The sequence below is a fragment of the Moschus berezovskii genome, chromosome 28 (assembly GCF_049115385.1).
Source record: "Moschus berezovskii isolate FMDL1 chromosome 28, NW_MosBer_1.0, whole genome shotgun sequence".
Taxonomy (NCBI): Eukaryota; Metazoa; Chordata; class Mammalia; order Artiodactyla; family Moschidae; genus Moschus; species Moschus berezovskii.
Genome location: NC_142487.1, coordinates 6,010,022 through 7,163,454, shown reverse-complemented (window position 1 = coordinate 7,163,454; position 1,153,433 = coordinate 6,010,022). Strand labels below are relative to the sequence as shown.

The window sequence follows — 1,153,433 nt, the reverse complement described above, 5'->3', positions numbered from 1 at the left end:
TTGACATGAATCTGCCCCGGGTATACATGTGTTCCCCATCTTGAACCCCCCTCCCACCTCCCTCCCCATCCCATCCCTCTGGTTCATCCCAGTATACCAGCCCCGAGTATCCTGTATCATGCATTGAACCTGGACTGACTTTTGCTAGTTTTGAAGTTGTTTTGAGCTCAAAAAAACAGCAGCAACAAAGAAAATTCACATCAGATTTTAGCCCACTGAAGAATATGTAGCTCTGTTTGATTTCCATGGATGCTTGCAAAGAGTTTGGTGTTTACTAAGCATTACATGCATTGGAGAAGGAAATGGAAACCCACTTCAGTGTTCTTGCCTGGAGAATCCCAGGGATGGGGGAGCCTGGTGGGCTGCTGTCTATGGGATCGCACAGAGTTGGACACGACTGAAGTGACTTAGCAGCAGCAGCAGCAGGCATTACATACATGTTGGGATGAATGAGTAGATGGACCTAACTGTATTTTAGGTTTAACAGAAGTTTCTTCCAGTAGAATAACAATGGCAGTAAATGTCAGATTCATGCTGCTAATGAAGGCTTTCCTGATGGTAAAGAATCCGCCTGCAATGAGCGAGACCTGGGTTCAATGCGTAGCCTGGGAAGATGCCCTGGAGGAGGGATGACAATCCACTCCAGTGTTCTTGCCTGGAAAATCTCTATGGACAGAGAAGCCTGGCAGGCTTCAGTCCGTAGGGTCACAAAGAGTAGGACACGGCTGAGCGACTAAGCACAGCAAGAAAATCTACCAGTGCATTGATTTTGGAAAAGTAAATGAAGAATGAGGTGCAGATTTATTTATTTATTTATTTTTTTGAGGTGCAGATTTAGTCATTAACTTCACCATCTCTTGTATTCACACTTTCCTTCCAAAAAGAGGAGAAAAAGATAAAAGCTATCTAAGAAAAAAATACTTAAGCTGAACTACTGCTTCTTTTTCTTTTTTCCAATTTGTGATGAATAACTCTGCACTTTCAGATACGCCATGAATTAAATCAGATTCCCACAGAGAACAGTATGCTCAATATTTGGTCACAGTTTGAAGGCATTCCCAGATGGTTTTAAAGAAAAACTAATTTTACAGGGATGCAGGATAAATGACTAATTTTATCCTTGAAATTACAAAGGTCCCTCTATCTTAATGACTGTGATCACTTTGTATTATCCTAATATCTAGTGTGCGTGAATTTATGTTTTAAAAATTGATAATGCTGAAGCTGGGAAGATGGTGTAACCACCAGAAACAGAAGAGCTGAATTCTAGCAAGTGTGTGTTAATTGTTTAAGCTTTCTCTCAATTGGAGAGAGGAGCCTGGGGCCTTGAGATACAGAATGCAGCGTGTTTTCAGCTCAGTTTTATTTATCTGGAGTCATGGAAAACCATGGATCGGCTAACCTGATGGAAAGGAGGACAGGTTTGCCTAGGTTCACTCCCCATCTGTAAGGATCCTACTGTGCTTTTTTAGGACTCCTTCAGTCTTCATGGAGAGCCTAGTAAATTCAAGTGGCTTCAAATTCTCTGCCCTCTGCTCCCCCAGGCCGTAATAAGATCTTTTCTGACCACCTCCCAGTGACCTGTTGTCTCTTGCAGTCTGTCACCTTCCCAGGATGTCTGTAAATGTTGCTCTGGAATTTGACTTTCTGCGACCCCAAGGATTGCAGCATGCCAGGTTCCTCTGTCCTCCACTTTCTCCTGGAGTTTGCTCCAATTCATGTCCATTGAGTTGGTGATGCCATCTAATCATCTCATCCTCTGTTGCCCGCTTCTCCTTTTGCCTTCAGCCTTCCCCATCATTAGGGTCTTTTCTAATGAGTCAGCTCTTTGCATCAAGTGGCCAAAGTATTGGAGCTTAGCTTTAGTCCTTCCAGTGAATATTCAGGATTGATTTCCTTTAGGAATGATTGGTTTGATCTTGCAGTCCAAGGGACTCTCAGTTGTCTTCTTCACCACCACCTTTTAAGCATCTTCTGAATCAACAGAATTGAGGCAGCTTTTCCATGATGAGTTTCTGCATTAGAGGTTCATATAGAAAGTGCTGAGTTCTTGCCCAGAAAGACAGAGGTGGTGAGCACATCTGCCCTGTTTTCTAGCAAATTCTGTTGATAAAATATGAATTTGGAAGATTTTCTCGTAGATTATTTGTGATGTGAGCAAAGTTGAGTCATTTTACTACACTTTGTTGTCCAAGACTTAATGTTCCAACCTACAGTAACAATCTAGGAAAACCATTTCCATAGCTTGATGTTCAAGGCCTTGCACTTAGTAGGCAAATAGATAGTCACAGAGAGTTTAGAAAAGAAAAATTAGCTGCCTAATCACTGTCATAGTTAAATGAATTGTGAATTACTTCTCACCTTAATATTAATGCAGATGTTCTGCCAGTGAACAGGGCATAATTTTCATTATTCATTTTATGAAGAGCTACAGAAAGTTCTCCATAAAAGCTCTAAGACATTTTTTGATGAATCCTTCTTCCAGATGAGGAAGCAAATACCCATAGAAGTGAATATTTATTGGTTTTAGAAGAATTGATGGGTCACATTTAATGATATCATAGGAGCAATTTCGTGATTTTTTTTTAGGTTTGTGTTATATATTCTGTCCTAGTAATAAGAGATCATTCTTTTATGAGTTAGAGATCAATCAAAATGAATCTCAAAAGATATATTTTTGTAGGCAGTGGCATCACTAATCATGCTTAATAAGATTAGAACCTCTTCCAGAAATAATTAAATTTTATAATTTATGTGTATAAGTTTATAGATAAAATTCATTCACAGTCTCATTTACCAAGCGTGCATACACATTACTGGCTTTTAAAAATGGCTTGTAGAGTATATTTACAGCTATAGGCTATTTTTTAAAATAGTGAATGTTTATTACACTTATGAGTAAACATTTTACTTTCATTTATCATATAAGTAGGTAATGCTACTATTATTTTTACTTATGTGCTCAAATATCTTTCATATTTGGACTTCTTATATTCAGAAAATAGATATTTGTCTTTCTCCCCCAAATTCATTTATATATATTTCTTTATTCTACCAAAAGATGGCAAAGGATAATTTATGGCTAAATTACAGTGAAGTACCTGAAAATTTACAGAAGGTTATAAATATATTTTGAAGAAAAGTTAATATGTGTCTGATACATTAATTCACTTTTCAGTTATTTAACAATACTCTAAGTAAACTCACTGAAGAAAATTTCAAAATTATAAGTAAAATGAATCAAAATCCTAGTGGTTCAGTTAATATTTGTATGATCAACTCATGGAGATTATTTTGGGTGTACCTTTTTATTTACTAAAATATTATTATACATGTCATCTTATAAACTTTTTGAGGATATTGTGAATCCTTTTACATGTTATAAATGTGAAATTATGTTACCAATTTTGATGGTTTTTTACATGTCATTGAATTCAATATATATATACATATACACACAGATAAGTTAAATCCTATTTAAGCCCCTATTATTGAGCATTTTAGGCTATATCCAGGTTTTTTTTCAAATATTAAAAAGACTGTGGTGGGACATCCCTGGCAATCCAGTGGTTAGTATTTCACACTTCCAATGCAAGGGGTGCAGGTTCAATCCCTAGTCAAGGAGCAAAGATCCCACATGCCTTTTCATCTGCCCTGTGATTTTTTTGTTGTTGAAAACTGGATACCTTGCACAGTTCAACAGAGACTGAAGTAAACAGTTTTTATGCTTAGAAATGGACATGACTTTCCTTTTTTCTAGTCCCTTAGTGCAGGAGTTTGAATAAATGTAGTGAGGACATGGATTAGGCTTCAAGTCTGTTGTTCGTATCATGAACTTCAGTGAGCCATCGACTTCAGATTCCTCTAGTGGTCTCTTGTGTTTGGGATCGGGCTGGGTTGTCAGGAGTGTTTTGTTTTCCCTCATTGTCTTCTGCGTGTGTTCTCAGTGAGAGGTTTCCTCTTTGCTGCACCTCAGATCAGGTCTCCTTCCATATTTCTATTCCTCACTGAGCAGTGTTTTCTATCATGTGTTATTTGAGCTCTGGCTTCTCAGATGAAAAGAACCTGCCTGCCAATGTCCAAGACATAAGAGATGCAGGTTCAACCCCTGGGTTGGCAAGATCCCCTGGAGGAGGGCATGACAACCCACTCCAGTATTCTTGCCTGGGAAATCCCATGGACAGAAGATCCTGGCGGGCTACAGTCCATAGGGTCGCAATGAGTCAGACACGACTGCAGAGACTCAGCGCGCACAGAGGGAGTTTGGCGTCACTATGAGCAGAGACGGTAACCCTGGGTGCTCAGGGTGTGGTCTCCTGAGATCTCTTGCCCCTTCCCTGTCTGTGATTCTGAGCTCCTCCCTCAGGAGTAGGTCACTGGTCGTTCTGTTTTCATCTGCTTTCTTCCCGTGGTGGCAGTGGGTTTTCTCTAACACTCAAAGCTGCTGGGGTTAGTTTCTCTTCCTCCGGAAGATGAGTGCTTTCGTTCTGCAGGAGAGAGAGAGGGAAACCTTCCAGGTAGAGTTCTGTGCTCCTGCCCGTGGAACTGGCTCTTCCCTTTCCCCAGGTATGCATTACAAGGCATGCTCTGCTAAGACATTTTCTAAGTTTTCTGTGAGCATTTGGTAGGGATTTGTGGAGAAATCAACCTGAAGATGGTTGGACTCCTTTAATTTCTGTGACTGCCACAGGCTTCTCAGTCTCTTGCCACTTCACCGTTAGCCTCCAACCCGACTGAAGTCTGCTTCCTGGCGTCCAGGTGTATCTCTCATAAATAAAAACATTATTTATGTGTTTACATTTTCTGTTCACATTATCTCTCCAGGGACCTCCCTTCCAGAGCGCAGGGAGCATGAGTTTGATTCCTGGTCGGGGAGCCAAGATCCCACATGCCATGTGGAACAGCCAAGAAAATAATAAGTATGGGAGCAATCTTTTTCTTCCTTTCCATATCCCCGAGAGGCAATTGAAAGTCCCCAGAGCTCTTGTTTTCTTAATAAATCATTACATTAAGGCATCATTTACCAAATCTTTTGGTCTTAGGACCCCGTTACATAAAATTTATTGAAAATCCCAAAGATCTTTTGTTTCTGTAGGTTATATATGTAGCTATTTCCTGTATTAGAATTTAAAGCTGATATTGTTGTTGTTATTCAGTTGCTAGACCATGTCTGATGCTTTGCTACCCCAGGGACTGTAGCCTCTGTCCTCCTTTATCTCCCGGAGTTTGCCCCACTTCATGTCCATTGAGTTGGTGATGCTATCTGATCATCTCACCCTCTGCCACCCCTCCTCCTTTGGCCCCCAATCTTTCTCAACTGATATATGTTTAAATAATTTATTAATTAGTTTAAAAATAAGAATAATAAGCCCATAATATATTAACATAATTCTTGGGGAAATTAAACACATTTGTAGAACAAAATATATTTAGTGATAAATATTTTACTGATTGTTTTTATAATGTTCCACATCTCTTTGTTGTTTGGTTTAAGAGACAGTGCAGTTGGAGTCTCCTCTCTCTTTTCTGCGCTCAGTGGGTTACTGCGTGGCATCATATAACCTCTGGATAATTCCACTGTAAACTCATGAAGAAATGAGAGTGAAAAATAGGAATGGTGTTTTAGTATTATTATGAAAATAGGTTTGACTTTGCAGACCCTCCAAACAAAATGGGATTGACCTCCTCCAATGGAAGGAAATGAAACTATATCCCTATCTTCTAACCCTCACTCTAATGAATATTTATCAAGTCCCGGTGTATTAGAAAGTTCATTTTTCTTGTAATATGCTACACTTTTGAGATCTTAGGAAAGAGAAAAATATAAAGGCAGACATGGATCTAGTAAGGGACCAAAGTCATGTTTGAACCTAGGTTGACCCATCTCTAAGCCTGGGCTCTTTCTGCGGTGCCCTTCTGTCTTGGGTGGATTGGAAAACAGACATACCTAAGTGCACCCCACAGTTGGCGCCGCTTTCCTATGGCATTTCTCACCTTGTGTAGCTATCAATAGTGTGTGAAGATTGTTGAATCTTGTATAAAGCTAAGTCATGAGCATTCAGTTCAGTTCAGTCGCTCAGTCATGTCCGACTCTTTGCGACCCCATGAACCACAGCACACCAGGCCTCCCTGTCCATCACCAACTCCCAGAGTTCACCAGACTCATGTCCATAGGTCGGTGATGCCATCCAGCCATCTCATTCTCTGTTGTCCCCTTCTCCTCCTGCCCCCAATCCCTCCCAGCATCAGCGTCTTTTCCAGTGAGTCAACTCTTCACGTGAGGTGGCCAAAGTATTTAGAATTATATAGGACTGTATGTGTACAGGGGCTTCCCCGGTGGCTCAGACGGTAAAGAATCTGCCTGTAGTGCAGGAGACCCAGGTTCGATCCCTGGATCGGAAAGATCTCCTGGAGAAGGAAATGGCTACCCACTCCAGTATTGTTGCCTGGAGAATTCCATGGACAGGGGAGCCTGTTGGGGCTACAGTCTATGGTGTTGCAAACAGTGGACATGACTTAGCAGCTGAACAATAACAACATGTGTATACAGGCAATTTGTAGATTTCTTACTGTTTCAGATATTAACCAAGCATGTTTAACACTTTCCAAAGTTAACATTGTATGTTGTTCTACAAATAGGCTATGGTAAGGTTTGTACTTGAACTAGAAAATGATTGTTTTCAACGTATGACTCATTTTTTATGAGTGAAAGGATGTTGAAGTATAGAATTTGTTATTAATCAAATACACCTATTCTGATATTCTCTTCTAATGTAGCGTAACTCAGATTAGTAGCTGGTTAGCAGTCTAACCTCGGAACAGCTCATGTTGGAATTCAGAGTTATTGTAAATTATCCGTGAAACTTGCAGGTGTCAGGACCCCTGATGATAAATAGTGAGAGGACAGACATGATGGAGTCTGTGTATATGATGGAGTGTGTATAAACATATGCTTTGTTCTTTCTTCAAGTCCACTGTATCTTTGTTGAATTTCATGATGTATTAATATGTCACTACACATTTAGGTCCTGAAGCATAAAATATATTCTAGCCCGAATGCTTGCCAAGATACTAGTGCCAGAATTGGAATGCTGGAATGTGTTTATTGAACAGCGTAAACATAATGAATAGGGTTGCAGGTTTGCATTTTACTGTAAAACCTCAAAGTGATGAAAAGAGAAGGAAAGAGGGAAAGAGAACTGACAAGTTCTGTAAAAACTAAATCAGTTCTCAGGCACACACCAATATCATTCATAATGCAAATGCCCATGATATGGATAGCCTGCTTTATTGAACTCATTGTGTTAGAGTCTTTCCTGAGATTGTCTCTGTGTTTCACAATTACCCTTGAGAGGGGGTTAATACTCCCATTTTACAGATGGAAAAACTGAGGTTCAGAAATGTAAGGGACTTAGCCCCAAGCCCAAAGCTTATATTTGAGCCTGTGTCAACGAAAATACAAAATCTGTACCTGTCACTCACATTCCACCAAGCTCACTTTTGCAACAGTTGAGATGAGGTAAGCCAAATTTATATTTGAAATATTAATTCTTGTGTTTAGAAATTTGAGTTGTCAATTCTTTGTTAAAAGGCAATTCAGTATGCGGAATTATTCCTAAGATTTGACAAATCAGTAACTTGGCTTATTGCATACAAGTCAGATTAAAAAAAAATTAATTTACTAAGGTTTTTCAGGGAGTATCAGGGCATTTGATTTAGGAGCTCTTTGAAAATTATTCATTGACTAAGTATTGTTCCTGTAATATTAACAGCCGTTATGTCAACACCGTGTCCTTGGCCATCAGGAGGAGGAGGGGTAGGAAATTGTGTTTCAGTGGACCTAGTGTTCAATGTTGATTTATATAATATCACAAAATCCTGTAGAATGAGCACCATCTTTCCTTTAGAGATGAAGAACTATAGATTCAGAAGAGAACCAACTTGTACAAATTGTGCAGCTTGTAATTGGCAAAGTCAATATTTATATGAAAACATGAGTTGGCAAAATCTTATTCATATGAAAATATCACACATTCGTTTGACAATATGAAGATGCTAACGACCCTCACTGTGCTGAGAGACCATAGTCTCTGTGTTACTTGTTAACAGTTTTCGTAACAGAGTAAGCATTTCTTGTAATAACATTGATTACATATTTAACATCATGTAAACATAACTCTTCCATGGACTTCAAATCAAAATAATTAGATAACGTTGTGTACTTTTTGGGCTTCCCAGGTGGCATCAGTGGTAAAGAATTCACCTGAGAATGTGGGAGACTTAAGAGATCCTGGTTTGATCCCTGGGTCGGTAAGATCCCCTGGAGTAGGAAATGGCGACCCACTCCAATATTCTTGCCTGGAGAATCCCATGGACAGAGGAGTCTGGCAGGCTACAATCCCTGGGGTCCAAAAGAGTTGGACATGACTGAAGCGACTTAGCATGTACTTTTTATGAGTCACACAAAATAAAAAGTTCAAAAGGCCATTCCATCCTCTCTTGGGCTAGTAGCTTTTTGGAGGTGTGATTTGTGATGGGACTAGTGGATCCTTATGATTATGTGTCTACTTCCATCCATTCTTTGGTGTAGGTGAACCTCTGGTCCAGTGTGATGCTACCCAGAATTCTTTGCCTGCAGACTGAATACTCTGCAAACCTGTGGACTGTGGTGCTGGCTGAGAGCCTTTGGAATTAAAGCACACTCATACTTGAAGTAGGTATCAGTTCAGATTAAGATGAATCACTGCCTTTTCCAGAGTGTCAGGTTTCCAGGGTATTTCAGCTGGCCAGGTGGTCCTCCTGGGAGGTTAGTGGCCTGTGAGGGTATCAATGTTAGTTTCTGCTGCTGGCAGATTTGACAAGTGGCTGGGGCAGTCAGTGGATCATGAGGATGCTGGCCCTGAGCTCAGCATCCGTGTCCACTACAGCAGCTTCTCCATTCATGCACCATCATGCTACCCCTTGGGTGGTCAAGGGGGTGCTTGCTGACATCAGTTGACCACATCATCTATCTGGCTGTTGTATCTGCCTCTTCTGTGATGGCTTCTCCCTGGAGGGCTCCAACATAGGTTAACAAGTCCTTTAAGCTCTTCATACTTTGTGCTCACTCTCATGGCCCTTTAAAGACCCTCTCCCCAGACCTTTTTCCTCCGAATTTTTTCTCTTTTTAATTAATTTTTTTATTGAAGGATAGTTGCTTTACAGAATTTTGTTGTTTTCTGTCAAACCTCAACACCTCCCAATCTTTTTAAAAATTTTTATTGATTTACAATGTTGTGTTAATTTCTGCTGTACAGCAAAGTGACTCAGTTATATATTTAATATATTATTATTCATATTCTTTTCCCTTATGGTTTATCATAGGAGGTTGAATATGGTTCCTGGTGCTATACCGTAGGACCTTGCTTCCTCCCAGTCTTCCGGTCATTCTCCTTCCAGACCTCTGACCAGCCACGCAAGTTGTACAGCACTGCCTGGAATCTTGCTTCCTGGGTCCAACAGTCCTTGGCACCTCTGAGTACTCCTCTTTCCCTAGTGTGTGAATACCTGAGCAAGTGACTGTAGACATCTTTGCAGAAGGAAGGACTGGATGAATCATTAATGTACATACTTGCCATGGTTTCTGAGTCCTTCTTAGGAACCCAGTTTTTCTTTTAGTTAATGGGCTTGGTGTCTAAAAACTGGCTCAGGTCCAGACATTAGGCAAAGGATCATGAATTTTGTTAAGGCAGCCCTCCTCAACTTCCTGCTTATCCACCTTTAATTTGTTTTGATTATATCATTGGAAACTATCCTTGCTGCTGTCTATCTTTCCACAAAAATTGCTGAGTTTTATTAACCATCCCTGTTACCCTGAGTAGGTCAGCAATTCCTGGCTGCTATTCCAGCTGCCATTCTTGATGATAATCGTGCTCAGCTTTGCTGTCAGGAACATTGCTCTGTAATAGCATCTCCTACGATCAGCCCTGGGCTTGGAGGACAGCACCACCAAACATGTCAGTGTGGTCTGTACCTATGTAACTGGTACATTTCTTATCACTTTGGTAAACTGTGTGTCCTCTGGGACCTCCAACAGAATGTGGTCACCTGGTAGGTTTCCTGGCCTTCGCATGTCCTGGAAAACATGCTGCCATGTGTCTGTATCTTTTCGTCCCTTCTTCTGTTGTCTGCCATAGTGTGGACTATTGCTTTCTCCAAATTTCAAGGAGTCACCTGAGCAGCATGTTCACACTGTCTTCTAGGTTTAGTTTTAGGGAGTTACATCTCATATGGTGGGTGACGATTATTTCTGTATCAGTGACCTGTCCTTTATTAAATTGTATGTTCTTCTCCACTAGGTCCGGGACTCTCAGCATCCCACCTGAGCCCATTCTCTGCTCTGACCATGTGTGTCGGTCTGGTCCCATAACTCCTTCAGTATCTAGACCTTCTCCTCCCCCAGCAGACCCAGCACGGGCACAGCCATGTTGTGACTTGACCTAGTAATTTTTCTGGAAGGTTACAGGGGAAGTGGACTATATTGTAATGGTAATACTTATTTTCTTGCCAGGCAGAGGCCTCAGCATCTTTGTACAGGGATTGGTGAAGCCGTAGAGAGGGGAGTAGGCCACTTGGTTAGGCCAACAAGGTTCATGGAAATTTTGGGAAGCAGTCTTTTCAAGTGTCTTGACTGAGATGCTCTTATCTGGAGTCTCAGGGTCCCTCTCCTTTGCAGAAAGGCCATGACCTTGGCACAGTAGACTTGCTCAGGCTGGCTGAAAATTCAGATTTTCTCTTATATTTGAGCCTGAGGCCTCCTCATCAGCCTTTTCTTCTCTCTGACTGCAGGAGCTGGGAGTCTCTGTATACGTTCCAAGGAGGCTGTGTGGTTAGTCTCATGAGTTGAGAATACCCCATCACCCATGCCGATTCTCCCCGCATGAGTGTGCATAAGTGTGTCCCATCAAGAAATGGTGCTTATTTCTGTTCTCCTTGAATCTGGGCTGAGGTTGTGACTCGCTGTGACCAAACAGAATGGGACTGAAGTGATGGTTGTGTTCCTGGACTTCTGAGCCCATAAGATGCCTGGCAGCTTTCTCGTTCTCTTGGAACCCAGCCACCATGCAATGAGGAGCCCAAGCTCCATGGAGAGGTCAACATGAAGGACAACTGAGGTGCTCCAGTTGAAATGCTAAGCTGACGTCTTGGAGTCAGAGTCTCGTGCCAGCCATAGGAGTGAGCCATATTTCATGAGCCCTCAGGTGACCCCAGGGAACACCACATGAAGGAGCAAAGCTGCACAGCTGAGTGCAGTCAACCCACAGATCCGGAGAAGGCGATGACCCCCAACTCCCTACTCTTGCCTAGAAAATCCCATGGACGGAGGAGCCTGGTGGGCTGCAGTCCATGGGGTCGCGAAGAGTCGGACACGACTGAGCGACTTCCCTTTCACTTTTCACTTACATGCATTGGAGAAGGAAATGGCAACCCACTCCGGTGTTCTTGCCTGGAGAATCCCAGGGATGGGGGAGCCTGGTGGGCTGCCGTCTGTGGGGTCGCACAGAGTCAGACACGGCTAAAGAGACTTATCAGCAGCAGCAGCAGCTCACAGATTACAAGAGAGAATAAAATGAGCATTATATGAAGCCACTAAGGTTGTCAGTGGAGATCGGAGAGAATCCCTTTAAACTTCACACTGCGCTGACCATTGGTGGCCTCTGTTTTGTTGTCTTTCTCTAGTGTATCCTCAGCAAGGAGCTGATCCTGATGCTGGGAAAGATTGAGGGTAGGAGGAAGGGGTGGCAGAAGATAAGATAGTTGGATGGCATCACCGACTCAATGGACATGAGTTTGAGCAAAATCTGGGAGATAGTGAAGGACAGGGAAGCCTGGTGTGTTGCAGTCCATGGGATTGCAAAGAGTTGGATGTGACTTAGCAACTGAACAACAGCAGCAAGAGCAAGCTGATCCCATTGTCCTTGTAACGACTGCTTCACCCAAACCTTTCAGAGAGCACAATATTGTATAGCATATTCCTATCCGCTGGTGAAAGTTTTCATCACTACACCCATATCATATCCCAGGGGCTATCAGTTCTCTGCTGGTGGTGGGTCCTCCTTGTTGTCTGATGGCTGTTGTTGCTGTATTTCTGGTACCAACTTTCTTGAGTCCACCAGAAAACACTTTGAAACTCAGAGGTTTGCATGAAGAAAGTTTACCTGGGAGCCCCTTTGGCAACAACATCTAGAAGGGAATGAGAGAAGCAGCTTAGTCAGGGGGAGAATTTGAACTAAGATGTGAAATATTGGAGTGGATAGCCATTCCCTTCTCCAGGGGATCATCCTGACTCAGGGATAGAACCTGGGTCTCCTGCACTACAGGCAGATTCTTTATGGTCTGAGCCACCAGGGAAGTCCATATGTATGTTTCTGTATTTGAGAGGATTATATACCTGAGAGCAAAATTGCTGGATCACAGTGTATATGTCATTCCAGCTTTAGCAAATACAGTTTTCTAAGATGTTTTAACCAACTCATACTTCCATCAGGAATGTATGAGGGTTTCATTATATATAGTTTCGTATTTCCTTTTAATTGTTGGAAATGTGATACTTTATATAAAATACATGTATGAGTATTTCTGATTATTCTCAATTAAATGATACATTATTTAGAAATCTTTGGAATTCACTAACATTTAAAAAGGTCAAAGTTAGCTTTATTTGGTTGTTTTAATATATGATAGTAAACATTTATTGAATTTTTCTACCAGTTTAATTTTTATGTGCTTAAAACTGTAGCATATGCAATTGAAGGATTGGTTTTCCTTTTAACAATGTTAATTTTATGTATCTGGATCCCTTTAAAAGGAGATAAATCTGTAGTTATTATGTTTTCTAGACTAGTGAATTGTTTGATAGAGGCTGAAGGACCAAAATGGTACTATTGGGTTGGCCAAAAGGATTGTTTGATTTTTCCTTAAGATATAATGTGAAGAAACAGAATGAAGCTTTTAGCCAAGCAATATTTCCCCACATGACGAGTATCTATGATGGGGTCCAAATTCATGGATACCGTATTCTGGTTGACTGCCTTCAACACTGGGCTTTCCTGAAAATTTTAACCACTTTAGGAAGAAACAAAAAATTTAATGTTAGTCTAAGGTGTCATCTTTTTTCAGCATCATTTCTTCCAATGAACATTGTCAATATGCCAAAATCAGGTGCTTTTCTCACCTAACATTTCATTATGGTTATCCTCCTTGTCAAAAATGAAAAAAAAAAAACCTGCATCATCATTTTATTTAATATATTCCATAGTTCAGATATACCAGAATTTATTTAAATAAATTACTGCCAAACATTTAGATTTATTTCTTGGGTCTTCTAAATAATGCTAATTTTATATATCTATAAAATATGACTTTTTGTGTTAGTTTGATTAATTAAGTTTAAATTCTGAAAGGGCCTATTATATTGGGTTGAAGAGTTTTTCTAGATATTGTCAAATCAGCTCCAGAATCTTATTTGGTAGTGTCTTACCTCTGCTGTTGGTTATACATTCCCCTGCACTTTTATTGACATTTTATTTGCAGTGTATCACTTTTGCCAGTCTGATGCTATAAATAATATATGTTATTGCTTTAAATTTTATTCCTTGTTTCATAGCAAGGCTGAATATATTAGCATATTTTCATTGGACATTTTATTATTTCTCTTGCAGATTGTCTTTCATCTGTTCTTAATTGGTTTGTGCATCTTTTATCAATTACTACCAGCTGTAAACCCTTTACTTTTCCATATGCCAATATGGCTCATGTCCCATATTCTATATGTCAATGTCAAGTTTGTATCTTTCCTTTGTTTTTCAATTCTTACTGTAATTTTAACAACTTCATTTTTGTGTATTGTTTATGAGTTATGAATAAGCCTTATGCTTTTAAGACCTTTCCAACCCCAGGGTTTTCCTTTAATTTCGATCTCAAATTAGCATGTCAGCCAGAGTGAACTGCTTACTGTTCTAGTTCTGTGCTTTTTCATGGTATTTTCTTTGGCAAAAGCGCTCCACCTCCACACATACAAATACATGTACATCACTATAACTGCTACCAGGAATAAGCACCTGGTAAATATCAACCCTTTTGTCAAGGCTTCAATCAAAGATGACCTTCTCTTTGAGCCTTTGCTACGTGTCTTTTCTTCCTTCTCTCAGTAAAGTTGACTGTTCTTTTCTGCTTGTTCCCTCTACCACCCCCAAAGAAGCTATTAGAACACCTCCAACACTTTAAGCCTGTAGATTGATTACAGGCTTGCATGCTCCTACTGAACTGTAAATTTTTTGGACAAAATTTGTATTATGTCCCTCTCCATACACCACCCCCCCAAATGTAGGATAGTTACACAGATGTCTGCTGAGTACTTGCAGATACACAACTGATGGAGATAATTTGCCCAGGCTTGGAGGGCTGCAGAGAAGCCTAGCCTATTTCCAAGACTCTGTTCTTAAAAAAAAATTATTTTATTGAAGTATATTATTGTGTAAATTTTAGGTATACAGCACAGTGATTAGTTTTATATATAAGTGTGTGTCGCTCAGTCATATATATACATTACGGAAAGAAACCAAACGAACCTTTTGGCCAACCAAGTGTTAGTTGATCAGTCACGTCTGGCTCTTTGCAACCCCATGGACTGTAGCCTGCCAGGTTCCTCTGTCCATGGAATTCTCCAGGCAGTCTTGCTGGACTGTTCTTACTGGAGTGAGTAGCCATTCCCTTCTTCAGAGGATCTTCTCAACCCAGGGATCAAACCCAGGTCTCCTACATTGCAGGCAGATTCTTTCGAGTCTGAGTCACCAGGGAAGCTACTCCCTGCCCACCCCCGCCACCCCTGCCCCAACACACACACATTTTTTTAGATTCTTTTCCTTTACAGGTTATTACATAATATTGAGTATAGTTCCTTGCTGTGTAGTAGGTCCTTGATTATTTTATACATAGCAGTGTGTGTATGTTAATATCAGACTCCTAAGTTATCCCATCCCCACCCCTTTCCCTTTTGGTAACCATAAGTTTGCTTTCCATGTCTGTGAGTCTCTTGTTTTGGAAATAAGATCATTTGTGTGTGTATTTTTTTTTTTTTTACTGTACCCCATTGCTGCTGTTCTGCTTGAGGTTGCAAGGACCAGAAATGGTTATCTTCTGCACAGATACTCAATTCAGAAAATTCACATCCAGATCCTCTCTTTTTCTTACCTAGCTTTCAGCCAGCTGGAACTTTAATGTACTTGTGTAAAGATGAGATCTCTTTCTCCTTAAAGGGAAAAACCGGAATAGCCAAATAATACTTTTAGGTGGTTTTATGGAAGACTTGTCTATTTTCTTTAGACCCCAAAGTCCTCCCACCCCCAGTTCTCTTGTTTCTTACTGAAAATGCTACTTTATTTCCCCTCTTAACTAAATTGTGTTTTGCCCATTATTTTTTCTGGTTGGTAAAATTTGTATTGCTAAAGTGGGATTAAGCTTAATGGTTATTGTTTTGTGGCTAGAATTGCGTGGAATAAACCACCTTCTTCCATAAAGTAAATGGATTGCATGGTTCAGCAACTAGCACAAAACTCATTGAATGTGACAGGAGAGCATGGTTTTAAAAGTTAAGATCCAGGTGATCATAAAGTCATTGACTTCTTTTGAGTTGGAAGTGACCACAGAAATTGCTGTCTCTTCATATCACCAAAGTCGACATTGTAGAAATGTATTTATATAGCTTTTGAACAACTTGCCTCCACTTGTATCTCATATCACCACTAATTTTATATAGTTCTAATTATTGTAAGGTTTCTTCCTATAACAGGTTCTATTGCTCCTTTATGTCTCCATTGAATGCCTGTTTGTTGGGAACCTAATAACCTTACATACTCAGTTATATACTTGGACCACTGCGGTATTCTTAACTGGCCTCTTTTTCTTATCCCGTTCACTCTGCCCCACACCTTTTCCCAGTCCGTATCCATGTAGTTCTAATGAGCTTGGGATTGCAGAACATCGGCTTACCACTGCCTCTCTTCCTACCTGGTAAAAGGATACCTGCCACCTCCTGGCACTGTGACCATGGACATTCATTGAACCTTGTTGTTAGTCACTCAGTCATGTCTGACTCTTTGTGACTCAATGGACAGTAGCCCACCAGGCTCCTCTGTCCATGGAATTCTCCAGGCAAGAATCCTGGAGTGGGTAGCCATTCCCTTCTCCAGGGGACCTTCCCAACCCAAGGATTGAACCCAGTTCTCCTGCACTGAAGGCAGATTCTTTACTACCTGAGCCACCAGGGAAGCCCTCTGTTACCCTTGATATTCTCAGCTATAAGGGATGATAGTATGTCTCCCACCTCACTAAGTGGTTTTACAGGTTAAATGGTGTGCACAGCAGCCCCTATAAGGACCTCACCAGAAAGACCTTGCGATCAGTGGTACAGTGTCCCAGAGCTCCCTGTCTGTCCCATGGACCATCCGGGGGAAGGTCTGATCCCATGTCAACAAGCCTCCTGGATGGCAAAGGCCCCACTGGAGTGTCTGAGTTCTCTCCCTCATCACTCTCTCTTGGAGCCTGTCCTTTGCTCCTATTGATGTGCTGGTTGTTGAAACTCTTATTTGTTCTTGTGTCCTGTTCTTGACAGTAGGTGCATTTTGTTCGAGTTTCTCTTCTGTCCAGTCCAGGAATGTGCCCTTCGTAGGGAAAACTCAGGATGTGGGTGTTGTCATTTACTCAACACTCTGGCGCCTTCCTTGGAGGCCAGTCTATTCTTTCAAGCTGGTTTTGGTTCCCTGGGAGGGACACCGTGGACCCTGGTGCTGTCAGGGAAGCCCCTGGACCCTATCTCTATCCTGAGGAAAAGTATTCTAAACATAAGCCAATTATATGAGACATGGTGAAAAAACCATTTTGCATTAGATGTGAGAATGGAAGAGGTCAAAGGAGAGACTAGGAAGCTGTTATAGCCCATCCCCACCATCTGTGCCTGTGGGTATAGCTTTTAAATTATTAGATAGCAACACATTTTGCTGAGACAGAAAGTTGGCACTTTGAAAAATATTTATTTTCTTGTTTTTTGAGTTGTGCCTGAGGCACTGCTGGCCTGAGGAAATATGGGGCTCTCTTCCTCCCTTCCCTTCTTAATTAACGGCAGGCCTTCTATGCTGTGTTCAGATTACAGGAAGGACCCAGAGGAAACGAGGTAAATCCATTGTTTGTGTTGACCACTTTGGGAGACAGGCCAGGTGCTGCCCTGTAACTGGGATCCCCTTAGGGAATATCTGTGGCGTTGGCACTCCTGCTTGACTGTGGGCTTCTGGGTAATGATGCAAATCCAGTTTCAAGTTGTATTATCATTAATAATTGTGTAGAAAAACTCCCTTTTCTTTTTCACCCACTAACTGCACCAAACGCTGAAATTCCACTTATGGACGTGAATGTTTTTCCAACTGTGTGGAACTGAGTATATTTCGTGTTAAGTTCAGTTCAGTTCATTTAAGTCGCTTAGTCGTGTCCGACTCTCTGCGACCCCATGAATCACAGCATGCCAGGTCTCCCTGTCCATCACCAACTCCCAGAGTTCACTCAAACTCATGTCCATAGAGACAGTGATGCCATCCAGCCGTCTCATTGTCTGTCGTCCCCGTCTCCTCCCGCCCCCAACCTTTCCCAGCATCAGAGTCTTTTCCAGTGAGTCAACTCGTCACATGAGGTGGCCAAAGTATTGCAGTTTCAGCTTTAGCATCAGATCTCTGTTATTCCTGTTTTGTTTCTGGAGAGTGAAGGTACCTTTCTCCATCAGGGTTATTCTCTATCTCAGCAATTTGCTCAAAGAACTGGTAGGATGTTTTTGTTCCTATTTTAAGCTTTTATTTCAAGACCATAGGTAGGCATGGGGAGAAGTTTTGTTTTTTTTTTAAAGTTGCTTATGGTACTTTCAAATTGTGGTCCTGGTGAAGACTCTTGAGGGTGCCTTGGATAGCAAGGAGATCAAGCCAGTCAATCCTAAAGGAAATCAACCCTGTATATTCATTGGAAGGACTGATGCTGAAGCTTCAATAACCTATTGCTTATGGTGTGTGTATATACACACACACACCCACACACACATATATTTATCTATTTTATAAGCTTTATTCTCACCTCTTCCTTCTACCTGCCACATTTTCTTACTGTCTCACAGAGCAGTTGGCATGGGCTCACTAAATGCAAACTCATTTACATAATTATTAGGAAGAAAAACTGTCTTCATAGGAAAAAAATCAAAATATATTTCAAACTAAGCAGGAACTGATTTCTATCTTATCTAATGCTATTACATGAGATTTGTTCACACTGATAGCTGCATATCACTAAACTTTGTCTGTTCTTTCCTAGTAGAATGTCCTGGAACACTGATAGGCTGGTAGAAATAAGAAACCATTGGTTGAAAGACATTTTCATCACCATCCCAGATCTCTGCCTCTTTCCTCCTCATAGAGTCCTATGACTTTGGTGTCTGTCAGGAAGCCTTCCTTATTCCACACTGGCCATCTCTGGTGTCTTTAGAGCCCCGAACCTGAGAGCCATTTAGCAGAGGAATTTTGCTCAGAGGTTAAAAGCGTCTGCCTGCAATGCAGGAGACCCGGATTTGATCCCTGGGTCAGGAAGATCCCCTGGAGAAGGAAATGGCAACCCACTCCAGTACTCTTGCCTGGAGAATCCCATGGAGGGAGGAGCCTGGTAGGCTACAGTCCATGGGGTCGTAAAGAGTCGGACACGACTGAGCTACTTCACTTATTTTTTGCTTTTTAATTTTATTTTTGGCTGTGCTGGGTCTTTGTTGCTGTGTGCGGGCTTTCTCTGGTTGCTCTGAGTGGGGGCTACTACCTAGTTGCAGTGAGCGGGTTTCTCCTTGTGGGGGCTTCTCTTGTCCTGAAACACAGGCTCGAGGGCGCTCAAGCTTCAGCAGTGGTTTCAGTAGTTGCAGCTCCCGGGGTCTAGAGCACAGGCTCAGTAGTTGTGGCGCACAGGCTAAGCTGCTTCTTGATATGTGGGATCTTCCCAGACCAGGGATCAAACCCGTGTGTCCTGCATTGGCAGACAGATTCTTTACCACGAGATCACCAGGGAAGCCCCCAGCAGAGGAGTTTTGACTGGAGCTGGGATGCTTAGAGGTTGATGACCACATAGGTTGGGAAGATGTAACCAGGACTGAGCAAGTGGAAGAAGGTGCTGCAGAAGAGAATTGAGAGAAGAAAGGAATGTGAGATTCAGTTCTCTGTAATATTGTTGCGTGGACATGAGTTTGAGTGTACTCCGGGAGTTGGTGATGGACAGGGAGGCCTGGCGTGCTGTGATTCATGGGGTCGCGGAGAGTCGGACACGACTGAGCGACTGAACTGAACTGAACTGACTGAATATTGTTGCATTTAATATAAATATATATAATACACATATAATATATATATGTGTGTATACACACACAAAATATAACATATACAGACACACAAAATTTTCTTTTTTTTAATTTAATTTTTTTAACACCAAAAACATTTTGTTTGGGGTATAGCTGTTTAACAATGTTGTGGTAGTTTCAGGTGAACGGTGAAGGGACTCAGCCACACACATACGTGTATCCGTTCTCCCCCAAAGCCCCCTCCTATCCAGGCTGCCACATAACATTGAGCAGGGTTCCCTGAGCTGTAGGTAGGTCTTGGTTGCAGCATGCAACAACATTACATGCAGCATTTTCTCTGAGAATATCAAACTGACCTACAAATCAGCCATGGACTCTCAACTAGAGTTTGGCCAAAAAGGAAGAACGAACGAACGGAGAGAGTGAGGGAAGGAAGGAAGGCAGGCTGGCTGTGTCCATTCCAAGAGATCACCTCAGCCTTTCTTCGGATTTTTTTCCTTTAATTTTCATGAACATGAGAACACGTTTCCTTACTTTAAAATGTAACAAAACATGAATTTGCATAATTGAAACATTTCTGAAAGTGTAATTTAGAATTTGGCAGGATGTAGACTTCACGGGGCGGGGTGGGGGGGGTGCGAAACTTTATCATTGGAATTTTTATATCTTAAAGACTGCATGGTGAAGTATTGCCTGTCATTTCAAAAACTGTTTTCTTAAGGAGAATTTTTAGCTAAAGACATTGCTTTCTTTTCTCTTTTTGTAAAGACATGGGTAGCATTAAACATCATTATTATATTACTGAGTTTGAAAGATAAAAGAATTAAATAATTAGAACTGCCATTATCATAGTCACATTATATTTTATGGCTTAAAAATTCAACCTGTATGTTCTCAGTATATTCTAGTTGATCATAAGTGGGTGGTTTTTTTGGCAGAACTTCAGTACTTCGTTTATAGAACTTCTGTGCTTCGTTTATAGGTAAACATCACATTCTGTCAATCCCCACCAGTGACTAAATCCTCACATATGACAATGGAGACTTCTAAACAGCCATAGGGCTTGTATTATAAATTATAAAGTAAATTATTTTGAAATTTGCTTTTGAAACGTTTCCAAAGCAGGACTACTAGTGCCTCATGTCAGTTTGTTTAGGAAATAAGCTTTCAGTTTGCAGTATTGTTCAGAAAAAAGAAAAATGGTAAGGATACTTTAAATCTGATATTAGCCAGGTCTAGAGTTCTACCCTAACTGATAGATTGATTCATTATCTTTTGTAGCATGATACTAACCAAGGATTCCAAAATATGCACCATTGTTGGAGATAAAATATCTGTAAATCTGTATGTACTCTGCATGTTTGGAGAAGGAAATGGCAACCCACTCCAATATTCTTGCCTGGAGAATCCCAGGGACAGGGGAGCCTGGTGGGCTGCCGTCTTTGGGGTTGCATAGAGTCAGACACGACTGAAGCGACTTAGCAGCAGCAGCAGCAGTCCAACTCTTTGCTACCTCATGGACTGTAGCCTGCCAGGTTCCTCTGTCCGTGGAATTTCCCTGGCAAGGATACTGGAGTGGGTTGCCATTCCCTTCTCCAAGGGAGCTTCCCGACTCTGGGATCGAACTCACGTCTCCTGCATCTCCTGCATTGGCAGGTGGATTTTTTACCTGGGAAGTATAAATCTGTTTAGTCTCTGTCAAAGCTGGCCTGTAAGCATTCTCACTGATTACTTTGGGAGAGAAACAGAAATTTTGGTGGGAGTTGTGGGGAGAATAGTGGGCCAGAGCCCATATTTGCTGGCTACAGGCTTCATTATGGCCACCTACAGGTCTTTTGACTTTCAAGCTTCAATACTTTGGCCACCTCATGCGACGAGTTGACTCACTGGAAAAGACTGATGCTGGGAAGGATTGGGGGCAGAAGGAGAAGGGGACGGCAGAGAATGAGATGGCTGGATGGCATCACCGACTCGATGGACGTGAGTTTGAGTGAACTCCGGGAGTTGGTGATGGACAGGGAGGCCTGGCGTGCTGTGATTCATGGGGTTGCAAAGAGTCGGACACGACTGAGCGACTGAACTGAACTGAACTGAACTGAATGTTGCCTGTGGAATTTTTCCCATGGTTTGCCAATGGAAAACCTCTTTGAAACTGAAATGTTGACTCGAAAATGTGAGCAGGAGTAAAGTGAAAACTGAGTATAATTTACAGCATCAAAAAGTCCCACCTAAAAGGTATGCAAAATGGCAACACTGAATAGGAACTTCAAGTAATTGGGCATAAATCTTCCCTGTGCTGTGTGCTAAGTTGCTTCAGTTGTGTCTGACTCTTTGTGATGCCATGGTCTATAGCCCTCCAGGCTCTTCTGTCTGTGGAATTCTCTAGGCAAGAATACTGGAGTGGGTTGCCATGTGCTCCTCCAGGGGATCTTCCTGACCCAAGGATACAACCCGAGTCTCTTATGTCTCCTGCATTGACAGGTTCTTTACCACTAGCATTACCTGGGAAGCTCAGATCTTCCCTAGGCAAGTAGATAACTGAAAAAAATTATACTTAATTTATTTGCTTTAGACAGATTTATCCTTTTACAAAGCAACTTAAAAAAAAACCCTATTTAGTGCTTTTTAGTAATAATAACAAAGCCATACTCTACAGTGGTAAAGTCTTAAAGTCAGAAATCATGGCTTTGCAATCTGATATTCATGGGCCAGGTGACTTTGGGAATGTAATTTTGATCCATCCACATCTTTCTTTCCTATAAAATAGAATTAACCATGCTTCCACTGCATGCCTCACCTCGTTTTCTTGAAAAGCAGATCAGGTAATAAATATCGTTATTTTGTTTTTGTTTTATATTGGTATAAATTTTATATAGTTGACATAGAACATTAAATTAACTTCTGGTGTATAGCATAATGATTCAATATTTGTCTTTACTGCAAAATGATTACAGCGATAAGCTTGGTTATCCATCATCACATTATTTGCTATTTTGAAGCAACGGCTTTAAATGAAAGTATGGGATTATTGTGGTTTTAGTTCCTAACATTCATAATATAAATGGAAGGGTCTGATTCTGATTAACCTACTTCATTCATCAATATAAAATTAATTTCCTCACATTTAGTGGATTTAATAAAACATTTTAATAATATAGTTATGAGTTCAGCTGTGACCCCTCATACATTTAATGTCCTGAAGGGATTATAAACTTAATATTTGTTTTCACAGTTGGGTAACACAAAGTTATTGATTACTGTTTAGGTACTTATTGGCCACTGAGTAGCTGATCTCAGCAATTGCTGAGTGTTAGTCACTCAGTTGAGTCCGACTCTTTGTGACCCCTTGGGCAGTAGCCCACCAGGCTCCTCTCTCCATGAGATTTCCCAGGCAAGAATACTGGAGTGAGTAACCATTCCCTTCTCCAGGGGATTTTCCTGACCCAGGGATTGAACCCGGGTCTCCTGCATTGCAGGCAGATTCTTTACCTTCTGAGCCACTAGTGGCTGCCTGGCATAATAAATCTTCCTGCTCTGGAAAACTACAATCAGTTGTCCCCTCTGTTGGGCTAAGTCCTGTCTTTTAGGGACCCTTGGACGCATTACTTTGTCTGTGCTCCTGTGATATTTAAGTCACACTTGTTAATATATAGATTCCTGGCCATTTTGCCTATGTGACCTTGGGATTGTACTTGTCTAATAAGATCTCCAGGTGCTACGATGCATACTGACGATGTATACTAATGATTCCACATTACTATTTCTTGGCTGCCAAATTCTCAGTGTCTGACAAATAAGTGAGGATAATGAATTCTTCTAAATTTTATATAAGGAAAACTCAAGGGAGTTAGACAGCAAGGAGATCAAGCCAGTCAATCCTAAAGGAAATCAATCCTGAATATTCACTGGAAGGACTGGTGATGAAGCTCCAATACTTTGGTCACCTGATGCCAACTCATTGGAAAAGACCTCGATGCTGGGAAAGATTGAGAGCAGGAAGAGAATGGGGCAACAGAGGATGAGACTGTTGGATGGCATAACTGACTCAATGGACATGGGTTTGAGCAAACTCTGGAGACAGTGAAGGGAAGGGAAGCCTGGTGTGCTGCAGTTCATGGGTTTGGAAAGAGTCAGACACAACTTCGGAGAAGGCAATGTCAAGCCACTCCAGTACTCTTGCCTAGAAAATCCCATGGATGGAGGAGCCTGGTAGGCTGCAGTCCATGGGGTCGCTAAGGGTCGGACACGACTGAGCGACTTCACTTTCACTTTTCACTTTCACACATTGGAGAAGGAAATGGCAACCCACTCCAGTGTTCTTGCCTGGAGAATCCCAGGGACAGGGCAGCCTGGTGGGCTTCCGTCTATGGGGTCACACAGAGTTGGACACGACTGAAGTGACTTAGCAGCAGCAGCAGCAGCAGACACAACTTAGTGACTGAACAGCAAGAGAGGGGAAAAACCTTTTTCATGCCTAAGATAATGATACACACTTTCATTTTAGATATTTTTTGCCAACAGCTGTGACTAGCTTTTTTTATTGTTATTGTTCTAGCTATGATAGGCAGCATTATTTTTGCGAAAAAAAGTTAATAAAACCTGGAGATGCAAAGATGAGTTTTAAAGATTTCAACTTCTTTCCCACCTTTCTTTCAACCAAGGCCTGTGAATGTCAGCTAAGAAATTTTAGTATCTGTGTGGCACAACAGTGTTGTGTGGCCAACCGTAATGGGCTCAACTCCAGCTGAAAGAAATGGTTGAAATTTTTCTTCTGACCATTGACCATTTGGGAGTGCTTTCACTGACATTAGTGACACTGTATAAGTTGGTTTCCTGCTTTTTACATGATTTATCCAACCTGTTAGTCTAGAGATCCTGATAATGTCTAGACTTCAGAGGAATTTGGAAGATTTGCCTTTTTTTTTTTAGCTATCCAAAAGAAGAGTTAATGTATGATAGAATATTGGGGGAAAAGGACATCTATTGTTCTCAGAAATAGCAAACTTTGATAGGTACATGAGATCAAGGAAAGAAAATCTTCAAACCTTTGAAGCCAGAGTAGATTGTTCTACAAGTGTATCCTGTTTTCCAGCAGGATCAGGATACAGGGAGCTTATCAAAAATGCAGATTTTCAGGCTTCACCCCAGATGGACTGAATCAGAAACCCAGACACACGTGGGTCCAGCAGTTTGTGCATTAATAGGCCCTCCAGATGGTTTGTATGGGTACTAGAGATTGAGAACCACTGCTCTGAAGCATTGTTTATGAGCCCCACCATGCAGACCAATGATGCATTCTTTCAACATTCCTAATGTAAAAGCTGATGGTTTATTTCCATGGATCTAGATCAGCGCTTCTGGCCCAGGCCTTCTCAGTAGCTGCCATTCGCCACCAGCAGATGCTGAAGCAGCAGGATAGACAAGTCTGCCTGTCCTTTCTCTATTCAGAACAGCAGTAGGAGAATTGTCCTTTATGATACACGGAGGGCAAGCTGGAATATTTTTACAGAATAATCCTGATCAGTTTGTCTCTAGCTAAAAATTCACCAGATCAACTACCTGTTAATATCTTGTTAGAATCTTTGATGGTTTCCTTAGGGCTAGGTGAGTGGTTCAGATGGTAAAGAATCTGCCTGCAATGCAGGAGACCTGGGTTCGATCCCTAGATTGGGAAGATCTCCTGGAAAAGGGAATGGCTTCTTGCCCTAGTATTCTTGCCTGGACAGATGAGCCTGGTGGGTTATAGTCCATGGGGTCGCAAAGAGTTGGACACCACCGAGCAATTAACTTTCTGCTTTCTGCTCCTAATTGCCATACCTGCATTGTTCATAGCTGCCTGTGTATATGGGGCAGATTCCAGGGCCTTCTGTAGACAGGGCTGGCTTTGACAGTGATGTTCTCAGAGCCATTCGGAGACTCGACTTAGAGCTTTTAGCTCACATCAAATTGCTACTTAGAATGGGTAATAACTAGGCTGTACTTACACACACAATTATGCACAGAAGGAGAATAGACAGGTTTTGGGAAATCCAGGATGCTTACAGAATAGGAACTGTGGCTCCACGCACCTTTAAGTTTTCTTTACTTTTTTAAAAATTAATTCCTCCAATAGCTGACTCTCTCTATGCTGACCTGCTTCTCCACCTATCTCTCTTAACAGAGCCCCTACACTTGGAATTTGAAAAAGTTAAGCATCTCGGATTTTGGAGCTAATTGTGCTGTCAGAGCATTGGCTTTACTTCCAACAGCCTCAACAAAGGATTTCTGAGAAAAGATGGGGAAAAAGCTTTCCTAAATATCCTAGCATTTAGGGGATTAAAAAAAACCCTCAAAACACTTAGCATCATTTCCTATGTTTACATTTTTGTTCCTCTGCTCCTTAGGTGTTTCAGTTTGGCTCAATAGCTTTTCTGACCCTTAGTTTCATCACCTTAAAGTGGGATCGTAATACCTATTTTATGGGGTTATTTTATGTGCTAGATGTAATTAAATAGGAGAATGTACATAAGTCGATGTTTAAAAGGTGGTAACTATCTTTTGTTATTCATTGTTATTTTTCAGACTTCACGTTGGGAGTAGAAGATTTAATTTATTTGCAATGTAGAAATGCTCAGAAAGTGGTTTTTAAAAATAGAAATATATCCTTTTTAACAGTTTGACATTGAAGTGAATTATCAAAAAGATGTTTTGAAATCATCTCCCCTAAAGGTCTTTAAAATAGGTCACATTGGAGGCAGAAGAGGCCAGCTTGTCTTAGATAACTCAACTCTAAGAATTCTTCCCCATTTTGAAATTTAGTGACTTTATTATCCCTGGTCTGATGGGCACATAGAAAATTGATTTAAGTGACACAGATGAAAGCAAAGAGATAACAGTTGTTCTCCATTGACTGATTTCTAAGTGTTTGTGAAGAGGTTTCTGTAGTTTTCTTTTAGGAGCAGCAGAAATGCTTTTAACTTCCACTCCCATCACCATCTTTCATCAGTTTCAAAACATTTTGTAGTAGTTATTAAGTTAATAAACATTGCAACCTGCTAGACTTTGAGTTGGTAAACAGTTTGTCCAGAAGAGAGGGGGCCAGGCCTGTGTAATTTCAAGTTAGTATATCCACTAAACACAGTTTCCACTTTCACTGTGTTTGACTTCAACTTGTAAGGTAATTGGGAAAATTGAAAAGTCATATTTCTAGTAATGAGAAAAATCGTTTTATTAAAATATTTTTCCCCCTTTATTCCTGCAGAAAAGCAGAGGGAACTGTGATATAATATATATTTGTAACTGAACTCCCCAAACCCTAAGAATTTCCTAAATGCGGAGAGCAACAAGGATGCCCTTTGTTAGCTTAATGAAGTGACTTTTGGAAAGCACCTGGGGATGGAGGCAGGTTGCCAAGGGGGCCAACCACGTGATTAGAGGGTGGGAACTTCTAGTCCTGTTTCTGAGTTATAGCCATTGTAAGAAACAGGCTAGCAGTTAAGTATTTATCTGAGTTCTGTGAGGTGCTCTAGCGAAATAATTGAACTCAAGGAAGGGGCCTGGGGAGCCTCTGTTTTAGAGCTCATTGCTGAGAAACACAGGTGTGCTCAGTCGCTCAGTCATGTCCCACTCTCTGCGACCCCATGGACTGCAGCCCACCAGGCTCCTCTGTCCACGCAATTTTCCCTGGCAAGAAAACTAGAGTGGGTAGCCATTTCCTACTCCAGGAGATCTTCCCGACCCAGGGATTGAACCCCTGTCTCCTGAGTGGGCAGATAGATTCTTTACCTACCTTCCCATATGTGGGAAACCCACGCATGGCATGGACCCCTCCCTATAATGCCACATTAGTGAGATGTCATTGTTTCCATGTATAATGATCATACAGAGGCCTTTTCAAATTTAAATCATGATGTAATTAAGGACATATACTAAACCAGAGTAATATTTTCAGCTAATAGTGTTTGTGTGGTAGTGAAAGGTTTATTGATTAAGGAAAGAGGCAATCCATTGAGCTAGGAAAACATTCTCCAAACCATTGGAGAATGACAAATCTAAGAATTACCATTTGAGGGTGTATACCGAAACTGTCTTCTGCACTAGGGATCTCAGAAGAGAGGAGGTGACATATTGCCTGAGAAGGGTCATGACTTAATTAGAAGCATGGGTGACAGCTTACAATTGTTTGGAGCAGGGCGGTGGTGGGGGTGGGGTGGGGGTCTTGTGAGTTTGAACCTCTAACCCATGGCACCTGACACTCCTTTCAGGTGGGGAGTTAGAATTGAGTTGATTGTAGGACAACCAGCTGGTGTTGGCCAATTGCCTGGTGTGGGGAAAATCCTACATACACGTTGGAATTAAGTGCAGAATCTTAGGGACAAAGCAAAATGTGCAGAAATTGACATTGGATGTCGCCTGTTGTTGAAAAACAACAACAAAATTCAACTGAATTTCAAAGATCTTGCAGACTTTATCCAACAATTTTTGAATGGAGAAGCATCCAACTTGGCAGATGAAGTGGAGCTCCAAGGAGCTGTTCAGCGTGGAAGACTCAATAGGCCAAAGGGAGCAGGACTGAGGAAGTTATCCTGGGCAGAACGTGGGTTAGTTATTGTATCTCTCCTTTAGAAGAAGGCAGGGTTCTATCAGGATGATTTCCTAACGAGTGCTTATCAGGCTGCTGTTGACGGACTGCTTAAAGATTCCATTTCTGGGAGAGCCAGGGACCATAATTAAGTCTCAGCTTGGTGACGTGGGACTTAGCATAAATGACTGCATTTTAGGCCTGAAAATTGGAAGTGTTAGTCGCTCAGTCGTGTCTGACTCTGTGACCCCATGGACTGTAGCCCGCCAGGCTCCTCTGTTCATGGGATTCTCCAGGCAAATATACTGGAGTGGGTTGCCATGCTCTCCTCCAGGGGATCTTCCTGACCCAGGGATTGAACTCAGGTCTCCTGCATTTCAGGCGGATTCTTTAACGATTGTCTTGCTTTTAATACAATTCCATGTGTTTAAGTTGCTTAAACATAGGCGGTTCTTTTTGTTAGTGTTTGTTTCACGTGAATGTGCCTTATCTCCCAGGATGATTTTATATGTCCTGTGATTCTGAACACATAGTAAAGAGCTTGGAAATATTCACTGAATTTAATACTAGGTATACACTGACATTTCTAAAAAATGTATGTGGCAGAAATCACATACACCTGAATACACATACCATTAACTAATATGGATCATGTGCCCCATTCTCTGTTTAGCATTAATGCTTTAGGAAGTCACTAAATCTTAAAAATAAAAGCGCACACTAAATTGGAGTAATGTATTGATGACTGATCTGTAAAACAGCTTTATTCACTCATAAACTCTGCTTAATAGCCAGATAAATAGTCCTGAGAAAAAGAGTAGGATTAAGAACTCTTTACTTAGAGCTGGTTAATTTAAATTTTAAATACCACCAGTTCCTAAGATGTGTTAAGATTGAGCTTCAAAATGTGTCTTAACATTTTATTAACTAGAAATGTAATGATGAAACGGACCGATTTTGGCACTAGTAATTCCAGATTTGTGATGGTTTTACCGCACTAAAAATTGTAGGACTTCTTTGCTATTTATGAAAAAAGGACTTATTATGCCTGTTAGTGTAATTAAGAACAATGAACATATTTGAGGAAAAAAATACTTGGACTTTAAAATATTTCCTTAAAATATACAAAAGGATACTTGGACTTTAAAATATTTCCTTAAAATATACAAAAGGACGCTGATAATGTCAACTGGATGTTATCTGTTCCAAGAAAATGAACATGTTTTCCAGGAAGTATTTTGATGTAAATAGAGGGTGGCTTCTAAGAACTTACTAAGTAATCAAATTTGAAATTGTTATATAACATCAAGTGGCCTTTCTTAAGACTACTGCTAGCTCTGACTTTGACATCAATCACAGTTCACCAGAATCGTCAGCCTCGTGGTGCCAAACTAAGGAAAGATGGCCTTTTAATGACTGAGTCATGGTTATTAAGAAAACTACTACTCGTAATAATGATTACAAGGACTTGTTATACGTGTTATCTACCAGGTATTGTTCTAAGCACATGAAGGGATTTATTGTCTTCTTGAAATTACCCTATGGCGAATGCTTTACCATACCCATTTTATAGGTAACAAGTGGCACAGAGGCTCAGAGAATTTGAGTGACCTGACTCGGTATGTGGCTCATTAGGAGCACTGGAATCAGCTCTCAGGTGTGTCTGGCTCCAGAACCCATGGTGGTCCTGTTTGGTCTAATATAACCCAGCACCTTTCCCTCTTGTTTTTAATTCTTCCCTTACTGTGAGGTGTCACAGCTGATACTCCAAATAGCTTTGAGAACAACCAGTACAAGTTATGCAGCACAGGTTTCAGAAATACTGTGCAAAACCCAGCGAGGACCCCTCAATTCAGTGAACCTCCAGACCTGCCCTCCAGGCCATGGGCCCCCTTCACCTATCTGGAAAGTACTCCTCCTCTTCCTGACTCATGTTGCAAGGAAGATGTCGGATTTTCTCTCTAGTTCTTGTTTTTTGACTACTCAGCTTTAGCGTGAGTTCCTCCATTCCCAAATGAACCAGCCAGGTTGGTCTTGAAAGGGAAGGGCATTGGGCTTTCTCTTGAGGACATCCAATACCAGTGCTCCTGTCCACAGGGTTTGCTGTACAGAAAACTCTCTTGCTCTTTTATCCCTGGTAAGGGCTCTTGCTGGGCTTCCTCGAAGGCTCAGCAGGTAAAGAATCCACCTGCAATGCAGGAGATCTGAATTCGATCCCTGGGTCAGGAAGATCCCCTGGAGGAAGAAATGGCAACCCACTCCAGTGTTCTTACCTGAAAAAAAAAAAAATCCCATGGTCAGAGGATCCTGGCGGGCTACAGTCCATGGGGTCACAAAGCGTCTAACATGACTGAGCATGCATGCACACAGGATCTTATTTACTCTCTCTGGGTCCTGAGAGTAATAGAACATCATTAACTGAGAAAAACACGGTCTGCTTATATGCCTTTGCTGCTTTGGAGAAATTCTTCGTCTTCACCATCATGAAGTTCACTTGCTCTACAGAGGGACTCTGATCCCTGCCCTTGGGGTGGTGATGGTATTCCCTGCTGGGTTTCCTGGTGGTCTTGGCTTTGAAGATGGACCATTCTTGGCATTTCTTTGTATGTTTGCAGAGCAGACTTTGGATGTAGAAGCTTCCTCAGTTTGCTCTCTTCCTTCCTTTACTCGGTTTTCTAGAACTTGGAATCAAGTGTTAAATTTTTATGTCTTCTTACTGAATAACAGAAGCAAAAATCTACCCCATGGACTATAGCCCACCAGGCTCCTCTGTCCATGGGATCTTTTAAGCAAGAATACTGGAGTGAATTGTCATTTCCTCTTTCAGGGGATCTTCCGGACCCTGGGATTGAACCTGGGTCTCCTGTGTCTCCTGCATTGCAGGCAGGTTCTTTATCTGCTAAGCCACTGGAGAAGCCCAAAAATCACCTAGAAGAGACTTAATTCAGCATCATTTGCATATTTATTTACAGGCAGTTCCTTGAGCTTGCTCCTTGCCTGAAACTGCTGGGGTGGAAACTTCCATTCGTGTATCTCAGTTAAGCTCAGGGTGGCTTCTCCATATGATAGTGTCACATGATGTATGTTTATTGGGTCAGAGAGATCCTGAATTGCCCTCAGTCAAAGTGTTGATCACTCAATCATGTCCGACTCTTTTGTGACCCCCAAGAACTTTAGCCTGCCAGGCTCCTCTGTCCATGGGATTCTCCAGGCAAAAATACTGGAGTGGATTGCCATTTCCTTCTCCAGGGGATCTTCCCAACCCAGGGGTCTAACCCAATTCTCCTGCCTTACAGGCAGATTCTTTACCATCTGAGTCATCAGGGAAGCCTGAATTGCCCTCAGAGCCTGTCACTTTTCCAGTGGTGTGGGGTCAGAAAGCATGCAATAGTGAATTTATCTTTACTCCGGAGTTTAGAAACATTTCGTAAATTGCAGCTCGCACATTTCAGTGTTAGCAGGGCAATTGACTCTCAAGTGGTTTTGTCTTCCTTTCTGGTGATAGGAAGACACTGTTCGTGGTGCTTTCTCGCCTGTAAATTAGGAGTTTTTAAATTCAGTGTCTATTGACTTCAGCAGTTTGTTATAAACTCTTCTAGTATTCACATCACTAGGTTGTAAAAAAATGCTATTTGGTCCTCAAAATACACACTGTATCTATCTACATTTACCACTGTGTCTATCTAATTTACCTTTTCATCTTTTCTGCATCTGTTTCCATCCCTACTCTTAATTAATGGCAGATATTTATAGAGACCCTGCTGTATGCCCAGTAGATTTACTAGGTTAAGAAATCGTCAGTATCTGGCTGGAAGTGATACACTGACTTCTCTCACTGAGATAGATATTGCTATTTAAAAATAATGATTTTTAAACGGAAACCAAAATATTTATTTTAAACTTGCTGCTTGATTGCGAATGAGTTTGTCTCAGTTTCTTTGAACCCAGGAGGCTGCAATACTTACTGCCCTAATTTTTTTTAGAGATACTAAGCAATGGTTTTTCCCGTGGTCATGTATGGATGTGAGAGTTGGACTGTGAAGAAAGCTGATCGCCGAAGAATTGATGCTTTTGAACTGTGGTGTTGGAGAAGACTCTTGAGAGTCCCTTATACTGCAAGGAGATCCAACCAGTCCATTCTAAAGGAGATCAATCCTGGATGTTCATTGGAGGGACTGATGCTGAGGCTGAAACTGCAATACTTTGGCCACCTCATGTGACGAGTTGACTCACTGGAAAAGACTCTGATGCTGTGAAAGGTTGGGGGCGGGAGGAGAAGGGGACAACAGAGAGTGAGATGGCTGGATGGCATCACCGACTCTGTGGACATGAGTTTGAGTGTACTCCGGGAGTTGGTGAGGGACAGGGAGGCCTGGCGTGCTGTGATTCATGGGGTCGCGGAGAGTCGGACACAACTGAGCGACAAAAAAAAAAAAAAAAACAGCAATATAAAAAAAAAAATTAAATAGAAGCAAGTACTCATTTGGAATTTTGTCTTTTTATTTTATATGCTGATAGGGAAAAATGTGAGTTCAGATAAGGAATGCCAAATGCAATATGCTGTCTCTTTTACAAGTATTTTGCATTGGAATGTTAAATTTTACATAATTCAAATGAAAGACTGAAAATCAGACTGGGAACTTAACATTGACACTTCTTGGTAAATAAATACAACTCTTCCTTCTTTCATTTGATGAGGTCGCAAAGAGTCGGACACGACTGAGTGACTGAACTGAACTGAACTGAAATAGTATTCCTTGAATATCTCGAGGAAGATTTAATTTCTAACTATATTTCAGCATGTGTGTGTAGATACTCATTTACTTCAGTCATGTCTGACTCTCTTCAACTATATAGCTTGTAGCCTGCCAGGCTCCTCTGTCCATGGGTTCTCCAGGCAAGAATACTGGAGTGGGTTGCCATGCCATCCTCCAGGGTTGTTTCAGCATCAGTTCAGTTCAGTTGCTCAGTCATGTCCGACTCTTTGCAACCCCATGAATTGCAGCACCCCAGGCCTCCCTGTCCATCATCAACTCTCGGAGTTTACCGAAACTCATGTGCATCGAGTCGGTGATGCCATCCAGCCATCTCACTCTCGGTCGTCCCCTTCTCCTCCCGCCCCCAACCTTTCCCAGCATCAGGGTCTTTTCCAGTGAGTCAACTCTTAGCATGAGGTGGCCAAAGTATTGGAGTTTCAGCCTCAGCATCAGTCCTTCCAACGAACACCCAGGACTGGTCTCCTTTAGGATGGACTGGTTGGATCTCCTTGTAGTCCAAGGGACTCTCAAGAGTCTTCTCCAAGACCACAGTTCCAAAGCTTCAATTCTTCAGCGCTCAGCTTTTTTCACAGTCCAACTCTCACATCCATACATGACCACGGGAAAAACCATAGCCTTGACTAGATGGACCTTTGTTGGCAAAGTAATGTCTCTGCTTTTTAATATGCTATCAGGTTGGTCATAACTTTCCTTCCAAGGAGTAAGCGTCTTTTAATTTCCTGGCTGCAATCAGCATCTGCAGTGACTTTGGAGCCCAAAAAATAAAGTCTGACACTGTTTCCACTGTTTCCCCATGTATTTGCCATGAAGTGATGGGACCAGATGCCATGATCTTAGTTTTCTGAATGTTGAGCTTTAAGCCAACTTTTTCACTCTCCTCTTTCATCAAGAGGCTTTTCAATTCCTCTTCACTTTCTGCCATAAGGGTGGTTTCATCTGCATATCTGAGGTTATTGATATTTTTCCCCACAATCTTGATTCCAGCTTGTGCTTCTTCCAGCCCAGCATTTCTCATGATGTACTCTGCGTATAAGTTAAATAAGCAGCGTGACAATAGACAGGGCCGAATGAAGATATTCCCTATGTGTGTCCCCATGTGTTCATTTCCTGGAACCAAACGCTCTTTATCCTCAGCACATGAAAACTAAAACCCACATAAAGCAATTTCTGAAATCCTTGAAGAGGAAAGACATCTTAAAATGTCACTATTGACATCAGAGAACCTTGCTAACTTCTAAGATCATCAAAATCTTGATTTCTAAAAATATATTTGTTCCCACCTACTTAAAATCATCAGTGAGAGGAATTTGTATTTCAAAGGAATATTTTAACAATACAGCTGAAAATTTTCATTTAAGAGCTGCATTTTTATGAATAATTAAGCTAATTCTTTCAAAAAGCAGTGCCCAGCCTGGTGCTCTGTAATGACCTAGAGGGGTAGGATTGGGGATGGGGGGGGGTGGGGCGGGGGAGGTCAGAGGGAGGCCAAAGGGGGACTGGATATATGTATACATATGACTGACTCACATTGTTGTACAACATAGTGAAGCAATTGTCCTTCAATTTAAAAATTAAAAAAGAAAAAAAGCATTTAAAGCCAGAGATGTGAGAGCTTTCCTTTGGGGGGAATTTTTCTCTTCAGTTCTTCTCCAAGAGAATCTTTTCATTTACACATGCATTTTTCTGTGCTGTTGCTTGATTGATTAGATGTTGTCTTATGTAGAAGGAAGTCTGCTGCTGCTAAGTTGCTTCAGTCATGTCCAGCTCTGTGCAACTCCGTAGACGGCAGCCCACCAGGCTCCCCTGTCCCTGGGATTCTCCAGGCAAGAACATTGGAGTGGGTTGCCATTGCCTTCTCCGAGATGGAAGTTAGTTTTTCCAAAATGCCAGTGAAATAATGAGTGAAGAAAAAGGAAATATTTACATTCTTATCTCACACCTTCAATAGCTCATTCTTTCCTCTTCATTAAGAACAGTAGACATCTGATGATCCTTACTAAAATTGCAATAGTTTATACCAACAGCAAAATCCATGACATCTAGTAAAGTGATACTTTTTGAGGTTCACAGGATCTCTCGTAGGCCTTATGGTGGCTTCTTTTTTCTGATTTTTTTTACATATGTAGAAACTTTCTTGTCTGATCCCGTATTCAGCCACATAGCTATTTTTATATTCATGCATTCAATAAATACTTATTGCGTGCCTTTGTATTGGTTTAGGGCTTGGAGATTTAAGAGTGAGTGAAACGTTGTGTTTACCCTTAGTTGATAAGTCAGCAAGAGAGACACACAGAAACAGACACATGCAGACAAATATGTAATTACAAATGGTGTCACCAAGTAAACAGACTATGAATTGAAATGAAGAATAACGGGGGGCAGAATTTAAATAGGTTAGCCAAGGAAGACCTTGAAGGAAATCCCATTCGAGATGGGAGTCTAGATGTTGAGAGTCAACCACATGTATAATTGGAGGCAGTGTGCAGTCCAGGTATGTGCAAATATGTGCAAAAGTCTTTGGGTGGAAAAGAAATCATCATATTCACGAAATGGGAGGGAAGACTGCTGTGGTTGAAGCAGAGAGAAGGATGTGGGATAAGATAGAAGTCTATAATTCTTCAAGAGAATCTTTCCATTTACAAAAGTGCATTTTCATGGGCTGATGCTTAATTGTTTCAGTTCAGTTTAGTTCAGTCGCTCAGTCGTGTCCGACTCTCTGCGACCCCATGAATCACAGCACGCCAGGCCTCCCTGTCCATCACCAAATCCCGGAGTTCACTCAAACTCATGTCCACAGAGTCGGTGATGCCATCCAGCCATCTCACTCTCGGTCGTCCCCTTCTCCTCCCGCCCCCAACCTTTCCCAGCATCAGAGTCTTTTCCAGTGAGTCAACTCGTCACATGAGGTGGCCAAAGTATTGCAGTTTCAGCTTTAGCATCAGTCCTTCCAATGAACACCCAGGATTGATCTCCCTTAGAATGGACTGGTTGGATCTCCTGGCGGTACAAGGGACTCTCAAGAGTCTTCTCCAGCACCACAGTTCAAAAGCATCAATTCTTCGGCGATCAGCTTTCTTCATGTTGTCTTATGTAGATTAAAGCAAGTTCTTGTTGAAATGCCAGTGAACTAGTGAATAAAGAAAAAGGAAATTTTTGAATTATCTCATACCTTCAGTAGTTCCTTGTTTCCTCCTGATTAACAGTAGACAGTGGTCTCTACATAGGCAAATAAATAGGAGTCTAGGCATATTTTCCAAGGTCACAGTAAGAAATTAGGATTTTAAATGCAAAGGGACATCACCAGAATTGGTCAAGCATGTGAATGACAAAACCTAATTGCTGCCTTAAGATTTTTTCTGCTAACTTTTAGAAACTCCACTGGTAGGAGTTTGATTTGGCAGTCATCTTGGGGTCTAAGTAGTAAGAGGTGATGAATATCTGGTTCAAGGTGGTAGCAGAGGACATGCAAAAATGTAAAACCATGCCTTCACGTTTAGAGCTTGAGGAGGCGTGACTTGCTGATGGATTAGGGAAGGGGCTGAGCGGGGAGGAGGAGGAAACAAGGGCAACTTCTATGTTTCTGGTCTCACAGTTCACCGCCAGTACTTCATCCTGAGAAGGAGAAATTTGGAGCTGGAAGCAGGGAAGTCAGGATTCCAGTGTTTTATCTGGGTCAGTCTAGGTTTGAAATGACCTTGAAATACCAATGTTAAGATGCCAGATAAGCAGCTTGAAATGTGAGACTTGACCTCAGCCCTGAGACCTCTTCTGGGGGGAATATAAATGTGGGAATCCTAAAACATAAAGATGATATTTATCCATGGGCCTGGGCCGGATCACCTTAAACTGTACGGTTATTGTAGAGAGATGGGTAGATAATAACATTTCCTATCTTTTTTTTTTTTTTTAACTTTTTTGGCTGTGCTGGATCTTTGTTTCTTTGTGTGGGCTTTTTCTAGTTACTGCGAGTGGTTACTAAGAGTGCAACTGTTAGTTGCAGTGTGTGGGCTTCTCATTGTGGTGGCTTCTCTTGTTTTGGAGCATGGGCTCTAGGATGCTGGGACTTCAGTAGTTGTGGCACACTGGCTTAGTTGTTCTGTGACCTGGGGGATTTTCCCAGACCAGGGATCAAACCCATCCCCCTTGCACTGCAAAGTGGATTCTTAATCACTGGACCACCAGGGAAGCCCTAAAATTTCCTGTCTTATATTAGCCTTTAAAATGTAAGCACAACAACAAAAACCAGTGACCTAACTCTTTCCATACAAAATGTTTAAAATTTATTTTTGGATCAGATAAAGTAGGTTTGGTATCAAAGCAACGCAGACATGTGGGATCACAGCCAGACTGCTTGTCCATTTTGGTGAACTGCTCTGGCAGTATTCAGGAATTCCTCTGGCACCAGGGAAATAATTGTACTGCCTGAGAACATCTGTTTGTGGGAGCATCTCCCTTAACAAAGGCTATAATCTGACCATCTGAGCCAATATTTCTACTCGAGCAGCTCTAAAGTTTGCTTCTGATGGGGAAGACCAGTTTCAGTTACAAGCCGTTATCCCAAGATGATGTTGTGGGCTCTGCCATGGTTTCTTCACTTGCCTTTAGGCTGAGGGGCTCTTCATCACTTAGTGCCATAGATGTCATTGGAAATAGGTGACAGCCCGCAATCGGTTGGGGCCAATGTTACTCAGCATTCCTAGTTGCAAAGAAATAACCAGTGGCTCCACTCAAGAGGTTGGTGTCATGGGAAAAGAAGGATCTTAACTAAGCCAGGAATTAATATACTGGAAATCAAGAAAGCCCACTGTGATTCAAGTTGGCCAAAAAGGCAAAAGTGGGATGAAGAAAGCACATTTCTGAAGTGCATCCTCAGCAATCGGACTCTGTCATTTTTCTTGTATGAAAGGAGGGTGGGGGGAGTACCTTAGATTTCCCCAATTACAGAAGTCTCCTACCCAGGACTATTGAGAAACAAGTGCCTGCATTTTAGAAAGAGATCACAGGAGAACTTGGCTTCCCTAAGAAGTACTTTGTTTTGTAGCCTCAATGGGTATGCTTTCCTTAAAGATGATGTATATCTAGTTTATTTTTTTTTAATTCTTTATTTGACTGGGCTGGGTCTTATAACATATTCATTGCATCGTGTGGGACCTTTTGTTGTGCATGGACTCTAGTTGTGGCATGCTGGCTCAGTAATTGTGGCATGTGGGATCTTAGTTCCCTAACCAGGAATTGAACCCGTGTCCCTGCATTGCACGGCGGATTCTTAACCACTGGACCACCAGGGAAATCCCATTGTATATCTAGTTTAAAGCAAACTGCTACACATATTTGACTTTTCTAACTCTATCAACAGGAGTAGGCTAAATTAAGTTGTTGTTGTTCAGTTGCTTAGTTGTGTCTGACTCTTGGCGACCCCATGTACTGCAGCACGCCAGGCTTCCCTGTCCTTCACAGTTGAGGCAATAAATAATGTTGTTTATGATTGTTGTGCTTGTCGGACAGCTTACAGTCCTGCACCAAGCTGCTTTCTCCCGGTATGTGTGTGGAATAATGGGGCTGGCCCAATGGTTAGCACTCCAGGTATAGGTCAGAGAAAAAAGAAAACATGGAGGAACCATAAAAGAGGTCTAAGAGAAGAAGGGCTCAGAGGGAACAAATGCAGCCACGCATGCATGTTTAGAGCAGTGTTAGTCATAATTGCCAAAACTTGGAAGTAACCAAGGTCATCTTTAGTAGGTGAATGGATAAACTTCGGTACATTCAGACTATGGAATATTATTCTTTGCTGAGAAAAAGCTATCAAACCATAAAAAGATATGGAAGAGACTTGAATGCATATTACTCTATAAAAGCTATTTTGAAAAGGAATCTACTGTATGATTCCAATTATACAACATGCTAGAAAAGGCATAACCATAGAGACAGAAGAAGAATGGTTACCAGGGATTTAGGAGGGTGGGAGAGATGAGATGAATAGGTGTAACAAAGGATTTTTAGGTCAATGAAGTATTATTAATAGATGTGATACAGTATGATATACAGTTCAGGAGTGTTCAGTGCTTTCAAATTTGTACACTCAATCCCCAAGAATTTTTCATCTTGCAAAACTGAAATTTGGTCCCTGTTGTTCAGTTGCTAAAATTGTGTCTGACTCTTTGCCACTCCATGGAGTGCAGCACAGGAGGCTTCCCTGTTCTTCACTATCTCCCGGAGTTTTCTCAAACGCATGTCCATTGAGTCAGTGATTCCATCCTGCCGTCCTCCTCTCCTCTTGGCCTCAATCCTTCCAAGCATCAGGGTCTTTTCCCGTAAGACAGTTCTTCACATTAGGTGGCCAAAGTATTGGAGCTTCAGTTTCAGCAGCAGTCCATCTGATGCATATTCAGGGTTGATTTCCTTGAGGATTGGTTTGATCTCTCCTTGTCCAAGGGACTCTCAAGAGTCTTCTCCAGCACCACAGTACAAAAACAGCAATTCTTTAGCACTCAGCCTTCTTTTTGGTCCAGTTCTCACATCATGCTACTGGAACAACAACAAATCTGCATTTCCATCTCATTAGCCCTTGGTAACCACCACTCTGTTCTGTTTCTGTGAATTCGGTTACGCCAGGCACCTGTATCAGTGGCATCAGACAATACTTGGCCTTCTGTGGCTGGCTTATCTCACTTAGCATGACGTTCTCTGGGTGCATCCATGGTGTAGCATGTATAGGAGTTTTTCAGGCTAAATCATATTCCATTGTGTGCTGTACTGTGTTTTGTTTATCCATTCATCTGTTGGTGGACACAGGTTTCTTCCACCCTTTGGCTAATGTGAATAATGCAGCTATGAATGTGGGTGTACAAATAATCTCTTCAAGATCCAGCTTTCAATTTTTCTGGGTATACACCCCAAAGTGGAATTACTGTATCTGGGCTTCCCAGGTGGCGCTAGTGGTAAGGAACCCACCTGCAATGCAGGAGACAAAAGAGATGTGAGTTTGATCCCTAGGTCAGGAAGATCCCCTGGAAGAGGAAATGGCAACCCACTCCAGTGTTCTTGCCTGGAGAATCCCATGGACAGAGGAGCCTCCTGGGCTACATTCCATGGGGTCACAAAGAGTCAGACACACTGAGGCAACTTAGCACATACACGTAGCACACAGGATAACTTTTAATTTTTTGAAGAGCTGCAATATGGTTTGTCATATTGACTGCACATTCCTACCAACAGTGCATAAGGGTGATAATTTCTCTACTTCCTTGCCAATGCTTATTTTTAATAAACATTTTAAATAGTAAATATCCTGATGGGGCGAGGTGACATCTCAGAGAGATACATTTTTGAGGTAGTTTTGATATATGAAGTAATTTTCATTTTTTTATTGAAATATAGTTGACTTACAATATTTCAGATGTATGGTGAAGTGACTCAACTATATATATATATATATAAGTATATACATATTTTTTTACGTTCTCTTCTGTTATAGGTCATCCCTGTGCTATACAGTAGGCCTGTGTAGGTTATCTATTTTATGTAGAATGTATACATTCTTTACTGGTTAAAAATGTCTTTGGCTGTGGGTGATTCATGGGGTCACAGAGAGTCGGACACGACTGAGCGACTGAACTGAACTGAACATGTAACTTCCTTTCAGATTCATTGAAACAGAAGTTTAAGTATTTTGAGGGAATCCCACATGACATTTTGGAGAATTTCTGCATTGAAAAATCCCTATGTTGATGTATTATGCAGAGAATGGTCTGTATTTCAGGGACTACACTTTAAGAGATGTTCCTGTTGAGGGAGCAGAATGGATTGCTGAGTTAGGAACATCAGAGTTCAAATCCCAGTTTTATCTATTATAAGCTGATTGACCCTCAAATAAATGCACCGGCTGCATCAGACCATGAAATATTACTCAGCAAGAGGTAATTTACAGTTATCCAACGTTTTATCCAAAGATTTTCACCACTGTTGGTTATTTCTGGGATTAATATTTGCATCTCTGGACTCTGATTCAGCCACCCTTCCTGTGATGCTTGTTAGCTGTCACTGGCAAGGAAGCAAGCATCCTCTCTGAAACATTCTGTCATCTTCCTGTGAGTTTTTGATATTGTAATCATCATTGGGTTGTCTACTGCTCATAGGAATGAGTAGTCTTGGCCCTGTGTCCACAGCTGTTGCCTTTTCTCATGAAAAATCATGATGTTTTGGGGGACCAAAACATTTGTAGAATGGTGTTATTCCAGAGCAAGATGAGAATGAGGAAGAGGTGAAAATGGGAAGGTTAATTAAGGAAACTCTAGATACTAAAGTGTGTCTTGTGCCAAGTTCAAGAGATTGGACTTTGTTCCATAGGGATTGAGTGACTTAGCGGTAAGTATTGGGGCAAATGGTATGGAGGATGGATTGGAAATTAGCTACAAACATTAAGGTGAGTTTGTAGATCTTTGCAGTGTTTCAAGAGAGAAATGAGACTGGTTAACAGAATAACAGTGCTGCCATTACAAAATGGGATAGACAGGGTGAGGTGAAGTAGGTTAGGGAGAAAGAGAGTTCTAGAACCAGTTCAGAGTTTCGGATCGGGGATAGTGAAGCTAATAACTGAGAAGATATTGAAGGAAAGAAAAATGACTTTCATTTTGGATGTGAATCCCTGGAACAACCCTTTGGAGAGGTATAGGAGACTGGAGGGAGTAGTTTTGGAACCTGGGAGTACTTTACCTGGAGATCGAGAGCTGGGAGCCTTCTGTGAAGAGACGTTGATAGGAGCCATGGGGCTGGATGAGCTCGCCTGGTGAAAGCTTGTAATTCAGAGACGGAGTCCTGTGGTCAGTAGCATCTCAGGGGTGGGCAAAGGCAGATGATGGAGAGAAATAAGAAGTGATGAAATACGGAAATGATGGCTGTCAAGATGGCCAGCATTTTCTTAAAGTCTGCATTTGCTTTATTAAAAAAATTAAGTTCTTTTGATGTGGACCATTTTTAAAGTCTTTATTGAATTCATTACAGTATTGCTTCTGCTGTATGTTTTGGTTTCTTATTTGGCTGTGAGGCATGTGGGATCTTAACTGCCTGACCAGGGACTGAACCTGCACCCTCTGCATTGGAAGGTGAAGTCTTAACCACTGGACCACCAGGGAAGTCCCTTCATTAACTTCAGATATCACGTTGGTAAAGAAAAAGCTACTTTCCCCAACATTTCTCAACTGATGACTCAAAACTTGTATGAATTTGGCTCTCCCTATCTGGTTGTAATGAGAAATATTTATGATCGAACTTAAATCAACCGTCTTAAGGTAAGAAATAGAACTCACAAAAATTGACCTGGAAGAGTAATATCGGCAGGTGGTGGAAATTGCTGGAGAGAGTTGGAGGTCTGAGTGTTAGTTCAGACTCTCTGTCATGGAATAGCCGTGTGATCTTGAACTTCCAATATAACTTCTCAGGACTCAGTGTTATCATCTGAAAATTAGATATTCTCTTCATTTCCTTCCTGCAGTAAAGTTTTATTACTTTTAAAGCAAAGTCGTACAGTTTGCTCATTCAAGGTCAGAGAAGTCTTCCCTAGAATAAATGGTATAAGGTTCATTAAATTAAAAGAAGGTACATTTATTTCATTTATGAAATCAATTTCCATCACAGTTACTTTCAATAACATTTTAAAATCATCATCCGGTCAGTGATACAGCCTTGCTTTAATCTTTAGCACAGAGATTTATAAAAATGACCTTGTGTTATTTATCATCCTTCTATCTCTTATTTCCCAGCTAGGCCATTAAATTCTGTTTCACACCTCAAATCTTAAGACAGAATGCCTTGTAGATGTGTTTGTAATCAAAGCTAGATAAATATCATTCCGTTGATTAATATCTACTTCTCCGCTCCACCTTGACGCATCATTTCTTCTTTCTTCCCTTTTCATCCATTCCCATGGTTTTTTACTACTGAGTGGTTAGAGGACTGTGGGTGTTTAACAAACAGTAAAACGGCTTACTTCCCATTTTAACTTAACTCTTGTTTCATTTACAAGACACATTAGAATAAGTCATTTGACTCTTAATGTGTGCCTGAGTATTACAGAGGCATCTCTTTTCTTTTACCCCAAACACTCTTGCTCCACAGACTTTATACCCTTGTTATTGTTTAGTCGCTAAGTTGTGTCTGACTCTTCTGAAACCCCATGGACTGTAGCCTGCCAAGTTCTTCTGTTCATGGGATTCTCTGGGCAATAATACTGGAGTGAGTTGCTGTTCCTTCTCCAGGGGATCTTCCCAGACCAGGAATCGAACCCATGTCTCCTGCATTGGTAGGCAGATTCTTTACTGCTGAGCCACCTGGAAAGCCCTTTTATACCCTAATCTTATCTATTATGCAATTGTGGTGCTTCACTGTTTTCTTTCTTTGCCTAATTTCCTTTGTTTTCTCTGCCATCTCCTCCATTCTGAATGTAGCCCTGCTTCTGCCTGCTTCTTTTCATTCTTATATTTCTCAGTCTTATGTTGAGATCCCAGCTAATGATCTTATAATTGTCTCTAAAATAGTTACTGCATGCTATGCTATTTCCTTCTAAACGCTGATCCTTCTCATTAATACAAGAATCTGAGAGGACTCTTGCCCATATGTTCTAATGACCACCTGTGTTCTTTTAAAGTTTTTTTTTTTTATTTAATTGAAGTACAGTTGGTGGAAAACATAAGTTACAGGTGCACATACCTGTGTGAACTCTTAACCAACTCCTTGACCTTAGACAGGTGTGTTGGCCTACCCAGGTGTGGCTGACTTAGACATGGGTGGTACCTGGAATGTTTGCCTGTACATGTTGCTAATGTAGCATTAATCATGATGAAATATAATTATATTCGGTGATTTGCTGTATCCAGTGAGCCATAAGCTCCTGAAGAGATGCTTAGCTGCCAAAGGAGGTCATAGCCATCATTGTAGTTACCCTACAGCCCACCCACGGGCACAAATGTGCTTAAATATTTTCTAGAGTAAATGACCCTTAGACACTGTATCAGCCCACATCAGTGCGTGTTTTAAATCTTCATGGCAGTTTTTTAAAGTCACGGTTTGTACTCTATACATTCTTTGTGCTTTTCTGTCCTTGTAAAGCTTTTGTATAATTTCCTCTAAAAAGCTACAAAAATTTCATATTCTCTATGAAAGTGATGTGAACAGTAGCACAACATTGTCAATTTAGGGGCATCTTTATCCTCTTTTCTAACATTAATGTGGGATTATTTATAACTGAAGTAATAAAAGGAAAATGTGAAAACTGTATTTTCCTTTATCATATGTATGTATAGTTGTGTTTTTTTTTTTTTATTGTGTATCTTGTTTTAGAAGTCTCAGCATGGCAAGAATCCTAAATATGTAAATTTCTTTGACTGGAATAGCCTGTCAATTGTATGATAGCCTGTGGTTTTTTGAGGTCCATATGCCAATTCCCATGGCTCTTCTTTGATTTATGTGATGTGGTAAATTATTCCCTGCAGCAAGAAGCAATCTGCATCTCTCAAATCAGATGTGATTAGCAGCAGAAGGGCTTTCTGCTAAGGTATGGACCAGTGACAACATGAATGTATGTCAGTATCTGACGGAGAAAAGATGAAAAGCCAATATCCAATCTACTTAACACCAGTTTGACCCAATTTCGGGGGCATCTGAGGAAGGCAGTTTAAGAGATAACTAGCATCCTGAATAAGGTGATTGTGGACCAGAGGACAATAATCTTAAGTAAGCAGAGAACAAGCTGCATTGTCTCACTGAGACTTTTTCATTCTCTTGATGCAAAATCTGCATGCTGCCTGACATTGTCTGGGAGTGCATAAATGACAGTGCAAAGAGGAGAGGGAAATCTAGTGGTCTGATGGCTCGATCAAGGGAGTCGTTGTTCCTGTAGAGAAGGCCGAGTTCTATTTCTGGCTCTCCCCTCCCCTTCCGGGCTTTGATACAGGCTGCTGAAGCGTTCATTATTACTTATTTTATTGTATTGTTTTTAAAAGTGATTATTTCCATGGCAACAAGGCACCGTTTTAGGCATCAGGGAGGTGTGACAGCCACAGTGGAGTTGAGAATCAGCAAAGATACAGGGAAAGGAGTGTGGGGGTATGTAGGACTGTGACAGCAAATATGGGGGATGGATGTGGCAAAGCCCCATAGGTAGTCTAATTTAAAATGTCCGATAATGGAAAATTTTGATTCATGTTGACTAAGGCAAGCCAATAAAGTAGCTCTATTTATTTTTCTAATAGTTTTTTTAAAAAAGAGAAAACAATAGAATATTCTTCTAAGAGGATACTGCTGATAAAATTTTACAGGATCTAACTGTGAGACAGCAGTATAGTCTTTCTTGATCTGGCCGTCAGTCTTACCTTTTTATGGGTGTCCAAATGATCGATGGTGTTGGGATAATTTTAGCCATGTCAGAATGAGGAAATATAGAGAAAGTACTTGGGCTGGAGGCAGTCCTGATATGAAAAAATGTTTTGCCACTACTGGTGTTAAGGTTCATCTTGTATTCCAGAGATGAATGAATAAAATTATTTTGAACAAGACATGGTATGTGAAAATAGATTAATTCTTCTGTTTTTGAAGTGAACTCCTATGGTTTTAGACAAAAACACAAATAGTAAACAGATCAGTAATAATAATCCTAAGTATCCCAACTTCATAAGTTCTTCATAAAATCCAGGCACTACTCTGATCAATTTCAGTATGCCACTCACTTGTCTGACAAGGGAGATCTTTTGAAATACTGCTTAGTGTGGGCAGTTACCTTCATAATGCAAATTTAGCCCTTAAAAATGTCCTCACTGGACCCCAGGGAACCTCAATTAAGCTGATAATAGGTAGGTTAGGTAGTTACTTCTCATTATTTGTCAGATACAATATTGAAGCACACATTTCATTCTCGTGTTAATACTCCACTTATGAGGAAACCCCTCAGTTCCTGTTGACCAAAGCTACCTCTGGGGTTGCAAATTGCTTGTTCCTTCAGGGAATAATTTACCATTTTATGGCTTTACCATAGTATTTGGAAGCTTTATTGACTTTTGCTCATTTTATTGCCAGAGTGAAGGACATTTTGCACCGATCTTTTCAGATTATCACTGAGTTTCTGAGAACTGATCTAATCTTTTGTTTCTTACTGAATAGGTAAGAGCCATTGAAATGATCTCAGTTAACTTTATTCTCAGTTGCAGGTTATGTACAGTACAGGTTGTATGCATGCATGTTCAGTAGCTTCAGTCGTGTCCAGCTCTCTGTGATCCTGTGGACTCTAGCTCTCTAGTCTCCTCTGTCCATGGGATTTTCCAGGCAAGAATACTGGAGTGGTTGCCATTTCCTCCTCCAGAGGATCTTCCCGACCCAGGAATGGAACCCTTGTCTCCTGTGGATTCTTTACCTACTAAGCCACGTGGGAAGTGCCACAGTACAGGTTATGTAGATTCCAATGGATATGGAAGAATGTAGCTTTTTTACTGTCATACATGTGTTTTCTCCATTTGGTTACTTAAGGCCACCTGATATAATAATTATTATATGGATAATATAATTATAATAATCCACATTATATGGATTAAAAAGAAGGAAGGATAAAATCCATTTTATTTGAGTAATTTGTACTCGACATAAGAGTCCCCAAACAATCCTGCTCGATCCTCATGAGTAAATATTCCTTTGAAGTATGTGTTTTCCTTACTTTATGTCTAGGAATGCTTAGTTTTGTACAAATCCTTACTAAGTTTAGAACCCAGGTCTCTACCCACCAAGTGTTATTGCTGGCACAGTCTCCTGTCATTAAACCAGAGAGAGATGTCTTACATTCTAATTTTATTAGATTATTTTTCAAACTTTAAGAAAAAATACTAATGGAAACATGAAAATCTCCTTAGTATACTGAATATTTGGAGTTTAAGTACAGAATATTTTATTCCATAATAAGTATGCCTAACTCATTAGAAAAGACCTTGGTGCTGGGAAAGATTGAAGGCAAAAGGAGAAGGGGGCAGCAGAAGATGAGATAGTTAGATAGCATTACTGACTCAGTGGACCTGAGTTTGAGCAAACTCCGGGAGATTGTGAAGAACAGAGAGCCTGACTGGCTGCAGTCCGTGGAGTCTCAGAGAGTTCAGACACAACTTGGTGACCAAATAACAAAAATACGCTTGAATTTTTCCAAGTTAAAATTCCAAAGATAATGACCTTTCAGTTGGATGAGTATTAGAACATTGTTCCCCAGGTGATGTTTAGTTTGTGCTTTTGTGCTGTCTGGAAGATGATACCTTAATTCCTAGGACATGGAGTCTTTGTAAGAAGAGGGAGTGAAGGTAATGAGCCTCTGATTTCTTTGCTAAACTCTGTTAGCTGGCAGGTGGATCCTGTGACCTCTACTGGGCAAAAGACATGGTCAGGAATCATCTGCTAATTCTAAATGCTGTTACTGAAGTACCCACTGGCCCCATCCATGCTTGGTTTCCAAGGTTTGTGGTTGCCCTGGCCTTAAAGTAATTCAGTGTGTTGCTGTTTAGCCCAGTAGTGCTAAAAATGTGTCAAATTCGTGTTTGATTTAAACAACTTCTTTGGGATTAACATATACACACAACTATATTTCAAATAGATAACCAACAGGACCTCTTCAGTATAAGTACAGGGATCTCTACTCAGTATTTTATAATAACCTAAATGGAAAAGAATTTGAAAAAAAAAGATACATCTGTTTATCTGAATCACTTTGATGTACAACTGAAATTGACACAACATTATAAATCACTTGCACCTCAATATAAAATAAAAATACAAAAAAAGAATTTCAGAATAGCCCTAAACAATCTTTATTAAATTCTTGCTGTCTTAATTACTGTGCTTGATGTGAGAACTGTATATATATGAAAGAACATAAAATATAAAACCAATGATACAGGAAAACTTTCACTTTTTATGTAGCCTTTTCCAAAAAATGGATTAGCATTCCAAATATTTTATTTAAAACCAAGAGATAAAGACCAGAAATCTACAAAAGAGAGAATTTATTTTAAATTGGAAAGTAATTGATTTTTCTCCGTAGAAGTGCTATACTTGCATTCATCATATAGAACGAAACTTTTCAAAATCAATTCCATATCAAGATATAATATTTCTGTTAAAAAGAAAACAATGCTTTGTTTTTATTATCCCCATAGTTGGTCAATCTTATTTCTATTTCTGAAATTTTGCCTACCGGGAAAATCTATTAATTCAGCTTGAGAAAAGTAATAATGAAAATCATTCCTGAAATGCAAAATACAAATGATTAATAATGGCTAAAACTTAATATTTCAAAAATGCCACGTCTAAGAGATGATTCCTACAACTATCCTTTTATATACATAAATAATTTTTAAACATTTTTATTTTGAAGTATAGTTACAATGTTGTGTTAGTTTCAAGTGTACATTATTTACACATATATCTGTTCTTTTTCAAGTGCAAAGAAACGACTCATTGGAAAAGACCATGATTCTGGGAAAGATTGAGGGCATGAGGAGAAGGGGGTGACAGAGGATGAGATGGTTGGATGGTATCACTGACTCAATGGACATGAGTTTGAGCAAGCTCGGGGAGATAGTGAAGAACAGGGAAACCTGGCGTGCTGCAGTCCATGGGGTTGCAAAAAGTCAGACATGACTGAGCAACTGAACAAGAACAATTTTTTTCAGACTCTTTTCTCATAGGTATGACAGAGTATTTAGTAGAGTTCCAAGTGCTATGCGGTAGGTCCTTATTGGTTATCTATAATATACATAAATGTATATGTAAATAAAATTTGTATAAAGTTTATTACATTTATAACATATGTAAGTCATATATATGAATTAAAGTTTAGTGAGGTGAGCTTAAAAGTGGAATTCAGGTGAATCAGTGCAGAGCTTGGACTGAGTCACTGTATCTGACTATGTGAGGTGAGAACAATTAGAAAGATAGAAACAAGTGCTTAGTAGCATAGAGTATAGGAAGAGATGCTCTCAGTATAAAGGAGTCGAGAAAAATGTCACAGAAACAGTGGTGCCTTAGTGTGACTTTGAATGATGAATTGGATTTGAACACATACATGCTAGGGTTAAAAATAACATCAGAACAGTTAAAATTTTAGTTAAGAGTTTATTGTGCATAAAAAAACAGTTCATGAACTGGGAGCCTGCAAACTGAAAGGAGAATGAAGCCCAAAAGTGCACTGTGATATGGGTCAGTTTGTAAAGTGAGAATGCAGAAGCTGTTTAACCTTTACAGTGGCTGGTTCTAACATTGGAGGTTCACAGATGCAGGGGGTTGGTGAAAAGTGATTGTCTAATACCATTTTAGGATAATGATTACAGTTTTGTTTATGATTACTGGAGACACAGAAGATAACCTGAATTTTGCTTGTGATGCAGAATAAGCTAGATTAAGGTTTTGCTTACAGGGTTTACTGGTTTTGTCAGTGTAGGAGATTCTCAGGCCAGGTCTCCATTTAGTTTTAACCCTAGTGAATGGAGAGGCTTCCCTCATGGCTCAGTGGTAAAGAACCGGCCTGCCGATGCAAGGGACGTGGGTTCGATCCCTGATTCAGGAAGATTCCCTGGAGTAGGAAATGGCCCCTAATCCAGTATTCTTGCCTGGAGAATTCCATGGACAGAGGAGCCTGACGGGCTATAGTTCACGGGGCTGCAAAGAGTCAGACACGACTGAGGGACTGAGCAGCAGAGCAGTGAGTGGAAAGGTGAAATGCTGAAGGAATAGGAAACTAGGGACTTCTGTCAAGCCCATTCCTATCTGTTGGAACCTGAAATGAAAATCGAGACAGATAGTTAGAAAATGATGTCAGTTCAGTCAGTCAGTTCAGTCGCTTAGTCGTGTCCAACTCTTTGCCACCCCATGCATCACAGCACGCCAGGCCTCCCTGTCCATCACCAACTCCCGGAGTTCACTCAAACTCATGTCCATCGAGTCGGTGATGCTATCCAGCCATCTCATTCTCTGCCGTCCCCGTCTCCTCCTACCCCCAATCCCTCCCAGCATAAGAGTCTTTTCCAGTGAGTCAACTCGTCGCATGAGGTGGCCAAAGTATTGGAGTTTCAGCTTTAGCATCAGTCCTTCCAATGAACACCCAGGATTGATCTCTTTTAGAATGGACTGGTTGGATTTCCTTGCAGTCCAAGGGAGTCTCAAGAGTCTTCTCCAGCATGTAGTGGACCTTAAATATTGGGTTGGCCATAAAAGTTCCTTTGGGTTTTTCCATAACATCCCAAAGGAACTTTTGTGGCCAGTTCAATATGAAGTAATAGGCACAATATGCTAACGAACCAGATTGTTTCAATTTGCTCCATGAAAGATGATAGTTGAAGATTTGAAGAGAAGAATCGGATTCATTGAGTATGACCAGTGGCCTGACTCTTGAAATATGTACTCCCAATGGTTTCTAGCAATTGGATAGCATTCTGATTGTGTTTTACAGAATAAATGTGATTCTGGATATCAGTTTAGTCTTTCATTTTTTTATCTGTCTACCTACCCGCCTCTGAAAATAATTGTCGATACATTTATTAACATTTATGGATACTAATATTTATAGAATTTATTAACATTAATAGATACAGTAATGACCATACATGGTCTCAAAATTCTAGGCCTTAAGAGAGTAGAAGAATGGTAATTTTAACATCAGAAACCTTTGCAGTAAGTCATATGTCAACCATTCAAAGTTTATATATGTATAATGTATTATATATATATATAAAGTACTCACATATACTACTCAAAGATATATATATATCTACATGCACTAGTATATATACAATATGTATATCTTTGGATAGTATATGGATTTGTATACTATGTGTATATATATATATGCATATATGTGTGTGTATATACTTATGTCTTTGAGCAGTATTAACCACTTAAAAATGCTGCATGATAGGCTGGCTGGAATAATGATTATAATATTTGTGGGAAAGTAATTGGTGGCTCAGACAGTAAAGAACCCACCTGCAATGCAGAAGACCTGGGTTCTTGCTTGGAGAATTCCATGGACAGAGGAGCCTGGTAAGCTACAGTCCATGGGGTCGCAAAGAGTTGGAGATGACTGAGCAACTAAACACAAACACAATTAAAGAGATAGTATCCTTGATAGTCTGCTGCTGCTGCTGCTAAGTCACTTCAGTCATGTCCGACTCTGTGTGACCCCATAGACGGAAGCCCACCAGGCTCCCCCATCCCTGGGATTCTCCAGGCAAGAACACTGGAGTGGGTTGCCATTTCCTTCTCCAATGTGTGAAAGTGAAAAGTGAAAGTGAAGTCGCTCAGTCGTGTCCGACCCTTAGCGACCCCACGGACTGCAGCCCACCAGGCTCCTCCGCCCATGGGATTTTCTAGGCCATAGTACTGGAGTGGCTTGCCATTGCCTTCTCCAGATGGTCTGCTAATGCTCCTTAAATGTCAAGTGTGCCTCACACTTGAACTGTCCACTTTGATCAGGTCAGCGGTGAAAGACATTGTATGAATGTAGCAGAGAAGGACTGAACTGGTACTTGCATTGTTAAGTTGCCTTCTGGAATATGTCTGCATAGAGGCTGAGTCCTGATGCTCTGACAGTGGATCTAAGACAGACAGATCTCATCAGTGCTGTGCCTGAGCAGAGGAGATGAGATTGGTAAACTCATGTAGTAAAGGGAGTTGAGATCATGGGAAACATTATTAATGATAAGACAAAGCTTGAATGGGCCAGACAAACAAAGTTAGAGGTTCATAAAGGTGAAGAGATAGTTGGTGCTGAGTATCTGTTAGGTTAGATTCTACTCTGAATCTGTCCTTTAATGCTCCCCTTATGTGCTTCTGCGAACAGGTCTCACCTTCACATAGATCACCTTTAGTCAATGGGAAGAGGCAGTGCCCTGGGAAAGAGAAAGATGAAGGTGTGTTAATGTATATCTTTTCTTTCTTCTATGACTCCTTACCTCCCATTTTTATTCTATCAGTACTTTTTTCCAGCCACAGACAATTGCTTATCCTCCTTTTCTGCTTGTTGAATTGGCAGATGTTTAAAGGTCATTGTAATTTCGAAGGGGTAGCTATTTTATTATGTTGTAGTGAGAATTAGAACAAGACTAATTTTCAAAATTGAAATATATTCCCTTCATTTTCTAGTGAATAACGTTTAGGACGTTATTAAGAATTGTATGTTATGCCTTGTATTACCCATTAGACTCAACTCCTTTTAACAGTTATGAGTGTAATTTTGCTTAAGATTTTCATTGATCTCATTTATTCTATTCCTAGGAGAATATGTGTGTATAAGGAATGCAGTACATCAACAATATTTTATTGGCCTTCTTTCTTTTTCCATGAGATTGCATGTGGGTTTTGAACATGAAATTGGTGCTTGTACGTGTACTTAAACTAACTCTAAATGTCTAAGCAGTGTATATTGCTTTATTCATTTTTTCGAAATTGACTCCCATTTTCTAGTAGATAGTATCTCTTTAGAGACCTCTTCTTTCACTTAGATATTTTTACTAGATCTCAGTTGTAGAATACATGCCTTAATCACTAAAGTTGAATGAATTTTTGGATTAAAGCATAGGTACTTTTAAATTTTCATACAGCCTAGATGCCTTCCAAGGAGAAGGCAATGGCAACCCACTCCAGCTTACTCCTGAATGGAAAATCGCATGGACAGAGGAGCCTGGTAGGCTGCAGTCCATGGGGTTGTGAAGAGTTGGAAACAACTGAGCGACTTCACTTTCACTTTTCACTTTCATGCATTGGAGAAGGAAATGGCAACCCACTCCAGTGTTCTTTTTTTTTTTTTTTTTGGTAATTAATTTATTTTTTATTGGAGGCAAATTATTTTACAATATTATATTGGTTGGTTTTGCCATACATTGATATGAATTCGCCCCGGGTTTACATAAGTTCCCCCTCCTGAACCCCCCTCCGACCTCCCTCCTCCCTTTATCCTCCCTCTGGGTCATCCCCGCATGTCAGCCCTGAGCATCCTATAACATGCATTGACCCTGAACTAGTGATTCGTTTCACATATGACAACATACGTGTTTCAATGCCATTCTCCCAAATCATCCCACCCTCACCCTCTCCCATAGAGTCCCAAAGACTGTTCTATACATCTGTGTCTCTTTTGCTGTCTCGTATACAGGGTTATCATTTGCATCTTTCTAAATTCCATATATATGTGTTAGTATACTGTATTGGTGTTTTTCTTTCTGGCTTACTTCACTCTGTATAATAGGCTCCAGTTTCATCCACCTCATTAGAACTGATTCAAATGTATTCTTTTTAATGGCTGAATAATACTCCATTGTGTATATGTACCAAAGCTTTCTTATCCATTCGTCTGCAGATGGACATCTAGGTTGCTTCCATGTCCTGGCTATTATAAACAGTGCTGCAATGAACACTGGAGTACACGTGTCTCTTTCAATTCTGGTTTCCTCGGTGTGTATGCCCAGGAGTGCGATTGCTGGATCATATGGCAGTTCTATTTCCAGTTTTTTGAGGAATCTCCACACTGTTCTCCATAGTGGCTGTACTAGTTTGCATTCCCACCAACAGTATAAGAGGGTTCCTTTCTCTCCACATCCTCTCCAGCATTTATTGCATGTAGACTTTTGGATAGCAGCCATTCTGACTGGTGTGAAATGGTATCTCATTGTGGTTTTGATTTGCATTTCTCTGATTATGAGGGATGTTGAGCATTTTTTCATGTGTTTGTTAGCCATCTTTATGTCTTCTTTGGAGAAATGTCTGTTTAGTTCTTTGGCCCATTTTTTGATTGGGTCATTTATTTTTCTGGAATTGAGCTGCAGGAGCTGCTTGTATATTTTGGAGATTAATCCTTTATCAGTTGCTTCATTTGCTATTATTTTCTCCCATTCTGAAGGCTGTCTTTTCACCTTACTTATAGTTTCCTTTGCTGTGCAGAAGCTTTTGATTTTCATTAGGTCCCATTTGTTTATTTTTGCTTTTATTTCCAATATTCTGGGAGGTGGGTCATGGAGGATCCTGCTGTGATTTATGTCGGAGAGTGTTTTGCCTACGTTCTCCTCTAGGAGTTTTATAGTTTCTGGTCTTACATTTAGCTCTCTAATCCATTTTGAGTTTATTTTGGTGTATGGTGTTAGGAAGTGTTCTAGTTTCATTCTTTTACAAGTGGCTGACCAGTTTTCCCAGCACCACTTGTTAAAGAGACTGTCTTTTCTCCATTTTATATTCTTGCCTCCTTTGTCAAAGATGAGGTATCCATAGGTGTGTGGATTTATCTCTGGGCTTTCTATTTTGTTCCATTGATCTACATTTCTGTCTTTATGCCAGTACCATACTGTCTTGATGACTGTGGCTTTGTAGTAGAGCCTGAAGTCCGGCAGGTTAATTCCCCCAGTTCCATTTTTCTTCCTCAAGATTGCTTTGGCTATTCGAGGTTTTTTGTATTTCCATACAAATTGTGAGATTATTTGTTCTAGTTCTGTGAAAAATATCGTTGGTAGCTTGATAGGGATTGCATTGAATGTATAAATTACTTTGGGTAGTATACTCATTTTTACAATATTTATTCTTCCAATCCATGAACATGGTATATTTCTCCATCTATTAGTGTCCTCTTTGATTGCTTTCAGTAGTGTTTTATAGTTTTCTATGTACAAGTCTTTTGTTTCCTTAGGTAGATATATTCCTAAGTATTTAATTCTTTTCGTTGCAACAGTGAATGGAATAGTTTCCTTAATTTCTCTTTCTATTTTCTCATTATTAGTGTATAGGAATGCAAGGGATTTCTGTGTGTTGATTTTATATCCTGCAACTTTACTGTAATCATTGATTAGCTCTAGCAGTTTTCTGGTGGAGTCTCTAGGGTTTTCTGTGTAGAGGATCATGTCATCAGCAAATAGTGAAAGTTTTACTTCTTCTTTTCCAATTTGGATTCCTTTTATGTCTTTTTCTGCTCTGATTGCTGTGGCCAAAACTTCCAGAACTATGTTGAATAGTAGTGGTGAGAGTGGGCACCCTTGTCTTGTTCCTGACTTTAGGGGAAATGCTTTCAGTTTTTCACCATTGAGGATAATGTTTGCTGTGGGTTTGTCATATATAGCTTTTATTATGTTGAGGTATGTCCCTTCTATTCCCAGTTTCTGGAGGTTTTATCATAAATGGATGTTGAATTTTGTCGAAGGCTTTCTCTGCATCTATTGAGATAATCATATGATTTTTATTTTTCAGTTTGTTAATGTGGTGTATTACGTTGATTGATTTGCGGATATTGAAGAATCCTTGCATTCCTGGGATAAAGCCCACTTGGTCATGATGTATGATCTTCTTAATATGTTGTTGGATTCTGATTGCTAGAATTTTGTTAAGGATTTTTGCATCTATGTTCATCAGTGATATTGGCCTGTAGTTTTCTTTTTTTGTGGGGTCTTTACCAGGTTTTGGGATTAGGGTGATGGTGGCCTCATAGAATGAGTTTGGAAGTTTCCCTTCCTCAGCAATTTTCTGGAAGAGTTTGAGTAGAATAGGTGTTAGCTCTCCTCTAAATTTTTGGTAGAATTCAGCTGTGAAGCCGTCTGGACCTGGGCTTTTGTTTGCTGGAAGATTCCTGATTACAGCCTCTAGTTCCGTGCTTGTGATGGGTCTATTCAGATTTTCTATTTCTTCCTGGTTCAGTTTTGGAAAGGTGTACTTTTCTAGGAATTTGTCCATTTCTTCCAAGTTATTCATTTTATTGCCATATAATTGCTGATAGTATTCTCTAATAATCCTTTGTATTTCTGTGTTGTCAATTGTGATCTCTCCTATTTCATTTCTAATTTTATTGATTTGGTTCTTCTCCCTTTGTTTCTTGATAAGTCTGGCTAGTGGTTTGTCAATTTTATTTACCTTCTCAAAGAACCAGCTTTTGGCTTTGTTGATTTTTGCTATGGTCTCTTTTGTTTCTTTTGCATTTATCTCTGCCCTAATTTTTATGATTTCTTTCCTTCTACTGACCCTGGGGTTCTTCATTTCTTCCTTTTCTAGTTGCTTTAGATGTAGAGTTAGGTTATTTAGTTGACTTTTTTCTTGTTTCTTGAGGTGTGCCTGTATTGCTATGAACTTCCCCCTTAGCACTGCTTTTACAGTGTCCCAGAGGTTTTGGGTTGTTGTGTTTTCATTTTCATTCATTTCTATGCATATTTTGATTTCTCTTTTGATTTCTTCTATGATTTGTTCATTATTCAGCAGCGTGTTGTTCGGCCTCCATATGTTGGCATGTGTAATAGTTTTTCTCCCATAATTGAGATCTAATCTTACTGCATTGTGATCAGAAAAGATGCATGGAATGATTTCAACTTTTTTGAGTTTACCAAGGCTAGATTTATGGCCCAGGATGTGATCTATCCTGGAAAAGGTTCCATGTGCACTTGAGAAAAAGGTGAAATTCATTGTTTTATGGTGAAATGTCCTATAGATATCTATTAGGTCTAACTGGTCTATTGTATCATTTAAAGATTGTGTTTCCTTGTTAATTTTCTGTTTAGTTGATCTATCCATAAATGTAAGTGGGGTATTAAAATCTCCCACTATTATTGCATTATTGTTAATTTCCCCTTTCATACTTGTTAGTAGTTGTCTTACATATTGCGGTGCTCCTATGTTCGGTGCATAAATATTTATAATTGTTCTATCTTCTTCTTGGATTGATCCTTTGATCATTATGTAGTTTCCTTCTTTGTCTCTTTTCACAGCCTTTGTTTTAAAGTCTATTTTATCTGATATGAGTATTGCTACTCCTGCTTTCTTTTGGTCTCTATTTGCATGGAATATCTTTTTCCAGCCCTTTACTTTCAGTCTGTATGTGTCCCTCGTTTTGAGGTGGGTCTCTTGCAGACGACATATACAGGGGTCTTGTTTTTGTATCCATTCAGCCAGCCTATGTCTTTTGGTTGGGGCATTCAACCCATTTACGTTTAAGGTAATTATTGATAAGTACGATCCCGTAGCCATTTTCTTTATTGCTTTGGGTTCGAGTTTATACACCCTTTCTGTGTTTCCTGTCTAGAAAAGATCCTTTAGCATTTGTTGGAGAGCTGGTTTGGTAATGCTGAATTCTCTCAGCTTTTGCTTGTCTGTAAAGCTTTTGATTTCTCCTTCATATTTGAATGAGATCCTTGCTGGGTACAGTAGTCTGGGCTGTAGATTATTTTCTTCATCACTTTAAGTATGTCTTGCCATTCCCTCCTGGCCTGAAGAGTTTCTGTTGAAAGATCGGCTGTTATCCTTATGGGAATCCCCTTGTGTGTTATTTGCTTTTTTCCCTTGCTGCTTTTAATATTTGTTCTTTGTGTTTGATCTTTGTTAATTTGATTAATATGTGTCTTGGAGTATTTCACCTTGGGTTTATCCTGTTGGGGACTCTCTGGGTTTCTTGGACTTGGGTGATTATTTCTTTCCCTATTTTAGGGAAGTTTTCAACTATTATCTCCTCAAGTATTCTCTCATGGTCTTTCTTTTTGTCTTCTTCTTCTGGGATTCCTATGATTCGAATGTTGGAGCGTTTAACATTGTCCCAGAGGTCTCTAATATTGTTCTCATTTCTTTTAATTTGTTTTTCTTTTTTCCTCTCTGTTTCATTTATTTCTACAATTCTATCTTCTAGCTCGCTTATCCTGTCTTCTGCCTCTGTTATTCTACTGTTTGTTCCCTCCAGAGTGTTTCTGATCTCATCTATTGTATTATTCATTGTATATTGACTCTTTTTTATTTCCTCTAAGTCCTTATTAAACCTTTCTTCCATCTTCTCAATCCTTTTCTCCAGGTTATTTATCTGTAACTCCATTTTGCTTTCAAGATTTTGAATCATTTTCACCACCAAAATTCGAAATTCTTTTTCATGTAGATTCCCTATATCTTCCTCTTTTGTTTGTGTTGGTGGGCATTTATCTTGTTCCTTTACTTGCTGGGTATTTCTCTGCTTCTTCATCTTGCTTATAATGCTTTGCTTGGGGTGGCCTTTCCCTCTTCTGGCCGTTTGTGGATGTCTCTTTATTATGTAGTTTCCTTGCTGTGTGTGGGGTTGGACAGGTGACTTGTTCCCTGGTTATGGAAGCTTGTGTCGGTGTTCTGGTGGGTGGAGCTGGATTTGTTCTCTCTGGAGTGCAATGAAGTGTCCAGTAATGAGTTATGAGATGTCAGTGGGTTTGGAGTGACTTTGGGCAGCCTGTATATTGAAGCTCAGGGCTAGTTTCCTGTGTTACTGGAGAATTTGCGTGGTATGTCTTGCTCTGGAACTTGTTGACCCTTGGGTTTAGTGTAGGTATGGAGACGTTTGATGAACTCCTATCGATTAATGTTCCCTGGAGTCAGGAGTTCTCTGGTGTTCTCAGGATTCGGGCTTAGGCCTCTTGCCTCTGGTTTTTGGTCTTATTCTTGGAGTAGTCTCTAGACATCTCTATCTGTCATTTCCAAGGTGGTTCCCTCTGTTTTAGCTTCTATTTGCTGGTCTCTTCAGTGTCTAATTTCCACCCTGATACTAGGGGGTGGGTGGACACTTTTTAAGGCTCAGTTGTTCAGTCCTGTTCTGGGAAGGGAGGAACGCTGCAGACGAATGTCTCTGGCGTCTGTGGGGAGTGCTCGCAGTGTCTCGGCCACACTGGGTTTGCCCCTGCTCACAGCACGTATGCTGTCCCAGTCTACACTGCGCAGGCTCTAGGTTGCTCTGCCGGGAACTGTCCGAGGCCGGCGCCGGGTTGTATGCACTTCCCAGGTCTGAGTGGCTCAAGTTCAGGTTCTCAGGTACTCCAGAAAGGCGCAGACTTGGTTGGGCCTGCGTTTTGTGCCTTCCCCGGTCCGAGCAGCTCAGGGGACCAGGTGTTTGGCGAGCATGGTCTCTGCGACTTATTGCCTCCCCATCCCTGCCACTCAGTTTTCTGGGTGTACAACCGGCGCACCTTCTCAGGGGGATATCGACCGGCCCAAGCCCAAGAAGTCCTGATTAGCAACAAGCCTGTGTGCAGTTTGTATCAGATGCCTTTCTGGGGCCGCGGTTGCCCACTCCAGCTCTGGCTGCGCTCCCTGCCTGTCTCGGCTGGGGATGGGGGATGGGCCAGCCACAGCCGGCTCACTCTGCTCAGTCCTTTATTCTGTGAGCGGGGCTGGCCGAGTCATAGGTTAGAGCTTTCCGCCTTTTCGTGGGGAAGCTATCCCACAGTCTGCTTTGCTCTCCCCAGTTCTCTCAAATTGTTCTTGCGGCATTCAAGCCCAGTCCTCTCTCTAAGCAGTTCAGCCGGCTCCTCCCTGCCCAGCCCCCGCTTGCTAATGGCGTCTGCAGGCGTCTGCGCTGCTTTTCCGCTGGGAGTTACCGTTTGGCGGGTAATCTGTGGGTTTTTAAAAAATCTTAAAAAAAAAAAGAGGGTTATGTGGCCCTCTGAGCTTCCAAGGCTCCGCACAGATTCGCCAGTGAGAGTGTTTCCTGGTGTTTGGAAACTTCTCTCTTTTTAAAGCCTCCCTTCCCGGGACGGAGCTCCGTCCTTACTTCTTTTGTCTCGCTTTTTATCTTTTATGTTTTTTCCTACCTCCTTTCGAAGACAGTGGGCTGCTTTTCTGGGTGCCTGACGTCCTCTGCCAGCATTCAGAAGTTGTTTTGTGGACTTTACTCGCGTTCAAATGTTCTTTTGATGAATTTGTGGGGGAGAGAGTGGTCTCGCCGTCCTATTCCTCCGCCATCTTGTTCCTTCTCCTCACTCACTCCAGTGTTCTTGCCTGGAGAATCCCAGTCACGGGAGAGCCTGGTTGGCTGCCATCTGTGGGGTCGCACAGAGTCGGACACGACTGAAGCGACTTAGCAGCAGCAGCAGATGCCTTCCAAAAAGGCTGTGCTAACTTACATTCAATATTTACGGTAATCCAGTATCCCGGTAATCCAAGTCTATGCCCCAACCAGTAATGCTGAAATAGCTGAAGTTGAACAGTTCTGTGAAGACCTACAAGACCTTCTAGAATTAACACCCCAAAAAGATGTCCTTTTCATTATAGGGTACTGGAATGCAAAGGTAGGAAGTCAAGAAACACCTGGAGTAACAACATCCGCTGGATCATGGAGAAAGCAAGAGAGTTCCAGAAAAACATCTATTTCTGCTTCATTGACTATGCCAAAGCCTTTGACTGTGTGGATCATAATAAACTGTGGAACATTCTGAAAGAGATGGGAATACCAGACCACCTGACCTGCCTCTTGAGAAACCTGTATGCAGGTCAGGAAGCAACAGTCAGAACTGTACATGGAACAACCGACTGGTTCCAAATAGGAAAAGATGTACGTCAAGGTTGTATATTGTCACCTTGCTTATTTAACTTATATGCAGAGTACATCATGAGGAATGCTGGGCTGGAAGAAGCACAGGCTGGAATCAAGATTGCCGGGAGAAATATCAATAACCTCAGATATGCAGATGACACTACCCTTATGGCAGAAAGTGAAGAGGAACTCAAAAGCCTCTTGATGAAAGTGAAAGAGGAGAGTGAAAAGGTTGGCTTGAAGCTCAACATTCAGAAAACAAAGATCATGGCATCTGGTCCCATCACTTCATGGGAAATAGATGGGAAAACAGTGGAAACAGTGTCAGACTTTATTTTTTTGGGCTCCAAGATTACTGCAGATGCTGATTGCAGCCATGAAATTAAAAGACGCTTACTCCTTAGAAGGAAAGTTATGACCAACCTTGATAGTATATTAAAAAGCAGAGACATTACTTTGCCAACCAAGGTCTGTCTTGTCAAGGCAATGGTTTTTCCCGTGGTCATGTATGGATGTGAGAGTTGGACTGTGAAGAAAGCTGATCGCCGAAGAATCAATGCTTTTGAACTGTGGTGCTGGAGAAGACTCTTGAGAGTCCCTTGGACTGCAAGGAGATCCAACCAGTCCATTCTAAAAGAGATCAATCCTGGGTGTTCATTGGAAGGACTGATGCTAAAGCTGAAACTGCAATACTTTGGCCACCTCATGCGACGAGTTGACTCACTGGAAAACACTCTGATGCTGGGAAAGGTTGGGGGCGGGAGGAGAAGGGGACGACCGAGAATGAGATGGCTGGATGGCATCACCGACTCTGTGGACATGAGTTTGAGTGTACTCCGGGAGTTGGTGATGGATAGGGAGGCCTGGCGTGCTGTGATTCATGGGGTCGCGGAGAGTCGGACACGACTGAGCGACTGAACTGAACTGAACTGAACTGAACAGGCAAATTTGGCCTTGGAGTATGGAATGAAGCAGGGCAAGGGCTAATAGAGTTCTGCCAAGAGAACGCACTGGTCACAGCAAACACCCTCTTCCAACAACACAAGAGAAGACTACACATGGACATCACCAGATGGTCAACACCGAAATCAGATTGATTATATTCTTTGCAGCCAAAGATGGAGAATCTCTATACAGTCAGCAAAAACAAGACTGGGAGCTGACTGTGGCTCAGATCATGAACTCCTTATTGTCAAATTCAGACTCAAATTGAAGAAAGTAGAGAAAACCACTAGACCATTCAGGTATGACCTAAATCAAATCCCTTATGACTGTACAGTGGAAGTGACAAATAGATTTAAGGGACTAGATCTGATAGACTATGATGAACTATGGATGGAGGTTCGTGACATTGTACAGGAGACAGGAATCAAGACCACCCCCAAGAAAAAGAAATGCAAAAAAGCAAAATGGCTGTTTGAGGAGGCCTTACAAATAGCTGTGAAAAGAAGGGAAGTGAAAAGCAAAGGAGAAAAGGAAAGATATACCCAATTGAATGCAGAGTTCCAAACAATAGCAAGGGGAGATAAGAAAGCTTTCCTCAGCAATCAATGCAAAGAAATAGAGGAAAACAATAGAATGGGAAAGACTAGAGATCACTTCAAGAAAATTAGAGCTACCAAGGGAACATTTCATGCAAAGATGGGCTCGATAAAGGACAGAAATGGTATGGACCTAACAGAAGCAGAAGATATTAAGAAGAGGTGGCAAGAAAACACAGAAGAACTGTACAAAAAGGGTCTTCACAACCAAGATAATCACGATAGCATGATCACTCACCTAGAGCCAGACATCCTAGAATCTGAAGTCAAGTGGGCCCTAGAAAGCATCACTACGAACAAAGCTAGTGGAGGTGATGGAATTCCAGTTGAGCTATTTCAAATCCTGAAAGATGATGCTGTGAAAGTGCTGCACTCAATATGTCAGCAAATTTGGAAAACTCAGCAGTGGCCACAGGACTGGAAAAGATCAGTTTTCATTCCAGTCCCAAAGAAAGGCAATGCCAAATGCTCAAACTATCACACAATAGCACTCATCTCACACGCTAGTAAAGTAATGTTTAAAATTCTCCAAGCCAGACTTCAGCAATACGTGAACAGTGAACTTCGAGATGTTCAAGCTGGATTTAGAAAAGGCAGAGGAACCAGAGATCAAATTGGCAACATCCGCTGGATCATGGAAAAAGCAGGAGAGTTCCAGAAAAACATCTATTTCTGCTTTATTGACTGTGCCAAAGCCTTTGACTATGTGGATCACAATAAACTGTGGAAAATTCTGAAAGAGATGGGAATCCCAGACCACCTGATCTGCCTCTTGAGAAACCTGTATGCAGGTCAGGAAGCTACAGTTTAGAACTGCACATGGAACAATGGACTGGTTCCAAATAGGAAAAGGAGTATGTCAAGGCTGTATATTGTCATCCTGCCTATTTAATTTATATGCAGAGTACATCATGAGAAATGCTGGGCTGGAGGAAGCACAAGCTGGAATCAAGATTGCCGGGAGACATATCAATAACCTCAGATATGCAGATGACACCACCCTTATGGCAGAAAGTGAAGAGGAATAAAAAGCCTCTTGATGAAAGTGAAAGAGGAGAGTGAAAAAATTGGCTTAAAGCTCAACTTTCAGAAAACTAAGATCATGGGATCCGGTCCCATCACTTCATGGGAAATAGATGGGGAAACAGTGTCAGACTTATTTTTCAGGGCTCCAAAATCACTGCAGATGGTGATTGCAGCCATGAAATTAAAAGACACTTACTCCTTGGAAGGAAAGTTATGACCAACTTAGACAGCATATTAAAAAGCAGAGACATTACTTTGTCAACAAAGGTCTGTCTAGTCAAGGCTATGGTTTTTCCGGTAGTCATGTATGGATATGAGAGTTGGACTGTGAAGAAAGCTGATCGCCGAAGAATTGATGCTTTTGAACTGTGGTGCTGGAGAAGACTCTTGAGAGTCCCTTGTACTGCAAGGAGATCCAACCAGTCCTTCCTAAAGGAGATCAGTCCTGGGTGTTCATTGGAAGGACTGATGTTGAAGCTGAAACTCCAATATTTTGGCCACCTGATGTGAAGAGCTGACTCATTTGAAAAGACCATGATGCTGGGAAAGATTGAGGGCAGGAGGAGAAGGGGACGACAGAGAGTGAGATGGTTGGATGGCATCACCAACTTGATGGGCATGGGTTTGGGTGGACTCTGGGAGTTGGTGATGGATAGGGAGGGAGTGCTGCAATTCATGGGGTCGCAAAGAGTCGGACATGACTGAGTGACTGAACTGAACTTACACTCACACCAACAGTGTGTGAGATTACTTGTTTTCTATTCTCTCAGCAGTTCTGTAAATAATGTTTTCTTGGTATCCTTTCAAAGTGAATCATGATTGTGTTTATATTATTTCATCTTATAATAAATTTGTTAGTGATTGAGTCTTGACTTAGATACTCCATAGAGATTGCCCCTTGTACTGTATATCACTATCAATTCTAAATGCACTCATCTTTCAAGGCCCAACCAGATTCTTTTTTCCTGAATCACATAAGAGGATAAAAGCAATTCCAGTTTACACCAATTATTCCTTCCCTGAAAACACCACATAGTATGTGCCTCCTAAGTTAAGCTTCGTTGGGGGTAATTTTCATCTATGACACCATGACTTTGATAGGATGAGTAACTCAGTGGTGCTTCCTTTAATGCAGACGTAATGTGCTTCGTTTCTTGTTCTCAGTGTTCATCCTTTGGTTCTCATTTCTCTTCTGATTGGCTGCAGTCTCTCTCTGTGTAGAAATTAGCACAAGTAGCCCCCGGAGCTTCCACGGCTTCTGATCATACATGATTTCTAATCCCAAGTACACATAGTAATTGATACAGTCCTGGAGCCTGTGACTAGCTTGGTGAAATTCCTAAGAAACTACTTGACCACCCAACTTGGACTAGGAATAGGCAGTGGAGACAGGAAATCACATGTTAGAAACAATGTAAGTGGGGACCCAACCTCTCAAGGGAAGTGATGGGTGTGCAGTTATCTGAAGACGCTCAGAAAAGGGAGTGTTTGCTGAGAAGGCACCCCAAGTGCATCAAATGCAGAGGTACATAGGAAGAATGGCATGGTGTTGATGGAACTGTGAGATAACCAAGGTACTAGAAGACAATATCTGTCTTTAGAAAAAGGAGGAAGTAAAAATGGATAAAATGGGTTCAGATTAAGCAGGAAGTGAAAGTGTGCAAGAGAACATTACACAATATGTACAAAATGCATGCTATGTACCAAGCATTGTGGGTACTTACGTACTGTGTTGGGCGCTTCCTCATCTTCTGTCTCTCCAGTCCACCAGCACGTGAGAAGCTGGTTTTGTCTTTTTATTTTTCTATTGTTTTTAATTATAATTCAGGCTGTAGATTCACAGAACGTAACTCTTGATTTTGTCTAGAGGTATCAGACTAACTTACCAGTACTATAGAACTACTGCTCACTTGAGTACTTCCATTTCATTAGCATGTAGTTTAGATGGTTAACTGTACTGCATGATTTTGTTACAGTATATTGCATTGCTCCTGTTAACTTGCTTTTAAATTTTGAATTGGAAAGTGATAAGTCTATGTTTATTGTAAAACATTCGAGTAGTACGGAGGTAAATGAGAAATGTAAGAAGTAAGATGTGCAAGTCCTTGTTCTCACCTGCTTCCTGGTTTCCCCGTTTCCTCTTTCCCAACCTACTGTATACACTGTTGATAACCGTAGCTTATAGTACTTTTGGACTTGGTGTGGATGACTGGATGTGCATATTAGAACAAACATATGGATGAATGGATGGATAAATAAATAGTCTTAATTATTACAAAAATGACATCATGCTGGTTACATTACTGTTAAACTCGGCCTTTTACTTTTCTTTCAACAGTGTGTCTTTCCGTGTTCAGTGCCTGTGTCTCTATGTCACTGTATTTAACTGCTGCATATTATTTCATAATATGGATTTAATTTAGGCATGCCCTAGGTTCATGCCCAATAAAAGTTAAGGAATTATACTCTCAGTATTCATTGTAATAAACTCTTATACATGTTTTTGTGCACATATAATTATACCTGATATGACAGATTATAAATCGTAGAAGTTTTGGATCAAAGCGTACTCTAAATTTTCATACAGCCAAGATGCCTTCCAAAACAGCTGTACTAACTTACACTCCCACCAACAGTGTGTGAGATTGCTTGTTTTCTATTCTCACGCTAGTTCTGCGAAGAATGTTTTCTTATCCTTTCAAAGTGGGTCATGATTGTGTTTATATTACCGTAGTGGTGTGGGTTATATATTTTATAAGAAAGTAAGGTCATGCACATGTCACAGTAGAAGGATGATGTACAAGAATTTTTAAGTGTGATTGAAGATTAAGCTAATTTTAAAACCCTAAGGACTATAATCTCTTCAGTCAAACTTGTTTATCCTTTAAAAGAAAATGTTTATGACACCCAACTCATTGAGATCAAAATATGCTCCGTATTTTCTTAAACAAGAAAAACATGGCCAATGACTAAAGGGTTTTAGAGCTTTTTATAAATACTTGACATTTTCAAGCAATGTCTTTGCTGGAAAAAATTAGCTCAGAGTCTGGGAATAATGAGGTTAGAGGAATATGCCAGTTCTTGTCTATTCTGAACTTGATTCTTCTTGAGATGATTAGAATGGTAGTAAATGATCTCTCCAAATTGCTAAAGACAGAACACATCATTCACTTTCCCTTTGCTTCTTCTATATTCATATCTGAACAGAGTAATAGTTACAAATGCAAGCATCATACCTGAACTCTGCACACACACACATGTGTGTGTGTGTATGGAGAAAGAATAACAAACATCCAGAATTGTGCTCCCAAATTCTTGAAATGTGTGGGTTCCATGGAAAACGTCCAGACCTTTGAAGGGTCCTTATGTTGCGGGCTCCCCAGATGGCACAGTGGTAAAGAATTGCCTGCTAATAAAAGAGACACACGAGACATGGGTTTGATCCCTGAGTCAGGAAGATCCACTGGAGTAGGAAATGGCAACCCATTCCAGTATTCTTGCCTGGAAAATCACATGGGCAGAGGAACCTGGAGGGCTACAGTCCATGGGGTTGCAAAGAATCAAACATGACTGAGCACATGTCCACACACACAACGTTAGGAAGGGAATGCTGCTGCTGCTGCTAAGTCACTTCAGTCGTGTCCGACTCTGTGTGACCCCATAGACGGAAGCCCACCAGGATCCCCCATCCCTGGGATTCTCCAGGCAAGAACACTGGAGTGGGTTGCCATTTCCTTCTCCAATGTGTGAAAGTGGAAAGTGAAAAGTGAAAGTGAAGTTGCTCAGTCGTGTCCGACCCCTAGCGACCCCATGGACTGCAGCCCACCAGGCTTCTCCATCCATGGGATTTTCTAGGCAAGAGTACTGGAGTGGTTTGCCATTGCCTTCTCCGCAATAACTCACTGGATGGAGTCAAAATTTATGGAATCAGAAAGCTCTATCAAACTTACACTCACTTTGGGAATTCCCTGGTGGTCCAGTGGTTAGGACTTGGTGATTTCACTGCCAAGGGCCTGGGTTCAATCCCTAGTTGGGTGACTAAGATCCGTTAAGCCAAGTGGCATAGCCAAAAAAAACCAAAAAAAGTTATGCTCACTTTAAATGACCTAAGCAGTAAGAAATCTAAGTTAACTGTTATTGAAGAAATAGTATTTTAAGCACTCTGGATGGTTGTGGGTTCATCTTGTCAGTGCCCGAACCACATGCCAGGTTCCAAACACACAAAACCCCAGGACAGTTCTTTGTGTCCGGTAAGCACTTGAGGAATCTGTTAAAATTTATTTCATGTCTGTCGAGGACTAAAGGAGAGAAATGTCGCTAACTCAGAATTACTGGCCAAGTGCTCCGAATCTTCTGTCAGATAAACCCTGACTGTGTTGTGAAACTCTCCCTTTGTTACCGAACCAAAACTTGGGTTGGCTCACCTGAAGTAAAGCCAATCCACTGACACCGAGTTGTGCTGAAGGAAAGCGCAGTGTTTATTGCAGGGTGCTATGCAAAGAGTTAGGGACAACTAGCGCTTACTCCTTGGAAGGAAAGTTATGACCAACCTAGATGACATATTAAAAAGCAGAGACATTACTTTGCCAACCAAGGTCCGTCTAGTCAAGGCTATGGTTTTTCCCGTGGTCATGTATGGATGTGAGAGTTGGACTGTGAAGAAGGCTGATCGCCGAAGAATCGGTGCTTTTGAACTGTGGTGTTGGAGAAGACTCTTGAGCGCCCCTTGGACTGCAAGGGAATCCAACCAGTCCATTCTAAAGGAGATCAATCCTGGGTGTTCATTGGAAAGACTGATGCTAAAGCTGAAACTCCAATACTTTGGCCACCTCATGCGACGAGTTGACTCACTGGAAAAGACTCTGATGCTGGGAGGGATTGGGGGTGGGAGGAGACGGGGACGAAAGAGAATGAGATGGCTGGATGGCATCACCGACTCGATGGACATGAGTTTGAGTGAACTCCGGGAGTTGGAGATGGACAGGGAGGCCTGGCATGCTGTGATTCATGGGGTCGCAAAGAGTCGGATACGACTGAGCGACTGAACTGAACTGAACTGAGCACTCAAAAAGCCTGAACTCCTCTGTGGGTTTCAGCAAAACTTTGTTAAAGGTGAGGCAAGAGAGGGGCACCCAGGATATGTGATCAGCTCATGCACAATTCTCCGATCGGTTCATCAACCGATGAAAAGACGATGAAAAGTGAAAAGACGATGAGCTATTGCAAGTATTTCCTGGTTTGGTCAGACTTCAGAGGGGATGTGTTAATTTCTTCCATTTGATGGGAGTTTTATTAGTAGCATCTGCAAAACAACTCAGGAAATATGCATCACATTTTGTTACCTGGGTACTTCAGAGAGGATGGGGAATAGGACCTTCCCTGGAGAGGACCTGGGGTCCGGCTTGGTTACACTTTGAAGACAAAAGACCGTTTACTTTTCTGACTTGGAAAGTTTCCTATTGATACTACCTTGGCTAATACTAAGACTTCCTAAGTTTGTGAATATTCCTTCATAAATGATGACGAAGATCACAGTCCTCAGATGGGGACTGTAGAGTTCCTATCAACTGAGATTGTGGTAAGGATACATCACTTCAGTGTCTACTGAAATTCAAGTAGCCGTTTCTAACAGCATAAGTCTGCATGAGGGAAAAGCAGAGGGAGAAAGACACAGAATTCAACTCTTGATACTTATTCCAATAAAGGAGTTATGGTTTTAAACCGTGAAAAATGTAATCAGGTTGAAAGCTCTTGAGATAGAAGACAACAAGATATGGAACCTGAATGCGTGCCAACAGTAATTACTAGATATACTGAAAAATAATGAAGTTGCATAGGCGAGCTCAGTGATATTAACAGCTGGTTATTGCCTTGGACCACATACTCTTATTGAAATAATGCCAAGTGTTCTTTAGGGATGGTTTTATGTAGCTATTTGATATTTTCTATGATCAGATATGATTCAGTGTTTTTCATTTGTTTTCATACTCTTCTAGAAGGTTTTTCTTGCTTTAGAATCTACCGATTTCTCTTTACATTGATATATTGTGTGTAAGTGTATTATAAATGAAAACTATCTATGTTTGCCAAGTGTCTCTATATCAACATTTATAAATTGAATTCAAACTGATGAAGAGAAAATGTTGGTTTCGTATACTTAGAATCAGTAGGACTCATATATACTCATAAATATTAAATGGAAATAAGGGTTTGCTCTGTTTGATAAAAGCCCTCATATGATAAATTCAACTTTCAAGTCATAATTTAATCTAAAGGATTTTATGCTGCTGCTTCTTCTTCAGCTTTGGACTTGGGACCAATACATTCTGAGATCATATTACATGCCAGGTGCTGTGCCTGGGGCAAGGCTGGGTGTGGAGAGTCAGAAGCCTTGTCCTCATGTCATTGAACACAGGTTTGGCTGCTCACCACTCACAAGCCAATAATTCAAGAGCAAATGTCAGTAGGAAAAAAGATGCTTTAATAAGAAAAGCTCGTAATCTGCAGAGAAGATGGACTCATGTCCACAGACCACCTCTGAAGCTGCTTAGCCATGGCCGTTTTTAAAGGGAGAAATGGGATTGGGGAGGGGAGAATCTCAATGACTCATCCAAGTAGGATTGGGTTCTGCATCCTTTTCCACTGGTTGACTCTCTGTTCAGACGTTTTCTCACCTGTGTGATCTATCTGCAGAATGACTTAGAGGGCTGTTGGAAATAGCCATTTTTAAACTGCTTAATCCTTTATTCTTACTAAATTTTATCTAGGAAAAGAACCAACAGGAAAAACAAGTCATGGTGTGCATTCAGGAAGGCATAACTCAGGAGTGTGTTTCAATTATTTCTATAATAACGTTCTTTTAAGTTTAGTATATATGCTCAGTCGCTCAGTAATGTCCAACTTTTTGCAACCCCATGGAGTGTAATCTACCAGACTCCTCTGTCCATGGGATTTTCCAGGAAAGGTTAAGATGGGGACAGAAATGGGCAAACAGGAAAGGGACAGAAGAATTGCTTTCACTCATGGCATCCATAATCTAGTATGACTCTTACAGTAAAGAGAGAATTACACTGCTCCATTGCTTTCTTTAAATGTAATATTGCATCAAATTGATCCCGGGGGGCTCTTATAAATAAAACAATGCCTAGAAAATAATTTGCTCTTAGAATGAAGAACTCAGCTTTTTGGTCTTGGGTTGTTTGATCTCAGTCTGAAATACCTATATGTATAGATCACAAAGGGGATGGCTGAATTCTGGAATTGTATATTGCTATGAAAGGGTACTGAGTAAATGAGTATTTTGATATGTTTGGTTAACAGCTGACAGAAGACTGGTAATAAAACTTTATTTTGAAACTCAAATTGGCTGAAAAGTATCAATAGGATTTAAATTTGGGCACTAATCCACTTACTCCAAATTCTGCTGTATGACCTTAGAATGTCATTCTGTAACTTCCTTTGGTTCCTTATTGGCATCCATTTATTAATATTTCTTTAAAGACATGTTTGAGATGCATGGATTGGTGGGCAATGTTATGGTAAACATTGGTATGTTATGATAAAATTATATCTGATAAAAAGAGCTCATAATTATGAAGCACTTAAGCACAATTTAATTTCTGAACTTTCTCCCAGAATAATGGATCAAATTTCTTCTCTGGAAATTGTGCAAAAGTTGTTGGTTTGAAAAATATTAAGCCCTCTACATTACTAGAAAAAAAGTGCTATTTTAATTTTTTCTGATCAATTTTTATTAGTAATCAAAAGTTATATATTTACTGTTCTTTATTTCAAATCAACTAGTCATATTGAAAGTACACATTTACATTCTACCCATATTATCTCAAATAGTATTCTTTATGCCATAATATGAATTGATATTAAAATCACTGTATTTTCTATTTCTTACATTTTTACTCTTTTTCTTGTTACTTATGTTTCCTGACATTTACCTCTTTACTGGTAAATAGACTTAAAGTCACCATGGTTTGATTTATCAGATTCAAATGACATATCCCTGAGCTCTAAAGAAAGGAAATGAGAATCTTTAGCCTGCATCCCATTTTTAAACTTTCTCTGAACTTTGGCAATAGTATTTTCAGTGTCTTCTATAAGCCTAACCCTGCATTTGTTTGTCTCAGTTCTTCTTTTGAGTAGCTTCAATGCTCACTGCCAGTCTGTTGCCACAGTTTTCCGTTCATCTCTTGGATGGCTGTAGTAGTTTTGATTATAAGTGATCATGGGAAAAGTACTACTAAATATTTTTGCATATTGAAACATATTTGTATGTTGCTTTTTTACTTACATGCCTTCTTGGCAGAGTATAAACACCAAATCGTATTTTCTTTCTCTTCGTGTGTGTGTATTGAATTTGTAAGCATCACTCTGTTGTCGTCTGGATAGTGGTTTGAAGTGGTCAGTGGGCAACCTCACCGTGTTTTCCTTTAGAAGTCTTTCTGCTTCCTAAATTCTCTTTTCCATATATTTATTTTTATAGTTTATATGTTTATTCTTATATTTTAGAGTTTCCCTATTTCAAAGTAGCTTCACTAGGTCATTTCTCAGGGTTGACCGTTTCACTTTTGTAAGAAAAGAGGGTGTCTTTGAACCTTTGGAGTCAAATATTATTTGAAATGTTTTCTTGAAATTTTCCTTGACTTACATGGTTAAATACTTTAAAAGTTTTTTTTCTTTTTTGAGATTCCATTGATTGCCTATCTGGAACAAAGTATGTCAAACAGAAATATTTACTTTTGCTTACAAATTTGTTCCTTTTTACCTCCACTGATTTGACAAGATAAATGTGTTAAGTCAGGTATTTACACTGACTTTTCTGCTCCCCAGATGTGCAAGAAATGCTGATCTAGAGAGGTTCTATCCATTCTTTGAATGGGCAGGGTGATGGGAAAGAAACTGAAGAAAAGAAAAAAAAGACTAATAAATCATGCTACATAGGAAAAGGATAAATAGAAAATTACAGAGTGTGTGTTAGAGAGACTTGTGAAAAGGAGTAGATACACAAAAGAGAAATGGAGAGAGAGCCTGACCAACTGTGTGTGTGTGTGTGTGTGTGTGTGTGTGTCTGTGAGACTGTTTCTGTTTCTTAAATAAGTTCATTTGTGTCATATTTTAAATTCCATGTGTAAGCCATATCATATGGTACCTTTCTGACTTACTTTGCACAGTGTGATAATCTCCAGGTCCATCCACATAGCTGCAAATGGGATTATTTCATTCTTTTTTACTGACTGAGTAATATTCCATTGTGTTTATGTACCACATCTTTATTCATCTTGTCAATGGACATTTAGGTTGCTTCCATGTCTTGGCTATTGTGAATAGTGCTGCTTTGGACATAGGGAATGCATGTATTTTTTTGAATTAGAAGTTTTGCCCAGATATATGACCAGGAGTGGGATGATTCGATCATATGGCAGTTGAGTACATTGTTGATGTCCAGCTGGTTAGAATTGTGTACTCTGGTGTGATTTAAAGGAAGAGATTATTTTCTGTATCTAAGAATAGCAACCTGGTCTTAAAAATCCCACCTTTAGAGAGAGACGTTATTTCAGGTTAAGAATTAACACCTGTTCATGTGTCTGTCTTCATGTAGGACGTTAAAACAGGGGCACTTTAATCCAAGTTGGATGGTCAAGATCTTGGGGCAGCCCAAGATCAAATACAGCCCCCTGTACTGAAGAGGGCTCTCTCAAAGGACTGAGGAGGAGGAGGATTCAGAAATAAATAGGATTTTACTGGCTTTGCCATTTTGCCTCAGTTTAATCGCAGATACCAAAATATTTGCTCTGTGTGAAAGCCTCATGCATTTGTAATCTTCCTGCATTTTTCTGTTCCTAGCTGAAATAGATGTACAAAGCCTAGTTTTAACAGACAGTGATTAAAGACTGAATAATTAAAACTAGAAGTTACAAGGGTGATTAAAAACCCTTACAGCAGTGGTGAAATTGAGCAGGAGATGATAATAACATTGGAAGTGAGATGTGGCTGAGTCATCGCAGTCTTTGTGGGTTGAGAGTTGTCTGTTTAAATCACAAATGCATGTGACGTGATTTGCCTTAGTAAATATTACATGGATAGGTGGGAAAATGCAGGTTCTTAAAGCCATGATGCTTAAATGCAAGCTTGTGCTGTGCAGTGCAGTGCTTCGTTGCTCAGTCGTGTCTGACTCTTTGCGACCCTATGGACTGTAACCTGCCAGGTTCCTCTGTCCATGGGGATTCTCCAGGCAAGAATACTGGAGTGGGTTGCCAGGGCCCTCCTCCAGGGGAATCTTCCTGACCCAGGGATCGAACCCAGGTCTCCTGCATTGCAGGCAGATTCTTTACTATCTGAGCCATCAGGGAAGCCCAAATGCAAGCTCAGTGCCATGCTTTTGTTCAGTAGAGGTCATGGAGTTTCCTTACACTTCTCTCTCTGCCTGCCTCCGTACTCCTGCCCTGCACTCAGCTGTATAGGCTGTACTTAACAGAGTCTATTTAAATTACTTTTTGTCTGTTTCCCTTGCTAGACTATAAACTCTTTAAGGACACTGACAGTCTTATCCATGCTTGTGTCTCTGTATCTAGCAGCGAATCTAATATAACAAATGTTCTTGAATGAATGAACTTGACAGTTGCTGATCCATCTTTGAAGGTAGGGTTCGTTTTATTTCTAGTGAGTTTGATTGGGTGTGTGTGCTGTGTTATGTTGTTATTTGTGGCTAAAAAGTACACTAGTTGACTATTGGGTAATGCATTATTAAATGGAATTAGTTGATTATCTCCTTCAGAAGATGGAAGGGGAGATACGTGTTTTCTTAATTTTTTGGGTATTTTTTCAGGTGGATATCACGAGCATGCTTAGATTTGAGAGAGAGAATTGGGGAATAGAGAAGCAGAGAATGGGGATAGGAAATAAAAAGCATATCCTTAGAGTTACATTTTTACCTTTCTTCATTAGGCCCCCTAGCAATTCTACCATCCACGTTTTTCTAGGAGAGATAACTCCAGGAGTGAAGGACAGGGAAGCCTGGCATGCTGCAGTCCATGGGATTGCAAAGAGTCAGACATGACTGAGCAGCTGAATAGCAAGAACCCAAGCTTTGCTTCATTTTCTTGTCCAGAAACACAAAACTGGAATTAGTTCTCGGTGTCACTAAATTCTAAAGCAAGATTAGGTAGATGATGCTGATTAAAAAAAAAAAAAAAGATGAGAAAAACTCAACAAACCATTCCACTTAAAATGGTGCTTTGCCTGAGCTGTTTTATGAATGACTATGGCTTTAACTACTTGCACAGCATTGATTCTCAAATTACTATCTCGACTTCTTTTGTGAGCTTCCATCTTCAGTAAATGAATGAACACTTCCTTGTGAATATCCCGTAAGAACTTTGTATTTATCATGTTACTATCTCCCTCCTCTATTCTCCTCTCTCTGAGATCTGTGTTTCATCTCCCTTTTCTAACTCAGCTCAAATCTTCAGATCATGCTTCATGCCAAAATCTTTCTTCTCCACATTCAAAATATTCAGTAGATCCTGCTGATTTTGCCTCCTGGATAGTTGATCAGATACACCCATTCCCTCTAGCCTTACTACCTTTTCCCTAAGACTTAAGTCTCTTGTCTTTTTCACCTAGACTATAGTGCTGTCCTCTTAATTACAATCTGCCCTTGGTGCCTATGGCTTCTGGGTTTTGGTACCCTTGGGGCATCCTGAAACCAATCAATGCCCCATGGATTCCAAAGGACAACTGTGGTTTCCAGCCTCTAGTTTCCAGCCAACAGTAGTGCTCCCTGATTCCACTCCTGTAACAGGAATAGGTACGACAGCGCATTCGTATCTGTATCACTCCCCTACTGAAGGAAGCTCCAGCTTGATCACCTGCCTAGTCATTTGTGTCTCTATCACTGAATTGTGTTAGTCCCATTTCTTTGAATACCATTCTCTCTGTCTCTCTCTTTTTTTTAATTACTGAGGCAAGAGTTATACCAGATTTTCTTCCCTAAATCTGCCTGCCTATCCCCCATCTCCATCCGCATACTTCTTTCTTTCTGTTCCCTTTTACTCTGGACAAAATTCCTGTCCTCTCCAGACTGGAAGAGCCTGGGCCTGACTCTCTGTCCAACACTCACTGTGGCATCAAAGTGAAGCCTGTGATTTTACTTCTTGACATTGTGCCTGGCTGTTCATTTTGACTGTGGAAAGACTCAGGCAGGGTCCTTAGACAGCTATCATAGTTCTAGGGGAAGCAGACAACATTAAGTTATTTGAAGTAAGGAAAAAGAAATAGAAGTTGTGGACAAGTAAGAAATTGCATAATGATTGTTGTTCTTGATGACAGTTTGCATTATAATGTAAGGCTGGGTAGGTTCTTCTCAGCTAGAAACAAAGTAGAACAAGTATTTGTTCTCAATGAAATACACACACACACAAATGTACCAAAAACTTGGAGAATGATTCCAGCTGATGAGTACATCTCAGACACAGGAGGGGCATTTCTATTTCTGGCTCTCCCATCAGATAATTTTGTGACCTTCCAGACTTGTCTTTGCTCATCTGAACCTGTTTCCTTCCACTGGAAAAATAGCTTGCTCTCTCTTACATAGGGCGGGGGTCAGCTGCGTTGCTTAAAATTTTGTAGTAGTCTTTTATTTGACTCCACAGTTACTGCTGCATCAGTGTTTGCAACAGAGAAATAGAGGAAATGGAAGAAAGACCGGTTTTCTGCCTTCAGTTTTCCCTGTCCTCTTATCAACCAAGAGAAGTATGAATTTTAATAACAGTTTTATTTCAAATGACATTCCATGGAGGAGTTAATCATTTCTCTATTAAAGACCTTTCAGTAATATTTTACCACCGTTAAAATTAAAAAAATATTATAAATCTGTAGTAGTCAGAATGCTCCAAAGAAATAGAACTTAAAGAATACTAAATGTATCTAGATATAATTGATGTATAGAGTTATTTATTTTAAGAACCTGGGGCTGGCAAGTCTGCAGGGCTGGCCAGAAGTCTGGAGACCCAGGAAAGAGTTAACATTGCAATTGAAGTTTCAAGGCAGTCACTTGGCAGAATTCCCTCTTCCTTGGGGCAAGTCTTTTTCTAAAGTCCCTCAACTGATGGGAAGAGGCCTGTACACTTTATGGAGGAAAATCTGTTTTCTATGTTAATCTCATCGAAAAGTATAGCAGCTTCCAAGAATACTGGAGTGGATAGCCTATCCCTTCTCCAGCAGATCTTCCTGACCCAGGAATTGAACCGGGGTCTCCTGCATTGCAGGTGGATTCTTTACCAACTGAGTTATCAGGGAGGCCCAATATCCAGACATGTTTGACCAAATAACTGGATACTGGTGCCTAGCCAAGGTGACGCAAAATTAAACCTCACAATATCTAAACCATAAAATTTAAGGATCATTGGCCCAATTGGGAGAGAATAGGAAGGAAAGATTGGTTAGAAAATGCTTCATACATCAGAACAAAACTGTAGCCATGGTGATGTGTCTGATTTTACCACCATTAGAGCTATGTCTTTGGTATTGTATTTAAATGGATTTTTTTTTCCCTGAGAATCATGAATTTATCCCAGTGTAGCGGGAGGAGAAGGGGACGACCGAGAATGAGATGGCTGGATGGCATCACCGACTCTGTGGACATGAGCTTGAGTGAACTCCGGGAGTTGGTGATGGACAGGGAGGCCTGGCGTGCTGTGATTCATGGGGTCGCGGAGAGTCGGACACGACTGAGCGACTGAACTGAACTGAACTGAGTCATACCATATATGTATTGATGTTTGTTTTAAAGTTTGCTAAAGATACATTGTATATTTGTTGTTGTTCAGTTGCTAAGTTGTGTCCAACTCTGCAACTCCATGGACTGCAGTATGCCAGGCTTCTCACTATCTCTTGGAGTTCCTCAAACTCATGTCCATTGAGTTGGTGATGTTATCCAACCATCTTATCCTCTGTCGTCCCCTTCTCCTTCTGCCCTCAGTCTTTCCCAGTATCAGGGTCTTTTTCAATGAGTTGGCTCTTCGGATCAGGTGACTGAAGTATTGGAGCTTTAGCATCAATTCCATTGATTATTCAGGGTTGATTTCCTTTAGGATTGACTGGTTTGATCTCCTTGCTGTCCAAGGGACTCTCAAGAGTCTTCTGTGGCACCACACCTCAGAAGCATCAATTCTTAGGTGCTCATTCTTTATGGTCCAACTCTCACATCTGTACATGACTACTGGAAAAACCATAGCTCTGACTATTTGGACCTTTGTCAACAAAATGATGTCTCTGCTTTTTAATATGCTATCTAGGTTTGTCGTAGCTTTTCTTCCAAGGTGCAAACATCTTTTAATTTTATGGCTGCAGTCACCATCCACAGTGATTTTGGAGCCCAAGAAAATTGTACGTTGCTTATGTCCTTAGTACAAATAAATGTTGATAAAAAAGATTGACCAATTCTTTTTAGCATTTTGAACGAAACAGGTAACCAGCTAAATGCTAAAGTAGTACCTTAAAAAAAAAACTTGAGTTTCCTTAAGAAGCTAATTTACTGAATGTTCCCTCTATCCCTGTAAATCATTTTAATTTTGTATAACATTTGGTTGAATTGCTAAATTTCTTAAATAACTTGATTTCTTAGTGCTTCTGAGAGAAGTAGATACTTTGAATTTAGTTAGAAAGTTTGCAGTTTTTGTTGTAAAGGAAAACTTATTTGGTAAGATGAACTGGAAGCAATTTAAAGAGGATAAAATTAGGAAAGTGATCATAAAGGACACATTTTTGAATCTAAAAATATTGACTCAAATCATTGACCAGGTGATTTTTCAAAGACTTCTGAAAGCCATGTGCCAGCTCATTTCTCTGAAATTAGACTATGCCAGTTTGTCTGATGTTTCTACACTGCTCTTTCTGAATAACTAACTATATTATGTGTTAGACGTAATTGGTGTTTAAAATTAGTCTGCTTGATCGTCTTGAAGCAAGTGCTTTGTAATTTAGGTCAGCAAAGAAAATGCCAGTGTACTAGCTTAGCACAGTTTTAGCTTTTTGTTCAGCAGCTGCAGAATGAGAAAACTTTGTCCCTCCCTCCTGAACTGACTGAGCAATATCCTAAATTATTGCATACCATTTACGTATTACAAAAGTGAAGAGCAAAACATCAGTTTTTCTACAAGATTACTTTGCTGCCTGTCTGTCTGTCTAGTTTGTGTTTGATTCATGGCATGAAAGATCAGAAACACTACTGACTTTGGATATTGCCTCTAGAAGTATGCATGGAAAGTGTTTGGATATTCTTAATTCATGTGCAAAGAGTTCACTTTTGAAAGGGTGACTGACAGGTTCTTACTATAGTGAGAATCTTTAAGAATTAGGAGTCAGGGAAGAACCAGATAAATTTTTTGAAATCACTTGTATAAGTTCATCTGCACTGTTACAACTTCTTTGCATCATTGTCCCATTCAGGACATTTACCCATATATGGACATTTTTTTTCTAATCACTCCTTCATGAAACTTTAATACATGATTTAGACTCTGTTCCATTCATATTCTCTGGTCCTTGGAATAAAGTATCTAAGATTTTTCACTTCCTGCAAGAAACAGTCCTTGTATTAATACATGACTATTTCATTAGATTTTTTTTCTATCAGACTTAGAAATGGATAGTTTTATATTAAAGGAAATCAGATTTTTTTCCTCAGAACTTTAATTTTCCAAGAAAAATTCACCTTCCCCAAATTGCATATTATGGTTCAGATTTTTCCATTTTTTGATAGCTTGATTTAACATAGATGCAAATCCTGAAAGAGATGGTAATACCAGACCACCTGACCTGCCTCTTGAGAAACCTGTATGCAGGTCAGGAAGCAACAGTCAGAACTGTACATGGAACAACCGACTGGTTCCAAATAGGAAAAGGAGTGCGTCAAGGCTGTATATTGTCACCTTGCTTATTTAACTTATATGCAGAGTACATCATGAGGAACGCTGGCTGGAAGAAGTACAAGCTGGAATCAAGATTGCCGGGAGAAATATCAATAATCTCAGATATGCAGATGACACTACCCTTATGGCAGAAAGTGAAGAGGAACTCAAAAGCCTCTTGATGAAAGTGAAAGAGGAGAGTGAAAAGGTTGGCTTGAAGCTCAACATTCAGAAAACAAAGATCATGGCATCTGGTCCCATCACTTCATGGGAAATAGATGGGAAAACAGTAGAAACAGTGTCAGACTTTATTTTTTTGGGCTCCAAAATCACTGCAGATGGTGATTGCAGCCATGAAATTAAAAGATGCTTACTCCTTGGAAGGAAAGTTATGACCAACCTTGATAGTATATTAAAAAGCAGAGACATTACTTTGCCAACAAAGGTCCGTCTAGTCAAGGCTATGGTTTTTCCCGTGGTCATGTATGGATGTGAGAGCTGGACTGTGAAGAAAGCTGATCGCCGAAGAATCGATGCTTTTGAACTGTGGTGTTGGATAAGACTCTTGAGAGTCCCTTGTACCGCTAGGAGATCCAGCTAGTCCATTCTAAGGGAGATCGATCCTGGGTGTCCATTGGAAGGACTGATGCTAAAGCTGAAACTGCAATACTTTGGCCACCTCATGAGACGAGTTGACTCACTGGAAAAGAGTCTGATGCTGGGAAAGGTTGGGGGTGGGAGGAGAAGGGGACGACCGAGAATGAGATGGCTGGATGGCATCACCGACTCTGTGGACATGAGTTTGAGTGAACTCTAGGAGTTGGTGATGGACAGGGAGGCCTGGCGTGCTGTGATTCATGGGGTCGTGGAGAGTCGGACACGACTGAGCGACTGAACTGAACTGAACTGAATTTACAACTAAAAATATCTCAAGAGATGATTATTTGGGATCTAGATAGTCTGTTTTCAGGCTTCAGGATGACTTAGGTTTATTTTATATTGGAAATTTGCTCAGTAGAATCCAGATCACAAGGCATTTTATTGCAAAATGTATATATTTGCATCACCTGACGATAGCTAGATGTTTATAGATTTTTGGCCAAGATTGTCATAATTTGTTGCAATCTTAATGAAAAAAACAAGAGTATCTTGCTTAAGAGGAAAGACAAGATGTATTTATACTGACATTAAAAAAAAAAATCTTTCAGTAGTTAAGACCAAAGACAACAGCCAAATAGTTTATTTAAGTATTTCATTTCTAATGGATAAACTGCTGCTGCTGAGTCACTTCAGTCGTGTCCGACTCTGTGTGACCCCTTAGACGGAAGCCCAACAGGCTCCCCCATCCCTGGGATTCTCCAGGCAAGAACACTGGAGTGGGTTGCCATTTCCTTCTCCAATGTGTGAAAGTGAAAAGTGAAAGTGAAGTCGCTCAGTCGTGTCCAACCCTTAGTGACCCCATGGACTGCAGCCTACCAGGCTCCTTCATCCATGGGATTTTCTAGGCAAGAGTACTGGAGTGGCTTGCCATTGCCTTCTCTGAATGGATAAAACTAGATGATATTTTATTGACTATAAAATTGTAAAGAAAGGATCAAGTGAATTTCTATATTTTTTAGTCTCTGCCTATGATAGTAACACAATAATAAGTAATTTAGTAACACAGATTTTCATTTATTTGTGCAATTCTCATGCATATTTTTCTACTACCAATCAAATAATTTATATTTTAATAGCTTTATTGAGGTATACATTGCATACAACTAAATTAATTAATTTTGGCTGTTTAATTCAGAGATTTTAAAGTGCACCTATAGAGTTACACAGTCGTCATTCGGATACAGTTTTAGGCTATTTTGTATCACATCAGAATGACCCTTCAGGCTGTTTGCAGTCTTGTTCTGCCTTTACACCCCAGGCAGCCACTAAGCTGCTTTCTGTCTCTGTAAATTCGCCTTTTCTAAACTTCTCCAAGTAATGAAATCTGCTTGCTTTGGGTTTAGATTGCCTTTCTATTTCTCGTTTTTTTAAGGGGAAGCTTTGGTGCAGTATGGCTACATTTCTTTCTACATCCTTGTGTTACTACTGTCGTATTTTTACATCTCTGTTATAAATCCAACAATAGAGATGAGCAGTACTTATTTTATACTGTTAGCTTTACTGTTAGTTGAAAAAAATATATTTACACAGTTTTTATATATTATCCTATATATTTATCTTTTCTGGCACTATATTTCTACTTGTGGATTTAAGTTACCATCTGGTGTAATTTTCTTTCAGCCAAAAGATTTTCTTTAGAATTTCTTCTAGGGCAGGTCTGCTAGCAGTGAATTATCTCAGCCCTTGCTTATCTGTGAATATCTTTTCTACATCTTCATGTCTGACGGGAAATCCTGCTGGATATAAGATTGTCAGTTGATTTTTTTATCCCCAACATTCTAAATACGTCATCCTTCTCCTGAGCTCTCTGTGATATGTCATTTCTTTTTTCTTGTGTCTTTCAAGATTTTATCTTTATGTTGGCATTTCAGCCATTTGTCCATGACGTTCCTAGATGTAGCTCTTTTTGTTTGTTGGAAACCTTTAGGCTTTTTGTGGATTAAGTTTGTCATCGTTTCGGAATTTTTTGTCCATTATTTCTTCAGTTCAGTTGCTCAGTCGTGTCCGACTCTTTGCGACCTCATAAATCACAGCACGCCAGGCCTCCCTGTCCATCACCAACTCCCGGAGTTCACCCAAACTCATGTCCAACAGTCTATTCCTTTTTCTCTCTCATCTCCTTCTGGGACACTGATTTGCACACTTGTTAGTGTTCTTGGTGGTAGGCTTTAGGTCTCTGTTCATTCCCAGTTCTTTTCTTTCTGCTTTTAATATTGTACCATGTCTATTGACCCTCTATTTAAGTTTTTTCTTTCTTATGCCACCTCAGACATGCTTTTGAGTCCTTTGTGACTTTTTGTCGCAGTTGCTGCATTTTTTAACTCTACAACTTTTCATTTTCTTTACAATTCCTCTTATATTCTCTAGTTAAAAATCTGATTGTCATCATACTTTAATTCTTTTATTTGGCTTCTTTAGTTCCTTGAATATATTTATAAGAGCTACTTTGCACTCTCTTTCTTCTAAATTCTACCTCTAGACTCACTAAAGTTGTTTTTTGCCCTTTTCCTGACTGTTGCTGCTGCTTAGTCACTCAGGCATGTCTAACTGCAAACCCAGGGATTGCAACCTGCCAGGCTTCTAGGTCCATGGGGATTCTCCAGGCAGGAATACTGCGGTGGGTTGCCATGCCCTCCTCAAGGGGATCCTCCCAACTCAGGGATCGAACCCAGGTCTTCCACATCACAGGCAGATTCTTCTTCATGTGAGAAACCAGGGAAGCCCAAGAATACTGGAGTGGGTAGCCTATCCCTTCTCCAGGGGAACTTCCCTACCCAGGAATTGAACCGGGGTCTCCTACATTGTAGGCAGATTCTTTACCATCTGAGCTACCAGGGAAGCCATTTTCCTGACTACAGATCGCAATTTCCTGTTCTCTGCATGTCTCAAGTCTCTTGCTGAAAACTGGACATTTTAGATAATATAGAGACCTCGGATTCCGCCCCCACATCCCGGTTTTATTGCTTTTCTCTTTGTTTTCTCATTTTGCCTCTCTGGGCCACATTTTGTCTCCCACAATTTCAGACCTTTTCATTGTTGTTATATTTGTTACGATGATCTGTGATCAGTGATCTCTGATGTTACTATTGCAAAAAAGATTTATAACTTGCTGAAGGTTCAGATGGTGATTAGCATTTTTTAGCAGTAAAGTATTTTTAATTGGACATGTACATTATTTTGCTAGGCACAGTGTTGTTGCATGCTTCATACTCTACAATGTAGTATAAATGTAACTTTCATACACACCAGGAAACCAAAAAATGTGTGTGACTTGCTCTGCTGGATTATTTGCCTTATTGCAGTGACCTAGAAGCAGACCTGTTGTATCTCTGCGATGTGTCTGTATAAATAAAGTATATTAAGTTATGACCAACCTAGATAGCATATTAAAAAGCAGAGACATTACTTTGCCGACAAAGGTCTGTCTAGTCAAGGCTATGGTTTTTCCCGTGGTCATGTATGGATGTGAGAGTTGGACTGTGAAGAAAGCTGATCGCCGAAGAATTGATGCTTTTGAACTGTGGTGCTGGAGAAGACTCTTGAAAGTCCCTTGGACTGCAAGGAGATCCAACCAGTCCATTCTAAAGGAGATCAATCCTGGGTGTTCATTGGAAGGACTGATGCTAAAGCTGAAACTCCAATACTTTGGCCACCTCATGCGACGAGTTGACTCACTGGAAAAGACTCTGATGCTGGGAGGGATTGCAGGCAGGAGGAGAAGGGGACGACAGAGAATGAGATGGCTGGATGGTGTCACCGACTCAATGGACATGAGTTTGAGTGAACTCCAGGAGTTGGTGATGGCCAGGGAGGCCTGGCGTGCTGTGATTCATGGGGTCGCAAAGAGTCGGACATGACTGAACTGATACATATACAGTTTCAAGATTTCTACATTTTTAAGACACAGAATACTTCTCAGTCTGAAACTAATGCTTTCTCTAAGCCATATTTGCTCATCATACAAAAAACAACTAAAAAGCCAAAGGCCACAGAAAGCCTTTTACAACGAGCAGGGATAGTCTTGTGATGGGAGACAAGGACCTTGCTAGTGCCTTGCTAGAACCTTGGTTGCTGCCTCCTGAGGACCTGGAGGAGCCTGGGCTGGGCTTGTCTGGCTTGTTGTGGGTCTCCCTTTTGGTGCTGCTTATAAACATAAGAGAACAGATGTGGACACTTCAGGTCACTTAAAACGTCAGCTAGAGAAAGGTGATGGACACAACCTTGTGACTTGCTGCCCTGTGTTCAGGGGAAGCTTTCATTGATCCAGAGCATACCTCAGGACCCAGAAAGAGAAAAAGAACAAGATAATTTAAAGCAAAACAAAACAGGAGATAAGCAGCCCAGAGTTCTGAAGGTAGTAAAAACCAGAGAGCTTCAGCGTGTGTCAGTTTGTATTTTAAATGCAGTAAATCTTTGACATCATTTAAAACAGGGGAGTTTTCTAAGAACCAGAATTGTTACCCGGTTGCTCGCTTTCTTGCCCTTGATCCCTGGACTTCATAGATAGCCTTTTGGCCTGTGTTTCTGCTTGGAAGGCTCTTTGGAGTGAGTAAAGGAGCATCTGTAATTCTGGGTTGATCGTCCTCATAATCACAGAGGACATTAGTGTTTAATTGTGCTGAGGGCTCAAAAAGTCAAAATCGATCTCTCTTCTCTGTGGATTTGCAATCACTCATGCAAAGGTAGCGGGGAGTCACACTCCGAGAATCATCGATGAAGAAGCATTAAATCAGATAAGAATTAAGGCTTAGACATTTCCTGCAAAATACTGTCATCAGTGTCTGTTTGAAGAGAAGAGCATGTACAGATTGAATGGTGGTGGTTGGTGGAGGGAATGCTGGCTTTTCTTCATTTGAATGGAAACACTTATTGGAAAGACAGGGCTGACCAGGTGGCTCAGCGGTAAAGAATCCACCTGCCTGTGCAGGAGATGGAGGAGATGTGGGTTTGATCTCCTGGATCCCCTGGAGATTCTCCACTTGGGAAGACTCCCTGGAGATGGCAACCCACTCCAACATTCTTCTCTGGAAAATTCCATGGACAGAAGAGCCTAGTGGGCTACAGTCCATGGGGTCACAAAGAGTCGAACACAATGGAGCAAACACGCAAGCAAGCAAGATAGGAAAGACAAGATGACAGGTGTGGGTAAGTGGATGACAGATTTTTTTGGCTGCTAGGACCAGAAGGACATGTCAGGCATCCAGGGCTGCTTTATAAAACAGCAATCAGAGGACATTCATCTTTGTTGACGGAAGGCCATGCCATGGCCTGTGTGTTTCAGTGTCCTTACAGCAGGTGGAACTGTGACTTTTGCTCAGCAGGTGCTGAGTAAATGTCATTAGCGTGATCAATAGAACTTTAAAAAGACAGAGGATGTCTTTCCAAGCCACGGTGAGAGAAAGCAGTGCTGTGAGACTGCTGGCTTTGCACAAACATGAGGAGCTGGGGAAAGACAGAGCTTTGGGAGCTTTTTCCTCCAAAGGCTGTAATTCTTGTCACGTATAATAAAATGGACCTGTCATGTGACGAATACGTTACCAAATGCATGTGTGTGCCCAGTACACAGTGAGGCCAAACACACTGAAACACCAAGGTTTGGGGCAGAGAAAGAATTGTTGCAAGGCCATACAAGGAGATGGGTGGCTCACATCCCAAACCCCAGAATCCTTGAAGGATTGCAGCAAAGCATTTTTAAAGACTAAGAGAGGGAGAAGGTGTGGTTGGTTGTTGCAAACTTCTTGGTGCTGGAATCCTTTGTTGTTGCTGCTGCCCTCCTAGGTTAGGTCATGGTGTGCCTGTAAACCTCCAGCCAGGCACATGTTATTCTCTATTCTACAACTTTTTGTCTCTTCAAGAATGGAAAAGTGTTATACCTTTAAAGGTGAGAGTCTTGAGAATGGACTATCTTGAATATTTCAAGCTATTAGACCACTTTTTTTTTTTTTTGATTGGAGGATAATTGCTTTACAATTTTGTGCCAATCTTTGCCAAATATCAATGTGAATCAACCATATGTGTGTGTGTGTGTGTATGTGTCCCTTTGCTCTTGTACATCCCTCCCACCCCATCCCACCCCTCTAGGTTGTCACAGAGCACTGGATTTGAGCTCCCTATTACTTAAAATGTAATAGAATACAAAGGTTAAAGTAAAAGAAACAGATCCAGTGTGGAGTCAGATTTTTCTGTCCCTATTATAGATAGAATCTAGATGCCTGATACAGTTCCTTTCTTTGAGATTGCTTGAAAGAACTTGGGGAAGAAAGAAATTTGGCAAGAGATAGGGAGGTGTGTCCTTGTTTTGATGAAGCTGACAGATGCCTCTGAATGATTAAGTCCGTGGTTTTCCAGAAACGTTTCCAGAAACACTACTGTATTTTTCTTCAATGAGGATCTTACTCTGTGACCCATTTCAGTAACTCAGTTTTATTCCACATTTGCAAATTAAGTTTGGTCAGGCAGCCTGTGTGATTCCTATGGTAGAACTACATGTCACCTATAACAGATGGAAAAAATGCATCTAAATGTTTCAAATATGCAAAAACAAATCTCCAACTAAAGAGGGATCATTAGTCTTACATTGTAGCATGATTCAAATAATGTGTGAAACAAAGTAAATTTAAGTATGACTCAAATTCATGATTCTGTCGTATTTGTGCATCAAATCTAAGTTATTCATCATGAAATGCTAATACTTTGATAAGTGACTAGTTATAATACTTAGACATTATTCAGAAGGAGTCAGAATAAACTGAAGCAGAAATGTATGGTTTTAGATATTGATTTTTTTTATTTTCATATGCTATAGATACAAAAGTATTTTCTTTACTGTGTGTTTCTATTAAAGTTAGAAATGAAAATCTGTTTGCCTTAGGGAAGGAACTAAGAACTTAGCACATATATTAAAATTGTTTATTTCAGCGCAACCAAGAACTTAAAAATATGACCCTGGAATAAATAAGTATGGCTATTTTTATAAGTTCTTACAAACCAGAAAACTCCTCCCCCAAATATGTCAGGCTTAATTTTCTGCTCTGTGGAGCACAGCTAGTAGAATAGCAAAAGCCAGTGACATTTTCCACAGTGTGAGTTGCCAACCACTAGAAGCCTGTGGCAGTGTTTAAATCTACAACAAACAAGCTAACAATTGGTGGAGAGAGGATTATGTAATTCTTCTTTAATATTCCTTTCTGTGGCGTTTGCATCACTATCAGAATCATGAAGGCCGAACTGTGGACTGTGTGCTAAGGTTTAGCCACAAGCCTGTATCATCTTTATGCTGTTCTGCAGGTTTCTGGGGTTAACCTCTTCATCTTTTACTAAAGTCCTAAGGAAATGGACTGTATTAGGGTGTGCAGCCTTACGGTGTGTTAAGGCTATGATTTCAGTGGTCCTTATTTTTGCAGAGTGGCCTATATTCATTCCAGAGTCTCCTGGGGAGCATTAATTAGTAAGATAATAAGACGTTGCTACCTGGGTTCTGATAAATGCTTCAGTAATTAGATCCAGGCTGCAAATTGAAACATGGGTAATGGCTTAGAAAGAACTGAATTCAGAGAAACTGAGAAACTCTATTGTGTGAAAAGAGTAGAAAAGCAAAAGTGTTAGTTGCTCACTTGTGTCTGACTCTTTGTGACCCCCCTGGATTGTAGCCCGCCAGGCTCCTCTGTCCATGGAATTTTCCAGGCAAAATACTGGAGTGGGTTGCCATTACCTTCTCCATGTGAAAAGAGTAGATCAAAAGTCAAAAGAGGACCATTGAGATATAATGGACCAAAATATTTATATATTGTGAAACTCTATCAAAGTTCTAGGGGAAATAAGATTTCCCAAGTGGTCCTATGTTTAAGCTGGATTTAGAAAAGGCAGAGGAACCAAAAAGAAAATCGCCAACATCCATCCGTTGGGTCATAGAAAAAGCAAGAGAATTCCAGAAAAACATCTACTTCTCCTTCATTGACTATGCTAAAGCCTTTGACTGTGTGGATCACAAGAAACTGTGGAAAATTCTTAAAGATATGGAAATACCAGACCACCTAACCTGCCTCCTGAGAAATCTGTATGCAAGACAAGAAACAACAGAACCAGAAATGGAACAATAGACTGTTTCCAAATTGGGAAAGGAGTACATCAAGGCTGTAGATTGACACCCTATTTATTTAACTTATATGCAGAGTACATCATGCAAGATCTGGGATCAAGATTGCCAGGAGAAATATCAATAACCTTAGATGCAGATGACACCATCCTTATGGCAGAAAACAAAGAGGAACTAAAGAGCCTCTTGATGAAAGTGAAAGAGGAGAGTGAAAAAGCTGGCTTAAAACTCAACATTCAAAGCACTAATAAGATCATGGCATTGGGTCCCATCACTTCATGGCAAATAAATGGGGAAACAATGGAAACAGCGAGAGACTTTATTTTCTTAGGCTCCAAAATCACTGAAGATGGTGACTGCAGCCATGAAATTAAAAGATGCTTGCTCCTTGGAGGAAAACCTATGACCAACCTGGACAGCATATTATAAAGCAGAGACATTACTTTGCCAACAAAGGTCCATCTAGTCAAAGCTATGGTTTTTCCAGTACTCATGTATGGATGTGAGAGTTGGACCATAAAGAAGTCTGAGCACCGAAGAGTTGACGCTTTTGAACTATGGTGCTAGAGAAGAATCTTAAGAGTCCCTTGGACTACAAAGAAATCAAACCAGTCAATCCTAAAGGAAATCAACTGAATATTCATTGGAAGGACTGAAGCTGAAGCTCCAATACTTTGGCCACCTGATGCGAAGAACTGACTCATTAGAAAAGACCCCGATGCTGGGAACGATTGGAGGCAGGAGGAGAAGGAGATGACAGAGGATGAAATGGTTGGATGGCATCACCAACTTGATTGAGCAAGCTCCAGGAGTTGGTGACGGACATGGAAGCCTGGCCTGCTGCAGTCCATGGGTTGCAAAGAGTTGGACATGACAGTGACTGAACTGAACTGAAATGATCCTATGACCGTTCCTTTCCTGGGTCTGGCAATGACATTTTAGAAATAGACAGTAATACCTCACTTACCTGGCAATGATGTTGAACAGAGGGGTGATAAATAAGTAAAATTTCTAGATTAAGGGAACATATCCCAGCTGCCAGATTGAATTTATTGTATTATTTTGCTTTTTATAGTTGACTGTGTATGTGTTTCCCAGTTTTTTCTCTTCACAATAGATATTGTAATTGAACTTTTTCTTTTTGTGTTTCCCTTATGGAATTTAGAAAAAAAAATATATTGGTACCCGGCCATGTTCAAGACACTGTATTATAGGACCTGTGAGTAGTACAGAGGCTAATGGAGACCTTGAGCATTTTATATGCTCTTGGTAGATGCCAGTACCTCTGTGACTAGTCCCTACCTTTCCTATGTCAAGTGTGGCTTTAGAAATATTGTAGTCTTTTGTCTTCTGGGACAGAATATGAAATCTGAAAGCAAAAGGACTGTTTATTATTCATGTTTAACTTTCAGAGATAAAAATCATGGAGGACTACAGTTTAAAAAGATTTCAAACAAATGTTAGTTGATTGAGTTGGTGGAAATGGAAAATTCTAGAAATTTCAATTATCGAGGGAAAATGTGATTCATTTTTTAATGTTAGGGAGAATTTAAATATGTTTTGCATTAGTAGCTTTATATAGCTGGAAGTATTTAGAAAAATGTAATACGTTATTTTATTATGCCTCATTTTAAGTTTGTTTTTTTCTTAAACAATCAGATTTGGTACACATAAAATATTTTTTCTAAGACATCCCAGAGTACTGAACTGTACAGTATCCAATAACATTTCCCTCAATTTTTTGGAAGAGAAATAAACACTTTGAACAGATGGAATAGTCAGCATTTACTGTAAGAGAAAGGATAATATCTTTTCTCACTCTTAAGAGTAATGACCAGAGAGCTAAGCATTCATTTTCAGTAAAGGAGCTGGACAATAAAAACCATTCTTTTCCTTTTTTCTGTTATGTGATGGAGAAGGATTCTCAGAAATTAATACCTGATTTTAATTGCATCCCTTGGAAAGCTCTGTCGGATAGGTAAAATATTTAAACTATGCAAATGAAGACAAGAGGATTCATTCAAGAAAAACTTTCAATTTTTACTGGTTTATTACTTACATACAATATGACACATGCGTGTACATAATTAAAATGTACAGCTTAATGAATACAAGGTGTTACTACACCTGTATAACCCCTACTGATAGGAAGACACAGAATATTATCACCAGCTCAAAGAACTCCCTAGTTGCATTTCTTAATATCTTCCAGAAGTAATCAGTATAATGCATTTTTTTTTACTATAAATTAGTGTCATCGTTTTCTTGAGTTTATATCATTGGAATGATAAACTATGTTCTTTTGAATTGTTTTCACTATTATGTCTGGTTGCTCTATGCAGTAGGCAACAGTTGTTTGTTCTTTATGGCTCTAGAGCAGTCAATTTTATACATGTGGTGTAATTTATTAACTGATTCTGTTATTGATAGACATTTGCTTTGATGCTAAGTTTTGGCTTTTATGAATAAAACAGCTATCATGATTCTTCTGTCCAGTTTACACGTGGACCAGTCTTATAAGAATTCCACTTCCTTTATATTATTTTCAATACTTGGTTTTTTTAATTTTAGCCATTTTTCTAGAAGCTGTCTTGTTTTACCTCTCATGTTAGTCTACAGTCTATTTGGAATTATTTTTTCCATTTTGGATATAGTGTGGGGGAAGTAGTCACTTTTTCATTTTCAATCAAGTGCTACTTGTTGGAAAACATGATTCATTGTTTTCCATACTTAATGGGATGGCATCTTTGTCATAAATGAAACAACCATATATGTGGTGAGTTCTTGACTTTGTTCTGTTTTTTATTTTTAAAATTTATTTTAATTGGAGGATAATTGCTTTACAGTGTTGCATTGGATTCTGCCAAATATCAGCATAAATCAGCCATAAGGATACATATATGTTCCCTCCCTCTTGAAACTCCCTCCCACCTTCCACCCCATTGCACTCCTCTAGGTTGTCACAGAGCCCAGATTGAGCTCCCTTGTTCTACAGCAACTTCCCATAACTATTATTCATACAGTAATGTATATAAGTTAAGTCACTCAGTCATGTCCGACTCTTTGGGACCCCGTGGACTGTAGCCCACCAGGCTCCTCCATCCATGGGATTCTGCAGGCAAGAACACTGGAGTGGGCTGCCGCTTCCTTCTGCAAGTGACGTATATATGTGAATGCTATCCTCTTAATTAGTTCCACACTGTGTGCCCCTGCTGTGTGTAAGCCCATTCTCGGAGTCTGAGTCTCTGCTGCTGCCCTTCAGATAGGTTCACCAGTACCACTTTTTTAGATTCTGTACATATGCATTAATATATGATATTTATTTTTCTCTATTTTCCTCTCTATAACAGGCTCTAGGTTCATCCACCTCGCTAGAACTGACTCAAGTTTGTTCCTTTTGCTAGCTGAGTAACATTCCATTGTATATGTGTACCACAACTTCTTTATCCATTCATCTGTCACTGGAATCTAGGTTGCTTCCATGTCCCAGCTGTTGTAAACAGCGCTTCAGTGAACATTGGGGTACATGTGTCTTTTTCAGTTGTCATTTTCTCAGGGTATATGTTCTGTAGTGAGATTGCTGGTTCATATGGTAGTTTTATTCCTAGGTTTTTTCTAAAGAAATATTCATACTGTTCTCCCATCAGTTCAGTCCAGTCACTCAGCCATGTCTGACTCTTTGCGACCCCATGGACTGCAGCACGCCAGGCTTCCCTGTCCTTCACCAACTCCCAAAGTTGTCCATTGAGTCAGTGATGATGTCCATCACTGGACTGACTCATGTCCATTGAGTCAGTGATGCCATTCAGCCATCTCATCCTCTGTGGTCCCCTTCTCCTCCTGCCTTCAGTCTTTCCGAGACTCAGGGTCTTTTCTAATGAGTAATTTCTTCACATCAGATGGCCAAAGTATTGGAGTTTCAGCTTCAGCATCAGTCCTTCCAATGAATATTCAGGACTGATTTCCTTTAGGATGGACTGGTTGGATCTCCTTGCTGTCCAAGGGACTCTCAAGAGTCTTCTTCAACACCACAGTTCAAAAGCGTCAATTCTTCGGCGATCAGCTTTCTTTATAGTCCAACTCTCACATCCATATGTGACCACTGGAAAAACCATAGTTTTGACTAAACGGACCTTCTCCATAGTGTCTATATCAGTTTACATCCCCACCAACAGTGCAAGAGGGTTCCCTTTTCTCCACATCCTTTCCAGCTGTTGTGTTTTATAAGTTACTAATGCAGAGCTATTTCTAACACCCTTTTATTTACTGTAGAGATGTGGTATTGCTCAATTTCATTTCCCTTCTTTGTCTTACGAAGAGTTAAAAAAACAACTTTTGGCATAGTTTGTTTTTTTCCATTATGTATCTTGCTTCTACTCAATTGTTTTCATATTCATTTTTATTCATTTCTTTCACCTATTATATTTGAATTTAGTTTGCTATTCACTTCCCAAGTACTTTTGAAATATTTTTAAACTTTCATTTTGAAGTAAGTTGAGTTACAAAACGTTTGCAAAAGTAGGACAAAGAGATCCTATAAACTTATTGCCCAGCTTCACTACATGTTGACATCTTACATAACCGTAGTACAATTAAAAAATCATGGAATTAATATTAGCTATGAAAATCGGTACCATTTATAAGCCTTCTTTAAATTTTTCCAGTTGTGCCACAAAAGTCTTTTTCCTATTTCAGAATCAAATCTAGGATGACATATTGTATTTAGCTGTCATGTCTCTTTATTCTCCTTTGACTTGAGAAACTTCTCTAGACTTTGTCTATCTTTATGACCTTGACATCTCTGAAGAGTGCTGGCCAGTTAATTTGAGGAATGTCGTTCAATTTGGATTTGTCTGATGTTTCTTCATGATGAAATTTAGATTACTCATTTTTGGCAAGAATACCCCAGAAGCGATGGTGTGACCTCAGTGAGTCATATAAGGAGGTAAACGATGTTGACATGCCTTATTCCTAGTGGTGATAAGTTTGATTACTTAATTGAGGTGGAGTTTATCAGTTTTCTGAACTATAAATTTACATTTTTTCCCCTTTGTTGTTCGTAAGTATCTTGTGGGGAGACAGTTGGAAATATACAGGTATCCTGTTTTCTCATATATCTTTGCCCACTAATTTTAGCCTCCATCGCTGACTCATGGCTCTGTAAGTTATTATGGTGGTGGTTGTGAGAAGTTGATTTTTCTATTTGCATCATTCCTTCTGTGTTTATTAATTTGAATTCTACTCTAAGAGTGAGCTATCTCATCCTTATTTATTTGTTCAATCATGTGGAGTATGAACTCAAGGATATTGGTTATTCCTTGAGATAAAGTTCATTATTATTATCTGGCCATCAGGAGCACCTTCTGGCTGGCTCCTGCTTCCTTTTGACCTGCCGTCACAATTTGAGCACCGTGCTGACTTTCTGGCCCCATAGGATCTTGAGGACTAATCTTGCCCCATTCCTTCGTCATGCTCATCTCTGCCATGTTCCTGAGATCCGCCTTCCTCCCAGGATTTTGGGTTCCTCTTATTGAAGAAGGATACTTGGAAACCAAGTTCTGGGTTCTTGGTGTGTTCAATGAATTTTCACAATTGCTTCTAGGATTTCTCTCCCCTGACAGAAATAGGAGATGGAAAAGACTCTGATGCTGGGAAGGGTTGGGGGCGGGAGGAGAAGGGGACGACCGAGGATGAGATGGCTGGATGGCATCACCGACCCTGTGGACTTGAGTCTGAGTGAACTCCGGGAGTTGGTGATGGACAGGGAGGCCTGGCGTGCTGTGATTCATGGGGTCGCGGAGAGTCGGACACAACTGAGCGACTGAACTGAACTGAACTGTGTACATACAAACACACACATGTGCACATACACACATGTCTATATCTATCTTACATCTATTTGTGTGTATACACACACACATAATCATGAATTCATATTGATACATCTGATTCTAGTACATCATCAGAGTTCATTCTAGCCAATTTCTGTTTCTAGTAACTCTTGTTTTTAACACCAAGAAACTTTGTTTATTATCATCAATGTATTTATTAACTCAGTCTGAAAATGAACATAAAGTAGTTTCACGATTACAATTTTATACCTCTGTGAAAAACCAAATCTTTAACTAGAGTACAGTATGTGTACAGTTCTTTTTGTCTTCAGCTTTAATGTATGCAATCAGAACACTGTTTCTGAAGTTTCCTTAGGTTAGTTTTGTTGTTTCCCATCTTTTTCATTATGGTTATGTTACTTATTTATAATGCAGTGTCTGTGGAAGATGTTAATTTATGAATATTGTCATCTTCTGTTGCCTTAGCAAATTCTTTTATTGTTTGAGGTACTGTTTATATTGATTCCTTAGCATTTTCCAGGTATCACATCAACTAGTAGAAATAGTTTTACCACTTATTATTCTTGATTTATTTCATCTGATTGCATTTGCTAATATTAATAATAAAATGAAAAATAATAGAGCTACTGGACCTCCTCCAGAAAATATAAAATGTAAATATACAACAGTTCAGTTCAGTTCAGTTCAGTTCAGTCACTCAGTTGTGTCTGACTTTCCGCGGCCCCGTGAATCACAGCACGCCAGGCCTCCCTGTCCATCACCAACTCCCGGAGTTCACTCGAACTCATGTAAACTATCAAAACTTTGGTTTATGTTCTATTAAGAAAATAAGATTTGGTATTGTTATATCTAGGAAAAAAGGAAACCATAGAAAAATAGTCTAGAAGAAAACACACCATATTATTAGCAATAACTATGATGATGTAAATATTTTTATAAATATTTGTATTAACTATATTTTATTCTCTGCAGATCTGTAATGAAGATACTAATTCTATAATGAAAATATAATTTTTATCAATTTGACTTTAGTACACAGTCACCTTTGTTCTGTAAATTTGACTGTAAGCAATTTGAAAAAGTTGCCTTTTATCTTTTCATGATGGTAAATTCCACCAAGAATCAGATCCTCCATGATAGAGAGGGAGAGAAATTTCTTTGAATGTTGTTTTAATGTGCTTGTTTCATGTGCTGAAACTTACTAATTTGTTTCTGAATCAGTCTATCTCCTAAAACTTAGTAAATTGGAGATGCATTTATAAAAATAGAATTTTATATTAAACAAGTAGTTAAATTTGCCATATTGCCTGCTTTTCTGTGGAGAGCATCAAACTATGACAGACAGCCCCTCCAATATGAAAGCGTCCAGATGCAACAAGAATGTTGAAGAGCGTCAGATCTGGTTTAAGTGCTACTACTTTGTTGTCTAACTTCAGCAAATTGCTAGTCCCCAAATCTCGGTCTCCTCCTTTACAAAATAAAAGGTGTGACATCTATTTTGAGGATGAAACGAGGTCATTTCTATAAAGCACGAACCCAGTGCTTTATATTATATGCTCAGTAAATGGACGATAATCTTCCTAACTTTTAACCAAAATCAGGAAAAAAATAAAGAAGGAATAAAATACCCACTCTTCATGGATCACTGTTAAAAGCATTTTATTTGTCTTAATTTCATGATTCTTTTCGTAGCCCTCTGTGGAGGGCACACATAGCTTCTCGAAAAGATAGCATGGGTGGCTGGGCTGTGACATGAAGTTTGTTCCTCTGACCCGGAGACCATGCTCTTGATGTGTAAATGAGCCGGCCTCTGAGCTGTGAGTGTAAAGAGGAGAGTAAGGCTGCTATTCGTGTGTGTAAATAATGTCGGAAACTCGGTTAACAGATTTGCATTTCTTGTGTTGCAGGTGAATGGTGCTCTTGAGCATCTTCTGTGAGAACCACTCACACCTGTTCCGGGGACACTTTCTCCAAAGGATCAGCAAGCATCCGGTTCAATTTCAGATTCATGGGGTTGCTGCAGACCAGATACTGCTTGTCTCACTAAGACAGGGTAAGAGTTTAAATATTCACTTACTCTTGAGGATGATTTTTGATGTCATGACCTCTTCTGAAATATTTCTGCCTTGATATCAGTCAGAAAGTTACAATAACTAAATAGACCCGTGGCAGAGAGAAAAAAATAGGCTACTGTGAAAAGACTTTGGTATATTGATTGTTATATTTATTAGATAAGCGTGTGCTGATATGTTTGAAGATATTTTTATTAGTTAATGTAAAGTATAATGTGTTAACATTATTGTAAGAGGAATTTCATGACAAGCATTCTTCTTTTAAAATATAACTGCAGTTTGATTTTATGAAACCTGTAATTGCTACAAACTGTGCTGTTTCTACTGCTATAAAATCAGTAACGAAATTGGAGAGGCTATCTCTTGGAAATTGGTTGTGATGAAATGTACCTGATATGATTATCTTTATGCAAATCCTGCCCTGACTGTGAGCTTCCCTTAACTGTACTTCTAGTGCATGGAACCTTACTTCTGCATACCTTTTTCTTAAAGGTTAAGACTTTGTGTTCCAGTGTACTAAATTGCCGGTCAGTTCATTTGGGGTTAATCATTGGGACAGAATTGAGGCTGGGAAAAGGTAGTAAAATTGAATTAAGTGGCAGTGTTGGGATAGTTCCTGCTTGGATTGTTTGGGGAGATGAAGAGAAGAGCAAGATGACTCTGTATCACTTAGAAAGATGGTCCAGTGGCCACTATATGGGCAGAAAAGAAGAGATGGAATAGGTGTTTTGGTCGTGACATGAAGTTATCTAGGGTGGGTGGATGTTGAGAAATAAAGGTTATTGAAGCGTTTTCCTTCTCAAGTATATGACTTATTCTGCGTCTCAGGTATCTGAGATTCAAGATGAGTCAGTACCTCTCAGAATGAAATAGACATTTTCATGGACTAGACCTCTTGGAATGCATATTCATGTACAATGTTTATCAAGTTTTTCAAGTATTTCATGTACGATGTAGGGGAAGGGATGTCATGAAGATTTCCTAGTGAGCACAGCCTGGGAGATGAAAATTAGGAGAAGACTTTTGAGAGTCCCTTATACTGCAAGGAGATCCAACCAGTCCATTCTAAAGGAGATCAATCCTGGATGTTCATTGGAGGGACTGATGCTAAAGCTGAAACTGCAATACTTTGGCCACCTCATGCGACGAGTTGACTCACTGGAAAAGACTCTGATGCTGGGAAAGGTTGGGGGCGGGAGGAGAAGGGGACGACGGAGAATGAGATGGCTGGATGGCATCACCGACCCTGTGGACATGAGTTTGAGTGAACTCCGGGAGTTGGTGATGGACAGGGAGACCTGGTGTGCTGTGATTCACGGGGTCACGGAGAGTCGGACACGACTGAGCAACTGAACTGAACTGAAAGTGTGAAAATTCCTCTGGTCATAGCATGGTGGCTGATTACATGGGCTATAGGGGAAGAGACCGATTTTTCTGGCTTGCGTCCTGGTACTGCCACCTTTGGGCAACAACTCCTGTAGTGGTGCTGCTACTGCTTTAGATCTTCCCTGTGGCTCAGATGATAAAGAATCTGCTTGCAATGCAGAAGACCTGGGTTCGATCCCTGGGTCAGGAAGATCCTCTGGAGAAGGGAATGGCAATCCACTCCAGTACTCTTGCTTGGAGAATCCCATGGATGGAGGAGCCTGGCAGGCTACAGTTCATGGGGTCGCAAAGAGTCGGACATGACTGACTGACTAACACTGCTGCTGCACTGCTGCCTGTGGTAGCTGTGAAAATTAATTGAACTAGTTTTCAAATTAGCACACAATAAGTGTTCAAAAATGGGTATGATTGTGCAAGTATTTATAAGGAATTTTTTTTTTTGTAAGGACTTTTGCAGTTTGACCAGTTCTTGATCTTATTATCATTTTCTCCGTGAGGACTTAAATTTCTTATCTGTAAACCTGCCTGCTATGTTGATTTTTCCTTAATCTCACTTGGCCAGCTCAGTTGGAAAGACATTACTGTATTTTTCAAGAGGAGATGGTTAGTTTTCAAATATGGCATGTATTATATTTCTCAAGATCATTGGTATTTTAAATTTTATGATATCAAATCTACTTTCTAGCATCTAGTATAGGGTAAATTGTCTAACTTTTCTAAATAGTCTCATCTTTGAAATGGAAACAGTAAAATATCTATGACAGTTTTTGCATGGAATAAATATGTAACTTACAGTGCATGACCGCCAAAATACTCAATACATGTGGTTACTATATTATACCCTTTTTGTACTTATTCTTCTTAATCACATACTTATTTACTTCTGATGTGATTATGATGTCAGTCTTTAATTTGTGGAACTTTAAGCAGAATATTCTGCAGTTGTTAATAAAATACTGATATGTGCAAAGTCTTATACCACTTTTTAACTTTTGAAAATATGGCTCACCATCATTTTGTTCCCTTGAAGTATAGTATATTTCATTTGAACACCAATATTATTTTCATGGTGCTGTTAAACCTCTAAGGACAACTGCTTTTAAAATTCCTGAGACTTGAGAAAAATTAAAACTTACATTTTAAATTGTTTCACCTGTTGGTGATACTTAATATCAGAGTCTGTCTCTTTTATCCATCCAATCTTTCTAACTTTGCACTCTGTCTTATCTCCATGGTTCTGAATGTTTAGAACTTGATTCCATAATCCAGCTTTATCTGACTCAGGTTATATTTGCCATAATGCAGTACTAGGTTTGAAATAACCAGTGAATTTTAGAAAAGTGAAAAAAGAGGCTTCTTTCATATTAAGATCTGATATTAACCATACAAAGCTATGTTCCAGGGTTCATGATAATGTTCACTATGAACTGTTGTAAACAGTAAAATCAATAAAAAAATTTTTTTTCCTCCATTTTATTTTCTTTTTCTGGTTTTGTTTCCAAAATATTTTTAAATAAGTTGTGTGAGCAAATAGGAATAAGACTGTATCAAATGTTTCAACAGCATGCATCTAAAGATTTATGGCATATGTAGGATTAACCAATAAAATAAATTTTCAGTAGGGCTAATTTACCTTTTTATGTAATCTGGGCCTAAACCAGATTTTTGACAAGAACAATGTAATTATTTCACTAAAGCTTTGACAAGTAAGTATATCGTAAAAGCTTTTAAAATTGGCAACAAGGTAACATTAGATCATTTGAATACCTTTTATAACTTTATTTGCCACTTGAAGTATCTGTATAGAAAAAAGGACTTAAATGTCATAAAAGTTAGAAACTTTTTACTGAAAAGACAGCAAAATTTTAAAACCACTTTCTCTTTAGTAGTATAAAATGTTTCCTTCTTAATGTTTAAAATTGAAGAACTTTAAGAGTGTTTATCCAAATATTTAGTGTATTTTCTACTCATATCTTTCAGTATAATTTTTATATTCAAAAATAAAAAATTTTAAAAAACTCATTGCCTACCATTAAATTCCAAACATTATCAAATGCAGGGTATTTGTTTCAGGTGATCTCATTGTTACTAAATAGAAACACTCAGTGTTTCTAGAAAGACTCCATTGCAAAATTAGGCGATCAGAAGAGATTGTCAGTTTTGGAGTGTGTTTCATCCCCAAGTGTTTAGTTTTGCCTTTCATTTTATCATGTTTTCTACTTCACTATTTTATCAGAGACTTTCTGAGGGTAAAACATCCTGTGAAGTAGGGTCGACAGTAATTTCTCTTAAGTTTCCTGTCTCACAGAAATAAGCAGTGTCAAGTTTGTCAGTGCCACTTTCTTAATGTTTCTGGACAATCCATCCTAATTTAGTTTCTGAGGACTCTCTTGATTGCTTTCTAGGAAAGGGAGGAATGGAAATTAGGCCTTTTTTTGTAGAATGGGAAAGGTGTAAGGAGAAACTTGAGGTGTCTGATTTCATGCTTGTAGTGTATCCCAGAACATCTCCTGAGAAGAAAAATCCTATTACTTCTCCAGTGTTCTAAAGGAAACGAAATATTTCACAATAATTGGTATTGTGTGTGTGTGCGTGCTCAGTCGCTTCAGTAGGGTCCAGCTCTTTGTGACCCTATGGGTTGTAACCGGCCAGGTTCTTCTGTCCATGAGATTCTCCAGGCAAGACTGGAGAGGGTTGCCATTTCCTTCTTCAGGGAACCTTCCTCATCCAGGGATCGATCCTGTGTCTCCTGCATTGCAGGCGGATTCTTTAGCCACTGAGCCACCTGGGGAGCCCGTTGATATTGGTGGTTAACAAAAATTTAAGGCCACCTTTATGTGCTGTGACCTCTCATTAAGTCATTACCTAATCACATTTATATTGTTTATTACAGTGTTTACTGATAACCTAGATGTTGTGTTTCATTAATTTGAATTGTGTTGGGAAGTGTGCAGAGACAGAAAGCAATTATATTTAAGATTTTTAAAAATTTTTCAAGGGTATGATGTATTATTCAACTTCGTCTAAGTTCTTATTTATTTTTATTTCTACTTTATAGTGAAAGTGAAAGTCGCTCAGTCGTGTCCAACTCCTTGTGATCCCATGGACTATACAGTTCATGGAATTCTCCAGGTCAGATAACTGAAGTGTGTAGCCTATCCCTTTCCCAACCCAAGAATCAAACTGGGGTCTTCTGCATTGCAGTCAGATTCTTTACTAGCTGAGCTACCAGGAAAGTCCTCGTAGCTCAGCTGGTAAAGAATTCACCAGCAATGCAGGAGACCCCAGGTTGATTCCTGGGTCAGGAAGATCCCCTGGAGAAAAGAGATAGGCTGCCCACTCCAATATTCTTGGGCTTCCCTGGTGGCTCAGCTGGTAAAGAATCCTCCTGCAATGTGGGAGACATGGGTTCGATCCCTGGGTTGGGAAGATCCCCTGGAGAAAGGAAAGGCTACCCAGTCCAGTATTCTGGCCTGGAGAATTTCATGGACTGAATAGTCTGTGGGGTCGCAAAGAGTTGGACACAACTGAGCGACTTTCACTGCTTTATAAGAAAGCTGATAGGTTTCCCCTTATCTACATTTTTCTTATTTTACTTTTATATTCGTATTCTGAAAGTATATAAATAATAGCAGTAACTCATAATTCTTGGTATGAATTGTCAGGAAAGAGCATAGAATTTCATACAGGCCTGGAATTAAATAAGTTATATTTGTGAAACATTTATTTTCACCTTAGTTCTTAAATAGTATCAAAACTCCAATTGTTTTAACAATACAGAAATTTTTCTAGCAGAGTCAATTCATCTGTAGTCTCTAATTCAGGTTCACTTTTATAATATAATTTTAAGAAGATTGTGATCTGGTGAATTTTGCTTTTATATTCTTTCTAAAAGTTGATTTTATCTAGGAACGGCAAATGTTTCTTGGCATATTTACTCAAAGATCTACTCAGGTGTATTGAAAATCTGACCATATAATTAAGAAGTCAGGGTGATTGTCAAGCAAAGAATAAAGTGGGTTCACAAATATCTTCCAGCTTTTATGTTTGCCCTGAAACTAAGTCTGTGTGAAGGAAGGACTGAACATGAGGTAGAAGACTAGATTGCTAACTGATTTTAGGCCACTCAGTTTCTTGGCCTCTTGAGACTTAGTTTATTTTTCCTTAACAAACACACTTCACTGGTTTATTGTCAGAATTAAATGAGTTAGTATTTGTGAAAGTGTGTTTAACTTTAAGGCTCTTTGAAAATGATGCATGTGGATATTGCAATTACCAGTGGTGTAACATGGGAGCTTTTATTAGAGGAGTCTAAAATTCTGTTAAATCTTTCAATTTAAAAAATTACACAGATAAGCATTTTCAGTGGGTTTAATATAACACTTCCTTTAATATGTCTCCTTTCATCTAGCATATGATGATTTCTGTTTTTTGAGGATAGGACATGTACGTTCAGAGTAAATGGTAAATACTGACATTTAATACTTTTTGTTAAATATTAAACCCTTGGTAGATTATTCAGAAGACTTGAGTTCCCTGTCACTGTGTCCAAGAAATTTTATGCAAGGAATAGTAAAGACTGTATAAATTTAGCAGTTCTGATGAAGTCAATTAAAATTACTTATGTTCCATAATATAAATTGGAAACTGGAGTGAAATGTAGGTCCTTTTACATCATATTGATATGTGATCATATTATATATGATCAGGAAAGACAGGTAATTTATAATAGGGATAAGTTTGCCTTTATGAACTATGTTTCTAGACACCAAGCAGATTGTTTTTCTGGTGTAGATAAAAACTTCGTCCTGACTTACTGAGTTAGATGACATGGCAATTCATGAGGTGGTATCGAAACCCAGTTTTGTCTGAGTCCATAGTCAAGGCTCTTTAGCACAGTGCATACCTTCTTTGTGTATATTATAAAGGAGATCATGATCTGCAGTGTATTAGAAGACTCTTCTGTCTCCATCAGTTGGACACACAGTCTCAGCATGATGTAAATTGTAAAGTGCTTATAGTAAGTTGTTTTGAAGGAAATTTTTAATGCATGAACAAGAAAGATATTTTTAAAGCTCTGCTACTAATTTTAGACCTTTTACATCTAATAAATGACCCATTTAATGTCTTGATTGGTACCTTGGTGACCTGTAGAATGATTCATATATGACATACATAGGAGAAATAGTTTATTTGCGTAATCTTATTTTAAAGAATAAGCAACTCCATGCTCTCAGTTCACTTAACATTTTATTTATTCAACGTGTGTCCTACTTATCATCTGGTCCTACACAGAATGCACACTTGACAGTGACTCTTTCATCGTGAGCTCCTAGAGGGAATGGTCTGTGATCTATTCATCTTGGTGTCCTTGCTCCCAGCTAGAGTTCCTGACAAATCGTAGGCACTCAATAAATATTTAGGAAATGAAAGCTGGATAAAAATAATCAAGTACACGCTCAGAGTCATATAACAGGTCAGTGTCATAACGGTTGTGAAAGTCTTATTTTTTATTTCTCATCTACTGAGACATTTTGTGACTCATTTATTCAAGAAGTATTTATTAGATGTGTACTGTGTACCCAGTGCTTCCCTTGATACCAAGGATACGTTAATAAGCAAAATTGATGAAAAGCCCAACCTTAATGGGCCTTGCATTCTAGCTAATAAAAGTACACCTGGTCAAACTTTTAAACCTTTTATGAAATTAAAACGTAATTTTTTAAGAAGTTACTTATGACTGTAGTTTCAAAAGCAATTGCCATAACAGTGGAAAATAAATGTAAAGTTTCAGAAAATCCTCAGCGGTCCATGAATTAAGACTGCTTGGGTTTTTGGTTTTTTTTTGAAATTTTATTTTTTTTTAATTTAATTTAATTTTTTTTTATGTAATTTATTTATTTTTTATTGGAGGCAAATTATTTTACAATATTATATTGGTTGGTTTTGCCATACATTGATATGAATTCGCCCCGGGTTTACATAAGTTCCCCCTCCTGAACCCCCCTCCCACCTCCCTCCTCCCTTTATCCTCCCTCTGGGTCATCCCCGCATGCCAGCCCCGAGCATCCTATAACATGCATTGACCCTGAACTAGTGATTCGTTTCACATATGACAACATACGTGTTTCAATGCCATTCTCCCAAATCATCCCACCCTCACCCTCTCCCATAGAGTCCCAAAGACTGTTCTATACATCTGTGTCTCTTTTGCTGTCTTGTATACAGGGTTATCATTTGCATCTTTCTAAATTCCATATATATGTGTTAGTATACTGTATTGGTGTTTTTCTTTCTGGCTTACTTCACTCTGTATAATAGGCTCCAGTTTCATCCACCTCATTAGAACTGATTCAAATGTATTCTTTTTAATGGCTGAATAATACTCCATTGTGTATATGTACCAAAGCTTTCTTATCCATTCGTCTGCAGATGGACATCTAGGTTGCTTCCATGTCCTGGCTATTATAAACAGTGCTGCAATGAACACTGGAGTACACGTGTCTCTTTCAATTCTGGTTTCCTCGGTGTGTATGCCCAGGAGTGCGATTGCTGGATCATATGGCAGTTCTATTTCCAGTTTTTTGAGGAATCTCCACACTGTTCTCCATAGTGGCTGTACTAGTTTGCATTCCCACCAACAGTATAAGAGGGTTCCTTTCTCTCCACATCCTCTCCAGCATTTATTGCATGTAGACTTTTGGATAGCAGCCATTCTGACTGGTGTGAAATGGTATCTCATTGTGGTTTTGATTTGCATTTCTCTGATTATGAGGGATGTTGAGCATTTTTTCATGTGTTTGTTAGCCATCTTTATGTCTTCTTTGGAGAAATGTCTGTTTAGTTCTTTGGCCCATTTTTTGATTGGGTCATTTATTTTTCTGGAATTGAGCTGCAGGAGCTGCTTGTATATTTTGGAGATTAATCCTTTATCAGTTGCTTCATTTGCTATTATTTTCTCCCATTCTGAAGGCTGTCTTTTCACCTTACTCATAGTTTCCTTTGCTGTGCAGAAGCTTTTGATTTTCATTAGGTCCCATTTGTTTATTTTTGCTTTTATTTCCAATATTCTGGGAGGTGGGTCATGGAGGATCCTGCTGTGATTTATGTCGGAGAGTGTTTTGCCTACGTTCTCCTCTAGGAGTTTTATAGTTTCTGGTCTTACATTTAGCTCTCTAATCCATTTTGAGTTTATTTTTGGTGCTTGGGTTTTAAGTGAAGTTAAACACAGTGATACGATTAGATCACTGCTCAACATTCATTACATTAAGAGGTTCAGCAGAGTGTATTTTATTCCATAGTTTTCAACTCTGTTTTTAAATATAGTGCTGTTTCAGATTCCACTAATAATTTTAAAAAATGCATACAAAAGGAAGGAAATACTGAGACGGTGGGTGGGGAGAAAGACTGGTGGCAAAGGATATAGAAAGGAACATTGTGAAACACAGCATCTAAATAGATGTTCATTTCCGCCATGAACGGGTATGTTTAAAAACTAAAATTGCTCACATACAAGAGTAGCAGATGGATGCAAGTATTCCATTACTATCAGTGATGTTAATGAGATTACCACTTAAGTATTGATTTAATTTTTGATTGGACTGGCTGATAACTCTCTTTATTTCTTTATTAATTGGCATTGGCAATAAGCTCCTAAAATAAAGCCCTCAAATGTTAATGTAAAATTCAATCTAAAATAGAGTGGATGATAGTCTTTGAATTAACCATTGAGCCAACGCCTTATATGAGCAAAGAGGAAATTAGATATCATAGGACCGTTTTGTTATAAGGAACAGAATTCCTTTCTAGCTAGCTTAGATAAGGGGGATTTACTGGGGTGACACATGAGGAGTGTTTACTGTAGGTTTGCTGTAGGAGTTCAGCCTGGCAGACAGGCAGCCCTGATTCTTGGGCTGATGGTCTTTGTGGGTTACATGGCCTCTCCTCTTTTGTACTTTGTTTAAATCTACTTCATTGTCATCTTTCTACCCTCAGAACTGCTGCTTCCATATTTACATGTGGCTAGTGCACTGGTCTCCAAAATGTATTTCAGACAGACTTTCCAGAATGGCTGTCCAGAACTGACTCCAACTCTGTGGACCCGATTGCACTTCTTGTATAAGTGTGATTGATCCACCTTGGTCATTATTCATTTAAACCCAGTAAGCAGTAGTTAGAAGAAAGGGGTTACATGGCACGTATATAAGCTCCCTCTATGCCAGTGGGCAACACAGAGAGCCAAGAATGGAATGTGGGGACAGGTTGGCTCCTGTATAGTAATAGATGAATCATGGTGTCTTAATATTTATAGGCAGATTAGCATTTATGCTTGATTTTTGTGCTTCTTAGATGATAAATAGAAAGCATATATTTTGATACATCAATTTGTTCCTTACATAGCAGCAGAAACCAACCGATAGTCTTATATTTCTACATTATAAAAATGTCACAAGTGATTCATGGCATATATTTAATATGCATACTTTAAATACTTGAATGTGATAAATTGCTGGTATAATTTTTAATTTAAGAGTTGAATGATGTTCATACTTCCTCTAACACTACAGCATTTCAATTCTGTGACATGGCTGATTGCCTTCTTTGGATACATCTTGCACCAAAAATCTGGAATATTTGATTCTTGATGACTTCAAACAGGATATGGGTCATTTTATGGGCTTCCCAGGTGGTGCTAGTGGAAAAGAACCCGCCTGCCAGTGTAGGAGACAGGAGTTTGATCCCTGGGACAGGAAGATCCCCTGGAGGAGGGTACAGCAACCCACTCCAGTATTCTTGCCTGGAGACTCCCTTGGACAGAGGAGCCCTGGTAGCAAAGAACCGGACTCAACTGAAGCAATTTAGCATGCATAATGCACACGCTCTTCTTACGTTCTCAGGTTTAGCTCGTACGCATTGATGTCCAGACTTGGACACATTACTTAGAAAATGGACCTTATTTCCTTCTGAGTGTCTCCTTACTTTTTTTTTAACCACAACTATGTCAAACTCCAGCATGTTTCATTTCAGTCCCGATCATCTGAATTTTCAACTACCTATATAAACCTAAGAATCCAATTGCAACTAAAACAAGTTTAAATTGCTGTTTAATGAGGTTTGATGAGGCTTCTTGGCGTTTTGAACTATTGAATTATGTATTCAGTTTTTATTACTTTTACTATGCAGAGCTCTGAGTTCATTGCTGAGGCCCTAGTAGTGATTCCTGCTCTTTTTCCCCTCTGTGGATAGTATTGTGGGAGGGAGTGAGGGAGGGATAAACAACAACTTTCCTATTTGCAACTTTTGCCATTTGATTTGATATTCTTGCTTATTCTTGGATATAACTTTAAAGCCATCCACATAAAGATGACTGCTTCAACTCTAGAAATTCACCCCTATTAGGATCATTGTTGATTGCGGAGCCAACTGTTTTTTGATATCGAGGTGTTAACTTTTATCTGCATTATCATATCTTTTTGTGGCTGTTTGATCTACATTTCATAAAGTCCTTCTTAAATTAGTTTACTTTTAATCGTATTAGAGTCTTGCTACATCTATTGCATTAAATGATATATAGATTTGCACACAATATTAATACTTGTTCAAAGTCAAATGTAGGCACTACCTAGCTTTAGAAATTCCTCATAGCGTTTTCATTGATTTTTTTTTTCCCCTGAAGATTTGGAGTACAACTAGGATGCATTGCTAATGTCATATTTTCTATAATTTAAAGTCAAAACTCAAAGGAATATATTGCTTTTATTTAAAAGCATTCTTAAGGTAAAATCCAGACTAAGACAGAAGTGGGTCTCAAAGTGAGATATAGTATTATTAATGGCTGAGGTTGTAATTTTCAAGCCTCTTCTCTGCCTCCCTTAAGGAGAATGGAAAATTCTATTCTCTTCTGCATGTACTATTCCACCAGAATTGAGCCCTCTGTTAAATGAGGTTTGAATTTCACCTGTTTGACTTGATGCTGTGAAGACACAGCTCTAAACTCAGGCTGGGACCTTTTTGTTTGTTCTCTCTTGTTCTACAAACTCTTTTGCAAACAGAAGTCAAGAAGCTTCCAGTCATCATTAGATCTGGAGAAATTAATTTGCTACATACAGTGATAGTGAGATGCTTCTGGACAATCAAATCAGGCCAGCAAATCATTGCTAGTTCTCAGGTTTCATGTTGGCCAATCAAGAAGTTGACTTACCTCATTTCTTTTGTCATCTTATATACAAATGGCATTAAACATAGAAAATGTCCATTGATACTGAAGTTGTCACAGACTGAGATGTGACATCCATCTATTCATTCATTTTAAGTATTCAGCTGGAAATACGTGTGGAGAGCCTTTCATACATGAGTGGCCCAGATGTGGGGATTCAAAGGAAGAGCTTGTTGTTGCTCTTGTTTTAATCTAAGGATGTGGTCAGTTACAAAATGACCATAATTTTTTCCCTCCTGGGGATTGAGGGTGAAGCTGTAAATGTTCCCATCCAAAAGTAGTTTGTTTTGGCCAATGGGACATAAGCAAAAATGATGCAAACAGAGGCTTGAAAGGTTCTTGCTTGGTGAAGCTGTCCATTTTGATGCTTCTGGTCCTGCTATCCAAGAGAAGCAGCACTGGGCAGCTTGTTAGATGATGAGAAGCACATGGCTCATCACTAGCCAATTGCCAAATCTGTGAGTGAGGACATGGTGACCCAGCAAACTCGGTTGACACTCCAGCTGATCTGACCCAGAACATTTATTTGAACTAAATAAATGGTGGGTGTATTGTATTCACCCATTGAATTTGGAGGTGGTTTATTAAACAGCAAGGGTTAACTGACATAGGATGTGAGAGCAATACTCTTTTAAAACAGTTCCATTGGAAGGCAGGTAACATACGCTATCATCAAACTTAGATTACCAGAGTTTGCAGACAGAGATTTTAGAAAGATGTTGGGGAAGAAGAGTTTAGTTTTAAGGTTAACTGTAAAATCTGAGCAGAATTTGGGTATATAAGAGAGCAGAAAGGACGTGATAGATGATAAGACATAACTGAGAGGTAAGAAGGAAACATGGGACTTAAATGTAAAATCTTAACTTTTTAGTTAACTTGGTGGAATATATCCAAATGATCTCACACCTCCGTGAAAGTTCTAGCTTACCTCCAGCCCAGGCCATTTTCGGTGATAGCCCCAGACATAAACCTGAAATATTCTAATGTTTCTGTCCCTTATATTCCTTCTGTTATGCTTCTGGTTTTAAGTTCAGATCAAAAAAAGAGTTTAACTGGGTTGTGAAATTTGGGTGAGGCCTAAAAAGTGTGTTTGGAAAAGCAAGTGCTTGTACTAATCTCTCCAGTCACGTAAAGAAGTTGTACTTTATTCAGTTTACAAGGTAGGAATGAGAAATTAGTTAAAAAGCATTCTGTTTACTCTTTTCTTAGCACTTCTATCTTACTGTGCACAAAATATCATTCTTTTGCATTTGAAATGATTAACCCATACTTTTGCTTTTCAGTATATGACAAGATTGTGCCAAATTGAGAGTTGTTGTAACTAATTGCTAATCAGGGTCTAATCAAAATTGTCATAATATATCTTGTTAACAGTACATGTATATGAGCTGAAATTCAATTAATACGCTTTTTATCTCTACTGAATTCACAATATGCTGTTTAACTCTACTTCTCCTTCAGATCATGGTCAAAGAACCTCCTCAAAGAGGCCTTATTTACCAAACTATTGCAGTTTTATTAGGGGTTTCATCGAGCTGTGCTCACTTTATGGGACTTCTTTCAGAGTTTGTTTGCGCTTTCACTGAATGAAGTCTGTTGTCTTCATTGAATTGTAAGCTTTTAAGAGCAATGACCAAATATCTTTGTATTTACTGTTTTGTTCTCGTTGTGGAGCTGTGTCTGGCATCTACTAGGAGCTGAACAAATATTTAGAGGAAAAAAAAGTGTTAATGAAGAGATAGCTCTTTTGCTTCCATGGGGCCCCATTTTAAATGCTAACAGTGGACAGGTGAGGTGAATTTATTCCGGTCAGAGGCAACAGCTGAGGTCCTAAGTGGAAAGAGTTTAATACGGTCAAGCAACAGCAAGTCCAGGCAAAACCAAAGTTAGGTGATCCACAGGGGAAGATGGGTTCAGGGAGGGAGTCACGACCACATTCATGTGGGGCTTTCTAGGTCATGGTGAGAGCTTGGAGTTTAAGTGCAGTCGGGGAGAGACTGCAGGATTTAAAACAGGGTGGTATGTCATGTGTCCTGTGGTCACTCTTGCTCCTGTGCAGAGTGGGAGGAGCTTAGGAGGTGGGTCAGAAGCTCTAATGTAGTGAGGGTTTTGGCCTCTTTTTGGTTCATGCTTAGAGTATGGAGAAAGGAAGATGAATTTGTGATGTTTTCTGAAGAATCATTGGGATGTGCTTGACAGCTAAAGAGGAATTGCGATATTTCCCATGTTTCTGTCCTTAGTGATTGAGTGTCTGGTGTTTCATTCACTGATGCTAGAAAACCCATGTGTGGGGTGCCAGTACATTGGAATAGGGGTGGAGAAGCCACAGTTCTGTGAGTGAAAACATGGAAATCAGTGTACCACACAGGCATTAATGGAAAGAAAGCTAAGATGGCTTTATTACTGTCAATAAGGAGATTTTAGAAGAAGAAATACTACCCAGAGAAAAACAGGACTATTTCACAGTGACAAAGAGGTCAATTCATCAATAGTCCTAAATGTGTCTGTATCTGAGAACAGAGCCTCCCATCACAAGAAGCTGAGTTTTTGGAAAGGAGAAATAGAAAAGTGTCCATAATCATAGTTGGACATTTCCATACTCTATTCCCTGTAACTGGTGAAATGGGTGGAGGGAGTAGGTAAGGTGTAGAAGACTTGATCAACATTGCTGTCATACATGATCTGCTTGAATATTTCACAAGCAGCAGGGAACATACACCCAGAACATTCACTGGGAGAGATCATATGCTGGTCTATAAGACAAATCTTAACAAACTAAAGAGAATGGAAGCCATATAATGGATGATCTCTGGATGGTCTCTGAGCACAAAAGAATTAAACTGGATCTTTGTAAGAGTATCTTAAAATTTGGTAAATGCTTGGAGATCAAACAACACATAAATAATCCATATTTCAAAGACAAAATCACAGGGGAAATGAGAAAATATTTTGAACTGACTGTGAATGAAGTAATTTCAGATCAAAATGGGTAAGATGCAGCTAAGTAATAATTAGAGGGAAATTTTTTGTATTAAATGCTTATGTTAGAGCAGAAGTATCAAATTAATGGGCTAAGCTACTGCTAATGAGACTATAGCAATATGAGAAAATTAAACCCAAAGCGAACAGAAGGAAGGAAGTAATAAGCATAAATCAATAACTCAGTGAAATAGAAACAGAAAAATAAAAAGGCAGGGTTTTAAAAAATACTAATGAAATTGGGAAATCTTTAGCTAGACTGATCAGAGAAGAAAGGATAAGCAAGTTACTGTTAGGAAAGACAGATAACATGAACAACTGGGTTACACTGCAAGGATGAGAGATTTGTTTAACACTCAGAAGTCATTGTAATTCATCATTAACAGTTTAAAAACTATAACTCAAACGGTTATCTCAGTAAATGCAAAAAAAAATTAACAAAATCCATAACAAGAACTTGCAGCAAATAGGTGGAATACTCTTCAGCTTTATAAAGGATGCCGTGTTTAACAGTTATTTTTCATTGTTAAATCAGAAACAAGGCACTTAATGCCTGGCTACCTCCTCATTTTCTTACATAATACCCAGAATCAAGAAATGTCATAAGTGGTAAAACAGCATGTTCTTGCAAAAGTTTCTACATTGCCATTATTATTTTCCTTTAAAAAAATGTATTTATTTTTAATTGGAGGATAATTGCTTTACAGTGTTGTGTTGATTTCTGCCATATATCAGCATGAATCAGCCATAGGTATACATGTCCCTTCCCTCTTGAACCTCCCTCCCACCTCCCACCCCATCCTACCCCTTTCATTTGTTACAGAGCACCAGGCTGAGCTCCCTGCACTAGACAGCAACTTCCCTTTAGCTATCTGTTTTACATATGGTAATATATATGTTTCAGTGCTATTCTCTTAATTTGTCCCATTCTCTCCTTCCCTTGCTATGTCCATAAGTCTGTTGTCTATGTCTGAGTCTATGCCTGCCCTGAAGATAGGTTCATCAGTACCATTTTTCTAGATTCCATATATATGTGTCAATATACGATATTTGTTTTTCTCTTTCTGACTTGCTTCACTCTCTATAGGTTCATCCACCTCCTTAGAACTGACTCACGTGTGTTCTTTTTTTTATGACTGAGTAACATTCCATTGTATATATATACCACAAGTTCTTTATCCATTCACCTGTTAACAGACATCTAGGTTACTTCCATGTCCTGGCTAATGTAAATAGTGCTGCAACGAACATTGGGGTACATGTGTTTTTTTCAATTATTGTTTCCTCAGGGTATAAGCGCAGTAGTGGGATTGCTGGGTCATATTGTAGTTTTATTCCTAGCTTTTTAAAGAAATCAATGTATTGTTCTCCACAGTGGCTATATCAACTTACATTCCCACCAGCAGTGCAAAAGGATTCCTTTTTCTCCATATCCTTTCCAGCACATTATTATTTTCAATCGTCAAACTGAACTGGTTTAGTGTTTTCCGCAAGTGATGTTCTGTTGATCTGCTCTGGTTTTTCTCTAGGTGTTCAAAAGCTGTCTTTAGTGTCTGTGTGGATACACACTGATGAAGAATCACAAGTGATCTTAGAGGCAGATTTTAAAGGCAGTGTGGTCTGTGGGGTGAAGTCTACTTGAATGTGGAAGTTGGGTAGAGATAGATAAACTCTCAAGTACCATGCACAGCAGCTTGGCTATTTTCCACCATAACTAAAGGGTCAGTGACAAATCGTCCCCACCCCCAGACTTGGAATTATTGAGTATTTTGCTATAGTGGCCCCTCCCTGTCAAGTGACTGAGTGCTTCCCATGACGATGAAGCCCAGTAACTGGTAAAATGTTTATGATTATTCATCATAATACTTATAATTACATTGTGTTTATATGGCCAACACAGATTGATCCTGTGTGCTGTATTTCTGGGCTTCCCTGGTAGCTCAGTGGTCAAGAATCCATCTGCCAGTGCGGAAGACGCAGGTTTGATCCCTGGGTCGGGAATATTCCCTGGAGAAGGAAATGGCAACCAACTCCAGCTCCATTATTCTTGCCTGGGAGATCCCATGGACCAAGGAGCCTGGCGGGCTATATTCCATGGGTTCGCAAAAGAGTTGGACACGACTTAGCAACTGAGCATGCTTATACTCTGTATTTCTACCAACTCATTTTATCTTAATATTGATCTCATGTGCTTATAAATTTAGAGTGAATATAACTACTGACAACACTGAAGTATCTAGGTTTTACATGTTGAAAATGATTTTCTGTATTTGACTGCAGAGTCCTTAAGATGAGAAAAAAGTAGTGATACTGCTTTGTAAACCTTTTTATTGTATGACCAATGACAAAATAACTGTTAATTCCAGTTGTCCGTAGGGCTATTTATTCAAAACTATCTAAATTTCCATCCTGAAACTCTGAGAGTGAAAATGTTGAAAGGTTATTTTAGTGTTAGCATCCAGAAAAGCTTCATTAAATTTCATAATGGATAACAGATGTGGGGATGGCAAGTTTGGTAATTTTTCACTTCTTTTAAACAACATTTAAGAATCATGAGTCAGTCCTTTTCAATACTATGGGTTTGTATGTTTGCTGTTTGTGTGTGTAAAATTGTAACTATGGTCTCCACCTCAAATTTATTTCAAACCTGAAAAGGGCAACTTTAATCCATTATAAATGAGAGCAAGAATGAATTAAAATCATAGTTTCTGATTTTGCTTCCAGAAGAGAGAGTAGGGGACTGCGGCCCATTGAGTGTGCAGTCCCTCGTTTGACAGCTTTCCTGTTGGTTTTGTATTTTTGCCTCCTACTCAAGTTTTGTTACTGCTTTGGCTAAGAAGAGAGTCAGAATGTACTGTGGGGGTGTGATCAAGAGACCAAGAGAATTACAACTCTTCAGACTGTGACAGAATATACCATTTCTTGAGCTAAAATTAAAAAATAAGCATATTTAATTCAAACAAACCTTTAACACGTACATTCAGTTTAGCTCTTAAGCTTGAATGCATCTAGAAAGAAAGAGTTCATCAATCAAGTATCTTCTTCTGTATTTGGTGTTGTTATGGAAGTGGTCACTTCCGCCAGCCCACCAGCTAAGATGACGCAGACAGCTGTACAATCGTGGGAGGAACAAACAGTAGAAATATGAGCAATTATGCAGTACTCACTCTGTCTTTCTTTGAAGTGCTGCCTTTCGATAGCATGCTGTGGTTAGCAGGGGAGAGTGACCCTAGGGATCTTCTACTTTGTTTCCAGAACATCTTTGAAAGTGATTCTTCTGGAATGTAATTAAAACTTGATAATGAAATTCTTACCAGGAAGTATTAATGGCAAAGACAAGGTTGAAGGTAGAGGAGAGAGGAGACCAGTGCTGGGTCAAGTTCCCTTGGAGGGCTGAGTCCTGAGAAGGGTGGATGGAGGTGGCCACAGAATTGAAGATGGCAAGGATGGAAGTCAGGGAGTGAGAGTTCCTCCAAGTGCTGTCAAGTTCTATGTCTGAAGTTCAGCTGTTACTTTCAACTCAAAAAATTTCAATGGCTACTCTCTGTAGTGACCACATGGAGGAGTGTAAGGACACAAATGACCAGTCAGACTTCTCTCATCCTCATTCTCACCGTTACCCTGTCCCTTGAGATGCTGCATCCTTCATGTAACCAAGAAGATTTGAACCTTTTCAAGAATATCTTTCCCTCCCTTGTGTTCCTATTGGACCCAGTTGAAATGTTTCTGCCTTTCATAATAGCTTATAACTCCCTGTAAGAGGTAAAGTTAATTTCTGTTCTGTAACCTTCCTTCTGGTTTGTTAATTCATGTATAATAGAGTTTGTCTCATTTACTAGGTTTATCCATTTTGGGCCCCACACTGGATTACGTGGGACTTCCCTGGTGGCTCAGATGGTAAAGCGTCTGCATACAATGCAGGAGACCCAGGTTCAATCCTTGGGTCGGGAAGGTCTCCTGGAGAAGGAAATGGCAACCCACTCCAGTACTCTTGCCTGAAAAATCCCATGGATAGAGGAGGATGTACTGCATTTTCTCTTTGTCTTGTCTTTATTCTTAACATTTATAGTACAGCATGATTAGATAACCACTAAATGTTTAAAATTGAATATATAGAAGAAAATCATTTAAGATATGGTTGTCATGATTAGAAAAATCTCAAAAAGGAATTAAGGCAATGAAAGATAGTCTTACTGTTCTTTGCTGTCCTTAAAATGGTGCATTTATATCTTTTAAATTTTATATGACAGAGGCAAGTATTGGTAAGACAAGCAGAGCTTGTTTTCTCGTGGAGAAAACAAGACTCAGATATGTCTTGATGAAAAATTTTATATTAATCAGAAGTCCAGTGAAATATTTTAAATATTAATAACAAACCTAAGACATGTCAGGACTTGAATATGAAAAATTATCTTCAGGATACTGTTCTTATTTAGGCAGGTAAATACAGTTTTTTAAAAACATTGAAGAATGGTGCCTTAAATCACCATATAAGTTCTTAATGAACTTGCAAATTGGAAATGACATTTTTGAAAAATAAAGAGAGGAGACCTTGCTTTTCCCAGTTTTTTTTTTTTTTTTTGCCTCAAGACGGAACTCTCCAGTATTTTCTCCAGAAAGGCCTTTCTGAGTTTAATCTCATAGTACTTTCCCCTGCCCTGTTCTCTACTTGGAAAGCAATTCCACATCGGGTTACTGAAAACTTTTACTGAGAATTGGCTTAGTGTATTGTTTTGTTAGAGTTTGCCTGCCCTTGAATTGGGCTTTGATTTTTAACATCATGTTAAAACGTTCAGATTTCCTACCATTTTTGAGGCCGTACAGTTTTATGGTCCAACATGTCACATCTTAAAATGATTCTTAGAGACAGAAATGGCAACCCACTCCAGTATTCTTGCCTGGAAAATCCCTTGGACAGAGGAGCCTGGTGGGCTGCAGTCCATGGTGTAAATGGAGTCAAATACCACTGAGCAAAGAGTCAGACACGACTGAGTGACTTCACTTCACTTCATTCTTTATATAGATTTATAAATTTTGTTGTGTCAAGCAGTTGTAATGCACTGCATTTTCCTTCTATATATGAAGGTTGAAACCATAGCTGAAATGTTCTTGTTTTAATGATGTCTGAAAAAGAAAGAATCCTGGGAAGTGTGTGAACCATTTGCTATATCTGGTTGCTATGCTGTGTTTCTTTATTTTTGGCTAGATCTCTCCTTTTTAATGTCTCTTCTTGTGAGTAGAATAATATCCCTATTAAAAAGAAAAGTTTTAAATTTTAATGTATTTTAGTCACTCTTTTGTACATTCCCAGTTGCAACAGCTGCTAAAGTTTGTTTTAAATCATTTGGGTGATCAAATTCTAATTATTCTTCAATTCTGACTTTCTCTTCCATCCCAATCTGTATTTGAGATTCTGGAGGGGTACAAAGATACTTAAATAGAATCAAAACCATGGTGAATAGCGAGTATGCAGCCCACTTTGGGAGGTTGTTAACTTTCAGACTTTTTAATATCTGTGAATTCAGTGAGAATTATTCACAAAATAGTGACTCCAGGGCTCCGGAAAACTTTTCTTTACAATCCTTTACTCTTAATTTCAGAAGCAGAATATATAAAAAGAATTACACTCCTTTATTGTTAGAATATATAGGAAACTACATTGAATAAATTTTCAAAGATAACTCCATTCCTTGATACCTGAAAAATTATACTAATTGAAAACAATTACTGTGTACCATGTTTATACATCATGTTGTGGTAGGTCATGGTCTGGCAAATGTTATTAGAGCAAATCAAGCGTATTAATAAATTGAGTCATGTGAGTGGACCATATAATTCAGAAAAGATAGTGACAGATTAGGAGTTGTGTGTTAACAGAAATCCAGTAGCCAATCATAAATAGGTGTCCCCACTGTGGGAGGGCAGAGTAGCAAGGAAACTGTGGTCTATAGTTCATCTGGCAATGCAGGAGAGGCATGAGACACAGGTTCAATCTCTGGATTGGGATGATCCCCTGGAGAAGGAAATGGCAACCCGCTTCAGTATTCTTGCCAGAAAAATTCTATGGTCAGAGAAGCCTGACTGGCTACAGTCCATGGGGTCCCAACAGTCAGACATGACTGAGCGACTAAACAACAACACATGTAAAACGGAATCACTTTTCTGTACAGTATAAATTAATACAACATTGTAAGTCAGCTATACTGTAATAAAATAACTTAAAAATAGTTTTCTTATATCAGTTCTTCCAAGCTTTCCCTTACATGTTTATACCAAGGAGCTCACAAAATGATTGGCATTTGTCACCTACTAAGCAGGGTGACAATATACAACCTTGATGTACTCCTTTTCCTATTTGGAACCAGTCTGTTGTTCCATGTCCAGTTCTAACTGTTGCTTCCTGACCTGCATACAGGTTTCTCAAGCGGCACAGATCACACAGTTTATTGTGATCCACACAGTCAAAGGCTTTGGCATAGTCAATAAAGCAGAAAGAGATGTTTTTCTGGAACTCTCTTGCTTTTTCCATGATCCAGCGGATGTTGGCAATTTGATCTCTGGTGCCTCTGCCTTTTCTAAAACCTGCTTGAACATCTGGAAGTTCACGGTTCCTGAAGCCTGGCTTGGAGAATTTTGAGCATGACTTTACTAGCGTGTGAGATGAGTGCAATTGTGCGGTAGTTTGAGCATTCTTTGGCATTGCCTTTCTTTGGGATTGGAATGAAGACTGACCTTTTCCAGTCCTGTGGCCACTGCTGTTTTCCAAATTTGCTGGCATATTGAGTGCAGCACTTTCACAGAATCATCTTTCAGGATTTAGAACTGGACGTGGAACAACAGACTGGTTCCAAATAAGAAAAGGAGTACGTCAAGGTTGTATATTGTCACCCTGCTTATTTAACTTCTATGCAGAGTACATCATGAAGAACACTGGGCTGGAAGAAGCACAAGCTGGAATCAAGATTGCCGGGAGAAATATCAATAACCTCAGATATGCAGATGGAGAAGGAAATGGCAACCCACTCCAGTGTTCTTGCCTGGAGAATCCCAGGGGCGGGGGAGCCTGGTGGGCTGACGTCTATGGGGTCGCACAGAGTCGGACACGACTGAAGTGACTTAGCAGCAGCAGCATGCAGATGACACCACCCTTATGGCAGAAAGTGAAGAGGAACTCAAAAGCCTCTTGAGCAAAGAGAAAGAGGAGAGTGAAAAGGTTGGCTTGAAGCTCAACATTCAGAAAACAAAGATCATGGCATCTGGTCCCATAACGTCATGGAAAATAGATGGGGAAACAGTGGAAACAGTGTCAGACTTTATTTGTTTGGGCTCCAAAATCACTGTGGATGGTGATTGCAGCCATGAAATTAAAAGATGCTTACTCCTTGGAAGGAAAGTTATGACCAACCTAGACAGCATATTAAAAAGCAGAGACATTACTTTGCCAACCAAGCTCCGTCTAGTCAAGGCTATGGTTTTTCCCGGGGTCATGTATGGATGTGAGAGTTGGACTGTGAAGAAAGCTGATTGCTGGAGAATTGATGCTTTTGAAGTGTGGTGCTGGAGATGACTCTTGAGAGTCTCTTGGACTGCAAGGAGATCCAACCAGTCCATTCTAAGAGAGATCAATCCTGGGTGTTCATTGGAAGGACTGATGCTAAAGCTGAAACTCCAATACTTTGGCCACCTCATGCGACGACTTGACTCACTGGAAAAGACTCTGATGCTGGGAGGGATTGGGGGCGGGAGGAGAAGGGGACGACAGAGAATGAGATGGCTGGATGGCATCACCGACTCTGTGGACATGAGTTTGAGTGAACTCCGGGAGTTGGTGATGGACAGGGAGGCCTGGCGTGCTGTGATTCATGGGGTCGCAAAGAGTCCGGACACGACTGAGCAACTGAACTGAACTGAACTCAACTGAAGCATGTTACCCATAACTGTGAGCTCCTTGTGATGCGTGTGTGAGATTATTATTGCCATGCTATGGGTTAATAATACACAGACAAACATTTGCCATCACATGTGAAATCTCTCAGGTCAAACCTTCATCCATTCAGTCAACTTTCATTGAGTGCTTTCTGTGTGCTAAATTTTGTGCTTCTCATTCTGCTTCAGAGTAAGACAATTAATATGATATATCATGCAGATATTAGAGATAATCTGAATAGTATGAAGTATATTTAAAAGATTCGTGAGCTTATTTTTTCTTTAATAACTGGTACCTGAGCTGAATTAACTTTTATTAATTTAACTTTGGAAATCACTTTCTTTTAAAATTAGTTGACCTCCAGTCTAATTTCAAAGATATAATTTCAGTGAACTTGGTGATTATAATAAATATCATTTTATCCATAATACCTAAAAGATTATAACTTTTCCATTGTCTAATTCTACAAAGAATTTGAGGTAATTTACTGTTTTAAAACTCCTGAAAATCAGTATAGTTAGAGACTGTTCAAAAGACTTGTGTGTGCTCAGTTGCTCAGTTGTGTCCAACTCTTTGTGACCCCATGGACTGTAGCCTGCCAGGTTCCTCTGTTATGGAATTTTCCAGGCAAGAATCCTGGAGTGGGTTGCCATTTCCTCCTCCAGGGACTCTTCCCAACCCAGGGATCGAACCTGCATCTCTTGCCTCTGTTGCATTGGCAGGCGTTTTCTTTACCAGTGCACCACCTTAGAAGCCCTGTCAAAAGCTAATTATTAATTAACAGGAGAAAGAATTTCCAGGGATATTTTTATAGCAAATACACACTTAATTCATTGCAAAATGTCTAAAAGGTAACATGGTAGCCTATGCAGTCCACATTATTATCAAAAGTATTTATTTAATAACAATAATATATACAGCACTTGCCATATGGCAGGTACTAATGTAATCATGTTACACATGTAATTATGTTCTTACAGTTCTAAGGTTCAGTTGATGGTTACTAATCCAATTTTGCAGATGAGGAACTTGAAATTAAGTTAGGAGAAGGCAATGGCAAGCCACTCCAATACTCTTGCCTAGAAAATCCCATGGATGGAGCAGCCTGGTGGGCTGCAGTCCGTGGGGTCGCTAAGGGTCGGACACGACTGAGCGACTTCACTTTCACTTTTCACTTTCACACATTGGAGAAGGAAATGACAACCCACTCCAGTGTTCTTGCCTGGAGAATCCCAGGGACGGGGGAGCCTGGTGGGCATCCATCTATGGGGTCACACAGAGTTGGACACGACTGAAGTGACTTAGCAGCAGCTCACCTACTAGGAGACATAGCTGAGCACAACACTCTAGCAGTTTGATCTTAGGGTCCCTGCTCATAAGCCCTCCTTCAAATTAAGTTAATGCCTATATTAAGTTTTAGATATTATAGATAATACATTTTAATTTAATTCTTAAGATTTAATTTTGAGGAAAAATTGATATTGTTCTTCAGATAAATGTTTATATTGTCCCTCTGTAAACCATGAAGATATAGCTGTTTTAGCTTGTTGAAATCACCACATTATTTTCATTTCTATAGACACTGGGTATCTCATTGTCTCCTCTTGTCAAATCTCTTTGATTTTTTTTTCTTTCTTTGTCATATCCCTGCACTTCATTCCACTGAAATAAGTGGCTGCAATTTATGCCGTAATCACTCCCAAGGTTCTGTTTTCTGGATGTCCTCGTTAATTTATTTGAACATGTGTGTTTCATTTATCCAGACACTGGGCTAGGTGCTGGGAAAGCAGTGGGATACAAGACCAGCAAACCTGATTCTTGCTGTTATGAAGTTTATATTTTAGAGGGAGAGTCATGCTATAAATCATTAGCGTATGATCAGTTATTTCATTACAATAACCTCAGATATGCAGATGACACCACCCTTATGGCAGAAAATGAAGAGGAACTCAAAGGCCTCTTGAAGAAAGTGAAAGAGGAGAGTGAAAAGGTTGGTTTGAAGCTCAACATTCAGAAAACAAAGATCATGGCATCTGGTCACATCACTTCATGGGAAATAGATGGGGAAACAGTGGAAACAATGTCAGACTTTATTTTTTGGGCTCCAAAATCACTGCGGCTGCTGATTGCAGCCATGAAATTAAAAGATGCTTACTCCTTGGAAAGAAAGTTATGATCAACCTAGATAGTATATTAAAAAGCAGAGACATTACTTTGCCAACAAAGGTCCGTCTAATCAAAGCTATGGTTTTTCCAGTGGTCATGTATGGATGTGAGAGTTGGACTGTGAAGAAAGCTGAGCACCGAAGAATTGATGCTTTTGAACTGTGGTGCTGGAGAAGACTCCTGAGAGTCCCTTGGACTGCAAGGATGCGACGAGTTGACTTGCTGGAAAAGACTCTGATGCTGGGAAAGGTTGGGGGCAGGAGGAGAAGGGGACGACAGGGAATGAGATGGCTGGATGGCATCACCGACTCGATGGACATGAGTTTGAGTGAACTCCGGGAGTTGGTGATGGACAGGGAGGCCTGGCGTGCTGAGATTCATGGGGTCGCAAAGAGTCAGACACGACTGAGCGACTGAACTGAACTGATAGAAGTCCTATCACTGGAGAAGGAAATGGCAACCCACTCCAGTATTCTTGCCTGGAGAACTCCATGGAGAGGAGCCTGGTGGACTGCCATCCGTGGGGTCACAGAGAGTCGGACACAACTGAGTGACTAACACAGCACACATAGATAAGTCCTATGAGATTCTGCAGCCAGGCAACTTGACATAGCAGGGGATTTGTGAAGCCTTCTTGAAGGAAGTAGTATTCGAAATGAGAAATAAATGAGAATAACAACAATTAGACATTTGCAGTTTGGGAAATCACAGAGGTTCATGAAATTGTGTTCAATGTCTCCTTCCAGATGTCCTTCCACGGATCCCATGCCTCGTTATGTAGTGGGTGGTTTCTTCTGGGCATAGTTTCTGGAATCAGAATCTGCTTACCCAGCTCTGAGTCAGTTTGATGTCAGCATTTGGCTATTGCTCGGGCATTTGAAAAACCAGCTTCCAGTGGTTGTCTGGACACAGATCTAGATTTGCTCCATTTCATCTGCAAGAGGAAGATAGCTCTCTGTCTTTCTTCCCCACAGAATCCTCATCTCTCTCTACTCTTGGGGTAACCGCAGGTTTTGAAGCTGGTCTTTGAAGCTCACTATCTTTATACTCGGCTCTAACCTTTAACTTCATCCACCTGGTGTGAAGAGCTGACTCATTGGAAAAGACCCTGATGCTGGGAAAGATTGAGGACAGGAGGAGAAGGGGACCGCAGAGAATGAGGTGGTTGGATGGCATCACTGACTCAGTGGACATGAGTTTGAGCAAACTCCAGGAGATAGTGGAGGACGGGGGAGCCTGGGTTGTTGCAGTCCATGGGGTTGCAAAGAGTTGGACATGACTTGGTAACCGAATAACAACCACCCCCACTTTAGTGAAGTTCAACTTCTTTGTTGTCTTCTTAAATTTATTCCAGTCAGAAATGCCATCATTTCAGAAGGCTGCTTACTGGCAGTCTTCTTGCTCTCCCAGTTCTCCAGGTTGGCGACCCCTCTTTTTGTTCGGATAAAAGCCTGTGAATTTTTCTTATCTCAGAAATGCTAGTAAGCCAGGACCCACTTGTAAGGGAGAGATAATATCTTAGGCTGTTAGATCTGTTTCTTTACAGCTCAAGTTTTCACTTTCAGTGAACTGGCAAAGTTTTCTCTTGTGCTCCTGCTCACATGAGTTAGTTTTTACACTCAGTTTTAAGTGAAAGAGAAATCCTCAACTCACCAGGACAAACTTCCCTTGTAGAGCTTCAGGGCTCAAACCTCTTAGTCAAGTCTTTTCCTCAGATGGTTTCCATGCCATTCAGACCACCCTTGCAAGGTCATGGCTACCTGCACTTCCATTCCCAGGCCCTTTCTATTAACTAGCCCAGAACTATTGTTTTTTTTTTTTTTTCCACAGCACATAGCACCTTCTAACACACCATAAAAGTCCCTTACTAGTCGCAGCAAATGTTTATTGTCTGTCCTTGGTGCTATGATGTAAGTGCCATGTGTGAGATATTTTCTCTCACAAAGAGTTAGACATGATTGAGCAATTAACATTTTATTATATTTTAATAAATGCTAGACTAATAAAAAAATTCTGTATGTTGGTGTAGATTTTAGTATATCATGAAATGCATTATGAGATTAGATTAGTAATTATGATGACCCATTATGTTCAACTCCTTTTTCTTCAAAATTGGAATTCTTCTTCACTCAGTGGAGTTGAAACTATGTGAAATGTGGTGGTAAAGACCACGGACTCTGGAGTCAATCTGTGTTCAAATCCAAGACTGCAGCATCTTAGTTGTAGGATATCGAACAGGTTTTTAAATATTTCTCAATTTTTTATATTTAAAGCACTTAAAAAGTGCCTGACAAAGTGTTGGTACTAAGAACACTCATTACTGAGCTATCCCTTAGAAAAAAATTTTAATGAAATTCTTGGCATTGGATCTAGAGGAAACCATATGTATGATACAAAAATAGAATTAAGTACCAGTAATGCACTGCTAAAAATGTTCAAGGATAAAAATTTCTGAATGATACACTAATGGCCTATAATTTCTGTGTTGGAATCTGTGTAGAAATCTCAAGAAGGAAGTAAACAGAACTTGACTTTAATATGGCCTGGATTGTTCAGAACTTGTTACCAAAAGCTATTAAAGCCTAGTATTATTATTTCACAAACATTGTTCTCATATATTGTACTTGGTGATATAGATAGAAACTGGAAAGGCATCCCTGGCCTTTGGGACTTATTATCTAAATAAAGCAGACAGAAGTGAAACAACCACTGTAATTATCCCAGTGGGCACTCTAAAAAAGTGAGGCTGAGGCATAAATTAGTAGCTTTCCTGATTTAGAGGGTAAAAAGATTTTGTCTATGTCAAAGTTTAGCTGATGCAATAAAATGCTGATTAGTTAGTGCCCAGGAGCCTAGATGCAGATGGATTTTGCCCAGAGGGAGAGCACTTCCTTAATCAAATAGGATGCTTGTGCCTAACGCACTGGAATTTTACTTTGACTGATGCCTAGGCTTCCTTTTGTTTATTGCTGCAGAGTTTTGGAGTTGTCTAGACTTTAAAGAAAGAAACAAGTCAGCATTGTTTGCATGCAAGCATAGGGTAAAGGTGCATTTAATGGCCTAAGTAAAGAAGAGCTTGAAAGAATTGAATCCAAGAGAGAATTGCTAAGATGGTGCATTAGGCATGGGATTGGAGAATTGCTGACATTTTTGAAGAGCCAGGATAGGGAATCTCTTTTTTTACATTTTTTTCCTTCTTGTAATAAGAACGTTTAATATCAACTCTTTTACCAGCTTTCAAATATACAGTACAGAATTAGTAACTACAGTTACCAGGCTGTATATCACACCCCCGGGACTTATTTCATAACTGAAGTTTGTACCTTTTGGTTTCTTTCACCCATTTTGCTCCCCTTCACCCCCACCTCTGGAAACCATCCCCATTTCCCCCTTTTCTGCAGAGCAAAAGGAAAACACCCAAGTGGGAACAACTAACTCTGAAGCTGATGCAGTCGGGCTACCATTCTGCATTCACTGTGCAGCTGTTCCCTATGGCTCCTCCCCTGCTGTATGGGGGCAATTAGCTGAGTCACTCTGGAATTCTAAAAGAATTCTATTCCTTTCCTCCCAACCCTTCTTTTTTTGCCTTTTAAAAAATTACTTTATTTTGATTGGTGGCTATTTGCTTTATGATATTGTAATGGTTTTTACCTTACATCCATATCAGTCAGCTACGAGTGCACATGTGTCTCCCCCGGCCTGCCCAGGATGGGGAATCTTATGTTTCAGAGTGACTCAGAAGCCTGGAAGCAAGAATGAATGAACCCTTTCCCTCTGTGTATATAGAATAATATTTACTATTTAAATAGTAAAAGTGAAGGTGACATTTTTGTTGCTTTAAGATGAGTGTCTTGTGGTCTTACCTAGTGAGTGCCTGTTTACGTGCCAGGGACCTTAACCCAGGATATAAAGAGGAATCAGATGGTTCCTGTCCTCAAAGAACTCATAGTCTGGTGTAGGGAAGACTATAAAAACAGATATGCTATGGGAAGCACAGTGCTAAAGATATATTCGTGGGATTATGAAATAAAAGAGACCTCTAATCAGATTGGGGGAGAGGAGTGGGTTCCGGGATCCTTCTTGAAGTAGTGACCGATGAGCTAATAAAGAATGAGATGGGAACCCAAGGGGAAAGGCAGGGGTTGTGGAGGGATAAATTAGGAGTTTGGAATTAATATATACACACACTGTTCTGTTCTGTTCTGTTCAGTCACTCAGTCGTGTCCGACTCTTTGCGACCCCGTGGACTGTAGCCTCCATCCATGGGATTCTCCAAGCAAGAATACTGGAGTGGGTTACCATTTCCTTCTCCAGGGGATCTTCCCCACCCAGGGATCGAACCTGGGTCTCCCGCTTTGGAGGCAGATGCGTTAACCTCTGAGCCACCAGGGAAGCCCCATATACACACACTGCTATGTATAAAATAGATAACCGACAGTGACCTACTGTATAGCACAGGGAGCTATACTCAGTATTTAGCAGCAACCTATAAGGGAAAAGAGTCTGCAAAAGCATAGATAGATCCACTATCCATGTTTCTGTCTGAGTATAACTGAATCATTGTGTTATATACCTGAACCTAACGTGACCTTGAAAATCAACTGTTCAGTTCAGTTCAGTTCAGTTCAGTCGCTCAGTCATGTCCGACTCTCCGCGACCCCATGAATTACAGCACGCCAGGCCTCCCTGTCCATCACCAACTCCCGGAGTACACTCAAACTCATGTGCACAGAGTCGGTGATGCCGTCCAGCCGTCTCATTCTCAGTCGTCCTCTTCTCCTCCCGCCCCCAACCTTTCCCAGCATCAGAGTCTTTTCCAGTGAGTCAAAACTCGTCGCATGAGGTGGCCAAAGTATTGCAGTTTCAGCTTTACTGCACTTTAAAAGAAAATGAAATGGAGGGTTTCCTGGGGAAGACAGCAAATGAAACTTCATCATACAGTTATAACTTGAAAAACACAAAATTAACTACAAGTACTTGTGTACACTCATTGTACACACACAAAAACACACAACAGTGCGCAAAAGAGGATGACAACCAAGTGTGTCATTGAGTGCGGTTAAAAGAAACCGGCGGCCCGGGAATTGAGACGTATCTTCTGAATGAGTACTAGCGTTTCCCACAGGAAGGATTCCAGGCAGACTAAACCCTGGTGTAGATTTTTATTGTCTCATAAACAAGGACAGAGTCCAGGGATTCTCATAAAGATGGCAAAATGCCTCATCTGAGGCTCTCCTTTTTCTCCTGTCATTTAGCTAGATGATAAAATATGGATAGATCACCACATTTTTAGCTTTCCAAGTGTAGCTTAGAAGAAAACAAAACTGATTTCATAGATCATTACAGAAATCCAAGAAACCACTCGTACTATCTCAGAGCAAGCACTCTGGTCTTCCTTCTCTAGATTTTGAGAAATGGTGTGAAGAGAAACGAGATAGACCTTATGTTAAGAATTTCATTTTTCAAAACCCTGCGAATGAAGTTGCATTGCCCCCATCTTACAGAATAAAACTGAGGTTTAGACATGCTAAATAACTCGCAGGTTGCAGAAGTAAAAGTTCTAGAGTGAAGATTTGCCTTCATTCCTAAGGAGTCAAAACTGTTGGTTTTTGTCACCTGCCATGTTGACTCCACCATCATACCTCCTTGACTTTCATAATTGTCTTCCCTTCTTGGTTTATCTTGAAGACTTTGGGCTAAGGAAGAAAACATGAGCTAAATGGAAGTTTCTTTATGTCTCTTTAGACTTCAGTTCTGATTAAAGTTTTGGAGAAGGCAGAGGCTACCGTTTAGAAGGAAGTGCTTAGTCCATGGTGACTGGCCTTTCAGAGCTGACCTCCTCATCCACGCCTGCTCTGGTATCTTCAAATTCCCAGCCAGACTGCAGAACTCAGTACAAATTCCCTTGTTCTCGCTTGCTTTTGACACCTAACTCAGCGTTTTAAAACTTGTCTTTTTCTGACCTACAGAATTCAGCACTGGCTTATATCTTCCCATGTATGTTGCGTTATTTTTCTGTGCACTATTTTTATTTCCCATATATTTCTGTGTGTGCATTATTTTTACTTCCCTTTGTGGTTAAAGGCCCAGTGTGCACAAATGGTGCTGTAACTTCTGACCCTGAAGCACAATGCTGATCACACATTTTCAATGAAAATTCTTGTCAGAGAGGATGCTGCTGCTGCTAAGTCACTTCAGTCGTGTCCGACTCTGTGTGACCCCATAGACGGAAGCCCACCAGGCTCCCCTGTCCCTGGGATTCTCCAGGCAAGAACACTGGAGTGGGTTGCCATTTCCTTCTCCAATGTGTGAAAGTGAAAAGTGAAAGTGAAGTCGCTCAGTCGTGTCCGACCCCTAGCGACCCCACGGACTGCAGCCCACCAGGCTCCTCCATCCATGGGATTTTCTAGGCAAGAGTACTGGAGTGGCTTGCCATTGCCTTCTCCGGTCAGAGAGGATACCAGTAACCAAGTCCCAAAGTGAAAATTGAAATTGTATGTATTGTCATACTTTGGCTACCAGCATCTCACCTGATTATGTTCAGGTCTATAGTTTGTGGAATATCCCCATATGCATTGTATCATTTGACACTGCATCAGATGTATGTACTTATATGACTTCATTGTGATAATGATCAGAAGGTGTTTACTTTTAAACTCACTTGCTAATGAATGAAACTATCACACTTGTTCTTCTGGCTTCTCCATCATAAAGAGGCTTGGATTTCGTGTGTCTTACTGTCTAGTAACTTATTTTAGCTTGGCTGGAGCGTTTAAAAGGTGAAGTTCATCTTACTTGGTAAAGCGTGTGATAGCACTTTCTTAGCTTGAGGCTCCCTGTTTTGTTAATTAGGTTTGCTGCCAGCTTTTCACATTGAAATTGAAGTTGTCCTTTAGCGTTTTCCTCCTTTTTTTCTTTCCTTAGAGAAGGTTCAATAATAGATCTGTTACATTTGTACGAATTTAAATCTTTAATTTGTGAACACAACCTGTTCTTTCTTTTGGAATTCTTTGTTGAGTAACCACAGGACAGAATCTGCATTTTTATTGTTAATGTGATGGAAAGATTTGATTTTCTTCTGGGAAAAAAAAAGATGTTTAAAGTTTTATATATATAGTCCCAAAGTAGTGAATTCTCTTCTTAGGGTTTTCTCATTCGCTTTATCTTCCATAAATTGGAAATACCGCGTGAGGTAGCTATGACAGCCTCCAAGCTGTTAGATATAGTAATTTTGACGCCTATTTCATGTTCCTGGTATATTAACAGCTGCTTTTTTATATGTCGTGTTGTGTGTTAGTCACTCAGTTGTGTCCGACTCTTTGTGACCCCATGGCCTGTTGCCCACCAGGCTCCTCTTTCTATGGAATTCTCCAGGCAAGAATTCCGAAGTGGGTTGCCATGCCCTTCTTTTTATGTGGCTCGAAATAAATCTGTATTTATTAAGTGTTTAGTGGAAGTCAGCTCATGGCTATAGGGTGCCTGTATTTGGCTATAGAGATTTAGGCGGCAAGCATTTTAAGCATAGGGTGAAGGCAACAACCCAGCAGGAAGAGGCTCAGACTCAGGACAGTCTGGGGGGGTCACATCTTGTGCCCAGTTGGCCACTGGTGAGGCGCACAGTCTTCCTCGAGTTATATAGTCTGAGTAACCCTTGTTTTCCTCATGTGCGTATGTGAGTAACGTGAATAGCAAATGTTGCTGCCATATCAGTAAACCGGGCGTGTTGCAACCATCAAGCCATCACATTATAGCTGCCTCACCCCATGGCGAGCCCTGAGGGAACTCAGGGAAAGAGGATGCTCGCCTTCAAGCCCTCAGCCACTGTGACCCACCACCCTACCCCACCCAAAGGTACACCCTGAGGAGACTCAAGATGGGAAAACATAAGTTACTTCCCACCCTCGACATTCTCCTTCTCTTTCTCTCCTTCTCTTTTTATCCTCATATCCTTCTAATATGCTTCAGTGTTAGTCTCTCAGTCATGTCCGACTCCGCGACCCCATGGATTGTAGCCCACCAGGTTCCTCTGTTGAAGGAATTCTCCAGACAAGAATACTGGAGTGGGTAGCCATTCCCTTCTCCAGGGGATCTTCCCAACCCAGTTATCAAACCCAGGTCTGCTGCATCGCAGGGAGATTCTTCACCTTTTAAGCCACTTACGATAAAATTTGTGGAGGTTCAGGAGTCTGATTGTTTGAAGAAGGAAAACCAGCTGTTGTCTCCCTGCTTGCAGTGCAGATTTTCCATCAGCCACTCCTCATGCTCCCTTGTGTTCACCTTCCTGAGAACCTGGGGGATCCACTTGCCAGTAAGCTTCCTTCTCTTAGAGCCTAGGCGATGGCTTCCTCTAATCTGATTATGCCTTTATCAGTGATCTGTCACTTTCCAGATTTAAAATTGCCTTGCTCTCACCCTGTCTTCAGTAATTCCCTCTATATGATATTTCAGAAGTGGCATCATTCATGAGACTGACATCACTGTACTCAGCAACTTCTCTAAAATCAAAACTAAAATTCCTCTGACAAGTAAACAGTTGTTATGCCAAGTTTCCCTGAACTCTCCTCCTAGTTTCCACACAGTCTTCTTTCCATTGTAGATTGTTTTAACATTGAACGTGATGGGTAATATTGTGAAGTGATTAAAACCATGGGCTTTGGACTCAGAAAGACAGAGATAGATACTTCAAATTACTGGCTTCAGATACTGAGAATGTTATCATCTCTTTCTGACCATGACTTTATTGTTCGTAAAGTTGCAATAACTATGGTACTTCACTTAGAAAATTGTGGAGTCTTATCTGGGACAGCATATGTATTAAACATGTGCCCTTATGGACGCCATGTGACTTAATTGTTACGATTGTTTCTTCTTGTTACTGTTATCGTAACTGTGCTCATTGTCTTTTCTTTTTCCTTTCCTCTTCCCCCTTGCTAAAGCCCTCATCTGGCCGTATATGGACACCCAGGCCAGGAGCTTCTTGACTTAAGTGTTGTTGTTTTTTTCTGTATTCCCACTCCAGGGCTTGGCATGTGATAGAAAAGAAATATTTATTGAATTAAAGAATACATTTATTTTATAGCGTTAAGACTGACTAGACTAAAACCTTTCTTTCTTCAGCTCAGAGAGAAAGAAATGAACTGAAGCCACTCAGCTAATCTACCAGTACTGGACTAACTGGACTCCACTCTTTCCTTCATTGATTTTTTTTTCCCCTTGCCTCCTAAGGACCAATCACTATTCTGGGAGATGGGAATCCAACACTCAACAGAAAAGATTCCAGCTCTTAAATTCTAGTGGGGAGAAATAAGTATAAACAAACACATAAATGAGATCATTTTTCTTAGTGGTAAGTGCCACCAAGAAAATTAAACACAACAAATGATCCAGTAAAGTGAGCATCTTTGGATTCGGTGGTCAGCAAAGAAAGTGACCTTTGATCTCACAATTGAGACCAAAAATTGCCTGACTGTGAAATTCACTCTGGAAATGAGTGAGCACTTTCCCAAAGGGAACAGCTACAAGACCCTAATGGGTTAGAATATATAAAGAATTCCTACAGATCAATAACCTATCATTCAAGGGGAAATGACAAAAACAAATATATTTCAATATGTTAGGAGTCAGAATGTATTTTTGTTCAGTCACTAAGTCATGTCTGACTGACTCTGCTACCCCCATGGACTGCAGTACACTAGGCTTCCCTGACCTTCACCATCTCCCAGAGTTTGTTCAAACTAATGTCCATTGAGTCGGTGATGCCATCCAACCATCTCATCCTCTGTCTTCCCCTTCAGCTCCTGCCCTCAATCTTCCCCAGCATCAGGGTCTTTTCCAGTGAGTCAGCTCTTTGCATCAGGTGGCCATAGTATTGGAGCTTCAGCTTTAACATCAGTCCTTCCAATGAGTATTCAGGGTTGATTTCCTTTAGGATTGTCTGGTTTGATCTCCTTGCAGTCCAAGGGACTCTCAAGAGTCTTCTCCAACACCACAGTTCAGAGTGTATAGCATCTCCATCTATATCATGATTAAGACACTTGAACTATTTTATCTGATATAAATACTCTGAGAGAGAAGTCATTTCAGAGCAAAAATAGTGGTGAACAGGAACAATATTAGTGCTCAGAGCCAGGTCTAGACTATTGTTTTTGTTAATACAGGTGTGAGGTTTAATGCAAATTTTAAAAAAAGGATTCCTGGAGGGAAAATATAATTTTTTTTAAAAACTGTGAAGTCTGGAAGAACATGACATACGTATTTGTTGAGTATGTTTTTATGCAGGGTGAGAATAGCTGTTGGGGAAAGCCTGAGGGAAACTGCTCAAAGTTTTGTTTTTTATTTGACTTTGATAGAGATCAAGGGTTTTAAAAATTTATTGACCAGTGGTGGTAACTCTGATTGTAAAGAATCTGCCTGAAATGCAGGAGACCAGGGTTCAGTCCCTGGGTTGAGAAGATCCCTTGGAGAAGGAAATGACAACCAACCCTCGTATTCTTGCCTGGAGAATCCCATGGACAGAGGAGCCTGGCGGGCTACAGTCCATGGCGTTGCAAAGAGTTGGACACAGCTGAGCGGCTAATGCTTTTGCTTTCATTTTTATGGTAGAATAGAGGTGGCATAATTTATAAGTGGTTAAGGATTTTTAAAAAACTAGTATCTTAGTGAAATAATGCCAAAAGTGATATTATAACAATAATATTAACAAAGTCATAAATAAGATGGAAGAGTAAGATCAGATATTATTGCTGTTGCAGGTTAAATCCTCTATTAAAAGACAAACTCTTAGAATGAATCAAAAAGCAATATCTTTCTATGCATTTTGTATAAACAGCTTATCCAAAATGAAAGGTCTCACTTTTTTTTCTAACAAATAAAGATGTAAGCGAAGTTTTATCACACAAATGAGAAAAAAATTTGCCATTTTGTTAGACTGTGTTTCTTCTGCATGTTCTGAGAGGATTTGTTGGTACATGCAAAAGCTATTGATTGCTTGTAATGAAACATTTGCATACAGTTTTAATAATTTTCTAATTGAACTTATCCTAAGGAATTACTTATACCCCTGGACAATATTTTTTACAATAGAAGTTTAAAAAATAGAAAAATTTCTGTGATACAATAGAGGATGGATTGGTTATAGACAAATTACAGTTTAGAAGAATACTATACAGCCATTAAAACCTGATATCTGATATTATCCTTAGGTAATTTTTTTTTTTTGACAAAAACGTTCTGGCAGAATGTAGAATGATATTAATAATGTTTAGTTTTTTTCCCCACTGGTTTTCATATACTCTTGAGTTTTTATGATGAGTCATCATAATTTTAAAAAATCAGTTATGTTTTAAAAAGCAAGACATTTTCCTTAGAGACAGTATAACAAAAGGAGCTTTTCATTTTCATAGATGCTCATTACAGGCTCTTTTTGTCTCAGCTAAGTAATATGTTTAGAATTGAGGCAACTCTTTGGTGCTAAATCATGGTCATGAAGTTAGCATTTGTACTACATTAGAGAGTTTTCAAGTAACTTGAAACACGTAGGAGTGATTTACACACAACAGTTATTTCTTCCAAGAAATCCAAAATGTTTTAGAGATAGACCTGTTGGATGTTCTTTCAAAATAAATTTATGTGAGCAGAGTGCTGTTAGATGGTGTTTTTATGACTAGAAATACATGAATACAGTATATTTCAGTGGTTCATAAATTATATTGTGTATCAGAATTACTCAGATGGCTTCTTGAAGAAGAAATTGCTAAGCTTCAATCCCAGAATCACTGATTCAGTAGGTCTGGGCTGAGGCCCAGTCATTTGCTAATGATTCCAACAAGTCATTCTCTAACAAGTTTCCAAGTGACGCTCACACAACTGGCCTAGGAACCCACTTTAAGAACCTCTGATGTTAATTCTGACACTGGGAAGGCTCTCAGAGTACCCTGCTTGTAAGCTGGCAACTGAGCCTGTCACAGTTTCATGCACAAATACGCATAGAAGACACCAGACCATGGAGACACAGATGATTTATTACAGCAAAAGTCACAGCCCGAGAACTGTCTTTCCTCTGGTTCCCACCCCCACTTTCCGCAGTCCACACTATGCTGTGTTTAGTTCACTCAGTCGTCATGTCTGACTCTTTGTCACTGCACGGACTGTACCCCGCCAGGCTCCTCAGTCCATGGGGATTCTCCAAACAAGAATACTGGAGTGGGTTGCCATACCCTTCTCCAGGGAATCTTCCCAACCCAGGGATCGAACCCAGGTCTCCCACATTACAGGAGGATTCTTTGCCATCTGAGCCCCCAAGGAAACCGAGGAATGCTGGAGTGGGTAGCCTGTCCTGTCTCCCGAGGCTCTTCCCGGCCTAGGAATCAACCCTGTGTCTCATGCATTGCAGAGTGGATTCTTTACCAGCTGAGCTACCAGGGAAGTCTGGCAATGCTCTAAGAATGGATGTTCACCTGTGCTTATAGTAGGTTTGTATCCCAGAAGAGGAAGACCACAGTTAAGAGACGCTGAGCTTTTGTTGGCTGCTGGCCCATCTGCCTGCCTGTATCGCAGGGAGAGAAAGATTGATTTTCCTTTATCCTGGAAGGTAAGCAAATCTCTCCCAGAGGCTCAGGAAGGAGAAGGTCTTGTCTCCAGTGTTCTCTGTCCTAATGGAGAGATCCTATCGCTAGCTTCTCAGGCTGTCTGAGATGCAGAGATTCCCACAGTACCCTTGGCTCAGAATCCCAGGATGCTATGAAACTGAAAATAGCCCAGGATAATAAAATAACCAGAGACCAGTGTTCCCACAATGGTTATAGTGGATAGGTGAGAGAGACAATCATTGACAATTTATAGTTAAATATATTTTTATTTCCCCTTCATTAATAAGTTTTAGTAAGGAGTTGCTAAACTCCTTACTTACACATTTTCTCATGTGTATATTATGAAACGTGAAAAATGAAAGTCACTCAGTGGTGTCTGATTCTTTGGGACCCCATGGACTGTAGCCTGCCAGGCCCCTCTGTCCATGGAATTCTCCAGCCCAGAATACTGAAGTGGGTAACCTTTCCCTTCTCCAGGGGATCTTCCCAACTCAGGGATTGAACCCAGGTCTCCTGTATTGCAAGCGATTCTTTACCATCTGAGCCATCAGGGAAGCCCGAGAATATTGGAGCGGGTAGCTATCCCTTTTCCAGGGGATCTTCCTGACCCAGGAATTGAGCTGGGGTCTCCTGCAGGTGGATTCTTTACCAGCTGAGCCACCAGGGAAGGCCTTTATGTGTTAGACTTCCATGTTATTTTGTCCACGATATAATTTCTTAGGTGCTATTCAGCAGAGGTGCATTTACTCCAGGTCATGAGGCTGCATGGTTGAAAGAGAGCATCTGCACAGTCAGATTCACTGGCTTGAGAACTCCTCCTTTGCCACTTGCTCGCCTCTTCTTTGGATTCTAAACCTTATGTAAGCTCTCTGAACCCCAGATTCATTCCTTGTAAAATCGGCATACCTTTCTTATTCTATTAGGAGATAAAAATAATATATACCTAGTGCTTCGTATGGGTTTCCCAGGTGGCGCTAGTGGTAAAGAATCTGCCTGCCAATGCAGGAGAACACAAGAGATGCAGTTTTGATCTCTAGTTTGGGAAGATAGATCCCCTGGAGAAGGAAATGACAACCTGCTCCAGTATTCTACCCTGGAAAATTCCGTGGATAAAGGAGCATGGCGGGCTACAGTCCATGGGGGTTGCAAAGAGTTAGACAGGACTGGGTGGCTGAACACACGCACACAACAGTGCTTTGTGTGACACCCTACTGCATAAAAGGTGTTGAATAATGATAATTGTGTGTGCCGTAGCCAGAGTCCCCAGCTATTTCAAACTAACACGCAGACCTATCCCACGTCCAACTGAGCGTCCTTACCTGGAATAACTCCAGATGACTCACCACTTATGGAAAAGTGCTCTTTGATTAAAGATGTTGCGAGTTTAAATCCATTCATTGTCTGAGCAGGAAACAGCTGCTTTACCCAGGAGATTTCCCAGGCAGATGCCACCTGTTCTACCCATTAGTCCACAGGTGATGGGAAGATGGGAAAATAAGGTTTCTGAGGACTATCGCCTGGCCTCACGAATGTGCTTCCAGGTAGTTATTTATTCCCCTGAAGCTGAGGTTGCCAACATCTAGCTGTAAAGAATTACCTTGGAACACAAAATGTTTTATCCAACAGAGAAAGTACGTATTACAGAGCTATTCATCAAGGCAACCAAGCTGAAAGTGGTATTAACTGCAGGATTTAGGAGAGAAACTGGACTTAAACTATAAAGTGACTGAAGATTGAAAATAGAAGGACTAACTGAATTCTAGATTGTAGAAATTCAAGTCATTATAGCAGAGAATGTGTAGCTCTGAGTGTGAGCATGTGTTCCATTTGGGTGGTCTAATTTATTTGCTCATGGCCAGTGTGGTTCTGAGACTGGCCTAGCCTTAAGCCTGCTTTGTTTTTTCCCACCAAAATAGAGCCAGTCTTTCACCTTCTTTTCTATTACACGTTTGTGTGTTGTGTGCACTTGTGTGCTTGCCTGTGTGTACTCTGGTTTTGGGAGAGCTGTAAAGGTGAGTGACACAATCTCTGTCTTGAATGAATTTACAGTTGATGAGAAATGGAAAGGAAGGGAATGCACAAAATGATAATAAGGCAAAGTCTTAGCGAAATCAAGACAAAGGGAGACTGGGCCATAGTGTATGTCTGTCTTCACCAAAGTTGGCTTGAGTGTTGAATATTTGCTAAGAGTTCAGATTATGAAATGAGAATCTCAGATTGTGCTCTTTCCTCTTGATTAACCTTGGGCCTGTTGTTATCCTTTTAGCCTGTTTCCCTATGACTAAAATTGTATAATACAGTAAAGATAAATGAAATGATGGATGACTAGGCCATAGTAAGCATTCAGTAAACACTGGCTCAGCTGACTCTCTTACTTTAATCATTAGCATCTTTAGACACATTTAATAAAAGCCTTTTCGGATTGCAGGAGAGGCCTGTCAAAAAACTATATGGTAACAGTTCAGTTGCTAGGTCATGTCTGACTCTTTGCAACCCTATGGAGTGCAGCATGCCAGGCTTCTCTGTCCTTTACTATGTCCCAGAGTTTGGTCAAATTCATGTCTGTTGAGTTGGTGAAGTCTAGAAGGATAAGTGGTAAATATCCGGGAAACACTTTAGCTGGAAATAGAACATAGCAAGTGTGGTCCATCTGGGGAGAATATATGGTTTGGCCTCATTAGAAAATAGAATATTTTCAGAAGGATGAGCAGGAAGTGAGGTAGGAGAGTTATTTATACCCAACTGATAAAAGGCTGAGAATGTCATGGCAAGGAGAGTACTTGATTCACAAGTGAAAATCAAAGGCATGTCTCAAAAGATAAAAAACTGTGAGTATGAGATACTCCAACATTTGGCTCAATTTAAACCCTTGGAATTTATGTTACTGATTTGTTTATAGTTTGGGATGGTAAAGAACTGGATGGAGACAAAGAAATGGAAAGTACAAAGTTTAAAAAGACATACATTTTTGGTGTACCCCCTGGTTAAATCATTCTATAACGTGAGAGAAGGCTTCATGTATCTGATTTGCTAACTTAGTTTGATAAAACAAGGAGAAGGGAGTGGCAGCCCACTGGGTATTCTTGCCTAGAAAATTCCATGAACAGAGGTACTTGGCAGTTGACAGCCCCGTGGGGTTGCGGAGTCAGACATGACAGTGCGACTAGCAATGTACTATATTATAACACTATATATGATTTGTCTAGCCAGTATTCCTAAAGTGGATTAGGCCCTTAGTAAGTTAATATATTTGATCTGTCCTTGTAGATATTAGTTTTACAGGTTCACCCACTGTAATGAAGTTATTACTTTTATGCACTAAATTTGAAGTCTGTTCTCCTCCTGAGTGAGAAGTTTCCTAAACGCGTATTAAATTCAGGAAGTGAAGTAGGCATGTAGTTTTTAATAGTGATCACCTTTTGCTTAAAACATTAAATCCTCCCTTTGGTACAGTCTAGGGTTACAGGTACGGTGGATAGAAAATGGGCCACAGAAAACCATTGAAATGCTGCATTCATGATTTTCAGTGCTATAAGGGTTTTTCTGAGCTGAACCTTTTGTCATAAAAATATTCTGTATTCAGGAAAAAAGAATGCAAACGTAACATCTTTAACAAATGCCAAATGGTCTTATTCATATGTGGATACAAATGAATCTTAATAATGACATATAGTCTGGAGAGGGGCTTCCCAGATGGCTCAATGGTAAAGAATCCACCTGCCAATGCAGAAGATGCAGGTTTGATCCTTGCGGTTGAGAAGATCCCTTGGAGGAGGAAATGACAACTCACTCCAGTGTTCTTGACTGGGAAACTCCGTGGACAGAGGAGCCTGGAGGTCTAGAGTCCACGTTGTCTCAAAGAGTCTGACACAGCTGAGCATGCACGCATGCAGTGTCTAGAGAATTTGGTGTTCTGTGGCCTAATGCTTTTGTCTTTGTGAATGGAAATCTCCAAGAGGGCACTCTGCTTTTAAATGAATCAGTATTGTTTGGGTCTGTTGTTTAATCTGTTTTTGCATGAAACAGAGTTCTTATTTTAATCATTGTAGCTATGATCACATAGATTAACACGTAGACTGGATCTTACCTATCCTTTTTCCGAGAAATTAGGAGACTTTTTTCTGAGCCATTGTTGACTGTCCACTCACCGACTCCATCACAGGCATTTTTAGAGGTATATTGGTAGGTAGTGTGTTCTCTGTTCCAAATGCATATGTGTGATACCCATGCTTCATTCTTGGAGTCAGTCCTTACTTTCCTGTTTTCTTCTATCATCTTGTTCAGATGAAGCAAGATGGAAACAGAGAAGGAACACAAGGCGGCAGCTTCCACACATAGAATCATAATTACCTTTGTTCTTAAATAGCTCCTTGACCCACCGTAGATTCTATCTCCTTTTTCCTATGTCCTTTGAAATACTATGTGTATTGCAAGTTTCCTGGTGGTTCAGATGGTTAAGAATCTGCCTGCAATGCGGGCGACCCAGGTCTGATCCCTGGGTTGGGAAGATTACCTGGAGAAGGGCATGGCAACCCACTCTAGCATTCTTGCCTGGAGAATTCCATGGACAGAGGAGCCTGGTGGACCACATACAGTCCATGGGGCCACAGAGTGTCAGACACAACTGGGTGACTATCACTATCGCTTGGAATACTGTGTGTATTGTAAGTACAGCTTTATCCAACTGGGTAAGTGATAATATTCATAATTCCAAAGCTGTCCCTTTGGTGGGAACCCATAAGTGGGCTACAGAATCTCCTCTGCTCACTCAGGTTCTTGTTAGTCCCCAGGAGGATTGGAACAGACCTCAGGCATTGAAAGCAGTGTTGGGCCTCTGCTGTGGGATGTTTGGTCCCATCTCACAGTATACCTCACCATCTTTTTAGCCTGTGTCTCTCTTTTTCCCTTTTGGGGAAAAACATCTTGAAATTTCTGTCGGGTCTAATTTTTGCTTATAAGAAAATGTGATACAGGGATGTGTGTGTGTGTGTGTGTGTGTGTGTGTGTATTTAACCCCCAAGCCCATTCCTGGAAAGATATTAATTTAAAAGATATAGGGAGATATTTGCTGTTCGGGGCATAATCAAAGAACACTGTAATAAATATTTTTCTTCTAATTTTATAAATAATGAGAAACTAGTGAACTGTTTTATTGTATGAACAAAGATAAATCATGAGACTATGAGACTGACAGCATACAAAATGTTCATTTGTTACTAAATAAGCATCTCACTAGAATAAGTCTACTGATCTAATTTAAAAACATATATTCAAGCAGCCAAAAATTAATATAAATCAACTATAATCCAATAAAATTCTGTTGTTGTTCAGTCGCTCAGTTGTGTCTGACTCTTTGTGATCGCGTGGACTGCAGCACGCCAGGCTTCCCTTTGCTTCACCATCTCCTGAAGCTTGCTCAAACTCCTGTCCATTGAGTTGGTGATGCCATCCAACCATCTCATCCTCTGTTGTCTCCTATTCCTCCTGCCTTCAATCTTTCCCAGCATCAAGGTCTTTTCTAATGAGTTGACTCTTTGCATCAAGTGGCCATCAAGTATTGGACCTTCAACTTCAGCATCAGTCCTTCTAATGAATATTCAGGACTGATTTCCTTTAGGATTGGCAGGTTTGATCTCCTTGCAGTCCAAGGGACTCTCAAGAGTCTTCTCCAACACCACAATTCAAAAGCATCAATTCTTGAGTGCTCAGCTTTCTTCACAGTCCAACTCTCACATCCATATGTGACTACTGGAAAAACCATAGCTTTGACTAGGCAGACCTTTGTTGGCAAAGTAATGTCTCTATTTTTTTAATATGCTGTCTAGGTTTGTCATAACTTTTCTTCCAAGGAGCACGAGTCTTTTAATTTCGTGGCTGCAGTCACCCATCTGCAGTGATTTTCAGTGTATTTTAAATAATTTTAAGAAGACACTAAAATATTTTCATAGCAGTGGCAGTTACTGAACATTTTGATAATGAGTGATTAGGCTTTTTGCTTTTATTTCTGCTTTCCAAGACCAGTCATTTATCGTGTATGTAATTAAAAATTTAAACAATGAGAAAAAATAATTTCCATAACAAGGATGTTTTTCATGGTTGGGCCCATTTTTATGGTTGCTATCTCTGCTTAATTAGGGCAATTTCATATTACTTATGCTATTCAACTTTGAACACTGAGTTCATTAATCGCAGAAAATGGATTGAAAACACCTATTTGTAATGTTTTAGATGAAAACCATTGAACAGTGATTTTAGTACATTGTGGGGATTTTGGCAGAAGTATTTGTCACCTACTGAATCAGAGTCTGTGTGTAGGACTCTGACAAATGTATCTTAAACAGTGCCCCCAGCAGTTCTGACATACAGCCTCAATTTGGGATCTGCTAGCCTAGAGGCAGCTTTGACAAAATACTTTTCCTCTCTTAATTTTATTTTTTTGAAGTTTGAACTTTTTCTTCCTTTAGGATCAGTGCTTCATAATTTTTTCTTATGATTATCAGTATTCATTATATTTCTAAGTGTGTACAGAGCTAGTACCTTCTTGGTCTTACTTTTGCCAGAAAAAAAATTCCAGCTATCGAAGATTCTCTGGTAGTCCAGTGGTTAAGACGCCATACATCCACTGCTGGGGGCCTGGGTCTGGTTGCTGATCAGGGAACTATGGGATTCCCTCATATGTCAATTGGTAAAGAATCAGCCCACAATGCAGGAGATCCTGGTTCGATTCTTGAATTGGGAAAATTCCCTGGATAAGGGATAGGCTACCCACTCTAGTATTCTTGGGCTTCCCTTGTGGCCCAGCTGGTCAAACATTCACCTGCAATGCGGGAGACCTGGGTTCAATCCCTGCATTGGAACGATCCCCTGGAGAAGGGAAAGACTACCCACTCCAGAATTCTGGCCTGGAGAATTCCATGGACTGTGTAGTCCATGGGGTTGCCAAGAGTCAGACATGACTGAGAAACTTTCATTCCACTTCATTTCAGGGAACTAAGATCTCACAAGCCTCATGGTGCAGCAATAAAGAAAAAAAAAAAAAAGATTTTAACTGTCAACTCAATGTGAGTTAATATAAGTGAGATATACAGTACTATGTAGCACCACAGTTGTTTCATACAGTAGCCACAACTGTACCTCCCTCATTGTAATTCTTGAGACCTGTTGTTGGCATTAAATTTGTGTATAGGTATATTTGAGAAATAATCTAAAATATATTCTTTAAGGAATACATACCTATCAAACCTGGTTAACAGCTAGAATATAGAAAGCTACTTTTTAGTAGGTCCTTGGGTCATCCTTTTTGCCCTGTTACTGCTCCTCACGAGGAGCCAGCCTCTGATGTTGTGAATGTTTGTGACCCCGTGGACTGCAGCACTCCAGGCTGCTCTGTCCTTCACTGTCTTCCATAGTTTGCTCAAATTCATGTCCACTGACTCAGTGGCGCTGTCTAGCTATCTCATCCTGTGCCTCTGTCTTCCTGTTTTGCCTTCAATCTTTCCCAGCATCAGGGTCTTTTCCAATGAGTGGACTCTTCACGTCAGGTGGCCAAAACATTGGAGCTTCAATGTCAGTCCTTCCAATGAATATTCAGAGTTGATTGCCTTTAGGATTGACTGGTGTGATTTCCTGGCTGTCCAAGAGACTCTCAGGAGTCTTCTCCAGCACCCCAATTCTAAAGCATCAATTCTTTGGTGCTCAGCTTTTTTTATGGTCCAGCTCTCACACTGATGTGTTAATCTCGTTGAATAAAATGTGTGCAGATATATGGCTAACTTCTTGGCAATGTCTACTTACTAATTATGTCTTCATTATCATATTTAGTATGTTTCAAAAGATTCTTACCCCAGACTGCTTTATCTTTTGAAAACTTACTTTACAAGCTCTAGTCATGATGAAGTCTTTCATATTCTATTTAAAGTTGCACACAAGGATTCTTGTGGAAAAGGTGTGTAGAGAGAAATATAATGAAATTATTATCATCAGAGTTGGCAGTCCATCTTGGTTTTTATTTTAATTTTAATATTGATTTTGTAGGAATCTTAACCCATACATAACAACTAATCTATTTAGGTGTTAACACTGGCTTAGTAAGCCTAAATCTTCTCCTTCTCATATCGTAGACAATAGCTCTTAAAATATTTAAAGACACAAATATTTTCTTAACTATCGCATTTTACAAAGTTTCAGGATCATTTATGTAATTTGGAAAGCCCTTGAAGTCGTCAATGTTCATGTTGAAAAATGACTCCCAGAAATTAGCATTATACACCAGATGGGGTCCAATTTGTGCAGTCCAATGAGATAATTGTGTTCTTATTGTGTTTATTACTTTGGTTCTGCAGCCAAACAGAACCTCATTAGCCTTTTTTGACAACCGTGTATACAGTAGACCAATATTGAGCCCTAAAACCATATCCTGTTGCTTATCTCACTCATTTTATTATTTTTCACTTGACCCACTGTCCAAACAAGTGTTCCCCATCCTATATGTAGCTAAGATTGACCTTGTAAACAAACTCATTACACTTTTTGACACTCAGTCAATTCCGACTCTTTGCGACCCCATAGGCTGTAGCCAGCCAGGCTCCTCTGTCCATGGAATTCTCCAGGCCAGAATACTGGAGTGGGTAGCCTTTCCCATCTCCAGGGGATCTTCTCAACCTAGGGATCAAAATTGCATCTCCCACATTGTGGGTGGATTCTTTACCATCTGAACTACCTAGGAAGCCCAAGAATACTGGAGATGGTAGCCTATCCCTTTTCCAGGGGGATCTTCCTGACCCAGGAATCAAACCAGGGTCTCCTGCATTGCAGGCGGATTCTTTTCTGTCTGAGCCACCCAGGAAACCTGAGAATCCTGGAGTGGGTAGCCTATCCCTTCTTCAGGGGATCTTCCCAACCCAGGAATTGTACTGGGGTCTCCTTCATTGCAGACACATTCTTCACCACATGAGCTACCAGAGAAGCCCTTATTTCTGAAAGTAAATATTATCAAAAGACATGACAGACAAAACAGTCAAGAGAGTTTATTATAGTGTGGACTGGCTTATGACATATTTCCTGTAATTATTTGCCGTGATCACATCCATCTTCTGTATAATTTAAATTAGAGGCAGCAGCCGTGGCAGAACTGGAGAGAATGCTCTTGTCTTTCAATGCTGGACCAGTGCCACAACCACAGATCATGTTGCTTCTACGTTATAAGTGCATAAATTTAGCAACCCTTTGGTTTTTCAACAAATACTAAAGATTCGTTAATGCTTTAACGATGGCATTAATGTCTTCCATGGCAAACCCCTTTTTTGAGGTCTGTAGCATTTTACTGTTTCTGAAATGCTAGCAGCGTTTAACATATATCAAATGTATTCCTTCAGTTAGATTGCAGTGAAGTTTGATGAGCTTAATTAAGGTTAATTTATGGCTGTGTACAACTATTTTCACTTCTACAAGGGACTGATTTATTGGAGTGAATGTTGTCCTTACTTTCCTGTACCAACTCTATTCACAAATCATTTTGTCTCATCATCAGAAAAATTTATCATGTTTGCTTTTGTAAAAACAAATATTTTTAGCAATTAGGAATACTGGTCAGGTAGATTATTAATGAAAAGTTTTAGACATTTCTTAGTGACATAAGTACTTGTGATAAAGTAGGATGATTTTTGAGTTCATTAAATTAGCCACCATTCTTATAGGACTTTCACTCAAAAAAATCTGTGATACAAGACAAAATCACAAATATAGGAAATATATATTTATATATATATCTGTGCATACATTTATCCATATTTTTATTTCTGTGTAGTGTGTGTATGTATTAACCCAGGGAATTTAAGAAATGAGCTCAACTTTGTGTTTTCCAGAGAAACCCTGAATACTTACTTTTCTACTTACTCTAGAAAAATAGCTGTGATGTGGGAAATAATATAAAACAGAAGCTGACACATAGTAGTGAGTGAAAGCAAATTATGGTAAATATAACTAGCATCCTTGCAAGCTTTGTAGATGTAATATATTTTCTAAAATTTGAAAGCAAGCAAACAAAATACTACAGTGTACTATAACATTTCTCCAGTTTCTTTGTATCTCAGAAGCAGCTGCCTTCAGGCTGTTGACATAGCATTGATATAAATTTTGATCACCTAACAGGTATTCCTTTTGGAGATTTCAAATCATGAAAGCCAAAACTAGGGTAAAGTTAGGTTGATAGTTTATTTCAAATTTAATGTATTACTAATATAATTATTAATATATTAACAGGCAGAATTAATATATTTCTTGTAGGCTGTGTCACTATTTAACCAAAGGCAATTTTAGGATTAGAGGGAAATGGATATTTCTACTGAAGCCATAAAAAAGGAAAATAGGCTTATTTTAGAAGAGCGCAGTGGTTGGTATTAGTAATGATAGCTTAACATTTTCCTAATAATTCTGTGTCAGAAGGAATCCATCACTGAGTATGTCCCATCAATTCTCTGTACCAAGTACTGTCAGATTCACCCAAGTATAAGATGGGGATTCTTACTTATTTTATAATTGGCAAGATAAGACACATGGAACCTTCTGTAGAAAGAAATCTAAAAAGAAATGTGTCATTGTATTGTTTTTATCAAACTGTAGAAGAGTGTACATCCACATTTGATGAATTAATATTTAAACTTAGTACAAGCTAGTGAGGAGTTGGTGAGGCGGGAAGAGAGAGGAGCAGTGTGGAATTGTGGGAGTATCCCTAGCTTGGGAAAACACTTAAAAATAGACTAATTACATGCTTTTGAACAAGTAATTTATTCATGCTGGGCCTCAGTTTTCTCATCTGTCTTAAGTGAAGCCATGAATGAGAGGTAAAATCTATTTTGTTCACTGATGCAGTACAAGAACTAAGATGAGTGCTTGGCAAGATTATTTTTCCATTAACATTTGTTGAATAGATGATTGATTGAACGAATGAATGATTGCCAGAGTAGATAGGTGGATTCACATTCAGTTTTATCTGACTCTCTGTGACCCCGTGGACTGTAGACCTCCAGGCTCCTCTGTCCATGGGACTTCCCAGGCAAGAATACTGGAGTGGGTTGCTGTGCCTTCCTCCAAGGGATCGTCCTGACCTAAGGATCGAACCTGTGTCTTTTATGTCTAACCCGCATTGGCAGGTGGGTTCTTCACCACTAGTACCACCTGGGAAGCCTAGATTCACATTATATACTTTTAAACAATTTTTGCCTTGAAGGGTTGCCAGGACTTACACATGCTTAAAAAATCTGAAAACAATCCTATACAGATATTAAGATTTCATTCACTATTAGGAATGTGAAGTTCCTGTTGAAGTTAAATAGCAACCAAAAGCCAGTGTTCCTTATTTGATAAAATCGACTGAGAAGAATGTAAATGTCAGAAAAAACTGTTAGCAATATTTCAAGAAAATAAGAACTAGGAACAGTGCCTGGCAATTATAAAATGTCAACTTATTTTTATTCATTGTAATGAAAAAGAAATTGGGCAAACTATTATATAATGACTTTTATGAATAAATCAGTTTTTTGGTTAAAAAGCAATCACAGGTATACCTTGATAATTTTCATTGTAGTAATATGAATTAGCATCAATAAAATTGATATGCTTTAGTTGAATATATAAAATATAAAATTAATGAGAATCACAATATTGGCATTATATACTTAAGTTTTATCCATATTTGAACAGTTGAAAGTCATTTTTTATTATTTATAAATTTGATATAATAGGATTTACCTGCTTTGCAAAAAATATTTAATTAAGAAAATAGCTAAATTATTTGTATTTTCTTAATGATACTTATAATGTTAAACACATATAAATCATTTTTAAAATGAAGATTAGGCATTCAAATATTTGGATTATGGGAAGACCAGATAATTTGTTTACCTACAATTATGTCTGAATTTTACTCATCATGCACTTCATCACTAGGACCAAGATTTAATCAACATTTTGTTTTTAAAGCCCATGAAACCTTTCCCACATGAAAAGGTCCTTTGGCTAGTGCCTTATGCTAATTTACAACCTCTTGTGATAACCAAAATTATGGTAGGCACTTCACAGCATCTACACATATCAGATTATCACCTTGTACACCTTAAACTTACACAGTGTTATATATCAATTGATCTCAAAGCTGGGTGAAAACAACCAAATATTCACAGCCTCTTGCAATCACTGTAAAAAGACGTGACTTGGTATATCTAAAATGCCCAAGATTGGGGATATTGGCCCAAAAAAATGTGTTAATACCAGTGCCACTTTTGGAGTTACCCTAATATTGTCGAAAGTCAAAACTTTAAGGATGTTTAAGGTTTTTCATTTCATAATCTGTTGCCACATGTGTTACTCAGAGGACTCTGTGAAAGTGTCATTACTTCTGTTTGATGAAAGAAGAGGCACAGAAAATTTAAGTGACCTAAATATAGTCACACAGCTACAAGGAACCATTAAGAACTGAAATCCAGGTCTGCTGCTGCTTGCTTCCTGCTTATTCCTTGTGTCACCATGGCCCTTACAAGCATTGGCTTCACATATGGCAGCTTCTGGTAGGATTCTAGCTTGCCTGAGCAGCGACTAGACAGACTGTACCAGTGTTTATACCTGTGTCCAAGGATAGGGAATACTTTTATGCTTGTTTTGGAGAGAAGAGGTAAAGATTTGTTGTTCACTTAAGAGAACCATAGCACTCTTTCAGATCATCATTCTGAGAGTGGAGGTGCTGTTATTACAGGCAAAATAACCCTCCCATGCATTTTTATTTTACACAATGTGCCATATTGTATAAACTATAGTTTGTAACGAGGACATCATTATCAATACAAACAACAGCTACAACAGACACAGATGTAAAGAATGGATCTGTAGATCTGGGGTGGGGGAGAGGGGAGGGTGGGATGAATTGTTAGAGTAGCACTGACATGTAAACACTGCTGCTGCTGCTGCTGCTGAGTCGCTTCAGTCGTGTCTGACTCTGTGCGACCCCACAGACAGCAGCCCACCAGGCTCCACCGTCCCTGGAATTCTCCAGGCAAGAACACTGGAGTGGGTTGCCATTTCCTTTTCCAGTGCATGAAAGTGAAAAGTGAAAGTGAAGTCGCTCAGTCATGTCCAACTCTTTGTGACCACATGGACTGCAGCCCACCAGGCTCCTCCATCCATGGGATTTTCCAGGCAAGAGTACTGGAGTGGGCTTCCATTGCCTCCTCTGCATGTATACACTATTGTGTGTAAAACAGATAACTAGTGGGAATCTGTTGTGTAGCACAGAGAGCTGGCTTGGTTCTCTGTGATGACCTGGAGGACTGGGATTGGAGGGGAGGTTCCAGAGGGAGGGGATACATGTGTATGTATGGCTGATTCACATTGCTGTACAGTAGAAATATCACACTATAAAGCAATTATACTCCAGTTTAAAAAAATAACAAAGAACCGAAGGTAAGGAAGACCTTTTATTATCATCTAAATCAATTTGCACATATCCAGAAATCAGAAAATCAAAAGCTGTCTTCAGTGTCAGGTCCCATAACTAAAGGGCTACTGGACAGTAGATTTGTAAGATAAAGAAGGTGAGCAAAGGGCTTTTAGAGGACTGGGCACAGAGTCAGGGCAGACACTGTATTTCTAATGACTGAAACTCCATAAATAGAATTTGAAGCCAGTGTTATTGCTCTTTGGGCGAATAAAAATTCAGGCAGCCCAACGACATAAAGGGAAAGTAGCAGATAGCTGTGTGCTATCCTGCCGAGTTCTGACACCACAGTATCTCTAGAAACTGTGTGGGTTACAATAAGATGTGGTAACAACCCACTACACATAATTAGCACTAAATAACCCCAGAAAAGATAGTTATAGCAGCCAGTGCAATTTTTTTTAAAAAATGGCTTTTTTAATACAAGCCATCTCTGAGCAGCTTTCTTTTAAGAAGCAGAAAATAGTCTGTGGTTCATGTACTAATCTACTAGACATCTATCCTTCATGGTGCAGATGACATATATCTTCCCCCCACATGAAACCCATACAAACTGTTATTACTTTCCGAATATGAACGTGCTTTGGGTTCAGAGTCAACATGACACATCCAAAAATTATCAGTTAAACAGTGCACACTGGTTTACACACATGCACACACACCCATGTGTGAAGTTGGATTGTAAATAAAAATTGAAGAATTTCATAGGCAAGTTTTGTGCAGTTCCCTGTGCTTATTGGAATTCTTTTTGGTGGAAGAAGCAGTGTTACTGGATAAGGAAAGCCTCCATTCTCCACGGTCCCAGATCAAAGTCTGTCTGTTTTTCACAATCCCCTATGTCACCTGCGTGCATAGTAAAATGATCAAAAACCCGCTACATCGAGAGGAAGAGAAACCTCCCACTGTTTTGGTGACAACATTTTATTTCAACTTTTTCTCCTTTTTAAAAACCAGCATGAGCTAACTTGTTAAGAAAGTTTCTTATGGTTATAAACTATTTTCCAAGTTTATCAAGCAGGAAAATATATAATGAACCCAAGATAATTATTTATGAATATTTAGTAAATAAAATATCCCTTTAAATATTACATACATATTTTATTTATATATGTATAAAGTGTTCAATATATATGCACGCCTGTGTAATGTATGGGCTTCCCAGGTGGCTCAGATGATAAAGAATCTGCCTGGAATGCAGGAGACCCTGGTTTGATCCCTGGGCCAGGAAGATCCCCTGGAGAAGGAAATGGCTACCCACTCCAGTATTCTTGCCTGGAGAATTCCACGGACAGAGGAGCCTGGCTAGCAGGCAACAGTTCATGAGATAGCAAAGAGTCAAACATGACTGAGTGACTAACATTATATGTAATGTATAGTTTATATTTATATTTGTGCACAAATAAAAATGTATTTCAGTTCAGTCGCTCAGTCATGTCCGACTCTTTGCGACCCCATGGACTACAGCACACCAGACTTCCCTGTTCATCACCAACTCCTGGAGCCTGTTCAAACTCATGACCGTCGAGTCAGTGATGGCATCCAACCATCTCATCCTCTGTTGCTCCCTTCTCCTCCCGCTTTCAGTCTTTCCCAGCATCAGGGTCTTTTCCAGTGAGTCAGTTCTTGACATCAGGTGGCCAAAATATTTGAGCTTCGGCTTTAGCATGGATCCTTCCAATGAATATTCAGGACTGATTTCCTTTAAAATGGACTGGTTGGATCTCCTTGCAGTCCAAGGGATCCTCAAGAGTCTTCTCCAACACCACAGTTCAAAAGCATCAATTCTTTGGCGCTCAGCTTTCTCAATAGTCCAACTCTCACATCCATACATGACTACTGGGCAAACCATAGCCTTGACTAGACAGGCCTTTGTTGACAAAGTAATGTCTCTGCTTTTTAGTGTGCTGTCTAGGTTGGTCATAGCTTCTCTTCCAAGGAGAAGCATCATTTAATTTCATGGCTGCAGTCACCATCTGCTGTGGTTTTGGAGCCCCCCCCCAGAATCAAGTCTGTCACTGTTTCCATTGTTTCTCCATCTATTTGCCATGAAGTGCTGGGGACTGGAAGCCATGATCTTAGTTTTCTGGATTTTGAGTTTTAAGCCAACTTTTTTACTCTCCTCTTTCACTTTCATCAAGAGGCTCTTTAGTTCTTCACTTTCTGCCATAAAGGTGTCATCTGCATATCTGAGGTTATTGATATTTCTCCTGGCAATAGATACATAGAAACTATATTACTTTTTAAAGCCTTACTTTTTAGTTTGAAGATGTCACATAGAATTTCGGTGGTATATAGTCATTACATGATGTATGTACTTTATGTTGTTTTTTCTTTTTTTTTTAAATGGAGGACAGTTGCTCTACAATATTGTGTTGACCTCTGCCACACATCAACATGAATCAGCCACAGGTATACATGTGTCCCAGGTATACCTTATGGGATAGGGTGGGAGATGGGAAGGGGGTTCAGGAGGAAGGAGAAATATGCTTAGTTTTTTAAGGAACCTCCATACTGTTCTCCGTAGTAACTGCACCAGTTTACATTCCTCCCAACAGCATAGGAGAGTTTCCTTTTCTCCATACGACTCTGATGCTGGGAAAGGTTGGGGGCGAGAGGAGAAGGGGACGACCAAGAATGAGGTGGCTGGATGGCATCACCGACTCTGTGGACATGAGTTTGAGTGAACTCCGGGAGTTGGTGATGGACAGGGAGGCCTGGCGTGCTGTGATTCATGGGGTCGCGGAGAGTCGGACACGACTGAACGACTGAACTGAACTGAACTGACTGATACCCTCCCCAGCATTTATTACTGTAGACTTTTTAATGATGGCCATCCTGACTGGTGTGAGGTGGTACTTCATTGTAAAGTACCACTCTTTAAGAATACTGCATAATGTTTTCCAGTCATCACAACAAAAGCAAGCGCAAAAGTTGTGGCAGCTGGGAAGATCTCAACAAGATGGGTTTTGAGTCAGTTGGCATTTGTACCTTCTAGAATGAGCCAGGAGGAGAGTCGCCCCTGAAATCCTGTATCAAGACTTTAAAAAGTAATCCCCGGGGAAAGAAACGTTCCCTTACGAAAACTGTCACTTCATAAACATTGGAATGACAGGATCAAACAATAAAAGGACGTGACAAATAAGGAATACTATTTATCACGAAAACTATTTAAGGTGTAAGTCAACTTCTTAGAACAGAGTCTGAGACATAGCCGCACAAAATGCATAACTGTGGTTTGCAGAAAATTGTTCTTGGAACTTTACTTTTGGAAAGTAAGCTTGCAAAAGAGCATCTGAATACTGAACAAAGAAAACTAAAACTATTAGTAAAAGCCACAGAATGTTGGTGTGGAGGAGTTAATTGGGGGAGAGGTGGGCAGGAAGAGTTGGGAGCTTCCATCCTCTACATTTAATATATAATCTAAAAGCTATTTTATTATTAAGGAAAAATAGTAATTCTGTTTCTGTGGTATGGGTTTTTTTAAAAACGCCCTTTGTTTTCAGTAAGAGCTCCTGTTAAGAAAATCATTATTCCAAACATTTAAAAATTACTACTTTTGTCTGATGAAACTAGTAAAAGAGTAGTCCATTAGGCGGAAAGTTAATTTATCACTAAATTATTATCATAAAAAACTCATTTCTGAGGTTTTGAATGAAAAAATCATCTGTCCTATACTGACCACTTTGTTCTCCTCCAAAAGGGTGCCATTTGAACCACTGGGATGCACTGATGCAAGAAGCCACAAGGCAGAAAGTTGTTCCTGAAAGCAGATGCCTCCAGGATCTAGCAGCATGGGGCGTGGCTTTGCATTGTAGTTTGCGTAGGCTGCAGCCTTGAAAAGGACAGAAAAATAGAATCATTGTAAAATGGTCTATATAAGAGGTGCCACATGTGAATAAATCTGCCAGGTCAGTCAGTCCCTAAAACTTTAAACAGTACAGCTATGTGTTCCATTCAGAAAACTGATGTTTTCAGAGCTTAAGATTTGGTGCCACTTCACTTTCACTTTTCACTTTCACACATTGGAGAAGGAAATGGCAACCCACTCCAGTGTTCTTGCCTGGAGAATCCCAGGGACGGGGGAGCCTGGTGGGCTTCCGTCTGTGGGGTCACACAGAGTCAGACACGACTGAAGTGACTTAGCAGCAGCAGCAGCAGCAGTGAGAGCAACTTTGAGCATTTTGCCTGCAACTCACTGTTAACACAGAGCTTCTGAACAATAATTGATAAAATTATATTACTATAAAATGTAGAGAATTCTGTCATGAATATTTTGAGTTTGCATTTTGATCATTAGTTTGAAACAAGGTGCAATAGAGAAGCAATTTCCAAAGAAGAGTTAGAGAGCATTAAAAACAATTTTAAATAGCAGCTCAGGATAAAATTATTTTGGAGGTTAAGTATCCAATGAGTTATCATGGTTCGAACTTTCTAGATAACTGTATACATTTGTAGCATGTCTATGTAGCATGTTTATGATACTTATTAAGTAGACATTGGCATTTTTCCTTCCTAGTTGTAGCAATAATTATAGATGCTTCCAATTGCTCCTTTCCCATGGGTTTTTATTTCTGAGTGAAAGTAAAATAATATTAGAAAATGAATGGCATTGTTATTTGTTTCCTAAGGGGAGTTATTTCTACCTACAAGAGAGTCAGAGTTATAGTTAATATCACGTGAAAATGAAATAAGCATATTCAAAGGTCAAACTGGTAATTCTTAGATTCACGTATGATGATATTTTGCAGTAATTTGGCAGAAATTCAATAAATAGAAATAGATTTATAAAAAGGACATCCTAATACTACAGCATAGTTAATATTCATTATGACTACTCTGATAAACCAATTTTTAATAATTCATCATTCTGATATGTATAATTTTTTGTTGCTTAGTCTCTAAGCCATGTCTGACTCTGAGCTGATGTCCGGCCATTGTGACCCCAGGGACAGTAGTCCACCAGCCTCCTCTGTCCATGGGATTTCCCAGGCATGAATACTGAATTGGGGTGCCATTTCCTTCTCCAGGGGATCTTCCCAACCCAGGGATCGAACCCACATCTCCTGCTTTGGCAGTCGGATTCTTTACCACTGAGCCACCAGGGAAGCCCCAGCCTAATACCGACTTTACCATCAAATAAGCCTTTACTCCTCTGTATACGTTTGTATCTCCCTTTCTCCTTCATCTGTGATTCTTTTCCTTCTCTGGTATATTTTTTATTTAGTCATACTTTAGAGTAAAATTATTTGAAAATGCTGTGCTTATTCCCTTTCAAGGGTTCCCAAAAGAACAATCAAATTGAAACTCTCGTTTTCCAATAACTTAAAAATCTATAATCTATCAAAATCTAGTGAATTATCTGTGTTCTATCTAACCAAGTCTTACAAAGATGAATTTGGGCCATCTCCGATAGCTCAGTTGGTAAAGAGTCTGCCTGCAATGCAAGAGACCCTGGTTCGATTGCTGGGTTGGGAAGATCTGCTGAAGAAGGGAAAGGCTACCCACTCCAGTTTTGTTGGGCTTCCCTGGTGGCTCAACTGGTAAAAATCCGCCTGCAGTGTGGGAGACCTGGGTTTGATCCCTGAGTTGGGAAGATTCCCCTGGAGAAGGGAAAGGCTACCCACCCCAGTATTCTGGCCTGGAGAATTCCGTGAACTGTATAGTCCATGGGGTCTCAAAGAGTCAGACACGACTGAGCGACTTTCACTTCACTGAAGAGTTTGCCTAAGAGCTTGTCTGATGATACAGAAGTGGAATGAATGCGCTGCCATCTGTAGTAGTAATCGTTCTTGTCAGAAACTGAACAAGCATCTGTGGTTGCCAGCAGCTTCCATTGACCTTTGGTAGTCATACCTTTGTGTAGTCCTGTTCCAAATTTTAGTCATTATTTGTGACAGATAGGACCCGACAGCAGTGATATTTTGTCACTTCCAAGATTAGGTTGTAAAAGCCACTGCATTATCTATTGTGGTCAGTCGTTCTTGCTTTCTTGGATCAGTGACTCTGAGGGAAGCTGGCTGCCATGTTGTCAGCAGCTCTGTGAACGGATGTGTGTGGTGAGGAACATTTGTAGTTGACAGACTGAAGCCTTTCACCAGCAGCCTCCTGAATGAGCTTAGAAGCAGATCTTCCTGCCCCAATCTAGCCTTCAGATGATGGCTTTGTGGTCTGATAGCTTAACCGGAACCCCGTGAGAGATCCTGAGCTAAGCCGCCACCACATTCTTGAATCTCAGAGACTGTACTGTAACAAACCTTGGCTGTTTTAGGCTGCTGAGTTTTGAACTTATTTGTTCTGTAGCTTTCAATAAATAACACACCATCTGACAGAAATATTTCCTTCAGGTGCAGAATTGGATTTTACGGTTGCCAATATATCGTTCTAGTAGTGTTTTTTTTTTTTAAATATAAGTGGGGAGAAGTTTCTCATTACACATGATAAGCAGACAATTGTAACGATAGGATTTAGCTGAAGTAATTATATGGGTAATAAAATGTTTCTGAAAGGGAAAGATAAATACCAAGAAATCTTTATGGTCTCCTACTGATAGCCTATTCATCTCTGCTACAAATTAGAAATTCCAAAGATTAGGAGAGCTAGTATGCAGACAGCCTCACATTAATCATAGTATTCAGACAGCTTTTGTCTGAAAAATTAGATATTTGTCTGAAATATATTTTGTCTGTTATATGTCTGTTAATAAATATGTATTTACCTTGCATTACAGTGATAAGAACAAATATTGATCTCCTAACTATCTTGCTAGGATCTTTGTATTTGTTTAAACCTGTTGTCATAAAAATACCCCGATCAATATATAAACATAAGAAAAATTCAAACAAAAGGGAAAAAATGGAGAATAGATACAATAGAGTAAGGTTTGTTCAGCTAATTTACATAGTGTGTGAGGGAGCACGTTAGCAAACCTTTGACTGAGGTAAGTCTCTGATATCAGACTTACCTAGGAAGTCAGATTTATATAAAGTTTACTCTCAGATTTTTTGTTTATATTACCTAATAAATGACTAAAGGTTGTACATATAGCCCACATGCTGATGTCAGAAGTCTTCAAGTAAGAATACCCCAGAGCCCTTTTTTTTGCATGGAAGGCAGTTGATCCTCGATGGCTGCTGTTGCAATACATAGATAAGTGTAATCTTCTGAAATTCCCTTACAAATGTTTAGCTTGGTTTTAACTTTCTCCATGCCTAGATCCCTGGAGGGATGAGAAAGCAATTGAAATAATTACTTTGACTCTCTTCTTCTTCTAGCCATTTTTTGAAAAAAGAAAAAACAAATTATTGGAGTATAGTTGCTTTACAATGCTGTGTTAGTTTCTATTGTAGAGCAAATTCAACCAGCTCTATGTGTCCTTCTCTTTTTTGAATTTTCTTCCCATTTAGGTCACCACAGAGCACTGAGTAGGTGTCATACAGTAGATTCTCATTAGTTATCTGTTTCATATATAGTAGTATATATATGTCAGTGCTAATCTCCCAATTTATCCCCCTGACTTGGGAGGGTAAATTTGGATATTGTCCATACGGTTGTTCTCTGTGTCTGTCTGTCTGCCTGCCCTGCAGGTAGGTTCATGTGTACCGTTTTTCTAGATTCCACATATGTGTTAATATACAGTATTATTTTTTTTCCTTTTTCTGATTTGTTTCATTCTGCATGACAGTTTCTAGGTCCTTTTCAATGGGCATGCCCATGATCGGTGAAATAGGGATACAGTGAGCAGACCAAAAGGAAGCCTGAACAGGTCTATGCTGATCATTTAACTAGTCAGACACACAGACACACACAGTCCCCTAGGAGTCCTCCAGTTCTTAAGGTGAGCATTTCTACCCTCATTGCCACTGTATGGATTTTCTCTGCTCCTGACACAGAAAATGGATGGATATCATGGTTTTCTCGACCATCCAAGCAAGCAGTTAATGAAGCCTCTGGATGCTTTATCTGTGGCAAACACAAATCCCCCTTCTTTCCTAAATCGAGGGCTGTTTGTTCGAACAGTTAGGTGGAATGAAGAGGTACTTACCGAGAGAAGTGCTGGGAGTTTGTGCTGTGTTAGAGTCAGTGTCATTTATTTTAGAAAATCAGCTAAAAAAAAAATTAGCTCTCTGGTCAAAATAGCTCTCATGTATTCTACAAATTTCACATTCCATTAAATCATTGAGATTAGTAATCACATTGTAGGAAGCAAAATATCATGAGAGAGTTCCTCATACAGAACAATTCAGTGTTAATTGCATTAATCTGCTTAAGACTTACCCGAAAATCTATCATTCTTTGATAGGGAGGGTTTTAACTGATGCCTAGGAGAGGGGAGGAGGAATCTTGAGTTCTAGGTAGGTGTTTATTGCACAGCCAGAGGAACATTAGGAACCAAGTGAAAAACACAAGGAAATTCACAGGTGAGAGTGGAAGTTTCCGTAGATAAACTCTGCCTTCTCCGTAGCTTTGCCTCAGGCCATGGTAGCAGTTGGTGTACCTGGAGAAATCCCCACCATCTGCTGTCATCCCGTCCCCTGCTTCCAGTTTGCCTCTACAGGAGGTAAGCTTCCAGAAGCAATTGGAAAGGCTCACCATCTTAGGTTCTATCCCTTCATCTCAGAGTCCCCAAGGACTAGCCTGGTCCATCTGAATGTACCAGAATCACTTGCATTTCCTTGTGTATTTTGATCCTTCCCTGTGAAAAGCTGAAGAAAAAAATTGAGTGAGATTAAGGAATAGTATCCGAATTTGGTCCAAGGCAGGGATGCTGAGAAGCTGGGTGGCAGGCAGCCTGGACAGAAGTCCAGACTGGGGAGAAGCAGGGGTGAGGTGGAGGGGAATGCAGAGTTGAAGAGTAGATGTAGGTGGAGAATGAATCTGATGAACCAGTTATGGATACAAGGGTATAATTTGTCCCTTTCCCCATCCCCTTGGAACCTTAAGTTTGTTTTCTATATCTCTGAGTCTCTTGCTGTTTTGTAAATAAGATCATTTGTATAATTTTTTGGATTCCACATGTAAGTGACACTGTATAAAATCTTTCTTTCTCTGTCTGACTTCATTTAGTATAATAATGTCTAGGTCCATCCATATTGCTACAAATGGTATTATCTCATTCTTTTATATGTCTGAGTAATATTCCATTGCCTATATATACCGCATCCTCTTTATCTTTTTATCTGTAGATGGACATTTAGATTGCTTCCACGTTTTGGCTGTTGTAAATAGTATTGCAGTGAATATAACATTTAACTTTGTATTGATAACTGTGGATCCACCTAGTATAAAAATAAGTCCTGGTACAATGGCAAGCCACTCCAGTACTCTTGCCTAGAAAATCCTATGGATGGAGGAGCCTGGTAGGCTGTAGTCCATGGGGTCGCTAAGGGTCGGACATGACTGAGCAACTTCACTTTCACTTTTCACTTTCACACATTGGAGAAGGAAATGGCAACCCACTCCAGTGTTCTTGCCTGGAGAATCCCAGGGATGGGGGAGCCTGGTGGGCTTCTGTCTGTGGGGTCACACAGAGTCGGACACGACTGAAGTGACTGAGCAGCAGCAGCAGCACAATCATGACAGCTCATATTTGTGAATCCTTATCGTGTGTCAACATTGTTCTTAGTGCTTTACAGGACTTGTCTCTTTCAGTGCTTATTAAACATCTATTAGGTCGGTGATATTATGCTCACTTTACAGACGTGAAAACTGAGGCACACTAGAGTTAAGTAAGTTGCCCAGAAACACACCGGTAGATCACTGGTCCCACCCTGGGAGGCTGAACACACATTGCTTGCTTATTACCGTTCTGCCCAGCTGCCCACAAATTTCCCACATTCTGCTGCATCCCTGACGGTTTTGAATCTATTTCCTTTCTTGTCAGGGCACTGAGTCAGTAGTTCATTTGAACAATAGCCAGTTTTATTCCTATTTCACAGCATGTCATTAAATGCTAACAGTTATTCAATTTAGTGTCACTTGGTATAAAATGCATTCACTCCTTTTCTTTGTTCTTAAATGTGACAACTGTTTGGTGATAATGCAGGAGTATATTGTAAATGCTCGGTATTTTCTGATGATAGAACTTAGACAAACATGCAACTACCTGTTTGCATGCATGCATGCACAGAAATTGCACCAGAAATGCTTTTACTTCATTAGTTAAGGAAATCAGAAGTGCCAAATACTAGCTCATTTATTTTAGCAGTTTGTTTTCTGACTGTATTCTGACACTCTGCAGCAAAATCTTTCTTTGAGATTTAGCTAAATGTAGAACTACATGGCTATTACTCTTATTGAAGGATCTAAATGGATATATTTCTTTAGCCTTTGACAAGAAGAGGAGGTATAGCAGAAGAGACTATAGAATCTTCCTGTTAGAAGGGACCTTAGAAGGTACGTAAAGTACTTAGAAAAGTACTTTCTAAAGTCCCACTTCAGTATTCTTGGGCTTCCCTGGTGGCCCTTGGTAAAGAATTTGCCTGCGATGTGGGAGACCTGGGTTCAATCCTTGGGTTGGGAAAATCCCCTGGAGAAGGGAACAGCTACCCACTCCAGTATTCTGGCCTGGAGAATTCCATGGACTGTGTAGTCCATGGGGTCACAAAGAGTCAGACACGACTGAGCGGCTTTGGTCTTCCCTGGTGGCTCTGACAGTAAAGAATCTGGCTCCAATGCAGGAGACCTGAGTTTGATCCCTGGGTCAGGAAGATGTCCTGGAGGAGGAGGAAATGACAACCCACTCCAGATTCTTGCCTGGAGAATCCTATGGACAGAGGGGCCTGGTGGGCTACAAACCATGGGGTGGCAAAGAGTCAGACACGACTGAGCAACTAACACACAATGCTCTTATACAGCCTTCCAATTAGGAAATAATTTTTATATAGTATTCCTGGCACTTTGAATGATGGTGGATAAACTTCTTCTTCACTAGGTGTTCTGTTCCATTTTCAAGCTGATCTAGTTATTTAAAAGTTATTCCATTATTGAGATGAGTTTCTACTCACCTTTTCTTTGTCTCTGGTATTAACCAACATAGCCACTGCCTCACTGCTTGGCCCTTAATAAGAGTGCAATATACTCTGATGGTTGATGAAAGCTCATTCACCTTTTAACACAGTGACTATTCAGCTCAATCCAGCTATTTTGCCCAGTATGCTACTGGAGATCAGTGGAGAAATAACTCTAGAAGGAATGCAGGGATGGAGCCAAAGCAAAACCAATACCCAGCTGTGGATGTGACTGGTGATAGAAGCAAGGTCTGATGCTGGGAAGGATTGGGGACGGGAGGAGAAGGGGATGACAGAGAATGAGATGGCTGGATGGCATCACTGACTCGATGGACATGAGTTTGAGTGAACTCCGGGAGTTGGTGATGGACAGGGAGGCCTGGCATGCTGTGATTCATGGAGTCGCAAAGAGTTGGACATGACTGAGCGACTGAACTGAACTGAGAAGTTAGATTGAGTCTCTGCTTTCCAGTTTTGGGGCTTAAGAGACAGAATTATACAGGGATCATTGTAATTAAAGTAAATCTCCTACATACGAACGAGTTTCATTCCAAGAGCATGTTTGTAAGTCCAGTTTGTTCATAATTCCAACAAAGTTAGCCTAGGTGCCCAATTAACACAATAAGCTATATAGTACTGTATTGTAATAGGTTTAAAATACTTTTCACATAAATAATCCTTAAAAAACTGCACCAGATTTTTTCTCCTGACAAAATCAGGGTACCAAGAGATTGTGTCTTTCCTTTCCACTCTCGTTCCATGAACAGCATCTGTCTATGCTACCTTTTTGATAAGTCATGTCATACTGTTAATGCATTTGAGTGGATAGTCAATTAAAATGTTCAGTCTTTCTCAGATGGCCTATTTTTAGCCAAGGCTTTCCAATCCTTTCTTAGTGTTGTTTTATTTTGATTAATCTCTGTGCATTTCTTGATGATACTCGGTTTCACCCAGTTCACCATGCCTCATCTTGACTTCTTGATGAGATCATCAGAATTCAGAGTTTGTCTCTGATGAAATCTCAGATTTAGCTTTTGCTATTTACCTATTTGATGATAGATATTGCATCTTGGGGCAAAGCAGTACAGATCTGTTTGCTTCTGACAATTTGATGCTTTGTAAAAAAAATGAGAATTCTCACTCCTCTCCCCCATATAAAATATATACCTAATATTTAAATATCAATAACCTCAGATATGCAGATGACACTACCCTTATGGCAGAAAGTGAAGAGGAACTCAAAAGCCTCTTGATGAAAGTGAAAGAGGAGAGTGAAAAGGTTGGCTTGAAGCTCAACATTCAGAAAACAAAGATCATGGCATCTGGCCCCATCACTTCATGGGAAATAGATGGAAAAACAGTGGAAACAGTGTCAGACTTTGTTTTTTTTGGGCTCCAAAATCACTGCAGATGCTGATTGCAGCCATGAAATTAAAAGACGCTTGCTCCTTGGAAGGAAAGTTATGACCAACCTAGATAGTATATTAAAAAGCAGAGACATTACTTTGCCAACCAAGGTCCGTCTAGTCAAGGCAATGGTTTTTCCCTTGGTCATGTATGGATGTGAGAGTTGGACTGTGAAGAAGGCTGATCGCCGAAGAATCGATGCTTTTGAACTGTGGTGTTGGAGAAGACTCTTGAGAGTCCCTTATACTGCAAGGAGATCCAACCAGTCCATTCTAAAGGAGATCAACCCTGGATGTTCATTGGAGGGACTGATGCTAAAGCTGAAACTGCAATACTTTGGCCACCTCATGCGACGAGTTGACTCACTGGAAAAGACTCTGATGCTGGGAAAGGTTGGGGGCGGGAGGAGAAGGGGATGACGGAGAATGAGATGGCTGGATGGCATCACCGACTCTGTGGACATGAGTTTGAGTGTACTCCGGGAGTTGGTGATGGACAGGGAGGCCTGGTGTGCTGTGATTCATGGGGTCGCGGAGAGTCGGACACGACTGAGCAACTGAACTGAACTGAATATTTATCTCAAAATATGACTATTATATAACAAAAGCAACTTAACATATCAAACATTCATTTTTATTTAATATGTCAGCACATAACAAAATGAACTGGAACATATGTCCCTAAAGAAAGTGATGTCAATTTGTTTTATTTTCAGTTCAGACAAAGATAAAAGCATTAAATATTTAATGACAAAATAAATACTCCTTTTTTCCCCAACTTATATGATCCTGAAATATACATTCTGTTTCCTTGGTTTAAGATCATGTCTTTGTTATTATGAGGACAAGAACTTCTTTGAAGATGAAAACAATTTTATATAATAACAAGGAAAGAAAGTAAAAGTTGCTCAGTCATGTCCGACTTTTTGCGACCAGGTGGACTATACAGTCCATGGAATTCTCCAGGCCAACTCTCACATCAGTACATGATTACTGCAAAAACCGTATCTTTGAGTATATCGACCTTTGTCAGAAAAGTGAGCAATTGCTTAATAAGGAAATAGAAAATGAAGTGGCCAATAAATACTTTTTTAAATAATTCCTTTCTTGTTGAGAATCACATTAATTCCTAAGGGTTTACTCTTGGCTTGGTTAGTTTATATTTTGGAAGATAGGAAGTCAGGGAGTAGCATAAAATCAGAAAATTCTGAAAGTAAAATTAATCAAGGAAGAGAAATAGAGCTTTGGGTCTTAAATCAGAGTTGGACCATAAAGAAGGCTAAGCACTGAAGAATTGATGCTTTCAAACTGTGGTTCTGGAGAAGACTCTTGAGAGTCCCTTGGACAGCAAGAGATCAAAACAGTCAATCCTAAAGGAACTCAACACTGAATATTCACTGAAAGGACTGATGCTGAAGCTCCAATACTTTGACCACCTGATGCAAAGAACTGACTCATCGGAAAAGACCCTGATGCTGGGAAAGATTGAAGGCAAAAGGAGAAGGCAGTGGCAGAGGATGAGATGGTTAGATAGCATCACCGATTCAATGGACATGAATCTGAGGAATCTGCGGGAGATAGTGAAGGACATGGGAGCCTGGTGTGCTGACGTTCTGGGGTCACAAAGAGTTGTACAAGGCTTAGTGACTGAACAACAATAACAATAAATATTCTGGGAGACAGTTTATTGAGAGAAGTAAGTTACTGCTACCTTTCTTTAATAATCATGGCTTTATTATTTTTAATTGCATTTTTTGTACCCTACAGCCTGCAGGATCTTAGTTCTCCAAACTAGAATAGAACCCATGCCTTCTGCAGTGGAAGCATGGAGTCCACTGGACTGTCAGAAAATTCCAATTATGCTTTTAAAACAAGGTTTTGTTCAGAATTCTAAAATAGCACAATTTCCATATTAAATCCTAGGTGTTTAGCCAGATGCTGCTAAGTCACATGGTATTTACATTAGTGTACATTATAAATGCTGAATTGTAGATGTAACAACCTGGCAAGTTGGCATTGGGCTGTCTTTTCCCTTTGGACCTATAGGACTTCAGCTGAGTGTCCTCCTCTTCCAGCCCCTAAATCAGATATGGTCCATCTGGCCGTGTTGATGCTTGAGGCATTGTTTATACCATGTGGACATTTTGTTCACTACTTCTCTCATCTCACTGTTATGGATCACCACACCTTTCTGCTTACCCTGACTGTTCAGTATCCTGTACTTCCAAGGTTCTCAAAGTGTAAACGTAAGTAATCTCTTTACTCTGCACAGTTCTCCTCCCCTTAAAGGAGAATAAACACATCACTGTTGTACAGTCCCTCGAAAGCATCAGTTCTTTGGCGCCCAGCCTCCTTTATGAGCCAGCTCTCACATCCTTACATGACTACTGGAGAAACCAGAGATTTGACTTAAACAGACCTTTGTCGGCAAAGTGATGTCTCTGTTTTTTTAGCACGCTGTCTAGTTTTGTCATAGCTTTTCTTCCAAGGAGCAAGTGTCTTTTAATTGATGCTTTCAAATTGTGGTGCTGGAGAAGACTGAGAGTCCGTTGGACAGCAAGGAGTTCAAAACAGTCAATCCTAAAGGAAATCAACACTGAATATTCATTGAAAGGACTGATGCTGAAGCTCCAATACTTTGACCACCTGATGCGAACTGACTCATTGGAAAAGACCCTACTGCTGGGAAAGATTGAAGGCAGGAGGAGAAGGGGGCGACAGAGGATGAGATGGTTGGAGGGCATCACCGACTCAATGGACATGAGTTTGAGCAAACTCTGGGAGACAGTGAAGGACAGGGAAACCTGATGTGCTGCAGTCCACGGGGTCATGAAGAGTCAGACACAACTTAGCGACTGGACAACCACAATACAGTCCCTAGCAGTGTCTTATTTTTGCTCCTTCTCTTGGTCAGAACCAATGCCACAGCCTCACTGTGGGAGCTCTGACATTTGTTCTGTGCTGGGGAAAGGACCCAGACACGGGCTCTTACTCTTTCTTCCAAGCCATCTTCATCCTTTCTGTTTGTCATGGCACTTTGCCCTTGTGTCCTTGCGCTGTCAAGAAGGCCTTGCATTTAAGACCAGAAATAGTCCAGTTGTATTCATAGCTCTTTCTGCTTTTCAAGGAGGATACATTTTCAGTGATTTATATAATTTCAGTACTTCAGGGTCTCTCAAGAGAGACTGTTAATACAATCCAACATGCTCTTTCAAAGCTTTAACATAAAAGACGTGTAATTGTCAAATGTAAACCTTGTCAGTCACGATGTGTATGCCTCACAGTCCCTCATTCACTTACACTCTTCCCCTCAGAATTACAAGCTGAACAAGTCAGAGGAGATTTAGCAAAACATACTGAAGTGAAATGAATTCTTTTGAAGTAGTAGAACTTGTGTACGAAAGTATGATTTTTATTTGCTAGGATTGAGTTTGAGGAGGTGTTGCCACAGGGCTGGCCAGAGGGCAGAGCATCTAATGCTTTGCTTGAGTAATGTGGAGAGTCAGGGGTTCAGCTTGCATTAGCGTCTGCACACTTGTGCATTGCCCTGAGTTGTCAGCGTTCTGTGCTTTCCTGCAGTCCGTGTTCCTGTGTGTGAACATAAGGTGGGTGGTTGGGTGGTGCAGTAGAATCTAATCTTTCATTCTTCTGCCAAAGAAACCAAATAAGAATGATTGATCTTGAGTTTCCTTAGGATTTGTTGAAATTTTCTAGATAAAAAGTTTGACCTTAAACGTCATGGTCTTTGTATTTTCTTTGGCAACAAAAAATGTTTATATTTAGTTTATTTGGGGAAAAGCTTAATTTATATCACCTCAACTGAGATTTAAGGAGTAACATCTCTCAGCCTTGGCTTTAAATCTGGGGCATATGGAAGTAATGTATATAAAATTGCCCAGACTTCAGGGCTGGTCTAACAGTGTTAGGAGGATGCTGAGTTTTGGTGGTGATGTTGTTCTTTTCATGCTCAAATCTGGCACTTTGCAGGATGGGGAGAACAATGGTCACTAATGAGTTTGCTTTGAAAAAGGAAAAAAATATATACTTAATATCTACATACTGTTAGACTCAATCATGACCCATCTAAGACACCACTCTTAACTCTAGTCAACTTTTCTGCGTAAGCACATCCAGGGTCTAAAATAAGGCTTATTGTCAATCTCATTGTTTATTTGGCAGAAGACTATGATACTACATTCTGAGGTCAGTAAGCAAGAAATCAATAAAATTTTAGCATACTTTTACATAAATGCGCACATCTTGGCCTGTTGCTATTTATGGAAATTGGAAACAGTTGAAGTTAAAAGTATTCGTATATAATATAAATAAGTAAAGTCAGTTTGAAAGAAAGTCAAAGCCAAGGGTGAGAAAAAATAATTTCTTTGGCGAGATGGTGGAGAAGAAAACTTTTCCTTTAATAAAGGCATGAGTTAAAAACTTCAGAAATCTGCATCTTAGATCTCAGTGAAAACAGGTCTTCATGTTCGTCAATTCCCTGGTTTCTACCTATGCCAAGTTCAGTAAACTGTGGCAGAGGTCAGTCCTAAGGGATAGATAAACCTGAATGTGTACCCTATTTCACAGCATATTCAGTCTCAGTCCCTGTGCTGGGCTTTGAGTCTGGCCTGCCTGGAACAAATTCCTACCTTTATTTCCCACTCTCCCAGCACCTCTTCTCTGCTTTGTCCAGCTTGGTTTGATTTCCTCACTGGTTGGTCCTGCTAATTTGGGGCCTTTATTTATTATGTTTTATTCCTTTCCACCTTTTTTAAAGGCTCTGCCTATCTCCCTAGAGTTTATTCTATTGAACTGCATTCTGTTCCTGAAAGTGTAGTCCCTGATGGCAGACTGTAATGTTTCATGGTTTTATATGTTAATATCTTCCTGTGAGAGAGCTACTTCAGGTCACTTCTTATTCATTTGTGTTTCTACAGCTGTCAATGAATCAACATTCCCTGATTGTAGGTGTTTCTGTGAGAATTAGGAAATAGATGGGAAAAAATGTTTCTAACTTCAACTGTTACTCAATTTCAGCAGGCCAAGATGTGCATGTTGATGTAAAAATGTGCTAAAATTTTAATGATTCCTTGCTTTTTGACCTCAGAATGTGATATCATTGGGTGTCTTCTTCAAAATATAAGCAATGAGATTGACAAGCATTATTTTAGATTCTGAATGTGCTCCCAAAACACAGGACAAGTTGACTAGAGGTAAGAGTAATGTCTTGCATGGGTCATGATTGAGTCTAGTAATACGTAGATATTAGATCTGATTCGATTACCAGCTGTTGAGTATCTCAGAATTAACATCTTGAGCTGTCAATTTTCTATTCATAAGCTTGGTGATCACAGGAGTGGTATTTACTGAGAAATGGAGTATTTCCTGCCATGTCAATAAGCAAGGATATCACAGTCATCAGAGATTCCAGCTCCGCTGGGCACTCAAAAAGGATAACAGTACCTATGATCAGGCTGCAGCCACTCCCTAAGGTGAGCACTGAGGGACTTAGGACTTGAAAAACTCAGGGTGCTGACCCTAGATAGCTGAGATGCATATGAAAGGAATGATTTCAGTGAGCCCAGACTACTTGCATCTTTCCATACATAGAGAAGCACTAAATTCCTTGAGATATCTGGTCTGCTTTAGTTCACAAAAGTACTTTTGATGTTCAGACTACCTGCCCTGGGTTGCAAACTTCTATATAACATGAGTCCTCCCTACTTCTCCTGGGAGCAGTTCTCTCTGGGTTACTTGAGATGTTATCTCCTGGGCTTGAAGTCCGAAAAACTTTTACTGAATAAAACAAACTCTCACCTTTAGGTTGTGACTATTTTTTAAGCCAACATTACCTTCTCTGGTTATGAATGTCTTCAACTCCAAGACAGTTTGTACCAGTTTATCCATCTCTGATCAACCTTGCAGCTCCAAAGTTTTGGTTTTTATTTAATTGTTGATAACTGCAATCATCAGTGGAAGTAACTTTTTGTGGAGAATAAGGTACCTGTGGATCATGACACTTAAAAGGATCATTTCTAGGAATTAGGATGCCAAATTTAGGTCTTGAGAAGAAGGAATCTCCTGGGTACCATTTGCCACAGATGAGTCTTTCCTCTCTCTGGTCAGCTGTCTCCTCCTTAACATAGCACAACATGGACACAGTATATTTGTGCTGATCTTCAAAGTTGTTGTGGATCAAAGGGGGAGAAAAAGGGGGAGGCAGGATGAAATGTGAGATGTCACCTGTGCTATGTCACTCAGCTGTGTCTGACTCTTTGTGACCCTATAGACTGTAGCCCTTCAGGCTCCTCTGTCCATGGAGTTCTCCAGGCAAGAATATTGGAGTGGGTTGCCATGCCCTCTTCCAAGGGATCTTCCTGACCCAGGGATCAAACCTGCATCTCTTATGTCTCTTGCATTGGCAGGTGAGTTCTTTACCACTAGTGCCACAGAGTCTTATTTTTGTATTCTCTGAAGCATGTAAATGTTAAAGAGGTGATGGAAACAGGTAGGGACTGACCCAAAGGTTGTAGATAGAGTGTCAAACCTGAGAACAAAAGAAGGTAGTTCAGTTCAGTTCAGTCGCTCAGTCGTGTTCGACTCTTTGCGACCCCATGAATCACAGCACACCAGGCCTCCCTGTCCATCACCAACTCCCGGAGTTCACTCAAACTCATGTCCATCGAGTCGGTGATGCCATCATGCCATCCAGCCATCTCATTCTGGGGTCGTCCCCGTCTCCTCACACCCCCAATCCTCCTAGCATCAGATTCTTTTCCAGTGAGTCAACTCGTCGCATGAGGTGGCCAAAGTATTGCAGTTTCAGCTTTAGCATCAGTCCTTCCAATGAATACCCAGGATTGATCTCCTTTAGAATGGACTGGTTGGATCTCCTTGCAGTCCAAGGGACTCTCAAGAGTCTTCTCCAACACCACAGTTCAAAAGCATCAATTCTTCAGCAATCAGCTTTCTTCACAGTCCAACTCTCCCATCCATACATGACCACGGGAAAAACCATAGCCTTGACTAGACGGACCTTAGTTGGCAAAGTAATGTCTCTGCTTTTTAATATACTATCTAGGTTGGTCATAACTTTCCTTCCAAGGAGTAAGTGTCTTTTAATTTCCTGGCTGCAGTCAGCATCTGCAGTGATTTTGGAGCCCAAAAAAATAAAGTCTGACACTGTTTCCACTGTTTCCCCATCTATTTCCCATTAAGTGATGGGACCAGACGCCATGGTCTTCGTTTTCTGAATGTTGAGCTTCAAGCCAAACTTTTCACTCTCCTGTTTCACTTTCATCAAGAGGCTTTTGAGTTCCTCTTCACTTTCTGCCATAAGGGTGGTGTCATCTGCATATCTGAGGTGATTGATATTTCTCCCGGCAATCTTGATTCCAGCTTGTGCTTCTTCCAACCCAGTGTTCCTCATGATGTACTCTGCATAGAAGTTAAATAAGCAGGGTGACAAGTAGAAACACACTTATATGTGAAATCCAGAAGACTTATACAAATGAAATTATTTATAAAACAGAAAAAGACCAACAGACATAGAAAACTAACTTGGGGTTACCAAAGAGGCATGAGGGGAGGAATAAATTAGGAGTTTGGGATTAATATATATACACTATTACATATGGATTTCCCAGGTGGTGCTAGTGGTAAAGAACCTGCTTGCTAGTGCAGGGGATGTGATGGTCCCCTGGAGGAGGGCATGGCAGCGCATTCTGGTATTCTTGCCGGGAGAATCCCATGGACAGAAGATCCTGGCTGGCTACAGTCCATAAGATTGCAAAGAGTCAGACACGACTGAAGCAACTTAGCCCCACACATGTTGCTGCTGCTGCTGCTGCTCCTAAGTCACTTCAGTCGTGTCCGACTCTGTGCGACCCCATAGATGGTAGCCCACCAGGCTCCGCTGTCTCTGGGATTCTCCAGGCAAGAACACTGGAGTGGGCTGCCATTTCCTTCTCCAATGCATGAAAGTGAAAAGTGAAAGTGAAGTCGCTCAGTCGTATCCGACTCTTCGCGACCCCATGGACTACAGCCTACCAGGCTCCTCCACCCATGGGATTTTCCAGGGAAGAGTACTGGAGTGGGTTGCCATTGCCTTCTCCCCACACATGTTACTATATATAAAATAGATAACCAACAAGGGCCCACTGTATAGCACAGGGAACAATATCAATATCTTGTAATAACTTAGAATGGAAAAGACTCTGAAAAAGAATACATTTATATATGTGTGTATATAACTGAATCACTTTCCTACATGCCGAAACTAACACAATATTGTAAATCAACTACGCTTCAATTGAAAAGTAAAGACCCCAAAATTACTTTAAAAAGGTAGAAATGGTGTACTAAGTGCAGACATAAAAGGAAGGAATTACTGACATTTGGTTGAATTCCAGAGGAATTTAGTCTTGTCTTACAGCAAAATCAACCAGGGATTGATTAAGTATTTGTGCTTATTCTGCTCCAAAGTTATTAATATCTAGAACCTAAATGGGGTTACCTTAGAAGCAGAGATAATATCCTCTGATAAGAAGAGTTCTAAGAATTCTCTCTTTTGTCTGCTGTGTTTGAATGTTTCATATTATTTTCCTTTTCTCACTGAAACTTTTCCTGTCTAACTCATTATAGCATCCTGGAAAAGGTTAGTTAGGATGGATGAATGGAGTTGAATGGCCATAAAATCTTACCACATGGATGACTGTATTTCCTAGGATTTTTCTTGATTTTACAAGTCAATGAACAGTTCTTTGAAGAGCAAGTGGTTGAGTCTTTGTTGATACATAACCATATAAGGTGCTTCCTGCATCAATTGTCTGCCTTTACCCTCTTCTAGGGATTTCAAATGCCAGCACCAGCACTGGGCTTGTTGATAAAATCTTTAACTGCTCTGGTGCTTTGAGTCTGAAGATCAATCTCCAAGTGTCTTGAAAGCACCCAGCTTCAGAAATTCTCAAAAGTAAGAAAAATGAGACTTTGTTTATGAAAGAAAAAGGTGGCTTATGATTAGAGGAGCAGCCATTGTGAGTTGTGAAATGGTTTCTGATATTCTCCAGCGATAAACATCTGGGACAGTGTTCTCTTGTCTCATCCACAGCAAATTTTTATCTTCAATGGCTGCACTTGAATTCTGCAAATACTATTTGAATCTGAAGGTAAATCTGACTGCTTGGTTTAGTGTGGAATATTCAGCATCTCCTTTCTGGGCTGCTGGTTTACAGGGAAAGCATAAGTGTTCTAAAAGCCCACTGCCTGTAAGAGTGAGGAGTGTTCTTTTGTGTTTAACAAAGGAGTCTAAAATACAATGCTTTATGAGAATATTGCTGATTTCTTTTCTTTTTTCTTTCTGACTCACTTCCATGTAAATTATTTTCAGTGGATTCAATGAAGCCGTGGCCAGCCCCAACTTCAGATCCTTTCCCAGATCCCCTTATCAGTACTAGAAAAAGGAGTTTTATTTATTTTCATAAGAATCTTACCCCCATCCCTAATTGCTCTTATATCAGGTTCCTATTTACAGTGGCCTAAAAGCATAGATATGATTTGCACATTCACAGTTTCAGAATGAGACCGTGAATTCTTAGTCTTTTTAAACACTAAGCAAATTCTGCAAAGAGAGTGTGATAAGGCAGGTTTTCTGCAACTTTGCTTACTGAGAAGAACACAGAGGGTGGAGCTGGGGGCCCTCTCTGATTCCATCTGCTTGACCGTGACTAATTCTTCTCCTCCAGAGCCCTATGCTCCCATCTGTAAGGTCAAGTTCTTAGACTAAATGAACTTGACAGACTTTCCAGCTCTAGAAGTTATATAATCCCTTGCCTGGAAAACTTTGCTAAAAAGATAAACAATTTGTAGGATTTATGTCTATGAAGATTTTAGAGAGAAAGATAAGCAGCCAACCCGTCTCTCTCTTTCTTTCTCTGTGAATGCATCTAAGTATGTTTTGCTGGAGGCTGGAGCCTCTTAGAATCCCCTTTACTTCTGTGTTTCTAGGAGTGTTTAGTGCTCTAACATTCCAGTTTGACTCGGTTTCCTGGGCCATGGTAGACTTTTTTGTTTTGGGGTATTGAATGAATCAGATGTGATACTTTAGTCAACTTATGTGGGTATATTCTTCCTAAATCCATACCTTAGGACTTTGTTTTCTCTTTTCAGTATTATTTGCTTTTAAATAAATGACTTAGGCAATTAGACATTTTTTAAAAAATTCTTGCTTTATAATCAACTCTACATGAGAGTGTAGGTGACATACTGTCATCACTCCTTTCGTAGTAGGAAGTCATGTGGAACAGGTCTGAAGAGTCAGCTTTTCTCCTTGGAGTGATATTTCCCAGTGAAAATCCTGCTTGAGAATGATGGTGACAGGCATGAGAAGAGGCAAGATCACTAATTCTAAACACAAAGTTATAAGAACGAATGTTCCTAAGCTGAAAAATTAGCCCCTCAGTATCTAATTGCCATGAAGAATCCACTTGCCAACGCAGGAAACATGAGACATGGGTTTTGATCCTTGAGTCAGGAAGATCCCCTGGAGGAGGAGGAAATGGCAACCCACTCCAGTATTCTTGCCTGGAGAATTGCACGGACAGAGGAGCCTGGTGCGCTACAGTCCATCAGGTTACAAAATAGTCAGACATGACTGAGCACACACACAATCTAATTAAACATCAACTATATAGCAGAAGCAAAATACATGTTCACGGTCATCTTCAAAACTGTTGGGATGAGGACTTTCTCAGGTACAGAAAATGTGACACCAGAGCTGCTGAGTTTATTTTTTTGTCCCTGTTAACTACTCAGGGAGGTGGCAAGTGTGAATGTTGGGCCTAATAGCAAACACAAAAGTGACAGTGTTAGTTGCTCAGTCGTGTCAGACTCTCTGCTATCCCATGGACTTCTCTGTCCACAGAATTCTCCAGATGAGATTACTGGAGTGGTGCTATTCCCTTCTCCAGGGGATCTTCTCAGCCCCAAGATCTAATCTGGGTCTGCCACATTGCAAGCCAATTCTTTACTGTCTGAGCCATCAGAGAAGCCCCAGTAGCAGACATGAGCTCACTACCAGTTATTATTGCCAAGGTGAATGGGATGATAACGTCTCCTACCTAAATAGTTCCCCTCTCAGATAACAGATAAGACCAGTGCAAACCAGTACACTAATGCAGCAGGCGTGGTGGAGGGGTCTGAGTCCAGTAGGGCCCAGACATCAGATAGGACCTCGCCCTGGATTGCACTGCGATGACCTTAGCTTTATGCTCAGAGAGAAAGGAAGCCACTTCCTAGGTTTTGAGAAATGTGATTTGACTTTTTTTTTTTTTTTGAGGTATAATTGACGTATAAGATATTCATTTTAGAAATGATTGACTTTTTAAGAGGCTCAGTCTGGCTACTGGGCTGAAAATAGATTGAAAGGGAGAAATGAGGTCTTTTGTAAGCTTGAGAAATACTGTTAGAACAGACATCTGGGTGAAGATGGCAAGGGGCAGCTTGATGGATGAGCCTGAGGTTCAGGGGAGCTTCCTCCTGATGTTCCCAGCTCTCTTTTTTTATATATATATAATCATGGTGGTGTGTCTAACACGTCTTCTCTCTGCCCCTTTGAATAATTAACCAGATTCAGCAGCTTCGGTAAGATAATGATATAAAAGGCAGTTAATTAAAGTAGAGAGCCATTTGTGAGGCTGATTTGCTGGGAAATAATGAGAAAGTTTGACTTCAGGAGAAAATAAATCCTTATGCAGTGAAATGTTCACAAGTGTTGTGGACTTGAAGGCATAAATAGCCTTAAGGAACTGAAGATATGGTTAGAGTTCCTGTCTTGTGTTCTTTATTTCACCGTGAAGGTCATTGTTAATTGTTTCCTTTGAGTTTTAAAGTCAACATCCATGCTTGCTTCTTAAAGTTTTTTTTTTTTTTTCTTACTAAGCTAATTAATGCCATAATATAGGAACCCCAGGACAGGCTTACGGAAGTCAGCACAGGGCCTGCAGCCAGAGCTCCTGCGGGAAGGGCCAGGGAGCCAGGCGGCCATGTCTTACTCTGCCATTTGAGGGTGACTGAGCAAAATCACCGAAGTTTTGTTCATCTCTGCATACCCCAGTGCCATGTCAATACCCGTGAGTGCATGTGTGCTAAGTCACTTCAGTGGTGTCCAACTCTTTGAGACCCCATGGACTGTAGCCCGCCACTCTCCTTGGTCCGTGGGATTCTGCTAGGCAAGAATACTGGAGTGGGTTGCCATGCCCTCCTCCAAGGGCTTTTCCCTACCCGAGGATCAAACCTGAGTCTCTCACATCTCCTGCATCGGCGGAATTAAAATAATCTTGTTATGTGTGCTACTGGCATATTGAACTTGAGACCTCAATATATATCAAGTTCTTAGAGGATAGGGATGTAATTATATAGCAGAAACAGAATGAAAACTTGGGTTCCATTCCCATCTCTCTCCTTTAGTGACTTTGGAAATGACATTCAGTTGTCTTGACCACAGTGTCTATCTGTCAAACCTTTGCTGTGAAACACAGGATAACATTTATTGCTTTAAAAAAATTTTTTTTTTAACTGGAGGATAATTGCTTTACAATGTTACGTTAGTTTCTGTGGTACAACAGCATGAATCAGCTCTATGTATACATACATCCCCTCCCTCTTAAACCTCTCTCGCACCCCCTCATCCCAGACCCTAGGTTGTCACCGAGCACCAAGCTGAGCTCCCTGTGCTATCCAGCAGCTTCCTGCTAGCGGTCTGTTTTACACAGGGTGGTGTATGAATAGATGTCAGTGCTACTTTCTCAGTTCATCCCACCTTCTCCTTCCCTCGCTGTGTCTATAGCTCTGTTCTCGCCGTCCGTGTCTCCATTCTTGCCCTGCAAATAGATTCATCAGTACCATTTGTCTAGATTCCATATATATGGGTTAGTATATGGTATTTTGTTTTTCTCTTTCTGACTGACATCACTCTGTATCATAGGTTCTAAGTTCATCTACTTCACTAGAACTGACTCAGCTTCATTCCTTTTTATGGCTGAGTGATATACCTTTGCAGAGAAGGCAACGGCAAGCCACTCTAGTACTCTTGCCTAGAAAATCGCATGGACGGAGGAGCCTGGTGGGCTGCAGTCCATGGGGTTGCTACTAGTCGGACACGACTGAGCAACTTCACTTTCACTTTTCACTTTCACACATTGGAGAAGGAAATGGCAACCCACTCCAGTGTTCTTGCCTGGAGAATCCCAGGGACGGGGGAGCCTGGTCGGCTGCCGTCTGTGGGGTCTGACAGAGTTGGACACGACTGAAGCGACTTAGCAGCAGCAGCAGATATACCTTTGTGTATATGTACCACTGTATATATTCCATTATATATATGTACCACAACTTCTTTATCCAGTCATCTGTCAATGGCCATCTAGGTTAACATTTCTAAGGATGTTTTGGAATTTTATTTTGTTTTTTGCAGTAATACGGTGTAGAAATGAAGCAGCACAATGTAGTTGTTGAAACCATGAAAGCTGAGGCTGAACCATGCGTGTTCAAATTTTGATTCTGTTCCTTACTAGCCAGGTAAACTCGGCCAAGTTTTTTAACCTCTGTTTTCAGTATCCTCATCTGAAAAATGAGGACTCAGAATATTCTGTCTACTATCCCAGGCAGTTCTGAAGATGATACGCCTTAATTCTAAAAAATAACACGCCAAATTCAAGAGTTCCTGCAGCTATGATTTACAAGAGGCATCTCTCCTGGGAGTGTGAGGATCACTCCCGGTGCTCCTGGTCCCTTCCCCTGCCTCCCCTGCCCCCACCCCAGCTGCTTCTGTCCATGAAATTCTAAACCTGTCAAAGCTGCTTCACTACCAACATCCTAAGACTTCAGTTTGAAATAAGAGACCTTACCTTGTGGGGCTTCATGGTTCTGAAATGAGATATTGTGATGCAAGAATTAGTATCTCTCTCCCTCTTTTTTTTTTTTCCTGAATGGAGAAATAAAGATAAAACAAGTGAACAAGTATCACAAAGAATTAGCAGTGGCTGCCTGCAATGTGAGGGACCCGGGTTCAATCCCTGGGTTGGGAAGATCCCCTGGGAAAGGAAATGGCAATACACTCTAGTACTCTTTCCTGGACAATTCTGTGGATGGAGGAGCCTGGTAGGCTGCAGTCCACAGGGTCGCAAAGAGTTAGACATGACTGAGAGACTTTACTTCACTTTCCTTAACTAAACTTGATGCCTTCTCACTCCATATCTGTGAAATCGTGTGCAGCGATGTTCGTCTGTGGTGTAGACCAGGATTCTTAGACAACCTCTCTCATCTTTGTTACTCTTTTCATCCTGTGATAAACTAGAAGAATCTGGTTTACTATTCTGAAGGATTACCCGCAAGACTGAAGTCTTGGTAACCAAGGAGGTATGGTGTAGGTAAATGGTGGTGGCGGTGGGGTGGGGCTGTGGGGATAGATACTGTAGGCCATTGAGGCACACCCTGGCCCTGGGAACAGGATGTTGTGGGATTGAACTTGTGTCTCCTGCATGGGCAGGCAGATTGTTTACGACTGAGCCACATGGGAAACTTCTTCTCATCAGCAAACTGAGCTAAAAATGACAGGTTTTCAGTGTTTATGTTTAAACATGCACTTAAGGCATTGGATTTTTATCAAAGGTTTCCCATTCCATAAAGATGACTTAAAGTGGAACCTTGGATACAGGAAAAAAAAAAAATGATGGCTCTGAACCCTGCCCCCAACCTCTTTGCTTTTTCTTCAGCACATAGGTGTGATCATGTTGGGTGGATAAAGAACATGTGTGCATTTCATTGATATAAATGCTCTCAAGCTCTCTAGAAATAGCAGCAAAATCGAATCTGACTTGAAAAGGAAGCCTAATGCTTCTTTGCAAAGTGATACTGCCCAAGTGGGTTCTGACGATACATCATTATTTCCTGCGGTAAGGGCAATGAATTGCTCTGGGAGTCTGTGTATTATCTCTGCGCCGCTGTTATCTGGAACTTACTGCTCCTTTTACATTGTGGGCCTATTGCTTATAAAGAAAAACAGCTTTGCTAGGATTAGAACTTTTAAGAGATTGAATGTTTGTTTTATTGCGTTTTTTTTTAAAGCAGAGTACTGCTAAAACAGCAAGCTTTGCTTTTTTCCCACTGAAATGGCTTACTTTATTAAAGAAATGTGCTGAAAAATCTCTTTGTAACATAAGCTTTCGAATGTGAGAATATGTCTTTTGTGGATGCCAGGCCACATTTGTAACGCGTCATTTCTGACTTCCTTGTGACCACGTGGACTATAGCCTGCCCGTCTCCTCTGTCCTTGAGATTTCAAAGGTGAGAATACGGGAGTGGGCTGCCACTTTTTTCTCCAGGGGATCTTCCTGCCCCAGGAATCAAACCTGCATCTCCTGCACTGGCAAGCAGGTTCTTTACCATGGACCCATCACAGTATATGTATTTGTAATACTGATGGAGGAAACCATGTGCATAAAATGTTAGAGCTTCAATGGCAGGTTAATATGGGGATATTTGGACTCTGCAGAATTACTAGACTGAGCCACAGTGCTCATGACTGGGCTTGGTGTTTTCCTAAGCACATACAGGATGTGTGTGCTGAGTCACTTCAGTCCTGTCCGACCCTCTGTGACCTCATGGACTGTAGCCCGCCAGGTTCCTCTGTCAGTAGGATTCTCCAGGCAAGAATACTGGAGTGGGTTGCCATTTCCTCCTCCAGGGGATCTTCCCGACCCAGGGCTTGAGCCCATATCTCTTACATTTCCTGCATTGGCAGATGGGTTCTTTACCACCGGCACCACCGTTTGAATATCAGAGTAATGTTCTGCGTAATAGCAGTAGTCATTAGAAGAGCAGTCACGATAACGTGATCACTGACCTAGAGCCAGACATCTTGGAATGTGAAGTCAAGTGGGCCTTAGAAAGCATCACTACGAACAAAGCTAGTGGAGGTGATGGAATTCCAGTTGAGCTGTTTCAAATCTTGAAATATGATGCTGTGAAAGTGCTGCACTCAATATGCCAGCAAATTTGGAAAACTCTGCAGTGGCCACAGGACTGGAAAAGGTCAGTCTTCATTCCAATCCCAAAGAAAGGCAATGCCAAAGAATGCTCAAACTACCGCACAATGCACTCATCTCACACGCTAGTAAAGTCATGCTCAAAATTCTCCAAGCCAGGCTTCAGCAATATGTGAACCGTGAACTCCCAGATGTTCAAGCAGGTTTTAGAAAAGGCAGAGGCACCAGAGATCAAATTGCCAACATCCGCTGGATCATGGAGAAAGCAAGAGAGTTCCAGAGAAACATCTATTTCTGCTACATTGACTATGCCAAAGCCTTTGACTGTGTGGATCACAATAAACTGTGGAAAATTCTGAAAGAGATGGGAATCCCAGACCACCTGACCTGCCTCTTGAGAAACCTGCATGCAGGTCAGGAAGCAACAGTCAGAGCTGTACATGGAACAACAGACTGGTTCCCAATAGGAAAAGGAGTACGTCAAGGCTGTATATTGTCACCTTTCTTATTTAACTTACATGCAGAGTACATCATGAGGAACGCTGGGCTGGAAGAAGCACAAGCTGGAATCAAGATTGCTGGGAGAAATATCAATAACCTCAGATATGCAGATGACACCACCCTTATGGCAGAAAGTGAAGAGGAACTCAAAAGCCTCTTGATGAAAGTGAAAGAGGAGAGTGAAAGGTTGGCTTGAAGCTCAACATTCAGAAAACAAAGATCATGGCATCTGGTCCCATCACTTCATGGGAAATAGATGGAAAAACAGTGGAAACAGTGTCAGACTTTATTTTTTTGGACTTCAGGATCACTGCAGATGCTGATTGCAGCCATAAAATTAAAAGACGCTTACTCCTTGGAAGGAAAGTTATGACCAACCATGATAGTATATTAAAAAACAGAGACATTACTTTGCCAACCAAGGTCCGTCTAGTCAAGGCTATGGTTTTTCCCGTGGTCATGTATGGATGTGAGAGTTGGACTGTGAAGAAAGCTGATCGCCGAAGAATTGATGCTTTTGAACTGTGGTGTTGGAGAAGACTTTTGAGAGTCCCTTGTACTGCAAGGAGATCCAACCAGTCCATTCTAAAGGAGATCAATCCTGGGTGTTCGTTGGAAGGACTGATGCTAAAGCTGAAACTGCAATACTTTGGCCACCTCATGTGACAGCTTGACTCACTGGAAAAGACTCTGATGCTGGGAAAGGTTGGGGGCGGGAGGAGAAGGGGACGACAGAGAATGAGATGGCTGGATGGCATCACCGACTCTGTGGACATGAGTTTGAGTGAACTCCGGGAGTTGGTGATGGACAGGGAGGCCTGGCGTGCTGTGATTCATGGGGTCGCGGAGAGTCGGACACGACTGAGCGACTGAACTGAACTGAGCAGAATGTAGCTATCACAACTGCCAGGTTGAACAATACAAAATTGCTAATGCTGGATCATTAATCTATAAAGCGGTAATTTCACAGGACTTAACATTACTACGGTTATAATAAGAATAAAGATGGGCTGAAGGTTTATGGAATTTTATGAACTGTTCAGAATATGTACTACCAGACACTTGCTGCATGTCTATAAGAAAAGTTCCATAAACATGGTATGCTGTCACAGTGTACTTGACTGAGACCCACACAGTGACACTGGACTACAGCAGACATCACTGAAACGCACATAGCCGGAATTTATTTTATGCCCAATCATGTATGAACTAAAAGCAGTTTCATCCTATAGTCTATAGCCTCTTAGTATCTTTGTGATGTAGCTAGTGATATAATCCTTCCTGTTTGTTAATTGTGGACAACAATGCACAAACCCAGGAACTTATCTGTAGTCACAAGATAAGGCTTGGGAGATGGACAGCCTTTGAAACAAAACCAGTGGAGAATGACCAATGATATTTATTTTCTTGTCATTGCCATTTCTCCTATCACTAACTTGGTAACCTATATAGATATGATTACTGTTGCATTTAAAGCGGTATTTACTGCAGAATAGGTACTACATGGTTGTGTGTAAATAAATCATCTGAATGAGATAATTTTTTCAAAAGATAAGTTTAATATGGAGATGTTGAAAATCTAAAATAATCTCAAAATAATCTCTCTAAAATAGACCCCCTACCCCGCCCTTCTGTGCGCAAGCCTCACAAAGTGTTGATCTTAAGGGCAGCTTCATCCACAAGGTCAGCCTAGGGTGTGGGGTGGGGGCGGAGAGGCTAACAGATGTGTGTGCACTCTCCCCGTCCGTGTGGTATGCTGTCATCACACTCGTGTGACCTGCAGCAACTGAGCAGCTCAGGGCACGTTTCCCAACCACATCTCCAGCCCCAGGCAGGCAGCCGAGACTGCCTAATTCCTAGTCCTGCCTACCCCCCTCTCCCCGGTCGTCACCCTGGTGTCCTGCATTTTTTATTTTTATTTTTTAATTCTCTTTGGATGTGGACCACTTTAAAAATCTTTATTGAATTTGTTACCAGTATTGCTTCTCTCTTATGTTTTGGTTTTTTGGCCATGAAGCATAAGGAATGCTAGCTCCCTGACCCGGGACTGAACCCATATCCCTGCATTGGAAGGCCAAGTCTTAACCACTGGACTGCTAGGGAAGTCCCCTCGTGTCCTATTTCTGAAAAGAACTTTTCAATGAGCAAAGTAGCAAAATCTCTTTGTTCCCTGCCACGTCTTAAATGAAATCGTGACTTTTTTCTAAGATAACAGATTTTTTTTTTATAAGCTTGTATTTACTTTCAAGGCCAGCTCTGTCCCCAGCTGTCCTTCACATCTGGCCACTCGTGTTCATCATTTCAGATTTGTCTCCTGGAATGCTGGGCGTAAATGCTCACATACACTGGAGCAGTCAGCTAAGTGAGCAGCTAGTGTCCTTGAAAAGGTGATCCATACAGACCAAGTTAATTCCCTGGATGTAAGTAGAATGCATAAAATAGTTCAAGATGAATCTTGGTAAAGTGATCATGTGACAGTATTCCTTTGGCCTCTAAAAAGACTGGGAAGGAAACTATAAAATAGAATGAATTTTGTTGTTATGGAAAGCCACAGTCTATAAAAAAAAATCAAAATTATGCAAGGATTGATCAAATGCTAGAAGGATAAAGGGGAACCATTTTTGAGTAGCAGATATATCACTCATGGTTTCTGTGAAGGAAGGCCTTTTTTCTACATAAGGGCAGGTGACCATCCCAGATGAATAAGGGACAAAATCCCCAGGTAACCTCTCTGGCCTCTCAGTATGCTTACAGAATCCAAACTATTCGGACACGTACTGCTGTGTAGCAGTATAATGGCTGTGCACAAAAGCCATGTTTTAAAAAGATTGAATAAAGGGAGGAATGAGGTGATAGCCTTTTTATTGCTGGTGTCACCCCCTCTCTTATAGCCGGGGCTTTGGGATTTTGCATTTCTGTTAGTTTCAGCTTGGCAGCAAATTATATCCTTTTCCTCATTCATCCATTCAATAAAAATTTACCTGTTTGTAGGTGCTTACATTTTATATGAAACCATTAATTTTTTTTATTAATGCAGAGTTGGTTTATATAGTTTGGGTAAACAACATAGTGATTCAATATTTTTTAAAATTATACTTCATTTTTTGCACTTATTTTTAGTAGTGTATAATTTCTTTACAGTGTTGTGTTTCTACTGTACAACAAAGTGAATCAGCTATATGTACACATATATCCTTTCCCTCTTTAAAGTTATAAAATATTTCCTGTGTTGTACAGTTTGTCCTATGTCTTATTTGTTTTATACGTAGTAGTTTATGAACTTCCCTGATTAGCTTAGCCAGAGGAAAGGTATATGCCTCAGGGTAAAGAATCCACCTGCATTGCAGGAGACATAGGGGATGTAGGTTCCATCCCTGAGTTGGGAAGATCCCCTGTGGGATGAAATGGCCACCCACCCCAGTGTTCTTGCCTGGAGAATCCTATGGACAGAGGAGCCTGGCGGGCTACAGTCCATGGGGTCACAAAGAATCGTGCAGGACTGAGCACACACACACTCGCGGCAGTTTATACTTCTTAATTCCCACCCCTGTCTTGCCCTCCCCCCACCCCCTCCCAACTGGTGAGCACTAGTTTGTTCTCTGTATCTGTGAATGTTTCTGTTTCGTTATATTCACTCGTTGGTTTTGTTTTTAAGATTCCACATATAAAGTGTTAGTCACTCAGTCGTGTCCGACTCTGCGACCCCATGGACTGTAGCATACCAGGCTCCTCTGTTCATGGGGTTTTCCAGGCAAGAATAATGGAGTGGGTTGCCATTTCTTTCTGCAGGGGATCTTCCTGACCCAGGGATCGAACCAAGGTCTTCTACCTTCCAGGCAGAATCTTTCCCGTCTGTCTGATCCACCAGGGAAGCATAAATGATAACAGTATATATATAAGTGATATATATCCACATATAACTGATAACAGTATTTGTCTTTCTCTGTCTGACTTATTTCACTAAGCATAATATCCTCCAGGTCAATGCATGTGGCAAAATTTCATTCTTCTACGGCTTAGTAATATCTGTGTGTGTGTGTGTGTGTGTGTGTGCATGCATGTATGTGTATGCCACATCTTCTTTATCCATTCATCTGACGATGGACACTTCAGTTGTTTCCAGATCTTGGCTATTGTAAATAGTGCTGTGATAAACACTGAGATGATGCATGTATCTTTTGGGATTGGTGTTTTTATTTTCTTCAGATAGATTCTACTCAAGAGTAGAATTGCTGGATCATATGGTAGTTTCAATTTTTTGAGGAACCTTCGTACTGTTTTCCTTAGTGGCTGCACCAATTCATATTTCCACCAACAGTGTAGTAGGGTTTAAATAAAACCATTTTTTTCTAAGAGTTGTATTTTAAGCTGATGTGGTGTATTCTGGTCTTGTTGTATCTACAGACTCATGGTGAGATTTCATCATAATAACTTAATGCAAATGCAAGGCACTCTAGGAAAATTCACAGATTGGTTTCACTCTCTGCTACAACCAGCATGTACTTCCCAGGCAGTAGCATCGGTGTCACCTGGAAATTTGTGGTTGTTCAGTAGCTCAATTGTGTCCAACTCTTTGAGACCCCATGGACTGTAGCCCTCCAGGGAAGTCTGTCCAAGGGGTTCTCCAGGCAAGAATACTGGAGTGGGTTGCCATTTCCTCCTCCTACATTGGCAAGCAGATCCTTTACACTGAGCCACCAGGGAGGTCTAGAAATGTGTTAGAAATGCAAATTTGGGGGCCTAACCTTAGACCTACTGATTAGGCATCAGAAATACAATATTTGAAGACCACCAAGTGCTAGAGTCACTTGGAGGTTTGCTCAGTCACACAGACTGAACCCCATCCCCAGAAAGTGTAGTAGAAGCGGCCAGCAACATGGGAGATTTTGAACAGTGGTGGGAGACATGACCCAGGGCCTGGTAATTTATTGCTTAGACTATGAGTAGAACAAAAGTGATTTTCTCAAGTTAACCAAGAAGAGGTGAAAAAAAGGCTGCTTTTTTCTGCACTAGTTGTCAGTATCTCCATAAAAATGGGGAGTAAGTGATGGTGATGACCCCATGAACAGTGAGATCAGAGGCCATGTGCATCTTGTAGAATATTTGCTCTCCATCATCATTGAGCCAAAATGGTGGCCTGGAAACCACATGGTTCATATAAGAATCCCATGAATTGTTAATCTTTCAGCATACCTTGAAATAGATTCCAAAATTTTGCCAATTTCCACTAAAATACTTTTTATATTTCAGTACTCTGAGCGACTCAATGTACATCATAAAAGGTAAAGTAATTTCTATGGATCATAGCTAGAATTATTCAGAAGGATCTGATTATGTGTGTCATGCTAGAACACTTATGATTTTACTGTAATTGTTTTATTTTCATATTTATCCATGTTTAGGAAGAGAAAATTATTGCATGGCTTAATCTTTTTTCTCTAGGTTTACTATTATTTTATGTAAATTTTACTTTTATAGAAAATCTGATTACAAGATTATTAGTCTGGTGTCTTTGCCAACAAAGGTCCTATAGTCAAAGCTATAGTTTTTCCAGTAGTCATGTATGGATGAGAAAGTTAGACCATAAAAAGGCAGAGTGCTGAAGAATTGGTGCTTTTGAAATGTGTTGGAGAAGACTCTTCAGAGTCCCTTGGACTGCAAGGAGATCCAACCAGTCAATCCTAAAGGAAATCAGTCCTGAATATCATTGGAAGGACTGATGCTGTAGCTCCAATACTTTGGCCACCTGGTGTGAAGAACTGACTCTTTGGAAAAGACCCTGATGCTGGGAAAGATTGAGGGCAAGAAGAGGAAGGGGTTGGCAGAGGATGAGATGGTTAGATAGCATCACCGAGTCAATGGACATGAGTTTGAGCAAACTCTGAAGATTGTGAAGGATAGGGAATCCTGGCATGCTGCAATTCATGGGGTCACAAAGAATTGGACATGACTGAATGACTGAACAACAATTATTTATTATTAGTATGATGTTATGATCTGATATTATTGTTATTAGTCTGATACTTATTTTCTAGAAACTTTTAAATTAATAGGTTGTTTTCTGAGGATCCTAAATCCTTTCCCTCTCAATTCTCAATTCTTTCCTAAGACATATTTTATGGTAGCTTTTGTTCTGTAATAGTATATTTAAATCTGATAATATTTAAGTTGGACTTCTCTGGTGTTTCAGTGGTGTAGAACTCACCTGCCAATATAGGAGACATGGGTTCAATCCCGGAGTTGGGAAGATCCCCTGGAGAAGGAAATGGCAACCCACTTCAGTATTCTTGCTTTTGGAATTCCACCAGAGGAGCCAGGCAGTCTACAGTCCATGGGGTCACAGAAGAGTCAGATATGACTCAGCGACTAAACAACAATATTTAAATCCAGTAATATTTAAATCCAGTAGCATATCTGCATTAATATATAATAAGGTCATGGCTAACTTTTATCAGTTAGCTTACTCTAACTGATAAAATAGACCAACTTCATTTTGATACATAAATACCTATGTGATAAAAGTACATTGCCAGGGGTATAAGAAAAAATAGGCACTGTAATATAAATATACCTATTCATCAGAGTACAGAGGAGCCTGGCAGACTGCAGTCCATGGGGTTGTAAAAAGTCAGCCATGACTAGCACACACACACACATGCATGTATATAAATATTGTGAAAACCAAAGAAACAGTCATTCATTGGGGTTTCTTTTGAATCTGATAACTAGTACTACTTTTTTTTGTCTACCTGAGAATTTCTCACAAATGTAAATGATATGACAAAGGAAGTATCGCTTTAGAGGGCAAACTTGACATGCTTGAAGAGCTAAGAAGATGAAAGAAGATATTTAGATAAACAGAGCATGGGAAAAGAGGATAAAAGATAAGGGTAAGGAAATGCTATGAAAGGTCCGGGTGGATTCAGTGTTGATTTGTTGAACTACATTCAGACTGAGCAACACATTTGAATCGAACCAGGTTGGATGACCTTCAAAGAGGAAGGATCTCACTTTTTCCTTTCTGAAGCAATATTATTTTAGACTCTGTTGTTGAAAATAACCGTGAATATGCAGATAACCAAGAAGGCTCGCGTAGTTTGATTTTAAATTGAAGATACTTTGCTTAGCATGCAATTTGAGAAAAACAGGTATTGAGATGCTGCAATTCTGATTGTATCTCTCAGAGCTGTTGACCCTGATTATCACTTCACCTCTGGCTCTTTTTTATAATGTGAGACTGTTGTTTAAAGAAGCACATCAAGTTTTGGTAGTATTTCCAAAAGAAGATACATATTTTTAAAATAGTTTTTTTTTTCTTTTAATCTTCGGAGATCTTCTAAGTGTATACTAAGTAACTATAGACTAAAAACCGACCATGCCCATTAGCTAAAACTGCTTAACCAATACTTTAATGGTCAAAACTTTCTAACAAAGTATTTTTATTTCTCTAGCTCCTTGTTTTAAAACCTAGGTTCCATCAAATGAATCTCCCAAACACTGTCAATATTTTAATTAACATATAGAGGGTAGATCACAGTGCAACCCTTCATACAGCCCAGGCTTAATGACATTCATCACTGAGGCTTTCTTCTTCTTGTTGTTTAGTCACTCTGTCATGGCTGACTCTTTGTGACCCCGTGGACTGTAGCCCACTAGTCTCCTCTGTCCATGGGATTTTCCAGGCAAGGTTACTGAAGTGGGTTGCCATTTCATTCTCCAGGTGATCTTCCCAACCCAGGGATCGAACTCGAGTCTCCTATGTTTCTTGCGTTGCAGGCAGATTCTTTACTCAGCAAGTCATCCAGGAAGATCAAATTTAGATGTTTGGGAAAATACATGGATCATTTGTTATCAGTGTTCATTCTTGTTTCTACTTCTCAAGAAATTGTAATTTCATTAGTCAGAGGCTTGGGGGACATTTCACACATCCAGTCTGCCAGAAAGTTACTCCAAGTAATTTAAACACAGGGGGGTCTGTGGATTATTCTCAGAGATCTTTACCTGAAGGTTATTCATTTCTGATCATTTGAAAAGAGCAGCTTCAGTTGCCAGTGCATTTGCTGTCAGTGGCCAGTAGGGGCAGCTACATATTTCAATTAGAATTAATATTCTCAGGTTCTTTTTTACTAAGTAAATCTTCTCAGCAGTTACTGGATCTAATTTTTGAAGGAAGCAGACCAAAAATGAAGAGTGAGATGAGATGATTTCTCAAACTTCCACTGTATATTTGAAAAGTTGAAAAAAAAATTTTTCAACACCAAAAAGATTTTGCTGCTTCTACTTAATTAAAAGAGAACACAATCCATCAAAATGTTTTCTGGAATTGTCAAATTGACTTAAAAAGCTAACTTTTTTCTCTTTTAGAATCTAACTTCAGATGTCAGCTTCTTTTTTTCCACTTGACAAAAGTATGCATGTTAGGTTATCAATAGAAAATAGTTTGGAATTGCTGTTTAGATTTGGGTCATAATTTATGGAGGGTCTGCTAAGAACTTATGTAGATATAAACTAACTTAACTCAAGGTACTCTGAGGAAGGTGGCATTCTCCTACAAATGATGAAACAGACTGAGAGGCGGTCTGCCTTCTGCAAATAGAAGGATGGTATACCTGAAATACTCTAAATGGTACATGTCATCTACAGATTGTTTTTGCAGGTAAGGAATCCTAACGCGTTTTTCATTTGGCATATATAATAATATTGCTCCATAATATTTTCATTATAGTTTTACAACTCGTAACTCATTTCACGCTAGTCATGATCAGCGATAGGAAGTAATTACAAAGTGATTCATGTTAACATAACTTAGTTTAAGTTTCATCATTTATGCTGTCAGTGGAGCCATTTGCACATATTGAATTTCTTCTACTCAAAACTCAGCAGCAATTGCTTTCCTTTTTTGGGTCCCCAAAGGGCATTGTTTAGGATTTCTTGCTACAAACAGAAACTGATTCGAATGTAAGCACATCAGGAATTCATTAGAAGGATCTTGGGGAAAGTAATACATTTGAAGGGAAGGCACAGAGTCAGTGTCAGACAGGCAGGACCTGGATGCTCCAGAGCTCTGGGTGGCAGGGCCGTTGTGACTGAAGCACCAAGTACCCGACTCTCCAGAGTCAAAGCGTTAATGCTCACCATGCCTTCTGTCTTAGGTTTCTCTGCTTCATTCTGATTCCTAACAGACTTCCAGGGGCCCTTCTAGCTTCCAGGACTTACCGTCTCCCTAGGACTAGACCCTTTGGAGGTGGGGAAATTCCCCAAAAGGAACTATACTGTTAAGAAGGGGAATGAATGTTAGCTGGTAAAGAGAGCAGATCTCTCCCTATTGAGGGAAAACAGTAATAAATAAACTCTTTGTTACTCTCCTGGGTTTCGTGAACACGTACATATATACATGCATGCATGCATGCATACACAGACACAGAAATGTATATATACACATGTGCACATGTGCACACTTATGTGTCACACAATATGCACATTTGCATATAAACGTGTATACATGCACACACTCACATATATACACATGCATACACACAGATGCACAGATCAGAAGCAACAGTGTCACCTCTTTAAATCTCAATAAAATGGACTGGAGAATGAGGTCCACTAGCCTCAGTGAGTGGAATCCACTCAGTGAGGATTACAGCCGGGAGGCCACACCAGACTCCCCTCTTAATCCGCATAAACACTCGTGAAACTGTGAGTTCCAGCGCCTCCAGCAGAGGCCCCGATTGCAAGGCAGCATGCAGACCAGCATGTGGCCTTCTCACTGGGAGATGAACCCAAAAGAAAGAAGGGGCAGAGGCTGTGTGAGCCTGCTGCCTTCTTATCCACTAAGATTCATCCCCTTTGCTGTGGGGAGGCGTGTGGGGAAAAAACCAGGTGCTGCTATTCTAGCAGGAATCTTTTCACCAAAACATGAGTCTAGGGAATTTAAGGCCACTCTCTAAACAATGCTCATTATAAGTTTAATTTTTTGTATCATAAAGATGATCCTTCACAGTGTAGACTGCAAGTCAATAAAGAAAGGTACAAATAACAAAATGAAACTTTCTTATAATACAACCACTCCCTAAAAGACACTTTTAACATTTTGATGGTCGTGCTCTTTTCATTTTAGACTTTTAGGTACATATACATGCCTATCTGTCTTAACTTTTAACACACATCATACACATGAGAATTAAGTCTTAACTATACTTTGCACGTGGATTTTTGGAACAACATTTAGTAACATTTTACCATTTGTTGAGGACTGTGGGGGGACCAGCTCTCTAAAAGGAGAAGCCGATAGGGTTTCGGTTTCTAAGGTTGGTTACGGAGATGCTCTGAGAGGTGATGCTTTCGTCTGTCGAATCCTGAGAGAGGGACTTTGCACATGGGCGTAGCTACCAGTGATAATGACTGTGCATCGTGTTGGTTTCACAGCGTCAGTGCAATGACAGTGTTACCTGTCTTCTTAGCTAGAGACCATCTTAGCCTGTTCTTCAACTCTACAGAGGAAGAAAGTAAGAATGAAAAAATGTTAGTGAGATGCATCTATGCCAGGTCCTATGCGTCCCACCCCACCATGACATATGACTTTACAAAGTCAAGGAAAAAAAAAAAACACAAACGTTATAGGAGAATGACGATTTAATAGTTTGTATGATATGCTAGATGGTCCACCTATGTTATATAACTGAATCCTGCAACAGTTCTTGCAACCATGATTACTATGTTCATTCCTTAGATGATGCTTGCGAGGGTCAGAGTTCCTCCAGTCTGGTTCCAAACTTTTTAAAAACATTACATTAAATTGGAACTCTGACCATAGTATGCATCTCTGAATACAAGAGAATAAAGAAGAACCCTAATTCTTCACTTGTATCAGGAAGGGTTTACCAAACTGCTGATGAGTCAAAAAAAAAATGGTGGCCATTACTATGTTTTAACTTTATGGTATTATTTCTCTCTATTACAAATTAACCAAGTAGAGGCTATAATCACTGGGAGCAAAGAGCTTAAGCAATTTCCTAGAGAGACACAGGAGAATGCAAGTATCATACTGGAGCCTGCCCACTTCACCACATGTCTACACCAGTGAAGCCATGATTCAAGGGAGCGGTGGGAGCAAATTGTTACAATATGAATTGAAAAAGTTTCCAGTGAAGGAACTACACTGGGTTACAAATGGGGAGGACCTTGGCTTCATTTGATAATTGGTGAGTTCGGGACTAATAACCAAGTCACCCTGAGCGTGCCCCTCCCGGGGGCTTCCTCCAGCCTAAGCCTGAGCCACTCAGTAGCCATTGACCACTTTCTTGTTGTTCAGTTGCTAAGTCATGTTCAAGTTTGCGACCCCACGTTCTGTAGCATGCCAGGCTCCTCTGTCCTCCACTATCTCCTGATGTTTGCTCACATTCATGTCCATTCAGCCGGTGATGCTACCTAGTCGTCTTGTGCTCTGTCGCCTCCTGCTCCTCCTGCCCTCAATCTTTCCCAGCATCAAGTTCTTTTCCAATGAGTTGGCTCTTCGCAGCAGGTGACCAAAGTATTAGATCTTCAGCTTCAGCATCAGTCCTTCCAATGTGTATTCAGAGTCGGTTTCCTTTAGGATTGACTGGTTTGATCTCCTTGCAGTCCAAGGGACTCTCAGGAGTCTTATCCAGACACAATTTGAAAGCATCAGCTCTATGGCATTCCCTCTTCTTTCATCCTCTGGGAAACAGTGGAGTTATCATAGTCTTCTTTCCCCAAAGATTTAAAATTGTATTTTATTTTTGAATTATAAATTCACATACTTCAAAAAGCAAAATGGATCAAAGGAATATCCATTGAGAATTTGTATTCCTCTCCATGTTAGATTACAGGCGTAATTCTAACATGGCACTAGTAATTCTTACTGCCCTAGTAGCCATACTTCTGTGTAATCCTCTATTGTTTGTGGGCAGACTTTGTGACTTACTTTTTAAACCATTTTCAAAAATTAAAGTATAGTTAATTTACAGTATTGTTTCAAGAGTGCAGCAAAATGTTTACATTTTTTATTTGATTATACATATATGTATATTCTTTTTAGATTCTTTTCCATTATAAGTTATTATAATATACTTCCCTGTGGTATACAGTAGGTCATCATTAGTTATCTATTTTGTACATAGTATCAATAGTGTGCACATGTCAATCCTTCAAACAATAACAGTTTTCATGTGGTTCATCTGCTTTTAATACTCTGTTCTGTCCTGAAATCACCCCTGGCCTTCAGGTCAATTCCTCACAAATGAGGGTGAAAGGAAAGGCACCAGGCTCATTTTCTCTGCAATAGGTGACGAGCAGAGGTGACCGGATCGCATTTCCTTTCCCTGATTCCATCCTTATTTCACCTGTCCATTATTTTACTAATTTTCCCATATTAGAGCACCTTGAACCTTGCCATTACTCAGCAACTCCATGTGTGAAATTTTTAATTGACAGCAAACTGTTCCAGTATTATTCCTGCCTTTTATTTTGATTATTCCTTTTCTTTTTAAAATTTAATTGACACTGCCGTGCCATCACTCCACTTCTTATTTTTCTGGACTCTTAGTCTCCCCTGCTGCTGCTGCTGCTGCTAAGTCACTTCAGTCGTGTCCGACTCTGTGTGACCCCATAGACGGAAGCCCACCAGGCTCCCCCGTCCCTGGGATTCTCCAGGCAAGAACACTGGAGTGGGTTGCCATTTCCTTCTCCAATGTGTGAAAGTGGAAAGTGAAAGTGAAGTCGCTCAGTCGTGTCTGACCCTTAGCGACCCCACCGACTACAGCCCACCAGGCTCCTCCATCCATGGGATTTTCTAGGCAATAGTACTGGAGTGGCTTGCCATTGCCTTCTCCGTTAGTCTCCCCTGGATAATTTTATTTCCCCCTGACTAGTTATTTCATTAGGATTTGCAAGAGCTCCCTCAACTCCTTTACCCCATAGGCCCTGGACTTGACACATCCTGATCCTAATCTTAAATCCAACAGCAATTTCCCTTCTACTTGTGTTTTAAATAGCTAGAGAGTATCTACTATACACAGATTCTAATATTTGGCAGGGACATATTAAATATATGATTTATGAGTCAATAAACGCATGAAAAAGATACAACATCTCTCCTAACCGGCTGTCACCCATTTATGATTTCCAGTGTCAGATGGTTTATTAATACCCATTGGCTAGCAACACTTATAACCCTTTTCAGTATCACACAGTGATTGAGAAACTGACACTGGAGGGGCTTCCTTGGGCCATGTAACATTTCTTAGCCTTAATTTCTACACCTGTGAAAGGGGATAATGATAGTACTCACTTTATGGGTCATTTTTTTTCTTCTTACAGCACTTATTTTTCTTCATTAAATATGTGTGATTTTGAGTTTTTTTTTAAAAACCATGCTTTTAGAGTTCCATTTAACACATATTTAATGGGTGTCCACTGTCTTTTGGACACTGTGAGGGTATAAGATGAATGCAGTGTGCCCTTTGGTTCCAAGAAACACTTCATCAAGTGGGAGAAGAGGATGTGCTTCCAGTGAGCTGGAAAATAGGCCTGAGGAGGACGTGTCTTAGAAGAGAAGAATGAAAATGTCCTGGATGAGCTCAGCAAAGGGAAACAGCACTGACCTGGGCAGAAGTCAGGATACCGTTGGCAGATGAGGTAAAACAGACTCTGAAATTTTCTTTTTCATCCTGTACCAAAAAAAGAGTTTAAACAATAAGTTCTAGAATCAGCAAGCTTTTCTGTTCCTTCTGCAGTAAACACCCTAACTCTTCTTTTTAGATTCATTTTTATGATTCAGTAAGAAAAGAGACAAAGAATGTCAGGATGTATTAGATCTCAGTGAGGAGAGAGGGGAGTCATTCCTTGAGGGTAAGGCTGAAACTCTTTCTCCCTCTTACATAATTGCTAGTTATCAGAGGAGCACTGCATTCATTTGCCCATCATAGTTTTTCTAAAGGACTGTATATTTGCTAAAATATAATTCAAAGAAGTGCGTATATTTTGATAACTTGTAAAACAGAAGGACTGGATGATCTAAAATGTTTTCCATTTGACATAGTCTTTGTAATCAAAGTTGAAAACTTATAGAAATGTTCCAAAGGAAATTCTTGTTCTCAGCAGGGAAAATGGAAGAATTTGTGGTTTGGAAATTAAATTGACTGGGTGAATACGTAAGAGCCGACTGAAGACTTAGCGCTCTTGAACTAGGTGGTATTGAGCATTGGGTAGAATCATGAGTTTTCCTTGGTTACTGTCGAATGGAAATAGAAATTAAATTTAAGCAGAGCTTATTAAGAATTGTTAGTCTGAAGAGTACTTCATCAGTTCTAAAGTATATATAAGTGTCATAGCTAATTAAAATTGAATTTTAATTAGATGCTAATATAATTTGCTGTCTTAAGAATCTGCTGTCTGGGAACCTCTCCAGTACATGGTTGAGATGTCCTGGGTACTGTTAATTGTATTCATTTGGGACCATTCTAGTTCTGTCTAGTTGACCTTCCATCCAAGAAACGAAAAACAAAGAAAAGAAGAAACTTTACGTATCTTGAGTTTGGAGAACAGTTTTGTTTTGGGGGGTTTTTTTGGTGTGATTGTTTATAAACATGTTAAATACTTCTCACATTCAATATGAGGTGAAAACTGAGATACGTAGGCTTCAAAACCATGCTCATCAAAACATTACAAATTTTTTTTTGTATAGTAGAGTCGTGACAGGAGGAAGATATAACTTACGTGTACTGTGTTTACTTATATTAAAATAAGAATAGGAATAAAGAAATGGTAACAGGCTATGAGTAACCATCAAGAAGTAGAAATATTTTTCCCAGATGTCCTATGGTGTTATCTATTTCCTATGCAATTCTCTATCTCCACCAAAAACTATATTCTCTTTCCAGTCAAAAACTAATTGACCACTATTGTAGGTCTAACGTATATGCACAAACTCCTTGGGACTACTCCCTCCAGGCAGGGATTCTTAACTTCTGCCTGCTTGAGTGTGGAGGGGCTTAATGACATAGAGTATGAGAAGGGAAGCACTGTCGTTAGAGTGCACGGAATCGGTATACATCATCTTAACCGAGTGTAGATCAATGACTTATTCCACCAGTGGTGTCCTGTTGTCATCAGGCACCCCAACACGATGTGCTGTTTCACCTTTCCCCAAACCCACATCTCCAGTCTATTTGTGCGAAGAATACCAGAAAATTCCAAATGAAGGGACGTTTCTGCAATATATTGGATCATTACTTTTCAAAATTTTCAAGGTTTAGAAGGAGAAGGAAAGACCAAGGAACTCACATGGAATATAGCAGACAAAGGCGATGAGACAACAAAATTCAAAGTGTTTTTTTTTCCTTTTCTGGCAGAGATCAAGACCAGAAATGAACAGTAGTGGGAAAACTGTGAAATTCAAGTAAAGTCCTTAGTTTAGGTTGTAGTATTGTACCAACGTTTCTTAGCTCTTGTTTGTTCTCTGGTTACGTGGGATAACTTCAGAGAAACTAGGTGAAGATTATTAGAAACTTTTTGTAATAAGTCTTATAAATCTAAAATTATTTCAGGATAAAAAAATTTTTTAAATATCTTTATTTTTAAAGATATTTGCAATTCATGAGACGTCATGGTTCTCATAATTAGTTACCCTCGACTCGATGGACATGAGTTTGAGTGAACTCCGGGAGTTGGTGATGGGCAGGGAGGCCTGGCGTGCTGTGATTCATGGGGCTGCAAAGAGTTGGACACGACTGAGCGACTGAACTGAACTGAACTGAAACAAGTTCCAAGATGGCTGTCTAAATAATCTTTGCCTTCTGTATTCCCACACTTGTGCACATTCCTTTCATGTTGAATCAGGACTGAGCTGTGTACCAGTATACTACAAAAAGGATGATTTGTGCTTTCCAAGGTTAGATCCTCAAAAGATGTTGTGGCTTTCATCTTGATCTCCTGGGTTACTTGCTCTAGGAGGGAGTTGACCTCCAGGTGTGTGAAGACTTTTTGCAAACCTGTGGGAAATCCTGTGTACAGAGGACTAAGATCTCTGCCTAATAGGCAGCACCAGCCTACTAGTTATTAAGCCTGTGTGTGAACCACCTAATAAATAATTTTCTAGCCTCAGTTAGGCTTTCATATGTCCAGAGCCCAGCCAACATCTGTCTTTAATCTCATGAGTGACTTTGCATCAAAAATACCAAATTGATAATGACCACTGTTTTAAGCAGGGCTTCACTGATAGCTCAGTTGGTAAAGAATCCACCTGCAACGCAGGAGACCCCGGTTTGATTCCTGGGTCAAGAACATCCCCTGGAGAAGGGATAGGCTACCCACTCCAGTATTTTGGGGGCTTCCCTTGTGGCTCAGCTGGTAAAGAATCTGCCTTCAATGAGGGAGACCTGGGTTGGGAAGATCCCCTGGAGAAGGGAAAGGCTACCCACTCCAGTATTCTGGCCTGGAGAATTCCACGGATAGTACATGGGGTCGCAAAGAGTCGGACATGACTGAGCGACTTTCACTTTATTGTTTTAAGCTATTAATATTTGGACTATTTGGTTATGCATTAATTGATGATGAATACAATTACTTTAGGCTTCCTGGGTGGCTCAGATGGTAAAAAATATGCCTTCAATTCAGGCAGTGCAGGAAATGCATGTTCGATCCCTGGGTTCGATCCCTGGGCATGGGAAGATGCCCTGGAGGAGGAAATAGCAGACCTATCAGTATTCTTACCTGGAAAATTCTATGGACAGAGGAGCCTGGAAGACTACAGTCCATGGTGTCATAAAGAGTCGGACATGACTTAGAAACTGAGCACTAACTGATGATAAATATAGTTACTTAAGGGCTTCCCTGGTGGCTCAGACAGTAAAAACAATCTGCCTGCAATACTGGAGAGCCAGGTTAGATCACTGGGTTGGGAAGATCCCCTGGAGAAGGAAATTATTACCAACTCCAGTATTCTTGCCTGGAGAATTCCATAGACCACCAGAGGAGCCTGGTGGGTTATAGTCCACAGGGTTGTACCTTAAGCCACATGAATCTTCAGTTGAACTTTTTTCAAGTATGAAGGATGTTTTTAAATGTGAGCAATCTATCAATAGAGTAAGACATCAGATAAAATTTTCCTGTAACTAATATTGCATTCTTTACCAATGGCATCTGTTTATGTGTTCAGTTCAGTTCAGTCGCTCAGTCGTGTCTGACTCTCCGCGACCCCATGAATCACAGCACGCCAGGCCTCCCTGTCCATCACCAACTCCCAGAGTTCACTCAAACTCATGTCCACAGAGTCGGTGATGCCATCCAGCCATCTCATTCTCCGTCGTCCCCTTCTCCTCCCTCCCCCAACCTTTCCCAGCTTCAGAGTCTTTTCCAGTGAGTCAACTCGTCGCATGAGGTGGCCAAAGTATTGCAGTTTCAGCTTTACAATCAGTCCTTCATCAAGTTAGGTGGCAGGAATTCTGGGGGTAGGTCTATGCCTAATTGTTTTCTCTTTGTGAAACTAATACGTAAAATTAAGTAAATTAATGAGTAAATTTAGCCTAAGTATAACTAAACAAAGCATTGATTTTAGTAACACCTTATGCTAAAATTTTGAGCTATTTTGGTACACTTCAAATATTTTTTAAAATATTTACTGATATCTACTATTTATAATGGACACATGAGTCAACCTTGACTTACATGGAAAAGTAGACATATGTTCGCATTCACTGTGCTTACAGCCTGTTCCCTACTAACTGGTGTATTTTATGGACATTTAATGTTCACTTCTTGCCTACTGATATTCTGCCTTCTTAATTGGGTATATTGATATTAGTTATGATTTAAACACTTTCTGAATTACTCATGGTCCTGGCAGGAAGTAATTGCACTCAGGTGGTTTAAATGAAGAAACTTTTCAAAGTAAAAGTCTGCTTGCGGAGTGGTTGGCAGGACTAAGGAAACAAAAGATGTTGCAGCACCCAGAGAATAGCAATGGTAGAAAGAAGTTGCGTCTGTTAAAAACTGAGAAACAGGGGGATGAGCCCAGAGAGGGCTAGAGCCTTAGAAGAGATCATTCAACTGAAGCGATAGTCTTCAGAAGTTATCATTGTTTCTAAAAATTTTGCCTGAGCAGTGAATATGCAAGGAAGGAAAACCTCAGTCTCTCTCACCCTACTTGCTGATCTGCTGTCCTGCAGATGCTTCTTACGTACAGTATCCAATCAGATGCTAATGTAACAATATGTCCTAGATATCAGCCACCCAGGTCTTCAAAGCAGAGCAGAGAAGTATGAAGAAGGGATCTTGGAAAGGGAACAGTGGAGGACAACCAGCATACCTTCATATGAAATTGCTTTGTTGGTAGCAGACATTCTGATCTTCTTAGGTCATACTGAAAATGTACGTAAGTAGAAGAAAAAATTATAGTTGTTTGAGATTTTTTTCAAATATTAATATAAATTGAAATAATTACAGTATTCCTGGACATGGCATATATATTTCAGAAAATAAATAAGTAATATAAGGTTAGTGATAAGTAATCTTGATGTAAGTGTTGACCATATAAAAAACAAACCCCAGTGGGTGGCCTCTTCAGGACTGTGGACAGAGCTCACACAGTTGCTCTGTGGTTTTCAACAGCATATTGTGCATTTCCTATTTCTCTAACTTGATTTCTCAAGTTATATTGAAATGATTGAAGCTATTATCTGACTGGTTTTATAAACATGTTATAAGATTACAGCTAAAAACTAAGTTAAAATGATCAGGCTCTTTGTTCTATGTTTTTCTCTTATGGCAGGACCTGTGAGCATCTGCCATGATGATCCTCTTAAGACTAAATCTCTTCTGTATATAAATTGTGAAAGATGATGTTTTGTGTTGCAGAACAGGGTGCTGGAAAAGTTTTTCACCACTACAGCTTCAAGAAAATTTGCATTTCTGGCACAATATTGTAATAATTTGGAGTAGCTTTTAGAACTATGGTAATAGCTTTAAATAGCAAGTGACCTTCAACTGTTGTTACATAATCTTGAGATTTATTAGGATCATTATAGATAATGCAATTCCAGATGACCTCACTAAGCACATTTTCCCAACTATATTGACTAGATCATTTCCTTTAAAACAAAAAAATATGATACTGGGGTGTTTTGCATTTAGCCCATCTTGTCCACATATCAGCAAGATGGTAGGATGGGCAAAATCACGTTTAGAGTCAAAGCCCGTACCCGCCAGAGACTCCCAGAGGCTCAAACATACCTTGTGTGGACCAGGACCCAGAGACCCACAGAGCCTGAGCCTGAGCTGCGTTTGAGCATCTCCTGCAGACGTACGGGTCAGCTGTGGGCTGCTGCGGGGGCAGGGGCTCTGGGTGCAGCAGACCTGGGTATGGCACAAGCCCTCTTGGAGGAGGTCGCCATTAATACCACCATAGAGCTGCCAGAACTTACACAGGACTCAGGAAACAGACTCTTGGAGGGCACAAACAGAGCCTTGTGCACTAGGACCCAGGAGCAAGGAGCAGTGACCCCCACCAAGAGACCGACCCAGACTTGCCTGTGAGTGTCCAGGAGTCTCTGGCAGAGGCATGGGTCAGCAGTGGCCTACTGTAGGGTCGGGGGCTCTGCGTGCAGCAGTGCGTGCATGGGACCTTTTGAAGGAGGTCAGCATTATCTTCATTACCTCCACCATAGTTTGGCCTCAGGTCAAATAATAGGGAGGGAACACAGTCCTGCCTATCAAAAGAAAATTGGCTTAAAGATTTACTGAGCGTGGCCCTGCCCATCAGAACAAGACCCAATTTCCCCCTCAGTCAGTGTCTCCCATCAGGAAGCTTCCTTAAGCCTCTTACCCTTCTCCATCAGAGGGCAGACAGAGTGGAAATGACAATCACAGAAAACTAACCAATCTGATCACATGGACCACAGCCTTGTCTAACTCAATGAAACTATGAGCCATGCCGTGTAGGGCCACCCAAGATGGACAGGTCATGGTGGAGAGTTCTGATGAAACGTGGTCCACTGGAGAAGGGAATGGCAAACCACCTCAGTATTCTTGCCTTGGGAACCCCATGAACAGTATCAAAAGGCAAAAAGATAGGACACGGAAAGATGAACTCTCCAGGTTGGTAGGTGCCCAATATGCTACTGGAGATCAGTGGAAAAATAATTCCAGAAAGAATGAAGAGATGGAGCCAAAGCAAAAACAATGCCCAGTTCTGGATGTGACTGGTGATAGAAGTAAAGTTCATTGCTGTGAAGAGCACTATTGTATAGGAACCTGGAATGTTAGGACCATGAATCAAGGTAAATTGGAAGTGTTCAAACAGGAGATGGCAAGAGTGAACATCGATATTTTAGAAATCAGCAAACTAAAATGGACTGGAATGGGTGAATTTAACTCAGATGACCATTTTATCTACTACTGTGGGCAAGAATCCCTTAGAAGAAATGGAGTACCCATCATAATAAACAAGAGTCTGAAATGCAGTACTTGGATGCAACCTCAAAAGCGACAGAATGATCTCTGTTTGTTTCCAAGGCAAACAATTCAGTATCACAGTAGTCGAAGTCTATGCCCTGACCAGTAACGCTGAAGAAGTTGAAGTTGAACGGTTCTTTGAAGACCTACCTGGAAGTCAAGACATACCTGGAGTAACAGGCAAATTTGGCCTTGGAGTACCGAATGAAGCAGGGCAAATGATAGCAGGATTTTGCCAAGAGAACACACTGGTCATAGCAAACACCCTCCTCCAACAACACAAAAGAAGACTCTACACATAGACATCACCAGATAATAATACCGAAATCAGATTCATTATATTCTTTGCAGCCAAAGGTGGAGAAACCCTATACAGTCAGCAAAAACAAGACCAGGAGCTGACTGGCTCAGATCATGAACTTCTTACTGCAAAATTCAGTCTTCAGTTGAAGAAAGTAGGGAAAACCACTAGATCATTCAGGTATGATCTAAGTCAAATCCCTTATGATTATACAGTGGAAATGACAAGTAGATTCAAGAGATTAGATCTGATAGATTGCCTGAAGAACTATGGATGGAGGTTCATGACATTGTACAGGTGGCAGGGATCAAGACCATTCCCAAGAAAAAGAAATGCAAAAAGGAAAATGGTTGTCCGAGGAGGCTTTACAAATAGCTGTGAAAAGAAGAGAAGTGAAAGACAAAGGAGAAAATGAAAGATATACTCATTTGAATGCAGAGTTCCAAAGAATAGCAAGGAGAGATAAGAAAGCCTTCCTCAGTGATCAATGCAAAGAAATAGAGGAAAACAATAGAATGGGAAAGACTAGAGATCTCTTCAAGAAAATTAGAGATACCAAGGGAACATTTCATGCAAGGATGGGCAAAATAAAGGACAGAAATTGTACGGACCTAACAGAAGCAGAAGATATTAAGAAGAGGTGGCAAGAAAACACAGAAGAAATATATAAAAAAGATCTTCACAACCCAAATGATCACAATGGTGTGATCACTCACCTAGAACCAGACATCCTAGAATGCAAAGTCAAGTGGGCCTTAGGAAGCATCACTACGAACAAAGCTAATGGAGGTGATGGATTGCCAGTTGAACTATTTCAGATCCTTAAAGATGATGCTGTGAAAGTGCTGCACACAATATGCCAGCAAATATGGACAACTCAGCAGTGGCCACAGGACTGGAAAAGGTCAGTTTTCATTCCAATCCCAAAGAAAGGCAATGCCAAAGAATGCTCAAACTAACGCACAATTGTACTCATCTCACACACTAGCAAAATAATGCTCAAAATTCTCCATGCCAGGTTTCAACAGTACGTGAACTGTGAACTTTCAGATGTTCAAACTGGATTTAGAAAAGACAGAGGAACCAGAGATCAAATTGCCAACATCCTTTGGATCATCAAAAAAGCCAGAGTTCCAGAAAGACATCTACTTCTGCTTTATTGACTACACCAAAGCCTTTGACTGTGTGGATCACAATAAACTGTGGAAAATTTTGAAAGAGATGGGAATACCAGACTACCTTACATGCCTCCTGAGACATCTGTATGCAGGTCAAGAAGCACCAGTTAGAGCTGGACATGGAACAACAGACTGGTTCCAAATCGGGAAAGGAATACGTCAAGGCTATATATTGTCACCCTGATTATTTAATTTATAAGAAGAGTACATCATGAGAAATGCTGGACTGGATGAAGCACAATGTGGAATCAAGATTGTTGGGAGAGAGATCAATAACCTCAGATATGCAGAGGTTATGACACCACCTTACAGCAGAAAGGAAAAAAGAACCAAAGAGCCTCTTGATGAAAGTGAAACAGGAGAGTGAAAAAGTTGGCTTAAAGCTCAACATTCAGAAAACTAAGATCTATGACATCTGGTACCATCACTTCAGGCAAATAGTTTGAGAAACAATGGAAACAGTGACAGATTTTATTTTGGGGGGCTCCAAAATCAACTGCAGATGGTGACTGCAGCCATGAAATTAAAAAATGCTTGCTCCTTGGAAGAAAAGTTATGACCAACCTAGACAAGCAGAGACATTATTTTGACAACAAGGGTCGATCTAGTCAAAACTGTGGTTTTTCCAGTAGTCATGTGTGGATGTGAGAGTTGGACTATTAAGAAAGCTAAGCGCGGAAGAATTGATGCTTTTGAACTGTGGTGTCAGAGAAGACACTTGAGAGTCCCGTGTACAGCAGGGAGATCCAACTAGTCCATCCTAATGAAATCAGTCCTGAATGTTCATTGGAAGGACTGATGCTGAAGCTGAAACACCAATACTTTGGCCACCTGATGGGAAGAGCTGACTCATTTGAAAAGACCCTGATGCTGGGATAGATTGAATGTGGGCAGAGAAGGGGATGACAGAGGATGAGATGGTTGGATGGGACATGAGTTTGAGTAAACTCCAGGAGTTGGTGATGGACAGGGAGGACTGGCGTGCTGCAGTCCATGGGATCACAAAGAGTCTAACATGACTAAGCAACTGAGCTGAACTGTCCACATATCCCCTGGAGAAAGGAATGGCAACCCACTCCCGTATTCTTGCCTGGATAATCCCATGGACAGAGGAGCCTGGTGGGCTACAGTCTATAGGGTCGCAAAGAGATGGACATGATTGAATGACTGAGACATACACACACACATGTCCAGTTGTCAGAAACACCCAATAATGCTATACTTCAGATCACTGCATTGAAGGCTGCAACTATTTTAGTGCAGAATTATAGACTAAGCCCCTAAACTAAAAGGTTTCAAAACATGGATCAGTTCTTAGAATGCTTTTATAATTTAGGAAATATGAGGAAGACTAAATTAGGTCAGTTTTCCTTCCTAAAGAATTCTAGATTTTAGTTCTCTGTAGACATGTATCACACTCAGTTGGAGAGAAGAAAGTTAATTTTTATATTTTTATTGAGTGTTAGTCAAAAGAAAGCAATGTTTATAAAACAGCTGTTAAAGAATACACTGATTATCTATGTAACCTATACAGTTGTAAAAGAAAATAGTAACATTCTAAATGTATACTATTCCCTTGATATTCTTTGTCACTCTGATCTTGAATTATGTCCTATTATTTTGCCTCCTATATTTTAACTTCTCCATAGTAGACATTATGGTTTTTCTCAGTAAATGTTTGTGTAGATTTACCCACATATTTGCCACTTTCTTATCCCACATTATTCTTACATCTCAGATTCCATCTGGCCTTATTTTTCTTCTGCCTAAAATGTATCTTTTTAAATTATCTTTAGAGTAGCCACTGGCACTACATCCTCTTTAATTTTTATTTCATATGAATAAGTACCTAATTCTGTTTTGTTCTTCAAAGATATTTTCACTGATTATACAATTCTAGGTTGAGAGTGTGTTCTTATAGCCCCTTAAATATACAATTCAACTAACTTTTGGCTGTTACTATCATTTCTGAGAAATCAGCTATTTATAGTCAATTGTCTAATGACAGACACCTTCTCTTTTCACTTTTCAAATTGTATCTTACTCTGTAGTTTCACCCTGTGTGTAATTGTTATTTTTTTGATCATGCTAGGAATTTTTGTACCTTCTCAAAGGTACTCACTGTAAGAGTCAAAAACAGACATGGGCTCTGTGTCATGACGCTTTTGAAGAAATGATAAAAAATGAAATAAATACTAGGAACAAACCTGGTTTTGGGTATATTGAATATGATGCATCTTGAAAGTTTTTAAGTGGAGGTACAAAGTGGATAATATATATTATATATGTGTGTGTGTGTGTGTATAAATTCAGAGAAATTTGGATTGAACATGTTAAGTTTGGACATCATATAGATAAAGGAAGAAAATAATATCACAGATGATTGAGAGCTTAAAATCATTATGTAGAGTGAGAAGAGATGAAGTCTTAGGATAGATCTTGAGACTTTCCACTATTCACTGGCCAAGGAAATGGGAATGAAGACTGAGAGGAAGTAACAAGAAATTAGGGAGAAAACAGGAATAGTCTGTGTTTGCAGATTATAGTACACTGTTTAAATAAGACGGCCCTGAAATCAGACTACAGTGGGTTGAGGAGTAAGGGAGAGCAAGAAAGTGGAGGCATGATGTCTTATGCAAGGCAGTGTAGGCTAAAGTGTGAGGCAATGGAAAGCAACCTTGAAATTTCGATGAGCACAAGATGGCAAAGGATGATTTGGTGCTCAACTGTTAATCCACTATGGGTTAACGTCAACTCTGCTGATGTCTTGAATCATTTAGAACTAGTAGAAAGTGGCAGCTATTATCAGGGACATTGTTGGTCTCATAGTGGGGAAAATAAGGAAAGGGACAGGACTATGCAGTTGTTGTAGAAGCTTCTTCTTCAAAGTGTCGCCTATCACACTCACATAAAAGTGAAAGAAAAAGTAAAAGTGTTAGTTGCTCAGTTGCGTCCAACTCTTTGCGACCCCATGAACTATTGCCTGCCAGATTCTTCCATCCGTAGGATTTTCCAGGCAAGAATACTGGAGTGCATTGCCATTTCCTTCTCCAGGGGATCTTTCCAATCCAGGGATGGAATCCAGGTCTCTGGCATTGCAGGCAGACTCTTTACCATGTGAGCCACCAAGGAAGCCCCATGTTCACATATAATTTCATTAACTAAAGAAAGTCACATGGTCAGACTTAAATGTGAATGGGGAGGGAATATTTTAAGTAAATATGTAATCTAATATGGTTAAGATCTCATGTGTATAGAAATTTTTTTCACTATTTTTATTGTAAGTGAGGAAAATGGGAAGTGAGAGACCATATGATTGAGAGTTTTTTAAGAGAGATAATTAATAGTGTTTAATTGCCATAAGAATGAATCTAGCTGTAAGAGAATTATTGACTATTGGGAAAACAGGGTCTGGTTGGTATTTTGAGGTTTCTAGGAAATAGGATCCAATTTATGAAGGGTGGCTCTGGCCCTAGATAGGAAAAGTTTCTCCCTCATTAATGAAATAAAATTTTAAAAAGGGATAAAAACTCCTCTAAATAGATTTGTAGGTTTTTTAGAGGGTTGTAGATAGAATTCCAATTTATATGAGATTTTTCTCTTTGCTTTGTGAAGTAGAATACAAGAAATATACAGAGACAGTGGGTGAAATTAAGGAAGGTGTCCTACATCGAGGAAAGTGGAGAAGTTTTGAAATACTCGATGGAGAAGAGTAGAGAGAATGGAACAAAAGATACACTCAAACTGCTAAACAGTCCTGAGAATAAATTCGATTTTTCTGATTATAAATTTACAGTGTCATCATCTACCCTCTTGTTTTTTTCTCCTGCTGTATTTGCTCAGGTGCCGGCAGAATAAAGCAGTTGAATTGTATTCATCCAGTTGGGGTCTTGCCAGATGGAAGGGAAGAAATAAGAAGGGCAAAGGATATTAAGTTCTTGGCAAGAGTGTAATTGAAATTATGACCCATGAAATCTATGCTGAAAAGAGTGCAGCCAAGATATGAAAGATATGATGCACTGAGATGAAGGCAGATCAAACTGGAGATTGATGATGCGGGAGCAGTAGATGTTATCCAACATATAAACTCAGACAGTATGTGTAGGAAGTGAGTGGCTTACAGTCAGTCATTTGGGATTTGAGGAGTTTAGGGTGGTAACAAGTTTTGGAATGTGAAGAAGTGGGTGGGTTAGGAGACTATGAAGTTTACCCACTGTGTTCTGAAGACATCCATTGTCATAGGAGAAAGCCTGTGTGCTGGTGACTACAGCTTTGATGAATAAAGAGTGATTTGGTTATCTTTAGCTTCTGATGACAAGAAGAGAGACATACTGGCCTTCCAAAATATCATACTTTTCAATGAATAGTTTCTTTTTTCCCAAAGTTTTCCCAAACTTTCTTTTTCTCCCAGAAACTAGGAGGAGTAATTATAGATAGAAACAGAGAACAAAAAAATCTGATCTTCAGAAAAAGCACTTGACAAAATCCAATACCCATTCATGATAAAGAAAGCTATCAGCAAGCTAGGAATATAGAGAAATTCTTCAACTTGATAAAGAAACTCTACAAACTTCCCATAGCTAACGTTATACTTAATGGTGAGAAACTAGAAGCTTTTATCCTTAAGACTGAGACCAAACCAGTAATCTCCACCACTCCTATTCAACACTGTACTGAAAGTCCCTGTTAATGAAATAAGACTATAAAGGAAATAAAATTCATACAAATTGAGGAAGATGAAATAAAATTCATACAAATTGAGAAAGATTAAATAAAGCTGTCTCTTCACAGATGACATGATTGTCTATGTAGAAAATCACAAAAAGAATTGACAAAAGCACTAGTGGAACTAATAAGCAATTATATCAGCTTACAAGATGTAATATTCATATACAAAAGTCATCTTTTTAACATAACGGCAATGAACAGTTGGAATTTGAAAATTAAAATACAGTAGCATTTAAATTAGCACCAGAAAACTTAAAATATATACATCTTAAAAACATATTCAGAATTTGTATGAGGAAAACTATAAACCCTGATGAAAGAAATCGAACATCTAAATAGATGGGTATCCCATGTTCATGGATAGGAAGAGTCTCTGTGGTTAAGACTCCTTTCCTTTCTAATTTGGTCAGGCGATTTAACAGAAGCCGAATAAATTCCTGGCAAGTTTTTTGGGGGCTATCTACCAACTGATTCTAAAGTATGCATGGAAAGGCAAAAGGTCAAGAATAGCCAATATGATACTAAAGAAAAAGAACAAAGCCAGAGAACTGACAAATTAATACTTCTTGACTTCAAAACTTAATATAAAGCTATGGTAAGTGAGATGGCATAGTGGTGGTAAAAGAATAGAAATAATACATCAATGGAATAAAATAGAGAGTCCAGAAATAGATTTATCCATTTATAATCAACTGACATTTTACAAGACAGAAAAGGCAATTCAATGGAGGCAGAATTGACTTTTCAACAAATGGTATCTTAACAATTGGACATGCATATACAAAAACAATAATCTATACAGACCTTACACTTTTCACAAAAATTAAGTAAAAATGGATCATAGACAAAAATGTGAATCACAAAACTATAACACTTCTAGAAATTAACAAGAGAGTAAGCTAGGTGACCTTGGGTTTGATGATGATTTTTTAGATGTAGTACCAAAAGCACCATCTATGAAAGAAAATATTAAGCTGGGATTTACTAAAATGAAAAACATCTGCTCTGTTGAAGACACTGTCAAGAGAAGAAAAGCCACAGACTGAGGGAAAATATTCGCAAAAGACGTATCTAATAAAGGACTATTATACGAAATATATAAAGAACTCTTAAAACCCAATCTGAATTAAAAAATGAGCAAAGGACTAGAACAGATACTGCAGGAAAGAAGATATACAGATGGCAAATAATCACATAAAAAGATGCTCCATGTCTTGTATCATGCTTTGTTGTTATTTAGTCACTAAGTTGTGTCCGACTCTGCGACCCATAGACTGTAGTCTGCCAGGCTCCTCTGTCCATGGAATTCTCCAGGCAGGAATACTGGAGTGAGTTGCCATTTCCTTCTCCAGGGGATCTTCCCAGACCCAGGTATTGAACCCATGTCTCCTGCATTTACAGGTGGGTTCTTCCACTGAGCCACCAGGGAAACCCATCATCATCCCTTCAGTTCAGTTCAGTCGCTCAGTCATGTCCAGCTCTTTGCGACCCCATGAATCACAGCACGCCAGGCCCCCCTGTCCATCACCAACTCCCGGAGTTCACTTAATCTCATGTCCATCGAGTCGGTGATGCCATCCAGCCATCTCATTCTCTGTCGTCCCCGTCTCCTCTCACCCCCAATCCCTCCTAGCATCAGACTCTTCCAGTGAGTCAACTTGTCGCATGAGGTGGCCAAAGTATTGGAGTTTCAGCTTGAGCATCAGTCCTTCCAATGAACACCCAGGAAATGCAAATTAAAACAGCAGTTATCACCACATCTTAGAATGGCCAAAATTCAGAACACAGGCAACACCAACTGCTGGTGAGGATATGGATTAATATAAACAACATTCATTGCTAGTAGGAATGCAAAACAGTATAGCTACCTTGAAAGGTGATTGGGAAGTTTTTGAATAAAAAATATATTTTTAGCATATGATCCAGTAATTGTACTCCTTAGTATATACCCAAATGAGTAGAAAACCAGCATCCCACAAAAGTGTGCCCACAGATGTTTATAGCAGCTTTGTTCACAATTGCCAAAACTTGGAAGCAACCAAGATATCCTTGAGTAGTGAATGCATAAATCAATGATAGAATACCCAGGCAGTAAAATAATATTCACTACTGAAAATATGAACTATTAAGCCATGACAAGACATAGAGTAACATTAATTGCATATTATTAAGTAAAAGAAGCCAGTCTGAAAAGATTGCATACTATATAATTTCAATTATAGTTGGCCCTTGAACAAAGCAGGGGTTAGAGTTGCTGACCTTCTTTGCAATGAAAAATTTGAGTATATCTTACAGTTAGTCCTTCATATATATGATTCTTCCCCCTGAATCTGCAGTTCCATATCCATGGATCCACCCAATAGCAGATTGTGTAGTGGTGTAGTATTTACTATAGAAAAAAACATGGTTATAAGACAGCCTATGAAGTTCAAGATCTGCTGTTGAAAAAAGCCATAGAGTTCTAGAAAAATATCTGCTTCATTGACTACGCTAAAGCCTTTGACTGTGGATCACAACAAACGTGGAATATTCTTAAAGAGATGGGAATACCAGGCCACCTTACCTGCCTCCTGAGAAATCCGTATGCAGGTCAAGAAACAGCAATTAGAACTGGAATGGAACAATGGCTTGGTTCCAAATTGGTAAAGGAGTACATCAAGGCTCTATGTTGTCACCCTGCTTATTTAAGTTATATGCAGAATACATCATGCGAAATGCCGGGCTGGATGAAACACAAGCTAGAATCAAGATTGCTGGGAGAAATATCAATAACTTCAGATATACAAATGACACCACCCTTGTGGCAGAAAGCGAAGAGGAACTAGAGAGCCTCTTGATGAAAGTGAAAGAGGAGAGAAAAAGCTGGCTTAAAATTCAACATTCAGAAAACAAAGATCATGGCATCCGGTCCCTCACTTCATGGCAAATAGGTGGGGAAACAATGGAAACAGTGACAGACTTTGTTTTCTTGGGCTCCAAAATCACAGCAGATGGTGACTGCAGTCATGAAATTAAAAGACGCTTGCTCCTTGGAAGAAAAGCTATGACCAACCTAGACAGCATATTAAAAAGCAGAGACATTACTTTGCCAACAAAGGTCCATCTAGTCAAGGCTATGTTTTCCAGTGGTCATGTATGGATGTGAGATCTGGACTATAAAGAAAGCTGGGCACTGAAGAATCGATGCTTTTGAACTGTGGTGTTGGAGAAGACTCTTCAGAGTCCCTTGAACTGCCAGGAGATCCAACCAATCAATCCTAAAGGAAATCAACCCTGAATATTCATTGGAAGGAGTGATGCTGAAGATCCAATACTTTGGCCGCCTGATGCGAAGAACTGACTCATTGGAAAAGACCCTCATGCTAGGAAGGATTGAGGGCAGGAAGAGAAGGGGACGACAGAGGTGAGATGGTTGGGTGGCGTCACCGACTCAGATGGACATGAGTTTGAGCAAGCTCCGGGAGTTAGTGATGGACAGGGAAGCCTGGTGTGTGCTGCAGTCCGTGGGGTCACAAAGAGTCAGACGTGACTGAGCAACTGAACTAATACAGTTCAAACCCATGTGGTACAAAGGCCAACTGTAAATGAAGCTCTGAAGAAGGTAAAACTGTGGAGACAGTAGAAAGATCATTGGTTGCCAGGAATTCTTGGAGAGTGAAGGAGGAATGAGTAAGGCAGGGTACAGACAGTATTTGGGGCACTGAAACTACTTTGAGTGATACTGTGATGGTGGATGCATGTCATTCAACATTTGTGTAAACCCATAGACTGTACACCATAAAGAATGAACCTTAATGCAAGCTATAGACGTTGGTGATTAATAACATGTCAGTGTTGGTTCATCATTTGTAACAAATGGACCATACTAATGGGAGATGTTATAGGGGAAACCGTGGAGGATGAGAAGGGGACTTTCTATACTTTCTTTTGAATTTTTCTATAAACCTTGAACTGCTCCAACAATAGTCTTATCAGTATGAAAAATCAATACTAATCCAATTCCTTAACCCACCGTTTGGAAGAATCAGATAGCGATAACCTCCTCTTAAGTGTTTTGTACTTATCTCAAAAACCAAATCTTCCAATGATAGAGGCAAGGTACACCAGCACTCATTCATTTTATTCAGTGTATATTAAGCTATGCTATATTTCTTAATGCTTAGCAAAATAAACGTGAATGTGTCTAGAGATGTTTGTGTATGACATGCACGTGTCTCTCCTAAGTATTTGAAATACTCTTTAAACCGTTCGTGAATATAGATAAAAGATAATAAGGAAGAAAAGTAAAGAGAAAGAACAGCTAACTTCCCATCAGTTGGTAAGAGGCAGTGGATTTGCAGGAAGCAGCATGTTCTAAAGTTGCTCCAGGCATATTCCTTTTTGTTTCTCCTTCTTTGGTATAAACCCTGACTCAGTCCAGTGAATTCCCAATGTCCTTCCTCCTTCCAAAACCAATTCCTACTCACACGCTTGGCAAAGAAAAGCTACACTGACCTGCAGAGAGGCTGCCCTGCCAGCAACGTGATGTTTTACCTTTGCTGTGGAAACTGCATTAGAGCTTGTTTTAAAAACATATCAAGCCATTATTTGTGTGTTTAATACCTGCCAACATCCTTGGCAGAGAAAGGATGCTCTAGTTTAGAGCCGAGCCTCATCACTTTTGGCCAGTAAGTGAGCCAATCTGTTTAAATGATGGGGCGGGGCAGGAAAATGTGCCTTTTACTTGCCACGTAGAACCAGAAATACTGACTGAAGTAGCAGAATGGTGGCTTTACTTCCAAGAGTATTTACTTTGCAGGCTTATTTGGTCAGTCAGTTTAATAAAAGCACGCAGTGTAGCTGGCAGAAGCCTGGAGCTTATGAATGTACAAAGAATGAGACTGTGTATCCCTTTCAGTATCTGTTCATATGTTCACTCTTTCAACAGTCCTAGAAGTTGTGTGAATTTTTCTTTCGGTATTGACATAGGTCATTGTTAGCAGCATAAATGCTACATAAAATCGCATTTTGTTCTACCTGGCAATGGCAAGCCACTCCAGTACTCTTGCCTGGAAAATCCCATGGATGGAGGAGCCGGGTGGGCTGCAGTCCATGGGCTCGCTAGGAGTCGGACATGACTGAGTGACTTCACTTTTCACTTTCACACATTGGAGAAGGAAATGGCAGCCCACTCCAGTGTTCTTGCCTGGAGAATCCCAGGGACGGGGGAGCCTGGTGGGCTTCCGTCTATGGGGTCACACAGAGTCGGACACGACTGAAGTGACTTAGCAGCAGCAGCAGCCTTTATTTTAAAATACTTCATCATGACCTCTCTCAGTTGATATCCATCTAGATGATAGCATTGTGTTTTCATAACATTTAAGTTTTTTTAAAATCAGGGGTGCTAATTAAATGTATACAATAAAAATAATTTTTATATATGGCAGAATTTTTAAGTATTTTAGAAGAGTTTATCATATTCTCTGTTAGGTATAATAGGATATGAATAGCACAAAATTATATTGCATCTTACATAAATGGTGTGTGTGTGTGTGTGTGTGTGTTCAGTCACTCAGTCATGTCCAACTCTTTGTGACCTATGAACTATAGCCTGCCAGGTTCCTCTCTCCATGGAATTTTCTAGGCAAGAACACTGGAGTGGGTTGTTACTTCCTTCTCTAGAGGATCTTCCCAACCTAGGGATCGAACCCCTGTCTCCTGCATTGGCAGATGGGTTCTTTACCACCGCACCACCTAAGAGGTCCACATCAAGGGTGGCTGGTGCAAAATACAATGAAATAAAGAGAATGAAAAGAATGCATCTGATATTATAGTAAAATAAATCACAGCTTTGCTGATAAATTAGCCTGAATTTTCCACTTCTCTTTCCTTAACTGTTTATAAGTCTAAAATGTTTATTTTATTGTGCATTTTCTTATCAGAGGAAAAACACTATCAATAATTGCATTATAATCCTAACAATGAAGGTAAAAATTCTGGTGTGTGTTTGTGTGTTTTGTTCTGTTGGGGTTCCTTCCCTGAATGAACCAGATAATTAATCATATTCTCCAGAGTGGAAAATTGGCCTGATTAGACCAAGGTCAAAATGCAGTTCACTGCTAAGGTTAATTAATTCCAGTCTCCTGGCTAAATTAATAACTAGTTTAGCCATCCGGTGGTCAACATGTATGAGATCGTGATTTGCATTTGTATTAGAGTAGGTGGATTCAGGGTAGGAAGGTATATAGGGCTTTTCTCTACTCATTGCATGCTATAAATCAATGCTGAATTCATCACAGATGGCATTGAAATTAGAAATGTGTGTTTGCACACTCTGCTTCCACCTGTTACTGAACCAAAGTCAGGTCTGCTTGCTCATGTGCAGTAAAGCCAATCTACTGACACCTGGCTGTGGCGAAGGAAAATACAGTGTTGATTTCAAGGCACCAAGCAAGGAGAAGAGGCAGCTCATGTTGAAAAGACCCAAATTCTTAGATGACTTTCTGGGAAGAGGTTTTAAATCCTGTGTTAGGGAGGGGGCTGCTGGGTGTGTGATCAGCTCATGAACAATTCTGGATTGATGGGCATCAAGATGAAGTTTCAAGATCATCAACCTCCAGTTTCAACCAGTCTAGGGTCTATGTTCTGTGGTCGGCAGTTTTCATCTGCCGGCAGTCTGCTTCCTGTAAAAACAACTTAGGTCAGGTGTGTCAGGTCTTCATGGCTTTCAGGGAACTGGGAGCCTGGTGATTCTGCTATGTGGCTGGTTTATAGTCTATAAATTGTTATCAGCCTCCTAGCCAACAGCTGTTCTTTGTTTCTACATCTTCACATTTCCTAGTCATTGTTTTTAAAATTTTTTTATTTTTTAATTGGAATGTAATTGCCTTAGAATGTTGTGTTCATCTCTGGTGTATAATAGCATGAGTCAGCTATGCATATACATATATCTGCTTCCTTGTGAGCCTCCCTCTGACCCTTCTAGGTCATCACAGAGCACTGTGCTGAGCTCCCTGTGCTATACAGCAGCTTCCCACTAGCTAACTATTTTACACACTGTAGTGTATATGTGGGACTTCCCTGAAGGCTCAGTCCATAAAGAAACTGCCTGCAATGCAGAAGACCTGGTTCAATTCCTGGGTTGGGAAGATCCCCTGGAGAAAGAAATGGCAGCCCTCTCCAGTATTCTTTCTTGGGAAATCCCATGGACAGAGGAACCAGGCAGGCTATAGTCCATGGGGTCGCAGAGAGTTTGGACATGACTGAGTGACTAAAGCACCTCCACAGGTGTATATATGTCAATACTACTGTCGCAGTTCATCCTGCCCTCTCCTTCTCCACTGTGTCCACGAGTCCATTCTCTACATCTACCTCTATCCCTGTCCTGAAAATCGGTTCATCTGTACCATTTTCCCAAATTCCATATATATGCTTTGATAGGCAATATTTGTTTTTCTCTTTCTGACGTACCTGGTCTTTATAACAGGCTCTAGGTTCATCCATATCATTGCAATTGACCCAATTTCATTCCTACTTATGGTTGAATAATATTCCATTGTGTATACATACCACATCTTCTTTACCCGTTCATCTGTAGATGGACATTTAGGTTGCTTCCATGTCCCGGCTGTTGTAAGCACTGCTGCCGTGAACTTTGGGGTGCATGTATCTTTTTTGAGTTATGGTTTTCTCAGGGTATATGCCCAGTGGTGGGCTTGCTGGGTCATATGGTAGTTTTATGGAGGGGGCAGCTTTTTTCTTTTCTTCTTTCCTCAGAATTTTGTCACCTGAGGACAGTTACTGTTCTTTACTTCTCTTCCCACTACCGGGCAACTTAGTCACCATCCACAGCTATTTTGTGGTCTGTAGGATCTTTCTCCTCTCTGCCTACAGTAACCGCCATTTTACCTGCCACCTGAGGGGATGCCTGAACAGTGGCCTGTTTCCACAGCTCTCATTTCCCTCCCTCCGTTCTTTTCTCTTCCTCTTTCCCACTTCTGCTTCTCTCTCCTTCTCTGTCCCCCACCCCTACCCAGTTGGTCCTGGTGAGCAAGGGGACCATCTTCCTTATTTGGAATTTAGAGTTTGTGGAAATCAATGTGTTTTCTCTTATTGTCCCACTTCTCCTAAATTCCAATACTGTATTATATTACTGGTGTAATGGAAACGGGCCCAAATGTGCTCCCAGCTCCACCTGTGACTAAGACCCCAGCATTCAGTTAGTCAGGCTGAAGAAACAGCATTTTTGCATTGGTTCAAAATGTGTTTCCATGAACATAAAGGAAAACAAACTATGATTCCATATGCTCTTTTCTATGATTTCATGCAAATATATGGTATTTCAGGTACACCGTGTCTCAACTTGCTTGTCTGAGTTGGCTTGGAGACTTAATTATAATTTGTAATATTTTTCCATGAAAATTAGGTTCTCTGTTCCAAACACACAATTTATAAGTGAACTTCCAGTCACAGCAGTGCAGGTGGAAACAGCCTGTGCAAGAAATCGAAGTGGCAGAGATTGCTTGTTTTAGGTCACTGTGAAAGCAAGTCCACTGTAAAGGGAAAAGGGCAGCATAGTACTTTTGAGACCTATTGGCCCAAACCCCCTAAGTTCCAGGCACCTACATCTCAATAGGTCGAGAAATTAACTCTCTTCACTCCCTAGCCCACTACGTTCCTCTGACATCTTCCAGTTGAGGTGCCACCTTCCTCCCCCTCATCTTCACTAAGGGTTCTGCATGGTCCTCTCAGTTCTGCCCCTCCAAGTCTTCTGAAAGAGCCCACTTCCCTCCACTTTCCCACAACTACAGTTTGAATTCAGTCACTACACAGCTTCCTTCTCTTGACCCTCTATGCTGATCTTTCACACTCTATGAGTTACCTTTTTTAATCAAGCAAAGTTTTAATCAGGTCAATTTCTTGCTTTGAAATTAGCAATTGGATGTGATTTCTCCAATTCTGGGCTTGCCTGGTGGCTCAGACAGTAAAGAATCTCCCTACAATGGAGATTCGTGATCCCTAGGTTGGGAAAATCCCCTGGAGAAGGAAATGGCTACCCACTCCAGTATTCTGGCCTGGAGAATTCCATTGACAGCGGCTACAGTCCATGGGGGTTGCAAAGAGTCAGACACTACTAAGTGACTAACACTTTCACTTTATCCTGTTCTAAGATATCACTCATCTCTCTCACACAGTCAAAGGCTTTGGCATAGTCAGTAAAGCAGAAATAGATGTTTTTTTGGAACTCTCTTGCTTTTTCAATGATCCAGCGGATGTTGGCAATTTGATCTGTTTCCTCTGCCTTTTCTAAAACCAGCTTGAACATGAAAGAGATGGGAATACCAGACCACCTGACCTGCCTCTTGAGAAACCCGTATGCAGGTCAGGAAGCAACAGTTAGAACTGGATATGGAGCAACAGACTGGTTCCAAATAGGAAAAGGAGTACAGCAAGGCTGTATATTGTCACCCTGCTTATTTAACTTATATGCAGAGTACATCATGAGAAAGGCTGGGCTGGAAGAAGCACAAGCTGGAATCAAGATTGCCGGGAGAAATATCAATAACCTCAGATATGCGGATGACACCACCCTTATGACAGAAAGTGAAGAGGAATCTAGCCTCTTGATGAAAGTGAAAGAGTGACAAAATTGACTTAAAGCTCAACTTTCAGAAAACTAAGATCATGGCATCTGGTCCCATTACTTCATGGCAAATAGATGGGGAAACAGTGTCAGACTTTATTTTTGGGGGCTCCAAAATCACTGCAGATGCTGATTGTAGCCATGAAATTAAAAGACGCTTACTCCTTGGAAGGAAATTTATGACCAACCTAGACAGCATATTAAAAAGCAGAGACATTGCTTTGTCAACAAAGGTCCGTCTAGTCAAGGCTATGGTTTTTCCCATGGTCATGTATGGATGTGAGACTTGGACTATAAAGAAAGCTGAGCACCAAAGAATTGATGCTTTTGAACTGTGGTGTTGGAGAAGACTCCCTTGGACTGCAAGGAGATCCAACTAGTCCATTCTAAAGGAGATCAGTCCTGGATGTTCATTGGAGGGACTGATGTTGAAGCTGAAACTCCAATGCTTTGACCACCTGATGCAAAGAGCTGACTCATTTGTAAAGACCTTGATGCTGGGAAAGATTGAGGGCAGGAGGAGAAGGGGACGACAGGATGAGATGGTTGGATGGCATCACCGACTCAATGGACATGATTTTGAGTGAACTTTAGGAGTTGGTGATGCACAGGGAGGCCTGGTGTGCTGCGGTTCATGGGGTCTCAAAGAGTCAGACACAACTGAGCAACTGAACTGAAGACATCACTGTCCAATAGAACTTTCCGTGATAAACCTTCTGTATCCTTCTGTCTAATATGGTAACTGCTAGTTACACATTGTGATTGATCATTTGAAATGTGGCTAGGGCAACTGAGGAATTGAAATCTTGCTTGGGTTTATTTTAATTTAAATTTAAAGAGCCATTGGTAGACAGTGGCTGTCATATTAGAGAGTGAAAGTTGAAGGGATAAAATTCAGAATTATTGGCATGGTGTGTAAAAGTCCTTCCTGGACTACCCACAGCTTTCCTATCTCTATCTCACCCATTCGGTACATATGCTATAGACTCACACAGTTTATCTCCTGAGAGCTCAAAAAGGACCTAAAGTTCTGACTTGTTCTGTGTGCCTTGATTTGTGTGTATTTTTATCTGGTTCATTCTTTCTCTTAACCTCCCATGAGCACCTATAAACCCTGAATGAATGCTTAAATGTGACTTCTGAAAAGCCTTCTTCCACCTCCTCAGGCATCCATTGACTACTTTTTTCAGGGCTCCCATAAAAATATGTATATCCCTTAATAAAGCGTCAACTACTGAACGGCAGTTGTTTATTTCCTTAGCTGTTATCCTAAATTTCATTTTCTGCTTAAGCAGTCAATTAGAAAGTCGGTTTCAAAATTATTACTTATGATAGATAACTATATTGAGAGGGAAAAAAGATTCAAGCTAAATTTCAAATGAATTGTGAAAAGGAACAATGAAAATAAAGTGGGAAGAGGAGCACCCCAGTGATCACCACTGCCTACTCTGTGCACAGAAGTCTTTTGGAGGAATTTAAGGGAATGAGTTGACTTTGACCTTCATAGAACATTTAACGTTTTCCTTTACAATACCAAACTGAATTTTTTTGCTTCTTCCTTTGTCTGTATTTCAGATGTGTTCCTGCTTGATGTCAAATCTCTAAAAGCTAATTAAATGATAGATTTTTTTCATTGAGTACACCATATATCTTTCAAGGTTAAGCAAGAATAAAACACTTTGCCTGGATTTTACATTGTGAAATTGATGGGGGGGGAGGGTTGGGTAGTGGAGGGGAGGATATTTTTAAAGTGATGCACTGCAGAAGAGGAAAAAAAAAATCCTGTCAGTTAAAACTACTAGATACAGCCAGTCTTATAAATGTTTTATAATCATTGTAAAAACTCAAAGTGAATTAATGATATTTTCAGAATTTCCTGGGAGAATGACTTCTTGCTCATTGAATTATCTTGGCAACATTCCCACCTTTTGAGCTCACTGGAGGGTGAAGAGAATAGCATTCTTCTTGCCCTGATTTTATGGAAAGCAAAGCAATCTGCTGTGTTTCTGAGGATGCTGTTATTACCATTTAAAATGATGATTTAAAAGAATCTGTTCTTTGGTACCTATTCAGGCTATTCTAGTTTCATTGACACTATTATGTACAGACAGTTGAAAGAATTATGGCTATTAAGCAAAGTATAATATTATAGGAAATGAATACATAATGACTGTATTTCTGTTACTTCCTATTTTTATTATGAAGAGTTCCATAGTCAACCAGATTTGAAATTAGGAACCATTTCTGGACTGACAGTCAAGTCTAGAAATGGTAGTAAACTTAATTCTCTTAATTTTGTGGGAATGGTATCAAGAATGAATGCTGAGGAAGAATGTAAGTGTTAACCCAGCTTCCTCCTCTTTAATTCCTTTCTGACCTCCTGCAATTCTGTGAAAGCACCTTGCTTTCTGCTCTAAAGCACCCTGTGTAGACATGTGTGTATCCCTGAACGTACCAGGATATATGGTAATTAGATGCGTATATTTCTGCATCCTCACTGGCCTATGAACTTCTCTAAGAAGAGTATCATGTCACCAGTGCATTCTCAAGAGCCTTACACACAGCCTTAATTTAGACAGAGACTCATATTTTGTGTTGGGGAGGAAGAACAGGAAGAAGAGAGGAAGGATAGGGTTATTTTCTGGGCACCGTGAATGATGAAAATATTCTCATTAAATTACTGGAGACCTGAAAGTTTTGAAGTATTCAAAGTAGAAGCCTTTAAAACCCATGACAAAACCAATGTATATTTTAGCAGATTAATTGATAAAATCACTTCTATATTAAAGATCTGAAAAATGGAACTAGATTCTGCCTGTTCCTAAAGTATTTCCCTAAGACAAATCTGAGCCCTTTGAAAATGTTTAATATTTATGCAAAAATACTATAACAATTTGAATGAAAAAACTAAGTAACTCAAAACAGAGACAACTGATAAACAGAAAACCTGTGGAAAGTTACTCAACGTTTAATTAAGAAATGAAGTTAGGCTTAATTTCTCATCCATTAAAAAAAGCTCACAATTAAAGTGAAATCAACCAACTTTGCTAACTAGAGTCCATGTAATATCTGTACTGTTATAAATAGTATACAGATACAAGTATATTTGTTATACAAAAGTCATAATAAAATGAGTAGCCGTTGACATCCTAAATCTTGTTTCTTAAATTCTGTCTAAATATTTCAAAATGCCCAAAAGTTCATTTGGGTTTTATGATCTTATGGAAAAATCCAAATGAACTTTATGGCCAATCAAATAGCTTTTAGGAAACAATAGGGAAAATTACATGTAAGGTACAGTATTCATTTAAGAAACTATTGAGCACCCCTTAAAGGCGACATTTAACAAAGTCTGCATACCACTAAGTAAATACTTGTAATCCAGTTTTAACTGAATAGACACAAGGTAGAAAACTGTCTATACACATAATGAAAAAAAAAGTGAAAGTGTTAGTCACTCAGTCGTGTCCGACTCTTTGCAACCCCTTGGACTCACCAGGAGCCTCTGTTCCTGTTATTTCCCAGGCAAGAATACAGGAGTTGGTTGTCATTCTCTTCTCCAGGGCATCTTCCTGACCCAGGTATCAAACCTGCATCTCTTATATCTCCTGCATTGGCAAGCGGGTTCTTGACTACTAGTACCACTTGGGAATTATCTTATTTTCTAATCTTATTAGAAAGTTTATAAGATATCATCTAATTATCTTAATTCACCACATCTTATTCCAGTTGTAAATCACCCCATAGGTACCCTGTGACTCAGGGGGAAAAAAAAGTTTATGTTTAAACTGTGACATGCTGCTGGTTTTAAGAATTATCCTATTTCGTAGACATTGAAGTGTTTCTAAAATGGATGAAAGCAATGATTCTAACTTGCTGATAGTCACTCCTCCTCTACTATCGGGGTCCAGCCCCGATATGACCCAGGGTATCCTCGGGATGAACGGCGTCGGCGTTAGAGAGAGAGAGAGAGAGACAGGGGCTGATGATTCCTTGGTTTACGCTGGAAACCAATAAAACCCCAGCACGGGGCTTGCTCTGTTTACGTAGGCCGCAGGCGCCCTCTCGAATCACTGGAGGCACCCCACCAGGGCACCCCCTCGAGTGGGTCTTAGAAGCCCAGGCAGATAAGTAAACTCAGAGGGCCCAGCGCTCCAAGGATCTCAACCAGAAAAAGAAGAATAGAGAAAAGGATGGAAAAAGAGAAAGAACGACACGGGGAGACCAAGCTTCAGTGAGCAAGGCCCAAAACTTTATTTTCCAGTGCTGCTTTTATACCCTAAGTTATGCGCATAAGAAACAAAGAAAGGGAGGTATAGATTCACACCAAAATCACGTGGGGTCAGCAGTCTTGACCCTTATCAGGATCAGGGCTTATTTTTGTATATCTCGTGATAAAAGTTTTTAGGTGGTTTACATCATCTTCTGGCCAGGGGGCCTGCTAACAGTTTATAGCCCTCTCTCCTGACAATAGGTTAGTTAGCAAGTAAAAGACTTTTCTTTTAAGGTGACTTTCCTAAAGTTAGGTGCTAGACACATAACAAAGTTACATTCCTATAAGGCACTGGTGTAGTGAGCTGCAGGAAAGGAACTTATTAACTTAAGATCTGATGTGGTTAAATCAAAGGATTAATATATTTCCAAGGATACAATAGATAGAGGAAACTGCAGCAAGCATTGATTCAACAATGAAATCTTTTTTAGTACTACTCTAATGATTTTAACTTCTTCAACAGATTCCTGTATTTTAGAATATTAGGCTTTCTGTCCTTGCATGGCTGGGAGGCTATAAACAGTCACACTCATAGTTGTAAGAGCCCGGACAAACTTGTCATGCAAGTTAGAAAGCTATCAGAGGGGCTTGGATTGGAACACTCCTATTAAGCCGAGGAGAACTTTTAAACTACAGCTCTGAATTAATGTTTTCAGAGAAAGGTGGTTGGGGGGAAGCCCCTGTAAGTATTAGAGGACTTGGTAAGAGGCGTAAGATAGTAAAGCAGTCAGACTCCAGTTTTCCTTGGGGTAGATGCTCAGGTAAGTCCAGGGGGTTCCTCGAGCCCTGATTAGCCTTTGCCCGTCAGGCCTCTTCCCCAATTGACCTTTGCCATGGGTAGGATTTCCCTCGCTGGCTCCCGGCACTCTACCCTACTCAGGAATAGATGTCTGAATGCTAGCAAGAGAAGCCAGAGATGTAAGCCACTAGGGCAGGAAAGTTATGACCAACCTAGATAGCATATTAAAAAGCAGAGACATTACTTTGCCAACCAAGGTCTGTCTAGTCAAGGCTATGGTTTTTCCAGTGGTCATGTATGGATGTGAGAGTTGGACTGTGGAGAAAGCTGATCGCCAAAGAATTGATGCTTTTGAACTATGGTGCTGGAGAAGACTCTTGAGAGTCCCTTGGACTACAAGGAGATCCAACCAGTCCATTCTAAAGGAGATCAATCCTGAGTGTCCATTGGAAGGACTGATGCTAAAGCTGAAACTCCAATACTTTGGCCACCTCATGCGACGAGTTAACTCATTGGAAAAGACTCTGATGCTGGGAAGGATTGGGGGCGGGAGGAGAAGGGGACGACAGAGAATGAGATGGCTGGATGGCATCACCAACTCGATGGACATGAGTTTGAGTAAACTCCGGGAGTTGGTGATGGACAGGGAGGCCTGGCGTGCTGTGATTCATGGGGTCGCAAAGAGTCGGACACGACTGAGCGACTGAACTGAACTGAACTGAACTGAGGGCAGGCAGAAGGCCAGATCTCCTTAAGGGAGAATCAGAGCTTCTGTGCTGTTCCCTGAGCCTTTTGCCCATGAGCTTAAATTGCTTTTGCATTGGTTTCCACTAATAAATACCCATCACCATTCATTGCCAATAAGAACAGGGCAGGTGGAAAGTGGGGCCCCTTATTCAGAGCTCCACCCACGTGTGTTGGAAATGAGCAAGTGGGGGTGGAGCCTACCTCTTGGTGACCCCTTCCCTTTTAGTTACAGTTTCCTCCTCTGACCACAATGCTTGCTTTTCTTGAGCCCCAAACAAGATACTGTGTTGTTTGCCTGTTACTCCATAACTCAATGCCTAAGTGAGGATGCCTTTGTTCTAAGGTTAACACTAAATGTATCTTAATTGGTTTTAAGTATATCCTTGAGAAACTGCAGTGTGTAACAAAGCATTTGATATGTATCTATAAGGAGTTCAGGGAGAAAGGTGAATTGTAGCTTGAGGCCAAACACGGTAAATAACCTACCCTAAGTCAGGTGGTCCTGTTAAAGAGGTAATTTTTTTTTTAATTGCAAATTTGGAGCCTTTTACAAAAACATGGTCACTTCAGAGTCTAGCAGTTTGCTGACATCCCTGGCAATGAGTAAAACTCTTTTATCCTATGAAATTTGAGGCACTTCATTTTTGAGGTTAGAGTTTTTATAGTACCATCAGTGAAAATCCAAGTATGTTTTTAAAAGATTAGAGTGATATCTGTCTGATGCATTATTTAAATATGCTTTATTCATATACATTCTTTGATCTCTACTATTGTTTAGTGGGCACACTAATTGTTTTAGTATTGAAAAAGAAGCAAACGTCAGGGCATTTATGGAGACAGAGGTTGACTGCTTTTATTGATAAAAGCCGGATTTGAGATGCTCTTGGGTTTCGGTTTTATCTCCACCTGTGGGGTGTGTCTCAAATAGATCACAACCCTCTCTTTGGAGTCCAAGAATCTGTGTTAGTGTCTTTCTCCACAAAACTTTTCAGTTTCCCATATAGTGAAGCAGCTGTGGGGCTCTGGGCAAGCAGCGCCGTCTTCCTATCCATCTCAGTCAGCGTATTCTCCCTACTTCATCTACAGTACTCAAGAGTTTCAGCTGACTCCTGAATGTAAATGGTTTTCAATCTTTGCATCCTAACTTCTAGAAATCCTAGTCCTATATATATTCTGCTGACCTCTTGAACTCTGTATGAGTAGAGTCATCATCCCTCTTCATACCTGCCCCTTCTCTGTTTTGTATCTCATATGAAACATTCAGTTCAGTTCAGTTCAGTCGCTCAGTCATGTCCGACTCTCCGCGACCCCATGAATCACAGCACGCCAGGCCTCCCTGTCCATCACCAACTCCCGGAGTACACTCAAACTCATGTCCACAGAGTCGGTGATGCCATCCAGCCATCTCATTCTCTGTCGTCCCCTTCTCCTCCCGCCCCCAACCTTTCCCAGCATCAGAGTCTTTTCCAGTGAGTCAACTCGTCGCATGAGGTGGCCAAAGTATTGCAGTTTCAGCTTTAGCATCAGTCCCTCCAATGAACATCCAGGATTGATCTCCTTTAGAATGGACTGGTTGGATCTCCTTGCAGTATAAGGGACTCTCAAGAGTCTTCTCCAACACCACAGTTCAAAAGCACCGATTCTTCGGCGATCAGCTTTCTTCACAGTCCAACTCTCACATCCATACATGACCACGGGAAAAACCATTGCCTTGACTAGACGGACCTTGGTTGGCAAAGTAATGTCTCTGCTTTTTAATATACTATCAAGGTTGGTCATAACTTTCCTTCCAAGGAGCAAGCGTCTTTTAATTTCATGGCTGCAATCAGCATCTGCAGTGATTTTGGAGCCCAAAAAAACAAAGTCTGACACTGTTTCCACTGTTTTTCCATCTATTTCCCATGAAGTGATGGGACCAGATGCCATGATCTTTGTTTTCTGAATGTTGAGCTTCAAGCCAACCTTTTCACTCTCCTCTTTCACTTTCATCAAGAGGCTTTTGAGTTCCTCTTCACTTTCTGCCATAAGGGTAGTGTCATCTGCATATCTGAGGTTATTGATATTTCTCCCAGCAATCTTGATTCCAGCTTGTTCTTCTTCCAGCCCAGCGTTCCTCATGATGTACTCTGCATATAAGTTAAATAAGCAAGATGACAATATACAACCTTGACGTACTTACTGTCATCTTAATAATCCAGGTTGGAAACACTGGGACGTTCTCTAACTTCATGCTCCCTCTTATTCTCCATGTTTAATTAATTGCAAGTCCTATCAATCTGATAGGGATTTTTATAATCTCTTATGTTGTATGTCTTGTGAATCTTGAACAGAAATGGCTTAATTTAGTAGTCTTCAAGTGCCTTTGGACTGTCTGTGATAAAATTTTCTACTTTACTATATTCTGTATTCCTGCTTCTCTGAAAATGTAGTCATTAATGACAACAATTTCCATTTTTTTATCCTTCAAATGATCTTTGTGAGTGTGACAAATCCTTATAAACTCTATTAAATAATAGAAGGTATCCCTACATATCAAAACTGACATAATATACTTAAATTTTTTAAAATATAAAGGCAGAATTAATAATTATATAGAGTTCTTATTAGGTTTTGACTCAAAAATAATTTATAAATCTAGAAAATATTAAGTGAAACATTAGGACATATTTTAAATGAATACATATAATTATTAATATGAAGTCTTTCTTGGTGTTCTAAACAATTTCAACGTATCTTTAGCCTTGAATTTACTATTAAAACTTGAGATTTTTCACCAGTAGCTAAGCTAGTGATTTAAAGCTTGAAGAATATATATGCATGTTAATCCTTTTATGGCTGTATCTTTCAATAATCTTACAAACCATTTCAAAATTTCAACTTTAGTTTCAACATTACAAGAAGAGAAACCAAGAAACATCTTTAGCAACTTCTCTAAGTTAGTCTTTTCTATACCTAAGCTATTCAGTTAAACTTCCCCTTGAGCTTTAGAATCTGAGCCATTGACAGTCCTCTTTATTTCTGGAGGTGCTTTTGAATTCATCTAGATTTCAAAAATATACTCAAAACAGAAAAGTCAAGGAGGGACTTGCCGGGTGGTTTAGTGGTTAAGATTTTACCTTTTAGTGCAGAAGCACAGTTTCGATCCCTGGCTGGGGAGCTAAGATCCCGCATGTTTTGTGGCCAAAAAGCCAAAAAGAAAAGTAAATAAATAAATAAAAGTAATAGTGTAACAAATTCAATATAGATTTTTTTTAATGGTCCACATCCAAGAAAAATCTTAATTTTTTTTTTTAAGTCAAGAAGCCAATGTAGAGGAGAATATTCAAATCTCTGGCTTTTGGCTTTATTTCTCTTAATTTTCTGTCTCACACTCATTTATTATTTGATTTAACCAATATTTATAAAACACTTAACAAGACACATGTTTTTTGTCCAAGCATCATCAAAACATCCATTTATAAAATCCTACAATATATAGTCATTGCTAAAATCATGTCCTTTTTTAAATGAAAAGCCACAAAGCTGCTTCATTTGATTTGTTGTTAAATTAATTTTTCATAGATTCCAGGATTAAACTGGTGTCAGTCCAAGGCCTGACTTTTTTTTTCCATAAAGCTGTGGGTTTGAGGCCATTTCACAAAGTCGTGATGTTGGCTTCACTTTAGTACAACTACAGGCCTTCCCTGAGCATTTAGATTGGCGTAGGACAAATTGCAAAGGTGAATTAGTAAACTCTATTTAGCTGATGATTTCGTTTGACCTAGTTTCAATAATGTATGCATAATTTGGAAAATATAAAGAAAACACATTAAAAAATGAGATAAAAAATGGATTCTTGCCACAGCACTGCCTGTTTCCCAGTCGTAAAATCCAAGCCAGGCCTGCGTCCAGCTCAGGCTTTTTGCTGCAGCCTGTTTCAGAAGAGCCACGCTGTCATCTCAGGGGGCGTGAAGATAGTCAGCCCCTGAGGGTGTTTGTGATGGCCCTGGCTTCCGGTTCTGTTCCATGGCTGCCTGAGCAGCCTGCAAACAGGATACACATCAGAAATTGAAAGGGAACATCCACAAGGAGAGACACGAAAATCTACCGTCCTGTGTGGTTTTCTCTACCCTTCCAGGGTGAGCGGAGTAAGATGTCTGGTCCTGGGACCTGGGCCATCGGTGCTGCCTTTCTTCGGCCAGCAGTGGTTTCCTCTCTTCACCTCCCCTCTCCCCTGCAGTTTGACAGCTGTTTGTGTCAACTCTTCACCCAAAATATAACCTGAATTCCTCCTAAGCCTGTAAAACCCGTGACTTGATCTGCCCACAGCTTACACGTTATCCCTCCATCTGCAGCAGCCACCCTGGTTGCCTTTGATTCCCACCTTAGGGAAACATTCACTCTTCCCTTTGCCTGGATTTTGCTGTCTCTGTATATTCTCTTGGCCCCTCCTCTTGGCTTCAATGTTTCTTCCTCTCAGTTCAGTTCAGTCGCTCAGTCGTGTCCAACTCTCCGCAACCCCATGAATCACAGCACGCCACGCCTCCCTGTCCATCACCAACTCCCTGAGTTCACTCAAACACATGTCCATAGAGTCGGTGATGCCATCCAGCCATCTCATTCTCGGTCGTCCCCTTCTCCTCCCACCCTCAACCTTTCCCAGCATCAGAGTCTTTTGCAGTGAGTCAACTCGTCGCATGAGGTGGCCAAAGTATTGCAGTTTCAGCTTTAGCATCAGCCCTTCCAATGAACACCCAGGACTGATCTCCTTCAGAATGGACTGGTTTGATCTCCTTGCAGTCCAAGGGACTCTCAAAAGTCTTCTCCAACACCACAGTTCAAAAGCATCAATTCTTCAGCGCTCAGCTTTCTTCACAGTCCAACTCTCACATCCATACATGACCACGGGAAAAACCATAGCTAGACGGACCTTTGTTGGCAAAATAATGTCTCTGCTTTTTAATATACTATCAAGGTTGGTCATAAATTTCCTTCCAAGGAGTAAGCGTCTTTTAATTTCATGGCTACAATCAGCATCTGCAGTGATTTTGGAGCCCCAAAAAATAAAGTCTGACACGGTTTCCACTGTTTTTCCATCTATTTGCCATGAAGTGATGGGACCAGATACCATGATCTTTGTTTTCTGAATGTTGAGCTTCAAGCCAACCTTTTCACTCTCCTCTTTCACTTTCATCAAGAGGCTTTTGAGTTCCTCTTCACTTTCTGCCATAAGGGTAGTGTCATTTGCATATCTGAGGTTATTGATGTTTCTCCCAGCAATCTTGATTCCAGCTTGTGCTTCTTCCAGCCCAGCGTTCCTCATGATGTACTCTGCATATAAGTTAAATAAGCAAGGTGACAATATACAGCCTTGACGTACTCCTTTTCCTATTGGGAACCAGTCTGTTGTTCCATGTACAGTTCTGACTGTTGCTTCCTGACCTGCATACAGGTTTCTCAAGAGGCAGGTCAGGTGTTCTGGGATTCCCATCTCTTTCAGAATGTTCCACAGTTTATTGTGATCCACACAGTCAAAGGCTTTGGCATAGTCAATGAAGGAGAAATAGATGTTTTTCTGGAACTCTCTTGCTTTCTCCATGATCCAGTGGATGTTGGCAATTTGATCTCTGGTGCCTCTGCCTTTTCTAAAACCTGCTTGAACATCTGGGAGTTCAAATCTTGAAAGACGATGCTGTGAAAGTGCTGCACTCAATATGCCAGCAAATTTGGAAAACTCAGCAGTGGCCACAGGACTGGCAAAGGTCAGTCTTCATTCCAATCCCAAAGAAAGGCAATGCCAAAGAATGCTCAAACTACCGCACAATTGCACTCATCTCACACGCTAGTAAAGTCATGCTCAAAATTCTCCAAGCCAGGCTTCTTCCTCTCAGAGGCACATAATATTGTTACACATCAGAGAAATAGAAACAGATCAATAGATTCTACCAAGTCTATTCCTGTTCCATCCTTCAAAAAGGATGCCTAAAAGAGTGGTGCAGACAGCAGAGTTCAGACTAGTTAAGGTTTCAGGGTAAATATGTTCAGGTGATCACTTCTGCTTTTAAAGAATTAGATTACTTCCTTTTATTCCAATACCACTTCTAAGGACTGGTTCTTCTGGGGAGAAAAATAAGTTACAGACATTATCAAATCGCATGCTTCGAATATCCCCATCCTTTGAAAGATACCCTTACACAACCCATGATTGTTTTATTCACTCAGCTTTCTTTTACTCAGTCACTGGACTCATCCTGCCCTTTGGAATAGAATACACTTTCACCCCAGAATTTGGGCGGTATTTTTAATGTTTTTCTGAGGATCATGTTTGATTGTGACAAATTGAATCACGTTCCCTTACCCTTAGGAAATTTTATATAAAAGAGTATTTCTGGTGGTTAGGGAAAACATGGTGTCCCAAAGTAAATGTATTATTGATTCTTTCCCCATTTAGTTAATTATGTTATCTAAATTTGATTATCCCCGTCTTTCTATCATATCTTTACAGTGAATTCTTGTGTTACTTTTTGTTGCTCTTGATGAGTGAGTCATTCAAGAAATATGTATTGGGCATATAGGTGCTGGGCCCTGGGCTGGATTTGAAGGGTAAATGCACATCTTGTGCACCCATGGATCTTACTTCCTGCTGAAAAAGATAAAGTCTACATATCACTGCATCCTAACTTTTGGACAAGTGCTCTAGAGGAAGCAGAGACTATAAAAGGTGTCCTAACCTCCTCTGGAATAGGGCTTTCCCAGTGGCCCAACAGTAAAGAATACGTCTACAATGCAGGAGCCACAGGACACTAGGGTTCAATCCCTGGATAGGGAAGATCCCCTGGAGAAGAGCATGGCAACCCACTCCAGTATTCTTGCCTGGAGAATCCCATGGACAAAAGAGCCTGGTGGGCTACGATCCATAAGGTTGCCAAGAGTCGGACACAACTGAAGCGACTTACCACACACAGGCACTGTAGTTTTCATCATGTAGCAGTCAGGCTTTGTTTAGAGTAAAATTCATACAAAGGTGTCTTTAGTATGAATTGTTGAATTGAAAAAAACATTGAGAAATATACTTGGTTTATCCCATCTCATAGAGTAATCAAAAATTCATGATGCGCTCCTAAAATATACAGAAATAAATGTAAGACTGTAGGAAAATGTCATCTGATCTGTCATTATGGAAATGTATTTTGATGTGCTAAATATAACAAAACAGCTATTTAAAGGAAAAAAACATCAATTTTAAATAAACCTTCATAAAGGAAATTTGTAACTTATAATAACTTTTGATAAGATGATATATATATAAAATACATACTTTCTAGATAATTTTTCTTTCTAAATTAGAGGTTAATTAAAAAAAGATTCTTTTGTGTCATTAGTTTCTTATTTAATATATATCACACATATGAGGTTACTATACTTTGAAATATTTTAAATGAAAATTGTTCACAAATAGAATTTCTCTATTCCAAGAATAATTGCATATTATTTCAGAAAACAAATTAACTCCACTTACCTGGTGGCTCCGAGGGCTTCCTTGTTGGCTAAGATGGTAAAGAACCCGCCTGCCAATGCAGGAGACTTGAGTTCCATCCCATGGTGGGGAGGATCCCCTGGAGTAGGAAATGGCTACCACTCCAGTATTCTTGCCTGGAGAATCCCATTGACAGAGCATCCTGGAGGGCTACAGTCCCTAGAATCACAAAGAGTCAGACAGGACTGAGTGACTAACACTTTCCTTTATTGGGAGAGAAGAAAATCCCAGTCCTTAGAACTTAAACGAACTTACTTACTTTCTTCTTACCTTCAAATCTGGAGGCAAGGTTTCACTGAAAATTCATTACCTATGAAGCAGAAAACAGTATTTACTTTGTTATAGATTGTATTTTCTTGGAGCACTTTCACATTTACAAAAACAATTATGCAGGAAGTACAGAAAGTTCCCACATACCCTGCTTCCTTCTTCATTCATATAGTTGATGTTATTAGCATCTTGCACTAGTGTGTTATATTTTTTCACAATTGACAAGCCAATGTTTATATATTAACTAAATTCCGTAGCTCATGTTGGGGCTCACTCTTTGTATTTCCATCTTCTGAGCTGTGACAAGTATGAAATACCATACATCCACCATTACAGTATCATACACAGTAGTTTCACTGCGCTAAAAATCTATTTGTGTTTCTGCTTTTCTCCCCCACCTCCTGACCACTTGAGTCCCTGGCAACCGGACTCATTCGATTATTTCCATAGTTTTCCCTTTTCCAGAATGACAAATAATTAGAACCATAGTTGTTTTTGAAGACTGGCTTCTTTCAAGTTCCTCCATGTCTTTTTCTATAGCTTGATAGCTCATTTCTTACATTGCTGAGTGATATTCCATTACATAAATGCACCATAATTTGTTTATCCATTCATCTATTAAAAACATCTTGGTTGCTTTCAGTTTAGGCAGTTATGAATAAAGCTGCTATAAATATTTGTGTGCAAGTTTTTATGAGGACATAAGTTTTCAACTACTTTGAATAAATACCCGGGAGTGCCCTTGCTGGGTGGTATTCTAAGCTTATGTTAAGCTCTGTAAGAAATTGCTAGCTGGTGTTGCATAGTGGCTGTGGCATTTTTGCATTCCTGTGAGCAGTGATGAGAGTTCTTGTTACACTATAAGGTCTAGATTCCTTGTGTTGTTTGTTTTGCATGTTGATGTCTAGTTGTCCCAGTTCCATTTGTTGCAAAGTCTGTCCTTTTTTCATTGAATTGCCTTTGCTCTTTGTCAAAGATCAGTTGACTGTTTTTGTGTTGGTCTGTTTCTGGGTTCTCTAATCTGTTCTGTTGATCTAATCTTTCTGTCTAATCTTTCACATATAATGCAGTTTTAATCACTGTAGTTCCTTAGTAAATCCTACAGTCAGGTAGACTCAGTCTTTCAATTTTGTTTTTCTCATTGAACATTTGTTGGCTATTCTGGGTTAGCTTTTGTGTATACACTTTAGAACCAGTTTATTTACAGGGAGGCCTGGTGTGCTGTGTTTCATGGGGTCGCGGAGAGTCGGACACGACTGAGCGACTGATCTGATCTGATCTGATCTGATAAAATAATTTAAGGTTTTGGTTAGGATTCTGTTGAACCTATAAATCTAGTTGGGTGAAAATTGACACCTTGATAATACTATGTTTTTTTGTGATTTATTTAGATCTTCTTTGATATCTTGTGTTAAAGTTTTGTATTTTTCAATGTTTATCTTGTAGGTGACCTGTTATGGAAGTTAAAATTTTTCAACCTAAATATGATATCGTTTTGTTAAAACTTGTAAACTACCACTGTTTTTTTTAGTTTATTGAAGTATAGTTGATTTATAATGTTTTATTTCTGCTGTACAGAAAAGTGATTCAGTTATTATTTTTCACGTTCTTTCCGTTATGGTTCATCACAAGATGTTGAATATATGCTGTACAGTAGGACCTTGTTGTTTATCCATTCTATATATAATAGTTTGCATCTGCTAATCCCAGACTCCCAGTCCGTCCCTCTTCCCACCCACCTCTTCCTTGGCAATCACAAGTCTATTCTCTATGTCTGTGAGTCTGTTTCTGTTTTGTGATATGTTCATTTGTGCCATATTTTAGATTCCACATAGAAGTAATATCATATGATATTTTTCTTTCTCTATATGACTCCACTTAGTATGATAACCTCTATTTTCATCCCTGTTGCAGCAAATGCCATTATTTCATTCTTTTTTGTGACTAACATTCTACTGTATTTATGTATGTGTGTGTGTTTGCATGTGTACACCACATCTTTATCCATTAATTTGTTGATGGATATTTAGATTGTTTCCACATCTCGGCTATTAGAAATAATGCTTCTATGAACCTAGGGGTGCATGTATCTTTTTGAATTATAGTTTTGTCTGGATATATGCCTAAGAGTGGTATTGTGGGATCATATGGGAACCATCTTTTTTTTTTTTTGGAAACTTCATACTGTTTTCCATAGTGACTGAACCAATTTACATTCCCACTAATAACAGGAAGGTTTCCTTTTCGCACCACCCTCTGAAACATTTACTAATTGTCAACTCTTTAATGATGATCATTCTGACCAACGTGAGGTGGTACCTCATTTATAAACCACTATATTTTAAAATACCAATAGTATTTTCTAGTCATCAAAACAAAAACAAAAGTTGCAGCATCTGGGAAGGTGCTGCATTTTATTTATAATGAAATAAAAATAAGACCTATATCAGTAACAATTATGAATTGAAAGTGTTAGTTGCTCAGGCATGTCTGACTCTTTGCTACCCTATGGTCTATGCATGGAATTCTCCAGGCAAGGATATTGGAGCAGGTTGCCATTCCCTTCGCCTGGGGATCTTCCCAACCCAGGGATTAAACCCAGGTCTCCTGCATTGCAGGCAGATTTCTTTACCATCTGAGCCACCAGGGAATTCACCAATAATTATGAATTAACAAGAAACAGTTTCTTTCATAATTTTTATAATAGCATAGTCATTGATGACAAGGCCCTAGTTTCACAGCATTCATTGCACAGAGATGATAGTTTTTACTTCTGGTGTTGTGATTCTTGGATATTTATAATATTTGTTCCTCTGCAAATTAGAAAGGAACCTGAAAAAAAGTCATAGTTCATAATTATTGAGTCTTTCCCCTGAGACGGATGAACTTTAATATGACTAAATGTGAAATAATAAACCACTGACAACATCATTCAAAAATAATACCTGCAAAGATATTATTTATGCAAAAGAAACTTCAATGATTAAAAGGTCTGTTTATTTTATTTAATCTGTCCGTGCATTTAAATGCCATTTTGCTCTGTTGCAAAGAGAATCTGAGGTAACTTGAGTGAATGAATCTACTTGGAAACTAATAGAGAGTAGTTGGTTTTCAGTACAAGTTTTGATACTGAGTAATTGACTGCATTTTAAAGTGAATAAATTAATAATAGGGACAGAAAGAAAGTACTGACCAGTTTTTCAGATGAAAACAATATAGGCAAGCAACAGAAAAATGTATTACACGATTAAAAAAAAGATATTTATTTATTTGGCTGCACACGAGATCTTTAGTTGCAACATGCAAGATCTTAGTTGCGTTATGCAGGGTCTAGTTCCCTAATCAGGGATCGAACCGGGTGCCCTGTTTTGGGAATGTGTAGTCTGAGCCACCGGAGAAGGCAGTGGCAAGCCACTCCAGTACTCTTGCCTAGAAAATCCCATGCATGGAGGAGCCTGGTAGGCTGCAGTCCGTGGGGTCTCTAAGGGTCGGACACGACTGAGCGAGTTCACTTTCACTTTTCACTTTCACACATTGGAGAAGGAAATGGCAACCCACTCCAGTGTTCTTGTCTAGAGAATCCCAGGGACGGGGAAACCTGGTGGGCTTCCATCTATGGGGTCACACAGAGTCGGACACAACTGAAGTGACTTAGCATCTGCAGCAGCAGCAGTCTGAGCCACTGGACCACCAGGAAAGTCCCCATAATTTAAATTTTTGAAAAGTTGCTAGAATTATCTGATCAATCATAACAAAGAGGGAAAGATAATCAGATACCACTGCTCTTTAGATATAAATTCTAGTTATACAGTTTATTCTAAAACAAAGTCAATTGAATTGCTGATTGAATTTTTAAAATAATGTATTTATTTCAAAAGATGAGTCTTTTGCAGTCATACTTTTAGTAAAATAATTTTGTATAGGAATAGGCCAAATCTCACACCAATAATACAGAAAATGGATAATAATATTCACACTGCTGCTGCTAAGTCATGTCAGTCGTGTCCGACTCTGTGTGACCCCATAAACAGCAGCCCACCAGGCTTCCATCCCTGGGATTCTCCAGGCAAGAACACTGGAGTGGGTTGCCATTTCCTTCTCCAGTAATATTCACACCAAATGAATCATATATGTCTGTGCATTGTGTGTATATGTATAATAAATTATATGTATGGTATGAGTATATATATGTTATATGTGGTATAATATATGTGCAGTATTAATGTGCTAAGAATTCAAAAGTGGTTTTCTCAAAACTGGCTTTAGTTTTTAATACTTCAGCATCTAAAATTTCCATCTAATATATCAAGTAAAATATTTTAAAGAGAAAATAAAACTTTAAAAACAAATACTTGTTTGGTACATATCTTGGAAGTGCAGTTAGAACTGTTGTCTTATATATTGACTAAACATTGAGATCACAGTATCTAAGGGGCACTCTCCAGAGCCTGGGAATGAAAAGATGAAAGACGTAAAGATGATAGGGAAGTACATAGTCTAGTAGGAAGCCAGGAATCTGTGCAGATCATTCAAATAAACTGTATTAAGTGATCTGATGTACGTTCCTTCCCAGAACATCAAAGGACCCAGGTGGTTTTTGGGGGAAGGGAAGAATCTCTGAGTCTGGGTGCTGGATACTGTGTCACGCATATTCAGTCCTCAAAATATAGATGGCTTTTGGAAGGTTCTTGGAAGAAAGCATTCCTCTATTAAAGCTGGATACACATGGTAGTTTGCATAAGAGCACAATGGGATTTAGAATTGCAGTTCTGTGTTACAAGTAAGAAAAGCAATGGTTGCCAGGGGGGAAGGGGGGTGGGTAAAAGGGATAGTTAGGGAGTTTGGGATGGGCATGTGCACACTGCTATATTTAAAATGGATAACTAACAAAGATTTACTGTATAGCACAGGGAACTCTGCTGGATGTTATGTGGCAGGCTGGATGGGAGGGGAGTTTGGGGGAGAATGGATACATGTATGCTGCTGCTGCTGCTGCTAAGTCACTTCAGTCGTGTCCGACTCTGTGTGACCCCATTGACGGCAGGCCACCAGGCTCCCCCGTCCCTGGGATTCTCCAGGCAAGAACACTGGAGTGGGTTGCCATTTCCTTCTCCAATGTGTGAAAGTGAAAAGTGAGAGTGAAGTCGCTCAGTCATGTCTGACTCGTAGCGACCCCATGGACTGCAGCCTACCAGGCTCCTCCATCCATGGGATTTTCCAGGCAAGAGTACTGGAGTAGCTTGCCATTGCCTTCTCTGGGATACATGTATATGTGTGGCTAAATCCCTTCACTATTCACATGAAACAACATTGTTAATCAGCTATACCCCAATATAAAGTAAGTTTAGGGAGAAAAAAGTAATAAAAAAAAGCACATGAAATTTCCCTTTTGTATTAAAAAAATGTAGAGGGCTGTGGATAGCTAGAAATGCCACCAGTGAACAAAATCAGTGTGTCATGTGTAATTCCAGATTACACATTTGTGAGGGCCTTGTATAATTCCAGTTTATTGAATCAACTCAGAATAATGACCTTGCCTCCACACTGAGAGATTTGTCTTTTCTGGGTAAGGTAAAATTATGAGTGGCCAAAAGCCTGGTGTGAGAAATCTTGGCTTTGGAAACAGTAAATTTTAATACAGCATTAACCAGTAGAGGCCTAGTTATCTCGTCTCCTCCCAAATGATCTTTGTCTCTGTATTAACAAATGTAAACAGTTGTTCTGCCATTTGGTACTACTAGGATGGCTGTGGATTTTCTTTCTTCAAGGCTTTGGCTCTGGTGCTTAATGCAGCTCTATAAACTAACTGCAGAAGCAAATATAGATTGTGATCAATATGGGCCATTAGAAAGTCTTTGTAAAGTGGCTCAGCCTTTGAATTCATTTAATTATTTTAGATCCAATGTGGGAAAAGAAAAGGTTACTTTTCTTTAAATGTTTATCCAGAATTATTTCAAATATTTGAAGATCTTTTCTCAGTACAGATTTGCTTTGCGTAAACTAGTTCTATTAGTCTAAAAATAGACTCTGCATAGAGTATTATTAACTTTCCTGTGTGGGCATTTATGCACATTTTGTTCTGTCACCGTCTGTAACAAGATGAGAAAATACCCTCAGGTCTCTCTTTTTGACTGTGAAAGTTTTCTGGAAAAATAAAATGGAAATCTACTAAGACCATAGTTGATGTGGTTTGCAGATCTTAGTAGGAATCTAGGAGGCAGGATGCTTTGCCTTGTTAAAGAAAGGATTCTGTGTGCAACTCGTGGGAATTATTCGATGGCCTTCATGGGAATTTACATGGAGTTCTTGGCTTTTAGAAGGAAGATTGAAATCCATGAATCTTACCTTTCTGAGGGAAAGAAGATAAGGGCCACAGTGAAGCAGCCAGAGCATAATTTCTAAAGAATAATGAGATGAGAGTTTTGTTGATGTGACTTTATCATGAAATAATCTTTCATTTCTCAGTTCAGTTCAGTTCAGTTCAGTTGCTCAGTCGTGTCCGACTCTTTGCAACCCCATGAATCACAGCACGCCAGGCCTCCCTGTCCATCACCAACTCCCGGAGTTCACTCAAACTCATGTCCATCGAGTCGCACTGCCTACTTTTGGCAAACATTAAAATTTATATATATATGTGTGTGTAAATATATACACACGGTACATACAACACACAAATCTTCTCTTTGATCTGTCTAGTCTCGTATCATCTAAGAAATCCTGACATATCCCTCTTCTCTCTAAATATTTATTTCCTCAATTTGTCTTTCACATTAAATCAATCAAATCATTCTGTTTTGTGCTAGAATTAAACCTGGTCTATAATTTGCTCCATAGATACTAAGTTATGCACAAAATGAACTGATAGCTTTCAGCATGTCTTGTATATTCAACTTTCTTGCATAATCAGGGTGCCAAGAATTTTATTTAGTGTACTTTTTATTTCTAAAGAGAATTTTTGGTTTGTAGTACTAGGAATTGGGATACACATGTTGCTATTGACGTGTCTTCTCTTAGAGTGAAACAGACCCTGGATTTATTAGAACCACTGCCGCTGCTTTCTCAGTAAGATCACCTATAATTTCTTTCCTTGGAGCAAGCAGAACATTATCAACCCAAAGTGCCAGCTGTAGATGTATTTGTTGGAGCAAACCATACATCAGGCCCATGTGAGAAGTGAAAGTGCCAAATACCAGACACTTTAAAAAAAAGAGAGAGGAGAAATCCAAAGAGATTTTTAACAAGGGAGCAATAAAGTAAATGAAAGGTTGATTTTTTTTGTCCAGATAGAGCAGTAAAAAAAAACAAAGTGTATCCTTAAAGTTGTATTAGCAGATAAGATACAGGAACTTCAGGTTTTGTTTTGGATTAAAATGTTTTCAATAAGGATGCTAGTGTTTCTTCTCATTTGCTGATGTATATTCTCGTAGCACAGGTGGCCCTTGTTGAATTTACTCCTTTATACTGCGACTGTATATTTTTCAATCAACTGTGAAATTAAAAATTTCTCCCTGAAGCAGTTGGATACACTTTGTTAGTTTGTATCTGATCAAAAACTGCTCGGTGCACCTCCGTGGCATTTCAATGATAATTAAAAGCAGAATTCCAGTGTTTCAGGAGTGATGAATATTTGCAGTTATTGTACTTAACTCACCCCGTGTCACTGCCAAGAAGCCAGTCCATCGCACAACAGGGACCTAATTCCTTCCATGGTCCTTAATTTTGTCACTCCATTTCTCAACAGCCAAGGTGAGAAAATGGCTATGAGAAATGGGTCTGTTTCTGAAGAGAAATGGAAAAAGCTTAGAAAGTCATCTTTGTAAGTCAGGTCAAACAGTTGAGATGTGAGGCATTCTTATCTAAGTTGGGCAGAAAGAGGACATGGTTTCATTTTCACTCCAACCCAGCAGTAGCTCCTGTCCGTCAGCAAAGGTTTTTGGGGCTGAAACTGCTGGGCTCTCTGCTAATTAGGCCCTCCGGTTCCAGATTTTTCTTTTTTCTAGACCTCATACTAGACACCCTTGCACTGTTACCTTCCTAAAGCAGAACTTGGAACTTTTAACTCCCAGTAACTCTTTGCTTATGGCCAGTTCCTTCTGGTTAGAAGTGATGTCTCCCACCTCTGAATCTGCCTACACTTTGTTGTTGTTTAGTCTCTAAGTCATGTCTGACTCTTTATGACCCCATGGGCTGTACCACACCAGGCTTCTTTGTCCTTGGGATTCTCCAGGCAAGAGTACTGGAGTGGGTTGCTGTTTCCTTCTCCAGGGAGTCTTCATGATGCAGGGATCGAGCTCAGGTGTCCTGCATTAGCAGGTGGATTCTTTACCATGAGCCACTAGAAGACCACACTGTGGTACACATTTTTCAGACCTGAACTGGTCTAAAAAAAATGCTAAAAGACCATTATGTGTGACAGAGAGAACACATATGATAGAGGGTAAAACGTATTAACATTTGTCTGGGGAATCTGGGTAAAAAGTCTATGCATATTCTTTGTACAGTCTGCCTTCCATGTCTGCATCTGGATGGTTTCTGTATCCACAGATTCAACCAACAGGGGATGGAAAATATTGGAGGGGGGAAGAATTCCAGGAAGTTTCAAAGAGGAAGACTTGAATTTGCTGCACTGGCAGCCATTTACATTTTATTTACAGCCATTTAGGTAGCATTTACATTGTTTTAACAACTGCAGTGGACTCTTAAACAATGCCAAGGTTAGGGGCACTGACTTTCCTTGAAGTTGTAAATCTAAGTATAACTTTACAAGTCAGCCCTAATCCACCATTCTGCATCTTCACCTTTAATCAGCCTAGTCGTGTGTGGTTCTATAGTACAGTGGTTAGTGAAAAAACTCTTTCTGTAAGCGGGCCCTTGAAGTTGTTATTAAAAGGGTCAACTGAATTTTGCATATCATTTACGTTTTATCACATACTTTAAGTAGTCTAGAGATGATTTGAAGTACATGTAAGATAGGTTATATGCAAATGCTGTGCCATATATATTTATATTAGGCACTTCAGCATCCGTGAATTTTGGTATCTGTGGTGGTCCTAGAATCAATTCCCACTGGATGCCAAGAGGTTACTGTATTATACTTATTCTGGCAACTTTTTTGTATTTAAATTTTATTTCCAAGCAAGTGGTTAAAAGAAAAATACACTCAGTATCTGATCCCAATCCATCAAACCCAGTAAGATGGATTTGTAAGAGCCGCCTGCTCCAGTTACCCGAGGCGATCCACATGGTTACTGTGTTGTGTTCGGATTAAGCCTTGCAAGATGTGCCCTATCTCATGAAGCAACACAGGGGAAAAGTCAAACATGGGGAAATTTTGGAAAGTGGAATGCTTGTGAGAGAGGGTGACTAACGTTCCCAGTTTCCTTGGGACAGAGGGCTTCACAGGCACAAGAATTTCAGTGCTAGATGTGTGAAATCCCAGACAAATGGGGATGGATGAGATGGTCACAGTACTTCAAGGGGACTCTGAACAAATGAATATAGCTGATGCCAAAAGCCAGTGTCAGGAGAGCCGGGAGACAGGGCTTGAGCAGAACCATGCAGTCCCAGCAGAAGGCATTTCAGCTTCGTTCCCTGCAGAGTAGGAAAACCATCAAGCTTGAGGTACAGCGGGAGAGAGTTGTATTTTAGGAAGTATAAGTTGTGTAAATGGAAAAGTAATGATTGATTCACATGATTGTTTAGAGAAGGAGGCCAGGTCAGAGTTCTGTGTTGCTCTGTTGTTCATAGATTCCCACTGCCTACTCAGTGAATCCAGGCTCCTTGACTCAGAAGGAAGGACTTGTTCATAAGAACTGTCGCATATCCAGGGCTATCTAATTGACTCTTGCTCACCACCAAGCCCCAAACTTAACTTTGTAAGGTTAGTATTTATATGCCTAGTTTGCAGACATAGAAACTGAAAGATCAGAGAGATGAAGTGCCCACACCCAAGGAAACCCAGGTGCTCTTGCAGAATTTGAAATCACACCACTCTCTGCTTCCAGATTCTTGCTTTTCTGTTCCAGGTTTATGGGTTATAACTTTTACATAGAAAGCCCCGTGCTTGCCAAACCTCTCACCACTTCCTAGTTGGGGGTACAGCCAGTCCCTGGGGATGTGTCCTCCTCAGGCTCCACCCACAAAAACCTACCCAGCCTTAAATCATGCTCCCTCCATGTGAATTCTGATACTAATGCAGCTAGAAATGATTTCTCTGCCTTCTGAACACCTAGTATATTTTATTTGTATCATTCACAGTGTCCTTCCCTTTTGGATAGTTAATTGAAAAACACTATAATAGGTTAGAGACTATGGAGTGTGTTTCATCTAGGTTAAATTCAAGAGCTCCTTGATCACAGGAGAGGAAGCCTGTGGCCTTGGTCTGAGAACCTGTGCTATTAGAGCTTCCAATTTCTTTTATCATACATAAAATTGATACAAATTTACATTATTTGTAGGATTACATTATTTATAGAATTACTATAAAAAAATAACAAGTATAAAAGATGACTTAACATGGTATTTGACCATTGCCACCAATGAAATGATATTGCTATGAAGAACAAAAATTTGTCTTGCATTTTTCCCCCTCTTTTAAGTCCAAGCCCTGTTTTGAACGTGTGTTTAATACATAAAATAAAGATTTATTATATACAGTCATTCACTAGAATAGAAGTGAAGAAAGAGATTTCAGGAATAAGTGTGATTTAACTGTGGTGCTGGAGAAGACTCTTGAGAGTCCCTTGGACTGCAAGGAGATCCAATCAGTCCATTCTAAAGGAGATCAATCCTGGGTGTCCATTGGAAGGACTGATGCTAAAGCTGAAACTCCAATACTTTGGCCACCTCATGCGACGAGTTGACTCACTGGAAAAGACTCTGATGCTGGGAGGGATTGGAGGCAGGAAGAGACAGGGACGACAGAGAATGAGATGGCTGGATGGCATCACCGACTTTGTGGACATGAGTTTGAGTGAACTCCGGGAGTTGGTGATGGACAGGGAGGCCTGGCGTGCTGTGATTCATGGGGTCGCAACGAGTCGGACACGACTGAGCGACTGAACTGAACTGAACTGAATAAATGGCTAGCTACGTGTTTGGTGAGGCCCTGGGGGAAAAGATTCAAAATGCATGAAGTTTTGAGTCAAAGATTCAGGTTCTAAATAGAGGTGGGACAGAGCTGTCATTAATTTTGATTTTATTAAAGATAAAAGTATCAAGCTTCTGAAGCCACAGAGTCTAGAGTGAGGCTTCTAGAGGCCAGAGCTTGGATGAGTGTGTCAATCTGAGTCAAAGTGCCAGTTCCACTAGCTGTGTGACCTCAAAGAAATCACCTCCTATTTAATTTTCCATGACTCTCATGGAATGATAGTAATCCTTTCTGTAGTGAGTGTAAAACATTCCACAGTATGTAGTGGGCAGTAGCACTAACTCACTGAGCACAATAATAGCAAGTAGTCAGAACTATTTTAATGTTAAGAGGAGATGATATAGGAATTTTCACTGATGCAGAAACTAACTGTGTGCATTTGATGAACAGTGAGCATTACTGCCTATGGAGCATCCTCAGGCCTATTACTTTAGACAGCTGTTCCAGCTGCTGAAGTCATTTAGCAGAATACAGAGCACTCACAGATAATTCCCAGGAACAATGACGATCTCACTTAACTCATGATGACATTTTCATGTTCCATAATCCCTATCAGTTGGAAGGCTAAAAAGAAAAATAACAGATATACCATAGCTGATAAATTAAAATTTTACTTTTTTTATGTTTGAAGGTGGGATTCCCTTTTAGTCCCTGCTCTGTTGGCTGGTGATTGACTGTTAACAAAGATAAAATCAGAGGAGCTACCTTTATATAGATCACACCTCAGATGCAAACTTTTCACAGTTGTGGTGATAGGAACCAAGTTTCTAACATACTGTGATTTTCATACTAGACATAGTGTCTGTTATGCCACTGTCAACTTGAACATGTGGCCAGAAGGAAAGTCAGGTAATACGAGCTTCTGACCCACGTTTACCTGGAGAAACAGGTTCTAGGTTTACCTGGAGAACCAAGGGATGGGTAAAATTAAAGAGTGAGTCCAGGCAACTCAGGGCAGCCTTCAGTCCCTGATATAATGAGTGGACTTCACGACACAGATGGAAAATCTCTTTCTGGGAAAAAGATGGGCTCCAGTATGGGCTAGGATATAATTAGGGTTAAGATGGTTAGGAATATTGTGGGTAGTTCAAGACACCTAGGACTTGTACCCTGTGGCATGCAGTTGCCAAGTCATGTCTGACTGTTTGCAACCCAAAGGACTCTAGCCCTTTGTCCATTGACCAGGCTTCTCTGTCCATGGAATTTTCCGGGCAAGAACACTGGAGCACGTTTGCCATTTCCTCTTCCAGGTGATCTTTCTGGACCAGGGATTGAACCCGCATGTCGTGCATCGGCAGGCAGATTCTTTACCACTGAGCCACAAGGGAAGGCTGCAGACAAAGAATCAGATGTCTGGTTCCTATGAAGAGGTTAGGGGCAGAGGGTAGAGACTGGGTAAATCCTATTTCTAAAGGAATAATTTATTTCTCTCTTACAGAGTGGAAGGTAGAAGAAATGGAAGTCAGAGGTAGGGGTGCAGAAAGTAAGGTGGAATTTATACGAATATTGACACAGGTTTCTCCTCTGTGGATAAAGAAACTAGAGATATCCTGGAAGCAAGGAGAAGCCCTGAGTGGATCCAGTTGGGTGCAGTCATGGGAGAAGGGAGGGAAAGGACCATACATTTGAAATTGCCTTTTTGATTGGGAGAGAACTCTGAGTAGCCATTACAGATGTCAAGTTCCCACCAGCTTCTGTTCACTTCTTTATCTTACCTCTCATCAGCTCATAAGTTTCCCAGGTCACAGTCTGACTGGCTTCACGTGTGCATTCTCTTCCTTCTTGTGGTTGAGACTTCGTGGTTGGAGTGGGCGGTGGGGTCGTGTTTCACAGGAAGAGTATTTGAGGTACTCTTCAAACTTTAGGAAGTAGAACTTGGGTTTGCTGATTTTCAGATAGAAGAAAAGGAAAATTAATTGATTAAAATAATGAATGCGTGAAGTCTACCCATGTACTTACTAACCCTGGAAAGAGAGACGTTCCACGGCCACCTCACCTCTCCTAGTGAGAAAGGACCTGATCCATTTTGGAGACAAGTTTGAAAATCTCCCTTGATAATCATAGGGGCTTCTAGATAAAATCAGCACGGAATACCCACGGAAGGGCTCTGCACAAGACCTTGAGTCCCACACAGCCTAGCTGATGTGATGGTCTATCCAAGAAGGTTAGAATCGTTCTGTTCTTGCTCTTCTAGCTGCTGTCTCATCTTCGGATGCCCTGGATGCCTCAGGACGACATATTCATCCAAACTCAGAAAAGAGCTGGTGTTCACAGCCATTGTTCCTTCCAAGATTGACACTGTGTTATGGATGGCTGCATTGGCCTTTGAGTCACAAGGGAAAGAATCAGAGTTGCCTGCCCTCTGGAAATGTCCAGTGATCAGATGTGAAATGTGGCTATAATAGGTGCAAATCCTCAGCTCCTAGGCCTGTCAAGTCAAATTCTCCCTATTTTCGTGTTAATGAAATTGTAGAATATTGATTTTTAATTGATATATTTCATTTTAGATCTTAATATTCCTCAGGTGCTGATGAAGTAGATTTGTAACTACAGTAATTTTTTTTTCTTTGAAATGATTCCTTTAAAAATTATGGAAAACTTTTTATCTTAGCAAAATAGCTTAAAAATTGTTCTCTAACTTTTCAAGGCACATAACAGTTTGCCTGAAAACAACCTAGGAAGTTTTTGCTTCAAAGCACTTGGTCTTGAGAGCTGTCATCCAAGTGGCTTTCACCCTGTACTGGAGCATTTACAGTTGCTAAGGAATAGTATCGTTGAACATACGCATTCTCACTAGGGTTTTTCTTTTTTAATTGTTGAAGAAAAATGTCATATTTGACTTTAACGTGGATTACGCTTTTTTCCAAGAATATTTCTTCTAATTTTTGAGTGGTGAGGCAGCTGCCGTTGCTATGCCATCAGCTCTGTTGCTATGGGGGTTGCCTTGGGTGTTTGCCAGACTAGGATTGGTTATTTCAGCACCCTTCTGTTCAGCAGTTGACATTTTTCTGTGTTGAATCATGCTGTTTTATCTTAATTCGATGGATAAGATCAATAATGTTGATCAGCTTTGAAAAAACTAAAATTAAACACAAAGGAATGCGCCTGTTTCTCTGTTTAGAAAACTTATGAAGAATTCAAGCCGTCTGTGCAGGACACATGCACATAGACACACATACACTAGATGGAGGTCTGTTTAGAAACAGGCCTGTATGCAGGACATGGGACTCTTCAGTCATGAGATTCAGAGAGGGAAAAGGGGATGGATGTTGATATTTACACACTTCTCATGAACAGAGAAGTTATTTCAAGTTGGAGCGGTCCACGTTCCATCAACTTCATTGGCAGCTGTGAAAACAAATATAATGGCTGCTGTTTGGGATTTATTTGCCATAAATGCAATCCTCTGCTCTCCTCTCTGCCTTCAAGATAACATGTGTCCTGGTAAATCTTCTCTACTATCAAACCAATTTTCTAATGAGTTCTTCTTGTCTCCATGATATGGTGACATTAACTGAATATTTCAGACAAATGCTAAACTTTCAAATTGTCAAAATCTGAAACTCTTTCAAGAGAGAAAAAAAAAAAGAAATTCATTATGATGATGATCGTCTCCCTTCTTGATCTTTCTTTTTTCTCTAAATGCCAGGAGAAACAGCCTTTGGAAAACAAGACCTGGGAGCTTCTGTGCCCTGGTGAATTAGTCAACAGTCTGTTTATTTAAACAGGACAGGACCTGAATGTGTAATTTTTCTAAATATACATTCACAAGTAGGCTTATAAATGGGATATAAGTAAATTGGCTTAATATTGAGGAATATAGATATTTCTTCTTAGAAGCATATAAGGACCATCCCTTGTCATTACTGTGCTGGAAAATACGTTTCTGAGTGAATTTGACATTTCCAAAGTAAAATTTATTTTAGCAAATACTTTAACTCACTTCCTGAAAACATTGCTTCTCAACTGCTGAGTGGATTTTTTTTTTATCTCAATAATCCCTACCCCCAAATTGCTTTCTGCCTTTAGCAATTAAAGGGACTGAATGTATTTGGGTTGTGGAGAACACAATTGAACATTAATTTCAAGAAAAATTTTATACATATAGGTCTTTTCAGACTACTGAGATACACAGTGAAAGTATTAGTCGCTCAGTAATGTCTGACTCTTTGTGACCCTATGGACTATAGCCCAGCAGGCTCCTCTATCCATGGAATTCTCCAGGGAAGAATGCTGAAGTGGGTTGCCATGCCCTTCTCCAGGGGATCTTCCCAACCCAGGGATCAAAACCGGGTCTCCTGCACTGTAGGCATTTTCTTTAACATCTGAGTGAGGTACATCAGTTCAGTTCAGTTGCTCAGTCATGTCCGACTGTTTGCAACCCCATGAATCACAGCACACCAGGCCTCCCTGTCCATCACCAACTCCCGGAGTTCACTCAGACTCATGTCCATCGAGTCGGTGATGCCATCCAGCCATCTCATTCTCTGTCGTCCCCTTCTCCTCCCGCCCCCAATCCTTCCCATCATCAGAGTCTTTTCCAGTGAGTCAACTCGTCGCATGAGGTGGCCAAAGTATTGGAGTTTCAGCTTTAGCATCAGTCCTTCCAATGAATACCCAGGATTGATCTCCTTTAGAATGGACTGGTTGGATCTCCTTGCAGTCCAAGGGACTCTCAAGAGTCTTCTCCAGCACCACAGTTCAAAAGCATCAATTCTTCGGCGATCAGCCTTCTTCACAGTCCAACGTACATACATATATGTAAATACACATAAAATTTTTGCAATAAAAATATTGAATTCTTGAATGAAGGTAAGATTTTTGCCTTCTAGATAGAAAGTGATAACTGAAAACAGCTTCAAACCATGAATAGTTTCCATATCCAATTCATGATGATATAATGTATTTATTCCTCTGCATATTTAAGCCTTAAAATTATGGTATATTTAGAAGCAGAGCTCAGTGAAGGAATAAGAACAGAAACATATGTTGGTCTCAAGCTGTGTCCTCATATCCCCCTTCCATCTACCCTCCCCACAAAAGCAGACAAAGAAATGTAAAGATCTGACAAACACTAGTGTTCTATTCCAAGAACACTATGTGCAAAATAACATGAATGATTTTTTCTGGAGGACAGTATTTGAGAGGGAAAGACATGATGTTATTCTTATTTACTCCCATGAGTGCTTTTTGGGTAAACTCCAGGAGTTGGTGATGGACAGGGAGGCCTGGCGTGCTGTGATTCATGGGGTCACAAAGAGCCAGACACGACTGAGCGAATGAACTAAACTGAAGTGCTTTTTAGATGGCCTGAAATATGAGTTGTGTAACATGGCAGAACAACTCTTGTTGAGGACTTTTGCATTTCTATTCATGAGAGATATTGGTCTGAAGTTTTATTATTTTGTGTTTTCTTTGGTTTTGATATTATAAAATAAGGTGGGACTTCTTCCTTGTGTTTCTGTTTTCTGGAGAAGATTGTGAAAATTGGCTGTGTCTTTAAATGTATGGTATGGCGATTTCTTTTTTAGTAGTTTGAAATTATGAAATGAGTTTCTTTGGTTATAGGGCTATTCATATTATTTGTCACCTCTAAGCTATTTTGTAGGCTTATAGTCTTCGAGGAAATTGGCCCTTTTTTCCCCCCAAGTTGTTGAATTTCTTAGAAAAGTCTTCATTTTATTCTTTAACAATCGCAGAATTTTTAACAGTTGCAGAATCCATGTTATTATTTGTATCACTTTTGAACTTTGTGATATGCATCCTTTATCTTTGTCAGTCTTGTTAAAACTTTATAAATTTTGTTGATTTCCCGCCCCCCCCTCCCCCCCCCGCCAAACAATAAGCTTTCTGTTTCACTGATATCTCTATTTCTGCTTTTCTACTCTGGGTTTATTTGGCTCATCTTTTTCTAGTTTCCCACATGGGAATTTAGATTACGATTTAAGACTTTTCCCCATTTCTAGTGAGAGAATAGAAATTTCTCTCTGAGCATGGCTTTAACTGCATCCCATGTATTATAAGTTTTTATTTTCGTTCAGCCTGATATTTTTAAAAACTTCTTTGAGACTTGCTCTTTGACACATGGGTTATTTAGAAGTCTCTATTTTAATATTGGCACATTTAGAAATTTTGTTAGCCTTCTATTGCTAATTTCTGATTTGCTTCCATAGATCAGAAAACACCCTGTGTGTGATTTCACTACTTTAAATTTTGTTGAACTTGGTTTTATGACCAAGAGGTGGTCAGTCTTGGTAAAGGTCCAGTGAGTGTTTCGAGAAAAACCTGTGTACTCAGCTATTGTTGGGTGTAGTGTTCTCATATGTCAGCTTGGCTCAGTTAGTTGACTCTGTTGCTTAGATCTTCTGTATTTTTGCTGATTTTCTTAAAACCATTTTATCGGTTTTGAGAGGAGGGTGTTGGAAGTCATCAACCATAATTCTGGTTTCTCTATTTTTCTTTAGAGTAACATCAGTTTCTCTGATATTCAGGGTCATGTTTTCAAGCTCTATTTGTTGAGTACACATGTAGGAATAGGATATTATGTCTTCCTACCAGATTGGTGTTTGCATAATTTTGTTATGTCTCTCTTTTTCTCTAGTAATTGTCCTTGTTCTGTTGACTACTTTATCTGATATCAGTATAACCACACCTGTTTTTTGAAATTAATGTTCGCATGCTATATTTTTTCCCATTGGAATCAAAGTGGGTTTCTTATAAATGGCATTTAGTTGGGTCATGTATTCATTCACTCCATAAATCTCCATCTTTTAGGTAGTGTATTTAGACCACGTTAAGATACTTGCTGAAATGGTAGTGTATAAATTGGCCATTTCTTTACTTGTTTTCTGTTTGTCTCCTCTCGTTCTTGTTCTATTTGTCTTTTCTTGACTTTCTGTAGATTGATTAGTTTTGAATTTTTCTTGATTTATATTGTTTTTATTGTGGTAAAATATATGTAACAGTCACCATTTTAACCACGTTTAAGTATATCCAGTTCAGTGGTGTTAAATACATTCACGATCATCACTTTCATCTCCAGAACTTTTGCATTATCCCAAACTGAAATTTTGTATCACTAAACTCTCCATTTCTCTCACTATTCTTTCTCTCTGTGTGAACTTGTTTGTTCTAGGAACCTCATATAAGTGGAATCATGCAATGTGTGTCATTTTGTGTCTGGCTTATTTCACTTAATGTCTTCTAAGTGTACCCATGCTGTAGCATGCATCAGCGTTGCATAAGGCTGAATAGTGTTCCATTCTAGGAATACATTTGTTTCTCATTTGTTAATGGCTATGTGAGTTATTTTCACCTTTTGGCTTTTTCGAGTAATGCTGCTGTGAATATAAATATTTCTTTGAGTTCCTAGTTTTGATTCTTTTGGGTATAGACTTAGAGGGGAATTATTGGATCACATGCTAATTTAATATTTAACTTTTTCAGGAACCATATTGTTTTTTTGCAGTGGCTTCAGCGTTTTGTTATTTTATTTCCAGCTTTATTGAGATACACTTCCGTATTGTTGTTGTTTAGTCACTTATGACTCTTTTGTGACCCCATGGACTGTACCCCACCAGGCTCCTCCATCTGTGGAATTTCCCAGGCAAGAATACTAAAGGGGGTTGCCATTTACTACTCCAGGGGATCTTCCCAACCTAGGGATTGTACCTATGTCTCCTACATTTCAGGTTAAGTTCTTTACTGCTGTGCCACCAAGGAAGTCCATAATTACATATAACATTATGTAAATATAAGTTATACAAATGGTTGATTGGGTAGACTTACATATTACTGAATGGTTACGACCATAATGTTAATTGACACTTCTATCATGTCACATGATTGCCTTTCCTTTCGTTGTGCTAAGAACTTTTAAGGTCTATTCTCTTCACAACTTTTGAATATATAACAGTATTATTGACTATACTAACCATATTGTACATTAGATCCCCAGAACTTACTCATCCTGTAACAGAAGGTTGTACTTGACCAACATCTCTCCATTTCCTACACCGCTCAGCCCTTGGCAAATACTCATCTACTCTCTATTTCCATGAGTTCAGTTAGTTTAGACTCCACAAGTCGTTTAAGTGATATCATGTAGTATTCTCTTTTTCTTGTCTGACTTACTTCACTTAGCACAGCGTCCTCAAGGTCCATCCATATCGTCACTAATGGGAAGCTTTTCTTCTTTCTCATGACTGAGTAATATTCCATTTGTGTGTGTATCCATTTATCCATTGATGGACAGTTGTTTACACATCTTGGCTATTGTTAATGATGCTGCAGTGAACATGGGAGTGCAGATACCTGTTTGCAATCCAGTTTTCATTTCTTTGCAACATACCCAGAAGTGGGACTCCTGGATCATACGGAAGTTCTGTTTTTAATATTTTCAAGAATCTCCAGCTGTTTCCATACATTTCCATCAACAGTGCACAAGTGTTCTTTTTTCTCTGCATCCTCGTGAACACTTATCGCTTATATTTTCATGATTGCCATTCTAACAGATTTGAGGTGCTTTCTCATTGTGATTTTATTTGCATTCTGTGATGATTAATGATGTTTAGAACTTTTTTCATGTGCCTCTTGACCATCTGTATGTCTTCTTTGGGAAGGTATATTCAGTTCTGCCCATTTTTAATCAGATTGCTTGGCTTTTCACTATTGAGTCTCATGAACCATGCACATCAGTTCCAATTTTTCCATGTTATTGTGAACACTTGTCATTTTCTGGGGCTCTGTTTTCTTTGGTTTATAATGGGCACTTGACAGTTAGAGCATTGTTATTGTTTAGTCACTAAATTGTGTCCAGTTCTTTGCAACCCCATGGACTGCAGCTCACCAGGCTTCCCTGTCCTCCACTGTATCCTGGAGTTTACTTAAATTCATGTCCATTCAGTCGGGGATGCTGTCTAACCGTCTTATCCTCTGCCTCCCCCCACCCTTTTGCCTTCAGTTTTTCCCAGCATGCTTTCACACAGATTAGCTAGCCTTGCCATCTGAAACTGGTTCCCTCGCTGGGTTTTTTAAAGACACAGTGAAGAATGTAGAAATGAATGATAAAAGTTTATTCAGCCACATCTGCTAACGCTTTAGATGTTTCTCCAAAGTTGCCGTTTAGGGCATTTTCTGAGTGTGAATTCTTGTATATTTACCCCCTTAGAAGGGTTTCTCTGATAGCTCAGTTGGTAAAGAATCTGCCTGCAATTCAGGAGACCCCGGTTCAATTCCTGGGTCAAGAAGATCTGCTGGAGAAGGGATAGGCTACCCACTGCAGTGTTCATGGTCTTCTCGTGTGGCTCAGCTAGTGAAGAATCCACCTGCAATATGGGAGACCTTGATTCGATTCCTGGGTTGGGAAGATCCCCTGGAGAAGGGAAAGGCTACCCGCTCCAGGATTCTGGCCTGGAGAATTCCATGGACTGTATAGTCCACGGGGTCGAAAAGAGCCGGACACGACTGAGAGACTTTCACTTTCAGAAGCAGCAAATGAGGCATTCATGAGAGATAAAAACATATTGTGAATAGCACATCCTCTGCAGCTCTTCATGTATGCGGGCTCAAGAGCAAAGGCGGTTATGAACTGGTGACAACATACATACTGGCTTCTGATGTGTCTCTGTTGCTGGGATTTAATCAGGATGTTTTAGTATTGACCCTCTGTTCAGAGACTTCCCTGGTGGCTCAAACAGTAAAGCGTCTGTCTACAATGCGGGAGACCCAGGTTCAATCCCTGGTTCAGGAAGATCCCCTGGAGAAGAAAATGGCAGCCCACTCCAGTACTCTTGCCTGGAAAATCCCATGGACGGAGGAGCCTGGTGGGCTACAGTCCATGGGGTCGCAAAGAGTCAGACATGACTGAGTGACTCCACTTTCACTTTCACTCTCTGTTCAGAGACTTCAAGGGAACATGATATCAGCCCCATCTACTCGACATACTTATTAAGTGGGAGAGATGGACTGAAGCATTTAGTATCTTGGAAGACAACCAAAGCCTAGTTTGTGATCGAAACATAACTATATCATGTATTTTTTAATTCCTGCTTACTGCAGATAATGGTGTTACTCACATTGCAAAATATTGTAATTAAAGAAGAGGCTTAGTATAGTACTTTAAATCACACTGCTTTTTGCTTTCCATTACTGAAATAGCTTTAGAATGGCTGTTTCTTTTCAGACTAATAGCAAATGCAGCCAGCCTTTGTGACCAAGAGCTCGATTTTGTGACTTTGTTATTATAATTACTGGCAAGAGGAAGAAGTGGTATGTTGATTTCAAAGGCAATTAACGTTTTACTGTTGTTATCTTTCTGCCACTGTCCAAGTTGACTCAATATAAGGTATGCATCATTTAAAAAGACTTAACTAGATCAGTTTCAGAAAATTTTAAACGGGGCTTCAGAATTTCAGGTGATTGTCTGACTGTAGTTGCAATTAACAGCAGCTGTAGAGAATGAATTTTACTGTTACAGAGTGAAAGGTGATTTTTAATTGTTAAAGAATTTGCTTAAAGAGGTTTAATCTAAGGAGAAACCCTTTCCTTTAATCTGACTCCTTGAGGGCGGGCACCATATCTTTTCCATCTCTCTGTTGGTACCACAAAACCCACACCACCCCTATTTATGTGTAATGACTGGGCTTTGAGAACATGTACAAAGTAGTAGATAGAACAGGTTCCTCCATCTATGATGGCTTCCATATCTCAAGCCAGTGTTTCTTAAATAACTGCTTTTTAAAAAACCAATGATTAAATTCAAACTAACCTAAATTATATAAGTCATATTACTTTAAAATGCAGTCCATATGTTGTACTTGTTTTTCTCTTTCAGACTTGCTTCATTCTGTATGACAGTCTCTAGGTCCATCCATGTCTCTGCAAATTGCACAATTTCATTCCTTTTTATGGCTGAGTAATATTCCTGTATGTGTGTGTGTGTGTGTGTGTGTGTGTCACATCGTCTTTAAGCTCTAGGAGTTGGTGATGGACATGGAAGCCTGGCATGCTGCAGTCCATGGGGTTGCAGGGAGTTGGATATGACTGAACTAACTGACTGATATCATCTTTATCCATTCCTCTGTTGATGGACATTTAGGTTGCTGCCATGTCCTAAGCTATTGTAATTAGTGCTGCAAATATATTAATGTATATATGTGGAAATCTAGAAAATGATAGCAATGAATTTGTTTGCACAGCAGAAATAGAGACACAGATGTAGAGAACAAGCATTTGGATACCAAGGAGGGGATGGAGGTGGGATGAATTGGGAGGCTGGGATTGATATATATACACTACTGCGTCCAAAATAGATAACTAATGGGAACCTACTGTATAGCACAGAGGAGTCTACACAGTGCTATGGTGACCTAAATGGGAAGGACATCCAAAACAGAGGGGATATTCTTTTCATATAGCTGATTCAGTTTGCTGTACAGCAGAAACTAATACAGCATTGTAAAGCAACTGTGATTTTTTTAATAGTTTATTGTACCATTATAATATGTGTGCTCAGTCACTCAGTCATGTCCAACTCTGTGACTCCATGAATTATAGCCTGCCAGGCTCCTCTGTCCATGGAGTTTTCCAGGCAAGAATACTGGAGTGGGTTGCCATTTCCTACTCCTGATGCCAGATTATAAAACTCCACCAGGAAAGGAATTTTTCTTTTTTGTTTACTAGCCCTACCCCAGTACGTGGAACAGCACTTGGCACATAGTAACCCCTAGATCTTTGTTGAATGTATGAATATATTTTTAAAGATGCTGTGAAAAATAGCTAATTAAGCTGCCTTTGTATAGGATGAAGACCCCAGTTTTCATGTTAGGAAATCTTAATGATTGTCTTAGTTCTGCTACTAATCTGCTGTGTGATCTCGAGTATGATACTCAATCTCTCTGTGCCTTTCTTATCTCTGAAATGAAGAAATTAGATTTTATGAATGATAAAGCCAAGTTCATGCTTAAAAGTACATAACTCACTATTGGTGATTTGCAGGATGGTTTTGGGAAGTGGCTGCTTAGAAACAAAATTAGAATTTGTGGCCCTGGAACCCATGTTGCCAACTGGCATGTCTGGGGTTTGGAACTAAGACTTGGGTCCCTGGCTACTAAAATTTTGGCTGTAACAATTGGACTAATCATCAGCTTACTAAAAGAAAGGGGAAAAAAAGAAAAGGCTTTTGTATACTCTGGCATGGAATAGTGATTTTTAAGAATAAGGAAAGTTGAATCTGACACAGAATAGTAAAATATAGCACAGTGATTTTAAAAAAAAAAGAAAAAAACTAGATTTAAATCCTTGTTTCAATATTTTCTGTGACCTTGGCCAAGTAATTTAATTTCTCTGCCTCCATTTTGGCATCAATAAAATGGAATAATGCTAATATCAAAATGAAATCATTTATTGATAGTTTTAGGGACATGGTAAGCTTTTAAAGTCTTACAGCCAGGCTGATATAAAGGAATTAGGCAGGTGGATAGATTAATCAATGAAAGATAAATCTGTATATTTGGCTTGAGGCAACCACCAAGAAGTGAGTTGAGTATGTGGCTGAGATCAGACTGTCCAGGTCTGATATAAATAAGCCAGTACCTTTACTCACTAATTTGGTCAGTTTCTAACCATCTCTGCATCTCAGTTTTCTCATCCATAAAGTGGAGCTAATCATAGCACCTCCCTCTTAGGGTATTGTGAATTTTCAGTGGAACAGTCCATGTAATGTGCTTAGAGCAGTGCCTCGCGGATAATCAGCACTCAGTAAATGAAGCTATTCTTACTTTGTTCCATTAAGTTCACACAGAGGGAGGGGAAAATTGAAAGGGACACAGAAGACTGCTAGCCTGGTAAATGAAGAGAAAGCAATGCAGATCCAGTAGGACCAGGGAGATTATCATAGTCTAGGGGCTTGGGAGAGGGGATTTGTTTGTTTGCAGTTTTTTTTAAATTACTTGTAAACATACTGAGCTTTGAGATTGGAGAAAAGAAAAGCTGTGCACATCCAAGATGTTGGATCATTGATGATAAATATCACAGAGTCTCTAGTTTATTCTTGGGTAGTGAAACTTGTTTTAAGAAAGCTGCCATAGGGATAAGGTCTTTTCATGTTCAGCTATGTGGGTTAAAAGATATGGCTTAGTCGTGCTCTAACAGTTAGTTGTAAATAGATTATCAGTCTCTTTGTAACCGGGCATTAGCTGAGCTGTGATACCACAGTGAGTCATTGCCTACCATGTGTTTACCGGTGAGCCCCAAATTATTCTGTGTAGAGAAGTGAGTCGGGGGCAGGGACAGTACCCGGACATCTCAGCACAGAGGGCCATGTAGCCAAATTCTTGAAGCTGCAAAGCTGTCACACAATAAGTTGAGATGTGAAGACAGGATGGAAAGAACGCAGGTCAAATAAAGAATAAAACAGAGGCTAAGTTTGCAACTAGCACTTTAAAGTATATTTCTTTGTGGTAAGCTTTAAAGAGACATGAAGAAAGCCTGTGTATTTCATGACTGAATCCTTTTCCAGTTGATCGGGAAATTTTGGATATGTCTGAGCACACCTCATTTTTTTAAAAAAAATTGTGTACAAAAACAACCCCATTCAAAATGGGCAGAAGAAATGAATAGACATTTTTCCAAAGAGGACATGCCGATGGCCAACAGGCACATGAAAAGATGCTCAACATGGCTAATCGTTCATTAGGGAAATGTAAACCAAAACCACAATGAGATAACACCTCACTGATAGCACCTGTCAGAATAGCCATCATAAAAAAAAAAGTTGGTGAGAATGTGGAGGAAGGGGAACTCTCATACACTATTGGTGAGCATATAAATTGGAAGAGGCACTGTGGAAACACTGTGGAGGTTTCTCAAAACACTGAAAATGGAACTACTGTATGACCCAGAGATTCCGTTGGATATCAGTGCAGTTCAGTGCAGTTCAGTCGCTCAGTCGTATCCGACTCTCTGCGACCCCATGAATCACAGCATGCCAGGCCTCCCTGTCCATCACCAACTCCCGGAGTTCACTCAAACTCATGTCCACAGAGTCAGTGATGCCATCCAGCCATCTCATTCTCGGTTGTCCCCTTCTCCTCCCGCCCCCAACCTTTCCCAGCATCAGAGTCTTTTCCAGTAAGTCAACTCGTCGCATGAGGTGACCAGAGTATTGGAGTTTCAGCTTTAGCATCAGTCCTTCCAATGAACACCCAGGATTGATCTCCCTTAGAATGGACCAGTTGGATCTCCTTGCAGTCCAAGGGACTCTCAAGAGTCTTCTCCAGCACCACAATTCAAAAGCACCAATTCTTCGGCGATCAGCTTTCTTCACAGTCCAACTCTCACATCCATACATGACCACGGGAAAAACCATAGCCTTGACTAGACAGACCTTGGTTGGCAAAGTAATGTCTCTGCTTTTCAATATGCCATCCAGGTTGGTCATAACTTTCCTTCCAAGGAGTAAGCGTCTTTTAATTTCATGGCTACAATCAGCATCTGCAGTGATTTTTGGAGCCCAAAAAAATAAAGTCTGACACTGTTTCCACTGTTTCCCCATCTATGTGTGTGCAAAAATCTAAAACCATTTCCTTTCTTCCACCATCTCTGTCTCAACTTGTCATAACATTTTTTTTATTGGTTAATGTAGTTCCAAGTATAAAGAAAAGCACAAGGTTAAATTATTAGCATGAATTTAACCATTCATCTTTATACTGTGAAATGCAAATATAAAGCTATCTAACTGTCATGCAGAATCATGCACTTTGTATGTCATGGATCGTGCATATGTACGTCTTTCTTAGCCGAACAGTGGAAACACTGCACAAAGCTTATACTACCATTTTTATTTCATGTCTTGATACACGCACAGTCTCCCCTAGGCTTACTGATGACTGAAAGAGAAAAAGAACTGTGGATTGCCCTTTCTTTCTCTATTTATATATCATTTTCAGCATAAGCATCTGGCTAATACACGGGAGAAAATGCAATAAACAAAGGATATGATAGGGTTTCTTGGTTATCTGTGTTTCTTTGAATAGCGTTGCCTTCTCAAAATCGGATGCAGATTCTCATTCCCATGAAAAGCATGGCTGGTGGATGGTCAGCTTCCTCACTTCCTCAGCCATAGTCATACAAATCTCACTGACCTCCCAGGAATCATGGGTCTACCAGAATTCAACTTCTTGCATGTTATATGTGGATGAGGCAGCAAGGTCTGGGGACAAGTGTATTATTGTGCAGGTGTATTGATGCCCCTGCTCATGTTTATGCTCCATTACCCCGTTGGACTGCACCCACAGAACACTGGTTCAAATATAAAAGCATTAAGCAGAGCATAGGGCTGTTCTGAGCATGGAGCCACGTGGAGCTGCCCAGGAGGCGCATCCATGTGTCCAGCCCTGCTTTGAAGTTTCTTAAACACAGATGAGGACACAAGTAGCAAAGGGGTTTGCAAAGGAAGTAGCAACTCGCTAGTCTTCCTCCTTTGCTTCTTGTTTGATCAGAGGCTACCTCAGACATATGGGAGTCACAGAATAATTGCAGACCTACTTCTGAAATTGATTCTTACTCTAAGATCTGCAAGGGTAAGAGGACCTGGAGGCAGATGGCTAGTTTAACTTGGTCTTCAAACACACGCCATGTTTTATGGTCTATGCATCTGAGTAAAATTTTACAGTAAAACATGAGACTTCAAAAAATGAACTTGGATGGTTTCAAGTTTAACGTGTTCAGTTGAAGAGGCACTTATAAATCAAGAAATCCATGTTAAAGATACAATAGTAGACTTTAAAGAATTGTTCCTAGAATTTCCAGAGCTCCCAACTGTACTTCATCAGCTGTGCACTGGTCTCTATGGCCCAGTGACTACAACTCTCCCATTTCCACATCTTATCCCAAAGGATGACTGATTGTTGCTAAAAATCGAGAAAGATTTGAGAGAAGTAGAGTGACTTTTTAGGATTTATTTCAGTTCTGTTTTTATTTTTACTTTAGATCTTTCAGTTTGTGCCCCAACCGCAATTTACCTTGCTCCCTGAAAGTTCTACTTTATGAGTTACTGAGTAGCATTATTAATATTTTGTCTGATTTTTTTCTCCATATTTGAGAAAGGACTGCCACAATGTAGAGCATGGTTTTTATTACATCTTGTGGAAAATTTATTTTTTTTCACACAGAGATAGACTTAATCTTATAGTCAATAGAGAAATAAATATTTGAAAGTAAAAGCTGGAAAAAGAAGAGAATTAAAACGTGCTGAGTTCTTTTATGTACCAGTTACTGTTCTTTACATGTATTTTTGTGTTTAACATCCACATAGTCATTGTAGTAGGTGAAAATAAGAATACTGTCCGTGTGAGGCCAGAAAGCCACCTGGAAGCTTCCATTCGAGTATCGTATGTCCAACACCTACCTGAGAAGCCCGCTTAGTACTGATTTCTCAAAGTCAGTGTGGCCAAATTAAGCTCACCATTTCCCCACAAAGCCTTCTCTAGTCGTTTTGTGTCCAACTCTTTGTGACTCCTTGGAATGTAGCCCGCCAGGCTCCTCTGTCCATGGAAATCTCCAGGCAAGAATACTGGAATGGGTTGCCATGCCCTCCTCCAGGGCATCTTCCTGACTGAGGGATTGAACCTGTGTCTCTTGCATCTCCTGGGCTGTCACGCAGATTCTTTGCCACTAACACCACATGGAAAGCCCCTTCCGTAGCCACAGCCTTTCTCATCTAAGTGATGGCACTGCCCTCTTCCAGTTGTGCGGGCTAAAAACCTTGAGGACAACCTTGCCACCCTCTTTCCTTATGTCCTCCACCAGGTCCATCAGGAGATCCTCTTGACTCTCCTTCAGAAGAAGCTCAGCCTGGACCTGAGCCCTCCTAGTGGCACCCCCTGAGTCTGAGGTGATATCTCGGTCCAAGAAGATGATCTTTCCACCTGCCTCCACCCTGGCAGCTGGCCCTGTGGTCTCTTCCCATGCAGCAGCTAGAATAAGGTTGTGGAAACAGAACTAATATCAATTCTGAGCTCAGCCTCCTGCAGTGGCTCCCATTTCACTCTCAGAGTAAAAGCCAAAAGCCTTGAGCTGCCTTTGATCCACCCTCCCTCCGCCTCTGCCCACACAGAAGCCCCCTTGCTGCCCCTTCATTCCTCTGCCTTTGATCCCCCTTTCCCAGGGCCACTCCATTCCCACTGACCCTCTCGCAATTCCAGGAACAGCCCCTGGGGACACTCCCACCTTCGGGCCTTAACCTTGGCCATTCCTTCTGCTGAAACACCCTTCTCTTGTGCATGACTGACCCCCTCACATCTTCCAAGGTCTTGGTTGCATGGCACCTTCTTACTGAGGTCCCCTTACCACCCCACAGTCTACAAAGGCCAGAGGTGAGGATTCAATGACACACAATGGGTAGTGCGCGCCTTTGAAAGTTGAGGAAGGTGGTAGGATGCTGGGCAGATCCTAGAAAAAGGGGCCAAGCAGATGGCCCAAGTAGTTGACTCTGTAACAACCCAGTGGAGTAGTAGAAAGTTTGCTACTGAATCAAGCAACTTAAGGTCAAATTTCACTGTGTGTGTGTCAGAGTTTTGTTTACCTTTCCTTTGCTCTTCTTTCTCAGATATAGAGACTAAATATTGCTACTCAGTGATATAAAGAAAAAATCAGGAAGAAAAAATTAAAAAGGGACTCCTGGAAAGGAAAAAAAATACCAGAGAATCAGGAATTCTGCATTCTAATCTCAGTTCTGTCACCAAAGGCCAATGGCTTGGGCAAGTCATTTCCTTGGTTTCAGTTTGTTCAGCTTTAGAATAAGGAGATTGGGCAAGAATCAGTAAGTTTCTCAACTTGATCAGGAGAATGAGCCAGGGAGTATTTGCAAAATGCACATTTCCCTGAATCTACCCATGAATAAACTGATTTAATCAATCTTACATGAAATTCTGTAGTTTGTCTTTTTTACCAGTTTTCCAGACAATTGTGATGATCAACCACTCTGGAATCACTAGATTTGATGACATTTGAGACAACCTCCCACCTCCCATTGTTCCATTGTTTAAGATATTTGTGTACCTAAATATTATTTAAATCAGAAAATATCACAATTGTAATAAGATTGACTTTTATTGTGTATCTGGGTGTTTCTGTCAAAAACTGCATAATCTTTTCATTTTTTTCCTACAGAAAATTAAGAACAATGTCTAGCACAAAATAGTTTCTCAATATTTATGAATGAATAAGTGATCAGTTCCAAATGTTTAAAAAATTGATATTTTTAGTATCTCCCTGATGCTGGGAAGGATTGGGGGCAGGAGGAGAAGGGGACGACAGAGAATGAGATGCCTGGATGGCATCACCGACTTGATGGACATGAGTTTGAGTGAACTCCGGGAGTTGGTGATGGACAGGGAGGCCTGGCGTGCTGTGATTCATGGGGTCACAAAGAGTCAGACACTACTGAGTGACTGAACTGAACTGAACTGAACTGGGTAACCTATTTCTCATATGTAGGAAAAAAATTCAGAGTTCATCTGGTATCCTTCAACATTAAGAATACTTAACAGAATAGTCATATATAAGCCAAGACTCATAATGATAATTATACTTGATCACTTTTGATAATGGAAAACCATTTCTATCCTTTATAGTATAGATGAACGAGAGGCATGTGAAAGTATACTATTCCCAAGGTGCTTCATGTGCTGTGAAAATATGTGATATTTTTGTGCTCCTGTTGTTCTTGTTTTCAGCCACCCACGGCGTCCTAATTCTCAACCTGTCAACTTTGCCAGCCTCACGGTCTTGCTGGGACAACTTCTGCAGAGAATTGTATTAGCCCTGAACTTTTTGAATGACCAGTATGATTTGTGGAAACAAATACAGTCTCATGGGTTTCAAAAGGGATTGAACTCGGAGGCAGAAATTCTGAGATGTCATTCTGCCTTTGTGTCTCTTGATAAAATTAGTCAAGCCCTGTTACCTCTTCTGGCCTCTAGTTCCTCTTCTGTGAAGTGATTTCTCCATTTATTCAGACACTGTCACGGTACCTCTGACATTATTTGAATGTGCTACCACAGGCCACAAAATCGTATTGCTTAGAAGCAAACAGGAACAGAACTCTGTTGGTACTTTCATTTTTCAACACCAGTCATTTGTGCCTGTAACACAAGTCCTTGCCTCCATGACTTTTCAGAAAGCAAAAACATAGGTCAGCATAAAGCATGTGATATGACCATAATAGGTACCCCCCTCCTTAAGTCTGGGCCCAATTAAAAGTTCCATTTTATCACTTTCATGAGAAAATACTGTTACTAGTTGGAGCTAATGGTTTGGTTTAGGCCTCAGCCAGTATCTAGTAGGGGCTTCCCAGGTGACTCAGTGATAAAGAATCTGCCTGCCAAGGCAGGAGGTGTGATTCTGTCCTTGAGTCGGGAAGATCCCTTGCAGAAGGAAAGGACTACCCACTCCAGCATTCTTGCCTGGAAAATTCCATGGACCGAGGAGCCTAGCGGGTATGGTCCATGGGGTTGCAAAGAGTCAGATGTGACTGAGCATGCACAGCTCCTAGATCTAGTAATGCTCTTAGGAAGAGTCTGCCATGATTGGTGTCCTCTTGTGATAGCAAAGGGATTACCCTGGAAAGAATACTTTTTAACCACCCCCATTTTATTTTTTAGTTACAGTTACCTTGTTGCAGCATTGTTAAATATTGCACAGGAAGCGAACACAATCTTCTGTGTAATATATCTTACAAAATGACATGACCAGTGCTTGCATTTTATTACTTTTTAAAGAGAATATAAGCATTAATGGGAGAAAGGTATTAATAGACGGTAGAGTCGCAAACCTATTTATTATGGTGACATTGTCTTGTATTTTTTAGAGTTGATTTTCTTTTGAAGAGCCTAAAAGTAAAGTGTAGCATCGTGCGAGAACTCTGCCAGGCAAATTTTCTATGAAATGTTCTTCTCACATTATTGAATTTAACAGCTGCCAGAGTCATTGTGATCTTCTCAAGTAACTTTTTGTTTCAGGGTAGTTACTGTATCTGGGCTTCCCTGGTGGTTCAGACTGTAAAGAATCTGCCTGCAATGTGGGAGACCCAGGTTTGATCCCTGGGTTGGGAAGATGCCCTGGAGAAGGAAATGGCAACCCACTCTGGTATTCTTGCCTGGAGAATTCCATAGTCAGAGGAGCCTGGCAAGCTGTAGTCCATGGGGTTGCAAAGAGCTGGACATGACTGAGTAACTGAGATACACACACACTGCATCTAATTACTGCATTTTGTTATATTTCAGAACAGTTGGGCATCACACACCAAAAGGCACATCGGGTTAAAAAACAAAAGCTGTAAATTTTGGATCTTTTCCTGCATTAGAAGCAAAAAAAATGGAAAATTGATCATCAAAGGTAAAACTATCTCCTTTTCCTTTAAATCATATCTTCCTACAGCTTCCTCTTCAGTCACCATGTGTGAAGCAATTTTTTTTTTTTTATGATTGTGTGGTGAAGTTTAACAAACATATTTCTGGCTTATAATTCAAGGTGTATTAATATGCTGCTGACATACTCTTCTATTGTTTTAATCCCTTAATTGCCTGTTCAGAATTTGGACCAGATGTGTTTTATATGTTTAATCTTCATTCTTGGTGTTGATCTAGAGTGGCAGAGCAGGACGATGCATTTTTGTAAGTCTTTGGGCTATAGTGTTGCACTTTAGGTTAGGCATGTAATCATGGAAGTAAATGATGCTGTATCAGCTTCTTTTTTCTTGTGAGTGTTGGACAGATTTGAATTTATCACCACAAAGTGATCAGTTGATTTATGTGAGGTAAGAAAGACAATGGAAACACTTGAAGTAATGGTATGATCTCCATTCCTTTCATTTTATTGTGTAGTTAATGGAAAGAAAAAAGAATGGTCTTGACAATATGTGATATCAGATCTAAAGGGAATTGATATTGCCAAATATGTTAACAATTGATTGTTTTGTTTTGATTGTTTGCCCGGGACAACTGCTTGAGCATGCTTATTTACTGGGGAGTTGATTCCAAGGATTGGGGAGAGCGAATGGGGGAAAAAACAAAGACCAAAATAAGAGTAAATGAATGAGTCCTCCATGGTGGGTGTGGGAACGTGGTTCCCCTGGGACTTCCAAGAGGGTGTGAGATCCCCCCTGGAACTTCCACCTGAAGGACGTATAGCCAAAGGTTCACTCGTTGGCTTTTTCCCCTTGGTTGTGGATTGCTCATGGGTCATTAAATCCCCCACAGTGCTGAGCAGCGCCAGCACTGGTCACTTGTGGTGGACACTGTAAAGGCAAAGGGAATCTGAGTTGGTTCAGAACTGTCCATCTGTGCAGCCATGGCTGAGATCAGAGGTGGACCAACAGGGTATGATGCAGGGACCAGAAGTGTCTATTGTAGTTCTTTTTACTTTATTTCCAATAGTCAAATAAATCACATAATCCTCCTAAATGAACTATTTCCAGGAAGAAAATGTCTTGTGTTTTAAAGACATTGATGAGTGATATACAAATGGCATAGAACCAAAAGGAACTCTGTTTCAAAACTAACTTCTTATTCAATAAATTGTCCATGTTCAGAGGTGAAAAGTACATCCTGGTCCATGTGTACTTTCTACATTATATAGTAAGATTTAAAGTATGACCGAAATATTGGAAAAGAGATAATGGAATTAGATTTTATAGTGCCTCTACATATTATTCACTGTATATTGATTTCGTACAGGAAGGTGTCTGTGGATGCACAAAAATATAATTATTGTCTTTCCTATTTGGAAATAGCCCCGTTAACACTGTCATTATTGGTGTGAAAAGCGTGACTGTAATTATGCATGTCCGAGCATAAAATTACAAGGATGGTCAGCTGACAAAATGGATTTAACACATTAAAGTGAATCAGGGTTTGTTTGTTGATTGGTTTTTGGCAATGAGGACATTCAGCAGATGAAAATAAAGCCAGATAAAGGCTGTGGTTTGTTGTGACCTAGAAGATCCTTTGTTCAGAGGAGAGATGTTACCAGGGAACTCTAAGGAGCAACTCTGCAATCACATGAATAAGCAACATTTCAACTGATAAAATTAACATGCAAATTCCTAATGAGGGAAATGAAAATGGTAGAAGAAGGGAAAGGGTGGCCGAAGAGGCAGGGCCGGGGACCCAAGAAAACAGTGACAGTTGGTGAGACAGAAATCCCCAAAGCAGACAGATGAAACTGCAGAAATAAGAGAATCCCACAGCAGTGGAGAGATGCCTCTCAGAGCAGACCTCATCGTGAGCCCAGGATGCAGACTGAACAAATGGTCTCGGTTCAGTTGAGGCATGATACATTCCTGGGTCATCACAGAAAGAATCAATTAACGTGTCTTCTCACCTAAATAGCACAGCTGTCTCCTTTGTCTTCCTCTCTGTGGTCCCATTAGATTCCAAGGCCTCCTGAATAAAAACTCTGATCACATTTTCTCTTTGCTTAGAAAGTATTCCCTTGTCTACCAAGTCATCATCGTCCAAACTTCTTAATCAGATATTTAAAACCTACCACTCTGTTTTCAGGCTTAGCTTTCTTATCCTTGATGCCACTCACCAATGGTCTAGACCATTGCTTTAGTACTGCAAATTCTGTGATGTATCTGGTCTCCCAAGTGATTTGGATGCATTTGGGTTCTCAAACATAGGTGAGTCTAGAACCGGACCCAAGAATTTGCCTTGTTAAAATGTTCCCAGGCTGTGTCACTATTGCTGGTACAGGAACCTTACTTTGAGAATCACTCTGGGAAAAACAAATGATCCAGGCTGGCACTGTGGTTTCTACATTGCAGTTTAAATCAAAGACTGATTGCAATAAAAGGGCTTGCTTGCCAGCATCACCATTGCTATACTGTGTACTAGATTAAGAACAGAGTCTGTCTCCTGGTCAAATACCATCTTAGTGTCATAAAATCCCCCACAGTAAGCTTCTTGATACATTTCTATATCCCCTGCTGTGTTATAGGCTTATAAACGTTTATTAGATGGATGGAAGGAAAGGAAGGGGAGAAGGAGAGAGGAACAGACAGACAGGTTTGGCAAGCAAGTGTTGATTTCAGCAAGAAACTTCATGCCTACAAAGAAATTGCTGTGGTAAATGCCATTAGGGAAAGACTAATTACCATCACACGAAAACCTCCTTATTTTATAAGAACATACTCCATATTTCAGGCATTTGATTAGGTGGAATAACTATGGAGTCAGAGCCTGAGCATCTGGGTATCAATAGTATTGTGCTCTATAATAAGCAGAATCTTTCACAAAAGACTTTTGCTGTTTGATTGAGTTCAGCAGAGGAGAGATGTCATTTCTATCAAGACAAATTGTGCATTTTACTTTATAAAAGAGCCACTGGCTGTGTGCAAGCAGGAAATCACATCTATTTAATGAATTCCTTTGCCAGTGTCCCTTCCTTGAGTTTAAATTTTGCAGCTGCAGCATCGTTTGAATGTTTATTCACATTTCGGACAATTGTGCTTTCCGGTTTTTTGCTTTCCTGCGTTCAGATGTGTTCATGTGTCACTGCTGCAAATTCTTTCTCTGCATCTTTTATCTGCGCACATCATCCATGATTGGCTTGTAAATTTATCCTACTTTTCTTACTAAAATAACTGTTCCTGCTGTCTGCTTTCTGCCTGCTCTTTGATTTAGTCCTGAAATTGGGCTCAAGGCCTACTTTTAGAGCTCAGCGTGAAATTTATTCTGTATGTTTTTAAACCAGGTTCCTACTTGTTTCTTTCTGTTATAGGCTCTGTGTTGGCACCAACTTCAAAATGCGCCCTTGAAAGAGCCTCTTATTAATTATGTATCAGCATAAATAATAACAATGAATGAAAACAGGAATCTTGAAAATTTATTTTAAAAATTTATTTCATCATGTACTTTAATGGTAGAAAATGTCACCTGCTGCTATGGCATACCTGGTGTTAAGCTTCGAGGAAAGGACTAGTTCCACCCTTGTTACCTTGATGTGTGTCCTTGGCTGAGTCATCAGGCCTCAGCTACCTCCATTATAAAAAAGAAGGATTTACTATAAATGTCACTAAGGGGTTCATTCTGGTTCCTTATCTTGTAATGTCAAGATGCAGGTCATATGAAATGCTGCTTAAAATCAAGTATGAGAATATGATTGAGTCAGTTCATCAACTAACATGGTAACCTTTTGGAGGTAAAGTTGAAAGAACATGGTTTAGGGTGCAGAAAGATCTGTGTTCAAAATTCAGCTCTTCCACATATTAACAGCATGAGCTTGGAGAATTGACTGCACCCTTTGGTGTGCCTCAGTTTCTTCATCTGTAAAATGGGGACAGTGTTGTCATCATCTGCTCGGTTGCTTTAAAAACGGGATAATCTCAAGGGGATCCCCATAAGGATAACAGCTGATCTTTTAATAGAAACTCTTCAGGCAGGAGGGAATGGCAGGGCATACTTAAAGTGATGAAAGAAAATAACCTACAGCCCAGATTACTGTACCCAGCAAGGATCTCATTCAAATATGAAGGAGAAATCAAAAGCTTTACAGACAAGCAAAAGCTGAGAGAATTCAGCATCACCAAACCAGCTCTCCAACAAATACTAAAGGATCTTCTCTATACAGGAAACACAGAATGAGTGTATAAACTCGAACCCAAAACAATAAAGTAAATGGCAACGGGATCATACTTATTAGTAATTACCTTAAATGTAAATGGGTTGAATGCCCCAACCAAAAGACAAAGGCTGGCTGAATGGATACAAAAACAAGACCCCTGTATATGTTGTCTACAAGAGACCCACCTCAAAATGAGGGACATATACAGACTGAAAGTGAAGGGCTGGAAAAAGATATTCCACGCAAATAGAGACCAAAAGAAAGCAGGAGTAGCAATACTCATATCAGATAAAATAGACTTTAAAACAAAGGCTGTGAAAAGAGACAAAGAAGGACACTACATAATGATCAAAGGATCAATCCAAGAAGAAGATATAACAATTATAAATATATATGCACCCAACATAGGAGCACCGCAACATGTAAGACAAATGCTAACAAGTATGAAAGGGGAAATTAACAATAACACAATAATAGTGGGAGACTTTAATACCCCACTCACACCTATGCATAGATCAACTAAACAGAAAATTAACAAGGAAACACAAACCTTAAATGATACAATAGACAAGTTAGACCTATAGATATCTATAGGACATTTCACCCCACAACAATGAATTTCACCTTCTTCTCAAGCACACACGGAACCTTCTCCAGGATAGATCACATGTTGGGCCATAAGTCTAGCCTTGGTAAATTCAAAAAAATTGAAATCATTCCAAGCATCTTTTCTGACCACAATGCAGTAAGACTAGATCTCAATTACAGAATAAAACCTATTAAAAATGCCAACATATGGAGGCTGAACAACATGCTGCTGAATAATGAACAAATCATAGAAGAAACCAAAAGAGAAATCAAAAAATGCATAGAAATGAATGAAAATGAAAACACAACAACCCAGAACCTGTGGGACACTGTGAAAGCAGTGCTAAGGGGAAAGTTCATAGCAGTACAGGCATACCTCAAGAAACAAGAAAAAAGCCAACTAAATAACCTAACTCTACACCTAAAGCAACTAGAAAAGGAAGAAATGAAGAACCCCAGGGTTAGTAGAAGGAAAGATATCTTAAAAATTAGGGCAGAAATAAATGCAAAAGAAACAAAAGAGACCATAGCAAAAATCAACAAAGCCAAAAGCTGGTTCTTTGAGAGGGTAAATAAAATGGACAGACCACTAGCCAGACTCATCAAGAAACAAAGGGAGAAAAACCAAATCAATAAAATTAGAAATGAAAAGGGAGAGATCACAACAGACAACACAGAAATACAAAGCATCATAAGAGACTACTATCAGCAATTATATGCCAACAAAATTGACAACTTGGAAGAAATGGACAAATTCTTAGAAAAGTACAACTTTCCCAAACTGAACCAGGAAGAAATAGAAAATCTTAACAGACCCATCACAAGCATGGAAATTGAAACTGTAATCAGAAATCTTCCAGCAAACAAAAGCCCGGGTCCAGACGGCTTCACAGCTGAATTCTACCAAAAATTTAGAGAAGAGCTAACACCTATCCTACTCAAACTCTTCCAGAAAATTGCAGAGGAAGGTAAACTTCCAAACTCATTCTATAAGGCCACCATCACCCTAATACCAAAACCTGACAAAGATGCCACAAAAAAAGAGAACTGCAGGCCAATATCACTGATGAACATAGATCAAAAATCCTTAACAAAATTCTAGCAATCAGAATCCAACAACACATTAAAAAGATCATACATCATGACCAAGTGGGCTTTATCCCAGGGATGCAAGGATTCTTCAATATCTGCAAATCAATCAATGTAATACACCACATTAACAAAATGAAAAATAAAAACCATATGATTATCTCAATAGATGCAGAGAAAGCCTTTGACAAAATTCAACATCCATTTATGATCAAAACCCTCCAGAAGGTGGGAATAGAGGGAACATTCCTCAACATAATAAAAGCTATATATGACAAACCCACAACAAACATTATCCTCAATGGTGAAAAATTGAAAGCATTTCCCCTAAAGGGTGCCCACTCTCACCACTACTATTGAACATAGTTTTGGAAGTTTTGGCCACAACAATCAGAGCAGAAAAAGACATAAAAGGAATCCAAATCGGAAATAAGATGTAAAACTCTCACTGTTTGCAGATGACAGGATCCTCTACACAGAAAACCCTAAAGACTCTACCAGAAAATTACTAGAGCTAATCAGTGAATATAGTAAAGTTTCAGAATATAAAATCAACACACAGAAATCCCTTGCATTCCTATACACTAATAATGAGGAAATAGAGAAATTAAGGAAACAATTCCATTCACTGTTGCAAAGAGAAGAATAAAATACTTAGGAATATATCTACCTAAAGAAACAAAAGACCTATATATAGAAAACTATAAAACACTGATGAAAGAAATCAGAGAGGACACTAATAGATGGAGAAATATACTGTGTTCATGGATTGGAAGAATAAATATTGTGAAAATGATATATTACCCAAAGTAATTTGTAAGTTCAATGCAATCACTATCAAGCTACCAACAGTGTTTTTCACAGAGCTAGAATAAATAATTTCACAATTTGTATGGAAATATAAAAAACCTCGAATAGCCAAAGCAATCTTGAGAAAGAAGAATGAACTGGAGGAATCAACCTGCAGGACTTCAGGCTCTACTACAAAGCCACAGTCATCAAGACAGTATGGTACTGGCATAAAGACAGAAATATAGATCAGTGGAACAAAATAGAAAGCCCAGAGATGAATCCATGCACCTATGGACACCAGGGAGGCAAGAATATTCAATGGAGTAAAGACAATCTCTTTAACAAGTGGTGCTGGGAAAACTGGACAACCACTTGTAAAAGAATGAAACTAGAACACTTTCTAACACCATACATAAAAATAAACTCAAAATGGATTAAAGATCTAAATGAAAGACCAGAAACTATAAAACTCCTAGAGGAGAACATAGGCAAAACACTGTCCGACATAAATCACAGCAGGATCCTCCATGACCCACCTCTCAGAATATTGGAAATAAAAGCACAAATAAACAAATGGGACCTAATTAAAATTAAAAGCTTCTGCACAGCAAAGGAAACTATAAGCAAGGTGAAAAGACAGCCTTCAGAATGGGAGAAAATAATATCAAATGAAGCAACTGACAAAGGATTAATCTCAAAAATATACAAGCAACTCCTGCAGCTCAATTCCAGAAAAATAAACGACCCAATCAAAAAATGGGCCAAAGAACTGAACAGACATTTCTCCAAAGAAGACATACAGATGGCTAACAAACACATGAAAAGATGCTCAGCATCACTCATAATCAGAGAAATGCAAATCAAAAACCACAATGAGGTACCATTTCACGCCAGTCAGAATGGCTGCTATCCAAACGTCTACAAGTAATAAATGCTGGAGAGGGTGTGGAGAAAAGGGAACCCTCTTACACTGTTGGTGGGAATGCAAACTAGTACATCCACTGTGGAGAACAGTGTGGAGGTTCCTTAAAAAACTGGAAATAGAACTGCCATACAACCCAGCAATCGCACTGCTGGGCATACACACCAACGAAACCAGAATTGAAAGAGACACATGTACTCCAATGTTCATTGCTGTACTGTTTATAATAGCCAGGACATGGAAGCAACCTAGATGTCCATCAGCAGACGAATGGATAAGAAAGCTGTGGTACATTTATGCAATGGAGTATTACTCAGCAATTAAAAAGAATACATTTGAATCAGTTCTAATGAGGTGGATGAAACTGGAGCCTTTTATACAGAGTGAAGTCAGCCAGAAAGAAAACCACCAATACAGTATACTAGTGCATATATATGGAATTTAGAAAGATGATAACGATAACTCTGTATGTGAGACAGCAAAAGAGACACAGATGTATAGATCAGTCTTTTGGACTCTGTGGGAGAGGGTGAGGGTGGGATGATTTGGGAGAATGGCATTGAAACATGTACATTATCATATGTGAAACGAATCGCCAGTCCAAGTCAATGCATGATACAGGATGCTCGGGGCTGGTGCACGGGGATGACCCAGAGGGATGGGATGGGGAGGGAGGTGGGGGGGGAGGGTTCAAGATGGGGAACATATGTACACCTGGGGCAGATTCATGTCAATGTATGACAAAACCAATACAATAATGTAAAGTAATTAGCCTCCAATTAAAATAAATAAATTTAAAAAAACACAACGGGATAATCTGAAGAATATCCAGCACTCACCAACTGAGCACAGCGAGCTCTAAGGACCTCTGCAGGCTTCTAAGCCAGCTGGAGCCCACACCATGGTTTTAAAGGTTAGTGGAAATTCCATTCTTCTTCTCCACTATAATTCTACAAGGCTAAGAAATGTATATCTGTGATTCTAAGAGACGAACTCAGTTTGGAAAATGTACCTGAAATTTAGTCATCTGAGACCAGGCAAGACAAATAGGAAAATTCAGCAGTAGGTTTTCAGCCTGACAGGGTATATGGTTCCATACATTGTGAGTAATTTATACAGAGCAAGCAAGGCCCTTTTCATCAAGACTGACTCTTTCCGTGTCAAACCTTAAGGTTTGCAAATTGCATTCTGACTCTGACTTTGTTATGTGGCCACACTTTGGCCAGAAATGAAAGCCTCTTTAAGACTTCAGCTTAGCCTGAACAAATGTTACTCTGCTCTTGATTTATATCTGATTCCAGTAAATTCGAAGGTATGCCTCACTTTTTTCTTTCTTGCCCTCTGAAAATGTATGTTTATAGCCAGTTTTTACCCAGATAAATTACATTTGGGGCAAAGATGATTTGTTTACTATAGGATCCATGCAACTATTGAATATTTTTCTGCTCTTTTCATTTATCAACTTTTTGAGATTGAATTGTCACTTTGATACTGGTTGACCTCAGTCCTTTCTCAGCAGAAATTCAGAACTTCCTCCTTAATAGGTGTAGATCAATAAAGGTTTGGTGGACGATTTCATCAATCTTAGCAGAGGGTTTAACCCTGTGGGCTTCTTTACTCTTTCAATATTTTATAAATCCTCTGTAAGTTAATGTCTTTTGAGATAAAGCTTACTATATTTTATTCCTCTATGCTTTTTCATGACAAATGATTTAGAGCCAGGAACTGCTGGTGCTGTTCGAGTACATTGATTACTTTAGACACCTGTAAGATAACTAAAATCTAATTGTGGGCTGTTGTGTTTATTTGTCATGTCTCTGAGACATATCACCGTGCAGATGAAAATCATACTGATGAGGCTGTTTTAAGCTCTGGGAGATAGATACATATATGTGTCAGCATACCGCCTACTCAGTGTGTGGTGATGGTTTAGTGGAGATGTTGGTGTGGTGGTGTCTATTTAGCAACCCAGTCATCCACAGTAGTGTACTTAATTTCTGCATAAGTCAATTATTACCAAAATTGGCCTTTTCTATTAAAAGATCTATTAAGTACTATCTGAAGGACATATGTTCTCCATTGTATGATAGAAGCATTTCTTTGTAAAACAGAGTATAATAGAATTTATCACAGCTCACATTTTTTTTTTTTTAGTATTTGTTGACATTTTGAAAATCCCCAAGGACAACATTTACTCTGTAGTAAAAGGGTTGGACTGTAAAGAAGGCTGAGCACAGAAAAATGGATGCTTTTGAGTTGTGGTGCTGGAGAAAGACTCTTGAAAGTCCCTTGGACAGCACAAGGATCAAACCAGTCAATCCTAAAAGAAATCAACCCTGAATATTCATTGGAAAGACTGATGCTGAAGCTCCAATACTTTGGCCACCTGATGTGAAGAGTTGACTCATTGGAAAAGACCCTGATGCTGGGAAAGATTGAAGGCAGGAAGAGAAGGGGGCGACATGGGGATGAGATGGTTGGATGGCATTACCGACTCAATGGACCTAAGTCTGAGCAAACTCCAAGGGATGGTGGACAGAGAAGCCTAGCAGGCTATAGTCCATGGGGTTGCAAAGAGTCAGACACAACTGAGTGACTGAACAACAAAAAGATGCAGCTTGATGAGAATTACAAGAGAAAAAAACAAAATGCATATTGGCTAAATTTTTTTCATTCCTGCTGTACTCTCATAATGTACTAGAAATTATCATCTAAAATATTTACTTAAAGCTAAATTTAGGGAAAAGATGATCCCACTTAAAACAACCAACACGAGTGCAGGGATTTTTCTTGCCATTCCAATATTATCTGGGAATTATAAATCATGTAAAGTACAAATTTGACAAAATAGCTGTAGTGATACACAATTTATTTCTCTCTGGCATATCAAATATTTGAGGGCTTTGTATTTATTTATGATTTAAAATATAATAGCAAACATATGTCAAATACCTGTATGGGGCGGGGGGACATAATTTTATAGCTACCCTTTTAGGGTCTTTGACTTGGCCTGAGAATTAAGTTGATGTAAGGTAAGTGAACCGGAGAAGGCACTGGCAAGCCACTCCAGTACTCTTGCCTAGAAAATCCCATGGATGGAGGAGCCTGGTAGGGTGCAGTCCGTGGGGTCGCTAAAGGTCGGACACGACTGAGCAAGTTCATTTCCACTTTTCACTTTCACACATTGGAGAAGGAAATGGCAACCCACTCCAGTATTCTTGCTGGGAGAATCCCAGGGATGGGAGAGCCTGGTGGGCTTCCATCTGTGGGGTCACACAGAGTTGGACATGACTAAAGTGACTTAGCAGCAGCAAGGTAAGTGAACAGAAAATTGCACAAATGAATTCAGTATAAGTTTTATGTGACTTGAATGTCTTCATAAAAAAATAAAGATGAAAAGAAGTGGTGGAATCTAAGTGTTTATATACTAAGTTGAACAAAGAGATAGAATTGTGGAAACGTAACTAAAATATACAGGTGGCCTAGAGGAAGATAAGAGTTATTTTAATGAGGTCTCTTTATATAGAATTCTCTCATCCTCCATGCCCTGTCTCTGGTAATAATAATGTTTTCCCCCTGTACATGGAGGGCATCTTTCATATGGGAGTTTTGTCTTCTGCTTTTAGGAAGTGAAGGGACCTCAGAACACAGTGTTCTCCTCGTATCTACTGTTTTTCAAGTGCCTTTGACTCAATAATCCTTATGCCACAGTGGCATATTTACCTTCCAGGCATTGTTTTGAGCACTTTATCTGAGATCTCACTTAATCCTGACTCTAACCTATGAGAACATTTTATACAACTTCAGGGAGAAATTGACAAATCCACCATCATGGAAATAGATTTCAAACTATTTTTCTTCCTGTTAGAGGAAACTCATAAAAATCTCACCAAAGACACAGAAGATATGAACACACACTAAGAAACTTCATTTAATGGTCATAAATGGACTTTTTAAATCAACAGAGAATACCAGTTCTTCTTCAGTTCTTATATAATATTTAAAAATTACTGAGCCATAAACCAGGACTGAGGCTTCCCAGGTGATTCAGTGGTTAAGAATCTACCTGAAGGGCAGGAGATGTAGGTTCAATCTCTGGATCAGAAAGATCCCCTGGAGAAGGAAATGGCAACCCACTGCAGTATTCTTGCCTGGAGAATTCCATAGACAGAGGAGGCTGATGGGTTGCAGTCCATGACGTTGCAAGAGTTGGACCCAACTTAGTGACTGGATAACAACGACAAACCAAGATGGAAATGTACTCTGCATTTCACAGATGGAGAAACTGAGGCATGAGGAAACTAAAGAACTTGCCAAAGAACACAGAACTAGTATGTGGCAGAGCAGGACACAGACTCGCGGTAGTCAGAGCCACCTGACTCCTACGTTATAAGCCCACACCACATTGTCCTACAGGTGAAAAGCAGGTAAATTTATATACCAGGCCAAGAGGGCTAGGATTACTCCAGTTTTTTAGATTACATTTGAAAGCAAGGATGTGCCTGATTTGAGGTCAACCAGTTAAGAGTGATAGTGACACTAGATTTAGGAGAAAATTCACACCATAAATTATTTGCATACACACATGCCTACAAACAAATACATAGGCACATTGCACTGGGTGTGTGTGTGTGTTCAGTCATGCCCAACTCTTTGCGACCCCATGGACTGTAGCCCACCAGGCTCCTCTGTCAGTGGGATTTCCCAGGCAAGAATACTGGAGTGGGTTGCCATTTCCTTCTCCAGAGGATCTTTCCCACCCAGGGATAGAAGCTATGTCTCATGTGTCTCCTGCATTGGCAGAGAGAGTCTTTACCAATGGCGTGACCTGGGAAGCCACTACCATAAATTAGATTAGATTTAAGTAGTTGCTAAATGTTTAAATAGCAAAAACAAAGCAAGAATGACATAGATTGAATTTATTGTAAATTCATTCTCATTAATAACCCATCCCTGAATATTGGTCATGTTTAGGTTCCTGTGTGTGAAATAGGACATTCCATTGATGTTTCATGGTCATGTCAAACTCATTATTTTCAATACTCAACCCACAAATGCCCCCTTCCATCTGTTCCTCCCTCCTCTGCGACTCTCTGTTCCCATCTATGTTACCATGACCCATACACCCTCTTGCTTAAGCTGGAAACCTGGGAGTCATCTGTGAAATCACTTCCTCCCACCACTTTTGGAAAATTTAAATGAATTTGTTGAATGAAGTTCTATATTACCCATCTAATACGTGAATGCCCAGCTGGTCAGGTGATTACAGTCAGAGTGTGGTGATGAGACGTTATACTCTGGTGTTTTCTCACGTGCTTGGGTTTCTGGCCACACTATTCCATCCCCATGTATGGGTTTATGTTTTTGCATTTTGTTAGTGGTGGTGTGTTGTTGGTGTTTCGTGTAATACATGCAGGGAACATCGACTGTAGAACAGCTGAGAGATTCTCTCCTCTCAGTGAAGGCATTGGATTTGTTGAAAGTTACCGCGTATGGCCTTTGGCACACACAGCTCTCAGCAGTGTTTTCCTCTTTAATTATGTCCCCCAGGAAAAAATAATCACTTCCCTGGCAAGGCAGCTTTCCTAATCAAAGACTTCCTGGGTCTTAAGTAATAAGAAACTCAAAAGTTTCGAATGGAAACTTAGAGTGGGGCTTAATTGGGCGTGTATTTTAATCTCCTAGGAAGATGAAGAAACTCTAAATGTTACAGATAAGAAAATATTTCATGAAGGATACATGGATGGTTTCATAGATTTTGATCTATTTTTATTTAAGAGAAGTTACTGGCACAATAATGTGTGCATTAGTATTAAAAAGTTTGAGTAATGTATCTTCCTTGACCTGTAAATTACTGCTTCTTTCCTGATCATTTTATTGTCATTATTTTTCACTTGAACCTTTTTCTAGGTGTGAGAAATTTTGCTTAGTTAGCATATGAAGGAAGGTGCCTCAGGCAGGTAGACTGAAGACATTCCCAGGGGATTTTAACAGTAAGAGGAACCTTGCCCCCTAACCTCCCAACCCAGGGAGATAGTTAACAGAAAAAAAGAGAAGAATTATAGACTGAACTCCAAGGGAAGGCCCTCATGTAGGGGACAGAAGAAGGAATTAGCTAGGAAGTCAAAATTAGCTAGACAATGGTTAAAGCAGTTAAAAACAGATTTTATTCAGGATTATTGCATTAGGGCCAAACAGACCTCGGTAGCAAATTGGTTTCAATTCCAAGTAAATTATGGACAAATAGGGCCTTATACTTAAATAAATTATGGACAAGTATGGACTTCCCTTGTGACTCAGCTGGTAAAGAACCCACCTGCAGGGAGACCTGGGTTCAATCCCTGGGCTGGGAAGATCCTCTGGAGAAGGGAAAGGCACTAGTATTCTGTCCTGGAGAATTTACAGTCCTTGGGGTCACAAAGAGTCAGACACAACTGAGGGACTTTCACTTAACAAAAACAAGGGATTTTAAGTAAGAAGCAGATGGGAGTCAGTGGATGGAAATTACTAAAAGGTAACATCAGGAGCAAGGGAAGATTCTGGTTAAACAGGCCTGATAGGATTCTTGCTAAAGGCAGACCAGGGTGACCAGAGATATCAAAGGTGGAGGGTGGAGAATTTGATCAGATCACAAGGCGATCAGTTACAAAAGGTGGGGTGTCTGTCTAAACTGACTTAGCAAAATTCTTGCTACAGCTGGGTGATGCAAGCCCAACGAGGATGAGCCTAAGGGGAGGCCTCAAGGCTTCAAGGAGATGGACAGTGAGAAAGAAAGTTTCAGGATTAAGCCTAGCAAATGTAATTAATGTGATCATGTCCTAATTCTGAATAGAGTGATTTCTTTCAAATATATTGATATGTCTGCTTTTATTTCATGGAAAAAAAAAAAGTGAACTCCTAGATAACAGAACTGATTTTTCCCCCATGCATTTGCATCCCTCATAATACCTCATACGACTGAAGTGACTTAGCAGCAGCAACAACAATACCTCATAATACACAGTGTATTGCATTACATAAAAGCAAATAAAGGTACTTGATTTATTTATTTTAACATGTCTTTATTTTATGTTTCAGGCAGACCTCAGGTATTACAGGTTTCATTCCAGACCACCACAGTAAAGAAAATAGCGTAAAAAAGTGAGTCACAGGAGGTTTTTGGTATCCCAGTACATATAAAAGATCCATGCACTGTACTGTACTCTAGTAAGTATGCAATAGCATTATGTCTTTAAAAAAAGTACCCACCTTAATAAAGATATACTTTATTGCTAAAAAAGGTTAATCATCATTTGAACTTTCAGCAAGTTGTAGCAGCAATATCAAAAATCACTGACCTCAGATCAACCTAACAAACGTAAATAATAATGAAAATGTTAGAAATATTGTGAGAATTACCAGTGTGACACAGAGACCCCAAGTGAGCAAATGCTGCTGGAAAAACACCACCAGTAGACTTGCTCAACTCAGGTTGGCACAGACCTTCAGTTTGTAAAACAAATAAATTCAATATCTGGGAAGTGCATTAAAGTCAAACACAGTAAAAAAGTAAAAAGGTCTGCCTGTATTTATATCATTTTGAATGCAAGATACTTTAGAATAAGATTTTAAGGGAATACTTTTTGCCAGAAATTAGTATAATGCCAGACTCTCTAGGAAGGCCATCTTAGCCCTAGAATTATGTGATGTGTGTATGCTCGATCAATATCAGACCTGGTAGAATGAAAATAGAGGTGGAAATAATATTATCAACTTTTATAGAAACTTGACCAGGTAGCAGGCTCTATGCCATTCACTTTATAACTATATTATTTTATTCTCCTCATACCCTATGAAGTAGGCATTATTTTTAACACCATTTTGCTAGTAAGCACGAAAGTCACAGAGAAGTTAATTGTATTCCCCAAGGTCACACACCCAGTCAATGGCAGAACTGGAATTTGAACGCTGCCACCATGATGCAACATCTATGTTCACTCCCTCAATTAAGAAGTATTTTTATGTTGATGTTTGGCAGAAACCAACAAAGTTCTGTAAAGCAATTTTCCTTCAATTAAAAAATTTTTTAAAAAACAAAAGCAAATTTAAAAAAGGAAAAGGAAGAAGTATTTTTATACCCTAGACCAGGATCCCCAACCTCTGGGATCAATATCTGACGATCTGAGGTGGAGTTGATGTAATAATACTAGAAATAAAGTGCACAGTAAATGTAATACACTTAAATCATCCCCAGACCATCTCCCCACTCCAGCCCATGAAAAATCTGTCTTCCATGAAACCACTCCCGGGTGTCATAAAGGTTGGGGATCATTGCCCCCGACTATATCAGTGTTGATTACAGGTTCTTACAGATGGTCAGTGAATGTGTTCTTATGATGGTGGGAGGTATGATTGAGGGTATTCACTTGCTGATGTATAAAAGTAGAATTATTACTTAGTGACGGTTGACTCATTTCAGTGAAAAAAATGCATTGTCTAAAGTAATCATTTTTAGTTTTCAGATTTTACATGCTGTACTGATTCATCTGCAATTAAAAGAACGTAATTGCAAAGTGACTAGGAAATAGTCAATTATTGTTTGAACTGCCAAGCTTCAGAAATTAGCATTCTAGAATTTGCACAAATGTTAAGCCAGGAAAAAGACGTTATAAAACACCATTTCAACTGCTGTTTGAAATTCTGCCATATATTAGTAATTGTATTGTAATTTAAATTTTGGAATCATAGGATTTTAGAGCTGGCTCAGAGCTTTGGGATCCTCTGTGCCAACTTTGTACTTAATGCCAGAAATGTTCACACCCTTTTGAAAAATAAGACATTTGACAAGTATTCCTCTAACATTGATGTAGAGTCAATAGAAACTGGATTTTTTCTTATGCTATGACATAACTTTGTACGTTTGGCTAGTAAAATATTAGAATATTTAGTAAAATATTAGAATATTTAGCCAGTCCAGTCCAGCAGGATCTCTTTGTCATTCTTTCCTGGGACTTTCCCATGCCACCATCTGGCCTTTGGAGAAAAAAACTTGCCACCTTCTACCTAATTATTGCAGCTCTTTCTGTGTTTTGTTCTTAAATCTCATTATTTCTTCTTTCATTTGTCATGTGGAATAAAATGATTGTGACAGAGTAAACAGTGTAAACACAAAGACCCTACATATGGTTCCCACAGTGTCTAGTTAGTAATTCTCTCATGCATGAGCGTGCGTGCACACACACAGAGAGACACGCAATGAAGCTGGTAAACTGAGCACAACCTGAATGTTTCCAGTCGCCCTAAGATACAAAAAGTTGTATCATGTATTTCTGAGGACATAATAATGTCATCTATGATCATTTAAAAGCATAATTTATTAGTAGCCCATATGTTTGTAACTATCATTTTTGCCAGAATCAGATACATTAGTCCCTTCTTCATTAAATCCTCCCCCATATGGCCCCTGATCCCTCGTCACCCTTTCTTCTCATCCCTGCCATTGGCTCCCTCCTCATCAACCAAGGGGGACAGTTTCCTCATAGGTTTTTCCGAAGGTCAGCTTCTTGCCACTGCTCCTGCCCAGACGCTCCCTGGTCTTTTTCCTGCTTCAGGTGACCTCCTTGAGGTCTTTGTTAAAATGTCACAGTCTCAGCATTCCCTAACCACCCTTTAATGTCTACGTCAGTTCGTTTTGTTGACATTTATGACACTCATTGCAATATGCAGTCTGCCCACTGTCCACATTTGTGTTGCGTGTTTGCATGTGTGTGCATGTGTACAGGGGCCATACTTGTCTTTTCTACTGGAACATAAACTTCCTAAAGTCAGGACAGAATCTGTCTTATTCACCACTGTTTTTCTAGTTTCTAATATAGTAGGCGCTCAATCAAGAAATATCAAATAAATGAATGTCCTGCAATTAGAAGTGTTGAAATAGAGATATTAAGGCACATTCAAAGGTCATTGGGGTCTTTACCCATTTTTGCTGTTCCCAATTATGTATTCACTTATTAATTGATCACTTATCATTGAATACTATTCAGTTATGTAATAAATAGTTCAGGGTGGTACTGATCTTGTTGTATCATTAATTGTTGCAAATAATTGTTTACCTGGTGGTTGCTTTGAAACATGATTTTATAGATTATTATATCATCTCTTCCAGTAACCATTTCAGAAAGAAATTATTTGCCTAAGGAATCATACCTATTCTGGAATTCCCATAGACTGAATCTCGTAGTCCTAACATACTTCATTAAGCCAGTGTCAGAGCTGGCAGGGAGTGGAGTGGTCAGAGGCAATTTAAAATGATCCAAACCATCCCATCTTCACTTCCTGTGAGCCACATGTCTCAGGGGAGGCTGCAGCATCCTTGTAGTCAGGAGACCTGTGCATTTGTAAGGTTACAGATTGACGTGTGTGGGTGATGGACCAGGGTACCTGACACCTCTCATTCCAGGATGCACCAGTATTTCCTCCTGTCTTCTTTATGATTAGGAAAAAGAACAAGAGTCAACCAATGAGGCCTCATGAGATTTTTAATAGCACTTACAAGCGACTTCCCTGGTAGTTCAGACAGTAAACAATCTGCCTGCAATGCGGGACACCCGGGTTTGATCTCTGGTTTGGGAAGAGCCCCAGGAGAAGGAAATGACAACCCACTCCAATATTCTTGCCTGGAGAATTCCATGGATATAGGAGCTTGATGGGCTACAGTCCATGAGATCACAAAGGGTCAGACATGACTGAGTGACTAACACAAGAGACAGGCTGCTGAGATTTTATTTACTGCAGATAGTCCTCTTTTTGTCCGCTGCGTGCTTGCCCGGCCCGTATACTCAGTAGCTCTAAAGGCTCTTCCTTTCTTCATGCCCTCATTTCACTGTCAGTTTTTCTTTCTATGGAACTTATCGAAAGCACATCTTCACTTCTTGTACTGTGTGCGATGAGTTGTGATGTAGCCATCACATTACAGCAGCCCTTCTATCTGGTTTTGCTAATTAGGTTTGGATGGCACAGTTGTGCTATGGAATGGTCTTTGACAGCAAGTATCTCTCCATCCCCTTCCCCCTGCCGAGGCAGGAAACTTCTCCTGATGCCTTAGGCTCTTGAATTATTCTGAATGTAGCCTTCATTTATTCTGGAATATCGAGTATAACCTTTAAATGAAAAATTTGCAAGCATTTGGGGAAAACTCACTGTTTACCACCACTTAGCAATTCTGTAGGTCATTGGCGCACCATCATCTTCCATGGCCTGAAATGTCACGTTGAAAGTCAACATACCTTGCGTTTGTTTCTGGCATCACCATCGACTGAGCTTGACCTCGGGCATATATTTTGCCCTCAGCTTCAGTCAATGGCCACAGAGCTTTGGGGAATTAACTTGGATTTTTGCTGATGTCACACTCTGTTTTCTTGCTTCTCAATGCAATATTATCTTTTAAGGATCTGCTTTTCTTTGTAAGTACTCAGCCTTGTCTCTCTTCCCATGCCTTTCTTCTCTGCTCATTTGAATAACATGAGACTGTAAAGCATTTAGAAAACAGAAAGTGACATAAATGGGAAGTAGTTATAGTCATTTTTCTCATGTGTGAAATCAGCATTTACAGGAGACACATAAGTGCCTCTAGTGACTGAGAATGCTATGTTACAAGAACCCCACTGGTGGTCTTGCGGAAAATATTAGGTAGCTAACAAAGAAGACAAATTCCCATTGAAGATAAGGTTTATCCCATACTCAACACGCTCTCTAAAAAACTCGATCTTGCTGTGAACTATTCTGTGATTTTTCTGGACACCTGAACTTATTTTACGCAGTCTCGAGCCATGTCAAATGCATTTTCTCATGTTTCACAAGGAGTAGATGATTTAAGGCAGTAAGCCAATAAATTACATATGAAGATTTCCTACAGCATACATGGGATCAGAATCTGTAAAATCTCCTCTTAGGTTGTATTTTTTGAGGTCTTAATTTACTGTTTTGTTAGAAGAGAAATTAGCAACAAAATAATATTTTAGCATCTGTTTTTCCATTTTATAGCAAACACGTGGCCCTCACAGTTGTGCTCAATTATGCTTTTCAGATTTTTTTTTTTCTGAAAAACCATGTAAATTGCTAGTGAGTTACATGAACATAGTATTAAAATGGGACTTCCCCAGTAGTTCAGCAGTAAAGAATCTACCTGCAGTGCAGGAGATGGGGGTTTGATCCCTGGGTCAGGAAGATCCCCTGGAGAAGGAAATGGCAACCCACTCCAATATTCTTGCCTGGAGAATCCCCATGGGCAGAGGAGCCTGGTGGGCTACAGTCCATGGGGTCACAAAGTGTTGGACACCATTGAAGTGACTGAGCAGCAGCAGCAGCAGTATTATAATACCAAGTTTGCTTCTTGACATGAATTTTTTGTTTCATCGATTAATCAACTAAATAAATGCTTCTGAATGCTTCCTCTACTCGCATTTCTCTGAATCCGAGGTATCCCTCTTACCTACTTTTCCACCTCCTTCTTTTCCCTGATATGTTACTCTGGAATTTGACTAATGATGATAAAAAGGGGGTCAATCATCAACATCCTGGTAGGTTAGTAAGAGGAACTTAAAATTTTTTTTTCCTGATGGACAAATGCGTATTCTTTTGAAAATATACTACTGGCTACAAACGTAATGAGTTGTCCAAAAAGTTTGTTCCATTTCAAGTAAAAATAAGACCTAATTTTCATTTTCACAAAGAACTTTATTAAAGGAACATATTCCCTAACCGAACAACCTTTTTGGTCAACCAAGTATTTTTCTCAGCTATCCAATATCATATCTTGCTTTGCAGAGTGGATGTAGGTAGGAAGATGGTTTTTGAATAACCTTGAGGATGTATGGTGCTTCCCAGGTGGCTCAGCGGGTAAAGGAATCCGTCCGCAATGCAGGAAACATGAGTTCGATCCTTGAGTCAGGAAGATCCCCTGGAGAAGGGCATGGCAACCCACTCCAGTGTTCTTGCCTGGAGAATCCCATGGACAGAGGAGCCGTGGGGTTTACAGTCCATAGGATTACAAAGAGTCAGACACGACTGAAACTACTGAGCTTGCACACATGAGGCTATAGTCTGCGTGGATGACCGAAATTTCCATATATATATTTCAGCTCACATGGTGGCTTCTAGATCCTTTCCTGAAACAAGGTAATTGTTCCTAGAAACTTCATCTGATGTTACAGGTCAAATGACTAGGAATGCAAAAGTGTTATTATGCAAATTTTTGTATTTAAAGTGCAGCCAGAGGCTACTGCTATAAATGGACAGAAAAACCAAGTGAAGAAAATTCATCCTCTGGACGTACTATTCGACTACCTTTTGCTTTCTTGTAGGATGTTTCCGTTTTCCCTCAGGCTGGGAGGAAAAGGTTTCATTAATCTGGGACAGATATCTGTAGAGGTTTTATCCTTTTTAGAGGATGCCTTTGAAAAGTGGCTTTGATACCTGTATATTTGGGTTTCTATGACTTAAAACTAAAAAAAGTTCAGCACCGTATGGAACCACTGTTAAGAGTCATAGGGCTTCTACTGTGAGGTTGCACAAGAGACATGTGGCAGATCAAGGAAAAAGCCATTTTATGGTTTCAAGCAGCTTATATCTCCTTAAAAAGAACTCCCAAAAGGTAGACATTTTTGTTGTTGTTCAGTTGCTAAGTTGTCTGACTCTTTGCAACTCCACAGACTGCAGCATGCCAGGCTTCCCTGTCCTTCACCATCTCCTGGAGCTTGCTCAAACTCATGTCCATTGAGTTGGTGATGCCATCCAACCAGCTCACCCTCCCTTCTCCTGCCTTCAGACTTTCCCATCATCAGGGTCTTTTCCAGTGAATTGGTTCTTCACATCAGGTAGCCAAAGTATTGGAATTTCAGCTTCAGCATCTGTCCTTCCAGTGAATATTCAGGGTTGGTTTCCTTTAGGACTGACTTGTTTTTAGAACTATAAATATGTAAATAAAATACATAGACACACATACATAGTCTGTATATTTACACATATGACTATTTGGGCAACAATGGAGATGGTTTAAAAAATGCTATTTCAGTCTCTTTATGCATTTGTGCATGGTATTTAATACGTCTGGTCAAACCTGGGCTTTTAAATATGAACTTTGTCTTGGGTTGCCTAAAAAGGTGGTATGAGTTTTCCCATAAGGTGTTACAGGAAAAAACTCAAATACACTTTTTGGCCAACCCACTATTTTACCAGAGAGTTGTCCCTTTGTAATTCTAAGCAAATGAGGTTGTGTACAGCCGAGATGCCGGGTGCAGTCTTAAAGGCAGGGCTGGGTCAGCTCAGAGACAAAGTGTTTTGTTTCATAATGGCAGAGAGTGCCACAGCATCCATCTTTTCAGTCGGTTTTTTAAATTAATTTATTTTTTTAATGTGCTCCCCCGCCCTACCCGTGAGAGGGTTCACTTACACAAAGCTTCAGCTGCGCCGCTGCTCTGCGTGCACTGTCTTGGCCAGGTGCTTCTAATTGCAAGCTTCCGACAAGAAGCTGGAGCCCAGCTGTGCGGGGATCAATTCCTGCCACTGTGGGAAACCGGAGAGGAAGCCTGAACTGGGTCAGAAAACTGCCTCCCTCATCAAGTCTCTCTGACTATGGCTGGTGCCCTCATTTCCAGCTTTGCAGCTGCGCTGTCCCTTGATCTCTGTGATTCCGGTCATCCTGGTCCTGCAGGAGGGGTAGCACCCACCTGTGGACCCAGCTCCGTGCACGGACTTTGAGGCAGATTGTTGGCCCCAGACCAAGATATGGCAAGCAGTAAATCTCCAGCCAAGAAACAAGTCGCTCTGAATCTCATCTCATTGACTTGGCAGCTTGAATCGGGTTTCTTCAGTGTCCCTCGGTTTTCCCTGTGATCGGAGTTCATACCCTGGAATTATGAGTTTTTTGAGTCCTTTGGCTGGCTCTGCCTTATTGGGTTGACCGCATTTCTTGGCTCTGTCCATGGACCTTAGAGACCTTGCCCTTCAATTTGCATTATTCCAGCTCTGTTTCTGCATAGCCAGATACAGGACCTGGGTTTTTGCTAATGTTGTTTGGGTCTTTGCAATCCTTAGCAACACAATTTGAGACCAGTCTGTTGTCCCTAACGCCTGGATTTTTTTTTTTTTCAGTCTGAGTAGTTGCTCTGCATCTGTTGTGACTCAGCTTGAGTACTGATTACGAAGGCGTCTCTGGCCTTCTTCTGTGCCCCACAACCCCCTGCCAGGCAGGGCTAGGAGCTCTTTCACTGTGCCCTCCTCGTGGTCTATGCCTTTTTCAAATGCAGACTTTGACTTATATTATAATCATTTAGTTATACGTTTTTCACTTCTCTGCCACACACTCTGCTCTGTGTGTCTCCTGATGCGAGGTACAAGGATGTGATTTTTTCACGTGTTTCTTGGGTGAATGAATAAACTTTCAGGTGTGTGTCTCTGTGTGCTAATTCTCACAACTCACCCTTTGCCTCGCTCCTTTATATTGACCGCCAAGCTTCATCCAACTATCACTCACCTTTGTTGGCCATCATCTGAACTTAAACTATGACACTTGACCACCAGCCTAGAACACATGTTGTTTGCCTAGTGCCCTGTGATCCGATTCCCATGTGCCTTGTCTTGCCCATTCTTGCTAGTTGTGGATGGTTTCCATAACGTACATTGAAGTTTCTACATCGGTTGACAGTGGCTAAACACCTGGCACTGTTGCTTTCTCTGTCTCAGGCTGGAAAAAAATAATTCACATCAAGATAATATGATTCTTACAAACTCTAAATCCTTGAAAGAACATGCCAAGATCTTCCTCTTTAATCAAAAAATAAAATGTATTGAATGAATCATCTTTATCCCTTTAACAGTGATTATCGAGATAGCAAAATATTTTATGGCAAATAGATGCTGAAAATTTAGGACTGTTGTTTCACAGTGAGCAGTGCTGTCAGCTAGAACCCAGGTTCTCTCTGTGGTCAGAAGCTGTTTTGGTTCTTGTGAGCCATGGGCCCTCCTCTATCATTGCTTCAGGATCTGGGACCCAAAATGCCAGAGATCTTCCTCTTTGATTTCCTGGTGGCTCAGACAGTAAAGAACCTGCCTGCAGTGTGGGAGATCCCAGTTCGATCCCTGGGTCGAGAAGATCCCCTGGAGAAGGAAGTGACTACCCAGTCCAGTATTCTTGCCTGGGAAAAGGGAAATCCCTGGGACAGAGGAGCCTGGCAGGCTACAGTCCATAGGGTCACAAAGGGTCAGACACGACTGAGCAACTAAACCAACACTTTAACCCAAGCTCTTTATAGTTGGTCAGAGACAGGACTACTTTTAGAGACAGTATTCAGACATTTTTCCCAGTAATATTCTACTTTGATTATATTCCTTTTGGGGACAAAATCAACTCACACATTTTCATCAGGAATTTTCCTTGTACCCAGCATTCTGTTGGGATTTTGCCCAAAATCTCTGAAAAGTTGACTTAGCTTAAAAGGAAGGGAAAGAATAAGGTTCACTTTTATATTCATAGGGCAGTGCGGACGAGTTTCCAGAAACCTCTTCAGTCATTAAGCTGTTCAGTGTCTCTAGGTACAAGGGCAGCATCATCATTTCTAATTGTTCAGCCCACCTGGTCACCTAGGGTCACTTGGTGATATTAGGTTAAATATTACTTGAGATTCTCACTTTAATATGTTCCCGCCAAAACAGTGTTTCTCTGCCACAGTCTGAGCTGATTGTGATAAAATCTATGCATTTTTCCTTTGGTGCCTTTCAGGATTTCTGCTCTTACTGTGTCCTCAGCTTGGAATGTTCTCACAGACAGTTCCTTCTCACACTCAGGTCTAGGGTGGGTGTCTCCAGGAAAGCTCTCTCTAATGCCCAGCCAGAGCACTCCCAGCTCCACCCGTCTCACCCCATCCCCCCCAGCCCTGCTTTAGACACATCAGCCATGCCAAGCTGCTCACTTCTTTCCTGACGCTCACCATAACCTGAAATCACCGTAGGTGTCCTTGTTAAATTGTCTGTCCGCACCTCCTCTGAGCATCAGCGTTACAATGTAAGTGTTGAGAAGGGGAGAGTGTTCTCTACGCCGTGTTCCCAGTTTCTCCCAGTGTCCAGCTTACTGTCGCCATTCAATGCGTCTTTATTTAAAAGTAATAAAGGGAGTAGGGTAGGAGAAGGAGGGAGAGAGACAAAGGAAAAGGAAGAAGGAAGGAACCATGATTGTTTTGTCAGCATGACTGATGAGTTTGTATTGGGTTGGTCCAAAAGTTCGTTCACGTTTTTCCGGTAACAGGAAAACCCTGAACAAAATATTTTTGCCAGCCCAATATTTGGCAGAAAAAGAACCAGTGGAAGTGGTGGCCAATCACTCTGCCATCTTGCAATGTCTTCTTTTGTCAGGAGGAATTTTCGGCTCTCCCCAGATGCTTGCAACACGGATCTCATTCTTACCTGTCCGTCATTGCTCAGCCTACACTGCCTGTCTTACAATTCCCAGTTATCTCTCAGTGGTTCACTTCAAGATTCACCTGTGGACAATGCCTTTGAAAAGTCAGGAGGGATGTGAGATTCACCTTTCCAGTTGGCTTTCTGTCACAACATGGTTACGTGTGGAACCTGTACTGTCTGATTATTTCCTTTGTGATGAAGTCTATACCTTCAGGTTTTCTACCAGTCAGTGATGCCGTTCGATGACCTATAATTAGTGGGGCATGCTGATAAATTTAGTAGGAGCTCACTGCTCTTTTTAAAAATTGCTAATATTGTCTGAACAACTCGAGGCTTAATTTTATGGGTGTTTTTCAAATAAGTGATGGCTTTTAAAGGCCTCTTAACAATAGTATTACAATTAATCTTCATTAGTTTTTAGTCAAGATAAATATCCATTTTCAGGGTAGTGATTGTATTGAAGAGAATACTCCAGCTAAACATGAACTGTAATTCAGCACATTCTCTTAATTCAGCCAGCCCCCTCTGCTGTTAAAAAGTATTTCTTTTCATTTTCAATAGGTTTTTTTTTCTTAACATCAAAAAGATACTTAAAATTCAGTCATTGTTTCAAATAAAGAACAGGTGCGGATGTCAAGTCATTTCATCAGTGAGAACATTTATATATCCAAATGATGTCTCATTTCATATCGTATCAAAAGCCCAGGTTTCACCACATTGTTACTGAATTAAAATATAGAAAGAGAAAATTTCCAGTTTAATAATGATCTAATCCTTGTGGGTAGATAAGTAGACAGAAAATAAACAGATTTTTCAAAGAGCATTTTTTTTTCTATTGAAAAGAATAAGAATTGGACGTCCGGGACCCTGGTTCTAGTCTAACTATGCCACCAATCACTTGGCTGCCCTTAGCCAGTCATCCTCACTGTCTGTCCATATGGTAAGGACATTCCCACCACTTTCCAGGGAACAGGGGTGAGGGTCATGTAGGTTCTCTTCCCAAAAGCTGTCACTTAACTGTGTACAGTTATTTTTTTAATTAAACATTTAAAAAGAATTATCCTGGGACTTGTTGGATGGTCCAGTGGTTAAGACTCCATGTTTCCACTGCAGGGGACACGAGTTTGATCCCTGGTCAGGGATCCATGCTGCATGGCGCGGCCAAAAACAAACAAAAAAAATTTGTCTTTATGACATATAGCAAATAGAAAAGGAGAAAATCTATTCAGTCTCCTTTAAGGCAGGAGTCTGTAGCGTTTGAACTATGATCCCATCTCACACCCTGAGTTCAGATGCTCTAATCGAGGCAGATGCAACCAAGAAGATGGAGCTCCCTCATCCCCCAGCTCCCAGTCTGGAGCCAAACTTCCACCCAGGGAAGGACAGGCTTTCTCCCCATTTTACAAAAACTATTTTGCAGGCAGGTGTGACTAAGAGATTCAGGACTCCTTCCCTCCACTTAACCCCCACTTACAGGCAGAAACGCTCACCCAGGAATAGCAAACCAAGAGTACAAGTGCCCGATGACTCTCACCCCAGCTCAGTTACAAACTCAAGGTTCCAGATGGGGAACAGTGAGCAGAGGGCCATCTCTGTCACCCCCTCTGCTGGTCACTCTGGGAAAAGCAAGCCACTGTGTTCTACCCAAACTCTGTGGTGATATGGAGGCTCTCCACCAGGGGACGAGGTACAATTCGGGGATGAGGGACTCCACAGCTCTGCTGGAAGGAGTTGATTCTACTGGGAACAGAACATGGAAAACCCCATCCCTGAGGACGTTGTCAAAAGCAATGGAGACTTACCTGGTGATCCAGTGGTTAGAACTCCGTGCTTCCGCTTTAGGGGGTGCAGGTTCCATCCCTGGTCGAGAAACTTAGGATGCTATGTGCTGCATGGTGCAACCCAAAATAAATAAGTAAATGGAAAAAACAATGGACATCTTGTTAGAAAGCAATTAAGCAGGAGCTCATAGCCCCATGAGACAAGCAGCGACAAGCCAAATAGCAGAGCAATCAGAAGTTTAACAGAGAGAAACAGTGGAGAGAGCCAAGAAGAGCCCTCCTGAGGTCATGGTGGTCAGAGGGCTGTGCACTCATGTGGGCTGCACTTAGGAGCAATCAGAGCTGGATGTGGACAGACCTAAAACCACCCCCCAAACCATTCACAGGTCAGTCAACAAAGGGCAAAAGCCTAGCTGTTCAGTCACTCAGCCATATCAGACTTTGCAACCAAATGGACTGTAGCACACCAGGCTTCCCTGTCCTTCACCATCTCTTGGAGTTTGCTCAGATTCACGTCCGTTGAGTCAGTGATACCATCCAACCATCTCATCATCTGTTGCCCCCTTCTCCTCCTGCCTTTGGTCTTTCCCAGCATCAGGCTCTTTTCCAATGAGTCGGCTCTTCACTCAGCCTCACAGGCACGGGGTTTTACCAAAAATTGGCTGAACGCTAGTCTACCTTGACCCAGAGGCAAAACTCCTAGGAAGGCAGGCTTGTGAACAAATTCACGCCTACCCTCGGCAGCCTGTGTACGCCTGAGACTGCACCTTCTCAGCAGTGCTGGGAGAGGAAAAACCCCAGCTGGTATTCCCTCAGTAAGTGGAGAAGCAGCCACGTAAACCACTTAAACTGTGATCACAGCATGCAAGCCACACACACATCCAGTGGTAAAGAGTAAAAATGTAACTGGCTAATAGCGCTTAAGCACAGCCTTTGACCAATAAGTGGTTTATGCTTTCCCAGGAGAAATTCCTAGGCAGCTAGGATAAAACATAAAACAAGTGTCTACAGACAGTGGGGGATGTAGATTTCAAGTCAGGAAAGATTCTTTCCTGTCTGAGCCACCAGGGAAGCCCCAAGGTTGCAAATAAAGGACCAAGAAAACAAAAACATTATTAGCCCACGGAGGAAAAGGGCGGGGGAGTGGGGGAGATTGCCTATACACAACAGTTTTTACATGATTTATTTTCCTAATTATGGTTTATTAAACTTAATTCTGCAATCAGATTCCCTTCCGTGGATTAAATGACTTGGAAATAAACCCCATAGCCCAATATATGCTTTCTTTTTCTACACAAGAGACAAATCCTCTAAATATGTCGTGTGTGTGTGTATATAAATACACACATATATACATGTGTGTATCTATGTATATATGCATGTATGTGTGTATACAGTGGGATTTTATCATATATATTATATGTATCTTTGGGCTTCCCAGATGACACTAGTGGGGAAGGACACACCTGCCAATGCCGGAGATGTAAGAGACACAGGTTCAATCCCTGTGTTGGGAAGATCCCCTGGAGGAGGGCATGGATAATATGAATCTTGCCTGGAGAATCCCATGCACAGAGGAGCCTGGTGGGCTACAGTCCTTGGGGTCACAAAGAGTCAGACACAACTGAGCATCTGAGCAGAGATATGTATCTTTATTCAGCATCCCAAGACTTAAATTGTCTCCCAAAAAACAAGCTAGGAAAGGAAAAAAAGAATTAATAAAAATTAATGATTTAAGAAGAAAAATAATTCTTGGAATGGTTTGAGTTAGGATTAATGGTAATTAGATTTGTTAGCGTTGGACTGGGATCCTCTCTGAACTTGACATACTCTGTAGTCCTAGAGCAGAGATTCCGGGAGTTTGAGCCTTCTCCAGACATCACAGTAACTATGGACTGTTTTACCTCTAGTCACCCTGTGACAGGCAGAATTCTGAGAACAACCCCATTGGACCTCCATCTCATGTAATCTCCTCTTTGAGTGGGGGTGAAACCTATGAAGATGAGAAGATATCAGCATCTTCAGTGGGAAAAGATTTCTGCTGGCCCTGTCAGGCCACATGAGCCCTTTCAGAGCATCACAGGTGAGATCAGAGCCTCAAGTGTAGACCACACTCACAGCCATTTCCCCCAAAGTTCACCCAGTATTGTGTATAATGCAGGAAGGCCTCCAGCTCTTAGTCATCTGGTGGGTCTGGGGTTAGCACATCCTTTTCCACAACATAATCATGGATATTGAGTCCAGGTCATGAAACCAAACTCAGTGGTTCACGAAGCAGCTCAGTCCCGCTGGGTGGAGCCAAACATTGCAGAGTTCTTCTCAAGTGTCCCTCCAACTTACCCCTGATATACTGTTTGTACAACACACACAGTTTTGCACACGAATGCTAGTTGCTTCAGTTGTGTCCGACTGTTTGTGACTCTTTGGACTGTAGCCTGCCAGTCTTCTCTGTCCATGGGATTCTCCAGGCAAGAATACTGAAGTGGGTTGCCATTTCCTCCTCCAGGGGATCTTCCCCACCCAGGGATCGAACCAGCATCTCTTATGTCTCCTGTATTGGCAGGTAGGTTCTTTACAGTTTTGCACAATAAAGCCTGTTTTCAAAAGCCTAGTTGTTCTTTCACTGTATGGCACTTCAGTTATGTCAAGGAGAGAAAGGTTTCTCCTGAGTTTTCCCTGGGCTCTTTCTCTTCCCTCTGGAAGTATTCCAGGCCACAGTGTTGCTCAGAGCTGAACTCCAAGCCTCGATGTATCTGACCAGCACCCAGGAAAGGGCCATGCCCTTCCTCCGACTTAGCATCTCTCTTTAATAAATGCTGCCTCAAATGACCTTAAAGTCTTTTGCAATTGCATCATATAAGGAGCTTATGTTCATAAATCAGGAAATGATCCCCAACCTTGTTTTGCATATAGATGCGTAATCAATGGCATTAGTTCATAAATAAGATTTAAAAATGAAACAAATATAAGATGCTGTTGGATTCTCTTTTATTTTGTAATAGTTTCTCAAATCTTAGCTTGTAAAGAAACAAGACAAAGTTGTAGTCAGACCAGATGCTTTAAAAGGGAAATCTAGAAAGAAAATCACACACACATACACAAAACACACATGGGAACCTAACAAAATGTAATGGAAATAGAATCCAGTAGCCAAAGTATATTATTATGACTCTCATTTCTCTTTTAAAGGTCTTTCTGGTGTGCACTGTTTTAAAAGTCTTTATTGAATTTATTACAATATTCCTTCTGTTTTAGTCTTGGCTTTTTTGGCTATGGGGAATGTGGCATCTTAGCTTCCCAACCAGGGATTGAACCTACACCCCCTGCATTGGAAAGTAAAGTCTTAACCACTGGACTGCCACCTTTAGCTCAGTTCTCGTTTTAGCTGAAAAGTAAGAGAGGCAAAACATTGCTACCTAAATTCATTATTGAGTGAGATTCCTTTTTAAAACAGCTTTATTGAAAAATAACTCATATCATACAATTCTCCCACTTAGAATGTGTGCCTCAGTAGTTTTAGTATATTCATTCACAGTGAGCCATCACCAAGGTCTAATGTTAGAACATTTCATCCCCCAGAAAGAAGCCCCCTCCCCTGAATCCCTTTCTCCATCATGGTGAGGCAGATGGCACTGTCATCCACTCGGAGTCAGGGGACCAAGTAATCTGGGAAGGGGGAAAGAAAAAGAGAGCAGGAGATGAATCAAAGGCACGTCTATATTTTCTGAAGATCGCCCTGGGCTCCCAAGCTTCTGTGAGAAAGCAGACCTCTTCACAACAGTTTTGCCTGGGAAACTGACTGAGCTTGTGGAAAATTCCTGCTGTGGTTCCATATAACCCTAACGGGAGTATCGGGGCTTAAATAAAGGCTGTATTGTGTGAATTGCATCCCTCACCACTGCACCCGCCCCTTTCCTTTCCAAGAGGTTTAGTCTGAAGTAGAAGCTGAGCGCTGTGTTTTGCTTCAGCAAAGGGGCAATTGTCATCCAGTGGTGCTGTTTTCATTAGGAAATTGAGAAACAAATACTTCTACTGGGTTGCTTTTCATAAGGCTGTGTGATTTCCTTTCATTTTCTTCCTTTCTTTTTAAGTTCTAGGGACCAGGGTGTTAAAGAAAATCTAGAAAATTTATTTTTAAATGACAAATAGAATGTTCATGAAAGGCCAACGGCTATAACCCAATGTAAGAGTCTTAGCTCCCTGAGAGCTATACACTCTGAATTGATCTAAGAATGAATGATGGTAGCACTGGCTTTTTCCCCTGTTTTACCTCATCTCAGCCCCACGTTGGGTGTATTTGGACCTTTTTTTTTCACATCAGAAACATCAAGAACTAAATTAGATATTGTTCTGATATGAGAAGCCCTGGTAAACAGACTTCTGCAAAAATACTGTTTTTCCATATGCTATTTTTCTAAGGCCAACAAGAGGAAATAGAGTTGGTTATTTTGCCTGTTGAGATAAGCAGCATGTTAGGAGGTATCGGAAGTTCTGTTCCTCTGTTCCCTCTGCTGGTTGAGGAGAAGTATTGCTGGCATGCGTGGGTTTGGTTTTTGCAAGCCTGGCAGCATGTTTCCTCCTCTGCCACAGTTTAAAGAGCTGAATAAAATGCAGTGGTCCGTGTTAAAGTTTCTGAAGGCAAATGAAATTTCTTACCCTCCATCTTCCCAGTCCCTTCCTTTGCCCTCAGACCGTGGAAAAGTGATCCCCACTGGGCTTGGGGGATCTGACAACTGAAAAGACAGCCATGTATCAGGCAATGAGACAGTCATGTGGTGGGTGTGAAAAGAAATTTCTTTCAGAATAGGAAGTCTTGTGTGTGGAGAGTTCTCAGGGAGGATCTAGGATTGTTCATGACCAATAGCTATGTCAGTTACTTTCAGTTCAGTTCAGTTCAGTTCAATTCAGTCTCTCAGTCGTGTCCGACTCTTTGCGACCCCATGAATCACAGCACACCAGGTCTCCCTGTCCGTCAGTTACTTTACAATATTGTAAATATCTTGGCACTGAATGTGCCTGTTCTCTGAGTTCAGGACATGAGAAACCTCTTTTTCCTGCATGTATTATCTTTAAACTAGAGATAATTAGTAAACTTCTTCTGCTTTTAAAAATTATTTTTTAAGTGGTTTTATGCTTCAGTTCAGTTCAGTTCAGTTCAGTCGCTCAGTCGTGTCCGACTCTTAGCGACCCCTTGAACCACAACACGAAAGGCCTCCCTGTCCATCACCAAGTCCTTACTGCTTTTCAATCGTCCTTTCTCTTAGATACTTGCATGTTGGGATTAAAGAAGCAATGAACACTTTTACAAGTCAATTGTACTGGAATTATTTTAAGTGGCAGTGCATTTTCTGTCATCTATATTTTTGTGGATTAACTCAAAGGTTCAAAGCTGAATCAAAATCACCAGTTGAATTAAATACATTTTGTTCACAAACTCAATGAAAAATGACTATACTGTGACTTCAGGTGACATTTACTAAGATAATTTAAAACTTCAGGTTTAGACCAGATTTACAGCTTAATTTCAAATGGTCTTTCTACCTCTGAAATCAGACTTCTATTATTTTATATAGTATATTCTTGAGTTTTATTGGTTCTTCTTTTCCGCAAGAAATGGTATCTAAAATTAACTTTCAGAGCTTACCAAGCCTCCGTTGCTGTGTCCGGTCAAAGGTGGAGGAAAGCTGACTGTGGTGATGAGGTGAGGCTGTGTGTCTGAGCGCTGCTTCTGTGCCTGTTCTTTGTTTCATGTACCCATCAGTCACTTGGGACTGAAGGTACTTCCTGAACATAAATTCAGCTAGTCTCAGTTTTAGAACACTGAGCACTCTCGTTGCTTAATCTCACAATCACACACCATGTGTGTCCTTTCTCCCATGCCACTGGAGGGACTTTTATGGGGTGATGTTATTTTGCTTTCTGGTGTGTCCCCAGCACCCAGCATGGTGCCAGCTTCGCAGGATGTTTGTGTGTGTGTTTCAATAGTTGCTCATTGAATGAGTAAATTGGTGCCAGCACCCCCAGGATGTGTGTGTGTGTGTGTGTGTGTGTTTCAATAGTTGCTCATTGAATGAGTAAATTGGTGCCAGCACCCCCAGGATGTATGTGTGTGTGTGTGTGTGTGTGTGTTTCAATCATTACTCACTGAATGAGTAAATAGGTCCAGTTCTCGGCATTGTGATCATCTGTTTTATCATTTCTTTTGCTGGGAGTTAATGCAAAGGAGCCAAAGCCTTTGACTGTGTGGATCACAATAAACTGGAAAATTCTGAAAGAGATGGGAATACCAGACCACCTGACCTGCCTCCTGAGAAATCTGTGTGCAGGTCAGGAAGCAATAGCTAGAACTGGACATGGAACAACAGACTGGTTACAAATAGGAAAAGGAGTACATCAAGGCTGTATACTGTCACCCTGCTTATTTAACTTATATGCAGAGTACATCATGAGAAATGTTGGGCTGGATAAAGCACAGGCTGGAATCAAGATTGCCGGGAGAAATATCAATAACCTCAGATATGCAGATGACATCACCCTTAAGGCAGAAAGTGAAGAAGAACTAAAGAGCCTCTTGATGAAAGTGAAAAAGGAGAGTGAAAAAGTTGGCTGAAAGCTCAACATTCAGAAAACAAAGATCATGGCATCTGGTCCCATCACTTCGTGGCAAATAGATAACGGAAACAGTGGAAACAGTGGCAGACTTTATTTTTTTTGGCTCCAAAACCACTGCTGATGATGACTGCAGCCATGATTTCAAGACTCTTACTCCTTGGAAGAAAAGTTATGACCAACCTAGACAGCATTTTAAAAAGCAGAGACATTACTTTGCCAACAAAGGTCTGTCTAGTCAAGGTTATGGTTTTTCCGATAGTCATGTATGGATGTGAGAGTTGGACTATAAAGAAAGCTGAGCGCCAAAGAATTGATGCTTTTGAACTGTGGTGTTGGAGAAGACTCTTGAGAGTCCCTTGGACTGCAAGGAGATCCATCCAGTCCGTCCTAAAGGAAATCAGTCCTGAATGTTCATTGGAAGGACTGATGTTGAAGCTGAAATTCCAGTACTTTGGCCACCTGATGTGAAGAGCTGACTCATTGGAAAAGACCCTGATGCTGGGAAAGATTGAGGGCAGGAGGAGAAGGGGATGACAGAGGATGAGATGGCTGGATGGCATCACCGACTCAAAGGACATGAGTTAGAGTCAACTCTGGAAGTTGGTGATGGACAGGGAGGCCTGGCGTGCTGTGGTCCATGGGATCACTAAAAGTCGGACACAGCTGAGCAGCGGAACTGAATTGAATGCAAAGGAAGGGAAGATTAGGTAAACCTAATAGGATTACAGGGGTTGTGGAGTAATTATAGGAAAACTTGTACCTTATGCTATTTTATTTGAAACCGAGAAGGAACATCCTTGGTTGAGTCACCAAAACCAGTCTCTTATTATTAACATTCTTGTTTCCTAGCATATATTCTGGAATGAAGAAAAGAGAGAATATGTATAACATATGTAATCAGTAATCTAAAAACACGATGTTGCCAGAAAATCAGGATATTTGAAGACTGTTTAGAAATGAAGAGCATACAAGACAGTAATGATTGGAGAAGAAAAATAGAAAAGACTAGAGTTAAACGATAAATCCACTTGGTTCCTTAAAGTGACCCATAAAATTGGCAAATCTGTTGCAAGGCTGATCAAGGGTAAACAGGGAAACTCTAAAAATAAATGATGCTAGAAATAAGAACAGGGATGTAACTACAGATAGCATGGTGGCAGATTCAAGAAAGCATAAGAAATTATATACATTTGGATAGTGTAGATGCAATTATTTTCTAAGATAACATATATTATCAAAATTGGATAGAGGAACAGAAAATTTCAAGAAAGCAATAATCATAGAGGAAATTAAGGCAATCAAAAATCTGTCCCTAAAATAGGAATGAGATTCAAAAAATCTTTATAGATACTTCCTACCAAACCTTAAATAAATAATTTTTATATTATAAAAATGAGACTGATACATTATTTCTTACTCATTCTTAATATAGTGTTGATAACATAGTATGTAATATTAACATAATTATGATATATTTATGTAGTATGAAGAATAGATAATTTTTAGATTAGAAATGATGTCTATAAAATAAAGAAACGTAGTTATAAAACCATATTCAGATAACAGAAAAAGATTGGAAATATCTTGGCCAATTAGACAAAGCCAGCAAAACTCTGAAACCAAACTAGATGAAAGGAGATACTTGCAAAAAGGAAAAGCTGTAGTCCAATCTCACTTGTAAATATTAAAGCAAAACTCCTAAATAAACTGAAACATAACAATTCATCTAAAGAATTAAACATTTTGATGAAGTGTGGTTTATATTGACTGTGTGAAGGTAGATTAATTTAGAATATCCATGAATGTTATTCTCTATGTTAAAGGGGAAAAAGTATGGAAGAAAATATATAATAAAACATAGAACCCACTGCTGATTTCCAAAGAGAATAGCCAATAAACAGTAGAGAATACTTCCTCTAACTTGCAACCATTGTAATCAATACTAGGAAATAAACTACATATCAGTAAAAGTATCTCAGCTGTTCAACAGGATAGAATTCTTGGTCAGTGCAGTTAATCCCGAAGCGTAGTGAGATGAGAGGAGCAAGCTTTCATTATTCAAAATATTATTGTCCATGTAGAAATCAAAGATAAACAGCTAACTATTTGAGTTAGAAAAGATTCAGTCACGTTGACAAGAGTAGAAATCAATAAACAGTTTTCCTGTATACCCCCACTTACCGATTACAAAAATTTCTTAAATTCCCTTAACCATAGTAATTAGCATTATAAAATACCTAACCATACATTTTTTTCTTTCTTTGTTAACATAAGAGAATACCATTCATGGATATTCTAAACCAAACTACTTTCCCATAATCAATACAAACCACAGCTAAGTACTGAACGAGTTCTGGGGATGTGGTGGATGGTGTGGCGACTATAGTTAATGTACTGTGTTGTACATTTAAACTGTGTTGTATTTTAAAAGTTGCTGAGTGAGTTCATTTTTAAAGTTCTCACCAGAAAAAAAGGAGTGATGTGAGGTAATGATGTATTAACTCCCCTTACTGTCCTTATCGTGGCACTCACGTTGCAGTATATACATACATGAAATCATCACATAGTACTCCTGTGTGTGTGCTCAGTCACTTGGTCATGTACAACTCTTTGCATCCCCATGGACCGTAGCCCTCCAGGCTCCTCTGTCCATGAAACTTCCCAGGGAAGAATACTGGAGCGGGTTGCCATTTCCTCCTCCAGGGTATCTTCCCAACCCAGGGATCAAACCTGAGTCTCTTGTGTCTCCTGCATTGGCAGGTGGATTCTTTACCACTGAGCCACCTGGGAAACCCATGGTACACCTTAAACTTACACAATATTATGTCAATTATATCTCAGAGCTGGATAGAAAAAATGCTACTAAATAGCTCATAGGTCAAAGAAAATGTCATAATGGAAACATTAATTAGAACATTCTGAAAGGAGTGAAAATGAAAGCAGTACATATCAAAACTTGTGGGACACATTTAAAACAGTATTTACAGAAAAATCAATGCTTTTACTAATGGAAAGATTAAGATGTAGGTGAATTTAATTAAGTTAATTAGTAAGAATATAACTTTTATTTAGCACTTTTAAAAATTTATTTTCAATTGAATGATAATTGCTTTACAGTATTGTGTTGACTTCTGCCAAACGTCAACATCAACATGAATCAACCATAGGTATTCCTGTTTAGCACTTTAAAGAGCAGTCTTATTCATACTAATTTGGTCTTTGCTCTGAGGAGATCAAGACAAAGTGATTAAATCCAAACCCAGATGTAGTGAAAGGCAGACAGCCTGTTCTTCAAAACCCTGTGGTCTCTGGAATGCCTTCTCAGCTCTCTCTTTCTAAAGTTTGATCCAGCAGATTCCCCTGGTTCTCCTCCGACTTCACCACCCACATGGTAACACATGCTACCTGCTGCACTGGCTCCCAGGTCTAAACTTTCCCCTAGCTTAGCTAGTCCCCACCAAGGAGAAGCAGAGCTGAGCAGTTGTGTAATCTCCACCTCTTAAATGACTGAAAGGTAATTATTTGTCACAAACGACCTTTTCTTCCAGTTACTGCCCAGCTTAAGTTTCAAATTATTCTATCACCCCAAGGTGATGGCAGAGTCAATAATCACTTTGAAAAGAAGTTCCCACTCTGAGCAAAACAGAGATAATTGGAAATTTTAAAAGAGAAGGAAAATAAAAAGACCTTTGAAACATGGAAGGAAGAAGGCGTCAGGTCAGAGAAATTTGCAGAACACAATTTCTGATCGTTTGAGTGGACCAGGTAATTATATTCTGAATTATCTAAGGAGATCCCTCTGTGTTTAAAGTGGAAAAATACATTATGTGTTCTTCTGGGACAGGGACTGAGATCAGATGAGTTTGCCAGTACAAAGCCCTTTGATTTAAAAGCCGCATAAAAGGAACTCAACCTTATAAAGTTGGTAAAGCAAAAACTGACAGAAAGTTTTGCTCTCTATTGCCATATGTTATTAAATTGATGTATAAAAATACTACATGACACTCTAGATCTAGACTAAATATTAACTGGTAGTCTAGTGCTAAATGTGAAGGAAGTTTTTCCTGTGATTAAAAGAGGATAAAGGTTTCTTAAGTAGCAAACTTCTTTTTAAGCTGGTTTTGCTGAATTAACAAAGGAAGCAGATTCTTCAATGAAGATTAAAGCCTCTAATTAACATGTAAGTGAATCGGATGCTGATGCATATAATCACTGCTTGGGGAAAATAATCAAACCCCAAGACTGCCCACATATTTTTTTCCTGCCTTGGTGAGTTGTCTGTGCAGTAAATAATTAGCTTCTTGATTTAAAGAGGTTGACATTTGGAAAGATTCTGCAAAGAATATTTTCCCTCTCCTTTGTGATTTACCCATTTAATTCTACCATTCAGTTGCACCAAGACAGCCTGATCTGCCTCAGTAATTTTCTTCTGGTATATATAGAACAATATAGAATGATCTGTTCTAAATTTGCAATGTGTAAGTATAGAAAACCCTCCTGATTCATAGATTTGTAATCTGCACTGTTGAGTATGTTGCATACTTTCCATTAACCATCCAGAATGTAACTGATACCTGCTCCTTGCCTTCAGAGTCATCTATAAAAAAAATAATGTTTGAAAAGAAAGAGAGAAAATCTAATTTTTCACAATAGAGAAGTTGTTAAAAGGTTCTTGTAAAGAGTCCTCTTTCACCATAAGGGAAATCCTTGGAATAAATTAAATGAAAAAAGAAAACCACAGAATTCAAATTCAAACCATGAATTTTGTGATTCCAGATAGATGATAGATCAAGCAGTTGGTTGACTGATCAATAAATGGACATCAGTAAATGTAAAAATGTGTACCTAGACATCTATTAATGCCGAAGGAAAAATATGTAACAAATATTTTCTCCACTTAGCTAACTATAGGTAATTCTTTTTCATCTTCATATTTTCATAAGAAACATGCATTACTTTTATTATATCAAAAAAAGATACATTGTTTTTACAGAAGCAGAAAAATGAGCACCTCCTAGAAGTGCTTTGTCCCTAATGTATCCAGAAGAAGTTAAGAAATAATATTACAAAACAAAATAGAATTAAGTCATTTGGCCAGAAACCTCAATAGCAGAATTTATCAGATCATTACCCTATTAGTGATAAATCCTCACCAACACTTAAGTGTAATATTCCAGACATTTTTACCCTGAGCAGTTTCATACTTTCCCCTCATTTACAGTGGGGATCATATGTACACTTACTCTTGGTAGAACTTGATCTGAATTTCTAGCTTCAAGTCTGAAATGTTTGAGGATTCCAGCCTGAAGTAGGCCATGGAAATGAAGTAAGCTATATAATTTGCAGGACTTTTCTGCAGAATGAAATGTGGAGCCCCATGTTAAAACTTTTTTAAGAATTTCAAAGCAGCTACAGCAGAGCCTTAGACCAAGCAGGGGGCCTTCCAGAAATGGGGTCCTTGCAGCCATACTAGTGACCCATAAAGCAAAGTCAGCCCCAAAGAGAGTCTCAGGAGGGAGACAGGTCTCAGTTGGAATCTTAGTTCAGACATCAGCTGCCTGCCCCATTACCCCCCTTCTGCAAAAATGGAAATCATCTAAAGAGGTCTTCTATGTAAAAGATTAGGTACAGTGCCTCATGTCAAAGCCAGAGGCTAGTGAAAGTGGTAAAAACAGATTCTGTTCAGTAGTTCACTGTTGTATTAGGGACAAGAATCCAGTGTGAGCTAAACTCTAACTCACTTTGTAGCAAGGTCACTTTAAAGGGAGAAAGAGGGAGTTGACTGTGGGGTAGGAGTGGGGAGGAGCAAGCTGGACTTTGTAGAGCCAGAGAATTGAAAATTTATAAAAAGTATAGAGGGAAGGGTTGGGCCACGTGACACCATCTGGTTTGCTACCTAGTGCTTGTTGAAATTAAGCTTCCTTCCCTCATACGAAGGCAAATAACCATCTAGAAAATTCCTGTTCATATCCTTAATTTATCTCTTTACTTTGGAGAGCTCCATTTATCAGAAATAAAGTATTTCATGACGAGCAACAGCGGTGCAGTGAAATAGGATTTAAAATTAAATCCTGGTTCCTCAAAAGCAGATAGTACAAAGGAAAGCATTACACTGTGTCTAATTTGGGGCATAAAGAAGAACTCTGAGTCAATTATTCCCTTCACATTCTCGGTAAATAGGAACGTGGAGCTTTGAATAAATGTCATAAAGCGTTTTTAATAGAACAAACCCAAACTTGAAATTTTCTTTAAACTTGGAAATTACCCAGCAAAGAGAAAAGAAATGGCTCCTAGGCAGTTTATAATACCATTTTTATTGTTGATTGACTTCTGAACATTCTTAACCAAGAAGAATTTGATGAACAAACACTATAATATCCTAAATTAAACTATGACAGAAATTTATTATAATAGGTACATCTGTTGGTTAATAGGTGGTTTGGGCCACTGTTTTCTCCAAGAGTGTGTAAGGTTCACTAGAAGAAAACTGTTTAAATCACAGATTCCTCCTGGCTTCACTCTGGGTTTACCGAATCTGAGACTCTGGCGTTGAGTCTCAGAAATCTTAATGTTAACAAGCTAGTGATTCTTATACACAATGAAGTTAGACAGACACACTCAATTTACCTCATATTCATGTAGAAATAAAATAGTATTTTGTGAGATTTTCAGTGTGTAAAGATCAAAGCACAGCTTTCTTTCTCCTGGTCTTCTTTCTCCTCGTCAAAAGATCTACCTCTTTTTCTATGACTCTGCTGTATGTGCAGGATATTTTATCCCCTGGACCAACTACCAGGTCCTGAATCTGGAAAAAAACAAAAAGACTGAAAGTGAACCCCTTGGTTCATATCCATGGAAAGCATTCCAACACACCCCCTCCCACCAGCTCTTTCCTACTTCCTTTCTCTCCACAAGCTAATGGAGGATGGATATGAGTGTATGCCTCGTGGGGCACACAGCTCAACCCTGACCCATCCACCTTCTGTTTGTGTTGAATTTACATGGAAAGTTGATGCTTCTAATCGGCCCCTATGCATGTGTGGGGGTCTTCTGGCAATAATGATGGTCTGTTAGTTCTCAAGCCACATTCTCATCACTTAAGCTTTATGAGCTAGAGAACCTGTCTGTAATACAGTCAAAGTTTAGGAATATGATCTGTGACCATAAAAGAGAGAACTGTTAACTGGTCCACATGGGGACTAAGGCACAGGGCATAAACCTGGGCTCGGCAAACTATTATGTAAGAGTTCTCAGGTTTTGGGGAAACTCACATCTAATTCTGTGTTCATCTCCATCTTCACCTTCTTCACTCAAACCCTCTGTTCATCCAACCAAGAGACAAGACTGAGTAGTAGGTTTCCAGATTAGGTGAAGCTGCTGCTGCTGCTGCTGCTGCTGCTGCTAAGTCACGTCAGTCGTGTCCGACTCTGTGTGACCCCATAGACAGAAGCCCACCAGGCTCCCCCATCCCTGGGATTCTCCAGGCAAGAACACTGGAGTGGGTTGCCATTTCCTTAAGCTACTTCAAAGTAAATGAGAGAGACTGCTGACATTTTGTAACGTTGTGGCTCTCATGTTACCATATACTCTTTGTGCACCTTTTTTTTTTTTTTCCATCTGCAAAATGGAGATTTTGAGGATTTACTCAGATCCAGTGTCTGAAACATCTGGTACTTCACTCCTTATTTACACTTTCAGCTACACTGGAGATTGTCAACCCTGATTGCACAGGAGTCATCATGGGGAGCTATGTCCCTCCCCGGAGATCCTGAGTGTCCTTTATGACCACTTGTCTTAAACTGGGCCAGCTACTCAATGGCTTCTTTCAAACGTAAGTGGGTGAAACTTTGAAAATGTGTCTTGCAGAGTTTTATGAGTCAAATCAGCTGATCTAATGCTGGCCCTGTTTGCCTCTGTTTTTGATTGTAGATGCTTTAGTCTTTCGATATTTCAGTGTTTGTTAGTTATATGGAATAGCCTTTCTAGAAGCATATATATGATGTTATTAAAGATTAGATTCCATTGTAACTCTGTCAAGTCTCCTAAGCTTTAAATAACTTACTTCCCTGAGGAATGATCTAGTTTGCCTTAAACTTTGAAAACTAAAAAGGCATCTAGGAAAGTCTCTGTTGTTTTCAATGAGTAGGAAAACTACTAACCCTGAAAACTCTGTGACGTTTTTCACAGCAGTCAGACTGTTGTGCACAATGTCTCGTCCATATTCTACTGTGATCTTTGGCATTCTTCCTGTTTACGTGGATTGTTTAAATTCCTACTAGATAAACTTGTCACTTCTGTGGTTCAGACCTCTTGAGTACCAAATGCTTACCTTCATAGAACATCTGAATGCAAAAATGACCTGATAGGTAGTTGAAATTTATATGTGGCTTTGGCACCTTTAAACTCCTAAATAGCTTACTTTTCTTAGCGTCATCTTTAAGATTTGGGAAGGTAAATAAATACCAGTGGGAATGTTGATTTCAAACATGAATCTTCTCTACTTAGAGCTGAATACCTTTAAAATTAATTTCACACATACCAAAAAGAACTTTGGATATTTAACCTATTTTATCCCTTTTCTTAACATTTTTGCATTAATCATGCATTTAGAAGATAATCAAAAGACAAAATCTGATCCTTTAACCCTGCATGACCCTTTATTGTTCATTTGCTCAGTCGTGTCCAACTCTTTGCGACCCCATGGACAGGAGCACAGCAAGCCTCCCTGTCCTTCACCCTCTCCTAGAGCCTGCTGAAATCATGTCCATTGATTCAGTGTTGCCATCTAACCATCTCATCCTCTGTTGCCCTCTTCTCCTCCTGCCCTCAGTCTTTTCCAATGAGTTAGTTCTTTGCATCAGGTGGCCAAAGTATTGGAGCTTCAGCATCAGTCCTTCAAGTGAATCTTCAGGATTGATTTCCTTTAGGATTGAATGGTTTGATCTCCTTGCAGTCCAAGGGACTCTCGAGAGTCTTCTCCAACACCATAGTTCAAAAGCATCGATTCTTTGGTGCTCAGCCTTCTTTATGGTTCAACTCTCACATCCATACATGACTACTGGAAAAACCATAGCTTTGACTATACAGACCTTTGTCGGCAAAGTAATGTCTCTGCTTTGGATAGCATAGTGTGACGGTGACCTATTCATAAATTGATTCACTCAGAATCTATTGGAGACCTGCTCTGAGCAGAATCATTGCCTACCCTTCCGGCTTCTTTCAGTCTGTAGAGGAAACAAACAGGCAGCAAATAGGCATGTATTATATGATAACAAACAGTGGTAAACACAATGAAGAAAAAAAACGGGTGTGTGGGAAAGGAAAAAAGGAGGACAGTTTCGTAGATGTGCAGAGGGCATAATAATTTTATCAAGGCACAGACCATAGTGATATTGCTTTCAGATTCAGCATGCAAACCTTCATTTTCCCAAAACTTAGCTCTTTTGCATTAGGGTTTTTTCTTTTGTTTTTCTCTCCTTGTATGTGTTAATTCCCCATTTTTGTCAAACCCATGCATGAAAATATAGTTTTAGCACTTCACATGGACCTCAGTCCTTGTATTCTTAGAAGAAAGAATTCAGCAAAGAGACGGAGGTAGTGAAGTGGGTCGAGTGTTTATTAGAAAGGAAGTACGTGTGGAAGAAGATGCTGGTGGGCTTGAAGTGAACTGCACGCTTTTAGGGTGGCTTAAGTTGCTTATATGGGGGTCATTTTCTGGGTTCCTTCTGGACAGTCACCTTGCTTGTTGCCCATATCTGATCTGACTCAGGGCCCTCCCAATGTACACACACCTCTCAGCCAATTTGGATTCCATTGTAAAGGTTTTGGGGAGGTTAGCAAAATGTATTATGGGCTGGCAACCTCTCCCTTTCCTGACCTCCCGGGATCTTTGCTGTGAGTGTGTTGTCTTGGAGGTCTCCTTGATCCCAAGAAAAATGTGGCCTCCTTATCTCTACTCAAACAGAGGTCTTTATCTTGAAGTACCATCAGGAGACAAATTCCAGCTGCTCAGCATGGGGGCCCATCTATCTCCTGTCTCTGGTCCAGATCTAACAATAAGCTCCATTCTTAGATTACAGGCAATACATTTTGTTTTTCAAAAAATCTTTACATTCCTTTTTAGATAATCAGTGTGTCTGATAAGGCATTGCAAACTCACGTGGCATTTAGATCCAACTGAACCAAGTTGTGATGCTAAGAAACAGAGCTTGGTTTACTGCTGTTGGAAGGAAATAACATTGAATCTGTTATCATCTCACTTAGCGGAGTTATTAATCCCTGTAGCTCATACCGTAAAGAATCCGCCTGCGGTGCAGGAGAACTGGGTTTCATCCCTGGGTCAGAAGATCCTCTGGAGAAGAGAATGGCAAGCTGCTCCATTATTCTTGCCTGGAGAATCCCATGGACAGAGGAGCCTGGTGGGCTACAGTCTGCGGGGTCACAGAGAGTCAGAGATGACTAAGTAGCTAACGCTACACTAATACTTAAGTTTTATATCATTGAATAGCATTCTATGCTTGCTGTCATTTCCCAGGTCAGTCATGCTAGACAGAGTGTTGTCTTGGATTTTGTTCAATGAGATCCTTGTCACTCATCATTTACTGTCTATGTTTTGGGAAGAATGTACCAGCAACCAGCAACTGAAGTATTCAAAGGAAATGGAAGCCCAGTTTCATTTTCCCATCTCGGTGTAGCCATAAAAAAGTATGGATACATTCAAGTTGAGAGTAGTTGATAAAATGTTTTCTAGTGATTTGAGATTCAGGTCATTTTCTATTCCACTTGGTTGAATGATTTTTAGTTTGTTATATTTGTTCAGAAAGGAAAGAATGTGTTTTCATTTCTTTCCTAGTTACTTCTTTTCACAATATGAAGAAAGGTTGACCCAGTCATACCTTAGAAGTCTAGGACTAGCAATCATATTAAAACGTTTGATAATTTCTTGCTCTTAGTTACCAGCACCCGATGATGTTGAAATACGGAAGCATATCTGGATGAATCATTGCCACTGGTTTTTTTCTTTCGATGTCGTGAGACTGGGAAAGCTATTGAATGTCAAGTGGCTGCCCCCACAAAGTAAGCAAGAGGAACATCTCCATTGGTAAATTTTGGTAGTTCTGAAGTGGAAAAGGTTTAAGTCATTTTACTGTCAAGATAAAGATTTGACCTTCAAGAAGCTTAATGGAGAAAAAGGAGGCACATGTTGAGAGCAGAAAGCAAAGTTTCTTTAGCAATCGTTTTAACACTCTGATCTGTCCTGTGTGTGTCAGGTCGGAGGACTGATCTCCTTATTCAGGAAACGTTTTCTTAAGTATCCGCCATGCACCTGCGTGAGATGCACTCATTAAAATGTATATGTTTCCATTTACAGGACAAAAAAGAATGACACATTTGAGAACAAAATGGTCTTTATCTGAGATTTTTCAGATATTGTGTTTCTTCAGTTAAGAGTTTATGATATAAGTTAAGCTTGGTAGATTAGCTACGATTTGATACTTTAAATAAAATGTTAAAAAAAATCTCCTTGGATCTTGGAGAGGAGACATTGGCATGACAATGTAAGTGGCTGAATTATTTTGAAATCTTATATTAATGTCTTATTTTTTGGCAATTGATTTGCCTTCCAAAATTAAGGCTAATGTTAAAATGAGTTTCTGAAGATCATGCTGAAATTATAGAAAATTTACAACAGTGAAATTTTAAAATATATTTACTTTCATGAAACAGATTCTCCTTCTCTTTAGCCATTTTTATGAAAATTTAAGTGAGAGAAGCTTGAACCCCTGAGATACCAAATAATTAAACTGTATGTCTGTCTAGAGTATTAGAAGTGAAAAGAACCTTAGACATAATATATCCATCCAAAAATCTGAGCCAAAAAAGTCACTGATTCACAGAGAGGTGAATAAACTTAGCATAGTTTGGGCAGTTAGTAGAACTGGATCTGGAATCCACATTTATTGGCTCCTAGTTCAAAGCTCTTTATTTGACATGAAGCATTTTCATACCTACAGAAGGGGGAAAAGTGGAAGCAGTGATAGATTTTCTGTTCTTGGGCTTCAAAATCACTGTGGATGGTGACTGCAGCCATGAAATTAGAAGACACTTGCTTCTTGGAAGGAAAGCTATGACAGATCTAGACAGTGTATTAAAAAGCAAAGACATCACTTTGCCAACAAAGGTCCATATAGTCAAAGCTATGGTTTTTCCAGTAGTCATGTACAGATGTGAGAGTTGGACCATAAAGAAGGTTGAGCACCAAAAAGAATTGATGCTTTTGAATTACGGTGCTGGTGAAGACTCTTGAGAGTCCCTTGGACTACAAGGAGATCCAACCAGTCCATCCTAAAGGAAATCAACCCTGAATACTCTTCGGAAGTTCTAATGCTGCAGCAGAAGCTCCAATACTTTAGCCATCTGATATAAAGAGCCACCCTGATGCTGGGAAAGACTGAGGGCAGGAGAAGAGGGCAGAGGATGAGGTGGCTGGATGGCATCACTGATTCAGTGGACATGAGACTGAGCAAACTCCAAGATACAGTGAAGGACAGGGAAGCCTGACGTGCTGCAGTCCATGGGGTTGCAAAGAGTCAGACACAACTTAGAAATTGAACAATAACAACTCTTACACCTCCTGCAGGCATATCTCTTTTTAAAAAAATTGATACATAGTTTATGTACAATATTGTGTAAGTTTCAGGTATACAACAGTAAGGTTATACTTCATTTATAGTTACTATAAAATATTGGCTATATTACCTGTGTTGTACGGTATATTATTGTAGCTTATTTGTTTTATACATAGTAGTTTGCACCCCTTAATCTCCTACCCCTCACCTTCCCTTTCCTCACTGAAAACCACTAGTTTGTTCTCTCCCAGTCTGTTCTTTTTTGTTATATTCACTAGTTTGTTGTATTTTTGATTCCAAATATAAGTGATATCATATAGTATTTGTTTTTCTCTGACTTATTTCACTTAGCATAATGCCCTCCAAGTCCATCCATGTTGTTGCAAGTGGGAAGATTTTGTTCTTTTTTATGACAGTATTTCATTGTGTATATTATATACCACAGCTGCTTTATCCATTCATAGACACTTAGACACTTAGGTTGCTTCCATATCTTGGCTATTGTAAATAATGCTGCTTTGAACATTGGGGTTCATGTCTCTTTTTTAGTTAGCATTTTCTTCAGACATACAGATAAGTGGAATTTCTGGTAGTTCTAGTTTTAGTTTTCCTGAGAAGCTTCCATGTTTTCCACAGTAGCTGTGCTAGTTACATTCCCACCAACAATGCACAAGGATTCCCTTTCCTCCACATCCTTGACAGCGTTTGTTATTTGTGGTCTTTCTGATGATAGCCTTTCTGACAGGTATGAAATAATATCTCAATGCAGTTTTGATTTGCATTTTCCTGATGATAAGCAATGTTGAGCAGCTTTTCGTGTATCTCTTGGCCATTTGAATATCTTCTTTGGAAAAATTTCTGTTCAGATCTTCTGTCCAGTTTTTAATTGGGTTGTTTACTTTATTGCTGTCTGAGCTGTTTACATATTCATATTATTTACAGATTTTTTTTCTCCTATTTAGTAGGCTGTCTTTTCATTTTGTTGATGGCTTTGTTTGTACAAAAGCTTTCAAGTTTGATTACGTCCCATTTGTTTGTTTCTGCTTTGGTTTCCTTTGCGTATCTCTTGATGAGTATTTCAAGCTTTATAAGTACTGGTTGTAGGGAAAAGATGAATTTCACTTATTTTCTTCAAAATATTCCTATAAATAAGGATATCAGCTTATAAGTAAGTTAGAAAGAACTTATTTCTTCTTCAGTGTCTTCACCACTATCTTACACCTTTTGGTTGAAAACATTTTTATTTCATGCTTTTTGTCTCTATTATGTCTCCAGAAAGTCTTACGGGGTTAGTTGTATGTGGTGTTTAAATTATCAGAGTTTAAATTGCGAACTAAGAAAATCTTAGCCATAAGTAATCTGACTTTCATTGACTTCTCTAGGGAGCTCCAAAATAGAATGATTGTTAGTGTCTAAATATCACTTCCTCTCAGTGTCAACAGAGGTTTTTCTCTCTTTTTTTTTTTTTTCTGTTTCTTATTGAGCAACTGATGTTGAAAGAAAATCATTCACAGGCAGTTGCTAGAATTTCTGTCTACTTAGTTTGCTAAGTATGTAAAAAACCTCTTTGCTTATTTAGTTTGTTTCTGGCTAACATTAAAATAAAGGTCACTTTGAGTAATTCATTAAAACACTCATCAGAAATTTTTAGATTTGCTGCTTTCTTTTCTTTTGCCCTTCATTATCCTCAGATAGCACTGCCTGAAGGTGACTTTCCTGATTTGAAAGTGTGAAGTTGGAGGATTAAAATGAATTCATCTTCTTTCTGGGAAAATGTGCTTTATTAGTGATGACAGGACATTTTAATATCTTCATTCTCTCCTTACCAAATTGTGAACTCTTAATTCCATTTTCCCCTCAGATAAACAACTATGTCTTCTAGGATTTGTGTGGATTTTTACCTTCAAATCTACTTTGCATCAGAAACTGGCATTTGCCAACCCTTTTATTTGTGTAATTTGGTTGTGGGTTCAGAGCCAGGATACTTAGACATTTGTGTGTGTGTGTCTGTGTGCGCGCGTGCATGCTTAGTCACTCAGTCATGACAGACTCTTTGTGACCCTCTAGGCTGTAGCCTGCAGGCTCCTCTGTCCATGGGACTTTTCAGGCAGCAATACTGGAGTGAGTTGCCATCTCCTTCTCCAGGGGGTCTTCCTGACCCAAGGATCTAACTGCATCTCTTGTGTTGCCTGCATTAGACATCTAGAAGTGATAGCCTAAATATAAAAAAACGATGAACAGTAATGCAAGCCAGTGCCATCCAACTGGCCCAGTCTTCCCTCTTCCCACAGTCCGTACTCTCCCTGTTCCCCATCGCATCTTAATCGCCATCGTCCATTTCTCTGCCCCACTTTACAGATGAAATTTAGCTTCAGGGAAGTTAAGAAACCTTCCTCCAGTCACACTGTTTATTGTGCAGGAGCCAGAGTTTGAATCCAAGCAGACTTACTCCAGAGCCCAAGTTCTGACACCAGCACTACTGATTCTGTGACCGCATGCAACTTATTTCAATCCCCCTGCCTTTATCTCTTCTTATGTCAACTCAAGGTGTAATAATAATCCTCGCCTCTTAGAGCTGAGAGGATTAACTGAGTTAATTAACACTCACATGTAATTCCTGGCAGTAAAAATAACTGTAAAGATAATAGTGATGATAGTGATGATGACAATGAAGATGAAGACTTTTGATTTCTAATATGATTGATACAGTAACTCTCTAGGACAGATCATGATTAAGAGAAGCCAGTCAATCTACAGAAGAGAAAAGTTCCACCTTGCCAAAAATGAAGTCATATTTCAACTAAAAACGCAGCTTTATGGGCTCTAAAGAATTGTCCTAAAGAAGTCGTCTGTGGAAAAACATAGCTTTGGAGTCTTGGCTCCACAGCACTGAATGTCTGCACGGGAGCGATGAAACCTGTTTAATATTCATCATCCATTGTATCAGGGCGTGTAGCACAGCCAGACACACAGATGTCCTCCATTTTTACGAGGCAGCTGGAGGAACCACAAGATAATTGAAATTGAGACACACATATGTGAGCACATTCTTTATCCTCTGTATAAAGAAGTACTTTTCAGTGGGAGAAAAGGATGCGACCTTAAGTCAGACGTATACTCTCTTCTTGTGGTCCAGCTGTAGGGGCTGCAGTATTCTTTAGCAACAATGGGAAGTTTGAATTACTGAGTTGACATTCTCTCTGTAATATGAATGGGTATCTGAACAGAGTTAGAGAAATCATCATGAGAGCCTGCAAGTCAGAAGGCTCCCATTGTCTCTTGCCCTTCTCCTTCAGGATAGCTCAGACAAGCATCTTTTCTTCATGTTACAATATCTCAGGAAAACTATTTTGCAGTTAGGGATTTCAAAATAGTATAATGGTTGCTGCTAAGCTGCTGCTGCTAAGTCACTTCAGTCGTGTCCGACTCTGTGTGACCCCATAGACGGCAGCCCATCAGGCTCCCCTGTCCATGGGATTCTCCAGGCAAGAACACTGGAGTGGGTTGCCATTTCCTTCTCCAATGTGTGAAAGTGAAAAGGGAAAGTGAAGTCGCTCAGTCATGTCTGACTCGTAGCAACCCCATGGACTGCAGCCTACCAGGCTCCTCCGTCCATGGGATTTTCTAGGCAAGAGTACTGGAGTGGCTTGCCATTGCCTTCTCCGAGTATAATGGTTACACCTTATGAAATAGGAATCACTAAAATACGAAGGCTATTATTAGAGGTAACTCTACCATAGATAGATAACCATATCCTGTTCCTGAAAGGATGCTGACATGTAGTTTTTGAGAGATACCGGTATGAGCAATGTACTGGGTGGTCTGATAGTTGATTAGCTGGGCTTCACTTCATTAAATTATACAGCATTTTAAAGAATAAATGGACAAATGACCAGGAGAAATGTAAACGATTATGACTTATCCGTTTAGCATTTTGATATGTATATTATCTCCTTGTGAGAAAGTGTTAATATTGAAAGTGTCCCCAGGAAAGATTCACCTAGGGGCCAACAGAAGATTCTTAATAATTTTGCTTTTTCAAGAAATACTAGGTTGGCCAAAATGTTTGTTCAGGTTTTTCCACAACATCTTAGGAAAAACCCGAATGAACTTTTGGGTGAACCCAATATTTTAATCATATTTTTTAATATATATATAGAAATATATTCAGATATAAAATATGTATACCCATGTGTATATATGTATATATTATGTTTACAATTTAGGTTTAAAATTAGTATTTCCCCCTTTCTAAAAAGTCTAAGAAAATAAGTCAAATATTGATGTTCACAATTATAGAATTAGATATAATAGTAAAATTTTGGAGCAGCTAAAATATCCCCAAATAATCACATGGTCAGTCTCCCACATTAACTTGGGTTAGCTCTGATAAACCACATTCTTCGCAGACTGTGAGGGGTTCCTGAAGAAGCGTGTCTTGGTTGAGTAGAGATGAGAAGAAAGATGATGGCTCTGTAGTAGCACCAGTTTATGCAGGGCTAGTTTCTGATGGTTCTCATGGTCACTAAAGTCTGAGAAATGGTACTTTGATCCTCACTTAAAAAGAAAAAACCACCTAATGGATTTCTGAGGGGACATATAGTAAAGTGTCCCAGAATGATTTGCCCCTTTTTGTTTGTGTTATTTTACCTTTAGATATTTGAAAAACTATGGTTTTTTATGTGTTTATGATTATTATGTCTTCTTTGTGGAATAAACCTTGTTATTTATATGGAAATATCTCTTTCAGTCATAATGAAGGAAAGAAGGAAGGAAGGAATCACATTTAATTCTCCTATAAATCATATAGTGTAAATATTAATCCCAAAAGTACATTAAAATTCAGAAAGTCTAAGTAACTTGCTTAAGGCCATGCAGTTAAAATGCTAACGTAAGTCTGTCTGACTCCAGAACTCATGTGTTTGCCCCTACCTAGCACTGCCTCCACATTCTGCTCTGCTAGTATCAGGACAGATAACACGTCACTTCATGTCACTTCATTTCTCATGTCCGCCTTGCTGACCTGTACAGACAGAAGTTGGTTTGAATGGTTTACAGAGTCCTTCCCAGCTCTCAGGTCTAGATATTAGACATGTTTGCTGCTGTTTCACCAACACCCAGCAGATGGCAGCACAGATCAAAGACCAGCTCATCTAAATCAATCCACCTTATCACTGATATTTCAAACATCTGAAAATCAGATTAAAGTTATAGCTTCAGAATGTAAACACACATAAAAATTCATAACATCTCTCTATTATACATATAATATAGATATGAAGGTTAAAGTGAAAGTCAACTGTGTCCAGCTCTTTGCAACCCCATGGACTATACAGTCCATGGAATTCTCCAGGCCACAATACTGGAGTGGGTAGCCTTTCCCTTCTCCAGGGGATCTTCCCAGCCCAGGGATCAAACCCAGGTCTCCCACACTGCAGGCAGATTCTTTAACAGCTGAACCACAAGGGAAGCCCAAGCATACTGGAGTGGGTAACCTATCCCTTATCCAGAGGATCTTCCAGACCCAGGAACCTAACCGGGGTCTCTTGCATTGCAGGCAGATTCTTTACCAACTGAACTATCACTACAAATATAAACATATGCAACATTAATATATATAATTTAAAATTTATACCAAAACGCAAAGTGTATAATTCTCTCATTCATTATTTACTCAACAGATATTGAGTGAAAAAAAATTCTAAAACTAGAGACCCAGTACTAAACAGACAGACAACTAATTTTGCCCTTACTGAGCCTGTGTTACTTTGAGGAGGCAATAGATGATTGAGTAAAAAGAGTATAATTATATATGGTATGTCAGAGAGTAATAAATGCAAGATATTGAAAAATCAGAAGAGGAATGTTTATGTGGGGATGGAGGGTGTGCTTATATCTTATTTACAAAAGGATACATTAGTATATGCATTGTGTGTATTGCTGTTGTTTTTCAGTTGCTAAGTCGTGTCCTACTCTTTGAGACCCCATGGACTGCAGCACAACAGGTTTCCTTGTCCTTCAGTATCTCCCGGAGTTTGCTAAAATTTATGTGCATTGAATTGGTGATGCCATCCAACCATCTCATTTTCTGCTGCCCTCTTCTCCTTTTGCCCTCAATCTTTCCCAGCATCAGAGTCTTCTCCAATGAGTCAGCTCTTTGCATCAGGTGGCCAAAGTATTGGAGTTTCAGCTTCAGTATCATTTCTTACAATGAATATTCAGGGTTGGTTTCCTATAGGATTGACTGACTAGTCCCTTGCTGTCCAAGGGACTCTCAAGAGTTTTCTCCAGTATCACAATCCGAAAGCATCAATTCTTTGGTGCTCAGCCTTCTTTAGGAGAAGGCAATGGCAACCCACTCCAGTACTCTTACCTGGAAAATCCCATGGACAGAGGAGCCTGGAAGGCTGCAGTCCATGAGATTGTGAAGAGTTGGCCACGACTGAGCAACTTTACTTTCACTTTTCACTTTCATGCATTGGAGAAGGAAATGGCGACCCACTCCAGTGTTCTTGCCTGGAGAATCCCAGGGACAGGGGAGCCTGGTGGGCTGCTGTCTATGGGGTCACACAGAGTCGGACACAACTGAAGCAACTTAGCAGCAGCAGCAGCCTTCTTTATGGTCCAACTCTCAAATCCATACATGACTACTGGGAAAACCATAGCTTTAACTATATGGACCTTTGTCAGCAAAGTGATGTCTCTGCTTTTGAATATGCTGTCTTGGTTTGTCATAGCTTTCCTTCCAAGGAGCAAGTGTCTTTTAATTTCATGGTTGCAGTCACCATCTGCAGTGATTTTGGAGCCCAAGAAAAGAAAATTTGTGACCGCTTCCACTTTTTCCCCATCTATTTGCCATGAATTGATGGGACTGGGTGCTATAATCTTAGTTTTTTAATGTTGTGTTTGTGTGTGTGTATGCATGTGCGTGTATAATGTAAAAGCTGATTGAAAAGTGCAAGATACACAAGATACTATCCCTTTAAACCTGATGAAGATCAGTTAGTGAGAAGACTAAGGTAGAACCTGTGACTAGATTGTGGTGTAGAGAATCTCTATAGAATATCAGTCCTACAGAATATTAGATCTAGAACAATGGACTTTGGAATGCCAATACTAGATCTTAAAAGACTGGATAGGTATTAGATCTGTAAGGGTGTTCCAGGTGGGTGAAATGAGAGGTGGTTTACATAAGAAAAGGTTTGTATTTGAAAACAGACACAAAATCTACTCTCTCTTCTGCATCTTATATATTCAGATAAGTAGAGGAGACTTCTCCTCTGCAGGATTGCCTTGGTTCAGCTTCTGTGCAGACAACAGAAGGATTCAGATTGCAGCCCCAGATAACAACCGGTTTGGTTTCAGTGATGAATTATCATTCCTTACCGTCTATAAAGTTTGCTTATTAGTGCACCAGTTGTTAGCCTCCTTTGGAATCATACTGTCCAAGTAAGACTAATGCTGATACTAAAATTGACAAACCCTAAGCACCAAGTGTGGTAGCCTTAAAACATACCACTCATGCTTATTGAATCCAAGTTGGTATTGCTCACTGCAGGACAGGCCAGTCAACTGAGAGGCGAGTTGTTGGGGCAAGGAATAGGGACCGAGAAGATGAAGGCTCATGTTCCAAAGATCCAGCTTACCCGAGTTAGAATTCTGTGTGCTCAGTCTCTCAGTCATGTCTGATTCTTTGCAACCCCATGTACTATAGCCCGCCAGGTTCCCCTGTCCATGGGCTTTCCCAGGCAAGAATACTGGAGTGGGTCGCCATTTCCTTTTCTAGGGGATCTTTCTGACCCAGGGATTGAACCCATGTCTCCTGTATTGGCTGGTGGATTCTTTACCACTGAGCCAACCGGGAAGTCCAGTAAACACTTACTGAAGATAAACCAACACATGAGAGTCTGAAGTACATTTTTGTTTGTCACTTTTCCAGAACGGGTCACACACAGGCCTGTCCTGTGAGCAGTAACCTGTTTAAAAATGTAGACAGTAATAGCTCAAACTGCCATTACTAAGGTTTTAGAAGCTGTACCAGTTTCTATTGAATTACTAATGGATAGAATTTCATATTAGGAATACTGGGCCTTGTTTTAGTGTCAGCTCTAAATTTTACCAAAGTTATTTTAACTTCTGGGAACCTGAGTTTCTTTTCTATAAAATGAGGCTAAAAATAATGCTTACCCTACCTGTACCTCACAGATATGCTCTGAAGGTAAAATAAGATCTGTAAATAAAAGAATTTGCATATTGTAAAATTCCATGGAAATCCAAGGGGTTCTTATGTAAATATGCCTATGATATTAATGCCTGCTCTCCTGACTTGAAATGCTGTTTTCCTCTGAAATTCTCAACAAGAGAACTGAAAATACTAGTCTGTTTGGCCTCAGTAAGGTATGACTGCTCACAAGACAACAAAGAGAATGTGGAAACTTGGCATTGAACCCACCTACTTAGGGAGATGCATGGAGAACTGCTTATCATGTTGTATCACAATTGTTTATTTAATTATCTGTCTCTTCTACTAGAGCAGGGATATGTCTGTCTTAGGAACCATTGTAACTCCAGTTTTAAGCATAGGGTCTGGCATAAAGTAAGCTCTTAATTGTAAGAATGAAAATAAATGAATGAAAAGCTGGATAGGTGGGTGGGTAGGTGGATGGATGGATGGATAATCCTAGAAGCAATTATCACTATAGTCAGGGGGAAAAGTCAAAACCTAGTCCAAACCCATGATTACAACAATGCATGCTTAGTCACTCAGTCATTTCTGAGTCTCTGCAATTCCACGGACTGTAGCTTGCCAGGCTCCTCTGTCCATGGGGTTTCCCAGGCAAGAATACTGGAGTAGGTAGCCATTTCCTTTTTCAGGGCATCTTCCCAACCAGGAATCAAACCTGTGTCTCCTGCATTGCAGGTGGATTGTTTACCAACTGAGCCACCAGCGTAGCCCTTATGATTACAATGGGGTATCCTAAAAGAGAATACAAGGCTGGCACTCAATTTGGCCCACCTGACCAACCACATCTGGGGAGTCTGTTCTTGGGTAACATGCCATGAGATGACAAGCACCAGGCAGTCAGATCATAGATTAGCAGAAATCAAACTCAGAAATGGGTCTAAGGTAGATATCTCAGCTCCCAGAATGGATATGGAATGCTTATAAATTTAAAAAAAAGGAAAACGAAATTTCATAAGTGGACTAAGATAGAAACCTCAGACTTAGGAATTAAAGCCCAGGAGGAGGATCAGGATTGGGCCAACCAAGCAAGAGCATCATTTTAAGAACAGGGCAGCTGGGCCAGGAGAATCGTTTCAGGGGCACAGATGTGACAGCCAGCATGAGTGTGTTGGCCAGATAGGAGGAGGAGACCCACAGTGACCCAGCCAAGGCTGACTTTGGAATTGGGGCAGAACAGAGTTGGCATGAGGGCAGCACAAGTGAGAAGAGTGACACGAAGCTCGGTGGAGCCCAGGTGGCGGCTGCCATCTGTGCGTCCCCATCATCTGTCCCCACGGGGGTCAGGTTTTTCACTCTGTTATGAGATTCAAGGTCATATGCAGACTAATGGCTTGCAAAGGGTAAAGATATTTTACAAAACTATGCAGACACATAGTTCCCAGGTTATATGGTGCGCCTAAAAAGCAGCATGTGATTCTAGAGACAGAAATGTCAGCTCCTTTTCAATCCCACGGCAGCGTTTTCCTGCTGCTTGTACCTTGGCAACAGATTTTCAGATTTTCCATAATTCTTGGCACTTACAGTCAAAGTTGACCCCGGGCTCTTGCCTGATTTGGTGTAGGCTTGACCTGACAGAGACCACGAATTAGGTCATAATTTCCAGTTTCTTTCAGTGCCTCCACACTCTAGGATCTGTTTGACTATTAAAGGAAAAAAAAGAATAAAATTATTAATATTCCTCTTAAATCTAGTTTAGATGATCACACTGAATGGGTGAGTGGGCATGGCTTGACTGACAGGACTCACGATAAATGCCACTTGGAACAAAAAAAAAGATTTGGCAAACCCCACGCTTCATGCTTTGTCATGCTGTGAAAAACTCCACGTGACTTAGAATCAATATGGTACAAGATAAGTATAAAAGGCCAGATTTGAATATCATTACTGGAAAATGTCAAGAATGGGCTTTGATGGTTTAGATTAGTGTTTCAATTCTTCCTCCTAAATCTGAGCAACTGTATGTCTTCAAAAACTAACACATTTCTGAAAATGGCTGATGTGAGTCTGTACATACTCTGTGGTATGATACAATACACAGTTTTTAAGTTTTACATATTTTCTAATAATCTACTCAGATGAATTTGAGTGAACTCTGGGAGACAGCGGAGGTCAGGGGAGCCTGGAGGGCTGCAGTCCATGGGGGTCACAAAGAGGCGGACACAACTGAGCAACTGAAGAATGGCAACAACAATGCAAATGGACATGAGAGCTGGAATGGACAGTCTCCCGATTCAGCCAGTTCAGTTCAGTTGCTCAGCCGTGTCCGACTCTGTGCAACCCCATGAATCGCAGCGCGCCAGGCCTCCCTGTCCATCACCAACTCCCGGAGTTCACTCAAACTCATGTCCATCGAGTCGGTGATGCCATCCAGCCATCTCATTCTCTGTTGTCCCCGTCTCCTCCTGCCCCCAATCTCTCCCAGCGTCAGAGTCTTTTCCAGTGAAGCAACTCTTTGCATGAGGTGGCCAAAGTATTGGAGCTTCAGCTTTAGCATCAGTCCTTCCAGTGAACACCCAGGATTGATCTCCTTGCAGTCCAAGGGACTCTCAAGAGTCTTCTCCAACACCACAGATCAAAAGCATCAATTCTTCGGTGACCAGCTTTCTTCACAATCCAACTCTCACATCCATACATGACCACTGGAAAAATCATAGCCTTGACTAGACGGACCTTGGTTGGCAAAGTAATGTCTCTGCTTTTTAATATGCCATCTAGGTTGGTCATAACTTTCCTTCCAAGGAGTAAGCGTCTTTTAATTTCATGGCTACAATCAGCATCTGCAGTGATTTTGGAGCCCAAAAAATAAAGTCTGACACTGTTTCTACTGTTTCCCCATCTATTTCCCATGAAGTGATGGGACCAGATACCATGATCTTTGTTTTCTGAATGTCCTGATTCAAATAGAAGCTTTTTTGTTTTTGTTTCTTCTGGTCTTAGTTGCGGCATGTGGGATCTTTTGTGGCCAGCACACAGACCCTCTAGTTGTGACCTGCAGGCTCAGTAGTTGCAGCTTAGCTGTGACATGTGGGATTTAATTCCGCTACCAGGGATCGAAGCCATGTCCCCTGCATTGCAAGGCAGATTCTTAACCACTGGATTGCCTGATGTTGTTGTTGTTATTGTTGTTCAGTTGCTAAGTTGTGTCCGACTGGACTGCAGCACATCAGGCTCCCCTGTCCTCCACTGTCTCCCAGAGTTTGCTCAAATTTATGTCCATTCAGTGGGTGATGCTATCTAACCATCCCATCCTGTGCTGCCCTCTTCTCCTTTTGCTTTCAATCTTTCCCAGCCAGCAGGGTCTTTTCCAATGAGCTCTTTGCATCAGGTAGCTAAAGTATTAGAGTTTCGGCTTCAGGATCAGTCTTTCCAGTGCGTATTCAGGGTTGATTTCCTTTAGGATCAACTGGTTTGATCTCCTTGCAGTCCAAGGGACTCTCAAGAGTCTTCTCCAGCACAATTTGAAACCATCAATTCTTTGGTGCTTAGTCTTCTTTATGGTGTAACTCTCATATCCATACATGACTACTGGGAAAACCATAGCTTTGGGTATACCGACATTTGTTGGTAAAGGAATGTCTCTGCTTTTTAATGTGGTGTCTAGGTTTGTCATAACTTTCCTTCCAAAGAGCAAGCATCTTTTAATTTCATGGCTACAGTCACTGTCTGCAGTTATTTTGGAGCCCAAGAAGAGAAATTTGTGACTGCATCCACTTTTTCCCCATCTATTTGCCATGAAGTGATGGGACTGGATGCCACGATTTTTGTTTTTTGAATGTTGAGCTTTAAGCCAGCTTTTTCACTCTCTTCTTTTACCCTCATCAAGAGGCTCTATAGTTGCTCTTCACTTTCTGCCATTAGAGTGGTATCAACTGCATATCTGAGGTTGTTGATATTTCTCCCAGCCATCTTGATTCCAGCCTGTGATTCATCCAGCCTGGTATTTTGCATGATGTACTCTGCTTATAAGTTAAATAAGCAGAGTGACAATATACAGCCTTGTCATACTCCTTTTACAATTTTGAATCAGACAGTTGTTCCACGTCCAGTTCTAACTGCTGCTTCTTGACCTGCATACAGCTTTATTTGGAGACAGGTAAGATGATCTGGTACTTCCATCTCTTTAAGAATTTTCCACAGTTTGTTGTGATCCACAGTCAAAGGCTTTAGCGCAGTCAATGAAGCAGATGTTTTTCTGGAATTCTCTAGCTTTCTCCATGATCCAGTGAATGTTGGAAATTTGATCTCTGATTCCTTTGCCTTTTCTAAACCCAACTTGTTCATCTGGAAGTTCTCGGTTCATGTACTGCTGAAAACCAGCTTGAAGGATTTTGAGCATAACCTTGCTAGCAAGTGAAATGAGCACAGTTATATGACTGTTTGAACAGTCTTTCTCATTGCCCTTCTTTGGGATTGGAATGAAAACCAACCTTTTCCAGTCCTGTTGCCATTGCCGAGTTTTCCAAGTTTACTGACATATTGCATGCAGCACCTTAACAACATCTTTTAGGATTTTAAATAGCTGGAATTCTGTCACCTCCACTAGCTTTGTTTGTAATGCTTCTTTAGGCCCACTTGACTTCACATTTCAAATTGTCCTGCTCTAGGTGAGTGACCATACCATCGTGGTTATCCGGATCATTGAGACCTTCTTTGTATAGTTCTTCTGTGTATTCTTGCCACTTCTATTCTTCTGTGTATTCTTGCCACTTCTACTTAATCTGCTTCTGTTAGGTCCTTACTGTCTCTTCCTTTATTATGCCCATCCTTGCATGAAATTTTCCCTTGGTATCTCCAGTTTTCTTGAAGAGATCTCTAGTCTTTCCCATTCTATTGTTTTCCTCTGCTTATTTGTGTTTTTCACTTAAGGCTTTCTTATCCCTCCTTGCTCTTCTCTGGACGCTGCATTCAATGGCATGTCTTTCCCTTTCTCCCTTACCTTCCTTGGCTATTTGTAATGCCTTCTCAGACAACCACTTAGCCTTCTTACATTTCTTTTTCTTTAGCATGGTTCTGAAGTCTCCAGGTAGAAGCTTCTATTCCCTCTCAGACCTTGGCAGTGTAATGGGAGAAGCCATCTGATGGCTGATGAGCTGAGAACTCAGTTCTTGATTTGGATGCAAGTTGCTGACCCAGGTTTTCTTCTTAGGGTAGTATGTGTTGTGTGAAACTGAAAGTCGCTCAGTCATGTCTGACTCTTTGCAACCCCATGGACTATATAGTCCATGGGATTCTCCAGGCCAGAATACTGGAGTGGAGAGCCTTTCCCTTCTCCAGTGGATCTTCCCAACCCAGGGATCGAACCCAGGTCTCCCACATTGCAGGTGGTTTCTTTACCAGCTGAGCCACAAGGGAAGCCCAATAATACTGGAGTGGGTAGCCTATCCCTTCTCCAGGGGATCTTCCCGACCCAAGAATCGAAACAGGGTCTCCTGCAGGCGGATTCTTTACCAACTGATCTATGAAGGAAGCCCCATGTCTTGAGATATCTGACACAAATGGAGTAAAAATGTTAGCGAACACAAGTCTGTATGCTCGACATACAGTGAGGCAAGACAGCACTGATACGTCCCCTTATATCAGTTAAATGGTAGAAGGGAGATGTGTAATAAAAATTATGACAACAAAAATGTTTTTACACATTATGTAGTCTTTGGTACAGTTTGATCTCTGCTTCTTAGAAATTCAGAGTGTGGATCATTCTAGATATTGAAAGCCCATGATCAGTAATTATTGAAAGAGTACAAAGAGTTATCAGGAACTTTTTTCCATTTATTTTGGATTCATCTGAAAGTTATATATATATATATGTTTTCAAATGGAGGTGGGAGATGACTAGAAGAGGGATCCATAGAATGTAATTAAGAGGCTAAGACCTTGTGATAAGGAGAGACTAAGGGACCTGAGTGAGTGGAAAAATTAAGTTAGTAAGAGATAAGAGTGACCAGCCTTAGATCAGTCTTGCCCACGAGAACAGACCCATCCCTTAGAAGGGATAAGCATGTAAGGCGGACTTGGGAAATCCACCTGGATCCATCATCATAACTTGTCTTGTTATTCACTTCCTGTGGAAATAGTTATTTCATGGACATTTATGTTTGTTGCATGTGTTTTCTTTGTGGGGAAGGGAGGTGGTTCAGTTCAGTTCAGTCACCCAGTCGTATCCTGCTCTTTGAGACCCCATGGACTGCAGCATGCCAGGCTTCCCTGTACTTAACAAACTCTTGGAGCTTGCTCAAACTCACGTCCATCGAGTTGGTGATGCCATCCAACCATCTCATCCTCTGTCATCCCCTTCTTCTCCTGTCTTCAGTCTTTCATAGCATCAGGGTCTTTTCCAATGAGTCAGTTCTTGACATCAGGTGGCCAAAGCATTGGAATTTCAGCTTCAACATCAGTCCTTCCAATGAACATTCAGGACTGATTTCCTTTAGGATGGACTGGTTGGATTTCCTTGCAGTCCAAGGGACTCTCAAGAGTCTTTTCCGACACCACAGTTCAAAAGCATCAATTCTTCGGCACTCAGCTTTCTTTATAGCCCAACTCTCACATCCATACATGACTGCTGGAAAAACTATAGTTTTGACTAGACAGACCTTGGTTGGCAAAGTAATGTCTCTGCTTTTTAATATGCTATCTAGGTTGGTCATAGCTTTTCTTCCAAGGAGCAAGCATCTTTTAATTTCATGGCGGCAGTCACCATTTGCAATGACTTTGGAGACCAAAAAGATAAGTCTCTCACTCTTTCCATTGTTTCCCCATCGATTTGCCATGAAGTGATGGGACCAGATGCCATGATCTTAGTTTTCTGAATGTTGAGTTTTAAGCCAACTTTTTCACTATCCTCTTTCACTTTCATCAAGAGACTCTTTAGTTTTTCGTTTTCTGCCATAAGGGTGGTGTCATCTGTGTATCTGAGGTTATTGATATTTATCCCGGCACTCTTGATTCCAGCTTGTGCTTCATCCAGCCTGGAATTTCACATGATGTACTCGATATAAGTTAAATAAGCAGGGTGACAATATACAGCATTGATGTACTCCTTTCCCAGTTTGGAACCAGTCTGTTGTTCCATGTCCAGTTCTCACTGTTGCTTCTTGACCTACATACAGATTTCTCAATGTTCCCTTGGTATCTCTAATTTTTTGGAAGAAAACTCTATCTTTCCCATTCTATTGCTTTCCTCTATTTCTTTGTATTGATCACTGAAGAATGCTTTCTTGTCTCTCCTTGCTATTCTTTGTAACTCTGCATTCAGATGGGTATATCTTTCCTTTTCTCTTTTGCCTTTCACATCTCTTCTTTTCTCAGCTGTTTGTAAGGCCTCCTCGGACAGCCATTCTGCCTTTTTGCATTTCTTTTTCTTGAGGATGGTCTTGATCACTGCCTCCTGTACAGTGTCACAAACCTCTGTCCATAGCCCTTCAAGGACTCTATCAGATCTAATCCCTTGAATCTATTTGTCACTTCCACTGTGTAATTGTAAGGGATTCTATTTAGGTCATACCTTAATGATCTCTAGTGGTTTTTCCCTACTTTCTTCAATTTAAGTCTGAATTTTGCAATAAGGAGTTCATGATCTGAGCCACAGTCAGCTCTTGGTCTTGTTTTTGCTGACTGTATAGAGCTCCTCCATCTTTGACTGAAAGAATGTAATCAATATGATTTTGGTATTGACCATCTGGGGATGTCCATGTGTAGGGTTTTCTCTTGTGTTGTTGGAAGAGGGTGTTTGCTATAATAAGTGCATGCTTTGGCAAAATTCTGTTAGCCTTTGCCCTGCTTCATTTTGTACTCCAAGGCCAAATTTGCCTGTTACTCCAGATTTCTCTTGACTTCCTACTTTTGCATTCCAGACCCCTATAATGAAAAGGACATCTTTTTGGGGTGTTAGTTCTAGAAGGTCTTGTAGGTCTTCAAAGAACCATTCAACTTCAGCTTCTTCAGCATTACTGGTTGGGGCATAGACTTGGATTACTGTGATATTGAATGGTTTGCCTTGGAAATGAACAGAGATCATTCTGTCATTTTTGAGACTGCACCCAAGTACTGCATTTCGGAATCTTTTGTTGACTATGAGGGCTACCCCACTTCTTCTAGGGGATTCTTGCTCACAGCAGTAGATACAATGATGGTCATCTGAGTTAAATTTGCCCGTTCCAGTCCATTTTAGTTCACTGATTCCTAAAATGTTGATGTTCACTCTTACCTTCTGCTGTTTGACCACTTCCAATTTACCTTGATTCATGGACCTAACGTTCCAGGTTCCTATGCAATATTGTTCTTCACAGCATCAAACTTTACTTCCATCACCAGTCACATCAACACCTGGGTGTTGTTTTTGCTTTGGCTCTGTCTCTTCATTCTTTCTGGAATTATTTCTCCACTCTTCTCCAGTAGCATATTGGGCACCTACCAACCTGGGGAGTTCATCTTTCCGTGTCCTATCTTTTTGCCTTTTCATACTGTTCATGGGGTTCTCATGGCAAGAACACTGAAGTGGTTTGCCATTCCCTTCTCCAATGGATCACATTTTGTCAGAACTTTCACTCTTCAGGGAGGTGGTTAATATGCAGTATTTCCTGGATCCTCCCTCCCAGTGGTTAGACTCAAGTCCCTCGTGCTCATGTAGATTCATAGAACTCCTTCCTGGAGACATGCTTCAGTTTACCCAAGGTCAGGACTGGAGATTTTCTTGTTGATTCTCAACAGTGGCCCATCTGGGGAAATGTCTATTTAATTACATGCTGATTACATGCCATCAAATGGGGATGTGAAGAGATTCTTCATGGCTTTTTAAGATGGGAAGTCATACCCCTTTTCTCTGAGGCCCTGAACAGCATTCAGACAGAGTTCATTCATTCTGGGGTGGTCCAACCATGAATGGCCCCCAAACCAGGCATTAGTGACTGACCTCTGTAAGAAAGAGAAACCAGATTTTAATAGACCCTGGAAAAGAAATATCATTTGTCCTTTGTACTTGTCTCTTATAAGAAATGGGGGGTTCAAGAAGGGAAACACATGTACACCCAGGGTGGATTCATGTCAATGTATGGCAAAACCAACTATTATAATATTGTAAAGTAATTAGCCTCCAATAAATAAATAAAAAGAAATGTGGTGTCCTTTGATTTAAAATTTTTTGAAAGAATTCTGGTTTGCCAGAGTTGAACTTGGCGTTTCTTCTCATTTTTTATTTGCTTATCCCAATTTTCCATCCTGTCACCGATGGTGCCCATTTACTGCATTCAATACATAGTACAGAAGATATCATCTACATTACTTAGCTGACAGTTAGTGCTAATTGTCAGTGCTTTTTAAATGTACGGTTGTGATTTAGCAGTCTTCATTATTCACTGTTAGGACACTGTTCAAAACTAGTATTGATTTCTGCCCCCGCACACTCAGTTTTCAGTTACTAACACTTGAGATAAATCAGAGTCTCACCATCAAGTATCTGACTCAGCTGTTTCTTTCTCTCAGTCGGTTTTCCTGAGATGTAGTAGTCCTGTTGCTCTGGTGTATCCTTGAAAGATACACAAAAAGGGAAAAACAGATTGCTCGGTGGATATTATAAATCAGGGTATTGGTCCGTAAAGCTTTGTGTGCTTGGCTGCTCTAACTTATTAGATAAAGTCGGGGACGTTGACATGTAAAAAGCAAAATGTGTCTGTCTTTCCAAGACCATCTACAGAGATGAAAGACAGAAAATAAGAGCTCGGTTACGTCGAAACTGATCATCCTCTTGAAATCTTCCACATAGAGAATGTTTTCTGCCTGGAGATTTTACGATGGGGCTAAATATAAGTCATGGTCTGTTGGAGGGTTTTAATATAAATAAGTGCGAGTTTCATCAGACTATAGAAGGGGATCTGCTCAGGAACCATGGAATTAGATACTATCATGACTCATACCTCCCTGCTTTGATAAATTTCTGTTTTAGTGTCAGTCGGTGATTAATTTCAGACATGTCATTTTCTGTATTTGCATAAGGTCCACCCAGAGTGACTATGCAAATGCTTTCCTTTAATTAAATTTCACTGTATTACCTATAGTGGTGAAGAAATGATATTGTAGTGAATATTTCCAGTAGAAACTAAATATGTGCAAATATTAAAGAAAATCACATGAGAAGCTCTACTTATCCCTCTGCTTCAAAAGAAAAAGTAAAGTCTACATTTTTGTTGGGTTGAGATATAAACATATTTTTAGTGGTTGGAATGTAAAATATTATATTCTGTGTCAACTTCAAATGTTACAAATAAATCTTTTTGAGAGAAAAAATCACTCTCTTTTCTACTGTTAACTATTAATCATATATAAGCTTTGAATATTTTAGGGTATTTATTTTAGCCAATAAGGACTGTCTTTGGGGAAAATTGAGATGGTTTAGTTCACATACTAGTAAAAATTCCAGTCTTGCAGATACAAACTTCATCACTTCAGCAAATATCATGCAGTACATTATATAAGAGGAATTTAGAAAAGTTTGATGTTTTTTATTAAACCACAAATGTGAAATAAGTTACAGTTTATGGGGAATGAAGAAAAGAATATTACTTATGTTAACTAGGACTTTAAAGGCACTTGATTTTTGTAACCTTTCCAAGTGACTCGAATGATTATAATAATACATTATGAAATTCACCAACCCCAAAACTGTCCACTGTAGTATTAAGGGAAGAATGGCAAAACTGTTTTTAAAAATTTAGCACATCAATCTTTGGAACATTTATTTCCTCTATTGTTCTTCTTTAAAGGGACATACAGTTGTTAAAAATGTTGGTCTCATCAAAACATTTATGTGACACAATGGAATGAAAGAAAAGACTATTTTCTATAAAAATCAGCATATTGTTTGTGCCATTCAGCACCTCTACTCAGATCACAGTGAGAGCAACCTGGGATTTTAATTTCCAGCATTTTCTTTTAAAAGAGATTCACAAAATAAGATTTTCTTTAAACCTTTATTGCTAACCTCTTTGTATCTTGCATTAATATGGTTAGAAATGTACTGTTTGATCCCCAAACAGAAATGCAGAGCTATTGGTCTGAATCCTCTGTAGATGGTGCCTAGAGGAGGAAACAACCTTTCCCTGAGTAGAGTTTCTCAACAGTGAGCCTAGTGGAGTCACCATTGCTCCTTGTTTCTCAGTCATGTAACAATTTGACCCTTGTAATGGAAAAACAGTGGAGACAGTGTCAGACTTTATTTTTTTGGGCTCCAAAATCACTGCAGATGCTGATTGCAGCCATGAAATTAAAAGACGCTTACTCCTTGGAAGGAAAGTTATGACCAGCCTAGATAGCATATTAAAAGGCAGAGACATTACTTTGCCAACCAAGGTCCAACTAGTCAAGGTTGTGGTTTTTCCAGTGGTCATGTATGGATGTGAGAGTTGGACTGTGAAGAAAGCTGATTGCCGAAGAATTGATGCTTTTGAACTGTGGTGCTGGAGAAGACTCTTGAGAGTCCCTTGGACTGCAAGGAGATCCAACCAGTCCATTCTAGAGGAGATCAATCCTGGGTGTTCATTGGAGGGACTGATGCTAAAGCTGAAACTGCAATACTTTGGCCACCTCATGTGACGAGCTGACTCACTGGAAAAGACTCTGATGCTGGGAAAGGTTGGGGGTGGGAGGAGAAGGGGACGACAGAGAATGAGATGGCTGGATGGCATCACCGACTCGATGGACATGAGTTTGAGTGAACTCCGGGAGTTGGTGATGGACAGGGAGCCCTGGCGTGCTGTGATTCATGGGGTCGCAGAGAGTCGGACACGACTGAGCGACTGAACTGAACTGAACAGTAGCCTAAGAGGGATACTTCCCACTTGTCTTGCTCCTCTGTGAAGGGCGTTCCAAGGACTAATGCGGGCTAGTGGTAAATATGTAGTTTGAACCTAGAGTGTCTGAACTCTTGATCACTATGTTATAGCTGTTCTGAACAGCATATTAGTTTAAATGTCTTTAGAAAACAGCATTATTTTAAATGCTCATTTGCCCCCATTGCGAGTCCTTGAATACAAAGCTCTTCTCCAGGTCAATCAAAAGGAGCTAACATAAAGGAAGGCATTTTTCTAAATTGTATTATGTCTTCAATACATAAATTTATGGCACTAACTCAAAAGTTATATATCTTCAATAATTACAACTAATATTTGCTACATTATACAAAGAGATTTTGCATGTAATCCTCTTAATACTATGAGGATTAAAATATTAAATGCATGTAAAATAGTGTGCACGTTAAAAATATTGCTTCTTACTGTTTTATCACTGCTTCTTTTGCATAATATTTAACCATCTCAATAAATAAGTAAATTGGTGTTATTACCATTTTACATTCTAAGGCTCATACTCTAGGAAGTTACAAGACTCATTCGTGTTTACAGTATCTGATAATGAGCCTCAATAGTGGGAAGGTAAAGGAGGGAAAAAATAACAAAAGGAAAAACCATCTATAAAGCACTTTGAAAATATTTTCTATGTTGAGTCTTGTTATTTAATCAATGTTAGTTACTGTTTATGGACTGTCTAGACCCTTAGCTGCTCTTTTTCTCTATTTTCAGACACAATTTTTGTCGATTTTACAGAAAACGAAAAGTTTAAATAAGCCTACTTTGTAAAACAGATTTGAAATGGAGGGAGATAAAAATTAAAACTGTCTGCAGACTTTTTCATACTTGTTCTTCTGTTACTGCTATCTTTAGGGCTCTGCTATTGGCTGCGAATTATTCATAAGTACTATAGAACGAAGGCCCACACATGAGCCTTTAAGGGTGTGTGTTTATGTGAATCTATGTGAAAATAAATTACTAAAACTTTTTAACACTGGCTGAAAGAATGGCTCAAAACTATTTGAGTGTCCAGAAGTCCAAGTAATAAACTAGTAGGTATTTGGAACCAAATATATGTTAATATATTTAGAACCCAGTAGGGCAACCTGGTATCAAACCACAAACAGACTGTCCTCCAAAGGGAGGGTGGTGAGCCTCCATCGAGTATTCAGGAACTCAAAGATGCTGAAACAGGGACTTCCCTAGTGGTCCAGTGGGTAAGACTCTGTGTTTTCAATGCAGGGGCTTGGGTTCGATTCCTGGTGTGGGAACTAAGATCCCACATGCTACTTGATGCAGCTGGAAAAAGAAAAAAGAATGATGCTGGGACAGCCAAATAAAAATCAGATGATATTATCAGACAGAGAATAGCAAGTCCTTGGTAATGCTCCAGATCCAAGAGGCACACTGTGGTTTCCCAGCCTCAGCACCACGTGTGAGGTGTGTTCATCAAGGCACGAGGCAACAACCAGAATCAACTGAATGCACCATAAGTTAGAGTTAATCCATGTTTGAACCATTATTTAATATTGGTTGAAATGTATTACTAAGTCTCTTTCTCTGATGTAGGATCAATTTGCTTCTTTGTAATTCTGATATCCACAGTGAGAAATCACTCTTTAGATCTATGGGGAATTATGCCTACATTGTATGTATCCAGAGTTATCAGAATGAGCAAATTTATCACTGAAAGACTATCAAAAGAAATTTAGGGATATGATTAACCATGTCTTTCCCTCTTCAGTTCAGTCGCTCAGTCGTGTCCGACTCTCTGCGACCCCATGAACCGCAGCACACCAGGCCTCCCTGTCCATCACCAACGTCCGGAGTTCACTCAGACTCATGTCCATCGAGTCAGTGATGCCATCCAGCCATCTCATTCTCTGTCGTCCCCTTCTCCTCCTGCCCTCAATCTTTCCCAGCATCAGGGTCTTTTCATATGAGTCAGCTCTCTGCATCAGGTGGCCAAAGTATTGGAGTTTCAGCTTCAATGTCAGTCCCTCCAATGAACACCCAGGACTGATCTCCTTTAGGATGGACTGGTTGGATCTCCTTGCAGTCCAAGGGACTTGCAAGAGTCTTCTCCAACACCACAGTTCAAAAGCATCAATTCTTTGGCACTAAGCTTTCTTTATAGTCCAACTCTCACATCCATACATGACTATTGGAAAAACCATAGCCTTGACTAGACGGACCTTTGTTGGCAAAGTAATGTCTCTGCTTTTTAATATGCTATCTAGGTTGGTCATAACTTTCCTTCCAAGGAGCAACTGTCTTTTAATTTCCTGGCTGCAGTCACCATCCGCAGTGATTTTGGAGCCCACAAAAATAAAGTCAGCCACTGTTTTCACTGTTTCCCTATCTATTTGCCATGAAGTGATGGGACCGGATGCCATGATCTTAGTTTTCTGAATGTTGAGCTTTAAGCCAAATTTTCACTCTCCTCTTTCACTTTCATCAAGAGGCTTTTTAGTTCTTCTTTACTTTCTGCCATAAGGGTGGTGTCATCTGCATATCTGAGGTTATTGATATTTTTCCCGGCAATCTGCTTGTGCTTCCTCCAGCACAGCATTTCTCATGATGTACTCTGCATATAAGTTAAATAAGCAGGGTGACAATATACAACCTTGATGTCCTCCTCTTCCTATTTGGAACCAGTCTGTTGTTCCATGTCCAGTTCTAACTGTTGTTTCCTGACCTGCATACAGGTTTCTCAAGAGGCAGGTCAGGTGGTCTGGTATTCCCATCTCTTTCAGAATTTTCCACAGTTTATTGTGATCCACACAGTCAAAGGCTTTGGCATAGTCAATGAAGCAGAAATAGATGTTTTTCTGGAACTCTTCTTGCTTTTTCAATTATCCAGCAGATGTTGGCAATTTGATCTCTGGTTCCTCTGCCTTTTCTAAAACCAGCTTGAACACATGGAAGTTCAAATGTGTAAATTCACTCTGTATTCTCTGCATTAAAAAGCTGTATCCAGGGACCAATTCTGTCTATCCTGGTGGTCCAGTGGTTGAGATTTCACCTTCCAATGCATGTGGTGAGGATTCAATCACTTTGCCTTTGAGTGTTTCAGTGCCAGCCAATGATCACTTCTCATAAATTGACAGGCAAGGAGAATTATTTGTTACCCTGTCCAACATGGAATCTCCTAGTCTGAAGTAATGGAAATTGAGTTCACAATTTACAGAATTCTCAAAGGAATTCTATCATGCCAAAGCAGTTTCATGCTATTTTGCATTAACAAAATGTTACTAGAATTTGAAGGATAGAATATACTGAAGAGGAAACAAATGCTGTTTTTCTTTTACTGAATACTTGTGTTTAGCTTTCTTTATTTTGGTGCTGAATTCTATTCTGAGAAATTTCAACTTCCACTTTGTCACAAACTGAAAAAAAAAAAAATTCAAATTACAGTGGATTGAATGGTACCCAGCTGAGGCTTAAAATGTGTAATCTGTACCGAGAGATCAAGAAAGCTAAACACAAGCTTTGTTTCAGTGTGACCAGCTTTCCTTTCTCTTGAAATAGTACTTAGAACAAAGATGCACAGTGATGCAAATACTCGTGTGTGTTTTGGTAAAGAGTCTACACAATGACATCCCTGTTCTTTTTTAAGGGGCCTCAGGAGAGAGATGCTTATGTGTGTGTTTATTGGCTCAGTCATGTCCAACTCTTTTCGACCCTGTGGACTGTAGCCCACCAGGCTCCTCTGTCCATGTTCCCAGGCAAGAATACTGGAGCAGGTTGCCATTCCCCTTCGCCAGGGGATCTTCCTGACCCAGGGATCAAACCCGAGTCTCCTATGTCTCCTGCACTGGCAGGCCAATTCTTTACCTGCTGAGCCATGAGAGAGATACTGGTAGGGAAATGAGGAATACTCTACTCAAACTGAGCTGTGAAGTCTGGGAGTGGGGCCACCACAGTCGGTGCTAACTCAGATTTCTTCGTGCAGTGCCCTGATCAGATGCTATATTTCCAAATGCACTGCTTTTCCAGCAAGACTCATTTTCAGGTTCTCCTCACACCTGCTATGGCTTTTAACACAGCTGCTTTTAAAAGACGCCGAAATTGGGGACCAGCTGTGCTCTTTCTAGCTTTCCCTCATGCTCAGGACTGGGTTTGTCCAATCCTATCTAATCGGCTTAAGAAAAATCTTTCAAAGCTGTCATTGAGAACTACTAGTTTTAAAGGTCTATGGCCTGTTTTTCCATAACTGAAAAACAAATGACTAAACACTAATCTTTCCCAGAGAATATGTGAGTGATACCTTTGGGTTTTTCCAGCAACGTCTGTCCCAGAAATGGACGTGAACTGTGAATGTTGAATGTGTTGTCACTGAAATTGGATGGACAGTGTGCCTAAGGATTTTCACATCAGAACTGAGATCTGTATTTTAGAATCAGATTAGCCAGTGGGATGTGATTGATTTGGAAAGAGGTGATCTCTTGGTGATGAAGACAAAACCTCTTAGCCTGAAACCATTAGCAACTGGTACAATGTCAAGTGAGTAGGTGGCTTTGAGGCAGCACAAAAGCTTTTTAAAGGGTGTGTAAGTGGCAATTTCCTGTTGTTCTCAGCTCAACTGACTTATTTCAGGAAGATTCCTATGACCCAGAACCTGGTGAGGTAAAACTTTATTATCTCCCATCATCTAAAATAGTGTTTTCTGTGGAGCAGATGATCAATTTTTATGTCTTTCCAGCCCTGGAAATTTAATTCATTTTTTTTCATCAATGGCATAAAATATGAAACACCCTTAGAACAAAGCACCTGACTTACATTCTTTCACTAACCGCATCTCAGTATCTTGAACACGGACTCAGATACCTTTATAACCTGTAATTTAATAGATATTCTTTTCTCTGTAGTTGTAAAGAAAGAAAATCTCATCTGATAGAGTAAGACAGCCAAGTGGAAACTTGTACCAAGAACAGAAACAGTCTTGTTCCAATTACATTTTGAAAACTATAGGTACAATGTTGACGGTTATATGGGATATTTCAAGCAAGTAAGGTAAGTATAATATGGAGATAAATAGGAAATAATGGTGTAGAAATACTGTCAATGGACATGAGTCTGAGCGAACTCTGGGAGATGGTGAAGGACAGGGAAGCCTGGGGTGCTGAAGTCCACGGGGACACAAAGAGTCAGACACAACTTAGCAACTGAACAGCAAGGAGAAATACTGTAAATGGAAGTTGGAGTTAAAAACTGTTTTCCAAGACTCAACATACTTCAAAATCTGAGAACAGATAATATTAAATGACCCTGTAGCTAGTTACTAAAAAAATAATAGGTTTATGTTACTCACGTACATATTTCTATGGTCATGCCAAAAATGCCTTGAGTAGAGATAAATAGACTTAAAAAAAAATGAACTCTAGAGTTACTAGAGACACGTACTCTTCCTTCTTGTGTATTTCATCTCAAATATATTAAGGCTATGTCTGTCTGATGACTTATGTTTCTAATGCTTCTTCAAGCCACTGTTCTTTATTTAAGTGCTAATAAAGATTGTTCAGATTTTTAGAGATCCCTGTGAATACCTCCTGGAGGAGGAAATGGAAACCCACTCCAGTATTCTTGCCTGGAGAATCCCGTGGACAGATTCTGGCTATAGTCCATGGGATCAGTTCAGTTCAGTTCAGTTCAGTCGCTCAGTAGTGTCTGACTCTCCGCGACCCCATGAATCACAGCATGCCAGGCCTCCCTGTCCATCACCAACTCCCAGAGTTCACTCAAACTCATGTCCACAGAGTCGGTGATGCCATCCAGCCATCTCATTCTCCGTCGTCCCCTTCTCCTCCTGCCCCCAACCTTTCCCAGCATCAGAGTCTTTTCCAGTGAGTCAACTCGTCGCATGAGGTGGCCAAAGTATTGCAGTTTCAGCTTTAGCATCAGTCCTTCCAATGAACACCCAGGATTGATCTCCTCTAGAATGGACTGGTTGGATCTCCTTTCAGTCCAAGGGACTCTCAAGAGTCTTCTCCCACACCACAGTTCAAAAGCATCAATTCTGCGGCGATCAGCTTTCTTCACAGTCCAACTCTCACATCATACATGACCACCGGAAAAACCATAGCCTTGACTAGAGGGACCTTTGTTTACAAAGTAATGTCTCTGCTTTTTAATATACTATCAAGGTTGGTCATAACTTTCCTTCCAAGGAGTAAGTATCTTTTAATTTCATGGCTGCAGTCAGCATCTGCAGTAATTTTGGAGCCCCAAAAAATAAAGTCTGACACTGTTTCCACTGTTTTTCCATCTATTTCCCATGAAGTGATGGCACCAGATGCCATGATCTTTGTTTTCTGAATGTTGAGCTTCAAGCCAACCTTTCACTCTCCTCTTTCACTTTCATCAAGAGGCTTTTGAGTTCCTCTTCACTTTCTGCCATAAGGGTAGTGTCATCTGCATATCTGAGGTTATTGATATTTCTCCCAGCAATCTTGATTCCAGCTTGTGCTTCTTCCAGCCCAGCATTCCTCATGATGTAAGTCCATGGGATCACAGAGAGTCAAACACGACTGAAGCGACTTAGCACATGAATGATTAAAAATAACATACATTTGTTCCAAGTGGATGCAAAGGCAAAGTTATCAATCAGCAAGGATGTCTGTGCCCTATAGTGGACAGTGGTCCCTTGGCTCCAGCTTGTGGTTAAAATGAAGGATTGATAGACTCGCATTAGTGGTTCACCCAAGATTTCAAAAAGCACAGGAAATACTTGTCTTTGTGTGAAATTTCTTGATTTTTTTCAACTGTTGGAAGGCAAATCAAGGAAATGGAGTTTCTCTCAGTCTAGATAAATCCCTTGTTTTGTTCAATAAAATGCCATTGTTCAGAAAAATAATTGCAAGAAGTGCCCTTTGTTGCATGGGTATTTAGGGTCAGAGTCCAGATCTGAATAGAACCTCCAGATTCTCACGTTGAGCTTTTTCACACTTGATTATGAAGTTCAGGGAGGTTGTTTAGAAGTTTAGAAGCTAGAAGACTTTCAAGTTATATAATTCAAGGAGCTAAAGTACACTATGTTGTTGTTTAGTTGCTAAATTGTGTCCGACTCTTTTGCGACCCCATGGACTGTAGCCTGCCAGGCTCCTCTGTCCATGGGACTCTCTAGGCAAGAATACTGGAATAGGTAGCCATTTCCTTCTCCAGGGGATCTTCCCCACCCAGGGATCAAACCTGAGTCTCATGCAATGGCCGGCAGATTCTTTACCACAGAGTCACCAGGGAAGCCCCCAAAAAGTAAGCTGTATTTCTTTTAAAATAACTCAAGTACTTAAATTTTCCTGAATCTGAAACTATCTCATTTATTTTCACCAAATCAGTGAATAATGAGTAGTATATGTTGAAAATTATTTTCATGCTTAGCAAGTTAAAAATTACTTTGACAGAACATTAACAGGAAGCAAAGTATTTCAAAGTCTAAACACTGGGAATGGGAATTTGCATTCTTCTTAATAATGATCTTTTTAAAAATAAAAGCAAACTCATTGTTTAAAATTACAGAATTGTTCAGGACAAATATATTGTAATTTGAAAAAATCAAGAACTGTGTTTCTCCTTTTGTAATAAATTTCTTACCTTAATAATCCCTGTTCCAAAAAATTATTAGTTCAAAAAATACCCACCATTATACCATCTGATGACAATTCAGGATGTTGTGTGTGTGTATTTAAAATATCTTAATACCTGTAGGTGTCCATTTAATCTCTTACACCCAAGAACTGTCTACATTATTCAGTTTTGCTTATAAAGAGGTTTTTATGTGCCATTATGTTCAGATAATTCAACTGATAACTTTTTACACTTTGATGTTAATAATCTCTTGACTTGTGATTATGATTTTGCTACTTAACAGCACAGGACTATAGCCATTTTTTTTTTTCAACAACAGTAGCATTAGAGTTTAAGGTGGAGAAAAGCAGGGGGAGAAAGAAGGTGGTTTCTAGCATTTGAAAGTTTTTACTATGCCCAAGTGGCTAAATCTATTACAATTGTAGTCTGTCTATTCTCAGTGTAAGAAGTCCTGTGCTAGGCATAAAGGCTACATAAGTAGACACGCCATCTCTGTCCACAGTACAATAACACAAGTGAGTGGAGATTCACTTAGAAAGTGGAAGAAGTGATGTTTTCTTGAAGTAAGAATGTTTGTCCAGAAAGGTGACTAACTTTTCTGTAAGGTATTTAACCTCCCAGTGAGGAGGATTCTAAAACCCATGCTGGAGATCTTTCAGAATCACATGAATAGATAACTGTATTTTTGTGAATAGTTTAAAGGTTCAGTCTTGCTTACAATAAGGCAGTAAGGCTAGATAACTTATAGTGATGACATGGTTTTTGTATTTTTAACATGATCAAAAATATGTTAACTGAAAATAATACATTGACAAATTCTATATAAAAACTTGCTAAACTTCAGCAGTTATCTGAGAAGTTCAAAATAAGATAGCATATTTCACTCAAATTATTATAAAAACATTTAATTTGATAAAAATATTTTGGTATAAGTATAGAAAATGCATGAACTTTCCATTGCTGGCATCAGTGTAAATTTAATGAGCCATTTTGGGGGATGGCAATTCGGCAGTGTTTCCATTTTTAAATTTATTATAAAACAATTTTGTTTCTCAATATCTGATCTAGAATACAAGATGTTCATCACTGCATTTCTCATAATAGCAAGTCATGTTAACACCCTAATTGTCTTATCAACAGGGAAAAATTCAATAGCTTATGGCAACTATTTTATGGAATCTTCTGCAGCCACTAAAAATGTCAGTAATCCATATTTCCTTAAATAGAAAGACCTCAAAGACAGTGATCTTTTGTGTCAAACCACCTGCATGATTTCCAGCCTCATTGTTGGTAGATGAGTTAGCTTAATCTGAAATGTCTGAATGTTTCACAATGTCATTTATTATAAAAATAAATGTGAATTTTAACATAATCAGCAGAATAGAAATTAGGAAAGGGTTAAGCACTATTGAGGCTTCCCTGGTGGCTCAGATGGTAAAGAATCTGCCTGCAATTTAGAAGACCTGGGTTCATTCCCCAGGTCGGGAAGAACCCCTGGAGAAGGAAATGGCAACTCATTCCAGAATTCTTGCTGGGAGAATTCCATGGACAGAGAGGCCTGGCAGGCTACAGCCACAGGGTGGAAAAAGAGTCTGAGTGGCTAACACTTTCACTGAGAACTATTATTCTAGTACTTTCCAATCTAATAGAAATACAGAATATTTATTAAGGACTGTTAAAGAGCTACCCTGGTGGCTCAGAGGTTAAAGCGTCTGCCTCCAATGCGGGACACCCGGGTTCGATCCCTGGGTCGGGAAGATCCCCTGGAGAAGGAAACGGTAACCCAATCCAGTATTCTTGCCTGGAGAATCCCATGGATGGAGAAGCCTGGTAGGCTACAGTCCACGGGGTCGCAAAGAGTCGTACACGACTGAGCGATGGAACGGAACGGAAAGAGCTACAGTTGGAAAAATATGTTTATCTGTTCCAATATTTTATAGCGCACAAGAAGACTCATTAACTCTTTATGTTGTTAATTTCATTTATATTTATTCAACACCATCTGAGTCCCAGCCACTATGGGTACAAAGGTGACCATGATGATTGATGTGATTAAGAAGCTTATGGGGCGGGGCAGGATGGGAGGGAGACAAGGGAAGGGCGGAGGGAGGAGGGATCTTACAACCTACTAAGAACAATCCCAGGGAAAATTAATAATGCTCTCATTGTTGTGCGTACAGAGTATGTTAGGAGTCCATGGATTCCAGAACCTTCCTTGTAACATCTAAGTCTTTGACTTCCAAGTGGCTCATCTCCCAACAGTGTGACATGATCACCTGTCCCTGGAACTGACTCAGCCCTGCTATACAAGGTCTCTATGGATAGGTTTTTATTTGGCTCCTCCTTTTTTCAGAGGGAAGTTTCCTCTTTGCCGCCCAACTCCAACAATTAAATTTAAAGCTAATCTTTCTCAGAAACCCCCCTGCAAGGATAAAGCAGCCTAGACCCAACTAGCACTCAACTCAACTTCTCTTTTTTTTCCCCCTGATTTCTTCTATATTTTCTTATAATTGAAACTCTACGGGAGAAACACAAAGGTAGCGCTGTGCTTACCGTGCTCTTCCCCAGTTGGGTTCTCCAAAACAGTGGTCCTTCTCAGGGTGCTCACAGGTAGACTAGGAAGGAAATGGCATTTGGTCAAATGATCAAGGGGGAATATGACATGAAGCCGAATCATTTATTTTACAACAGAGATTTTCAGAGCCTTTAAGTAATAGTTGTATCATGAATCTCCAGAAGGGGTAAAAATCCTATTTAACGTCACATGCCTTTTTTAAAATTGAAGTATAGTTGGTTTACAATGTTGTATTAATTCCTGCTGTACAGCAAAGTGATTCAATTATATACACATATTCTTTTTCACCTTCTTTTCCATTCTGGCTTATCACAGCATATTGAGTATCGTTCCTTGTGCTGTTCAGCAGGACCTTGTTGTTTGTCCATTCTCTATATAGTAGTCTGCAGCTGCTAACCCCAAACTCTGAACCCATCCCTCTCCCAACCTCCTCCCTCTTGGCAGCCACCGGTCTGTTCTCTCTGCATTTGAGTCTTCTGCTTCGTAGATAAGTTCATTTGTCTCATGTCCCTTTTGTGTGTGGTTAGTACAGTATGGCGGAGAAGGCAATGGCAAGCCACTCCAGTACTCTTGCCTAGAAAATCCCATGGACGGCGGAGCCTGGTAGGCTGCAGTCCATGGGGTCACTACGAGTCAGACATGACTGAGCGACTTCACTTTCACTTCTCACTTTCACACATTGGAGGAGGAAATGGCAACCCACTCCATTGTTCTTGCCTGGAGAATCCCAGGGACGGGGGAGCCTGGTGGACTGCCGTCTATGGGGTCACACAGAGTCAGACGCGACTGAAGTGACTTAGCAGCAGCAGCAGTACAGTATGGAAAATTCTGAAGACACAGTTTTGGAAGTCCCTTTCAAATGTCAGTCCAAAAATGTCAATAACTTCCTTCCATATGAACCAATTTTTCCTTAGTTACCTTAGGAACTGCTATCACTTATGCTCCATAATCGGTATGTTTCTATTATTATTCTATTAGTTATAATATAGAGTATCAAATACTGTATATATAATATAATCTATTCTATATATAATGTAATCTATATATAATATAATCTATTCTATATATAATATAATCTATATTATACAAAAAGCATAATATAGAGTATCAAAACTGGGAAAATGGGGGAAAGAAATAATTTTGCTTCTTACTCATCATGTCACCTTCAAGTCTGTCCACATGCCTGTTTTTACATGGCTGCAGTCACCATGTGTGGTTTCAAATATGTAAAGAATTTACTGTTATTATAAGTTGCTCTTTATAGTTACCGTTTTAGTTGAAGCACCATTTTCCAGTCAACAATTTACTAATTTCCTTATTGCTGTTGAGTTCCTTGTAATCATCCCCTACAATGAAACCACACAGAACAGCTTAACATTTATTATATTTTTCATTATTTTCAGTCAGATTTTTCAAAGACTCATCCTCCTTTGAAACTCACTACTGTAAAGTTCTTTTATGTCCCTTATTGAAGATCACTCTTTAAACTACCTAGCAACCCATAGGGTTTTTACAAATAGTTATTTGACAAACACTGTTGTTGATTTCCTATCAACTAACTTTAAAGCGGCCACATGAACTACCTACAAACAAGAAAGACCATCTTGGGGGCAGACAGACCAAAACATCGTGTACCTACTGGGTACACTTACAGAGGATTTTCCTAAGTAGGTCATCATTTTATTTTTGTTGATGGCACAGGCATCATTGCTTTCAGTAGTTTGGTAGAAATATATTTGTAAACGCAACATGTTTTATTCTGTTGTCTGAAAGCAAATTTTATGCTAAAGATCAACCACCTGAAATTCAGCTTTACTTTTCTTTAACTGGAGGACTTTGCTTAACAAATAATTTGGGTTTTTGAACAAATAATTTCTTAACTTTCTTCACCACTGAGAGAGAATAACTCAGGAAGTCCCATATTACAAACATTATAACACCAGACTTATTCATACCAAATTTCTGTGAAGTTTTAATCATTTAGATTAGTGATTTACTTAATAATTATTCACTCAACACCTCCTATTGGCCAGGCACTGTCCTGGCACTAGAATAGAGTTAAAAATAAAGTATACAAAAACCTTTTCTTCATGGGCATGTCATTCTAGTGGCTAAAGGAAATAAAGTAAAATAAGGTAGATTGCATATATAGAAATTTAGAATGTGACAAATGCTGTAGACAAAAAACAAATCTGGGAAAAGTGGAAATAATGCCAGAGAACAGAGAGAGGATTACAAATTTAAATCGAGCCATCAGGGAGGACCTTACTGAAAAGGTGATAACTGTGAACAAACCGGAAGGAGATGAGAGAGTGAAGTATAGTATATGTGAATCTAAAGGTAGAATGTGACAGGCAAGGGAAAGGGCACAGAGCAAAGATCTAGTATAATTGGGATTTACTGTGTACAAGAAAAAGCCCTGAAGTTTGGAATTAGGAAACCCAGATTATAGGGTGAGCTCCTGTAGTATCTACATGACTGTTAATTAGCAAGTCACTCAGCATTTGTGAAGTTCAAGTATAAAATATGGGGATGGGCTTGGGGAATGAAATCCTTTCTGAGTTTTTTCCCTACTCTAAAATTCTGTCGCTATTTGCTCATGAATAACTAGTCATTCAGAGGAGATTAGAGGGCCTTTATCAGCACATCAAATTCACAAGGCCGGGAAACACAAGATTCATTTAAGGAAGCTCATCACAAATACCTCCAGTGAAAGGATTCAGCGCTTCAAGGTTAAACCTCAATAATATAGAAATCATGATTACACCAAATACCTCATTCCCTGAAACAGATCAGTATGCTCCTACAGGAGTGATGAGGATAAAGCGATGAAAGGGAAACAGACTTCACCTGCTGGTGCCACTGTTAGTCTCAGGAAAGCTCCTATTTAGTTTGATGTGACATATCATTTCAACCCATGGTGTAGCGTGTTGTGCTGTCCAAGGTCTGCTGCCAGTTGAAGTGTACAAGCCAATTAGGACACTGGTCTCCCATGGAAAATATCCAGGCAGTGCCATTCTAAACATGTTCATTTTATGGGTCATCACATGCTTTTATTTTTCTTTAAAACTACACTTTGTGTAGAGCCATATGGGCCTTGCCTGGTGGCTCAGACGATAAAGAATCTGCCTGCAATGCAGGAGACCTGGGTTCAATCCCTGGGTTGGGAAGATTCCCTGGAGAAGGAAATATTTTCCCACTCCAGTATTCTTGCCTGGAGAATTCCACGGACAGAGGAGCCTGGTGGGCTACAGTCCATGGGATTGCAAAGAGTCAGATGTGACTGAACGACTAACACATACACACTAAAAGTAATGGATAGCTAGGTAATAGCACACAGAGAGACGGTCCCTGTAGATTTACATGCTTTGGGTGACCTTTGGTGATTAAAAATTCATGTGCCTGAGACCGCCTTTGCACTAACAGCACCTTATCAGGGAAAGGACGAGTGGAATTTTTAGAATGTTCCCATCAGCTTCGCATTTATTTCTAGATTTTTCTATTTGGGTCGACTTTACAGCTGTTTCTAGGAAAGAAACACACTTGATTCTTCTCCAGCTTGGAATGCTTTTTTTTCTTTCTTGTTGAAGTAGATGAGACTGAAACTGATTGGCTTACCAAGGGCCGCTTAGGGAGGACATTGCCATCATGCGCTATTTAAGCAAAACTATCATGAAGGCCCCACAAAGAATGGTTTTAAATTTCAGCTCTTAGTGAAGTCAGTCAGATTCAAGGTTACTTATTCCTCAAGCTCTGCCCAGAGCTGTTGAGCTGGAGAGTCTTGACTCGAGTCGCCATAGACAGAGGTATGTTTGATCTTCTCTTTTGCTACAGCTCTATTTGAAATTGATCTCAAATAAATGAACATTTTGTATAACAAGTGGTTCTGTATGAACAAGAATTATAGAACTTGCCTCCCCCTATGGAGACAGGAGGGAATGTGAGAGAATGAATGCTTTTTTGAATATTTATTATGCTCCAGATTCTGTACTATATAGTAAAATATGCCATTTATTTCATTTAAGCTTAGTAAAATAGATTGTTATTCCTATTTTTTAAACAGGGAAACTGAGGTTCAGGCAAATCTTACAGTCATTACATTGTAAAAAAAACTTCCAAAATCTCCATACTTTCACCCCCCAAAAGCATGATGACTCCCATTAGCTAGCCACTGATGGGTTGCACAGGTCCAGGGTTCACCTCAACTGAATCTCAGAGATGGGGGTTCCAGGAAACAGGTGTTGTCTGTTCCCGGGGGCATGGCCAAGGCAGCAGCTGGTTCATGCATTATCATTGGGGCTGAACCTCCACCCCTGGAATTCATTATCTTAGTAACGACGGTTACTTCTTAACTTTGGAAAGTACCAGAACCCTCAATCTGACTCAGACGACCTAATCCCAACCGATGCATTTATTTTGTGAGATATTCCAGGACTAAGACCAGGGAACAGGTTTTTGCATCTTCTTTCTGGTAGGTGGTTTGTCTGAGGAGTTTCTCTTGCAGCCCAGAGTCATTGTGGGAGCAGAGAATCAGAAATAGGGACTTGGGTGCTACTAAACAGATGTGTGCTGTGCGTTCTCCATCACTCAGTCATGTCCAACTCTTTGTGACTGCCATGGACTTTATAGCCCACCAGGCTTCTCTGTCCATAGAATTTCCCAGGCAAGAATACCAGAGTGGGATTTCATTCCTTGTTCTAAGTGGAGATCTTCCCAATCCAGGGATCGAACCTCGTCTCTTGCATCCCCTGCATTGGCAGGCAGATTCTTTACCACTGCGTCACCAGCAGATAACTGTCTAGCTAATGAAGTGTTCAGATGACCTTCTGGTGATTCTTCTAGTTTCCAAAACCAGAGATGACTGTGTAGAATCAGAGCCCAGCCTTCTAAAAGGTGGTGTAGACTCAGAAGTTTCCATTCTCTCAACCATTCTCTTCTGGTGCTTTTTTATATCCTCTGGTAACACCCAACCCCCGTGTATTTGTGACCCAGTATATTTGGAGGTTTCAGTATTTTACCCTGAAAAATGCAAAAAGCATTCTAAACTAGAGAAGAAAACTTTGGCCTCATTATTTTCTGGAGGCAACGCTTTTTACTCCTTTTTTCTTCTGGCTGTGTGATGATGTGTGAGGCCAGGTATCTCACACTGCAGGAGCGAGGGACATTTGTGTGACTCTGTTCGTCAGAAAACCACTAACAGATGGAATGGTTTACAGTTGCTTCAAATGCTTTTCCTAGCACTTAAACTAAATTCAGCTTAGCCCAACTAGTGTGTATGCATGTTTGATGGGGGCGGGGGGTGGTGGCGGTGCAGAGATCAAGGGGAATCAACTTAAGAGCCACCTTTGTCTTTTATAAATGGAAGCACCACTGCAGCCACAAGCACCTGACAGCGCATGTTTACATGATGTTGTTGATGCTAAAAGTCTGGGAAGAAGAGCTGCTGTTTTGACCTTGAGGTGCTATTCTGACCTTTAGACTCATCTCCCACCATGAGGAAGCAGATTCAGATTCACTTATCTTGGGGTATCTGTGTTGGGCTGTTTTCAAGTTAAGACCGCTTGTCTCATAGCAAGAGATTATTTCAAAGCAAAGTTACTGTTTTCTGTAACTGCTTCTGATAGATCTGCCTGGCAATGTAAAATGTCAATTTGAGGAATTCCTTGAGGGTCATGGAAAGAATCCAAGGAATGACCTGTGTCTGTGGTTAGATTAACAATTTTTTTATTGTTTACATTTGTTATCACAGCAAATAGGACTCAGGTACAAAACATTAATCTTAGAAAGTAAAGAGCTACTCAGAAAACTTTTCCTTCGGTGTTTGTGGTCTACTGAAAATGGCAGTGTCACAGTCCAAAAGTAAAGTGAAAGGGGTCGTTGGAATCAAGGGAACCAAGTCTTGGGTCAGTTGTGTGATCAGGGGCCATTGGCTTTACCTGATGCCCTGAAGGACTGTCACCACATTAGTGGAATGGTTATGACAATGATACCTCCTTGAGTTGTCACAGGTATCAAATGCAACTTGTTCAAGAAATGCTCAGGCATATGGAGGGAGCATGTACCTGACCTTGGACAGCGTCAGTGCCGTGTCCCTGCACACACTCCAGGCTCAGGGTCCTTTATAATTATTGTGCATCCTCCAGTCATCTCATTTCCTCCTCCATCCTCAGAATGCAGAATTGTGCTTGTCTCTTGGTCAGTGCTCAAGAGGTACTTATGGAAGGCAGGTGGGCAGGCAGGTGGGTTTGTGCTGTTATCCTAACTGCCCAGCATCTCGATCTTTCTGCCTCCACCTGGTCCCTTCACACTGCCTGGTTTCTGTTTCACCTCTGGATTATTATCTCAGAGGTTGGCCATCTGGCTCTCGGACACAACAGCTGAGATCAAGCCCCATCACTCTTCCAGGTCAAGTCCATGGGGAACTGTCATGGCTTTCAACAAACTTAACAGCCATATATGACATGTCATCTCTGTTATATTTCTCCTTCCAGTGAGTGTATTTGCATTCCTGTATTTTCTTTGGACCCATTTTTAGTTCAATATTGTTACTGATATTTTTAAAAACATCTCTTATCACCTAACTGAAAAGATGTTTTGTAGGAGTCAAAAGTTTATTTTCTACCCACCCCAAGATAATCTGCTTATCTAAGGTTCATATTTTTGTGTCTTTTTTATTTAAGTATAGTTAATTTACAATGTGGTGTTAGTTTCAAGCATACAGCAAAATAATTCATTTATTGCTATATGTATTCTTTTTCAAATTCTTCTCCATTATAGGTTATTACAAAATATGTAGTATAGTTCCCTGTGCTATACCATAGGTCCTTGTTGTTTATCTGTTTTATGTTTAGTTGGAGAAGACTCTTGAGAGTCCCTTGGACTTCAAGGAGATCCAACCAGTCCATTCTAAAGGAGATCAATCCTGGATGTTCATTGGAGGGACTGATGCTAAAGCTGAAACTGCAATACTTTGGCCACCTCATGCGACGAGTTGACTCACTGGAAAAGACTCTGATGCTGGGAAAGGTTGGGGGCGGGAGGAGAAGGGGACGACGGAGAATGAGATGGCTGGATGGCATCACCGACTCTGTGGACATGAGTTTGGGTGTGCTCCGGGAGTTGGTGATGGACAGGGAGGCCTGGCGTGCTGTGATTCATGGGGTCGCGGAGAGTTGGACACGACTGAGCGACTGAGTGTTCATATGGTCATCTAAAACTCCTAATTGATCCTCCCCACTATCCCCTTTGGTAACCATAAGTTTGTTTTCATTATATGTAAGTCTGTTTCTGTTTTGTAAATAAGGTCATTTATATTATTTTTTAGATTCCAAATATAAGTGATATCATATGGTATTCATCTTCCTTTGACTTACTTCAATCAGTATGATAATCCCTAGGTCCATCCATGTTGCCGCAAATGGCATATGTCATTCTTTTGATGGCTGAGTAACACTCCACTGTATATATGTACCACATCTCCTTCATCCCTTCATCTGTTAATGGACGTTTAGGTTATCTCCGTGTCTTCCCTTTTGCAGACAGTGCTGCTGTGAACACTGGGGTGCGTGCATCTTTTTGAATTAGAGTTTTCTCTGGATATATGCCCAATAGTAGGATTGCAGCATCATATGGTAACTCCATTTTTAGTTTTTTAAGGAACCTCCATACTGTTTACCATGGTGGCTGCATTGAAGTCCATATATTTTCATTTCAAACTTTTGGAGTTGAGAAAAACAAGATTAAGAACATGTGAAAAACAACCATAAAAGCACCAACTCTGTGTGACAGCTTTTGTGGGAGCTGGGCTTCACTTAACAGGGTTTGGAGGGCTAGTCATTCTCTCCTGGAAGAGCAAAGGCATTGAAAACATGTGGCGGTCATAGCAGGTGAGGGTGGGTACTGCATCACTTGCAGGTTCCCCCCAGCTGGTGACTCAGACAGTAAAGACTCCGCCTGCAACGCAGGAGACCTGGGTTCAGTCCCTGGATTGGGAAGATCCCCTGGAGGAGGGCATGACAACCCACTCCAGTATTCTTGCCTGGAGAATCCCACGGACAGAGGAGCCTAGCGGGCTACAGTTCATGGGGTCGCAAAGAGTCAGACACAACTGAGCAACTAAGGACACACCCCAGCAGGGGACCCGGCTTGTAACAGATCCCCAAGTCTATAGAGTGAATGAATTCCTGTTTTAAAAGCAAGTAGTAGTATTCTTGTAGTGAAACATTAGGGCAAATAAGGAAACGAGCTAGGTTTTTCTATTAAGTAAACAGGAATAGTGTATCAGTTGGACTCCATGCTGAAAATGCGATTGAGACTCATCATGACATTCACTGCAAATAGAGACCAGTGCTGGTGTGTTTGTGCCCCGACTTATATTATGGGCCAAGTTTTCAAAATAGGGATCCAGATTATTTTTCTTCCTTTAGACTAAAGCTAGATTAAAAGCATGGCTTAACCAAGCACTGACTTCATTTATGGCTGCAAGAAAGGGATGGTTCCACTTTAACACTTTATCATTCTCTCACTTAAAAGTGAAGGTTAGTGACAATGGTAGAAAAGGAAAAACATCTACAGACTCATTCATGAAGTCACAGTGACTATTGACTATTATCTTTTATTCATGGCGTAAAATAATGTATACCTTAGTAGTGCCTGTCAGTAAATGAAAGGTTAGACTTTTCATTATTGTTTTTGAATTATTCAGATTTATTTTCAGTGCTGATGCATATGTCAGATATATATCTTGGCAAAATTTAGCAGTTCTTCCCTCTAACACAGCTAAAGAAATATTTCTGTACCTCTGCTTCATCATCTTATTGATAACCCTGTTTGGGATATTGTAACAGGAAACCATGAGAAGGTCTAATCTTGATATAAAGGTATATAATTTGCTGTTGGTAGAATTTCAAGCTTCAAGGGATACTCACATGTACACGTGGCAAGTGTGCATATGTGTCACCTGTTGCAGATTCCATACACAGGCGAAGGCTTCATCTTAGCATATTGGTTAGTTCTGCAAGATAGAGGTATTCTTTAATAATTCTGTTAGAGCAAAAAATCCTGGAAAAGATCCAATAATCGCTTAAACTAAGCTGATATAAACGAATTTGTTTTGTTGTTCAGTTACTCAGTCGTGACCGACTCTTTGTGATCCCATGGACTGCAGCACACCAGACTTCCCTGTCCTTCACTATATCCCAGGGTTTGCTCAAACTCACGTCCATTGAGTCGGTGATGCCATCCAGCCATCTTGTCATGTCATCGCCTTCTCATCCTCCCTTCAGTCTTTCCCAGCATCCTGATCTTTTCTAATGAGTCAGCTCTTCACATCAGGTGGCCAAAGTATTGGAGCTTCAGCATCAGTCCTTCCAATGAATATTCAGAGTTGATTTCCTTTAGGATTGACTGGTTTGTTTGATCTCCCTGTTGTCCAAGGGACTCTCAAGAGTCTTCTCCAACACCACAGTTCAAAAGCATCAATTCTTTGGTGCTCAGCATTTTTTAAGGTTCAACTCTCACATCCATATGACTACTGGAAAAACCATAGCTTTGACTATATAGATCTTTGTTGGCAAAGTAATGTCTCTCTAGATTGGTCAAAAATTTTCTTCCAAGGAGCAAGCCATCTTTTAATTTCATGGCTGCAGTCACCATCTGCAGTGATTTTGGAGCCCAAGAAGATAAAGTCTCACTGTTTCCATTGTTTCCCCATCTATTTGCCATGAAGTGATGGGACTGGATGCCATGATGTTAGTTTTCTGAATGTTGAGTTTTTAAGCCACCTTTTTCACACTCCTCTTTCATCCTTCATAAAGAGGCTCTTTATTTCCTCTTCACTTTCTGCCATAAGGGTGGTGTCATCTGTATAACTGAGGTTATTGACACTTCTCTCCCAGCAAACTAATTCATAGGATGGCCAAGGAGTTACACTTGTATTACGTAGACAAACTATTCTTCCCCACATACATTGAACTGAAGAGTCAAGCAAGCTAGTCTGGATAATACATATTTATCTAATAAAAACTAAAAGCATTTTAAGAAAAGAGTGGCTCTTTGGCATAAATTATCAATTATCTTAAATATACTTAATATTTAAGTGGTCGTTTTTTAAAAATACTTGAGTCAGTTTCCTTGCTATATCAGGATTCTTTCAGTGTAACTAGAGACAGCAGATCATTAGGGATCTGTACAAAAATTATTTCATCTTAACAGGAACAAATCAGCGAGTCACAGTAAAAGCTTTATAGTTAACACATTGAATTTATGCTTTTTGTTACAGTATCATGATAGTTTAAAGCTGTTTGACAATTTATCTTTAAAAATCTTTAATCAGATAAATCTTGGACAACAGAAATGCTTATGGGCTAAGAAAGCCTAGTTTGAAGACAATGGAAAGAAGAAGGTGAAGCTTCTTTGAAAACACCATAGAAGTCAAGGAATAAAACTGATTCATTGCGAGCATCTAATTTATATATCTTTTTTTAATGCGGATGTTGAGTAAAGGACATCATCTAATGCAGAATGCATAATGTCGGGAAAGTGTCTTTGTGATTAAATTGCTGGCTGCAAGGTGAGTGGGTCTAAACACTCGGAGGAAAAGGTGCTAGACCATTAGACTGAGCAGCATAGACTGTGCTCAGCAATGACCTTCGCAAAAAGCTTTAGATGATGGTTACGTTAGTTGAAAGGGCTCCAAGCAGGAAGAGTTGTTAATTCTGAAAGGAGTCAATCAGTGATGCTTTTCATTTCTCTCTGCTGCTTTCCACAAAACTAATTATTTCTTTTCTAAAGATATGATTTTTTTTTAAATCAAATTCTTATGTAGTGGAATAATGCTGTTTTACAGTGAAAGGGGGGTGCTTTTACTTGTCAAAACTTGATTCCCTAAATCAGAGCCCCTTTTGGGACTTTTCTTTCTACCTTCTCCCCAGGCTTAATAAATGAAGAATCTGAATAATTTAATGATTCAGTCAAATGACAAAATACAAAGTGGGTATCTGAGCTGGAACTTCTCCTGGTCTGAGTGAATTGTGTATTTTCCTGTAGCCTCTTTTACATCCCTTCTGATGAAGTTTAAAACCAATGCTTATTATTCTTCCCTCATAAAATCTACTCATTCAGTAAGCATTTATGAAATGTCCTCTAATGCAAAGTATAAATCAATTATCTCTTAAATACACTGTTTTTTTAAAACTTCCAGTTGCGGTGGATGCTGTAATTTGCCATCCAGGTAACTCTTAAGGACCAAAGTATTTATTGCACCCCTGCTGGGAGTGTTGGCAGCTGATGGCTCTCAACTGCATCCTTTCTGGGCATTGCCTTTGGTTAAATGGAGCTGCCTCACTCAAAGTTATGCTTCCCGGCACCCAGGGCAGCCCACATCCAAGGACCATTGCTCTGTCTGATGGTCCATCTCAGGGTCTGTCTTCAGGGAACCCAAGCTAACCCATAAACCCTAGAACATCCCCCGTCTCCACCATTCTTCACACTTCCCTCTATTGTTTCCATCATATCTGTTCATAGTCAGAGCAGCACTGTAATTTTGGTACCAAAATTTGTGCATGCTAAGTTGCTTCAGCCATGTCTGACTCTGCCACCCCATGGACTGTAGCCTGACACCCTCCTCTGTCCGTGGGATTCTCCAGGCAAGAATACTGGAGTGGGCTGCCATCCATCCCCTCCTCCAGGGGATCTTCCTGACCCAGGGGTTGAACCTGGTCTCTTTAAGTCTCTTTCATGGGCAGGCGGGTTCTTTACCCCTTGCGCCACCTGGGAAGCTCAAATGGCTTTTGCTAATCAGATGCTAACCATCAAAACAAGATATTCTGAGATTTTCCCTCTAAACTTTGCAATATAACTGGTGTCCAGTGAGGGATGCTCAGTGTCCAGATTATGCTTAAAGGGAGTGATAAGACTGGTGCTTGGTGTTAGTCTGTTTTTAAAAGCCAGCTGAATCATTAACTCATCTGGGAGAGTGTTCTCAGTTGACTTCTGTTGACCTGATTTCTCGTGTAGCACACTACATTTCAAGTAGGCTTCATAGAGTGTTCTGCCCATCAGGAGAGCAAACAGTAAGAACTAGTGAAATTAGGTCCCATTTATTGATTTTTCATTTCTTTTGCTCTAGGAGACAAATCCAAAAGATATTACTGCTTTTAATGCCAAAGAATGTTCTTCCTGTGTTTTCCTCTAGGAGCTTTATAGTACCTGTTCTTACATTTAGGCCTTTAGTCCATTTTGAGTTGATATTTGTGTATGGTGTTAGGAAGTGTTCTAATTTTATCCTTGTACATGTAACTGTCCAGTTTTCTCAGCATGACTTATTGAAGAGTCTTTCTTTTCTCCATTATATATTCTTTCCTCATTTGTGATAGATTAACTGACCATAGGTGAGTGGATTTCTTTCTAGGCTTTCTATCCTGTTCCATTGAGCTATATTTCTGTTTTTGTTCTGGCAATTCCATATGGTCTTGATGACTGTAGCTTGGTAGTTAGAATCTGAAGTCAGGAAGCCGGATTCCTCCAGCTCCATTTTTATTTCTCAAGCTTTTGACTATTTTGGTCTTTTGTGAAACTTACATGATATACTAAATCAACTATACTTCAATAAAAATTTTTAAATTAAAGTATACATACTACATTATTACATTATAAAATAAAAATTTATAGGATCAGGCCTCAGTCTTTGTGCCTTTTCCTTAAATTCAGGCCACATCAGCAGAGAGCAGGGGCCTCATCATGGAAGAGGCATCGTGTTAGCAGGGCCCCTGTTCACCGGGTTCACCACCTGTTACCCTGGGGCTTCTGAGCCAGCTCACCGTGTTTTCTACACATACTTGAGGAACATGAACAAGACAAACACCTTTTCTGTGGTAGAAAGACTTTCTTCTGTTTTCTCTTAGTCATTATTTTCATCCCTGAGCTTCAAGGAAAACAGAGTATCGACTCCTACAATGTTCCTGTTTTCTTTCTCGCTATTCAGTTCTCTTTATCATATATTTATGAAGCACCAAATCCACCCAAGAGGACCCTGACTTTCACACTTGGGACACATCAGGGAACAGAACAGACACTGTCCCTACCCTGAGTTCCTGTCTTGTCCACTTTCTTTATCCCACCACCCGTGAGGGGCAGGGAGGGAGGAGCTAGGAAAGGAAACAGCAGTTTTATGGAACACACCTGCAGAGTTTCTGCACACACAGACCTTCTTTTAATTATTCTGTTCTATTCTCAGATCATGTGGCTTCCTTATTTGCTTAGATTATATGGCGCCTTTTAAATAAATTTTATCTTATCGAATTCTAATTAATTTACAATGTATTAATTTTGCAATGTGCTGTACAGCAAAGTAATTCAGTTATAAATATATGTTCTTTTTCATGTTCATGTTCTTTTCCGTTATGGTTTATCACAGGATATTGAATAGAATTCCTGTGCTATACAGCGGGACCTTGTTGTTTATCCATTTTATATGTAATAAGTTGCATCTGCTAATCTCAAACTGTCAATCTTTCCCTCCCCCACCCTCGCTCCACTTTGGCAGCTACAAGTCTGCTGTCTGTGCCTCTGAGTCTGTTTGTGTTTCATAGATCAGTTCATTTGTGTCATATTGTAGAGTCCACATATGAGTGACATCACCTGCTATTTGTCTTTCTCTGACTTACTTCACTTAGTATGAAAATCCCTAGGTTCATCCATGTTGCTGCAATGGCATTATTTTATTCATTTTTGTGGCTGAATTCTGTTCCATTGTATATACGCAAGATACATGGTCACTTTTGACTACTGAAATGTGATTTTTGGTGCGCATAAGACTTAATGTTATCACCTTCCTCTGCATCACTTGTAAATATTGCTGGAGGAATGAGGGGCTGGTGAAGGCAGGGAATATTTATTTAGTATTTAGTATACTGTGGGCTTCCCAGGTGGGACTAGTGGTAAGAATGCACCTGCCAACGCAGGAGATGAAACAGAAGCAGGTTCAACCCCCTGGGTTAGAAAGATCCCCTGGAGAAGGCGATGGCAACCCACGCCAGTATTCTTGCCTGGATAATCCCATGGACAGAGGAGCCTGGTGGGCTACCGTCCATAGGGTCACAAAGAGTTAGATACAACTGAGATAATGTCTATTCTGTTATGTACTTTATGTAAGATATGGCATTTAATCTGCACTGTGAGTCTGAGTTGGATGCTATCTTTATCCCTATTTCATGTAAAGAAACCTGAACCTTAGAGACAGGCTATATAACCTGCTGGAGAAGACACAAATGGTATCAGTCTGAGCCAGGGCTGAACCCAGGTTCCCCCTGCCTCTTCCCTGCTTTACTGACTCTGCAGGTAGAAACAGCCCACTCTGGTCTCTCAGACTTACCATTGGACCCAGAGCTGGAGAAACCATTTCCCAAGTCCAGTAAGCATTTTGTTTTTCACATTTCAAAACAAATGTGCTTTAAAATGAATTTGAGTAATAGAGCCTCGTGGGTGTGAGAGGACATGCTGCCAAAATGGGCGTGACATTGGAGGCATCCTTCATGGTGGTGGCCAGAAATATGTAAATTTGTTCAGTCGCTCAGTCATGTCCGACTCTTTGCGACCCCATGAACCACAGCACGCCAGGCCTCCCTGTCCATCACCAACTCCCGGAGTCCACCCAAACCCATGTCCATTGAGTTGGTGATGCCATCCAACCATCTCATCCTCTGTCATCCCCTTCTCCTCCTGCCCTCAATCTTTCCCAGCATCAGAGTCTTTTCCAATGAGTCAGCTCTCCGCATCAGGTGGTCAAAGTATTGAAGTTTCAGCTTCAGCATCAGTTCTTCCAGTGAACACCCAGGATTGATCTCCTTTAGGACGGACTGGTTGGATCTCCTTGCAGTCCAAGGGACTCTCAAGAGTCTTCTCCAACACCACAGTTCAAAGCATCAATTCTTCTGCACTCAGCTTTCTTTATAGTCCAACTCTCACATCCATACATGACCACTGGAAAAACCATAGCCTTGACTAGACGGACCTTTGTTGGCAAAGTAATGTCTCTGCTTTTCAATATGCTATCTAGGTTGGTCATAACTTTCCTCCCAAAAAGCAAGTATCTTTTAATTTCATGGCTACAATCACCATCTGCAGTGATTTTGGAGCCCAGGAAAATAAAGTCAGCCACAGTTTCCCCATCTATTTGCCATGAAGTGATGGGACCGGATGCCATGATCTTAGTTTTCTAAATGTTGAGCTTCCAGCCAACTTTTTCACTCTCCTCTTTCACTTTCATCAAGAAGCTCTTTAGTTCCTCTTCACTTTCTGCCATAAGGGTGGTGTCATCTGCATATCTGAGGTTATTGAGATTTCTCCCAGCAATCTTGATTCCAGCTTGTGCTTCTTCCAGCCCAGCGTTCCTCATGATGTACTCTGCATATAGGTTAAATAAGCAGGGTGACAATATACAGCCTTGACGTACTCCTTTTCCTATTTGGAACCAGTCTGTTGTTCCATGTCCCGTTCTAACTGTTGCTTCCTGACCGCATACAGGTTTCTCAAGAGGCAGATCAGGTGGTCTATTATTCCCATCTCTTTCTGTTAAGAGTATGTGTTTCAGCCTTAGGATAGAAGAGTATGTTTTAAAGAGTCTTGAAGCCATACTCTTCAATCCTTAAGTTGTAAATTTAATGAATTGTCTGAGGCCAAATGAAGGGAGTTTGTGTCTCATGGAGGACTTAAAGTACTGACATGTGAAATATTGTTGTCTGTTTCTGTATATCCTGCTTTGTTTGGAGTGGCCATGTGAGGATAGTTATCAGTGGATCAATAAATAAAAATTAATGTCAATGTAGGCTGAATGTAAGATCTTGAATACTTACATTAAAGCTGACATTCTTAACTTACTGACTGGAGACATAATGATATGTCTTTTGTTACTGCAATGTTATTGACTGGAGTGATTCAGTATTCACTTACATAACAAATCAATGCCCATAGGCTTTAGTTTCTGCAAAAATCCCCTGGTCAGTAATGTGTTAAAAGCTAAATCAAAAGAGAACACTGTATATTAGCTTGTAGGGAATCTGTCCACCTTAATCACCAGAACAAGGATGTCAGAAACACAGCCCAGCACCTGGGTGCCACTTTCCTTCCCCACACACAGTAGGAACCAGGTCATACAGCTCTTTTGTGCAAAGGCAAGATGGGGTTCACATTCATTCAAAACAGTGCTCTTGGCTGGCGCTACTGATGGCTTAGAATTGGCAAAAATGGGAGCTTCTTTGTCATCATGGACTGGATTCTCTGGGGTCAATATGTGTTTTAGAGAGTACTCAAGCCCCTGATACTACACGCCATGTGATGTGTATTTCTCTAAGTATGTTTTTCTAGGCAGAGACTTCAGAGCTTTCAGTCCATGAAAGGGTCACAGTCAGGAATGCATTGATCTCATGTCCTTTAAACCCTCTTCAATGTTTCTGTCAAGGGCTTTCAATAAAAGGTGAGCAGCGCACAGTTCAAAGGCCCACTTCTCTGGCAAGGGCCAGCATTCTGTGCTGCTGATTAAAGCAGGGCCACATGCTCTGATGATCAAAGCCACTGTAGGTCAACGCTATCTTGGGAGAACTGAGGGCCTCACCGGGCTGGCTCGGACACTGCCTGGAAGAGAAAGGTGAGGGAGAACCTCTGCAGAGCCCATCAGATGATGCTTCTTGAGGGTCTTCTCTGTGCCAGAAAATGAGGACCCGGTGTTGAATTGGGTCCTGTCTAGATTAGGCTTATTCTCATGGGCTGCTGCTGCTAAGTCACTTCAGTCGTGTCCGACTCTGTGTGATCCCACAGACGGAAGCCCACCAGGCTCCCCCTTCCCTGGGATTCTCCAGGCAAGAACACTGGAGTGAGTTGCCATTTCTTCCTCCAATGTGTGAAAGTGAAAAGTGAAAGTGAAGTCGCTCAGTCGTATCCGACCCTTAGCGAGCACATAGTAATTAATTACTACTTTTGTTATGGTGGCTCTGACGGTAAAGAATCTGCAATGCAGGGGACCCAGGTTCTATCCCTGGGTAGGGAAGATCCCCTGGATATTTCCATGGACAGAGGAGCCTGGCAGGCTATAGTCCATGCGGTCGCAAAAGAGTTGGATATGACTAAACGTGTTGGATACGACTGAGTGACCAATATTTTTCTTTTTGCTATTTGCTGTCAAGGACAGAAGGGTGGGAATTGTCCATAAAATGAGTATCTCCCAGAATAAACTTATCCCAAAAATTGTCACTATACATAGACAAGTATACAGTATTTATTTTCAGAGTCTTGCGTAGATCTAAAATCATCAATTTAGGAATAAAGAAATATGTGTTGCTTTATTAACATCTAAATTCATCTTGCCGGTTCAGGACTCTAGAAATGTATTGTTTGTAGCTTTAGCCATTAAATCTTTTTTTATGGTGTTTAATTCAGAGACTAGGTTACTCAGGCAAAAGCTATGACAAGATATGTTCAATTTATGTTTCAATATTTAATGTTCACCAGTTAGTAAAGCCACAGAAATTGAACACTTAAGGAATTCAGTATTTCTTAACTTTACGATGATTAGAAGCATCCTATAGAAGCAGGGTGGAAATATGCGGTGGCTTCCATCTGGTGGCTTCTGTTTCTCCATGAAGTTGGGGGAAGCTGCCCAGGAGAAGGAGCAATGTCAGAGGTTTGAGGAGAACGTAGTAGAAATAAACACTGTCATTTGTTTTGCTAAAAGCAAATAAATCTGTCAGCTACCTAACTTAATGCTTCAGTTTTAAAATGAAGAGATAACCAAAATGTACTACTCAATGTATACCATATGAATTTAGGGTCAGATTATCTCGATTTGGGTCCAGCGAACTCAGTAGGTATGTGATGTTGGGTAAGTAACACTCTGCTGGTTTCCTCATTTGCATGATGGGGAAAGAACAGGGCCCACTGTGACAAGCACTGTAAATATGACTGCTGTCAGCAAAGGGTCACCTCTGTGTCAGTAGCCAGAAAGCAAGTGTCAGCAACGATTAAGGTGAAGCACCAGCAAGAGACAAGCTAAAATGAAGGACCTTCCAAACAGAGGATTCTGATGGGAAAAGAATTTGAAGGAAGCACTTTTTCAAATTAAATAAAAACAACTTTTAGAATTTTTTAAATTACTAATACAGATGTATGGATGTGAGAGTTGGACCATGAAGAAAGCTGATCGCCAAAGAATTGATGCTTTTGAAGTGTGATGCTGGAGAAGACTCTTGAGAGTCCCTTGGACTGCAAGGAGATCCAACCAGTCCATCCTAAAGGAGATCAGTCCTGGGTGTTCATTGGAAGGACTGATGCTAAAGTTGAAACTCCAATACTTTGGCCACCTCATGCGACGAGTTGACTCACTGGAAAAGACTGATGCTGGGAGGGATTGGGGGCGGGAGGAGAAGGGGACGACAGAGAATGAGATGGCTGGATGGCATCACCGACTCTGTGGACATGAGTTTGAGTGAACTCCGGGAGTTGATGATGGACAGGGAGGCCTGGCGTGCTGTGATTCATGGGGTCGCAAAGAGTCGGACACGACTGAGAGACTGAACTGAATACAGAACATTGAGAAGCTATTGCAATCATGAAATTGGAGCAATTTTTTACCAAGATGCACGCATGCTAAGTCACGTTAGTTGTGTCCGACTCTTTGCGACTCCATGGTCTGTAGCTTGCCAGGCCCCCTCTGTCCATGGGGATTCTCCAGGCAAGAATACTGGAATGGTCTGCCATTTCCTCCTCCAGGGGATCTTCATGACCCAGGGATCAAACTCAGGTCTCTTATGTCTCCTACACTGGCACATGGGTTCTTTACCAGTAGGGCTAGTCGAAGACAACTTAGAGAATGAAAAGTAAAAGGGCAAAGTTATAAAACATAGACGACCAGGAGCTCCACAGCAGACTGTTCAATAAAACTGACTTTCTCTTCTTTCTGTGCCACAGCTAGACTGCGTCTCCACCCTCCCTTGCAGCTTGGTGTGGTCGAGAGCAGGAGTTATGCCCCTGCAACCTGAGAAGTGATGTATCGCTCCCCCAAGCCCAGTCCTCTGTGCTCGGTGACCAGGGTCTTGCTCGTCTTTGGCCATGGCAGAGGGGAGACTGGCAAGTGGGCACAGTGACCTTGGAGGCTTCAGGAGACCTACTGCAGTGTTGGTCTTCTGTAGACAGTATAATCGGCAGATTTGTATTTCCAAAACTCTACTCCTTTGGCAGGTGGAGGAGATCTAAGGAGCGGGTGGGATGGACCAGGGGTAAAGGCTGACACTTAAGGAAGTGCCTAGTTGAAAAGAATAAGCCTGATGGAGGCGGGGAGAGGGGGGAGACCAGTGAAATATCGGCAGTTACCAGCAGCAGATTGTGTGGGGGGTGATAATGAGGCGCCAGGGTAGGAAACCGATGTGGACAGCTCTGGGGGTGTTGTGTCTCATAGCCTCTGTTAGGTCCAGAAAATTACATCATTAGCAACCTCTCCAGCATCACCTTCTACAGTCTATTTCAAACTATTTTCAGGCTGTTTCCTGTCTGGAATATATAACCTGCCCAGCCTGGACAATCTAGGAAGTTCCTGAACTGCCTTTCCCCCTGCATTGCCTCTTCTCTGAAGGCTTCGCTCATCTCCAGATGAGCCCGGCTGCTTGTCCTTTGCCCCATCTCTCTTGATGTCCTCTTCTCTCTTGTCACGCATGTGAAATGTGGTCACTGTACTCACCGAGCATCTATATCCTCCCAGCGTTCTCCATCTCGTGGTAAAGATTTTTTTCATCTTTATGACGCGCAGAGAACCTAAGATGTAATAGGTGATCAGCAGCTGTTTGGACTAATTAATAAGAATAAGGAGACTGGAAACGTATGAACCTTGAGCTAGCACCAGCCCCACTTCCATTCTTAATAAATATACACAATTGTATGAATCCGGTTCGTTTAGTTACTTCAAAGTGAGCAGTTTTCTTATAAGAACTCTGCTTAGAGCATGTGAACACACTTGCACGGAGGGAAGAGAAGAAAGAAATTCCTCTTTCCTTTCTAACAGCCAGTTTTCTAGAATTGTACACACATAGCATACTCAAAGCAAACATATCATTCACGCCCTGAAATGGTTGATGCTGAGACCCTGATGCTGGGAAAGATTGAGGGCAAGAGGGGAAGGGGACGACAGAGGACGAGATGGTTGGATGGCATCACCAACTCAATGGATGTGAGTTTGAGCAAAGTCCGAGAGATGGTGAAGGACAGGGAAGCCTGGTATACTGCAGTCCATGGGGTTGCAAAGAGTCGGACACGACTGAGCAATTGAGTAACAACAACCTTTAACTCTTAGGACACACATAGCTTTTTGTGAGTTGCTTACCTGATATATTCTTCTCTTCCGCATAGTATCAGAACCCCAGTTTTATTTGAAATAGCAATGTGTGTGGCTGAAAGACCACATTTCCCAGCCTGCAATGGACCAATATGGGGTCATGTAAATCAGTTCTGGCTAATGAGATGGTAGGGAAAAGTTAGTACGGACTACTGCTTGTAGTAGTGACTCGTCATAAAGAACTGACTCACCTGAGCACTTGTGCTACTTGAATAAAAAGCTATGGTAACTGTATAGAAATAGAGATGATTATTTTTCCCTGTAATTGGTTTTGGTTTGTCTGCCTCTCACAACATGAGAATAAAACACTTTCTGCATTGTTCTGTGAAATTTTGAAAATCATTTGTCATGCCCAGCATTTTCTTTTTTGGACAGCGGTGGTAAGTCTTCAGAAGCTATTTCTTTCTATCCAACAGCTGTAACTGTTCTTGAAAAGCTTGACTCTTAAAAATCTTGTAGCATGATGAAAAGCTCTCCATCTCTCTGCAAGAGTCTTTGCAAATACCTTCTAATGACAGGGCTCCAGTTCATAATAAGAAAACAAATAACAATGTAAGTTTCACTAGTAAAAGTAAATAGTAAACTTTAGAATAATCTAAGTGAACTCTGGGAGTTGGTGATGGACAGGGAGGCCTGGCGTGCTGTGATTCATGGGGTCGTGGAGAGTCGGACAACTGAGCGACTGAACTGAACTGAACTGACTTAATGATGTAAATGTGATGGGTTAACAATTTATAAATCTAATATGAAGGTTAAAAGGCAGAAATGGTAAGTACTTAGTTGCTCAGTTGTGTCCGACTCTTTGTGACGCCATGGACTGTAGCCCACCAGGCTCCTCTCTCCATGGGATTCTCCAGGCAAGAACACTGGAGTGTGTAGCTATTTCCTTCTCCAGGGGTTCTTCCCAACCCAGGAATCAAACCTGGGTCTCTTGCACTGCAGGCAGATTCTTCACCATCTGAACCACCAGGAAAAGCCAGAAGAGATAAAAATAACTGTAATTACAATAGTTTATAGATACACAAGATTTTTAAAATGTATATGGTGACATCAAAAACACAACAAAATGGGGGAGGAGCAAGGCAAAAATAGAAAGGTTTAGAATGCATTCAAACTTGTCACCAACTTAAAATACACTGTTATTTGTTTTATGTAAGCCTTGTGGTAAACACTAAGCAAAACTCTAGAGTAGATAAACTATAAAGGCATCTATCCATACCACTACAGATAATCACCAGGCTCCTCTCTCCTGGTGAACAAAGGTATTACAGAAAACCAGAAAAAAAATTTTAATGGCAATAAGTAAATAGCTATCAGTAATTACTTTAAATGGACTAAATGCTCCAATCAAGAGGCAGAGTGGCTGAGTGGATTGAAAAAACAAAATACATCTATATGCTGTCTAAAAGAGACTCGATTCAGATGTAAGAACACATTCAAAGCACACATGAAGAGATGGAATAACATAATCCATGCAAATGAAAACCAAAAGAAAACTGTCCTTTAATCAGACAAAATTGACTCTAAGACTGTACAAAGAAACAAAGTCATTATAAACGGGTCAATCTACCAAGAGAATATAATGCTTGTAAATATTTATGCACCCAAAATAGGAATGCCTAATTATATAAAGCAAATATTAACAGACATAAAAGGAGAAAAAGACAGCAATATGCAGGAGACTAGGGTTCAATCCCTGGGTTGGGAACAGCCCCCCTGGAAAAGGAAATGGCAATCCACTCCTGTGTTCTGGCCTAGAGAATTCCATGGACTCTATGGTCCATGGGGTCACAAAGAGTCAGACATGACTGAGTGACTTTCACTTCATAATCAGAGTAGGGATGTTAATGGATAGATCATCCAAACAGAATCAGTAAGGAAATAAGAACCTTAAATGAAATTAGTTAAGGCTGGTGTTAAGAACATCAGTGAACTTAACAGACACATATAGAACATACCATCTTAAAAAAGCAACAGAATACACAATCTTCTCAAGTGCTCGTGGAACAGTCATTCTTAAGGACAGATCATGTATTAGGCCACAAAACAAATCTTACTCAGTTTGTTTTCTAAGCCTGTGAATCTGTTTCATAAGGAAGTTCACTTGTATCATTTTATTAGATTCCATATATAAGTGATATCACATGATATCTGTCTTGGTCTGACATTTCACTCAGAATAATAATCTCCAGGTCCATCCATTTTGCTGCAAATGGCATTATTTCATTCTTTTTACTGAGTAGTATTTCTTTGTACATATGAACCATGTTACCTTTATCCGTTCATCTACTGATGAACTTTCAGGTTTAGCTGTCCAGTTACCCTGTAGTAACTTATGGTTACCAAAGAGGAAAGGTGAAGGGAGATAAATTAGATAACCAGCAAGGATCTACCTCATAGCACAGGAAACTCTACTCAATATTTTATAATACTCTAAATGAGAAAAGAATTTGAAAAAGCATAGATGCATGTATAACTGAACCACTCTGCTGAACACCTAAAACTAATACAACATTGCTCATCAACTATGTAAAATAAAAATTAAAAGAAACCGCTGAAGACTTAACACCTGAAGTACGAAGACTTAAATATTGGGGAGTGAGTGGGATGGATGCTGGGTCATGCATTTGTCCCTCCTACCTTCCCCGGTTCAATAGTTGGGTCTATGAAAGAAACTCACGACACAGACTAATGGGGGAAAGTATATAAATTCACTTATTTTTAATTTACATCCATGGGGGTGTCACAGGCAAAAAAAAAAAAAAAGTGAATACCCAAAAGAGAATTGAGAAAGAAATGCCTGAGGGCAAGGTTAATGCACAGGCAGAAATCACCTGTCTTCTACTTATCCATGCTCAAACACTAACATTTTCACTGTAAAAATGTGCCCCAGTACTTCCACCTTGATCTCTGAGTGTTTTTATGTAGCACTGAAAATGGTGACAACATCTTTCACAAACTGGTAACCAGAATTAATAAATCAGAAACACCTTCATTTTAGTGACTCACTTTTTCCTTTTCTGACTTATATGGTTTTCCTTTTCATTGGCATTTTCACAGTACGCATCAGTGAATATCCTGGTAATCTAACTGATGTATTGTTCAGAAAACAGAATGCTAGCATTGGCCAAGGTTAGGATTGGAGAACGTTCACGTTACCTTCCGTGAAGAACAGGCTAAGAAGCCTCGAAGGGAAATGGGGGTTACCGAGGTGGAAGAGGAAGCCCTCATCGCTCTTAAATATTAGCCTACCTGCTCCATCATCATACTCAGGAAACAAGACAGACTTAAAAAAATATTAATACCATAAAGAGGAAAACAGAGTTTCAATTACCTCAAGTCCTAAGATCTTTCTTTAACAGCATCTGAAATAGAAAATGTAAGCAGAAATAGAAAGCTGCTTCTCTTGCTGAAGTCAACATGACAAGTCTTGCTTAAGGAAAACAGGTCTATATACTTGAACTACATATAAGAGTTATCTAATTATGATATTTCTATGATATCTAATTATGATTATTCTAATCCCCTAGAATCTCTGTGGTTTCCTCAGAATTCATCCTGAATATTTGATGCTATTAAACTCTTCAATCATCCACTAGGACTCCAGTCAGGCTGTCAGTTATTTGAACTTCTTCACTTTCAGACCCCATGGACTGTAGCCCGCCAGACTCCTCTGTCCATGGGATTCTCCAGGCAAGAATACTGGAGTGGGTTGCAGTTTCCTTCTCCAGGGGATCTTCCTAACCCAGGGATCAAATCCAAGTCTTCTGCATTAGCAGGTAGATTCTTTAATGTCTGAGCCACCAGGGAAGCCTATCACACAGACATATATTAGTAAGATCATACTTCATTTAAGTTCCATATCAAGATACTAACAGAACTGCCTCAGAACAAAGAAACACAAACCTTTCTAAATACAAAAAGATATGCAAAAGTGACAGAACAAGCAAATGCTATAGACCAGGCGAGCAGTCTTTTGTGTCCCTGACCTCAGCCAGTGGCAAACCGCTGTTTTGTAAAATATAAAATCACATGCTTGGACTTTATGGCAGGTTGCCTAAGCATTTCTAAATGTTTTCTTTCACTTTCAGTACACTTATCATGGCTTAGTTCGTGGACCAGCACAGGTATAAACCGCACAGTGAAGGAATAGGAGTGTAAAGCAGTAAGATTCAATGGGTTCAATTGCTCAGTCGGGTTTAACTCTTTGCGACCCCATGGGCTGCAACACTCCAGGCTTCCTTGTCCATCACCAACTCCTGGAGCTTACCCAAACTCATGTCCATTGAGTCGGTGATGCCATCCAACCATCTCATCCTCTGTCATCCCCTTCTCCTCCTGCCCTCAATCATTCCCAGCACCAGGGTCTTTTCCAATGAGTCAGTTCTTCACATCAGGTGGCCAAAGTATTGAAGTTTCAGCTTCAGCATCAGTCCTTCCAATGAATATTCAGAGCTGATCTCCTTTAGGATGGACTGGTTGGATCTCCTTGCAGTCCAAGGGACTCTCAAGAGTCTTCTCCAGCACCACAGTTCAAAAGCATCAATTCTTCGGCACTCAGCTGTCTTTATAGTCCAACTCTCACATCCATACACGACCACTGGAAAAACCATAGCCTTGACTAAGACGGACCTTTGTTGGCAAAGTAATGTCTCTGCTTTTTAATATGCTATCTAGGTTTGTCATAACTTTCCTTCCAAGGAGTAAGCGTCTTTTAATTTCATAGCTGCAATCAGCATCTGCAGTGATTTTGGAACCCCCAAAAATAAAGTCAGCCACTCTTTCCCCATCTATTTCCCATGAAGTGGTGGGACCAGATCTTAGTTTTCTGAATGTTGAGCTTCAAGCCAACTTTTTCCCTCTCCTCTTTCACTTTCATCAAGAGGCTTTTTAGTTCCTCTGCACTTTCTGCCATAAGGGTGGTGTCATCTGCATATCTGAGGTTATTGATATTTCTCCTGGCAGTCTTGATTCCAGCTTGTGCTTCATCCAGTCCAGTAAGGTTAGGGGTATGTAGAAATATACACAAAATGAATGACAAACGGATTCTGTTTATTAAACAAGGAAACCATTAGACTCATGCCCTGATGCCACAGAGCCCTGTGTAAGCAAAGCAAAACCTCAGCCTGTAAATGCTTCCAATGTTACAAAGTTGGTACCTAAGTAGAACCCATCCCAAAGAGCCAACTTGGCTTTAAGCTATAGCCGATCGGTAATATCCTTATTTTTTTATTTGCTTCCACCTTTTCTCTATAACTTTCTCCCCAAGCTTCTATTGGTGGAGCTCCTAGCAACTTCCAGTTTGGCACTATCTTTTTGAATCAATTTTTGCTCAAATAAAATCTTAAATTTTTAAAATATGTCTCAATTTATTTAATAGGTCAGACTTTTAGATCCTATTAATAAATGTAAAATGGTTCTAATTCATGAATTTTTTAGAAAGGATTTTCAGGTTACTTAGAATTCAACAGTCCATGTTACTGTATTGATATATTATTATATATTTTTTATATATGTATACTTTCCCAACTTAGAATAGTATATGTAATTTTTTCAGACAGAAAATCTGAAAATTATGCTAACACCTAATAAAAAGAGGATATGTATATATAACATGAACATGTAGAATTAATACATATATAAGCAAATATTAGCATTAATGAAAGAATAAATCAGACCATTTAAAAATAGTAACCAAAAGTTGGAGGAAGGAGATAGTACATGGGGATAAGAGTAGAAACTATGTTTGTTTTATAAATTTGACTTTAGAGTCATATAAATTTTTATAAAAGTATAAAACAATATAAAGCAATCTCTACATCAAAATGTGACAGTTGCACCTTTTGTCCAGCAGGTGGCATAACAACACCGGGCAGACTCTTCTAGTGTCTGAAACAAATGACTGAGACAGTCCTTTGACTGTTGTCCTAAGTGGAAGGTTACTGACCATAAGGACAAAAACAACTGCAAAGGATCAACTCATTTTTTTCATTTTCTTGATAATTTCTTATTATTTATTCTGATGCCATGTGTATGTATTATTGTATCATTGAAAATATGAATATTTGACGTAAGGAAAAGACAGCAAAAAAATTCTCTACTGCTGACTTTGAATAAGTAGTATTTTATGATATACATTATTTTATTAAACTAAATGCTCCTTAGCTTTGTCCTCTGGAAAGACTTAAAAACAAGGGCAAAATCCTGCAGACTGAGATCATAGTCTCCACATACCACTTTCTAAACAGCTGATTACAGCTCTGTGGCAGGAAATGTACAAGATAATCCCAGAATAGCAAAGGCAGCTTTGATGATATTAGAATGCTGATATTAAGTTAAAAAGGCTCCCAGCAGCTGGTGATGAGAAAACTTGAATAGTAAAGCCAATAACTGTAATAAGTTGAAATATATCAAGGGTGTTAAAGTTCATGTATTCCTAATGATATCATGAAAATAAATTACTATGGACCATCCTTGAAAATGTGGAGAAACCAAAATAATTACAAAAGAAAGGAGAGAGATCAGGGAAGATGGGGATGAATAGGGTGGAAGTTAGGGGTTAGCAGATGCACACTATTAAATATAGGATGGATAAACAACAAGGTCCTAGTGTATAGCACAGGGAATTATATTCAATATCCTGTGACAAACCATAATAGAAAAGAATATGAAAAAGAATGTGTATATGTGTGTGTGCATATTACTGAATCATTTTCTGTACAGCAATGAACAACATTGTAAATTGCTCTACTTCAGTTAAAAAAAAAATAAAGGGGAAAGATCATATATTCTGCTTTCTCTATGCAAACTATTCCAAGTAACCAAGTAGGTAATGAGATGTTTCTTTTTATAGAAGTATTTCATCTAATAAGTGTTAGTTGCTCAGTTGTTTCCAACTCTTTGCGACCCCGTGGGCTGCAGCCTACCAGGCTCCTCCGTCCATGGAATTCTCCAGGCAAGAATACTGGAGTGGGAGGCCTTTCCCTTCTCCAGGGGATCGTCCCAAGCCAGGGATTGAACCCAGGTCTCCTGAATTCCAGGCAGATTCTTTACCATCTGAGCCACCAGGGAAGCCCCTCATCTAATAAATGAACAATTTTAGAATTTCATTACCACCATTCTACAGCCTTTAATCAATCATCAGATTCAGACTGTGGTGGTCACTGACTGCCGATGTCACCCAAAAGCCGCGGGGCATGTGCTTCCAGATGGAGGTGTACGTCACCACCTGTGGGATATTTTTTGCCAAAAACTGAACCTTAATCTAGTGACATCCCTACTCAGTACTGACTCCATGGCGGTATCAAGCATTCTGAATGTGGCCAGGCCAAGTGGAAATGCGCTTTAAATGTAAAATACACACCTGAGGGTAAAAACTTAGTATGAAAAAAAGCATGTAAAATCCCTTAACAATATTTAAAACTGACTACATGCTGAAATAATATTTGTATATATTAGATATTAAAATGATATCCTTAAAATGAATTAAAACATTCTTTTCCTTTTTAAAATGTCTTATTGTAAAATTTAAGGGTATCTATGGTAAAAAAAATGTGTGTAAAAGGTCAAATAAAATTATGGTTAATATTATGTTTCCATTTGGACAGCCCTGCTCCAGTTTTCACTTGCAGGAAATACTTGGGACAGAGGAACATGTCACGTGGCACCGGAAAAATGGAAATAACAAAATCCAGCATCTTTGGAATCACTGCAATTCATATTTCTAATCCATTTTAACTAGTCAAGGGTAACAAAAATGTATATGCCTGATCATTGTAATTCATGTAGAGGTAATCATAGATATTGATATCTATGAAATCAAGATTTAATTTCTCAATTATATTCTCACTGTTGCTCATAAAAATAAATAAAAATAAATGTATAAAAATTAAAAACTATCTTTGCATGGCTAAAACTAATTGATTTTACTACCAGTGGTATGTGAACCACACTATGCAATACACTGATGTGTATTTGTTCCTCCTGAAAAACTTTTAAATAAACAGAAAACCTTATTATCTCAGCTTCACAGCTATATACAGGCATAATTATTATCTCTATATTATGTCCTTAAAGCTCCAAATAGCATTCCTATAGCTTATGAGAATGAAGTTAATTTAAAATAATTTTGATTAAAATGTAACAAAGCCAAATTAGACATGTGAAATATTTTAATTCTGTCCATTCTCTCTTCCATCTTTACTGTTGTCCCCCAAATTAAACATCAAATGAATAAATTTACTATAAAAATGCAGGATAGGTATTAACTTATGTATATTCATATTTCAATTTTAACATGATTTTTTACATACTTGATTTAATAGGTAAACCTAAAATTAGGTAATTTGTCTTTCAGTTTATTAAATCAGAAATTATTTAATGGTATCTAAACTTTTACTTCGACTGTTACTCATTTATTAAAAAGTATGCGTGTTTAGCATGCTTCAGTCTTTGATCAGGAGAGAGAACATATGTGTAACCAACTCGAAGGTAAATAGTGGAATTTTTTTTCCTTTACTCATGATGCACCAAAGCGAGAGACCGCTAGGGGGAGTGTGCGGTTAGGGCAAAGATCTCTTGGGGATTGGAAAGACCAGCTCAGCTCAACGTACATACGACTAATGTGATAAATAGCAACAGAAGCGTCTGTTTGGTTCATCTTCCTTCTGTGAAGGTATATGAACCACATGCAAATTGATAACTACTTCTTGAGAGAGACGCTTTACTGAAAGCCTGAACCCTTTAGCTTCATGACAGTCTTCTGGTGACATCCTCAATTTAGTTAAAATCAGTTGAATTCCAAGCAGCAAAATCATAGTAAGTAATTAGCCCTACCATTTCTCAGCCTTTTGGCTAAGTTTAAAAGTACCATATGTAAAATAGATAGCCAGTGGGAGTTTGATGTATGACACAGGGAACCCAAAGCCAGTGTTCTATGACAAGCTAGAGGGGTGGGGTGGGAAGGGAGGTGGCAGAGTGGGATGGGGGGCCCTCAAGAGGGAGGGGACATATGTATACCTAATGCTGATTCATGTTGATGTATGGTAAAAACCATCACAACATTGTAATATAATTATCTAATTAAAAACACACACACAAAAGTAGTAATTACCCATTCTGCCTCTCACTACCTACAAAAAGCATAGGGTCAAAACTTACAAATTGAAAACTATGGAAATCTTTTTCTAGTTTCAAAAATTATATTTTTGCCTTTTTAGAGGGCATAAAGTTCTTGTGAGCAGTTACTTGATAGTATATTGTGCAAAGAGTAGTGGACATAATCTATAGATCCTTACTCTGTGATAATGAGATAGTCATTGACATGTCAGATGCAGAACAAGCAGACCACTGAGTTCCAATGCCTTTCACTATGATGCTGAAGCGGGCCCTGTGGGTCTCCTGGGCACAAGGCCTTTCTGTGTCCCCCATTTCTTTGATTACGGGAAACACCCTTCATTCAGCCTCCGAATGGGCAGATTCAAGCAGTTGTTAATTAGGGAAGGGAAGTGATGCAAGACCAGGGAGAAACTCACAGTCAAGAGCAACCGTGGGGCAAGTTCCTGTTTCTCCATCTTCGGATACCCACAACAATGTCTTTGAGCTATTCTGCAGATACTGAAACCCTCTCCAGGTCTGATAAGTTAACGATTAATGATGGTAGGCTGCCCACAATCATGTCGACGCCAGACTAGTTGGACCTGCAGGTTGATGATGCTGACTTCTATTTATCTCCCCACCAACCCATCAAAAGAATGTCCATGAGCTGATCACGCCCTCTTTGAACAATTACTGTAAAACTCCTCACTAACCCCTCCAGGGTGGGACGCACAGTTTTGAGGGCATTAGCCTGCTGTTGGCCCCCTTTGCCTAGCAAAGCAATAAAACTGTTCTTTTCTACTTCACCCAAACCTGTCTCCAAGGTTTGATTCAGCACCGGTGTACAGAAAAGCTGAGACTTCTACATCAAACTTTCTAATATTCAAGTAACAAATCGGTTATTTTTCTTCCTCAATTATGAGAGAAATGGCAACCCCCTCCAGTATTCTTGCCCGGTGAAGCCCATGGACAAAGAAGCCTGGTGGGGAGTCCATGGGGTCACAAAGAGTCAGACACGACTTAGCGACTAAACAACAACTTTATAAGCTGTACTCTGAATCATTTTATTATTCTAGAGAGTTCATCTTAGTTTTGAACAATTCTGGAAGTTTCTTTTGGAATATATATAATTTCACAGCAGGTGGTTCAGGTGATTATAAAAGTGCATGATTAATACAATTAATCCTAGTTGATTTTGATTCATTTCTTCAGATCTTTTTTGGTCTTGAAATTGTGCCTAGAATTCCTGTAACCTATTTGTCCTGGGATTTTTTTATAAACAATAAATGCTCGCCTCCATATGGTGGCCATCATCTGGCTTTTGGCAACTAGAAATTGCAGCTCGCCAGGGTTTCTTCAGATTGGAGGTATTTTTAGTCTCACCATATCGGTCAGTATCCCATTGCACAGAGACTGCCCTTCAAAGGGGGAGAATTTAAAGCAGCCGCTGTTTACAGGGAAATGGACAGGATTAAGAGAAAGCAACCAGAGAGGTTGAATTACCCAGAAATCGACACAGTGGGAAGTGGTCCCACCCTAGGTGTGGACGGATGGAAGAGTGGAAGAAAGAATATTTCCAGAGGCTGTGAGCACTGGAGCTACGGAAGAGCTGCCATTCTGGAGGGACCACTCCCGAACACGGCTGCTGGGAGGATCCACGCCAGACAGACCCACCATCTCTCTGTCCTCCCACCCACTGCTCTCCTCCAGTGCCCCACTTGACCTTCTAGAGCTCAGCAAGGAGGGGTGGACCACTCAATGGACTGGCTCAATACAGACTCACTGCTGAAGCTTGACTGTAGGGTCTCTCCCTTAGCTTTTTTTTTTTTTAGTGCCCTGTTTTTTTTTTTAATATTTATTCATCTTTAATTCATTGATATTTGCTGTACAATATTGGTTTGACCTCCCTTAGCTTTTTACTGCACTCCCCACATTCTTGCAAACCAAAGCAAAAATGGTATTTTAAGGAAATGCTTCCTTACTCACGCCAGGCTTCTAGATGGAACCTGTATCCCCTACCTCATGTATCTTGTTCTTTGTGTGATCCAAAAGGAAGCACTTCCAGTGCTAGAAAAGCCTAGAACTGTTTCTTTTCAATATCTCAATATGACAGGCCTTTAAGTGGATTCGATGAGGTCACTGCTCCCTGAGTTTGGAGAGCTCAGTGATCCACTGAGAAAGGAGAATGGGTTCATTCCCTCCTGTATATTTAAGGAGTTGCCAGGAAAGTCCCAGCTCAACTCAGCATCCCCAGCCTGGACCACAGAAATCTCACCTACTTGTTTGGCTAATCTACAGCATTACCTTTCCTTATTATAATCTATTTGAAACTCCTGCAGGAAAAAAAATCCAAATGCGAAAACCATGTTGTCACTTTCATAAAATGTAACTCTTATTGTGCCCCCCCACCCCCACTTGCCTACCCCACCTTCCCCCCTTCCTGATCTTTACTAAAAGGATGAAAGAAAAGGAAATCTTGATGATTTCATTCTAATTACACTATCATTAAATGACTGATGATTTTGTCACAGAAGCACAGGCAGAACTGTGGGAAAGCAACTGATTAAAGTCGATGACTTTCTTTCAGAGTGCATATTCTCAAATTGAATCAGTGAATAAAAATGTATTCTGTTATTTTTTTCCTCCCCCAAGAGTCCTCTGCATTATGCAGAGGAAGCCTGGTCTTATTTTTTCCAAACCCTTTTTCTTTCTGTTTCTCCTGCACTGTTGCTGCTGCTGCTGCTAAGTCACTTCAGTCGTGTCTGACTCTGTGTGACCCCATAGGTGGAAGCCCACCAGGCTCCCCCGTCCCTGGGATTCTCCAGGCAAGAACACTGGAGTGGGTTGCCATTTCCTTCTCCAATGTGTGAAAGTGGAAAGTGAAAAGTGAAAGTGAAGTCGCTCAGTCGTGTCCGACCCTTAGCGACCCCACGGACTGCAGCCTGCCAGGCTCCTCCATCCATGGGATTTTCTAGGCAAGAGTACTGGAGTGGCTTGCCATTGCCTTCTCCGCCTGCACTGTTAGTTCCTATCTTATTCCCACTTACATCACTGCTACGCTGAGTGGGTCTCAGGTGTGTGGGCTTTGCCCAAGCAAGCTTTGTCTTGTCATCTACTTGCTTCTGAGAATAAATCATTGGCAGAAAGGCAAACAAATGGAGTGGGTCTCTACATTTCTGCCAGGGGTGAGCCCTTCCTATAGGCAACCCAATCACAAAACAGACTTGACCATCTTCTAATGGTTCTGAGCAGAATTAACAACTAGATTCTGCTACCTCCGTTGGAGTGGATTTAATATTGCTGGATTCTCCTGTGATTCAATGGTGTGTACATTCTCTCACAACTTTTCCAAATAGGTCTTAAGGGTCTTCCAGGGACCACTGTTAGCTAAGTAATCTTGAGAGTTATTACAAAGATTTTAATTGTTTTTTAAATGTTGTACATTTATCAATGCCAGTATTTATAGTTCAGTTTATTTGTACAGGTTGTACAAGTTACTAAAAATAAGACCTAACTAAAATAGGTAGCTTTTAGGTGAATGTTTTGGGGGGAAAAGGAAGCTAAAAAGCTAATAGATCTGTGTCTTAAAAAATATAGATCTTATAATTTCAGTTCAAAGGAACAAGTTGGGCCACCAGACTTCCCCAATTCACAGAAGAGCTGCTTGGTTAGGGGTATTCCAAACAAGACCTTTTTTTAATGCTTTAAATCATTAAAAATAGAGGTAACAAATCTAAGAAGGTTAAACCAACTAGGTAGGAAGTTTTAATGAACACTTTTTTAGGCATATAGAGAGAAATTGCAGAATAAGAGGATTTTTCTGCATGCACTGTCTTATTAGGCTAGATTTATCCTGTTTACTGTGGAACCACGTGATTGGATGAGCCATCGGGGGAGAGGAGCATTCTGTGATATAGAAGTCCAAGGTCCAGTGTCTCTTTGTCATTTTTAGAAATAATCACAAGTGCATTTTTCCATGGACTTCCATATAGAAAGTATGTCAAGGCAGGACAAATACTGTGATTTATGTTCCATTAAATAGTCATTATAGGGTTATTGTTGTTTAGTCCCTAAGTCGTTTCTGACTGTTTTGCAACCCCATTTCCTGTAGCCCATCAGGCTCCTCTGTCCATGGGATTTCCCAGGCAAGAATACTGGAGCAGGTTCCCATTTCCTTTTCCAGGGGATTTTCCTGACCCAGGGAATAAACCTGAGTCTCCTGCATTGGCAAGCGAATCCTTTACCACTGAGCCACCAGGGAAGCCCTGTATAAATTACGACCTTTGAATAAATTATGACCTCAACCGTATATAAGGTAGTTATAACAGTGAAAATAAATGTATCTGAATGTACTCTTTTTAAACTTTAATAGTTGTAATGATAATTAAAACACTAGCTCCTAGTGCTGATCTATCGATTGAGTCCAAATACGTAAAGCACTTGGAACAAGACCTGGCTGAGTAGGCCCATTATGAGTACTTATTATTAGTATAGAGTTTTAAAAATAATTATGGCTAAGATTGAATTTTAGAATTTTAAAATAGGATGAAAGACTAGCATTCGAGCCAGTGGTTTTCAACTTTTTAAGCAGCAAAACTTTTTAAAAAATACTTTCTGCAAACAGAAAATGTCGAGTGGACCCCAGTGAGTAGATTGAGGATCCTCTGCTTGAAATGGGGCTCATAGTCCGAGCATCAGGCAAATCCCTTGGGTAACTCTGGAACCCAGTACAAGAACTAAGCCAAGGTACTTCACCATCTCACAGATGAGGAAAACAAACCCTAGGGAGGGAAATGCCCTTATTCCCAAAGCCAACACCTTTCAGATTGCATCCTGGAAGATAACTAATACCAGTTCTACTTGAAAACAAATGCTTTTTTCAGGTGACACTCAAAATGGTTAGCCAGTAGCCAACCAAACTCTGTCTAGCTGCAGCCTCTCATAATCAGGTCTACTCACTAGTTACTACATTACAAAGCATTTTCTGTGAGAGACGGATGTTACCATGGAAGGACTGAGGAACCAGGGGGCTCAGGCCTTCAATACCAAAGTGATGGAACAATTTAGTGTCAAAGTGATTTCTGGGAATGTAAATTGATGCAGCCACTATGAAAAACAGTATGCAGGTGCTTCAGGAAACTTAAATAGAGTTTCCATATGATCCAGCAATCCCACTCCTGGGCGTATACCAAGATAAAACTGTAATTTCAAAAGATACACGCACCCCTATGTTCATAGCATTTACAGTAGCCAAGACCTGGAAACCACCTAAGTGTCCATCAAAAGATGAACATATAAAGATATGTGGTACATATGTGCAATGGAATATTCCGTTCCATTCCATCACTCAGTCGTGTCCGACTCTATGCGACCCCGTGGACTGTAGCCTACCAGGCTTCTCCATCCACGGGATTCTCCAGGCAAGAATACTGGAGTGGGTTACCGTTTCCTTCTCCAGGGGATCTTCCCGACCCAGGGATCGAACCCGGGTCTCCCGCATTGGAGGCAGACGCTTTAACCTCTGAGCCACCAGGGAAGCCCCGCAATACTTGGGCATAAAAAAGAATAATTCTATTTGCAGCAACATGGATGGACCTAGAGATTACCAATCTAAGTGAAGTCAAAAAGAGAAAGACAAATGTTATATGATAATACTTAGATGCGGAATCTAAAATAAGATACAAATCAACATATCTACAAAAGAAAAATGAAAAAAATCACAGAGATCAGACTTACAGTTGCCAAGGAGGTAGAGGAGAGAAGGAACAGGAGTTTGAGATTAGCAGAATCTAATTATTATATATAGAATGCATAAACAACAAGGTCCTACTGTATAGCATAGGAAACGATAGTCAATATTCTATGACAAACCATCATGGAAGAGAACGTAACACACACCACATATATAACTGAGTCACAGAAGTAACACAACATTGTAAATCAACTATACTTCAATTTTTTAGATATATACAAAAAAAAAAAAAACCAAAACCCTGGTGATTTCAACAATGTATCATTATACTGAATACACACCAGATAAATGTCAGCTCTGGATATCTGGGATGCCCTCTGCTGGGAAAAAAAAAATCCACATCGGACAGGAATCCTGTTAAGAACAGCTATTTCAGGATAGAAACTAGAACAAACTAGAACAATGTCTACTTCCTCTCGTTTGATCTTTCTAGATATTAAAGTTCTACTCTCCTCTGGCCTCTTCCAAAACATTTAGGCATATTTTCTTCCAAAAGAAGGAATTAATGGTGATGATAACCATTCTTCAAGGTCAACAGTATAAATCACCTCTCTTAGATGAAAGAAAGTAATGTGAACCAAATATTCATTGCCATAAGTGAATTTATCTGTGATAAAGAACTATTGTAAAGTTAAAATTCTTAAACCCAGGTCACTGCAGAAAGTTGAACAGTTGTTGTCTGGGATAGAAAGTGCAAGTGACTGCTTTGTATTCATCATTCACAGTAAGTTGAACTATCCAAATAGCTCAAAGCTGCTAATTGTAGAAGTGGATGCATCTTTATAGAATTTACAAAAATAGTTGTCATTCCCTTGTACTTACTGAAATAAATGACTTTACCAGTGGTTCTTGACACAGATTAGTTACCTACATAATAGGCAGGTGATGGGGACAGGAGGTAAAAAGAAGACCTGCAAGGAGCCTCCGATGGGAAAACTGGGAGGAAGCTGCTGGGGGAGAGACAGGAACAGGAGATGGTGAGAAGGACCAGCAAAGTGGGTACAAATGACTGCTTAACTTGAGCTCAGATGGCTTCCTGTGGCTTCGTGAAGTTTAGACTCTCCCATACCAAAGGCAGACTGGGCCCTCTTTTTTATTCCAGAAATACTATCTCTGCCTCACTTTTCTGGCTCCTGGGGGAAGGAGGGAGGCACGGGAGAAAATTCATTTAGGTGTGTGACTTCAAGGGAAGAGCATTTGGCTAATGAGTAAGCAGCTGTTTGGTTAAGCAAATGACTCATCCTGGGATATTTATGGAGCACAACTATTTTTCAAGCCTGTAAAAATGTAAAGGAAAAAAACAGCTCCCTAAGACCCCACAGCAGATGTTTCTGCATTTATGAACGAAGTATACTGAACGGTAAGCTCTTCTTCCAGATTCATCTGCAAAAACACACAAGACTTCTTAAGAGGTGCTCCATTTATTTCCAGAGAACATCTACTGATTACTTATTTTATGCCAAGCATTGTTTTATGCAAAATAAAAAGCCTAAGACAAAGGCCCAAGCCTTTAAGGAGTAAAGTATGATAAGAAAGCTATATACCCCCAAAAACATAACTAATAGTGAAACATCAACAACCTCAGATATGCAGATGATACCACCCTAGTGTCAGAAAGTGAAGAGGAACTAAAGAGCCTCTTGATGAAGGCGAGAGATGAGAATGAAAAAGCTGGCTTAAAACTCAACATTCAAACAAACAAAGATCATGGTTTCCAGTCCCATCACTTAATGGCAAACAGATGGGGAAATAAGGGAGACAGTAGCAGATTTTATTCTTGGGCCCCAAAATCACTGGATGGTGACTGCAGCCATGAAATTAAAAGACACTTGCTCCTTGGAAGAAAAGCTATGACAAACCTAGACAGCATATTAAAAAACAGAGATATCGCCTTGCTGACAAAAGTCTGTGTAGCCAAAGCTGTGGTTTTCCAGTAGTCATGTGTGGATGTAAGAATTGGACCATAAAGAAGCTGAGTGCTGAAGAATTGATGCTTTCAAACTGTGGTCCTGGAGAAGAATCTTGAGAGTCCCTTGGATAGCGAGGAGATCAAACTGTCAATCTTAAAGGAAATCAACCCTGAGTATCAATGGAAGCGCTGCTGCTGAAGCTCTAGTACTTTGGCCACCTGATGTGAGGAGTCGACTTATTGGAAAAGACTCTGATGCTGGGAAAGATTGAGAGCAGGAGGAGAAGGGAGCAACAGAGGATGAGTTGGATGGATGGCAACACCGATTCACTGAGCATACTCCGAGAGATACTGAAAGACAGGGGAGCCTGGCATGCCGCAGTCCATGAGGCTGCAAAGAGTCAGACACAACATAGAAACTGAACAACAGTAATGAAAAGTGATCTTTCTTAATGACAACCTGAGTGTCAAGGGCTGTAATTGGCATAAATCTGTGTGGGTGTTCAGTCACTTTATTCATGTCCGACTCTTTGCAGTCCCATGGACTGTAGCATGCCAGGCTCCTCTTCTCATGGAGTTTTTCAAGCAAGAATACTGCAGTGGGTTGCCATTTCCTCCTCCAGGGGATCTTCCTGAGCCAGGGCTTAAACCCATGTGTCCTGAGCTGCAGGAAGATTCTTTACCTCTGAGCCACCAGAGAAGCCCTCTTTGCTTAATAATTATATATTAGTTATATGTAATTATTATGTAAAACTATAGTGTTATATATTTATTATATTAATATGTATTATTAATGTGGACTCTATATTAAGATATATTAATATAGTGTTGTTATTAACATTAGTATAATTACTGTATCATCATTAATAACTGTGACCAAAGACATATTAATATGTCTTTTGTTACCCAAATGTTATTGACTGGAGTGTTTCAATATTCACTTGTATAACAAATTGGCGGCTACAAGCTTCAGTTTCTGCAAAGTATCCCCTGGTCAATCATAGTTAATCGTTAATATAGTTAATCATTGCTGTCTATTGAGACCTTACTACGATCCAGACCTTGTGCATTTAAGGCCTCCTGTTAGAAAACTGTGTATTCCAAAGACAGTTTAAAATAAGATGAAAAGAAACAGCATCAACTGCGTTGAGAGGAGACGGGAGTGTGACGGTGACCTGAGACAAGAGGTGGCTGTCAGCGAGGATCGCCACAATGGCCCAGAGGTACTTGCCAATCAAAAAAGAAAGGGAAATAGGATGCTCCAGAAGCTCACGGCAGCAGTTCATCCCGCTGGTGTCTTTGAATAAGGGCTCATGCAGGAATTAGATCTGAAATTGCCTCTGAAGAATGGGTCAGAGTCAGTCCGGGAAAGGGATTTCTGAGCAGGGAAGTGGCTTGAGCAAAAAGAGCGAGGCAGACACAGGATGTTCACAAGTCACGGTCTAACCAGTCACGCTCCTCTAATCAGTAAATAAGCCCATGCAATTAGAATGAAGGACACACTTGGGGAATAATGGAGACAGGCATGGTCAGGAGTCAAAGGCTGCAGGGCAGGAAAAAGGGTCCAAGACTGAAATGGGTTAGCAGCAGGAATATTATTCTGGGCTGAGTGCGACATTCATGGCCACACTGCAGGGCTGGCAGCAGGCATCTGTTTAGGAGTTTGTTGTAGCCATGAAATTAAAAGACTCTTGCTCCTTGGAAGAAAAACTATGACCAACCTACACAGCATATTAAAAAGCAGAGACATCACTTTGCTGAAAAAGGTCCATCTAGTCAAAGCTATGGTTTTTTCAGTAGTCATGTATGGATGTGAGAGTTGGACTATAAAGAAAGCTGAGTGCCACAGAATTGATGCTTTTGAACTGTGGTGTTGGAGAAGACTCTTGAGAGTCCCTTGGACTACAAGGAGATCCAACCAGTCCATTCTAAAGGAAATCAGTTCTGAATAGTCACTGGAAGGACTGATGCTGAAACTGAAACTCCAATACTTTGGCCACCTGATGCGAAGAACTGACTCATTAGAAAAGACCCTAATGCTGGGCAAGATTGAAGGCAGGAGGAGAAGGGGATGACAGAGGATGTGATGGTTGGATGACATCACTGATTCAATAGACATGAATTTGAGCAAGCTCTGGGAGTTGGTGGTGGACAGGGAAACCTGGCGCGCTGAAGTCCATGGGGTCGCAAAGAGTCAGACATGACTGAGCAACTGAACTGAACTGATGGAGACCACGTAGGGGAAAATGAGACAGGACCTACCCAGCAGAGAGAAAGCCAAAGAAAGGGAAAGGGAGCAACAGCAAAGGAAGGTAAGAACTACTGAATTATGAGAAGCAACCAGAGGAACAAACTAAAGATGGCTCTAGAGTCTGAAGCTGGGATGACCAGATGAAAGTGGTCAGAGGAAACCTGTCTCATTGGACAGGAAGTTATTTTAGACACAGCACTGAGCTTAAGGTGCTGGCTGAGTTCATACTAGCAATGGACAGAAGAAACAAACCTCACCAGCTTCTAAAACACGGTGAACTTACAGCCACTACAGAGAACAGTATGGAGGCTCCTGAAAAAAATAAAAATAGAGCTACCATATTACATATGCAGCAATCCCACTCCTGGGCACATATCCGGAGAAAACCATAATTCAAAAAGATATATGCACCTCAATGTTCACTACAGCACTGTTTATAATAGACAAGACATGGAGGCACCCTGAATGTCCATCAACAGAGGAACAGATAAAGAAGATGTGGTACACATTATACAATGGAATATTACTCAGCCATAAAGAAGAATGAAACACATCCCCTTGCCCCTACCTGGATGGACTTAGAGATTATGATACTAAGTGAAATAAGTCAGAGAAAAACAAATACATGACTCATACATGAAATCTAATTTTTAAAAAAAGAAATGACCTTATTTACAAAACAGAGACTTATAGATAATGAAAACAAACTTAGGTTTACTAAAGGGGAAACATGGGGTGGGGTTAAGAGAGGGAGATATAACTCAGGATCTTGGGATGAACACACACACACTATTATATATAAGATAGATAACCAACAAGGACCTACTGTATAGCACAGGAAACTCTACTCAATAGTCTGTGAATATTGAGAAAGAACCTACAAAAGAATGAATATACATATATATATATATATATACATGCACATATATATATATGTAACTGAATCGCCTTGCTGTAACACAGCATTGTAAATCAACTATACTCTAATACAATTAAAATATTTTTTAAATAATTAATTTAATTTGGGGAACTACAGCCAGGATCTATCTAAGTCAAGACCTGCAATTTCTATTTCAACAATCAGGAAAAGGGAGAGATCCTTTGTGGGTCTGAACCACCTCATCTGCTAACACCAGAGATTGAGACAGAAAAATGAGTTTTATTTTGAAAATATTGAGCTTAGGATTCTGTTAGAACATACAAGGGTCCTTGTCCTTCTGGACTGCTGTGAGATTAAATGAGTACCTATTATAAAGTTTGTTCAAGAAATGGCAGCTGTTAGGATTATGATCATTATTTCAAGGTAGATTTTGCCTTTTCCCACTGAATATCCCCTAAACTCTTGCAAATACTAGTGAGTAAGAAACAGACACGCTTTTAACTTTGCTCTGAAATTTCAAATAAGGCAAAATGAATCTAAGTAACAAATATTCTTTTCTATTTTTTGTGGGTATGAACACTTAACATGAGATCTACTCTCAACACATTTTTAACTGCACAATACAGTACTGTTAACTAGAAACATAATAATATACAGCAGATCTCTTGAGTTTGATCACCTAGTATAGTTGAAACTTTATATTCATTGAACAGAAACTCCCCATTTTTCCTGTACCCTGGTCCCAGTAACCATTCTAATTTCTGTTTCTGTGAGTTTGACTATTTTAGAGACCTCATGTCAGTAGAATCATGCTATATTTATTCTTCTGTAACTGGCTTGTTTTATTTAATATGATACCTTCCAGGTTCATAGTATCAAAGAGTAAGATTTCCTTCTTAAAAGACAGATATCTATCTGCATTCCTTTGATTTCTCTTAACAGTTTCTGTAAATAAGTTTTATAGGAACCTATGTTTCTGGTTCTGAGTCCTAAATATTCTTTGGAAGGTGCTGAAGCTGAAACTCCAATACTTTGGTCACCTGATGCAAAGAACTGACTCATTGGAAAAGACCCTGATGCTGGGAAAGATTGAAGGTGGGAGGAGAAGGGGATGACAGAGGATGAAATGGCTGGATGGCATCACCAACTCAATGGACATGTGTTTGAGTAAGCTCCAGAAGTTGGTGATGGACAGGGAAGCCTGGCGTACTGCAGTCCATGAGGCCACAAAGAGTCGGACATGACTGAGCGACTGAACTGGTGTCTCTGGTATGTGATTGTAACACTTTAGATACAAGCATGAGTGGTTTCATTTTACTCTTCAAAGTTATCATATGAAAGTTTAATAATTGTAGGAAACTACCCTTTAAACTTCAATACTTTGGCCACCTCATGCAACAAGTTGACTCACTGGAAAAGAGTCTGATGCTGGGAGGGATCGGGGGTGGGAGGAGACGGGGACGACTGAGGATGAGATGGCTGGATGGCATCACCGACTCGATGGACATGAGTTTGAGTGAACTCCGGGAGTTGGTGATGGACAGGGAGGCCTGGCGTGCTGTGATTCATGGGGTCGCAAAGAGTCGGACACAACTGAGCGACTGAACTGAACTGAACCCTTTAAAAAAAATTTAACGTATCTCTTAAAACATAAGCAACGGAGGCTTGTTTTACCCTTTTTCCACCATATTCTCAAACCGAATTAATAAGTAACTATTTTTATACTGTATGTTACATGTGCATTTTTTCTAATTAGCGGGTAATTGTTTTACAATATTGTGTTGGTTTCTGCCATACATCAACATGAATCAGCCGCAGGTATACATATATGCCCTCCCTCTTGAACTGTCCTCCCGTGTCCCTCCCCATCCCACTCCTCTGGGTTATCACAGAGCACTGGGTTGAGCTTCCTGTGTCACACAGCAAATTCCCACTTGCTATCTATTTTATATGTGGTAATGTTTATATTTCCATGCTGTTACCTGAACTCTGTAAGGCTAGATTGCTGTAGAATATGCAAGTATAAAATCAGCTGTTTTTCAGACAGCTGGGGAGAAAAGGCATAATGGTAAAGAGATATAAATGTCTGAAGGGCCTACTGTGTGACAGGCACATAAGTAGTAAAAACTAGTATAGACTGTCATTGAAACCTCACCATATGCCCGAGAGGTGCCTGACTCATTGATGTTCAGAGAAGGTAAAATCCCAGCCCTACATCACAGGTGTGTTCTCTCTAGATATTGTATTGATATTTGCTGTTGTTCATTGTTCAGTCACTCAGGCATATCCAGCTCTTTGTAACCCCGTGGACTGAAGCACGCCAGGCTTCCCTGCCGTTCACCATCTCCCAGTTTGAGCCCTAGCTTGCTCAAACTTGTGTCCATTAAGTCAGTGATGCCATCCAACCATCTCATCCTCTGTCGCCCCCTTCTCCTCCTGCCTTCAGTCTTTCCCAGCATCAGGGTCTTTTCCAGTGAGCCAGCTCTTCGCACCAGGTGGCCAAAGTATTAAATATTGGTTATTACAATTCCCATTATGAAAAGTTAAACGGTAACCAACAACATACTAGTAATAAACAGTCAAGAGAATTGAAAGAGAGTTGTCACACGGTAGCAGTGATGAAACGGAGAAGGCAATGGCAAGCCACTCCAGTACTCTTGCCTGGAAAATCCCATGGATGGAGGAGCCTGGTAGGCTGCAGTCCGTGGGATCGCTGGGGGTCGGACACGACTGAGCGACTTCACTTTCTCTTTTCACTTTCACACATTGGAGAAGGAAATGGCAACCCACTCCAGTGTTCTTGCCTGGAGAATCCCAGGGACGGGGGAGCCTGGTGGGCTTCCATCTATGGGGTCACACAGAGTCGGACACGACTGAAGTGACTTAGCAGCAGCAGCAGCAGCAGTGATGAAAACTATGTGTTTTAGGAGATCAGAGGCGACAAGGATGATTGAATTAAGTTGATCAAGGAAGGCTCTCCTGGTAGTCCAATGGTAAAGAATCCACCTTGCAATTCAAGTCCCTAGTCCAGGAAGATCCCACATGCCACAGAGCGCCTGAGCTGGTGCGCCATGACTGTTGAGTCTGTAATCTAGAGCCTGTGCTCCCCAAGAAGAGAAGCCACTGCAATGAGAAGCTCACTCACTGCAACGAAGAGTAGCCCCCACTTGCCACAACTAGAGAAAGCCCGCACACAGCAACGAAGACCGAACCCAGCCGAAAAAATAAAGACCAAGAAAATCCATACAGAATATAAGTCAATACTATATCCTATGTAGCTGTGTGGTCCAGTACCCCACAATTCTCCATTACCCAATCCAATCCATCACAGGACAACCAGACAATATTGATAATATTCAACCAATTCTTTACTTCAGTCCCAAGCTTGTGATTCCAACCCATGCGGAATTGAAGGGTACTGGAAATTTGCAATGAATTTTCCTACCTTGCCAACTCTTCTCTGAGCTCTTTCCAGGTCCTTGCTCTTGGCTATTGGAACTTCTGGAGCAGGAGGAGCTACCACTTTGCAATGAGCACAGAACAGCCCTCGGGAACTCTCCTTTCTTTTCCTTCTGCTTTGGTCCCTAAATCCTTTCATTATCTTTTAACACCTCCACACCAAAGTACTGCATCCTCTTTTATATGGCCGTCATCTCGGATATATCTGAGTTACATTGTGTCTGCCTCCTTGCTGAATTTGAGTCATGTCACTAAAGGTGACAGAGGAGAAAGTGGGAAGGAAAACCAAGGCTTCTCCAAATCTGATTATGATTAAAAGGTGTTCTGATTAAATAAATACATTTTTTTCCATAGGGAAGAATACTCTGCATTTTGCCTGTCCAGAAACATGGGCCTTTTGTAGGCAGGCATTTTTCATTTTTAATTCTCTTGTATTTTGAAGTTCTGGTGATTCCAGTGTACTCTTCATTTGAGCATCCTTTAAAGATAGGAATCTATATAAAAATGAACTAAGATCTAATCTTTAAAAAGTAACCTTTGAATATGGGTGGCAGTGAGCATATGGGTGTATTATCTGGACCCTAGAGAAGAACAATGCATTGAAAGTTGAATGATTTTTTATTCTTTTCAGAGAGGAATAAGAAAGATATGCAGTGGTTACACCTGCACATCCAATGCAAAACTTAATTATTTCTGCTAGAAATTAGGAAAACATCCTTCCTCTTGCAAACACAGTTTAAATCACACTGAACAAAATTGCTGTTGGCAAGGATGGAAACTCTACCTCATTCTGGAAAGATTATTAGTAAGCACATAAGTATTTCCTGCTTAGCAAGCACTGCTCTAAAACCTGATATCTCAAATTTGGCAGTCTTTCTTACCTAGCTGATATTTGTGATAAAAGCTGGGGTGCTGTTCCCAGTTAGCCAAGACCCACTGAGGCAGTGTGGGCCACCTCTGAGTAGTTCGTGTTGCATCAGATCAGGTTCTTCTCCTTTCTTGCCGTTTCTCCCTCTCATTATATCATCATGATCAATGCAGCGACTTCACTCAGACAAGTGAGTTATTCTTGTGCTTTCCATGTGCTCTTCATTTAATTCTATTTCTAAAATTTTGTAGTGCTGTTTCCCTGGTTTATATGCCCTCTACTACCTCACTGCCAGTCAAAATCTGTCCTATATGTGGCAGAAAATTCCAAATGGAACAGGAGCCCACAAAATCCAGCCATAACCAAGCTAGGTTTAAAAAGAATGAAACGGTCTTGAAAAAGTTTTAGAATGAGAAGAACTTTTAAGCTTTGGAACAATGAAAGAAACCATAAAAGAATCAATACAACTGATAATATTGTATATAATAACATGTTGATATTTAGATATGGCTTTAAATGTAAACCATTAACAAAAAACTATCTGAAAGTATCAATAGATGTCTCAAGACAATTTTAAAGAGAGAAAAGGTAACTGATAAATCATCATAGAGATATGACTGTAATTTAATGTCACTAGTACTTTTTTGAAATGCAAGTTTAAATTATGAAATGTAAGATTTTTTCTATTGATGTTAAATTAATGTATTTTAATCTTTCATCAAAGATTAGATCATGATGATAAGAGTGCTTTTATATTTTATTCTGTTACTTAATCTCTTAAGAAGCAATTTTGAGCATACATTAAATGCTAAGAATGGACTCATGCCTAGCCTTTGACTCAAAGATTCTATAACAAGAAATTATCTTAAGTAAACAATATCGTTTCTTCAATAAATAGTGCTGGGAAAACTGGACAGCAGCATGCAAAAGAATGAAACTGGACCACTGTCTAACATCAAACACAAAATCAGCAAAGTGGGTTAAGGACTTGAACCATAAAACCTGAACTCAAAGCCATAAAACATCTGGAGGGGGGCTATATATATATATATGGGGTAAGTTCTTTTGACATCACTCTTGGCAATGATTTTTTTTTAATCTGATACCAAAAATAAATAAAAATAATTGAGTGGAACTGCATTAAACTAAACAGCTTCTGTACAGCAAAGGAAATCTTCAACAAAATGAAAAGACAACCTATGGAAAGGGAGAAAATGTTTGCATTTCATTTATTTGAAATATAAAATAAGTTAATATCACAACTATATAAAAAACGCATACTACACAACAGCAAAAAAAATATCCAATTAAAAAATCAAAACAAGGTCTAAATAAACATTTTTATCAAGAAGACACAAATGGCCAATAGGTACATGAAAAGATGCTCAATTTCACTAATCATCAGGGAAATGCAAATCAAAGCACAATGATATATTGCTTCACACCTGTTTCATTATTATAAAAAAGACAAGAAATTATAAGTGCTAAGGAGCATGTGAAGAAAAGGGTTTGCCTGTGTTCTGTTGGTGAGAATGAAGATTAATAAGAACAACATGGAGGTGTCTCAAAAAATTAAAAACAGAAATACCATGTAATCAAGCAATCAATATCTAAGTATATATCCAAAGCAAACAAAATTACTGTGTCAAAAAGGTATCTGTATTCCTTTGTTCACTGAAGCATTATTTATAATAGCCAGACATGAAAGAAACCTAGTGCTTATTAACAGATGAATGGATAAAGAAAATGTGGTATGCATATACACACACACATACACACCTGAATATTATTCTTCCATACCAAGGAAGAAAATTCTGCTATTTGCAGCATTTATACACTAACAGTTTTACTGTCAGAAAGAAAAATTAAGAAAGCATTCCATTTACAGTGCATCAAAAAGAATGAAATACCTAGGAATAAGTTTAAGTGAGGTCAAAGACTGCAAAAAATTATAAGACATGGATGAAAGAAACTGAAGATAAAAATAAGTGAAAAGATAGACTGTACTCATGGATTGGAAGAATTAATATTGTAAAAATGTTCAGGTTACCACAAGAAATCTACAGATTCAAAGCAATTTCCATCAAAAGCAAAACAATTCTAGAATTTGTACAGAACCACCAAAGATCCCAAGTAGCCAAAACAATCTTGAGATGCAAGAGCAAAGTTGGATGCATAATGTTCCCAGTTATCAAATAATATTACAAAACTACAGTAATCAAAACAGTACAATATTCAGCCTCCAAAGACAATAGAAATAAAAACAAAAATAAACAAGTGGGACCTAATTAAACTTACAAGCTTTTGGAAGCAAAGAGAACTACAAAAAAAATTGAAACAACCTATGGAATGGGAGAAAATATTTGCCAATGATTCAACAGACAAGGGCTTAATCTCCAAAATACACAAAACTGCTCATAAAGCTCAACAAAAAAGCAAACAACCCCATCAAAAAATGGTCAGAGGACCTTAATAGACATTTCTCAAAAAAAAAGACATACAGATGCTAGTGTGTGTGTACCTACTCAGTCATGTCTGATTCTTTGCAACTCCATGGACTAGCCCACCAGGCTCCTCTGTCCATGGAATTCTCCAGGCAAGAACACTGGAGTGGGTTGCCACTTACCTCCTCCTCTAGGGGCTCTTCCCAACCCAAGATTGAACCCACATCTCCTGTGTCTCCTGTTTTTGCAAGCAGATTCTTTACCACTTCACCAACTGGGAAACCCCAGACAGCCAGTAAACACATGAAAAACTGCTCAACACTACTAATTATTAAAGAAATGCAAATCAAAACTCCAATGAGTTATCACCTCACACTGATCAGAATGTCCATGATTAAAAAGTCTACAAATAATAAGCTTTGGAGAGGCTTTAGAGACAAGGGAACGCTCCTACACTGCTGGTGAGAATGTAAGTTGGTGCAGCCACTGTGGAAAACAGTGTGGAGATACCTCAGAAAACTAAAAATAGAATTATCGTATGCTCTATCAATCCCATCCTTGAACATATACTGTATAAAACTATAACTCAAAAAGATACATGCACCCCCCCTATGTTCATAATAGTCAAGTCATGGAAACAAATTAAATGTCCATAGATGAATGGATAAGGAAGCTGTGGTGCATATATACAATGGTGTATTACTCGGCCATAAAAAGAATGAAATAATGCCATTTGCAGCAACGTGAATGCAACTAGATATGCTCATACTAAGTGAAGTCAGAAATAAAAAGACAAATACCATATAATATCACTTACATGTGGAAACTAAAATATGGCACAAATGAACTTGTCTACAAATCAGAAACAGGCTCAGACCTAGACAACAGACTTGTGGTTGCCAAAGGGGAGGGGGATGATACTTATTTCATTTGGTCTATTCTCCACATTTTCTGCAATGCTTTTTTTTTTCATTGCAATAAAATATACATAAATAGAAACTCTACCATTTTAACCATTAGGTGTACAGTTCAACAGCATTAAGTACATTCACATCATTTTGTAACAGACCTCCAGGACTTTGTCATCTTGCTAAACAGAAAGTCCATACTCATTTAACACTAACTCCCGATTCTGTAGCACTTACCATTCTTCTTTGGGTGTGACTTCTTGAGTCACCTCATACAAGTACAATCAGATACTATTTGTCACTTTATGACCAGCTTATTTTACTTAGCACAATGCCCACAAGTTCATCCATATTGTAAAATGTGATGGGAGTATTTTTTTAGGGCCATATTCCATTGTATATATTGTATCGCTTTTATATTTTTGATTTATAGATTTTAAAATCCTACCCTGCCATATGAATCTCTTACTGACCTCTTCTCTGTTCAGGCCTAAAACCCCTTTTCTACAGTAGGCCTTTTGATATTGAATTTCTTCAGTGTCATGCTCTCATTTACTGGCTTCATAGTAAGTTTCTTATGTCTCACTTTTAAATGAAAGCAAGAGTTGTAGGACAGTTAATCCCACAAAGAAGAACAGCATTCAGTGGCCTTGCTGGGAGAGACAAACCCCTGATATATCCTGGGAGAGTCTGGCTTTTTCCTCTGCTCCTATACTGAGGTCTTTTTTGGCTGAAAGATATTGAAATCCAGAGCTCCCCTTAGAAAGTTAAAAAGTTCTTCAGAAAATATTTTAAAGTCCTAAGTTGAAAGATCCTAATACATTATCTTCTGTCTTCTCCCATGGACTCCTGGGCCTTCTTTGTAACTTTATAGCTTAGATTCAGCTTGTCAGTTTTCAGAAAGAACAAAATTATCTAAAATAGAGCAGAGAAAAAAACAACTGGCAATTTGGCAGGCAATTTGGCCAAAATCCAGAATTGAATATTCATTGGAAGGACTGATGCTGAAGCTTCAATACTTTGGCCACCTGATGGGAAGAGCAAAGTCACTGGAAAAGACGGCAATGCTGGGAAAGATTGGGGGCAGGAGGAGAAGGAGGTGACAGAGTATGAGACGGTTGGATGGCATCATTGACCCGATGGACATGAGTTTGAGCGAACTCTGGGAGATGGTGAAGGACACGGAAACCTGGCATGCTGCAGTCCATGGGGTCGCAAAGAGTTGGACAGAACTGAAAAATGACAACAACTCTAGCAGCAGAAGCACGTGCCATAAAATCAGAAACATGTTCCCCAGGGAATGCTCACTCAGGAGGCCAAAGGCCAAGAAGGAAGCCAGTAGTTCCTGACACCTAAGCCAGGGCCACATAAATTCTTGCACCGTCACTCTCTCTGCCAAAAGAAGTATCAGTTCCTAACAGGCTATTTGGTCCCCACTAAAAGGGGCAGAAGATAACAGGGTTCTTCCTGAGGTGGTGGTGGGTGGGATGGGACCTTGTTATTGACTCTAGGAAAATCTTATAGCCTCTTTAAAAACAAATTTATTGACTATTGTTTGCAAATAATTTGATGTCAGCTTGGCTAGGTGATGGTGTCTATGTATTTAGCCAAACCTCAGCCTAAACAATGCTGCAAGTGCATTTTTTAGATGAGATTAATATCTGAATCAGTAGATACTGAGTAAAGCAGATTATGCTCCATGATGTGGGTGGGCCTCATCTAATCAGTTGAAGTACTTAAGAGAAAAAAAGATGGTGGTCCCCAGCAGACCAGGGATTCTGCCCCCAGACTGCTTTCAAACTTGAGCTGTAATAGTCCCTGAGTCTCCAGCCTGATGGCCTATTCTGCAGATTTGGGATTTGTCAGCCCCTACAATCACAGGAGCCAATTCACTGGAAAACCCTGAATAATGCAGGCAAGAAAAACCAGATAATCCTCTATTTGCTCTGCCTAGTATCTTTTACTGAAAGTTGTTTTTTTCTAATTAGAGGCAGCTGAAAGGCTAGATCCAGTATCATGTTTCTCAGTATGCCTTACAGCATCTTGAAAAGTGTTTTGTAGATAGTAAATATTCAATAAATATTTGATCACTTAATTTGAATTAAGAGAGTCAGATGATGATAACTTAATACTGTCAAAATGAAGTCTTTCTGGGCAGGGATTTGTTGAGATTTTTTTAAAATTAAACCTATTAAACACAGCAAACCCGCAGCAAAAGACTTTGCTTTCTTCAGTTCGTGCTTTTTCCTATTTTCCTTTCGGAGCACCAGGACTCATTAATGTAGAGGCCCAGAGTCTGGTTCCTGTGCTGGGTCAATGCTACAGAGACTGAAGTCTCGGTGGGAAAGAAAGACCTCAAGGTTATGCTCTAGCTACTGAAAGAAGCAGGTGGGGACGGCAGGTCTTTGAGACAGACTGGGAGTGCAGAGGTGGGGCAGATGTGGAATCAGAGGCCAACACAGCTGTCTCAATGCTTGATTGGGCCTTAGGCCTGTATTCCAGCATTCCTGGTTTCAGGAAATAAATGTTCCACAGCAGGACTAGAAACTGGGCTGGAAGCAGACCCATAGGCCCCAGGGTATAGGCTTCTCTGGGATCCACAGAGCTTATGCTCGCTTCTTAAATCCCACTTCATATTAAAGTGAATTTTAGTTACACTGGGGAAAAAGACTTCCTTTTGCTTATCTTTAATGTTAATAGTAATACTAATATACCTGCAGTGTAACTTAATATCCTTGGTTCTAATCGTAGTTTTGATTTTCAAAGAGTTGACTCTGATGCTGGGAGGGATTGGGGGCAGGAGGAGAAGGGGACGACAGAGAATGAGATGGCTGGATGGCATCACCGACTCGATGGACATGAGTTTGAGTGAACTCCGGGAGTTGGTGATGGACAGGGAGGCCTAGCATGCTGTGATTCATGGGGTCGCAAAGAGTCGGACACAACTGAGCGACTGAACTGAACTGAACTGAATAATTAGTGGTATTGAGCATTTTTTCATGTGCCTGATGGCCACCTGTATTTCTTCTTTGGAGAAATATCTCTTTAGATCTTCTGCCCATCTATTTTTTGGTTGGGTTGTTTGTTGTGTTGATATTGAGCTATATGAGCTGTTTGTGTATTTTAATTGGAAATTAATCCTTTGTCAATCATATGGTTTGCAAATATTTTCTTCCAGTCTGTAAGTTCTAGATTTTGTTAACCTAGGGTTAATTAACTATGGCTATTTTGCAGCCTCATAAGAGGTCAAGATGTTTATTTCTATCTTTATTTTCACTTTAAAAAAATTCTCCAATTAAAAATAAATTTTTATAAAGTAAATTTTAAAAATTCTCTAAAAGGTACACCACTTTTTTAAGAAATTGGTTAGTCCAGCATTTCTACCTCACCTCCCGTATGTTTGCAGTACATATTTGCTATGATTTGTAGCAATGACATTTGTTGTAACACAGCATTTAACAGTTGTACCTGAGTACAAAGCATGTTCAGTACCAAGGGGCTCTTTCTTTGGAGGACTTTTTATTGTTATTGGAGCCAGTAGGATCAAGTTATGTAGTAACAAGAAAACTAGAATAAAATCTCCTTTTTAGTTACCCTGGTTTCCTAGACCCCAGGGTTTGAAATGCAAACAAATCATCTCATATGTTCTCTAGGAGACTCAAAATGAAATCTCTGATCAGTTAGTGAAATCACATTTTTATATGAAATAAGGGAGGGATAAATTGCTTGAGTACAGTGGGATTCAACTCATCTTAAATTCGGCAGTTTCACTTTCTTGATCTGTTTGCTTCATCCTGCTCTGAAAAACTAAGTTCTGTTGCTCTACCTACAATGACAAACATTATTCAAACTTGCCAATATTATTAAGCACTGATTAAACGCCCACATGCTAACACAACAAATCTGCTAGCTTCTCTGCATGTGCCTCCATCTTAACACAGACAAGATAGAAAGAGGGCCATTATTTTTTGGCCTACCATGTGGCATGTGCGTGCATATATGCATGCTAAGTCGCTTCAGTCATGTCTGACTCTTTATGACCACATGGACTGTAGCCTGCCAGGCTCCTCTGTCCATGGGATTCTCCAGGCAAGTCATTGCTGCTGCTAAGTCACTTCAGTTGTGTCCGACTCTGTGCGATCCCATAGACGGCAGCCCACCAGACTCCCCCGTCCCTGGGATTCTCCAGGCAAGAACACTGGAGTGGGCTGCCATTTCCTTCTGTGACCAGGGATCGAACCTGTGCCCACTGCTGTGGAAGTGCAGAGTCTAACCACTGGACATCCAGGGAATTCCCAACAAGAGGGCCTTTTATCAAAGATATTTAATCCTAGAATCTTCCTTTACAAAGTCTATACATAAGAGGCCCTTTCGATGAGACACATTAAAACATTAAATAAACATCAGTTTTGAATACAGCCTCCTTAGTGGCAAGCTGACAGACACAGGAGAGTTGGCAGAAGGAAGCTGGCACTCTTATTAAGTAAGGGCAGTAATTTTTATTTTTCATGGTTTTGTGGATATCCACAGCTCAAGTAAGAACCTGGAGGGGGGTATCTGTGAAATTTTTAAGAACAAACTGAAATTGCAAAACTTCTGTACTTAGACCATGGTTCTCCTTTTCTGTGAAAAGAGGTCTCTTTACTTGATTCCAGGTATCTTTTATAAATTAAGTCCAGGGCCACTCTCTTCTTTCTATATGTATTTTTGGAGAGCATGCACCCTTCTCTTATTTTCCTAACGGAGTGTGTCAGTGGTGTAACATGTGGTGTAGAATGTGCAGGATATTTTGCAAAAACCAGTGGTTGCTATATAATGTGCTGTGCTTAGTTGCTCAATCGTGTCTGACTCTTTGTGACCCCATGGACTGTAGCCCGCCAGGCCCCTCTGTCCATGGAATTCTCCAGGCAAGAATACTGGAGTGGGTTGCCATGCCCTCCCTTCAGGGGATCTTCCCAACCCAGGGATTGAACCCAGGTCTCCCACATTGCAGGAGGATTCTTTACTGTCCTAGCCCAAGAATACTGGAGCAGGGAGCCTGTCCCTTCTCCGGGGGATCTTCCCGACCCATGAATCGAACCAGGGTCTCCTGCATTGCAGGCGGATTCTTTACTAGCTGAGCTACCAGGGAAGCCCTGCTATATAGTAAGAGACCTCATTGTGATTCTCTGCCATTTAATCTTCAAGAAGAAATGACTAAAGACTAATTTAAAGAATTATTGGATGTGTTAATTGACCAACTGATAATTAGTGAGATTTCTAATAAAGCTCCATAATATTGGATTTCCCCGGTGGCTCAGATGGTAAAGAGTCTGCCTACAGTGTGGGAGACCTGGGTTCAATCCCTGTGTAGGGAAGATCCATAGTATTAGGGTACTCTAAAGTTTGGTATATGCAGATTCAAGTATTTTGATCTGGAGAGATAAACTACCTTGATCTTCAGTATTTTTCCTCTTACCATTCTCAGAGCAACAAAATCCAGTCATTGTTTCCTTTGAATATTTTTAGAGAAAATAGTTTTCTCTTTCATAATAGACCCTCGTCTTCTCGCTGCTGTTCGTTAGTTAGTTGCCTCTTTCTCCTCTTTTGTTCCATCAGCCTGTTAACACCTACAACAGATGTCTTTCAGAAGAAAACTGGAGGAAGAATGCTCTTCCTCAAAAACTCAGTTGTTTTGTTTGTTACCCGTTGTTTGTTGTTCTGCTTATCCTCCCCATAAAATTGGGCAGGGAGAAGGAGAAGTTTAAAACCTCCTTTCTAGGACTTCCCTGGTGGTCCAGTGATTAAGACTGTGGCTTCCAATGCAGGGGTTGAGGGTTCGATTCGTGCTCAGGGAGCTAAAATCTCACGTCTTGTGGCCAAAAAACCCATAACATAAAACAGAAGCAATATTGTAACAAATTCAATAAAACTTGAAAAATGATCCACATCAAAAAAAAAATCAATCAAAATTTTAAAAAGTAAAACCTCCTTTCCTTGATATTACTTATTAGATGTCCCAATAGAGGTTTGATCCAGTATGATGATTTAATGGTGTAAGAAAAGGTATTTCCTTTGAATTTCAATTATGTCTACTCTTTCTGGATAATATTTGCACAAATAACTGAATAGCAGTTCTAAATCATTCTGCAAACATTACTGTGCTCTTTCTAAAACTGAATAAGACTATTATTTGTCTTTTGAAGTCCAGGAATATAAATATGAAGATGCTAGTGAAAATGTCCGTGATGGTTTTCTTTAGGTAAAGAGATAATACATGATATACATTTTTTTAACTTTCTGTATTTTGAGGTTTTCTTTGAGATGTGCATTCAGCCATTGTATTCATCAAATGTTAGTCAACTGACTGCCAAGAAACAAATGGCAGGCCGGCTGAAGCGACTATAAAGAAAACAAGATGGACACGTACTAGAAATTTTGCTGCACAAAATAAAAGATAGAGATCAATAGCTTGAGAGTGGTATGAAATTGAGGCAAGATTTAGCTTTTCCTTTTAAGATGAAAGAGCCTCTTAACCATGATTAAATGCTGATGGAAAGATACTGATGGAGAGTGAAGGGTTTAAGATACAAGAAAACAAGAGGCGGAGGTGAGGACCTGGTGAACTTATGCTTGTGTTAGAGCAATTACAGCTCCCTCCTCTAAGCATCATCAGAGGGGGAAAGAAGTGATGGAGTTAGGAACCATGTTCAGGGTAAGTGTTAGGAATATTTTCCAGTAAGTTATTTTACCAGTGAAGAGTAAGAGGTTAGGATGATTTGTTAGGAATGATTAACAAGTAGGCAGAAAGAATGTTCAAAGCAGCTCCTGGGAGAACACGGGGGAGCGGTGACAAGGAGAACGTGGGCCTCCACTTGGCATCCGGTGTCCGGTGCAGCCGAGAGTTATACATTTATACTGAGACCGATCTGTACAGCTGGGTGATTTTCTCAGAAGCACTCGACAGTCTAACTTACATAATGGAAATAAATAAACCCCCAATTTTTAAATAGCTTCACGTCGTCTGAAGCCAAAAGTAGACTCAAAAATGCCTTAAGCCAAAATAACCAAGGACAGGTTTCAGAAAATGGAACAGAGAGTGACAAACACCACCATTACCTCTATGGAGTCATCATTCCTCGGTAACCAAGGAGGATTGAGTCCAGGACCCCAGTGGATACCAAAATCCACAGATGCTCAAGGCCCTTGTATCAGATGGCGTGGTATTTGCATAGAACCTACGCACATCCTCTCAGACAGTAAAGAATCTGCCTGCAATGCAGGAGGCCAGGGTTCGATCCCTGGGTCAGGAAGATTCATTCCCTGGAGAAGGGAGTGGCTACCCACTCCAGTGTTCTCGCCTGGGAATTCTGTAGACAGAGGGAACCTGGCAGGCTACAGTCCATGGGATTGCAAAGAATCAGACATGACTGAGTGACTTAAGAGTGTCACTTTATACGCATCCTCTTGTATACTTTAAATCATCTCTAGATTACTTTTAATACCTAAAATAACATAAATTGTATGAAGATAGTTGCCAGCACATGGCAAATTCAAGTTTTGCTTTTGGAACTTTCTGGATTTAAGAATATTTTTGATCTGCAGTTGGCTGTATCCACCAATGCAGAACCTCAGACATGGAGGGCTGACTGTATTTGATGTCTTCTCCTTAGATACTATCAGTCTCAGATGGAGCTTAGATGAATGAACCTCCCAGGTGACAGCCTGCCTCCATCTTACCAGTGGTTCTCAAACTTAAGCATGCACTAGGATCATGTGTAATATGGACTGCTGATTCAGTTTCTGACTTAATAGATCTGGGGTGGGGGCTGCAATTTACATGTCTAATAAGTTCTGCGGTGCTGCTGAGGCTGATGGTTGGACACCACATGTTGAGAACCACTGTTCTAAATCAGATATGTGTAGTGGTTAAAGCCGCCAGAGCTCCTATGTGCAGGATCTACTTCTCATTCACTGCTGATTCTCTGTACACCCACCACAGTGCCTGCCATGTCAGTGACACCCAGGAAGTGCTCTGAGGAAGAGAGGCAAACCAGCATCATAGGAATGCCCTCCATGAATGTGGCTGGCACACTGCTCTGTGAACAGAGAGGCACTTTCACATACACAAAAGTATTAACTCATTTATACACCTCTGACAAAAGGAATAAAATGCCAAGTTATTGACATACCCTAAGTTCCTAAACTAATAGCATTTATTTCAGAATCTGATCCTAGTGCCATATAAAGATAATAGAAGTCACAGCTAACTACAAGTGTGAGTGAGCACTAGTTATTCAGTCATGTCCGATTCTTGGAGACCCCATGGACTGTAGTCCGCCAGGCTCATCTGTCCGTGGAATTCTCCAGGTGAGAATACTCGAATGGATTGGCATTCCCTTCTCCAGGGGATCTTCCTGACCCAGGGATTGAATCCTGCATTGCAGGCAGATTCTTTATCATCTGAGCCACCAGAGAAGCCCCAACTTCAAATGTAGATCTTTCTAACTAGCAAATTTCACAAAATATAGTATTTGCTCCCTTACCCTGTATGCAAGGCATCATATTTAGTACCTGGAGTAGGAAATGGCAGCCCACTCCACCGTTCTTGCCTGAGAAATTCCATGGACAGAGGAGCCTGGTAAACTACAGTCCATGGGGTCACAAAGAGTCGGACATGATTGAACTCATATTTAGTACTATAGTCCCCACTTATGAAAAAGTCTTTTAAAAAAGTGGTGCCTAGCTACTGACAGAGCTAGGACCACAGTCTCTTAATTCTCGTGAAGTCACCACTGACCTCCGTCTTGCCAGGTCCCCTGGTCAGTCTTCACTGCGTCTCAGCAGTTTGAACAGCTGACCAGTCCTTTTTTAAGCCACTCTCTCCTCTAGGCTTTTTGCTGCTTGGTTTCCCTTCCGCTTCTTTCAGAAACTGTTGCTCACTTGTCCACTCCTGGACCTTGGAACATCAGAAGGCACCAGGTCGTTCTTGTCCTGACCATCTCACCCAGTCCCGGGGCTGTGGACAATGCTAGAAGGCCAAGGTCACCCTGGTCTGCATCTGCAGCCCACGTTCCGCCATGGCTCCACACTCACTCATCCAGCTGCCAGCCTGGCATCTCCACTTGAATACCCAAGGAGCATCTCAAACATCAGCGGTTCAGAACAGAATCCTCATCTGCTTTAAACCTACTTGTCCTCAGTCTTAGTCCTTTCAGTGGATATCACCCCTGTGTATCAGTCATCGAGGCCAACATTTTAGGCATCATCTTGGATTTCGTTGCTGTGCTAGCTTTCCACAAACCCCTTTGGTCAACTTTTGCTCCCACGGTCTTTCTGGACCAAATCCTTGGTACCGTCTCCCCTTTGGCAACCACAGCGGAAACCACCTCCTCTCTTCCTTTAATCCATTTCAAGAGCTCCATAACTTCCCACTCACCTCCATGCTTCACTAAGCAACTGGAGTGATTTTGTCTTAATGTGAATCAGACTCTAACTATCCTCTGATTGTAACCTGCCAAAGGCTTCCCCACCACAGACAAATACAATAAAATCCAAGTCTCTTAAAATGATTATAGGACACTACTTCCCTCCCCTCACCTTCCACCACTACCCTACCCAGCCAGCCAATGGAATCTCAGCCATTCTGCCCTTCCTTCTCCTTCTTGAACATGACAAGCTTCTCCTACCTCTGGGCTTTCACCTTTTACAGCTGCTGTTCCCTCTGCCTGTGGTGTCTCCTTCCAACCCCTTTTCCTACCTATTCGCCAGAGTGGCTCTCCACCACCCCATCACTCTCTATCCCATTTTAATTTCTCTATCCCATATTTATTAGGCACTTACTTAAAATTATTTAAATCATTGTTTATTTAAATATGTATCTGTATCTGGCAACTGAAATGTCAGCTCCAAGCAGGCAGGGATTTTGTCTTTTTCATCCCAGGTCATTTAGAACATTATTTAGAAGATTGTACACCACAAAAGCATGTTGAATTGATGAACTTTAAGTCTGTTTTTCTTCTGAAACACCATCCTGATGCCTCTTAATGTATCAATATTATTTCATAATTTGATCTGTCAACCCTAATATCTTCAAGATGAGTTGTTCCCAACTCCACACAAACTCCTTCTGACTAGTATTTTTCAAATGTTACAAACAAGATCAGGTTTTTCATTCAGGTCGTCAATAATATTCTAGACAGACTTCAACTTGAGAATTAATTGAAGTTCCCACACTGACTATATGCCCTCGCTCAAAAATATTTGATAGTGATTATATGCTTTTTGGTGTTGTTCAGCATTTTGTGTTCTGAATTTCGGCCACAGTAAAGAAAGATACCATGCCTCAAGCAGTGTACAGAATTGTGGGGGTTTTTGTTCTATGTTTCAGTTCTATTACTACAGCATTAAAAACAACAGGAATCTCCCTTTGTCTGGGTACTTGGGGTTTGAAATCTAAAGCAGAACTTGCACTCTGTTTTAGATTTGGAATTAACCTAAATTTGGCTACATTTCCCACCATAGACAGTTAATTCTCTTAGTAGAATCTGTTTAAATTGGGATATAGTTGCTTTACAATTGTGCGGTAGTTGCTGCTGTACAACAAAGTGAATCAGCTATGCATATACATATAGCCCCTCCCTCTTGAGCCTCCCTCCCACTCATCACACACCCATCTAGGTCATCACGGAGCACCGAGCAAATATTGTATATTAACACAAATATGTGGAATCCAGAAAAATGGTACAGATGAACCTGTTTGCAGAGACACAGAAATAGAATGGACACGTGAACACAGGTGGGTAAGGAGAGGGTGAGATGATTTGGGAGACTAGGATTGACATATAAACACACTACTGTGTGTAAAATAAATAGCTAGTGGGAAGCTGCTGTATAGCACAGGTCGCTCTTAGCTCTTATAAACCTGCAGGGATAGAAGAGTCATTCACCCCAGTTAGACTATACTAGTTAAGACTCCCTCATTTTCATACCAAACCCCCTTTGTCCACAGGTTTGTACTTTCTTCCTCTATTTACATGCCACCTCTTAAAAATCCTTGCCTGATAAAAGCTTCCACTGGTTAAACCAAACCTCATACTCTAGTAATTCCTGAAACACTAAGTATATTGAAAGCTACAAGGCTTCCCTGGTAACTCAGCTGGTAAAGAATCTACCTGCAATGCAGGAGACCCTGGTTCAATCCCTGGGTCAGGAAGATCCCCTGGAGAAGGGATAGGCTACCCACTCCAGTATTCTTGAGCTTCCCTGGTGGTTCAGATGGTAAAGAATGTGCCTGCAATGTGGGAGACCTGGGTCTGATCCCTAGGTTGGGAAGATCCCCTGGAGAAGGGAACAGCTACCCACTCCAGTATTCTTGCCTAGAGAATTCCATGGACAGAGGAGTCTGGTGGGCTACAGTCCATCGGGTCACAAAGAGTTGGACACAACTGAGCAACTTGCACTTAGTTACACGAGTGTCCCACTGAGGCCTGCCTTGTACCTTTGCTGTGCTAGGTAGGTCTCAAGAGTATATAAACTGGTCATGGTTCCTTTTGCTAAAAATCCCTTTTCCTTCAAGACACTTGCTCATCAGCCTATTCTTCCCTGGTGGTTTTCCCAAAGTGCATGCCCCTGGGGGATTCATATACCACATTGAGGTGCATGCCCCTGGGGCATTGAGGTGCATGCATTGAGCATTGAGGTGCATGCCCCTGGGGGATTCATATACCACTCTGAGGACCCCCATGTCTACCCCCAGGCCCAGTGCTCCTAGAGTTGCTCATGTTGTCATCTGCCTGTGGGGACATGTGGATGCCCAGGGACACCTCATACACCACAGATCCAAAGCCAAGCTCATTATCTTCCTAACTTAACTGCCCGGTCTACTCCGACTCTTTTCTTCCTGTATGACATCCCTATTCACACAACGGACAGGTCTGTGACCGACCATGGAAAACACTGAATTGTTTCCTTAGCTTCTACCCATAATAAGCTGATTCCTGAATGACATAGATTCTACTACAGATATGACACCTCTGGCCTGACCTCTCCTTCCCACCCACACCACCACTTTTTCCTAAAGTAATTTATTTCACTCTTTAGTGTTTTTTGACAAGATTTGAGGATGGATGAGAGTTCTGCATACATACATATTCAAGAGTCATATCTTGACCTCCTCCTCCTAACTGTATCTAAGGAATGACTCCTGTGGCAATGGAGGTAGCCTTGTTCAATGGAAATATGAGCCACACACACATGCAATTTTACATTGTCTAGTATCCATATTGTAAGAGTGAAAAGAAACCAGTGACATTAATTTTACAACTACATTCAATTTAAGCCAATGCATCTAAAATATTAAAATTTCAAACTGTAAATTACATTTAAAAATTTAATAGTTCACAGTCCTTTTTCTTTGTTCAAAGTCTTCAAAAGTCCAGTGCTTGATGGCCTCAAGTGGCCACTGGCTATTATATTCGGTGACATTATTAGAGGGGTGAACTGGAGTGGGGCCAACACTTATAGGAATGGATATATTAATGCCTGCAGCACCAGTGAGTGATAAGGCAGTATATTAAGATACTGGCAATGAAAACAAAGAACCAATCCATAATCACACTGGAAAATATGAAGGGAGCAATCAGGAAAGAACTTAGAAAGCTGACAGAATCAAACTGAGGATAAGACCACAGCCCAAATGAGGGAAATGTTGGCCAAAGGGAAAAACTTGCAATAGAAGGCAAATAATTCTGGAAGATATAATGCACAGAATCATGATTATAAACATCCTGTATTATATACCTGAATTGCTCAAGACCAGATCTTAAATGTTCTCACCACAGAAAAGAAATGATCATTATCTGATGTGATACAGGCGTGAGCAAACACTAGGGTGGCAGTTATCTTGCAATATATAAGTGGGTCAAATCAAACACCTTGTACACCTTAAATTTACACAATGTTACATGTTAATCATATCTCAAGTCAAAACAAAACAAAATGTCAGCCTAAAATACACACAGGAGAATGGACCTTCAAAAATAAAGTTAAAAAAAAAAATCCGAAGAGCTAGAGACACACTGTCCCAGGCACTGGACAGGGCAGGTGAGTCAGTAATTAAGACAGAGCCTTGGGAAGAGGAAGGTATGTAGAGAGAAGGTATGCATCTTCATGCATCACAGCATCTCTGAGCCCAGGCAGCTGTGACCCTCTCCTCCAAGCTAAATGGCTCAAGGACTGTTGTCTCAACCAAGTGAAAGCTTTTCTGCTGGTTTCTTTTTAAGAGAAACAGACTGGAACCTGGGGGGATTAAATGGGGCCAGTGAGGCTGGTGTTGGCCACAGGACAGGGCGCTGAGGATGTATTTGGAGGTGGGGGCTCTAACAGGAGGGGCCCCCCGGCTTTGCTGCAGGTAAGGACTGATCCCTCTCACCCACCTTGCTCTCCCCACAATGATGGAAGGCAAACTGCTGAGATCAGAACTTGCGTTAATGGAGAAAGTTAATAGGATTTCTTATTTCAGCTCAGGAAACTCAATCTTCAATCCTGTCCTTGAATCTAAGTGTGAACAGAAAACCAAGAATCATCCAACTTTGAAAGAAAACCCTTCAAAGAGAACCATCAAATGCAACAAATTGAAGAACTCACTCCAAGGAAACAGCGTCAATAGAAAACGAAGACAACTTGAAAATAAACATGAAAACAAGACAATCCTCCTCCTCAAATCTTCAATATTTAACAAAATTAGAACAAGCTACTATTTTTTAAATTCCTGGGAATTAACTATATGGTCAAAAAACAAATACACAGTTTAAAGATTGGACAGCAGAAATGAATGTTCTGGAAAGGATCTCTAAAATATCTTGTAAACAAACATCGGGATGGGTAGAAGGGGATGAGTCAGGACGCATAGGAATAGGAAGTGAAAGTGAAGTCGCTGAGTCGTGTCCGACTCTTTGCAACCCCTCGGACTATACAGTCCATGGAATTCTCCAGGCCAGAATACTGGAGTGGGTAGCCTTTCCCTTCACCAGGGGATCTTCCCAACCCAGGGATTGAACCCAGGTCTCCCGAATTACAGGCGGATTCTTTACCAGCTGAACCACAAGGGAAGCCCTAGGAATAGGAAATAGAGCCAAATCTCAGATGTCTGTCTAATAGGAGTTTTAGAAGAGCAGACACTGGAGGAAAGAAAATGCTGAGTGACTTTAAAGAAAATTTCCCTGTACTGAAGGACACAGCACGGTTCAGCTCCAGGATATTCAGATACAAATAAATGTGCATATATAAAAGCTTGAAGGCAGAGGGAGGGGTGGACACAAATTAATTACAAGGGAGTGAGGAGCAGGCGGGTCAGACTGGTCATCAGTGATGCGGTGTCAGCACACTTGGGGCTGGCCTTCCAAGCGTGGAGGGCTAATGAATAGTAGCTTGTGCCTCTTTCATACTCAGATTTAATGTGGGAAAACAGAGTGTACTGAATAAGCTTTACCAAATGAGGTCCTTTCTTAAAAAATAACTAGATTTATTTCGGCAAATTAATCCAAGGAGGAAAAAGGAATAAGGGCATTAGAAATAATACTGTAGGGAAAGTCTTACCACGAAGGTTAAAATGCCTGATGGTACATGATACAATAAGAAATAAAGGCTTGAACTAAAATTCCCAGATCTTTTCACAAGATCATGCTAGGGTATTATCTTGATTCCAAGGAGGATCAAAGTATTAGATGTCAGGTGTGGCTATCACCAGGAAAGCCTTTACTGTTTGTGACTCAGACTCTAAGGATCTGCCCAATCACATCAGCAACCCTCATCCAGTTCTGACACCCAAGCAGCCGGGACCACTGGCCCAGGTGCCCTGCCTTAGAAGGTCCACCGTGGCCTTCCTCTGGCTATGCCCCCAAGAGCAGCATGAGTCTGTGGGGTCCCCGAAATCCACGCTTCCAATCACCCCACCTGTAAACCACGCTCCACATACCTGGGAAGCTACAATTCCCAGCCGGGCCACCCTGAACCAACCTCCATGCCTGCCTAGCTCTTTCCCAGTTCTTCCCTACCCCCAGCTGACCAGGCATCGGTGCCCACACCCCTCCGAGGAAGGCTGGCCAGGGGATGCAGCTCGCAGGGAGTGGGGGCTTTCCGCAGAGCCTGGACACATATGCAGGTGCCCACCCTCATCCCACTCGCAGCACGGGACGCATCCAGGTGTGGGAAGAGAGATGAGCGAAGACCCTCATTTGTGCCCCTGTTCTAAGCCCCTGGGATGTTAGGGACTGGGCTCCCCTCGACTTCAGCAGAGCAAAAAAGGCAGGGAAGGGAGAGACAATTCAGTAGAGGAAGCAGTGGGGTTGAGAGTGGTGTTCGAGAAAACACCAACCTATTTGGGACAGGGAAGAGATGAAAGCACTCAGAGGTGTCGGGAGGTTTCCTGCATGATGTTACCAGTGGCCTAAAGAACAGGCATGCTCATTACTGCACACAGCACAGGAGGGGGGCCCCACATAGTTTCCTCCACCGGCTGCACAGCCCCCCTCCGTGACCTCCTCCCTCCCTGCCATCTCCTTCTCTGTGGTCAGTGCGCAGCTTGGCCTCCTCAGCTGTTGCCCTCAGGGGCCCAGAATGATGACGCTAGTTCTGAGGGATGTTCTTAGACAATGATGTACAGAAGCAGGAAAAGAGCCAGCCTGTCTTGGGGTCCCTTCTATAGCGTCTGAAAGGTTCCTAAAAGCTCCCCCACCCCCCAGGTCTCACCTGCCAGAACCCACCACTGGCCAGAGAAAGTGTCTTTCCCCTTGGCCAGCACTGACTCCAGCTGACACCAGGTGGCCCTGAAGCACAGGCCACCGGGACACTGAACCAAACCAAGGCTCTGTCGGCCAGAAGAAGGGGTAGTGGCTCCTGGGGGAGAAGGCCAGAGGGCCAAGGACTGACACTTGTAGCGGGGGATCTGCAAGTGGGATCCCCAGACCCACAGCATCACCTGGAAACTGATTAGAAATACGAATTCTCCCACTTTGCCCCATACCTCTGAAATCTACATCTGTGGGAGTGGGCCCAGCAATATGGTAACTGGGGATCCCAGGCAATGAAATTTCTTCCATGTTTGCACTCAGGTTTGAGAATCATGGCCTGTGTCCCCCCACCCCCCTCATTATCAGGATGAATCTGCAAAGCAGAAAGAAGAGGGGAATGAGCATGTATCTGTGAAAGCCATCCAGGCAGGAAGGAGAGAGTTGTTGGCAGCATCTAAGGCAGTGAAGAGGCCTGGGATTTACTTAGAGAGTTTAGGAGGACAGGAAATTGATCAACTGAACCCAAAGCAGCGACACCGCAAGCGAAGGGCTTAAGGGAGGCCTGTGCAGCTTAAAGGCAGAGGAAAAGAATCCAATGGAAAACTGAAGACACAGGAAATGAAGTAATCCTCAGGCAAGGACTTTCCCGGGTACAAGAAGGGAGAGAAATTAGTGCCATGTGTTTCAACACCTGAACTGCTTGACAAGTGCGACTGTTGAGCATTTGGGATGTGGCTCATCTGAATTGAAATCTGCCATCGACATAAAATGCCCTCTGTACCCACGCCTCAGATAAAAAGAGAAAATGGATGATAACCCCTCAGTAATTTTATACTTATTTCTTGTCAAAAGAATAATGCTTTTTGATGGATGGTTTTAAATGTATTCTCAAAATTAATTGACCCTGTTTTTCTTTTTTAATGAGGCTAGTAAAATTTTCACTTGCATTTGTGGCTCTCGTATTGTTTCTGATGGAGAAGTCTGGTCTAGAGTGAAAGAAAGTCTAATACGTTTGAAAAAAAGTGTGTAGAAATGTCAGGTCAACATAAGGATCTAAGGAAAACACCACATGCAGTTGTTTCAAGATTCTCTTTGTGTTAAATTATGTTTTACAATATTGAGAGAAAAAATGTTTCTGCCCCTTAAAAAGAAAAACCCTAAGGAGGTTATAAAGGTACAAAAGTTAACCAATAAAAGACAGGCTACTTATATAAATCTGTCAAGGAAGAGATGAGTTCTTTGAATGAGGATATAATTTGTTGATGAAATTTCTTCCATGTTTGCAAGAAGTCTCCAACTAGTAGGTTGAGCTAAACTACTGGTGGATAAAGGAAGGAGAAAGACCAACCATCATCCCTGGCTCTTTTGGGTGCCTGCTCAAGCAGAAAGATCAAGGTGTAAGAATGAGATGTCCAGCAGTCTTCTGTGTGATGCTATAGGTGAGTCCATCTCAGAAATGCCTCAAATGTCTGTGAGGACTTGGGAGTCCTTAGGGACCTAGGGAGGGTCTGGTACTAGTGACTAAAGCAAATGGGAGGACAGCGCTCACTGGGGGCTTTTCTAAAAGGCAGCTTATTGCCTTCTGCATAGGTGTCACTCAAAAACTAACTCTCAATGCTTGGAGGGCACACGGTTCAGAGAAAGGATGCTGCAGAAAATAGGCTATTTATAACTCCGTATTCTCAAATTTCACAGAGCCTTCAAAAGCTTTTATCCTCAATAGGATTAAACTTCAGCAACATGGATGGACCTAGAGATTGTCCTGCTAAGTGAAGTAAGTCAGACAAAGATGAATATCACATATCACTTAAATATCGTATGATATCACTACAAAAAAGATACGCATGAACTTATTTACAAAACAGAAGGAGACTCACAGACATAGGAAAAAAAAAACTTACGGTTACCAAAGGAGAAGGCCAGGGGTGAAGGGATAAATTGGGAATTTGAGATGGACAAATACACACTGCTATACATAAAATGGGCTTCCTAGGTGGTGCTAGTGGTAAAGAACTCACCTGCCAATGTAGGAGATGTGGGTAAGAGACACAGGTTTTATTCCTGGGTTGGGAAGATCCCCTGGAGAAGGGAATGGCTACCTACCCCAGTATTCTTGCTAGAGAATCTCATGGACCACGGACAGAGGAGCCTGGCAAGCTACAGTCCATAGGGTCACAAAGAGTCAGACAAAACTGAAGTAACTTAGCAGCATGCACGTATGTAAAATAGGTAAACAGCTAGGGCCTACTGTATAGCACAGGGAACTATATTCAATATCTTGTAATAAGCCTATGATGGAAAGGAATCTGAAAAAAATATGTTTATATAGATACGTATAGATAGGTAATGAATCACCTTGCTGTACATGTGCCAAATTGTAAATCAACTATTCAAAAGAGAAGAGGATTAAACTGTTATAAACTTTCTGTTTCTCAGATTGTGAACTCTGTTTATCTCCTTTCTCTCAATCTTCATGTGTTTTCTTGGCCGATCCTAAGTACTTGACTTGGCTAAGAAACTACTTCTTGCTCATTCTGTAGTATTTTTTTTTTCTTCTGCCATATTGTATTTTCTCTTATTTTCTTTTAATAATAGCCTTGAAGTTTCCACTACAACACCAGACTGTAGTTCTCCTCTTTGGTACTCTGTCCGGAGAGCTCCATCTGCCTTGGTCTCCTTGGACTTGTTTAGAGACAAGTCACTACAAGGCAACCAACTACGGTGTTCTTGCCTGGAAAATCCCATGGACAAAGGAGCCTGGTGGGTTATAGTCCATGCGGTTGCAAAGAGTCGGATGTGACTAAGTGACTAACACATAAACATGTGTGCGCACACACACACACACACTAGCAATTTATAGACCCCCTGAGAATTTCCTAATCTTGTATTTATCGTTATCTTAAAAAGTTCCTTCACATGTTTCTCAAAGACAATTCTGAGACTTTGCATTTACTTAAACACAATGCTGTAGAACTAGAGAGATAAGTCAAATAACTTTTTGCTTTAAAATCATTAAGTGTGACTGAAATTTTCTAGTGTGAAATAGTTTTCTTATTTTACTTATTAAAATATTGTTCAACTTGCATTGAAGTACATCCACTGTTTGATCTTTCACTCATCCTATTAATCACCTTCCAGTGTGTCAGTTAAAATAAAATCTGTTCACACCACTTAACATCAAATACCATGTTTTGACAGTTTGGTATCAGAGGCTTCTGAACAGGGACTGTGCCCTGCGGGGCCCTGAGTGGCATCATATAAGCATGATTGTAATTTATGATGAGAAAGGAAATGTTTTTAAGGTAATATCTTTTTTAGGAAGAGAGCTTAATTCTAAAATATGTTTGATCTTTCAGTTCTCTTCAGTTTTTATCTTTTCAACATTTGACCATTTCCTTCCTTACAGTAAAATACCCATGCATTCGCAAATGATAAACCACTGCCTATAACCTTCATACACTGAGGGAAAAAAATATGTTTACCTAATGTTGAGGGCAAGAGATGAAGTGTCTTCTCAAAATAATAATGTTGAAAGAGTTTTCTTTCTTCAGTACAGTCTGACAGAGATCGAGATAAAAAGGCCCAAGCAAAAAGTCTCGGATGAAAGAATTTCATCTAAGTCATAGAGTTCAGTCCCTTCAGCCATTTCTTTCCATCTAACTAGAGACTAGTTCTAGATGCTGGGGGCTGTGCCTGGCCTGACTCAGCAGTGGAAGCAGCAGACCAGCCATGGTTCCATGGTGTAATGATGAGCACTCTTGACTCTGAATCCAGTGATCCAAGTTCAAGACTCAGAGAGCCTAGTTAGATGCATCACCAACTTAATGGACATGAATTTGAGCAAACTCTAGGAGATGATGGGGGACAAGGAAGCCTGGCATGCTGCATCCATAGGATCACAAAGAGTTGGACATGACAGTGACTGAACAACAAGAGCCTCAGTTCAGTCCAGTCGCGTCCAACTTTTTGTGACCCCATGGACTACAGCACGCCAGGCTTCACTGTCCATCACCAACTCCTTGAGTTTACTCAAACTCATGTCCATTGAGTCAGTGATGCTATCCAACCATCTCATCCTCTGTCGTCCCCTTCTCCTCCCACCTTCAATCTTTCCCAGCATCAGGGAAAGCTATGAAGGGAAGAAACAGAGCTTCCATGCCCCCTCCAGGCATGTGTTTAACAGCCCAGAAGCTCTCCAAATCCTGTCTTTTTGGGGTTATATGGGTGCTTTGTTACATAGGCACAGTTGATTAAAAGATTGTCCACTGGTGACTGAACTCAACCTCTAGCCGTCTCCCCTCCCCAGAGGTCAAGAAGGTGGGAGTGAAGGTTCCAGTCCTACAAAGTCATGGTTGGTTTTCCTGCCAACCAACCCCTATCCTCAGTTGTGGTCCAAAAGGCACCTTATTAACATAAAAAAGGACCCTTGATAGCTCTCTTCTCTTAGGAAATTCCAAGATTTTTGAAAGCTCTGTGCCAGAAAAAGGGATGAAATATACATTTCAAATATACTTTTCTCATTTCTCTAAAAGCTTAGTGTGTGTGTGTGTTATGTGTTATACTGATTGAAATATCAGACATTATCATTTAAGCATCAGTACCTCAATGGTTAAGATATTTCTATTTGGAAAATTTAGAGTAGAACCCTGGCGAAAGAGTCAATTTCTAGGTAGGTAGATAAAAAGTCCAGAATCCCGGAGAAGGACAGGAGGGGTCCTAGAGTTCTCAAGGAGGAGAAAAGGACAAACCCTTTTTTTCTACCTTGCTTTGTCTTAGTCAATATAACAAAGTATCCCCTGGAGAAGGAAATGGCAACCTACTCCAGTACTCTTGCCCTGAAAATTCCATGGACAGAGGAGCCTTGTAGGTTACAGTCCATGGGGTCGCAAAGAGTCAGACACAACTGAGCAACTTCACTTCATCCTGCTTGAGAACATGTTTCTCCTTCTTGAGAACCTTCTGACTAATCTTAAAATGTATATTATGGGAGTGGGTCAGGTAGATCTTTCTATTGTTAGTTCTAATCCTGTTATCTTAAAATGTATATTGTGGGAGTGGGTCTCCTAAGACCTTTAGAACCTTTAGAACCTTGAGACATTCTTTTGATTTACTGTAATCAATTGAAAAAGTATATAGCTCTCTTGATGAGGCACTCTCCGTCCCCCTTCTGATGTCTATGTCAGAAGCTTTTCCTGTCCCTTTTTCACATTAATAAAACTTTGCTACACAAAAGCTCTTGAGTGATCAAGCCTGATCCCTGATGACAAATCTGACATCGTTCACTGTAAGCTGTCACTGGGGCATACCATTGCAGGAGCTAAGGAAGTCTAAAGGATTGTTTACTCAAAAATCTGAGCTAAAGCAGTTTCTGAAGACTTTTAATTTTTTAAAGAATTAGCTTATTTTCTTTGTTTGGATATTTGGCTTATAACTAATCAACCTGGATGGAGAACACCTTCAGTCTCCTAAGAGCTGAACGTAGAACCTAACCCTGGTAGAAATTCAGTTCCCTGGTGGCTCAGTGGTAAAGAATCTGCCTGCCAATGCAGAGATGTAAGAGATGAGGGTTCTGTCCCTGGGTTGGAAAGGTCTCCCAGAGAAGGAAATGACAACCCACTCCAGTACTCTTGCCCGGAGAATCCCCTGGATAGAGGAGCCTAGTGGGCTACAGTCCATGGAGTCACAAAGGTTCAGACACGACTTTGCAACTAAACAACAACAATGAAGGAGAAATCAAAAGCTTTACAGACAAGCAAAAGCTGAGGGAATTCAGCATCACCAAACCAGCTCTCCAACAAATGCTAAAGGATCTTCTATAGACAGGAAACACAGAAAGAGTGTATAAACTTGAACCCAAAGCAATAAAGAAAATGGTTATGGGATCATACTTATCAATAATTACCTTAAACGTAAATGGGTTGAAATTTTCAAAAAGGCTAGGAAACAATTCTCATAGCCATCAATAGTTCAGTGTTGAGTTCATGAATAGTTTTTAAAGTTTGGGACAAACTGTAGTATTTGCTATTTGAAGTACTATTTGTAATTGGCATATTACGATGTAACATTGGTCTTCATTTCCAACTTAAAACGCCTAAAAATGCCTAACAGATTTGTGAATTTTAGTTAATATGTATTTTATGATGTTACTGAACCTGCAGAAATATTGAAATATTTCAGAGAACTTATTCACTGTACATTTAATTTATTTTATTTATAAAAGTTATGAACTGTAGAAAGTTTTACTTGTTGGGTCAAATGCTTGTTGCTTCAAATGCTTTTTGCATTTGAAGTGCTAGTTACAAGAAAATCAAATACCTTCAATGTATAAATGCTATTAAGTTTTTAAAGGACTCTGGAGTATAAGTAAGTTTGTTTAAAGAAATTTAGTCTATTCAACCTGAATCAGCTCTGTCAAACATTAATTAAAAGCTTCATTTAAAATAAATAAATAATGGTGGTGGGAGGGAGGGTTGGGAAGCTGGCTGGAGGTGGAGGTGGAGGTGGTGAAGTTTATTAATCTAATTAAAAATGAAGTTGCATTTCCATTTTCCAAAACCACCCATTCACCAGCGTACTGTGTCACTAGACATTATGTACGATTTTACTTTGCAACAGAAACCATTACATTTAAAAATTCATTACAGCAAGGTTAGTTAGACACATGATGGATGCAGCTTTAATCCTGCCATATATTATTACAGTTAAAATGTAAATGATGAAAAATATTTTGTGCTTATCAGCATTTATGTGGAAATGTGTTTTACAGTGATATATGGTGTTATATTTCTATTATTGTGATGAAAAAGAAAGCAATACAAAAAGACGAAGTGTTTATTAAAACATGAAAAACAAAAGAAATAAATGGTTTTGCAGCACTGAAGAGATTATAGAAAGTAAATAAGCTAGATCAGACCTGTTTTATGTAGTAATTTTATAGTTTATTTTAATTATTTCAGTTGTAAAATATTGTTATACTGTTCATTAGTTCTGATTGTTCATATTAAACTATTGTAATGCAAATAAATAAATAATTAGAAAAAAAATAAATAAACAACAACAAAATACATAGATGAATTATTCCATCATTAAGTAGGCAAAGAACCCCAGACATCAATAGAGGAACATGTCACAATCTGTCTTGAATGGTTTAGAGAGATTCAAGTGCTTATTTACTTATCATAAACTCTCTCTTACCTGTAATTTTATTTCATAGCTTATGATTCTGTGGCAATGAAGATAAATTGCTCTACATCCTCCAACATTGTTCGTTCACTTAAAGATAATATTAGTCACCTGATAACCATCTTTCTTTATGTAAGACAGTCTCACTGAACTTTGATAAATGAATATATGTTTAGTTAAGTGATCACTATTCATTTAGCCTCTTCTCTGTGAACATTGGCCGTGGTTCTGTTTCTAATCTCAGCACATTCTTTTGCATCACCTCTCGCCCAGCTCAGTCATTTGAAGCACAAGGTGCATGGAATCAAGGCTGCAGGTTGAAGGTCAGCCAGGTCACTCGGGGAAACCAAACCCTTGCAGTGGTCAGAAGCCACCCAGGTATTTCTGTTTAGGTAACTGGTTAATGAGTATCACAAGGGGAACTAGTGAGCATTGTGATGTTAACTCAGAACAGCCTTTGCACCAAAGGAAAACCTGATCCGAGGCTGTATGTAGGCCTGATTACATTAACAGAAAACCATGATTTGAGGTATGGTAAAGAGCCAGGTCCGAATTTGGCAATAAGGAGTTCATGATCTGAGCCACAGTCAGCTTCTGGTCTTGTTTTTGCTAACTGTATAGAGCTTCTCCATCTTTGGCTGCAAAGAATATAATCAGTCTGATTTCGGTGTTGACCATCTGATGATGTCCATGTGTAGAGTCTTCTCTTGTGTTGTTGGAAGAGGGTGTTTGCTATGACCAGTGTGTTCTCTTGGCAAAACTCTATTAGCCTTTGTCCTGCTTCATTTCGTGCTCCAAGGCCAAATTTGCCTGTTACTCCAGGTGTTTCTTGACTTCCTACTTTTGCATTCCAGTCCCCTATAATGAAAAGGATATCTTTTTGGGGTATTAGTTCTAAAAGGTCTTGTAGATCTTCATAGAACCATTCAACTTCGGCTTCTTCAGCGTTACTGGTTGGGGCATAGGTTTGGATTGCTGTAATATTGAATGGTTTGCCTTGGAAACGAACAGAAATCATTCTGTCGTTTTTAAGATTGCATCCAAGTACTAAAATCACTGCAGATGCTGATTGCAGCCATGAAATTAAAAGACGCTTACTCCTTGGAAGGAAAGTTATGACCAACCTAGATAGCATATTAAAAAGCAGAGACACTACTTTGCCAACAAAGGTCCGTCTAGTCAAGGCTATGGTTTTTCCCGTGGTCATGTATGGATGTGAGAGTTGGACTGTGAAGAAAGCTGATTGCCGAAGAATTGATGCTTTTAAACTGTGGTGCTGGAGAAGACTCTTGAGAGTCCCTTGGACTGCAAGGAGATCCAACCAGTCCATTCTAAAGGAGATCAATCCTGGCTGTTCATTGGAAGGACTGATGCTAAAGCTGAAACTCCAATATTTTCACCACCTCATGTGAAGAGTTGACTTACTGGAAAAGACTCTGATGCTGGGAGGGATTGGGGGCGGGAGGAGAAGGGGACGACAAAGAATGAGATGGCTGGATGGCATCCCCGACTCGATGGACATGGGTTTGCGTGAACTCTCGGAGTTGGTGATGGACAGGGAGGCCTGGCGTGCTGTGATTTATGGGGTCGCAGAGAGTTGGACACGACTGAGCAACTGGACTGAACTGAACTGAACTGAAAGAGCCAGGTCTTGTAGGCCTTCATAGAACCATTCAACTTCGGCTTCTTCAGCGTTACTGGTTGGGGCATAGGCTTGGATTACTGTAATATTGAATGGTTTGCCTTGAAAACGAACAGAAATCATTCTGTTGTTTTTAATATTGTATCCAAGTACTGCATTTCAGACTCTTTTGTTGACCATGATGGCTACTCCGTTTCTTCTAAGGGATTCCTGCCCAAGTAGTAGATATAATGGTCATCTGAGTTAAATTCACCCATTCCAGTACATTTTAGTTCACTGATTCCTAGAATGTCTACGTTCACTCTTGCCATCTCCTGTTTGACCACTTCCAATTTGCCTTGATTCATGGACCTAACATTTCAGGTTCCTATGCAATAGGAAAAGGTGTACGTCAAGGTTGTATATTGTCACCTTGCTTATTTAACTTATATGCAGAGTACATCATGAGGAACGCTGGGCTGGAAGAAGCACAAGCTGGAATCAAGATTGCTGGGAGAAATATCAATAACCTCAGATATGCAGATGACACTACCCTTATGGCAGAAAGTGAAGAGGAACTCAAAAGCCTCTTGAGGAAAGTGAAAGAGGAGAGTGAAAAGGTTGGCTTGAAGCTCAACATTCAGAAAACAAAGATCATGGCATCTGGTCCCATCACTTCATGGGAAATAGATGGAAAAACAGTGGAAACAGTGTCAGACTTTATTTTTTTGGGCTCCAAAATCACTGCAGATGCTGATTGTAGCCATGAAATTAAAAGACGCTTGCTCCTTGGAAGGAAAGTTATGACCAACCTTGATAGTATATTAAAAAGCAGAGACATTACTTTGCCAACCAAGGTCCGTCTAGTCAAGGCAATGGTTTTTCCCGTGGTCATGTATGGATGTGAGAGTTGGACTGTGAAGAAAGCTGATCGCCGAAGAATCGATGCTATTGAACTGTGGTGTTGGAGAAGACTCTCGAGAGTCCCTTGGACTGCAAGGAGATCCAACCAGTCCATTCTAAAGGAGATCAATCCTGGATGTTCATTGGAGGGACTGATGCTAAAGCTGCAACTGCAATACTTTGGCCACCTCATGCGATGAGTTGACTCACTGGAAAAGACTCTGATGCTGGGAAAGGTTGGGGGCGGGAGGAGAAGGGGACGACGGAGAATGAGATGGCTGGATGGCATCACCGACTCTGTGGACATGAGTTTGAGTGAACTCCGGGAGTTGGTGATGGACAGGGAGGCCTGGCGTGCTGTGATTCATGGGGTCGCGGAGAGTCGGACGCGACTGAGCGACTGAACTGAACTGAACTAAACTGATGCAATATTGCTCTTTACAGCATCAGACCTTGCTTCTATCACCAGTCACATCCACACTGGGTATTGGTTTTGCTTTGGCTCCATCCCTTCATTCTTTCTGGAGTTATTTCTCCAGTGATCTCCAGCAGCATACTGGGCACCTACCGATGTGGGGAATTCCTCATTCAGTATCCTATCATTTTGCCTTTTGATACTGTTCATGGGGTTCTCAAGACAAGTATACTGAAGTGGTTTGCCATTCCCTTCTCCAGTGGACCACATTCTGTCAGACCTCTCCACCATGACCCGCCTGTCTTGGGTGGCCCCACATGGCATGGCTTAGTTTCATTGAGTTAGACAGGGCTGTGGTCCATGTGATCAGATCAACTAGTTTTCTGTGAAACAGTGTCAGACTTTATTTTTTGGGGCTCCAAAATCACTGTGGATGCTGATTGCAGCCATGAAATTAAAAGACGCTTACTCCTTGGAAAGAAAGTTATGACCAACCTAGATAGTATATTAAAAAGCAGAGACATCACTTTGCCAACAAAGGTCCGTCTAGTCAAGGCTATGGTTTTTCCCGTGGTCATGTATGGATGTGAGAGTTGGACTGTGAAGAAAGCTGATTGCTGAAAAATTGATGCTTTTAAACTGTGGTGCTGGAGAAGACTCTTGAGAGTCCCTTGGACTGCAAGGAGATCCAACCAGTCCATTCTAAAGGAGATCAATCCTGGCTGTTCATTGGAAGGACTGATGCTAAAGCTGAAACTCCAATACTTTGGCCACCTCATGTGAAGAGTTGACTCACTGGAAAAGACTCTGATGCTGGGAGGGATTGGGGGCGGGAGGAGAAGGGGACGACAGAAAATGAGATGGCTAGATGGCATCACCGACTCAATGGATGTGAGTTTGCATGAACTCCGGGAGTTGGTGATGGACAGGGAGGCCTGGCGTGCTGTGATTCATGGGGTTGCAAAGAGTCTGACACGACTGGGCGACTGAACTGAACTGAACTGAAAGAGCCAGGTGGCACTAGTGATAAAGAACCCGCCTACCAATGCAGGAGACTTAAGAGCTGAGGGTTCCATCCCTGGGTCAGGAAGATCCCCTGGAGGAAGGCATGGCTACCCACTCCAGTATTCTTGCCTGGAGAATTCCACGGACAGAGGAGCCTGGTGGGCTACAGTCCATGGTGTTGCAAAGACTCAGACACGACTTAGCGACTTAGCACACATGTTAAAGAGTCAGGGGGATAAAGAAAATTTCATTGTGTTGGGATCCTTTAATGGACCGGGACCTGGTGGTCTGGAGATGACGATAAGAAAGTGAAAGAGAGAAAGAGGCTGATATTCCCTAGTTTACTCAGAAAACCAATAAAGTCCTTGGCACAGGACTTGCATCTCCCACCAAGGCACTGGGCGCCCTCTCGATGGGGAGTGAAGGCACAGGGCGCCTTCTTGAGAGAGTCTTAGAAGCCTGGGCAGGAGAGTGGGCAAGACGGGTCTCTACGCTCTAAAGAATCAGCTGAGGAGAGAGAAAGACAGACACAGGGACCCAAGCTCAGATGGCGCAAAGGTGCTTTCATGATTTCTCCGTGAGTATATAAAGGCTGTGGTACAAGAAATTTCTTTCAACAATGATAAAGATCAGAAAACCAAACATACAGTAACTGTTACCAAGGGAACCAGGGGTTAATAATGGTCACAAGGTCAGGAGACAATCCATATCTCAAGAAAGAGGATCGAGACTAAGCAGTTTTGTTAGAATGTTTACTAAAGGAGACCCAAGCCCGTCTCATACAATGACCTTAGTTCCTGGGAGCAGTGTGCTGTTCCGCTTAAAAAGAAACAAAGGACTTGTGAGAAACAGCACATAGGAGTTAAACACTCCCTGACATCATTGATATTTTTTCATCTAGGATTTAAAAAGTAAAAGCAGTAAAAATCATCTCTGAAAGGGGAGATGCTTTTTTTCCTCCCAAGTTCTGATCTGAATTGAAGGTTAATTGACTTTTTGGTCAAATGCTCCACAGTGGGGCATCTTGAAAACGAGCTAATCACTAGCAAGAATGTATCAATGATATGCCATTGGGAACTGTCTCCCTCTAGTGTAGCAATTTCTACCATCCTGCATTTCTCATAAAATTTCTTGATAATTCTGATAACCTGAGTCTTCAAGAAAATTAACATTCAGTTAATCAGTCAACTTTTCTCCTTTGAAAACCAAAGAGATTCTGGAATTACAAAAGATTTTAGTGGATGGATTTAAAATTAATGTCAGAGCGCTTCTGTGGTGGCACTGTGGATATAAGAATCCACCTGCCAATGCAGGAGACACGGGTTCGATCCGTGATCTAGGAAGATCCCACATGCCGTGAGCAACTAAGTCTGTGTGCCACAGCTATTGAGCCTGTGCACCTAAAGCCCAGGAGCTGCAACTACTGAAGCCCAGATGCCCAGATGTCAGGGCTCCACAATGAGAAACCACTGAATGAGCCCACAGCAACTAGAGAAGCCTCTGCTTTGCCACAACTAAAGAAAATCCCGCACAAAGCAATGAAGACCCAGCACAGCCAAAAATAAGTAAATAAAAAACATTTTTGAAGTCAGAGAGTTAGATCAAACAGTAAATCAGTAAACAGTAGAAAAAGGAAGATAAAGGACCAGTGTACCAGTTTCAACATACTTTGACAGCTGCTTTCCAAAAGTTTCCTAATATATTCATCAAAATACGCACTTCACAGAAAAATTTTAAAGTCAACCATTTGAGGATTGTATCAACTAAAGTGTATCAGATGTCTAGTTCTACTGTATTACAGTGATGTCCTCCTCCAGAAATATTATGTATGTATGCCTGTGTGTGCATTTGACACTTTTGAGTGGTGAAATTAAAAACTTTGACGAAACTGTTCATCACGTTCTAATTCACTTATTTTGCTCTAGAGTATTAATACTTGAATGAGCTCCAGACAAATGACATTAGGCCTGAAGCAGGGAGCATGCGTGTAGAAACAAGATCGCATTCCTTCAGTTGTTGCCTACGGTCTGCTGACCCAAAACTACTTGATTTTTTTCTGTTTTGTTTTTTTTTTCAAATTAAGTTTTATTGGGGACAAAATAAGGACTGCAGCCTGGGTGACAGCACCCTTGATTTTTTTTTTTTTTTTAATATGAAGGGCAGATAAGGTAACTTCTTACTTGAGTGACTGGCCTTCATGTGCTGTTGTTTAAGGAGCAGTTTCTCAGTTTTTCTTCCCTGCCCCCACATTTGGATTCCCCTCCAGTCTGTCTGTTCCTTGAGTGTGGATTACTGTCATCACATGTAGTAATTCACCTTGATATATCTGTGCTTTTCTTTCAAAATGCTGACCTTTCAAAATCCTCCGTTTTATTATAATACTACAATTAGGAAAACAGCATGAACAAACAGCTCCTTTTGAGGACTGGTAGGGATGACATCATTGGCCGGGTGAATTTGCCTCAGACTAGGACAGATGCAGAGGTCAGAAGAATCACTTCAAGCAGAAGTTGGGGGCAGCTCCTTTGCTGTCACTAGTTCCTAAGTTTGGAAACTTCTGTGCCTTTCTTTTCTCATTCAGTTGGCTTGCATTAAGTACTGATGCTTACCCACTAAGAAAATAAAAACAAACAATAGCAGAAATGGTTCCTGCCTTCACAGGGCTTTCTATGCAGTCAGAGAGAGAGAGATCCTTCTAACAGTTCAGCCAGCTGGAGTGGACTTCAGTGGGATATGCAGCTGGAGGCAGGCAGGGTCTCTGTGACTTGACTGTAATAGAAAGTGTTTGGTTCCGTGAGGAGGTGCCAACTGACCCCCTGTTTGAAGGATGAGAGGAGTTAACTAGGCAGGCAAAGAATATCGTTCAATGATGAAGTATTGACTTCTGCCTCTTTTTTGGAGTTCCTGTCCTGTTAGGTTTATTAACTAGTCCTGTAAGATTATGAGGGCTGCTCAAGCAATTGTACGCTGAGTCATAGGCCAAGAGCCCTGATCAGCTTGTTTTTGTACATGGAGATATTTAATTGGTAGCTTGAAAAATCTTTGCATAACGTGAACTTCTCACTCTGACTTTGGATCTCTGATATTGTTTTAAACCTACATCCCTTCTCATGTTTCTCCTAGCATATATTAATACCATCTGTGTGTTAGGAGTTAAATAAATGATTTTGTTTTCCTTAAAGAAAACAAAATATCATGTGGACTACAAAATGTGTAGACAGGTGCTCCTCAGTAAGATACATTTTTTTCAAATATGATTTATGCTACTATTTAGTCTAATTATTACTAACACCTTATCCATCCTTTAAATGATCTTCTTAGAAAATAACAGATTTCTTTTTGAGAACAGAGAATAAATTAGTATTTATGCCAAAGGTTTTATCTATGTGATATCCAGTGCCATTACATATTACACTGGATCAACCACATGCGGTCAGTACAGCATGACGTAACTCAGATGATGTTGCTGTGTAAAGGAAATCAACCCTGAATATTCATTGGAAGGACTGATTCTGAAGCTCCAGTACTTTGACCTTCTCATGTGAAGAGCTGACTCGTTGGAAAAGACCCTGGCACTGGGAAAGACTGAAGGCAAGAGGAGGAGGCGGCAGCAGAGGATGAGATGACTGGATGGCATCACCGACTCAATGGACATGAATTTGAACGAACTCCAGGAGATAGTGAAGGGCAGGGGAGCCTGGCGTGCTGCCACCCACATGGTCACAAAGAGTCGAACACAACTTAGTGACTGAAGAGCAACAATGTAGGGGAAAAAAGCATTGTTTAATAAAGAAAGAATATTCTGACCATAGAGAAAGATGATGGAGCCGTAACAGCCAGAGTCCTGTGAGGAAAGCAGAACCCATGCCACATGATTCAGTCGAGGTCGATTAATATAGGGAATTGGTTACAAAGATGGTGGCAAGAGCTGAAAAACACAATAGCAGCAGGAAACCTACACCACCCTGGAGCTGGGGATGGAGACACAGAAGAAAGATGTGTAACCAGAACCCAAAGCCAGAGCTGCAGGAAACCTACACCACCCTGGAGCTGGGGATGGAGACACAGAAGAAAGATGTGTAACCAGAACCCAAAGCCAGAGCTGCGTCGCTTCTATAATAACCGAGGTCACAGCAGCAGAGACAGGGAGAAATGCCCTGCCTTCGCCCTTCGGTGTCTTACCAAGTTTCCCACCAACCCGACCCAACTCAAAACCAGTTGCAGGGAAGGCTGGGCATGGAGTTTGCCACTAGCCTCGTCATGCAGAGCAGGGGAAGGACAGACAGATGACTGGCGCAGAGCTAGGAGATGATGCTGATGGTCCCCTGCCTAAAGGATTCCAGGCACTAGGACCGTGGGTGCTTCTTTATCTTAACCTTTTCTCTGAAACCGTCTTTTCTCAGAGCCAATTTTATCTGTTCCTTACCGAATGTGTTAGTTTTTCCTTCTATACTTTCACCAATGTAGGCGTCAGTGCTTGGCTAGTCCCATATTTAAAAAGAAAAACAAAACACCAAGCCAACTAGATTTACTCATCTGCAGTGCTTGAAAAGCCAGGCTGGAGACATAGCCAGGCAATATAGAAGTGCAAAGTGCAAAGAAAGAATTCTATGAAACCCTAACAGCAGTGGGGGACTGGGCAACTAGTTTGTGTGTGTGCATGTGTGTACACTTAAGTCACTCAGTCATGTCTGACTCTTTGCAACCCCGTGGACTGTAGGCCCCCAGGCTCTTCTGACCATGGGATTTCCCAGGCAAGAATACTGGAACGGGTTGCCATTTCCTACTCCAGGGGACCTTGTGGACCCAGGGATCAAGCCTTTGTCTCCTGCATCTCCTACAGTGACAGGCAGAATTTCTGCCACTGAGACACCTCGGAAGCCCAGCTAGTCTGTGTGCTTAGTCATTCAATCATGTCCGATTCTTTGCAACCCCATGGACTGTAGCCCACCAGGCTCCTCTGTCCATCGGGATTCTCCAGGCAAGAATACTGGAGTGGGTTGCCATGCCCACCCAAAGTGTATAGACTGGAATGTAGTGGTTATGATGGGGAAAATGGTGGGTTTAGGGATTGGGGGGTGGGGAGCAGGTGTGGAGCATGGCGGCCCAACCCTCCCACCCTCAACCCTGCCTTCTCTATTGTTGAGATCCATTAGAGAAACCGAACACGGAGCTTTATCCCATTCATCATGTAAGGCTGCCCCCTAACAATATCAAGAACTTAGTGGAAAATCTTATAAATACATCTTCAAATTAAGGCAGGAAGTTCCAAAAGCATCATGTCAGGTTTTAAATGAAATGAGACAAATGTGATTAATTGTTTCATTGAATCAAAACTTGGTGTTAATTTTAGCGGTGACTCAGATCATTTCTGGCATCCTCTATTAGCAGCAAGTCAAAACCTTTAATTATGAGTCACTTTAGTCCACAGAGAAAATGATAGGACTTTTCCAAAAAGGTTTTCGTCGGTTAGAGGCCAAAATTATTTTTAATACTTGATAATTTTCTTCAGAGGAACTACTCTTTTAAGATTTAGTGTTGTTGTTGATGTGTTTGTATCAGATTTGGAAAATTCCCAGAAAAAAATCTTCTTACTGATATGATAATGTAAACAATCTGATCACATAATAAAATATAATTATAGTTGGTCAAATCTGTTTTGAATTGGCTTGGGAGACAACTTAATTTCTTAATGTTTGACTTTGTAGGGGAGCTGTAGATTTTTAAATTTAATTTTTTATGTTGGAGTCTAGTTGATTTACAATGTTGTTTCAAGTGTACAACAAAGTAATTCAGTTATACATATGTCCATTGTTTTTCATATTCTGTTCCCATATAGGTTATTACAGAATCTTGAGTAGAGTTTCCTATGCCATACAAATGTTGATTCTTTTTAATTGACACCTGTTGCTATGGAAACCATAACATTGACACATGAGTCAAGGCCCTGGAGTGACCCAGTTTAATAAACAAGGTGAAGCACAGAGAAGAAATGCACCAAACCATGGACTTCTCGCCTCAGAACTCCCTCCCATATTGTCCAGTTGAGCAAAACCAGTTTCCCTGCCATCTGAGACAGCAGTGGAGAGTAAGGAGGCTTCTATGGGAGAAACTCATCATTTCTGATCCTTGTAAAATTGTCCGTGCTACTAAAAGATTTAAGAAATCAATGGGGAATAAGGTAATCTAAGCTATGAAACCCCTAATCAGGCAAATGTTGATAGTAAGTTCACCTGCTACAGCTTTCTGCCAGCATCAAAACCATCATTGGACATCCTTAAGATCAGAGTTTGGGGATGCAGTTTCCTAGATGAGGTGGCCAAGTCTTGGCTTCATCATCCCCAGTCTTGGCTTCTCTAATAATTTTCATCCACAGTGATTCTCAATGTGTCATCTAAAATGATCTTGAGCATCTGTTCCTGGAACTGTACATTAATACTTTCATTATATTGGAAGGAAACCTCATTACTTGAAACTATTGCTTTACAGAAAATATGAACTCTTGAAATCCCATAAGAAGATGCTCTTATGTTTCTTTTATATGAAACATACTCAGCAAGTATATTTAAGAATTCCTGATGGTGGTTCTTTGACCTTCACTTTCACCTTTTTTATATCTCTTTAAAAGTTAGAACTAACCGTACTGCTCAGGGTACTTCCAAGCCCTCATCCTGCCCCCAACTAAACTATGTTTTAAGTATTATTATGTGTTCCCAAACTATGAGGCATGGAGACTGGTATATGTCTGTTGCTTCAGGATGCTTCTGTCTTATCAGGCGGCTCATACTTTGGCTGGCAAGTCCTGCTTTCTTCCTCAAGCACATTCTTAGGTACAGTGGTAAAGAACCTGCCTGCCAATGCAGGAGATTTAAGAGAAGTAGATTCGACCGTGGGGTAGGGAAGATCCCCTGGAGAAGGAAATGGCATCCTGCTCCAGCATCCTTGCCTGGGAAATCCCATAGAAAGAGGTACCTGGAGGGCTACAGTCCATGGGGTCGCAGAAGAGTGAGACACGACTGAAGCAACAGCACAGCACACAGTTCAGTTCAGTTCAGTCGCTCAGTCGTGTTCGACTCTCCGCGACCCCATGAATCACAGCACACCAGGCCTCCCTGTCCATCACCAACTCCCGGAGTTCACTCAAACTCATGTCCACAGAGTCGGTGATGCCATCCAGCCATCTCATTCTCTGTCGTCCCCTTCTCCTCCCACCCCCAATCCCTCCCAGCATCAGACTCTTTTCCAGTGAGTCAGCACGTCGCATGAGGTGGCCAAAGTATTGCAGTTGCAGCTTTAGCATCAGTCCTTCCAATGAACAGCCAGGATTGATCTCCTTTAGAATGGACTGGTTGGATCTCCTTGCAGTCCAAGGGACTCTCAAGAATCTTCTCCAGCACCACAGTTCAAAAGCATCAATTCTTCAGCGATCAGCTTTCTTCACAGTCCAACTCTCACATCCATACATGACCACGGGAAAAACCATAGCCTTGACTAGACGGACCTTTGTTGGCAAAGTAATGTCTCTGCTTTTTAATATACTATCTAGGTTGCTCATAACTTTCCTTCCAAGGAGCAAGCGTCTTTTAATTTCATGGCTGCAATTAGCATCTGCAGTGATTTTGGAGCCCAAAAAAATAAAGTCTGACACTGTTTCCACTGTTTCCCCATCTATTTCCCATGAAGTGATGGGACCAGATGCCATGATCTTTGTTTTCTGAATGTTGAGCTTCAAGCCAACCTTTTCACTCTCCTCTTTCACTTTCATCGAGAGGCCTGATGAACTTTGGATGGAGGTTCGTGACATTGTACACCACACAGACATATTCTAATAGATAATGTTACTGAGCTCACATACCAGGCACTGTGAAAGATTTTACATGTTAACTCGATGTTAACTCCCTTGATCTTCATGTCAGTCTGATGATGTAAATATTCTTACTATTCCCATCTTATAGACAGGGAAACGGAGAAGCACAGAGAGGTTAGTCAAGGGTAGGTGAGATTCAGACCCAGGCTCTCTGGCCTCAGAGTCTGGCTCTGAGACTCTTACCTCAGATGTAAAGAATTGGAAGGGTTTTTGAAAAGAAAACAAATATGATAAAAGGCTACCCCATTGTTTGTTAAAAGCAACCAAACTCAGTTGTTAGGTAGTCACTTTCACTGTTTCCTTTGGAATACTGTAGACAGGTTCCAATCCCTCTGTGCCTCTGCAGAAGACTGGATGGGTTCCTCTGTCCACCCCAGAGGCACAAGGTAGAAGCGCACCAGGGACCCTCTCAATGAAAATGTGATTCTTACAGATGGCCCACAGGCACACCGAAAGATGCTCAACATTACTGTTAGAGAAATGCACATCAAAGCTACAATGAGGTACCACCTCACACCAGTCAGAATGACCATTAAAACGTCTTCAAATAATAAGTTCTCTGTTGATACCAAAATCAAAATAGTGTCTTGTCATTAAGTGAACCCAAGCCTGGCACTCTCTGAAGTCAGACTTTTCAATACCCAAGTAAAGTTTCTTTTTCCTTTTCTCCTTCCTTCCTCCTAAAATATGTATTTCTCAATTTAACCTCTTTGATTCTTGGAAAATGATAGAAGAGCAGATTCAGAAGTCAAGGAAGACTATAGACTCAGTGAAATTAAGACAGAAGATTGATCCCAGAAAACTAAATAACCAGAAAAGAGATGTGAAATAGGAAGCTGAATGGAGAACAGAAATGACAATGGGAACCAATTTTCTTTGAAAGTAAACGCTAAAGAAAGCTGAAAATGAACCCACTTCGTTTTTATTTTTAATAGCTGCATCAAGAGACGGTTTTCGTAGGGAAAAAAACAACCTGTAAATGTTACTAGTCCTGATTCTCATCCTTTAGACTGAATCTTCCTCACCAGATGCCCCGTTTCCCAAATTCTATCCAAACCCCTCCCCCATATCTAGTCCCTAGAGGGTGTATTAGGCGCAGAAAAAAATTAATTTTCTTCATGTTTTGGACAAACCAAAGAATTTTTCATAAGAATTTTTTAAACAAATGATTTCCAGTTAAGAAACATTGAGGACAGATTATGTGTTAGGATTAGCTCAAACGGTAGAGCACTTGCTTGGCATGTGAGAATAGTGAGATCAGTGACCACATCCTCCATTAGGCTTTGGGCTTCCCTGGTGGCTCGGATGGTAAAGAATCTGCCTGCAATGCAGGAGACCAGGGTTCAACCCCTGGATCAAGAAAATCCCCTGGAGAAGGAAATGGCAACTCGCTCTAGTATTCTTGCCTGGAGAATTCCACGGACAGAGTTGCTGTTTGGGGTACAGTCCATGGGGTCACAAAAGAGTCAGATATGACTTAGTGGCTAACACTTTCACTTTCATGGGCTAGGTACTATACAAAAAGATTTCTGCCCTTGAGGGGGAAAACAACCCCAGAACGGGTCAAGGTTTCTGTGACTCTGGCTGCAGACTGGTCCATGGAGGGGCACCTGCAGCCCATCACATCTTCTCTCTTCCTCCTGTTCAGGATGGATGCGAGACTAGGATACAAATGCAGGTGCTACAGATTCGTATCTAATAGATGTGCTCATCCTTATAAGAACTCGCTGCCAAATCTGAATGTGATTTCCCCAGGTCATCTCTTCTGTCTTGGGACCTGCGGTACCTCTGCTCCTCTGCAGCCTTGCCCTCCCAGTGAGGAGGTCATCTCAAGGACAGATGGAAAGCTCGGGCCACAGTCAGATGCCTGCCTCCTGACACCAGCACTTTTAGCTCTGAGGCCTGGGGCAAGTGATGTAACCTCTCTTTTGGCCTCAGTTGCATCATTCAGGAAAGATAACATCACTGAGGATCGTTGTTAAGACCGTGTGTACAAAGAGCTGGGCACTGGGCCTGGCATGCAGCGAAGGCTCTCAGTAAGGATTTGCTTCTCTTAGTGTTAATCAGATGGATGACCCTGAGTGACCCTTCTCTTACATAAAGAAGGCATTTCTCTTTCTCTCTGAATCCCAAGAATCTTCCGGCTTCTGATCTTACAGTTTTCCCCTCTGCCTCTTCTGGAATCCTCTGTCTCCATGTTCTGGGAATGAACCTTTTATCTCCGCCGTTTATCTTCCATCTGGCCTGTTCTGTTTGTCATACAGTTGTTAAGACCCTTCCTCCTTTGCTCAGCCTTGGCTGCCCCAAGGCTCTGGCCAGCATCTCAGTTGAGGCTGAGTGGCACCATGAGAGAAGTGACACATCCCTGAGTGCAAGCCAGAGGCCAGGACATGTTTCTCTCCTGTCTGAACTGGTTTCCATGTCCATTTTGAGCCTGATATCCTGAACCATAAGGCTTCCCAGGTGGCTCAGTGGTAAAGAATCCACCTGCCAATGCAGGAGACTGTGGTTCAGTCCCTGGGTGGGGAAGATCTCCTGGAGAAGGAAATGGCAACGCACTCCAGTATTCTTGCCTGGGAAATCCCATGGACAGAGGAGCCTGGCAGGGCTACAGTCCATATGGTGGCAAAGAGTCAGTCACGACTGAGCGACTAAGCAACAGGAAACAGTCCCTGCACAATGTTCCTCATCTGGCGAGTGGGAACCCTGGATCACGGGCCACTTGTGAATTCCATCAAAGGTAAGTGTGTTTGCCCCAGGTGCCAAGTTCCATTCACTCTCTGGGCTTCTGATTTACTAGAATTTAATCATTATATTTGGAGAAGGGAATGGCAACCCACTCCAGCCAAAAAGGTAGTTCAGGTAGCAAGTATGTTGTTCAATCAAGTTCTTAGCAAAAATGAAGAAGATATCTTCTAGTTTTACTTAAAACCAAACTTTTTGGCCAACCCAATATTTTTGTGTTAATTGCATGTTTAAAGTATCGTGGCAACTAGCAGACATTGCCTCCAACAAGGGAAGAAAATGCTCCGCAGCTTCGTCTTGACTTTCTCCTCCACGATGCACTAGGGCATTCACTTGCTCCTGCCAAGCTCCTTAACAGACTAAAGGATCTTTTACATGCCATTCTCTGTGCCCCCTCTCACCTCCCTTCTGTGGGAAGTTTAAGTCCTTACTGAAAGTCAGGAAATACAAACCATCTCACTCTTCTCAGATCCTCTCTTTGTTATGTGGACTGCACATCTGTCTTTTAAGACTCTGTAAAGAGAACAGATAGAAGAGGTTTCCAAGCAAGTTGATGCCTTTTCAGAAGTCTGGATGATGAAGAAAAGGGAATAATCTTAGACCAATCGGTCTGTTTAAAGATCCATCTAGGTCTGACTTCAGTGCCAGCGCTTGATTTTGTTGTTCAATAGCTCAGTCGTCTCTGATTCTGTGCGACCCCATGGACTGCAGCACAGCAGGTTTCTCTGTCCTTCACCATCTCCTGGAGCATCTCCTGGAGCTTGCTCAAACTTATGTTCATCGAATCGGTGATGCCGTCCAACCATCCCGTCCTTTGTCATTCCCTTCTCCTCCTGACTGCAATCTTTCCCAGTGTCATAGGACTTGAGTTTACCTGAACTAGGCAGTTACCTGTCTAAAGTCCCAAGCCAGAAAATGCTCTTACTCCCCAGCCTCCTTAGTAAGGCAGTGCTGGGAGAGAGTTCAAAGTACTGATTTAAGTGGGGTCCACTGAATCTATTGTAGCATTACAAATTACCCCAAAACTTAGCAACAACATTAACCATTTATCCACCCAGTTTCTGTGAGCCAGGAATTCTGGGAGTGTTTACAGTTGACTATCAAACAACACCAGGGGGGTTAGTGGCACAGACCCTCTGCCCCCAGTTGACAATCCACTGTAACTTAGTCAGCTCCCTGCATCCCAGGTCTTCCGTATCTGTGGTTCCACATCCTCAGATCCAACCATCCGCAGATTGTGCAGCAGTGTCATAGGTACTATTGAAATAAACCCATTTAGAAGTGGATGCACGCAACTTAAACCTGAGTTGGTTGAGAGTCAGCTGTATTTGCGTGTCCTGGCTCTGGCTCTCCTGAGATTGTGCTGACGATGTGGCCAGAGGTCTAGGTTTCTGTTACACTCCACAGGGGCTGGAGGATTTGATTCTGAGATGCTTCATTCAAGTGCTGGGTGAGTGAAGCAAGGTCACTCTGGTTGTTGGCAGGAGGCCTCAGGTCCCAGCCTTGTGGACCTCTCCACGGAGCTGCTTCCCCCAGAGCAAGTGACTAAGAGCAAGGCACCAGCCAAAATGGCATCGATGTCCCAGCTTCAAAGTCCAGAGAACAACAGGTCGTGGTGGTTTAGTTGCTAAGCCATATCCGACTCTTGTGACCCATGGACTGTAGCCCGCTAGGCTTCTCTCTCCATGGGATTCTCCAGGGAAGAATACTGGAGTGGGTTGCCATTGCCTTCTCCAGGGGATCCTCCCAATCCATGCTTTGAACCCAGGCCTCCTGCATCACAAGCAGATTCTTTACTGACTTACCTATGAGGGAAGCCCCAGATAACAGGGCACAAGCCAAAACAACATGGATGACCCAGCCTTAAAGTCCCACATGGTCAAGGAGTTTCTGTAACATCCGCACTGGTTCACAGGTCAAACCCTGTTTAATGTGAGAAAGAACTAAACAAGTGAATCTCAGGAATCAGTGGTGGTTAAGGACCATCTTGGAGACCAGGGACCACAGCAGTAAAAAGATTTTTATAAACTACATGTGTTTATTGAAGAATTGGTCGCTACAGCTTAAGAGTATTATTTTTGTTGATCCTCAGGGGTCAAGATCCTGTACTCTCAAGTTCAACATGTTTCTTGATTCACAGCATGTTACCACCACTGGGTGTTTTTTAAAATGGAGAATTTCCATTTATCTCCCTCTAGTAAGCCTTCAGAGAAGGCAATGGCAAGCCACTCCAGTACTCTTGCCTGGAAAATCCCATGGATGGAGGAGCCTGGTGGGCTGCAGTCCATGGGGTTGCTACAAGTCAGACATGACTGAGCGACTTCACTTTCACTTTTCACTTTCACTTTTCACTTTCACACATTGGAGAAGGAAATGGCAACCCACTCCAGTGTTCTTGCCTGGAGAGTCCCAGGGACGGGGTAGCCTGGTGGGCTGCCGTCTATGGGGTCACACAGAGTCGGACACGACTGAAGTGACTTAGCAGCAGCAGCAGTAAGCCTTAATGTCTATCCTTGGATATACATGTATATATGTATATATGCCTGTAAGCTACATGTGGTTTGAAAGCTATTTTTTAAATGATACAGATGACCTTACTTGCAAAGCAGAATAGAGACACAGATGTAATGAACAATATATGGATACCAAGGAGGAAGTGGGGAGTGGAGGAAGCAATTGGGAGTTTGGGATTGACACGATTGGTACTGTGTATAAAATAGATAACTAATGTGTCGCATAGGGAACCCTCCTTAATGCACTGTAGTGACCTGAATGGGAAGGACATCCAAAAGGGAGGGGGTATATGCATATGTGGGCTTCCCAGTGGCCCTGTGGTCAAGAATTCACCTGCAATGCAAGAGACACAGGTTCAATCCCTGGGTCAGTAAGATTCCCTGGAGAAGGAAATGGCATGGGAAATCCCATGGACAGAGGAGCCTGGCGGGCTACAGTCCACAGGATCGAAGAGTCAGACATGACTTGTGACTAAACAGCAAATATGTATATGTATTACATTCATTTTGCTGTACAGTAGAAACTAACACAACATTATAAAGCAAGTATATGCCAAGAAAATTTTTTAAAATATACATAAATGGGATTGTGCCATAGGTGTTTGTCTTTCTGAAGTGTATGCTTTGTACCACGTTTTAGATGTCTATTCCTGTCCCTATTTGTAAGTTAAGTTCCTCGCTGCACAATAGTCATACACAAAGGTCACATTTTACCACTCTTCTCCCTTCTTGTTGGTTACCTTGTCCTCCAGTCCCCTCTCCCTCGGGCCACAGAGTCGTGAACAAAGTGTACACCAGAACGTGGCCACAGACCGCCCCGCCTCTGCCTTCACTGAGCTCCAGTCCATCACCTCCTGCCTGGATCACCCTGCCACCTGTAATTCCCAAGCTATCCGCTATAGTATAGTCTCACCCAGCAGCCAGCAATGCTTTTAAAGAGTGAGTCATCTCATGTCATCCACTTGCTCCAAGCCCCGAGGGGCCTCCCATCCATCTCTGTGACATCTGACTGCCCACCCCAGGGCCGCAGGGCCGGGTGTGGTCTGGTCCCTGCTCTCCTGCTGAACTCTCCCTCCAGCCTTCTTGCTTCCAACATTCCAGCTGCATAGATCTCCCTTCTTTGATTCTTCATTCCAGCAACCACTCTCTGCCCAGCATTCTTTTAAGTACCTGGAGTACAGCAGTGGACAAAACAGGCCTTCATTCTGATGTCAGACACCCACCAAGCACCCAGGCTCCTGGCCTGGCCCCTGCTGTTCCCTCCCCACCTGCAAGGCTTCTCCCCACATTTCTATATGGTCACTCCCTCTCAGCATGTGGGTCCCAGCCCAGGTTCCTCTCCAGAGAGGCTCTCTCTGACCTCATCATTTTCTCTTCCCACAGGCTGCCTTATTTTCCCTCAAATCCCCATCATAACTGACATTATAGGTTCAACTCTTCAATGTCGGCTCCCTGGCCAGACTGAAAGATGGAGGAGGACAGTGCTTTTTTTGTTTGTTTCCAGTGACTGGGTCCACAGCCTCAAAGTGCCTTCCATTTTATATTCGCGTTTGTGTTCTGACGCCTGTGTTACTGCCAGGAGCTCAGATGACACAGCTCTCAGCACACTGGCCTCAGCCACACCAGCTCATCTGCTGGTTCCTATCCACTCCGAGCTTGGAAACTAGACAACCACATCTCATAATAGCAGCCAGTGACTGCCCAGTGCTTTCATCCTCATGACAGTCCTGTCAGTTGCAGTCTATTATTATCCCCACTGTTCAGTTTAGGAAACTGAGGTTCGGAGAATATAAATACTGCATTTCTGGTGACTCAGCTAATAAATGTCAGAGCCAAATTAGAATCGGCACAGCCTACCTCCAAAGACCTCATGCTTAACCATAGTCACACAAGCCTATCCCTTTCTAGAAGTGCATATAAAGAAAGAAAAATTGACTCAGTGTGTTGGAGAGGGCCACCTATCAGGAAGGGGCATCAACTTTGATATATGCCCATTTTGGTTAGTTCTGATTCAGCACTGCATCTCAGGGAGATCACAGTATCATGTGCTCAGTCATGTCTGAGTCTTTCTGACCCCATGGACTTAGCCCACCAGGCCTCTGTCCATCGGATTCTCCAAGCAAAAATACTAGAATGGGTTGCTATTCCCTTCTCCAGGGGATCTTCCTGACCTAGGGATTGAGCCCACGTCTCCTGTGTCTCCTGCATTGGTTCGCAGATTTTTTACCACTACCTCACCTGGGAAGCCCTGCAAAGCATCCCAGGGCTATTCAAAACAGGTAACTAACAAGGAGCCACTGAGTAGCACAGGGAACTATACTCAATATTTTGTAATAACCTATAAGGGAAAAAAGTCTGTAACAAGTTACAGTTATCATTATATTAATATCACTATTAGGTCAAACTAGTTTGTATCTTTTAAGAAATTGGAGTAAAATGAAGGAAATATATGTGTAGAAACCATTTTTTAATATAATTAGCAATCAGTCCTTAGACATTTGAACCTGGAGAAAGTGAAGAACAAGGTCAACGGCCACTTCAAAGAATAATTCACAGATTTAGAGACTGGGCAAGCCTAAAGTGCTTTAAAGTTTCCTCCTTGGCATAACGAGAAGAAAATTCTGCCATGGAATCTGTGACAATGCATGTCAATATCATTTATAAATTAAGCTATAACTATTAAGAAAAACTAGCAAATAAGAAATAAAGAGTTTATAATAAATCTTTTTCTGCTTTAAAAAAGAATCTGAAAAAAAGAGATATATATGGAGGAGGGCATGGCAACCCACTCCAGTATTCTTGCCTGGAGAATCCCCATGGACAGAGTAACCTGGTGGGCTACAGTGCACGGCGTCGCAGAGTTGGACATGACTGAGCAACTAAACACAGCACGGCACTATGTATGTATAACTGAACCATTTTGCGGGACACCTGAAACTAATATAACATTGTAACCAGTGATTGTTGTTTAGTCACTTAGTTGTGTCCAGCTCTTTTGGGACCCCAGGACTATAGCCTGCCAGATTCCTCTGTTTTCAGTTAAAAAAAAAAGAAACACAAAGTTCAGTTCAATTCAGTTCAGTCACTCAGTCATGTCCGACTCTTGGCGACCCCATGAATCACAGCACGCCAGGCCTCCCTGTCCATCACCAACTCCCGGAGTTCACTCAAACTCATGTCCACAGAGTCGGTGATGCCATCCAGCCATCTCATTCTCTGTCGTTCCCTTCTCCTCCCGCCCCCAATCCTTCCCAGCATGAGAGTCTTTTCCAGTGAGTCAACTTGTCTCATGAGGTGGCCAAAGTATTGGAGTTTCAGCTTTAGCATCAGTCCTTCCAATGAACACCCAGGATTGATCTCCTTTAGAATGGACTGGTTGGATCTCCTTGCAGTCCAAGGGACTCTCAAGAGTCTTCTCCAGCACCACAGTTCAAAAGCATCAATTCTTCGGCGATCAGCTTTCTTCACAGTCCAACTCTCACATCCATACATGAAAACAGGAAAAACCATAGCCTTGACTAGACGGACCTTTGTTGGCAAAGTAATGTCTCTGCTTTTTAATATGCTATCTAGGTTGGTCATAACTTTCCTTCCAAGGAGTAAGCTTCTTTTAATATCATGGCTGCAGTCAGCATCTGCAGTGATTTTGGAGCCCAAAAAAATAAAGTCTGACACTGTTTCCACTGTTCCCCATCTATTTCCCATGAAGTGATGGGACCAGATGCCATGATCTTCGTCTTCTGAATGTTGAGCTTCAAGCCAAACTTTTCACTCTCCTCTTTCACTTTCATCAAGAGGCTTTTTAGTTCCTCTTCACTTTCTGCCATAAGGGTGGTGTCATCTGTATATCTGAGGTTATTGATATTTCTCCTGGCAAAGTATCAGGGGCCAAATTCTAAATGTGTGAGCTATATTCTCTAAGCAGCAGAGTTGCAATACATGCAAGAGTAACTTGAAAGCATGTGTAAAGTCACATGATCTAAAGCATCCCCTCCACCTCCTCCATGTTTCCAAAGCTGACTTCTCCTGGGGGTACCCACGTTTAGCCTCCACTCACAGCTCATTCTTTCCCTGTTCACAGCCCTCCATGTACTCCCTCTATGAGTCTCCTGCAAATTGACTTTTAATAAGAGTTGGGGCAGGTAGCTTATGTGTCAGAGCTGACTTTAAACACCCACACAAGCTGACTGTCTCTCTGTCCATCAGCGTCCATCAGCTTTCAACATGAGGAACAGAACTTCTCCGTGGTGGGGCTTCACTCCTGATTCTTTGCTCTTGGAGAAGCTGACAGTTTTCATGTTACCCCATATAGGTCTCCGAGCTGAATAGTTCTGTGACTGTTGGAGGGTTGGAACCTTCCTAGATGCTCCTCAGCAGTGTCATGTCCATTCATTCACTCATCCGTTCATTCAAACATCATATTTAGCTTCTTACTATAGACCAGAAATCCTGCAAATGTGATCAGACAGACCTCTGGGCCTTCACTCAAGCCATTCAATGTCTAATAGTCAAGAGTATACCCAAATGATTGTGATACTGTGTTGCTAAGGAAATCATGGAAGAATGTGTATGGAATTATGGAGGCACTTGGTGAGGGTGAGGGAATACCTATCTGGGAACAAAGGGGGGAATCTCTTCTTTTTCAAATGCAAGACCTATTATGGGGAGCCGGGCATGTGAAAAGTCCAAGATACAGGAAAGGGAAAGACTCATCTCCAGCTGGGAATGACCTGATCTGTAGGGAGAACCTAGAATTGATATGTCTCTAGACTGGCGAAGGGTGGGGGGGCGCAGAGCAAGGAGGAAACAGGAGTAGAGCTGAGAGAGGCAGGGTCGTGCCAGCCTCAGCAATGGTGAAGGTTTGGGAATTGATTCATGTCGGGATGAGATCACAGCTTCAACAGACCGACGTGTGTGTGGAGACTGGACTGGCAAGGGGAGAGTGGGGGGCACCCAATGAGTCTGAGAGGTTCAGACTATATCCCCATAGCAAGGTAGGACTCTTAAGATGGTGGCTTAACCTCTAGAGGAGACCCCAAGATGGCTGCAAGGAGAGAACTGTGTATTTTGGGCTAAGTGTTTTTTATTAGAAGCAATTAGTGAAGTCAAAAATTGGGGGTATGGGATTTATATGAACACAACATTTGCCTTTCCTTGGTAAAAGATGGCTTCTCTAACCCCGAAGGCAAAGTGGAACAAGCTTGGACTTTGGAAGGAGAGCAGGTTCAAATCTATCTTCTGGCAGTAGCTGTATAACCCTAGACAAGTTACCGGACCTCTGTCATCATAACAGCTCTCACCTGCAGTGTTTTACTGTCTATACCCAGCTCTGATCCACTGTTGAGACTCAGACCCCAGGAACTATGGGCCATTAAATTGCTGTTCTCATCATCATCACTGCTTTGCAAAGAAGAGGTAGACAGAACAGCAGATGGATCAGTAAACCTTTCTTGTTGGTGCTGAAACTGGGACAAATTGTGTCATTAGCCCATCTTTGGGCATAGCTCACAGTACACCTGACACTCCCGTGTGAAAGTGTTAGTCACTCAGTCATGTCCAACTCTTTGCGACCCCATGGACTATAGCCTGCCAGCCTCCTCTCTCCGTGGAATTCTCCCAGCAAGAATAATGGAGTGGGTAGCCATTCCCTCCTCCAGGAGATCTTCCCGACCCAGGGATCAAACCCAAATCTCCTATGTCTTCTGCATCGCGGGTGGATTTTCTCAATGAGCCACCTGAGAAACCCTCATTTAACGTAATACTCTTTAGATCCATTCAGTTTGTTGCAGATGACAAACTTTCACTTTTTAAACAGCTGAGTAATATTCCATTGCGTGTGTGTGTGTGTGCGTGCGCGTGTGTGTGGGTGTGTGGGTGTGTGTGTGTGTACCGCCCCCCCCCCACACACACACACACAGCCACATCCTCTTCATGCATTCACCTACAGATGGTAACTTGGTCACTTGCATATCTCGGCTATTGTAAATAACGCTGCATAGATCTTTCAAATTAGTGTTTTTGTTTTCATGAGATAAATACCCAGAAGTGGAATTGCTAGATGGTATGGCAGTTCTATTTTTAATTTTTTGAGGAACCTCCATACTGCTTTTCATAGTGGCTACACCAGTTTACATTCCCACCAACAAGGAAGCCCACTTCCCTGGTGGCTCAGATGGTAAAGCATCTGCCTACACTGAGGGAGACCCGAGTTCGATTCCTGGGTCAGGAAGATCCTCTGGAGAAGGAAATGGCAACCCACTCCAGTACTCTTGCCTGGAAAATCCCATGGACGGAGGAGTGTGGTAGGCTACAGTCCACTGGGTCGCAAAGAGTCGGACACAACTGAGCGACTTCACTTTCATTTTCTTTTCAACAAGGTATGAGGCTAGATCCACTGGACATTTAAACACTTTTTGAAAAGCCTTGTCCTTGTCTGTGACCCCCAGGGGCCTCCTGTTTCCTGGAGCCTCCTGGCTTATTTACTGTTCATAGACCTGGAAAGCACCCCCTCCAGGCCCAGCACCCTTAGGGAAACTCATTTGACTGCCGCCTCTTCCTCCAGTGTCATGTGCATGGTCAGTAATCAAGATAAATGAAGAAACCACACTGGAAGTGCCTGTACTTTGCCAGGACACTTTCTCAGTAAATGCAGTTTTGTTTTTAGTGACTAGGCAAAGTCACTGAATAAAAGTAGTTAGCAGATCTACCCAGAGAAACTGTCTTTCCACAGTGCTCCCTGCCTGGGGCAATTCAAAGATCCGTAGTTGAGAGTTTAAGAGCTAGCTCACTTGACTGCTTTTAAAGACTCAGACTGACAATAGCAGGCTGTTGTCTTCAGACCAGAGTGTCTATGACAGACTATTGTGGAACACTGCACAGGAAGATGCATCTCTTTTGAAAAGAACGTCAATTCAAGGAGAGTCTCTTGGACTGCAAGGAGAATCAAACCAGTCAATCCTAAAGGAAATCAACTCGGAGTATTCACTGGAAAGATTGATGCTGAAACTCCAATACTTTGGCCATCCAATGCAAAGAGCCAACTCATTGGAAAAGACCCTGATGCTGGGACAGATTGAGGGCAAGAGGAGAAGGTGGTGGCAAAGGCTGAGATGGTTGGATGGCATCACCAACTCAGTGGACATGAATTTGAGTAAACTCCAGGAGATAGTGAAGGGCAGGGGAGCCTGCATGCTACAGTCCATGGGGTGGAAAAGAGTCAGACACAACTTAGCGACTGAGTATCATCATCAATTTAAGGAGCCTGCCAGCTTTTCTAGACAGTCATGGCCACTGGGAGGCACTATCCCAGGTCCTGTTCTGTTAGCCCAAGGCCCTGCCCATGTCCCTCAATTCTGTCTGAATAGATGAGGTCCCAAACCAGTCAGGGTTTGAGGGGGGAGTGTCCACACCAAGAGGGGAACACAAGGTGAGCAGGCTGTGGTCAAGGCTGCTGGCTGATGACCGGGAGGGCCAGGCTTTCAGAAGGAGAACAAGCAGTCAGGAGCAGCAGCCCCCTGCCCAGGGCTGTGCTTCCTGCTCCTCTTTGCTGCTTTCTCTGTTCCTGTATATAAACTTAGAGAGGAAGATCAACCCCGGACAATGGAGGAGACCCCATCATGGAGCTGAAATTCTGAATCAATCAAGCCTACTTTCTAAATTGACCATGAAATTACCAAAAAAGATATGAACAAGACTCCTTCAGGTTCTTAGCAGACATGGGGTCTAAAGAACAAATGGAGTTCAGATACAGAACAGAGAACGTTCTGTCTGTGACCCCAGAATTTTGACTGTTGGTTCTGACCCAAAGCATATACTTATTTGGTCATTGATTCATGTCTGTCTGCCTCACCAGACAGGAAGCTACAAGGAGAGGCTATCTGTTTTTTCCTCAGATTTTATACAGATCTGAAAACTACTACCAGACTCCTGTCTGGTCCTGCCCCTCACCTCCAGTCCCCGAGGAAGGCAGGTGCCCAGAGAGGAAACCAATGACATCTGGTTCCCAGGCTCAGATCCAAGGCGGTGGGGGTGAGAGGCAGAGCAGCACAGCCTGGAGTTTTGTTTTTAGTGACTAGGCAAAGTCACTTGCCCAAGTCCATCAGCCTAAAGGGCTGGAGCCAAAGTCAATGGAAAGACCACTTTGCCCTATTCCGTCCCCAGCTCCCAAGCCTGAAGCTTGCATCTCACCTCTCCATGCAGGGGAAGTGAGGACGACCAGGCAGAAGCTGGTCAGAGGCTGAAGGGAGCACAGGTGAGAGTGTATTTGCCGCCAAGCAGACAGGGGGAGTGGGGAACACTCAGAAGGGCTGCTCCCCTTCAGGTGGGCACAGCCTCTGCACCCAGAAGGATGCTAGGTCCCTCAGGCCTTCTTAAGGAAGAGAAGGGGCAGACAGAGAAAATGGTGGAGACAGTACTTAGGCCCCACTCAGAAGCTACCTTGAAAGTGAAAGTATTAGTCGCTTAATTGTATCCTACTCTTTTGTGACCCCATGGACTGTAGCCCTCCATGCTTCTCTGTCCATGGGATTCTCCAGGCAAGAATACTGAAGTGGGTTGCCATTTCCTTCTCCAGGGATCAAACCCAGGTCTCCTGCATTGCAAGCAGATTCTTTACTGTGTGAGCCACTGGGAGAAGCTACCTTAGGACCATTTTAGACCGGCTTCCACGTAACAGTGACAGCAGGGTAAACAGCGCCCAAATGCACAAGAGGGATGTGTCTTTTCAGGATGTTTTGAGAGCCAGTGGGTCGCTGGTGTTCTTCCTTGGTCGTGACACTGGGTGGTTTCCTACAGGTGCTTGGATCAATGTCCAAGAGCTCTCCAGGCTGTTCTGACCCCATGTTTTAGTGTCCCTGGACAGTGGCATCATTGTCACCTCATGACACCTACTCTCACGGTTCTGCCTCTTAGGAATTGGTGCAGAGAGGGAGCAGGGGGAACAGAGGGATCCCCTCTGAGTCCTGAGGACCACACTCTGAGGGTACCACCCAGAGTCCCAGGCCAGAGCATCTGGGGTAGCGACCCCGTGGACACTCCAGCAGGGTGGGGCCTTTCTGATGAAGAATGGGCTCAGAGCTGCACAGACTCAAGGGCAGCCTACACAGACTCTGAGTCTCTGGCCCCCACTCATGATGCTAAATGCTAAAAATGAACTAATGCAGACTTATAAAACAGGCCACTCCAAAAGCCGCCTTGAGAAATAGGAGCAATGACTTCATTAGGAAAATATTTTAAAATGCAAACTGCCTGGGAAAATACTTGCTGTGTATTCGGTAGTGGTGGGCTCAGCCCAGCATCAGACACAGTTAACTGCTTGATAAGTTGTAACTGTCATGTCATTAAAACAGAGCTTTCTACAAAATGATAGAAAAATAAGAAAGTGCCCACAGCAAACAGTTCACAAAAGGTGAGGTTCAGACAGCCCACAAAGTGCATAAAATCTCTTCCTCGTTAAAAGTCAAATAATAAAACAACTCTTCCCCATACACTGAATTTACAAAGTTTGCTTTTCTGTTTGTTGTGTTTTAAGATAATGCCCAGTTCATTGCAGTTCAACACTCATAACCCTTCCAAAAAGTGACCTGCCAATTCATCTTACAAAATTACAGACTTTGGAAATATTTGTATGTACTTTGATACAGTAATTCTACATGTAGGAAATTCATTCTAAGAACATGCACAAATACTTATCTATAGAATGTTCCTCATACATTTATTAATGCAGAAAGCTGGGACTTATCTAAATATTTAACAAAAGATGTTTAGTTAAAGAGATCACCATACAATGTAAAGATATTCAGAGGCACAAATGATGTTTCAGACTATCTTTGTTATCATGCAAAGATGGTCAGGATAGCCAATACCGTAAGTCCCGTACATAGGAATGAGTCCCATTCCAGGAGAATATTTGTAAATCCAATTTGTTTGTGAGTCCAGCAAAGTTAGCCTAGGTACCCAACTAATACAATCAGCTATATAGTACTGTACTGTAACATGTTGTAATACTTTTCACGCAAATAATACATAAAAAAACAAAAAAAAAACATTTTTACCCTTACAGTACGGTAACTTGATGAGATGGTTAGATAGCATCACCAACTCAATGGACGTGAATTTGAGCAAACTCTGGGAGACAGTGACAGACAGAGGAGCCTGGCGTGCTGTAGTCCATGGGGTTGCAAAGAGCTGGACATGACTTAGCAACTGAACCTGAGAAATACAGTAGTACGGTCCAGCAGCTGGCATACCAGGGGCTGGCATTGAGTGAACAGGCAAGAAGAGTTACTGCCTGGAGGAGGAAGAGGAGGTGGGAGATGGTGGAGCTGAAGGATCGTCAGCAATAGGAGACAGAGATCAAGCTGCCAGTTCACTCATGCCTAATGCTGATGGCACAGGTTGTGGTTCCTTGCTGAATTCAATTCTATTTACCCTCTTGAGAAAAAGGTGCAGTGATGTCTAGGTAGTTCTGTGCCAGCTATATCACCGCTGCTTTTACACTTGCTTCTGGACATCCTGGGCTTGAAATAAAGATACTGCACTACCATACTCAAAAGTAGTACTGTACAATAAAGTCCATAAAAGCACAACCACCTGTGGAGGATGCAGGCACAGGATGATGTACAGCAGACACATGAATTAACTTACATGATCAGACATACAAATGCATGTTCACATATTCGAAAGTTTGCAACTTAGCGTTTCATGGGTAGAGAATTTACTGTATTGGGAAAGGGAGCTTGCAAAACCTAAATTAAGGTGAGAAAAATGCAATGTGTGCTCACAGTGACTGCCTATGTGTGGTGGAATTATAAATGTTTTGTTCTGCTTCACAGCATTTTCTAATTTTTCTGTAGTGCATAAACATTGCTTCTGTAGTGAGAAAAGCAATAAACAATCTTGACTTTTATGACTTCAGGACATAGTCCAAGACTTAAACGCATGTCTAATCTGGGATCCCTTATCATCTCACTAATATATATGCCACGGAGAAGGCAATGGCAAGCCACTCCAGTACTCTTGCCTAGAAAATCCCATGGATGGAGGAGCCTGGTAGGCTGCAGTCCGTGGGGTCGCTAAGGGTCGGACACGACTGAGCGACTTCACTTTCACTTTCCACTTTCACACAATGGAGAAGGAAATGGCAACCCACTCTAGTGTTCTTGCCTGGAGAATCCCAGGGAAGGGGGAGCCTGGTGGGCTTCCGTCTATGGGGTCACACAGAGTCGGACACGACTGAAGTGACTTAGCAGTAGCAGCAGTAGCAGTATATATGCCAGACTCTGCTGGTGCTGGAAAGACAAGCTTATTGTTAGCTGTTAACTATCGGCTAGTACTTGTTTTACTGTTAACACAATTATCAGCATCGGTACTAGTCTACAGATCAGTATTAGTAGGGAAGTGAGTGTAGAAATGTAAACAAGTCATTAGAGAATGGTATTGATATGTTCCAGCACAGGGAAATATAAGAGGGGTCGCTAACCAAGACTTCAGGAGCCAAAGAAAGAGGGCTTCCTGAAGGAAGGGGTAATTACAGTTTAAGCCAAGGGGGTCTGCTAAGGAAAAGGAAGGGGCCGTGTTTGCTGGCAGAAGGAACAGCCCCAGCAGAGAAATTCACTAAGAGTCACAACGCAAAGACCCTGAGGCTGTAGGCTGGGGTTAGGTGGGGAGGGAGCGGGAGGGGACAGTCAGAAGCAGGAAGCTTTGTAAGCTGTGCTGAGGACCCCAAACTTGACTCAGAGCTCTGGGATGAGATTTGCTCTGTGCTAATGTTCCTTGCCTTGTGGGGAAGAGGCCCAGGGTCAGCAGGACTGGAGTTGAGCTGATCCCCTTCCATGATTTGGTGGGTCACGTGCTCTGTTTCTCAGCTGCCAGTATTTGATCCTTGATAGATGTATGTTTCTACCAAATCAAGATACTGCTGCGTGTGTGTGTGCGTGCATGCTTGATCGTGTCTGACTCTGTGACTCCATGGACTGTAGCCCGCCAGGCTTCCCTGTCCATGGGATTTCCCAGGCAAGAATACTAGAGTCAGTTGTCATTTCCTACTCTAGGGAATCTTCCTGACCCAGGGATCAAACCCAAGTCTCCTCCATTGGCAGGTGGATTCTCTATCACTGAGCCACCTGGGAAGCCCTCTGATATTGCTGCTAGTCTCCAGTTATCCTTCTAACTTCCTGAAGATCCAGGGTTTTGGCTAAATTTAGGTATTCCCCCGACCCTTCTCCCATTCATTATGATCACCCTCAAACTCTTTCTGGGGAGAAATCGTGTTGCTACTCAGCCTCTGTAAAGTCTTCTAATTCATTAGAAGCTGCATGATCTATGCACCCTCCTGGTCTATATCCTGTATCCTGGGCTCACTAGTTTGTTTCTTCTGCAGTTTTAAAAGAACTTGACACTCCAGGCCCTGGCTGAGGCCTTCTTTACCCACTGAACACCTGCCCTTCACAGAAAACTTTGACAAACATAGTAAGGCAGCTTTGCTAGAAGGAGACAACAAAAACCCATCGCAGAGAATTTAAAGTTCAGTAGGAGATATAAATCTAGTCCACATTATGGCTGCTTCTGCAAAAACACACATATCATAGAGTTAGACGGTGTTTTAGTGGATTTATCTGCCCCCAGGGAGCAATCAGTAGACTCATTTCTCAGCACACACCAGAGCCCAGACAGTTCTGGAGGGGGCCTCCAAGTGGCATGCAGTGGGGTCCCTCTTGGCCTCTGAACGTTGTCACTGGATGAGAAGCAGGAGAGCATGAGTGCTTGCGCTTAAGCAGAAAACCGCAGATGTAGCCTCGACTTAGATGAATCACGCACCTTCACCCTTCAGGGCCTCCTCTTCCCACACAGACGCAGTGGCCCAAAGCCATTGCTGGGACTGTCAGGACAGTGGGATTTGTTTTGCCAACGTATTCAAATTCACCTGCAAAGCCATGGGGAGAATATACTTCAGATTTCAAGGTCTGGGCTTAGAGAGTGATTAGACTAGGTAAGCAACCTTAAAGTTCCTTCCATCTAAAAATGAAAAAACTGAACATAGAGCTACCATATGAGCTTGTAAACCCAATCCTGGGCATATATCTGGAGAAAACTAGAATTCAAAAAGATACATGCACCCCAGTGTTCTCTGCAGCACTGCTGACAATAGCCAAGACACACAAGCAACCTGAATGTCCATTGACAGATCAATGAGTAAAGAAGCTTTGGCACATATATACACAGTGGAGTACCAATCAGCCATAAAGAAAGAGTGAAATCCTGCCATGGACAGCAACATGGGTGGACCTAGAAATCATCATTCTAAGTGAACTCCGGAAGTTGGTGATGGACAGGGAGGCCTGGCGTGCTGTGATTCATGGGGTCACAAAGAGTCGGACACGACTGAGCGACTGAACTGAAGCGAAGCAAACCATGGAGAGAAAAACAAATACCATAATATATGTGGAATCTAAAAAAAGAAACATGATGCAAATGAACTTACTTACAAAACACAAAACTCTCAGACATAGAAAACAAACTTATGGTTACCAAAGGGTAAAGGGGAGGATGGGAAGGATAAATGAGAAGTTTGGAATTAACATATACATACTACTATAAATAAAATGATAACCAGTAAAGACCTACTATGTGTCACAGTGCACTCTACTCATTACTCTGTAGTAACCTAAATGGGAAAAGAATCTGAAAAAGAATAATATGCATAACTGAATCACTTTGCTGTACACCTGAAACTAACACAGCATTGTAAATCAACCACTTCAATAAAAAATAAAAAACACAAATGGGCAGATATAAAAGGATTCCTTCTGTAATTATATTAATGTTTATCTCAGAAACAGAATACATATTAATGTGTAAAATGAATTATTAAATATTTATGGTAACAATTTTTTAACATTTTTAAATGAATAATCCAAAAGGGCAAGAAAAGACAACTGTATATGGAAATCATAAGGCAGGAGTGGGGCAGAGTTGGGGGAGGTGGGGAGGGCCCTCACTCTGGTACCAGACCCTTGTGTTTGGCCCTGTTTCCAAGATTTACCAGCTTTCTTATGTGGAACAAATTATTTAACCTTTCCATCTCTTCAGCTTAAAAGTGGGAAGGATCACTGTATCTGCTTCACACTATTGTTGTCAAGCGTCAATGAGCTAATGTATCTAAAGGATTTGGAACCATGCCTGGCACATAGTAAGGTCAATATACAAGCCAATTATGATCATCATCACAATTATTATTAGTGTATTCATTTTTTTCTATGGGGCTTCCCTGGTGACTTAGGAGGTAAAGAATCCCCCTGAAATGCAGGAGACCCAGCTTCAGTCCCTGAGTTGGGAAGATCTCCTAGAGAAGGGAATGGCAACCCACTCCAGTATTCTTCCCTGGGAAAGCCCATGGACAGAGAAGCCTGGTGGGCTACAGTCTATGGGGTTACAAAGAGTCGATACAACTGAGCGGTTAACACTTTTACTTCTATATTCATTTCTGTCAAAAGTAATAAATTAGAGCACTTAATTCCAACCTCATTTCCTGCCTCTTTAAGAATATTTTTAAGGAGCACAATGGACTTTTAGCCTATGACTGATGTGAGCAACACGCCTCTGTGTTCAAATGTTCCACCAAGAAGAAATGCTCAAGCTCAACAGCTGCCCAAGGGGATGTCAAGAGGTCTCATTCCAAAAACTGGATACCTAACTTCTTAGTAATGAAAAACTGCCTTATGTCCTTATAATCAGTTAACCTCAACAAACTTTTTGGGAGCCAGATGCTGTGCTGGAAACAAGTAGATGGTACAAACAGATGCTGTGAAGAAGCAGGAAAAATAGTGATGTGGCTGGGGAGGGATGGAGGGAGGAAGATCCACAAATGTCATGCGGAGGACCCTGAGCTGCTCAGTGAGGATGTAAGGAGAAGCTGTCAGTGACGGGGAGGGCCATGGGGGCGGGGAGAGTCCTTAAGCAGGTCTGTCTTCAAGTTTGTCTTCTGTATGTCACTGGTTTACAAGTCAGATCGTCTCAGCTTTGTGAAAATATCCCCATGGGGAGAATCTTTTTATTGATGTACATGTGCAAACCTACATGAATCTAACATTACATTTTTAAAACGTATACATACTGCTTAATGACCTAGTGTGCCATGTACATTTTACACCTGCCTTCCTTAAATTCACCTGCTGGCATCCCTATCAATTTTCTCCAGTGGATTTCATATTAAAAGACAAGACATGAATAGCTTCATTTACCTGGTCTTGTGGGATTTTACCTTGCCCCTTTGGCTGCAGAGGAACTCTACTTAATGCACTGTGGTGACCTGAATGGGAAGGAAATCCAAAAGGGAGGGGTTATGTCTATGTATGGCCGATTCATTTTGCTGTGCAGTAGAAGCATAACATTGTAAAGCAATTATATTCCAATAAAAACTTTTAAAAAAGAAACAGGAAAAATAAATTAAGACACTCTAACATACTATCGTATGAGCTCCATAAAGAAAATACAGAAAACACAGTCAATCTTCAAATATGAAAATAATAAAAGATAATGAATATAAAAGAACAATTCAGTCTTGTCTTACTTATTCCATAGGAATGTTTTTTTCAGCATCAAAACTAAATCCTATGCATAGCTGAAGCCTAACATTTAAAACTTCTCTCATGATGTAATAAACATCAGTTTGCTGCTGCTGCTAAGTCGCTTCAGTCGTGTCCGACTCTGTGCGACCCCATAGACGGCAGCCCACCAGGCTCCCCCGTCCCTGGGATTCTCCAGGCAAGAACACTGGAGTGGGTTGCCATTTCCTTCTCCAATGCGTCAAAGTGAAAAGTGAAAGTGAGGTCGCTCAGTTGTGTCCGACCCTTAGCGACCCCATGGACTGCAGCCTACCAGGCTCCTCCATCCATGGGATTTTCTAGGCAAGAGTACTAGAGTGGCTTGCCATTAGGCTAAGGCAATTGCAACTGACTGCTATCCTCTATATGTCACAATGGCACATTTCTGATTCTTATGAATCAGAATGCAACAGCCGTTTATCATGCTTAGTGAGGATGCATCATTCATTCAACAAATATTTATTTTTCCAGGCATTGATGCTGATTAGTATAATTATATATGCTCATTTGAATATGGAATGTACCATAATTTAGATTTCAATAAAGGCATTTATACAAGTATAATATGCCCTTCAATCGAGCCATTGACTTTCCAAACATTTTAAGATGTAAACATACTGTTACTCATCCACTCTCACCCCCTGGTTTTAGCACCTGTTAGTTATTCTTGCCTGAATCAATTATTAACCAGCCTATGTTATCTTCTAATGATAGAATCATCATCATTTCTTGGTTCACTGATTGATATTCTACCGTAAAAAAAAAAAAATCTTATTTAGTATTGACTATATAGTCTTATTTTATTCAATTCTATTTATGTTGCTGCTTAAATTTTCTGAATCTTTTGCTCCATATTTGGTCAGAGGGAGCACCTTCAGGCAAACCCTTATGTCATTTTTATATTTCCCAGCGTTTCTTGAGCTTTTCCTTACTTTATGACATTCAAGAAGTTCCAGGATCATCTTATATTTTCCAGGCCCCAGTATTGGATTTTATAGAGAAGCCATTTCCCCAAGGAACTCTGCTTCCTTTTAGTCACGAATGGTAGTTAGAACCCAAGACCTGGGTGATGAATGTACTCATAGCTACGACAGTGTCATTGCTTCCAGCTCCTCTCAATAGAACTAGGAAATATATGTGTGTGCTCATGCACACGCACACACACATATCTTTATATACACCTATTAAAAATCATTTGCTTAGACCAGTGGTTCTCCACCGTGGAGATTTTGCCTCCAATGGACAATTTGGTGATGTCTACAGACATATTAAAAATCAGAGACATTACTTTGTCAACAAAGGTCTGTCTAGTCAAAGCTATGGTTTTTCCAGTAGTCATGTATGGATGTGAGAGTTGGACTATAAAGAAAGCTGAATGCAGAAGAATTGATGCTTTTGAACTGTGGTGTTGGAGAAGACTCTTGAGAGCCCCCTTGGACTGCAAGGAGATCCAACCAGTCCATCCTAAAGGAAATCAGTCCTGGGTGTTCATTGGAAGGACTGATGTTGAAGCTGAAACTCCAATACTGTGGCCACCTGATGCGAAGAGCTGACTTATTTGAAAAGACCCTGATGTTGGGAAAGATTGAAGGTGGGAGGAGAAGGGGATGACAGAGGATGAGATGGTTAGATGGCATCACTGACTCAATGGACATGAGTTTGGGTAAACTCCAGGAGTTGGTGATGAACAGGGAGGCCTGGTGTGCTGCGGTTCATGGGGTCACAAAGAGTCGGACACAAATAAGTAACTGAACTGAACAGACAATTCTGGTTGTTAGTGCTGGTGGGTTGGGAGACAGAGCTGGCTACCTCTCCCATTAACTAAGTAGGAGCCAGAGATGATAAATATCCTATAAAGTACAGGACAGCCCTATGATGAAGGATTATCATATCCAAAATGTCAGCAGTGCTGAAGTTGAGAAGTCCTGACTACAAGGTTATCTTGAATCTCAATCCAGCACCAGTGGCGGTTCCTGCATTTCCTGTAACAGTGAGAAACAGAACCACCTCCAGCCACAGTGTGCTTACTTATGGGATTAATCCTCAAATACACAGAAAGTATATTTCTGACATGTTGTCCCATCTCGATTTGTCTAGATGGGATTTTATTTGGGGTTTTTTTCTTTTTTGATCTTGGAGCTTCCCTGGTGGTGCAGACGGTGAAGAGTCCGCCTGCAGTGCAAGAAGCCCTGGGTTCCATCCCTGGGTCAGGAAGATCCCCTGAAGAAAGAAATGGCTACCCACTCCAGTATTCTTGCCTAAAGAATTCCATAGACAGAGGAGCCTGGTGGGCTACAGTCCCTGGGGTCGCAAAGAGTCAGACGTGACTGAGCAACTAAGCACAAACAGCCTGAAGAGAGTCAAAGTACTGTATTCACAACTTACTTGGGTTGTTTTTTTTCCTGAATCTACTTAATGCAGGAGAACAACCTGAGCTTTATTGGTTTGCTCTTCTCTATACTTGTACTGAAAATAAACTATTTTTTACTTAGGTCCATACATCCTAGCATATGAAAGTCTTTAAATGTATTTGCCTTATTGGCCTGTGTGATTTTCTGGCTCACTTTCTTATACCAAAAGAGGTTATTTTCAGAATACTGTTTTTTTCATTGCACATTAGCCTTAAAAGAGGTTAAAATTTGAGTTATGACAACATGGGGATGCCAGGGCTGTGACAGGAGGGACCAGGGCCTGAAAGTGATTTGCTCAGGATTAAAAAACAGTGCTCAGCCTTCATATCTAAGTTAGAGATAGATGGGTCCGTCTCAGCACAGATGCATTACTGTTAACAGCTGCAATAGAGGTAGTGCAAACTAAAATTTCTGCATTTGGAGATGACACATTCTTTGGAATCTTAAAAAAAAAAAGTCCCATGAGTCTGTTACTAAATGGAAATAAAACAAAAACAGGTTTATGTGAAGTAATGCTACCAGGCCACTTTATTCAAGGATGATACAGTGTGAACTCCCATTTACAACTCAAGAGCAGATTTTTGGTGGCTCAGAGGTTAAAGCGTCTACCTCCAATGCGGGAGATCCTGGGTTCGATCCCTGGGTCGGGAAGATCCCCTGGAGAAGGAAATGGTAACCCACTCCAGTATTCTTGCCTGGAGAATCCCATGGATGGAGAAGCCTAGTAGGCTACAGTCCACGGGGTTGCAAAGAGTCGGACACAACTGAGCGACTTCACTTCATTATAGAATGTAATCAAAAGGCAATCAAAATAAAACCAAAACCAGTCACAAGGTGTCTATTTCCAAATCTAGATCTCTCAATAGAGCATTCTTCTGAGGTCTAGAACCTCGAGTCCAACTCTTGGCTGGGTATCTACTTCCTCCTCTGGCCCCATAGTCACCTACCCTTATCAAGTCCAAAGTAGATTTTATTACAGGTAACTCTGCTTACTGCTTGCAGATGAGCTACTCTGATGCTGACCAGTGACCTGGAACTGCTCATCTCCATAGCAGGGCTCAGAAACTAGGTAAGGAAGTAGTCACCTCAAATCTATTTAATTTACTAGCAGCATGTCCTTATGACCCTTAAGAAAGGTGTCCTTGAGCTGTTCTATTTATCCATACATTTACATATCAGTTTACAATGTGGTCTGATCAACATTTTTATTCGATCATGTTGATAGTCCTCTCCTACTATCCCCCTGCCTTTTTTTAAAAGTAGGAAATTTAATAACATTCTTAAATGCACATTCATAGACATGGATGGGACCAAGCTTCAAACCTGTCTCTCTGACTCAAAAGTGTATTCTTTCTACCAGTTCCTGCTTTCTTAATTGTGTAGGAATTGCAAATACCATGTAAGTTTCCTGCAGAAGATGTTTTCATTCTACACAGAGAAACAACATGTGCACACACATATTCATACTTTTTCCCTCAAACTCTGTTACTTTAGTATTCCCATAATAATAATTATATGTAATAATGTAATAATTAGGGAAACTGGCTGAGAATATTGAATGATCTTGCCCAGTATTACCCAGATTGCAAATGGCAAGACTTCAGATGTCACAGTTCCTAATTTTCTTTTCATTTGTGGATCATAAAAGAATGCTTCCCTGAAAAATGCTTTCTACTCCTGTTGAGCTACAGAATCAACCCAAATTGCATCAGTACGTTAGGAAATTAAATAATCCTTTTTCTACATAGCGATTGTAAGTGTAGCAGAACTACAATTTGATAAACTTACAAGTTGAATTTTTAATGGCTAGGACTGTCATTGCAAAGGCAAAAGATTAATCATCCTTTCTAGCAGTTATCAGCACTGAAAGTTTCACTTTTGCCAGAAGAACATAGAAAACTGGCATAAAATTTCTTGTGGGAATCAGAATGTAGCACTTGACCATTCAGGAAAACTATTGGGGAGGGGACACAATTGACAAGAAGTGATCTTGTCCTTGAAAGAAGGAGTGACTGTTGATTGCTGTCTGGTCAACAAGACCTTGTACATCAGTAGACACTGCTTCATGGATACCCTGCCGTGTATCCTCGGGTGCAGTGGAGTAGGATGGGAGAGCAAGCTGTGCCCTGGCTCCAAGTCCAGTGCAATCCAACACAACAACACAGGCATCCACCTTATAGCTATCAGGGAAAAACTGAAGGCAGTAAGCAACACTCAATATACTCTGGAAAAGAAGTGAGGCATTGACTGGTCATGCCAGCTGGGACCAGAGGGAAGGTAGGAGCTTAGAAGTGATGCACTACAATCTTCGTGAACTCAGTGGCATCCTGGCTTAGAACCAACCCATCAGAGCAATGGTGAGAGCAACCACCATGGCAGATGGACCCCATCCTACTAATTCTGCCTCCAAGCATTTGTAAAGTCTTCCTTACAAAGACTCTTTGTTTAAAGTGACTGATGCAAAAAAGCAGCTTTCTTTTCCCAGGCTCACAACATCTGCAGAAAATCATCAGGCAATGACTCTCCCCTCCCAGGCCGCTTTGTTTAACCATATGGCCCCCATTTCACAGTGTGTCTTGCACCAGCTCTTCATTATTGGTGTCAGTTTCTTCCTTTACTGGTTCAGAGCAGAGGTTTGAAATCAGGTGGATCTTTGTTCAAATCTTTGTCACTTATTAGCTGTGTGGCCTTGAGCAAGAGCCCTGAATTCTTTGAGCTTCCGTGTACTCATCGTTAAATGAAAGTGATATCGCTGCAACATCCTGTAAGGGTTGAGATTATACAGGTCAAGCCCTTTATTCAGCACTTGCCTGGCATAGCACAGTGGCCGCTACAATTATATTGCCCTACACCTAGTACATTTCGGCAGGTTCATATTTGATAACTTGACTCAAGAATCCTACTTGATGGATCCATTTTTCCACTGCCACCATATTAATTTGGTAAACCAGAATGATGACTGTGGTACTCTCATATGCAAAGACCATCCTTAGCTCCTTCTTGTCAACCCAGCAAATTAAAAAACAAAGTCTTCCACAATCTAGCCTTGACCTAACTTTCCTGCCTTATCTCCCAGTTAAGCCCATTGGGGATCTTCATGGTCTTCTCCTGATGCATGATAGTGAGCTACCCTTGCAAGTGAGGACCTGGTAACATCAGTGAATGGTACCAAGGTCCTTTAATTAACTCCCAGGGAAGGGATACAGAATCTCCAACAGGAAACTTCCCACAAAGCTAAGGATGGGGGATATGCCTACTAAGGAGATTAAGATTACTCAAGATGCCTGTGAAACAGAGTGCCTGAGAAGGGCCCTTCACCAAGCTTTCTAGTGGATCAACTGTGTCCACTTCAGGAATCTCTGACACAGCAGGTATGTTATCTTGTCCGAGCTCTCACGGGCTGTGCATGTCTTAGATTATCCGAATGTTCCCCCCACCCCTTTGCAGAGCGTCACTGGGCCTGTGACGCTTCACTCTTGGGAACCTGAAGGCACCTGCACTGGAGAGCTGGGACACCCATTGCTGCTGGTCAGCGCAGGTCCTCTCCTGAGCCCTGCTGCTTCTGCAGCTCAGCTTGTCCATTTCCTTTCCACCTGCCCCTCCCTTTCCAGTCCTCCATCACTGGATCCCCAGTTCAGGGCTCCATCACTGCTCCTTCTATTTCAGTCATCACCCCCAGTTCTCCCCTCTCCATATTCCATGACTGCCATTGCCCCCCACCCCCCACTCAGGAGACAGTCCCCAGAGCAACACATAATGCTGTAGAAATCACACTTTCAGCAGAGAAAACGTGCAGAAAGGCTCCAGAAACAAGACTTAATGGCCTAACAGGCTACACCTCTAGTTCTTGAAGCAAAATTTCTGCGCTTCAGTCCCCTGAATGTCACCTGATTGCTCCTCCCGCCTTTAATGCCCCTGTTAGATTCAGTTGTTAATTGGCTGTTTGCCACTTTCCACTGACTCTCAGTGGCTAAAGAGAGCCTGGAAAACATCAAACAGGGCGTTTCCTATTGCAAAGAAACGGAGACTCGGAAAGGTGAAGCGACTGCTTTGGCGTAGGTGCATTAAAAATGAGAAATGTTCTGCGTGGCTAATGTCTCCTGTAGTCAGCATGTTTATGTCAAACCTTTGTCAGGAGCGCTTCGTTTTCATAGTAACAGACACGATATTTTAGCAACAACAACACGAAGGCACACAGCCAGCGCACGATTTGGGTAATAACAGGTAGGGCGTGTTTCAGAGCTCAGCTTGAATAGCGATGATTGTAAGGAACAAGCGCAACACAGATGCGCCCCCAGCATCTCCATCCTTCAGTCCCAGCACTTCTCTACCAGACCCTCTCCCCCTTTCAGGCACAAGGAAACCTGGAGAAGTCTTCCCTTTCTTTTTTCTTTAACGCAGATTAACAGAGGGGGTAGGGAAAGTGAGCTCCCTGAACGGGATTCACTTTTTTTTTTTTAACCTCCTTCCTAAAATCCATGCTACCACCACCACACCACATCCTCAGTCTGAGTCAAGATGTGTTTTTTGTTCCTTGTGATCTTGTTATCTGACATTTCCCCTTTTCCTCCAGGTACTGACTTTCCTATATATAGTTTTCAGAATGTAATCTTAGTATGATTATTATTTACTCTAGCAGAGTATTCACTCTTTATCTTACAGAATGCTGCATTAAGAACCACGCAAAACGGGATGATTTGAGAGAACAGCATTGAAACATGTGCATTCCGTTCCGTTTTGTTCAGTCGCTCAGTCGTGTCCGACTCTTTGCGACCCCGTGGACTATAGCCTACTAGGCTTCTCCGTCCATGGGATTCTCCAGGCAAGAATACTGGAGTGGGTTACCATTTCTTTCTCCAGGGGATCTTCCCGACCCAGGGATCGAAGCTGGGCCTCCCACATTGGAGGCAGACGCTTTAACCTCTGAGCCTCCAGGGAAGCCATATGTAAAATAGATGACCAGTGCCAGTTCCACGCATGAAGCACAGCACCCAAAGCCAGTACTCTGGGACAACCCAGAAGGATGAAGGATGGGGTGGGGAGGGACAACCCAGAAGGAAGGGATGGGAGGGACATGTGTACCTATGGCTGATTCATGTTCAGTTCAGTTCAGTCGCTCAGTCGTGTCCAACTCTCCGCAACCCCATGAATCACAGCACGCTAGGCCTCCCTGGCCATCACCAACTCCCGGAGTTCACACAAACTCATGTCCACAGAGTCGGTGATGTCATCCAGCCATCTCATTCTCTGTCGTCCCCTTCTCCTCCCACCCCCAACCTTTCCCAGCATCAATCTTTTCCAGGGAGTCAACTCGTCGCATGAGGTGGCCAAAGTATTGCAGTTTCAGCTTTAGCATCAGTCCTTCCAGTGAACACCCAGGATCAATCTCCCTTAGAATGGACTGGTTGGATCTCCTTGCGGTACAAGGGACTCTCAAAAGTCTTCTCCAACACCACAGTTCAAAAGCATCAATTCTGCGGCGATCAGCTTTCTTCACAGTCCAACTCTCACATCCATACATGAACACGGGAAAAACCATAGCCTTGACTAGATTTACCTTTGTTGGCAAAGTAATGTCTCTGCTTTTTAATATATTATCAAGGTTGGTCATAACTTTCCTTCCAAGGAGTAAGCGTCTTTTAATTTCATGGCTGCAGTCAGCATCCACAGTGATTTTGGAGCCCAAAAAAATAAAGTCTGACACTGTTTCCACTGTTTTTCCATCTATTTCCCATGAAGTGATGGGACCAGATGCCATGATCTTTGTTTTCTGAATGTTGAGCTTCAAGCCAACCTTTTCACTCTCCTCTTTCACTCTCATCAAGAGGCTTTTGAGTTCTCTTCACTTTCTGCCATAAGGGTAGTGTCATCTGCATATCTTAGATTATTGATATTTCTCCCAGCAATCTTGATTCCAGCTTGTGCTTCTTCCAGCCCAGCGTTCCTCATGATGTACTCTGCATATAAGTTAAATAAGCAAGGTGACAATATACAGCCTTGACACACTCCTTTTCCTATTTGGAACCAGTCTGTTGTTCCATGTCCAGTTCTAACAGTTGCTTCCTGACCTGCATACAGGTTTCTCAAGAGGCAGGTCAGGTGGTCTGGTATTCCCATCTCTTTCAGAATGTTCCACAGTTTATTGTGATTCATGTTGATATATAGCAAAAAGTCATCACAATACTGTAAAGTAATTATCCAACTAAAATAAATTAATTGAAAACAATTATTTTTTAAAATATTGGGATTTCACTTAAGTTTTCATTTTGGTAATTTTTTTCATTTTGCTGACTTTAAAGAAAAACTTGGAAACTTAAAAAAAACCCACCCAAAATATGCTCAATGATTGTCAAAACCCAAGTCTTCTCTTATGCTATTTACTTAGTAACAAATGACAGGTGAATGGGGCAGACTCTTAAGGTTGGCCATATATCTAATGACTTGACAGTCTCCACATTTATCAATACTAGTATCACTCGTTTCTGACTCATTGGAAATGACTCTGGTACTGGAAAGGATTGAAGGCAAAAGGAAAAGAGGGCAGCATAGGATGAGATGTTTAGACAGCGTCACTGACTCAATGGACAAGACTTCGAGCAAATTCCAGGAGATAGTGAAGGCAGGGAAGCCTGGGGTGCTGTAGTCCATGGGATCACAAAGAGTCGGACACAACAGAGCAACTGAACAAGTATCACTTGTTACTCTATTACATGATGTAAAATATATTTGAGGACATAAAGACAGCAAAACTGATGGAGAAAAATGCTAAGCCCCTTGGGGCTTCCCTGGTGGCTTAGTGGTAAAGAATCCACCCACCAATGCAAGAGAGACGAGTTTGATCCCTGGTCCAGGAAGATCCCACATACTGCAGAGCAACTAAGCCCATGCACTGTAACTATTGAGCCCGTGCTCTAGAGCCTGGGAGCCACAACTAGAGGCCCTGGAGCCCACTGTCCACAACAAGAGAGCCACCTCAATGAGAACACACAGAAACAACAAGTAGCTCCCATTCTCCGAAACTACAGAAAGCCCACACAAAGCAATGAAGATCCAGCAGAGTCAAAATAAATATGTATTTTTAAAAAAAGAAAGATACTCAGTTCCTTGAACCACAGTCATCACTCTTACACTGACCTCCAGCATCTGCCCTTAGATTAGGTGGGAGGCAGTGATACCTAATGGTTACGGACAGACCCCAGAGCCAGCTTTTCTTCACTGACCTCCTGGCCCCCACCATACCCCCGACTGTAGTACTGGGGGTAAGTTATCCTGTTTCTTTGTGCCACACTTGTCTCATTTGTGAACGGGAGACTTTAATAGGACCTGCACTATAGAATTCTTAATAGGATTTGATGAGCTGGACTATATAAAGAACAGGGCATCTGAAACAGATGTTTAGTCTTTGGGTGTATCCTGCTAAGTAAACTGCTGGCAGACAGGTTGGAGGAATAACTCAGGAGTTTCATAGTGGTAAATCAGGACAAGCTTTGAAAAGGGTACCATCATGGTACCCTTGTTGGGCCATTCATTTCCTTACATAGGGGAATTATTAACTATGGCTTTTATTGTTTCATCTTATACATGTTGGTCCAAGTTAGAAGGAAGGGTGAGATTTTCAGGGTGACAAAAGAGGATGCTAGAAAAATCAGAATTTCAGGTTTTTATTAAAATTAATTCCCACCGTCGTTTTCCTACTTCCTGGATAGGAGCACAGGTTGAAATGGAAGAGAGTGGTATCCGGGTCACAGTTTCATGGATGAAGGTCTAACCCAGTGCAAGTTCTTAGAGGTTAAAGGGAAGAGTTTCTGAGCAGCAGTTATTATTATTTACAATAATGGTGATGATGATATTCTATAGCATATGAATGAACAAGCTCAGGACACACTAGACAGGGGTAAGGATTCTCTCCCCCCAAATCTATATTGATTAACCTCTGGGAGCTTGGGGTGTTTTATCTGGGGGGAATAACTAAGCTGTTTCTGCTGAGTGGCTTCTCCTGGTCCCTATTCTTATCCAAAGGCAGCAGACCTCTTGCTATGGAAATGATCATCTCCCAAGCCTGGGTGCCGACTGGGGATGCATGTGCAGGCCTGCCCACTCTCGACAGATGGCAGTGAGCCCAAACCTTCCATATGCCGCTCTGTTCTCCAGGAAGGCAAGGGCACGCTTGCAGATTTGGCTGGTACAGCCATGTCTGTGGGTATCTCTCTAGCAGCATCCCTGTCCTCAGGCTATTTAGCACCACATGGGTCTCCAGCAAGTTGGACATATTCCGTTGCCAGTCATGCTCTCAAATGTTGGGCTGTAAGTCCTGTAAGTCTATGGAGGTGTCTGGGGTTTCCAATCAGCTCAGTTGAACAGGGGTGATACTGTTTGGCATAGCATCATTTCTATAGGTTGTTGGGCATTTGGCTAGCCGGAGAGAGCAGAGAATCTTCTGTTTTCAGTGACTTTTATTCTCATCGAAGGTCTCAGACTTGTCAGAGTTCACTCATCTTTAAGGCAGTAACGTTCTTCCAACGGAATTTGTGCATTCTATATCCAAGAGCAACTGGTATTTCAGAAATAACCTGTTTGGGGCTGGGTACACTGTTTTCCTTATCTTTTTCCCCCTTGTGATCATTTTTAAAAATCAAAAGCTTAATTGATTTGAAACTCTCCAAGTTTACAAAAGGATTCCCAGGAACTGATCAATTACATCTTCTGTTTAAGATTTGGTTCTACAAAGCCCTTGTTAGTGACAACTAGCAGTTTCCATCTTTCTTTTCCTTTCCAGCTTTTTTTTGGGGTGGGGGGGAGGATATAATTACAATGCTGTGTTAGTCTCTGCTGTACAGTAATGTGAACCACCCATATGTATACTCATATCCCCTCCCTCCGGATCCTCCCTCCCATCTCACCCCTCTAGATCTTCACAGAGCACCAAGCTGAGCTCCCTGTGTTATACAGCAGCTTTCCACTAGTTACCTGTTTGTCATATGGTGGTGTATTTCTCCCAATCTGTCCCACCCTCCCCTTCCTGCCCTGTATCCATGTGCATTTTCTACATCTTCATCTCTATTCCTGCCCTGCAAAGAGGTTCATCTGCACATCTTTCTAGATTCCACATATATGCATTAATATACAGTATTTGTTTTTCACTCCGTATGACAGATTCTAGGTTCATCCACATCTCTACAAACGACCTTATTTTGTTCCCTTTTCTGGCTGAGTAATATTCCATTGTATATATGTACCGTATCATCATCCATTCATCTGCCAGTTCCTTTTTAATCTTAACCACAACCTTAGGTCCTAACAGGGCTTTACTCCTTCCCTGACCTCTGGTGCATCAAGTTGGCACCTTTCTGCCGGGTCACCCACCACCTTAAATCTCTGTGAGATTTACTCCCAGGACCTCTGACTGTGGCTCATTCCATGTGCTCTATGTATTCTCAGCTCCTCTTGTGCATGATTGTCACAGCTGAGCCTATTAAACTCAGCTCACAATCAAACTGTTAAAATTCATTTTAAAGGAAGCCATGGTGACCATTGGAAGTGCTTTTAATTAAGGCTGAATTGGTACATTGCTATGAAAGTAAAACAGAACAGTTTCCAACCCAAACTAGCTATGGGGTTCCCATTTGTCACTGATTTGAGTACTATTCTCTTGGTTTCTGCTTGGGGGAGAAAATGTCGTCTTTATTGTAATGTTTGGAAGTTAGTGAGACATATGGCAGTGAATTAAGGAGGGAACGTGATTTCAGACACTGATTATTCATGAATAGACTCACTGAAGAGGGGAATTTAGTTTAAGGAGCAAGAATAATGAGAACCTGAAGTCTCAGAGATTTTTATTCTTTCTGTTGAGATTTTGATCTCTTTTGAAATTTTGGTCCAAGTCCAAAAGGGTCTATATTTCATTTCTGCCACAGAAATTGTTCTCTTGTTCTCAGATCAGGATAAACAGAAAAGAGAATTATATTCCTCTTAAGGAAAATGCAGGAATTCACTATTTTTATATCCCACTGAGTAACAAATAGCAGCTGTGTTTGACAAGATTATTATTTCACCTCATAGTGCCAGAACAGTCCCCCCCAAATAGTTCAAGGTCTTTCTTCCTACCAATGAATCCTTCCAGAACCTTACACAGAAGTAGAGGCCACTGACCCACAGAGCTGAAACAAGCCTGACATCATCGAGTCCAGGAATTGTTTTTTTAATTTAGCCATGAAACTTTTTCCAAACAAAAATTTACATAGGGGCCTGACAAAGGGACACAAGTTGCTGTTCAGGTTGAAGCAGAAAAGATACAGACTTTACCCAACTTGGTTTCTCCCAACCTTCCAAGTCAGCAAGGGGCCTTTCTCAGTCCCAGTTCTAGCCCCACCTTGAACTCTTCTAGAAGCAAGGAGACAGGGACACAGAAAGGGGACTCCCCTTGGTTTAGCCGGGCTCACCTGCCTCCCACAACACAACCCGTTTCTGTTTGAGTTCAACCTCTGTCCCCTCCCTGGCTCCACCCCAGGGCAATTATGTGATGCTGTGTATTCATTTTATGTGTTTATGTATTTAAATAGATTTATATATATGTATAACTGAATCGCTTTGCTATACACTTGAAAGTAACAACATTGTAAATCAACTATGAGTGCTCAGTTGTGTCAGACTATGGGACCCCCATGGACTGTAGCTCCCAGGCTCCTCTGTCCATGGGATTTCCCAGACAAGAATACTGGAGTGGGTTGCCATTTCCATCTCCAGGGGATCTTCCCAAGCCAGGGATTAAACCCACATCTCTTGCATTAGCAGGCGGATTCTTTACCACTGAGGCACGAGGAGAGTGAAAAGGTTGGCTTGAAGCTCAACATTCAGAAAACAAAGATCATGGCATCTGGTCCCATCACTTCATGGGAAATAGATGGGGAAACAGAGGAAACAGTGTCGGACTTTATTTTTTTGGGCTCCAAAATCACTGTGGATGCTGATTGCAGCCGTGAAATTAAAAGACGCTTACTCCTTGGAAGGAAAGTTATGACCAACCTAGATAGCATATTAAAAAGCAGAGACATTACTTTGCCAACAAAGGTCCGTCTAGTCAAGGCTATGGTTTTTCCCGTGGTCATGTATGGATGTGAGAGTTGGACTGTGAAGAAAGCTGATCGCTGAAGAATTGATGCTTTTGAACTGTGGTGCTGGAGAAGACTCTCAAGAGTCCCTTGGACTGCAAGGAGATCCAACCAGTCCATTCTAAAGGAGATCAGTCCTGGGTGTTCATTGGAAGGACTGATGCTAAAGCTGAAATTCCCATACTTTGGCCACCTCATGCAACGAGTTGACTCCCTGGAAAAGACTCTCATGCTGGAAGGGATTGGGGGTGGGAGGAGATGGGGACGACAGAGAATGAGATGGCTGGATGGCATCACCGACTCGAAGGACATGAGTTTGAGTGAACTCCGGGAGCTGGTGATGGACAGGGAGGCCTGGTGTGCTGTGATTCATGGGGTCGCAGAGTCGGACACGACTGAGCGACTGAACTGAGGCACCTGGGAAATCAACTATACTCCAATATAAAATAAAATTTAATTAAAAGATGAATACCCCCACTCAGTTGTAAGATCCTGGAAGGAAAATGGTTGTCATATTCCTTCACACTTCCCACCCCCACCCGCCGCCCACAACACACACACACTGTACATTATATGAGGCAGGCGCTTGGGCTGTGAACAGTGCCTGGTATGAACTAAAGTTGCCCCCCCCCACCCCTAGAATGATGGCCCACATTAGGTAAAGCACTGGAATTGTTAATACAAGAAATTTGATTTGGGTTTGTTGAAGTTTAGAAATTCAGGTTAATCTGTAATCTCTTATTTTCCAAATCAAAGTGGGCCTAAGAATAACCCTTAGTTGTTTAGGGTGTTAAATATGAGAGATCAGGGGTTTCAGAACATCAGCCAGTGTTGGAACCACCCGAAACGCTTGTTTAAACAGTTTCAGTCACTGGGCCTGTGGTCTGAGAATCTCCATTTTAAGCAAGGTCCCAGGTGATATGGATGCTGCAGGTCCAGAGACCTGCTACTTTGAGAACAAGCCATCATTGACCTTACATAGAGATGCTAATTTGGCATTTAAGTTTTCAGCCTCTGGCACTGGCTGAGCACGGAACAGCTAATAGACATTATCAGTTAACCTCTCCTTTTGTAGCTGGGCTGCCAGAAAGGCTAGGGAAGGGCTATGATTCAGTAAAAGGAATCAGGATTTATTTCAATTCTGGCTAAATATGTCACAGAGGAGCCACCACTCAGCTCGTTAGGAAACCGTCTTAGATTGCCACGTTGTAGGATTGAAAATTGATGTCATTTCCTTGCCAGGTGACTCAGTGAGCTGTCACATGTCCAGATACCCCACTATGAACAGTCCTTTAGTTACTAGACCTCTTGAAAGTGAGCAACTTCCTAATTACTCTGAGAGTTCAGATCCAACTACTGACAGTACAGGGAATACGTTTCTACTGATAACCACAGAAAATGAAGAGCCATTCAGAAATAATGCCATTTGCAGCAACTAGCAGTGGACCTAGAGATCATCATACTAAGTAAGTCAGAAAAGACAAACACCACATAATATCACTTATGTGTGGAATCTAAACTACAAATGAACCTATCTGTGAAACAGAAAAGACTCAGAGAACAGACTTGGTTGTTGGTGGTTGCCAAGGGCAGGAGGGGCTTGGGGAAGGGAAGGATTGGGAGTTTGGGATTAGCAGATGCAAACTATTACACATGGGATAGTTGTAATACAAGGTCCTACTATATAGCACAGGAAAATATATTCAATATACTGTGATAAACCATAATGGAAAAGAATGTGAAAATGTATATGATTGCTGTACAGCAGACATTAATACGTTATGAATCAACTATATGTGTGTGTGTGTTAGCCGCTGAGTCATGTCCAACTCTTTGCGACCCCACGGACTCTAGCCCGCCAGGCCCCTCTGTCCATGGGATTCTCCAGGCAAGATTACTGGAGTGGGTTGCCATTTCCTCCTCCAGGGGATCTTCCTGACCCAGGGATCAGACTCAGGTCTCCCACATTAGAGGCAGACTCTTTACCATCTGAGCCACCAGGGAAGTCCATGAATCAACTATACGTCAATAAAAGTTTAGAAAATAGCAAATAAAATGAAAGGAAATTCAGTCACATGATGAGGGAGGAAAAGAACCCCTTCATTTTCATAAGGATCTAATCTTGACTTTCTTTGCATAATTACTACCATTATCCCCCTTCATTCATCTAACATCAGAAAAATATTTTCCCTTAATTTGTATGAAATAATTTATTCAAAATCAATTCAAAAGAGCCCACTCGTTGAAAAAGTCCCTGATGCTAGGAAAGATTAAGGGCAAGAGGAGAAGGGGGCAACAGAGGATGAGATGGTTGGATGGCGTCACTGACTCAATGGATATGAGTTTGAGCAAACTCTGGGAGACAGTGAAGGACAGGAAAGCCTAGTCTACTGCATTTCATTGGGTCGCAAAGAGCTGGACATGCCTTAGCAACTGAACAACGACTCAACAAACACCGAGGACTGCTAAGCCAACCACTATGCTGAGAAAAGACAAATATGTGCAAGATCCAGCCTTCATCCTAGAGGTCTTCATAGTTAATGTGAAATAAGGAATATGGCCCCAAAATGTAGTCAAACTAGGTGTCCAGCAAATTTTGCCTTCAGAGAGAAAGCCACGTGACCTGGTAGGCATTTACCATCCAGAACTTTCTAGTAGGACTTAGGTATTTGCTGTGTTTGTACTCGCCTAATTAAGCCAGGGCTTTCTCAACTCACAGCTGGAGAGATTAAATTCTGGAGGATTTCAGTGCCTTATCCTCAAGCAATTCGTGGGCCAAAACCAGGATTAGAACTATGACTCCTTCTAAGTCCCAGCAAGCAATCATCCTCGCAGGTTTTGTAGAAATTCTCCCACCTCCGCCCAGCTTTTTGTTAGCATGCGTGGTTTTTAGACACTCCTGATGACATCAGAAAGATTCCTATTCTAGTTTTCTTCAATATTTTCGTATATTTAGAAAACGAGGTATCCCTTCTTAATCCTTTAATTTTATCCAGGGGAGGAGGTGAGTCACTTCCCTGAGGCTGGCAGTGCATCCTGCTTCATCACTGACGGCCCCTGGATGGTACCAGGGCAGCAGGCGCTCCAGGTGGCAGTGGTTTCCAATCACCAATTTAGCCTTATTCTAAGCAGTCATCTGTAGACTTTTCACTGCTCTAGAGTCCACTACGGAGAAGGCAATGGCAGGCCACTCCAGTACTCTTGCCTAGAAAATCCCATGGATGGAGGAGCCTGGTGGGCTGCAGTCCGTGGGGTCGCTAAGGGTTGGACACGACTGAGAGACTTCACTTTCACTTTTACACATTGGAGAAGGAAATGGCAACCAACTCCGGTGTTCTTGCCTGGAGAATCCCAGGGAAGGGGGAGCCTGGTGGGCTTCCGTCTATGGGGTCACACAGAGTTGGACACGACTGAAGTGACTTAGCAGCAGCAGAGCCCACTAAGAAGACAGCAAAAACCTTAGTCCCACCTGAGGTCACTTACCCAAAGGCTGTGGTTTGTTCTAAGTGAATTTGACTGATAGGAAACAGTAGGTTGTAATAATGGAATTTTTTTTCTGGAACTACTTGACTTTTTTTTAAGCCAAACCTAACTCGGCCTGCTCGGCCTGCCTTGTTTTGAATCAACTTACACTCATTCTGCTGTGGGTCATAGCCACACAGAAACTGCTAGCAAATACATTACATTTTCACTTCTTTGCAAATGAGGGTATGGGGGAGAAAGTGGTTCTGCAGATGATAACATTTTCCAATTAGTGCTTTGGGGACTCTACCATTTGAATAATATAAAACATTTTTCCAATACTGTTAATTATTCCTTAATGTTAACTAGAATCTAGATAGCAGGCATTCACTTTTATAGTTCAACTACTTACCTTTAAAAGTTTTTAACCATGAAAGAATAGCAAATGATTCCTTCCTGTTCCTAGGCCACCAGAAGAGCATTTGTAAGAACCCCTTATTAAACCATCAGAAATCATGCTAGATCAAGAAAGCTGAAGTTTATCTATATAACCCTTACACTTAAGTTGGCTTAAAAATAGGAGGAAAAAGTATTTCTTCTAGAAAGCTGAAAATTGGTCAAACATACCATAGTTTGAGATCTAGGCAAGAGAAAATCTTGTATTGAGTATATACTTCTTACAGTTTTCCAGCATTCTAGGAAAACAAAACAATGAACTACATAGATGATGTCTGTTAAGGCAGACAGTCAATAACTGAGCCCTTCTGTGTGCAGTCAACCAGAGAGATGCTAACAATGGAAATGTATGGTCCCTGCTGTTCAAGGAATTTACTCATGATTGATGTGGTTTATTTAGAAGAAGAAGGGAAAGAAAAGCCCATAAAGTTTAATAGTTCCAAGTGTTTTTATTCAACCACTCAGTGAAATAGAAGGAATTACCACTAATAAAGAAATCAAAAGCAAGAAAAGATCCATGGTCAGTAATAGCAAGCTAGCATCCAGGGTTCTCAGGTGTCACCTCTAGACCAGCTGGACCCTTTTAAAACTCAGCCTGAGAATTAAAAGTTGCAGTTAATAGTCCATCATGGTGCTGTAACCCATGACATTAATTTAATAAAGTACAGATGCACTTTATGACTAGTTAAGGACTCAGGTTTCATCCAGCCATTTGGTTTATGGGATGTCAGGTCTTAAATGAAAAAACTTAGGTGCTAAAAACCTGGACACTATGACACCAAAAGTCTTTCTTGGCTATAGTGGAAAATTTCAGTCACAAAATGGATGAACCTTGAGGACCTAATACTAAGTGAAATAAGCTGGCCATAAAAGGACAAATACATGTAAATGATTCACTTCGCTGTACAGCAGAAACTAACATTGTAAAGCAACTACACCCCAATGGGAAAAAAAAAAAAAGAACACCATGAATCCACTCATGCAAAGCATCTAAAGTAGTTGAATTCATCGATAAAGATGGTAGAATGGCGGTTGCCAGGGACTGGAGGAGAGGGCAAAGGGAGCTGTTTAATTGGTATAGAGTTTCACTTTTTGCCAGATGAAAAGGTTCTGGAGATCTTTTTCACAACAGTGTAAATATACCAGAAAACATCGCTGATCTGTGTTCTTAAAAATGGTCAAGATAGTAAATTTTATGATATGTGTTTTCTATTGCAATAAAAACAAATTTTAATAACATGGGGAAAAAAGAAAACCTCACTTAGCAAAGATCTTCAGCAATTGCTTTCAACTGTTTAAGCCAGAACTTTTCACCACTGCCCTCTGCCTTCTGTAGCAAAAGGCTATCGTAGCAATAAACAAACACCCAGGTGGTCTTGAGTGTAGAATCATCACTGTTAGATTTTTCAAAGCAGACAAAAGTTCATTTCTAAGTTAAAAGTACATTCTAACCAAACACCACCACCGGTTTTTAGCTAGGATGATTTGCATTTACTGGTTTTAGCAATTCAAGCTGGAACTTCCTCAACAAACACACTCTGCCACCAGAACCATGGAAAACAAAATCAGTGAGGCTCCAATGACTTTGGATCAGTTCAGTTCCGTCGCTCAGGCGTGTCCTACTGTGGATCAAGCATCTTAAAAACTAAAACACATAGGTCTTTGCCTCAGAACAATATTCAGCATTCAAGATTTAGGAATAGGCTGTCCTAGCAGGATATTTCCAGAGAAGGCAATGGCAAGCCACTCCAGTACTCTTGCCTGGAAAATCCCATGGATGGAGGAGCCTGGTGGGCTGCAGTCCATGGGGTCGCTAGGGGTCGGACACAACTGAGCGACTTCACTTTCACTTTTCACACATTGGAGAAGGAAATGGCAACCCACTCCAGTGTTCTCGCATGGAGAATCCCAGGGACAGGGGAGCCTGGTGGGCTTCCGTCTATGGGGTCACAGAGTCAGACACGACTGAAGTGACTTAGCAGCAGCAGCAGGTATTTCAAACAGAGTTTTGTGAATTTCTTTTCACAAAGTTGATTAACAGTGTATCCTAATTAATTCAGAATTGGATGCTACATGATAATATTATGTTCAAGGGTAATCTCTCACTGAGAAAGCACATTTGTAGATGGCCTAAATGATTCCTCCTCTCTTACACATGCTACGTAAAAGAATAATCAGAAACAAACAGAGAATCTCTAAAAAAAAAACAACAACACACACACACAACTTTCCACAGTAGTAGCCACCACAGCAGAGTCACCAACGGGACATTCTGAAAACACAGACGCCCATGCCAAACCCCAGGTTTTCACGAGTAGGGAGCCAGAAGTCTTTTCTCGGGGGTGCTGATGATGACCCTGAACCACAGCCAGACAGAGTTAAGAGCAAAATTTGATAGTTATATACTCTTTTTGAGATATTTAATCAACGACTTAGGAGCGCACAGCTTTCCTCCCATGTAAGTTACCTCTAAATAACATGTCAGGCGATTTTTTTATTCATGCTTCCTAAATATACCACATTCATACCAGTGCATCAGTCCCATTTCCCACCACACTGTATCTTTGTGTACTATGTTCTTCTCATTTTGCCAGTGAGCCAACCTAACAGGGACTCGTGTCTGACTCAGTGTTCAGTACAGTGTCTAGAACATTGGCACTGAGTTAAGTGTTAAAAAAAAAAACCAGCAGGAACTGTGTGCTGCTTCATACCCCCAATATTTGTTCATGCAGGTGTATCAGGTTTAAAGTCTGCAGTTACAAATCACACATGTAGGAATGTAACTTTTTCTCATCTTCCACAAGTAAATGAAACTTACCTCTTGAAAGATCCCGACTCCAGTTCAGACGGACAACTTGGAATCCTGGCGCCATGAAAGTTGCAGTCTCTCTGCATGAGGTTCTCTCTTTGAGAAAGATTTGGTCAAACTAGATCTTCTTCCTTCACGCTAGGAGACTTACCCAGCATCCCACACAAGGCTGCCTCCTTCTCCTCCTCCTCGGCATCTTCAAGAAGCAGCTCCACCTGCCTGGTCCCTGCCCCATGCCGCCAAGTGTTGCTAACACCTGTGGTCCCCACCATAGCCGCTGGTCATCAAGGGGGTGCACCTGTGTCCTCTCTGCCCCTCCCTCAGCCTCAGATGGGTTCAGCACTTCTGCAGCTACTCAGAACTGTTCCTTCCTCCCCTAACCAGGGAGTGAGGGGCTCTCCGAGGTTGCCTGTCCACCAGATCAGCCCCAGGCCCTCTCCAGTCTAGTGTGAACCAAGCCTGAATATGATGCCTCCCTAGTCAGCTTGCCATCTTTCCAAGCTTGAGATGCAAGCAGAGATCTGGGATGCTCCCAGACATGTCTCACCTGAGCTCACATCAAGTTTTGATCCTGGCAGTTGACAGGATGAGAAATGAGCCTTCTTTTAAAATTTGTCTAGAAACACAAAAGACCCTGAAGAGCCAAAACAATCTTGAGAAAGAAGGATAGAGCCAGAGACACCACACTGCCTGACTTCACACCAGTCATTATTTACACACTGTTTTCTGAACTGTAGGTCAGGAAATAATTGTGTTTGTAGCCAGAATTTTTAAATTAATTAAATTAAATGGGATCCAATAGGACAGGGTCATCTAGAAGAAAACATCTTGCTGTATTCTTTATATAAATACGGGATCAAGAATTAAACTGTATTTCTACTGTACTTTTAGTCAAAAAAGGATCAGAAACTCTGTTTTCTCATCCTGTCCCTTTTTGAACTCTCCAATCCTTCAGTCAGAACTTTTATCTCTGCCATCTCTGGCTTTCCCAGTAAACAAACAAACAAACAAAAAAACACTCTCGTAGAATTACCCTTTAAGCTCTCTCCTCTTGGATTTATCTTGTAATCTATACTCTGAGCCTTGCAGACTTTCCTGCGTCTGGCTTTTCCATCTCCTCTGTCTGGTCCTCCCAATGTCAAGTCAAGACATTCATAACAGCCACTTCTGAGGACATTTTCATTCCTGTCTTCTTTGTTCCCCTGTGTCCTTCCTACCCTGAGGCTGTTAGCTTCACCTTCCAGCCTAGTTTTAATAGTCAGAGGACCCAGGGAATCAGAGAAGATACAACACGGAGCAATTCAATGTTTAACCTGCCACACAGGGATGTGGCAGTTTGCTAGCACTTTGAACAAGTTATTTTTATTTTAATGTTTAGACATACAATAACAACACTCTAAACTTTTGATTTGTTTATACTGGTAGTCACCAATTTTAAAGATAAAGCACGCAGTCATTTAAAAGCACTGTCCTCAAACATTTAGTTTTAACTTAAAATGTGTACATGTTTATTCATTCATGAACCTTTTCATGAAACATCAAGGCCTTACTTTTAAGTGAATCTATTGATGGAAGTTCCAAGTCATCTTTCTTACATGAAGCACATTCATGACGTGTTGTCTGTAGATTTTGGTTTTAGGTTTCTTTAGGCTGGGATGTGCAAAACTGTCTGAATGCAGACTCCTAAATTGTCGGTATTTTTTCCCATGATTTACACTTGTCTCACCCACAACTACTCTGGCAGCAATTTTTAACAACTCTTTGTCTATTCAATCTTTGCAGAGCTTTCTAAATTGAAAGACAAACAGTTTCTTTAAACTCTTTTTTAAAGGGATTTTAGAGAAATGGCTCTTCTGCATTCATATTCCAACACTCTCTGTAATATTTAATTTAATTACATAATTGTAACACCAAGTTAGACGAACATAAATAGGTTTGAGGAAGTAGCTTGGTAGAGTGAACGTTTCTTGCACCGTGGGCAGCCTGGCTATTTTCCCAGAGAGGATGAAGAGGGTCCATTCAGCTGGGAAGTTGGTTTGGTGCTGTGTTAAAAAGGTTTCTACTGCATTTAAAAAAAAAAGATTCAACCTGAGATAAAGCAAAATGTGTGCTCAGTCAGTCAGTCGTGTCTGACTCTTTGTGACCCCATGGACTGTAGCCCACCAGGCTCCTCTGTCCGTGGAATTTTTCAGGCAAGAAATACTGAAGTGGGTAGCTATTTTCTTCTCCTGGGGATCTTCCCGACCCAAGGATCAAACCTGCGTCTCTTGTGTCTCCTGCATTGGAAAGCGGATTCTTTACCTCTGTGCCATGCAAACTATAATAATTTCAGAAAAATGTCCTCCTGTAGCAGAAAGAGCACTTTTTGATGGGGAAGGAGAAAGCAGAAAGGAGGAAATTCTAGATTCTAGACAGACACTGCTTAATTTGTGACACTGAGTAAATCAAGTAAAATTCCCAGAGTTCAGTGGGGGGTTTTGTTTTTGTTTTTTTATGAAGCTAGACTAAGTGCTCTTCAGCTTCAAATCCTGTTATCCAAACTTACCCAAGGTTCTCGTGGGTCACCGTGAGGTAGGTGAAAAGAAGTTGAACTGTACTCTGTTTCCTCCTCTGTGAAATGGGGAATCTGGCCTCACTTGTGATTCCTCTGGTCTGTTCAGCAGTTTGATCATTCTGAAAAAAAGAAGAGATAGTCTTCAAAAGATTCAGTGACCAGACAGTTTTACAAAATGCTGGGGTAAAAATGTTTAACTTTACTACAAAACTTCACAGCTTTTAGTAAGCCACAGGGTTTGTGAATCTCTTTAAAGAGGAGATAACAGACAACTTCTCCCAAATATATTGTGCCAAATATCTTTTTTCCCCATAGAATCTCTCTCAGGACTAAAGATCCATAGAACACTCTGGAGGAATTCTGGCCCAGTTCTCTCTGTAGTCCTTTCTAGCTCCAAATTCCCTAGCCTATGTCATTGAGTCATTGAGACTTATAACAAACAAGGCATTGGAAATGGCCAGAGATTCAGTGAGGATCACTTGTAAAAGACAAAAGCTTGAGCAAAGTCAGGAAGGGGATGGAAATTCCCCAGCACCTTCTTTTGATCTCTTCCTTGGCACCAAGTAAACTGCCAATAGACTACAATAATGGAAAAAAAAAATGTGTACAGCAGTTTGAATGGATTCTTTAATCATCACTAAAAACCCAGAAAACACAGCCCCAAGAATGCTGTGGTCAATACTGTTATGGTCTGACCCTATAGACTGAGGTTTGGAGGACCAGGTGAACCCCACGGACTCCATTTTGCCAATAGCATCTTCAGAGCCCCACCCTGCCCTTGGCTTTACCCCAAGCTTGAGGAGCCTAGAAGAATAAGTAAAATTCCTAAAATTATATTTCCTTAAAGGCTGAGGTCATTCTGAAGCCAAGTCAGCACTGCTGCAATATTTGTGGACTTCACCCAGTCTAGTGCCATGTACTGGACATGGCAACACACTCCAGTACTCTTGCCTGGGAAATCCCACGACTAAATGACTTCCCTTCACTTCTTCAGTACCACCTACGGGACCAGGTTGCCACTGTTGACCCCAGAGCAACCCAAACCTGTTCTAGACCCTCCCCTGTAAGGCTTAGCCCCACGGGCTACAGACCAAGATGCCTGTTAAGCATCTGTCTAGGTAGCACCCTGCAAAAGGATTCTGATCTCACATGTCATCCTTCCCAGCCTTTGGTTACTGAGAGAATTTGTCCACATGTAACCTAAATGCCATGCCTGAGAATGGATCTCCTCAATTCTGTTGGTATAACATGGAAAGTGCTAGTCGCTCAGTCTTGTGCGACTCTTGTGACCCCATAGACTATAGCCCACCAGGCTCCTCTGTCCATGGGATTTCCAAGGCAGGAATACTGGAGTGGGTAACCATTTCCTTCTCCAGGGGATCTTCCCGACCAAGAGATTGAACCCGCGTCTCCTGCATTTCAGGTATAAAGTGAAGTGAAAGGGAATTCTCACCAGGTAAGGGTCAGGAAGGAAAACATTTCCTCCAGCCCAGAGCTGTAAGCATGATTATTGGTGTTTCTTTTAAAAAAGGGACCCATCTCTCTGGTATATCATGCCAATAAAATTTCACTGAGTCCAAAAGTAAGTCACAAGATAATCTCTTTTGGTTTTGTCTTATGTGTTTTTTTGCTGAATAGTTCTTGACCTGTGAATGTTACTTAATGATACTGCCATTTCAGTATCGATATTTTTCTAATGAGGCATCTGATGTGAAACAAAGCAACATTAGAGGTCAGAGGCAGCTACTGTAGAGGGTCTTCTTCGAAATGGTAATATCACTCCACCTGGAAGGGATGATAAGCATAAGAAGTCAGAGAAAGCTTGCTCCACTATTCCTATAAAGACCCAAAAATATCAGAGCCAGTGGAGCAGACCTCATCGCACAATTATGGCTCTTACTGCTCATGGCTCTTTCTAGGTGAAGGAAATTTTAAATGGTGTGATTTCCTCTGAGGTTTGAAACACCTTCTGCAAAGAACCAATGGGCCATTTTTACCATATTTGTAGTGTGAACATTGGGCTAGTCACAAATAAGTTTATATATGTCCAGACATTATATTCATGGTGTTATCTCAATATTTTGGCCTCTAAAACAGAAGGGTTTGGACTAGATTATAAACAATATTGGTACTTCCCTGGTGGCTCAGATGGTAAACAATCAACCTGTAATGCACGAGGCACAAGAGACTCGGGTTCAGTCCCTGGGTTGGGAAGATACCCTGGAGAAGGGAATGGCAACCTACTCCAGTATTCCTGCCTGGAGAATTCCATGGACAGAGGAGCCTGGTGGGCTACAGTCCAGGGGGCTACAGTCATGACTGAGCAACTATCACTTTCACATAAACAACATTCACTAGAAAAAAGTTTTTACTATTATTACAAATCATTTCAAAAATGTGTTATACATATCATTTTTTTAAAGGAGGTAGATTTCAACAAATTGGCTGAATCGCCACATCTCAATCCCTAGGGAGCTTCTCTTTCTGCTGAGTTTGCATTTTCTCAGTGAGGGGATCATTTGTAAGCAGTATGTCGATTTTCTGCTTTTCCTTCCTTTGGCATAGTCCCAAAAACATCCCCATTTATTTATTAATTCAGTCAATAAGGTATTTAGTTAACAAAATTAGGGGAGGGTAGAAAGATGTCCAATACTTTGGTCACCTGATGCAAAGAGCCAGCTCATTGGGAAAGATTGAGGACAGAAGGAGAAGGGGATGACAAAGGATGAGATGGTTGGATGGCATCACCGACTCAATGGACGTGAGTTTGCACAAAGTCCAGGAAATAGTGAAGGACAGAGAAGCTTGGAGTGCTGCAGTCCATGGGGTTGCAAAGAGTCAGACACCACTGAGCAACTGACTACAACAGCCAGAAAGATGTTTGGGCTTCCCAGGTGGCTCAGTGGTAAAGAATCCACCTTCCAATGCAGGAGACATGGGTTTGACCACTGGATAGGGAAGATCCTGTGGAGGAAGAAATGGCAACCCACTCCAGTATTCTTGCCTGAGAAATCCCATGGACAGAGGAGCCTGGTGGGCTACAGTCCACGGGGTCGAGAGTCAGACATGACTGAGCACACACACAAAAACATGTATAAGAATTAGCTTGCCTTCTGAGAATCTGCAATCTAAAAGGGGAAACAGGGCACCTAGGGAAACACTGAAGGAACACATTAAATATAATGTACACGTGCTATTATTATTTCCCCACAGGCAAAGTGCTGTCAGAGCTTTGAGGAGAGGCAGACCACCCCCAGATGGGATGAACAAAGAAGGCTTCACAAAGGGAGGAGGGTCTGATGGGTCTTAAAAGATGAGTAAGAATCTGAGGGGTTTCCACTTAAAGTCTTTGGGTCAAGAAGATACAAGGCATATTCTCGGTTTCATAAATATCCACATGGTTTATGTAGAAGAGCTTGGGCTAATGTGTTTGGAAAATGACCTGAGCCAGTTTATCAAGGACCTTGAAAGTCTGAAGTTAGGACTTTATTACTAAGCAAGAGGGAACCATGGGATGTTAGTAGGTCAGGCTCTTGCATTGGGGTGAGGAGGTGGTGTGGGCAGAAGGTGGAGGGAGGAAGAGAGCTCAGAATAGGAGATACATGCGGTCATCAAACTGGAGACAGTGGAAGTTAGAGACGTCAAAAGAAGAGGGGAGGTGTGAGAGAGATCCATTAATCCATTTAATTAGCAATTCTCAAGTGCCAGCTGTATGCCACTGTCTGCTGGGAAGGATTGGGGGCAGGAGGAGAAGCAGACGACAGAGAATGAGATGGCTGGATGGCATCACTGACTCGATGGACATGCTTTTGAGTGAACTCCGGGAGTTGGTGATGGACAGGGAGGCCTGGCGTGCTGTGGTTCATGGGGTCGCAAAGAGTCGGACACGACTGAGCGACTGAAATGAACTGAATCATAATTTTTGCCATATCCACTTCTCCTGTTATTATTCAGCCACACTGCATGGCATGCAGGATCTTAGTTATCACCAGGGATGGAACCCAACATCCCCTGCAGTTGAAAGTGTGGAGTCCTAAGCGCTGGACCACCAGGAAAGTCCATGGTATTATTTTTGTCACTTAATATTTTTCTGCAAAAGGCTCATTTTCAATTTTAAAAAAAATATCATCTTTTTCAAAGAAGTTAGATTTCACTTGCGCTTGCCTTGCCTCCAATAGAAGCTAACCATAAAAATAAGAATAAGCAAAACAAAATAAGTTAATCACTGAGGGAGAGGTTGTGTCCACCGAAGCCTGCTGAAAAGGGAGGAAAAGTGAAAAGAGATGTTAAAAATACACCAGCAACAAGCAGAGATTTTTCTGCTTTGACTAAACTCAATGGGTGGAAAGAGACTTGAAATGGAAATGGCTTTCTCATTATGTGTGGGTACTGGGGTGCTGTGCTGCAAGCCAGCTCCAGCACTGGGTCCTGGGGATGCAGAGATTAACATCACCCTCTGTTTTCAGAGAGCTTGGCTGAGCAGGATAATAGGAAGCCCACAAATGGAGAAAGCCCATGGTGTGTGGTGGACACTCCAGGACACTGCTGTCCCGCTAGGATCAAGGGTGTTCCTCTTAGACTCTTCATCAGCTCTTAATTACTTGAAAATTGAATCCTAGTTCTAGCATTTAATTCCTACTTCACATATGTGGGCTGCTTCCATCTAGTTGCTAAGAACAAGCATAACAACCTGCCTTTATTTTCTGAGAAAACAAAGGGGGAGATTTCTTAGGCTGAGCAGAAATGTTAAAAACAGGGTGGGGAGTCACCCCCAGTAAGTGGTAAAATACTTCCATGTAAGAAGCTGTCAGATCCTTTGCCCCAAATCAGAGCTACACCATAAGACGAATCAACCTCTTAGACCACCTCAAGATTGAAGCTCTGAGATCTGGGGGCACAGAGCCCACTGTCCCTTGGCAACCAGCTCCCCAAGTTCCTCCATGTGGTTCAGCTTTTATATTTTTAGGAGCTTATAAAGCTTATTGTTATGAGCTTCCCTGGTGGCTCATATGGTAAAGAATCTGCCTATAATGCGGGCAACCTGGGTTCAATCCCTGGGTGGGGAAGATCCCCTGGGGAAAGGAAATGGCTACTCACTCCAGTATTCTTGCCTGGAGAATCCCATGAACAGAGGAGCCTGGTGGGCTGCAGTCATGGGGTCACAAAGAGTTGGACACAACTGAGTAACTAACACACACACAGAGCTCACTGTTGGGAGTTCTCTGGTGGTCCAGGGGTTGAGAATTCGCCTTGCAGTGCAGGGCATCCAGGTGGGATCTCTGCTTGGGGAACTAAGATTCCACATGCCGTGTAACTAAGCCCACAAACTAGCATGCCACAACTAGGGAGCCTATGTGCCACAATTAAGACCTGATGCAGCTAAATAAATAAATATTTAAAAAATAAAATAAAGCTCATTGTTGAGGAGCAGTGGGCTGGGTATAAATTAGAGAGTGTATTGGCCGTAAGAGCCACAGAGGCCATCCCACAGTGAGAGAGGCGATCACTAGAAAGAAAGATGGGTGCAGGAGGGTTGGAGAAACAATGGCAGAACCTTGTCCATGTGATGCTGGGAGTGGTGAATACAATGGTGGGGCCAGGAAGCAGTTGCCTTTTGAAAGATGAATAGCAATCACTAGACAGAGAAGGGCACTCCCAAAGTGGAGAAAGTAAGCGCCACACAAAAGACAAAAAGAACAGAAAAAGGGACTTCCCTGGTGGTCCAGTGGTTAAGACTTCACCTTCCAAGGCTGGGGGTGGGGGAGGGTGTACGTACAGGTTCGACCCCTAGCTAGTGAGTTAAGATTCCCACATGCCTCTCAACAACAACAAAAACAAAACATAAAGGCAATATGGTAACAAATTCAATAAAGACTTTAAAAATGGTCCACATCAAAAGAAAAAAAAATCTAAAAAGAACAGGAGAGCAGGATGGATAAGGAAAACGGCAGGTGGTGTGGGGTTGTAGCCCGGGGCCTGGGGGATGTCAAGGGGGTAGAGGTGAGGCTGGTGGGTATTCACAGCATGGCCATAGAGGGCTCGCAGGCTATGCGAGGGGTCAGGTTTTCTGTTGATGGGAATGGAGAAGATTTTGCTCAGGGAAGAAACATGATTAGATGAGGAGCTGAGAAGATGGTTCTGGAAGAACATGGAAGAGGAAGTGAATGGAAGAGGCAGTGGGACTTGAAAATCATTTTCCCATTTCTAAATCTCTGTCTCCCTGGCCCATTTTCCTGTTCAGTACCCACAAAGCAAATAAGGGATGTCTATGGCAGGATTCCATTATAACGAAACCCCTCATTGGAGAAAATAGCTTTCCAAAGTCAGATTTCTTTTTTGTTCTAGCCCATCATTGAATCTAACATGTGTGGTTCCTCCTGCTTCCCCAAGGCGTCCTGTTCCTCTTTCACACATCTCAGAGTATTGGCTCAAATGCAATTACGGTACATGCAACTTTGCTGGCAGACTGATGGGATTTTTCCCTCCTTTTGTTTTATTCATTCAACACTTACTGAGTGCTTACTCCATGCCTGGCAGTGGGTAGGTGCTGAGCAATCAGACCCATTTGAGGCAGGAGACAGATGGGCCCAAACTGAGCCACTGGAGTTTGTCCCCAGTGGGCAGATACTCCAAGATGAAGATTATATAAGAATGAGAGAGGAGCTGAGCCCTGCCCAGATAAGAGATCAGGAAGGTCTCCTTGACCATTCTTGAGGTCAAGACCATCCTCGAGGTCAAGGAGACCTTCCTGACTACACATGCTAAAAGGCTCCTTGGAGGTCAAAAGGGAGGGGGCACCACGCCATAGTAAGTGATGTCAACCTACCCATAGGCCTCTTCACTAGAATCCTTCTTGGCTAAAGATGCATGCACACACAGGCAAGGACCCTGAACTAAACCAAATACAGACTTAGAACCAGGCCAAGCAAGATGATTGGCCAGAGGAAACATGGAAGAAATGCCCCATCAGTTCCATTCAGTTCAGTCTCTCAGTCATGTCCGACTCTATGTGACCCCATGGACTGCAGCACACCAGGCTTCCCTGTCCATCACCAACCTCTGGAACTTGCTCAAACTCATGTCCATTGAGTTGGTGATGCCATTCAACCATCTTAACCTCTGTTGTCCCCTTCTTCTCCTGCCTTCAATCTTTCCCAGCATCAGGGTCTTTTCCAAAGAGTCAATTCTTCCCATCAGGTGGCCAAAGTATTGGAGTTCCAGCTTCCGCATCAATCCTTCCAATGAATATTCAGGACTGATTTCCTTTAGGATGGACTAGTTGGATCTCCTTGCAGTCCAAGGGACTCTCAAGAGTCTTCTCCAACACCACAGTTCAAAAGCATCCATTCTTCAGCTCTCAGCTTTTTTATAGTCCAACTCTCACATCCATACATGATTACTGGAAAAACCATAGCTTTGACTAGATGGACCTTTATCGGCAAAGTAATGTCCCTGCTTTTTAATATGCTGTCTAGGTTGGTCATAGCTTTTCTTCCAAGGAACAAGCATCTTTTAATTTCATGGCTGCCGTCACCATTTGCAGTGATTTTGGAGCCCGAATGCCCCATCAGTTCAGTTCATATGCCCAGTATGTTTCAGTTCCAAATGCTTCATAAAAGTGATTAAAACCACCACAAGGGTGCAAGGCTCTCTGAGCCCACCTGGGCATCTGTCTCCATGTACCCTTCTTCCTCCTTCAGTTCAGTTCAGTTCAGTCGCTCAGTCGTGTCCGACTCTCCGCGACCGCATGAATCACAGCACGCCAGGCCTCCCTGTCCATCACCAACTCCCGGAGTACACTCAAACTCATGTCCACAGAGTCGGTGATGCCATCCAGCCGTCTCATTCTCCGTCGTCCCCTTCTCCTCCCGCCCCCAACCTTTCCCAGCATCAGAGTCTTTTCCAGTGAGTCAACTCGTCGCATGAGGTGGCCAAAGTATTGGAGTTTCAGCTTTAGCATCAGTCCCTCCAATGAACACCCAGGATTGATCTCCTTTAGAATGGACTGGTTGGATCTCCTTGCAGTATAAGGGACTCTCAAGAGTCTTCTCCAACACCACAGTTCAAAAGCATCGATTCTTCGGCGATCAGCTTTCTTCACAGTCCAACTCTCACATCCATACATGACCACGGGAAAAACCATAGCCTTGACTAGACGGACCTTGGTTGGCAAAGTAATGTCTCTGCTTTTTAATATACTATCAAGGTTGGTCATAACTTTCCTTCCAAGGAGCAAGCGTCTTTTAATTTCATGGCTGCAATCAGCATCTGCAGTGATTTTGGAGCCCAAAAAAACAAAGTCTGACACTGTTTCCACTGTTTTTCCATCTATTTCCCATGAAGTGATGGGACCAGATGCCATGATCTTTGTTTTCTGAATGTTGAGCTTCAAGCCAACCTTTTCACTCTCCTCTTTCACTTTCATCTTCCTCCTTAAAGTGCCATAAATGCCTTCCTTATGAAACTTGGGTAAGCAAAGCACAGGATATTGCCGTTCTTCATTGGAGCCCACGGGTGCCCTTCCCAGGGACCTCCCCACCGCTCCTCCCTCCACCTGAGTCCTGGACCCTGGCATTTCACAGCCCCTTGGAAAGAACACTTGTTTCACTGCTTTCTGTGTCTTCGGAAGAATTCATTTCTACAAAGTCAAAGGGCCAGGGTCTTGTCACTGGCCACTGGGTCTAGTGGCCAGGATTTAGCACTGTCATTGCCACAGCCTGACTTCAATCTCTATCTGGGAACTGAAATCCTGCTTCCAGTCGAGGCCACCTAAGATCACCTTGAGGAGTTCATATTAGAGGAGAAGACAAAATAATGACTACTCTTATGAGGTAAATGCTTCAAAAGCACTAAAACGTGGTTCTTTCCAGGGGGGAATTGTCCAGGCAAGAACTACTTGAGTAGGGGAGTGGGTTGCCATTTCCTTCTCCATGGCATCTTCCCAACCCACTAAGCCATATGTTGCTAATGCCACTCAAGCAAAGAGTAAGCTAGTAAGGGAAGATGCCCTGTTTCTAGTTAAACATGCTATGTGCTCAAAACTCGAGGCAAGAGCAAGGATGTTTTCTGAAATCTGACTCACCCTGGGCATCTTGGGTCCAGAGAATAAGGAGTAGGGCAGAAACATCCCAGTCTCAAATCTCATTTCATCCAAAAGTTTTCTTGGAGTCTAAAATGACCTCTTTTCCCGTAAGCAGCACCCTTTTAACATTCCTATTTCCATTTGAAGCCACTTCTCTTCCGACCTACACAGTTGGGTCTCACCACCCTTTGCTCTTGCTCAGATCTGCTTGGCTGGAATTTTCAGCTGCTTGTTTACTTGGCTGGAAAATGAAACTTACAAGCCTCCTTCAGTGGAATTTTGTCTTGACACAGATCCAGGTAGAGGAAACAATACCCCTCTGTGATAAGGAAAGCTGCTGTGGGCAGCAGTTACAACAGGGACCACTCATGAGATGCCAGTCCAATAAAGTGTTGATGGGGGCTTCTCTCCCCCCTCTGATTTTTTTTCATTTGTCTTACAGGTCTTGGGTCTTTTCTTATCGCTGTAGCGTAGGCTGGCTCCCTGAAACATGTGAGTTACCACCCCCTGCCCCAAGTCAGCATCAGCAGATGGTGAGGGGAAGCAGCCATGCAGATATTGAAATTTTCCAGGTTAAGCTTAGAGATGTGCAGAGGAAAAAAGGCATCTTTTATGAACTAGAAATTTATAAATTCTAGTTTCTCATGTTTTTCCCTTTCAATGGCCTGTTTAAAAGTATAACGTATATGTTAAGTTGGAGAAGGAACTGGCAATCCTCTCCAGTATGCTTGTCTGGGAAATCCCATGGACAGAGGAGCCTGGTGGGCTACAGTCCATGGAGTGGCAAGAGTCAGACACGACCTAGCAACTAATCCACCACCACAGATGTTAAGTACATGTCTGTGTCTCTGAAATCTGTATGTAATTTCCATGGTTTCAATTATTGTCTCCTTAGGTAATAAGAAAAGTAGATGAATAATCCTACTAATAGTTGATATTGGAAAGAATGATTTTTCCCCAGGGTCCTCTTTTAAATTATGCTTATGTGACTTGGTATTTAAATAAAGCGTATCAGTGATAGCAGAGCACAGAGCTGCCACCACACATGACATCAGCTCGCCCCAGCAGGTATGCCGCACACAATGTGTGTGACCATATGCCGCCGTCTTGGTGACATCCCATCGCTGTGGTGGAATGACAGACTTTGTCACTGGTAATTCGGGGTACACAGTGCGAGCACTGGGGTCCAGCTTCCTGGATTAGCTCAGAGCAAATGATTTAACCTCTCTGGGTCTCATTTTCCTCCTCTGGGAAATGCAGACAATAAGAGTACCTGCCTGCTAGGGCTGCAGTCATAATTGTGAGGATGCCTATAAAGTGCCCAGGGCAGGGTCTGGCACATAGACCCATCAGGCTAATGTTTGCTGAAATATGCGAACAAGTGTACACTGACCTGAACTACCTCCTTAATGCATGCTGCTTGCTCAGTTGCTCAGTCATTCTGACTTTTTGTGACCCCGTGGACTGTAGCCCGCCAGACTCCTTTGTCCATGGGATTCTCCAGGCAAGAATACTGGAGTGGGTTGCCATACCCTCCTCTAGGGGATCTTTAAACATCAATTTGTGTTTTTCAAAATTAAAAAAAGAAAAAACACCCTTGTGTTTTCCAAACAGGAGATCTCCCATTCATGTATTTAGTCAGCCAATGTTTATTGAGCATATCCTGTGATCCAGGGATTTTTGCAGGGAATAGTTATACGAAAATGAAAGAGACCCTTATGGCCACCAGAATCTCATGGTCCCCTGGGAGAAAGCTACATAAAAGGCCATAAATGACCACAGACATGTCCAGTATGTGGTAGCTCTCTGGATGATGTGCGTGAGAAAACACATGATGTGGGGCTATCAGTTCTGCCCTCCTCGGTTCGGCAAAGGCATCACCAAAGAACAGGGCTGGGACTTTAAAAAGGTGTTTGAATTTAGTCTAATGGAGGGAAGGACCATGTACATCCCAGGAAGAATCACAGATGTAAGAAACAGGGTCTGGTTCTGTGGTTCAAACTGTGGTTCCTGAACCAGCACAAGCATCACCAGAGAATTTGTTCAGTTCAGTTCAGTCGCTCAGTCGTGTCCGACTCTCCGCGACCCCATGAATCACAGCACACCAGGCCTCCCTGTCCATCACCAACTCCTGGAGTACACTCAAACTCATGTCCACAGAGTCGGTGATGCCATCCAGCCATCTCATTCTCCGTCGTCCCCTTCTCCTCCCGCCCCCAACCTTTCCTAGCATCAGAGTCTTTTCCAGTGAGTCAACTCGTCGCATGAGGTGGCCAAAATATTGCAGTTTCAGCTTTAGCATCAGTCCCTCCAATGAACATCCAGGATTGATCTCCTTTAGAATGGACTGGTTGGATCTCCTTGCAGTATAAGGGACTCTCAAGAGTCTTCTCCAACACCACAGTTCAAAAGCATCGATTCTTCGGCGATCAGCCTTCTTCACAGTCCAACTCTCACATCCATACATGACCACGGGAAAAACCATAGCCTTGACTAGACGGACCTTGGTTGGCAAAGTAATGTCTCTGCTTTTTAATATACTATCAAGGTTGGTCATAACTTTCCTTCCAAGGAGCAAGCGTCTTTTAATTTCATGGCTGCAATCAGCATCTGCAGTGATTTTGGAGCCCAAAAAAACAAAGTCTGACACTGTTTCCACTGTTTTTCCATCTATTTCCCATGAAGTGATGGGACCAGATGCCATGATCTTTGTTTTCTGAATGTTGAGCTTCAAGCCAACCTTTTCACTCTCCTCTTTCACTTTCATCAAGAGGCTTTTGAGTTCCTCTTCACTTTCTGCCATAAGGGTAGTGTCATCTGCATATCTGAGGTTATTGATATTTCTCCCAGCAATCTTGATTCCAGCTTGTGCTTCTTCCAACCCAGCGTTCCTCATGATGTACTCTGCATATAAGTTAAATAAGCAAGGTGACAATATACAACCTTGACGTACACCTTTTCCTATTTGGAACCAGTCTGTTGTTCCATGTCCAGTTCTAACAGTTGCTTCCTGACCTGCATACAGGTTTCTCAAGAGGCAGGTCAGGTGGTCTGGGATTCCCATCTCTTTCAGAATGTTCCACAGTTTATTGTGATCGACACAGTCAAAGGCTTTGGCATAGTCAATGAAGCAGAAATAGATGTTTTTCTGAAACTCTCTTGCTTTCTCCATGATCCAGTGGATGTTGGCAATTTGATCTCTGGTTCCTCTGCCTTTTCTAAAATCTGCTTGAACATCTGGGAGTTCACGGTTAACATACTGCTGAAGCCTGGCTTGGAGAATTTTGAGCATGACTTTACTAGTGTGTGAGATGAGTGCAATTGTGCGGTAGTTTGAGCATTCTTTGGCATTGCCTTTCTTTGGGATTGGAATGAAGACTGACCTCTTCCAGTCCTGTGGCCACTGCTGAGTTTTCCAAATCTGCTGGCATAATGAGTGCAGCACTTTCACAGCATCATCTTTCAAGACTTGAAATAGCTCAACTGGAATTCCATCACCTCCACTAGCTTTGTTGGTAGTGATGCTTTCTAAGGCCCACTTGACTTCACATTCCAAGATGTCTGGCTCCAGGTCAGTGATCACATTATCGTGACTATCTTGGTCGTGAAGATCTTTTTTGTACAGTTCTTCTGTGTATTCCTGCCACCTCTTCTTAATATCTTCTGCTTCTGTTAGGTCCATACCATTTCTGTCCTTTATCGAGCCCATCTTTGCATGAAATGTTCCCTTGGAATCTCTAATTTTCTTGAAGAGGTCTCTTGTTTTTCCTATTCTGTTGTTTTCCTCTATTTCTTTGCATTGATCACTGAGGAAGTCTTTCTTATCTCTCCTTACTATTCTTTGGAACTCTGCATTCAGATGCTTATATCTTTCCTTTTCTCCTTTGCTTTTCACTTCTCTTCTTTTCACAGCTATTTGTAAGGCCTCCTCAGACAGCCATTTCGCTCTTTTGCATTTCTTTTCCATGGGGATGGTCTTGGTCCCTGTCTCCTGTACAATGTCACGAACCTCCGTCCAGAGTTCATCAGGCACTCTATCAATCAGATCTAGTCCCTTAAATCTATTTCTCACTTCCACTGCATAATCATAAGGGATTTGATTGAGGTCATATCTGAATGGTCGAGTGGTTTTCCCTACTTTCTTCAATTTAAGTCTGAACTTCGCAATAAGGAGTTCATGATCTGAGCCACAGTCAGCTCCTGGTCTTGTTTTCGCTAACTGTATACAGCTTCTCCATCTTTGGTTGCAAAGAATATAATCAATCTGATTTCGGTGTTGACCATGTGGTGATGTCCATGTGTAGAGTCTTCTCTTGTGCTGTTGGAAGAGGGTGTTTGCTATGACCAGTGCATTCTCTTGACAAAACTCTATTAGCCTTTGACCTGCTTCATTCCGTGCTCCAAGGCCAAATTTGCCAGTTACTCCAGGTGTTTCTTGACTTCCTACTTTTGCATTCCAGTCCCCTATAATGAAAAGGACATCTTTTTTGGGTGTTAGTTCTAAAAGGTCTTGTAGGTCTTCATAGAACCGATTAACTTCGGCTTCTTCAGCATTACTGGTTGGGGCATAGGCCTGGATTACTGTAATATTGAATGGTTTGCCTTGGAAACGAACAGAAATCATTCTGTCATTTTTAAGATTGCATCCAAGTACTGCATTTCGGACTCTTTTGTTGACCATGATGGCTACTCCATTTCTTCTAAGGGATTCCTGCCCACAGTAGTAGATATAATGGTCATCCGAGTTAAATTCACTCATTCCAGTCCATTTTAATTCACTGATTCCTAGAATGTCGATGTTCACTCTTGCCATCTCCTGTTTGACCACTTCCAATTTGCCTTGATTCATGGACCTAACATTCCAGGTTCCTATGCAATATTGCTCTTTACAGCACCGGACCTTGCTTCTATCACTGGTCACATCCACAACTGGGTATTGGTTTTGCTTTTGCTCCATCCCTTTATTCCTTCTAGAGTTATTTCTCCACTGATCTCCAGTAGCATACTGGGCACCTACTGACCTGGGGAATTCCTCATTCAGTATCCTATCATTTTGCCCTTTGTTACTGTTCATGGGGTTCTCAAGGCAAGTATACTGAAGTGGTTTGCCATTCCCTTCTCCAGTGGACCACATTCGGCTGTGGTCCATGTGATCAGATCGGCTAGTTTCCTGTGATTATGATTTCAGTTTGTCTGCCCTCTGGTGCCCCCTAGCAATACCTACCGTCTTATTTGGGTTTCTCTTACCTTGGTTGTGGAAAATCTCTTCACAGCCGCTCCAGCAAAGTTTGTTAGAAATATAAAATCTTGGGAACAGCCCCCGAAATTCCGAGGACCGGGCCCAGCAATCTGTCTCTTAACAAGCCCTGAGCTGATTTCCTGCACAGTCAACTCTGAGAGCCATTGTTACAGTCAGCTGATGGTATCAAGGGAAGAAGAAAATGTATTAGCCAAATATTTGTATTTTACATAGTACAGAGCTATCTGGATATAAATTTGTCATCAGATAAAAGATGGAAGCAGGTACATGATTACCTGTATTATTCAAAAGGATAAGGTGCCCAGCCAGAGAAAACAAATGTAAAGAATAAAAGTAGAAAGGCAATAACCATTACTATTTTATGCTAAATTTCCCAATAAACTTCCCAGTATTCAAATATAGATGAAAGCTCAGTCACCTGACAAGAGTAACTGCCTGCACGATGAACTGGCAGTTGTTAAACACACAGTTTTGCTAATACTAAGACCTGAGAGGGATTTCTTCATCACACTTCATTCATGAGACACTTTTTGCAGAGGTGGATGACATCCTGACAGTAAAAACCACACAAGTATAAACATCAGCATCTTATAATTCCCTGACATGGGCTTATCATCAAAAAGACTTCAATGAAAGCAGTCCAGTGGGAGGCCTTACCAATGAAGTCAGGTTTGTAGCTCTCATACCATCTGATTCACATCTGGACCAAACCTCAGAAATAAAAGAGAGGTAGACACGGAAGCACTAAAAATAAAAAGTCAGAGGAGGGACTTCCCTGATTGTCCAGTGGTTAAGAATCCACCTTGCAAAGCAAGGGACACCGGTTTGATCCCTGGTCAGGAAACTAAGATCCCATATGCCACAGGGCAACTAAGCCCGTGCTGTCACTCTCTGGAAGCTGTGTTCTACAACCATAGAGTCCAGGAACCACCACAGCAAAAGATCCACATAATCAGTGAAGATTCCATGTGCCACATCTAGGACCCGATGCAGCCAAATAAATAAGGAAATATGAAAAAGAGGCTGGAGGAGAGAATGGGATGGTTTGAACTGAGCAGAACACCGAACAGGTTTTGCATGTCGTCCTAAGAACATCAGCTTTGAACACTGTGCTGCTCTGGACTCTAAACCTCCTACACTGAGATGTCTCTGTATCCCTCAACTTTTGCATCTTCTAGACTTGGTTGTTTTTTTTTTTTCAAAAGCTTTTTACCTGATGCATTACATCTGCAACACAAATCACACAATCTAGAGCTTGATTAGATTCCAACTTGTATTATTCCTGATTATTTTACATTTATGTGGTGTATTTCTTAACTAGGCCATAAATTAGATAAATCCTTTCATTTCCATGTGTCCTTTGGCACAGGGAATATTTGAGAGGAGGCTTTATTTGTTTATATTTTATTGAAGTACATTTGATTTACAATGTTGTTTTAGTTTCTGCTGTACAACAAAGTGATTCAGTTATATATTTATATATATTTTCATATGCTTTTCCATTATGGTTTCTCACAAGATATTGAATATAGTTCCCTGTGCTATACAGTAGGACCTTGTTGTTTATCCATTCTATATACACTAGTTTGTATCTGCTAACCCCAAATTCCCAATCCTTCCCTCCCCCACCCTCGCTTCCCCTGGCAAGCACAGATCTGCTGTGTCTGTAAATCTGTTTCATAGATAAGTTCGTGTCATACTTTAGATTCTACATAAGTGATATCATGTTATATTTGTCTTTTTCTGACTTGCTTCACTTAGTAAGATAATCCCTAGATCCATCCATGTCCCTGCAAATGGCATTATTTCATTCTTTTTTATGCCTGAGTAGTATCCCATTGTATATATGTACCACATCTTCTTTATCCATTCCTCTGTTGATGGGCATTTAGGTTGTTTCCATGTCTTTGCTATTGTGAGTAGTGCTGCTATGAACATAGGGTGCATGTATTTTTTGAGTTATAGTTTTCTCCAGATATATGCCCAGGAGTGAGACCACTGGATCATTTGGTAACTTTGTTTTTAGTTTCTGGAGGAAACTCCATACTGTTTTCCATAGTGGCTGCACCAATTTACTTTCCCACCAACAGTGCAGGAGGGCTCTTTTTTCTCCCAGCTGGTGGTTCTAATATGCTTGCAGCTGCCCAGCTGGGCGGGAGGATAAACTTTACTCAGATGAGTAAGTTTTAGTGGGTCTCCCATGGTTCTGCCACAGACAGGACAGGGTCTCAGCTGCTGGGGGCAGGAAGCTAGGCCTAAGCAGACCTGAAGGTTGTCCAGCAGTCTCTCTGTTTCTCTCCTGGGCTGCCGACTCTGCATTGCTTCTCCCTGTAAGTTTGCTTCTCTCTCCTCACGTGCTCCCTCTGCAGGGCCCTTGTTTCTGCTGCCCCGCAGCTTGAAACAGCACATGACTCCGGCTCCCAGTGGTGCCAGCATCAGCCCTTCCTGTAGTTGACCTTGCAGATAAGCTCACCAGTGTTCAGTGTGACTCTGGGAACATCCTCATTTAAATTTCTAGGAGCCAGCATCTGATTAACCTCTGCATAGATACCCCTGAGTTGGGACTTCAAACCAGGTTCAATCAGCTCAGAGGTATGGTGACCACCGTAACATTCCTGACCAGGACAGCGCCAGTGGATGCTGTGGTCAGCGGACAAAATTCCCCAACGCAGGGGTCAGCTGAATGGCTACCACAACAAGGGGCACTGTCGGTGATCTCTGGGCCTTGGCACTTCTCAGTACAGATCTGGACAGCAAGCTTGGGAAGAAAAGCAACAGCAATTAAGAGAAAAGAATTGATGAGGGGGAGCTTTTGATTCCAGTAGATAGAGAGATAGATGGGTGATAGTCTAGCTGTGAAGCAAGTTGTCCAGAATGTGCCAGACCATGTTCACAGGACTATTCAGCTGGTCACGAGAGCTGTAGACAAAAGCAACTCCATTTTCATCAGAGGCTAATTCCATTGCTTCTTTTCAAGTTGCATTGTGTCTGTATCAATCGTCATAGTTTTGTATATTTCCATTTTCCATCATGGTCTTCTTTATTTTCCATTAAACGGTTTCACTCTATCATCATTTCTGCTTCTCCTAGATTAGTCAATGGCTTCCAAATTTTTGTCAGCTTTTTTTTTTTGAATGGACAAAAAAATGTGGTGGTTTGTGTTAAGCTCTGTGAAGATTATCTGTTTTGCCTCCATAATGTAGGGTAGCCCCTGCCCACAGCACCTCCTGAAGAGCTGTTGGCCACTGCTGGTCAAGGTGACCACATTCTCTTAGCGACTCCCAGGGAAATCCATCTGCAGGCTTAGCTGAGATAATCACACCCTCTTCTGTGTGCATGTATGCTCAGTCACATCCAGCTCTTTGCAGCCCCATGGACTGTAGCCCTTCAGGCTCCTTTCTCCATGGGATTTCCCAGGAAAGAATACTGGAATGGGTTGCCATCTCCTCCTCCAAGGGATCATCCCAATCCAGGGATTGAACCCGCGTCTCCTGCATTGGAGGTGGATTCTTTACCAATGAACCACCTGGGAAGCATACACCCTCTTCTAGAATGATCCAAATGGGGGTAATCCCATGGGGAGCTCATGTCCAAAGTCACATAGAGTCAAGACAGTTACCTTCCTACTTGGGTTGATGCAGAATAATGTTCAGTTCAGTTCAGTTCAGTTCAATCGCTCAGTCATGTCCGGCTCTCCGCGACCCCATGAATCACAGCACGCCAGGCCTCCCTGTCCATCACCAACTCCCGGAGTTCACTCAAACTTATGTCCACAGAGTCGGTGATGCCATCCAGCCATCTCATTCTCGGTCGTCCCCTTCTTCTCCCACCCCCAACCTATCCCAGCATCAGAGTCTTTTCCAGTAAGTCAACTCGACGCATGAGGTGGCCAAAGTATTGGAGTTTCAGCTTTAGCATCAGTCCTTCCAATGAACACCCAGGATCGATCTCCCTTAGAATGGACTGGTTGGATCTCCTTGCAGTACAAGGGACTCTCAAGAGTCTTCTCCAACACCACAGTTCAAAAGCATCAATTCTTCGGCGATCAGCCTTCTTCACAGTCCAGCTCTCACATCCATACATGACCACAGGAAAAACCATAGCCTAGGGCATTTTATAATGTCCTGCTTCAATCATCTCCACAGAAAAGTCCTCTCCTAAGTCCCGTGGCATTTTACCAACCAGCAGTAAGTGTAAGACCAATATTAATGACGACTTACTAACCATTTCTCAAGGAACACTACCCTCCACCTTTTTATTCTCAAAAACCATCATGAAGCCACTTCTGAAAGTTTTGTGTGAAAGACAAAGGCAATTTTAGTTGTGTTGCCTACTGTGACCAAATTGGAGGAGATCTGGGTTGTTGTTTTGTTTTTTATATAATACCATATCTTTTGAAAGGGAAATGTTTCAAAGGCATTTATTTGTAGGAGCAGACTGATGGAAGGAGGTATTCACAAACAAAATCAAGCTACAGATGATTAGGATAGCAATTAAGTTCATGAAAAGCCAAAATACATTCCGTGTATATAAAACAGCTTAGCATTGTGCTTTGAGTAAAAGAACTGGTGTGTTTCAGCCTGTGCTTATTCAAAAGTACTCTAATGGCATTTGCACGATTTTAAGTACATAGCACATGAAAGTCTGTGAGTTGGGAAGCCTGAAAAAAATGAAAGAAAATGGCATTCAGTTATCTTTTGCAGCTACAAATTCAGAAGGTCAGAAAATATCCCCAAAGTGGGCCTTTGGGCAAAATTAATTCATGTGAGTTTTCTATTTACTTTTATCCTAAAATGGCATGGCTTCATGTGTTAGTAGCACATTAATGAGAATCAATCACTTATTTTTTTAAATATTTAAACTTATAAGCCTACTAGACATTCATATTGCTCTTCATTCTCAATCTCTATAGAATTGGGATTTTTAGTAGAGGAAAAAATTACTAATAAAAAATCTACATCCATGTTGCATAGAATTTTGTTCTGCCTAGAAGAAGTGCCCTGTGTGTTTAGACTGTAGTGGAAACACACAAGTGGGCCGAAGGGCAGAAGTGGGAGGCACCCTTCCACCACCCAGGACATTCTTACTCTTTGGAGGGTTACTCTTTATCCCCTTTTAGTCTTCTCTCATGAACTTCCCAAGAAAGAAAGAATTGCTGCTTTCAGATTTTCTTGCTTCTTCTGATCCCTAAATCTATTCCCTAACTCTCATGCTCAATTGCTCAGTCGTGTCCAACTCTTTGTGACCCCATGGACTGTAGCCTGCCAGGTTACTCTGTCCATGGAATTTTTCAGGCAAGAATACCAGAGTGGGTTGCCATTTCCTCCTTCAGGGGATCTTCCCACCCCAGGAATCGAACCTGTGTCTCTTGTATCTCCTGCATTGGCAGGTGGGTGCTTTACCACCGAGCCATCTGAGAATCATTGTCTAACTACAGCCAGAGAAATCTCTAGTATACGTGTGGCTGTATCACTGCCTGGTTTAAATTGCTCTCATGGATGACCACCACCAGCAGAGTCAAGTCCTTCATATTGTAGCAGAGCTGACAAAAATTCTCCAGGAGTCAGCCCTAACTACCCTTGTCACTTAGGACTTGGTTCAGATGCAAGGGTCAGCACATCACAGTGGTGTAGACAAAGATAGAGGTCCATTCCTTCCCCCATAAACAAGATGCACAGGTACATGTCCAGGCTGATAGACACTCTGTTCTGGCTGGGCCCGTTATCTCGGGCTGCTCCCATCCTCAGACTGTCACTTCCACCTCATGGACCAAGAACACTCCTTAGCCAAGCCTGAAATCTGAATTCCAGCCAGGGAAGGGGGTAAAGAAGGTATGTCCTTCACTAAGAGTCATTTTCCAGAAACTGCACCTGCCATTTTCAATTATACTCCATTAGCCAGAATTAGTCACCTGTGTGCATCTAGAGAGACTGGGAAGCAAGTCACTAGTCTGGGACAGGTTTTACTCTCAGTAAGAGAATTCCTTCTTTCTCTTCCATTGACTATTATAACCTGGCATGGTCAGGTCACCAGTAAAGTGGGAAGAGGCAAAAAAGTGACTCGACCCTGAGATAATTCATGGAGGTTTTGTCTTCCCAGCATCTTCCCAAACTAGAACACAGTGCTCCCTCTTCTCCTGGGCAGGGTCCCCCACGCTGTCCTTTCTAAGGCAAGTTGTGATTGCCCAGCTGTCAGTCCTCTTTGAAAGAGAGAGTAGACATCCTTCGGGTGGATCCTCTCTCTGTATGTAAAGAAAAACCAAGCACAGCAGCTCTAAATAAAGACATGCACAGAAATCAAAGTAAGAATTTGCCAGCTTTGCGAGACTATTTTCCATCCAGTCAGCATCTTCCAACATGTGGTTTGTTTGTTTTTTCCTTGGTGCTAATAAATTACCTGCCTTGAGAATTTCCTTTACCTGTGCTGGATTGTTCCTGCTTTAGTCATCATCTGGACAGCAACGCTTCTGCCCCAGGTGTGGGAACTCTTTAAAAACCACTGTCGCTCACACCCAGAGCTCATTTTACGGTAGCCAATACAGTCAACACATTTTCCAAGCCAACGATGAGGGCCTGTCGTCTGATGGTAAAATTGTACTTAGGAGGACAACAAAACATCATTTTGAAGTCATAGTGAACAAGGCAAAAATGAGGGATGATCACCGTCGTCATAGAAACCCTTACAGAGGCAGGTTGACTCACATTCTCCATCCTGGCTCAGAGAGGAAGGCACAAAAGACAATTTCCCTTTCTATTTTCAGAACTCTTTTATGGCCCCTTAAAACTTCATTCCAGGGCTAATTTTTCCAAGAATGCAGAGGGTAATGAGCATTGTTACTTATCTTTTTTCATGACTAGGTCACGTCTCTCTCAGCATTAGAGATTTGCTGGTTGCATTTGGTCATCTGCAGCAGCAAACACTGAGCCCTGCGTGGGAAGGATGCTTGGTTAATTCTTCCCGAGGATGGTGTTAGTCACACATGGGCTGGAGCAAGTGACGTCCAGGTTGCCACTTACGAACATGAATTAGGAGAGAGAAATAAAGAAGTGGCAGAAAGAAGTAGGCTGAGAATAGAATTCATGAGTAAGAAAAGAAGACAAAGAATGAGGGGAGGAAGAGCAGGACCCCCATGGTAGGTATCACAACCATTATTTAGCCATTGAGGGTTTTAGATCATCTCCCTCACTCATCAAGAAGTCACTGAATGTGTTGCTGTAATTTATAATCACTAATTAATCTATTTTCCTTTTTAAAAGACAAGAGACTAAAAGAGACCGTAAGATTTTTCCCTTAGAAAGGCTAGGATATTAAGTCATTTTTCTGGTCTTAACCAGAAAGATAGATGGAGCATTTAGAAATGTTTATGATCAGTCACTGCTGTATTTCATATATCACAGAGGAAAATGATCAAGATCTCAATATCTTTTTACAGATATTAAGAAGAATGAAAGTTAACGTATTTTCCTTGATTCAATGTATTACTCTCTATGCAAATATAAGTGCTTGTCACTAGGCTGAAAATAGCACACTTAAATTTTAGTAAAAAATCACACTGTGCATGTTTAACTTACCAAAATAATCATCGGTTACATCATTGAACAAATTCATCATTAATGGCCTTAAAAAGGCTCTTTGTTTGTTCTGATGTTGCCTGTGTCCTCAGGCAACATCATCTCACATGAAATGCCATTCAAAAATTAAAGATAATTCCATAAATATTGAACACATGATTTCAAATAATCTCCATTTTGGAGTGAATATGTATAATTCATGTTTTTGGCTCTTGCCAGATTCACATTTTATTTAGCAAAAAATATCCACCCAAGACCCAGCTGCTTCAGAAGAAAAGATTGAAGCATTAGTTCATATTTATTTCATATATTGAGTTATATTATGTGGAATCATAAGATTTATTATGTGACCGTAACCCAACCGGCTTTCCATTTTCGTCTTTTATTTTTAAGTCTATATTTAAAAGACAAAAATGTCTTCGATGAGACCTGTTTTATATAGAGAAACTTCCTCATGTAGTGGATTTTTCAACCTAAATTAGTTTGTGCCACAGTCTGTATCCCTCTTTGCCACAACCTACTCTTGGGATCATGACTTTGTACAAAGTAGTCCCTAGGTATTTTATGCTAAAATGTCCCTTATATTAGCTCCTCAGTGGGCAAGTTTTGATTTACAGGCTCTTCCTGAACCAGTCTTTCTTTCCCTTTGTGTCTCTTCAGGTGTCGTTTGCTTTCTCTTCTTTAAACAGATTGTCTTCTGTCTAGACATTCTGTAGTCAGCAGACCAGGTAAACTCCCAGATTTTAACCTCAAAGCAGGGAGAACTTTAAGAGGTGAGATATTCATTGATGGGACATGGAGAGGCAGAAGTTGAAGGCAAACAAACAAGCAGCATAAGAAACATTCACCCATATGCCTCCTGCCTCACCTGGAAAACCACTGGTCTCTAAAATGCCCATAAGATGGTGCCTTCCTTCCTTCCTTCCTTGGCTGTTTCCTTTTCAAACACAATAGATGTGACTTGAACCGCAGGATGGACCACCCTGGGAAAGTTTTCGCTGATGCATTATTTCATTAACTAAATACTTTTCAGAGTTCCCACCATCAGCCAAACACTCTGCTGGCCACTGAATGCATAAAACATAATCTGTATCCTCAAGAAGCTCCTAATTTGATAGACTGACCAATTTCAAAAGACTCCAGTGATTAAAACCTTTCATCAACGTCCTTCAGTTAATCCAGAAACAGAGAGACTAGGAGGAGAAAAGGAGCTTCATAAAGCATGGTTAGAGATTTTCAACAGTTGGGCTCCCACATACAGCATATCCCATGGAACTGACAAGTCCTGATCCCTCAAGACTCCATGTTTTTCTTCATTAGGCTATGCATGGGTGATCTGTTTTGTTTTACAGGATTTTTTTTTTACAATTAAACCAATTATCTCTCCCTGTCTATCTAAAATTACATTTGTGATTTTTTGGAAAATCACATTGGCTTTTCTGGACAACTCTCCATATGATAATTTTTGTATGGTAGAAAACTTTATTAAAAAAAACAAACAAACAAGACTGTCAGGAGGAACGCATTCAGCTACTGATGGACTCACTCTATTAGAGTCCAAAGGAAGTACTCTGCCCAGAAGAACAGCAGCTTCTGGTCTTGAAGGAATGGGAAGGCTTGGGATGACCACGTTTCGCTCAGCTGCATCTGTAGGAGTTATTTCTCTCCCAGGCACACCTGACCCTTGGGTTCAGGCCCTTCATGTTTCCCCAGTAATGTTTCAAGAGTCTTTCCTTTGTCCATCTTGCCATAGCTTGTAAATATTTACCATAAACTCTTAAACCAACAAAAGGAGATGCCCTGATAGTCAAATGAGCTGATTCAAGCTTATTTGTTCTTCATCTGCTCTCAGTTTGTAGACAAGAAACTCTTAATTCTCTGATGACAGAAATACATGGGCAGGTTTTCTCTACAGCTCTGATGTATTTGCCCTCCCATTAGTTTTTCCAACTCTAATTACCATGGGAAAGCGGGGATTGTTTGCTGTAATTGTCAGCATGGCATTCTAACGGGAAAGTACGTGAAAGAAGATACAGAAATATATCCTAAAGTTATAAGGTGCCAGTAGCCTCTTTTATTTATGTTTTCCGCTCACATATATGGAGTGCTTGTGTGTCTATATGGCCCAACAGGTATGAGGTGAAGTGAAAGCAAAAGTGTTAGTTGCTCAGTTGTGTGAGACACCATGGACTGGAGCCCGACAGGCTCCTCTGTCCATGGAATTCTCCAGGCAAGAATACTAGAGTGGGTAGCCATTCCCTTCTCCAGGGGATCTTCCCAACCCAGGGGTTGAACCTGGGTCTCCTTCATTGCAGGTGGATTCTTTACCACTGAGCCACCAGGGAAGCCCCTGGTAGGAGGTAGGGAGACGTACAGGTGACTAAGAAGTAAGCTAACCTCAGGGAGCTTGAGCTAGTGGGGAAAACATGGGACAAAGCATTCCAGAGGAGCTGGAGAGTATGCAGCAGATGCTCTGCAAGCACAGAACTAATTCTCTCTGTAAGGGGGATCAGCAAAAGCCTCCTAGAGAAACTGAGCCCTTGTGGTCTGCTAGCCTGATGACTAACATACAGTTAAGAATAAAACCAGAGCAGCAGGGGAAATATAGTTATTAGAATCCTGGAGGGAGGGGGAGTTTTTCTCCCAAATCATTTAAAAATAATTTAACATTTTTATAGTTTCTTTTCTGGGTTAACTAGCTTTCACCCTGTCTTCTCCTGTGTGATTGGGGGGTCTTTGCCAAGATACAGAGGTAATAGGGCTTTTCCATCAATGCATTGAAGCTCCTTTTAGGGAGAGTCAGTGAGGTTCAGGTGGTAAAGAATCTGCCTGCAATGCAAGAGAGGCAGGTTCAATCCTTGGGGCAGGAAGATTCTCTGGAGGAGGAAATGGCAACCCACTCCGGTATTCTTGCACCGGAAATCCCATGGCCAGAGGAGCCTGGTGGGCTGCAGTCCATGGGGTTGCAAAGAATCCAACAGGACTGAGGGAATACAATTTGACTTTTCATGAGTTCTTCTGCCAGAAAACCAACTCAGTAGCAGATGCACGGGGAAAGAGTACTATCTGTTTACCAAGGGAAGGGTTAACCACTGTCCCCCTCTCTCATTCCCCCAGGTCCTTGCGGGAGACGGGTCTGGAACCACACCCCCGGGTGTCCATGACCCCCGTGGCTTTGCCCGGTCAGCGATGAAAGGGTTATCGGGCAGCCGCAGCCATCACCACGGAGTCACCTGCGATTCAGCCTGTGACTCGCTGTCGCACCACGCGGACCGCAAGCCATACCTGCTGAGCCCGGTGGAGCACCACCCAGCCGACCACCCCTACTACACTCAGCGGACCTCCTTCCAGGCCGAGTGTGTGGGTCCCTTCAGCGACCCGCTGGCCAGCAGCACCTTCCCACGGCGGCACTACACCTCGCAGCAGGAGCTGAAGGACGAGTGTGCCCTGGTGCCCCGCACCCTGGCCACCAAAGCCAACCGCATCCCCGCCAACCTCCTGGACCAGTTTGAGAGGCAGCTACCTCTCAGCCGGGATGGCTACCACACTTTGCAGTACAAGCGCACGGCCGTGGAGCACCGCAGTGACAGCCCCGGCCGCATCCGCCACCTGGTCCACTCGGTCCAGAAGCTCTTCACCAAGTCGCACTCCCTGGAGGGCCCGTCCAAGGGCAGCGTCAACGGAGGCAAGGCCAGCCCGGACGAGACGCAGACCGTGAGGTACGGCAAGCGCAGCAAAAGCAAGGAGCGGCGCCCGGAGCCCAAGCCGCGCAACAACACATCCCCTGGCTGGTGGAGTTCTGACGACAACCTCGACGGCGACATGTGCATCTACCACTCCCCCTCGGGTGTGATGACCATGGGCAGGTGCCCCGACCGCTCGGCCTCTCAGTACTTCATGGAGGCCTATAACACCATCAGCGAGCAGGCGGTGAAGGCCTCCCGGAGTAACAATGATGTCAAGTGCTCCACCTGCGCCAACCTGCCCGTCACCCTAGACGCACCGCTGCTCAAGAAGAGTGCCTGGTCCTCCACACTGACCGTGAGTCGAGCCCGAGAGGTTTACCAGAAAGCCTCAGTCAACATGGACCAGGCTATGGTGAAGTCAGAGTCGTGTCAACAAGAACGTTCCTGCCAGTACCTTCAGGTACCATTTATATGGAGGGATGGGTGCTTAGAAGTTGTACCTGCTGATTGCATGGTATTTTCTCCTGGGGCCTAGTCTTGGCTCTACTATGAATTCTCTGTGTGAACCTGAGCAAATTATTTAGCATTTTGGGGGCTGAGGGCTCCTATCATGAAACAGGCCTGCTAGCAACCTCATCCAGTTATCTTGAGATACCGGATATAAAAGTGCTTTGAAAAGCACGCCTACAAAAAGGCAAGGAGTCATTAATGTTTTGTGTTCCTCTTTTGTCTGAGGGATTGTAGGATTAGGAGGGGAGAAAAGGGGAGTTTATACAGAATTTTAAAATAAAGCCACCTTTTTTACAAAAATCAACAATGATCTTTGGAATTCTGGAAAGAGTTTAATTAGTTCTATTCAGGGATTTTTGTTATTATTACTTAAGATTCTGCCCCAAGCTGTTAGTTTGGAAAAATTGATCAACATCTTCACCATTGCAATTTTCACACCACAATGAAGCTAATCACACACCCCCTAAGTCCTCATCCCCCAGAGCACAGGGAGTTGGGGTAATGCCCTGCACCCTGAGGAGGTGGAGATGGAGCCAGTTTGGGGACCTGACAAGTACAGCTGCAGAGACTCAGGACGACAGAGAAGAGGAGGAAAAGAATGGGAAGCATTTGCACAATAAAACGCAGTTAGTGTCAGTATGTAAATCCCACACACATAGACCCAAGGCCTCTCCTCCCCTTCTGCAGATTCCTATTTTTCCTACTGCCCTCCAATCCACTGAGACCAGATTTCACCTGGATAAAAATATCAGGGGAAAGAGTCTCTTTCTTCCCTACTGCCTCCCTTTAGAATTGTCATTTTTACTGAGACACAGCGTTTCACAAGAGGGAGCCTCACATTTTTCCTTTTCAAAGCGTATGTTTTCTCTTCCTAGGCCTCTCTTCCTAGCCTTGTCTGTTTTAAAAAAAGTTTTACTGGAATATAAAATCATGACATAATCATTTCCCACTCTTAAGAATAAATGCAAGGAAAAGTCTTCCACCAAGACATTCATCTTTTTTGCTCTCTTTGGATCTCTTCTGACAAAGTGGAATGCTGCTACCAAGTTCTGAAAACATTCCAGACTGGCAGTCACTGGGTAGGGACAGTGCCAGACCCATCCTCAGATTTCAGAAGAGGCCACCATTGTGTGGATAGTTTTCACAAACAACACAATATTTCCTACTGAAGGAGGCATCATTTAATTTACTATAAGGTTGTCCTCAGTCGCTCAGTCATGCCAACTCTCTGTGACCCCATGGACTGGAGCCCACCTGGCTCCTCTATCTATGGCACTTTCCAGGCAAGAATACTGGAATGAGTTGCCATTTCCTACTCCAGGGATCTTCCCAACCCAAGGATCAAACCCATGTTTGGCAGGCATATTCTTTACCATTGCACCACCTGGGAAGCCCTATAAGGTTGTTAATTAAGTTATCAAGATTCACTAACAGAAGTTTAAAGCTAAAGGGATCATCTAACCAAACTCTTCATTTAGAATATAAAAAGTTAGACTCAAAGGTAAAGGCCTTATAAGTCACACTGTTAATATATGGCAGAGGTAAGACTAGAACTCAAGACTCTTAGTTCATAGAAAAGACCATTATAAATATTACAACTGAAAGCCTTAGAAATTCTTTAACCACATAAATCTCATCCACTACTGAGAATAAAATATTTTGAGAAGATATCTGTCTTGAAGAAAGGATGTGTAATGAGACAGAAAACCTAGAAGCGGATACATTTTTGTCTATGAAGGTTCTGTGACTAGTGGCAAAAACAAAATAAATTTAATTTAAAAATTTGAACCATAATCAGTAGTGATAAGATCAAATAAGAAATATCAAATTAAAGCATTTCCCTGGCGGCTCAGCAGAAAGAATTCACCTGCCAATGCAGGATATGTGGGTTCAATCCCTGGATCAGTAAGATCCCCTGGAGAAGGAAATGGCAACCCACTCCAGTATTCTTGCTTGGGAAATCCCATGGACATTGGAGCCTGGTGGGCTACAGTCTGTGAGGTCTCAAAGAAGTGGACATGACTGAGCCAGCACGGCATTCTGCACAAGACTTTCAAACTGAAAAAAAATTTTTTATATATCAGTGTGGGGACATAGTAAATGCAGTGTACTCTCTCCAACCAGTATGCTGAGATGAATTCCTCTAAAGAAAAGGAAGAAGCTGGACATTCACATGGGGGAGGAGGAAATGGGACACTCCTAAGAACTGGAATCCTCTCGAGCTCTCTTCTTGCTTTACAGGGAAAGGAAAATCTATGTCCTGCAGAAGCTCATCTTAGGAAGATAGGTTTAGCCAGCACCTGTCAACTCCCATAGAATAATTTCACTTGTAAACTCATTCTTAGAAGCAAATTTGGGAACATCGAGGGGTTCGTTTTCTAGTTGTATTGCTTTGTGAAAAACTGAAAGTGCTAGTTGCTCAGTCATGTCTGACTCTTTGAGACCCCACGGACTGTAGCCCACCAGGCTCCTCTGTCCATGGGATTCTCCAGACAAGAATACTGGAGTGAGCTGCCATTTCCTTCTGCAGGGGATCTTCCCCGACCCAGGAATTGAATAGGATCTTCTGCATTGCAGGCAGATTCTCTGAGCCACCAGGAAAGCCCCAATTACCAGCTAATATTGAAACTGGATGTACAGATGTGTTTGATTTCAGTGTCAGAAAGTTTAGCGGACAAAGCATTGAACTTTAAATAAGAGGGTTTATGTTTTAGTCCCTGTTGGCCACTAACTAGCTGGTAATCACTAACTAGTGATACAGCTTAGAACCATCATTTCAGCTCTCCAAAGTCTCTTTCTTCTACTATAAAGTGAGGCACTTGGTTGAGATGGCCTGGGATCTCAGTCCACATCTTCAGATGCCTCAGTTACACATGCGAAGCACTAATTAGAGCTGTGTTCAAGAGTTCTAAAGGCCTGGAGCTACCATTTATTAAATGCTTGAAGTAGATGCTTTTCCAGTGATACCTAATTTGCTCTCTGAAACTCTATGAAGTATTTTACAGTTAAAGGAACTGCGATTTAGTAAATTAGATTAAGTCAGTTGCCCAAGGACACACAGCTAGTACATGGCAACATGGAGGGTCTAACCTGATTCATCTGCCTTCAAACCTGGATTTCTCCATTAATCGTGGCTGATCCCTGCCCAGACCAAATATAAAACAGAGGGAAGAAGCAGCATATACTCTCTGCCTGTTATGTACCAGAAATCATAGAGTATCCATTTAGTACCCAAAACACCTTTGTAAAATTTGTATTAATATTGTTATTTACTCCAGTTTTATGGATGACAAAACTGAAGCACAAAAGATGAAATTCTGTCTTCAGGAACTCATGGGTAGTAATTGAAAGAGCTAAGACTTGACTGCAGATCTGTCTGAGTCTATAAAGTGCTTCAGAAATAGAAACAAATGCATTTTTGTCATTTTAATATTTGTTCTATTCTGCAGCAAAAGTATGCATTCACTTGACCTCCTCTGCACACAGTTAAGAATGCATGTCCGTGAAATGTGACCCATCTCAGATGAATGGCTGAAATGTTCCTAATTTGATTCCTGATTTGACTGAACACAGGTTAATATTCACCAGTAATAAAATTCTAAATACTAAAAACTTCTGTTTCTCTCTATATTGAATTATCACTTAGAAATTATTTAACTTCGGTCATTGCTATGATTATATAGAAAATGAGAGGTCTGTAGGTGTCTAGCCTCTGTCTGACATTGATTCAGAAAGAAAATACTGTAGCTTGAAATTATTGCAAGTTCCAGTTAATATAGTCAGTTGCTTAGATGTGCTGCCTCACAAGCTGTCTGTGGTTGATTTAAAAAAGACTCCCTTTTTTCCCCCAATATTGTTATTTTTAAATGTCAAGAATCAGATGTCTGCTGTTTAGAACTATTGTACGGCTGCCAGTGACTGTCTGTATCAGAATTTGGAGCAGGGACATGGATCTGAAGACATTAAAACTGTTTAATTCTCAGTTGAGATGTGGTTGGCTTTTGTACATTTGGAATAGAGCATTTATGGCACATCTCAGGGTAAGTGCTAATCGTTAAGTCAAGAAAATAGGAAGGGGGTCAGAGGAGCAGAGGGAGTTTTGGTTGTTGATTTGTTTTTGCTTGAAGAAAACAGAATTCTTGATGCTGTAAATGCCTCTTTATGTAGAACGTTGCATGTTGAATGACTGGCATAATAAGCTATTCAGGAGAGCAAGATTTTAGATTTCCAACTGTTAGCCTAAAAAAAAAACCCTTCAAATTGTGTATTTTTGCATTCATCCAGCAGCAGAAACAGGAAAAAGGAAACAAAACGCTCTCCGGTAAAAGTAGAGAGAGAGACAGGGTGGGAGAGAGAGAGGGAGAGAACGCACACGAGACAGACAAGAAAGCCAGCACGCCCAGAGATGAAATTTTAGGAGAGCAAAATGATCGACCTTTTTAAGGCTGAGTGGGTTTCTTCAGTTTGTGTGCAAGTTTCAAGAAATGGAAGGATTGACCAGGTTTGAGTACAACTCTTTTATTACTATGTATTTGGTGATAGTGTGTTGTTGGTTTAAGTGGGTTTTTTTCTTTTTTTTTTTAGGTGGTAGTTTTTGTTGTTATTTCATTTGTTCTCTAAACAATAGCTAGTCCAACTGAAAGGGCTAAGTACGGATGTGTGTACAGATGGTAAGAAAGCAGGTAGAGACATCAGATACCCACACATCTGTGTCTCCAGGAGGCTTCATAAAATCTTTAATTGACAGATGATCGCAGGTGCTAGGTGCCATGAGAGCATGTTGTGTGTCTAGTGGTTGAAATGTGATCTGTGGCTTTCTTAGACAAGAATGGTGAATGCTTAGCTGTCCCTTTGCAAAATTAAAATTTCTGGATGGTTGGGGGTTTTGTGGTTTTCTTGCGACTTTTTTTCCCTGTTGGTTAAATAAGACTCCAGAAAAGATCACTGAAGAGTAATTCATAACAGACATGAACCCAGAACTATTTTTTTTCAATGCAGGTACAACTATTTTTCAAAATGCTCTTCAAGATTATGTCAGTCTCTGCCCAGTGGGGTTTTCTTTCCCCTCTGAAGTTTTCCTTCCTCTTATTTTAACACAATTTAAATTATGTGAAGTCAGGTTTTAAAAACTGCTTTATATGAAATGTGTGACTGTGCTGAGCAATTCTACTAGTGACTTTGGTTACTGCAATGTTTCCTTGCTGCCTTAAAAAAAAAAAAAAACATGAACCAGATTGATGATTTTCTTTATTTTCAATTTAAATTGCCTCAATAATCCAGCAAAAAAAAAGGTAGGGGGAAGTTTCAAGATTCTTGAGTGTATTTCCTATTTGGCTTGTACAGTCTTCTCCCTATTTTCCCCTGGTCTTAGTAGAGATGTCCCTGTTTATTGATATAATAGAAAAATGAGGTTACTTCTGCCCGATCCTAACTTTGCACATAGAATCAGTGGTAGCTCTTTCTCCGATTCTCTGTAATTCTCAATGTTGCCCACATCCCAGTGTTGGGGCTGGGGGTGTGGGCAACTGACCAAACACCCTGAGAAAGCAGAGGTTCAGAGTCAGTGGTAGGAAAAGAAAGATGGAAAAGAAACAGGAAATCCTTCTTGAAAGTTGTTAAACTTACTGTTCTTGGTCTGCAACTTGCATTATTCTAAAGACATTTTCAGCAGCACCAAAAGTCCTTAGTTAGCCACAGTCAAAGGTCTCCCCACACAGGCTTTCACACCCCTCAGAATCCAGTCTACTCATGGAAGGTCTAGCATTGGTTAGCAGAGTAAAAGACAACAACTAGCCTGGATCTCTTAGTGGCCAGAGGATTTATCTCCTCCTTCTCCCTTCTCCTTAGAGCACAGTTTGATCGGTTGCAAATTAAATTCAGGAGCCAGGGTAAACATTTACCATTCAGTAAAGAAAGACTCATCCATAATCTCTGGTCCATTTGAGATCAAGCCTTTACACAACCTAACACAAACAATGACTTACGAATTGTAGAACACATTTTTTTTTTGTTTGAGGTGTTTTTTTGTTGTGTTGTCATTTAGTTGTGTCTGACTCTTTTGTGACCCCATGGACTGTAGCCCCCCAGGCTCCTCTTTCCATGGGTTTTCCCAGGTAAGAATACTGGAGTGGGTTGCCATTTCCTTCTCCAGGGGATTTTCCCAACCTCGGGATTGAACCCAGGTCTCCTGAATTAACAGGAGGATTCTTTACCACTGAGGTACCAGGGAAGCCCCTGAGGTATTACAGGGGCCGCTAAACATACATGCAATATTGCCAGGCTGGCTTTGACTCAGTGACTAGATTAGGGTTTTTACCACTTTGGTTTTAGACTCAAAAAACAACAACCTCTGTGTTGTAGATTACTGTGATCACTGATGTGAGCTGAACCATGGAGAAATTCCAGCTTTACTGTTCTAAACAGTTGAAATCAGAAACTTCATGTGGTTCAAACTACAATACCTCTGAACAGTCAGATTTTTTTTTTTTCTGTCACTTGCTGGGATAGCTTCATAGAGAAATAAAACTTGGCCTTTTCAGGTCAAATCAGGTTACTATTACTGTGATGCAATAGAAGTTATATGACCTTGCTATGATTATGTTACTCATTTGAAATTTTGAACCCATAACTTTTCCTGTTGGATAAAAATAACATGCATGTCGGACTTCACATCAAAGGTTCATTTATCTGCTTCTCAAACCATCTTGCCTCCTCCCCCACCTGCAGGCTGTGTTCCTATTAACTGCCATTTGGAACACGTTAGGACATAGGAAAAATCATGTTACTCTATTTTTATAAGTGCATATTAATAAACTCCTAGAATGAAACCATGGTTAGGGAGTGCTTTAATTTTTTTCAGTAAATGATTTATTCTCCTTCAACCCAGTCCAGTTTGCAGCTAAAAAATAAAGATAAAGAGCCAATTACTGTTTACTGTCCCACAAACAGTGTAAGAGGGTTCCCTTTTCTCCACACTCTCTCAAGCATTTATTGTTTGTAGCTTTTTGGTGATGGCCATTCTGACCTGTGTGAGGTGATACTTCATTGTAGCATTTCTCTAATAGTTAGTAGTGTTGAGCATCGCCCAGCATCACCCATTGGATGGCATCGCCCAGTCAGTGCTCATGAGTTTTAGCAAACTCCAGAAGAAACTGAAGGACAGGGAAGCCTGGTGTGCTGCAGTCCATGGGGTCACAAGAGTCAGACATGACTTAGGATCTGAACAACAACAATGAAAACCTACTGTATAGCACAGAGAACTCTACTCAATGCTTTGTGGCGACCTCAATGGAAAGGAAATCCAAACAGAGAGGATATAGGTATACACATAGCTGGTTCACTTTGCTGTACAGCAGAAACTAACACAACACTGTAAGGCAACTATACTCCAATAAAAGAAAAACAGCTAATTACTTTTAAACAATTAGCAAAGAAAAAGGAGGGATCAAAGTGTAAGGAGACACTCATCAGCTCACTCCTTCATTGACCATGGCCAATTTCTTATTTATACTGTTTTTTAACACTTTGATTTCTTGGAGAACACTCACGTGACCAAGGAAAGACATCTTCTGATGCTCTGATCTGTTAAATTTAAGAATATATACAACTATCTTTTTTAAATTGGGTTGGTGGGTTTTTTTTACTATTTGTTAGTATTTAGCAAAATGCCCTGCCTTGTTTCCATTTCTAAAATAAAGCAACTTCTAATTACATTCACAAAATGAGTTTTCTAGATAAGCATATCTTTTCTTTTATGTACCTTAAAGTCACTCTTCTCTGTCCATTGAAGCTTATACTCTTTGTTCTCCCAGAATTTGGAAACTTCCTACAAAATTCAGGCTTGGACTATCATAGGGCCATCCAGGAAGTAGAGCTGTGTGGAGTCTAGGGTTACTATGTGTTGTATGCGTGTGTCTAGGTCCATACAGACACGTTATATCTGCATAGGCATTCCTGTAGCCATGCTTCTAAAACATGCACTCATGCATATGCTTTCTTCCATCTCTGATTCATGACATAAGATCTGTTTCAAGTGTACCATTTCACAAAAGCAGAATGACTTTAAAGTGGGGAAACAAATTTTTCGTGCATCCCACTAGAAAACTCCTTACTTCCCTTTTACAGGGAGTACGTGACATCTCAGACCAGCAGTCTAAACAAGTCCAAGGTGTCCTGCTTCCCTGGGGTAAGGATAAATACCTTTCATATAGAGAGTCATCCAATAACAATGAAAGGAAATGACTTCTGTTCCTCCCGTGTTTTTTATCCACTGTTATACTTTCAGGATTGTCTGACTCCTCCCTGAGTTTACTCTCCAGGTCTCTAAAATATGAAGGTGTGTATTGAGAGACCCAGGAAGGTTTTATGTATTTATTTATTTTTCAGAAAAATGACAGTTTTACAATAGCATTCCCAAATCTCCTCACTGGAAAGCCATCTGGTATTCCTTCTCATTCACAAAATCCTCCCTGGAAGGTGGGCATAGCATCTTTCTACATCCATATTTCTCACCTAATAATCCCCTTATGGAAGAATTATTTGCAATAACTTAGTCCAACCCACTCCTTCTAAAAGTGGGGAAAATAAACCCTAAGGAGATATCTTGACTAACTCGTATTAGTCACCTCATGAGCAGCAGGCTGAGCCTAGCAGACTCACCGCCCTGCTGCTGCCCATTAAGTCTTTCACATCTATGTAAACCTTTAAGGCGCTTTTCAGAGGCCAGTTTATCCTTTCTTACCCCCTCCATTTAAGGCAGTGAGGTCAAGGCACAAAGGGGCAAAGACCTAATCTGAAAGTTAGATTTGAAGTATGGCTGTTTCTTAAAAAGTTCACAAGTGATAAAGACAGATGTTAACTAAATAATTACCTGCAGTCTGTAACTCTGTGGTTACACGTGGCAGGGTAGGATTTTTAATGTCTAAATAAAAGAAATGGGTATTTTTCTTCCTGTTATCCCTATCCATCTCTCCTGCATCCCGATGGTTTTATTAGGAGGAAATCCTGTACCAACAGAGGACAAAGGGAACAGAACCACTCCAAGTTTGGATGTGTGATCTGGAGGCATTACACTCAGAGCCCTGGGACCGGGTTGTAAGGGCAACACACTTCTCTCTGGCATCTCCCACTGTCTTTGCAGCCAGTGCTCTTACCTTTCACCTCACTTTCCTAGAATAAAGATCGTAAACATAGCTGAAACTGTATTTTCCAAAGTAATGTGTGTGTGTGTAATATGTGACACATAGTAGAAAATATATTGGACAATGGGGCCAAGTATATTAAATCAGAGTAACTCTAGAAAATATGAAAGAAATAATGCAGAGGAGACATCAAAGGCTACAGGTTGATCTCTTGGTCATTGCTTTTGATAGTCAAAAGTGAGCCAATGGAAAGAAGATCTAGCTCTGAAGTTGGAAATGCTGTGTGGGGCATTACCTAGTGGCATCCATATAGGTAAACAGTGGCACAATGATGCCACATTCGCCTGCATGTGCAGAGCCATATACATGTGTGGTCACTTACTGTCATTGAATATTTAGGGCAACTGCTCCTTGAGTTTGTGTGCACAAGCATCACCCCGAGGATGTCTATAAAGTGAGGACTTGTGGCATCAATCCAAGAGATTCTGATTCTGTATATCTGGGAAGACTCCAGGGCAGAGATCCATCTAAGAACCACCCTTCTACCCGACGCTCTAGAACTAGCAGACTAGATTCATCTTTGTATTTTCTGAAGGGGGCAGTAGAGTCTAACAAATGAAAACATTGACTTTAATGTTGCCACGGACTTCCCACAGGACTCTGGGCTCCCTCTACTTAGTACCTCCATTTTTAGATCTGCAAAATGGGCATAATGATGACTTTTGTGTTTGCTGAGGTCGTAGAAAAATATTTCAGAGTTGAGGGAGAAGTAAAAAATACAGTGTGAAATGTTTCGAGTTTTCAAATCCTCAGCTGTTAACGCCCTTCACGGCTTCTTCTTCACTTGTTTCATGTACCACTTTTTCTTTTACATGTTGCTTGACTGAACTTTCATTAAACCAAGGTTAGCATGAACATATCTGATTCTGTGGGAAAGAAAAGCAGTTTCCCAAAGTCGGATGACAAGTCCATCACTGGCTAGATTTAAGGCTTCCTGCCCCAAATGCCCGCTAAACACATAAAGCTTTTGTTCGCAAATGAAAAGATCGCAAAGAGTACATCTTTTGACAGCTCAGCTTCTGTCAGTCAGGTTTCCCCATGGCTCCATGTTTGCTGATAGAACACAATTTTTCTGTTGTTCTTTCTCCTCAAGCTTTCGTGTATGTTTAAACAAAACCTACTTTTGTTTTCAGATCTTAAGTCTGTCAAGACCCTGCTGCCTCACTACAGGCAGCTTTGGTTAGTCCACAGGGCAAGTTTACTTAATAGCAACAAAGGATGAGATAGTTGAATGATATCACCAAGTCAATGGACATGAGTTTGAGCAAACCCCGGGAGATAGTGCAGGACAGGGAAGCCTGGCGTGCTACAGTCCAAGGGGTTGCAAAGAGTTGTACATTACTCAACAACAACAGCTCTGGGGCTTGTCTAAAGGGGACTTTACCCACTCACCTCCTTTCTTGGTTCTCTGATGAGTGTTTCTTCCAGGGCAGCTTCAATGAGTGGAGTTCTTCCACTATTGCTGGCAAATGACAATAGGTCCTTGTCCATCATTGTTTTGACTCATGTCCGAAATCCCTGATCACTCCTCTCAGTTCTCAGAAGCCAGCTCCATCACAGGAGCTGCTGGCCCCATTAAAGTCCCTTAAAAGATCCCAAGGACTTGTAATCCTTAGATAATTCATCTTCCCCCCCCGCCCCCCGCCACCTTCTCCTCCTCTCCTAAGTAATACAAGTTCAGCTAGCTTTTCGGTAACTCAGGGGGTGTCAGTGCAAGTAACTGTCATTTGTTTGCAAATGAACTTGAGCTTTCTGAAAATTCTTCTCCCCATCACACTCCTCCAGGCTTCTCGGTGATTTGAGATCGTTTCCTGTGCTCCCACCTCTTGGAAGTATTTCACGGCACGCTGAGCAGACACTTTTAGTCAAAAATGCCTATAAATAGCTGATTTTCCCGCTTGCTGCCTTCTCTCTAAGGCTTTCACAAAGGAGGTGAAACAAATCCACCAGAAACAAGAACTCTGTGAGGGCTGCGCAGTGACGCTTATGAAAAACCCGATCCGTAGGCTGACAATTGATCTGAAGGCTGACGACTGTCCTGTGGGTTGCTTCGCCATATTCGACTTATCTAATCACTGCCCAGAAAAAGAAACATTTTATTTCATGCCAGCTGATCTCATGAACTGAACAATTAATCAAAAACGTCTTATACAAGCTTTCATTGTATTTTGACTTTCACGGTGCATTTTTTTTTTTCAAATCCCAAAGCCAACTGTCATTTCTTTTCCATTGGTAAATCCAGATCACCAATTCCTATAGCTCTTACGGGATAGGAAATTTGAAACTACTTTGCGTTTCTCCTCCAAACTATCCTTGTTCACAGAGAGCATTTACCATCTGGCCTGTCTTCTCAGTCCCCTATGCTACCCCGACAACACCCTCAAATCTCCCAGGATGATGTCATGGGACCTCCTGGAAGACTGCGCCCAGCTAGGCAGGACCATAACACCAGCCTTCACCAACTTCACCAAAATGACCCTTAAACATCAGACACATGATGCTAATTATATTCCTTCCCTTCCTCCACACCCTACTGAGCAAAGGAGAATTGGGTTTAGCTGTTTTATTATATAATTTGCAATGGGAAATTGTCCCCAAGTCATGCTTATAGGTGAGGAACCTGAGGCTCAGAGAGATTAACTAGCATTCCCCAATCTCCGTTGTAGAGAGGTTGGGCTTTCTTCCTCACTTCCTTTTACTGCCCCTTCCCCGCCCCCATCAGTGTTCCTCAATCATGGAGCACAGGACACTTGTTGATCTTGGTGTTCTGTCTACTCTAGAAACTTTGCCACACATTGAGAAAGCAGCACTGACATATAAACCCTGCTTCTGCTGCTGCTAAGTCACTTCAGTCGTGTCCGACTCTGTGTGACCCCGTAGATGGAAGCCCATGTGTAAAATAGCTAGCTAGTGGAAAGCTGTTGTGTAGCATAGGGAGCCTGGCTCAGTGTTCTGTGATGATCTAAAGGGGTCCGATGGAGGGGGGGCAGATGGGGAGGTGGAGCCGGAGGGAAGCTCAAGAGGGAGGGGATATATGTTTATGCAGAGCTGAGTCACATTGTTGTACAGTAGAAACTAACACAATGTTGTACAGCAGTTATTTGCTGCTGTTTAATCGCTAAGTCGTGCCCGACTCTTTTGCGACCCCTTGGACTGTAGCCCACCAGGATCCTCTGTCCATGGGATTTCCCAGGCAAGAATAATGCAGTGAGTTGCCATTTTCTTCTCCAAGGGATCTTCGCAACCCAGGAATCTAACCCATGTCTCCTGCATTTGCAGGAGGGTTCTTTACCATTGAGCCACCAGGGAAGCCCAAAGCAATTATACTCCTTTTTTTTTTTTTAATTAAAAAAAAAAAGAAAATTTCTGCCACAAGCCCCAATCTCTGATTTTTCCACTCCAGGCACTGGGCCTAATGTAGTTATGGTTAAGTCTATTGCCAAGGTTTCTAGAAAGTGCATTTGTTAGGGCTTTCCTCTTTGTGAACTGAACATGCACAGTCAACACAAATATGAGGAAGAACTGCAAACAACAGTGAGGCCAGTGCCTCTGACATTTTTAACCATGGAGTTCTTTTTTCACATAAACAGAAAGTATAAAACCCAGAGCAGACTCCACTCTGTATCTGTGGGTTCCACGAATGAAACATATTAGAAAAATAATAAATTTCAGAAAGTTCCAAAATGGAAACTTGAATTTGCCAGCAACTATTTCCATAGCATTTCCATTGTATTTACATCTATTTGTGAAGCATTTACATCATATGAGTTATTATAAGTAATCTAGAGATGATTTAAAGTACATGAAGATGTGCATAGTTTCCATGCAAATACCACACCATTTTATATAAGGGACTTGAGCATCCCTAGATGCCAACAGATGACTGTAATACTCACATTGAAACAAGACTTTGTGGTTGTTTAGTCTCTAAGTTGTGTCTGGCTCTTTTGCAACCCCACGGTCTCTTAACCTGGCAGGTTCCTCTGTCCATGGGATTTTCCCAGGCAAGAATACTGGAGTGGGTTGCCATTTCCTTCTCCAGGAGATCTTCCTGACCCAGGGATCGAATTTGTTTCTCCTGCATTGCAGGTGGATTCTTTACCTGGAAAACAAGACTAGGAGAATTCAAACCTCAATCCCCTCTCCTCCCACCCACTGCCCTGCATCCAAGTTTCCCTCAGGGGCAGTGGGCACAGCTTGAAACCTGTTACCCACTCCTTTCCCTTTAAGCAGGCCTAAGCTAAGGCAGAGAAGGCAGTGGCAACCCACTCTAGTATTCTTGCCTGGGAAGTCCCATGGACAGAGGAGCCTGGTGGGCTACAGTCACTGTTTCAAGCTAAGGCAGAGTTTAATGATGCGGTTGGGGTAGGGGTAGAGACACAGGAAAGAGAGGGACCGGGATGGCACAGAGGAGGGGAGTGTGTATCCACTTTTGATAGATCAGATATATCAGAAAACCCTGATGAAGTCCAAACATGTTAGTGGTTAGCTGTCCCAAGCTTGGTAATGTAATTGGCAGCTCTCCCAGGCCCTGACTTTCCTGAAAACAACAAGTGATGGTGGGTGCCAAGGGGTCCTGACTGGCTCACAGTATAAATGCACTTCTTGACTTAAACAGACAAGTTCACTTTCATTCCTTTCCCTCAACTGTGACCCAGAGAGAGGGACTGTCTTCTCTAAGAACAGGCAAGCCTTTCAGCCCCAGGCCAGCGCTCTGCCCAGACAGAGACGGGACATTTCCTCATCTTCATCCCAATGCTCAAGGCACTTCCGTGGGATAATGAGTGATGACAAGGATAATAAGCTGATGATGGAGGAGGAGGAAAAAAAGGGAGAAAAAGAAGGACTGACATTTACTGAGAAAGTTCAGTAGGCCTATGCTTAACATTTATTGTCCTTACTTCTAAAAGTTACTAGGGTAGCTATTCATACCCTCATTTTATACACAGTAGAGGTGATTAATTGCCCAGATTGTGTTGCTGATGAATGACAGAATGGAGATTTAAACCCTGGTCTGATTCCACTATCCCCTTCCACCACTCTGTGCTGCCTCTGCTTGGTATATTCCTCTGATCTTTCCCTGAAGAATTGTTTCTCGATGAGAATTTGATGACAATTTTTTAAATTGTTAAATTTAAATGTTAAATTTTTTAAATGGTTAACTGGTGAAAAAACAGATTGCACCTCTATGATTAGGTATAAAAATAAATCTAGTTTGGAAAGTGGTCATGTTAGAAAGCAAGTAACACATGAGGTTCATTTGCAAAATCAGATGTATAATGCATTTGGAATAGAATATTATTTCATGTAACTGGAAAATTATATATCAGCCAATGGGAAAAAACATCACTCAAGGCCGTTGTGCTTTTTTTTTTTTCAGTGAGAAACAATACTGTTTATCCCTTGAGACTGCCAACCTGACTGTAGTTATAGCATTGTTAAAACACTAAAAGTTTATGTCCCAGTTAGGACTATCTGCCCATTTAATATCCTTTGCTTATATTAATTCAGGGATGTTTTCTTCTATAAAAATTAATGGCACTGAAATGATGAGGAAGGAAGCTAGGAATTCCCAAACCCAATTTCTCTCTAAGGCAGTGTGACTTTCTATTCTTGTCTTTTGGGGAGACCAGAAAGTTATCTCAAAGGTATATTTTGAGCCAGAATGCTGCTGGGGACGTGAGCTCCACACATCCCAGATGGTTAACTAAGTATTTGGGAAGTTCGCAAACTTTACTATTTGTTAAATTAGCACAGGTCCAAAGGAAAAAATAAGTCTCTTTAATGGTCAACCTTTAGAATGCTTGTTAATCATTTATATAACTGAATTAAGTGGGCCATTTGGCAGGGGGTACATATGAGTTGGACTGTGAAGAAAACCGATCACCGAAGAATTGATGCTTTTGAACTGTGGTGCTGGAGAAGACTCTTGAGAGTCCCTTGGACTGCACGGAGATCCAACCAGTCCATTCTAAAGGAGATCAATCCTGGGTGTTCATTGGAAGGACTGATGCTAAAGCTGAAACTGCAATACTTTGGCCACCTCATGCGACGAGTTGACTCACTGGAAAAAACTCTGATGCTGGGAAGGATTGGGGGCGGGAGGAGAAGGGGACGACAGAGAATGAGATGGCTGGATGGCATCACCGACTCGATGGACATGAGTTTGAGTGAACTCTGGGAGTTGGTGATGGACAGGGAGGCCTGGCGTGCTGTGATTCATGGGGTCACAAAGAGTCGGACACGACTGAGTGACTGAACTGAACTGAACATATTAATATATCTGACAAATAGTACTATTAGGGAATATCAGCAGAGTTTAAACTAAATTCCTGTAGCAGATAACACGACAGGATGGTCAGGCTTCTGAACTCCATCAGGATAAAAAGTGCCATACTCAGTGATGAGCGTGGAAGTCACAGAGTCTTTAGGATCTTGCTTCTCAACTCATTTTGGACTCTTCTTCATGTACATGTGTCTCATCCCAGAGAATTCATTGTTCTAACAAGCCCTGATTTCATGCCCTCTCCCTTTATTTAAGCCCAGATGAAGTTCATTTAAATTTATAGATAGTCTTTTTTTTTTTAAGTAAAAAATTTCATTCACAAATAGAATTCATAGTACCAAAAATATATGTAGGAAAATAAATTTGATAAAAGAAGTGGAAGACAAACACTAAAAACAACAAAACATAGACAAAACACATTAAAAAGATCTAAATAAATGGAAAGCCATTCCAAGTCCATGAATAGGAAGACTCAGTTTTGTTCAGTTCTGTTCAGTCACTCAGTTGCATCTGACTCTGCAACCTCATGGCCTGCAGCATGCCAGGCTTCCCTGTCCATCACAATTCTCTCACAAATTGATTTATAAATTCAACACTTCTTTCAAAATCCAGCAACCTTTTTGCATATATTGACAGATTGATCCCAAAATTTATATGGAAATGTGAAGGAACTAGAATAGCCAAAACACATTTTTTAAAAAGAACAAAGGTGGAAGACTTATACCACTCAATATCAAAATGTACTATAAAGTCACAGTAGTTAAAACAGTGTAGTATTGGTGCCAGAATTTCCATGCAAATCAATAGAATGGGTTCGAGAGTCCAGAAATAGACCTCACATTTAAACTGATCCATTTTTTAACAAAGGTGCAAACACAATTCTATAGGTAAACTGTAGCCTTTCCAACAAATAAGCACTGGAATCGGATATCTACATGCAGAAAAGTGAACTTACTTCACAAAATACAAAAAAGAAAAGTATCTGAAAGACCTCAATATAGGATCACAGACCATATAACAGCTAAAATTATAAAAGTTTCAGAAGAAAATATAACATAAAATCTTTGTGTTTTTTTTAATAGAAAATATAGGTTTATTTGCCTGTGTTTTTATTTTATTTTTCCCTGTCTATTTATTTATTTTATTTTTTCAAAAACAAGTTTAGAAATCTTTACTTAAAAACAACCTTATCTTAAAATGGAGTAACTTTGGTTTTACGAGCAGCAAGCAAAGTACAGAAGCAAAAATACATTACAGGAGCATTAAGTTCTACATTAGGTCACAGCGTCTAACTTGAAATCACACCCATAATATCATTTTTCAGGATATCTGGGAAATAGTTATTTCCCAGGATGTCTGCACCATAGCTACTCTATTTTGACTTTTAATTGTAAAAAAAAAAAAAATTTTTTTTTAATAGCCAAAGCAGATTTCACCATTAATGACGTCAGTGTTTTTCTAGGTATGAGAAGATGCAAGAATTGGAACTCATAAAACCTTTTTCTGAAAAGATCTATCTGAAGGCCTGTTCTGCCAGTTTTTGTTTTTTTTGTGTGTTTTTTTTTTTTTTTTTTTTCAGAGCACAGAGTGCCTCATTCCTGATTTTCACCCTGAACTTCTTTCAGGGGGTGTTGAAGGTCAGCAGCTTGCAATGGTCATGATATAATCTTTATAGAGGCACCTGGCAAGGACCAACTTCCAGTCAGCAGGGTCCCTTCATAGCCACATATCTGACCATGTGACACCATTTCATGGCCATTGTGTCCCACGGTGCTGGGAAGGCTCATTCCCAGGTCTAGGGAAGTGATGGGCCACTCAGTTTGCTAAAATTGGACCAGGCCTTGCAAGTAGCAAAAGTCTCTGGACCACTGTCTTACTAGCCTCCTGGTCCAGGAAAATAGTTCCTCTTGTTGCTTTTTCCCATACCCAGAGTCACATTATTACAATTATTGGTCTCATATGGAACTGTCAGTTCAGCATTATATCACAGGCTCAGTGAAACAAGTGACATAGAAAATAATATAGCCATAGCTAGCAGTTATTAGTAAATAAGAATTATAAGTCAAGAACTTTCATTAGATAAAGCCTGGTATACCCCAAGTCACCTGACTTCATTCGTTAAATGATTATAGTCTGGTGTTAATCTCCTGGTTGTACATTATGGAGCATCCGACCTTTATCTGAAGATTGGTTACTGAGATAAGCCTTAGAAACTAACCTAGAGTGTCCTTTTTAATAACTTAATTAAATCTTTTAGCAGTATCACGTAACAAGGAACTGTCTCAACAGTGAGTCTTAGTAAACACTAGACATTAACAAAACTAGAAACTTAATTTAACAATTTACAAAACTTAATATTCCGTTATTTTTCATTATGTAAATGAATGGCTCCCTGTAGCCAGGGAGGCTTTAACCCATCAAATAAAAAATGAGGTTTGTCAGGGAGCTGGGAAAAGCCAAACAGCCATCTTGGATTTCCCATAGCCCTGACTCTGATTTCCAGCTATTGTTTTTAATTTTCCAATTTAGAAGCAGACTGTTGCCATGGTTTAAGGACATTAGGATGGAACAAGTCTAACAGAGTTTTTGTATAAGCCAAATGAGCTTTTACATGTCTACAAACCTGACAATTGGATTAATTTCTAAAACTAACATAGGATCAGACCTATGGTAGAAAAGCATTTGATTTATATGCAGAGGGCTAAGAAGTCAAGAAAACATTAGAAATGATCATACGAATCAGGTCCAGCGTCTTGGGCAAGCTGTCTACCTCTGATGTCGTCGTCTTCTCCTCCTGGTGTAGTGTAGTTTCTTCTGAAAACAGTCCTTCCATCCAGGTTGGAGACAGTCCTTTAAATTATGTCCTTTTTTTTTTTTTTTTTTTTAGTCTTGGTTGCAGGTCACGAGGCATCTGATCGTCATCCAAAGATAGATCACTGAGATAAGCTTCAGAAACAAACTTAGGGTGTTCTTTAAGAATTCAATTAAATTTTACATTAATATCACATAACAGCAAGGAACTATCCAAGAAATGAGTCTTACTACCTCCACTGGTAGACCGCCATTAACAAACTGGGATGTAACATTTATTGAAACATCCTTTTCTCCCTAAAATCAATGCTTCAATAGCTCCCACTGTCTCTTGATTCAATATTTTATCAAATATCCCCATGCATAAGAAGGAAATGTTAATTATTCACTTCACAGGGACATGTAAGTAACTAAGAAATGAAAGAATTCACTAAAATTAAATCATGCCAATTTAATTCTCACTGATATTTGTAAACATTATATTTCTTAGATTCAACCAGCAATGATTTCACCCAACTATCATAATCTACGGTCCCTTTTTGTAGTCTTGATTGTGAGCAAATCATGTTAAATGTTATATATTTAAATGTTAAACAATACAAGGACAACCATTCTCAACATCTTTCATGCAACCAAGATTTATTTAGCAACTGTTTGACCCACACTGAACTCTGGGAGAGGTGACTAGACTAAAGTGGGAAAGGGAAAGACGAGCATGGGACAGCAACAAACAGATGGGGCAGTGACCACCAGCTGGTGAGAAGAAGTAAAGGGAGGCCCTGATTGAGTCTCTAGTTGACTAGGTGATATGGAATTTTTTTCAGAAATACTCAAGTTTCCCCAAAACGGAGGGTACAGTCCAGCCTGGAGGCCAAGCCCAAGCAATGTAACTTCTGGGTAGCATCTCAGGACAAGCAATGGTGTGAAAATGAGGAAGAGCAGGGTCAGGTGCCCCAGAGGGTGCATGGAAGGCCTCAGACCACAACCAGGCTGAGCCCAAGAACCAGGCTTCTGGCCCCAGAGATGGTGGGGCTGCCCAGGCCCTGGAGAAGAAATCTGGACAGACAGCAGAGTACCACTGGGGGAAGACAGCGAGTACCACTGGGGGAAGATCATCCTCACATTCACACATCATCCTGAGCTCGGCTCAGCTCAGCTGTCAGCCAGCAGGATGGATTCACCTGAATTCTGTGGGTGGCAGCACCACACTGCACCCCTAATGAGAGGCAGTTGGGGCTGCCCTGGGAGACCAAAAAGTCCACGGGCATGAGAAGAGCAGAGGAGGAGCAGGTCAGAAGACAACCCCAGGGAATAGTGAATGGCTTTATCACACCAAAAAGCAAACACTGTATCCCCACTCATATACCTGAGGAGGCAGCTGTTAGACTGGAAAGATTTTTTTCCCAACAAAAGCATCAGATCCCAAGCAAGGTGAAAAAGAGCTTCTTGTTCTTAAAAATGTGTAACAAGAGGCTAGCTAAACATGTCAGGGAGAGAGCAAGGAAACTTCCCTACTGGGGAAATGAGGGCAGGCGGCCCCCAGGGTTCCTTTCAAATCAAGTAGCCTTGTTCTGTGCTGCTGTTCAATATGGTAGCCACCAGCCACATGTAGCTATTTCAGTTTACAGTAGTTAAAATTAAATAAAAGGAAAAATTCAGCCCCTCGGTCCCCGTAGCCACATCTCTAGTGCTCAGTCCTCTAGTGTGGCTGGTGTTTACCATATTGGACAACACAGATATAAACATGCCCAGCACTGCAGAAAGCTCTGTTGGACTGCATGGTTCTACTTGTTTCTGGTCTATTTTAATACAATGAGTGCTACTAGATTTGGGCTTTGCCTGGAGAAGGCAACATCCTGTTGTGATGCCCCAGTGCTCAGAGGTGTCAGAACTTGCCAGGAATTTTCTGTGTGCCATGTGAGAGTGAAGGCTACCTGGGGGAACATGTGTTCCTTTACCTAGTCATGACATGACATCAAATAACCCACTTTGCTACTCTCATCTTCTAGTTCTCCCATGTTCTGATGGATGGGTGCCAATGAGTTGTCACACCATTCTGGGTTGTGAAAAGAATCACCTGTTTAAAAAACAGGCAGTAATCTCATGGAATAATAACCAGCATGGACTTTGTAATATTCTGTTTTCAGGGAAATGGTGTCACCAAAAACATGCTGTCTGGCCACATTTATTTACTCACCAAACTGCAAAAGTTGTATTTTCCCACATGGTTCCCCGAAACCAAGTGTTCTTTGGCCAATGTTGAGGGCTGGAAAGAGATCTATTCAGTCCTGCAAGCCAAAAAATGCTGTTGTTGGCAAGCCAGTTGGAAAACCTGCTTTCCAGAAAACGCCTTTATAGAAAAACTTACAGGGCAGGGCTCCGTAATGGAGACCCTCAGAGGAAGAGGGTTTCCAGGCCCAGGGGCATCCCAGGAAGATTAGTTACAGCACAGGACTACCCAGAAGTAGAAGTGATGAGCCTGCACACCTAACTGACTTTGGAAGTGATCCTACCTAGAGAAGACCATTTGTTGGGCTGGAGAATGGGGTGGGGTTTGAGGAGAACTTAGATACTGGAAGGCAGGGCACACCCATCCACCTAATTCAAGTGCTCTTAGTCTGCGACTGTGGACAGGGTGTGAAGGAATGGATTTTAGGGGGTCATGAGCTCTTGAACTTAAAACATTAAGGAGGGGGGTGTTTGTGTTCACCCTCCTCTGGAGAAAAGTCCTTAGCTTTTAGCATGTCCCCGAAAGAGAATAAGGGCCACTAACAAATTTAAATTATAAATTTAAATATACAACTGAAGCAACTTAGCAGCATCATCCTTTAAATTAAGTAGATTTTTTTCTCCACATGATCTGGCAGTCGCACTCCTGGGTACATATCCAGAGAAAAATATAATTTGAAAAGATGAATCCCTATGTTCACTGCAGCACTCTTTACAATAGCCAAGATATGGAAGTTACCTAAATGTCCATTGACAGATGAATGAGTAAAGAAGATGTGGTACATATGTACAATGAACTGCTCCTCAGCCATAAAAAAGAATGAAATAAGGCCATTTGCAGCAATACGGATGGACCTAGAGATTATCATACTAAGTGAAGTAAGCCAGATAGATAAAAATGTGATATTGCTTATATGAAAAATCTAAAAGAAAAGGATACAAATGAACTTGTTTACCAAACAGAAATAGACCCACAGACATAGAAAACCAACTTAGGGTTACCAGAAGTGGGAGAGGGATAAATTAGGAGTTTAAATTATTAGAAGTTTAGGATTAAAAATACACATTACAGTATATAAAATAGATAACCAACGAGGACCTACAATAATATAGTAAACATCTTGTAATAACATAGAATGTAAGAGAATGTTAAAAAAACAATATATATATATATAACTGAATCACTTTACATCTGAAACTAACACAACATTGTAAATCAACTATATTTCAACAAAACATTTTAAAACACTAAGCAGCTATTTCCTTCAGAGAAGGCAATGGCACCCCACTCCAGTACTCTTGCCTGGAAAATCCCAGGGACGGGGGAGCCTGGTAGGCTGCAGTCCATGGGGTCGCTAAGAGTCGGACATGACTGAGCGACTTCACTTTCATGCATTGGAGAAGGCAATGGCAACCCACTCCAGTGTTCTTGCCTGGAGAATCCCAGGGACGGAGGAGCCTGGTGGGCTGCCATCTATGGGGTCGCACAGAGTCGGACACAACTGAAACAACTTAGCAGCAGCAGCTTTTTCCTTAAAAACTTAAAATTGATTATTTTCCTTCCTCCTTATTACATCTCATTAGAAACGCCTTTCGGGTTACAACCTTAGAATTCTCTGAGGAATGTGTAGTTTTTAAAGAATTATCATTGTGGCTGCCTATTACCTGCAAGAGTAAAGCGTGTAATAGGATTTATCGTGAAGAAGCTTTTCCTGAGTGATCAAGTAACAAAAAGTGAGGATCTGCTGTGTTCAAGGGTTGAAGCTGAGAGGAAAAGGGAATTCAAAGGTTTGTAAAACAGCTGCTACTTTCAGGGAGTTTATAGTCTAGTGAAACACTGGGTGGTTAGAAAAATAGAATACAAGAAGTAAGAAGCTGCATAAAGATACCTGAACAAAGAATATGAAGATTTATAGGAAGAAGCACTTCAACTTGGGGCTTAGGAAAAGGTAGATGGAGGAGAAGAAAGCTTTCCCCATTTGAAATGCTACATCACTGAAGCTTTGGTATCACTTCTGTGATAGCATACTGGCAGAGATTTCTCTTAGCTTTTTCCCATTTTTACTAATCGCTCAGTAATTTAGCTCTGTATCTCCCATGCCTAAATTAGTGCCTAACAGACATCATTTCGGTGGGAAGGATGGATAAAGGGATGGATGGATGGATGGATGAATAGGTGGGTGGGTAGATAGATGGGTGAATGGATGGATGACAGGCAGAAGAGAAGGAAGGCACAGAGAGAGGAAGGGTGGAAGAGAAAAAGAAAACAGAGCTCACAACATCAGCAGCCACCTCAGTTCAGAGTCTTATGGGAAGAGAGTTTAAAAACGTGGACATTTCTGTGGGTCCCAAGTCTGGGCACAGCCTGGCTCAGCTGACAGGTGCACTCAAGGCCTTCCAAGGCTAAAAAAAGATGCTCGCTGGGCTGGGTTCCTATCTGTAGGCTCTGCAGAAGATTCCGCTTCCAGACAAATTTAGGCAGATGGCAAAGTTCAATTCCTTGCAGCTGTACAACAGAGGTCCTTGATCTGCAAGCTAAGTCATATCAAATATTTGATCATGCTTTGAATCTCTGCCACCCATCTCTTTGACTTTCTCTTCTGCCCTCAGCCAAGAGAAAAGAAAGCTATTTTTTAAATTTTATTTTATTATGATAACATAAACATAACATAAAGCTCTTCTTTTAAGGGCCTCATGAGATAACATTGGGTCCATCCAAATTAGGGGTTTACTTGGTGGTTCAGTGGTAAAGAATGTGCCTGCCAATGCAGGAGACATGAGTTTGTTCTCTGTGTCAGGAAGATCCCCTGGAGAAGGCAATAGCAACCCACTCCAGTATTCTTGCCTGGAAAATCTTACAGACAGAGGAGCTCGGCGGGCTATAGACCACAGGGTCACAAAAAGTCAGACATAGTGAGTAAACAACCACCACCACCACCAGATTAATCCAGCATAATCTAACTATCTTAAGATCACCAATTAGTGATACCTGCAAAGTCCTTTTTGCCATGAAACAGTGAATAAAGATCACCATAGCCAAAATTCTGCCTACCATAATAGTTAACAACAGAGTCCATATACGTAGTAAATTGGTGAGGAGGGCACCTTTATTAACAACCATGCCATTGAAAGGTCATTTGTTCTTCTTCCAAAAAGAACAAATGCAGCTTTGAGGCCAGAGAGCTGTGTTTAAACCCTGTGTTTTACTGATTAAGCAACTTTGAGTGAGTTATTTAACCTCTGTCTGCCAAGGTCTCCTCCTTTGTAATATGGAAATAATAACAATCCTTATTATGTAGGGGTCTAGAGAGGATTAAATGGATGAGTGTAATGCAAAAGATGTAGAACAATGCTTGGAAAGGGACATTATATAATGCCTCAAGTGTTATTATTATTATTATTATGCCTGCAAACATGGTGGTACCCAGATGAACTGAAACAAAGCAGCAGATTTAAGAGTCATTGCAGAAGTTACTGTTTAAAAAAACACAATTTCATTTAGTTAGGATTTTGATGAAATGAAATTCTACAGCATACTCGTTTCCTATTGCTGCCATAAGAAGTTACCACAAATCTAGTGGTTTAAAACACAAATGTATTACCTTACACTTCTGGGGATCAGAAGTCTGAAAATAGGTCTCACTGAGCTAAAATCACAATATCCACAGGGCTTCATCCCTTCTGGAGGCTCTAGGGGAGAATCCACTTTCTTGCCCATTTCCCAGCTTTGAGAAGTTCCCTGTTCTCCTTGACTCTGGGCTCCTCATGTCATCTTCAAAGCTGGCAGTCACATGTCTGATCTCTGCTTCTGGGTCACATCTTCTTTCCTGACTTTCCTGCTTCCCTCTTTCACCTCCAAGATGCTGCGTGCCAAGTCGCTTCAGTCAAGTCTGACTCTTTGCGACCCTATGGACTTTAGCCCTCCCGATTCTTCTGTCCATGGGATTCTCCAGGCAAGAATGTTGGAGTGGGTTGCTATTTCCTACTTCAGGGTATCTTCCCGACCCAGGGATCAAACTCGCATCTCTTCTGTCTCCTGCATTGGCAAGCAGGTTCTGTACCACTACAACCACCTGGGAAGCCCTTATTATTCACTTAATCTTACACTAAAATGCCAATTCTTATATCACCTGAAGATAATCCAATATCTGTAAATATAAATACGTACATTTTACACACTTGCGATTAATATGCTTCATATATTTTTTTACCTTTTGTTGTACATAATATAATTTTTAGTTCAAACACTTGTGAACACTAACTACATGTCAAGCAGTCTGTTAAAGGCTGGACATACCAAACTGAGGGACTTCCCTGGCAGTCCAGTGGTTAAAACTTCACTTTTCAATGCAGGGGGTGTGGGTTCAATCCCTGGTCGAGAAGCTAGGATCTCACATGCCTCATGGCCAAAAAACCAACATAAAACAGAAGCAACATTGGAGCAAACTCAATAAAGACTTTAAAAATGGCCCACATTTAAAAATATATATATTTTAAAAAATAGAAAAACACAACTTCTGTCCTCAAGTATTTCTCACCATAGTGGAAGGCGGGAGGGATACAGATGGTAATTTTTTTTTTTTAATGTTTAAAATGTATAGAATTGCCTAGACTTAGAGACTGAATGACTTGGTCATCAGGGAAGAGGAGTAGAAATGAAGACCAATTTATGGCTTGAAAAACTGGGTGCATGTCAGTACTTCCAACTGAGGTAGGTAATATGAGAGAAAATGTAAGTTTGAATAAAAAAGATGAGTTAGTTCCAGACATCTTGAATCTAATGTGCCTACAGAACATCCAGTTGAAAGTATCCCACTGCCAAGCCTTCACTTATCCAAATACTATTTAGGAGCGTATTATAATAATTCAGATGAGATGATTATGGCTCAGACTAGGTGAGAAGCAATAAAGATGGAAAGAAGAAAAGGCATGTTTCTAGTGTATCTTAAAGGTGCCAGGTTGGTCAAAAGTCCTCTGGTGAGGAAGACAGAGAAGTGAAGGCAACTGACTTTGTGAGTCTGGAGTTTTGGAAGCTGTCAAGGCTGGAGGAAGGTTAGCTGGGAGCTATCACATAGAAGGTAGATGAAAGTTGCAGAGTGATTGAGATGACATTGGGACATAAGTAAGTTAGAAGATAAGGCAGCACAGACCAGTTTCCTGGGCTACACAGACATTAAAGAACTGACAGGTAGTGAAAGAAAACAATGCTGGAATGAAAGACAGCAAGATGGAAAGGAAATCAAAGCAGCATAGAAGTACAGGAAGAACAGATGTCAAAAAATAGGAAAAGCTGAGTGAGGTCAGCTACCAAAGAGGGGTTAAGTTGGACCCCTCGATAGACATGGAATGAAAAGTCTATCAATGACTCTGGCAATTAGGAAGTAACTATTACATTTACCAGTAGTTTCATAACTATCATAACGTATCCTTTTGTGTACATTGTTTGTATCTGTGTGCTTGTCATTTTAATAAGTGCTTATTATTTTTCATGTCTATCCTTTTAATAAAAAGACTGTGGCTATTAAAGTATGTTAACACACCATGGTTAGAATATTCATTTCTCAGTTATTTGCATTTTAATTTTTTTACATTTTTCACCATTATGAATAATGTCATAAAAGTCTTTTTCAAGAAAATGTGCAAATTTTTTTCTGGTTTGTATTCCCAAACATTATGCACTCTTCTTCAGTAAAAAAAAAAAAAAAAAAAAAAGACATTCAAGTAAATCTTAGTATCTTCAAATAATTTAAATATTCTGATTTTAAATAATTATTCTGCAGAGACTTGTTTGCCATTTAGATCACAAACATTTGGACTATTGTCTAACATGGAATGCACACTTCCAAACCCAGCGTTTGCTTAGTATATTACATCCTGAAGCCCTCTATTAATGCAGCATCGTAGTGACTAATAACCTGTACAGGAATCTGTTTCCTTTCTCTACATTACAAACCATTTAGCATCCATTAGTAATAGATTTCTTCACTTGCAAATGACTGAAGTAATTTCCCATCTATTAGCTATTTTTGTTGACCTCACTTCACTAGAGATCCTCAATCTAAGTTTTATTTTAGCAATCACAATTCTCTCATCTAATTAACAAAAAAATTGGGCCACTGCCTCAGTGGCCTGCATTCAACCCTATTTTGACTGGTGCTTTTCTAATAATATCTCATGCTCCTTTCCAGCCCTGTACTTAGAATAGTAGTTTCTGTTCCATTGCCCCCATTTTGCTTTGTTTTTTACCCCACATTTCTTTTTTCTTTTCCTTTATTAGTAACCTACCCAAATCTTTCACTGTTACAAATACCTCAAGAAACATCCAGTTATTTATTCAGTAGAAATTCCTGGGCTTGCTGGGCCAATGGGGATGCCAAATGGTAAGATTTTTGCACATTACCAAATGACCCCTAGAAAGGATTCCTGAACTTTCACTCTAGAAGCAGTTTCCATTCTTGACACCCTTTGTAGAAGATTCTTCTCTATTGTGAATCCAAGCCCACCTCTCTTTAATTTAGATATAGAGCTGTGTGAAATAAATCAAATTTTTCTTCGACAAGGCAGTCTCTCAAGTGTTTGATGAAAACTATTGTTTGTCCCTGAGTCTTCTTTGTTCTGTCTTCAAAAGACCTAGTTCCTTCAGCAATTCTCTGAGAACAGGACGTCAAGCCATTCTAGCTGACAACAGACAAATTGTATTTTGTTCCAAGAAAAGGAGTATCTCTCTTAACTTTTGGTATTTCTGTGTGAGCAGTATTCCTGTTGAATTTGGACTTCATAGCATCCACTGAAAATCTTTGGATAGGAACACCCTCTTTCTATCAAGGTACCAGCTTGTCTGGCAACTATGCTAACCTGTCTCACATTTAGATAAAATTTTTGAGCCATTCATTCATAGGAAATCGTTCTGACATGTTTCTCTTACTTTGTATTGTGCACTTAGATGGTTTAACATAATGTGGAATATTATGTTTTTTTTTATTAAATGTCATCTTATAAATACAAGTATGTCTTTCTAGCCAAGGGTCACTCTTTACTATTGTGCCCTAGGGAACATCACTTATATGAGTAGTTATCTATTTATTCCCATAACTTTACAGCAAATAACTGTAGAATCTTGAGGAAGGAACAGCTTCTTTCTAATTCACCCACCTAAAAGTGCCATTTGGACTACCAAAAAGAATACTTCTGCTGTCAAAACTGGAGAAATATTAAATCTGAAATCCAATATTTTAAATATTTCCCAAGATGTTATGTATTCAACAGTACATAAACTGGGAACTTCCAAATGTACAAGCTGGATTTAGAAACGGCAGAGGAACCAGAGATTCAATCGCCAACATGGGTTGGATCATGGAAAAAGCAAAGGAATTCCAAAAACACATCTACTTCTGCTTCCTTGACTTTGTGTAGATCACAAAAAACTGTGGAAAATTCTTGAAGAGATGGGAATACCAGACCACCTTACCTGTCTACTGAGAAACCTGTATGCAGGACAAAAAGCAACAGTTAGAACCGGACATGATTCAAAATCGCAAAAGGAATACATTAAGGCTGTATGTTGTCACCCTGCTTATTTAATTTATATGCGGAGTACATCATGTGAAATGTTGGGCTGGATGACTCACAAGCTGGTATCAAGACTGCTGGAAGAAATATCAACAGCCTCAGACGTGCAGATGATACCACTCGAATGGCAGAAAGCAAAAAGGAACTAAAGAGCCTCTTGATGAAAGTGAAAGAGGAGAGTAAAAAAGCTGGCTTAAAACTCAACATTCAGAAAACAAAGATCATGACATACAGTCCCATCACTTCACAGCAAATAGAAGAGGGGAAAGTTGGAAGCAGTGACAGATTTTATTTTCTTGGGCTCCAAAATCACTGCAAACAGTGACTGCAGTCATGAAATTAAAAGATGCTTGCTCCTTGGAAGGAAAGCCATGACCAACCTAGACAGCATATTAAAAAGCAGAGACATCACTCTGCTGACAGAGGTCCATATAGTCAAAGCTATGGTTTTTCCTGTAGTCATGGATGGATGTGAGACTTGGACCATACAGAAGGCTGAGCACCAAAGAATTGATGCTTTCAAACTGTGCTGCTGGAGAAGACTTTTAAGAGTCCCTTGGACTGCAAGGAGATCAAATCAGTCAATCCTAAAGGAAACCAACCCTGAATATTCATTGGAAGGACTGATGCTAAAGCTGAAGCTCCAATACTTTGGCCACCTGATTCAAAGAACCAACTCATGGGAAAAACTCTGATGATGGGAAAGATTGATGGCAGGAGAAGGGGACAATAAAGGATGCGATGGTTGGATGGCATCACTGACTCAATGGACATGAGTCTGAGCATACTTCAGGAAATAGTGGAGGACAGGGAAGCCTGGTGTGCTGCAGTTCGTGGGGTCACAAAGAGTTGGACATGACTGAACAACTGAACAATAAGAACAAGTTGTATTATATTGTAAATCTCATAACGGTGCCTAATATATCATTATTGAAGTTGATGATGAAAAAAATGTTCAGAATAGGGCAAAGTCTTACACATACTTGTTGTTGCTGTTCAGTCATGTTTAACTCTTTTGCTACCCCATCGTCTGCAGCCCACCAGGCTCCTCTGTCCATAGGATTCCCCAGGCAAGAATACTGGAATGGGTTGCCATGTCCTTCTCCAGGGGATCTTCCTGACCCACTTACAACTCTTGCATTGGCAGGCAGGTTGTTTACCACTGAGCTACCTGGGAAGCCCCTTACGCATACTACTGGAGAGCTATAGTTTTTCATGCATTTTTTTATATACCATCTAGGGGAAGCCATTCAACCAGTTGTCAATTTCCTATTTAGTCCACTTTTCAAATTTTGTTCAAAAGTGTATCACTTTATTACAGGTATTATTGGGGAGGTTCATAAAATTAATATACATTTATTGGGGAATTTTTGTAAAATATATAAGAAAATAAAGAAGATAATTGAAATCACCCAGAGATAATTACTGAAAGATATTTGTGTTGTTGGTGTTCTTTGAAAATACTGATAATATCAATAAACCTCTGAATAAGCTCACCAAAAAGAAAAAGAAAAACACTATTAGGAATTAAGAAAGGAACAGGGATAAATCTACAGGAGCTATTAAATTTATCATAGGAATAGAACAGAAATAAATTTTATTTCAATATATTGAAAAGTGGATAATTTCTTAGAAGAATAAACTCATCAAAAACTGAGTGAAAATAAGCACCCTGAATATATCCATAACAATGTAAGAAATTGACACATTAGTTTAACATTTATTCCAGGGGAAAAAAAGTTGGGGGGCTTCCCTGGTGGCTCAGACAGTAAAGACTCTGCCTGCAATGCCGGAGACTTAGGTTTGATCCCTGGGTTGGGAAGATACCCTGGAGAAGGACATAGCAACCCACTCCAGTATTCTTGCTTGGAGAATCCCATGGACAGAGGGGCCTGATGGGCTATGGTTCATGGGGTCACAAAGAGTCAGACATGACTAAGTGACTAAGCACAGAAGAGCACAGAAAAAAAAAAAAAGGACCAGACCCAAACAGTTTCATGAAGCCTGTGAGAAAAAGGTAATCCTTGTCATACAAAAGTTCTTCTAGAAATCTGAGCAAAAGAAAAGCTGTCCAATTCATTTAAGGATTTTATAGGACTTCGGTAGTGGCTCAGGGGTAAAGAATCCACCTGCCAATGCAAGAGACACAGGTTCAATCCCTGAGTTGGGAAGATCCCCTGGAGAAGGAAATGGCAACCCACTCCAGTATTCTTGCCTGGGAAATCCCATGGACAGAGGATCCTGGCAGGCTACAGTCCACGGTGTCACAAAGAGTTGAATATGACTGAGCGACTAAACAACGGCAATAGTCTAAACAAACGAGGGCAATTTGAGAAAGGAAAATTGTAATGCAATTTCTCATGAACCTCATGAAAAAATTCTTAATAAATATTACTATTTCAATAAAAATTAAATAATTATAAATAACATGAAATAACATGATTGGATGGGATTTATTTGCTGATGAAAGGAAGCATTAGCATTAGAAAAATATTCATGTAACTCACAGCACTAGGAGACTAAAGGAGAAAGCACATATTACTATCTCAATATATACATAATTTTGTAATATTTGACAGCCATTAATGAATTAGAAACAAAAGGATAACAAACTAGAAGCAGAAAAATCTTCTTAAACTATATCTACATATTAATATATATAGATACAGAAACTTCATGTAATATTGCATCATAAAAGTATTCCTTTTATATCCATAAAAATGATATACCTCTTCTAAAATGTACTGAGCTAGGTTTTGACCATTGGTTATTTTTTAATGATTATTGAGGTATAACTGGCATATAACATTATATGTTCTAGACATGCTGCATAATAATTCGATGTTTATATATATTGCAAAATGATCACCACAGTAAATCTAGTTAATGTCTGTTAGCATACACAGTTAAAAATTTTTATCTTGTGATAACTTTTAAGATGTTCTCTCTTAGCAACTTTGAAATATGCAATACAGTATTATTACTATTATCACCATGCTGTACCTTATTTTATAGCTGGATGTTTGTACCTTTTGACCCCATTCACCCATTTTACCTAACCACCACCCCCTGTCTCTAGCAACCATCAATCTGTTCTCTGTATCTGTGAGCTCAGTTATTTTTTCAATTCCTCATACCAGTGAGATCATACAGTATTTCTCTTCCTCTCTTACTTATTTCACTTAACAAAGGTCCTCAAGGGCTTCCTTGGTGGCGCTAGTGATAAGGAATCCTTCTGCCAATGCAGGAGATGCAGGAAATGTGGGTTCGATCCCTGAGTCAGGATAATCTCCTGGAGGAGGAAATGGCAACTCACTCCGATATTCTTGCTGGGAAAATCTCATGGACAGAAGAGCCTAGTGGGCTACAATCCATGGGGTGGCAAAGAGTCGGACACAACTCAGCAATTAAACCACCACCAAGGCCCTCAGGGTCCACCCATGTTGTCACAAATGGCAATATTTCATTATTTCTTAAATATATATTGGGTTGGCCAAAAAGTTCACTTGGGTTGTTTTGTACCATGTTATAAACATCCTGTGAGATATATATATATAAAATATGTTCTTTATCCATGCATCCATTGATGAACATTTAGGTTTCATCCATGTCTTGACTGTTGGGAATACAGCTGCAATAAACATGGGGCTATTGGTCACTGGTTCTTTGATAATATTTTTCTGAAAATACCCAAATCCTGGCATGTCCAAAGCTCTTTTTCTTGAGTCTTCACATTGGAAGGAGAACTTAACTAGATAGAAAATCACTGATTGCTGCTTTCTGGGCTTGATCTCTTCCCAATGCTGCAGGTAAGCCTGGCATCAACCTCCTTTTCTCTCCCTAACCTCATTTTATCTTTTTGCCCAGCTGCCAAAAGGCTTCTTTTCAAAACTTTTTTTCTGAGGTATTTCTTTACATTGACCATTCTTAATGACTTCTCACTGATTTACCTTTTTATTAAATAGGCTGAAGTCTTTTATTTCAGAAAAGCTCTCTTGCATTATATTTTAAGATAATTATTCTATTTCATTGCTTTGACTTTTTTTCAGAATCACAGTTGTGCACGTGTGTGTGGGTACTCAGTCGCTTAGTCGTGTCTGACTCTTTGTGACCCCATGGACTGTAGCCCGTCAGGCTCCTCTGTCTGTGGGATTCTCCAGGCAAGAACACTGGAGTGGGTTGCCATTTCCTTCTCCAGGGGATCTTCTTGACCCAGGGACTGAGCCCACGTCTCTTGTGTCTCCTGCTTTGGAAGGTGAATTCTTAACCACTAACGCTACCTGGGAAGCCCGGCTATGCATACACTGGCTATATTGCCTTGTTTCTCTAATCTGTCTTTATCTTTTTATCCCTGTACCATTTCTTTGCTCTTTTTATTTAGTTTTTTATGTCCCTTTATTTACCTTCTTTTCCTTCAATTAGGCAGTTCAGTTCCTATCTCACGTCCTCTGGGTGTCTACCAGCAACCTTCGTTTTCTCTTTTTTGCCCACAAGTTTATAATTCTGCTCTGTGGTCTTCCTTTACAGCTGTAATTGCTTCATGAATTACTGTCTTGATTTTGGGTTATGCTTTTAATCTTCCTTGTGGCAACATATTTTCCCAGTGCATTTTTATTATTTACAAGAAATTTGTGGCTGCTGTTTTCCATATCCCCGGTAGGACCTGCACGCATATTCCTTTTATGTTACTCTTATTTCAGTGAGTTTTTTAAGAGACTCAGAAGAAGTCAAGCATTCATTTTCCAAGCATTCATGAATCAAGGGCTTCCTTTGCTGTTGCTACAGTTATAAACTGCTTCTTTTTTTTAAAATGTGTTTTAGTGTGGTAAAAGTCACATAATATAAAACATACTGATTTAACCATATTTAACTGCACAGTTCAGTGGCACCAAGTACATTCACATTGTTGTGCAACTCTCACCATCATCCATCTCCCAAATTTTTCACCTTCGTAAACTGAAAATCTGTCCCATCTGAACACTAATGCCCCATTCTCCCTCCCCCAACACTGGGCCCTGGCATCCATCAGTGTGCTTCCTGGCTCTATGAATTTGACTATTCTGTGAAAATGTTATTTGCTCAGTCATGTCCAACTCTGCAACCCCATGAACTGTGGCCCACCAGACTCCTCTGTCCATAGGATTCTCCAGGCAAAAATACCGGAGTGGGTTGCCATTTCCTTCTCCAGCGGATCTTCCCAACTCAGGGATCAAAGCCGGGCCCCTGCATTACAGGCAGATTCTTAACCATCTGAGCCACCAGGGAAGTCCTTTCATATAAGTGGAATCAAACAGTATTTGTCTGCACCTAGTATATATTGCCGGAGAAGGCAATGGCAAGCCACTCCAGTACTCTTGCCTAGAAAATCCCATGGATGGAGGAGCCTGGTAGGCTGCAGTCGGTGGGGTCGCTAAGGATCAGACACGACTGAGCGACTTCACTTTCACTTTTCACTTTCATGCATTGGAAAAGGAAATGGCAACCCACTCCAGTGTTCTTGCTTGGAGAATCCCAGGGACGGGGGACACTGGTGGGCTTCTGTCTATGGGGTCACACAGAGTCGGACACGACTGAAGTGATGCAGCAGCAGCAGCAGTGTATATTGCGGAGAAGGCAATGGCAAGCCACTCCAGTACTCTTGCCTAGAAAATCCCATGGATGGAGGAGCCTGGTAGGCTGCAGTCCATGGGGTCGCTAAGGGTCGGACATGACTGAGCGACTTCACTTTCACTTTTCACTTTCCATTTTCACACATTGGAGAAGGAAATGGCAACCCACTCCAGTGTTCTTGCCTGGAGAATCCCAGGGACAGGGGAGCCTGGTGGGCTTCCGTCTATGGGGTCACACAAAGTCTGACACGACTGAAGTGACTTAGCAGCAGCAGCAGCAGCAGTGTATATTGGGATGCATTTTTAAAGTTAACTTAATATTTATGTCCAACGAATGGACTGTACCTTCTTTTTTTCCCCTGTGCTATCCAGTAGGTTCTCATCAGTTATCTTTTTTAATACTTAGCAGTGTATATATCGGAGAAGGCAATGGCACCCCACTCCAGTACTCTTGCCTAGAAAATCCCATGGACAGAGGAGCCTGGTAGGCTGCAGTCCATGGGGTCGCGAAGAGTTGGGCGCAACTGAGCGACTTCACTTTCACTTCTCACTTTCATGCATTGGAGAAGGCAATGGCAAGCCACTCCAGTACTCTTGCCTAGAAAATCCCATGGATGGAGGACCCTGGTAGGCTGCAGTCCATGGGGTCGCTAAGGGTCGGACACGACTGAAGTGACTTAGCAGCAGCAGCAGCAGCAGCAGCAGTGTATATATGTCAATCCCAATCTATCCCAATTTATCTCACCCTTTCCTTTCTCCCCTTGGTGTCCACACATTTGTTTTCTTGGTCTGTATCTCTATATAATATGATGCATCTGTGGACTCACACATCCTCTCTCAGACGAACCTCAGTTTGTTTCTCCCTCAGTCACTTCATGGATGACGTCACAGGTTGCCAGTCACAGCGGGACAGAAATGATAGTCATTTCTAGAAAGAATTTTTCTGGCCTTGAGTAAGATTTGCCCATTCACCCTCCATCACCTATACTAGTTGCAGCCTTTCCACAGTGCATTACTCTTAAACCGAAGTCCTCACTTCAAGGGAGTGTGTATATGACAGAGCTTTCTGAGCTCTACTACGGCTGGGTCCCCTTCACACCTCGCATTTACCACCATGTGACTATCCCTTCCCTCCTTGGCTTTCTGCCTGATGCCACCTTGGGAGTTTGTGGATGTTCTGCTGGTTTTGCTGAAAATGTGATTTGTAGGTATTTCCTTTCATTTTGTTGTGTTATTGTTTTTGTTGTTTGGAATGGATTCCAGGACTAGAAGTGAGAAAATTCCGTGGAAATCAGTCCTCTTAACATTTAAAAATATTCCCCTCTTTTTTTTCTTTTCCACTTTTGTAGCTGATCGTTTTCTGGGGTTTTCTTGTTGTTGTTACTTATTTTTTTTAATTGGAAGATAATTGCATTACAATGTTGTGTTAGTTTCTGCTGTACAGCAAAGTGAATCAGTTACATGTATACATGTATCACCTCCCTCTTGAGCCTCCCTCCTACCAGCCCTCGCCCCACCCCTCTAAATCATCACATAGCACCACACTGAGCTTCCTGTGCTATACAGCAGCTTCCCACTAGCTATCTAGTTTATACGTGATAGTGTATGTGTGTCAGAGCTTCTATCCCAATTCCTCTTGTTTGTTTGCTTTTTAATAAAGATAACTTTACATAAGGAAGCTCAGGGTATGTGTTTACCTATCAACCAAGTTAATCTTCAAAACTAAAATGGAGTCCACTTAGCCTACTGCTCCTTCATAAACCCAGACTGCTGCTTTTCCTGCTCAAAGGTCTTCCTCTAATAGCCTGTTCTAGATGCTGCTGCTTTGTTAACTCAAGCCCATCAAGCTGTTGTCTTTTGGAAGAATCATAAGACTTGTCCGTCTTCATCTTTCTCTGGGAATTCCCCATAGTGAGTTTAAAACTAAGAGACAACCAAGCAGATGTCTTTAAAAATGCCAAGAGTGTAGTAGCCCAAGCAACTTCTGAACAAACCCTTTGCTCATAAATAAAAGCCTATTCCAAGTGATCACTTTGCTCAGTACTTTCAAAGGAGACTGTGATACTGTGATAGCAGATTTACTTAAGAAATTTGGAGACACATACCCTAAGAAGCAGTGGGATTGGGTCTGAAGGAAGACTTGCCAGTTAGATAATGAACCAGGCGAATCAGGCAAAGACAGGAAGAAACAAAAGGGTCAAAAATAAATCTAATCTGGTTAGGTCACCCAGATGGTACAAAATGAGTCTGGGAAAACACGTAGGACTCTTTTAGTCAGGGTCCTAGAGGCTATGTTTAAAATTTGAATCTTTACATCCTTGCTTGTGTCTGTAGGAGGGCAGGTGTAGGCAAAGATGGTGTCCACTTTGCCTTCTGAAAACATCTCTTTAGAGGAAATGAAAAGATAAATAAGGTTATCTTCATTTATCTTTTCAATGAGAAGAAAAGATAAAGAAAAGAAAGAGAACCAGTTAAAAACTAAGTATAACATCTCAGGTGAAAGAAAATAGTGACTGGGGCTAGGATGGTGACAGTGATGTTGAGGGAGGTGGATAGTTTCTCCATCTTACTTACGTCACTTAGTATAATAATCTCTAGGTCCATCCATGTTGCTTTTAATGGTGTTATTTCATTCTTTTTAATGGCTAAGTAATAGTCCATTGTATGGGTTGGCCAAAAAGTCCGTTCAGGTCTGTCCATAACATCTTACAGATGATTTAAATGAACTTTTTGGCCAACCCTATATATATATATGTATTCATCACACCTTCGTTATCCATTCCTCTGTCATCAGACATTTAGGTTGCTTCCGTGTCTTGGCTATTGTCAATACCGCTGCAGTGAACACTGCAGTGCATGCATCTTCTTGAATTATAGTTTTCTCTGGATATATGCTCAGAAGTGGGACTGCTGGATCATATGGTAACTATATTTTTAGTTTTGAAAATATAAATGTATGAGTCATCTGCATACAAGAGGTGTTCCTGGAATTCAGATTTCTCTCCATCGTGCTGCTTCTTCTAACCTTTGCAGTCTGAAGATCCTTTTCTTTGATAGAGAAGATGGTAAAGTTTGAGAGTCTGATGTTCAGCCCTCCTCCTCCTCCTCCTCCTCCCTCTGCTCCTTCTCCCCTTCCTCCTCCTTCATCGTCATCTGCTCACATTACACCATCTGGACCCATCTTGGGATTGTCCTTCTTCTTCTATTTGTTCCAATTCATATGCTTTTTAAAAGGGCTTTTATTTTTTTTACTGTCCCTGGCTTTTTTCTTCTTTTTATTATTTAATTCGAACTTCATTTCATTCCGGGCTTTAGTACTCTTGATATAATTCTTGTGGATGCTCATCACTTATCTATATTCTCCCTTGATTGTGAACCCATCTCTCATGCTAGAAACAAGTTCCTTTCATCTGAGCACTTCAAAACCCTCCTTGTTCAATTCTTTTGGTCTCTTTTAAAGGCGTTCTTCTTTTGTTCTCATCTTGATCTCGTGCTGTTATATCATCAGAATTAAGGTTTGCTGATCCTAGTTTCCTTCTTAAATCATCTGCCCTATCTCATTATCTAATCAAAACAAATCTCTTTCTCCCTTTCTTCCTCTTGTATCCCTCTCCTCTTATTCCTCTTGTTTTCACTGAGATTTGGGTTTTTTTTTTTTTCTTATTGAAAATTAGCCATGATTAAACACCAGCGCACATGGTTCTTTAGATAGGTCTATATCCCATGAGTCCTCATGGATTTTCCAAGTTTGAGGTTATCTTTACATTTTCCCCATCTTTGTTATATATAATAAATTCCATACAATAGAATGTTGTTTATTATATATAACAGAATTTATTATGTATGACAAATTCTTATAATTGCAATTGTCATATTATAATTAATAATTGTATTCACTTATTTTGTTGTTGTTTAGTCACTAAGTTGTGTCCAACTCTTTGTGACCCCATGGATTGCAACGTTCCAGGCTCCCCTGTCCTTCATTGTCTCCTGGAATTTCCCCAAATTCATGCATATTGAGTTGGTGATGCTATCTAACCATCTTATCTTCTGCCACCCACATCTCCTTCCTTCAATCTTTCCCAGCATCAAGGTCTTTTGCAATGAGTCGGCTCCTCACATCAGGTGACCAAAGTATTGAAGATTCAGCTTTGGCATCAGGGGGAGACTTGTTTTTGATTAGATAATGAGAAATAGTGATGAATGAATAGTCATCCAATGAATATTCAGAGTTGATTTCCTTTAGGATTGACTGATTTGATCTCCTTGCTGTCCTGTCCAGTTCAGTTCAGTTGCTCAGTCCTGTCCGGCTCTTTGTGACCCCATGGACTGCAGCACGCCAGGCTTCCCTGTACTTCACTAACTCCTGGAGCTTGCTCAAACTCATGTACATTGAGTCAGTGATGCCATTCAACCATCTCATCGTCTGTCACCCCTTCTCCTCCTGCCTTCCATCTTTCCCAGCATCAGAGTCTTTTCAAATGAGTCAGTTCTTTGTAACAGGCAGCCAAAGAACTGGAACTTCAGCTTCAGCATCATTCAGTTCTTTTGAATGATATTCGTTCCAATGAATATTCAGGACTGACTTCCTTTAGGATGGACTGGTTTGATCTCCTTTTAGTCCAAGGGACTCTCAAGAGTCTTCTCCAACATCACAGTTCAAAAGCATCAATTCTTTGGCACTCAGCTTTCTTTGGTCCAACTCTCACATGCATCCATGACTACTGGAAAAACCATAGCTTTGACTAGACGGAACTTTGTTGGCAAAGTAATGTCTCTGCTTTTTAATATGCTGTCTAGGTTGGTCATAGCTTTTCTTCCAAGGAGCAAGCATCTTTTAATTTCATGGCTGCAGTCATCATCTGCAGTGATTTTGGAGCCCCCCAAAAATAAAGTCTATCAGTGTTTCCATTGTTTCCCCATTTATTTGCCATGAAGTGATGGGACCAGATTCCATGATCTTTGTTTTTTGAATGTTGAGTTTTAAGCCAGCTTTTTCACTCTCCTCTTTCACTTTCATCAAGAGGCTCTTTAGTTCCTTTTTGTTTTCTGCCATAAGGGTGGTGTCATCTGCATATCTGAGGTTATTGGTATTTCCCCAGCACTTTCTTCCAAGGGACTCTCAAGAGTCTTCTCCAGCACCACAATTTGAAAGCATCAGTTCTTTGGCACTCAGCATATATGTTGAGATAGCATTTGCAAACATAAATAGTTTGAGATAGTATTTGCAAAAATAAAATACACCTATTTAAAATATACAACTCCGTGGCTCTAGTATATTCACGGAACTGTGTAAACATCACCACCACCTAATAGAAGAACATTTTCAGCACTCCCGTAAGAGACCTGGTGCCCATTAGTATCCCCTTGCTAGTACACTGCCCCCAAGCCCAGGGCAACCACTGAGCTTCTTTCTGTCTATAAATTCTGCCTCTTCTGGAAATTTCTTATAATTGGGATCATATACTATGTGATTTTCTGTACCGGCTTCTTTGAATCCGCAAACTTTTTTCAGGATTCATCCATGTTATCAGTTCAGTTCAGTTCAGTCGCTCAGTCGTGTCCGACTCTTTGCGACCCCATGAATCACAGCAGGCCAGGCCTCCCTGTCCATCACCAACTCCCGGAGTTCACTCAAACTCATGTCCATCGAGTCGGTGATGCCATCCAGCCATCTCATTCTCTGTCGTCCACGTCTCCTCCCACCCCCAATCCCTCCTAGCATCAGAGTCTTTTCCAGTGAGTCATCAGTTCAGTTCAGTTCAGTTTAGTCGCTCAGTCGTGTCCGACTCTCCGCGACCCCATGAATCACAGCACACCAGGCCTCCCTGTCCATCACCAACTCCCGGAGTTCACTCAAACTCATGTCCACAGAGTCGGTGATGCCATCCAGCCATCTCATTCTCGGTCGTCCCCTTCTTCTCCCACCCCCAACCTATCCCAGCATCAGAGTCTTTTCCAGTAAGTCAACTCGTCACATGAGGTGGCCAAAGTATTGCAGTTTCAGCTTTAGCATCAGTCCCTCCAATGAACATCCAGGATCGATCTCCTTTAGAATGGACCGGTTGGATCTCCTTGCAGTCCAAGGGACTCTCAAGAGTCTTCTCCAACACCACAGTTCAAAAGCATCAATTCTTCAGCGATCAGCTTTCTTCACAGTCCAACTCTCACATCCATACATGACCACAGGAAAAACCATAGCCTTGACTAGTCGGACCTTTGTTGGCAAGGTAATGTCTCTGCTTTTTAATATACTATCAAGGTTGGTCATAACTTTCCTTCCAAGGAGTAAGCGTCTTTTAATTTCATGGCTGCAGTCAGCATCTGCAGTGATTTTGGAGCCCAAAAAAATAAAGCCTGACACTGTTTCCACTGTTTTTCCATCTATTTCCCATGAAGTGATGGGACCAGATGCCATGATCTTAGTTTTCTGAATGTTGAGCTTCAAGCCAACCTTTTCACTCTCCTCTTTCACTTTCACCAAGAGGCTTTTTAGTTCCTCTTCACTTTCTGCCATAAGGGTAGTGTCATCTGCATATCTGAGGTTATTGATATTTCTCCCAGCAATCTTGATTCCAGCTTGTGCTTCTTCCAGCCCAGCGCTCCTCATGATGTACTCTGCATATAAGTTAAATAAGCAAGGTGACAATATACAGCCTTGACGTACTCCTTTTCCTATTTGGAACCAGTCTGTTGTTCCATGTACAGTTCTGACTGTTGCTTCCTGACCTGCATACAGGTTTCTCAAGAGGCAGGTCAGGTGGTCTGGTATTCCCATCTCTTTCAGAATGTTCCACAGTTTATTGTGATCCACACAGTCAAAGGCTTTGGCATAATCAATGAAGCAGAAATAGATGTTTTTCTGGAACTCTCTTGCTTTCTCCATGATCCAGCGGATGTTGGCAGTTTGATCTCTGGTGCCTCTGCCTTTTCTAAAACCTGCTTGAACATCTGGGAGTTCACGGTTCACATATTGCTGAAGCCTGGCTTGGAGAATTTTGAGCCAGCATGTGCCAACACTTGATTTTTTAATGCCAAATAACATTTCACAGTATGGCTCTATCACACTTTTATATCCATTCATCAACTGATGGATTAAAACTGTTTCCATTTTGAGGCTCTTGTCAGCAATGGTGCTGTGAACATCTGTGTACAACTTTCTGTGTGAACACGTGTTTTCATCTCTCTCAAGTATACAGCTAAGAGCAGAATTGCTGAGTCATTCAGTAACTCTGTGCTTAACATTTTGAGGCAAATCTGTCATTATTGCTTTTTCTCTACCATCTCTCATTAGAAGCAGCCGTGCTCTCATTTATTCAAGAGAGGAGAATGGGGGCTTGACTTTTTGTGGTGACGAAGTCAAGAAAGGTCTAAAAAGTCTTTAAGGCTGGCATTGCTTTGCTCAGTAACGCTCTCCTTATCTATTGATTACCCAGGACTTGTGTCACTGTTGTGGTTGCACGTTTTACTCGGTAAAGCTGGATTTTAATAGATGAGGCTGCTCAAGTTCTGTGAAGCAAAACACTTGAAAGGGGAAGCTGCAACAGCTCCTTTGCCCAGCTGGAAATGTGACACTTTCACTAAATAAGGTTCTTCTGGGATGTTTTCTACAGAAGTCATTTTTTAGAAAATAAAAAGTATTTGCCCAAAGCTTTGTAAAAGATGTTTAATTCATTTGAAGAAAATTAACGAATGTTAAGGTATATGCTGCTGCTGCTAAGTCACTTCAGTCGTGTCCGACTCTTTGTGACCCCATAGACGGCAGCCCATCAGGCTCCCCTGTCCCTGGAATTCTCCAGGCAAGAACACTGGAGTGGGTTGCCATTTCCTTCTTCAATGCGTGAAAGTGAAAAGGGAAAGTGAAGTCGCTCAGTCATGTCTGACTCATAGCGACCCCATGGACTGCAGCCTACCAGGCTCCTCCGTCCATGGGATTTTCTAGGCAAGAGTACTGGAGTGACTTTTCTCTAAAAGAGAATTTGATGTCCTGAGGACTGATGTCTATTGCTCGTTTACTCCTGGACCCCTAATATCTCTGTCATTGTGTCCAACACAATGTTGTGTGTATCTGTACAGCTAGCTTCAAAATTGTGAAGTGCATCTATATTTCCGTCATGGGTCAACAAGCAAGTTTTGTTTTGTTTTGTTTTAAAGAAATTGCAGAGATCACTCCCCCACATAGATTTCTCCTTGACAAAAAATATATATCATCCACTGACATACTGCAAAGTGAATCAATAGCCCCAGATTCCACAAAGCTAAAGATGGACAGCAAGGTAATTTTGTTGGGACAGTGAACAGGCAGGACATGATAACTGCAACTGCTCTGCCAAAGTGCACGGGCTTAAAAAAAAATCTCCCCTAAGTAATCACTTCAGTGTTCTTCTCTGGGTGATAAGATCTGATTTCATTAAGTATCTTCATGTGAATGAAAATGCAAAGTTTTGAGTCTGGAGTTGTGAGCCATCCACTCCCCACCTCCCAAGTTCTCTGTTTACTGCCTTACTCACCCACTTTGCATCGGCAAATCACAGGGAGAAGCTAAATGTTCTCCGCTGCTTTAGACCTAATCAAAGCTGAGATGAATAATGAACTTGCTTTTCCATAAAGACATTCTGTTTGGCATTTCAGCTAATAAGGTAAGCTAAGGGCTATTCTGGGCTATGGAAAACAAGATAAATAGTCTCTGTGTTTGCTTCGTGTGCTAGTCCATAATTTTTCTTTTAATGTGCTGGAGTTACTTTCGTGTTTCACAGTGTCTGTGAATTTGGGATGAACAGTTTAATACAGCGTACCCCTCAGCGTACCCTTTTCCTTTGATTTAGTTGCTTATGGTACTGGAGGGGCTGAGGGAGAAATCCAGCTTTTCAGTAAGAACAGCATCTGTATAATAATAGTGTTATCATCTATAGTGCAAAGTGAATTTAGCTAAAGAGCCATGTAGGTAGATACAGCAAAGACAGATAAAATGATTGAAGCCCTGGTGACTGAATGTATTTAGCGTGATGTGTTGTAAATTAACATTGAATATGCTCTAAGGAAAGCAGAATACATACATCATGTTGGTTTATGAGTCATTTCATTTCTAAGTACATGTTATCCTAAGAGAAGGTAGTAATTTTCAATTGCTAAAATTATTCCACAGCTCCGGTTTAGGTGGGTTTTATTTGGTGAGATTGTGTTTTTAAAACAGCAGCCTGCCAGTAATGTACATTTTCCTTATTACTTTCTTGATTTACCGGAGCTGCAAGGATTTCTGTTCGTGTGGAAAATGTACTTGTTTGTCCCATGAAGTTCAGGGGATAAAAAACCATCAGATCTCTATGATATTTTCATGGCTACCTTAGCTACTCTATCTTAAAAACTAGAAGTGATAAAACAATTACTAGATTGGGTTTTCTTTTTTGTGATCTAGCTTCTCAGGGTTTAACACAAGGATTTTTATTTTAGGCAGATCGGAGCACAAATCCCTGAGACTAGCAAAAGCTTAGCAAGATGGGGAAGAAATTGCCATCTTTTCTTTTCTCTTAAGAACGACAAAAATGAAAAATGTGATTTCTGTTTTCTGGGCTCACTGCTGTGTCACCTGAAAATCAGAGTCTCTCTTCTCTCAAAGTAGGTGACCTCAAAAGATATTTCAGAAGATCTATTCAAAACAGCCAAGTATGTGGGAAATTTTGGAGACATGGAAAGGAAATGGTTCTCTTCTTCCTACCTGACCTTCCCATTTTGTTTTTCTGCGTGGGAAACGAGCTGTGCCACCAGATATTTTTGTTTCGCGGAAATCTTTAAACATTGCAATCAGGCTCTTATAGAAAAGGAAGAATTTTTCTTCTCCCCCTCCTCTAAATTGTTCGCAGTATCTGTTTTTCCTCGAAGTGTAAATGGTGCTAAGTATGCACGCCAGGACAAGCCACGACTAAAGACTGAGTTCCCCCTTGTTCCACCTACAAATTTTAGGCATTTCTCTGGAAAAAACCTCTACTTTTGTAAACCCATGAGAAGTAGGAGTGTAGCATTTGAGTCTATCACAGCTCATTTTTAAGAACATATGTTACCTAGTCATACTTCAAGGTTTTAAAATATGTTCAATTTCACGGTTCTTCTCTGCATGTGGGACTCTGTTGGAAGCTCAGATATGGCGGGCTGTTTGGGGTTTGAGAGGTGTTCATTTTCTTTTCCTTTTTCCCCAATTTCTCTCTCATACCTCATCACTCCAGATATCCTTGACTGTCCCCTGCACTTTTATACCTTCTTTATTTCTGGTATTTCTCCCCTGCTATTTCCCTTCTCCCCAGCATCATTGGTCCATAGTCTATGGGATGCATTGTATCCTTTGGAAAGTTGGAAGAAACAAACTAGAAAACAAACTTTGATAACCGCAAAGTTGCCGTCTATTTTCTGTCACTTGTACAGTAAGAAAGCTTTGATACCAGCTTGACTTTTTATCCACTGCTGCTACCTAAAACCAACCTGATGATTTCAAATGCAAGGTTTTTGACCAGCATCCTCTTCATGATTCTTTTCGTCTACCATGGTTACTACTCACACTTCAATGTGAGATGCTAAGTTCCTAGTCCTTTCAGGCACTCTGAGTGATGCCAGATGAAGGAGGGTGTTACCTACAGACTCACACATGAACTCCTTGGGTTAGTTAATTAATGGAGGAAATCTAGAGAAAGAAGCAACTGTGCCTTCGCTCCCCACCCCCCACCCCCCAACACACACACAGCACAGACCACAATGCAGCCGTCCCTGAGGACAGCGGTAACTGAGGCAGCAGCGCAGTCACAGATGGCCCACCATCCCAACAAGTTCCTGGCACATGGCAAGGAGGCTTGAGCAGAAGGCGGCAGACAGATTTGTTCCCAAATACACGTGAAGCCCATTCTTGGGGACAATCAGAATTAAGTGGAGGAGGAGCAAAGATGAGAGAGGACTGGAATATCACTAGACTTAGTTAGTATCACTATCACTTGATGCACACAGGCTGGCAGACTGTTTCCATTACGAAAGTAAGGTGTGTGCATGCATGCATGCTCAGTCATGTCCAACTCTTTGTGATCCTGTGGACTGTAGCCCACCAGGCTCCTCTGTCATGGCATTCTCCAGGCAAGAATACTGGAATGGGTGGCCATTTCCTGCTCCAGGGATGTTCCCAACCCAGGAATCGAACCTGCATCTCCTGCATTGACAGACAGATTCTTTATCATTGAGCCACCTGGGAAGAAGGTCAATGATAAGCTCAAAAGAGCATCTCTAAAACTGGGCATGCTATCTTCCCCACCAGTCTCCTTGACCTGCGTTTCCTACTCTTATAAACAGGACAACTGTCTACCCCTTTTTTCCAACCCAGAAACAGAGGAGAAAACCTTCACTTTCCCCTCTACCTCCCCTCATATCGTTTAAGGTAGACTCTTAAGAGTTAGTCAGATGGATGAATGAAGGGGTGGGAAGATCAGCAAGTCTTATAGATTCTATTTCTATTCACTTCTCTTCTTCCCTTCATCAGCCGCTGCCCTGTTGAATCACCATAGTTTCTTTCCTAGATTAGTATAAATAACTCCTACGTGGTCTTCCAGCCTCTAGGTTTCCTTTAATTCAATTCATTCTATGTACTAGAGTCCAAATGACATTTCTAAAATACAAATAGAATCAGTAAATCTTCTACTTACTAAATCCTTCAATGGTTCCTCCATACTCCCAGTGGCAGAGTCCAGACTTCTTACCATGACTTACAGGGTGTGACATAATGGGGGACCTTTTTCTTCCACAGCCTAACTTCTCAATACTCCTTATGTCCACTCTGCATTTCAGCCACACTGATGTACTTTTCACTTTCTCCTGGGTTCCGTTCTCTCCTTCTCAGGGCCTTTTCATGAGCTTCTTCCTCTTTTGTCTCTTGTATCCACTCCAAACTCCTCTCTTCTCTACTTACCCCTTTTCAACCTTTTAGTCTTGGCTGAGATGTCTCTTCCTCCAGGAAGTCCTCTCTGACTGGCCATAGTTGAGTCCAATATCTCTCCATAATTCTCACCTATCTTATTTCCTTTTCATGTCTTAGATAGAGTTGACTATTCCACTAGCTGATCAATTCCATGATGGTAAATATCTGGTCTCTTATTCACAGTCATGGCCACAAACAAGCCCAAAGGAAATTCTATCTATCTAAATGCACGAATGGAAATCTGGCCTCCTGAATGACTTCATTACGTTTTGTTCTGATGAAACTGAAAGCAATGATTCTCTGTTACTCATTCCTGCAAAGTATTCTGCCAGTGCCTTTCATATGCATTCTTTAATCTTCATGTTCTTATTCCCATTTTGTAAGTGGGAGAACTGAGGCCAAAGTTGCCCTGAGTAACACTGATCTTAATGAATGGTCCCCTCCAGTCTGTTTGATTCCTGGAGCCAGCTCTTTCTATCCACCACGTGGCCCCTTGCTGCCTTGCTGCTGCTGCTGCTAAGTCGCTTCAGTCATGTCCGACTCTGTGCGACCCCATAGACGGTGCCATTGCCTTCTCCGAAACAGGCTCCAGGGCCCTTGCTGCCTTAGAGTAGGAAGAAAAATTTAATCTTAGAAATGAATAGCTACCTGGAGAAGGAAATGGCAAACCATTCCAATATTCTTGCCCAGAAAATCCCATGGACAGAGGAGCCTGGTGGGCTACAGTCCGTGGGGTTGAAAAAGAATCAGACACGACTGAGCAACTGAACCACAACAGCAAGAGAAGCCATTCGCACTTAAGTGAGGATTCAGAGCATGTATCACTCACAGAGCCTATTTGAGGAAAATCCTCCAGAAAGTTGCCCATCAAATAAGTTAATCATAACAACAGGGAAAGATAAAGAATAAACAGTGGTAAGCAAAGAATAGCACAATTAAGCTGTAATGGATGACGATAACATGACTGTGAATTTGTGACTTAAGTAACAGGTAAAGATTCTTGAAATAAAGGAATCAGGTTTTCAGAGAAAATCTATTAAATGTCCAGAAACAGAAAATGAATGGCAAATGGTAGAAACACCCTTCCTTTTTCACTTCCTGCCTGTTCATTTGCTTCCTAACCTCCCCCGGTCCATCCCGGGTGTATTTTTCCATCATTGTTAACGTGAAAGTACCTTCCTTTGTCCTGTATTCTTTCTTCTCCAGCCTTAGTGCTGGCTGGAGTTTTCTGCCTTTCTTGCTCTCTCCATGGTGAGAGTCACTGGGTCTCACATTTCTGCTCCATTTCCATTGTCCTTTTCAACACAAATGTTTCTGCTGGTCCTGCTCTGTGATTACTTTTTCCACAGCGCTTTTGCCTGAGCCCAGTTAGATCTCAGCGTTCATCAGTCATGGCTTGACGTCAGACTACTTAGGGGGCTTCCACTGGCCTTTCAAGGGGCAGCAAATTGCTGCTTTTACCACCCACCCACTTCATCAGCGCCGCTCTCTGCGGGAGAAGTCGCTAGAAGTGCAAGTAGGGAAGGGGCGTATTCAGCTTCTGGGCAATGATCCATTTTGTGTCTGCCGTGATTGTCTTCAGGGTCCTGGGAATCCAAACCACCATACAGATCCACACAGTCCCAAATGTTAAGGGATAAGAATACAGTGTCGTGTGAGGGGCAGAGGCTTTCAAGGCTGGTGGAGCTCAGTTTGAAGGCTCTTTCTACTATTTCTCTATCCATGTGGACTTGAGATCATTTGACCTGTCTGTACCTCAGTTTCCTCATCTGTTAAATAGATAATAATGGTGCCCAGCTCATAAACTGTCTTCCTGGCACACAGTAAGTCCTCTTCCACATTGGTCGTGTTGGTGGTTAGGGCAGGGTGGAGGGTGTATATGGAAAAATGGCCCCGAATATGGTCCACCCTCACCCTAGAAAATTGTGAATGTGACTGTTGATGGCAAATGTGACTTCACAGGTACAACTATGCTAAGGATCTTGGGATGGGAAGATCATCCTGGAATAGTGGATAATAATGAATAATAATAATGAGAGGACTCCATTCCCCTCAAGGGAACTACAAGGGTCCTTGTAAGAGGGAAACAGACAAGAGACTTGATCACAGAGGACGGCCGCGTGACCACTGAAACAGAGATTTGAAGATGCTGGGCTGTTGGTTTTGAAGTGGAGGGAAGGTGGGTGAGACAAGGACATGGACCCTCCCCCTAGGACATCCAGAGGCAGCTCAGGGCTGCTGATAGCTTGATTTTAGCCAAGTAAATCAGTGTAGACTTCTGACCTCTGGAAGTGTCAGAGAAGATGTGTGAGCTGTTTGAAGCCACTGAGTGAGTGTCATTTGATACAGCAGCCACAGGAAACTAATACAGTGGTGATATTTCAGGAAATGAAAGATGACTCCAATAAAGAAAGGGGGTATTACAGAGGCTGCTGCATGGTGAGGGAGGTGGGGAGACCCTCTGAGTATTAGCTGTGTGCCTGAAATGTGGCCGGAGATGTTGCAGTACCTGTGTTAAAGGAGGGCCAGAAGAAGGTGGAGGGGTGTCGCCTGGGTGGGGATTTTAGGCATAACCAGAGAAAGGTCTTGTGGAGGTGGAGGTGGTGAGTGGTGGCTGAGGGTGGATGTGGCGGGTGGGGAGGGTGCTGAGCGGAGGGTAGAAGCCATGCCCAGCAAGGAGTGTTCGGTTCAGAAGGAAGGATGAATGGTTTGGGGGAGTTCTCTGAGAAGGGGGAAGAAATGTGGACTTGGGAAAGATCCACAGAAACAAAAGGACCCATTTTCTGTTGTTCTCAGTGCCCTATTACTGATACTAAAAGGCAGTCCAAAAATGGCATTTTGAAAAAGGCCTGCTGCGCTTTAAGCCAAGTCAAGACTCGTAGCAGGAGATTGGGTGCCTTCAGTTTAATCTCTAGAGGGGCCCCACCCAGAGAGGCTGGTCTGCAGTGCCGTTCCAGACTCTCCGTGTATTGTCCGTAATCTGGTGCTTCCAGTAGAACACACTGCCTTTCCTCCAGGCCATGCCTCCACTTATGCTGTTTCCTCTCCCGAACACCCTCTTCTCCCCACGCCCAGCTGGCAGTCTGGACCACCATCCAAGTGTCAGGTCAAGGATGACCTCCTTGAAGCCGCTTCTGTGGTCATTGCACTCTCTAGTATGTATTTTCCAGCAATGCCTTCACTTCACTGCAACCACACTTGAGTGCTTCTTGCTTCCCTCCCCCCACTAATTCCATCTTTCTCTCCAATAAAGACTGAGATCCCTGGGGGCAAATAAGTCTATTAATACTTGCATATTCTGCTCCCATAGTGCCTGGCATATAGGAAGCCCTCAATAAATGTGAATGGTTGCTAAGAGTATAGATCTTAAACATTCTCAGTACAAAAAAAAAAAAATGTTATTTAAGTGATGTGATAAGCTTTCACCATACTGAAAGCTATGCTGGTCACCATTTTACAGTATGTAAGTGTATAAAATCAATAGGTTATACCCCTTAAATTACCACAATGTGATATATCAGTTTTAGTTCAGTAAAGCTGGAACCAGCATACACACAGAAAAGTATATGAGGGGGCTTTAAGAACAAAAAAATAAATGTGAATGGATGGATGGATGGATTTATTAATTGTATCCAGTGGGCAGTTATCATAGAGTAATGAAAATCATAAAGTCCACGAACTCTAGGATCAGCATCTAGAGAAAGTAAGGTTTTCTACCCTATTCTTTCAAAAGCAAGAAATTATAAGAAGAAATAACACCAAACTGTATGAAACAGATATTAATTAATTCCCTTGCTGTCTGTTGTATGGTTCAAACAACTCAAAATCTGAGCTAGAATTCAGAACAAGTTTTCTTGACTTCCAGATCCAATTTGTCTTTCTTTCTCCTACAACAATGATTTTTTTTTAACTGCAGTAGGCTGTCCAAAGAGAACAACAAAATACCATGTTAAATGTACACTGACTTATTTTCAAGTATAATAAAAACCACAAGTGGGTTTTTACCTACTTTCTATATTTCAGATTTGAGGAAAAATTGTTTAAAATTCACAATTTTTTAAAAAAGATAAATGTGCTCAATGCATGATTTTAATACCACTGTTTATTATTGCTGCTACTATCTTTTTAATAAAAATGAATAGTAAGAGCAGTAGTCAAAATGTCATGTTCATATTTTGAGTAAAATGAACATACGTGAATAGACTCACAGATACAGAAAAAAAAAAACTTGTGGTTACCACAGGGGAGAGAGAAGGAGGGAGGGATAAATTTGAGGTACAGGATTAACAGATACAAACTACTATATGTAAAATAGATAAACAACAAGGATATGCTGTATGGAACAGGGAGTTATACCCATTGTCTTATAATAACTGAAAATGGAGTATAATCTGCAGAATTACTGAATCACTATGCTCTACACCTGAAACTGACACAATATTGTGGGTCAACTCTGTTGTTGTTGTTTAGTCGCTAAGTCATGTCAGACTCTTTTACAACCTCCATGGACTATAGCCTGTTAGGCTCCTCTGTCCATGAAATTTCACAGGCAAGAACAATGGAGTGAGTTGCCATTTCCTTCTCCAGGCGATCAACCAGACCCAGGGATCAAACCCTGCATTAGCAGGCAGATTCTTTACCACTGAGCCACCATGGAAGCCAGCTCAACTGTACTTCAATTATACCAAATATATTCAGTTATCTTATAGGAATTAAATACATTACTAACAAATTATCAAGTGATTAAATATCTACAGCATCTACCCACAGCAAGCAATTCAAAAGGCCCAATTAGTATGTCCAAGCCTCAAGTTTAAATTAGAAACTACTGTATCCTCATTCTGCATCTTTTGGAAGGATTGTGTAAACTTTAAATTACATAGTTAATACGCTCTAAGAGTTTACTCACTAGTGTGAACAGGAAAGGGGCTTCCCAGGTGGCGCTGGTGCTAAAGAACGCACCTGCCAATGTAGGAGACACACAAGAGACGCAGGCTCAATCCCTGGGTCGGGAAGATCCCCAGGAGGAGGGCATGGCAGCCCACTCCAGTATTCTTGCCGGGAGAATCCCATGGACAGAGGAGCCAGATGGGCTACACTCCATAGGGTCGCACAAAGTCAGACACAACTGAAGTGCCTGGGCATGCCCACCTGCATATGAACAGGAAAAACTTGCAGCTTGCTACCAGATTGGGCGATGGTGGGGAGAAGTAAAATTCTGTCCTTCCCTCATACATCAAACATGTAAAATGTGAACACTTTTGTACAAGGCAATCGTCGGCGATTGTATCGTAGGCGATATAAGCATGTGTACCAGCCATGCCCAGATCTGTGCTTTACAACTGCTGAGAATTTCTAGTCTTTTTTGTTTATAAACCACACAATGGACTGATTCTTAACATCTCAAAGACCCTGGCCAGCATGATTAAAACTGATGAACTGCTTTGAAACAATTGCCTTGAAAAAAAGAACAACTAACATTTTAATATTTCTTCAAGTTAATATTTAAGTTACTGACTTAAATTAACTTCAAGTTAATATTGAAGTTAATATTTAATATTTCTTAAATATTTCTTCAATGACTTCAAGTAAACCAGTAATATTTGTACTCTCTAGTGTTACTGTGTAATCAAATCCTGTGTTTATGGTAGGGAAAATAATGTTTTTGAACTAAAATGGAAAATTCAGTTGTTTTCCCCACTTGCTGAAACTTTATCACAAACGGTTGGCTATTATTCTAATACAATTCCTACCTTCTGTCTCTCCTCTCTGTGGTTTTAACTCAATGGCTCCATCCCAACCTATATTATTTTAAAGTTACTAAGAAATTAGATGTCATCGACTAGTAATGTACTAGTCTTTTTTAAAAATTGTCTCTTCTAAACTACCAAATCTAGAGAGAGGAAGAAATGTATTATATTTGCACATGACTTTTATAAGCTGGGATATTTTGCTTTCTCAAAACAGAATTCTAAATCAAGTCTAAGATTTTGTAAAAATTTGATATTTTTGAAAGTTTTGTTTATGAAGAGGATGAAACTGAAAGTGTTAGTCACTCAGTCATTTCTGACTATTTGAGACTCCATGGTCTGTCCATGGAATTCTCCAGGCAAGAATACTGTAGTGGATTGCCATTCCCTTCTCCAGGGGATCTTCCTGACGCAGGGATAGAACCCGGGTCTTCTGCATTGCAGGCAGATTCTTTACCATTTGGGCTAACAGGGAAGCCCTGTTGTATAAAATATAATATTAATAGTATTCATTGTTTGGCCAAATTAATGTATTCACACAGAGTCAAAAATCACATACAAATCGAGTTGAAGGGACTATAAGAGGAAATAGACTTAAATATCATCTATGTCTAAGTGCTTCATTCCTATAGAAAAGAAATAAACACTCTTAAGTTACTGAGAAGAGAGAGCTAATTCATTATAGGAGAGGTTTAAACATAAAAGGGAAAGGAGAAAGACAATAACATATGTTTGAATTTCGAAATCCTATTATATCATAACACCCCAAATTGGGAAGATGGAAAACACATCTTGAAAACCTAGTCCACACACACATCCCTCTCCCCTCAAAATCCCAGTGCTGTTTTATTAACATACTTTTTCACATGGAGCAGTTAGATCTAATGAGAGGCTAAATCTTGCCTTTGTGTTCGAAATTGACTTATTTTTCCCCTCATTCTGAGTTCTCCTGTAGCCAGCCTCAGGACCGTGAGAGCCTGAGAGCCTGCTTGGTTGTTCATCATTAGTATTTATCACTTTTACCAAATGCCACAGGGTGCTCAGAACCATACCTTGCTATTCAGAATAGAACACAAAATCCCTGTACTTGGTGGGGAGGGTGACCCAGACCATTAAAAGCATTCACAGAATCTAAAAAAGGGAAACTACAGGAGTGATGAAACAGGGCATCTGGCAGGCTGACTCTGAGAGCTGGATTCCCAGGGGCTAGGGATGAATGGGTGGCTGAGAACTCTCTCTCCTTCTTAACCTGACCACCCACCGTGATGGCTCTGGCGGCAGGCTGGCAATGGAGTGAGCCAGGTATTCAAGTCACATAGCAGGAGGCGGGTGGAAGTGACTTTCCTCCCCAGCGGGCAGATACTATTCACCTGCCGTCTGTGTCACAGCACTCAGGGTCAGGGAATGCTTGACAAAAGAAGAAAGAGAATCTAATCCCATTACTTGTATGAGAATTCAGAGCAAACTTCCGTAAAAACCGAGGATAAGAATGTGGCCTGGTGATGTCATACACCCCCACCTTCACACAGACCTGATTTCCTCTTTCACATTACCCAATAGATGCAGTTTCCCAAAGTACATTTTTTTAGATAAATAAGGTTGATAGGATTCTAACATAGGTATATTTTTCTGGGTAGGAAAAGGATGCATTTGATTTCATTTCCTCCGGGTGTCCTAATCCTTTGCTACATCAGCAGTGCTACCAAGATTGGAACACTGATTTTAATGTTTCATACTTTAATTGACTAGAGTTCTCCTGTATATCTCCTTGGTTTGAAATCTGGGGTGACAGTATATTTTCAGCTCAGCCTATTTTAATGCTTATCCTAGACTCCGTGGAATCATATGACAGCAGGTTTAAGGTAACATCAACCACTTCTTATTTTTGGCAGGTTGGTATACACAATTATTAAATTGGTCTATAAGATCAAGTGAAATGCACTCAAAATCATCTTTATGTTCATTTTTGTAACCACAGTGCCTGTCACATAGCAGGCACTCAATAGCTAGCTGATAAAGGAATGATGGGAGAGCACATAATTAGAAGGATGAAAAAAAGAAATCTCCATATGCAATCAGAAGAAACTCCTTCTAACCATATTTAAGGTTTCCATTAAGTTAATTTCAGTCACTAAAATGTAAAATTCACGTGAGATGCCCTTGTATATCCAATGATTGTTACTTGTTCCAAAAGTGTATGTGTGAGAAAGAAGAATAAGTTACAGGAAGTCCTCGTAACAACAACAAAAAAAATGTGCCTTTCTTATGTAATGGAAATGGTAAAAGTGGCATTAGAGTTCTGCTTCTTTCTCCAAAGGATATTTTTTAAAAGCACCCACAAATGTCATCCCATCTATTTTTAAGCAAAGTGCTGCTGGATAAACAGCTGATTCGTCTAAACTCAATGGGGAAATTCAACTTTAAGTAAGCTGTTTTATCTCATTGAAAATAAGTGGCACAGACCGATACAGAACATACGGGTCTTTGCATATGATTATATGTGCATTTTCTTAACTTAAAATATAAAATTCTAACCCAAGCTGAAAAAATAGGAAAACAAAATGTCTTTAATAATAGTTCTTAAAAGATTCTAATTTATGATTCTCCTACTCAGCTTTCATCAATTTCCAGTTAAAATGTGTTCCTTAGATTATCTTTGCCAGTGATGGAATAGAACCTATAGATTGAGATCATGTAAAGATGACAGAAATTCTAAAAAACTTGTATGCTTATAAATTTGTGGTCTTTCCACAGATTTTACTTTTTTAAAGAAAAGTGGGTTTGGAGTTTTTCCCACATAATTCATATTTTAATAAGATTAATACAGGTTAATGCTGGAAAAATACAAACAGTACAGAATGGTACAGAGTTAAAAGTCAGCCCCTGTTTTCCAGTCTCCCACCACCACTTCCTAAAGATGACCGCCACTACTATCATTTTAACATTTTCCTTCTCATATTTCTCACAGATATTCAAACTCAAAAATATATGCATATATATGAGTGCATATACTATAAATACTATTCAGCATGTGGCCATTCTACTTTATAAAATATACAGTTGACCCTGCAACGTGGGGGTTGGGGCACCAACCCTCCATGAAGAAGAAAACTTGCATGTAATTTATAGTCAACTCTCCCTGTAGGTGCTCCCTCCATATCTGAGGTTCCAGATCTTTGGACTCAACTGGCTTCCCTGGTGGCTCAGTGGTAAAGAATCCACCTGTCAATGCGGGAGATGTGGGTTCAATCCTTGAGTCAGGAAGATCCCCTGGAGAAGGAAATGGCAACCCACTCCAGTATTCTTGCCTGGGAAACCCCATGGATAGAGGAGCCTGGCAAGCTATAGTCCGTGGGGTTGCAAAAGAGTTGGACACAACCTAGCAACTAAACAACAAACCACAATCATGTAGTTCTCTAACATTTACTATTGAAAAGAATCCACATATAAGTGGATCCATGCAGTTCAAACCCACATTGCTCAAAGCTCCAACTGTTGGGTCTTCTCTCTGTTAGTATGGAGATCCATCCTGTTTTTTTCTTAGGAGCTATGAGATGCTTCTTTACATAGGAGTGTTCATTCATTTAGCAAACATTTAATGTTCATATACCATATGCTGGGCACACTTCCAAACACTGAGAATACAGAATTGGACAAAACAAAATCCCTGCCTTCAAGAAGATCAAATTCTACATATTGAGGAGCTAGCATATTTACATATATAGATTAATTCCTTAATCTGTCTCTAGAATATACACACAGCTCATTATCAAAAACACTAACAACCCAACTGAAAAGTGGGCAGAAGGTCTAAATAGACTTTTCTCCAAAGAAGACATACAGAAGGGCAGAAAGCACATGAAAAGATGCTCCACGTCACTAATTATTCCGTTCCATTCGTCGCTCAGTCGTGTCCGACTCTATGCGACCCCATGGACTGTAGCCTACCAGGCTTCTCCGTCCATGGGATTCTCCAGGCAAGAATACTGGAGTGGGTTACCGTTTCCTTCTCCAAGGGATCTTCCCGACCCAGGGATCGAACCTGGGTCTCCGGCATTGGAGGCAGACGCTTTAACCTCTGAGCCACCAGGGAAGCTCCACTAATTATTAGAGAAATGCAAATTAAAACTACAATGAGGTTACCATCTCACACCTGTCAGAATGGCCATCAACAAAAAGTCTACAAACAATAAATGCTAGAGAGGGTGTGGAGAAAAGGGAATCTTATATTGTTAGTGGGAATGTAAATTGGTACACCACTATGGAGAACAGTATGGAGGTTCCTTAAAAAACTAAAAATAGAACTACCATATGACCCAGTAATCCTACTCCTGGGCATATATCCAGAGAAAGCCATAATTCTAAAAGATACATGTACCCCAATGTTCATTACAGTGCGATTTACAATAGCTAAGACACAGAAGCAACCTAAGTGTCCATCGACAGAGGAATGGATAAATAAGATGTGGTACACACTTACAATGGCATGTTACTCAGCCATTAAAAAAAACAAATGAAATAATGCCATTTGCAGTAACCCAAATGGACCTAGAGATTGTCATTTTAAGTGAAGTAAGTCGCACAGAGAAAGACAAGTACCATATGATATCATTTTTATGTAGAATCTAAAAAAATGATCCAAATGAACTTATTATAAAACAGAAACAGACTCACAGACTTTGAAAATAAATGTATGATTACCAAAAGGGAAAGGAGACAAATTAGGCGTTTGGGATTAACATAAACACACTTACCATATATAAAATAATCAACAAGGACCTACTATAACAGCACAGGGAACTCTACTCAGTATTCTGTATTAACCAAATGGGAAATGAATCTGAAAAAGAATGGATATGTATGTATGTATAACAGAATCACTTTGTATACCTGAAACTAACACAACATTGTAAATCAACTACCCTCCAATAAAAAATTAAATTAAGAAACATCATTCATTATCACACTTTTAACTTTTTACAAATGCTGCCATAATGAATTGCCCATTAATCTTTAAACTAATTCATCAGTTGAAGATATTGCAGATATTTTTATACATTGAGTGTTTCAGTCAGTGCTTTCTTTATGTCATCAACCAAGAAATGGGCTGTCAATTTTTCATTGTTAATTAAAATAATACAATTATAGAATTTTTCCAAATTCTATCTTTTATAAATCCACATCCTCAAGTACCTTGTGCTCAGTCGCTAAGTCATGTGTGACCCTATGTGACTCTGTGGACTGTAGCCCACCAGGCTCCTCTGTCCAAAGGATTTCCCAGGCAAGAATACTGGAGTGGGTTGCCATTTCCTTCTTCATCAAGTACCTTGAAAGATATTAAAATGTTGTCTGAATTGAATCTTCCTGGATTAGCCTAGGTTAATGCTTCGAAGGGGAAGCAGGTTAGAGGCCCTAGTTTCTCTCTACTCTGATTGATTCCACATGCTAGAAAGTTCTGATTTAAACATTTCATGATACACAAATGCCTCCCAGACACAATTTTTATGTCTCCTTTTTGTTTCCATAAGAACAAAAGAAGGATGTTTTGTAGATAAAAACAAATAAATGTATTTCTCTATAGAAAATTCAAGAAAAGTATACCTGCTGCAAAAGTGAGCAGAAAAATCAATTGTTACTTATGTGATTCTTGTTCGAAAAGCCATCCTAAAATACCCAATAGGGAAAACTACTTCTGGGTTTCTATTGCCTCTGTGCCCTGTATTATGTATTACAACTAAAGTCAGGTCAAAATTTATATCTAGAAGCACTTTGAACCAAAGAAGAAAAGAAATATTCCCTTTTCTGCCTCTTCCTACCCCACAAGGTCCTACCAAGCCCCCCAAAATATTCTCTTGTTTGAGACTTCTTTCAGTGATATTGGAATATTTGACTACTTTGGCTAGAAACTAGGAAGCCACTTAATTTTCTTTCTTATTTAAGAAACTATGTCCTCTTTAAAAAAAAATTATCTGTGGACATGCTGACACAAAAGAGTTTATTTTGTTTTGTTTTCTGGAAGTTGTCCAAGTCTGTCTCAGGGGGAGAAATAAAATAATTACTTTTTGCCAAATGGAATATCACAAGTGGATCTTAATTTAACACTTTTCTATTAATTCAAAATTTTTTCCTCTGCACAAACAATTGCAAACTTGAGTGGGAGGTGAAGTGCCCACTCATACAGCGGCAATGAGGTGTACATGAATTACAGAGGGCCAGCGTTGTTACTAGGAGGAAGCTTGACTATCTGAAGAACCCAAATCAGGTCAGTTTGACTCATTACTAAAAAGGTAAACATAGGGAATAAACCACCCTCCCCAAAAAAAAAAGTCTTTCTCAAATGAAACATATCTGCATTTTTACTGTCTATAGGAGTTCACAACTTCTGTATTGGAAAAACACCATCGCTGAATATGAAATGTGGGTCTGTGTCCATGTATGCACATGAGACAATTCTAAAGACTGAATTCCAGTCAATATTTAGGGATAGAAGGAATCACGGGATGTGCCATTAGCAAAGTACTTTTCTACGAAGATAAATCATTCATTATCTTGAGTAAGATTCTTACTCATGACAGTGTTTATCATAAAAGGTTGCCATGGCCTAGGTTCATGATTCAGTGCATGACATGTGACATGTATCTATTGTTATAAGCCAATGCCACTTTCATGTCTCTATTTGCTGTGTTTTGTTTGCATAGATTCCTTTGAATGAAACAAATCATGGCATAAGCTTTTCAAAAAGTTCCCAAGGACTGCATTTTGTTGTGATTTTTCCCATCTACACACAGAAGCTACCCTCCGTTTTTGTCCTTTGCATATCCATAGAGGAAGATCAAAACAGTTTTGCAAATTGTGAGAAGAACTCATGAAGATGAACCATTTTCTCATTTTGTTGAGTTCAGAGGATAAATAGTTGCAGTATGACGGGGCTGAAACCACACAGGTCCAAGAGAAGAGATCTGAATTCTAGGCAGTTCTGCCACTTATTAGCTGTATAAACTATAATTTACATTTTGGGTTTCAGTTTCTTCATTTGTAAATGATGACATTTATCAAAGATGTTTGTCGGACGAGAAGGAATTGAATTTGACAAACCAAGTAATACACTCAGGTTTTTCTATCAGCAGACATTCTGCAATCTTCTGGGCTTCCCAGTTGGTGCGAGTGGTAAAAAATATATCTGCAATGCAGAAGACGTGGGTTCAACCCTTGGGTTGGGAAGATCCCCTGGAGTAGGAAGTGGCAACCCACTCCAGTATTCTTGCCTGGAGAATCCCATGGATAGAGGAGCCTGGTGGGCTACAGTCCATGGGGCCATAAAGGGACAACTGAGCAACTGAGCACACTACAGTCTTCAAGATGCTAGTATGAATGGCAACTCTAAGAAAACTAGAAAGTAGAGAGCACCTCCCAAACCCCCTCCGTTCTTGGAACCCTCTTCCACAGTGCATTTCTAAGGATGACTGATCCACAGAATGTGCTTTGGAATATACCGGGAGAGACAAGAGTTTTTGGGTGAGTCCTTTTGGCTGGTCCTGCCATGGTTGGGTGATGAAGCTGTTTGGTCTAACAGTATTCCGTTGACCCTGCTATGGTTGCAATTTCCTGAAGACCACAGAAACAGCCAAGTGCCACTCCCTGGAGGCCACCAAAGACTGTCTCCTGGATGCTAGTTATAAATCCAGTCCCCCAAACCCACCACTGTGATACTACACCCCCAGCTCCTGCATGCGTAGCGCCCCCCCATCTCCGCACATCAGATGGCAGACTGCTTCCCTGCCATTTGTAGAGGAGAATCCAGGAATGAAGGTTCCCACACTTACATTCCAACTGGTCCGAAACTCAGGTGTAACTCAGGTGATATAATCAAAGATTTCATGAGCACTTTTATTTTGTCTCCCTTTATTTTATTTTGTCTCCCTTTATTTTTATTTTATTGGGTAGTCTGCTTGGAACTGGGGATGTAGGCATGAATAAGAGTCTCTGCAGAGGAATGACAGCTTACAGATGGGTGGGTGAGACAGATTTGTAAATGAGTGAGTTTAAAATATAGCGATAGTGTTACATTAGTAGTATGTGCATGTTGTTAAGGTAAATTGTCTTTTTAGGTGAGCTCTACATTTGTTTTATGAAGGCAGGTCATTATAGAATTCTTGGGTTTTAGTTTTTGTTTTTTTTTTTTGGCTGCCCTGCTAGGCATGCGGGATCTTAGCTCACCGACCAGGGATCGAACCCGTGCCCCCTCTTTGGGAGTTCAGCGTCTTAACCTCTGAACAGCCAGGGAAGTCCCATTGGTCTTTCAGAATGCAGAAATCTCTGAGATTCCTTTTTATTCCATGTGGTGTGATATGCAGCTTTTCCTCTACATTTGTCAACAAGAAACAAATATATCACAAATGACCCCCTTGCCCTTAAAAATCTTGTTAAGTAAATTCACGTGCCTGGCAGGCGCTCTGCTAAGCTCTGGGTGAAAAGTCCACACAGTCAAAGCTCCCTCTGCTTTGACCACCTTTGTGGGACACCTGAGCGGCTGGTCAAGGAGCTGATACTTACCTGTAGGTTTTGACCCAAACTAACTCCTGGAGAACAAACAGAGCATATACAGCTCATGACTAAAGAGAACCTGCCTATCAAGCAGTGGTGCGGGGCCCTGTCTGCCTCTGGAATCTCACAGCCGCTGCCCCAGAAGCCATCACTCAAGATCCCACCTGTGATGCTTGGTTCTGAGTGTCCACCTGGCTAGGCTGGGGACCCAGTTATTTAGTCAAATACTAATCAAGGTGTCACTGGGAAGGAATTATGTGATTTAATATCTACAATCAGTTGACTAAGGACAGAAGCTTACCCCTAAAAGTGCAGGTGGACCTTGTCTAATCAGGTGAAAGGCCTAAGAGAGAAATTCTTCAGGAGCAGAAGAAACTCTGACTGCAGACAGCAGTGTCAGCTCTAGCATGAGTTTCCAGCCTGCCAGCCTGCCCGTCAGATTTCACCCTTGGTCATGTGCAGGCTATCCACAAGGCCATGTGCCAGTTCCTTCAAAGAAACCTCAAGTGATTCTGTTCTGCTCTGAGAAGGTTGACTGATCCATCATCCCTTACACACAGGTCTCTTGAGAGCCCCCAAGTGCACTGACCATCCCACCCCAAAGCCCTCCCACCCTCAGGCTAAAAGATCCTTGGAACTATCCCGCAGTCCATCAGGGTTCAACTCTATCATGAATTAAATAAGCTGTAGGGGTTGGCCCCCCACAGGAACTTAACCATCACTTACCACATGATTTCCATATGAAAATACCTTCTGAATTCCAAAGGACAAGTTTTTACTTAATAGACATTATCTCTATAAGTTCATATCATCTTTATTCTTACCGTAAGTCCCTGAGTACATGTTTCTGTCCTCATATTTGAGAATTGTGAGTGTTCAGTCGCGAAGTCATGTCTGATGCTTTTCAGAGAGCACACCAGGCTTCCCTGACCTTCACTGTCTCCTGGAGTTTGCTCAAATCCATGTCCACTGAGTCAGTAATGCTATCTAACCATCTCATATTCTCCTACCCTCTTCTTTTGCTTGAATCATGAACCTAACATTCCAGTTTCCTATGCAATATTGTTCTTTACAGCATTAGACTTTCACCATCAGACACATCCACAACTGAGCATCATTTCTGCTTTGGCCCAACCGCTTCATTCTTTCTGAAGCTATTTGTAATTGCCCTCCGCTCTTCCCCAGTAGCATACTGGACACCTTCTGACCTGAGGGGCCCATCTTCCAGGGTCCTATCTTTGTGCCTTTTCAGACTATTCATGGGGTTCTCACAGCAAGAATACTGGCGTGGTTTGCACTCCATCCTCCCGTGGACCACATTTTGTCAGAACCCTTCTCCATGACCTGTCCGTCTTGGGTAGCCCCGCATGGCATGGCTTAGAGCTTCATTGAGTTATACAAGCCCCTTTGCCAGAGCAAAACTGTGATCCGCGAAGGATGTGTTTGAGAATATTGGGGTTAAAAGAGACTAAGGTCGCTGGACCAGAATCACACTTGCTAAGTAGTATAGTCAGATTTGAATCCAGGTTTACCTGATTCCAGACTCCGTACTACATTCATTGCACTATGATTCTTCCCTATAAATGAAAAACTATATGGTGGCAAAATATTCTGCATGGTGGCAAAATATTCCATTTTCTTCTGTGCCACGTTTGTACGTATGCTGGTGGAGAAGCATTTAGACATTACCTAACATTTATTCAGAGCTTACTATGTGCCAGGAGCTTACTTTAAAGATTCCTTTGGGAATTCCCTGGTGGTCTAGTGGTTAGGACTCTGCACTTTCACTGCAAGAGGCATGGGTTCAATCCTGGTGTGCAGTGTGGCCAAAATAATTGTTTTAATCATAAACATATAGACAGATCCTAGAGAAGGGATAGGCTACCCACTCCAGTATTCTTGCCTGGAGAATCCCCATGGACAGAGGTGCCTGGGGTCTACAGTCCATGGCGTTGCAGAGAGTCAGACACAACTGAGTAACTAAGCATAACACAGCATGTAGATATATAGATAGATTCCTTTAGTGAAACATTTAAGTTGAATTATATATCATTTCGATATTTGGACACTTCAAGATTCTAAAAGATGTCATTCCTAATTATTTTTCGCCCCAGCCCATATATTTCGGTCATAGATATTTAATGTGTTTTTCTCTCTTGTTCTTAAATGACAAGAGTTTTCACACTGACATCAAGTACCATATCAAGTAGAACTAAAAGACAGGATTGTTGTAAGGCAAATGAAACAGCTTTAATTTATTTATTAGAGTTTTTCAAAATGTTTTGAATCCCACAGCCTCTGGTCCTCAGAGGTTGATATAGAATAACATGCATATGCCTTTTCATCTTGTTAATGGTTTCCTTCACCATGCAAAACTTTGACGTTTGACTAGGTCCCATTTGCTTACGTTTGGTTTTGTTTTCCTTTCTTGAGGAAACAGATCCAAAATAATGATTGCTAAGACACTGTCAGAGCAATCTGACAGTACTGCTTGGGGTTTTCTTCTAGGAGTTTTGTGTGTTACATTTTGAGGTGCACACTACCAGGTATAACATATCTATGTGTACAAGGATGTAACGTACAGCTTAGGGAATGTAGCCAATATTTTATAACTTTACGTGAAGTACAATCTATAAAACTATGGAATCGCTATTTATACATCTGAAACTAATATAACATTATAAATCAAGTATATGTAAATTTTTTATAAAAGAACATGCAAATACATTCAAGCATCAGACTGCCTGCTCTCACTCTGCACGTATGGTTCCAACCCAGCTGATGGCCTGACCTTCTAATTAGGCATCTCCAACCCTGGCAACCCACTCCAGTATTCTTGCCTGGAGAATCCCAGGGATGGGGGAGCCTGGTGGGCTGCCGTCTATGGGGTCGCACAGAGTCGGACACGACTGAAGCGACTTAGCAGCAGCAGCAGCAGCAACCCTGGTCATTGTGTCCTCTGACTCTCAGCTATAGGGGCCCAATCAGAAAGACACTTCTGTTTGTCCTTATTCTAAAGTTGGAGAGCCACTGAACAATGTTCTACGAAAACACAATCAGAAAATGGAAAGGTAACTAAGAGTCAGAGTGCTTGATTCAAAGAGTCTTACTTTAGGGTCTCAGCTATCTATCCAACAAGCAAGCACGTCTTAAGCATTTACTTTATAGAAGGTGCTTTGGGAGAAACGAAGATGGATCACATTGTCTCTGATGAATAATGAGCATGGATGGTCGAAAAAAGCAGTGTTTTTCAAACCAGTGGCCACAACCAATTAGTGATTGGTGAAATCAATCCAGTGGGTCACAAACAACATTATTTTTAGTTAAACAGAATACAATAGAAGAAAGTAGGAAAGGAGAGAGAGTATGAGGCATGCAGAGAGCTTAAGTAGTGCTTTCTTTCAGTGGTGTATGTGCTTGTACTGGTTTCCAAAATAAGATGTACTTCTTACTTTGAAACATAGTCAAAACCTGTTTAAAAGCTCCTGCTTTAGAGAGAGAAAGAAGAAAACAAAAGCCTTGGGCTCAAGAAGCTTGCAGCTTGCTGGGAAGATAAAGCTAACTAATGAGCACAGAACTCCTTGGATAAAGGAGCTCATGACTCAGGGCTAAAATGAATCTTGCTGATTTCGCATCCCCCATAGGATTGTTAGTGTGTTAGTTGCTCAGTCGTGTCCGACTCTTTGTGGCCCCATGGACTGTAGCCTGCTAGGCTCCTCCGTTCATCGGATTTTCCAGGCAAGAATACTGGGGTGGGTTGCCATTTCCTTCTCCAGGGGATCTTCCCAACCCAGGGATCAAACCCAGGTCTCCCACATTGCAGGCAGATTCTTTACCATCTGAGCCACCCATGGGATTATGACCAGGGGAAAAATCACCGTGACTGTTCATTACTCCTACATCCTCCTCGAACTCTGGGCTCTCAGACTCCTGGACCACACACCTCGGGGACCCGTCTCAAATGTCCTGCTGGTTCCCCTATGGTTCCTGAAGTTTCATCAGTGCCCAATGGGCACAGCTCTTGGGCACTTCTCTATTCTGCATGGGTCCCCTCATCATTCTCAGAGCTTTAAATACCATGGGAATGCCCATATTTGGTTTTCTAGCCACATTGTCCGAACTCCCAGGCTTGCATACCCAGGTCCCCATTCAACCTCTCCACTGAGATGTCTCCTGGGAGATATCTGAATATTCCAACTGAATACATCCCCAGATGAACTCCTGATCTTTGTCCCCCATCTGCACCTCCCATCTCAGCTAATGGGAATTCAATCCATCCACTGATGAGGCCAAAACCCTTGGAGTATTCATAACTCACTTCCTCAATGAGACCTTTTATGACCATGTACACCCTTCAATACCGCATAGCCCGCCAGGCTCCCTTTTCCACAGGCACCCTCTGGTCCCCTCCCCTGCTTCCTGTTTCTCCATAGCACAAGTTCATAACTCCTCCTACCTTCAATCCCATATCCAAATCATCATTAAGAAACCTTCCCTGTTGGCTCAGTGGTAAAGAATCTGGCTGCCAATGCAAGAGATACAGGTTCAATCCCTTTTCCAGGAAGATCCCACATGCCACGTAGCAACTGAGCTGGGCACCACAACTGCTGAGCCTGTGCTTTGAGCCTGCGAACTGTAACTACTGAAGGCCACATGCCATATAAACCATGCTCAGCAACAAGAGAAGCCACCACAATGAGAAGCCAACGCATTGCAACAAAGAGCCCCTGCTGGCCACAACTAGAGAAGAGCCTGCACAGCAGTGAAGACCCAGCACAGCCTTAAAGAAGTATTAAAAAAAAAAAAAACCCACTACCGGCCCTATCTTATCTTCTCCCTACACCGCATCCGCCTCTACCTCCACTGTAGTCTGGATCAATGCATGAGCCCCACACACTGTCCCTCTGACCCTATCAGCCCATACCCTCCTCTAGCTGTTCTCAGCCAGCACCTGAAGTGGTCCTTTTAAGCCAGAGTGTGTCCATCTCTCATCAAAGCCTCCAATCTCTTCCCATCTCACCCTGAGTCAAAGCCACAGCGGTCACTCTGGCCTGCACAGCCCACATGATCTGCACCCCTCTCCTGCCTGTCGGTCATCACACACACCCCTGCGCGTCTTCCGTCTCCTCTCCACCCACCAGGACCTTCACTTTTCTTTCATCCTCAAGCACTCATCCTGCAGACTTCAGGGCTAATTCCCCAGTCCTACCTGATCTTTACCCTGAGGTCCACCTTCTCGGTGAGACCTTCCGTGACCATGTACACCCTTCAGTACTGCATATCCTGCCAGGCTCCCTCCTCCGCAGCCACGCTCTGGTCCCCTCCCCAGCTTCCTGTTTCGCCATAGCACACTCCGTCTAGTTTACATTTTATCTTATCAGTGTCCATTTTCCTCGTTCCCCACGAAGGCAGATTATTTTTCTGTTTATGCATTTCTATGTCCCGAGTGGATAACCAGCACCTATTTCACAGTAATGTGCGCTGAAGAATAAATATGCACTGGGTAAGTGAATGAATACTTTTACAGCATTTTGAAAAAAAGTCACAGAAGAAATGGTACTTTTACCTCCAGCTTAACCCCTAAGCAAAGGAAAGGAGCACCATCATAAAGTTTGCTTTAAGAAACCTTACCTCAAACCCTGCAATGACTACTCCAGGTGGAACACGCCCGTTCAGTGGGCCCTGAGCTGGTGTGCAAATCCAGGCTGAGGTAACTATTGGCTGGATGTCTCTGTGCACAGGCCTTAGCGACAACTCCTATCAGTTCTAGATATCTTGCTGCCTGGAGGACGGGGGTTGAAATACAGGCTTAAAGAGCAGATCCTCAGGAGACCATTCTCCCATCCAATGATGATGGAAGTGGAATACTTTGTGTTACACGTGTGCAAAGGACACAAATAGAATATTCGACTCTTTCTACATTCACGTAATTTGAAAGACGATGGTATCGTTATATTAGAGGGAACAGTATTCAGAAAGGAAACATTCTATTTTGGCCCATTTGAATGCATTACACTTTGAGGTGTTGTCACTGTAACTTGGAATAAAAAGTCCAAACAGCACCAAGATGGAGTAGTAAACAGATAATAGCGGTAAAAAGCAGAAAATTTCTACTTGGGTCTCTTCTTAAATTGACTGAGTTTTTTAAAAATAGATGTCAAATAGCTAAGTGAATGATTCATAAACGTAATAATTTATTGCCTCATCTGAGAAACTTAGTGTTCCCAAATTTATGCTAAATTAAACAAAAATATTTGCTGAAATTCAATTCAAAACTCATAATTTTGAAGTTAAGTATTAATACTGGAAATGATGGACTTGATATTTCATAGACTCTAAATGAGCTCTAACATTTGTTCCCAAGAAGATTATCAGACTTTAAGCTCTAAGGGTGTGAGAGTTCTAAGGGTGTGGATGTGAGAGTTGGACTATAAAGAAAGCTGAGCGCCGAAAAATTGATGCTCTTGAACTGTGGTGTTGGAGAAGACTCTTGAGAGTCCCTTGGACAACAAGGAGATTCAACCAGTTCATCCTAAAGGAAATCAGTCCTGAATATGAAGGACTGATGCTGAAGCTGAAACTCCAATATTTTGGCCACCTGATGAGAACTGACTCATTTGAAAAGACCCTGATACTAGGAAAGATTGAAGGCAGGAGGAGAAGGGAACAACAGAGGATGAGATGGTTGGATGGCATCACCAACTCGATGGACATGAGTTTGAGTAAACTCTGGGAGTTGGTGATGGACAGGGAGGCCTGGCGTGCTGCAGTCCATGGGGTCGCAAAGAGTTGGACACGACTGAGCGACTGAACTGAACTGAAGTTCTAAGGGAAAAGATCCATGCTCATAGCATTTGACAAGGACTTGGTTCTCCATGGGCTTCCCAGGTGGTGCTAGTGATAAAGAACCTGCCTGCCAGTTCAGGAGACTGAAGAGACATGGACTCAATCCTTAGGTTGGGAGGATCCCTTTGAGTAGGGCATGGAAACCCACTCCAGTATTCTTGCCTGGAGAATCCTCATGGACAGAGGAGCCTGGCAAGCTACCGTCCACTGGGTCGCATACAGTCAGACATGACTGAAGTGACTTAGAAAGCATGCACGGGGTCTCCATACACGCTGGGAGATTCATAAAATTTTAGCCAACACTAAAGTTCAGTTTTGATGGATGGTTTTTCTACACCTGGGCTTCTATTGACCCCAACAGGAAGATTACTAACCTTTTACCCATATCTCTGCTTTCAAAATGTTATAGCATTGGGGACTTCTCTGGCGGTCCAGTGGTTAAGCCTCCACACTTCCACTGCAGGGGACGTGGATTTAATCCCTAGACAAGGAACTAAGATTCTGCATGTGCTAAGTCGCTTCAGTTGTGTCCAACTCTTTGCGACCCTATGGACTGCAGCCTCCCAGCCTCCTCCATCCATGGCAAGAATACTGGAGTGGGTTGCCATGCCCTCCTCCCGGGGATCGTCCTGACTCAGGGATTAAACCTGAATCTCTGACGTCTCTTGTATTGGCAGGCAAGTTCTTTACCTCTGAATGCCACTTAGCCAAAAAAAAAAAAGGTTATAGCATTGTATCCCCTAAAAATTACTAAGTTTTGAAACTTGCACTCAGCAGAATGATATGATGAAAAGAGCATAGAAATTTGAGTGAGACAAACGTGGCTTTCAATTCTATAATTTACTCGCTGTAAAATTTAGAGTACGCTGTTTAATAGCAGTAAGCCTCAATTTTATCATCTTTTCAATGTAATGAATAACAACACTGGGGTTTTGTATAACATTACATGAGAGAAAGTTTGTGTAGCGGGGATTATGAAATGACTACCAGCAGGTCGTAAGGCTCATTGCTCCCCTACAGAGGCACTGAAGGAGAGGAAACATCTCTGTCCCAGATCCCAAGCCAAAGTCCAGAGGTGCTTGCTGATTGAACAGGCTGAGGCCACACACTCAGCCCTGAGAAAAGCCGCAGTGCTGGAGGACATGATAAGCCAGCACTTCTGCTACTCCTGAAACACGTGGACATGTGGAGGGAGCAAGGTTTCCCCCAAGCAAAACCATGGGGATGTGACGACAAAAATCAGAAGTAGCAAAACCCACAGATGTTCACTGCAATCGAAATACAGGGTGGGCAATGAATAAAAATTCACTGTCCTCCCCTGTCCTCAGTAGATACTGTATCGCAGTCACTTTCTTGCTGTGGTATCACAAGGGTATCTTCCCAGATTGCACCGACTTTGACATCACCATCCCCTTGGTAATATTTTCTACCAGCTCCCCAAGAACAGTGGCTCCTTCCCCTCCTTTGAGGGCTCACAGACCTTGCCCCTCTGTATTTCTCCTGCAGACCCATTTCCCAGTGGCATGTACTTTGCACAGATCCATTCAACTCCAAAGGAACAGTTTTACCACCAAGAAGAGGATTGATATGAACTATTGAATACAAGCCCAGTAGGTAACACAGAGACACTAAAATGTAATATTCAATCCAGATTGATTTGTTTTAAAGCTATTTTTACTCTTTTCCTTCATCCATCCCCAGATTTGTCTGATCCACTTAAAACTTGTCAACCCCTTTGAGACCGGACTGTGTTTTGTAAAAGGTTTTTGGTGTATCTCCCTGGCACCTGCTGTGGTGCATGGTACCCTGTAGATGCCTGTAAATGTTCATGGGTGAGACCAGCTCTGTAGGGTAACAGTGAGTGAATTCCCATTGAAGAGCACTGTTACAAAGTTCTATTCAAGGGCATCTGTGGTGTTGTATGGCAGAAAGTAACACAACACTGTAAAAAAGTCTTTTTATTTTAAAAAGTGACTATAAAAAAATGTTATTTGGAAAAAGATGTGGCAAAGGGTATTAACCCTATATGTGGAGTCTAAAAAGAAATGATACAAATGAATTTACTTGCAAAACAGAAAAGAGACTCACAGACTTAGAGAATGAACTTATGGTTGCTGCAAGGAAAGGATGAGTGGAAGAGAAAGTTAGGGAGTTTGGGACGGACATGTACACACTGCTGGATTTTAAATGGATAACCCAACAGCACAGGGAACTGATACTAATGTACAGCACAGGGAACTCTGCTCAATGTTTATGTGATAGCCTTATGGGATAAGGAATTTGGGGGAGAATGGATACATGTATATGTATGGCTGAGTCCCTTTGCTGTCCCCCTGAAATGATCACAACACTGTTAATCAGCTATTCCCCAATACAAAATAAAAAGGTTTTTTTTAAAAAAAAAAAAAAAAAGAATTTTACCCAGGGGAAAAAAAAGAGGTAGGTATTTACTCCTGTCCTTAAAAGGTAATTTTTTAGGCAATCTGGAAGCAAATTAAGTTTTACACCAGCTTCGGGCTTCAAGGGGAGTTGGAAAGGGCGGTTGCCAGGGAAATCTGCTTGTAAAACACCAATCAGGCCTTGGGATCTACACATCGTGTAATTGTAATTTTCCTATTCTTGCTCTTTTTTTTTTTTTTCCTGCTTTTGCTCTGAGAAGAGCAAGCTAAAAAGGCTACAGGGACATTTATGCCAAGTCGCATTTGTCAAGTTGAAAGCTGTGTGGAGCAGGAAGGCAGTTCTCCCAGCTGCAAAGAAGATGCAAAGGAGCAGAGTGAGTAGGGAATCTGAGAGCTCACTAAAAGTGCTTAGAAGGCCAGTGCATCCCAGCCATTTCCGTACAGAGTACAGAGCAAGGCTGGACCCTGAAACCCAGGGCGAAGTCTTCCTACAAATGCTGAAAAGCTACCAGAGTGCTTGGAGGCCCCCATAGGACCCTTGGGAGTGTGGCCGTCCTGCCGATGTTCTGATTCCCCGAAATGTGGCCATCCTGCAGGTGTTCTGACTCCCCGAAAACTGTCCATGTATTTCAAGTAAAAATTGATGACAATCATTGGTAAGGGCACCACAAAATGGTGAAGAAGCAACACTGCTTTATCTCATAATTATGTTCCACACTTACTGTTTTAGTATCATTTTAAAACTTTCATCTATGCTAGCCAGTTAGGGATTAGATAATATGTATGCTAATTTTTTAAGACTTTTTTTCTTGATGTGGACCATTTTTTGAAGTCTTAATTGAATTTTTTTACAATTGAGTTTTTTAACTTCTGTTTTATCTTTTGGCCACAAGGCATGTGGGATCTTAGCTCCCAATGCAGGGATCGAACCCGCTCCCCCTACACTGAAAGATGAAGTCCCAACCACTGGACCACCAGGGAAGTCCCTGTATGCTTATTTAAATAGTGACAGGGTTTTTTTGTACATTTTTGAAAAGTACAGAGTGTGGGAGCATGAACTCCATTTTTTAAAGTATATTTGTTCACGCGCTCAATCAACATGCCTTCCTCAGAGGCGAGGTGATACCCTCAAAGCTTTGGCATCAGAGAGATGCAGATGACCTTGGGCGGGTCAGTCCAGCTTTTTGAGTCTTAGTTTTGCAGCAGTAAAGTGGAAATGGGAGTGTCTGTTTCACAGGACAGCTAGAGGGATTAAAATCGAGTCACAAGGTATCACCTCCGGCCCTTTGAGATTAGAAATACAAGATTATTCCATAAATAACAGGTCCTCAGCTCTCCTTTCCTAAGTACAGGCTCTTCTCACGTTTACCTTTCCTCATCAGGCTCAGGAAAGGTCAAACAGGTTGACCCCCCTCAGCCGTAGCCACATGCCCTTATTTGCCTCTTTAATTGAAATGCTCAATTGTTGAAGAAATCAACAACCGCTAAAGAGTAGTCTTGCAAAAATAAACCTATTATTGACACCCACCATTTTAATCACAGTTCTTCCTTGCTATATCGTCTTTATTTCTACCTAATGAACCAAATGCCAGAGTTATCTATTCCAGCTTCTTTGGTCCCTAATGAAATAGAAACTTGCTTTAAATTCACCTCTGTGTTAGGTTTATGCGTTTCCCTCCCCAATCTCTACAGTCCAGAACTGCTCACAGAATGGCCCCAGCCTCCCCTGGTATATTTCAGGATACATGCTCCATTTCAGCTGTCCCGGCTTTCTAAGTGTCTTCATTCCTTTTGTGGCTCTCAGATTTCCCCAAATCTCACGCATTTCCATCACCCCAAACCGCACCATCCAACTTCCCATCCTGAGATAATCCACTCTCGAGGAGTCACTCGCACATGGCTTCATCTCCCAGCCATCGTCTTCCAGCCCATCGCTGGCACAGAATGTCTGACTCTGTCTACATTGAGTTAGACTCTATGACAGCAGCTCAGCCAAACCCCATGCACACTGGAAGGGCCTATTAAAGTAAGCCTTTCCATGTCTACAATAGTATTTCTTATAGCTTTAATTTCAAGGCATGTAATTCTTTGTTGGGAGGCCTGGCGTGCTGTGATTCATGGGGTCGCAGGGAGTCGGACACGACTGAGCGACTGAACTGAACTGAATTCTTTGTTTATGCATTTTTTCCCTCCAGAGAGAGTTTAAAACTCTCAGAAGTTGTTGTCTTATCTGAAATGTGTTCTTCAGATGATCATAAAATGACAACTGGGGGCTTTCCAGTTTGCTCAGTGGTAAAGAGTCACAGGAGATGTGGGTTCGATCCCTGGGTCAGGAAGATCCCCTGGAGGAGAAAATGTCGACCCCTTCCAGTATTCTTGCCTGGAAAATCTCATGGACAGAGGAGCCTGGTGAGCTACAGTCCATGGGGTCACAAAGAGTCAGACATGACTGAAGCACACAGGCACACATAATGACAACTGTTCCTTCCAAAACAGTCAAGATCTAAATATAGAGCGGGGAAAAAAAATCTCTGGACTGTGTACAGCAGACCCCTCCTTGGGCATGGTGTCTCTCTGAACGAACTACAACCCCTCTGGACTTCAGTTTCTTTATTTCATAAGCTGAGATTATAATACTTACTCTCCTTATCCTTCAAGGCAGTTATAATGGTCATGAGACTGTGTCAACTTATGTATTTTTTCAAAAGCATGACATAAATGAATGCTAATTGTTATTAATCTGATCACTATGAAATTATTACATCCTGTCATCACTATCCCAGAATACACCCATTCTTATTCTTATTTTGTACATATTCTTTAAAGGGCTGTTGGATTGCTTTCTGAGCTCCATATTTTTTCACATTTTAGCATCTTTGATATTGGAATGTATCATGTAATCTATAGAGTGTCAGAGTTTAATTGGTGGTATTTCTTTCTTTCTTAGTGACACAAAAACATATTGAGGAGCTTGCACTGGTATCTTGGATTCAGTAAACCTGGGCATTTGGAGCTTAGGGGAAAGTGGAGGAAGGGTAAAAGTGGAAGTACCTCGTCTATTCAGAATGAACATTCTATTAACCAAGTGTGGATAAGATAACCACTCCCCCCTCCAGAATAAAAATCAGCCAAGAGTTTGAGACATTCAGAAAGAAGAAATTACCTTGAATGATACCACTTTGTGGGAGGAGATTTTTTAAGGAACCCCAGGTTATTATACTTTAGCTCACAGGTCTCCTGGAGCTAGTATGACACTATTTCAACTGAGTTTTGGGAAGCCTAAAAACAAAATTGGCAGTATCACAGGAATAGTCCACTTCCAAAGATCTTAGAAGAGAGATAAATACAGTTTTGAGATAGTAGGCCAATTTAGGAGAGATAATTTTCACTATAGGACATATATATATATAATACAATTAATATATTTTAAAATTTTCATATATATGAGATTTTTAAAATAATTTTCTCTTGTTGCATTACGAGGGCCCATCATTCAGCGCCCATGACACTATTTCAACTAAGAAAGCATCTTTATTCTGTATTTAGAGAATGACAGCAGCTAGGTATGGTCATTCCTTGTCAGAGATAGGTCTTCTGTCCTCCTGAACCATGACATATGGTTTAAGGTATAGTCTGGTTATCTCTAAAATAGAAAAATGCACACTAATCCTCATTTGTTCTCTCAAAAATAAAGTTCTGCATTGCAGTTTCGTGCTTAAACATTTGCATTTAAAAACAAATAATCCTCCTTCTCTCTAACCCATAACTATTGTTAATCTCAACTTTTATCAGAAGAAGGGCATGGCAACCCACTCCAATATTCTTGCCTGGAGAATCCCATGGACGAGGAACCTGGTGGACTGTAGTGCATGGGGTCACAAAGAGTCAGACATGATGAAAGCAACTTTGCATGCATGCATGCACCATTTATTGTGATTTCTTTTAACATTTTCTGGATCTAACTGCCCCGCCAAACTCCTGCAGGCAATCGGGACGTCTGGCTTGCCTGTCATCAACAAGTGCCCAGGCCACTCCTCTCTCTGCTCCAGTTTCCCTTTGTTATTAATAAAAAGACTTCCATTTTGTAAACCACGAGGACCAGTAATAGGAAGACCTTCTCAGACAGCTGCAAAGTTAATCTTTTTCCGTGGATTTACCTGAAGCTTTTCTCTCTGTGAAAGTGACACAGAAGGACATAGCTGCTGCTGCTGCTGCTGCTAAGTCACTTCAGTCGTGTCCGACTCTGCGTGACCCCATAGACAGAAGCCCACCAGGGTCCCCCATCCCCGGGATTCTCCAGGCAAGAACACTGGAGTGGGTTGCCATTTCCCTCTCCAATGTGTGAAAGTAGAAAGTGAAAGTGAACTCGCTCAGTCGTGTCCGACCCTTAGCGACCCCACGGACTGCAGCCTACCAGGCTCCTCCATCCATGGGATTTTCTAGGCAAGAGTACTGGAGTGGCTTGCCATTGCAGCCTTGACTAGATCACAATGTAGCTGCAGCACCTGATAGTTCATTCTTTGTGCCTCTGGACAAACTAGTGTGCTTTCTTTGAAAACACTGTAACCAACCACTGCCTCTCTTTTGCTTCTGAGTTTAAGAGACTCATAATAAAAACAGTGGTTCAATTGTAGCAACTTTACTGGCCCTGATTGTTCAGCAACAGTATTTCTCTTCTCCAAAGTCTTGATGTTCAGATTTCCTTACATTTTTCCTGGAGCTAGTTTCTGTATTAATTTACATGTATTGTAATAATTGTAATAACTTATTGTAGGTTTTCTCTCAGTGCATGAATAATGTATTGATTTTTAAAATCCATTCCATGCAGATCACTTCCATAAACTTCTTTAGGTGTTCTCATTTGAAAAATATGTTTAATTGAAACATATATACATTAAATACTTCCCAGCTGGTTCTCTTAGCAACTATTGTAGCCTGTTTCTAGTGTGAGACCAAGTTTCTACCATAAACTAACTTTGGGGAGGAAAACCACCTAAAGAAAAATTTGCCATGTTTTGTTTCATAAGCAATATGAGCTAATGAGGTGTCATTGGTCGCTAACATATTTCAGGGAGCCATGCTTATAAGCTGTGCATCCGTGCTGAGAAACTGCAAGTGTTGGCTGCATCCTCTATGACCCTCAGCTGTACCAACTTAGTTTATAAAATGTAATCACTGAGCCAGTAATGAGGTACTGAATATGATGGTATCTCTGCAGTGACTCACCTGCCAGTGGAAGGAAAACAAGACTGTTCTCAGCATTTATAATTTCCCTAAGAAGTCTCTCTGTTGCCATGGTGATGTTGATGCTTTTTAGCTCAAAAAGCAAGAACTCTACATTGTTACTACCATAATTGATAAATGGCAAATGGATCAGGCATGATGGATGATGAAGGTGTCATGGGACTATAGTTGTTCAGTTCTGTAGGTACCATGAGATCAGAGACAGAAAGACAGCAACAAATACGGTCTCGGCAAGACATAGGAGCTGTTGGGCTGGAACTCTTCCCCTTTGTAGCTGAGATTTGGCGCAAGTTACCTAACCTCATTTTCCTCATTTGTAAAATGGGGATAATAATAATAATACCCTTAGTTGTGTGGATCAAATGAGTTAACACTTACAAAGCATTTAGAACAGAGCCTGCACACAGGATAAGCTGCATACTGAAGCTTAACCAAACTTCGCTGGTAGTTTTCAGCATTAGAACCTACAAATCACTGTTTTCAGGTCCAGGAATAGTAGCATCTCTTCAGTCTGATGTTTCTAGATATTGCAAGCTTTCAAAATAGTTAAATGTATGAGTTAAGGAGGAAAGAATAGTGCTTTTTTTTCAGTGGAATATCTATTCTCAGTTCCTAGAAACAATGACTTAGAAATCTGTGTCTACTCTGTACATGTGTGTCATTGTAGACAATTTTATTAACACATTGTAGACAATTTTATTAATTTTAATAACAAAATTATTAACACAATTTTATTAGATTTAAAGTTCATGTTATTAATCATAAATTTTAGATTAAGTAAACTCTGATCTTTGAATTAAACCAAAAATGCTTTGAATTCCAGTGCTGCCATTTCTTAGCTGTGTGTTCTCAGGCAGAGTTCTTAAGTCCTCTGAGCTTCTGCTTCTCATTTGAGAAATTCAAAAAAATAGAGTTGTTGTGTTGATGAAAAAGATCCTATAAGCAAACTGCATAGCATACTTAAATGTTAATAATGAAACACGGCATTATTTAATGGATAATCAGAAAATATTGGGTTGGCCAATAAGTTCATTTGTTAAGATGTTACAGAAAACACCCAATGAACTTTTGGCCAATTCATCAGTTAGCATGAAAAAATTAAACACTTTTTTACCTTCTCATTGCCCACATGGCCACTTCTAGGAGCCCTTCCTGGATCCTCCTTCTCCACCACCATTACATAACTCCTGTGTCCAGTGTCTCCTTGGCTCATACTCCATTTACAGAACCACATCTAAGGCTTGGTAACACGTTGACTTGGAACTGTTCCCAAACTTTTGTCTGCTTTGTCTTCCATTATCAGCATGGTGAGGGCAAGAGGCAGCCTCCTTGTTTCCTGGTCTCTTTTAACTAATCCCTGTGCCCTGTTCTGTGCACAGTTCATAGGTTGTTCATTATATCTTAATGGATAAAAAGAGTGGCCATTGTTATGTATTTTTTTTATTTAACAAAAGGAGGAGGAATGAGATCCTAGTGTGGATCCATATTGAACTGTGCTGTGCTTAGTCACTCAGTCATGTCCGACTCTTTGCAACTCCATGGACTGTAGCCCACCAGGCTCCTCTGCCCATGGAATTCTCCAGACAAGAATACTGGAGTGGGTAGCCATTCCCTCCTCCAGGGAATCTTCCCGAACCCAGGAATCAAGTGCAAGTCTCCTGCATTGCAGGTGGATGCTTTTACCCATCTGATCCACCAGGGAAGCCCTAAGAACTAAAAATAAGGTCAGAAACAAGCCTTTCTGGCATAGAATGGTGCCCTAATGAACTCAAAGGAAATGATTGCTTTGGGTGGGCCAAAAAGTTCATTCTGTTTAAGTAAAAATAAAAAGACGTATTTTGCATTTTCACCCAGAATTTTATTGAACAACATATTCACTAACTGAAGAAACTCTTCTGGCCAACCCAATAGAAAGACAAATGAGCCATGTACTGAGAACATTATCTTGTGGGTTCCTCACAATTAGGGACTTGGAGCAGGATCCGACAAAGCAAGAGGAAAAAAACAGCTAAGTAGTGGCTAAGTCGGGTAAGTAGGGTAACCAGAAAGCCAGAAGGGGAAAAACTCTTTAAGAGGTGGTATGTGTGTGGGTGTGTGTACCTGTGTAGAGGCCAAGAAAAATTAAAATTAAGAAAACGCCACTAGCTTTCATGAGGAGACCATTGAAACCTTCAAAGAGGGTGTCAAGCAACCTATAGAGGCCAAATCCAAACTAAGAGGATTCAGAAAGAATCGGTGGTTGGGAAGTGAACATAGCTGGTGTACACCAGTGGTTTGGGAGGAAGCAAGATTGGATACAAAATGCTACAGATGGAAGACGCAGGAAAGATGTCAACAAAACAGAAACATTCTTGAATTTCCAATGACAATTGAAAACAAATCATTGAAAAGCTCAAATAAAACCACTCTCTAGTGGCATCTGTATATGCCTATTATTTTCAGCATGAGAAAATTGAGAAGTATAAGTGAATCTGATGGTTCTAATTTTCCCTAGTACACAGGTTCTTTCAAAGATTGAGACATGGATTTGCATGTATTGAAAATATTTTCAGACTAATTATGGTAAAATATTGTTGAAAGTTAATGTCTGAAGTTTTCAATAATTACTGGCATTACCCATATGCAGGGTCAGGAAAGAAACGAAGAAGATAAACTGTTTTTAATATTTATGTGTATTTATTTATTTGGCTGCACTGGGTCTTACTTGTGGCATGGAGGATCTGTAGCTATGGCATGTGGGATCTCATTCCCTGACCAGGGATCAAACCCAGGCCCCCTACATTTGGGAGCAAGCAGTCCTAGCCACTGCACTACCAGGGAAGTCCCAAAGGTAGACTTTTATACAGAATGAACTCTCTGTTTTGTATCTACATAGGTCCCTCAGGATGAATGGACAGGGTACACCCCTCGAGGTAAAGATGATGAAATCCCCTGCCGAAGAATGCGGAGTGGCAGCTACATCAAGGCCATGGGAGATGAAGACAGTGGTGACTCGGACACCAGCCCCAAGCCTTCTCCCAAAGTGGCTGCGCGAAGGGAAAGCTATCTCAAGGCGACTCAGCCATCCCTCACAGAACTCACCACTCTCAAGTAAGTGTTTCCAATACTCTACTTGCGGTACCCTACTTCCTGTTTTATCCCTTATGATCCGATCGTACAACTTCTAGAGTAAGTGTGGCAAACAACATCCCACGGGTGGAGCGGCGTGATATGTTGAATAGTCTATTGGTTTTGACCTTGGGTCTGACATACATCCCAGTGCCTTCAAAGATATGGCATCCAGGTGTGTTTTGCATAGAGCATAAGCTGAGCCACCAACCTCCAAAAAGAGTTTACAACAATCCAGAATGGCTTCTAAGAGAATTAGTTCTCATCAATGAGGGTGTCTGTATATTCCCACTCTTGGTTGTTTATTTAGCTATCAAACCTGCAGGGTAGTGCTTCCTTAAAATACTCTTGAATTTTTCAGAAGACTGAGTGATAAAATAGTGTAGATCAGTGGTCCCTAGTGGTTTATCTGTATTGTTTAAAGTCAATGCTGAGTTCCTTCTGAGGCCACTGGGAGAATCAAATGAGAGATACTGAAAACATTTGGTAAACTGTTGTACACAGTTATCTTGTAAAAAAAAATAAAAGGCTTGAAAATGAATATATTCCTAGTGATCAGGATGGATGATCAAATATATTTCCTATTCATTGGTTCCTTTGGGCTTACAGATAAGTTTGAAAGCATGCAAAGCAGTTAACACGACCATTGAAGAGAACACTTCTCCAGTTCTGAAGGGAATAGTTAGTGCTGGTTTGTTACAGCCACTCCCCTCCTCCCCACAGAACTAGAAAGAACGGGATTCCCCAGATGAACAGAGGGAAATACGTTCATGTTCAGAGTGGATGACAGTACGAAGCATGGCTGCATTGGTATTTTTAACCCGCTAATATGTACCTGCCAGACCTAGTTCCCAGCCTCCAGGTGGGCTAGCGATGCTCAGTGGAACTGAGAAGGAACAGGGAGCTTTCAGAGAACCATGGCTTCAGAGGCAAGGCTTGAAGGGGGAGGGTGAAGAGTCTGAGCCAGCAGGCTGCTGCTACTGCTGCTAAGTAACTTCAGTCGTGTCCGACTCTGTGCGACCCCATAGACGGCAGCCCACCAGGCTCCGCCATGCTTGAGATTCTCCAGGCAAGAACACTGGAGTGGGTTGCCATTTCCTTCTCCGATGCATGAAAGTGAAAAATGAAAATGAAGTCATTCAGTCGTGTCCGACTCTTAGCGACCCCATGGACTGCAGCCTACCAGGCTCCTCCGTCCATGGGATTTTCCAGGCAAGAGTACTGGAGTGGGTTGTCATTGCCTCCTCCACTGAGCCAGCACAGATGCAGCCAAAAGCTGTGGGCGGGGGGCGGGGGGGGGGGGGCGCAGGTGTGAGATGACAGTTCAACTCAACAACTACAGGTAAAGCTACTCCAGGAAGCTACTGATCAAGGCACTGTAGAATACAGGGATTGTGTAATGGTGAGGTAGCATTGCTTGCATCTCCTTGGGGTTGTGACAAGGGCTCTCCTTTTCTGGGCATGTGGCAAAATTGCACTTCTCTGCCTCTTTGAAATCAGTGTGGTCATGTACGTGGCTTTAGCAATGAAATTTGAACAGAAGTGTTGTGTATCACTTCCAGGAAGTGCAGCCCTCCTCCCTGGGTCCACTTTTCTGATGAGGACCATGGGAGCACCAATTGAGATATACCTTCTAGCTTTCTGGGTATCTGGGTGAATACAATGAACATAGCCTCCTGCCAGCTCATGATATGGACACAAGAAACATGTCCAAATAATGAAGTTGTGAGCAAGAAATAAACTTGGGCTATTTGCGGTTGTTATCAACAGAGCTAAACTTGACCTATCCTGCTGCTGCTGCTGCTGCTAAGTCACTTCAGTCATGTCCGACTCTGTGTGACCCCATAGATGGAAGCCCACCAGGCTCCCCTGTCCCTGGGATTCTCCAGGCAAGAACATTGGAGTGGGCTGCCATTTCCTTCTCCAATGTGTGAAAGTGGAAAATGAAAATGAAGTCACTCAGTCGTGTTGGACCCTTAGCGACCCCAGTGACCTATCCTAACATATGTAAATTGGTACTAGGAATGGAGTACTCATGTAACAACAAAATAAACTAAAACGTATGACTGATTATAGGATTTGACAGCAGGAAGCAAGGTAATTATCAGAGGCTGGTCCATACTGATCCATGTTATGCAGTGGCAAGTTGTTGTCTAGAACATGGAAAGCAGATGCGGTAACAAATGAATTCTAACTCATGGGGAAGTAGTTGCAAAACATATTGTTAACAGAATGTACTGGTTGCTCTTGGCAGCCTTCAATACAGTGTTCCATGCTTTGAAATAGACTCGGAAAAGAATTAGTTACAAGTAGTAATGAAAGGGAATAAGAAGAGTCTAGACATTTGTGGACTTGTGTGACCGGAAGAAGCAACTGATCTCAGTCCAGTTTATAAAAGGTAAATCTGAAAAAGCACTTGGATGAAGAAGATAGGATGAAAACTGTGCCCTATGGCAATGTTCAAATCAAGAACATGGCCCCAGACTTCCCTGGGGGTCGAGTGGCTAAGAATCCGCCTTCCAATGCAAGGAACATGGGTCCAGGAAGATTCCACATTCCCTGGGGCAACTAAGCCCATGCACCACAACTACTGAGCCCGTGCTCCACAAGAGAAGCCACTGCAGTGAGAAGCCCACACACTGCTTTTGTTTAGAGAGTAACCCCCATGAACCTCAACTTGAGAAAGCCCAGGCGCAGTGACAAAGACCCAGTCCCACGGAAAGTAAATAAATAAATATTTTTTAAGTTAAAGATAAAAAAGGACATGACTCCCTTGCCCCATTATTCATGCTTTGAGTGGAATCGTATGATTTAGAATGAAGATACAATTAAGTAAATATTTTTACCTAGATTAAAATGCTCCAGAGAAGAGCAGCAGAGAAGGCAATGGCAAGCCACTCCAGTACTCTTGCCTAGAAAATCCCATGCATGGAGGAGCCTGGTAGGCTGCAGTCCGTGGGGTCGCTAAGGGTCGGACACGACTGAGCGACTTCACTTTCACTTTTCACTTTCACACAGTGGAGAAGGAAATGGCAACCCACTCCAGTGTTCTTGCCTGGAGAATCCCAGGGACGGGGGAGCCTGGTGGGCTTCCGTCTATGGGGTCACACAGAGTCGGACACGACTGAAGTGACTTAGCAGCAGAGAAGAGCAGTTGATAGGTTGGTCAGCTGAGAGTACAGGAGATAGAAAGGCATGAGGGTGGGAAGGCAAACAAATGAGGACAGTGATGGTCACTGCATCTCCAAGAGGTCTATGAGTATGATGCCTGCTACATGGAACTCACTGGAACCAGTAGGTAAGAAGCTGAGTGTTTGGCTTCCCTAGTAGTTCAGTGGTAAAGAATCCACGTGCCGGTGCAGGAGACAGAGTTTCTATCCCTGATATGGGAAGATCCCACATGCCACGGAGCAACTAAGCCTATGCACCACAGCTACTGAGCCTATATGCCCCAACTACTGAAGCCTGTGCCCTGCAACAAGAGAAGGCAGCTCAATGAGAAACCACACACCAAAAATACCACAACTAGAGAGTAGCCCCTGCTTACTGCAACTAGAAAAAAAAAAAGCCCACGTGGCAACAAAGACCCAGAACAACCAAAAAATAAATTTTTTTAATTATTTTTTAAAAAAGAAGTTGACTATGATGATCTTGAGAGGACCTACTTCCCAAAGAATCACAATGAAAAGTCACAGTAAAGAGAGACGTCCTAAAATGTCTGTTGGCTCCAAGGAGCCAATATTTCCTAATGTGTACTTTGGATACTTTGGATGTGGTCATAGAGGACAACAGAAATGGAGGACTCTCCCACGGAGCTGAACAACATGGACAAGGACCAGGGAAGTTGTTCCAGGGAGCAGAACCCAGGCTCCACCCCAGGACTCACATCAGCCAGAAAGAAAGTCAAAGTCCGACTCTGCGACCCCATGGACTACACAGTCCATGGAATTCTCCAGGCCAGAATACTCAAGTGGGAAGCCATTCCCTTCTCCAGGGGATCTTCCCAACCCAAGGATCAAACCCAGGTCTCCCACACAGCAGGCGGATTCTTTACTAGCTGAGCCACAAGGGAAGCGCAAGAATACTGGAGTGTATAGCCTATCCCTTCTCCAGGGGATCTTCCCGACCCAAGAGTCAAACCAGGGTCTCCTGAATTGCAGGCAGATTCTTTACCAACTGAGCTATCAGGAAACATCAAACAACGCCTACTTAACTTGGAATCTCCTCAATCCTTTGGTCATTCGGTCCTTCCTCTCTTCACCCCAGGCCAAGCCTGAGTCAAGATATTCTCAAGGCCCTTCCTGTTTCAGCTGCACATCAGCCTGCTTGCACTTCCAGGTCAGAACTCACTTCACCGCAGCCTCTGACGTCTCCCTCAGTCTGCTCTGTATTCTCCCAGTGTGCTTTAAGTGGCTCCTTTTCCTGGGCGCCCAGTTGGTTTTCCTTTTCTCCTCCACTGGGACCCACTGTCGTATCTTTTGCTCACCTCAGCAATCTTGGTGAGTCCATTATTCCAACCAGCTCTTTACTCTTTCTGCTTTCAACTCTGGGCCTCACATCTTCACTCTGAGGCTAGTTGATGTGTAACCATGGACGAGTTATTGAATCTTCCTAAGACAGAGATTCCTCATTTATGAAGTGGGGAAAGCCTCATGTATAGAGTTACAGTGATAAAACAAAGCTAATGTGAGCCCCGAGTACTTCAGGCACTTAGAACCTAATTAAAACTGAAATCTCTCTCCTGTGTTTTAAACTTTCCATTCCTTCTCTCTAAAAAGCATCTAAACCCCCTTTCATTCCTTCAGCTCCTTCAAAGATACATAGTTCTTTCCTCTCCGAGGCTGTGATCGTTGCAGGAACAGTACAGGATCCAAACAGCCTTTTCTAAAGAGCAATTCTATAGCAGGAGACAAGGACAGGTTACAGACTACAAGAGTCATATGCCCATCTCATTTGGAGGAGGGTATTCACACCCCAAATACAAACCTATTTTTTTTTAAGCTGGGTGTGATGACAGGCGCTAATTATAATAGGCAATTTCTTGTACTGGTTTTGTCTATATTTTTAGATGCTCGTTGATGTTTATTGTAGCAGTATTGTAATAGTGAAAAGTTGGAAACATACATACCAGCAGGGGAAGGGATAAATAACTGTGGCAGATTCATAAAATGCATTATCAAATGGTGCCAGAGGTGGCGCTGGTAGTAAAGATCCTGTCTGCCAATGCAGGAGATATAAGAGACCTGGATTCGATCCCTGGGTCGGGAAGATCCCTTGGAGAAGGAAACGGCAACTCTCTCCAGTATTCTTCCCTGGGAAATTCCATGGACAGAGGAGCCTGGAGGGCTACAGTCCATAGGATCGCAGAGTCAGACACAACTGAAGCAACTTAGCATGCACGTACACCAATATGGGTAAATGCCAAATGCAGAATGAAAGACATACACTTTTTAAAAGTGAAAAGCACACAAAATAATACTAGGTATATTTGTCTGTTAACCGAGCTTTGTCTTTTTTCCTTGAAGAAGATTGGAAAGTATTTAAATAATTTGTTTATGAGTAAATGAATGAGTTTCTCTGTTTTAAACTTTCCCACTTCTTAATTTTTAGGGAGTGCAGGTAGTTGATAGGAAAGAAGACAAAAGAAGACAGTGTCACAGTCAGGGAGAGACGGGAAAGTATCCTGAGTTTGTCGATGAGGATGTAAACTCACAAGTTTGTAGCGTTAGGTGATACTAGGCTGTTCACCCTCCCACTGGGAGGAGCATGTGCTGTTATATGTTAGTTACTGAGGTTCTGGAGAGGGATGTCAACGCGTTTGGGCAAAACAGGCAGCAAAGGAAAACAGAGGCATTTCCCTCCACTTAGGACTAAGAAGGGAAGATGTACATGGCTGTGTTCTTCAATATGGTTCACATCCATGAGTTCAGTTCAGTTCAGTTCAGTCGCTCAGTCATGTCCGACTCTTTGTGACCTCATGAATCACAGCACGCCAGGCCTCCCTGTCCATCACCAACTCCCAGAAGTCACTCAAACTCATGTCCATCGAGTCGGTGATGCCATCCAGCCATCTCATTCTCTGTCGTCCCCTTCTCCTCCCACCCCCAATCCCTCCTAACATCAGACTCTTTTCCAGTGAGTCAGCTCTTCGCATGAGGTGGCCAAAGTATTGGAGTTTCAGCTTTAGCATCAGTCCTTCCACATCCATAGGTTTAAAAAAAAATCGCCCTACTCCCCTCTTCATGGCCTGTGCCCCTCCTTTTTCTGGGAAGAGGAGGAACAGGAGGAGCTGCAGGTGGGCAGGACGGCGTGTGGAATGAGAAGACACAGCTGAGGACTAGAGGAGGGAAAAGAGAGAAAGGAAACTTCTACAAAAGAGAAGCAAAACAAGAGACTCCAGCGAGAGGCTATAGTTTGGGGTTCCTGAGGCAGAATGGACTCATTTTAAGTCCCCAGAATTAAAGCTGTAGGAGAACAACCCCATTTGTCTCTCCTCATATTATTTTGTTTACCAACACTACCTTCTTTGGTCTTTAAACCGTGAGCTGCCAGTGCTTTGTGCTTCCTTATAACAATACATATACATTAGCGCTGAAAGTTTCCTCAAGACCAAGGAGATGAGGGACAGCACCTTGTGTGATGGCCAGTCACTGAGAAGTGTGGCTGAAGCTCTCTTGAGGAGGATTCTGAGGCCCAGAACCCTGTACTCATCTGAAGGGGAGCTGGGATCCATTGGCTCCATCTCCTGCAATGCAGGAGACCCAGGTTCGATCCCTGGGTCAGAAAGCTCCCCTGGAGAAGGGAATGCAACCCACTCCAGTATTCTTGCCTGGAGAATTCTACAGTCCGTGGGGTCACAAAGAGTCAGATATGACTGAGCAAGTAACACTAATACACCTGGCATCCATTAATGCTGGGATCCACTAATGCTGGGATCCACCCCCTGGGGTGGGTCTGAGAGGGAGCCATCTAAGCGGACCATCCAAGTTAAGAGCACAAGACTCTCATTTAATTTGGGGGTGGGGTGGGGATGGGGCTGAAAGACATCAAATCATTGCCAGAAGCCACAGAGCTATTTATTTTTTTTAAAGTTTCAGGATTAGAAAAAGAATGATGATTTCAAGGATTAACCATCCTGAAAATGAAAACTTATCTGCCCTTAAGGCATTTAGAATTGAAAATAAATCTTCCTGAAGTCTTTTGTTACTTTATCAATATTGTAGGAAGCTCTGGCTGGTCCTTTCCTGAGCCAGGCAAGCACAGACACCTGGGGCCCTTCTCAACCGATTTTGGAAGAGTTTCAAAGTCTATAATATTAGAGACTGAGTATTTTTCCAGGAGAAAATTTTTCTTAGTGCTTGGATGAAGGGATAAAGAACTATGAAGAGATTTTAAAGTGTTATTTGCTGAGGATTAGTGGACATTAATTTGAATTTAACTTGAGAATCTTCTAAATGACAGCTCACTTACCGTTATTTTTTTAATGTTCTTCTTACAGTCTATTGAATAAAAGTCCAAGTTGGGATTTGGACATGGCTTTGACTAATCATGGAGCAGACAGTTGTCTCCTTTCCAGAATAAATAGCATATTCTAGCCAATCCAAGTAAAAGACTTAAATCCTTCATCAGAGCCAAGCTGAGGTGACCTGCTTTGAGGGAACTCAGGCCTCCAAACCTCCGTCCTCCTTGCCTGAGAATGTACTGTTAAACATTCAGACCTTTTCAAAAATACTCATATTCTTGGGTGATGTGCCATTTCAAATCATTGTTAGTTAATAATGAAGAACATTGTAGCATCGACACATACACGTGGCCATGTGTGAAACAGACAGCTAGTGGAAAATTGCTGTATAACACAGGGAGCCCGGGCTGGTGCTCTGGGATGACCTAGAGGGGTGGGTTAGGGAGAGGGGGTAGGGGAGGGGGCGGAGACACATGTAAAACTATGCCTGCTTTACACTGCCACACCGCAGAAACCACACAACATTGTAAAGCAATTTTCCTCCGATTAAAAACTAAATTTAAAAAAATAGTGAAGAAAGAAGGAAAATCTAGCAGCAAGGGGAAGGGATTTTTTTTACGATCTGTGGGAGAAGAGAAGGGAGTGAGAAAGGTGATGGTCCCCAGAGTGAAGCAATGAAATTAAAGAGTAATAAGAGATACTTCTCCAGGAGCTTTGCAGCCTGAAGATGAAGCTCATTGTCTCAAGACTCCTTCTGAGTCCAGAACATTCCACTGACCTTAGGCCTTACCTATCGGAAGACACAATCACTAACATTAAGTAGCTGATGAAAACCAGCCTCAGAAATAAACCCTCAAGATGCCTTTGGAAAACAGAAAATGGAAAGGAAGAAAGAAAAACCATGTACAAGAGTGTGGGAGTGCCTCCTCTCCAACATTCCTGAGAGAAGATGGGAGTTGAAAACCTCAAACAAAATGTTTGCCCCATCTCACTTGGCTAATTTTAGTTATCTTGGTTCATGGCTATGATTCATCCCTAAAGCTGTGAACTGCTGGGGAGGAAGGAGGGGGAAAAAATGGACTTAAATGTCAAAGAAGTAGGAACAAAAATATAGTTTTCTTTTTTGGGGAACTAGAATTCCAGGATATGGGGATCTTTTTTTCTCATGAGGGATGGAATGCTTCAAACTTCTAGAAAAATAATGAGCTCCAGTCAAAACATCGTCAAGAGATAAAAGAGTAGATTATGGGTTGTATCATGTAGGAATGTTTGCTTTCCTAGTGTACTCCCCTTTTATTCCTTTTGCCTCTTTAAATCCCATTAAACTAGACATCACTAAGAATCCTGTGCGGCTGAGTATGATGGAAGCTTAAGACGTGGACTGTAACAAGAAATGGAGCTCCAGGAGTAGACGAGGGAGGGGTAACGCAGACAAACGGACTCTGAGAAGTAAGTCTGGGGGATGCGAAGAGCCAACTCACTGGAAAAGACCGATCCTGGAAAAGACGAAGGCAAAAGGAGAAAGGAACAGCAGAGGATGAGATGGTTAGATAGCTTCACCGACTCAACGGCTGTGAGTCTGAGCAAACTCTGGGAGACGGTGGAAGACAGACGAGCCTGGTGGGCTGCAGTCCCTGGGGTGGCAAAAAGTTGGACACAACTCAGTGACTGAACATCAACAAAAAATGACAGTGAACCGTTGTCTTGCCTGTTGAAGGATACAGGGCGACAGAGATGGTTGCTCAAACTCCATCCTTGGAAGAGAATAACATTTTTCAGTGTAGTGGGTGTCCCGTAGTAAATTGGGTACCGTGTGGAATCTTTATAGGTTTGGAGGAAGAGAAGAGCAGTAACTGGTCTGATGCTCAGGTACCCTATCTTTCTACCATCAGTTTAGCCACTATTCCTGTGTTCACCTCTCTCTGCTCTTAAGACTTCTGAAAAAAAAATACATAGGATGAATTGAGAGAGTTGCGTTGACATATACACACTACCATATGTAAAATACATAGCTGGTGGGAAGCTGCCCTATAGCACAGGAAGCTCAGCTGCACACTCTGTGATGACCTAGAGGGTGGGATGGTGCGGTGGAGGGAGGTAGAGATATATGTATACATCAGCTGATTCATGCTGCTGTACAACAGAAACCAATACAACACTGTAAAACAATTATCTTCCAATTAAAAATAAATTTGGGAGGAGAATGGATACATGTGTATGTGCGGCTGAGTCCCTTCGCTGAAAGTATCACAGCATTGTTTATCAGCTATGCATGGGTGGGCAGTTGCTTGCCCATGGGTGGGCAAGAACACAGTAATAAGCTAAGAGTTTAAAAGTAATTTTAATAAATGTGAAGGCTTAGGATCTCAAAGCTCTTGATCATTTGAAGAGAATGAAAAGGAAGCAAAAAGCATGAAATAAAGTGAAATATGTCCCCAGCCACCAAAATTGAAAGCTAAAATCGTAAAGTCTGCCTTTTCAATTCCCTGCATGCAGGACTGGGTTCTAAGACAATGCCACACAGGGACTGAAAACAAACAACCTACTAATGGAAAAGCAATCCACTGGCCATTGTAAAAAGAAGTGGATTTTTTGGTTTGGGGTTTTTAACTGACAGTCGTGGTGATCTTTTGATCAACAGCTAGAAATTTCCAGCTTCTCCTCATTTCTGAATATACTGAGATCCACTGAACTACTTAGTTCAGTTCAGTCACTCGGTCGTGTCTGACTCTTGCAACCCCATGAACCACAGCACACCAGGCCTCCCTGTCCATCACCAACTCCCAGAGTCCACCCAAACCCATGTCCATTGAGTCAGTGATGCCATCTCATCCTCTGTCGTCCCCTTCTCCTCCTGCCCTCAATCTTTCCCAGCATCAGGGTCTTTTCAAATGACTCAGCTCTTCACATCCGGTGGCCAAAGTATTGGAGTTTCAGCTTCAACATCAGTCCTGCCAGTGAATACCCAGGACTGATCTCCTTTAGGATGGACTGCTTAGAGAATAGGTTAAGATCCTCCCACTCCTCCAGCCCTGGCTGTCTTGAAAAAAACAGCTATCATCTTACATGGAGGAAATTCTTAGTATTAGCAGGAGGGAGAAGTGATCTTTAAGGATAAAAAAAATCTTAGGTTGTTTTGTCTTGTTTTCCCAAAATAAGGTAAATGTATTAAGTTCCTGTGCTGTTTAACCCCCTGGACCGTCCCTGAGTTTGGTTGAGTGGTTGCACATAGCAACCACCCACACTGGAGAAGCTGAGCTGAGCAGTGTGGGAAACAGCGTGGCAAGCCTCTATCCGCCTTTTCTCATCCCTTCCTGCGTTCTCGAGGTGACTGCGTTAAATCTAAACTTCATCAGAAGGAGCGTTCCGACTGTGGGAAACCTTTCTCACGTGCAGTGGTTATGAGAGTTATTTCATTTTTATGCAGCTTTCACATTTGTAAAAGTTTCCCATCATAACTCATGTGATCTTTAAACAGCCCCTCTTTCTCTGCAAGAAAATCTGCTCCACCTGTTACAGGTCACGAGCGGAACTGGAGCTCAGATCAGGTCTCCTTCCTCTTCAGCCAGAATGTTCTTCAGAATACTAATTGCCAGTGCAGAATGGGTAAAGGACACAATTTCTTTTTAACTAAGATTTCTTAAAAATTTATTTTATTGAAGTATAGTTGATTTACAATGCTGTGTTCATTTCTGCTGTATAGCAGAATGATTTGGTTGAAAAAACATATACATTTTTTCATATTCTTTTCCATTATGGTTCAATCCCAGGATATTGAATATAGTTCCTTGTTCTGTAGAGTAGGACCTTGCTGTTTATCTCTTCTATATATAATAGCTTGCATCTGCTAATTCCACACTCTCAATCCATCCCTCTCCTGGCCCCCATGGCAACCACAAGTCTGTCCTCTATATCTGTGAGTCTGTTTCTCTTTTATAAATCAGTTCATTTGGGTCATATTTTAGATTCCACATATAAGTGATACCATATGGTATGTGTCTTTCTCTTTCTGACTTTATTCACTTAGTATGATAATCTCAGTACATCCATGTCACTGCAAATGGCATTATTCCATTCTTTTTTATGGCTGAGTAGTATTTCAGTGTGTGTGTGTGTGTGCGTGTGCATATGTGTGTTAGTCACTCAGTTGTGTCTGACACTTTGAGACCCCATGAACTGTAGCCAGCCAGGTTCCTCTGTCCATGGAATTCTCCAGGCAAGAATACTGAAGTGGGTTGCCATTTCCTTCTCCAGGGGATCTTCCCAACCCAGAGATTAAACCCACGTCTCTTGCATTGCAGGCAGATTCTTTCCGTTTGAGCCACACACACATACACCTTAGTCCTATATATATGTGTGTTTGTGTATATACATACATACACGCCACATCTTCTTTATCCATTCCTCTGTCGATGGACATTTAGATTGTTTCCACATCTTGGCTACTGAGTCTAGAGTCTTAAGTCTGTAGAGTTCTAAGTGCTGTGCCTGTCTTGCTGCTGCTGCTAAGTGGCTTCAGTCATGTCTGACTCTGTGCGACCCCATAGACAGCAGCCCACCCGGCTCCCCCGTCCCTGGGATTCTCCAGGCAAGAACACTGGAGTGGGTTGCCATTTCCTTCTCCAATGCATGAAAGTGAAAAGTGAAAGTGAAGTCGCTCAGTCCTGTCTGACTCCTAGCGACCCCATGGACTGCAGCCTACCAGGCCCCTCCTTCCATGGGATTCTCCAGGCAAGAGTACTGGAGTGGGGTGCCATTGCTTTCTCCGGTGCCTGTCTTAATCACAAATTAATTTCTCTGTCTACACTGGAACCCAGGACAGATGCACACAGGACAGCAGGCAGCCTGAGGTTTCTGAGAAAATCCACCCAGTGGGAGGTGTTGATTTCCATTTCCTTCATCATGTTCACCCTTATCAAGTGATGGCATCTCCTCTTTCTCTCTGATGAACCAAGACCTATAGCTTTGCTGACTCCACTACTCAGCCTTTTAGCTTTGCTGGATCTCTCATACAATAAGAGGATAATCAATTTTGTTGTGGGTTTTGGGTGGTGTGGACAAGGAGAACATTTGTGTTTTACATGAATGATTTGCACTCAACAAGCCATGCAACTCTATGAAAACTGGTAAGAATAACAGAAAAAACATTTTTAATGAGTATCTAGCTTAGCCCCCAATAAGAAAAGCCCTTTGTCTATTGCAAGGGATCTGGGGACCTCTTCCTGGCTTCTCATGACATCCAGAGACCCTGTTGTTATGAAACCCAGTAGGAGGCTTTTTGATCCTCCCAATCCTGGTCAGTTACAAATGTCCAGGACATCAGGGTCAGGCCAATTTGAAAATAAGTGGCCAACTCATTTTCCCAACGAGAAAAGTTGCTTTCTTCCATAACAATAAGTAAGTTTTCACTGGATTGTTCTATGATCTCTAAGATATTCTGTCTCCTTTAAAATACCAATTCCACCGCGCGGGGCATCACAGCGGGAGAGGAGGAGACAACAGCTTGCAGAAGTCAGCTCTGGGGGGAGAGGAAACCAGTGACGCACTTTGTCTCCACCATATGTTAATCAAATTAGCCAGATCCTGTGTTCGGAGAACTGGCAGAGCTCCGTCTGCTGCTGGATGGCTTGGACAACGGCACGCAGCCACGCAGCCACCTTGATAATTAGTGGAGTCCCTGCCAGCTTCTGCAATCTACCCTGTAGGAGGCAGCTGGCCAAGCCAAGCCTTTGTGGCAGTGTGTGATCCCAGTGGTGCTTCAACCCCATTGTATTGTGTCAGCCTTTCCTGTCCCCCCCACCCCGCCCCAAAATCCCCAATGGGAGCAGCTCGCTCCACAGAGAGGAACCTTCTGTGTTCAGCATAATGGAAGGGCCAAACAGGGACGCTAGGTTGGTTATTCCTGGGTCCTCCTCAGGCATCACTTCCCATCGCCACAGTCAGGTTCAACTAGGAATTAGGAGCAAGTAACACGGAGGATTCTGAAGTCAGAAAAAGGAAAAAAAAATGGACGACTGCCTGTAGTTGAGATACTTTTCAAATGTGTATCACAGTAATACATGTTGGTGATTACACAGTCTTATTTATATATCAGGTCCCAGCTGACTAGTTTCCTGTCTTATTGCTGGGCCACGTTGTCATGGTTAAGGAAGGATTCAAGAAGGAGGTGCCGTCAGATGGGGGTGTAAGGGCAGGCAGTACTAACAGACCACCTGGGACCAGACCAGCTACGCCTTACCCTTCAGAGGAGAAAGGGGGAGATGTGTGCAGTTAGACACGAAACATGGAAATGCAAGTGACAGCCTTGCTTGTTCAGTCATCCATCTATTCAACAGGTACTTAACACTCGCTGTGTACAGAGCATCTATTCTAGGAGTACCACAGTGAACAAGACAGACAGCAGTCCCCCCTCCACCTTGTGGAGAGCTTACAATCCAGCAGAGGAGACAGAAGTAAGCGGGATGGGTAAATGAAGAAATTTAAAAATTTCTGAGAGTGTGTCTGATTTGGATCAAGTGTCAGGAGGAGACCACGGGCCTTCAGATGGAAATCAAGTGCTGGGAAGGAAAAAGTTGAACAGGGGAAGGGGTATGGGCGACGGCCTGAAGAAGGTGGGAGGCCTGCAGTGGTCAGAGGGGAGAGACTTCAGGTAGAGAACTATAAGTGCAAAGTCCCTGAGGTCACCTGGTCTGTCTGGAGGCCCAGCCTGAGGGCCTGTGTGGCAGAGCGGAGGGGAGAGCAGTGGGGGAAGGGTCCTGGAGGGAGCAGAGGCAGACTGACTCTGGGCCTATGGGCTGTGTGAGGACTCTGGCCTTCGCTGAGTGAGATGGGAAGATATTAGAAAGCTTTCAGGTAAAGAAGTAGCATTTTAAGAGACTTGGTCAGGCTGCTTTTTTTGAGGAGAAATTAAATGGGGAACAGGATGGAATCAGGGAAGATGCGATGGCAGCGTTCCCGGGGAGCGACAGTGTGGCCTGGACGGGTGGCAGTGCCGGGCTGGGGGCTGAGCCAGGGGGCGTGTGAAGCATCAGATGTGGTTTGTGAAGGGAGAGGTAGGCAAGGGTTTGGGCTGGAGAAGGACCTGGGGGGGACTGTGAGAGGAACAGTTTTAGGGAGAAAGGACAGAGGTCCTTTCTGCCTCTTTAAACAGTCAGAAATCCAAAAAGAAGTTTCCTGGGGCCTTCACTGCGACTTGGGCGGAGGGAGAAGGGAGTCTAACAGTTGCTCTCCTATCAAGAGTTCTGAATGTTTAGGCTCAGTTCTTTCATATCAGGCAGATTTTAAATATTTTTTATTAGGCCAAGGATTGATTAAGTACTTTTTAAAGATTTTTTCGCTGTGGACCATTTTTTAAATCTGTATTGGATTTGTTATGGTATTGCTTCTGGTTTATGTTTTTTGGTTTTTTGACCGAGAAGTATGTAGGATCTTAGCTCTGTGACCAGGGATTGAACCCGCACCCCCTGTGTTGGAAGGCAAAGTCTTAACCACTGGACTTAGGGACCAGGGAAGTCTCTAAATATCTACTTACTTATTTAGGTCACATACCCTTCTGAAGAGCCAATGTAAGCTATGAACATGCTCCCCAAACAGTACTCTCACACACACATTGTATCTTGCTCACAGCCTCAGAAAATCAATAAGCCCCGAGCCCACATGAAGTATGTTGAGGCAAAGAGTGGGGATGGTCCCCATAGGACGTTTCAATGGCGTTTATTTCACAAAATTGCCCTTGTAACAAGAACAATACTGCAGTCTTTAAAAATGTGAATTGGTAAATATTTAAGAAACAATCAATGCTGTAAGCATGTCTTCACAGAATCAATCCTCCTGCAAAATCAAGCCTGTGCATCACTGCTCCTTACTATCTTGCCAAGCATGGTCACCAGCCCAAGGTTGAGCTTCTCTACAAGCCTGTCACTAACTCACCATTCCTGCCAGAGAGAACCTGTTCTGTTTGGGGCTGCTAGAAATTATAACTATTAAGCCAAAACCTCTTCTTCTGGTCCCAGGCCCCAGAACACATGGACATAGCATACAATTACTAAAATATCCAAGAATCCACCCATTTTTTGCCATAACCTGCTTGACTGCAGGAGTGACACAGGTTTGAACTTCAACCACAGACCAGAAGCGACCAGAGAAGTGATGAGTGGATGGCATGGAGCCAAGGGTGGCCAACCTATGAGCGGACCCTCCTTCTGCCAGGGCATCTTGCCATCCAGGTCGTGATGTCTGTTCCAAGTCAGCTCCCCAGAAATGACACCATAGGTAGAGCCTCCATGCTCTTCTTCAAAGGAAAGGAGAAGATGGGGCAGATGATGTGAGGCTGGGAAGAAGGCAGAGCGGATGCAAGGCATTTCCTGGCACGCCAGGACTTTGCAGGAAAATAGAGCTGGCTATTTGGTTAAATGGGATGTCTCCAGGGAGACTGGGGGCTTCCCAGGTGGCACTAGTGGTAAAGAACCTACCTGCCAGTGCAGGAGACATAAGAGACTTGGGTTCAGTCCCTGGGTGGGGAAGATCTCCTGGAGAAGGAAATGACAACCCACTCCAGTATTCTTCCCTGGAGAATCCCATGGACAGAGGAGCCTGGTGGGCCACAGTCCACAGGGTCACAAAGAGTTGGACACAACTGAAGTGACTTGGCACACACTGGGGAGACCATATGGAAATACTGTATTCTGTCTGGGACATTCCATCAGAGAACAAAAGGGCAAGCAGTTTCTCATCCGCACCTGTCTCTCCTTGGTCAAAAGTTGCTCCCATGGGGAAGCAACCTAGATGTCCATCTACAGATGAATGGATAAGAAAGCTTTGGTACATATACACAATGGAGTATTTTTCAGCCATCAAAAAGAATGCATTTGAATCAGTTTTAATGAGGTGGATGAAATTGGAGCCAATTATACAGAGTGAAGTAAGCCAGAAAGAAAAACATCAATACAGTATACTAACGCATATATATGGAATTTAGAAAGATGGTAACCTGAACCCTGTATATGAGACTGCAAAAGAGACATAGGCATATAGAACAGTCTTTGAGACTCTGTGGGAGAGGGTGAAGGTGGGATGATTGGGGAGAACAGCATTGTAGCATGTATATTATCATAAGTGACCAGTCCAGGTTTGACGCATGATACAGGATGCTTGGGGCTGGTGCACGGGGATGACATGGAGGGAGGATATGGGGAGGAGGGAGGTGGGAGGGGGGTTCGGGAGGAAGAGCACATGTACACCCGGGGCGGATTCATGTCAATGTGTGACAAAACCAACCAATATATTAATGTAAGGTAATTTGCCTCCAATAAAATAAATTAAAAAAAAAAAAGTTGCTCCCATGGGGTACTGATTGGGGGTTCCTCCAGTGACCCAGTAAGGAAGCCTGGGGCTCCACAGACCCAGTAGCTTCCTGGGGGCTGAGGCCGAGGGGTCAGGCAGGACCAAAAGGACCTGGCAGGCGTGTAAACTGCATCCAGTACATTATGTGGGCAGTTCAGCCAACTCAGGCTCCATCTGGACCAACACCAGTGCCCAAGGAACACAGGCTGTGGGCTGAGGTGTGGTGAGGGCAGCTGCAGATGGTGGTCACACACGCTGTCAGGTCGGAGAATCACCTGTTTCCTTCTGATCTGCAGCAGATACTGACCCAGCAGGAGAAACACAGAGCTCAGCGTCCCACCTCCAGGGTGGACAGGTTGAGAGAAGGAAAGTGAGAGGTCAGGGTCTCCATCGGAGATATCAGCATGACACAAAGCAGGATGTTCCATCGTAACATCTGGAGTAGCCCCAGCTCCACGTAGGGCAGGAGGCCACAGCCAGGCAGAACAGTGAGGATCCAAGGGCTGGGCAGCCGTGCGGCTGAGGCTCCTAGGATAAAATGCAGGTGGATACAGAGCAGGTTAGGTTAGGGCCCCCAATTTCTAGGATCTAGTGCCTGTGATCTGAAGTGGAGCTGATGTAATAATAAGAGAAATAAAGTGCACAATAAATTTAATGCCCTTGAATCATCCTGAAACCATCCACCCGCCCTCCATCCATGGAAAAACTGGTCCCTGGTGCCAAAATGCTGGGACCGCTGGGTTAGGGCTCAAGATAGCCAACTGTAGGTGGAGGATCCACACGTAGGTGTGGGAGCAGAGGGGGACCGACACATGACTTTGCCATTAAAAATGAAAGTCTGCCTATTTGCCTGTTTTAATTGTACTTCATTTCAGTTGCTTACGCTGAGCATCTGACTTTAAAATGCTGAGATTGTTACACTTTTTAGTAAAATATATTTTAATTCACATACAGTACATGGGTATCTGTGTATGTTGTGTGTGCTCAGTTGCCTCCAACTTTGCAACCCTGTAGCCCACCAGGCTCCTCTCTCCATAGGATTTTCTGGCAAGAATGCTGGAGTGGGTTGCCATTTCCTCCTCCAGGGGATCTTCCCAACTCAGGGACTGAACCCATGTCTCCAGCATCTCCTACATTGCAGGTGGATTCTTTACTGCTGAGCCACATCTATGTGTAATACCATCTATAGCACATAATGATGACTATTGACAGCCAAGTAAATATTGTGTCTCAGTAGCAAGCACAGCACTTTGCTTTAATAAACAGCATCATGCAACCCAGACTAGATTTGACAACTCTGGATTCGAGCCAGCTTTATGAATCCAGAGCCCATTGTTCTTAGGAGGCACTTTGAGTTTTCTGACCCCATTGTAGTAACAAACATGTATGAAATTACAAGGCAGGGGGAAAAAAACACTGTGTTTTTACAGCTTTCCCATCTCTGCTGACTTCCGGTGAACACTGCCATGCTAAATTGAGCCAACTGTGATTAGTAATTATCATCGTGCCTTGCAGAGTCGCTAGAAGACAGGGTACCTGTCAAGTATCATGACAATGCACCTACTTTTCCGAGGGGCATCATTTCCTGTAGCCCGAGGAGCTGCCACCTCTTCCCTACCTGTTCCCCAGAAACAGCATCCTGGTTGACAGGTCATTATTGCCTCAGCCCAGAAGTCCTGCCCAGAGCACCCCATGGAGGTGAACCTGCACCAATTGATTCCATCATTTCTAAGAGACAGAAACCACCTCTGTGGGAACCTGGTGGGTCTTTTTGTTTTAATGAAGCAAAAATAGCCTCCATATTCGTCTGCGCCTGGCTGCAGAGTGACAGTGATTTATCTCGGGCTGAAAGCAAGTTCAGGACCCTCCTGAGGAATCACGTAAGTCTCCCAACCTCTTTGTGATGGATGCTGTCACCCCACCAAATATCCTTACAGTGACTCCCCCAGAGGGACCTGTGCCACTTCCCAAAGTCAAAACCCCGTAGTATCCACAGCTCTAAAAGCCTCGGGTTCTCCCCTTCTCCTCTGATTCTGTCGTGGACACATCGTATTGGAAAGAAATACAGGCAAGTATTCTTCCTTCAGTTAAATCTAGGGTCTGTTCCCTGCTTTTCTGGAATAAACTGGATACTGAAAATCACAACTTAATCCCACTTCCTCAGTTGAGAGATTAGAGAAACAAAGACTCAGGGAGACTCTGAAACTGTCCATACAAAGAAATGCTGGGTTGATTAAAAAGTTCGTTTGACCTAGACTAGAGGGGGCTTTGGGGGAGAATGGGTACATGTATATATATAGCTGAACCCCTTTGCTGTCCACCCGAAACCATCACAACATTGTTAATTGGCTGTATGCCAATACAAAATAAAAAGTTACACTTTTTTGGTAGTTATGATAATAGTGTGAAAATGTTAGTCTGTAAGTCGTGTCTGACTCTTTGTGACCCCATGGACTATAACCCACCAGGCTTCTCTGTCCATGAGTTCTCCAGGCAAGAATACTGGAGTGGGTTGCCATTTGCTTCTCCAAGGGATCTTCCCGATCCAGGGATTGAACCTGGATCTGCTGTACTGCAGGCAGATGAGCCAGCTCTTTACTGTCAGAGCCACCAGGGAAGCCTTAGTTATGATAATAATGGACTTATAACTTTGTGTTTCACTTAAGCATTGATTTGTAGCCGTCCATTTCTCCATGTGCTTATGTACACTTTATAGTTCTCCTTGGTAATGGCTACATTATATGACAAAAGTAATCCCAGAATAATAGTGAGGGGATTACCAAACCAGCCCTGGAAGGATTACACCTGATACACAGCGCTGAGTGCCAGAGGAGCCTGCCAACATGTGATAACTTTGAAATCCTCTTTAACTCAAAGCACAAATTTTCCCATTTGCCAAATAACCCAAATCATAGTTGTTTGTCATCCTCAGAGAAACAGTGTGTACAAGTAGAAATTACTTCTAGTATCTTATAGGTTTGAAATATGTTTGTAGACTAGAAATAACTCACTCTCCTTTGTCTCCCCCTTTGAAGGCAGAGCAGACTAATAAACTACCTTCCCAAAGCATTAAGCACTGAAAAAAGTAAGTGAGGAGGCCAGGCAGAAGCATTTTGGTTCCTTGGTTATTTTGGAGTCAACTTTTTGTAAATGAAATCATTTTGGAGTCATCTTTTGGTAAATGAAATCATTGAAAATCTTGAGCCCAACTGCTTTGTTTTATATAACATGTGCATTGCTTAAAAGTAATTTACAAATGAAAATTGTACTAATCACCCATCCTGTCCGTTAACTTAGCTTATTTTTGAGATTCACTCAACAATAGTGAGTGGTCTTTGCTCAGTGAGAACCTCATGCTCTCAGGTGTGATGGCAGATTGCCCAAATGCTGACACTTTCTTATTAGAATCAAGGACTGTTAGAGTCTGAGGAGTCTCTGTTACCATCAGCCCATTTAGTCCAATAATTTGCTTACATTTCTCTAGTTTTAGGGTACATGTACCACTGATAGGGCTTGTTGGGCTTCCCTGGTGGTTCAATGGTAAAGAATCCACCTGCCAATGCAGGAGATGTAGGTTCTATTCCTGGGTCAGGAAGATCCCTGGAGAAGGAAATGGCAACCCAGTCCAGTATTCTTGCCTGGAGAATCCCATGGACAGAGGAGCCTGGCGGGCTACAGCCTATAGCGTCACAAAGAGTCGAGAATGACTGAGCAACTGAACAACAACACAGCACCTTTCCCACTGATGACAACTCTCTTCATCGGAAAGATACTTGTTCACTAACTCACATCTACTTCTTTGCTACTTTTGCTCATTTATTCTCCTTAGAGATTCTAACATAGCTGCACCCAAAAAATAATTCTAAAATCTTTCAGAAAATGAGTTACTTCCAAGCTCTGCTTTTCTAGAAATTCAAGGTAAAGGAAACATTTCAGACCTCAATAATACAGGCTCTCACTCTTCCCATAAAATCTATCAGACAGATATAAATAATAGAAATCCATTTTCCTACATCTGAGAATCCACATTGAGGTTTCTTCCTGAAATATTTTCTGGGCTAGTTTCTATTACCTGTACTGGTAGCTCAACTGGCAAAGAATCTGCCTGCAATGCAGGAGACCCCAGTTCAATTCCTGGGTCAGGAATATCCTCTGGAGAAGGGATAGGCTATCCACTCCAATATTCTTAGGCTTCCCTGGTGGCTCAGATGGTAAAGAATCTGCCTGCAATGTGGGAGACTTGAGTTTGATCCCTGGGTTAGGCAGATTCCCTGGAGAAGGGCATGGCAACCCACTCCAGTATTCATGCATAGAGAATCCCCACTGACAGAGGAGCCTGGTGGGCTACAGTCCATGGGGTCGCAAAGAGTCGGACATGACTGAGTGACTAAGCACAGCACAGCACTTTATCTCTTCTGACCCTAAATAGGGGACTATCTAGTCATCATCATAAAAGACAAATGGAAGCATTTGGCCTAAAATAATGCATTGGAACCATGTGAGTCATTAATCTTTATGGAAAGTAGAAAAATGATTCCCCCACCCAAAAAATGACCATGTGCTAATCCCCAGAACCTGTGCATATGTTACCTTCCATCGTAGAGGAACTTTGCAAATGTGACTATGGATCCTGAGATGGAAATGTAGTCACAAGACATTCTATCAAAGGGTAGGAGGGTCCAAGTCAGAGAAGGAGATGATGACAGATGCAGAGGACGGAGGAGGAGAGATGAGATGATGCTACACTTCTGGCTTTAAAGATGAAGGAACGGGCCACAAGCCAAGGAATGCAGGCTGCCTCTAGAGGGGAAAGACAAGGGAGCATAATTTTGGGGGGCGGCTCCAGGTCTTAGCTGTGACACGCAGGATCTTTGATCTTCGTTACAGCATGCAGGAGATTCTTTTGTGGCATGTGGGATCCAGTTCCCTGACCAGGGATCAAACCCGGGCCCCTGCACTGGTAACATGGAGTCCTAGCCACGGGACCACCAGGGAAGTTCCTATTTTTTCCCCCTGGAGCATCCATAGACAGTTCAGCCCTGCTGACTCTGACTGTGGCCAGTAAGACCCATTTTGGACTTCCTACCCCCAGAACTGTAAGACAGATTTGTGGGGATTCTTTTTTAGATCATTCATGCTTAATACAATTATGATTGTGACTGGACATCAATTTACAATGTTAGCGTCATTTTCTGTTTCCTCCATGACTTTTGTTCCTCTGTGTCCTCACTCCTGTCTTCTTTTGATTATTCTAGTAGCACTCGTGTTTCACTTTAATTTTTCTATTGGCTCTGTGACTGTCTCTTTGTATAGATCTTTGAACGGTTATTTTCATGATTACTTACTATATACTTAACTTTTCACATTCTACTTAGAGTTACTATTTCCCCCAATATAAGACCATCTTCTTTTTCCCCCTTCTTTTATAATCCTCATTTTTATTAATTTTCACATATCAAAAATTCCATTGATGTTCTACATTTGCTTTCCATAACAAACATGCTTCAAAGAACTTGAAAGGTGAAAAATAGTCTCGTTAGCCATATATTTACCTTTTTGGTTGTTTTTCTTGAATTCTTCATGTTCTAGTTTTCACTCTTGAGAGTCCCTTGTACCGCAAGGAGATCCAACCAGTCCATTCTAAGGGAGATCGATCCTGGGTGTTCATTGGAGGGACTGATGCTAAAGCTGAAGCTGCAATACTTTGGCCACCTCATGCGACGAGTTGACTCACTGGAAAAGACTCTGATGCTGGGAAAGGTTGGGGGCGGGAGGAGAAGGGGACGACTGAGAATGAGATGGCTGGATGGCATCACCGACTCTGTGGACATGAGTTTGAGTGAACTCCGGGAGTTGGTGATGGATAGGGAGGCCTGGCGTGCTGTGATTCATGGGGTCGCGGAGAGTCGGACACGACTGAGCGACTGAACTGAACTGAACTGATCATTATCTTTCCATCTGAGAACCTGCCTCTAGGACTGTTTTGTCGTAGAGCAGATCTACAGGGGTGGAAGTGTTAGTCACTAGTCAGGTCTGACTCTTTTCAACCCCATGGACTGTAACCCGCCAGGCTCCTCTGTCCATGGAATTCTCCAGGCAAGAGTACTAGAGTGGATTGCGATGCCCTCCTCAAGGGGATCTTCCTGACCCAGGGATCAAACTCAGGTCTCCTTCACTGAAGGCAGATTCTTTACCATCTGAGCCACCAGGGAAAACAGATCTCCTAGGGGTGGATTCTAAATCTATGTGTTTTAAGCCACTTCAGTTCAGTTCAGTCCAGTCTCTCAGTCATGTCCGACTCTTTGAAACCCCATGGACTGCAACAAGCCAGGTCTCCCTGTTCATCACTAGCTCCCGGCATTTACTCAAACTCATGTCTATTGAGTCGGTGATGCCATCCAACCATCTCATCCTCTGTCGTCCCCTTCTCCTCCCATCTTCAATCTTTCCCAGCATCCGGGTCTTTTCAAATGAATCAGTTCTTTGGATCATTATTGGAGTTTCAGTTTTAGCATCAGTCCTTCCGATGAATATTCAGGACTGATTTCCTTTAGTTGGACTGGTTGGATCTCCTTGCAGTCCAAGGGACTCTCAAGAGTCTTCTCCAGGACCACAGTTCAAAAGCATCAATTCTTTGGCGCTCAGCTTTCTTTATAGTCCAACTCTCACATCCATACATGAGTACTGGAAAAACCATAGCCTTGACTAGACGGACCTTTGTTGGCAAAGTAATGTCTCTGCTTTTTAATATGCTGTCTAGCTTGGTCATAACTTTCCTTCCAAGGAGTAAGCGTCTTTTAATTTCATGGCTTCAATCACCATCTGCAGTGATTTTGGAGCCCAAAAAAGTAAAGTCAGCTACTGTTTCCACTGTTTCCCTATCTATTTGCCATGAAGGGATGGGATCAGATGCCATGATTTTCGTTTTCTGAATGTTGAGCTTTAAGCCAACTTTTTCACTCTCCTCTTTCACTTTCATCAAGAGACTCTTTAGTTCTTCACTTTCTGCCATAAGGGTGTGTCATCTGCATATCTGAGGTTATTGATATTTCTCCCAGCAATCTTGATTCCAGCTTGTGTTTCATCCAGCCCAACGTTTTTCGTTATGTACTCTGCATATAAGTTAAATAAGCACGGTGACAATATACAGCCTTGACGTACTCTTTTTCCTATTTGGAACCCGTCTGTTGTTCCATGTCCAGTTCTAACTGTTGCTTCCTGACCGCATACAGGTTTCTCAAGGGGCAGGTCAGGTGGTCTGGTATTCCCATCTCTTTCAGAATTTTCCACAGTTTATTGTGATCCACAAAGTCAAAGGCTTTGGCATAGTCAATAAAGCAGATGTTTTTCTGAAACTCTCTTGCTTTTATGATGATCCAGCGGATGTTGGCAATTTGATCTCTGGTTCCTCTGCCTTTTCTGAAACCAGCTTGAACATCTGGAAGTTCATGGTTCACGTATTGCTTAAGACTGGCTTGGAGAATTTTGAGCATGACTCATTGGAGGGACTGATGCTAAAGCTGAAACTGCAATACTTTGGCCACCTCATGCGACGAGTTGACTCACTGGAAAAGACTCTGATGCTGGGAAAGGTTGGGGGCGGGAGGAGAAGGGGACGACGGAGAATGAGATGGCTGGATGGCATCACCGACTCTGTGGACATGAGTTTGAGTGTACTCCGGGAGTTGGTGATGGACAGGGAGGCCTGGCGTGCTGTGATTCATGGGGTCGCGGAGAGTCGGACACGACTGCGCGACTGAACTGAACTGAACTGAACTTACTAGCGTGTGAGATGAATGCAATTGTGTGGTAGTTTGAGCATTCTTTGGCATTGCCTTTCTTTGGGATTGGAATAAAAACTGACCTTCTCCAGTTCTGCAACCACTGCTGAGTTTTCCAAATTTGCTGACATATTGAGTACAGCACTTTCACAGCATTATCTTTTAGGATTTGAAATAGCTCAACTGGAATTCCATCACCTCCACTAGCTTTATTCATAGTGATGCTTCCTAAGGCCCACTTTACTTCACATTCCAGGATGTCTGGCTCTAGGTGAGTGATCACACCGTTGTGGTTATCTGGGTCATGAAGATCTTTTTTGTATAGTTCTTCTGTTTATTCTTGCCACCTCTTCTCAATATCTTCTGCTTCTGTTAGGTTCATACCATTTCTGTCCTTGAGATCATCTTTGCATGAAATGTTCCCTTGGTAGCTCTAATTTTCTTGAAGAGATCTCTAGTCTTTCCCATTCTATTGTTTTCCTCTCTTTCTTTGCACTGTTCACTGAGGAAAGCTTTGTTATCTCTCCTTGCTTCTCTTCTTTTCACAGCTATTTATAAGGCCTCCTCAGACAGCCATTTTGCTTTTTTGCATTTCTTTTTCTTAGGGATGGTCTTGATCCCTGTCTCCCAGACAATATCACGAACCTCCATCCATAGTTCATCAGGCACTCTGTCAGATCTAGTCCCTTGAATCTATTTCTCACTTCCACTGTATAATTGTAAGGGATTTGATTTAGATCATACCTGAATGGTCTAGTGGTTTTCCATACTTTCTTCAATTTAAGTCTGAATTTGGCAATAAGGAGTTCATGATCTGAGCCACAGTCAGCTCCTGGTCTTGTTTTTGCTGACTGTATAGAGCTTCTCCATCTTTGCCTGCAAAGAATATAATCAGTCTGATTTCTGTGTTGACCATCTGGTGATGTCCGTGTGTAGAGTCTTTTCTTGTGTTGGTGGAAGAGGGTGTTTGCTATGACCAGTGCATTCTCTTGACAAAACTCTATTAGCCTTTGCCCTGCTTCATTCTGTACTCCAAGGCCAAATTTGCCTGTTACTCCAGGTGTTTCTTCGGAGAAGGCAATGGCACCCTGCTCCAGTACTCTTGCCTCGAAAATCCCATGGACAGAGGAGCCTTGTAGGCTGCAGTCCATGGGGTCACTAAGAGTTGGACACGACTGAGTGGCTTCACTTTCACTTTTCACTTTCATGCATTGGAGAAGGAAATGGCAACCCACTCCATTGTTCTTGCCTGGAGAATCCCAGGGACGGGGGAGCCTGGTGGGCTGTCGTCTATGGGGTCGCACAGAGTCGGACACGACTGAAGCGACTTAGCAGCAGCAGCAGCCAGGTGTTTCTTGACTTCCTACTTTTGCATTTCAGTCCCCTATAATGAAAATGACATTTTTTTTGGGTGTTAGTTCTAGAAGGTCTTGTAGGTCTTCATAGAACTGTTCAACTTCAGCTTCTTCAGCATTACTGGTCAGGGGATAGACTTGGATTACCATGATATTGAATGGTTTGCCTTGGAAACAAACAGAGATCATTCTGATTGTGAGATCAATCATCCAAGTACTGCATTTCGGACTCTTTTGTTTACTATGATGGCTACTCCATTTCTTCTAAGGGATTCTTGCCCACAGTAGTATATATAATGGTCATCTGAGTTAAATTCACCCATTTCAGTCCATTTTAGTTAGCTGATTCCTAAAATGTCGACGTTCACTCTTGCCATCTCCCGTTTGACCACTTCCAATTTGCCTTGATTCATGGACCTGACATTCCAGGTTCCTATGCAATATTGCTCTTCACAGCATCGGACCTTGCTTCCATTACCAGTCACAACCACAAGTGGGTGTTGTTTTTGCTTTGGCTCCATCTCTTCATTCTTTCTGCAGTTATTTCTCCACTGATCTCCAGTAGCATGTTGGGCATCTACCAACCTGGGGAGTTCATCTTTCAGAAAATGTCCTATCTTTTTGCCTTTTCATACTGTTCACGGGGGTCTCAAGACAAGAATACTGAAGTGGTTTGCTATTCCCTTCTCCAGTGGACCACATTTTGTCAGACCTCTCCACCATGACCCGCCCATCTTGGGTGGCCCTACATGACACTTAGTTCAGGGTAATATGTTACAGCAGCAAATAGAATAATACACCTTGCCTTCCAAAATCCTCCCATCAATGACAGGATATTTACAGACACAAATAAAATGAACACGTCACAGCTGCACAAGCTACTAAAAACCATGAGAACAGAAGTGGATGTTATTTTCTCAGTCCATAATGAGAGGCGGATATCTAAAAGGTGGGGCTTGGGTGTCATTTTACAAACCTGGAAAAAGCCTCAGGCAGGAATATGGTTGTCAGAGAGAAGCAGCAGCAGGAAGGCGGCTGAGTGGCAGGGAGTGGGCGAGGGGCTGGAGGCAGAAGATACAACCAAGGAGGTGGCAGAGCCCTGGCCTGTGAGGTTCACAGGTTTCACTCAGAACTTTGAACTTGAGAGTACTTCCAGAGCTCATTTTTGTCTCCTGGATTTCATCTTTAGTGAGATGGGCTTTCTGGAATGCCTATTCCCCAGCTCTGGCTCCAGATCTGGCCCAGTGCACATTTTCCTTGTGGCAGCAGCTGGAGTGGGCGTGCTAAAGAGCAGCCCGGGGGCAGGAGGGGACCCTGGTCATTACGGAGCCTAATCACGGAACACAGTGACATTGTGGGTGGGCTGCTGCTGATTGGGAGAAAATATCTTCATCATTTGGACACCTGAACAGAGGAGTAAAAATAGAATCCCCAGGATTTTTTAAAAAAATAAGACACATACACACACAGGAAGCAGACCCAAATCTTTCCTGAGACTAGAGCAGCTTGAGAGGGGGAAAGAAGAAATGGAGCAGCTACTCTGATAGAATAGAGAGCTGGGGAAGAGGATAGTGTACGATTCCGTGAAGCCCAGGTTGCTGGGCTCCAGAGACCCAGCGCCTGGGAGCTGGAGGAGGAAGCAGCCCAGATCAGGCATCTCGTTCTAGTGCCTGAAACCCTGGACCCAGCCACCTCCAGGAACCCCTTGTCCTGGCAACCAGGGATGCACAATAGCTTAGAAAGTTGTGCTTCTCCCTTCACCCACCTCTCCCCTTCCACACGTGTGTGCAGCCATCCACACAAACACTGTCTCTTTCCACTCTAGTCTTCCAAATGACCCCTCTGCTGTGGATTAAAGACCCCATACTCAATATTTTGAAATTACGGGTTTTTGAACACTCAGAATCCGCTAGGGAAAGAAATGAAGCCCATCAGGCAGTCTCCCGGGCAGAAATAACATTGTGTGCATGCTCATTTGCTAAGTTGTGCCCAACTCTATAGCCTGCCAGGCTCCTCTATCCATGGGATTTCTCAGCAAGAATACTGGAGCGTGTTGCGATTTCCTTCTCCAGGTGATCTTCCCGAACCAGGGATCAAACCTGCATCTGCTGCATTGGCAGGCGGGTTCTTTACCACTGAGTCATCAGGGAAGCCCCGGAAATAATCTTAACTTAGTGCTTAACCACGTGACTTTATTTTTATTTTTTTAATTGGAGTATAGTTGCTTTACAGTGTTCTGTTAGTTTCTGCTATACAATAAAGTGAATCAGCTGTACATATACATATACCCCCTCTCTTTTGGGTTTCCTTCCCATTTAAGTCACCCGAGAGCACTGAGCAGTTTCCTGTGCTATACAGTAGGTTCTCATTAGTCACCTATTTTATACATAGTATCAATAGTGTATGTATGTCAGCCCTCATCTCCCGATTCATTCCACCACTCCCTTACCTCTTTGGCATCCATACATTTGTTCTCTATGTCTATAGTCACTTTATAGATGAGGACACACAGAATTCCCACCAGCATCACGACCCCTTCCAGAAATCGCTTCAGGATCCACAGTAAGGGAAAAGCCTTATATTCATAAGTAAGAAACTTCAAAAGGATATTACTTTCGTTTTATTACAGTCTTATTGAGATAAAATGTACATACCATGTATTTCACCCGTTTACTGTAGTCAGTAATATGGCTGTTAGCATCTTCACAGTCAAGCAAATACCACCACAATCAATTTTAAAACATTTTTATCACCTCCAAAACTCCTGTGCTTCTTTTCCTATTTCCCCTCACCTCCTCCTCCAGCCCTGGACAACCCTCAATCTACTTTCTGTCTCTATGGACTCATCTCTTCTGGATATTTATTTCATAAATGTGGTCCTTTGTGGTTGACTTAGCATGTTTCCAAGGCTAATCCATGTTGTGCATGTTTAACCACTTCATTTCTTTTTAGGGCTTAATAACATTCTGTTGTTTGAATGTACCATGTTTTATTTATCCATTCATCAGCCGATGGACATTTGGATTGTTCCCAGGTGTTGACTATGATGAATAATGCTGCCATGAACTACCTGGCATGTTTTCATTTCTCCTGAGTACAGACCTAGGAGTAGTCTTGCTGGGTCATATGACAACTTAATCTTTAACCTTTTGAGGAACTGCCAGACTGTTTTCCAAAGTGGTTGCACCATTTTACATTCCCACCACATGTGGTGGGTTCCAGTTTCTCCACACCTTGGCCAAGCCTTGTTATTACCTATATTATTGATTATAGCATTCCTAGTGGATGCGACAGAGAAGGCAGTGGAACCCCACTCCAGTACTCTTGCCTGGAAAATCCATGGACAGAGGAGCCTGGTGGGCTGCAGTCCATGGGGTCACGACTGAGCGACTTCACTTTCACTTTTCACTTTCATGCATTGGAGAAGGAAATGGCAACCCACTCCAGTGTTCTTGTCTGGAGAATCCCAGGGACAGCGGAGCCTGGTGGGCTGCCGTCTATGGGGTCACACAGAGTCGGACACGACTAAAGCCACTTAGCAGCAGCAGCAGTGGATGTGAAGTGGTATTTCATTGTGATTTTGATTTGCATTTTATGATAGCTAATGATATTGAGCATCTTTTCCAGAACTTATTGGTCACTTGTATGTCTTCTTTGGCGAACTATCTATTCAGAACCTTAACTCATTTTTAAGTGAGTTATTCGTCTTTTTATTATTGAGTTGGTTGTAGGAGTTGTAATAGAGGTAAGTTCCTCATCAGAAATATGCAAAAATGTTTAGCCCGTTCTGTGAGTTTTCCTTTCATTTTCACGATGGTGTTCTTAGAATTGCAAATGTTTTTAATGTTGATGAAGTCCAATTTATCTGTGTTTTCTTTAGTTTCTATCTTCATTACTGCAGCTTTTGTAAGTTTTGAAACTGGGAAATGTGAATCCTCCAATTTTGTTCTTTTTAAAGATGGTTTTGGCTATTCTGGGTCCCTTTAATTTCCATGGGAATTTTAGGATCAGCTTGTCAATTTCTGCAAAGAAATCATCTTGGATTTTGATAGGGATTGCACTGAATCTGTAGATCAGTTTGAAGAGTACTGTCATCTTACAATATTAAGTCTCCCAATAAGTGATCATTTACTTAGGTCTTTCCATTTATTTAGGTCTTCTTTAATTTGCTTCAGTGACTTTGTAGTTATGCGGTTTTCAGAGTATAAGTTTTGCACATCTTTTGTCAAATATAGACCTAAGGATTTTATTCTTTTTGATGCTACTATAAATAGAGTTGTTTCCATAATCTAATTTTCACTTTGTTCATAGCTAGGATGTAGAAATCAAATTGATTTTTATATATTGATCTCATACCCTGCAATCTTTCTGAACAAAACAAACTGGGATTAAAATACACAATTTTAAAAAACAACATGGGTTACAATAAAAGAGGTCAAGAACATTTAAAAGGAAATTACTCAATTATAAGTTTAAAAAGAAGGGAAGTCTTGTTCCTGTTTAGGGGAATAAAGGAAAACAGGACACTAGAGATCTGTAAAGAGGTTGGAGAGTTTGTCAGAGGAGTAAAACCACTGCAATGGTTTTGTTAGTTGAGATTTTAACTTTCAGAATACTTAACTTAAAGCTCTCTTGGCTTGGAAGGGGCTCATTTCCTTGTCACCTCAACACCCACACTTTGCATAAGCCAAGCTTGCAGACAAACTTAGCAGAATCTTTCAGGCTTCCCTGGTGGCTCAGGTGGTAAAGAATCTACCTGCAATGCAGAAGACCTGGGTTTAATCCCTGGGTCAGGAAGACTCCCTGGAGAAGGAAATGGCAGCTGACTCCAGTATCCTTGCCTGGGAAATCCTACAGACAGAGGAGCCTGGCAGGCTACAGTCCATGGGGTCACAGAGAGTCAGACACAATTGAGTTGCACTCTTACTTTCATTTTAGCATCCTTGGGAAGAGGCCACCTTTCAGAGGTACAGTCACATAAGTAATTTAATGACCCCAAAAAAGGCAAGGTTGGGTGGACATTTGTGAGTCATTGCCAGTGTTTTCTTCTTTCTCAAAATCAAGCTAGGTCATTAAAGGGATTCTGGGTCTTTGCTACCTTCTCCCCAAGTTGTCTAACATATGGGCCATAAACACTAGCAAAGACCCTTTTTGCATGACTTGTTTGGTCCAGTAAGGTTTGTACCTAACATTTCATAATAAATTCTTGAAGCAAAAGTGAATTTTAATAACCCTAACGCATCCTTTTCACTTCCCAACCAAGGTAGTTATTGAGAACAGTTTGGGATACAGAAATTCTATCCAGAAATCTCCTGTACAGGTTTTAAAAACATAAATAAGTAACAGTAACAACAATAACTGTATTTTAATACAATCAAGTCATGTGGTTTCATCCTGTGCACACAGATGAGTGGCAGGTGAATTAATCAACTAGTCCAAAAAAAAAAGATGTAAACTTACTGAGTTTTTAAGAATTTGGACAATAAATAATCTTATATTTTAAAATTTCTACACTATTTAATGATATGTAATCAGCAAATATGGTTTAAAACTGTAAATAAAAAATTTTAATGCCCTTTGAAAATATACATATGTTCTTTGCTCCCAGTGGGTCCACTTATAGACATCTGTGCTGTAGTCAGTCTTGTCTAAGGACACAGATATATACGACCAAGGGTAAAAAATGTTAAAGCTGCCTAAACATCCATTAATAGTAATAAACTATGGGATACTATGCAATTATTAACAGTGACAGCCTCCAAAAGAACTGACCCCAAAACTATGCAAGATAAATTATTCATTGAGAAAAGCAAAATATATAATATCATATATATATATATATATACAGTATCTCATGCTTTTAAAAATCACATGTTAAAAAAATAAATATGTCTTTATAACAATATTGATATGTGAATATAAAAGAGAAAAATACATGGAAGGATCCTGTGATAAGCAGAATACCAGCCCTCAAAAATGTCCACACCCTAATCCCAGAGCCTGTGAATATGCTATGCTATTTGGCAAGAGAGAGTGTAGGTTGCAGATGAAATTAAGGTTATTAACCAGCTGACTTTAAAATAGGGATATTAAAAATAATTTATTTAAAAAGAGAAGTCCCTGATGGTCCAGTAGCTAAGACTCCATTCTTCCACTGCAGAAGGCATAGTTTTGCACCCTGTCAGGGAACTAAGTTCCCGAACATGTTGTTTTTCAGTCACTAAGTTGGGTCCAACTTTGCAGTGGTGTGGATTGTAGCACTCCAGGCTGTCCTTCGCTATCTCCTGGAGTTTGCTCAAATTCATAACCATTGAGTCAGTGATGACATCCAACCATCTCATCCTCTGCCGCCGTCTTCTTCTTTGGCCTTCAATCTTTCCCAGCATCAGAGTCTTTTCCCATGAGTCAGCTCTTCGCATCAGGTGATCAAAGTATTGGAGCTTCAGCATCAGTCCTTCCAGTGAATATTCACGGTTGATTTCCTTTAGGATTGACTGGTTTGATCCTCTTGCAGTCCAAGGGACTCTCAAGAGTCTTCTCCAGCATAATTCAAAAGAATCAATTCTTTACCTCTTAGCCTTCTTTATGGTCCAGCTGTCACATCCGTATATGGCTACAGGGAAAACCATAGCTGTGACTTGATGGACCTTTGTCAGCAAAGTGATGACTTTGCTTTCACCGTGTGGCCAAAGAAAGAAGGAAGAAAGAAAGTATGCACTGATTATTATAAGGATGTTGAGGAGGAAAAGATAGCTTCCATCTGTTTGCAAGAGAACAAGGTTCCTGGAGGAGGTGAAATTTAAACTGGATCTTAAATAAAAGGAATATTGACAAGCAAAGAGAGAGGAGGGGATCTCCTGCATTGCAGGCAGATTCTTTACCAGCTGAGCTATCAGGGTAGCCCCAAATAAACAGAATACCGACAAGCAAAGAGAGAGGAAGGCAATCAAAATGAAGAGGCTACATTTAGAACACAGGGATGGTCCAAGTACAGGAAAAGACCCTTGAGCTCAATTTGCATGATATTCAGTAGAACAGTTGGCTTCACCATCCATGAGAGCATTAATCCCAATCCCAGAGGCTTGGATGGATTCTTGTGGGTTTGAGCTTCGTTTGGTAGGTGATGGAAACCTATGAAGGTTTTGGCACTATGGAAAATACTGACTGTGTTACTTTTTCAGATTAGGGAGACAAGAAGACCCCACCACGGCTAAGGCTGTGAGATTGGAACAGAAAGGAAGAGGGCAATGCGGAGAGAAATCTGGGAGCTGCTATAGAAGGCAGGGCAGGAAGACTTCATCACTCTGCAGCTGTGGGCTGGCAGGAAGAGGAAGCAGAGTAGCAAGAAATGTGGGGGTGAGGGCGGGTTGGGATAAACTGAGTTTTAGATGCCAGTGGATTCTCTTGGCTTTTTTTTGGTGGGGGGAGGCGGGGGGCATACTGCATGGCATGTGGGATCTTAGTTCCCTGCTGCAGCTGCTAAGTCACTTCAGTCGTGTCCGACTCTGTGTGACCCCATAGACAGCAGCCCACCAGGCTCCCCCGTCCCTGGGATTCTCCAGGCAAGAACACTGGAGTGGGTTGCCATTTCCTTCTCCAATGCATGAAAGTGAAAAGTGAAAGTGAAGTTGCTCAGTCATGTCCGACTCTTAGCAACCCTACCCCCCACCACCGACCAGGGATCAAACCCATGCCCCCTGCATTGGAAGCGTGGAGTCTTAACCACTGGACCGCCTGGGAAGTCCCCAAGGGAGTCTCCTGGGCAGGTGCTGGGTGACTTGTAAGGCTCCAGGACTGGGAGGTACCATGGAGAGTGGGCTCAGGGCCATAGCCAGAGCCTGCACAGCACAGCACCATCTGCGTCCTCACGGCAGGATCCACCTTTCTGTGACATCATCATCCTTTCTCTTCACCTGTCCACTTGCCCTCCCAGGGAACTTTCATCCCCAGCTCAGTGATCATTTGCTCTTTCCCAGAGCCACATTTAGCCTTTCTATTCACCAACATAGTGGTTCAGCTCCAGAAACTTTGCACTCTGCGTATTCTCGGGCACGGGGTGTGTCTGTGTGTCTGTGTGTCTGTGTCTGTGTGTGTGTGTGTGTGTGTGTGTGTCTGTGTCTGTGTCTGTGTGTGTGTGTGTGTCTGTGTGTCTGTGTGTCTGTGTGTCTGTGTGTGTGTGTGTGTGTGTGTGTGTGTGTGTGTCTTCAGGCTCCGCCACTGCGCATTGGTCTCTCTCTGTTAAGATTCTAGTGAGAGATTCCCCAGGAGCCCTGAGAAACCCGGGCCCGCAGCCCACACTGTCAAGAAACCTGCCTTTACAGATGACTTAGATGCTTCCAGAAAGGTTCATCTTCCTGACATCTGCTAAAGTAAGAGGCATGACCTGCTTTTTGTGTGCATCATAAGAGGTAAATTAGTTCAAAACCCCGATAAGCACAATTAAATTTTTCTTTTATAGATACTAGGTCTTTCATCAGAAATTCTTCTTGAGTGGGTCTCATTGTCAAACATGCAAAGTGAGGAGCTGACAAAAAAGCAAAAACAAAAGAATGGGCCACTTGCTTTGGGAGGATTTATTCTGCTTGGATTCTACAGACTCACACACATATAGTAATTTCCCTGATCTCAGATGATGTCCCCATCCCACAAATCCTACATTAGATCTGAAGAACTCACCTCTCATCAACTTTTTCCTCTTTCATACCCAGGGGGTCAAAGGAACAACTATTTTTGGCTTACTATTCTATTGAAAGAAACAGTATTTAACATCAAATGCAAGGCATTTTTCTGACCTGATCTTGTGGATCCACTCAAAAGCAGCACAGATTTGAAATACCTTTCAGAATCAAAACAGAAGGCTCTACCCCAGACACTCTGGAGATGACATTTACATCTCTTTGTTTTTGTTGTTGTTGTTGTTGTTGTTCGTTTGTTTTTTCCAAGACTAGGTGACCGTAACAATATTGTATAAATAATCCCAAGTACAAATGCTGAAAATTGCTTTCTTTCCCTTACTTTCGATATGAAACAATAACCAACAGGACTCAAGGGGATTTATTTTATGATACGAGCATGTATACCCCTGTTCACCCCTCCCCCAGTCATGTATGCAGATTTTCCACCACCTCCATTTTATGAAATTATCTACTTTTTTTTCCTCATCATATTCCCTTTAGTTTATTTCCTGAAATGATCACTTTGGAGCACAGATGTTGATATTAAAATCCCCCCTCCAACCTCGTGAGAGGGCTTCTCAGGTGGCACTAGTGGTAAAGAATCCACCTGCCAATGCAGGAGACGCAAGAGATACAGGTTTAATCCCTGGGTCAGAAAGATCCCCTCGAGAAGGGAATGGCTACCCGCTCTGGTATTCTTGCCTGGAGAATCCCATGGACAGAAGAGCCTGATGGGCTAGAGTCCATGGGGCCATAAAGAGTTGGACACGACTGAGAGACTGAGCACATTATTTGGTGAGAAGGTCCCAGTTGCTGGGGAATATTTCAGAATTTCCCATTGAACATCCATGTTAAATCCCTACTCCCACTCTGCCAATACCCAGTCCCATATATGGATGGATATTTAAAGAGAAACTTTGAACCATCATTAAAAAACCATACAGGTTTTTAAAATGTAGAAAGTGATTTTATAAACATGCATTTAAAATAATTTTCCCAAGGATCTCTTTGAATTGGCTTCTTAAAATGGCAACTAGGCAAATGTTACATAATTTCCCCCTTTATCATATTCAGGGTTAGAGAAATAATGTGATGTTGCCGAAGAAACATGCTGGCAGTGAGGCAGGGGAGGGGGGCGGCAAGTTAGAAAAGCACTTTCACTTTTAGGTTGTGATGGAGAGTCAGCTTAGCCCCAAGAGTGGCCAAGGTCCCGAAGCAAAGAAGCGAATTGGGTAGGTGTGAAGTTAATCATGTGTTTGCTCCTCCAGGAGGGCAGGCTGAGGCCACTGTAGCACAGTGAGACCAAAAACCATGAGACCGGTGAATTTCTGAGCATTCATTTCCTCTGGGCTCTGCTAACACTGATGCATGACTATGCACCCCTCCTGACCTTCTAGAACTGAATTCCCTGGAGACAGAGAGCTCCAGATGGTGGTGATGAGAGGGAGAACCTTCAAAAGCAAAAACTAACTTTTCCTTTAAAATTAGCCACACATACTCTTCTCAATTTCCAGGGATTTGCATTCCCCTTTGAATGTAATTTTATTAATACATTCAGGGAACGATCTGTTATCCAGAGGCTGATGATCTGGTATAGGAATAAGACAAACTTTCCATTCTCCTCCCTCTCTTTTTGGGTTTCCCAGGTATTAGTGATAAAGAGCCTGACTGCTAATGCAGGAAATGCAAGAGACACAGGTTCGATTCCAGGGTCGGGAAGATCCCCTGGAGGAGGGCATGGCGACCCACTCCAGTATTCTTGCCTGGAGAATCCCATCAACAGAGAAGCCTGGTGGGCTACAGCCCATAGAGTCACATGGAGTCAGACATGACTGAAGCAACTTCGCACAGATGCCTCTCTTTTCACTCTGCCTGATCATTGGTCATTAAATTGTACACTAGTAGGAAAGACAAACAGGGTGACGGTTGTTGGAGGTTTGGGGTCAGCAAAATGGGTGGTGAACTAAGCACCAGTTCTGGATTCTGAGAACGGGGGTTCAAGTACGTACCAGATCTAGACCAGGAATGTGATGGCCAGAGGTCAGGCTCACCCTGGATTGAAACCTTGAAAGCTCTGCCAACAACAGTTTGTGTGACTGTGGACGTGTGAATTCACTTCACTGCATGTCGATTCATTGAGCTGGTCACTGGGAATGACTGTAATACCTATGTTGGAGCATTGTTATGAATGACTCAGATATAAAGCGCCCAACACAGGGGCTGATAGGCAATAGGTAACTACTCGTTTATATGAGATGGTTACTGCTGTGGTCATAGTTATATAAAATCAAATGTATCCCTTAACCCTCTGTCTTCAGTGCCCTAATCTGTAAAATAATGCTGACCTCACAGAGCTGTCAGAATTATCCTATTTGATAATATGAAAGTATCACACGTATAATCATCAGTAAAATACGAGTGATAGAAAAGTCTTAAAAATTTGGGTCAACTATATACAGTAGCCGAGACACAGAAGCAATCTAAATAACCACTGACCGATGAATGGATAAAGCAGATGTGGTATATATACACAATGCAATATTACTCCGTCATAAAAAAGAACAAAATAATGCCATTTGCAGCAACATGGATGGACCTAGAGATTATCATACTAAATGAAGTAAGTCAGAAATAGAAATATCAGATGCTATCACTTAGATATGGAATCTAAAAAATGATACAAATGAACTTATCTAAAAACTGAAATAGATTCACAGACATAGAAAACAAACTTAATAGTTACCAAACAGTGGGGGGGAGGGGAGATATGAATTAGGAGTTTGGGATTAATATATACATACTATTATATATAAAACAGGTAAACAAGGACCTACTCAGTATCTTCTAATAACCTGTAATGGAAAATAATCTGAATTTTATACTCACACACACACACAAATAGTTGGTCAGGAAGATCCCCTGGAGGAGGCCATGGCAACCCACTCCTGTATTCTTGCCTGGAGAATCCCATGGACAGAGGACCCTGGTGGGTCACAGTCCATAGGGTCACAAAGAGTTGGACACGACTGAATTAGCACACATGCACACACATAAATACAGTTAGATATAGAAATCTGGATCACTTTGTTGTACACTTGAAAGTAACACAATATTGTAAATTAACTATACTTCAGTTTTAAAAACGGGGTCAGAAGAACAAGAAATCTCACACACTACTTTGGGAAATGATTAGCATCACCCACTACAGCTGATGAGCTCTATCAGGAAAGAACCCCAGCCTCATAGACAAGCAAGGGATAAAAAGACCCCAAAGGAGATGCCTGGGTGATGAGCAGAGCAGGGCTATCACACCCACAGTAGCCAGAAGTGGTCTCTGAGATGTAATAAATCACAGCAATAGTTTATTACCCACAGTACAGCAACCAGCAGGAACGTCAAATGGTCACGCTGGCTCCTGTGCCTCCCAAGCCCACTGGGCAACATGGAGGGTCCAGATGAAAGCCGGTCACTCAGCAGGTTGCTCTGCATTTGAGGGACGTGGGACCTGGGGCTCAGCACCCTTGGAAGAAAGCAGCAAACAAGCCAGTCCCCTGTTTCCCCTGAGGAGCAAGCAGTAACCACACGATGCTCACCTGGACCTCTCTTGTCTGTGTGAACTGCTACAGGAACTGCTCAGTATCAGGGATGGGTGTGGCTTGACGTCTGCACCCCTGGGAAAGACATGCAGGGGTTCTTGAGGCCCAGGGTGAACTGTGCCTTCCCCTACAAGGCAAAACTTGTAAGCCAGTCATTACAGTAATTATTCCAACCCAGTGTATAATATATATACACAACCGAAATGCAAGCCCATGCCACCAAAAGACATACAAGTAATTCACAGCAGTATACTTTTAACAGCCCCAAAGTGCAAATGTCCGTCGACAACAGAATAGATAAATAAACAAGAGGATAGGCAGACAGTGGAGCACTTGTACCAGTTCAGTAAACAACAGCTGTGCCAAACAACTGGGACGACTCCCATGCACATCATGTTGCGTGAAGGACCCAGACACACTAAAGGACACACCCTTTATGAGCCCACTTATCTGAGTTAAAAGCAAGCTGAACAAATCCAGGGTGTGTAATGCGAGGAGGGCAGGAACCTTTGGGGAAGAGAGGGGATGGGGATTGGCAGCGAGCCTCTGGGACACTCATCATGGTCTCTTCCTTGATGGGGGTGGGGTGGGGGAGGCTCCTTGGGACAAGGCAAGGGCAGCCCACTCCAGTGTTCTTGCCTGGAAAATCCCATAGACAGAGGAGCCTGGCAGGCTACAGCCCATGGCGTTGCAAAGAGTCGGGACGTGACTGAGAGTACACAGCAACCAGTTGTAAACTTATATGCTTTTTTGCATATATCTTGTATTTCAATAGAACAGTTTTTTAATCAATTTTTCTTTTTTATATTTCTTTCTTTGGTTTTTAAATTCATTTTTAATTGGAGGATAATAGCTTTACAATGTTGTGTTAGTTTCTGCTGTGCAATAACGTGAGTCAGCTATATGTATAGATATATCCCCTCCCTCTTAGACCTCCCTCCTGCCCCCTACCCTATCTCACCCCTCTAGGCCATCACAGAGCCCCGCACTGAGCTCCCTGTGTTATACAGCAGCTTCCCACTAGCTATTTTATGTACAGTAACATATATGTTTCAATGCTAATCTCTCAGTTGATTCCAAAAACAGTTTAAGAAGTTGGGCCAAGTAGAAAGAATGGAATGATTGGCCCACGGCCACCATCCCTTTAATGATGAGCGTTCCTGCCAGCAGCAAGAGGAAAAGCGGCAGTTGGCAGGCCTGCTCTTCTAACAGGGGACAGCATCACAGATAAGAGGCACCTAATTCAGTTCAGTTCAGTTCAGTCGCTCCATCGTGTCCGACTCTTTGCGACCCCAAAATAGGCGACATCACCAACATTCCATGACATTCCAGATAGCAACAAGACCACAAATGACTTCTCAGAACTCTTGCTTCTAACAACCTGCAGTTACCACAAGTCCTATCACTGACCCTTACATATTCTTCCTGATCAGTTACCTTGTCACAAGGAGGAAAAGGAAGATGAGGCTTTGGGTGCCTGGCAGGTTGAGCATGGCCCTGGTTTTCATTAAGGTTCACATGGGAGATCTGAGCTGCTTGTACCTGATCACATGCCCATAGGAAGATACTGGCATAGCTACAGGAACAGCATATGGATGCAACTGAAGCCCCAAATTTGGCAGTGGCTGCAGAACTTTCCTCAGACAGCTGCTGAAAATTATTTCTGATAGTAGGAGGGTGGAGGTGGGGTACCAGCTGCTGGGAGATGGGGGTGGGGGGTGGGAGGTAAGCAGCCCTAATTTGGGGGTAGAAAGAAGTCTTATTTCTCAGCTTGGATTCCCAATAACATAAAAATGTATTTCGTTTCTTTTTGTTACTTTTTAACTTGGCAGTTTATAGCTTCTAACATCTGACTGTCAAGCTACACAGAAATATTAGCAGAGTGTGAATCTATTTTCCTCTTTAATTTGCTTGCATTAATGTAGAACCAGCCTCTGGTATTCCCAGAACAGAGCGGAATGTATTTACTAATATATAGCATATAATATCAGTTAAAAACAAATAATATTTAGCAATCAATTGAAATGAATTTAGCTAGATATTTTTATCAGTAGGGGAAGAAGTTATTCAAGAGATATGCAGTTAGTTACATAAGAACATGGACCATCAGATCTGACCTTCACCTCTAATCTTCTAATCTGAAAGTAAACAGGAGAGCTGGAATCATCGATCCAAATTGTCAGGATAGAACTGCACTAGAAACCCAGCTTAATAATTTCTGGTAGAAATCTTTATTCTGATATTTATCATCCAAGAATTTTTTTAAATAGATGTTTCCCTGATGGCTCAAAAAGTAAAGAATCTGCCGGCAATGCAGGAGCCACAGGAGACTCGGGTTCAATCCCTGAGTCAGGAAGATCCCCTGGAGGAGGAAATGACAACCCACTCCAGTATTCTTGCCTGGGAAATCCCACGGACAGAGGATCCTGGCGGGCTACAGTCCATGGGGTCACAAAGAGTCAGACACGACTGAGCAATGGAATCATACCATGCATGTGTGTGTCTGCTGCACGGCACAGAATACAGGATCTTAGTTCCCCAACCAGGGATCAAACCCACACCCGCTGCAGTGGAAGAACAATGTGTTCATCACTTGACCACCATGGAAGTCCCTATCATCCAAGACTTTTATTGTCCAACTACTTGTCTGTTTCCACTGATGGCTATGGGCTTCCTTAGGCCAATGACTTCTTTATATATCACAGGCTTAAACATAGTACCTGGCACACAGCCAGAAGGCAACGCATTTTGTTGAATGAACAAATAAACTTGCATGATTGGTATAATGGAGAGAGAACAGAAGTGCTTATTGATCGACTCGGCCCACCTGCCTGAGGTTCTTTCATCAGCTAGTTTGACCATCAATGGTCTTTGCCAGGGCTTAGAACACAATGATCTCATTTCCAGGCTTTCTCACCCTTTTCATTTTTCAAAGTAGATTTTACCTTTTTAGAGTAATTTTATATTTACAGCAAAATTGAGTGGAAAGTAGAGATTTCCATTACACTCCCTGCTTCCACATGCACAGACTCCCCCATTATCAACATCCCCCACCAAAGAGGTACATTTGTGACAACTGATAAACCTACACTGACACACCAGTATCCCCCAAAGCACACAGTTTACCTTACAGTTCACTCCTTTGCCCATTCTATGATTTGGGACAAAATTACAATAATCCACCTCTGTCATGTCAGAATAGCTTCTGAGCCCCAGAAATCCTCTGTGCTCTGCCCCTATGATTTGGGACAAAATTACAATAATCCACCTCTGTCATGTCAGAATAGCTTCTGAGCCCCAGAAATCCTCTGTGCTCTGCCCCTTCACCCCACCCTCCCCTCAAACCCTGGTCACCATGGCTCTAATCACTGTCTCCATAGTTTTGCCTTTTCCAGAATGTCATAGAGTTGGAATCATACAGTATGTAGCCTTTTCCAGTTGGCGTCCTTCACTTTGTAATATGTATTTAAGGTTCCTTCTAGCTTTTCGTGGCTTGAATGGTTTGGTTTTAGTGCTTTTTTTTTCTTTCTCCAGCAGCAATATGTGAGATTAGTTCACCGAACAGGAATCAAACACATGCCCCTAGCATTGGAAGCTCAGAGTCTTAACCACTGGACTTCCAGGGAAGTCCCTTAAGATGACACTTCTGATGATCTCAATTAGTTCTCCTTATTTCTGGTAGAGAACCACAAATTCATTGTTTCAGTTCTGACTGCAATTAAACTTATCAGAGGAGATCATGTCATATCTGGCATTATCATTTTTTTTTCTTTTTTTGACCTCTGCCAGATTCTTGCTTCATTAAGAGGGCAGATGACTTAAGATGGACTATTCTCGTTTCTTATGCTATGACTATGTCATAATCTAGCTCCAGATTCAGAGCACTCTTCACTACAAAGTTGGGCCTCCGCTTTAAAATAGTCTAGAACCATGACACTATAGTTCTATGGTGTAAGGGCTTCCCTTGTAGCTAAGATGGTAAAGAATCCGCCTGGAATGCAGCAGACCCAGGTTCGATTTCTGGGTCGGGAAGATCCCCTAGAGAAGGGAATGGAAACCCACACCAGTATTCTTCCCTGGAGAATCCCATAGACAGAGGAGCCTGGCGGGCTACAGTCTATGGGGTTGCAGAGTCAGACACGACTGAGTGACTAACTCTCTCACTTTCATGACACCATAAAACTCCTAGAAGAGAACAAAGGCAGAACACTATCTGACACAAATCTGTACCAATGTTTATTCAGGTCAGTCTCCCAAGGCAATAGAAATAAAAGCAAAAATAAGAGAATAGCATTGAAAGATGTATATTACCATGTGTAAAATACATGACCGGTGCAAATTAGATGCACGAAGCAGGGCGCCCAAAGCTGGTGCTCTGGGACAACCCAGAGGGATGGGGTGGGGAGCGAGGTGGGAAGGGGGTTCAGCATGGTGGGACACATGTACACCCATGGCTGATTCATGTCGATGTGTGGCAAAAACTACCACAATATTATAAAGTAACTAGCCTCCAATTAAAATAAATAAATTTAAAAAACAAACAAATGGGGACCTAATCAAACTTATAAGCTTTTGCACAGCAAAGGAAACCATTAAAAAAAAATGAAAAGACAATCTACAAATGAGAGAAAATATTTGCAAATGATGTAACCAACAATTTCCAAACAGCTCACACAACCCAGTAACAACAAAAAGACCCAATCAAAAAATGGGCAGGGGATCTAAAGAAACATTTCTCCAAAGAATACATACAAATGGCCAACAGGCACATGAAAAGATGCTCAGCATCACTAATTATTAGAGAAATGCAAATCAAAGTTACAGTGAGATACAACCTCACACTGGTCAGAATGACTATCCTCAAAAAGTCTACAAATAACAAATGCTGGATAAGATGTGGAAAAAACGGAACCCTCCTACAGTGATGGTAGGAATGTAAATTGGTGCAGCCACTATGGAGAACAGTATGGAGATACCTCAAAAAAAGAAGATACTGTGCAAGTGGAAAGTCAGTTCCACCCTGAGTACCCCCCAGGATGGATAAACATGCAGTGAACCTCAGATTTGTATGAAGAGAAATCGCATAAATATTACTTTTCAATGTGAGTGCCATTTAAAATGTGTAGACTTTTTGTTGATGGCCATTCTTACCAGTGTGAAGTCGTACCTCATTGTAGATTTGTTCTGACTAGTGTGAGGTGGTACCTCATTGTAGTTTTGATTTGATTCTCTAATAATTAGCAACATTGAGCATCTTTTTATGTGCCTGTTGGCCATCTGTATGTCTTCTTTGGAGAAATGTCTATTTAGGTCTTCTGCTCAGTTTTTGAATGTCTATTTAGGTCTTCTGCCCATTTGCTTTCCTCATTAAGGACTCCTGGCACTTCTGCACTACATACTAAATAAGCAATGAATAACTTAGAAATGGAATCGAAGTCTAGTTTCACATAAGCAAATCCAACAGCCTCTCAGGACACCTCAGCAGCCCTTCACCCTCCTGCCAACTCTCAGCCAAGTGTCAATGTTGAGCAAGGTTTACTCTGCCAGGTTTTCTGCTGGGATGACTGCCAACAGGCAGAAAGAAATCATATTGGGGCAAAGATCAATATCTGACCCCCAGGTGAGATTACTTTTAGGTAATGAATCAGCACTATTTCTTTGAAATCAGCAGAAATATGAGAGTGAACATCATTTACCATGAAAAACACTCACCAGGGAATTAGGAAAGTGACCTTTGGGTAAACTACTTAAACTGTCAGCTTCCATGTTACCATTTTTTAGAGCAAAGGCATGTTTATTTTAAATACCAACTTTGCTCATGACCTTAACCCCCAATGGGTCACTGGAAACTTTAAGAGGTGTGATGACCTGACATTCTCCAGCCTGGATTCGTCTCCCAGAACACACACACACACCCATCTCCTCTCTGATGCATGCACACACGCACACACACCCATCTCCTCTCTGATGCCCTCTCCTGTGAGTCTCCTCTGTTTCTTCCCCTCGGGCCACGCTTCCCTCCCTACAGCAGAGGGAAGCACACTCACATCAGGACACTTGAACCTGCCCTTCACTCCAGCTCAGTGCTCCTTCCATGGTCATCACTCTACCCGGTCACTCAAGCCAGGAATCCACAGACTTTCCATCTATTTTCTATCTCAGCCTTCACTTAGATCCTTTATGCTAAGTTGCTTCAGTCGTGTCTGACTCTTTGCAACCCAATGGACCATAGCCTGCCAGGCTTCTCTGTCCATGGGAGTCTCCAGGACACTATGTACTATATCTTTTATAGTACATGTCATAGGGACTTTTATTAGACTTCCCCCCTTGTTTGTTTTGTGCTCAGGCTTGTGCTCCCCCTAGGCCCCTAAATTATAAGCACCTTGAGGGTGAGAACTAGATTAACTTATTCCCTATATCCTAGCACCTAGTGTGGAACGTGATACCTAACAGGTACTCGATACATAATTGATAAATAAGTAAATGAATTTGATAAATGACCTACTCGATCAGCCCACTGATTATGAGCGGGACTATACAGCTTCTCCATCACGTTGTGGTCGTGACAACAGGGAGGGAGGGGCACATGGCACCTGTAACTAGGCAACAAGGCAAAGGGAGAGACATAGCATCTGGCACCCAAGGTGGTACCCTGGAATCTGTAAGGAGGTGCCAAAGAGGACCAGTTTGGTGGAGCTTCTTCTGGAGCCTGAGTCTTAACAGCCAGGTGGCCCTCTGCTGCCTTTTCAAAAGCTAGATCATTCAGGGCCACCTACATAAGCCGTTCTACACCTGAAAGAGATTCTTTGTGTTTCAAGGTGACTTCATGGGCCTGATAAGGTTTTTTCATTGTCAGTATCATTGGACAGGAAAATACCCTTTCCTGATAAAGAGAGAGACTTCGTAGAAATCCGAATGCTTTGACAATTTTAAGCCTGTGTTAAATTGAATAACTAATGTCTTTTGCAATTCCAGCTCAAAAACTTTAGGACAAATGGACAAACTAAGTTCAGTTCAATCCCTCAGCCGTGTCCAACTTTTTGCGACCCCATGGACTGCAGCATGCCAGGCTTCCCTGTCCATCACCAACTCCCAGAGCTTGCTCATACTCATGTCCTTCGAGTTGGTGATGTCATCCAACTATCTCATCCTCTGTTGTCCCCTTCTCCTGCCTTCAGTCTTTCCCAGAATCAGGGTCTTTTCCAATGAGTAAGCACTTTGCATCAGGTGGCCAAAGTATTGGAGCTTCCACTTCAGCATCAGTCCTCCCAATGAATATTTAGGACTGATTCCTTTAGGATTGACTAGTTTGATCTTGCAGTCCAAGGGACAAACTAAATGCACAGATAATTTTTAACAGATGACACACAAAAGCCTCCACAGAGAGAGGTGTGTGTGTGTGTGTCTTCTTTCCAGGATTTATAATGATTATACATTTATGAACAAACTTAGGGTTACATTAACCTTAACACATTCCTAGAGAAAGGACAGCAGCTTTTTTTGTTTGTTTACAAAAAACAAACAGTTTTTGTACTTATAGTGAAAGTACTGGTGGGTGTGACTAATGAGAGAACAGCGCCAAGGCTCTCATGAGTGCAGGGCCATCATTTGTCCAGGGGCCATCACTAGGGTTTATTTGACCTCACAGTCATTGGGGATGAGCCACTTTTCTGCCACTGTGTTTTTTTCAAACTCATCCACATGAAACTTAGTAAATCCCCACTTCTTGGAGATGCGGATCTTCTGACAGCCGGGGAACTTGAACTTGGCCCTGCGGAGGGCCCCAGTCACATGCTCCTTGTTCTGCAGGTTGATGCAGATAGACATAAAGACTTGGCCAGTGTGGACCCTGGCCACTTCCCCTTGGGGCTTTCCAAAGGTAACACACACACCTGTCTGGAGCCTAGACTGGGGCCAGCATGCCAGTCATGAATGTCCACTGGAAAGGGCTGTCTCCAAGGTCCCTTAGGGCAACCTGTACAGACAACAGGCTGCATACACTACCAAGGAGGCTACTGTCTGCAGCCACTGCCCACTGCATTCCCAGGGGGAGAAGAGTACTGGAAGGGCTGGAAAAGCAGTTTATTTTTATAAAACCCTTCCAGATCAAGCCACTTTGATGGAAATTTCATATGCCACTCAAAGACGTTGCACTTTTGCCTGTTGAGATATTCTATATTTTTTCAGCTTTTTGACTTAGTAGTTGGAGATGTCAACCTCATTTATGGCCTCTGGTATGTGCCCAGTCCCTCCTATGGCAATATTCCTACCTTGATGGAGAAATGCTAGTCCTGATCAAAGTCAATTTGGGGTTGATTGAGAGGAGAGTCTCACCATTTTCTCTTGTGACTTTTGTGTCTGGAATGCCCAATAAGCTAATATTAAAAGACCTGTAAGGCAAGAGTCTACACAGAGAAATATCTTCAAATAGACAGCTCTGTTTAAACTCACCTTTGGCTGAACTTTCTGTTCACATTTTTTTCTTCATTGATCTTCATCATAAAAATGTTTCTAACTCAACATTAAAATAATCATTACGGAAGATCTTAATAGTGAAATGTCATCATCATTGAAGATATTATCTGTTTGTGGTACCATATCACTCCTGAGTTTAATATGAACATTGAAAATGTTATTCATTCAATGTGGAATCTTAGAAAATAATGCAAACCAACTCATTTATAAAACAGACACAGATTCACAGACATAGAAAACAAACACGGTTACCAAAGGGGAAAGGGGAGGTAGAGGGATAAATTATGGGTAGGGGATTTATAGATACACACCAATATATATAAAATAGATAACCAACAAGGATTTACTATATAGCACAAAGAACTATATTCAATATCTTATAATAACTTATAATGGAAAATAATCTGAAAAGGAATACATATACACATATACATATAACTGAATCACTTAAAACTAACACAATATTGTAAGTCAACTGTAGTTCAATTTTAAAAAATTAAAAAATAGGACTTCCCTGGTGCTCCATCTGCCAATACAGGGACAATGTTTCAATCCCTGGTCTGGGAAGATTCCATTGCCTTGGAGAAGCTAAGCCTGTGCAAAACTACTGAGCCCATGCTCTAGAGTCGCAAGTTGAAACTCTAGTGCTGCAAGTACCGAAGCTCACACACTAAAGCTCATGCTCCCCAACAAGAGAAGTCATCCCAGTGAGAACTAGAGAGTTCTCACACCACCACTAGAGAGTAGCCCCCACTCGCCACAATTAGAGAAAGCCCACAGGCAGCAACAAAGACACAGTGCAGCCAAAAATGAAGATAAAAATAAAAGAAAACAAACTGTTAGTCATCCATAGCTGTATCATCCATCGCAACAGGGTACAGTGGACCTTGCTTCCATCACTGCCCACAGCCACCCTGGTGATCCACACCTGGTCCCTGAGGTACCCCCTCCAGCTGATGGCACTGGCTGCCTAGGCTCCCTCCCCCACAGAACCAGGCCTCCCAAAGGAGGGACCTGTCAGTGGCCACCTGCTGGGGGAACTGGCTAGTGAGGATGTGAATGGTTCTGGAAAACCACAATCTACTCAGTGGAAGCTTCTTCTCCAGCACTCAGACTCCAAGACTTGAAGTCATGTGTTAAACCACACTTCTAAAGTGTATTCTTTTAAGCATTCCAACATTTACATCATCAATTTTCTAGACATAGAAAATAAACAAACCAGCATGAGTTTAATTCCACAAATTCCAAAATGCTTGAGTCTGACAGCACTATAATGCAGTAAGTCATTTGTCTCCCAAACTGATAATTCCCTGGAGATATGTGAAGACACAAATGGATATGTGATTTTACCTACAGAACAGGGACATCAGAAAAACTCACCTAAATATGCCTTTCAGCCTACACCCTTGCACTGACTAGCAGTCCAACATCAGTTATTTTAACTAATTAGGAAAACCTTTTGATCCAATAGTACTTTATGCATGGTGGAGGGAGGGGCGGGGGGGACTCAGTAAATGTTTATCTACTGTTATTGCTGGCAAGGATAGTTAGGCACGTGTTGAATACAGAACACAATTCTAGACTTGGTGTACAGAACACAATTCTAGACTTGGTGGTGGGAAGAAACAAAAACGATGAGAAGCTATGGTCTGTGCAAGCACAGGTTCATCACCACATGTCCTTCTGTCTGGGGAGCTGACAGGGTCTATGAGGCTATTCAGACCCCAACTCATTAGTAGTGAGTCAAGTACTGGGACTAGAGTCGGCCAAGAAACCGGTTTATTAGCTTCCATGAGTTGCATATGAGGACTTTTAAACCTGTCTTATATAGTTATCAACACAGTGCCCTTCCACATAAAATAAAGTCCCATTAAGGAATCTACGGAACGCATCACAAACTCCACTCCGTTACTCTTCCCGCCTCATTTTAAAGCACAAGTGATGCTCTTCTTTTAAACAGAAGATGCTGACACTCATTGGCAGGAACACCCAGGTTTAGGACTAAGAGCCTGGGTCAGCCTAAGGAACAATGAAGTAAGGGCTCTGCAAGGTAGTACTGGAGTGATACAGTTGTTCTCTCCAGGCTGCAGTGCCCGTGAGAATTGCCTGGGAATCCCGCTGACATGCGGATGCAATACACCTCAGGTGGGCCTGGGACTCTGCGTTTGTAACAAGCTCACAGGTGATGCTGGTCCTAGAACCACATTTTGAGCAGCTTGCTTTTGAAAATACCCTGGGAACCTAAATTAATTGTTCTGCAGTGAAGCTCAGAAAGAGAAGAGCAGGTGAAAATAATACCAGAACTCCCAAATGATCCCATAAATGTGTCATTCACCAGAAAAGACTCCTTGTTTCAATATATGTAAATAAAACAGGCAATACAGCTAGATTTTTAAAAAGCAAGCTTATTAACTGTTTTTACCATCAGAGCTCACAGCTGTTATAACATAGATAGATACTGCAATGTAGTCATAATCCTATCTTATTTCAAATTAGTGCCTATTTCCCCCCAATAAGCTTCGCCACTTTCAACTTCACTTCTAGAAATGATAACTCAGAAGTGGAGAGGATTCTTTTTACTTTAGATATTTATCTTGTAAATAAATACAGACAGGGGCCGCCTGTAATCTCTGAAAGGGTCCAGGCTGTTAGTCAACCTCAGTTCTTGCATTAGCAGTGCTACTAACTAGCTGGTTAGACCACAGGCCTCCTCTGAGCCTCAGCTGCACATTTGTGCAGTGAGAGCTTAAGAAAAGATGAACCCCCACCCCCGCCATCAATCCAGGCCCCCGACCTCCTTTGATTCTTTGAGGTCACCAATGGCAAACATTTAACAACTCGATTTGAGCGGACTACCTTGGATTTTCTAGAAGTCCCCCTTTCTTGCATATTGGTCTCCCAGGCTTGTCCTGCAGCAGGTCCGGGACCCCCTGGGCAGCAGCGCCGTCTGCTCATTCCACGGTGTCTACCGCCCCCTGCAGGCGCTCCCCGGGACTGACTCACCTGGTGGTCTGCGAAGGTCTCCTTGGAAATCCAGACTCACTCTTTCCTCCAAGTGGACGCTGGGCATAGGAAAGAGCAGAACAGAAAATAAGTGTCGTTTTCATAAGAGGAGCGACAAAGGACAACTAGTAAAGACCCAGAGGGGCGGAAGGGCCTTCGGGTGTTGGAAAAGGGAAGGACAGGAGGCAAGTCTTAGCTGTCCCCACAGCAGCATCTGTAAAGGGAGATGTACTGTCTAGTCCTCTAGCTCTTTGCCTCCTACACATTGCTTATCAGAATCTCGGGATTTTCCGAGGCAGAATATGCATACTCTATTATGTTACTACCGTAACAGTATATTTTGACCGGAAAGCTTTATATCCCTCATTATGTGTAGGTAAATGATTGTTCAGTGCTTGTCTATAGAAAAGTTAAACCATCCTCAGGAAGCTGAATATTATCTTCCCATTTTCCCTCACTCAAGGCATAAGAAATTACTGTAATTTACCGCGGCACAAAGGTAATAAAAGTGGGTAGAAGTCGTCTTTTCAACATCTAAGCACATTTCTGGGAGCGCTTTCGACTGCCAACAGCCCTAATTATTACCATCTTTGTACCTAATTGATTTAGTCACAGTCCATGTGGTCATTTGAGTACTATTTGATTCTGATGATAAAGGATTAATGGGCCATGTCTCCATTTTGCTCACAAATGCTTTAGAGTGTGTTTCTGCCTTGTATTGTAGGCAATTATGCTTTCTGTGCAGAATCTGTGAAGTTAATGATTCTTCACATTTCCTGAAAAACGTTTTTCTTTTTTTTCTTTTTGTTCAGATGAGTGGGTAGTTACTTTCTCTCTAAATATGAGTTTCAGAACCATTGTATTTCTACAGCTATAGCAGATGTAAAGCATAGCCGATGAATGTGCATTCCTGTGTGTTTCATGAGACGTCGAAATTGTGTTTTAAGGACTTCCCTGGCACTCCAGTGATTAATGCCGGATGTGTGGGTTCCATCCTTGACTGGGGAAATAATATCCCACATGCCACTTTGGACAGGGAAAAATTTTAAAATAAAAAATTTTTATGTGGTCCCCTCATCTTTTTCATGTCTTAATTAAGGCATCAGTGTGACTCTAATGGTAGTGGCCAGTGAAGTGTTGGAACGGCAGGGGGCAGAGAAACAGAATCCAGTTACTAGAAACTACCTGCATCTTCCAGAGAATCAGAGAAAGAGGATAGTCCCACTGTCCCTCGACTCCTGCCTACCTCCCTTTCCCCTGACCACAGCGCTGACCCACTCCTCAGGAAGATGGAATATTCGAGAAGCCTCAGGCAATGGTGCCTAATCAGCCCTCAAGCCCACACCCATGATTACATTCTTGGTATTTATATGCATTACAAGTTGATCACCATGCTAAAGTCTAGTAAGCATCCCTCAGGGCACAAAATTATTACACTATTATTGACTGTATTCCATTTGTAGGGGCTCCCCTCATAGCTCAGTCGGTAAAGAATCTGCCTGCACTGCAGGAGACCCGGATTCAATTCCTGGGTTGGGAAGATCCTCTTGAGAAGGCAATGGCAACCCACTCCAGTATTTTCACCTGGAGAATCCCATAGACAGAGGAGCCTGGCAGGCTACAGTCCATGGGATCACAAGAGTCAGACGCGACTTAGCGACTAAACCACCACCACCACTCCGTATGTGGTATGTGACCTCCCTGTGACTTCTTTATTTTAGAACTGGAAGTCTGCACTCTTAATCCCCTTCACTTTGGTCAGCCAGCCCTCCACTGCCCTCCCCTCCGACATCCACCCATGTGTTCTCTGTATCTGCGTATCTGTCTGTTTCATTTCTTCCTTTGTTCTTTAAGACTCCACATATAAATGAAATCAGATGGCATTTGTCTTTCCCTGTGTAACATTTCATTTAGCATAGTACCCTCTAGATCCATCCGTTTTCATGGCAGTTGGCAGGATTTCATTCCTTTTTCTGGCTGAGTAGTATTTCTCTCTCTCTCTGTGTGTGTGTGTGTGTGTGTGTGTGTGTGTGTGTGTAAAACACATCTTTATCCATTCATCTGTTGATGGGCACTTAGGTTGGTATTGTAGATAATACTGCAGTGAACATAAGTGTGCATATATCTTTTCAAATTAGTGGTTTCATTTTCATTTTCTTCGGATAAATACCCAGAAATGGACTTGCTGTATCACAAGTACATGCTTAAGGCATGCATTACTCGTTACCACAGACACAGACCCTGCTTCGTCATGGCAGAAGTTTAAAAATCCGGAGATTAACTTGGTTCTCCTTATTCTCAGGTGTGAACATAGTTCCAACATTCAGCTTTGGATTAGGTGAGAAATCACATTATTAGTTTCTTCTATATTCTAATCTGTTCATGGTCTGAGGGTGGAGTTATTTTTTAATTAAATTTTTACCTTGGCAGAGTGCAGAATCACATATAGTAATAAAAATAATACAGGGAGATCCCCTGTCCCCTTTACACAGTTTCCTCTGATGAAAACATCTTGCAGAACTGTACAGCCAGGATGCTGACGTAGTCAAAATACAAAACCTTTCACCATGCTCTGAGGATTCCTCCAGGCTGTGCTGAGTGGTCCTGCGTAATCAGGGTGTACCACAGTTTGTTTAGTCATTCAACTGTTGAAGTACATCTGGGTTGTTCCCAATTTATTATGGATAAAGCTGTGAAAACATTCCTGTGGAGGCTTTTCAGTGAATATAGGCTTCATTTCTCTAAGATAAATTCCCAGGAATACAATGGTTATTCATATAATAGTTGCATGTTTCATTTTTGAAGGAGCTGTCATACTATTTTTTAGAGTGGCTGCACCATTTTATATTCCCACGAGCAATCCATGAGTGATTCTGTTTCTTTAAATCCTCGTCAGTATTTGTGGTCATTATTTTTTCTTAGATTAGTCATTTTGATCGGTGTGTAGTGCTTTCTCATGGATTCTATTTGCGTTTCCTCAGTAGCTTTTGGAGAAGGCAACGGCAACCCACTCCAGTACTCTTGCCTGGAAAATCCCATGGGGTCGCTAAGAGTCGGACACGACTGAGCAACTTCACTTTCACTTTTCACTTTCCTGCATCGGAGAAGGAAATGGCAACCCACTCTGGTGTTCTTGCCTGGAGAATCCCAGGGACGGGGGAGCCTGGTGGGCTGCTGTCTATGGGGTTGCAGAGTCGGACACGACTGAAGTGACTTAGCAGCAGCAGCAGCAGTTGCTTTTGATGTTGACCCTTTTCTTGGGCTTATTTGTGAAATGTCTCTTTCCATCTTTTGCCCATTTGCTGATTGGGCTTTTTGGGTTTTAAAGGTACTTTTTTTTATAGAAACTATAAGTTATTTGTCTTATGTGTGATGTTCAAATATCTTCTCATGTCTAGCTTGGTTTTTTTTACTTTAACAGTCTTTCACAGAGGAAAAGCTTTTGATTTGTGCCAAATCTAAGAACCTAGTCTAGAACCCTAAAGATTTTCTTTAATGTTTTTTCCCCCTAAAAGTCTACTTTACATTCAAGTCCAGGATCCATTTTTAGTTTATTCTTATGTAAGGTGTGAGACTTAAAGTTCAAAGTAAATATCTATGGATGTTTACTCCAACACCATTTATGAAAATGCTATATTTCCTCCTTGAATTGCTTTTGCACTTTTGTCAATAATCAGGTGGACATATTTCTGTCGGTTTATTTCTAGATTCTCCATTCTGTTCCATTGATCTGTGTGTCAAACTCCCCACAAAAAGAGTAGAGTAAATCCCACTTTACTCTTAAAAAATATTTTAGCTATCCTAGTTCCTTTAACTTTCCGTGTAAATTTTAGAACAGTCTTGTCTATATCTACAAAAGTATGTGATGTTGATAGGAAATGCATTAAACCTGCATATCAATTTGGGGGAAATTGACATCTTGACTGTGTTGAGTATTTAAATTCATAAATATGGTATGCATCTGGATTTATCTAGATCTTTGATTTCTTTCATCAGTGTTACTTAGTTTCCAGTATGCAAGTCCTGCACATGTTTTGTTTACAACATGTGGTCAGACTACACCTAAGTATTTTAAAGTGATTGTAAATGGCCTTGCATATCTACTTTCAGTGTCCATATGTTCAGGCTGGTATTTAGAAATACAGTTGATTTTTGTAGCCTCTTATAGCCTATGACTTTGCTAAATTTACTTACTAGTTCAGGAATTTTTGGCAGATTCCTTGGGATTTTCTATGTTGGCAATCATGTCACCTACAATAGGGATGGTTTTATTTCTTCTTTCCTAATGTGTATGTTTTTTGTTTCCTTACTGCACTGGCTAGGGCTTCTAGCACAATGTTGAGTAAGAATGGTGAGAATGGACATCGTTGCCTTGTTGCTAGCTGTAGGTTTTTTGTAGATAATCTTTGTCAAATTGAGTACGTTCCCTTTTATTTCTATTTTTCTGAAAGGTTTTATAATGAATGAGTTGTTGTCAAATGCGGTTTCGGCATCAGTCAGTAAGATTGTGTAATTTTCCCCCTTTAGCTTATTAATAAGGTGGATTACATTGACTGATCTTCAAATTTTAAACCAGCCTTGCATCTCTGCAAGTGGAATGCCCATCTAAGTAAAATAAATTTGACCTGCTCTTGGTATGCTGCTACTGCTGCTAAGTCACTTCAGTCGTGTCCGACTCTATGTGACCCCATAGATGGAAGCCCACCAGGCTCCCCCATCCCTGGGATTCTTCAGGCAAGAACACTGGAGTGGGTTGCCATTTCCTTCTCCAGGTATATAATTCTCTTGGTATATAATTCTTTATATACGTTGCTGAATTCTATTTGCCAGCGTTTTATTAAGGACATTTCTGTCTTTATTCACAAGATCTGTGGTTTTCTTTTTCTGCTTTTGATATCAGGGTAATGCTAGCTTCATAAAATGAGTCAGGAAACATTAACTTCCCTTCTGTTTTCTAGAAAAGATTTTGTATAATTGGTTTTAATTTGGTTTTAAATTTTGGTAGAATTCTCCTGTGAAAACACCTGGGCCGGATATTTTTTTCGGGTGAGTTTTTAATTAAAAATTTGATATATTTATGAGTTACAGCTCTGTTGACTGTTTAATATTCGGTGAATTTGGTCCTTTTGTTTTTCAAAGAATTGGTCCATTTCATCTAAACTGTCAAATGTATCTGTGTACAGTCATTCATAGTATCCCTTTGTTATCATTTTGATGTCTGAAGTGATGAACTTTGTCTCATTCCTCATAATGATTTGTGTCTTCTTTTATTCATTGTTAGGCAAGAGTTTGTCAATTTTATTGATCTTTTCAAAGAATCAGCTGTTTCACTGATTTTCTATATTGTTTTTCTCTTTTCAATTTCAATGATTTTTGCCCTTATCTCTATAATTTTCTTCCTTTTTTAAGAAATGACATGTATCATTTTTAATCTTTATTGAATTTGTTACAGTATTGTTTCTGGTTGTTTTTTTTTTTTTAACATTTTGGTTTTCTGGCCACGAGGCATGCGGGATCTTAGCTCCCCGACCAGGGATTGAACCTACATGCCCTGCATTGGCAGGTGATGTCCTAACCACTGGACCACCAGGGATGTCCCTCTTCCTTTTTTCGAGTTTATTTTGCTCTTTTCAAGATTCAGGAGGTAAAACTTATTGGTTTGAGACTTTTCTTCTTATCTAACTTACACATTTAGTACCATCGGTTTTCCTCTCTGCATTGCTTCAGCTATGCCCCCACAAAATTTGATATGTTGTATTTCAATTTTCACTCCGTCCAGTGTATTTTTAGATTTCCATTGAGGCTTCCTCTTAGATCCACAAGTTATTTAGCTTTGGGTGTTTAGCTTCCATGTGTTTAGAGATATTCTTGTTATCTTCCTGTTTTTCAATTCTCATGCAGCTCCACCGTGATCAGAGGGCATGCTGTATATAATTTTTTTTAATTGGTGGAAGCTTCATTTTATGGCCCAGAATATGGTCTACATTTGTATATGTCCCATGAATACTTGGAAAGAATGTGTAGTGTGCTGTTCTTGGATGAAGGGTTCTCTAAATGTCAGTTTGACTCTTGGTTGATAGAGTTGAGTTCTTCTATTAATATTAATATATCCTTGCTGATTTTGTCAAGTTGCTCTATCAATTGATGAAAAGTGGTTGTTGAAGTCTCTAACTATAATGATGGATTTTTCCATCACTCAGTTCTGTCACTTTTTGCTTCACTTATTTTGCAATTCTGTCATTTAATTCATACATATTTGGGATTGTCTTTTTGATGGATCAGCTCTTTAACCACTATGTGATATCCCTCTGGTCATTTTCTTTACCACAAGCTTTAATGGTAAAATTTCTTTATCTGATATTAATAGAGTCACTGTTGTTTTCCTTTGATTAATGTTTGCATGGTACAACTTTTTCTCTTTTGGCTTTCAGTTTATACCTTTATATTTGAAGTATGTTCCTTCTTTTTGTTGTTGTTCAGTTGCTCAGTCATGTCTGACTCTTTGCAACCCCATGGACTGCAGCACGCCGGGCTTCCCTGTCCTTCACTATCTCCCAGAGTTTTCTGAAACTCACATCCACCAAGTCGGTGATGCATACCATCCAACCATTTCATCTTCTGTTGCTCCCTTTCCCTCCTGCCCTTAATCTTTCCCAGCATCAGGGTCTTTGCCAATGAGTCAGCTCTTCACATCAGGTGGCCAAATTATTGGAGCTTCAGCTTCAGCATCAGTCCTTCCAATGAATATTCAGGGTTGATTTCCTTTAGGATTGACTGGTTTGATCTCCTTGCTGTCCAAGGGACTCACAAGAGTCTTCTCCAACACCACAGTTCAAAAGCCTCAATTCTTCAGTGCTCAGCTTTCTTTATGGTCTAACTCTCACATCCATACATGACTACTGGAAAAACCATAACTTTGATTATAGGAACCTTTGTCAGCAAACTGATGTCTCTGCTTTTTAATATGCTGTCTAGGTTCATCATTAGACAGCTTATAGTTGGGTCATGTTTTTTAATCCTGCCTGCAACTCTTTTAATTCATGCATTCAACTAGTTACATTTAACTTAATCCTATCTTAGGATTTAAGGCTTCCATTTTATTTTCTTAATTTTCTGATTTTCTGGTTAGTTTTTACTTTTTTATTTCCCTGGGTTTTTTCCTGATTTGTTAGGGGAAACTTGAATATTTTTTAGAATTCCATTTTGATTTATCTATAGTGCTTTCTGGTGTATCTTTTTGTATAGCTTTTTTAGTGGTAGCTTTAGGAATTATAACTTATCACAGTGTATTGGAATCATCATTCTTACCAGTCTGAGTGAAGTGTGGAAACTATGCCTCCAATCACAGCAGTCATTGTCTAAAATAGTTCTGTCTTATGTGAGGTTGGGTCAAAATGTAAGCATTTGTATCATGTAGCTAAAGCCAAAGAGCCAAACTAGGATGTGATCTACCATAAATTATTCAGGTTACACCATAATATAATTATCTAAGCACTGTTTTATTTGAGAAAGGGGCATCTTTTTCTAATTTGTACAGAAGTACTGCATAGGTGAGAAGCAGCCCTAAATGTCTAGGAACCATGTTTACATTCGGTTGCAATATACTTCCCCAATACGTAATAGCTTTCTGAGTTAAAACTTAATTGAATTGAGCATACAAAAAGAATATGGCCAACTACCTAAGCCCAGATTAGAACCAAAACTAGGTAACTGCCACAAATAAGACGCAAATACATAAAGCCAAGACAATTTAATTTCCATCTAAAGGAATGCAGATGTCATTGTAGAATCAATATTGGTAATATTTTAAGAACCATAGGGAAAGTGCCAGAAAAGAAATAAATATTATCTCAGTTTTCTAAAGAGAGGATTCTAAAAATTTCAAATAGTTAATCTAATGTAAATCCCTGGGGCAACTTCAGAATGGATTTTTAAACAGATGGTTTATGATGATTTAGAAAAGAAGGAGCCAGCATAGACTGACTAAAAAGGAACATATAGGACTGCCTATGATTTAGAAAAGAAGGAGCCAGCATAGACTGACTAAAAAGGAACATATAGGACTGCCTGTATTTTTCCTCTCTGAACTGGTTGAGACATATCAGAGGAATGGAACTGCATTTTAAACATTTACACAGTAGATCCCAATAGGCTTGCAGGAAAAAACTGACATCGGAGAAGCATGGGCTGGGTCACAGAGGTACATGATAAAGAGCCTAACAAAGACTGTGCTGTTAATGGACTGAGCCAACTCCAAAGACAATGGATTTGCCCGATCCTAGTCAGTAATTTTAGAGAAGGAAATGGCAACCCACTCCAGTGTTCTTGCCTGGAGAATCCCAGGGACGGGGGAGCCTGGTGGGCTTCTGTCCGTGGGGGTCACACAGAGTCGGACACGACTGAAGTGACGCAGCAGCAGCAGCAGCAGCAGCAGCAGCAGTCAGTAATTTTACAGGTGATGGGGCAAGAAAATACGTGGCATGCTTATGGGGAAGCCACAAGGTAGTTAAGATGACAGAAATCAGATAGGCCAAGCTTCCAATTCTAAGTTTACAAACTCATCAGCCTCAGTTTCCTCATCTATAAAATAGGAATAATAATGTTTCATAACTGTTAGAATGATTCATAACATTGGTGTGCTAACTGAATAAGACATTATAGGTAAAGCATGGAACTTTGTAACACTCACTGACTTGGGGTTTTATTACACTTGTTTCTGTTATCACATTTGCTGATGACACAACTAGCAAGAATAGTTGATACGGACTTCCCTGGTGGCACAGTGGATGGGAATCCACCTGCCAGTGTGGATTTGATCCCTGTTCTGGAAAGATTCCATGTGCTGTGGAACAACTAAGCCCTTGATCTGCAACTACTGAGCTCGTGTGCCGCAACTTCTAAAACCCACGCAGCCTGGATCCTGTGCTCCACCAGAGAAGCCATCACAATGAGAAGCCTGCTCACCGCAACGAAGAGTAGCCTTCACTCGCTGCAACCAGAGAAAGCCCACGCACGGCAATGAAGACCCAGTGCAACCAAAAACAAAAAAAGGAATAGAGCACATATGTTGCATATATTGTATGGGGTTGACAGGAGAAACCTTGGTGTCAATTTCACAGGAAGAAAAGGATCAAAAATCATAATGACTTAACATTCTTTGAGGTGAAGATCTAAAAGTTGTCTGAAGGCATGTACACATTGCTACATTTAAAATGGATAACCAACAAGGTCCTACTGTATAGCACATGGAACTCTATTCAATGTTATGTGGCAGCCTGGATGAGAAGGGAGTTTGGGGGATTCATATATATGTATGGCTGAGTCCCTCTGCTGTCTACTTGAAACTATCATGACATTGTTAATCAGCTATACTCCAATACAAAATAATAAGTTTAAAAAATAATAAATAAATAAAAGTTGTCCAAAGGAAGCTTACCAGAAGCCAACAGGGTGACCATAAGCAAAACAATAAGTCCAAAGCTTTTTAGACTTCACCCCATGATGATTTTCTACAGAACTGAAAGCAATAGCCATTCTGTATTCCACTCTTGTCAGCCCATATTTGAAAGGTTGAGATTGGTTCCAGGTACTCTGTTGTCAAAGAAAAAATAACAAATTGGACCTACTTTAGAGATGAGTTATCAAGGTAGTAGAGCGCGTACAAATCTTGACACACAAGGACCAGATGGAGGACATGTCACCAGGAAAAGAGAGACTTAGCTAGGATTTGACACCTGTGTTCTAAACAACTGAAGACTGACACATGGATGGGAGGGAGGTCTTCTTTGAGACCTGTTGAGAGGCTAGAAGTGAGTGCAGACACAGAGCATCCAACAAGAGGGATTAGAAGAAAACCAACACTAACAGAATTATTTAAGACTGTCTTTACTTGCATTTTTCTCTTCCTAAAGTTAAGTCAGAATGTGAAGCACTTTATGAAAAAATCTATCAAAAGACTTTCACACAGGCTTTAATGACTGCAATTTGTCAATGTCAGCTTACATCTGTGTAAGTACACCTCTTCTGCCCCAACACTTTTTAAATCGAAAGAAACACTCTCCCTTCAGCTCAGAGCAGCATTTACATCCCTCCTAAGAATCTGGGCTCTTTACTAACTAGTACATTTGAATTGTCATCCCATCTTCCTTAGTGATGACATTATTTCTTTCCTTAACCGGTTCATAGACTGACACTCCTGTCAACAGTCTTTCTGTAATCTCTAACTGCTTGTAGAATTATTTTCCTGGATGTCTTAATCATGGCAATGCAATTTAGTCTCAATGTTACTGTATCAAGTTTTAATTACATTACTGTTTTGCATTCACTGAAGTGAAGTGAAGTCGCTCAGTCGTGTCTGACTCTTTGCGACCCCATGGACTGTAGCCTACCAGGCTCCTCCGTCCCTGGGATTCTCCAGGCAGGAATACTGGAGTGAGTTGCCATTTCCTTCTCCAGGAGATCTTCCCAACCCAGGGATCAAACCCAGGTCTCCCGTATTGCAGGCAGACGCTTTACCACCTGAGCCACCAGGGAAGCTCTTGCAATCACTAGAGCAGTAAAATTATACTCAGATTTATTACTATACTTTTCACCAAACAAAAGAAGTATTTTTCTGTTTTCAGCCATAGCAATAATAGTTCCTGAAATACTACATTATCGTGTGTCCCTAAAACTTACTTTAAATGATCAATAGAGTATCTTTTTGGAGGAAAAATAATGACAGTTTGTTTTTATTATTTTGGTCCCCAAAGTTGCTGGTAACTTAATTGGTAAGAAATGAAATAGAAAAGTTAAGTACTTCTGTTAAAGTAAGATTTCTACTTTCAAGTATATACTCGAAAGAATTGAAAGCAGGGACTCAAGCAGATATTTGTACACTTAGATTATGGCAGTGTTATTCACAATAGCTAACAGGTAGAAGCAATCCAAGTGTCTGTTGATGGATGAATGAATAAACAAAATGTGGTGTATAGAATGATGGAATATTATTAAGTAATATTAAGGCAAGGAAATTCTGACACATGCTGCAACATGGGTGAACCTTGAAGACATTACGCTAAGCATAACAAGCCAGACACACACTATGATTCCACTTATGTGAGGTACTTAAGAGTCGTCGAACTCATAGAGGCAGAGAGTAAGATGGCCAGGGAAGGCAGGACGGGGACTTAGTGTTTAATGGGTGCAGAGTTTCAGTTTAAGATGATGATAAGGTTTTGTGGTTAGATGATGGTGACGGTTGTACAACATGGTGAAAGCTCTTAATGCTACCCAACTGTACACTTAAAAATGGATGATGGACTATTACTCAGCTATAAAAAAAGAACACATTTAAAAAAAGAAAAGAACACTTGAGTCAGTGATTAGTGAGGTGGATGAACCCAGAGCCTCGGGTACAGAGTGAAATAAGTCACAAAGAGAAAGACAAATATTGTATTTGTTTGGAATCTAGAAAGATGGTACTGATGAACCTATTTGCAGGGAGCGATGGAGACGCAGACATAGAGAACGGACTTGTGGACACAGTGGGGGAAGGAGAGGGTGGAGAGCATTGAGAGAGGAGCATGGAGGCGTGCACATTACAATATGTAAAACAGACAGCCAGTGGGGATTTGCCGTGTGATGCAGGGAGCTCAGCCCAGTGCTCTGTGACAACCTAGAGGGGTGGGATGGGGTGGGATGTGGGAAGGAAGTTCAAGAGGGAGTGGACATATGTGTACCTGTGGCTGATTCATGTTGATGTATGGCAGAAACAAACACAATATTATAAAGCAATTATCCTCCAATCAGAGGATATTTTCAAACCAAAAAATGGTTAAAATGGTGGGTTTTATGTTATTTATGTTTGCCACAATGAGAGAGAGATGCTAATTGTCCAGTAAATTCTCACAGCCCTAAGGGACCTTCCTTAGTTAAGGTGGTTAAGTCCAGCGGTTAAGACTCTGCCTTCCAATGCAGGGGCTGAGGGTGTCATCCCTGGGTGGGGAATTAAGATCCCATATACCTTGCGGTGGACTTCCTAGGTGGCGCTAGTGATAAAGAACCCGCCTGCCAATGCAGGCAACATAAGAGACATGAGTTCGATCCCTGGGTCGGGAAGACTCCCTGGAGGAGGGCATAGCAACCCACTCCAGTATTCTTGCTTGGAGAATCCCATGAACAGAGGACCCTGGCAGGCTACAGTCCATGGGGTCGCAAAGAGGCAGACATGACTGAGCAACTAAGCACATACACACCTACTCCAGTATTCTTGCCTGGAGAATCCAGTGGACAGAGGAGCCTGGCGGGCTACAGTCCATGGGGTCACAAAGAGTCAGACACGACTTAAGGGACTTAGCAAGAATGCAGGCATGCCATGCGATGCTGCCAAGAGAAAGAAAAATGCTCACAGCTCTATAAGGCAGTATTGTTCTCTATTTTTAAACAAGGAGGAAGTGTGGCTTCCCCAGTACCATGGAGCCAACTGAGATTCGAAGCCAGCTTGTTATAACACGGAGCCAAGTTCAGCAGAGCAAGTTCCCCACTGTGAAACTGCTTGATCGACTCCTGGTTTTCTTGCAGAGCAGACGGATTCTTTACCACTGAGCCACCAGTGGCAACTGCCACTCCACAAATCTCATTTCTCTCTGAATTATTTTAATCAATTTAGTGATCATTTTGGTCCTAATCAAGCTAAAGGGAAGAGAATTGTAGGAATCATTTTGAGGTAATACATAAGACTTGCTTTTATAAAACTGACTACCCAGAACCAAAGAAAGCAAAAGAGCCCCGTGCTGCAGCTGCTGTTCAGTTCTAGGCGGGATCTGCCTTCATGGACACATACTGTGTACTCACACAGACCTCCTTGGATGCTAAAAGCATACCTGAGCTCCCAAATTCCTGCATGCAAGTCTTTGAAGCAATTCTTTGTGTATGAAGCACTGTATCCTCAGTCAGCCATCAATAAAACTCTGCTGGGCACATCTGAATATTAAGAAAGGTTCTTTCCTTACTGCTCCCAAAGAGAGAAATCAATTCCCATGGGTCTGACTATAGTCTATATAACATGATGAGAGGAGTTACTGTCCTGCTTAGGGCTTCCCTGGTGGCTCAGATGGTAAACAATCTGCCTGCAATGCAGGAGACCTGGGTTTGATCCCTGGGTGGGGAAGACCCCCTGGAGAAGGAAATGGTAACCCATTCCAGTATTCTGGCCTGGATAATTCCATGGACAGAAAAGCCTGGCAGGCTACAGTCCATGGGGTCACAAAGAGTAGGACATGACTGAGTGACTAACACTTTCCATCACTGAGGAATAGATCTCCAAAGGGACCTACCTGTCCCCTCAAGTCTTTACCTTCCATGGTGCCTTGATTCTCTTCAGGTCCTCATCAGGGTCTTACTGGGTTTCTTGTCACAATGCCTGGATGGACTTCAGACTCTCCACACTCCCCCCCACACACTTATTCAACACATTTTTAAGGAGATCTAATAATATGATGCAAAGAGCCAGCTCATTGGAAAAGACCCTGATGCTGGGAAAGACTGAGGGCAGGAGAAGGGGATGACAGAGGATGAGATAGTTGGATGGCGTAACTGACTCAATGGACATGAATCTGAACAAATTCCAGGAGATAGTGAAGGACAGGGAAGCTGGTGTGCTGCAGTCCATGGGGTTGTAAAGAGTTGGACATGACTTAGCAACTGAACAACAACAATGTATGCCAGCCACTGTGCTAAGCTTTGGGAACACAGTGATGATTCCATGTAATCCCATGACCCCAGATGTGGTCGCTGCCTTCCGGAACCCACAGTTTTATGGGGGAGACTGGCCAGCAGGCAGTAACAACTGCAATAAGCTGCTGATGAGAGCAGGCTCAGCTCTGTACATATCAGCTTCCTGGGCACTGTCCTCTGCCCTGAGCCTCCAAGTTTTTGCTCCCTGGGTCTGGAATGACTTCTGTCTGGCTCACTCTTACCTGGTGACAGTCTATCAGGGTCTAAGAGACTCCAAGCTCTCTCCAAAGCTTTTCCTAATACCTCTACTCCAAATGAGTCTCTTCTTTGCTACCTTCTTCTTGCTTCTTTCTTGAACACTTATCATAAGCACAGGTTTGTGTACTAAGTCGCTTCAGTTGTATCCAACTCTGTGGCCCCATGGGCCGTAGCCCACCAGGCTCCTCTGTCCATGGCATTCTCCAGGCAAGAATACTGGCGTTGCCATGCTCTCCTCCAGGGGCTCTTCCCAACCCAGGGATCAAACCCACATCTCCTGTGTCTCCTGCATTGGCAGGTGGGTTCTTCACCACTAACACCAACTGGGAAGCCCTATTATAAGCACAACACAGATTATCTTCAAGTTCATTCAGTATATTTGTCTCTGTCTGGAGACTGACGTTATCAAAAGCAGGAATCACATGTTCTCTGCAGCATCTAGCACAAGCATTATGAATAGTTGGCATCTGATTTGTATTGTTTTAAATCTAATGTTTGGAGAAGGAAATGGCAACCCACTCCAGTGTTCTTGCCTGGAGAATCCCAGGGACGGGGGAGCCTGGTGGGCTTCCGTCTATGGGGTCACACAGAGTCGGACACGACTGAAGTGACTTAGCAGCAGCAGCAGCAGCAAATCTAATGTTGCACAGTCTAGAGAATCTATAGGAAAGAATGTTTGAATTCCAGGTATCTTTCTTGGAATTCTGTGCCCTTCTCCAGGGGATTGCACGGTTCCAGAAATTTCTGTGCCCTTCTCCAGGGGCTCATCGAACCTGAGTCTCTTACATCTCCTGCATTGGCTGGTGAGTTCTTTACCACTGGCACCACCTGGGAAGTCCTTCCAAGTGTCAGAAGAGCCTAAATATGATGGATAAACATATTTGGCACCCTGTAAGAACTGCATTTTATGTTGAAAATTGTTAGGGTTGATCAATTATTGTCAGAAGAACTGCACCTTTATTTTGGACAAGATCTACTTTATGACTAACATGCATTATCCCAGCTTCTAGCATGTGACTTTGCAGATACTCAGCCTGTGGCTCTTTGATAATCTTCCCAGTAGAACAGTCAACAAATCCCCACCCATACCAGTTTTTTTCTCTACAGAGTGACGCTAATGGAGCAAAGAAAAATCCCCAAGATTATTTCCTCATCTTCCTTTTACCCCATCCTGTACTTCTAAGAGATAGCAAGGTCTACAACACTTAGCAGTGTCATGTCTCCCAGAAATAATGCTGACATTCATTCCCCATGTCAAGCATTTATAGAGGAAGAGCAACAAAGAACATAACAAGGGACCTATGGGAGTTTGTTCCTTCAGTCTGAATCTTAAAATGTAGAAGTTGCTCCTGTGTCTAAGCTGTGCTGTTCTGATGGGGCTAATCAGTTGGTGAAATGGATCCCTTTATGAAGTTAAAGTTCTAAGAAACAGAAGGAAAATGAAGTGTTTAAGGAACAGTATGGTGTTGCAAAAGAAGTTTGAAAAAAGACTATGTGGCTGGCAATGAATGTCTCAGTCTGTTTTTCTGGGAATGTCTTAACTTCTTTTTTGAAAGATAGTTTTTCTGTATATAGACCTCTTTGTTGACAATCTTTTTCATTCAGTACTTGGAATATTTCATCTCAATGCCCTCTAGCATCCTTGATTTATGATGAGAAGTCAGCTTTTAATCTTATTGATGATTCCCTGAAGTGATGAGTCATTTCTTTCTGCTTTCAAGATTTTCTCATTGTCTTTGCCTTTTGACACTTCTACAAGGACATGGTTAGGTGTGGGTCTCACTGAGTTTATCGTATTTTGAGTTTTTGGTAAGCTTCTTAGATATATAAGAGTTTTGATTTGGGATGTTTTTGGCCACTAATTCTTCAAATGTATTTTCTACCTCTCCTTCTGGAACTCCAGTTACATGTATGTTGGTGTGTTTGATGGTGTCCCACCATCTATGAAGCTCTGTATGTTTTCCTTATTCTTTTAATTTCTCAGCCTGCATAATCTCTCTTCAGGTTTATTCTTCTTCATGGGGCTTGCTCTGAGCCCCTTGAGTAAGTTTTCCATTTTATTTGTTATTATGTAGTTATTGGTGACTCAGTGGTAAAGAATCTGCCTACAATGCAGGAGACCTGGGTTCGATCCCTCGGTTGGGAAAAGCCCCTGGAGGAGAGCATGGCAACCCACTCCAGTGTTCTTGCCTGGAGAATCCCATGGACAGAGGAGCCTGGAGTGCTATAGTCCATGTGCTCGCAAAGAGTTGGACATGACTGAGTGATAGGACACATGCACTATGCTGTACATTAGATCCCTGGAGCTTATTCATCTTGTGGAGTTACAGTTTTAGTGATATATTACAGGATTAATCATTTTCTCTTTGGGAACACTGATTTAAAATGTTGTGTTCTCACACAGAGAGAACAGACTTGTGGTTGCTGAAGGTAAAGGGGGGCAGGGGGAGGGATGGATTGGGAGTTTGAAATTAACAGAGGTGAACTATTATATATAGAATGCATAAACAACAAGGTCCTACTGTATAGTACAGGGAACTATATTCAATATCCGGTGATAAACCATGATGGAAAAGAATATGAAAAAAACATGAATTATATATATGTGTGTGTGTATGAATCATTTTGCTGTACAGCAAAAATTAACACAACATTGTAAATCAACTTACTTGATATAGGTTATCACAAATATGAAGTGTAATTGATTTACAATATTGTGTTAATTTCTGCTGTACAAAGTGATTCATATATATATATATATATACATGCATTCTTTTTCATATTCTTTTCCATGATGGTAAATTAACTATACTCCAATAAAATTAAAATATCTTTTAAAATAAACACAATTAACATTAGTAAACCTATATTCAAAAAATGTATTAAATGTTGTTTTCCAAGTACTATTGCATTTTTTCTTTTTGCAATGGAAACCTTACTGACACACTGGCCAGACTTGTTTGTCTAGCTGTCTCACTGCCATCTAAGGGCATCCCATCTTTGGGTGCAGTTAAAGGACATGATAATGAATGGGGCTCAACCAGGTCAAAATCCCAATTCCATTGGGATAAGCCATGAAAGGTTAACTTAGCATAAGCAATTTAGGGAGAAAGTGAAATATGATGGTTGTCATTTGAATAGGCTAACATCGATCATTAATCTAATATAAGAGATAATGTTTCTGAATATGCACATTCCTTTTCTTCTTAGCAAATCAACTTCCTCGAGAGTTGATAATCAACTGATTCTTTTTTTTTTTCAACTCATTCTCTTTCTGTGTTTCTTTCATGAATGTTTCATCATCAGGAGCACACATACATACCGTACCCTTTATGATGAGAGCTGTGGGCTCTGCTCTCTAAGTGGACAAGATCAAAGAGCTCATTTCCTTATATTTCATGTATCATTAAAGTATGTGTTGTTTCATCAGGAATGACTCACCAAAGTAGAACTATTCGATCTCTTCTGAATGATTTTCCAGTTTGGAATTATGCTCTATTTCATAACAAGTGGCCAGAGTGAATGCTTGTTTCAAGGATGCCTCATTTCTCCATCTCAGCCGGCAGACACACACTCATTGTTCAAAACACTGAGCTTCTCACTTCTTCTTTTAAATGTAGACCATTTATGAAACAGCTGCCCCCATTGCTGCCCTGATAACTGTTTGGAAGCACAGCATCATTTATGTTGGCAATACCATTGCTCTGGGTCAGGCTACAAAATAGCCAAAGAAACACATTTGTCTTCTCTCAAGTCCTAGTGGAAGTGAACTTTAGGCTGTAAATGCTTCTAGCAAAGGCTCTCTTTCCCTAGAAGAGATCTCAGTGGGAAAATTTACTCTTCAGTGTATTTGTTTTCTGATGGGGATTTTTGGCATGAGCACTTATAAAGTGGTCCATGGTGAATCTCCATAATGGCACATGATGCATGCAAAATACTTGCCTGATCTGGCAGAGGTATTTTTATGTTTGGCAGCTACTTTTAGGATCCATAGGGAACATTGCTAGAACAATCAGTTTCTCTTTTGTATTAGTAAAATACACAAGAGGTTTCCTTTTGATGCTAAATTCCAGATCTATTCTAATTTGGCCCCTCCTTCAGTGTAGTTGCAAAAAGTGGCCATTAATCAAATCCTCAGCTTTTAGTATTAAATTTACCAGCGGCTTCCCTGGTGCTCAGATGGTCAAGCATCTGCCTGCAATGGAGGAGACCTGGGTTGGATCCCTGGGTCGGGAATGGACATGAGTCTGAGCAAACTCCTCAAGATAGGACAGAGGAGACAGTAGAGGACAGAGGAGCCTGGCGTGTTGCAGTTCATGGGGTCACAAGGAGTTGGACACCACTCAGCGACTGAACAGCAAATATTAAATTTATAAATTAATTTAGGAAGTTTAAATTTCTTTACAATATTGAGTTTCACATCCAGGAAAATTGTTTTTATTTACGACTTGCTTATTGCCTTGCATAAAGTTTTATTACTTTTTCAGAAATTTCTGGTGCACCTCTTTTTCATAGCTTCTATTTATTATGTTTATCATTTTGAATGGATTTTTAAATTAAAATTTCTATCTGGTGGTGGCAGTATATAGAAAAACTATTGATTTCTCTATTTTTACCCTGTATGTAACTATTTGGGGAATCACTCTTATTAGTTCTAAAAGTTTTCAGTTGATTTTCTCTTCCAGCTAATTAATTGTATAATCTGTAAATATTCAAAGTTTCTCTTTCTTCAAAATATTTATATTCTCTATTTCTTTTTTTGTTTCTAATTTCATTGGCTACAATCTCCAGAAAAATTATAAATAATAGAAGCTTATTGGGCCTATATCTTTTTCCTTATCAACTTTTTAAATTGCAAACAATATTATAGCAAATTTTTAAAATTTAATAATGAAAGAAACAAAATCACTCTGAATCCCACACAAAAACAAACTGCAAAAATTACTTTAAAAACACAGACACAGAAAACAAACTTATGGTTACCAGAGAGAAAAGGGGGGAGGAAGGATAAATTAGGAGTTTAGGATTAAAATATACAAACTGCTGTATATAAAATAGATTAAAAAAAAACCAAGGTCCTCCTGTATAGCACAAGGAACTATATCCAATATCTTGTAATAGTGTATAAAGAAAAATATATAACTAAACCACTTTGCTGTACACCTAAAATTAACACATTGTAAATCAACTATATTTCAATAAAAAATTTTTCATTACTAAAACAATTGTTTTTATGTGTATAGAAAGGGTAAGGAAGGCTATACAGCAAGTTGCTATGGGTAGTTCTTTCAGGGGAGTGGAACTCTGGAGCAGGAACAAGGGGATGGGGAGACCCACATTCTGCTCTGTGCACTTCTGATACCTTGGCTTTTTGCAAAGTGCAATTTCTGCTTTTATAATTTTAAACTGCATCTTGGGAAATAGTCTTATGAGTATAATGTATGTAAGACTTGTCTTTGGATATCAAGATTTAGAGATGTACACATGTAAATGTCTAAAATTTAAGTTTCGTTCACTGTTAAATCTCAAATAAATGAGAAAAGATTAAACAGATGATAGAAAGGTGGACAGAGAGATAGATTGATAGAGTTACAGACAGACACCCATTTGCCATTAATAGAAAATCCAAAATAAAGGACAGTCTTGTTTGTAGGACATATATTAAGCTAACCTTAAAAGTGCATTCAAATATACAGTAGGTGCAAATACTGTTTGATTCCACTTATGTGAGATACCTAGAATAGTCAAATTCACAGAGTCAGAAAGTAGGTTGGTAGATGCCAGGGGCTTCGGGTGCAGAGGGGAGCGGGGATCAGGGGATGGGGAGGTAGGGAGGGGGAATGGGGAGCTAGTGTTTCCTGGGGACAGAGTTTCAGTTTAGGAAGGTGAAACATTCAGGAGATGGATGATGGTGAAAGTTGCAGAACAATGTGAATATACTTAGCGCCACTGAACTGCACAGTTAAATATGGGTGAATAGTGCATTTTATATGTGACTTTTACCACAGTAAAAAATAGAAGATGGCATAGAAGAGAAATGAGTACAAAGGGAAAGCTCACAAATTACTACTGGGAAGAATTCTAGGGCAGGCATGGCAGCTACACAGTGCCCTCTAGGATGTCTAGGAAAATGTGACTGAGGACATTATTTCATGGGCTGAAGGAATTATAATTGCTCCCAATGATTTCCCATCAAAAGCTTTCTTCCCAGACCCCACGGGGGAGTGTAACGACCACGGGAGGGCATCTGTGTTCCTCGCGCTAGTATGCAGGGTGGCCGTGGCCGTCAGAACTTGCCCTGATTCCCGCCTGCACGGTGGAACAGGACTCGACGCACACTCTCCGTTGTTCTCCTCCAGGATTTCCAACGAGCACTCCCCCAAACTCCAGATCCGGAGTCACAGTTACCTGAGGGCGGTCAGTGAGGTCTCCATCAACCGAAGCCTCGACAGCCTTGACCCCGCGGGGCTGCTCACGTCCCCGAAGTTCCGCTCCAGGAACGAGAGCTACATGCGCGCCATGAGCACCATCAGCCAGGTGAGCCCCGCGGCCACGGGCAGTGAACTGCACGGGGGAGTTGGGCAAACCCAGGGGGTGTGATGCGAGGAGGTCGACATCCCCCGAGTGATGCTGGTGGGTCAGGCAGGGGCCCCAGTCTAAATGCTGCCTGTGACCGGCCACAGCCGGCTCTGAGAACCAACAGTCCTACCAGCAGCAGAGGGGTCCTTGGGCAGATGGGGTAAAGCACATGGGGGGAGTCCTTGAGGAAACTCTTTAGCAGTCAGCCTGCACCAGCACATTTGTCATTAAGGACGTGATGGATGAGGCTTCAGTTGCAAAGACATTTGAAGGATAGAAGGACAGGGTGGACGTCATTGGCAAAACCAAGGCAGTGTCTAATCCTGAAAGTATTAAGCAAGTCATCAAAACAGGGACAAAGGCTGGGAAATGAGATGCGATCTGTTTATTCCAGCTGGGTCCTAGGTGAACATCGTGTCTTAGTTGTAAGACACAAGTCTACTTCTAAGAGCTGGTACCCAGAATTAGGGATGAAGACTCAGTAAAGTTGACTTAATATTGCATCTGAAATACTCAGCAAAGTTTCTCAGTGCCTTCCAGAGAATATGGGAGGGGGTTAGGCTGCCTCAACCCAAGGGAGGGTTAAACCTAGGGCTCCTGGAGGGTGGACACTGCAGCTTTCAGGGGCCACCAGTGGAGCAGGAAGCACTTCTTCTGGAAGGACAAAAAAAAGGGTATTGTTTTTTTTTTTTAAAATAATGTTTAGGAGTTCTGAATTTTAATTTTTATCACAGATTTTAAAAATAAGCACCATACTTGGTACTTCCTTGGTGGTCCAGGGTTAAGAATCCACCTGCCAATGCAGGGGATATGGGTTCGATCCCTGGTTGAAGGGCAACTAAGCCCATGCGCCCAGACTACTGAGGCCGAGAGCCACAACTACTGAAACTCAAGTACCTAGAGTCTGCGCTCCACAGGAGAAGCCTCCACAATGAGAAGCCCAAGCACTGCAACTAGAGAGTAGCCCGCACTTGCCAAGAAGAGCAACGTTGCTCTGTGAAGACCAACGAAGACCCAGAGCAGACAAAAATTAATTAATTATTTTAAAAAGCACTATACTATTAAGTCAGCTAATATTATTGAGCAAAACACTGGGCTAGATTCTGCAAGTTATTCAGTGGTGAATAATGCCTCATTCCTGCTCCCCCAAAGTTTATAGTTTAATGGAGATTATACCAAAAAATAAAATAAATAACAAATGTTATTTATTTGAACACCAGAAAAACACTGAGATGGGCAGGACAAGAATTAGCCATAAGAGCCAACTTTACTGGGTCAGGCATTGTGCCAACTGCTTTATATGTTCATAATATTAATCCTTATAAACACCCTGTAAGATATGTATGTAACCAAAAGTTAAATGGGACTTTGTAGTCATGAAATTGTCAATGAGATCCCCAAGAGAATAAAAAAAAAACATTGTTCAGTGCCCAGGATTCTAAAGAGAGAGCTTCTAGGCATGGGGTCTAGGAATGTACATTTTAACAGATATTCCAGGTGATTCTAATAAATAATGTATTAATAACGAAGTATTTATTAAAGTAGTATATATCTGAACTTTGAAAAATGCTGGCCTAAAGCAGTTACCCCACTCCAGTGTTCTTGCCTGGAGAATCCCAGGGACGGGGGAGCCTGGTGGGCTTCCGTCTATGGGGTCACACAGAATCGGACACGACTGAAGTGACTTAGCAGCAGCAGTAGCAAAGCAGTTACCGCTAGCACCACATTGGAAGCCCCAAAGCATATGCAAGCAATAGTGTGTGGTTGGAGTTCAGAATACTTGTAGCCACAGCAATGAGCAATCTGTTCTGAATTTTGTCTTGGAGGCATCTTTCGTGCACGGCCTTCCATGCAGGGCCCAGGGGACTGGACCTTATTCATTAGGAGGGAGACTGATTGAAGATTAATTAAAACTTCAGCTTTTATGCAGGCAAAACAGACGATCAGAACTTTGATGAAGGATAGTTAATCCAGCCCCCCCCAAAAAAAATTAATTGTAGGCAAATTGGAGAGAATGAGAAAGAGCCTGAAGAGGCAGAGAGGCTAGTTTGAAAGACTTTGTGATCATCAAGGTGAGAATTAATATTACCAGTGGTGGTCATGCTGCTGCTGCTATTGATAGTGGCAATAGTGTTGATGGAGATGGTGCTGGTAATGGTGGTGAGGATTGTGATGAGGGTGGTGGTAGAGATGATGCTAATGATGGTAGTGGTCAAGATGGTAAGGCAGTGGTGTTGAATGGTAGGCTAAGCCCTGAAGCATCTCTGATCTATCAGAGTAAGACCTCGAAATAAGATCACACCTCTCATTTTGTCCCCCCCATCAGAACAGAGCTTCCTGCTAAAATGTATCCTTGAAAAGCAAAGGCAGGGACCACAGCAAGGCTCCAATATCAGGGTAGGGTGGAAGTCGGGAAAAGTTGGCATATTGGAAAGAAATCTCCAAGAGCACATATATCTATTTGTGCCAGCTACTGCTGTCCAGTGAAGCTCACTATCCCAACTCTTAGGTAAATATTTGGTGTCTCATTTGGTGAAATCTGAACTTTGCTTTGTTCTTTTTTTCAATATAAACAATATAATTTTTAAAACTTCTTTAAACTTATCTTTATTCTGGACATGCTCATGGTCACATAGCCTTCCAGAATTATAAAATAGTCTATAAATCTCCAGTGTCACACCTGAAGAATACATCCATGGGTTTAGAATATTTTGCTGGAAATGTTTATACACACCCACTGCTTTCATAATTTCACATAGTAAAAATAGGAGAGCTGTGAGAGTTGGACTGTGAAGAAGGCTGATCGCCGAAGAATTGATGCTTTTGAACTGTGGTGCTGGAGAAGACTCTTGAGAGTCCCTCGGACTGCAAGGAGATCCAACCAGTCCATTCTAAAGGAGATCAATCCTGGATGTTCATTGGAGGGACTGATGCTGAAGCTGAAACTGCAATACTTTGGCCACCTCATGCGACGAGTTGACTCACTGGAAAAGAGTCTGATGCTGGGAAAGGTTGAGGGCGGGAGGAGAAGGGGACGACAGAGAGTGAGATGGCTGGATGGCATCACCGACTCAGTGGACATGAGTTTGAGTGAACTCTGGGAGTTGGTGATGGACAGGGAGGCCTGGCGTGCTGTGATTCATGGGGTCGCGGAGAGTCGGACACGACTGAGCGACTGAACTGAACTGAACTGAACTGAATAGTTAAAACAGGAGAGCTTCTCTATCAGGAGGCACACTGATGCAGCTGCCTGCTTTTAGTCTCTGCACCACAGATCTGACCTTCCTTGAGACAGTGTCACTTTCTGGTGACAACTTAGTACAATGTCAACAGATCACTGAAGAGGCACATGTGGGCCCTGATCTGGTTGGAGGGGGGTCAAGTCTGCAATTCAGTGGTGTGATCATTTCACCTTAAGTAAAATACAGAAAACAGAGCCATCCTAAATAGATTCCTAATGACACACCATTTTTCTAGTATCATATTCATTTTTCAAGGAACAGAGTATCAGGAAGGATGATTTCAAATTTTCTGTCACTGTCCCAGCATTGTCATTATTCAAAGGGAATGATTCCTTCTTCTAAGTAATCCTACTATATATATTCTAGGCTCTTCAAAAAGTAGTTGGTTGTGATGTTGAAGATATCTGTCTTATAGATCTTCAGTAGCAGCTCTAATAGTATAGAATTTAGGTGCATTATATCTTATTCCTTCTTAAAACCGGATATATTATTCATCAAAGGCTCCTAGAAAGATCAAAGTAAAATGCTGTAAGTTAAGAAATTGGTATAGAATGACTAAATTGTTTCTGCTATTCATACCTTATAGAAATAAAATATCCCTAAAAACAGATTGTGCTTAGTTTATGAGGAAAACAAAACATCTTTTTATATGTTTATTCCCTTTCTACTTTTTTCCCCTAAATGCTGCTGCTGCTGCTAAAAATGGGGGCTTTTAAAGTAAGACTTGAGAAGAATTTGAGAGAGTCACATTTTTAAAAATATTTGGCATAATAACTCTCATTTCCAAATTAGCTTAATTTTCTTCTCAATTTATTTCAAGTGCAAATCAAACATCTTCACCTAGGATGATAAACTAGAAGCCCACAGATACATTTTGTCCAGTGATGTTTGGGTTTGTACACTATTTTAAAAATGTAAATGTAATAGGGCAGTTATTGTACTAGATGGTAATAGCAGCATCAATACCAAGGTTAGTGGTGACTTTTGACCTAAACCATCCCTTCACTGTATCTGTACCAGAAATGTAAACCGAGATGAATTAAGCATTTATGAGCACACAGCTAGTCAGTGACAGAACCTAGAACACCTCGGTGTCCTGACTCCTAACTCATAAGTCTCTTCAGTATCTGCTGGAATTGGGGAATTAATGGCCATAATATTCCCAATGATAGCAGCAGTAATAATGGAAATGAGAACAATGAAATAGTTACTATATATCACTTACCTGACATATGCTATAAACTTTGCATATTATCTCATTAATTTCATATCAACTGTAAGAAAGATTGGCTTCCCAGGTAGCTCAGTGGTAAAGAATGTGCATGCCAATGCAGGAGACATGGGTTCGATCTGTGGGTCTAGAAGATCCCCTGGAGAAGGAAATGGCAACCCACTCCAGTATTCTTGCCTGGAGAATCCCATGGACAGAGGAGCCTGGCAGGCTACAGACATGCAGACATGCATAAGAAAGATCATTTTGTAATTTTTGAACTTCAGAGAATTAGAGTAATTTTTCTCATTCTTCCCACCACACTCATAAAATAATATCTAGTACTTATGGAATGCCTACTATGTGCCTAGTAATGTTCACTTGTATATTTTATTTTTCTCTTTAAAAGCATCCCTGTGAGGTAGGTACTATTATACCCATTTTATAGATGAGAAAATTGAGGCTCAGAGAATTCAAGTGAATTGCCATGATATAGTAGAAACAGCATTGTTGTTGTTCAGTTGCTAAGTCGTGTCCAATTCTTTGTGACCCCATGAACTGCAGCATGCCAAGCTTCCCTGTCCTTCACTATCTCCTAGAATTTGCTCAGACTTATGTCCATTGAGTCAGTAATGCCATCCAACCACCTCATCCTGTGTCTTTCCCTTCTCCTCCTGCCTTCAGTCATTCCCAGCATGAGGTTCTTTTCCAGTGAGTCAACTCTTTGCATCAGGTGGCCAAAGGATTGGAGCTTCGGCTTCAGCACCAGTCCTTCCAATGAATATTCAGGGTTGATTTCCTTTAGAATTGACTGGTTTGATCTCCTTGCTGTCCAAGGGACTCTCTAGAGTCTTATCAAACACCACAGTTTGAAAGCATCAATTCTTCAGCACTCAGCCTTCTCTATAGTCCCACTCACAGCATTAAACCAGAGAAAAAATAAATCCATATGAATTTAAGATCTGAGCAGTGAAACAGAAGGAAGGCAATTACTAATGAAATGATGGTCCCAGAACTGAAAAATATGAATCTGCAGGTTGAGAGGGCCCACCCAGTATCTAGTATAATGAATGGACAAAGATCCCTACAGGGAATGCCATGGTGAAACATTAGATCACTCAGGACCAAAAAAAAATCCTAAAAAGCTTCCAGAAGGGATGGGGCAAACCAGCGCACACAGAAAGGCTCAGAGGTGAGAAAGACATCCGTTTTCTCAGTCTCCAGCACACACGGAGGCTAAGGGACAAGGAGAGAAGCCCAGAAATACCTGAAAGGAGGAGGGATGCAGCTAAAACTCTAAATGCAAGCATGCTCTGCCTTAACGGTGGAGGTGGTGAAAGACCTCCACAGAGATCCTTCCTTCTAGGAGGACCCGTCCCAGGGAACAACGAGACCACTCACGTCCGGATGCAATCAGCAAGAGGTTTATTCGAATACCAGGTACCTGGGGCGACAAAGTCTGTCTGTAGGCTTTGCGCAACTAACGGTTGGAGTGAGGGGTTTTTATAGGAACGGCGGAGGCGGGAAGCGCGGGTACAGAAGCGAGAAGCTTAGTTACTGGGTCTCTATTGGCTGATTTAAAGCGAGGTCCCAATGAGGCGGTCTTTTGGGTGAGGCGGCAGGTTTCAAAAGATCAACCTGACAGTAGCTTACTGGTCAGTTCATACATACACGGTAGCTCATTGGCCAGCTTTTGCGCGCGCGGGGTTTTTGGGGGGGGGTTTTACCATTTTTACTCTGATTGGCTCGACTCTTGGCGCCGGCGGGATTTTCTTAGGGAGGAGTCTGTGACTCAGGTTTATGTGTCGCAATCCCCTCCTCCCTCTAGGGGCTTTTTGAGACCTGGCCCAAAATGGTCAAATTATGATTCTCTCATTCCCCCATTTCTTTTGTGAATAAGAATGGAATCTTCCATTCGAGGTTTTTAATCTATCTCTATTCATATTCACCTTGTCTTACCTGGTGATATTGCTGAGTTAGGACCAAGGCTTGCACAACTGACAGCCTGTCTCTAATGAACTGCATTAGTCGGTTGAAAATGCATGGGCCAAATAATAGTATGAGCAGGATAATGATTAGAGGGCCCATGATGGAGGAGAGTAGGGTCGTGAGCCAGGGAGAGCGATTGAACCAGCTTTCAAACCATCCCTGTTCAGTCTCGAATAATTTTTGCCTCTGTTTGAGTCTTTCTCTTAGCTTAGCCATATTGTCTCTCACTAGCCCGGTATGGTCTGCATAGAAGCAGCATTCCTCCTTTAGGGCTGCACAAAGCCCTCCTTCCTGCAAAAATAGGATATCTAACCCTCTCCTGTTTTGCAAAACTACTTCGGAGAGGGAGGTAAGTGACTTTTCTAGAGCGCTTACAGATTCTTCTAATGCTCTGATGTCCGTGTGCATGGCGGCCTGGAGCCGTCCGAACTGACTAGTTTCTATGAGTGCTGCCGTCCCCGTGCCTAATCCTGCCGCTATTCCTCCCACTCCGAGCAGCACGGCCAGGGTGATGGAAACAGGCTCTCTCTTATACCGAAACCTTTTTTCAAAATAGTTATAGACATACTCAGAACTATGGTAAGTTATTCTAGGCCATAACTCAACCAAGACACAGTAGTCAGTGGTTCTGTTAAGCACTGCGGCAGAGACACATGGGGTTAGCCCGGTGCTGCAAGCCCAATAGGTCCCATTAGGGGCTTCTAGGTAGTAGGTGCCTCTGGTTACCTTTTTGGTGATGTTACATAGGGCCTGGTGGGTTTTAGGAACAGTCCCGAGGCAAAGTCCTTTCCCAGATACTTGGGACAAGGTTAGTTTGTGCTGAGTGCCAGAAGCACATCGGCCGGAGACCTGGGTATGATTGGAGTAGTTGCCCCCGACTGCTATACCCTCGTAATAAGGGGGGCTAGACACTAAGCATAGCCAGCACTCTTGGGTCCTGTCAGGGTCAGAGGCGTTAAGGGCGAGGTAGGCTCCCTGTACCAGGTTGAATAATCGGACCCTAGTTTCTGGTGTAGGGGTCTCTGATGGTCCTGACAGAGGTGTCAACTGACTAGGTGGGGGGGTGTTACTTTTGATTCCTGAGCTATTTTTAGGGACTTGGGGGTTTGGAGCTGTCAGGACGGTGTTGGGTCCGACAGCAGCAGTGGGGCCTGGTGTTTCTATGGTTTGGAGGATGGTTATGATACCCCCGTAGAAGGGGCCCCACCAGGTGGGCCCTGCATTGGTCTGAATTCCCCAGCTGAGCCCCAAAGCCCAATGGAGTTTCTTTGCTGTTTCTTGGTTGAACGTTATCTTAACTTGGGCATACTTATCTTTTCCGTCTGGGCCTGGGGAATATGCACCCTCGTCGGGGGCCTTTAGTGCAAACGAAAAGGTAATTCCATCCCTGCTTCCAACGTCCCACTTACGGTTGCCATCATTAGAGGTCACGCAGGACCAAGAACTACACCAATAATGTTGCATGCCCCCGCAAGTTTTCCAGTTTTTCAGGTACCCTGGGCATGCCCAAAACCCGTCGGCCTGCAGAAGTCCCCCAGTCCCATCTATCTGTACAATGTCTTTGAAGTTGAAATACAGATCTGGCCACCAAGTGTTGGGGGGGGTGAATCTCGGTGGTTGAGTTGAGTACCTCGCCAGTTAGCCCATCTAGAAGTTTCCAGGTTATTTGTTTTGGGGTATGGGGGTTAGCAGGGGATACAGGTGACAGGGAACTCAAGATTATAAGGATTATAGTTATATAATCTTTGAAAGTCTTATCTTGAGTGGATTTTGAGAGCGTTGAAGCCTCCATCGGGGCGGTCCGTCCGGGCTGTCTTGGCTGGTGTCGGCGGCGCCTGATGACGGGGCACGCTTAACGTGCGAGGAGTGGATCCAAGCAGCGATGCCGTCTACCTTCAGGGCGGTTGGGGTAGTCAAAAGGACTGTATAGGGTCCTTTCCACCGGGGCTCGAGGTTTTTAGTCTGATGTCTGCGGACCCAGACAGAGTCTCCGATCTGAAACGGGTGTGGGATCACGGGTTTGTTTAGCTGTTCCTGGTAGGCTGCGGCCAGTGGTTTCCACACTTCTCTTTGCACGATCTGGAGCGCCTGCAGATGGGCTTTTAAAGAAGGGCTGTTAGCGTGTCCAGCAATATGGGGACCGAGGAGAGTGGTGGCCGGCGGAGGGGCCCCATATAGTATTTCAAATGGGGTTAAGCCGTGGGGCCCTGGGGTATTCCGGGCTCGGTATAGGGCCAGGGGCAGTAGGGACACCCAGTCTCTGGAGCCAGTTGCAAGCGTTAATTTGGTTAAGGTCTCCTTGATGGTTCTATTCATTCGCTCTACCTGCCCTGAACTTTGGGGTCTGTAGGCGCAATGTAATTTCCAATTAATCCCCAACAGCTTAGCCACCAGCTGACTTACCTGGGAGACGAAGGCTGGCCCGTTATCGGTCCCTAGTGTCTGGGGCATTCCATACCTGGGAAAAATTTCTTCTAGCAGCTTCTTGGTGACCGTTCGGGCCGTTTCCTGTTTCGTGGGGAAGGCCTCTACCCAGCCAGAAAAAGTGTCCACAAACACCAAGAGATATTTATAGCCATAGTGTCCTGGTTTTATCTCGGTGAAGTCGATTTCCCAATGTATGCCTGGTCGGTGTCCCCGCACCCGGGTTCCGACCCCATATCGGGCCTTGTTTGCATTAACCTGGGCGCAGGCCCTGCAGTCGCCTGCCACTTGCTGTAAGAGCCTGTCCCCCTCTAATAAATAATATGGGTTTTCCTTCTCTATGAGGGCCTTCATTTTTCGGGGGCTAAGGTGAGTTAATCTGTGTAGATGGTCAAAGAATTCCTGAGTCTGTTTCTTGGGCATTACTGGCTTTTGTTGATAAGTCCAGCATCCCTCTTCAGGTTTATAGGAAGCTCCCATCTTCCGTAGTAGGCCTATGTCTTCTTCAGTATACTGGAACGGCCGATTTGAGACATAAGTATTGACAAGTCCCGAGGCCAGAGGGAGGATTTGCGGGGCATCGGGTGGCCCGTTTGAGGCCGCCTCACGGGCCGCTCTGTCGGCCATCCGATTTCCTCGTGCCACGGGACTGTCTCCTTTTTGGTGTCCTGGGCAATGTACGATACTGAGTTTTTGGGGAAGAAACAGGGCCTTTAGTAAATCTAGAATCTCAGTCTTATTTTTGATGTCTTTTCCCTCAGAGGTAAGGAGCCCTCTGCGTCTATAAATTTCTCCGTGGATGTGGGCTGTAGCGAATGCGTACCGGCTGTCGGTGTACACATTTAACTTCTTACCTTCTGCCATCCGGAGGGCCGTGGTCAGGGCGATGAGTTCGGCTTTCTGGGCTGAGGTCCCCGGCGGAAGGGCTTCTGCCCAGATTACCTCGGTTTCGGTAGTTACAGCTGCCCCCGCTTTTCTTTGTCCGTTGTCTACCAAGCTGCTACCGTCAGTGTACCAGGTGAAGTCCGCGTCCGGCAGTGGTCGGTCTGTCAGGTCTGGCCTGGTCCCATGCGCCTCCGCAAGAATCAAGTGGCAGTCATGCCATTCGGGTTCTTCCGGGATCGGGAGCAGGGTGGCCGGGTTGAGTGCCACGATGGGACCGAAACGCACTCGGTCCGTGTCCAGGAGCATGGCTTGGTAGTGAGTCATCCGGGAATTGGATAGCCAGCGGTCTGGTGGCTGTCTGATGAGGGCTTCAACCGCGTGTGGGGCAAAGATGGTTAAGGGCTGCCCCATGGTCAACTTGTGGGCGTCCTTGATGAGGACCGCAATAGCCGCCACCATGCGCAAACAGGGTGGCCAGCCTGAAGCCACGGGGTCTAGCTTTTTCGAGAGGTAGGCTACAGGACGTTTCCAGGGTCCTATATCTTGGACCAGGACCCCTTTTGCGTAGCCCTGTTTCTCATCTACAAACAGTCTAAAGGGCTTGGTCAGGTCTGGGAGCCCGAGAGCCGGGGAAGTCAATAGGGCTCTTTTGACATTTTTGAAGGCCACAGAATGTTCCTCCCGCCAGTCAAACAAGGCTCCTTGTTTTGTAAGGGGGTACAGAGGTGCGACCATTTCGGCGAAGCCTGGTATCCAGAGGCGACAGAACCCTGCAGCCCCCAGGAATTCCCGCAATTGGCGGGGGCTTTTGGGGGCAGGGATGTTCATAATGGTTTGTTTACGAGCTTCTGTCAGCCACCTCTGCCCTTCTTTGATCTGGTATCCCAGATAGGTGACCTGTTGTTGACAGATTTGGGCCTTTTTTGCCGAAGCCCGATATCCTAGAGTCCCCAGGGTTTCAAGGAGGGCAGACGTACCTTCTTTGCAGCTTTCCTCCGTTTTTGCTGCTAACAGAAGATCATCTACATACTGTAGTAGGATGAGAGCTGGATGTTGAACCCTGAAGTCAGCCAGGTCCCGATGCAGTGCCTCATCGAAAAGAGTTGGGCTGTTTTTGAACCCTTGCGGGAGGCGGGTCCATGTCAACTGGCCGGATATCCCTTGCTCGGGGTCTCTCCACTCGAAGGCAAAGAGGAGTTGGCTACTTGGGTGCAGTCTTAGGCAAAAGAAGGCATCTTTGAGATCTAGCACCGTGTACCAAGTGTGTGTCGGCGGCAACCCACTTAGTAGATTGTATGGGTTAGGGACTGTGGGGTGAATGTTTTCCACCCTCTTGTTGACTTCCCTCAAGTCCTGGACTGGCCTGTAGTCTCCTGACCCCGGTTTTTTTACAGGGAGGAGAGGGGTGTTCCATGGCGACTGGCAGGAGATCAGAACCCCCTGATCCAAAAGTCTTTTAATGTGTGGCCTAATTCCTTGGTATGCTTCTTGGGACATGGGGTATTGTCTGATCGACACAGGGGAGGCTGTGGCCTTTAGGGGTATTATCAGTGGCGGCTGTCGGACGGCTAGCCCCATTCCCCCGGTCTCGGCCCAAGCTAGTGGAAAGTTTTGCAGCCAGGGGGTGATGGCAGCAAGGTTTTTGGTCCTGTCGGGTCCTGCTTCTTCAAAAAGTTTGTATTCATCTTCTAATTTTAGGGTCAGGACATGAAGGGGTTGTCCTTGGGGCCCGGTAACATGGGCTCCTGTCTCCTTAAAATGTACTTGTGCTCTTAGTTTTGTAAGGAGGTCTCGGCCCAACAGAGGGTAAGGACAGTCAGGCACGTGCAAGAAGGAATGAGTTACCTCTCCAGTAGCCAGATGTACCTTCCGGTCCGTGGTCCACCGATACCGCTTGCCTCCTGTGGCTCCTTGGACCCACGCCGACTTGTTACTCAAGGGTCCCGCCGGGCGAGTCAGCACGGAGTGTTGAGCGCCGGTGTCCACCAGGAAGGTGACAGGTTGCCCCCCAACGTCTAGAGTTACCCTGGGCTCAGGGGGGGGCTCCTGGCCCTGACTGCCCTAGTCTTCCAAAGTTAGCAGAGCCGTCTGGGGCCTCGGTCGGCGGGGCCCCTTTGGTCGCTTTGGGCAGTCTTTAATCCAGTGTCCTTTCTCTTTGCAGTATGCACATTGGTCTTTATCTACTCGGGGCCCCTTTCGTTCTCCCCCTAACTTATCCTGCCGCTGTCCTGAAACTACGGTGGCCAACAGTTTGCTAAACTCTTTATTTCTCTTACGGTCTCTTGCATTTTCCCTCTCTTCTGCCTCTTTTTTAAGCCTTTCCTCTCTTTCTTCTTGTGTCTCTCTCTTATTAAATATACGTTCTGCCTCTTTTACTAGGTCTTGTAAGGAACTCTCTTTGAGATTTTCTAATCTCTCTAGTTTCTTCCTAATATCTGGGGCAGACTGCCAGATAAAGGACATGGGGAGGTTGCACCCCGGGTCTTCAGGGTTATAAGGAGTGTACATGCGGTAGGCTTCTTTAAGCCGCTCTAGGAAGGCGGAGGGGGACTCCTCAGGACCCTGGACGACTTGTTTTACCTGGGCCAAATTGGTGGGGCGTCTTGCTGCCCCTTGGAGACCCGCTATGAGCAACTGGCGATAGAGACGTAGGTGGTTCCTACCTTCAACCGTGGAGAAATCCCAGTCAGGGCGCCCCAAGGGGAAAGCAGCATCAATTTCATTAGGTAGTTGGGTGGGACGGCCATTTTCGCCCGGGACATTTTTCCGGGCCTCCAAAAAGACTCGCTGCTTCTCTTCAGTGGTTAGCAGTGCTTGCAGCAGCTGTTGGCAGTCGTCCCACGTGGGTTGGTGAGTAACTAAAATGGACTCAATTAAGGAGATTAGCCTGGAGGGGTCTTGGGAGAAAGAAGGATTGTTATTTTTCCAATTATAGAGATCGGAGGCAGAAAAGGGCCAGTATTGGGGTTGGCCATTTGACCCCGTTCGCAGAGGAAGGGCCTGCGAGGTGGAGTCTGGGGGTTGTTCGCGGCGGCCCCGCAGTCGTCCGGCCACCGGTGAGGGCGCCGGAGCGGCCGGGGCGCTGGGAGCTGCTTCTGCTGGGGCAGCTTCTCTCATTGGGGCAGGGCCTTGATAAGGTGGGGGGTCGTCGGTCAGGAGATCTATGAGGTGGCCTTCCTCCGGCGGTAACACCGGAACTGTCGTAGGTGGCCTCTTATCTTTAGAGGCTTTGGTCAGGGCTGGATATAAAGAAGAGTGGGTAGATAGTTGGGTTGGGGCGGGTGAAGGGAGGAGCGGAGGGGTTGGAGCCGATGGGAGAGAGGGGAGGAGCGGAGGGGTTGGAGCCGATGGGAGAGAGGGGAGGAGCGGAGGGGTTGGAGCCGATGGGAGAGAGGGGAGGAGCGGAGGGGTTGGAGCCGATGGGAGAGAGGGGAGGAGCGGAGGGGTTGGAGCCGATGGGAGAGAGGGGCCTTTGGGGGTGACGAAGGGTTTGACCCAAGGCGGGGGAATACAGGCCAGGGCTTCCCAAGTTACGATGTAAGCCACTTGGTCAGGATGGCCATGCGGTCCTGGATCCATGATTCTGGATTTCACCTGAGAAATAATGTCAAGGTTAAATGTCCCATCCTGTGGCCAGCCCACATTGAGGGTTGGCCATTCGGACGAGCAGAAGGTAACCCACTTCTTTTTACGAACTTCAACTGACTGGTTGCGGGCGATGGTCTGGACATCTTTCCAATGCTGTAAGGTAAGACTTAGGGGGGTGGTCACGGATTGACCCATTTCTTCTAGAAGGACAAATCCCACAATGAAACAGACAAACAGTAGACAGACACCACAACACCAAAATCGCACAGTGCGGTCTTTGCGCAAAACTGAAAGCAAAAACTCGGATGGAGACGTAGATGAGGGTCCGGTTCCCTCGTCTCCCTGGAGTACCACGTACCCCTCGGACAGAGGCTGAGCCCCAAAAAGTCCGATTTGGTCCGTGGACTGAGACAGATGAGCACCGAAAAATCGGGCTCCGGGCAGCCGTGGAACGTCTTCCAGGCTTGCGGAAGGAAGTCCGAGCTCGTCAGCTCCTTCTCAGTTCCGCCAGATACAGATTGTTCAGCTGAACTCTAGAGCACATGTACAGTACAGAAACGTAGAAACAGAGAAACACAGAGTAGAGTGTAGAAGCGCTGGCCAGCTTACCTCCCGGTGGTGGGTCGGTGGTCCCTGGGTAAGAAAAGGGTCCGATCCCGGACGAGCCCCCAAAATGAAAGACCTCCACAGAGATCCTTCCTTCTAGGAGGACCCGTCCCAGGGAACAACGAGACCACTCACGTCCGGATGCAATCAGCAAGAGGTTTATTCGAATACCAGGTACCTGGGGCGACAAAGTCTGTCTGTAGGCTTTGCGCAACTAACGGTTGGAGTGAGGGGTTTTTATAGGAACGGCGGAGGCGGGAAGCGCGGGTACAGAAGCGAGAAGCTTAGTTACTGGGTCTCTATTGGCTGATTTAAAGCGAGGTCCCAATGAGGCGGTCTTTTGGGTGAGGCGGCAGGTTTCAAAAGATCAACCTGACAGTAGCTTACTGGTCAGTTCATACATACACGGTAGCTCATTGGCCAGCTTTTGCGCGCGCGGGGTTTTTGGGGGGGGGTTTTACCATTTTTACTCTGATTGGCTCGACTCTTGGCGCCGGCGGGATTTTCTTAGGGAGGAGTCTGTGACTCAGGTTTATGTGTCGCAATCCCCTCCTCCCTCTAGGGGCTTTTTGAGACCTGGCCCAAAATGGTCAAATTATGATTCTCTCAGTGGTACAGACATTTCCAACAGTGTGAAGGGGGCCGCCCTCCCAAGACAGCACTGGAAGATGTGCTTCACTGAAAAGAGGGAATAAAACAGGGAAAGGGGACCTGGGGCGCCACCTCCAGTTAGATAATGAAAGACACCCCTGGAATGATGGGGAAGGGAGATCCCAGCACAGCAGTGGGCTTAGCAGCCATAGATTGTAGTACGAGGCACCCAGACAGATGTTTCAAGGGCTGGAAGGAAACCAAGAGGTTATCAGAGGTCTCTGAACATATCACGAGACTCACATGTGTCTGGCAATATGGATGCAAATACCATAAGATTCACCTGGAAGAATTGAAAATGGTTCTTCTGGGGAGGAAGAATTGGGGCTGCGTTGGGGGCTTGCTCTTTGTTTTTATAAGCCATCTAGAGCTACTTGACCTATATGTGTGTCTAGGCTGGATAAAGAATGACCTTTTTGTATGAAAAAAGTAGTGACAAACATTAAATATATAGTCATTTGTAAAACTAGGACTAATGAGAGCTACAGTGGGAAAGAACGTGTACTTGATGGGCTCTGATAATGTCAATCTAGCACAGCAATTTTTTCTTTTGCCTTTAAATTTTTTTAATACAAAAATACTCATACACAATCTTGCACATACAACTTCCAACCTTAAATGCTATTTCCCCCCAACCAGCAATTCTCAAATCTACATTTCAGTATACTCCCCCAGAAGTGAAGTTCAAGTTTTCAAGGTTGTCAGAACTGGCAGTAACACCTGGTACTGCAAAAGTCGAGCCTGGCCTTATTCCGTAGCACAACTATTTTTAAATAAGGAACAAACAGAGTACATGCAAAAGGAAGGAACTGTGAACTGGTTTTAATAGTGGTATGCGCAGCAGTGGTATTAGTTTGCTATTCTCAGGCTGTTGTGTATATACTGTGGAAGAAACCAAATGAATCATTGTAGAATATTCCAATTCTATCATCTTCTGTGTCCTTGAAAACCAAGATTTTTAGTATGGAATAAAGATATACATATAAATATGGGGCTTCCCAGGTGGTGCTAGTGGTAAAGAATCCAACTGCCAATGCAGGAGATGTAAGAGACACAGTTTGATCCCCTGGAGAAGAAAATGACCACCCACTCCAGTGTTCTTGCCTGGGAAATCCAATGAACAGATAAGCCTGGCAGCCTACAGTCTGTGGGGTAGCAAGAGAGTTGGACACAACTGAGCGATTAAACAATCTGGTCTGGCTTTTTTTTTTTTAATGTGGTGTTCAAATCCAGTGTAAGTTATATACAGAGGGATATAAGTAAATAAATACTGATTCCTCAAAAAGGGGAAGAATTTATTTGGAAGATTTTAAAAACAATTTGTGGACCATATCAGATGTTTACAGAAAAGAGTGAACCTTTTTGAGATAGTATGTATATAGTTTGAAAATCTCAATAATAGTGTTTTTCAAGACTGACATATCTGGGTTGACCTGTTTTTGTGCAGAATGTATGTATCTTGCCAGAAAATATAGGGCCTGTTTCTAGACTTTGCACTAAATTACACTCCAGTTGACACAAATTATTTGACGAACTAGTCACTTCCAAAGGCACAATAAAAATACTAGCTTCTAAAACATCTGTGCCAAAAATTGCCCCATTGAAGTACAAGAACTCTGACCGTGGGCTGTAACATTGGCCCCTAGGTTTGCTTTTATATCTGCTGGAGAAGGGATAAAGGAAAATTAGCACCTCGGCATGAGCTGGAGGAATGATTTCTCAACACCATGCTTCCTTGCATTCTAAAATCAAAGTTCTCTTTCCTTAGAATTTAATTGACTATAAGCTGGATACCACCCCATTAGTCTGTAAGGAAACTGCTGTTCAATGACTCAGTTGTGTCTCTTTGTGACCCCCATGGACTGCAGCCCGCCAGGCTTCCTTGTCCATCACCAACTCCCGGAGCTCACTCAAACTCATGTCCATGGAGTCAGTGATGCCATCCAGCCATCTCATCCTCTGTCGTCCCCTTCTCCTCCTGCCCTCAGTCTCTCCCAGCATCAGAGTCTTTTCCAATGAGTCAGCTCTTCGCATCAGGTGGCCAAGTATGGAAGCCTCATCAATCTTTCCAGTGAATATTCAGGGTTAATTTCCTGTAGGGTTAACTGGTTTGATGTCTTTGCTGAGGAGCTAAAATGCATTCGAATTTAATGCTATCTGATAGGGCGTTCCTCTGGGGGATGCGGTTTGGAGATGCTTGGAGGGCGAGTTGGCTTCTCCCCGGGAAGAGCGGTTGCTAACGTCCCATCTGGCCCCGCAGGTGAGCGAGATGGAGGTGAACGGGCAGTTCGAGTCTGTGTGCGAGTCGGTGTTCAGCGAGCTGGAGTCGCAGGCGGTAGAGGCCCTGGACCTGCCGATGCCCGGCTGCTTCCGCATGCGGAGCCACAGCTACGTGCGAGCCATCGAGAAGGGCTGCTCGCAGGACGACGAGTGCGTGTCGCTGCGGTCCTCGTCCCCGCCGCGCACCACCACCACCGTCAGGACCATCCAGAGCAGCACGGGTGAGTGTGCAGAGCCGGCCCCGCGCGCCGCCCGACCCGGCGGCGCCGCAGCCGTCCCCAGACGCTGCACGCGGCCCGCTCGCGGGCATCACCCAGTCTCCAGTCACCAACCCCACCCACTCCCCGCGGGGCACCCCAGCCTCCGGCCACAGCCACGCACCCCCTGCTTCCTCCATCTGCGTCTCTGTGCAATTCGGGGACCAAGAGAGACCGCACAGGGAGGAGATGGTCCCAAGATGCCCACACAGCATCCTAGGACCGGTACTCTCATCCCACCCAACTCCTGCTCTCCATCAGCAAACCCTCCCGTTCAGGGCTATGACCCTTTCCACGAATCAGACACCCTAATTGTTGAGCATGGCAGAGCTGGAAAGCCTGTAAAATCGCAAGATATACACAAAATGACTCTCCCAAAAGACCTGAACTATCACTGTGAGAAAATAAGAAATGGATGATGCAGTAACACTGATTGCACAACTTGTGTTTTCTTTCGTTATAACCCAAGGCAGATTTATTTCATTTTAATTTAAACCTCCTGACTATCTATACGCACCCAGCACCTCCTTTTCACTCTAAACTGAGTTTGGATTTATGCCACTACACTGTCTTTTGATCAGATTTTCGTCAGAGAGGCACAGAAGAGCTTAGCTGGTTTCCATGACACTGGACCTATGTAGGAATATAGCCATGGATTGTGTGTGACAGTGTCTCTATTGTTTTGGAGGGTTTCAGGGTGCTTTTTTTAAAATAACATTTGGGTCCAAGAAGAAAATCCTCTACATTGTAACTAGTCTTAACTTTGGTAGAATTCAGCATTACTCAAATAAAGACTAGTTCGATAAAAAAGATCATCACATCGAGTCAAGATAAATGATTGATTAATTAGAAGGAAAAATCTATGCTAAACTATTCAGTTTTCATTCTAGGTGACTCAAATGTCAGCAATTATCATTCAGCTTAGAACTTTTGCTGGCTTGAGAACTAAAAGGTTCTCATCTTACTTGCAAGAAAGCCATTAGAGGTTAAACAACAGGTGTTCCTTCTGGACCACGGCAAATTAGGATCTCAGGATTAGGGAAGAGATGCTTCTAGACCGTGGCTCAGCTGACCCACTGTATCCCAGCACCTCTGGCCCTGAGTGGCCGATTCCCACCAGAGACAGCAGGTGTGCATTCTTGCTCACTAGGAGATTCTGCACGAACAGCCACAGACGAGGTTAATAAGCTAAATAAAGTTGGTTCAGGAAATGAACACATTTTTAAATTCATTCATGGGCATATTTGTGCATGTTTGCATCTGTGCAATAAGTGTAGCTTGAAGGTGTGGCTGCGTCTCTAGTTTTGTTTTTGGTGTTTCCCTGTTTCCCCGCCCCCTCCCCACCCACCTCCCCCCAGCCCTGTCTGATCTGTTCTCTGTACAGCAGATTCATCACTTGCCAGCTACTTTTCTGTGCTGCAATTGCTCCTTAAATACGCAAAATTCAGATTACTGCCCAGAAGGGCCGAGGGAAGGAAAAGGGAACACCCCACCCCCCCAGGAGCAGTGTTGTGGGTAATGTGACAAGAACTCCAGGAATGGATGTTTTCAGATCAACTAAGAGGATTTTGTGTTTTGTCCTTTAACAGACAATGTATTTACTCTTTGTGCCATGCTCCTCACCCCAAATACCCTATTCTGACCTTCCTAAGACCCTTCCCAGGTACGCTGGGGGTTCCCAGAGTTCAGATAATAAGGTCACCAGGTTTACCAGGTTTATCCAAGTTGCCAGTTACATGTGAATTTCAGATCAGAAGTGAATCATTTTGTAGTGTCAGTATATCCCAAATCTTTCATGGGACCTACTTATACTACAGAATTATCTGTGACATCTGTAGTGTTTGCTAAATCCGACAGGCCTATCAGAGAAGGAGGTGAGGGGGGCCTGGCATAGGGGTGTCTTGTATTGTTCCATTTAGAATTGGAGAGGCTTTAGCCAGAGGCCCTGTGTGGGAGAACAGCCGAAAACAGGGAGCAGTCAATGAAAACCCCACAGAGCTGACAACATCCGCTCCACCTTGGGCTCTAGGAGCCTTGTCCTAAGTCCTGGGCCCCGTGTGGGCGGCGAGACTCCAGGCTTGGCTGCAGCTGCAGGGTGTTAGGGGCAGGAAGATGGAGCTTGTCATGGGGAATGGTGAAGCATAAAATACCAGATTTGTGTACAAGACAGCTGGTGATGTCACCCTTCATCATCCAAGTCAACATTATGATATATCGTCCTTACAGTCAAAGAAAAATAACCAAACGGTTTAAGAACTAAATGTTGTCATAGATGCCAAGTAAAGCCTTTAGAATTCTAATATCACTTTTCAAAGTTTATCTATACCATAGAATTGTTCTTTTTAAAAAAAGTCATTTTAGGATATAATAAGGTTCTGTGCCCTTAATTCTACTTCTGTCATACTTCCTGTATTTCCTTCTTATCCCTCTTCTCTCTCACACACACATATACACAGAGCTTTCCTTTTCTCTGTCATGATGATGTCACTGCTATTATTAATATATTTTCTTCTTCTGGTTTCCTTCCGTAGAAAATCTGCCTTCTCAAAGGACCTACCAGTTTTTGAAAGCATGCACTCATCTGTGTTAATCAGGAAATGACTTTGCCCTAATTTTAACCATCTTCCTTGCGCTCACAGGTCAGATTTACATCTGTGTTCAGTAGGATGTGACATGGGTTTCGCCTTTGCTCATTATTCTTGGACATTCACAATAGATTTTAAATTTCCTAAACTTTCCTTTGTCTGAAAAACAATTCATTTTTGTCAACTGCAGTTAATAGCTATTAACTTCCCCACACAACAATCCACATTCTTTGATTTTTGTCAGCCCATTTTAAATGGTTCAGATGTTTAGCAAACTAGACTATTAAGCTATTCTCCTCCAGTCTTGTCCATTCCTCATTTGAGCAGAAAGAAACCACCAAGAAAGGCCCACAGAAATGTCTGCTGCCATGTGGGAGAGTCAGGAAGATGGCTCGGCTCCAAGGGGCCTTAGGGAGCCTCTGGTGATATGACCAAGGATTAATGGAGACTCAGAGCCAACTAGGAACTGAGTTGGGGAGTGATGTACAGTTACGCTTCTTTTGGTTAATTGACATTTTGGTTTATCTAACTATGATACAGTCCTATATTATCTCCCTTTATTATCTGCTTCAAGCACTCAGATCTCTCTCCACCTAATAGATTCAAGTAAGTTCTTATATAATCATTGCACCACTGGACTATTTGGTGAGGATTAGAGGTACTGTTCCTTGGTGGCTTAGATGATAAAGAATCTGCACGAAATGCAGGAGACCTGTGTTCAATCCCTGGGTCAGGAAGATCCTCTGGAGAAGGGAATGGCTACCCACTCCGGTATTCTTGCCTGGAAAATCTTATGGACAGTGGAGCACAGTGGGCTATAGTCCATGGGGTCAAAAAGAATCAGACATGCCTGAGCAACTAACACTAGGAAAGTAAAATTTTGAAGTGGTCAGTTAGCCTCATGACTGTGGGAAAACAAGCACCATTACCTCAATCGTCTGAATATTTTAGGTAAAAGTAGAACTTGGTGCTAGAAATAGACCCAAACCTCCACTTCAGAGAACTGGATTCAGCTGGCCTCCTGTGAAATACACAAATGCAACTGTATGTGTTGAAGGATGAAATTTCTTTTTACTTCCTATGCTAAGCATCCAAGATCTATCGAAAACATTGCCACATTGCAGCTCGACAGACTTCAATCTGGTGACACAAGAGCCTGGATAAGCATAAACAGTGCATCATCATCAATGGACATGCTCATGCAGATACACACACACACACGTGGTCAGAAAGGACACAAAATATGTTGTTTGCAGTGGTGACCCCACACATAGAAGCCGGAGGGTCAGTGGGTGTGGACAGAGGGAGATGTTTTAAATAAACACTTACTGCTTTTTATGATTTTTAAAGCCAATATAATATTTGAGTTAAAATAATACTCTTTCACAGAAATAGGCAAGCTATCATGATACATGATTCTCTGGTCTTTTAAGATATTTCTTCTCTTACATTACAAGAGTTTCAAGGGAGACGTATGTAACAATAATGTGACTTTATGAAGAGTAAGCATGTGCCATACTGTTGCTCCTGATATTTGGCTGGTGTGCTATATTTTTTTCATTAGGGAAAACTCTTAAAAGTGAATGGGGTTGAACTGGTCTCCTGTCCTTCATGGAGCCCCCAGGAAGGGCAGCAAGGGTCCAGGACAGAGCATCCTCCTGGGCAAATAGCAAGGGTCCTCAAGCAGGGAGTTCAACACAGTTTGCCCTTGTGAGTGTGTCTTGGGGCCACAGTGATCACAAAACTTATTTCCAGTTTGATTTTTCCAACAAGAGCAGTCACAGTCTACTTTAAACAGAGACATGCTTGTCCATAATCTTAACCTCATATGCTCTCCCAGCTCCATATACAGAAGCAGTTACCCTTTAGAGCACCTGAGGTCGGGGCTAACATCTGGGAGTTCTCATGGGTTTGGGTCATCACACCTGGTCAGCCATCCCATACAGAAAACCACACTGAACCCACCTTCCCTCATCCTACCCTCTGTACAGCCTGCCCCCCACACACCCACCCCCAGCAACAAACCCTAAACACTCAAGATCATGAGCAAAATGACATTAAGATAGTAATTTATAATACACATGGTAGGCACTCAATAATGGAGAAAGAAAAGTAAGAGAAGATGCAGAAAAATACTTGTTTTACTCTGGTATCATTGACATATTACATTGTGTAAGTTTAAGAAACTGTGATTTATGAACTCCCAACAAACAAAAGTCCAGAACCAGGCGAGTTCTATCAAACGTTTAGGGAAGAGTTAACACTTAGTCTTCTGAAACTGTTTTTAGAAACTGCAGAGGAAGGAACACTCCCAAACTCATTCTGTGAGCCCACCATCACCCTAATACCAAAACCAGACAAAGATACCACACTGTGTACATTTAGGGTGTACGATGAGTTGATTTGATACATGAATGTATTGCTACATGGTGACCACCATAGTGTTAGCTAACACCTCCATCACTTCACATAATTATCATTTCTTTTTGGTGGTGAGAACATTTAAGATCTATTCTCTTAGCAACTTTGAATGCAACACAGTGTTGTTGACTATAGTCATGATGCTGTACATTAATCTCCAGAACTTTTTCATCTTCTAATTGGCAGTTTGTTCCTTAGATCACCATCTCCGCCTTTCCCCCACCCTCCAGCCCCCAGGAACCACCAATGTATTCTCTGCCTCAGCTTTTCTAGATTCCATATATATGTGAGATCATGCAGTATTTGCCTTTCTCTGACTTATTTCATTTAACATAATACCCTCAAGGTCCACCCATATGGTCACAAATGACAAGATTTCTTCCTTTTCGTGACTGAATAATATTCCATTGTGTGTCAGACAGACTTACAAAGCAGAAACAGACTTACAGACTGAGAGGATGAATTTATGGTTGCTGAGGAGAAGGATAGAGGGAAGAGTCGGGGAAGGGATAGTTAGGGAGTTTGGGAATGTTATGTACACACTGCTATATTTAAAATGGATCACCAACAGGGACCTACTGTACAGCAGAGGGAACTCTGCTCAATGTTGTGTGGCAGCCCAGATGGGGGTTGGGGGGTTGGGGCAGAATGGATCCATGTGTGTATGTGACTGAGTCGCTGTGCTGTGCACCTGAAACCATCACAGCACTGTTAATCAGCTGTACTACAATATAAAATACAAAGGCTTTTTAATTTAAAAAATTAAAAACTATTTCATGGTGTACCTATATACTACATCTTCATCCATCCATCCCTCTGTGGATACTTAGGATTGTTTCCATATTGGGCCATTGTGAATAATGCTGCAATGAGTATGAGTGATAGTTGCTCAGTCATGTCCGATTCTTTGCGACCCCATGGACTGTAGCCTGCCAGGCTCCCTTGTCCATGGAATTCTCCAGGCAAGAATACTGGAGTGGGTTGCCATTTCCTTCTCCAAGAACACTGCAGTAACCAGCAGAAAAATACTTAAGTACCTCACAAACTCCATATTCAACAGATGTTTGCATAATCAAGGTGACTTTCCCAGGGAAATAGCAGTGTTATTAAAACAGGTTGAATCGTAAAATATTAGCAATAGAAGAAAATTCTGCATCATCTAGTCCAAAGGTCTGCAAACCACAACCTAGGGGCCAAATCTAACCTGCTTCCTATTTTTATAAATAAAGTTTTATGAACAAAAAGTCACACTCATTTGTTTACATATTATCTGTGCCTGCTTTTACCCTTTCACAGCAGAACTGAGGAGTTGCTGAACACCATATGGTCCAGAAAGTCAAAAATATTTGCTCTCTGGCCTTTTACTGAAAAAGGTTATCACCACTGATCTCATCCACAGAACTCATTTTAAGGTAGGAAAACTGAGACCCAAAGTGGTGGGCCTCTAGCTGGAAGCAAAGTCAGAATAAAACCCCAGGTCAGCCAGCCATCGCCCTTTGCTTGTTTGAGCCCCAGCTCTACAAATTCACCAAGAATCCTTAGAGTTCAGAGGAAGTTCACTCCTTTCTAACAGGCACGAAGTTAATTAACAGGTTGTTTTTATAAAGCAATGAGGGAAAGGTTCAGAAGTCCAAAGGACAGATATAGGCCAGAAGTTTTTTTTAAACAAAGAACCTTTCTTTTCTACTCAAGATAAGATCAAGCAATAAATTTCAGATCTTGCCTGGACTGGTTTCTCGTCCCTCTGCTTATGAGGCTCCCTTCCTTGAATTTCTCCAAATATCCATGTAGGACTGGAGACGTCCACTTCCTCCCATCTTAGGAGGCTTAGACCAGAAAAAAAGAGCAAGATTTGTAGTAAAAACTATGCCTTTTGTGAGGAAACTTCTCTGTTTTTTAATATCTGAGAAAACTGACAATGACGATTCTGGGAAGAATTTGGTTATAACATTTCTTCTTTGGGGCCCTCAAGGTGGCATTCTTCTGTACTCTCAATAGAAATATTATGAAGTCATAAAATACAGAAGTCCTATCAACACTGAAGAAGATAGAGGGTCTGTCTCCTCCAGCTGTTTTGTCACATATAAATCACCTTTAAAGGGTATGGAGAAAAGGGAACCCTCTTACACTGTTGGTGGGCATGTAAACTGGTACAGCCACTATGGAGTACAGCATAGAAGTTCCTCAAAAACTAAAGACAGAGCTACCATATGATCCTGCAATCCCACTCCTGGGCATATATCTGGAGGAAACTATGATTCAAAAGTTTACATGCACCCCTGTGTTCATAGCAGCACTACTCACAATATCCAAATCATGGAAGCAACTTAAATACCCATCAACAGATGAAAGGATAAAGAAGATGCAGTATGTATACACACACCACAGAATACTACTCAGCCATAAAAAAGAATGAAATAATGCCATTTGCAGCAACATGGATGAACCTAGAGATTATCAGATTAAGTGAAGTAAATCAGAAAGAGAAAGACAAACACCATGTGATATGATTTAAATGTGGAATCTCAACTATGACACAAATGAATTTATCTACAAAATAGAAACAGACTCACAGACATAGAGAACAAACTTGTGGTTGCCAAGGGGGAGAGGGTAGGAAAGGGATCTTGGAGTTTGGGGTTCAGTTCAGTTCAGTCACTCAGTTGTGTCCGACTCTTTGCAACCCCATGAATCACAGCACACCAGGCCTCCCTGTCCATCACCAACTCCCGGAGTTCACTCAAACTCACCTCCATCGAGTCGGGGATGCCATCCAGCCATCTCATTCTCTGTCGTCCCCTTCTCCTCCCGCCCCCAATCCTTCCCAGCATCAGAGTCTTAGTAGATGCCAACTATTATATAGAGAATGGGTAAACCACAAAGGTCCTCCTGCGTAGCACAGGGAATTATATTCATATCCTGTGATAAGCCAGAGTGGAAAAGAATATGAAAAAGAATGTATATATATGTATAAATGAATCTCTTTGCTATACACAACATTGTAACTAACACAACATTGTAAATCAGCTATATTTTAATAAAATAATTTTTTTAAAAAAAATCACCTCTCAGGACCAGTGCGCTAGGCCTGGAGGTATCATGCTCCATAAACAGCCTGCAAATCTGCCTTTGCCCACTTGAGGGGTTGTCACAGGGCTAGTAGTGATGGAATTCCAGTGTCTTCCAGCCTTGAGGGTTGTTGTGAGGTTCAAACAAGACCATTAATAAGGAAGCACTGTGTACAATACACATAATGTCTCTCTGCTGGCTTTGATTTTAAATCTCTCAATCTGTTTTAGTTTAATAATGATGATAATGGCTAATCTTGGAGCATTTACTCCTTGGCAAGCACTATGAACCAGCTGTGGAGATTATCTTGTATAATCCTCACGAGTAGTCTATGACATGTACAGGATATGATATCATTGTTTTCACAATACAGGAAAAAATATTAAGGCTTATTAGCAAGTTTAAACAGCTTGACCAAGTTAGTAAGTGACAGAGCAGGCTCTTAAATTCTCTTTATTTTTTTTAAAAGATACAGTAGAATGACTAAGAACTTGAAATTTATTTATTGGCCACAGTGCATGGCATATGGGATCTAAGTTCCCTGACCAGGGATTAAACCCTTGCCCCCTGCAATGAAAGTACAGAGTCTTAACCACTGGACCACCAGGGAAGTCCACACTTAAATTCTCTTTACTCATCAATAAGTGCTTAGTAAAGTATAGTATTCGGTTCAGTTCAGTCGCTCAGTCATGTCCGACTTTTTGCGACCCAATGAATCGCAGCACACCAGGCCTCCCTGTCCATCACCAACTCCCGGAGTTCACCCAAACTCATGTGCATCGAGTCGGTGATACCATCCAGCCCTCTCATCCTCTGTCGTCCCCTTCTCCTCCTGCCCCGAATCCCCTGAACTAATACAAATTTGTCTCCAGAATAAGATGCCCAAAAATTCTTTTATTTCATTTTTCTTCCCACAAATATTCATTTAGTTCCTGCCATGTTTGAAACCTGTGTTTTCCATAAAATTTTCTGAAAACCCCTCTTTAAAAGAAATGTTTTGATCACATATTAGCAACACCATGTTTCATGCTGGTTTGTCTAACCCTGCAATATCTAAAGTGAAATTAAAGATGTAAAAAAAAGAGAGAGAAATTACAATGAATAGAGACAAAACCTCAAAAAATAAAATACTCCTTGGGTTTAAAATTTCATATTACACTTTGTCATTTTGACATTATGATGGATTTAAAAGATCAAATATCCAACCCCTTGATCTAGTTATAGTCCTGTCAGAAAGCGCTGAATAGAGAAAGGAATCTTTACCTACTCATGTGTAAAGTAAGCAGGTGGTAGATTTTGTGTTGTGGCTGATGAAATCATCATTGGTCTCTGCCTTGGACTAAGTAAAAAAAATACTACAGTGATTTACTCCTGATCTGACTGGTCTCTTGGCTGGGTTGAGTATTCACAACCCAGTTACCAAGATCAATCAGAAAACACACATTAGAAAATCAGACTCTTTTCCTGTGAATATTTGTTATATGGGAAATTTCCCCAAAAAAATTAATGACAACACAGAATCTAAAAATTCACTTTTTAATCTTTCTGATACCTCCATAGACACTGTTTTATAATGGAATAAACAGACATTTTTAAAACTCTTCAAAGTTCGACGTTGTCTGATCCAATTCATATTGAACTTTAACAAATACAGCAAACTAGTAGCAACTGAAAACCATATGTGTGATTAATGCTGGCACTTGGACATCCCTTCACAGCTCCAGCCAAGGGCTTGTGTCTCTGTCTGTTCCTCTTGCAATTGACTTTCTGTCAAGCATTCAGGATGACCCTTTACTGTTGCCAAGTGTCCTTATTTAAAAAGAGAAGACCAAGATGAATAGTACCATGATTTTACTACACTAGCCACTATATATGAAATAGTCTTATATTTACTGTAATGAGAAATCAATGGCCATGTCACTATTAACATTGAAAGTTTTCTTTGCCATCTGCTGATAGCCTAGTGACAGGTAAATTCCACCAGCATACAAAAGATAACTTTTCTCTTTTACCCATTTTTTGGCCATTTTTAGTTGAACGATAATTTACAATGTTAATTCTGCTATACAGCAAAGTGACTTGATTATACACTTATATACATTCTTCTTTATATTCTTTTTCATTGTACTTTATCCCAGGAGATTGGATATAGTTGCTTGTGCTACATAGTAGGGCTTCGTTGTTTATCCATTCTATATGTAATAGTTTGCATCCACTAACCCCAAACTCTCAGTCCACCCCACCCCCACCCCCTACTACCCCCCTTGTCAACAGCACGCCACCTCTCTGTGAGTCTGACTCTGTTTTGTAGATAAGTTCATTTGTGCCATATTTTAGATTCAACATGTAAGGGAAACATGGTGTATGTCTTTCTTTTTCTTACTTCACTTAGTAAGAAAATGTCTAGGTCCATTATGCTGCTGCTCTTTTTTTCCCTTTTTTCCCTTTTCTATCAACTATCAGTATTTTCTATCAACTATTACATATAGAATGGATAAACAGTGAAGCCCTACTATGTAGCACAAGCAACTATATCCAATCTCCTGGGATAAACTACAATGAAAAGACTACTAATTCTAATAACTTCTACTTTAAGTTACAGAAGAAAATAACTAGTCTAAATTATTGCTAAAATATATGACACCCTGTCAAAATGTAATTAGTTTTTAATCCCTACAGTATTTTTTCAGCTTTATGGTCTCAAGGGGATATATGATATTATTAAAATAAACTTTGCTTAACCCATTTTATACCTTAGAAGTATATCCCTGACAAGGAATATCAGATGATGAAGATAGAAGCTCACCTGGAATTTCTGAGTAGGCTTGCCATCCTTTCTCTCTCAAAATCCAATCTTGAACTTGTTTCCATCTAATATTCTTATCCTACTATATACCCCATCTATAATTAAATTTTATAATTTAAGAAAATTAGTAAGTCCATATTACCCACTCCTTTGCTTCTGAAGTACTCTTCTCTCCCAAAATGATTATTATGGCCAGAAAGGTATGAGATATTAAATGTTGGCTTTTATCATATTCACGGAACTTCTTTCCATCATCTTTTAATTTTTTGTTTAGAAATAATTACATAACTATAGGAAATTGCAGCGATAGTACAGCAATTACTTTTACCCAGTCACCCAGTCTCTCCCAACGGTTACATTGTAGATAACCACACAGTATCAAAACCGGGAAATTGACACTGGTACGATGTATATGGGTAATTATCCAAGTGCAGACTCTTGTAACCACCAGCACAATACAGATACAGAACCATTGTGTGCGTTCGTCGCTCAGTTGTGTCCAGCCTTTTGTGACCCCATGGACTGTGGCCCGCCAGGCACCTCTGTCCATGGGGATTCTCCAGGCAAGAACACTGCAGTGGGTTACCATGCCCTCCTCCAGGGGGTCTCCATCAGGACAAAGATCTACTCCTGTCCACATTTTACCAGTTTGAATGAGGTATAGAAACCAAACCTGCCTTCAAGCCCCTTTGCCTTCTCCCATTTATAATCTAATCATCTTAAATATTTTCTCCACATTGAGAACCACATCACACGTTACACTTTTTGCTTCAAATGTCATACATAATGCAGAAAATTTCAGAGGAGAAAGTCTATTGTATTTACCCATATATATATGTGTGTGTATATATATATATATATATATATATTTTTTTTTTTTTTTTTTGGCCATATTGCCAAGCTTGGGAAATTTTCAGCTGTCATTTCTGTAATCACTTTTTCATCCCCACCCTCCCTCTCCTACCCTTCTGGGACTCCAGGGACCCAGTAGCCATGACTTCTTCAATGGGTGGTTTGAGCAGGGTTTCCTTTGAAGAGGACATGCATGGGTCGGCAGGCCTTGTTTTCATCTCTATTATGTAACTCCTTCTGCCCATCAAACATTGAAACTATGCTTTCTACACATAGATATGCCCCACCTAACATGACCCTTCACTCATGGGTGCCACCCAAAATTATATTTCACTCTGCACCCTGTACTCAATGCCTCATGTCACTGTCAGAGTCCCTTATCCTCCTTCCCAGTCCTATCCAAGTATTTTTTTTCTCACCACTCTGAAATCTGTAAGCTAAATTATACACTCTTTAAAAATCTTCAACTGCTCAAAACCAAAACTCAACAATTGTGACTGAGAAAAAAGTGAAGACAAAGAATTCTCAAGGACAGCGGTATCCATTGTCTTTCAAGTCATCAGGGATGACTTTAGTGACATATCAGTCAGAGTGGAATTTTAATAAAGCACAACTTGTCTTAAAAAGTAATGCAAGCACCAGACTTTGTTTGCTTAGCCTTTGGAATCGCCATGTGTTTGTTCAGTTCAGATGGCAACTACATCAGTATCTTTTCCAGATTCACAGCACATTTACTGCATCCCATTAAATAAAAAGAATGTTTAAAGAAACTTTCTTTTCACTTAAAAAATGAATTACCTGGGGATTTCCCTGATGGCGCAGTGGATAAGAATCTGCCTGCCAATGCAGGGGACACAGTTCGATCCCTGGTCCAGAAAGACTCCACATGCCATGGAGCAGTTACGCCCTTGCGATACAACTACTGAGCCCACGTTCCACAACTACTGAAGCTCACGTACCTAGAGTATATGCTCTATAATGAAGAGAAGCCCCTGCTTACCACTCTAGAGGAAGCCCACATACAGCAGTGAAGATGCAGTGCAGCCAAAAATAAATAAATTTTTTTTAATTATATGATACAAACACTATGGAAAACAGTATGAAGGGTTCTCAAAAAATTAAAAATATAGCTACCGTATGATACAGCAATTCTACTTCTGGATATTTTTCCAAAGAAAACAAAAACACGAATTCAAAAAGATATCTGCATACCTATGTTAATTGCAGCGCTATTTACAGTAGCCAATATATGGAAACCAACTAAGTGTCCATCAGCAGCTGAATGGATACAGAAAATGTTTTCTACACACTTACATAGTGGAACATTACTTAACCACGAAAAAGAAGAAGATTTGCAACACGGACAGACCTAGAGGGTATCATACTTAATGAAATAATGAAAAAGAAAGACAAATATCGCATGATTTCACTTACATGCGGAATCTAAAAGGCAAATTAACAAACAGAAAAAGACTACCAGACACAGAGAACAAACAGATGGTTGCTACAGGGAAGTGGAGTGAGGGAATAAGTGAAATAGGTGAAGGAGATTGAGGCACAGCCTTCCAGTTATAAAATAGTCACAGAATATGATGTACGGCATAGGAAATATAATCAATAATATTTTAGTAACTCTACATAGTGGCAGTTGGTAACTAGACCTTGGTGATGATCATTTTGTAATGTATGGAAACATCAAATCACTATGTTATACACTTGAAACTAGTCAATTATGCTTTAATTTAAATTTTCCTTTCATAACTAAAGGAATAAAAAGAAGTTCAAAATTTTACAAATTTAAACAATAAAAATTTGTTACCTAAAACATGAATAGCTATCCATCAGAAAAAAAGAAAGCCACATTCCACATGTCCTCAACGCTTTTTTAATTGCTTAAATCAAAAGAATGCAAGCTGTAAACTTTGGCCTTGATCAGTCCTACTCCACTAGTCTTATATGGTTTAAGGTCTCAGTTAGTACCTTGTGAGCAAACTATAGGTGGCACTAGTGGTAAAGAATCCGCCTGCCAAATCATGAGACTGAGGTACAGGTTCCATCCTTCGGTGGGGAAGATCCCCTGGAGGAGGAAATGGCAACCTACTCCAGCATTCTTGCCTGGAGAATCCCATGGACAGAGGAGCTTGGAGGGCTTTAGTCCATGGGATCCCAAAGAGTCGGACAGGACTGAAGTGACTAAGCACACATGCCTGACCCAAACTATAAGCTAAACACTTTAACCACCGCTTAATGTATCGCTTTGCAGCTGAAAACACAAAGCTACAGTTCTCACATACAAAATTTGGCCAAGAACATTTATTGATGGTTGATTGATAGGTGAAAATGTAAGAGTTCCTCAGGAAATTTTCTACTTCACTGAATTCCCTAAGTTTCTAGGATGACTGCAACATCTATACAGAAGCAGAAAGTTTTTTACTTTTTTTCTCAAGCACCTGAAAATAAACCACTTCATTTTAGAAAGAGTGGGATGGTCACATGTCTCCCCCACACCATCTTGAGAAACAAAGTTTCAATCATTTTTTATTTGGGGAATGGACTTCCCAAAATGGGTAAAATGGTGAGACTCAAGGAGACTGGTAAATGTTAACTTCTGCAAATAAAGGCTTCCATTTATTCTTAGACTCTTAATTCTACTTTATGTTCTTTCTCCCCACTTCTCCTAGTCAAAGTCCCAGGGAACTTATATCTCCTTTTCCCTTTCTTATCTGTGAATTTAAAAGTTATCGTAATATTAGCAGCCTCAATCCTGACTTGGTCTCAAATCTCTGTTTAACCTATGAACATCTGAATAAGGAGAACTTTATGGATTGCTGAGCCCATCTCTGCAATGAATATTAAACTATGAGAAAATCTATAAAGCATTTGTATGGACACAGATTCTATTTTTTCCCAACTTTCTCTTAAAATGTGTCATATTATTCATCCCCCAAATTCTAGAGTACCATGAAAGGCCAGAAAAAATACTGATAATCTCTGAAGCTGCTGAGAACATGTAATTTCTTCTCTACTTTTAATTCCATTTTTTAAAAAAAGCAGTAAAACTCTCATTCTTTGCACCTATCCAAGCCATAAGATTTAACCCAAGCCAGGCGTTGAAATCTCTAAAAACTTTTAGAGATTGTTTTTTACCTCTGTTTTCCTTATATGAAACTGTTCTGCAGAAACAGTCTGAGAGAAATTTTGTAAAGATGTTCACCACAGGATTATTTCAGTTCAGTTCAGTTCAGTCGCTCAGTCGTGTCCGACTCTGCAACCCCATGAATCACAGCACGCCAGGCCTCCCTGTCCATCAGCAACTCCCGGAGTTCACTCAAACTCATGTCCATAGAGTTGGTGATGCCATCCAGCCATCTCGATGGTGAAAAACACCTTTGATGATAAGTGAAGATTTGTCTGCCAGTAGGGAAATGTTGTTCATGGGGTTCTTGTGGCAAGAATCCTGGAGTGGGTTGCCATTTCCTAGACCCTGATACTGGGAAAGATTGAAGGCAAAAAGAGAAGGGAGCAGTAGAGAATGAGATGGTTAGACAGCGTCACTAACTCAATGGACATGAATCTGAGCAAACTCTGGGCGATAATGAAGGACAGAGGAACCTGGCAGGCTACAGTCCATGGGGTCACAAAGAGTCAGACACCACTTAGCAACTGAAAAATACCACCCCTTGGGAACTGTTAGGCAAATTATGAAATGTTCACTTCAATGAACTACTATTGCCAGCCACTACAATTATATTTAGAAAGAACTTATGGTAATATTGAGGGAAAGAACTTCTTAGATCAAGCTAGATGTCTACAGTACAGTGAAGCACTGTCCAAAACTGCATGTTTCTGTGTTGTGTACACACAAACATGCATACATAATGCAGACCTATGTTAAGAAATTGCACACAGGGGGAAAAAAAAACTGGGCAGAAATAAATGCACTAAAATGTTAAACAGTAATTACCTTTGCTATTGGAGCCAAAGACAGTTTGGGTTTTTCTTTATACTTTATTTCTGCAGTGGGCATGTTTTACTTTCATAATACATAAAATGAATTTTATTTTTAAAACAGACATATTAATAGATAACATTTCAGGGTTAAGGTTCCATTTAGAAATGATAATACATCTCATATCCTTCAATTTCACCTTTTTTTCTTGGTTAAATGAAGTCTCTTGGGTTCAGAGGTTACACTGGGTAAACGAAGATAATTGTGAGAAAGATGCTACTTGGTGATGCTTGTTATTTGTCTAAACATATAGTAACTCCTTCTAGGAAAGAATTCTTAAAAATTAAATTTTTTAAGGAGCCTTTGCTTTGCCGTCCCTGCCTCTCATAAGGGTAGCAGGTGAGCTTTCTGTAGATTTTGCCTTTTTTTTTTTTGCCTTCAGATGTCAGAGGCGGTTCATTTGCAAATGGCAATTGCAGGTGGTTTTTGAAGAGAAGGGCATTTAGGACAAAGTGTAAAGCTACATAAAACCAGCTTAAGGGATCTTTGAAACATAAATCCATGCCTTTGTAGTTCTTAGGCTGACAAAGCTGAACCCTCAGAAGCATGCTGTCGGCTGGTACCTGTGTTCCAGCCAGAAAAGCTCCCCAAGCAATTACAGAGAAAGAAAGGGTTTCTACCACCAATACGATCTAATACAATTGAGGAGGCCACCTGTGTTTTTAGAAAGGCAAGGACTCTTTGGAAAGTGGAAAAAGGGAAATGCTGGATGGGACTGTGTGGATTCCTGGAAGATATTCATCATCCTAATTCATTAAAGTGATTCTGACAAATTTACACCAAAAAAGGATGAAGACTTGCTTCATGAGAAGCGTCAAAGCCACACAACAAAGGCTAGTGCTTTAGGGGGATACCTGTGGCCCTCAGCACAGCACTCTGCTGGCTCTGGAATCGAACATCCCCAGGTTCTGTGATGACTCTCATTACAAGATCTGCCTTTTCCTTTCTCAAACCTTTTCCTGACTTTGTCTTTGCCTCCTCTTTTCATTATTCTCTTCCAGAGAGAATTCAAAAGCTCTTAGCTTTTTCTCAACCATTCTAGCAACTCAAAGGGAAACTAGAAAAGGTGAAAGCTACCACGCTAACCAGTTCTCTCTTCTCACCTGTGTTCCCCTAAAACTGTTTGAGGCGACATGGCATGAATGGGGGTCAGAAACAGGCAGTTGAGTTCCCTTCATTCACAGGGTCACACAGCCTTGGACAAAACTACTGTGGGCTGACTTTTCCCAACCGTGATCATATAGGATGTGTTAGTTGTATCAGGAGCATTGTGAAGCCTTCATCTAGGAGTGAAAGAGATACCTCTGCTGGGTTGTCTACTGAATATTAAAACCTACGTTCATTAATTTGTACATTTCAACCTGGTGGTAGATCTATAGCATGCAAGCTGAATGTGTGCAGTAGGAGGATACTTTAACCAGATGCTGAGTGGATTGAGGCTTCCTTCCTGCCTGAGTTTCACAGTCTGCCATGAACCTTACTGATCACTGTATGTGTTCATTTGGAGTCTTCCTTCTGGGGCTGTATCTCCATCCACTCATTCTCAACCTCTGGTTCTGTTTGAAAACCATTTGACTCTTTGAACCTCTGTGTCATTTGTAATGGACCCTTCCTAATACAGTCCTCTTGGTTTCAACTACATAATAGGGAAGTCCTAAACATCTTAGTAAATCACTCATAGTTTTGTTTTCCTTCCAAAGAAAGTCTTAATAGGATTACATTAACTGAGCAGGACACCCACACTTTTCTCCCCTCAAATTGGTTCTGAATCAAAATTATGTTGGTTTTTTCTTTTTTTCTTTTTAAGACAAGTGGGGTGGAGATTAAGAAACCTGTGGCCCTTGGATAAAGTTCTTTCTTAAGGGGCTATTTCTAATGTTAACACACCTCCAGAAGCATTTGGAAGATTCAGAATAGGGCAGAATCATCAAAGTGTCCCTGCCTGCCTGCCTGTGTTTTTCTATGTTAACTCAAAATGGTAAATCATCCTCAAAACCTTTTATTTTTGGATTCCCCATATGTCCATTTTCTCTCTTCCTAAACAGGCTGATGAAAAGGCAGAGGCAAATAGCTTAAACCTTAATGAAATAGGCATATTGATCAATTCTGCTTCTTGGGCACTTCTTCAGAGTGTGCCGGAGCACATGTGGACACACAGGTGCCCATCAGACATCTCCAGGATGTCAGGCTTCCAAACATGAGTGCTATTTCACAGGCAGCTGTTTTCATATTGCACACATCACACTGCATGTCAGAGGAAGAACCACAAAATACTTATGATGTACTGAAGTTTGTGATCAAGTGGAAGACTATAAGCAAATGTTGAGTTCTGAGAACAGAAACACAAGCAAAAACGTAATTATCAATTTGCTGCTCAATCCTTCCTCCTCAGAGACTGCTTCTTTCCCATCCCAGATGCCTTCCTCTTATCCCCAAAGGCAATTTGCGCATCCTCTTACTCCTAACTCCTGACAAGCTACTGGAAAATTTACTCATCTTGTCTTTTCAACTAAAGCCTCCTCCAGCTTGACAAATCTTGCCAATTACTGCATAACCCTTGACTGTCTTGAGTTATGTGTCCGCAGGCTCCAAGCCCATCCATCTTGGAATTATCCTTCAGCCTTATCGCTCCTTCCTCCTCTTTTCCCGCGCATGGTTAATGTCAGCTGTTATCAGTTTTGGCGCCTAGTAAATATTCTGGAGGTGATTGGAGGTTCAATCAGTTGCAGCTGCACCAAACTCTGCTGATAATGTAGTGGGTGGATGGTGGGGGAGAAGCCAGGAGAGGGAGAATTGGTAGAATTACCTTGATTCAGAATTAACCCTGATTGTACTTGGTTGTTTAGGTTCTGCCCTGTACATACAGAGTCCCCAGAATTCAGTGTCTGATTTTGTACCAAGACACCATCTTATGAGGAGTCATTGATAACAATAGCAGCTGTAAATGCTGATAATGGATTTTGCACAAATATTCCCCATACCCTCCACCACCCACCCACCACAACCCCATCAATCTGAGCACATCTGAAGGATAATTCTGGAAAGAAAAGAATAGCAATAGGACTGCTTCACTATCTCATGTTTGGCTTTCAAACTTGTGTTTGGCTTTCAACTTCCCTCACGTTGAGCTGATGGAGAGAGGATTGCTTCAATCCAGACAGAGTTGCTACTATGTTTGGTATGCAAAGGTGGTGCTCTGGAAGCTGCAAAGAGTGGCCATTTGGCATTTTAACTAAAACATCATCGTCTCTTTTGCCTGCCCCTTTTCTATGCTCCAGGCCCCCATGAGTTGAGCTGCAGTGGGCAGGGAATTACCAGAATAGCAGGTCAGTGACAAGTCCTTGCCAACAATTAGCTCCCAACCCACCTGCCGTTGGGCACCCCAACTTTAGTTCCCTTCAGTGGGCCTGCTCCACATCACAGCCTAGTGGTGGTCCCTGGTGGTCCAGTGGTTCAGACTCCACACTCCCAGTGCAGGGGGCTCAGGCTCATTCCCAGGTCGGGGAACTAAGATCCCACATGCCGAACGGTGCAGCCAAAAAATAAAATCACAGCCTATTTGTTACTCAAAGGAAATAACACCCCGAGCAGTTATCAGCTCTTAGTAACTGATATTGAATAAGGTGGTCAGATACTTCCCAAAGGAGAGGCCCAGAGTAAGATGATCCAGTGGGAACTCTGAGTAAACAGAAGACTGAAGGTCTTCTCCATGTGAAACAGATGCCAAAGAAAAGAGAGTTGGCCCCACACCCAACACGGCCCCACCCTCCAAGTCCACATACCCAACCCTGCCCCTGCCCCTCAAGTCCAGCCTGGCACAGAGGCCCGCCTCGGAGCCCTGCTACAGCCCACACAGGACAGTCAAGAGCTGGGGGTGCACTTCTCTAGAGGGACCAAAAAGGCAGTAAGTACGGTAAGATTCTCCATGTCCTAAGTGTTCATTTTGAGGTTGCAACCTCAGGCTTTAGGACAAAGCAAAATGAAAACCAAAAACTTCAAGCCATTAATCAGTCATTCCCTGTGACAGCTGCCCAACCCCTCCCCCCAAAAAAAAACCTCCCCCAGAGGAGTCCCAGTGTTGACTCACCAAGAAGACCTCCTCCCTGGACTCAGGCACCATCCCTTAGGGCCTGCCATGCACATCCCTTGTCCTTCTCCGGACTCAGCCCCACCACCTACCCCTCAGGCATCTCAAGCCTACCAGGTGGACTTAGGTCTGACTCTCAACGCGTCAACACAGCTGATTGTCTGCGTGGACTGCACGCACCACTCTTCAGGTCTAGACTGTCTCACCTGGGTGGCTTTTTCTCTCTTTTTTCATTCCATTTGTGTTCTAGTAGGCCAATTGAGCATAAACATTTCCCTTTTTTAAAAAAATTTTTTAATGTCTAAATTAAAATTTTTAAAGGGAATTTTAAACATTTCCCTTTTTTAAGGAAGAGTTAAGCTCTTCTTTAACTCTGTGTTTATACTCCACTGCGATATGATCTGATTCACTTTTAGGATGAAAAACTGGAATAATTTTGGAGGCCTCGGGCTGTGGCGTGAATCCACTCCCGCTATGGATTCTTATCAGATGTCAGGGCCTGAAACCAAACATGATATGCTGGCTGACCCTGGTGGCTCAGATGGTAAAGCGTCTGCCTGCAATGCAGGAGACCTGGGTTCGATCCCTGGGTCAGGAAGATCCCCTGGAGAAGGAAATGGCAATCCACTCCAGTACTCTTGCCTGGAAAATTCCATGGACTGAGGAGCCTAGTAGGCTACAGTCCCTGGGGTCCCAAAGAGTTGGACACAACTGAGAGACTTTCACTTTCACATTAGCCTTCGATGGTGGCTCAGTCAGAAAAGACCCCAACTCCAATGCAGGAGACCAGGGTACGACCCCTGGGTTGGGAAGATCCACTTGAGAAGGAAATGACAACCCACTCCAGTATTCTTGCCTGGAGAACTCCATGGACAGAGGAGCAGCCTGGTGGGCTACAGTCCATCAGTACATGACTTACGGACTGAATCACCACATGTTACCCTATTGCAACCAAGGGCTGAGGCCTTGTCCTGTATGGCCCCCTCCTGCCTCTTGGCCCTTTTCTGTTCCAGACACATGGCCTTCTTGTTGCCTTCCTGCCCACAGTGCATCCCAAGGCTGCCTCCAGCCTGAGCATGCTGCCTTCTTCGGACGTCTGAGACCTATTAGCTGCTCAGGGGACACAAGATGGGGAGCTCTGACCTTCTGCACCTCAGCGAGCTCATTCCTGCCTTATGTGCTTCTTCCAGGACTCCTCCACCCCCACCCCACCCCCAGCCCACCCCTGGGTGCTCGTCCCTTGGCTGTCTCTCAGGACCACCTCTCTCCCCTCCTGCCCCCGTGGTGCTCTTCTGTCTCTTGCTATGCTTTCTTTTTCTTCATGACATTTACTGCTAAGTGTTGTGAAATTCAATACTTGGGTATCTGTCATTTAATTCTAGACAGAATTTCTGTGTCTTCTTCACTACTATGTTCCCAGCTCTTAAAAGAGTGATGTCTTCAATGGATGCATGAAAATATCTGCAGGATGGTATCCCTGGCAGCTGGATGGTTAAGGATTGTGCTTCCATCGCAGAGGGCACCAGTTCAAGAGTCCTGGTCGGGGAACTAAGATCCTGCATGCCATGCACCAAAAAAATAAAAATTGTTTAAAAATATCTGTGGAATGAATATGTGAGAGAGAGCTTTGCTTCTCTCCCCATAGATGTGGAAAAAACCCTCATGGGAGTTTTTCTGGAAACAATGTGAACCCATCAGACCAGTCTTCAGCCTTTTAAACCCATGCCCCCTTTTGATAAAGGAAAAAAAATCCCAGGTCCCCCTGCAGAGCCTGGAGCTAAGGATGCAATGGGGTAGTGTTGGGGGAGGTCGTTGAGGGTTTTCAGATTACCAAAAAGAAGCATGAGCCACAAACCTTTCCAATCACCTTTCCTAAATATACCTTCTCCTCAACCAGGGATTTGGTGAGGGTAGGAAAGATACAGTTTGAGGCAGTCTTGGTTTAGGGTAGGTGGTCTCTCCTAGTGTAAAATGAAGGACCATAGGGTATTCTTGGAGAGAAGCCAGTGCATGGAGAAGCATAGATCCATCCACACCCGAAGCTGTCTGTTTTAAACTATTGAAAACGCCTGGGCTAGACTCATAACAGTGATTCACTGTCAGTGGACCTAAGCTTTAGTTTCTGTGCTGATCTACAAAGAAAGCCAGATTCAGGTCTATCCTGGGAAGGTGCCCTTGGATCTCAAGAGTCAGGACAGCATTCTGCTGTTCCCGTAGCCACCTCCCTCTGATTTCTGTACCAGAGAAACATGGCAGTAATGGAAATGGGGATAAAAGAGGACTATCTGGTATTGTCTAATCCTTCAGCCCCGAAGACACTTCTCTGCACCAAACCCAAGTTGAGGGCCAGGAACATCAAACTGATAAGAAAGCATCCCTGCGCAGGGTGTTCCCAGTCCAGCACTGAAACCAGCCCTTTTCATTTCGCTGCCATTTTGAGAAAGTAGCAATGACATATATACACTACCTCAATGTGTAAAGTAGTGAGTTAGGGGTAAGCCGCTGCATCGCACAGCGAGCTCAGCTTGGTGCTCTGTGACGACCTCAAGGAATGGAGTAGGACCGTGGGGAGACTCAAGAGGGAGGGAATATGTGCATACAGATAGCTGATTCCCGCTATTGTACAGCAGAAACTAACATAACATTGCAAAGCGATTATACTCCAATTTAGAGAAATTTTTTAAAATAAAATAGTATTAGAACGTAAAAAAGTTTTTAAATAAACCTAAGTGTTTCACTACTTTGCAATTATTTTTTTAAAAAGGCAAAATGCCTGATGTTTGTACTGCCTTTACAGTAGCAGAATTTTCTAGGATCTGGTGCAAATAGACATGTTCTCTGCAGGCTAAAAAGAGGCTGAAAACCCTGGTGTAATCTGTCTCCCTGAATTATTACAGGATTTTAGATGGTTGACAAGTGCAATAACTTTGAACTCTTCAGGCATCTTGATGGAATTCAATTCCGGCTTGAAAGTGCTAACTGTACAGCTTACATTCAAACGGAGCTTCTCAGATCAGAGGAGCTGGTTCAATACTGCTCTTGATTTATCCGTATACAGGGAAGGATTCTGAAAATGCATCCTTTGGATTCGAGGATTTCTAAAGGAGTGTCTTCTGGTGACTGCCTGGAGGCTGATCGGACCAGCCCAGAGTGAAGGAAGGAATACTGTGGGGGTTGACTGTATTCAGATAGGTGAAGCCACGTGGGTATAGGAGATCCGCAGACAGATACTAGATCTCAGGTTACTAATTATTCATCAGGCTTTTAGCAACTGGTTTCTCCATTTCAGTCCTACAGAGCTAACCCACAACATCATCCATAATGCCTGGTGATATTCATTTCTCCCTTTCTGAACTCGAGTCTTCTCTTAAATTTCATATCAAAATCCATTTTTCCCCCCAAGACCCAAGCTTAAAGTTTCCAACATCATCTGCTAGATCTTTATGAATACTTCTCTATCAAGTTCTCATTGGGAAACTTTTTCTCCCAGGATATATGACTCTAGTGCTTCACTGCTCCCAACTTTCTTACTTCCTTGTCCCTGGTAAGTTCACATCCTCCGAGGATGGGAGTGCAGTCTCTGTCTGATCTGTATCACATCATTTTGTCAGCTCCCCTTTCTCTCTGCGTTCAGATGATAATGTCGCTCAGGTGAACCTTACCCAGGTGAATGCTTACCCAGTCATGTCCAACTCTTTTGCGACCCCATGGAGTGTAGCTCTCCAGGCTCCTCTGTCCACGGGATTTCCCAGGGAAGAATACTGGAGGGGGTTGCCTTTACCTCCTCCAGGGGATCTTCCCAACCCAGGGATCGAATGTGTGTCTCTTGTGTCTCCTACATTGCAGGCGGATTCTTTACTGCTTGAGCCACTGAGGAAGCCCTCAGCCAATCACCAATGTCACAGATACATGTCTGCAGTGGGCCTTCTCTTCAATGCTCAGAATCAACATTTACATCTTCAGAGTACAATTATGTCCTCATGCCTGCCAGTACTTTGAGCAAGAGAATCTGTATCATGTTTCCCATTATCTGTCCTTGCCCTGAAGCTGTTGCTGTGTGAACTCTGCAGGGAGGACCAAGGGAAGGGACCCAACCAATGTCCACTGAGCCACCAGTCTTTCCCTGAGTGTAGAGATGGAACATCCCGCCTCTGCTCAGCACCCACCTACTGTGGGACAGGTATTAAATGTACGGGCAAACTTGAGTCCCTTTGGAGAGTGAAAAGGATACCATTAATAATTACAATGAGATATACACTTGCTGCTTGAAAGGAAATCTATGACAAACCTAGACAGAGTATTAAAAAGCAGAGACCTTTGCTGACAAAGGTCCATGTAGTCAAAGCTATGAGTTTTTTAGTAGTCATATATGGATGTGAGAGTTGGACCATAAAGAAGGCTGAGCACCAAAGAACTGATACTTTTGAATTGTGGTGCTGGAGAAGACTCTTGAGAGTCCCTTGGACTGCAAGGAGTTCAAACCAGTCAATCCTAAAGGAAATCAACCCTAATATTCACTGGAAGGACTGATGCTAAAGCTGAAGCCCCAGTACTTTGGCCATTGGATGCAAAGAACTGACTCATTGGAGAAGACCCTGATGCTTGGAAAGATTGAGAAGAGGGCAGCAGAGGATGAAATGGTTAGATAACACCACTGACTCAGTGGACATGAATCTGAGCAAACTCCGGGAGATAGTGGACAGGGGAGCCTGGTGTGCTGCAGTCCATGGAGTTACAAAGAGCAGACGCAACTGAGCGACTCAACAACAAACTGAAATGGGATTTTGAGTCTGGAACTGTCTAAGCCCAGGGCCCTAGATGAAGTTGTGTCCTAATGCTCTTTTGCTGATACTTTGGGTAGAGCAGCTTCGTATAAAGAATGTCACTGTGATCACTGAAGAGTGGTCCGTCTGAGAGGCAAACACAGATCTTTCATTCCAGCTGCAATATTTATACAACACTGATTGACCAGGAGGTGAATAAAGAACAAAGCTGCATCTCCACTCCACCCGCTGAAGTTTCCTGAGAAGTAGTCTGAGAAGTTTAAAATATTTTTTTCCAAAAAACAAAACCAAAATAACCCCTTCTTTTATTTTAGATTCCTTTCAGATAGCCTTGCAGATGGTTTGCTGAAATTGTCAGACCAACAAAATCTGTTTGGCTCAAAAAATTTAAATAACCCTACCAAATTATGTGTTTCTTTGTAATAAAAAAAACACTGAATTTCTAAAACAAAAACTAAATTTCTTATTTCTATCTTTTAAACTTACCCTCACTCTGCATTTTGTGAACCAAACTACAGAAATAATTCCTTAAAGATCCACACACTTTCCCCTGTAGTGCCGAATTCTAGAACCCCAAAATAGAGTGGTATAAATGCTGAGTTCTTCTCTGTTTGCTTTTCTATCAATACATATTCATGTCTTTTCTCTTGACACAAGCCTCCTATCAAAACATCCAAAAAAAAAAAAAAAATCCAAAAGACAGTAAATACTAATACATCCAGGAGGTGTTCTTTCTTCCTCTAATTGCCTGCATCAAGCCAGTTTCCATGACATCAGCTCAGGAACAAACACATACAACTCAAGTTAAAAATACTTCCTCTGGGAAAAAGAAGTATGACCCAATGGGCCAGTTGGTGGGACAGCTAGGGGGAAGAGGGCTTCCCTAGTGGCTCAGGGGTAGAGGATCCACCTGTTAACGTAGGAGACACTGGTTCGATCCCTGGGTGGGGAAGATTCCCTGAAGAAGAAACCGGCAACCCATTCTAGTGTTCTTGCCTGGGAAATCCCATGGACAGAGGAGTCTGGTGGGCTACAGTCCGTGGGGTCGCCATAAAGTTAGATATGACTTAGCAACTAAACAAAAGACGGCAAGAGTCCCATGTTCTCACAGAGGTTTTAGTTCAAAGCTGTTTTGAGAAGGTTGAAGAAATAATCGCCTCCTCCCCACCCAAGGTCTCCGTGCAAAGCCAAGTGTGCCAGCCCTTGGGGTCCCTGGTGCCCAGCACGCAGCCCCTCCGGAAGGCTGGGCACAACTCCCCCTCATCAGCAGGATGTGAGGAGATGCTGAGGTGACTCAGCCTCCAAGGCCCTAACCGATGCCACTGCAGTCTTGTTTTTACCTTTTTTTAAAGCATCTGTTCCTGGGTGCTTTATGGCTTTACAAAGCAATCCTAATGTTGCCAGTAGTGTAATTGCTCCCGTGTAGCCATGCCTGCTGCTCTGGAAGCCGTCAGGATTAGCGTCTCAGCTTGGGAAGGCGACTTCGGGGAGGAATTTGTCTAATTCAGGGCATGTTCGTCGCCACGGAGAGTCTCCATTGAGCGCTGCCGGGTGACGTCTCCCCCTGGCGGCTGCGGACGTGCGTGCAGGGGACAGACAAACCGGCAGCTGAGAGGCCTTCCAGGAAGCTGCGGGATAAAAAATGTCAAGAAAACAGAATTTAACCACATCGAGGGAACGTTTTTTCTTTTGGGGGGATGGAGGGTGGGGCGCGGCTTGTGGGATCTTAGTTCCCCAATCAGGGATTGAACCCATGCAGTTTACAATGAAAGCATGGAGTCGTAATCACTGGGGTGTCTGTGTGTGCCTGTGCTGTCTTGTTCAACTCTTTGTGACCCCGCCAGGCTCCTCTGTCCATGGAGTTTCCCAGGCGAGAATACTGGAATGGGTTGCCATTTCCTCCTCCAGGGGAATCTTCCCGACCCAGGGATTGAACCCAGGTCTCCTGTGTCTCCTGCATTGCAGGCGGATTCTTTACCACTGAGCCACCAGGGAAGCCCCCAGGAAACCCATAGGTAAAGGATAACATAAATACATACATCTCAACGTTGAGCCGGCATCTTGGCACAGGTTGAATATCTGAAACCATCACTTGCAGGAACTCTTTCGCAATGGCAAGCCACTCCAGTACTCTTGCCTAGAAAATCCCATGGATGGAGGAGCCTGGTAGGCTGCAGTCCGTGGGGTCGCTAAGGGTCGGACAGGACTGAGCGACTTCACTTTCACTTTTCACTTTCACACATTGGAGAAGGAAATGGCAACACACTCCAGTGTTCTTGCCTGGAGAATCCCAGGGATGGCGGAGCTTGGTGGGCTTCCGTCTATGGGGTCACACAGAGTCAGACACGACTGAAGTGACTTAGCAGCAGCAGCAGCAGGACTTCTCTGTGATTCTTGATTTCATTATATTGCATTATCTCTCTCTCCATCCACCTGTCAGATCCTGGCTGAATTATTTCAGTTTATCCTGAGAAAGATCTCTTTCTCCTCTGGGCTGGAAATAGACCAACACAGATTCAGAAGGAATCTTTTCTGCTCCTAGCCTCACCCCTACACCTTCTCTGCATCAGCCTCTTCTCCCCTCTGGCTCCACTGGCCAACCCCATCCCAGATTCTCCACAACTCCCAGCCCCTTGGGATCCCCAGCTCAACTCGCTTGTGTGAAATTCATCACATAAATGTGTTTAGAATACTCCTTCTTCCTTGCCCTGCTATTTTCTTTGACTCTGCAGTGTTTATTCTCCTAATTCCCAGTTATAATTTTAATCTTTTTTAGAAACAGAGTCCTCACCCACTCATTTGGAGGGAGGGCTTGTTTCATTCAGAGTCCCCAGCACAGGCCTTGCCCTAACTTGTCACCATCAACCAGAATGTCACATGCTGCTGTGGCATGATGGAGAATAACTCCAGAATGCCTTCATCCTGGAGACTCCTGAGGACAGTGGTTATTTCTCCTTGCTTCATGAAGTGTTTCCCTCCCCCCATGAGATGAGACCATTTGTACATCTAAAAATTCACGAAAATGAATTGTTGTTCAGTCGCTAAGTTGTGTCCGACTCTCTGCAACCCCATTGAACTGCAGGATGCCAGCCTTCCCTGTCCTTCAGTATCTCCCGGAATTTGCTCAGATTCATGTCCATTGAGTCGGTGATGCCATCCAACCATCTCAATCCTCTGTCATCCCCTTCTCCTGCCCTCAGTCTCTCCCAGCATCATGGTCTTTTCCAGTGAGTTGACTCTTCTCATCAGGTGGCCAAAGTATTGGAGCTTCAGCATCAGTCCTTCCAATGAATATCAGGCTTGATTTCCTTTAGGATTGACTGGTTTGATCCCCCCCTTACTGTCCAAGGGACTCCCAAGAATCTTCTTTATGGTCCAGCTCTCACATCCGTCCATGAAAATAAATAAATGTAATTTTTACATAGCACAAAAAAATGAAATAGAATAAAATAAAAAGCTCTTACATCAGCAAATGCAGGCAATACGAACACTAAACACCAATCAGCAAAAATGCAAAGACAAAATGCACCCCCAGCAACTTTCTCGACCGATGAATGCTCCCTTTTGTCCTTTCCAAATAAGCATATTTCCAGTAGAGGAAGAAACTTCCATTTTAAATGTATCAGGACCCTCTGACTTCAGCTATAAAGTCACAGAGGATTCATGTAGATAATTACAAACCAAGTTGTACTGAATCAATTAGCCTGAGTGTCTGAGTTTTCCTTTTCTCTCTGTCTAATCCTACTCAGTAAGGGGATAGCCCACTGATCTGACTGATGGACATCTGTGCTGTGATGATCTTCATATTAGAATAGGTTTTTTCTGACAAGTTTCTGCCTGGCTGTCAAATAATTAAATATTTTGCATTTCTTCAACGTGCAGATCACCATAGGTGGACAAGAAAAAAATCAAGGGTTAAGAGTAGAATTTGCATTATGTTTGCCTCCTTGAGCTCAACAGTACAAAGAAATAGAGGCTTTTATAGTTAGAAACCCCAAATGCCTGAAGGAAAGCATTGGGCTTTAAGGGAGACCTGGGCGCTGCTTTCCTGATAGCCAGGCTACTGACTTTCTTCAGACTGGGCAAGGCCAGGCTGGAAAGATTGAAGGGAAAAGGAGAAGGGGCCAGCAGAAGATGAGATGCTTAGATACCATCACCGACTCAATGGACATGGATTTAAGCAAACTCTGGGAGACAGTGGAGGACAGGGGAGCCTGGCGTGCTGCAGAACATGGGGTCGTGAAGAGGTGTACACAACTTAGCAACTAAACAACAACAAGGATTAGTAACCTAGATTCCATCTCCACATTGCCAACAAGCCCGCCTCTTTCACTTCCTCTGGAACAGCGAGAAGCGAGTTGAATTTCCAGGGACAGAGCTTGATTTCCTAATGGAAAAGTTTATAAAGAAGGTGGTTGATGAGAGTCATTCAGAGCTAATGTCCCTTTTCCCATGAGTGTACCAGGAGACGTCATCACAGAAGAGCACTTGGAAGCCCCAAGTGCTGAGTAGTTAGCAGACAGCTGTCGTATGCAGATCTCTGCTGGATCGTCTGGCCCTGGCTTATAGAAACAAGGTTGGCCTCCCAGGGCCTGAACCACTGCCAACATAAACACATGGGGGCAGGTACTGAGCGACCTTCGAGAGCTAACACTCCTATTCCACTGTCGATTGGGAGTGAGGGTGAGCTGTAGCAGTCTCTGATGCCTGTAAAAGAATAAATTGCTAATTAAAATTATAAAATTGCTTTTGAACTCTGGAGACCAGGAGAACTTTTTAATTGACTCTTATGATGTGTTTTTGGATGCCTAAACACAACTACTGATGATTTGGAGTTGGGAAGGATGGGGTAGGGGAGAGAGTCCATTGCATTTCATTTTAACAATAAAAATACTCTGAAAAAATGTATACAATGGAAAGGATTACTTCTCTCCTCTGGTAAGAGGCAGTTAACCTTTGATCTTGAACTAAATTCCATTACCAAAGGTAGCTTATAAAGCAGCCAGGAATTTGTTTCCCTTGATATAGTCTGATGATATGTTAAAAAAATTACTAAATTGCTCAGAGTTCTCCTAAGGATAACTCCTTCTGCATTGAGATGAAGTAAAGAAAACATCAACTTGAGCAAATACAGAGAAAAATATGGGCCACCATTGTGTCATTTTAGGCATTTTCCCTTATTTTGTCTTATGTGAAATATTAAACTAATTCCTCGACTCTTTTTAAAAATAGTATTATATGGTAGAATTATGGAATTATTTAGGCCAGTATTTTATTGTTAAAATCATACATGTAAATACAGACCAATAAACTTAAAGATTTTTTTAAAAGTTTACTTGCTAAAGCCATACTCACAATACTATAACCTTTCAGAGTAAATTTTGTTCATCCGACTCATGTTTTTCCCAAAGTAGCCCATTAACTATGGAAGTTGTATTCCCAAATACAATAGGGTGCTTCCTTTATCAGGCGTGGTCTTATGTGGGTGCTCTTGAGGATATTAAACCAAACCCTCACATGTGCCTTTGGTCTATACCAAACCCTGCTCCATGTGGCAAGCCAATTTTGTCCCATTTTTCCTGGTATATTTACTTCTTCCTGACAGTATTAGAAACCTGACCACCTGTGAACCTTAAGCCTTGGTCTCAGAGAATAGAGACATGAGGTTCAGAGTCTAATTCTGATGTTGGTTCTTAAAGAAACCAAACAAACAAACAAAACCAATAGGAAACTTGAAAGGAAAAAAATCAAAACTAAAAAATAGACATTATAAGAAAATTTCCTTAAAAAGAAATAATTGAGGAAGAAATGGGAAAACCAAAGTATCAATCACTTGCTTTCTTAAAACTCTCCTCTCAGGACTTCCCTGGTGGTTAAGGCTCCAAGCTTCCCACTGCAAGGGGTATGGGTTCAATCCCTGCTGGGGAAACTAAGATCCTGCAAGCCACTTGGCCAAAAAAATAAGCAAATTTTTAAAATAATTTTTTTTAAACTACAAATTCCTTTATCTAATGTGCTTCTATCAGCCTTCCCTTCCTCTGGGCACGTGGGCTACTTCATCCCAGAACCCACTCTCAAAGATCCTGGGACTAAAGCAACTATATGCCAATAAAAATTAATTAAAAAAAGATTCTGGGAATAGCAGTCCATTCTAAGCCATTCAAAAACCATGGTGCTTCAGAATCAAGAACTCCAGGTCATCTTGGAATCCTCAGAAGTTTCTCCAAGGCCAAGTAAATCTCTCCTTCCTTGGTATTGCCCACCCAAGTCCTGATGCCTCCCCCAGGATACCACCAATAATCCTAGATGCTTAGGAATTCCCCCAAAGGGAGGGGGGTCAAGGGAGGCTTGTTAGCATTTCTCAGACTGTATTCCAGGCTTTCATGAGGTGTTAGAAAAAAAAAAAAAGCTAAAAAGTCTATAGCTCACTTATGGAGATATGTTTGAATATGTAGCAAACCTTTTAGGAAGTCACAGTGCTTGTTTGCATATTGAAAACTCTAAGAAACCCTATAGTAAAGCAACCTCTTCAATTCTAATCCATCCAGAATTTTACAAATTGCTTTCATCACAAAATCTTTTTTTTCCCCTCTAAATCTACTTGTATATGTCTCATAACTGGTCTTCCAAGGCTTACATTTGGGAAATATTTGAACAACAACTTTGCTATGTTGACCTTTTGTATTTGAGTATATTTGTGTGGGTCCAAGCCCTTCACACAGGAAAATGTACCATTATATCCATCACCCATGTTTTGGTTTGCTGAGGTAGGTAGCAAGTCTCAACATATATCAGCTTCCTCTTGAAATGGTTGATTGCCTTTTCTTTTTGATGATGATGCAAAGAGGTGGAAAATGATAGGGCCACGAAAAAAGGACACGATGCATGTTGTCTGACACACAGTACTTCGATGATTTTTCAGACAGTTCAGAACATCACCAAAATGAGGGCAACCTGACCCTGACTGATGGGGAATCTAAAATTACATTTCTGAAATCCATCAAAGGTCGAATGGAAAATAGAGCTTATTTGGCAGCTAGGTTTTCTGCTTTGTTGATCTAGCTGATGAAAGGTTTTGTTGTTTGCTGCTGCTGCTGCTGCTGCTAAGTCGCTTCAGTCGTGCCCGACTCTGTGCGACCCCATAGACGGCAGCCGGCCAGGCTCCGCCGTCCCTGGGATTCTCCAGGCGAGAACACTCGAGTGGGTTGCCAGTTCCCTCTCCAATGTGTGAAAGTGAAAAGTGAAAGTGAAGTTGCCCAGTTGTGTCCGACTAGTAGCAACCCCATGAACTGCAGCCCACCAGGCTCCTCTGTCCATGCGATTTTCTAGGCAAGAGTACTGGAGTGGCTTGCCATTGAGGAGCTCAATTATAGTCTGACGTTTGGGAGAAGTTTGGAGCATTTAACCTGAACAGGGAAATAAATGAACTTACATTCTGCCAGGAACCACTAATCCTGCTTTGCAAATAATGCAATTGAGCAATAATAATACAAAGACTCTTCTTCAAAGGTTCTTTAGTAGCCTCCTCATTCACTGCAATAGGCTGCAAAAATACTGTGCTGAGAAGAGACAGAATCTGGGGGTTGGACCTTATAATTTTTCTCAGGAGATAGATATGTGCACATAAATAGTAGGGAATGTGTGAAACCTGGGGCAAAATAGGGAACTGCTAAAGGTGCGCTGGGGGCTTCCTAGGTGAAGCTAATGGTGAAGAACTCACCTGCCAATGCAGGCGACAGAAGAGATGCAGGTTCGATCCCTGAGTCTGGAAGATCCCCTGGAAGAAGGCATGGCAACCCACTCCAGTATTCTTGCCTGGAGAATCCCATGCACAGAGGAACCGGGCAGGCTACAGTCCATAGGGTAGCCCAGAGTCGGACACGACTGAAGCGACTTAGCATGCATGCAAAGATATGCTGGTGTAAATGAACTGAACCCACAACTGAAAACTGCAGCGTTTCTGTAATCTGTTTCTCATAATTACTTCCTTGCACTGGAGTCAACAGTGAAGGGCCTCCGAGAATCTGGAGACCAGAAAGGAAGCTGGATAAGAGAGTCCACAGGCTCACATGTCAGTGAAGTCTGTGCAAACATGTGGAGAATCCACAAGGGGTGGGGGCCGGGGGCAGGGCGTGCAGACACTCCCAGATGTTTGCCAACCATCCCAGGCTTCCCCTTAACCCATTCCTTAACTCAGACTGTTTGTCATCTTTTGGCGGAACACATTTGTTTCTTTTTTTCTTTTTTGATATATATACCTAGAATAAAATGCCTTAAACCTAATAGGAGAAAGGCAAATATTACCAGCAGCAACATTCTAAAATTTGTTCTAAGATATTGAAATAGCTTTACGTGAAGAGGTATTACACATTTTTCTTTTTTGCTATGACTTTTCAGAATTACTTCCATCTTTCTCTTAGGTCACCAGGGTGCCCCATAGAGTTGCATCTGTTCCATTTCCGACCATTACCTCCCTCTGCTTCTCTTCCCAGTGTTGGATTTCTACTTTGTAATTCATGCTTCTGTCTGATTTTAAGTCACACAGATTATTCCCTATGAATCAAGAAATGGAGAGTTGATAACTATGAACCACATACATTTTGGATGGACAATAATTGTGTCCTGTAATGTGATTACATTTTAAATCCATCTTTAAGGTTTAGAATCATTGTACTCCTTAGGAGAGAGCTGCTATTTGTTCAGAATTTCTCTTTTCATATGATAGGTTGGTCATTTGTCTTCTCTGGACATTTTTATCGTTACCTTACATATTTTTGCTTATGGTAATACCATTTGCTCTGCTTATGTGTTTTGGCGTTGTTTCAAGTTTTTTCTTATGAAAATATTATATAAGGTTCTACAAGTCATTTTTTAATTCCTACCTGCACCTTCAATATTTTCAGTATTTCTAAAAGCACATTTCCATTATAGTGACTTCACATAATTAGTTAATATTCTCAAAGCTTGATATATTTAGAACTCTACTCTTTTTTTTTTTTTTTTTTTCTGGCCATACCACACAGCTTGCAGGATCTTAATTCCCCACCAGGGATTGAACCTACTCCCCACCCCACCCCAACTCCCCGCCAACCATTGGGTGGCCAGGGAATTCTCTCAGCTCCTCATTTTAAAAAGCAGATGTTCTTCATTATTCTTGATAATTCTAAATTTGGGAGCCAATTTCTTATCAACTCTGATAAGATCGTCACCCTGTTTGTTTAACGTGTAAAGCGTTTAACAATGATTAACAAAGTACTATAGCAAAGCACGTCACCCTTTGTATTATGGTGTTTTCTATGCTCACATGATTAGTATTATCCTTAATTTTTTAAGCCATCTTTCCATTTTATGAAATGAAAAGGAGGTAATATAATCAGAAAATCCTCCTAGTTGGGCACCCATCAGCTGAAGCACCCAAAGGTACCCTCAATGTGAAGACTTGAGAAAGGGTGCCTGTGCCAGTTTCCTGTAGCTGCTGTAATAAATTATGAGAAACTTGGTGGCTTAGCTCAAATGTATTACCTCTGAGAGGCTGGAAGTATGACTGGGGATTCACTGAGCTAAAATCAAGACAGCAGGCAGGGATACTGAGTACCCTCTGGCGTCTCTGTGGAAGCATCCATTTCTCTCCTTTTTCATCCCTTAGAAGCCACCCATATTCCTTGGCTGGTGGCTACTTCCTCCATCTTCAGAGGCACCAATGCCAGCCAAATCCTCACTCTGCATCACTCGACCTCTGACCCTCCTGTGTTCCTTTTACTTACAAGGACCTTATAATTACATTCCCCCCCCCACATACCAATAAGGGCTTCTCAAGTGGGGCCATTAGTGGTAAAGAACCCACTTGCCAATGCACGAGATAAGAGACTCGGGTTCAGTCCCTGAGTCGAGTAGAACCTCTGGATGGGGGTATGGCAACCCACCTTGTATTCTTGCCTGGAGAATCCCAAGGACAAAGGAGCCTTGTCGACTACAGCCCATGAGGTCACAAAGTGTCAGACATGACTGTAGCAACTGAGCACACAGGCACGCACAGCCGTGAAGCAGGAAAGCATGAACTACCAGTTTAAGAGTAGCTAAGGTTAAGAATTGCTTTCCATGTTTATCACGCATTTATTGAGCACCTACTGTGTGCCACACACTGGGCTGCTCCTGAGGATACAGCAATATCACAGACTCAGGCTCTACCCCAATTTCAAGGAGCAGCTAATCTGAGGTTTGGGTGGCGGGAGGGGTGGTAATGTTTATGTATTTGTTTACCTCCCTTTCAAGGTGCTATAAAGACAGAAATAAAGGTGTTAAGATTCTAGATCAACTGCGAAGTGTGTGGTCAGGGAAAATTCACTGCCCTTGCCTCAAGGAAATCTTCCTTGAATTCCAGGTGAGGGAACAGCAAAGGGCAAAGGCCAGGAATGAGAAGAAAAAGTTAACTATTAGTGAAAAAGCCAGTGTCACTGGAAGACAGAGATTAGTAGTGGGGAGAGAGAGGATGAGGATTCCCATGGTCTAAGATAAAGGAAGCAGTTCAGTTCAGTTCAGTCGCTCAGTCGTGTCCAACTCTGTAGTGAGGGCCAAATAACCCAGAATGTCATTCACCATCTGAAAGATTTTGAAAACTCTGTGATGGGAGGCAAGGAAATGGTTTCAAACAAGAGTCAAACAGTTTAGCCATCTCAGTTCAGTTCAGTTCAGTTCAGTCGCTCAGTCGTGTCCGACTCTCCGCGACCCCATGAATCACAGCACGCCAGGCCTCCCTGTCCATCACCAACTCCCGGAGTTCACTCAAACTCATGTCCACAGAGTCAGTGATGCCATCCAGCCATCTCATTCTCCGTCGTCCCCTTCTCCTCCCGCCCCCAACCTTTCCCAGCATCAGAGTCTTTTCCAGTGAGTCACTGTTTTTTTGCAGTATGATTGACAGCTAACATTATGTTAGTTTCAGATATATAGCATAGCAATTCAATGTTTGTTTATATTGTAGAATTATCACCTCAATAAGTCTAGTTAACTTTTGTCACCATACATAGATATTCCTTTTTTTTTAACTTTTTATTTTGTATTGGGTATAGCCGATTAACAATGTTGTGATAGTTTCAGGTGGATAGTGAAGGGACTCAGCCATACATATATACATACATAGATAGGCTTGATTAAAAATAATAATAATAACATAAAACTAATAGACTGATCTCAATGTGCTTAGTTATGGAAAAATTAATGTTAGGTGATTTATAGACCAATAAGCTTTATTCCTGCCTGGAAAATTCCATGGACAGAGGAACTTGGTGGGCTACAGTCCATGGGGTCATGAAAGAATCAGACACAACTGAGAGAACACACACGTGCGTGTACACACACACACACGCTTACTTGACAGTTGTCAATTATTAATTTAGGATATGGTTAATCTAGGGTGTCCCAGGTGGTGCTAGTGGTAAAGAACCCACCTGCCAATGCAGGTTTGATCCCTGGGTCGGGAATATCCCCTGGAGAAGAGCATGGCAACCCACTCCAGTATTCTTGCCTGGAGAATTCCATGGATAGAAGAGCCTGGCGGGCTACAGTCCATAGGGTCACAAAGAGTCAGACATGATTGAAACAACTTAGCACGCACACATGGTTAATTTAAGCAGAATTGTCCTATCCATTTGGAGACTTTGAAATAGAAATGACTTAGAAATATCTCCTAAACCTAACACAATGTTATGCTTGATTGCATTTGTAGAAACTATACCCTTGCATTTTCACTGTAGGCTTTGAGAATGACAGTCATAATTTTTGCACATCACTTGCCAGATGAAAATGAAAACCTCTAAGACAAATTTGTTTCTGCAGAGTGGCTGTTACATTCACATAAAGATCTGGCTGACAACTAACAAAAAGAATTGGGGGAATAGATGGGAGAAACAGCTGTCCAGGAAGCTATCAGTTGCTAGGTTTGCTTGGAATGCACTGGAATTCCCCAGAAGCCCCATTTTGCTCACTGATGATCATCTGCCTTTAGAAATCACATTAGAGACCCAATTTTCTAAGTCTCATCTCCTCCTGAAAAAGAATATACATTTCCAGGCTCCCCCAGGATGCATAATTTTGCACCATTGTTAGTGGTTATTACCACCATTTATCTCTCCAGTAATCCCCCTGGTCCCTTTTGTGTAAGTCTGAATGTGCCTTGCACACGTTTAAAAATTACATTCTCAGTTACACTTGAGAAGACAGAAGGGTTAGCTAAAATGAACTCACAATGGTTATCTTATTCCAACAATTAAAATTTTAGCTTTCTTAACAGTATTCACTGTTTACATCATCATATGTGCAAGGTTATAAAGATGCAGTGCAAGACAAAATAGGTATCTAGCAGGCTTGGAACCCTAGAACTAGTCTGCATGACTTTGTCTTAAAGATTAGGATTGTATGATGAAGTGAATATTTTTATCTATTAATAACAAACACTTATCTAGAACTTGTATTTGTCAGCCATTGTTGAAAGATGCTCTACAAATACTAACATATCAAATATTACATGGGGCATTCTATTGCTCACTTATGGTGGACTCAAGTTTGCCACAGCTCCTTAAACTGAGGCTATTCTGAAGCAAGGTGCCAAGCTAGTTCTGAGGTACCTTGTAGAGATTTAGCATAGTACAGTACGATATTTGGCCAAAGTCATATAGGAATGTGTTAGGGAGGAAATATTTCCCCTCTACCCTCTTATGCTCTGTTCTTAGAGGCCTGCAAATTAAACTGACCAAAGACAGATTAGCTGGGGAAAAATAACACAGTTTTAATTCAGGTGCCTGTGGGAATTCACAGGAAAATATCATTCAAGGAGGTATAAGTTCGAATTTGAGGCTTATATACCCTCTTACTGGGCTTCCCTGGTGGCTCAGATGATAAAAAATCCGCCTGCTGATTCATGTCAATGTATGGCAAAACCAACCAATATAGTATTGTAAAATAATTAGCCTCCAATAAAAAAAAAATAAAATCCGCCTGCAATGCAGGACACCAGGGTTCAATTCCTGGGTCGGGAAGATCCCCTGGAGAAGGGAATGGCACTCCACTCCAGTATTCTTGCCTGGAGAATTCCATGAACAAAGGAGCCTGGAGGACTACAGTCCATGGGGTCACAAAGAGTCGACACCACAGAGCGACTGACACTCACTTTCATGGTCAGGTAACAATGTTTCTGTAAACCTCCACCAAACAAAGGTTATTCTCTGTTCTGACAAGAAAGGACACAGCCCCCAAATACAACTTTACCCTTCTGAGGCCCAGTCCTGGCTGAGAGGAGGCAGAGCTCAGCTGGTGGCTTCCGCAGGGCCTGCCCAGCCACTATCACTGAGGCAGCCAGAAGCCCAGGACCCAACTGGCCCTCAGGCTTCTCAGGTCGCCTGCACAGCGGGGACAGGTCCCTCACACTGTGACCTATACAGGCAGCCACTGCCGTTAGGTCCCAGAGGCAGGGCTGGGGGAGAGGTTCACCGCTGCCTCAAGGCCTGGGTTCGGCAAGCGGGTGACCCTGGTGAGGGCTCTGGAGCCCTGCAGGACCCAGCCCCCTGGGACCTGTTCCCTGGGCCCCCGGCTCACCCATTGGCCCGAGGCCAGGTGAACTGGTGGGCCCCCAGGGAGAAGGAGAGGATCTGCCTCTTACCTGATTCTCCACTTGACAAGCACTGCTCCACCAACCTTTGGCTCCATGGGCCACTGACGGTCATCTATTGACAGTTGCTTGTTTGTGGGTGGGGCCAACCACAGCACTGACCAATGGCTGAGCAGGGTCACTAATGCTACCTGTTTGCCTGGTAACAGAGTAGGTGGTGCAGAGCAACTACCTTGAAGCCCTTGCTGCTGCTGCTGCTGCTGCTAAGTCGCTTCAGTCGTGTCCGACTCTGTGCGACCCCACAGACGGAAGCCCACCAGGCTCCCCCGTCCCTGGGATTCTCCAGGCAAGAACAGTGGAGTGGGTTGCCATTTCCTGAAGCCCTTGCTGCTACTGCTAAGTCACTTCAGTCGTGTCCGACTCTGTGTGACCCCATAGACGGAAGCCCACCAGGCTCCCCCGTCCCTGGGATTCTCCAGGCAAGAACACTGGAGTGGGTTGCCATCTCCTTCTCCAATGTGTGAAAGTGAAAAGTGAAAGTGAAGTCGCTCAGTCGTGTCCGACCCATAGCAACCCCACGGACTACAGCCCACCAGGCTCCTCCATCCATGGGATTTTCTAGGCAAGAGTACTGGAGTGGCTTGCCATTGCCTTTTCCGCCTGAAGCCCTTAGCTGTGCTCTATTATAGTTCTGTTACCTAGCATATTCCTTTGTATTTGGGGGTTTTAATGATGTCTCAGGGGCTTCCCTGGTGGCTCAAATGGTTAAGAATCTGCCTGTAATGCAGGAGACCTAGGACCAATCCCTGGGTCAGGAAGATCCTCTGGAAAAGGATCCACTGATCTTCCTGATCCACTCCAGTATACTTGTCTGGAGAATACCATGGAGAGAGGAGCCTGGTGGGCTAGAGTCCACAGGGCCGCAAAGAGTAGGACATGAATGATGTCTCATAGTATGGATTTCTTCAACAGTAAGATTTTTTTTTTAATCTCCCCTTAGCTGCTCATAATGGGCAACTCACATGGTCCTCTTCAGCAGTAAACACTGGAGATGTTTACCAGCGCCAGCCTCGTTTTGATCATTGAGGAAACTGAGACATAGAAAAGTTTAGAGACTTTTCCCAGGTCAAGTGGCTGGTCAGTGACCCAGTCAATATTTGTACCTATTCAGATTGATTCCAAAATTCAAGCTCTTGGGAATTCCGTGGCAGTCCAGTGGTAAGGACTCCATGTTTCCACTGGGTCGGGGAGCTGGGTTCCATCCCTGGTCAGGGGATCCTGCAAGCTTCGGAGTGAGGCCAAAAGCAATAAAAAGTAAAGTCACTAGCATGTAATAATTAAAAAAAAAAAATCAAGCTTTTAACAACCATGAATTGTGCCTCTGTTACAAGGGCCTCCTTCCTTGAAATTTTTTTATTTTAACTAAATAAAAGCATAATAAATGACTTCAAGAAGCTTTTATGGATTAATATTAATATGACAATATTATAACCCAAAAAGCAGTCTTGCTAATAGGATCACCCTCTCCACCCATCCTAATATAATAGAATCTTCAGATCTGATCATTTCTCTGCCCTAAGGTGACATCTGTGTATACATCATACTCAAGTAGAGGCATCCTTGATTCACAGTTCCTATTCCTTTAAATAGACTGCCCCTCAATACTCATAACCTGCCCTAGACCCCAGATCTGTTCATTGTCCCTCAGTTCAGGGACAGACAATGGCCTCAGTCAACATGCCTCTGCATCTTCAAAAACATCATTCAGAAACTTTACAATTACTCCTAGAAATGTCTGCCCCAAAGAAACTTATTAAATTGGTGACAATGAATATGCTCATGATCTTTCTAGAGCAGAGGTTCATCGGGGGAAGAAACAGAAGTTTGAATGACTTTTTATAGATTATTAGAGGCAGAGACATTCTACTCTTAGGTAACCATTCTCCTCCACAATTGGACACTGTGCCTGTGCAGTTTCAGGGTGCTTAAGGACCCCCCGTGTCCCATACAAGGACCGCTCTCCTTCCTCCAACTCTGTGGGCATAGTGATAATCAGTTGCTGTTGATTAGGAAGTGGAATTGATCCTTTTGTGAGCAGCATTGTTACATGCAACCAACAAAACAGCACACTTCTTGTTGACATATACTGTCTGCCAGGGACCTTGCTAGTCATAGTGAATACAAACAGAAATCAGGTGTGATCCTCGATTTCAAGTTTCCATCAGGGAAAGAAACATGAAGGCAGAGAAAGGTGGGAAAGTTCAGGTTTGTACAAAACAGGGAGCAGATTCCAGGAAAGGCTTTACAACACAGGAGATAGTTGAGTTCGTTCTGAAAAAAAATGGGTGTGAAACGGTCACTCACATGAAAATTTACATACAAAAAAAAAGTGACAGATTATCATCTGATAAATTTCTTTCAAGAGCCACTTGAAAATCTCAGAAGATGCTGCAGAGGGTACAGAAGAAAAGAATCTGAATTTTATTTTTTTATTTAGCTATTTATTTGGCTGTGCTGGTCTTAATTGCAGCTTGTGGGATCTAGTTCCCTGCTGCTGCTGCTGCTGCTAAATCACTTCAGTCGTGCCCGACTCTGTGTGACCCCATAGACGGAAGCCCAGGGACCAAATCCCAGCCTCCTGCAATAGGAGCACAGAATCTTAGCCACTGGACCACCAGGGAAGTCCTAAGAATCTCAATTTTTAATTTTCATTCCTTGTCTTGTCAAACCATGGCTATGTTCTCGAACCTCGGGAAAGACTGGAAGCAGCCTCCTTGAACGACTTGATTGGTATTCAGTGTGATGCTGTAGAACAGCACGCAAACGCCAGGGGGCAATGCGATTTCACCAAAGATCACAGGAAATGCTCCAGATCCTGTTTTGGCTGAGACCCTTCACAGCATCCTGTTGCAAAGGTGAAATCCCTAATAAAGAGAGTTTAGCTAAGGAAAAAAAAAAAAAAAGTTGAAAAACATCCTTTCTTTGAAAGCTTCCTGAATTGCCATCAAAATTGCCTTTCAGCAATTGCTCACAGCTGAACGTTTTGCAATACTATTTGCAAAAGAATGACTTCAATTTTTTGCTCAATGCAGCTGCCTGATCTTCGCAATCCTCTGCCTAAGGAATGTAAGCAGCCCCCAGCTAGCCGGATTTCAACTCGCTGGGGCTCTAGCGTCCTCAGCCCAACACTGGCCCTCCTCCCCTCGCGCCCACGAGGCGCGTGCAGCTGCCTCCTCCGCGGAGCTGCGGCTCCCTTGAAGGTAACTCCAATCCCGCCTGTGTTTTGTTTCCGGCTCAGCAGCCGCCAGGTGTCTGCCCTCCCTTAACCCCCAAGGATGAAAGATCAAAGGTGTTTCTGCATCTGCCTCCTGCCCAGCTCTTTAATCTGTTACATGTTCAAAAGGGACAAGTACAGTATTGTGCGCGCAGGGATGGGGATACAAACCAGAGCCGTGGACATGGGCGACGTCCCAGAGTTTGTGGCCGCTCTCAGATGATCAGGAATATGTCTGTCTACATAGTAGCCCTGCCATTTAGGGGGTGTTTTCTTTTAAATTATATTATGAATAGTATTTGTACACGGAAATCTGATTCAGTTTTCAGTTCTGTTGCTCAGTCGTGTCCAACTCTTTGCGATCCCATGGACTGCAGCACGCCAGGCTTCCCTTCCCTGTCCATCACCAACTCCCAGAGCTTACTCAAACTCATGTCCATTGAGTCAGTGATGCCATCCAACCATCTCATCCTCTGTCCTCCCCTTCTCCTCTGGCTTTCAATCTTTCCCAGCATCAGGGTCTTTTCCAATGAATCAGTTCTTCACATCAGGTGGCCAAAGTACTGAAGTTTCAGCTTCAGCATCAGTCCTTCCAATGAATATTCAGGGCTGATTTCCTTTTGGATTGACTAGTTGGATCTGCTTGCAATCCAAGGGACTCAAGAATCTTCTCCAACACCACAGTTCAAAAGCATCAATTCTTCGGCACTTAGCTTTCTTTATACTCCAACTCTCACATCCATACATGACTACTGGAAAAACTATAGATTTGAAGACGGACCTTTGTTGGCAAAGTAATGTCTCTGCTTTTTAATACGCTGTCTCAGTTCAGTTCAGTTCAGTCGCTCAGTCGTGTCCAACTCTTTGCGACCCCATGAATCACAGCATGCCAGGCCTCCCTGTCCATCACCAACTCCCGGAGTTCACTCAAACTCATGTCCATCAAGTCAGTGATGCCATCCAGCCATCTCATTCTCTATCGTCCCCGTCTCCTCCTGCCCCCAATCCCTCCCAGAGTCTTTTCCAGTGAGTCAACTCGTCGCATGAGGTGACCAAAGTATTGGAGTTTCAGCTTTAGCACCAGTCCTTCCAATGAACACCCAGGATTGATCTCCTCTAGAATGGACTGGTTGGATCTCCTTGCAGTCCAAGGGACTCTCAAGCATCTTCTCCAGCACCACAGTTCAAAAGCATCAATTCTTCAGCGATCAGCTTTCTTCACAGTCCAACTCTCACATCCATACATGACCACTGGAAAAACCATAGCCTTGACTAATACCCTGTCTAGGCTGGTCATAACTTTTCTTCCGAGGAGCAAGTTTCTTTTAATTTCATGGCTGCTGTCACCATCTGCAGTGATCTGGAGCCCCCAAAATAAAGTCTCTCATTGTTTCCATTGTTTCCCCATCTATTTCTCATGAAGTGATGGGACCAGATGCCATGATCTTAGTTTTCTGAATGTTGAGCTTTAAGCCAACTTTTTCACTCTCCTCTTTCACTTTCATCAAGAGGCTCTTTAGTTCCTCTTCGCTTTCTGCCCTAAGTGTAGTGTCATCTGCATATCTGAGGTTACTGCTGTTTCTCCCGGCAATCTTGATTCCAGCTTGTGCTTCATCCAGTTCAGCATTTCTCATGATGTACTCTGCATATAAGTTAAATAAGCAGGGTGACAATATACAGCTTTAACATACTCCTTTCCAGATTTGGAACCAGTTTGTTGTTCCATGTGCAGTTCTAACTGTTGCTTCTTGACCTGAATACAGATTTCTCAGGAGGCAGGTCAGGTGGTCTGACGCATCTCTTTAAGAATTTTCCAGTTTATTGTGATCCACACAGTCAAAGGCTTTCAGTTCAGTTCAGTTCAGTCGCTCAGCCGTGTCCGACTCTTTGCGACCCCATGAATAACAGCACGCCAGGCGTCCCTGTCCATCACCAACTCCCAGAGTTCACTCAAACTCACCTCCATCGAGTCGGTGATGCCATCCAGCCATCTCATTCTCTGTCGTCCCCGTCTCCTCCCACCCCCAATCCCTCCTAGCATCAGACTCTTTTCCAGTGAGTCAACTTGTCGCATGAAGTGGCCAAAGTATTGGAGTTTCAGCTTTAGCATTTTAGCATAGTCAATAAAACAGAAGTAGATGTTTTTCTGGAATTCTCTAGCTTTTTTGATGATCCAACGGATGTTGGCAATTTATTGGAGCCCTACTAAACCCTCATTAAAATATATATATATTGTAGGTATGCAGCATAGGGAACTCTGCTCAATGTTATGTGGCAGCCTGGATAGGAGGAGAGTTTGGGAGAGAATAGATGCATGTATAGATATGGCTGAGTCCATTTGCTGTCCACCTGAAACTATGACAGCATTGTTAATTGTCTATCTTTTGGAGTACTCAGTCCGGTCCAACTCTTGAGACCCTTTGAGCCCTCCAGGTTCCTCTGTCTAAGGGCTTTTTCAGGCAAGAATACTAGAGTGGATTTCCCTTTCCTCCTCCAGAGGATCTTACCCACTCAGGAATGGAACCTACATCTCCTACATTGCAGGTGAACTCTTTACCAGCTGAACCATTGGGGAACTCCAATATGAAATAAAAAGAGAAATTGATGGGAATTCCCTGGCAATCCAGTGGTTAAGACTCCGGCTTTCACTGCTGTGGACCCAGTTTGATCCCTGGTCCAGGAACAAAGATCCCACAAGCTGTGCAGTTCAGCCAACATTAAACAATAAAAAATAAAACTAAAAAAGTATATTGTACACCAGCCCATTTGAGGACTGCTGTTAAGAGAACTGTACAAGGCAAAGGAAAAGTCTTTTAAAATTATGAAATAGACATTTTAAGGACATTTATAGGATATTTATTTCACATACAGCAAAAATGACAGAGGACTTAAGGAAACAGCAGAAGCTTTTTAAAGAAGACAGTTTCCAATGGATCCATCTATTTCCCACATGCACAAGACTCAATAAGTAGGGAAATACATTTTAAAAAAGAAAAAAACAGTAGACTGCAAACTAGATATTCAGAAAATAGTCTTGCAAGCAGAGGTAATAGAAGATATAGAATCTTTTACCCAGACATCAGCCCTCCCATTATTTTTCTGGCCACAGTTTTGGATGAAAAGGTAAAGCAGAGAAGAGCTCACAATCAAGTAAGAAATTATTTCAAAACTTAAATTTAGAAATCATTTAGAAAGTTGAGTTAACATCCTTTCGGTTCTCAGGAGAGCTCCCCAATTTCCAGCAAAAACATAAATGTGAGAACACTGATTGCGTGTTTTCTTTTCCTCTGCTCTCCTATGCCCCCACACACCCAGAAGCAATCTTCAACTTCCTTTTCTTTGCACAGAGATGACCAAAAGGAACTTCAGCAACTTCATTTGTACTGAGCTGCTGTCACAGACAGGTATTAAGTCACACTGGGCTTCCCAAGTGGCACTAGTGGTAAAGAACCCACCTGCCAGTGCAGGAGACATAAGAGATGTGGGTTAGATCCTGGGTTGGGAAGATCCCCTGGAGGAAGGCATGGCAACCCACTCCAGTATTCTTGCCTGGAGAATGCCTATGGACAGAAGAGCTAGACGGGCTACAGTCCATAGCGTCGAGAAGGGTCGGACACGACTAAAGTGACTTAGCTTTCACCAGTAACAATGGCTTTGAATCCAAAAGTCCACAATGTATGAGAAAGAATCAGTTCAGTTCAGTCACTCAGTCATGTCCAACTCTGCGACCTCATGAACCGCAGCACACCAGGCCTCCCTGTCCATCATCAACTCCCGGAGTCCACCCAAACCCATGTCCATCGAGTCGGTGATGCCATCCAACCATCTTATCCTCTGTCATCCCCTTCTCCTGCCCTCAATCTTTCCAGCATCAGGGTCTTTTCAAATGTGTCGGCTCTTCACATCAGGTGGCCAAAGTACTGGAGTTTCAGCTTCAACATTAGTCCCTCCAATGAACACCCAGGACTGATCTCCTTTAGAATGGACTGGTTGGATCTCCTTGCAGTCCAAGGGACTCTCAAGAGTCTTCTCCAACACCACAGTTCAAAAGCATCAATTCTTCTGCTTTCAGCTTTCTTTATAGTCGAAATCTTACATCCATACATGACCACTGGAAAAACCATAGCCTTGACTAGACAGACCTTTGTTGACAAAGTAATGTCTCTGCTTTTTAATATGCTATCTAGGTTGGTCATAACTTTCCTTCCAAGGGGTAAGTGTCTTTTAATTTCATTGCTGCAATCACCATCTGCAGTGATTTTGGAGCCTCGAAAAATAAAGTCAGCCACTGTTTCCACTGTTTCCCCATCTATTTGCCATGAGGTGATGGGACCGGATGCCATGATCTTAGTTTTCTGACTATTGAGCTTTAAGCCAACTTTTTCACTCCCCTCTTTCACTTTCATCAAGAGGCTCTTTAGTTCTTCTTCACTTTCTACCGTAAGGGTGGTGTCATCTGCATATCTGAGGTTATTGAGATTTCTCCCGGCAATCTGGATTCCAGCTTGTGTTTCCTCCAGCCCAGTGTTCCTCATGATGTACTCTGCATATAGGTTAAATAAGCAGGGTGACAATGTACAGCCTTGATGTACTCCTTTTCCTATTTGGAACCAGTCTGTTGTTCCATGTCCAGTCCTAACTGTTGCTTCCTGACCTGCATACAGGTTTCTCAAGAGGCAGGTCAGGTGGTCTGGTATTCCCATCTCTTGAAGAATTTTCCACAGTTTATTGTGATCCACACAGTCAAAGGCTTTGGCATAGTCAATAAAGCAGAAATAGATGTTTTTCTGGAACTCTTGCTTTTTCCATGATCCAGCGGATGTTGGCAATTTGATCTCTGGTTCCTCTGCCTTTTCTAAAACCAGCTTGAACATCTGGAAGTTCACAGTTCACGTATTGCTGAAGCCTGGCTTGGAGAATTTTAAGCATTACTTTACTGGCGTGTGAGATGAGTGCAATTGTGCTGTAGTTTGAGCATTCTTGGCATTGCCTTTCTTTGAAATGAAAACTGATCTTTTCCAGTCCTGTGGCCACTGCTGAGTTTTCCAAATTTGCTGGCATACTGAGTGCAGCACTTTCACAGCATCGTCTTGCAGGAAGAATAGTGACACAGTTATTAAAGGTGCTGGTGAGTAGTGAGTCTTTATCTGCTGCATCAAATAATTCTGTTCATCTGCTTAAACATTTATTCAGTGCTTATGTGTATACATACTGCTGGACTCTGAAAATCAGTGATGATCAAAGAGGCTTGCTCACAGTCTAGAAGTGGAGGCTGGCATTCATGAAATAATTACAGAGATAACTGCTCTGAAAGGAACACAGTTCTTGCAGGAGAATCTGCTATAACAAAGGAACTAATTTTAGAGGGTCAGGGTGAAGCTCCCTGAGAAAATCCTCATAAGCTAAGAGCTGAAAGATCAAGAAGAGTGAGGGAATGCACATGTTAATATTCAAAGAACTGGAAGGGTGGTGTGACCAGAGTACATATTATTAGGGGCTGAGATGCCAGGTAAGGTCAGAGAATTGGAGCTCAAGTTCAGTTACCTGTTGCTATGACTGTAAAGTATAGCAAAGGAGCTGATAAACAACCCCTTTATTTTTATCCTACAATCTCATGGGACATGAACTTACATGGGTTTCACCTGGGTGATTCTTCTGTTTCACATTCAACTGGAGGTTGGGCTGTCTAGGAGATCCAGGATGGAATTATTCAACTGGTACCTTGGTTTCAGGATCTTCCTTGTAGCTCAGGTGGTAAAGAATCTGCCTGCTGGGTTCGATCCCTGGGTCAGGAAGATCCTTGGGAGAAGGGGATGCGCTTTCCACTCCAGGATTCTTCCCTGGAGAATCCCAGGGATAGAGGAGCCTGGAGGGCTACAGTTCATAGAGTCAGACACAACTGAGTGACTAACACTGCTACCTTGGTTTCAGTGTCTGGAAGAGTGTGCTCAGCTGAGGCTGTTGAGCACCCGTAAGTGCTCAATACTACAATACTGCAGCTTCAAGGCGTCTGACGTGGCAGCTCAGGGCTCCCAGAGAGAGTGCCCAGGAGACAGGAAGTATTAAGGTCTGGCCAGATAGCATCATTTCCAAGGTATTGTATTGTCAGAACAGTCACAGGACCCACCTGGGTCAAGGAAAACAACTGTTCTCAGTGTGAACGCTTTCAAATAATTTGTGGTCATCTTTAGTCAGCCGTGGTTCACCATCAGACGCAAACTATTTACATTCCCCTGTAGGCAAAATATCCTCATTCCTAAAGCCATCCAGAAATGTCATCTCCTTAGGGCATGAAGTTCAAGTTTGAGGTCCAGATTCTGACCATCTAAATAATGATCAAGGGACTTCCCTAGTGGTCCAGTGATTAAAACTCTGTGCTTTCAATGCAGGGGTCTCGAGTTCAATCCCTGGTCAAGGAACTAAGATCCCACATGCCTTGGGGTGCGGCCAGTAAATAAATACATAAATTAGTTTTTAAAAAATAATAAAATAAGTAAGGGTCAAGTGCTGATAAGGCATCTTTGATGTAGTTCTCTGATACAGTTTCTCTCAATATAAAGACTTGTGAACTGAAATGAAACGTATATCATAGCCCCACCAAACACACACCTAGCATATACTGATAACACAGGGGTGAGATCAATGCATTGAGCATGTTCATTCAAAGAGTGGGGACAAGAGGCACAGAGCCATCACTGGCATCCAGCAGTTCTGAAATCCATATCCTGCTGGTTCCTTAACTTGGGGGGCCCAGTCCTGCTCTCAGACTCTCAGCAGTTCTGGCCACCACCCTGAAAATGCTTGGATTCACCTTCTAAGTTATAAATCTTATTAGACTTCCTTCCTATGAATCTTATTAGACTTCACTCTGTTAGACAAAGCATACATCCTCAGTTCTCCTCAAGACAGTCCCTGCTTTGGCCTGGGCTCAGAGTCAGGGTGCTGTGGGGACCACACCCTGAGGATTCTTAGAAGCGTTTGTGTCTCTTCGAGAAGCTTTGAGAGGCATATACTGAAGTCTTTCTGAAGTTGTAAAAAAGGTTCTTCTGGCCACCCCCTTGATATGTTCTCCAATATCAATCAATTTCTAGGTTGAGAGCCTTTTGCCTTTGAAAAGATTAGGAATGTGAAACCCTTTCATCTTTTTTAAACCAACAAGTACTAGCTCTATTTTTTTCTAAATTTTGCTTGAAAACTGAACAGGTCCTTAAAAAAAAAAACCTCATCTTTATCTGTATTTTATCATATGCAACTTTTTAAAGAGCCAGCTGGTACTTTAAGCATTCTCCCGGGAAATCTGCTTACTAAAATCTATACATTCATCGGGGATATTTGTGGTTTCCATGTTACCCCCGTGTTGCCAAGCGTTCCGTCTACATCAGAAGAGTTGTCTTCCTCCAGTCTCCCAGTCTGGGAGGGACAGTGACCATTTTCCCCTCTCCTCCCAGCTTTCACCAGCAGTCTTCTCAAGGCCTTGTAGCTTCTTCCCTCAGTGGATGCTGTTTGCCAGAATGTCTCCACCTGGACTTTCCATCAGGACAGCCCAAGGGCTTCCAACCTGGTCCATCAGGGTTTCCAGAGCGAGGGCTCCAAGAGACAGAAAAAAGAGACTGCCTGTTTCATAAAGCCTGGGCACAAACATGAGGAGGATGTCACTGACCCTGTACTTCAATGGTCAAAGCAGTTTCAGAGCTGCCCTCATTCAAGCAAGGGGACATAAACCACGTCTCTCTATGGGGGGTGTACGAAGGATTTGTGACCATTTTTATTCCACTCTGGGTGACATCATGCAGGGCTTTGCAAATCATGTTAAGGCTTTCGAATAAAGACTTTCATCTTAAAAATAATGAAGCACCACTGAAGATTTTTAAAAGGTAAGGGATATTACATAATTGGACTTGCCTTTTGAAAAGATTGCTCCAGCTGCAGTATAAGAATGCATTGGAAGGAGGTTATTAAAAACTGAATGGTTCTTTCTTAGCTCCTCTTTCTCTATATATACCTTATCGTATAGATTTATGTGAACATTACTGTAACAATTTGGCCCAGGGTTGGACTTCCCTGGTGGCTCATATGGTAAAGAATCCACCTGCAATGAGGGAGACCTGGGTTCAGTCCCTGGGTTGGGAAGATCCCCTGGAGAAGGGAAAGGTTACCCGCTCCAGTATTCTTGCCTGGGAAATCCCATGGACAGAGGAGCCTGGCGGGCTACAGTTCATCGGGTCTCAAAGAGTCGAACACGACTGAGTGACTGAGCATAATGATAGAAAAGGCACGAAACTACAGATTCTAGAGATATTTGGATATAAAATCAGTAAGCTAATATTCCTGGAAGTCTACTTAGAGCATAATCTTTTTTTCCAACCCTAGCCCTAACATTGATAAACTTACTTCTTTGGGACTTTTTTACATTGTAATCCTGAAGCCTAAATCTCTACCGTAACTTATATATATTCACTCCACACATCAGTGTTCATTAACCTCCATGAAGACCAGTCTCTGAATAGAAATAGTCATTGGTCAAAGTAATAAAATCTAGTATTCTGCTCAGTGATATCCACTGTTGAATTATACTTGCTAGGACAGATCAGATTTTCTTTTCTGACACCTGGAAACACTTGGGAATGATCGCTTATTCATTTGATAAATATTTTAAGTAATTACTGTATGCCAGGCACTGTTCTAATTAACGGAGTTACAGCAGCAAGCAAAAAAGACCAGATTCCTGCTTTCTTTCTGCTGGTGTTGTAATGAGGAAGACACCCCAGAACAAAGAACCAAATAATAAACCAAAAAGATAATTTTAAGTAGTAATGTTGTTGTTGTTCAGTCGCTAACTTGTGTCCAGCTCTTTGCAACCCCAGGGACTGTAACACGCTACACTTCCCTCTCCTCCACTATGTCCCAGAGCGTGTTCAAATTCTTGTCCACTGAGTCGGTGATGCAATCCTCCATCTCATCCTCTGTCGTCCCCTTCTCTTCCTGCCTTCAATCTTTCCCAGCATCAGCGTTTTTTCTAATGAGTCGGCTCTTCACATCAGGTGGCCATAGTATTGGAGCTTCAGCTTCAGCAACAGTCTTTCCAATGAATGTTCAGGGTTGATTTCCTTTAGGATTGACTGGTTTGATCTCCTTGCTGTCCAAGGATTTCTTAAGAGTCTTCTCCAGCACCACAGTTCGAAAGCATCAATTCTTTGGCACTCAGCCTTTTTTATGGTCCAACTTTCACATCCATACATGACTACTGGAAAAACCATAGCTTTGACTAGACAGACCTTTGTCAGCAAAGTGACGTCTCTGAAAAAGAGAGAGAAACGGACCAGTGAGCTCTTACTGGGTCTGCTCTAAGTACAGTAATCAAGAAAGGACTCTTCGAGAAAGTGACGTTTGAAGTAACAGCTGAATGAAGAGAGTTAGCTGTGGGGAGATCCAGTGGTTTGGGAGGGAGGGAGCAGCAAGTGCCGGGGTGGGGGAAGCATAGAGCAGCGGGCAAAAAGGAATTAGCTCTGCAAAGCACAGAGAGAAAATTGAAGTGGTTAACACATTTGAGTGAGGGAGGAAGTCACCTGAAATGAAGTAAAAGAAGTAAGAAAATAAGCAGGAATACATCCCATAGGGCCTCGATGCCCAGAGCTAAAAATTCAACTCGTATTTCAAAAACAGTGAGATGTCATTGGAGGGTTTTAGTGAGCCCCAGTCACTCACACTTTGGCATGAATTATTTTAACCTGTCACTTTCTCCTAAGAATTACTTTCGATCAATTTAAGTGAGTCATTAGGTGGAAAAAACATTTCGGAAGACTATAAAGAATTAAATGTGGAGGAGGACGGGAGGGTCCATGTGTGCATATATATTTATATGTGTGTTACAGCTTACCCTGAATTCCAGGCAATGTCAACGTCAGCCAGTCACCAGATAATGTCTGTTGTATGTCCTAGAAGTCAGCAGTGCTACGTGTAGCTTTTCAGCACCAACATCAATCATTTCTTAAATAGTCATTTTTTTTAAATATTTCTATTTTAAGATAAAGGAAATACCTTTTCATTCTATAAGTTTTTGTATAATGTTAATATTAGCACCCTAACCAGATTTAGCGAATTCTAGATTTTCACTATAACATAGTTACCTTGCAATATGAAAGCCTATCTTGCTATAGGGGAAACCTGGACTTGGGGTTTAAAAAATGAAATTCACATGGAGGAACAAATAACTCATGTGTCTATTTAAAATTATGTTTATAATCAGAGTTCTAAAGTCAAGCTTTTGTTTTTTAATAGATCTTTTTCCCCTCACTCTATAAATACATTCCTGAGCTCTCATCCACCACCACCACATCTCCCATAAGAAATTCTTTAGACTTCCTTGCTTTCTTTGCATCAAGTGTGTTTCCACACACTGATTAGGTCACACTGATGTCCTTTCACTTGACTGACAGTTGCTGACACCCATGGTTATGCACAAAAATAAACATGGATTAAAAAAAATCAGTACTCTGATGGTTTCCTGCATAAAGCTTCTACTGTTCGAAAAAGACAGAATCATGGCTTCCTATGCCAATGACTCATACCTCTTGGAATGGTTGCCTGACCAAAAGAATGCCAAGCCCATTTAGCGTGTGCTCCTAGTTGATGCTCAATGACTGTTATTTCCAAGGTGATCTATATAGAGTATATTTTTGCATATGACAGGTTTCAGAGGTTGTGAAATTATAGGCAAAATCATGGTAAATGCTCAGCTTATTCATATTTGGCTCGTTCAGTTAAATTATAACTCCTTTTGTGAATAACTCAAAGTATTCTGAAGGTCAAGATTCTCTTCTCCAGGCATGAGTGGATAGAAACATCAGTTACGGTCATGGTGTGTCAGACCTGGTTCATACCAGGTTGCAAGAGCCAACTGCTACATTTTCGGGAATTTTGTAAGTCCATTATTAAACACACCCATGATTGCAAATTAAATTAGACAAACTTGCCAATATAATTATGTTAAAAACAAAGGTGATAAATACCTTAAAATCTTTACTTCCTGATTGTTTGACTACATTTTATTGTCCGTGCTCTTGGGGTTCTTTCCATCTGCTATCCTTGTGTGGTGAAATATTTACTACATGATGGTTTTGCTATCATTCTTCTCTTCCCAAAGCCACGTCCAGTGACATCAAAGCTGGAAGCCTGAAGTAGGCCACAGTGGGAGTGTTTTCATAGTGCTGACATGGAAAGAGTTTTAACTTAATCAAAATAATTTCTATAAAAGTTGAACAGTTTAATAGTTCAAAAGATCACATAAAAGATATAATGATAATGAATTTACTGGGAAAAGAACAAATTGGGATGCAATTCAGAGCATTATTTTTGTCAAATCATGATTGATTTGCTGGCTGTGAATCCCACGGTTTGGTCCAAATCGGCAAAAGTCTTCTGTGAGTATCTGTTGGCCACATGGAACCTGCAATAAAGAAGACTGTATATTTTATCATTATGTGTAGATTGTGTACTACACATCACTTATATTGGTAAAACCCATAATATACACACATAATACAGGCATATTTTTCCCCTTGTTAAACATTGACAGACATGACTGGTTCCACCAGAAAGATGAAATTCAACTGGTAACTTAAGAGAAAGTTTTTTTTTCAGAAAGTTATAAAAGAGAGCAAGTTTGTCTCTTTGTGAATAGAATCTGTTAAAAATCAGTGGGTGGTCATGCTGATAACCAGTTTGGTTTACCAGTGTTGAAAAGCATTTTGTTTCCATTTTTCATTTGAGACTCCTCCCATTTGAAAGAGAACCAGACTTTCCACCCAATGAAACTGCAGACTTTTTTTTTTTTTCAGCCTAAGGTATCATGGCTATCACACAGAGTTTGGGAAATATTGTTTATACTTATGACTTACAAGGAAGAAAATGAACTTTCAATATAAAATTATTGGACCAAGTCTAATTTATTTTAGTTTAGTATTTTGACCTTTCAGTTCACCAAAAAGTCATGTGGATATCCAGTCAAGGGTAGTGTCTGTTTGCTTCATGAACAATTTGACAAGCTCAGCCCCTCCACTGATCTGCAGGGTATGGGAACACTGAACACAGGAGACCAGAAATGGCCTCTGGTCCAACCACCCCAGAGAAGGAAGCTGCCAGATCACACCATGGTTTCTAACCACGTGTTACATATTTCCACAGAAGCCCTGTCCCAACACCTGTCAGATGATCTCTGTGCGCAGTGTAAGTAGGAAATACTAGGCCCTGATGTCCTTCTGAGTGAAGTTTTATCAATCCTTCATCCAGTGTGACTTATCTACGGAAATAGCCGGTCAGACTATTGAGACTTGGCCTTTGTTTCATTCCAAAACATGGCCGATCCTTTATTTAGTGAAAAATGCTCCCGAGTGATACTAGTGGGAGATGCAGACACTCATGAAGCTTAATCAATGACTGAAAACCACTTCGTTTTTGACGTTGATGTTTGTTTACTTAAATTCTCAAAAAGCCAACAACAAGCACCACCACAGCAACAATCCAGATTAGAAGCATGTGTGTCATGTGTGAAGCCTGGCAAAGTAATTTGGGTCCGCTCTATAACTGCGACTTTTTGTTTTTATTCAAGGTGTCATAAAACTGAGTTCTGCAGTTGAAGGTACGTTACAACCACACAGTCAATAACGTTTTGCTTCAAGATTGCACCGCGTGGCTTTGTAGCTAGACCGCTTCTGTGGCCGTGCTGTCTGAAGCCATGTTCTGATCGCCAGCTACTGCCTTTCCATCTGTGTTTCTCCTTGTCCTGGTTCTTTTGCCACCCGCCTCTCAGCTCCCCAGTGAGTGGCCTTAACACGGACCCCTGACACAGCACTGATGAGAGCGAGCCGGTGTGGTTCTGCCCCTGATGGGACGGCCTCAGGACCACTGCTCCTTAGAGAGCATCCTTATCTTCTACGGCATCCTTATCTGAGGCTGGACCTTGAGTCTTGTCAGGAACCCTGCTCCCCGCCTCCATCTTTCAGTAGGACCTTTTCTAGAGGGTTTTGGTTCTTCATCCCAATATAGCAGACATATTTGCCCAGGAAATATGCAAGCATGGAGTCATTAAAACTTCCTGATGGCTAGTCTCAAGTCACGAGGTGCCACCCAGGAGGTACTGCAAGAACCAGCTTCCTTGAGTGTCATCCATGTCACTCACACCAGGTGGTTCCTTGGAATTATGTGTCTAAGACGCTGAGAAGAAAAGAGAGATTTAAAGAAAGAGGAGGGTTGGTGGGGGAGAGACCACACAGCCGTGTTTCACTGCGTAACCCCCAGGAATGTTAAAAACACCTCATTCTTTGAAATGACTCATTGGTTATTGGTATAAAATTGACCACCTTGCCCTAAGACGAGCACACATCTTGTAAGTAGGGAATATGTCATGCTCTCTCTTTGTGAGTGTCTGTTTGTTGTGGGGCGTGTGTGTGTGTGTTCTCGTTTATTGGGAGTTTGTCAGTCATGCTTTGGAGGGTTCTTCATCCCCATTTTATCAGGGGAGGCTCCTTGGAAGAGGTGGTGGGCTTTGAGGTGAATTTTCAAATGTAAGGAGAGATGTGGCTTCGTGAATGGGCAATGCACGGAGGTGGGAGCCGGAAAGTACGAGGAGGAGGGGCTCTAGTGGTGAGACCACCTGCTTGACCCAAGCAAAAGGACTGGGTGGGCTGGAGTTTGCAGGCTGGGAGATGGGAGAGGGACTCAGAAATGTCCCCACAAGGCTGGCACATCCAGAGAGGGGGACTCTGCTCCATTAGGGGATTTAGTTCCATCACATTTTGAAAAGCACATTCAAAAGGGACTAATTCTGATATTCATGGCAGAAAATGTACTGCTCTCTCAAATAAGGAAGGGACCAGGAAACAGCACAGGCTCTGGAGGTTCAGAGTCAAGAGAGGAATCAAAGGACGGACCTATAGAAACGAGAGAGGACACCTTGCATGTGGCAGGTCCTTGTGAGGCCAAGCAGGGATTCAAGGCCCCTCTGCCCAGAAACACGGAATTTTATTGAGAGGAGATCCAAACCGCCCCCTGGCATAGAAAACACAGAAGACACAGCTACCAAAGCAAGCAGGACCGTGAGAATGACTCTGCCTATGGAAACTCCCAGTGGCAAGTCACCCCAAGTTTCAGTTAACTATCTGTGGATGACAGTGGGTCCACCCTGGGCTGTTCAGATGTGTTATCGACAAATGGCTTTAAAGTCAGAGCTTTCTGTTGCCTGCTTGGCTTAAGCACAATAATCCACTTACAACAAAAGGATGGAAAACATTTTTTAAAAAGCCAGAAAGCCAAGAGGACATTAGATAATTTTAAGAACTATTGTTCTGCTAGAACAATGTCCCCATCATCATTTTGCTCATTGCTATGGTTACTTTTGGTAGCGGGGCTTATCTGAACCTTCCCCAAAGAGGTTTATGGTCTTCAGAGAAAAAAAAAAAAAGTGAGGAAAAGTAAGGGCAGAGAGCTGAATGACTGCCTGGGGCTTTTTCAGCAGCCTCATCATCACAGGGTCTCCTCTGAGTTCCCAGGGCTCACAGGGAGTGGTCATAGGTACCAGAGGTCAGGACTGTTTGGACTGCTGCTTGAGCATCTTTTTGGCAGTTTCTTGGCTGGGGGCTGTAGCAGCTTGAAGGCTTGGTAGCATGCTGAGTTGTAACTCTGTGTGTGCCCAGGGGCTCCCCAGGACACAGCTGTTGTGTGTGTGTGTGTTGGGGGGGTGTTATTCCATGCATGTGTTCTCATGCATCTGGAAGGGGAGAGTTTGACGGGCATGCTCTGTGGGATGTGTGTTGGACTCTCTTGTCTCTATGGGAAATCAAACCTCAGATGGTGGTCTTTATGAATGCTTAGCTCTTTTCTTGCTGTTTTCCATCTGCCGAATGAACTCAAGGCAGCTTCTACAGCTTATCATGGCAAGAAATACGCAAATCAGTGGAGGGGATCCACTGCCAGAATGGAACCTATTTCCTTTTCTTTAAAAATGACTCTGTTCCGGATTTATCCTAGAACTCTGAAAATGACATTAATGTTGTAGGTAGGTTATCCTCTTCTTTTTTTCTCTTCTTTTTAAGGAAAAACAATTGTTACAGTCATAAGAGAAAATCAACAGGGACTCCATGGGCTACTTCCTGCTGAGTATTTTTGTTATGTGGGTCGGTCCGTTCTCTTTCTCTGAAGCGAGGTGCCTCCTTCAGCATTTTGCAGCTTTGTGTAAGCTTTTAAAATCATCAGAAAGAAAAATAAGCTATTTTTATCACACCAACAGTAAGGTTAAAAGTGAACGGTACTTTCAGGTTTTAAAGACCTTACGTTGAAACAGAAACATTCGTTGATACTTTATTTTGTGATGAAGAAAAAATATTTGAACAGGAAAAATATTTGTTTGAAAGAAATAATTGCAAACTTTTGTTGATAACATTGATGGGTTCTGGACTCTAATTTTAGATTCATAACCCCAAATTCATGGGGTCACAAAGAGTCGGACACGACTGAGCAACTGAACTGAACTGAACTGAACCCCAAATTCAGAAAGTTGGGGGGAATTCCTTGGTGACACACGCTTTCACTGCTGAGGGCCTGGGTTAGATCCCTGGTCAGGGAACTAGGATCCCACAAGTGTGCCCCCAAAAAATGAAAAGAAAATTGGGGTAAGAGAGAAACATCCAGACACCAAACTGGGGAGAAGGAGAGATAGTTGGGGTAATGGCAAGAATTCCATGACAGAATCTTCTAAATATTCCTCTTAAAAGGGATTTTCCCTCTTGAAATTGGAGCAGGAAGAGGTGCATATTTCCACAAAGAAGACCAACCTAGCAGCCTATCCAAGCAAAACGGGAAGGGAGGTCATGGAAGAACTGAGTCATGCCTGGGTTGGAATGGCCCTGATATCCTGCCCGCATCTTTCTGGGGAGGGAGGGTCCAGCCCCAGCTGGAAGATCTTCATCTGACTCACTTGGTTTGTTCAGTGGACAGGAGGGACCTTGGGGCTGGGAGGCTGCTGGATGCTGAGGACAAGCCTTTGCGACTGATAACCCAGCACACTCTGTGAGGAGACTTGCCTCAAAGGCAACTTGTTCATCCCCTGTAGGTAGGTAGGCAATCCAAAATCTCAAAATGATGTCAAATTCTTTCAATAGCCTCTATGGGGGAATGAAGTTTGGCTTCTTTGGAAAAGTTCCGCGTCTTTAAAAATGGGAACAGATGAGCCTCTAAGAAGAAATCTAAGAGGCAAGATGGTGACACAAGCCCCCAGCCACTTTGGATGTCACCCACTTTGGATGCGCCTTTTGGAGGGATGCCACGGTTTCAGTTCACATGGGAGGTGATGCTTTGATCATGCATCCGGTGTGCTTTGATTTCATAAGCAAAATCTCTCCTGGCCTTGTGGAGCTTTTGTTCTCCTTTTTTTCCTTCTTGTCACTTCCTTTTATTTAGATAAATTTTTTCTTTCAGTTGTATTGAGATATAATTAACACACAGCACTGTATAAGCCTGGGTTTCCCAGGTGGCACTAGTGGTAAAGAACCCCCCTGCCAGTTCAGGAGACCAAAGAGATGCAGGTTCGATCCCTGGGTTGGGAAGATCCCCTGCAGGAGGAAATGGCAATCCACTCCAGTATTCTTGCCTGGAGAATCCAATGGACAGAGGAGCCTGACAGGCTACATTCCATAGGGTCACAAAAAGTCAGACATGACTGAAGCGACTTAGCATGTATGCAATGAGTGTAGAAAGCTCTATTAGGAAACGGAAGGTTAGGTGTTTGTGTTCTTGTGGGCTTATCATGGAAGATGGTTAGTTGAAATAGATTAAACAAAATGAGACTTATTATACAACCATCAAGCCTGTCTAATATCCACTTTGATACCATAAACTGATATGACAAACTTTAGGATCTTGGTGAAGTTTATACTACAAACAGGCTCATTTTCCAGATAAAATAGGACTCAAAGACTGACAGTATCAAAGACTGATGGAGTCAAATATTTCTGTTAAGAACAGCAAATACACAACGCCTTGTTTTTATTCTTTAAATATTCCCACTCTTAAAAATGTAAGATTAACAGACTACTCACTATGATCTTTATAAAGTATAAAATCATTCCATTAACAGTATGACATTCAAAGCAGTAAAATACACATTAGTGTAACTGAGAGAAGAAAATAAAAGGATGAGATCATGAGATGAAAGAGGAAAAAAAAAAAAAACAGCTGTCCAGCAGAAAAACAAACAAAACCCCAGAATTCACAGTGAAATGCAGTGGATTTATGAATGGAAAATATTTAAAATGCTAGCTAGCATGAAGGAAGAGTCAAGTGGCAGTCTCTCCAACATATTTGGAGCCAGTCCTTACCAAACCTCTATTATATTTGCATATTTTTTAAGAACTAAGAAAGCATTTTTTAAAAAGTAATCAGAATCTGGACTTCCCTGGTGGTCCATTGGTTAAGACTCTCTGTTGCCAATGTAAGGGGTACAAGTTCAAGACCTGGTCAGGGAACTGAGTTCCCATACACCACGTGGTATGGCCAAAGGATATAAAAAAGAAAGAAAGAAAAAGAATATTAAAAGCACAGACAGAGAAGGGAGCCCTTTAACAAAATATTCTATTACAAGGCAAACTAAGCTTTTTCAATTTGCAAAAAAAAAAATGAGATGACTTTAAGGCTCAAAAGTATAGAAGGAAGACCATCGAGACAGAGGATGAGGAGGGACACGAGCTCCAGTAGCACCTTCTACCTCATGGGTCTGTTCAGAGAGGAGGCGTGTAGGGGAACTCAAGTTTGGGTCTGTAACACCTCTGCCTCTACTGCCTCGGTGCTCCTGGCAGCAAGTCCTAGCAGACTTAACCTCCCCCTTCATGGGAACCTTTACATTACCTGCCTAATGATTTTGTGATGGCCACATCCTACAACAATGCAGAGCTTATGTAAGGATTTGGGCATATGCCACCTAGTAGCTTTGGTGGCCAAGACCTATGAGCAAGACTTTTTGGTCATCACACCCTGTTTGAGCTTGCATGTGTGTTTTGGGGTATATGGGATGATGGGAATATCCCTGCTGAGGCCAAGTGAGCAACCACCCTCCACACACACACGCACCCAGCTGGAGGCCCAGGCTGTGTGGAAAAGTTCTATTACCGGGAAGCTAGGAGAAACGTACTCAAGTTATAAAAGGGAAGACTTTTCCATTTCAGAGTCCTGAGGAATCTCAAGGAGAGATGTTATTAGCAGAACTTGAAATAGACTGAATCCCTTACTTGTGTATTGGATCCATTATACGTGAAAAGCCTGGAAGTAGGAGATTACAGGGCTGGTGTAAACAATTGCTGTTAATTGCGATTAATAACATTAACTACAATCAATTACAATTCACCACAGTGGTGTTCATCATTTACTTTGTTCCAGGTACCTATACTGGGACCTTCCCCTATATTATCTCACTTAACCTCTCAACGATCTATCAGAAAAGTACTATCTGCATGCACACTTCACTGACAAGGATTCGGAGATCACCCGGCTAACCCAAGGCTGACCCAGGACTGAAAGCCCTGTCCGTGTGATTGCGGATGGCCACAGTCATGTTTTCAAACTGAAATCTTTCCAACTAGCCAGTTTGGGATTGCCTTGGGTAACTCAGAAAAGTCACCCCTCTTGCAGAATGTGTGAGGCAGGGGCAGTGTGCAGGATCTCGCGAGATCTTGCGTGGGTTCTGTAACCACGATCCAGCCTTACTCCGTCTCTTTAGCGCAGCATAAACTGTGAAGAGGCTGGGAACCCATAGACACAGGGAGACTGAATTCTAGCCCTCCCCACCACCGCGTTTCCCCTTCAGAGCCCATTTTGGAGCCTAGATTGTGCCCATCATTTCCAGATCCCAAGCCAACATAAATCACGACATAACTACTTTAGAACTGTAGGTTCACTAGGAACACACACACATCCAAGGAAACACAGGTGCCCTTCATTCCTGAAGAGCTAGCCAAGGTCACTCATTTTGTAGGTGAACCTCAGCCTGCACCAGAATCACCCGAAGGGCTTTTTAAAACACAGATTGCCAGCGCTCCCCCTCCTCTAAAGCTTCTGAATCCTGGGTCTGGGTGAGGCCTGGGAACTTGACCCACAGGTTCCTGGTGCTGCTGACTCTGCTGTTTGGGGGACCACCTTTGAAAACCACTGTTTTAAGGGATGGAAGCTTTAACTTTCTGATTACATTTCTGAGCACCTGTCTCTGCCTGTTTAATTGTGATAGCAGCTGTTCATCCTTACCACCTGTACTGGTTTCTTATTGCTGTTGTAACATTATTACCATACATTTAGGGACTTAAGACAACATTAGTCATCTTACAGTTTTGGAAATCAGAAATCTAAAAGGGGTCCGCAAGGGCCTCTCCCTTATGGAGCTTCCAGGGGAGAATCCAACTTCTTGCCTCTTCTAGCTTCCAGAGGTTGCCTGCACGCCTTGGCTTTTCCCCCACTTCCTCCTGGGTCCTCAAAAACAGCAGTGGAGTAGCATCTTCAAACCTCTCTCTCTTAGACACACACCTCTCTGCTTCTGGAACCACCTCTTCTTCTCTGAGTCCGACCCTTCTGCCTCCCTCCTAGAAGTCCTTGTGATTTCACTGACCTACCCCAAGGAAGCCTGCCTCGATAATCCAAAGTAATCATTCCATTTTAAGACCCTTAACTCAACCCAATCTGGTGTTCTTGCCTGGAGAATCCCACGGACAGCGGAGCCTGGCAGGCTAGAGTCCATGGGGTCACAAAGAGTCAGACGCGACTAAGCGACTAACACTTTCACAACTAAATCACACACGAAAGTCCCCTTTGCCAAGGAAGGAATGTACACAGATTTTGAAGATTAGGACCTGGACATCTTCAGAGGCCTTCATTCTGTCCAGGACCCTAGCCACCTGACAGCTGCGTACCCTCCTAAAGCACAGCACCCTTCCCAACAAAGAAGCACCGAAACCAAAACCGAGTCAGGATTTGCATGACACAAGCCTGCCTTCAGACACTCCTGGTAATCAAGCCATCTTGCAGAGATAGAGAAAGGGGGAGTCTGGGCAGGGGGATGTGGGGAGGAAGTCAGGAGCCCCAAGGGAGTTAGCAAAGTGCCTCTTAGACCAGGCCCCGAGCACCTATAAATCTCTCCCCACGTTTGCCAGACTTTCTAGAACCTACAGCCAGGGTGTTCCCTCTAGGCTGCAGCCTCCAGGGTCCTCGCTGGGCCTCACCCCAGCCTCAGCATCCAGCACCACCTCCCAAACCTCCCAGCAGGCGCTTGTGAGAGATGCAGAAAGAGGAATTGTACTCAAAGTTTTCTTGCCTTTTGAGTTTCCCAGGATGACCTGCAGAGGTTTTCTGGGCTGAAGTCCCAGCCTCCAGGCTGTGAACTTTGTGTCGGTGCATTCACTGGCTCGGGCTGCTGTAAAACTACCAGACTGGCTGGCTCAGACGACAAAAATACAGAAATACACTTTCTCACAGTGCTGGGGCCTGGAAGTCTGAGGGCAGGGCGTGAGCAGGCTGTGTGTCCTGGAGCCCCTCTTGTCGGCTTGCGGACATCTGTCTTCTCCCTCGTCCTCAGGTGGCCCTTCTTCTGTGAGCACACTCCCCTGGCACCTCTCTCTTATTATTAGGACCCAACCCTATTGGATTCCAGCTCACCCTCATATGACCTTGTTTTGACTTAATCACCTCTTTAAAGGCCTTTTTTTTTTTTAAGTCTTTATTGAATTTGTTACAATATTGTTTGTTTTATTTGCCCAGGAAACATGTGGGATCTTAGTTCCCTGACCAGGGATGGAGTCCACATCCCTTCATTGGAAGACTAAGTCCTAACCAGTGGACCACCAGGGAAGTTCCTCTCTAAAGGCCGTACCTCCAAACACGGATGCCTTCTGAGGTCCTAAGAGTGAGGGCTTCAACAGTTGAATTTGGGCGAGCACACCCTCAGCTCATAACCGTGGACTGCAGTCCTGGGAGACTCATACATAAAGTTCACTTCCATCCCCTCTCTCTGTGTAACAGGTGGGCTCGGTGCAATTAAGGCAGGTGTGGGGAGCGGAAGGTCAAGCTGGGATGGTCACAGTGTGCCCCTCAGCCCAGGTCTGCCTCTTGGTCCTAGGACAGAGATGGTAGGAAGGGAGAGGAGGTCAAAGAAACCCCCACAGGCTGGGTCTTAGTCTCTATAGGCAAGAAACAGCATTTAAGGCTCACCCTCCCAAGAGCCGGTTCCCTGAAGAAGACTTTTTGCTGGATACACAATGTACAGCAAGTCACAGGCACTCCACCAAGTCAATACACACCCTGGACCCAGAGGAGATAAAGAAGCAGACAGTGAGGGCTTGTGTGTGACAGCCTTCTGCAAGGTCTGTGTGGTAGAAAATGATCTCATCCTCAAGGCATGGCTCTGAGAAGGAAGTCAAACCAAACAGCCTTATCTTATTCTTCATTCATGGGTTCCTCTTTCTTCAAAGGAAGCCTTTAGATGCAGGACACTATGAACTGTCATTATCAGAGTAACTGCTGTTGCAAAGTCCCTCCTGGGACGTCGTATCTGTGACTCATAACACCTGGGATCTCTGACATTTTTCCCTGACAGATCTTTGCTGGGTCAGACTCACTACCCAACATGGGCTTAAAAAAATAAATATACATAAGTGCTTAAGTATAATCCATGTGCATGCTCAGCCACATCTGACTCTGTGTGATCCCTTGGACTGCAGACCACCAGGCTCCCCTGTCCATGGAGTTTTCCAGGCAAGAATACTGCAGTGGGTTGCCATCTCTTCCTCCAGGGGATCTTCCTGACCCAGGGATCGAACCCACATCTCCTGTGTCTCCTGCACTGGCAGGTGGGTTCTTTACCACTGGCGCCAACTGGGAAGTCCCTATATATAAAAATACATGTTTCTATAAGTAAAATACGCCCATCACAAAAAGGACAAACACTATATGATCCCACTTACATGAGAGGCCTAGTCGTTAAATTCAGAGACAGAAAGTAGAGGGTGATTGCCAGGGCTAGGGAGGGGGAAGGGGAAGTTCTCATTTAATGTAAAGAGTTTCAGTTTTGCAAGATGAAAAGGGCCTGGAGATTGGTTGCACAACAGTGTGAATGTAGTTGCTGAACTGTTCACTTAAAAATGGAACACAGGGCATTTTATGTTATGTATATTTTAGCACCATATTTTTAAAAGGCTGCTGTTGGCAATCATGTAATGGAACAGACTCGTGGTTGGGGTCAAGCAAACCTAAGTTTGAATCTCATATCTGCCACTCACTAGTTTTGGGACAATGTTCTGAGTATTTTTGTTTAGTGCCTTCTGAGTTTTACTATCAATATTTCTCCGTTTCTAGTGGGCAGGAATCTGTAAAGAGCTTCAGTTGGGTCGTTCTGGCCCAAGGTCTTTCCCCAGCTTGCAGTTGGGTGGGTGGAGGGCTGGAACACTGGACGCTGGCTGAGTATCTCCCCCTCTTCTTAGAGTCTCAAGGCTTCTTCCACGCGGCTGACTTGGGCTTCCTTTCGGCATGGTGGCCTCAGGACAACGCGATGCTTCTGTGGTGGCTCAGGGCTCCAAGCAGGCAGATGTCCCAGGGACAAAGGGAGAAGCAGCATCACCTTCTCTGATGCAGCCTCGGAGGCATGCACTCTCAGTTCCTTCATACTCTCTTGGTCACAAGCAAATCACACACTCCCCCAAGTTCAAGGGGAAGGGTATTAGACTCCACCTCATGATGGGAAGTGGCAGAGTTCTAGAGTAGAGTATGACCGGTGGACCAAACCAGGCTCACCTCTCCAAGGCAGCCATGTCCATGTGTTTATATCTTGTCTGTGGCTTTGCCACAAAGTTGAGTGTTTGGGACAGATATTATGCAGTCTGCAAAGCCAAAAATGTTTACTGTACAGCTCTTTATAGAAAAGTTTCCTGACCCTGTTCTAGAAGACCTTGTTAGATGGACAATATTGTTTTAGCCACCTTTGGAGTATGTTATTGGCTGCAGGCAGGTTACCAGCTTCTCTGAAGTTCACCAGGGTCTCCAAACCTGTAAAAAGTAATGGTGTGTGTATGTGTGTGTTCAGTTGTGTTCGACTCTTTGCGACCCCATGGACTGTAGCCTGCCAGGCTCCTCTGTCCATGGGATTTCCCAGGCAAGAATTCTGGAGTGGGTTGCCATTTCTTGCTTCAGGGGATCTTCCTGACCCAAAGATCGAACCCAAGTCTCTTGCATTGGCAGGTGGATTCTTTCCCACTGCGTTACCTGGAAAGCCCGTAAAAAAGGAATGATGATCATATGTAAAATGTACTTAGCACAATTCTATGCCTATAACAGTTCTTCTCCTTCCAGGCTTAATTATGCTTTGAGAGTCACTGAAAGGTGTTTACTGCTGGTGTAGGTCTATTAGCTGTCAGAAATTCCCAATTTAAACCTTACTTGGAATTTAGGCAGACTTTACAGACGTCGTCTATTTAAACACATATTTATTACTCTGGAGGAAGGATTTGTTTGCAAGAATTCTTTTAAAAATGCAATCCTTCCCATCCTCCAGTGCATTATTTTATTGGACTCACTAGATTTTTATCTTCCAAGCAGCAAATACTTAAGGGACTGGGGTAACCTGGTAAGTTTGGAATTGAGTGAGCAGGGGAACAGCATGGCAGTGGCAGGTCTCCGGTGGCCTTGGGAGAGAAAAACACATGAAATTTGACCTGCTTCATGGTTAAGCTCAGGGCTGCCTCTGCCCCAGACAAAGCAATGAAAAATATTTTGTTACCCTCCCCTTGCCCGTTGCCTCCCTTTCCAAGTGCCCAGACTTGTTATCTCTGCCCCAAACTCCTCCACTGGCCAAAATCTCCCTCGGATGTTTTCTCTCCTCCCTTGGATATTTCCAAGGCCAGTCCTCCAGCAGATGATCTGCCTGTAACTCTGCTTTCTTCCTTGCTCCACTTTGAACCAGGTCCTTTGAGAACCTAGTTATTCAAAGCTTCTGAACCCTCTCTCTAGAGGAAAACTTCTAGCCAAGAAAATAGAGACCCAGGCCCTTACAGACTGACCAGTCCCAACTCTCCTATTCATGGACCCAAAAGCCACTGAAATTAACAACTCTATGTGTGCATCATTTTAAAAAATTATATTCTACTTCCTCTCCAAGATATGTTTGACTCCAATCCCTCTTAAAAATCTACTTAGCTTCATCCTGAGCTGTGTTGGAAGAGTCATTCCTTTTCATTGTACCTGTTTGTTACCATGTTATTTTTACATCAAATATTATGAGTGTTTGGGGGGCAGTGGAGAGGGGACGTTTGTGACTAAGTGATTAGAGACCATTCCCATTGGCCCTATTAATTTTTACAGCATTTTCCCCATCTTACTTTGCTGAGACTTGCAATTTTGTGCAAATTTTATAGAACACCTTCTGGTATCTGCAGAATCCAAATTCAGTTTCAGTCAAAGGCCAGTTGAGTTTATGCTGCTCCAGGAAGAATTATGGTTTGGAAACATTGCTCAGCTGGCTGCCAAAAAAATAACAACTCTTACTACTATGACCTGCCTCCTTCTACTGTAACCTCAGCCCAGAACCTTTGCAGTTACCACAGGGCTTTTACAAGCTCTGCCTCCTCAGCGTTCACTCTAACAGTCATTTTATAGTTATTGTCCCATTCTACAGATTGTTGTAAAAAGAACATGAAGTAGTGATGTACATTGCCCTAGATCACAGACCTACTCATTGATGGACCTGGAATTCCAAGGACTTTGGCTCCATTCATACTTTAATTCATACTTCATTAATTCATACTTCCTAAGTGTACCAGGCACTGGGCCCTTTCTACCAACATTACTTCTGTTACTCCTTTCTGCAGAATGCTTTTGTTCATTTTATATCCAGTATCACTTACAAAGTGCTGTCAACCATTCTCTTCCAACCATTTCAACCATCCGCTTCCCTGGTGGCTCAGTGGTAAAGAATCCACCTGCATACAATGCAGGAGACATGGATTCAATTCCTGGCTAGGAAAGATCGCCTGGAGAAGGAAATGGCAACCCACTGCAGTCTTCTTGCCTGGAGAATCCCGTGGACAGAGGAGCCTGGCGGGCTGCAGTCAATGGGGTGGAAAAGAGTTGGACATGACTGAGCCACTAAGCATGAACAACCACTCTCTTAAGCTCAAAAAAAATTTTTTATAATATACTTCCTAATCCCTCCTCAGTTCAGTTCAGTTCAGTCGCTCAGTCGTGTCCGACTCTCCACGACCCCATGAATCACAGCATGCCAGGCCTCCCTGTCCATCACCAACTCCCGGAGTTCACCCAAACTCATGTCCATTGAGTTGGTGATGCCATCCAGCCATCTCATTCTCTGTCATCCCCGTCTCCTCCCACCCCCAATTCTTCCTAGCATCAGAGTCTTTTCCAGTGAGTCAACTCGTCGCATGAGGTGGCCAAAGTATTGGAGTTTCAGCTTTAGCATCAGTCCTTCCAATGAACACCCAGGATTGATCTCCTTTAGAATGGACTGGTTAGATCTCCTTGCAGTCCAAGGGACTTTAGCAATAGTAAAAAGGACTAAAATGAGAGCCTTTGAGACACGTTTAGTAGAAAAGCTTTGGTTGTTTTGCTTATTTTCAGCTCAGGTAAACATTTGGGGAGTAATTAAAAATAAAAATGCATCTGATGTGGTCAGTGTTTGTACTTTTCTGACTAAAACTGTGAATGTAAAGGTCACATGAAATCAGAATTTTTGTGTGTCTGTAATAGGAGCAACAGCTGGTAGATGTACTGAATGACAGAGTTTTAGCCTGAGATTCAATTTGTTTTGTCACCTACCACCTACCTGGCACCAGATTAGACAACTAAGACATCTGGTTGCCAAGGAGATGAGATGGCATCATTGGACCACATCTGTGTACAAGTATAGCGTCAGAGTTTCTCAGGCCTTCTGTACAGGAGCAGGGGTACTGCTGGCTTCCTAGCTGCTAAGACATAACAGATTTCCGTTTTGAAATAGTTGATATTGTTGTTGTTGTTGTTTAGTCAATAAGTCGTGTCCAACTCTTTGAAATCCGATGGACTATAGCCTGCCAGGCTCCTCTGTCCATGGGATTTCCTAGACAAGCATACTGGAGAGGGTTGCCATTTCTTACTCCAAGTGATCTTCCCAACCCAGCGACAGAACTCACATCTCCTGCATTGCAGGCAGATTCTTAACCACTGAGCCACCTAGAAAGCCGTATACTATTAATTGAGCACTCACCATGTGTCAGGTAATATTCTTAGCATTTCTCAGATATTACTTCATTTCATCCTCCCAACAACCCTGCAAGGGTTACTATCTTCATTTCACATAGGTAAGACAACAACTGCTGATGACTGAACAGATTAAATAGCCTTCCTTAGGCCTGCCTCCAAAACTTATATTCTGAGACGTCATGCACGATTGCTTCTCAGGCATTGAAAGCAGATAAAGTTATTGCTGTCTGTTTGATAGGTTTTTAGTAATTTAAGTGCACCATCTTAGGACTAGTATCCTACCTAGTTACTATGGCAAACTAGGGAAATTTAGTTGACTGGCCTTAAGCAGAACTTGGAGAGGGTCTCTGCTTTTAAGTTCTCAAGCACTTGAACTTAAACAAAGTGAGCTGGTCCCATGCACATCCTGCCCCCCAATCCTCTCTAGCTGGAAGTCAGTTATGTTGACGGTGAGCACAAAGGAAAACATACTTGAAAATATCTGGTTTGTCTGTTTTCGTCTTTTACAAAGTTAGTGGTAATATAGAAAGTAGGAAAAAGTTTTAATCACTGACAGGGATCCATCCTGCAAGACCTCAGAAATTCATTGCAATGTCTGCATTTTCCAAGGTACAAGACAACAGAGGCCAGGGACAGTCATCCATGTGATTTCAGGAGGTGGAAGCTTCAGAGGGTGGAAATGGGGTGTGTGTGGGTGTGTGTGTGTGCATGCTCAGTTGTGTCTGACTCTTTGCGACCCCATGGACTGTAGCCCGCAAGTGTCCTCTGTCCATGGAATTCTCCAGGCAAGAATACTGGAGTGGATTGCCTTATCCTTCTCTGGGGGATCTTCCCAACCCAAGGATCAAACTTGAGTCTTTTGTGTCTCCTTCACTGGTCATTGGCAAGTGGGTTCTCTACCACTGCACCACCTGGGAAGCCCACTTGGGAATGGGGCTCAGTGGGGCAAAGCTGATAAAAGTGGACCAGGCAAGACACAAGCCCCCACCAGAGGGGAGGGCTCGAGCTTAGCAAAGATGCAAGACTTTCACAGGACATTTTATTTTCCCTCCGCATCTCCTCCTCTCAGTGGATGGCTCCAGGGCTGGGAGGGCAGAGCATGGGGCTGCTCGAAGCTGAGTGGTAAAGGAAAGTGAAAGTGAAGTCACTCAGTCGTGTCCGACCCTTAGCAACCCCATGGACTGCAGCCTACCAGGCTCCTCCGTCCGGCAAGAGTACTGGAGTGGCTTGCCATGAGTGGTAAAGGAAGGCCTCTCTAAATAGAGAGGATTTATAAGCTGAGACCAGAGGGATGAGAAGAACGTTTAACAGTGAGCACTAGGGACAGCCGTCTGGAAGTGTGCTATCTCACACATGGGATGTTCACGAAGGACTCTTTACGCTGGAAAAACCCCAACATCTGAAAAGGATAGGATCTCCCTGCTCCAGTAAAACCTCCTCAGGGAAGTTTCAAGATGGTTTTTGCAATACTGGAATTTTGTTGTATCAAACAACAGAAGGAAAGAAGAAAGAACCTCCTTCCTGTGTTTGTGGGGCTTCCCCGGTGGCTTAGAAGGTAAAACATCTGCCTGCAGTGGAGGAGACCCAGGTTTGATTCCTGGGTTGGGATAAATGGCGACCCACGCCAGTATTCTTGCCTGGAAAATCCCATGGATGGAGGATCACGGCGGGCTACAGTCCACTGGGTTGAAAGAGTCGGACACGACTGAGCGACTGTCACTTTTCCTGTGTCTGAGACGTCAGTGCCACACCAAATCCTCTTTCATGATCTCAACCATATCACTGGGACTTCCCTGGTGGTCCAGTGGGTTAGATTCCATGTTCTTTAACGCAGGGGTGCTGGGTTCAATCCCTAGGCAGGGAACTAGATTATGCATGCTGCAACTAAGACCTGGTGCCCCCAAATAAATGGGAAAAAAAAACCATCACCTGTCTCATGACACTGCAAGGTCATCGATGCCGTCACCCTAACTCAACAGATAAGGAAATGGGGTGAGAGCTGAGTCATCTGAAGTCCTTCATCCAGTAACTGTCAAGACAGGATCGGACCAGCGCTGGTCATCTTTAAGGCACCACTTGGTGGGCTTCCGTCTATGGGGTCACACAGAGTCGGACACGACTGACGTGGCTTAGCAGCAGCAGCAGCAGAGGAAGCTGGGCCACCACAGCTGATCACATCTCTGAAACAGAGATGACCTGGTTTGGAGATCTCTCGCGTCATCGCATTTGCCAAACAAAATCATTTAAGCCAACATGTGAGCAGAGCAGGAAACGAAGACCTACTTTATCACTAATTTCTCTCTGCCCTCATCCCAAAGCATCGGCACAGGACCGGAACAAGCAGAGCGTGATGAGTTCTACAGGAAAGATAGGTAGGAGGTGCTCACGGAACAAAAGAAAGTAAATCCTGAAGCATGAACAGTTTCCCAAGCCAGGAAGGATGCTTAGCATCTGTAAAGTCACTGCCTAAGTGCCAGGCCAAATAGATCAATTAGCAAATCAATAAAAGGTTAAAAGTAAAATTAGAGTGACTCAGGTGTTAAAGGCATTCATTTTCTCCAATCATAGCAAGTCTAGAGGCAGGGCAGCCAATGAATATTCAAAACCAGCTTCTTGCCATCTTCTGTCTTCTGGAGTAGAGGCTGGCTCCTTGTGGTCCCCAGATGGCAGCCACAGTTCAAGGTGTCTCTCACTGATGACAATGTCCAGCGGAAGAAAAGGGATGTCCCTGACTGTGTCACTGTTAAAAAAAAAAAAAAAAAGGTTAACTTTCAACAAAGCACTTGTGAGAGAATTCTCTTCTCATCCTTTATCTTGAAGAACAGTGAAGATTGAGCCTTCACATCTAGGGAGGGGTCTACCTTCCTGAAAAGTCATGCATGCCCAGTTAGCAAAGAGGGTGGTTAAAAGAAAGCAAACAACACCTGCCACAGGTATAAAGGCATGAAAAAAGATGGAATTCTGAAAGATGGGGTGGCCAAAAAGTTGTTAGTTGTGAAAATGTCGGGAGAGGCTAAAAATATACCCCGCGTGCGTACATGCTTCAGTCAAGTCCAACTCTTTGCAATCCATGGGTTGTAGCCTGCCAGGCTCCTCTGTCAATGGAAATCTTCCATGCCCTCCTCCAGGGGATCTTACCCACCCAGGGATCGAAGCCAGGTCTCCTTTGTCTTCTGCACGGTCAGGCGGGTTCTTTACAACAATCGCCAGCTGGAAAGCCTGATATACACTGCAGCCAGGTGGAAGAGGAATTATATGCCAGTGTTTGGCTGTCTCACAGGTACATGTTCCTTACTTTTAAAATATCAGTAAAATAACAATGTTAAGAGGTTTTCATTTTTTTTATGTGGCAATTGTATAAAATTTCCTTCAAAAACAAATGGTTTAAAAAAAGACAAAATAGACAAAACCATATATAGTAAAACTATTTAATCAGGCCTCAGCAATGAAGAAATATTAGTGTACCTAATTTTTATTCTGACATTTGTACTTTTTTGTGATTACAGTAGTAATGCATGGTCACTGTTTTGTTTTTTTTTTTTTAATTGGAAAATTCTGAGAAACCCTAAGAATAAAGTAAAAATCATCCACAGACCACCACTTGGTTATCACGACTTGGTGCTGAATGTGTTTATCTAGAGTTGCAGTTGAAAGTGACTTCAAATTTTCTGTCAAATGAAGGCAAGCTACTGCCAGTCCGTTTAGAGGGGGAAAAGCAACAAATAAATACACAGGTTGAGTTACAGAGTGAAACTGGCACGTATCATGGGCAGAGGGGAAGGATTATTGTTTTGTTTCTTTTTTTCCCTAAAGGGGTGTATTTCTGGTTTGTTGACTTTCAGTTTTACACAGCAGGTCTAAGCCCCCAGCTCTGAAACTGAGGGAAGAAGACAAGTATACCCTTGAAAGCCAGGTCTGCAGGGTAGTTCTGGTTGGGAGGAATGGGGAGCCGGGCACAGGAACTGAGCCCAAGTCTCAACCTGGTGAGTTACAGCCTCGGTCCTCGGTTACATCAGGTCAGGGCAGGGGGCCTCAGATCTAGAAAAGCCACTAGAATGCTCACATTGGCATGTTCAGAAAGGCTCTGTCTGTCCTCTTCGAAGCAGCCCCTGCAAGGGGTCAGGATGAGCAAGAGTTTAATTTTGCACTTCCACTTTTTTTATATTTGGCTACACTGGGTCTCAGTTGTGGCATGTGGGATCTAGTTCTCTGACCAAGGGTCAAACCCAGGCCCCCTGCATTGGGAGCACAGAGTCTTAGCCACTGGGTCACCAGGGAAGCCCCTGCACTTTCAGTTCTTAAAAGGAAATCTGAACATCTCTGCATCTAACAGCAAACAACACAAGGCTGCTTTTAGAAATGCTGGAACCTGCCTGGGCAGGAATCTGTTATGAATGCTGTTAGCTTTTGTGGTTTTTTAAGCCCTCTTTCTTTATTTTTATGATTCTCTTTCAGGCACACTTGTTAGTGGCGCTACTGGTTTCTGGGTAAATGGTTTGCTTGCTGCATGCTGTTAAAAATCTACTGAAAGACAATCAGTGTCCTTCCTCCAGGGAGCCGTATGACTTTGGAAAGTTACTTAACCTCTCTGGTCCTCAGAAAGTTCAAGGCAGAGGTTCAGAGTGGCAGCTTGGAAGAGATCTTAGTACGGAGCTCTGCTCCTCCTTACAATCTGGGACTCAGAGAGGGTGAGTGACCAGCCAAAAGTCTAACAGCTTCCCCTGTGTTTTATTAACATTTTGATTTTTAAAAGGAGTCCAGTGAATTTAGAAATTAATTGGGTTGTGTTTCAAGAGCAAATGAACAAGAGACTTCAGTGTCAAAGAATGAAAACTAAGGCCTTGAGAAATAGATATGATACTTTATAATAACTATCCAAATGGGTTTGTAGGAAAGAAATGTGAGCTAAGATGTGACACGTTCTATGCACAATATTTACCCCCCTCCAAATATTTACGGGATACCCCCTTGGAACTTAAAGTCCAGTAAAGAACTGAAGATAATCATGATGTAGTAAGTGCGCTGTCAGATAAAAAGTGAGGCGTTCTCATGAGAAGTAAGAGAAGGCATTTAGGAGGACTTCCGGAAGCCTTGCTGGAAGAGGTACCCCAGCTGGTACATGAAGGAGAAAGAGAGCAGAAAGTTCTTGCAGGGAAATTCCATCTGCAGAGGCCAGGGAGCTCCATGGCTCGAACATCTAAAGGTAAAAGCTGTCAAGAGGATGTGGAGTTCTGAGACCTTAAAGATGAGAAACTAAGTAATTCGGAGTCTCCAAAGCCCTGGACGCTGGTCTTTATCCCCAGGGCAGAACTGTCAGCTGGATCCATTCAGAATCTCCCGCCTGCTGCTCGGAGCATGTACAGTAGTTTGGAGGCGAGGACCAGACAGACTCAGTGAGACTGATTAGAAAAAATATTTCTCAAGCTCTCTGGACAAACAAGATACATTTTATGCACTAACCCAGGATGTACTCAGACTGGGGGCACACATTCAAACAAGCGTCACAAAACCAAACTGACTGCCTTTGTTTGATGCACTCTTAAGTTTTCTAATCCACTCCATTTTTATTTCTTTTTTTAATGGTGAAACTGCAGGACCCATCTCAATTGACTCATGACCCATTAATAAGTCACACCTGGTAGTTTGAGGCACCTCGAGGTAGGAAGTTTGGCTGTCATCCTCCAGAGAGGAGATAACAGGATCCAGGAAAGCAGAAAGGAGGATTGTAGGAGGTGGAAAGATTCCAGAAGGATTTAAGAGAGAGGAGGGTTAGGACCCAAAGAAATTAAGAGGTTGTGGCTTGAACTCGGTAGGAAAACGTGTCTGGCTAAGATGGGGGATGTTAACTTGAAGAATCTACCTGGAGGGTAAAGATACTGGGTGTTTGGAAAAAAAAAAAAAAGCCCATTTTGTTTGGTCAGTACAAGTGTAACCCTTCATTTGAGGTCTACCTAAAGAAAAATCATTTGCAGTCTATCTGAAGAAAAACCATCTAAAAATTAAATTATGTAACTCCAGAAAATGGTCAAGTTTTACTAAAAGAGGGAGCAAAATGGTGGCACTGAAAAGGAAGAAATCATTCCTGGCGGGGCTCTGCAGTGAGCCTCAAAATCCTACTTAGAAAGAAAAACAGGCAAGCTCACATCCCCAGGAAATAACCCAGATCAAAGTCTCACCTGGTTCTTTGCTGTGGCTGCCACCAGCTTTTCTAAGACTGAGAACGGGTAAGTATAGCCTCTGACTTTTCATGTAGCAAACTGTTGGCAGGAGCTAACTGCTTTACAAAGTTGGCACCACTTTTAGAACCCCCAATCGCTAGTTCAGGAAGGGAGCAGACGTTGCTTATGCACTTCTTGTAAAAAATGAAAATCCATTAACTTTATTCTTCACGCACGCTCTCCGACAGCATCAGGTCAAAGGGGCTTTTTTTCCTTCCTCTTTTCAGAGCTCTCCAGAGTCCCAATCTGGTTCCTTCTAAATCTTTTATTTTACAAAACAATAGGGAGGGGTGGTAGCCTGTGGCTAGTTGAAGATTTTGAACAATAGGTGTTTCTGAGCCCGGTTTATTGAAATGGTCCTGGCGGTGTCCTGGGGGGGATTGTAAATGAGATGTCGACAGGAGCTCTTTTGTGTGGACAGCATTCGGCCTGAAAGAGAGGAATTTCCTTTCTGTGCTAGTATTTAAAGTAGATTTGTTGCTGCTTTCCCTGGAACTTTTTATCCAACTGCTGGAGCTCACAGCACTGGACGAGTCACTCAGTGTGGCTGAGACTTCCTCCCCTCCCTGGCAGGGCTCTGTCTCTCAGGCATTTACATTTAGAAAGGACGGCTCCTAAGAAGATTGCTCGGATTTTCATCAGCTTGAGTCTCTTTTTCAGATCGTCACGGGGACCTGAGCCAGCAGCCATCCTGACCCCCCAGGAGCCGGCAGCCACACCGGGCTGTTTTTCTTAACTCCCTGGAAGACTTTTGGCTGTTTTGTTCCCTTTCTTTTTTAAAATCCAGGGAGGGTGAGACAAACATCTCCTCAGACTTAGGCCTTTCCCTCCCCCTTTTTTGTAAATGACAGGCAATTTCAGTTTACTGTAATTACTTCGGGCTGAGGTTGGACTAACCCCACCCTTAGAAGATAAGGTAACCGTTTTATTACCTCGCAGCCAGGTGCCTGGGGGTGACAAGGCTGCCTTTTATCTGGAGATGTGACAAGGTTATCAGCGACTGAAAGGGGCTGAACCTTTGAGCTGTGGCCATTAAGATGCTTTCCCTTCACTGGGATCAATTTCCTAACTCATTATTGGTAGTTAATTTTGATCCAAAGACCAGTGCTGGTGGTTTCCTCCAGTGTTTCCGCATTCCTGCACTTCAGCCACGTACAGATGAATGGTGTAAATTGCAACTGCCAGCCAATCCCATAACAGGAGCTTGACATGGCCCCAAACGTACAGCCCACAGAACAGTTTAAAATTCTCATTTGGTAACTTTGCAGTGGGGATAGTTGCTTTTTTCAAATTGATTAATAAAACCCTTCCCCTATGACAGCAGAAATCTAAAAGAATAAAAATGAATCAACTTTACTAGCCAAGATTACACCAGGAGGCAGTCCAGGCCTTCTTTTATTTACTTTTTTAAAATTAAAAAAAAAAACTTTGTATTTCGTATTGGAGGATGGCTGATTAACAGTGTTATGATAGTTTCAGGTGAAGAGTGAAGGGAGTGCTATATATGTACATGTATCCTTGTTTTAGATTTTTTTTTTAAATTCGTGCTTGATGTATTTCTGTTTGCAGTTCACTGACACACATTGGTTTATTCTTAAATCAAGCTTGTTTTACATGGATTCTCTGGATTATCTCTTGAATTGGAAATGTGGGATAAAAACTTCTGTCTTGAAAATGATTTTCCAACTGTGTCTTGGGTAGAGCTTTAGTGAATGAGGAATCCTCTTGCAGATATACTTTCAGGCAAGTGTCCTGAGCTGTGCTGTGCTATGCTTAGTCGTTCAGTTGTGTCGACTCCGGAGTTGCATCAAGTGAGCGCTGCACCCAGCCTGGACTTAGCTCAGAACTACTTTCCTGTCAGGACACATTAGGGTGGGCCGAGGAGAAGAATGTTACTTTTCTCTCTTTTCCCCTGAAGTGAGATCGCAGCTGAGGGTAGAGGGTGAGAATGGGGAAGAGAATGATGGAAGGGACGACTCAAAACACATACAACACACATGATCCTGCAGATGTGAAGTGTTTATCTCCAAGGACACATCAGACTACTGCATTCTGTAATTTATGAAGATAACGTTCCACACTGTAGAAAGATGCCAGTTAAAAGCCTCTACTAGTACCCCTTCCCAGGTGGCGCTCACCTGCCAATGCAGGAGACAAAAGATGAGGGTTTGATTCCTGGGTTGGGAAGATCCCCTGGAGGAGGGAGTGGCAACCCACTCCAGTATTCTTGCCTGGAGAATCTCATGAACAGAGAAGCCCCGCAGGTACAGTCCATGGGGTCATAAAGAGTGGGACTCGACTGAAGCAATTTAGCATCCTGGTGGCTCAGACAGTAAAGCGTCTGCCTACAATGCAGGAAACCCGGGTTCAGTCCCTGGGTTGGGAAGATCCCCTGGAGAAGGAAATGGCAACCCACTCCAGTATTCTTGCCTGGGAAATCCCATGGACAGTGGAACCTGGTAGGCTACAGTCCATGGGGTCACAAAGAGTCAAACACAACTGAGCAACTTCACTTCTACCATTATTAAAAAAAAAAAAAAGATGTTTCTAAGGACAGATGTGAAAACACACACAGTGACAAACCAACAAACATCCAGAACTCTACACAGTCAAGGAAAGAGAGAAGTTGTTTGAAGTATTATTGAATTTGATCTTTGATTCCTCTTTTCCTTTAAGATACAGAAACCTTGCCCGCCCACCAGTGCCCAGTCACTACCCATCCACCACCCTCCTCCTGGGCCGGGCTGGGACAGAGTCCTATCCAGGGCCAGACAAGCCTGGGAGAAGGCTCTGATGCCCGAGGCACCTGAAGTCATGGCCACCATCCTTCAGTGACTCTGCAACCCCGTGGGCTATAGCCTGCCAGACTTCTCTGTTAATGGAATTCTCCATTTCCTTCTCCAGGAGATCTTTCTGACCCAGGGATCAAACCTGAGTCTCCTGTGTCTTTTGCATTGACAGGTGGATTCTTTACTACTGAGCCACTAGAAGCCTCCAGAGGTTCTGAAAACCAGAGACCAAAATCTGATCTTGCAGCTACTTGCAGCGTGACTAGTTCACCTCTTCCAGCAGACAGACGCTTTAGTGTCTGCATGCTCCTGGGATGTGTCATACATATCAGTTTTCTACAATCCAAGAAGTTACAGGTTCCAAGCACATTTGACCAAGAGATTCAGAAAAGGGCTTTTGGTCACTGTTCTCATGAGGGTTCAACGGAGACTCTTAAGGACCCAAGTATAGGACAGCTCTTTAACAGAAGAGAAAGGAGGCTTAGAAGGGAAGAACCCAGGTTCCAATCAGACCCCAAGGTGGAGAACATGTGTATCCCCACCATGTTTCCCCTTTAGTAATCCTGTTTGTTTTCGATATCTGTAAGTCTGTTTCTGTTTTGTAAACAAGTTCATTTCTGTCATTTTTTTAAAACTAGATACCACAGGGAACTCTCTGGCCCTTCAATGGTTAAGACTCTGCACTTTCAATGCAGATGGGCCCAGGTTCCATCCCTGGTCAGGGAACTAAGATCCCACAAGCAGCATGGCATGGCCAAAAAAAGAAAAAGAAATTAGATTACACATATAAGATATATATCACATGATATTGTCTTTCCCTGACTTACTGCACTTAGTATGATAATATCTAGGTCCATCCATGTTGCTGCAAGTGGCATTATTTTGTTGTTTTTCACGACTGAGTAATATTCCACTGTAATATATACATATATATACACACCACATCTTATTTATTCCTTCTGTCAGTGGCATTTAGGTTGCTTCCGTATCTTGGCTGTTTTAAAAAGTGCTGCAAGGAATAATGGGGTGCATATATCTTTTTTATTTTTTAATGGCTTTCCCCGGATATATGGCCAGGAGTGAGATTGCGAATCAAATGACAGTTCTGTTTTTAGTTTTTTAAGGAACTTCCATACTGTTCTTCATAGTGGCTATACCAATTTGCATTCCCACCAATGGGAGGGTTCCTTGGATATTATTCAATGGTGGCAATGACCAAAACCCCACTGAAGAGTGGAAATGGAAATGCAGTCTGTAAGTGGCCCTTTTCACCCCCACTGTAAAGGCTGGTGGTGTTCGCTGTGTGGTGCGGACAGAGAGAGACAGGGGTGGGAGGTTGGGGCCCGGCCAAATTCTCTGGACCTGTGTTCTCATCTGTCAGTGACACGGCTGGATAATGAGGTGTCGTTTGAAGGCTGATCCTGTCATCTAGGAGTCAGTAAGGGGCCGCTGGTGTTCTGTCTGGGCCCAGTGAACTGGTAGATGGTATTCCACAGTTTAACCCACAGAGTCTTTCCTGGTTTTCCTTGAGGAGGGGGGTTCCAGGGAGGAAGGAGGAAAGGAGCTGGATGAATAATTAGCTGCCTCACTGCACAGACCAGGCCCTCACATGCCCTGCTCTGCAGACACAAGTAATCATTCCTCCTCATGGCGCTCCAGCCCGCAAGAAGGCGAGCTGGAGGCAGTTTCTTGCTCCTTTGCTCCCTTGCACACCCTGCCTGTCTCCCCAGGTTTGTCTGGAGCAAAAGCTTCTGCTCCAGGCCGAGCCCTTCCACCAGATGCTGTGTCCACAGGGCAGCAACATCACGAGTTCTGCCTTCTCTCCGGAGTCTAGAGAGTTGGCCAGTGAGCAGAGGTTCCTGATGAATCAACCACAAGTTTCACTCAGCCTGGCGGACACTCCTGACCTCACTTGGTTTGGACACAGGTCACTCCCTCTGCATGGCCAGCTCACTGTTTCCAGGGAGACCAGTGTGTGCCTGAGACCCTGCTCCAACTTGCCGCCCATCAGTCAGTCTCTCCAGCGGGGGTTGGCATCCCCGAGGTCTGCTACATGGCCCAGACACGACCCCACGGCAGACAGTCCTGCTGGGCTGTTTGTATGGTGGGTGTCTCTTGCTTTTTAGGTCCCATGGTACATGTGACACTAGTTCTCATGAAATGAGACCAGGAATACTGAGGAGCCAAAGAATCAACTGCAGTGCTGGAAAAGACTCTTGAGAGTCCCTTGGACTGCAAGGAGAGCAAACCAGTCAATCCTAAAGGAGATCAACCCTGAATATTCGTTGATGCTGAAGCTCCAATACTTTGGCCACCTGATGCGAAGCGCTGACTCATTGGAAAAGACCCTGATGCTGGGAAAGACTGAGGGCAGGAGGAGAAGGGGACGACAGAGGATGAGATGGTTGGATGGTATCACGGACTCAATGGACATGAGTTTGAGCAGATTCCGGGAGATGGTGAAGGACAGGGAAGGCTGGCGTGCTGCAGTCCATGGGGTCACAGAGTCAGACAGGACTTAGAGACTGAACAACAAAGAATAAAAGGAGTGGAAGGAGCTGAGGAGGAAAGGCAGCTGCCTGGGGCAACAGCAGTGAACATGTGGCACCTCCCACAGCCATCTACTTGTGCCCCTGGGTAAAGCCCAGCAGAGAGGGTGGAGGAAGTTCAGAAGATAATCCACAGGACTCATTGCTTCCAGCTGATAGAGGGGGGCCATTCACAGTCTAACTCCATGTCAAAAGTCAGCCAGTCACAGCTGGACTTGGCCAGCACTCAACCAAGGCCAAAGAGAAATGGGTATCGGTGACAGGAGGTTGTGTCACAACATCCAAGGTCACAGACTGGCCTTGCTGAGTATTCATTGTTCTTTCTATCCTGGTGACCTTGCTTTCCTGATTATTAGTCCCTTTTTCTTCTCCAGGAAGTCCCTTCTCATCCCTGTTCCTTCCTTCAGGTAACAAGTATTTACCACTATTCCACTATGTGCCATGCATGATCCAAGTACTGCAGTTGTCATGAACACAACGGACAACGATGCCTGACCTTGTGATCCTTACATTCTTAACTAATTACTCTGTCTCAGTCTGGGAGTGGAGAAGGAAATGGCAACCCACTCCAGTGTTCTTGCCTGGAGAATCCCAGGGACAGCGGAGCCTGGTGGGCTGCCATCTATGGGGTCACACAGAGTCGGACACAACTGAAGCGACTTAGCTTAGCAGTCTGGGAGGGGAAAAAAAATTCAGCTAACAGAGAATATAGGCAAGTGTTGCTGAGAAATGACATCGAACAAGAAAGGAAAGCTGGGTGATGAGAAACTTCATAGAAAAATGTCCTTCTCCACTCCTGACACCATCCTCACCCCAGGCTTCCCAGGCTTCTTGTCTTCCAAGACTCAGTCTTTTGGAGTCTGAGGAAATGGGGGACCAGCTGCCCAAACAGGAAACTTTATTTCTTTCTGCAACCCTGACCTTGAGTCCTAAACCTTCCCCTCCTGTCAACAGTCCATTCAACCCAGGAAGACTTGCTGACCTGGCAGGGACAAATTTTGAAAACTACACAAAATGTTACAGACATTAAAATAGAGGAAAAAAAAAAAATCCCCAGGCCCTAGAGGAAGTGGTATATCTGATTCAGTGGTTAGAAATCGCTTCACAAAGTCATGGAACAAATGGAAGTTTAATCCTAACAGATGACACTGCTGGGGCAGTCACTCATGTGCATGGATGACTCAGTAGCACCTGTTGGAGAGGAAAATGAGCCGTGAAATCCTGAAGGCATTCCCTGCTAGAAGCAACGGCCCCACCTGGCAAATTAGTAAACCGGGTGTTCTCAACATCCTGCCTGGAACCTTTGTGCCCAGTTCTATGAAGGCTGTGACTCACCTGAGTTACCGGTCAAATGATTCTTACTCAGAGCCCTCTGTTTTTAACCTTTAATATTAAATGATCGAGGCAACCGCTAGCCAAATGTCCGTATACTTTCAAGATGTTCCTTTGAAATGATTGATTTTAGGCAACAACTGGTTTTAGAAAGGGCAACCCTCAATTTCTCTAGTGTTTTAACAGGTTGCCAAGCTTCATTAAAGGTCCACATTAGAGGTTTTCGACCTGAGTCCCTGGACCTGGGCCCTCTAAAACGACTTTCCTCCAAACATCACTTAACGTCCTTTAATTTACTTAATTAATGGAGTTTTCTGAAGGGAACAGTTCCTTTGATCTGAAGCTCTTTCTTAGTTTCCGGTTAACATTTCCAGAGCAGGACAAGAGTGGGGTGAGGGGCGGGAGCTACCAACAGCTCGCAACTGCAGTTCCTCCAAATCGGAGACCTTGGAGGGCGGGAGGAGCCTGAGAGGAAGCAGACTGGTCGAAAATGCTGCCCTTGGCATTTTCCTGGGTGTTTGCCCCACACACAGATTAAAGGGGTGGGGGTGGGGGACGCCGGTGTGCTGCAAAGCAAGTTCTCTGGAAGCTGGGCCTGCAGCTTGGAAATCTTCAGTCATCCTTGCAAATCAACCAACCGGAAACCACCGATGGGAATTAGAAATGCTTCTACCCTGAAAGTCTCCTGCAAACTAACGACAAATTCAGACAGAAATGGAAAATGCAAGTCCCACCCAGCAGGAATCCTCAGTTTCCCGGCTATTCATCCTCACAGCCATCCACCTAACCAAAAGGCCACAACAGTTTTTGCTTTGCACCTTGCCAAGGAAGCAGACACTGCTGCCCTAGGTGCTGGTTAGGGGGGAAAAAAAACCAGCAACCTCAAGCCACAGATCTTACCTTTCAGAAAAAAATTTGTTGAAGTGATGTTAAAAAAGCAAGACATTCTGAGTCGTGACGTCCACTCTGCATTTGAGAAGACCAACGCAGCGCCTGTTGTATAGCCCAGTAGTCGCTGGGCGACTCTTTTGGAGACCCCATGGACTGCAGCTAACCAGACTCTTCTGTCCATGGGATTTTCCAGGCACGAATTCTGGAATGGGTTTGCCATATCTTTCTCCAGGGGATCTTCCCGATCCAGGGATCGAACTCGCGTCTCCTGCATTGGTAGGCGGATTCTTTTACCACTGAGCCACTAGGGAAGCCCGTCCCCTGTCCCAGCGTGGCTTACCTGGGAGCCCAGCCTCGGAGTTCAAGGTACATCAATGATGTCCCGAGCTTTGGTCACCAGGGGGCGCGCGCCAGCGGAGCTGCCCGGAGTGATACCTCTTTTCTCAGACTTTGAGTCGGGAGGCGGGGGAAGGGCAAGGGGCGGAGGGAAGGGTGGGGGTGGCGAGGGAGATGCAGCTGGCTTTCAAAAAAATCCTTTTGTTCTCTGTAATCTTGCCGCTTGCCAGTTTAGAAGGCCAAGGTTGCCACGTTACCTGTTGCCAGGGTCCTGCGAGGGCCTGGAGAAAATGTGGGCGACAGAGGTAGAACGCACAGCCCTCAGGCTCGGTGGCTCTGCAGCCCTTTGCCCCGGCTGGACGCTGACATTTGAAAAGCAGCTGCTGCGATCGCCGAGCAGTTTGGTTGTAGTTGTAACAGAGGAGTGGCTGAGTCTTACATCATTTCCAGGCATGAAGTGCCTGGGGCTTTTTTTTTTTTAATGACTAATTTTCGGATCCCAGCCTCCTTGGAGTTTGGGACAGTACATGCACTGTGCACGACAGCCTCACCTCAGGAAGCCCAAGGTTTGTAGCAACTTGTTAAAACAACTTGAGTACCTCTTAAAAAAAAAAAGCTGTGACTCTGAAACAAACCTTTCCATTCTTCCTTCTGAAAACAATGTGGCGTTTGATTAGCCGCGGAGGCTCGCTGGAAGTCGGCTTTCCCCGGTGGAGCCCGGCTGCTATCGGTTGAATAGATCTCGAAGCCAGACAAGCCGGGGCTTGGGGCATTTGTCTGGCATTAGGAAGTGTCTGGAACACTGGTAACTACCAACTGGCCAGTCCTATGACTACAAGAGTTATGACACGGGCGGTGTCATAACCTCCCTCTGTCCACATCCCTCTCCGCCCCCCTGCACCGCACACAAGCCTGTTTCTCTCTACTTAACAAGGAGGAAAAGTTTAACTCCTTTCTGTGGTTTACGTGGAGGGTGGCTCTGGTGGAAATCGGTCTCCTGGCCACAGCCCTTGAGCCAAAACTAACCAGGAAAGAGGCCAGCAGAAGCCCTGGGCCCCGTCCCCCGAAGCCCTCTGATCACCGCCTCCTCACCAGTGGGGCCGGCAAGTCGCAGACCGCTGACCACCACACTCTGGGTGGCCTGGAAACGTTAGGCTGTAAATATTTTGAAACAAGGGAGCGATTTTTCCATGTGTATTTTATTTTCGTGCAGTTTCTCTTCTTTTGCAGCGTTTTGAGGTCGTAGCTGGGCACCCCTTGCTGACCACTCCAAATGTAGTCATCCTCCAGACCTTAGACCCAGACGAGTTAGAAGCAGTTTCCTGGAGGTCCTCTTGGAGAGCACTGTCCTCTATTGGACACGGTGTTTCATGGAAGGTTTACTAGGCGGATGAACACAGGTGGTTTGGCTGAAGGAGAAGAGATGGGATTTGAGTCCCTGTGAGCATCTGTGATTGGCATGATTCAGCGAAATTAGTTACCTGCCCTGAGCCTCAGTCTCACTATCAAACAGATGGGTTCAGTGAGATCCATATTCCTGGGTCATGAGACCATGTCTATTGAATTCTTTTTTAATAGCAGTGAAGAAATGCCATTTAGCTCCCTTTATATATTTTTTAATATTTATTTGGCTGCTCCGGGTCTTTGTTGCTGCAGGAGGCATCTTCGCCCTTCGTTGTCTCATGGGATCTTTGGTTGTGGCATGAGAATGTTTAGTTTCGACATGCAGGGTCTAGCTCCCTGACAATTGAACCCCGGGCCCCCTGCATTGGGAGCACAAAGTCTTAACCACTGGACTACCAGGGAAAAAGTGTGAAAGTGAAAAAAGTGTTTATTGTTCAGTCCTGTCAAACTCTTTGGGACTCCATGGACAGCAGCCCGCTAGGCTTCTCTGTCCATGGGATTCTCCAGGCAAGAATACTGGAGTGGGTTGACGGTTCTTTCTCCAGGGGATCTTCCCAACCCAGGAATCAAATCTGGGTCTCCTGCACTGGCAGGCAGATTCTTTACCATCTGAGCCACCGGGGAAGCCAGACAAAAGAAAGCAGCCATAATGATTAAATCAACAGCATAATTTCTTTTTCAAGTTCCACTGGAATAGAAGTACCACGTGCATTTTTTTAATCAATCTTTTTGAGAATGTTCCTCTTAAACAAATGAAGTGTTTCCCTTACTGCATGTAAGCCCCTCACTTTCTGTTTCTGTCTTAATGAGATTTATTAACTTCCCCATCCTTGGGCCTCATTCTACCACACACCTCCTGGAGCTCAGACCTCGGTGGATTCTTTTTCTTTTTTTAAACAGAAGCCTTTATTTAGTTATTTGTTTGGGGCTGCGCTGGATCTTTGCTGCCACATATGGACTTTCTCTAATTTTGGGGAATGTGGGCTACCCATTGCAGTGGCTTCTCGTGTTGGAAAGCACAGGCTCTAGGGCCTGTAGGCTCAGTAGTTGTGGCGCATGGGCTTAGCTGTCCCATGGCATGTGGAATCTTCCAGAACTGGGATGAAACCCATGTCCCCTGCATTGGCAAGCAGATTCTTAACCACTGGACCACCAGGGATGCCCTCTCAGTGGATTCTAAATCATTCGTGGTGCTGAAACGTGAAAGCAGAATTTAGAAGAAGGGGGGAAAAAAATGAGAAAGAGAAGGAAGTGTTTAGTTTGCAAAATGAAGAAAGAGTGATTCTGGGGAAAATTGGGGGATGTAGTTGTCTGAGTTTTGTCCTCAAAGTACCATCTGAGACATCTGAATTTCTTTTAACTTCCTATTTGATGACCAACAGGTGTACTTCTTTGACTCCAATAACCCTGGCAGAATCATGCCAGGCTTTACACTCCAGTAAAAATCTCACAGTAAAACCCCTGGAAGAACAACTATGACAAACTTAGCATATTAAAAAGCAGAGACATCATTTTGCTAACAAAGGTCCGTATTGTTAAAGCTATGCTTTTTCCAGTAGCATATACAGATGTGAGAGTTGGACTATAAAGAAGGCCGAGTGCCAAAGAATTGATGTTTTTGAACTGTGGTGCTGGAGAAGACTCTTGAGAGTCCCTTGGACTGCAAGGAAACCAAACCAGTCAATCCTAAAGGAAATCAACCCTGAATATTCATTGGAAGGACTGATGCTGAAGCTGAAGCTCCAATCCTATGGCCACCTGATGTGAAGAGACAACTCCTTGGAAAAGACCCTGATGCTGGGAAAGACTGAGGGCAGAAGGAGGTGACAGAGGATGAGATGGCTGGATGGCATCACTGACTCAATGGACATGAGTTTGAGCAAGCTCTGGGAGATGGTGAAGGACAGGGAAGCCTGGCGTGCTGCAGTGCGTGGGGTCATAAAGAGTCGGACACAATTGAGCGACTGAACAATGATGACAACACTGAAGCCCCTGGGGAGCGACCCCACGGCGGACGGTTCCCTGTTTCAGAGGGAGCCAGTCACAAATTCTTACCTCCTTTGGGCACTTGGGCCTGACCGACCTGTTGGGGAAACAGTGTCCCAGGGTTTCTTTCTGTCCACTCTGAGTCTAGGAGATGCCTAATACTGCTGCCACTGCCCTGAAAGTCCCTGTTGATCCAAGCTTCCAGTTCAGTTCAGGTCAGTCGCTCAGTCATGTCCAGCTCTTTGCAACCCCATGGACTGCCGCATACCAGGCTTCCGTGTGCATGACCAACTTCCAGAGCTTACTCTAACTCATGTCCATCGAGTTGATGATGCCATCCAACCATCTCATCCTCTGTCGTCCCCTTCTCCTCCCGCCTTCAATCTTTCCCAGCATCAGGGTCTTTTCCAATGAGTCAGTTCTTCACATCAGGTGGCCAAAGTATTGGAGTTTCAGCTTCAGCATCAGTCCTTCCAATGAATATTCAGGACTGATTTCCTTTAGGATTGACTGGTTTGATCTCTTTGCAGTCCAAGGGACTCTCAAGTCTTCTCCAAAACCACAGTTCAAAACCATCAATTCTTCAGCATTCAGCTTTCTTTATAGTCCAACTCTCACATCCATACATGACCACTGGAAAAACCATAGCTTTGACTAGACGGACCTTTGTTGGTAATGTCTCTGCTTTTAAATACACTGTCTAGGTTGGTCATAGCTTTTCTTCCAAGGAGCAAGTGTCTTTTAATTTCATGGCTGAAGTCACCATCTGCAGTGATTTTGGAGCCCAGAAAAATTAAGTCTGTCACTGTTTCCATTGTTTCCCCATCTATTTGCCATGAAGTGACTGGACCAAATGCCATGATCTTAGTTTTCTGAATGTTGAGTTTTAAGCCAACTTTTTCACTCTCCTTTTTCACTTTCATCAAGAGGCTCTTTAGTTCTTCTTCACTTTCTGCTATAAGGGTGGTATCATCTGCATATCTGAGGTTGCTGCTTCTCCCCGCAATCTTCATTCCAGCTTGTACTTCATCCAGCTTGGCATTTCTCATGATGTACTCTGCATATAAGTTAAATAAGCAGGGTGACAATATACAGCCTTGATTTACTCCTTTTTCCCAATTTGGAACCAGTCTGTTGTTCCGTGTCCAGTTCTGTCTCTTCTTGACCTGCATATAGGTTTCTCAGGAGGCAGGTCAGGTGGTCAGCCTCCAGAATCATTGACATGATTCCTATTGACATGGAAGAGGAGATGACAATGGTCACTAGATGGCGCCAAGTTGCATTTGGCCCTATGGAGAGTGTAGCCAGCCCCATCATCACTCTAGGAATAATGTGACACTCCCCACCCCCCAAATCACAGGTATCACATTGTGGCAGGATTTTTACTGTAAATCACAGGAAATGATATGATACTGTATTTGGCTGCATTATCCTGTTTTGATTATTTGATTATGCTGAAAGGAACCTGGGGATAGCTGACAATCAAAAGATTATTTAGAATATCAGACATCTGATGTTGGAAGGTGGCATTTCATTTTGTTGGTGTTATCAGTGGGCAGAATGTGTGGAGAACCCATTTTGAACAAAATAATGAGTTCACACTGTAGGAGAAGTCCCAAGATGATCTAGTTTCTTAGATCAGATGGTGACTCAGGCGGTAAAGAATTCACCTGCAATGTAGGAGACACCAGTTTGATCCCTGGGTCTGGAAGATCCCCTGGAGAAGGAAATGGCAACCCACCCCAGTATTCTTGCCTGGAGGATCCCATGGACAGAGGAGCCTGGCAAGTTAATAGTCCATGGAGTCACAAAGAGTCAGACAGGACTGAGTGACTAGCACACACATCCTGATGATGGTCACTCCCTGTCCCACCCGCTCTGGTCTGCAGGTGAGCAAGTGACACTGACTGTTGTCCCCTCCAAACTTCCTGGGAATCGGGAGGTAGCTCCCGTGGTTACAGTGCGGAGACTCAGTCGAGCGAGGGGAGCCATCAACCATGCACCTGTCTGCATCCCTTGGCTTCCCTGTGCTTGTGGGGAACCTGAGCCCAGCCTAGTCCTGCTCCAGCTCTGCCTCCACCGGCCACCGTGAGCCTCTGCTGGCCCTGTTATCTCTCAGGCACCTTGGCTCAAAACTGTGGAGGATGGAGTGCAGACTGCTGAGCTGGGTTCAAATGCAAAGATGTGTGATTCACGCAGAGCTGGGATGGAAGGCTTTCCTGGGTGAGCCTCTGCTAGCCCCAGGTAACTGAGCAGCGGCTACGTGTCTATTATTCTCATTGCCTCCGCTTTCAGAGCACACGTGATACCGAAATGTGACATCTGTGCTTTCCTCTTCCTTCAAATCTCAGACAACCCCTAGGAAGTAGTCAAGTATCTCTGTCCCTGTCTTTTATGGGTTAGGAAATTAAGCCAAATCGCAGGGCAGCAGAACAGCAGGACAGAGAAAACCAGTCTTCCTGTTCACTGTTCATCACAGGACACTTTTTTTTCTTTTTAGTGACCTCAAGAGACACCCTGAATATTGAAGCAAGTATTTCATTCAACTAGATGACCCAAGTGGCAGCTAGAACCAAGGGTAACTAGCTGGCATTTGGTGTTAGTGTGGGGCTGGGAATGAGGTGGGGGAGAAAGCGCTGGAAACACAATAGTCTGAACCACTTTTTAAGGGGTCTGTGGAAAGCTGGTTAAGGACTCGTTCTTTACTGGGGGGCTAGTTCCCACTTCGAAACTTCCTTCATTTCCGTGTTTTCCTCCATCGTGCTCCATACATGCAAAGCTGAGAATAGTGTATCCAGATTCCTCAAGACCCAGGGGTCATCCTCAGATGCTTGCAGGGAGGGGCTGGTGGCTGCACAGACCTAGGCGCCTGGTCTGATCACATCCCCTGAAGGACAGCGCTTCAGGGAGTGGGTTCCTATGGGCTGCCTGAGGGCTGGTCTCCCACTAAGTGAAAGTGAAATTTAAGTTGCTCAGTCGCGTCCGACTCTTTGCTACCGCATGTACTGTAGCCTACCGGGCTCCTCCGTCCATGGCATTTTCCAGGCAAGAGTACTAGAGTGGGTTGCCATTTCCTTCTCCAGGGAATCTTCCTGACCCAGGGATCGAGCCCAGGTCTCCCGCATCGCAGGCAGACACTTCACCATCCGAGCCACCAGGGAAGTCCGATCTCCCACTAGCGTGTGCATTTGTACAATATTTTGCATATTTTATAATAGGAGATGCACGTGCAGTGCCCTCCCTCTCAGAAACACCACCACAACTCAGAAGAAAATTTATATAGTGAGCATATACCCAGAAAAGTGAAGGAAGGAAAGGAGGAGGGAGGGAGGGAAGAGAAAGGGAAAGAAAGGCAGGAAGAAAGGGAGGAGGAACTGGGTGCAGGTTATGACAGCGTGCTCAGCTCGCCCCCTCCCCAGCCCTCTCTCCTTCCCCCTCCAAAGCGCCCTCCACCAGCACTTTGCTGTTTTCAGGGTTAGAACACACAGGCTCACAACCTCTGCTTTTCTTCTTTTTTCCAACGTTCTTTTTTTTCAATGTTCTTTATGAACCACCAGAATCTTCTCCATGAGTTATTTTGTTCAGCGTTAGCTGTGGTTAATATTTTCCCAAGAAGGCAGACTGCCCCTGGCCTCATCCGTGTTACTCATTATTTCTCAGGGTTCCCTGTTGCCTGGGAAGATTTCTACAGATGGCCAGTCCTGTCTGTTTTATGTCGGTTCATATTAATCTCCGTTTCAGAAACTTCCATCTCAGAGATCGGTGTTTTTCAGTCTCTTTCTCCTTCAGTCTTGTGGGCGGTGTCACCTTAGAGGAGGCCCCCATCTGCCCCCTAAGCAGGGACCTTAGTCTATCAACAGACCTGCTTTCACGTTCAATGTCTTGATGTGTTTCGTGGGCCCTAACATCCAATGGGTGTCAGTTACAGTATCAGCAGTTAAAACCCATGCAGAAATCAGTGTCTTTGTTTTCGCTGTCTTCCAGTGTCATCTTGCATTACAACATATAAGAAGACACCACCTCCAGTCCCACCCAGAACTACCACGAAACCTTTCATTTCTATCACAGCCCAGAGTAGCACAGAGTCGGCCCAGGATGCCTACATGGACGGACAGGGCCAGCGAGGGGATATTATCAGCCAGTCTGGACTGAGCAACTCCACGGAGAGCCTGGACAGTATGAAGGCTCTGACAGCCGCCATCGAAGCCGCCAATGCCCAGATCCACGGCCCTGCGAGTCAACACATGGGCAACAACGCCACCACTGTCACCACCGCCATGGCCACCGTCACTGCAGAGGACAGGAAGAAGGACCACTTCAAGAAGAACCGATGCCTGTCCATTGGGATTCAGGTAACAGCCTCCCTTTTTAAAAAAAACAAATTAATCCGTTATATTTTGGGGAGCTTCCCTGGTGGCTCAGCTGGTAAAGAATCTGCCTGCAATGTGGGAGACTTGGGTTCGATCCCTGGGTTGGGAAGATCCCCTGGAGAAGGCAATGGCTACCCACTCCAGTATGATGGCCTGGAGAACTCCATGGACTGTATAGTCCATGGGGTTGCAAAGAGTCGGGCACGACTGCGCGAATTATTTTTGGCTGCTCTGGTCTCTGTGGGTGCGCACAGGCTTTCTCTAGTTGCAGTGAGCAGGGACTACTCTCCATTTGCCTTGTGAGGGCCTCTCACTGCGGTAGCTTCTCTTGTTGGGAAGCACGGGCTCAGTAGTTGTGGCGCACGGGCTAGTTGCTCCATGGCATGTGGAATCTTCCCGGGCCAGGGATCCAACCCATGTTCCCTGCATTGGCAGGTGAATTCTTAACCACTGGACCACAAGGGAAGTCCCAACAACTTCACTTTCTGTCCTTTGAAATAGGAACCCAAAATCAAGAAATGTAAACTTTTTGTTTTCCCAGAAGATTTGCTCTCTTGCCATTTTGGATGATGTAGCTATTGTAGAACCAGATTCTCAAATTATTGGCTCTGGACTCCCCTAAGTTAAATGTAATTTTAGGGAGTTCCCTAGTGGTCCAGTGGTTAGGACTCCACGATTTCACTGCCATGGGTACAGGTTCAAACCTTGGTCAGAGGACTAAGATTTTGTAAGCCATGTGGCCAAAAAAAAAAAAGTGATTTAAAAAAATTATGAAAGTGTTTTGTCTATAGACATTATTAGCAATTTTCCCCCCAAATATTCCATTTTTAAAAAACTGAAGAATAATTGATTAGCTGCTTTTATTTTTTTCAAATTGAATGTTGTGAGACAAGTGGATGATAATTAAAGAAACATGGACACAATATCAAACATGAAGTGCCCTCAATTCCTGATGCACATTTTGAGCCTCAAAAAAAGAGAGGGCATCCAAGAAAAACGTGGGTTGCTGGGTGGTGTTACAGTGTGTTTGATGCTACTGAGTAACCACATGAGAACAAAAATGTGAACTACTTCGCACAGACATGGGAGTGATGACCAGCGAAACCAAAAGGGATGGAGAGCGTGGAAAGCAATAACTCACATCACAGCATCATGAGGGAAGAATGTGCACCAGGGTCAGTGTGATTGTGGGTTACTTAATCATGCATGTCATTAAAAAGGTGGATACCCTGGCAGGCTTCTCAGTTCAGGTCACTGTTTTCTGTTGCCAGGTGATAAGATCAGACTGATTCTTGGTTGGTAGATCGGTTCAGCTTGGCTTACCCTGCTGGAAGTTTCCTTCCATCCATGTCGAAAAGTCATTCTTTCCCCCCATTTTTTTTTTTTTTTTGGTTGTGCTATACCATTATGCAGGTGCCCTTTGAATAATAACTTCCTGACATGGTGGCCAATAAATCTGTCCACGCTGAACCAACTCTAAGGCACATCTGAGAGCAGGCATGGGGTACGTTTTCACAGCGATGATGGATGTTCACCATCCACTCTGCAGCATCCACTTTGAAAGGGCAATTAGACTTTCTCTGGTAGCAACGAGTCAAATGCTTTTATGTAACCTACAGGTTACCATGGCATGAGTTGTCAAGTTTCCTAAAAGAACTTGTAGCACTGGTGGCTTGGGACCAGATGACCTAGCAGGAGGCCAGGGTCTGGAGCCAGTCTCCACCCACCCTCACCCCAACCACATTCCAGGAGCTGATTCCCTCCCATGGCCCAGAGGATTCTGAGGAGTGGGGAAGAGCAGAGGTCCCTCCTCTGTGTTGTCCCAGGCAAATTGTTTCATCTTCCGGAGTCTGTTTTCTAATATAGCCCACCTACTGAACTGAGGGTTATTTGGAGGACTGAGTTTACAGAATGCAGCTTTCTGTGAGGGTTTCAGTTAGGGATGATGAAAAGATTCTGGGGATGGATAATGCTGCTGGTAGTGCAACAATGTGGATGTACTTAATGCCACTGGAAATGGACACTTAAAACAGGTTAATATGGAGAATTTTAATATTATGTCCATTTTGCTGTTGTTCATTTAGTTGCTAAGTCATGTCCAACTCTTTGCGACCCCATGGACTGTAGCCAGCCAGGCTCCTCTGTCCATGTGATTTCTCAGGCCAGAATATTGGACTGGGTTGCCATTTCCTTCTCTAGAACCGGTCAGTTCTGCTTTCTGGAGAAAATTAATATTACCAATATCTGTACCTCCCTGCAGGGTTATTTTGCACACGTGCTTAGTCGCTCAGTCATGTCGGGCTCTTTGTGACCTTGTGGACTATAGCCCACCAGACTCCTCTGTCCATGGGGATTCTCCAGGCAAGAATACTGGAGTGGGTTGCCATGCCTTCCTCCAGGGGATCTTCCCAACCCACGGATTAAACCCAGGTCTCAGGCATTGCAGGCAGATTCTTTGCTGTCTGAGCCACCAGGGAAGCCAAGAATACTGAAGTGGGTAGCCTATCCCTTCTCCAGGTGATCTTCCTGACCCAGGAATCAAACTGTGGCCTCTTCCATTGTAGGCAGATTCTTCACCAGCTGAGCTACCAGGGAAGCCCTATTTTGCGCTTAGTCAACTACATATGTTTTATTTATACCCTTTTTTTTTTAACCCAAATATTAGCAGCATATACCTCTCACTAGTCTATATCTTGCCTTTTTTTTTTTTCACTTAATATAATTTAAAGGTAATTATTTATCAGTCTTATTGTTCATTTTATTTAAAATCTCTGTCTTTATCACCACTGGTTGGTTAGGTAACTCTCCAAATAATAAAGCATTCATGCACCATATGACATCCAACTTGTATTATTATTATTAGCCAGTAAGATGGAACTATTCTGAAATTCACAAAAAATATTGAGAACAAAGACTTTGTTTCGGAGACTGCACTGCTTCTTGACTATTTCGATATTTTAGTGAGCCAAAGAATTGTTCTTGCTCTTCTTCCAATCTTTGTTCACAGCTACAGAAATTATATGAGAGGACTGCATGCTTTATATGGTTGTCTCATCCAGCCCCTACAGCAGCTTTCTGGTATAGGTGGTGTGGTCACCCTACCCCAGAAATGAGAACCCAAGTTCACACATCTTGTGTTGACAGAGCCTAAGTTGTACCTTCATATTTATTTTCATGTTTTATTAATTACTTTTTTTATCTTCTGGCTATGCCACATGGCATGTGGGATCTTAGTTCCCCAACCAGGGATCAAACCCATGCACCCTATATTGGCAGCTTGAAGTCTTAACCACTGGACCATCAGGAAGATCCCTACACCTTCACATTTAATGTGACCACGTGATGCAGCTTCTTTGATGAAGAAGAATAATAGAAGGCAAAAGGAAAAGAGGGTGGTAGAGGATGAGATGGTTAGATAGCATCACTGACTCAATGGACATGAACTTGAACAAACTCCAGAAGATAGTGGAATACAGGGAAGCCTGGTGTGCTGCAGTCCATGGGGTTGCAAAGAATCGGACACGACTTAGCGATGGAAAAACAAGTAAACTACAATTTAGGCTACAAAATAGTCATCAAATTTCATTACACTGCAATCCAACTTAAATCTGAATCCCTCAAATATGCGAGATTATTACTAAGTTTTCGGACTTCTTCTCACAGTTTACCTTTTTAGGGTCAGAATTCTCAAATCTTTTCCAACATTTTAATCTATAATAGTTAACATTATAATCATTTACTTCACAACCTGTGTGAACTTAGGCCAATTACTTAATAGTTTCCTCATTGGAAAATAATAATAGTTGCTGTTGCATTGGTACTTTATAGGTTATAATACAAACTGATGGGTACAATATATGTAAAGTTCAAGGCATAGTGCCTGGCATACTAAGGGCTCAATAAATATTGGGCTTAGTTGTTATTATTAGTATTATCCTCCTTTAAGTGTTAGTTACTCAGTCGTGTCTGACTCTTTGCCACCCCATGAATTGTAGCCTGCCAGGCTCCTCTGTCCATGAGATTTCCCAAGCAAGAATACTGGACTGGGTTGACATTTCCTCCTCCAGGGGATCTTCCCAACCCAGGGATCGACCCCACATCTCCTGCATTGCAGGCAGATTCTCTACCATCTGAGCCACCAGGGAATGAGCAAAAAAAGTAACAGTGATAATAACTTGAAGTGAAGTGAAAGTCACTCAGTGGTGTCCGACCATTTATGACCCCATGGACTATACAGTTCATGGAATTCTCCAGGCCAGAATGCTGGAGTGTGTAGCCATTCCCTTCTCCAGGGGATCTTCCCAACCCAGGGATTAAACCCAGGTCTCTCAAATTTCAGGCGGATTCTTTACCAGCTGAGCCACCAGGGAAGCCCATCCTCCTTTAAGATGATGATTATCCAAACAATGCTAAAATTGTATCATCTGCCATGGACGTTCTTAGGTTTTTTTCAGGACAGAGATTTAATTAATCCTGCAACATATTTCAAAAATTTAAGTGTCTCTTCAAAAGTTTAAATAGATTACCCCACACACTATATGAGAGAGGTGACATTTGTCAATATTTGTATCTAAGGGGATTAAAGTCAGAGATAAATTTACTGGCAATGACTAAAGCTTAAGAAGATTACAACACTTTGATGCAAATAAGCTATGCATCTGGATGTGTGGGCGAGCCTAGGACAGGAAACAGCAGCCTCCTCTCCCATCCTCGAACTCCTGCTTCCTTTCTTTCTCCTTTTCTCAGGGCATGGAGCATCCTGGTTCTTTTTTTTTATTAATGGTCGCACTGGGTCATTGTTGCTGCATGTGGGCTTTCTCTAGTTGCAGCGTGTGGGCTTCTCATTGCAGTGGTTTCTCTTATTGCAGAGCACGGACTTTAGGCACATGGACTTCACTAGTTGTGGCTCTCAGACTCAGTAGTTGTGTTTTGGTTTTAAAAGACTTACATTAAGTTGTCTTTATATTTAGAAAAGAAATAATTTATTAAGAAAAAAGGTGAATAAAACTAATTGCTCTGAATAGTCACAAAATTTGTTTCAAATTTGGATTGGGTCTGATCTGTCACATAAGCTATCAGTTATATTTAGATATATTTTCTATATGAATTATAACATACACATAGCTATTTAGAAGCTATGGAGTGATATCCAAAGCCAATTCCTTAATTTAAGGGGAAAAAAATGAAGTACTCTACAGTTTACCTTAATAAGTTAATAGCTAAATATCCCAGTATCAACAATTCTAACTACAATAAGTAAAATTTCTTCCTTCTTTTGTATTTTGTTATATGCAAATTCAAAACTTTAAAAAGCACAATCCCATGAGGTGAAAGTGAAAGTCGCTCAGTCATGTCCAACTCTTTGTGATCCCATGGACTGTCCATGGCATTCTCCAGGCCAGAATACTGGAGTGGGTAGACTTTCCCTTCTCCAGGGGATATTTCCAACCCAGGGATCAAACCCAGGTCTCCCTCATTGCAGGTAGATTCTTTACTAGTTGAACTCAAGGGAAGCCCAAGCATACTGGAGTGGGTAGCCTATCCCTTCTTGAGAGGATCTTCCCGACCCAGGGATCGAACCAGGGTCTCCTGCATTACAGGTGGATTCTTTACCATCTGAGCTATCGGGGAAGCCCATCCCATGAGGTACTTCCTCCTAATATAGTGCTCACAACTAAGTACATCCTAACAAATCTCTGCAGGAATCAGACATTTATTGGGTAACTTAGGAGTGAGCAAAACTGCATTTTACTAAGATCAGCAGAGTCAAAGTGCACGCTAATTATGTAGTGATGCTGTTCATCAAATACACAAATATTGACCATATCACCAAACATTCCAGTAATACTACAGATGTTTCTAATGAAATGAGATTTTGTTTTTCAAGCAAGATGACTAAAATAGAGCACCTCTACTTGTGGCTATTTCTTCAGGTGGATGATGCTGAAGAACCTGACAAAACAGGGGGAAATAAAGCACCCAGTAAGTTCCAGTCCGTAGGAGTGCAAGTAGAAGAAGAGAAATGGTGAGTCTACCATTCATCCTCTTTCATCTTGATGTTGGCAAGTACAAAAATACAAGTATTTTTCCCCATGATAAACCTTCAATATTCAGTGATAATTCCCATTAGCTTCTGGGAGCATTAGAGGGTAAGCCTAAGTCGTTATTAGCTTTTCCTTTCTCTGCTTTAATACTGGAGACCATTTTATTTACATTTTAGCTAGAATAGTAGTGCGTGATAAGTTGCTTCAGTTATGCACCACTCTGCGACACTATGGGCTGTAGCTCGCCAGGCTCCTCTGTCCATGGCATTCTCCAGGCAAGAATACTGGAGTGGGTTGCCGTGCTCTCCTCTAGGGGATCTTCCCGACCCAGGGATTGAACCCGCATCTCTTATGTCTCCTGCATTGGAAGGTGGGTTCTTTACCACTAGTGCCACCTGGGAAGCCCCAGAATAGTAGTACTGGGGCCCAAAATAGGCCTCAATGCATGATGATTAGTTTGAATTAAAATTACTTAAGGAACAGCCAATGCAAAGAATGATACCTTTACCCTCTCTAGAATTCCTGAAAGCAGGAAATAAATCTTCCACATGAAATGTGCCCTTCTTGTACTGGGAGCTGGAAAGATATTGTTATCACCAGAGACAGGATTCAGGGCCGAGAAGCCTGCACACTTGTTATTTCTTCATTAAATCATTACCCAAGTCCCAACTCTGCTTAAATTCCTTACTAATTAAACACCCAAACCTGTTTCTTTGTCCTGTCACTCCCTCTCAAATTTATTGCTTCTTTGTCTACGAAGTAAAAGGCTATTTGCTTTGGCCACTTCTTAGGTTCCATTTCTCTGCAACCTCTGTGCACACAAATTAAATTTTTCTTTTTCTCCTGTAAATCTGTCTTGTGTCAATGTTATGATTGGTCCAGCCACAGGAACTCAGAGAGGAGCAAAGGGGAGCCTCTCCCCTCCCTGACAGCAGAACAAGCACATCCTGTTCACACATACATACAAGCATTGTGTGAAGTACTGCTGTGTTCCCAAACTACTCCTCTTCAGAAAGCTTTCCCATCTTAGACGATAAGACGTTTTAAGAGAAGAGGATTTTCTTTTTTTTTTTCATATTTCTAGAACTAAATGAGTGGCTCATGTTTAGCATGTGCTCAAACAATGATGAACAAAAGAACAAATGAGGAGTAGGAAGACTTCCTGTCATTACGCAGAATCACTAGTTTCTTTAGGTTGCTCTTTTAAAAAAGCTAGATTAAAAAAATATTTTTATTTATTTATTTTTGGCTGCACTGGGTCTTTATTGCTGCACACAGACTTTCTCTAGCTGCAGGGCAAGGGCTTCTCATTGTGGTGGCTGCTGTTGCTTCAGAGCACAAGTTCTAGGGCGCACAGGCTTCTGTAGTAGCTCAGTAGTTGCGGAAAATAGGTTTAGTTGCTCTGCCGCATGTAGAATCTTCCCAGATCAGGGCTAGAACCCATGTCCCCTGCTTTGGCAAGTGGACTTTCAACCACTGGCCCACCGAGAAAGTCCTTTTAGATTGCTCTTCAAAATATGCATAGAGTCTTAGTATCCAGAAGTATGAAATTTAGAGTTTGAGAAAATCACTGAATCCAGAAGCTGAAGGGAACTTCTGAGGTCAGCATTTTCATTTTATAATAAGGATTTGGTCTGGAGAGGTAGGTGAGTTTCTCAGTCAAACTGTGAGGACCATGATGGATGGGACTATGTTTACTGATAACACAGAACCCTCAGCTTCCAGACCATGCTTTTCATATACTAAGTATATAGTAACTGTTGACTGGATGGGGTAAGAATGCAGTTACCGTAGGAGAAAGAACTCTATATCCTAAATCAGGAAATCATTTCGACTTTGTCACTAACTTCTTAAGTGTTAATTAGGAGAAATCACTTGGATGTCATTCATCCATCCATTCATCATCTATCCAATCAATAAATATCTATGGGGACTTCCCTGGCAGTCCAGTGGTTAAGACTTCAGCTTCTAAAGGAGTGGGTGTGGGTTTGATCCCTGGTCGGGGAGTTAAGATCCCACATGCCTAGAGGCCAAAACACCGAAACATAAAATAGAAGCAATATTGAAACAACTTCACTAAAGACTTTAAAAATGGTCCACATCCAAAAAAAAAAAAAAAATTCTATGGAATGTCTCCTATATGCTAGGCCCCATGTAACATAAACTTAAATCTAAGAATAAGCCATGTTTCAGTTCATGGAAGGGGTCTTATTTTACAGTTTCTTAGTTTGACACTACCCTTGCATCTAAAAGATTTTCCATATAGGTACATATAACATTTTATATTATTATATTTGATATAATTATACAATGCTGGAAGCCCAGATAATTGGTACAGTCCTTCAGAAATTAATATGACAAAATTGGTGATAATTATACATCTATCCAAATATACTGACCCAGTAGTTCCTTTCATGAGGCTATCCTGAATGAAATCACTCAGTGAAAGGGAAACAACTGTGGAACATTATCTATTATTGTTAAAAAAAAAAAAAAAATCAATTATCAAATGTCAAGCAAAACAAGAATGCTTTTGTAAATTACAGCACATCGCCAAGACAGGCTATTAAACAGCTATTAAATATGATTTGTAAAGACGATATGGAAACATGGGAGAAATTCCTATGGTACAATGTTAAGTGAAAAAGAGGACATAATACCCACATATAATATTCACAAACATGGACAAGGACTGAAATGTAATCTGTAAAAATGTAGATTTAGGAGTGAATTTTCCCCCCCTTTACTCTAAAATGTTAAATTATTATATCTACTTCCATTCCATTCCGTTCCGTTCAGTCGCTCAGTTGTGTCCTGCTCTATGCGACCCCGTGGACTATAGCCTACCAGGCTTCTCCGTCCATGGGATTCTCCAGGCAAGAATACTGGAGTGGGTTACCGTATCTACTTCAAGTTATAGTAATCATCATTTTCAAACCAACCCTTCTGGCACATATTCCTTTCACGGTTTTAGAAAATGTTTTGAAAAAAATGTAATGACTTCCCTGGTGGTCTTAGTGGTTAAGACTTTGAGCTCCCAATGCAGGGGACATGGGTTCAATCCCTGACCTGGGAACTAGATGGCATACCACAAGGCATGGCCGATAAAAAACAAAAGAAAATGTAAACTTTGGAGATATGAAAGATCTCATGGTAAGAAAACACATTTCTCCCTCCCCCACTGGCCCAACATTGTTCTTCTCAATGATGGTTAAGGGCACAGATTCCTGAGCTAAAGCACCGAGATTCAAATCCTGGCACTACCACACACTAGCTGGGAGGCCTTGATCAAATTATTAAACTTCTTTGTGCCTTGGTTTCTTTATATGTAAAAAGAAGATAACAGGCAGTTTCTGGTCCAGCAGGTAAAGAACTTAGAAGTCACCACTCTGTCTTAACAAGTAAAAAACTTTTCAAACTGAAAAATCAACAATTTTTCTTAAACCAGGCAGAGATGTGAGGCCACAGGGCAAATTACTGCTCTAAGAACTGGAGAGACAGGCAGACACACAGAGAATCACAACTTACTGGAGTTCAGTTCAGTTCAGTCACTTAGTTGTGTCCGACTCTTTGCAACCCCATGAACCACAGCATGCCAGGCCTCCCATCCATCACCAACTCCCATCATGTCCAGACTCATCATGTCCATTGAGTCGATGATGCCATCCAACCATTTCATCCTCTGTCATCCCCTTCTCCTCCCGCCCTCAATCTTTCCCAGCATCAGGGTCTTTTCCAGTGAGTCAGCTCTTCACATCAGGTGGCCAAAGTATTGAAGTTTCAGCTTTAGCATCAGTCCTTCCAATGAATATTCAGGATTGATTTTCTTTAGGATTGAGTGGTTTGATATTCTTGCAGTCCAAGGGACTCTCAAGAATTGTCTCCAACACATTTCAAAAGCATCAACTCTTTGACGCTCAACTTTCTTTATAATCCAACTCTCACATCCATACATGACTACTGGAAAAACGATAGCCTTGCCTAGAAGGACCTTTGTTGACAAAGTAATGTCTCTGCTTTTTAATATGCTCTCTAGGTTGGTCATAACTTTCCTTCCAAGGAGTAAGCGTCTTTTAATTTCATGGTTGCAGTCACCATCTGCAGTGATTTTGGAGCCCAAAAAAGTAAAGCCATCTACTGTTTCCACTGTTTCCCCATCTATTTGCCATGAGGGGATGGGACCAGATGCCATGACCTTAGTTTTCTGAATGTTGAGCTTTAAGTCAACTTTTTCACTCTCCTCTTTCATCAAGAGGCTCTTTAATTCTTCTTCACTTTCTGCCATAAGGGTGGTGTCATCTGCATATCTGAGGTTATTGAGATTTCTCCCGGCAATCTTGATTCCAGCTTATGCTTCATCCAGCCCAGTGTTTCTCATGACATACTCTGCATATAAGTTAAATAGCAGGGTGACAATATACAGCCTTAACATACTCCTTTTCCTATTTGGAACCAGTCTGTTGTTCCGTGTCCAGTTCTAACTGTTGCTTCCTAACCTGCATACAGGTTTCTCAAGAGGCAGGTCAGGTGGTCTGGTATTTCCATCTCTTCCAGAATTTTCCACAGTTTATTACGATCCACACAGTCAAAGGCTTTGGCATAGTCAATAAACAGAAATAGATGTTTTTCTGGAACTCTCTTGCTTTTTCAATGATCCAGCGGATGTTGGCAATTTGATCCCTGGTTCCTCTGCCTTTTCTAAAACCAGCTTGAAAAATAAATAAATAAAACAAGCTTGAACATCTGGAAGTTCATGGTTCATATATTGCTGAAGCCTGGCTTGGAGAATTTTGAGCATTACTTTACTAACATGTGAGATGAGTGCAATTGTGCAGTAGTTTGAGCATTCTTTGGCATTGCCTTTCTTTGGGATTGGGATGAAAACTGACCTTTTCCAGTCCTGTGGCCACTGCTGAGTTTTACAAATTTGCTGGCATATTGAGTGCAGCACTTTCACAGCATCATCTTTTAGGATTTGAAATAGCTCAACTGGAATTCTATCACCTCCACTAGCTTTGTTCATAGTGATGCTTCCTAAGGCCCACTTGCATTCACATTCCAGGATGTCTGGCTCTAGGTGAGTGACCACATCATTGTGGCTATCTGGGTCACAAAGATCTTTTTTGTATAGTTCTTCTGTGTATTACTGCCACCTCTTCTTAATATCTTCTGCTTCTATTAGGTCCATACTGTATTAATACTAGTCAAAAGAAAGCAGGAGTGAACTTCCCTGGTGGTCCAGTGGTTAAAAATCCGCCTACCAATGCAGAGGACATGGGTTCAATCCCTGGTCTAGGAAGATCCCACATTGCCACGGAACAACTCAGTCCGTGCACCGCAACTACTGAAGCCCGCATGCCTAGAGCCCATGTTCCACACAAGAGAAGCCACCACAATGAAAAGCCTGTGCACCCCAGCTAGAGAGTAGCCTCTGCCAGAAGCAACTAGAGAGAAACCTTCAAGCAGCAATGAAGACCCAGCATAGCCAAAAATAAAGTTAAAAAAAAAAAAGCAGGAGCTGGTATATTAATTTCGGACAGAGGAGCCTTTTGAGTAAGAAAAATTATCAGAGATAAGGAAGGATATTACATTATATTACATATAACATGAATAAATCTCTCTAAAGAGTGAAGTCTCAATAAAGCAATTAGACCATCTTTTCTTTAAAGATAAGAGAAAATCATCCTAATTTTTTAAATGTACTTGAAACATTTCCCCTTCAGTTAGCAGTTCTATATCACCAAATTCATGCCCTGACGCTTGTCCATTTCTGTAGGAATGTTAAAACATTATATGTCTAATAGAAACCCCCAAACTTCACATGAGCTATTTTTATCATGTTATTAAAATGTTGAACATTTAATAAATCATTGCTGTTCCCCAGTAAACTGAGTAATTTCTTTTAAATACATCCCCCCAAAGAGCTGGCAGCCCCAATTCTGGTGGTGCTTAAACTTCCAAACCATACCCATTCTCAAAGGTCACTATGTAGTTAACTGCTATGAAATGAATAGCATTAAAAATTGATGTTAATGATTGTTTTCAACCTTTCCATAAGAAATTTGCTGTCAAGCAGAGATTACTTGTTTCTTCTGTCTCTAACTATAATTCTTTTTATAATTTTGCTGGTAGCCATTCATTTAGATAGGATCTTAAAATACAAAACTGGGTAGATGAGATTTCTTAAAGACAGCTGTTTTTTTTTAATATTTTAAATTATTTTTTAATTATTTAGTGATAAAGATAAGACTGTTGTCTTCACATTGAATGGCTATTACAATCCCTCTCCACTTTCCCAAATAAACAGACTGATAAATGACACTACCCTAACAAAAAGTGAAAAAAGAAAGAAAATAGAACAAGAGAAACAAAGAGACAGTGCAAAGAGAGGAAGATTAAAAGACTTTGTAAGATGGGCTTCCTGGTGGCACAGTGGATAAGAACCTGCCAGCAAATGAATGGGTTCCATCCCTGGTCTGGGAAAATCCCACATGCCTTGGAGTAGATAAGCCCATGTACCACAATTACTGAGCCTGTGCTCTAGAGCCATCAAGCCACCAGCTACCGAACTCCATGCACCCGAGAGCCCAAGCTCAGAAACAAAAGAGAAGCCACCAGGATGAGAAGCCCACCTGCCTCAATGAAGAGTAGCCCCCGCTTGCTGCAACTAGAGAAAGCCCACACAACGCAACGAAGACCCAGTGCAGCCAAAAATAAAAGTAAATTAATTACCAAAAAAAAGATTTTGTAAGAGGCTGAGACTCAATATCACTTTTTGAAACCATCACGATTTAGGAACTAAATCTAACAGCAGAGTCCATCTGACTGATTCACCTATTAAAAGGTGGACTTGTAAATTCAGGGTGCTATTCAGTGCTCCCTATTGAAACAAAAGAAAAGTTAGTAACTCATTACTAAAAAGATAAGATGCACTGATAATCGATCTACGTCAAGAAAAGGAATCCAAATGGAGGATCACATATCTTCCTCATTTATTCGCAGGCAGGCACCATGCACAGAGGAAGGCTGTCTGGAGGTCACTAGAGTAAATGCTATGGCAGCACCAAGCCAGGGTCGATAAGCGCATGGGGTTTTGAAGCACGACTTCCAAACTTCCTTTAGGCTAATAAAGCAGTGTCTCCTCTCCATCCAGCATTAGCTGTGTGCTTTATGTGCTCAGTCACTCAGCCATGTCTCTTTGCAGCCTCATGGCCTATAGCCCACCAGGCTCCTCTGTCCATGGAATTCTCCAGGCAAGAATACTGGAGTGGGTTGCCATTTCCTCCTCCAGGAAATCTTTCCGACCCAGGGATGGAATCCTTGTCTCCTGCATCTCCTGCATTGGCAGGCAGATTCTTTACCACTAGCACCACCTGGGAAGCCCCCAACATTAGCTCTCTGTCCCCAGTTCCTGTTTCACAGGTCAGCCAGTAGGATTATTCGATAGGATCCACATGGCATACTTTTGCTGCTCTGCAGGACTGATCCTAAGCAAAGTGGATCAAGCCCTCCCCTAGGAACACTCCCCTAAGCCGTGCTCTATGCTTTATCCCAGGCCCTCCAAGCATCCTGCCTCCATTCTCTCCCTTTCCCTAGACTGGTCCCCAGGAGTTCTCATGAGGTCTTCCTGTCTTCCAAGCTGATAATTAGCAATCTAGTAAACCAATCCTTTCCATTGACTAAGATGAGAAAGCTAAAAGGCTCCCAGGGATCTCCCCTTTCTTTCCAAGTAACAATTGTATTTCAACAGTAGTTCAAACTAGACTTTCTTACGTTAGTCCATGACTGACTCCAAGACTCTTAACAGTGGATACAAAGAGGAAGAACATTATTATTTTTATTATAAAAATAGCATGCAGATTTACTGAGAGGAAAACATACAGCAGCATGTTAACAGTTATAACTCTCCAATGAACTTTGGAGCATCTGAAAAAACTGTGATTATATGCGTGGATAAGACAGATATCTTTTTAAGTATTATAGGACTTAGCGACTAAGCAACAACAATACTTTTTCTATAATAATTGTAATGACAAGAAAAGTAAGGTAATATTTATATATGAAAATTTATAAATTACAGAAATAAAAATAAAAATTTCCATAATCCTACTCATTAACCATGAACTAATAGAGGGGTATATTTTTACCCATGCTTTCTCCATGAACATTATGAAAGTTGGTGAAATCATCTTTTGTAAAAAATTCAGTAATATTTTAAAAATAAATTAATAACAAAAGCATTCTCATTATTAAAAATCCATGACAAATACTTCTTTTAATAGTTACACAATATTTAAGAATATGAGTTAAACTTCTCTCCCTGTTGAATATGTGCATTATTGCTAGACTGACTTTTGATTAAAGGTGGTGAAAAAAATATACACACATCAATCTTTGAGGCCTTCTGAAACTAAATGACAGTAAAAGGATTTTGTGTTTGTTTTGGCACAAGCTGTGGAGGATGAGAACAAGAGAGGGAAAAATACAGCAGCAGGATTGTGGGAGCTGGAAGGCAGGTAGACACATGATAATTGGCTTAGGTGACCAGAGAAAGCTGAATATAAAGCTAGCCATGCAGAAATCTAAGATATAATTCAACTTAAGTTTCAGAACCTACAAAAGGCACGGGCATTGGCAGCACTGGACATAGGGCTGGGGGTGGAGCTAAAACTGCCTGAATCTGCAGTCAGGTGACAGATGGTTCTTCCCTACTCCGGTAGGAAGCTGGAGGCTTCCCTTCAGAGGCCAAAACAAACGGTCCTGGGTCTGGAAGACAGGCAAACAGTTGAGGGCAGGGTTGCTGTACTGAAAATAGGAGGATAAATGAAAATTCACAAACAGAATGTTGAGGCACCTGCCCTAAGTGTTCTATGCTCTCTCGGCTCCCAGGATCCCGGCAGCCAAACACATTCCCTCTACATAGGTGTATGAACAGCCTGCAGTGGAGGAATGGGCCAGTCTGAGCCCAAAGAACCAAAGAAACTGCCATCAGGGATTCTGCAGTTAGATCACCCAACACTGAGGATCACAGTGAATTAGCCTGTCTCCAAAGCACAGACTTCTCAGGAGGCTTTTTCTATGACTTTCAAGGAGGAGCAGACAGCTAAGAATCAGCAAACTCACAGAGACAGAGAAAAGCCATGAGATGAGAACCAAACATTTTCAGAAAAATCCAGAAAACTTTAAATTTTTTTTTTGTTGTTGTTGTTGTTGTTTAGAGAAAAGAGAGGAAGGTTAGGCAAGAAGTCCCTGTGAAGGAAGTAGAAATTGATGTGGTCCCTTACAGAGCATCTTCCTGTACACCTGGTGGGGAATGGAGAGGTGGGATAGAAAGAAAAGGGCTCTTAGAAATTAAAAAACTTAACAGAGAACTGGAAAACCCAACAGAAGAGTTGAAAGATAAAACTGAAGACATTTCTAGAAAAAAAGTACAAAAAGGAAAAAAGCAAAGAAAGAAGTAAATATACAGGGACTTTCCTGGTGGTCCAGTGGCTAAGACTCTGCATTCCCAATGCAAGGGACCTGGGTTCGATCCTTGGTCAGGGAGCTAGATCCCACATGCTACAACATGTGAGACCCGGTGTAGCCGAAATAAATAAATATTTTTTAAAAAAGAAGAAGTAAATATGGAATCCAGGAAACAGGTGATCCAGCACAAGAGGAAAGGGAAGTCTCAGGATGGAGAGGAATCTCCTTACAACGGTGGTGAGCCAGGTCTGGGAAGTGGCCGGGTGAGAGGGACAGGTCAGAAGCTGTTAAATATTTCTTCAAGAAGACTGGTGGAATTCCTAATCTGATCCAATGTATGGAGAAGACGCTTATACACCTGGGGGAATTTTGAGGATTAAGTGTTAAGTACATAAAACGTATGTTCATAAAACTTCCCTGATGCCTCAGACGGTAAAAGAATCCACCTGCAATGTGGGAGACTGGGTTCAATCCCTGGGTTGGGAAGATTCCCTGGAGCGACTAAGCACAAGTACACATAAACATTAAGCACATTTTTAAAAAGGAAAAAAAAAATGTGCATGAAGTAGAACTTCAAACTGCACATGTGCTCAGTTGTGTCCAACTCTTTGCAACCCCATGGACTGTAGCCCACCAGGCTCCTCTGTCCATTGGATTCTCCAGGCAAGAATATTGGAGTGGGTTGCCATTCCCTTCTCCAGAGGATCTTCCCAACCCAGGGATCGAACTCGGGTCTCCAGCATTGCAGGCAGATTCTTTACTGAGCCATCAGAGAAACCCAGAGAACACATCCATCACTCCCCAAAGCCTCCTCCTGTCCCTGGATTGTGCTTTCAGTGTCATAGCTAAGAAATCTTTAGCTAATTTGGGGTAACAAGGTTTTTCTATATTTTCTTCCAGAATGTCGTTTTAGATTTTTATGGTCTAGGACCTATATTTCAAGTAATTTTTTATACATGGTGTGAGGTATGGATCAAAGCTTAATTTTTGCTATGAATATCCTTTGAACCTTCTCTCAAATATTTATTGATATAAAGAGATAGATATAATTTTGCCTTCTCTGTTGTTCCATTGATCTAATTATCCATCTTCACACCAATGCAACACTGTCTTGACTATTGTAGCTTTATTGTAAGTCTTGAAATCAGGTAATGTAAGTCCACCAACTTCCTTCTTTTTCAAAGCGCTTTTTAAAATTTTTACAGCTATTTTAGGTCCTGCACATATTTTGTCAGCTTTACCCACTGATATTTTGATTTTTTTTGCTGTTATAAATTCATTTTTATTTCCATTTCCAATTGTCCGTTGTTAGGTCACGTAAATACAATTTATTTGTGTATATGTAAGTCTTTTACCGTTGTTTCAGAGAGATGTGTAAATCAATTCAGTCATTCTTACTCTATTCTTGGCCAGAAGCAGAAGTCATCAATGTAGGTTTTATTTGGCCTATGGATGGGGTAAGCCCAGTTATCAGCACTACTCTCTGGTTGGAAGGTCACAGAATATACTGGAATGTATGAAATCATAGGGAGAAAAAGAGCATTCCAAACAAAGAGACCCAAGTTAAAAGTAACTTTACCTTTCTATATCTAAAGTTTTTGAGTTGGATACTGTGAACACCTATACCTTTTTTAGGTGTATGTTCTCTGATTCAACATTCCAGCAGTGTTCCCTCAATTTTGAAAGAGCATTACACACAGATGGAAACTCTTTTTTTTTTTTAAACTATTTAGCCACTCTGGGTCTTAATTGAGGCACACAGGATCTTTAGTTGTGGTATATGGGATCTAGTTCCCTGACCAGGGATCAAACCCAGGCCCCCTGCATTGGGAGCCACTGGACCACCAGGGAAATCCCAAGATGAAGACTCTTAGTTAATGTCTAAACCCAATCTCCTGGGTCTTGCCTTTCTGTTTATTCCTACATTTCCCAGGTCACTATATTGCCCTCATAATCTCTAGTTCAGAAACAAGAGACAAGTGTGGATAAGCATGCAGTACAAGTTTCACTCTCCTGTCCCCATCCCAACTCAACTACATTTTATAAGGTTAGACATTTGTGATGTATTTTTGAACAATTTATAAAGCAATCATCTTTGGTCTTCACAACTGAAAGGGTTAAGGGGAGCTGAAAGCTTCAAAATGGTGTGTTTTTGGGTTATTTATTAACATTGTCAAAATGACAAATGGACATGCACAGAGAAAAGCTACTGGTCTCACAGCAATTTTCTGCCAAGAAAACTCCAGAATGTTATTTTCCTAGTGTATGTGTATTTAATATTTCCTCCTATGTCTTTCTAAACTACTTCTTAACTGGCTGGCCTCTTTATCTGGAGATCATCCAAGTGAGAGATAGTTACAGAAAAGACTATTTACTTTCAGAGCCGAGGGAACTAGAGGAGAAAACTTATCCCAGAATAAATGGACTGAACTGAACTGAACTGGTCATTTTGTGACCTTTTCCTCCCTCATCAACTCCCCAATCCCCACCATTTTCTTGTTAAATAGGTGAGGCTAGATGACAGTGAATGTCCAGGGCAGTCAGTCAGTCAGTTCAGTCACTCAGTCGTGTCCTACTCTTTGCAACCCCATGGACTGCAGCATACCAGGCTTCCCTGTCCATCACCAGCTCCTGGAGCTTGCTCAAACTCATGTCCATCGAGTTGGTGATGCCATCCAACCATCTCATCCTCTGTCGTCGCCTTCTCCTGCCTTCAATCTTGCCCAGCGTCAGGGTCTTTTCTAATGAGTCAGTTTGTCGCATCAAGTGGCCAAAGTATTGAAGTTTCAGCTTCAGCATCAGCCTTCCAATGAATATTCAGGACTAATTTTCTTTAGGATGGACTGGTTGGATCTCCTTGCAGCCCAAGGGACTCTCAAGAGTCTTCTCCAGCACCACAGTTCAAAAGCATCAGTTGTTCGGCACTCAGCTTTCTTTGTGGTCCAACTCTCACATCCATACACGACTACTGGAAAAACCATAGCTTTGACTAGACGGACCTTTGTTGGCAAAGTAATGTCTCTGCTTTTTAATATGCTGTCTGGTCCAGGGCAGGATGTGCGTATTTGAAGGTGTGTGTATGGAAAGGAAAACAAGATCTTTCATCTATATTTCATTTATGGTATGGGAATGGGAGCAGACAGATTTGCATAAAATAGCCTCTGGCCTTTCTTATTCCCACTTGGTGGAACCATCTCCTTCTTTCCTTACAACAGAGACCCTCCAGGACACACTTAATGTTTAAGGGAGGAAATGCTGACATTAAAATATGCTTGTGGGGAATTCCCTAGCAGTCCAGTGGATAGGACTCATTGCTTTCACTGCCAGGGCCCTGGGTTCCATCCCTGGTAGGGGAACTTAGATCCTGCAAGCCATGCTGAGCATCAAGGAAAAAAAAAAGTGCTTGTGAATGACACCTGCCATTTCAGCAGGTTTGTGAACGCACAGATTGAACACAAGTGTGGAAGGAAAACTTGAGCGCCCATTATGGGACGTGTTCCCTATTTCTAGAAACCAATGCCTGCTTTTGTTCCTTCACCAAAATTACCTCTATTCCTATACAGTTCTGAGTTTTTAACATCTCCCTTGCTTCACATGTTAAAGCTTCACACGTTAAAGCCTCAAACTGAGGGGAACAAGCCTGTGGGAAAGGAGCATTGTTCTCTCTTTGAACACTGTGTCAACTGCTACAAAAGACCTCTTTTGATCTTGACTGACTTAAATATGTAAACATTTGGGCTTGCAGTGATTTGTGCCTTTTTGACTAAGCAGATATTAAAAACAAAAAGCCAAAATTGAGGCAGCATCTTCTGACAGCCTGTTCAGGGACCAGAGACTTGGCAAGACCTTTGGCAGTCAGAAACATCCAGCCTCTGCCAACCCAGAGGCTCTGGATCAATCCAACCACTCTCAGCTTCCCTGGAGCACAACACAGACGAGCACCCACCCTCCCTATTATACTCAACAATCTCTTTTCTTTACCAAGTTAACAATACTATGGCCTAGCCAAATAGTTCCTTCAGGTACACCTGAGTTTTAAAAGCGTGGCATTCATGCATTTCAGATTTCAAAAGCCTGGAAACGCATAATTCCTTATACGCCTCATACATTTTCTTTCTTCCTTCCTTCTCTTTTTCATTCTTTCCTTCCTGCCCATCCCTCTCCTCCCACTTCCCTCCATCTTTCTCCTTCTTCCTCTTTACATGCTTTCCAAGATAATTTACTTTGCAAAAAGAAAAATTACCATCTGACTCACAAGCCAGTGGGCCCCCATTTGACCCCAAAATAGGACTCAATGAAAGACAACTGGAAGTGAGACTTCTCAGGCTTTTGTTCGTTACCTGGGGTCAGGGGTCAACAAATGACCTAATGTTCTTGTTGCGGAGGGAAAGTCATTCTTTCTGGGGCACAGTCAGCTCAAGGATGTTTTGTTGAGGCTCCCAACCAAAGTTCCCATGGCGACAGCCCATCAAGGATACAGAACCTGCCCAGCGGGTACTAACAGGAGAATGGCAACAAGCCGGGCCCTCACAAACACTATCAGCTGATACCAAGCCCACTCTCATCATTATCATTCCCTCCCTTTTACTTGACAAATGCATTACAATTATTTGGCCTAGAGTGAGTCTTCATATAGAAAACCTATTCTAATTTTCTTTGCTTAAAGAGAGCTTTGAGCAAAAGGATTATGAATGGGGAGGGTTTTAAATGACCAATGGATGCTTGTGTTGAGTAGTTTTAAAATCTGTCAATAGGACCGTGCTGCTGCTGCTGCTGCTGCTAAGTCGCTTCAGTCGTGTCCGACTCTGTGTGACCCCATAGATGGCAGCCGACCAGGCTCCGCCGTCCCTGGGATTCTCCAGGCAAGAACACTGGAGTGGGCTGCCATTTCCTTCTCCAATGTGTGAAAGTGAAAAGTGAAAGTGAAGTCGCTCAGTCGTGTCAGACTAGTAGCGAACCCGTGGACTGCAGCCCACCAGGGTCCTCTGTCCATGCGATTTTCTAGGCAAGAATACTGGAGTGGCTTGCCATTGCCTTCTCCGAGGACCGTGCTAACCACATTCAAATGGGGAGCAGAACACTTCCACTGAATTTGTGAACAAGGGCTGCATTACCCGTAGGTTCCTCTGTGCTCCATTCTAACTGGGAAGCTGGTCTGACAAGAAAGAGTGAATCTCTTTGTTAGGGTGTCTTAATTCTTGTCTCAATCACATCACCTCCCTCACCATCCTTTCCACTTGTCTTTTATGTAATGAGACATCTTGGATTTTTACATCGGTTAAGTACCATTTCCCAAAACACCAAGATACTGAACTTTTGAAGGACAGTATCTCCAAATTCCATGTGTATTCAGCTTTTGACAGGAGGTACAGCAAAAAAATGTGTAAAAAAGAAAGACCAGCATAGGACTCGTGTTTCTCTCTTTGAAACTAGATTTAGTCCCCAAAGGTAGCTTTTATGTGGATAGGACCCATGGAGTACAGGATTCTGTAACGGGTGTGACCGAGTTTCCCTAAGATAAGTTTATGACTTGCTGTTGCTATTCAGTCACTCAGTCATGTCCAACTCTTTTTGACCCCATGGACTGCAGCACCCCAGTCTCCTGTCCTCCACTATCTCCTGGAGTTTGCTCAAACTCTTGTCCATTGAGTCGGTGATGCCATGCAACCATCTCATCCTCTGCCGCCCTCTTCTCCTTTTGCTTTCAATCTTTCCCAGCATCACGGTCTTTTCCAATAAGTCGGCTCTTCACATCAGGTGGCCAAAGTATTGAGCTTCAGCTTCAGCATCAGTGCTTCCAATGAATATTCAGGGTTGATTTCCTTTAGGGTTGACTGGTTTGATCTCCTTGCTGTCCAAAGGACTCTCCAGAGTCTTTTCTAGAACCACAATTCAAATGGATAAATGCTTCAGTGCTCAGCCTTCTTTAAGGATCAACTCTCACATCCATACAGGACTACTGGGAAAACCATAGCTTTAATACAGACTTTTGTCGGCAAAGTGATACCTCAGCTTTTTAATACGCTGTCTAGGCTTGTCATAGCTTTTCTTCCAAGGAGCAAGGGTCTTTATGATTTGTGTCTCAGATAACTACTTGCAGGAACAAAACATGTGTGTTCTAAAGACACAGACTCTGCTTAGTTTTTGTCCATGACTCATTTTGTTCAAATACACCTCCACCTGACAAGGGAGATGAGAATAAGCCTCCAAGATTTCCCATCTATTTCTTGATTTGTAATCTGCTGAACAGAAAAGTGGTGGGAGAGGGACAGAAAATCTTCTCATCAGAAACATAAACTTGTTTCATAGAAAGAGCACAAAGCAACAGCAGAGGTGAATGCTCACGTGTCCTTCCTCCTGCCTTCAGAGCAGACACAGTATCCTGTCCCATACTGGTTGGTTCAGTCTTTGGTTTCATGGTTTTTCAATCCCTTAGCCAGAATATCAGCCAGTTCATTTCAGAATTTGTAATTATTACACATTTTGCCTTTAGGGCATGAAGGATCAAGGGAGTTTCAAGACTAGAAACTGTCTTGAAGCCACTGGGTTCAGCTTTTAGGTTTTTACCATCCACCAGCAACTGATCCATTCTTTTCAAAAACACAGAAATAAATCCAGTGACTCCTTTTGTGTTCCTATCAAATTTTAAACAACTTGATCACACCCTTCGCCCAGCAGACACTCAGCACATGAAAGACATAAAGTGTTTCACAGAGCAGAACATTCTTTGAAAACTCTGGGCTGAATAAAGCACTCGTTTAAGGAACTTAATTGAGAGAAGCAGTGCAACCCGGAGAGGGCTGCCTGAGTTCAAAGGCACCGCTTTTAATCCCAAACCATTTTAATTTTACCTTTCTTTCTTTCTGGGTGACTAACCTGCAAACTTCCACTCATCTCCTGCCAAGTCATTTTTCTTAAGAAGGTGGATACTTTACAAGATTCATAGCCAGAAGCCCTCTATCAGGAATGCTAGTGGTACGGATTTGGGTAGATAAAAACAGAGGCATGAGGAAAGTGGGTCTCTGTGATTTGCGTGTGCAGCAGACTCTGTCTCTGGCACGTTTACTCCAGTTGGAAACAATAAGGCGTTGGGCCTTCCTTGAGCCTGGAAACGTTATGCCTCTGGCAGCCCATGATCTTGGAGAGTGGAGCCAAGTGTTTTGATAGTCGGGATTTTGTGTCAGTGGAACAGGCAGGATGTCAACTGTTGGGAGGAAAGTCATCCAATTCACACACATGCAGCTGGAGAGACAGCTCAGCTTCAGATGTCACTTAACATGTTGGCGGGTAAGCAAGAAGGCGGCAGAAGTGGCCTCATAAAGCCAAGAAACCGCTGACTTTTTGGAGAATCATGGTAGCAGAATCATTCTTGTTTTCACAGAGAGTACCAGAAAGGACATTCTTTCAGAATTTCCTGAAATTCTGAGCAGTTTTTCCTGTGACCCATTTCAGAGTTAAGTGTGAGTTGCTCAGTCGTGTCCGACTCTCTGCGATCTCATGGGCTATAGCCCACCAGGCTCTTCTGTCCATGGGATTCTCTGGGCAAGAATACTGGAGTGGGTTGCCATTCTCTTCTCCAGAGGATCTTCACAATCCAAGAACTGAACCTAGGTCTCCTGCATTGCAGACAGATTTTTTTACCACCTGAGCCACCTATAAAATCACCATGCCTGATACCTTCCACAGAAGTAACTTTTTAAATTTTTTATCTTGTTTTAGGGTATAGCCAATTAACAATGTTGTGATAGTTTCTAGTTTCAGGTAAACAACAGAGGGATTCAGCCATGTGTGTGTGTGTTAGTTGTTCAGTCATGTCCAACTCTTTGCCACCCCATACACTTAGCCCTTCAGGCTCCTCTCTCTGTTCATGGAATTCTCCAGGCAAGACTATTGGAGTGGGTTGCCAATTCATTTCAGGTGGACAGCAAAGGGACTCAGCCAAACATATACACGAATCCATTCTTTCCCAAATTTCCTTCCCATCCAGGCTGCCACATAACATTGAGCAGAAGTTCCCTGTGCTATAGAGTAGGTCCTTGTAGTTGATTCATTTTATATGTAGCAGTGTGTACATGTTGATTCCAAACTCCCTAACTATCCCTCCCTCCCATCCTTCCCCACTGGCAACCACAAGTTCATTCTCTAAGTCTGTAAGTCTGTTTCTGTTTTGTAAATAAGTTCATCTGATTCATTTCTTTTTAGATCCTGCATATAAGGCATGTCACACGATATTTCTTCTCTGACTACAGAAGTAACTTTTTGAAAACAGCAAACAGTGAGATGGACCAGTGTTTTTTGGCTGGCCTAACCTCATAAAATGAATGGCGAGCATCACAACATTTGTTTTTGTTATTGTGATCATCCTAATTAACACATATCAATTGTGCAGTCATTTATTTTCTTGGTATTTATTCTCTTGGGGGAAATGGACTGATTGAGATGATTATACCTTTTCCTTTTTGTGACATCCAGTCTGTTCATTCTTTATTTTTGAGGGACTAGAATACTGGTGTTAACTGGCTCTTACAGAGTTTCCAGGAGAGTTAAGAAAAAAACATATTATCTGGTTTATTAAATGTTCTATGGACCTTAGTGCACTCTCCTTTAAGACTGGCACTGCTGAATGTTAAATGAAAATCAACTGGCAAATAAACCATCGTAACATGGCATAATCATGAACCAGCCAAGAAAATACAGCACTTCATACCCATTAGAACAGCTACTATAGAAAAAGTCAGAAAACCAGTGTTGGCAAGGATGTGGAGAAATTAAAAACTTTGTGCATTGTTGGTTGTGATATAAAATGGTACGGCTGCTAGGGAAAACAGAATTACCACATAATTCAACAATTCTGCTTCTGGGTATGTACCCAGAACAAATGAAAGCAGAATCTCAAAGATGTATTTGTACACCCATGTTCATAGAAACATTATTCACAATAGCCACAAAGTGGAACAAAACTAAGCGTTTATCAATGGATTGAAAAATGAACACAATGTGGTATATACATATAATGGGATATTATTCAGCCTTAAATGGGAAGGGAATTCTGACACATGCTACAATATGGATGAACTCTGAAGACATCATGCTAAGTGAAATAAGCCAGCGACAAAAAGACAAATACTGTATAATTCTACTTACATAAGGAACTGAAAGTAATCAAATTTAGAGAGACAAAACGTGCAATCATGGCTGCTAGAGAATGGAGGGAAGGGAGTTGGGGTGGGGAGTTGTTTAATGGGTACAGAGTTTCAGTTGAGAAAGATGAAAAAGTTCTGGAGGGGGATAGTGGTGATGGCTGCCCAACCATGGAAACATACTTAACGCCTTTGAATCATATACTTGAAAGTTGTTAGTCAATTTTATATTACGTATATTTCTTCAGAATAAAAAATATTAGATCAGGAAGTTACCTTAAAAAAAGAAGTATCAAGTGGGGTAACAGACACCTGATGCTGCCTTCTATAGACTTATAAACTCATATCTTGTTAAATCGTCATTTCCTGTCTGCTCTTGGAGCCAGGGAAACTTTCCGGAGTGTGTTTTAAATTACTTCAGACCCACGCCTTCCCCTGCCCCTTGTCTGAGGAAGAATGCGATGCTCCCCTGTCCTTCCCCACCCCTCTTACCTTCGCTGTAGGTGTCTTGAGCCATTTGGCTGAGAAACACCGATTGCATGGATGTCCATACAACATGCTGTTATCAAGCTGTCTTGTATTTTATCTCGGGAGAAGGACCGTGGAGGGGACGGACGTTAAAGGCACAGGGAAAGATGATACTGGAGAACTCTATCTAGATCTGAGCTGATTTTGCCCCAAAAGCTTTGTACCAAATTATCACTATGAACAGATGATCAAGAGAAGAATTACCAGGGAAAGGAGCTTTAATTTTAAGAGGAGCTTAATGGCATTTTAGTTTGTCTTCAGGTAAGAGCTGTCCCTGGGAAATGTGGTTATGCAGGATTCAAGACAGTCTTGGTCCATGTCGGGTTGGGTTCCCTTCCCCCCGCCCCTTGTTTCAAAGAAAATTACAGCAAAGCAAGATATAATTGAATTGCTTCCTTACCCCTCACCAAGTTTACTGATCACTGTATGTAAGGATCCAAGCCATGGCAGACTGGGGCAGAAGGTGGACCCTGGACAACGATCTGGCTTGAGAGCTGGTGCCTGTTGGTCCACTTCTAAACCTTCTACAAATACGATTTCACATTCCGTCCATATTGACCAGAGAGGAGGGATCGTGTTCTTTACACTAGAGCTATGGCAACTGATGCGCTGGCCTCCAGGGGCTACCTCCACCGATGGAGAGGATGAGACTGCCCGCCCTCTCCTGGCACACCCATGAAGAGAAGCAGAAGTGGTTTGGCTTCAAGAAACATCCTTAACTAACTCGTCTCTCTCTATCCCTCCAAGCTTCCGCAGGTTCACTCGCTCCAACAGTGTGACGACGGCCGTGCAGGCAGACCTGGACTTCCATGACAACCTGGAAAACTCTCTGGAGTCGATAGAGGACAATTCGTGCCCCGGCCCGATGGCCAGACAGTTCTCCCGGGATGCCAGCACCTCCACCGTCAGCATCCAGGGCTCAGGAAACCATTACCACGCCTGCGCAGTCGACGAGGACTTCGACGCGGACTTCGATCCTTCCATTCTGCCGCCCCCGGACCCCTGGATTGACTCAATCACCGAAGATCCCCTGGAGGCCGTGCAGAGATCAGTGTGCCACCGGGACGGCCACTGGTTTCTGAAGCTTCTCCAGGCGGAGCGGGACCGCATGGAAGGCTGGTGCCAGCAGATGGAGAGAGAAGAGCGGGAGAACAACCTTCCTGAGGAGAGTAAGTGCGTCGCTGAGTATGCGCACGCGCAAACGCCAGGGGCTCTGGGCGGGGCATCCGGGATGGGGCGGGGCATCCGGGATGGAGCCGGGCATCCGGGATGGGATGGGATGGGATGGGATGGGGTGGGGTGGGGTGGGGCGGGGCATCTGGGATGGGGTGGGGCGGGGCGGGGCGAGGACACTTTCCTCTTTCTGGTTGTGCCAAGCTGCTTATGTAGTTGTCACACTTTCTGTAGCTCTGCGTCTGAGACTTTCGGCTCTGGACCACGGTGGGGTGTGCTGAGGCTTCTGAATGGTTCCTCTTCCCCAAGACGCTCCCCCATTGGTATTGCTCCTCAGGGAAGGAACAGTAATTCTAACTAGTTTAAAGATCCCCAGCTAGGCATCCTTTGGGTATTTATAATCTTCCAAACGTACTGCTTTCACAAACATACAAGATTAAAACGAGGCTGGTCGTGTCTAGGCTGGTAGACGCCACGCTTATTGACATTCTTAGCCCTGCTTCCCGCACTTTCCTTCTTAGGTTTAGGCAAATCTTCAGCCGCTAAAACAAGTAACACATTTTAATAGATTAAATAAATGATAAAATAAGGGATGGATAAGTTAAATAAATAATGGAGGCCCCACACACCGTTCTTTTCAAACTTGACCTTTTAACAACAATCCTTGTTAGAAATCGACAAAGAAGTTACCAGATGTCCACAGTCCTGAGACATGTTTTGTACATTTCCAAAAACTGTGAAATTTTTGGAAAATAGATTATAATCAGTGTGTATATCAATGTTGCATGTTTATTCCCCTGTAGAAACCGATTATTGAATGAACAGTGGATTTTCCTACTGATAATATATTTGAATCAGGGAAAATCAGTGGTAGGCATCTAAGCCTGCCTTCATTTTGGGGTGGGAACCACCTGGAAGAGTATTGTCATGATGTGGCTTTTTAGACTTGTATTTTAAGTCATCATTTAACTTTTTATCATGAAAATCTTAGAACACATACAAAAGTAGAGCATTTATTATAATAAATCCCCCATGTACCTATCACCCAGTTCAATGAGTGGCCAGTCTCAACTTCCCCCACGTTGTCATCATTTGCCAGAGAATCTTAAGGGAAATCCAAGACATCTCTGATAAGGACTTTTTTTTTAAATAACCAATCATGTATTATCATCCCTAACAAAAACAGTAATTTCTTAATAATGAGGTCTAGAAAATCCCATGGATGGAGGAGCTTGGTAGGCTGCAGTCCGTGGGGTCGCTAAGGGTCGGACACGACTGAGCGACTTCACTTTCACTTTTCACTTTCACACACTGGAGAAGGAAATGGCAACCCACTCCAGTGTTCTTGCCTGGAGAATCCCAGGGAAGGGGGAGCCTGGTGGGCTTCCATCTATGGGGTCGCACAGAGTCGGATACGACTGAAGTGACTTAGCAGCAGCAGAGCTTTCTGAAAATCATGTTCAGTTAACTTACTAGGTAAACCAAGCTAACTGTGTCAGGGAGCAATAAGGGAAGTATTTTTATGAGAATGGAGACTGGAAAATAACAGTTCATAGGTTGCAGGATTTCTGCTCTGGATCTTGCTCGCAGCTCTTCTCTGCTCTTTCCTCCTCCAGACCCCTATCCACCCACTGACTGGCTTATTTGTTCCCTTTCAGAGCAGGTTAGAAAACCCATCAATATGTTTCTGTAATGTTCCTTTTGTTCTTTCATGATGAGTGCAAACAACTTAGCAGTGGAAAAGCAAACCTCCTTGACACTTGCCCCAACGGTCCATGCCACTGCATGCTCACCTGGGTGTGGATCCACAGAGAATATGCTCTGTGCCCTGGTGAAAGGGTTATGAAGCAACACCTAATAGCGGTGGGTGGGGGCAGGTTTCAATAAGAAAGTCTTCTATGTGTATATATATGCATGCATGCTCAGTCGTGTCTGACTCTTCTCAACCCTTTGGATTGTAGCCCGCCAGGCTCCTCTGTCCTTGGGATTCTCCTGGCAAGAATACTGTAGTGGGTTGCCATTGCTCCTCCAGGGGAACTTCCCGATCCAGAGATTGAACCCATGTCTCCTACATCTCTTACACTATTAGGCAGGTTCTTTACCAACTGAGCCACTGGGAAGCCAAGAAAGTCTTAGCAGTTGCATTTTCTTATTCTCCTTTCCCCTTATGAGCAAACCCAAAGCCTAGTAAACTTTACTGGGATGTGGTAAACTTGCCCACATCTAAGGAGCAATGGCCTCGGGTGCCCTTCTCAATGGAGCAAGCTGTTTTTCAGATTTCAGGTCATTCATTGCATTGATTCAGACTTGTTCTAGCTTCCCCCAGTTAACTTCCAATATGACCCGGGGAAGCTGTTCATGTGGTGTTTTCTTTTAATCTTATCTTTTCTTCCCATCTGAGACCAGATCTATTTCTCTCAGCCCATCTTTATAATGATGCATGAGGATAGCCAATGTATAAAGATTTAGGAGAATCTTCCTTGATACTTACATAGCTGGTAAGTGTAAGTTATGAAAACAAGTCAATGTTTTGATACAAGCATATGTATTTGAAAGGTGAAAATCATGCCAGAAAATCAGACTTTCATCCTGTGTTTGGGATGAAAGAGAAGTGTATTTGTATCTTGACCATGAAGGAACTGCTCATTCATTCATTGTTCCAGAATGTTTACTTCAGATGTTATTTAAAATATTAATTTATTAAAAATTAAAGTATTGATTTATAAATAGGACTTATAAACCTATTCCATATGAAAATATTTTGTTATACCAAGAGTGTTTGAATAATAATTTGCTGTTTGTACATGAAGGTACTGCTTGTCTTATCATTAAGAGGCCATATATCTTAAAGTTTTCTTTAGAGTAGTGATTTTTTTAGCTCTACCTCTATTTTACAGGGTTGCTGCCTGGGGACGGGGTCGGGGAGGTGTGAGGGTCATGGCTGCAGAACAAGCAAAGATAGCTAAGCGTGGGAGTATTCTTGGTGCTTTGCTTTAAAGCAGTCAACTGAGTGATCTTAGATGGCAAGTATGCAATGAGACCTGTTTCACTGGGGAGTGAGTTTCCCTTTGTAGTTTGAAATATATTTCGATATCAGAGCCCTCTTTTCCTAGTTAAAAAAAAATACACCCAACACCAATAAAATAACGGGAAGAACAGTGAAGCTTTTTGATAAGGGCTCAGAGTTCTGTCTCCTCAGTTCCTGGAACAATGTCCCTCCCTACCAACCAAGAAGTTCCTCAGATTTCTTGAGTTCAGTTGGAAAACCAATCATCTAGAGTGAAAAGTTCAAATTATTAATTTTTCAAAATATTGTTTTAGAACTTTAGATCAAACAGCTAACACAAAGTCCAGAGGTAAATGTCTTTACTATATGGTTTTTTAAATGTACCAAAGTGATCCAAATTAGTAATGTCTAATGTCTGTTCATATAAGCCCATCAAGCCTACAAAAATGGCTCCTCCTTCAGCTTGAGCCTCACCTTCTAGAAGTCTTTGCAGAATGCACCACCTTGGGCTGAACTGCGTGCTTCTGTAATAGCCATACATTTGTCTGCCAGGTATTCCCAACATTATTTGATGATAATCTATGTATCTCTCTCCTCGACTGAAAAGTGAGGTCTGAGGCCAAAAATTGTTCCTGTCTTATTCATCTTCATATCCCCTGTCCCTCTGACAGTTCTTGACATATAGCAGGGGATCGGTGAATACGTATTTGAATCCTGAAACTATTTTGGAAATTCTGTTTTACAGAAGTGTTTTCTTTAGCCAAATCTTTCTTCCTAAGTAGCTTACAAAATATTTAACAAGTAACTCGCTGCTATTGTCGCCCAAAGCTGGAAGGGGCAGCGCCTGGCAAAGTGGGGAGCCCTGCTGATCAGAACAGGGATCTGGTAGACAGATATGAACACCTACCACCGAAAGGCTGGAAAGGACTGTGTGTCTGTCAGTTGCCTGGGCTAGATGAACCCTCATGTCCCTTCTACCTCTTGGGACGAGATTCCACTCGCAAGCACCTGAAGGCTTTTTCTGTCTTTCATGCTCCCAGATGTATGAAAGGGAAGCTCCCACCCACTAGTGTTCCAGAATTCTAAACAACACAGAGGAGCACGCACATGCGCAATCAGAGTCGCCAATTTCAAATGAGGCTAATGGAAATCAGGGAGGATCTGACCAGAGAACAGGGAGAAAGTGAGACTATAAGCTCGTAAAAGAATATCCGTCTTGTCCCCACAGTCCCCGGGCCATGGGCTACAGGCCTTGACAGGTGTTGTTTTATTTGCCCTCAAAACAGCTCTCTGGCAGTCTCTTGTCCAAGGTCACAGAACACAGAAGCGCCTGGTGGAATAGATATAACATGAATAACATCTGACAAGACAATAACACTTTGTGTGTTCCTGAGTGCCTCCTCCAAAGCTCTCCATACATATCTGCCCCTGCCTCCTTGGCAACCTCACTTCTGTTCCGATAAGTGGGCCTAGGGTTGCAGAGGGCCTTTGTTTTAGTACGTCTCTAATTTAACCTTTGCTTGTTTTTTTGTTTTGTTTTGTTTTGTTTTTAATAAGGGGGAGGGTAGTAAGGAAGGGGAGCCAGTTCTGTTTGGCAGGCATAGCCAATGTCTAAGTAACCGGCTTTTGAAAAAAAAAATCTGTGTACACAGAAAAAGAGCTTTGATAGATGGGTCAAGCACAGATCTATGTGTCTGCTCGTCAAACCACCTTTTGTGTTGAGTCCCAGACAGGAGGGTCATTCTTCAGGGTACGTGACAATGGTGGCTCCGTGAGTGATCCCTCCCAGGAGAGCTGGTCTTCACCATCAGCAGGGAAAGATAAGCAGGATTGGGTGGGAGAAAGGACGATTCTAATCACACCTGCTTAATTTATCTTGTGGTGCCCCAGAATTATTCCATATTTTAAATATTTTTAAATGTTTAGTGAATGTGCTTAATGTCTCTGAATGGCCCACTTAAAAATGGTTGAAATGGTAGATCTTATGTATATTTAACCACACACACAAAAAAATATCCCCCCTCCCCAAAAAATACTCTGCAGCAGCTGAAAGTACATGAGTCAGACTTGCTATCATCACGTCCATACTTATTCATCATGCTTATAGGAATGTAAGTTAAATATCTTCCTAAATTCAAAACACAGCATGTCTGTGGGGGAAAAAAAGAAATTAGGAGCAGCACCCCTCTGCTCTGGGACCTCCCTGGTGGTCCAGTGATTAAGACTCTGTGCTTCCAGTGCAGAGGGTGTGGGTTTGATCCCTGGTTGGGGAACTAAGATCCTGCAGACCACGTGGCACAGCCTCCCTCCCCCCACTTAGAACCAACTGCTTAATGGGAACCTGAGATTCAGATTTGGGGCCTGGGTTGGTTGCAATCACCCTTCTCTATAAGAGTGTTGAAGCAACAAAGTGATAGTCGCTCAATCATGTCCAACTCTTTATGACCCCATGAACCGGAGCCCTCCAGGCTCCACAGTCCATGGGATTTCCCAGGTAAGAATACTGGAGCGGGTAGCTGTTTCCTTCTACAGGGGATCTTCCTGACCCAGGGATCAAACCTGGGTCTCCTGTATTGCAGGAGGACTCTTTACCATCAGAGTCACCAGGGAAGCCCTGAAGAAAAAAAAAGAGTCATCCAATTTGCAGTAATTATTCAGTGACCTGTTATTTTATGCTGCTACTCACTGGAAAAGAGTCTGATGCTAGGAAGAATTGGGGGTGGGAGGAGACGGGGACGACAGAGGATGAGATGGCTGGATGGCATCACCGACTCGATGGACATGAGTTTGAGTGAACTCCAGGAGTTGGTGATGGACAGGGAGGCCTGGCGTGCTGTGATTCATGGGGTCGCAAAGAGTTGGACACGACTGAGCGACTGGACTGAACTGAACTGATCATCCTAATTCTGACTGTTGCTTCCTAGGGATCTTGTTTGTGGCCTTCCAGGACTGGAAAACACTGCTTTCCCCAAAACTGGACAAATGTACTTAAGGAAGTCCAGAAAGAAAACAAACACAGTCACAGCTCTCCAAAAGTCGAGCTATAAATTCTTCGGGTGTGGGGAGCTAGCCTTTTTCCTGATAAAATGAAAACAGAGTAAAGACTTTGGTTCTTGGGTTAAACCTTCCTCCCTAACAGTCGATGGTAGGTTTCTGGCTCAGTAACAAACTAAGAGAACTCTGCAGTGAGCAAGGGAGCCGTAGCAGCTGACAGAATGTTCCCGCAGCTCTCGAAGTAAACTGACCCGAGCTTGTCTCAGACAATGGGCCCTTGTGTGAAACAGCTGTCCCAGGGAGATGCTCCCTTACGCTGTTGGAGAGGGCCTGCATGTTACAGGGATCCGTCTGGTTTTATCTGACCAGGACGAAATGCCCAGATGGAGCGCAGGGCTCCCACCAGGAATGCAGTCCAGCACCACCGGCTCCAAACATGGGCTCGGGTTTCAGTGGCCCCAGGATGAAATATACTGGTTGATTGTGCTTGGAAATCTAGCTTTGCCTCCTGAACTGTGGACAACTTCTATGTGGAATTTTCAGGCTTTATCTGAAATGAACGGATAAACCCAAAGCGTGTGTGGGAGGGAGGCAGATTAGTAACACTTTCATTTTGCCTGGTAATAGCATCCCCCACTACTGAAACTTGGCCTTGAGTCCCCTAGAAGGCCTGGGAGCCTTGGCAGCGAACGTCGGGCTGGTAATGAAACCTGAAATGGGGTTTGCCAGGTTTCAGGTTGAGTTACAGTGGGGAAGCTGTGCACAGTCATCGCCGCAACCGTTGACGGGTGCCATCCCAAGCTTGCTCTGCCCAGGGTTCCTGTGGCCTCTCTGCAGCCTGAAGACTGGTGAGTGGCAGGTACAGGAGCATGCTGTGATTTCTGCAGCTCAGCTGCCTCAAGCCTTGAGTGCTTCTAAGTGGGTAAGGTGGGTGCATCCTAGCTCCTTCCGATTCTAGTCTCATCTTTCCTTTGAATTGACCTTCAAAAGGTCCCTGCCCACCTCCACGCACACACACACATGCACACGCACACACAGGCTTACATGTTTTTTAAGGTCTGACCAACCTGAAATTAGTGACCACAAAGGAAGTGGCAGTGAGGAAAAGAAAACTGGGGGCAATGGGTCTTATGTTTAACCTTCCAGAATGCTGGGTGCATTTTGCTCTGCATAGTGCTGGGCACAAAGAGGAAGGTGTTGGTGCTGGTCTGGGCATCCTTTTGCAGGTGTGTTTTACTGGGAGTGATCCGAGGCTGAGAGGCTCAGAGGCATGAAGGCATGCCTTCATAGGGATGGGCAGAGGGAAACAGTACCATGACTGGAAGCAGCTCTCCTGGTTCCTGGGCCAGTGCTGTTTTCAATGTTCCAGACATCTCTGCTCAACAGAGACGCAGAGATTGCAGAGAGAGGACGTGCCTCATGGAGCACAATTCCCCACTGCTTTCTCTAACCGTAACTATTTCTGTGGAAGGTCATTGGAATGGACTTCAAATGCAGTTTTTAGTCCTTCCATATTCCCAAGGGAAATGTTGACTCATTTCATCTCATTCCAGTTTCAAAGGCTCGAAAACTATATCTATGTGATGTAGATGCTGTTACTAGTTCACGGCTGATGTAAATGGAGACGTGGATGGGAACATAAGCATCTTTTATAAGTAGGACTCCTGGAGTAAGAGTTGGGGAAAAATAAAATTAGCTGAGTGTTTGAAAAGTTGCTCTTTACAAACAAGATAATATTTCCCCCAGGGCTTAGCCCCATGGAAGCTCTGGTTTTAGTCCATGAGATAATTTCTACTTGAGAATTCTATTCTTTGTTCATTAACCTTTAATAAATTCATCATTCTTTATTCATTTAAGTTTTGGCTCCTTTAAGAAAAAAAAAAGTGCTCTTGTTTTACATTCAGAGCAGCCGTTGTCAGCCAGGAATGAAACAGATCCATGTTTTCTGTGGAGACCTTTTATTGACAGCAGCTCTGGATCACAAATGTATTTGAGAAACAGCTGGGCAGTTGGTTGGCAAAATTCTTTTCCATGAGAACACACTTGTAAATAAAAACGTCTTTCATGGATAATCCGACTTGAAATCACACAGATTTTGGTCTGACAAATCCACATGACTTTGGAGTAAGTGGGTTGATCCATTCTTTTAAAACTTCCTTTTTCCTCCTCGCTCCTAAAGTCTAAAACATGGTGGCAGGAGGCCAAGTGAGTAAAAAGAAGTCAAAAGTTGATGATAAGGAGGTTTAATTCATCCAGAGACATATTCAACTTTATCCCAAATGGCCTGGCTCTTCCAGCCAGAGTCAGCACAACTAGTAGTGTAAACAGAAAACCAAGAGGAACAATCTTGCCTGGAAAATCCCATGGACAGAGGAGCCTGGTGGACTACTGTCCATAGGGTTGCAAAGAGTCGAACATGACTGAAGCTACTGAGCACACAGAGGGCAATAACCCAACCAAGACTGTATTAGCTAATTAATTAATCAAGATTGTAATGAAAAAGTGGTGCTGGGCCCAGTAAAATCTTAAAGAAGTGGAAGGCTTAAGGCCTGGAATCTTGCCATTAATTTTTCAGGTTAACTTAAAGTTTACAGATGAGTCAGTTCACTTCAAAACTTACTCATTCTACAGGATATCAGGAGTTACATCGGCTCAGTCTATGCCATTGAGGGGCTCCAGGTCTGGTTAGAAAGCCAGACAAATAGATGATGCTGGAAAGAATTTGGAGAGGGCAGAGACAGAGCTGTGCACAGGAATTTGAGGTGCAAAGACAGGGAGAAGTTAAAGTGGTGGGGACAGTGGGCGGGGTCAATGTGGGCCCAAGGCAGGCGGCACCCTCAGTTCAGTTTTTAGCCTGAGTAAAGGCACTGTGGAGAGACCAATTTTGGGAAATTGGGGGCCTAAGGCATCATAGGAGTGGGCAGAGGTGAGGTTAATCAGGTGGAGTTTCTCTCTTATCTCAGGGATGACAGAGGAGCACAGAATAGTTTTAAGCATGAGAATTGTATGAGATAAGAACACTCTCTGGTTCCCTCAACAAAGCCAGACCTCCAAACTGGCGAGGAGGGGTGATGGAGCCTTTAGCCCTAACTGTAAGCAACTAGAGTCACCTGAAGGGAATGTGGATTTGGGGACACAAATCCAAAGAGGTGTCTAGCAGGTGCTCAGATGTGCTACACCAGGGGCTGGTATAACCCCAGTTACAAATGTGAGCAAGATAAACTCTTTTACAGAATTGCTGAACCCAGGAGCATGGATGAGATCACTCGCCGGAGTCAAGGGAAGTAGACTCAGGACCGAGTTTTGTGTTCAACATTCTGGAGGTAGAGGGAAGAGGGAAGCCAGGCCAGGACCAGAGAGCACTGTGAGTGCTCAGGGGGCTGAGATTCCCTTGTGCCAAACACAGAGGACCAGAAGTGGGGGGAGGGCAGGGAGAGCCAGACTGCAGGGAGGCGTGACCACTAGGAGCTGAGGATATAGAGAGCAAAGGAGTCTGCACTTTGAAGAATCCAGCATCTATCGGGATGTATTCTTATGCTCTGGCTGCCGTGACAAAGTACCACCTGGTGGTCTGACCAACAGAAATTTTTTTTGTCCTAGTTTTGTAGGCTAGAAGGCTGAGATCAAGATGCCAGTTTCTCCCGAGGCCTCTCCCATTGGTTTGGTCTTGCCTCTGTGTGTATCTACGTCCTAACTCCACTGTCTCATAAGAACACCAGTTATATTGGATGAGGGCTCACCTTAATGACCTTGCTTTAACTTAAGTACAGGTTTGAAGGCCATCTCCAAATACAGTCCCGATCAGAGGTTCTGGAGGTTAGGATTTGAACAGATGACTTTGGGGAGGACAGAAGTCAGCCCATAACGGGAGGAGAGGGATTTTATATTAGCTAGAGGGGATCACGAGATGGGGGAGGACTTTCCCTTAGGATGGGAGAGACTTGAGGCAGCTCCCAGGTCTCTCAGGTAAAGCTGTCGAGAGGGGCTGAGATGGAAGAGCAACCAGGAGGAAGTGGGACCAAGAATACAGGATGGGAAGGATGGATGTGGAGAGCTATTTAGAGCAGGGGTGGTTGTCAATCTTGAGCTGATTCCATCAGGAATGAATGGCATTACTTCAGGCACCTGACATCTCTGATTCTGGCCACATCACTGCTCATCCATCATGCAAAACCTCCCCTCTTTGGAGCTTTAGGGGACCGTGGGGGTGGGCAAGTGTCAGGAGAGGCAGAACACTGAGAATATTCGTGCCTGATTCCTTCCGTTTTCTTCACCTCATAGGAGACATGATTTTTGCTGAAGACAAGGGAGTAGGGATTCAGTTGCCAGTGAATGAGAGTCAGAAAAGGAGGGTCAGGGAGGGAGTAGACCAAGACCATCTCCAAGGACTAATGATCAACAGCAAGAGACACACTGAGTTTGGAGCCCATGGATTTGAATGGTTCTAAACCATGTGGCAAAACACAGTTCCACGAGAAGGGAGGGCTCTGCACTCTGCAGGCCAGCAGGGTGTATCTGGTCTGCTCTGTACCTGAAGATGGACCTTGTTTGCCTAGAGCAACTGTGGCTCCCGGGGAGAATCTGGTATTTTGATTTTGCAAGTTTCTTTTCTGCACAGATTCCAACAGAGTGGTCTAGGCGTCCTTGGTTAAGATCCTGTCTCCCCTGTGTCTGTCAGTTAACCACTGTTCTAGCTCTGAGAGGTGGGGAGCTATGCCAGACTCTACAGATAGGGATGAAAATCTGGGGCCCTGAAGAATTGTTATGGATTCCTTATATACACAAAGACATGATTAAAGACATTATTCACCCACTCCTTGACACTTGTCTAGATCTGCCTCCATGGCAGCCACCAAAAAAGAGGACATTCAATCAGTCCGCACTGTTGGGAAGAGAGTTTGGAGTGCGAAGATTCGCAGGAGAAATAATCCCCTGTTTGGGAATATGTCACCTTTTGTTTCACCGGTAAATGACCAAGAATGTCGAAAGGATATAGGAGTTATAATTCCTGCTACAGCCTAAGGATTTCATACATGATTTCATCATATCTACAGTCTACAATCCTAGGAAGATAATATTACGATCACTCAGCAGATAAAGAGAGCAGAGTCTGAGTACAATAAATTCTCCCAAGATCTGTAGCTGATACATGGCATTTCAGACTCCAGTGCCTGTGCTCTTTCTGCTAGGTTACACAGAGGAAGTTAGACAGGCAAGGAAGCGGACCAGGTGAATTAGATGTAGGCAGCTGGGTCTGGGAGGTGTTCACCTCGTCTGCCCACTGTAGAACCTTCACCACTGGTGGGACAGCCAGATGGACTCCTTTGAATTGATTGGTAGGGTCCAGTTTGAAGATATAAAAAATATGTCTGTTCTGCTTTATTTTTTTTTTAAGAGCTGAGATTTCCATTTAATTCTTTTTTTTTTCTCATTAAACTTTTTTTAATGGGTCTCAAATTCTGTGACAGATTTTTGGTCAAGTTGTTTTCATTAAAAAGTACTGATTTTAAAAACTAATAACTTAAACTGCCACACACAAAACATATGGTCCACAAAAACATTCTCCTTTCCTTCTGAAGGATTTACAATGCATTGTTATCATTAACCAGTCTTTTACTGTTAAACTTAAATGGCCAATTGAGACAAACAGTTCTAAGACTGTTCTTCCACCACTGATTAAGACTGGGGTGGCAGGTATTGGGGATAATATTCATTTAGCCTTCTGAGCTTTCTGGGCAGACTTGGTGACCTTGCCAGCTCCAGCTGCCTTCTTGTCCACTGCTTTGATGACACCCACAGCGAATGTCTGTCTCATGTCACGCACAGCAAAATGCCCAGGGGAGGATATTCAGAGAAGCTCTCGACACACATGGGCTTACCAGGAACCATATCAACAATGGCAGCATCACCAGATTTCAAGAATTTAGGGCCATCTTCCAGCTTCTTCCCGGAACGACGATCAATCTTCTCCTTCAGCTCAGCAAACTTGCAAGCAATGTGAGCTGTGTGACAATCCAGCACAGGTGCATATCCAGCACTGATTTGGCCTGGGTGGTTCAAAATAATCACCTGAGCTGTGAAGCCAGCAGCTTCCATGGGTGGATCATTTTTGCTGTCACCAGCCACATTGCCACGACAGACATCTTTGACAGACACGTTCTTGACATTGAAGCCCACATTGTCCCCAGGAAGGGCTTCACTCAATGCTTCATGGTGCATTTCTACAGACTTCAGTTGTTATGTTGACTGGAGCAAAGGTGACCACCATACAAGGTTTGAGAACACCAGTCTCCACACGACCCACAGGGACAGTACCAATACCACCAATTTTATAGACATCCTGGAGAGGCAAACGCAAAGGTTTGTCAGTTGGGCGAGTTGGTGGCAGGATGCAATCCAGAGCTTCAAGCAGGGTGGTTCCACTGGCATTGTCATCCTTCAAGGGTGACTTTCCATCCCTTGAACCATGGCATGTTAGCACTTGGCTCCAGCATGTTGTCACCATTCCAGCCAGAAATTGGCACAAATGCTACTGTGTCGGGGTTGTAGCCAATTTTCTTAATGTAGGTGCTGACTTGCTTAACAATTTCCTCGTATCTCTTCTGGCTGTAGGGTGGCTCAGTGGAATCCATTCTGTTAACGCCAACAATTAGTTGTTTCACACCCAGGGTGTAAGCCAGAAGGGCATGCTCACGGGTCTGCCCGTTCTTGGAGATACCGGCTTCAAATTCACCAACACCAGCAGCAACAATCAGGACAGCACAGTCAGCCTGGGATGTCCCTGTAATCATGTTTTTGATGAAGTCTCTGTGTCCTGGGGCATCAATGATGGTAACATAGTACTTGCTGGTCTCAAATTTCCACAGGGAGATATCAATGGTGATACCACGCTCATGTTCAGCTTTCAGTTTGTCCAAGACCCAGGCATATTTGAAGGAGCCCTTTCCCATCTCGGCAGCCTCCTTCTCGAACTTTTCAATTGTTCTCTTGTCGATCCCGCCACATTTGTAGATCAGATGGCCAGTCGTGGTAGACTTCCCTGAATCTACGTGCCCAATGGCAACGATGTTGATGTGGGTCTTCTCCTTTCCCATTTTGGCTTAGGTTTAGAGGTGGTTTTCACGACACATGTGTCCTGGCGGCAAACCCGTTGTGAAAAAAAAAAAGCTCCATTTAATTCTTTACGTATTTATTTTTGGCTGCACTGGACCTCTGTTGCTCTGTCCAGGTTTTCTCTAGTTGTGGCGAGCAGGGGCTCTTCCTTGTGGTGGTTGGGCTGCTCATTGCTGTGACTTCTCTTGTTGTGGAGTATAGGTTCTAGGGTGTGTGGGCTTCAGTAGTTGCAGCACATGGGCTCAGCAGTGTGGCGCACACAAGCTTAGCTGCTCTGCAGCATGTGGAATTTTCCCAGACCAGAGATGGAACCTATGTCCCCTTCTTTGGCAGGTGGATTCTTATCCACTGCACCACCGGGGAAGTCCTCTGCTCTTTCTGAGTTCTAACGTGCTGATGGGGGAGCTGGCATAGTCAGGAAGCACTGGGTGTTTGACTGCTTCCGGTCCCAGTATTTCTAAGTGAATGAATGAGTTCCCAGGCTCCCCATGGACTGTCCCTGTACCAGCTTTTATGGAGACTCCACATGTTTTTACAGCTTCCTCTGGGCCTGTTTTGGCCTTGGCGTTGAGGGCCAGCCCAGTCCCTGCAAAGTTATTTGCCACCACATACAGTAAAAAAAAAAAAATGGGGCTTCCTTGGTGGCTCAGATGGTAAAGAGCCCACCTCCAATACAGGAGACCTGGGTTCGATCCCATTTTACATATAAGAAAACAGAGATTAGGTGACCTGTCCAGAGCAATGGATACTAAGTTTTTCAAAGAGGACCCTCAGCAAACTCAGGGCCTGACCCTTTAGCTTCTGTGGTACCCTGTTTCCCCATGTCCTTTCTGCTTTGGGGTGTTGAGAGATGGAGGGAGGTGACACTATGTGTAAAATAGATAATTGATGAGAACCTATTGCATAGCACAGGGAACTCTACTCAATGCTCTTTGATGACCTGAAATGGGAAGGAAATCTAAAAAGGGGGATATATGTATATGTATGGCTGATTCACTTTGCTGTACAGCAGAAACTAACACAATATTTTAAGCAACTTTACTCCAATAAATTTTTTTAATTAAAAAAGAAAAGGGAGGAAGGCCTTACAGACATGATGGATCAACTAAAGAGGAAAGTGCAACCATCCCAAAAGAGTTTAAAAGCAGATAGATTGAAAAAATCCAACAGTTAGGCCTGAAGAATTGTGCCAGATGCTCTCAAGGAGGACCCCAGCTCTCCCTAGGGAGGTGGTCTCTGCTCAGCCTTGCGGTGTGACTGGTGGCTTCCCAAGTTCAGAGATGCCCTGGTTACATGTGTGTGCGAGCTCAGTCACTTCAGTTGTGTTTCTTTGTGACTATGGACTGTAGTACGCCTGGCTCCTGTGTCCATGGGGATTCTCCAGGCAAGAATACTGCAGCGGGTTGCCATGCCCTCTTCCAGAGGATCTTCCTGACCCAGAAACGTGTGTGAACTATTTGGGTAGAGACCAGTGGTGGCCCGCGGGAACCATTATCCAGCCTGGCAGCCTTAAACTAACAGAGAAGCAACTGACCAGGAAACCCTGAGCCAAACGACATTGCTTGTCCTTCTGATGTCTTCTCAGTGTTTGTGGGGAATGAGGTCAAGAAAAGGAGATATAATTCCACTCTGAGTCTCAGACACGGTAAAGTCAGAACAAAACTACGGCAGCAAAAACGTTGCTTCAGTCCCATAAAATCCCTCCCGGCCCCAGTGAAGAGCTTCAAGTGGGCAAGCGCCCCTGGGAGGCCCGCCTGCTCTGTTTTTCTCTGAGGCCGCCGTCTCCCCTTCCTTCCTGCCCGGTGGCGGTGGCGGGTGGCGGGTGGCGGGGCTCCAACCGCGCAGTCCCCACCAGGCGGAGCGAGCGCCTCTGGGATAATCCGGAGCTTGGGATGCTCAGAGATGCTCAGGGATGCTCCTCGCCGAGGCTCCACCCCGCTCAGCTCGCCCACTGCTGGAAGGTTCTCCCCTTCGACTTCACTCAAGGCAAGAAGTAGCTTGCAAAGGGGAGGATTTTCAGCACAGTGCACAGGGAATTAAACCTCTGTGAACAATAACGCTGGTCCGTGGAGTGTAAAAGCTGGGACAGTGCTGGCGTTCCCTAGGCAACGGGCTGAAAATGTTCGCTCCTTACAAAAATCTTTCGATTGGCCAGGCTCTTTCTTTCCTGAAAGTCCCAGTGGCTGAGCTCCGGAAAAATATGGAAGGCTGTGGATGGGATTTGGTGAGTGCCATGAGATCCCTACCCCCTGCAACTCAGGGCTGCTTTCCTTGTGTTTGGATTCGGATTAGAAAAACAAGCTAGCAGACCATGACTGCTGACACAAATCCCTAACCGGACTGGTAAACACTGGAAATTCATCCTTGCAGTAAAAGGGAAAAAACAAAGCAGAACTATTTGCCTCCTCTCCTGGTAACATCCAGGGCTGTGATGGAAAACTCCGTTATCCCTAAGAAAGATGCCTGGTGAGCATGTGGGTTTTTCCAAGCTGATTTTCTACTTTAACTCAGGAGTCTCTGTTGCATAGATGTGCAGAGCGACGGCCTGACCTGGCTGTGTGAGTGTGCGCGCCTGCGGTCTGCATGCGGTCTTCCCTAATTACTACAGCGCAACTTCCTCTTTGCTTTGCCAGACTAAGTCTCAACAATGAGACATCATGTGTAAACTTCTTGTCTGTTTGGTTTTTTCAGTTCTAGGGAAAATCCGAACCGCAGTGGGCAGTGCCCAACTTCTTATGGCCCAGAAATTCTACCAGTTCAGAGAACTGTGTGAAGAAAACCTGGTAGGTATCTTTCCCTGTCGATTACTAGTTTTCCCTGCTCCTCCCGGTGAGAAGAAAGTGTGGTCAAGACCAGTCCAACTAAAGTAAAACCAAGCCAGAGCTCATTGGACTATCTTAACCTGAAAGAATTTTCCGATGAATCATATATTTCCTGCTTTTCTTAAAATTATTTATCTTTTAAAATAATAAAAAATATTAAAAATCTTAGAAGAAAGAATCCAATCAAGTTATCAAGTTAAAACTCCGTTTCCTTTTTTTCTCTGGTTGCTGAAGATTTTCTATTTTCCTGGCCTCCTGATTGTATTATTCTTACCCAATTGGAGCAGCCTGATATTTCAAAAATAATATTTCAGAAAAAAAATCATTTTGGATAACTAGTTTCTTTCTGAAATAGCCATTGGGCCCTTTTCTTATCAGAGTGCTCTGTTTTAATTCAAGAACTGGAGGTGGAAAGTGTCAGAAAGTGTAGATTTGATCTCCATGAGAACAACGAATCATTCATCTTTCTTGGGCACACAGAAATGAAATAAAGCAGAACAAACAGACAAAACCAGTATTAGCAGCAACAACATTTAAAAAAAACTGTCAGCAAAATGCAGGGCCAAGAGCTTCCACACTTTTTTTTTTTTTAATTCTGCCATCTCCACAAGTGTCATTCCACAAAAATAGCTTTTATTGGCCAATTAATGGTCAAGCTGCATCTGTGTGCTCAATCGCTCAGTTGCATCCAACTCTTTGTGACCCTATAGACTGTAGCCTGCCAGGCTCCTCTGTCCATGAGGTTCTCCAGGCAAGAATACTGGAGTGGATAGCCATTTCCTCCATCAGAGGATACCCTCTGAAGGGATGGAAACTGCATCTAAAATAAAGAAAATGAAAAGCAATTCTTTTAATCTTCTGGAAAGTTCAAAACACAATCATTTGTAATCTGATTGACCCAAACTATGATTTTTTTTTTTTTTTAGCGTTCTAACCACATCTTGTTGTCAACAAGGACAAATACAGACTGAATGGGATTTGTCTAGACAAGACTCAACCAAGAGCAGATATAAAATCTGCACAAGTCAGTGCTCTTGTCCCCTATCACCAGGCTTTTCTTTCTGAAACCTCTCTTTCCTGGCTCCTCACCCTCACCTATAGTTTGTTTTCCCCTTCCTCAGCAAAAATGACCTGGTCTTTCTTTCACCTTCTCAGAAATTCTATTCTGAATTATGAGATATTATATATTAGTAAATGTATTGATCAATGATTTAACAAATATTTTATTGAGCTTCACTATGTGTCAGGTACAGAATTCCTTCTAATTTGTAAACTTGCTCATGTGTCACAGATCTTAATTCATATTATTCTTTAACTCTTTAAATTAAAAAGTTCATGTAAAGCCATATTTCTCAAACTGGCCCTCCTTATCTTTCTCATCCTCTGTCACCTCTGACCTCCAAGTGACCTGGTTCAGACTGAGGCAGGTTTCGCAACTACTTCTTGTGCTGGGTGTCACAGGAGCCACTGATTAAGAGACTGGCTGAGTACCCAGGCGCTTTCTGCTTCCCCATTCATCCCTTGGATGATGAGGGGGCAAAGAGATTCTTGGTGGGAAAGGAACAAATTTCCTGTGTTACTACAGAGTTAAATGCTATCATTCTATCTATTAATGCACTAACTAACACAGTTTAACAACAGGGCTTGTGACCTAGAAGGCTTTAGTGAACTTCAAGGTATGAGCAATTAGCTTTTAATTACAAATAAGATAAGGTACCATATTGTGAGATCATAAAACTCTAGTTGACAAGTACTTTGTCAAAGTTATTATCTGTCTATTCTGAACCTAGATATTGAGAAACATTCGTGTTTACTATATCAAAATGCTATGGAGAAGCCCTCTTGTTAATTCAGGTGTCACTGGGATAGAGTTTCACAGTGAACCAAATACTTACAAGTTTTAGAATTTAATTATTCCAATGAACTATGGGTAGTTTTAAAAGTATAAGTTTATAAATACATTTTTGTATTTATTTTGAAGTCAGACCAATAATACTCATCCATCAAAAGGCTAAAAAGTAATTTTTCCAGTCTATTAACTTTGATGGTCACTGACCCTGTGCTTTCTGAAATTCTGATGATGTCATTTTTTTAGGGTTGTTTTAAAAGTAAGAACGGGCCTCAAGTTATTATATGGCATGAGATTTCACAGTCTTTCCAATTGCCTGGGATACCCAGAGGTAACCAAATGGAACCTCAATAGAAACCTCTGATAAGTATGAGCCCCACCTATCTGCCCATGAATACCTTTGGCTATTGTTGCCGGTAGTAATACCTTCAGTCTCTTAGTTATGGTTTTTCTGTCTCAGATCATATGAATTAGTGGTTCCTACTCTCTAGTGCTTATCAGGGATATGTGAATGAGGGCAAAAAAGTCAATCCACACACCAAAGAATGTTTAATATTATCTAGCAAATGCACAGAAATCTATGTGTACCTACAGATAAGTGTTCTCACATTTGCCGTATTATGTTATGGTCAATTTAAAACCAATTCGTTTCCAAATGATTATGGCCAAGTACTTATATGATAAAATGACTTCCTATATTAGAACTAGCTTAACTGTTAAACACACAATACTTTGAAAATCTAATTCTTTTATTACTTATCACTTGTTTGCCCTATTATTTCACTCAATGTAAGTATTAAAATGAATCTTATTTTAGATTCCTTATCTGTTCTCTGAGTATGTTGGATGCCTTGGAGTCAAATACTGACTCTAATAACAATAGGCTGTATTTTTTGGTAATATGGTATTTTCATTTAGTTTTAAATGCATTTTGGCATACATCACACATTCTGGTTTTTTTCCAAAAGTTTAGACTCCCCACCATACCATACTGATAGATGCTGTATTACAAAAGAATTTTACCTTGACACTGAGAATCACTGACTCACATGTATATAAAATGATTGTATAAAATTATCATTTGTAGGGGAATCTTTTTTTATTTTTTAAAAAACAAATTCATAGAGAGAGTATAAAAGTGGTTGCCAAGGACTCAGGGGCAGGGAAAATGGAGGGAGAGTTGGTAAAATGATACAGATTTTCAGCTATAAAATGAATGAGGTCTGAGGATCTAATTAGAACACGGTGACTATGGTTGATAACACTGTATTGTCTAACTGAGCTTTGCTAAGAAAGAGTAGAAGAGAAATGTTCTCACACACACACAGAAAAGGGTAACGATGTGAGGTGATGATGTGCTGCTTAACTCGATGGGGAAGTCCTTACGCAAGGTGTGTCTATATCAAATCATCACGTGGTACATTCTAAATATCTTATCACCTTATTTGTCAATTAGTCCTTAATAAAGGTGAATATATAGAGGTATATATATACATAATGTATGCACGTATGCTCAGTCGCTCAGTCATGTCCAACTCTTTCAGACCCAATGGACTATAGCCCACCAAGCTTCTCTGTCCATGGGATTCTCCAGGCAAGAATACTGGAGTGGATTGTCATTCCCTCCTCCAGGAGATCTTCCCCATCCAGGGATCGAATCCTTGTCTCTTACGTTTCCTGCCAAGGCAGGTGGGTTCTTTACCGCTAGTGCCACCTGGGAAGCCCCATAAAACATATATACATATACCTATAAAATAAATAAATAAAAGTACCATCAGTGAGGAGGGCATGGCAACCCACTCCAGTATTCTTGCCCAGAGAATCCCCATGGACAGAGGAGCATGGCAGGCTACAATCGCTACAATCCATGGTGTCACAAAGAGTCGGACACAACTGAGGGACTAAGCACAGCACAGCACAGCACCATCAGTAATTTCACTTTTCTCTCCTATCTGTAAACTAAAAGGAACTCATCCTCTTTTTGTTATTTGAAGTATTTGAAAATGCCGCGTTGATCCTGGGCTTGTCACAAACATCGCTTCTAAAGCGTGACTGTTTTTCTTTCTCTTGCACAGAATCCCAATGCTCATCCAAGGCCCACCTCTCAGGATCTGGCGGGGTTCTGGGACATGCTGCAGTTGTCCATAGAAAACATTAGTATGAAATTTGATGAACTTCATCAGTTAAAGGCCAATAATTGGAAACAGATGGATCCTCTTGACAAGAAGGTAGAACAATGTAGATTTTGTATGGTTCATTTAAAAACCTGCACAAACACTGGACAGTCTAAATAGGCTTCTGCTCTCAGTCTTGCTGTTTACAATGTGAAATGGAGCTGAAATCATATTAATTTCATTGTAATGACAATGTTTACATAGTAATCATTTGGGATATTATCTGTAATATGTTTCAGGCATATTTTTAAAGAAAAATCTGTCTGTGAATTGGAAAATGGGAATGTGGCTTTTTTTTTTTGTTAATTAAACTTTAAGTTAAACCATTTTAGTCATTGGAAGGAACTGCCTCCATTTTGCTTTTTAAACTAAAATAAATGACATCTTCAGTGCATGATTACATAGAGCAAGAGTTCAACTTCCTTACACCCCTAGAACGTGTTTCCGAGAAAATAGGAAGCCCTGCAAACTAACCGACTTTGATAATCATTTCATAAATATAGTAATAAAGAAACCACTGTTGTTCAAGTCTAAAAATATACACACCGTATAGTTTCACAATAATCATAAATGTTGGAATTTTTTTTTTTTTAAAGGTTTTACCTTTGGTTGATTTGCCTTGGGGAGTATTGCTCACTGGGTTCCTCATGCAAGAGCTTAGAAATAAAGACTCAAATTCTTTTACTTGAATTAATAAACTGCAGTTTCCACATTTGATTACAGTGGCTCCACCAGGCTTGCCCAGGTATCCAATGTCCACTCTCTTAGGCTGACCGGAGATGCATGACATTTTTAACCCTTTGCTTTCCTACAGCCTGAGGTCAAATGATTCTGAGAGGTTCAACTTCTGAAGTCAGGCACAGCCATTTCTGTGATGCTTTTTCCTGATCCTTTCACCTATCAGTCCAGTCATCATAATATCAGAGTTCTTGGAGCCCCTGGGCTCCCAGGAGAAATCGAGTGCTAAGGGCCGGTGCATAATTGAAGGGACCACCACTCTCATCACCGTCCCTCATCTCTAATTCTGTCACCATCCACCTGGCGGGTTTTGGTATGAAACATCAAAGTACCATTGATGCCTGTGTGGCCTCTCACTGGGGCAGCCAAACATTTGCATTCATTCTAGTTTTCTTTAATCTGGGTTTAAAACTGTCTGCTAAACAAGCTTTTAAATTGGTCTGGTTTTAAGAAAACATTACAGATGTACACACATACTGGTAACTGATTTTCTAGAGCTGATCCATCTAATTTCTCATTCATCAATTTTTAAAAATTGTTGTTAAAAAATAAACTATGCAGGGAAAGGAAAATATGACTAAAAAGTTTTCCACAATCGTACTTTCAAAAGTACTGAGTGACCCAATCATGAAGATTTTAAATGTCCAAAAGGAGTGAAGCTAAGAATTGATATATGGTACCTAGTGACAGTTATACTGTAAATCATTATTAACTTGATTTCTAAATCTTCATGCATGGTGTTGGTGATCAGAGCTCTGCATCACCCCATGAACTGGAGGGGAAACAATGAACAAACGCCATCAGAGTTGGTGGAATACGGTTTGCACTCTATGCTTCCTTTTATCCACACAAGACTCTACCTTAAACAACCGTTGGGCAACTCCACTGCAATAAGGGTAACTAGGCACTCCACGAAGGAGGAACATAGAGAGTGCCCTTTGGAGAATCATGGAATCCATATTTAGGTTTATGAGAATTTAAGGTATTTTATTAAAAGAGGAAATCATCAGATTCACGACCTTTTGCAGCCTGAAAACTTTTTTCCTAAAAATCCTTTGTGATTTAGATTCCATTTCCTACTGTACTTTTTTTTTTCCAGTCCGAGTTATGAATGACTTTTGTTTTTGCAGCGGCATTTAAAAATAGCCCACCGTTTCCTAGTTTGCTGCTGCTGGGGGTGTGGGGGAGGGGAGCAGTCCAGTCTTGTGTTCAGTTGTCATGGCACAATGTCTGTCCCTATTATGAAATAGCCTTCAGGGCCACCAAGGTCACCCCGAGGCCCCTAATTCATGATGGTCCAGCAGGATGTTTTAGGAGCTGACTCCATACCCCCAAGGGTAGGAACTGTCCAAGTCCTCCATCCAGGGTGACCCTGCCGAGTACATCTCTGTGTGTCTGTGTGTGATGTGTAAATGGGTGTAACTCACTGAGACACAAGCAAAGCTAAACGAACAGTTTTAACAATCGCTTCTTCCTCGTTTGGCTGTTTAGGTTTGAGTGGGCTCAGGGGTGAGGGCAGGGATGTTTTTAAACTCTGAACCCAGCTGGTGCCACACACTGCCGCCCTGCTTAGAGGGGGTGCAGAATCTAAGAGGTGGCTGCTGCCCCCTCCTTCCCATCTCTGGCATTTGGAAGAGTCTGGAGCCTCCAGAGAAAAACCACAGTAAATGTGCTGGAAGCTGCAGCCTTTAGGTGAAGTGAGGGGCGAGGGGAGGGGCGGGGGTTGGTTAGATTTTAAAAACCCATATCCTTCCCCGGGAAAGACTAATTCTGTCCTCCAGCGTTACCCTTGGCCTTAAACTTCCCAGTATTTTTTTCCCTCATGCATCTTTTTGAAAACCCAAGCCAGAATACTAAAGAAAAAATATATACATTTTATGTGCTCAGTCGCTCAGTCACGTCTCACTCTTTGAGACCCCATGGACTGTAGCCCGCCAGGCTCCTCTGTCCATGGGATTCTCCAGGCAAGAATACCGGAGTGGGTTGCCATTTCCTTCTCCAATACATATATATATATATATATATATATATACACACACACATACACATATATATATGTGTGTATATATATATATGTAAATATATATATGTAAATATGTATACAGTGTGCAGATCAGAACTAACTTAACCACCCTTAGGCTTAAAAAAAAAAAAGTGTGTGCTAACTACTGACCTATCCCAGTTTCCCCCAAGCTTGTCCTGAGAAGCTGTGTAATGTCCTGAACCTTCTGCTTTGATCAGGAGCGAAGGGCCCCTCCTCCAGTGCCCAAGAAGCCGGCGAAGGGCCCCGCGCCGCTGATCCGGGAGCGCTCGCTGGAGAGCTCGCAGCGCCAGGAGGCCCGCAAGCGCCTGATGGCCGCCAAGCGCGCCGCGTCCGTCCGTCAGAACTCGGCCACCGAGAGCGCCGAGAGCATCGAGATCTACATCCCCGAGGCGCAGACCCGGCTTTGAGGCCCCGGCCGCCGCGCCCCCGCCGCCGCCGCCGCCGCCGCCGCCGCCGCCGCCTCCCCGGCGCCTGCCCACCCGCGTAGACGCGGCCCCTCTCTAGGTCACCCGCCATCCATCCTCCGTCCTCCTCGAGCTAGTCCGTCCCTAGATTCCAGCAATATCCAACCGTAGGGTATCTCAGACATCCAGGATCCCGCGGGGGTTGTGGGGGGGGGCGGTCCCTAGGGACCTCGCCGTCTTCCACGCGAAAGAAAGTAGGGCTCCGATCCCCTTGATTTCCCCGAGACGCTTCCTATTTTGGGCGAGCAGATTGGAGCGCTTGATGTCCAGCCTCAGACATCACACCCTGTCACCAGAGTCCGGGAGTGACACACCGAGGGCGGACGAAGAGGGGCTGGGCGCGGGGGGACCAGGACGTGTAGTGGGTGGGGAAGAGAAGCAACATCTGCAGGTGCCCGGGGGGTGGGGTGGGGGGCGGGTGCCTGCGTCGCTCACAGCTGCACAAACTGCCTCACCGTTGTGTCACCAGTCACTGCTTCAAATGTCTCACTCAGCAGAAGATTGTCAATTTGATCTTTCAGGGACATCCATCTATTCCGAAAGGCAATAAAATGAAGACAGGAAAGGCAAGACCGAGGAAGCACTGCTAGCTTAAGAGACTACATAAGGGATTTTTTTCTTTTGTCCTATTCTTAAGACAATTTAGACCTGAAGTGTTTTCTCAACTTTTCTTGTACTATGTATATTATATTGTTGTTGTGGTAGTGGGCGGGGGGGGAGGTCTTTAAAGGGGAAAGTGTTGGTTCCATTACTTTGTTAGTGTCCATCTTGGGGAGGGGGGGAGCCTACCTAATTACACAGATAGAAGTACATCTCTGCTTACCAAGTGCTGTAAATGGCAGCCGGCCTGCTTTCTGAGAAGAGTCGGGATTTTCCCATCATCCCCTTCGAATGCTACACATTCGGTCTCTCTTAACCCAGTAGCTCATAGGGCAGACGTTTGTCTCCATCAGTCTTTCCTCACTGCCCCAGAGTCCTATCACACCCCCGAATCAGGATCTTGTCCTGTGTCAAACCCATCAGATAAGCTTTCTGTCCCAGAAGACATGCTGTCTCATTTCAAAGAGCAGCCACTCATCTTGAGGTCCCAGGTAGACAGGAAAGAAAGTTGACCTGCAAGGTTCAGCAGCCACGTGGAGGGGAACAGCATCGCGGTTCCTAAACACTGAAGAGACCCAGGGATTTGGCAGAGAAGGTTGATTTTTGTTTTTGGTCATGATGGATGGCATATGACCTTTGTGGCCAGCTGAAGTTATCTTTAAATGCCCTTACTCCGAGCAGTTTAAACACTTAGAATGAGGTGATCTTACATGGTCACTGGCATTTTATCCAGCTCCCTAAAGTGTTAGAAATTGCCATTGAAAAATGAAAGACTTTTAAAAAGATATATCAGATACACTTGCACCAGAGACGCTTTAAAAAAAACAAAACAAAACACTCTCATAGCCAGGTGCTAATTTTATTTTAAAAATTAAGAGAAGTGATGGGTTCTGGCGACAACTATTTTCATGGACATATTCTAAAACCACTAGAGAATTCGCTACCTCTCAGAGCCATTGATGCTTTGAGCTATCTTTATAAACAGGGCACAAATGTTTACTGCTGTGGTTTACAAGAAAAGGGCTACTAACTTATTTAAAAACAAACCAACTTTTAACTAGAGTGGACAAAGCACTTTTGAGTACTTTGTAAAATTGGAGCAGATAGAGAATTTAAGCTTCAAGTATTTTCTGGTTTTAAAAAGAATACACATTTTCTTTACTCTGTAGCAGCCAGGGAGGGTCACACAAAGTTTGTATCAGGTAAGGCCAACTGCCACCTTGGGTAGCCTATGGTCATGTTCAGCCATGACAATGACTCAGAACTCACAGACTAACATGAAGGAAACAGCATCCATTTGAAGACCCATGTTCCCATCCACAGCTCTGTGCCCTGAGGGAGAGAGAAGATTTGGATGGAGAAATAGATTTCTAAAGATCATCCTACAATATTTTCTTTGGAAACTGGTTTAGCCCAGGATATTTTAAGAGAGACAAGAGGTGGCCTATTTATCTTGTCTACGTGAATGGTATTTGTATATTCATAAGCTATTTTTGGTAAGAATTTTAAATCTTTTAGCAGAATGCCTACAGGCATCATGACCTTTGCCTTCCTTAAAAACACCAATTGTACAAACACTTTATAAAAAGCTAATTATTGATGTTAAGACATGACCCCACATAAAACTGCTTGTTGATCACTTGCCCTCTTAAGCCTGACATCTATGAGCATAACCCTTGTTACATTGTTCTTTTTGATGTAATTTGTAGAAATGTTTTTTAGTTAATAACAGAAAATGTATGTACCCTGAAAAATTACTTATTTTGTTTAACTTTGGTACAAAGGTGTTTGGGTATTTTCTTGGGGAGGGGGGAATTACAAAAGAAGTTTGTCTCCCACATCAAAAAAACGTTCAAAGAAATTAAGTATTTATTATATTTTTTGCAGATGTTTCCATACAACTCACATAACCTTTTTGTAAAGAGAGATGAAGAAATGGATTAAAGATTTTTAATATTTGAAATGGTAAATAGAACTAATTTATTTGTACTATATTTCTGTTATTTATAGATGTTTCCTTAATGTTTTACTGTGCATTACCACTTTAATTTAAGCCTTATCCTTGTGAATTTACCATTTCTTTTTTAAAACATGTCTAGATGCATATTTTAAATAACTGGAATGTAAATCACTAGCATATCTGAATTCCCAAATGTAATTTTTAAAAATTATTTTGGTTTGGAAAAAAAAAGATTCATTTGAAAGCTTTCAGATGGAGGGGTGGGGAACATTTTTATGGCTTTATGAATTGGAATTTCATAGGCTTATCTACCTAGATTGTGTGCGGACAAAAAAAAATTGTAAATAGATGAATGTTTCCCATAATGTAAAAAGAAATTAATAAAATAATTAATGCACTGCTTTCAGGTCTCTGTGTTTTCACTACAGAGTCCTGCTTCTTCCAGAATAGAAGTAATTTTCTTTGGGGGAGTAATTAAGCAGTTCAGAAGCATATCATTATGATTTTCATTGTAACAACACATATTCTAGTACCTGTGAGCTTGTGGGTAGACCTTGTCCCCTATGGAAGGGATTTAAATACAGAAAACTAAAAGTCCTTTTACTATGATGATCATACACTTCTGAAAGGTTCAGGTCAGGAACTATATGTTTTATGAAAGGAGTTATCAGCTTCTCAAACGTGCAAATCTGTATAGATTTTAACCCACATGGGTATCTTGCCAAACATGTCAGTTTTGTTTCCTACATAGTTCTCCAGGGTAGGGTAAATCAGAATAATGCATTGTGGGTTTCATTTCACCCTTGCACTAATGAAAAACTACTCCCTGAGCTTCGGTAACTTGCCCAGTATGACACAATTATTAAGTGACCAATTTAAGTTCAAAATCCAAACTTCCATATAACTTTGTCTTCTGTGATGTCTTTATCTTTCTTCCTACATTTAAAATTGGTAACTGCCACTGTTGATCTCCCCTGGTTTTCATCTACGTCATATCTGTAAACCTTACTTTATACGCAAAAATACAGACTCACCAAAAACAAAATAAATTAGAATGCTTTATAAAGTGGACTTGCAATGATCTGAAAATGCCACAACTCTGAAACCTGTGTCCACAGTACTCCCTCCCACCAGGTTCTTGGTCAAAGCCATCAAACTACATGCAACAGACATGGACATTGTTAAGCAAATAAGCCATTTTGTCCAATTTTTATACATAAGCAAGAACCTGTGCTAGTCACCAAAATAACACAATGTACTTTTGAAAATGCTTCAAAAGAATAGCAATCAAGTGGCTGTACACAGGCGAGGTTGCAAAGATCTCATTACCTTGGCTCACGCGCTGACCATTCACGTAGTCTGAACCGTGATTATATTTCTTGACTTTTAACAAATTCTGATATTTCATCAGGGCTCCTTGAACATTTCAGCCAATCCGAAAATGAAATTAGGTTTTGCATGCAAAAATTTGCATTTCAGTGAAGAAATTTGCTATGTTACAGGGTCCACTCCTCCCGCAAAATGTAATTTTGTTTTTTATAGATAGGTATTGAACAAAATGGTTTGAATTTCTTTTTATATCTTTGAAATCCAGCCCCTTGAAAATAAAAATTGATTTTGGTTTAAATAAACGATATATGAAAAATCCTAGTGTCTGACTGTGTTCATTCTTGAATGCCACTGTCACCAAAGGGTGTTGCAATCTACCTGGGGTTTGTTCTATAGGCTATTTGTCTTTCAGATGCTAAACCAAAATCAGATCACCCCCTTTTGCAAACAGAAACCAGTGGCCCAGTCTGAAAACCTCTCTGGTCCTAATTCATCTCTACTGGTGTAAGTTTACAGTTGTTCAGTCATTAAGTCATGTCCACATCTTTTCGACCTGATGGGCAGTAGCACTCCAGGCTTCCCTGTCCTTCAGTATCTCCTGGAGTTTGTTCAAACTCACGTCCATTAGGTTGGTGATGCCATCCAACCATCTCATCCTCTGTCGCTCTCTTCTCCTCTTGCCCTCAGTCTTTTCCAGCATCAGGGTCTTTTCCAGTGAGACAACTCAGTTTCCCTCATAACTCAGCTGGTAAAAAATCTGCCTGCACTGCAGGAGACTCCAGTTCAATTCTTGGTAAAGAATCTGCCTGCAATGTGGGAGACCTGGGTTTGATCTCTGGGTCGGGAAGAGCCCCTGGAGAAGGGAATGGCTACCCACTCCATTATTCTGGCCTGGAGAATTCCATGGACCGTATAGTCTGTGGGGTCTCAAAGAGTCAGACACAACTGAGCAAATTTTACTTTCACTTCACAACTCAGTTTATAGAATGCATCTTAAATTTCTCTGCAAATCCCTTATTTCCCCCGAAGCAGAGAGAGGAAACAATGTGCTCTTCCTGGTTGGGCTTCTTCCTGATCCAGGGAGGCATCATTGGAAAATCACACGGAAGGGAAGCCCCAGTGCAGTAGTCAATGGATTATTTTGATATGACCTGTATGCAAATAAGCACAAGCCTGAATTTAGAGAACATGGCTGAAAGCAAGAAAACATTTTAATAAATATCAAAAGTCACTCTCTGCCATGTAGCTGATTGAACTGTTGTTATTCACCAAATGTTTTCACTAGAACAGATGAAAAATGCCAATTCTTCCACTTCACGCTTCTAGTCTGGCTTCTGGGAGATGTAGATGTTAATGTCCTCTTTCCAGATTACCTGATAGGTAAAATCAGTGTCACAGAGAACTCGATAAAGAGATTCTTCTAGGGATTCCCCTGGTGTTCCAGTGGCTAAGACCCCATACCCCCAGTGCTGGGGGCCAGGGTTTGAACCCTGGTCAGGAAATTAGAGCCCATATGCCACAACTAAAAAAAAAAATCCTGCAACCACAACTAAGATCCAGTGCAGCCAAATAAATAAAATAAAAATTAAAAGAGAGAGAGACTCTTTTATTAAAAAAAAAAACCTCTCCTTTCACTTTAAAAAATATATATATTTATTTTTATTGATTGATTTGACTGTGCCAGGTCTTAATTGCAGCACTTGGGATCTTCAGTCTTCACTGAAGCATGCCAGATTTTTAGTTGATCTTTAGTTGCAGCATGTGGGATCTAGTTCCCTAACCAGGGATTGAAACCAGGCCCCCTGCATTGGGAGGGCAGAGTCTTAGCCACTGGGCCACCAGGAAAGTCCCTCCTTTTCACTTTGGAAAGGAGGATGTTTGCTGTTAGTTGTGTCCAACTCTTCCGTGATCCCATGGACTGCAGCCGGACAGGCTCCTCTGTCCATGAGATTTCCCAGGCAAAAATACTGGAGTGGGTTGCCATTTCCTTCTCCGGGGGATCTTCCTGACCCAGGGATTGAAACCACATCTCCCGCATTGGTAGGTAAATTCTTTACCTCTGAGTCATCAGGGAAACCCATACATACATACACACACACACATATACATATAGATATAGATACACACACACACAGAGTGGACAAACTGATTTGAGATGTATTTCACCCTGGATTTCAAATCTTTACCATAATAAAAGAAAAGAAATGTAGAAAACTTTTAGAAGGGGCCAGACAGCAATGGACTTCCTCCTCAAATTCCATTCTTTATCCACTACTTTCTATTCTAGAGCTATCAGACAGCCTCAATAAATGCTTCTCTTAAGAATGTGTTTCTGCCAATCAGAGGAGGTAGGGAGGTTAAGGATAGGAGACAGCCAGATTGACTGAGTAATCAACAAAAATTGAGGATATTTAATCCACAAATCTACAGGGTTTCCTGTACAATTATTCCCAATACTGAGCCCACTAATATCTTGCTTTCCAGTTTCTTTTCCTAGGGCATAAAAAAATAATTCAAACCCTATTATCCTAAGGGTAAGTTTGAAACACCTTACCTCAAAACATAACCTTTTCTTAAAAAAATAATGAAATGTTTGACTCATAAATCCATATGAAGTATTCATCAAGTTTAGCCCTACTATCTTGTGATTTTATTAAACAAATATATTCTTACCTGCAATTGGAATATCACTATGCACTTACTTCCAAGTCATTTACAATAATGTTAAACAGGACCATTTCAGGTACCAAAACTGAAAATAGCATTATTTACAATTCTGTCAAAAAAAAAAAAATCCCTTTATTACTATTATTTTCTTTTTCTTGTCTTAAAAGTCATCACCCAGTCATCACATAATGTACCTTCGGCTTTCAACCAGACACTGATTGGACTCTTTTCAAAGATTTTTAGAAAATGTAAATGACTAACATTCACTTGTTTTCCTGTTCCTGTATTATTAAGCAGTTCAAAAATTACACCTAAATTAAGCGTAGTTTCCTCTTTAATGCTACTCTCCCAACCCAAAAATGTTAACTCTAAGTGTTCGATGTTATGTCTTATTAGAGAACCACCTACTCTAAGAATGCACTAAAGCTAGACAACTAGCTACACACTAAACAGGAAAACTGGAAGGTTGGATTCAGAATAGCAGTGTGACATATAATGAAAGTGATCAATACTAAATTTTAAACTTCAAATCCCAGTTCAGCAAGGTCAACCACAAAAGAAATATGAAGTTGAAATTAACCACAAAAGGATTATATCATATAAAAAATTATACTTACATTTCAATAGAACTGTGTAAAGGACTGAATCATGTAGAATCCCTGCATGTACACTCTAGCAGTGTTGATAGTCAATTGTGAGACATTAAGACGTTGATCTTAAGGAGAGCAGGGGATGCAAAGTCTTCGTTTTCTCTTCTGTTACAGACAGGGAAAATGCTTTCTTCCTACTGACTCTAGTACAACAAGGTTATAAAGAAAAATTAGAAGCTCTATAATCTTAAATCCTGGTGCATTCACTGTGTCTGAAGAGCAGTGCTCTGCAAATAAAAAAACATTTCTGCATAGCTAGCCTTCGGAGAGCTACACGAGCAATGATCAGTTGAAGACCCCTTCCTTCTTTCTAGGGCATTCAAGTGCAATGTCTACCAGCAATTTCTATTATGAAAAATAAAGAAGAACACCTAGGGAATTAGATAATACTTTGAACTGTGGTGTTGGAGAAGACTCTTGAGAGTCCCTTGGACTGCAAGGAGATCCAACCAGTCCATTCTAAAGGAGATCAATCCTGGGTGTTCATTGGAAGGACTGATGCTAAAGCTGAAAGTGCAATACTTTGGCCACCTCATGCGACGAGTTGACTCACTGGAAAAGACTCTGATGCTGGGAAAGGTTGGGGCGGGAGGAGAAGGGGACGACAGAGAATGAGATGGCTGGATGGCATCACCGACTCTGTGGACATGAGTTTGAGTGAACTCTGGGAGTTGGTGATGGACAGGGAGGCCTGGCGTGCTGTGATTCATGGGGTCGCAAAGAGTCAGACACGACTGAGCAACTGAACTGAACTGATGGATGTCACCATAAAGTACATTGGAGGAAACATTTCTGCAGATTACAATTAAAATATTCTATTCACTGTAAAGCAGTGACATTTTCAAGCCTTTTTGGTCTTAGGGAATAACCTCTTGCTATGTAAAATATTTATTTCTATAATGACGTTTTTTAAAACACCGGCAGCTTTGGGGAATTCCCTGGAGATCCAGTAGTTAGACTCCATGCTTCCATTGGAGGGGGCACAGGTTCGATCCCTGGTGGGGAAAACTAGGATCCCACAAGGAGCATAGAAAAAGCACCAGCTTCATCACGTCATTTCCTTTCTAGAATAAAATCTAATGTACTTTGCTACCTCAGCCAACACAATGTCTGTAATGTGAAATTTCCAAGTGTGAGAAGAAGCAGATCTTAAACAAAGGTGAGAAGGAGGTGAGTTAAATAATTTACTCTTAGATTCCTTTCGAGGGAAGAGCGCCTGGCTGCCTTCACTGCCTTTGCTGGCAGGACTTGACAGGTTTCTTCTCTGCAGCCTGGCCCCTTGCCAAGAGCAGGACCAGGAAGATCAGGGGCAGCCTGGTACTGCCAAGGTTGAACTTGACACACTTCAAAAAGCAGCTCAAGGCTCCCGACTTGCTTTTTAAGGTGGTCGAGCAAGGTAAGGAGTCTGGAATGGCTGAAAGACGATCCTTTCCAAGGAGCTGGTGTCTGTTTCTGTCTCATGCCAGCACCCCAAAGATCCCTTGACTAGCAGATTGTTCAAAATGAAATCTGAAAGAAATCTTAGAGAGAGAGTAAATAATTGATCAATAGTTTGGAAAGTTGGAACACAGGAAAGATGATGACACAGCACAAAACAGGGATTTCTGAACTGAACACACATGCCTGTGAAGCACTTTGGGAATAGTAGTGACATGAGGAATACGTATTCAGATAATTCTGAGTAATTCTGGACACAAAGAAAGAAAAACACCCTACTTTTGGGGATCTAAGAACGTCAGGGTCTGTCAGTGGCTGAATTCATCATGTCATCATTGTCAAGGACACTTCTTTTAAAGACAGATTATGAGGAAGCCAAAGACCAGCTATTCTTCCAGCAAAAACAGCACATTACAGTTGGATTAAATATTTAACTGAGAGAATTTGGGTTAAATATTAAGGAAAAGCTTACCTAAAGAAATACGAGGTTTTGACCACCCTGAGAGAGCTGGTATACTGTCCCCAGAGATGGTCAGGCTGACAAAACTGTCACCTTAATGATCCTCTTCAAGAGGGCAGGTCCTCCGTGGCTCTTAGTGTTCAAATGTGTTTGTTAGATGATAGACACAGAAAAGACAGGTCCCCCCACCCCTTCCACACCCCAGGGTCCCTGTTGGCTTCATCTTGCAGTCAAGATTTCCCAGCAGGGCTCCTGTCAGTGACTCCAGATACACATACAGATAGGACCCAGCTGGGAGAAAACAGAGGCAGAGGGAAAAGTCCCCACACACGCCAGCAGAAACACCCCTGCCATGTCACTCTGATTGTAACATTGACGTGAGGTTGGTAGGAAAGCGTTGCCAAATACTTGTAAGAATTTACAAATAGTCTCAGCATTTCTCATAGAAACTGAACCGACCCTCTCATCAGCCTCATGCTGCCCTGAGTAGACCTGTCTGCCCAGTAGGGACAGGGCCATTGGGTAAGTGGGGAAGAACCAGACTGCCTCGGGTCTTCTCTGCCAAATTACTTAGACTTTCTGTGCCTCAACTTCCCCATCTGTACAATTAGGATGAAAGTAGTACCTGTTTCCCAAAAAGGACCTACTGTATAGCACAGGGAACTTGGCTCAATATTCTGTAATAACCTATATTGGAAAATAATTTGAAATAGATGTATGTGTATGTATCTCTGAGTCACTCTGTTGTACACTTGAAACTAACACAACGTTGTTAATCAACTATACTCTGACATAAAACAGAAATTAAAACAAGAAAATAGTACTGGTCTCATAGGGTTGGTATAAGGATTAAATGAATTAATATATGTGTGTGTGCTCAGTCGCATCTGACTCTTTGCGATCCCATGGACTATAGGCCACCAGGCTCTCTGTCCACGGGATTTTCCAAGGAAGAATACTGGAGCGGGTTGTCATCTCCTGTTCCAGGGGATCTTACTGACCCTGGGATTGAACCCAAATCTCTTGCATCTCCTACATTAATAGGGGGATTCTATATCATTGTGCCACCTGGGAAGCCCCAAATTAATATAGGCAGAGCTCTTAATACAGTGCCTGACACCTGGTAAGCATTCAATAAATGTTCACTATATCATCATTACACATTAACATTTACGGAGAAAGCACTATTTGACATGCCTCCTGTAATTAATCGTCGCAACAACCCCATGAAATAGATACTACAAATAAATTAGGGAGATCTCAAGGTCACAGGTAAATGACAGAGCTTGTCTTTGAATCCAATCTAACTCTAGATCCTTTGTATGTGGGAGATTTTTATGCAAGACAAGAAGACAAAGCAATGTATCTAGGTGTTTTCGCTTTTTGGTTTTTTTTTTAGGTGAAAAATGCACACATATGAAAATTTCAAAAAGAACAAGAGGGCACATAATGAATATAAGCCTACGTTTCACTCCAATTCTTTGCTGCAGTGTTCAACATATTTGAACACTTGATTGTACATCCTTTCAAAATTTTTCAATGCAGATTCAAGTGTATATTTTTTTTCTTCACCCACAGACTGGAAGCATACTAGACACACGATTCTACTATTTGCTTTTTCATTTAGTAATGAATACTCCATTTTAGAACATTCTGACTCACCCATTCTCTTTAATGGTTCCATAGCATTCCACTTCCCGAATGAACCATAATACACTATTAGTCCCTCAAATGGTGGACATTTAGGCTATTTCCACCATTTGCTATGACAACAACAACAAAAACCTGCAATGAAAATTGTTTCACAGTGGATCTTTAGGACGTGCGGAAGTGTATCTTAGGGTTATATTTCTAGACAAATCAACACATACTTTTGTTTTTAAATACTGCCAATTGACCTTCCAAAAAGGCTGCTTTGATTTTTACTTCACAAAGCACGTATGAGTTTCAGCACCTGCCTTTGCAAACAAGGAAACAAAGCCTTAATAAAGTAAATTCAGAGGTGTGCTTAAAACAGCAACCACAAAACTGGTATCTTCCAGTTGAATTTCAAAAAGGAAGGAAAAAAGTCTCTAGAAATGGGGAGGTAGATGTACTGTAACGTCAACCCCAGGGTGTGAACTCCTCCCGGAACTGGGTCTGTTTGCACACCCCTTAGACGGCAGCCTGGCTACCCAACTCCGGTATTCTTGCCTGGACAAGATATTCCATGGACAGAGGCGCCTTGCAGGCTACAGTCCATGGCTTAGCAATGAGTCAGACACGACTGAGTGAATAACACTTTCACTTTTCCCTAGACAGCAGCCTTTTCATACTGTTCATGGGGTTCTCAAGGCAAGAATACTGAAGTGGTTTGCCCTTCCCTTCTCCAGTGGACCACGTTTTGTCAGAACTCTCCACCATGACCCGTCCATCTTGGGTGGCCCTACACAGCATGGTTCATAGTTTCATTGAGTTAGTCAGGGCTGTGGTCCATGTGATCAGATTGGTTAGTTTTCTGTGATTGTGATTTTCATTCTGTCTGCCCTCTGATGGAGAAGGATAAGAGACTTACGGAAGCTTCCTGATGGGAGAGACTGACTGAGGGGGAAATTTGGTCTTGTTCTGATGGGCCGGGCCATGCTCAGTAAATCTTTAATCCAATTTTCTGTTGAAGGGTTGGGCTGTGTTCCTCCCTGTTGCTTGACCTGGGGCCAAACTATGGTGGAGGTAATGAAGATAATGGCGACCTCCTTCAAAAGGTCCCATGCATACACTGCTGCACTGAGTGTCCCCAACCCTGCAGCAGGCTACTGCCGACACACACCTCCGCTGGAGACTCCTGGACACTCACGGGCAAGTCTGGGTGGGGTCAGTCTCTTGTAGGGTCACCGCTCCTTTCTCCTGGGTCCTGGTGCACACAAGGTTTTGTTTGTGCCTTCCAAGAGTTTGTTTCCCAGTTCTGTGTAAGTTCTGGGGGCTCTATGGTGGGATCATCGAAAAAGCAAGAGTGTTCCAGAAAAACATCTATTTTTGCTTTATTGACTATGACAAAACCTTTGACTGTGTGGATCACAACAAACTGTGGAAAATTCTTAAAAAGATGGGAATACCAGACCACCTGACCTGCCTCTTGAGAAATCTGTATGCAGGTCAGGAAGCAACAGTTAGAACTGGACATGGAACAACAGACTGGCTCCAAATAGGAAAAGGAGTACGTCAAGGCTGTATATTGTCACCGTGCTTATTTAACTTATGTGCAGAGTACATCATGAGAAATACCAGGCTGGATGAAGCATAAGCTGCAATTGAGATTGCTGGGAGAAATATCAATAACTTCAGATATGCAGATGACACCACCCTTATGGCAGAAAGTGAAGAAGAACTAAAAAGCCTCTTGATGAAAGTGAAAGAGGAGAGTGAAGAAGTTGGCTTAAAACAACATTCAGAAAATGAAGATCATGGCATCCAGTCCCATTCAGTCAGTTCAGTTCAGTTCAGTTCAGTCGCTGTCGTGTCCGACTCTCCGCGACCCCATGAATCACAGCACGCCAGGCCTCCCTGTCCATCACCAACTCCCAGTCCCATTACTTCACGGCAAATAGATGGGGAAACAATGGAAACAGTGACAGACTTTACTTTGGGGGACTCCAAAACCACTGCAGATGGTGACTGCAGCCATGAAATTAAAAGATGCTTGCTCCTTGGAAGAGAAGTTAAGACCAACCCAGACAGCATATTAAAAAGCAGAGACATTACTTTGCCAACAAAGGTCCATCTATTCAAAGCTATAGTTTTTCCAGTAGTCACATATGGATGTGAGAGTTGGACTATAAAGAAAGCTGAACACCGAAGAACTGATGCTTTTGAACTGTGGTGTTGGAGAAGACTCTTGAGAGTCCCTTGGACTGCAAGGAGATCCAACCAGTCCATTCTAAAGGAGATCAGTCCTGGGTGTTCATTGGAAGGACTGATGCTGAAGCTGAAACTCCAATACTTTGGCCACCTGATGGGAAGAACTGACTCATTTGAAAAGACCCTGATGCTGGGAGGGATTGGGGACAGGAGGAGAAGGGGATGACAGAGGATGAGATGGCTGGATGGCATCACTGACTCAATGGACATGAGTTTGAACAAGCTGCGGGAGTTGGTGATGGACAGGGAAGCCTGGCGTGCTGCAGTCCATGGGGTCACAAAGAGTTGGACACGACTGAGCAACTGAACTGAACTGAACTGTGAAGGCAGCTTAAGATCCCCATTGGTTTCTACAGTAAGGTTGAGGCTAACCCTCGGGATAGAGCCCGGACAGGAGCAGAGTGGGTGCGTGTGAATGGTGAGGAGGTTTATACCAGGACACCAGCACCTGTGCATGGTTGTTCTTGTTTTATTAGATTTTTTAAAAATGAAACTTCACTCCCAAAAAGTCTTTAAGATGATTTACAGAATGAAAATATAGAACATTGAACAATTTTTAAATTTTTTTTAAATTAAAAAGAAATATAAAAAGGAAATTATGAGGGATTCTCTGGTGGTCCAGTGACTGCCAGGGCCCAGGTTCAGTCCCGGTGGGGGAGTAAGATCCTGCAAGCCGCAGTGTTAGTTGCTCAGTCTTGGCTGACTCTTTGGGACCCCATGGACTGTAGCCTGCCAGACTCCTCTGTAACTGGGATTCTCCAGGAAAGAATACTGGAGAATCTTCAGAGGATCTTCAGGGGATCTTCCCAACCCAGGGATTACACCTGGGTCTCCTGCATTACAGACGGATTCTTTACCATCTGCACCACCAGGCAAACTGCAGGGTGTGGCCAAAAAAAAAGGAAAAAAGAAAGAAAATTGCTAGATCAATAACTTTATCAAGTTGCCAGAGTACCCCCCTGTAAATCCTAAATTTCTAGGCTTCCTGGCAGTCAGGGCAAAGCAGTCAGTGTTCTTTATAGCTTGCCTTCGTTGAGTTTGGAGACATCAAGACTTTAAAAATCCCCCTTTGATGCTTAAAGAGCTGCCAAACTGTTTGAGCAGACGCCGCAAACCTAAGGTGTGAGCACAACTGCCTCTCAAATCACAAACGACGACGAAGAATGAAGTCTGACGACTGTGTCTTTAAAACCAACCCTCTCATATTTAAGTGATCTGAGTGATATTTTTCAGTTCTTGGCAAACAAATGAGCCTAGAGTTAACTGACATCCTTGTTGGGTCTGACAGCCCTTGTGTTCAATCCAAGAATGTGTCCTTCCCTGTAGGAAGTAAGCGATATTTCAGTGGGTCTTTTTTTTTTTTTTTTTTTTCTTTTCTAGCAGACCTCCTGACAAATAAGAAGTCCTCCGTTTCCTGTTCAGACAGGCCCATATCAAAGAGTGTGACTGTCAAGACCGATTGGTCTATGAGTAGGAACTCTAGTTTCCCAAACACATCTCTGTGTCATGCTAAAGGCTGTAGCCCTTTCAGCCCAGCTGTCTCAGCGGAAAGACTCTGTTGTCCCTCGGGGCTGTCACCACCCTACACTGGCGTCTGTGCTGTGACCCAGAGGGCAAACCGTTCTGTGCCTTTTAACACACATTAGGACAGAAGGACTTCCTTGGCAGACCAATGATTAAGACCCGGAGCTTCCACTACATGGGACGTGGGTTTGATTCCTAATCCCATATGCTGTGAGGCACAGCCAAAAAAAAATTTTTTTTCATTAAAGAAAAAACAAAAACAAAACAGAAGGGTTTTCCTTCATGTGGAGACACACACAGAGGACTTCACACAGCACTTAGGGTCCTAAGGTCTGGTTAACATTTCAGCTCCAGACCTGAGAAGATGGCTTTGAAGCTGAATTTATTTAGCCCTCCCTCACCACACACGTGGAGAAGGAAATGGCAACCCACTCAAATATTCTTGCCTAGAGAATCCTGTGGACAGAGGAACCTGGTGGGCTGCTGTCTATGGGGTCACACAGGGTCGGACACAACTGAAGTGACTTAGCACCAGCAGCAGCACCACAAACAAGCAGATTCTAACTCAGTACGTTTGCTCTGAGGGACAATTTATGTTTCTAACAAATTCACCAGGGGAGTTTTACCGCCTGAGTCCACAGGCAGGTCCACTAGCGGTGCTAGACCTGGGAAGCTTTAAGAAATTGGCTTGGCAAATCAGTTACATCAGAACGGGGGAGGTAGGAAGGACTGATTATGCTTTTGCCCTTGGGTGCAGCGGAGGCTGAGAATTCCCCACTGTAGAGGCATCTTAAGCAAGAGGAATGGGTTGAACAGAGGCACAGAGGAGAGACAAAGTAGAGATGTCTGAAGAGTCCATCATCTAAGTACATAGGTATGGCTAGAACGCAGATGCATTGTGGGAACTGTACTTTAACTCATATGCCAGAACAAGGACAAATAAGAACCAGTGTGCTACACGCAGGACAAAAATTCTCTTGTTACCTAAATTATTACTAGGAATCTTATGACCCACTTGCTTGTGGAGCACAATGTCTCCATTTTTATCTAAGGGAAGCCTGTCTGGGGCATAAGTAAGTCCATCAAGAGTGAGGTTTCCCACTGAGGTTAAACATCTCTGTCAGTCTGGCTCTCATTCTGAGAATTAGAAGCCAGAAGGTAGAATGTCCAACATCATAAGTGTATTTCTATGAAGTGACTAGCTTGTATCAATTTATTTTTCAAAATATCCTTTGCAATAAAATATGAATCAATTACTACGCACCTGAGACTATTCTGCAGTCACCTGGCAAAGAGAATCACATATTATAAAGAATCAGTTTAAAATGACAGTTTTCTTGTCTATCACTGTTTTAGTCCATTCGGGCTGTTATAACAAAAATACCATAGATTGGGTGGCTTAAGCAACAAACTTATTTCTTACAATTCTGGATGCTGGGAAGTTGAAAACCAAGGCACCAGTATATACTGTTTGGTGAGGGTCCACTCCCTAGTTCATTGATGGCTAAGGGACTGGGGTCCCTTTCATAAGGACACTAATCCCATACATGAGGGCCCCACCCTCACAATCTAATCACCCCAAAGACTCCACCTCCACATACATTGAGAATTAGGCTTCAGCATAAGAATTTGTGGCCAACACAAATACTGTCTATAGCAGAAACTTTCCTATTTTTGAATAATCCTAGAATCTTGAGAATATTGGTCATGTGCTCTCATTTATTTGGGGCTTCCCTGGTGGCTCAGTGGTAAAGAATCCTCCTGCAGTGTAGGAGACTCAGGTTTGATCCCTGAGTTGGGAAGATCCCCTGGAGAAGGAAATGGCAAATCACTCCAGCAGTCTCGCCTGGAAAATCCCATGGACAAAGAAACCTGGTGGGTTATAGTCCATGGGGTCACAAGGAGTCAGACATGACTGAAATGACTTAGCACAAACGCATGCACACAGAGCTATTCTCCCACCAGGGCTTCAAGTCTGACAGCTCATATCTCACACAGCAAAAAGACAGTGGCAATTTGTGGCACAGCCCGATCCTAAAACTTTGGTCTGTAAACAGACTATGTTAATCAACCTCACTACCATGAACCTCTTGTAAGTCATATTTGGGATTTTCTCTGGCTATTTTATATAAGAATGAGTTCTGAAGTTTAAGGGTGAAACCACAGATCCTGAATTTTCCGGAACAATTTAGATGTGAGAGATTTTTTCTCTAGATGTTAATATCGATGGATATATAAATCAGAACAAAAGAAAAAGTTCTTTTTCAGACCAAACACCTCATACTTGGTTCCAAAGCAAACTGCTCTACCCCTCATCAAATCGCTGCCACTCCTCCTTCCTCTCCCAGAAGTCTATGCAGATTTTTCTACAGATGGTAATTTGCAGATCTCACTGACTTCCAGAGTCAACCTCCCTGTTTTTAAAATAGCTCTCAAACCTGTTGGTCATATGGATATATGTGTATGTAAATATCAGAGAGTGCATGGGCCCTGGAAATTCAATTATTTTGAGCTATCTTTCTGTTTTTCCGCCTCCCCATTCCAATCCTTACCTGTAAAAGTCCAAAGTAACTAGATTTCTACTAATTCTCAGGTAGGAACTTAAAGTCTGTGGTCTTTTTAGGTCCTTGGAATCCTGCTACACGATGTTTAGTAATATTCTGTATCATGCTGAACTGGCCTCAAACTCAGTCCCTCTTTCCATTTCTACACAGACACATACGCATCCACACACAATCCAAAAAGCTTCAGAAATTCAGGATATGGGGTGCAAGGAGACAGAGTGACTGTCAAAAGCATACATACACACAATATACACGAATCCATGCAGCGTTTAGATCCGGCAGGATTCTGAGTGCATCTTTCAGCCACAGAAGTCTGGGACCAGCTTCACTGCACTGACTTTCTGCAGCTCCCCATCTTGCTCATCCGCCTCTATCTGGCAACAAATGGGACAACGTGAGCATTGACTGCAATGGATTGAAATGCATCAAATGCGTAAAATCCAGAAGTTCATCATGATACTCAACACTTCATGCTCTAGACCCAGCACTCATAGAGCCTCTGCAGTGACGGAGCATCTGTGTTTGAGCTGAAATCTTCCCAAAGACTCCCACAGCACCGGTTTCTCTGTCCTCCCAGGTCTCCTCCTAAATGGGTCCTTTCTTATCACCCTGTTTAAAATCACATATTCCCACGCCCACCCTACCTACAGGCACCCCTCTCTCCACCTCTTCTCACCATCTAACCTATAACAATCAACAAAACGCACGAGTAAAATGTCTTCTTCCCATCTCCCAACTAAGAGGGTAGGGATTTCTTTGCTCTTGTCTGTTTTATTCCTTTTGATATTTCCAGGCCCAGAAAAATCTAGAAATATCTAGTCTATAAAAGGCACTCAGTCAATATTAGTTGGATGGAAGAAAGACAACTGAAGCTATTTCTCTCCTCTTCTGTAATGATCTCTTACTATTCTCATTTCTTTGCTAAAAAGTTGCTGCAGTTGCCTGTGTTTTCCTGTTAGATTAGCTACAGAGGAATTGAAGTCAAAAGGGCCTCGGGTCACTCTGGATGGAAAGAGGATATTTCTTGCAGGACTCGAGGTGGCAGTAGGGTAAAATCTCTAATTTAGGGATTCCCCTGGTGGTCCAGTGGCTAAGACTCCATGCTTCCAATGCTGGGGACTTGGGTTTAATCCCTGGTCATGGAATTAGATCCCACATGCTGCAACCAAGACCTGACACAGCAAAATAAAAGATATTTTTAAAATATTCTCTAATTCAGACTAAAAGATGGTGAATGAGAATGCTAACCGGTCCCCTGAAACTCTCAGAAATACGGGGGATTGTGTGGATACTAAACTCCACCCATAGGATGAGATGGGGGCTGCAGTGCTTTTAGACAAATTTTGTTTTAAGATGACTGAACACAGGAAGCAGGAAGATTTGGAATTTGAGGTTACACAAAAAGGACGACACACCCCAGTAACCCAGAGCTGATGCACTGAGAATTCACAGGATGACAGAAAAGGCACGAAGGCACAAGGTGGAAAGCAAATTGGCCCATGTATCCAGAATGTTACTAAGTGCTTTGTGGAGGAATCCACCTGAAATCTGCCTCCATTTACACATGAAGACACTGAGATGCAGAATCGCATATCTTGAGTAAGTACATAGCCAAGACCATGACACATGGCCAAACTGGGTACACACCAATAGCTTTATATTCCTTCAAGGGTCTGCTCAGAGGCTCTTCAGGGTCAGCTCATGCACTGCGTGTGTATAACCCATACTTTCCTGTCCAGTTTATGACTGTCAATAAGATTGAAGCAGCAGGTAGAGCAGAGTTCAATACCAGCAAAGAACTGTCATGTCTGGGAGAATATTCAGCCCAGAACTCAAATCCCAGTGCTGTCACGGCCCAGCTCCACGGCCTTGGAGAAGCTCATCCAGCCTCAGTTTTCTTGTCTGTCAAAGGCGGAGGACTCCATACTCCGTAGGCTGCTGCAGGGATTACATTTCAGAGAAAACGTTCAGCATAGTCCTGGAACATAGTAAGTCCTTGATAATTGGTACCTTCACATTGTTGCAATAGCAGAAGTTTTGAATTTTTGTTTCTTGCACAAAGGCTTAAAATAGTTTAGTTACAACATCTTAGATTAGCTATTAAATCTAACAGCTTTTTAACCAGTTGGACAGGTTACTTCGTGTTGTTCATTTTTTCTGCATTAGTCATGAAGACTGGAGGCCAAAGCATTCATTGTTTTCCCCCAACATTTCTCAAAGTAAAACTGCAAACTTGCAGCCAAATTGGAAGACTTGGATGGTGATCACCCCCTTGTTACCCACTGCCCGGCTCCTACTGTTAACATCCTCCTGGATTTACCTTACCAGAAATCTACTCACTATCCAACCCTCGCCCAGGCTGACCCAGCCATCTCTTTTTTATGCATATCAAAGTAAGTTGTAAGCATTCACCGTTTGGATACTTCAGCATACCTATCTCAGATTAGAGTTTAATGCTTGTTTACACGTTTTAATCTCTGAATTTTGACCTAAAAGGTACATTGGAGATCATTCAGTTTTATTCCCTTCACTCCATAGATGTGGAAACTGAGCCAGTTCATGTGTTTTCTGGAAACAGCATTAGCTTTGAGAGGGATGATCCCCCAACAAGATTCAGAGCCAAGTGTTAGCATTTTCTCCATTTCATTTTTTAGATGTTTGTGCTTTTTTCTTTTTCAAGACTAACTTTTTTCAGAGCATGTCTTACTATAAAATTGATGCACCAATTGCCTTAGCCAAGGCCTGAGCCAGGTGACCACACTTTTCCCTAAATCCTGCAGTTCCCCAAAATGGAGCCAACAAAGACAACCACCACAGTTCACTCACCACGGTGCACTCAGAGCAGTGCCCCTGAGCCCTCGGAGTGACGGAGTTTAGGTGTGTGGAGAGCAAGGGGTGGGGGGCTTCTGGAGTTCCCGGGCAGGCCCTCCAGCCTTGAGATGCCACGTACATAGTACAAATGTGACCACTTTCCACGTCTGCCGTGTTGAAAAAGGATTAGGAAGTAGGGCCCCACCCAGTAATTTTACGGTCTTCCTAATAGGTCAACTGGTAAAGAATCTGCCTGCAATGCAGGAGACCCCGGTTTGTATTCTTGGGTCGGGAAGATCCGAAGGAGAAGCGATAGGCTAGCCATTCCACTATTTCAGTCTGGAGAATTCCATGGACTGTATAGTCCATGGGGTCACAAAGAGTTGGACACAACTGAGCGACTTTCACTTTCACTCCATGAAAGCAACATATCAACCATTAATAGATTTAGTTACCTCATCTTGACTGCACTACTTTTGGGAACGACAATCTTAAATCTCCAGAGAAGGCTGTGAAAAACTAGTTTGTATGCCACCCAGTCTACACTGGGGTCTACTTACTTATTTTTGTCTGTGCTGGGGCTTTGTTGCTGCAAGAGCTTTTCTCTAGTTGCAGTGAGCAGAGGCTACTCTCTAGTTGCAGTGAGCAGGGGCTACTCTAGTTGCAGTGCATGGGCTTATTGCAGTGGCTTCTCTTGTTGCAGAGCATGGGCTTATTGCAGTGGCTTCTCTTGTTGCAGAGCATGGGCTTTATGGCACGAGGGCTCAGTAGTTGCCGCTCCCGGGCTCCAGAGCACAGGCTTGGTAGTTGGCATGAATGAGTTTAGTTGCTGCACCACATGTGGGATCTTCCCAAATCAGGAATCAAACTGGTGTCTCCTGCACTAGACGGTGGATTCTTTACCACTGAGCCACCAGGGAAGCCCCTACATTGGGGTTTAAACACAGGGTAAATTACACACCAGCCTTGATTGCAGAGAAGAGCCCAAGTGTTCACCAAACTTCTGGGAGTGGGAGGGTGGGAGGGTGGGAGGTTAGGATTGATACAGTTTGGGTTTTTTGGGGGGTGTGGTGGGGTTGTTTGTTTTTGTTTTTGGCCACACTGCATGACTCCTGGGATCTCAGTTCCAGAAACAGGGGTCGAACCCAGGCCTGGCAGTGCCAGAGAATTCCAGAACTGATACAGCTAGGTGGATTGTAGATGACAGTGTACTGCTAGCCCCCCAACCCTCCCCCGAGAACACGGGTTTCTATCTGGGGCCTGACAGGAGTTCCTGGCCTCAGCCTGGCAGAGCTGAAGGTCAAGCTCAGGATGAGAGGAAGGACATATCCTTCTCAAAGCCACGGGCTGGCGGGTTTGGGTGGGGAGCGGCTGTCTCGGTCCAGTTCTTAAAATCACACAGTGTGGGGCTCGTTAGGAGTTTCTCCCTCACTGGCCTGCAGCAGCTTTGTGTGTGAACACTTCAATGTCCATTGGCAGTGACGACAGGGACAAAAAAGCAACCCAGAGTTCCTTTTCCTTCTGTCCTCACCCCAACCTTCAGCAACACCGATGAGGCCTGGCTCCTCCTCCCTCTCCCTCACCTGGCCTTCATTTCAGAGGCCGGAAGCTTGGAACCCGGATCATTTACCACCAAGAAGGTAAGTCTGGCGTGGGAAGCACCGATGCCAAGCTAGGGCGGTTCGGGGGTGGATAACGTGAGGTGCGCAGGGCTTCATGCTCGGGAGGGCCCTGTGCTGGGTGTAACACTCTGCTAGCACCCTCTTACAGGTCTTAATCATTGTACCCTCGAATATGTGCTTTGTAGGTGAACTCCGGGGGTGGACTTGCGTTGGGTGGAGCAGGGATGCGCATCATGTGTGTGCGCATGCGTGTGTGTCTGCGGCAATTTCTGGCCTCCGCAATGGCAAGCCACTCCAGTCCTCTTGCCTAGAAAATCCCATGGATGGAGGAGCCTGGTAGGCTGCAGTCCGTGGGGTCGCTAAGGGTCGGACACAACTGAGCGACTTCACTTTCACTTTTCACTTTCACACATTGGAGAAGGAAATGGCAACCCACTCTAGTGTTCTTGCCTGGAGAATCCCAGGGATGGGGGAGCCTGGTGGGCTTCCGTCTGTGGGGTCACACAGAGTTGGACACGACTGAAGTGACTTAGCAGCAGCAGCAGCATCCTCGGGTTGCAGTACCCATGCTCATGAGCACAGGGCTTCAGTGGACTCGTGATACCCAGGGCATCAGTGAGGCTCAAAGTGGGCGCCAGGTAAGCTGCTTGACCTACAACCCAGTCATCAAAGGATCTGATGGCACTGAGAAGCTCTGCTTTCCTAGAGAAAGAAAGAAGTGACATTCCAAGAAACACACACAAGGGATCCCATCACATTTATTCCCGCCCTCATGACTTCCCTGCGTTACCAAATACTTATGGACGACAGAAACGGAAAGAGGGCAGCTATGCGTCCTCCTCCCTCCCAACCCTCCCTACTCAACTGAGGATGGAAAATGCTGGTAGGATGTGAGCATATTGAGTGAAAAAAATTAAGTTTACTTTCATGTACTGTTCCCATTGTTCTAGGAAGAACACATACATATATTTTGTTATGTGCAGGTACAAGCTTTGAAATAGAAAGTGTGTCCTTTGGGTGATTTTGTATGTGTTACATGCCATTGTACTTTAAACTGGCATTGCACAATATAAAGATAGATGGTAAAAATTCATGCTGTTAATTCAAAATGATAGCCTTTCCTGAAAATTATAATAGAAAGCATCATGACAAGTAGACAGAAAGGAGAAAGCTTTACATCTTTTACATCTTTGTACCTTTAATGACATTTTTTCCCCTGTTTTTTGAAGTGGCCTCATGCTTGTGTATTCTGCACCAAGCCCTGCAAATTACAGAGCCAGCCCAGAATTTGAATTATGGAGCCTAGACATCTGTATTTGAAAGCCTCCTGCTGGAAGATTCTGATGTGGCCAAAGTCTAGATGCTGGGTTCTATTTCAAAGGCTTCCCAGGGTTCTCTTCCTCCATCCACCCTGCCCTTCTCCCCTTGGGCCAGTAAAATCCTGAACACAAGGTTCTCCAAGCATGAAAATTATCTCCTTGCATAGCTGCGGATCTCTCACAAAGGACTTAAACTATTCTTCAGATGTCCTCAATGTTAAGCATATGATTGCCCAGCTACTCTGTAAAGGCTGCTCAGTTTTAAATGCACTCCATCCTGACTTCAGAGGCTACACATTTTTCTTCCTTGGAGTCATAAGCTTCTTTCTTATCGGGTTTCCAGATGCCCCTCTGATTTCTACATTTACAATTACAGTCATTTTCCTAATCAACTCCTAATCAGCTCCAGGTTTTCCTGGAGCCCTGTTTGTCCTCAAGAAATCCCAGAGGACCCTGAGCTGCTCCCCTGTTCTATCTCCAATGACAGACCACCACACCTGGTCTTGGCGGGACCGACTGGCACTCCGCAGCCAAGAGGCCACAGGGCACCCCCTCCCACCTCCATCTCCATCTTGTAGAACCACCCCCTCTTCTCTTCTTCCCTCCCCGCATCCTGTTTCCCCCTCATCAATCCCCATTACTTCTTTTTTTTTTTTTAATATTCTTTTATTGAACTGTGTAGGTCTTCATTGCAGCACAAAGGATCTTCATTGCATGTTGTGGCACACGGACGCTCTAGTTGTGGTGTGAAGGTTTAGTTGCTCTGCAGTATGTAGGATCTTAGCTCCCCAGCTAAGGATCGAACCCAAGTCCCTTGCATTGAATGGTGGATTCTCAACTACTGGACCACCAGGGAAGTCCCTCCCATTACTTCTTGAAATGAAACACCATGGGACTCTCCAATTTAATGTTTCAACATACAGTCCTCTCTTGTCTGGACTGAAGCATCATCCCTAAAATTTAGTCACACTGTTGATACTTTTGCCCAAAGGAAGGGGTCATTTCATCATTTTGAGATCCCCGTATCTTTAAAACTTTATGTTAGTCAAGTATAGTTACTTTACAATGTTGTGTTTGTTTCTACCACGCAGCAAAATGAATCAGCTCTACCTGTACATATATCCCCTGGTTTTTTGGATTTCCTTCTCATTTAGGTCACCACAGAGCACTGAGTGGAGTTCCCTGTACTCTACGATAGGCTCTCATTAGTTATGTATTTTATACATGTGCTCAGTAGCTCACTTGTGTCAGACTCTTTGTGACCCCGTAGACTGTAGGCCACTAGGCTCTTCTGTCCATGGGATTCTCCAGGCAAGAATACTGGAGTGGGTTGCCATTTCCTTCTCCAGGGGATCTTCCCACCCTAGGGAATCAAACCCATATCTCTTAAGTTTCCTGCATTGGTAGTTCTCATTCTTTACTGCCTGGGAAGTCCTATTTTAGACATAGTAGTGTATCTGTATCAATCCCAACCTTCCAGTTCATCCCACCTCTGGAGAACCCCTATATTTTAAACTTTTTACTTGCATTCTGTCACACAGTAGACTTTTTACTTAGACTTACGATGACCCGTGTTTCGGGGGACTTTCAAGCAACTTATACTGTTATCAGATCTATATGTATCAGTACTCATGTCCTTAGAAAGTTAGAGCTTTCAGAGGTGAAGAGAAAGATCATCTAGCCCAACCTTTTAGTTTTACTGGTGAGAAAGCCAGCATAGAGAAGTTGGTATCATGCTGGCCTAGTATCATTCTTAGTTCTTCTACAGTATAGCTCAACGCTTTTCCTTCTGCACCAGGCAGCACCTTCAGTTGTAAAGTTGTTACCAAACTAGATTTCTTTTCCCCAATACCCCACGAGCCAAATACTGAGACCCTAAGCTCTGCAGCAGAGACGAGGTTTATGTGCAAGGCAGCCTAAGGTAGAAATGAGAGGAGAAAGTCTCAGATGCACCTCCCATAAAGAAGGGGTTCAGGTATCTATGGGATGAGCTGGCGTCCCCAGGCGCAGGTACGTGGGGCTCTCGGGGAACGGTGATGAGAAAGAGATGCGACCTCTTTGCTCTGCACAGGTGGAGGGTGGGCAGCCCTTCCCAGTCTTAACCAGCTCAGCTGCAGCTAGACATAACTGATCCGGGTTCCTGGAGAACATCTTGTTATTTAGACTCCATGCTGCTTAGAGGACAAGCAGGCTTTTTGCAGCAACAATTGAACCGATCTTGATTAGTGAAGGCAGGTTACAGGCGAAATGGATTAAGCCAGTGGTTACCCACAGTTTCTCTGTCAGTCCCTCTGTGTCCATAGCAGATTGGTTTCAGGGTCCGTGGATGCACAAGTCTCATAGAAAGCGGCCCCTTAATACACTGAATACAGTCAGTGTCCAGTGTCCTGGGGTTCGCACCTGCAGATTCAGAGGGCCAACCATGTATCCATTCCACAGAAGGCAGAAAGTTCCTGGGTTCATGAAAGCATCCACAAGCAAGGAGGGTGCAGCACCCAGTTCCTTGGAAACAGAAGCTCCTATACAGGGGACCCTTCCGGACCTTGCCCAACGTACATCTTCATCTGGCTGCTGTATCTTTTAAGTCTCCTTTATAACAAACTGGTAAAGGAATTTTTAAAAAGGTAAAGAAAGACAAAAAAAAAGGGCAAAGAATGAAGGAAGGGAAGAGCTGAAGGAGAGAAATTGTTCTTCATTAATGAGGGAAGGAGGAGACGGCAATGGCATCCCACTCCAGTACTCTTGCCTGGAAAATCCCATGGACGGAGGAGCCTGGTGGGCTATATAGTCCATGGGGTCGCTAAGAGTCAGACATGACTGAGTGACTTCACTTTCATGCACTGGAGAAGGAAATGGCAACCCACTCCAGTGTTCTTGCCTGGAGAATTCCAGGGACACGGGAGCCGGGTGGGCTGCCGTCTATGGGGTCGCACAGAGTCGGACACAACTGAAGCGACTTAGCAACAGCAGCAGCAACGAGGGAAGGAAATAAAAGCAAAACATCCAAGAACAGACAAGGGAGATTGTCTTCAACCAGTTATTTCTGGTAAAAACTCTTATGTGATAAATATTCTCTGGAGTGTAAAGCTGAGAGATGAAGAAACTGAGGCTTGGAGAAGTAAATAAAAATGTTAAGAGATAAATTCAGTTTTCTTATCTAACTGATCCCCCAAAGTCCTCCTACCTCCAAGAAGAAATGAAAAAATTTCCAGCCATAATAAATTTAACATCTTTCAGAAGAATAGGAAAAAAAATATATCACCAAAGGGACTTCCCTGGTAGTCCAGTGGTCAAGACTCCACGCTTCAAATGTAGGGAGTGTGGGTTCGATCTCCGGTTGGGGAACTGTGATCCCACATGCCAAGTGGAGTGGCTGAAAAATAAAAAATATTTTTAATTAAAAAAATATATCACCAGAGACATATACGGATGTGAGCTGGACCATAAAGAAGGCTGCGTGCCGAAGAAGTGATGCTTTCAAACTGGTACAGAAGACTCTTGAGAGTCCTTTGGCCTGCAAGGAGATCAAACCAGTCCATCCATAAAGGAAATCAACCCTGTATATTCATTGGAAGGATTGATGCTGAAGCTGAAGCTCCAATACTTTGGCCACCTGATGCAAAGAGCCAACTCACTGGAAAAGACCCTGATGCTGGGAAAGATTGAAGGCAGGAGGAGAAGGGGGCAACAGAGGATGAGATGGTTGGATAGCATCACTGACTCAATGGACATGAGTTTGAGCAAACTCCAGGAGATAGTGAAGAACAGGAGGCCTGGCGAGTTACAGTCCATGGGGTTGCAGAGTCAGACATGACTGAGCGACTGGACAACAAAAGGCAAAATGAGATCTCTTCAGAGGAGTCCTCTTAAGTGAGCCCAGAACGTGGAGGAGTGAGCAAGTCAGAGGCTTTGGATGGTCAGCGTTTTAATAACTGAAGTGTCAGTTGTTCAGTCGTGTCCCAACTCTTTGCGACCCCATGGACTGTAACCCACCAGGCTCCATGTCCATGGGATTTTCCCGGCCAAGAGTATTAGAGTGGGTTGTCATTCCCTTCTCCAGGGGATCTTCCCGATCCAGGGATGGAACCCAAGTCTCCTGCATTGCAGGCGGATTCTTTACCATCTGAGCTACCAGGGAAGCCTTTAGTAACTAAGAAGCAGAGTTAGTTTGAACTTTGCAGAAATGATGCCAGTGGTAAAAAATGAAATAGCTAGTTTGAGAAAGATGATGATTACCTAATCTTCAGCATAATGGCCACCACCGTCTCCAACCTACTACCCATTTCTGAAGTCCTCGAACCCCTTTTTTTTTGGTAGACCATCTTCAGAGAAAAAGCAATGGACACAGCAGTAGGAGCGGGGAGGGGCGGGTGTGGCAGTGGGGGTGAGGGGAGACCTGAACCGCTGCTGTCAGTGAAGACAGGCTGGAGGCGGGAAGAACAGGCAAGGCCAGGCCTGGCAGGACAGATCAAAGGCTGAAACTGCATTTGGAACATTTACCTGCCAGATGGCTGTGTCAGGCAGGACTCTGCACCTGGCCAGGTAATGGTGGGTGTGTGTAGCTAGATTCATTCTATCTAAGGCGCAACAACATTTGTAGATCAATCTGCTTTGCTCTAAAACTTTTAAGGCATTTTCCCCTTCATTACTTCATTTAAGCCTCTCAGAACTTTGAGATTTAGGGTTCATTTTTACCAAATTTAGAGAAGCAGCCAGGCTTAGAGAGGACAAATAACTTGCTTGAGGCTATATAAATTCAGATCTCTTTCACCTGTGCCCCCAGTTCTAAAATACCTCCCAGAGCAATATAAAAAATAAAGCCTTTTTTTTTTTTTCCTTTTTTTGGTTGTTCCATTCACCTTGTGGGATCTCAGACTTACAGGATCTTAGTTCCCTGACCAGGGATTGAACTCAGGGCAACAGCACCGAAAGCTCAGAATCCTTACCACTAAGCCACCAGGGTACCACCTAAAGCATTTTTTAAAATCCAAATACAGATGCATGAAATCCTGGAAGCCAACATTGGATGAGCCTTGAAAGAGAAATAATAAAACTCAAGGACTAGTATTGACTTGTAATTAACTGTAGAATTTAATTAAAAAAAATTTTTAAAGACTCAATATTATCTAACCTATCACCATTAAATATAAGTGCGTCTTGGCTCTGGAAAAAATGAACAAGAAATTGGTTATAATGATTTTCTCAAGGAAAGGGAACTGGGTGGTTGAGAAGTAGAGGAAAGGAGGTTTCCCTGGTGGCTCAGATGGTAAAGAATCATCCTGCAATGCAGGAGAACTGGTTTTGATCCCTGGAAGATCCTTTGGAGACGGGAATGGCTACCGACTCCAGTATTCTTGCCTGGAGAATTCCATGGACAGAGGAGCCTGGCAGGCTACAGCCCATGAGGTCTCAAATAGACATAACTAACACTTTCACACTTTGCATAGTCTTAAGAACTCATTTGTCCTTTTTGCTTTTTGTTCCAGGAGCATTTATATTCTTTTGAAAATATTAAATTAAAACATTGACTGAAAATGCTGGAAAAAATATAACTGTGTCTTGATAAGGAACATTGCTGTATGTTTGTAACTCAGAATTTCCAATCCACTGCCAGAGTCCCAATTAACTCACCCACACTTGTTATCTGAGGGCCGTCATGATGGATGTAATATACGGCGCTTAGTGGCTACTATACTACTAAGAGTTCCCCTAAGCTGAAGTTCCCCTAAGCTGAGTTCCCCTAAGCTCTACAGAGCATCAGGCCAGCATACATTAATTTACATACCTGCATGCATGTCCTTGCAAGTGAGCTTAAGGGCCCTGATCTCCACCGGCAGAGATTTGAGTTGCAAAGAGGGACACCCCCAACCCCATTCACTTGACCATTTAACGTTGTCAAGTATTATCGTGGAAAACGCCCTCCAGTTGAAGAAAACGTGCTGTTGTGTGAACACAGTGGGCAGATGGAGAAACAGGAAGGCTGAGATTAGAGTCTGCTTTATGGTTCTTTTGATGTTTTCTGAGCCAACTGTGGAAGCCAGTGAGGCTCTGAACGAGCGATCAAAGGTGCTTCTGCAGGTTCAGGTTAACAGGGAGCTGGCGAATCACGACTGCATCTGCCTTTGAACAGCAACACATCCCACCAAGGAGAGTTCATCTTTTAGTCAAACTTGGAGGTGGCGGTCCTTTTAGAAAATGTACTCAGGCTAAATTTATTCTTGTTGCGTCTTAGGCCTCTGAAGGGAAAATAATGCTCTGCTTTATATTCTTCCCATAGAAGCATTTATTTTAAAGCTGATCTTTGCCACATGGTGTATACCACTTAAGACCTCAGGCTCTAACAACTACACAACCTGGTTTCACAAAGGTGGATGTTTGGGGATTTGGAAGAGAGGCATGGAGAGACACTGTCATATAAAGCTCTACCTGCCTTTTAAAACTTCAAGTGTTAGGAATTCCCTGGAGGTCCAGTGGTTAAGACTCTGAGCTTTCACTCCTGAGGACCTGGGTTCAATCCCTGGTATAGGAACTAAGATGCCACAAGCTGTGCAGTATGGCCAAAAAGGAAAAAAAGAAAAGAAAAAACTGTGTTATTTGATGAAGCTGTAGCTTTCTCCCAAAGCAGTTACTTCATCTTTACTTGGGGAAATATAGCTTAAAAGAAGCTTTTTTTTTTTTTTTTTTACAGAGGAAATTGAAAATAGTGCAGAGTAACTGAAGCCACTAGAATAAGTCTAAAGATTCTCACAGTCAAAATAAAAAGTAGAAATGTACTAAATAAGGTAGTAGGCCAAGGTCACAGGCTCAGAAAGTCGATACTTAGGGAAACAAAAGGCATTGGATAGAAGATTAAGTGTTAAGACTTACACAGAGAAACTACAAAACAGATTTCTTGGCCTTGGAGAGTTCATTATTTCAGGCCCTGGCTCGTCATACAGTTTAGGAAATCAGGAGGATGTGTCAAATCCTGCAAGTCTCCCAGAGAAGCAGACGCAGCCAAGAGGAAATGGAGTGGGGATGGGAGGAGGTGTTGGAGAGCAGAAACATAAGTGCAGGTACTTGAAAGAGAAAACTTGTATATGATTGTCTGCCAAAGCAATCGTCAGATCTTTACTGAACAGCCTGATAAAAGCAGGACGGTTCCAAGTTGTTTCATTTTAGGCATATTGTGTGGAAAGTGTGAACTTGGGACTTCCCTGGTGGTCCAGTGGCTTAGAATCTAATCTCCCAATGCAGGGGGCCTGAGTTCGATCCCTGGTCAGGGAACTAGATCCCACATGCCACAAGGAAGACTGAAGATCCTGCATGCCACAGGTAAGACCCAGTGCAGCCAAGTAAGTAAATACATATTTTTTTAAAGTGTGAACTTGCAGACTCTCCTAGGGAACCTGGCTTTATTACGGCTGGTATCCACACACAAACTGAACTCAGATGAGTCTAGTTCTTCACCTGGAACTATTCACACAGTTGGGATAAGCTCTCATCCGGGCTGTGAGGACTAAATGAGATATATACCCAAGGTGTTCAAGAGCTATTTGATAATATAACAAAGTGTTCAATAAATATCATATCTTTTATTTTCCAAATCAGTCTAACGGTTTTCATTTTAATACTAGATTTACAGATGCTACCAAGAAAACCATGTTACAGTTGAAAGGACTTTCGATTCAAGAATATAAAATATGTGATGGTCCAGCTTGAAGAGACTGACTGTATAAATAGGCTAGGGGAAAAGAAAAGTTAACTAACAAAATATATATATATATATATATACACACAAACATACTGGCTTTTCACAAACTCATATGAATAAATCAAACTTCAAAACAAAAATCAGGTACTTCCCTGGTAGTCCAGTGGTTAGGACTCCACACTCGCAATGCAGAGGACCTGGGTGGTTCAATCTCTGGTCTGGGAACTAGATCCCACATGCCACAGCTAAGACCCAGGGTAGCCAAATAAGTTTAAAAGGAAAAAAAATCAATAAAGCAACAAAACATTAGTGATCAGATTAGGTAATGAGACAAAAGTTAACACAAATTTATTTAAAGTTTACATCGAAAGTTAAAAGACTATCTTTTACTGTATTTCAATCTACTTATAGTCTCTAAAAGCCTTGTCCTATCAAAATTTATAAGAATACATGCCTTTAGAGTATTAAATATATATATTAGCAATAATTGCCAATAATTTGAGACAAGATAGAAAAGCTGAATTTGTCCTAAGATCGTAAATTTGAGGGGCTTCTCTCGTAGCTCAGTTGGTAAAGAATCTGCCTACAATGCAAGAGACCCAGGTTTGATTCCTAGGTCGGGAAGATCCCCTGGAGAAGGAAATGGCAACCACTCCAGTATTCTTGCCTGGAGATTCCCATGGACAGAGGAGTCTGGCAGGCAACAGTCCATGGGCTCGCAAGTGTCAGACACAACTTAGCGACTAAACCACTGTAAATTTGAGTGATCCAATCACATGTGACCATGTTCAAGTTTCAGTAATTTTAATTATAAAGACAAGTTTGGAATGTTAACCAAAAAAACCCAAACTGGCAAGGCTTCCTAAGATAACAGTTTACCTTCTAGAAAAACAATTTACCTTCTAGTTTGCTCTATGGCTTCATTTTCCTTGTCTGTATGGGAATGTTAAATGCATGTTCTCTTCAAGTCTGAGTAAATTCCTATCATGGGTTTTTATTCCATTTGTAAGTCATTGACCCAGTGCTTCAAAGGTGGTATATTCGTCAGTGTCTATGAAACATTTCATTCAAAAACTGTTTCTTTGACATTTGGTGAAATCCTCATAGTACTTACTGTGGGCTCCATCTCTTGATCATGCTGTCCTTATTTGTCATCTGTCCAACTGTGACCATCAACTTTAAGTTACTTCTTTTCATCAGCCACAGGCATCCATTGAATATTTTGTTTTCAGTCTTACAATCAAACTCATCTCAGATGAGAGTCTGTTTTTTCTCAGTGAGACCATTTAAAACTTGATCTCTGAACATTGCTTTTTACTCTCTCGCTGGGTTCTAAAGATAAATTTTGTTTTTTGGTTTGATCCAAACTGCAGGTTTACTTTCCTGTAGTATTAGGTCTATCTGTTAGTGTCCTGGTTTTATATATTTTATGGGCTATACAATATGTATACCATAATGTATACAATATGTACAATATAGTATACAAAATATGTGTACCATAGTATTAGCCCAAATGGAACTCTCATTGACTAAGTTGACCTGGGTGATAATTTTACAGTAAATTGTTTTTTATTTTAACAACAACAAAAGGACACACAAATTTTTCTAGGTCTGGAAAAAGAATAAACTGTCAGTTCCCAGTCTTCTACTTATGAAGAGAAATAATGGCTAAAGAATAGGGCAATGGTGCCTAAATCTGTCTATGCATTAGAGTCACCAAGGGATCTTTAAAAAATTCCCAAACCCAAATCACAGTTGTTTTTAAACCTTTCTAGGTGTTTCCAATATGCAGATAAATTTGAGAACTCTTAATTTAGAGTTTAAAAGTAACTAAAGGATCAGTTACTTTCAAAAGAAAGGAACTTCAAGGGGGTAAGATGTGCAAGTGTATACCTGGTTGCCTTAGGGCACACCTCACTCTTCAGAAGACTAAGGGTGGCAGAGAGCTGCAGCCTTATTGACCTGAGATGTCAAGGACAGAATTGGGGTTGCTGGAGCAGATGGAAAGTTAGGAGAGGAACCCTGGAAAGGAAGGAGCTACAGAAGGAGCAAAGCTCAAACTCTGAACCTAAACTCTGTCCAAATCCTCGGTCAGCTTGTGCAGGGAGATCCCAGTGAGTCCACTGAACAGGAAGCAGCTGGAAGCTGAAAGAACTGATCAGAGATCTGAGCTACTACCTACTACAGGGGAGAAGGAGACTGAGGCTTCAGTCCAGCCAAATGAACTGGCTGCCAGAACAAAAATTAACAGTCTTCATAGGAATGTAGCAGAATCCAGAGCCCTTATTAATATGTCATCCATAATGTCTACCGTATAATAAAATGTCATCAGACAAGCAAAAGAGCATCAATACCTGCCTCCTACTGAGGCAAAATGGCATCAAACACTTTAACAAAGCTGTAGTAAATAACTTATAAGGAAACATACTCATAAGTAATAAACTGATGGGGAATCTAGGCAGAGAAATAGCAACGATTAAAAAGAAGTACTAATTGGGAATTCTGCATGTGAAAAATAGAATAACTAATACTAAAATTCACTGGATGGCCTTAACAGCACTTTAGAGACAGTAGAAGAGTTAGTGAATTAAAAATTAATACAAACTCTCCAATCTGAAGAATAAAGAGAAACGAGATTAAAGAAAAACAGAACCTAAGACAATAATGTAATATAAATCTACTGGAGTTCTAGGAGCGAAGAGAAAAAAAATTTTGAAGAAATAATGGCCAGTATTTCCTAAATTTCGTAAAAAACAAGATAAACTTACAGATTCAAGCTCAACAATTCCAAGCAGGATAATTACAATTATACCTTTTATTGTTCAGTCACATCCACCTCTTTGCAACTCCATGGACTGCAGCACGCCAGGCTTCCCTGTCCTTCACTATCTCCTGGAGTTTGCTCAAACTCATGTCCATCAAGTTGGTGATGCCATCCAACCACCTCATTCTCTGTCGCCCCCTTCTCCTCCTGCCCTCAATCTTTCCCAGCAGCGGGACTTTTCTAATCATACCTAGGTGCATCATCACCTCAGTTCAGTCACTCAGTTGTGTCCGACTCTTTGTGACCCCATGAACTGCAGCACGCCAGGCCTCCCTGTCCATCACTAACTCCTGGAGTTTACCCAAACTCATGTCCATTGAGTCGGTGATGCCATCCAACCATCTCATCCTCTGTCATCCCCTTCTCCTCCTGCCCTCAATTTTTCCCAGCATCAGGGTCTTTTCTAATGAGTCAGCTCTTCATATCAGGTGGCCAAAGTATTGGAGTTTCAACTTCAACATCAGTCCTTGAAATGAACACTCAGGACTGACCTCCTTTAGGATGAACTGGTTGGATCTCCTTGCAGTCCAAGGGACTCCCGAGAGTCTTCTCCAGCACCACAGTTCAAAAGCATCAATTCTTCAGCAATCAGCTTTCTTTATAGTCCAACTCTCACATCCGTACATAACTACTGGAAAAACCAAAGCCTTCACAGACCTTTATTGACAAAGTAATGTCTCTGCTTTTTAATATGCTATCTAGGTTGATCATAACTTTCCTTCCAAGGAGTAAGCGTCTTTTAATTTCATGGCTGAAGTCACCATCTGCAGTGATTTTGGAGCCCCAAAACATAAAAGTCAGCCACTGTTTCCACTGTTTCCTCATTTATTTGCCATGAAGTGATGGGACCAGATGCCATGAGCTTAGTTTTCTGAATGTTGTTTAAGCCAACTTTTAACTCTCCTCTTTCACTTTCATCAAGAGGCTTTGTAGTTCCTCTTCACTTTCTGCCATAAGGGTGGTGTCATCTGCATATCTGAGGTTATTGAGATTTCTCCTGGCAATCTTGATTCCAGCTTGTGCTTCTTCCAGCCCAGCGTTTCTCATGATGTACTCTGCATATAAGTTAAATAAGCACGGTGACAATATACAGCCTTGACGTACTCCTTTTCCTATTTGGAACCAGTCTGTTGTTCCATGTCCAGTTCCAACTGTTGCTTCCTGACCTGCATACAGGTTTCTCAAGAGGCAGGTCAGGTGGTCTGGTATTCCCATCTTTTGAAGAATTTTCCACATCATAGCCAAACTGCAGAAATGTAAAGATGAAAGAGCCAGAGAAAGACATTAGATACAAAAGAAAACTGATGTCTCTTTAGAAACCATGGAAACCAGACAATAAATGCCTTTCAAGTGATGTAAAAAACAACCCAGCATTCTATTTTTAGTGAAAATATCCCTCAAAGATGAAAGTAAGAGTCATTTTCAATGGAAAAAAAAAAGACCAATTAGTCACCAGCAGCCCTGCACAATTCTCGAGAAAATTCAAGCTGGAGAGAAATGACATGTCATTTGGACTTGCAGGGAATGAAGAATATCAGAAATGGCTAAGATGTTTAGATGACACCACCCTTATGGCAGGAAGCAAAGAAGAACTAAAGAGCCTCTTGATGAAAGTGAGAGTGAAAAAGCTGGCTTAAAACTCAAGATTCAGAAAACTAAGATGATGGAATCCAGTCTCATCACTTCATGGCAAATAGATTGGGAAATAGTGGAAGCAGTGACAGACTTTATTTTGGGGGGCTCCAAAATCACTGCAGATGGTGACTACAGCCGTGAAATTAAAAGAAACTTGCTCCTTGAAAGAAAAGTTATGACCAACCTAGACAGCATATTAAAAAACAGAGATATTACTTTACCAACAAAGGTCCATGTAGTCAAAGCTATAGTTTTTCCAGTAGTCATGTATGGATGTGAAAACTGGACTATAAAGAAAGCTGAGCACCGAAGAATTGATGCTTTTGAACTGTGGTGCTGGAGAAGACTCTTGTGAGTCCCTTGGACTGCGGGGAGATCCAACCAGTCCATCCTAAAGGAAATCAGTCCTGAATATTCATTGGAAAGACTGATGCTGAAGCTGAAACTTCAATACTTTGGCCACCTGATGTGAAGAACTGACTCATTTGAAAAGAACCTGATGCTGGGAAAGATTGAAGGCAGGAGAAAGGGATGACAGAGGACGAGATGGTTGGATGGCACAACCGACTCTATGGATATGAGTTTGAGTAAGCTCCGGGAGTTGGTGATGGACAGGGAGGCCTGGCGTGCTGCAGTCCATGGGGTCGCAAAGAGTCAGACATGACTGAGCAACTGAACTGAACTGAAATATTAAAAAAAATACTATATATAGGCATGCTGCTGCTGCTAAGTCATGTCAGTCGTATCCGACTCTGTGCGACCCCATAGACAGCAGCCCAACAGGCTCCTCTGTCCCTGGGATTCTCCAGGCTAGAGTACTGGAGTGGGTTGTCATTGCCTTCTCCAATATACAGGCATAGCTTGTTTTTATTGCGTTTTGCTTCATTGTGCTTTGCAGATGGATTTTTTATGTCAAGTCTAAATGCCACAGCATTTGTTCATGTCTCTGTGCTACCTTTTGGAATTCTCACGGTATTTCAAATTATTTCATTTGTATCATATTTGTTATAGTGATCTGCAATCATTGATCTTTTTCACTCCCACCTTTGGCCACACCTCTGCAGCTTATGGGATTATCATTGCCCAGCCAGGGATCAAATACATGCCCTTGGCAGCGAAAACAGAGTCCTAACAACTGGACCACCAGGGAATTTCCTCAGTGATCTTTGATGTTATCAAGTGTTGTAAAATGATTATGACTTGCTGAAAGCTGAGATGATGGTTAGTTACTTCTCAGCAAATAAAATATTTTTAAATTAAGTTATATACTTTTTTATTGGATTAATGACTTTATACACTTAATAGAATATAGTATAAACATAACTTCTATATGGTTGGGAAACCAAAAAATTTGTGTGACTCACTTTGTGCTATTCACGTCATTGTGGAGGTCTGGAACCAAACCCACAATATCTCCAAGGTATGCCTGGATACATTCTCTTTTCTCTTATTTTTTGAAAAAAGACAGCCCTATTTCAAACAAAAATTATGACGTACTGTTGGATTTATCAGTTATAGCTAATATATATATATAAAAAACAACAAAAAAAGAGTAAACAGAACTACACTGTTGCAAGTTTATATATTTTGTATAAGATTGTATAATATTAATTCTAAGTTGATTGTGATAAATCAAAGATGTATATTGTAATCCTGTAAGAACAACCATTAAAAACAATATAGTTTGAAAGAGAATAGGAAACTTACAACAAAATATGTAAAATATTCAACTAACCCCAAAAGCAGGAAAAGAGAAACAGGGGGACGGAAAAAAAGTCCAAGTGGTAAACTGAACCCAAACATATCAATAGTTATATTAAATATAAATCAACGAAACACACAAAGTAAAAGGCAGAGATTGTTAGGCTGAATTAAAAAGCAAGACCCAAATACATTCTATTCTTAAAAGAGATGAGCTTTAAACACAAAAATAAACAAGAAAAGATATACCATTCAAATACTAAGCATAAAAATTATTTCTATTTGTCTCCAACTTGAATACTTTATTACATGTACTTTTGCAGTTATGTTTATTATATACCAGTTATTTATCCACCCGGATCTATTTGGGGTGATTTTTCTTTTTTTAATGTTTGGGTTTCATTTGACCCTTGATATTTATTTTTCTTCTAAATCACTCATATGACTGCTTCCTCCTGCTCCTCCCACTGTATGATTAATGAAATGTCTTATCAAGGGAAGCCTTTCAGGATTTGCTGGCCTCCCTTATCTGCACTCAAAGAATTCCAGCCTTTGATCTAGCTATTAAAGCCAGTAATGATTCTTAATTGCGTGTGGTTTACTTCATTTTTGTTTACTTTGTTCCTTTTATATACTTTATTTCATTTTTGGTTTGGTTTATTTCTATGACTCTGAGGTGGGCCTAGGCCACGTCGGACTGAGTGCCCTTCATTATTGCCTGCCTCTCAGACTAGAGCATCTGCCTTCTCCTCCCTTGTTTTTCTTTCAGCTCTTAGTTGTCCTCATCAGTTTTTCTCTTCCACTTAGAAAAAGAGCTTAGCTCTTTTTACTGTAGGGACAGGAAAACAGAATTTAAAAATTAGACAAACTTGTGTTTGCAAGAATTTTTCTACATTCTTTAAACAATACTGAAGCTCTAATGCTCCCTCAAACTTGGACAATTCATAGCTGGGGCAGGGCTGGAAAGAACATGACTATAATAACAAAGAAACTTCATACTAAGCATGACTACAAAGAATGGTTTTGTGGCATGTGACAAACCCGCTCAACCATGTAAGTGAAAGGAACACCACCAATCCCCTTCTAACCATCCTGGCTTCATAAAGAATTGCCTATTCCAACAAACTCCACTTGTGTCGGGCACCACTTTTCACAAACCATGACCTTAGAAAAGAAACCTAATAAATTAACAATTATTTGGCAACCTAATAAATTAACAAGAGTTGTGGGAGACACAACTCTGCTGTTTTAACCATTTTAGACAGTGCTTTGAAAAATGATTTTAAACGTAAAGGCCTTACCTAACTGGACCACTGAACAAAAATTATTTTAGAAGGCAACGTAACAGAGGCAATACTAAGAACTACTTGGGTTGTTGTTTACTTCTGAAAACTTAGGCCGCAATCTGGTGCTTCGAGACTTTCCTTTTCAACATGGGTCACAGCTTAAAATATGCAGTCTAGACCACCAAGGGGTTTTTGGTTAGCTAAACACTGATGGAAATGATTCATTTCAATTTGTCATGCAGTTTTAAGTAAAGATTTAAGGGCCTGCTATGCCTCCTATCAAGAGTAAATATCACACATCCTGTTTATACAGACTGGCTTGTCCACAGTTGTTCAAAGAGTTAGTGACACCCCCCCAACTCACACTCCACCCTACCCCCAACTTCCTGCTCACTGGGGTGCTATATTCCTACTCATATTTAAGAAGTGCCTCCCTCAACAAAATACTCTGTATTACAGGAATTTTTAAAGAAAATACTTTATTATGTCATGAAAAAAATCCATCAATCAACTAGATTCATACTTGTTTGAAAAAACAATTGAAAATTTATTAATTAGACAGTATGTGGGCATCCTGTTCCACATGGGAATGAGAAGATGCTATAGGTTCTCTAAGTATTGCACAGTCTGAAAAAAACACCAACGAAAAAAAAAGGGAAGGGAAAGGGGAAAAAAAAAAAATCACATGATCTTGGGAACCATCTCACATTATGAATAATCTACCAAGAAACATTAAAAAAAGAAAACCCTTTGTTTCTACAGTAGCTCTGAGTTTATAGTTCTTGGAATGACTATTCCATTGACGACGTTTCAGTAACAGGAAGCTTCATTTTAGCAATCCCATGTGCAAATATTAATAAAAAATATATATAAAATAATGCAAATTCATCTTTTGCTATCATCCCAGCAATCATAACATTTTTTTTTTTAAACTGTTTTGCTTGGGGAAAAAAAAGGGGGGTTAAGCCATAAGTTTTGCCTGAAGCTCCATCTCTGCAGCCTGTTTGAGTGCAACATCTACCAGAAGCTGAAATCCACTGAAATCTTGGTTGAGGTCCGGTGGAGTAGGGGGAGGAGTGTTGAAAAGACCACTCTGTGTGTTTGCACTTGGTCCAGATTTACAGGAGTCCTCTGCGTACATGAGGGAGGTGTCTGTAAAGCTGCTGTTTGCCATCTGCTGTATATCTGTGTTTTGTCCCACACCAACTGACTGGCAGAGAGAGAAAGGCACATCTTTTAACGCAGTCACGGTGGTATGACAGATCACTGATGGACGAGCCAAAATGGATCCTGGGGAGGACGGCTTAGGAGACAGTGGCCTCCCCAGGGCTGGGTTGGGCCCAGCTGTACAGGAGTGAAACGGGCTCTCCTCCAGAGCTGGCATGAGGTTCCTAATGCTCACTGCTGACTCCACAGAGCTGGCTTCAGTCATCTTGGCTCCACGGCGGGAAATTGTGAACCGATTTGGATCTTTGCCATCTTTTCTCAGCATGTCGGGGAGGAGCCTGCGCCGGGCGTTGATAAACCAGTTACAGACCTGAAATTGTACAGGGATGTTTTAGACATGTTAACACTCTGCCAACACACCTGAGAACCTCCTCCTTCTTGTTGCTGAATCACTCAGTAGTGTCCAACTCTCTGTGACCCCATGGACTGTAGCCCACCAGGCTCCTCTGTCCATGGAATTCTTCTGGAGTGGGTTGCCATTTCCTCCTCCAAGGATCAAACCCGAGTCACCTGCATTGGCAGGCGGATACTTTTACCCAGAAAGAACCTTCTTGGGGGACGCCTAACTGGTCTTTCTCTTTGCATTAAAGATGGCATGAAAAGGCTTATAGGAACCTACAAATTTATTTCAAGGTATTTTGAGCCCAGCCAAGAAAGGAGAGGTGCTTCCTGTCATAAATCACCTCCTTTTCTAATACAAATTCCCCTTTTGGCTTCTCATCATCCTTAAACCCTTTCAGGACCAAAAAAAAGAAAAAAAAAGGTACATGTTCTCAAATGTCTGAAAATGATTTTAGAGAGGGAAGTTTACCTTTTAACTCTCCCCATATTAACCTATTATCTACTGCCCAGCATTGAAGTTAATCAACTACAGGAAAACCTTCCTGTATGAAAAGAACCACTCCTCCCAGTTAATGATTTTTTTCCCAGTTCAAATGACTATGTCAACAGACAGGACATGAATTACCTCACTTAAGTCTGTCCTTGTTTAAATATCAAACCAGTTTCCTGGGCAATAGAGTAAGATTTAACCTCCTTTTTATGTTTGGTGCATAAAGGAAGGCTCTTTTAGGCGTTAAAGGAAATGCTGTTTGACAGATGACTGTCAAGTGTTTCTGTTTCTCTAGATAGCTAACAGTTATTAGCTGTTAGCACTATAAACTTTACAAGAAAAAGATATGCCTCCCCCCCACTTTGAGTGAGGAGGCAGTTTATGACTTGCTATATAGGAATGTTGTAAAGTGATTCCGGGGGGGGGCGGGGAACCCACCACCCCTGGGAATGCCTTCTCCTTACCTGTAGTGTAGATAAGTGTGTTTGCTGGGACAGTAACGCTTTTTCTTGCTCTGAGGGGTAGGCATTGTATCGGTGTTCATACAGCCAATCACGGAGAATCTGAACGGATTCCTTGGGCAGGTTGCCCCTCCGCCTTCTCTTGCCTGAGCCAGCAGAAGAGGAGAGGTCCAGGGGACTGTCCATGCTGTCATCATCTTCAGTGTCACTGCCAGACGCGGCCACAACACCTAGGACAGGACAGAGGCCAGCTATCAGCTGCTTTTATCAGCAGAGCACCCACTGAAAAGCTCACCTCTTTTAAACACTCAGCACAACCGCATTTTCTCAACTTCTGACAGCCCAGGGAAGCACCGGTGTTTCTTTGTCCTGAAACACCAGAGCTCGTCTGAAATCTGCAGGGTAATTCGACTCGCAGCGTATTCCAGATCCCCAGCCCACGGTCAGATTCCCTTTTGTACCCACTTTCCTATAGGACTCAGTGACTCACATTCCTTTTGAATGAAGCTCAAAAAAGTCTAATCCAACAAACGAGACAAAGCTGCACCCAAGGCGAATAGCGTGCCATGTGTGAAACAGGAAAGGTGGCACAGCAGACGGGATGTGTCTGACAACCTCCTCGGTGAGGTCATTGCTAACTGGGAAAAACAAGCCAGCCAGTATCTTAATGCCTGTTTCAAGCACTGTTCTTCCTCCCTCTTCCACTGAAGGTTTTGAAATAAAATGGAAGATTTTTTTCCACTGATATAAGGAAGGAAAATTACACTCTTAACCCAGTTAGTATTCGAAAGATAAAATGCATGCCAGAATCTTCTGCCAGTTCCTTTTCCTTTTCACTGCTACTTCCTTTTATTCAAAACTAGACACCTACTTTTAATGGACAGCACTAGTCACTTTTTACTAAATACAAACAACCACTGATGCTTTCAGTTTCATTGCATAAGAAGCTTTTTCTACTTTTAGTACTTATGTAAGACCTCAAAAGATGCCTAATACTGAGCAAAATTTCAATTGCCAGCTTAATCTGAACCTAGAATACTACATATCAATAAGCAGGATTCAGCTTTAAATCATTACATGACAAAGAAAACTTGAATATGCAACTCCCAAAGGAAACTCTTGTTTACAAGCACTTTAATCCTACCAGAAATTTAAAAAATTCACACACTATAGAGAATATTTAAATCACACACAGACTGGGTGCCACAAAAATTCAAACTTGGCCCTTTTAGACATTTAAAGATAACTTAGACTTTTTTCCCCCTGGCTTTGCCTCGAGGCATATGGGATCTTAGTTCCCCGAGAAGGGACAGAACCTGAACCCTCTGCATTGGAAGCTTGGAGTCTTAACCAAGAGACACTCCCAAAATTTTGAAGTTTAACTTTCCCCCTTTCAAAACTACAAGGCTACTCTGACTGAAGAAATGAATTCTTGTTTTTGAAGCATACTACAGTATGCTCTAAAAACCAGTATTTCTATGTAAAAGAAATTAAAGTAGCATGAAATGTAAAGGTAGGCATTCTCATTAACGTTGTTGACAGAACCTCAAGTAGTTTACCTTGGTAGGAAATAAAAACAGAATATTCCTCAGAGTGATAAACCATTCAATGGCTTTTAAAGGAATTTTCCCCCAAACCCTTCCCTTTAAAGCATTTGATGGATGAGATAGCCCACCAGTGAACTGAATCTAACTCTACTTGCTGACACATTTTCAGTTTTGGACGGCAGGGGGCAGAATGTGCTGGAGGGAGCGTCAGCAGAAAACGCAGAAACTTCCAAAGACAAAGTAAAGCAAGTTCTAACAAAAGAGGAGGATGATCTTGCAAATTCACTTCAGCTCAAGGCTTCATGAACAAACAGCCATCAGTAAAAGTCCCTGAAATTCTAAATTTTAACCACTGCCATGTATCTGATGTCTTTCCCCAGAAGATTTCATTAAACTGCTTAAAAAAAAGTTTCAAAAAAAGGAGGCACATTTAAAACTGAAAGTGCTTTCACTGTTGAGCAAATGAAACCCTTTTAAAACCCATGTTAAAATTTGGGTGAAGAAGTATTGACCAAAAATCCTTAAGAAATTATAAATGTTCCTGTTTTACAACCGCCCTGATAAAAAAGCCAGATCTTCTTCCTAAGGCTATTGCTACCCCCCTAACCCACAGCCCCCCCCCAACTTTTTAACTTCTTAAAAACAGTGTGAAAATCTGCACATTGAACAGTGAATTCCCAAGTGTAAACTTATAATCACAAGTAGTTTGAAACAAAAAACCCCTAAAGTGTGTCCTTTGATCTGCTTACTTGGTTTGACAAGAAGCCGTCACTCTCAAAACAGGCGAGTGACAGAAGGTAGACACCAGTTAAGCAATACCAAACTGCAGTGACTTTGCTATCAGCTCACTCGAATCAATGAGTGCCAGGCCTCCGGACGTCTTAACAAAGCTGAAGAAACAGGAAGTTAAGACTTCAGTCCCTCGGCTGCCCCAGCTGGTATTTCACTACAGCAAACCACGTTTGCTGCTGTCAGGGCTGTTTCCATTAAAACTCTCCCTCCGGATTGTGGCTCAACTTGGAAAAACAAAAAGACTTTTCCACGTTACTCATTTCCTATTGTAAAAGAGCTTTTGAACGCTTTCCCGGTTACGACTTGTTTCCAAACGTCTTGCTCTGCTCACGCTTTAAAAAATGTGGCGATGGCGGGTGGGGGGAGCTGGGCGGGAAGTGGGGATCACAAGCCTCTTACTCCATCCACATACAAGGAAATGTTGTTTAGGAAGCCACAAGATGGTCTATGGATCCCACAAGCCTAAAAAGCACTCCTCCCTCCCACCCCGAATAGGAACGGAGGGAGCGGCAGAGCACGGGGAAGGGTCAGAGATAGTGGTTGTGAAGTTGGACTTCAAAAAAAAAAAAAAATCTGGAAGAGGCTACAAAGGGATCTCGGAATAAGAATAACCAAAGGGAACTTGTAAGTGTACTATTAAGAAAAAGCAAACCTAAGAAGTTTCCGGATCTTAATATCTCAGGAGAAGCGACAGAAACCCTACTTAACATCCCAGACACTAGATCCAAGGAGCCCACCCCGTCAGGAGCCGGGAGCAAAGACATTTAGGGGATTTTCCTCAACGAGTCTTCTGCTCGTTTGAAAATCACTTGGGGAGATCTTTTTGGCATCCTCAGTTTTCTAAGGCGGGACACTTATCACTAACCAGTCTTACCAACTCCCTGGCTCCACGATTGACTTTTTTAAAAGTGCTTTTATTTTCAACAAAACTTGAAAAGAGTTTCACAGACTTTCGTAAGACAGACAGACAGACAATAGTCGGACTCGGCGAGCCCGGCGGGGCCAGGTCTCTTCCGGAGCCCCGGCGGAGGCCGCTGGGCGCGGGGCCCCCAGGTGGCCGGAGGCCGGGGCGGGGGCAGGCAGGGCCGAGCGGAACGAGCCGAGGGAGGAGCCCGGCCCCCGCCGGCCCGCAGGCTTTTGTTCCGCCAGTTCTTCGGCCCCCGCCGGAGTCGCCCCTCCGAGCTCACGAGCCAGAGAGCTCGCCCAGGCCTCGGAGTTTCAGATTACAAGAAGAAACTAGAAACCGGGCCGTGAATCTCAACGTCCGGAGGGGCCTGCCCACCAGCGGAGGATTTGCCAGGAAAACCTAAAAAGGGAAAGAAACCCCGGCCACCTCGGCAGCCTCTGCTCCCCCGCACGGGCTCTGAACCAGTCGGCGAAGTTTCCCCTCCAACACGTCACCTTCCATTGTTTCCATGAGTCGGCTCGCGGCTGCAGGACCGCGCGCCCCGGGGCAGCGCTCGCCGGAGATTCCCCAGGGACCGGTGGGTTCCTGCTGCGCCCCGGCTGGGGGAGGGGGGCTTCGAGGGAAGCGGAACGGGAGGCACGGGGGGAGGGCCCGGGGGTGGCCGGGGAGGCTCACCACTGCCGCCCCCGCCAGAACCCGAACAATGGGGCAAGCCAAGCCCTGCTCTCGCACCCCTAGGGGCACCCATCAGAAACACCCTTTCCCCCAGCTTATCCCCGGCAGTTCACCACGAGGGAGGGAACGCCTCCCTCCCGAGGACGGTCTGAGCCTGTCAGTCCTCTCCGAACTGACTCGACACCCCCGCCCCCGAAGCCCCCTGTGCCCTCCCCGCGCGTTTTCTCGCCCAGTCCAGTTCAACATCCAAACTTCTGAGTCCCCCAGAGCGAAGGGACACGCGGACTTGGTCCAACCTCACCTACCAACTCCCCCCCCTTCCCCCGCTGGGGGGACGTTGAGTTTGACTCCCACCCGCAAAGCGGGAGGTGCGGAGCTCCGCGTGTTTGAGTCACCGGCCCGGGATCAATCGAACGTAAGTCCAAAGTGAAAACGTGGCCGAGGACACACGCTCTGGGTCCCGGACTGCCCCGCTCTAACTTGAGTCTGTGAGCCGTATTCGCCGGACGAGTCTGGAAGAACGTGGAGCAGCAGCCAGTCTGGGCATGCGCAGCACACCCCCGCCGCCCCCCCACCCCCCGCGCTGGCTTCCCCCAGCGATTAACTTCTGTTTTGAACCACTCGACATAAATCACAACAGAAAAGCCAGCTCCGGCCCACGACGGAACGTTCGGGGTGCCTCCCTGCCCGGGACTCAAAAGTTAACTTCAAAAGGGAGTTAACATTCTTTGACCTTTCGTGGTGGTGGTGTTTTTTTTTTTCTTCTTCTTCTTTCTTTCTGTGTATTTTGTTTTTAAACCAGACTGACGGCAAGTTTCAGTTGTAAAGCTTCCAGAAGGCCTGGTGGAAACAATGACAGGCTCGCTCTTTGCATGTCACACTTGGACTCGTTCTCACTGCACGCCCTCAGTCCTAACTCTTCCTCTTGCCCCAGATTCATCGTGGGAAAACTTTTGTGAGGCTAGGAATTATGGAAAGTCTAACTTTCCAAAGGGACCGACCCCCGGGGGCGATCTGGGGTCCAGAGTCGCGTTCCTCCGGGGGTGAAAACGCCCCATCCCAGGAGAAGTCGTGCCCGGACTCTGCCGGGAGCGAGTGGGGCGCCCCGGAGCCCAACTTTCAGACAAAGCGCCGCGACCCCGCGGGCCGGGCCACCCCGGGTCCCGACGGAGGAAAGAGGGACGGGGGTATCCCCCGACTCGGGACCCCACTCCCCCGCCCGCGAGAAGCCACGCGGCGGCTCGGCGGAGCGTGGGGTGTCGGTTTGGAGACAATGAAACTTGGAGGCGCACAAACAAGGCGCGGAGCGTGCTTCTTGACAACGTGCCAGCAGCGTGGAGAGGCCCGTCTCCCCACAACAGCCCCTCGTGTTGTGTCTGGAAGGAAAACAGCAACGGCCGTTCCAGACGCAACTTCCACAAAGAGGACGGCCGCGGCTCAGGCCTGCGAGCCCCCCGGGGCGGAAAAGTCCACCGAGTCACCCGCGCCGCCCGGCGAGCACGTTGCCCCGGGACCCGCGCCCGGAGCGCGCGCCGCCCGCGAGCCTTACCTTTCTTGCTTTTCATTCTGGAGCTCCCCGGCCAGCGCCAGGCGACAGCGGGGGTCTCGAGGGGCCAGGAACGGGGACGGAGGGGCCGAGCGGTCGTCCTCCTTCCCGGCCGACTCTCCGGTAACTTGGAGGAAGCGTTCCAGCCGTTATTGCTAAACACTGCGGCGCTCGGATCCCAGGCGCCCGCTCCTCGGGCGGAATTCAAGTGACACTCGGGCTTCCTCCCGCCGGGATCTTCTGGCAGCGGGCCGGGGACGCTCCCTCGCCCAACTCGCTCCCCTCCCCACTCCGCTCCTTTGTTCGCGGCTCCTGCTCGGCGCACCTCGGCGCTGTCAGAGTGAGCGAGGCAAGGAGGGAAGGTACCGGAGGTCCTGCCTCCGCCCCCAGCCGCCCGCCCCGTCCCCCGCCCGCTCCGCCGCGCCTCCGCCCCTCCCCCGCACCTTCCAGCCGCCGAGGACCGCTCTGAGCGCCCTGGCCGGGCCGCCTCACCCCGCGCCCCCGGGGCGGCTGTCACCGGTCCCTCGTGGGGACGGCCGAGCCCAGGAACGCGATCCCTTATCCCCGCCGCGCGCCCGCCGCCAGCATCCCCGCTTGGCGGCGGCAACACCAGCCAAGCGCCCTGAGTTGCTCCCTTGGGCCCTTCTTCCAGGGTCTGGCGAGGGTGCGTTTGGTTAGGAAATTGCGACAGATTGGGTGGGGGGGGGAATGCCGTTCCCTCCTCCACCCCAGGGAAGAAAAAGCCTCCCCTTTCGATTTTGACAGTTGCCCCAACTCCACCGTCGCGACTCCGGCGGCAGGAGTAGACAGCCGCTGCTGATTCAAGGGGCGGGGCTGCACAGGAAAAGTCTTCGGGAAAAGAATCAACTTCTTCCAGGACGCGCGGCTGCCATTGACACGCGCGGGCGCGGAGCGACGCACCCTTCTCCTCCCGGGGCTCTTCCTCCCAAAGCAACAGTGGGGGGCGGGTGGGGGGATGGGGGAGGATGAGACCCAGACACCCTAGGCGAAAGTCTGTTGCCCCCGGCTAAAGCTGCGAGTTCCGGACTGGATTGCAAGGCAGTTTCGAAATCTGACATGTTGCGGACAGACACTTGTCATGCTCACATGCTCTTTAAAAGTCGGTGCCTGGGGATGGCCCGGACGCGCGCCCGCCCCGCCTGAGACTCGGCCTGACACCCCATCCCCGGACCCCCTGGTCTGTTTCGGTAAACAGCCCACTTTTAGGACTTAACATCCTGCTAGGGGACCCCTTTTCCCCCACGCCCCGGTATTTCAAAAAGAAACTATGAAGTAAACACATGTTCCTGTTGGTTTATTTTGGTTGAAAGTTAGGCGGGCTCCGGCAGGAGTTCCTGGATGAAATTACGCATTTTAAAAGTCCAGATGCTTTAGGCTGATTTCAAGAAATGCAGCCCCCTCCCCGCCCTCTCCTCTGGGTGTAGTTTTTGCGTGTCTGTCCCGTTGTTTTGAAGTCAACGAACTGTCACATGCCACACTAAGACTTTCCCCATCATTAAAAAAAAAAAACAAAACCGTAAATAAGCCCGGTAGAGACGTCAGCGCCCGAGTCTGCCTCCAGCTTGTGCTCTGCACTGTCTTTGTTTTGTAACCTCGATGAAGAACCGGCAGAAGTTCTGTGGCAATAAGGTTCAACACAAGAAAAAATAAGGCGGCCAAACCATGACTAACTAAAACTTTGGAGCCTCTGTTGTCGGATTACACTGAAAGTTAAAGCCAGCCTCCCACGCACTCACCCTCCCAAAACAAGGCTCCCACCCACTCCACCCCACCCCCCGAGTGACTTAAGGCCAGAGTTTACAAAGCTTGTGTGTTTTTTTTCCCTCAGTTACAGCACTTAAGATGAATAAACAAGGAAAACAGCGTCACTCTAAAAAGGCGGCACCTAAGAGAACACGCGTCTGAAACGGCCGAGAGGGGAACCGAGGCCTGGGGGGAAACCACCAATCCGGAGGCTCCCCTGCCCCTTGCGGGTTCTTCCCGGCCCGGCTGGAGGCGAATCCGCCGCTGCGCCCGCGCGCAGCACCGACGCGGGGCGGGTAGGGGCCGCCCGTTCCGGGGCCGCGGCGCTCTAGGCGTTTGAAGGGCGGCCGGTCGCCGGGATTGGCGGCTCGCGGCCGTTGGGGACCCGGAGCTGGGCGCGGGAGGAGGAGCCGGGCGCCTCCGCCGCCTGAGTGGCAGGAGCTTCCCCCGGAGCCGGGCGGTTACTGCGGAGACGCTTTGTTTGCTGACTTAGAAAGCCGTCCCGACCGCCTCGGCCGCTTTCGAAGCGGCTCCACGAAACACGCTGCCTCCGGGTGGGCCTCGCCCTCCCCCGGCCGCCCGCCCTGGCGCGCCCGAAACGTCTCCTTCCGCGTGGCTCCGCTCGGCCACGCGGGGGCTCTCCTTCTGTGCACAAAGGTGTCCTCTCCGTCCAAGTCAGCTTAGCTCCTGGCGGCGATTCGCAGGCAACCGAGATGGGAACGGAGTTTACAGCTAGGAAACCAATTTTGCAGGGAAACGAGGGAGCGGCGCAGAGGATTAACAGTCTCTTTGAAACTGCGAGGAGGAGGGAAAAGTCAAATTTTCCTCTCTCGCTGGAAGTCCGGCTTGATCCGGGCAATGCTCACCTTTTTGCTCGAGCGAATCACATCGAAGCAGTCACTAAAGCTGGCAAGACTCCCCCGAGAGGAACCCGGGGACCCTTCTGAGTGATAAACGGCACACCCCCGCTTGCCCCCCACACACCAGAGCCTGTCCCAAACTTATCTTTAGATTTTAAATTTTGGTGCATTCTGCAAGAAAATGCTTGGAGTCTGCGTGACACAGGCCAAGAAGACAGCCCCACAGAGTGGGCTTGAGGAACCAGCAATTGCTTAGGATATTTTTGTTTATTTGCTTCTCTCAAGCTGGAAAAACAAGTTTCAGTTCTGGCTCTGTGAGTCCCTTCATGTATCAGGCAGGGCCTCTCTGTAAAACTGATCCAATGACTTTTAAGATTCTTTCCCGTGTTTGGGGGGAAAAATGTGGATTCACATTGACTACATATTAATTGCTGACTTCATATGAATATTAATTATATTGGAAAGTTGCCAGAGTGAGAAGGAAGAAGAGGTACCTGATCACGTTTTGATCATTATTTTTTCCCCCTCCAAGCACACATAGTTCGATGTGGTGTCTTATCTTCCCAGGCTGCCTCAAGGCCAAGAAAAGACACAGACTTAAGTTACTTTTCACAGCTGCAAACTCTTCAAAGGCAAAAACTCAAAAATGAAACTTGGAAAGGCAAAATAAGTCAGGAAAGTGTATCAATACATTCTGTGTTATTATTTTGATACTTGGTCCATCAAGTGATTGGATTTATTAAGCCTGATTCCACCCAGCACTGTCTTAGGTGGAGGAAGAATGACTCACAGTCACTGGATCCCTTTTGTGTCTCCTCACTACAGATTTTTTTTAAATAAAATACACAGACTGCTGGGCTCCACATAAGGGTTCTATAATCATCTCTTCACATCTCAGGTCAGAGGGTCTTGGGCTGCTCAAGGAGAAGCCACCCATTATCTTTTCAAGGACCCACAACCCATCAGTGTGGTGATTTTATCAGCCTTATCAGGATAACTCTCCTCCCCTCAGTTACCTGAATACTTAATTTGTGCTACTGTTAGTAATCACCTTTCTCCAAGCCTGCATTCCCCTTCCCAGTCCCCCTTTTTACCTCTGTAGCCACAGGCCTCCTTTTTTCTTTTTTTTTTTTTTTAACCTAGAGGGGATTTGAACTCATCAGGACAAAGAAAAAAAGATCATTGCTGAGTACAGCCTTTAACCTCCCTACTCTCTCTTTTTTTACTTTTTTCTTTTCCTTTTTCTTTTTAACCTCTCTATTCTCAACATCGTGTTTCTATATTGTGCTTTCAGTTCAGTTCAACCGCTCAGTCCTGTCTGACTCTGTGACCCCATCGCTTCTCTGCCCTTTTGGCTAAGACCAAGTGTAGTATTGTGCTTTACAGTTTCAGTTCAGTTCAGTCACTCAGTCGTGTCCGACTCCTTGAGACCCCATGAATCTCAGCACGTCAGGCCTCCCTGTCCATCACCAACTCCCGCAAACTCATGTCCATCGAGTCGGTGATGCCATCCAGCCATCTATTTCTCTGTCGTCCCCTTCTCCTCCTGCCCCCAATCCCTCCCAGCATCAGAGTCTTTTCCAGTGAGTCAACTCTTCACATGAGGTGGCCGAAGTTTTGGAGTTTCAGCTTTAGCATCAGTCCTTCCAATGAACACCCAGGACTGATCTCCTTTAGAATAGACTGGCTGGATCTCCTTGCAGTCCAAGGGACTCTCAAGAGTCTTCTCCAACACCACAGTTCAAAAGTATCAACTCTTCGACCATCAGCTTTCTTCACAGTCCAACTCTCACATCCATACATGACCACTGGAAAAAACCATAGCCTTGACTAGACGTACCTTTGTTAGCAAAGTAATGTTCCTGCTTTTTAATGTGCTATCTAGGCTGGTCATAACTTTCCTTCCAAGGAGTAAGCGTCTTTTAATTTCATGGCTGCAATCACCATCTGCAGTGATTTTGGAGCCCAAAAACATAGTCTGACACTGTTTCCACTGTTTTCCCATCTATTTCCCATGAAGTGATGGAACCAGATGCCATGATCCTAGTTTTCTGAATGTTGAGCTTTAAGCCAACTTTTTCACCCTCCTCTTTCACTTTCATCAAGAGGCTTTGTAGTTCCTCTTCACTTTCTGCCCTAAGGGTGGTGTCATCTGCATATCTGAGGTTATTGATATTTCTCCAGGCAATCTTGATTCCAGCTTGTACTTCTTCCAGCCCAGCGTTCCTCATGAAACAATTTATATGACTTCATTTAATACCCATTTAATAAGGTAGGTAATTATGATTTTTTCCCTAAAGTCAAGATAGCACATCCAAATATAACAAAGCTAAAAGGTATAAAAAAAAGTACTGGACATAAATTGTTGTTTAATTGCTAAGTGGTGTCTAACCCTATAGACTGTGGCCCGCCAGGCCCCTCTGACCATGGGATTTTCCAGACAAGAATACTGGAATGGGTTGCCATTTCCTTCTCTCCAGGGGATCTTCCCGACCCAGGGATGGAACCAGTGTCTCCTGCATTATAGGCAGATACTTTATCACTCAGTCGCCAGGAAAGCCCGGACTTGAAACCAAGTATTCTCGGGCATGTCTGGTGGAAGGTCTGGTGGATAAAGAAGGCAGTATAGGGCAGAAACTGACCACAGATTATGATATAAGGGCCATCTGAACACATGGAGGCTACTCTAAAACCTGCCTCTTCTCTACGTGGAGTTTTACCAGAAGCTCCCTTCCAATCTACCTGCATTTTGTCCTTTTTTTAAACCACTCATTTTTTCTTTACAAAAACAAAAAGAGGAGGAAGCTTGTTTTCAAAACTACAGGCAGGAAAAGTATACAAAGTGAAATAGGAAAGACCTCTTAATTGACTATTTCACTCTCCATATGTGCGTATGTATACTACATACAAATGTAAGGGGGTTTTCATTGTTATCAGTTGTTTTCAAGTCCACTCTACCTGGGATGGCCGCACAGGACTGGCTATACATCTGACGGTTCTCACCAAAGGGTGGCCTGCACGTGCGGTAAGTCGTTTCAGTCCTGTCCATCTCTTTGCAACTTTATGGACTCCTCTGTCCCGCCAGTCTCCTCTGTCCATGGGGATTCTCCAAGTGGGTTGCCATGCCCAGGGGATCTTCCCCACTCATCTCAAGGTCTGCTGCATTGACAGGCAGACTCTTTACCGCTAGCGCCAGCTGGGAAGCCCAAAGTTTGGCCTAAATATCATCTTCTCAGAGGAGTCTTCTGTAACCACTTCATCTAAATTTAGTTACCCTTGCTGCCACCATCTAGCTCAGGAGTTCTCAACTGCTGTTCAGAGCTGGATAACTCTTGATTGTAGGGGGCTTCCCTGGGAGTTAAGGTCCATAGAGGCAAAACTGTGATTTTTCCAGTAGTCATGTGTAGATGTGAGAGTTAAAGAAGGCTGAGTACCAAAGAATTGATGCTTTTGAACTGTGGTGCTGGAGAAGACTTTTAAGAGTTTCCTGGACTGTGAGGAGATTGAACCAGTCAATCCTAAAGGAAATCAATCCTGAATAATCATTGGAAGGACTCAAGCTGAAGCTGAAGCTCCAATATTTTGCCACCTGATACGAAGAGCCAACTCATTGGAAAAGACCCTGATGCTGCGAAAGATTGAAGGCAGGAGGAGAGGGAGTGACAGGTTGGATGGCATCACCGACTCAATGGACATGAGTTTGAGCAAGCTCCTGGAGATGGTGAAGGACAGGGAAGCTTGGTATGCTGCAGTCCATGGGGTTGCAAAGAGGCAGACACAACTTAGCAACTGAACAACAAAAAGTTTTGGTTGTACGGGGCTTCCCTGGTGGCTAACCAATCCGGCCAATAACACCTTCCCCCTAGGTTGTGGAAAAAAAAAAACAAAAAACAACTCCAGACATTCCCAGTGTCCTCCAGAGGGGACAGAAATTGGGGTGGGCAGGAAGACCCCTGGTTGAGAACCACAGGTCTAACTCAACCCTTTCTTTCTTCCACAGCACTCAATTTTTAATTATTTTGTTTATTTGACTGTTAATGTGCTTGTCCTTTGACACCACCACCCCCAACCCCAGACCCTCCCTGGTAGCTCAGATGGTAAAGCAGCTGCCTGCAATGCAGGACACTCAGGTTCAATCCCTGGGTCAGGAAGATCCCTGGAAAAGAGAATGGCAATCCACTCCAGTGGATTCTCTGTCCTGGAGAATCCCATGGACAGACCATGGGGTCGCAAAGAATCGGACCTGACTGAGCGACTAGCACTTTCTTCTTTCACTTTTCCCCTACTAAAATGTGTGTGTGTTACTAAATCTTCATGCACTTGGTACAGGGCCTCACACATCAAAGGGACCCAATAAATATTTATCAAACAAAATGATCCATGAAAATGAGATGGTAAGAATCATTAATAAGAATACAATCTGTTACTGTAAATAGCATGCCAGGCAGTGTTAAATACTTCACATATTTTATCTTTATTGCTGACAACATCCTAAGAAGCATGCCTTATTATCATCCCTAGCTGCCAGGTGAAGAAGGGCAGCTCAATCATTCGTCCCCTCCATCCCCACCCTGTTCTGACCCCTGGTACCTGATCCAAACAATAATGATATTCTGCAATTTGCTTTTTTCACTTATGTAAGTTTCTTTAGTGCTAAGCATTAAAAGGGTCTAGTGTCTAGTTTGCAATGAAGCACTAAGAGATAGTCCAATTATGTTTAAAATATTTAACAACTGATAGAGTGTAGACACCAACCAATCCCAAGAGCTCCTTCAGATTGTAAACTGAACCGAATGCCTGAGCAGGATGTCAGCTTGTATGCAGATTTTCAGGGGCTTGCGAGAGTGTATTTGTAGGTGTCCCTAGCTGAGTCAAGGGTCTGTGCATTCAGAATTTTCACAGATGTTGCCAAATTGCCCACCCAATCTTCTTTTGAAAACCTCTTTCTCTACACCCTAACACTGCATATTACCAATCAATTTCAAAGGACTTCCCTGGCAGCCCAGTGGTTGAGGCTCTACCCTGCCAACCCAGGGAACTAAGATCCCCCCACATGTGATGCCACGGTCGAAAGATAAATAAGTGAATTTCATATTTGCCAATCTCTTAGGCAAATAAATGACAGGTTTGTCTTGGTTTGAGAGGGTGAGCACGTTTTTGTGTATTTATTTATTTCTTCTATTCACTTATTTGTAACCTTTGTCAAGTTTTCTATTTTGTTGGTTTTTTTTTCCTTCTCTCTCTCTTCTTTTTTGCCAGTACTGCTGATGGGGATCCTAGCTCTCTGACTAGGGATTGAAGCGGGACCCTCATCAGTGAAAGCGTGAAGTCCTGACCACTGACCACTGGACCGCCAGGGAATTCCCTTTCTTCTCTTTTTAAAATTGTAAGAACCAACCTGTTTTTGTATAAGCCTAATACTTTGGCCACCTCATGCGACGAGCTGACTCACTGGAAAAGACTCTGATGCTGGGAAGGATTGGGGGCTGGAGGAGAAGGGGACGACAGAGGATGGATGGCATCACTGACTCGATGGACATGAGTTTGAGTGAACTCCGGGAGTCGGTGATGGATAGGGAGGCCTGGCGTGCTGTCATTCATGGGGTCGCAAAGAGTCGGACACAACTGAGCGACTGAACTGAACTGAACTGAACTGAAAAGCATTTGACAGAGAACTGAAGGAATAGGGTTAGATGGACCAATAGTGAATACAGGTGGGGGATGTGTCCCAATTAAAAAACAGAAGAAAATACATACATATTGTGTGGAATAAGTACCAAATTTATGAGGTAAAAGTAAGACCTTCAGAATACCCTACCTGTTAACTTAGTCCCTATATCCTCTTTCCACCAAAGGGTTAATCCACTCTCACATTTCCATTGATCACCATTACCTCTTCTGAAAGCTACAGAGGACCCATTTAAAACAGCAATAAAATGATGAAATATCTAGGAATAAAATTAACAAGAAGTAAATGCAAGTTTTATGAAGAAAACTTTAAAACCCTACTGAGGGACATAAAGGAAGACTTAAGTAAAATAAAAGACGTAATTTATCCCTTCCAGAAAGATTCAATAACAGAAGCATAAAGATGTTTATCTTCCCTGAACTGATCTTTAAATTCAAAGCAATTTCTATTAAAATACCAATAGGATTTTTTTTGATTGCTACACTTCATCAAAATTAAGCATCTGGAGAAAGCCAGGGAAATTCCGAAAGACGAGTTAGGGATGGGAGGAGGGCAGCGGAAGCCCCTTCAAATATTAAAGTGTATTTTGAAGTTAATAATGAGATTAAATAATGAGGACACAAAGAACAATGCGATAGTTTAGAATATGTTATGGACATTTCAATTTTGGTAAAGGTGACTTTTCAGATCAGAGATGAATTGGGACAGTGAACTACTTTTCGTTAAAAATCAAACTGGTAGGGGAGTGGGAGGGAGGTTCAAGAGGGAAGGGACATGTCTATTTATGGCTGATTCACGTGGTTGTATGGCAGAAACCAACACTACACTGTAAAGCAAGTATCCTCCAATTAAAAATAAAATTTTAAAAAACAAAAAATGAAGCTGGCTATGTTACTCCTCTAACAAAAATAAAACTCATCTGCATCAAGATTGAAATGTTAGAGTAATTAATAATGCACCTCTGTATGTTCTAGAACAGTGGTTCTCCAAGCGGAATACATATGGCATTTTTGCCTCCCAGGGGACATTTGAAGATGTCTGGAGACATTGCCAGTGGTCACGGCTGGAGGGGAGGAAATGCTTCTGGCCTCTAGCAGATGGAGACCAGGGTGCTGCCATTTTACCACACACAGGACAGACCTCCAGGGAAAGACCATCCTGTCTGAAAGTCAGTCGTGCTGAGGCTGAGACTTGTCCTGGAAGGAGGCATGGATACGATCATGGAGTGGGGAAGGCCTTTGTAACCAGGACAAAAAATCCGAGACACAGGAAAAGACACATGTGTGTCTAAGAATTCTGTAATTTTTTTTAAAACTTGTGTGTGAGGGAAAATTCATAAAATTTTCAAAAGCAAAACAACTAGGAAAAAATACTGTTGGCACATGTCAGGCAGAAGATCGATTTACTGAACTTATGCAGAACTCATATAAGTCAGAGGAAAAAAAGAGTCTTGTTTTTAAAAAGTTGGGCAAAGTCTATAGATAAGCAGTTCACATTAAAAACTTTGGAGAAGGAAATGGCAACCCACTCCAGTATTCTTGTCTGGAGAATCCCATGGACAGAGGAACCTTGTGGGCTACAGTCCATGGGGTCGCAAGAGTCGGACACGACTGAGTGACTTTGACTTTCACTACTCACATTAAAAAAAAAAAAGACTCCAAATAAACAGAAACATGAAAAAAAAAAACCATGAAAAGTTTAGTGTGCAGTCATTATAACAGCAAAGTAAATTCGACTGCACTGATAGAGGAAGGTTGATTATATATATATATATATTATATATTTGTTGTTTTTAAGCAAAGTACAGAACATTATAGCAGTATTCCTTTTGTGTACAATTTTTTATGTGTAGTTTTTTGGAATGATACTCAGGGAAATTAACAAAGTCTACCTTTGGAGGAAAAGGGGAAGAGAATGAGATGCATGATAAGGAGGGTCTGTTTTTCACCTTATACTTTTTTGTATAAACCTGATATATGAGAGACAGAGACACAGTGTATGAGATGAAGTCGGAGAAGGCAGTGCCCAGTCTAGACTGGCCATCATCATTTGATTTTACCTTACCTTATTCCTTCTTCCGAGCTCTTCCTTTCTTTATGGACATCTGAGTTTCTGACTTATTTTCCTTCTTTAAATAATTTCTTTTAGAAATTCCCTGGTGGACAGTGGTTAAGACTCTGCATTTCCACTGCAGGGGATGGAGGATCGAGTCCTGGTTGGAAAGCTAAGATCCCACATGCTACATGGCCTCCCAAAATAAAAAATTTCTTTTAACCTTTTTTTACAAGGTGGGTCTATCATTTTTGATGACTAAATAATAGTCCATTGTAACTATGGATATAATTTATGTACCAAATCCCATCTATTGGACACAGGTTTTATTCTGGTTTGAGCTGGAGGGATTTTTGAAGATCTTCTATAAAAACCTAAGCAAGGGTCTAAAATAGGATGAGCTGTATTTGGGGCCTTGAAAGTCTGATTCTGCAGTCCATGAACCAGGGACGGTTAATCATTAGCAAGTGTAAATAACCCCCAGTGACACCCTGGGATTTCATTATTTGCTGCTATTTCCAAGAAGTATCAAAGGGTGTCAAACCATTTACCCTGTTGAATTGGATGGCCACATCTGCAAAACTGGAAAGGTTAATCCTGATGCAGGCACATTTTACAAAAGTTGGCCAAGCATTATAATATGTAAGAAGAGAACAAGATGCTTTCCTCAAAATGAATGAGTAAAAGTTGTGGATGTAGGGCTGGAATCCACATACCCCGTAAATGGCATGGATCGTTCAAGTGAAGGCTTTCTCTTCTACTGGTGGGTGTGTTAGTACAGGGGACAAGATGTTTCCTAAAGTGTTTCATCAGTTTTCCACAGGATGTCATGCAAAAGCCAAAATGATTATTCTGTATTCCCTTAAAAGGGGGGAAAACACATTTACTGCCAAACTACTTGGATACACTTTTAAAACTTACATATATTTTATTTTTCCAGTCCATCTTGGAAGCTCTCCCCAGCAACACACTTACAGGGTCAATTAACAGAGTGAAATAAATGTCTAAATCCATCCCTGTTTGTCTCTCCCCCTCTGCTTGCACTTGGCAACAAATTAATACATATGTCTGCTAGTTTCCAATACTTTTTTTTTTTTGGTTTCCCCATGTGGCTTGTGAGATCTTAGTTCCCTGATGAGGGATTGAATCCCAGTCCCTGAGTTGGAAGTGTGGAGTCTTAACCACTGGCCTGCCAAGGAAGTCCTGAATACATTAAAAAAAAAAAAAAAAATTCTTAAAAATAGCCAGGTGATCTCTAAAACAGGGTTTTGTCTTGCCTAGAATTTTTTTTTTAAATAATGTAAAAATGTAAATAGTGGAGGTCCTAGTGTAATAAATCCCCAAACACTAATCACCCAGCTTCAACAACCCATGGCCACTCTTGATTCATCTATACCCTCACCGACTTCCTTCTCTCCTGTATTATATCGAAGCCAATCCCAGACACCCAGGCAGTTCTGGGTAAGCTTAGAGTTAATTCTCTGCTTGCCTCAGCAGTAACTCCTTTCTCTCTGGGCTAAATGGTTTGTTTACTGAAAGGGCTAAGAAGTCTCAGAATTATGCCCAATTATATTTTACTTTCTAGCTATTTCTGCTCCTATAGTTAAACATTTTCTTCTTACCAGAGAGAACAATTACATTTTATGTTTGTGTGTGTGCTGAGTCGCTCATTTGTGCCTAACTCTTTGCCACCCCATGGGCTGTAGCCCACCAGGCTCCTCTGTCAATGGGATTCTCCAGGCAAGAATACTGGAGTGGGTTGCCATGCCCTCCTCCAGGGGTTCTTCCTGACCCAGGGATCGAACCTGTGTCTCTTGCGTCTCCTGCATTAGCAGGCAGATTCTTCACCACAAGGGCCACTTGGGAAGCCCCACATTTATGCTTAGATGGGGCTTTAAAGCTTTTAGTTCTGTTAGCCCCTGTGGTACATTTTCTCTTTTGGACAGTCCTACCCTCAGACATTTATATCGGTTTCTTCAATTTGAACTTGTCAGACAATGTGCACTGATTTTTTTTTCCCCCTTGGTTCAGAGAGCACATTCACCAAATCAGCATCTCTCTTTGAGGTCTATATAAATGTTGTTTTACTTTACTGACTATAAAGAAAAACATGACTTTAAAAAAAGTCATGGCTACAATGGACTTTAAGGCAAATTATTTCCTTCTCTTGTGTGTGTGTGTAAGAGAGAGAGACAGAAAGAAATAAACAGAAGAACAGGGAATAAAGTCTAGAAAGATTTGTTTCTAGTTTTGCTTCCAGTATCCAGTTTTTTTCAGCCAGAACTGTCAGATGTAACATTAAAACACAAACAGGCCTTATTCCAAAGTTTTAAAACATAATATTCTGACCATTGGGTTTGAAAAAAGTAGAATCCTCATGGCTTATCTGATGACTTTTCCTCCCTTCCCCCTCCCTCCCTCTCTCCCTTCCTTCCTTTCCCCCAAGTCCCTCATAATCCTTGGATACATTATCCCTCATTCGAAATCACAGAACAATAACTACTCCTAAATATTTTATACTTCACAAGAATCCCATTTAGTTTTTAAAACTAAACAAACCAATTAAAAACGGGGTTTAGATGTTTTGAGTTAGGAATGCTTTGCCTTCATGTGATAAAACATGTTCCTCCTATCAGTTTTTTTATGGGAAAAAATAAAGCCAAACCTCCACAAGCTTCTATTTGATTAGCCATTTGTCACTTATCTGTCTGCTCACAAAGTGCATTTACCAAAGGGATTAATGCTTCTGTAACCACAATGCTTTGCCTTCTGTCACTTTGTTGAGCCTCCAAAAAAATGACGGAAGGGAGGGGTTCTTGGGGCAACTCCTCCCCAGTCTGAAATACAAGCCCCTCCATGGAGCTTTGAAATCCAGTTCACAAAATAGCCTACACATTTTTCATAGTAAAGATGGAGTTTAGGCCAAGTTTCGTCTCTAATGTGACTTACACATACACCCGCTCCTCCCATTTCTCCCTCATCCATTCAGAAAATACTTCTCTTACTGTTTTGCAAAGTGCCACAGTCCAAACATTTCTGCTCAGTAAATGCAAAAATCAACTTTAATCCAGGAAAAAGTAATGTAGATTGTGTTTGCTGGACTTTGAGTTGTGTTAAGAAGATTTGAGTAAGTTCAGTTCAGTCGCTCAGTCGTGTCCGACTCTCCGCGACCCCATGAATCACAGCACGCCAGGCCTCCCTGTCCATCACCAACTCCCAGAGTTCACTCAAACTCATGTCCATCGAGTCGGTGATGCCATCCAGCCATTTCATTCTCTGTCGTCCCCTTCTCCTCCTGCCCCCAATCCCTCCCAGCATCAGAGTCTTTTTCAGTGAGTCAACTCGTCGCATGATGTGGCCAAAGTATTGCAGTTTCAGCTTTAGCATCAGTCCTAACAATGAATACCCAGGACTGATCTCCTTTAGAATGGACTGGCTGGATCTCCTTGCAGTCCAAGGGACTCCCAAGAGTCTTCTCCAACACCACAGTTCAAAAGCATCAATTCTTCGGTGATCAGCTTTCTTCACAGTCCAACTCTCACATCCATACATGACCACGGGAAAAACCATAGCCTTGACTAGATGGACCTTTGTTGGCAAAGTAATGTCTCTGCTTTTTAATATGCTATCTAGGCTGGTCATAACTTTCCTTCCAAGGAGTAAGCGTCTTTTAATTTCATGGCTGCAATCAGCATCTGCAGTGATTTTTGGAGCCCCAAAAAATAAAGACTGACACTGTTTCCACTGTTTTTCCATCTATTTCCCATGAAGTGATGGGACCAGATGCCATGATCTTTGTCTTCTGAATGTTGAGCTTCAAGCCAACCTTTTCACTCTCCTCTTTCACTTTCATCAAGAGGCTTTTTAGTTCCTCTTCACTTTCTGCCATAAGGGTAGTGTCATCTGCATATCTGAGGTTATTGATATTTCTCCCAGCAATCTTGATTCCAGCTTATGTTTCTTCCAGCCCAGCGTTCCTCATGATGTACTCTGCATATAAGTTAAATAAGCAAGGTGACAATATACAGCCTTGACGTACTCCTTTTCCTATTTGGAACCAGTCTTTGAGTAAGTTACTGTTAAGGAATCCTTATCTGGTAACAGGTGGGCTAAGCTGGAAAAAAACAAACTGAAAATCCTGGAATGGGAAGTTTACACTCACTCCTCCTTGATTAGCTGTGGGATTAGAATGCCTCACCTCCACCCCTCTCACAGAGCAGATGTCCCAGTTATCAACTGTTCTCCAGAAGGAAAGCTGAGAAGGTTTGTAGGACATGCAAGACGAGTTTATACTCTTACTTCCAGGACTTTACCTTGAGGGTCTCCAGATCTACTCTCTAACCTACACCCATTCCAGACCTTATTTGAATGTCCACAGAAACAAAACTAAACTAAAATTATATACCTCTCTTTCAGGATTCAGCTTCATCTATTGCAAAATTTGACAATGTCGCCTTAAGTATCAATGCCTGTGCCTGAGTTGGTGGCATTATGCCCACCCATTTTCTTTGCAAGTTTGCTGCAATGAGCTTGGATTCTCTCACTTTTAATCGTCATAAAAAGTGATGTTTCTTTTTTAAGTTTTTTTTTTTTTAATCTGCCTATCCTTAACACCACAGTACAGACACAATTACAGGTGGCTCTAATGTGAACTGAAAGAGTGATTCATTTGACAAAGATTGACAGCTATTCCTGTGTCCTCACTAGGTGTCAAGCTGTTTTTTTTTTAAGCTGGTTGGTGTGAAAATAAATAAGAAAAGAACAATAGGTGAATGTGTCCAGGAGGAGAAAGGATGAGAAAAGATAAGTTGTTCAGGGCATCTCAAAAATTGGAGGAATTGGAGGAACTTAAGAATCTGCCTCCCAGTGCAGGGGACACGGGTTTGATCCCTGGTTGGGGAACAAAGATCCCACATGCCTTGGGGCAACTAAGAACTTGTTCCAAAACTACTGAAACCACACAGCACAATAAAAGATTCCCACATGATGCAATAAAGACCCAACATAGCCAGATACATAAATAAATATTAAAAGAAAAAAAACTGGAGGAAGTAGAGTTGGCAGAGATTTGAGGGAAAGTAGGCCTGTTTTTTTAAAGCCAGTGACAGAGCTTCCCTGGGTGGCTCAATGGTAAAGAATCCACCTGCCAGTGCAGGAGATGCATGTGGGTTTAATCCCAGGTCCAGGAAGATCCCACATGCTGTGGGAGCAACTAAGCCCATTCAACTACTGAGCCTGTGCTCCAGAACCCAGAAGCCACAACTACTGAGCCTGTGTGCCTCAACTATTGAAACCCACGCATCCTGGAGCCTGTGCCCCACAACTAGAGAAGCCGCTGCAGTGAGAAGCCCATGCACCGCAACTAGAGAAAAACTCACCCAGCACAGCCCAAAGTAAAATAAATAAATGTAAAAATTGGATTGGGGGCGGGAGGAGAAGGGGACGACAGAGAATGAGATGGCTGGATGGCATCACCGACTCAATGGATATGAGTTTGAGTGAACTCCGGGAGTTGGTGATGGACAGGGAGACCTGGCGTGCTGTGATTCATGGGGTCGCAAAGAATCGGACACGACTGAGCGACTGAACTGAACTGAACTGAACTGACTGAAAAATAATAAAATCTTTTAAAAAATAAATAAAGCCAGTGACAGCCACTCAGCAAAGTACAGATGTACTAGAAAGGGGTGTACCCTTTAGTGCAGCCCCTACACTTAGGGGGTCTTATTCTGAGGTTTGGTGGTCTGATTTGGCAAATACAGAGGGAGTAAGAGAAAGTAACGGAAAGCACAGAAGACCTAACACAGCCAGATAAGTAAGTAAACATTAAAAGAAAAAATTGGAGGAAGTAGAGTTGGCAGGAATTTGAGGCATGGCAACTCACTTCAATATTCTTGCCTGAAAAATCCCATGGACAGAGGAGCCTGGAGGGCTATCGTCCATAAGATAGCAAAGAGTCGGACACAACTGAAACATCTTAGCACCCACACAAAGGCCTGTTGTTTAAAGCCAGTGACAGGGCTTCCCTGGTGGCTCAGATGCTAAAGAATCCACCTGCCAATGCAGAAGACCCGAGTTTGACCCCTAGATTGGGAAGATCCCCTGGAGAAGGGAATGGCAACCCACTCCAGTATTCTTGCCTGGAGAATCCCATAGACAGAGGAGCCTGGCAAGCTACAGTCCATGGGATTGCAAAGAGTTGGACACGACTAAAGTGAGCACGCATGAGCCTGAGCTGGGGTCAGGCCTTATTCTGTAGAAAATGATGACATTTGGCTGTACTTCAGGGAGATGAAGTTTGCTGTTTTCTCTGGAACAAGTTTGAGGCAAAGTGCCTGGTGAATAGGGTTTTAAAAGATTAAAGGCCTGAAATTTCATTGTGCCTATGAAAATGGGAATGGTTTTTTTTGTTTGGTACTTTAACTTTCTAAAAATAAGATTTACTGAGCCTATTTGAGCTTGTACACGCAATTATCACAGACACTTAAAATACAGAAAACACTTTACCATTGTTTAGACTATAAAAAAATAATGAGTAACTAGATGAGAATGGGAACCCCTTCAGGCCAGGATAGAGCCAGCTTTCAGGCGGGAGTCACAATTCAGAATGCATAAGTCAGCTGTTCTACAGGACTTTATTTTTCCCGTTCACACTGCAGAGGTCAAAGGGTGTGAAAGGCTTGGAAAAGGCTGGATTTCTCCAAACATCCCTGGGAGGTGTCAGCCTGCAAACAGGCTGTTGGCTAATGACTGTGGTGAGTAAGCCTCTCTCCCGGGGCCTGCTCATAACTCTTATTTAAATAGCCTGTTTCTCACCTTGATTGGCAAGATGTTCTCTGATGGGAAGGAGTCAGTTCCTTAACTGTTTTTGTAGAATGAAACCTCAGTTTGAAGCTGGGGTTATCAACCCTCTTTTTTTGTTTGTTTGTGTGGTAAAATATACACAGCATGACATTTACCATTTTAACCATTTTTAATTGCATGGTTCACTGACATTAAGTACATTTGCATTGTTGTGCAACCTTTCACCACCATCCATCTCCCTGACTTTTTTCATCTTCCCAAACTGAAACTCTGTCCCCATCAAACACCCTCTCCTCTCTCCTCACCCACTGGTAATCTATTCTACTCCGTGTCTCTATGAATCTGACCATCGTAGGTCCCTCATTTAAGTTGAATTCTAAGGTATTTGTCCCTTTGAGTATGGCTGGTCTTACTCAGCATGATATCTTCACGGTCCAGGCCTCTTATAACATGTGTCAGAATTTTGTTGCTTTCTCATTTACCTTTATATTGGAACTTTTAATTTTATTATTTTTAAAATATTTATTTTTCTTTATTCATTTGGCTGTACCTGGTCTTATTGGGGCTTCCCAGGTGATCCCATGGACTATAGCCTGTCAGGCTTCTCTGTCCATGAAATTCTCCAGTCAAGAATACGGGGGTATTCTTGGTAGCCATTCCCTTCTCCAGGAGATCTTCCTGATCCAGGGCTTGAACCTGCATCTCCTGCATTGCAGGCGGATTCTTTACTGTCTGAGTCACCAGGGAAGCCCAGAGTAGGTGCAAAAGAGATATGAATGTTGTATAGTATTTATCTTTCCAATATTTTTCACATTTATTAATTGCAGCCTCTCAAAAATCCCTCCAGTGAAGAAGTTCAAGCATATTGAAATACTTATATAAATAAATTAGAGAGGGTGCTTCTGAGATACTATTACTCCATCACTCTTTGAGGACTTTCTTATTTTCTGGTACAACTTTTTGTTCCAGGTTCATATTGGCTTTCCTGGCCCAACCCTAAGAATCTATCATTTCTCCAAGAAGCCCTGGTTATTTTCGGTAGAAAAAGATGTATAGACACTGAGATTGGGCTCTAAATGTGCGAAGTGCATATTACTACTGGATTGCAATTGCTTCTAGGTCCTCTCAATAGACAGAGGAAGAACACACAGACATACACACACACACTGCATCTAGTTGAAAACCATGAATTCATACTGATAGCTCCAATTTCAATTTGACACCACAGACTGTTTTCAGTCTTCTTCTTTTTCATGGTTGCAACTCTTCTCTAACAGTAAGGAACCTGTTTCTCATTACCCTCAAGATAATGACTACTTGTTCAATCCTAGAAAATACCAACCCTGCGTCTACAAAGCACAAACTGACTATTATAATTCAATATTCCTTTCTTTGTTCTCTTTAGTCTGAGTGTGTAAGGTCAAAACACCATGTTCAGAAGTTATTTGAGTCAGCTTTTCCTTCCATATGACTGTTACAAAATACGTTTAGGTTCATTTTTTATTCTTTCTTTTGGCTCATTTATTAAATTTATATTCCTTTCTCTGGTTGCCCTACATTTGTTTGATTTTATTATTATGATGATGATAATGACCTTTTTGGTATGCAAAAGAGCATGATTCCAAAATCAAAACTAAATGGCAGGTTCGCTTCCTGCTGATCCCTCCCACCTTATAGGTAGTCTCTGTTAATACCCACAATCATTGCTTTCTTTCTTTTGTGGCCACACAGATAGAAACTCAGTATCTTAGTTCCCAACCAGGGTTTGAACCCATGATACTTGCAGTGGAAACAAAGTCCTAATCACTGGACTGCCAGGGAATTCCTGCAGGATCATTAGTTTCTAGTCTTTACTTCCTGTATCTATTTCACCAAAAAAGAAAAAAAGCAGATAGATGTATGTTTCTTTGTTATACAATAGGAGGTACACTATGGATCAGCAATTCTCAAACTTTTTAGTCTCAGGGCTTCTTCACACAATTAAAAATTATTGAAGAGTGAAAGAGCTTTTGTGTATGTGGGCCTTCTCTGTTATATTTACTGCATTAGAAAGTAAAACTGAGGGACTTCCCCAGTGGTTCAGTGGTTAAAACTCCGAGCTTCCAATGCAGGGGATGTAGGTTCAATCCTTGGTCAGAGAATTAAGATCCCACATGCCTCATGGCTCAGCCAAACAAACAGAAAACCCTGATAAGTTGTCAAAAGTATTTATGTATTATTTTGATTAAAATGAACAGTAATAAGCTCTTGAAATATAAATATATTTTTATGAATAACTCCACTTTCTCAAACAAAAAAGAATAGAAAGAAAGAAGGCATGGCTTTACAATGTCTGACTGAATGAAATGCAGCTAAATTCTCTATCTGCTTCATGCAATCTCTTGCAGTGTATTATTTTCATTGAAGCATACAAAGAGTCCTGGCCTCAAACAGATATGTAGTTAGAAAAGGGAAGAGTATTTTAACAGTTTTTTCAGAAAATTGTGTATGTTCTTTGATACTACCCTAAAACTCAGGAGTAGTACCAAAGGTTGCAGTGTGGACTCTGAAAGCATATTAATAAACTTTTAAACGTTCTGTTACTTTATAATCCATTGATCTTTCTTATACGTTGGTTGTATCTTTAGCCATGCAGGATTTTGTGCATTTGGAAAATGATGATTAATTGAAGTATGAAGGTCTTCTTAATTTCGACACATTTCATCATACAGTATCAAAAATTATTTGATATATTATCATGTCTGAGGACTTCCCTGGTGGTCCAGTGACTAAAACTCTGAGCTCCCAACAAAGGGGGGCCCAGGTTTCCTCCCTGGTAGGGGAACTAGATCCCACATGCTGCAATGAAAATAGAGATCCTGTGCTGCAGCTAAGACCCAGTGCAACCAAATAAATAAAATTAAAATATATTAAAAATATATCATCTCTGACACCAATAGAAACGTCTTCAAGTATCAAGAACCCAAAGAGCCTACAGTGGTGGATAGAAATTTCCAAAAACTCCCATTCTGATTTGAAAGTTTTGAGTTTTACCATTGGCAGCATATACTATCAATTGTTTCCTTGAAGAGAGAGGCTCACCTCACTTATATTTGAGAAAAATATAAACAATTCTCAAATACCCATGTGTGAATAACAAGTTTGTCTGGCAGGTATTCTTTCAGGTAAAAATGGTGTTCCATGAGAAAGTGGCTAGCTCAGCTTATGACTCAAACAATAGCAGAAATACTTTTCCTTGAGGTAACTATTGTACTGTGTGTGTCAAAGTGCTTCACGGGTATTTCCCATTTAGTCACACAGACTAGTCATTCATTTATTTTCTTTCTGGCTGTGCTGGGTCTTTGTTGCTGCACACAGGCTCTCTCTAGCTGTGGTGAGTGGGGTCTACTCTTCAGTACAGTGTGTGGGCTTCTCACTGTAGTTCCTTCTCCTGTTTCGAAGCACAGGCTCCAGGTGCTCGGGCTTCAGTAGTTGCTGCACGTGGGCTCAGTAGTTGTGGTGCACTGGCTTAGTTGCTCTGAGGCATGTGAGATCTTCCTGGACCAGGGATCAAACCTGTGCCCCCTGCAGTGACAGGGGCTTCTTATCCATTGCACCACCAGCGAAGTCCAGTTATACAGACTATTAAAAAGACATGAACTCAAGCGAAGTCTGATAACATTGCTAATTTTTACTGCTTCATCCGAATATTCTTAAGGGAATTTGTCTTTTTTTTTAAACCAAGAATGTGTGCTAGTAGAGAGTATATGGCACAGCCTTGATTTGTGATAGTCCCTGCGGTTTTACCCTTATTGCTTTTGCACAATTAGTGTAAATGTCACCCCTGGAAAAAGGCAAATGATGGCTTCATATTATTAGGAAAATAGTTTTGATCTCATGGGCCACCTACAAATGTCTCAGGGACCCCAAGGTATGTGTGGACTACATTTTGAGAATTGCTGCTACAGGTAGATTTTCCTTTTTTTTCACTTAATATATTCTGGCAATTATACTATGTCAGTTTATAGACAGCATATTAAAAAGCAGAGACATTACTTTGCCAACAAAGGTCCTTCTAGTCAAGGCTATGGTTTCTCCAGTGGTCATGTATGGATGTGAGAGTTGGACTGTGAAGAAAGCTGATTGCTGAAGAATTGATGCTTTTGAACTGTGGTGGTGGAGAAGATTCTTGAGAGTCCCTTGGACTGCAAGGAGATCCAACCAGTCCATCCTAAAGATCCAACCACTCCATCCTGAGTGTTCATTGGAAGGACTGATGTTGAAGCTGAAACTCCAATACTTTGGCCACTTGATGAGAAAAGCTGACTCATTTGAAAAGACTCTGATGCTGGGAAAGATTGGGGGCAGGAGGAGAAGGGGATGACAGAGGATGAGATGGTTGGATGGCATCACCAACTCAATGGACATGAGTGTGGGTTGGCTCCAGGAGTTGGTGATAGACAAGGAGGCCTGGCGTGCTGCAGTTCATGGGGTCACAAAGAGTCGGACACGACAGCGACTGAACTGAACTGAGTTTATAGAGATCGTTCTTATTATTGTTATTTTATAGTTTTATCATATTTCACTGTACGAATAATATCACACTTCAATTACTTTCTTATGTTTGGACATTTAGAGTACAATTGTTAATACACACGATAGCGCAATGAACAATCTTAGGCTAAAGTATTTTCATATAATTGAAGGTGTTTCCTGGGACAGCTTCCTAGAAGGGCAAGTATTGTGTCAAAAACAAACACGTGTGGTTTTTTTAGATATTGCCAAACTCCACTTTACAATGGTTGTACCAATTTGCATATCTACCAGCAATGAATAGGAGTTCCTGTTTCTCCACAGCCTTAGCAACTAAAGATAATGCAGAGGATAGACATATGAATTCATCACACATTAAATGACCCCTAGGTTAAATAGCAAGCCACTCCAGTATTCTTGCCTAGAAAATCCCATGGACAGAGGATCCTGGTAGGCGCTACAGTCCACGGGTTCTCAGAGTCAGACATGACTGAAGTGACTTGGCATGTAGCAGGTTATCTGTGAGGGTAATATCAGCCTTTCTAAGAACTTTTCCCTTCAATATCAGTAGGTGAAGAATTGATGCTTTCGAACTGCGGTGTTGGAGAAGACTGTTGAGAGTCCCTTGGACAGCAAGGAGTTCAAACCACTCAATCCCAAACAAAGTCAATCCTGAATATTCATTGGACGGACTGAAGCTGAAGCTTCAATACTTTGGCCACCTGATGCAAAGAGCCAACTCATTGGGAAAGACCCTGTTGCAGGGAAAGATTGAGGGCAAGAGGAGAAGGGGATGACAGAGGATGAGATGGTTGGATGGCTCACCAACTCAATGGACATGAGTATGAGCAAACTCTGGGAGATGGTGAAGGACAGGGAGGCCTGGCACCCGTGGGGTCACAAAGAGTCAGACACAACTGAGCAACTGAACAACAACGAATGAGGAACAGGACCATAAAAATGCTCTTCCTGAAAAGGAAAGAAAGGGAGGGAAACAGTAATCACTGGACCACTGCAATGATGTAATACCCACTGAGAATCTCTGCTTCAGCAATAAAGTGTGTCTCTCCATTAGGCCCTGGCTCTGCCAAGGAATTTCCTTGTTCATTATTGTCTGTGGCCTTTGGTTTTGCCTCTGGAAGGTTCTTCCATCAATTATCCTCCTTGAGACTACACCTGAAGTGGTATTGAAGAGTATGCTCTCATGTAGGTTTGAGTTTTGAGGACCCTGAGGTTTGCTTTAGGGGGTTAAAGAATTAGATTCCTGAAGGACTCTTAGCATGTTTCTGGTGCTTTTTCTTATATTCAGTTCCTTGGTTCAAAGGTTCCTTTGTAACCATAGCCATACATCTTGTCAGGGAAAAGTTCTTAAGCCAGAGGAATCACTGCTTTGATTCGCTGGCTGGCACATGGCACAAACCACAGTTGAAGTATCATGATGGATACCCTGAGGCCACGTGAAGCAATAGGCTTGGGTTGGAAAGGAACCAAACTTTATTAATCTGTCTGGCTCCCACTGTCTGGTAAAGAGCACTCAAGAAAGACTTTCCAAAACCTCCTTAGTGGAAATATATTCCATTCCACTTTACCTTCCAACTGGCTAGCTCTTGCCTGGACTTATCTCTCTCACAGACCTTAGCTAAAGGCAGAAAAAAGCAGCCAACACACATAAACATTCAGACTTTTCTCAAACACTTCTCCTAGAGCTATGGACCTGATTGGCATGTCCCATATATACCATATATTGATTTGATTATATTCCAAGATATTGCAGGAGATGGTTTGTCTAAGTTAATTAAACTAGTGCAGCTTTCTTTTGATCAGTGTAGCATGGTTTATCTGTCTCCATCACTTTACTTTTGATCTGAGTCTTTATATTTATTTACTTAAAAATTTTTTAAAAAATATTTGTTTGCCTGGGCATGGGTCTTGACTGTGGCAAGGGGAGTCTTTAGTTGCAGCATGCAAACCCCTAATTCTGCCATGAGAAACCTTAAGTTTCAGCATGTGGGATCTAGTTCTCTGACCAGGGATCAAACCTGGGCCCCCTGCACTGGGAGCACAAGGTCTTAGCTACTGGACCACTAGGGAAATTGCTATGTCTTTGTAATTAAATTGGATTTCTTATAGACAACATATAGTTGGGTCACAGTCTCTGTTTCTTAATTGGCATATTAGGACCATTCACATTTAAAGTGATTGCTGATACGGCTGTATTAGCATCAATCATATATACAACCGTATACAAAGCTGTTTTTGCTCACTGTTGTCATTGTTTCTTTTTTGTTGTCTACTCTTCCTGCCTTCTCCAGTTTTCATTAAGCATTTTGTATGACTCAGTTTTTTTCTTTGTATATCAATATGCCTCCTTAAAATTCTTTTTAGTCGTTGCCCTACAGTTTGCAATATACTTTTATAGCTAATCTAAGTCTCCTTTCAAATGACATTATACCATTTCATGGCAGTGCAGGTACTGTGTAATGAACAGTTCTAATACCTCCCTCCTGTCTCTTATAACACTGCTGTCAGGCACTTCATTTACCCATCAGCTATAATTATCCAATGCATTGTTGCTGTTATGCCTTTGAACTAATGGTTAACTGTTTAATCTGTTAAGAATAAGAAAAATAGGAACTTACCTGGCAATCCAGTGGTTAAAGACTCCTTGCATCTAGTGGTCCACATGCCATTTAGCGTGCTAAAAAATAAAGCAAAGAAAATATAAGAAAAATAAAAGATTTTATTTTATCTTTATTTCTCAAACTCTCTTTTGTTACGTAGATCTGAGTTTTTGACCTATAGCATTTTCCTTCTCTCTAAAGAACATCTTTCAACAGTTTCTTATAAGGCAAGTCTACTGGAGACAAATTCCCTCAGTTTATGCTTTTTTTAAAAAGTCTTTATTTCTCCTTTGCTTTTGAAGGATGATTTTGCTAGACCCAGAATTCTAGGTTGCTGATTTTCTTTCAGTGCTATAAATATTTCACTCCATTCTCCTTTTGCTTCCATAGTCACTTTCTCCAGTCTTTCTGACATTAAGTATTGTAAGGTTTTAATTAACAAAAATGCTTCCCAATTCCTCGTTTTCTTTGTTTTCAAATATATATTAAAGGAAAATTGAGGGAGACTTCAATGGAGAGTGTTGGTAAAAGGAAACCATGCGCTTAAATAGGATGGGGTCCTGAGGCCTGAGCAGACTCGGAGATGAGGCACCTCTTTTTAAAATTTCACTGGTAGAGAGGACATTACAGGAAGCAGAGTCATAAGGAAGAACCAGGTGAGCTCCAGGGTAAACAGAAATCTATACTCCCCACTACATTTCTGAGCTCACCAAGGGAGATGCAGTACACACTGGAAGAATCCTTGTGAAGTAAGTTTTATTTGTTATCAGCTCTGCTTTATTGAGGGAAAAACTGATACTTAAACAAGGAAGCTTGACAAGGGCAAAGAGTGAGTCATTGGCAAAGGCCAGGATAAGTTCATTCGGCTGGAAACAATGTTGAGAGAATCTGAGCCAGACACCAACCAGAGGGGCTGAGTCCGGGGGTGGGGGTGGGGGTTGAGGGAGCTGGCGATGCAGAGAAGGAAGGACGAGGCCTCGCCCCTCCCCAGGTCCTTCCTGCACGGGGCTCCTCCCAACTGCATACAAGGGCCTTGGAGCCCCGGGCTGTAACCTGGACCTTGGCTTCCCCGTGAAGGCCGGGTTTTCTTCCACCAGGCCCTGGCTTTTCCCAGCTGAGGCAATCGTTGTTCCAGTGACTTCTTTTCCCTTTGTAACAGATAAGATGTTTTTGAATGATGCCTGGCTGTGTTTCCTTACGATAAGCTGGCTTCTATTTCCTGAACCCTTTCTACCCCAGGGCGAGGGCAGGAGTCACCTCTGGAAGAAAGAGGATGTCATGAAGGGGGATGGTCTTCAGGGCAGGAAGAGGAGGAGAAAGCCTGCCTTCTTCCTAAGGCCACTGCGCAGAGGCGTGTGGAGCCCGAGGTAAGGGACTGGGTGACTGAATGGATTCCTTTCTCTCTTTGGCCTGGGACAAGGTTGCACGCTGGGGTCGGGGTGGAGGAGAGTGGATGGCTCCCAGGAAGCGTCCCACCAGACTGAAGCTCCCACAGGCCGCTCTCATGGATCTTGGAGGATACAGAGGTGGTTGGCTTGAGAACCTGGGGGCCTTGTGGGACAAAGGGGACAGGGACTAGAGGAGTAACAGCAGAGGCCTGGGCGGGCAAGAGCCTGGGGGTGTGTGCGGCATAGACTCGGGGTGACCGCAGGAGCCCATCGGGCGCTGGCCAGCCATTCCTCCAACAAGTGGCCACTTCACCCAGCAGATGAGGGATACCGCCCTGAGGACAGAGCAGGCCTGGACATGGCACCCTCCAAACTCCTTTTATCTCAGAGGCATCAAGAGGATAAGAGAGACCACTCAAATAGATGAAGATTTTAATCAGCCCTAGTGAGAAGTTGAACTTTGAATGAACCGAATGACTCTTTGTGACCCCATGGATTGGAGCACACCAGGCTCGAAGACTGGAGCAGGTTGCCATTCCTTCCTTCTCCAAGTAATCTTTCCGACCCCGGGATCAAACCTGGGTCTCTTGACTTGCAGGCCAATTGTTAACGACTGAGCCACCTAAAGGAACTAAATTGCTCTTCTCTGGATACTTGAGCTTCCCTGGTGGCTCAGACAGTGAAGAATCCACCTGCCAACACAGGAGATTTGGTTTGGTCCCTAGGTCGGGAAGATCCCCTGGAGAAGGGAATGGCCACCCACTCCAGTATTCTTGCCTGGAAGATCCCATGGACAGAGGAGCCTGGAGGGCTAAAGTCCATGGGGTCGAGTCAGACTTGAGTCAGACATGACTGAACGACTAACACCCTTTAGATAGCTGAGAAGTGAAGAAGGGCAGAGATGGGAGAGGGTGGTCAATGAGCCCTGGGAGGGAAGGGAGTTCCTCCTCTGTGTGGCCATAAATTTCCAGAGGAAGCTAGCTTCATCTTCCGCCAGAAAGAGTGGATCTAGCATGGTAGCCGGGCTCAGCTTCTTGAGAATGTCTTGGGTCCCAGGTCCCTTCTACCTGTTGTTGTCACCTCCAGAGGAATTATCCACGTCTTCATGTTTGGAGCTGACTGTGCGTGACCAAATCTTCATGGTAGTGTTACTGGAAGGGGGACCCCTTCCAGGGCTTGAGAGTGGGCTCATGTCTAACCCTCAGAATGAATTGTCCCAGGAGACACGTGAGCTGACAAAGCAAGAGACTCTATTGGAAACGGGTGTCTAGGCAGAGAGCAGGAGCATAAGGGCACCCCGGAGGACTGCTCTGCCACGTGCTTTGAAGGCTCGGGTTTTACGGTGATGGGATTCGTTTCCGGGTTTTCTCTGGCCCATCACTGTAACTCAGGGTCCTTCCTGGTGGTGTACACATTGCTTAGCCAAGATAGATGCCAGTGAGAAGGCTTCTGGGAGGCTGGTTGGACACATGGCATCTCCTTATGACCTTTCCCGAACTCTTCTGGTTGGTGGTGGCTTGTTAGTTCCGTGTTCTTTACTAGGATCTCCTGTCGTAAAATAACTCATGCAAATGGTTACTATGGTGCCTGGCCAGGGTGGGCAATTTCAGTCAGTGTGTTTCCCCTCACAGTAGCAGAGGGGAGGACCTGAGATGGTGGAGAGCAGACTTCTTTTTAAGGAATAATGCAGGAATTACCCACATCATCCCCTGTCACATGCTAATGGCCAGAACTTAGGCACACAGCTACACGGGGATGCAAGGAAGCTGGGGAAGGTGGCTTCTAGCTTGCTGATTATGTTTCCAGATGAAATTTCCGGGAGTTCTCTATAGAAAGGAAGAAGGAAGAGGCTATCTGGGGACAATGAACGATCTCCGGTTGCATTCTTCTTTTCAGCAATGATTTAGAGGTGCATCTAAAAGAGATCAGTCCTGGGTGTTCATTGGAAGGACTGATGCTAAAGCTGAAACTCCAATACTTTGGCCACCTCATGCGACGAGTTGACTCATTGGAAAAGACCCTGATGCTGGGAGGGATTGGGGGCAGGAGGAGAAGGGGACGACAGAGAAGGAGATGGCTGGATGGCATCACCGACTTGAAGGACATGAGTTTGAGTGAACTCTGGGAGTTGGTGATGGACAGGCAGGCCTGGCGTGCTGTGATTCACGGGGTCGCAAAGAGTCGGACATGACTGGGCGACTGGACTGAACCGAACTGAACTGATGGCACAGTTTTAGCCAACGAAGAGGGGGTATCCTCAGAGGGTTGCTGGGAGAGTTTTCCTCTCTCCAGGTAGGTGTAGTGTCCTCTTCCGGATTGTGCCCTGTTTGGTGTGAGCCCTGAAGGAGCAGGGGACATTTTGCTGCTGGGAGGGGAGCCAGCCTTCAGACAAAGCTTACAAAGTGAAGATGGCAGGCAGAAACAGGGCAAGAACTCGTATGCTTGATGAAGACCCAGAACCACGGGATGAAGTGCACCCTGTAGCTTCCCTGCTTGGAGACCCCTTGTTATGTCAGATAACACATTTCTTGCTCTTTAGGCCACAGCGAGTAGGTTTTTCCTGTTGTTTGTAGCCAAATCATTCCTAATGAATAATATGGCTTTTTAAATCAGCTTTCTTTCTTTTTCACTTTTGCATTGCTGGCTTCTTTATATTATCCTAAAATCTTAAAGTTAGTGTGAGATTTAAGAATACATAACCCTGGGACTTCCCCTGGAGGTCCAGTGGCTACAACTGCGAACTCCATTCTGGAGGCTGGTCTAGCCAGGGAGAACACAAGGTGTGGGCAGGGCCATGTACTCTCAAAGGCTTCAGGGGAGAACCTGCTACGTGCCTTTTATTCGGCTCCTGGTTTCACGAACAAGCCCTAGGCTCCTTGGCTTGCACTGCATCACTCCAGTCCATCTGTGGTCACATGGCGTTCAGTGTGTGTGTGCATGCACACAGTATCACATGGCTGTCTTCTTATAAGGATATCGGTATAATAATGGATTAGGGTCCCCCCCTGCACGGTATGACCTCATGTTAGCTAATTACATTTTCAATGACCCTATTTCCAATTAAGGTTGCTTTCCAAGGCCCTGGGAGTTAAGACTTAGACCTGTCTTTTTGGGGTGACACAGTTCAAGCCATAACACCATCTTAACTGGGTCTCCCTCTCTGCTGCTGCTCTACAAGGGCTCTATTTCAGCTACTTCCTGATGAATAAAGGTATTGATAGAAAAAATTTTTCTGAATTAGCTTACACAAATACCTAGGCAGTATCCTAAAAACATATTAAGAGTCCTTTCAAAGGAAACCTGATTTTTTAAATCTTGAATTTATATTAGAATCATATTACTGAAATATTACTGAAATCATATTACTGAAATCAAATTACTTCAATGAACGATTTTTATTTGCGTTAAATGTTTTCACATATTAAAATATTCCCAGGAATTATCATCACTTTAGAAGTAACAGAATTACATTCATTCCTCCAAAAGCAATTTCAGGGTATTAAAAAATAATGCACTGTGATGAAAACTAGGTCTTTTAGAATGTAAAGATTACCTTCAGAGGACTGCCCTTTTTGTGACTAAATGACTAAAATAAATATGGAGCTAATCTTAATGCCAGGTCTCATTATTGTCACTTAAATATTTACATCATTATCATTTCATTGCTGATGGTTCTTCCAGAAACATCTAGATGCTCATTAAGATTAGATGTACTATGTATTAACGTTCCTTTTAATAGACAGGAGGTTATATCAAAGGTATTTGTCATTCAGTCCCTAAGTCATGTCCAACTCTGCAATCCCATGGACTGTAGCACCCAAGGCTTCTCTGTCCTTCCCTATCTCCCAGAGCTTGCTCAAACTTACGTGCATTGAGTCGGCGATGCCAGCCAGCCATCTCATCCTCTGTCGTCCCCTTTTCCTGCTTCCCCCAGTCTTTCCCAGCATCAGAGTCTTTTCCAGTGAGTCAGCTGTTCACATTAGGTGGCCAAAGTTTTGGAGCTTCAGCTTCAGCATCAGTCTTTCCAATGAATATTCAGAGTTGATTTCCTTTAGGATTAACTGGTTTGATCTTGCTGTCCAAGGGATATCAAAGGTATAAACTGGACTATTTCACAAATGCAAATAATGAAAGGCTGTTTGGGGTGACTAAGATCACTACTGTATTTTTATAAAAATGTATGTTGACAGAGTCTAAATTCCAGCTGGACGGTGATCGTCTAGGCCGTGCAGCACAGGGCCCCTTTCAAGTGTCTGAAATCATCAAGAGGGACAAAGTCATATTTGCAAAATGGCCCACATTTATATGTGCCTTGCATAAATCACTTTTCTCGTGGTTGCAGTTCTGTCACTCGTGTGGTTTCATTTCCCGTAACTTACTATGGGTCCCCGGCCCCCCATCTTCCACGGTGACACTTTTAGTGTAAGGTCGTATCGTTTTCTGGTTTTCCACATCAGTATGCTAAATTTCAGGACATATGGAAGTTCATTCATTCGACGAAAGTCACCTGACTTTTCCCCAGGTCCTCTAACTTGCCAGTGTGTGTGTGAGTGTCTGTGTGTGTGTGTGTGTGTGCGCGTGAGTACATTTAGACATTCATGTGACGGTGAAGAAACACTTCCACTTAAACCTACCCAAGATGGGACTTCCCCAGTGGTCCAGTGGTTGCGACTCTACGCTCCCAATGCAGGGGGCAAGATGCCATCCTTGGGAGGGGAATTAAGATCCCACATGCTGTAGGACACGGCAAAAAAACCAAACCTACACAAGCTGCTGTAGCTCCCACTCTGCTGGGCAGCATGTTCAGCTCCTCCCCAGCGATTGCTGGGCAACCCTGAGGAAGGGAGGGGCTGCTTGTCCTGTCCTCACTTCCCTCCTGGGCCTCAGGTCTCACCTCTCTCCCCGCATGTCACCCCCAGCTCCTGTCATTCAGTGCTGGCTGTTTTATAACCACTTCATGCAGCTGCTCACTCTCCTGTCTCTTCCCCTGTTATGCCACGTAATAAGAGCCTCTTATTTCCCTAAGGATGTAGGCAAGGCTGCCATGTTTAACACCCTTGCCCAGGGTCTGAAGCCAACACACACAAGGGAACTGTTCTGCAGAAGAGGCTGCATTATCTACCATCACTGGTAGTGGCATCCGCTGGCCACACCCCTTCGGCTGAGGTCCCCTGGGGCCATCTGTCTTCGTCCCCCACCCGACTGCTGTCTTGTGGGGGGCTCAGTTCCTCCTTTTCTACTGCCTCACCTCCACCACTTTCAGGTAAAGGAAGCAGAAATCCCCTAAGCATGATTAAAAAAAAAACACAGCTCTCTCTGCTTGACACATAGACCCTCCACTGTTCTGTTATTATTGAAAGGTGCATTAATAGCTGCATTATGGTATTAAACAGCACCTGGTATGAAAACATGTGCTTGTGGGTGACTCAACTGTTAGGCTTCCCAGAGAGCAAGGGACAGAAAGGTCGCAAAAAAAGTCCCTCCAGGAACAAAAGAAAGGCCCCATTGGAGCCGCTCTGCTCAACTCAGACACTACTCTGTTTTTTGTTTTTTTTTTTCTAATTTATTTATTTTTTAATTGAAGGATAATTGCTTTACAGAATTTTGTTGTTTTCTGTCTAAACCTTAACATGAATCAGCCATAGACTGCTTTGGTTTTATACCAGCACTTTACAATCCTTCCTGCTACCAAAATCTGTCAACACTGTCTACTGAAGACCTGTTATGGGTTATGAATTGCCATGTTAGTGACAGGAGATCTCCAGAGAACCCTGGTTTCCAGAGTTTCGATCCTGTGGGCGACCTTGTAAACAGGGTTTCTAGTCTGGTTGTCACATGTTAGCTATGTTCCTTGTACAAGTCACCTGAACTCTCAGAACCTTACTTATCTCGCCTCTAGGATGGGGAGAATGGTATGAGCATTGACAATTCAGGATTTGCAAGAGGCAAAAATATAAGAAAAAAATAAGAAAGTCCTTATTACAAAATCGTATACAAATGCACATCTATTTTAAGAGATTCTTGTGATGAGCAGACAACTACGGAAAGTATTTCTTATGGATTCCGAGATGTTTCTAGAAGCTGGAAGGAAGGGATGCTTGAATACAGAGTCATTTATAATATTCAAAGTTATTATGCCAAGTTTCTATGCCATACCACCCTGAACGTGCCTGATCTTGTCAAAGTTATGCCAAGCTCCTGGGCAGATGGAGGGATTATTATCATCATTTCGGCTGCCCTGGGCCTTTGTTGCAGTGCGCAGGCTTCTCACTTTGGTGGCTTCTCTTCTTGTGGTGCAAACTTCAGTAGTTGTGGTGTGTGGAGTCAATCGTTGTGGCTCCCAGGCTCTTAAAATGCAGGCTCAGTAGATGTGGTACAGGGGCTTAGTTGCTCTGCGGCATGTGGGATCTTCCCAGACCAGGGATGGAACCCGTATCTTCTGCATTGGCAGGTGGATTCTTTACCACTGAGCCACCAGGGAAGTCTTAGAGTTATTAGTTTTTATTAGTTTATATTATTAGTTTTTATTTATTTTTAACTGAAGAACAACTGCTTTACAGTATTGTGTTGGTTTCTGCCATACATCAACATGACCAGAGGTATTATAACTCAAAGAGGGAAGGCCAAGGTGTGAGCTCTAGAGATGAGTCCACGGTGGGAAAATTGGAGCCCCAGTCTCCTGGGCAACACTCAGGTTTCCTGAACTCACAGCCTTGCACTGACACTTATTAGCAGCAAGACCTTGGCCAAGGTGCTTAACCTTCCTGTGTCCTAGTCTTCTCATCTGTAAGATGAGGACGTAAGGGCTCCCAGTTCAAAGTGTTTCTGTGAGGATGAAGTAAGCTGCTAATGTCCGGCCCTTAGAAGGGTACATAGGAAATGGCACAGCACAACAGAGATGAACTTCTGTTACATGGATCATCCACTGATGGAGTGTATCTCAGATCTGAAGAGACTCTTCTCATCTCCTTAAGTTCAGAATGCTTAACTGAAACAGTGGTGTTAGATGACTGCACTGCAGCTTCTGCCAACGCATAGTGTGAACTAATCCCCACAACCCTTGCCTTCTCACTCTTTCTGTAAACATCAGCCCTTGTGTGTCTATTAATGACTGCTCCACTTCAGTAAAACATCTTTGCTGTTATTCACTCCTTCATTATAGTGTGAACTAAGGAAACAGTGAGAGACTTTATTTTTTGGGGCTCCATAATCACTGCAGATGGTGACTGCAGCCATGAAATTAAAAGATGCTTGCTCCTTGGAAGAAAAATTATGACCAACCTAGACAGCATATTAAAAAGCAGAGACTTTATTTTACCAACAAAGGTCTGTCTAGTCAAAGCTATGGTTTTTCCAGTGGTCATGTATGCATGTGAGAGTTGGACTAGAAAGAAAGCTGAGTGCCAAAGAATTGATGCTTTTGAACTGTGGTGTTGGAGAAGACTTTTGATAATCCCTTGTACTGCAAGATCAAACCAGTCAATCCTAAAGGAAACAGTCCTGAATATTCATTGGAAGGACTGATGCTGAAGCTGAAACTCCAATACTTTGGCCACCTGATGCGAAGAACTGACTCATTGGAAAAGACCCCAGTGATGGAAAAGATTGAAGGCGGGAGGAGAAGAAAGGGGACAACAGAGGATGAGATGGTTGGATGGCATCACTGACTCTATGGACATGGTTTTGAGTAAACTCCAGGAGTTGGTGATGGACAGGGAAACCTGGTGTGCTGCAGTCCATGGGGTTGCAAAGACTGAGCGACTGAACTGAACTGAACCCCCATATCCTTCCCTTCTCACTCTTCTTCGCTATTTTTGTAAGCGTCAGCCCTTGTGTGTCTTAATTACTGCTGCACTTCAATAAAACATCTTTGCTGTTATTCACTGTCATAATCTGTTTTCCGGATTTCATGCTGTCACCGTGATTCTCTTTACAACAGTATTGCATTTGTGTCTTCACTAGCGGGGACCCAGGGAAATAGGTAGAATTGTCTTAAAACAATGCTTTCATTGAACGTTCTCAAATGGTGTGTATGCGTGTGTTGTTGCTTTGTTGACTCATATCCGGCTTGTGGTCTGCCTTTTTGCCTGGTTGTAACTAACCAGTGGTTTCCCAGTTTCTGTTTATGGAATTTATTCTTTCCTTAGCCTCTAGTGTGTGTGGGTGTGCCTGCCAGGCACAGACAGTCTGAGGCGAGGCGTGCTGTATGCGATCCCAGGACATGAGCGTTTATGCCTGCATGCTAAGTCTCTTTAGTTGTTTGCAATCCCATGGACTGTAGCCCGCCAGGCTCCTCTGTCCATGGGATTCTCCAGGCAAGAATACTGGAGTGGGTTGCCATGCCCTCCTCTCCAGGGGATCTTCCTAACCCAGGAATCGAACCCAAGTCTCTTCCGTCTCGACAGGAGCATTTACTTTGGGCCAAGTGTCAGTTCCATTTGGTTTACTTTGGGCCAAATGTCAATTACAAAGCTGGTCCCTGAGGTGAATGATCTCAGAACTCTCTGGGGTGAGGAAATGGGAAAGGTAGGTGGGCAGTTTCAGGTTGAACCTGTTTGGCTTCTTTTTGCTGCAGCCAGGCAACTGCATTCAGGGATTGCTTTCTGTGCTCTGAAGTTGCAGAGTTTCCGTGCTGCACTTGGAGGTGAATGAGGTGACTGTCTCACTTTGTCCAGACAGGAGCTGCTTTGTAACTCAGACAGCAGCCCAGTATTCCAGCAAGACGCCGGGGGATGGGGTGGGGGGAGGAGGTTGGGGGGAAGCCCGGAGACCATCACCTTCCCTGTGCTGACGCTTCCAACCCTAGGTCAGCCTTGAAGGATCCCGACAAGGGGAGCTCATTCTGTAATCCAATGTTTTTACCAAAATCTTAGAACCTATGACACCTCTGTCAGCTCTGGGATCTTCTACCCTCTGGTCTGAAACCCTCTTCCCCAACATAGATGCAGAGAAGCTTCTTTTTCCCCTTTCTTGTTTCTGGAACTCTCTGGATTGGCACTTTCCGGGACAACGCTGAACACCTTTTCTCCCTCTCTAGAGTTACTTAGTTTTGGCTGCTCTGGTTCTTCGTTGCTGTGCATGGGCTTTCTCTAGTTGTAGTGCTTGGGCTTCTCTTGAAGAGCACGGGCTCTAGGCGACTGGGCTTCAGTTGTTGTGGCCGGTGGGCTCTAGAGTGCTTGCTCAGTGGTTTTGCTGCACAGGCTTAGCTGCTCTGCGGCATGTGGGATCTTCCAGGATCAAGCCAGCATCCCCTGTGTTAACAGCTGGATTCTTAACCACTGGACTACCAGGAAAATCCTGCTTTTCAGTTTTAACTTTGCATTTCCTTCTCATCATTTAAAAATGCACATTATGTTCCTTTAATATATGATGTGTTTAGAATTTTTAGCCTGCTTTTTTTTCCCACTTAGTATATTTTGGGCATTTCCCCATGTTATTAAAGTTTTTTGAAAATGTAATTATTGATGATTATGTAACATTACAACTTATGTATTAGGTTGCTTAACCAGTCCTTTTTTTTTTTTTTTAACATTTTGGGTGTTATTTTTCAATACTGCATCTAACTCAGATCTGGGCTAACCCTCTCATCTGTGTGCGATAACTCTGGGCAACTCTCTGCCAACAACTATGACAAAAATTCAATAAGGTCATACATATTAATGCATTAGTAAAAGCATGCCATTCAGGTGTGTCACCTGGAAGGGAAGAAGAGAAATGTTTTCTTCTATCCATCTTGGGGCCTGTGAACCAGACCAACAAGACAGACGAACAGGAGACAAACAGAAGCTTATTAATGCACGCCCCATACATATATGGGGGGTAACCCACTAATGAGTAACTCAAAGCTGGTGGCTGGAACTTGGGCTTATATAGCATCATAACAAAAGAGTGACAATTTTGTAGAAAAGTGACAAGACAAAGGGAAACAACTGAGCTTCTAGGGGACTTGCAAGGAGGCAAATATATGGGGAAAGTGAAAAGGACAAGGGGCTTCCCTGGTGGCTCAGTGGTAAAGAATCCACTGCCAGTGCAGGAGATGCAGGTTCAATCCCCGGGTCGGGAAGATCCCCTGGAGAAGGAAATGGCAACCCATTCCAGGATTATTGCCTGGGAGATCCCTTGGAGAGAGGAGCCTGGTGGTTCTAGTCCATGGGGTCGCAGAGTCAGACACGACTTAGTGCCTAAACAACAAAGGACTAGTTGGCAGTTAGTTTGTCATGTGGATTCCTCTAGTGCCACCTCCAGGCTGATAGGGTCTAGAGTCGTCCCTGGTGGTTTATTTCTGTCCTTTGTAGAGAGGGGGGACACCTTTAAAAGGTTATGACCTTACTTTTTGCAAATGTGGGAGGGCAGAGGGTTTTCCTTTTTTCTTTTTAAAATTTATTTATTTGGCTGCATTGGGTCTTAGTTATGGCATGTGGGATTTAGTTCCCTGAACAGGTGATCGAACTCAGACCCCCTATATTAATAGGGGGCTTGCAGACTTAGCCACTGGATCACCAGGGAATTCCCTAATTTTTTTTTTTTTCTTTTCCAAAAAATTTTTTAAATTTCTTTGGCTGCATCTGGTCTTAGCTGCAGCACTCAGGATCTTTCTTTGTGGCAAACGGACTCAGTAGTTGTGGCATGTTCAGGCTTCATTGCCTGATCCCCATTGCATGTGGGATCTTAGTTCCTGGACCAGGGATCCAACTCGTGTCCCCTGCATTGAAAGGCAGATTCTGGGATGTCCCCCTAAAAGTATTTTTTAAACAAAGGAAATCAATGCAGTAAAATCATCTAAAATCATCACTTACAAATGAAGTCTATGGAGGGAGTAAAGATTTATATGACACAAAAGCTAAATTTTAAGGTCTTAAGACATAGTCTGTTTTAATCACCCATGTTTATACACAATACTTAGCCCAGTGCCTGACAAATCTTAATACTCAATAAATGTGAATTGTTTTCGATAAACAGCTCCAGGACTGACTCACTGGAAAAGACCCTGATGCTGAAAGATTGAAGCAGGAGGAGAAGGGGATGTCAGAGGGTAAGATGGTTGGATGGCATTACCAACTCGATGGACATGAGTTTAAGCAACCTCCGGGAGTTGGTGATGGACAGGGAAGCCTGGCATGCTGCAGTCCATGGGGTCGCAAGAGGCATGACTGAGCGACTGAACTGAAATAGCTCCAGAGCAGGATTTTTCTTTGACTCTAGCAGCACTCAGACACCTGTTGATAGTTGCTGCAGCATTTTCACCAACAGAAGTGCCTTGTCATGACTCAACCTCCGTCTAACTCACTAAGCCCGCTGTGTGTGGAACCACCATGGCCAACAGCTTCACTTTGAAAGGGTAGAATTGGTGAGGCCATTTTTCTGCATCTTTTCCCACTTTCTTATTCTCATGTGCTCTTCAGTGTCTACATTTGACAGGGCACATTTCCATACCAAAGGGTATGAGGTGCGGAGGACATCTGTCGTTTTGTGTTTTTTGTCTCCTCAAAACAACACTCATCTTTACACAGGGGAATCATCTTCTGAGCCCAGAGGATTCCCAAGGGACTGGCTGCCAGGCTGGGTACACCATCCACCCCATCCAATTATGACACCCCAGCCAAGTCTCCACAACCTAACTGGGTCCTGCCCTAAGCAAGTCCAATCATATTTCTTTTCAAGAGATCTGATACATGGAATATAAGGAAAGAGAGAGTGTCTCACTTTTGTACCATGAGTTTGAGAGTTATCCATAGGACCAGGGCTACCGGTAGCCATATTTCCTGCCATATACAATGAGCATAGTTGTATAAGAGAATTGGGCCACATACAAAAAAGAAAAAAAAGCAGAGACAAACATAACCTGAGAGGCAGAGTGGGAAACATGATCTTGGTGACATCATTTGAACACGTGAATGCACCTGTGACTAAGGCCTTTGTTCTGCTGAACAGACTGTAAGAGTAGAAAAGGACCGATAATGTCCCCACCCCCAACACACTTCCAGGCCCAGGCTTGGTAAGTTGGTGAAAGGGTTTTTGGGAAAGGGGGGAGTTACTGTGCAAAAAGACTGGGGAAGAATTTGGTCCTGGAGGATCAGAAGAGGGAGGAGGTGTAGAGAGAGAAGAAAGGAGATGACAGGCCATAACCCCATGGCCCTCCTGCCGCCCAGCCCACTGTGATTCAACCCCTCTCCGTATGTTTTCAAGTCTTCGGTAAATTCAAATAGAAAATCACTATTGATATCAGTTGATTTCTTGGGATAATCAGTTGTTTTAAACAAAGTATGGTAGTTTTGTATGCTCATTGTTTTATATCTATGAGCATATGGAGAGAAATAGACGGTTTGGTTGATAGATATTGTGAGGCCTTTGGTCTCATAGGTCCTGGAATTGGCTGGGGACTAAATCTTAAAGGGCCAAGAGGCCTTAGCTAAGATCTGAAGTATAGATGTGAAAAGAAATAAGGGAGTGTAAATACGTACATAAAAGGTGATCATAGAGAAAAGAATTTTCAGGGAAAAGGAATTAATAAAAGGAAAATTTTCTGGAAGGAAAAGCTCTGAATCTTCAGGTTCAAAGAACTCATCAAGAAGAAAATGATTAGGGGACTTTGCTGGTAAGACTCTGAACTTCCACTGCAAGAGGCATGGGTTCAATCCCTGATTGGGGATCTAAGATCCCACATGCCACAGTGTCACAAAACAATTTTTAAAAAGAATTTTTTAAAAATTACAATAATTTTTTTAGAGAAAAAAGTGATGAGTTCTACCAAGATTAAGACATATCCTGACAAAGTAAATGAATTTCAAGGATGAAAAAAGTTTTACAACCATCCAGGCAAATGAGACTTGTCACCTTTAAAGGAAAATGATATATATCAGGCAGGTCTTAAACGTCTATCCACAACACAGAAAAGGTAGTGCTGCAATGTTGAGAAGAAAGAATATGACACAATTCTTTCAATAGCCAAGCTATCTTTCAAATGTAAGAGGCATGAGAAATACATTTTTAAATATTTAAGAACCTTGTGATTTTAGCATTAATGGCATCTTCCTGAAAAATCTATTTGAAGGAATAACCTGGTGTCTGAAAGAAGGATCAAATTTAAAAACTATAAGTGGAGAAGTTGTGATAGTGATAGATTAACCATAAACGCTGTCTTCTGCTAAACAAAGTGAGTCATTATCACTGTGGTTCTTATTGCTTTTGAAGAGCTTCCCAGGTGGCACTAGTGGTAAAGAACCTGCCTGCCAATGCATGAGGCATAAGAGATGCAGGTTCGATCCCTGGGTCAGGAAGTTCCCCTGAAGGAAGGCATGGCAGCCCACTCCAGTATTCTTGCCTGGAGAATCCCATGGACAGAGGAGTCTGGTGGGCCATGGCCCATAGGGTCACAAAGACTGGCACACAACTGAAGTGACTTAGGACACATGATTTGCTTTTGATAATGTGATTACTATGGCTTCAGAAAAGTATTTTTATCATTTTACACAATGAAAAATAATAATAATTTGGCAATAATAGATTTTTAAAAACCTCACTTCAGTCACTCAGTCACGTCTGACTCTTTGCGATCCCATGGACTGCAGCACGCCAGGCCTCCCTGTCCATCACCAACTCCTGGAGCTTACTCAAACTCATGTCCATTGAGTTGGTGATGCCATCCAACCACCTCATCCTCTGTCGTCCCCTTCTCCGCCTGCCTTCAATCTTTCCCAGCATCAGGGTCTTTTCAAATGAGTCAGTTCTTTGCATCAGGAACATGCTAAAAACAAAAGATTTGGAGCTGGTTAAAAAGGGCTAACCTAAAAGATATGCCCCTTTTCCCTGCTCCCCACGTCCCATGGATAAAATAGAAAAAGAGCCAAAAAGACAATCAAATGACAAGAGTGCCGGAAAGCAATGGAAGAGCGTGGCACATAGTTTGAAGTCATCATGGAAGACAGTGGAAGAGTTTGCAGGGACAGGAGAAGGGTTAATTCCATAGCCCAGAATGTCAGATATAGGAGATTTTTGAGATTTTTCTCTGGAAGCTCCAGAGAATCTCTTAGCTCAGAGTCAACAAAAGGGAATGACATCATACCGGTTCCAGTCTCACCTCTGAGAGGACTGGTGGCTTTTGAGTTCTTCCCCTGGCAATTCTTGGAACCCAACTGCCTTTCAGGACCCAGTGGCCACTCGGTGAGAAGCACAGGCTGTGGGGAAAGGCTGAGCGAAGGTGCTGCAGCCGGCAGTCCTCAGGAGCATCACCCGAGGGTAGATAACTCGGCTCAGCCCACTTCTCTCCTAGAGCGGAAGACCCACCTAGCAGAGCCCACTCAGCCCACAGAGGCCCCAGAGATTATAGCTGCTTCTGCTGCTAAGTCACTTCAGTCATGTCCGACTGTGCGACCCCACAGACGGCACCCCACCAGGCTCCACCGTCCCTGGGATTCTCCAGGCAAGAACACTGGAGTGGGTTGCCATTTCCTTCTCCAATGCATGAAAGGAAAAGTGAAAAATCAAAGTGAACTCGCTCAGTCGTGTCCGACTCTTTGCGACCCCATGGACTGCAGCCTACCAGGCTCCTCCGTCCATGGGATTTTCCAGGCAAGAGTACTGGAGTGGGCTGCCATTGCCTTCTCTGGAGATTATAGAGTCATATGCAAATATTTAGATACCGATTGTGCAGAAGATTACCATAGTTTAAAATGCTGACAGCTGAAGAGGGAAGGGGATGTGAGAGGCTTTATAAGCCTTAATGGAAGGAGTCAGTACACAGCGATAGAATTTAAAGCGCTAATTTGTAACAAGCAGAAAAACAAAACACAGAACATCTTATTATATATTTCTGGAAAATGGGTAGGAATAAGTCACAAGGGAACTTACATTATCATTTTATAGTTTTCATTAAATTTTTACTTTTTGTTGTTGTTTAGTCACTAAGTTAAGTCCGACTCTTGTGATCCCATGGACTACATGTAGCCCGCCAGGCTCTTCTCTCCATGGGATTTTCCAGGCAAGGGTGCTGGAGTGGATCGCCATTTCCTTCTCCAGGGGATCTTCCCAACCTGGGGGTCAAACCCTAGTCTGCATTCGCAGGCGGATTCTTTACTACTGAGCCATCTGGGAAGCCCTTCAATATACATGCATTATCGAATCCACATCTCCTGTGTCTCCTGCATTGGCAGGCAGATTCTTTACCACTAGCGCCATCTGTTTGTTCTTTATTGGTAAACCATTTCCTTGGAAAACCTAAAGCATGGCACTTAGATGATTCCTTTTCCAATACATTTTACTGAAAATATGATCTTCATGTAGGAAAAATCTAACTGTATTAGTTATCTATCTCATGTGGTCCAAAATAACTAATGTTTAAAGTACTAGAAAATATGTAATGAGCCTGAATACAGGCTCCTACAAGACTAGGTAATAACAAGCAAAAACACAAATAAACGAAAGGGTGGTAAGGACCCTTTTATTGGAGTTTTGTTAATGCAGTTTTCCCCAAACTTTTTACTTGGAAAAACCTACAGAAAAGTTAAAAGACCAGCACAAAGAACTTCACAAATCCCTAACATTTGGCCACTTTTACTTCCTATCTCCCTCCCTCTGAATCATCTTCTCTGAATCATTTGAAAGTGACTTGCAGACACCATTACACTGTATTCCTAACTACTTAATCACTAACTCCTAAGCAAGAAACTTTTTTTACATAGCCACGATACCATGATCATATTCAGGAAATTTGACATTGCTATATTATCTAATATTCACTTATTATCAAAATATTAAAAATAAGAGCTGTGAGTTAGCTCTTTGGCCACCTGATGGGAAGAGCTGACTGACTCATTGGAAAAGACCCTGATGCTGGGAAGGATTGAAGGCAGCAGGAGAAGGGGACAACAGAGGACTAGCTGGTGGGATGGCATCACCAACTCAAAGGACGTGAGTTTGAGCAAGCTGTGGGAGATGGTGAGGGACAGGGAAGCCTGGCATGCTGTAGTCCATGGGGTTGCAAAGAGATAACTGAGCAACTGAACAATAGGGGAGAAAAAAATCTTTTCCACTACACATCTTAAGTTCTCCAGCTGGGGGAGACTGGCCTGTAATTAGATTGGCCAAAGACAGAGCAACAAGAGAAAAACAAACAGAAGTTTATTAACATGTGTATCAGGCGTATATACATGGCAGCACCCAGCCATGAGTGATCCAAAGACATGTTGAGAACTTGGCTTTGTGTATCACCTCAGGCTAAACAAAGGAAAAGGGTTTTGGACTTTTGGGCAAGGGAGGAAAGTTATGAGAAGGTGACCAGAAATAGTGTGGTAAATTTGGATTGTTTTGTTTGGTTTACTATGCAGGTTTAAGTGCCTTCTCCTTGGCTAACAATTAGAAGAGACTTCTTCTTCCTCATGCTGGGGAGCAAAACATCCTCACAAATGGAACTTCTGTTTACTTTTTCAAAATGAAAACTCTTGCTGTTTCTTTTTTTTTTATTTTTTAAAGAGCTTTACATGCATCTCCCGTTAGCTCAAAATAACCCATATGCCAAAACGGCCTATATGGCATATTTGGGATGCATTTACTGCCTTTTTTGTTTTTTTGTTTTCCTTTTAAGATACATTTAAAACAACAGGCTAGACTCTTTACATGTATCCGAATAAAATCCATGTTAATTGCTTAGGCCTGAACACTGGTGTGTCCTTCTTAGTGCACTCTATTGGCAGGTGTGTGACTTAGCTGGTCCTCACATCAGAATGTCATGTTTGACCATCTAGCTAAGGGGTATCAGATACTATATCTCCATTTCCTCTTTGAAGTTAAGCAATCTGGGGTAGTGATCCTTGGATATAGTGTTTCTGTTTCCCAGCAGTTTTCACCTATGGTTTTAGCATTCTTTGTTCATACCTGTTTGAGTCAGTCATTAAATTGTTGCAGTAATGATGATTTTTAAATCAACACTCCTTTTATATTTCAGAGCTGGGATTCTTCTGTAAATAAGAGCCTATCCCACTACCACTTTTTTTTTTGGAGGGTCCTGGACACCTAGATTCTGTTTCAATTCAATTTGATTTAATCTGTGGCCATTATTGTTTTTTAGCTGCTCAAACCATTTCAATTTAGCCAGTAGAAGCCTCTTTTAGAAGGTGCCTTTTAAAAAAAAATATTTTTTTGACTGTGCTGTGTCTTAGTTCTGACATCCAGGATCTTTAGTTGCAGCGTTTGAACTCTTAGTTGCGGCATGTGGGATCTAGTTCCTTCACCAGGGATTGAACCCAGGTCGCCTTCATTGGAAGAGTGGAGTCTTAGCCATTGGGCCACCAGGGAAGTCCCTAAAAGGTGCCTTTAGTTTTTGACTTTTCCTTCTAAAACCAAGTTCCCATGCTGAGTTTATGATTAACCTCTCTATCCAAAACTTTATTACCTTTCTTGTTCAGCACCTGCTCCCCTCAGGATTGAGAAGTATCAAAGAAAAAGCAGGACTGAAACCAAGCATGGCCCAGTGGGCCTTCCCAGGTACAAAAGCCCTCCCTCACTTCTTGTGGAGAGAACCTTTAGTCTCTTAGGCTTCCTGAGTTCCAAAGAGCAGACTCGACCTGTTACTCACTAGGGAAATGTGAGAATGCAGAAACTAAGGAAAAGTTAAACAAGAGAAGCCATGACAGTAGTTGGGCAATAAAACAGAGTCCTGGTTCCTCCTCAAGGGACATACGTAAGAATCTAACACACATCTTTAAGTTCTTCGGTGGGAACTGTTGACTTAAAAAAAAATGCACAATGTGAGAGCTGTGAGCTAAGTTTTATTTGAGGCAAAATGAGGACTGCAGCCCGGGAGACAGCACCTCAGATTGCTGAGAAACTCTTCCAAAGAGGTAGGGGAAAGGACAGTATAGATGTGATTTTTGTGTACATGCAGTCAAGCGTACATTTTTTGGTAGAAAGTTTCTGCTGGTCTTGTGAAGCTTCTGCTGATTACGAGGAACAGTCATCACCATGAAGGATTTTAGTGCTTTTCTAGATATGAGGAGATACAAGAATTGGGTTCATAAAATCAGTTCCTGAGGATATCTGAAGACCTGTCCTGCCAGTTCCCCAGAGCACAGAGGGCCTTATTTCTGCTGTCCACCCTCAACTCCTTCAAAGAGTGGTGAAGGTCAGCAGCTGCAGTAGCACATGATTTAATCCTTGTAGAGGCAGATGGCAAGCACCCATGGCAAGTGCCAATTTGTGGTTGACAGAACTAACAGTCCCCACCTCCCCCCGCCCAGGAGGAGGATGGTATCTACAAGCTGAACGTGAGCATGCAGTTGGAACCAGAAGGTTGATGATAAAGGTTCCTGAAAGAGCACTGTATTATCTCACCACTAACCAGTCAGAAGGGAGACATGCCCCCTGCAGCCCTCATCCTAAACATTGCCTTTAAAAACCCTTCTCTGAAAAGCATCAGGGAGTTTAGGTCTAATCAGCACAAGGTGCCCTGCAAACAAACGCTGTGCTTTCCTTCACCACAACCTGGTGTCAGTAAATTGGCTTTGCTGGACAGTGGACAAACCCACCCAAGTTCATTTCAGTTACACCCATGCATTAAAAAAAAGAAATTTCTTACTTTCTGAAACAATAAGATGAAGATGATTCAGACTTACCCTGCCCCAAACTTGAAATCAGTCAGGGACCCCTGTTTCCTTTTAGTGGGAATAGTATTTAAATACTGTGTTTTCATATACAGCATTTTCATTAAAATTTTTTTAATGTTATATTTATTTTTGACTGCGCTGGGTCTTTGTTGCTGTACACAGGCTTTTCTCTAGTTGCAATAAGTGGGCCTCTCGTGGTGGCTTCTGTTGTTGCAGAGCGTGGGTTCAGTGCCTCTAGTAGCACCTCGGGCTTCAGTAGTTGCAGCTCGTGGCTCAGTAGTTGTGGCACGTGGACTTAGTTGCTGCGCAGGAATCTTCCAGGATCAGAGAGTTGAACCTTGTTTCCAGCATTGGCAGGCAAATGCTTAAGCTCTGGACTACCAGGGAAGTCCCATTATTTTTACATTAAAAAAAAAAAAGTACTCCCGGATAGTTTGGAGAATTCTGATAATTTATCCCATGATCTTCTTTTCCCATCTGATATAGTTTAGAGTTGCCAATTATAGAAACAGTTTCTAACAATTGATATTTTATTTTTGCTTGTTTTGTCTGTGCCACATGACCCATGGGATCTTAGTTCCCTAACCAGGGAATGAACCCATGCCCCCTGCATCGGAAGCTCAGAGTCTTAACCACTGGGCCACCGTGGAAATCCCTGATGTTTTAAAAGATTATTGTCAGTCATCTTAAATTAATAAAACAAGGAAGCCATTGGCTTAAGTTGTCTAATGCCTCAGAAGCCCAGTAAGCAAACTAAAACCTAAGCTGGATATGCCTCAAGGTTAAAAAATGAAAACTCAAAGACAGCCAATCACAAACAGACAAGGCTTTCTCAAATAAGGCAACCTAAGGCTGTAGCCAACCGGTGGATTCCTTCCTTTGCTTCCCATCTTCTCTGTAACAGTCTTCCCACTCCTCCCTTCCGACCTCCTGTCCCTGGAGTGCTCCTAACACTTCTGGCCTGATTTGTGGATTTTGGCTCAAATAGACTCTTAAAGTTTTTTACTTTGCTTCAGGTTACCTTTGAACAGCCATCTGTTGTATATGTATAATTTATAAAATACTGGTCCACAGGTTTAAAATAGATGATCAAAAGTGATGAGATACAGTGGAAGTGTTTAAAATAATGTGTATTCCAAATGAATAATCTTAATGTATGATCTTAAAGGTTTCTTCTAAGTCAGTATTATATGATTTTGCAATAATGGCAGTGATTATTATGGGATTGGTCATGTAACTGTTGACTTAACCGAATGATTAATTGACTGACACATGAGACAATTATTCTGTTACATTATGTTGTCTGTCTAACCTAGTAACTGAGCTGTAGGCAATGCATGAGAAATTCTTAAGTCCTGAGTCACGAGAGCAATTGTACAAACTTGTAATTATTTTAATAGTCTGAATATTTAAACATTTAATAATAAATTTCAGAAAACTGCCCATGTACCCACTTTTACGTTTGTCTCTTTAAGGGATTGGGGAAATATTGATTTCCTTATGCATGGAAATTTATTTTCTTGGGCTCCAAAATCACTGCAGATGCTGACTGCAGCCATGAAATTAAAAGACGCTTGCTTCTTGGAAGAAAAACTATGACAAACCTAGACAGTATATTAAAAAGCAGAGACATCACTGCCAACAAAGGTCTGTCTAGTCAAAGTTCTGGTTTTTCCAGTAATGTATGGATGGAGATTTGGAACATAAAGAAGGCTGAGTGCTGAAGAATTGATGCTTTTGAACTGTGGCACAGCAGAAGACATTTGAGGATCCCTTGGACAGCAAGGAGGTCAAACTAGTCAATCCTAAAGGAAATCAACCCTGAATATGTATTGGAAGGACTGATGCTGAAGCTGAATCTCCAATACTTTGGCCTCCAGATGCAAAGAACCAACTCATTGGAAATGACCTGATTCTGGGAAAGATTGAGGACAAAAAGAGAAGAGGGAGGCAGAGGATGGGATGGTTAGATAGCATCACTGACTCAATGGACATGAGTTTGAGCAAACTCCAGGAGACACTGAAGGACAGGGAAGTCTGGCGTGCTGCCTCCCATGGGGTTGCAAAGAGTTAGACACGACTTAGCGACTGAACAAACGAACAATCAGTGGATCTTTAGACTGCAGGGAAATCATTGCAGCTCTCCATAGAACATCCTGAATTTAGCTGGTATCTACTTCATGACATTTTGCAGTATAAAGGATATTTGTGATAGTGAGTAAAATTTGGTTCTGACAGAACCAAAAAGACAGAAGAGAAAAAAGATCAATTTAAGTGCAGTGTATATAATAAAACCACACAGATGATAATGCTTTTGTCCTCTCAAGCAGAACGATTTTCAAACCAAGACAGATGTAAAAGGAACACCCAGCTGCTCCCAACAAGGACAGGACTTTTGGCTTAGATAAATGACACCCCAGGGTCCTGGAAGGACTTGCAGATGTAATCACAGGACGATCCGAAGGGGAGGAGTCAGGGGAAAGGAAAGCCTGCAAAGGCCAGAGATGTTCAAATGAGTTCCAGATTTTCCAGTGCAACAGAAAAGTTTAAAGCAGAGCCTCAGCAGAGCCCCAGCAGAGCCCCAGAATGGATGATTAAAGGGGCTTCATGCATGTTTATTGAAAGTGGTGACGGCTAGGCCCTCCTCTCTGTTCCCTGAAATCTGAGCTCGCTCCTGCCAACCTTGTTTCTATTTTGTAGTGCTTGACTAGAGGAACAGGAAGAAGTTGTAGTCAAAAGTGCTATTTTAGTAAAACATTTGCCAGAAGTCTCTCCTGACATCCTTGGGGACCACAGAGAAATGTGGACTAGTGATTCCAGGGTCGTTGGGATGTCAGCACTCACTCCACGAAACCTCATTGAAAATTTGCAAGGGAAGGAAAAGGACCATAACGGAAAAACTTAATGAACTTTTTAAAACTAATGAGTTGGGTTTTTTTTTTTAATAGTTTAATGCATTTTAATGGCAAACTTACAGGAACAGCATAGAAGACAGACAACATTAAAAATATGTACTTGCATGTAGGACAACTCAGAAAAGTTAGAATGAATGGATGGGATCTACTGTATGATAAAAATTCTACAAACACTATTTAAAAACTAATGACTTTTTAATGTAAGATAGTCACACTCAGATATCCCTCCTCATCTGTGAAAGTTTTCTAAGGCTCCTATAACAAAAGACCACAAACTGAGTGTTTTGGCAAATACATAAATCTGAGTTATAGAATATAGATTCAGAAAACATGTCATCTTCCGCTCCTTCCCACTCAGTCCTTGCCTCCAACCACCACAGAAAGCTACTATTTCTCATTTTTTTCCCACCAAACATTAGTTTCGCCTGTTCCAGAATTTCATATAAGCTTAATCATACAACATGCACTCTTGTGCAAGACTTCTTTTGCTCTGCATGATTCATTTGTTTCATCCATATCGTTGTTTAGTTGCTAAGTTGTGTCCTGTCCTCAGTCTTTCCCAGCATTAGGGTGTTTTCATATTGTTGAGTGTATCCGTAACTTGTTGCTTTTTATTGCTTAGTAAAATTGCTTTGAGTGAATATACCCAAACTTAGCCAGCCCCATCTTAATATTTGTTTATTTTTGGCTGCGCTGGGTCTTTGAGTGGTGGCTTGCAGGGTCAGTGGTTGTGGTGCCCGGGCTTAGCTGGCATCTTAGTTCCCTGACTTATGAAGTCCCTGCAGTCTACGAAAGCCCATTGAGGACACTGAGGAATTGTCAGGTCACAGAGTTCTAAAACAGAGTGAGACCTCGAAGGTCTTCATTCCGACTTTGCGTGCCACCCCTCAAGGATCTGACGTTTTGAAAAATCCTGCCGCTGGGAGCGGCACTAACTCTGCCACTAACCAGAGGCAGAGTGAGGCTGACCCCCATTTCCCTTAGCTCTCTTCGGCGACAGATGTATGACGCATTTAATTTTCATTTTTAATAAAAACAGCAGGTGCTTATACTATGACTGTAATAGCTGAAATATCTGATTATTTTATTACATTCAGTTTAGTAGCTGAAATATCTGATTATTTTATTACATTAATGTGTACTTTAAAATATTAAGCTATAGTTTGTTCCTGACCTGCAAGTCACACAAATGTACATGAACCTCCCCATCTCTACTCTTCCAGTCCGGGGTCTGAGTTCAGAGGGGACGGAAAGAAGCCGTGGCTGGAGAGGAGGACCCCTAAAGTCCTGGTTCTCTCCATTCCCAGACCTGTAGTTTTGCATCATTTTTCCCCCACTAGGAAAAAATACAGATGGTAATAAAATCCACTTCACATCCCTTTTATCCTGATTTGATTTATATCAGATATGTTTAAATTCCCTACACCGTCATGTACAATTTTCCTCTTTAGTGAAAGAAGTTTAGTTCTTTGGGATGTACTGAGGCAGGAAGGCTAATACATCTAGGGGAGCTTATACCATGCACACTTTTTTTTTTTACTGTTGGAGGTAGAGTTGCCAGAAAAAATACAGAACGCCCAGCTAAATGTAAATGGATAAACAACAAGGATGGACTCGTAAAAGACATTATTCATTGTTTACCCTACATGCAAATATCCCTGGACCTCCTGTGTCTCTATTTGCTGACTTTGCAGCCCCCGTTGGGCGGTACCCAACTGAGCTGCTCTCCCTAGAGCCCCGCTTGCTCAGGCTTCTGGCACCAGAATAATTGCCTGGTGTGCTTTAGGAGTTGGTTTGAAGTTATTTAGATTCGATGACCTCTTTTCCTCCTTTGTGCAGGAATTCACTTACCAAGACAACTAGAGGAAATGGTAACCAGATCCTGCTTTCTAGAAACTCTGTTTAATAAGCAGCAGCAGTTTTTTTCCCTCCACCTTTCTGCATCCTTGGGGATGAGATCATTGGGATAAAAGTCATTCTATCTTCTTATTTTAAAATTCTATGTTCAGGCCCTTTAGTGGAATATCATTCTTTAGAGTGATGTTTAGTGATGTTTAAAAGCCCCGTTATTTAGTTCTATTAAACACTTATTTTCTGATTTCCTTCTGAGACTCTGGAACAGAAGGTGAAGGGCTGTCTCTCTCTGTCTCATGTAGCAGCTGGGATTCAGTGCATTTCTGCAGACAGAGGTGGGGCCCTTCCAGCTGTCTCCCGGGTATTCCCAGCTGGGCACTGGGTATCACCACCTATGGGCTCCAGCATCTGACCACCCTGCCGCCTGCTGCTTCTGTGTCCAAATGCAGTGACTGACAATCTCTCCATGCCCCGCGTTCACATCTATAAAATAAAGTTGATGTTAAATTGTGAGGATCACAGTCAATGCTGGCAAAGCCCTCAGAACAGAACTAATTATGTGTGTACGTGCTCAGTCATGTCCAACTCTTTTGTGACCCTACGGACTATAGCCCACTAGGCTCCTCTGTCCGTGGGGTTTCCCAGAACAGAGGGAATACTGGAGAGGGTTTCCATTTCCTCCTCCAGGGTATCTTCCTGACCCAGAGATTGAACCTGAGTCTCCTGCATTGCAGATGGATTCTTTACCACTGTACCATCTGGGAAACCTCTGTTAAATCTGTAGATCAGCCTTCCATCCTGGGCAATTTCCTCTTCTCTCGAGATGTCATTTGTTAAGTGGTTATAACTGTTGCATCTAACCTATAAGATTTCTGAAGGAATGAATGAATAACCTTCCAGGAGTGCAGGTTTTAGAGAATGGTAATTCCATGTGGGAAAATTGTTGTTATCATCAGGGATGGATGCTTTCAAAAACCTGAAAATTTTTCCAAGTCACAAGAAGAACAGAGGGGAGATGGAGTTTGCATTCCTGGGTGACACAGGGAAATAGGTGACTCCAGAGTACGGCAGCCCCAAGCTTCTCTGAGCGAGTGGTCCAGGGCAGTTCCTCCCAGGCAGGGTCTGGCATTTATCATGCTTCTCCTGCACAGCTGGTCACACCTTCCCTTCTCACCTCCATGGTGCTATCACCTAAGAGAGGATTTGATAAATAAATCTGAGAGTTGGTCATAAAGAAGGCTGAGTGCCCAAGAATTGGATGCTTTCAAATTGTGGTCTGGAGGACTCTGAGAGTCCCTTGGACTCCAAGGAGATCAAACCAGTCAATCCTAAAGGAAATCAACCCTGAATATTCACTGAAAGGACTGATGCTGAAGCTGAAGCTCCAATATTTTGGCCACCCGATGATGAAGAGCCGGGTTGTTGGAAAAGACTCTGATGCTTGGAAAGACTGAGGGCAGGAGGAGAACAGGGCAGCAGAGGATGAGATGGTTGGATGGCATCACTGACTCAGTGGACATGAATTTGAGCGAACTCCTGGAGACAATGAAAGACAGGAAAGCCTGGTGTGTTACAGTCCATGGAGTGCCAAGAGTCAGACACGACTTAATGACTAAACAACAACAAATCTGAAAACTGAACAGCTGCAGAACTAATATAAAAGACTGGTGTGTTTTGTGCCAGCAGGTGTGGAGAGATGGAAGCAGCAAGTTTCTCTATCAGGGTAAATGAAACATCGATAATGGTGGGAAGTATCAAGAATGCAGAAGCACTAAACAAAGGAGCATCCCACTAATACTTGGTGTGACTGGTGAATGTCTGCTTTGAACAATAGCAGGCATCGCTCTCAGGCCCTTAGGAGGGTGGTGGGCATCCAGCAGGGGTCGAGTCTAAGCCTAGGCAGTTTTTAAAAGCTCTAGGGGTGGACTTCCTTGGTGGCACGGTGGATAAGAATCTGCTTGCCAGTGGAGGGGACACTGGTTCAATCCCTGGTCCAGGAAGATTCCACATGCCATAGGGCAACTAAACCCATGTGCTACAACTATTGAACCTGTGTTCTAGAACCCACGTGCTGCAGCTCCTGAAGCCCTCACGCTCTGAACCCTGTGCTCTGCAATGAGAAGCCCCCATACCACAACTAGAGAGTAGCCCCCACTCTCTGAAACTAGAGAAAAGCCCACACAGCAAAAAAGACCTAGCACGGCCATAAATAAATAAAATTATACATATATATATATAAAGAAGATGATACAAATGTCTGTCCTATTTTACTTTGGGGCAAGGCTCAGAGGTGGCTGAAAGAGCTCAGGTTGGAAAGAGGAGGCTGAGAGCTGCCAGGCAGGAAACAGATGGACTGGGTCCCAGGCAGTAGGAAGGAAGGTGTCCTACAAAATCTTCACCAGAGATGTTGATGAACCACTTCAGACCTACCCTTGGAGCAGTTGTAAACACAGATGGAGAATTAGGGACATAAGGAAATTATTTTTCAAGGGTCGATTGTAAGACATTGTGACATAATAGAGAAAAGATATATTGGTCTCTATCCCCAACCCCTGGCCCAGAGCTCCTAAAACCCTAATAGTTTCCTAAAGGATGCAAACAGCACTAGCTTGTCTTTGGTCCTGTTGTTTGGTCTTTGACTGGATTTTCTGACACAGAGCTTCTAAATCCCTTGGAATTTCCTGGGTGATAGGAGGAGTGGCTTGCATTCTAATGAGGCAACTCTTCTCTTTCTTTCTCCTCCATACCACACCCCCCTTACCCGCCCACTGTGAGCACAGCATGTGGGATCTTAGTTCCCTGACCAGGGCTTGAACTAACACCCCGCACTGGAATTGTGGAGCCTGAACCACTGGACTGCCAGTGAAGTCCTAATGAGGCAACTCTTGACTGGCCCCTGGATAATGTCAAGATGGAGGCTGGTCACCAGAAAGACCGAGTCAAGATTAGAACTTTGGAACTTTCAGCCCCACCTCCCACCTTCCTGGAAGGTGAAAGGGGCAAGAGATTGTTTCTGATAGGTCATGCCTACGTGATGAAGCTGACATAAAATTCCCCAAAGTGTGAGGCTGAGAGAGCTTCCAGGTCATGAACGCATCTTCCATCCCTGGAGGGTGACACACCCCAACTCCAAGGGGATAGGAGCTCATGGGCTCAGAGCCCTTCTGGAGCCCCCTCTATGTACCTCTCCTGGCTGTTCATTTGTAGCTTTCGAAATGTGCTTTATCATAAATCAGCTGTAGGAAGTAAACTGTTTTCCTGGGTTCTGTGAGCTACTGTAGCAATTATTGAACTAGAGGAGAGGATTGTGGGAATCTCTGATTTATAGGCAAATCAGACCCTGAACAGAAGTAAGTTGTGAGGAGCTGGAGATCCACCCTTTTCAATTGGCATCTGAAGTGGGGCAGTCTTCTACAAAACTCTTTGGATCAAATAGCTCGCTCTAACTATGAGAGCCAACAGAATAGTTTGGGGAGTGGGAGGATGTAAGCAGCTCATCTGACATTCTGCTGAGTTAGCAGATTTCTTTCTTCCCACGTGGACCACAGAAAATGGGCAGTTGGAACGATGGGTTGGCTTAGGAGCAGGTCTGCAGAGTGTTGGCACAAATTAGCCAGCATGCTGGGTATTGTAAAGGGTGGGGACCCTTGAGAAGACCACCGTATTCAAGTTTATTATGACACCTTAGAGAGTTAACACGTTGGTAGGAAGGACTTGTGTGTGAGTGCATTAAGTTGTGTCTGACTCTTCATAACCCCATGGACTGTAGCCCACCAGGCTCCTCTGTCCATGGGATTTCCCAGGCAGGAATACTGGAGTGGGTTGCCATTTTCTTCTCCAGGGGGTCTTCCCGACCTAGGGATCAAACCCTGGCCTCTTGCATTGCAGGCAGATTCTTTACTGTCTGAGCCACCAGGGGGTCCCACTGATTACTTTCTAAAACAAATGTATAAATGTTGCTTCTACTGAGACCCTTTTATTTAATAAATACTGGTTGAGTGCTTCCTCTGTACTGACAGCTCTTCTCAAAGATACTACAGAAAGAAGGAATCTGGGAGAGAGAAACGCAGACAACAAGCAGATAACAATGCCCTTTTCCTTGTCACCGTGCATCTGATGACACAGTCATACTTCATGCAGATACAGCTTTAGTACAGGTGTTGCTGAAGCCAGCAACCAGGTTCAACTTTGGGATTCATCTGGCTCCTCTGCCCTGGGATGACGCCAAGTCTTGGAGCTGGCCTGTTGCTGACATGTCATCTGTTAGATGCATCCTTTGCACAGACACCTGCTTCCAGCCACTGCCTGTCCAGTTTTCCCTTTCTGTCTCTTTCAGCTCCTCATAGTGTCTGTTACCCACCCACATTCTTCAAATAGCCCTGTGGTATTTTTATTCTCTAGTGAAATATCTAAAGATAACTAGGCAAAACATCACACAAGTGTAGAGTCCAATGGCCTGAATGAAGGAAACTACTGAATGTGATAGGTGGAAAAATTCCTGGGAGTTTCTTTACTTTCTTAAACTCTCTTATTTATTTTTTAATCATATTTATTTATTTATTTGGCTGTGCTGGACCTTAGTTGAGGTGCCTGGGATCTTCCATCTTCATTGCAGCATGTGGGATCTTTAGTTGCGACATGCGAATTCTTAGTTATGGCATGTGAGATCTAGTTTCCTGATCAGCGATCAAACCTGGGCCCCCTACATTGGGAACATGGGCCCTTAGCTACTGGACCAACAGGGAAGTCCCTGAACTCCCTTATTTTTAGGTGAGGAAACTTATGTCCAAGAAAGCTGTGACTTGTTCAAGGTCAAATTCCTTCAGTAACAGATCTGGCACTAAAAACCTGGGCCTTCAGATGCTGTGTCCAGTGCTCTGTGACTCTTCCGTGCAGCCTGTTATGGACTCAGTACTTCTGCCTCACCCCCACCTAATCCATACGTTGAAGCCCTAATGTCTAACTCGATGGTATTTGGAGGTGAGGACTTGGGGAGGTAATTAGAGTTGGATTAAGTCATGAGGGTGGGGTGCTCATGATGGGGTTAGCGGCCTTTTAGGAAGAAAAATGGATCTTTCTTTCTCTTCACATGCATGCTCTGGAGAAAGGCCACGTGAGGCAACAGGGAGAAGGTGGCTGTCTGCAAGCTGAAAGAGAGCTCTCACCAGGCACTGAATAAGCCAGCGCAGAACTAACACCCAAAAAAGATATCCTTTTCATTATAGGGGATTGGAATGCAAAAGTAGGAAGTCAAGAAACACCTGGAGTAACAGGCAGATTTGGCCTTGGAGTACAGAATGAAGCAGGGCAAAGGCTAATAGAGTCTTGCCAAGAGAACACACTGGTCATAGCAAACACCCTCTTCCAACAACACAAGAGAAGACTCTACACATGGACATTACCAGATAGTCAACACTGAAATCAGATTGATTATATTCTTTGCAGCCAAAGATGGAGAAGCTCTATACAGTCGGCAATAACAAGACCAGGAGCTGACTGTGGCTCAGATCATGAACTCCTTATTGCCAAATTCAGACTTAAATTGAAGAAAATAGGGAAAACCACTAGACCATTCAGATATGACCTAAATCAAATCCCTTATGATTATACAGTGGAAGTGAGAAATAGATTTAAGGGACTAGATCTGATAGAGTGCCTGATGAACTATGGATGGAGGTTCATGACATTGTACAGGAGATAGGGATCAAGACCATCCCCATGGAAAAGAAATGCAAAAAAGCAAAATGGCTGTCTGGGGAGGTCTTAAAAATAGCTGTGAAAAGAAGAGAAGGGAAAAGCAAAGGAGAAAAGGAAAGATATAAGCATCTGAATGCAGAGTTCCAAAGAATAGCAAGGAGAGATAAGAAAGCCTTCCTCATGGAGAAGGAAATGGCAATCCACTCCAGTACTATTGCCTGGAAAATTCCATGGACAGAGGAACCTGGTAGACAGTCCATGGGGTCGCAGAGTCGGACACGACTGAGTGACTTCACTTTCACAAAGTATAGTTTGGCTAAATTCTGTGTATCCAAGCTCAACACATAATAATCTAATAATAATGATAATCCACATTAACAGTACTCCTGTTTTCCAGACCCCAGATAGTCCTGGGTAATTCTAGTCAATGTGGTCCCTAGGTCAGTACAGAACTAGGTCAGTCTGGGTGGTTGACTCATTTAGGATAGTAGAGGTGAGAAATGTCAGAGAGTCCAGATGAGAGTTCTTTTGCTCCATTCCATAGGAGCAGCTGAAGGATCATAACTCAAGCCCTCCTGATTTACTTCTGACTCTCTGCTTAGGGTTTCTGGTTCACCTGGCCTGGGCTGGGCTACTTTGTATTTGTCCTACTGTGAGAGAGCTCAGAATAGTTCCCTGGTACATTTGCCTTTTTGGGAGCATAAAATCATTAATAAAATGTCACCAACTTTGTTTATCCAAAAAAAAAAAAAAAAAAAGAAAGCCTTCCTCAGTGATCAATGCAAAAAAATAGAGGAAAACAACAGAGTGGGAAAGACTAGAGATTTCTCCAAGAAAATTAGAGATACCAAGGGAACATTTCATGCAAAGATGGGCTCGATAAAGGACAGAAATGGTATGGACCTAACAGAAGCAGAAGATATTAAGAAGAGGTGGCAAGAATACACAGAAGAACTGTACAGAAAACATCTTCACGACTAAGATAATCACGATGGTGTGTTCACTCACCTAGAGCCAGACATCTTGGAATGTGAAGTCAAGTGGGCCTTAGAAAGCATCACTATGAGCAAAGCTAGTGGCGGTGATGGAATTCCAGTGAGCTATTTCAAATCCTGAAAGATGATGCTGTGAAAGTGCTGCACTCAGTATGCCAGCAGATTTGGAAAACTCAGCAGTGGCCACAGGACTGGAAAAGGTCAGTCTTCATTCCAATCCCAAAGAAAGGGAATGCCAAAGAATGCTCAAACTACCGCACAATTGCACTCATCTCACATGCTAGTAAAGTCATGCTCAAAATTCTCCAAGCCAGGCTTCAGCAATATGTGAACTGTGAACTCCCAGATGTTCAAGCTGGTTTTAGAAAAGGCAGAGGAACCAGAGATCAAATTGCCAACATCTGCTGGATCATGGAAAAAGCAAGAGTTCCAGAAAAACACCTATTTCTGCTTTATTGACTATGCCAAGGCCTTTGACTGTGTGGATCACAATAAACTGTGGAACATTCTTCAAGAGATGGGAATCCCAGACCACCTGACCTGCCTCTTGAGAAACCTGTATGCAGGTCAGGAAGCAACAGTTAGAACTGGACATGGAACAACAGACTGGTTCCAAATAGGAAAAGGAGTACATCAAGGCTGTATATTGTCACCCTGATTATTTAACTTCTATGCAGAGTACATCATGAGGAACGCTGGGCTGGAAGAAGCACAGCTGGAATCAAGATTGCCAGGAGAAATCTCAATAACCTCAGAAACGCAGATGACACCACCCTTATGGCAGAAAGTGAAGAGGAACTACAAAGCCTCTTGATGAAAGTGAAAGAGGAGAGTGAAAAAGTTGGCTTAAAGCTCAGCATTCAGAAAACGAAGATCATGGCATCTGGTCCCATCACTTCATGGGAAATAAATGGGGAAACAGTGGCAACAGTGGCTGACTTTATTTTTTGGGGCTCCAAAATCACTGTAGATGGTGATTGCAGCCATGAAATTAAAAGACGCTTACTCCTTGGAAGGAAAGTTATGACTAACCTAGATAGCATATTAAAAAGCAGAGACATTACTTTGCCAACAAAGGTTCGTCTAGTCAAGGCTATGGTTTTTCCCGTGGTCATGTATGGATGTGAGAGTTGGACTGTGAAGAAAGCTGATCCCCGAAGAACTGATGCTTTTGAACTGTGGTGTTGGAGAAGACTCTTGGGAGTCCCTTGGACTGCATGGAAATCCAACTAGTCCATTCTAAAGGAGATCAGTCCTGGGTATTCATTGGAAGGACTGATGCTAAAGCTGAAACTCCAATACTTTGGCCACCTCATGCGACGAGTTGACTCACTGGAAAAGACTCTGATGCTGGGAAGGATTGAGGGCAGGAGGAGAAGGGGATGACAGAGGATGAGATGGCTGGATGGCATCACCGACTCGATGGACATGAGTTTGGGTAAACTCCGGGAGTTGGTGATGGACAGGGAGGCCTGGCGTGCTGTGATTCATGGGGTTGCAAGGAGTCGGACACGACTGAGCGACTGAACTGAACTGAACTGAACTAATCTTGGACTCCCAGCCTCTGAAACTGAGAAACAAACTTCTGCTGTTTAAGACACCTGTCTATGGTATTTTGTGATGGCAGCCTGTGCAGATTAAAACACTGTCCAAAAGAAAATCTGACTGAAGAGAACACAGAGAACACTTCTTTTCCAGTTGTTAGATTCATCACTTTGTTATTCCATGGTTCCATGAGATAACAGGCATGGGGAAATTGATTAAAGATTTTCATGATGAAAGATTATGTGTGTGTGTTAGTCACTTCAGTCATGTTCAACTCTTTGCAATCTCATGGACGGGAGCCCACCAGACTCTTCTGTCCATGGAATTCTCCAAGCAAGAACACTGGTGAGGGTTTGTCATTCCCTTCTCAAGGGGATCTTCCTTAGCCAGGGATCAAACCCAGGTCTCCTGTATTGTCGGCAGTCTTTACTGTCTGAGCCACCAGGGAAGATGAAAAACTGAAGGAGCTCTATTATTCATTGGGAAAACATTTTTCTTTTTACATATTCCAAGTAAGAAGTTTATTTGATCAAATGACAAAATATGAAGATATTTTAAACTGTAAAGCTCTATTCAGACAAAATGTAAATTTATTATAAAGTAAAATGATATCCATGTAAATGGCACCTGAAATCAGAAAGAATGCAATTCCTATAAATACTATGTCTGTATAATGCATTCACAAAATTCTCAGGTACTTTAAAACTAGGTTGTAGGTATATTGGTAAAATCTGTAAATAGTGCTTAAAGTGGGTTTCTTAAACTTCCCCAACAATATGTCACGGGGGTCCTGTAATGATCAGAGTGTCAGTGAGATGTGTCGTGAGTGTGAAACTACCTTGAGTTCCCTGCATAGTCCTATCCCTTCACATCCTGGGGAACTGAAATTGAGTGGGTGGGAATTTCTAATCATTCTGCTGCTGCTGCTGCTAAGTCACTTCAGTCGTGTCCGACTCTGTGCAACGCTATGGACTGCAGCCTACCAGGCTCCTCTGTCCATGGGATTTTCCAGGCAAGAGTACTGGAGTGGGTTACCATTGCCTTCTCTGGGAAAACATTTTTAAAGCATCATTTCATGCATAGTCTTAAGTTTCCAATCTAACCCAATTCGTTTCATTCATTCATACATTTAACAAATAAGGAACCAGGAAGCATTCTAAGTGCTGGTAATATATCGGTGTTTATTAGAGACTAAGCCCCTGCCCTAATGCAGCTTCATTAAAGGGATGGGTGTTGGGCACCAAGATGCTCCGCTCAGATTCCACTTTAAGGAGGAGCTGCTTGTCCAGCTGTGGGGAGTGGGGTGTGTCCAGCAGCAGTCTCTGGCTGTCAGCTCCTTCACGGTCAGTTTCAGCTGCTGTTTTGCTCGAATCCAATGGCCAAGTGCAATTGGGGCATAAAGACCTGCTCATTTCAGACCAATACCCGGACAATTCCGATGGGCAATACTTGCTGCAGAGTTTGCTGCCAAAGTTGTCAATCCTTCTGCGTGCCGGCATCACAATTCAACCTCTCCCTCTGGCCAAGTTTGCTTTTCCCAGATCCTCCTTTTACCTTCTTGTCGTTCAGTCGATAAGTTGTGTCCGACTCTTTGCAACCCCATGGACTGCAGCACACCAGGCTTCCCTGTCCTTCACTAAGTCCCAGAGTTTGTTCAAATTCATGTCCACTGAGTCAGTGATGCTACCTAACTATCTTATCTTCTGCCAATGTTTCCCAGGAATTTCAGTCTTCAAATTCCTTTTAAGTACTGATCCCTAATAAACATCATGCATCCTAAATTCTGTCTCAGGGTCTGCCTCCAGGAAACCCAATTTGCCAGGGACTGTTTTATATAAGATTGTTGGTGAAGCCTTTTTTGAAAGCTGAGGTGACATTTGAGCATTTGAGGAAAGACCTGGAGAATGTCAGGGAGAAAGTCCCAGAGAGATCTAAGGAAAGCGAGCGAGTCAGAAGTCAGGGCAGAGGGAATGTGACCGAGCAGGACCCTGTGGGGTTGGGTGACAGGGGCAGCTACAATAGCCCCTCCTTGCCAACCCCCATTCTGTCATTTCTCGTTTGTAAAAGGTTTTAGTCCCCTAGGCCTCCCCTGAGTTCCAAAGAGCAGATTGAAGCAGTTAGTAATCAGAGAAGTGAGGGAATGTAGAAACAAAGGAAAGCAGTCAAGAAGAAATAGTTAAGTCATAAAACGAGTCCTAGTTCCGCCTCAAGGCACACACAGAACAGTCTGATATGTATCTTTGAGTTATTCTGCAGGAATTAAGGGGCTTCTCAGGCAGTGATAGTGGTAAAGAATTCGCTTGCCAATGCAGGAGATGTTAAGAGACACAAGTTCGATCCCTGGGTTGGGAGGATCCCCTGGAGGAATCACACCCACATGGAGGATGGTGACTATGTGCTGAGATCCCAGACTGCACAGAACCAGAGGCTGACGGCTGAAATTCCTGAACATCACCCTGTTACCTCAGGGCTTCCCTGGTGACTTCGGTGGTAAAGAATCCGCCTGCAATTTGGGAGACCTGAGTTCGATTTCTGGGTCAGGATGATCCCCTGGAGAAGGGGATGGCTACCCACTCCAGTATTCTTCCTGGGAAATCCCATGGACAGAGTAGCTTGGTGGGCTACAGTCAACGGAGTCCCAAAGAGTTGGACACGACTGAGTGACTAACACTTTGACTTTTTGACCCTGTTCAGTTCAGTTCAGTTGCTCGGTCATGTCTGACTCTTTGCTACCCCATTGACTGCAGCACGCCAGGTTTCCCTGTCCATCACCAGCTCCTGGAGCTTGCTCAAACTCATGTCCATTGAGTCGGTGACCCTGTTACCTCACCATTTACCAGTCAGACAAAAGGCATGGCCCCCTGCAGGCCTTACCCCAAACACTGCCTTTAAAAACCCTTCCCTGAAAACCATCAGGCAGTTCAGGTCTTTTGAGCACAAGTCACCAGTTCTCCTTTCTGAGCCCTGAAATAACCCTTTGTCTGCTCTAAACTCTGACGTTTAGGTTCATTTGGCCTCATTGTGGTTCAGACACATGGACTCGGGTTTGAAACCAGAAACAGCTGGTGCAAAGGCCCTGAGTCAAGGGTGTGCCTGGCAGGTTCCAGGAACAGCAAAGGAGCCAAAGGAGTAAATGGAGCAAACAGAGAAGGGTGGCAGGAAATTAGATGCCAAAGGCATGAGGAGCTGGGTAGGGGGGGTGATACTGTCCCATTGTGTAGGGGTATCTCACGAAAAGGAGCTGAGTTGATTGCTGTGGAGAAAACACTCTGGTTAAAAGTTGTGAGGTAAGTGACCTGCAAAGGGAAAGAATCCAGATTACAAAAAAAGAAGAAGAAAAAAATCTAAACACACTGCCCCATATTTTTGTTGCAGGAAGCAGGGGGCCCTTCCAGGGCTTGAGATCAGGCTTTTATCTGAGGAGACACGTGCTGACAAGGCATGAGACTGTTGGAAAGAGGCGCCTGGGCGGAGAGCAGGAGGGTCAGGGAACCCAGGAGGACTGCCCTGCCACTTAAAGCCTACAGTCTCGGGTTTTATGGTGATGGGTTTAGTTTCCAGGTTGTCTCTGGCCAATCGCTCTGACTCAGGGTCCTTCCTGGCGGTGCACCGTCATCCAGTCCAGATGGAGTCAGCGAGAAGGATTCTGGGAGGCTGGCAGGACACATGGGCTGGCGTCTCCTCTCTGCTTTTGCCCTATCCCAAATTCTTCCAGTCGGTGGTAGCTTGTTAGTTCCACATTCCTTACCAGGTCTTCCTGTTTGGGATAATTCCTACAAGCGGTTTCTAGGATGCCTGGCCAGGACGAGTGGTTTCGGTCAGTGGATCCCCTAACACAGTGGCAGTTTCTGAATTCTGGAGGGAATCAGGCAGAGAGGAAGATAAACGTTCCACTTCTGCTTACAGAAGTATAATCTGTTAAATTGTTAGAGGTACAGATAATTTAAGAGAAAAGAGAAAGGAGTTCCTTAAATCCAGGATACAGAACATTAGCGAAACAGCAAAGTAACAAACAAAGGCCGTAATTATCCTTCCTCAGTTCATCCAGTCCCATGTAATTATTTCTTGTTCTGCTTGATCTTGGTTGATGGTTTTATGAGCTCATCAGCTTCTCTACTACAGTTCTGGCAATCTTTATTCAGTCCAGTGGTTTCATCTCAAACTTATTTAAGCAACATTATCAGAAGCATTGTATAGACTCCAGAGCATCTTATACAGTCCTTTTCAGAGATTCCAACAGTCCCTGATGGAGAGCAGAATATGCCACCCCAAAATACATCTCTTTGGTATATTAAGCTGGTTACTTTCTTTCTTTTTATGTCTTTTTTTTTAAAAAAACTTTTTATTTTGTATTGGGGTATAACCAGTTAACAACATTGTGATAGTTTCAGGTGAATAGCAAAGGGACTCAGCCATTCATATACATGTATCCAGCCTTCCCCAAACTCCCTTCCCATCCAGGTTGCCATATAACATTGAGCAGGGTTCCCTGCGCTTTACAGTGAGTCCTTGGTGATCCATTTTACATATAGCAGAGTATACATATTCAGGCTTCCCAGGTGGTGCTAGTGGTAAAGAACCCACCTGCTAATGCGGGAGACATGAGACACAGGTTTGATTTCCTGGGTCAGGAAGATCCCCTGGAGGAGGGCATGACCACCCACTCCAGTATTCTTGCCTGGAGAATTCCATGGATAGAGGAGCCTGGCAGGCTACAGTCCATGGGGTCACAAAAGAGTTGGACACAACTTAGCAACTAAACAGCAACAACAACCTATGGGCATATGATTTAAATTGTTATCCAGACTCTTCTTAAAATCTACATAAATCAACTATATTTTACCAAGTTAAATAAAATTGTTGCACACTGTGGTATAAAAATCAAAGGTTTTATTAGTAGTCCTAATAATTTCCTAAAATAGTCAATACTCTTCCATAAAAGAAGTGCCTAAAGCCATTTATTTTAAATCTTTTATTTGGTAAAAAAAATAAAAAACATAGATCTCTGTAATTCACAAAATCGTAAGGCATTTTCTAATTTTTTTTGTTTGTTTGTTTTGTTTTTCCTGCTGGAAGGGAGCAGGACCCTATGGTCCTTCCCTGCCATGTCCTCTGCCTGCCTTTGGTTTGTGGAAAACCCTGAGCCAAAGAATAAGTTTAATCAGAGAAGTGAGAAAATGCTGAAACAAAGAAAAACAGTCAAAGGAGACCACACACCACATAATAACAGTTTAGTCATTAAACATAGTCAAAAACATTTAGCTCCTCCTCAAGAGCTGTAGACAGTATATTGAGCTGTATCCTGTGAGCTGTCTTGCAGATACTGATACTGAAACCCCCACCAGGTGGAAGAAATTAACTCCACGATAACCACCCTGTAGCCACGACGTGCGTGTGTCAGTCGTGTCCAACTCTTTGCGACCCCTTGGACTGCAGCCCGCCAGGCTCCTGTGTCTATTGGGATTCTCATGGGGATCTTCCCGACCCAGGGGATCTTCCCGACCCAGGGATCAAACCCACATCTCTCACGTCTCCTGCGTTGGCAGGCAAGTTCTTTGCCACTGGCGCCACCTGGGAAGCCAGCCATGACATAAGCTGCCACAATTTTGAAACTTGACCTCAAGGAAATGGGACAAACCACCCCTGGAACTGAAGACTAACTGTACCTAATACCATCAAGATGATGCTGGTGAGACCACTGCATGACCAGTTTCAAGATGGCTGTCAGAGCTGGCTGTGCTCTGCATGGAGCCCCCTTCCTCTGTGTGTAACAGCTCCTGCCCACTGATTGTCAGAGGGAGGGAGCAGGCCTTTGGACAGAAGTTCTCCCCCACCCCCGCCCACCAGCCTGGCCTCTTTGCCGGCTTTTGAGAGGTGAGTAGCTGGACACCCTTTCAGTTACTACTACTCAGTTCATACAAAAAGAAAAGTATTTTCAAAATATAATCTGTAAACCTAGTGGGAAAATCTCTCCTGATTAAGTAGCAGATGGGTACATCTGTGTAATCAGAAATAGTCTTTGGAAAGGAGTAAGTTCAAGAGAGAAGTGAAATGTATTCTAAACACATGTTCTTTGCATTTCCAACTTCATATACTACACTATTTTCTAATTTCAGCTTAGTAGGAAATTAGCTTGTTCAGTAAAATATTAGCAACCAATGCCTATTCATTTTCACGTTTATGTTTCGTAATACGTTTATTTGACTTTTATCTGTATGTGAACGGTCTTTCATTGATTCATTCATTTAGACTTCCTTTTTTTTTTTCACTGTGCCAACCAGGGATCAACCAGGGATCAGACCCGTTCCCCCTGCGCTGGGAGCACGGAGTCTTAACCTCTGGATCACCAGGGAAGTCCCTATCCTTCCATTCAGCCACTGAAGCTTTTCTTGCTTTCCAGGACTATAAAACATATGATCAAGTTATAGTCCTGGCTTGGCTCACCACACCATTTATCAGGGAAGACAGATATGTAAAATACATAATGATAGGGCAGTATGGTAAGAACTATAGAAAAGGTATTTGCAAAGAATTACTAAATTCCTGGGAAAGAGTGGTTGGCAGTTAAAAGTCAGTGTCCCTGGGTTCTTCTAGAGGATATCACGTTAGGGCCTGTCTTTGAAGGAGGAGGCCCTACTTCTTAGGCAGGTCCCACACTTTTACATATGCTAAAATGTCTTTCAAACCTCTGTCCTCGGGCCAGATTTCTTCCCTGGCTTCAGGTTTGTCAATATAAATAAATGCCTACTCGATCACGACACTAGATGTTTCACAGGCATCTCAAAGTCCAGAACTAAACTTATTTCCCCAATCCAAACCTACTTATTTTCCAGCAATTGGAAGTGATGATTAAAATGATTTGGGACTTCCCTGGTGGTCCAGTGGTTAGGACTTCACCTTCCAATGCAGGGGGTGTGGGTTTGATCCCTGGTGAAAGAGCTAAGATCCCACATGCCTCACGGCCAAAAAAAAAAGAAAAGAAAAGAAAATATAAAACAGAAACAATATTGTAACAAATTCAGTAAAGACTTTAAAAAAAAAGTTTCACTTGAAAAAAAAGAAAGAAAACTCAAGTTCCAGTGATGCAGAAATGTGTCTGGAATTGTATCCACAAATGGCTGCTTAGCTCTATTTGGTATGCCTGAACCATAGTTAACTCCATTTTGATTTTTAAAAACATTCTTTTCTTTAACGGTTAAAGCAGATGTACAATGCATGTTTGACAGACCATGAGACAGGTTATTCTAGTGAGCATAAAGTTCAAGCTAAATCTGGTATAAGCCAGAATGACTTCCCCATATCTCAATATGTGAACATTTCTTCCTTCATGCCCTAAGAGAACCTCCTAAATTGATACTTGCGACCTTGCATAACTGGAGAAGTACGTTAGGCTAGACCAACACAAATTTGAAGATAATTCTACCCTTTCACCCTTGACCCTTAGCTGAACTTGTCCTCTTGAGCTGCATCCTCACCAATTTTCTTTTCCTTCCTTCCTCCTCTGCCTGTCCTCTCTTCCTTTGTCTCTTCTCTTCCAGGTTTCACTGTGGTTGTTTAAAAACTAGGCCTGTGGCAAATATACTCTCAGATACTTTTTAGAGGGCTTAATTGACACACAAAAAAAAAAGAAAGGGAGGGGGGCTTCCCTGGTGGCTCAGACAGTAAAGAATCCATCTGCAATGCGGCAGACCTGGGTTTAATCCCCTGGGTTGGGAAGATCCCCTGGAAGAGGATATAGCAACCCGCTCCAGTATTTTTGCCTGGAGAATCTCCATGGACAGAGGAACCTGGCAGGCTACAGTTGACGGAGTTGCAAAGAGTCGGACACAACTGAATGACTGAGCACAGCCCAAATGACAAACAGCATTTATCAGTGAACTCTGGAGGTTTGTTCATAGTGGATAGATGCTTATTTTTGTAGCTTAAAGGAAAAGTTGTAAAAACTTCTAGAGATTATTCGAATTTTCTTGTGGGAGCAGTGAAAGTTAGTGGTGTGTGATAACTTTCAAAGCACTGAAGGTCATCAAGTGTGAAACTGTATTTCAGTTGTGCCCCAAAGTAAGGCCTCTGAATTCATCACTTATTGTTGCTGTGTGTCATTTTTTTTCCTTTCTGTAACCAGACATGTTCCTACCAACTGTGTTACAGAAGTCTGGGAAGCTTTGATATTCAACAAGTATATTTCTGCCTAAAGTGGTATCGAGATTGCATTCTGCCCTTCTTGAAGGATTAGTAAGGATGAATTAGTAAGGTCAGAGAAAAACTCTACAATGAGTCAACCTGAAAAAATGGTACATGTTTTACAAGGCATTATCTGTTTTTCCGTTTAACCTGGGTTTTCTGGGAACTGCCCTATCACACCCTGTTCAAGTCTCAGGACACAATGCAGCTAGTGAGATATTCATTGTGTCTTCATCTGTACTGGTTAAATTGCAGACGATGTATCCATTAGGGCAAATTTTCTGAAATTAAATGAGGGCCTGAAACCCAATACCAATGGAAGGTGGGTCTTGATGGTCCTTAGTAGCATAAGTAAATCTGGTTAATTGTTAAACTTCCAAGGTTATCATAGAATTAAATCGATAGGCTGATAGATACAAAACATCAAACACTTAAAGATGAAAGGAAACTTTCTGTTGAGCCAAATACAAGGAAATACATTAAGATTGATAATCTTCCATCATTTAATTCTGACCTTCAAATCGACCCACCTTATTTTTATGTATTAATACAATGACAAAGATGTAAGAGATTGGTAATGCCCAGTGTTGGCAAGGGTAGGAGGAAGTAGGCACTCGAATGCAGTGTTGGTTGAAAGATAAATTTGTCAACTTTTAGGAAGAGTAATTTCAGCGTCTGCCAAAATTTAAAATGCTCTTATCATTTGATCTGATAATTCTACTATTGGAAATTTACCTTATGGGATATATTTGCAAAAGTCTGCTTCTTTGTATGCATAAAGAGATGCTCATTGCAGCATAAATTGTAATGACAAAAAAGCTGTAATTACAAAATTCTGGCAACAACCCAGAAATGTATAAGTAGGAGACTGATTAAATAAATCATGATGCACAGTGAAATATGGGGCTTCATTGGAAGAGACCCTGATGCTGGGAAGGATTAAAGGCAAAAGAAGAAGAGGGCAGCAGAGGATGAGATGATTAGATAGCTTCACCAACTCAATGGACATGAATTTGAGTAAACTCCGGAAGATAATGAAGGACAGGCTAGCCTGGCATGCTGCAGTCCATGGGGTTGAAAAGAGTCAGACACGACTTAGCAACTCAACAACAACTATGAAATAATATGCAGCCATTAAGAGGAATAAGGTAAATTTGTATGTTTCATGTTAAATATATGCAAGATGTATTATTAAGTGGGAAACAAGAGCAAAATATAGACAGTAGTTAGTATGCCATTTGTGTAAATATTTTAATATCTACATATATATACATTGATATTTGCACTAAAGGTCTTGGAGGATAGGTAATTATACTATATTATATATATTATTCAGTTCAGTTCAGTTCGGTCGCTCAGTCGTGTCCGACTCTTTGCAACCCCATGAATCACAGCACGCCAGGCCTCCCTGTCCATCACCAACTCCCGGAGTTCACTCAAACTCATGTCCATCAGGTTGGTGATGCCATCCAGCCATCTCATTCTCTGTAGTCCCCATCTCCTCCCACCCCCAGTCCCTCCCAGCATCAGACTCTTTTGGTCAGTAATATCTGGGGGACTAGAAGTTGGTGGAAAGGAAGATTTTATATCTTTCTGTGCTGTTTAAAGTTTTTTTTTTTAACCATGTCTTTTTTTTTTGAATCGCCTTTCCCTTAGGTATTCCTGTCCATTACAGTCACTCAAAGCATTTATAAAATCCAAATTTGTGTAGTCTTATAATTTCAGAGTTGTGACCCCCTTTCATACATAAGAAGATTGAGGGCCAGAGACTGAGAGTTCAGGTGACAGTGATTGAGCAAGCTGGTGACAGTGCCAGGAGAAGTCAAATTCCCTGGTCAAGTGACTGACAACTGCACTTTGCTACTTTGATGTCTCCAGGAAATTGCTCCAAATACACCCTGAAAATTCAATTAATCTAGACTTCATTGTAAAATAATGACTTCCTGAAAAACATGTGAGTGAAATGCTGTGAGTGAGTGAAAGTCGCTCAGTCATGTCCAACTCTTTGCGACCCCATTGATGATAGAGTCCGTGGAATTCTCCAGGCCAAAATACTGGAGTGGTAGCCTTTCCTTTCTCCAGGGGATCTTCCCAACTCAGGGATTGAACCCAGGTCTCCTGCGTTGCAGATGGATTCTTTACCATCTGAGCCACCAGGGAAGCCCAAGAATACTGGAGTGGGTAGCCTATCCCTTCTCAAGCGGATCTTCCCAACCCAGGAATATGAACCGGGGTCTCCTGCATTGTAGGCAGATTCTTTACCAGAAAAACATCATACTGCACATATATGAATTAATGACCTCATAGTTATTAAATGCTTTTCACGTAATCATTTGAAAGTGGCCTAAGTGCATTGAAACAGACAATCCCCTCCAAAGTGAAGTCACTGCTGATAGCTAGACACCCACCTGATTCTCTGGCACCTGGATATTCCTGCAATGTGTAGTTAGGGTGTGGGTCCCTGTCTTGCCCACCAAACACACCGTGAATCATCAGGCAGGACAGTGCCTTACACAGAGGGACTAGAAACAGTCCTTGGACCTATTAATAATCTAGGTCAAATTATCACAGATTTTATTTTATTTTATTTTTGGAATGCAATGAAATGTGTGAAAAGGGTGTGGGTGAGTTCCAGGCACATAGTAGGTGCTCAGTTAGCCCTCATAGGAGGCTACAGGGTGCATCCTTGATTGATATCCCTTTAGGGTCTTTTTTTTTAACCATTGCAGAAGTACAACAGAGTGACCTTTAGATGCTCCAAAAGGATCATGTAATTGGGCATGCAGTTATATAGCGATCAGCAGTGTGTAGGATATTCCAACTTTCTAATTATACTTAAAGCTAAAGTTACTGTTTCTGTTTCCAAAAACAGAAATGGAGGTGTAACTTACATTTAGTAATGGGCTCAAGTCATAAATGCTCGGCTCGATGAACGTTCATACACACACACACCCTGAAGGCATCATCCAGCTCAAGCACCCAGCAGGTTCCCCTGTGCGAATTCCATCAATATTCCACAAAGATAATTATTCTGGCCTCTAATACTGAAGACTAGTTTTCAAGTCTTCATTATTAAAAAAAAGACAGCTGATGATATGGGGGGATGGGCTGGATAAGAATGAGGGGTCGAGAGTGCTCTAAACTATTCCGTTTTTCAAAAATCCCCTTAATATCTTTTAACTTATCTCCCTTGTTCACTGTGTTCTTTCAAAAATTACGGTGTGAAAGAGCTTTCATTTAATACATGTCTTCTAAAAGAATTTTTCTCGGCTTCTCTTTTTGTAGTTTATTTGTGTTTGAACTTTCAGCATGCTCTAGAGATCAGAGAAAACTACATGGAAGGAGGAAAAGCATTACAGAGGGACATTGATTTTTTTTTTTTAAGTCTTAAGGTCTACTTTCCAAACCTGCTGTTATTCCTCACTGCTTTTACTTGAAACCAATACCTGCTTTTATATAGTCACCAAAATGGGCATATAGCATGTACATGCATGCCAAGTTGCTTCAGTGGCTTCCAGCTCTTTGTGACTCCATGGATAATAGCCCCTCAGGCTCTTCTGTCCGTGGGATTCTCCAGGCAAGAACACTGGAGTGGGTTACCAAGTCCTCCTTCAGGGGATCTTCCCAACCCAGGGATCAAACCTGTGTCTCTTACATCTCCTGCACTGGCAGGCTGGTTCTTTATCACTGGCACCACCTGGGAAGCCCACCTATAGCATGTACCATCTAAGAACACACACACTGAAACATTATTTTTCTTAACACTAAAGAATAAGTGCAATATGATTGTAGAGCTTAGGGAGTTAGGGGAAAAGGAGATCTTGAAATGGACTTTGTTTCAAGTATGGGGGTAATTACTCTGGAACCCCAAAACACCAACTTAAAGCATGTTGGAAATGAACTGTATTCCAAAAGGAATGCCTAGTGTGGGATTCTAATGGATTGGGGTGGGGGAGTTCTCAGTAGTGTACAGCTGGGCCCAGAGTTTTGATGTTGTTTTCAGTTGACCATCAGCTGACCTCATGTGATTCAGCCTACCTTGAGTAGATCTCCTCTTAGGGTGTGGGGCTGTGGGGATGGAGAAAGCTCTAATTTGCTGAAGGAAGCTAAGGAGGCTGGAGATGGCAATGGAGACAGCTGTGCCTCCCGCAGACAGTGACCCTGTCCCCAGCCACTTAGGGTCAGAGAGCTGGGACTCGAATAGGAAAGCTAAGGAAGCAATTGAATATAAACTTCCTGCAGTCTTGAAGTGAATGGTAAAGATCAAGTTCACCATTGATCTGGTGTAAAACTATAATACCAAAAGTCTATAAGGTTGAAGCAAAAATGACAGTTGTTATTTATTTAAAATCTATAATTTACCCACTGCACTTCACACTTTAAACTACTCTTTACAAATGTTTTTTTTGACATTGCTTTAGGCTGCAGCCCATGGGGTTGCTAAGAGTCGGACATGACTGAGCAACTTCCCTTTCACTTTTCACTTTCATGCATTGGAGAAGGAAATGGCAACCCACTCCAGTGTTCTTGCCTGGAGAATCCCAGGGACGGGGGAGTCTGGTGGGCTTCCATCTATGGGGTCGCATAGAGTCGGACACGATTGAAGTGACTTAGCAGCAGCAGCAGCAATAACAAATACAAGCATTCCAGGAGTGGTGAAAGAAAATCAGAATACTCAGATTAGAGAGAAAACCTCAGGCTGACACAAAATGATGTTTTGCTCTAGAAATGAGTATTAGGAGTAATGGCAAATGCTGAAAAGTCACATTTTCATAGTGAGTCCCCAATGTGCCAGGGCTGGCTTGCAATGGGAGGCAGAGTCACCCTGCTGCTTCTGTTCTCACAGGGGTATGATATCTCCCCAGATAAAGGTTGCCTTTTTCAAGGCTCGAGCTAATTCTAGCTCTTCTTCCTTGATTTCTGATTCAAATTCAGTTTGCTCGATTTCTGACTCTATTCAATTTCCAAAGCTCAAAATTGGGATTTCTGAGCTTGAAACAACAGGAAGACTTCAACTCATCTCTTATGATTGGGATGAGTATTCAAATGAAAGTCAGAATCACCAGTGGGTAAAGATCCTGCCTGCAGTGCAGGAGGCACAGGAGACTTGGGTTCAATCCCTGGGTCAGGATTCCTGGAGGAAGGAATGACAACCCACTTAGTATTCTTGCCTGGAAAACACTATGGACAGAGGAGCCTGGTGGGCTACAATCCACTGGGGTTGCAAAGAGCTGGACAAAACTGAGCGACTAACACTTTCCCTGAATTTACATTATCTAGATAAAGAGGCGGAGAAGGCAATGGCAAGCCACTCCAGTACTCTTGCCTGGAGAATCCCATGGATGGAAGAGCCTGGTGGGCTGCAGTCCGTGGGGTCGCTAAGGGTCGGACACGACTGAGCGACTTCACTTTCACTTTTCTCTTTCATACATTGGAGAAGGAAATGGCAACCCACTCCAGTGTTCTTGCCTGGAGAATCCCAGGGACTGGGGAGCCAGGTGGGCTTCCGTCTATGGGGTCACACAGAGTCGGACACAACTGAAGTGACTTAGCAGCAGCAGCAGCAGCAGATAAAGAGGGGGGATGAAAGGAAAGAAAAAACTCTTCCTATCTCCAAAAGATGGATATAAAGTGACAGCCCCACTCATACCCCCAGAAAGCAAAGCTACCGAATTATGTTCATGAAAAATCAAATCTCCACAGTTACCAACCACACCGGAGTGACTGACCCAAAGCATAGTGGAGGTAAGAGAAAGACAGACACAACAGAAGCTACAGTTTTGTGTATCTCTCAGGATTGTGGGCAAGAAAGTAGGCACAAAATATATGCCTACTCTTTGTATCCTGAGGCCAGTATTATAATTTATGGCAGGGGTCCCCAAACTCTGGGACCTAATGCCTGTTGATCTGATGTGGACCGATGCAATAATAATAGAAATAAAGACAAGAAAAACAAAGACAAATAGAAATAGAGTGCACAATAAACATAATAGGCTTGATTCAACCCAAAACCATACCCTCCCCCTCCATCTGAGGAAAAATTGTCTTCCACGAAAACAGTCCCTGGTGTCCAGAAGGTTGGGGACCAGTGATACAAGGAGTGGAATGTGTGTCCCATTAAAAATAGGAGGGCAAAGGAAGGAAATCTTCATGCTAAAGTGGAGGAGTCTAATTTTGAAATAAATAACTCTAGTTCTAGCACGAAGCTGTGTTTAAGCAAGGGGTTATTAGTTAGGGCTCAATAAACGTTAGTTAGAATTATTATATTTACCGGTATTCATCACTCTAATCAGGCCTTTGAAATGAGCCAGACTATCATTACAAGCCGGTCTGATTTTTTAGGAGATGGCTGTCTAAGGAGGAAAATTTAAGAGATGAGTATCATGCAGTAAAATCTATCAGCAAGATAGTTTCTAAAGCATCCCTGAAGGTCTATTTTAAAGTGTCATAAATGTCTTCATTGAGTTAAAATACTTATGGATCAGCACAACTGTTAGAGTTAGGAGCTGAAAAACATCCAACAGTGTAGGGCAGAGGGTGTTCTTACATGTGGTGAAGTTTCAATTTTATAAATGATCCAGTAATTGCTTTCCTAAGAAAAATATCACTGTATATCATCAGACAAGTGAGGGTCATGATAGGTCCACCTGGATGGCCAGGGCTTCCAGGAGGGGGACATGGGAGCCAGAAAGAAGTGGGTTTTTCTTATTCTGATAAATTTATCCATCCAATTTTCAATGACATATTTTGTCTCCATCTAGGGATATTTGAGGGACTTCCCTGGTGGCTCAGATGGTAAAGAATCTGCCTGCAGTACAGGAGACCCTGGTCGGAACACTGGGTCGGGACGATCCCCTGGAGAAGGGAATAGCAACCCACTCCAGTCTTCTTGCCTGGGAAATCCCGTTGGACAGTGGAGCCTGGAGGGCTACAGTCCATGGGGTTGCAATCAGTCGGACATGACTGAGTGACTAACAGGATACAATGGAAAACTTGTGAAGCTAGGTCCCAGAATCTCCCCTCAAATTAAACAAAGTGAACAAAAAAAAAGAATAAAAACATAGAAGCTGTATCTGAAGCCCCATCTTCCCCACTGCAGGTTTTCCCTGCCCAAGGGTTTCACTTATCTTCTTGTTCCTACATGAGTAGGGGTGAGATGTGGCTGCCAGGGAGAGGTGATGGGCAGATGGAGTGGAGAGGAAGAGAGGCAAACACATGTCTACATTTTTCCTGGGTCAGAAGCAAAGGCTTCATGGCTCTACTCCTACTTGGGAGCAGCTAGAATCCAAAAGTAAATGGACTCTGCCAGGACAGTCTGATGAAGTTCGGTGCAGGAGTTTTAACCCAAGGACAGCAAAAATAAAGAGCCACCCCCAGTGACACCAACCTGAATCTGAGGCCCCAGGTGAAGCTCCTCTGACCCCCCACCACTACTCCTTCCCCCTAAAACTATAAAGTATTTTGAGATGATAAAAATCAAGAGTGGGGCGAGTGATTATTCAATAAATGGTGCTGATTCAACTATTTAGGGGGAAAAATTTGTTTCGATTTTTGCCTTATTCCAAAATAAATTCATGACAGAATTTCATATAGAATATAAAACAATAAAAACACTAGAATATAACATGTGAGAATTATAAATATATAATTTTGAAGTTGGACTTCTTTCTGGGGAGAGTACAGGAGCACAAGCCAAAACCAAAAATGATATGTATTTAATTTGATAAAAATGTAAGGCTTCTGTGTGGCTAAAAATCACATAAAATAGTTTTTTAAAAAACAAGCAACAAAATTAAGGAAATATTTGCCACACACATTACTGAAAAGGTGGCGCAGTTGGTAAAGAATCCACCTGCCAATCTAGGAGACATGGGTTTAGTCTCTAGATCGAGAAGAACTGTAGAAGGAAACGGCAACCCACTCCAGTATTCTTGCCTGGGAAATCCCACGGACAGAGGAACCTGGTAGGCTACAGCCCATGGGGTCACAAAAGAGTCGTGCACACATGCACAGGTGTGAGCAGTGAAGGAGTGAATATCATCAACAGATATAAAATTTTTAATTTTATTTATTTTTATTTTTAATTAATAAAAATTTCATTTATTTTGTGTCTCTATAATTTCTCCCCTCCTTATTCTTCCTCCTCATTCCCAGTTCCCAGGCCACCAGCATCTTGTTTTTTATTCCTATAGGTTAGTTTGCATTTTTATAATTTCATATAAATGGAGTTATATGGTATTGTAGATACCCTCAGTTGTCTGGCTTCTTTAATTCAACATGAGTATTTTGAGATTATGTTGTTTGTATCAAGAGTTCATTCTTTTTTAAATTGTTGATTTGTATTCCATTGTACAAACGCTATACACGTCATTTAGCCATTTCCCTGTTGCTAGTCACTGGATGGTGTTTCCAGCTTGAAGCTACTGCAAGTGAAGCTGTGAACATTGGTGTTCAAGTCTGATGTGGACAAAGGACTTATCTCTTTTGGATAAATACCTCTGAATGGTATATCCTGATGTGGAGGGATAGCCAAGATATATGACTCACTAAAAAATAAATATAATATGAATACTTTGGTCTCATTCATGTACATTTTAAAAATACACATGATTCTATATATGTTTCAACATCAAATTCATAATTTGGCTGAATTCCAAAACACTGGCGGTTAAAAATCAATATTCAGTTAAAACTGAGACTGGAAAAGATTATATCATCCTAGAATGAACTTCATTCCAGACTTATTCTTAACTTCCAATATTGTTACAGATGTACTAGTCACATCTTGAAAGACTGCCATCATGGTGCAGGAACTGGTTCCATGCAAGGTCGGCAGGTGGGCAGATCTGTGTCATGGTATCCGACATTTTCAACAGGAAAATAACTCTTTCAACCAGTGTGGCTTTTTTTTTTTTTTTTTGACAGTGTGGCTTGTGGCATCTTAGTTCCCTGACTAGGGATTGAACCCAGGCCCTCAGCAGTTGGAACTCAGAATCCTAACCTCTGGACCATCAGGGAATTCCCATTGGCATCTTTAATAACATCTTTTTTCCCTTCTTTTCATCTTTCCTTCCTTCCTTTCTTCCTCCCTCCATCCCTCCTTATATATACGTGTGTGTGTGTATATATATATATATATATATATATGTATGTATCTCTGTCAATCAGATTTAATCCCTTGAATCTATTTCTCACTTCCACTGTATAATGGTAAGGGATTTGATTTAGGTCATACCTGAATGATCTAGTGGTTTTCCATACTTTCTTCAATTTAAGTCCGAATTTGGCAATAAGGAGTTCATGATCTGAGCCACAGTCATCTCTGGTCTTATTTTTGCTTCTCCATCTTTGGCTGCAAAGAATATAATCAATCTGATTTTGGTATTGACTATCTGGTGATGTCTGTGTGTAGAGTCTTCTCTTGTGTTGTTGGAAGAGGGTGTTTGCTATGACCAGTGTGTTCTCTTGGCAAAACTCTGTTAGTTTTTGCCCTGCTTCATTGTGTACTCCAAGGCCAAATTTGCCTGTTACTCTAGGTACCTCTTGACTTCCTACTTTTGCATTCTAGTTCCCTATAATGAAAAGGACATCTTTCTGAGTGTTAGTTTTAGAAGGTCTTGAAGGTCTTCATAGAACCATTCAACTTCAGCTTCTTCAGCATTACTGGTTGGGACATAGACTTTGATTACTGTGATAGAATGGTTTGCCTTGGAAACGAACAGAGATCATTCTGTTGTTTGTGAGATTGCACCCAATAACTGCATTTTGGACTCTTTTGTTGACTATTGAGGGCTACTCCATTTCTTCTAAGAGATTCTTGCCCATAGTAGTAGATTCAATGGTCACCTGAGTTAAATTTGCTGATTCCAGTCCATTTTAGTTCACTGATTCCTAAAATGTCAATATTCACTCTTGCCATCTCCTGTTTGACAACTTCCAAACAGATGGTAGATGTCACTACCCTTATGGCAGAAAGCAAAGAAGAACTAAAGAGCTTCTTGATGAAAGTGAAAGAGAAGAGTGAAAAAGTTGGCTTAAAACTCAACATTCAGAAAACTAAGATCATGGCATCTGGTCCCATCACTTCATGGCAAATAGATGGGGAAAAAATGGAAACAGAGATTTTATTTGGGGGGGGGGCTCCAAAATCACGTAGATGGTGATTGCAGCCATGAAATTAAAAGATGCTTGCTTGCTCCTTGAAATAAAAGCTATGACCAACCTAGACAGCATATTAAAAAGCAGAGGTAAAAAGCAAATGTCCATCTAGTCAAAGCTATGATTTTTCCATTAGTCATGTATGGATGTGAGAGTTGGACTACAAAGAAAGCTGAGCACCGAAGAATTGATGCTTTCGAATTGTGGAGTTGGAGAAGACTCTTGAGAGTCTCTTGGACTACAAGGAGATCAAACCAGTCCATCCTAAAGGAAATCAGTCCTGAATATTCATTGGAAGGACTGATGTTGAAGCTGAAGCACTAATACTTTTTAGTCACCTGATGTGAAAAACTGACTCATTTGAAAAGACCCTGATGCTGGGAAAGATTGAAGGCAAGAGGAGAAGAGGATGACAGAGGACGAGATGGTTGGATGGCATCACCGACTCCATGGACATGAATTTGAACAAACTCCGGGAGTTGGTGATGGACAGGGAAGCCTGGCGTGCTGCAGTCCATGGGGTCGTAAAGAGTTGGACACGACTGAGCGACTAAACTGAACTGAACTGATATATGTATTTCTCTCTATAGATATAGATATGAGAGAGTGTATAGAAATACAGAGGAAAAGGAGGGGCCCCAAATTTTGTTCTCATTCTGCTAACTCCTTTCCTCCCTCCTTGCCTTCCTTCCTTTCTTTCGTTGGAGCAGAATACAATTCAGGAAGTCATTTTTCAGCAACATGTTTTCTAGAAGGAACTCTGTACCTAGGATTTATAGATTGGTCAACTCTCCAAAATCTTTTTATTTCAGTTATTGAAAATAGTTGGCAATGAATAGGAATTATTTCAACAAGCTCAGTTTAAGTTTTTGAATGCAGTAGACTCAGAGCTATACAGGATTGTCTTCTCAAAGTAGTCTCATAGGCTCTTTATAAAATGTAGTAAAATACACATAACATAAACTTTACTAGCTTAGCCATTTGTATAAATATACAGTTCAGTGGCCTTAAGTACATTCATATGGTTGTGCAACTATCACCCCCATCCATCTCCAGAACTTTAATCGTCTAGTAAAACTGAAATTCTATACCCATTAAACACTAACATCCCAATCCTCTTTCCCCACAGCTCCTGGCAACCACCATTCTCCTTCTCATTTGTATGAATTTGTCACCTCTAGGGACTTCATATAAATGAAACACTACAGTATTGGTCCTTTTATGGCTGGCTTACTTCTCTGAGCATAATGGTCTCGGGACCATGATGGAGCCTGCCCTTTTGAAGTTAGAAGAATGAGAACAAACTTTGCAGCCCCTCCTTTTCCTCTGTACTTCTGTACAGTGCATTTCTGTACACTAAAAGTGTACTTCTATACACTCTTTCTTATGTGTGTATATATATTGTTATATGTGATTTGGGAGTTTTCCTTCTTTTAAAATTTTTTTAATTATTTATAGCGGCACTGGGTCTTCACTGTTGCACATGGGCTTTCTCTAGTTGTGAGCGGGGGCTTCTCTTCACTGTGGTATGTGGGCTTCTAACTGTGGTGGTTTCTTTTGTTTTGTCACAGGCCCTAGAGCTCTCAAACTTCAGTATTAGTGGCTCGCCAGCTTAGTTGCCCCACAGCAAGTGGGATGTTCCCAGACCAGGGATGGAACTATGTCCCCAGCACTGGCCAGCAGATTCTCCACCACTGGACCGCAAGGGAAGTCCTGGAGTTTTCCTTCTCTGCAAAGTCTAAACTGATAACAGAGCTGACGTTCTGCATTCATTTTGAGAAGATGTGAAGGAATTCCTAAACAATTTTTTTTTCCTTGAAATGATCGTGGCCCAGTTGGAATTAAACGACCAATAATTAAAATTCTTAAGGGATATTTTGCTCATTCACTTCAAACAACTCTACCTCTGGTAGTGTGTCAGTTGCTTAGTCATGTCCAACTTCTTGCAACCCCACGGACTGTAGCCCGCCAGGCTCCTCTGTCTATGGGATTCTCCAGGCAAGAATACTGGGGTGGATTGCCATTCTCTTCTGCAGAGGATCTTCTCGACCCAGGGACTGAATCCTGGTCTCCTGCATTGCAGGGAGATTCTTTACCGTTTGAGCTACACGGAAATCTCTTTACCATTTGAGCTATAGGAAACAATTTTACAGATCCTAGAATTTTAATTCTCTCTAATCTCCATTGCTGTCCTTGTATAAATACTTAGTTTTTAAATAAACATTTGTGGACTCAAAAAGACTTTTTAATCTTTCCTAAAGTTATCAAACTCAGTCTTAATATTTGCACTGATGATCTATTGCTTCATTTACTTAACTATTTGAAATTCTAAATGATGGCTTTTATTCACAATCCTAACAGCTTTTACATGAGTTATTTCAACATTTTTCTTTTGCAATGATAAACTTTAACTGAAAGAATTTCCACATAAAACACTTGGGGTGATAGTTCTCTATAAATTACATCCAAAGAAAAGAAACAAGCAAACAAAAATAATAAATTACATCTAAGACAACTCCTATGTTAAAAGTGATTGTTCATATGATGACAATCAATGACTTGTGTTGAGGGGCTTCCCTGGTGGTCCAGTGGCTAAGACTGAGCAGTTGGTACAAAGGGCCCAGGTTTGATCCCTGGTCAGGGAACTAGATCCCACCTGCTCCAACTAACAGTTCACATGCCACAACTAAGACTCAGCACAGGAAAATTAATTAATTAGTTAAAAAAAAGACTCACCTTGTGTGGATAGATGGTCTTATGCTGATTAGCTATGGTGATAGTTGAATCAGAGATGGCAAACATTTTCCATAAAAGGCCAGACAGGAAGTATTTTAGGCTTCTCAGGCCAATTTCTATTGAAACTACTCAACTATGCCTCCTAGTTTGAAAGTAGCTATAGACAATTACCTGAACAAATGGGTGTCATGGGATGCAATAAAACTTTATTTACAAAAACAGAAAAAGAAGCTAGATTTGGCTTGAAGGTGGGAAATTGCAGACCCCCTGATGTAGCTGATAATTGTGCAAGCACAAGACTAAGCATGCCAGGGTTGACAATGAGTTGGCATTTTACTCTTCAGTCTTCCACAGGCCAAAGATAAAGCCAAACAGCAGAATTTGGCAGAACACTGAGGCCGAGCTGAACTACAGAGCTTCCGGAATATATACCAGAATACAAGTTACAAAACATTTTCAGAAAGATAAACAATTGTCAGCCTTAACTCCCTCTGGGAGTGGAAAGGAGGCGGGCGCGGGTAGGGAAATTTTCCTTCTGCTTTTACATCCTTATTTACTCTGAATCTTTTATCATGTGCATTTTATTAAAGTTAAGACATTTTTCTCACTGAATGATTTGGTATACATAGGATCAGAGTTTGATGTTTTGTATCAAATACTTGCTGTTGTGACACCTTTTTTAAAGTAGAAGATTAAAATTAGCAGACCTTACAAAATTCTTTTGTCATGATCATAGGTGGCAACTTTTGTCAGGATAATTATGACTTAGTCTGTTTTTTGGCCCTGGGCAGTCATTGCAAGATCAAACTATGATGGCAACCTATATTCAAAAGGCTATAAGAGTCATAAATAAGGAACATATTGGACTAAATTATATCAGAAATCATGAAGAGTTTAATTCAGTTCATTGATTCTGTTTTTAGTCTTCTCTTATCACAGTGATCATATTCATAACAACATGTTTTTACCAAAAATTCCTTTATAATTCATGATAATTTTGTACTATGAGGCAGAATATTTATCAACAAAACTTGGAGAAATATTAGTGACTGAAGTGTCTTGAGTACTTATCATGAGCCAGACACTATGTTAGGTGCTTACCATGGATTATAATAATCAGTGATCACAACATCCCTATGAAGTCAGTACTAATATTATCCCCATTTTACAGAGGATAAAAATGAGGCTTAAAGAGGTTTACAATTTTGTCAAAAATGGTACAGTAGTGGTTTTTAAGAGTCAAGCCTAGGGAGTCTGATTTGAGTCCTTCCCCTCACTCCTGATATGTGAACGAGATAGGATGGAGTGAATCATTCAAAAACATTTCAAATTGGCAACAGAATGTACTCTATGATTTCCCAGTGGGTAAGGAAGTGGGAAGATGAATAACTTACAAGTGGCACCAAACTCACCTCCTTACATGTTATTACCTTAGCATATTGACCAAAGCTGGTGTTCCATTTCTGACTAAATGTCATTTGGGCCCAAGGGGGAAACAGTACTTTTCAGAGCGTCTGTAAAACTTGTTCAGCTTTTAAAATTCACTGGTGATCCTGGACCCATGAACTGAAGAGTAATTGAATTGAAAAAATATCAACATCCTCAATTCAATTCCTCCTGTAACCTCAAGGTTCTAAGGCAGTAGAAATACTACATCATTTCTGGAAATCCTTGGGAATGCCAAGAAACACATGATCAGATGCAGGCTGAACTAGGATGAGGGACAGATGTGATAAAAAGAAAGAAACAAGTAGGATCTGGAGGAAGTGGCGAATGTCCAGGCCAAGGAAAGAGGAATAGGAATCTTAGTGGCAGAAGATGAAGCAGGGTGTGTGGTTGGGTATGTACAGATGAAAAGAGGAAATAATGGGAACATTCTAACAAGGCAGTTCCCTCAGATCCTTGAAAGTCCACGTTTGCCCTCTGAATGACTTAGCCCATATAAGGACAGCATTCACAACCAAGCCAAGTTACTGCCAACTAGAGCTTCATGAGACAGTTAGTTGGACCAAGGAGACAGGAAGGTCAAACTCACAGGTCATGATGGCCCAGCAAGCGCTCATCATTGTGCCTGAAGTTTCCTCTGTCTTTACTTTTTCCTCTTTTTGGTGAGGTCTGGCTGAAAACAGTAGTGAAACTTGTAAATAAGCATCAAGTTTTATTTCCATTTTTCTTGTCCAAGGTCCAACTCCTTGGGAGCCTGGCAACTCTATGGTCATCTAATTAATCTGAAAATCCAACATTATTGGTATGTGAATGGTGTCGCCACACTCTTCCCCAGAGGTTAAATTCATCCGAGTGCTTCACTACTGGGCTTTAATATCTCAGCCATTAAATGAAATAGCACATGTCCAGATGACCACATGCCCACCAAGAATGAAAGTACTATAGGTGACATTCTATCCTGGGCTACCTAGCAGTCAGTTGATGAGCACTTGGTGGCAAGAAAGATGATTAAGGGACTCCCCTGGTGGTACAGTGGATAAGAAACTGCCTGTCAATGCAGGGGACATGGGTTCGATCCCTGGTCTGGGAAGATCCCACATACCGCAGAGCAACTAAGCCCGTATGCCACAACTGCTGAGCCCAAGTACCGCAACTACTGAAGCCTCCGTGCCTAGAGTCTGTGCTCTGCAACAACAGAAGCCCAAGAAACACAAAGGAGAGTAGCCCTCGCTCACTACAACTAGAGAAAGCCCACATGCCCCCGTGAAGACCCAGCGCAGTCAAAAATAAATTTTAAAAATGTTTAAATAGTTAACAAAGAAAGATGGTTAAAAAATATATATCCAGTGTATTATCTGATATAGTTCAGTGGTTTCTAGACCCTTCTACATCAGAGTCTCCAGAGGTGCCTGGCAAGCATATTCCAAGGCTCTTTCTCCGGGGATTCTGATTGGATGAGTCATAATGGGAAAATATTTTTAGCAAGGTCCTGTGTGCTTCTGGGATTTTGGACTGGCTTTTGAGAATGGCTGTATACAATTGATCTTCACAACCTTTGGCCCCACTTTTATCACCCAGCCTCCCCTTACCTCATTCCCTGTGCAAGGGCCCTTACTTCTACCCAAGTAAGTCTTGTAGCTGCTTCTTTTCTCTTCTGCCTAATCCAGGCCATCTTCCATGTCATGTTGGTATGTCCGAGAACGTTACAACTACTGGATCTATTCCTTTCTTTCCCTAAAACATATTTTCCCTTGAGTGCCATTGGTGGTTCAGTGGTAAAGAACCCACCCTCCAATGCAGGAGACATGGTTTTGATCCCTGGAGGAGGAAATGGCTACCCATTCCAGTATTCTTGCCTGGGAAATGAAATGCACAGAGAAGCCTGGCCGGGTATGGTCCACAGAGTAGCAAAGAGTAGGACATGACTTATTAACTAAACAGCAACAGCAACAACAACAAATTGGTATATACTGGGCCTAAACTTTACATGGGAGCTACGTCACTTCTGTAATGTGATTGTGCCATATTATTTGAGAATCTTCAATTCTTCTGAAAATAACTAGTGATACAAACAAGCAGAGTAACAGATGAAACTCATAAAACATGTTGAGGAAAGATAGCAAATGTGCTAAGTCAGAAATCTGTTAAGTTAAACAGAGCATATGTTTGATGGAGTGAAAGTGAAAGTGTTAGTCGCTTCAGTTAGGTCCGACTCTTTGTGGCCCCACGGACTGTAGCCCACCCACCAGGCTCCTCTTTCCGTGGGATTCTCCAGGCAAGAATACTGGAGTGGGTTGCCATTCCCTTCTCCAGGGGATCTTCCAGACCCAGGGATCGAACCCAGGTCTCCTTTATTGAAGCCAGATTCTTTACCTTCTGAGCCACCAGGGAAGCCACATATGTCTGATAAACATAGACAATAAGAATGGAACAAACCAGAGTGCTACCTGTGGACAAGAAGGAAGAACCAGTCAAACCTACAACATGAATACAGCACAGATCATGTATCATCTTTATGCTATGTGACCTCTGCCAAACTCACAGATAAATCATAGCTCCTCAGCAAGCTATTGGTGAGTTTCAGTTGTGCCAAGATACCCATCCTTCCATCTCTTGGAAAGAGTAAGCATGTGCTGGCTCCAGATAACTTCAGTCTGCTGAGTCCCCTTGTTGTTGTTTAGTGGTTAAATCGTGCCCAACTCTTTTGCAACCCTGTGGACAGTAGCCCACCAGGCTCCTCTGTCCATGAGATTTCCCAGGCAAGAATGCGGGAGTGGCTTGCCATTTCCTTCTCTAGAGGACAACTAAGACCCAGCACAGACAAATAAATACTTTAAACAAATAAATTTATTCAATAAACCTTGTGATTCAAGCATTTTAATTTTATCTCAGCTTATTTCATGAACTCCAGGGGAGTCTTTCTGATAGTGGGCCTGAAGGCAGTGTGACCAATCTGTTCTGTTTGCCCAAGGACTTTCCCAGTCTTAGCAGGGCAGCTAAGCAAACGGTTGTGGTCAGTGTCTCATTTTCTAGTCAGGAGGTAACCTGTTTTGTTGCCTACTTCCTGTTTAGCCCTGACGCACAGAAAGTAGGGCACTGGCTTTGTATTTTCTAAATCAAACATTCTTTTCAAATAAAAATGTGCCACAGAGGAGTTTCAAAATTGAGGTCTGTTTTGAAATATTCAAGCAAGGCAGCAAAATGTGGAAGGTGACAGGCATCTGGAACAAAGGTGGTAAAAATGAAGAAAATCACAACAAAAACTATACACATAAAAAGACAAATCTACACTGAAGAGAAAAGATGAGCAAGAATACTAACTGTTCAATCCCCATGATTGTGGAGGGCGTAGAAATGCTTATTTTTCATGTCTTTAAAGCGACCTTGACTGTTTCTTCTTTGTAATAATTTGATTGCATCCATGTACCTTCCATTTATTTGTATTCACTCAGGTCTCAGCCAATCTCGTTGGCTTGAAGAGCCAGCTTGGATGTGTGTATCTTCCCATCATGACCATGGTGGGCTGGCAACGGACTTGCCTTCCTCCCCTCCCTGAGGAGTACACAATGGATTTGCTTCGGATCAGTTCGTCAACAGCTGTTCACAGACTGCCTGCTCTGCATAACTAGCCTGTTGGATAAAGGAAGGTCCCTGCTCTAGTTGGGTTGATGTTCTATAAAGAAGTTGGGGCTGTAGACTCTGTCTTTTGTCTATTTGCCCAGAGAAAATAGCTGGGCTCACAGACAAAGTAGGGAAAACAGTTGCACAAATATGATATAGTTCAAGAAAGAGACTGCTGCAAACACTTAGAATTGGAACTAAGACCTGAAATGAGGGGGGATTTCCTTGGTGGTTCAGTGGTTAAGAATCTGTGCTTCCAATGCAGGGGGTGCACGTTCCATCCCTAGTCAGGAGACTAAGATCCTGCATGACTCTTGGCACTGCCAAAAAATAAATAAAAATTAAAATGTAACATTAAAAAAAAAAAGACCTGAAGGGAAGGTAGAGCAAGAGTGAGACACAAATCTATCTTGCTTGGGAAGTTTCTGAGTCAGATTGAAATTTGCCACCGTGATTGTTTCCTGAGACTGCTTTTTTTGGTTGTTTTTTTTTTTTTTTAATATTTATTTGTTTCTTTGGCTGTGTTGTGTCTCATTTGCAGCACATGGAATCTTGGTGCGGCATGCAGGCTTAATTGCTCCAGGGCTTGTGGAATCTTCCAGAACCAGGGATCGAACTCCTGTCCCCTGCATTCGCAGGCAGATTCTCATCCACGGTACCACCAGGGAAGCCCTGGAAATCTTGTATATTTTCAAAGCAGCTTTTAAAATCGAGGGGTTTTTTTTTGTTTGTTGTGTCATGTGTTTGCTTGAGTTCTTAGCTATGTGATTGGCTGGCAGGAAGGCAAGCAATGAGACCCGAGTGTCATTGTCAGAGCAGACAGTTTCTAGAAACCATCTTTAATGTCCTCGTGAGCTATTAGATAATCAGCTGCCACAGCACAAGCACAGACAGACAGCACAGCTGTGTGTGGGACTCCAGTAAAGGGAGAAACCCAAACTTTAATACTTGCATCCAAAGGGCTGGACAGTATAACACTTTGTGCGAATAGAATCAGAATCTCTGTATCACCCGTAACACTCCTATGTAACACCCACTTCCATAAATAAGAACTGAATAAACAGATCACATGTAAAAAGGTAACTTGAGTAAAGTACAAAGAGCGCAACTTCCTAAATAAGCCATCGTCATTTATACTTCTGTTATTACAAAATGTGAAGAAAGTATTCTGATTTATTTTTGCTGTGCTGGTTAGCAACGTCCAGGAGGAAATAAGCATTGTCATTATGTTCATTCAGAATGAGCATCTGAAAGGAAGTACTGTGCGCTGGGAGCAAAACCAACTGCAGAAGTGGGGCTAGTAAGAGATGAGGTGGGCTTCCTGCATTGAAACGTTTTATATATAAACACACACCCCAGACAAGTATCCTGCCAAAACACTTCGGATCTGTCTGCTTCATTTTGATTCTGATGATGTTTCCAAGACATATGTTGAGGCGGGGAACAGCTACACTAAGAAACTGTCTCATGGTCACTTGTGATGAGGCAGATCTTAATACACGTTTATTGTATGGTTTATTGTATTGTATGCTGAAGCTGAAGCTCCAATATTTTGGCCACCTGATGCAAAGAACCGACTCACTGATGCTGGCAAAGACTGAAGGTGGGAGAAGAAAGGGACGAGAGAGGATGAGATGGTTGGATGGCATCACCAACTCAATGGACATGAGTTTCAGGAGGCTCCGGGAGTTGGTGATGGACAGGGAAGCCTGGCGTGCTGCAGTCCATGGGGTCACAAAGAGTCGGACATGACTGAGTGACTGAACTGAACTTAATGTTCTATTATGTAAATATTACTACTACTAGAAATAGTTCCCGACATTCTTGAGGTAGTAATAGTATTCACATACAGAGCGTGGTTGTACGAAGTATTTTCATACAGTCATTGTTTCTGGGCTTTAGTCTTCTCATCTCAAAAATAGGAATGATAATAATAATAATTTACTTTTACTCAAGATGCCCGGGGCTTCCCTGGTGGCTCAGATGGTAAAGTGCCTGTCTGCAATGCGGGAGACCTGGGTTCAATCCCTGGGTTGGGAAGATCCCCTGGAGAAGGAAATGGCAACCCACTCCAGTACTCTTGCCTGGAAAATCCCATGGACAGAGGAGCCTGATAGGCTATAGTCTGTGGGGTTGCAAAGAGTTGGACATGACTGAGAGACTTCACTTTCGCTTTCACTCAAGATGACCCATTAAGTAGAGGAGTCAGCTCTTACTAGTGCAAAGACCATGCTGTTACTTTCAACAAAAGTCATTACTTCAGTGTGAAAATAACCAGAACTTCACTGAGATCCTGTCACTTTCTAAACACTCAATAAATATTTGTAAGTGAATGACTGAACGAAGGAATGCTACTTTGTAAAAAAGGACTCCCCAAGATTGCTCCCTTAATTTTGGGGTTCATGAAATAGTACAAACTGCAATAGATTTTATCATCAATTCTTTCCCTTTGAGAAACAATTTTGACAGTTACAGCATTTTGTCACTCTCAAGTTCATGAAAGAACAGGTTATTACAGCACTAAGAATACTAGTGCCATCTAGCGACTCTTCTGGTTATTGTCCCTAAAAGTGCATGTGACAATATTGCCTGCTCTAAAAAAGATTCACCTGAGATTACAACGTACAACGATCAACATGTGCAATTTGTAGTCTTCGACGTTTTTCTGTCCAAATCTTTTCTCAAAATTTCAGGATGTGATAAACTTTTTTATCCTCATTCATAGTTCCCAGATGACATACTATTCACACCAGATTTTTCGTAGTCATATATTTATATTCCAAACAATGTGCTTTTTTATCTTTTATGCATGCTTGCTAAGTTGCTTCAGTCACATCTGACTCTTTGTGACCCTATGGACTGTGGACCGCCAGGCTCCTCTGTCCATGGGATTCTTCAGGCAAGAATACTGGAGTGGGTTGCCGTTTCCTCCTCCAGGGGATCTTCCTGACTCAGGGATCAAACCCATGTATCCTGCATCTCCTGCATTGCAGGTGCATGCTTTATTACTGAGCCACCAGGGAAGCCCTATTAAATGTAGAATTACACATAATTTCAATGCTATAAATATTAATGACTTCCATATATATGATATATAGTATATACATATTTAAAAATGAGAAAAAGATGTTGATTAGGCTACAGGTATTAATTATTGAATTAGGAAATTACAGGTTTAATGAGAAGCACCCTGCCTCACTCAAAAAGTTTAAAAGTTAGTCATTGCTGACACTACTTACATAAAGTTGAGCAAGTGGGGTAACTTCTACAACTCAGTGTTCTCACCTGTAAAATGGGATAACAGTGCCTACCTTACCCACCTCCTAGAGTTTTGAGGATTGAATGCAATAATGAAAGCTCTTAAAATTCCTCTACGATGGTTAAGAATCTAGTGGTGTTAACTTCAGTAATTATTTTCCTGAAGGGCAGATTCTGGGGCTAGATTGACTGGACTCAAATTATGGCCTCAGTGCCTCCCACTTGTGTAACCTTGGAAAGTTACTTCTCTGCACCTTGGTGTTTTATCTGTAGAATACCAGAATATTGGAGTGCATGATCATCCCCTTCTCCAGGGGATCTTTCCAACCCAGGGACTGAATCCGAGTCTTTTGCATTGCAGGCAGATTCTTTACAGTCTGAGCCACCAGGGAAGCCCAGAATAAGGATAATAATAATTTTAAAAAACTTGCCTCAAAGGCGAGTAGTGTAACATGCCTGTTACAGAGCATTCAGTATTGTTCGAACTGATTACAAACCCACACTCATCCCAACTGATGGCCAAGGCATCAACTGTCAATTGCAGAGATCATTACTGAGTTGTTCTCAAAAACGGGAAAGATATTATAAGAGAGTTTTCACTATCATCACTAATATTTCTTGAACCAGAGAGGAACAAGGTCCTAGCTGCGGTGCCTTGTAGAACATGCTAGATTCCACTCCTCTCTTTATAGACACATGGATGAAACAGAATGGGATATGTCAGGTCAACATAAAGCACTCAGGAAATAGTTTTTGTTGTTTTTAATCTTGAAAGCTTTTTTCAATCTCCCAGTCTTCTCAAATCTGCCTTTAAGCAGAGCAAAAGAATAAACGTAGTTAAAATGATGCCAGAGAGCTGGTGACAAGGCAGGGCTGGAGTGAAGAGGTCAGACGAGGAGAGCCACCTCCTCGACCATCTGTGGAGTTCGAGCCACCCTCTTGTCTCGCCTGGACCATCATGACAGCCTCCTAACTGGAAGCCTTCCTTCTGCTCCTCTTGCCCTCCATTCTACACACAGAAGCCAGGCTGTTTTTCAGACATAATTCACATTTCTTCCCTGCCCAAAGCCCTGTGATTCTGCACTTAGATGCTGCAACAGTTACCATCTGTATGTCCTTCCCTTGAGCTCTCCCAGTGCTGCCGCCTTGGAGGGAGCATCCTCTGTGATTGGTTAGCTCAGCCCTGATCTCCACATAGGAACCCCCTTCTTGTCTTTACCCACTCCAGTACTCTTGCCTAGAAAATCCCATGGATAGAGCCTGATAGGCTGCAGTCCATGGGGTCGTTTAAAGAGTCGGACACGACTGAGCGACCTCACTTTCTTGTCTGATAGCTCACGGGTACCATCTCAGAGGTCCTCAGTTCTGCTTCCCACAAGATGTAGACATGCCTTCCTGATCCCGCCTCTCACAGGAGAACTAAGGCTCAGGAGGGCAGCATCCTTTTTTTAAATATACATATTATAGGTTTAACGTTTTTTTTGGCTGCACCAGGTCTTCATTGCCTTGCATGGGTTTTCTCTAGTTGGGGTGAGAGGGGGATGCTTTCCTTGCGGTGGGAGGGCCTCTCCTTGCGGTGGCATCTCTTGTTGAGGGGCATAGGCCCCAGGCTCTCTGGCTTGTCATTGCAGCACGCAGGCTCAGTAGTTTTGACTCCAGGGCTTAAGTTGCTCTGCCACATGTGGGATCTTCCCAGACCAGGAATTGAACCTGGGTCCCCTGCACTGGCAGGTGGATTCTTATCCACTGTACCACCAGGGCAGTGTCCTTGTCTGTCCTGCACTCCTAGTTTTCCCCAATTTAGAAGTGCCTGGCACATACCAGTCACTGTAAGTATTGGTTTAATGACAATCAAGATGATCCCAGGATTTCCCCCACATGGTGACTGATTTCGACACTGCATGTGACGTTGAACGTGGAAGTAGGAAAAGAAGCCAGATATAGATTCTTGTTCTTGTGTGGGACCTTGGACTGTTGCTTCAGCTTTCCTGGAACTTCAGCTGTCATAAAAAAGCAGGAATCTTACTTGTCCTGCCTGAGTGCTGTCTCTTGTGTCCGACTCTGTGACCTCACGGACTGCAGCACGCCAGGCTTCCCTGTCCTTCACCATCTCCCAGAGCTTGCTCAAACTCATGTCCATTGAGTTGATGATGCCATCCAACAATCTCATCCTCTGTCGTCCCCTTCTCCTCCTGCCTTCAATCTTTCTCAGCATCAGGGTCTTTTCAAATGAGTCAGTTCTTTGCATCAGGTAGCCAAAGGATTGGAGCTTCAGCATCAGTCCTTCCAGTGAATATTAAGGGTTGATTTCCTTTAGGGTTGACTGGTTTGATCTTCTTGCTGTCCAGTCTTCTCTAGCATCAGTTTGAAAGCATCAATTCTTCAGTGCTCAGCCCTCTTTATGGTCCAACTCTCACATCCATACACGACTACTAGAAAAACTATCTTGTCAAAAAAAGTTTTGACTAGACAGACCTTTGTCGGTGTATAGTCTTTGGTCTTCTATTTTTTTACCTGGTATATAATTTTCTGAATTCTGTTCCAACAATGTCCCTCAAGTTATTTTAAATCTCAATAATGTCTATAAAATTATGTTAGAATGTAATGAAAATGTCATGACCTTTTAGGCATTCGAGGCTTCTGAGAGATAGCACGGTGGTCTCTTCATCTACGCTTTGGAAGGGGCGCCCTGGCCTGGAATCCCAGGTCTGGTAGAGACTCAGATCAATCACTCGACCCCCCAGAACTTATTTTTTCCTCTTGAAATAACAGAAATCTATCCCACAGGTTGATGGGAGGATTCAATGAAAATCGCCTACATACAATGCTTTACACAATGTATCAGATTTTACCTCATATTCCTAGACCTGGATTAAGAAAACAGTCAGTGCAGTTTTGGTTCCATTCTGTATTTATCATTCAATAATTTAAGCATCTGACCAGAAGCATGAAAGAAACTAAGGTATAACTAGTTTTTACTGTGTAATGATGTTTATTTATATTAAAAATACTGTCTGATGTATGTAAAAAATCAGGTTTCCTATGAAATCTGAATTATGTGAAATTGAAAATCTAAAAAAAGGACTACCCCCAACTACTAGGTATTTAACTTTCCATTATATTCCATTTGAGTCGCCATGATCTTTATTTCAAAATAGCATTTTTATTATATAAAAATGTAAAAATCCAGCAAAACCAGAAATACCGGATATATTTTCCTGGGCTTTCACATTTGTTGATTTTTATTTGCAATCTCTTTTTTCAATACAATTTACAACTCCATCCCCATTTGCAGTCTGATTATACAAGTGCTAAGTGGCAGGAAGGTCTAGAATAAATACACCAAAAAAAAGAGGCAAAGCTGTGAATCAATGTTGCATGCAACAGGTCTATGGGGGGTGGAGGGGAAACGTCTAGGAAACAACATAGAGTAAGACAAGGAATTGGAAAGTTTCAGCTCAAGCTCCTTCAGTCGTCTTTGTCCTTTGCTCCATGCTTAAGGATTCGAGTGAACTCGATGTAATTGAAATTCCCCTTCTTGTCAATAGGTGCTTCCCTGTACAGCTCGTCCACTTCCTCATCTGTAAACCGGTCTCCCATTGTGGTCAGCAGTTCTCTCAGGTAATCCTCCTGAATGGTGCCTGGAAGGCAGCAGAGAAAAGGAAGTTGTGAACACTGCCCAGCATTCTAACGATCTGGTTCTCAGTCTGGTCAATCTTACAAGATATTTCATAACATACACATTTACATGAACAAAAATAAAGTAATATGTAACCATATCATTATGTTTTCCTATTGTCTTTAGAGTTCTTTATTAATATTAAATCATTTTAAAAGCTCAGTTAGTAGATCATATGCTTACAAAATTAATTTGAAGCAAGTATTTTCTAGAGGAGGAAAAAAATCCTTATATTCCATATATATATATAAATCCTTGTATTCCATATATATATGATATATATCCTATATACATATAGGATAGAAGGGCAGTGTGTTTTCAAGACCAAATGAAGGATGGTGCCATTTTAAAAGGCTGAGATGGGGAGGCAGGAAGGAGGATGCAAGGTGTATCTGAGGAGGAAATGTGAGTGGCTGAGCAGAGGGTTAATGCAGAAGCAAAGGGGAAAATGAAAGGAGAAAACGGAACAATCTCGTTTTTTTTCAGTTTTAAATAACAAGGGGAAAAAACCCTAAGTTTTTATCATTCAAGTTAGTGAACCATACTTTTTGGTGAGATTTAAAGTCTCCTGAAGATGTAGTTTTCAGTGTCTAAGAAATACTATTTAACAGCCAATTCTTCTGGCTTTCGTGGATGCTCAGAACCAAATTCAAAGGTTAATACCACACACTGTAGCTCTATGACCTACAAACCTGTGTTTTGACCCTTCTCGGTCAACTGTCCTATTGTAAATGATGGTTTCCCTTTATTCATTAAAAAAATTTATTTTACTAATCTTTCTCATTTCTTAAAAACCGTTTTACACAGTCTGGAATGAGGCGGGGCATAACAAAGAATGCTCACCAGTCGCTTCTTCATCAAAGCAGGCAAAAGCATTTCTGATGACGTCTTCTGGGTCTGTGCCGTTCAGCTTCTCCCCAAACATGGTGAGGAACATGGTGAAGTTGATGGGCCCTGGAGCCTCGTTCATCATGGCTTCCAGGTATGCGTCGGTTGGGTTCTTTCCTGTAAAATTTCACATTTTCCCATTTAAGGACAAAGAACTCATTTCAATAAGTAACTATTCTGTTATTGTCATGTTCCACAATGCATTTTTTAAAAGTTATACCACCATTACATAAAACTAATCTTTCAGTTAATTTTTCAGTTAACTTACATTGCTGTTGCTGTTTGTTGTTTAGTCACTAAGTCGTGTCCAACTCTTTTTCAACCCTGTGGACTGCAGCCTGCCAGGTTCCTCTGCCCATGGGATTCTCTAGGCAAGAATACTGGAGTGGATTGCCATTTCCTTCTCCAGGGGATCTTCCCGACGCAGAGATCGAACCTGCGTCTCCTGCACTGGGAGGGTAATTCTTTATCACTGAGCCACCAGGGTAGCCCATACCATAAAAAATCTTAGATACACCATTATAAAAATGCATTCTGGGCCTAGATTGTCCATTCACTGATACTTTCTGCAACTTTTCCTTCACTGTGGTTTAGTTGCTAAGTCATGTCCGACTCTTGTGACCCCATGGACTGCAGCCTGTCAGGCTCCTCTGTTCATGGGATTCTCCAGGCAAGAATACTGGAGTGGGTTGCCATTTCCTTCTCCTTCACTATTTTTCATTCAAAACAAACACGTGAAACTATGAAACAGGCAATGCCACATTAGCACATTCTGAATGTTGATAACATTAAAGACCTATCAGGACATTTCAATACTGGTTATTTTAAAAAATCTATTCACGTTTTAACTGTGGTACATGTAGCCATAACTGGTATGCTTCAAACAATTTATAAGCTAGTCATTTAAGCTAAAACTATTAGATTGGTTTAGAACTAGAAGCTCATTTTAAACACTGTTAATTACATTCTTTTTGGTTGTCAGACACATCCCCGGATGCCATTACTGGTGCTGAAATGCAGTCTTGTTTAGTATTGTTCATAATGGGAAATCTTAACCTCAGTTCCAACCGTGAACACGTCTCCCTGTTCCGGTACAGTGGGAGGGAACTCCCCTGACCTTCCGCTGGAAGTTGGGAGAAATTCCCCTGGAATGGCCTCATTTGGTGGGAGTAACAAAGAGCTTCCCGGAGCTTGTGAAGTCCACGTGGCGTGGGAAAAGTAGCCCTGAAGGAAGCGTCTGGAGTGGCGGGTTTGAACCCTAGTTCTGCCCGTGGCTGCGTGCCCAGGAGGAAGGTGGCACCTGTCCAGGATGTACTTTCTATCTGTAAAACGACTTGACTAGTTAAACTCCAGAAGGTTTCCCTTCCAGCATTAAGTTTGTACGACTTTCTATAAAAGAACATATATGTCAGTATGTCTCTATTACACCCAACTAAGCTCTAATGACAGTGCATGCTAGAATCATGGTTCGTATGTAAGTTTACTCCTGGGAATCTGAGTGGCATTTAAGTGCCAGGCTGGCATCCATCTTATTGTATTACAGTCTTCACTCAGTGCACCTATTCAACACACCAATACAAAATCAGCCCAAAATTAACCTCGAGACTCTTTAAATAAGTGAAAGTGGTTAAAAAAAACAAAACATTACTTTTCTACCTTCAGGCCTAACCCAATTCTCTTGCGGCAATTTTTGGGGGATAAAAAGTATAACCCAAAGGTGTGCAGAGTACGTGGGTACAAAGAAGACACAGGCGTCTGAAATGAACTAGCTTAGGCTACGCACCTATGGACCCTGTCAAGGAGTCTCATATAATCCGATGTAAATGGTATGGGGCTCCCCAAATGGAAGTCCTCCAAGTCAGCCTCTTATTGTACCACAACTCTTTCACCCAACAAAAGCTAACTGAACATCTACTAGGAGGGAACAGGCTGAGTGTTCAACCTCTGCAATGCAACTAAGACCCATAATTTTCCTTGGTGGACTTCTTCGGTAGTGACCTGAAGTACACTTAGTGATTCAGCGCTCGGAAAACACTGGGATCCACCCCACCTGCAAGTTGACAAGTCAGATCCTATCTTTACTCTTGAAACAGAACTTGCCCTCCACCATGTCCTCTGCCTGCCTTTTGTCTGTGCAATAAGTTTAGTCAGAGAATAGATTTAATCAGAGAAATGAGAAATGCAGAATCAAAGGAAAACAGTCAAAGGAGACCAAATAATAATAATGTAGTCATCAAGCACAGTCAAGAACCTTCAGTTCTTTCTCAGGGGCTATAGATAATACTCTGAGTCATATTGTGGGAGCCGTCTTATAGATACTAAAACACTAGGGTGAAGAAGTTAACCACACGATGACCAGACACCACCCACAACATAAGTTGCCACAATTCTAAGAACTGGCCTCAAAGAAATAGGAACAAACGAATCCTGGAACTGAGGAGTAACTGTGCTTAAAACAACCAAGATGACTCTGGTCAGACCATCAGTGACCAATTTGAAGATGACTGTCAGGGTTGACTGTGCTGTTTCTACATGTAGCCCTCTCCTGTCTATACAAGCTCTTGCCCCACTGGTTGCCAGCAGAGGGGTGGGGAGTCCACCTTTGGACAGATGTTTGCCCTCCCCTCCCAGCTGCCGGCGTCTAAAATAAAGCAAACTTTCCTTTCTACCAACCTGGCCTGTTTATTGGCTTCTGGGCGTAGTAGAGGAGCTGGACCCCACATATATCCCTTTCCCTAACACTCTCACTCTGACTAAGAGGAATGATGCAAAATGTTAACAACCACTGAATCTGGGTAAAGGATGGAAGCATGTTCATTATACTGTTCCTTCAACTTTATATTAGCTTAAAAATTTTCAAGGGAGGGGCCATATGTATACTTATGGCTGATTCACATTGCTGTAAGGCAGAAACCAACACAACACTGTAAGCAATTATATTCCAATTAAAAACAAATTTTAAAATATTTTCAAAACAATCTTAGGAGAATAAAAGTAAAATAGGGGAATGAAATCATGTGGTTACTAAAAGGGTAAAAAGTAACCTTTTCTCCCTTTGTCCCTGGCCCTGGAACAGCTGTTTCTGGCTCTCCGTCTAACATAGAAACGCTCACTCAAGTACAGACCCTTACTGTGGGCCATGCTTGACTTGTGTCCCCTGCCCCCAGGCTTGCCACTCCTTACTACCAACCATGAAATCAGTGCCGACTCAGGCAGGACAAGGAGGACTTTCCCTTCCCTCCTTAAGATCAAAACAACAAAATCACATAAAGAATAATAAATTAACACCCACGTAACCAAAATGACAGAGGGTAGCTTCTGTTTGCTTTAAATCTTGTATCTTTAAATGAAATATTGCCATTTGCAGCACCACGGATGGACCTAGAGATTATCATACTAAGGGAATTAAGTAAGGCGCAGAGAAAGACAAATATCAAAAATCACTTATATATGAAATCTTAAAATGATACAGGTGAACTTCAACAAAACAGAAACAGACTCACAAACATGGGAAACAACTTATGGTAACCAAAGGGGAAGTGGCGGAAGGAATAAATCAGGGATTTGGGATTAATAGATACACATCACTACATATAAAATATATAAAATAGATAAGCAACAAGATTTACTGTTCAGCACAGGAATGTTATTCAGCATCTTATAATAATTTATGATGGAAAAGAATCTGAAGCTGTATTCCTGAAACTAACAGGTTATAAATCAACTATAGTTAAATAATGTATGTGAGTGTGTGTATGCTCAGTTGTGTCCGACTCTTTGCGATCCCATGGACTGTAGCCTGCCAGACTTCTCTGCCCATGGAATTTTCCAGGCAAGAATACTGGAGTGGGTTGCCATTTCCTATTCCAGGGAATCTTCCCAACCCAGGGATCGAACACGTGTCTCTTGAGTCTCCTGCATTGGTGAGTGGATTGGGCCACTGGGAAAGCCCAAATGTATAAAAATCCATAAATCCCCTACCTTCACATTTTCATCTCTGTAATTATAAAAAAGTTATAAAGTGTGACAGTCCCCTTCCTTGTGTCCCGCCCCCCTGCTTTTTTTAGGAGACCTGGCCTTCCTCCTTGAGATGATCATGATGACTTATTACTGTCACCTCTGTTCTTAGAACCTGTCTCAACCTTTACTACTTAGTTCACTACATTATTAGCCACTTTTGTTTAAGATTCTGGTATTTTGCCACCGAGCCACTCCCTACTTTTTCACCTAGTGGACTTATCATATTTAGCCACAGAAATGGAACCTGCCCAGTCACAGAGGCTGCCAGGCCTGCACCCCTGCAGGCATATCCTCTTGTGATTGGTCCCGCCTCAGTAGGGCATCTCCCACCCAACATCTCTCAACAGGCCTCTGAGATGGATAATTGCATATCACACAAAAATTAATTCATAAAAAGGTGATTAATGTTTATGTCAGAGGAGGCAGGCATATTAAGAAAATAAGTCTACCTAGAGAAGCAAGCATGTCATGCAAGTCTTCCTTGTCGATGAACCCATCCCTGTTCTGGTCGATCATGTTGAAGGCCTCCTTGAACTCCTGAATCTGGGACTGGTCAAACATGGCGAACACGTTGGAGGTCGCGCGCTGGGGGCGCTTCTTGGTCTTGGTCTTTGCCTTTTTGCTCGACATGGTGGCAGTTTAATTCTAGAACTGAATAGAAAAGATCATAAAGCAAAACCGAAGGCATAAAGCACAAAGTAAAGGAAAGGACTCATGACACCTAAGTTAGTGAGTAAAAATATCTCAACGTAGAATGATTATTTGGGTTATGTTATACACATAAACTTTATTTCCAATGTCACAAAAAACATCTACGAAAAAGGAAGTTTTGAAGAAATAGGAAAGTACTGATGTAGCTTTCCCCCAAGTTTCATGAAACTCATTTTTATTAAACATGAATGAGATCTGAAGCATGCAGCCACAGCTCACACTTACCAAGTGCTACCATGTGCTGTGAAGACAGGGGGCTCCTCTTAAGACTCCGAAGTGGGCATCTCAGTTCACAAGGACCGTCCCATTTAACCCTCACAACAATCCTATGCAGCAGGTATACCTTTTAACTCCATTTTACCACCAACATTACATAACCTCTCTGAGCCTTAGATTTTTTCAAAATATGGCTTGAATATTTAGAGGCGCTCACTGAATTCTGTTTTAGAGCAAAACACAGTAACTACTCTAACAGAAGTGAAAATTAAATGAGATATATGCAAAGAGACTAGTACAGTCACTGTAAGTACATGTTCAAAAGGCTCTCATTTAAAAAATATATCAAAACATATCTTTAATCTTGTATCCCTTCTAGCTACATCTTCATTTCCCATTTCTCCAGACAAAACTTTTAGAATAGTAGTCTAATTCTCAAATTTCTCCATTTTCTCATCTTCCCAAACACTCAATTCTCTGTAATATAGTTTTAGTGGCAGCCTCTAATACTCTACCATCAATAATTTTTATGTCAGATAGAATAGACACTTCTCATTCCCTTTTTTTGTTGGCCACACCATGTAGCTTGCGGGATCTTAAACAGGGATCAAACAGGGATTCCCCAAACAGGGATCAAACTTGGGGCCCTGGCAGTGAGAGTGCAGAGTCCTAACCACTGGACTGCCAGGGAATTTCCTTATTCCATTTTTATTTGCAGTTTCAATTGATGTAAATAAACACAACACAAATAGACTATTGGCTTTGGAATTAGAAAAGTGCTGAGTTCGAATCTCAGCTTTACCATTACTAGCTACCATGGACACCAGAAAAAAAAATTGTTTTTTAAATATTTGTTTGCACGGAGTCTTAGCCACTGGACCACCAGGGAAGGCCATAGAAACAATTTTTGATCCAATGTTTTATTCAGTGTTCACAATGGCCCTGAGAGAGAGGTACTTCCTCATTAGGTTAAAAAAAAATTAATGGCCCTTGTATAGTAAAGAATTTAATTTTGCCCCCAAAGAGGCCTGGCCTTGGTCCTCAGCTCCTGGGAGGTAATCTCTAAGTCCTTAGGACGTCCTGTCATGTTTATCTGGGGTCTTGGGGTCAGGTGTTATCAGCCTGGCCTCTAGACAAACTTCGGAAACTGAGATTGGCCTAGGAGCAGTGGACAGTAGCTAGGGGACAGGTTCCCAGCAGAAGCTACAGCTAGCAAGCAAGGGTAGACAATACTCTGGCAGGCAACAGTCCGTGCACACTGTCACATCTTACCAGGAATCAACACTGCCCGTGGAGAAGACCACTGGGAGCTAAGCATTTGGAATTCTCCTGGGCTCTGCATATCTCTTCCCTTGATTGATTTTTGTCTGAGACCTTTTGCTGTAATAAACCAGAACTACAGGTGTCCCAGTTCTCAGTGAGTCCTAGTGAATTACTGAACCTGAGCATCGGTCGTCTCGGAGAACCAAAACTGCAATTTGGTGTCAGAAATGATGGGGGCCTTGGGGACTGTTCTCTAACTCTGAAGCCATAGACTGCAAAGGCAGATGGAAGGTAGGGGAAGTGGCTGAGCAGAGGAACTCTGGACCTGGGTCTCTAGGCCTTCCAGACTTGGACTTTAAATCCATATTGTTTTAGTCCATTTGCACTTTTGAAGCACATCAGCCTTAGTCTTTATTCTTGACATTCCAACTCCTTCCCCTCCCTGCACACTTGGCCTGAATAAATGTTAATTTCTTCCCCTTCCGGTAATTTGGCTTGTATGTGACCTCAGTTATATTGAAGGTCAAGTCAGACACAAAATGTGATCCACTAGCAAGGCACTTGATGCTGCTTTAATTCTTCCTCACATTCCAAAACTGGGGGATTAAATTTTTTTCTCATGCTAAAAATTCTATTTCTTCAAGATTCAAAAGATATAAAAGACAGGAGATCTGAAGGCAAGAATTAGTGTTCTCCCTCAGTATCAACAAACTGTGTTTGTAATAGAGTCATTTAGAAAAATCTCCCAGAAAAAAATCTGTATTAAAAAAAAAAAGATCAGTCAATTGTTTCAGGCTAACCCTACAGCTAACCCAAAAGTATATTAAACATCTTTGAAGCTTAGTTGGAGTTGTCCAAGAAGCTGATGCTGAGAAGAGAGAGGTAACCCAGTAAGGCTAGAAAAGTCATTATACAGCGAGCAAGTCTGAGCCCTTAGTCAAAACCCGCTACAGAGCAGATATGGCTCAATGTAGTAATACCGTGATTTCTTTAAAAAGAAAAAAGTTGATTTCTCTGTATTTCTTTTAAAACTGGGCTTCCCTAATAGCTCAGTTGGTAAAGAATCCACCTGCGATGCAGGAGACCCTGGTTCAATTCCTGGGTTGGGAAGATCTGCTGGAGAAGGGATAGGCTGCCCACTCCAGTATTCTTGGGCTTCCCTTGTGGTTCAGCTGGTAAAGGATCTGCCAGCAATGCAGGAGACCTGGATTTGATCCCTGGGTCGGGAAGATCCCCTGGAGAAGGGAAAGGCTACTCACTCCAGTATTCTGGCCTGGAGAATTCCACGGACTGTACAGTCCATGGGGTCGAAAAGAGTCGGAGATGACCAAGCGACTTTCACTTCATTTAAAACTAGTGTACATTTATATTTGTATATGGGGTCACACAGAGTCAGACACGACTGAAGTGACTTAGCAGCAGCATGGTACCCATAAAAGTACACATATAAAATATCAAGTGATAATAAAACATCAGCTGAAAAGGCAAAGTTGTAGCAAAACAATCGATCTGAAACAAACTCTGGCCTCCAAAGAAACGTCCCTCTTTCTTCTCAACTACTGAGATAAGAATCTTGGCCTTCTCCACTTTCTCACTTCCCACTCACTACAATCTGGCTCTCTTCTCTACTGTGAGCACTTTGCATTTGCCAAATCTCGTCTAAGTCTTCTTGGACCCTTCTGCTGTATTTGACACCATTCTATCCCTCTTCTCTTCAGGCATCAGCAACTCTTGGCCTTGGTGAACTGTAATAGCAGAAATGAACTGTTCCAAAAGGAACAGGAGTCCCAGGTTCCCATCCTTGAAGACCTCACACTCTTAGGAAGGAGACTCCTGAACATCAGCTTGGGATGCCTGGTTGGAGTAAGATGCTGGTCTCACTTGGTCTCTCAGGCCTCCTCTCAGTTCTATTTCTATGCCTGGTCTTCCTCCAGTTTCTTGTTAGGCTCTTCTCTCCTCCACTCACTTAAATATTCACGTTCCCCAGTATTCTCACGGTCCACGGCTCATTAAATTAACTCTGCATTCCCTGGATGATCTCATCGGCTCTGTTCTGACAACACCTGTGACTCCCACGTCTGCATTCCCAGGGCAGCCCCTTCCCTTGGGCTGGGGACTCAAACAGCCATTTGTGCTGGTATGAGGTACTCATTTGATGTCCCACAGACCCTCGAAATCAACGTGTTAGAAACTGAATTACCTTCCCCTCCTAACCTTTCTCAACTTTGTTTCCTATCAGTTGACAGCACTATCACTTACTCTCTCGCCAAGCCAACCATGAGTCATCCCTGACTTGTCCCTCTCCCCGATGAACCAGGCCCAGCCTCTTAAATATATATCACATTTGCTCATCTTCTTCTTGCCACCACCCTACTCTGGGCCCTCATCACCTCTGTGTAGAATATTTCTATGGCCAACACACCAACCTCCTTGCCTCTCGGTGGCCTGTCAACTACTCTCTATCTTCCAGCCAGAGGGGTGTAAAACATTAAATGACCACATCATTCCCTTTTGAGAACTCTTCGGCCCTCCACCTATGCCTACAGGACAGAGCACAAGTTCTAAAGCATACACACCTTCCCCTGCTCTAGAATGACCTTTCTCTAGCCATTCTCTGCTTTCTACTTTTCCTTCAGCAACACCAAATGTCTAGAATATGCCCAAGCACCATGCAGTTTCTCAACTCATGTATTTGTTTTTGTTATTTTTCTAGCCCCAAATGCCTTAGCACCAGAGAGAATTAAAGGTTTACTCAACTTATGGTTACTCCCATTTGCTGAGTGACTCATGTGCTAGGCACATGGGTGAATTAAATTTCACATGCCCACTTTACACATGAAGGAACTGAATAGAAAAGATGTCAAACAACTTGCCCACGGTCACCTGGTGGCAGACCTAGAATTCAACCCCATTTGTTCAAGGTGATTTTACCTGTATATTCTTCATGCAATTCTTCTAGTGTTTATTTTTAGCCACAGAGCACAGGTTGTGGGATCTTAGTTGCCCTACAGGGATTGAACCTGCACTTCCACTGCAGGGAGCCATAACCACTGGACTGTCAGGGAAGTCCCTCTAGTTATTTTTTTTAACTACAAAATATTTCTTAAACTTTCAATACTCACCAATATAGTCCAACATTTCTGAACAGCTACTTTTCTCTAAATGTAATTCCCAATGAAACTGAGTTTTCAAATTCCAGCTCTTCTGGGGAATTTATTTGCACAGATTAGAAGTGCACAGCTGAATGGGAATGAACGAATGGGACCCCCTGCAGCTGTGCAGTGTTGCAGCCCTGGTTTGGGTTCATCAAATGGCAGTGTTTCCTACCAGTACCTGTCCTGGTTTGACATGACAGGTAAAGGCTTGACATCTTTACCTGCAACTGTCAAATTACTACTTGACCTATAAATATCAAATGAATAAAACCCACCAAACTCCATCCTTAGTTACAAAAAATATCCATTTAGAACACAGTATATAAGGTAGTGAATCAGCCTTAACAGCAATAAAACAAAAGTCTTCAAAATTTTTATTGTATTATTTTTGTAAATTTCTGATACAGAGCGAACTAAAGGTTATATGTAGTACTCACAGAGGTTAAAGAAGGGCAGGGATATAGGAATATTGGTGATACAATAGGTTATGGTGTCAACATATTTAGATCATAGTCTAAATATTTGCAAAATCACCTGCAACAGTGCTGTGCAAATCGAAACATGGGCACCGTGATCATTAACAGGCAGCAATTGCTTGAGAACTTCATCCAGCCTCTATGGCTTTATTGGGAGCCTGGGAGAGGTGCTCATGGTGCATTCTGTCAGCTTCCCAAGAAGCATCTCAGGGCGCAACGTGATGCTACCATATGGCAGGCAGATACAGCTCTCACAGCAGTTAGCCTCTGGTTTCGACCTTGGATGCACATCAGAATCACCTTGGAAAGTTTTAAAAAGTGATGTCGAGGTCCTGGTCTGGTACAGCTGAAACTGAGTATCTGTAGGTGAAGCCTATGAATTGGTGTTTTTAAAATGCACCAGGTGATTCCAACGCAGCGTGAAGGCTGAGAATCACCGAGTTAGCCACTTGGAAGGCACTGACTGTGGTTCTGAGTTTCTGTCCGATACTCTGTAATAACAGACTAGCAACAGAAAACCAAACAAGTTTTTTAAGGTGTATATCTCATGTTTACCTGGGAGATACCCAGGGAAAATCCAACTCTCAGAGGTAGCTTAGAACTCTGGCTTCAATATCATCTTCAGCTAAAGCCAGAAGAAAGGTGTGTGTGAAGGGGACAGGCTAGGGATGAGGGTGAAAAGCACAGTGTAAAAAAGGGCACGTTTTCCCTTGCAGATTTCAGTCCCAGTCTTCCCCTCTAAGCGTCTGAAGTCGACTCTTTAACAACCTTTGTCCTTCCTGGTAGAGAGCGAAAGAAGACCTTTGTAAATTGGTGTCCGGCCTTTCGGCAAACTTCCTGAAGCCTGTGCTCATTCCTTCAGTCAGGTCCTTTGCATCCCCAAGGACTGCAGCCCACCAGGGATTCTCCAGGCAAGAATACTGGAGTGGGCTGCCATTTTCTTCTCCAGGGGATCTTCCAGACCTAGGGATCAAACCTGCATCTCCTGCACTGATAGGTGGATTCTTTACCACTGAGTCACCTGGGAAGCCCTTCAGGCAAATTGAGGGAGGGCAAAGAGGTTTTCTTGTGTCTGCCTCTTTTCAGTTGCCTTCAGCTCAAAAGAATTTTTAGGCCAAAGTGGCATATTTTGGGGTGGCATATTCTGCCACCCTTCACACACAATGGGACATTGTGAAAATGAAGGGGTGTGACTTTGTCATAATACATGTTGTAGGTTCTGCCATGCTTTCGCTCAGATTGCTCAATGTGGGGGAAGCCAGCACCAGGTCATGAGGGCACTACACAGCCCCACGGAGAGGTCCATGTGGCAGGGAACTGGGGCCGCCTGCCAACTGCCAGCATCAACCTACCAGCCAGGTGAGTCAACCATCTTGGAGGTCGATCCTCCTTCAAACAACTGCAAACCCAGCTGATATCTGGACTCCCAAGTTCAAGACAGCCAGAATCACTGGCTGCTAAGCTGCCCTGGAATTCCTGGCCCTCAGAAGCTCTGTAGTGTTTTCTTAAGATGCTAAGTTTGGGCGTAATCTTATATACCCGTAGAAAACTAATCAAGTCATTGTGTTTCCTTGGCATCTACAATATTTAATAGGGCGATGCCTTTATTTCAGAATTATAGCCAAAGAAATTTTAAAACCCTGAAGGGGCCACAGCCATGTTCTCACTGGATAGGGAAATTTTCTATTCCTGGGTAGCAAACTTTAATTCCTTCTATTCGATTTCTCTCAAGTTCAGAGGGTTCTTAAGTGCAACAGAGTCACTCCTTCCTCAACCTTCCCATCACCAACCTCTATCCTTTTCTTCAGGCTGATTTTATGCTGATTTCCTAGTTCTTGCTTTTTAATTGGAGTCTTCTTCAGTTTGCCTTGAATGACTGCTTTTCTCAAGTACTGCTTGAAAAACTGATAGCATAATGGTACCACTCAAAACTGAAGTAACTTTTTTAAGGAAGGAGGAGCTGGTTTCATGAGCAAAGGGATGACAGAGTTCAAGTTTTAGCCATGCTGCAGCAGAGATGCCTGGGGACAGGATGTTTAGGTCTCCTCTCAAGGCTGATTTGTGAGCAGAGGCGCAGACAGAGTGAGGTCTAAGAGGGGATGAATGCAAAAAGGGTAGAGAGTGGTCCTCGGGTTAAAACCTAAGGTCATTTCTGATTCAGTTCTCATCTTTGCCAAGGTGTATCAGCATCTGCAGAAACATCTTGTGAATTCCCATGGCCATTACTGTAGTCAAGACTAGTGCTCGTGCTAATTGGGAAGATCAAATGACTGGGTATGTGAGCAAGTGTGAACAGCAATAATCAAGAGAATTGAGTATATAATCAAATTAAAATACTCCACAAAATTAATCTGACATACTCAATGACATATTATTGTTTTTATGCCGCCTATTTGGGCAGATATATAAGCAGTTCCATAAATTATTATATGTTACTTCTTTAGAGCCAAACTCAATTTTACAGCCTTTCTCTTAGCAGCGGTGAAGTTTTCCCCATGCTACACGCATTTAACATTTATCACATACATTATAATGCTGTCATTGCTTTATTATGGGTTTTATGATCATCCCAACTGGTAGTAAACTTTCTATCGTCTCTACTTCCCTATCATTTTTTTATTGTGAAACAATAAAGTAAAATTTACATATGGTGAACTGTACAGATCTTAAAAATGACGTATACCATGTAACCACCACCCCAAGTAACCAACCATCAAGTAACAAACATGACTCCAGAAAGTTCTCTCCAAATCAATCACTCTCTCCCTAGGCTACCACTGCTCAGATTTCTATCACCATAAACAGTTCTGTCTTTGAACTTCTTATAGATGGAATTATACAGTGCATACTTTATGTGTCCAATTTCTTTCACTCAATGTTTTTGAGAGTTATGTATCTCACTGCATTTATCAGTGGTTCTTTTCTTTACTCGTACTGCCCAGTCGTATTCCATTGCCGTGTCATTTACATGTCCATTTTTATGGCATTTGGCCTATCTACCAAGGATCACAGGGTTAGGAAGAGTGTCTTACACATTGCTGGTGCTCAGTAAACACTAGTCAAGCGAACAAATACACATGCCTCCTCAAAATCACAGACAGAATTACATATACATACGTCCTCTGTAAGGTAGGTCCTAGGTCTGACCCCCCAGTTATGGCTTTCTCCAAGGCCTACCCATAAACGCCACTGGGCTCTCGGCAAGAGATCCTTAACAAAATGTACCAGTCACTCCTTGTTCCATACCTGGCACAAACAAAGCTAATAAGAGTGCTAAATATGTGCACTGGTCTAAGCGTTTCGTATATATTAACTTATGTAATCCTAAGAACCACTGTGACACAGGTGCTGTTATTTTCCCCATTTCTCAGATAAGAAAATTAGGGCAAAGAGAATAATTTGTCGGGAGCCACAGGTAGAAAAAAGCAGAACTTAGATGCAAAATCATGCTCAGGAAGTCTATCTCCAGCACTTGTACCACTAGCTCTTAATGCCCTGCAGCTGAAATTCTCTACCAAGAAAATGTGGAGAGCTGGCTGGAGTAACAAGCAAAGCCACCACAGCTCAGGTGCAGAACAAAGGAAGATGACAAAATCATCCCAAGATACGCGTTGTCTTTGAACCTTGGGAGACCGACAACCAGCTTTCTTAGGGGCTCCTGGTCCTTTTCTCTCTCCTAAGTCCAGCAGCCCTCACCTGGAGTCCTGTCCTTCAGAAGCTGCAGTCTCATTAAACCATTGCCCAAACTCAGTCTCATTAAACCATAAACCGAGTCAGTCATCAGAGAAGCTGTTTCATTCAACAGAGCCTGGACAAACAAGAAGCTGTGTACTTAACCATAAGCTCCAAGAGAATCCATCTAATGCTCAGAGAAAATGGGTGGTCCAGGTGAACCCCTCAAGTGACCTTGGGCAAATTATCTCACCTCGCGGGATTTCACTCTTCTCCATTATAAGACTAAAGATAACCAATAAGGTTCTTCTGAATTTTAAAGTGCTATGGTTCTTTTCTCACCGAAGGAGAGTTGCAAATCCATTTTTAACCAAGGCTGCCAAACTAATCCTCTAAAGACCCTTTTCTTCATCTCTCTCCCTTAGTGAAGAATCCAAAATGACTCCCTAATGCCTCTTACATAATCTTTTATTTCTCGTCAAGTTTGCAAGACATCTGTGAAAAGATTCCCACGGATCGACCCATTCCTAGCTATTATCCATCACAGTTCTGTTCCGTTCAGGCTGTTTTCCCATCTTCTCCTATTCACATGACACAATTCCCACCTTCTGAGCTTTTGGCCTTGTTACCGCCTACCACAGATCCAGCCAGAAATAGTAAGTTCTCCCTCCCAGGGCTAAGTCCAAGGCCTTCAATGAGGTCACGATTCGTTTTCTCAGGAAACCTTCCCTGATTTTTGCTATTTGTCCTCTTCTTCAATGGTAGGAAAGGAGTAAATCTTTGTAAGATGCGAGACGCTGCGAAAGTGCCAAAACTCCTGCGGAAATCGTTCCATTCAGCCGGTGCCAACCCGGCACTCCCGGCAAGAACCAGATACCAGCGGGCCCCCTGTGTCCCCAAAGTCCCCAGCCCTGTGTGTGGCACAGAGCGCCCTCACCCACCGAGCGGGCCGCGGGGAGCTGGGGGGCGCCGGGCTCCAGGTGTGTGAAACCGAAGGGTGACGCAGCGCCGGGGACCGGTCGCCTCCGCCAGCAGGGCCGCTCCCCAGCCCGCTTCCAAACGCCCGAGCCCCACGACGTGCAGCCTCAGGCCAGCCTCGGCGAAGGCCTCCTCCCCGACCCTCCCCAGCCCACCGACGGGTCCCACAGCCCGCCGGCACCAGGGGCGGGGGCCGGGGCCGGGCGGCCCCGGGGGTGTCGCGCGGGGGCGAGCACCACTCACCGCAGCCGGAACCCAGCAGCAGGAGCCGGGCAGCCTGCGCAGGACCAGCAGGGGGACGGGCGCGACCACGGCGGCGCCGGCACTTCCTGCCTCGGGGGGCGGACCGGAAGTCGCGCCGGAAGGCGCGGCGGCCCCACCTCCGGGAGGGGTGCGCGCCGCGGTTCGCGCTCGCGCCGCGGCCGATTTCGCCTTGTCCGCCCCGGCGCGGGGCTGGAGCCGACCACCGCGGCCTGCGTTTCCGCTGCGTCTCGGGGGCATTGAGGTCCGGAGCGGGCACGGCGCGGCCGGGGCCCCGCAGCCTTTCTGCATTCCCGGGCCGGCGCGAGCCCACGGTTTGGAGGTCGCCGGGCGCCGCCCACCCAGGGTTGTCACTTGGCAGATAAAAGTACACCCCGCCTGGTTACACCTGAGTTTCAGATAAAACGAGTCGTTTTTCAGGTTCCGTCCCGCGTCACACTGGGGAAGGTTAAGAGGGCGGCGGCCGGTGGTGTCCGCCTGCAGGAAAGCCCTTTCTTTACAAACTGCACGCCCAGACAGAGTTCTATCATCTGCCCTCTCCTGTCTTAATCCTCACCTTATCTGTCCGGTGTACGCCCTGACCAGGACAGTTTCTCCTTTCAACCACGGGAAAACTTTATTCAAGTTATTTGCTTTCCTTTGATTTACTACAGTACAAACTTAAAATACACACACAAGCGCGCACACGCATTATACCATGCTCTTGGTCAAAACAAAGGACACCACCAAAACACGTTACTCCAGTTTTGTTCTAGCGTTCATATTCCCTCAACCTTGGAATATGAAAGTCACTCAGCCGCATCCGACTCTGTGACTCCATAGGCCGTAGCCCGCCAGGATCCTCTGTCCATGGGATTTCCCAGGCAAGAATACTGGAGTGGGTAGCCGTTCCCTTCTCCAGGGGATCTTCCCGACCCAGGAATTGAACCGGAGTCTTCTGCATTGCAGGCGGATTCTTTACAGTTGAGCTACCAGGGAAGCTCTTGGAATATTATAGATGGATAAAAATATTTCTGGATAATGGGAGATAGCAACCCTTTGTGGAGCAATGTGTTGCCTCAACATGTGCTGGATGCTAGGGAGAACAATCCAGTCTTTTATATTCTAGGAAAGTGATAAGAAATCTAGGAATCTTTGATTAGAAATTCCTAGGTCATAGGAACCTTGTGTTCAGCACTCTATACCAGCTGTTCTTAAAACAGAAGCACCAGTAAGAAAAACCCGTGGGCTTCCTAAAAAAGTCCTACCCCACCTCTCCCCGCAGGTTCAGGTAAAGGGTAGGGCAAGAATCTGCATTCCTAGTAATCACCCAGCATCCTCCCCGCAGCGCTGCCCCCAGGTCCTTAATTGAATGCGTTTTCTCTAGAGTCTGAAACCAACTGCTGAGAAATCATATCTGGTTCTAAAATATTTACCCTTTCCCTCAGCTGCAGTCTCCCCTTTGGCCCAATAATTAAATTCTTTCCCACTCATCATAACATTTTGGCTTCTGAGGTCTTTGTCACAGAGCTCTTCTAGTGTGTGCTGTTAACCATCAATAAGTCCTCACCCTGGCCACCTTAAGTAAGATCATAACTGAGATACCTGACTGTACTGTCTTTGATCTCCATATTTGTTACTAGAACTGTGCTTTCCAACACAGTGGTCACTAACCACATGTGGCTATTTAAATGTAAATTAAAAATTCAGTTATTTGAGACACATTTTAAGTGCTCAATAGTCACATGTGACCTAGTGTCCTTATTGGACAGGACAGAGAGCATTTCCATCATCACAGAAATTTCTGGCTAGCACTATTAAAAGTAGAATAAGTATCCAGTCCTTGGGAAACGGTTAATTATGGCATACTCTTATTAAAGATAATTGTTTATTGTGGTGATTAAAAAGAATGGTTTATAATATACTTAAAAATGGTTGGGTATGACAATTTAAGATAAACTAAAAAACAAGTTGTCTATTTACTACAAACAATGTAGATAAATATGGAGGAGAAGTTATGATGCCTGCTATTTAAGCAGTAACACAGAAACCTAGAATAAAAAGATACAGGGACTTGGGAAAACTGGCTGTTGAAGGATGAGCTCCAGCAATACTTTTCAGGTCAGCAAAGATAAAAACCAGGGTTGGAGGGAAATCAAGAACTCGTACACTTAAAGAGGACCTAGAAAGATAACAAACAATTCTGACATACTGGACCTACCTGGAAATCTAAAGTAAACTGTTTAAGGACCTACTCTATACCACACATTTTTATGTATATTCTCATTAAATAATAATAACAACTCTTTAATAAAATTCTAGTTTGAGATAATTTACTATCAAACCCCTGTAGACCTTTTTACTAACCTCAGTCTTTCAATCTCCAACTATGATTAACTCCTGTTACCTACCCTTTACTGTTTTCAGAGTATCCATTTTTATTTTTCTAAGAATAATCCTACAACATGTGATCTAGGTTCTCTGTTAGACATCACTCCTTTGGTTTCATTTGCTTTTTCTCTTAAGAAATGCCCTATGGTCCTGCCTTCCCTATCAGCCTCTCTCACTGCCAAACAGCCCCTGCTGGTAAACAGAATACCTACTGGATGCTAGACCATTTAGCTTTAGTGTGTTTCTATTTTTACTACAAACATAGAGGGTATTGTCCCTATTAAACAGGTGAGGAAACTGACACTTATGGTGACCTGCCCAAGGACACGAAGCTCATCAAATAACAGACTGGCAGAATTGTTATTGGCAGAATTCACTCAGCCAAGTCTGACTCTAAAACCCATACTGCTCCTAATCACAAAAATGCTGCTTTATATATTCATAGATTATGTTCCTATTATGAACCAAGACCATTACTTCCATTTTACAAATGAACAGAGGTTGAGGGGGTCAAATAACTTTCTTAAGGTTATATAGCCATGATGGAGCAACGAACAAGGTTAAAATGCAGCTGGATTGAACCCCAAACCTAGACACTGTCCCTGTCTCTTGCTACATTGAATTCTGCACTCAAAACTCTACCTAACAGCTCTAGCAGAAGTGACTGACTTACCAAATCTAGTGGCCTCCTTTAAACTCTCCCGTATTCGATTTTTCTGTGGTTTAACACTACTGACTAACCTCCTCACTCTTCCAACGATTCACCTGGTTTCCATCACACTGTGTTTGTGGCTTTATCTACTGTCCAAGCCTTTTTTCAACATCTATCTGATCCTCCTTACAACTTGCCAGCACACCCTGTAGTCTAGTCATATCTCCTGTGGTTCTTTCTCTCTTCATACCTTGTAAAAAAAGTTGCCTTTCCTTTTTGTAATTTGCTTTCACTTGTCTCGTATAGCCAGGCCTATTCCTGTTTCTTCCAGCAGCACTCATAAACTGCTGCTCTCATCCAGGTACAGAGGCTCTTCGATCAAGCAAAATCAGGGCCCTGGAGTCGGAATGACCCTGTCATCATAACCAAGTGGGTAAGGAGGCTGCCCCCATTAGGCTGGTTTCATCAGAAGTTTTGCAGTAGGTTTGCTTCAAGTATGGCTTTTCATCATGGAGGCTGGTTTTTCTATCAAACGCACTCACTGTTGGAGTACAGGCTTCAGCGTTTTACTGGCAATCATCTTAATTATGCAAAGCCCACTTTCCAGGTAGAGAATGCTGTTACTAAATGAGGAGACACTTCATTCAGGGGTGGCTGGTTCTCTGAGCAGTTATCTGAAATGGAAATGGAAACACTGCAAGAGATCATTTCAGTAGAAGAGGCTACTCCCCCCCCCCCCCCAGTATGGGAACACTGTTATTTGTTCTTCACCGGAAATTTGTTAACAAAAGAGAAGTGATTTTTTTTTTTCAGTTGAAATGTAAATTTAGTTCAACAAACAAAATTTCAGCATCATGGCTACAGCCTGAAGAAAGTACTTTGATTATTTAAACCACTGGATGGAACTCAGGAACACACTAAAGGCAAAAGTTAAGGCAGGTGCTAAGAGCCTAATCTTAAAAGGTGCAAGAGCAGTCTCATCACTGGTCCTTCCACTCCTGTTCTATAAAGCTGGCCTCATGAGGTTAAAGAATCCAGCTCACCTATTCTGTTCAGTGTGAAGGTCTAATGCCCTGAAGGCATTCAGTAATTGCCTGTTCACTGAGGTAATAGTTTTGTCCAAGGACAGTCTTCTTATTAGTAGTATAAAATGTAAAATTATGAGTTAACAGTCCATTATTCACCTTCATAGGCTAATTGTCCATCCACTCTTCCCACCTAACTTCCCCCCAGTGTTTCAAGTTTTTCAACTCATGAATCCTCGAGTCAGATTTTTGAAGCCCAAAGTAAATGAAACTGTCTACCATTTCCTGATTAACTCTGAAAACAGTCCTGCATTCCTGCAAACAGCAGAAGTTATTTTTAGGATTAAAATGATCTCACTTTCCCAGGCATGTAGCTTCAGCTGTTCTGACTGTGGGCAGGTCAGGAATGTCAAAGATTTGTCCATGAACTCATGTGAATCTCTGCATAAACATGATGTTTCAACAGGGACCGAGTGTTAAAAAGAAACTACATACAGGAAAAAAAAAAAAACAAAAACCTCTATTTCCAACACTTTGAAATACAATACAGAAAAATCAGCCTTTTTGATAAAAGCATTCCGTAGAACCTTTGGGGGCTAAAACAGTTTTAAAAATTAGGACAAATTAAAATTGCACTCAGTGGCCTGGTCTAGTTTTAAATGACATGAAGGAATGTACAAAAAGCTTAGAACAGATTTGGAGGGATGCTGGCAGGTTCAATATTGAACTTTTGGATTTAAAGCTATCATATATATATATATATATATATATGCAAATTCTATAGGACGCTATTTTAAACTGCAAAGTGCAGAAAACTCCATAAAAGCAGTTAAAAATTGGATTTTTTTTTTAAAAGGCGGGAAGACTGAATAGAGGAAATAGAACTGTTAGGAGACCCTGAAGGAGTAAGGGGGAAGTATAACAACCGTATCATTTTCTAGAATTTGCCTTACTACCCTTCTTTAGATGATGCACCAAGACCAATAAAAGTCAATTTTGGTAAATAAAAAAGTTTTAAACAAGTAAGTTTTTATCATAAAGTTTAATTATGGTTCAGAAAAACTTGAGTGAATAACCTTCTCTGAAAAAATATATTGACTCTGTAGACTGCAGTTACTGGGGGCGGGGAGGGTAGACAGCAGCTGGTAAGTTAAATTACCCTATTTTCTATTCTTAAAATGACAAGAAGTCCCACATCCAGTCTGATTATAGAGATGCATGTGCCCCAAATGGCTGAGAATAAATACAACAAGAAAGGCAGAAGCTGTAAAGCTAAGGGCATGCAACAGGCTCTAAGAGAAAGTCTCAGAAATACCCAGAGTGGCAACAAGGAACGTTTGGCTGGAGTCTGAAGTTCTTTTTAGTCGTCTTTGTCTTTCGCTCCATGCTTAAGGATGCGCGTGAACTCGATGTAATTGAAATTCCCCTTCTTGTCAATAGGTGCTTCTCTGTACAGCTCGTCCACTTCCTCATCTGTAAACCGGTCTCCCATTGTGGTCAGCAGTTCTCTCAGGTAATCCTCCTGAATGGTGCCTGAAGAATAAAGAAATGGAGATCAGAAGAGACACTCCTCTGAGAATTAATTACAAGAAGCATCTACACTTGACTAAGCACAGGGTTTATGTTAAGGACTATAAGCATGCAAATGTATGAAATATAGTCTTGACACGACTAAGCCAGCCTCAGCACAGCTGCCTAGAAAATGCTCCATTGCTTAGTGACATTAACGTTCTCTGCTCTACTGACCTCACCCGACAACAAGCTCTCAATAACAACAGCTAATCCTGTGCCTAACCAGAAAGCATGAAGTATGATGCTTCCTCAACATACCGTGTATGATCACATTTCTTCTACAAGCAAATACACTAAAATCATCATTGTTCTTATTTAGGCACTAAGTCGTGTCCAAACCTTTTGCGACCCCATGGACTGTAGCCCTCCCTCTGTCCATGGGATTTCCCAGGCAGGAATACTGGCGTGGATTGCCATTTCCTTCTCCAGGGAATCTTCCAGACTGAGAGATCAAACCCACGACTCCTGCTTGGCAGGTGCATTCTTTACCACTCAACCACCTGGGAAGCCCTAAAATCATCATAAACATCGGTAAAATGCTTCAGTGGCAAGAATACTGAAGTTGTGAAGTCCAGTTTTAACAAGGTATGTTACTTCAGGCACTTCACTTTACCTTTTTAAAATACACAAAATGAGATTTAAAAAATTTTAAAAACAAATCTAATTTTAGATTCAGTAACAAATATGGTTAGGCTCAGTGCAAAACCACTGAGTAGAGAGTTCTATGTCACAGACACTGGGATAGGCACTGGAGCGTAACAGTGAGCTGAGAGGAACGTTCTCTACTTCGGACCTGTGCAAGCAGAGGGCTCACGAAGCCTGAGCGCACATAAGAATCATCCAAGAAGCTCAAAACCACCCCAGAGGCCAGCCCTGACACTGATATTTCAACAGTAATCTCCATGAGCAATCATGATCAAGACTCACTCCTGCAGTAACCCAAAGGTATTAAATGACAATTCAAGCACAGAGATTTTTGAAATTCAGTTTCTATTTTACAACAACTTCTTTGTGTGTGTGTGAAATTAAGCTAAAACATTGATATATTTCCTATAACATACGTTTAAAGTGTCAGGTCAGTTCACAAAAGAAACTCTAAATTTATGGATTGCTAACTCAACCCTAGATTAAAAAAATGTTCTCCAAATCTTAGACTTTTAGATTGTAGAAATAAATCCTCCTTTTTAGCGAAGTCATTCAGCCGTCATATAAGCTAATCGACTGTGATAGGAGCTGGGAGGGGTTACAGAGAGGGGAACATAATGCTATTGCAGATGCACAGCCCTTATCCAGAGAGCCGAGAGAGACTGTGATGATCGGAAACAAGCACACAGCTAAAGCATAAGTTCAGGCAGAATATGTGCCAGCAGAGACATACATAAACTACGATGGAGGTGGAAAGAAACGAGAGCTTCTCAAGTTTTCCCAGAGCCCAGGAGAAAACAGTATGAAAACACAGCTAAGGCTCGATTAAGAGTGACCATTGAGATGACTCTGAAGAACAGATAAGACACTTTAATGGTTTTATTCCCTTCCACTAAAAAAAGTAACACATGTTCACTGTAGTCTCTTCTGCCTGCCCTTCCCCTACTGGTTCCAGAAATAACTGTTCAGAGTTTTTGATTTCAAGTGGAAGGAGGTGATCTGAGGAGGAAGGCAGAGGCAGAAATGGCGGAGGTAAGTCCTGGCAACAATGCATGGAGAGTGGAACAAGGTTGTGAAGATGATGCAAGAGTCAAGAGAATGGTCTACTTGAATAGGCCATATGAGGCCCTATCGTGGGACGCCTTCAAAGTGAGAGTGGAGAGACTGTGCGTCCATCCCCACACACTACACTTGGACTGTTTAAACTAGTCCAAATACTGTGTAACCAAAGGGTGTGCCTTCCTTCTTAAAAATCTTGCCATGTGAGTTACCCCCTTATTTTTTTTCTCTTATATACATTTCTGCCAAAAGAGCTTTCATGTAGCTAGCCTTTCGGGTTTCTTTGAGAGTCCACTCTATCTTTCCCTCATTTAATCTTCACAACAACCACATGAGGCAGGAAATATTATGGTCCATCTTACTGATAAGAGCCTTAGAGAAGTTGCCTGAAATCAGACAGCTATTATGCAGAAGAGGATTATGAAACCAGGGCACCTGATTCCAGATACCAATCTCAGAGCAGAGAGGTACCTCATAAACCAACACAGGACCGTACTGAAACCACCACCTATAGCAATCTATTTTTTTCCCCAAGATTGCTCCTGTAAACGATATTCATTTGACACACTTACTGAGTGCCTAACCCCTGTGGTATTATTCTAGTAAAAGAATAATAGAATTTTCCTAAAGAAGTACCACATTCACCTATTAAATTGTAAATTAAATATTTAAGGGCAGAGGCAGTGAAGTGAGTGCCTAACATGCCATAGGTGAAACCTGTCCCCCAAAACAGGTCTGGTATAAACCTGACGGTGTTACATGTCATCATGTTTCAAGTTATTATATATTTTATCTGCTGTAACCAAACAATAATCAGTTGGTAATTAAAGGTTACCTCAGACTTACCAGTTGCTTCTTCATCAAAGCAAGCAAAAGCATTTCTGATGACATCTTCTGGATCTGTGCCATTTAACTTTTCACCAAACATCGTGAGAAACATGGTAAAATTTATGGGACCTGGAGCCTCATTCATCATGGCATCCAGATACTCATCAGTTGGATTTTTTCCTAAACAAAAACAGAGTTTCATAATTTTAATCACATCACAAAATGCATCATGGTAAAACATTCTGACAGGACAGATGATCATTTATACAGTTTTGCTATTTGTGTCCGAGACAGTAAAACTATTTGGAAAAAAGTCTTCTCAATGAAAAAGATCTGTATTAAGAGTCTGGAGACTGTGTGAATTCCCCTGGGATGTCAAAAAGAATAACACTGCTTTCATAATCACGACCAGAGTTTGCAGCACAAGCATGCATGCACACACAAACAAACGCATCTGGTCTCCAGCCTGATTCTGAGACTTGGCCAGAAATCTGCAGGTGGTCCAAGGACCTTATTTTGGGAAACTATGCTCCAGATTTTGAATCTTAGTGAACTGTAACATCATTAGACTGGCTTGACAAAACTTTTAAGACTTGAGAAGTAAATAGAAAAGGTTGTTCTAGAAATTGTTTGACTTATTAATATTAAAACTGATCATTACCCAGGGAAGCAAGCATGTCATGCAAGTCTTCCTTGTCGATGAACCCATCCCTGTTCTGGTCGATCATGTTGAAGGCCTCCTTGAACTCCTGAATCTGGGACTGGTCAAACATGGCGAACACGTTGGACGTCGCGCGCTGGGGGCGCTTCTTGGTGGTCTTGGTCTTGGCTCTTTTGCTCGACATGGTGGCAGTTAAATCCTAACAAAGAGGGGAAATACAAGAAATAGCAGAAACTAAATCGAACCAACCTTCCAGAGATACTTGAGCCACTGAGAGATGGGTTTAAAAACCATTTCACAGGAAAGTATCACTTGGCAAAAATCTGTCAACCAACTGATACCATTACTCAGAGTATCAATCTACAAAGAGAAAAACCAGACTCGTCTTTTGAATTCACTCATCCTTAGTAGTAAACAGTCCGTCACTAATTTCAAGTTCTAACTTACCACCAACATTAATTCAAAGCTCAGAGCATTATCAGTAAGATTTCCAGTCCCCAGTACTACTGGACAGCTGATTAAGGACTGATAATAACTCGATCCATCAGCGTAATAACAATATAGAAAACAAGAAACAAAAGACATCAGGACGCTGGAGAAAAAGTGCCAGTTCTATACCTCAGTGTTATGCGGTACTGACGAACATTAAGTCATCTTCTAAGCCAAATCATCTGAAGTGACTAAGGCCTCTAAACAAAAAATCAGAGCACAATACAAAATTTTTAAAGGAATTTAGTTTTTAAGAAGTTTTGGAAAGCATTTTAAGAGATATGGAAACTACCTTTGCTCTCTAATAATCTAAATTTCTCCCCGTAAAACTTAAGTTGAAAATAAAAATAACGTCTAATAATTCTCTTTCAACACTAAATCTTTAAGACTATAAGCAATTTGTTAGAAGTTAAAAATCCCACAGTCATCAGACAATAAAACTTTACCATACCATCCTTCAGAGCTGAGGTGGCGAGAGCAGTCAGCAAAACCTCTAACCCACAAGACGAAGACACTGTAATCAGTTATATTCTCTCAAGCAGGTCTAAAATAGGCACTACTGATTTCACACTCTGACCAGGACAACAGTTTTAAAGCTTACGTTCTGAAAACAACATTTAGCTATGATGTAGCAAAACACTATGCCCTTGCTCTAAAAATAAGTCTGCGGATGGCAAAGAATGAACTACCTAAATGTCAGTACTGCCAAGGGAACTTAGGACACAATGCTTCATATGAGTTTTAAAACTTATTTCTTACATTCTTTCCTTGATTACACCACACCAGGCAGACTACATTCAATCACGGAAATAATTAGAAAAGCTCTGACTATGCCTGATTTTTTTTTTTTTTTAAGCTTACTCTGTTCTCAGGTTTTTAGAAGGAAATTCCACAAAGGAGAGTCACAAATTCCAATTCATCAAATATAGCGCTCCTGCCATGCACTGGAATGTGCGGCTGGTAAGCTATACCCTACTTGACATAGAAGTTAGGATATATGCTCCTCCCTGGTTTCCAAGTTTCCTTTACTCTTTTGTGATATTTTCATTTTATAACACCTCTGGATGCAGTAAATCCCTTTATTATTTAAACTACAGAGAGCTGTAATTCCCCCCTTTAATATAAATGTAGTTTAAAAACAAGTAGTTATAGCATATATTTCTTCCTCTCCTAAATGGACTCCAGGATTTGGGTTAGTGGTTGAGACGCAATGAGTGGCACATATTTACCAGTCCACATCTCTTTAGTATTTTAGGTATGCCCCTGTCTTTGCAAAACAAAACAGTCTGTTTTGTTTGACAACATTGTATTACCCTAACTATGCACAAATATCAGTTGTTTTAAGAACAAAGAAACATATGAAAAAGACAGGTCAAATGGTTAATAACAAGTGATTTTTTAAACCTACAAGACCTCATAATACTCAATTTAGTATCGTTTCTCTAGGTACCTTTTTAAAATTACTTAGGTTGGATTATAAAGTAACACACACACTCTCATTCTAGAATTTTGATACATTTCCTATTTAGTCTTTTAATCATGCATTTAGTTAAAATCAGTCATTTTAATTATGCATTCTTTAAATATGTAAATACATTATAAGATTTTTTTTTAAAGTTATAAAGGTATTTTTGGGGTCAGCACTGACAATGCCCTCAGAGTTTTTCTTTAGCTCATTTGATCCTTAATCATCAACCATTAATATGATCAGCAGAATTATGTTCATGTGCATCAGACATCATGAATGACGATTATTAAGAATTAAATGTTAAGGTAGGTGTGCTCTCTTTGAGGAACTTAAAATATAGTTGGGGAGGCAACTGTGAAGAAATGAGATGATTGGTTCAACTTATGAAATGAGTTACATAGTTTTCATTCCAAAAGTATGACTCTCAAGTTAAAACAATGTGTTATAAAAATGAAAAATAACTCAAAGGTGGTACATGATTATCAAACACTATGACTTCAGAAAAGTTCTTTGTTTCTGAAAGTTTTTTGTGGGTGGGTGGGGGGAAGGGTAGGGGAAAGAACTTGAAAAACCCTAAAAGCTACAAGACACCCTTAGAATTAAGAAATTAAATGCCAGTCTTAATGCTAACAAATTAGGGTAGTTAATGCTATCAAAATTTGGTAGTATAACACTGGGCAAGTTACTACACATACTTTTACTTTTTCAAGGAGGTTGGACTCTGATCTGTGAGTTTATCTCTCACCAGAAATCTGGATCCTTTCAGTGACAGGGAGTTCAGCTTTGCTGTCAAGTTATTTCAAAATAAGGAAAGGCTGTTTCTTTTCTTCCCCTTACCAAACTGAAAGTATAGGTAGAATCAACTCTGGTGGTAATGTGTGTGAGTCGCTCAGTTGTGTCCCACTCTTTGAGACCCCATGGACTGTAGCCCTCCAGGCTCCTCTGTCAATGGAATTCTCCAGCAAGAATATTGGAGTGGGTAGCCATTCCCTTCTCCAGGCAATCTTCCCAACCCAGGGATGGAATCTGGATCTCCAGTATTGCTGGCAGGTTATCACTTGAGCCACGTAACTCGAGTGGAGAGGGAGAAATGAGAAACAGTGCTATGACCCCAAGGGGCCGATCACTTTAGATACTGCCCCCGTCCTCCTTGCTATGATTCAGGCATGCTGGCTCCTTTTACTTTCCCCAAACAAGTCTGCCTGTAACTCTCTTCAGACAACAAGCCCTCAGTAAATGCACAACTCTTATAGGCTAGGGGAAAATAAAAATGAAAATATTTTATACATCAATTTAAGTATTATTTATGTACAATGGGAGGATTGCTATGCAGGCACCCACGGTTTCCAAGTTATGTCTTCACTCATCATCAGCTCAGTCTAGAATTTACTTTTGAGGCATTTAATGAAAGATCTTTGGTGTGAAGGGCTCTGTGTTGTATGGAACTTGAGAACCCTGAGACTTACAAGAGTAAACGTCTATGAAATTCACAAGGATTTCAGATGCATGAGAAAAAATGAATGAAAACAGTTCAAGGGTTGTTAAGGAGAATGAGTTTTTCAGACTGGAAGGAGTATAACCTTGTCTTAATCAGGGAAGGGGAGTGCTGGTGGTAATGAATTTCTGGATTTATCCTTCTAGCTGGATCAAATAAGAGAATCATTCAGGGTTATGACAAAAGGACGGAAAAAAATTTGTCAGGAAGAAGTTAGACTAGATTAAGTGATGGGAGAAATGAAAAATAAAAATCCATGAAGAGGCTTTCCCCACACAACAAGGGCAACAAGATTTTTCAAAATTTCTAGATACTCTGGTTTCATTTATAAAATGGGATTAACCCATATCAGTATTGGCTTCCCCAGTGGTTCAGCAGTAAAGAATCTGCCTGCAATGCAGGAGACAGAGGAGATGTGGGATCAGTCCCTGGGTCGGGAAGATCCCCTGGAGGAGGAAATGGCAAATCACTTCAGTATTCTTGCCTGGAGAATTCCATTCTGAAGAGCCTGCACGCACGCACGCGCACACACACACACACACACACACACAAATATTACTTTGAATTCCATTCTGAAGAGCCTGCACGCACGCACGCGCACACACACACACACACACACACAAATATTACTTTGCGCTTGCTAAGTTGCATCCCATTCTTTGTGACCCTATGGACTGTAGCCTGCCAGGCTCTTCTGTCCACGGGATCTTCCAGGCAAGAATACTGGAGTGGGCTGCCCCGCCCTCCTCCAGGGGATCTTCCTGACCCAGGGATCGAACCCGCGTCTATTATGTCTTCTGCAATGGGTTCTTTACCACTAGAGCCACCTGGTAAGCCCATAATACTCTAGTTAGAATTCTGCTGCTGCTAAGTCACTTCAGTCGTGTCCGACTCTGTGTGACCCCATAGACGGAAGCCCACCAGGCTCCCCCTTCCCTGGGATTCTCCAGGCAAGAACACTGGAGTGGGTTGCCATTTCCTTCTCCAAGTTAGAATTCTAGAGTCCAGCAATTATAGTGGTAATAAGTGTAAACTAATCTGAAGACTTTCTACAGAACACTCAAATTGGTAGTATTCTGGAAATATATGTTCTTTAATGAAAAACTCCCATCTTAGGAATCACTTCCTAATATGATGATACATAACATCTACTTTCCAAATCCAGACCAAATCTATTGTCTCATTCAATCAATGTATTGTTCTTTTTTACAAGCTAAGTTTATGTACTTTTTGGTGCTAACCAGTTTTTGAAAAGTACGTTTTCAGGCTGGTGTTTCCGTTCCAACTTAGCCAAGTTTTCAACTCCTAAGCAAACTTCCGGTTGAAGGTAGGATTAGTCCTCTAAGACAGCCACACCCAAAATGTTCTCAGAACTTAACAAAGGCAATTCGTTGTCGAGGTTCACTAGCCAGTAAAGCCTCACTTTTTAAAGATTTTCTGGCTAGGTTTCCATCAAAAGCCTTCCAGAACAATGACACAAATAGTAGTAATTTTAAGAATCACTCATTTTCTCCACCTTTAGATGTACAACCTTCTGCACTTAAAATCTCAATTGAACGCTTATTTCTGTTTCAAAGTTCTGTAAAGAAATGATACAGTCAAAGTTCTGTAAAGAAATGATAAATCAATTCAGCTACTTTGAAAGCAAACACTTTGAGAAACGGACTTAACTCGGAGGCTCCATCCCCTCCGAGTTTTGGGGAGTTTTTCTGAAGCCTCAAACTAAACCCCAAACTCCTGTTTGTCCAACTATCACTTAAAAAAAATCAAAACACTCCAATTACAAAAGTGGACACTAAGCTGAAGTTGCTAATTTGAGGTGGTTATTCCCACTAAACGTAGCCACATAGCTGCAATAACAGCTGCAGCGGGCGGGCGTCCGGGGACCGCACCAGGCTACAGTTTTCGCGCAAACTCTCTGGAATCGGGCAAGTTTACGTTAGAAATTAAACTTAGTCCCAGCGTCAGCTCCGCGGGGCTCGGGTTTCGCAGGCCGGCTGCCGCCCAAACTCGCGGCGCCAGGAGGCTAAACCACAGTTCCCGAGCTCCAAGTTTGGGCAAAAGAGCGAAGCTGGCGTCCGGGCCGCTTCCGGCCGCGGCCTTCGACGCCGGAGCGGCCAGTGGGCTCGAAACCCAGGAACCCGCACGCCCACCTGCCCAGGTGCGCCCCCGGCGGGGCTGCCGACCACCCCGCCAACCCCAGCCGCCCCGTGGGGATGCACCTCGGGACGGGCCTCCCGCGGCCGACCGCGAGCATTACTCACCCGAACTCAGCCGTGAGAATTCGAGAGCTTCAAGAACCTCCTCGCTGTCCCGGCTGCCGCTACCGACTCCCTTCCACTCCCAGAGACGCTACAAGCACACACTTCCGGCCTTCGCTTAGCAGACCGGAAGGAAGGGAGTCACCATTCTCGGCTAACTGTGAACCTGGCAGGGCGACGGGGCCGGGGGGTTGCCGGTGTGCTCAGAGGGCGCAATTTTGACAGAGTGCACGGGAAGGACGTGTCAAGTGGGCAGCTTAGAACATAATAAATAGGTAATGATTCTCCAGGTCTGATAACTGAGTTTCCGTCTTTTTCACACCTCTTCTTACAATGTAAACTGTTTCACCTCCCCCTTCCTGTTTGCAAATGGTTGAGTCTATCTTGTGGGTTTGCCCCTCCGCACATTCCAGGGCCCGGCCGGGGGCGGGGCTCGGCGACCCAAGGCCTTGTAGGGAAATCGCGGAGAGGGCTTCGCGGCCCACGTGACTGGCCTTCGCCCCACCCCCGAGCGCCCCGCCCGAGCCGCCGAGCTGTTCTGCGCATGCGCATAGGCTCGCCTCGGGGTGAGTGAGGAGGGTGGGGTTTTCGTGCGGCGGTCGCACAGCTGTCTTTGTACCCAGAGAGGACGACTCTGGGCAAGAGACTTGACCTCTTGGCCAGGTGTTTTGTTATGACGAGTCACTCCCCTCCCTACGGAAACAGTGTTTAGTTCCCAGGGCCCTCAGCCTATCTTCGACCCAGAACGAGTTCTTCAGGCGGGGGTCGGCCGAAGACGTTCTCCCTCTTCAGAAACGTTCACGGTTATGTTTCCCCGCGGAGTCCCTCGGGCCCCAGGAACAAGGAGAGCCTGGCCGCGTCCGGCTCGGAAGGCAGCCCGCAACCCACAGTGACGGGGTCCCCAGCCTCGCCCCCTACTCTCACTGGTGTCCACGTGCGCGCCGTGAAGAGGACAGGAAGTCGGGCCTGTTGTGCTGAGCTCTCTGGCTTCAGGGCTGCCTGGCCGGGGCATCTCGTAGAAGGAAAATCCTCCCCACTCTGAGAGAGACTGTGCTGCCTGTCTCCGCGGAGCAGGGTGGTCTCCGCAAGGGAGGGCTGGGCCGGGCCGACGCCCTTCCAGGGTCTTCCAGGCTCCGGGTTACGTGCCTCGTCTGGCTCCCGTGGCCGGAACATTTCTAGGGTTTGCAGCCGCACTCACTCCAGTCATCCTGCTGACGAGGAAGGTAAAGCTGCAGGATAATGTACTCGCAGTAGGAATCAGCTGCATCGTCGGGGACCTCAGGAACATTCCGTTTCTTAACCAGTAGTCATGGCAACCCACTCCAGTGTTCTTGCCTGGAGAATCCCAGGGATGGGGGAGCCTAGTGGGCTTCCGTCTATGGGGTCACACAGAGTCGGACACGACTGAAGTGACTTAGCAGCAGCAGCAGCAGCAGCAGTCTGTTCCCAAGTTCACTTAGAGGTAAAGTCATTGAGAGATACTTTACTGCCCTAATCCTACAGCAGGACTGAAACGAAGATGGTTCGTTTACCAAACAGCCTCCAATAGTGAGACTCACTCGGGGTACGGTGTAAAAATACTCAGTATTGGGGGTCTCATGTGCAACCCGCTGAATCAGCCTTCTAGGGCAGGTCCTGCTGCTGCTGCTGCTAAGTCACTTCAGTCGTGTCCGACTCTGTGTGACCCCATAGATGGAAGCCCACCAGGCTCCCCCATCCCTGGGATTCTCCAGGCAAGAACACTGGAGTGGGTTGCCATTTTCTTCTCCAGTGTGTGAAAGTGAAGTCGCTCAGTCGTGTCCGACCCTTAGCGACCCCACGGACTGCAGCCTACCAGGCTTCTCCATCCGTGGGATTTTCTAGGCGATAGTACTGGAGTGGCCTGGGAAGCCATCAATTTAAGAGGGTCCTAAGTTGCCGTCTATGGGGTCACACAGAGTTGGACGCGACTGAAGTGACTTAGCAGCAGCAAGTGACTCTTTGGAGAAGGAAATGACAACCCACTCCAGTATTCTTGCCTGGAGAATCCAATGGACGGAGGAGCCTGGTGGGCTACAGTCCACGGGGTCGCAAAGAGTCGGAGACGACTGAGCGACTTCACTACTAAGTGACTCTTAGCACAAAGGCGGGGACGCAGAGCGAGGACGGTTTAGGATCTGTGAGACAGTGATGGCACAAAGTCCAGATGGCTGAACCGGGGGTGGGGGACGCGGGGGCGGGGAGGGTTCGAGGAGCCTGGCGGCCAGCGGGGCGAGCCGACAGCCGTGCACACACCTACATCTGTCACTAGGGGGCGCTGGTGTTTCCACTGCTGTCCTTCAGGGAGGAAACATCCCAAAAGATGAAATGGGCTGTTGAGTTTTCCGCTCAGAGCAACAGGGAGCAGCAACAGTCTTTTTTTTTTTTTTTTAAATAGACTTTTAATTTTGAAATAATCTTAGATTTTCAGAAAAGTTGCAAAGATAGTACAGATGTGCCCATCTTCCACTAATGTTAAATAACTATGGCACCTTTGCCAAAACTTAAGAAATTAACAATGGTATCATACTATTGCTTAAAGCCCACAATTTAATCAGGTTTCACCACTTTTCCCATTAACGGCTTTTTTTTTTTTTTTTTTTTTGCTGATCTAGGATCCAGTTCAGTTTACCCGGAGCAACAGTCTTCTGCTTCTACGTTGTTACTAAGTCACTGTCATGTCTGACCCTGTAGACTGTAGGCAGCCAGTCTTCAGCCAGGTTCCTCTGTCCCCCACTGTCTTCAGGAGTTTTCTCAAATCCCTGTCCATTGAGTTAGTGATGCTCTTTAACCATCTCATCCTCTGCACACTGCCCCCCCCCTCCCCTTCTCCTTTTCTTTGCTTTTATAGTATCAGAAAATTGCTTTGCCTGTCTGCTTTCCTGTACTGGGGAAAATACAACAGGTATTAAAGAGCAGCTGCACTGCCAAGCACTGAGGTGAGTGCTGTGGTTTATGTGACTTTTGAAACAGACTATAGCTGCTACCCTTGGGATGATAGAGAAGGGAGTAGAAAAGGTGCCAAAGGCACAGGGAGTATCGGGGGGAAATGTGGAAGAGATGGCTACAGCATAATTAGGTAAGGTTTATAGAAGGAGCGGGCTTCCCTGGTACCTCAACTGGTAAAGAATCTTCCTGTAATGCAGGAGGCCTTGGCTTGATTCCTGGATTGGAAAGTTCCCCTGGAGAAGACATAGGCTACACACTCCAGTATTCTTGGGTTTCTGTGGTGACTCTGCTGGTAAAGAATTCGCCTGCAGTGTGGGAGACCTAGGTTCAAGTACCCTAGAGAAGGGAATGGCAGCCCACGCCAGTATTCTTGCCTGGAGAATTCCATGGACAGAGGAGCCTGGGGGGCTGCAGTCTGTGGGGTTGCAAAGAGACACAACCGAGTGACTAAGAATATCCTAGCATGGCATAGAAGGAGCACAGAGGTGGAAATCAGCCTGTCTGGGGACTTGTGCAGAGCATTACCTGGAGGACTACTGAACAGGTGATTCTAGAAGTCAGTGGGAAAAAGAGCAGAGGGAGATTCTGGTCAAAGGGAGCAGCCTGCCTAATTAGAGGTGATTGGAGGGCCTAGCTGATTGAAGGTTAACAGGGATTGTGTGGTCCATGTTCATTCATGTATTCATTCCTCAATTAATTGGGTATCCAAAGCTCAGTGGTAGAGAATCTGCCTGCCAATGCGGGAGATAGGAGATTGATCCCTGGGTGACGAAGATGCCTTGGAGAAGGAAATGCCAACCCACTCCAGTGTTCTTGCCTGGGAAATCCCATGGACAGAGGAGTCTGGTGGGCTGTAGTCCATGGGATTGAAAAGAGTCAGAGATGACTGAGCAGCTGAGAACACATGCATACAAAAATTAGCAGAGTTGAAAAATAAAATCTTGATAAAATGTTGTTCAAATTTCCATCTAAAATTTTGATTTGAAATTTTAATGATTGGACTCACCACAAAAGACCTGTCATGCTAATATCTACCCTTGTGGACCACATGGAAGATCTTTGCTCTCAGGTGACAATCTCCTTTTCTCCTTGTCATTAAAAGTTTAGAGACTTGGGTTGTGTTTCATGTCTTTCCTTCAGCCTACTGAGTAACCCCTGGAATGGGTGAATTTAATTCACTACTACTATGGGCAAGAATCCCTTAGAAGAAATGGAGTAGCCGTCATAGTCCACAAGAGTCTGAAATGCAGTACTTGGATGCAATCTCAAAAATGACAGAATGATCCGTTTGTTTCCAAGGCAAACCATTCGATATCATGGTAATACAAGTCTATGCCCAGAGCAGTAATGCTGAAGAAGCTGAAGTTGAACAGTTCTATGAAGATCTACAAGACCCAAAAAACACCCAAACTAACACCCAAAAAAGATGTCCTTTTCATTATAGGGGACGGGAATGCAAAAGTAGGAAGTCAAGAAACATCTGGAGTAACAGGCAAATTTAGCCTTGGAGTACAGACTGAAGGAGGGCAAAGGCTAATAGAGTTCTGCAAGAGAACGCACTGGTCATAACAAACACCCTCTTCCAACAACACAAGAGAAGACTCTACACATGGACATCACCAGATGGCTAACACCGAAATCAGATTGATTATATTCTTTGCAGCCAAAGATGGAGAAGCTCTATACAGTCAGCCAAAACAAGACCAGGAGCCAACTGTGGCTCAGATCATGAACTCGTTATTGCCAAATTCAGACTTAAATTGAAGAAAGTGAGGAAAACCACTAGACCATTCAGGTATGACCTAAATCAAATCTCTTATGATTATACAGTGGAAGTGAGAAATAGATTTAAGGGACTAGATCTGATAGACGAGTGCCTGATGAACTATAGACAGAGGTTCATAACATTGTACAGGAGACAGGGATCAAGACCATCCCCAAGAAAAAGAATGCAAAAAAGCAAAATGGCTGCCTAGGGGGCCTTACAAATAGCTGTCAAGAGAAGCAAAAAGCAAAGGAGAAAAGGAAAGATATGCCCATTTGAATGTAGAGTTCCAAAGAATAGCAAGGAGAGATAAGAAAGCCTTCCTCAGAGATCAATGCAAAGAAATAGAGGAAAACAATAGAATGGGAAAGACTAGAGATCTCTTCAGAAAATTAGAGATACCAAGGGAACATTTCATGCAAAGATGAGCTCAATAAAGGAAAGAAATGGTATGGACCTAACAGAAGCAGAAGATATTAAGAAGAGGTGGCAAGAATACACAGAAGAACTATACAAAAAAGATCTTCATGACCCAGATAATCATGATGGTGTGAACACTCACCTAGAGTCAGCCATCCTGGAATGTGAAGACAAGTGGGCCTTAGAGAGAGCTAGTGGAGGTGATGGAATTCCAATTGAGCTATTTCAAATCCTAAATGATGATACTTTGAAAGTGCTGCACTCAATATGCCAGCACATTTGGAAAACTCAGCAGTGGCCACAGGACTGGAAAAGGTCAGTTTTCATTCCAATCCCAAAGAAGGCAATGCCAAAGAATGCTCAAGCTACCACACAATTGCACTTATCTGACACGCTAGTAAAGTAGTGCTAAAATTCTCCAAGCCAGGCTTCAGCAGTATGTGAACTGTGAACTTCCAGACGTTCAAGCTGGTTTTAGAAAAGGCAGAGAAGCCAGAAATCAAATTGCCAACATCTGTTGAATCATTGACAAAGCAAGAGAGTTCCAGAAAGACATCTATTTCTGCTTTATTGACTATGCCACGGCCTTTGACTCTGTGGATCACAATAAACTGTGGAAAATTCTGAAAGAGATGGGAATACCAGACCACCTGACCTGCCTCTTGAGAAACCTGTTTGCAGGTCAGGAAGCAACAGTTAGAACTGGACATGGAACAACACACTGGTTCCAAATAGGAAAAGGAGTACATCAAGGCTGTACATTGTCACCCTGCTTGTTTAACTTATATGCAGAGTACATCATAAGAAGCACTGGGCTGGATGAAGCACAAGCTGGAATCAAGATTGCTGGGAGAAATATCAGTAACCTCAGATATGCAGATGACACCACCCTTATGGCAGAAAATGAAGAAGAACTAAAAAGCCTCTTGATGAAAGTGAAAGAGGAGAGTGAAAAAGTTGGCTTAAAGCTCAACATTCAGAAAACGAAGATCATGGCATCTGGTCCCATCACTTCATGGGAAATAGATGGGGAAACAGTGGAGACAGTGGCTGACTTTATTTTCTGGGGCTCCAAAATCACTGCAGATGGTGACTGCAGCCATGAAATTAAAAGACACTTACTCCTTGGAAGGAGAGCTATGACCAACCTAGAGATCATATTAAAAAACAGAGACATTACTTTGTCAACAAATGTCCATCGAGGCAAGGCTGTTTTTCCCGTGGTCATGTATGGATGTGAGAGTTGGACTATAAAGAAAGCTGAGCACTGAAGAATTAATACTTTGGAACTGTGGTGTTGGAGAAGATTCTTGAGAGTCCCTTGGACTGCAAGGAAATCCAACCAGTCTATCCTAAAGGAGATCAGTCCTGGGTGTTCACTGGAAGGACTGATGTTGAAGTTGAAATTCCAATACTTTGGCCACCTGATGCGAAGAGCTAACTCATTTGAAAAGACCCTGATGCTGGGAAAGATTGAAGACAGGAGGAGAAGGGGACGATGGAGGATGAAATGGTTGGATGGCATCACCGACTCAATGGACGTGAGTTTGAGTAAACTCCGGGTGATGGACAGGGAGGCATGGCATGCTGCGGTTCATGGGGTTGCAAAGAGTCGGTCACAACTGAGCGACTGAACTGAACTGAACTGGGTAACTCCAAGAGCAGGTCATTCAGCTGATTTGAGGTTGTTTTCTGATTTGTAAAACAGAGGTTAACATCTGTCCTGCTTATTTTGTAGGGTTTTTTGATTAAATGAGTTAGTTTATGAAAGTTTTTATTAAGTATACACAGTGGCTTTCAAATTTTTGACCATAGCTTGTGGTAAGAAATTTGAATCATTAAGCAATACTGCTTGACTATATGTGATATTTTCTAAGATTTCTGTTCTTTTCAATTTTATGTCATTTAACTTTTTAAAATGTTCCTTAAGACCCAGTACATGTGAATTTAGGGCTTCCCTGGTGGCTCAGAGGTTAAAGCATCTGCCTGCAGTGCGGGAGACCTGGGTTCGATCCCTGGGTTGCGAAGATGCCCTAGAGAAGGAAATGGCAACCCACTCTAGTATTCTTGCCTGGAAAATCCCATGGATGGAGGACCCTGGTGGGCTACAGTCCACGGGGTCGCAAAGAGTCGGACACGGCTGAGCGACTTCACTCACTCACCTTCACTCGCATGTGAATTTACGGTCCGCTAATGTGGAGGTTCTCAACTAGGGGTGACTGTTTCCCAAGAGAACACTTGGCAAGGTATGGAGACATTTCGTAACCAGGAAACTATAACTGGCATCTAGTGGGGAGAGGCCAGGGATGCTGCTAAACACCCCACCATGCACAGGACAGCCCCCACAACAGAACATTATTCTGCAGAAAATGTCAGTAGTGCCAAGGCTGAGGAAACCCATGCAATAATATTTCAGGAACTCAGAGTACATAGTGTGCAATTATTTGGGGATACTGTAATTACACCAAAAGGACTCTACTGCTCCTGCTTGAAGATGAGGCTCCATTTCCCCCCCAAATATAAGATCCAAAGGGAGAAAGAAATGGAATACACAGTTACTATAAACCTACTATATATTCTGTATTCTACATAAGCATTTTTATCATTTAATTCTTTTTTTTTTCTTTTTTTTTTCCCTTTGGTAATTTATTTTTTATTGGAGGCAAATTATTTTACAATATTATATTGGTTGGTTTTGCCATACATTGATATGGATTTGCCCCGGGTTTACATAAGTTCCCCCTCCTGAACCCCCCTCCCACCTCCCTCCTCCCTTTATCCTCCCTCTGGGTCATCCCCGCATGCCAGCCCCGAGCATCCTATAACATGCATTGACCCTGAACTAGTGATTCGTTTCACATATGACAACATACGTGTTTCAATGCCATTCTCCCAAATCATCCCACCCTCACCCTCTCCCATAGAGTCCCAAAGACTGTTCTATACATCTGTGTCTCTTTTGCTGTCTCGTATACAGGGTTATCATTTGCATCTTTCTAAATTCCATATATATGTGTTAGTATACTGTATTGGTGTTTTTCTTTCTGGCTTACTTCACTCTGTATAATAGGCTCCAGTTTCATCCACCTCATTAGAACTGATTCAAATGTATTCTTTTTAATGGCTGAATAATACTCCATTGTGTATATGTACCAAAGCTTTCTTATCCATTCGTCTGCAGATGGACATCTAGGTTGCTTCCATGTCCTGGCTATTATAAACAGTGCTGCAGTGAACATTGGAGTACATGTGTCTCTTTCAATTCTGGTTTCCTCGGTGTGTATGCCCAGGAGTGCGATTGCTGGATCATATGGCAGTTCTATTTCCAGTTTTTTGAGGAATCTCCACACTGTTCTCCATAGTGGCTGTACTAGTTTGCATTCCCAGCAACAGTGTAAGAGGGTTCCTTTCTCTCCACATCCTCTCCAGCATTTATTGCATGTAGACTTTTGGATAGCAGCCATTCTGACTGGTGTGAAATGGTATCTCATTGTGGCCTTGATTTGCATCTCTCTGATGATGAGGGATGTTGAGCATTTTTTCATGTGTTTGTTAGCCATCTTTATGTCTTCTTTGGAGAAATGTCTGTTTAGTTCTTTGGCCCATTTTTTGATTGGGTCATTTATTTTTCTGGAATTGAGCTGCAGGAGCTGCTTGTATAATTTGGAGATTAATCCTTTATCAGTTGCTTCATTTGCTATTATTTTCTCCCATTCTGAAGGCTGTCTTTTCACCTTACTTATAGTTTCCTTTGCTGTGCAGAAGCTTTTGATTTTAATTAGGTCCCATTTGTTTATTTTTGCTTTTATTTCCAGTATTCTGGGAGGTGGGTCATGGAGGATCCTGCTGTGATTTATGTCGGAGAGTGTTTTGCCTACGTTCTCCTCTAGGAGTTTTGTAGTTTCTGGTCTTACATTTAGCTCTCTAATCCATTTTGAGTTTATTTTGGTGTATGGTGTTAGGAAGTGTTCTAGTTTCATTCTTTTACAAGTGGCTGACCAGTTTTCCCAGCACCACTTGTTAAAGAGACTGTCTTTTCTCCATTTTATATTCTTGCCTCCTTTGTCAAAGATGAGGTGTCCATAGATGCGTGGATTTATCTCTGGGCTTTCTATTTTGTTCCATTGATCTATATTTCTGTCTTTATGCCAGTACCATACTGTCTTGATGACTGTGGCTTTGTAGTAGAGCCTGAAGTCCGGCACATTAATTCCCCCAGTTCCATTTTTCTTCCTCAAGATTGCTTTGGCTATTCGAGGTTTTTTGTATTTCCATACAAATTGTGAGATTATTTGTTCTAGTTCTGTGAAAAATATCTTTGGTAGCTTGATAGGGATTGCATTGAATGTATAAATTACTTTGGGTAGTATACTCATTTTTACAATATTTATTCTTCCAATCCATGAACATGGTATATTTCTCCATCTATTAGTGTACTCTTTGATTGCTTTCAGTAGTGTTTTATAGTTTTCTATGTACACGTCTTTTGTTTCCTTCAGTTCAGTTCAGTTCAGTTCAGTCGCTCAGTCGTGTCCGACTCTCCGCGACCCCATGAATCACAGCACGCCAGGCCTCCCTGTCCATCACCAACTCCCGGAGTTCACTCAAACTCATGTCCACAGAGTCGGTGATGCCATCCAGCCATCTCATTCTCCGTCGTCCCCTTCTCCTCCCGCCCCCAACCTTTCCCAGCATCAGAGTCTTTTCCAGTGAGTCAACTCGTCGCATGAGGTGGCCACAGTATTGCAGTTTCAGCTTTAGCATCAGTCCCTCCAATGAACATCCAGGATTGATCTCCTTTAGAATGGACTGGTTGGATCTCCTTGCACTCCAAGGGACTCTCAAGAGTCTTCTCCAAGACTCTTTGAACCACAGTTCAAAAGCATCGATTCTTCGGCGATCAGCCTTCTTCACAGTCCAACTCTCACATCCATACATGACCACGGGAAAAACCATTGCCTTGACTAGACGGACCTTTGTTGGCAAAGTAATGTCTCTGCTTTTTAATATACTATCAAGATTGGTCATAACTTTCCTTCCAAGGAGCAAGCGTCTTTTAATTTCATGGCTGCAATCAGCATCTGCAGTGATTTTGGAGCCCAAAAAAACAAAGTCTGACACTGTTTCCACTGTTTTTCCATCTATTTCCCATGAAGTGATGGGACCAGATGCCATGATCTTTGTTTTCTGAATGTTGAGCTTCAAACCAACCTTTTCACTCTCCTCTTTCACTTTCATCAAGAGGCTTTTGAGTTCCTCTTCACTTTCTGCCATAAGGGTGGTGTCATCTGCATATCTGAGGTTATTGATATTTCTCCCAGCAATCTTGATTCCAGCTTGTGCTTCTTCCAGCCCAGCGTTCCTCATGATGTACTCTGCATATAAGTTAAATAAGCAAGGTGACAATATACAACCTTGACGTACACCTTTTCCTATTTGGTTCCTTAGGTAGATATATTCCTAAGTATTTAATTCTTTTCGTTGCAACAGTGAATGGAATAGTTTCCTTAATTGCTCTTTCTATTTTCTCATTATTAGTGTATAGGAATGCAAGGGATTTCTGTGTGTTGATTTTATATCCTGCAACGTTACTGTAATCATTGATTAGCTCTAGTAGTTTTCTGGTAGAGTCTCTAGGGTTTTCTGTGTAGAGGATCATGTCATCAGCGAACAGTGAAAGTTTTACTTCTTCTTTTCCAATTTGTATTCCTTTTATGTCTTTTTCTGCTCTGATTGCTGTAGCCAAAACTTCCAGAACTATGTTGAATAGTAGTGGTGAGAGTGGGCACCCTTGTCTTGTTCCTGACTTTAGGGGAAATGCTTTCAGTTTTTCACCATTGAGGATAATGTTTGCTGTGGGTTTGTCATATATAGCTTTTATTATGTTGAGGTATGTCCCTTCTATTCCCACTTTCTGGAGGGTTTTTATCATAAATGGATGTTGAATTTTGTCGAAGGCTTTCTCTGCATCTATTGAGATAATCATATGATTTTTATTTTTCAGTTTGTTCATATGGTGTATTACGTTGACTGATTTGAGGATATTGAAGAATCCTTGCATTCCTGGGATAAAGCCCACTCGGTCATGATGTATGATCTTCTTAATATGCTGTTGGATTCTGATTGCTAGAATTTTGTTAAGGATTTTTGCATCTATGTTCATCAGTGATATTGGCCTGTAGTTTTCTTTTTTTGTGGGGTCTTTACCAGGTTTTGGGATTAGGGTGATGGTGGCCTCATAGAATGAGTTTGGAAGTTTCCCTTCCTCAGCAATTTTCTGGAAGAGTTTGAGTAGAATAGGTGTTAGCTCTTCTCTAAATTTTTGGTAGAATTCAGCTGTGAAGCCGTCTGGACCTGGGCTTTTGTTTGCTGGGAGATTTTTGATTACAGTTTCAGTTTCCGTGCTTGTGATGGGTCTGTTCAGATTTTCTATTTCTTCCTGGTTCAGTTTTGGAAAGTTGTATTTTTCTAGGAATTTGTCCATTTCTTCCAGGTTATTCATTTTATTGCCATATAATTCCTGATAGTATTCTCTAATAATCCTTTGTATTTCTGTGTTGTCAGTTGTGATCTCTCCATTTTCATTTCTAATTTTATTGATTTGGTTCTTCTCCCTTTGTTTCTTGATAAGTCTGGCTAGTGGTTTGTCAATTTTATTTACCTTCTCAAAGAACCAGCTTTTGGCTTTGTTGATTTTTGCTATAGTCTCTTTTGTTTCTTTTGCATTTATCTCTGCCCTAATTTTTACAATTTCTTTCCTTCTACTGACCCTGGGGTTCTTCATTTCTTCCTTTTCTAGTTGCTTTAGATGTAGAGTTAGGTTATTTAGTTGACTTTTTTCTTGTTTCTTGAGGTGTGCCTGTATTGCTATGAACTTCTCCCTTAGCACTGCTTTTACAGTGTCCCAGAGGTTTTGGGTTGTTGTGTTTTCATTTTCATTCATTTCTATGCATATTTTGATTTCTCTTGATTTCTTCTATGATTTGTTCGTTGTTCAGCAGCGTGTTGTTCAGCCTCCATATGTTGGCATGTTTAATAGTTTTTCTCCCATAATTGAGATCTAATTTTACTGCATTGTGGTCAGAAAAGATGCATGGAATGATTTCAACTTTTTTGAATTTACCAAGGCTAGATTTATGGCCCAGGATGTGATCTATCCTGGAAAAGGTTCCATGTGCACTTGAGAAAAAGGTGAAATTCATTGTTTGGGGGTGAAATGTCCTATAGATGACAATTAGGTCTAACTGGTCTATTGTATCATTTGAAGATTGTGTTTCCTTGTTAATTTTCTGTTTAGTTGATCTATCCATAGATGTAAGTGGGGTATTAAAATCTCCCACTATTATTGCATTATTGTTAATTTCCCCTTTCATACTTGTTAGTAATTGTCTTACATATTGCGGTGCTCCTATGTTGGGTGCATAAATATTTATAATTATTATATCTTCATCTTGGATTGATCCTTTGATCATTATGTAGTTTCCTTCTTTGTCTCTTTTCACAGCCTTTGTTTTAAAGTCTATTTTATCTGATATGAGTATTGCTACTCCTGCTTTCTTTTGGTCTCTATTTGCATGGAATATATCTTTTTCCAGCCCTTCACTTTCAGTCTGTACGTGTCCCTCGTTTTGAGGTGGGTCTCTTGCAGACAACATATATGGGGGTCTTGTTTTTGTATCCATTCAGCCAGGCTTTGTCTTTTGGTTGGGGCATTCAACCCATTTACGTTTAAGGTAATTATTGATAAGTACGATCCCGTAGCCATTTTCTTTATTGCTTTGGGTTCGAGTTTATACACCCTTTCTGTGTTTCCTGTCTAGAAAAGATCCTTTAGCATTTGTTGGAGAGCTGGTTTGGTAATGCTGAATTCTCTCAGCTTTTGCTTGTCTATAAAGCTTTTGATTTCTCCTTCATATTTGAATGAGATCCTTGCTGGGTACAGTAGTCTGGGCTGTAGGTTATTTTCTTTCATCACTTTAAGTATGTCTTGCCATTCCCTCCTGGCCTGAAGAGTTTCTGTTGAAAGATCAGCTGTTATCCTTATGGGAATGCCCTTGTGTGTTATTTGCTGTTTTTCCCTTGCTGCTTTTAATATTTGTTCTTTGTGTTTGATCTTTGTTAATTTGATTAATATGTGTCTAGGAGTATTTCGCCTTGGGTTTATCCTGTTGGGGACTCTCTGGGTTTCTTGGACTTGGGTGATTATTTCTTTCCCTATTTTAGGGAAGTTTTCAACTATTATCTCCTCAAGTATTCTTTCATGATCTTTCTCTTCGTCTTCTTCTTCTGGGATTCCTATGATTCGAATGTTGGAGCGTTTAACATTGTCCCAGAGATCTCTAATATTGTTCTCATTTCTTTTAATTTGTTTTTCTTTTTTCCTCTCTGTTTCGTTTATTTCTACAATTCTATCTTCTAGCTCACTTATCCTGTCTTCTGCCCCTGTTATTCTACTGTTTGTTCCCTCCAGAGTGTTTCTGATCTCATCTATTGTATTATTCATTGTATACTGACTCTTTTTTATTTCCTCTAAGTCCTTATTAAACCTTTCTTCCATCTTCTCAATCCTTTTCTCCAGGTTATTTATCTGTAACTCCATTTTGCTTTCAAGATTTTGAATCATTTTCACCACCAAAATTCGAAATTCTTTTTCATGTAGATTCCCTATATCTTTCTCTTTTGTTTGTGTTGGTGGGCATTTATCTTGTTCCTTTACTTGCTGGGTATTTCTCTGCTTCTTCATCTTGCTTATAATGCTTTGCTTGGGGTGGCCTTTCCCTCTTCTGGCCGTTTGTGGAGTTCTCTTTATTATGTAGTTTCCTTGCTGTGTGTGGGGTTGGACAGGTGACTTGTCAAGGTTCCCTGGTTATGGAAGCCTGTGTCGGTGTTCTGTGGGTGGAGCTGGATTTCTTCTCTCTGGAGTGCAATGAAGTGTCCAGTAATGAGTTATGAGATGTCAGTGGGTTTGGAGTGACTTTGGGCAGCCAGTATATTGAAGCTCAGGGCTAGTTTCCTGTGTTACTGGAGAATTTGTGTGGTATGTCTTGCTTTGGAACTTGTTGACCCTTGGGTTTAGCGTAGGTATGGAGACGTTTGATGAGCTCCTATCGATTAATGTTCCCTGGAGTCAGGACTTCTCTGGTGTTCTCAGGATTCGGGCTTAAGCCTGTTGCCTCTGGTTTTTGGTCTTATTCTTGGAGTAGTCTCTAGACGTCTCTATCTGTCATTTCCAAGGTGGTTCCCTCTGTTTTAGCTTCTGTCTGCTGGTCTCTTCAGTGTCTAATTTCCGCCCTGATACTAGGGGGTGGGTGGACACTTTTTAAGGCTCAGTTGTTCAGTCCTGTTCTGGGAAGGGAGGAACGCTGCAGTCGAATATCTCTGGCGTCTGTGGGGAGTGCTCGCAGCGTCTCGGCCACACTGGGTTTGCCCCCGCTCACAGCAAGTATGCTGTCCCAGTCTATACTGCACAGGCTCTAGGTTGCTCTGCCGGGAACTGTTCGAGGCCGGCACCGGGTTGTATGCACTTCCCAGGTCTGAGCGGCTCAAGTTCAGGTTCTCAGGTACTCCACAAAGGTGCAGACTTGGTTGGGCCTGCGTTTTGTGCCTTCCCCGGTCCGAGCAGCTCAGGGGACCAGGTGTTTGGCGAGCGCGGTCTCTGCGACTTATCACCTCCCCAGTCCCCGCCACTCAGTTTTCTGGGTGTACAACCGGCGCACCTTCTCAGGGGGATATCGACCGGCCCGAGCCCAAGAAGTCCTGATTAGCAACAAGCCTGTGTGCAGTTTGTATCAGATGCCTTTCTAGGGCCGCGGTTGCCCGCTCCGACTCTGGCTGCGCTCCCTGCCTGTCTCGGCGGGGGATGGGGGATGGGCCGACTGCAGCCGGCTCGCTCTGCTCAGTCCTTTATTCTGTGAGCGGGGCTGGCTGAGTCATAGGTTAGAGCTTTCCTCCTTTTCGTGGGGAAGCTATCCCACAGTCTGCTTTGCTCTCCCCAGTTCTCTCAGATTGTTCTTGCGGCATTCAAGCCTGGTCCTCTCTCTAAGCAGTTCAGCCGGCTCCTCCCTGCCCAGCCCCCGCTTGCTAATGGCGTCTGCAGGCATCTGCGCTGCTTCTCCGCTGGGAGTTACCATTTGGCGGGTAATCTGTGGGTTTTAAAAAAATCTTAAAAAAAAAAAAAGAGGGTTATGTGGCCCTCTGAGCTTCCAAGGCTCGCCACAGATTCGCCAGTGAGAATGTTTCCTGGTGTTTGGAAACTTCTCTCTTTTTAAAGCCTCCCTTCCTGGGACGGAGCTCCGTCCTTACTTCTTTTGTCTCGCTTTTTATCTTTTATGTTTTTTCCTACCTCCTTTCGAAGACAATGGGCTGCTTTTCTGGGTGCCTGACGTCCTCTGCCAGCATTCAGAAGTTGTTTTGTGGACTTTACTTGCGTTCAAATGTTCTTTTGATGAATTTGTGGGGGAGAGAGTGGTCTCGCCGTCCTATTCCTCCGCCATCTTGTTCCTTTCCTCCATTTAATTCTTAACAACAACCCTGTGTGGGAAAATAAAAAAAGTTGCTAAGTTTGTGTCCAACTATTCACAACCCCATGGACTATGGCCCCTCAGGCTTGCCATGGAATTACCCAGGCAAGAATACTGGAGTGGGTTGCCATGCCGTTCTTCAGGGGATCTTCCTGACCCAGGCACTGAACTCCAGTCTCCTGCATTGCAGGCAGATTCTTTACCATCTGAGCCACCTGAGAAGCCCTGTAAGCTAAGTGTTATCATCTCTGTTTCACAGATTAGGAAACCAAGGCTTAAATACTTAAGTGATTTGTACATGTTATCGAAAGGCAATAAAATAACCCAGATTATAACTCATGTCTCTACCAGGGGTATGATAGAAGGAAGGACAAGAGGCCAGTATTTCTTATTCATGAATACCTAACTCCTAATAGTTCCCGTGGTCATGTATGGATGTGAGAGTTGGACTGTGAAGAAAGCTGATCGCCGAAGAATTGATGCTTTTGAACTGTGGTGCTGGAGAAGACTCTTGAGAGTATCTTGGACTGCAAGGAGATCCAACCAGTCCATTCTGCTGCTGCTGCTGCTGCTAAGTCACTTCAGTCGTGTCCGACTCTGTGTGACCCCATAGACGGAAGCCCACCAGGCTCCCCCGTCCCTGGGATTCTCCAGGCAAGAACACTGGAGTGGGTTGCCATTTCCTTCTCCAATGTGTGAAAGTGGAAAGTGAAAGTGAAGTCGCTCAGTCATGTCCGACCCTTAGCGACCCCACGGACTGCAGCCTACCAGGCTCCTCCATCCATGGGATTTCTAGGCAACAGTACTGGAGTGGCTTGCCATTGCCTTCTCCGACCAGTCCATTCTAGAGGAGATCAATCCTGGGTGTTCATTGGAAGGACTTATACTAAAGCTGAAACTCCAATACTTTGGCCACCTCATGCAACGAGTTGACTCACTGGAAAAGACTCTGATGCTGGGAGTGATTGGGGGTAGGAGGAGACAGGGACTACAGAGAATGAGGTGGCTGGATGGCATCACCGACTCGATGGACATGAGTTTGAGTGAACTCTGGGAGTTGGTGATGGACAGGGAGGCCTGGTGTGCTGTGGTTCATGGGGTCGCTAAGAGTTGGACACGACTGAGCGACTGAACTGAACTGGACTAATAAAGTGCCTAATTATCCATCACGTCATGTCCTGTATTAGTCGCTCAGTTGTGTCCAACTCTTTGCGACCCCACAAACTAGTCTGCCAGACTCCTCTGTCCATGGGATTCTCCAGGCAAGAATACTGGAGTGGGTTGCCGTTTCCTTCTCCAGGGGATCTTCCCAATCCAGGGATCAAAGCTGGGTCTCCCTCATAGCAGGCAGATTCTTTATTATCTGAGCCACAGGGGAAGCCCTAATTATCCATGGGTGCCAATAAATATTTGGTAACTGGTTACTTGCTCAATTGCACATAGCTAGTAAGTGTCCCTGCAGAAGGAAACGACAAGCCACTCCAGTAGTCTTACCTGGGAAATCCCATGGACAGAGGAGCCTGGCAGGCTGCAGTCCATGCGGTCACAAGAGTCAGACACAACTTAGTGACTAAACCACCACCACTAGTAAGTGTCCTGACCCAAAGCCCACATTTTATTTTATGATACTGTTCTCTCTTCTTTGGTTCAAGGAGGAAAACTCTGTACCCAAACAAGAAAGAAGCATAGCTGAATTGACCCTTGGTGTTTACTACCTAAAGCAATTTCCTAATGATCACTTGCAATTTTTGTTGCATATAAGAAACACTTGAATGTTAAGAGGCATGGCTTATGTTTTGGTTTCACCTGCTTAAGTGAAATTCAGATTCTTTGTGCATGAAATAGAGTGTAACAATTGGCATTAATTTAGGAAAACAGTAGGAGGAGCTCCTTTCTTTTAAATGAAGTAAAGGTGTTTAATCTGTATTAACTTTAAAGTTAATAACCTTAAAGCACCAAAACTACAAGTAGTATATTAAAAGCTCATGGAAAATTCTACACAAATAATTGCTTTTTATTTTTTAAAGGAGATCACAATTATTTCTAAATTCAGGAATGACATAAAAGAAATAATGTAAAGTTGAACTAAGAATATTTGAGGAAAGGTATTACTTCCATACTACTAAATATGAAAAAATAAGATAAATGCTTAGAAAAATACTAAACAAGATGTAAAAGAATATGAATAAGCCAAAACAAAGTGAAAAATAAGGATTACCTAGAAAATAAGTTTCCTGGCTCTGGTAATTAATTGAAGAAATGTTGCTCCAACTGTTAAAAGACAAAGATTCCTCATACCGTAAACTATTTTGAAATACATAGTCTAACGAAGTTAATTCTAATAATAGTTTGTAAATGAATATAATGACCAGATTACATTTTCTTAATTAATATTATGAGGCAAATTTTTAAAAATACCCCCAAATAAAACTAACACCTAAGACAAAAATTATGGTTTAGGCTTAGTTCAATTAATTCTTTAGTTTCTTCATCTGGAAAAGAGCATAGTAATGGTATCCATTGTATTCAACCATTGTATGGATTAGGTGAAATAATCCATGTAAATTTCTTAGTGAGGAATCAACTATGGTTGGTTGCTGCTGCTGCTAAGTTACTTCAGTCGTGTCCGACTCTGTGTGACCCCATAGACAGAAGCCCACCAGGCTCCCCCTTCCCTGGGATTCTCCAGGCCAGAACACTGGAGTTGGTTAGGGCACTGAGATTTGGAGTTTGTCCAGCAGTTAACCTAACCTGACTAATTAATGTACCAATATTTTGTTTACCTGGCTGGAGGAAGCAAGCTGAATTGCTACACTTTAATGACCACAGGCCTCAAGTGGGCCCTTGATGCTATCTAGATACAAATGACATTTGTCTAACATTTGTCTATTTCTTTCATACTCGTAATTTCTTCAGTGTCAGTTTTACAACTCCTGCCTTCTCACACCATCCCCCTGCCCCCGCCCAGCATCCTTGCTCTCAGTCCATGACATTACTTCTGAGTCACTGAGAAAAAAAAATGACTATTACAGGCTCCCACAGCAACCACATTTGCCCACCAGCCAGCATCTGTCCTTATATGTTATCTTCTCCCTCCTCTTCCATTAAATAGATACCCTCATTGCTCCTAGGGGTTTCCAGATGGCTCAGTGGTAAAGAACCTGCCTGCCAGTTCAGGAACCACAGGAGATGAGGATTTAATCCTTGGGTCAGGAAGATCCTCTGGAGTAGGAAACTGTAGTCCATTTTGGTATTCTTGCCTGGAAAATCACATGGGCAGAAGAGCCTGGCGGGCTACAGTCCATGGGGTGGTAAAGAGTTGGACATGACTGAGCGACTGAGCACACAAGCACATTCCTTGCTCCAACGAGCATTTTGGTGCAAGGTAACCTCTCTCACAAGGGCTTCTCTTGTGGCTCAGCTGGTAAAGAATCCACCCACAATGCGGGAGACCTGGGTTCAGTCCGTGGGTTGGGAAGATCCCCTGGAGAAGGGAAAGGCTATCCACTCCAGTATTCTGGCCTGGAGAATTCCATGGACTCTATAGTCCGTGGGGTCTCAGAGTCGGACACGACTGAGTGACTTTCACTCAGCCTCTCTCAAGCCTGGATTTCTGCAATAGACTTTTAACTGGTCTCCTTACTTCCAGTCTGAGCAGATCCATCACCCCCAAGGTTTCCACAGGCCCATTTGTGATCCATCCTTCATAACCCCTCCCACTTCTCCCCCCACAGTCAGACAACCACAAATCTGCTTTCTGTGACTTTAGTTTGCACAAATAAAAGCTTTTGACTGGTGAAAGTGTTATTGATTTTAAGATTGGTGATTCCACTTTTTTGAAAGTCAAAATATAATGAAGTAAAGCAAAGTAAGAATTGAAATGGAAGCATTCTGTGACAAATATGAGAAAAACTTATCCAGAATATTTTTTAAATTAATGAAAAGGATTTTATTTTGGCTTATATGATAAGGAACAGAGATATATTCCAGTTAGCTCTAGAAAAACGGTACATTTTTTTTAAGGGATATAATGAACTGGATCTAAGCTGGATGGTTAGTGAAAACAGGTAACCTGAAGGATTGACTCTTGTTTTTCTCTCATGGGCCAAATGATTGTTCTCTGAGTGACCTGTTGCTTTAAGAGCATCTCCTGTGTTTTCTCTTTACCAATTGCCTTTCTCTGATAATTTTAGTTTCTGGTCCCTCATAATTTCAGCTTGTCATGGCTTCTCTGACTCCAGGTATACCCATGGCATCTTTTGGTTCAGCCATTTTTTACTTTTGCCCCTTCTAATAAATGTGATGATACTCAGTATTTCCAAAGTCAATTTTGCGAGCTAGGAATGTGATTGACCTGACTCACCTTTGGGCCCAGGTCATGTAGTATAGTAAGTTGCTGGCCAGGATATACACCAGTTACCTTTGGGCCTGAACTGACCCATCACTTGTTGTCATACAGCAGGAATCACATAGTGCAAACTATCAACAGGTGCAGAGAGCAGGGCCGGCATTAGGTGGTTTCATGTCCCCTGGTGGCTCAACTGGTAAAGAACCCACCTGCAATTCGGGAGACCTGGGTTTGATCCCTGGGTCAGGAAGATCCCTTGGAGAAGGGCATGGTAACCCACTCCAGTATTCTTTCCTGGGAAATCCCGTGGACAGAAGAGCCTGATGGGCTACAGTCCATGGGGTCACAAAGAATCAGACGTGACTGAATGACTAATACTTTGACTTTTTGTTCAGTAAAGAGAATGGAGCATTAAAACCAGATGGAGCTGGGTTCAAATCCCAGTTCTGCTATTTGCTATCTATGTGACCTTGGGTAGCTTTTGTAATGTTATCCTCTGGACCTTAGTTTTCTCAGTTATAACTTGGGGATGATAACTGCTTTGTAGGATTTTTGTAAGAAATAATACGTGTAAAGCACAATACAGTATCTAACACACCGTAGATCTTTTGTTAATGGTAGCTATTTTATTTAAAATGATCATTTATTTTATTATTATTTAACAGATTAATAATGACCTCAAGAAAAATAACCAATCTCTTTGATACAGCAAATATCAAAAGAGAGCTCACACAAGGGGAAAACCAAATAGTTAGCTAACATTGAAGGAGATGCTCTGCTCACCATGAATTTTAAAAATGCGTTTAAAAATAGCTATAAGAGGGACTTCCTTGGTGGCCCAGTACTTAAAACTCCAAGCTCCCAATGCAGAGGGACTGAATTTGATCCCACATGCCACAACTCAGAGCCTGCCTGTCGCAACTAAGACCTGGCACAACCAAACAATAAATATAAAAAATAGCTATGAGCTATATTTCACATCTGTTAAACTTGCTAAAATAAAATTATAAATTCCAGTATTGTTGGAGCAATGAAGAAAGAGTACATTCGTATTTGGTAGGTGGTCATATCTGGTATGTACATTTATGCTCATTCAGTGTTTGACTCTTTGCTACCCTAGACTGTGGCCCACCAGGCTTTTCTGTCCATGGGATTCTCCAGGCAAGAATATTGCAGTGGGTTGCCATGCCGTCTTCTAGGAGATCTTCCTGATCCAGGGATTGAACCCAGATCTCCTGTATCTCCCGCATTGCAAGTGGATTTTTTTACCGCTAAGCCACCAGGGAAGCCCAGGTGGCATTATATAGATTAGCCTAATTATTCCAAGTAACACTCTCACAAAACAGACCCTTCAATTTATAGTCCCTTTCTGGGGAAATATCAATACTTCCCAAAGAGGTCATTGAAAGGAAAACTGTGCAAAATGTTTATAGCTCTCTTTTTAATTCAGAGGCTTTCATTATTTTAGAACTGAAAGAGACCTAGGAGATTATTTTTCCTCTAGGGCTGCATATTAGAATCATTTAAGAGCTTTTAAAAATACTCATTTTCCCATGCCCAGAGATGAAGAGTTAATTATCCTGGAATATGGGCTGAGCCTGAGTGTGGCTTAAAAGCTCCTCAGGTGATTCTAATGTGTAGCCAGGATGGAGAACCACTCTTCTGTCAACTCCATTAGGACAACTATGACAGAACAGAGCCAGGGGTCAGTTAAAAGGCCATCTCTGAAGGGAACACATACATAGATGTGATAGAAGAACTGAGTTGAAAATAGAGATGCTCTTAATTCTTAGTTTCTAACTTCTATTCTTGGTGAATAACTGGAAATAGCCATGTGGCCAACACCTAGAGATTTGGTAACCAGTTATGGTAGAATAGTACAAGGCATTCACTAATTGTTATAGAAAGGTTGTTTAGTCACTCAGTCATGCCAGACTCTGTGACCCCTTGGACTGTAGCCCGCCAGGCTCCTCTATCCTTGGAATTCTCCAGGCAAGAATACTGGAGTGTGTAGCCATTCCCATCTCCAGGGTATCTTCCTGACCCAGGGATTGAATCTGGGTCTCCTGCATTGCAGGTGAATTCCTTACCATCTGAACCAGCAGGGAAGCCCCAATAGACAAAGTAGAATGTAGTGCTTATATTTGATGGACTATACTACCCTATGGACTGTAGCCAATCAGGCTTTTCTGTCCACGGAATTCTCCAGGCAAGAATACTGGAGTGGGTTGCCTTGCCCTCTTCTAGGGGATCTTGACCCAGGGATTGAACCCGAATCTCCTGTGTCTCTTGCATTGTGAGTGAATTTGTAGACATCTGTAGACAAATAGAATGTAGTGTTTATAGTTGATGAGAACTAGATGTGATAGTGGTGTATCCATTGCTGCCTCATTGAGAGAGTCCCAACTGGGACTGCTGATTTCTCTCTTTGGGAGGCACGGGTCTTCCTTCATGTTCTCCCCCAACCAGGTGGTCAAGTCTCCAATCTCTGTTGAGGGGAGAGGGGTTATCAGTATCCAGGACTGCTGAAGGTGGGCAGTCCATGCTGAACAGTAACAAATAAGAAGAATCCATTTTTAAAACTTGTAGTGAAATATACCTAGCATAAAACTTACCACCTTAATCGTTTTCAAGTGAATAGTTCAGTGGCATTAAGTACATTCACATTGTTGTGCAGCCTTCACCGCCATCCAACTCCAGAACTTTTTCATCATGTTCAACTGAAACTTTCTACCCATTAAATAATAACTCCCCATTTCCCCCACTCCATCACCCAAGTCTGTCATTCTACCTTGAATTTGACCTCAGCAACACATATAGATAGGATCATACAACATGTGTCTGTTGTGACTGGCTTCCCTCACTTAAGGGCTTCCCTGATAGCTCAGTTGGTAAAGAATCTGCCTGCCGTGCAGGAGCCCCGAGATCGATTCCTGGGTCTGGAAGATCCACTGGAGAAGGGATAGGCTACCCACTCCAGTGTTCTTGGGCTTCCTTTGTGGCTCAGCTGGTAAAGAATACTCCTGCACTGCGGGAGACCTGGGTTCAATTCCTGGGGTGGGAAGATCCCTTTGAGAAGGGAAAGGCTACCCACTCGAGTATCCTGGCCTGGAGAATTTCATGGATTGAGTAGTCCATGGGGTTGCAAAGAGTCAGACACAATTAAGCGACTTTCACTTTCACTCACTCCTTCACTTAATGTCTCCAAAATTAAGAGTTCATTTTTAAGGAAAATTATTCCATCTTTATGTCCACTTCCTCGCTCTTTCCAGCAAAGGTCCATTTCCTTTCAGGTTGAGGATCACCCCGTCCCTTCTATTGGTCCTTGCTTTCCTGTTCTAGTGGCCACCCTGTCTTTTCCCTCTTCTTTTTCCTAGGTTCATTCTTACCTAGTGAGCAAGACAGGAAAAGCTACCTTTGTAAGCTTGTATTTGAAACTAAGTCTGAAGCGCTGTTTTGTTTTTGCATCTTTGTTTTAGCCTCATTGTAGACTTGAGAAGGCAAGGGATCTCTTAGGGTATGAAAGAAAATAAGGGAACACAGAACATAATTAACACTTGGAGACATATGCCTGCCTCAAATATAAAAGTGGTACATAGCATATTAAAAAATTGAGGAAGTTATAGAATTTGTCAAAATTGGTTTTGATCATAAGAGACTATTGTGTGCTGGTTAGCATATGAACTCTGGATCTGGATTATCTGAATTCGAATCCTAGCTTTAACACATTTCAATTGTGTGCGCAGAGAACTTACTGAACTTCTCTATACTCAGTTTTTCCTCATCAGTGAAAGGTATTTTAATAATAGTACCTACCTTGTAGAGTGTTGTCAGGAAAAAAGTTAATATATATAAAGCAATTTTTAGTACCACCTGGCAAAGAAGCAGTAAGTAAATGTTAGATAGCAATACTTTTTTGCTATACCAGTGTTTTGATGCTCTGTTATCTATCACACCAAATATGGTTAACTATATAAGGAAAATAGATTTAAAAATTCAAGACAACATTATTCATACTAGCTCCAAACTGGACACAATGCAAAGTTGATTTGTTAATGAACAGATAAGCAAAACATGGTGTATCTTTTAAAAATTTTATTTTCTTAAAAAAAATTTTTTTTTGGCTGGTCTGGGTCGTCTTTGCTGCATGCAGGCCTTCCCTAGTAGCAAGCAGGGGCTACTCTCTAGTTGTGCTCAGGCTGTCATTGCGGGGCTGTCTCTTGTTGCTTAGCATGGGCCCTAGGAGGCACGGGCTTCAGTCGCAGCATGCAGGCTTGGTAGTGTGGCTCAGGCTCTAGGGCACAGGCTCAATGACTGGTGCACGGGCTTAGTTGCTCCGTGGTGTGTGGGGTCTCCCCAGACCACGGGTCAAACGTGTCTCCTGCATTGGCAGGTGGATTCTTAACCATTGGACCACCAGGGAAGCTCAACGTGCTGTATCTTTTAACAGAGTACTTCTCAGCATCTGCTGAATCATGCAACAACATAGCTGAATCTCAAAAACATCTGGCTAGGTTAAAAAAAACAGACCCAAAAGACTACATATTATATAGTTTCATTTGTATGAAATTTCTGGAAAAGGCTAAACTGTAAGGACAGAAAGGTCACTGGTTGCCTGGGTTGTGGAAGAGACCAGAGGCTGACTGCAGACTGACATGAAGGAACTTTTCTGATGACGTATTTTAAAACTGAATTTTGGTAATGCTTGCATAACTGTATAAGTTTACTAAAACTTATTGAATTTTACTCTCAAAATCAATAAATTTTATGGTATGCAAATTCAGTTCAGTTCAGTTCAGTTCAGTTGCTCAGTACACTTCCATAAAAATGTTACAGAGAAATTCAAGATAAATTGAAACCAGAGATTCATATCTGTTGATCTCTAGTCTGTTTCTCACTTAAGAAAAACTCATTTTTGGTAAGAAGAGCATATGTTGATTGCTGGGAGATGATCCTCATGCATTAGTCATGTTTCAGCACGTTTTGCAAGTAAGCCCCTGGCTTCCCTTGGTTCAAAGCTGTCTTTTCAGGGATGTTTGAAGGTAGAGAAAGTGTCTTCCTCTGTGGCAAAGGCAGGCATGGCCCCTCTCCATGTACAGTAAAGAAAATGTCTGCCTCTGGAGCAAAGAACAGGCATGCTTGCTGCTTATAAAATATTTGGGTTCCCTAAGCTCAAAGTCCCACTCTCATGATGCAACCCAGTGTGTGTGCAGGTGTCACCTGGCCCTCTTCATGTTGCCCTGTGACAACGGGGTTGGTCAAACCAGTAAAGAATGTGCTAATGCTGGCTTTTAATTGCTTTGAGTAATCAGTTCAGTTCAGTCACTCAGTTGTGTCCGACTCTTTGCAACGCCATGGACTACAGCATGCCAGGCTTCCCTGTCCATCACCAACTCCTGGAGTTCACTCAGACTCATGTCCATTGAGTTGGTGATGCCATACAACCATCTCCCCCTCTGTTGCCCCCTTCTCCTCCTGCCTTCAATCTTCCCCAGCGTCAGGGTCTTTTCAAATGAGTCATTTCTTCACATCAGGTGGCCAAAGTATTGGAGCTTCAGCTTCAACATCAGTCCTTCCAATGAACACTCAGGACTGATCTCCTTTAGGATGGACTGGTTGGATCTCCTTGCAGTCCAAGGGACTCTCAGGAGTGTTCTCCAACACCACATTTCAAAAGCATCAATTTTAATAAAGTTCTCTAACTCTGACCAGGAGTCCCTCTCTTGTTGCATCAGTGAAACTGTAGCAGGTTAGTTTGTTAGCTTATAAGCAGGGTAAAATTGCTGACCTTTCTGTTTTGTGTGTGTATGGGAAAATATACATAGCAGAAAGTTCACCATTTTAACCATTTTTAAGTATGCAGTTCGGTGACATTAAGCACATTTAGCGGAGAAGGCAATAGCAAGCCACTCCAGTACTCTTGCCTAGAAAATCCCATGGATGGAGGAGCCTGGTAGGCTGCAGTCCGTGGGGTCGCTAAGGGTCGGACACGACTGAGCGACTTCACTTTCACTTTTCACTTTCACACATTGGAGAAGGAAATGGCAGCCCACTCCAGTGTTCTTGCCTGGAGAATCCCAGGGACGGGGGAGCCTGGTGGGCTTCCGTCTATGGGGTCACACAGAGTCGGACATGACTGAAGTGACTTAGCAGCAGCAGCAGCAGCAGCAAGCACATTTACACTGTTGTGCAACCATCAGCACCATCCATCTTCACAACTTTTTCATCATCCCATATTGAAACTCTGCCCATTAAACATTAACTTCTCATTCCCCTTTCCCCAAGCCAGTGGTAACCACCATTCTACTTTCTGTCTCTATTTAACTACCCAATGAACCTCACATAAGTAGAGTCATACAATATTTGTCCTTTAGCGTCTGACTTATTTCACTTGGTGTGATGTCTTCAAGGTTCCTCCATGTTGTGAGCTTGAATCAGGATCTCATTCCTTTTTAGGCTGAATGATATTTATTGTATGCCTTCACAATTCTTGGCACTAATTATTAAAAAAATACAGAGGAAGAGGATTTGGATAAGCAAGATGAAGGTTCTTGTGATGGGGGAGGGAATTAAGGAGAGGTAACTAGGGCAACTGGTAAAGAATAGAAATTAATTTCATTTCTACAGCCACATGTGTAGCATTCCACAGAAAACCAAGACCACTGTGGAGTTATGCGTCTGCTTCCTGGTGGCCTGGAGTCTAGTCTGGGGGACAGGACAGTAGAGCGGGGTCTGAGCAGGAGGTGGTAATTTATCCCAGCAGCTCCTCTGCCAGCGCTTCACGTCACGGGATTGATCCCTTTCAGGATCAGCTGTCAGCCCCAGCAGTTCTTCCCCATCCCTAGCCTGGGTGGGTGCTCACATGGGCCCCTCACAGCCTGTGGGTCCTGAGATAAGACGTTGACAATTTTGGCTTAATTTGGCTATTGCCCAGAAACAGGCAAAATTAGAATTAGATCTAATTTTTAGATCTAGATCTAGTTCATCTACTTTAGATCGAGCTCATTTCATAACTAGATGACATCTAGCTTCTGATAAGAACCCTTGGTCCCCTCCTCTAGTCCTTTTTAACCATCTCCTCACCCCTCTATTCTCACCACTCTATCCACAAGAAAACTGAGACTCTGTCCTGTCACACAAAAACTTAACTGATTATCTGCTGAAATGTCTTTCTGGGTAATTTTCAATACAATTGGGATTTAAATTCATAAAATGACACTCTCAGGAGAGAGCATTTCAGTCGTGAATGAACAGGTAGAAGCAGAATTCTTGGAGGCAGGAGGGTTTATTTTTATTCCCTTCAAAACATAGGATGTTACTAGTCAGCTTACAAAGCGGGCAAAAAAAAAAGAACAACTACTTTTTGGATGGATAGAAAGCACAGTTTATATCTGGTTTGGTCTAGAAAACACCTTAGAGATATTCTGGTTCAATTTTTTATTTTATAGGCAAGAAAATAGAGCTTCAGAGAGGGGAAATGTCTTTTCAAAGTCACTCAGTGAGCAAAGGACTAGATGCCGAATGTCTATATATATATATAATTTTTAATTAGGCCACTCTGAGATAGGAAGGATACAGTTAGTTTATAGCTTAAAAGAGCTCACTGAATGATCTAGCTAAACTTTGCCTTCTGTTAAAAGCATTTGTATGGGAGAAATTGCGTAGTATTTAGAAATTCTTGATGACAGGGCCTGTGTCAGTCATTTTGCTTCCCTGTACCTAGCATGTGCCTTGCATAATAGGTTAGCAATGAGCGATATATTAGATTTTCTCCTTTAATTCCTATCTTTTATTTTTTAAAAGGTATTTGTTTATTTGACTATGCCAGATTTTATTTTATTTTATTTTATTTTTTTGTAGTTAATTTATTTTTTATTGGAGGCAAATTATTTTACAATATGATATTGGTTGGTTTTGCCATACATTGATATGAATTTGCCCCGGGTTTACATAAGTTCCCCCTCCTGAACCCCCCTCCCACCTCCCTCCTCCCTTTATCCTCCCTCTGGGTCATCCCCGCATGCCAGCCCCGAGCATCCTATAACATGCATCGACCCTGAACTAGTGATTCGTTTCACATATGACAACATACGTGTTTCAATGCCATTCTCCCAAATCATCCCACCCTCACCCTCTCCCATAGAGTCCCAAAGACTGTTCTATAGATCTGTGTCTCTTTTGCTGTCTCGTATACAGGGTTATCATTTGCATCTTTCTAAATTCCATATTGGTGTTTTTCTTTCTGGCTTACTTCACTCTGTATAATGGGCTCCAGTTTCATCCACCTCGTTAGAACTGATTCAAATGTATTCTTTTTAATGGCTGAATAATACTCCATTGTGTATATGTACCAAAGCTTTCTTATCCATTCGTCTGCAGATGGACATCTAGGTTGCTTCCATGTCCTGGCTATTATAAACAGTGCTGCAATGAACATTGGAGTACATGTGTCTCTTTCAATTCTGGTTTCCTCGGTGTGTATGCCCAGGAGTGCGATTGCTGGATCATATGGCAGTTCTATTTCCAGTTTTTTGAGGAATCTCCACACTGTTCTCCATAGTGGCTGTACTAGTTTGCATTCCCAGCAACAGTGTAAGAGGGTTCCTTTCTCTCCACATCCTCTCCAGCATTTATTGCATGTAGACTTTTGGATAGCAGCCATTCTGACTGGTGTGAAATGGTATCTCATTGTGGCCTTGATTTGCATCTCTCTGATGATGAGGGATGTTGAGCATTTTTTCATGTGTTTGTTAGCCATCTTTATGTCTTCTTTGGAGAAATGTCTGTTTAGTTCTTTGGCCCATTTTTTGATTGGGTCATTTATTTTTCTGGAATTGAGCTGCAGGAGCTGCTTGTATAATTTGGAGATTAATCCTTTATCAGTTGCTTCATTTGCTATTATTTTCTCCCATTCTGAAGGCTGTCTTTTCACCTTACTTATAGTTTCCTTTGCTGTGCAGAAGCTTTTGATTTTAATTAGGTCCCATTTGTTTATTTTTGCTTTTATTTCCAGTATTCTGGGAGGTGGGTCATGGAGGATCCTGCTGTGATTTATGTCGGAGAGTGTTTTGCCTACGTTCTCCTCTAGGAGTTTTGTAGTTTCTGGTCTTACATTTAGCTCTCTAATCCATTTTGAGTTTATTTTGGTGTATGGTGTTAGGAAGTGTTCTAGTTTCATTCTTTTACAAGTGGCTGACCAGTTTTCCCAGCACCACTTGTTAAAGAGACTGTCTTTTCTCCATTTTATATTCTTGCCTCCTTTGTCAAAGATGAGGTGTCCATAGATGCGTGGATTTATCTCTGGGCTTTCTATTTTGTTCCATTGATCTATATTTCTGTCTTTATGCCAGTACCATACTGTCTTGATGACTGTGGCTTTGTAGTAGAGCCTGAAGTCCGGCAGGTTAATTCCCCCAGTTCCATTTTTCTTCCTCAAGATTGCTTTGGCTATTCGAGGTTTTTTGTATTTCCATACAAATTGTGAGATTATTTGTTCTAGTTCTGTGAAAAATATCTTTGGTAGCTTGATAGGGATTGCATTGAATGTATAAATTACTTTGGGTAGTATACTCATTTTTACAATATTTATTCTTCCAATCCATGAACATGGTATATTTCTCCATCTATTAGTGTCCTCTTTGATTGCTTTCAGTAGTGTTTTATAGTTTTCTATGTACAAGTCTTTTGTTTCCTTAGGTAGATATATTCCTAAGTATTTAATTCTTTTCGTTGCAACAGTGAATGGAATAGTTTCCTTAATTTCTCTTTCTATTTTCTCATTATTAGTGTATAGGAATGCAAGGGATTTCTGTGTGTTGATTTTATATCCAGATTTTAGTTGCAGCATGAGGTATCTTTAGTTGAGGCATGAGGGATCTATTAATAGTTTCCTGACCAGGGATCAAACCTGGGCCCCCTGCATTGGCAGCATGGAGTCTCACGGGACTACCAGGGAAGTCCCTGATTCCTATCTTTTAAAGGAGAAGAATTCTTTTGGTTTGGTTTTGTACAGATATAACAACCATTCACATTTTCCTTATATGCTGTGTTCATCATTTCCTCTATCACATGGTACTATAGTTATTTGTAAGTAATCTTTATCTACCCAACTACACAGTGTCTACTTTGGGAACGTGAGTTAGTCACCTCTGAACCATAGCACAGTGCATGATACATTATTTGGTTTTCAATGAATGCTTTATGAATCAAACTGAATAAATATAGATCTTTCTTTTCCCAAACTATTGAATCATGGGTTTTATTTGTTAACTAAGACCCCCAGCAACTTAAATAAACTTTCTTGATTTCAGCTTGAATTTAGTTTTTGTTTTGGTTTACATTATTTCTAAAGAATATTTTTCTTATTCCCTCATGTATAGAATAATAATTTGCTGCTGTTTCCTCTTCTATTGTAAAACAAAATTTCTAGGTGCCTAAATATAATTTGTACATTTATTTTGGCTTTTAGGGTACACTGCAGTTGGTTAAAATCATCGCTTCACACATAAAAATGTTAACACCCTGTTGGCTCAGTGGTAAAGAATCTGCCTACCAATGCAGGAGACATAGGTTTGATCTGTGAGTTGGGAAGATCCCCTGTGGGAGGAAATGGCAACCCACTCCAGTATTCTTGCCTGGAAAATCCCGTAGACAGAGAAGCCTGGTGGGCTACAGTCCATAGGGCTGCAAAAGAGTTGGACACGACTAATCAACTAAACCACAAAACAACCCTTACAGTTAGTTTGAAGAGAGGAGGTATCTACTTTAAAACTGCTTTCTTAAAAAACTAATTGTAATTTTAGAAGCAAATATTTTTTAAATCTTCAGACTTGTATAGTTATATGCTTTTAAAACAATATTTTGCATTAGATGTTTTTCTGGGAAATTTGAGATTAACAATAGATTAACATTCCATTAAGTTTTCAAAGTAATCACACATCTGAAAGGGCATCATGATTAAGTCAGATTAATGCAGGATACCACCTGCAGTGCAGGAGACTCTGGTTCTATCCCTGAATTGGGAAGATGCCTTGGAGAAGGAAATGGCAACCCACTCCAGTATTCTTGCCTTTAAAAATCCCATGTCAGAGGAGCCTGGTGGGCTACAAAATCCATGGGGTCGCAAGAGTCGGACATGACTTAGCAACTAAACCACCACTACCATCTTGAAGGGAATTTGATTAAATCATAATTATTGATTTGTCAAAGCACCACTGATTTTTTGTCTTCAGTTTTATTATGCAGTACACCACAGTAGGTATTTTATTACCTGGATATTTATGTTTTGGATAAATATGTTGTTATGCTTCCAGTGCATGTGCATATGCGTGTGTGCATGTTCAGTCATGTCTGACTTTGCGACTCCATGGACTGTAGTCTGCCAGGCTCCTCTGGAATTCTCCAGGCAAAAATACTAGAGTAGGTTGGCATTCCCTTCTCCAGGGGATCTTCCCAACCCAGGGATTGAACCCAGGTCTCCTGCATTGCAGGCAGATTCTTTACTGTCTGAGCCACCAGGGAAACCCAAAATATGTTGTTAGAAAAGGCTGAATCCATATGGTGCTACAGCAGAAACTTCATTACTCCAGAGATTTGCTTGGCTCTAGATTATACTTCTTTTGCCAAATCTTGTTGTACATTTGTTTAAAATTGACTATTTGATTTCCACTGGGATCCTAAGTGTCAATGAATAAATGATATTTTAGTTTTTCCACAAGCGTGTGTGGACTTCTGTCATTTTGCCTTCTTAACGGATTAAAGTTCAATAAATATTTCAATGTGTTGATATATGTAGCCAGGAAATCTTGACCTAATAGTTGTGTGTCATATAGGAACTATAACTAAGACTCTTTGGTAAAAGTTCTTACTTCTAATGGACATTATTAGCATACTCTATCTATGTATCTATACATACACACAGAGTTAAATGGTTGAAAGACAGTATGGTATGATATATATAGGAAGCTGGACTCTATGTAGAGCAGACCTGGGTTTGAATTTCTGTCACATTCTAGTTGTGTTACTTCAAGAATATTAATCTCTCTAAATCATAACCATGAAGTGTTATGTGTTATAATTAAATAAAATATTATAAAGCAGTTAATATTAATATTGGCATCTAGCAAATGCTTATTAAATATTAGCTGGTATTACGGATATTTATCTCTTATTTTTGCTTACTTTTTCTCTTTCTATTTCAAGGAGATTTGAAACAACTTACCATGTTCCCTAGAGAAATGACTCAGTGGGAACCATTACAATGGCTGGTGGATAAAACTTGGAAGAATCAGTGTGATTGTGTATTGAATGTTTAGAGAACAAATGGATACTTGGAGAACAGAAAGCTTGGAAAATTCTCCTATGGATTCCAGACAGCAAAAATGTTCTTATGCATAATAGCTAGAGGTGTATTTAGTTAAATAAATGCTGGATTGAATTTGTTCAGGACCAAGTGAAATATATTCTTTTATATACATTGATTGGGTAGCATACAAGTTGACCCTCAGTTATGAGTGGAGACCTGTATTGTACTTGAAAGATCATTTGAAAATACCTAGTTTCATAGACAAAATGTCATTGGAAAGAGGCCAAGATAATCCATGACAAAATGTACATGACCTTTGGAATCCAAATATCTCTGAATGAAGGGCATATATGTCATTTACTAACTGTGTGCTCATTGGTAAATGACTTTACCTCTCGAAGCCTCAGTTTCCTTAGCTATGGGAGATATGATACCTACCTCACAGGATAATATAAGAATTAAATGAGATCATGTATGTATGGTGCCTATCAGAGTGTCTGGCGCTTGCTAGGTTCTCGACAGTGTTAATTGTAGTTATCATCAAGAAAGGAATTATAAAGCAGGCTACAGTAGTAGGTCTGTTCAATATTTTGATAGACACTAGCTATCTGTGTTAAGTTGATGTAATATCACATGAATCACATGTAATATCACACAGAATATATGCTCATTTCATATATTCTGAACAATAAGCTTTCAAATTATTACTACCAGTAACAGTAATTGACATTTACTAAGTCTTCATTTGACGCAATAACTAGGTTAAGCGTTTTCTCTGCATTATTGCGGAGAAGGCAATGGCACCCCACTCCAGTGTTCTTGCCTGGAGAATCCCAGGGACGGGGGAGCCTAGTGGGAGGCCGTCTGTGGGGTCTCACAGAGTCGGACACGACTGAAGCGACTTAGCAACAGCAGCTGCATTATTGATCTCCAACAGCAGTCCCATAATTTGGATGCTATTATTCCCATTTTATAGAGAAAGAAAATGAAGCTTAAGGAGAAATAAACTGCTTAAAGTTACATGGCTATTAAGTGCTGTTGACGGCCTAGAACCAAGATCTGGTCTGAGTCCAAAGTGCAGGTTCTCAACAGCAGGTAACATCACCTCTGAATTTGTGAAATGGTCTAAAATCAAAGAAAGAGAATCTCTTGTTAGAAAGACTGACCATACTCTGACTTTAGGTAAGATAAAACATGCTGCTTCTTAAAGGCTTCAGTTAATGAATAGGGAATCAAAGATTCAAACTTGAAACTGTAATATGACCTACTTGGTAAATTTTCCTGAAATGAGAGAAATGGTGACTGGGTATCATCAAGGCAAAGTTTTCACCACATGTAACCCATGTCTTCCCTGCTTGCCTCTAGTCAGCCCCCTGTTCTTTCTTCACGTTGTCTCCTAAATGTATTGCTCATGGATTATGAACAGCACATTCAGAACCATATCTTGGTATTAAAATTCCATGAAGTTCATTTTGGGAATCAGATTACTACACCTATTTTTAGCTCTCAACACAAACCACTCTTTCTATTACACTTTTAAATATGCTGTGGTAAAATGATGTTGAAAATAGGTCATATAGCCAAGTACAAGTCCTACATTTAGCTTAATCAGACCAGACCCACCGACTGGCATGCATGTCATTATATTACTGTGGCAGCTACCTGCCAGGGCCTTCCTCTTCCTTTCCGTTCAGGACTGTAATCCCCATTTGCTGCTATATTTATCTACTCTCTTAGCCATAAAAGGCTGGCTGTGTGGCTCTGACATTCTACTGCCTGACCACATGCATTATTTTTGAACTGGCCCCCAGGGTCCTGTCTTTTTTAGCCCCGACTCTTAACTTTTTCTTGGATTCGACCTACGTGGGTTTTTCACTGTCTCATCCAGCCCCCACGGTCACATCAGAACATTTCCACCACCATCAATCCTTTGCAAACTGGTAAGTGTGACCTTGAGGCAGAAGAGTGCATTTGATATTTTATGTGCTCAATAGCACTGTGGTGTATGTGGTTTCTGTCTTCTGAGCTCAGCAGTTTTCTCCAAGAGATGTCAGAATAGCAGAGAAATAGGAAAGTGGAGCTCCAGGGAAGGAATGTGAGCAGCAGGGTGCCAGTTTGTGCTGGCACAGCCCTTCTCTCAGATCAGTGGATTCTTTTAAAATTAAGCTACTGTTCCTGGAGCTATAAAAAACAGTAGCTGTCTCAGATAGAACTGTAAGCGCGAGTCAAGTACTCTTTCCAAGTTACAGTTCGGCGGTTTGGTTGAAATCTGGAATGGGTGAGGAAACAGGAAATCATGTGTTTTCCATCCTCCATAAGCCTATAGTGCTGCCTGATTACAAATTTGATCAAAAGGAGTAGGTTAACTCTGAAGTCTCAAGTTTCTAATTCAGTGATTTTTGCCCCAACAATGCCATGTGGATAAATGTAAGGGTGCATTGGGAGGTATTTCTAATCGGAAAATGGCTAAGCAGTATATCAGAGGCAACGCAGATCCCTGCATCATGACCCTAAAGTTCACACTTTCTGTGAAGAATTTTTATAATTTTCAGTCTCTAACTCCTGTACAAAAGTATTGTGTCACAATTACAACTATGGAGTTAGTGTTTCTTCCTAAATTCCCAAATTATTTTCAGGGGAAAAAAAACAACACAGGTCTTAAAGGAATGGAAGACAACCAAACCATCTTTCCTCCCAACGCACTCTGGCTGTCATGTGTTGGGGGTTAATCCTTACTTACTTAATGAAGCAAAAGGTAGTTGTACCTTTGTTCCAGAGGTCAGAGCTGTGACAACCAGCTCTGTTGACATAATGTCAAAACCTGTTTACTTGCAATATATTATCTCTGTGCTTGGAATGTTCAGTACTATTAAAAGTAAATATATTGGGGGGGGGGAATAGAAATAAAGAGAATGGAAAATGGAATTGAGGCAAGACATTTAAAGATTTTATTTCGTGAAAATTAACAGCATTTCAAGTTATTTGGGTTCTGAATTTAGCTTATAATACACAAGAAGGTCATTCATTGTTTATTTGGACATCATTCAAATAACATTTTCTGTGTTGCAGTATATTATGTATCATTACGCAAATTTACCAAATAGCTTTATAAATGCCTAATATTATATACTTTGATATTAATAGAGTCCACTTTTTTCTATAAAAATTTATCTAATAATTATTCATTATACCTGATCATTATTCTGTATATTTTAAAATAGAAAATAGCAGTCTATTTAAGGGTTGAAGCAAAAGTTGTTTGCAAGTAGCTATTTTTTTCCTCCTGGGAAATGCCATGTAGACTGATATCTTTCATGAGCCTTAATATAAATATTTCTGGAGTGAAGTTTACTGGATTTTCTTCTCTAGGGAATACATGCCTACTTTTCACTTCAAATAAAAAGATTTTAAGCTTGACCAAAAACAATGTAGCAAGTTTAGAAGGATTCAGTCCTCATTTAGAATTTTGTAAAAGATTTGAAAAATTGATTACAACTAATTTTACATGTAAAAAATTAAGGACGTGCACAAAGTATTAATGATGGAAGGGGGTGGCTTTCATAAAACTATTACTTCATCCAGGGTTATTAGTATGGCTGATAGGCTCCAGTCAGTGGACAGGTTTCTAAAGAAAGATAATGCAATCTGAAGTCTCCCATCTCTATGTTAAGCAAACCCATCTTTGATTTTCAGTAGGACTGTTAGCTCAAATTCACAATGCAAACTGCTACGCTGCTGACTGACTTTCTTCTCTAATACAGGAAGAGTAGGAGGCTTTATATTCTCAGTGGAATTTTTTCTGGTTTGACACCATATCTTTTTGAAGCATTTGTGAGATTTGAGAGGGCTTGTTAATATCAATATAAGCATCCTCCAAGATCAGTCCTAGGACTTTCATTCTTTTTTTTTTCTTTGGCATTGTATACCATCTATATGCTGGTGAGTCCCGATTGTAGGTCTCCATCCTGGACCTTTACCCTGTATTCCTGAGTCACATGTCCAACATCCCACCTTATCTCTCCACTTGGGTGTCTAGCAGGTATCTCAAATGTAGACTGTCTCAAACCAGCTTCCTGTTCTTCCATCCCAAATTGCTGTTTTCTTACAATCCTGCTCATCTCAGTTCATAGCAGCTTTAATCTTCCAGTTACTCAGGCAAAATCCTTGGAGCTGTCACTCACTCCTCTCTTTTTCATACCCTATTCCAGAACTTTCAGCAAATACTTTTGATTCTACCTACAAAATATGCAGAGTTGGATCCCTTCTCACACTTCACTGCTACCACTATAATCTTTAGCCTGGACTATCGCAGTGGCCTTTATATTAATTTGCTAGGGCTGCTGTAACAAAGCACCAGAGACCAGGTGGTTTAAACAACATTAACTTATCTTCTCACAATTCCAGAGGTTAGAAATCTGAATTCTGAAGCACTTTCAACATGTTGTAGGAATAATGTGGACTTTCTTGAATTTTACACATTCATATAAGTAAATGGTCTGTATCTCGTGCCTTTGTTGGTTTTCTGTGAGCTATAGTTTCTGGGAAGTGAGTAGCTCTCATTCCTGTAACTCTTGTAATCCAGTCATTCGTGTGCCTCCTTCATGAGGATTCAGTACGGTTGTGGTGCTGTTATCCCTCTGATAGGAACTCTAACTCAGTGTGAAGCCCCAAAGGTCTGTTACTTATTTTTATTTTATATTGTACTATATTTTATTTACAGTGTTGTGTTTGTTTCAGGTGTATAGCAAAGTGATACAGTCATATATATATATATATGAATTAACAAAAGCAGTTCCCGTCTTTTGATGGGGTGCTCATGGTTTATAACATAAATGGCATTATTTTGAGAGAGGGATAACTTAGGTATGGCATTGGGTTTTTTTTCTTTTTGCAGCTTGAGGCAGTTGTAAAATAACTTAATGTAGCTTTTTACAACTGTATATTCTATAGTATTTTTTCATTTGGTGAAATTTTAACTGTTAATGTTTTTGACATTGTGCTTTGTACCATTTATTAAATAAAAATTTAAAAAAATAAAGATTAAAAAAAAAAAGAAATCTGAGATCAAAGAGTCAGCTGGGTTGGTCTTTTCTGAGGCCTCTCTCCGTGACTTGCGGATAGTCCATCTTCTTGTGTCTTCCCTCTGCCTATGTACATATCTGTGTCCTGATTTCCTCTTCTTACAGCGATGGCAATCATGTCCTATTGGATTAGAACCTACCCTAATAACCTCAATTTAACTTCATATCTTCTGTAAAGATCCTATCTCTAAATCCAGCCATGAGGTTAGGACTTCAAATATGGATTTGGGGAGATAGAACTCAGTCCATGCCAGCCTTCTCATTGGCCTCCTGGCTTACACTGCTGCTCCTCAGCAATCTATTCTCAGACTCAGGAGGAGTGTTTCTCAGCTCAGAACCTTCCAATGATTCCTTACTCCTTTCAGAATAAAAGTTGAGGTCCTTACACTACCTGTAGGACACGACCCTCCTCCCTCCCCCACCGACACCATCTTCTGTACCTGTCCCTGCACCCTTTCACTCCTCACAGCCTCACTGGCGTACTCGCCTTTCCTGAGTACAGTGCAGCAGGCAGGCTCACAGCCCCCTGGTGCCTGTGCAGTGGTCTTCCATCCAGAATAATTCTCCCATCCCAGATATTCTCATGCTCAGGTGTCACCTTCATGCGCAGTCATCACCATGATCCCCAATGATGCTGTTTAAATGGCATCCCATGCCATGTTCCTGTTTTATTTTTTCAATAGCATTAAGCAGGTTCTAATATACTTTACACTTAATTTTCTCTATTTGTCTATCACTTGCAATAGAATATAAGGTTCTATATAGGGTTATCAGAGCAGGAATTTTGTTGTTTTGTTCATCTATCTCCTGGGCAGGAATAGTACCAGGCTCAGTGTAGGTGCTCAGTAATTATTTGCTGAATAAAAGCCACATTGGCTGGATACAGACTCTCCACTATTACACAATCTCTCAGGTAAAGTCCCCATCAGAAGGAAATGCCAGAAAAATTGAAATATATATTATTAAAGCGGGCTTCCAGGTGGTAGTGATAAAGAATCTGCCAGCCAGTGTAGGAGAAGCAGGAGACTCAGGTTTGATCCCCGGGTCAGGAAGATCCCCTGGAGAAGAAAATGATAACCCACTCAAGTATTCTTGCCTGGGAAATCTTATGGACAGAGGAGCTTGGTGGGCTACAGTTCAAGGGGTTGCAGAGAGTTGGGCACGACAGCACATTTACGTGTATCCACATATATCCATTGAAATAGCACAACAGGGAAAGTTTGTAAAGACCTCCAGGTATTTAAAAAGGAGGCAGCACAATGATAGAAGGGGATACATCAGAGCTCTGAAGCAGGGAGTTAACTGAGTAAACAGCTAAACTAACCACATAATTTTCCACTTACTCTTCAGAAGAAATAAAAGAGTAGTAATTTTCACCTACTGATTTAGATGCCTTGTTCTAGAGAGTTAGTTCCTTAAGAGTATATCTCAAACCTGTTGCTTTCTCACAGCTTGCCTGGATCCCTGGGGGCACATGATGTCTCTGCCGTTTTATCAGAAGCTTCACCAGCACTATGACCGCAGCTACCGCAGCAAGGACCTCAGCGCCACCATGAGCCAGTACCAGCAGGAGAAGAAAAGCTCAGCCATCTACACCCACGGCTCCACCGCCTACAGCAGCCGCTCATCCGCGGCCCACCGTCAGGAGTCAGCGGCCTTCAGCCAGGCGTCAGCCGCATCCTACCAGCATCAGGCCTCCCGGGCCTCCGAGTTTGCCCTCTCGTCTGCAGTCAGTCACAAGGCGGCCTCAGACTATGGCTACTCCCACGGGTATGTGAAAGCAGCCTTACAAACCGGGGCAAAGCCGTGCTCTCTGAATACCCCACCCCCACCTCATGCCCCAGGTTACATTTTCATTTCGTTGTGGGTCTGGCAGCCCTACCTTTAAACCAGGTGTGGAGCAAGGTCACACCATGTGTTTGGAAGGCCTGGGATTTATGTCTTGGACTCCCCTTTCTCTTGCTTGCCTGAGTTTCACAAAGAGCTTTGCAGTCGCCCTGGGGTGTCTTGCTTGAATTGCCAACTGCGATATTGCTAGAAGCAGAGTTTTGCCACAGGTTGTGTTCAACATTCAGCAGCAGCAGAGTTGGGAAAAACATTTCTGACACTCTCAGCAGGTTTCCTGGCCCTCACAACTTTCAACTTAGATGAGAATAGGATTTAAAATGCACAGACCACAGGAACCCAAACTGCAGCTGAGATGTGTTCTATTCTTTCTGTATCTGAAAGCCAGCATCAAAATTCCAAACTGTTATTCAAGCAGCAAATATTTTCTTTAGCTGGAACATTTTATAAAAAAATGGCCCTATCTCAGTTAGCCTAACAATACCAGGAACAAACCTATATTTTGACAGAATTAGATTTATCAACCCATTGCCATGAGGGAGACCCCACACCAGAGGAAAAGACGGACTTTCACAGACCCACAGGCTTCGAAAATAAACTTATGGTTGCCCAGGGGGAGGATAGGGGGAAGAGATAGTTTGGGATGGACATGTACACATTGCTATATTTAAAACAGATAACCAACAAGGTCCTACTAGCACATGGAACTCGACTCAATGTTATGTGGCAGCCTGGGTGGGAGGGAGGTTAGGGGGAGAATAAACGTGTATATGTATGGCTGAGTCCCTTTGCTGTTCACACAAAACTTTCACAACAGTGTTAATTGGCTATACCCCAAAATAAATTTAAAAGCTTAAAAAAAGAAAAGAAAAAGAGAGTTTCAGTACAATTCTAGGACGAGTGGGATTTAGATGCAGGTCTGGTCTAAAAAGTGAATCAGTGTCCTGTTGCTTTGGAAACAGTCGAGTTGAGATAAATGAGGACTGTTATATCTAGAAATCTCTTAGGAGCCCAGCACATGGGCTGAGAACTGAATCTGCTTCTGAGGTCCTCCATGAAAAGAGGCAATATCTCATTCTTCCTAAAAAAATTTCAAACAACAAACCTGCTTATAATCTTTGATATTGGAGAAAAGTTTCTTGGTGAGTCTGTGGTCACGCAGAGGAGGTTGTCAGAACCCTCTACTGCAGCAGTGTCACCGGGAGAAGTGTTTCCTGTGAACCTCGAGATTGGCTTCTCTGTGTCTTGTTCCAGCCTGATGAATGCTGGCTGGATTTGTACTTTCTCAGTCCAAGCCAGTTTTTATTTTCTCAGTATCCCGAGCGAAATGTGTCATGGAGATTAAAAAACACTTGTAAGATTCATGTGATTTTATTAAATGTCTATCTATAGTCCACAGATAGGATTGTTGAACTTCCAAACGTAAGAATTCCTGGGCTGTGTGGTCAGTTACCAGCTGCTGCCTCAGATCTCCTCTGTCTGGCATATATTACATTATTTGTTATAAACAGATATTATTTTAAGTCTTATACAATTTATGTCCACATAATATCTGTCAGGGTAGCTGGGAGAGGTGTTTACTTCTAGGAACTAGAAAAATGATTGAGGAAATAATACAGTGGTTTGTATGAACAGAAGTAAGGACTGGTTCTGAAAGCAGAAACTCCTGTATCCCTGTGGGTTAATCAGCACCTGATGTACAGCTGTGCTTTTGGGGGTGTAGCACCGACCTTCTGGGAGCTTCTCCATGTCCAGTACCAAAGTCTCTGGAGTTTACCTGGAATGTGTGATGGCAACATTCTGAAATTCCACTTAAAATGGAATAGGATAGTTTTCCAATCCCGTTTTCATGGGTTATGTCCGCCATGGGATATTCATAAGGACCTCAGATTGGCTGCAAATATGGAAATATTGTCAGCGAGGAGGTGAATTCATTTCTTTTGGCCCTTGTTTCAAATGACCTGCTTTCCAAATGAAACAGGAATGGGCACCGTGCTATGTGATAGTACCATGTGTTCCTCTGAAGAATGTTACATACGTATGTTTAAGAATCTCTCTGAGGAAAGCAGCTGTCTTATAATAGGATTATGTTTTAAATATCCATTTTCCTGGTCCATCTGTGCTGAATCTATAGAAAATGTAGAAAATGGATGTTTTCATTACTGTACAATTGTTAAGATAACTCATGTATACTTATTTCATTCCCCCAATGCTGTAGAGTCTATAGAGTTTTATGAATTTGTTAAAGAGAGTTTTATTTCTTAAATTCTATTCCTAAATTCTTCTTTTAACCATATATGCACCATTCATATTTATTTACAATCTGATAAATCATATCAAACATTAGTAACTGAACCTTCGAGTATCTTTGTATTTTATCCAGAAAACATTTGCTCTATTTTGCCTTTTGGAAGACTTAGCCATTTTAGTTATAAACAACCTCAGATAATAAACTTTCTGTAGGAAGTGGAACTATAATTATTTCTATGGTCAACCTCACATCTTGTTCCTTCTTGCTGTTTAAGTATTTATGTAGGTAGATAGGTATTTATTAACGGCTTGGTATGTTTGAACAACTCCACTTATTAGTAGAAATGTGGACCTAAAAAGAAGAAAGGGAAGATGCCAATATTTTTTTCCTTTGTGTAATGCAATGTAAAAGAAAAGAAAGCTAACCTAATCCTGGGGGTATTTTAGTTTTTCTTTTTTTAGACCTAGAGCTAACAGGTGCAGATAATAATCTTTGAACATTTCAAAATCTTTATAATTCTTTCAGGTTGTATTTTTGATTTTTCAAAATGGAGCAACTTTTCCCTGCTAAATGAAATCTTTCTTTTGGGGTTGTTAAAGAGTGTTGTTAATTAAAACTGGTGTGGAGTTGGAAATGCAGCTCTGTGGAATGTATGTGAACACTGGGCCTGATCCATTTTTAGCCTCTGCTTTGTAGTTAGATGTCCTGGTAGTAAAGTGGAAACTATGGAGATTTATATGTGCCCACAGCTTGGCTGACCTCAGTTAAAGCTTAAGAACAATGGCTTGTTCAGTGTCACTGTGGTTTTAGCTCAGATCGGTTACCAACTGCATTCTGAGCCAAAAGTTGTAAAATAAATTCTGGAAGGCTTATTCTAAATGCCTTTGTTCTTAGTCACAGTGAGGAAAAAGCTAAATTAAAGAAAGTGATTCAGGAAAACAAAAATGATACAAGACTATTGTTTCATGTTAATAATTCACAAATACTATTAGAGATGAAAGGAGAAATGGTACTCATGACCACTTTGCAAACTTTATGCAAGGGTTCTTAGCCTGTCTGTGAATAGGTTTCAAAAGAGTTTTGAATGATCTGAAATTATATGTAAAATTAGGTCCAGATGAGATTTTTTTTTTTTTTTTGCTGAGATCCTGGCTTTCATCATATTGTCAGAGAACTCTGTGACTCAACAAAGGTCACCACCACTGCACTAGAAAAACTACATATAAATAGACAGCCCAGTGTGTGAGCTGATGATCCCTTCCTAGGGCCAATATTATATGGAATTAGGATGAAATAAGGCAGATGTTTACAGGGAATGTGGTATATGGAAACCAGTGTTTTCAAAATCCTCTCTTTTGAATAAGATGGGAAGAAAAAAGAACTATTTTGTTATGCTTGATAAGTAGGAATGAATAACTTCCAGGGGACAACACAGCATATTTCTTGGATGATGGGTCTCTCAACCCTCTGAGGTTATGGTAGACACCTATTGTCTGATTCTAAGCAGATTAAAATCCACCCCTACAGTGCTTCCCTGGTGGCTCAGTCAGAAAAGAATCTGCCTGCAATGCAGGAGACCAGGGTTCAATCCCTGCGTTGGGAAGATCCCCTGGAGAAGGAAATGGTAACCCACTTCAGTATTCTTGCCTGGGAAATTTCATGGACAGAGAAACCTGGTAGGCTACAGTCCATGGGATCACACAGAGTCAGACACAACTTAGCAATAAATCAAGAGGTATTAAAATATAGCCTCTTCTCTAAAGAAAGATCTAACTATCATATATAAGGAAAAGGCACCATAGTTCCTGGGTAGAAAATGTAGCATTCTGGGATTTGTCTTCCAGAATTTAAGTACCAAGAAAATGATGAGCCATATTACTTCCTATATAGTGGGAGAAGGTCTGGGGAAAATCCAAGGAAAACAGAAAGCCAATTATTCTTTCATTCCCCCTAGAAATGGGCCGGTTTGTTGTCAGTCTTATTTCTTTAAAAGGAACTGGTCTGTGTTCTGAATCCCCCAAACAAACCCTAAGTCCAAAGAGGGTAGCATTCAGTGTGCATCAATTTTCAACTCTCACTGCTGTAAATCTGTGGCTTGTTTGTGAAGAAAGAACTAGAAGCAGCACTCCTGGCAATACCAGTTTTTCATACAGTTGACAGTTCGTCATGACTCTATAGAACTGTGGAATGCTAAAGCAGGAAGAGACTAAAAGCTCATCTAATTCAAGCCCTTCCTTGCCGGGGTCTAGCCCCGACAGAGTCCAGTGACACCCTCAGGATGAGCTGCATCAGCGAGATGAGCGTCGGCGAGAAAAGGAAGAAAAAAAGAGAGTCGAGTCTTGGTAGAGTGCAGGATCAAGACTACTTTATTTTTTTACATCAGTGCTTATATACCCTAAAACCGGCAATACTAAAAAGGGAGGAGGGATTGTCTTGATACAATTGTGCCAGGAATGTAGTCATAGACCATCTTCTAGAACAGTCAGCACCTTCATGCATAACTCTCAAACAATGGGCTTTTAAGACATCAAGGCCACAAGGCATGAGAAAATGGCCTTATCTGCGTAGCAGTTAGTCAACTGTAAAAACTATTAGCAAGCCTTATCTTGGGAGCCTCAGTACTGGGCAGACTTAGTTTTATGCCGGGGGCGCTTTGTGCAGTCCTGAGCATTCTAAATTCTAAATTGACAATTATAACCCCAACAGGGCCAGACGGATTAGGATGTTCTGTGTAAAAATATTTTCTTCATTCCTGGCCTGTTTATAGGGCCCATACACCCTCAGGGACTGTATTACTGCCATGCAAAGGCTTCAAGGGGGATATTTGAGCAGGAGTCAGAAGAATTCTTAGAAAGCACAGAGGACTACTAAGCATTAGTTCAGTTCAGTTCAGTTCAGTCGCTCAGTCGTGTCCGACTCTTTGCGACCCCATGAATCACAGCACGCCAGGCCTCCCTGTCCATCACCAACTCCCGGAGTTCACTCAAACTCATGTCCACAGAGTCGGTGATGCCATCCAGCCATCTCATTCTTGGTCGTCCCCTTCTCCTCCCGCCCCCAACCTTTCCCAGCATCAGAGTCTTTTCCAGTGAGTCAACTCGCCGCATGAGGTGGCCAAAGTATTGCAGTTTCAGCTTTAGCATCAGTCCTTCCAATGAACACCCAGGATTGATCTCCTTTAGAATGGACTGGTTGGATCTCCTTGCAGTCCAAGGGACTGTCAAGAGTCTTCTCCAGCACCACAGTTCAAAAGCATCAATTCTTTGGCGATCAGCTTTCTTCACAGTCCAACTCTCACATCCATACATGACCACGGGAAAAACCATAGCCTTGACTAGATGGACCTTGGTTGGCAAAGTAATGTCTCTGCTTTTTAGTATACTATCAAGGTTGGTCATAACTTCCAAGGAGTAAGCGTCTTTTAATTTCATGGCTGCAATCAGCATCCGCAGTGATTTTGGAGCCCCAAAAAATAAAGTCTGACACTGTTTCCACTGTTTTTCCATCTATTTCCCATGAAGTGATGGGACCAGATGCCATGATCTTTGTTTTCTGAATGTTGAGCTTCAAGCCAACCTTTTCACTCTCCTCTTTCACTTTCATCAAGAGGCTTTTGAGTTCCTCTTCACTTTCTGCCATAAGGGTAGTATCATCTGCATATCTGAGGTTCCGGATATTTCTCCCGGCAATCTTAATTCCAGCCTGTGCTTCTTCCAGCCCAGCATTTCTCATGATGTACTCTGCATATAAGTTAAATAAGCAAGGTGACAATATACAGCCTTGACGTACTCCTTTTCCTATTTGGAACCAGTCTGTTGTTCCATGTCCAGTTCTGACTGTTGCTTCCTGACCTGCATACAGGTTTCTCAAGAGGCAGGTCAGGTGGTCTGGGATTCCCATCTCTTTCAGAATGTTCCACAGTTTATTGTGATCCACACAGTCAAAGGCTTTGGCATAGTCAATGAAGCAAAAATAGATGCTCTTCTGGAACTCTCTTGCTTTCTCCATGATCCAGAGGATGTTGGCAATTTGATCTCTGGTGCCTCTGCCTTTTCTAAAACCTGCTTGAACATCTGGGAGTTCACGGTTCACATATTGCTGAAGCCTGGCTTGGAGAATTTCGAGCATCACTTTACTAGCGTGTGAGATGAGTGCAATTGTGCAGTAGTTTGAGCATTCTTTGGCATTGCCTTTCTTTGGGATTGGAATGAAGACTGACCTCTTCCAGTCCTGTGGCCACTGCTGAGTTTTCCAAATCTGCTGGCATATTGAGTGCAGCACTTTCACAGCATCATCTTTCAAGACTTGAAATAGCTCAACTGGAATTCCATCACCTCCACTAGCTTTGTTCGTAGTGATGCTTTCTAAGGCCCACTTGACTTCACATTCCAGAATGTCTGGCTCTAGGTCAGTGATCACGTTATCGTGACTATCGTGGTCGTGAAGATCTTTTTTGTACAGTTCTTCTGTGTATTCTTGCCACCTCTTCTTAATATCTTCTGCTTCTGTTAGGTCCATACCATTTCTGTCCTTTATCGAGCCCATCTTTGCATGAAATGTTCCCTTGGAATCTCTAATTTTCTTGAAGAGATCTCTTGTTTTTCCTATTCTGTTGTTTTCCTCTATCTCTTTGCATTGATCACTGAGGAAGGCTTTCTTATCTCTCCTTGCTATTCTTTGGAACTCTGCATTCAGATGCTTATATCTTTCCTTTTCTCCTTTGCTTTTCGCTTCGCTTCTTTTCACAGCTATTTGTAAGGCCTCCTCAGACAGCCATTTTGCTTTTTTGCATTTCTTTTCCATGTGGATGGTCTTGGTCCCTGTCTCCTGTACAATGTCACGAACCTCCGTCCAGAGTTCATCAGGCACTCTGTCTATCAGATCTAGTCCCTTAAGTCTATTTCTCACTTCCACTGTATAATCATAAGGGATTTGATTTAGGTCATATCTGAATGGTCTAGTGGTTTTCCCTACTTTCTTCAATTTCAGTCTGAATTTGACAATAAGGAGTTCATGATCTGAGCCACAGTCAGCTCCTGGTCTTGTTTTTGCTAACTGTATACAACTTCTCCATATTTGGCTGCAAAGAATATAATCAATCTGATTTCGGTGTTGACCATCTGGTGATGTCCATGTATAGAGTCTTCTCTTGTGTTGTTGGAAGAGGGTGTTTGCTATGATCAGTGCGTTCTCTTGACAAAACTCTATTAGCCTTTGCCCTGCTTCATTCCGTGCTCCAAGGCCAAATTTGCCTGTTACTCCAGGTGTTTCTTGACTTCCTACTTTTGCATTCCAGTCCCCTATAATGAAAAGGACATCTTTTTTGGGTGTTAGTTCTAAAAGGTCTTGTAGGTCTTCATAGAACCGTTCAACTTCGGCTTCTTCAGCGTTACTGGTTGGGGCATAGACTTGGATTACTGTAATACTGAATGGTTTGCCTTGGAAATGAACAGAAATCATTCTGTCGTTTTTAAAATTGCATCCAAGTACTGCATTTTGGACTCTTTTGTTGACCATGATGGCTACTCCATTTCTTCTAAGGGATTCCTGCCCACAGTAGAAGAAAAGATGGAGGCTGGGGAGTAGATGATGGGGCGGCCCTGAGAAATCCCCGGAGGTCTGGATGGCCCTGTGTGCCAGCTCCTCAAGCCAAGACCTTGTCATGGGCGGGGTCTCTCGTGCCAGCTCCCAACACTTCCTTCCACAGATAACGAGGCCCAGAAAGACAGGCTTCAGCTCTCTGCCTCCTCTGTTTTGTTCTACTTTGAAAATACTATCCATCAGTCTCTTTTGCAGGCTAAATACAAGTTTAGAGGATATAAGATACCCCAAAATGGCATTAATCTTTTGTAGGCAGGTGAATCAGGCTGTGAGAAGGAAGACATGTCCCCTTAAGGAGTAGGAATAGAGTGAGAAGCCAAAGGTGGAGGAAGGGCGGTGCAGTCACCTCCCAGCACCCGGAGGTGAAACGGTAGCTCTGTTCACTGCTGGCTGAGCAGTGGGTGTAACTGAGCCTCCCCACGGAGATCCCCAAGCTCTGAGAGCCCAAGGGAACCAGTGGTGCAGACTTGATCTTTTCCACACCAGCCTTTCTGGCTGAAACAAGAGAAAGCAAGAGCACCTCAAAGGAGGATCCAGCTAATAGTTGATTAATGCTCAGTGCTCAGTCCCTCAGTCATGTCCAAGTCTTTGCGACCCCATGGACTGTACCCTACCAGGCTCTTCTGTCCATGGGATTTTCCAGGCAAGAATACTGGAGTGGGTTGCCTTGCCCTCCTCCAGGGAATCTTCCCAACCCAAGGTTCTAACCCAGATCTCCCTCATTGCAAGTGAGTTCTTTACCATCTGAGCCACCAGGGAAGCCCATATACAGCAGTGCCAAGTTGTAAATATATATGGAGAGGCAGTTTTACAGGAAAAATGGTAGAAAAATAAAAATGAGTTCAGCTCTATTGTGGCCACTCAGTAAAGTCTAGTGGCAACGTATAGATAAGTCAGCAATGAAAATGGAACTTCTGTTTTCAAGCTTTTGCAAACACCTCTGTGTCATGCTGGGATGACCTACCCATCTTTCAATGTCCAGCTCTTCCACAAAGGCTTCCCTGATAGCCCCAGACAGAAATTGTCTCCAAGCCTGTAAATTCAACTTTTGTTTGCTCTGCTCCTTCTGCTTATCTGCCTGCCTGCCTTCTGTCCTTCCATCCTTTCTCCTTTGATTGACGTAATACAACACATCAGGCTGGTAGCATTTGCCACCCTACTAGACAGTAAAGGTCTCAGAAAACAAGTCTTTAATATGTAATCTTCATATTCCCTTCCCACACCAGCATCAAGCATAGAATTATGCACACAGTGGATAAAAAGTAAGTTTTCTGTTGAATAAATGAAATTATTATGGCAAGTTAAGGCTTTCTGTTTGAAATCTACCTTCTCTTGCACCTTTTAAAATATCAGTTTGTCTGTGTACTAAGTTTATGTTTAACATTACAAGAAACAACTTAACTCTATTCCAAAGCAATTATATTATTTTACATTCCCATACCAAAGTACAGGGATTCCAGCTTATCCACATTAGTTATTTTCTATCATTCTTTTAGGTATGTGGTGGAGTCTCACTGTGGTTTTAGTTTGCACTTGCTTAATAGCTAATGATGTTGACCATCTTTTTAATGTGTTTGGTAGCCATTTGTGTACTTCTTTGGTGAAATGTTTGTTCAAATCTTTTGCCCATTTTTAAATTGGAATTTTTTTGCTTATTATTGAGTTGTCAGAGTTATTTAAATATTGTGTATATAATTCCTTTCTCAGATATATGTTTGGAAATATTTTCTCTCATTCTGTGCCTTGTCTTTTCATTCTTTTAACAGTATCCTTCAGATACCAGAATGTTTACGTTTTGATGAAGTTCTGTTTGTCACTTTTTTCCTTTTTTATTCATGCTATTGGTGTTATATCTAAGCATAATTTGGCTTATTCAACATTACTGTTGTTGTTGTTGAGTCGCTAAGTCACATCTGACTCTTTGTGACCCCTGGACTACAACACGCCAGGCTTCCCTGTCCTTCACTATCTCCTGGAGTTTGCTCAAACTCATGTCCTTTGAGTTGATGATGCCATCCAACCGTCTCATCCTCTGTCGCCCCCTTCACCTCCTGCCCTCAATCTTTCCCAGCATCAAGGTCTTTTCCAATCAGTCAGCTCTTTGCATCAGGTAGCCAGGGAGCTTCATAGAGTTTCTCTTATCTTTTTTTTTCTAAGAGTTTTATAATTTTAGCTTTACATTTCAAAATATCCATTTTGAATTATTTTTTTTGTATGTGGTGTTCAGTTCTAAATTCATCCCTTCACATATAGACTATTGTCATAGCACCATTTGTTGAAAAGACTATCCTTTTCTCCTTAAATCATTTAGGTCCTTTATCAAAAATAAATTGATCATGTATGGCTGAGTCCCCTCACTGTTCACCTGAAACTATCACATTGTTAATCGACTATACCCCAATACAAAATAAAAAGTTTTGAAATAATAATAAAGAAAAAGAGCTTTGGAAAGAAAAATGTCAATTGACTGTAAATAATAAGGTTTATTTACAGATTCTCAATTCTGTTGCATTGATCTGTATGCCTGTCCTTAGGCTAGTACCACACTTTCTTAACTACTGTTGCTTTATAAAAAGTTTTGAAATTGGTGGATGTAAGTTCTCAAACTGAGTTCCTCTTTTACAAAAAATGTTTTGCCTATGTAGTTCCTTCATATTCCCATATAAATTTTAAGATCACTTTGTCAATTTATACAAAGAGAAAAGTCTTCTAGCAATTTGATAAAAATTCTGTTGAAAACATAAATCAATTTTGAAAAATATGCCATTTTAACACTGCTGACTCTTTCAGTCCATGAACATGGATATTTATTTATTTAGATTTTTGTTTCACTTATCGTATGAGGTTTTGTAATCTGCAGTGTAGTTTTGTACTTCTATGTTAAAATTTTTCCTAAATATTTCATTCTTTTTGATAGAATTGTGAGTGGAGTTGTCTTAATTTTATTTTTTCATTGTTCACTGCTAGCAAACAGAAGTGTAATTGATTTTTGTGCTTTGATTCTGTATCCTGTGACCTTGCTGAACTCATTTATTAGCATTAGCATTTGTGTGTGTATGTGTATTCCTTACCATTTTCTATATACACGGTTATATCATCTGTAACTAAAGTTAGACTTGCTTTCCAATTTCTCAGTTTAACTGTTGCCTCGACTATTCTTCGCTGTGCTGTAAACTTCAGTACAATATTGAGTAGAAGTGGCAACAGCAAGTATCATAGCCTTGTTCCCCATCTTAGGAAGAAAGGATTTAGTTTTTTACTATTAGATATGATACTAGTTATAGATTTTTCATAGATGGCCTTTATCAGATAGAGGAAGTTCCCTTCTATTCCTATTTAGTTGAGAGTTTTTAACATGCAGGAAAACTGAATTTTGTCAAAATTTTTTTGCATCTATTGAGATGATAGTGTGGTTTTTGTTCTTTATTCTATTAATATGGTGTATTACACTAGTTGATTTTCAGATATTAAATCAACCTTGCATCCCTGAGCTAAATTCTGGTTGGTTTTATATGTTGCTGGATTCAGTTTACTGATATTTTGTGAAGGATTTTTGTACCCATGTGTATGAGGGATATTGGTTTGTAGTTTTTTAAAAAATTATAATGTCTTTGGCTTTGATATCAGGTAATACTGGCCTTATAGAAAATGTTGGGAAGTGTTTCCTTCTCTTCTGTTTTTTAAAAAACATGGAAATGATTGGTTTGTTTCTTCCTTAAATAGTTCTTGTAATTTGTCAATGAAACCATTTAGGCCTGGGCTATCCATTGTGCATGGAATTAAAAAAATATTTATGTATTTATTTGGCTGTGTTGGCCCTGGAGAAGGAAACGGTAACCCACTCCAGTATTCTTGCCTGGAGAATCCCATGGACGGAGAAGCCTAGGAGGCTACAGTCCACGGGGTTGCATAGAGTCGGACACGACTGAGCGACGGAACGGAACGGACGGACGGTTGGGTCTTAGCTGTGGCACATGGGCTCTCTAGTATGTGGGATTAGTTGCTCCACAGCATGTGGGATCTTAGTTCCCCGACCAGGGATGGAATCTGGGCCCCCCGCATTGCAAGGTGGATTCTTAACCCCTGGACCTGCAGAGAAGTCCTTGTGCATAGATAAATTACTAATTCAATTTCCTTATTTGTTATTGATCTGTTAGGATTTTTAATTTCTTCTTGAGTTAGTTTTGGTCATTTAAATCTTTATGGGAATTTTTCCATTTCATTTAAGTCATCTAATTTTTTTGGCATAAATGCATTTGTCATGTTTCCTTGTGATATATGAGAGATTTGCTTTAGCATTTCTTGTAAGGCAGGTCTGCCAGCAATGAATTCTCTATCTCTGTCAATGTCTTTACTTTGTTTTCAGTTTTGAGTAGTGGTTTTGCTGGATATAAAATTCTTGATTTAGTTTTCCCCCCAGCACTTAAATATGTCATACGAATGTCTTCTGGGATGTATAGTTTCTGATGTGAAGTCAGTCATTAATACCTTGTTCCCTTGTATGTGATGAATCATTTCACTCTTGCTACTTTCTAGTTTTCTCTCTGGCTTTGGCTTTTGACAGTTTGACTATGATATGTCTACATGTGTATCTCTTTGGGAGTATCATACTTGGGTTTGTTGAGCATCTTGGATTCACAGAGTACTATTTTTACGCAAATTTGGGGGAATTTTAAGTCATTGTTTCTTCAAATATCTTTTCCTGCCCTTTTCCTCTTTCTCCTCTTTCTGGTACTACCGCTACTCAGATAGTGATATATTTGATGTTGTCTGACAACGTATTTTTTCTTCATCCTTTTTCTGTTTTTTTTTTTTTTAGATTAGATAGTTACTATCTTCAGCTTACCTGATAATTTTATTCTTTTATGTAAAATCTTTTGGGTCCCTTTAATAACTTTTTGATTTAAGTTATTGTACTTTAAAACTCCAGAATATCCATTTGACCCTATTTCACAATTCCTATCTTTTTATTGACCTTCTTTCTTTTTGAGTCATTATTGTAATACTTTCCTTTAATTATTTAAACATGGTTTCCTTAATTAGCCTTTGAATATAGTTCCTTTTTTTGTAACATATTTCTAATTACTGTTTTGAAGTCTTTGCTAAATCCAATATTAGGGTGCACTTGGAGACAATTTTTATTTACTGCTTTTTTTCTTCTAGCGTGCGTCACACTTTCCTATTTCTTGTCATGTCTCATAATTTTTTTGTTGTTGAAAATAGGGCATAATAGATAACATATTGTAAAAATTCTGGATTCTGAATTTTCCCCAAATGTGTTGCTACTGTGTTTTGTTTAATTACTTGCCTAAACACGTTTATAGGCTCTGTTTACTCAGCACTGTTACTGCTGATGTCTTTGTTTAGTGTTTTAAAAAATTATTATTCTTATTTCTAAGCCTGAATTCATAGGGATCACTTGGTATTTGCATAGATTAATGACCTGTCAATGAATGGTCAGACATCTGTGCTCAAACATCTTAAGACAGTAAAGCTTCCATCCTCTGGCAATAGATCTGTGTACCTGGGTGTGTGTGTTGGGGAGCATATTTGAAGTCCAGGTCATTTTAAAATGTGTATACCCTGGATTTGTTTGTCTCTAGACTCCCTTTTCTCTTCTCTGCACACACAGGCTTACAGTCAACCAATCATATGTGGTTAACCTGAGTCCTTTCTGGTTTTTTCCATTCAAGCACATGGAGAGAGCTTATGAAGGCCCCCATGGTGGTCTTCTTTTTCAAATCTTCCTGTTATATCTCTGAGTGATCTGCCCATCTGCTGCTTATTCCAACCATGACTGTATCCTAAGACTCACTGAGCTGCTGGTCTTCCCTTGTTTGTTTGCTACTTAGGTGGCTAGTGTTACTCGGTGTTGCTGGTTGTGGAGGTTTATCATGCTCTGCTCCAAATCAGCCCCTCTGACAGTGAATATTAAGAGTTTCTCACCTTTTCCCACCTTAGTAGAAGTACTTTATAGATTGAGCTTGGGGTGGGGGTGGGAAAGAACTAGACAAGCATGTCACACAGACTCCCACTATTCAGACTCGAAGCTCCGTATCTTTTCATGAATAACCACGTGTCAGTGTAGTGTGTGCCTGTGCTTGATTTTCAGAGGCCTGAATGGGTTGGTTTTGACAATTGTATCCAGGTTTATCGCTGCTTTTTTGGAGAGAGGAACTGCTGAACTATTCACTCCACCATACTGGAAGTCCCACCTCTGCATTGGTCATTCTTACTAGCTCCTCAGCTGATTCTGATATGAAGTCAGGGTTGAGAATCACAGAGATAGGGTATGGTTACAGGAGGTTGAATCTTGATTTCACCTCATTCAATAAACACTTATTGAACACTATCAGGCACTGGACACAGTGCTGAGGATATAAATGTAACTTTTAGGCCATTCCTCTCCTTGAATAGTCACAGGAGTGGGACAGATAGAGAAGGAACTCAGTAATGTAATATAATCATGAGCATATGTGGGTGGGTGGTGCTGGGTTTGGGAGCAGTGTCAGCAAAAGACAAAGCCTACAGCTCATCATTTTTTTCTAGAACATGCTGATAAGTTGTCATAATTTTTTCAGAAAGTAATATAGACATTAAGTGGATCCATACTTAACATAAGCAGGCATAGTTACTCATCCTGAGGAACTAGGACAATTTTTCACAATCACATGATGATTATAAACATGACTTTGAAGAACTAGCATTTGACTTCATGTAAAGTTTAATGACCTTCTTAATGCTCTATTTCTAATTGGACTGTGATAATTTCATAACCTCTATGTTCTGTGCTGTGCTTACTCTCTCAGTCGCATTCGACTTTTTGCGAGATGTGAATAAATTCAGGAATAGCTAATCGACATCAGAGTCATTATGGGCAGTGTGACATGTCGTGGTTTCCGAAGCGGGGAGTCATGAAGGCAAGCCAAGGAAGTGTAGGAAGATATATTAGCACTTCTGTATTTAAAAAGATTAAATTTGGCCCTGAACATTTTTCTATTGGTTGAAATTTCATAAGGTGAGAATATTTATTCAGAAATATATGTATAACATTTATAAATAGACAGACATATATAGGTAACATGATCAAATATGTTTGGATGGAGAAGACTCAGACACGAAGTTGAAGGCCACTGGTTTAGAGGAAAGAACACTAACCTACATGGGTGCTAGTTCTAGTTCACCTACCGACTTGCCAGGTGAACCTGGGCGAGTTACAAAGACACTCTAGGTCTTCTACATCTATAAAGCAAGGAGGGTGGTGTAAATGTTCCTGAGATCTCTTCCAGTCCAGTGATTCTGTAGTAGTTTTGTTCTTGCTTTTCCTGTCAAGAATAATTATGAAGTTGTACGAGCAGAAGGTTATGTTGTTGTTGTTCAGTATTTGAACTGGATGAAGTGCAAGTTTATTTCTGAGTCCCTGGAACATTTCTAGACTGTGCTTTCTCCTGGGCTACATTCCTTCTCTGTGGTGCTGCTGGTCATAGATGTGATGATCAAACAATTTAATGAATTGTTTAATTTGTCCTTAAATTCTACTAACTTTAGGCGTATTAACAGAGGACATACACAGTTAGTAGTAGAGTAGATGCACCTAGACGCAGTTACAGATGCGTGGGTGCACGTGTACTCACAAATTAATCCTTACCTACAGTTTCAAAACTTACCTTACTTTCAGGGACTTCCCCGGTGGCTCAGTGGTAAAGAATGCACCTGCCAATGCAGGAGACATGGGTTTGATCCCTGGGTCAGGAAGATCCCCTGGAGAAGGAAATGACAACCCACTCCAGTATTCTTGCCCGGAGAATCCCATGGACAGAGGAGCCTTGAGAGCTACAGTTCATAGGGTCACAGAGTCAGACACAAGTTAGCAACTAAACACAATAGCTTATTTTCACTGCCTTCATAAATTGAAATTCAGAAAGAATCAAGATTTAAGACGTAAAGAACATTAACTATAGTTTTAATAGTTAAAAGAACATATTGATCCATACATATCAAACTTTAAGTGTCTACTCAGAAACTGACTTTTGAGACAGGATTATTTTCAAAATTTAGATGCAACTAAAAGCCCAAGAGGTTCAGTCAGTTCAGTTCAGTCGCTCAGTCGTGTCCGACTCTTAGCGACCCCATGAACCACAACACGAAAGGCCTCCCTGTCCATCACCAACTCCCGGAGTTCACTCAGACTCATGTCCATCGAGTCGGTGATGTCATCCAGCCATCTCATTCTCTGTCGTCCCCTTCTCCTCCCGCCCCCAACCTTTCCCAGCATCAGAGTCTTTTCCAGTGAGTCAACTCGTCGCATGAGGTGGCCAAAGTATTGGAGTTTCAGCTTTAGCATCAGTCCTTCCAATGAACACCCAGGATTGATCTCCTCCAGAATGGACTGGTTGGATCTCCTTGCAGTCCAAGGGACTCTCAAGAGTCTTCTCCAGCACCACAGTTCAAAAGCATCAATTCTTCGGCGATCAGCTTTCTTCACAGTCCAACTCTCACTTCCATACATGACCATGGGAAAAACCATAGCCTTGACTAGACGGACCTTGGTTGGCAAAGTAATGTCTCTGCTTTTTAATATGCTATCTAGGCTGGTCATAACTTTCCTTCCAAGGAGTAAGCGTCTTTTAATTTCATGGCTGCAATCAGCATCTGCAGTGATTTTGGAGACCAAAAAAATAAAGTCTGACACAGTTTCCACTGTTTCCCCATCTATTTGCCATTATTTTCAAAATTTAGATGCAACTGAAAGCCCAAGAGGTTAGCAAGCCTTTATTTAGCTCTTTGATGTAACTTCAAAGAAATTCAAATTTAAAAAGAAATTTAAATTTTATATTTTCTATTGAACTCCTTTAAAAACATTATTTGACTTTAAAATTTGATAGAGTAAGATGTTTGGAGAAGGCAATGGCAAGCCACTCCAGTACTATTGCCTAGAAAATCCCATGGATGGAGGAGCCTGGTAGGCTGCGGTCCGTGGGGTCGCTAAGGGTCGGACACGACTGAGCGACTTCACTTTCACTTTTCACTTTCCACTTTCACTTTTCACTTTCCACTTTCACACATTGGAGAAGGAAATGGCAACCCACTCCAGTGTTCTTGCCTGGAGAATCCCAGGGACGGGGGAGCCTGGTGGGCTTCCGTCTATGGGGTCACACAGAGTCGGACACGACTGAAGTGACTTAGCAGCAGCAGCAGAGTAAGATGTTAGGTTTCTGTGTTTTTGGGTCATAACAAAAGAGACAATTGATGGCTTTTCTTTGCATAATTAGTTACACGATTATTGCATAGTCAGTTTCTTAAAACTTCATCTGATTGAGTTTAAAACAATCAGATTAAGATGTCTTCTCGGTCATCTTTGATAAATGACTTAACATTACCAAATAGTCTGTTAGCACAGTATTTTAACATTTAATCCTAAATACACTTTTTGTTAGCTTGAAGAAACTTTAGCAAGCATAGCAAATGTTTGATATCTTCTAAGTACTTTGGATTTTCTAAATAATACTATATAATATATAAAATCACAGTGCTTTTATGAAATCTTTTGTTCCAAATGAAATATGACATAAAAACTAATGATAGTCCCATAAATCTTGACTATAAAATTCAACTATTAAAAATTGTCTGCTGTGATTTACCTGTGAGAATAGAATAATCACATTCTGGCACATTATATGCTTTGTTTGAAAGATTTATCTTAAAGGAAAAAATGACTGAAAAAAATAAACAATACGACAAAAAGAATGACAAATCATGACTTTTATTTTTTAAATGAAGGATAATTGATTTACAGAATTTTGTTGTTTTCTGTCAAACATCAGCATGAATCAAGAACTATGTTATACATATGTCCCCTTTTAATATAAGCAAATATTGAAAATATGCTCATGAGGATATGAGTGTAAATAGTAGAATGAAAATAAATAGTAAAAAGAGAAAAATAGAGAAATGAGAAAAATTAGAAAATGCAAATGTTCTATAAAAAGAAAAAAAGAAGCTCAAACTCCATAATAAATTTTATTTTGTACAGTAATGGAATTAAAGGAGTGATGGAAAATACCACTTTAAACTTAGACCTGTATTAGCACAGCCTGTACTTTGTAACTCACTAGGGGTTTAGAATGCAATCATTTTGCTGTTGCTTGGATCAGTCACTGAGGAACAAATTTCACTAAGCCTTCCAACTGGTAAGCAATCCACAAGCTTGAATTCAAGGTTCTAACCTTTAGTGTTAATGCTGATCATAGAATAAGAGCTACATGTTCACCCTGGGGGAGGGGCAGTTAGTGGGGGAGGAAGAGGTCTGTCATTTCCATGCCACCCCTCCACTCCAGGAATTAAAGCCTGCAGCCCACCCTATACTCCCAGGCCCAGAACCACTGTATTCCCAGGGCTTCCTAGAAGCCCAGGAGTTCTGTGTTGCTTGCTTAGCAAAGGATAAGTTTATTTGCATTATTGTGTATCCATTTTGTACTATGTATACGCACTGTCTTCTTTTGATCTAAGTAATCCCTGCTTTTCCTAATGTTTTTTAAAGACTGAGAAACAATCAAGGTTTGGACTCTTTGGAAGGTTTCTTCTGTTTTAACCAGGCAGCTTGGTTTTTCCACGCCACACCATTCACACGCTTCATTTTCTTTTCAAATCTTCTCGACACTGCGGACCTTTTTTTAAAAAAAAATTATTTTATTTTTAATTGGAGGGTAATTGCTTTACAATATTGTGATGGTTTCTGCCATACATCAACATGAGTCAGCCATATGTATATATCCTATATCCCCTCCCTTTTGAACCTCTCTCCTACCTCCTTCCCCACCCCAACCCTCTAGGTTGTCGCAGAGCACTAGCCTTGGGTTCCCTACATCATACAGCAAACTCCCCTGGCTATCTATTTTACATATGGTGACGTATATGTTTCAATGCTATTCTCTCAAATCATCCCACCCTCTCCTTTCCACACTGTGTCCAAAATTCTGTCCTTTATGTGCATGTCCTTTGCTGTCCTGTGCATAGGATCATCCCTACCATCTTTCTAGATTCCATGTATTAGAGATCTTTTTAATATTAATTTTCAATTTCAGAATCCATTCAAGTCTATAGGAAAATTGCAAGGGTCATAAAGAGAGTTTCTGTATGATTTCTTATTGTGACTTTCTGTCATTACAATGGAGAGAGAGACCTTTAACCTGAGTCCATGGATTGACTTCAGAGAGTCCATGGATTGACTTCAGAGAGTCCATGAACTCCTGAAATTTATGCCAAATTCTGCATTTGAATGAAAATGAATTTCATTTCATCCAAGAACTATATAGATTAAGATTGAACTTTTAATGTCATCAGTCTTTTTCTCTACTTGTCTTGTTTCCTACTCTAACACATTTTTTGCTTTATTAGAACAATAGCTGCCTCCAAGCACCCCTGGCACCAGTGTGCATGGGTGGACTTTTGTGTGTACTACAGCATTATCAAAAGGTTCTTTATCAAATCTGTAACTTTCCAAGTCATTTGATGCTGTGTATTCATCTAAAATATATTAATTCTGTTGTTTAATGAGCTCAATGTTCTTTCAAATGGAGTCTGCTACAGTATACAAAAACCTGAAGTTCAACCTCAAGGCCCTGCTTCGGAGTTGCCTGGGCTCTCAATACAGAAAATTTGCTTTATTTTTGTTTATCAATCCTCTGAAAGCATTTGGATGCACAATGTATCCAAACCATTCATGTAGGCTGCCTACATTTCCAACATAAACTTAACAGCAAAGGGTATTCGGAAACATTACTAAAGCACAGCTGCTTTCCCCTGAAACTTTAATGAGTAAAAGCCATGAAATTACTACAGACCTATTTTTCTTATGTCTGGATAGAGTGCATTATGCAAGGTCATTTTCACTCTATTTTAGTTCTAAAGATAGAAGATAATTATAACATTAGCCATCTAGGAGTCTACGCAACACTCCTAAATTTAAAACTTCTAAACATTTTAAAAATTATTGACTAACATTAGGGTGTTTTTTGTCAGACTTACAGATTCCAGTCTGATGTTAGATTATTCATCCACGTTGAGCCCCCAAACAAAGAGAGCCAAGAAGAGCCTTCTCTCTGGAGAGGAGAAAGAAAATCTGCCAAGTGGATACATGGTGCCTATTTTCTCAGGACGGTACGTATGGATTCTCTCCCTGGATCTGATTTTTAGAAAGTGGAGAGAGACTTCCCTGGTGGAACTATTTAAAATTAAGACTCCATGCTCCCAATGCTGAAGGCATGGGTTTGATCCCTGGTCAAGGGACTAAATTACACATGCTGCAACTAAGAGTTTGCATGCCACAGTGAAGATCAGGGGTCCTGCATACTGCAACTAAGACTCAGTGCAGACAAGTTAATTAATTAATTATTTATAAAAAGAAGTGGGGAATAAATGTTTCCAGGTAGTAATAATAATATCAGCTATCATTTCTTGAGCATTTACTTTGTACTGGTTGAGAAAGGTCTGAGAACCTTGGAACTGTGCATAGTGGGAGATGTGATCATTGTAAAAATGTTTGCCATCACATAGGATGACTGTATGACAACAGAGATTATGCTTAGAGACTTATTTCTAATTAACTAGTTGAAACTAGAAGCAGAGTATTGGATACTAGTGATTGGACACTATATACAGTTGCTATAGTTAGGGCACAAAGAAAGGTTAAAAGTATAAAATATTGGGTGAACTAAAAGAAAAAAATCAAATGATACATTTAGGTAGATTGGTTGCCAGTGTGGTTTTAATTATCATTCATTAGGAAGAAAAAAATCTTTAGATAACATAAACTAACTAAAAGCATTGCAGGCATAGCTTGAATACCTGGCTTATATTTGTTAAATATAAAATAGATTACTATTTATTTTGAGATAAAATTCAAACAAAATAATCACTAAGTCACCAGTCTGTGTAATGCCAAATTTCTGTTTATAGTATAAACAGTTTTGAATGATAATATATTCAAAGAAATCTTGAAAGGAGACTTGTCTAAGGCACCAAATTAAAGTTTAACAGAAACTTTCTGAGCCATCCCTGTTTATTTTCCTTTGAACGGAGATTATTCACAAAGCTAATGTGATGTTCAAAAAGAGGTCACCCTCTCCGGGCAAAAGCTATCAGGAAAATCAGTAGACAATAACTCGGTTGTGATTTTTGGTGACCTACTTCTGTTTCCCTGCATTTTCTCTTCCCATTGCTTTTTGATGGTTCCTTTCCCAACTGTTTCAGAGGCTGATGTCATAATTGCTGCAAACCTACTTAGGAAAGGGATAAACAATATTCTATTTTTAGCTTTTTATTTTATATCTTTGATTTTTTTATATCTGATTTTTTTAAACTGAACTTTACAGACAAACAGACTTACATTGTGAAGTATGCTTACCCAGACTTAGCTTCTTCACAGTTGGTTTAATAGCACTCATATTCCTTTTAGGAGATGACTAGGTTGGAGGAGAAAAGTATTTAATTTTGTGCTTAAAAAAAATCATTTAAAAGTCACGTCAGCTTAGCATTAACCTCTATGGCATGACTCTCCACCTGTGTGGGCACAAAGTGAAGCTTCCCACTCTCTCCAGTTTCTTTCTGCCCTTTTCTCACCAAACCATTTGGTTTCCTCCAGACCAGTGTCAAACAATTATTTACAGAATAAGCTGTGATAAATGAAAGTTTGAATAAAAAATTTATATTCTAGGTTTTATTTCCAGTTCTTCATTTTTTATATGGAGCCATCTCCTATATTCTATTACTGTGAAGATAACACTTCATAATGATGTTCATTAACATCTAAGAGAACGGGAAAGTAATGAACATTTGTTGAGTACCTGTTGTTTGCTGAAAGTCATTATAAGTGCATTACATATAAACCATCTTTCTAAGTCCTCCATTCAGCCCTGGAGAGGTATTAGTATGTCAATTTTTTGCACAAGGAAATCAAGGTACTTGTAATGGTTGAGCTGAGGGTCCCCCTAGGGCTGGCAAATGCAAATATAGTACATTTTTGGAGAATACAATTTCTTCTGGATGGCACTTGAAAATTCCACTTCTTACAATCTAGGTAGGGCTTCCCAGGTGACCCTAGTGGTAAAGATCCTGGCTGTCAATGCAGCAGACATAAAGGACATGGGTTTGATCCCTGGTTGGGAAGATCCCCTGAAGAAGAGCATAGCAACCACTCCAGTATTCTTGCCTGGACGGAGGAGCCTGGTGGGCTATAGTCCATAGGGTCGCAGAGAGTCAAAGACAACTGAAGCACTTGGCACATGTGCACAGTCTAAGTAGAGCTAACTCTATGTCAGCAATAGGTTTTAAATTGAGATAGAGGATTGGAAAGGTTTGAAATTTATTTAAAATTTTCAGTAGTGTGTTTTTGATGTTAGCATCATATTCTTGCTCTTAAACCCAGATTATAGCAGGGTTATCACTGACATGCACATATGCACTTACTTAAAGGCAAATGTCCCTGCTGTTCTGGGTCAAAATATATTTTTAAGTGTACTTGAGTTTTCCTAATTACAGTTGCCACCCTCTCCCCCACCCCTAACCCCCATGTCCTGTGGCATGTGGGATCTTCCTCGGGGTCAAACCCATGTCCCCTGCATTGGCAGGCTGATTCTTATCCACTGTACCACCAGGGTAGTCCCTCATAACCTTTATTATTTTGGAATGGAAACTGCTAGGCATAAAGATCACACACACATTTATAGCTTATTTATGCATGCAGCAGCTCTGGGTAATGCATTCCGTCATCTGAGTTACAGAATCCAGATAAAGCACACTAGTCATAAATCAGGATCCCAGTCACACAACTGTCTGTCATTTTACAGTGCTGTCTTTTCTAGAAGGAAGTCATAGATTAATATTTTATTACAGACTAAACTGTGTTTGAACACACTAAGGAAACCAAAGAAATTATGTTGGGCAAGTTATCTTACTTCTCTGTGCCTTGTTACCATATGTCTAAAGTAGAAAGGATACAATTTACTTCAAAGGGTTGTTGGGGGGGAAAAATGAGATAATTTATGCAAAAAGCACTTGGCAGAGCACCCTGGCCGTAATAGGTATTACTATTGTCATAATCATTTGTTAAGGTGAAGATCACGTCCATGTGTGAAAAGTTTGCTCCTATGGGCCGGTGTTTTGTATGTCAGGTTTTCCTTGGGCACAGTGTACAACATCTGAGGTCTGGTGCTTTGAACTTGGAAAACTTGGACAGTCTTATCACTGACATCCACAATAACCATATTTTGCTGTTATTTTATTTTAGCCAAGTGCATGTCAGTGGAATTACAGATACGGAAGAGCAAAGAATTAAAGAAGCTGCTGCTTACATAGCCCAGAGGAATCTCCTTGCTAGTGAGGAAGGCGTAACAGCCAGCAAGCAGTCCTCAGTATCTAAGCAGTCCATGTCCACGCTTCACCAGGAAGAGGCCTTTGAGAAGAAGTCAAGGAAAGTTGCCATTCGAGAAAAGGCGGAACACCTGTCACTGAAAAAAACGGTAAGAAAAGACAATTTAACATAACTTACAAAAGTATAAGTGCCACCACTACATATAAAATGGGCTTCCCTGGTGTATCAGACGGTAAAGAATCTGCCTGCAGCGCAGGAGACCTGGGTTCAATTCCTGGGTTGGGAAGATCCCCTGAAGAAGCGCATGGCAACCCACTCCAGTATTCTTGCCTGGAGAATCCTGTGGACAGAGACGCTAATAAGGACCTACCGTAGAGCACAGGGAACCCTACTTAATACTCTGTAATGACCTATATGGGAATAGAATCTAAGAGTGTTTACATGTATGTGTATAACTGATTCACTTTGCTGTGCAGCAGCAACTAATACAGCACTGTAAATCAACTATACTCCAATAAAAAGTAATCTTAAAAAAGTAGAAATGCATGTAACATCGTGCCTGTGTGCAATATAGATTAGCTTCAAATGAAGAAATGTGTGGTCTTGTGGAGAAACAACTAAAAAAAAAAGGGAAAAAGACATCAAAATGTATAGTTCAAAGAAAGACTTCATAGTTTTAAATTCTGTAAAATTTTAGGTTCTACAGAAATTAAAGTTCTTGAGAACCTTAAGAAATTCACCTTTGGAAAGTACAATATGTTGCTCAGGCTTAGAATGTTAAAAATTAAGTGATATGTCTATTTTTTAAAGGGTTGAGGGAAGTTCATTTGCTCCAAATACCAGAGTAAGACTCCAGATGAAAAAATGATCATTTTGATTTCTACATTTCATTTTTGTAGCACGTTACTTTGATTTCATGTCTTGATAATTTTTTTCAGTTAGAAGAAACTGAGGCATTTCATAAAAAGTTGAATGAAGATAATCTTCTCCATGCTCCTGAATTTGTCATTAAACCTCGTTCACATACTGTTTGGGAGAAAGAAAATGTAAAATTACACTGTTCTGTAGCCGGCTGGCCAGCACCTCGTCTCACATGGTACGCTATCTTTTTGAAAGCTTCTCATAGAATTGATTACTCAAAGTTAATTTTAAATCCTGTGAAAATATGTGGATTTATGAACATGCAAGAGTCAGTGAAAGCATCTGTAAGTTCGAGTAAGTTTTTTTAAATAGTGAAGAAAGAATACATGCATGGAAGGAAGAATGATTTTGCATCCATTATAATTTATTATGATACTTTATAATCCTCTTATACAAATGGGTCTTTATCTTATATAAAGTGTTAAAATTTAGTCACCATATTTATTTGGTAACATTTTGTGACGAAAAGCAATGCCACCTTTTAGAGAAATAAAGCCCAGAGGGTTTCATCTCTAGTCTTCATGTGAGCTGAGGTCCTAGTTTCTAAAGCCAAACAAAGAAGGGGATGGGACGGGGAGCTATTTCTAATATGAGGGCTGAAGAAACTTTCATTCCGTAAAGAAGAAGCTCCCCTTTTTTCTGTCCGTTATATATCCTATTGCAATTGTCAGTGACTTGGTAACCCCTAAAATCAGAACTCATATGGCATGAATGTCTGCCATGGAGAGCAGGAATCTGAAGAGGATTGTAAGCCAGTTTTAAAAGGTGTTTTCTGTCTTATTCTACAATGTGGGTATTTTGCATGCTACTTTCTTACCCTTGGGAGTGTGGTAAATGCCCTGTGTTGCAGTATAAACACTGCAGAGAATGGCACTGTTGCCCACAGGGCACCAGCTCCTTCTCCCTTTTCTGTCATTTCTAATGTTGTTTGGACACCTGGCTTACATTATGGAGGCTGACAAGATAAACCCTTACCTAAGGTTGTTCTTAAGGAGCAAGTGGTGAGTGTTTTTTTTTTTTTTAATTCACCTGTAATATCAACCTGCCTGTGATAAAATTGGATTTACATACAGTTTTTCTTGTACATAAACTTTTCCCAGGGTTCTTGAGTTTGAAAGTAAGAGAATGAAAAACAAAGCCAGTTCTGTATTACCAAGACAAATAATTTATAGTAAACAAAGATGAGAAGTGTAAGAACATATTTCAATGAAAATGAAGTTTAAAAAAATCAATTTCCAAGCTTTGAAAGTATGAGTATACTATAGTAAGCTGGGCCTCCTTGGTGGCTCAGTTGGTAAAGAATCTGCCTGCAATGTGGGAGACCTAGGTTCGATCCCTGCATTGGGAAGATCACTTGGAGAAGGAAATGGCCACCCCCTCCAGTATTCTGGACTATAGAGTCCATGGGGTTGGAAAGAGTTGGATACAACTGACAAACCTAATAAGCTAGGAATCCATTCATCTTTACCCCCTGCCTTTGTCTCTGCCTCTTAGGTTGCATCAGTTCAGTTCAGTTCAGTCGCTCAGTTGTGTCCGACTCTTTGCGACCCCATGAACCACAGCACGCCAGGCCTCCCTGTCTATCACCAACTCCTGGAGTTCACTCAAACTCACCTCCATCGAGTCGGTGATGCCATCCAGCCATCTCATTCTCTGTCGTCCCCTTCTCCTCCCGCCCCCAATCCTTCCCAGCATCAGAGTCTTTTCCAGTGAGTCAACTCATCGCATGAGGTGGCCAAAGTATTGCAGTTTCAGCTTTAGCATCAGTCCTTCCAATGGACACTCAGGATTGATCTCCTTTAGAATGGACTGGTTGGATCTCCTTGCAGTCCAAGGGACTCTCAAGAGTCTTCTCCAGCACCACAGTACAAAAGCATCAATTCTTCGGCGCTCAGCTTTCTTCACAGTCCAACTCTCACTTCCATACATGACCACTGGAAAAACCATAGCCTTGACTAGATGGACCTTTGTTGGCAAAGTAATGTCTCTGCTTTTTAATATACTATCTAGGTTGGTCATAACTTTCCTTCCAAGGAGTAAGCGTCTTTTAATTTCATGGCTGCAATCAGCATCCGCAGTGATTTTGGAGCCCCCCAAAATAATAGATTGGCCTATAAAAGGGACATTTCCTCTTAAAAACTGATTACTTTTTACCTCATAAAAAATTCAAACTTTCCTGTAGAAATTAATAAAGAGGGACTTCCCCAGTAGTCCAGTGATTAAGACTCTGCCTTCCAATACAGGGGATGTGGGTTTGATCCCTGGTTGAGGAGCTAAGATCCCAGAAGTTGTGTGGTGTGGCAAAAAAAAAAAGAAATACATAAAGAATAACAAATTTTAGCTCAAAGAAATATTACTTGATGAGTAAAATTCCTCATGTTTCATGAATTAAAATGTACTACTGGTAAATGAATAATTGGAGTCTTTAAGTAGATATATTTATTACACAGTGTCCTATCTCTGCTTTCCTGATTTTTAAATATCAGAGTTAAAGACGACTTTCAAAAGAATACAAAATGATGTCTAGGAGATAAATACTAATTTCTTAAGCATTTACTTATTCTGTGAGATACACAGTAACTAGAATACAAACATGCCGTGTACCACTGATGGTGTCACTAAGCCAGAGCGATGAGATTCCCCGAAGGCAGAGCTCAAATCCCATTGGAGGTTAAACTCCTCACATGGTGTTCTTGGGCTGAAAAAGGAGTGATTTAAAAACAAACAAAAAGATATAAACTCCACTGAAAAAATATGAGATGACTAAACTTGGCAACTCTTAAAATTCCAGTCAAATTTAAAAATAGAAATACTGTCAGTTTTTACTTATCCTCTCCAATGGGGCTGGGAGTATGATTAACCCCTCAAATCTTTCATGTTTGGCTTTGAAATATTTATTTCCTTAACATGTGAATTTTATGGCATCAGGGCTCATTTTAATCAAAGACAAAGGCACAGAGACAAGATCTGTCTCAGGAAGGACTGGACGGCTGTTCGTTGACTGGGACAAGCCTTCTCTAGTTCCCGCACCCCCTTCAGTGCTTGGAGAACACAAATCCATTCTGTTCAGAAATTCTTCCAGGAGGGACGAATCAGAGCACTTCACACAAAGCCCTGTTGCCTTACAAGTCAAGTGGGAAGTAAATATGAAAACAAAAGATCCAGTGGCCCACTAAGAAAATAGTTCACCTTCCTTTAGCAAGCAAGGTTTGCCCCTGGATAAAGCAGAAATTTGGACAATCAGCTAGCAGATAGCTAAGAACTGGCTCTGGCAATAGCTAAGGTCAGATCAAGGTTTTGTGGGGCAAAAGGGTTATACAATTTGAGGAGCATCCGTTATAAAAAAGATTATAAAGTTAGGCATGCATTAATCCATAAGGGGACCTGTGCTGATGAGAGACCCTGCAACTTCAACTTCACTAGTTTCAAGGTAAATCCACCTCTGGGAGTAAATTTCATGTGGAATGAATATATTAATACCTTCCTGGGTGTATTGCCTTAAAAAAAAATCATTGAATGAAGCTCTGATTTTCTTTGCAAGCTGCTGGTCCAGATTACACAATCTTTAGTGAGCATCCTCCCTCTCAACGAACAGGGAATCCACAACTCAAGCGAGAACCAAGATGTTGGTAATTAATTTGCTGGCCTTGATGTCTCTTTGGTACCAAGCTGCAGCCTCCTGGGCCTGACTGAGTACAAGTACGAGAGAAACCATTGAGAATGACCTTCCTGAATAGAAGAAGGTCAAGTACAGAAACAAGTTTCCAATGCTACTGTGGGCAGTTGTGCTGTCTCCACTTGAGCCTTTAGGTCCTAAGCCACATCTTTCAAAGTCATGTGTGCCCGGGGTCTGACTCCCTAAGACTCCTTTCCAAGGAACGTTCAGTTCCAGGTTTCCACTGACACCCTCAGGTCATGGAAATCCCTGAGGTTGAATAAATGATGTCAACATGCTGCAGCTGCTCTTCAGCCAGTCCCTGCATACTGACTAAATCTGGATGGAGTCTAGAGCGTACCTGGAGAGCGCTTACTGACAGGCGGGCCCATCACTCATCACCATCACTCATCAGGGCCAGGTGCAGAGATGCTGAGCAGCACTGCCCTATTCCAAGTTCACCTTCAGAGCAGAAGGAAGCCTGTGGGGCTTGGGTTCAGGAGAAAAGTTAGTTGCAGAAGACACAGTAGTGAAGCTGGCCATCCAGAAGAAGGGCTAGCCAACTTCCGAGAAGGAGAAATATATATGTGGTGAAAAACCAGTTGTTTAATTTAATAGGTTATATTTATATAATAACTTGTTTAATAGACAGTATATTGTTGTAAAGGGGGGAGGAAAAGCATTTATGTTTGTATCTTTATTACTTGCATAAAGAAGCTCTGGAAGGACATATAAGAACCTGAGGAGAACAGTTAGCTGTGGGGAGAAGCTGAGCAGAAGGCAGACAGGTATGAGAAAAGAGAATGTTCCCTGGACACCCCTATATTTTCTGATTCTTGGGTCATATGCTCACATTGCCTGGTCAGATTGTAAGAAGCTATATGAAATAGGGGAGAAAAGTTCTCTTTAAAAGAAAGAGAATTAAATTAGTTGTACCCCCTCTTTTTTTAGAGAGCCAGATTTAATTGCCTTTTGAGTCCAAAGTCTAGACTGATTTTTGTCAGTGGAAGTCGGGATTGTATAATCTGCAGGGAGGCTCACGCCGACTCCTGGAACAGTGTGCTGGTATCGTCACGTAACACGCATGCGTTCACACACTCAGTGTCCTTGTTTTCGGATTTGTATGTGGATCCTGGGCTACAGTCCATAGAGTTGCAGAGTCAAACGGAACTGGAGCAACTTAGCGCCTGAGTTAGGTCCTCATGCAAGACACTTAAAATACATATTTGAAATTCTTCACATTATCCCTGAAGTCATTGCCACTTCAGGGATAGTGTGAAGATAAATAGACACTTAAAGAAACTTGTCATTGAACATGATCATAGTTCAAAACCTCGGGATAAGATAGTATGAGAAATGTATTTTAGGAAGAGTCTGGAGATTTGGAAAAGTCTTATTTAATTTTTGCAAATTATGAGAATTCATAAATTCCGTAGCAGAATTAATGCATTGAATTTTTTACAAGATTAGGGTTATTCCCAATGTATTTAAATTTAGCAATTACTGCCGTATTATTGTCGGAGAGGGCAATGGCACCCCACTCCAGTACTCTTGCTTGGAAAATCCCATAGATGGAGGAGCCTGGTAGGCTGCAGTCCATGGGGTCGCTAAGAGTCAGACATGACTGAGCAACTTCACTTTCACTTTTCACTTTCATGCATTGGAGAAGGAAATGGCAACCCACTCCAGTATTCTTGCCTCGAGAATCCCAGGGACGGGGGACCCTGGTGGGCCGCCGTCTATGGGGTCGTGCAAAGTTGGACACGACTGAAGCAGCAGCAGCCGTGTTATTGTAGGAAAACAACCTGCATTTAAAATATTAAAAATTATTTATAATTACTTTTGAAGTACAAGGGTTTGGGATTTTATTTTAGATTTTTCTTATTTACATCCAAATTCTATGCTAATAGAAGAGTTCGCTCTCAGGTAACTGGTTTTTAAAGTGAGCAATGGCTGTTTGTTCAAAACAATAGGGTTGCATTCTAACCACACTTTTGGGGGAAGGGAATTCAACATGATATAGATCATTTTGGCAGCATTATTTGCTGACAAAGAAAAGAGTGAAGTGCTTTTGTTTGACCACACTTTACACCGCCAAAGAGCTTTCACTGTAACCCCTTGTTATCAAATTCAGCCTAGTATCCAGACAGACATTTGTTTAGGGAAATTAAGTGTGTATTTTACATACATATATGTAGAGTATTATTCTAGAAATAATGTGTAACGGAAATTCATTAACTAGTCGTTCATACACTTTACATGAAAATGATGAGGAAAAGGGTGTACATCTAAATACTCACAAGAATTTCAGAAACTTGACAAATAGTCCCAGGGTGTAGATTACTCTCTAAAATTAGCTGATGAGTGGCCAGTTTGGAATTTCACTTTCCAGAAATAACAAGCTGTGAAGTGTACACAGAGCAGGCCTCAAATTCTCCTTCTCTGCTCTGATTTGATACTGAAGACAGTCAATCACAAGTGGCTCTGAACCCGAGTGCCTTGCAAGGTGAATTCCTTGGAGAACAGATTTTAATAGCTTCCCCATTTAATCCTTGTCTGCTGCTTTAAAACAGGCGCTTCTTACACTGACATATAGGGTCCCAGTGGAGAGAAAATGTGTGTGTGTGTGTGTGAGAGAGAGAGAGAGAGAGAGCGAGAGCAAGAGAAATCTATTTCAAGCGGTCACATTAGAAAACTGGGAAAAAGGCATTGAGATACTAAGTCACACAGAACTGGAATAGCGGTCCCCAGATTCTGGGATCTAGTGCTTGATGATCTGAGGTGGTGCTGATGTAATAATAATAGAAATAAAGTGCACAATAAATGTAATGTGCTTAAATCATCCTGAAACCGTCCCCCGCCCCCTGGTCTGCGGAAAAATTTTTTTCTATGAAACTGGTCTCAGGTGCTGAAAGGTTGGAGACTGTTGGACCGAAGAACAGGGAAGGTGAAGCAAGCCTAAGAGCTGCAAATGCTATTTTAATTCAAACTTGATAGAAATATGAACATCATTTTTGGTCAGAAGCCAAATCAAGTGTCACTCAGTGGTTTGGTCAAGTAGCACTGGCCACACACATTTGGTGTCTTTTATATCTTATTATGTGGGGAAGAAATACTGCAAATACTCCAGCACAAAGAAAACTGAGCAAAAAGAAGCTTCTGAGTTGGGTGTGAAATGACCTAAACCGATTCAGTCAGGAGAACATGCTCATGATTAACGTGTTCGACCCTGTCATTCATCCAAACTAGGAATGTTCCAAATTAAGAGCAGCCAGCAGATAGCTTTTAACAGCCCATCTCTGATCAAACAGTCCTGTCCCCCTGGAGCCCTGTGGGGGGACAGCTGTCTGAGGCCATTTCTGGACTGTCAGAAACAGCTAGGAATGATAGGAATGATTCCCAAGGGTGGGGCAGAAGGCTGTGCCCCTACACCTGCTACACAGCTGTGATTCCTAAGCCAGTCCACCCTCCCGTTTCACATCCAAGGAAACCAAGACACAGCCTTAGCATACATTCTTCATCTGCACTAATTTTAAATTATCCATATCATGAAGGATGGATTTGTCAGAACTCTGTTCCTTTGCCAAAATTCAAGAAGGACAATTGAATTTTGATGTTACCCAATGACTCTATTCAGTCCAATTTAATAAACACTGCCTAATATTTTCCGAAGAATTGATGCTTTTGAACTGTGGTGTTGGAGAAGACTCTTAAGAGTCCCTTGGACTGCAAGGAGATCCAACCAGTCCATTCTAAGGGAGATCAGTGCTGGGTGTTCATTGGAAGGACTAATGCTAAAGCTGAAACTCCAATACTTTGGCCACCTCATGCGAAGAGTTGACTGACTGGAAAAGACTCTGATGCTGGGAGGGATTGGGGGCAGGAGGAGAAGGGGACGACAGAGAATGAGGTGGCTGGATGGCATCACCGACTCGATGGACATGAGTTTGAGTGAACTCCGGGAGTTGGTGATGGACAGGGAGGCCTGGTGTGCTGTGATTCACGGGGTCGCAAAGAGTCGGACACGACTGAGCAACTGAACTGAACTGAACTGAGTATTTTTATGGGATGGCTGCTTCCTTGAGAGTGGGAATAGAAGTCAATATGGATCAGACAGAATCCCCATCTTCGAGGCTCTCACGGTTAAGCAGAAGTGACACTTACCCAACCATAATTTGATTAACGTTATACCTTCCTGTTTGAACCAAGTAACACTGATACGAAGAGGCGGGAATGATGTTGTGTGGAATTTCAGGGAGGAGAGATTATTGAAGTGGCATTTGATCAGAACCTTGAAGGATGAGTTGGAGTTTTGCTAGATGGAGAATGGTGTATTTTCTAAAGTGTAGAAAAGGGTGCATTTTAGGGACATAGGGCATGAGTGTGACTGTGTGTGTGTGTGTGTGTGTGTGTGTGTACACAAGCTGGGGAGAGGAAAGGACTGGCTGAAGATTATTTCCTTTCTCTTTCCCTTTCTATAACTTTCCTTGCTCCCAAATATGCTTATAACCATGTCCAAAAATCTGAAAAAATAAAATGCAGCTAAATAGAGAATGGGGCTTCCCTGTTGGCTCAGTGGTAAAGAATCCACCTGCTTAGCAGGAGACGTGAGTTTGATCCCTGGGTTGGGACGATCCCCTGGAGAAGTTAATGGCAACACACTCCAGTATTCTTACCTGGAAAATCCCACAGAGGAACCTGGTGGGCTACAGTCCCTGTGGTGGCAAAGAGTTGGACATGACTTAGAGACTAAACAGTAACAACAAATAGAGAACAGTTGGAAAATGGAAGCATCCCATGTTGTCAGGAGCCAGAGCTCCTGGGTTCAGATCCCAGCTCTGCTGTTTTAGCTGTTGAAGCTGGGGCAGGCTACTTAACTGTTCTGTGCCTGGGTTTCTTCATCTGGAGAATGATGTTAAAAGTAGTAGCACTGGGAATTCCATGGTGGTCCAATGGCTGGGACTCTGAGCTCCCAATGCTCGGGGCCCAGATTCGCTCCCTGGTTGGGGAGCTAGACCTAGACCTCGTGTGCCACAGCTAAAGATACTGTATGCTGCAACTAAGAGCCAGTGCAGCCAAATAAAAATATATTTATATTCTTTAAAAAGTAGTGCAACCTTAGGTGGTTGTTGTGAGGATTGAATTTACTAACCTGGACATAAAGTACTTAGAGCCTTTCCCGACTCTCAGTAAAAACTCTGTTTCTATTATGGTTATTAGCATTATTTGTGATAACTATGTACATGAAGTGGAATGTCTGAAAAGGAAACAAATGAAATTTAGCTCCCCTTTGGGGCAGAAAATGGCTTAAGCAGAAAAGCTAGGCCCAGCACCATAGCTACTGGCTACTGAGAACATGAGGCTTCCCCGGTGGCTCAGACAGTAAAGAATCCTCCTGTCAGTGCAGGAGCTGAAGGAGACATGGGTCCGATCCCTGGGTGGGAAATGTCAACCTACTCCAGTATTCTTGCCTGGAGAATCCATGGACAGAGGAACCTGGCTGGCTATAGTCAGTGGGGTTGCAAAGAGCTGGACACGACTGAACGACTGAGCACACACTGAGAACATGAGGGAGTGGTGATGAATCAAGGTGCAGACTCAGGGGCCAGTGTCTCAGGAGGGGCTCCTCCAGGGAGCCCCTGCCTCTCAAGACTGAAAGGCTTCGCCAGGGATCAGCAGTCAGAAAAAGGGACTCTTTCAGCTTCTATTTATCAGTAGTTTTCTTTCATGACTGATATTCTGAGTTCTTCCAAGCTGAGAGCTATGTTTGCTCATGACAGAATAAAATAAATACAATGAGCTTTCAATGCAATGACAAGGTTTTGAACAATGTGCAGGAATGTCAGTGGGAAGGATGTTTTGCTTTCATCCTACACAGACAGCCAACAAAAAACCCACTCAACGCCTTCCTCTCTGTTGTGTCAACAATGGTCGTCTTTCTTTTCATTTTTAAGATCATCTATTGAAGTATAATATGTACACAAAATAGTGTGGTATGGCATATAAATGTAGAACTTTGATGAATTTTTGTAGACCACCTACACCCAGGTAAGAAGCACCAAAATCAAGAAACCAAACATTATCAGCACCCAAGGGACTGCCTTCATCCCTGCCCCTTGCCCTGAGTTCTAGCAGCATTAATTGATGCTTTGTTTTGTACTTTACGTAAAAACAATCATTATACTCTTTTGTATCTGGCTCTTTCCACTCAAAATTATGTACGCAGGATTCAAACACAAGGTTGTGAATGGCCAACTTCTTGAATGTAATTTTTGTAATGGAGGAGGGAAGCACATTCATCAGGAAAGTTTATGATACTTGTAATGAATTTTATTTGCATTTATTGAGCAGACTCTGCTACTGACCTCTGTGCTATGTCTACAGATGTTTTTCCAAGAAGAACAATTGTGTGTGTGTTAATCATGAAGCTGTTTACACCTCAGCTTACTTCACCTCATTTCCGTTGTCTAATAGGTATAAAAACCAGGTGCCAATAAATGTCCAGGCACATCCTGGAAAGTATATCATCGAAAGCCGATATGGAATGCACACTCTGGAGATAAATGCGTAAGAAACATCATGGTCTGTGTATGTTGCCCGACAGTTGCTTGGCGGGGGGTTCTCCGCTCTTCCTCCCTACGCAGTGGTATCAGGATGGGGGACAGTCCCAAGTATTGCGTCTCTTGGTGCACACCTGTGAGTGATAATCGTGACATTCTTACCAAGCCCATGTTACTGCCCAAACTGATCTTTTGTATGTAGTCAAAGATGATGAGGAAAAATTCACTTGTATCTATTTAACCTTTTGTATGGGCTTCCCAGGGGCTCAGTGTTAAAGAATCTGCCTGCCAATGCAGATGACTCAAGTATGATCTCTACATTGGGAGGAAATGGTAATCCTCTCCAGTAGTCTTGCTGAGAAAATCCCATAGACAGAAGAGCCTGACGGGCTACAGTCTATGGAGTCGCAAAGAATCGGACACGACTGAGCAACTCAACAACAATCCTTTTATGTACTTGAGAGTTCTTCTCAGGTATTAGCAAGAAAAATAAGTTGCAAAATAGCCATTTATATTCAGCTGTCTTCTCAGAGTCCCAAATCTGCACCAGCATTATACACATTTGCCTTTAATCAATATAGGCCAATGAAGTTTGAGGTGGGTGACACTGAATGTAAGCTGGACCTAGAGAAGTTGTTTTTTCCTTCAGCTAACCAGAAACTGCGTGGAAACTATGTGCCCATTCTGTCAACCTGTAGATGGATGCAGGGCCTGACATTGGGATGTTTGCAAAGCAAATCAACAGCAAAAATTTTAAAGCAGAATCCACATCAAAGTTTCTAGGTCTTCAAAGGGATATCATGTCTTCTAACATGGTTTTGAAATCCAAGCCTACTAATGTGGATGAAGAAGTTACACAAGTTCCCAGTATTTCCGATTCAAATAAAACCATGACATGCTGCAAAGTCAAAGTAGAATTTAAGTCATTCTAATCTCAGGAGATATATAGCTTTCTCAGATCAGAGAGGTTGGCACAGGTCATACTTGGCTTCAAGCAGAACCCTGGGACCCTGGGATGATCGCCAAGCAGGGACCCCTTCCTAAAGACCCATCCGTTCTATCAGTTGATGATTCAACCAAGTCGGCAGCAAGCTGTGTGGTGGCTTTATAATTGAATAACAATGAAAGAAGCAACCATATTGACCCACCTGGGATTCTATTTATGTCTGTAAGATTTCAACAAGAACTAAAATGTCATCTATGAAACTAAAGAACAGTGAAGAACACAAGCCCTGGTAGTGATCAAACAGCTTGCTTTGAAATTTTAGCCTGTTCATCTCTGCATGAGAGCCTTCTCTCTCTAAAGTGAAAGTGAAAGTCACTCAGTCGAGTAGACTCTTTGCTACCCCATGGACTGTAGCCCTCCAAGCCTCTCTGTCCATGGAATTCTCCAGGCCAGAATACTGGAGTGGGTAGCCATTCCCTTCTCCAGGGGATCTTCCCAACCCAGGGATTGAACCCAGGTCTCCCAAGAGATCCTTATGTCTGCATAACTTAGAGGAACTTCCAAATGGCACTTCTTGTATTGTGTTGTGGGCCTGAACATTAGTAGAATTGAGGGATAGATAACTTGTTTGTAATTTGAGGCTAAAACACAGAACCACACATTAGACAAACCTGAATCCGTTTGGGCGTCTATAAGGAGAGGCTGTTTCTTTGTCTCTCCATCACACTATTACAGCCAGACTGAAACCCATCCTGAGAGAGGCCCCTCCAGGTCTTCCCTGCTACAAAGGTACATGACCAGACATTTTCTGCCCAGATACAACTTTAAACCAATTTTTCATCACACTGTTCATGCTCTTATACACTCAACGCTTCGTTGGCTTTTATTTTTGGACATTTTAAATTAACTCAAGCTAGTACTCTTGCCTGGAAAATCCCATGAACGGAGGAGCCTGGCAGGCTATAGTCCATGGGGTCGCTAAGAGTCGGACACGACTGAGCAACTGCACTTTCATATTCACTTTCATGCATTGGAGAAGGAAATGGCAACCCACTCCAGTGTTCTTGCCTGGAGAATCCCAGGGACGGGAGCCTGGTGGGCTGCCGTCTATGGGGTCGCACAGAGTCGGACACGACTGAAGCGATTTAGCAGCAGCAGCAGCTGCAGCAGGGTCATGGTAGACTATAGCTGTTGGTAGGTAGATCTATTGGCCTATGTAAAATCCCACAGGGAACTTGATCAGAAAATGTAGCTTTGTCAAGAGTCCCAAAGAGTGGTGTGTTAACCGATGACGTGCTATGTGTTATGTTAGCAAAGAGATCCTTGACAAAACAGTTAGGAGTTACATCGGCCTGCCTTATCTGTAGAGATGGAACCCATGGGTACTGAGGCCTCAGCATACTACTCCATTTTACTTAAAAACAGGGGTCCCCAGTCCCCCAGCTGAGGACCAGTACCTGTCCTGTTCCACGGTTGTTAGGATCGGGGTGGCACAGCAGGAGGTGAGCGGTGGGCAAATGAACTAAGCTTCATCTGCTGCTTCCCATCACTTTCATTGCTGCCTGAACCAATAGCCCCCTGCCTCTGCCTGTGCCCCGTCCCTGGAAAAATTGTCTTCCATGAAACTGGTCCCTGGTGCCAAAAAGGTTGGGGACCACTGACTTAAGGGACTTGAGCCTCCTTGGATTTTGTTATCCACGGGGGTCCTGGAACCAGTCCCCTGCAGACACTGAGAGACAACTGTACCAGGAGTGTCACTGGACCAGGCACTCATCCCATCCGTTCTTTCAGGTGTGATTTTGAAGACACGGCTCAGTACCGGGCCTCGGCGATGAATGCCAAAGGAGAACTTTCAGCATATGCTTCGGTTGTGGTAAAGAGTAGGTTTGCTGGACTTGTTTCATTCACAGTGTATTTTTTAAAAATTTATTCTCACTGCTAACATAAAAACAGGTCAAGAAGCAGTTGTCAAGAATTACTGCTTTCTTTTCTAGGATACAAGGGAGAGTTTGATGACACTCGCTTCCATTCCGGGGCTTCCACCTTGCCCCTCAGCTGTAAGTCTGAAAATATTTTTGCTGTGTCATCTCTGTACAATACTGTCTAATAAGCTATTCCATAACACTGAAATAAATGCAGGTGGAGAATCCCAGGGACAGGGGAGCCTGGTGGGCTTCCGTCTATGGGGTCGGACAGAGTCGGACACGACTGAAGCGACTTAGCAGCAGCAGCAGCAGCATACTAAGTCATTTCAGTTCTGTCCGACTCTTTGTGACCCATGGACTGTAGCCCACCAGGTTCCTCTGTCCATGGGATTCTCTGAGCAAGAATACTGGAGTGGGTTGCCATGCCTTCCTCCAGGGGATCTTCCTGACCCAGGGATGGAGCTCATGTCTCTTCCATCTCCTGCACTGGCAGATGGATTCTTTATCACTAGCGCCACCTGGGAAGCCCAAAATAAATGCATAGTCTATATTATAATATGTGCTAATATGTATCTAATGGGTTTCGCAAATGGCACTAGTGGTAAAGAACCTGCCTGTCAGTGCAGGAGACATAAGAGACATGGGTTCAATCCCTGGGTGGGGAAGATCCTCTGGAGGAAGGCATTTGCAACCCATTTCAGTATTTTTGCCCAGAGAATCCCATGGACAGAGGAGCCTGGCGGGCTATAGTCCATAGGGTCACAAAGAATTGGACATGACTGAAGTGATTTAGCACATGTACGTAATACTACCTGTAGTTAGATTTATTTTTTAATATTCTTTGGCTAATGTATTCTCCTTCTGCTTATAATGGCTTTATTCTGGTTTTATAAAAGCCTGGATATGATGGGCTAAAAATGACAAATGCTTTTAAGTCTTCCTTTCCTTAAACTGAGAAAAATCATTACACAAACCTGCCGTATGACTTAACCACACACACACACATACACAGAGTCTAGACTGTATCAGGGCAGTCTTACTCATCCTTATATATCCAGTGTAGCATCATATCCTTAAGAAGTCTCTGTCGGCCCCCCACTGTACCCCAGCCCCCACCTACTTAGGTTTTGTGTCCGGGTGAGGCTGTGACACCTCTATAAGGGCATCTGCTCACTGGACACTAATTGTTAACTGTTTGCTCCCACTGACCCATGAGCCACTTGAAGGCTAGCCTGGACCTTTTATCTCTGGACCCCAGCACCTGATGCAGAGTAGTATTTGATGATGAATGAATAAATACATACACTAACTTACAAAATGCAATGTGTAATGAGGTCTAAGTGTGGTTTAATAACAAATTATTAGTATTCTGATCTGTAGTAATTTATAAATTTGTGAACTTCGATCTTGTCATCTGCATCAGAACTTCTTTTCATGGGAAGCAATAAAAGTAAAACGCTTGTGGTTCTTCAGTAAGTAGATGGTGACACTGTTCGGACTGGAAATGGTAGTCAAGCCCCAAATTCTTATTTTCCAAACATTAAACAATAAGTGGTCATTTTGAAAATGGTTATGGAAATTCTTACTCATGGGTCAGTTTTTCACTTAACTGATTGGCTTGATGTCTCCCCATACTTCATAGAATGGCTGCTAATTTTAATATTCCTAGTTGTAATCATTGGTATCAGTACCATGCACGAGGAGTCCTGGGTGGGAGTGAGGAGAAATATATCCAAAATCAAGTCCTTCTCTTGTCATTTGATTTATATTGAGATACAATAATAGCTGGAAAATTTGAAACTATGATCTATAAATCATTTGGTAGGTTTGTTGTGATTGCTTTTGGCCTGTGCTCATTAAAATGCTTATGTCTCTTTGATGAGAAAAAATAAATTACTGATGTTTGTTTCTGTTGTGACCAGTTGCCGTGACCCCTTACGGTTACGCGTCCAGGTTTGAGATCCACTTTGATGACAAGTTTGAAGTGTCTTTCGGGAGAGAAGGCGAGACATTGAGTCTGGGCTGCCGTGTAGTTATCACCCCTGAAATTAAACATTTCCAGCCGGAGATCCAGTGGTACCGAAATGGTGAGCCTTAATGATGAATTCTCACTGAGACTCATATCCGCAGAAGGTCACAGACTGGACTTGGTCCACAAAGCATGAATGTCTGTAGACTGCAGCTCTGTTTACCAGAACCAGCAGACACTAGATAGTAGAGGAGATAACATACTGGGTATTACAAACGTTTTTACACGTTTTAGAGTAGCAGAACTTTTACAGCATGTTTGTGGAGATCATAATTTCTTATCACCAAATAATAGAGGGAAAGGATTACAAAAAATGTATTTTCAATTTACAAGTTTGATATGTATTCATTTTGTAAGTTAATTTTATTTGGCGAGATAAAGTGAGATCCAGTGAAGTCCTGTTGGTTCCCAGGCACTGTGGGTGGTAGTCAAGTGCCCACCACGCAGCTGGCCTAAACTTCAGTGTCCATGTGGGCACCAGGCAGGCTGGCTATCGTGAAGTGGCGGCTGGGGCCAGGACCTGTGCCCGGAGTGAAGCCACTACTGCTGCAGTGGTGCTGCCAGTGGTGGCGGCAGCAGTGCTGCTGGAATGGTCCTTGAGGAGAGAGAGACCCAACCAGATGCAGCCTGGGAGCCCCCAGTGGAGCCCAGATCCCCTGTCCATCTCCAGGACCCGTCTTTGTGGGATCCGCACAAACATGAACTTCCTGTTCTGAGCACCGTGACAGGAACTGCCAACAATCACACAGTAAACTTTGTCTGTAAAACATTACAAAATAAAAGCATGTATACAGACAGTGTGGTAAGGCACATAAGGCAGTTGTTAGAATTCTTCTGAGTTTGGATTCTCTGTTTATGAAAACTGCCACAGCATTGCAAAGCAAATATTCACAGGCTTGAAAATAAAAATTAAATTTAAAGATCGCCACAGTCAGTGAAAATGAACACTATTTCCATACAAAACGTTGGATGAAGCAGTTGTTAACAAGAAAGATATTTTTTAAAGTAATTTTTCTCATAATCAAAGGTACAGTAAGAAAATGTATAAATAGGCATTTAAATTATATACAAATCATGAAGTCATTTTCTTTTTTTGTATGATCACAAGTTATAGGACATGTAAGAGGAAACATTAAGATGCCATTATGTAAATATACATTTAAAATTAAATTTAGACTTACATGAAACTATTTGTATAAGGAGTTAAATCTTTTTAGAAAAAATTGTTCCTCAAGAATTGCCAGCTCTAGAGTACAAAAATTTATATTTTAAAATAGTTTATCAGAGGATTAACCTAATGTTAATTTTATAACCATAACTATAATTGTATATAGTATAAAACTGTATAATACTGTAACTACATAGCACTCTTGGCAGGATTAATAGTTGCATCAGCAAAAAGATCTTTCTTAAAATATAATAAATCAAAACTTATTTGTGACTTTGCATTTGCAAAGACTGAATGATGTTACTTTCAATTTTATTAATTTAAAATAAAGTTGCTAAAAGAATAAATTTGATGGCCTAATAACTGAGGTTGCAAAAAAAAAGTCAAAAATTCTGTATTATCAATCAATATATCACAAAATATTGTTTAGTATGTAAGAACTATGGCATGAAAATAATTATTTTTTGCAATTTGTATTACCCTATTATATTTTATAAACTATTTTTAGAGGAAAAAGTTTTATATTTTAGTTCCTTAGCTGTATTTTTTTCTTCTGCTTTTTGAGCCAGGAGCCTTGCAATTTCATTTTGCAGTGAGCCTTCCAGATGATATAGCTGGCCGTGGTTCCCTCACTTCTGGTCTAGCATTTTAGCCAACATAAATACGGCAGTGAGTCAAAGCCCTGCAGACTTCCTCTAATAGTCAGATAGCTTTCAATGTAGAAGAAGAGGAATAAAGAGAGAGAGATGGGGAGAGGAGCGAGTTGAGGGGAGGGAGGAAGAAGATAGTAATGGAGAAAGAAATCAGTAAATTTGTTTACATTTTCTCCCCCCAGGAGCACCTGTTTCTCCATCAAAATGGGTGCAAACACATTGGAGTGGAGATCGGGCAACGCTAACATTTTCTCATCTCAATAAGGAAGACGAAGGCCTCTACACAGTTCGTGCGCGAATGGGAGAATATTATGAACAGTACAGTGCTTACGTCTTTGTTCGAGGTAAGGCCTAGCAAAAAACAGAACATCTGAGAATATTTAAAACACTGAGTCCGTATCAATCTATCCAAACATATTTTGGGTATCGATGAAGGAACTGTTTGAAAATTCCTTCTGGGACCTCCCTGGTGGCCCAGTATTCAGGACTCAGTGCTTCCCCTGCTGGGGTACCAGGGGTCAATCCTTGGTCTGAGAGCTATGATCCCGAAAGCCACATGGTGCAGCAAAAAAAATTAAAAAATTCTCCCAGATGATGTAGCACAAGGATGTTAGCATCCAGTAAAATTAGAATGGAAGTGAAAAGGTTAACCCTATAAGCACCAACCTGAAGGTGACCAGTTTCCAGACTGTGCTGTTGTCCCCAGTGTCAGTACTTTCCTCTTCTTCAATGAGCCACCAGGGCAGTCCTCAGCCAGTGTTTGAGAGGCTACGTCCTGATGATGTGAACGAAGAGTCACCTCGGTTTAAAGAAGGAACAATAAAATAGCATTGGGGATTCACTCTTGATCTGTTTTGGAGAGCAAATTTATTATTTCATTCCAGGCCTTCTCTTACAGCTTTAACGAACTAGGAAGCAAGATGCTACAACTGAATCTTTAAGATGAGTTATGATTGTTGATTTTAGGAGTCTTTCTTTTCTCAGCAGTGTCTTGAATGAATAGGGTATGTACAAGTGGAAATGTTCTTGATACATGAGATCTGAGCACACTTGTAAGACCATGAACATGTGCTAGTCACAAGAGCAGTGCTCTGTGTTCTTTTATGTGACTGTCAGTCAGGTGTGGCCACACGAGTAGACAGAGGAGGGGCTCAGGGAAATAGAGTGTATCACACTTACAGGTCCGGAGAACCACACCAGGCCACATGGGGAGGCAGCCACACTGCTTTGTCAGGAGGCAGAAGGGTCAGAGGGGAGGGCTTGGACCACAGTCTTTACTGGATTTTCTGTGAAAAGGCAAGGCGGGATGGGATACACAATTCAGGATCGGCTAGTGTGAGCAGTTTCAGTGGCCCCTAACCTGTAGGGGTCGTGCCTGGATGTCTGGTGCCTGGTGTTGAGATAGTTAAGTCAGAGGAATATTTCCTCCTGGGGTACATGGCTGGATGAAGGAGGTCAGTTCAGTTCAGTTCAGTTCAGTTGCTCAGTCATGTCCGACTCTTTGCGACCCCATGAATCACAGCACGCCAGGCCTCCCTGTCCATTACCAACTCCCAGAGTTCACTCAAACTCACGTCCATCGAGTCGGTGATGCCATCCAGCCATCTCATTCTCTGTCATCCCCTTCTCCTCCCGCCCCCAATCCATCCCAGCATCAGAGTCTTTTCCAGTGAGTCAACTCTTCGCATGAGGTGGCCAAAGTATTGGAGTTTCAGCTTTAGCATCAGTCCTTCCAATGAACACCCAGGATTGATCTCCTTTAGGATGGATTGGTTGGATCTCCTTGCAGTCCGAGGGACTCTCAAGAGTCTTCTCCAACACCACAGTTCAAAAGCATCAATTCTTCCGCGCTCAGCTTTCTTCACAGTCCAACTCTCACATCCATACATGACCACTGGAAAAACCATAGCCTTGACTAGACGGACCTTTGTTGGCAAAGTAATGTCTCTGCTTTTTAATATGCTGTCTAGGTTGGTCATAACTTTTCTTCCAAGGAGTAAATGTCTTTTTATTTCATGGCTGCAGTCACCATCTGCAGTGATTTTGGAGCCCCAGAAAATAAAGTTTGCCACTGTTTCCACTGTTTCTCCATCTATTTGCCATGAAGTGATGGGACCAGATGCCACGATCTTTGTTTTCTGAATGTTGAGCTTTAAGCCAACTTTTTCACTCTCCTCTTTCACTTTCATCAAGAGGCTCTTCAGTTCTTCTTCACTTTCTGCCATAAGGGTGGTGTCATCTGCGTATCTGAGGTTATTGATATTTCTCCCGGCAATCTTGATTCCAGCTTGTGCTTCTTCCAGCCCAGCGTTCCTCATGATGTACTCTGCATATAAGTTAAATAAGCAAGGTGACAATATACAGCCTTGACATATTCCTTCTCCTCTTTGGAACCAATCTGTTGTTCCATGTCCGGTTGTAACTGTTGCTTCCTGACCTGCATATAGGTTTCTCAAGGGGCAGGTCAGGTGGTCTGGTATTCCCATCTCTTTCAGAATTTTCCACAGTTTATTGTGATCCACAGAGTCAAAGTCTTTGGTATAGTCAATAAAGCAAAAATAGATGTTTTTCTGGAACTCTCTTGCTTTTTTGATGATTGAACAGATGTTGGCAATTTGATCTCTGGTTCCTCTGCCTTTTCTAAGTCCAGCTTGAACATCTGGGAGTTCACGGTTCATGTATCGTTGAAGCCTGGCTTGGAGAATTTTGAGCATTACTTTGCTAGTGTTTGAGATGACCTTTTCCAGTCCTGTGGCCAGTTTCCAAAGGAGTCAAAGGTTCACAAAATGTTAGGATTCCCCTTAATTTTAAGATGCAGAAACTAAAGCTCAGCAAAGTAAATTGATTTCCCAAAAGCCTTACGGACTTCACAGGTTACACTAGTGGTAAAGAACCTGCCTGCCAATGAAAACGAAGTAAGAGACGCAGGTTCGATCCCTGGGTCGGGAAGATCCCCTGAAGAAGGGAATGGCAACCCACTCCAGTACTCTTGCCTGGAGAATCCCATGGACAGAGGAGCCTGGTGGGCTGCAGTCCATGGGGTTGCAAAGAGTCAGACACGACTGAAGCGACTTAGCATGCATGCAGAAACCTCGCAGTTATTTAGAAGCAGAAGTGGTACTAAGATGCAGGTCTTCTGGTGGCTAACCCAGGATTTTAGTTAGGGACTAGGCTAAACTGCTGAAATGGAACTTAAAAACAAAAAGTTTATTTCTGTCCTGTGTCCATTAATGTAGAAGGGTGGTCCAGATGGTCCTGCTCAAAGCATTCGTTCAGAATCCCGAGTCCCATCTGTGTTGCTGCTCCCAGGCCAGCCTGTGGGAGGGGAGATGCAGAGATGCACGCAGCACTTCTTCGTGGTGAACATACCTCCATGTGTGTTGGGGAGCTGGGGTGATGAAGTTCTAGCTGGACAGCATATTACCCGTGGAAGCGCAAGGGTTCCAGCACCAAAAGGCAACAGGAGGAGTGGACACTAGGGACGGTCAGCAATCTACACCACAGCAGTACTGAGCAGTAATAAATGATCATCGGATTCTGCCTCAGATCAGCAACTGATAAAGATACATGAATATCTCTACCAACTGAAAACCGGGCATTTTGGGAAAAGTCAGATCTTGCGAGGGGAAAAAGGGGGTAACCTTCTGGGTCATTTGCAGTGAAAATGGACACATTGGAAGTTATCAGCAAGTGTATTTATTTAACCACCTTGAGAGTCCTGGCCAGATGAGAGCTGAATAAGCAAACAGAGTCTTTGCCTCTGCTCTCAAGTGTCTTACCTGAATTAGAGTCTCTCTGGTGACTCAGAAAGCACTGAGTTATGCCTTGAGGATTCCCTCTGTGTTCTTTTCCTGGGAGCTCAGACACAGCCCAGGGTCTCCTCAACATTTCTCAGTGGCCGCACCATGGTCATGGTCCTTTGCAGGCTGAGGCCAAATTTCACATTAGTAACCACAGACAGGTGGAAGGACTGAAGTTTATTATTAAGCTGGTCTTCATAGCCACCAAATAAAGGAAGATTCTAAAATGTATCAGATGTTGATGTGAGAGAATTGAGAAGATTCATGGAAAGATGAAATTGCAAAGATGAGTCTCAGAAATCGAGTTGTGAATTGAACTTTTAGAAGACGATTTCTCTTGTAAGTTTATTTTAAATGCTATAGTTTGGATTCTTTTAAAAAATCTTTGTTGAGATATAATTACACACCATAAGAGTCAACCATGCTAAGCGGACAGTGCTTTTTGGAATATTTATGGCACTGTGCACCACCAGCCCCCCATCTACAATCCAGCTATAGAACATTCCCATCACCTCGCACCCCACCCAAGATATTTCTTATGTCCCTTCCCCACTCTCATTCCCAGTCTAGCCCCCAAGCAGTCACTAATCTACTCTCTGTCACTATAGACTTTCTTTTCTAAACATTTCTGAATATGTGATCTTTCACTTTTGTCTTTTTTTTTCCATTGGGCATATGTTCTGAGGTTTTTTTACGATGGTTGTTTACTTCCTTTTATTGCTGACTAAACATGCTTCATTTTGTGTGTCTGTTCACCAGTTGATAGACAATTGGATTGTTTCTGCTCTCTGATTACTCTGAATAGTGTTGCTATGAAGATTTCTATTCATATTCATTGACCTGGGCTTTCATTTCTCTTGGTTAGATAGCTACCACTGGAATTGCTGAGTTGTATGTTAAATTTGTGTTTGATTTTTTGAGAAACAGCTAGAGTGTTTTGAATGACATTTTACGTGTTTTTTTTTTTTTTTTAACTTTGAGCTACTTGAAGCCATTTCCATGCATTTTTTTTAGAGCTCTGGTATTTTGTTGCTTAGGAAATAGCTTCTGAACCAGAATGATCAGTGCAGAAAGCACCATATGTCAGCAGAAACACATTCCAGAGATGTACACTTTTGGCCAGGGTTTTATTACCTAGATACTACATGTTCTTTCTGAAAAACTAGATAATATAAATAAGCATAAAAGCACAAAAGAAAAGCCATGATAAGTCTACCATCCAGAGATATACAAAATCATCATTTTAATACATTTTCTTCTAGACTTTTATATATTCTCCCCACCCCTCCAATACATGGTGGGGGGAGCAGAGAAAGATCATAAAGTGATGAGTTCAGTTCAGTTCAGTTTAGTTCAGTCGCTCAGTCGTGTCCGACTCTCCACGACCCCATGAATCACAGCACGCCAGGCCTCCCTGTCCATCACCAACTCCCGGAGTTCACGCAAACTCATGTCCACAGAGTCAGTGATGCCATCCAGCCATCTCATTCTCGGTCGTCCCCTTCTCCTCCCGCCCCCAACCTTTCCCAGCATCAGAGTCTTTTCCAGTGAGTCAACTCGTCGCATGAGGTGGCCAAAGTATTGGAGTTTCAGCTTTAGCATCAGTCCTTCCAATGAACACCCAGGATTGATCTCCTTTAGAATGGACTGGTTGGATCTCCTTGCGGTACAAGGGACTCCCAAGAGTCTTCTCCAACACCACAGTTCAAAAGCATCAATTCTTCAGCGATCAGCTTTCGTCACAGTCCAACTCTCACATCCATACATGACCACGGGAAAAACCATAGCCTTGACTAGTCGGACCTTGGTTGGCAAAGTAATGTCTCTGCCAATGTCTTTTTAATATACTATCAAGGTTGGTCATAACTTTCCTTCCAAGGAGCAAGCGTCTTTTAATTTCATGGCTGAAATCAGCATCTGCAGTGATCTTGGAGCCCCAAAAAATAAAGTCTGACACTGTTTCCACTGTTTTTCCATCTATTTCCCATGAAGTGATGGGACAGGTGCCATGATCTTTGTTTTCTGAATGTTGAGCTTCAAGCCAACTTTCTCACTCTCCTCTTTCACTTTCATCAAGAGGCTTTTGAGTTCCTCTTCACTTTCTGCCATAAGGGTAGTGTCATCAGCATATCTGAGATTATTGATATTTCTGCCAGCAATCTTGATTCCAGCTTGTGCTTCTTCCAGCCCAGTGTTCCTCATGATGTACTCTGCATATAAGTTAAATAAGCAAGGTGACAATATACAGCCTTGACGCACTCCTTTTCCTATTTGGAACCAGTCTGTTGTTCCATGTACAGTTCTGACTGTTGCTTCCTGACCTGCATACAGGTTTCTCAAGAGGCAGGTCAGGTGGTGTGGTATTCCCATCTCTTTCAGAATGTTCCACAGTTTATTTGTGATCCACACAGTCAAAGGCTTTGGCATAGTCAATGAAGCAGAAATAGATGTTTTTCTGGAACTCTCTTGCTTTCTCCATGATCCAGCGGATGTTGGCAATTTGATCTCTGGTGCCTCTGCCTTTTCTAAAACCTGCTTGAACATCTGAGAGTTCATGGTTTACATACTGCTGAAGCCTGGCTTGGAGAATTTTGAGCATGACTTTACTAGCGTGTGAGATGAGTGCAATTGTGCGGTAGTTTGAGCATTCTTTGGCATTGCCTTTCTTTGGGGTTGGAATGAAGACTGACCTTTTCCAGTCCTGTGGCCACTGCTGAGTTTTCCAAATTTGCTGGCATATTGAGTGCAGCACTTTCACAGCATCATCTTTCAAGACTTGAAATAGCTCAACTGGAATTCCATCACCACCACTAGCTTTGTTCGTAGTGATGCTTTCTAAGACCCACTTGACCTCACATTCCAAGATGTCTGGCTCTAGGTCAGTGATCACGTTATTGTGACTATCTTGGTCGTGAAGATCTTTTTTTGTACAGTTCTTCTGTGTATTCCTGCCACCTCTTCTTAATATCTTCTGCTTCTGTTAGGTCCTTACCATTTCTGTCCTTTATCGAGCCCATCTTTGCATGAAATGTTCCCTTGGAATCTCTAATTTTCTTGAAGAGATCTCTTGTTTTTCCTTTTCTGTTGTTTTCCTCTATTTCTTTGCATTGATCACTGAGGAAGGCTTTCTTATCTCTCCTTGGAACTCTGCATTCAGATGCTTATATCTTTCCTTTTCTCCTTTGCTTTTCGCTTCTCTTCTTTTCACAGCTATTTGTAAGGCCTCCTCAGACAGCCATTTTGCTTTTTTGCATTTCTTTTCCATGGAAATGGTCTTGGTCCCTGTCTCCTTTACAGTGTCACGAACCTCCGTCCAGAGGTTCATCCATAAAGTGATGAAGGATGGGATATAAATGTAATGAAAAAAGAATTACAATTGACAGATAAATGGATGAAAAAGTTTTTGCTAATTATCAAAGCAATAAAATTGATCTATCACATTCAAAAGATTTACAAGGTTTTTAGAATCTATTAGGATGAAGGAATAGATGGATGAATACTCCTACATGTTGTTGGTGAGTGTAAATTGGTTCAGCTTTTCTCAGGGTGTTTTGTCACTATATATCAACAGTGTGCACTTTCAACAATTCTAGTTCTAAGAATTTTAGTGGACAAAACTGAGAAAGGAATGTTTGTTTTGGGTAAAGTCTGGAAGGAATCTAGGTATCCACAAATCAGAGTTGAAAATAATGTGTAATAAATAGTCTATAAAAACAGTGGAAATACTGCACAACAATGAAAGCTAATGGTATATGTGTGCATGCTAAGTCACTTCAGTCATGTCCGACTCTTTGCAGCCTATGGACTGGAGCCTTCCAGGCTCTTCTATTCACGGGATGCTCCAGGAGAGAAGACTGGAGTGGGTTGCTGTACCCTCCTTCAGGGGATCTTTCCAACTCAGGGATCGAACCCAATGGCTTTTATGTCTCCTGCATTGGCAGATGCGTTCTTTACCACTAGTGCCACCTGGGAAGCCCTGGTGTAAACTTATACTAATTAATATGAAAATATATTTTAAAAAACAGTTTACATGAAACTATATAGTTCAATCCCACTTTTATTTAAAAAAACAATCACTTAAAAACATTGAAATGTAGTTGATTTAGATTATGAAAAACAAGCACTTTTGAGTTTATAAATATAGAAAAAAATCCAAAAAAGTTTAGGCCAGTGTATTAATAGTAGTAATCTCTGACTTATGGAATTAAGAGGGATTTTAACATGTGTTTTTATTATCATATATTTTATAACTATGCACTACTTTTATAATAAAGATAAACAATAGAATTACTTACATTTTGAAAAAAGTTATTAAATAGCCTGTGTCAGAGATCAAAATATAAAAGAGGAACAGGCTAATCTTTGGCCTAGTCAATCAAACTTACAAAAAGTTTTGACTATTTGGAGCATTGGGAGAAGGAAGGGCAGAGGCTAAGAATCGAGAATTGACGTTGACCAGATGGGTGCCGTGGGCTAGGCGCCCTGCAGCCGCTGACGAAGGTGAGAGCACAAGTGTGAAGCAACATAGCATAGTTTCAGATTTGACTTCCAACAGCTGCTATACAGAACATGTGTTTTGAAAGGTTTTCAGGTCCACACAACAAATGGCATATTCCAAGCAATTTTATAGAAATGCTGAGAAATGGCTCCCTAAATGCTTACTGTCTGCCAGGCTCTGTTATACACAATGAATTTACCTATCAGCACCAAGTTTACCAGTTGTTACACTATGGACCTTTTGCTTAAAAAAAAAAAAAAAAAAGGCATGGCTAGAGGTAGCCAGCTGCCTTCATTGCAGCTGAGCAAAACTTAGCCCTGTTAGCTACCTCTGGCTAGCTCTGCTCTGGGACTTCCCAGGTGGCTTAGTGGTAAAGAATTCACCGGCCAAGTCAGGAAACTCAAGAGACGCAGTTTCGATCCATGGGTCGGGAAGATCCCTTGGAGGAGGAAATGACAACCCACTCCAGTGTTCTTGTCTGAAAAATGCCATGAACAGAGGAGCCTGGAGGGCTCCATACAGTCCATGGGGTCGCAAAGAGTCAGACATGACTGAGCGACTGAGCATGCACACAACTCAGCTCCACCTTCACCATCAGCTGACCGTCTCCCCAGCATCCAGTGCTCTGAAAGCCTGGAAGGAAAGACATTTCTCCCCTGCCCTCCCCAAATGCCCATTTGCCATCATGTGGCATGCAGGGATTCTGCATTGTGTTTCAGGCACGATGATTTAGTTAGATTCTCCTATAGCACTTACACAGGACATATTACCCTGCAGGTTCATGAGTTCACACAAGTTCATTGGATAAGAAACAGAATGTTCAAAACTAAAATGATTTGAGCTCTTCACAGATAACACACACCTATTCCATTTAGAAGCATACAAACAAACATCTCAGCCCTCTTAGCAAATATTTCTGTGACTTACAAGAGTTACATAAGTGTAGCTCATTGGAAAAGAAAGTGTTTCTTATTCGGTCAACAAGAGTGCTTTCCCTGGGTGAGTGGCCTCCTTTCTGGCTCCTGCAAGTCTCAGCCTCCTTTCTGGCTCCTGCAAGTCTCAGCCTCCTTTCTGGCTCCTGCAAGTCTCAGCCTCCTTTCCTACTAATTCCTGTTATTAAAGTGCTGACCGAATGTCAGCAGGAGTTGGCAACTGTGGATCTCCTCCCCCAGGGATTCTGCCTCTTATCTTAATAGTTCTCACTTAAAAGACTGTTAAATGGTTATTTTCATTCCCCTTCTTTTCCACCTAAAAACACCCCCAAGTCACTAATTTATCTGTTTACACACTGCTGAGGGGACCCACAGTCAGCAGATCCTGTTTCATGGGCAGTCACTGAACTCTGTTTCTTGTATAGTCCTGGACTTTTGCTAAACTCAGATAAACTAAGCTCAGATGTGGGTATTGCATCAGAGTTCCTTTCGCAAGTATCTTCAGTTTGGGAACAAACATTTAATTAAAATGAATGTTTTTGTTTCTCTTCCAAAATGGTAGTCCCAGCATAGGGATGGGCAAAACTTGGTGATTCTTCTCTTGTGGATCCAGAAGGTGACAGAAGGGGCTGTTTGCTCCCCCTTGGAGCCATTTATAGTTTCTGAGTAATGCTGCACAGTAATTATCTTAAGAACAGACATCCTGGCATAATTTACATTAGACTTTTCTGAGAGCGTCTCTGACGTCTCCATAGTTATTTTCTTTTAGAATATTTTGGGCAGGCAAGGGCCACGAGGCCAAGGTCATGGGTCCTTTTCAGAGCCCTTTCTGACATAATGTTCCTTGTACTGATGGTGAAAAGCACACAGTGTTATTTTGGTAAGCAAATTACAAAATTGATGATTGGTCTACTGGGGCCAAATGGAGTTCCCTGGTGGCTCAGTGGTAGAGAATCTGCCTGCCAAGCAGGAGATGTGGCTTCCAACCCTGGGTCAGGAAGGAGGAAATGGCAACCTACTCCAGTATTCTTGCCTGGGGAATCCCATGGACAGAAAATCCTGGTGTGCTATAGTCTGTGGGGTGTGGGGTCACAAAAGATTTGGACACAACTTAGCAACTAAACAGCGACAACAATAACAAACAACTACTTGGCCAATGATGTAGCCACTGCAGCAATGTGGTAAGGAAGGTCTGCACTATGGCCTTGGCCTTTGGGGCTGACAGAAGGCATCTGAGAGGGTTCACGGGGTCTTTCTGTATCCCCTCAGATGCCGATGCAGAGATTGAAGGAGCCCCAGCCTCTCCCCTGGACGTGGTGTGCTTGGATGCCAACAAAGATTACATCATCATCACCTGGAAGCAGCCGGCTGTGGATGGAGGGAGTCCGATTCTGGGATATTTTATTGATAAGTTAGTACCTAGTATGAGTTCAGTTAGAGTGATTGGCTATAGAGATGCCTGCTTGGTTTCTCCCACCATTTCTTTCATCCTTTTTTTTAATATACTGATTTTAATTTTAATTTTGTTTATTTTTTGATCACGCTGGGTCTTCGTTGCTCTGTGGGCTTTTCTCTATACTCTCTAGTTGAGGCACATAGGCTTCTCATTGCTGTGGCTTCTCTTGTGGAGCACAGGCTCTAGGGCATGCAGGCTTCAGTGGTTCCAGTTCCTAGGCTTTAGAGCACAGGCTTAATAGTTGTGGTGCACGGGCTTAGTTGCTCCATGGCATGTGGAATCTTCCCGGATCAGGGATCGAACCCATGTCTCCTGCAATGGCAGGCGGATTCTTTACCTGGAAAACCCTCTCCCACTGTTTCTTGGTAAAGTGTTTTCCTTACCAGTCTTGTCTCCCTCTTTTTCTCTCTGTCTCTGTCTCCAAACAGATTGGTATGAATATATACTTAACTATCTGCTTACCTCAATTTCAAAGATAATTCTTCAATTCTGCTACCAGCCCAAGTTGCTAATTTGACAAGAATATTATGAATCTGGACACCTGATAGAGGCTACTTCAGAAATGAAATAGCTGGTGTTTAACACACATAATGTCCATGTTCCTAGTATGTCAGTAATTTAAGAATATTAAATAATAATACTCTAAGGACACTAACAAAATTTCATTTATATCACAAGAATCAAGCTTGACAAAGAAATAAATATCTATAGTACTAAACTATGTTTTATCTACAAATTGTTGCTGTTTACATTCTCCAAATTTTAGAGGCTTTATATTTATAGTAGATGGGCCTTACACATGAATTTGGAGAAGGAAATGGCAACCCACTCCAGTATTCTTGCCTGGAGAATTCCACAGACAGGAGCTTGGCAGGTTACAACCCATGGGGTCACAAAGAGGCGGACACGACTTAGCAACTAAACCATTACACATGAATTAGCCAGTGAGCTTGGCAAATGTAGAAAACAAATTTAGATTATTGACCTAAAACCATTATTGTCTGATTTAGTTTCTTTTCAAATAGTTGCTCCAGTTCTCCTCCATTTTTGTGTAATGAAGTCCGACTGTAGAAACCACTAGGAACAGATAATCTGTGCCACTGTAGTATCACAGGTTTGTAGCAAGCTGGATGAAACTTAATATTTCTAGAAATAAGTAAGTATATGCCAACTGGGCTCAGAACCAACCAGAGAAATATTTATAATAAGCTATACACTGTTTATGGAGAAGGCAATGGCAAGCCAATCCAGTACTCTTGCCTGGAAAATCCCATGGATGGAGGAGCCTGGTAGGCTGCAGTCCGTGGGGTCGCTAAGGGTTGGACACGACTGAGCGACTTCACTTACACTTTTCACTTTCACACATTGGAGAAGGAAATGGCAACCCACTCCAGTGTTCTTGCCTGGAGAATCCCAGGGAAGGGGAAGCCTGGTGGGCTTCCGTCTATAGGGGTCACACACAGTCGGACATGACTGAAGTGACTTAGCAGCAGCAGCAGCATACACTATTTAACCTATACTAAATTCTTCCACATTATTTCATCATTGAGTAATGATGACTTGTGAAATTTTAGGTAGGTTCTTTTTCACCCTTACAGTTTCTGCATTATTGTCTTTGGTAGATTTACAAAGAATTTTCAGACTTTGATCATTGAAAGACCAAGGACAATCAGTATATCTTGTTTTCTTCTTGCCTTAGTCATAATGAAAATAACCATAATATGGTGAATATTTATTAAGCATTTGCTGTGTGCATGGCACTGTTCTAAACACTTCATGTGCATGTCCCATTAACCCATAGCCACTCTTCAAGAGGTAGGTGCCGTTATTACAGATAGGAAGCAAGTAGCTGACCCATGGCTGCGTCCTAGTGATGGAATGATAAGTTTGTGTTCTTGCTGTGGAAATCTCCAGAGCAGCTGCTCCCCACCTTCCCTTCTGCCCACATGAGAGTCTGGAAGCGAGTTCCAGGACCACTGGTCACTGAGACAGTATCTGCTCAGGGGAGGAGAGAGCTTCCTGGCAGAATTCCTGGAGGCAGGGGAGGTCTGTTGCTTATCCGAGCCTTCTAGCTCTCCCCCCAGCCAGTTCACAGAAGCTCCAGAATTCCTACAAAGGAAAATTCAGGGGGAGGGAGTGGAAGGCATAGACTAAAGCCTTCAGTTCAGTTCAGTTCAGTTCAGTCGCTCAGTCGTGTCCAACTCTTTGCGACCCCATGAATCGCAGCACGCCAGGCCTCCCTGTCCATCACCATTTGATACCATTTCACAGAAGATCAAAGAAAATGTCCATTTATCTCAAAGAATGGAAGGGTGCTGGTAAGGAAGTGAAAATAATGTCCCCCCCTCCACTCCAACTGCCTTTGCACTGTCATTGGCCCTCCTACCCCATGAGAATCCTTTGGAAAATTATACCCTTTGGACAGAGAGCCAAGATGGGGAAGTGATAAAAATTCAAAGTGTAGTGCTCTGCTCATAAAAAATAATAGTTACTTACTGCTGCATTCTGAGGTCACACATTGGGCCCCTCAGACTCTATTGATCAGGCTGAAAGCATGATATGGACTGTCATCTTTTTCTCCTGGGATGTGACCCCTCTATCCCCAGGCATCGGCTACTGTAAAGGCCCCCAGTGAGAAATCAGAAGTTCCAGGGACTTAGACTTCCCTTGCCAGGCCCAGGGATTTCCCTGCATCTCATCTGATAAGAAAAAAAATGCAGTGCCCGTCTTGCTGTTCCACCCACACCGCGTGTAGTGACCACCAGAGAGCTCTTTCCAGACTATAGTACAGAGAGGTGTCTTGTAAGGTGTTAACTTGCTCAACCATAGTTCCATTTTTAAAAGAAAATGCCTAAGAACGATAAAGAAGTCACTAGTGGTAGAACTGAAGACTTTATCCGGGGGGATGTTAGGGGACCCTCCCCCTTCTGCTACGTAAAAACTGTGCATACCTGCCTGCTTCTTGTTTTTCCCCCAAAAGCTCCTCTGCTTCGCACAGGAGACCCCTCAGCTGCCTGCTTTTAGTGAGGTGGAAGGATGTACATGTCTTCAGGAAAGCTCTGAAGTTTCTTTCCTAACTGTTAGAGTAGATCCGTTGCAATTGAGTGGAACTGAGTGCCTGCAGTTATATATCTGCTGCAGTCTGCTCCAGCCGGATGTTTTACAGAGAGAAGCCCTGAAGCACTGGGGTGGGTTTGCAGCCCTGAAGCCATCCTCTTAGCCATCCTTCCTCTCATATTCCTGTCTTGTCACTCTCTGTCTCCCTTAGGTGTGAGGTGGGCACAGACAGCTGGTCTCAGTGCAATGACATTCCTGTGAAATTTGCTCGTTTCCCAGTCACTGGGTTGATCGAAGGCCGTTCTTACATATTCCGAGTTCGAGCTGTGAACAAAGCTGGGATAGGCCTGCCCTCTCGAGTCTCTGAGCCTGTGGCAGCTCTGGATCCGGCTGAGAAAGCTAGACTGAAGAGTAAGTGTTTCTCATTTTTCTGAATCATCTTGAACCTTTTTAAAAATGGTTGCAGTAGATCCCATTGCAAGGTTATTCTTCCCCCATCCACCAGAGGGAGGAGAGTGTAAGAAATCCTTTACTGGTCAGAAAAATGCTAGGGGGAAGAAAACAAAAACTTTTTCTGTTTTTAAATTTATCTATATTCACTAAGGCACTTATTTTATTTAGACTCTTTGTCTTGTTTAGTTGAATTCCAGGCATTGTGTTTGAAATGAAAATATGAAAACCAGGAGCCTGAAGAGCATTTTTATTCATTTTATTCAGTTCAGTTCAGTTCAGTCGCTCAGTCGTGTCCAACTCTTTGCGACCCCATGAATCACAGCACGCCAGGCCTCCCTGTCCATCACCAACTCCCGGAGTTCACTCAAACTCATGTCCATCGAGTTGGTGATGCCATCCAGTCATCTCATCCTCTGTCGTCCCCTTCTCCTCCTGCCCCCAGTCCCTCCCAGCATCAGAGTCTTTTCCAGTGAGTCAACTCTTTGCATGAGGTGGCCAAAGTTTTGGAGTTTCAGCTTTAGCATCAGTCCTTCCAATGAACACCCAGGACTGATCTCCTTTAGAATGGACTGGTTGGATCTCCTTGTAGTTCAAGGGACTCTCAAGTGTCTTCTCCAACACCACAGTTTAAAAGCATCAACTCTTCGGCAATCAGCTTTCTTCACAGTCCAACTCTCACATCCATACATGACCACTGGAAAAAACCATAGCCTTGACTAGAGGGACATTTGTTAGCAAAGTAATGTCTCTGCTTTTTAATATGCTATCTAGGTTGGTCATAACTTTCCTTCCAAGGAGTAAGCATCTTTTAATTTCATGGCTGCAATCAGCATCTGCAGTGATTTTGGAGCCCCCAAAAAATAAAGTCTGACACTGTTTCCACTGTTTCCCCATCCTATTTCCCATGAAGTGATGGGACCAGATACCATGATCTTAGTTTTCTGAATGTTGAGCTTTAAGCCAACTTTTTCACTCTCCACTTTCACTTTCATCAAGAGGCTTTTTAGTTCCTCTTCACTTTCATTTTATTAGAACACTTCAAATATACTTTTCTTTCTGGTTTAGTGTCTTAAAATTGTAAGGTAATTTTCTTAACGCTGAATTTATCCCTTATAGCATTAATATCTCAACACTGTGAGCTTTTGATATCAAAGGAAAATCACATTTAAAACATTGTATCTGATCTGTACTCGAGTTTCCATATTAGGCAGTCAAAAATAATCTTTTCATATAGTTAGCACTCCAGTGTTCTTGCCTGGAGAATCCCAGGGACGGCAGAGCCTGGTAGGCTGCCGTCTATGGGGTCGCACAGAGTCAGACACGACTTACGTGACTTAGCAGCAGCCTCCAAGTCTCGATGTCAAAATAGTGGCATGTAAATTATGATCTGCTTTTGTTTCATGGGAACCAATATAGCATCCTTAACAACAGGGACCATAAAATGACAGTGAAGAATTTTTGGGCCTTCATACTTCAGTCTATGCCAGATTTCTCAACCTTGGCTACACTGACATTGTAGGCCAGGTATCTCTTTGTTGTGGGAGCTGTTCTGTGCATTGTGAGATGTTTAGCAGCATCATTGGCCTCTACCCACTAGAGGCCTGCAGATGTAGAATCTGCACCCTCACCACCTCACCCCCATCGTGACAATCAAAATTATCTCCAGATGTTACCAATGTCCCTAGGGGCACAAAATCACCCTAGTTGAGGACTACTGGTCTGTGCCATTTACCACATTTATAGCTTTTCTTGACCTTAAGTACATGCAGTGGCATCATAAAAAATCTAAGTAAAATGATGCCACCTTCTCTCTGGAGACTTTCTCTGATCAGGTTCCTCGATTGCTCTCCAGTCACTTTTCACCTGCTTTTCCACTTTTCATCCAGCTTCCCTCCACCTTTCTTAATTCCATCTCATATTTTCGTTTACTCCTCCTTTATAAATTTCAATGAAAATAATATTAGCTGGAATTGAAAATAAGTTATCTTGCATTTCACCTTCCTGTTTTTGTACACACTCTGGTGGAAAGTACCTCATTAAAACAGGAGTTGAGCCATTCTCTCTGATGTCTTTCTACAATCACAGAAATGAATTTCCCCTGTGACTCTATACTGCCCGAGTCACTCATTTTCTTTACTCGGGATCAAAAATGCTTCCCTTTGTAAATAACAGTTTTAAAAGTAATGGAAAGGGATCCCTTTGGTTGTGCTTCACTGCATGATCAACAACATTTGCCATCACTTTCATCTTCATTATGACAAATACAAAACAGCCAGGCTTGCATTGTTCTCGAGAGGTTTCTCCCAGGTATATGCTATCTCTTAAGAAGGGTGAGAGAGCCTACATGGTTCAGAAGATACACGTTGAAGAATATATGGACACAGGGTGTTCCCCTTGCTTGTGTGAGTACAGTTCCAGAAACATGGATTTCGACCCAGCGAGTTCTGGGCTCTCGCAGATTGTGAGTTGTTTGATGCCCAGGGCTGTGCCCCTTGCCCCCAGATACTGTGCACAAGCTTGGTAAGACTCATTAGGAAGGTACATAAGTAAGCTAGTAACAAACCCATTTGTGACGAATCTGGACCGTCTATCAGTTTCTCAGTGCAGTTGAACTGTGTGAATGTTTCTGATGTTTTACACTTATCTCTGTTAGGCCGCCCCTCAGCACCCTGGACTGGACAGATCATTGTCACTGAGGAAGAACCAACAGGTAAAAGCTACGTTTTCCCCTGATAGTATTGCCAATGTTCTGCTATGAGGTTTAGCTATTGTGGAGGGTTTGGTGTATATTATTTAAGTTTGGTGTATATTTGGAAAGAACATACTGAAATATTTGGAAGTAATATTGAAGTAATTGAAGTAATATGAAGTAACTTATATTGTTAGAGAATCCTTTTTTTTTAAAGATTTATTAAGGTATAATGACACGAACCAAACTGCACGTCTATAAAATGTACAATGTGATAAATTTTACATGTGCAAATACCTGTGAAACCACCACTGTGATCCAAATAATGAACATATCCACAACCCCTTAAATTTCCTCATGTCCCTTCCTCATCTCCAGGCTATCACTGATCTGCTTTCTGTCACTGTTGTTTGTATTGTTCACAGGTTTACGTAAATGGAATCCTACTCATTTTTGCCTGATTGCCTTCACTCAGCATAATTATTTTGAGATTTATCCATGTTGACACATATATCAGTTCATTCCTATATATTTATACTTTCACCCTTGAAAGCCTCTATGAATCTCTCTGTTAAGTATTTCTGTGGATATACCCGTTCGTTTCTCTTGGATAAATACCTAGAGGCTGAATGTACAGTTCATCTGGTAAATGCCTGTTTAATTTTTAAAGAAATTGCCAGCTCTTTTCCAAAATGATTGTACATTTTACATTCCCATCAGCAGTAGTTGAGAATTCCAGCTGCTTCTCACTGTCCCAGTACTTGGTATGGTCAGTCTTTTTAATTAAAGCCATTCTAGTCAGTCAGGAGAATCTCAGGGACGGGGGAGCCTGGTGGGCTGCAGTCTATGGGGTCACGCAGAGTCGGACACGACTGAAGCGACTTAGCAGCAGCAGCAGCAGCAGTCAGTGTATAGTGGTGTTTTATGCCATAGTGGTATTTCATAGTAGGTGCTGCTGCTGCTGCTACTAAGTCGCTTCAGTCGTGTCCGACTCTGCGCGACCCCATAGACAGCAGCCAACTAGGCTCCCCCGTCCCTGGGATTCTCCAGGCAAGAACACTGGAGTGGGTTGCCATTTCCTTCTCCAATGCATGAAAGTGAAAAGTGAAAGTGAAGTTGCTCAGTCATGTCCGACCCCTAGCTACCCCATGGACTGCAGCCTACCGGGTTCCTCCATCCGTGGGATTTTCCTGGCAAGAGTACTGGAGTGGGTTGCCATTGCCTTCTCGATCATAGTAAGTGCATAGTGGTCTTAATTTGCACTTCCCAAGTAATGTTGAGCATCTCTTCATGTGTGAATTTGCCACTTTTGCATCCTATTTGACATCTTTGCCAAATCCAATTTCACTCAGATATTCTTTCTTTTTTCCTAGAAATGTCACAGCATCAGCTCTTATGCTATTATATTTCAATTTATGATACATTTCAAATTGATTATTTCTATACTATGTGGATTAAGGGTCTAAGTTATTATTACTTTGCATATGGTGATCCAATTATTTCAGCAATATCTGTTGAAAAGATTATTCTTTTCTCATTGAATTGCCTTGGCATTATTGTACAAGTCAATTGGTTGCATATTTGTGGATCTATTTCTGAATCATTTTTGTTAATTTTATTTTCTTTATATAAGTAGCACATTGCTTTGAACACTGTAGCTTTTATAAGCTTCTTGTTTTTCTTTCGTTTTAGCTTCATAGTTTTGAAATCAGGTAGTATAAGACCTCTAATCGTTTTTTTCCCAAAGTTGTTTTGACTATTCTAAGTCTTTTCATTTCCATATGGAATTTAAAATTAGGTTATCAATTTCTACTGAAAAATCTGCTGTGATTTCTATTAAGTCTTTTATTTTTCATTTGTTTCTGTCTACTCACTCTCCAACTAAATGATGGATTTATATAATTCTTATAGTTTTATCAGGTTTTGTCTCATGTATTTTGAGACTCTGCTATTAGGTGCATAAACATTTTTATTATTATATCCTCTTATGCACCGACCACTTTATTATCAGAAAATGACTCCTTTTATCCATGGTAATGCATTTTTGCTTCAAAATGCAAAAACATGACCGTTCCAGCTTTCTTTTGATTATTGTTAGCATGACATATGATTTCTGTCCTTTTCTTTTGTGTCTTTGGTATTTAAATCACATTTCTTGTAGGCATCATATCATTGGGTCTGGTTCTTTAATGCAAACTAGTAATATTCACCTTTTAATTGGGATATGTGAACAATTTATATATCATTGTGATTACTGATATGATTGGATTTAAATCTAACATCTTGCTATTTGTTTTCTATCCAGTCCATCTATTTGTTCCTTTTTCCTCTTTTCTTTTGAATTTGAATATTTTTGTTATTTCATTTTATCTGTATTATCTTATTAGCTGTAATTATTCATTTTGATTTAATAATATCTTGGAATTTTTTCAGTATAATACACATTTGATCACACCCTACTTTCAAGTAATATTACACTACTTCACATGCAGTATGTCTTAAAATACAATTCCATTTTCCCGAGTGCGTGTCCCTCACACTTCCCTATTGTTTTTCAGAGGGTGTTGTTCCCGGGCCCCCTACCGACCTCTCCGTCATTGAGGCCACACAGAGCTATGTGGTGCTGAGCTGGAAGCCGCCCCGCCAGCGTGGCCATGAAGGCATCCTGTACTTTGTAGAAAAGGTGAGACTCTGGGAGCAGCATCATTACCTCTGGCACTTCTTCAACATTTCTTTAAAGAAGTAGAGATTTTCTGTTGTGTCCTGAACTTTTAAAACTCTTATAAACTGTTACACAGAAAACTGTGATTCCCAGAATTTTGCCTGAAGGTTCAGGGGGTTTATGGATCCCTAAGTGTCACCCATGGACTCCTAAGAGGTCTACAGACCCCAACTCTTAGCCCCCCTAAGAAGAGAAACATTCCTGGAACTGTAGATCGCCTCTGCAACACTGTGTTGCAGTGCTTTCTTACCACTTTTTCCATCTCCCTTGCTCTTTTGTGGTTTAGTTGCTCACTCGTGTCTGACTCTTTTAGACCCCGTGGATTGTAGCCTGCCAGACTCCTCTGTCCATGAGATTTCTCAGCAAATATATTGGAGTGGGTTGCCATTTCCTTCTCCAGGGTGTCTTCTTGACCCAGGAATCGAACTCACATATGCTGCATTAGCAGGCAGAGTCTTTTTACCACTGAGCCACCAGAAAGTCCATCAAAGGACTATATAGGTATAGTCAAATACCTGTAAGTTAGGTAACAACATAAAATCTATATTCAACTATCTTCCTGGCCATTTAATTATTTCTAACCAGCAGCTCTTGAGAAAATTATATTGTAGCCAAAAACACAGGGTCTGTGGTTTCCCTTTATTAATAGCTTTTATTCATGAGGACATTTGGCTCATGGCTTTGGGGAGCATGCCTCACTTCCTTCCTATCCATAGAGGTGAATAAAAATAAGTGGGTCACTTCTTCAACATGCAGATATGGACATCTTCAAAGAAAGTCTGATTTTACCAAAATAAAGCTTAAATTTTATGTTTTATCAATTTTTACATTTTCTAGATATTAGCCTCAAATGAAATATAACTTGAGTGTCATTCTTGATTATTTTTTTTTTATTTCTCTCTCTTTCTCTCTTTTTTTTTAATAGAGGGCAAGACAAGAGTGATAAACATTCACTTCCTGGTATATTTAATACACACTCCTCCAGTGAATCGTTTTGAAATGCTGCACACAAAAATAGTTCTGAATAAGCTCTGTGGCAGTAATTACTGTCTTTCTTATAATAATGACACAGTAACAGCCTACTACTGAGGCCTTTCTTTGAGATGAGTCAACTTTGGCTTCTGTTGAGCATCTCCTCTGGTCACATAAATTCAAATTTCTCCATGAAAGTCTGTAGCTTCTCCAGACCTAAATACATGAATCTGATAAAAAATTTGAGTGTTCTTCCACCAGTGGGCCAGAAGGGAAATTTATGAGTACGGCATGGATAAAGAGGTCTTCACAGGCCCTGCCAACATACAAGGTCCAGGATGTGCCAGAGGAGGAGCACACCTGCAGAGGCCTGGGGCACGTTTACAGAAAAACCATCCAAATGAATGCCAGACTGTGGTCCGGAGTCGATTCTCAAATTCTCATTAAAAAAAAAAAAGATTTATTTGTTTGGGTCTTTCTTGCTGAGCCCCGGCTTTTGCTAGTTGCAGAGAGTAGGGGCTCCTCTCGAGCAGTGGTGTGTGGGCTTCTCATTGCAATGGCTTCTCTTGTTGTGGAGCATGAACTCCACGGCACACAGGCTTCAGTAGTTGTGGCCACCAGCTTAGTTGCCCCATGGCATGTGGGATCTTCCAGGACCAGCGATCAACTCATGTCTCCTGCATTGGCAGGTGGATTTTTAACCACTGGACCATCCGTGCTTAGTCTCTGAATTGTGTCTGACTCTTTGTGACCCTTTGGACTGTAGCCCACCGGGCTCCTCTGTCCATGGGATTTTTCAGGCAAGAATAAGAACCACCAGGGAAGTCCTCAAATTATTTCTGATGAACCACTTCTAATCCATTGACTTTTCACAAGGGAAATGTTCCCATGCTCTCTTCCCATGACAAGTTTCCATCCCCAGGATGTTCAAGCCCACAGCAGTGCTGCCTCTCTGGTTATCCCTGTGCTTTCTCTTCTTCAAGGAACTTTTTACCTGGGATTTGCACACACATCAAGCATGAACTTGCCTGTCATGATGATGGGCTTACAAGTGGCTATGCCACGTTTGTGAGCCCTGAAATGGTTGATATTGAGGGGAATTAGATAAATCAAGTTCCATTGCTCTCAACCCCTCAGTCCTACTGTGTTCTTTTCAGCCCCCAAAGTTTTTCTCAGGCGTCTTATGTTTTCAGTGCTTTCTCTCATTTCCCCTATCAGAAGTCTGGTCAAGTCAGAGACAAGAATTTTATGACTTGGTAGTTCTGTTTCTACCAAAGGAATGCAAACAACTGATGTTTACCAAGGACCAGGCACTGTTTTCCAAATGACTCAGTGGTGAAAGAATCTACCTGCCAGGAGACACTGGTTCAATCCTTGGGTTGGGAAGATTCCCCTGGAGGAGGAAATGGCAACCCACTCCAGTATTCTTGCCTGGGAAACACCATGGACAGAGGAGCCCTGGTGGGCTATAGTCCATGGGGTCGCAAAGAGTCAGACACGACTGGGCAGCTGAGCACACACATGCAGGCACTGTTTTAAGCTCTACATATGTTACCTCACATCATTCTTACAGGAACCCTATGAAGGAAATACTTTTATTTTTATTACATCTGCTTTGTAGCTGAGGAAACAGGCATAGATGGGGTATATAGTTTGCCCTGGATCACACAACTAGTAAGAGACAGAGCTAGGATTTGAACCTAAGCAGTCTGGCTCAGGTCCATATATCCAGCTTTTATACACTGCTGCCTTTCAACCTTCCCACGTCTAGGTCTTCTCTCAAAAGCTTGGATAATAGGGACTTCCCTGGTGGTCCAGCGGTTGAGATTTCACCTTCCAATGCAGAGTGTGTGGGTTCGATCCCTGGTTGGGGCGCTAAGATTGCACATGCCTCGCAGCCAAAAAACCAAAACATAAAACAGAAGCAATGTTGTAACAAATTCAATAAAGGCTTTAAAAATGATCCACATTAAAAAAAAAGTCTTAAAACAAACTTCAATAATCATATAATATATGCCCAAAATGAATCAAAGTCATAAACTAAACAATAGAAGTCTGGGAGGATTCTATTTCTCAGTGGGTAGCAGAGTGACTTAAAGGGGAATTTATTCTCTTTGCCCTCCCACATACAACAGACATATTATCATAAAAGGCACTGCAAGGGATGTCAGTGGTTACCTCATCAAATTTGCCTATTTTACAGACGTTGACACCCATGTGTCACAGACGCCCAGGACCACATAGCTCGCTGTTACCAAAGCAAGGACCTGGATCAGTGCCTCTGGGTCCTTTTCATCATACCATTTTGCCTCTCATTTCAAGTAAATGAAGGTTATGCTGAGTGATGTACTAAAAAACTTATTGTCCCCTAAAGTTATCATCCTTGACAGCTGGTCAGTCTATCACAGGTTTAGATTTCTGGAAAAATCTCTTGAAAGCATTCAGACGTTCTGCAGCAGTCACTTCTGCTTTGTCCATATTCTAAAAAGAAAAAAAAAATTCTTTATCTTTCACTAACTTCTTACATTTGGAATTCATAAAAATTAATTCATTCAAAAAAAAGAATCATTGATTACCTACTATGTGCCAGATGACAGTTCCAGGCTCTGGGGTATAGCAGTGAACAAGCTATCTTACTGAACTCATTTCGTTGGAATTTACATTCCAACAATGGAGACGACAAATAGATAGTTTAATTTCAAATGTTAATAAGTTTCTTGGTGAAAAATAAAGCAGGGGAAGTAAGGGATAGAGAGAGATGGGGAAGGAGCAAATAACCTTTGCAGGTCAGTGATGGAGTGGCAGTGATCAAGAAGGTGATATGTGAGCACAGACCTGCATGTTGTTATGAGTCATTATATAAAACACAATTATAACTCAGGTCATAACAATTTAATGGAACTGTAAGTATCTAACATAGCATATTAAACTTAATTACATACCCTAGAAAAGCACCTGACCCCAATTTGTGTGTCCTGTTGTGCTCAGTTGTGTCTGACTCTTTGCAACCCCGTGGACTGTAGCCCGCCAGGCTCCTCTGTCCATGGAATTTTCCAGCAACAATATTGGAGTGGGTTGCCATTTCCTATTTCAGGGCATCTTCCCAACCCAGGGATCAAACCTGCATCTACTGCACCGGCAGGCAGATTCTTTACTACTGTACCAACTGGAAAGCCCATCTGACCCCAAACTATCATCTAAATGAATTAAGGACTTTGTAAGCAGACGGATGGCCTTATTTAGTTAAGAAAGGAAGTGAAATATCAAGGCATCATATTTGTCCAACAATACAGCTGTATTTGATTGAGGTAATCCTGTGGACTTGAGATGTTTCATCCCCCACTTCCTCCAAATCTCTTTTCCAGTCCAACTTGCATAATAGGTAGTAGTTTGTTGGCAGATAAATGAACTTCAAGGTGCCTGGCTTAGAGTTCTTCAGTCTATTCTTTCTGTGCCTTCAATGGTCTCACTGTTCTGGCTGCAGTGTGATGCGGGAACAGAAAACTGGCAGCGAGTGAACACAGAGCTCCCTGTGAAATCTCCCCGCTTTGCTCTGTTCGACTTGGCTGAGGGGAAATCCTACCGTTTCCGAGTCCGCTGTTCCAATTCGGCAGGAGTTGGTGAGCCGTCAGAGGCAACGGAAGTGACTGTGGTTGGCGACAAGCTTGGTAAGTGTGGAGTTTGCTTGAGCTGCTGTAAACTTATTTAACTTCAATTCAAGAGAAAATTCAAAAGCAAGAATTGTACTGAAATACATATATATTCAAAAGTAAAAGTGGTGACAGTTTTTTTCATATTATAAATTTAATTAATGACTGTGCTTGACTGATACATTAAAAAGAACTTCACGTGTGTGTGTTAGTTGCTCAGTCATGTCCGACTCTTTGCGACCCTATGGACTGTAGCCTGCCAGGCTCCTCTGTCCATGGAATTCTCCAGGCAAGAATACTGGAGTGGGTTGCCATTTTCTTCTCCAGGGGATCTTCCTGACTGAGGGATCGAACCCAGGTCTCCTGCAATGAGGCAGATTCTTTACCATCTGAGCTACCAGGGAAGCAACCCCTCCCCAGAAAAACTTTATAATTATGAATGATTATGAAAGTACATTTCTCCAGGAGTTTCAACAGTATTGCTAGTGTACTTTTTTCCTGGAGGGGATTGGTATGTTCATGGTTGTTTAGTTTCTCATTATGCTCCCAAACTAGCATATTTAAAATATTTTCTGCTCTAACGAATATAAAGAACTGTGTGTCTGATGTGGTTACTAGTATAATATTTATATATGCATGTTCATGTTTCTGCATATATGATAAGAATGAAGTTTTAAAGCCACCTTGAACTTGACTGTCATTTTCTTCTTTTCTCAGACATCCCCAAGCCTCCGAGCAATATCATCCCAAGCAGAAACACAGACACATCAGTGGTCGTTACGTGGGAAGAACCCAAAGATGCTAAAGAGCTGGTCGGGTACTACATAGAGTCAAGCATTGTTGGCTCTGGCAAGTGGGAGCCCTGCAACAACAACCCTGTGAAGGGCACGAGGTAGTTGCTCTATGTCGGGAGGTGGGACTGGGGTTCTGACGTTGGAGTCACAGGGGCTGCAGAGAAGAAATGCAGCCATGGACCCAAACAGCAGCACAAACATCCAATGTAGGGAGATAATTGAAAACATTATGCTCTGAGTATCCAAATGAATTCAAAATTGAATGTGTCTATGGCCATACATTTGAAGAAAGGATTACTAGTGACATTAAACACTTAGAAAGCCACAATGTCAGCTATGATAAGCGGTCATTTCATAGCTCTTTTCTGATTCTTTCACTTTATACTGTATATCCTTTGAAACCTTCTGTTCACTTTTAATATCCAATGTGATACTAGATTCCAAGGAATCTAGGCTGTAGTCAACAAAAATTATCCAGACATTTTGTTTTATTATGTTTTAAAATTCAAGTATAAGTAATCTACAACATTATGTTAGTTCCAGGTGTGCAACATAGTGATTCAGTATTTCTGTACATTGCCAAATGACTCCACAATAAGTCAAGTACCCACTGCCACCATTGCAAAGCTATCACAGTATTATTGATTATATTCCCCAGGCTATACATATCATCCCCATGACTTATTTTTTAACTGGAAGTTTGTACCTCTTAAACCTCTTCACCTATTTCATCAACCCCCAACCCTGTTCCTCTCTGGCAACCACCTGTTTTTTCTCTGTATCTAAGAGTCTGTTTCTGTTCTGTTCTGTTTGTTCATTTGTTTTTCAGATTCCACATAGAAGTGAAATGAAGTCATATGGTATTTGTCTTTCTCTATTTGACTTATTTCACTTAACATAATACCTTTTAGGTTCATCTGTGCTGTAAATGACAAGCCTCCATTCCTTTTTATGGTTGAGTAATATTCAACCATAATATTGAGTATGTATATGCCACATGTTCTTTAGCTATTCATTATCAGTGGAAACTTAGGTTGCTTTTGTATCTTGGCTACTGTCAATAATGCTGCAGTTGAACATAGGGACACACGTATCTTTTCAAATTAGTGTTTCTGTTTTCTTCAGAAAAATACCCAGAAGTGGAACTGCTAGATGGTATAGTAGTTCTGTTTTTAATATTTTAAGGAACCTCCATACTCTTTTCCATATACCAGTTTACCTTGCGCCAAAAATGATCATTCCCTCTCCTCCACATCCTTGCCAAAACTTTTTGTTTCTTGTCTTTTTGAGAATATTCATCCTGACAGGTGTGAGGTGATAGCTCATTGTGGTTTTGATCTGCATTTTCCTTATGGTTACTGACGTTGAGCATCTTTTCATGTGCCTGTTGACCATCAACAGGAAATTGTCTATTCAGATCCTTTGCCCGTTTTTTAATTGGGTTGTTTGGGGGAGGGTTTGATATTAAGTTTTATGAGTTCTTTGTATATTTTGGATATTAAACCCTTATCAGATGTATCATTTGCTCATATCTCCTTCCATTCAGTATGAACCTGTACACACAGGTTCAAAAAGGGTAGGGTGTTTATTCTGGGGAAAACCAGGACTCCTCATTGTTTGACAGAGTGAGTTTAGAAAACTGCCTGAGATGCCTTCTTGTTTAATGTACGTATGTTACCTGGCTCTCTCTACATCCTTTTCTTCCTTTTTAAAAAATGAATGGTTTTCATAAAGTCAGATCATTCTGTTAAACTAACAATCATCTTCCCTAATTTTCCTCCTGGGAAACTTTTAAAAAATTTTCTTCCCTTTCAGATTTACTTGTCACGGATTGAAGACTGGTCAGAGTTATATTTTCCGGGTCAGAGCAGTTAATGCAGCTGGACTTAGTGAATATTCACATGATTCAGAAGCAATCGAAGTAAAAGCTGCTATTGGTAAGTTCTTCATGCACAGCTTTACAGGGGGGACAGTGAATTTTTCTAAGTTACAACGAAAGATAGCATCCTCTCCAGAGACTGTGTCAAGTTTCTAATATGGCTCAACGATCCCATCCTCAGATGGTCATTGTCTCTGACTCCAGGTGACCTCTAATCTTCCACAGCTGTTCTTTTACAGACCTCCATCACTTATCCAGATTCTGTGCTTCTGTAGCCTTTCCATCTTCATCAGTCCAAGTTTCCTCAGATATTCATTCCCATTGTGTGAAACTCCATTTTAACTTGGTGCTCATCCTGGGAATACAGAGGGCCATCCAATCCCATGAGGTGGTGTATCACCCATAACCAGATCGTCTCATACCTAAAAGCCATTCCATCTGCAGCAGAGCCTGGCTTGTTTTCAGTAACAGCATGTTAACCTGCCTTCTATAAACTCTGCTAAAATTCGTGCAAGACATGCGTGGTTGCTTAATCATATGTTTCATCTCTGCTGGCAAAGTAACCAATGAAATAAAACCAGTAATAAAGTAATTATATGTATGTATAATGATGTGCCTCCCAATCTTAAGGTGGGGAAGGGACTCAGGTAGTTCAAGCAATAAAAATGAAATCTGTGATATAGTAGCACATATGTAAAGAGAAAGATTATTTAATACCAGTTGTCTTCACTTAGCATCTCGTATTACTTTTTTTTTTTTGTCACAAGGCATGCGGGATCTCAGTTCCCCAACCAGGGTTGGAACCAGTGCCCCCTGCAGTGGAAGCACAGAGTCTTAACCATTGGATCTCCAGGGAATTCCCCCATATTTCTTTTTAACATTCCTTATAATATGTTCATATTATAAGGACACGGTGAATATGTTTCTTTGAGATTGGGAGGTACAGACTATTACTATATCAATAAGGTACATAACTCGAATTGTTACATAATCAAGATCTTTGTCTCTTGTGCATTCCCCCCACCCCCCATTCTGTTGAATAATGGAACTTACATCTCAAGAAATGTCTGAGACGTGCTTGTTCTTATATTTACTTGGGTCCTGCAAATCCAAATGGTTCTTGTTCTGTCTCTGGTTTTTTGTTCTCATTTCTTCTTTTCTCAAAATATGGAGAAGTTGAAATGTTTCCTTGGTGTTAGTTATGTGAAATGTATGCTTTCCATATTTCTTGCAAATTCAGGTGATTTCCCTTAAACCAAGATTGTTTTTGTTCTGTGTGCGGTGCTAATGTTTTTCTCTTTTGTTCTAAGCGCGATCTGTACTGCGTTCTGGCTCAAAGTGTTTCTGTTGTTATCTGGCAATTGTAGGGGGAGGATTGTCTCCAGCTGTGTGGCCTGAAGTGAATGAGACACCTGGTGGACTAACAGACTCCAGGGGAGGCATGCATGACGCCTCCCGGCCAACCTTTAAGAAAGATGCTTTGCTTGGTAGCAAACTTAACAAACCTTCACTACCCAGTAGCACTCACAACCTGGGCCAAACAGAAGTGAGTAAAGTAAGTGAAACAGTTCAGGAAGCGCTTTCCCTGCCATCAAAGAAAGCAGCCCTTGAAGGGAAAAGTAAGTCTGAGCCTCTGAGAAAGAAGAAGGACCTAGGTGAGCGCTGAAACAGTAAGAGCGTCTCGTCTGTTCGCATCAGTGTCCTCACGGCTCATTGTCCGCATCACCTTCTTCCATCTGTGCTCACTTTCATCAGTGTCCATTCTTAATTTTATGTTTTCAGTTACACATCTGTAATACCTTTGTTTAATGAGTCACAGAAGTAGTTTACTGTGAACTTGGCTTTGACACACAATTCATTGTACTTAATGACAATAGAAATATTTAAAGTAATTTGGTTATTGAGTCCCTTCTAGCTTGTCAAATAGACACACCTTTGACCTCATTTTGCTGAGAGTTAGAGATGAAAGCAGGAAGATTTCGATAACCATAGCCTGTGAGAGGTCCTTCGAAATATCATTTTTTAAATGGATAGGAAAAATATTTCACAAAGAACTGACATTTTATTAGGGTCATAGTTATTAACTTCTGTTATTTATCCTTAGGTTTTCAAATTACCTTCACATTTAATTCAAATAAACATAAGTAACAATATGTCTTTGAGTTGTTATGAAAAGTTTAACACATATCATTATATTCGATTATATATTATTCATATTCCCAGAACTATTTATCAGTAAGGCTAATTATCTAACCAGAATTAAAATAGAAAGACTAACTATCAGTAATCAGATTTTTTATCAGGATAGTTGGTGCTTGTGGTTTATATATTCTAGGAGACAATGTTTCTCTTATTGAATAAAAAAGAATTGATTAGTATATACTGATAAATTGTAACATGCCTCTCAACCATCCCCTATACCTACCTCACCTCTAACTTTTGTAACCTCTGCTTTTTTGACACCTTTATTTACCCCTTTAACTCAAGATGAGATGAGGTGAACTCATTTGAGAATTCATATTCAACACTGCTCTGAAACAGAGAGTGACAGTTTTTAAATGTAATGAATATAGGAGGTTGGTGATGGGAGGGAGAGAGGGAAAATGTGTTTGTTTTTTTTAATCTTTATTCTTCTGAGTATCTTTTTGAATAAGAATGAGATGGTTCCTATCTCTGGTAACCCATATAAATACTCAGAAAATTCTTTCTAATGTTACTGTATATCGAGTAGATTTCTTTTCACCAACCACCCTCTCTTTTTTTTTAATCAGAAAAACCATATTTTCAATAGCTGAGAGAAAGTTTGATCAGCAAAGCCACATAAATGAAGGGAAACTTTTAAAATAGTATCCAAATATTTTCCTGACTAAGCACTAATAAACATAGTGACAGCTATGTAGTATTTCATGCCATTTGAATAATAATCCAATATCAGGTTTAAAATAGTGGAGTAAAAGGTGTTATACTAAGAGAAGAATCACATGGAAGAATGTTCCTGGTTTAAGAACAAAAATTAGTGCTGCATTTAGGTGAGCTCCAGAATATGATTTTTCCTGTGTATAGACAGAACTTATATAGTTGTAAGGTCTCACATGGGTGTATGTGTCTGAGTGGTGAAATGCTAGCTGTTTAGAAATATATGGAAATTCTTAATAAGTGAATCAAGGCAAAAATTGATATACATATGCCATTTTTCTCAGAGAGCAAATAAAAACAAAGCCACATAAAAAAACTAAAATATCTTACATTTTCATGCTATTGTTTTAGGGATGAAGAGATAGTATATACCTCTGTCCTAAAATTTAGAGTTGGGATACATAAAGCAAGAGGAAAACTAAGCAGTAAAAATATGTAAAGTATTATTTAAAAAATATATATATATATATCTTGGGGAAATATTTCTGCATATGGGGAATGCATCATTCTTCAGAATATTGTTAGTTTTTTCAGGATTTTGTTAGAAACACTAACATTTTACTGTTAATATTTCAAAGCTTCTTTCTTCTTGGGAATGAAGGGGGCAGGTTCTTTTTACCTTTGAAATAATAACTGTGGTGCAGTTTTTACTGTGTGTCAGTTTTCTTCCTGAAACATCAAATGGACACCAAGTTGCTTACTGGTATTGCATTTTAGTTTTATACTCAAGACCTAGTGCCCTCCTGCATGGCATCAGTGAGACAGTTTGATGGATGTAGAATCATGGAAACAGTTCTGTCCACTCACAAGCTCTTCATGTTACAACAGCACCACCATCTCCACCCTGTGACATCACTTGTCTCGAAAGTTTTCGTGACTCAATGGTTCTTGGATGGAAGCAGCCAGATAAGACTGGAGGGGCTGAAATTACGGGTTATTATGTGAACTACCGTGAAGTAATCGACGGGGTACCAGGAAGATGGAGAGAAGCCAACATCAAAGCCGTCAGTGATGAGGCTTATAAGGTGAGTGTGTGGCCTTCTGCGGGCTTCCAAGTGGTACTGGTGGTAAAGAACTGCCGATGCAGGATACGTATAAGAGACGCAGATTTTATGGAAGCTTCACCACATAGACTCGATTGATTAAATCACTGGCCGCTGGTGTATGAACTTAATCTCCAGCCCATCTTCTCTCTCCAGAGGTCCAGAGGTCTGGGATGAGGCTGCAAGTTCCCGCCCTCTAAGCACATGATTTGTTGCCCTGGCAGTCAGGCCCCATCTTTAGATGCTTTCCGAAAGTCACCTCATTAACCCAGTAAAAGATGTTTGTTACTCTCATCACTTGGGAAATTCCAAGAGTTTTAGGAGCTCTGTGCCAGGAATGGAGACAAAAGACAAAACATGTATTTCTTATTATAATTTGCAGTATCACAGTCAGGATAATCTATCTCCCTTTTGATTAACTCAAAACCAACTGATTAGTAATCTTAATTACATATGAGATGTGTCTCCTCCTTTGCATCTGATACAACACAATCACAGGACTGACAGTCCAACACCCCTGCCCTGTTTCGCTGCCCAGAAGCAAGTCTCAGGTTTCACCTACATTCACCAGGGGATCATAAGAAAGGCGTGACTCACTGGGGGTCACCCTAGAGTATGTCCAACGCATACTCGAAATAAATGCAACGTTGAAGCAAACCTGAAACCTTCACTCTCTGTGATGCTGTCCATGTTGCAGATTAGCAACCTGAAGGAGAACATGGTGTATCAGTTCCAAGTGGCGGCCATGAACATCGCCGGGTTGGGAGTGCCCTCAGCAATAAGCGCCAGCTTCAAATGTGAAGAATGGACCATTGCTGTTCCAGGTAACTCGGGGAGACCGTGTCTCAGCACTGAGGCTCAGAGCTTCTTCCAATGGATCCTACAATCTGGAACTAAGTTTAAGTGCTACACAACTTCTAAGGGAGACAAATTCTCTCGGCCCCTCATGTTTACATAAAATATTTTTACAAATCGATTAATAGGAACTAATATAAAACTGAGTATAAATTTCTTATATTCCAGATAAATCCTAGAGTCCCCATAGCTCAGCCCCATAGCTCTTTTGTAGTTAGCAAAAGAGGTTGCAAGGTGAGTGCTCCCAAATCAGAGGAGAAATGAATGGGGCAGTTCTCCATCCCCAAGAGCTGTCTATTCCCAGATCTACCCTTGACTTACTGAGAAGTGTTGGGCAAATCATAAATCAAGAAAGCCTGATGACAGATGAGAGCATTTAGGACGTTTTGTCATCCCTTTGTTTTACAGATGAAGAAACAGATTCAGGTTAAATGATAATCAGGGGGTCACAAAGGCACTAAGTGGCAGGTAGGTTTGAGAGCTAGGTCTGCTTATTCTTAGATGTGGGGGTTAGGAAGCAGCAGTGCAGTGATCCTCGCCTGGAAAACAGGGCTTCGGCTACTGTTAGGATGGCTCCCTGGCTCCTGAGGATGACACAGGACAACAGTCATGGAACCTATCTGCATAACAGAACATGCCATGCAAGGGTAAGGTACTGGTGTTATTGTTTAAACCTTTTTCCACACCAGGCATTATCAGGAGACAAGGATGACTCATGTGACTGTTAAGCCGAGGTCAAGGGCCCAGGCAACATTGAGTGATCCATAACAAAACCCCAAGGGATAGCTCGATGGCGTTCGCACTTGTTGACTCTTAGGCCACCATGAGTCAGTTCAGGTGATTTTGATTGGTTGGTTAGAAATCACTTGTTATTTGAAAAAAAAAAAAGGAAAATGAATAACTGTATCACCTGCATAGCAGCTGATAGTCATGCAAAGACGCAGGTAATCACTGAGTAACTAGGACTCTCCCAAGAGTGCAAAGAACACACACAGGGAATATTTAGTTTCCTTCCAGAACAGGTTGATCAAGTTCCTTGGCTTCTCCGAGCTTTCTGTTAGTTGTCTTAGGAATGGATGAGATAAAAGAATGTGAAGTGCCTGGTAAGGTTTAGCACAGATTCAGGACCCATGGGATTGAATGTATTTGTTTTGGTGAAAGTTCTTTGTAACCACAAGTGTAGTTTGTTTTTACCCCTATATGAAGTATATGCTTTATGGGTATCCTTCCAGTGGGGACTTATTTTGCAATATATTTGCAACTTCAGTTGTGGTGTGTAGGCTTCTCATTGTGGTGGCTTCTTTTGTGGAGTATAGGCTGTAGAGTGTGCAGGCTTCAGTAGTTGCAGCTCCCAGGCCCTCGAGCACAGACACAGTAGTTGTGATACACAGGCTTAGTTGTCCTGAGGCACGTGGGATCTTCTGGGACCAGGAATCAAACCTGTGTCTCCTGCATTAGCAGGTTGATTCTTAACCACTGGGCCACGAGGGATGTCCCATGTATTTAATTTTCTATATTCACAAGCCATCAGATAGAGTTGCTTACTTCATCATAATTGAGATTGGGGTGCATTTTCAGATTGTCAGCCAAAAATAATCAGAAACTGAATCTGCAACCAAATTAAACTGTCCTGGTAAAAGGTGAGGAACAGAGGCCTGAGGACAGCCTGAGGGCAATGCTTCATCCGGCCACTGGAGGGCGCCTCGAACTGTCCTTAACCACTTGCTGCCCATAAAGGGTCTTAATAGGCTGATGCAGAGCCATTAAGAAAACTTGGTACGAAATGATCTCAAGATAACTGTTTCCCTGGGAATAGTAGATTTTGCAAGAGAAGAACATCAGTATAAATTTCAGTTTAAGACCATGAATATGGCTCTAGGTTTACACACGCTGGAGTTTTCTTATCCGCATTATGATTTTTACACATGGGTCTCTCTGTCTTTCACTCTTCAGGACCACCACACAGTCTCAAGTGCAGTGAAGTCAGGAAAACCTCCCTGGTTCTTCAGTGGAAGCCTCCCATCCACTCAGGACGGACTCCAGTTACTGGCTACTTTGTGGACATAAAGGAGGCCAGTGCCAGAGAGGACCGGTGGCGAGGACTCAATGAGGCGGCTCTGAAACACACATACCTGAAGGTCAGAGGATGCTCACAGTTTGAGAAAGTTTCCCTCTCTCTCTCTTTTTTCTTTTTTTTTTTTTTTAAGAGAAAGGGGTCTTCTAACAGGGTAATTTTAAAGTCAATGAGATAAAACAGAGCATCTCTGTGTTGGTTGGTGTCATATGTTGGGCTCCCGGTAGGCTTCCATTTGGCAGTGGGTGGGGTTTGGGGAAGTTTCTGATGCTTAAAACAATTTGGTTATAATTTGACCCAAATCTCTTTGCCTGGCTTTAGAAATTACCTCTCCTCTCTCTTGTTTTCCTCTTCACCTCCACTTACCCACCTCATATCTTCACTACTTCCAGTCTTAAGATGTTATTACTTACCATCCGCAAAAGGTGACATTCTCATTCCTACTTCACGTATTTTTGAGGGTGTTTTTTCACAGAGTTCACACCTGTGATGGAGAAGGCAATGGTACCCCACTCCAGTACTCTTGCCGGGAAAATCCCATGGACGGAGGAGCCTGGCAGGCTGCAGTCCATGGGGTCGCTGAGGGTTGGACACAACTGAGCGACTTCACTTTCACTTTTCACTTTCATGCATTGGAGAAGAAAATGGCACCCCACTCCAGTACTCTTGCCGGGAAAATCCCATGGATGGAGGAGCCTGGTAGGCTGCTGTCTATAGGGTCGCACAGAGTCGGACATGACTGAAGCAACTTAGCAGCAGCACACCTGTGAGCCTTAAACTCCAATCCCTGAGTCATGCGTGACCTCACCTCACCTGCCCTCTCACACCTGTGCTCATGTGAGCTCTCAGGGGCCAGAAGAATGACTCAACTCTTGACCTTGACTTCACCCTTTTCCTTGTCACTGCCTTCCAGTTTCCTCTAGAGTATTCTAACCAAACCAGTTTCTAACTCCCATCTACCAGAGACGGTTCTGCTATAGCCACTGACCCTCTCACTAGTACCAAATGGAAACCTCAAAAGCGTGTTTTCCCCTGTTGTCAATCATGGCATATGGACACCCCAAGTCCACAGTGGAGCCTCTGAAACTGTAGGGATTGGATTCCAATTCCCGTTACTCAGAATGAAGTGTGACTGTATGATCACAGTTAGACAGAACGCTGCCTGGGCATTCAGTGTGCAGCCTTATCTGCTGGCGGAATAGGCCCCTGCCCAGGGGGTAGACCTTGGAGGATTCTCAGAGTATACCTACTTTAAGAGACTTCTCTTGTCAACCTTCCAGTAGAGTCAACACCATCTGTCACAGAGAGTGCTTTGGGGTTAAGGCATTTATAGTCCTCATAAAAATATATTCTCCAGGAGAGATGACCCTTAAACTGTTACATCCAACATGCCATTAACTCAGCTTAGCACATGCAGTAAACTCACGAGTCCCTTACAAAACCATGAGTCAATAAGGAAGGTCACGTTTCCTGGGGCAGAGAAAAGGTCAAGGAAGTTCTGGAGCTAGGATGCAGTTGGCTCCAGAGATCCAGGAGGCCTCTGGATGCAAACATACCCCCAAAGCCAGTGAAAAACAGGTCAGACACATTGTAGATGGTGGTGGTGTGTGCTTACAGCTCCCGTGACCTCCAAATCCTCCATCAGCCACAGCATAGGTGTCCCAAGAGTCCCACAGACAGGATCCAAACAAGGGTGAGAAGTCAAGCAAAGGGGGCCAGGAGCCCAGAAAAAAAATGGACAGGAAGAGGAAATAAGAGAGTTTAACCAGATCAAAAACTGGTTAATGTTACTCATTAAAAAAAAACAAGAGACAGAAGAAAGGCAAATTTAGGGGGAAGAGAGAGACTGAGATTGAGTGCCCCTCACAAAGCAGGAGATGGACTGTCTTTAAGGAAATGACCCTAGAGTTTGGTCACAATTTTTAAAGTGAAAATAGAATATTGACGTTTATGGTTATAAAATGGATGGATGCTAATGATGATAAACTCAAATAGTAAAGACATAAGAAAAGTTGAGGTTCCCATAATCCCCCTACCCATGATGATGTGGAGTCCCTCTTCCAGGTGGTTCATATTCAGAAAAGTTTCAAGCCTAAAATGGAGAAAAAAATGTACATGTTAAAAAACTTTATCAAGTTTAAGTGAGGAAAGGAGATATGTTAATAACTCCAGAAACAGGAGATTTTAGCACCATTGCACAGAACCTAGTGGGTTAGCTGGTGTCTGCCAGAAGCATCCCTGTTCATGTGAGCACGGAGTGTCTAGGGGTTGCTGCTGCTGCTGCTGCTAAGTCACTTCAGTCGTGTCCGACTCTGTGTGACCCCATAGATGGAAGCCCACCAGGGTCCCCCGTCCCTGGGATTCTCCAGGCAAGAACACTGGAGTGGGTTGCCATTTCCTTCTCCAATGTGTGAAAGTGAAAAGTGAAAGTGAAGTCGCTCAGTCGTGTCCGACCCTTAGCGACCCCACGGACTGCAGCCTACCAGGCTCCTCCATCCATGGGATTTTCTAGGCAAGAGTACTGGAGTGGCTTGCCATTGCATTGCTTTACATCAAAAAATTTAACCAGCTGAGCTCACGCTTTCTTTTTTATTGGTAGTTACAATCTGCTGAGACAGTGTGGTGAGAAGGGAATGAATAGTTAGAAGGGGACAAGGATGAAGAAGACAAGGGAATGCGGTTCTTTCGGAAATTTTAAGGAGGAAAACGAATCCAAGAAAAGGAAAATAGATGTGATGTGTGCACATGTGGCGCATCTCTAGTGGTTTAAGCCCAGCAGTCATTGCCCTGCGGTCATGGAAGGGTGTAGGGGTGTGCCTGTCACCCCAGTGGCTAGACACGGGATATGTGGGTTCCCTTCCTGTGCCGTGTTGCCGAAATCTAACTCACGGTCACATACTACCTGAGCGGCAGGTGCAGATGTGGCAGGCACCTGGCAACTGGTCTGTTTTTATCACAACAAGGAAGTGTTTCTGTTCCTTTTTGTAGTTGCCTGGCCTTATCTCTAAATATGGACTTCAAAAACATCAAACTTTACGTATTTAGCTTATGCCTAAATTCAAGTTCATTTACAGATTAAAATCATTTCAAAAATCCATTAGCTCCAGTAAAAGCTATCGTAACAGTAACATTCTATTATCATAACTGTAACATTCTGTTTTCATAAACACAACACAATTAAATCATTAGATTAAAAACCCAGCAATTTAATACATAGCTCACCTAAATGCATGGTCACAAACCCTTAGCTTAGTAAATATATTCTAGCTTTGTGTGATTTAAATCCCATTTTGGATGTTAATCTCCATCGCAACACTATGGGAAAAACTGTGTCCTCTGTGTATAATAAATTCCTTCTTAAAGTGTGATATAGGTTTTAAAAGTCAAATGATTTTGAAAAGATAATTTTTGTAAAATATTGATAATATTTATGCTGCTAAGTCACTTCAGTCGTGTCCGACTCTGTGCGACCCCATAGATGGTAGCCCACCAGGCTCCGCTGTCTCTGGGATTCTCCAGGCAAGAACACTGGAGTGGGCTGCCATTTCCTTCTCCAATGCATGAAAGTGAAAAGTGAAAGTGAAGTCGCTCAGTCGTGTCCGACTCTTCGCGACCCCATGGACTACAGCCTACCAGGCTCCTCCACCCATGGGATTTTCCAGGCAAGAGTACTGGAGTGGGTTGCCATTGCCTTCTCCCGATAATATTTATACTCTTTCTTTATTTATGAGACTGTGCTGAACCCAAAGAAAGTCACAAAAAATTATAAAGTGGGACTGTCATATAAAAGCATATTATAATTTTTTTTTTGCTTTCCTCACGCTCCTGTAGCTCTAGCTCAGTGGTACACTTATAATATAGGTCCTCAGCAAACATCTTCCTGATGCATGACAATGTGAGGACCTGAAATTTGAATACATTGACCATTCACAAATTACCGAAATTTGAAGCCATGTTAGTTGCTTGTCTATTTAGTGAGAAATAGCTATATTATGGAGAAGGCAATGGCAGCCCACTCCAGTACTCTTGCCTGGAGAATCTCATAGACGGAGGAGCTTCACAGGCTGCAGTCCATGGGGTCGCGAAGAGTCAGACACAACTGAGCAACTTCACTTTCATTTTTCACTTTCACGCATTGGAGAAGGAAATGGCAACCCACTCCAGTGTTCTTGCCTGGAGAATCCCAGGGACAGGGGAGCCTGGTGGGCTGCCGTCTATGGGGTCGCACAGAGTCGGACACGACTGAGGTGACTTAGCAGCAGCAGCAGCTATATTATATTTACAAGGACAGTTTCTATTTGTTTTTGTTCTAATGCTTTAGCATGCTTTTAAACAAATGGAAAGTGATGCATGATTTAAGATCCATGCTTGTAATTCCCCTCTCCTGCCAGAACTTTTATCTGAAATTTCTCTGGAATGTTCCAAAAGGACCAGGAAAAGAGGGTAGCCCATATGCTCTTGTGAGCACTTTGTCATTTGACCAAAGAATAAGGTGGTTAACTCCTGTAAAACACATGGGTATCAGTCTCCTATTTCTGATGCTGGTGGCTGTTAAATTGTCTAAAAAAGAAAGAACATCTGAGTTTCAAGGGATCTTGGAAATGTCTGCTTACATGGTTGGGAAAGAAGAAAGCCTTAGCTGAAGACACACACTTAGTCTCTGACAGGATGAAGTTTAGAACCCAAATCCTGTGCTGTATAACTGAATCACCTCCACAGGGGAAGAGCACTTCTGTTCAAATGACACAGAGTGACCATCACTTCTCTCTCTGCTTCTTCCAGGTGCAAGGCCTCAAGGAGGGTGAGAGCTACGTGTTCCGAGTTCGAGCCATAAACCAGGCGGGCGTCGGGAAGCCGTCTGACCTCGCAGGGCCTGTTGTAGCTGAAACCCGTCCAGGTGGGCTTTTACTTTTTTGTTAAAGTTTATCTCATATGTGTAAGATACCAAAGTAACGTTCAACCTTACTTCTATGTTTTTCCTCATTTTCAAAATCATCACTGTACGGTATCCAAATGACTGATAAGTATAACAGTGAGAAGAGAAAGTCGCTCAGTCGTGTCCAACTTTGCAACCCCATGGACTATACAGTCCATAGAATTCTCTGGGCCAGAATACTGGAGTGGGTAGCCTTTCGCTTCTCCAGGGGATCTTCCCAAGCCAGGGATCGAACCCAGGTCTCCCACATCGCAGTGGATTCTTTACCAGCTGAGCCACAAGGGAATCCCAAGTATGATCATCAGACATGACAATCATTTACCCCATCCCAGGATCTCAGGGCAGGGGTAAGCCAGGTTTGAAGTGGTTGCAATGTGGGAGACTCAGGTTCAATCCCTGGGTCGGGAAGATTCCCTGGAGAAGGGAATGGCTACCTACTCCAGTATTCTTGCCTGGATAATTCCATGGGCAGAGAACCCTAACAGGCTACAGTCCATGGGGTCACAAAGAGTTGGACACGACTGAGCGACTAACACTTTCACTTCACTTTTAGGGCTACTTTGGTTCATACTTAAAAACATGGAAATTCTTGATCAAATTATGCTTCCTGGACCAACTGTTTAAAGTATGCATTCCTGGGGCATTATTTCTGTTATACATTGGCCACTAACTCCCACAAGAATATTTTCCTACCACAGAAGAAGCTGGAACAGCTCAGGGAACAAACATGATCCTTAAACAAAAGTAGGGTTTATATCATTGTAGCTACTAAGTTAAACTAGGAATCAGCAGATTTTCTCTGTGAAGGGCCAGATAGTAAATATTTTCAACTCTATGGCTATATGGTGCCTGTCACTGTCCTCAACTCTGCTGTGGCACAAAAGTAGCCACAGACAATATATAAATGAGCGAGTGTGGCTTTGTATCAGTAAAACTTTATTGTGCATGATAGATGGATTATATAATATGATAAATCATATGCATTATGAAATTTGAATTGTAACTAATTTTTACATCTTGAACTATTACTCTTCTTTGGATTTTTAAAAACTATTTAAAAATGTAAAAACCATTCTTAGCTTTCAGGCCATACAGAAAGAGGCAATGGTCCAGATATAGCCCACGAGTCATAGTTTGCTGACCCCTGGGTTAAGCTAACAGCAGTCCTGACTGAATGATCTATAGAGCTGAGGCAGCCCTCATGGCCCAGTTTCCAGAAGCCGTGATTGGACTACGAAAGACAGTCGTTCCCTTTGTTATGAGAACAAAGTTTACAGTGTTCACTGGACAAATAGCTCCAGATCATTATATAATACTTATTTTGTCATTTAGTCTCTATCACTTTTCAAAGTTATATATGTCAGTTCATTAAAGTTGCATGAAAGAAAGCACTGGAAATGAGAGAGGATTAAAAAATGTATTAACCACCCATTTTAAGTTTATACTCATTGTAGTCAAGCACCCTCACTTCAACTCTTTCCAATTTCTAGATTGAAATAAAGAGCAGATATATAATGTGATATTTGTTTTTATGAAAAGAAAAGAATGTAAATATAGAAAATTCTGCTCTCACTTCATGATGCTTAAAGAGAATATCAAATTCACCCTTTGAGAAAGTACCTGCCCCTTTTAACCTATTACTTCATGAACTACTTTCAGCTACTCTTGTAAATACCCTCTAGAGCTGGGTGTGACAGAAGTGAGCTTCTTGTACCAAAGTGTAGTAGGTGTGTCGGGAGAGAGTGCCATACCTCAGATAAGTACTCTTTGCAAAATGTCATGAGAAAGCAGAAAAATGCTGGGAATGCATGTGCCAGATAAAGGGTAACACACAGACATGAGGACACAGATCTCTATAGAAATCACACCCTGTAGGCACCAAAGAAATACAAGGTGCTGAGCGGACATGCCAAAGGGCCCAACTGCAAGACCACTCATGTAAGAACATTTAGATTACTATACAAATAAACTCGTAATCTAGTCATTGATGAGTTAAAAGCACCTGTTAAGCAGTGGATTGACTGAAAAAAAAACTTAAATTGATTTATTGTTTTCTCATCAATAACCCTCAGGATGGCAGGAAGCCAGGCAGGACATTAGCAAAGACACCATGATGGAAACTTTGCCTTTAAAAAGGGGTCTGCTGGTGGGGTCCTAGGGGAGAGTGTTGTTTCACTGGTGTGGAATAAGGCCCCCAAAGTTGTTTTGTGGCCATTTCATTCCCAGAATATAATTACAAACAACAGTTGCAGACTAAACAGCACCAGATTCACCTGCTCAGGAAGCACTGGCTCCAACCTAGGAAAGATCCCTGGGAGATACCAAGTCAAGACGCTGACCTGAAGCATCACCACGGTGACAATTTAGTTGCTAAGTCGCATCTGACTCTTGCAACTCCATGAAATGTAGCCCACCAGGCTGCTCTGTCCATGGGATTTCCCAGGCAAGAATACTGGAGTGGATTGCCATTTCCTTCTCCAGGGGATCTTCCCAACCCAGGGATCGAACCTGGGTCTCCTGCATTGCAGGCAGATTCTTTAGCACCTGAGCCACCAGGGAAGTCTGAAGCATCGCCATGAAGGAGCCCAAAACCCAGGAGACACTGGTCCTTGTTTCACAGGCAGCAGGCACATTCATTCCTGCATGAATGTTCAGGCACATTTGTATGTTTTCTGCACACCTGCTTCATGCCAGGTGTGGGCACCACGTGAGTAGAAAAAAATGACTTGTCACTGCCTACTGAGCTTGCAATCTAGGGAAAAACAGTTTATAGCACAGCATGATGGAAACTTAGACAGAGTGTCACAAAGTATTGCCTATAGTTAAACAGGCTACAAACAAGGTGTTAAGGTTTCATAAATCCCCGTAAAGACTTAAATGCATTTTTTTATTAGAGTATAATTGCTTTACAGCGATGTGTTAGTTTCTGCTATACAAAGAAGTAAATCAGCTACATGTACACATATATACCCCCTCAATCTTGGACCTCCCTCCCATACTACCACACCCCACCCATCTAGGTCATCGCAGAGCACCGAGAACTCCCTGGGCTATATAGTAGCTTCCCACTAACACAACATTGTAAAGCAATTATACTCTAACAAAACCCTGAATAAATAAAAGCACACAAGATCGACAAAAAAACCTTTTATGTAGCCTATGGTTGTCTGTGTTTCAGTTCAGTTCAGTTCAGTCGCTCAGTCGTGTCCGACTCTCCGCGACCCCATGAATCACAGCACGCCAGGCCTCCCTATCCATCACCAACTCCCGGAGTACACTCAAACTCATGTCCACAGAGTTGGTGATGCCATCCAGCCATCTCATTCTCCGTCGTCCCCTTCTCCTCCCGCCCCCAACCTTTCCCAGCATCAGAGTCTTTTCCAGTGAGTCAACTCGTCGCATGAGGTGGCCAAAGTATTGGAGTTTCAGCTTTAGCATCAGTCCTTCCAATGAACACCCAGGATCGATCTCCTTTAGAATGGACTGGTTGGATCTCCTTGTAGTATAAGGGACTCTCAAGAGTCTTCTCCAACACCACAGTTCAAAAGCATCGATTCTTCGGCGATCAGCTTTCTTCACAGTCCAACTCTCACATCCATACATGACCACAGGAAAAACCATTCCCTTGACTAGATGGACCTTGGTTGGCAAAGTAATGTCTCTGCTTTTTAATATACTATCAAGGTTGGTCATAACTTTCCTTCCAAGGAGCAAGCGTCTTTTAATTTCATGGCTGCAATCAGCATCTGCAGTGATTTTGGAGCCCCAAAAAATAAAGTCTGACACTGTTTCCACTGTTTTTCCATCTATTTCCCATGAAGTGATGGGACCAGATGCCATGATCTTTGTTTTCTGAATGTTGAGCTTCAAGCCAACCTTTTCACTCTCCTCTTTCACTTTCATCAAGAGGCTTTTGAGTTCCTCTTCACTTTCTGCCATAAGGGTAGTGTCATCTGCATACCTGAGGTTATTGATATTTCTCCCGGCAATCTTGATTCCAGCTTGTGCTTCTTCCAGCCCAGCATTCCTCATGATGTACTCTGCATATAAGTTAAATAAGCAAGGTGACAATATACAACCTTGACGTACACCTTTTCCTATTTGGAACCAGTCTGTTGTTCCATGTACAGGTGTTTACTAACTATTAAATACCAAATTTTACTTTTAACCAGGTGTTTATTTTATGCTAAAATATTTGGGGCCCAGGATGGGGGATGAGAATTGGTTATCAGTTTCAGGGTTTGGAATGTGAGACTTGGATTGCTATTTCAGAAGAACAACTCTTTTTGGAACACGTTATTAATATTTCAGACAGAAAATAAAGCTTATCATGTAACAGCAAACCTCAACTGCATCTAACAAGATACCTCGAGTGTAATTTGAATTCCAGGTAAAAGTTAATCTAATCCACTGGGGTTGGTAAGGTCATGGTCACTGGTCCCTTTTGAAGTTGATGAAAGTGCCAACAGATGTAAGTCAGCCACTGCCCTATGGTCTGGTCATGCTGGCAATGAGGATCAAGTGTGCCATGCTTCCCTGAGAAATTTGGTAGCTGAACGAGCCTATAAGAAGAATGAGCTGGAAAATATTTAGAGTTGATTTGTTGGTACATATGACACATTTCTAGTCTTGATATTTGATCTTTTTTCAAACAGTATCTGTGTGGATTGTGTCAGGTCTGGGCTGCAGGTGGAGGCAAGGTGAGCTAGATCAGACGGAAGACAAGAGAGAGAACTGCCAAGGTGTGGCAGGTGATCCAGAGGGTGGAGCTGGCTGCCTATGTTCTTATCAGAAATCCTGCGGCAGGCAGGGGAACTGAGGTGAGAGGCAGGAGAACCCAGCCACAGGCAGAGTCCCCAACATGGAGTTACTAGAAGCCAGGACTTCTCACCAGGAGCAAGGCGAGCTAGAAGACGAGCTCCAGAAGGAATAATGAACAGGATTGGGTTGACAACCTACTGACCAATCCCAGTTTCTGAAAATGGATTGGTCGTAGAGCCTGGTAGGGCTGAGGATGCTCAGTGGCCTTGAGGTGGAGTTTGGAAGGATTCTAAAGCAGGAATTCAGGCTGACTATTAAAGATTAGCTTAACTAGCTAATTTAGAAAACTTCACTTATATTTGTTCACTGTCTGTTTTCTTTCATCCATTAGGAAGGTAATTTTCAACCTTGACAGTGCATTTCATTAGAATCAGTCCAGGAACTTTTTGAAAATACTTACTCTATTTTAGACTATTGTCCAGACCAGTTAAATCAGAGTCTGCAGGGCTGAACCTGGGCATAGGTTCATTTTTGTTTGTTTGTTTGTTTAGCTCCTTGAGCTTGTGAATTGTGAATGAAACCAGGCTTGTGAATTGTGCATTAGACTGTTCAGTTCAGTTCAGTCACTTAGTCGTGTCCAGCTCTTTGCGAACCCATGGACTGTAGCACGCCAGGCTTCCCTGTCCATCACCAACTCCCAGATCTTGCTCAAACTTATGTCCACTGAGTCAGTGATGCCATCCCAGCATCTCACCCTCTGTCGTCCCCTTCTCCTCCTGCCTTCAGTCTTCCCCAGCATCAGGGTCTTTTCCAATGAGTCAGTTCTTCACATCAGGTGGCCAAAGTATTGGAGCATCAGTATCAGTCCTTCCAATGAATATTCAGGACTAATTTACTTTAAGATGGACTGGTTGGATCTCCTTGCTGTCCAAGGAACTCTCAAGAGTCTTCTCCAGCACCACAGTTCAAAAGCATCAATTCTTTGGTGCTCAGCTTTCTTTATAGTCAACACACATCCATACATGACTACTGAAGAAACCATAGCTTTAACTGGACAGACCTTTGTTGGCAGAGTAATATCCTTCCTTTTTAATATGCTGTCTAGGTTGGTCATAGCCTTTCTTCCAAGGAGCAAGTGTTAATTTCATGGCTGCAGTCACCATTGACAGTGATTTTGGAGCCCCCCAAAATAAAGTTTGCCATTGCTTCCATTGTTTCCCCATCTATTTGCCATGAAGTGATGGGACTGGATGCCATGATCTTCGTTTTTTGAATATTGAGTTTTAAGGCAGCTTTTTCACTCTCCTCTTTCACTTTCATCAAAAGGCTCTTTAGTTCTTCTTCACTTTCTGCCATAAGGGTGGTGTCATCTGCATATCTGAGGTAATTGATATTTCTCCCAGCAATCTCGATTCCAGCTTGTGCTTCATCCAGCGCAGCATTTCTCATGATGTACTCTGCATATACGTTAAATAGACTTAAAAGCATTAGGCTGTGGGCTCCTTCAAAATAGGAACTGTGTTTTCTCTGTGTATGTCGAGAGCCTAGTACTTGGTGTATAGATGAAAAAAATAATGGATAGCTACCATGCTTTGGCGAATGAGTGTGTCTCTGTTTTGTAGCCACAGCTTGTAAACCTAACACTAGTATCTCATGATGAATGCCCAGTTATGAAGAGTGAGCTGGGAGAGGTTCAGTGGAGGCCTTGATGTGGCACTAAGGTGGTGGGTCAGCAAGTGGTCCTGTCTTCCATATAGGGGAGCTCAGTATTATTAATACATGAAGCTGATTGAGTTCATTCACTTTTAATGCTTCTGTTCTGGCCCACTCGCCAGTTTCTTAAACACCACCCATGCACACACACAGGCACACACACATGTACACACACACACACATACTCATGCACACCAGTGGAGGACAAAGAATAAAAGCTTATAAAAGTGACCCATAATGCAGATGTAAAAGACTAAATTACATGAGAAAATTCTCATATCAGATTATGAAGTTTCGAAAGATGAATTCCCACTTTTAAATTTTATCTTTTTTTAAAAAAATTTACTATTTGGAGAGGAGAGAAAAGTGGGATGGTGTTCATTTCCAAAAAGTTCACCTTAGCCCTGGACCTCCTTTAACCCATTCACTTACTGGGGGGAGTGGCAAGCCTGGAGCAACCATTAAAATGCCACTCCAGTGACTTCTCTGGTCCAGTGGTTAAGACTCTGCACTTCTACTGTGTGGGGCTAGGGTTTGATCCCTGATCAGGGAAGTTCTGCATATTGCAAGGTGCAGCCAAAAAATAAAACGCCATCCCATGCAATCAAGTATCCCCTTGTGTCCATGTTAAGAATGTGTTTAGGGTTGGGGCAGCTGAGTAGAGACAACTCTTCTTAAATCCTTTTCAGACCAGAATCATCTCTTTCATTTTCTGTAGCTAAATCTTCTCTGCTCTTAACTGAATTCTTCATGTTCTTTAGTAGACTTGAAGGTTGTTTTGAGAAAAATCTAAGTCCTGACAAATTCTGGCCCACTTTTCTGGCTCAGTTCTGTGGGCAAGTGAGATGGCCTTTCATTCAGATGGGAACATCCATAGAAATTCCTTTACTTTGACAGCAGAACATCTAACTTGCTGCCTGCCCATTAAATATCAGGACCATTTTGATCATGTTTTGGTCAACTTTAGTGAATGTGGCCTTTTAGTTATGTATGAGTTCAACCATGGATTGACAGCAGCTGAGGGCTTGCAAAAGCTCAGGCCATGGGACATTCTAAAAAGAAAATTTGAGGATGTTGTAACTGCATCTCTTTCATTCTGACACTGAGCTAGGTTCACCTCCTTAGGGGTAGTTGTGGACCAGCCTGGGGCCTCTCAGAAATGCTGTCATTACACTGCTCTTGGTTTTCCTAGAGTATTTATAGAAAGAATCATCCATTTCAATATCATGTATCTTTTATAAAATCTCATTAGAATTTTTTGTCCAGGATGTATCCAGGATCCCTTCATTTAAAGAAAGCCACTGCTAATTCCTCTAAGGTTTTAATGTGTTGGAAAAAATGGCCTTTCCAGATTAATGGGATTACTTTCTTTACCACACAAAGAAAATCTACAATCTGATATGTCCTGTCTGTTCAGATACAAGAAACTCTGAGCTTATTTTTGTTTTGTCTTCTTTTAAATTTTCCAAAGGGTGTCTTTTAGTTTTAAACTCTTCACCTTTATTCTTTTTTGTCACAAGTAATTTCTTTCTTTTCCAAAATCCTTTTTTTTCTCTTTTTTTAAACCCAGAATGCAGGAAGAGGCCACTTTTTTTCCAAATGCCAACTTCACTTTCATTTTTCATTATAGGTATTATTGTAAAACACTTGGTCTACTAAGTTATTATTTAAAAACACTTATTCAAAGAGCTATGTTAACAAATTAATTAAAGCTGAACAGTGAAAGAAGCCTTTGAATTTGAAAAGCTATTTTGAAAGAGTATGAGAGCATTAGCATTGTAATTCATGTGACAAATAGGGAAAAAGCTATAATTTGTTGCTTTAATCATTTTAAGATACAGTTGTTTTTTTGGTGTGCTCAGGCTTTCTCTTGCAGTGCACAGGCTTCGTTGCCTCACAACTTGTGGTGTCTTAGTTCCCTGACCAGGTATCGAACCTCTGTCCCCTACATTGGAAGGTGGATTCTTAAAACCACTGGGCCACCCAAGAAGTCCCTGAATTGCAATATTGCATGCAGATGTAATTTATTACAATCCTCAGAAATAAAATAACTCAAAGTATTACCTTGTTTTCTTTTAAAATCCAAAAACTAATCTTGAAGCATCTGAATTTCTTGAAATTCATTTCCATTTAAATTTCTATACTGTTCTAGCAATCATTTCTAGGTATCTATTGTTCTAACCTAGAATAGCATCTTTAGATTAATTTATGGTTATCTGATCAGCAGAACTTGTTTTCATGGATTTTTTTTTTTCATTCTTAAATGATTTACAAACTTCAAACATGTGAGTGTAGGCAATTCTTCTTACCTCTACCTTTTCCCCTTCAGTTTCCCTTTGGTTTCTTTGTCTCATATCTATCCTTTCTTGATGATTAGCTAGTTACGGGTATTATTGAAGCAAAAGTCACGCATTAGGCATTTCCCAGGGCTGCCTTGCTCTTCTTATTATGGTCAACACACTCCCCTAACTGTTCCATTGGTCATATCAACCAGTTTTTGTTCAGCTCTGACCAAACAGTACTGTCCATGGTGTTAACACTACCTAAGAAACGTGGTACATTCGTTTAATTCCATGTTGCAACACAAAGTTGAATTGTAGCAGGATTGTCAGTCACAGTGAGCAGTTGGGACTTTTCACTTGCACAGACTCAAGGCCCTGCTTTAAGGCTAAAGTAAAGGATCTCAAGGTGAGGAATTCTTACTTGGTTAACTTCTACCAGGAAATATGTTTTTCATCTTCTAGGAACCAAAGAAGTTGTTGTAAGTGTGGATGACAATGGAATCATTTCCTTGAACTTTGAATGTGATCAGATGGCTCCAAGTTCTGAGTTCACCTGGTCCAAAGATTACGTGCCCACGGAGGACTCTCCGAGATTAGAGGTTGAAAGCAAAGGCAACAAGTACGTACCGTTTCAATCGTTAACTATGGGTTTCCTTTTCATGAAAGGAGAGTGAAACAAGCTATTCTCCATTTCAATTAAGAGAATGAAATCACACATATTTTTATCTGGTAGTGTAAAAAGTGATCACCAGTATAAACCTTAAGAAATAACAATCCTTATAAAGTACTTTTCACATTATTCCATTTAAAATGCTTTCTCATATGTTATTGTTGACTGAAAAAAAGGTGAGAATGACATTTTATTTGGGGCAAAAATGAGGACTATAGCCCACGAGGCAGCCTTTCAGATAGCTCTGAGTGACTGCTCCAACAAAGTGGGTGGAGAGGTCAGAATAGATGTGATTTTGGTGAAGGGGGAAGTGAGCAGTCAAGCACATGTTTTGGCAGAAGCTTGCTGCTAGTCATGAGGAGCAGATGTTAATGACTTTAGTGCTTCTCTAGATATGAGAAGGTGCGAGAAATTGTTTTTTAGTCGCTAAGTCATGTCTGACTCTTTGTGACCCCATGAACTGTAGCACACCAGGCTCCTCTGTCCTCCAGTATCTCTCAGAGTTTGCCCAAACTCGTGTCCATAGAGTCAGTGATGCCATACAACCATCTCATCCTTTCTTTCACTTGGCAAGAAGTTGAGCTCATAAATTCTTCTGAAAAACACCCAACTACCTGAAGTTGTGTTCTGCCAGTTTTTCCCAGAGCACAGAGCACAGTGTTGAAAGTCAGCAACTGCAGTGACCAGTGGCTTCATCCTTGTAGAGGCAGATGGCAAGCAACAATTTTTAGTTGGCATCATTTATGATGGAAGAAAAGCTTTGATTGACATTAAAGTGAACTTTAAAGATGATTCTCATTATTCTATGAGATTTTGAGATCTTTAAGTAATGATGAGGATCCTTATGGTGAGATGGGTAAGGAAGAACTTGCTGATTCAAGTTCTGGTAAATTAAATGGATTAGGTATAATCTGTTCTGGTTTTTCACCACCACTTGTGAGAAACAAAGTACTGCCCTGGAACAAACTCTATAGGAGGGAGAAGCATGGGAGAGACGATCTCAAGTCACAGCTTTACCAAGAGCTGCTGTGTAACCTGGAGCAGCTTTTAATTTCATGGACCTCCAATTTGTTTCTCAGTAAAACAGAAGACAGTAAAGGGGATTAATTTTATGATCTGTTAATTCCTTCAACCTCAAGATTCTGAGTTTTTAAATTTCGTCTTACTTATCAAGCTTTGTATCTTTATGATGGTTGGATGGCATCACCAACTCAATGGACATGGGTTTGGGTAGACTCAGGGAGTTGGTGATGGACAGGGAGGCCTGGAGTGCTGCGGTTCATGGGGTTGCAAAGAGTTGGACACGACTGAGCACTGAACTGAACTGAGTGACAACCAGATTGGATTACATTTGGTAAAGCACAATATTCCTAAGTATTATTTCTATTACAAAAAAAATCCAAAGAAAGAAGTAGTAATTTTGTTGGAGAATAGCAAGGAAATACTCAATATAATTAAAAGACATTCTGCTGTTACTGTACTGTAAGATCCTTGAAGTAAAACATAATTTTGGTCAAAGGAAAGACAATCAAGCTGTTACTATTTCTTCCTTGACTAACATGTAAATGTTTGGGTGACCTTAGACACTGACTAGCTGTGTGACTCACAAAAGTTAGAAAAGAAAGTGAACTAGACCATTGACCCATACATTCATTCCACAAGTATTTATTAAGCGCATATTATGTGCCAGATAAGGTATGGATGCTGGAGGTCACAACAGTGAGCAAAACAGATCTTGTTCCTAAAGACACAAAGTGGAGGAACATAGTCAGTGAAGCAGGCAATACTGATGCCTAATAACCTCCAAAATGGGAAGTGCAAGGGATGATGTAGGAGGGGCTTTGGGTGGTTCTGCCCTGTGGAGCAAAGGATTTTCAGGCTGCCCAGCAAGGGTTGACCAGCTGAAAATCCCTTTACTTGGGATATGCATTGATATACATCGTAACTTGGGGATGGGAGATCGGTACCATCTCCCTGTCCCATCACCCTCACCCCGTGGGAGGAGGTCAGGAAAGCCTTCCCAGAAGCAGCAAGAGTGGGTGAGCGTTAGGTCAGCAAGGCAGATGGAGCACATGCTCCATATGATGGGAGCAGCGTGTACAGATGGCTGGAGACAGGGCAGGGCACAGCCCCCAGGCCCTACATAGCCTCGCTTCTTAAAAAACATTCTGTTCCGAAGGACGAAAATGACCTTCAAAGACCTCGGGACGGAAGACTTGGGCATTTACTCCTGCGATGTCACAGACACTGATGGAATAGCGTCGAGCTACTTGATAGATGAGGAAGGTAGGTCACATCAGTTCACTCATGAGTTGACTCCTGCTTTGACTTCTCAGGGGTTCTCCAGGTTTAAGTGACTTCTGTTTTAGCAGTTCAAGCTGTAATTGTTCTCATTTTCTCCCTACAGAATTGAAACGTTTGCTTGCTCTCAGCCAAGAACACAAGTTCCCAAGTAAGTGTCCACAATACACTCAGAGTTCAGCCATGGCACTAGACAACTCTGACAGGATCAAGAGAGGACACTCTCTTGAGAACGTATAATGGAACATACATTGGTAGCTGCAGACACACTTTCCAAAGGAGCTGATTTAGCTTTCCCTTTGTTCTCCAGAAATACAAAGAACAGTGACAGGAGACACATCCCGTGCTCTGCTATATAGAGCACTGTCAGGTTCCATAGGTGTAACAGATGAGTAATTACAATCTTCATCTTTTGCTACATATTTTGGAATATTATATATATGTATAAACACACACATATATATCTTCTAGACACAGTAATTTGTATATTTTTTAGGCAAACAGCTCTTTCTAAGCAATTTAATGTTAGCGTTAGGAGATCAATCCTGGGTGTACATTGAAAGGACTGATGCTAAAGCTGAAACTACAATACTTTGGCCACCTCATGCAACGAGTTGACTCACTGGAAAAGACTCATGCTGGGAAGGATTGGGGGCGGGAGGAGAAGGGGACGACAGAGAATGAGATGGCTGGATGGCATCACCGACTCTGTGGACATGAGTTTGAGTGAACTCCGGGAGTTGGTGATGGACAGGGAGGCCTGGCGTGCTGTGATTCATGGGGTCGTGGAGAGTTGGACACGACTGAGCGACTGAACTGAACTGAAAAACAGTACCCTATGGGTGTCCCTGATGGCTCGCCTGCCAATGCAGGAGACCCGGGTCTGATCCCTGGGTTGCAAAGATCCCCAGGAGAAGGAAATGGCAACCCACTCCAGTATTCTTGCCTGGGAAATCCTTTGGATAGAGGAGCCTGGTGGGTTACAGCCCATGGGGTTGCAAGAGAGTCAGACATGACTTAGCGACTAAACAACAACAACAAAGACAGTACCTTCCATTTTAAATTTCTGGAAAATAAGGTAAAGATGCCTTTGATCAGATAAGAATTTCTCTGAACTATCATCAAACCCTTCAATGAAACACCCTCTACATAAAAGATTAATTTCCACAGTTGACACCTAAGAGAAGAGAAAGAAGTCTGAAACAATACTTGGAAAGTTCCACTGACCTGATTGGATCTCTTAACATTGGTACCCACTGGCCAAAGTAGTGAAACATCTGAAAAGTTACACTCTGAAAAACCAGAGTGATAGCATCACTCATTCTTTTAATTCAGAAATTTTGTCTTCCTTCCTTAATCCCTAAGATAAAACTTCTTCACTAATACAGGAGTTCCAGGGACCCAGGAAACCATACCCTGACCCCAAACTATAGGCAAAACGTTATATGGTGTATGTATGCACATTTCTAGGGAGAGGGCCTCCAGCTTTCCTGAAATTCTCAGCAGAGCTGTGATTAAAAAACAAAGCTCTAAAACCAGTTGTCTGACCTCTTCACATTCCCAAAGAATACGTGACATGCTTCATGGTGTGGCTGGGTGCTGGTGACTACTGGCCTCAGCTAGAACGTTTGCAAAACCAGCTTTATTCAGCAGAGCACAGTGGGGTGCCTGTGGGGTGAGGGTACCAGACGCAGGCTTTCTGAATTCCAGGGGAGAACCACTTCTCTTCTGTAACCTTATTCACCATAAAACTGGAAAAGTAATACCATGAATGGTGTCTTAAAAGCTATTTCTTTTTAAATTGTAAGAGTAGAGGTTGGCCTGGCCTCTCTTTGTTCTGTGCTCTGTGAACCTGAGCAACTCACCCCAGCTTCCCCAAGGTCTTAGTTTCTTTTCCAGGAATGGCTATTATAATCATTAACAGCCCTCATCATATAGAGGCGCTGTGAGAGACAATCAACAGGGCACTGATCCTTGAACTCTTCAGGGAAAATGTAAATACTTATTGAAACAGAGCAGTGATCTAGACAAACCCACTTGCAGAATAGTTGCCTGCCAACTGTGCAGATGTCCTCCCTTTCTGTTCCCTGCGCTGTAAGGCGGGGGAATGGAAGAGAGTGCCACGGTGCCCAGCACAGCCGGAGCCTGTGAATGCTCCCACTGTCTATCATGCAAAACAGAAAGAGCAGCACCCACTAATCTAGTTAGTCAGACAGTAAACATTGACCAAGTGTCTAGGCAACAGCTGCTCCTAACAATGTTTATGTTTAGCTTAAAGGATGGAGAGGAGAGAAATTAGGGTGTTACCATAGAACTGGAGACTCCCAGACTCCCCTCAGTCCAGTGATCATATGGACTTGCAGGTAGTAACTGCCTGCTGTCCCTGTCATTTATGCTGAGATATTTTATTCCGCATGAGCGTCAACACTGGTTGCTGGCTGTAGGAGAGAGGGAAGCAGCAAACTCAGGGACCCTTCTATTAGAGACCAAGTGTGGTATTTTGGGTCAGCTCAGAGAAAACCCAAGGATACATTAAAAACTCTGACATGAAAACATAACTCTCCCAACCAGAGGGAGCTTCTTTGAGCCCCTTGAAGCAGCATTTAAATATCACAGCTTCAGTTCCTTTCATTGCTGTTGGATCTGGCAGGTCACTACATGAATGTCTTCAGAGATGTGATGACAGGGTCAAAGCAGAATATCCAATTTCTCAATTTATATCCACTTCTTCTTAGTATATGTTGATGCATAATTAAGTCATCTTCTTGAGATTTTGGAAGGTCTTAAATGGTCTCGTTCCTTACAGAGTGTAATAAAGAGTGTGGTGTTCCTTTATTCCAGGACACAGTAAGTTCTATTTTAAGCTGTTTACAAAAATATTTTGAAAACCACTAAACATATGCCTTAAGCCTACAAATAACAGATATTTTGCTGGAGCAAATTAACTGCCAGAGAAAAGAGCCTAAGGAAATTTAGGGCTGAGCAGAAGGAAAAAAATATATATGCTGCTGCTGCTGCTAAGTCACTTCAGTTGTGTCCGACTCTGTGTGACCCCGTAGACAGAAGCCCACCAGGCTCCCCCATCCCTGAGATTCTCCAGGCAAGAACACTGGAGTGGGTTGCCATTTCCTTCTCCAATGTGTGAAAGTGAAAAGTGAAAGTGAAGTCGCTTAGTCGTGTCTGATCCTTAGCGACCCCACAGACTGCAAATATATATATATATATAAAGCTAAAAATAGAAAATAGCCTAGCCTGTCTTGCCAGTTGTGATACTAAATTACAATGTAGAAAATCAGTTTATTGAATATATGTTTATTGAATATATTATATATATGTATATATATAAAAAATACACACACATATATATTCACGGTACGTGGGGGAGGGAAGATATATTTCAGTATCAGCAATGTCCTGCAGGCCTCTTGCCTCTTGAGATGAACTGCATTCTGTCTGTGGAATGTGTGTCTTTCTAAATAAATCCACTTTCATGTAAAAAAACAAAAACATTCTGCATAATATATTTTTTATTTGTAGACACTGTTTATTGTCCCACTTGTATATGTACATTTATATATGTACTCCATGTGTACAGATATGCACAAGCACATATACACAAATTATACCTATTTTGTTGGAGAAGGAAATGGCAACCCACTCCAGTGTTCTTGCCTGGAGAATCCCAGGGACGGGGGAGCCTGGTGGGCTGCCGTCTATGGGGTCGCACAGAGTCGGACACGACTGAGGTGACTTAGCAGCAGCAGCAGCAGCATACCTATTTTGTATGTCCTCTTAGGTGTAAATATATTTTAAAATTGGTGATTATAGGGTGTTGTTTAAACAACTGCAGGAAGAGTCACCAAAATATTAATAGCCACTCTTATAGAGTACCTATTACATGCTGTTTATAGGGTGCTTAAAAGGAACCTGTTATTTAAACTCCTCAGTGACCTTAAAAGGGTCAGTAAGTACTGTGGTGATCTAATTTTACAGATGAAGAAAGTGAGGCTCAGAGAGGTTAAGTAACTAGACCAAAAGGACACAGCAGGTACCCAGGGTGGAGAAACCCAAGTGGTCTGACACTAACCAGGACATGGACTGTTTCTGTGTGTGCACCTGCCCGGTGAACCTTGGCGGCCTGTGCTCCCCCAGATGATGTCTGTATTACTCTGGGCAGTGAGCATGAAGGGCTCTGGAGGCTTCCGGGAAAGAGTGTCCCTGTCACCCAGCCCCACACACTGGGCTTCTTCGTAACTGCATCACTCGTGTATGAGATTCACTGGAATGAGATCACACTTCTCTGGAAGAGACTCTACTCTCTACTCCCCTTGAGACTTACTTGCAGCAAGCAGGAGCATCCTGTAGGGAGAAGGCTTAGCCCCAGCTCTCACCACCCTGGGGTCTGTTCTTGATCTGTTCTTACTGGAAAACCACTAGTGTTCTTCAGAATAGATGGCCGGGACCGAGAGATCACTAAGTAGAGGGAATAACCCTGATCTCAGCTCTGCCATCTGGTTATGTTACTAAGCTTTCCTGAGTTTTGCCATCAGTAAAATCAGGGGACAAAGAGAACTCGCCCTTCTTGAGCACCAGTGGTTATTTAGAGTGGCTCACTGCATTCTGGTACCATAGTCCCTCTTGGTGACTTGTGAGGCAGGTAACAGCCATGTCAGCGGGTGAAGAACACAGGGTTTCAGGAGGAGGTAACTGCTCAATTGATGTGTGACATCAGAGCCCATCTCTGGCCACCAGGGAAGCCCGCAGTAGATGATGTCTGAGCCTCCTTTAAGCTCTGCACGGAATGACTCTATAACTGACGTTCACGTGAATATGGAATAGTGCAAAGGAAAGGCATTCTTGAAGCTTATAAAGGGTAGTTTTAGAGAAATGATGCAATAAACTTGTTTACAGACTAGAAACAGACTTAGAGAACAAACATGGTTGGGGGAGAGGGTGGCACGATAGTTAGCTTGGGATTGATGTGTACACACTGCTATATTTAAAATGAATAACCAACAGGTCCTACTGTATAGCACAGGGAACTCTTCTCAATGTTATGTAGCAACCTAAATGAGAGAAGTGTTTGAAAAAGAATAGATTCACATATATGTATAACTGAATCACTTTACTATACACCGGAAATTATCACAGCATTGTTAATCAACTAAAACATAAAATTAAAAAAGAAAAGGATAGTTTTGCTATAAATATAAAGAAATACTAATGTACATCTGGTACAAGTTTATACCAAACTTTTAATTACTTATAATTTAAAATGTTGCATATGCTAAAATTTTAAGATATGTTTGAGTGTACTCCGGGAGTTGGTGATGGACAGGGAGGCCTGGCGTGCTGTGATTCATGGGGTCGCGGAGAGTCGGACACGACTGAGCGACTGAACTGAACTGAACTGAAGAATTTAAACATATCTTTAAATTTTGAGATGTGTTCAAGAATAGTTGAGAGAAATAAGCGGTGGTTTTCCCTGATAAAAGTGAAGGACTACAAAACTTTGAGAAACAACCATCCTTTTCCAGAAAGCATGTCCAGGAATCACCCCTGAAATAGATCTTTTGACTGGAGAAGTCTTTGTAGAGAACATTTTCAAGTTACAGGAAATTCAGAAGCTGATTTTGGGAGATGTCAGCCAACTTTTAAAAAATTTCATTCATGTTCAAATGGGTTAAGATATACAGGTGTACATCAGAGATATGTTATAGTTCCTTACTTTCTATGTGCAGTAAGTTCCTTACTTTCTAAACCACACTTTATTTTAATATGGCTTCTTGATCGTGACTTGCTTATTTGCATCTGAAAAATTTTGCTTAATCTAGAACTTAAACAAACTGGTATACCATTGGGATAGATAGACTTTAAATGACAAGCTAGTTCATCTTACATATGTAGCAAAATAAATTCTTTCTTAAGATTCATTTCTTAAACAGCTTAAAGAACCTCCAAATTGAGTTAACATTGTTGAAAAAATAAAACTTAACTCTTTTCCAAATATTTTGAGGAAAGTATATATAATTATAATTATATACTGTAATTAAATCATTGCATGTTGGAGCAGGAAAATATCTTGGCCAATGAGGACATTTGGTTCAGTTCCATCCATTTACTGAGGAGGCAGGTGAGGGCCAGAGATGGGAAATGAACTGCCTCCCATCACAATTCATTAGCAGCTGACCTTGCTCTACAGGGAACAGCTCTGAACTCTTCATCACACTGTTATTGTCCCTAAATAATCCTAACCATACCAGATAATCATGATGTTATGATCACTCACCTAGAGACAGACATCCTGGAACTCGTAGTCAAGTGGGCCTTAGGAAGCATCACTACAAACAAAGCTAGTGGAGGTGATGGGATTCCAGTTGAGCTATTTCAGATCTTAAAAGATGATGCTGTGAAAGTGCTGCACTCAATATGTCAGCAAATTTGGAAAACTCAGCAGTGGCCACAGGACTGGAAAAGGTCAGTTTTCATTTCAATCCCAAAGAAAGGCAATGCCAAAGAATGCTCAAACTACCATACAATTGCACTCATCTCACATGCTAGTAAAGTCTTGCTCAAAATTCTCCAAGCCAGGCATCAGCAATCTGTGAACCATGAACTTCCACATGTTCAAGCTGGATTTAGAAAAAGCAGAGGAACCAGAGATCAAATTGCCAACATCCGCTGGATCATGCAAAAAGCAAGAGAGTTCCAGAAAAACATCTACTTCTAATTTATTGACTGCGCCAAAGCCTTTGACTGTGTGGATCACAACAAACTGTGGGAAATTCTGAAAAAGATGGGAATACCAGACCACCTGACCTGCCTCTTGAGAAATCTGTTTGCGGGTCAGGAAGCAACAGTTAGAACTGGACATGGAACAACAGACTGGTTCCAGATAGGGAAAGGAGTACAGTCAAGGCAGTATATTATCACCCTGCTTATTTAACTTGTATGCGGAGAACATCATGAGAAACGCTGGGCTGGATGAAGCACAAGCTGGAATCAAGATTGCTGGGAGAAATATCAATAACCTCAGATATGCAAATGACATCACCCTTATGGCAGAAATTGAAGAAGAACTAAAGAGCCTCTTGATGAAAGTGAAAGAAGAGAGTTAAAAAATTGGCTTAAAACTCACCATTCAGAAAACTAAGATCATGACATCTGGTCCCATCACTTCATGGCAAATCGGCAGGAAAACAATGGAAACAGTGACAGACTTTATTTTCTTGGGCTCCAAAATCACTGCAGATGGTGACTGCAGCCATGAAATTAAAAGACACTTGCTCCTTGGAAGAGAAGTTATGACCAACCTAGACAGCATATTAAAAAGCAGAGACATTACTTTGCCAACAAAGGTCTGTCTAGTCAAAGCTATGGTTTTTCCAGTAGTCATTTATGAATGTGTGAGTTGGACTATAAAGGAAGCTGAGAGCTGAAGAATTGATGGTTTTAAACTGTGGTGTTGGAGAAAACTCTTGAGAGTCCCTTGGACAGCAAGGAGATCCAACCAGTCCATTCTAAAGGAAGTCAGTCCTAATATTCATTGGAAGGACTGATGCTGAACCTGAAATTTCAATACTTTGGCCACCTGATGTGAAGAACTGACTCACTGGAAAAGACCCTGATGCTGGGAAAGATTGAAGGTGGGAGGAGAAGGGGACGACAGAGGATGAGATGGTTGTATGGCATCATTGACTCAATGGACACGAGTTTGAGGAAACTCTGGGAGTTGGTACAGGGAGGCCTGGTGTGCTGCAGTCCATGGGTTTGCAAAGAGTTAGACCCAACTGAGCGACTGAACTGAACTGAATCCTAACCAAAGCTAACAGTAGAAAGTCACAAAGGTTAGCTGAATGACCTTAGAAGATAAGGTCATCTCCCTCATTTTTAGTTACGACATCTGTGATAGTCAGGATGAGAACCCAGTTCTACTGTACCTCCATAGCAAGTTTTCCTACAGTGCTCTCACTGCCTCCACTTCACAAGAACAAGGTGTTATATCACTACTTCTATTGTTTTCCACTTGTTGAAAAAATCTATACAATACAATTGGTCATCAATATAATTACTACTCTTATTTTATTTCTCACAGCGGTCCCAGTTAAATCAGAATTGGCAGTGGAAATTTTGGAGAAAGGCCAGGTCCGGTTCTGGATGCAGGCTGAGAAGCTGTCTGCCAATGCCAAAGTCAACTACATATTTAACGAAAAGGAGATTTTTGAAGGACCGGTGGGTTTTATACTTTTTAGATTTTTAAACATATTGTTATAGGATGTCTAATAGGGCTGGGAAAGCCCTATTATAATGCAGATAATTTGTAATAAAAACCACTGAACGTGGGGTGGGGGGTTTAAATCATTTCACAAGTGGGAATGTGAAAGGAAATATAGATTGACTGTATCATATTACCCAAGTAAAATGGGGATCTAAAAACAACTTTTTAATAACATTTTGTGATTCAGGGTAATGAAACTTTAGTTATATTTAAAAAAGTAAATGTCAGACTTTTAATAATCAATTCTGGTCAAAGTCAGAGATTCCACATATTTTGATTTTTCTGGATACAGGATTTTGAAACTGCTCATTAAAAAAGTGTTAACGAGGAATTTTATTAGATTATGATACTTTGGAGTTTGTGTGTTTATTTTACATGGCTTATTATCATCCTATCTATCTCACATATTTCCTTTCTTTTCCTTTTCACACTGAAGAAATATAAGATGCATATTGACCGAAACACTGGTATAATTGAAATGTTTATGGAAAAACTACAGGATGAGGATGAAGGCACATATACCTTCCAGGTTCAAGACGGAAGAGCAACTGGCCATTCTACCCTTGTTCTCATTGGAGATGGTGAGAGTTCTGTGGAATATTATCTGAAAGCCTTTGCTACTTCCTTCAATGTAAATACCCCACCACAGGAAAGTAGTCACGTGGGAGAAGCGGGAATTATTTCTTGATTGGATTCCAGTGTTCAAAGTGCAATTTACAGCTAATACTTTCCATAGTACTTTATTTCCTAGAAATGAAAGTTAATTTAAAAGGACACCAAAGTTATCACTGGCCCACAGGCAAGACTGCACTTAAATTATCTCATATATAAACAAATAGTTATTACTAAAATTCTCCAGTGAAGGATACTACAATACAACCCAGACTGTATTATGTCTCAGAAACTATGAAACTCTCTTGTAATGTGTACCTGCTTTAAATTACTTAAATGAAGAAGAAAAATATGCATGAGCAGAGCATGTCAAATCAGTTAATCATCCATTACAACTTGGTTATATGGTAGCTATTATAAGCCAGTGTGGAAATCACCAAGATTTAAAATGTAGTGTTTAATAAAGTAGTGGAAACGCTGGCCAGGTCTCTACTTTTGCAGTAGCCAAAGTTATTTGACTGTTTCCTGACTTCATGACCTTGAATAAGTTTCTTAGCCTTCCTAAGCCTTTTTCTTCATCTATGAATAATGAAAACAAATAGGGTGGTCTGATGTGAGTGTTATAATAATGAATGTAAATAACTTAGCACAGTGACTGGCATGTACACTTATACCGCCCAACTCTATTTCATATTTCTTTGTTTTTCGATTTTCAGTTTATAAAAAGCTCCAGAAAGAAGCTGAATTCCAGCGTCAAGAATGGATCAGGAAACAAGGTAAAAGTAGGCAGTGAATAAAGAAAAAATCTTCAATTTCTTGAACAAAATATTCTAAGGTTATTTCCAATACAAACTAAAATGAATATTATTGTTTTGTTAATAATGTCCTCACAATAAAAATAATTGAAAATATTTATCATTATAAATGATTAAAATATTATACATTTTATTACACATTTTAAAATATTTAAAAACTAAATCTTTAATTTCAAAAATTTCACTTTAAACATAAATCAACTTAGAATTTAAGAATGAGTTTGGACTTTTGCATTCATGATTAACATTGCTGTTTGCTGATGTCATTAAAATTTTATAGGTCCACATTTCGCTGAGTATTTGAGCTGGGAAGTGACTGGTGAATGTAATGTACTATTAAAATGCAAGGTAAGAAGTAGATAAATTTTTAATAATTTGATACAAAGAGAATAAAGATAAAATAGAATGTGAGAAGAAAAGGAAGATCAATTTATCTTCTCCATTCTTATCTCCTCTTATCTCTTATCATTTGCACCAAAATGATAAGTGATATGCCCTTACTGTTGAATGTTACTATAATTGTTGGTTGGTAAGAAATATTTAAAATAAAACAATACAAAAATATGGAAAGTCAAGATGATTGTTTTAATTCATCATACATGCCCTAGTTAATAAAAACAGACCTTATTTTTTATTAAGACTTTTTTAAAAAAAAAAAGCAGTTTTAGGTTCAGGGAAAAATTGAAGGGAAAGATACACAGATTTCCCACTTACCATTGTCCCTATACGTACATAGCCTCCTTCATTATCAACACGCCCACCAAAATGGTACAAGTGTTACAACTGATGAACCCACATGGACACATCATCACCCAAAGTCCATAGTTTACATTCTGGTTCGCTCTATGAGTTTGCACAAATGTATAAAAACCTGTATACATCATTATTATATCATACAGAGTATTTTTACTGCCCCCCAAAAGCCTCGTGCATTGCTTGCTCACCCCTCACTAACCCTCCCCCTACACCTGCTGCCCCGCACTTTGCAGCACGTGAGATCTTAGTTCCCCAACCAGGGATCAAACCTGCATCTCCTGCATTGGAACATGGGTTCTTAATCACTGGACCACCAGGGAAGTCCCTGAAATTGTTTTCTTGATTGGTATAAAGTCTTTACTTTTTCATACAGTCTTAACTATATAAGAAATACATGAATATACTCTCCCTAATAAAAGATTCTAACATCATAGATAAAGCTTAAGATCCCTTTAAGCATATGAAGTCATTTAGCCCATTTGAAATTTGTGAGATGATGTATAGATATAGGATTTAGATGAATTTCCTAAAAATTGCTAAGCGACTAATTTATTAAACCATACTTGATGGATGCTAACTAAACTTACTGCAGTAATCATTTTGCAAAAATGCATATATCAAATCATTATGTTGTATACACTGCTGCTGCTAAGTCACTTCAGTCGTGTCCGACTCTGTGTGACCCCATAGACGGCAGTCCACCAGGCTCCCCCGTCCCTGGGATTCTCCAGGCAAGAACACTGGAGTGGGTTGCCATTTCCTTCTCCAATGTGTGAAAGTGAAAGTGAAGTCGCTCAGTTGTGTCCGACCCTTAGCGACCCCACGGACCGCAGCCTACCAGGCTCCTCCATCCATGGGATTTTCTAGGCAAGAGTACTGGAGTGGCTAGCCATTGCCTTCTCCATATACACTAGACATATGCAATATTATATCAATTATATCTCAATAAAATTGGAAAAATATTTAATTTAAAAGATTTCTTAACCGTATTTCCCCTTTGCATTTATCTGCAAAGCTTCATTTATCTTACAAAAGTAGTTAGCTATAGATAGGGATTTCTACATTCTGATACCTTGATAAAGTCATTTGTCTTTGTGACACAGACTATTATTTTAATCTAATGGGATTTGTCTTCCTTTGGATTTCAAATTTTTATATTTTACTTAAGTCTGTATGTTAGTTTGTATACTTCCATGCTTTCTTGTCCATGAGATGATTTTAAAGTCTATTTTTTTCTGCTGGAAATAAAGATGCTATTGATTTACATTTATTCTTTTGTATCTATTTTATTCTAAACTCTAACAGTTAAAACAGCTTTCAGTTGATTTCTCTTGAAATCTCTACCTTTTCTTATATCCAATGCTACATTAAGAATTATTTAATTTCATAAGAATAGCATTCCTTTATCTTGAGAAGTATAACTACTATTCTTCTCCTAGGTGGCGAATATTAAGAAAGAGACTAGTATCATATGGTACAAAGATGATAGGGAGATTTCAGTGGATGAAAAGCATGACTTTAAGGATGGCATATGTACCCTCCTTATAACAGAGGTAGGTGACTATAAATATAAAATGTAGCATATTACTTCTGTACCCTACGTTCTTCCAAAATACAGAGACTAGATTATGTGTTCCTTTGCCCTGGGCATAGATCCTTGCCCTGACGTCACCCAAAAAGCAAGCAGTAAAAACACAAAGCTTCTCTCACTTTGTGATAAGTGAGTGTTTGTCAGACACCCAAACAGTGTTGGCAGGACACCATAACTCTGAGCTAGTTTTTCTCATAGATGGGAGAGTGGCAGGGCAGTTAAGCGGATTGTTCTTTGTCCCTTTTCAGCTTCAACTCGTTCCCTAAAGGTACAGAGATAATCAGACATAGTGTTTATTTCAATGTAGATTTTTATTTACTTCTTGTCTAAAAGAAGCTACCTTTCAAATACATGTGCTCATTAGTTTTTAAAATAAAGGCAGAGCAAAGGATGAGGACTTTAAGCCTCAAGTGAATTGTCACCTTAGAGGGTGGAAACTCTGTGCTGCTGGCTAGCCCAGTTTTGATGGATAGTCCCTCTGGGAACTGGTCATTGCTCACATGGCTGAATGCTTGTTCAGTGTGTTTTGATGGCAGTTCTATAAATCATGGGTCCTGAAAAATGCAAATGCCATATCCTGAGGCTACAATAAGCTGCAGTGTGATGTATCTCTTCTCCCCTTAGTTTTCCAAGAAAGATGCTGGGATTTATGAAGTTGTCCTGAAAGACGACAGAGGAAAAGATAAGAGCAGATTGAAGCTTGTGGATGAAGGTCAGTCCACTGGGGTCGATTCTGTGTGTTCCATACATTAGTGACCAGAATTCTAAGTGAGACTGAGCTGGGTGATTCAAGTCATGCTCATCTTTTGTCCATAGGTTTTGTTTTAATTGCCATTACAGCAGAGCGAATTTTATTAAAAGCAAAAGCTTCACTTTTAGTCTTCCTTTCAAGTCAGAAATGTAGTTTTGATCCTCAGAGAATGTATAGTCGACAATCCACTAGAGGTCTGTTTTCAATATCAATCATCATTTTTGTTTCAAACCTATGAAGACTGTTTCAGGATCAAATACTACCATGAAAAGCATGTCTCAAAATAATCCACTATTTAAAAGGTGGAAAGAAAGGTTATACATGGACTGCAAAGCCTCTCAGTTAGTAGCAGAGCAAGAAAACAATTTCCATTTTCCCAAAACTTCTGATGACAATTATATCATGATAAAGAAAACCTACATGGGACACCTACATTTCCAGTTTTGTTCCTGAGCAAGATCTTTAACAACATTGCTGACGAACAACAGAAGTCTGACTTCGATTTTACCTTCCTACTCTTGGTGGAGGCAGGACTAAATGTGCTTTTTGTTTATTGGCAAAAGGCGTTAATTAGGCTGAGAAATATCAGAGAACTTAAATGGTTAATTCACTGTGAATTGATACCTACCTATGTGGTATCAATTCCTCTAATGTAAAGGAAGCCTTCCTGGGACTTAGGAAAAAGGGAATTCTAAAGCAAAAAATGTTCCTGGGATTCTCACTGTGGCTCTTTCTCTAGAATGTAAATATGGTGACAGTTTACAAAGAATTCAAGGGAACAAAAATATCAAAATAGGAGCAGAGATCTTTTAAAACTTTGTAACAATTGAGTTCTCTGACCAAAGAGCTTGTATTACCAATTGGTCAATAAGTCCATCTTGTGACAGGATGCTTTTGAGAGTGTATGTGACTAATAGTGTGAGATTGAACTTGACATTGAGTATTTTTATGCTAAAGCTTTGTGAATCTCTTTCCACAGCCTTTAAAGAGCTAATGACTGAAGTATGTAGAACAATAGGTAAGTTCTCACGAGGCAATACTTCCTTATTCTCTGGGGTGGGCTTGGTTTTGTTCAGTCATGTCTGATTCTTTGTGACCCCTTGGACTGTAGCACCTCAGGCTCCTCTGTCCATGGACTTCTCCAGCAAGAATACTGGAATGGGTTGCCATTTCCTTCTCCAGGGAATCTTCCCGACTCAGGGATTGAACCTGTGTCTCCTGCATTGGCAGGGGAATTCTTTACCACTGAGCCACCTGGGAAGCCTGGGATGGGCTTACTGGTGTGTTAAATACGTGTTTTCTTCTGGCAGCTTTGTCTGCAACAGATCTGAAGATCCAGAGCACAGCTGAGGGCATCCGGCTATACTCTTTTGTTACTTACTACGTGGATGATCTGAAAGTTAACTGGTCCCACAAGTAAGTGAATAAAAACCTAACTGCTGTATGGACGTCCTTTCTCCACTCAGAGGAAGGACTGGGGCAAACAGCAGCTCTCTGCTGCACTCAGGTAAGGAGTCTTCTTACTTCTCAGGTCTGATGTTGAGAAGGGTAGGACAGAAACATCCAGGCCATCCCTTCAGTGGGAGGTTAGCACTCTCCCTTAGCATGGATGTGGTGAGGCCAGTCGTGGCTTGGAGCATCTGTCTCTGTGATCTGTTGCTGTTCAGTCGCTCAGTTGTGTCTGACTCTTTGCGACCCCGTGGACTGCAGCATGCTAGGTTCCTCTGTCCTCCACTATCTCCCAGAGTTTGCTCAAACTCATGTCATTGAGTCGGTGATACCATCCAACCATCTCATCCTCTGTCGCCCCCTTCTCAAATCACAATTTGTAGATGCCTCTGTAACATTACCTCCACCTCCACACAATCACGCTTTGCCAGGTTCTTGTCTGGTCTTTCCAAACACACCTAACCTGTGCTGTGCTCTGGACAAAACTGCAGCAGCCTGCACCAAGTTTCCTGTTGCGTGACTTAAAGCTCATTGACCCCAGAAGCCTGATCCAAAGCGGTGCCTGATTTTATCGTCATTGTCATTGTAGCAGTTTGGCATAGTAGGGCATTAGCGTGTTTCCTCAGAAGGCTTTGGCGATCTCAAGATGACTTTGGGAATGTGTATTTGAACTAGATTGAGCCTGAAGATCCATTCTAATCCCAGGCTTCCTTTGTGCAACTGTGGAGGGATTTCATTCAAGTTCTCCTTGGGGATTCCAAAGCCTGAAGTAGGTTTCTTAGTCAAACCTGGCCTCCCATTTACACCACTGAGAGGGTCCTCGACCTCTGTGCTTCACTGAAATTTCCAAGCTGAGAGAGGCCAGCAGGTTGCCACAGAAACCAGTGAGGCACATCCACCTTCATCCACTCTTGGTGTGCGGTGGACACTCATTTACAAAGTCCTTGTGTGCCCTGCCGAGCCGAAGGTCATTGTGGCTCCCTGGGAGGAGTCAAACAACAGCGTTTACTTAGAGCTTCCCTTCAGTGGTGTTGGCTTAAAAAATAGTCACAACCTAAAAGTTGAGAGTTATGTTTTATTTGCTGCAAATTTTTAGGACTTAAGCCTGGGAGGCAGCTTCTCAAGTAGCCCTGAGAGAACTGTTCTGAGGAGGTGTGGGGATCTGCAACAAAGAGAAAGTAGTCTGAACATCAGAAGTATTTTTGTAAATTTAAGAAAACCAGATATCTCAAGTTAAGGAATTTAGTGCTTTTCTCTATATGGGAAGATGCAAGAGTCTGCTCTTACTGAAATCATTCCTTTCATATGTATCTCAGCTATCTGGGGGCAGTATCTTGCATTTTTCACATCCTGAGCTCCTCAGTGCTCACCTGTAGGGAGTGGTTGCAGCCTCATGGTATTGATCCCAGCTATTGTTCTCCTTCCTGGGTGCCCTCCAGGCTCAGAAATTCACATTTGAAGGGCTGTGATCACTCATGGCGTGACTTCCTTGTTTACTAATATGGCAAGAATAGTCCATTTCTCAGTGGACATTTACAATATGCTGGGCACTGCTCCAAGCCCTTTAGAGGTATGAAATCATTTAATATTCAAAGTCTGTGAGATGGGTACTTCTCACTTTAGTGACTAGGAAGCTCAGGCTCTGGGAGGTGACCAGCCTGAGGTTGTCAACTCTGTGATAGGTGAAGGGCTGAAACCAGGAAGCCTGGCTCCAGAGCTCCTCCGTCATAGTACTACTCTGGATTCAAGTTTCATTAAAGGTCTAGATGTTCAATCTAGTTCAGTTTCACCAGAACTGGGTCCCATGAAGCATTCATTTGTGTTTTCTTGAAAATGACTTTACTGTTATGCAGAACAGCATTTTGTTAGGTTTATTGTTGTTACTATTGATTTCGTGAATTCTTTTTTAAAAAAATGAAAACAAGTGAAATTCCACTTTGAATGCCTGGAGTTTCATTCATTTGTTCTATTTCTCACAGAATACATTTTAGGAAAGTGATTATAAGGTAAAATAGATCAGATTCTAGGAAATTCCTCTGTGACATCCAGGGCATTCTAATATATCCATCTGAAGAACAAGAGAAGATCGATTAATTGAATCATCAGTCAAAAGGCTTTACCTCATCTCTAATAGAATTACATGTTCCCCAAAATTAGAACATTGGGTTTTAAGGAAACTGCTGTCAGACTAGTAAGGCATAAGCTTCATACACTGTTTGGTGTGTCAGCTACATGAGTGTTTTGTGTGCACACAGACATGTGACTGTAAAAGGTCCAGGAACCAAGGACCAATTGTTCTCCCTGTGTTTATGTAAGTATGCCGTGTGATGAAAAAAAACCTGAAAATGGGTTTGGATCTTGACTTTGCTCCTCTCTTTCCTTGGCTGTTAGGCAATTTTCTGAAACTCAGGTTTCCCTCATATAAAATAGGAGCAGTAATACCTGTTCTAACTCATAACACTAATGGACTCAATGAGAGAATTAATCACACTTTGAAAACCGTGACATGCTTTACAAACGTCAGGTACTATTATGTGATCCTGTGGACTGTATTCCACCAGGTTCCTCTGTCCATGGAACTTTCCAGGCAAGAATACTGGAGAGGGTTGCCATTCTGTTCTCTGGGGGATCTTACAGACCCAGGAATCAAGTGTATATCTCTTGCATCTCCTGCTTTGACAGGCAGATTCTTTACCATTGTGCCATGGGAAAGTCCATTATGCATGTTAGCCAGAGATAGAAGAACTCAAGACTTACCACAGCAAAGCAGAGAACTGGCTGCCTTTCTAACTCTCTAGGACATATACATATATATTGCTCAGGCTAAAGTCTATGGCCACAGCTGGGTTCCTTTACCCTATGTTTTATGGCATTTTAATTTTAATATCTTTTAAAGAATGTGGTATATAAGAAAAATGCTGAATATTTATTTGATATCTGAAATTTCTGGTGGAGTTTTTTGTTTTTTTGTTTTTTTAAGTTCATTTTATTTATTATAACCCCAAACACAATACGTTTGTTTTAGAAAATATATATACTATCATACTAAAATTAGAAAGAGTTTATAATATGATACCACCCATGGCTTTCCTAGCCACAGTCTGAACATTTTGAGGAAACTTCCAGTCTTTTCTCCATGCATAATTGTTGCTGTAAAAAAGTAGTTTTGTATACTACCTTATTTTTTCTTTGTCTTCCCTGGTGGCTCAGATGGTAAAGAATCTGCCTGCAATGCAGGAGGGAGACCCAGGTTCGATCCCGGGATCAGGAAGATCTACAGCTACTACTTACTTTTTTCTATTTCCTCACATGTTTATGAACTTTTCATAGAATTTAACGTCATTGAGAGTACATTGTGTGTGTGTGTGAATTGCTCAGTTGTGTCCGACTTTTTACAATTCCAAGGACTGTAGCCCACCAGGCTCCTCTGTCCATGGAATTCTCTAGGCAAGAATACTGGAGTGGGCTGCCATTCCCTTCCCCAGGGGATCTTCCTGACCCAGGGATTGAGCCTGGCTCTCCTGCGTTGCAGGCGGATTCTTTACCGTCTGGGCCCCCAGGGAGGCCCTGAGACTACACTGCTTCCGCCTTTCTTCTCACATTTCATCTTTAACAGTAGTGTCTCTAGACTGTCAGATCCAAGTGCTCTATTTGCTTTTACTGTCTTATAAAGAAGACGACGTGCAGGTCTGCGTAAGACCAGCTACAGAATAGGAGGAGACACACATCCAGGGTCAGAGTAGGTGCCTCATTCATTTTGACAGCAACTCTGCTTCTCATTTATTCTTGGCCTGACTGCTGAGCACATATTTACATTTGTCTTAAATAGCTTTGTAACCACGTGTGTCAATAGATATCAGCCACAGATGAACCTCCTTAGATCTGTTTTTAACTAGTCTGTAAAAACCCCATTTATAGCCATAGACCATCTGTGTGAGACGTGCAGTAATAATATGTGGAGTTTGGCCTTTTCTGTTTAAAGATTCCCTTAGTTCTACAAATAAACCCAAGCAGAAACAAAGATAATTAATACCCCTGAGAAGTACTGGTGCTACAATCTGAGTCCCATACCACTATTGGGAGGTCAATGTGCAGACTGCCAGACCCCCACCACCCCAGGCCTTGGAATCCTTGTTCTGTGATTCAGGGCCCATAATTTCTCTGAAACAGAAGAGCATGTGAGGATCTCCTGTTATTCTGAAAGTCTGTGAAACTCGATGATAAGACCTTCAATATAAGACAAATTAAAGGTAAGCTCTGGATGGAAGCCACCGATAACAAGGTTTTCTTTTGATCAAAACAGTGGGACTCCTATTAAGTACTCAGACAGAGTTAAGAGTGGGGTCACCGGGGAACAGATTTGGCTGCAAATCAACGAGCCTACCCCCAACGACAAGGGCAAGTACGTGATGGAGCTCTTTGACGGTAAAACCGGACACCAGAAGATGGTGGACCTTTCTGGACAAGGTAAACAGATGCTCTGCAGGTTAGAACCTACAGTGGAGATTGCTATTGCTATTATTCAGTTGCTAAGTCATGTCCAACTCTTTGTGACCCCATGGACTACAGTATGCCTGGCTTCCCTGTCCTTCACCACCTCCCAGAGTTTGCTCAAACTCATGTCCATTGAGTCGGTGATGCCATCCAATCATGTCATCCTCTGTCGCCCCCTTCTCCCACTGCCCTCAATCTTTCCCAGCATCAAGGTCTTTTCCAATGAGTCAACTCTTTGCATCAAGTGACCAAAGCATTGAAGCTTCAGCTTTAGCATCAGTCCTTCCAGTGAATATTCAGGGTTGCATTCCTTTAAGATTGACTGGTTTGATCTCCTTGCTGTCCAAGGGTCTCTCAAGAGTCTTCTCCAGCATCACGATTCAACAGCATCAGCTGTGGAAGATGTGGGCTGTTTTTAAAAGGATGGAGGCTTCCTGTACTTTATAGCAGGTTCCCACTAGCTGTTTTACACTAGGTAGTGTATGTATGTCAATGCTACTCTCCCAGTTCATCCCACTCAAAACTTATTTAAATTTGCTTTTACTCTCTGCCCACTGAAGCTCGTTTAACTACCCAACTCTCAAATCCCCCTCAAACAAGATTCCTTAGGTTGTCTGACCAGCATGGTCCCCTGCAGGAAACACACTAGCTCAGCCAGGCTGTCTTCTTGTGTGATGTGAGCAAGAAGAGCAGCCCTAAGTAGCCTATTTAGCCCAGCTGTCCACCTCCAGAGCCTGTAAGCCTGGCTTTGTGCTGATTTTTCCCATCTGTAAAAGGGGGCAGGCTGGTTTTATGTACATATTTTCTAGACGTAAAATGTTGCGATTCCCAGACCCAGACCACAGGGGAGCTTAAAGACCAGGTGAGAGAGATTCAAAAATGAAGCTGTATTTTTGCCTGAGGTCTTCAAAGTCCCTTACTCTGTAGGCTCAGAAAAAAAAATTATTTTAGAACTCTCATTTCTTTGTTTCTGTCTCTTTTATTTCGTCTCCTGCATAGCATAGAAGCAGTGCTTCAGGCTAGCACTGGCACATGCTGTGATCTACTGCAAACGGACAGGCCGGACCACAGAACAGAGTGTTTAACTGTCTATGACATCCAGGATGATTTAATGAGAGGAAAGCTTTTCTGTTGCTCAGGATTTTTAACAGTACCAATCCATATTTGAAGCAGACCTTTCTTCCCATTCCATCTTTTTAAAAAAAAAAAGACAAAAAACAACTTTTTATTTTGTACTGGGGGCTTCCCTGGTGGCTCAGATGGTGAAGAATTTGCCTGCAATGCAGGAGACCCGGCTTCGATTCCTGGGTCAGGAAGATCCCCAGGAGAAGAGAATGGCAACCCACTCCAGTATTCCTGCCTGGAGAATTCCGTGAACAGAGGAGGCTGGTGGGCTACAGTCCACGGGGTCACAAAGAGTTGCATACAACTGAGTGACTAGCACATGGCCGATTAACAAACAATGTTGTGATAGTTTCAGGTGAACAATGAATTGATTCAGCGATACATATGCATGTATCCATTCCCCCCCAAACCCCGCTCCCATCCAGGCTGCCACACAACATTGAGCAGTTTCATCCCATTCCGTCTTTGGCTGAGTGAAACTTTGCTTTTCTGTTTGGAGGGTTGAAGTCTTCTCACTGAATTGAGAGCTTCTAAAATCCACTATTTCATGCTTCCTACCTAGAAAGTATTTGCTTCTCTTGTTAAGCTTTTGAGCCATAGGGACTGCTCGGGTGCAGCCTGCTTCGAAGCCCACCACGTCAGGTCTGGACTGATTATACTGCGCTCACATTTTGAGCTCTCATAGGCCCCTGTGTGTGGCCAGTTCTGGGTGAGAAAATTCTAACTTCTGTTTTTTTCTCTTTAAGCGTACGATGAAGCCTTTGCGGAATTCCAGAGATTGAAGTAAGTCCCCCCCTTTCCCAATGACGCCCCCACGGGCACCCTTGTCTCTGACCCGTGCTCCTTCCCGTCTGCGTCAATGGGGCAGAGGGCCCTGTATTGGGGCAAATGCAGGCGGGGCAGCACTTCCCGCTGCTTTGCTGAGCAGCAGAAACAGAAATGCAGTTGGGGTTGGCTACTTGGCAATAACACTAAAACAAAACCCTTCTTTGTTTGCGTGTTTGTTTGTTTCTCTCAACCACAGACAAGCTGCCATCGCCGAGAAAAGTAAGTAAACCCCTTTGAGTTTATTCCTAGTGTGGCTTCAAAATACAACTTTTCTTTTTCTATTATTACTGCAGATGGAGGAGACTGAAAGCATTTTTTTTCCTTTTCTTTCATTTCTATATATATATATATATTTAAAACCTTAGGTGTGCCACATGTGTTACCCTTCAGTCTCTTGAGTAAGACTGTCTGGAAAAAGGAGGTCTCAGGTTACACTGTTAAAATGGCTCTCAGCCTCAACATGAAAAATCTCTGGGCTGCAAATCACACAGTAGGTTTTTCATCGCTTGCAGCAGGCACCCTGTGTCAGAAAAGTGTATATATTGAGTTGGCCAAAAAATTCCTTTGGGATTTTTCCGTAAGATGTAATGGAAAAACCTGAACAAGCTTTTTGGCCATGCCAATATGTTAAGGAAAAGAAACAATATTAATGAAACTTGTAGATTGGTATGTAAATCACTATAGCTGGTCCCCCAACAAGTGGTCCCATTTTTCTGAAAGACCAAGTAGGGCTGAGTGGCCCTGACCCAGCGGTCAAGCCTGTGTCCGCAGAAATGTGCTCTCTCCCGACCCCTCTCAACCGTGCTTCACACACAGAGGATTCTACAGAATTCCGGGGTCTACAGGATCCCAGGAGTAACGGGTGAACTACCGTGATGATTCAGGCTCTTTCTCAGGGTGGAGGCAGAATTTGAAAACCACTGAAGGTTGTGGTTGTAGAGTCAGTCCTGAACTCAGGGACGGGAACCAGGAGGAGGAGGAGGAGTGAGACTGTCTGCTGATCGTCTCTCCCCTCTCTTGAACTCTCCTGTGGACAAGAAGCAGACCCTCCCTCTGCTCCATGAGCTTCTTCCTGAGGTCTCTGGACCACAGTATCTTAGAGCCAGAAGAGACCTGAGAGCCTGTCTAGATTCTTGTTCTTAAATGATTGTACAGAACACTTTATTCTAACAAAATCTTCCATGTTGACCCAATAATGCAAGTGAAGGCCAAACTGTCTTCACTAAAGTCAGGATGAATCCCATGTACACCAGGGAGCAGACTAGACAAGCTTCATATCCACGGGTTTAATGCAAGGCCCCCCCGCAACATGGGGAGATTGAGGTCCTCATACTGACATGTCTCACCTAGCACCATCCAGTAAGAGATACAGGGGGCCAGGCAGTGGGTCAGGCCCACGGGTGGTGTTAAGTACAATGGAATGAGCAGCAGAAGGCAGTCGACTCATTCAAAGCTTTAGCCTGACTTAGTGGAGAAGGGAATGTATAATAGAAATGAGGGTGTAGAGTCACACAGTGACTAAAGCAGGCTGAAAAGGAGAGGGTGGTGCCACTGCACTAGTGCTGAATGAATGACAGAAAGGTGTCCTTCCCTGGGACCGAGGCTGTCATACCTTCAGCACAAAGCGTGGCGGGGGTGGGGGGTGGGGTGGTCAGCCCTGGATTTCAGCACCCCTCCTACCCCGTCCCCTCAGTCATAGAAAGGGGCCCTGCAGAACATCTGAAGAACTGCCTGGAAACAAGAAAGGGACGCTCTTTAGGGAAGGTCCCGAGGAAAGCCCATGTCTTCTCCAGCCTCCAGATCTCCCGGCACACAGCCTTCACTTATGCAGCCTTTCTGAATCAGAGGGGAGCCCATGGAAGAGGCCACGCTCTGCCCTGGTCCCTCTGGCCAAGCTCACTGAGCTGCAGGAGGCCCAGGCCGGGTTTACAGAGCAGATTGTGATGTGATCTCGGGTCCAGACAGAGGCACCTGTGTGTGAAGGAGATGAAAGTTCAGAAATTGCAGGATCGTTTGCTTATTTTGCATAGTGAAAGCAGATATACAGTGACTATAAGGAGAGGGAAACTAACTAGGAGCATGAGTTCTGCTGGGTGGCTCTGTGCATGTGATGGCTGGTGCTTTTGGTTTTAGTAATTAACCAGAAATGCCTGTGCTTACAGATCGCGCCCGGGTGGTGGGTGGCCTCCCCGATGTGGTCACCATCCAAGAGGGCAAGGTAAGTTCGGGGCACTCCTGTCCCCACTCTTCCACACTGGAAAGGGGTTCCAGTGCCCCAGACTTGGTTCCCACCATCTTCATCATATGCCATGGCTGCTCATGCCTGGCTTCAGTATAGCCACATACAAGGTTCAAAGTGTAATCACTTTTCCACTCATCTGAAGATGTTTTGTAGGCCAAGCATCAGGATGTACATTTGTTTAATGTGGGCATGTGTAGACCTCTTAGTCTCTTTCAAGAAGTGATGTCCCTTTAAAATCAGGAGAAGCAGAAAATGTTCAATCAGAACTATACAACAAACATAACTTAAGAAAGAAGCGACCTCCAACGCTAGTGGAAAGTGGGCTGACCTATGGGATTCTTCATCTTTGAAAGGAAATGTGCTGCTCTGTGACCCTCTATAGTCTCTATCATAGCGGAAAACTGATTTATTTCCATTTGATTTTAAACTGATATTTGTTTGCTCCATAATAATCTTTCTGAGGAGCAGTAAATGTCATGTGTAACCTGAATTCACTTTCTTCATCCCTGAAAAAAGTGAAAGTGTTAGTCACTCAGTCATGTCTGACTCTTTGCGACCCCATGGACTGTAGCCCACCAGGCTACTCTGTCCATGGAATTCTCCAGGAAAGAATACTGGAGTGGGTTACTGTTGCCTTCTCCAATGGCAATAGTTTCTCTTAATGGCAATAGTTTGACTCATATTTTTCTTCCTGAAATGTGTTTGCAGAATAATTCAATAAGAAGTGCTAATTAATCATGGAAAGAAAATAAATTTCTTGCTATCTACCCAATTCTAAATGATACTCTTATGGAAGAGGCAATAAGGCCCTTCCAGATAGAAGGATATTCTTTTCCATGTATATGGTGAGCCCTGCTCTTTTTCTTATTACTTCTGGACTTCAGTAAGAAAAAAATACAAGAATGGAATTTAGGACTTCCCTGGTGGTCCAGTGGTTAAGAATTCATCTGCCATTACAGGGACACAGGTTCACTCTCTGGTCCAGGAAGATCCCATATGCTGCAGGGCAACTAAATCCACACGCCACAACTACTGAAGTCCACACACTCTAGAGCCCATGCCCTGCAACAGGAGAAGCCACAGCAATGAGAAGCCCATGCACCACAAGTAGCGAGTAGCCCCTGCTTGCTGCAACCAGAGAAAGCCCACTCACAGCAACAAAGACCCAGTGCAGTCAAAATAAATTAATTAATAAAATTATGTAAACCTATAGCTGATTCCTGTTGGGGTTTGACAGAAAACAGCAAAATTCTGTAAAGCAATTATCCTTCAATAAAAAATAAATTAATTTTAAAAAATTAATTCCTCCAGGATGGAAAATTCTAAAAAAAAAAAAATGGAACTTAAAATGTGAAGTAAATTCATCATCTTTGGTCATCAGGGAAATATAAATTAAAACCATAGTGAAATATGACACACCTATCAGAATTACTAAAATATAAAACAGTGATAGCAACAAATGCTGGTGGAACTGCAGAGAGACTGGATCACTCCTACGTGACTGTTGGATATATAGACCAAAATTATACAGCTGCTCAGGAAAACAGCTTGGTAATCTTTTAAAGTAATGAAATATACATTTACCATACCATCCAGCAATTGTACTCTTGGGTATTTATCTCAGAGAGATTAAAATGTATGCTCACATGAAAACATGCACACAAATGTTCATAGCAGCTTTATTCATAATAGCATCAAAGTAGAAACAGCCCAGGTGACCCTCGCAGGTATATGCATACCATGGCACCCTTCTGAGCAACAGAAAGGGACAAACTGTTGACACCTGCAATAACTTGGATGAATCTGCAAGGGATTATGCTCAGTGGAAAAGGTACTCTGGAAATGTTACCTGCTGTATGATGCTATTTATATAATGCTTTGGAAGTTATGAAAATTGAGAAACGGAAAACAGGTTAGTGGTTGCCAGGAGTTAGGAACCAGCTTGGAAGTGGGGAGGTGCGTGTGGTTATAAATGGACCACAGGAAGGATCGTGGTGGGAATGGAAATGTTCTATATCCTGTCTGATGTGGTGGATACACAAACCTGGACAGGTGATAGAACCGAATAGATCTAAACACACACAAGCACAAGAAAACAGGGAAAATCTATTATATCAGCATCAGTCTCCTGGTTGTGCTTTTATGCTGTAGTTTTGTAAAATGTTACTACTGGGGAAATTTTGGTAAAGGAAATCTATTATTTGATAGATCTAAACATTGACCTTTTAAAGGAAGAGGCTTTCAGCACAGATGGTAATATAATAAAATATTAGGAATGAGCATTTTGGCAGAGCACCTTTGCAACTGCAGCAGCTTGAGTGGGTTTGGGGGGAGAGATAAAGTGAGGAAGATGGGACATGAAAATGAGTCACATTATTGAAGCAGCTGTAGAGCTTCTGCTGCTGGGCTCGGTGACACAAACAAAATGCAAAAGCAATCAGGTGGAGATGATGACAATGAAGAGATGTCTCTACTGAGAGGGTCCAAAATGCCACCTTAGAGCAGAAGGCCTCGGTGTGTTTATGGGAACTGGCAGCAAATGCCTTCTTGGGGCTTTGATCATAAGTGCTCCCAAAGCCAGAAAACCAAGGCCCCAGAGAAATCTCCTTGAGTGTGATTTCAAAATGTAACTTGCACAGGTGCACACAGCCTGGCCCGGCAAATTTAGGCTTGTCCTCCATCCGGTCAGGTCGACCCCCAGAAGGATGCCTCAAGGTGGATGTTACATCTGATACATCTCCTCCCCTCTCCTAACACCTGTTTTGCAGGCGCTTAACCTCACTTGCATTGTGTGGGGCGACCCGACTCCGGAGGTCTCCTGGCTGAAGAATGAGAAGCTCCTGGCCTCGGACGAGCACTGCAACCTGAGGTTCGAGGCTGGCAAGACGGCCTACTTCACCATCAGCGGGGTCAGGACGTCCGACTCGGGCAAGTACGGGCTGGTCGTGAAGAACAAGTATGGCTCGGAAATCAGCGACTTCACCGTCAGCGTGTTCATCCCAGAGGAGGAAGCCAGGAGCGTGGCCGAAGAGCCCCAGAAGGGCACCAAGAAGGCCAAGTGACCAGAGGGCAAGGGGGTCGAGGGGCTGAGCAGGGAAGAGCCACGCCCAGCTGCCTCGGATCACGTGTGTGCAGGTGGTTTGAGCTGAGCACCAGGAAGCCTCCAATTCCCTATTTTTGTGCCAGCTTTGGGGGGTGTCGGGGGAATTGTCAAATCTTTGTTCATGTAAGAAAGCACCAAATAGCGACATTTTACTCATTTTTCTTTATCCACAAATTGTATTAAGAAAATAACATTGGTAGCATAAATGTTAGGAAATAGTTTTAAGGCAGAGACCAGAATAAAGTCAGAGGGATGTAGACCGATGGTCAGAGGAAGTGCTGTGGAGCTGTGTGGACGTGGCTGGCCTTTGAGCAATCAGCTCTCCCGGTTCTCAGTGATGTGTCGGCATCTCGTCCAAATGAGACCAGCTGTTAGGCCGGCCAGTCCATGTCATGTGTTTTGATGGTAGCAGTGTGCGTCTGTGGGCGGCTGGTGAGCTGGAGCCTCTCGGTCCTAATAAACAGTTCACACCCTCTCTCCCCCGTCAGTGCTTCTCTTGTTTCACCATTTTGGCTGCCTAGCTGGGTGGTCTCCACTGCACCTTTCTTGCCGCTTCTTGTGACATGTCTTCTGATTTAAAGTCCTTTGGCTAAAACAGTGCGCTGTTGGTATCTAGAAGATCCGTAGAAGAGACTATTCAAAGTTTAGCTTTAGGAGGTTAATATTCAACAATATTGAAGTAATAAATTTAAAAATCCAAGGCTTAAACCCTTGAAGTTTGACTTTAAAACCTTATTTTTCTAATTTAAAATATTAGCCACTGAAATATTAATTTTAAGAGTGTTTTAATAACATAAGTTCCCTTTAACTTGTTAAATTGTGTGTGTGTTCAGTTGCTCAGTCATGTCCAACTCTTTGTGATCCCATGGACCATAGCCCACCAGCCTCCTCTGCCCATGGGATTTCCCAGGCAAGACTACTAGAGTGTTGCCATTTCCTCCTCCAGGGATCTTTCCAACCCAGGGATTGAACCTGTGTCTCCTGCATTGCCGCCGGATTCTAATTAATATATTTGCTTTTCATTTTAAGTAACACTATTGTCTGACTTAACCAACGAAAACTTTCCAAGAACTTAAATAACTTTACCCATTAAACTAAGCATATAAATATGGAAAATGTTGATTTCTCTCATATGTTCTCAAATAGTACATGAACTTAGTAAGACTTCAACATAAAACAACAATCAATTAAACAGTTTAATTAGAATCGTAAGATGTTACTAAGATAAATGATCAGAAGCATTACCAGTATGTAAAAATCAAATATGAACAGACTCATAGTGCAAAAATACTAATTTTACCTACATGTAGCCCCTAGGGCCTGGGACTGGAGTTCTAACACCTATGCCAGAACAAAAGGCGTGAACTCGGATTGTTTGCCATGGGGAGCTGGACACCAAGACCTCATCACAAAAGGTAGCTTAGTCAAAAAAACAGGGATAGTGAAAAAAGAAGCAAACAAACAGGAACAGTAAAAAATATCACCAACTGACATGGAGAAGCTCTACAAAACTTACCATCTGCCTGGCTGTAGTTCTGGGAGAAAAACAAAGTTAATGGATTCCTGAAGCCAGCACTGCATGCTCGTGGGGTCCACATTTACAGCAACACCACATGGTGTAGGAACCCAAGCCAAGAGTTCCCATAAAAATGGCCGATGTCTGGGCCCCAGAGAAGCAAATGTAAATGACACTATAAGGAACTTCTGTGTCTGCTCACAAAGGATTGCTGTCATGGAAATCATTCTCCCACCATAAACACTAGAAAATCTGACACAATATATGCGGGACAAAAAAACTGGGGTGTTGGCTAGTGGACTTGCAGGGTGTGATGCCCCAGAGAAAGGAAAACAGTAATGAGAGACTGGTGAGGGTTCCAACTTGTTGTGTGGACAGTGGGTGGTGTTCAGGCTGCAGTCCAGCCAGAGGGACCCAAAGAGAATGTCAGACTCACTGAGTTGAGGAGATGGAGACTGAAGTTTCAGGAGGCTGAGGTGGCTGGGATTCATGGGAAAGGGCAATGGAGGAAAAGAGTCTAACAGAGGAGCATGGACTGCAGCAGATGGGTCTCTGACTGAGTGCTGCTCTGAGGGTTCTGGGGAGAGCTTAGGAGGTGGGGGGACCAGCAGTCATGAAGCCCATGCAGACTGCGAAAAGTTCTCCTTCCCACCAGCCAGAAGGGAAAGACATGGGCATGGACCGAGGCCTCAGACGTTTCTCACCTTACTGAGTGTGTGTGTGCGTGCGCTCAGCTGCTAAGTTGTCACCGACTGCTTGCGACACTATAGACCGTAGCCCGCCAGGCTCCTCTGTCCGTGGGATTTCCCAGACAATCCTGGAGTGGGTTGCCATTTCCTCCTCCAGGGGGTCTTCCTGACCCGGGGATTGAACCTGCGTCTCCTGCCTTGGCAGGTAGATTATTTACTGCTGCGCCACCAGAGAAGCCCTTCTCACCTTAGTATTGTGGCTAAATTAGCTTTAGACTAAAAGCTGCCCTAGACCCACCCTAACAAAGCTTGAAAGTAAGCCTTGAGAGGATCAAATATCTATGGTGACCTAATGGTGTGTCAGGACAAAGCGCAACACGCTCTAAATGAATGAATTACCAACAGTGTGAAATCCGTAACAGTTGGAATCCAATCAGAGTGAACAAGTGTGCAAAGAAGAAAACATGACTAACAGCCAAGAGAAATGTACATTAAAGATAAATAAGTCCTGGAGATGTAAGGTACAGCATGGTGACTGTACTTAATAATTGTTGTTTAGACACTAAGTCGTATCCAACTCTTTGCGACCCAGTGGACTGTAGCCTGCCAGGCTCCTCTGTCCATGGGATTTTACAGGCAAGAATACTGGAGTGGGTTGCCATTTCCTTCCTGACCCGTGGATCAAACCCTCATCTCCTGCTTGGCAGGTGTTTCTTTACCACTCAGCCACTGGGGAAGCTCATAGTTAATAATACCATATTGCTTGCTTGCAAGTTCCTAAGAGAGTAGATGGTAAAAGACTTCATCATAAGGAAAGAAGTTTGTAACTGTGTGAGGTGATAGAGGTTAACTGAACTTATGATGGTAATCATTTTACAGTGTATACATATGTCAAACCATGTTGCATACCTAAAACGAATACAGTGTTATATGTCCATTATGTCTCAGTAAAACTGGGAAAATACTTTATACACAAATATTATGGAAGTATCAAGAATAATTCATTATTAAGTTAATACTATTTGATCAGATAATGAAAATTCAGAATAATTTTTAGTCCTTTTTAAGCACAATGTAATCCCAACAGCAAATGTAATCATAATTTTAATGAAAGATGTTTTAAGTAGCTTTTGAAATATGATGAGCTATGTGTATATATGTTATTAGTTGGTAACTTATAGGCATGTAACGTGAAATGGCATTGCTATAGTTTATGATCATTAATCTAAGTTAGCAGATGTCTACAATCTAGTAACATGATACATGAGGGAAAAAAGGAAAAGTATATTAATAAAAACAAAGCCAGAAATGACAGAGATGATTTAATTAGCAGACATGGACCATAAAACATCTGTTACAACTGTATTTTCAAGAAGTTAGAGGAAAGATTGAATATGTTAAATAGAGACATGGAAGAATACCAAGGCAAATCATAATGAATTTGCTGAAAAACATTGGTAAAGAGAAAAATCTTACAAGCAGCCAGAGGGAAAAAGACAAATTACATAAGAGGAACCAAAATGAGAACAACACAAGACTTCTCATGAGAAGCCATAGAAGCCAAAGGACTGTGGAGCAAGACCTTCAGTGTGCCACAGGAAAAGCAAAAACTCAACCTAGTCTTCTCTACCTACCAAAAATATTATTCAAAACTTGAGTCAAAGATTTTATTCTCCAAACTAAAACTGAGATACCCACTGGCAGGAGATTTGCACTATAAGAAGTGTTCAAGGAAGTTCTTCAGTCAGAAGGCAAAAGGCATCAGATGGAAATTTAGATCAACAAAGAATGAAAGGTAGCAGAAGTGGGCAAATATGAAGTATATGCTCCTCATTTTTAATTTCTTCTTGCTCCTAATGCACTTGGCCTGGTACCCAGCATGTGTGCTCCCTCCCTGCAGACCTGGGCATCCCTTGGGTTGCCAGGCTTCAGCGTCAGTCCCATCAGAGGCTCTGCTTGGGGACAGGTGCAGGCCCACCAGGATAATGTGCCATCCCTTCATCCCTCTAGTCACAGGAAATCCAACCCTACCCAGGGCTGGACCACTCTTGTGGGGTCTGCATGAGAGCGGTGGCTGACAAGGATGCACTTCCCAGAAAGACTTTTCGGAGGTAAATGGGCAGAGCTTGGGTGAAATGGCTCAGGAGGACACACCTTCCTACCTTCAGCCTTGAGCACCTAGGTGGATGGTGTGTCTGTGGAAAGGGGAGCAGCCCAAAGACAGAAGGAGTGATGTGTTTGGGGGGTGGGAAGAAGGAGGGTTGCATTATGGCAAAACTGTGAGTTTACTAAAAGCTCAAGTAGGGTAAGAAAGTATTCCTTTTAGAAAATACCAGCTGCAGAAAGACTTGACTGCAAGCAGAGGAAGCGGTATGAGAAGGATGACCCAGAAACAATAGATGATGTTTAAACAATTACTGGGGTTGAATTCTTACAACCCATGGAAGAGAAAGTGGGAGTTAAAGTACTGGGAACACCGAATTCTTATACTATATGTTAAAAAACAAAAGCTTTCCCATCTTTGTGGTGCATCAGTAAATCTACATTAGGAAAGCAAATCTACAGCAGAAGAATTAAGCTCCAGTTCTCTCCGGCATAGAATCAGGAATTTTCTTTACTGTTTTGGCATTAGGGGAACACTTCCAGGTACTAAGGAGCATTTCTGTTACAAACTAACATTGCATTGTTATTTGCTCAAACTGTATGTTCTCATTACTTCTAAGTATCCACTGCTATGGGGTGAAAAGAAAAGATTTACAGATTAATAGTACCACTGGCCCCATCTCAAAGTGTTTATTCTGTGCTACTCTGCGGCCCTGCTCTATCAGCCACTGTAAGACGTTTAGATAAAATCCAGATTTTATGGAAGATTACATGCTTGAAACACAATGACTGTTACATCATGTCTTCAGATGTTTGCCTTTCGGCCTCTGGCTGAGGGCTTTTGAGATGAAATTATGTAAGGAAAGTCTTAGGTGATTTAATATGCTTCTGAAGTAGCCACTGATATATCTGTATATTAAAATCTCAAAAAACTTACACGAAAGTTTCCAAAATGACCTAGCTCATAGTTATTAAGATCTAAGTGACTTTTTCACATTATTTCTTTACATATTTTGTTGTAGTCTAATGTCAAGTAGGGATAATAACACAGTACTTGTCAGAAAGATCACACACACTGGGAGCACCCAGAGACCATCCACAACCCCGGCTGTCCCATTTAAGGACATATTTCTTCTTTCTGGAAGAGGCAGAGAGCAACACACAACCAAGTAGTCTCTAAAACACTTGCTTTTGTTTTTGTTTTAACTTAAGCAAAGAAGGATATTTATTGGTTCACATAACTGAAAGGTCCTGGGGATACTCTAACTTCAAGCACGGCAGGATCCAGGGACACAAACATTCTCTTAACAACTGAAGTCTCTATCGTTTGTCTTCTCTTTCCTCTGTACTGCCTTCATTTTCTGGCTCATTTTGGTGTGGTGGGCCCTCTTGTTTTAAGCTTTTCACCCTATAGGGCTAAGCAACCTCAGTAAAGAGTTTCTGAGCTTCTCCTTCACAGTTCACTAAAACTCTTAAGGTTTAGTAACACCGGATCAGCTTGAAAAGAAAACCAGCCAAACCAAACACTTTGGCCACAAAATAAACCCGCTTTGAATAAATCATGAAGGTAACTTTCCCCTCCCCTGGTCTCAAGTTCCCATGGTTTCCCCTTCCCTCTCCTAATCTATTTAAAAAAGAACAGAGGGCATAGCCTACAGGATCAGAACTTCAGCCTTAAATAGGGTCACTGCTGCCCGTGACGTCACAGGAAAGCCACCTACTCTGCCTGCCTGGACCTGGTTCTGAGCTGGGTGAGGAGTTGGACCCACTGAAACCACGTCACTGAGGTCAGAGGAAAGAGCTTCCTTTCAGAGACCAGGAGTCCCATCCCACTGCCCAGTGTTTTCTTTTTTTTTTCTTTCTTTCTTTTAGTTTGTTGCCCCGGTGTTTTCTTATGTAGATTCTGTTTTTTCCTTTTTAAATTTATTTATGTTTAATGGAAGGATAATTGCTTTACAATATTGCGTTGGTTTCTGCCATACATCAACACGAATCAGCCATAGGTATACAAATGTCCCCTCCCTCTTGAGCCTCCCTCCCTCCCCTTCCCAGCCCTCTAGGTTGTTACAGAGCCCTGGTTTTAGCATGGAAGCATATACACTACCCTATGGAAAACTGACAGCCAATAAAAATTTGCTGTAGATTCTATTCTGATGGTTCCCTGGTTCACCTCAGTTGTCCAAACCCAACTCCCCAGGAGCTGCCCACAGAAGCGTCTGCAAGCAGGCCTCCAGTCCAGCTTCAGCGTGTACACCAACAGCCCCCCTCGCCTCCTCTCCACTCCTACAGCTTCCTGGTTCCCCGCTGCAGCCAGACCTCAGGACCCCACCCTGCTCTCAGGCTGCTGTCAGCATAGGCCCCGTGCAGTCTCCACTCCCCAGAACATCAAATGAAAAGTGCCCTTCGTCACACACCCTAAACCAGGAACCACATTGCCAAGACTTTTTTAAAATTTCATTTATCAGAAAACTATGCAGAGGAAGGACAGATCAACTCATTGCTGGGACTGTCTCAGGAGGAAGTTTCAGCCATACAGGCGTAAAGATAAAGAATGATGAAAATGAGAAAAAAAAAAGTTTTGTCTCAAAACTATGAAAATGCAAGACATCGCCTTTTCTGTTCATTCATTCATCAGACATGTATCGACTTAGCAGGGGTCTGGGTCAGGTCCTGCTCTCCAACAGACCAGACTGACTCTCAAACTCTGAAACCCCTGCCTTCTTGCCAGATTCATGTCAGTGTAAATGGAAAATCACAGGCAGCTTTGACCTCTGCATGGGCACTCCCGGAAGTCACAGAATTGAACAGGGAGGCGGGATGGGGGTGGGGGTGGGAATGGGGGTGTGGAGGGGTGGGTAAGAACTGGTTTTTTCCATCTCAGTGGATGGAGGGTAAAGCAAGATGGGAGCTGTGTGGGTGGCGGGGAGGGGAGGGAAGAAAGGGCAGAAGGAAGGGAATTCTTGCTAGTTTCTGTACATAACTTCATATCTATAAAGAATTAGACTATTTTGTGTAAACATTTTTCATTGGGCTTTTTCTTAATTTTACATGTCCTCAGGCTTTTAACATTACGTTTTTTTTGGTATCTAGGCCACATTTCCCAAAAAATTGCTCTGCTCTCCTAATACTGTATTAGAGGTCATTACCTTAAAATATGAGGCACCAAAGAAAGATAAAAGCTGTAAGTAAAAATATAATGATAAACCACTTAGTTTGAGTGATAGAAAATTTTCATTTGTGCTTTAAGATAGCCTCATGCTAAAGTCACTCTATCTTATAAAATAGAGAACTTGGATGTCCCCAGTTCTGCTAGATTCTGAGTCAATGACATTTGAACAATGTTTATGAAGTGGGAACAGATTGATCACCAACAGAGCCGAGAGGCAGAGCCACTCTAAAACAAACCCCCCCAAAATGGAAAAGTTTATCACCATAAGGCTAAAGTAAGTGTTCAGTGCTCTGTTGACAGATAATTTAAAACCAAATAAATCAAGATATTAGGAGAAGTTAAAAAAAAAAAGAACACATTATTTGAAGTGCTTACTGCGTGGTCAGTTGCTCAGTCATGTCTGACTCTTAGCGATCTCGTGGACTGTAGCCCACCAGGCTCCTCTGTCCATGGGATTTCCCAGGCAAGAATGCTGGAGTGAGCTGCCATTTCCTTCTCTGGGGAATCTTCCCGACGTAGGGATCGAACCCACGTCTCTTGCGTCTCTTGCCTTGGCAGGTGGATTCTTTACCACTGAGCCACCTGGGAAGCCTGAAATGCTTATTACAGCAGTATATTATAGTGACATAGTTGTATCTTATTGTATTATTTGTATATTACATATTATTTAGAGATAGAGTTGTATATTTTTATTGTATTACACTTAAATATCATCAAGTTATACCCAGGACAAAAATTAGGAGACTTGAACTGTCAGAAAATTGCATAAAGACCTTAAAATAGTAAGACGTTTACAGCTGCCCCTCATTTCCATGGCAGTCCCAGCTACGGAAATGCAATGCATTCCTTGTCAACACAGGAAGTTTGTTACAAAGACATCATTCAAAACAAAAGTCAAACTTTGGAAACTCCTTTTAAAATGAAATGAAAAAAAAAAAGTGTTTACATCTCCAGACTTTAAATTATTTTATGCACAAATTAGGCAAGTCACTCCAAAAAAAAAAAATAATAATAATAATCCAATTCACTTCTGCTATTGGCCACTTGATGAGCCCTTGAGAATTCCACAGCACAGTAGCTTGATCTTCTCTCTTACAAAAGGTATCCCTCAGCCTGTGCAAAGGTACATGTGAATTTAATGCCTTTTCCATGCAGGTTTTAAAAATGCTCACCTTGAATAGGTGGCAAAAGTTCTGCTAGTCAGGTAAGGTCTTAAGATGAGTCGATTATTGACTACAGGTTTGGGGAGAACTTCTCAATACTTGACTTCATGTGTGAAATAGAAGTCAGTCTGGCTTTTACTATTACTGCTCATCTATTCCTTCAACAAGTATTCATTGAGCAATGACTGTGAGGATACAAAGCTGAACCAGGTGGAGAGTCACCCTCAGGGTGCTCACTTCTAACTGATGCAATGTTGGGAATGTGAAGAGCCACCACACAAACCACAAGTCCATGAGAAAAGCACATGTAACACTCTGGTATTCTCCAAGTTCCGAGGAATGATACAATACCTGCTGAAGAGTGAGGTGAGCGTTAAGGGAGACGGTGAGAACCAGCAATCAGAAAAGACTTTGTGGAAGTAGAAGCGTCTCGTCTGAGTTTTGATGAGTGGGTGGGTTTGAGCCATTTTGAGGCTGATTAGAAGTCATTCAGCATGGTAAAGATATCCCAGAGGCAGACAAGAGTGCACCGAAGTGAGCTGGAATACAGGATCCTAGAGAAAGAAGGTGTCCAGCAGAATTCATCCTGCCCTTCTTACAGGCTGACTTGTATCCCCTAACACTTATTTGATGAAGACTGAAGCCCCAGGACCTCAGAATGTAAGTGCATTTGGAGAGAGGGCCTTTAAAGAGGCAATTACGTTAAAATGAGGTCATTAGGGTGAGTCTTCATCCAATATAACTGGTGTTCTTTCAAGAAGAGATTAGGACACAGACAGGTGCAGAGGGAAGACCATCTAAAGCACATGAAGGGGCCTTCCCTGGTGGTCCAGTGGCTAAGACTCCCAGTGTAAGAGGTCTCAGTTTGATCCCTGGCCAGGGAACTAAAACCCACATGCTGCAAGTTAAGATTCCGCATCCCACAGTGAAGATCCTGAGAGTCCCTTGGACAGTAAGGAGATCAAACCAGTCAGTCCTAAAGGAATGCAACCCAAATATTCATTGGAAGGACTGATGGTGAAGCTGAAGCTCCAATAATAACCTGATGCAAAGAGCCAGCTCCTTGGAAAAGGCCCTGATGCTGGGGAGGATTGAAGCAGAAGGAGAAGAGAGGGACAGAGGGTGACATGGTTGGATGGCATCATCGACTCAATGGACATGAGTTTGAGCAGCTCCGGGAGATGGTGAAGGACAGGGAAGCCTAGCGTGCTGCAGTCCATGGCGTCACAAAGAGTCTGACACACCTGAGCAACTGAACCACAGCAATAAGCATGTAAGGCAAATCCTGTTATTGGACTTCTCCGGATGAGCAAACTGAAGCACCAAGAGAGATTTTTGCCCAAGGCCACATAACTAGTAAGTGATTGAGCTGGGTTTGAGTGTAGGCATTTAGGCTTCAAAATCTGTGTTTTTAATTGTTAACTACATTCAGCTGCCTCTCAGGTTAAACGTGGATGGAGATATTTTCACTGTCTTCAAGGTATGCCAGAAGCCTTACCTTTCCCTCAACACTGCTGGGGCACAGGTGGGCGAGGGCTGGCACCTTGGCATTCCAGTAGGTTGACCTGCTGCAGGAAGATGACCTCCCTCATACCACCCCCCAGACACACCACCTCCAGACACACACACACTCCAAACGCACAGAAATGCTGAAGAAAATGTAACAGACATATGTTTAGTACGTTTAAAGCATGGGAGGAGACAGAGCAATCTCTGGAATGTATAATCCTTGAAGACACAGACTTTATGCTCTTCATTCCCGATTCTCTAAGATTTAGAATGGCACTTGGCACACTCGATTAATATCTGTTGAATGAAAAAAATTGTCGGGGCTGGAAATGAACAGAAATCTCAAAGCCACCGTAGTGTGTAAGAGTGAAACTGAACGGATAAAGGAGGTACTGGAACTTGACACAAGCTTTCAGAGTTGGGAGGCAGCGTTTTGATGTTTGTACATCAGATGTTCATAGATCAAACACATGATGTTCACACATATCAAAAGATGAAGCCACTAACCTTTGTAAGAAGGACTCCCTGTATAAGGCCAACTAGTCATCCCAATTGCAAAACAGAGACTAGAACACTCCAGCTGCGCAACCAGTCTGGAGAAGCCACAGGAGACTGACCTGCTCTTACTGTAATTTGTCCACAAAACCCAAGGAAGGTGGACTCCTATAGAAAACAATACCCACCGCATGACTTCCTCTGTAGTCCAGTCACTAAGATCACACTCCCAATGCAGGGGACCTGGGTTTGATCCCTGGTCAGGAAGCTAGACTGCACGTGCCACAGCTAAGAGTTAGCATGCCACAGCTAAAGATCCTGCCTACCACAAACTAAAACATGTCCTGAATGCCACAACAAAGATCAGAAACCCTGTGTGGTGCAGCTGAGACACTGAGCAGCCCAATAAATAAGTTAAAAAACCAAGAACGATATCCACCACAGAGGAGCTCATGGGTGAAAATCACAAACAACTCAGGGAATAATGACCCCAGGGAAGAATCACAAAAGAGGTAATTTGCATCTAAGAGCTAGAGGCAATAGAAAAATGTGAAAGAATCTTTAAAATAATTGTGTTTGAAATACTGAAAGAGATAAAGGAAGAAATATTAATTCAGTCTATAAAGCAGGAACAGAATATGATAGAAAAAAGAACAAATGAATTTGGTAAAGAATATACAGAAATCCTACGCATGGTAATTGGGATTCCCTAGTGGCTCAGACTGGAGAAGGCAATGGCAAGCCACTCCAGTACTCTTGCCTAGAAAATCGCATGGACAGAGGAGCCTGGTGGGCTGCAGTCCATGGGGTCACTACTAGTCGGACACGACTGAGTGACTTCACTTTCAATTTTAACTTTCACACATTGGAGAAGGAAATGGCAACCCACTCCAGTGTTCTTGCCTGGAGAATCCCAGGGATGGCGGAGCCTGGTCGGCTGCCATATATGGGGTCGCACAGAGTCGGACACGACTGAAGCGACTTAGCAGCAGCAGCAGCAGTGGCTCAGACAGTAAAGCATCTGCTCACAATATGGGAGACGTGGGTTCGACCCCTGCATCTGGAAGATTCCCTGGAGAAGAGAATTGCAACCCATTCCAGTATTCTTGCCTGAGGAATTCCATGGACAGAGGAGCCTGGTGGGCTACAGTCCATGGGGTCACAAAGAGTCCAAACAAACATGACTGAGTAACACACACGCACATACATATGATAATTACTAATTGGAATTTTTTAAAAAAGCCTCAATAGACACTTTAATCAGTTGCCTAAAAAGAGAATTAATGAAGTGGAAAAGAGACCGGAAGAAATACTTCATAATTCAGACTAGAGATATCATAAAGAAAACCTTGAAAATCACTTAAGAGACCCAGAGACTTAAATGAGAAAAACCAAATAAGTCAAACTGGAGTTCCAGACAAGAGAGTAAAAAGAACAGAAAATATCATTGTTGAAAAAAAGGATGAAAGTATTTTCCATAACTAAAGATATGTGATGAAGGTCACTGTATCATGGGCAAAACAAGTAAAAAATAAATCCTCATGTAGACCCCTCAGAACAAAATGCAGAATATCAAAGACAAAAGCAAAGTATTAGGGCTACGTCCATGAATGATGCCAGGCTGTTGAGAAAAATGCAGTAGGGGAGAGAGCAGGTAAGTGGTCAGTCTGTGCCCCATTCTTGTCTGCTCTTCACAAATGTTCATTCCAACGGGCAAAGAGGGCCCTGCTTCGGCAGGGGAATCAGAGCTCCACCTGTCAGCAGTGGGAGGTGGACAGATTGAGGAAGACCATTCTATGAATATTTTATTACAGTCTCAGAAGCTCTCAAAAATAGCATTTAAAAAGAATTGACTCTAAATTAACGTTAGTATATTATTTGCAATTCAATTCACATTTAATTTTAATCCTATCAGTTTTTTGATAGATGCCCAAGCAGTCTTTATCAAAGGTAATTAAAGCATGAATCAATCATTGAACAAGTTTCACTGAGCAGCATCACTTTTGTTTATTCAAAAAGATGTTATTGATTATCTACTAAGAGTAAGATACTTGGTTAGAAATTTTAGAGTTAAGAATTATGAAAGAAAGAAAAGAAAAGAAAAGTGAGCCATAAAGACATACAAGAGGATAATGAATAATGGGTTTGAACCGGTTGAGTTAACATGATCCATGCAGAGTTCAGCAAGCCCAAGAGCCCTGGGGGAAGGTTGGCACTTACCCTGTGTGAATAACAGGAAGTAGGTCAGTGTGCCTGGAACATAGCAATTGAGGAGAAGGGCGGTATAAGGTCAGCAAGGGAAGCAGGGATCAGATCACGAGGAGCTGTGTAGAGTGGGATAAGGAGACTGGGCTTTATTCTAAACCCAGTGTGAACCCACTGGGAGATTTGAAGCAAAAACAGAGCCAGTTAATTTTTTAAGAAACGATCACTGTGGGTGCTTAGTGGAGAACGGATTGAGGAGGGACAAACAATGAAGAGAAAGGAGTTAAATTGTTCTCCCACCAACTCAAGAGAGAATCGATGACTAGAGGGAGCAGCGAGATGGAGAGAGGCAGGCAGATCTGAGACGTAATTCAAGCCCAAAGTTGTGCTGATGCAATGGATGTAGTGAATAAAGCAAACAGAGAAAAGTCAAGGATAAGGTCAAGGCTGTTGCCTGTGCACTGGAAGGGTGGCCGTATGACTTCTTGAAGTAGGAAAAAATGGGGAAAACAGAGAAACCAAGCATCCCATAGGGGGCATGTTAATATTGAGATACCTATTCAACCTTCATGAATGTGAGCAAACTCCAGGAGATAGCAAAGGACAGGGAAGCCTGGCGTGCTGCAATCCATGGGGTCGCAAAGAGTCGAACACAACTTAGCAACCGAATCACAGATTGATATGCCAGGTAAGAAGTCAGGCAAAGTCTGTGGTTCAGGAGAGAGGTCCTAGGAGGGAAGGATGTGTAGAGTTGTTGGACTGTAGGTGCTACCAACAGCCGTGGGCTTCCAAGAGAGAACCATCTGTGCAAAGAAGGAAGAGAGAGTCCTGGTACACACTCGGATTTAAGTTCCAGGAGAGGAGGAGGAGCCAGCAAAGGCAACCAGGAAGGAGCGACTTGGGAGGTAGGAGTGGGACCAGGGAGCCTCAGAGAGGCAAAAGGAAAGAGTGATCATCTGTATCAGATGTGCAAAAAGTTGCCATGAGGTCAGCTTTAGCAGCAGAAGCCTTGGAGTCAGAGAGGGAAAGGAAGTGAAAAAGTGGAAACAGTACAGATAATTATGTCAAGTAGTTGAGTGAACAGATGAGATGGTAGCTGAAGGGGACATGGAGTAAAGGGGGGGTTGTCTAGAGTGATAGATCAGCAATTGAAAGATGCTGATGAGGCTGTTTGAGGAGGGAGGGAGGAAGTGATGGTGCAGGCTGGAGCCCGCGAGTAGATAAGACAGAATAACACCTACACAGGCGGGGATGGGGCTCTGCTTGGAGAGGGACCCAAACCCTAGACCTTAATAGGACAAAAGGCAGAAACCGAGCAGAGAGGTAGGTAGTTAGTGGTGAAATGATGAGGAAGTTTCCATCTAATTGTTTCCATCTTCTTTGTGAACTGTGAAGCTAAGTCACCCGCTTGAAAGTGAAGATGCAGGAGGAAGACGGACAACTGGATTTGTGACGGAAGAGAGAAAACGGTAGGCTATAAATATCTCAGCAGAGAATGTGTTAGGGTTTCCAGAAGGCGTCAAGGGCCCACTTGAAATATGGGTCACGTATTTAAGGAGACACTTGTCAGCACAATTGTGCAACTTCTGCAGTGTTCAGTTGCACAAGTCTAGTTATAATGGAGCAGCCTTGCTCCATTATAACTAGTGGAGAGGGTCAGTGGAGAGAGAATGGAGACGGTGGGGAGGGTGTTCGCAGGAAGCGTTTAGGGTTGGACTGTGGAGCCCAAGCCTGGGCAAGAAGATGAGACGAACATTTCAAAAATGATGTTCACTGGACAACTGGTCCCAATGAGACAGAAACGTTTGGCATTGAAGCATTTTTAGTAAACACGCCAGAGGACAACACATCATTCAGAGAATGGAATGCTTAAATTCAGGGTTTCAGAGACCATTTCCCCCCCAACCCCACAGAATAGTTACCAATCTACGGAATGAGATTCCAGAATTAAGAAAGTCTTGTTGTCCTCACCTTACCCAGACAGTATCCCCTTGTCTAAAATTATGTAATTAGAGAGCCTTTATTCCAATATCAAGGGACTTCCTATTAAAATGCAAACCCTATGGGAAAGATGATCAGTTCCAAGCCAGGCAGGAACACCTCATCCTCTCCTCTCTCCATAAGTATCTAGTGAGCAGCTCTCAGCCAAGGACCTGGAGCAGCCCACCGACCAATGCCCAGCACTGGGCAGGGGGAGTTACAGAGGGCAAGATGTATTTTTCTTTTCAGATTCTGACACAGAAAGAAAGTCCCAAAGGTACTGATATTTCAAAACTAAAGCCACTCATTATCAGTCTCAACACCAAACATGTATTTACCATGTCTGTGAACTGTGAGCTATTATTCAGCAGATATGACAGGGCTACACAGGGAATAACACTTTACCGTGTTTCAGTCACTGGAGAAATTTGGGTAAAAGGCTCCGTCTCAGTCCTGTGGTTGTTTACTGTCCTGCAGAGACGCTCGCAGTCTAACAGAAATAAACAGGTGCAATTACCAAAGGCCTGGACCATTGTACCATGAGATAGGAACATGACTCAGGCAATAGGGAAATCGAAAGTGCTCACCCAGGAAAACGACATAGTATTAAACAGAGTTTTCAGAAGATAATCAGTGCTGGTAAGAGGGATGGACTGCAAGGAGAAAAAAATAGCAAAACGGTTTGTAAGTGGAAGTGAATTTCAAAACAACCAGAGAAGAGAATGAGCATCTTTTGAGTCTCACTGTGCCACGCATTATCTTGGGGGTGACGATCTGGGCTCTGTTGCTAGGTCTGCCGGCCTCCTGGGCCTCTGTGCTTGCCCCAGCACCACGCGCCTCCAGATCCAGAACCACAGGAGTGGAGAAGGAATGGGGAAGAGGGCCCAGAAGTGAGGACACTCCCCAGGATGCGAATCAGAGAGTAATTGAGTGACCTGGACGAACAGGGTGATGTGTTGATCTGAGACGTGCAAGATAGATGACCTGGAGTTTGGGGAAGAAATAAGGCATTTGATTTTTGGATGTGTTGAAGTAGAAGGACTGCTTGTACCCCAGAGTGGAAACTGAGGGCTCTGAGGGTGGAGCGTGATCGGAGCTGAGCTGACAACAAAGACTGTGGGCCCAGGATTTCCCTGGTAGTCCAGTGGTTAAAATTGGTCCAGGAACTAAGATCCCATATGCTTGGCAGCCAAAAAACAAACAAACAAAAACTGTGGAGCCTAGCAGGACTGGCAAGTTCCTTGAAGGCAGAAACTGCCTCAGCTGCCTCGTGGCATCTACCAACTCCAGGCCCAAAGGAGTTCTAAATGAATTTTCTTTTCAAATTTCATTATAAATGAATGAATGGAGTGTAAGGCAATAGGCCTGTCTTGATAGTTTATTATGATTATCTTTCAGTAACAGATTCAGGGAAGAGAGGGCACTGCCTGCACAGACTTTCTCTTGGTTTATTCCCCCCGCCCCCGCCGGTGTTGTTGGTCCTCCTGTCTCTCCTTTTGTGAATTTACTAGTTAACTCTCCTCTTTGTGCCCAGTGCTGTCTTGGACAGAGGAGACATCTGATGGGTGTTTACAGAACTGAATGCAGACCGACCTCTGCAATGGGTGCATTGCTGTTGTTGAGCATCTGTTGGGAACACGAGGGCTGCTGAATATAGAAATTGCTGCTCTGCTTCCTGACACCGTCCCTCCTGTGACCGCATCGTGGGATCCTCTTGCTCATTTTATAGAGGCCCGAGCAGCTCAGCACAGCCGCTTTAGCCTCCATTCCTTCCACCCTCAGCCAGCCTTGAAATGAGCACCATGCCCCTCTGTTCCCGCCAAGAGCACTTGGCACTGACCTCAGCCTGGTCTGGCATTTCCACCCTCCCTCCTCACGATGGAGCCTGTGCCCTCTCTGGATCCCTTCCTGGATGCTCAGATTGCCTTTCTAGATCTTGGTTTCCTTCCACCAGGATTTGGTCTCTGCTCAGATAGGTCTTGAGTAAACACTTCTCTGTTTAAACCAAGTCTGGGCATCCCCATCCTCATGGCTCATGCATCTCAGCCAACAGAAACTAAACCAGACCTGTGGGTAATCCCTTTCACCTTTTAAATCTATTATTCTGGATTCTGTGGTCTACTTTCTCACAATGGAGGTCTTTTCAGGAGGTAGTTTAGGGCAGGAGATAGTCTGGATGAAGCTACCAGCCCTGGTCCAGGCAGGCCAGGGAAGCCAGAACAGAAACCCTGCTACATTATATAGATATTTCAAAACCTCTCAGTAAATCTTTATCTCTGAAGGACAGTGTCACAACTTCCTTCCTTTTCTAAACAGGAATCCCTGCTGTTACAATAGAGGAAATTCAGCACAGAACATACTTTTTAGAAGCAGTCATCAGACTGGACCGAAAATCCCAACCCATCACCCATGACTGGAACAAAAGGTGACTTAGAGGGTTTTATAGATCAGGTTCCGCCTTAGCCTATTAACTCCTGCAGTGTAGGCTGGGCCTCATCACATCTTGAAGCTGAATCTGTTCAGATGAGTTTTACTACAGACACTCAGAAGGTGGCTCAGTGATGAAGAACCCGCCTGCCAATGCAGGGGATGCGAGTTTGGTCCCTGGGACAGGAAGATCCCCTGGAGGAGGGCATGGAAACACCCTCCATGTTCTTGCCTGGGAAATCCCATTTTAGAGGAGCCTGGTGGGCTAGTCCATGGGGTCACAAAGAGTCGGACACAACTGAGTGACTGAGCTCACACATGAGCACGTACAATCAGAAGTTCTTTAGTGCTGAAAGTTTGACTGATAAAGGCCATTTGGCACAAAAATAAGTCCTCTGTGTGTGCACACATGTCTTGCTGCCCTGGTGACTCTGTTGTCTCTTGTTGTAGGGCAGCAGGGGGGTTGAGCAGATGCAGCAGCAGCATCACACAAAGCTAGAAGACAGGGTTCAACCCACCACTTTCTGACCAAGTGATCCCCCACCTCAGCCCCCGGGATGTGGGGACCAGGGCATCACAGTGTCTCCCACGTGGAGACTTCATGAGTTGATTCATTTAGAAACTGCCCAGGAAAGCGCTCATACCTAGCAGGTGAGTCTTGAGGCGCTTGCCTTCCCAGGTTCCTCCATTACTTCCTGCCTTGCTTTTCCCCAAGAGCAGCTTTCCAAAAGACAGATAAGAACATATTATAAAAGCAGGAATGACCTCTGCTCTCTGTAGAACAGAAATTATCTGAGGGATATGGAATCAGGAATCCATTTTTGTAAAATTTCCTCATATAGGTTGCCTAAGTGCCTAAACCTTTCACTGACACTAGTTTGTTTTTGTATGAAATACGTTTTTAAGTACCTTCTACAAAATCACTGCAGATGCTGAGTGCAGTCATGAAATTAAAAGACGCTTACTTCATGGAAGGAAAGTTATGACAAACCTAGATAGCATATTAAAAAGCAGAAACATTACTTTGCCAACAAAGGTCCGTCTAGTCAAGGCTATGGTTTTTCCCGTGGTCATGTATGGATGTGAGAGTTGGACTGTGAAGAAAGCTGATCGCCGAAGAATCGATGCTTTTGAACTGTGGTGCTGGAGAAGACTCTTGAGAGTCCCTTGGACTGCAAGGAGATCCAACCAGTCCCTTCTAAGGGAGATCAGTCCTGGGTGTTCATTGGAAGGACTGATGCTAAAGCTGAAACTGCAATACTTTGGCCACCTCATGCGATGAGTTGACTCACTGGAAAAGACTCTGATGCTGGGAGGGATTGGGGGCAGGAGGAGAAGGGGACGATAGAGAATGAGATGGCTGGATGGCATCACCGACTCAATGGACATGAGTCTGAGTGAACTCTGGGAGTTGGTGATGGACAGGGAGGCCTGGCGTGCTGTGATTCATGGGGTCGCGGAGAGTCAGACATGACTGAGCGACTGAACTGAACTGAACTGAGTTAGGGTGTACGAGAAGTAATGTCAGCCCATGGGGTGGTTCAGGGTCAGGCTATTGTCCCCATTTCACAGATGAGTCAACTAAGACACAGGGAGGTGATGAGCTTTGCTCAAGGTCATGTAACAAGTATGGCCGGGAAGTGGGGAAGCCAGGTCTTTCAACGCCCTGCGCACTATCTTTCTCTCCTGGCTGCACTGAGGTACTGGTCTCCCAAAGTTCAGGGGCCCGTCTCTGTTAGATGAATCTGTGACTTGTTCTCGAGTATTAGGAGAACAACATCCTTGAGTGGGTTGATGGGTGGAATTGTCAGCTGCCCAAACCCCTTGGATTTCCTCTCTTTTTTCTCCCTAGGGAAAACCCAGCTGCCCAGATCTTCCCAGAAAGCCTAGCCCTGTTTCTCCAGCACCATCCCTAGAGATGGAGTGGAAGCTTTGCCTCAGAAAGAACAGAGGGTCAGTGGGAGGGGAGGAAGCAGAAGATAAGTATCAGGGCGCGAGTCTGCTTCTTGAGGAGGTTTTTGTGGTTTCGTGGAGACAGATGGCAGCTGTCTATAGATTATGCTTGCAAGTCCCCCTTCCTTCCTCATTTCAATTTGTTGTGACAACTGGAGTTACATTTTGGGCAAATAAATACATAGGATCATATTTTTCACTCTGAGTATTGGAATAATTAAAGCAATGGGATGCCTTGCATATTTCTCCATTCACTCTAAACAAGAAAACTTTCTGCAAAGCGAGTTTTAGTCTGTTTTCCTGGCTTGTGATGGGGAGGCAGGTGGGGGGAAGAACCTTGTGATCCATTTCTCTGATGGTTACAGCTTCTAGGATCAAGTCACTCATCACTCAGCCAGGATTAGTCGATCAAACAAGGGGATCACCCTTACTCTTCTTTGACAGCGCCCTCTTGTGAATTCTACCCACAGCCCCCTCACCAACTGCCAGCCCCTGGCCCCTCGGGCAGTCTTGTCTTCACTTAAGGCCTCCCATCCCAAGAACCAGCCCCTGTATGGACATTCCTGTCCTGAACTCCATTTCCTCTCTGTCCTCCAAGCAGAACAATGGGACTCCTAGTAGAAAACTCTAATTCCTTTTGAAAAACACACTTAATTTTTTCATTAAATTTCATTAGAGTATTGTTGCTTTACAAAGTTGTGTTAGTTCCTGCTGTACAGCAAAGTGAATCTGCTATACATATACATACATCCCCACTTTTTAAGATTTCCTTCCCATTTAGGTCACCATGGAGCATGGAGTGAACTTCCCTGTGCCATACGTTAGGTTCTCATTAGTTATCTGTTCTATACATAGTGGTGTGTATATGTCAGTCCCAATCTCCCAATTCATCCCTCTCCTCCTTTCCACCCCTGGTGTCCACGTGTTTGTTCTCTACGTCTGGGTCTCTATTTCTGCTTCGCAAATAGGTTCATCTGTACCACTTTTATAGATTCCACATATATGCATTGATATGCAATATCTGTTTTTCTCTTTCTGACTTACTTCACCCTGTATGGTGGTAGTCTCTAGGTCCAACCTTGTCTCTGCAAATGGCACAGTTTTTTTACTTTTTATGGCCGAGTGACATTCCATTGTATATATGAAGCACATCTGCTTTATCCATTCTTCTGCTGATGTGTGTGAAAAACACACTTTATTTTAACAAAGGGCCCCAGTGCTAAATCTGAGGTCCCCACTAGGGACATGCTTTAGGGGAGCAGGGTCTTCCAGGATCCCACACTTCCTAGAAGAGCCAACTGATTGCTGGTAAAGTGTGGTGAGGATTCCACCCAAAGAATCTGACATACAGATCATCTCACTTCACCAGCTGTCAAGAAAGAAATCTTTCCCTGTGACTCAGACTAGAACCTCCAGGAAAAAAAGCAAAACCAAAATCAGCGCACAACCTGAGTGACTGAAATTCAATGAAGCAAGAACTAAGTGGCAAAGGTCTGCAGGGAAACGTGGCACAAGATGAAGAGTGGGAAAGAGATCTGTGAGGACAGGTCACAAAAGGAAGCGCCATGGAAATGTGCAGACAGGCACAACGTGGACGCAAACCTCGGACAAGAATGTCAGGCGCAACTAGGAGCAAGAAGCAACTAAAAGAAGATGCTTCCAAACGGTTGCTCTGTGTTGTGATGAGCATAACTGGACTTGACCAGACTCTCTGTTCTGATTTATATGATGCAATGGGGAGATGCCCAGTCTAGTTAATATTTACCTTTGAAAAGCCCTATACTTTTTTGTCTTATTTGAAATTCAGACTTGATGGGTTCTTTCATTTTTGTGATGCCAATTTATTTCTTTATAGTACTTTGAGATGTTAAAAACAGACAGACTGGGATTTCCCTGGCAGTCAAGTGGTTAAAACTTCGCCTTCCGATGCAGGGAGTGTGGGTTTGATCCCTGGTCAGGGAGCTAAGACCCCATATGCCTTGCTGCCAAAAAAAAAATAAAATAAATCAGAAACAATACTGTAACAGATTAAACAAAAACTTTTAAAATGGCCCACATTAAAAAAATCTTTAAAAGAAAAAAACAGACAAGACTATTGTCTCCTAAGAAATTAAGAACTATGAGACTTTCCTGGTGGTCCAGTGATTAAGAATCCACCTGTCAATGGGTTCCACCTCTGGTTCAGAAAGATTCCACATGCCACAGAGCAACTGGGCCAACTAGTCACAATTACTGAGGCCCATGCAATGAAAGAAGCCATTTTAATGAGAAGCCCACACACTGCAACTAGAGAAGAGCCCCTGATCACTGCAACTAGAGAAAGCCCGAGCATAATAACGAAGACCAAAAAATAAAATTTTAAAATAATCTTTATGGCTGAAAGATGGAAGACATTGGCAATGCCCCTCTTTCACCTTGGGCTTCCCTGGTGACTTAAATGGTAAAGAATCTGCCTGTAAGCAGGAGATCTAGGTTCAATCCCTGGGTCAGGAAGAATCCAATGGCAACCCACCCAGTATTTTTGCCTAGAGAACTCCATGGGCAGAGGAGCCTGGTGGGCTACAACGGGGTCACAAAGAGTCAAACGCAGCTGAGTGACTAGCACTCTGTTGACTCTTTTGCCTTAAGAAGGTTTAAAGATTCTCATGTGAGTGCCTTGTTCATGATTTCTTCTGTTTACAATGATTCACACAGATATTAAAAGTTTTCTACTTCTGGATTCCTAATGACTGAGCTGACATTGTTTTCCTACTTTATCACGTTTTAGTGGATCAGGGCAGAAAACAATGTAACAGAAAAACTGAATTTTTTGAAGATATTTTAATATATAAAGTGGACCTTATGATGGTCCATTTCTTTTCTTTTTTTAAATTTTCCCTCAGGTTTATTGAGATATAATTGATATATAACACTGTATGAGATGAAGAGTAATGTATCATTAAGCATAATGATCTGACTTACATTCATCATGAAATGGTTATTACCACAGTTGGTTAATGAACATTCATTATCTAATACTGAAACCAAAAAATGAAAAAAGTGCTTTTAAAAAAACTTTGTAATGCAAATACTTAGGATTTATTCTCTTAGCAACTTTCACATATGTCATACATCAGCGTGAGTTGTAGTTATCATGCTGCACATTACACCCCTAGTACTTATATATCTTTTGACTGGAAGTTGGTATCATTTGACCTCCTTTCTCTAATTCCTCCTCCCCTTAAATCAGCAATTTATGATATCTCTTTTTATTTTTATTTATTAGTTTTTTTTTTGTTGGGGTTCTTCCGTAAAAAGTTATATTTATTATTTTTTTCTTTCATTATTTTTTTATTTATTATTTTTATTGGAGGCTAATTATTTTACAGTATTATATTGGTTGGTTTTGCCATACATTGACATGAATCTGCCCCGGGTGTACATGAGTTCCCCCTCCTGAACCCCCTCCCACCTCCCTCCTCCCCTTATCCTTCCTCTGGATGGTCCATTTCTTATCTGTGCTCATTGGACTTATCTATTGTAGCTGCTGACATTGTAGGCTTGGGAACCTGCCATCCTGGGGCCAATTACCACCTGCTATGTATGTAAGCCAAATTCATTTGCTTAATATCTGGAGTATCAGTTTTTCATCTGTAATGCAGAGGTAATAATAATGCCTACCCCTAAGAGTTGTTGTGAGGGTGGAGTTAATACACATATAAAGCACTTATTGAGACTCACCATTATTAAAGCTCACTATTATCCAGTAAACTACAGCCTTACACAGAGAAGACTCAGAAATTAGAGGTTATGCCCACTTGACTACTTAGAAGAAATCACTCAGGTAAAACTGTGATTTAATATATACGAATGGTCTTTATGACTGTGGTTTTTAAAAAACAATTCCTTTTGCAGGTCACTTGCGCAAATTCGAAACATGAAATGCTAAACAATGTGGTTAAGAAAGATACTCTATTTGGCTTAGTCAGTAGCTAGAACTATCATATATTTAGCACTGACTTCTAATAAACTGCAGTTTTTAACAAGCAGCCTGTTTGTCTTCACTTCATAAGTTCTGCTTAGAGTTTTGGCTCTTCCTTAAGTGTTTGTCACAAACCTCTTACTTATGTTCAGGGAAGACCCCGATGTCTGATTCTTGGTGGGGACAGCCAGAAAAAGAGTGTGCCTGTTTCTCTCTGCCTTGTGCAATGTTCAGAACCTTTCCAGGTGTACGATGTGTATTGGTTAAACTGAAAATGTAAACAGGAAGAGCAGTTTCACAGCCCTGAAAGGCTGCACGGTGAATCAGGGGCTTGTGCTGTTTCCAGCTAGCTCCACTGAGATTAACCAACTATCCTTGGGCATGTCACACAACTTGCCCAGTTAGTTTCTAGTTTCTGCATCAGTGAATAGGAAATGCAGATTACCCACTGGTCCAACCAGAGTGATGGAAGGATTAATCAATGCACGAAAATTAACTGGGTATATCATATAGAATTGTAGTTCTATTGTATACTAAATGATAAAAATATCTTTAACCCAAAAAAGAAAAAAAAAAACTTATCCCATATAAGTGTTTTTAGAATGGTTTAGTTGAACTCTTAGAAATTTCTATACCTATAGATTATTACAAACCCTATTCTTCATGCAATTATGAAAGTAAAATACATTTTCTGTCATGTGTCCAAATTCCAGTTTCTGAGCATTTAGGGAATCTTTCTTTCTCAATCTTCCCTTTTATTTAATTGGAAATTGCTTTAATAGTTACCACTATTTAAAGCTTTAACAACATTGTATACTTCCTACTTTATTATTCCATATTCTTTATTCTCTTTGAAGGGGCTTCTATAAATTAAACCCTCTTTTTTTTTTCTTAAGTAGATGCATTGCTTTTTCCCTTGAGAAATATGAATTAAAATTTCCCAGGACTCCAGTGACTACTCTTTCTGTTCTCTCCAAATGTTTCAATCCAGCTCTCCTAAAATATGTGATCCGAGGTTGAATAATCAACTTTATCTTTTAACACACATCTATCTGCACACAAACACCACAATCAGAACACATACATCCACAGATGGACACTTCTCTGCTTTATTATGCTTTCCCTCTTTCATCAACCTCTGAGATTTTTGCAAAGAATAGATCATAGCCACTGAATACAAACAGACCAAATTCCCCTCCATCCCCATGTGTGGCTCTCTAAAGTCAAGGTGATTTATGATGCTGAGTTTAAAAGAAATATCACTGCTGTTCATTGATCTGCCGGGCGATTTAATAGCTTTTCCCAATGAAATGAGACAGGAAAACATTTAATTAGAAGTGTACTAAATCTAGAAGACATCAGAGTCTTTAGCAATCTTTGCAAATTAAAATCTGCATGTGTGGGAGAGACACAGAAGTACTTTGCTTCATGTAACATTGTTGCCCTGCTCCTGAGAATTTGAACACAAAAGGAATTTTTCTTAAGTGAAGTTTAATTCTTTTTAAAATCTCTCTTGAATCTTTTTTTATAAAACAAAGCATCCTTCCGATGTCTGAGGAATAAGCCTGTATTCTATTTTATCAGCACAGAATTTAGCCTAGAACTAAAAATGGATTGAACTTTTAGAATTTTGTTTATTGAGTTATGAATACTGAGCGCTGTCTCAGTTCAGGCGCTTATGATGGTGTCTTTGAAATAAAGTAGCTGTGTGGACTGAATATTTGTGTTCCCCCAAAAGTCATGTCTTAAAGCCCTCCCTTCCCAGGGGACAGGTTGTAGGAGGTGGGGCCTTTAGGAGGTGATTAGGTCATGAGGGTGGAGCCCTGCTAATGGAATCAGCGCTCTTATAAAAGAGACCTCGGTTCGCTCTTTCCATCAGGTGAGGCTCCTAGGAGTCTGCGTCTGTAACCACGGGAGGGTCCATGGTGAGACCAGCATCCTGATCTTGGACTTCTGGAACGTCCAGAACCGTGAGAAATCAATTTCTGTTGTTTATAAGTGGCCCAGGTTATGGCAGCTTGTTATGACAGCCTGAGCAGACTGAGACTGTAGTATATTTTCAGAAATTCATAGATTGGGAATTTCCTGGCGGTTTAGTTGTTGGAACTCTGAGCTTTCACTGCTGTGGTTGCAGGTTCAATCCCTCAGTGAGGGAACTAAGATTCCACAAGCTGAGTGGTGCGGCCAAAAAAAAAGAAAGGAAAAAAAAATCACAGGTTAATTTTAAAATTGTATTTCTTCCATTATGAACCTCCACTGTCATAGGATGGGGGCTGGGGGAAAGGAGGACGCACTGGAGGCATACTTTTAAAACAGTAATAATAGCATCCATCTGTTGAGGGCTTACTATGAGAGATTCTAAGAGCTTTACATTATTCTCTTATTTACCCTTAATAAGAAACTGGTGAATTTTTATATCAGCAATGTGATCAGCTGCAAGTAATAGACAACCTCAAAGATAGCGTTTAAATAGGTAGAGGTGTGGGTCTTTTTCACATAGAACAAGAAGTATTAAGGTACACAGTCCAGGGCTAGGAGAGCCACTCAATGAGCTGCCGTGTCGATTCTTTGTGACCCCATGGACTGTAGCCCTCCAGACTCTTCTGTCCATGCAATTTTCCAGGCAAGAATACTGGAGTGGGTTGCCATGCCCTCCTCCAGGGGAATCTTCCTGACCCAGCATCAAACCCGTGTCTCCTGTGGCTCCTGCCTTGGCAGACAGATTCTTTACCACTGAGCCACCTGGGAAGCCCCAATGATGCTGTTAAGGATCCCAAATCTGGTTACCGGTGTAAACTGTGACCCAATGTGGATTCCAGCTGTAAGAACAGTAGCATCCTTAAGGCAGCATCAGGAAAAAGGGTACAGACATTAGTAACGATCTGTTGTTGTCATTGTTACCAAAAAATATTTATTACCAGAACGTCTATCCAAGTGACAGGGCTGCGAATAATTAAAGGACACATTTTTGGTTCTTGAAGAAGTTGCAGATGAGTTGGATGAACCAGACATCAATATAAGAAGATAAGTTAACAATGCAGGTTACTGCAGTTCAATGGTAGCAACAATGTAGGTGCTAGAAGGTTCAAGGCTGGAATGATTAGTATCACAATGTATTAACCCAAAAGGGCTTTAGAGACTGTTATCAGAATAGTCATTTTATAGATGATGAGTAAGCCATCAAGAAGGATGAAGCAAATTGCCCAGCTGGTAGCTGAGCAGAAATGAGAATCCAGGGGTGGGGAATTTTCATCGGTTACCCTTCCTTCAGAGCATGCTGCTAGTGTTATTGGAAAACTGGGTTTGCCTCTTCCTGTTGAGCCAAAAGTCACAACCAAGCCAACAAACTGGAGAACGAAGGAATTACTACTTTTAGCAAGTGAGGAGAACACAGGGACCTCACCAAGGCAGTGCCTCCCGGAACATTACAATTGGGGAAGTTTTAAGCTAAGAGTATATGCATATTTGTAAAGGGGCTTGAGCAGAGGAGAATTCATCACGAATTTGGGGCAAAAGTTGACAGAGTACAAGCTTTAGCTGATTGAAATCACAGGGTCATAAAAGGTTAATATCACCATCCTCTGAGTTCCAGTTGATCTGGTGGCTTGAACCCTTGAAGAGCATCTAAATTCTGCAAAATAGTTCAGAAAGTGCTTCTGCCCAATCGTTATCACTGAAACAGAATTGAGTCTTTCGACCATTTATTATCTGCAATCATTACTTCTCTTGCCTTGTAACAGTCTTTGTTCTTTTGTCCCCTTGATCGTCATTCAGTTCAGTTCAGTTGCTCAGTTGTGTCCGACTCTTTGTGACACCATGAATTGCAGCCTGCCAGGCCTCCCTGTCCATCACCAACTCCCGGAGTTCACTCAACCTCACGTCAGCACATTGGGCACCTACCGACCTGGGGAGTTCCTCATTCAGTATCCTATCATTTTGCCTTTTCATACAGTTCATGAGAGGCTTACTCCTTGGAAGGAAAGTTATGACCCACCTAGATAGCATATTAAAAAGCAGAGACATTACTTTGCTAACAAAGGCTCATTTAGTCAAGGCTATGGTTTTTCCAGTGGTCATGTATGGATGTGAGAGTTGGACTGTGAAGAAGGCTGATCACCAAAGAATTGATGCTTTTGAACTGTGGTGTTGGAGAAGACTCTTGAGAGTCCCTTGGACTGCAAGGAGATCCAACCAGTCCCTTCTAAAGGAGATCAGTTCTGGGTGTTCTTTGGAAGGACTGATGCTAAAGCTGAAACTCCAATACTTTGGCCACCTTATGCGACGAGTTGACTCACTGGAAAAGACTCTGATGCTGGGAGGATTGGGGGCAGGAGGAGAAGGGGATGACAAAGAATGAGATGGCTGGATGATATCACTGACTCGATGGACATGAGTTTGAGTGAACTCTGGGAGTTGGTGATGGACAGGGAGGCCTGGCGTGCTGTGATTCATGGGGTCGCAAAGAGTCAGACATGACTGAGCGACTGAACTGAACTGATGGGGTTCTCAAGGCAAGAATACTGAAGTGGTTTGCCATTCCCTTCTCCAGTGGACCACATTCTGTCAGACCTCTCCACCATGACCCGCCCGTCTTGGGTGGCCCCACATGGCATGTCTTAGTTTCATTGAGTTAGACAGGGCTGTGGTCCATGTGATCAGATCGACTAGTTTTCTGTGATTATTGTTTCAGTGTGTCTGCCCTCTGATGCCCTCTGGCAACACCTATCATCTTACTTGGGTCTCTCTTACCTTGGACGAGGGGTATCTCCTCACGGCCACCCCTCCTGACCTTGAACGTGGAGTAGCTCCTCTCAGCCCTCCTGCGCCCATGCAGCTGCCGCCACTTGCACGTGGGGTAGCTCCTGTCAGCCGCCGCCCCTGACCTGGGATGTAGGGTAGCTTCTCTCTGCTCCTGCGCCGTCGCATCATTACTGAGACCTATTCAAGGGCAAGCACTGTGGCCGGGCTTAGATCACAAAGTGGCTTAGGCCTAAAATGTTTCTTCTTATGTCAAAAGCTACATGTGATGCATTTCCTCTGGGGACCCTTGTCCTATCTGCTTACACTACCAAGGGCTAAGCTGGGGAAGGAAAGCTTCAAGCAATAACAACAAGCTAGCCATGGATCAGGCAGTCAATTCTCAAAAATGATCCAGAAAGAGATTGGATTTATTCGTGAATAAGCACAATGCTGGAGTTGGAGGACTTTAAACTGAGTCTGGGAAGGAGGGCGAGACACAGTTAGAAGCAGTGAAGCAGGGCATTTCAGGTAGGAAGAATGTCAAAAGCTTCAGACCCAGAAATGAGCTTGACATTTTCCAGCGGTGATGAGGAGATGAACTTGGCTGGCAGGGAGTGGAACAAAGTTGGAGATTGGTGGAGGCAAGTGCGGTGAGCTGTGTGTTCTAGCTGGGGACAGGGCCAGGAAACCACTTGCTGTCTCCCCTAGGACATCAGTTGTATGTCATGACCTACTGCTGAATAGATCCAACTTTGTTCTTATTTGAGGCCACATTCAAACTTCCCTGGTGGCTCAGTGGGAAAGAATCTGCCTGCAGTGCAGATGAGGGTTCAATCCTTGGATCGGGAAGATCCCTGGAGAAGGGAATGGCTACCCACTCAAGTATTCTTGCCTGAAAAATCCCATGGACAGAGGAGCGTGGCGGGATATGGTCCACAGGGTTGCAAAGAGTTGGACACGACTGAGCATGCATGCATAAGGCCACATTTATCATTTGTACATCAAATATTAAACTTCTTTCTACAATGAGTGAGACACACTGTTGGGTGTTATTGAAGCAATTATAACAAACTAGTCATGAATTAGGCGGTCAACTATCAGATGATCCAGAGAGACTGGACTTATTTATAAATAATCACAATGCAGGACCTTATGTGAAATACCAATACACTGTTTTGTCTCTCAATAAAATGAAAGGAAAAATTATATCCAGCTGATAAGATGAGAGAAGACTCTTAGGTAGCACAGAACCTGGAAGGAAAAAACTGAAGGATCAGGAGAACGTTACAGAAAGAGGGAGCAACTTGAACAAAGTTGGGGGGATGTTAAGTGGGAGGATGGGGGTGGGTCTAGTTAACAGATGGACCAGAAAATGGATGAAGGGAGTAGGGGAGATGAGAAGGAGCAGTGTGTGTCACTAAAACCACCCCTTCAGTCTTCACTGGTCTAGTGGAGGAAAGATCTTGGGGTGAGGCAAAGATCTGCTGTGAATCTCTCCAGGTTGCTGAGTTTTCTCTTAAAACTCATCCTGCATTCAAAGGCCTAGAGCCTTGATACCTATTGAAACCTTGCTGTTCAGTCGCTCAGCCGCGTCCTACTCTTTACGACCTCATGGACTGCAGCACACCAGGCTTCCCTGTCTTCACTGTTTCACGGAGTTTGCTCAAACTCATATCCATTGAGTCGGTGATACTCTGCAACCATCTCATCCTCTGTCACCCCCTTCTCCTCCTGCCTTCAATCTTTCCCAGCATCAGCGTCTTCTGCAATGAGTTGGCTCTTTGCATCAGGTGGCCAAAGGATTGGAGCTTCAGCAACAATGAATATGCAGGGTTGATTTCCTTTAATTTAAACTGAAACTTTTACATTGGGGAATAGTTGGCTCCCAACAGCCAGGTTGGTTACACCCAAACAAACATCATTCAGGTCTCACTAATCTAACAGAGATATGGAAAATGTTTCAGCAAACATGAATAGGAGTTTTCGAGGAGCACTTCTAAGAGTTGAGTTAATAAGACTCTCTAAGGCCAAGGGGGCTGGCTTTCCATGGCCCTTCTATCTCCAAAACAGAAACAACGCAAAACTGCCTCTCTGAGGCTAAAATAGAAGAGGTGAAAGGATGTGAGCCTGGCAGGAAAAGCTTTCCAGGCCTGGTCCTGCTTTTCCACATGTGATCTAAATTTAGACTCAAATCTGAGAACAGGAAGACAGATTACGTGTCTGGTTTCCATTGTAAATTCCACGTTCCCAGTTTGAATTTCCTTTAGTATCTTATAGGATTCTTTCAAAGTCCCCCTCAGCCCAGCCCATCCCCTTATCCCATCCCCCAACACCCCCATCCCAGGCTGCGCTGGTATCCAAACTGTAGACACACAGGGCTGTGGTTTCTGGCACAGGATCATAAGAAAATTCCAGAAAGTCTGAGCAGCTGTGAAACCTAGAAGGTGGTTGTTTGATGGTGATAACATCAGCTTTGGGAAGATTTTCTCCACGACCACCCCACCCCCAAAGTGTTCTTGCTTCTGTTCTTGTTGTTTAGCTGCTAAGTCGTGTCCGACTCTTGAGACCCCGTGGACTGTAGCCCGCCAGGCTCCTCTGTCTATGGGCTTTCCCAGGAAAGAATACTGGAGTGGGTTGCCATTTCCTTCTCCAGCAGATATTTCCAACTCAGGGATCAAACCCAGGTCTCCTGTATTGGCAGGCAGATTCTTTATCACTGAGCCACCACCTGTTCTGTTCGAAAGACAGGCTATTATATAAACTGGTGTCTGATTGTGTGCAGAGGTCTGAGTTTCTTTCTTATCATTTTCCTCCTTGCCACTCCCCTGTTTGTACCTTTCCTTTATCTTTTCCCTCCCAGATAAAACAGAAAGTCCCAGGGCTGTGTGTGTTGTGTCTAGGAGGGGAGGATGCAGTGGGGGTGGTGGGCTGTGTTGACAGAGGTCAAGGGCAATTTGGGAAGAGCAGACTTCCAACAATGAAACATTCACAAATTTCCAGTCCATGCCGCCTGCACCTTGTCTGTCTTTCTGTACCCTTGGAGACAAGCACTTCTCCCCTCCCTACCAATAACCAGGCCATCCTCAAGTTCAAGAGTAGTTCAGTCCTCATACAAGTCTGTGGAGGGTACCTAGTAACTCACAGACTGCAGGGAAGGCTGTGTCAGTTAGCTAATTAATAAGGACACAGAACTCTAAACGTGCTGAACATTTATTTCGTATATTCTGGGGTTTATTACTTAATGATAAAAGCTGCTCCTGGTGAGAATGCTAAAACTCAAGCTCTAACAAGAAAACAGTCTCCAAAGCTACATGCCTTCCCCTGATTTTCCTAACATTGGAAGACATTTGTCTAACGTTAGCAAGCCATTCAGAGAAATATGAAGGAAAGACGAAGAGAAAAATTAGTGTAGTTAGAAAGCTTTCATGAAGGAGAAAATGGGGAGGAGGAGAAAAGAAGGTAAAGAGTGGATACAATAGGAGTCGTCAGGAAGAATGAAGACCCCAGACCCAGGAGGAACAGAGGACAGAGTCCCAAGTCTTTTGGGCAAGTTCAAGGACAGCAGACATCCTCTGCAAACATATTTTCTAAGAACAGTTTGAGGTTGTCCAAACATTCTATTCAAATTAGTGGCTATTCTGGGGAGAAAAAAAAAAAGACAGTAGCTGCTGAAACAAGCAATCTGGAAGTGCAAGTAAATTAATGTTCACAGACGGAAAGTTTTCCAGACCCGTCCCAGAGTCTTTGCTATGAGGTGTCTCCGTGAATTGCTGTGGTATTCCAGCAGGCTTGGGGCAGAGTCCTTCCTAGGAGAGTTAAAATCCCCCCCACCCCACAGCATCTAAATTTAGTGTTACTGTTTTTTCTGTTTGTTTTAGTTAATAAAGTTTTACTGGCTCACTGCCATGTTCTTTCTTCAATGTTTTGTCAATGGCAGGTTTTTTTTTTTTTTAATTATGAAAGTATGATAGCACATTTACAGGAGACTTGACAAATACAGAATAAAGTTAGTTCCACTATACATTGTAATTATTTTTTAAGTAGATAAATTAAGACTTTCAGTTGGATAGTGTTGTTGTTAATATTGCAGTACTGTTATAATGTAAAATGCATGCTGATGAAAGCTTAGTTCTACAAGGAAGCAGAAAAATCTCAAGGTGCTGAGAATCAAATCCTTCTCACACAGAATCTCCGGAACATATCTTCTCTAGACTGCCCAGTTGTGGAAGGTGGCAGGCACTCCAAAGAGAGAATGATCTGGAGGGAGTCCTGGAGAAGGAAATGGCAACCCATTCCAGTATTCTTGCCTGGGAAATCCCATTGACAGACGAGCCTGGCGGGTTATAGTGCATCTGGTCACAAAGAGTCAGACATGATGACTGGATGACTAACACACTTCCCTCTCCTAGCTGACATTGGGTGACCTCAGGAAGGGCTCCCATAGGTCTGCCTACCCAGGAAGACAACAGATCCGACTGCCTAGTCAGGGACTGAGTGCCCCCAGCGTGAATAACTGCTCCCCACTGGATGGATGCAAGCAGAGACAGGACCACTTACACAAGGGGATTTCTGCTCTCACAGAATATGGGACACACCGGCCTCCTAAGTCCCTGGTTTTATGACCCTGGCAGCACATAGCCAGTGAAAATATGAAAGTCCATCTTTAGAGGGCTTTGCTGTCAGGACTGAGAATTATAACCACTGATTAAAAGAATGCAAACAAACTCAGTGGAATGATTCTGGAGGCTAAGGTTATTTGAGAGATTTCTTAGAACTTCTTTCATGCTTCCTTTGCACTTCTGGCCTATTTACATAACGTTTCTTCCTCCTCATCTACAAGGATTTATTGGGTAATAGGCTGTGACACACTGTCAAAAACAAACTGTTCCTTGCAGCTTCTTAGGAAAGCGGTAAGACATACTGATTGTCTTACAAGTGCTGAAGGTAAACTTAACAAAGCTCAGTTCAGTTCAGTTCAGTTGCTCAGTCGTGTCCGACTCTCCGCGACCCCATGAATCACAGCACGCCAGGCCTCCCTATCCATCACCAACTCCCGGAGTACACTCAAACTCATGTCCACAGAGTCGGTGATGCCATCCAGCCATCTCATTCTCGGTCGTCCCCTTCTCCTCCCGCCCCCAACCTTTCCCAGCATCAGAGTCTTTTCCAGTGAGTCAACTCGTCGCATGAGGTGGCCAAAGTATTGGAGTTTCAGCTTTAGCATCAGTCCTTCCAATGAACACCCAGGATCGATCTCCCTTAGAATGGACTGGTTGGATCTCCTTGCAGTCCAAGGGACTCTCGAGAGTCTTCTCCAACACCACAGTTCAAAAGCATCAATTCTTCGGCGATCAGCTTTCTTCACAGTCCAACTCTCACATCCATACATGACCACGGGAAAAACCATAGCCTTGACTAGACGGACCTTTGTTGGCAAAGTAATGTCTCTGCTTTTTAATATATTATCAAGGTTGGTCATAATTTCCTTCCAAGGAGTAAGCGTCTTTTAATTTCATGGCTGCAATCAGCATCTGCAGTGATCTTGGAGCCCAAAAAAATAAAGTCTGACACTGTTTCCACTGTTTTTCCATCTATTTCCCATGAGGTGATGGGACCAGATGCCATGATCTTTGTTTTCTGAATGTTGAGCTTCAAGCCAACCTTTTCACTCTCCTCTTTCACTTTCATCAAGAGGCTTTTGAGTTCCTCTTCACTTTCTGCCATAAGGGTGGTGTCATCTGCATATCTGAGGTTATTGATATTTTTCCTGGCAATCTTGATTCCAGCTTGTGCTTCTTCCAGCCCAGCGTTCCTCATGATGTACTCTGCATATAAGTTAAATAAGCAAGGTGACAATATACAGCCTTGACGCACTCCTTTTCCTATTTGGAACCAGTCTGTTGTTCCATGTCCAGTTCTAACTGTTGCTTCCTGACCTGCATACAGGTTTCTCAAGAGGCAGGTCAGGTGGTCTGGTATTCCCATCTCTTTCAGAATGTTCCACAGTTTATTGTGATCCACACAGTCAAAGGCTTTGGCATAGTCAATGAAGCAGAAATAGATGTTTTTCTGGAACTCTCTTGCTTTCTCCATGATCCAGCGGATGTTGGCAATTTGATCTCTGGTGCCTCTGCCTTTCCTAAAACCTGCTTGAACATCTGGGAGTTCACGGTTTACATACTGCTGAAGCCTGGCTTGGAGAATTTTGAGCATGACTTTACTAGTGTGTGAGATGAGTGCAATTGTGCGGTAGTTTGAGCATTCTTTGGCATTGCCTTTCTTTGGGATTGGAATGAAGACTGACGTTTTCCAGTCCTGTGGCCACTGCTGAGTTTTCCAAATTTGCTGGCATATTGAGTGCAGCACTTTCATAGCATCATCTTTCAAGATTTGAAATAGCTCAACTGGAATTCCATCACCACCACTAGCTTTGTTCGTAGTGATGCTTTCTAAGGCCCACTTGACCTCACATTCCAAGATGTCTGGCTCTAGGTCAGTGATCACGTTATCGTGACTATCTTGGTCGTGAAGATCTTTTTTGTACAGTTCTTCTGGGTATTCTTGCCACCTCTTCTTAATATCTTCTGCTTCTGTTAGGTCCATACCATTTCTGTCCTTTATCGAGCCCATCTCTGCATGAAATGTTCCCTTGGAATCTCTAATTTTCTTGAAGAGATCTCTTGTTTTTCCTATCCTGTTGTTTTCCTCTATTTCTTTGCATTGATCACTGAGGAAGACTTTCTTATCTCTCCTTGCTATTCTTTGGAACTCTGCATTCAGATGCTTATATCTTTCCTTTTCTCCTTTGCTTTTCGCTTCTCTTCTTTTCACAGCTATTTGTAAGGCCTCCTCAGACAGCCATTTTGCTTTTTTGCATTTCTTTTCCATGGAGATGGTCTTGGTCCCTGTCTCCTGTACAATGTCATGAAGCTCCGTCCAGAGTTCATCAGGCACTCTATCTATCAGATCTAGTCCCTTAAATCTATTCCTCACTTCCACTGTATAATCATAAGGGATTTGATTTAGGTCATACCTGAATGGTCTAGTGGTTTTCCCTACTTTCTTCAATTTAAGTCTGAATTTGGCAATAAGGAGTTCATGATCTGAGCCACAGTCAGCTCCTGGTCTTGTTTTTGCTAACTGTATACAGCTTCTCCATCTTTGGCTGCAAAGAATATAATCAATCTGATTTCGGTGTTGAGCATCTGGTGATGTCCACGTGTAGAGTCTTCTCTTGTGTTGTTGGAAGAGGGTGTTTGCTATGACCAGTGCGTTCTCTTGACAAAACTCTGTTAGCCTTTGCCCTGCTTCATTCCGTGCTCCAAGGCCAAATCTGCCTGTTACTCCAGGTGTTTCTTGACTTCCTACTTTTGCATTCCAGTCCCCTATAATGAAAAGGACATCTTTTTTGGGTGTTAGTTCTAAAAGCTCTTGTAGGTCTTCATAGAACCATTCAACTTCGGCTTCTTCAGCATTACTGGTTGGGGCATAGGCCTGGATTACTGTAATATTGAATGGTTTGCCTTGGAAATGAACAGAAATCATTCTGTCGTTTTTAAGATTTCATCCAAGTACTGCATTTCGGACTCTTTTGTTGACCATGATGGCCACTCCATTTCTTCTAAGGGATTCCTGCCCACAGTAGTAGATATAATGGTCATCTGAGTTAAATTCACCCATTCCAGTCCATTTTAATGATTCTATTTACTCCATTTCATAAACTGGCAACTCTAGATAATGTATTTTTTAAGGATAAAAGCACAGGTAATAAAAGTTAGAGAGGAAAATAGTGAAGCGAGTAGTAGAAACATCGGGATAAGCTTAACTTTGACAGAGGAGACAGGTGCAGGTAGACGAATACAAGGCAAATAATAACATTGAAAAAAATAGAGATGTATTCGTCTATTCATTTTCATTTATCCTTCATTAAAAAATTTTTTTTTCTTGAGAAACAAAGATACGTATAAACACCTATGGACCCACCACCCAAGCCACGACACCCGACCCAAGTCCCTCTCTCTACCTGTACCTGTCTCCTCTGTCAAAGTTAAGCTTATCCCGATGTTTCTACTACTCGCTTCACTATTTTCCTCTCTAACTTTTATTACCTGTGCTTTTATCCTTAAAAAATATATTATCTAGAGTTGCCAGTTTATGAAATGGAGTAAATAGAATCACTCTTTTCTCAAAGTTATTTATCTGTCTGTGCCGGGTCTTATTTGCAGCATGTGGGATCTAGTTCCCTGACCAGGGATTGGACACGGGCCCCATGCATCGGAAGCACAGAGTCCTAGCCACTAGACCACTGGGGAAGTCCCCATACTTTAATCTTTTGTTGCTTCTTTGCTCAACATTTTACTTTTTTAAGAGCTATCTATTTTCAAATTATTTATTTATTTATGTTTGGCTGTACTGGATCTTCGTTGCTGCGAGGGGGGGTTTCTCTAGTTGCAGCAGCTGAAGGCTCCTCTCTAGTTGCCTCATTGCGGTGGCTTCTCTGGTTGTGGAGCACGGGTTCCAGAGCATGCAGACTTCAGGAGCTGTGGGGCACAGGCTTAGAATCTTCCTGGACCAGGGCTTGAACCCGTGTCCCCTGCATTGGCAGGCAGATTCTTAACCACTGCACCACCAGGGAAGTCCTCAACATTGTATTTTTGAGATTCATCCATGTTGTACTCGCATAGTAGTTTACTGTACGATTGTGCCACAATTTAACAATCCAATCCACTTCTGGTGGACATTTGGATGGTTTCTCCCTCTTTGCAATTGTGAGCAATGCTGCTGTTGATTCCGGAATGTGTTTTTGAGCCTACTTGTGCAAGTGTTTTTTGAGGGTACAGGCCTACATTGGAATTACTGAGTTTGTGTATGTGCACATTCAATTGTCTAGATAATACCAACTTGTTTTTCTAAAGTTGTTATACATTTGAATCTGACCTGCAGTGTCTGAGTTCTGGCTGGTCACTCTGCATCAACAGTTGGCACTGAACAACTTTCTAAATGTTAGCTGCTTTGATGAGTGTGTGGTGCTATCTCATAGATTTGATTTACCTTTCCCTGGTTATGAACCATTTAAATTTGTTCTTTTGTGAAATTCCCCTTCATTTCTTTTGCTTATTTTTCTATTGATTGCTAGATTTTTACTTATTGATTTATATCAATTCTTTGTATCTTTTGGATTCGAATATTTGTTTGATTGTGCAGGTCATGAACTCTTATTTAAGAAGTACTTCCTCACCCAGAATTTGTTAATGTATTCTCCTATATTGTCTCATAAAAGTTTCATATCATATATCATTGAATCTAATTTGCCACTGATTGTAAGAAAAATCACAATTTCAGAAATAGTAAAATGTGAAAAAGAAAGTGTATACTTGAAAGGATGACATTAAATGCAATTTTTTTTCTTATATAGGTCTTTAATCCATCTAAAGCTGATTTGGTGATGTGGTGTAGAGTGGGGTTCAGATTTACTTTTTGCTATATGGATAATCAACTGCCTCCTCATAATTGATTGAAAAGTTTATCTTTTCCCCAGTGATCTGAACTATCTGAACTACCATCTCTATCATACACTGGTGTCTGTGTATGCCGGGGGGTGTTTCTGAGCTCTCCTTTTTGTTTGATTGGTCTGTTTGTCTCTCCCTGAACCTATACCACCCTTACTGATTACTATAGTTTTGGTATATAGATGGGTAATTCCTCCCTCTGTGGTGGTGGTGGTGTTTAATTGATGTGTGGGAACTCTATTTTTGGCTGCCCTGGGTCTTCATTGCTGCACCCAGGTTTTTCTAATTGCAGTGCACCAGCTTCTGCATGTAGGGGCTTCTTGTTGCAGAGCGTGGGCTCTTGGGTGCATTGGCTCAGTAACTAGGGCTCTTGGGCTCTAGAGCACAGGTTCGGTAATTGTGGTAAACTGGTTTCATTGTCCCATGGCATGTGGCATCTTTCCAGACCAGGGATCAAACCCTTGTCCCCTGCATTGGGCAGATTCTTCACCACTGGACCTCCAAGGAAGTCCTATGTTCTTTAAGGACCTCTTGAAGAAGAGATTTCTGTTAGGATTTCAAATTGAAATCCATTGAAGCTATCAATCAATTTGTGAAGAATTAATATTTTTATGAGATTGTGTCTTTTCTCTCCAAGAATATATTTCTCTAACTGGGTCTTCTTCATAGCCTTTCAATGAAATTTTGTAATTCTCTTTGTAGAAATCTTACACATACTTTGTTAGATTCATTCCTAACTATCTTGTTTATTGATACTGTAGGGAAAGGAAATGTCCTTCTTGACCCTCTAGGGTTCCTGGCTGGGTTTGAAAATTAAACTGACAAAGACAGACTCACAGGAGAAAAAAGTGCAAATTTATTTAGTACAAGTTTTACTAGATCCAGGAGCTTTGGTAAGGTATTAAAGGCCTGAAGAAACAGTCTGTACTTTAATGCTGATTTTGATAAAGAATGGTCAGTAGTATAGAAATAGGAAAGCTTAAGGAGTCTAAGGTAAATATAGCAAACATTGTATGGCATTTTTCAAAAAGTTTCATTTCTGTTTATTGACGGTATATACAGATGCTAATGGCCCTTGCATGTTGACTTGTGTAGCCAGAAACATCACCAAACGCTCATTCATCTCAGCAGGCTATGTACATACTCTTTTGAATTTCCTATATATACTGTCATTGTGATTTCTTCCTTTCCAATCTAATATATAATTTCTTTTTCTTTCCTACTCCACTATTTAGGACCTTAAGTATAATACTGAATAGAAGTGGAGATGGCAACACACTTATCATGTTGCCCATTTTAAAGGGAATGGTTACCTACAATGTTTGCTGTAGGTTTTTGTAAATGCCTTTTATCAAGGAAAATATTCCTAGTTTTCAAAGAATTTTATCTGAATGGATATTGAAGCTTTCTACTTTTCTTGATTATTTATGTATTTAATTTGGTCACAACAAGAGGCATGTGGGATCTTAGTTCCTTGATCAGGGATCAAACCTGTGCTCCCTGAAGTGGAAGCCTGGAGTGTCTTAACCACTAGACAGCCAGGGAAGTCCTGGATATTGAATTTTATTAAAGAATTTGTCTGCATCCACTTAGATCATTTATGATTTTTCTCCTTTAATGTTTTAATGTGGTAAATTACATTAATTGATTATTCTAATTTGAAATTAACCTTGTATTCTTGGGTAAATAAATTTGGTTATAATTATTGTCTTGCTGGATTCAAATTGCTGAAATTTTGCCTGTGACTTTTCTGTCTATATTTATGCATGAGGTTGACCTGAAATTTTGTTTCTCACACTCTCCTCGTCAGCTTTTGGTATAAAGTTATGTCAGCATCATAAAACGATTTGAGAAATAATCCTTCTTTTTCCATACTCTAGAATAGCTTGTGAGAGGCTAGAATAATTTATTCCTTGAATGTTCAGTAGAAGTCACTGGTAAAACTGTTTCAGCTTTGTTCTTTGAATAAAATACTTAACGATAGATTCAACTACTTGAATGGTTATGAGCCACTTCTGGTTTTCTATTTCAGTTTTATTAACATAATTCTTGGATTTTTCCCACTTCATCTAAGTTTTCAAATTAATTGGCATAGGAAATGTTCACAAATTTGTCCTCACTTTCTGTGTCATGTGTGATTATAAACTATATAGGAATATAGTTTATTCTTCACATTGTTGGTACCTTTTCTTTTTCCCTCAATCGATTTTAACCAGAGGTTTGTAAAATGTGTTGTGTGATGGTTAAGTTACTAAGTTGTGTCTGACTCTGAGACCCTGTGGACTGTAGCCTGCCAGGCTTCTCTTTCCATGAAATTCTCCAGGAAAGAATACTGGAATAGGTTGCCATTTCTTCTTCTGGGGGATCTTCCCAACCCAGGGATCAAACCCACTTCTCCTGCTTGGCAGTCAGATTCTTTGCCACTGAGCCACCTGGGAAGTCTGTAAAATGTGTTAGTCTCTCACAAATCCAGTGTTTGGCTTAACTGGTCCTTTCTGTTGTATATTTTCAGCTTTATTATTTTCTTATTTTATCTTCCTTTCTACTCTTTTATTGAACTGTATTTTGTGTCCCATTTCTAACTTTTTTGCTCTTTACATTTAAAGCTATTTTCCACTATAAGCTTTTAGGTCTATAAATTTCACTTTACTTATTTAGCTTTCTCTCTCAAGTTTTCATATGTAGTATCAAATATTTGATACACAGTATTTAAACACTTACATTTTCATATGGATTTGTTCTTTGACCCAAACAAATGGATTTTTCTAGTTTTTTTTTTTTTAACTGATTCTTGACTTAATTGCATTGTAGTCAGAGAATATGCTCTGCATGAGGAAATTTTCCATATTTGTTGAGACTTGCTCTATGGCTCAATCTATGACCAATTTTAGTGGGGTTTCTGGGTGGATTCAAAAATAATTTTTTTCTTATTCTATGATTTTGCACTTGGGATCCCTCCTTTATTAGGTCTGCCACTAAACTCGCCGCTTAAAGCAGACCCTCTGGTTTTACTTCTGCCCGCAAGACTCCCAAAGCTGCAAAAACCAATATTCAGATTCACTCAATTCAGCAAATACCTTCCAGGCAAAAGCTGACTTTGGCCTTTGCTTACTGCTCTGAGTTCTGGCATTCATACTCTCTCCTAGGGCTATTTCTTAACTTCTTACCAGTTTTTGGATCCCTTCTAGCATATATCTTTTAATATTTTACCCAGTATTCTTGTTTTCAGTGGAAGAGTTAGTCAGATACTCAGCCAAGCATACAACTAGAAATGGAAATCCTCTTTTAGTTTTCAGCAAATATTTGTTGGACACCTACTGTGTGTGGAATAAGCACTGTGGTTGTGACCTGTGCAAGGGGGACTAGTGACGCCAGAAAAAGACTGGGACAGTGGAGGCACCTGACAGAGCTGCTGGGAGGGCGGTTAAAACTATGGGCTGGGCAGTCAGGCAGGCCTGGGGATGAAGGTCAGGGTCTCAGCTTACTGGCA

General features: G+C 41.9%; 6 protein-coding genes, 1 long non-coding RNA gene, 1 other non-coding gene and 1 pseudogene across 25 annotated transcripts; 3 read left to right on the top strand and 6 right to left on the bottom strand.

Annotated features, from left to right (window-relative positions):
* Positions 1–256,189: 256,189 nt before the first annotated feature.
* Positions 256,190–789,414, top strand: DLGAP1 (DLG associated protein 1). Of its 9 annotated transcripts, none has more exons than XM_055417159.2 (12): positions 256,190–256,296; positions 484,011–485,039; positions 562,399–562,613; positions 632,654–632,831; positions 649,729–649,969; positions 704,103–704,132; positions 739,256–739,623; positions 745,575–745,666; positions 765,569–765,990; positions 781,800–781,891; positions 785,855–786,007; positions 788,933–789,414. In XM_055417159.2, the coding sequence occupies exons 2-12, from the start codon at positions 484,083–484,085 to the stop codon at positions 789,140–789,142; spliced, it is 2,958 nt and encodes a 985-aa protein (XP_055273134.1). In that variant the 5' UTR covers positions 256,190–256,296; positions 484,011–484,082; the 3' UTR covers positions 789,143–789,414. The 9 variants fall into 9 exon arrangements, with proteins under 9 accessions (XP_055273134.1, XP_088689624.1, XP_088689627.1 ...); XM_088833498.1 differs by lacking the exons at positions 256,190–256,296; positions 484,011–485,039 and adding exons at positions 489,037–489,129; positions 554,540–554,653; XM_088833500.1 differs by lacking the exons at positions 256,190–256,296; positions 484,011–485,039 and adding exons at positions 489,516–489,590; positions 554,540–554,653.
* LOC129549946 (small nucleolar RNA SNORA70) lies at positions 608,790–608,923 on the bottom strand. Its single transcript, XR_008684747.2, has one exon. It is a non-coding gene; the product is annotated as a small nucleolar RNA SNORA70 (small nucleolar RNA).
* Positions 641,618–647,422, bottom strand: LOC148773561 (uncharacterized). Its single transcript, XM_088833497.1, is given in 3 exon segments — positions 641,618–641,795; positions 641,798–646,217; positions 646,821–647,422. Coding segments are annotated over 2 exon segments (4,461 nt in total). The 5' UTR covers positions 646,203–646,217; positions 646,821–647,422; the 3' UTR covers positions 641,618–641,739.
* Positions 777,643–779,139, bottom strand: LOC129549766 (elongation factor 1-alpha 1 pseudogene; annotated as a pseudogene).
* A 38,223-nt stretch (positions 789,415–827,637) lies between the features above and the next one.
* TGIF1 (TGFB induced factor homeobox 1) lies at positions 827,638–835,523 on the bottom strand. Of its 4 annotated transcripts, none has more exons than XM_055417155.2 (3): positions 835,166–835,523; positions 829,699–829,925; positions 827,638–828,712 (listed from the first exon to the last, which is right to left on the bottom strand). In XM_055417155.2, exons 1-3 carry the CDS (start codon positions 835,179–835,181, stop codon positions 828,137–828,139), a joined length of 819 nt encoding a protein of 272 aa, XP_055273130.1. In that variant the 5' UTR covers positions 835,182–835,523; the 3' UTR covers positions 827,638–828,136. The 4 variants fall into 4 exon arrangements, with proteins under 4 accessions (XP_055273130.1, XP_055273131.1, XP_055273133.1 ...); XM_055417156.2 differs by lacking the exon at positions 835,166–835,523 and adding an exon at positions 833,922–834,052; XM_055417158.2 differs by lacking the exon at positions 835,166–835,523 and adding an exon at positions 833,971–833,994.
* Positions 835,524–924,980: 89,457 nt separating this feature from the next.
* Positions 924,981–941,270, bottom strand: LOC129549763 (myosin regulatory light chain 12B). Of its 4 annotated transcripts, none has more exons than XM_055417153.2 (4): positions 941,156–941,270; positions 930,891–931,092; positions 926,377–926,538; positions 924,981–925,495 (listed from the first exon to the last, which is right to left on the bottom strand). In XM_055417153.2, the coding sequence occupies exons 2-4, from the start codon at positions 931,069–931,071 to the stop codon at positions 925,323–925,325; spliced, it is 516 nt and encodes a 171-aa protein (XP_055273128.1). In that variant the 5' UTR covers positions 931,072–931,092; positions 941,156–941,270; the 3' UTR covers positions 924,981–925,322. The 4 variants fall into 4 exon arrangements, with proteins under 4 accessions (XP_055273128.1, XP_055273129.1, XP_088689585.1 ...); XM_055417154.2 differs by having other exon boundaries at positions 930,891–931,086; XM_088833459.1 differs by lacking the exon at positions 941,156–941,270 and adding an exon at positions 940,876–941,095 and having other exon boundaries at positions 930,891–931,086.
* Positions 941,271–941,763: 493 nt separating this feature from the next.
* LOC129549761 (myosin regulatory light polypeptide 9) lies at positions 941,764–955,857 on the bottom strand. 3 transcript variants are annotated; one of them, XM_055417151.2, is made up of 5 exons: positions 950,926–951,069; positions 949,986–950,184; positions 949,343–949,504; positions 946,536–946,753; positions 941,764–944,869 (listed from the first exon to the last, which is right to left on the bottom strand). In XM_055417151.2, the coding sequence occupies exons 1-4, from the start codon at positions 950,926–950,928 to the stop codon at positions 946,581–946,583; spliced, it is 537 nt and encodes a 178-aa protein (XP_055273126.1). In that variant the 5' UTR covers positions 950,929–951,069; the 3' UTR covers positions 941,764–944,869; positions 946,536–946,580. The 3 variants fall into 3 exon arrangements, with proteins under 3 accessions (XP_055273126.1, XP_055273127.1, XP_055273125.1); XM_055417152.2 differs by lacking the exons at positions 941,764–944,869; positions 950,926–951,069 and adding an exon at positions 955,702–955,857 and having other exon boundaries at positions 946,244–946,753; XM_055417150.2 differs by lacking the exon at positions 941,764–944,869 and having other exon boundaries at positions 946,244–946,753; positions 950,926–951,068.
* A 404-nt stretch (positions 955,858–956,261) lies between these two features.
* On the top strand, positions 956,262–971,899 carry LOC129549760 (uncharacterized). Its single transcript, XR_016036692.1, has 3 exons — positions 956,262–957,160; positions 958,332–958,655; positions 971,722–971,899. It is a non-coding gene; the product is annotated as an uncharacterized LOC129549760 (long non-coding RNA).
* Positions 971,900–989,761: 17,862 nt separating this feature from the next.
* Positions 989,762–1,113,640, top strand: MYOM1 (myomesin 1). Of its 2 annotated transcripts, XM_088833416.1 has the most exons (38): positions 989,762–989,962; positions 994,555–994,873; positions 1,014,822–1,014,959; positions 1,018,087–1,018,318; positions 1,019,109–1,019,266; positions 1,029,221–1,029,313; positions 1,032,044–1,032,132; positions 1,032,247–1,032,309; positions 1,034,100–1,034,264; positions 1,036,210–1,036,371; positions 1,046,527–1,046,668; positions 1,049,982–1,050,181; positions 1,052,877–1,052,933; positions 1,055,471–1,055,595; positions 1,060,091–1,060,274; positions 1,060,974–1,061,148; positions 1,062,866–1,062,987; positions 1,064,297–1,064,584; positions 1,066,674–1,066,870; positions 1,067,586–1,067,712; positions 1,069,697–1,069,881; positions 1,074,600–1,074,714; positions 1,083,972–1,084,128; positions 1,086,359–1,086,465; positions 1,086,587–1,086,631; positions 1,094,576–1,094,712; positions 1,095,195–1,095,339; positions 1,096,087–1,096,146; positions 1,096,466–1,096,533; positions 1,098,381–1,098,494; positions 1,099,157–1,099,244; positions 1,100,263–1,100,301; positions 1,100,594–1,100,699; positions 1,105,036–1,105,199; positions 1,107,098–1,107,134; positions 1,107,376–1,107,398; positions 1,109,342–1,109,397; positions 1,112,190–1,113,640. In XM_088833416.1, exons 2-38 carry the CDS (start codon positions 994,578–994,580, stop codon positions 1,112,481–1,112,483), a joined length of 4,953 nt encoding a protein of 1,650 aa, XP_088689542.1. In that variant the 5' UTR covers positions 989,762–989,962; positions 994,555–994,577; the 3' UTR covers positions 1,112,484–1,113,640. The 2 variants fall into 2 exon arrangements, with proteins under 2 accessions (XP_088689542.1, XP_055273124.2); XM_055417149.2 differs by lacking the exon at positions 1,064,297–1,064,584 and having other exon boundaries at positions 989,766–989,962.
* The last annotated feature ends 39,793 nt before the right edge of the window (positions 1,113,641–1,153,433 follow it).

Coding starts and splice junctions, on each gene's coding strand:
- DLGAP1 (XM_055417159.2), top strand. CDS start 484,083: ATGAAAGGGTTATCGGGCAGCCGCAGCCATCACCACGGAGTCACCTGC. Junction 632,832..649,728: donor CCATGAGCACCATCAGCCAG/GTGAGCCCCGCG, acceptor CTGGCCCCGCAG/GTGAGCGAGATGGAGGTGAA. Junction 649,970..704,102: donor GACCATCCAGAGCAGCACGG/GTGAGTGTGCAG, acceptor TTTTTATTCAAG/GTGTCATAAAACTGAGTTCT.
- TGIF1 (XM_055417155.2), bottom strand. Junction 828,713..829,698: donor CACACTTATCTACACTACAG/GTAAGGAGAAGG, acceptor GTACAATTTCAG/GTCTGTAACTGGTTTATCAA.
- LOC129549763 (XM_055417153.2), bottom strand. CDS start 931,071: ATGTCGAGCAAAAAGGCAAAGACCAAGACCAAGAAGCGCCCCCAGCGC. Junction 926,539..930,890: donor TGACATGCTTGCTTCTCTAG/GTAGACTTATTT, acceptor GAAATTTTACAG/GAAAGAACCCAACCGACGCA. Junction 925,496..926,376: donor CTTTGATGAAGAAGCGACTG/GTGAGCATTCTT, acceptor GCTGCCTTCCAG/GCACCATTCAGGAGGATTAC.
- LOC129549761 (XM_055417151.2), bottom strand. Junction 949,505..949,985: donor TGACATGCTTGCTTCCCTGG/GTAATGATCAGT, acceptor GTTTTTGTTTAG/GAAAAAATCCAACTGATGAG. Junction 946,754..949,342: donor CTTTGATGAAGAAGCAACTG/GTAAGTCTGAGG, acceptor TTTATTCTTCAG/GCACCATTCAGGAGGATTAC.
- MYOM1 (XM_088833416.1), top strand. CDS start 994,578: ATGATGTCTCTGCCGTTTTATCAGAAGCTTCACCAGCACTATGACCGC. Junction 1,018,319..1,019,108: donor ACCTGTCACTGAAAAAAACG/GTAAGAAAAGAC, acceptor AATTTTTTTCAG/TTAGAAGAAACTGAGGCATT. Junction 1,098,495..1,099,156: donor GTACCCTCCTTATAACAGAG/GTAGGTGACTAT, acceptor TTCTCCCCTTAG/TTTTCCAAGAAAGATGCTGG.